This window comes from Drosophila innubila, assembly GCF_004354385.1.
Source record: "Drosophila innubila isolate TH190305 chromosome 2R unlocalized genomic scaffold, UK_Dinn_1.0 1_C_2R, whole genome shotgun sequence".
NCBI classification, from domain to species: domain Eukaryota; kingdom Metazoa; phylum Arthropoda; class Insecta; order Diptera; family Drosophilidae; genus Drosophila; species Drosophila innubila.
Genome location: NW_022995374.1, coordinates 12,756,519 through 13,705,898, shown reverse-complemented (window position 1 = coordinate 13,705,898; position 949,380 = coordinate 12,756,519). Strand labels below are relative to the sequence as shown.

Here is a 949,380-nt window from a genome sequence, read left to right as displayed (position 1 = left end):
CAGATAATCCTTATCAACTGATAACAAAGAACATGTTATATTTTTTGAACACGTTATCTAGAAGCGGTAAGCAGAAGCAAATATCTCAAGTGAATCTATGGGGCTGTCAACGAGAAGTGCAAAATGGAAACAAAAGTTCAACAAAATAAGAATCTATTTTACTATCAATTAAAATCACACAATACATATGCATAATAATATATCTGAATGTTAAATGTCAACTACAGGAACTTGATGTATTTATCAATAAAAAAGAAACTCAATATGAAGTAAATCAAATAAATTGTAAAATAAAATTTATGTTTATTATGACAAAGCTGCAGAAATGTAATAAATAAATTAAAATAACTATAAAAATTATAATACAAATCAATAAAATATTTTTATTTTTATTGATATTCAGTTTTATGCCGAAAAGTTAAAGGATACTAGTTAGGCCATGATTAAGAATTAAATATATAGATTAAGTTAAAAAGGGCAAAAAAGCCCTTAATTATATTCTATGTGCATGCCTATGTGTGTGTTAGAGGTTTACAACAATAAATTAGCAAAATAATTTCAAAAAAAAATAAGAAAAATGAAACAAAATTTGAATAAGTTATTTGACAATCGTTTGAGCTAAAAAAAAATAATTAAAGAGAGAAATTACTATTTTACTTATAAAGTAAAATAATAGAATTTGTGATTTCGAACAGTTCTCTAGAATGTGAAAGTTGAACACATCTATTTTTATAAGAAATGCCAAAAGAGAACATCAGTGCAAGTTAATGAGGATTAAATACAAATAATATTAGTTAAGTCATATTTTATGTTAATACTCTTACGTGATAGTTGGTAAATGTTTAAATGGTATAATTACCAAAGAGGATAAAAATAAACTATGTATATTTCTAGATATTTAGTGTATATATGTATATTCTATGTAAATGTTCCCAACAAACTATAAAGACTTGTGCTTCATTCTATGCTCGATATTAGGCACTCTACGATAATGTTATATAATTAAAAGTGCATACGACTTTTATATGTACTTTTAATTTAAAGAAAATAAATACCTACATATAAACTCGATGTGTTTTAACCAGACAAAACTACAGCCTAAGCTTAAGCAGCATCAATTGTAATTGTATGTAATGTAGAAATAAAATAATATAACATATTTATATATAAATATATATAAATGTTATAGAAATTTCAGTCAATAAGTTCTGCAAAAAATTCATGAACGTTTTTAAGTGTTTTAATTAATGTTATTACAGAATAATATTCAATATAAAATAAACAATAAAATTTGATGTCAAATTCAGCAACTGTGTCTTTCAATAATTAAGAATATTTAATCCGATTAAGTATGGTGTCTTACCTTATGATTTAAAAGCTTTCTTTACTTTATTATATTTTGCCATTTCCTGAATACGTTATGCATATGGGCTTTACTTTAATGCGATTAACTCAATTGGTGGTAGAAGTGACGGTATGCTCTTCCCCCGTATAGATATATCTAACATAATCCGATAACCTTACTGTCAAGTTTATTGCTTGTCCATGTCAAGTCCCCATGTCAATCATGATATTAAAGCCAGTGCTTCGCTTTGCCAGTTGTCAAATGACGGAGGTTTTTAGACAATATGAAACGATGTACTGTACATCACTGGTGAACATTACATTTTCAGTTTTTAGCACACTTTTGTAAGTGAAAAGCTTTTTGTGCTAAAAGATAGTTAAGCTCAGTTAGGAGCCAAGCTGCAAATATCTTTAGAGCTTAAAAGCTTTAAAAGCGCAGAAGTTTGTTTGAAGCTGGCCGAAATTAAGCTCAGTCGGGATGCATGCAAAGTCTGTTAATAACTTTAAAAGCTCTTTAAAAGCTCGTCACATTCACAGACTGTTCCTGTGCTTTCTTTAAAAAGTACCCAATTGGGGAAATTTAACAGCTTAAAGCTGCCTTATCAGCTGTGCGCACTTCAAACTTTATAAAACCGTAACTGCTAGAATTTATTATAATTATGGAGTGCAACGTGTAAGAGAATATGTTTTTCATTATCTGGTAATTGGGTAGAACGCTCATTAGCTTGAATAACCCCAGGCCACTTAAATTCAAACTTTGAAGAAACGGAAAAAACTTTGAGTAATTTAACTGATAAGGTATTCCCAGTGATAACACCCTAACCATTGAGCAAATGCAAACTTGGTGCAAGGTAAAAAATAACTATGCTAATAACCAGAAACTAAAAGTAAACCATCGTGGGAACTCATTGTCGTATTTTTTATAACCATTGTTCAAGTTGAAGTTAAAGTTTACTAAATAAAAGGTCGTAATAAATGCAGGAAAATTAAGTGTATAGGATAAATTAAAGCTAAGGCAAGAATTAATGCAACTGACCCTTGGTTTAATTAGTGAAGACTCTGGATCTGGTTTATATTGTTCCAATTAGAATTATTTTGCACAGACGAATCGGAGGATTAAGACCATTGGCAATTTGAGTTAGGCATGAAATGCGGCCATCCTCTTAATTATACACAAATACAAATTGGTATATGGCATGCACTCTGCTTTCTGTATTCGCAATACGTGTCGGTCATGGAGACAGAGACCTTTTGACTGTGACTCCTTCTCCTTGCCCCTTTTTCCACTCGGTGATCCCTCTCTTTGAGCTGACATTCATGATGCCACCATTGCCACAACCATAACAATCGGTATTGATTACAAGTACGGCCAAAATGCAACTTGCACACTGGCTCTGAATGCAAATGCGATGTGCATATGCGACTAATAAATACCCTGGAAAATTTGTAATTACTGTTTTCTGAAATATTTAAAAAAACAGTAGATAATTGACTCACTCCAGAAGTAACTATCTCACTTTGTAGTCATTAGGGTATGCTTTGGCAAACAAAATTTCATTATTCTATCTACATAATTCTAGCTTTTAATTCCGAAACACTTTCAAAATATATTGAACTCGATTAATTTAAACTTTATCAGAAACATTACCGACTTTAGATGTGAATGTCAAATTTATAACAAGCGAAACGGTTTTTAAAATGTTAAATATTTGCGAATTAAAAAAAAAGGTAACTCCTGTTTTACTTTTTTTTTTTTTTAGAATTTTTGATGTAATTTTAACAAGTGACTGAAATAATTACTCTCCAAATTCAGTAAAGTCTTAAAAAAAACATGTGCACTCCAATATTAATAGTAATTATTAATTATTCTATTCTTAATCTTTTTTCTTTTCAGCTGATTAAAAACAATTACTCTTAATCATTTATATTTTAAAACTTCATTTAACTTTGCTTACTCACAGATTGCATATGCTGCTGAGTAAAAGTGATTTTATTGCAGGGTATTTAAAATGGCTACCATAATCGGAGCCTGAAGAGCTGTGTGTGCTATGGTCACAGTCATAAGCGTAATTTCTGCTCTAATTCTGTTACAGTTTCCATTATAATGGCAACACGCTGGTAATGTGCGTGTCCTGCAATGCAAGGACAAAACAGATGTCCCTGTATTGCACCCTGTTTATGTGCGAGTGTGGGTTAATTTGTGCCTCAATTCACAGTTAAAGGCAGCTACAGCTGTTGTTGTTGTTAATAACCATCAACTCCAATCGAAGTCCAAAGGATATAAGGATGTGTTTCAAATTTAATTCGATCTCAGCTATGTTGATTACAAATTTATGAGGCTACTTCAAATCAATTGGCAATAGATAACAACAAAAGTGCTTCAATAATATCTAATTTATATTAACTAAAGTGCGAGTAATCGATGCGAGGAGCGAAAATTGCACCAGGACATTGTAGAGCAACTTTTAGTGGCACAAGCAAGAGCAAAAAAGAAGCGGAAAAAATATGTAAGAACGCTATAGTCGAGACACCGGCTATAAAATACCCGTAACTCAATTTAAGTATTGTATATATTAACTTTATCTATAAAGTTTAGACCCAAATAAAAAAAATTGCATACTTTTAGGCGCTCATTTTGCTTAAAACCTCCATAACTTTTATTAAATGTAATTGATCTTAATGCGACTTATTGGCATGACGAATAAGATGAAAATGGAACAAATAAAAACCATTATATTTGTAGTGAGGGTTACAGCTTTTAAGAATTAGCGGATGCGAAATTGGCTGATACCAAACTTTAAAAATACTTTGGGGTTCATGGGAATAATACGCATCTATGTACCAAATTTGAGGCGTCTAGCTCTTTCAGTGTAGAAGCTAGACATTTTTGAAATTAAATTTATAAAAATGAGTGCGAAATTTGACGTACCTCTTAGAGGCTCTGAGATCCACATGATCACATGGAGCATATCCATAATATATTTAATTTATAGGGTCTGCCACGCCTACTCTCCTTGTTTAATACATTTAAAAACAGCATACCCCGAAATTTAAGGAGGAACAGGTATAAAAGCTGCAAATTTTGCAGTGTAATTCAATTGGAATGGGAGAATCAGAGAGGTAGTAAGTCAGTCTTTCAGTCAGTCAGTCAGTCAGTCCGTCAGTTAGTCAGTCAGTCAGTCAGTCAGTCAGTTAGTCAGTCAGTCAGTTAGTTGGTAAGGGAGTCGCTGTGGCAGACAGTGAGCTCAAGTCCTTTGCAGACGAGCGTTAAATGCATTTCAGCTGGATGTGGATGTGGCAATAAGTCAGTAGCCTGGCCTGGTCAACAGTCTGATGCATGTGCCCGCTGTCGCCTGCACTAATGTGCGGTTCATTAGACAAAGTTGACCACACGTATTCCGCCCTCACACTCCACACTCCACACTCCACAAACAGCATACGCCCACATCAGATGGCCATGTTTAGATGTTTAGACTGTGCGTTCAGGCCTGTCTGTCTGTCCGTCTGTCTGTCTGTCTGTCTGTCTGTCTGTCTGTCTGTCTGTCTGTCTGTCTGTCTGTAAGTCAGCTGCTCAATACGCGTAATCGTATTAAAAGGATTCAAGGGACTAATTAGCACAACGCGTGAATCGCTTGCAACGTTGCACAGTCGACACAGTCCAGCTGCCACTTGCAGTTGTCAGTTGCCATATTTGATTAGGCTAATGCATTTCAGCTTTAATTGCAACACTGCGTTAAAAATACTAAAAAAAAAGAACTTCTCTCATAATGCATATGGCAACGCTAAAAAGAGAGAAAAGCAAAGGCAAAGTAAGCTCGTAAAAAATTGTCTCAATTGGCTGACAAGGTGCAGGACAGACGCATCAAGCAGGTAACAAAGAAGCTGCAACTGCAACTGCTGCAACTTTGGTGGCAACTTTTACGTTTGTGGCAACTTTGAAGTCAAGCAGCTCTTACTTTTACTTTTTTTTGCGCTTCTGCTGCTGCTGCTTCTGCTGCTTGTGGCTTAACAATTTTCTTTTATAAAAAGCGAAAAAAGTTTGCTGCCTCCCTCTTAAATTCGCTCTTCTCCCACTCTCTGGTCGTTCACATGCCACTTTATGTTGGCGAGTTTGTCAAGCGTATGGCGTATGGCGTATGGCACAAAGCATACAGTTAATGCGTACTTAATAGTCAAGTCATAAATTTTAAATACTGCTAAATGGCTGCCTCAAGATATGTTCCGCGTATGCTTATATGCCAGATACTTGCTCGACTATGTAAATCAACGCATCCATATATCATTCGCAGCCCGATCGTCGTGCCATACAATACATACTTATACACACCACCCAAAATATTAGTAGCATTTTGAACAAGATAATGAAACCAAAAAAGGAAAATTTATGACTTTTTCCGCATTTTTGTGGCTTGTGGCTGTTTTGTGGCTCATAACTGGCCATAAAGCTACATACACGTTAAGTGTTGCCATTTTGCCATGTTTATTTCAAGCTACACGTATCATGCTGTTTTTTATTTATCTGTAAATTAATAAATATAAAATACAATTTTTATAAAAGTTAATTATTTTTTTAAATTAATTTAAACTCATTTCTTGTTGCAAATAAAAGCTAAACGGTCTCAATTTGATTTGTAAAATTTTCTTATCAAGACTTTCAGCTTATAATTATTTAATACTTTTACCTAGTTTTTATGTGAAGAATTTATTCAAAACAGATTTAAGTTATTTTGAAATTTTTAAATATTTATTTTATCATATAAATGAAGTCTCTTTTAGTACATTTTCTGTTGTGAATGCAAAGCACGTTCAGTTTCTTTAGCTTTTATAAGTATTCAATTATTTTATCTGCTCTCATCTGTATCTAAGTCTTTTCGCCGACTGCTTAACCCAGTTTAGAGTTTAGCAACCAATTTTTCGTGAGGTTTATTAACTTTTTGATCCTTTATCTGGATATTTTTTTTGGGAATCACTTTCTAGCTTGCTTAAACTTTCCTTTTCTTTTGCTTTCACTTTACGACTTTGTCTAGCGGCGTCTCTTTTTTTTGCTAGAGTGTATTTATGTGCTATGTGTCATTCACAATGCACACCACACACACACACACACACACACACACTAACAGTAAGAGAAAATGAGAGACAGGGAGATGGAAGGAGCGACTTGAAAAGCTTCGACGAGCGCATAAAAATGATGAGTTATTTGTTTTTTAGTGCATAATTTATGAGTTAAATGAGTTTTTCATATGCGAGTGCGTGTATGCTCGACTTCGTTATGGCATTGGGCGTTGCTTTACAGATTTGTCAGCCACACACACACAAGTACATTAACACATACACGCACACCCACACACACACACTCACACATACGCTGCTTGGTTGGCTTCTTATTTATGACTTTTACGCGTGAAACTTCATTCGAAAGCGTTTAACTGGAAGCACACACAAAAAGATTTTCCCAGCCACAATTTTCCCCAAGACTTGTAAAACTTTTGTAGCTCGGCTGCTAAACGTTTAACACACACACTTACACTCACACCGACACACATATGGGACACTTAAACATGCTCTTTTGTGGCTTGGTTTGATGGCAAGCACACGCACGTTTATCATGCAAATTGCGCCTAATTGTCTGGAACGGGATTTACTTGAGGCCCAACCGGGCACTACGCATATTTTTGCACCCGGCCAAAACTTGCCCTTGCCAAAAAAAAAAAAAATAAAAGTAGGATAAAAATGAAGAAAATCTGTGAAGGCATCTGAAGTACGCATTAAATTTAACCCGAACCGACGCCAACGCGGCGTATACGTTATTTTGCAACGCAGCTTAGCAGACATTCTGATTTAATTGTTTTGCCCAACGATTCAAATAAAAAATTACCCCATTTTTTTTTCTCTCTATCTTCATCGCACTTTACTTTTCTTTTTCTTTTATTTTATGTTCTTGTTGTTGTTGTTGTTTTTGTTGTTGTCCCTCGAAGCGTGTCCGCGTCTAACTGCATTGTGTTCATCGTTGCCCCAAGGTCTGCGTTGAAAAATTTGCAAAACTCCGCGCCCAAACCCAAATGCGACAACTCTCAACTCTGCCTTATTTACCGAATTGAGTTGGCAACTCTACGGCCAAGTGGGGGCATTAATTTTTAACGGTAAATGCGCGAAAAGCGGCTCTGCTTTAAATGAATTGTTCGACCATCCACAAGTCTGCCCCATCGCACCACAGAGAGTCGCATGTAAATTAGAAGCAGCTCCCTTTTGTCTTTGTTCCGCTTCCCTTTTACCCTCTCTGTTTCTCTTTTTTTTTATTTCAATTCCTTTTTTGTAGTTACATGCGGACTTCTTGCCTTTCAACACACTTTCCTTAGGTTCGCTTGGCTGTGAGATACATTTTGGCTTATTGAAATGAAATGAACATATTTTTAAAAAAAGTAAATATAGAAAAATTTAACATATAAAAATATTGATTTTTAAAAATTTAATCAAAATTGCAGAGCTTTATGTATGTGACATTGGGATAAATTACAAAAATTAACGATAAATATTTATTAATATATTTAATTGCTGACTTCAGCAGCAGCTTAAATCAGAAACAAGCGATAATGACCAAATACCTAATAACAAAAATATGGGAACATAATTTATGTACTGTGGGATAAATTTCAAACATATTTTTAGAATTAAGAAACTGGAGATGATGTTGAAGCAGGTATAATATTAATATTTATTTAGATAAAGCTTAAAGTTCATTAAGTTTATTAACAATGGAAGTTTATTAACATAGAATTATAAAAATGATTAACTTATTGTTAAACTATTTAATTAAGTGGAACCAATTTGAAAGCCACTGGGAAGTTTATACAGTTAAGGAAAGTTTAGGGAATGATGATCTGTCAGAGTATATAATCTTCGGTATGCCGCACAGTATGTTTGGAACGTGCTTGGTTTTGTTAGTACTTTTTTTTTTTTGAGTTTTTTGGGAAGTTTTTGCTGTTTTTTTGTCGATTGCTTTGGCCTTTGGCGTTCATTTGGCAACACTTGGTTACCGTATCTGTGCTTTGTGCTTTGTGTTAACGTTTTGTTGTTTTAGTGCTGGATGCTGTTCGGTGCCACAGAAAATATTTCCGGCTGTTGGTTGCCTGGTGTCAGAGCATGCCATCAATCTGACCTTTGCCCGGGGCTAAGCAGAGAGCAAACCAAATGGTAAAGCATTGACAGCACTTGCTGCCTCTGGCCTTTAATTTAAAAACTCTTTTACGCCGTCTCGCCTCAAAATGCGCCGTCGCAGCGCCCAATAATGTGAATTTTATGTAATTGAAGTGGCAGCTGTTGGGCACCACAAAAACAAGCAAAAACCGAAAAAAAGCTGAAAAAAATATAAACAGGAGAAAAAATCGGTAAAAGAAATGGAAATGCAAGCAAGAGAAATGTAATAGCATAACTCTTTTGCGGCTTAGCTCGGCTTTGTTTGGCCCAAAGGCATTTAGGACAAAGCGACAAACTGCGGCAGCTAAATTGAAGTTGGTTAAGTTGAATGATTGCGTAGTTCAAAGGCCAAATGACATTAGCTGAAAGAGGCGAGATTCAGCTGCCAAAATTAAGTCAGAAAAAAATTTTTATTAAAAACTTAAGCTCACTGAATTTTGAAACAACTTTTAAATGACAGAGAATTTTCGGTTATGAAATAGGTCCTATAGTTCTCCTGCCTCTTTCTTTCTGTCTCTTCCCATCGTAAATTTTTGAGAGTTTAGCCTAATATTTTTCTGCTATAAATCAATTTCAATGATTCGATCAATTTAATGGCAATTTTGTTAAAGCACATGAGAGCTTTAAAGAACTTTCAAGAAAAGCTTAAGCTTTTATCAAATATTAAACTTAACTTTTGTTTCTCTCTGTCTCTTGATTAAAATCTTATTCTTATTCTATGCTTCACACTGAAGTTCAACAGTATTAATCCTAACTTTTACTAAAAATTAGTTTGCAATTAACCAGAATGTAGTTGACCCCAACGCTCTAGAAAGTGGCCAATAGATTCGGTCAGTACAAATTGAATCTCATTACTTTGCAATTAGTCGGGTTTCTTGTGTTTTATGTTTTGACTGCCGCCTATGTAAATATTTGTTTTTTTTTTTTTAATTTTTTTGAAATAGACAAACATTTTTTTTTGGCATTGGCCAAAGAGTCTTAATTTCTGCAGCAGCAGCAGTTGCATGCAAACAAATCCCATAAAAATGGTCAATAGCGGAAAAAAAGCGAAGCGGGCAATATGCGTCTTTAATTAAGGTCAAAATAAATATACCGAGCATTCTTTTTTGTGCCAGCCTGTCTTTGAGATAAATGGCAGCGAAAAAGGGCTATATCTGCGGGTAGTTTGGGGGTGGAAATTGCCAAGGGGGAAGGGGCAGGATGTAGGGAGGGAGAGAAAGACAGAAAGAGAGAGGGGCTTGTTCAGTGGCCGATTTGATAAATAAGTGGGGAAGCTCTCCCACAATTGCTTTGGGCAACTGGCGGCTGTTTTACATTTTGGCTTTCGTTTCGCAATCGTTATACCCTAGACAGCGGGTATAACAACTTAAAAAGCAGCAATGTGACAAAATTAAGAAATAAAAATACCTTGTAAATAGACTTTTAATATTGTGAAGCAAATGTAACAATTGTAGATTTTTAAAGCTTGTATTGTCGCTTTAGAAGTTTGTCGTTTAAAGGGTATATAAATTAACTTACATGAAATTCCTTTCATTTTTTCATACTTTGTGCAATTTTGTGTTGATTTTTGTATTTTATTTTATTTTTTTTGCCAGCGAGTTTCGTTAATTGCCGAAGGACGAGCGTGTAATTGTGCCAATCCTGTCTGGCGTCCCCTTTTACTTCCTTTTCACTTTGTTGATATTTTATTTAAGTATTTTTTGCTGTTGTTGTTGCTGTTTTGTGTGCGTTGGTTTATTTATTTGCACTGGCATTAAAATAAAGTACATAAAATAAATAAATTAAATTTTGCAAGCTGCAAAGGTCATCGATGCGAACTGCTCAAACCGCCTTACCGAAGGCCAAACTCATTTTTATTTCATTCTGATGGAAAAGTGCCCTCGGTGGAGCCCAAGTTCGCGACCGTGTCGATGTTAACATTTTGTGCCAATGAATTTTAACTCATTTTACGTGCCTTCGCTTCATTTGCAACCCTTTTTATGCCTTCTTTTTTATATTTTCCTGTTTCATTTTGTTATTGTCAGATTTTTTTTGAGCTCGTTTTTGTGGCACATTTAAAAATTACAGCGCATTACGCAAATTAACCTCAGACTTAGCAACGCTTTTTTATTATTATGAATATAGCCGAGGTGTTTGCCTCCATCAGAATCAGTGACGACGACATGAAAATTGCGCATACGCCGCGTGATTTGGTATACTCTATGAAAAGGCATTAACAGGGTATTAGTCAAATGTTTCACAGTCAATTAAAATATCTTTAAACAAGGACAGACTTAGGATGGGAAAGATTTGTTATTTTTTGCACATTAAGATTTGATTTTTAATTACAGTTACGAGTTTTTTTTCGCGATAATTATATAAATAAATATTGTTGCTATTATTTATTTACCTTTTTAACAACTGTTCAAATTGCGCGTGCATTTAATTATGTGTAAGCGCTTTGTTTATATTTATTTAATAACAATGATTAAACAGAGGAAAAAAATACGCCTATTTACTATAATAAATGATTGTGGAATTTCGTTTGCTTTCGATTAAAGTAAATTTGAATTGTTTGTCATTTGGCAATTTATTTTAAATGTAACTAGTTAATTGAGCTGATTTAAGTGACTTTCCAATTAAATTTGCAATTGTTTAGAGCCATTATCCATTTTCAAATATATTATTGATTTTTAATTCAAAAGGAGAGGAACATAAAAAAAGAAATAACATAATAATTACATGCATTAAGCTAAAAATACAGAAATTAAAAATACAAACGGGTTAACAAACGGCATATAAACAAAGTTGCAACAGAATGGGGCACAAAAAGAAAATGCCAAGTCTGTGCCTGGCAGCTAAAGGTTAAGCAGGATCTGTTCCCGTTCCCTCTACTTGGCCCCTATGCTGTCTGAATCACAACTACAACTACAACTACAACTACAGCAACTTAAACAAAAATGAAAACAAAGAAACAATTACAAAACTGATTAGAAAATCTGGGCAGGCCAAAAGAGAGCAAACACAAGCAGGACATTGTTTTGCTTACGCCCACAGCTCACTCTAAAAGGACTAAAGGCAGGACTATCACTTGCTAAGGGAAGGAAAAGCAAAACAAACCGCACAATTTGCAAAAACAACAATGACCATGATTTTGGGGTCACAAAAAGCGGAAAAGTCAGAGGCAAAAAAAGAAAAAATATATATACATCTATATAGAAAGCAGAAAAAGCAAAGACAAAGCAGCTTTTGTAAAGCGTGTGTGCTAGTGTTGTGTGTGTGTGTGTGAGTAGGTGTGTGTGTAGGTGTGGGCGTGTAACAGGAATCGAAATTGACACGCTCACTAATGCGTTGGGTTTGTGGCATGAACGTTACAGTTGCTGATTCGGATTCAGAAACAGAAATAGAACCATGGCAAACTAATCGACTTAGTCAGCGACACCTTAAATATTCCTAGGAAATAAAAAGGAGACAAATGTGGATTGAAGGGGATAGAAATGGAGTGAAGGAGTGCCCATCTAAAAGGACAACAAAAGCCTAAAAAGGATGACACATTTTGTGGCTGTCCACAGTCTCCGATGCTTTTGCCTTTTGTTTTAGCATCGTTCTCACAACTTTCAGCTGGCAGCTTCAATTCATTTTGTTAGTCTTTGGTCCTTCTTTCTATGTTTTTTTTTTTTTTTTTTTTTTGGAAATTGCAGCTGGACAGCTGAACAAAATGAGTTTTAGAACGTTTCCAACTCAACTCGACTCGACTTGAAGCGATGTTACGTTTTGTTTTGCGATTGGATTCGTTTCAGGTTTCTGTTTGAATCTATTCCTTGTTTTTTTTTTTTTTTGGGGCTTGTTGTCGTTGGAGTTGCACTCAAACTGAAATAAATTTCAGTCAATCTTGTTCGATGCCAATAACGATAACAATAATTGCTGTCCAGGGACAAATATGTTCGCCATTTTCCAATAGCGTCAACCGAATGTTTCGTCTAGTAAAAAATGAACCCAGCTTGCGACACAGCTGTGCGACGAGTAAAAGCTTTTCACTCTCTATGTATTGATGTGTTCGAGTGTGTGTTTGAGTGTGTGTGCGAGTCTGTGTGTGTGTGTGTGTATTGGCTAGTCTGTGAGCTTGATTCCACATTTGTTTGTCCAATAGATTTGCCTTTGCCTGCTTTTCGATTTTCAGTTCTTTTATTTTTTATTTGGCTCTTTTATTTTTGTTTTTTTTTATTGTTGTTTTTCTACTTTTCTGTTATTTTAAAGACCCCTCCAAATCGATTTAAGTTAAACGTTCGTCTTGCACAATTATTTGTTGTTGTTGTGCAGTTTATTTGTTTGTATTGGCATTTCACGAAGCACAGTTTTTGGCATCAGCGATTTTTACTCTATATATATAGTATGTATGTGAATGTGTGTGAATGTCCACTGAGTGATTTGCTTGGGATTTGTTTGCGATTGTGCATGAGTGTCTGTATACTTATGTGTGTGAGTGTGCATGATACGGACAGCTTACAAATTCAAACAAATTTTCACTTTTGTTTGTTCGTGAACAAAAGCGTTACTATTCAAAGTGCCAGCACTGTAAATAAACAAATTGCTTTCAGCTTTTCTCTCTACCAGTCAATTGTTTAATAATTAAGTAGAGCGTAGAAAATTTGTGGGAATTTGCATTAAGCCGATTATCACTAAGCAGCAAAGCTAATTAATTTAAAGCAAATTGATGCGAAATAATTTAAATATGTTTGCATGCAGCAATTTCTATTGTTTAGGCAATGATTTCATTAAAAGCTGTTGAGATTCTTAAACAAATATTATTAGTAATAATTAAAATCAATTTATACTAAAGACAAGAAACGTCTTAATTATGTTTAAAATAATAAATCAGTAGCTTAATGCAAGCAAATGAATGTAAGTAAAATAATAAAAAATAATGGCAAGTAAATTCGCTTTCTAATAAGTTACATTTTCATTACAATTTTGAAATTTATATTCAATTATTGTTTTTTTTTTTTTACAAAATTTAATTTCAATCGTTTTGTTGACAATCAATTAAAACTTTATTATTATTTATTATTAAAATTATACTTAGAGAAGCATAGAAATAATTACAAATAAGCGTGTATGGAAAAAAGTTAAGAAATTTTATTAAAATCAAAATGAAGATCCAATTAAAGTATGGTAAGTCTATGAAATATTTTAGAATTATGACAGTAAAGTACACTTTATTCTTCATCATGTCCTAGACAGAACAATAGATTTGCGAGTGGAGTGTGTAGTTGAAGCTGCTGAAAATGCTATTTGTGTGCCAGATTATAATTAACTGCAATGGCATTGAAGCTCTGGAAATTCGAAAGTCATTACGTCAGTCAAAAGGACATGCACATTGAATGGGGGTACAAAAGCTAAGGGACCACAAGGATTGCCCTTCTCCGGCCGGCAATCAGGCAAATCCTATGCTTTGATAGAGGCATAAATAGTCGAACTGCAGAGTTGCTGAGCTGCCTGAGCTGCCTGACATGTTGCCAGGGCTTTGTTATTGTTGTTGTTGTTGCTGCTGCTGCTGCTGCTGCAGAAATTCGCACGAGCTGACAAAAACTTATGGCCTGGCCTAGCTGCTGGTGCTTTCGTATCGGCGTATGGGCAAACTTTTCTAATTAAGTTACTCATACGCACCGGGTGCCCAAGCAGTGCATATGACGGACGTAAAAGTAATTTTCAAAGCAGGGCACACACACATGCACGGAAAAAATATAAAAGTGAAAGCCAAAACCCACAAAAACTTAAAGCCTAGTAATAACAACAACAACAACACAAAACTCAAACTGCAAACTCAGCTCAGCTTTATAGGCAATCTTCGCTCGCTCTCTCGCTCACATTCCCCCTGTCTCTTTCCCCGCTGGCCTTTACCGTGTGGCTGTCGAGTGTGCATTGCTGCAGGCATCAGTCGCTTGGCCTATTAAACGGACTAAAGGCAGTCAGCGATTTTGATGCCAAGACAACGAGCCAAGTTGCAAGCATAAATGTGATGGTCGTGCCAGGGCTATATAAGCTAAGGCAGCTGTTGCCGTTGCTATTGCTGTTGCAGTTGCAGTTGCAGCTGCAACATGCTTAACATAATTATAAAGTTGCTTCGTTGCCCGCTGACTTTGTCGACGTCCTTGTTAATTTAGACACTTTGCACGTAAAATGTATGAAAAATCTTTATCTCTTTCTCTTTCTCTGCTTGGCCGCCACATTGCGACGTCTTAGCAAGTTTTTTATACACTTTTCATATATATATACAAAAGAACCTGTATATATTTATAGTATATGTATATTCTGGCAGCTGTCTTCAGTCTTGACTGCTGCTTGTTTGTTGCTTGTTTTACTTTTAATTGGAAATCTCAAAAGATTAGTTATGCTTCGGTAGCAAGCAGACAGCTAAAGGAAGCAAGGAGTGCGTGGGAGTGTAAGGGGGGCAAAGATAGGCAGCGAGGCAGGCTTATAATTGGTGCGTTGCAATTGAAGTGTTTGCCATGCACGAATGCCTGTGTCTTGAGGCCGCTTGAGGTTGAGCCTCAGCTCAAGACGCTGCTCTGAGTGTGCGTGTGTGTGTGTGCGTGTGTTCTTTGAAATTGTATGCAAGCAGGTCAAATAATGCTAACCAAATTTATAGACAAAACTTTCTACAGCTTGCAGCTACACTGCACGTTCCACGCTGCGTATGCGCAATATTGCGTATACGCTGTTGTCTGCTGAATTTGGCTGTCGCAACAAAAGCAACCCAATCACATTGCTGTTGGGCATAATATATAATTTTCATGGCTCTCTTCCCCCTCCCCCGCAGTTGTCATTAGATTGGCCAGGGCTTAACCGAAATTGATGAAGCTGGCAAGTGCAAGTGACAAGTTCTTAACTGTTGTTGTGTTTTAGACTGGCAGACTGGCATCTTTAAGATGATTTAGATACGTAGCTGAAAATTCTCTGAAATCCTCGCCTGTTGTTACTTTGTTTTTGCTTATCACACAACCCTCTGGCAGCTGGCAGTTGGTAGTTCCCTTAATCCTCGCGTACAAAACTAAGGAATCTCTACTAATTGCTTTTACACACAAAGTTCAGCCCAAAAATAGCCTGAGCCTGAGCGTGGAATGTCTTAAAAATAAACTGGCGTAGACAGGCACTTGAAAGGCAAGTTAAATGCGGGTCACTGACGGGAGTCAAAAGTAGAATATGAAAATCGTAGGACCAAATTGCATGGCCCTCGGAAGGGAGTTGAAAACGACCAAAAAAAAAAAAAGGGCAAACTGCAGTTGGCCAGCTTATTCTCCAGTTGCCAAAGTTGTCAGCAGCACAAAACTTCAGCGACAAAGTGCAATCAATGGTAAATTATCACCCATTTCAATGAGTCGCGGTCGCTGCAGGCGTCAATAGGGACACTGGCCGTAAAAGAAATCTTGAAGTTGGGCCAAAAAAATAAAGAAAAAGAATCAAGAAAAAAGAAAACTAGCAAATGGAAATGAAAATGGTATTAAATGTATATAAAAGGCTCTCGGAAAAAGTTCGAATTGGAACGGTGTCACTGACACCACCAAAAATTTCTTAGAAAACTTAGTTCTGCTTGAAAAGAATTAATCTTATTCGCAATTGGGTAAATCTCAAAAGAGCACACAGAAGAAGAAAATTGTCGTAAATTTTACAAGTTTCTAAGTAAATCGATTTCGTATTTGCTTATTAAGATAATGACAGATTTTCTTGTGCAAGAAATTTACTTTAATTTGCTACAAACTTATTGAAAATAACAGGGAATTAAACTAAAACAAATAAAAATAATTAAAACAAAACGTTTCAGTTTTGACAAAGCTATGACAGTTTGAAATTGGTTTGACTTTTGACCTAGCAATTTTGTAGGTCAATATTTTTGTTATTTTTTAATTTTTAATATTAGGCAAACATAAGCATACAAAATTCTAATGGAAAAATGTATCAAAACCGTACCGGTAAAAAGGTGACGGTTCTGTTTTCGGTAATATACATCAAATTGTTAGTTTCGCTTAACGGCTCCGGTAAAGATTCTGGTATTATTTACCGGAAAATAATGCTTAAACGGTTTTCTTTTACATGAATTACACTACATGAATGCAGCTAAAAATATTCGCTGAATTCTTTCACTGATTCAAATTAAGGAAAGTATGAAATTTATTTGTACTCAGCGACTCAAAAAACCCGAAACAAATCTATTTTATGTGATTTTTACTAGAAGTTAATATTTGCTTTAAACTCACTTCATTAAAACAATGTGAATTATCAAAATGTTGTATAATATGGAATTCAAAAAAGTGTAAAATTTCGTATTGTTAACAGCTTAAATTGAATGTTTTTAACATTTTCTTAAAACGACTTAAATATTTGATTCAATTTACTCAATTCAGCTTGAAGAGCACACAAGAAGAGACAGTTTATTGTGCTTAGCTGGGTTTTCTTGGAAAATAACAAACATATATTGGGACTAACGTGAACGTAGTCATATATATATATATATATATATATATATATATATATATGTTCATATGTGACACGTGCGAGGTTCCACACATTGATGTTGAAAAGGACATAAAAGGACTTTGCTTCGGTGTCAACAATATTCCTATATATAGATATATACATATATAGAAACTTAAGTTTGTCGCTTTAAGCTGTGCTGCACGTAATTAACACTTTAAATAAAGCCGCTTTTCCAGTTTCAATATTTGTATTTTCAATGCGTTGTTTCCCCCCATAGTTGGGGTTGCTCTTTTTTAAAGGATTTTCAGTGGATGCGACTGTCGCAGGGGAAAATCAGGGACAGATTTTGCTGAAAAGTGAGAGAAAATATGGAAATTTTATTGCTCGCTTATGTTTGAGTTAATTTGGCAACAATTTTGTTGAATTTTAATGAGTGTGCGAAAGCATAAGTCCCAAATCCAAGTTCTAGTCAACATCCACACCCAAATCTACATCTACATCCACATCCACATCCATGTCGAGGTCCATTCGAGTGCCTAACAAAGCAAATGGAGGCAGCGACTGAATTAAGCCGTTGACAGCCATTTTGACAGGCTGAGAATGGGAATGATGACGAGTTTCTAATTAAGCCAAAGCCGTGACAGACACTGTCAATCTGAATGCCAGGCGGACCATCAAATTATGCGAAATCTTAAGTAATTTACAAAATATTTATGAATCGAATTAGCAAACTCAACACGAGTCGACAGTTGACTTTAAAAATGGAGAAAACAAAGCAATCGCATAAATGCAAATAAAAATCTTTAATGAACTTAATGTTGATTTTTAACTGTCTGTCTGAGTGCCTGCTTGTTAATTGCTGTTGCAAATACCCTGTAAAATATGCGCTTTTAGTTTTTTTTGCATTTCGCTTCGTTGAACTCGTCAGCTGATGAATTAATTAAAACCGCCTCATTTGGCCAGAGCAATCAACTGTGTCTAATACGCTCAACTTGGCCAGACAGGCATCTCATCTCTCATCTCCCTTCTCCCTCCCTCCCCCCTCTCTATTTGCTGCCCGTTTGAATTTGGGTCGGGTTTAGGTTTTGGGTTCATTTCAGGGCCAGAAGTTGAAATTATGCGCTACTTTTTGGCATTTTCATAATTTTGCGTATGAAACGTGACTTTTGCCATGAAGAGCTACTCGTTATCGTTTTTGCCTCGTGTCAAGCTTTCTTTACTCTCTTTTTCTCTTCTCTGCTCTCTCTTTCTGTACTTTTTTGTTCCACCATTAATGCAAAATTTAATTTTAACCTGATTCCTTTTCTTGCTGTTGTTGTTTGTACGCATTGTTTGTCAACTTTTTTGCCAGATTTACCCTCGAAAACAGTTTTACGTATTTTGTGAATTTTTTTTCGGCAACAAGCGCGTGCCATAAATTTTGCGCAAATATTTGTTAGTCCTCCTCTGCAGGCCAAAGGGCAAAAGGTGGGCACGGTTCAACGGGGCGGCTACTTGATTATGGTCCCCAGCTAGATCGTTTGCATTGCATTAAGCTTGCAAACTCGATTTCTTTTATGGCTTTTGATTTGTTGGCATTGGACATTGGACAAGGCGTGCACACAATTTGTAATTTTGTGCCAAAGGTAATTAAGCTGCCTCTTTTGACGGAAAATGCGAAAATTGTACTTTGGAAATTCAATTAAGCGTATACTCGAGTCGCATCTCAAATTGAAATCAGTCGCGTTGTATTATCTGGCGCCCCATTTGCACATCATTCTTGCAGAAATCATTATAAAATGACGCGTAAAATTTTAATGGTCTATGAAACAAAGTGAGTGACTGTCTCTTTTTATGGCCCAGACCATAAAAGTTGTAGTTGAAGCGAATGTCTTATCGCCATCGGAATATAGAGCAGTTAAGCATAGTCCTAGTTGTAAGTGTATTCAACATTATAATTACGACTGAAAGAACGTGGTTGAATACAGCCAAGCAATCAAGTACCAATGAGCTTTTGCTCTTAAAACTCGTGGAATTTCAAGAATTTTATTTGACTGCTCTATCGATAAGTAATGCTAAATATATGGTAAAAATACTTTCTTAATTATTTGATATATATAGTATATAGTTTACATTATTTACATTAAAATTTAATCTAAGTTTGCTATAAAATTCAATCAAATTTCACTGTATTAAAGCTTTCAAGTGCTCTCATAGCATTTTGAGTATATAAAAAAATCTCAGATATATTAGGAACCTCTATTGAGCACATCTTTAATGTGCTTTTACAACCAATTTAAGCTTCTTAAGTATTTAAAAATATTTGTATTGTTCTATCACAATTTAATTTAATTTTACCGGCTCATTTTTATAACAATAAGGACTCTCTTGCAAGCTTTAATGTGCTTTGGAAACATTTTTTTCTGATTGTTCACTATCAACTGAAACTCTTACTATTTGAATCGTCATTCTTTTAAAGACCATTGACTTAATTTACGTATTTTTTGTAATGACTTCACAACATAACTCTTTTCCAATATTCTCGTTTGACTCTGTGTTGTTGCTATTAATGTTGTAACAAATGTTGTTGTTGTTGTAACATCGGATTTAATAACGTGCACTCAATTACACCATGTGAATGTTTTTCGAGTTCAAATTGAATGCAAAGCGTTGCTCTTAAAAAGCGAAAAAATATGAAAAGGAGAATGAAGGAAGAGGGTCAAAAATTCTGCAAACATTGCGCTTTTCATAATTGAGAAAATGTACGCTGACAGAGCTCGGTCTATTTGTGGAAAAGGGGGGAGGCGGGATGTTTGGGGAATGGGGGAGTGAGAGGGCATAACGTTGTAAAATTTATGCTGTTCGACTCGCTTGTTGGAATGAAATTGAAGCGCATAAATTGTTAACGCATGATTAGATTTTGATTTCACTAATTAGATTTATAGCGAATTAAAATGCGATGAGCTCTTAACCTGCCCCTTCCACTTCCCTTACGTGACGTAAATTAAAAACTTCAGCTTGAATGCGTTCGAGCTGCGATTTACAATTTCCAACAGATGAAAGAGAGAAAAGAGAAAAGAGAGATCATGTAAAGCACTTTGATTGCCGCAGTTTACACACAGATTTGCCAACATTTGTTAGCCACATGTGGAGGGCGGCGGAGTGGGCGTGGCACATAAAGCAGAGACAGACATTGAGACCATTTGGTGTCAAGTCAAACCGAGACTAAATCCGTCATTGGGCCCCAGTGATGAACTGGCAATGTGTCAGTCTCTATATATACACACGTACATGTAAGTACACTCACGTTTTGTTGTTGTTTGTTGGCCCAAAGGCAGTCCAGTCTAATGGCGGCCAAAACGAGCAGCAATCAGTTGTTTATGCCAAGCCAAAGCTGCTTGTGTAGTGTAGTGTTGTGTAGTGTAGTGTAGTGTTAACTTTGCCTTGGGCTTGGCCTGATGCCAGCAGATGAGACTGCATCAAACTGACGCTTCAAAACTCGAACTCAAATTGAAGCTGTTGCCTCAGATAGTGGCAACAACAGAGCTCTTCTTGGCCTGGTCGGGCTCGGATCTGACCAAGTGTGCGAAAAACTCATTTATTATTGCATAAAGAATGACTTTCAATTACTTGCAAGTGAACAAACTTGCTTCTAGCACATTGACAATGCCAATAAACTTGCAACGTGCTGTCTGTTTGCCCAGAGGGGAAGGACGCGAAAGGCGAAAGAGGAGGAGGAGAACTAACAGATGCAACTGCTTCAGGCCTTGGCTAATAGCCGCATTAATTATGCCACTTTTAAGTAGCGAGGCGAACGCGATGAATTAGTTTCACTTCGGCTGCATATTCGAATTGAATTTGAATTTGGTTTAGAGCGACATTGACAAATGAAGTGCCAACTGACATTTACTTATTATCCCGTGCTCTCCTTTCTGTTGTATGGCAGTTGCCACCCCGTCAAGAACAACCCCATAAATCACGCGAGTGTTAAGTCCCCGTTTCGTGCGATAAAAGTGCAAATTTGATTCGATTTGCATCGTAAAAAGTGCCAGTTACCATATTGCCCCATCATCCCCATGCATATCTGAAATCCACACCACTGCAACTTCATCATCAAATCGAAACTGTGTCAAACGGTGAAACTACAAAGAGGAGTGTCCACAAAGGCTCAACCTCGAGGCGTCCTTCGACAGAAAGAAAGACAGAGAGAGAGAGAGGGAGAGATAAAGCAAACGCCATAAATAAAGCTGTCGATTTTATTATTTTTATTTTTATTGCTAGATATAAAAATTGTAGTATTGCAGTGAAGAGTTTTAGATGCGACACGGTTTGCTTCAGCTGTTATTCACATCAGTCTAGCTATGAATAAATCTGAATATTCACACTATTCACAGTCGGTTTATTTAGCTATTTAAACTTTTTACCGCACTTCGAAAGCATCGAAACGACAATTCAAATGACTTCATAAACAATAAGTATTTAATACAAATTATATAACAAAATTTTAAGCTTATTAATTAAATAAAAGCAAGTAGAGAAACGACAAGGTTGTTGAATTACTGAATAAGTAAAATGAATTGTGAAATTCTTGTATTTTAAAATTTGAAACTAAATATAATTTATATAAATAGTGAATTAAAAATCGTTTTTTCTTAAATTAAATAGTATATATGAAATTTTTAATAATTGTTCCTCAACTGTTAAATACCTATAAGCCCATAAATTAATTAAAAAAAGGTTAAGACAAATTATAGATACAGAAATATTAAGGAAAAAATCACAACTTACTTAACTTCCCTCATATCGTAGAAATAAATTTAGTTTTTATCAAATTACAATCAGAGCTTAGTGAAACGTAGCATTTATTATATTTGTTAATACTTACTTATTAACAAACATTTGCCGCATGTCAAACTCATATATGGCTTGTTTAATTTTCTTGTTTGCTCAAATGGCCATCAATTTACATAACTAAGCCATATTAATGCGGGTGGCATTACAATATTTAAATGAATGCATATTTTATTTTGCATAAATAATCCACAATTTAATTAAGGCAATGAGCAGTTTTTCATTTTCATTTAAACTGGATTAACGCCAAAAGCCTCACAATAAAAATTGGCTTTATTATAACACAGGTGACACCATGAGGCAGGTTATATATATACATATATATTCATGTCATGTGCAGTCGTTAGTTTCAGCATTAATTTCCTCTCATTGCATATATATATATATATATATATATATATATATATTTATTATAAAAACTGTACCTTCGAAATGAAGAAAAAAGTCACACAACGTTGGCCAATTTAATTTTACAGCGATAAAATAATAAGCCGACCGTGCTATAGACTTGATAAGAAGGGATTTAAGAATTAAGCGCCATTAAATTGCATTTTCCGTGCCACACGACGCCTCATCCAATCAGCGATCATGAGGCAAGCTCATAAAAACCAATAAAAAAGGTGGTAAAGTTTTTTTAGTCGCAAAAGCTTGTTTAGGTTGATATCCTGTAAAGTGGTGTACAAAAAGTTGCTTATTTGTTCTGCCTTTCGAACATATATAAAACGCAGCTTTGTTAGTTAATCTTTAAACTTAAGCCTAACAACCTTTTTTCGTTATTTTTATAAAGTTAAGAAATTTACTTTCTTAAATTAGCTGAATATAAATGTTTTGTTATGAAAATCTTCAAATATCTGTAACAAATTTGATCTCAGTAAAGTCTCAATTATCTATTTTTATAATTTATAGATTTTTCTGCCTTTATTTCAACACCTTTCTCGTCTCATCTCATTCACCTTTGCACCTTTTTTATGTACACTCGTACAGGGTATAATAAAAATATATCTATAGGCTATGCATAACGGAGAAGCAAAACAGGAATCATAAATAATCTGAATGGCAATACAAACCCGAAAGCAGCTTATCAGCAATGGCCAATGGACGCAAAACTGGGGACAGCAACAAAAAAAAACAACAAAAAAAATAAAATAAAAATAATGGAAGAAATTGAGAAAAATTTTGTTACAAATTTTTGGGCGAAAACCAAAGGCAAGTTTATTATTTATTTTGGCGCAAACTTTACGAGCACACGGAGCCTAGCTGGAGTCCTGCTGTCCCTGATCCTGTGTCTTGTCCTGGTCCCGGGTCCTGGGTCCTGCACATGCAACCAATACATTTTATGACAGAGCCAGCTTAGGTAGATTTTTTTTCGGCCGTAGAAAATCGGCCAAATAAAAAAAATGAAATTTATTTTTTCACGCGCCAATAATCACAAAGCGCCGCGTAATCAAATTTATTGAAAAATGAAAGCAATAAAAAATACGTGCTTCGTTGAAAATTTTTCATTCCGACCAGCGCACTAAATTCATCATGAAAATGAATTTATTAAATGAAACATTTCTTGTACCCACCTGAAAACCCTTTTGAATATTTTTAAATATTTCTCGCAATTCTGTTCTCGAAGCAAGTTCTTAGAATTAATTTGTTGGAAACTTTTAGTATTTTTGGAGTATTAAATGTTGTGTCTTAGCCCAGGCTTAGAGACTGTAAACATTTCTCTGACATTGATACGAAAATGGCAATGTAAATACATAATATTCATTCACCTCTCTGTATTCAATATTTATTGCAATATATTCATATCGCTGTTTGCATTGCAAATTGCAATAACACGAAATTTATTGCAAATATGAAAATTCTTCCTTTTTCCCACAGCAATTGTTGATATTGCACTGACAATATTTTTGCACTGATGGGAATGATGATTTGGGAGCAAATACAATTCACTCTGTGCTTCTAATATCGGCATATAATCATACTGATTTAGCTAAATTAATTTGTTTTTGATTGCATTTCACATGAGCAAATGCTTAGCCCACAATTTATACAGCTCTTCAATTTTCGTATACATATTTCAATTGCTAAGCAGAAAATTTATTAGAAATATTGAAATACTTTGTGTTTATGTGAAGGTAACACAAGGTTAGTAGATTGATGAAAGAGAAGAGAATATTGATATTGATATCTACTTTAGTATGTACTTATTTTTTGGATTATCCTTGAAAACTGTTGTTTAATCTTACCACTTATATATGTACCAATACCTAAAATCTGTGAAAATTAAATTAAAATTACTTCGCTCGGATATCAAAGCATTTTCTCAGAAAGTATCTAAATAATTTAAATCTTTTTATCTTACAAGTCAACTGCAACGATAAAGCTTCCTTTCCTTAAGCTTATTCTCAATTTAATTTGAAGCTCACATTTTGATGGAATACCATAAAGTGTACAAAACTTTGCAGGCAATGCTCATTTTTGTTATTTATTTTCATTTGATATGCCTTGTTGTTGTTTCAGTTATTGTTATTGTTGCTGTTGTTGTTGTTGTCTGCATTTTGTTTTAATTGCTTTCGCTTTGCTTTCGTTCACCTTTCAACCCGCCGCTGCAGGGGCTTTTCTGTTGTGGTTCTGTTAATATTGACGCCCCTCCGCCCACTCTTCACCCCACGACAGTGTCTGTCGCCCACTGGTCAGCAATTGCCACGCCCACAAGTCCGCGGATACAAAGTGAATATAGCAAAAGATTTAGCACTTTTATTATTACGCTTGAGTTAAGTAGCAAACAATGTTGAAAGTTTTCTACGCTGCACATTATCACAGGAAGAAGGAGTTTGAGGGGGTGTGGGGAGGAAAGAGGGAAAGAGGGGCGTGTGGGCGTGTCATGGCTTGGATGGAGCGTCTCTGTGGCTAAAACTCGTCGAAAGGAGAACAAAATACAAAACACGCTCAACGCTCACGTCGTTGCTTTTATTGTTGTTCTTGTTGTTGTTGTTGTTGGCGTTGTCGTTGATGTTGCTCCCGTGTTTGCTACTTGCTCCCCGTTGTTGCTCATTGTCGTTGTCGTTGTTTTTGTTGTTGCCTGCTGCAGTTTTGTTTAGTTTTGTGCAAAAGTTTTCAGCTGCGCTTGGTTGGCTTCATAAATTTTTAAATAATCAGCACACGCAGCCACGTGCCAAGCGCAAAAAAGAATAAAATAAATAGAAGCAGGAAAAACCAAATGGCAGTGGGAAATGTAAGGATAAGGGACAAAGGGAAGCACGCTTTAAATGGTCCTTAAAGCCGCAAATGGAAAAGCGTTAATGGCCAGCGTTTCGTTATGGAATACCAACGTGAAATTACTTTTGACTGAAATAACAGACCACAACAACAGCAACAGCAACAACAAAAGCAAACAACAGCAAACAATTGACAACGTTAATGATTGGCATTTCAATAAAGAAAAACAAACGTAATTTGTGCAAAATGTTGTCAAAGGTATTAAAGGTATTTCAATTTCATTTGTAGTGTACAACAGAAACAACAACAACAACGATATCACAAACACACACACACACATTGGGACTAAGACAGATGTATACAGTTACAATGCTTGAAAACAAGATAATCACGCATCACGTATACGCAGCGTATACGCCTTGCCAATACACAGACTTAAACACAAACAAGCAAATATACAAACAATAAGAGTGAGAGTAAGACAGCCAGACAGTCAGACAGACAGACAAACAGACAAACATACAAACAGACAGTCGTGCATTAAAAGTGCCTTGCTTTTGTTGTTTTTGCTGCTTGGCCATAAAAACACACGTAACAAAATGATAATAAAATCGTACGAGTTCCTTTGCGTGACATAAGACAAAACGCAAAAACGCAATTGTAATTTTTGTCATTTTGGCGGCGACGTCGTCAGCCATATGCTTGTCTTGTTGTTTGTCTCTCTGCTTGTTTGTTTAATCCCCCTTTCCGTCTGTCTATCGGCCAGGTGACGCATACGCCACGTTGGCCAAAAAAACCTTCCCAATAAGATGAACGCTTATCAGCGTATGTTTGTGTATGTGTGTCACAAATCTCAACTGCCCATTTGCTGTACAATTTTTATACTTAAATAAAACAAAAAAAAACTATTAACTATGATTGTCAATAACAAAAATTGGTATGATTAGAGTAGATTTTCCATATTACATTAAATTAAAATTTTTAAATTAAAATGCTTAAATATTGCATCAAAAATTTCCAATCAATAAAAAGAGTTCTTTAAATAGTTAAGTATTAAAAAAATAGCAGTAAAATATAGTAGAAAGTATATAAATTATATGTTGGACAGAACAAATTTTCATTTGACTTCCCATATTAAGAAAGAAGGAATTTATTATGTTAGTGTAAATAAAACAAATTTAGAAATATTTATGTAAAACACTTTAAGAAAATTATAATTAAATTCTTAGACAAAATGTAAATTATTTTATTAAAACGAGTTTCAAAAAAATACTGAAGTATATTTCTTTTATGTACCCATAAAAACAATAATAAAATTCCAATGTCTAGACATAATTATGGAGAGGAAAAAATAGGGATAATTATAGTTAAATGACTCTCAGCTGTCAGTTTTAATGAGCATGCTCTGACTAAGCAGGACAATGGAGTAAAGTAGAGTAAGAATATGCAGATAATGTAAGTTAAGTGAAGCTATTTTAGCAAACTGAAATTAATAGCTCAATTCCTAATGATAACTAAATTTTTAAATAAAAACGATAGAGCAAGACAGGTAATCTTAGCTTAAGCTTTATATGTATTTTAAACGCAACTGTTGATTAGGTTTAACATCAGATATTATGGCAAGGTACATGGCAAATATTTCAGCTTATTTCCCCGTTGTATTAGCAGCGAGTCGTAATTAATGCTGCGTGTAAGGGTCACTCTATATAACAACAAAAATAACAAAAAATACAACAATACTTACATGAATATAGGTAGTGATGAACTCCCAAATGCACGCAACATGAATATTACATTTGAGCCGAGCTCATGTAATTCCCGAGTGGTTTTGAGACTGGGCCAAAAGAGTTCGAGACGAGGGGAGAGCATATGTTAACCAATTATGGTTAAACAATTAATTTGCATATCAAGCAACGGCCACAACTGTTAAATTAATAGTTGTTGTCAGCGTATTAAAAACGAGCTACAAAAAAAAAGTGAATAAACAACATTTTTCATTTGTTATTTGAGTTTGTAAATATTTTTTTTTGCAATTTTGCGATGCTTCAAACAAGTTGACAGCACTTAATGCACAAGTGTGTCAGCAATCATAAACACAAACACAAACAACAACGACAACATGAAGAGTGCATTAACCGTTTTATTTGATGTGTATGGAAAGGTGTGCGACATGCTTTAATTAAACGGAGAATAGTTGAAAATTGCCACAACAAAGTGAAGGGAGAAAACAGTGGAAACTTGCCACAGCAATGTAAGAAATTACTCACGTTTTGCTCATTAGCGTGGCCAAAAGCATTGCAAAAATATAAAGTTATGAATTATGCAGCTGCAGAGTTAAGTTAAAGCTAAACATTGTGCTTCAGACATTTGCTAATTAGTGCAAAAACAACTTCTTCTTAAGTGCTCTGGCAACCTGTACTCGACTTTGCTAAGACAACAAAAACAACTACTGCTCAAATGATGTACACGAAATTTAATGTGAAAGTATATAAAAGAGGGGGGGGGGAGAGGGGAAGCTAAAGAAGAAGAGCCGAGAGTATAGAAGGACAGGTGGGTGGATGAAATGTTGGTTAATTGAATTGAACTGCCTGGAGGTGCAAACTAGAGGTCAGCAGCCATTAGTCATCATCAGCTAACAGAAGTGTGTGTGAACGTGTGTTGTGAGTGTGTGCGTGTGAGTGTGTATGTGGGTGTACAACTATGTATGCATGTATTTTGGCCATGAACCGAGTGACCAAAATCTTTGTTGTCTAGAAGGATAGAGAGACTGAAAGGAGAGAGAGTGAGAAATAGCAGAGTTTGCTATGCGTTAAAATTACAATTAAGCAATTTCTCACCAGTTAACACAAGCACACACACATACACAGAGAGAGACAGAAAATGCAGCCCACTGACCAGGTCAAAGCAAGCAGCAAAGCAGCAACCTGAAGAGCAGCCATAACAATGCCTAATGACTTAATGAAACCCAGGTAGTTTAGGCATCCTTGTGCCTGGCCACGGCAAGTGTCAAGGATTTGTCAGCCCCTGACAGTGGAGGCGTGGCGTGGAGGGCGCATTAACTTAATGCCTAACCAAGACATGACAAACCTGGCGTAACCCCAACACCAACACCAACACCAACACCAACACCAATTCAAGTGACGGCCAAAAAGGGGCATTCTGGCCATCTTGTGGCAGACAATGGCAAACTACTAAAAGCACTTTTGCGGCCAACACGAAGAGCTGTGCATTGGATGCCACAGGACTCACGGCAAGCTGAGCCAACAACAACAACAACAACAAGAACACAACAACAACAATGGCTTTTAGCGTACAACACAAACACATTGAAGAGCGCATAAGTTGGCCATAAAGCAAAAACCAAGTTGAAGCTACGAAAAATGCTAATGCGAGTTGCTGCTCTCTCATTGTTGTTGTTGTTGCTGTTGCTGTTGTTGCTGTTACTGTTGTTGCCTGACTTTGGTTTTGACTCCCTGATTATGGCCATGAACAACAAGTTCGCGTTGCGTGTAATGAGCATGTCCTTGAAACACAATATGCCTGCATACATAAATTTCTCTCGCACTCGTGAGGAGTTCCACTCTCTCCGAAAGGTGAAAAGGTAAGTCCAGGTGTCACGCTATTAAGTGTCGCCACATCCTTGCCCGCTGTTTGCTGATCCTTATCACATAGCTACGAGTATGCAGAAAAGTTGATGCGTATCAATTTCGTTTTCAAGTGGTTCACATTATAGCAGGTAGTAAAATGTTGGAGCAAACGAAATTCATTTTCTTAAAGCTGTCAAATTATCTAGTAATTTGCTTGAAGAAGTCCTTGAATAAATAACGAAAAAAATTGTTTTATTATTTATTGAATTTGGGCACTTTATTCATAATACATCAAAGTGCCTTAAGCGCTGTTAAGATGGATAAAGCATAGAATTTGAATATGATTACGAATTATTACCCGACAAATTTCCATTTATTTAAAGTTAAGCTCAAGTTGAAGTTATCTAAGTGAAATATAATATATTGTAAAAAATATAGACATTAATTTCAAAGAATATGCTATATGCATTAATATTACATTTCTCAAATTCAATTTATCATCTTTTATTTATAATTGTTTTAAATTTTCCCATTTGTGCCCTACAATTGAATTCGTTTTGAATGGCTTGTGAATATTTTATAAGCTAAAACAAATTTGGTAATCATTTAGATAAGATGGACAACAGGCTTATCCATCAATTGCAGGCTACATACATACATATAATCAGCAGTCAAGCTGATCACTCAAGTATATATAATCTTAATGTTTTCGCCCAGCTTCTTCGTCTTCTGCAAAATAACATATACTTATTTACAATAATGCAGACAAATTTTACACAGTGAAACAATTTAATCAACGCACAATGCGACAAAAGGTATCCATTTAAAAAAGCTTAACAAGGACACACATACATACAAACGCAGGAAGAGAGAGAGAGAGGGAGAGAGGGGGAGAGAATGAGAAAAATGTCATCAGATATTATTCAGCAAGTAAGTATTAAGGATTTTTTTTTCTTCTTTCTCAGCTCGATTTTCAATAACATGAAAGTTTGCTGCTTTTTCGATGGCAAATGCTAACAACAAATTCTCAAACACACACAGGTGCATACAGACACAGACTAACACACACTCACACACACACACACACACACATACACGTGCGGCGTTGATGTGGCAAACAGCTGCGTTGTCGTAAGCACCTCACCTGTACGTAGTGTGAACTTCAACGACCGCAAAAAGGAATCAAAAGAAAGGCACAAATAAGAATGCTGTACGCTGAGAGAGCGCGACTAAAAGTTACTCTGTAATTATGTTTCATAAAGCATACAATATAAACACAAATTCATTTCTATAATTAGCAAAAATAGACTTTGAATTAATTTTTCATATTTTATAAAAGAAAAAGAAAAAGAGAAAAATCAACGTGTGAGTTGTTCCTTTTGACAATATATTTACTTGACATGCTGTATATGCCAACGATCTGGTCAATATTCTTAAATTTATGATTTTAATACGCTTGATTAATTATTAAAAAGTACAAATGGAATAAATTTAAAAAAAAATATATATATATATATATTCTTGATTGAGGCGCAAATGCCTTTCAGTTTTCAACGCTACAGGGTATGAGAAATGAGAAGAAATCCTAAGACATTGACATCAAACGTAGCTAGAGAGTTCGTTGTTCGTTGTTTGTCGTTTGTCGCTCCGTCGTTTGACGTTCCGTCGAGCTCGTTTTATTGATACGCACTACGCACATCAAGGGTTTATGTTCGCATCCTTGGCATCCCTGTTGTTGAAGGCGAACATTTTATTTTCGTGTAGCAAATTGAAAAGGCATCAAATGTGCCACCATGCGACTGCCTTATTGCCCCCTCCGCCCTCCCCCTATTTTTTCACAGTGTAACTTAAGACCAGCTGACAAATTAGTTAAAGATACAAATCTGTGTTGAATGTTTAATGAACGCCAGCTGTAATGTCAATGACACTGTGAGCAGCTGCAAGTGTGCTTGTAGTGTGGCACAAACAGTTGCCACTTGCCACTTGCCACATCAAGTCACGTGTCTCATTAATGTAGCTGCAAACAGAGTCCTGTTGTCTGATGGCTGATTGCCCAAATATATAAATGTATGCAACATTGACTGGCAACATGCAGCTTGCAACATGCGTCATATCAACAGCATGCAACACACAACAACAACAACAACAATACCAACGTTTTATTAAGTAAACTGACGCTGCATGTGGCTCTGTTGATTGGCTGCCCTCTCTTCTCTCTTTGTCCTGTCCTCTCCCCTTTGGCCATTGCTCATAAGTAGCTAAATTTACGATGCGGCTGCCTGCTGTGTGGCATGGACAAGCGGCATGTTGTCCGTGGCAGACAGAGAACGAAACGCGACATGGTAATTACTTAAAGCGACTACTCCAAATGCTACAGGAAGCTCTACAAAATGCAAAGCTCATGGGGATTGTCAACGCCACAAAACGTAGCACATGATAAGGGGCAGAAAGAGAGATGGATAAAGAGAGAGAGAGAGAGAGAGAGAGTGAGAGGGGGTAGAGGAATAGAAGAAATGCAGTCAACTGCACAGCTTGGCTGCATTGGGGGAACTACAATTACGCGCTGGCTTGAGATGTGCAGATTATCCTTTGTAGGCACTTAACTTGGCTACCAAAGCCAGCCGGAGAAAGGAGACAGGGAGCAGAGATAGAGGGCATAACAACAGACAGACGTTAAGCAAGAAGTCGAGTGAAAAAAAAGGCATTAGGGCAAAACAGCAAGGACGACACATGTGGCCGCCGTCTTCTAAGTTGGCTGGATAATAGCGTCAAGAGCAACTGTTGTTGTTGTTGCAGCTCTGGCAGCGGCACAGTCAGATACTGCCACCGAGACGGAGATGGAGACAGAGATGGAGATACTGTGCACCGCATGCTGGCGGCGGAAAACATAATAAATAAGCAAGTGTGCAAGCGGAAATATTAAACAGCAACTGGAGATGCAATGCACAATGCAACCCGCCAGCTGCCACCATACAACAACAACAACAAAAGTAACAGAAAAAAAAATAGCAAAATAAAAATGTACAAGTTATATTCGGCATGCTGAAGATTTGATACACTTGCACAGTCGGGTATTTAATTTCCTACAGATCGTAGATACACACGCTGTAAGATTGGTTGAATTATATCCAAAAAATAACACTGTTTTTCCTAAGAAAGGTTGATTTTCAACCAATAAATAATATAGTGATTCAATTCGGCTAGTTTCGACATATTTACTGTCTGCACAAGTTTCATCAGGATAGCTTCAGAACTGAATAAATTGACTTTATCGACATAGCTTGTCGTTTTCAAATAGAATTTAAATAGTTACACATTCCGTGTTAAAAGTATTATACCCTGTGCAAGAGTATAATAAATAGAGAACTCATTTCATATGTCATGAGTTGTATCCTGACATTTATGCACCAAATGCACAGTGCGATTCCTTATGCAATGTGTTTTTTCTCCCTCTTCTGCTATCAGAAACTATAGCATACTTTTGTGCGCGCTTGAGTTGATTACAAAACTGCCAGAGGCAGCAACAGCAGCTGCCACGCACGCACGCCCCAAAGGGAATGGGAGAGGGAGAGGGAGAGAGGGAGTGTGAAAGAGAGGGAAACAGCACATAAGTCTGACAAGCGGAAGTGCTCATTGTTATACTGCCAATGGCCTAAGATTCACTATCAAAAATGAAAAAAGACAAAAAATAGATAAATACGCACTCATATTTCACTTGCCACATGACATTGTGTCAACATTTTCCGTCCGATAAAAGAAAACAAAGCTCTGCAAATCACAATTGTCTGGAAAGCTGCGCACTTTAAATACTCTTTTACAATGCAGTTTAGCTAATTAATGTCATTCTAAGCATTTAATAAATAAATATTTTAAATTGTGAAAGAAACTTTATTTTCTACCCTCGGATATATATTATATAATATTGGGTCGGGTTCATAATTTCCCTATGAGTTTCATTATGAGTTCTCCTTTAAAAGTATGATGCGGGCACGAAAAATTAAAAAAAAGCCAGGAAAGCATAACTGAAAGGAGTAAAGGTGGAGAAGTATACTTTATACAGTCGGAGATGAGGAGAAGGAAAAAATGGAAAGATTGAGCCGGAAATGAAAATTGAAGAAATCAGATCGTAAAACTATAAGAACATAAGTAACAATGCACAAATGCAAAATTTCAAAATATTTCAATTTGAGCTTCTATATTTTTGTGGACTTGTATATAACTTTTTCGGTTGGCTGGCAAAAGGATTTATGTAACTATAATATCCATATTGAAGTGAATAGCAATCACAAAAACTCATTGCTCTTTACTGAATTTAGTTTACGCTCCAATTAGTTGCTTCCGCCGACAATTTAGCATCACACCGAGAGAAAGAGGAAGAGGAAGAGTTATGAAGATGTAGACTCTTTGCTTTCTTTTGTGGCATCCTGAGAAACGGAAATCAAAATAATGTTTTCATACTGATTTATGAATCTATTTACACTGACCGTCGGCAGTTTGTCCGATTTGCATGTGATTCATGCTCTGAAAACCATGAATGATTCTCTTTGTTGTGCCTTTGCAAAATGCAAAACTATTCGAGGATGGGGCTAAAATAAATGACTTTGGTTTTGGGATAGACAATCGTAGAGAAGGGAAGGCATGGGAATTGTGTAACCGATGTCAGATTATAAGCTCACGGTCTAACCATAAAATCCTTTACGCTTTTCTCAATATTTATTTGTGGCCTCAGCTGGCAGCAACATCAGTTTGAGGAGCAAACAAATTGTTTTCTATCTCCGACATTAAGTTGTCAAGTTTCTTTTCAGTAGTGCAGCTTATAAGGAAGCCAAGACTGCTGTCAAGACTCTCTTGCCTTACCACTTCAGTGGCAAATTTAAGTTCATATTAAGAAACCGTAAATAAGCGAAAGTTGCAGCAATGAAATTTGAAATGTGATATGAAGTGAAAAAAGCAAAACTACTTCTTAAAAAAAAAAAACTAAAGCAAGCTGGCACACGTGTGGAGACTTAGGACTCTGACAGCAACAGTTCCGTTTCCGTTCTGTCTCTGATCGACCTTCGTTGCAACCCCCTCCCCATGCCATCCAATGTATCCTTGACTAGCTTTGAAGTCCCTGCTTGTAAGCAATCTACCGTTTTCACCGAGTATTTATGAGTATTTTATTTTGATTCCATCTGTTTTTTTTTTGTTTACTCCTTTTAAGAAATACAGTAAAAAACACACCGAGTTTTTTTGTAGAGCCAAAGCCATGTCAAAGGACATGCTTTGTAAACGGGCTAAATGGGATTTTTGCTACTTTCGGATTACGTATTTGTGATTTGTTCAAGTTGCGTCTCAAACATCTTCTTAAATTCCTACAAAATTGTCCCTTTTCTTGGTTGGTTTTTTATACAAATTAAGCTGATCAAAATAATTGACAGTAATCTATTTATTTTCAAGTTCCTTAAAATGTTTAATAAAAATGAGTTAGTATTCAAATTAAATAAATACTATAATATTTTTCAAATACAAATATTTTTCAAATCAAATTAAATTTGTTTTATGTTCCATTAAAATTGACTAGACTTGTAAAATGTTGCATATTTGCCAGACAATATCAGTTAAGTAAAGTTAGTAGGGTATTTAATATTTTCTTTTCATTGTTGCTGTACTTTATAGAGATAAATGTCATTGTAATTTTTATCATTTAAGATGCGTTTTCGCTCGTGCTGAGTTCGACAATAAATACTAATAGCTGAAAATGGGGCAAGTCAGATAAACAATAGGCGCGAAAAGTTTTCGTACGGCAAGTAATAATAATGAAATTGCCGGAATGAGTTTCTTGCCGTCTCAGTTTCACTCTCTCTCTCTCGCTTTCTCTTTTCGGCTGGTCAAACTCAAGTTCATTTATTTTTATTGTTTTCTTTTTTGCAGCTTTCGGCGACAATTTATGACCAGCGTAATATATATACAGATTTACCCAGTTTTATATAGATATATATATATATATGTATGTCCAATGTCGGGTCAGTTTTGCAACAATTTTATTCTATTTTATTTTATTTTCTTTTATGTTGAATGAAAACTGCACAAAGCAAGCAAAATGCCAAAGAAATAATTTACTTTTCTTTTGCTTTTGCTTTTCTTTATTCTCAGCCGTTTTTCTTTTGCACTGGTGGTGCAGAGGCGGGAGGTGGGAGGTGGCAAGAGGGAAGCGACAAGAGCCAACATTCTATCTTATTTTGCACTAAATTTTAACAGGATTTAGCAAGAACGCTCGCTGCTGTCATTGCTAACAAGCTGCAGAGGAGCCTTCAAGGCGATGCCCAGCGTTCCGTCAACTCTGTGCTCAACCGACCGCACCGAGCCAGCCTAGGGTCCAGCTGGTACTCCGACTGGCGACTGGCGACTGCCAACTGGGGATTGGGTTGGGGGTGGTATCACATTGGGCGTGGTCAGAGTCGAATGAGTTTTGTCGCAAATCCGCTTACGACTACGCCGCAACAACGAAAAATTGTGATGGCAGCAGCCGACGTCAGTTGATGGGAATGTGATGTTAGCCAAGGCCCAAATACACTCCCAACCCCTCTCCCTGCTTACCACCCAATCGACCTACCTCCTTTCTACACTTTGTCGTTGGCATTTTTACAGGCACATAAATAAATTTCATAAATCTTTTGCACTTTAACGCTTCTGCTTTAACTTGACCCCAAGTAGGGTATGACAGACGAAGGGAAAGAGGGGTGTATGTGTGTGTTGAATGTGTGTGTTTGGCTTGATATGATGTGTGTGAGATTTGGGTTATGGTTGGAATTTGCAGAGGCATAAACGAGTTGTCCATTATTTGTAAACCGTTTTCTAAAACCACTTCCATCTTCATCTTCACAAATAAATAAAAGTTGAAAAATTAAAAAAAAAGTAATAATTTATTTTTAGTATAAAAATTAATTTAAGAACTTCGCTTTGATTTATGTAATATTATTTAAAAGTTAACTGCTGTTTTAGATTTATATTAAGAAATTTAAATTTAATACCAATTACTATTAAAAAAATGACATCTGGTGCTTTCTCATTGTTACACTTAATTTTATAAATAAATTAAAGATATTAATTGCTATACGTGTATATTTATGAATGTATAAATGTTTATAAGTTGGCCAGCCACAAAACTCAAACTACAACTTGAAGTTAGCTTTGAGCAAAAAACAAACTTAACCAAATTACTAAGTATTACTTATTAGCTGCAATGTCATTATCCTCGCAGGATCTGGATGTCATTATAGGCCACCTGAAGACACAGCATGGTTCCGACTGTCAACTGGATAAGGGTGTAATCAGTAGGCTCTGTCTGCAGACCCGGGAGGAGTTCACCAAACAACCGATGCTCTTGAAATTAAAGGCGCCCTTGAATATTGTTGGCGATGTTCACGGTCAGTTTAACGATTTGATAAGGATATTTGAGATATGCGGAGAGCCGCCAGAGACTAATTACCTTTTTCTGGGTGACTATGTGGATCGGGGCAAGCAATCTTTGGAGACAATTTGTCTGCTCTTTGCCTACATGTTGCGATATCCGAAGCAAGTATATTTATTGCGAGGTAATCACGAGTGTGCGAGCGTCAATAAGCTTTATGGTAAGAATAAGGATGGGTATCGGCTAAAATGTATAGATACTGACAGTCCGATACTACTCAGTTAAATTAAAATATTAAATAAAAACTGAATATTCATTAATTTTTCTTAACAAATATTGCTGAGAAGAGTTAAGCAATTATAAAAAGAACAATTTTAAAAAATAAACTATTTCGTTAAAAATAAATACAAGCACTTAAAATATTTATTTATTTATATGATTAATTATTAAACAAAAAAATAATATAAAAACTAAAGGGAGTAAGTGCTAGCTACTAAGGCCGTCGACTCATCTTAAAATATAAATTTAAAGCAAAATTAATTAAATTTATATATTTTTTTTATGATTTAATTTTGCTAAAATATAAATTTTAAGCTAAATTAATCTTTAAATAAAAAGAGATTAGAATATTTTTACATATCGTATTAAAATTTCACATTGACAGTGTCTCTATCAATATTTCGGTACCCTTCTTTTGTAAAAGTAAGTTTTCAGGATTTCCTTCTATTTTGTGTTTCCCTTGCAGGTTTCTTTGATGAAATGAAGCGACGTTATAATACCAAACTTTGGCGCTGTTTTGTGGACTGTTTTGACGTTCTTCCTGTGGCTGCGACTGTGAATGAGCGGATCTTCTGTTGTCATGGAGGATTATCTCCACATCTGGAGCAACTTCAGCAGATCCGCGAACTGACACGACCCACAGATGTGCCAGAGTCAGGACTATTGTGTGATCTTCTCTGGGCAGATCTCAATCGAACGAGTTATGGTTGGGGAGCCAACGATAGGGGAGTAAGTATCAGCTTTGCCGAGGATATTGTCAGTCGATTTCTGGAAGCAAACGATTTCGATTTGATATGTCGAGCCCATGAGGTTGTCGAGGATGGTTACGAATTCTTTGCGGATCGCAAGTTGGTCACCATTTTCTCTGCTCCCAATTATTGTGGACAAATGAAAAATGCCGGCGCCGTGATGAAGATCGACAAGGGTCTCATGTGCTCCTTTGTCATTTTAAAGCCAGCGACGATCCATGATGACTCTGATGATTCGATGAAAACTATCGGAATTTGAGCCTAATATTATTTGTCTTTTATTCAGTATATTTTTATTGCACTCTGCATATATTTTATTATGTGTATATTGACGATAAAGTGGCCTAGTCAATCCACAGACTTGACTCATGAAATCAATGTGAGACAGGGTCAGGTTGAGAGTTTACAGGTCAAACGGCAGCTGTGTCTGAATCTTAAATATATACGGAATATTTCTTGATTTCTTTGGCCATTTCGGTTGCCTGCTTTGGGGCATTTTGGCCATGTGCTCAGTCAAATGAATTTTACATGGCGCTTAGCATCGACTCTTGTTGAAGTTGATTTGCTGCAAATGAGCGCTGATGTTGGCCCAGGAGAGGATATCCGCCCAGCTCTCCTGTTGCAGTCCTCAAGTCAAATTCAAAGCGTGACAGTTAAAAGGTGGACGAGGAGGGTGAGGAGTGTGGGGAGGTGAAGGAATGACTGTGTCTTGGCTTAGACTCGGTTTGTCTGTGCAGTGTTGCATACAAAAATGTATTTCGTATGGAATCGGAGTCTGTTGCTTGCGCCACACGCTCGAATAATTTAATACTCTATCCAGTTGCCAGTTCCTGCTACAAGGACATGCCAAAAGCTAGCATATTCATTGGCCAAAATGTCTACCCTCCTGTATATATATATGTGTGTGTGTGTGTGTGTGTGAATGTGTGCACATTTGGCATGCACAGAGCGTGCCATTTGACTGCAATTTAATGCGCTCTCAAAAGCAGCTTCTTCGTATTTTTCTTGCTGCTTCTTTATGTTTGCAAAATGACAAATCACATTTATATATTTTCTACCTATGCAACTCTGTTTATTCGTATATATATTCATGTGTATGTGCACACATTTTACTTCATTCAGTTGCAGGTGGTCTTAAGGTTCAGCTATTTAAAGACTTTGCGAATGATTATTCTGACACGTGACTGCAGGAGATAATCCGCATTTGTTGAGTACACTCGACCAGCAGATACCCAGTAACATTGGTTTTAGCCGCTGGTAGCGTTAAATCGGGGAATCGATATCGATTTTGGTATCGGTTTAATTTTAAATTAGCATCAAAATCGAGATCAAGCTCTAGAGGCAAATAATTATTTTGAAAATGTTAAATAAATTTGAATGCATAATGAATTAAGAGGCAACACTTTTATCAAAATGACATATCACTTGAAAATCTATTCAGTTTTAACAGATTTATGAAATCTCATTATGTCCATTATATTATTTATAATAGATATTAAAATATGGTTTAACACAAGATTAAAAACGTGCTATGCTTTTTTATAAATATTAAAGTATATTTAATTATTTTAATAAAATATATGACTTTTCTATGCACATTTCATGATCTTACTGCATTTAATGTTAACCTACGACAAAATTAAATAATTTAAGATGCTAAAGAATTTTATTTCGATAAAACTTTATATTTACCTTGGTTGGCGATGCTGAAAGCAGCTTATAAAATAGTTGGGCGCTCAACATAAAAGTCTTTGTCAACGGCCATTTAAAGTCAAGCTGAGAAACTAAAAGAATTCCTGTGGCAAGTTGAGTTATTGATTTACAAAACTGAGGCATACTGCCAAGACAGCAGAGAACCAGAGGAAAGTTCCGACAATCTGAGGAAAGTGGTTTATCCTTATCCTTGGTTGTATTCTAGACATTGACACCTGCTGTGGAAACTGGGTCAATTTCCAGACAATGACAACATTTTGCTGTTGACGCATTTAATTAGTTAAAGGGTTGAGAATTACTTCAATGTTGTGCTGTTTGATAAATGGAGATGGAGATAAGTTTAATGACTGATTGGCGTATTTGTAGCAAAAGTTTAACTAAGGGAATGCGCTCTAATGACAACTAATGGCCATGAGGTTGGCCAAGACGCGCACCTTGTGGCCGAAAAAGCGGCTTAAAAGCTGAAATATTAGTTGTTAACATGGGCAGTGGGGAAAGAAAAAAGGGGAAAGGGAAGGGTGGAAGTTGGGAGTTGATGTAGGGGCGAAAAAGACAAAGCACATGATCAATTTTCATTTATGCGCTGCCCTCGACTTAAATGCCTTCAAAAACGCTACCATGGAATGTGTGGCAACATCCGTGTGGCAACATCCGTGGGGCAGCAACAGCAGCAGCTCGACTCAATCAAGTTAATGGCAGCCAAATGGTTTTTTGATGCGCTTCACTCGCGTTGCTCCAACCAAGTGCCTTCATAAAAAATGATTGCTATGCCTGTCCTGGCAACAATTTCACTTCTCAACGACTCTCAGCGATTCTCAGCTCTCTGCGCCTAATGAAGAAGGCCTGGACATTTAATGTGTGCGTGTGCGTGTGTGTGTGTGTTTGTGTGTGTGTGTGTGCCGCTGAGGTATAAAAAGTAAATAAGTTCGGCTAAGTCCTCTCATATCCCTTAACATTGGCAAGAGGCGTGCCAACTTTCTTATTGACAATTTGAGCATTTGTGCGTTAAATTCTTATGAGGCATAATGCCTCCGAAAAGTTAACTTACCACTGCCTCCTGACCCCTACCCCCTGCACAGTTAATAACAGCAGTTCATAAAGCCACGAGCCAACAGTTTTGAGGTGTGCCCAACATGCAACTTGATGTTGCCGCATTTTTCTTTACCTTTTGCTTTTGCATTCGATTCGCAACACAGCGCAACACGAAAGTCTAATCAAATTAATGGAATATTTCCTGCTCCTTCTTTGTCCGTTAGCTTGCGCATATTCTTTTGAAAGGGTATTGCGAGCTACCTAGACCCTAAATAGTAATTTAATTCTATTTTATTATTTTTTTGTTTAAATACAGTCAAAAAATTCAAAAGTTAATAACTTTGATGCAGCTTTACTTTTCAATTCTTATGTATATACTTTTTATGCAGTTTATTTGCATGCTTTTTGCTGCTGCATTTAATAATTGATGTGGTTTCTTTCCCATTATTGTTTCTGTCATTTTGCACTTTCCTGTGCTGTTTTCATCTGCTCACTCCCACTAATTGTCTCGCTGTCGTCATTTTTCTATCGTTTACTCGCTTTAATTGTCTCCGTTACAGCGCTACACATACTGTTAAACGTCTTTTTGTCTCTGGTATCCTCGCTTTAGGTTTTGCTTTCAATTCATGCATTGTCATTCTCCATCTCGCTCTGATCGTCACGCTCTCAACGGCTTGCACTCACCATTGCGCTCTCAGCATGGCGCTCGCATCATTACGCTCTCAACCATTAAGCTCTCAGCATGGCACTCTCTTCGTCTCGCTCTAGCCTGCTTGCCTTAACCAGTGTTGCCAACTATTCTTACTGATTCAGCTTCAGTTGTCATTTCCTATTTGTTCCATTTTTAGTAAATGATTTTTACAGATAATGAAAATATTTCGTGAAGAGCATTTTGATATCGTTGTGCCAAATCGTTTTATTCATTGATTTTTTTCTCTCTTCTTCTATTTTTTCTGCGGATGTGTATCAAATTGGCCGACATTGTTGTTGTTGGCCCTTTTCTTGTCTGCTCGCCTGTTTGATCGCCTCGCGCATTGTTTTTGCCCAATCGTCCTTTCTTTTCTACTTTTTTGCCGCGTGTGCGGAACGTTTTTAATAAACTGCTTGCCGCATAGGAAATGATTCCGTTAACTCTGTCGGTGGGGTAACGCGTTTTGATTGCAAATCGTTGTTGCTGTTTTTGTTAGTCTACGAAGTTGGCTTTTATTGCTGGCCAATATGAGTATTAAAATTCAATTACATTGCCCGCTCCGTCAGTTCGTCTTCATGTTCCGCTGGTGGCAATCCGCTTAACATTTACCACAACCAAGGAGATTCTAATTAATTGCATAATCACTCAGACAAAACCACAGCCACTTCCCTCCGCCCCACCCTCTGTCTGGTCAGGTCTTGGCTTGTAAATGAAACGCAAAGAAACAATCAAAATTCCAAAAGTCATAGTGGTATCCCCCTACTCCGCACTGCTCCTCCGCACGCCACTCTGTCCGTCTACAGTCTCAATCATCAGGACAATTGTACAAGTGTTTTTAATATTTAATTGCTTTTTAAATGAGTCCAAGCATTTTATTTTATTTGATGATGTAAACGTTACTTAGACCACCTCCAACAGTTTAAGAAATCGAGGGGGAAAGCCGAGGCAAGCTCGTCGACAACTCGCTGGCAACTTTGCAAATTATTCAAAGCGTCCTTGTCGACAGGACGAAGGCAAACTCAGAGGCAACTGTGCCACCAGCGACAGAGCAGAGCGACAAGTAATGGCCCAAGTGGCAATTTATCAATTAAAATTGTGCTTAACTACACGAACACCAAAGGACAGTCATCAAAAAAGAAAAAAAAAAAAAACAAAACAACAAGATGGCACTGTTGCTTACAGTGCACCGACCTCTGCATACCCTTGACAGCCAATTTAATTGCACTGCCACACAGACAATTTTATGCAATTTTCATCAAAATATGTCAAAATGAAGACAACATTCAAAATTAAAATTTTACTTTATTGAGTTTGTACAGCTTCACAGTACAGAATATCGAATGCCCTTACAGTTTAATCCTATATCGGAAATTTTGAATTGGAAATTTCTAGTCTATGGCAAAATTAATATACTAAATGTCAAAACTAAAAATAATTATAATTAAAAGAAACCAAAACCTAAATTGGTGCGATTTTTAACCCAGCAACTTTTCAAGTCAAAATTTTTGGCCAATTTGGCATAATTTAAGAAAAAAAGTAAGCGTCTCAGAATCAAATTTGAAGTGTTGTTTAAAACAAATTACGATATAAGGAGTTGATTAAAAGAAAAAACTTGAGATTTAAAATTGTCAATTAAATTTAAATTTTCAAAATTTTAGAAGGGGGCACCCTTAGCATCGAAATATATATCTGATTGAATGCAGAATGAAATACTTTAAGTGTCCAAAACAACTTTGACAACTTTCGTGACAGAATTGGTATGCCCAAGTGTAGGGAGTGAAGGGGCATGCCACAGCAGCTTGTAGCATGCTGGTGTCTGCCACCACTGGCATTGCCAGCGGCTATTGCTCCTGCTGTTGTTGGCCCTGTCGGTGCTTCGCCATAGTTAAAGTCAGTTGTTGATATTGGCCCAGCCTGGCTTGGCGAACTTGGCCAACTTGCCACAAACTCACAAAGCGCAGGTGACTGCAACTAACCGTTACATTTTGTGCGCTGCAGCTGCGACAGCTACTTAAAATTGCCAATGCTATTTGCCACCACCATTGCCATCAAGTGGCAATTTAATTAAAGTTCAATCCAATGCTGCATAAATCTTTCAGATCAGTGAGACGAGAATCTTTTCTGTGGCGACACAAATATCAAAGAGATTCAAACAGCACATTAAATTAAATACTTACTCAAGTGTATTTGCTGCAGCCAACTCATTACAGAGCTAGACAAAAATGGGGGAAGGGAGAGAGAAATGGACAGTAGAAAACTAAAAGAAACTTAGTTGAAGGTTGAAGTTTAGCTTTTAATAAAAAATTAGCTTTAAATAAAAAAAATCCAATTAAATGCGGGTTGTTATCAAGTTTTAGTAAAACGAATCAATTCTACAGAAAGTGTAAAGCACGCTTTTAGTACGAATGAATAATTAATTAATTAAGCTTAAACTTTGCTAGTAAATTTAATGTTCTAGAATTGCTTTCAAAGTCTATAGCTGATTTTGTTCAATTGAACAGAGTAATACTGATTTTTCATATGTATTAAAATATATTAAAATTATATTATATTAACAAATTTAATATTAGTTTTAAGTAGAGGAATATCTATATATTTTATATTTTTTAATAAGAATCGAAATATTTTTTTTCTAAATTTTGTTACAATATTTTTGAAAAGTAAATTATAAAAAATTATAATTTTTACTTTAATTTACATTTAGATTATTGCTATACAACGTCTTTAATTTAATTAAACGGTTGCGATATTGTTATTCAGAACTTGCTTTAGTTATTTTTTTTTGCTTGGCATAAAACCATTAACTAAATGTTATATGAACGTATCATTACTTTAGTTACAGGTGACTTAACCTCAAATATTGCAAATAGCCTTCCCTTAAATACGCATACGTTGTATGTGCTTATAAACAAATAAAATATCTTTAGAAGCGAGTGTTTGTTATTGTACTTTAAATCCCCAAGTTGAGCTTGAAAAGCAATTTACTTATGACTTTTATCCTTTGCTCTTCTCTCGACAGCGTTTAGGGCTCTTCTTGCCCAGAGAACTGAGTTACATTACCAGTACTTTCCATACGCTTACTAACAAATCACTCACACACACACACACACACACACACACGTGCTTATCCTTACACATACACAGGACTATAGAGACAGCCGCGAGTGCGTCTCAATTGCATGAAAATTTGCATAAGTTGGCAGCTGTCGAACGCCGGAGGTGGAGAGAGGAGAAAAGGAGAGGGGGTAACGTATCCTGTGGGAATATGTGGTCACGTTTTCATATCTCAAATGCATTTTGCAATCTAATGAGTTCAACTTACGAATAAATCTAAGCGGCAATTTAAAATGTGGCAAAGAAAACTGTGGCATAAAAAGAGTCAAACTTCTGGCTCAAGTTGAATGTTGTTTTTTCGCTTTCACTTTTTACTCTGCTTCACTCCTTTTTTTCGCTGAGCATAAGGGGCAGGTCCAAAGGGGGAGGAGGCATGTAAAAGGCAATCTGAGCTACAGTAACTATAAGAGAGACTAAATCAACAAGAAGCTGAGCAAATGTTTGCAAAACCCGCTGCGCTGGAGAACAGAAAATAACTGGGGAGAACTATAGAGAATTGTAGAGAACATTGCCCCCATGGAAATCTCAACGGCGCTTAACCTCAAAGGAGGCAATGCGATTGCACTAACTACAACAACAACAACAACAGCAATAACAACAACTACAACAACAACTACAAGTAGAGCCACTAAACAGAATGCAATTTGCTTGTTTGACCCAAATTGTTGTGAGATTTGCTTTTTGCAGCATTCTGTATGCAACAGCTACTTGCCCCATTTGCCTCAACTGCAACGAAGTTTATCTTTTAACAATTGTGTGTTTGGGCCAGAAGGAAAGAAGACAACTAACAGGACGAACAGTCGTCCAGGATAACAATGAAGATTTACTTTCACTATCACTTTCTCCCATTGCGCTGTTCGTTTTCGCCTTCGCCTTCGCCTTTGTTTTCCATCAGCTGCATTACAAATTTTACTTCTGCCCCCCTCTCTCAATCACTCTCTCGCTCACTCTCTCTCGCCCTCTCTCTGTTCCATCTTTGCCCCATTTTCTATCTGCATCCGCATCTTCGTTTAGCCCATTTGCACACTTTCACACAGACACACACATGCTCACGTTGAATGCCTCTTCCTGTTGCACAAAAAGCCATCTCTTGTTGCAGGTCTTTGGGGCACAAGGGGCAGACAGACAGTCGTGCAACAGGCAACATGCAGCACCTGCATCTTAAGCCGGGCACGTTTTGCATTTCGTTTGCATTTTCGGCTGCTGATTATTGCCACTTTAAGCGTTAGTCTCGCCTCGTTGCATGCACCAAGCCAATTGCCACAATCGAAAAATAAAAGCGAATCAAATTCCTCTCTCTGTTTCTGACATTTCTCCTAGTTTTCATTCTGTCCTTTATCCGTTTCTGACTTTGTATTTTCTTTATATTTTCTATTTCATCTGCAACTACATTTTATGGTTTGTTTTGATCGTTAACGCTCGGCTACTCATTTGCTTTAGGCCAAGTTACTTCGTTTGCTTTACCAAAAATAAAACAAAAACTTTGACAGCGCCCAAGGCACAAAAGTGCTGCGCAACAACTTTTCATTTAACAGCAATGGAATCTGCCTGGATAAAAAAGAAAATCATGAAAACAAAGATACCACAAGTAAGATATCCATAAGTAAGAGATTGCACGACCTGCAAATATGCTGTAAATCTAACATAAACTAAGTTACTTTTCAATGTCTTAAAGGATTTTTTATGATTGAAAGAGTTTCTAAAATTTGCACAAATATTACTCATTTCCACAAATTTTCATTAAAAAAAGGAAGATAGAATCTTGCAAATCAAATCAGTTCTAGAATTTCTGTTCTAAAAATTCTGTTTATAAAGAAATAAAATCCGTAAGTCTTGGAATATAATTATATTTTGCAAATGGAAACTGGATATATTAAAAGTAACTGGATTTAAGGATTTATGTAATAAATTGTGTTTTTGATTTATGGCTCATACTCCATTTCTAAAAGCTACAGGGTATATTGAATAGTATAGATGTCAAACCATAAATGTGATATGTCGCAATAAAATCACTTTAATTTTGACAAAGTGACTGAATAAAAAAAAACTTTTCATTACATAAACTATACGTTAGTATATTATCTGTATTACCACTGTCTGAGTTACAGGGTATTTGGAGAAAAACAAAAAAATATATTAAGAGTGCAAAACTTTGAACTTTGTGGCTGTGTAGATTGTTTTAATTTCCTTTAGGAATAAGTTGGATATCAAGCAAAGGAATGTAGGTGGCGTGTGGCGTGTGGCAAGTGGCAAGTGGCAAAGAATAGCTGCTGTTCTTTCTCTCACATGGCTTTCTAATATCTGAAGCGCTGCTTGGGCTAATACAGCTCACTTATGTGCTGTATTATTTACATTTATTGAAAATCCCCGGCAATGTGGCTTCGACTCGACTCCCATTTTCAGTCTTGGAGTCTGCGTGTTCATAATTTATTTAAATAAGCCCTTATGACGTTTTTAATTCACTGACAATGACGACAGTTAGGGGGCAAGAACAGGTAGACTACACTCGGGTGTGAGAAGGGGGACGAGACGGGTATTTCAGTTGCTTTGTTGCCAAGCAAATGCTGACGACATTTGAGCGTCGAATAATTTGAATATTTTTAACATAAAAATAACAGCACAACAAACAAAATCAACAAGACAACAAAAACAAAGAAATGGCTTTCATGCTGACAATGATGAAACATATGTGGAAAGTTCAAAGCGAGCTCAAAATACCCTTTAATAAATAAGAGAAAAGCATACAATTATTATAACATGGAAGTGAGCTTAAATGCGCTTTCAGACCAGTGCTAAAAATTCACTTAATATATTTCTAATAAATTTAATTAAATATTGTTTTTTTGAAAAATGGTTTTAAATTTTGAATTAAAATTAAAATGTGCTTTCAGACCAGATCTAAAAAAAAATTAATTAAATTAATAAATTTATAGTAAATTTATCTGTCAAAGTAACGCTATAATTCTTAAGCTTTAAAGTGCTTTCCGTAAATACTTTGTAACTATTTGTACAACTCAGCTTATCTCGGAATTAAAGTGTATAATTTTTGGCGCAGTAACAAACAAGTTGCAAAAACAATAATACCCCACACTACACTGTGCGTCAAAGAATGACAACAAGAACAACAAATGAGCGTAAGCAAAAATCTTGTCACACGACAGAAATTTTCATAATTTTTCTCCTGGCATTTGCAGCATAATTTTTCTCAATTCCACTTTTGCCGCTTTTGGTTCTTGCTGCTTGATTGTTGTTGTTGTTGTTGTTGTTGGTCGTTGGTTGTTGGTTGTTGTCGCTGTCGCGCTAAATGTCAACGGGCGGCCTGTGCAACATGGCGGCATACAACACGTACATGAGGCAAGATGTACTTAATATGCGCGCGGCTGCGTCGCTTGCAAATAATATGCCTGATGAAGAGGAGGAGGGAAAGCAGTAGGAGTGTGAGGACTAAGAGGAGGAAGTGGCAGTCAGGTGGCATGTCCGGGTCTGTGTCGCCTGCTGCCTTAAAATGTATTCACTGTAAAAATTAGCATATTTAATGCGAGCGGCACGTTAGGTTATTAGAGACACATTCTCACCATGGCATTTGCCGAGAGTGTTGCAAGTGCTGGCAGTGTTGCCATGTTGTTGCAGCATGTAAAACAATCCCGCCCACACACACACACACACACACACACACACAGAGAAAGCGGGAGAAAGAAAAAGCGAGACAGAGAGAAGAGATGGACAGAAAGAGAGCACGTTAAGTAAGCAACGTCGGACAGGACAGCATTTTGCATAATGTTTTCCTTCTCCTCTGCTAAGAGCTGAGAGCAATGGGCTTGTAAGCTACTTAGTTTTTATTACACTTGCCGCATTGTTTTTCATAGCACCGAAAAATATCTCTTCTCTGAAAAGCTGAACTCAACTTTGTTCTCTTGCAATTTTGTTTGCTCTTCTACAGAATTTTAGACCCTGTATTTAAAATGTACAAAAAGTCTTTTAAGTTTGTCCAAATAATTCCATAGGTTAAGAATATTCTTGATAGGAATCAACAACCAATTCGACATAGCCAAATATGATTACGTACTTACAATTTATAAAAATATATTATTTGCATCATTTTTATTATAATAATTTATTTTGAATCATGCCTGCATGCCATGCGGTTCGGTTCGGGTTCTTAAGCAGCCTGAACCGGATCAGGAACCAAACCCTTAAAATTATTTACCCTGCAAACCTGAACTTAAACCGAACCACTTTCCTTATTAAAAGGTTCGGTTCGAAAAGAAAATAATTACATATATTTATGCTTTTCTAATATTACTTAGCTATTTGAGACTTCGGATAAAAATAAGTCATATTAAAATCTTGAAATAAATGTAGATAATTAGTAAAATTTGTATTTTTTTAATTTTCAAAATTGAATAGGTCAAGAAAAAATTCAAGTAATAAAATATATTTTTGCATTAAGTTGAACCAAGGTTCGCACCCAAACTTTGGGTTCACGGGGCACATAAACCGGTTCGCAAACCGAACCCAAGTCTTGGTCTATGGTTCGGACTGCCGAATCGAACATTTATTCAAATTTTTGTTGCTTGCAGCCTGGTCTTTTTATTATTTTTTTATCAGCATAAGTAAAGAGTCTCTCATAGTCGAGTTTGCTGCACTAAAGCTTATTTTAATAGTTCTTTTGAGCTGAAAATGGCATGCAATTGCTTTGTGACACGCGGCGTATGCTTAACATTTGCAGTGCAAGCTTTAATGTTGCAATTATTGAAGAACATGCAACAATAATCAGGTGGCGAAAGGCAAACAACAAGAACAGAGTTCACAGTTGACCGTGATATGTGTCCAGCAGTTACACGTGTTTCACTTGACTGCGATAAGGCCAACAGCCCAGGCAATGGCTAACGACCAACAGACCAACAACAAACAGACCAGCAACCAACCAACCAACGTGCCACCGTTTTTTATTTTATTTTTTTTTTTTGGTTTTTACCCAACATGTGTCTCGGTCGCGTAAAATATCTACCACACGTGTTGTGTCACGGCTTCAACTAGAGTCCTGCGAGTATCCGGTGCATACTGGTGTGTGTTTGAGTGTGTGTGCATTTATGTTGAGATGTTATCAATCATGGTTTTTGGTGTGGATAGTTGCGGATAGCGCGGTCAGTTGTCGGGTCAAAAACTGTGCCACATTGACGTCGCAGCTGCCACACGCCGCCATTGGCCCTTTTTTTTGGCCGCCATTGCTCATTAACGCTTTAACGCACAATTTAATTTATTTACAAGCCGATTGCGTAAATGTGCAGCAAATGTACAGCAAATATTTGCAGTAAATATCTTTTCATTTTTGTGCTTTTTGTTGTATTTTTTGAAAAAGTTTTCAGCAATTTATTTGTTATATTTATTCGCTTTTCGCAACAAATACTTGTAAATTTAAAAACTTATGCGCCGCCCACAAAGAAAGTGTCGTCTGATAAAATAATTCACTGGCTAATAGACTAGACATATACCCTAACAATTAAAATATTTAAAAGCCTTAATAATTTAAAGATATATAAATTTTCTATCCAGTTGAAAAGCGTTTCTTAAATTGCTTAATTATTTTTACTGTCAAATCATAATATTATTTTTTGAGCAGAATTTAATTAAAATAGTCTGTTTGACTTCCTGTTCACTGAAAAAAAACATTTAAGTGACATACAATTTAAAATTAAATTAATTCGAAATTCACAAAATATAAAGCAACCTTTTTGCGCTTGTCAGAAGTATTTTTTCTTAACAGTGTCAATTGCAAGATCCTCTTGAAGTAGCTTTTAAATTTATTGGCTAGACAGAATCTGCACCGAAGTGAGTGCAAGTCAAATCAAGTCAAGTGTCGTCCTTATTTTTGGCTACTTTATAATCCAAAGCGGATGTCCGAACTGCAACACTTTGGGGCAAACAGTAATCGGATGTCAGAGTAGATGGAAAACATAATGAGGAGATGGAGACGTTAACTGGGCAAAGAGGGAACAGGCAATGACCTTCCGGCGTTTGCCGGCAGACCAAAAAGGCTGTCCGACCTTCCATTTGTAGGGTATATGTATTGTGATAAATGTAATGCAATGTCTGGTCAGCAGTTTTACGAGCATTTTTATTTGCACAAAAGAAGCACAAACAAAACAATGTAGAAAAGGCGCAAGAAAAACTTCAGTTTATTTTATGCGTATTTCTTTATGTTTTTTTCGCTCATTCTTTTCTATTTATTTGTTATTTTTCATGTAACAATATTTTGTAGCCAGTGCTGTTGTGCAGCTGTTCTCGATGTTAAGGTGCCAAAAGCGTTTGGTCGTTTAGTTCTTTATCAGCTAACACACATCCAGACTTCTATACGCTTTTCACACCCAGCTTTCACACCTTTTTCGCATAGCTGCAAGTGCTGCAAAGTCGTCTCAATCCTTAAGTGGGACTGAGTTCCGCCTGCTTTATGGTTTTGCTCTGCAGATTTCTTGCAACATGCAACATGGTGCAAGGAGCAGCTTCTGCTTTAGCTTCGCATCCGCATCCCCCATTTTATATCCGTTTCCTGTGCTCCTGTCTCTAAAAATACTTGTGCTGTTGCGAGTATTTGGAGCACTCTTTGCTAGCCATGTTAGGGGTGTTGCCAATGCTTATGCTTTGTTGTGGCGCCTCCAACGGTTCAACTTTTGTTTGCTGGCACGCAATGCTTGTTAGTGCGCCCCAAAGTATGCACTACAAAATTGTTGCTTTTTGTTTCGCTTCCTTCCCTTCCCCCTTGCACCTTAAAATGCATTCCTCGAGTTTGTTTAACTTTCGGCTTAAGCTGCATTTAGCGCACTTTGTGCTTAAAACTTGACTTAAATTGTCACGCATATTTCATAATTCCATTATTTCAAATATTATTTATTTTTCTTATCACTTATCTATGTATAAGCAATCTGATTTCAAAATTGGCTAAATAGATGAAGCGCAGAAGCCAATTGCAGCTGAGCTGGCAAATTGAAGCTTTCTCTTTCTCTCTTGGTTGATTTTAGCAGTCGATACTTTTTGGCAGCAGGAAATTCGCATGCAATTTCGATTCCAACTCAAGTGAGTATAAGAAAAGCAATCATACATTCCAACATTATACCCTGTAAGCATATAGTCGCTTCTGTCGGGAACTCAAGGAAATTAACTCTAGTTGAAAATTTATTAACTTACATTTTTGTTTAATTTTCGATTATTTTCATGTTTTTTTTTTAATTTTATTATTATAAATCATTTGAAAATAAAAACAAAATTTTTACAATATAACAATATTTAAACTTAACATATTAACATTTTTTCTACAATCATTTCTTTCAAAAATTAAGTTTAAATAACTTTATTGCCAATATTATAGACTTAAATCATTCTACATTTACATTTTTCTGTAAGCTGTCAGAGGGTATATCTACATCAGTCATTCACGAAATTATCTTATAGATGCTTATATACTCCCGCTTTATGCGTGCATATTTTGAATTAGATTGGCAATTTTCTGGACATATGCGAATCTCGTCGAGTTACAGAATTTTCATCATAATATGATACGATTGTGTGGCATGGTTAAAATCGTTGTAACAACTTGGAAAGTCAGCAAGTGTATTTGCACAATGCTTGGGAAAATTCGAGCGCAAATACAAATACAAATACAAATGCGAGTGGTAAATACCAAGTTTAAGTTCACAACTACAAAATGATTCGAACGCACTTAGCAATCCTTCAAATGTCAATATTGTGGCAAAAGTTGAGAGAGAGAGAGAGAGAGAGAGAGGAAATGAAAACGAAAAATGGGTAAAATGTAAATGCCATAATCAACTTGTTTCGTAACAATGCAAGTGGTAATGACAATCGACAATTTCCCCAAATGGCCATAAATAATTTTCAATCTTTGAGGAGCTTAAATGTAGAATATTACAAGCATTTAGCTGGACACGAACAACATGAGCAAATGCCTTGTCTTCGGTTAGGGCTCTAAGGCAAAAGGCCGTAGAGCTGAAGCGTTAATAATGCATGCCCTTAATGGCAGGGATTACGGACAGAACGCTTAATGAGACGGACAAGGATGTCAGGCCATCCAGCTGTCCAGCTGTCCAGATGTTCAGATGTTCAGCTTACTGCCAGCAACAAAATAAATAAAACACCTTCAGGCTGTTTCTGTCACTGTGATTATTGCCACAAGTCCCTCGGGGGTCAGCTGAGCTGAATGGAACGGTATGTTGCATGCAACAATGCTGCACAGTCTTACAATGTGATTTGCGTTGTAATTGCAATTTAACTAACACTCGCATAATAATGCATATACCCACACATTGTTTAATATATCTATATATGTGCTTTTGCAAACCAAGAATAGACCAAAGTAGTTAGAACTGGACACATGCCACAAGGATACAATATGCAATGTGCCGCAAACAACAACTACGCACATTGATGATGACGACATGGAAAAACAAACGCACAGTAATAACAATAACAATAACAATAACAATAGCAACAATAATACTAACAACAACAACTGCAAATTGTGCATGACAAACAACCCAAATGGAAAATCTGTTGATGCCTAAAAACCATCAAAATACACACACACACACAAACACACACACACACATTCAGTTGACAGCACAGGGAAAATCAATGCAATTCAGCATTTCGATGCGGTCAGCGATAGTATTGTTGTTGCAATGGCAATGGCAACACAATTGCAACATTTATCGTTTAGGCCCGTTTAGTTATTCAGCATACTAAAGTGTTGAGCAATTAGCAATCGACTAAGCTGTCTGTCAGGTGTTAAGACAGCAGATAACTTTTATAAAATGCATTTAGCCATAGTTTGTTGCCAAATTAAATTCAATCAAACTAATTTGCCTCAGATGGAATATATTGTTAAGCAAAACAATACATCTACGTATCATATGCTCTACAGAATTTCCAGACAATGGCTTTTAAAAGCAACTGAATGAAGTGTCAGTATGCCTGAAATGTCAGAGAATTCATTGATACAACACATTTTCAGAGTCTCAAAAATTGACTACCATAAATATATTGAGATTATTTAAAAAAATTATTAATAAGTTTTATAAATTTAAGATACATTTTAATTACCTTTTATTCAACTTGATAACGAATTTAATTGTATTTTATAAATCTTTGTTTTTTTTTTTTAAATATCTCATGAACATGATATATTACATTGTTTCGACAACAAGAATATCAAGAGTAAAATAAAATTAATATAAATGATTTTTAACTAACAATTATGCCAGCTTAGGTACTTTAATCTTTAAAATTAGACAACAGCTCTGAAGACAATGAAAAGTTTTCTACACATTTATTTCTACTCAAATGTATTTACAAATTTACAGAAACTAGATGAATATATTGCATTTCATTAAGCAATAGCGTTCAACAAATCAATAGCTTAATCTAGTATTTTGGTTTTTTTTGTGAAATAATCAATTCACCGGACTCTTCTTTTTTTAAGTTGCACGAAAAGTTGTATATTTGGTTATTTTAAATTCAATTTTAATGCATTGCAAAAATGCAAATATGTAAGTGTGTGTGTGTGTGTGAATGAATGTTTTGGGCAGCAGCTGCTGTAAAATGTGGCATAAAAAATAAATTTGTAGACAACAGTTGTTTTCTCTACATGTACATGTATACAAAATATAAATAAATACATAGTTTTTTGTACTGCTTTGACTGTTGGGTTGATTCTCCACGCATTTGGCATGAATTTAGACAGTTTAATTTCCCAATTGATTGAAAAAACCAAATGCAATCTGTGATATGCACACACTCGATTTGTTCATGATGATGTTGATGCCACAATGAAAGAATTGTTTAATTTATGCAATTTATAAATTGTTATGTTGAGTGCAATGTCAAAAGTATTGAATAATATAATATTCATATAGATTGTGTGAGCTGCACTGCCCTTAAAGCATACAAATATACAAATAAACAGAACATACACAAAATAAAGAAATATTAAAATAAAGAAAGAGAAAGAAATGACGCTTATAATAAATAATATTTTAGTATATCTAACTGGGCACTCTATATAGTTTCAAGTAGCGCTTATGGTCTTTCTATGCAAATAGCATATGAGTACATATGAGTGTGTGTATATGAATGTACACACACACACACACACATAGACACACACAAATAAGCATAATAAAATTGTATGTTGTCTCCTTCCGCTGGGTAAACCCGAAATCTAAATCCGAGCCCAAACCCAAGCCGTATTGTTGCTAACCAGACAAAACAAATATGGCGACAGCAATGCCCATACTAAAAACAAAAAAAAAAGAAGAAGGCTGCAGTCGAGCGGGCTTGACTGAGAGATATCCCGTAGCCAACGCTGAAAAGCGTAAATTTAAATTCTTCTGTTAGTTAATTTCAATTTCTCCATCTTCGCAAAATTTAAAAAAATTTGAGTAATAATTTATGTTTCGTTATTTTCGATTTTGATAAAACTTTCAATATAGATAAAAAGAAAAATTGTGTATTGTGTAATACAATACAAGTTTATTTAAAATATAGACTCAAGAATCGAATCTCCCAGAAGGAGAAGAGCAGAACTTGTTGATCAATAAACTATAGTTAAATTTTATAAATTGCATCTACCTCTCTCTGCCTTTTACATATATTACATATTAGGTTACCATACTCTTCTTTACACATTTGCATTGGGTACAGGGTATCAAAAAAAGAATAGCAACAAAATGGCGCAAGGAAATTCAATGGCGCTTGCTGAAACATTGCGAAGGCCGCATATTTTACGTTACTTATCTTTATCATTGCCAACTAATTTCACAGCGGTAGGAAGGGAGGGAGGCAGGAGCAAAGGAATAAGTAAACACACTCACACACAAACACACAAACACACACACACTTATGCATAGAGAGTGAATACAAAATATTTGTTTATTTCTAGTTCATATCTCTCATGTGCGCTACACTTGTTTCTTTCTCTGCTTGTTGTCTTTCTCTAGTGCTGTGTGTGTGTGTGAAATGTTTGCGCCATTTTGCGTTTTTGTTTATGCTTAGCTGGGTCATTTCAAGCGGCATTTCATGTACATGTGTGTGTGTGTGTGCGGCTGCTTTAAGTGTTTTTATTGTGCTTTGCTTAGGGTTAAGTTTTGTCATTGCCACGCTTTGTTTATTGCCCTGCCCTTTACCACGCTTTGTTCTCGATGTGTGTGTGTCTGTGTGTGTGCATGCACCATTGAGCTAATCCTTTTGTTTTATGGCATTTAATTTATTTTTAAATCCCGCACTCGCCAACTTGTTTATAGGCCGCAAACAAAGCGGAGGTTAACACGAAAATGTGTTGCATACTTTCGTGCGCTCGCAAAAATATTTTCTATTCTTTGCGGTCTGTCGAATCTGTTTGTCGGACCTGACCGCCTCCCCACCCAAAGCCGCAACAGCAACAACGGAATGTAGAATAAAGTGAATGCAACAGGCCTAAATACCAGACGGACAAATGTGACCGTCACAATAATTGGCTACAATTCGCTCGAGCACAAAATAAACGAAAGCTGCTTTGGCAATTTCTCCAGTGCCAAACACACACAGACACACATGCAATGGACACTTAAACACACAAGTAATTGGCTACAAAATTGCAATAATAACAATAACAATTCAATATGCCCGCAACAGATGCTCGTGTGTGTTAATGATACAAACCCTTCAATTGCAGACCAAATGAAAAGAAGAACAAGCTAGAAAGCTTCTGTTTAGAGTGCTCGACTGCGAGATACCCAGCGTCCAGGCCCTAAGATGCCTTAACGACATGTTGAGTCTGCATACATTTGCGCCAACTTATTTTACTCTAGGTACTGGGAATAAATGCCAAAACAAGGCATTTCTTGTTCAACCTATACAATAGGGACAGTTGGATGTTTCTTCTTGTAAGCTGGCCTAATTGGCGCTCATTATGTCAAAGAGTTTTGCGTGGGGAATTCTAAGTACACATTCAACTCATGTGTGCGCTGACTGACCCAGCAATGGTAATGAGCTTCAATCTGACGGCTTTGACCAGTTAAGAACAGCTTCTGCTCCAATATAATTCCTATACAATTGCAAAGGGTAGGTATATGTTAAATATCTATGTTATTTATGAAAATATTTCACTACATACGCCCACACACAAGCACACACACAAAGGAAGCCTAAACTCCATCCCATTTCCCATTTACTTTTGTGCGTATACGCAATATTCAAACGCTTTAGTTATGCACACAGGTAATCTGTTATTGAGCTGCAACTGTGCGTGCCAGTATGTGTGTGTCTGTGTGTGAGCACGTGTGGTTATTTGAATAGTTGACCATCTAATCGTTTTCAATTAGAGCAGTAATCGGAGTGGCAATCAGCTGTGAAAGCAGCTTCAATACTTATTAATCAATGGGAATTTCAATAGTTTGAGGTGACATTATTTAACAGGCAAAGTGCTTAAGGGACGATTACAAGGACATAAAGCGCTTGAAGTTGGCTTAAATTTAATTCACAAGCAGTGCTAACGAATGGGCTTCAATAGCCTGGCCCTTATTGTCAGCTGGCTGCACTTTAAGCTTACTTAAGTGGCTCACACAACAACTGGAAGTGGTTTAAATTTGAGTCCTTGAGTCCAGCTCAAATGTCAGCTAATTGACCGCTTGTCTTTTAAATTGAATGGCCCACCGAGAATTGTTAGTTTGGCAGGTGATGGAAGTTTCATCTTTAAATTTAAGGGAATTACAGTCGACTATCGATTTCAATTCATTTCATTTTGTCTTGGCCATAATAAAACCATTGGCAAAACGTTTTCAACAGGCCGTTGCCAACTTGTACGTGTCTGTCGTGTTGAATTACTTCACGACGCAAGCGAATGTAAAACGTCCTGAAATGTCAGGCGAACAAAGACAGAGCAAAGACGGGCTGCCATGGCGTATGAGCAACGTCTTGTAAATTGCTTTGCTTTGCATTTGTATGGGACGCGCCCAAAATGTCAGCTTGTAGCATAATTGTGCGTCGTTAAGTTGATTATGAAGTGTGCCCTCACACGCACACACACACACACACACACACACTGACACACAGAGACTTTTAATGTGCAAATAGCGCACTTTAACTCAAGCAATTGGAAACTAAATTGGAATTTTTACGACAGGCATCAAGAAGCTGAAGTTGAAACTCAGCTCAACACAATAGCCTGGCCAAGGGGCGTATGTGTATTGTGTGTGTGCATTTGACCGACAGAAACAGCTTAACAACAACAAGAATACACACTCGCAAACACATAAAGCTGCTGCTGATGCATGTGATCATTTGTAAAATTTCCCTTAGGCCCCATTCTTGTTTTGAATGAATTAAACGTTGACGTTGCGAAAATTCACGCATGACTTGGCCGCTGCTTAGTCGACCATGCAAAACTGTCAGCCCAAAAATGATTAAATAAAAATATTGTGTGACTTCAATGTGCCGCAAAATACGAAAATACGTGTAAATTATGCTAAATTAAAAGTAAACTTGCGTTTTTAGTAAAAAATAAATATAAATTATTTAAATAAGTTTTAAACAAATAAATTGATCATCAAGTGTCTTTTAGTCATTTCCTTTTTGAAGTCACCCTATTTCTTGTTTAGCCAGTGCTCACTAAAAATTAATACACAAGAGTATTTTGTAGTTATTTTTTTTTGTCTGAGTTAATCAATTTCGGAAACTAAATAGAAAAAATCTTTTTTTAATGCACATTTGGATTACAAATATCTGAGCATAAATATTTATAGCTATAAGTCTAATTGATTTATCTTTTTTTTTAATTAAGTAAATATTAAATAATATTTATATGCAAGTGTTAAAAAAAAAATTGTAAGCTATTAAGTATTTTTGGCTTAGTCCTAAGATTATTTATTGTTATTTATATGCTAGCATTTTATTGTTAAAATAATTTCTTTAAGTGCTACGTGCAGGGTATTTGCAAGTTCTATACACTCTACTCGTTCCAGTTTTTTGATGGCGTAGTAAAAGCAAAAGCAAATTTGAAGAGGGGCGGAATTTCAGACACAAATTGCATTATTGATGTGGCGTGCTTTCAACTGTGGCAAGTTCTTGTTTGCCGCTTAGATTCAATAAATGAATGCCGCGTAGTCAATAGAAGCAGGAATTTGCATAGTAGAGGAGCGGGCAAGAGGAAAAGCCAACGGATATGGGCGATGAAAAGGACTTGCCTGAAAAGGACACACTCTCAGTTGGCGCATAAAAAGAGCTGCGCTTTTTGCCTCTGGCTGGCTTTTGATAAATACTTATGCACATATTATCAACATGTTTGTCTAACTGTGTGTGTGTGTTTGTGTTTAAACTGTTGCCAGCTTTTCTCTCTCTATAAGTGTATGTGTGTGTGTGTGTGTGTGTGTGTTATTTCCTGTTAACTATTTTTGCTGCCTGCAATTGCCTTTGAGCTATTGACACATTCACAAACACTTTGCCACAATCTGCTGCCGTTGCCGCCTCTTCCCTTTTTATACCCTGTGTTTTCTTGTTGTTGCCTTGCAGCAAACTTTTCTGCATCTCTTGTTGATTTTTGGCTTTCGGGTTTTTGGTCTCCGGGTTTTTTTTTAGGTTTGGGTTTGGGTTTCGGTTTGGGCAAATGCAAAGCATTTTATGTGGTTTCGTTTGTCAATGCGGAATTTCGTATGCTCAGCGCAAATAATGCAATTAATTTGAGCTCAAGATTGTGCAAACACACACATAGACACAAACACACTAGCACACAGACACGGACACAGCCAAAGATATAGATACCCGTATCAGTTTCCTTATTGACTTTTAGTATATTGCAATTTTAATTGACTTTTCTTTGCCTGTGTGAAAATGAAAGATTTCATTATTTGAGTAGACTTTTCCTGTGTTTGTAGTGCAGTTTATTAAATACTTACGCAAGTAAGGCAATCATTTAGCCTTGATGATGGCTGGTAAATATATATAAATGGTAAAATAAAATAAATGCTTTATATAAAACTGTGTAAAGGAAATTAATTTTCTTTCTCCACAAATAGTTAGTTTTTTTTTATAATATTTGTAATATTTTTGCAAAGTGTTCTAATTTGTGCAATCGATTCGCTATGATGGCTTGTTTCCAAAAGCACTCATCTTTACTTTCTCCTGTATCTTTTATAAATATTTATCTTTTCAGAATAACCGATTATTATGTGCATTGTTATCCCAGCCTTAATCCACTTTTAATTACGCTTGCAAATTAAGTGGAAGCCTATAAAAATACGCACTAATTGAACTATTTCGTGGGCTCTTCGATGTTCGGCAAGTTGGTTAAAAGTTTAACTCGGACAACTATTTTGCATATTGGTTTTTTGGGTCAAAGTTTTGTGTGTCGAACTTTGAACTTGATGCTTGTTGATTAGCTAAGAAATTTAAAACGCAATTCCTTCGATTTTCTTTTTAGACGTTGGGCTAAAAAGTCTGCTAAGTGGAGTACCCGAAGAGTGAATAAAAGATGATGTGGGGAGGTGTTAATGAGAGGTAGTCGTAGTCTCAGGGTAGGAATGATCATCATCATCATCATTATCAAAGCTTGAAGAAAGTTGCTGTTGTGCATTGTCATCGTCATAGTCGTTGTCTCCACGCTGTCATCATTCTCAGCACACAATTTAGTTTTATTAACTGAAGCAATGGCAGTACGAAATGAAGCCGCCAGGACGACAAAATGCGGCGGCAGAAAATGGCATCAAAAAGATGAAAAGAAATGAGCTGCATTTTGTGTTGTTGGTCTCCAGTGGATGCTGCAGTTGTTGATGTTGATGGCTGCCACTGTCGCTGCCTGTTGACAGCAGCTTCACGCTGCAAACAATGCGCACAACCCCAACCCCTGTGAGCAACCCCTCATCGACCCCGAGTCTGGCCAGAACCATTGTTGGCCATACATAAGCCAATCTGCACACTCGACAGGCACTTCAGACTGCAAAACTAATCAAACTGTGAGCTTTAGGATTGACAGTGGCAAATCTACACATAAATCAATAACAATTGTTATATTTATACTTTGCATAATTTTATTATGATTTATTTGTTTGTTCATCTTGTTGATTTTTGTAATTTGTATTACATTTAACTACACATACTTAAAGTCTAGAAATTATTTGTTATATTTTATTATTTTCCATTTACTTTCTCTCTATTATTTTAAATTTCATATTATATTTTGTTGTATAATACATACATTAAATATATTTATTATTTACACTGCAATTGTTGTTGGGCGCACTTTTTCGAATTATTCTTTGAAGTCAACCTTTCGATTTAAATACGAGTACTAAACATTTCTTATGCTAGATAATAGTTTATTTTGATTACTCTGTTTCCTTTACTTCTGCTTTTGTTCATCTTTTGATTACCAACATTTATATATGGCCAAAAGTTTCTACTTTTCTTATGGCTGCCTTAAAACTGCTTTTCATTTTAATTTCTTTTTAAAACTATATATAATTTGTTTATTTTGTATTTTTGCTATAGCAAATGTTTTTCGGAATAACAAAAATATATTTACATCATGTTTTTACTTTCGATTTATTGGAACTTTTATCGAAATTAAATTAAATATTAGCAACACATTAATTTATTTATTTACAGTTTTTAAGTTGAAAGAAGAAATACAGATTTACAATTCCTGCATGAAAAAAGACAGAAAACTTAATTACATGAGATAACAATTCTCATTCGAAATTTAAAAGCCTTTGTGGAAATAAATGGAATATTTTATCTTTAGAGAACTAAAGTTGGTGATTTATTTTCTATAAGTTGATTGTAGAACTAATTTGTTTTATAAAAGAGATTAAGTTAGTTTTGCTTTCTAATTAGTATTTTATATTTATTTTTTAATATTATTTTCAATTATTTTTGCTAGTATTTAATGTTGATTTTAATGCTAAGTTGACTTAAAATCACTTACATAAAAGCTCTTAACGCTTTTAGTTGAATTTTTTAATACACTTTCAAGTAATAAATGCACAGGAAATATTTTTTTGGTATTTAATTATTATTATGTATAAATATACTTAAGATTGTTTTGTTTTTAAGAAATGGAAAAAGCGCTGTGGCAAATGTTTGTCGCAAGCAAGCAAATTAAAGGCTTTAAAAGTGCTCTCAGGGGATAAATATATATATATATATATATATATATATATATATATAGTAGTATTATCCTGCGACACTTTTAATTACAAACATACACACACATATAAAAGTAGTTTTACATACAGACTGACAGACACACACGCTGAAGTTAGTTAAGTTGAGTTGATCAGATGATTTTCTAGTTTCATATTCATTACGTATGCATGTCTCGCTTTAAAGGAGCTGTCATTTAATTGTAGACTTATTCTTTAATTACAATGGTAGTTCTACTGATTTCTTTTTATGAATTTAGTTACAAATGCTACCCCCTGCTAATTGGTTGGTTAGACTTAGACAATCTTTATGTAAACACTTGTGTGGAATATCCGATAGCCGATGGCAATGACAACCATCAGATTGTGAAGCTGACGTTGCGTTGTTTTTGTTGAGCCACCCACATCTCCATGGTACATTGCCGCTGGATTATCGCCTGAAAGAATGAAAAAGTGGAAAAATGGAAAAACACAATATGGGCATGAGTATCATGAGAAAATGTGTTAAAATTAATTAAGCCAGCACACAGTAAGAGACAGGTGGGAAAACACATGCTAATGAACGTTTCCAGTGTCTCCACAACTTATGCTGGCTGCCTTATAAGTTATGAGCTCTGCCTACCCCTATACCTTCACCCCCGCACCAACATTTTCTACTCTGTGTGTATGTGGTTTAGTGTTTATGGCCTGACTTTAATGGCTTGCCTTCTGTGTGTGTGCGTATGTGTGTGTGGTGTGATGTGGTGTTGTACGGGCATTTTTAATCCGTACGCCTGCGGCTCTGTAATTTTCATAAATTACTTTTATTGTTCTCTTTATTTTTTGCCCCACATGATATATGAACTGCCAAAGAGCTACACTATACACTCAGCTACAGATACATTTTCAGAGATACATTTACAGATACACTTTTACAGATTTATAGACAGCAATGGAGATAACAAATATAATACCCTTTTCTCTGATAAATGCAAAAAAGGTGTAGGCAAATTTTAAAAGAGATAACTTTTCAATACAAAAAGGGAACGTATTTATTTTTAGTTATATCAAAAAATAGAGGGTAGAAAAATACAGCAGAGAATAGTTATAAGCCGAATGATAAGTAATAAATGGGGATACTTTTTAAAAATATCGTATATTATTTTTAGCACTCATAAATTATATAAACAGAGTGTTAATGCATCTTTTAACTAGTCAAGATAAAACCAGTGATAAAACCAGTATTGTAACAGTCAAAAACATTTATTTATAATCATTTAAATTGGACATGTAAAAAGAAGACTCTGACAGGCTGCGTTACAGGGAATCCCTTTGTCGGTCATTCTTTCGCTCAAAAATTTACTTGGATTTTTATTGAAAGCTTTAATATAATTTGGAAATTTTTTAGTGTTGCAAATTGCATTTGTGCGTTTGCTTTATTTAATAAAGCGACAGCAAATGAAATGTAAATACATTTAATGGAATCGCGTTGATTGAAACTTTTTCATGCAGTTGCATACACGTGTATGCAGAAATAAAAGTGAAAGAATAATGATAATAAATGGTGGACTCACCTTTGAAAATGTGGACCAAAACGCTGGCGGGTTGTGTATTGCTGGCCACGCAGGTGAAATTGCCGGAATGCTCGCGACGTGTACGTTGAATTGTAAGCTCCGATGATTGAAAGTCTGCAATGAAGTAAACGCAAGAATGCAATGAAATGAAATGAAGAGAGATAGATACAGAGACAGAGAGAGAGAGAGAGAGAGAGAGAAAGAATGAAGCTTGGTCACACACTCACCTGGCTCGGTTGACACATTAATGCCCCGATCAATGTCATAATTAATCATGCGGTTATCGTGATACCAGAATATATATTCAGATGCCTCGGTATTCTGTACAACACGGCATTGCAGTCGCAGCGCTGAGCCCGGCGTCAGATAACGAATTGGCGGTCCTGATATTTCGGCGCGCGCTTCTAACCGAATTGAATGACATTTTGGAAATTGAATTGCCGTTCCCACAATCGGTTTTCGTATAGATATATATATATATGTGTGTTGGTGAGCGTGTGTTTTCCATTTGGTAGAACGGGGGAGGGGAGAGTGGAAGAGCAGTTGAGATGTAAGATTCAAAATTTAATCAAATGTAAATGCAAATACGTGTCACGAGTGCCATAAACTAAAGCTGACATTTGATGTGTACATTGTACATACATATATTCTGAATACGACATGTTGTATTTGCCATATCTGAGCATATCTTGTTGATGCGCTATTCTAATCTAGCCACAAATGTTTGTCTGATTGCGCCTGATTTAATTTATAACTTCAGTTATTGCATATACCTTTTTTGAACCTTTATGTTGATATATAAGCTAAGTAATTTTCGTATCTCATTTGTAAACGCTATTAACTATTGGTAGAATTTTAAAGTTTTGTCAGAAAATTATAATTTCTGTCTTACTTCTTGTTATAAATTATTAAAGCGAGTGTGCATTGATTTTAATTGAAATTTATTTGCGAATCAATCAGTTTTTTATTTTAAATGGCATTATTTATTTATTAAAATTTTCAGCAATACAATTATAAATTATTACTTGCCATAATAAATAGTCACAATATTTATTATAATGGATCTTAATTATATTTAATGCTTAAATCGTAACTATCAACCTCAAACTGATTAAAATTGTCTGGTAAGTACCCATTTTGATAAACTATTGTTGCTTTTTTTTGATGGATAACAGGACTCAGCTAACTATAAATAAATCATGTCACACTTACGACACTATCAACTACAAGCTATACACACACTTATATGTGAATTCAGCGGGGATTGGCCAAACTACTCCAGCTTAGTTACTTAATGTGCCTCATAATGTATGTATGAGTATGTGTATCCTGCGTTAAAAGGACGCATCTGATTAAGTGTGTCATGGAAGGCGTTACCCAAAATGTGTAGCATACATTTTTTGCGCTGCCACATGAGGTATGAGGAATGCCTGTGTGTTAGTGTGTGTTATAGGCTTTGTTTTTGTGCAGGAAAACGCCATTTGGCGCAGCACATTCAAAGTAAATTGTTTGTTAAATTCAGAATAATGTGTGTCAGTTAACGTTTCGGCCAAGGCCAAAACAAGAACAGGGCCTGTAACTTGCTGAGTCGCTGTCATTTGGGCAGGTGCAGCTGCTTCGCTTTGGCGGATTTCTTTTCCTCTTTTCATTTTCATTTTTCGCTTCTTTTTTTTTTAGCTGTTTCGCTTGCCAACTCTGCGGAAACTGGCATATGGACATTTCTAATTTCAGCATGAGCGCATCGAAGGGCAACAGCAAAAGGGGGGTGGGCGGGGGAGGGAAGTCAATGTTGACCCATCAGAGCCGACAGAGCGAAAGAGTTGACAATTTCTTTTTTTCTGGCCCAAAAAGTGAAGTTGTCGAGATTTTTAAAAGCTTGTCCAGCAATTTATTTTTGCTTCAGCAAGTAAATAGTTTCAATGGGCAAGCCATCAAAGCGTGAAATTATATATAAAGCATAAAATAGAGAAACCATTTGACTGGATGCACAGACAGACTAGGCACTCAATTGTATGTAGGGTATGCAAAAAGAGTCAACTAAATGATCCACTTGTACTTTAACTTCACTTACCGACAACACTCAGATGAAGAAATATTGAAGTTGGCGGATGCGTTGACACTTGACATTCATAGACGCCAGCATCGCGAAGTTGCACAAATTTAATTTGCAGTGTCCAATCCTGTCAGATTACAAAAAAAAAATATAAACAATTGTTTGTTGATTGCTAGTCACGTTTATCAAGTATACGCCATGTCAACTCACCTCGGAATGCTTCAAATGTGTCGCACTAAAGCGCTCATCGCTGCTGTAGGTTGTTAAGCCGACTGTTAGCAGATGATAATCCTTTTTGCGTATCCAGGATACCTAAAAAAAATTACAGAAGATTGTTTGTTAGTATGGGCAGGGACCAGTAAAAGCGGCGCCATTTGTCAAGTAGCAAATTCCACTCTCTTCTTTTTTTTTTTTTTCTAGAGCCAGTAGGCGGCTAGGACATTAGTTCAACTAAAGCTGAAAATGTTTAACATATGGCCAGTACAACAACAACGCAGTATTGGCCAGTCGTGCGTGAGTTCGTCCTCTACAAATGTTTGTCAATTCATCAATCCATTTCCTACTCCAACGACAACACGATGATGTTGCAATTTTTCAACGACAACAAAATAAAAAAAATAAATAAATAAATAAAAAAAGAAGGATAGACACAACTTAAGACCCGTAGAAAATAAAAATACATAAAGAAATGTGGATTTTGAGGAGAAAAAAAATCAAAAAGCAATTACGTGTAAGCAGCAATAACAACAATAAATAGCAATAACAACAGGAGGGATAATAAACATAATAGCAGATTGATTGATCCACGGTTCAAAGTTCAAATTGGCTGCTTAACTGTAAATAGACAGGCAAACAAACACAAACACAGCAAACATGTTGAGCCCCAAATGCCACGCCCATTTTGCCCATGCTCCCTTTTTCTATCTATCGTTTTCCCCTTCCCATTTTGGCTTGTGTCGACTTTAGCTAATCTCAAATGACCATTAATCATTTCGATTTCGACATCGGCTACGTCTGCCAAAGAGGCACCTACGCACACACACACACACACACTCACCCACATCTATTAGCGCTATGCCTCATATGTTGTTCTCTTGGCCAGCCTGCAGCTCTGTTAGGCTAAAAGGATGTGCCACGCCCCACATAAAAAATGCTGGCTGCTCTTTTGGCAGCGCCAAGTACGCGCGTGTATCAATCAATTTTCAATTGATAGAAAATTTTATTTATTGCCAACAAAAAAGAAAATATAAAACGAAAATCAAGCAAAAAAGCTTTGTAGCAACTTTCACTCCAAGCACAAATATTGACACACAACACATGACAAGAGCGGAGAAAGTGCGAGTGAAAACGAAAGCGAAAGTGAAAGCTGAAATTAAGTTGAACGAAAATTGTTAAATCGTCAGCAAGATACTTGTAGCCATCACTTGCTCAATTGCTGTTTAAATGCCACACGTGGCGTATACGCAATGCGACAGAACCCAAGCTACTTTTTCTTGTTTCTGTATTTTTTTTAGAATTACATAAATTTTTTACTTGACTCAATGTTCAATGTTCTCTTTGGGTACATGTCGAAAAAATATGTGTTCATTTATATTAAAAATATTTTGCGCCTTGGCAACTTTACAATTGAATTGTTGAACAACAAGAGCACCAACAACAACCAACGACAACAACAACAGCAGTATAAAGAAGTGCTACAACTCGACAGTCATTTATTATCTAGATTTGGAAGCCCGCATACGTTATGAAATCAATATATCTATTCAATACAATCTGCAACAGTAAAACACAAGTGTGAGGCATAAATTGCGCATAAATTCAATGTGAGCCCAAAACTGGGACAGCAACAACAACAGCAGCATCTCCTACATAACATGCTCTGCTTTTACTCTTACATACCTTTTCCTATATCTATCTATAGAGAGATCTGCCTGCATGCCTTTTGATACACTTGCTTAAAGGCACTATAACTTAGTGTAACTGTTTGACATGCCTAAAAACTATTGCCAGAATGTTGTAGCTTGATGCATAAATTTGAAAAACTATATGAAACTATATTATGAAAAATTACAGGAAAATTAGTGGACTTAAATTGAAAAAGTTTTTTTTTAAATATTATAGTTTAGTGTACTTAAAAGTCGACTTGCCAAAAGTAAAAAAAAATTTATAGATTTTTTCTATGTTTTTTATGATATTTATGATTGCTGGAGCTCTCCATGTGTGTGAATGTATGTGTGTTTGTCTGTAGACTGCGTCTGTGACTGCGACTGCTACGTGTCTGCAAATAAACCCTGAACCGTGCAGCTAGCGAGAAATACGGCAAAAAGCGTAAATCGGAATGTGTAAGTGTAAAAAAAGAGACACAGAGAGAGAGAGAGCAAATAGAGCTTCTGCCAAAGTGAAGCCATCACAGGCAAAAATGTGTCTGCCTGAATTCTGCCAAGTTGTAAAGCAAGAAAAAAAAAACCAGAAATATAAAATGTTGCGGCAATTAATCAAAAGCATGCGAATTCCTTTGCCAAAGTGTCTTTGCATGCATGGGAGAGTGTGTGTGGGTGTATGTGTGTGTTTGTGTGTGTGTGTAGTGGTATACATGTGCTTGCTGTGCGTGTATGTGCCGCATAAATCTCAGCGCCTGTCACGTCTGTATGCGTGGCGCCTCCTGCGGCTGCGGCTGCCGCTGCGGTTGTGTGTTGCCCGTGTGTGTGTGTGTTGTGTGTTGTATGTATGTTGTGTATGCTGCAGCTGCGAGCGCGCAGATAATTGTTTACATTTTACCTTTTTTCTCGCCATTTTTTAAACACCAAAAAGAAAAGATGCAAAGTAAAAAGTGGCATTTAATTTATGGCCAAACGCAGCGTCGCTTCGCCCCAGCCACAAATCACTTGTTAGCAAATTTATGGCAAATTTATGCTAACTACATGTCCTGTCTGTCCACCCCTCTCCTCTCTCCTCTCTCCTCTCTCGGCTCTCGACTCATGAAGTGCCAACAGCAACGCCCCTCAAGGTAGGCAACAAGCAATCCTTCCTCTTCCTGTTCGATTGGCAATGCACAAAAAATGTAGCATACTTATTTGCGCTACGAATTGTTTACGCTTTTTAGCCATTTTTGATGTGTGTTTGTGGGTGTGCGGGTGTGCGGGGGGTGTGTGTGTGGCGCGGCAAGCCGCTTATCAGCTTGGCATCTTTCGACAGCTGTGCGCATATGCAAACTGTCTAACTGCAGGCGGGCAAAAGTGGGCGTGGCAGTTGGGCAAACAACAACACCCAACATACATTCAATAAAAACACTCTCTCAATACACAAACCGATTGCCAAAGGGTTTTACTATTTTCCATTTTTCTTTCCTCTTATTTTTTTGTTGTTTTAGTTGTTGCACTACAAACTTTAGATTGGCTTTTGTTTTGTTGTTGCCTGTTATTGACGAACATTTTGTATGCTTTATTTCTCGCTGTCTAACCAATTTCCTCTACCACAAGCTGAATCAAATGGTCAACAACAAAACGCGGGGAAGGTAAAAATTCGCAACAACTTTTTAGTTCAATGCATTACACAAAAAAAAGAAGGAAAGTTTTTAACAAGCGATTTTAATAAAATTCTATTTAGATGCTGCTTTTTGGCAGCCATTTGTGCACAGCACTCACACATACACATTTACAGCTCTACACACATTTTCACAATTTATTTTTGGCTGTTCGGAGTTTTAAGTGTAAAAAACTTTACACAAAAATACGCTCAATTTAGTAAGGGCTATATATAGTTGTGTGTGGGACGGGTGCGTGTGTGTGTGTGTGTGTGTGGGTATGTGAGTGTATGTTGATAACTATTTTGTACTGCTTCGTAGTGTGTGCCATTTTCCCTGCTGCATGGACTTGCACAAAATTGCCATTGTTGCACAAGCGTGCGCAAATATTTTGCACCGACTGTGAGAGAATGTGTGTTTTGTAAGTGTGTGTGTGTGCGTGTGTGTAAATGGGCATTCAAGTGCTTGCATATCCATAACAAACTATAACCGAAAATTGGGTCAACAGACGACTCGTAGAATAAAAAGTGGAAAAGAAAACTTTAGTTGAATTTTCAACTTTCTGCGTCTTTTTCAAGTTCAGTTTATTATTGTTGTAATACGTAACGGGGGAATTTGCTGTACTTATAAATAAATAAATGATTTTTAAGCGCGAAAATCGCTTTTGTTGGGCAAAATGCTAAAAATAATCGTGCCCTCAATGAACTTTTCGCATTATTCATTATTATTTGAGCGGAAGTGCGCATTAAATGCAATTAATGCATAATTAAACACTGAGCATTTGCTAATTGTACCGCAAATTAGCATGTCTAATTAAAACCGAAGGCCGTTCAACGGCCCCAAAACAATATGCCATTAAATATGTACATATATATATCTTCCCAAACAAAGAGAAAGAAGTCGAAAATGATAATTATTATAGCCTACTTTTCAGCTGTCAAGGCGACGCGAAGTAGGCAGCAAATTAATGTGAATGAACGTTTGAGTGTGAGTTGTAAGTGCTTTGCCTGCAGGCTGCAATCGTAGCTTACACCCTGTACCCATTAAAATACACAAGAAAATGGGTATAACGATGAGTATGCAACAATCAGACAGATTGTGAGTCTGTGAGTGATGTTTCTGCAGGCTTCGAGTGGGTTTGAATAGAATACCATATTAATTATTTGTCAAGGGGGAGTAACAGAAAGAGATTTTCTTAGTTCGACTTTTAATAACCATGGGGTTTGTTACACATATTTTTTCATTATAAAAATATATACATACATAAGCCTTCCTTACACGGTATTCTTCAGTTCAGCATACTTCCTACATCTGCCTTTCTTGCTCGCCCTCTCTCTTATTTTTTTCATTTACATCTTTTTAATTTTCTTTTGCCGTTTTATTTATGTTCAACAATAATTGTTGTAGTCATCGTAATTGCATTGCAATTAAAATAATTAAAATTTAAATGCAACAGCGCAAAACATTTCACAACTTTTGTTATTTTCGGTCGGAAGCTGTGAGGCCCAGTCTCTTAATTTATTTGTCGGCATTGAACCTTCACCTTTGCCCCTGCCTGCTTTTCACCAGAGACCCACATCATGAAAACTTGCAGCGATGCTTAATTGTTTCAAGTCTCCTCTCCTTGCTTTTTGTCACAACACACTGAACTTTATAGAAATGATGAAGCCATTTAGTATACACACCTACACACACCCGCTTACACACACACTCCTAGAGACAAGAGTGAAATGTGGGTCAAAAATGCTTGCCTTTTGTTGTAGCATTTGTTTTAATAAACATTGTGACAGGCAACGACAGGCCTGAACAAAAGGATTCATTCACTCACTTCACTCACTCAGTGCGGTTCTGATTCTGAGCCTTTATCAAGTTGTCTTGGCCAGCGAAGAAATGCCTTATTAGCTGACAAACAGACCTACAGCCTGGACCTCCTCACTTGTGTAATTACGGTTAAGGCTGCCAGAGAACAAAGTGATAATGATTTGTATTCATTAAAAAGGTTTATGGCAATTTTGAGCAACATTTACTTTTCGGTCTACAACGGCCACGCCCACACGCCCCTCGCACAAAAAAGGCTAAGTGGCTGAAGCTTAGTTAATGTCGTACAAGCCCACAGAGGATGTGGGGGTCTTAACAATGTGGCTGTGACTGCCATTAAGTTAGCCCCATTTAATTGCCAGCTCAAAACTTAACAAATTCCTCAAGCTATATTTTATGAAATGCAAGTGCTGCATCACAATCAAGAGAAGAGAATCCAGGCTAATTGGTTGTTAGAAACTTTTACCATAATCAACAAGATAGCTCAGTAAATGTCTATGTATGTCACTAGTCGACTGCTTTAACAATTTGGGAATTACTAAATCAAGTAAAGTTAGCTGTGGGGCTGTCTAAAATATAAACTATATTTAAATGAATACTTAAAAACATGTGAAAGCTAACCTAAGAGCGGCAAAGCGGCTGTGAATAATGAATAAAATACAAAATGTGCTTTTATTTTTAATTTCAAAGTGATATAACCAAAATTAAGAGTTAATTTCTTGTATTTCAGTTTAGTAATATAAATGGTATTAGTGATAGCATACATTTGTGTAATATTTAATTATAAATAAAATACTAAGCATGCTTTTTGGCTGTCTGCATTTAAACAGAGTTCTAATAATAAGTTAACTTTTTGCAGTTCTTAATACTTTTGAGCTTCAATCATTTGAGAATTCTAAGAGAAATGTTATCCGGTAAGTCCTTGTGTCATCATGCGTAATTTGAATGTAGTTTATTTCTCTGATTTGTTGCTTTTAAAGTCGTAGATTCTTGAGTTCTTCCGTTTACCTATGGCATTGCATGAGACTCAAGCACAGAAAGGTCATTGTTGAACAATAACAACACTGGCTGTGTACGCATACATATAGCATAGACTGTATGACTGTATGAGTCAAATGCCTGGCAGTACAAATATTATATATAATTTATAATTTTATATGTTTTTTAAGGCAACGTTGACGACGACTCGCAGACTTCTCAAGACTCAGTGGCATGTTGCACAGTTCTTTGTTTGCCTCAATGTGCGTGTGTGTGTATGTGTGTGTGAGATGAGTGCAAGTGCGCCTTAAAGCTCACTCAGTACATACCAACAAAAATGTGAGCAATAAAACAGGCAACAATAGCCACAAAAATAACAACAACAATATGAAAGCCCGGCATAACAATAAACAAACTTCAAATATAAATGGCACAAAAATACACACATATATAAATATATATGTGTACGGGAATACAACAGTATTATATGGCATGTTTCTTGCTTTTGGGCCTCTTGGCATGCATATAAAACGTAATTCATGTGCACGAAAAATAATAACAATAATTTATAAACAACTAAAAGAAAAAATTGGGGCCGAGAAACAATTGCTTTCTCTATGCGTATACGTATTTTATTTTTGTCTAAATAAATACAAATTATTGGACAGAAAATAATGTTCTTGTTTTGATTAAAAACGCGAACCGTTCCTTTATTCTGTATAATATCCAGATCCAGTTAAATTCGTGCTTATATTGCCAACAGTAGGAGCAGCAAATGTGGCAAATTTAGTGGCAACCCTCATCAATGTGTGTCTTATACCCTATACACGTGCAAGTAAATTAAAGGGGTTTGCATAAATTTAAGTTGACTCTACTTAAATAAAATATCAGGCTTCTTTTCAAAATCGCAAAATTGCGCAAACGGAGGAAATACAATAAATTCGAAAATTTATTTAAATAAATTAAATGATTTTTTTAATCCAATAAAAACGGATTTTACAGACGATTTTGGTAATAATACTATAAAAAAGAAAGATTCCACTCAATACATTTTGCAGAAAAAATTTTTACATCCACTTTACAGGGTATACTCGCAGTCAACTACCGGGAACTAGCTGATTCTAAACTTGTTATAACTGCGTTGGTTTCTGCCTTGGACAATGGCATTTGCCTTTATATCTGATCTTAAACTTTTAAAATTCTAACAAGCAAGCATAGACAAGTTATTAGACGTGGAGAAAAAGAGAGAGAGAGAGAGGACAAGAGCAGGGAGAGTGAGAGAGTAACAGGGCTTAAATATTTACGTAACCTTTTTTATCTTAACGACTTATCTAACTGCGGGCTAACCAACAAATCCAGCTAGTCACCCGAACAAGTTGAGCTAGAGGAAACCCTTGAGCGTTAATTTTCATAAAATACCAATTTCGGCATTTTTATCTGCAAGTTTCTTGGCAAATATTTGCACTCTTGGCTGACAACGGGTGTGTGTGTGTGAGTGTGTGTGTGTGTGTGTGAAGAGGGGGAAGGCATTTTGATGATTACCAAGATTCACCTTTAGCTGACATATAATTATATTTTCTTTCTACAAAAAACAAGGAATAAAGCAGCAGTCGAAGAATGCACGCCTAGCGTATACCCTACATAAACTATATATTTTAATTCCAAATTTGTTGTACGCGAATAAATAAACTTTGATTGTACTAGTATATATTTTGGCCTCAAAACCTGAAGGATAGGACAAAAATAATAATAATCTCTAATTAAGCTCCCATTTGACTGTTTCTCTTTTTCTAAGTCATAAAAAAGAAGTTATAATACCTTTTACAGGGTATAATTACCTGATCTACTTGAAATATCATCTAGCATTTTGTTCTAGATTCTTGAGCTTTAAAGCTGTTTTTTCTGGCATTTTCTGTTCTAGTTGTTGCAAGTTTGTATCAAGCTGTGAGCATATTTAATTACTGCCACTTTTCTCTATGAAAGTATCTACGGGTCTAGACATTAAAAACGACAATTTATCTAAAAAGTAATTAAGTGCTCAAGTCGCACAGGATGTCGCACATACACTTACACACACACACACATATACACATACATACAAAGAGAAGGACACCATTTTTAGATGCAACTGCTGATGCTGCCCCATCTCCTTGTTGCATTTGTTATTGCTGCTGATTTAGTTCAATTTATATGTACCAAGTCAGGGGGACAACTTGGCCAAAGTGAATGTTAAAGGCAACACGCTTGATGCCTGACAGCGTTCACGTATTTGCTTAGCTTTGGAGATACGAGTACGTATACGTAATATACAGAGCATACGTATGTATACGTATTTGCTTAGTTTATTTTAAATGCCATTTAAGCTCCTCTCTTACACACACTAACGGACTAATTCTCTAATGACATATTTTAATGTCCTCTCTGTCTGGCCAAAATGTGTCGTAATTTCTAATTTCCACTGGGTTTTTCCTCCTCTGTCTGCTCTCTCACTCTTCTACTCCCTCTGTGTCTCTTTCTCTCTCACTCCTCCGATTACACTGCATGACATTTTGAGCTTGTAGCTTTGTTTTTGCTCTGTGCTTGACTGCAAATTTGATTTATGTGCTTTAAATTTGCTCCAGAATATACTGATATTTGCGCCTCATCGTTGCAGCTGCTTTCTGTCTTTGGCTAATTCAGATTTGGTTTATTGCGTGTTGAACTGCAACTGAATTGTTTGTTATGCCAATTGCAAAATTATTAGAATAAATAATAAAGCTTATTTGAATCGTTTAAAACCCAAATAATGAGTAAGAAAATTTAAATATCTTTATAAATTTGTTGGAAAATTTAAAAGCTTTTGCACTTAGAGGCAAGTGGAAAATCAATTTAGTAATTTGGCAAAATCAGACTAAAAGCGACAACAACTTTGTTGGCAAACACAACAACTCCTCGCTGGCATAATGATTTACAAATTTGTCCTGTGAAAGGAATAGATTGAGGGGGTCTACAGTAAGCTGTCTGTAGGGCAACCAGTGCGAAAATCAAGGCGCGACTAAAATGAAAATTGCTGAAAAATGGTTGAAACAAAAGGCGCACATTTACTTCTCGCGGAAGCAATTCATTTATTTAATGTTTCCTGCATTTTATTGTCGTCTAAAGCTGAATCAAAATTTACGACAATGCCAACAACAACAACGACAACACGAAGGGGCTGCAAAATGCGCGGAAATGTTTAAAGTAGATGTAGATGTTTATTGTTAACGCGCAACGTCCCCAAAAGAGTCTTCATTTGGGGTGCAGCAAATAAACAAACAACAAACCAACCGAGGCAAAGTCAAACGGGGCAAACCTTTGGCAGTCGCAAGACAATAGCTGAAAGCCCTCAAAATGGCAATGCATTAGTCGGATGAGCTCGACTACCGGATATCCTGTCAAGGAACAAAGAGAGAGAGAGAAAAAGATAAAGCTGCTGACTCCCTTTGTGCTGACTACGCTTTTTATTGCTTTTTGTTTTAATTATTTACAAGCCCAAGCTACCCATTTTACACATTGATTTAATTACAGGGTATGGCGAGCATTCAATGCGGGTCTGTTGAAATAATTTGTAGATACTAAAGAACATAATTTGTGTATGAAAAGGAGTTGGCACAGGCAGCTGCAAGGAAGCAGCCTCAAAGTGTATTCTGTACACGTATCTGCATATGTATTTGTACAGTAGAGCTTGCCTAAAGTGAATTCTCTTAATTATACTTTCAAAGACTTTGTCTTTGATTGTTTGTCGTACTTGAAACAATCTAATTTTTTGTTATCTTTTATTTAAGCGGCTAACATTTGCTATAATTAAACTATTATTTTTGTAAAACATAATTTTATTTTTAAACCTAAATTATTCCTGTGTCCACTTTTTATACTTGACGTTTAATAGTTAAGTTAAGTGTACTTTAATTTTATTATGAATAAAGAAATTAAGAATTGTATAAATAAGGAGAGCATCAGTCTATATTCTCTATAGAGAAGCTTGACTGTATTTGCGTTTTTACACACACATACTAATGCATACGTTTTTCCTATTCATTAAACATGCTTTCAGCAATACATTTGCATATTACTGTCGTGCACTTAATGCCTGTTCATAAATTTACAGCTTCTATTAATGTCGCAAGGGCAGCAGGTGCTGATAGAGAAATGTGGAGAATCGGATGAAGAACCACACATGCATATATAAATTTTAATATAAACATTTACGAAAGTGCAATGATATGTAAACGCATTTCTATCAACACTGCAGTTGAAAATGGCACAAAACTTGCTGTCAATGGCAGTGCCATAATTACAACTTAGCTGACAGCTGTAATTGATAAGGATATATGTGTGTGTAGATAACAGTGTAATGTGAAATTTGCTTAGCGTATCTTCATTTCATGTTCCCTAATTTGCATATTTGGCAGTTACGCGGCGTATGCTTAATGTGCCATATTGTCGCCTCAAAGTATGCAATACATATTTTCACTAATGAATTTGAGTTGCAAGCACATTGGCCTCGAAAGTCTTGTCGATATATATATGTATACACATAAGCAAATATGACCCAGGAGCAATCTCATCAACTGCTCACCACCACAACAAACATTCATGGCAGGGTCATTAGGAATTTCAACTAACTGCTGACTTATTGAGCAACTGCTGACACTAGGAAACCCAAAGCCAGAGCCACTTGAGCACGAGCAGAGAGCTGGGCTGTAAAGTGAAGTGCAAACTGGCTAACCAAGAACACACACGAACACAAGGTACGCATTAACACACTTTATCGAGTGTGGCCCAAAAGGGCTCACGGTGGAGCAGACGATGAACAGAATTGCGAGCCATCATATGGAACTGGCCTATAGGCGCTTAAGTGCTTATTAACTTCTGCACACTTGAAGGCGCAATTATGAAATCGTCAATTTAAACCAGACACGCACACTCAGATAAATGGGAAGGAGGAGAGAAGAGGATGGGGCGTATACAAGACACGGTCATAATCGTGTCCAGCATGACAAGACATAAACACTTTCGAGGCCCACAGAGAAGTCCCTTAACAATGTCCCGGCTGTTACACAAATATATGTACAAGACGTGCGTGAGGCGGACACTGCGTATGAGTAATAACTCTAGACAAGCGGAAAATTAATAACACTTGAGGCCATGCAATGTCAATCTCTCTCTATCGCTATCTCTCTCCCCCTCTCTCTCTCCCTCTCTCGTTGCCAACTGCACGATTATTTGATGTTAACGTACATTACCTGAAGGTATAATTTGTTTTCCAGCTGGCAAATGGCAATGAATCCAGAATTCCCTAGCTACTGCTTTCATCTATCTCCTTCATTCTCCCTCTTTCTCTGTGTACGCCTCAAGACTAATATTAGCTTTGCCAACGCTCGATACGATACGATAGCAGTCCGAAGTGCACTCAGTGGGCAAAAAATTTAATTAATTTTCTCCAAATTGTCAGCTGAGTGGTGCGCAATACGCATGCCAACTGCACCACATCGAAGTGGTAAATAAAACTGAACTTTGTATTGAATTTTTGTATTGCTTTTGCTTTCATACATCGTTAAATACACTGGGCAATAATTAATAACAATTTAAAATGATATTAATAAGTTATTAAATTGAAAGTATCAGAGGACAAGGAGAATTTATTAAAGGAGTTCCAGAACACTGACGCTTAATAAGTAATTTATTATAATGAAACTGAAAATAAATCGTCATGTCTTAACTAGGATTTCTATGGTCAAACTTTCTTTTCAAAAAAAGCTGAGCGTACGACTAATTTATGATTAAATAAAAAATGCATGCCCTTAATCAATTTAAAGAAAAACTAATAATAATTTATATCTACTATGTATATTATAATTGTTAACTTTTATTAATAAACGTAATTTATGCATCAGGCCATGCGCTAATAATAAAAATAATTTATTTTTATATTTATTTATATTTTATTTAATTTCAAATGTTATGTAAATCCCCATTTACTTGTCGTTTGATAGATTATAAATTTTGTTATAATTGCAGGAATATATATTTAATTTTTTCCAGGTTTATTCGTTATTGTATTTATTTTTTTTGCCGCATTTTTGCCACTGTGCCCGGCTATCTGTCTTTTACTTATTGGTATTAAAAACTCAACTTTTATAGATTTTCTTTTTCAATTATAAAGCCAACCACGATATATTTGCCCATGTGAATGACACTTTATTAATTTATGCACCAGATAGGGGATGAAAGGACGATGAGAACTGAAAGGGGATAACGGGAAACGGGAAATGGGAAACAGAACTCAGAAAGTCAAGCAAAAGAGCCTGACAGTTGGCCACAAGTCAAACAAAGCAGCTGATGAATTGATTTTAAATAAAATATTAAAACAATGGGTAAAATGGTGGCACGATTGAATGAGTCATTTGTGGCGCAGCTAGGTGCAATATGTGTGTGTGTGTGTGTGTATGGTACGTGTATGTGTGGCTTGTGTACTCACCACACCCTCGCCAATGTGATGCACCGTGCAAGGAACGTGAGCAGTGGCGCCAATCTGTGTCGTCACCACGGTTGAGTTCTCGGTGCCAAAGTACATGGGAGTGCCGTATACATTATCCGCACCATCGATGCCATGCGTCGCCTCCAGGTGATTCTCGATGTGTACAGGTATTGGATATGGACCGGCAGTGTCTTTAGCTTGAATGCGTGAGTGTTGTTGTTGTTGTTGCTGAAGATGTTGCTGTTGCTGTTGCAGTTGCTCATGCTGCTGTTGCTGTTGCTGTTGTGGCAGTCGCTTGTCATCGATCAAATTGTTGGAGTCGAAGCTTGTTATGCTGCTGCCACTACCCGTGGAAGAGGAGGACGAGGAGGATGAAGACGTGGCACGTTGCTCTGGGGCTGTCAATGCGGCCGCCGAGGCGGCGGCAAAACTAGAGCCGTCGAGCGGTTGCGACATAATTAAATTTTGATTTATATGCCGTTGTAATGCCTCACTTTGGCTTCCGCTTTGACTTCGGCTTTGACTGCCTGACGATGCCGCGCTGTGCTCTACTTCTTGTCGTTGTTGTTGTTGCGTCTCTCCTGGCGCCATTGTTGTTGCCACGACTACCACTGGTGCTGCTAGTGATGCTGTTGTGGCTGCCACATTGCCTGTTGAGTGGAAGAGAGTAGAGAGAACGTTTTTAAAATGTGTTAATATATGCGCTGTCTGTCGGCGGATAAACAATAACAGCGTGAAGTCAATTAATTTGAATGCGCATAAGCGTTGCGTATACGTAATATCATTTCATTGGGATTTTCATTAGCAGCGGGCGTGCCGAGCTTCAATCCCATCTCCTATCCACTTTGCTTCCCTTTCCAAACATTTGCATAAAATGACACAGCTAATTAAGGCGCCTATATAACGGTATTGTGATGCATCTCCCACTCTACACCTCTCCCCCGTTCCAAGTCCCCTGTTCCCCGCCCCGACGATTCGTTCGTGAGCTTTGCTTTTACTTATTTGCCCAAAAATCTGCGCATAATTTTCTGAAATTTGTTGTCTTTACCAGCAGACAAAAAAAAATAGAATATAAATATGTTAATATTGTCTTGTTTATTACACGTATTTCAGAAAACTGTTAGCACACGTGTTGTTAATAAATAAAACAAAACATAAATGAACAAAAAAAAAAAACAATGAACGTTTTTTAACATAATATTGTCCTTTAATTGCTGGTCGGTGTTAATTTACTCTTCTTGTTGATATAAAATTAAAGTTAATTATTATTTAAATATTCTTATTTAAATATTCTTTAGTTACAAATATTTTAGTTACTCGCACAATTTCAGCGGATGTTTCATTAAACATATACAAATATTATTACTAAAGATTTATTATGTGAACTATGGCGCGTATGCGTAATCTCTTTGAGCAAATAGAAGATATGGTAAATATTTGAAATGCTCTTTTATGACACTCCAATAAATAATCAAATTAATTAAATATTCTAAATACCAAATACAGATAGCGTATACGTAAAGTATGTAATATCTATGAAATTATCTTGTCTGTAATCTTTTTAAATTTATTGTTTTGTATTCTCTATTTCTACCATTGAAATTAACATTTTTAATAATTTCTGATAGTTTCTACGCTAATGTAGATTTAAAAACGTATTCGTAATGTGCCAAGACAGAAAGTTTTATTATGAATACTTTTTAACGTTCATCAAACTAAAACTAATTATCATATATATGTGTTGCACATAAGCTGAGCAACCCTCAGTAAGGGTATGCAAATTAAACAAGTGCGTATTTTATAATTCGGTGTGTGCGCATGCAAAAAATATGTTCATTTCATAAAAGGAAGAGAAGAGAAGAGGAAATTCACTTTATAAGTCTGTGGTTTGTTTTTAGTTTATTTTCAGGCATTTTGGGTGGCTTTTGGTGGTGCAAAAAGGGACGAGTGTGACATTAAAGCAACCGCATAACACGTTTTGGCATCGGTGAATCTCATTTGCAGTGTGTAATTTGTGTAAACCAAATAATATTTCACAATTAAACATAATTGCATTGGGCAAACGGATTCGGTTTTGGTTTCATTTGGTTTGCTTTTTGGTCCTGATTGGCATTTACCGGCAAGTCAATTAAGGCAAAGGTTAAATATTATATATTCAATTGTTCACGCATTTGAACTCCCACTCTTTCAATTTCTCACTTAAGCCACAAAATATTTGATATTTGAATTTTCCATTCCATGTATTTGGAATTGCCCTGAGAGATCTGTCCTTATTTGTGTAACTACAACAAACGGATTTAGAATTTAGTTGCTCATTGCTTAAATAGAAATTGTAAATCGACTTGGGAATTATTGTGAAATTAATTAGTCTATTTTCAAGTGCTGTCACATTTCTCAATCTCTACAGTTGTACAATTTATGTTCTTGGTATTTAATCAAAGCATTTTACAATCAATTCTCTCAGGTTTTCAAGTTTCTCTAATTGATTTAAGCAGCTTACAAATGAATGAAAGCTTAGGTAGAATGTGAAAAATAATTACCTATAAATTATTAAATACAGACTCTTCAAGACTGAAGTAAAATCTAAAATATATTTATGGAATATGTATAAAAAATCTACAAAGCAATTAAAATGAAATTGTTAGCTTGTCAATATTGTCATATAAATTGCTGAGCAATGAAAAGAGATACAGTGAGAGAGCGAGAAGTGGAGAGAAGGAGAGTGAGAAGGGTGAACAAGTGTGATGTTGACACAATTGTCAGCAGTGCATCAATTGTCAATCTATTTGCTGGTAAAATCTACAGAAATTGCTGTTTCTGAATAAGAAATTTGCAGTCCTTTCTGACAATCACTTGCCATCCGAACTATATCGCATTTGTGGTCTCGACCCGGCCAAGAAGCAGCAGCAGCAGCAGCAGCAAATAACCAACTTCGTGAGGACAATATGAGCGTGTATTGTCCTAGCCAGAACAACGTTGAACCAAAACGCATCATCGTGGCAGTTTTGTCACGTTCGCACGTGACTGCAAACGGAATTCAGCGAATAGTTTCCCAGTTTCTCTCCAGCTCTCAAAGTTTGGTACAGTGGGGCAATAATGGGGCAGCATCACAGCCGCAACAACACCACCAAAGCGGCTGCTGATGCTGTTGTAGTGTTGTTGTGTTGTTGTGTTGTTGCGGCATTTGCATTTGCCCCAATCCCAGATAGAAGACAACAAAAAATAGAAAATGAGAGAGGAGAATAGAAGAAAATTTGCATTCTTTGGCTGCAGTTGGGCGACTTTGTAATTGAATTTTTCACAGCGAGTGGCTGCTATTGTTGTTGTTGTTGCTGCTGCTGCTGCTGTTGTGGTTCGTTATGTTGCCGCGTTGTGGATTTACAAGCACTGCGCATTGTCAGCTCAGTGAGGTGCAGCGGCAACAACAAAAACAACACAACAACAACTGGAAAGAGCGTACATTATGCCGCAAACATTTTGCGCCAAGACAACAACAATTCTCATTTTCTACACTAGACGCAGTGTGTATTGTGTTGTGCTGAGTGTGTGTTTCAGATTATTAACGCGGCAACATTTGCCGAGCTTTGCAAATGCAACTCAGTCAAGCAAACAGCAGCTGTGCGTATATTTGTGTGTGTGTGTGAGTGTGTGTGTTTGTCTCGTGACATTTTAATCAAAAGTTTTTGCGTTTTGTCAACTTGATATCAAATCATTACTCATGCATGCATATATGTGTGTGTGTGTGTGTGATTATGTCATCAACACTGCGTATGCGTAATGTTCATCTAGTCAGTATATATAAATCATATTTCAAGCCTTTTACAAATAAATCTAATCAATTTTTTACAAAAGCTATTAATATTATTAGATTGTAATAATAAGTGAATAAATTCTAATTTGATTTACGCTTTCGCCAACAAATTAAAATTATAATGCAGATAAATATACATATAGGTATCTACATTCAAGAATGCATAAATTTAGATACTTGCTGTGTTATCTTTAATTTCATTTCAGTTCGTATTTCATGTAATTTTATTAAAAATCTAATTAACATACATAAAAGCGAAATGTACAAAAAAATTCTTTTGTTTGTGGAATAAAGAAGACTGAATACTCTTTAAAGACGACATATAAAACGAACGTAGTGATCGTACAATACAATACAAAATTTAAAAATATTTTTCATTGAAATTAAAAATTTAGATTTTTTTAAAACTCTAAAATAATATGTTTATATTTAATTATCCCCCACTTTCATTATCAATTTACACATTTTAATTTTAATTAATATACCTTTATTTAGGGTATTTGGAAAATGTATGTCATGTACAGTTCCGCAATGTTTCCGTCGCTTTTCCCTCCTCCTATTCCTTTCCCCCTCCCCACACGACTGCTGCGAATAATTTATTTGTCGCTGTTAACTAAATTTGCGGTCTGCACTGTAATTTAAAGCATGTAGCAAACAATTGACACAAATTTTTCGTATAACGAATTTGTGACAATGGACCGCAAGTTGCTTAGTTGAGCTGCAAATTGAAAAGTTTTAATTAAATGCTTAAAATTTATCAATTAGTTTGTCCGCTGTATATGTTGGCCCATTGAATCATCGCCATCCCATTTGATTTCATGCCCCGCGGTATCTGCTTTTAGTCTTGCAACAAAATTTGAAAATTTTTGGTGTTAGAACAAAATGAACATTTGGTTTTTGGCAGCGGAAATAGAAGGATGAGTCTTGCCGCTGTTGTTGCCAAGTTTTCGAGTTTTGCTCAGTTCTAGCTGCTGCTGTTCATTACGGCAAAAGTTCTATGAAAGCGACGGGCCAAAGAACTTTTCAGCCAGCGTAAAAGTCGCCAAGTTGTTTTTATTGCAAATATTGTTCGAGCTAAATGTTTGCATTTGACACTTGGCGGTAATTTTGTGTAAATGCGTCAACTGGCCTCTGGCCATGAGCTGGCAACAAGCAACAACAACAACAACAACAAAAATAACAACAACAGTAATGAAAATGGCAACATTTAATTGGGCCACGCCCACACGTACAACAAAATGGCCGCCAGAGCGTTTAACTTTGCGACTGTCATAATTTTTATTGAACGTTAACATTAACAGCCAACAGTCAAGTTGAACAATGGCCTCTGTCCCTCTAGTTACAGGATTCAGGATACCAGAAACCAGAAACCAAAATCCAGAATATCGGAATCCCTGGCTCTGTAAATAGTATCTGTGGCCCTGACTTGAAGTACAAGTGTAAAATCAGATAAGTGTGCTACGCAGGCAGCAACTTGCAACTAGCGACTATTTGCCATTTATTTTCCAATAAAGCGTCACCAAGCTGCGTTCTTAACAATCATTAATGCCACTCCCTCTCCACCCTCCCTCCTCTACTGAGCGCCTCTCTGAACAGCTGGCAGACTTCACAAAAGGGCCACTAACTGCGCGTGGAGGCGTCCATAAAAAGGCATTAAGACTAAAGTAAAGTGCCTATTTAAGTTGAGTCATAAAATTGGCTTTCTATCTGGCAAATAGCAGGAGGCAAGAAAAGCATAAGCAAGGACTCGCAAGGACGTCAGACAAGTCCTTTCCAGCGACGCGATTCTTCTAATTTTATTTATTTTATTTCAATGCGTGTCTAAGTGCTCAACTTTGGGTGTTGCTCTCGTTCTACTCGTCCAATATGCCAAATGCCAGAAATGTACGAGTACGAGTATTTATAGAAAACATTCTCGACTTTGCATAGTTCAAATTGTTGCCAATAACAACAACAACAACAGCAACGAGAACTACAAAGACAAGAGCAAACTTGGCTAATTAGCAGTAGCACTTTTGTGGCTTCCAAGAATTTAATTAGTTTGCTTAACCAATCGAATTTCCAGTAATCTGAATACGTTTTCTTTTCTTCCTATTCATTCGCCAAGTCAAATTCTATTCTTCTTAACTTCTAATGCTGTCATAAGTATCAAATTCTGATTTTTTCTGCCACTTCATCAAATGGGGCATCAACACGCTCGGCTTTCTTTCTTTGTCAATAAATGATGGCTGTATGAGCTTTGCTCAAGCAAGTTTGTTAACGGTTCAACGTCATATTTTTGGAATACCGAACGAAAGAAGTATATTGATAGCTCGACCAAGTGATATCCTTTAAGTTGCAATAGTATTTGGAAATTATATGGTTGAAGAGCTTAGCATATTTTGCAAAACATTCAAGAATTGCGTGAAACAGACGTGTTTTTCATCTCTATACATATACTATATTGCATACACATCCACATCGATGTTAATGGTTAAAAGCACAGAGGCTTGAGCAACTTTGAACTGTCATAACTTTGCCAAAACCCAACCGATTTTCAAGCGGAATGTCATTTTGATCATGGTTTGGCCTCTTTATTCATTCTGTATTCCAATTTTATTCATTTATAAAATTTAATTATTTTCGACCCAGATTCGATTTGGATGGTAAGGGGGGACCCTTTGAAATTTTGAAAATTCAAAATTTTAAATCTCAAGTTTTCACTTTTAATCAACTCTTTATATCGTAATTAGTATAAAACAACACTTTAAACTTGATTCTGAGACCTTTCATTTTTTTGTAAACAATCATGTGAAATTGAACAAAAATTTTGACTTGTAAAGTGGTTAAATCCGCAGTCTGACCAACTTCAAATTGTCATAACTTGATCAAAACTAAGATTTTCAAGCGGAATGTCATTTTGATCATGGTTTGGCCTCTAAATTCATTCTGCATTTAAACTTTGTTTATTTAGAAAATTTTATTATTTTCGACCAAGATTCGAATTTGATGCTAAGGGTCCTCTTTGAAATTTCGAAAATTCAAAATTTTAAATCTCAAGTTTTCACTTTAATCAACTCTTTATATCGTAATTAGTATAAAACAACACTTTAAACTTGATTCTGAGACCTTTCAGTAAAAAATCATGTGAAATCGAAGAAAATTTTGACTTGTAAAGTGGTTAAATCTGCAGTCTGACCGACTTCAAATTGTCATAACGAAAACCCGAAGCGGAATGTCATTTTGATCATGGTTTGGCCTCTAAATTCATTCTGCATTTAAACTTTGTTTATTTAGAAAATTTTATTATTTTCGACCAAGATTCGAATTTGATGCTAAGGGTCCCCCCTTTGAAATTTCGAAAATTCAAAATTTTAAATCTCAAGTTTTCACTTTTAATCAACTCTTTATATCGTAATTAGTATAAAACAACACTTTAAACTTGATTCTGAGACCTTTCATTTTTTTGTAAAAAATCATGTGAAATTGAAGAAAAATTTTGACTTGTAAAGTGGTTAAATCTGCAGTCTGACCAACTTCAAATTGTCATAACTTGGTCAAAACTGAACCGATTTTCAAGCGGAATGTCATTTTGATCATGGTTTGGCCTCTAAATTCATTCTGCATTTAAACTTTATTCATTTATAAAATTTTATTATTTTCGACCCAGATTCGATTTGGATGGTAAGGGGGGACCCTTTGAAATTTTGAAAATTCAAAATTTTAAATCTCAAGTTTTCACTTTTAATCAACTCTTTATATCGTAATTAGTATAAAACAACACTTTAAACTTGATTCTGAGACCTTTCATTTTTTTGTAAAAAATCATGTGAAATTGAACAAAAATTTTGACTTGTAAAGTGGTTAAATCCGCAGTCTGACCAACTTCAAATTGTCATAACTTGATCAAAACTAAGCCGATTTTCAAGCGGAATGTCATTTTGATCATGGTTTGGCCTCTAAATTCATTCTGCATTTAAACTTTGTTTATTTAGAAAATTTAATTATTTTCGACCAAGATTCGAATTTGATGCTAAGGGTCCCCCCTTTGAAATTTCGAAAATTCAAAATTTTAAATCTCAAGTTTTCACTTTTAATCAACTCTTTATATCGTAATTAGTATAAAACAACACTTTAAACTTGATTCTGAGACCTTTCATTTTTTTGTAAAAAATCATGTGAAATTGAAGAAAAATTTTGACTTGTAAAGTGGTTAAATCTGCAGTCTGACCAACTTCAAATTGTCATAACTTGATCAAAACTGAACCGATTTTCAAGCGGAATGTCATTTTGATCATGGTTTGGCCTCTAAATTCATTCTGCATTTAAACTTTGTTTATTTAGAAAATTTTATTATTTTCGACCAAGATTCGAATTTGATGCTAAGGTTTTGAAATTTCGAAAATTCAAAATTTTAAATCTCATTTTCACTTTTAATCAACTTTAATTAGCTAAACTTTCAAAAAAATCATGTGAAATCGATTTTCTTGTAAAGTGGAAATCTGCAGTTGACCAACTTCAAATTGTCATAACTTGATCAAAACTGAACCGATTTTCAAATGTCATTTTGATCATTTTGAAAATACATTCTGTTTAAACTTTAAAAATTTTATTATTTTCGACCAAGATTCGAATTTGATGCTAAGGTCCCCTTTGAAATTTCGAAAATTAAAATTTTAAATCTCAAGTTTTCACTTTTAATCAACTCTTTATATCGTAATAAGTAAAAACAACACTTTAAATTTGATTTGAGACCTTTCATTTTTTGTAAAAAATCATGTGAAATTGAAGAAAAATTTTGACTTGTAAAGTGGTTAAATCTGCAGTCTGACCACTTCAAATTGTCTTCAAATTGTCATAACTTGCATCAAAACTGAACCGATTTCAAAATTTAAACTTGTCATTTTGATCATGGTTTTGACCTCTAAACTTCATTCTGCATTTTCAAACTTTGTTTATTTAGAAAACTTTGTTTATTATTTTCGACCAAGATTCGAATTTGATGCTAAGGGTCCCCTTTGAAATTTCGAAAATTCAAAATTTTAAATCTCAAGTTTTCACTTTTAATCAACTCTTTATATCGTAATAAGTATAAAACAACACTTTAAATTTGATTTTGTGACCTTTCATTTTCTTGTAAAAAATCATGTCGAAATTAAGAAAAATTTTGACTTGTAAAGTTACTAGGTCAGAGGCTTGAGCAACTTCGAACTGTCATAACTTGAACGAAACTGACGCGATTTTCAAGCGGAATGTAATTTTGATCATGGTTTGGCCTCTAAATTTATTCTGCATTCAAACTTTGTTAAATTCGCTCAAAAAATATTATTCCTCTGGATCAAGGTATTTACTTCAATGTCATAAATATTATAAAACGAAACCTAAACATCTTATAATGTTTCAAAATTTATTTGTTGTAGCGTTGCGTACCGGTACTGAAACCGAAACCGAAAGAATTAAACTGAAATAGAAACTTTAACCGAAATAGTTGTTTCCGAACGTATCGGAACCGAAACCGTAACCTATATTTGTTTCGTTTGGATTCCTTGCATTAAAGCCTTACAACACCGTCAATTCGGTGTTCATTCTATTAAGCTCAAACTAATCCAAGCTTAATTTTAAAAGCAAAGTCTCCAATCAACTGCTTGTGAGCAATATACCCCATTATTTTAGTGGTTGCGTCGTATCAAAAGGCAGGCGGATAAAAAACGAGGAAAAAAACGAAAAGTATGCGCCACATTAATAAATTATGCGAACAAAATAAATAAGGTACAAATATGCTACAGTGAGCTTTTATATCTGCAAAGCCGTTGAGCTGTGTGTGTGTGTGGGTGTGTGTGGGTGTGTGAGTGTGAAATCAAACGGAAGAGTCAGCAAAAGAGGAAAATATAAAAGAGCATAAGTTAAGAGCGTCATGTGGCAAGTGGGTTGAGTTGGGGCAGCTGGTGGGCATGTCTGTGGCTCTAATGAAGATTTATACACACACACACAAACACACACACACCATTAGAGGCTTTGCAATGCGTCGCTATTGAGCAAATTGCAAGCACGTGCAAATTAGAATACAAATACGAATAAGTCTACGAAACGAATACCAATACAAATACTGAATACAACGAGTGTCGCTCTCCATGCTTGACTAAGCACTTTGAATAGTCGACCTCAGGGCAAAAGGTCAGCAACGGCAACGACTTCAATAAATGTTTAGTATCTGTGTGTCAGTCAGAATAGAGAAAGAGAGCAAGTCAAGTGGGAGGAGAGTTCCAGTTCCGGTCTTATACTGTTCCAGGACCCGGGTGGAAGAGTCAGTCCGTCACTACATAAAATTAAATTGTCAACTTCCGTAATGCGGCACATAAACACACAAAACTGAGAAGCCAAAATGCTATAATGTTTGACCAAAGTGGCCGAGCATCAAAGTAAAAATATTATTAAAAGCGAAATAAAGCAAAGGCAAAAATAAAAACAAACACACACACACACACACAAAAAACAACAACAAGGACCACAATTGGAAAAGCAACTTTTTGGCAGTCCACTTAATTCGGTTCGCAGCGTCAGACACACTTGACATTTTATACAAAGCAGGCGACGTCTCGTCGCAGTCGCAGTCACAGCCCACAGGCCATATATATGTATATATATACTATACAGAGATGGGATATCGAGGATTTAAACTGCTTCACCGGATGTGGCAAATTTCTGGGCTCCGACGTAATCAAAGCAAAACACTTTTTGCCTACGCTCAACCAGATTTTTCATAATAAGTGTGTCCTTTTTATAAGTGCTTTCGCTTGTGCATCTTTTTAGTTCTCTCTGCTAAGTATAGGGTGTCTATGCTTCATTATTGTATAAGGTCCACTTTTTAAAAGCATTTTCGCTTTATATGAATTAATAGCAATGATGTAGAGCGTCTAGACTTTGCTGTGAATTAACTAAATTAATAAAAATTATTTTCAAAGTATTTTCGCTTAGCGAATCTAGCATATTATACAGACTACGAATTGCTTTAAAAAAAAAGCAATTTAATTTTAATGTTTTGACTATTTAGAAATTTCTATATATTTTAATAGTGTTTTCAAAGAGATAGCTGTTTCAAATATGAACTTTTTTTAATTAATTATAGTTCAATAAATATTTTTGTGCCTAGGAATAATTTTATTATTTTTACAGAATATTTTTTTTACAAAATGTATTATTGTTCGTCTTAAATTGGATATCAGTAATTTTGGGGCAAGCAAATGCTTTTGTCAGTAAATACAGAATACAAAATGGCTTGGAAACTATAATATATTTTTAATATTATAATATTTGACTTTGGTATTGATTGGACCCTTACAAACTTACTTCTTAAGGTTTAGACAGCCGTATTTTAGATATAGCAGGGTAACTAGAAGTCGCTATTAATTCATACTTTTCAACGCATATTACATTTGATGTCCTTAGACGTCACCTATTAAAGTTCAATTTATTTGCGGACGAAAGGACAGCTAAGCGAATGCCATTGATCGATTCCCGTTTCCATCTCCCATTTTCAATCGCAATTCGAATTTCAAATGTGACATTGGGCTCTTTAGATTGGCCACATCTCATCCTGACTTTTATGTGCCAGCTGTTGTTGTTGTTGCTGCTTCTTAACACATTTTTATGCGCCAATGTGAACTGTCACATTTTGTACTACCTAAAGGCAGGCTGACAAATGGACAAGTGGACAAGTGGAGAGAGGGACGAGGGACAAGGAGACAGAGGGCAAGCACATTGTTTGCCCTTATCCATTTGAGGCCATTGACATTTCCACACAAAGCCCAAATGGAAAATGGCATTGGCTTTGCCATTGGACCGGAAATCCGAAATTCTTTGGATTCTAAATGTTTGAGTTGAAAAATCCGAAAATCAAATTGCGGTTTTATTTGAGTATTTTGTCAATTTACTGACAGTTAACACAGGTGAATTCCGTTTGTGGTCTCCTTTTGCAATTAAAACTCCAGCTGGCATTCATTTAAAGTGTGAGCTGCTCTTGATTTCGCACAGTGTATAACAACTTGAGGTCTCACAGCAGGCCACAAATACTGTTTGTGCCTGGAATCTTAACAACTTACGAATTTCAAACCACAAATTTTGTAAATTTTTGGTGAATTGGAAATATCATATTGATTGCGTGTATTTGTTCCAAATTAAAACCAAATTTCTTTTTGCTGTGGTCGAGCAATGTTGATGTATCAACATTTTGCGGCGCTTGATTGGCAGCTCAATTGAATTGTGTTGCTTGAGGCATGCACCTGACAAAGGTAGCCAATATGGAGCTTGCAACGGCAGCAGTTGCATTTACAAAACTTTTTTGCACGCACGCACATTGCGTATACGTAATATAAGTTAGTTGTCTGTGAATTTAGTTGCAAAACTTTGTCTTGCTGCCACATGCAACAACGTTTCACAGTTACTTTTACTCTCTCTCTTTCTGACTCTGTCTTTTTCACTCTTTCTTGCTGTTTGTTTGTGTTTGCCTTCTGCTTATTATCTAAAACAAATTGACTTTAATTTTGCTGCAAACAGAAACTGGCGCCAATGCACTTTGCATGACTTCCGTCCATAATGTTTTGTTGGCCCTTTTCTCACTCGATTAAGCCATGTTGTGTGGTGCATTCGTGACTGGACAACATTTTGCCTGAGTCTCAGTCTCAGTCTCGGTCTCAGTCTCAGGTAAATATTAAACCTTTTTGCAGACAAGTTAATTGCACAAGTTTCCGTTTCCGTTTCCGTTGCAGTAATCAATTTGACGTATGCGCAACTTTAGAAATGTATGCTACACATTTGTTTAATCGCATGTGGTCAGCAATTACAGAGAGTGAGAGAGAGGGAGAGAGAGTGCAGTCAATCTCTTGAAGCAATTCATCAGAAAGTGCGCCCGCGGTGTACTTTGATTCCTCAGCAAGTCAAGGCAAGGCCAATGCAAACATTTCCACATTTCCACATTTGCCAAATGCTCGCAGCTCTCCCAACTCCCCCTTCCTCATTCCTGCTTAAGTTTTGGTTGCATTGAAAGGCGCAGCTGGACTTCAACTCCTACTGCTATTTGTGGTTAGAAACAATGCTGGCAGGTGACTTCATTTCATTTGCTGGTATTTGCTAGCATTGGCCGTTGTTGTGATTTGCTTTAACAAGAACGCGTTTGTGGTATTAATATTATGCCACAATATCCCACAGAAATCCAACCGCATTTATAGCTATTTATCACTCTTAGTTAGTCTCCCTCTTTCTGGCCAAATTAGCCAAGGCAATTTCAAGAAATTATTATCATTGGTCAAGTGAGAAGTGAGTGTGGTTGTCTGTCACAAATTTATTGATTTGCCAAAGGCATTCATAATGAATTATGATAATTAAGTCACAAAATGCCTAATGAATGCCTGTCACAAAATGCTAAGAGTAATTTATACGTTTCACTGGCCACAACAGCAACAACAACAACAATTCCCGTTCAATTAATCAGTTTATTGGCCTGAAAAGAATCATGACTAAATGCTACTTCGTTCGTCCGTGGTATCACTGACTTTGCCACATGCCCCAAGTCCCAAGCGCCATTTTCCCCTAAGGCGGACGGAGCATTGCATTACGCGAATCAAGCGAAAAAGCCAGCGGGTATAATAATAATGCCAAGTTTGGACTTAACTGAGTTGAGCAACAAACTTTTCCACTTTTGAGTTTTTAACAGCAGCAAAGGACACACAAACACACACACACACACACACACACACAAAGCGAAAGCGGGGGAAGGAAAGAGAGCGAAAGAAAGACCGACGACATAACAACATAAACATAATGCTGGGCGCATTGAGAATTAATTTTATTTAAGATTTACTTGTTTGCAATTCTATTTGCGTAGCTCACACTTACGCACTTACACACACACACACCCACACTCATGCATACATTGACATCTACGCAAAAATCCAGAATTGTTGTGGAAAGCATAGCAAAAATGTATGAAAGGCATGTGGCTAGCAGAAACATTTCAACATGACGTTTATTATACCCTGTACTCAAAACATATGCAGAAAAGCGTATGATGAACTAGCAACAAGGAAAAGTGTATGTTTAAAAGCAGTAATCGTAACTTAAATAAAGTTAAGTATGAAAAACAAACAAAATGATTTGATTTACTTTCAGTCTCTATATAAATATTCAAGCAACCTCTCTGATCTCAGCTACCCTATATGATATAGCTATGAAATTAGGTATATAACTGCATAAACTACTTTTGTATAAATTTAAAAAGATTTGAATTACTACATTTTTCAACTTTATAAACAAAAGTAATATAAGGGAATCTTACATTTGCCGAGGAATATAAATAAATAAGGGAAAACGCTTATAAATTCATTACATTTGTCTTTTTGTATAATTATGCTGATCTACAGGATATCTTATAGTCTTTTCTACAGAATTTGTACATATTTTTTTTCGCTATTTGCAGGCAAATCTGCGTCTAAGGCAGGAAATATTCAATCTATGCGGTATATACGTGCATGGATGTACAGGAATAAATACAGCTCACATACAGAAATACTCACACACACACACACACACAGGCACACACACATGGATAGAAACAGAGAGAGTTACCTCATTGTTAAAGCAAAGTCAAGTGAATAAATGCAAAACAGTTTTGGGGGAAGCAAATGAAAGGGGGAGGAGAAAGAGGGAGGAGGGTGATGCTGCGGCCTTTGCTCTCGGGTTGTGTCTCATCGCGTGTTTGTCTAATGTGGTCTCTGCTGTTGTTGCCCCCGCTATCTACTTGCCCCCAATACTTTTACAATACATGCTCGCTTACAGTATCTAATGGCAAAATTTGTTGTCGCAGTCGCAGTCGCAAAGAGAGACAATGTGGCAGAGGGACATGTAGCAGTTGTTGCTGTGTGGCAATGTCAGTGTGACACTGTGCCACTGTGGCAGAGTCACAGTCTTTGCTGTCATCATCATATTCTTCTTTTCGCTGTCGTTGTCTTTGCGCTTTGGCAACATTATTTTCTTTTTTTTTTTTTTTTGCCAGCGACTCCCTTTTCCTCTTCCCCCCTTACCCAACACCCTTTTGGCTTTTGTTGACAGTATCATTAGGCATTGCTCGTTGTTGTTGCTGTTGTTGTTGCTGTTGCCGTTGCTGCTGCTGTTTCTTGCTGCTGGCGCTGTGTTAACCGTTATCATTTGTTGTCCTTGAGTTGCGCTCAAGTCTTTTGTGAGCTTCAGCTGAAACTGAAATCGCGTAAATTTCTTTCCTCTTCCCAAGTCCAAAGATTAAAGGCAACAAATAAGAAAGCAGCCAAAGAAAGAAATACGCCACTTTTCTTTCTCTCTCCACTCTAAATCTAGTATCTTTTTTTTTTTTATTTTTTTTTTGCTTAGTCGGCTGCCAGACTGAATTTATCTGGCGTGCTTTATGTGCCATATATACTTTGTATATATATATATATTTATAATTTGCGGTTTTCCCTTTACAATTTCCGATTTTTTTTCTTTTGTGATGCTCTGAAATTTAAACAGTCAGCCATAAATTACACTTGTTGGGCACTTTCTACTTGCCACTTTCTACTTGCCACTTTCACTTGTGGCTAGGGGTGGGGGACAAAGTGTTGCGGCACAAATATTTGCATACTTCTGGGCGCCAACGAGTTTCAATACGTTTTTGGCTCATTATCACAGTGGCCGTCGCTTCAATTGCGTCACTTCGTCTGTCTGTCTGTCTGTCTGTCAGTCAGTTTGTCAGAGTTGTTTAGTCGGTTAGTCGGTCAGTCAGAAATCCGACCACAGCGCAAGAAAGAGAAAATGCCCAACTCTCCCGTCTTATTCCCCTTTCCAGGCCTTGCCAATAATTTTGAGAGCAATTTTCATAAATTAGCTTGTCACACGCTCCGCGCACTCTGGCAGCCTCCCTTTCGTCCTTCTTCTGCAACTGTCAACTGCTTCAACTGTAATCCAAATTGTTACGCAAGGTCTTCTACACACACACACACACAAACATACAAACACACACTCAAATATATATTTCAACCGCCCTCAAGGCAGCAACTGAATTTGCTTTTTAGTTACAATTTCTGCGTGGGCGTTGTTGTCGTATGGCAACTGCCATGTTTAGAAGGGCAAGAGAGAGAGGGGGGTAAAGAGAGTCTGTGGGGGTAGTCTAAATTTACTGCGCTTTAAACTTTAATTTATGTAGAGCACACACACACACACACACAGCCAAACAAACAAACAACCAAACATCCAAATGTTCAGCCAAATGGGCCAAAGTTAAAGCGAATCCCTTTCCTGGCTCAAGTGTAAATTATCAACGGTAATTAAGTAAAGCCTAGCATACATATGCATAGCTGTGTCTCTATATTTGTGTGTGTCTGTGTGTGTTTGTCCTTGTGTTTGCTTAAGCCATTAACTGTGAAGCCCGAGTGTCGCATTGCCTATAAATTTCAAATTTAATTCCAAAGACAAGCTCATAAACCGCACAAAACAACATTCAAATCATACACAACTATCGTCAAATTTGTCTCAAAATAAAAACAGATAGTAAAAATAAAAGAAAAGTTAATAAATGACGGGCATTAATCGATTAACATAAAAAAAACCGCAAGCATTGCTTGGAGCTTAAAATGCATTAATTAAATTTTGGCTTAGAGAGTTTCTGTTTATTTAATAATGTTTTGCAGAATGAAAGCAAAAGACTTATATTTAAAAATTTACTTGATATAGATACACTACGATTTTGATAAAAACAAGTTAAAAACAGCGAAATAATGATATTCAAAACCAATAATGTGAATCGTATCTTTTGTCAAATTAATTACACGACGAACTGCTGTTGTATATCACTATGCAACTCATCAGTTTTAAGTTATTTTTTTTTAGAGATTCCAGCACATGCTTTTAACTGATATCGTAACCCTGAAAACTACAGTAACATGAGCGTGGCATGTCCAGCGCAATATTATGCCACATGCTGCTGCCCCTGCCACAGTGAGAGGCACCCCCGAAATGGGTAAAAAAAAACGCGTGGCTGGAAAATTAATTACCGCATCATGGCGCGAAAATGGCCGCCGAGTTCGCTAATGCCTCAAAAGTCATGTCTAACTTTTGTGCGCTGCCAACTAAAAAGTTTCTAATTACGACCATGAAACCGGCTGGCGGTTTTTTATTCACTTAGAACAAGGGAAGGGAGGGGAAAAGGGAGGTAGAGGGAAGGCAGCAGGGCAGAGGTAATGTGTATCAAGGCAGGCGCTTATCATTTGCTGTTTAAGTTTTTAATACAAGCTGCAGTAGTTAGAGCATATACCACACTAAGTGAAAGGTAGCGAGAGAGAGAGGGAGAGTGAGAGAGAGAGAGGAAAGGTAGCGCATGGAAGCCATGTAAATTGTAATTACACTTAAAACCATAATCCGGCTTTATGTGTAAAGCGCGCTCCGTTTGATATGGGGCGTTGCCGAAAAGGCGCATTAAAGGAGCTTTATATAAAGACGGAGACGGAGACAGGGACTGGGACATGAACAGGACAAGACAGCCGTGAGTTACAGTTACTTAACGCTCAATCCCAGAGTGAGCCTTACCAACACTGTTTAGAATTAAGCAAGAGCGCTACAGTTCTGAGCGTAGGCAGGAAAATGGAAGTGAATTATATTAAAATTAAACACATATCAATTCACATAAACGCAATTTATATAGAGAGAAAGATTGCGTGAAAAGAGACACTACAGTGAACAGAGAATAGATTTCAAATTAGGAGGGAGAGAATGAAGAATGAAATACAGAAATAGCAGTTGAGTAAAATCACAGACAGAATGTCAATTAATTAATTCATTTACTTAGATTATAATCAGATAATTACTTAAAACAAATCTGATTATAGATAAATAGAAATTAATTAAGTTACTTAGATAATTATCAGAAAATAACTTAAAACAAATCTGATTATAGATTATAGACAAATAAATAAATAAATAAATATTAAGCTGTTGTTTCGATGCCCTCTATGAGTTTGCAGAAACAAACTGGCTTTATCAAGATTAATAAGAATTATTATGCTAAAAGAGCGTCTTAACAATGTGTTTTTAAATTGAATTGCCAGGCCATAAGTATGTTGAAAAGTTGCAGGCTACAAATTTTGGAAAGTCTTCAAGTCGAAGTCGAAGAACTTGAGCAAAACTGCTGGACGAACTGAAGCTGGAGTTGAAATTAATTCGTTTCCATTTCCATGCGAATTTCCATGTCGACAGGCTGGAAGACAAAGTGCAACGCATATGTCTTTGGCAGAGCTTCTGCTGCATGCAACATAATTTCAATTTTGCGAATTGTTGCTGCCAACATGCAATACGTTATCCTGATGACTTCTATTTGGTGCTGCTGCTGCTTCAGCTTCTGTTTCTGATGCTCCTTCAAAGGATACGCGACGCCATTTGGCTTTTAGCTTTGCATTTTGGCGTCAATGTGCTCGTTGGCATTTAAAACGCAGACAGTTTGCTCCAGTTGGTACAGCGCGCAATTACTTAGTATATGCACACACACACACACGCACACACACACACACAGACACCCATGCACGCACAACTAGCCCCAAAATATGTGCGTGTGTGTGTGCGTAATTCTAACAAAATATAAACTTGGCCAAAAAAGAGAGAAAAAAAGGCAAAACCAGAAAAGTTTTTGCTTGAAATTCAAGCAATTGCTTTTGAAAAGTTTCAATTTCTACGAGTTGCCAGTTACGAGTTGCGAGTTGCCAGTTGCGTGTTGCAAGTTGCGAGCTGCCACACAGCTCGACTTTCCAGTTTCAAGTTGCCGCGTCGAGACAAATGATAGGCAAATTCTCCTCAACTTCATGCTCGTCTGTCGTTTTCGTTTTCGTTTTCTTTTTCGTTTTCGTATTTTTTTTTTGAGCTGACAACTTTTGTAATGAAATTGTGTCAGCGGGAGTTTCTTTCACTTCACAGTCCGTCTGACTTTCGCACGCTGTCTGCATTTAACTTTAAGGCAACAACAACAAGATGTCAAAAGTGACATGAAACATACGAACACGCACACACACACACACATACAGAGAAACAGAAATGAAATCAGGCGCGCTTTTCAACCAAATTAATTGCGCAAATAATGTGGCATTTTCCCCAGGGAGATTTGAGTACTCCAAACTTCTCAGTCAACCCCTTTTCAACAAATAATTACGGCGGATCAAAGTGAAGGGATTGCGGCGTAGACCAGACCGCCTCCAATAGCCACTTGTCAAAGTTGTCCGCACAACAACAGCTCGTTAGAGCCCAAAAGGGTCCATCTAACTACTATGCACATCATCAACATCATGATGAACATTATAGCCATCATCATCATCATCATCAACATCATCAACATCAGCGATGATGCGCAACTTTGGCGTTTCAGCTCAAAGTTTGACCCAAAAAACTGAAAAAGCAGCAGAAAGAAATTTCAAAAAATGAAGAAAACGGCAAGATGTTAGCTAAATCAGAAAATCATTTGCATATACGTTAAGCAGCCGAAGTTGAAGTGCCTGTCAGCCAGGTAAGTTGACTCTTTTCTTGTCTTTAATAGATTTGCATGATTTGCAGAAAAAATGAAGGAAAGAAACCAGAAAAGTTGTCTTCCAACTTAAAACCAGGCAAGGAGCTTCAACTTGAATAGATTGACATCGAGAGTGAAATAGGACATTACAGATGCAAAATCAACTAAGTGATACTCTGATTTAGTATATATTATAAATATCAGATACCCTACTATTTATCATTTTCAAACTTGATAAAAACTAAAGAGTTTCTCATGCAAAAAGCAACTGTAGCCAAGTAAGAAACTCCATTTTATTCATTAATACAAAAAGAGTTCAAAATAAGTAACATTTGTAATCAATATCTTTAACTTTTGTATACATAAATGATTACAAATAACTGTCAACATATCTGTTTTGTGCTGAACAAAAACGCTTAAGTGCCTGAGTCATAACAACTTCAAATAACACTTTTGTGAAGCTTACAAAAAATATGCGATTGTAGAGGGACAAAAAATAAATAAGTGGTTTGCCTTAAATTAAAAATTTTTAGCTAACATAAATATATTTTGTATATGCCATAACTGAAAATAATAAAAGTTGAAAGAAAAACCAAAAACTATTATTTATAATTCAACTGGAGAATTTTGTTTGAAAAAAATAGAAGACGTAAAGCTTTATTATGTTACTGATGATACAGATTTTTGATATCAAAGTGAAGCCGTATAATTTTATATTTAAATATTAATTTTTATAAAAAAACAGCTGCATCCTTAATTAAAAAGCTCTAGTTTTTAAAGTTGTGGTATTAAAAGTATGATAAAGAGTTAAAGAAAGACTAACAGTTATTGCCCTGAACAGAAAACTTGCAATCTTTTAAAACTCGTCCATCTCATGATTTGCAACTTAATAATATGCTTTTATGGCACATTTACGTATCCGCAATCTCAATCTCAATCTCAATCCGCTTTCCAGCATTCGCATTCGCTTTCGCAACCGCTTTGAGATTTCCCCAAAAAGGTGGCGGCGATGCTGAATTATGTTGAATTTACGTGCTTTCAGCGCCAGCAAAATGCACGCCAAAGTGCAGACTCAGCCAGAGGATGTGCACACATGTGTGTGTGCGTGTGTGTGTGTGCGTGTGTGTGGGCGACCATTAGTATTTGTGCTGATTATTATGGCTGCCATGGCCGCAGCAACGCCCACGTGTCGTTGCATTTGTAACAGGTGAACTTTATGGCTCTGTTGCAGTTGCCAACTGTGTGTGTGTATGTGTGTGTGCTTGCTATTAAATTATGCTTGCCAACGCGCATATCGGCTGTAAGCGTAAGCTCATACGTGTATGTGTTTGTGTGTATGTGTGCTCTCAACCATTTGGTTTCCCTGCTTGTAGGCCTTGACCCGTACAAGGGCTCAACCTCAACCCCGTTTTTCCCAGCTGGCTCGTTGACAGGCGGACTTGAGTTTATTTAAAATTATTACGCTTGAGATGAAGAAATATTGAAGTACGTGCAGTGTGCAACCTGTGTGTTGCAGATACGCACAGTTGAAGCTCTTATGCAATTGCTTTTCCTCCTATTAATTTGACACCTTCAATTAAATTCGCTTCGCGCACATTACGTATACGCCCCATGGGCACACTTGATCTTCCCTATTAGTGAGGCCAATTAGCTGAATTTGCAGCCAAAAGTGGACTGACTAATCGATGTGTATCTGCAAACGCGGGATTTGGACTTTACCTGTGTTTTTCCATTCAGATTTGTTTTTGACAGCTTCTCCACAAAAACACACTGAGAGACAGAGACAGAGAGACAAGCTTTGTTTATGTGCATGCTATTCAGCTTGCATATTGATGGTAAACTGCTGTCAATATATCAAAATATCTGCACGTAGCTGCCACAGCACCTGCGACTGTCGTTTAGGTAAATGCCAATACACTTTATCGCTGCAGATAACTGCGCTTTGTTTTGCCGCTAATACATATCGAATTTTCAATAAACTAGTTAAATATTTTTAAATATTAGATTATAAATTGTTGTACTTTTTAAATCAATTTGCTAGACCCCATCAAACTCTTTAAATTCATAATCAAAGAAACGTTTCTAGAAATTATAAATATATTAGAAATACTTGAGATGAAAATTAATATATCTTAAATTGATAAACATTAAAAATAATTATGCTTTTTATCTATAACTAAGTATAATAAATAAATTGGCCAATAAATTATTTAATAAATTGGTTAAAACGAAATAAATTCAGGAATTTTTGGTGATTCAACAAGAGTAATGTATACGTGTAAATAACTTATAAAAGTATTCAGATTTTTTAAAAATATGTTTAATTAAGCTAGGCAAACTAATTAGTATTATAAACCTAAAAGTATGTAAGTAATTCAGCGTAATTTACTTAGCATAAGAGATCTTAAAAAACTTAAACCTTTGCCTAACAAAAAAAAAACATGTATATCATTTCAAGCTCTTTATTTCCGAGAAAAACCTGGTACACTATTATAGACTGAAGTCAAAATACGGTAAATCATTTGAATAGAATAGAATAGTAGATTTTAAATAAAACAATATATTTGAATCAACAGAGAAATTATAAAATTTTATTTTTGTATGCATTTCTTTTTGTTTATTTGTTGTTGTCGCTTTGAAGCTGCAGATTTTGAGCTGAATAAAAGTGCATTTATATGCAAAAATACGAGGGTAAGAGCAGTATCTTATTGTCCTTCAATTCCCAGAGGCTCTGACATGCATAAATATTGATTTGTGAACATGTCGCTATCTAAATATTAATGTGCTGCGAATAATAAAAAGAAAAATAGACAAAAATGTTATAACAACGAACTGAGCACAAAATTGTTTTTATTTAAGAACTAAGCCCTTGTTTGCTTTGTTGTTCTTTCTCTATATGTTTTCATTGCATCATTTTTTTTTTTTGCTGCTCTGTGAGTTTTTCATTACAACATTGACAGTGACAATTGAAGTGTGTGTGTGTGTGCAACCCAAAAAAGCAGGCTACATAAGTTGGCATAACATGCAACAATGGATGTGCTAGATGTGCCAGAAGTGCACAGCTCCAGGGCCAGCAACTGGGTCGGTTTATTTGACGATTTTGCAGACCGTTTTGTGGCCCAAGGGAGGATGCCCCTCATCACCCTCCACGTGGGGCAGGGGCACGCACAAATGTGCCACAGAGAGAGAAAGCTTTAGATGCGCCAACGCCATCAAGTGCTCCAGTTATTCTGAGGGCTAGCAAACTACACACACACACACACACACACACGAACACACACATGTCAGTTCTTTGATCGGCTTCTCTCTCGCTCTCGCTCTCTATCTTTTTCTCTTTCTTTTTGTTGTGCTTTGCTTTTATTTGTTTCAATGATTTGGCAACAAACACTCGCATAGCTGAAGCACAAAGTGGTGCCACCTTGGGGCTATTCTACACCTCCTGCCCCCCTCTCTCTCTCTATCTCTCTCTCTATCTCTTCCTTCTCCTACTCCCATAAGCTGAGGGCAATTTCTGGCTTTGTTGATTGCTTGACAAATTGCCAACAGCAGCGGCGGCTCTGAAGCAGCGCACAGTTTGCCCTGCAGACAAGTGTTCGCATTCATGTTCGTTTTGTAGTTGTTATTGTTGTCATTGTTGCTGTCGTTGTTGTTGTTACTCTGTCAGTCACTGACAAGTGATGCACGATTTCCGCGCCATCGTTGACCTGTCAGTAAGCGACATTGCCAATAAAATGTAACACATTTACGATGCTCTCATATTGTCGGCGCTTTCCTGTACTCGAAACTACCTCAACAAAAGGGTTTATTCCATCTGTTTCTACGTGTTGGTAATAAAATAAACAGGTGCAAATATACATTGCAATAACTATTTTCGATTAGTTACAATGCCTGTCCGATGGTGAAGCTTGAATGACACGTGGTGCAAATGACAATTGACAACATGAAAGCTTGAAGTATGATTCATATTGCTCACGTTAATAAGAAAAATAAAAGCGAAGAAGCATTTTTAGCTTTAAATGCACATGAAAGCCTTTAACAATACTTAGATTAACCACAATTAAACCTAAAACATTTTGAAGCTATTCCAAAATGTTTTATAATTTTAATATTTATTTATAATTGATTCGATTGCATTCATTTGATCGATAAATAGCCAGAGACTCTCACAGTCATTGTATTTCCAAACAATCTCAAAGAAAGCTAATAAAAAAAAAGTAAGCTCGAACTGTTTTATTGCTGCACCATAAAATATTTCAATATTTCAAGCTGTTTGCTTCATCATTTTTATAATCTGATGATTGAATATGTGCGATAAATGGTATGATTAATTAGCCATATAATATGCTGAATATGAAACGATATTTGTTTGTGTGTCTTTTGATAATTTTTGTCAAATAGGTCGGAATTAAATTATCCGCATGCATTTCCGGCTCGTGGAGCAATGAGAAACCGCAATGAAAATTTGATATGTCATAATTGTCATGAATATAAATTGAACAGAAAACTTTTTCTGTGTTGTGCTTCTTTGGGAATATTTTCTGTTTTTTTATTGAGAAAATCAAACACACAAAGGAGTGTGTGTGGTGTGTGTTTGTGTGTGTGAGTGAGTATGGGAATGTTATATTTACCGCAAGTGCTGCATGCCGCGATGTATGCTATAATAAAAATAAATGCCGTGGTTTTTTGCACAGTGCCAAGGACACGGCCGTGCTTGATGCGATATAATCCACTTGATGCCGGCATTTTGTTGTCTCTGCGCTGATATTGAAGTTGTCGTTGTTGTTGTTGTTGTTGTTGTGGTTGCTTATACTCAATTGCTTTCAATTGTTTTGCATATGTAAATCAATTTGATCAATGTTTAATTTAACTCTCCATATCTCACTGAACAATTGCACTTGACATTTGCCCCATGGCGTATGCTTAATTTAACTTTTGATTTATTTATTTTCAATGTAATTAAAACGTTGTCTAAATATTTTAAATTTTTGCACGTTTTTCTTTTAATTGTTGTTAACTGATTGAGATGTTTGAGCTTTGATTAATTGCCAGATATAATTAAATATGCACATACACACAATTAGCCGTATTTTAATGAATTCAATTGGCTTTGATATTGTTTTTTTTTCCACTTGGTTCACTTATATGATTTTAGCAACCTTTTATATACTCTCTTTTTCCTTTTTTATTCGTATATTTTGGCTGTCACATTGCCAGTTTATTTGGCTTTCGCTTTCCGCACGAGTTGCACGAGGCAGCTGCCATATGCCACTTGCAGCATTTGAGTGGCTGTGGCAAGTACTTTTGTTATAACTACGATTATCATATTTCACGTGTCTAATTAATGGGCCTAAAATTGGCTTAAAAAATTGCACATTGCTTTTATGCCAAGTTAAATGCCGCCAATGATAACAGTTCGCTGTTGAGGAACAAGAAGAAGAAGAACAGGAGCAGGAAGCGTTTCACAACACGGAGGAGCACACGCAACGCGTTTGCCGCTGTGGTCAGAAATTAACTGACTGCACGCGGCGTCAAAGGATGTGGCAAGCAGGCAGCCAGTCAGGCAACCGATTAAAGGCGTCGCTGCTTGCGTCGCTGCCAGCAACTGTTGTTGTTGTGGTTGTCGTTGGCGACGTTTGCAAACTTCGGCGCGTTTCTGCTTCTTCCACTGGCTCGGACGACGCTTGTCTGTTTACTTTACGCTTTCGCATGCGACTGGCGTTAGCGTTGGCATTGCCAAGAACACGGACACGGACACAACCGACGCAGCAGCAGCAGCAGCAGCATCGACTTCAACATCGGCAACAGCAACGACAACGACAACGACAGCAAACATCACAATGGCCAGCACAGTCTGCGTCTGCACAGGCAGCGACGCCAGCAGCAGCCGCAGCAGCAGCAGCAGCGCTCTCTCACTTTCTCGTTCTCTCTCTCTTTGATGTCTGCAACTTTGTTGTTGTCTCTCAATTTATGGCAGCTTCACTTCGTTGCGTTCGAAGTGCGTGAAATTGGACCACGGAGGATAAATTTGACAAGCATCGTGATAAGCCACGTTCCATTTACTTATTTGGCGGTCTATTGCCCAATGGACTCTAGTTTATTATTTATAAACTACACATAAAAATACAAAAATATTAAAAATAACTTTTAATTTTTACAAGTATTTCCAATTAAATTTTTATATAATTCTAGACAAAATCTTGAATTAATAATGTGCCTATAAGTTTCTATCAAATCATAATTCATTACACACTAATCTTTTTAATCGTTTTAATATTTTTAATACTTTATTAAAAATCATAAATTTAAATTGTTTCTATAAGTTAGTTTTGCTTAATTAAATTTATAAATTTTAGATGAAAAAAGCAAAACTTAATTCTTTTGTATTATTATACATAACAACATTTTTAATTTTATGCAAATACACTTTAATTTTTAGCTATTTTTTACTAATTAATACCATTTAAGAAGTCATAATGCAATAATTTTAAATATATTCACAACTTTTCTTTGAACATTCAGTATTATTATTTCTTTAAAGTTTCCACAGCTGACTTTACCGACAAATAAAATGTAAGAATCTACTTAATATTATTAACAAGCTGCTTTTTAGTTAGTTTTGTGCTCTTAATTGATGCTGTGGTATTTGAGTACAAGAAAACAGCTGTTTCACTTTTTATAGCAAACATTTTGAAACTCTAAACCAAACTGGTTCTCTCTCTCTCCTAGTCTCTCTTTAAAAGTCTCTCTTCGAGCGCTTGTGCGCACTGCAAGTTGCCATAAAAAGTGTCTCAGTTTTTGTTTCTCGTTTCTCGTTTCCGGTTCGATTCGTTGCGTGTTCGTCTCGTGTTTCGACATCTGCAAACAAACCCCAAAAACCGCTTTAATTTGGGTTATTGTGCTGAAAGGGCCAAGTTTTTCTTTTGGCCACCTCAAGTCCCCTTTCCCTACCCCTTACCCCTCTTAAACTTGAATAGCCTGCGTAACCGTTTTTGGTAACACGCATAGTCTGTAGCTTCAGGTAAATTGCCAAATATTTGGCATACTCTTTGGTAGCTGCACTTGCATTGGCCCAAACAAATTGACACAGTTTAGCCGAGTTAGTCATGTTTTTATAAATTTTCTGCATACTGATGCCACATTAATTTTCTTATGGCCTAAAACCGGAAGCTCAATTCCAAAGAACGTTAATTTTTTGCCCATTGACAAATAAATGGCCCACAATTTCCAGCTAAAGCACATAAAAAGTTACATTCTGACCAACTCTTACTTTCATATTCACATACACACTCAAATAATCTCTCTATATATATGCGTGTGTGTGTGTGTGTGTGCTTTCATTATCTAAAAACAAGAAAATCACAGACAATCAGTTAGTGCTGCGTAGGAAATAAACTCGTCAAGAGTTTGTGTGTTTTAACGGGGCCAAAAGAGCAGCAGCAGAAAAGTTACACTGGTGGAGGGGAGAAGTAAAGAGGGAGGACAGACCGGCAGTCATTGTGCGGGCAGAAAGTTTGTCGGTTGAGTTCAGTTGACGCCAGTTGTTGTTGTCGTTGTTGCTTCCGTCGCTTTTGCCCAGTTTGCAGTCAGTCAATGCTACGTCATTATTCTCATTTATTGGCACAATCAGTCAACGTTTTATTTCCGGAATGTAATTAGGTAAACACACACACACACACACACACACACACACACACTCATACACAGACACGCCGGAAATACACAGACAGTATGCGTTGTGCAGCTCAAAGGACACAGGATATATGAGCATTCGCCTTGTGCACAAAGTATTCTTTATGAGGCTCATGCTAATGTCTCATATGACATTGCATTAGTATGTGTATGAGCAACAACTACAATTGTGATTCCTAGGTAGAAGGGAAGGGGACGGGGCACACAGTGTACAGTGTACTCTGTCTCGCAGCTCGAGTCTGTTTATTTGTCTGCCTGTCGGCTGCTTAATGTACTTCATTCGCTTGGTTGTGTATTTAATACCCTAACAATAAAATTGCATTCTCTCCGTTTCTATTCGGCTTGCCCAATAAATTTGGGTTGAATATCTTTAAAAAATTATCTGAAAAGTATACTTAATTCTAAGAATTGTCTTCCAAAAAAATACGAAACGCCTTTCAATAGTTTTTTAGATGTAAAATTGATGCAAGTTAAACTATATAAAAAAGACAGAAGTACATAGATTCTCTTTCCAGATAATTTTAAGGCATTTGAAAGAATTTGTAAATATTTTTAATTCATATTTATATTGTATTTAAAATAATTTAATTATTTTTTTTAATAATTATAAAGTCTTTTTCTGACTCTAATTAAAAAATTTTTAATTTAAGCAAATTAATTAATTTAAATAGTAAATAATTCATATTTAATTTATATTCATAACATTTAAAATAATTTTTTTTATTAATATTAATTATCTTTATAACTGTAATAAATATACTTACAACCCAACCCAACTTTTCGGCCTTGATTTACACAACGTTGTGGTTTCCTCTTTGGTCATATGTTTGAAACGCTGTTGTTATTGCAATACATGAATTTACAGCGGGTCAGGGATCTGCTTTGACTTTCGTTTAATTGCTCTTGACATAGAAAACAATGAGAACAACAACAACAACAATTGTGTGTTACATAAAATCGATAGAATTAATATTAGTTGAAAATATGCATAAGCTGGAAACTGAAAACCATTGAATTTGTTTGGAAAAAGGTGAGGTGGAAAATGCCAATTATTTGCGACTTATGAGTGCACAAAATGAATTTCGCGAAAATAGCTCGAAAATGTGAGGTTGACTTTTGAATAGAAAACAGAAGTTGGATAGAAGAGGTATACTCAACTGAGAGATATTCTATGTACTTTAAATGTTAGCTTAATGATCAGACAATTTTCAATTGGCAGTCTTATCTTTAGGGTAACTTCCATCTCACATGTGTACACATGGCGTATGCTTAATCTGTACATTTTCAATGGCTGCTTAAAGAAATAATGCAGCTCAAAATCGAAAACTAAAAATTATCTGATTACTCATACGCCACGTGGTAATTTTACCTTTGCTCTCTGATAACAAATGATGAAAACATTGCCAGTTGTAAACAGAAGCTATTCTTGAAATTGAAAACAAATATAGCACAAAGGCCAATGTATTGCAAACAAAAACAAAAATGCTTAACAACAATAACATGGCATGGTGGTAAATTGCGTGGCAATTTGATGTGAAAGTGGAGGTGGAAGTGGAAGTGGAAGCTGCAGCCAACTGGCAATTGAGTGAATTTCATACTTGTGCCACCTTTTTAGCTGCATGCCAAAAATTGCCAAGAATAAATTCTCCCTCTCGCTCTTTCTCTTTCTCTCTCTCTCTCTTTCTCTCTCTCACACTGTTTATCGTTGGCAAGGAAGATGAATTGTTGGGCTCATTCCACTCGATATCGATGCTTCTGCTTTTGCTGAGCCTGGCAGGCAGAGCCAGAGCCGGAGAGTAGCAAGTAGCAAGTGAATTGAAGCGTTCCAGATAGAATTTCGAGCGCAGTAAATTTTTCAATCGACTCGCTAATAAAGGCAATAAATATTCGATGCGATTCGATTCGATTCGATTCGTTCGGTTCAAATCGAATTCTTCAAGCTGAAGTACAATTCAGAAGTACCAAATATATTTCGTATATTTGCAGTTTAATGTTGGGCTGTGTATTATAATTTGACTTGTTCGTCTCTCTAAGCATAATTTGGCCAAGCACTTGCCTCGACTCGGCCTTAACTTGTTCATTCAGCGAGGCAGTGTAAGAGAAAGACAGAAAGAAAGACAGAGGGACAGAGCGAGATATAGAATGACGACTGACAGCGAAAATTTCATTACGTTTCATTGCATTTCACGTTAAATTCAATTTAACGTGCTGGTATTTTTCACTCAAACAAAACAAAGAATCCAAAAAAAAAAAACAAGTAGAAATGAGAATCAAGCAGAAGAAAATGAAAAACTTGCACTATTTTCTGGTAAACATTTCTGCTGCTTTTCACTTTTCACTTTCGTCTCGGCTTTTGTCGTTGCCGCAGTAAATAAAAAGCACAACAGCAAAAGCAAAGAATGAAGAAATTTTCTCGCTTGCCACCCAAAATGGAAATGTGTCACACAATGTCGTTCTCACTCTCTTACAGTTTCACAGTTTCTCCCTCACACTCTCTCTCTCCCTTTCTCTCTCTCTTACTTTCGGTAAATGTGTTAAACGCATAAATGAGCTACAGTCAAGTGAAATTGCATGGCTATGGCTTCTAAATTGCTGACGTTGACGAACTGGCAATAGTTTGACTTCATTTCGGAGAAACACACAAAAATCTGCGTATTATTTATAGAGTGCTCCCTTCCTGACACCTTTTACACCATCCTTTAGATCAAATGACCAGTTGAAAATAGCAGCACAGCACTTTTCTACACTTTTTTTCACACACATACACACACACACAACTCATTTTCATTTTTCAGCCGTTGTCAAAGTTTGTCTATCTCTCTTTCTCTGTGTGTGTTGGGAGTGAGTGTGTTAGTGTGTGTGGGCGCCACTTAGCCAAATTGAATATGGAAATTGATTTTTATTGTAATTTTTGTCGATTATTTATATTGAAAGGCAGCCGTGGCCTGACTTAAAACATTGAAATTAGATTCTTTTGCGAACGCCATTTGGCATCGATTTTCCTTTTTATTTTTTATTCTTTCCTTGCTCGAGCTTCCTTTTTTTCAACTGTCGCCCCTAGCGGCATCTTTGGTTAACTTAAGTAGATAGCCAAGTTTCTCGTGGCCACAAAGTTTATTGAAATATTTAGCCAAAAAGTTAAGTAATAAGTTGCCAAATCAGAGCGGCAAAGATTAAACTCCAATAAAGTAGGAAAGTAGGAATACCCTTACTCGGAGCTGCCACAAAATGCGGCACGTAATGGCGTCTGCAAACTCTTTCGAGTATCCATCTTGTAAATTACAAATTAAATTAATTTTTTTCTTTACATGCGTGTAATTACAAGTGTAAATGGCAGCTTTTGCTTTGGTCAACGCGGCGTATGCGCAACAACAAAAGGCGCACAATGGCTTATGCTGCCGGCATTGATTTCCTTTTCACTTTTGTGTGAAATCCTTTCAGAGCGAAGTCGTTAATTATTTTTACACACAAGATCTCGACTCTGGGCTCGTCTGACGGCCAATTATGGGCCATAATTCTGTGATTTAATTTAAAATGCTCTCAGCGCCTCTACCTGCAACATTGTCCTTCTCATATATCCTTGCTCGCGGATCTCAATCAGTGCAGCTGCCACTGCAACTACTTTCATAAATGGATAAAAGCGCGAAAATTGCATGTCTCTGCCTTTTACATGCATATGTATTATACGAGTATCCTGTTAATTATACCCTTGAGTGTGGCTCGATTACTCTGCCTCGCTGCCAGGCTTTATGGTTATGGTCGCTCCTGTTCCCCTCCCAAAATATGACAATGAAAATGCACCTTGCGTATGTCCAAATGCTGCAATTTACGACATAATCCACCGCTTAACCAGCTCCTCAGACAATGGTCTACCCTTGGACCGCAAAAAGATGAAGCTGAATCTGAAGCTGATGATTTCAGCACAGAAATCGAATGATGTTCCTCCTCCTACTGCACCTCTTGCTCCTGCTGCTCCTGCTGCTCCTTCTGTTCTTTCGTCCTTTTGTTTGCTGATTGCATTACGTTATCGTTGTCTGTGGCGTTGTCGTTGTCATCCACATTGTTCTCGTTGTTGTTGGTGGTGTTCTTCTTGTTGTTGTTGTTGTCGAGTGCCTTTTGGCAGAGTGCAAAACTTTTAAATTAAAAGTCTAAAGCTGGCTTATGGCTCAGTTTATATCCGCTTAAGCCGCTTCATTACGACTAACTCAAGCGAGCCACACACAGTCACACAAACACACACTTACTCACTCACACACACACACACACACACACACACACAGCTGCAGCATAAGTTTCATATTGCAGCGTTTAGTTGGTTACTTGGCTTAGTTTTTGTGCTAAAAAGTGAAACAATGCAATTAGTTGGCCAATATCGATGGCTTGTCAGCTTGTTTTGCAACATTTATTAAATAAAATACTCAGGTATGCACCGGCATTGCCCGTGTATAAACATTTTCAACAGTTACTGATACAATGATTTATCAGTGTAATATTAAAAAATTATTAAAAACTTTTTAAAGATAATAATAAAAAGAATTTTAAATGTATTTATTTAAAGCACATTTTGTCATTATTTTAATTGAGCTTTGTTTAACCTTACACATATGTATCAAATCTTCAAGGCATTTATATTAATATAAAAGAATATTAAATAAAAGGGAAAGATATGCGTGTGTATTTATTAGGCAGCTAATTTGACATCTGTCGTTGTGTTTGTCTTTTCCAAAAATAAATTAAATTCCTTGTGTCAGTTAAAAGAACATTTAACATTTGAACTTCGAACCCAAGAAAGAAAAACAGACGCATCCCGAAACCTGCTGTGACACTTGTCACAATCAGGGCTAAAGGTCGAAGTTCTACATGAGCTGAGAAACCAAATGGGCTCACTTAACACACACACACAGACACACAGACACACAGACACACACAAGCAAATACACACACAGAGAGTTTATTTTATATCTAATGTGTGGGCGCTGATGACAGCAACAGTTGCAACTTGCCACATCAAATGGCAGCAGCAGTTACGGCATTTGTGCATTTTGTGACCACAGTGGAGCCTCAGGAAACAGCACCCAAAATGAGTGGGCGATCTAGCTGGTTATTAACTACAAGATACCCTTCAATTGCCCCACATAAGTATATCAAACCATAAATTAAAACATATAATTATGTACGTGTTTATTATTATTTCATTTTTTAAGTAATAATACAAAAATTAAATGAATCGACTGCTTATATTTGATAGTAATTAAAAAAGTAAATGTTCTACTTCTCATTCGTTAAATAATCGAATTAGCATCCAATGATTGACTTAAAAATACCCTAACCCTGTGCTTTGCAAGCTGTCAACTCAAAATTCCTCAGCTCATCTAAGCTGTAGGGTATAGAAAAATGGGAAAATCATCAACCTGAGCTGCTTACAAATGCAGACAAGTGCAACTGACGATGTGGCCAGCGGCAAGAGCGACAACAGCGGTCAAGCCTCTGCCAGTTCCGACAGATCCAAGCCGAGCAGATGAGCAGATGAGCAGATGAGCAGATGAGCAGACGAGCAGCCTAATTAGTTTTCATTGGGGATGCACACGTGTCCGCTAACCTGACGCAACGGTCGGCTGGTGACACAAACATTGGGGCACAAACAGCTAGGCAGGCGATGGGGCATCAACTGGACGTTTCCTCTTCGTGGGCGGAAGCGGAAACGGATGAGGATGCGGATTCTGCGTGCAGCATAGCTGCAGTTGCAGTTGAAGTTTCAGTTGCTGTTGCAGGTTCGGTATTCGCGTCGCTGAGCTTCACTGATTGCGGACACAGGTGCCACAATGAAACGGTATATGTGTAGGCATGTGTGTGTGTGTGTGTGTGAATTCATTGGTTTAAGTGCAAAACGCATCATGTGGTTAATGGACTTTAATTGCAGCTAGCTAGTAGACAGAGAGATAGACAGACAGAGAGAAAGAGACAGAGAGAGAGATCAGGTAGAGCCAAGTGGCCTCATGCGAACCATTTAACTTGATTAAAGTCCATTCAAAAGCAACTAACTAACTAACTAACAACACTGCGCTGAGCTTTAAATGCGCTTAAAATGTAACAAAAGCAACGCACTAAAATTTAATAGTCCTCTTATCCAGCCAGCAAAATCAACTGTAAACTCTATAAACTCCAACTGTAAATCTACGGCACACAAAGGCCATGCCCCCAACCTCATTTCCAGTTACAGCAACTGATCCTAGTCCTAGTTCCAGTTCCCCAGCGTGCAATGAAAGCTTTAATAAATTTCCCGAACGCAACTCGCATAAAAACGCCGCGCTTTCAAATGCAAATCTCATTTTTAAAACCTCTTTCCTGACCCTTCTCTGTTTCGCGCCCTGTTTCTCTTCTCTCCATCGCCAAGTTGCTCTCGAAGGCTTCTCTATTGGAAAATTTAAATCACATTTTACAATCGGATTAAATCTAAATTCAAATGCCGTTTTGCCATTAGGCCACAAAATGTTGTGTTGCCTTGTAACTGAATCAAATTCAAGCATTTCCCTCAGCTTTCCATCCTTTAAAAATTGTTTTCATTTTTGGTTAACCAAATTTCCATTTCTTTTTTTTTTTTTTGTTGTCATACATGTGGCGCATTGTTGTAACTATTTAGACGAACATGCAACACGACACGGCATATGTTATATCGAATTAACATATAACAATCCTGTTACAATTCAGCTTGCGGCTTCTACACAAATGTTGCGTGTGGACAACAACTACAACAAGATCATCCCCAAAAAGTACAATACAAGTTTCACATTCAAAATTTTAAAATGGTTTTCTTTTGTAAATTCTACACCCTTGCATTAAACTAAAGATAAAAACAGCTTGATTGATTGCACAACATAAAATCACATTTTTAAACATTTAATTTTAATAATTTAAATTAAGTTGTGACCACAATTATTTGATAATTAATAATGAAGCCATTATAAATAATATTAAATTAACTATAATTCATGTCTTGCATATTTTTTAATCAGTTAGTCGGCTTACTTTAGTATACAGGGTATCAACGTGCTAAACATAAAACATACTCAAGCATAAACTTTGCTACACTGTTAACATTTTTTAATAGAACTGCAAAAATCTCGCAAAGTATAGAAATAATTTACAATGAAATAAAATGTGACAGTCAAAAGTTTTACACGCCAACGCCGCGAGTAAATTTGCATAAAAAACTCATTATGAATTTCAATTTAGTGACCGGCAGGAACTTGCAAGAATGCAGCAACAATAAAAAAAAACCAAAAAAAAAATTCCGCAATGAAAATGTGAAAACTCAATGTCGTTTGCATTCGCGCATGTAATAAAAAATAGAAAAAGAGAAATGAATATCAAACTGTTAAAATATGTTTTATAAATGTTAGTAATTGTGTTAGGAGAAAAAACTGAAATTTATTTATTATTTCTGTTCTATTCAATTAAATTCAAGTTCTGTTATATTTAACAGTCATAAGTTAATTTAGATTGGAATTTACAAAAATATTTGCATTTATTTGAGTTTTGTATTGTTCTTACAAGTATAAATAAAATGAAGTAAATTGGAAGTGAATTTTAAATAATGGTTAAATAACATGTATTTGTCTTCTTTATTCATAGATTTATGCTTGTAAATGATTAACGAGACAAATTCTCTGTGTAAATATGCAAAACATCAAATTGCTTATAAAGTTTGTATTTCATCAAATTCAATTTTTATGTGAAATTAAGATGCATAAATAAATTTTTGGATTAGATAAACATGCAGCTTGTCAATTACTCTTGCAAACAATGTACTCTGCTTTCTTTGAGATAATAAATCAATACATTTTAACGTGTAACTTTTTAAACTGCTCAAAAATGTATATGTATTAAAAAAATATATTTTAAAATATTTTTTATATATTTTTTTAACTGTTGCACTGGCCACAAATGGCGGCAAGTCTCGTTCTCACATGTCGCGTTTTGCGGTTATTACAAAATGCTTCGCACTTCGTTACGATGTTGTTGTTGGTTGTTGCTGCTGTTGTTGTAGTTGTTGGAGTTGCTGTTGCAGCTTGCAACTGGCTGGCAGGCACTTTTCAAATTAAAACTGCCATTGTGCGTGTGCGTCTAGACCGCCCATTTATTTGCATACAAAGCTGCAGTAAACAAAGGCGAAACCCCACTGACAACGGCAACAACAATGAGTGTACCAGCAACAACAACAACAACAACAATAGGAAGAGCAACAATGTGCAATGTCAGTGTTGCTGGTCTTGAAAATGCGCAATACTCATAGCTGCATGTGGCATGTGAGGCATGCGGCATGAAATGCCATTTTTTAATGATAAACTGGCGAAGGGCAAACGCAGGCAGCAATGGTGGGGTGAGGTGGAGTGAGTTGGAGTGAGGTGGGTTGGGGTAGGGCAGGGGTGGGGTGTGTGTGCTCTACATTGAGAGAGTGAGTATTTAATCCGTCGCAGTTCGCCGCATAAATCATTGTGCATTTCGGCGTGTGTAATGAAAATGCTTAACAGCTACTTAAAAAGCAAACAGCGACCCAATGAAAGGAGTGGGAAAACAGAGTCGGTGGCAGGGGCAGGAGCAAGGACAGGAACAGGCAGCTTGTGGCAGCCGCAATACAATGCGCGTGTAAATGACACTTCAAGCCGCATTACACGACGCCCACTCGACGCAGCTACAAACAAAGGTGACAAGTAAAGAGTGTGGCAAGGTGGCAAGGGGATAAGGTGGCAAGGTGGCAAGGTGACAATGGTTGTCATTAAAAGTGCCAGACATTGAAAATCAACAATTCTCCAACCGAAAGCAGCAGCTGTCACACTTCAAAAGTCTAACAGCTCAGCGTAAAACTCTCCCCGCTTTCTAGACTCATAATCCATGCACAGTTAGTGAAGTAATTGCTTTGACAAAAATAAATACAAAATTTATTTTGAAAAAAAACAAAAGTTTAAATTTAAATAAATGGAAATATTTGAAAATATTTTTTTTATATATAAAACTTTTGAACATTTTTGTCCAAACAATTACTTGATTTACTGTATACACCTTGGCAACACTGACTGCAAATTAACCAACATTGGCGAAAGGCAAAGTGATACGAGTACATGTGGTACTTTTTGTCTAACTTCAAGTCTTAATTTGCTTCGCTGTCGTTTTCGCTGTTTGCTGTCTCTCAACTCAAGCAGCTGCGTGTGGCAGCCACAGAGAGCTGCCCCATCCCCTTTCCTTTATGGACCCCTTTTTAAAAAAGTTGCACCCCGCTTGCACTTTATACTTTTGATTAATCGTTTGAGTTATGCGACGGTTTCAACCCAAAATACATTCTGCGTCGACTTTATTTCTCAAGAGGTGCTTCAACAATGTTTTACCTTATAAATCTTGTTTGGTGTGTCGCATGATATATGAGACTGTCACACACATCTACATACGCTGTACGTGTGTGTGTGTGTCTGAGTTAGTGTGTGTGCTGGCATGTTGTGATAAATTTGTTGGCAACTGTGAATTCAGCCACTTTTCAAAATTGTTTTGCCAGCTTTCACATCAGAGCAATCTCAGGCTCTGATTTTTAACCCCCCCGCCAGCTATGAAAAATGAATTGAATTTCCTTCATCGCTTTGTTTGCCAATTGAACTGAAAGTTGAAAGCGTAATACCTCATTCAACTAATGAGCTAACATTCAGGCTACTTAATTAATTCCAATTGAAAACATTAGAAAACTTCGAAAAACACTGAAAGAGACATTTCCTAATTGATTTAGATATGCTTTGCGAACACATCTCTCAGCTACTAAACTTAACCGATTTTCATGTTTTATTGCAAGTTAATCATTAATTTCTAGCTTTTTTGATTTTAAAATAGAATTTTTGCAAAACTTAAAATTTTTTTCAAAATGTAGACTTTCAATTTTTTTTATAATTTTAGACACATATTATTGAATGAAAGTTCGCAAATTGAGATCTCGTATAATAAATATATATAAGTATTTCTATAAAATTATCTGTAGTAATCTGATTCCTTCCAGGAAAACCTTTATGGTTTTTAGATAGTATTACCAAAAAAACTGGCCAGTTATCAACATTTTAAATCTAATTTTATAGAATATTACTAATTGTTGTGGTCAATTATCAAGAGATTTCCGTTGAAAAAAGAGAACTTTTTTCAATTGTTCGTTCATAATATAATTTGATAATTGTAAACATTAGATAGGCCGATTGGAAAACAAAAAGAACCTCAATACTAAACGATAAGAAAATTCATGGAAATGACTTTGTTATTATCATGAACTGATTAATGCCTTTAAAGCCAGTTATCTAACAATTGGCATGCTGCTATCAGTTCTGGGAAACTATTCGATAGCCATTGACGTTAAAAGTAAACCATTTGGCTAATTTAGGGCCCAATCTTGTAAACGCTTAGAAATTTGAATTGACACTTGAACTAAGCGTATTCATTAACGAAAACTGTACAACTTGAACGCAAGTGATTCACTGACTTAAAGAAAATAGCTGAAAATAAATTCTTATATCATATGTTTGTTTTGATAAGAATGCAGACATGTAGACACCATTATGATAAGGCGGCCCAATGGGACATGTGCACTGATTAGTCCACAGTGGCAATCTATCATGCCAAGTAAGGTAAGGTGTAAGGTGTTAGGTGTAAGGCATCGACTATTTAGAACCTCAGACATGATATCGAAACAAAGGTAATCATCTTAAAACTGCAGAAAGCCAATTAACTTGTACATCTTCTGGTCTATCTTATCTCAGGTGGTGCAAAATTTTCTGCAGTATACCAAGAATTCCGTGTACTATAAAAGCATCCGCAATTTGAGATGAGCAATTAGTAAACATTTCGAAGTAACAGAAACCTCAAACCTCAATTAAATTCATTTGAAGAAAATGCAATTGTTCACACGTGTACTATTACTGTCAGTAGCCGTGATTGGCGTAAGTAATCGTATCTGGCCACTTAAGTGCCCACTTAATCGACTGATTTTTATTGCAGGCAAACGCGTGGCCTCGCACAGGCGATGACCAAAGTCTGCTCCGCATGGTAATGGCTGAGGTTAGTTCCCATTCGATGATCGAGGATCGCGCCATGTCACCGGCTGAGAATGCCTGCTATGTAGCCTACAACAATGCAACAAATCAGGTGGCCAATCAACTAAGCAATGCCACCAACAAGTGCGAAGAAGCGGCCAACCGAACCATGCTTACCAACTATCAGAGCACCAACTCCTCGGTCAATCTCATTCGCAGTCAGTTGCTCCAGTTGGAACAAAACCTGCAACGTTGCAGAAACGAAACCGACAGTGCGCGTCTAATCAACTGCACCGTCTCCCACGTGAGTATTAAAAACAACCAGTGAAGAGTTTGAACTGATTATCTATTTTGTAATCCTTGTAGTTTGACGCGAATCTTAAGTTGCTGGACACCTCCAACTCTCAGGCCTATCAGGTTAAGTCTCAGATTGCCGCCAATTCAAGCAACATAAGCTTGCAGCGTACCAGCTGCGTCAGTGCTGCGATCAGCGAGTGTAAGGTCAAAAACATTGAGGCGGCCAATGCTTACGATAGCTGCTTGTCATTGATTCCCTACCAGCGTGATCTGATTGTGCACCAAGAGCAGCCACAGAATCAGACTGAAGAGCAAAATCCACTCAAGCACTTCGTGGCAAAGCCAGTCCAGCATTCCGAATCCCCTTCAGCAATCGAAGAAACAGCTCCAGGAACAGCCCAAGCAACAGCCCAAGGAACAGCCCAAGGAACAGCCCCAGGAACAGCCCCAGGAACAGTTCAAGAAACAGCCCCAGCAGCAGTCTAAAAACTAATTGATAATTGAGATATGGTATACAAATCGAAACCCATCTTAATTTTAAATAAGCGCAGAGAATAAAGAGCTTTCAAAATCAATTTACTTGACCTTCTCAATGAAACGTATCGAAAATCTTGATCTCTCATTATATTAAATAGCAGCTAATATAAATAGCCATCGACTTTGAATACGTTTGGGTAATCTATGATGAGTGTCAAAATATAAGTGTCTCTGCTATCGACATTCTGAGAAATTTTCTTGCTTCTACGCCTTAGTCAAGACTTCTTAGATATCACAACATATAGCTAAATATAATCATACACACGCTCATATAAATATATACACATACTGGTATGCAGATAATTCTAATCATTCATCAGGTGGCTTAAGCACCTTATCACCGAGCGGAAGAACCAACGAAAAATACTTTGTGACTTCAAATCGTTATTGATATCAAAAAAATAAAAACAAATAATTGAAACGTCATCGATTTGCTTTTTTTTTGTAAAAAATTGATTTAAATTGGTCAGCGGAAACATCGTCGAACTCAGAAACGAACCGAACCGCCACTATGGAGGTTCTCTGCAAACTTGCAGTGCTTTTCGCACTATTATTTGTAAGTATTTTCCATATCAGTTATCAATTCAGCTAGTCGATTGCATAACATCTACATAGATAGTTAAAAATATTTTATTCACATTTAAATTTTTGTATTCGTTATATTCATAGACCTTGACGGCCGCTGAGCCAGTCTATTCGAATGCCATCAACAAGGAATTGAGCTTGGGAAACTTGCTTTACGATGCCATCACCGGAGAATTGACACTTCCTGAGGCCAATGCTTTGGAGAATCTGGAAAAGTGTGTCGCCAAATATTCATGGAAAAATGTGGATATCATGATCAATGCGGGTATCAAAATGCGTGATTGCGGCAATTTGAATATAAATGACCTGCAAAACTACGTGCAGCAAAGGAGCTCATCGGGAGTCAAGGACTCCTTCAAACAACAGTCGATCGCCTGTAACTCCCGCAACTGTTATGCCGATCTGGTAAGAATGGCCTGCAAGCCATATACTTCATCAGAAACTAATGGAATGGACACTCTTTTAGGTCATGAATCTGTTTTCCAATATACGTCCCATGCATAAGAATTACTGGCAGATTCAGCGTTGTGTTAACCATGAACTTGAGAAAACTATGCACAACTTAAGGAGATCGTTTGACAGTTTGGAGAACTGCGTTTCCCAAATTCCAAATGGACAAAACACCACAGAAGGTCCTGGATGGAACAACACAACTCCAAGCTGGACTGGCCCTACTCCTCTCTGGAATTGGACAACACCTAACCCACCAAACTGGAATTTCACTGATCCGACATGGAGCACACCAAGCTGGAACTGGACAACACCAAACTGGAATGCCAGCACCCCAAGCTGGAATGAGACTACTCCTAACTGGAACTTCACCACCCCAAGCTGGAATGACTCTACCCCCAACTGGAATGTTTCCACTCCCACTTGGAGCACCCCTAGCTGGAATGAGACTACCCCCAACTGGAATTTCACCACTCCTAGCTGGAATGCATCTACTCCTACGTGGAGCACTCCTAGCTGGAATGAGACTACCCCCAACTGGAATTTTACCACCCCAAGCTGGAATGACTCTACCCCCAACTGGAATGTTTCCACTCCCACTTGGAGCACCCCTAGCTGGAATGAGTCTACCCCCAACTGGAACTTCACCACCCCAAGCTGGAATGAGACTACCCCCAACTGGAATGTTTCCACTCCGACTTGGAGCACCCCTAGCTGGAATGAGACTACCCCCAACTGGAACTTCACCACCCCAAGCTGGAATGACTCTACCCCCAACTGGAATGTTTCCACTCCCACTTGGAGCACCCCTAGCTGGAATGAGACTACCCCCAACTGGAATTTCACCACTCCTAGCTGGAATGCATCTACTCCGACTTGGAGTACTCCTAGCTGGAATGAGACTACCCCCAACTGGAACTTCACCACCCCAAGCTGGAATAACTCTACCCCCAACTGGAATGTTTCCACTCCGACTTGGAGCACCCCTAGCTGGAATGAGACTACCCCCAACTGGAACTTCACCACCCCAAGCTGGAATGACTCTACCCCCAACTGGAATGTTTCCACTCCCACTTGGAGCACCCCTAGCTGGAATGAGACCACCCCTAACTGGAACTTTACCACCCCGAGCTGGAATGAAACTACCCCTAGCTGGAACTTCACCACCCCAAGCTGGAATGAAACTACCCCCAACTCGAACTTCACCACTCCAAGCTGGAATGAGACCACCCCTAACTGGAACTTCACCACCCCAAGCTGGAATGAGACTACCCCTAACTGGAATGCAACCACTCCCACTTGGAGCACTCCTAGCTGGAATGTGACTACCCCAAGCTGGAATGAGACTACCACCAATTCGAACGTCACTATCCCAAGCGGGAATGAGACTACAGAGACCCCGCGGACCACCGAAGGTCCAACAACGACAACTACGCAAAGTTGGTGGGAAAAAATCTTTCATGACATAGGACTCTAAGTATTTTCCTTAGACCTGTGAAGGGGCAATTTTAAATTAACCAATCAGTTAACTTAGTAATAAATAGAACAGCATTGAAATGTATATACTTAAATAGTCTTAATTATGCCCAAGCGGGCCAATGAATGTCCAATAATATGATAAGTTATCAGCTTCAATTGCAAGAAAAAGAAACAAAAACCAAACGAATGGTAAGAAGATGAAACAAATTGTGTTTATGGCAGTAAAAGCCACAAATTGGCAACGCCCACATAGCTGCGGCTTGACTTGGTCAGCGCCTGATTAAGATTTATTAGCCAACTGAGGACCACGTGTCGCAGACGGCTTCACAAATTGATGGATCTGAATGAACCGTCAGCAAAATATTGTACAATGCTAGGGCAAAAGTAAGGAAAGACATAGAAAAAGAAGGGAATTGGCTAGGCAAGACTGTCAATAAGTTAGGGGCAGAGCAGCAATAATTAGCTACACTCGGCGAAGCTAAATAATGAGCTGGCTGTCAGCATCTTGCGGCACAGACTGGGCATCAGATATCCGGATAAACGGCTAAGCAGTTTTTTCTCCTTTTGCCGGTACCAAAAAAGACCTATAAAATAATCATAGTTAAAGCAAAAGTTACGAGATGAAGTTGAAAGCCTGGAAAAAGTTTAATAATTGCGGACAGCATTCAGGCTTAGCTGAAGAACTATCTATATAATTCAACAATGTCTGACAGCTCAGCACACAGAACATTTGCATAACCCTAGCACGTATGTGTCTCTCTGTGTGTGTGTGTGTGAGTGTGTGTGTGAGTGCAACCATTGTGCATACAAAGGCAATCTGACCTAAACAATGAGAGTATGCGCAAAACTTTTAACCTCAGCTCCAGTAGATAAATCAAGCTGGATCATCGCACTCGGCATTCATTGTCCACACCACATCGCCATTGTCTCTTTGGGTGTAAATTTTAGAAGGTGTATTGCCATGTGTATGTGCGTGCATGTGGGTGTACATGTGCATGTGTGTATACACTTGCTGCAGGTGCTGCAGATACACTCGATTTGCGATTTGCGGCCTGGTTTGGTGCTAAAGTTGCTGCCAACACCATTGACCACTGAATCCAACATTGTGAATCTGTGACCTGGCCAAAAGGCCATAAATTATGCCAGCACCTCAAACTCCTCCCTCGCTCCTCCCTCTCTCCAGGTTGCGTCTGTGCAAATATTTTTCTGTTTAACTAGTCTGATAACCTTTAGACTGGAAAAACTTGACTAAAGTTTTAATGAAATGCTTAAATTAAAACGATCAATTAACATTAATAGCTAACGAAGTTCATAGAAAAAAAATAATTATGCGCCAATCACGAGAAAGAGCATTCGATAAAAACCTCAAAAAACAAAAAGAAAAAGTGATTAGATTACAAGCAAAAGGGTTGGATTTCATTTAAGCAGAAATTAACTGAAACATACCCTGTTAACAGACTGTAAAAAATTTTGGGAATTTGCATTGACCGGTTCTGAACTTGGTTTTTAGAGATCATGAAACGAGGTTATTATTTTTATAAATTGTAAGCGTAAACTGGTAGTCGGGCATACCCATGTAAGGTATATATAAATGTGACGCCACTTTATTTTATGAAAATCAAAAAGTTTTCGAGAATATAACATAATCGTAAACTTTAATGATATGAATGGCCAGCGGCTAAGCGGTCGTATCTCTTAAATGGCCAACTAAGATTTCTTTTTCTTACTATAAAAAAAAAAACAAAAACAAAAAGAAAAAAGGGAACGTTTACTTAGACTTAAACAGGGCGACGACAGCACAAGTCAAAGGCAGCAAACTGAAAATTAGTAAGTCATTAAAGTGAAACGCCTGCCCGTTAAAAAGGCCAACAACAGCATGAATAAGTTGAGATGAGGACAGAAGAACAGAGAGACGAGCTTCAACCAGGTGGCAAGTGGCAAGTGCTGCTGCCGTTGACTGTGCGAGAGAGTCAGCAGCTGACAGACTGACGTTTAGGTAACTAATAGGCCTTATTTGCATGTTAATTGCTCTTGACTAAGTCAACAGCAGCAACGGCAACGAGCGTAAACGACAGCAGAAAAGTATTCTAATAACGGCAGCACAACACGAATAATGAGAAATGAGGCAAATGTCGAAGAGGCAACAACAGACAGCGAAAAGACAAACGCGAAATGTTGCATGAATACATCAGGAAACTTGGCGCTTAAAAGTAGGTAACTCTCATTAAGCAAACACATTAAATTTTTGGGGTCGCTGGAAAGTATGCAACACTTTTTCCATCACAAGCATTAAAATGGTTGCCAAGCCAGAAAACCCCAAATGTCGTGTCATTGCCATTAACTGTAAAATGTGCTCAATGCGCATGCAAATAAATTACGGTTATGTAGGTATTTCACTCTTCCCAATTCCATCGTAATTGTTTTGTTTGCATTTTCGGGAATGCGCCGGATATTTATGCATTTTTCCAACGAACTCAGCGAAGCGTTAACAATTTGCTAGGTCGTGGGAGGAGAGAAGCGAACTCACAGCACAATTGTGCAACATTTTGCATTTGTTGCAACTATTTTCATGAATATTTAAAATTACTTTCAGTCTCCGAAACACACACACACACACACATACATACATTGAACTTTTGCTAATGCAATAAATGAAAAGTTTTGCATATTATTCTAATTATTTAAGATATGCACGGGGAAGCACAACTTTCTCCCACACTCATTCGAATTGAATAACATTATGCAACAAATAGAAACGAAATTGTTGTGGTATAAATCAAAGCAGCTGACATTCTAATTAAATTTGATTTCATATGCTTAATTTTTGTTATTTTTGTCAAGTTCATTTCAATATCATGTCCTTTTGTCACATCACACAATCAATTTGAGTCTTTTTGGCTCTTGGCTTTCAGTTTATCGGTTACAGTGGTAACCACTCGTGGAGTGGTTGTGGTAACCACATTAATTGCTCATAAAACGTTTCCTCCCATTTTGTTGAATCGATCAAAGTTAATTGGCCCGCGACCGCCATTTGCATGTCATGCATATTTAATAAACAACAAAAAAGTCGACATAATACATAAAAATATTGCAACAGCAAATTAACATACAGAAACGACAAACGACACGCAATCACACCACAAAAAAAATAGTATAAATTAAGAATGCTGCAAGCGATAAGAGCATACCCTGTAAACAGCTTGAACTTTAATTTATATACTTTTAAACACAAGTTTGTAATGTGCATATTTCATATTTCAAACATTTTTCCATTGTAATGAAGTACTTAAATATCAAGTATTCTATTGCTTAATTCAAGTGAAACTTGGAATAGTCCCTGTCAAACTTGATTTATAGTTTCTTTTCTTACTCTTGCCTGACTTTATTGTACCTCTTCACTCAGAGGACTGCAAATAGGGTATATAAGACAAAAAGTATGAACTGCGTGCTTTAATGCATTTTGCAAGGAACAACAGAATTAAGTAATGACGCATAAAATGAGCATATCATTTGGCAACAATTTGTGATCACGAAACAATGCTGAAAATCAAATTAGTTAAGAAAATCAAAAGAAAAGCATAATAAAAACGGAACAGCTTGTAAATATACTAAGCTTTTATTCAATTTTAGCACATCATAAATAAGCTATTAGTTCACAAAAATACAATGGTAAACAAGCAGATGGGGAAGGGAAATCTCCAACCCTTGGAAGACAAACTCTTTTGCAGTTTTTTTAGTCTTCGGTTAGTGCCACGTGCCATGTTCGCTTTTATATGCCGCATACATTTTTAAAAATCACATGTTATAAAAACTGTAATTTGTATAGTGTGTGTGTGTGTGGGGTGTATGCGAGTGTGTGTGTGTCTTTGACAAGGTGTGAAGCCAGGCGAACCCATTAAATAAGTGCCAAGGTGGTAAATGTATTCCACACGCAGCGCCAATATAATCACAACAATATACTCGCACTTGCACAACTAAATGTTAAGGGCGAGGGTAGCTTAAAAAGTAAAAACAAATAATAAGAAATTAAATAATCTGTTATACATTAAAGTGAAAAATGAACAATGTTAAATTTCTGCTGATGGAAATTCTTTTTATTCCTTCTATACATTTTAGTATACTCTAAACATTAATTAACTTTTAAGCTTTACATTTTATATTTAAGTTAGTTTTGATTAGACATTAAAAAAATCATCCCTAATATTATAGATAGAGTCAGAGTATGCTTATTTTCTCTTGAAGCAGCCCTCGCCTCTACAAAAACAAACTTTCTTTAGCTATAACATAAAGAAAACTTTAAAGACTTCCATGCTTCAAAAGATTCTGTTGGGCTGTGACATTTAATAGGCGCACTTGAGAATTTATGGCCATGGCCGCGGGCTATCTTTAGCTTTTTAAATACTTGAACAGCGGATGAATAAAGCAATTTGAAGTGACGCCTATTGAAAGAACTGGACTGTAGAGCATGGACTTTATCAGGAGCATAACCCCAGGCGATGTTTATAAACTGAGAAGAGTGCTCATTGATTAATTAACTATTTAGAGAGTCATCTGGTTTATCAGCCGATTGTGCTTTTGTGGCAGAAGACACCGCAGGCATTGTCCATAAATTCACAAGTACTTGGCTAAGACTGCAGCTTAGTGGAAGTCTCTTAAAGCACGATAGATGCTGCCACAGCCCCAGCCACTGCCGCTGTTGCCACACCGTTGGCGCTGCCGCCGCATAGTCATAAATTTACGCGCTAATACAATGTCGCCTCAGCCGGGCCCATATAATGGCCTAAGTAAGCGGTTAGCGGTAGTCAACACTTGCGGACGCCATCTTAGCCGCAAATGCGCGAGGCTTCAACTCCATTAAATTGTCGACTACTTGGCGAGTTCAGGGAGAACGAGAGGGAATGGAAGGGGAACAGGAGATGGGGGATAAACAAAGTAAGGAAATTTTTACGCCATTGGATTTAAATGCGCAACAGACGCAGTCATAGCCAGGTCCAAATGGAAAACGAATGAATACGAAAAATAGACTTATAGAATTTCTTGACTATAAAATACCCTGTAAATATGTATGTATAATGAAATTACTTGTAAGTATACTTCATAATATTGTCAAATTTAATAAAAATATAAGATAGCTAAAAAAAAATATATAGCAAGTATAGTTATTTTATCATTTGTTGTTTAACATATATTTCTCTTTAAAAAAGTGTATTTATTTGCAAATTCTAATGATACATTTGAAATAAATTATGGTTCTAAAGTCTAATAGGAGTTTAATGAAAGTTGATGCTACTTTGCCATATTCTATACAGGGTATCATAAAAAGCAATACTTATGTATATATTGTAGTATCTACCGCATGCATATCGAATCGCGTAATTTAACTTTACAACTGTTTAATTTACTGCAATTTTATGGGGTCCAGGCGAGTCGCAAATGGTGCACGCTGATTGAAATAAATCGAAACTTAATGCTCCTGGCATTGAAAAAGTTATTTTCCCAACTGCGCTGTATATTGAATTACGCATACGCCGCGTGGCACACACACTGACTTAAATATGGGGCAGGCATTATTTTCAATTAAATCGTAAAATATGTTGTCAATTATTTTCTGCAGTTTTTGCCAATTTATTAGTTAAATATTAATCTAAACTCATATTGATTATCACATAATCTGAGCGAATTATGATTTCGCATAATTAGAAGACAAAAGAATCAATCAACTCCAACAAAATGAGAGAAAATCTTCATCATCATCATCATTATTGTTAAACTTGTCATTATAATTGGTAACAAACTAGTTTCAGGTTTCTATGAAAACTGACTGCAGAATTTCACATACATTTGCGGGGTTATAACTGCAACGCGGTAATCGCTTTTCGGTAATGTGGTTATTTTGTTTTTTTCTTCTTCCCTTACCCTTTTTTGATGTATTTGTAAATGACTCGTTGCTGTTGCAGCCTTTTTGTGGCTCGTATGGTACAAAACTGGCTGCCTGTTTTCTATGTGCATGCGGTTGACTGCTTTTGTTTATATTTTGTGGATTGTGGCTATTTATGGTCCGCTTTGAGCCGATTCAGCGGAAGCCATAATGTCCATTTAATGTGCCCACAATAATCGTAATGCAACAAATACATGAGCGTCACACACACACACACAAACATATATCTACCTTTGTCGCACTGTTCATAATCGTTCACATTTCATGAATGTATGAATGTAAATTCATCGCTGTATTTCTCTTCTTTAATGCTTGATTTACTGCATTTATTTTAAGCAACATATTTTTTTTAGATTTTTCATTGAATTTATGTGTCATTAACAAAATTGATGGATAAAAATTCTACAAACGTAATCAAAATAATAATGAATTTGATAAAATTATGGCATCCAACAACCACAAGAAAATATATCATTTAATTATCGTTTGCAAATATAATATAAATAAAAGTTTTTTTATTTTTGTATTATTTTATTTCTAATTTTTAGTTAATAATAAATAGTATAAAAATATTAAAAAAGATAATAATGTTAGCATTAGTTAATGAGATTGAAAAACAATTTGTATATGCTAATAAATTTGATAAAAGTTCATACAACATACAATTAGTAGTATCTGCAATTAAAATGCGTTTTAAAAACAAAAAGTTGTATTGAAATTTGATTTAATTTATTGAAGCTTTTCAGTGAAAGATTTGTAAGGGCACTGTAAGAATCAAAAGGATGTACGCTTAACGTGTTTTTCTTTTTGTTTTAATTTTTTTTTTTTTTTTTTAATTAAAAATTTTGCTCTTTTACTGCTGCTTCCGTTGTTGCTGCTGTTGTTGTTGCTGTTGTTGTTGTTGCTGGTGCTGTTGTTGCGTGTAAAGGACAATCTCAGACGACTGGCAGGCTGTGCAGTTTGCGCTGAGATTAAAATCAATGTCCTGCTCGCTTCACCCCGCCTCGCCCTCTTCTGCCCAGTCAGGACAAGCTGAAGGCTGACAGTGGGACAGTGGCGTACAGTGGGACGGTGTGACACACAATAAATTTCATATTGCCATAGGACATAAAAGGGCGTGTATAATATGCAAACACAATCAACGCGTCAGGACAGTTGTGTTAGCTGCACACGCACTGGCAACGGGTCAGAGGAAGGGGTTTGGAAAAGGGACTCGAAATGAAAGAAAGTCGCCGGAAAGCTTAGAAAGAGAGAGGTAGAGAGAGAGAGAGTGGGAGCAGCATGACAATTCGAATGAAGTTGAGTACGAGAGAAACACACACACTTACAACTAACTGTAAAGCTAAACTTTGAAGTGCTCAAGCAGGCACATATTGTGCATACATATGTCTCTGTGTTAGTAGTGTTCCTGTGAGTGTATGAGTGTGAGAGTGTGAGAGTGTGTGTGCGCATAAAGCAAAGCAATATAAAAGGAAATAAACCGGCGACAGCGCTGCCAGGCAGCCAGCCTGAATATGAGCACAAACTAAACGAAAGCATAAAAAAGCGAGAAACAAGAAGAAAAATATATATAAAAAAAAAAAACAAAATAAAATAAAAACAGAGATGGAGACAGAGCAAAAGAGAAAGAAAAAAAGTTTTTTATGTAGAGACGTGCAGAAATTTTTAATTTGCGGTTTGCTGCTGCAAAAGTGGGAAGAACTCGGTCTTTATGCGTGCCCAGAACTCCGAGCAGAGTCCAAAAGTAAAGCCAGTGAGGAGAGAACTTGACTCGGCTCAAGAGGCAGAGTGATAGTGAGACGGGAAGGGGGAGGGGAAAAGAGAATAGTATGCCGCTTATTATGATTTACATATTTTCTATGCCAAGCTTTTGCCCAGCGGCTGGCTTCGAGAACTCGAGACAAACACACAAGCACACACACACACTCACTCACATATATATTGAGATAGGGCAAATGCAAAGCGTAGATTGTAATTAAAGTTCACGAGGTCAAAGCGAGAGGCAAACTGCTGCTAACATCGATGGACCAGTTGCCGCCTTATGTTGCCACCGCCCCTCTCCCCTCTCCCCTATCGAATCCTGGTTGCATTGTTGCATCCTTCTCGCTTGGCATATTCATAGCATACATTCATGGCACAATATCCTTCTCCTTAGCTGCAAAACGAGTTAAGTGCACTCTAAAATATGTGGCCTCGCGTTGTGTTGAGTTGTGTTGAGTTGAGTTGTGTTGAGTTGAGTTGAGTCCTTGCTGTTTGCAGTTGTCCTCCGTCCGTCTACGCAAGAAAACGCAGCTATGCGGGCTGTCTGGTGTGCGTGTGTGTGTGTGTATATGTGGCATCTGCAACTTCCGCAACGTCTGTCATTTGCATATTTAAATTGCAGCCAAGTAGATTGTCATCAACGCGTTTTAAATGTTGATAAATGCGTGCCATAATTTTATGTCCCACTGTCTGTCTGTCTGTCTGTCCCTCTCTTTCTGCCCGTCTCTCCTCCACCATCCGCCTGTCTCCTTGCAATGCACATTTTAAATGCTCAACACGGCGTATGAGTAACTTCTGCCAGCTGCCATTGCCACTGCCATGGCACATGTTGATGATTAACAAGTTGAAACTTTTTCCATACACGTTTAAGCAGCTTCCTCGTTATAAACTCCCCAATAAATCGCCTTACTGACAACAAGCTGACATTATGTTTTATTAAAACTAAATATTTGTACTAAACCGACAATCAAAATCAATAGGAATGTATTAGATCTATGCAACAATTAAATACGCTTAAGATGTTATATCTATAACATTTTAGCAAACCAAATTTGTGAATTTAAATCAAACTCGAAATTTTATCAATAAGGTATAGAACTTAGAGAGCTCTTTTAAGTAGCAGTTAAATATAGTATTAATTATAATAATAAATAAATTATATAAAATAAAATACTGTTCTCAATACAATCTCAGGTTTATTTTTGTTAAACGATTTCTCACTTTACCATAGTTTGGCAAGCATTTCAAAAAGTAATCCCTTTCATTTTATTTTTCAAACAGAGCCTAAAGTTTTATAGGTAGAAGTTTACAGCGATCTAGAAATGATAGCACCTTTATCCAGCCGGTAAGGGTATAAATATCTCATTAGCATTTGCAGATTGCTGACTGCAAAACAATCGACTGTCAAATGCCACGCTTTTGCCAGAGGATATGCTCTTGCCACACAGTTCCCTATGGCCAAATGTGCTTGAAAAATTGTGCAGACACTCTGTTTGGTCCTTGGCGCTTGGTCCCTGGTCCTTGGTCCTTGGGCTCTTATTTAACAGTTGTGACAAAAAAGTTTGTCACGTCACAAAAAGCATTTCAAGCAGCAAAAATTCAACACTTTGTTAAAATGTCAAATGAAACATGTCATTTATCATGCCGGCACTGGCACTTACACTTGCCGCACCCTCTCTTGCCACATGCCTCATGCCCCATGCCCCACAGAGACACCTACCGCTCTGCGTTGAGAGTGCATATATCCTGTGTCGCTCTTATCTGTTTTAACAAGCGTTACACTTTCAGCAAATACGTTTATGCCTCGCCGCGAAGAAGAAGATGGCAAAGAGAGTGAAGAGAGTGAAGAGGAAGACAAGGAGATGGAGGACAAACAACCGCACGCTGTTCCGGGCTCTTCCGTTTGGTATTTCTTGTGCTGCTAGACAGCATCAGTTACAGCTACAGCTACAGCTACAGTTACAGATACAGCAAGGAGGAGAACTAGGATCCGATGCCGTTGCCGTTGCCGTTGACATTGCTTAAGTGCGGGTCCAACCTTTTCGCACTCGAACGCAGCGTCGAAACATTTTCAGTGGTAATTTTTTGTGGAGTGTGCAACAGTGGCAGCGAAATGCGAAATGCGAAATGCCAGGCAAAGGCACAAAGGCACGCCCACACACCAGCACAGTGGCTGCTAAAACTACACACACATTCAACATTCAAGTGTGCAGCCCGCGACAAGGCATTTAAAATTGAAACAAATTGTGAATGATGCTGTGGTAGAGGCACACAGAGAAACAGGACGAAAACCAGTACGAAAACCAGAGCTAGAAGCCTTTTTTTTAGTCTAGCTTAAAAGTACGAGTATAGCGCATTCAGCCAGTGTATCCTTATACTCCTCGTGCTGCTCTGTTTGTTTCTCAAACTCTCTTGACGGTTTGCTTTATTGCTGTTTGCTTTTTATACACCCAACACACTCCGTACACTCTACACTCTACACTCCACACTCCACACTCTATGAATATGTAAGAGTACATTCATACTATTCATTCACTTCAGCATCGTTTCAGCATTTGCTTGGCAAACTTGAAGAACTTTGTTACAAGCAACTCGGACTTGCGTAATTGCGAATTTAGATTACAAAATCGTAACATGAGGCATTTGAAAAAAGCTCAAGAACTTACTCCAAATTCGTGAATATTCATAAGCCACTCAGCTGAGTCGTACACTCGCTACTTTCTGATAACAAGCAAACATGACAAAACATGTTCCACTAACAGTACACGTATGTGTTGTGTGTATGTATACGAATGTGTATCAACAAAATCTCTTTGCCTCTGTTACGTTTACACTGCGAGTCTGTTGACACTTGTTCATTTGCTGCTTTCTACTGTAGGGGAGTCATATTTTTTGTAATAGTACCTTTCTCAAGGTATTTCAGTTTCTATAACAGTCATGACTTGCTTCGAAAAGAAATCTAAATAACTGAAAATGTATCAGTCAACAAATTTAATAGACAAATGACACTATATTTAAGTTGATTCATTATTATTTTCAATTTTCCTTACAAATAAAAGTTACTTTTATCGTTATGAAACTAAACCTGTCTTTAACGAGCAGCTTTCATCTAATCAAATACTGTTAAGCCAAAACATTTAGCCTTTGCTATAAAATATTTAAGCTAACTTTTAGTTTATAAAGCTCTTCCAATGAAAATATGAAATTTGTGCAGTTTTTATAATCGTTGGCATTGCACAAATGCCACAAATGACACTGCATACCTATGTGGCTAAGCCAAAAACTCACCCAAAAATGAATAAAAAAAAGATGCAAAAAAAAAAAAAATGCTGCCCTATCGTTCGTTTAATGCACTTCAAATTGACAAGTAAAACCGCAAACATTTGCTGACCCAAAAAATATTCATAGTCAATGTGAAAAACGTTCGGCCAATAAAGTAAAAATTGCCAAAAAAAAAAAGTTAAGAAAATAAAAAATGCGATACAGTTTAACTGGACAACTGCAAATACAGTAAAAAATTGAAAAATGAAAAATATAAACAAAGTGGCACACACTCGCATATATATATATAAGTACATATATTTTTTAAAATGGGCAACAAAAAAGTGTAAACATTTAAGTGGCATGAGGCAGAGACTGTGGCAAAGTAAAGGCTGAGGCTGAAACGTTGCCAACTCACTAAAAATGTTGAATGCTGCAAATAAAGCGCGGAGACACGCAGCGTGCGCTGCATTGAAACAAAGCCAAGTCATAAAAATAAATATAAATTTAACAATTCTCGTTGTTTTTTGTTTTTTCAGTTTTTTTTTTTTGGTTTTTTTGGTTTTGGGGCACAACATGTATACGCAATGTAAACGCTGGTGGCAGCTGCCACGCCCCAGCTGTCGCAACAGCAGCAGAGGCATGTGGCAGTCGGTCAGCCGAAAAACACGTAAGCATGCATGCAGTCAATCCGTGATCGACTAGCGGTTACCCTCTAATCAGTTTATTGTTGACTTTTATAAGTAAAAATAAAACAGATTTTTATGAAAACTACTTGTCGTTCAGCTGTTAACTAACAGTCACTCTGTAGTCAGCTGTTAAGTGATTTAACAGAAGAATAAATTGTTGTGGGTTGATCAACTAGCAAATACCGTGTATTCAATTATAAAGGAGTGTAAAAAACATACTTATAGTTTAGTGATAAGCTGGCAATAACCCTGTAGCTACTTTTTTAGAGTGACTGACTAGCAGACACCCTCTTATTACCTGTATGTCAACATATTAGAAACTTACAAATATTGCCTTTAGCTTGTTGTCAAACACAAATTTAAATTAGGCATACTTATTTTCGTATATTGAAATTTGCAGGGTATTTGCAAAGCGTTGCTCACCTGAAGCGGTAGCCAAAGTCCTGACAATGGTGTGAAGCGCAGGCCGCATGCGTTTTTATGAATTATTTCATAATAAATTTTCAAAAGGACTTTTTCGTTTATGGCAGGGACAACACGCTGTGACCAACGCCTGCCTCTGACCAGGTCAGTTGACACCGCCAGCAACACCTGCACCACCAACAACGACAGACGATGGACAATACCAAAATTTAACACCGCATTGACTTTGTTACAAAAACAAAAAAAAATATTTATATGACTAAAACAAAGAGAGGAAATCTGACAGCGGCCTTTTTCGACATGGTCAACGTGGCGTTGGAAGAGCAAAGCGATAAAGAGTGGCTCATTCAAGTGTTGGCCACACAATACAAATATTTAAATTTAATTAACTATATTTACAAAATGCAAGGCGAAGCGAAAGCTATTAAATTGCCACACGCATATGTAAAATGTTGATTCTAAAGCTTTGTGTCAATCAATTCGAAGCGCAGAGCAACAAAAAAACAAATAATAAACTGCTCAAGTGGAAGTGGTTTTTTATGCTGCCACACGCGTACTGTAAATGGTCGCAGAGTATATACTAAGAGATACCCTATAGCAAGTTTAAAATTGCATTTGCAAATAGAATGTATCCAAAATATATTTGGTTTATTTATATTCTGTTTATTCATTTGTGTAGAAGAGACTTCATTTTTTTCATTTTAGAATCAATAATTTTTTATACATATTAGTTTATTAACCAGATTCTTAAATTGATAACGTTGTAAGCAGTGTTCTTAAAAGAACACATTAATTAGATCCTATTTTTGGGAGAAAGCTTCAGTAAAAATAGCATATTAAAAGCTTAAAAATTTGTGTATTGAGTAACTTAAAATCAACAGACTTATTCTTAGAGTTTTATATAATTTTTTTTAAATAACTATATATATTATATTTATATTTACAGGGTAAAATGATATGTGAAGAGCATTGTATTGTTTTACTTAAAACACTCCTGTATTTTATATCGGAGCTGTATTAATATTCTCACTGGTTAATGCAGACTTAAAGTTCTACAAAATTATGGTACATTTTCATTCCAAAATTAAGAGCGCCGCATCTACTTAACTTTGTTTACAGGGTGTTGAAGCTCTCTTTAAGCCGAATGTCTCAAAATGCGTCTATAAGCACGCAGTAGTTTCATTTTTACGACTTCTTATCCATCCATTTGTGAGTCGTCACTAATTTAGTGGCACAATAGAGTATCTAAAGTGGCTAAGACTCAGTTTTGAGTAGAGTCTGCCCGCCTATCGCATGCACAAAGGATACACAGAATTAGCATTAAAATCAAATGCAGGATATGGGATGTGGGAGTGTGTGTGAGTTAAAAAAATAACACACAGGCGAGGAGGAAGAAGGGAATTGGGGTAGGCTAACTTATCCCTTTGCCATAAATGTGCGTTTTTGGACATTTCGAAATTGTAATACATCCGTTCTAGCACACACACACATTTGTTTAACTCAAAACTGTAGCGGAAACGGAAATAAATGCTGTCAGCATTTTATTTGTTTGGGAGTGCGTGATTTTTATGCCTACGCTCAGGCAAACAAAGCATCGAAAAGGGACTACAAAAAAATAAAAATAAAAAAAATGAGAGTAGCAAAAGCTGAAAGAAAGCAAAAGAAATAATAAACGAGTAAAAGATGTAACGGAAAACGGAAAGCGACTTAGCCAAAGCCAAATGCTGCTGGTAATGGAGATACGCTGTGGAAAGGGGAAAGGATAAAGGGTGTAGGGAATGGGAAATGAGGGACAGCTGGGTCCATTGTACACCACCCGAGGCGTCACTTTTAGCCGCCATTTGCGGAAATGGTTCTCATAGTTTGTAGTTTTTGTTGCTAAAGCCAAAGGCTTGACATCGTTTTAAATGATTTCATTTTCATTTTAGAAACTTCAATTTACCAGTCTGCCATTTGCAGGCACTGTAATCAGCAATGCAAATATAAGCGCCTGCGGCCATTCCCCCAACTCCTTTTCCCATTTATCCACTTCCTGTTACCCCTATCCCTCTCTCTCTCTCTCTGTCTCTCTCTCTCTCTCTCTGCTGCTAAACTGCAATTGATTCTGAAAATTAAAGCCAGTTAGTATTGTCATAAAAAACAATTTAGTTGCCAGCTCCAAAGCGAGTTAATGCATACAAAACGAGAGAGTATGCTGCAGTCGTGCAGTCGGTTGACTAAGAGATACCCTGTTGAAAGTGTAGAGTTACTCTACAACTGGTTTTTCAAATATATATGTTAAAACATTTAAAATTTAAGAAAATTAGAGAAGACGATGCATGCAATGCCCGCTAGATGGCGGTAGTAAAACTCTCGCTGCTCAAAAAATTGTGCATTTAATGAAATTATCAGAATATCTGCTCATCAAAAATTAGTATACTTTACAAAAGTCACAATTGCCATTTACTGTCTATAAATGTTTACAGGGTAAATATAAATGCTCATACGCAGCGTGGAACGGGCAAAGGAGTGGCGAGAGAGTGAGAGAGTGAGAGAGAGAGAGGGGGAGCGGAACTAAAAACCTGTGTGCCACTTTGTTGCCATAATACTTTTCTATTGTTTATCAGGTCGAAGTACCCGACCAGCCACAGAGGCGACGATGACGTTGCATTGCCCGAGCGCATAAATAACTGTAACTGCGAGTGTGCAAAAGTGTGTGTGTGTGAGTGTATGTGTGTGAGTGTATGTGTGTGAGGATAATGGTCTGGCAGAGCGTACTGCCTTTCGGCCACTCAATAGACAAACAAACAAACACACATGCAGACACACACACACACACACACATACAGCACACAATGAGCAAACAAAATTATTGCTTCCGGTTTTTGTTTTCATAAATTACGCCGCATAAATTCCGCATTCAATCGTGTGTGTAAAAGGCAACAAAAAGCAGGCAACAGCATGTTGCAGGACTCTTTCCCTGTTGCCCTGTCGTCCTGTCCTCCTGTAGTCCTGCCCAACATCCTTTCTGACGATGTTCTTTACGATGTTTTTATTTACTTGGGCTGGGCGCGTGTTTGTGCTTCTGTTTAACCCGGCATCTACAATTCAATTGATTTTTAACTGTTATTTGTAAAGTACGCAACGGCCTAACACTTGGCCAATTATTTAGCCAACTCACTGTATGAAACGAGAGAAAAAGAGAGAGGGAATGAGTGAGAATGTGTGTGTGTGTGTATTGCAAAAATGTGCGTCAGGTGGCAAAGTTTAATAATGAAACACATAAATTGACAAAGGTTAGCACCAGACTAGCCAAGAAGACAACCAGCAACTGTTGTTGTTGTTGTTGCTGTTGTTGTTGCCACATAAAATGACTGCCCACGGCCATGCCCCACAGTGTTGAACCCAACCTTTGAGAGGGAGGCTTTGATTTGGACAGCAGTCTAAGCCGACAGCAAAGTAAAGTGCCATCGAAGTCCTAAATAACTGCAGGTGCTTGCCACATACATACAGTGGCTCCCAGTGGCTAATTTGACATACAAAAAATATAAATATTGAAAATTAAATAAGATGTATTAATTTCGTTTTTTATATACTTAAATTATATCGAAACTATGCAATAAAAACCAAACATATTTAAAATGTAGTGGGTCAAATAAACTACAAACCACTGTATTTATAAGTGTATGTGTGTGTGTTTGTTTGTTTGGATATTGGCCCGGCAGGACTCTTTGGCTTTTCAATTTTGTGTTGTGCCCACAGTCAAAGTAAATTAGCAGCTAGTTTATTATAAATGTTTGTGTTAAATTTTGAGCCCATATTGTAAAAACTTTGTTCTTTTTTCCCAGTTGTTCCGACATTTTTTTCAACACCGAATCCAATTAAAATACTTTGCCAATGGCCGCAAAGTTGAGCCTCGGAGCTCAGCCTGACGCGTGTCCTGGTCTGTGTAGCTATGAGCAAGAGGAACGGGGGAAGGAAATGGAGGGAGGACCAACTATAGTTGACCTCATTTCTGCAGCGTGTTGACTGTTGACTGTTGACTGTTGGCCATATTGTGGCGCTTAGTGCCATATGGTGACTGCTCACTGGCGCATGCTGCCATCCATTCCTTGGAGGACATTGACAAATTTGCCACTAATCTTCGCATATTTTGATTCGACTCGAAACAAAAGTGAACTTCTTGACAAGCACTCTTGAACCACTCCTGGGTCAAGATGTCAAGCACTGCAGAGCAAATAAACTCAGAGTGTTTGAAATGGGTGTGTCCTTTTGCGAGATGTGTTCTATGAATAACAGAACTATCATCGTGTTTCTGAATGATAAATATATTTTGATGTGTACCCTTACTTAGCCAAATATTCCATTGTTTTTCTGCATTGTTCTATTCCACATTATTATTTAAACACTAACACATTTTTTAAATGCGAATGATTTCCTCGCTACACGGCGAGAACAGTGTAACCAAATCAAACTAAATAACTAAACTACACGAAAGATTAGTTCGTTTATCATAAACTCAACTACTGAACTAGCTCGTTCCATTGAACTACTATGAACAACTCCACGGAACTTATACAATACTGTACGATAACAATCGATATTTAGTTAATATTGAAAATATAAAAAAATTTCAACACTTTTAAATCTAAAGTTGGTTAAAATAATTAAAGTTCCAAAAAAAGATTATGCGATACACAAACGTAAGCATATATATCAAAGTTTATAATAAAATGTATTCAAACATTTTTTTATTGCATACTTCATAAATTTTTATGGTTTATGCCGAATTCAAGAATTTCTAAAGCTGCTTACGAAATGAAAATATGCATTTATTCATTAAAATAATGTGTTCACAACTGTGGCTGGGAGACAAAAGAATTATAAATAAATTGTTAAGCGTTAACGTGGTCGAAAGCAGTCTAGACCAAATAAATCAAGATGCAGATGGGTTCATTAAACGTTCAGCACAACTCAACTTAACTTGACACAAACGAGCAGATTGACTGAAGTGCAAAATCCACAGGCCAAATCCCAATCCCAACGGTAATATTTGCACATTATCAATCAACATCAAAATCGAATTCAAGAGCCTTTCCCAATTTCTCTCTCTCTCTCTCTCTCTCTCTCTTTCTGTCTCCCTTAAATTGGTCAAAACAGCTTCTCAATATTTGCTATTCATGCTGGATAATCGAAGCCAATGCACAGGATGTGCCAGGACAATTGAAGTGGCATCACGAACCACAATTACCGCATTTTTATAACTCTCGTCGTACTTATCTGTAAAAGTGGAGGTAACAATTTCCATTTTTTTATGAACATTCTCTTGCCCTGTTATCGTGTTATCCCTGTACAAGCTGTAATACTTCCGTTGGCAGTATTTGCATTTCCGTTTATATTTGTTTGCTTAATGAGCTCCATTTGCTTTTATGCTAACAGCCAATCAACTCTAGAGCATGTGAGTATTTACAGCTATCCAATGTATGAAGTGCTTCTATTGTTAGCCAACATGGCCAATGGCCAATGGCCAACTATGTCCTTCTCTTGGCCAGGTGGCAGTCCATTAAAATTGTAATTGAAAAATAGCATAATGCTAGCACATGTTGCTGCTATTTACTAGAGTACTTAAATACTCATACAAAAGTCAGCACATCATTAAAGCCTTAACCAGACTTTACTTATACTCTGGAGTATTATTATTTATTTGAAGTAAAAGGAGTATAGCATTATGGAATTGCAATTTTTTATTTATTTAATTATTTATTGAGTGTTAACTAATAACAGTTGATTAAAATTATAATATTATTATGAATAATATATTAAATTAAAATTTAAACGTATATTAAAACTGAAATAATAAAAAAAAAAACAAATTAAAAATGTATAATTATTAATTGTTACTGTGCAAAACTCTTTATAACAATATTTCAAATGTATGTATAACAATATTTTATTTTTGATCCTGTGTTATGTATATTGTGCCAGCAGGGTATTCAGTAGTTGAGCATTTTAGACAAGAGCATGCTTACTTTTTGTAAGTATAAATTTGTTCAATATTTATGTGCGTTAACAGTGGATTTTGTGGTCGAATTGTTGCTAAGCATTTATTGCTTTATTACTTGGAAAACTCTGACTAACAAGGGCGTAGTTGAAGGGGGAATAAATAAAGGGGAATTGCGGCATGTGTCGATTTCCATTAGAAGCATTTGCATTAATGTATGTATGTGAAAGAGCGGCAATTTCTTGACCGGGATAATAGGATAACGAATGACAATTGTTGTTGATCGCCGTCATTTATTTTGATTTTCGGGCCAAAAGCCAAAAGTTGTAAGCCACAAGAGACACACACCACACACACACACACACACATGCACAGGCCATTGGCCATAATAATAATAATGGCAATATTTGGTTAAAGTAACTAAGCAGCTGACAACGACAAGGATAACGACAACGACAACGACAACAACTTGCCCATTTCCTCAACTCCCCCATTGGCAAACATGTGTATATCTTGTTCGAATTGTTGCTGTTATTGTCTTAGAACTTGGCCAACAAGAAATCCGCTTGTTGTCATGTGATTTGGCATTTTATTGACAACCCACTGATGCTCAATGTGAAATTATGTGCCTAATGCTGCTCACAAAGTCATATATTATGATGACCACATATTGAGGGAGAGGGAGATGGCAAATGACAGAGGGAGAGGGGGAGAGAGAGGGAGATATCATTGGCAAATTTCACAGATTTCATGCTGTCAATGAAAACTAATTGCTTCGGCTTGAGTTTCAAAGATTTACGATTAGGATTCTGGTTGCCATTACCAAACGTGCCACATAACCAAAATTTAATTATGTGCAACGCGAATAATGTTGCAGTATTAACAAGTCTGTTGCCAGACGCGGGGAGAGAGAGAGAGAGATAGATAAACAGAGAGTGAGTAAGAGAATCGTTTGGTTTTGGAAGTAAATTTAATTTCGAATTATTCGCCTGTATTTACGCTCATTTAAGACAGCCAAAGTCTGATAACAAAACACACTCATGCCACCCCATTGTGATGATTATGGGCGCCACATGTTTCGTCAATTACTCTCCACCTCATTCTTATCCGGCTTTTCCTTCATCTTTTCCCATTTCAGCACCGAAAACATGAAATTACATGTCAGGACAGCTGCTCTAAGCACTTGACGCAAGGTTTACTCAAGAAATTAATTTCCTTGGCCCACTAAAATCTAACGATAATGTGTACAATTCGATAAGGTTGTTGGGCGTTCGTGGGCGTGGCCCTTGGGCCCTATGGGCAAGGGAAATCCGCTTTTAAGCGTGCGATAAAGCCAGAAATCCCCTTTTCTGACTGAGCCCATACTGATTTGGCTGTTTATTTAATTCAAGCGCGTCAAGGCATACACAAACATACGCTCCCTCTATTTCTCTCTCCCTCTGTATACTTCTCTCTCACACAGCTGCTAAGCCCTGTCGGAAGCAACAGGAAGAGCTGGAAAAGCCAGGCTGCGTTTCCTTGACAGCATTTCGAATACAGAAATTTTTGCCGCTGACAGCGCTGTAATTGGCGACGTTGCGGTTTCACTTTACTCCTGACACCCCCTTCTGGCATAACCCTCTCTTTACTCCCACTACATGCCTCATTGTTTCCCTCTCGATATGGTCAAGTTTAGTGCCTGCTGCTGTCTAAATATGAAACAGACGCACGTCATCAACTAGAGTCAAGTTATCGCAATGCATTCAGTCTGTGTGTGTGTGTGTGTGTGCCTGTGTGTGTGGCCGCCACATTCCGTTGCCATTGCCGTTGCTTGGCATCATATTAAATGGTGATTCATTGGGCAGAACGCGAGGCATCACGTGTACTTTACGTATGACAAGCAGACATTTGAGTGTTAAATGCTGCGTATACGTAATATGCAATGTTATCACGATAGCACAACGGCTAGGCAAGGCAGGCGAGGAGAGGGGAATTGCCATCGATTTAGCCGTTTGTCGACTGCAACTCAGCTGTGTCTCCAGTTGTGCTGCACATGTTGAAACGTGTTAAATTTATGGTTTGATTTCGTTTTGGCAGCACCAATATACCCCCCTTCCTCTCAAATATTTATGGCTAATACGTGCGCACATGTGCCACATTGCAGACATACTCATAGTTGAATCTGTTGGCCTGGCCCTAACCAGGTTGTTGGCTTTACCAGCTTGCAACGGCGGCAACTTCAACTGCAGCTGAAAATCTGTACGAATTGTGGGCCAACTGAATGATTGAACTTGCAGATCATATGCCATACTATACTCTACTCTTTCCCCTATCTCACTCACTCACTCTCTATCTGTCTCGCTTGCTCTGGCGTGCAATTATAGTGCAAGGTGCACGTAAAAATCACGTTAGTTCAAATTCAACTTAACATCATTAAGACAAAGTGCGCTGCTTGCGGTTTTTAGCCAAGTCAAGAGCCAAAAGTGGGTGGCTTTGGTGGTTGCATAGTCAAAGAAAGCCGTCTAATGAAAATTTAAGTGGTGCATGCCTGATTTAGCAAATGAGTTGAGTGCTGAAACTGAAGCATGCGACTCAACCGCCCGCAGCCACGCCTTTCCGCCTTCCTGCCTTCCGTCTCCCTTCCCACATGGAACACTTAATATGAAACGTAATTTACAAATTAATTAAATGCGCGTTGCCTGTGCGATTTTAATTGCAAGTTGCATGCAACTTGGCATTTCATTCCATAAATGTGCGCCACAATTTCTCTTTCTCTCTCTCTCTCTCTCTCTCTCTCTCTCTCTCTCTCTCTCTCTCTCGCTCGCACTCACTTGACTTTGTCAAGTTCTGCGACTCTTTTTGCTTAATTGTGCCAAAACATTTTGGGCTTTATCGACTGCGTTTCATAAGCCTATTTATAAGTTGGCCTAATCTCAAGGCGTGGACTCCCTACCATGGAGACTGCCCACTGTGCACAGTTGGATCTTTTTAATGGGCGTGCGGCCATTTTGAATGCAGATGCTGTAACTGTAACTGTAACTGTAACTGTAACTGACCGCTGCCTCTCAGCGGGCGACGCGTCGGAAGCGTTCTGACTTGTCTCCGGACTGAGCACTGTGCGTAACCTTTGAACCATTAAGATAAGCGTACCAGCAAAAAACAGAGAAAAATCTGAAAAGAGAAAAGAAATGAGAAAAATTCGCTTGGGCACAAAACGTGGCTGACAAACAAAAGCACAGAAATGAATTATTTGACTCGCCAGGGCTTTGAATACCCTGTAAATTTATGCACCAATAGGTATGACAGACTACACTTTCGGAAAATTATTTCGAAAAACTTCATTAAAAGTTTTTTCAGCATGTCTGATTTTAATTGTTTATATTATAAACAGAAATAAACAATTTGTAGCTAAATCTATATTCATGTGATTTATAAAGTTTTTCAATGGTAAATGCAGTTACTTAAGAAAGAATTTTTATGGTTCATTTTAATATTGTGAACAAATATTTCGGAAATAGTAAAACTATAATTTTTACAAAAAAATGAAAGGTCTTAGAATTAGCTTTAAAATGTTGTTTTCTGGCTTTTTTCCGTCAATTTTCAAAATTTCAAATTTTAAAAAAACCAATATCTAGAGAACATTTTTGTATCAAAAATTTAAATTTAAATGCAGAATGAACTTGGAGGCCAAAGCACGATTAAAATTACATTCCGTTTTAAAATTGGGTCAGTTTTGACAGAGCTATGAATGCTTGAAAAAAAATTTAACTTCAGTCTCCAGTACACTGAAAAAAAAGACCAAGTTCTAAAATCAAGAACATTCATCTTAAATATTTTGTTCTTAAAATAAGATTATTTTAAGACCAAATTACTAAAACTAAGATTATTAATCTAAAAAATCTTAAAATCTTAATATAAGAATAAAAATCTTAAATTGTTAGGAAAGTATAAATAGGTACCACTTCGTATCAAAAAAATGAAGGCACCGTGGCGCTCTGGCTAGAGAGGCCGCTTCAGTTGTGAAGCGGTAGGCGGCGGTTCGAATCCCCCTCGTTACAAATTAAAATAACATTTTTAAAATTACTAAAACAGAATAAAATATAAATAAGTCAAATTTAAAAATAAAAAATATAAATATAAAAACAAATAATTTTCATTTATTTTATTTTTTGATTTTAATTTTAAGAACATTTATTCTTAAAATAAGAACTTGGTCTTATTTAAAATGTTCTTAAAATCAAGATGTGTTCTCTTAATTCAAGAATTTGATGTTCTCGACGCATTTTTTAGACCAAAAATCTTAGTTCTGAGAACAAAATCTTGATTTTAGAACATTTTTTTTATCAGTGTACTAAAATAGAAACGGAGAGTTTTGGTATCGGTTGCGGTATTATTTCTTGCTTGTAACTAATTACTGGGTATCTGTTAGTTCTATCCCTCTGCTAATTCCCAATTTGGGAGCTTGATAAGCAGGCCATGGCGGCGTCTCATTAGCGCCGCTTTAAAAACTTTGCGCTGGCCACAGTCGGCGCCAAAGTTTTGCCATTTTTTATGCGCCGAACAACTTGCGGCCATATATCTTCAAGAGTTCCATTTCCCTCACTCTATCTCTCTCTCTCTCTGTTTTCTTATCTCTAGCTGAACTAAACTGAACTGAACTGAGTGCGGGCAACAGATCCAAATCGAAATCGTAGAACCGCACATCGCACAATCCAAATCCAAATGCGAATGCGAATGCAAAATGCAAATCATTATTTTAGACTCCGACTGCAGCAGCTGCAACATCTGCTGCAGGCGAACGTGCTTGCTGCCACTCGACTCTCTACTGCCTGCTGGCATGTTCCGTCGACTGTCCTTGCCCCCCTCTTCCCATCTTCCCCTCGTCCATCCCCTGGGCTTACAAAGGTTACGCTGCTGCTTGTCCACGTCTCATTGCGGCACATTTCGCCTAAGTATCGCACTCCGGCAACTTATTGATGCGCATAAATCAGTGCAACGAGTTCCAAAAAAAAAAAAAAGCAAAAAGAGAGTTGCCTGTCGAAAGTCGAAAGTCTCCACTCTGCATGCCAAATCACTGCAGTAGAAAATTAGAAAATTTTCAAAGAGATACCCCAACTGACAATCACAGTCAGAGTCACAGTTACAAACACAGTTGCGGTAACATCAACTCTCGATCCAACTTAAATCAGCTTCATCCAACACGTAGCTTTTTATCCATTTTACTTGTTTTGAGTGTAAAGATTGGTTCAATGAAGTCATATTGTAGACTTGCTCAAGACGTGACACTCAAAGCAATTGTAATCCAAAAGGCGTAAATTGCAATTAACTGGGCTATCTCTAATTAGCCAGCATTTGCGGGCCAAAAACAAAAAATTTGGGAAAAAAAAATAAGAGAGAGAGAGAGAGAGAGAGAGAGATCAACGCGTCAGCTTTTTCTTTAAGTGCGCAATTAGCGGGTTTAACAAAAAAAAATTAGCTGTAAACTGTTGAGGGAGAGAGAGCACAAAAAATGACACTAAAGCATGCTTAACATTTTTAAGCAGCACTGTGGCGCCAATTAGCACGTCAGCCGCCACCATCCAACCCACTCAACCACCCAACCACCCAACAACCCAACCACTCAGCCACTCGCCGTTCAAGTGGTTGGTCTCCCATTATCAATTGCTCACATCATCAATCAAAGGTTTAGCAGGTGTAAAGCACCCACAACTCTTCTGAGTGTGTCTAAGTGTGTTCCGACTTGGTGTGTGTGTGTGTGTGTGTGTCTTGAGTGTATGTCTGTCTCTATTGCCCTCGCGTGTAATTTGTTTAAAAAAAAAATAACTCACTAATGACAAATGAAATTCAACAGGCGAGGCGAGCACGCAATTTAAATATACATAATTTACACACATAAAAAGTTAAGCAAAGAGGCAATACCCCGCAAAAAAAAGAAAATTATTTATTTTGGAAAATTTCCGCAAGATTTAAGCTAAAAATGAGTTGAAAAAGCCGCTTTGGAAGCATATTAAATCCTGTTTAAAATAAGCTTATTATGCTCAAAGTTAAAGTAAAACTTTGATAATTTAAAAAAAATTTTCCGTGCTAGAAAAATTGTAATGTTGTGTACCAAAACATTTAAAGATCTCACTGTAACAGCCTTTATTAATTAAGCTTAAACTTCACTTAAAGTTATGAAGAAAGAAACTCAAATATTGTTAACAATTAAAGCTAACTATATTATATCAAAGGGTATCTTTTTGCTCATCACTTTTAATGTAAATGAAAGTTTCAGCTAATACTGGAATCGTACTATCTGTTCACACCCCATAAAATGTTATTTAGCATATTCAAATATTATTTTTAAATAGAATAGTATTAAATAATTTAAATATAGAATTTATTTTTTATATATTTTTATAAATGATTACATACTCTATAATCACAAAATAAGTAAAAATGTTTAGTTTATTATAATAATATTGTTAGAGTATTTAAACTTCTGTAAAGTTAAAGTTATCACTCCGTTTGCTTGGGCCTCCTTATCGTATACTTAATTTTTTTTTTCTTGAAAAAGCTCGGACACAAAACTATGGCAACAGTGAAAAATGCCGTTTTAATTAGCTTGTCTTTTGTTGGAAACTGAAAAACAGTCGCATCACCATCATACCATAATTCTGAATAAGTCTGGAAGTAATATGCAGATATATTTTTTTATATTGTCAGGCTTGTGGTTGAGCAATGGGAAGTGGGAAATGGGAGGATGCAGTAGAAATGGAATATTTACGCTGCACTTTCATATTGTTCGCACTTCATTTAAAAATAACTTTTAACTTGATTAAAAACGACGACAACAAGCGGCAAGCAGGTTGAAGGTTGACGGTTGAAGGTTGAGGGACGCTGAAGGATGCGTCGGCAAGTGCAAAGTGAAATCTTATGCAATTAACTTAAAGCCAACTCGTCTTGGGCCAAAGGACAACTGCGAGGCAGACAACACGAAAAGGGATAAGGACAGGGACAGAGCTAAGGAAAAGGAGTCGCGTTTGAAAAACTAATTGACATCGTTGCTCTGGCAGCGCTGACAGCTGCTGCAACGTGTTGTTGCGCCTCCAAGGGGCACAAGCGAGTGGGTGGGGCAGGGGGAGGCACACAAATATTTTCACAGTTTCAACTTCCACTCAGTTCTCCGTTTTTTTTTTTTTTGTATTTTTGCTCGACAGTTTTAATTTAATTTTAGCCCGAATTCAGCGCCATGTCGTTCGTTGCAGGCGCCAATTTTGGCGCGTCCTTTTGCGGCCTGGCTGTGTCACCGACTACCTTATGGAGCCCGCTGACTGCCTCCCATCCCCCGGGCCCAGTGGCAACTATTGTCAGTGCCATTAAAAAAGTTTAGTCCGATTTAAGCGCGCACGCTTAATGGCCAAGATTTTAATCAGAAAATGAGTAAAAAGCAAGCTGACAGCGCAGACCTGACTTCGACACAACCAACTGGCAACAGCCACTTGCTACTTGCCACTTGCTACCTGCCACCTGCCACTTGCCCCCTTCCATTATTCCCCTTCCCTCGTTGTCTGCCTTTGATTATTGTTGCGCTTATGTACTATTAGTTGCATACGCTGACTTGCCACATGCCACATCCCATGCCTCAATCTCACAATCACAAATATCCCCATCTTCAGAACAGACGGCGCAGTTCAGCCGAAAGTTTAGAGCATTAAAAACTTTTAAATGCGCTGCAGCTAAAAAATTGCATTAGCTGCAGGCACAACTTGCAACAACGACACCAAATGCTTCACTTCCTTACAAAAATTTATCAAATTTTCGAAAAACAAACTTGAAATTTCACAAATGAATTTATATAATGAACATTATGTTAATACTAATGGATGTCTTTTCAGTTAAACGAAAGTTTTGGTAGTTGAAATATTTAAGATTGACGATCTGGAAAGTTTATAGCCAAAAAATAGTATACACATATAATATACAATAATTATGGGAAATTTTTTGGAAAATATATTAATTAATTAAATGAGCTTAGTTATATCAAAATTATTTCAAAATCTAGGCAAACAATTCAAAACTAATAAATCTAGAACAATGCCATCAGTCGTAATATTTTTTTTTATATATTTTTATATGATTTATAAATTTGAAATACAATTGTACAATTGATGACAGACAAAAGCAACAGACTAAGATGGATATTGACATTTTTATGGAAACATTATTTAAGATTAAGATAGACCTTACATACTTAAAGATTAGACATGTTTAATGGTATTCCATTCCAAGGGTTTCATGGTATTCCATTCCAAGGGTTTCATGGTATTCCATTCCAAGGGTTTCATGGTATTCCATTCCAATGGTTTCAAGGTGGAGAGAGGAGGCAGGGGCTTACAGTCTGAACCACTGCACTGTGTTTGGGTTTGAGTGCCACTGCCAGTTTGACTCTGACTCTGATTCTGATGTCCATTTTCGGACGTTTGTGTTTGACAGCCCGGTCCAGTTTGTGTCTGTGTCTGAGTTCCATCTGCTGAGGTCTGAGTGCCGCCATTTGAGTTGCCATCATGGCACTGAATCTCAATTGGTGCCGCCTATGTGAGAGGTAAAGCTGTACATGTCTCTCTTGCTCCACAGAAGTGTTAGTCAATTTTCATTACCTTGACGCTGCTAGAGCAGAGGAAAATTGTCATGGCCATGGCCAGAAGATAGACAACACGAAAGGATCCCATGTTAAACGCTTGGGCAGCAAACTTGAACTGAGTAAATCGCCTGACCAGTCAATTCCTTTTTATACCCAACCAAGACAACATTTACCAATACATAGATTCGACTTTCATTTGCATTTCGAACGGTCAATCGCAACTAGCCGAAGAGTCTGATAAGAACACATGTGTTTTCTTGATGGGAAGATTAAAATTCTAAGAAGTGGAATTATTTGATTGCAAACGCGTAAGTTAGGTCAGAGTTATGTTGGCAAAAATCAAATTGTTATCGAACTATGCTTCGATATCGATTACAAGCTTAATTCTATTTAATGACAGTTGGCTTTGTGGATTACATTGTTATCGCTGGCAAGGTAAAAAATATTATATTTTGCAGTTCATTAACATGATAACAGACAGAGCTAATTAAAATACAGTCATTTCTCGCTGTAAAGCACTAAAAAAAAGTAAGGAATTTGCAAAAAAAAGTCAATTTTCAGACTTTGGATATTTCTAACTTGCCTTCTCTTCATTTCAAAGATTAAGTAAAGGTCTTCCCCTGGCGGAAAGTTTTCTATGGAATTGTTTTTAAATTCATTTTTTTCTCTTTACGGCACTGAAATTTTTATATGGAGTTTAGACCTACCAGGACGTTTTTAGGTCTACTCGATACGGGCCTTTATAAAAACTAAAACTAAGTTTTTTAAAAACGAAAATATTTGTACACTTTGCATGATATTTGTTATAAACATCCAATTCAAAAAATTCAGCTCAGGAAAAAACTTAGAGAAACTTCAGAATATGTTGTGAAATGTTTTTCTGACTCCAATTTATATTTATTTACTCAAATTTATGTTTACAGATTGTATTTTATTTATTTATTTTGAACCCACTCTTTAAGAACTTTGTTCAATCCCTTGCAAGTTCGTTACACATGAGCTTTACTGCAAGCTACATAACTTGATGATAAAATAATGTCTTAAAATTATGCAATAATTCCAATGGCCCTTTCTTTTGTTGTAGTAAACTGCCATATTATTAAAATCGTTTCAATCTATACTTTTTTAATAAATGCTCATTTATTTATTGACTTGAACAGAACTCCCTCTTCTCCTCACTCCTAGACATGGGCAGCTGCCGTGGAGGGGACATCAGCTGGAGTAGAAGTCGAGCTTACAGAGTCAGCATCAGTTGAGCTGGTAGAAGCATCAGCAGAAGTCGTAGGAGTACTTTGGGTACTGACTGTAACCCCAGCAGTGGTCACTTCAGCAGGAGCTGCGGATGTGGTGGGAACTCCGTTCCTGAGGCAGGAATCCAAGAGATCGTATGTGGCAGCCGTGTCACGAACATAGTTGCTCTCCGTGGTATTGGTGCACTGATATTCCGTATCCTGAGTGGCCTTGATGGCCTCAGCGAGAGTGTTGGCGGTGCTGGCTGCATTGGTGGCAATGTCATAGATCACAGAGACATCTCCTTGAGCCTAAAAAATTGAGAGATAGTTACAGTTGACGTTTAAATTTTATATTCCATTTTCCACTTACGGCAGTGGCATAGCAGTTGAAGAACTTGGTGGTGTCGTTACCGGTGCTGTTGTCACAGCTGGTGAAAGCGCTGCAAAGTCCATGCACTTCCTGTTGATAGATAAGCTGATCCTTTTGAGCCTGAGTCGTCAAGCTGGCGATCTGATTGTTGGCCGTGGTAATGCAAGCCTGATACGAGCTGGAGAAGGTGGCAGCCACCTCGTTCAATATGGGCAGATACAGGGCAAAGCACTGGGAGGTCACATCCGGAGAGACGGATATATCCAGATTGCGAGCATTGGCATTAACCAGATATTTATCGAGAGCTCCCTGCAGCTGAGTTTGCACCAAACTTGGCTTGGCCTAAAATACACAAAACGAATCACAAGTTTAATCTTTCACTTCACATAATGCACTTGATTGTTCCTTAGATATGTACTTGAATTGAGCTGAGGGCAACGCTGGCCAGGATTAGCACACTGCAGAGTAGTTTCATGTTTGAGTCGTTTGGGTGTTCGTCAAGTACTGTTTGTGGCCCCAAGCTGGTGCTAATGCTTTATATACCCAGCAGATAGGTTGCCCGAAATGATTGATGCATCCGCAAAAGTTCTGTGTGAATTTGTTGTCAAGTTCCACAAGTCGGAATTGTCGTTCCCCACAATTAGACTACCTCATCAGGTGAAAGGTACGTTACGGCCAGCGATCAATTAGGTGGGATTAATTCGACCCAAGCACACAAAACGACTTCAAATTGCTTTGCATGTGCATTTCAATTGGATGCCAAACGTAATACGATTTCCCAGGGTCAATTGCCAAAAATAGACCCAGACTGATAACCTGATAAGCGTGTTTCGACTTGTTGGCATTGCCAACTGCCGTTTGTACACACGACTAGATTCCTAACCTGACTAATGAAATTTTAAGCCAATATATGCGCCAATTTTGACTTATCAGCTTATGCCAAGTTGTTAACACATTTTTAATTAAGCCAACTGATTCGAAGAAATCATCTTAAATTTACTAAGTTTATTTAACATCACTATAAATATTATAAATAATTTGATATTTATGTACCTGTTCCTTCCTTTCGGAATTTACAAATGGGAAACCCCTTATTTGGGGCTTTTTCATTGCTAACTTTTACTTTGTTCTCTTTGCCATTTAGAAATAAATCAAATTAGTCACAATAAGGGAGTTAGACTTTCACAATGGATGTGCAAATAATTAAAATTAATTGCATGAAAGTAAAGTTCCTGGAACTGAATCAGTTTAATGAAAGCATGCGTAACTAACTATGACGAAACAAAGAGCTTAATTTATAAACTACCAACTGAAAGTATTTCTAAATTTATATACATTTTGAATTTCACAATATATATCTGGAATAGTTGGATTAACAACTAAAAATGTGTAGTTTTACTTTCTAGCAAATTTCACCTAAATTTTGTGTCAAAAATATTGCTTTTACAATTTTCAATAATTAGAAGTTCTGTTCCCGACTTCTGCTAATCATTATAATAAATTCCCTCAAAATTAAGGCAACGCAATGTTAGCAGATATTATGTAGAAAGTTGCCAAATAAATTTCATTTAATTTAACGCACGCATAAAAGTCTGCAACAAATTTGTTAGTGAGAATTACAGTTTGCAAAGCACTGTTCTTTGGGTTGAGGACTCATAGCGATAAGAAAATTGATATCGAAAAAATCGTTGGCAAACAAACGATGCATCAATGTCGAATTTAACAATAATCCCTATTATTGGACCTCAACAATTTGTGCAGTTTAAGGCCAGACACAACACAAAACAGACATGAAAATCATATACATAACTCTGCTATGGACGCAATTGCTGGTAAGTTGAGAATGGAATATTGTTGACTTGGCTGATGTGGGAGGGAGGATGCCAATTGTAGGTGGCAGAAACATCTAGAAGCATGGACAGCTTGTCGGAGTATTTGGAGAGCCATGATCTGGTCGGAGTTGGCAATACAAAGCATTGCTTTGCCAGATATTTACCCCAACTGGAGCAAGTGGGAGAGACCTGGTCGGGGGAGTACAATGATTGCCAGCAGAATGCAACGACGGTGCGTCAAAATGTGTTCACCAAGGTGGATGGCATGCAAGAAATGATACGAAAGGGAGCACTCGAAATAGATGGATACATCGGTGGTTGCCTGGATATCAAGGATGTCTTGGATTTCTTCAACTGCTTTGGCAAGCTGGTAAGCACAAAGCACAATGAGTATGCTAATAATTGTAATCCCTTCTCCATTTTCCCTTCCCTTCCCTTCCCTTCCCTTCTTGGCAGTCCAAGCAGCAGTTGACCAACATGTACGAGATATCTTTCAATGCCTCTGAGAATGCACTGAGTCTCAATCAGCAGCTGAATGGCATTGATATGGAGAGTTATCTATGCACGAATCGCACAGAGCAGAGTTATGTCCTGGCAACGGCACATATTTTTACTGCACTCGATAAATGCCTGGAAGAGGCTGCTAACTTGGCTAAAACCAACGATTAAATTCATATCTATACTTTACTAAAATCTAATAATGCTCATTTTTTACTTATATTTAAAGTGCTCAGTTCGGTGTTGGGTGCTCGGCGAGCTCGATGCGACATTGTTGCAACTTCTCGTGCGCCTCTCGCATGCTGTTCACATACACGACTTGGGCCTCGAGGGTGCACAACACCATCGTGCGTTGCACCTCATTGTAGTCCTCACGCAGTCGTGTATGGGCGCTTGTGGCATTGTGATTAATCTCCGTGATTAATTGCAGATTGCGCCTACCCTGTAAAATAATTAGAGAAAGCTATTAGTTAAGGTTTGACTCAAAAGCAGCTGAAAAGCTTAAAGTTCCTGTATGGTGTTACACTTAAGCATTGGATTAATCTTAATTTAACCTATAGCTGCAGTTTTGAGCAATTTCAAATGAGCCTTTAAGTTTTCTAATACTTCCACTAAAAGCTATACTAAATCATTATACAAATTTTAGAAGTTGAGCGGAGTAAAGTTTTTTTGAAAGCACTAAGCTTTTAATTTATTTGATTATCTGTGTACTTCGCAGCAAGTGTACATTCTTGAACTGTAAAAATGTCAAATGAATTAAAACTTTAACTGAACGTTAGACTTCAGCACTTAAATAATCTTTATTAGCATTGAAAAAGCTTTGCATAATTAAAGCTATCAACGCTTGAACTGTAAAAATGTCAATAACTAAAAACTTTAACTATTGAGAATAGGCTAAATTAAAACTTAAGCTGAACGTTAGACTTCAGCACTAAAATAATCAGTAAAAGCGTTGAAAAAGCTTTGCATAATTAAAGCTATCAACGCTTGAACTGTAAAAATGTCAAAAACTAAAAATTTTTACTAGTAAGAATAGGCTGAATTAAAACTTAAACTGAACGTTAGACTTCAGCACTTAAATAATGTTAAGCATTGAAAAGCTTTGCATAATTAAAGCTATCTACGCTAGTGACGAAACCAGACCATAAAAGAACACACGCGCAGTAGAGTATATAAATAACACCATAAATAACACTAAACAATGGAACACTCACACTGTCGTTAATACACGCAAGGTACTCAAGATCATCGTCGAGTGTATTGCATAGTTCCAGATTACCGCATAGAGCGGTACGTCCGATTTCGATTTGTGTTCGCTCCAGTTGCTCATCGATAGATAAATCGATCTTTGTTTCGTTGGCCGTCAGTTCGCAGAGTTCATGGCTCAAGGCGAAGATACTCGAGGCATTGGCACTTGCCAGCAGATAGTCATCGTGACACTCGTCGATTGTTGCGTCCGACCACACTGTAGATATGACCAGTGGCTCATCTATATCTATGCTGCATGCCACGTTTAAGCGTTGCAGAGCCAACGGCAACAGCACCAGCACTAATATAAATTTCCACTGGCGACATTTAGTCTCACCATTCAACTGACTACGCAATTGTACCGCACACATTTAGCTAAAGATTTTGAATGGCGCTACGAGCTCTCAACGGGTTCTAGTCGGCAGTCGAGTGTGTTATTGAACGAGTATCTAATTGAGCATTTCCTACTTTATTCTGAGAATCTAATTCTGTTTTGGCAGCTCGTATAAATGCTGCCAATCGTATAAGTGACTTAGATTGGCGTATCAATTGATATGTGGTCGCTATCTTCTATCCGCCAGTCGTTTATTGATCTACATTTTTTATTAATCAATTATTACACTGAAATAAATGATATAGAAACAATAAATACTATTTTCTAGTGCAATCTTTATTACTAATTACATCGCAGGAGCTTATCAAGACATGTGTCTATGAGCATATACTATATATAATATATACTTACACTCGATAAGTCTCAAGTACCCGAAACCACAAGACTTTTTTAATCAACCCTAGAAGTATGCAACTTTATAAATATATTTTCGTTAATTTTTGGCTTCTAACATTTAAATTCAATTATTTGATAAAGTTTAATTTTTTGTATGAAGCTTAATATTTGGAAAGCTTAAAAGAACTTCATGAGCTTTTGCAATTTGCTCTTGAAAGTCAACGGCAAGAACTTCAAATCTTCCTCAGGAGATTTCTCTGTCGTGGGCTCTGGAGCTTGAGTCGGTCCACGAGTAGCGGGTTCTTCAGAAGCGGGTGCCTCGGTAGAGGGTGCCTCGGTAGAGGGTGCCTCGGTAGAGGGTGCCTCGGTAGAGGGTGCCTCGGTAGAGGGTGCTTCGGTAGAGGGTGCATCGGTAGAGGGTGCTTCGGTAGAGGGTGCCTCGGTAGAGGGTGCTTCGGTAGAGGGTGCCTCGGTAGAGGGTGCCTGGGTAGATGGTGCCTCGGTAGAGGGTGCCTCGGTAGAGGGTGCCTCGGTAGAGGGTGCCTCGGTAGAGGGTGCCTCGGTAGAGGGTGCCTCGGTAGAGGGTGCCTCGGTAGAGGGTGCCTCGGTAGAGGGTGCCTCGGTGGAGGGTGCTTCGGTAGATGGTGCTTCGGTAGAGGGTGCCTCGGTAGATGGTGCTTCAGTAGAGGGTGCCTCGGTAGATGGTGCTTCGGTAGAGGGTGCTTCAGTAGAGGGTGCCTCGGTAGAGGGTGCTTCGGTAGAGGGTGCCTCGGTAGATGGTGCCTCGGTAGAGGGTGCTTCGGTAGAGGGTGCCTCGGTAGAGGGTGCCTCAGTAGAGGGTGCCTCAGTAGAGGGTGCCTCGGTAGAGGGTGCCTCGGTAGAGGGTGCATCAGTTACTGTTACTGGAGAATCTGTTGGTTTCGCAGTTGTAGTGGGCTGATCTGTCGGGACATCGGTGCCCACACAGATATTGAAATCGTTATCGCACTTCTCCAATTCGCGGGCATATTCAAGACGAGCCTCGTCCACACAGTTTTTATTAGTACTATCGATGGCACTGTACGCGGCATTAACTGTATTGAATTGGGTATTAGCATCGCTGTTCAGTGTGAACATAACTTTGTAGCTGTCGGCGGACTGAAAGAAAAATAGAAATATTATAGTGTCGGGTTTTTTATTATTTTATTAATTTACCTTCAATAAAAAGCATCAATATTTAAAAAAAATTAACAAAATAAGAACTTTATTAAAAAAAATTAGCATAAATATAAATGGGAATAATATAAAATTATGATTTGTAAAATTTTAATGTAAAAAAAAACATGTGCGAGTTCTGATTCAAAAAACAATATCTTTTTTCTAGCATGGGAAAGTAAGGAACACCTACCGCATTTCTGTAGCAGTCGAAGAATTTCAGACCATCATTCTGTTTCTCACAGGACGAGAGGGTATCACACATGTTATCACTGCGTTTCAACAAATCCTTGCGCTGAGCGTTGCTCTGCTCGGTCACCTTGTCCTTGGCCACCTGAGCAGTGTTAACACACGTGCTATAGACCTTGTTGTAGTTGGCCATAGTGGTCTGCTGATCGATTATGTATTGGCCGAAGCATGCGTTAATCAGATTGGGATCATCGCTGGCAGCGTGGGCTGAAATCAATGAGCGCATGGCTTTCTCTTGCAGACCCACAAAGGGTTCAAGAGCCAAGTCCTTGAAGGACATATGGGCGCTGCAGCCAGCGGCCAACAGCAGGCACAGTGCAATCGAGAACTTCATAATATTATTCCAAATTCTGATATCCGTTTGTCCGAGAGGGGAAACTAACTTGCCGTACCGAAAAGTTGCGATTTAACTGACTTTCAACGTGGTCAGCACAACTTTTTATAGCCCCCAAAATTGAGATCGGAGACTATCTGAAAAGATTATTGATTAAAAACTAATCAAATGGCACAAGACAATATGGAGATTGTCCTAAGGTTTTAATAAGTTTTTAACGCATTTCATTTAACAGTACATTATTTATATTTTATAAATGTGTGTCGTCCATTGCTAAAAGGCAAACAGATAAGATAAGCCTCTAGTTCTATTGAAACCAATATTTCTAAAGGCCAAACGGACCGTTGGTCAGCAGAGGTAACACTGTACCTATTATTTAACTGAACGCTGACTCATTATTGAAATGGCAGCTATCAGTGATTATTATTATATTATATTTATTATAAGTTAAGCAGGGGAACTTTCAACAAGACAAAACAAAATCATTTTATTGAATTTAAGTGTTCTTTATTTGATTATTGAAGAGAGTGAACTTCATCTTTATTTTTAATTTTTAGCTAAATACTGATTAATTATCATAATGTTGATTATTTCCAATTAGTTAAATAGGCGAACTACGGGAACAACACTAATAGGTACATCTTGTAATGTAATCCAATTGCTCTTTATTTAATTATTGAAGACAGTGAAGTTTAGTTATAAATTAATCATTTTTTTTATTATTGCGATATTGATACTAAATGGATAAATTCTTTTTTTTTCTTTTGCAAACTCGACTTATTTTTAATAATGGTTTAATGGCGTTTCAACCACTTTTGGATGTCGGCCATCATGCTCTTCAAATTGTTTTGCTCGAGTGCGGCACGGGAGAGATCCTCCTCGGGAAAATTCTCCTTCTGCGAGTCGTCTTCTGTTGTGGGTTCAGGGGTCGGTTCTGGGGTCGGCTCAGCGGTAGGCACAGTAGGTGGTTCGACGGTAGGTTCGGTGGTCGGTTCAGCAGTTGGTTCAGCAGTTGGTTCGGCAGTCGGTTCAGCAGTTGGTTCGGCAGTCGGTTCGGCGGTCGGTTCGGCGGTCGGTTCAGCAGTTGGTTCAGCGGTAGGCTCAGCAGTTGGTTCGGCGGTTGGTTCGGCGGTCGGTTCGTCGGTCGGAGCTGGTGGTGGGGTTGTGGTATCACTGGGCACAGGCGCTTTTCCGCTCACACACAGGTTCAACTCCTCATAGACATTGGACGTATTCTCCACATAGGCACGCTCCGATTTGTTGGTACACATATATTGATCGACGTCTATGTTACGGTAGAGCTCACGCACCTGGGCCAACAACTCCGCCGAATTGGCCGAGATCTCGAACATGGTCTTGGTATTCTGGGAGCCCTGTAAATGATGTTTGAAAAATGAGTTAGGATACTTTTTTTTTTCAAATCTCATCGAGCTATTCAACTTACGGCATTCGTGTAGCAATCAAAGTATGGAATGGAATTCTCTTCCTTACTGCAAGTCTCCAAAAGTTTGCAGGCATCGGTGGCAGATTGATTAATTTGGGTGCGATCATCCTCGGTATTATCATTGATTTGCTGACGGGATGCTTCGGCAACATCCAAGCATTTCGCGTAATCTGTCTTGTAGGTTTCAGCAACCTCGCTCAATAATGGCAAATAGTAATCGAAGCAGGAGAGGGAACGTGTTGGATTATCTTGGCTAATATCACGAGACTGGATCATGAAGTTCATCAGGCCAACGTCGGGCAAGTGAATTTGGGGCACAGCTTGGCTAAGGCCAATGGCCAAAAGCAACACACACACTTTCGAATACATATTTTAGTTAAAATAACTATTTGTGTCTTTAATGGAAAGAAAACTGTTTGATTCGTTTGGTTTGAACGTCGGATTCGTTATTGGACTTTAACGCAAGCGACTTCCATATTTATAGGTCCGTTTCTCAAGTGGTACGGTCCATAAAAAAATAACATGTTGTGTTTTACTTGTACATTATTGCCATTGTTATTACGTTATTAGATTTGGTTCTATCACTTTAGCTATCACCTTATCAAAGTCGGCTGGCATTATCATTCTTATCATTAACCGGTGACGGCGAATAACATTTCCCTGGAAACAATTGAACATTTCTTTCAACGTCAGGAATAATCTTGAAACTCTTTATTGCGTCTCGTGAAAGTTCAAATACAAAATATTTGCACATACTTGAATATTTTTAGGAAATGAAAACCCAAATAAATATCTAGCAGTACATATTCAGCTGATTGTCTCGTCTATGAGAGGCATTGGACTGGTCTATTTTTAGCTTTGATCTTATCTTCATCGAGTGCTTATTTTAAATAACATTTCTATATTATTGTTCCAAGGAAAACCATATCAATTAAATGGCTAATCAGTTTACTACTTGAAATGGGTGGTTTTGCTTAGGCTCCTTATCAAATATGGATGTCATCATGTGTTGCGATTGGTCAGCTCTCTTATCAGTTGCTCACACACTCTTAGATATCAAGCACACGAGCATTGGATGAACACAATTATTGTACAAATAATTAATTTAATTCTTGAAATTCTTCTATGGATCAGTATCAGCCACAATTCCTAGCATTTATTGATCTGGCCTTAATAACATTGTTAATAGAAGTTCGCATTTGTTTACACTTGTCTTAACCCAATTAAAACTAATCTCTGTCTGTCTGTCTGTCTGCGACCTTCTCAACTCTTCGCACCACGTGCTTTACTACGTCACTATTAATTAAGTACATAAATTGATGGACAACAGAGTATGAATCATTTTGGAATTTCATAAGTACAAAAGTCAAATAAAAACTGCAATTCAAAATGATATTTAGTTTTGATAGTAATCTTAGTAAGCTTGCTAATTTTATAGATAGTTTTTTTGATAGATAGTATTTATTTAATTGAAGATAACGATTTTAATTCAGTCTAACGTTTGCAGAATGTTACCTCTTTTCCAGAGTATTAAAAACCTCAATTTTTAAGCTTCTGCTATTTAAAATTATAAATTTTGAACAGGATAAATTTGTATTTTTAACTTGTAATATGCAAATTAATTTTATTTCTGTTTTGATTATTTAGATCTAAAGTGAGAACTTAAATTAATTCTTATTATAAAAGTCCACAAGTAATTTGGGTTTAACAATTATTATTTTAAATCATTGCAATCGTTTAGTAAAATAATATAGATAATTGCTATCAGTCTTCTCTAAAAGTGAGAAAATCAGGAAGAGAATTTCCATCCCATAAGGTTCTTCCAAAGACAATGTGAGTTAATGAGTCAACTTTAAAAGCAAAGAAAGCAATTCTATAATTAAATCTGCAAGTGTACCTATTTTAATTATTTTATTTATATTTTAAAAATTATTTTGCAAGTGATGAAAAATCTCATCAGGAAGAAGAACGTGCTCAACACCTGTGCGTGGGTGTGTGAACCACAGAAAGGCACGAGGAGAAAGCGGCAATTGCTAATTTGCATATCTTAATTGCGTTCTTTGTGCGAGAACTTTTTGCCATCGCAGGAACGGGGTAAACAGGACACTGCAACTGCAACTGCATTAACATTGCACACACAAAAGTGCAACTAGGCGACGCTTTAAATCAGCCCATGGCTCCATCCTGTGGCAAGGACATTCCCAACAGTTATTGGCTACATTTTGGAGGTATGTGTATTAGAGTGGGTCCATTTTTTTCGCGACAAAGCGGTTATGAAATTCGTAATCTACGATGAATTCTAAGAAAAATTGCCCAAGAAACCACATGTCTAAAATCAATATCGAGCTTCCATTTTATTCGAGAAAGGTTTTCATGTGTTTTGTAAAACTAACCTCAAAAAAAAAGCCTCAAAAAAGCATTTAGAGATAAGAATTTGTTGGCGGTCTTAGCTAGTTTTTTTAAAATTTATTTTAAGCATATGCACTTTTGTCAAGCTTAAATAAAATAGTTCATTTTGCATTAATTTTAAAATTCAATTGAAAAGAGAACGCCAACCTATTTTTATCTCTAAATTCATTATAAATCGCCCTCTATTTAGATTTGTAATATTTTTTGTTTTAGAGGTAAGTTATACCTAACAGACAATTACGAATTTATGAAATAGTTATAGCTTCTCTGAAAAGTAGAAGCTCGATATTGATTTTAGACCTATGGTTTCTTGCGTAATTTTTCTTAGAATTCATCGCAGATAACGAATTTTTCTTACTCCATACAAATTGACCCACTCTAATGTGTATATCTGTGTATGTGTGTGTGGGGCAACATTTCTAATTTGTTTTAATTGCAGTGACAACAATGCCGCAGGCAGCAGCAACAACAACAATTGCAATCAAAAGACAAACAAAATTAAAATTAAATGAAAATCGCCGTTCGCTAAAAGCAACAAGGCAACAAACTGTATATTTTACTGTTAAATGCTTGACCTTAAATTTACCATTTGTAGTAACATGGATCGACTTAAGGCGGCCTTAAGCTTTGCCCAACTATAACTGGAAAATGTGAAATGAAAGTGCAGCAAATGCAAAACTTTTTGTCCACAAGAAAAATAAGCAATTCTTAATGTGAACTGCTTAGCATACCCTGTACTTATGCCAGCAGAAACAGGAGTATGTAAAGGAAATTTTTTTATTTCTCTCTGCAGCTTTAACTGGTAAAGCACAATTAAATTGTAAGCCATATTTTCTTTCAATACAAATGATAAGTTTTTAAATCAATTATCGTAAATGTTCAATTGTTTTTAATTACTCTACAAATTTCTGGAAAGTAACAGGTGTCATTTTAAAGATATTTTGACACCTTATTCATACCTTAATCAATCAATTTAAACGATATCACATTTCATTTGCTTAAATGCATTTATTTTGTATTTTTGTATATTATAAAAATGTTTATAATTCTCGTAAAAGTTGTTCGAGTATCAAATGTCATTGGTAATTAAACTTTATATGGAAGAATTACACGTAATGGGTATGTGCTAGTTAATCACACAGTACTACTAGCTCTACCCGTTAATTATGTAAGTTATACTCGTACTCGTTGACTTGCAATTGGTTTAATTAAGTTTTTCTATTTAAGTTGTCACTTGATGTGGCCTCCGTCAATATTTTCTAAACATTATGTTTGGATTGCCATAAGCAACCTTTTCTTGCATTCCATTATGTAGTTTGTCCATTTATTTACCCCAAGTAAATTAGAAAAGTTGTCTAATGTTTGTTGATTCAAATCTCATAAACCATGTAGTCTAGTGTCTTAGCGAATTGAGCCATTTCTTCAGCTCGTTACTCAGATTATTCTGGGAACCGGATACTCCCGAGTTGGTGGTGGAATAACTGGTTGTGGTTGAGGTCCTAGGACTACGAGTACGTCGAGTACGTCCAGTTGAAACAGAAGTCGGTGCACTTGATGTTTCTGTGGAAACTTCAGTGGTACTTTGTGTTGATGTTTCTGAGAAAGTTTCAGTTGGACTTTGTGTTGAATCTGTGGCAGTTTCCGAAGAAGTTCCAATTGATGCGGCAGATGTCGTTGTCAAAGGAGTCTTTGTGGGCACGGGTTCTAGACCAATTAAGCAATTCTGTAGATTAATGTACGCCTGATCCGTGTTGAGTTCATAGCTGCGCTGTGAGTTATTGATGCACTGATTCTCTCTGAACTGAATCAATTGAATGTCCTGCTGCAAGTCGCCATAATAATCGCTGGCCGTGCTTGAAATATTATACATGGCTCTGACATTTCCACTGGCCTAGAAATTTAATACAATGTTATTTTAAGAATATTTTCGAGTATCTCAAAAGCTTCACTTACCACATCTGAGTAGCAGGACAATCCTTGCAAGCTGTCGGCTTGATAGCTACAATCAATTAATTTCTGGCAGCTGGAGACTGCAGTGTCATTCAGGGAGCTCAACACCTGTTTGTATTTATCGTCCACCTCAGCAATCTGCAGCTTCGATGTATTTTGGCAATTTGCATAGTCCAGCTGATACTGCTTTAACAGCTGATCGAAGACATCGCTATAGTATTGAAAGCATTCCAGGGAACGCGAAGGATTACTCTGCTGTAGGTCGCTGGTGCTTCGCATCGCCTGCATCAATTTGGATTCCCCCCAAGTGGGATGAGGAGTTGCCCAGGCACAGGCAACCAGGCAGGCAATCGGTAGCAGGAATCCACTAATGAAATTCATTTTAATTTACTTCCTTTACGTATTTGTTTGATATATTTTTCGATTATGTTGACTCTACTGTCCACTGTCGACTTCGATGGCAACCGCAAGTGTCCACAGTTTTTATAGTCGAGTCATGTATTAAATGTTATAGACCTAAGGCTTTGGGCTTCAAAACATGACAGGCTGATATGATCAAAACTTAATCATCAAAATGCCCTACATTTTTGGTAAAAAAAATGTTAATTTGTTTTTGTATAAACTGTAAGAAATTGTTATCAATGTGGTAGCGTTATCTATTGATTCTAAAAATACATTCAAATATTTTTAACAGCTCATTTAATTTTTAACTATACTTTATTAAATTTATCACATTTTTAACCACTCCTTTTTTTTTTTAAATAGAAAAGATCATCAAGGATATTATATCGAATATATGTATATTTTTGCTGATTTCTGCTGCGAACTCGTATACCCTACTCGAACTGTTACAGCGCACAACAACGTGAGGAATTTCGCGAATTTGTTAGACTTTGTATTGAAATCCATTAATTTAATTTAAATGCCAAATGCGTTGTCTTTGTTATCAAATTAATTCCTTGGATATATTTGTCAGCCATTAATAATTACGCAAGAACGAAATCAAACGTGCCGGTCAAGCCCCCGAACACAAGTAGTATCTCTGACTAAGCACTCAAAACGTTTCCGTTTCGACCAACTTATCATTCAATTGAATGTCAAATCAGAATGATTTTAAAAAAGAATTAAAAAAAATGGTAAACAACAATAGATTGTGCAGTAATTCGTAGAATGAACTTGAAGAACGTTAACTTTCAGTAATTGCCAAATACGATTTCGGGCAAGAAAAAAAAAAAGAAGCCGAAGATAGTCGAGGAAGCACTTCATATAATGCGTCGCATCAGGTTTTCAACCTTCAAAACGGGCGAAATTCATTTTCATTCTCTCGCAAAATGCCAGCAATTTTTCAGGCGCTGCCGCAACTTCTTTTCCTCCTCTCCCTCCCCCTGTTGCATTTCTCAGCGCTCCTCCTTCTATCTTTCTCTCTGTCAGCTGGGGCATCTAACAATGCATTTTCAATTTTCCAATTTCAGCGCCCTCGCTGTTTGATGCATGTCGAGATGGAGCGCTTCTGCCTCGCCGTACCACAGAGCGTATGATTAATTTTATTTACTTAAAAGCAAATGCAGCGCCTTCCGGCAACGTAGCTGCATACTAAGCGTTGTGTTGCAACTGCAGCTAACGAGTTGGTTGCCCGCCTTGGGGCGCCTTCAAGAGCTGTCAGCGCAAATGAAGTCGTGTGGCAAATGTCGGGTCGACATTGAGTTACGTTGAGTTAACTCCTGATGGATTGCCACAAATCAACCGAACTAAGCAGCTGCAAGTTGAAAATGGCTAACTTCTCGTATTGTAATTGTTTGCTAAACACACTTACTCTATTTTATTTTGGCCATCTTCCCGTTGCAAACATGATTCACCACAGTAAATCCTAGCAAAAATCAACTTTGATAAACGTTAAATTAATTTACGACACTTCTGCTCTAAATTCAATTTAAAACATCATAATTAATCCCACCAGTTGTGACTAACGTGCAATTATCGTTCGCTATCATTTTATTGATTACGATAGCTCATTTCCGATTTCGTGACCAGGAATACCCGTGACTATTCATACAAAAAAAAAAAAAAAACGCTTTACAATCAATTGTTGATAACAAATAAACAAGCAATTGATAACCAGCAGTAATTGTTTTTATAGAATTTATTACAAGCTATTTAGATTGTATTCTAGTTTGTCCCAGCTTTATCTTTGACTATCGAAAACCTTCTCACCTCAATTCTTATTTGACAACTGGGATTCGGGATTCCCATACTCTCAAGTTCTTGACATTTATAAGTATGAAAATTCTGGATTTTTTTGGGCCTTGCAAATACAGAATTGTATATTAATTTAATTGTTTATATTTTGATTAATATTTATTGATTTATAATGCATTTTATAATTGTTGTCTAGCAATTTGAAAATAAACGTGTGAAGAGTACTTGCTTTATCAGCAGATAATTGGCTATAAATTGCATTCAAAATATTCCTAGAATTTTCATTTGTTATCAGATTATCGTTAAATTTACAACATATACTATGGACAATCTGAAGTATATATGTACTATCTTATAAAATCCCCTCAACAATGTTTTAATCGAGTGACGAAAGCGTTGTTCCACTCCTAAAACTTCTGATAAAAATGCTGTGGCGAAAAATGTTGCACTCTTATTGCATCGAACGAGTATTAAAGTTTCAAAATGTATTGGATTTGTTATAAACCCTTTAGAGTTGCGTCTAACTATTTGATATACAGAGAATTTTAGCAATTTTATCAGCAAGCATGCGGATGACACTAGTATAAACATTATAACCGAACAATTGTTATTGATATTTTTTTTATTATAGAAATAGCGATAGTAGGAAGTTGATGGTTATCAGTATGTAATTAAAAAGCAAATATATAATAAGGGAAAGACACTTACACACATATTGTTGGTAATAATTCCTAATATAACGTGAGGCGAAAAACAATTGGCGTTAATTATTTTTACAACAAGCATTAAGTATACGCACTGATGTCACAGTTATTTTTATACATGTACATAATATACTTAAGTGCAACTGTGTGCGAGTCCAAAAGGGAGAAAGAGAGAGGGAAACACAACAAATTGTTGTGCAGTAATAACAAAAGAATTTACGATTGCAATAACAAGAAGTGCGGACAATTAAACACGCTCTCTCAATGTGGATGAATGTGCCTGGAGTGGGAATGGATGCGGTTAAATGTGATTTCCTCGTGCGGCTGTATGCTAGGACTGTCTGGCAACAGGAATAGAACTACAAATAGAAATCGTCATAAAACTTGCCAAAGCGAACACAGAACTAGTATTGACGGGCACGCTTCCAGTTTATGAAAGCGCGTGAAATTCAATTAAAACGCTTGTTCGATATTAGCTGCAATGCGTGTCTGCTGTCTGTGTCATAAACAAGCTTATTGAATAAAATTGAAGGGCATCAGCAACAACAATAGGGGCAACAGATACAGCAGCAGTCAGTGGCAATGGCAGTGGCAATCATTCAGCTCCTGCTGGCAGTTTCACACAGTATTCCATACCCTGTAATCAAAGTTCTAGTTTGCAGGGGAATTCACTTGCACTATCGCATTGATAATGCGTGATAGAAAATAATACGTAAATTTATAACTTGGCATAATATACAGATAAGCTCCACTACGATTTAAAATTGATAGTCTAAAGACAGTACTCTTACCCTGATACTCATTTTAAGTATGCCAATAAATTTGAATTTGAGCTGCGCACTTACTAAATTGTTTACAAGTTGTGTTATTTTATTTTTTCAGTTGTTTTTTAATTATTTCTTAATTCTTTAAGCATATTAAAATATTTAAATAATTAATTCCCAACATTTTAAATAATTTAACTTGGGATAGTATAATTTTAATTAAATATAAATTAATTTAATTTAAATTATAGTACGATCGATACTTATTCAGCTCTAAAAAAATAAGGCAACTGATAGTTCAGCCATCGCCATTTTCACGCTTTAACTTTGCAGATTGCAATCGACAATAGTTTTCATGTGTTTTATGCTCTGTGGGCGTTTGATTACTGTCAAAGCATTTGCGTCAATTTTCTCCGATTAGGCTTCATGCCGCATTGTCTATAAAGATTATATTTAGTACGCTGATTATAATCAACTATCATTTCAGCCAAAATAGCGGACATACCTCACGGCGGACGAGCCATAGAGGCGGCATCATAGTTCTCTGTTTTGATGAAAATTAATTAAAGTAATGCCATGAAGAATGTAATGAACTTGTCGCTGCCGACGACAATCAAAAGTGTCCGGATACTGCAGCTAATTGTAATTGCAGTAAAAATTTTATTAGCCAAGTGGAGAAGGAACAAAACCTGACTTACTGCCAGTTGCCATAAAGTGCAGTCGCCGACCAAATACTAAACCGAACCGAGTCCAGACTGTTGCATAATAATGAAAACTTTCGCCTTGTTGCACACACAGAGAGACTGGTTAGAGTCTGAACACAACATGACCAGCTGGCAGAGTCTACCAACTGTTTTGACTCCCCAACCAGTCAGTCATTTGAGTGCAACGAATGGAATGCTAACTAATTAAATTTGTACGAGTACTCGGATTCGTTCTCCTACTCTTACTCTTACTCGTTCTCTTACTGAAATATTAGAGAGGTTGTTGCATGCTGCAGCTGAAGTCTGGCCTCTGTTGCGGCCTTTCTGTTGCATGTAATTGCTGCCAGTTTCAATTATTGTTTTAAATTTCTCATAACAACTTAAACAACGACTACAAAGATTCACTTTACACTCTCGTAAAAATGAATTTGGTTTGGATTTAAATTTATGTTACAAGTCGTCAAGAAGTTGCTGCTCAATTTAGAGGCTCGATTACGACAATCTTGAAATTCCTTTTGGGCTTAATAACAATTTTTGAATGTGAAAATATTTTTATCCACTTTCTCCAAGCCTTAACAATAAAATGTTGGTAGCTCTAATAGAGTGAAGCAGAAATTATCCACACATTTAAGCTAAAGTTTATTTTATTTAAAAGGTTCTTCAACCAATTTATAACAAGTCATAAGAATGAAATTTAATTGCGACCTATTTACTTACCAGTTAAGTTCTTTATATTTACTAGAGTGCAAATAACTACCTAAGAACCGCAAAAAAAATAGAGAAAAGGGAGAAAAGCTAGGAGAACTGAGAACCACAGTGAATAAGCGCACAAAGTTGTCGCTGCGAAACTATTTCATAAGCTTTAAGATGGCAACCACAAAAAAATACAAAATAATATTAGAGAAATGTGTAAAACTGAAACTGAGTGATGCGAAAAAGTCAAAAGTTGCTGGCTTGTCGGCCTGACCAAAAGAGGCAACGAGCAGCAAAAGCCGCAGAAACACAAAATGAAGTCAACAAAATTGTTGGCGCCATGAAAAAAGGAATAGAGGAAAAAGGAAGCACGAAGGAAAGGAAGTTGGCCCCAGAAAACTTCAACTCAAAATCAGTTAGTTGGAATCTCAAGAACATACTTATATACATAAGTAGCTATTTATATAAGCTATGTTATATCTATTGTCGCAGCTTAGGCAGCGTTTAAGGTTCATAATAAATATTTGCCAACAATGTTGATATAATCAATGTGAAAGAAGGAATCTTTGCTATCTGAAAAATGCAATAATAGCGCTTAAGCCAACAGAAGCAAATATGTGCAACTCACTAAGCCACATGAATGCACTTAAACTAGCTACTGCCAAATAACGGTTATACGCATTAAGTCTGCTATTTACAATTCCAAACTTGGCCAACTCTGCATGTTGCAGAAAGGTACAAAATGCTACAGCTGACGATCAAAGCTATTCGTACTGCAGATAAATGAGCTAAATTTGTGCGGGTTGTGGAATTTAACAACTGGAATTCACTAGAGAATTCAGCAATTTCGCACTGAATTGACAATAAAATGCCTGGCTGAAACTATGCTACAGTTTGCGGACTGCAAACATTCTAGTTTCTTGTCATCTAATTTTTATAGCATACTTTTTAACGCAATATTTTTAGGCGCTCTGCACTAATAAAATATCTAATGAAAATGCATAAAATATAAAATTCTTAGGTTTTGATTCATAGAAATTCATATCTTCTATGCATTACAGTCAAACTTTCAGTCAGTCAAAATTATGAAAGAATTTTATTGTTTAATTTTTTTTGTATACTTTTTCAATTTGAATGGGAATTTCAACTGTATTAAAGCCTGCTTATATATGTGTTACGCTTTAATTTCGCCAAAAACTCAATTTGCATTGGAATTGCATAATTTATGCAGGCATTAAGTGCACAACTATGCAAAATGCAAGGCTTATTGCTCTACACTTAAATAAATAAATAAGTATTAGTATTTTATGAGGCAGTAGGACAGTAAAGAGTAGAAAGGATGGGGTTATTGGTGCCATGAGTATGATTAAATTTGCGTCGACGTTACACGGTTATTGTTGTTGCTGTTGAGCTGATAAGCCTCGTACAGTGTTTCATGCCTCGGCTCATAAATCAAGCCAAAATTCAAATGTTATCAGTTTGCGGAATATTCCCAAACTACGTAATAGGGGCAACAGTTACCCCTGTTTATATATGTATATATACTATATAAATAGTAGATAATGAAAAGGCTGCTGCTCTGTAAGCTGCCACTGCAACAGACTTCTCTTTCTATGTACAACCTCGATTCTTTGTGTGCTTAAAGAGTATCTTGTGGTTGTTCTGCGCCTGCTCTCTGGATCATCTTGCTGTTGATTTGCCATGGCAATTATACTCGCTTCTAATATACAAGAGACACATACACACACTGACATTCTTTTACATAGACAGACAGATAAGCGACAACAGCTTACCTCGTATTGCATTAAAAAAATTGCGTGTTGTCATTTTTGCACTTCGCAAAGGGCTTTTCCCACTGTTTCCCAATGTGACACACACACACACACACACAGATCAACAACAGGTGGCATATCTAACAATAGACGAGCAGTATTTATTTATTTTATGTAAATATAAATAGTGCTGCCTACTCTGAGGCGTCAGCCAGTGCCGCATTATAAATGGCGAGTTGCTCAGCTGCCTAACGTTCATTCTCGCCAAAATAACCACAACGCAAGAGACTCGTGCGCGATCCTAACTCAACACATTAATTAAAATAAAGAAAAACGATCACATCGGAAATGCAAATCGCACTTTAAAACATATATACCTAAAATTTAAATAACTATTTATTGCTCTTAAGTCGCGTATGCTTGCAAAATTAATGTAAAACACATAAAAACATAAAGCGACCTTTAAAGTTTCCGCATTTAACCACGCAACGTACATAACACGTATACGCCATGGTATCCAAGGCATTGGTAAGTGCAGTTGCAGTCAAAAGTTTTTCTACCCAGGGTAGAAAAACAAACGTTTGGGTAACAAAAAAATAACCACAACAAAAGAAATAAGAAAAAGAAATTTTACCCTGGGAAAAGAAGAGAGCCTAGAGAGTGGAAGACATTTTATATATCTTGAAAAGGGTTGTGGTATGAAACTTAATGAAAGTTTGCAATTTACTTTACATATATTATTTCCAAAGTACTATATAATAATTTGTAGAATTAAATTTAAGTGCAATTCATAAAATAATCAGTCCCCCAAATATTAATCGAGTTAAATTGAAAAGAATTGAAAATGTTAGTGCGATATAAAAGTGATTTTCTCATTCAGTTGCCAGGGAAAGTGCAATAAGGAGCAAAAAATGTTCTTTTCAAAAAGCATTGCATACATTTCGGACATGAAAAAGACGAGTAACATGAGCTGGCAATATGCAAACAGAAATTGAATTAATGTCATGTTTGCCTGTTAGAGACTGACCAGTGAAAGCAGGCAGATATGCTGACACACACACACAGCTGTGCACACCCCCAAACAGAGTGAAAGAGAAAGAGGGTCATTTGGTTGGAAAATTGCAAATTAACAAAAAGCAGGCTTAAAAAGCGCTGTCACAAATTTAGCTAAAAATCCAACAAAAAGCTGTGAGAGTGTGTGCTTGCTCACATTTGTTATTTGGCATCTATTGTTGTTGCATGCTGCATGCGAATTAATGTTGCCACTCAACAGTTTGGCCAACAAGGAATCAGCCAAGAAAACAGGCTGGACAAGCACACAAAAACCTAACAAACTTGCTCCAAATCAGAGTTGAGCCTCACACCACAACAGCTGACAGCAAAGAGTGCAATGAGTGAAAGGCAGAAAGTGAGATACAGAGAGAGAGAGAGAGAGAGAGAGAGAAAAAAGTAGAGTGTGATAACAATCCCTTGAATGCTTAACGTGTCAGTCGCCTGGTTGAAAGGCGACGGCTTCTCGGCCGGCTGTGAAAAAATATGTAAATTAGACATCAAAAATGCTTTAATGAAAATTCCGCCTGTAGCTGAGAAAAAGTGGGGAAAAATATGCAGGATAAAACTGCATCCTTTCACACTCAAGCTGTTGTATTTTTAGTCTTTCAAGTGCAACGAACGAAAAAGAAAGGAAATAATTAAACAGGGTGCCCCTGAAGTTGTGCTCTCAATATTTTTTTCAATACCCTTTTTCTATTTTATTTTTGGGACAACGTTAAAACTGTTTGAGTCACAAAAAGCCGCAACAGCTGCCGCATAATAAAAAGTACAAATATTTCAAACAACGCGCAGCAAATCGACCTGTTACAATATGCATGTGTTTATGTGCATATTTCATACTCTATACACACATTTACACACCTGAACCACCGCAATTTGCGTTTGCTGCCAAATTGCCGCTTACAGTTTGCCATTTGGTCCTCTCGAAACATGAATGGTATTTCAGCTGCCAAAAAAAAAATTGAAAAAAAAATTGAACTAAAAAAAAGAGAAAATTCTAGTAAATTGTGTGGCAGCCGCAGCAATTAAATTGACATCCACCTAAGACTGCAAACTGTGCAATGCCAATCATAAAATTGAACTGAATGATCAACTCTTTAAATGCCAGTTTCATTCAAAACAAGCAAACATTTCACATCAAGTAACCCCATACAAAACTTGAAAACTGTTTCACTTTGCTATATGAAACGTGTCCGCCCACGTTGGGCGCCAAATTATGTTGACTTGAAGTAGTTTTCTTTGTTTTCACTGTGAATTAAAGTCAAGTCGTATTTTAAATTAATTTTTTAAAATAAATAATTTATTTTCTCCTTTCAAATCATTGAATACTCTGACTGAGTGAATATATATTATTACTTATTCTTCCACACTTTCAAAACAAATTAAAACAAAGTAAATTTTTAAATATTAACGTACAGTTAAGATTTTAATATTGTTCGATTACTGATACAGTTCAAATCCCACGTTGGGCGCCAAGATTTAACCTTTATTTAATATTGTTAGATATAAAATCCACTCGGAAGCCTAATTATAAGTTACATATAGATTCACATGCTTAAGCTAAACTTGATTAAGTTATTTAAATACAGGTATTCAGGTACTTTCGGTCACCAAGGAAACACACACAGAATATGCAACAAATAGTAGTCTGAGGGGAAAGGTGGCAAATCAAATAAATTTTGCAATTAAAAGTTGCACTCCTTCGAAAACATTTGTCAACGTAAATAAAAGTAAATTAAGTTTATTTTGCATTTCGCTGCGCAAATTTTCTTTGGCTTGTTTCACATTTTCTCTCGATTGCCAGTTGTTGTGGTTTCACCAGGTTCTTCTTGTGGTGTTGACTCTTATTTTATTTTATTTTTTTTTATTTACTTAAGTTGTTGTTGGTACGTTGGTCGCGTTTTCTGTTGTGTTTGCTAAATAGGAAGCAGGAGAAGAAAAGGGAGCAGGATACGGATGCCAAGCGAAGGAAACTCCGGGAGGTAACATCCGTTGAAACTGTAACTCGCATTTCATGTTGTTTTAATTACTTTCTGATTTATTTAACCTACCGACAATGGTACTACTCGTATGCACACACACACACACACACACAAATCTCTAGAAAATGTGATATTGTTGAATGTTGTTTCCATTGAATGGCCCGCATTGTACACTGTAATTATTTGCATTGTCACCTGGGCGCGTCTAAACAGAAACTAATGGACAAACATGAGCGGCCATAAAATGCAACTAAATATTTTGGAAACTAAATCACAAGCATACAGCTAAATTATATTTACATTATTTAAGTGCAATGCCAGACTGCAAAATAAGCCCAAAATACAACAAGAACAACAACAATAAACGAGAAACAGTGGGCAGCCACATTGTTTGTACAAAAATGAATTAAGCAGCGCTTTTGCATCCAAAATTTTGTTGTTCAGGTAATTTTATAGCACTTTAGCCTACCTACTCTCTTCACCAACTCATCTCCTCATCCCGTCAACCACCTCTTTCTGACCCTTTCTTGCATCCAGCCAACTGACCGAAACGTTGACCGAAATTGTGTGCAGCAATTTGCAATGTTTATTATTTCAAGCGTGCTTGTTATTTGCTATTATTGCTATAATTCAACCCAAAAAGGCTCGGTTCCCTTTAACTTTTCGTTCTACTCTTATGGAGTAGACTCTGTTAAGCTATAAGTCTGCAATTTAATGCTTGTTTAATAAAAATTCATCTATGCAATTCATTAAAAGATCGCTATTTATGTTAATAAAATAAATTACTAATAACTACTAATACTAAAATAAAGAGTATTCAGCGTTCGAATTCCTAAAATTCACTGCTCATTTTTGTTATAATTTTTGTTTGGTTGCCCGGGGCAAAAGCAATGAACGCTTAGGTCCAAACAAAACATGGCTTTAAAATACACAAATACACATATATAAATATAATTCAAAAATACATAAAAGCAAATTGGATACTTAACATTCAACACACATGTTGTGCCGCAAAACACGTTCCAAAAAAAGGTCAAATGAATAATTGGTAACCCGAGACAAATGTTAACATCATAATTTAAATGACGCTGCTGAATTTTGCAGCCTGCAATCAGCCATTTGTTTACAAAAGCTACTTCCTTATATATATTTAAACTTGTATGTGTGTATAGTTTTTTTTTAATACAAATTGAAAACATTTGCACGACTTGCAAATTTCCTGCATGCGAGTCTAAGAAAAACAAATTCTAAAATAAACAAGATATATTTTTAAACGAATATTAGCTAAAGTTTCTTAAGGAGTTTTCTCTTGAATGTTGTGATATACATTTTAATTAATTATTATTTGTTTTAGCTTTAGATACATTGCAGGTGATGATAAGAGTTTTCATTTGGCAAGCAAACTAGTTGTTTTCAAGAAGTGCTTTAAAAAGAGTGTGAATACTGTACAACAATTAATCTATTTATTTTTTTTTTTTGTAAATTTGAAATAAATTACTGGCAATCGAAATTTATGAATTCGAAAATATGTTTGAAAAATGTAACTTTTGACGTGTTTATCATAGTCTCTTCATAAGCTGCTGTGCTGAAACTTTTCATGAGTCGAGTAGTACATGATTTGTTTAATTTTTATTTCTTATAGGCATTTTCACCGTGTTCATCTACTTAAATAATTATACAGTTCACGGAACGCATCAAACTTTAGCTTGCAATTTGCAGTGCAAGTTTATTGTGGTTGCCCTGACAATCGAAATGCTAATTAAGTGCGGCAGGCGGTTTGCAACTTTCCACTGCACTCACAAAGAGAGCACATAAATAGTTAATTAAAGTAAAAAGTTTCTACAACAATTTACAAGTGAGATGAGAGCTCCCCTTCTCCCCACTAAATTAATATTAATATGAGTCCGAAAATTGCATATTGCATGCGTGCTCGAGAAATTAATTGGAATGCAAAATTCGCATACAAAGTGTATGCAATTAAATTGCACACTTTTCGGGCGCTAGGCACACCAATTAAATATGAGTGCTTTGATATAAATATATATATATATATGTGTGTGTGTATGTGTTATGTACTTGTCTGTACAATTACAAAACTAATGCCATTTAATTAAGTTCACACGTGCCACAATTAAATCTTCAACACTAATTGATGAACGTGTGTGCATACATGTCCTGTCGAGGCACTTTTAAAAGTTGTCGCGTTGTCCCGCCACCCAAAAAAAAAAACAGAAAGAAAGGCAAAATTTCTCACGTAATCAGCAAAGGCAAACAAATAAACGAGCGGACGCAGAAAGGTATACAAAAATTGTGAAAGCTACTGAAATCGTGTTAGGAAATCATAAACAGTTTTTGTTTTTTTTTTCTTGTTTTTTTGTAACTCCCACTCAAATGCAGGTTGTATCCTTTCTGAATTAAGCAAACACACCTACAAGCAAATGCTCATCTATAGCTTTGCTTTGGTTGAGTTTTTGCGCCCCACTTTTTTCCTGGCCTTTATCCCCTTACACTTAGCGCCATTTGTTTTGTTGCTGCTTGCATATTTGGCACGTTTGCGCCTCGTTTTGGCCTGCCTAAGTGGGCGTGTCTGAGAGCCCATCTATCTCTCTCTCTCTCTCTCTCTCTCTCTCATTCAGTGTGTGCGTGTGTTTTTCTTGGTGAGTTAGTGCCATTTATTTTACCCAACTCACTACCCTTTCCTTGGCACAAAAATTCGAAAATTATTTAGCAAATTAACACGCTGACAAGTCAACTGTATTGAAGTGAACGTGTTTTGGGATTCTGGCTACCAAGTTATGTGACCAGATTGCCTAAATTTATGTATGCCATGCACTTGGGCCTCAACTAATAAACACAACACGCACAACATTTGACCAGCTTTGCCTTGTCTTGCCCACCTGAAGAGTTGGCCTTAAGTATGCGCAACATGCTGGCTCCCATTAAACTAATTTCAACCATTGTTTTCCTTACAGTTTTCCCTTACAAGTTGTTGTGCAATTTTATTTTGCTGTGTTTTCCCTTGGGTATGGAATGTAATGCAAGTCACAGACTTTCATTTGCACCTGAGCATATCCTGTTCCACTCTGTAGCTGCATTTTGTTGTGGCCAAGCATTTATCGCTTATACTTTGGCAAATATTTATTTTCAATTGGGTATATACTCGTACAATGGAGTAACTAAAGGATATAAGCTTGTTAGAGCGATAAATGTAAGAGGTTCAATAGCAGTCAATTAATTCGAAGAGATTACTTATGAGCTTACAACGAAAGCTTTTTAAGAAGCTTATTCTTAAGTTTGATAGTAGGCTTTACATGCATTTTAAGCTGTGTTATGCTTAAAATATAATTAACATGTTTCAAGTGCTTTTCAAACTGAACGAATATATTTCAGCGTAAAATATTATTATCATTATTATTATTTCAGTAAAATATTCCTACAATAAATTTATTTGTTGAAAGCTTTAATGAGTTTTATAAAGACATAAAACGGATGCTATTAATAAATATGCATAAGCTTTACATTTCTCAGTTGATAAAATAAACATATTCGTAAGCTGATGGCTAAATAATCATCTTAAAAGCTTAAATGTGCTTTCCAAACATCTTTAATTTGTGTAACCGTTCCCCTTTTAAAGCACCCTATAAAATGAATAATAAAAAACAGCAAATGGAAAGCATAAAAATTGAGTAAATGTGCTTTTAAAGCAGCTCTGATTTATAACTCTTCTTCTCAAAGGTCATCCTCTAGTCGAGCAATTCGATTAAAGTACTTGCTATGCAACTTACTGGATCTGTGAGAGGACCACAGCACACATGCCACAACAACAGACTCAGGAAACGGTTGGTTTTGGTTTTTTGGTCAGACAACTTTTATATAGTGTGCATGTGTTGGATAAATGTCTTGTTGATGCCTTAAATACATGCTTACGATTACCCGCCTGCTTGCCACACGTGCAACAGTTCGAGCCATAAAAATCCATAGAATGCTCCTTCAACATAAACTGGACATGTGCTCATCATCATTAACAGGCAGACAGACGAGTTCATCAATGTGAAATAACAACACAAATGCATTTGCATTAATTTGGGCATCAAGCACACAAATAAACAAATAAACAGCCAGAGTGCAAAGCAAATGAGTAATGAGATTTTTATAAAGTTAATTAAAAATATGTGGCAGACGAAAATTCGTAGGCTCTCTCGTTGCGCTTCAAGTGAGACATTATTAAGAGCTGGCTCTGCCTGGAGATGCGGTTGTGGATTCGGTGGTGAATGTGGCTGTGGATGAAGCTGAAGCTGAAGCTGTATCTGTCAGGGCACGCCTCAAGTATGCACTTGGCATAATTTGTGCAGCAGCCAGAAACTTGCCACACGCTCATATATCAGACAGCAGGCGACGCTGACTTCGACAAGTGTACGAAAAAATATTTATCTACAGTATGTCAAGTATTTGTTTTGACAAAGAAGTTTATATATTCCTACAAGCAAAAAAAAAAATCTAGTTTTTCTAGTTATTTTTTGCATTATAAATAGTTGCTTGTTTTGCGTATTGAATTTAATTTGAGTTTGTGAATTTACGTCCTATTAAATACTATTAAATATAAAGTAAAACCGGAACAGGCCTTAATATAAAGTTAAAAAAAAATAGGGATTCATTCGGTTTTACTATTAAAAAAAAAAAAAAAATACAATAATCAAATTTAATTTTTCTTTATCAAAACAATTATTTGACATACTGTATATCCAGAAATATATATATGAAGCTGCAACGAGGTCAACGACAGTGCCAAAACTGGTCGAAGAGCAGGAATGTGGGGCGTTGCCTGTTTGAAATCGCCAGCACTTTGTGGATAATAAAACAATTAAACGCAAGCTCAAACATTGCCAAAAATATAAAAAAGAACAACAATAAAAACTTGCCTTGCACTGCCTGCCAAATGAATTGGAATGCGAAATGGAAGAGTGGATGTGAAAATGGAATTGGGAATGGAACTGTGGCTGCCACGCTGCACTGCTAACCACATTTGCATGCTGCCTCGGGCGTATGGGGCGTATACTTAATCAAAACCAAAACAGAAGCGTTGCCCCGAATAACGTTAGAGTCGCGAAAGGGGGCAAACGGGTTACGGGATTTATCCGACACCCATTTGCCGTCCACTTACGCAGAGTTTAATTGGAATTTATGGTTGACATTCTGCTGCTGCAGCCGCTGCAATTGCACGAAATTTAGCCAAATTTTCAATTAGTTGTGTATATTTAATGAGCCTAAACCATTTGCGCTTTGACGCCTTCGACTATCCACATTCAAGGGGCATTCACTCTCGCCCCGTTTGAAGAGAGGCGCCGCATTACGTCATCTATGATGCTTCAATGCTCCGTTGAGTGACGTTATCCGTTGAAAGTTTTACACGCGCCACACAACCACGCAGCTAAACCATTCAACTGCGTGTGTGTGTGTGTTTGTGTGGTGTATGTGTGTATGTGAGTGCTTGAGTTTGAGTTAAGGCTAAGGTTAATGGCGGCTAACGGGCATGCCAAGGCTGCTGCCAACTGTAGTACATATTTCATAATCATTAGAGCCCCATGCCATCTCATGCCACATGCCACATGCCTCATGTGCTACGTGTGTCAGTTGCCGGCAACTTCAATTTAAGTTCACTGCTTAAAATACTGCAAAAAATAGGGGAAATAAATTAACTTACATCGCCAGTAGCCTAGTTTCTATTTCTTAATACATTCTCGTAAATTAAAATATAACTGAAACTAGTATAATATATAAAAATAAATATCAGTTGTTTTCTCAGATCCTGTCTGTCTGTTTGATACACATTTTATTAAATTAACCAGTATCTACACTAAAATACCTGGAAGATAAAAAACAAAAAGCATTAAATTCAATTTAAGCACTTTTATAAATTATTTCCACTTTCCATAAAAATGTTTTTTCAAAAAATTAAAACACAGTCCATTAAAATCAATTTTTTTTACAATATTTTTCAATCACAATTTAATTAAGAGCCCTAAATAAAAATATATATTCTAAAACAAGTACGAGAATATTCAAAATTTGATAAAAGGGAATGTACTCATAATTAACTTTTCCTGCTCTTTTTGATACGCAGCAACTAGTTTCTATTTCGTACACACTTAAAGCTTTTCATATAAAAATACTTGGAACAAGAAAAACCAAATAAACCTGAAAATATAGAAATAAGCAACCTTGAAGTCCGTGTCCTTACTGTCTTTTTTAATTGACAGCATACCCTTCACTTTTCTTACAAATTTTCAACTTTACTTACTTGGAAATTTCATTAAAATTTTCTACAAAATGAATTTCAGTTTATTATCTTTGACGTCCAATTAGAATATCTCAAAATAACAAATAGAAAGTATAATTTTCTTTGCTTTTTTTCACATGTTACATTGCAAATTCCTTACAATCGGCTTAAGTTTGTGGCAATTAAAAGTACATCAGCTTTTAACTAACAAGCTCAAAATTTGCACTTCACATTTCATAAAATATAGTTGCAAATTTCATATATTTTCTTGACAGATTCCTTTTTTGAAGCTAATTACAAATAAAACACAATAATAAGCTTATGAAAATGTTTTATTTAACATAACTAAGTACACTTAAAAGGTTGCTCATAGAAGCTATCTTTTCAGTATATTAGACCGACTTTACGATACTCTGCAGACAATTAGTTGATTGCGCAAGTTTTGTGTTTATTATGTCAAATTAAATTTTAGCACTTTAGCTGTAATGTATTCTGGGATAGATATTCCTTTTTATTTTTTAATAAGATTTAATTGATTAAATTTTCTAAATCAACAAAATTTAAATGCAGAATCAATTTGGAATCCAAATCATGATATAAGTGTTAATCTGTATGGAAATCGATCGAGTTTTGACAAAGTTATAAGAGCTCAAAGTTGATGTCAAAAATTGAATGGGTTGGTATTAAAATTATGGATCATCAATAACAAATGGTCAAAAAAATTAGATTTTCTAAACGAAATTGAAATTAAACAATCCTATATACCCGCTTTTCTGTTTGACATCATTTGATCTCAATGACAGCTGCAACTAGTAAGCTTAATAAAATACTCAAGTGGCTGAATCAATGAATGAGACTCGAGTGGTACTCAGTTACACTCATTTACATGTTGGATTATTTTTTATAGACATCAACTAAATGAGTGTATGTGTGTGTTGTGTGTGTGTGGCTGCCAATCAATTGGCAGACGAGGGGCAATTGTGTTGAGTTGTCAATTTGCCACATAATTGCATGCCGCACGTGAATGGGAAATAGGTCGTAAAATGGCTTTAAATATAAAGAAGCTTAGGCAGCTTTTACGGCTCACTTGTCGCCTACAATAATATGACACACACACACACACACACACACTATCACACTCACACATTTCTTTCTGTTCCCTCAACTAGCCATAAGAATGGAACGTGTACGCTCAACCATAAAATAAAAGATAATCATTATTTTCTAAGATTGCACATAAATTTTTCGCGTGCGCGCTGTACCGTTCGCCCGGGAAATGCATCAAAATTCGTTATATGAGAGTGTCTATGTGTGTGTGTGTGTGTGAGTGTGCATGTGTGGCCGTACAGGAAATGCGCCAGCGTACAGGAACAGCAGGAACAGGAATAAAGTATACGTAACGTGGCATACGAGAACATGCAAGCCCGGATGCAATGGCTGTACGTAGTTCTCCCTCCCCTCTTACACTCTTTTTCTGTCTCACTCTCCCTCCTTATCTTTTTCTACTTCTCCCTCTCTCTCTGCACTCTATGTGGCCCAAAAAGTGCTCGGGCGTTAAGAATGCAACGCTTGCAATTGCAGTTGCCGGCTGCCCGGATGCAGCTCATTTCACTCGGGCAAGCGCAAAATGTAGACCAGCAGGATCAGAAACAGTTCCAGGACACGGACACCCCTCCGCCCGCCTCTCAATTTCAGCCACCCTAATACACACAAATACAGTTGCTGTTCCGATAAAGATGGTCGCTTGATTTAATAAATTTTGAAATATTTTCACTTCACGCAAAAGACTTTTACAGACTGGCAATTTAATAAACTGGCGTGTCAAAGTGCCACAAAAAAAATCTCATTACGTCTACATACATGTGTGTCTGTGTGTGTGTGTGTGTGTGTGTTAGTCGTTGAGTGTGTGCTCCATTAAAACTTGAAAAGTTGAGCGCTTAATTAAATGTCGCGTAAATGAAATCTTCAACATTCTTCAATCACACACAACAACAAATAGTCAAAATAAAGCTGAACACTAGATACCCTGCAAAATTTCAGATTGAAGTCTGTAAACTTATAAAAGAATTTTATGGAGAAGTTGATAAACAAAATATGTAGGATATAATATATATTAGATGTTAAAAATATCGTGCAAAAATCGATTAACCAATCACACTATCAACTTATTTATTTGATGTCAGACTTGAAAAGTTTTTCAAAGAACAAATAGATTTTAAACATCATCTCAATAAAATGAGCTAAAATCTGAATAAAATGTCAACTTTATAGACATATTTTGGCATATCTTAAGCTAGAGTATAATGCGGAAAAGTTGCTGGCAAACGACTGCTGCTCTTGCCTCCCAGACCCCGCCCAATCCGCTTGCTACTGCTACTGTTGCCGGCAAAGTGATTAAATTGAGCAACCATTAAAATAAATATGGCGACAAATGGCATAAGTGTTCGTCGAAGGCAGCGGAAAAGCTCATTAAGGCGAAAATGTGCACAAAAAAAAAAGAGAAACGAGCAGGGAGAAAGGGAAATGGAAAGGAAGAGAACGTTGATAGAGAGCAGAAACCGTGAACACGATATGGAAAATTGTGTGAGTGTGCTAGCAGCTGCTGCTGACTGACCCAGCTTGACTTTTGACATCAACTGTGATGATGATTTTTTTAATAACGTGCCTAATTGAATTCAAATTAGCTGGCTAATCGACTGGGCGCTATGCAAATGATTGAGCCAACCGCCTTGTGTATTCGTTATGACAAGCAAAAGGCAAAGCAAACTGACAACAGACACTTCAATGCCAATAGAATAAGCTAACTATAACAAATGTAGTCGACTTTTGTGTTACCCTGTAATTGGGAGTCGATAATGCCAATTTTAAAGAAATTATTTATTCAGCCTATTTAGTTACAGGGAGTGTACTTGACTGTGAATTACCCTAAAAAGTATACTTTTAATATTTTGACGTATCTATTAGCTAAGTATTTTGGTATATTTCACTTTCTTTAACAGTTACTGGAAGTGAATAAATTTATTCAATTGAAAAGAAACAAAATAATCATTATTTACTGTCTCTGTTTAAAATTAGTCAAGCTATTAAGGTAAAGGTAAATCTAAGATCAAAAAAGTTAATTGGGAAAATTGAAGAATTCACTGTTTTAACATCTATGACTTGTTTAACAGTTTTATTGTTTTACTCTACCAAAAATTTGACTTTCTCTGCTTTTAAAAAAAAAAGTATACTACTCTGTTTGTGCATACCCTTTATTGTTAATTTGTAGTCATAGGGTATAATAGCTACTGCACTTGTCGGCTCGCTCAACCACAGCAACAGTTCCCAGTAGTCGCAGTCTGTGACTTTACCTCAGAGACTGTCCTCTTGGACTTGACTGTGAGTGTTTTTGGTGTTGGCCAAATTGTCATTGTGAATGGTGGGCTGAGTGGTTGAGGTGGTGCGGTGGTGCGGTGGTTGAGGTGGTGCAGTGGGGCGGGTGTTTGGCATGCCTGTCGTTTGTCGGCCTGGCAATCATACTAAAAGTGCCACCTGACGCTTTGGCATAGTTGTTGTCTGTCTGACTGGCAAGTACCTGGCCTATTTGTTGTTTTGTTATTATAGCCAGCACTTCGCAGTCCTACCCTCTGCCCCCCACCCTCTGTCATCCCCTTGCCATGGACTACATGCTGCGCTTTGGACGACCGTAAATCTTTCCGCACACTTTAGCAATTTATACATAACCGCCGGCATTTATTGTCACATTTAGCTCGCAGTTCATGGCGTCACGTCTGCCATTTACATTTTGCCATCACAACAACAACAACAACAATAACAATTGGTAAGAAGGGGAGCCTGCAAAATGTCAGCCATTTCTCTAGTCTCGATGCCGCGCCCGATAGAGTCATCTCATTTGCGGCCCGCGGCTGTCCGTCCCAAGTTCTTTGGACCAAGTGTCACGTTGCAGACTTATTAGCGTGTCTTCTATATTTTCATTTTGTTGTAGTTCTTGCTGCTGCTGTTGTTGTTGTTGTGACTTTTTTCCCCTTTGCCAACTTCCACGTTGATAAAAATGCGCTCCAAAAAGAAATGAGATTAAAGAACCTGAAATGCTTTCAACCCACAACTTTGAGATACTCAGCAAAAGTAGAGAAATTACCTTTTAATTATTTTTGAAAAGTGTTCAACGTTTAATCACAAAAATTAGAATTAAAAATTTGCCATAGAATGAATTTAAATCTTTCAACATTGCGTTTTAAATGAATTATTTGAATTAAATATTTGTACGATTAGCCACCCCATTGCTTACATAACTACAGGGTATAATTATTATGTTTTTGGAGAAATGCTTTCAAATAAATAAACGAGTCTTGCCCCACAATTTTCGTTTATTTCTGGCCTGCTGTCAACTATCTCGCTCGCACTTGTCATTTGCACGTCGCATTTAAATTTGCATTTGTCATGCAAAACTAAGACGCCCCACTAAGTTAGTTTGACAGCAATGCGCCTTGTCTAAAATATTTATCATATTACGCATACGCCTAGTGAGCCAACAGATGAAGCCAAATACAGTTGGCTTGTCTTTTCCTTGATGATTTATGCTCATTAAAGCTGAGCAAATAATGCTGAAAGAGAAACCCAAAATCAAAGTAAACCTCCTGCTTGCTTGATGTATTACAGCCATAATGATGCATCATTATGGCCGACTAATTGTGGGTTGGCTCAAATCGTTTGTTCAGGTCAATTATCATAGTATTGAAATGCGCAGGAAAACGAGAGAGAAATCACAAGTGAAACAGTAAACTGAGCTTAATAAATTAATGCATTGACAACAATTGATTATTCTCACTTATTGAAGAATCTATATATCAAAATCACGCCGCTTCTTGGACTTTTGGCTCAAAGGCAGATGTCACATTTAATTGGGTTTTCACAGGCTTTAGCACCGTAATAAGCTATTGAATAAACGAAAAGCCAAGGCCAAAGCGAAATCCAATGCATTGAAACATAATTGAGCTAAAGCACACACACACACACACACACCCATAGACTACACTCGTTCCCTCGCACACTCATAAATAACACGAAAACTTCCGTTTGCCATAAAACTGATGCGCGCGACAAAGCGAAATGGCGCCCAGAAATGGCGGGCGCTGTTTCCGCTTATGGGCGACGACAGACGACAAGGCGATCGGCAACAACAACAACAACAATGACTACAATAATAATGACACTTGCTATTGCTAAAGATGCCAGGCCCCAATCGTAAATTTCAATCAACACCGGACTAAACTCTGAAAACCTATACCGAAAACTCAAATGACAAACAGTCGAATAACTGCGAATTGCCTACCCCCTCTCCTGTTTCCATCCTGACAGCAATATGACAGGCTTTTGGTATATACACCCCACATTCCAGCCACGCCCTCTACCGGCGACGGCGACTTAACTCATGTTTTATTGCTGCAAATCCCATTTTTGAGCCTCAATGCTGACAATAAAAGTCATCGAGATTCAACATCTCATACAACAACACCTCCCCGCCTCCCTACCCTCAAACTTTCTTCGAGTGTGTGTGTGTGTGTGTTGTGGCTTTGCTTCATTGGCAACTGAAAATTCGTTGTTCACAGACGTTTATGTCATAATGACACCAGTTGAAAGGGACACAAAGAGAGCTATCAATCTAACTTCAATCATAATTAAGCTCTAAATAAGCTACTGCGTGATTAAAATAGCTTTCAAGCTCAAATTTTTTTTTTAATTTCAATAATAGCTTGCTAGAAATAAGTCAAAAGCTCCTGAGAACTATTTTAATGAATTTCTTTTATATTAAGTGATGTGTCATTGCTTTAGATTATTTATAAGCTAAAGCTTATCAAAATCTCTTTCTCATTGCTGCTTTATAGCAATATTTTGCTTGAAATAAATATTCTGAAAAATTAAAGTTTACTAAAATATTTAATAAACTTTGTAAGCTACTCAAATTTGCTAACAAGCTTAAATTCAGTAGGTTAAATAAAGTTTAAAATAACTAATAAATGCGAAAATAATGATTGGAAAATAACTTGAATGAGCTTTCAAAGCTGCTTACTTTTCTGCTATTTATTTAATTTACTGCTCTATTGACACATTCAGCTAATGTCATTGTCACTTTTAGTGATAGCACGCAATGGAGTGTATTTCTAGCTGACAACCCCTTAACAAGTTGTTGCAACTTTCTGGAAAAGCGGCAATGTGTGGCAATATGGTCGTAAATCATTAAAAGTTCACTCATAAAACGCCAGCCACAAGAGCGGCCACAAATTTCACAGCTCCGCAAGTGAAGTCAAGTAAAGCCGTAGCAGGAAAAACTCTCTCGTACTCACTGTGTCCTGCCTGATAGCCAAGTCATCTTCATGGCTGTCGCCTGTTTGCCATAATAGTTGTTTGGCCTTGTTTGCCTTGCTACGGCTGAGCAGGTTAATCGAGAAACTTTTGGCAAATAATTTGAAAATGCCCAAATTGCCATTTAAATCGCAGCACAACCTCGGGGCAAACCACAACCGACAGCAGAGCCTAATTCTAGGCTCTGTTCTTGATTTTTAACTAATTATTGTGTGGTCCATGGGTTTTTATTGCCGTCAAAATCTCAATGCTTATGATGAATCAATGCGTTGCCATTAAGCTTTAGGTTTTACCCGTCAATTTGCAGACAAAAACCAAAAATTATATCTACTTAATTAGCGAACATCAATCACATAATTATATGAATGCAAACTGGTTTTACCCTCTCATAGATTACAATGTTTAATGAACACGCACAAAACAGCTGATTACGAATAATGCAAAAAAAAAAAAAAAACAAATTGAATTGCACATAATACGTAATATTAATACTAATGTATTGAATAAATGTTTTGCAACAATTTACGAGAACTACGAGTTCTATCTCGATATATTTGGCATTGAATTTTCATTTAATTGAATATTATTTTAGTTTACTATTCAAATTTTCAGCATTTTATGCCCTCATGTAACTATTGTTAATTATCATAAACGAAATCCTATTACAAATTACTCGCTATACGAAATTGGTAAATTATATTACGATTCATGTCTTGTCATTGCAGTAAAATCAGCTGCTTCTTTAAAACGAAGTTTTTAATTAGTTTTAATTTAAAGTCTCCCAATTTATTCATTGCGTGCGCTTCCACTTTGGCTGGTTAATTTTATTAATTTATTATGATTTAATGCACTGTACTTAAAATCAATAACAATGCGACAATAAATATCATTAAAAACAGTTGCATTTATACAAATAATTGCTAACGTCACATATTTAATCAATTATCTGTAATTACATAATTAAAAATTAAAAAGAAAATACAATTAAACTGGCTGGATTCGCCGAAGATTAAATACCTTAATAATGCAAATATTGCAACACTTTAAATGCACTTTATTTATTAATATTGACAACAGAAATTAATTTTAACGAATAATGACTAAGAGAAAATAAAAATGCAAGAAGAGTCTATTCCTAATGAAAATCTATTAAGTTTGAAGGGAATATAGTAAACTTCGATCTTCGTTTTATAAATATTTATGTAGTTGACTGACTGGATGCTCAGTTCCTTAATAATTTGAGAGTAGGCCCAAACAAGTATAAACATTTATGCTCTTCAGGCCATATACTACCATATTTATATGCTCTGCCATTCCTGTTGACCCTTTTTCTCTTGCATATACTTACACATATATTTTATTGACAAACAAAATTTTTAGCTGCCACTAAAATGAGTTAGGACAGGATAAAAACCCCAGAATTCTGGCTTATTGTTTGTGACGCAGGCAGACAGTAAAGGTTTTTATATGCCAACACGAGCTCCGACTGCTCGGACTAACTGTGGGACAGTTTGACATAAAATGCTAAATATAAAATGCAGCTGCTGAACCGAACTTCAAATTCACTATAAATATGAGAGCATTGACATTTAGGTAACATTTTAGATAAGTTACAATTTAAATGTCTGGTTAAATATATCTTATCGTTTCTTTCACTTTAAATATATCGAGACCATGCATTTAAAAAAATAAGAAACAGAAGAAGAATCTGTCTTTTTATTATAGTGAATGGACTTTCTCTACTCTATTCAGGCATATCAACAATTTGCAGCAATGTCAGTGCTCACAAATATTTTTACGAATTCCGTTTGAAACCCTTACAAAACGAGCAGCACATAAAAATGTACGAGTACTCCTATTATATTATTTATAAATCAAAATCACGCACCGCAATTTCATATGTGACGCTTTGTGAGCTGAGCTATATAATCTGACATAACAAACACACACTCGCATACACTAAAACACACAGACAGAGAGAGTGGAAGAGAAAGTGCGACCTTTCTTCATTTGCAGATAAATTCATTCATTTTCATTTGAGTCAAATTTCCGTTTGCTTAGCCGCACGTGCTATGCCTCATATTTTGCTTCTGATTGATATTATATTATATTCGAGCATTTGCCCGGAAATTTTTGCCTTTTATTTTATTATGGAGGTGGATTTTGGACAGCCAAACACACTGCGTATACGTAATATTGCTTTTATACGATTAGTTTAACGCTTGGCATTCGGTAAACAACTTAATAGTTGGCCAACACTCAGCATTTTGGACTGATTAACGCTTTAAGCTGTAATTAATTAAAACGCAATGACAATGCATTCAATGTAGATTGGGTAGACGCTAAACTTAAAGGTCAAAATGTTAGAAAATTGCCAACAAGATAGAGAGGGAAGATTACAATCCAGGGATAAAAAAAGAGATTCTTTTTATTTAATTTTTCCATTTTATTTTTTAAAAATAATCTTTATTTTAAATTGACTTTCTTTTCTCACAAAATTGAATATATTTTTTGGAATAAGAAACAAATCCTTTTTCGCGTTATCTTTATAGCTCTTTATTTAACCATTTTAACTTAGACTAAGCTGCACTTTTAATTAAAATGCATTTTCATACGTTGTGAGAGCAAAGGCTGCCTACAGGGTAGCGTAGAAATTATCATTTTAATAATTGTCCGACAGATTTGACAGTTTTCTAGGCATAGAAAACAATTAGAGCCGTGAGTAAAATGTTAAGTCATGCCAAATCATGAAACTAATTTGAATGTCATGAAGCTTTCAGACTCCGACCGGCATTTTTAGCAGTCAAATGAATTTTCAGATACAGATACAGATTTATGTACGAGTACTGTATATATTTGTATGTGCTGCATAGTTGACAGTTGACATTTCATGTATTTATCGTGCAACGCTGTTGATCATCATGCATTGAATGCGAGCATGTCCTTAATATCCTGCTCAATGCATTTACTTATGCCTGTCCCCCCATTTCCTTATTTTTGACTTCTTCAACGTTCCGTTTGTTCGTCGCTGTTGTCGCTTTCGTTTCCGCCATTCGCAATCCGAAACCCGAATCCGTTTTTCGGTCATTTTTCATTCGGGCAACAGCACGCGCCATTTTCGCAGCCATTGGATAAAAGGGAAATCGAAATTAAACTGTCCAAAGGCTGCAGCTGAAATTTACGACCTTTTCGTGCTAAGCGACCAGACACAGAGCTCCCCTCTCACTCGCGCTCTCTCTATCTCTCTCAGTACTCTGCTGGCCAACAGTTTGTGCGTCCTTTCATTTGCCCACAAACATCCGCTCCAGTAAAATGACTTTGTGGCCGCCTTTACATAACGTACAGCCAAAGAAAGCCAACAACCGACAGGAATGAGGGGGGAGTATAAACAAGGGGTATCCAATGGGTGTCCAGTGGCATTGCCGTTTAATCCTTGCCAGGATTTGCATTGCTGCATTGGTTTGCCCTCTTGATTTTTGGCCACTCATCGTTGTGGCCGCATGAATGTTAAATGCACATTTGTTTTCATCCCCGCACTCACCGAATATTCATGATTATTTTATTGAGCAGCTGCATCCTTTACCAAATTCCCTTCTTCCCCCCTCTCCACGTTGACGAGGAAATTGTATTTCTTGCTTTGTTGTTTGCTTAACCAACTTTAGATTATCCAACAATCTCTGACATTGACATATTTTTTCCACAAATATTGCGTAACTCGTTGGCTCAAAAAGTTTCGCGTCCAAAATAATAATAATCCTCTTCGCCTCCCCTCTGCTCCGCCTCCCCCTCCTCCTCACGCTTTTATCTGGTTTGCAGCTGTCGTCATTCTAACAATGCTGGCTTTGGCAAGGGGTGGGTTGAGGGGAAGGGAAGGGAGAGGCTGGAGGGGAAAGCTGTAAAAATATTTTCTTTCGAAAGCTGGCAAAATTCTCAACTAGCCGCAGTTATCTGCTCAACTATGCAGTTTTTATTTGCATCTACGAATTTGTCTGTTTGACTAACAAACATGCGAGGGCTGTTCAATAAGTTCTTAGAAAACATATTTATACAATTAGCAAATGCTTTGCTGGGTATCTGACTAGTGTAAACTGAACTTTAAGCAAAGTTTATACAGTTTAGATATCTGGCAAATTATTTCATTTACTTTGACAGCCTTTTTAAGTGTTAATACTTTTGACCATATAATTTAGCTAATTTTAAATCGTTCAAGTTGATATATTGATCTGATCTGACTGTATATATAATTTTATCATTTACTTATTTATCTGAGCCTGAGTTTAAAGCTGAGCTTATGTAGTTTTAACATTGAGTAAATTGCTTTAACAATCGTCAACTATAAATTTTAACTGTTTCTCACTAACATGTTAAATATAACCTACACTTATAGGTTAAACTCACCTGGCAAAATGCATTCGCCTGACTTGCATAGACAGAAACATATCCTAAAAAAAAGCACTCCATCTTTGTTGCCCTCTCCCTTGCTCTCTACCGCTTTCTCTCTCTCTCCCTCTCTCTCCCTCACTGTGTCCCTCTTGAGTGTTTGCTGGCAACTGTTCGCTTCGTTGCACGCACAAATTGCCACTCGAACGTCCCAGTTACCGTTAGATACACACACCCACACACACACACACACATACTTACAGATGCAGATACATGAGAGTGTAATATGACCATATTCCCTGTAGAATGTACTTGGAAGTGGCATGGCATGTAAATAACACTAAGCACAATACTTCTCATACATTATAACTACTTGGGGGTCTTCTTAGCCAAGAACCTGCTGTCAATGCATAAAGCCAAACAAAATAAGCCAAATTTGAATTGTGAAAAGAGTTTTCATCTCAATGCTCCCAACAAAGCTACTTCCAAGTATTAAAGAGAAGCATTTCAACGGTGTGATTATTATTTGTTGACCAGACAAAAGCAAATCAAATAAAATAAATCCAGACAGTTTGACAACAGAATATACAAGAATATTATTGTGGAAATTCCATGAATTGAAGCATAAGAGACCATAAGAGAAGAGACTTTTATTTTAAAGCCTTGTTTACACTTCTTAATCATAAACAAACAGCAGAAGGCAATTTTAATACTGGATATTAAGTATACGCACATGGTGCGCCATGCGAATTCGGAATATCTTTGAAAGGAAACAAGAACTAGAAAATTTTATTAAGAAATTCCTAGTACAATGATTTTTATTCCTCTTGATTTTTAAAGCACAACAATTTCAAAATAAAATCGTTGTATCCTGAAAATTTCATGGAGTTTCGTCTAAATAATTTGTTGCAGTAAATGCACACAAGCTATGTCAGCCCAAAGGAAAAGAAATTAAGGCTGCAATTTGGGCAAAATATTGTTGAGCTGCCAACATTAGTTAGAAAGACGATTTCTAAAAACAAATAATGTTAGACAGAACAGGAAATTAGCACAGCTCGATGCATTTTTGTACAAAATGTTGGACCAATTGGCATGTTGCACACTGCACAAATTGTGCAACACTTGAAGCGCAGCAAACAAACAACAAACTTCTCATCACATATGCCACACACAAGCAAGCAACGAGTAGACAAAGAATTTCAATTGCAATTCAGAACTAAGGATGAGCCATAAATTGAGAGATAGCGGAAATGCTGAAATGCGCATGATATTTATTACTGTCAACGCCTGAAAGCAAACTTTGGGCCATCAAAATGAAGATGCAATCCAAAAAAGAAGAAAAAAAAAAAAGGGAATAGCAAAAATAATGTCAACAATTGTTTCAAATTCTATTCCTTGCTCTGTCTAAAATTTGTTCACAAATTGCCAAAAGTGTAATTGCAAAAATTGTTTGTCACATTGCGACAGCTGCTCAGAGAAAAACGAAAAGTTCCGGAAACTGTAGCTCGACCAAATTTGTGGTCTACTGATTGAAATGCTCATACGAGACTTTGAACAAACTGAACAGAAATTTCTCGCAAAACAAAAGTTGCATAATGCCCAAAGGCATGAGAAGAAGAAACACAAGTACATCTATTTATATAACATACTATAGTAAAGGATATACAATGCTCTAAGCGACACTCAACAAACTCAAAAAGGAACTTAGCTTAATCAATGAGAGATTAAACTTTTGCATTGTGTGAATGTCAAAGCATCAATTTGTCACCAGAAACCTTCAGCTTGGGATAAAAGCAATCACAGTGCCAATAGCAACAATAACAATAACAATAACAACAACGACGACGACGACGACGACGACGACGATGGCAGCTCAATTGTATTGTGTGCACAAATTATGAAAATCTTTTCCCTCTTCCATTCACTTCTTCGGCCCCTGAGCTGTGAGAAAAGCCCGCAAAGGCAACAACGTTGAGGGACTTTTGTCATTTTGACATATTTTAATGCGAATTTATAACACAGCCCTGCTGCTTGTTCCCCTGCCACGCCCCTTTTCTGCCTCCTTAGCTTGTCGGCACTTGAGCTGTTGCCTGAGGCCGTTGAAAGTTGGTCAACTTTAATTTGTATGTCAGCCCTTTTACTTAGCCACCTTTAACGCAATTTATTGTTGCCTACTTCGAGGCGTCGTTTCCCATAGCGACCAGGCCCAAATAAAAGAAAGGACAGTAAATTTAATAAATAAGTAAAGATTTCCCAAGATTTGTTGCTACTGTTGTTGTTATTATTTTCGTTGCTGTTGTTGTTGTTGTTGTCGTTGTTGTTATTGTGGTGTACCTCAATCAAAACATGTCGCACACAATGCTGGCAAACGGCCCCAAAGCGCCGTCTATCAACAGTGTCTTCAATAATTTTTCACATAAGCACACCAACACACACAAATACACACATACACGCACACACGTACTGTGCTGTCACACTGTCTTGTTATATTCCCGTTAGGCGCGCTGTCTCGTCGCAAAGGGGCAAAAATTGCAAATAAGAAAGAAATACACGCATATCACAAATGAAATAAAAAATAAATTCTGCGACGCAGATAAAGTGTAAAAGCAAATGGAATACTTTAAAGATCGAATACTGAATGCCCTGTGAAGTGTTTTTTTTATGGCAGCATTTCTGTTTAAAATCGCAGAAAGTGGAAAAGTAAAATATGAATTTTTATAATAATAATAATAATAATACATAAAGTTCAATTAAGTAAGGTAAGCTAAAAGCTAATGGTAGCTAAAATAACTTAGATAAATCGAAATTAACAATACGTAAGAACTGTTTTGAACTCAATTTCTTTTTAATAATTTAAAAATTATTAACTAAAAATTTTAATGTTAATTGCACTACACTCTGGTGAATATCTTAAAAAAATTCGTAAGTATATAATATGCTAACTATAAAAGAGAACTTTGGTTTCAAATCTTTTTGGATTATAAATTAGACTAACAAGCTCAACTCTTCACAAATCATTGATAGTCCCAATGGGAGAGTATTGGGCCATGAATGGCTTCAAGTGTCATTTATTTGTCGACGCAACCTTAAAAACTTTCGCCCAAGTGTCGCTCAACAAAAGTGTTATATCGGGGTGTGTGTGAGTGTGTGTGAGTGTGTGCTGTGTGTATGCCAAAGTCAAAATAATGCATATAAAATAGAAAATCGGCACAAGATTGTGACCTTAGAACTGAAGCAGTGCTGAGTTTGCTGTGTTAACTTATTCAATTTTTGTGCCCTTAAAAGAAACACTAAGCTACATGGAAATTGATTTGACAAATATTTTCTCTTGGCATTTATTACATTTTTGTCGCCTTGGCCTTTTCAAGTTTTGAACTCTGATGTTGATGCTGAAGCTGAAGCTGAAGCTGCAGCAAGGATTACTTCTGCTATGGCAACAATTTCAATATGCTGCAGTCAAACAGACACGCACATACATCGAATTACACACATACACTCTCTCTCACTCACATACACACAGTTGCATGTAAGCTGTTTTGAGGGGAGAAAGTGAAATCGTCGTTTTGTTGTAAGTAAATGCGGTTCAGTAAAATGCCACACATGTTCGGTGTCTGCATCAACATATAAATGCTCTTAATAACACTTGTTGCATGCCACACACTCACACTCAGACTTTGTCATTTAACTACATTATATAAATCAATCAAAGTGCAATCGAATGCCGTCAACTGTAAATAGCAGACAATTTAATATATATATTTAAATAAAATAATAATTATATATTTAACAAAATAACGTATAATTGCATCACTAGTTTAAGCCTTTACAAATTTATTATTTGTAATATTAAAATTTATTTAATAATTAATAACATGTATTTCTAATCATTAAATAATTCAAAAGTAATTGCGAAGTACTTAATTTTATCAAGCTACTATTATAATTTAAATATTTAAATATAAAAATAATTTTAGTGTGGTTGAAGCCTTGGGAGTTGAAATTTGCTTTAATTTATAATAGCAATTAATGTGAAACGAGGTCATATAAATGAAATGAAACAAGAGCCTTGAGCCATGCCATAAACTGACAAATGGCAATAAGCAGAGATAAGAGCTAAATTTGAATCCAGATCGTAAAAAGAGCATCAACTTGCCCAACAAGCGAAAGTCAAAGTCAGCCACTAATTGTTGCATTACGTCTACCTGTAAAGCCTTAAGAGTGCAAGTGTGTGTGTGCAGCTGTGTGTGCGTGTGAGTAACTAATACACATACGCTTATATATGTGTCTGTGCTTGGGTGATTAACAAGCTTAGCAAGCGCAAAGCAAAGCTTGAGAAAGTGAACAAGGCAAATACACAAAACGCATTCAGTGTCAACTATGGCACACGTGACGTATGCGTAACTTGTGAAAGACCCCCCTAATCGTAGTTAAATCAGCTTCACTTTGTGACCTGCTCCCTTGTTGAATAACTTTTTACATCATGAGGACTTTTTGTTAGCTCTCTCGACACACTGAAGTTTTAGAAGCTTATTAAAACAATAAGCCCAGTTCATGGTCTTTTTTTTTAAGGTCAAACTGCAGGGTTACTAGCTTATGCTCTAACAGAGAAGAACATTACAGATATTTGGAAAATATTTAAAGCCTAGTGAACAATTTGAGCTTAATCCGTCAGATGACGTGCAAAGAAGAAACTAAAGAAACAATATTTTTTGCTTACTATTTAAGACAACCAGCATTAATTGTATATTTCATTAATATATAGATCGTTCTTTAATATCTTTTAGCTGATATTAAGGGAGTTTTTCAATCTTTGTTTAACTTTAAATAAGAGTATTTACTTTTCGGTAATGTTCTCTCCCTCATTATTCTGTTCCTCATCTTCTTCCATCATCTTGCGTGTTATAAATTTCTATACTATTTTCATAAATAACATTGGATAGATGGCAAATTGACCCTTCAACACTTTTCAACAAAAAACAAAAACAACAACAAAAGCAACAACTTGTAACAACTTTTGGAATTGGTAAACTTTGAAATTAATTAAAAACGCCATGAATGCTCTGATGAAACCATAACAAAAACTAATATTTGACAATTGGCAATAATCGGCAGACTAGCCGCATATATTGGCCCAAAACAACACAGCCAAAGTATTGTACAGGCAGGCAACAAGCAACAACAATAATCCAGAACAACGAAACAACAACAACAAAAGCAACAATTAAAACAAATCGAAAAGAGCAATGTAAAATTTTCATGTTTTAGATTTTTTTGTTTGTTTCATTTTTGTGGAAGGTAAACTCCCACTCCCACTTTTTTTTCACTTAAACAATGCATGCAAATTGCTACTGAGTTTGTGTGTGTGTGTGTGTGTGTGAATATTGTTGCTTGTTTTGCGCTTTTGGTGTAAGGACAAAGTTTTGTTCGAACAATTGCTGTCGTGAACAAAATTCAATTGAAAACTCAAAGGTCACAAATTTATGCAATACAAAAACGCACACACATGCACGTATCAATACCCTACATATGTTTGTGGCATCTGTGTGTGCGTGAGTGTGTGTTTTTGAGAGTGTGTCGACAGTTGAACATGGCCTTGTGGATTGTTGTGTGATTGAAAATGTAATTGAATGGCACACATGCACGTATCAATACCCTACATATGTTTGTGGCAAGTGTGTGTTTTTGAGAGTGTGTCGACAGTTGAACATGGCCTTGTGGATTGTTGTGTGATTGAAAATGTAATTGAATGGCAGCGGCAAAAAATGCCCATAAAAATGTTGTAGATTAATATGAACGACTATGCGATATCCTATAAAGTAAGACAAAACTTTGTATAACAAACTAGCAAATAGTTCACCCTGGTATAATGATAAAGATGTCGCATTCGTTAGAAATTTAAGTCGAATTATGGGTATTGATGTTCTGCAGCTCTTCATCCATCATCTGGTTTTTAAAATTATAAATAGCACTTTGATCGACTAAAATATACCCTATAGACCACCACAAATGAAGGAATATTTCCTCTATCCTCACTTTTTCCTACAAGAAGCAGATACACTAATAAATTATGAAATTATAAATTCAATTGTCCTTGACACGTGGTGCAATTAATGGCAATAAATGCATATACCTGGCTGCTATAATCTTTTGATGCTTTTTTTTTTTTTTTTTCGCCAACGTTACGTTATTTTTTTTTTTTTTTTTGCTAAAATGTTTGACCGCAATTGAACAAGAAATGCAACCGGCAATAAATGAACCTGCTAAATACGATGTTTACGGTGCAAGGCGATGAGGCAGAGGATGGCTGAACAAACTGCAGCTTATATGACCAGTTTTGCGTTATTACAGGCGATGGTGAGTATACCCAAAGCCAGCAGAGGCTGAAGGAAACAGCAGAACGGCCGTACGCCGTAAGAAGAGCAGCACAGCAACGTCACGTCGTACCATCCAGCCCTCAACCGTATGTCGGCGATATAAACACGCCGCACGTCGTTCCATAACAGACAATTGTTGTCGCCGGCACGTCCTTAGTAAGTCGCGGCTTCTGTGAAACTTTAACAGCGTGAATATGGCATACGTCACTAGCTAAAAAAGTACGCAAAGCGTGGACCTTATGAAGCAAAGTGCCTTGGGTATAGTACTGAATCAGCGTCAAATGAAGTCTTAGCTTATTTAGTAACGCTGAATTTTAAAAAATTATGTGATAATAAGCCTGATAGATAAAAAAAAAAACATATTGTACATATGTGTCAGCAGTGCAAAGGCGATTCGCCACTGGCCCATTTGCCATTCCTCCTAATATACATTACAAAACATTGGTTTTTTTATATCATCATTACGCAACAATGGTTCGAAAAATTATTTTACAATAAATCTTAACTGAGCCTGAATTTTTACATGTACTTTTGTACATATATGTTAGAATATTTTCTCATATACATTCTGATGATACTTCATGCCATTAATGTTGAAGAAATTTAATTTAATTTAATTTAAAAAATTTAAAAATTGAGTTAAAAAAAAAAAAGATAGAAAAAAATGTGAAAAAAAATTTCAATTTTGATGCAGAATCAAAATATAAGTCAAATAATGAATATATTGATATTCCGCAAGGAAATCGGTTAAGATTTGACAAAGTTATGACATTTTGAAGTTTCGAAAAACGCAGTAAGAGAAAAATTTGAAAAGGTTTAACTGCTATAATAAAATATGAAAAACTAAAAAAAAATATGGTTCGCTAGAATATTCAAGTATTTAATGATTACACAATATGTGTATGTCCTGCTTTGATAACACTCTGTTTAGAGCATATTTTATATTTTTGGGCGCCAGCTATTTGGTCACGTATCGTGTGCTTATTATGAATGTGCCGAATAATAGAAGTACACATACCTATAAAATATATAATATACATACGAGTTATATAAAGAATACAGCGAGTATGTGCGACGCGTGCGGCAAATTATCATCTGGGTGTTGTGGCATTGTCAGCATTCCACATGGAACTTGGAACTCCAAAATGCGATGACGCGTTGCCAAAGCTCCATTTGTCTTGGGGCCAGATAAACATAAAGACAGAGATAGAACCATGACCACATAATGAAGCCCAGCTGAGAGGATTGGCAACTGGCAAAGACAGGTTGCAATAGGGGGGAGGAGGCAGGAAGTGGCAAACTTTCATGTCCGAACTAACAGTAAATAGGCTCGCACAACAACAACACACACATCGACACCCAGACAGACAGAGACATTGACTCGAAAGTTTCAGACAGAAAGTTGTTTAGGTTCGGTTTTGGTTTTGGTTTTGGTTTTGATTGTGCTGGCCCTTTTGGTTTCGGAAATTATCCAGTCGCATTGATTGTTGTCAACGTTGTCCTCCAAAAGGGAATTGAACTTTCTGGCCATGAAGTTTTGTTTTATTTAGTTATCCATCAAAAGCCTATGAGATTTTAAGTCGAATTAGTGGCCAACTTGAAGCTTGAGCTGCATATGTAAGTGCTCAGCTGTTGAGGCCAACGGTTGCACAACTGTTGACCAATCAATAACATATTGCGGTATATGAACTGAATATGAACTTTATAGACAACTACAATATGGAAATTTGCATTATTTTCAATTGCAAATATATCAAAATTAAAACAAATTTACAATTCAATTTTACTGTTAAAAAAAAGGAGCAAAAATTAAAAAAATTTATAATAATTCATGTGTAATTTACATAAATAAACATTAATATATATCTGAAACAAAATTTCCCTAGATGTGAGCTCTGATCATTTTTAATTTCTTGGTTATAGTGGACCTTTCTGTTTATATTTCCATATCTTAATGCATGGTTTTATTTGGGTGTGAGTGTGTGTCTGTGGGTGTTTATTGTACTATTACTTATGGCTCTTATCATTTGTTGTTATTGTTTTTATCTACAGTTGCTGCTGGTTGCCATTGTTGCTGCCCGATTTGGTGGCTCAACGAGGCGAACAACACTCGCATTGGCCTGCGATGAATCGTTGGCGGCGGCGGCGACAACAACGCAACAAAACAATAGATACAACAGCTACTACAGTAATAACAACAACAAGAACAACATGAACAACAACAACAACGAGCAGGACAACAACGACGATGGTATTGCTGATAGCAAGGACAGCAATGTTGACGACGACAACAATGACAACTATAACTACAACAAAGCATCGGCCAAATGGCAGTTGGCGCAGCAAAAACTATACGGAAATCCCCAAAGCATACACCAACAGCAACAGCAACAGGAACAACAGCAACAACTGCAACGACAACAACAACTTCGGCAACATCATCAACAGCAACAATTTGTTGATGATTCCGAGGCAGCAGGGAATGACTTCCTTCTCCAATTGCCAGTCTTAAATGCGGCTATGCAAGGTGTGGACTGGTTTTCACAGGACACAAGCAACAACAACGACAAGGACACCAACAACAACAACAACCACAACAATGACTATGACTACAATGTGTGGCATGCAACATCCGAATCAGAACGAGAACATTTGCCGCTGCAACGCAGCAGTCGAAGCAGCTACAAGCAAAGGTAGGCATCAATTTTCAGCTCTCAGACAAACGACACAAATTTCGAGTGTCCAGGTGTACAAGGGCGTAGTCAGGGGGGTACAGTATAAAATCCCTTAAAAAAAAGAATTATAATTAAAATGCAAAAAGTTCTCAAAGTTAACTTAAAATTCAATAATATTATAAAAAAAAAAAATTTAAAATTAGAAAGTATACTTTAATATTTGTTTTAATAATTTGGCCCCCTTCGCTACGTCCTTGCTAGTGAGTGTGTGTGTTTGTCAATCTGACTTGCATTCATTCAGCTCATTGACTTTGGCACATTCCTCAATGTGCTCAAAATATGATAGCAGCTAACAATGAGCAAAGCAGCCCAACAACTGATTTTGCTGCCAGCTTCAGTTTCTACAATCTCAGCTTGCCTTCGAGCTCCACACTCCTCTTCATTCCCGCCCTTTCATCTTCTAACACTGCTTTGTTCTACATATCTACTAAATCCCAGAACTTCAACACTGACGTAAGCATTTAAGCTGATTCCCTTCCAACCTCCCTCTCTCTCTCTCTCTCTGGTAAAATAGCTTTGTTTGGGAGATCAAGCTTAGCAGGATCAGGCGATTTCTATGCCAAAGATTACGAAATGCGGGGCCAAAGCAAGAGTCAGATATCAACAACAACAACAACAACAAGAATGACAACAAAAACAACTGACGAAGACAAAAGACTCCAAACTAGCAGAAATATTATCCAAATTTTTAAAATTTCAAGTCCAGTCGACAGCTGAATACGCTGCAGTACAAATTATTTGAAATATTTTAGCAGACTTCTAGTAAAAACAGAAGAAAACTATGTAGTTGTAGAAAAAGCATCTTAATCGAGCTAAAACTAATTATAATGATAACATCTTCTGAGGGAAATATTTCACAACATCTTACTACTTAGTTCTTCTAGTTACTAAACCTTATTTAAGTCATCCAATATCAACATAACCTGTCTAATGCCTTCAAAATTGCATTCAATCTTGTCTAAAGACACAATGAACTGCATTTCATTTGCATTTTGCTTTAAGTAGTTTAATGCTCTAATTTACAGAGAAAGTTTACTAAACGACACCCCCATTTTCTCTTTCCCCTGCCCGCATATAATTTAAGCAAACGTCCAATGAAACAATTCCTAAACACAAGCATTTATTTCAAAACATTTTCGCAAACTTTGCGACAAAACTATCAAAGCCGTTGTGTTGGCTTCAAGTGCGCTTCAAAAAATGCCCCCTGCGGTGGTGGTAAGTGGTTGCACACTGTTTGGTGGGTGCAACTCTGGGTGGCGGGGGTGGTGCTTTTTTGCCAAGCATTGACAACGAAAAAAGGAAATCCGCTGGCAGCCAACGACAGTCGCGTAACGGAGCAAGCTTTGTGTCAGCGTTCAACCATCATTCTCTTTTCCCCTGCCCTCCTTCTGCTTTGCTACCACTGCCATTCCCCTTCCCTGCTCAAGCAGACAGCCCAGACAAAGCCCACAACGCGGATGGCGCAAACGCCGCAAAATGAAAGCTAAAAAATTCATTGGCATTTGCTGCAGTTGAATGCAAAATGATGCGCTTTTGTTGGCCAGCTGGAAACAGTAAAAAAAAAGCTAGCAAGCAAAACTACAGTCGAGCAAACTCGACTGTGAGAAAACCTGTAAATTTTCGTCAAGAAAAAGGAAATTACAAACGGGAATAAAATAATGCAAATACTATTATCAAAATTATATTAAAAATATACAATCAAAATTTGGTGCTTCTAGCATAGCATACCCTTTACAGGGTATTAAAACAAAAAATAAAAAAAATAAAGGAAAGATGAAACTATCTAGTGCCAGGCAAATAACAAACGTCAAAAGCGTATTCTCCTACGTTTTTCCCAATTTTTTTGTATAGTTAGTCTAAAAGCGCATTTTACAGGCGGTTGCAGCCGGTTTCCGGCAGCGTCGCTAATTCATTGCTAAATCCTTAATTTCTATGGATATGCAATTGCAGCAGGCAGACAGCTGGAAACGGAGATGGAGATGGAGATATAGCTGGAGGTCAACTGGATGCTGATGCTGACGGCATTGACTTTGAGGGCGAGGAGGACTTTGCGGTGGCCAAAATGGATGCGGATGAGCTAAGCGAGCAGCTGCCATATGGCATACAAAATGTACGCAAAAGGCGCGTGCGCAGCGTGATGCCACCACCACAATCCCAATACAGCACCACCGCCAGCGGAAGTGAAGGAGTAAGTGAAGAAAGTAATAATTCTCCTCCATGCTTTACAGCAACATCCTTCCCTTACAGGTCACTTATCAGTCGCTGTGTCCCACCAAAAGAGTGACCGTTAAGCTGGACAATGGCGAGTATCGGCCCAATCATTATGTGGAGGTTACCTGTGCCAACAACTATGCTCCATTGCCACCCAGGCTGCAAAACTATGACAACTACAATTATCGCAGCAATGAGTTGCCGCTGCTGCGTGCTCTCCTCAATGAAAGATCTGGTGAGAAGCGTGAGGTGCGTATACTTAATATTTGTTAACTTGCAGATGGTTTCTTAAATTTGTCACATTATCAAATTCATATATTCTTGATTAGGACGAATATCATACAGTAACGATCTGTCAAAAATCAACCTTTAGTATGAAAAACTTTCTTGTCTTTTGAGCTATCTCATCAAAACTCACAGATTGTATATACATCCTATATTTAACATCCTGAGCAAATTTTATTTAAATCGTCACACTATATCGTATAGCTGTGATAGAAACAATCAGTCACAAATTAAATACAGGGTATTTCATATAAGTGTATCAAATCTAGGATAACCTTTATTTCTTGTAGAATACAATATCACAAAAACTTTCCTTATTTACCTTAGATCTGCTCCGCCACAGGCTTTGCCTGCATCCAACTGAATCGCACCATACATTTGATACGCCTGAATGAAGGCAGTGGCTGCTGGGAGTCGGAGACGCGTACGGTGCCATCGGGTTGTGAGTGCATGTGGCCCAAGCATAGCTATGGCGACATTGCCTCTTATCACCAGGCACAGAAGCGTTTCACCAATCAGCGTGCTCGTCCCGGACCAATCATTGATTACACACCAGGTGTGGGCTATCGCCAGTTGACACTGCGTTCCCATGCTCCCAAGTCGGGTGGAGTTGCCGCTGGAACACGCAGTCGACGTGCGGATTTGGACTATGACAACTATTAATTAACTGAATAAAATGGAAGTGCGCTTTACAACTTTGGGACCAAAGTGCCAAGCACCATTGGATTAGATCAACTAAGTTAGCAACTAAATTGAAGGCGTAAATTATTTAATTGCTGTGGTTTTTAGCCGTTAACACGAAATTGTATGATTAAGATATATGTAAAATACAATGAAGCAACCAACAACTGGTCATTAATCAATGGGATTTACACAGATGCAACGTGCACGTGTTGTGTGCAGTTTTGTATTTACATTTACATTTACATTTAAACTAATATTTAGCAATGGGAATATTTAATCCCCGTAATCTATTATAGATCGTAAATTAAGGAATTATCGCCTGCATAATCGCCAAAGTCGTAAATCAAGTCAGCTTCTCTAGGGATTGCTCCGGGATTAGCTTCAACACCTCTTCCGCCTTTTCAGCAATTTGTTTTTGAAGCTGCTCTTCATTTTGGCTGGCATCAAATTCATGCCAGTAACTCGACTCTTGGGTGCAGAATTTATCAAATACCTTGGCGACTTTACGCTGAAAATCCAATTTCTCATAACTGCATCAGTAAAGATAAGATACGATAAGATAAAGGTGGATATTTGTTATATGTATATTCCATCTACAAACCGTTCCATGCCATAGCTGCCACGTGAGATTAGTTCTTCGGGCTGGGCCTTCAGATAGAAAACGGCATCGGGTTTAATGAGTCCACGGTCAGGTGCACAGCACCAGTTGAAGTCGAGTCCCTTGGCCACCGTGTATGCTGCACCAGAGTAGGCATAACGATCGCATATCAATGTTGTGCCGGCCAAGAGTTCATTCTGGATGCTCTTCATGTGCTCCCATCGGTTTGCTGAGAACATCAGGTGGATGACTTCATCGGGCAGGTCTTGGGCATTGGATAAGTACGAATTGATCACCTGACCAATGGCTGACGACCTTTCCGGAAAATGTATCAGTTTAGCTTTAATTCCATTCTTTATCAACCACTCAACTATGTAAACATTGAAAGTTATTTATCAATTATTGATTCGCTGTCTTGCATACTAACACAGTAGCCGTGTCTGCGTTGTTTTGCCCGTGCGGTCGACACCTTCAAACACAATAAATGCACCACGTCTCAAAGGGTTCATGATTTTATTTAGGTCTTTCTTTATTTCTTGCGTTTAACAAATTTATTTAGCTTTTCGCGGGAAATGTGCTGCAAGCAATTGTCAATTTATCGCTTTATCGTATCCTAAATTTATCGATTTTGGAGATGCGTGACAAAAAGCTAATTGCTTTGCCGGTGAATGAGTTGGCTTGGTTCATATTTTGATCAGATTGTAAAATGAGTCAAACTGCGAATTTGTACTTTTAGATCCGGAGCCGGAATCAACTTTTAAAACAAAACCGTAGGTGGCGGATTTATGTTTCCAAAAACAGACAAAAGGTGATGCAACAGTTTCTACCGTTATCACTGGCATGGTAATAACAAATTAAACAATAATTTAAATTAAAGTAATTAACAATTAGCCAAATTTCTGGCTAAAAGAAATTTTCTAATTTGTCTAGTAATCAAAATTTGAAAATAACCAGAACTAGCTGGGCTATTTTTTATGGCTATTTTGCATCGCAATTTCATCTATTTTTCGAATGCTTTCCAGCTAGAAGCAGCTATTTATTCATCTGAAAAGCTGGCAACACTGCAACTAGCAAACTCACATACACACACACACTCATACAGACATACTCATAACACAGAAGCTGAAGCACACGTAAATTAGATTTTGTTTTAAACAAATAAAAGCTACGAAAGAAAACAAGTGATTTTTAAAGCGGCAATTGTAAATAAGTGACGAAAGAAAATTAAAGCAGCATTACAATGTGCTAGCAACGAAGTGCGTGTGTTTGTGCAGTTTGGCAAGGCTTGGTTTTGGCCTGCCTTTTCGGCCCAAAACAAGAAATTCGCAAAAACAGTCACAACGAAGCTGCAATGCGCTGCACTTGAGTGAGAGAGAGAGAAGGAAAGATTGAGGTATTTTGCAAAACGGTGCTAATTATCAAGCAAAAACTTCCCTACTAAAACTCACATTGTTCTAACCGCATTTAATCATCAAACCAAAATAAAAATACGACAAATGGAAATGCAAATGCCATAAGGCAAACAAAAATTCATTGATATAAAGACCGCGTGCTTGTCGCGTAGCGCCCAGCCGACGAAGGCAGCAGCATCAAATACCAGGGACAGGCATGCAAAACAACGCTGTCGACTGTCGATAAATTATCGACTGTCTGCGTTATCGCGCAAGGACCGCTCGGTGAAAACTTTTGCAAGTGGGTGGATGTGGTTGTATGGATGGTGTGAAAAAAGTGCGTGCGAAATTTGTTTATACTCGAAATTAAATGTCAGCAGTTGTAATTAGATAACTTTTCGTGAAGTGTGATAATCGCACACTTTCGCTGTTAGCGCTGTAAACAAATGGGCGACAGGACATAACAGTCGATGCCGTATGGCCCAACTATATAGACAGTGCTGGTTAATTCCCCCTCTGATTGCGATATCAAGTGTTGAAGTCTGATCCTTGTTGACACAATTGTTCTGCCGGTAAACACGCCTTATTCTCCTTTTAAATTCTACTCCTGCTCCTGCTCCGGCGTCTTTGACTTCGACTTGGTCGTCTGTGTGTCACATTTTCTGGTTACTAGATGATTCATATGTAGCCGCAGCTCAGTTAGTTCAACTCTAGCCTAGTAAATCATGTCCAACAACAATCATCCGCACGGACATTTAAGTCAGGCGGCACAGAATCCCTCATGGAATCCCCTGCAAGTGAGTATTTAGATTGCCGGACTCAAGACCAAAATGAATATGGAAATGGAAATGCTGACCTAATCTCCGCAGATACCATCGTATATACCGCGACAGCCGCAATTGGCGCACATGTCCAATGAACGGCCCATGGTCCGATCCCCGTTGGCCTGGCATGCATCCGCCCAGCCGCCGCCGCATCCGCCTCCAGATGCCATTTACAATTTTATGTCGGCCAATCATAAAAACGTAATTAAGCGTAGTTTCCTTTCCTTTCGTTTCGTTTCGTTTTGTCGCATGCACCAAACCAAAATCTCTCTCCAATCAACCGTTCCAATGCTCCGCCGTAGTTGAATTCCCTTTATACATATATAGATACATACATATATATCCATAGTTGTATTGCATTTGTTGTTGCTTCTCCAGTTTTCCCTCTCTCCTATTGCTTTGTATATTTCTGCTATTTTTTTGTTGGTATTCTTGTAATTAATTTTTTTTCCTTGCAGCTGGATCATCATCATCAAATGAATCCTTTGCTGGCGCCGCCATATACGGGAACATTGCCTTTTGACTCCATGGACTTGTCGCTGCAGTCGAGTCGCAGCGCTGCGCCGACGCTTAAATCTGGCCAACAACAACAGCAACAACAGCAGCAACAACAACAACAACAATCTCATCTGCTTGCACCTCCCAACTACCCAACGATGTAAGCAGCATTCTACTCTTCTTGTTACATTTTTTACAATGTTTATGCCCAGATGCAAATCATGATTTTGTCAACTTTTTGATATTCTTATTGTGAAGTCGACTCATATTAAAAATGCATGGCATTAAATTAGTTATTATTCCCTAATTTATCTTATGTTAAGAAGTTCTCAATTAAAGTGTAAAATGTAGAAACTTCATGGATTGCTTGGCATAAACTTAGTAATGATTGTAAAAAAAAAGATTTTCATTTCAATAGAGTTATATAGTTTTCTTAAGTATATTATAAACTAATAATATCTTCTGTTTACACACACACAGTCACAATCTGACAACAAGTTCGCCCGCAGGATCGCAGCACAGTGCACAGCAAGGACATCTGGGCGTAGGACATTCCTCGTCGCCTTCGGCAGTAAGTGTGGCAAGCAAATATTTGAATGCCAATGGCGCTGTTGCAGCGGATTGCGAGTCGTTGTTGCCACCGCCACCAAGTACCCCGCCCAACAATAACAACAACAGTAGTCACAACAACAACAGTAACAGTAGCAGCAGCGGTGGCAACAGCAACAACAACAGCAGCAGCAGTGGCAACAACAGCAACAACAATGTGCCACCGCCACATTATATGCAGAATCGGGATGAGAACTTTAAGCTGACGCAGCTGAAGAGCATGCAGAAGAGCTCAGAGCTGAGTGGCAAGGATTGCAGCTATGGGAGTGGCGCCACAGGCAAACTGGCAACGCACAACATGCAACAGCAACAACATGCGGCAAAAAAGCGTAAGTTGAAGCGGGATACATTTGACTGAAGCTTATCAATTGATTGTTCTCTTATAGCCTCGCCACTGCGCAACTATCAGCAACATCAGCATCAGCAAGCTTACAACATGACGCCGCCGCCTGCGAGCATGAAATACAATGGGCCACAGACGCCGCCAACGCCGCAGTCGCCGTTGGATTACAATCAGTTGCATCTGCATCATCAGTTGCATGCGAGTGTTGCTGGCTATGCACCACAGCAATCACAACAACAGCAGCAGCAGCAACAACAACACATGCAATCGGAGCAACAACATTTACACTATCATAATCAGCATTTAGCACCACCAGCAGCACCACCACCACCACCACAGTTTCAACAGCAGCAACAACAACAGCAGCCGCTGCAACCGTTGACTTCACCACAACTGCATTCCCGCAACACGCAACTGACGAATCTCGACATGTCCAAGCACAAGCAAGCAGAGGATGATTCGCAGGATGAAGCACAAACCATCATTACAGATCTATCCACAACGGCAACATATCGTAGCAACAATGCGGATGATAAGCAGCAAATGGTTGAGGCACCTGAGTCCCCGTACATGACCACATCCAACGAGGAGTCACTGGAGTCCAATAGCAACAGCAGCAATAGTCGCAAGCGACGTAAACGCAAATCCAGTCAAGTGATGCGTCTAACGCCCAGTGAGAATTTGAATTCCAATTTGAAGAGGCAACGCACGCCAAGTCCGCACAGCAACAGCAATCACAACAGTTGCAGTCCCAAGCAATCTCCCAAGAACGGAGTTGAGTTCCAGCCATTTGGTCTAAAGGAACAGAAGCCACATGAACTGCCGCTCGAGAATGGACGTGCTGCAACGCCTCCAGTCGCTGCTGCAACTGAGAATAGCAATAGCTCCTCGCTGTACAACGATACGGACAATCCCAAGACGAAGAAGCAGCGACAGGCGTTGCTGCAACGCAACCTCACAGAGCAACAGCAGCTGCAACGACGCCAGCAGGATGAGGAGCCCTCTCAAGAGACTCCGCTTGTTGCTGTTCCCACAAAGGAGACAACCATTGAGAGCAAATTGCCACCGCCAAGTCCGCAGAGCAATAGCAGCAGCAGCAGCTCGAGCAGTTCCAGCGCCGGCACACACAGCAGCCACAGCAGTCAGGCGAGTCGGGAGGCGACACAGCGTAAGGAGCAGGAGCGGCTGCAAGATCAGGAACCGCAGCTGGACAATAATAACAAGGCCATTACAGATACGCCCGCCTCACCAGCGCTTGTGGAGCAGGGCGACATCGATGCACGGCCAGCGGTGAGTGTGCACGATGATGAGGATGAAGTGCAATCGCCAGCTGAGAAGCAGTCGCCACCACAAGCAGGAGCAACTGCAATTGCCACTGCAACGGCAACCACTGAACCCTGCCACTTCAACGAGGTGGAGCACAAGCTGGAGCAAATGTTTGCTGGAATTGAGGATGAACCACAAAGCAGAGCAACTGCAACTGCAACTGCAGCGGAGCATGACTTAAGCGCGCAATTAGCACAGACCAAAGCGGCAGTGGAGGAGAAGCCTGCTCTAGCCACGCCCACACCGACGCCCACGCCCGAGCTGCGACCCATGGCCACCAAGGCGGCCATGAAGTCAACGCTGCCCAGTCCTATACACAGTCCAGCGGCAATAGCGGAAATCAAGGAGATCAAAGAAGACACGCCGTCATCATCACCTGCCAAAGTGTTGCCACGTCCGACGCCCACGCGTTGCATGCCACAGCGCCGACTGTCCATGGGCATGGATCCCTCCTTGCTGCGTTTTACCATCGAGGAGCAAGTGAAGCCCAAAAAAACGGCGGCAAAAAAGAAGCAACTGCCACAAGTCGAAGCTGAAATCGAGACCGTGCAACTGGACAGCGATGATGAGAAGCCGAGCACATCGGCAGCAGCTGCAGCGGCACTTGCAGCACGCCAGCTGAGTGAGGCAGCTGCCGCCAAGACGACCACGCCCAAAGCCAACAACAACAACAGCAAGAAAAAGAAGAAGACAACGGCAGCCAAGGGCAAAAAGGCGACGGGGAAGAATGCAACTAAACAGAATGGCAAGAAGGGAGCAACTGCTCGGAAACCCTTCAGCACGGATGAGGATAGCACGCCGGCGCCGAATCGGGAGAGCAGCAATGGTGGTGGCTCCACAGCAACAGATCTCAGGTTCAAGTCACCCTTTATACTGATCAAACCCGATGGAAGTATCAGCATTAAGAACACCCACAATGCGGAGGATGTCAATGAGAAGCAGACGAAGAAGAAGCAAACGAAAGCGCCGCACGAGCGCAAGAATTTGCGAGGGATGCACAGTTCCACGTTGAGCAATCGCTATGATGCGGATACCACAGATTCCAGCTGGATTTGTGTGTTTTGTAAGCGTGGTCCGCACAAGCTTGGACTGGGTGATCTCTTTGGTCCCTACCTCGTCTCCATTGACTGTGAAGAGTATCGAGCTGCATTGCAGGTGCCAGCTGCTCAGGATATCGATGGACTATTTGTAAGCAAGCGAAAGCGCTGCGACATGGTCAAGATGCAGGATCGAAATCTGCCCGTGATTCCCGCCACGCTGGCCAACATTATGCAGGCGCCCAAGATCACCATGGTAAGATTGAGCGGAGAACATTTTTACAAATTATGATAAGAATACCTAAATTGGAGGGAAAGAAAAAACACAATACAATTAATGTTGTAATTAGAAAATAAATATTGGAATAAATGTAATTGGGAAAACAAATTGAAAAAATTAGGAAAAAAAACTCCAAATCCAAATTATTTTATTATAAATTAAACAAAATATGTTTTGTTTCGGCTACTGCCCTTTGTCACAATTTGAGGAATCTTGAAATTTGAAAGTAAAAATACATATAAATGAAAAAAGGGTAGCTAAAATCGGGAAAAGCCGAAATAAAAAATATGTTATTTTGTTTTCCATATTTTATTGCAATCATATTTAGATTAATTAATTTCTAAATAGATATTTCATAGAGTTGTTAATCCTTTTAATCTCTTCCAGCACAAGCGTAAACGCAAGCAAACCCACGAGAGCGCCTACTCCTTCAGCGATGATCAGAATGAATCTCAGTGCTCCTCGCAGGATCCTCTCGATTGCAGCCACGAGTCGAAATTCATTGAGACGTTTCGCGGCATGTCAAAGACCTCCGAGCATGGCTATGAGATTTGGCTGCACGAGGATTGCGCTGTGTGGGCCAATGACATCCAATTGATTGGCGCCCATGTCAATGGTTTGGATGCCGCAGTCTGGGACAGCACACGCTATCAATGTGTGCATTGTGCTCAACCCGGAGCGAATATCTGTTGCTTTCACCGTGCCTGCAAAGCAGCTGCTCATGTTCCCTGTGCCCGTGCCACCAGCTGGAGTCTCTGCGAGGAGGATCGCAAGGTGTATTGTGAGCTGCACACGCCGGAAAGGGAGGCAACGGAAGCGGAAGAGTTGCCAGTGTTGTCACAGATGGAACCAGTTGTGGTTGTGCCACCGCCAACATTTAATGTCAATTCGCTTCCCTGAGTACGCGTGCGCGTGCAGAAATGTCGTCTGGTCGTCAAGCGCTGAGCGCACGTTGAATCCCAAAGGGGAATGCGCGATGAGTCCTCATCCAGAATTCCTTTCCAGGTGTTCACAGTTTCTCTGTAAATATTTATGATAAATGCAGGTGCACTAAACAAGACTTATTGCCGACTGCAAAAGATTAGGTCATATCCCAATCCTGATCCGGATCCAGATCCCTATTTAATCTTATGTAAAAATTGCTGTACATTTTGTGTAGGTTGCGATGCAAGTTGGCGTCAGTTTTACAGTTTAATTGTTTATAAATAATATTATTTAAATTATTATTACAATTATATATAAATATATATTTAGATATTCAATAATTAGTAACTACCTTAATGTACCTTTTTAGTTGTACTTATTATTAAACATTTGCCTGGTTTACTGTCGCATCCAATTGCTGCTTGCATCACAGATTTCATTATTTAATGCATTAATTATTATATATTTTGTGTATTGACTCTTTTCATGCATATGCCAATTGATAATTTAGTTGAATTTTGTATGTATAAACAAATACTCCATGCCATAACGTTTAATTACATAAATAAAAATAATGATAAAGATCATGATAATGATATATGCATTGTGCACAGCATTAATTAATTTAAGCATGTAACCGTAAATAGAAAATGTTTGACAGCAATTATAAAAAGCAAAACAAAAAATAAAATTTGAAAACAAACATTCGAAAACTATTCAAAATGGATTATTGTAAAACAATATATATATATATATGATTATAAATAATATGAAGAAATATATTAATATATTTATAATAAAAATAATGATAATTACGCTAGCTACTTGTAAAAGATAAAACATTGTATTGTATTTGTATTCAATATCATTATAAGGTCAGATTCGAAACACATAAACATTAAATAATAAATCTTAATCTCACAATGAAAAACCAAAGAATCGTTTTCAAAATATGCGTCGTTTTATTTATCAATAAATATTTATACATAAGTATGATGAATGAATGGACTATGGGAAATTATTGTATCAATTCATTTTTTATTTATGAATCTGATAAATATCAGATTGTAGTATAATTGATGCCCGCTTGGTGGAAAAGAAAACACAATTTGCGTATGAAATGAGCACTAGGGGTATATTTTACAATTGGATTAAATTAACTTAAGGAATATAAATAATAGCTTAGACTTCTAGTAGTAATTTCACTCGGGTCTGATCTTCTTCAGACTGCTCCTTCTCCTTCCTTTTTCAATGGCGACGCTGGCGTAGACGCCTCAGATGTGTCACATCATTGGGCAGACGGCCAACACTGCTTTGCGGCACCTGGTAGGATGTGCGTCCGGAATAGAAGGCAATTTCCTGCCCCTGATTCATTGCTGCTCCCTTGTTGCTGTTGCTGGTCAACTGCAATTGATTGGCCTTCAAGTCGCTGCGCTTTTGGGCCACCTGCAATGTCGGTGCAGGTATCAAGCCGTTGGGCAATGTCGGCAATTGCACATTCAAGTGATCCACCTGCTGGCCACGTCCGGCAGCAATATGCGATGTTTTGCCAGCAGCTGCTGCTGCCAGAGGGGGAAAGAGTGGCAGAAGTTGTTGCTGTTGTTGGTAGGGCACGAAAATATTGGGCGTCAGATAAGGTTGTTGTATGGATTGTATGGAAGGACGATGCGATTGCTGTTGCTGTGGGAAGTGCTGCTGTTGCTGCTGTTGATGATGCTGCTGCTGCTGGAAAGGAGGTTGCTGGTATTGCATTTGATAGCTGATGGGTAGCTGTTGTTGTTGCTGCTGCTGTGCTTGGAAACGCTGCTGCTGTTGCATTTGATATTGCTGTTGCTGACGCAGCTGTTGTTGCTGTGGCTGCTGCTGTTGATATTGTTGCGTTATGTAGCTCAGCTGTTGCTGCTGTTGATTTTGAGACTGACGCAGCTGTTGTTGCTGTTGTTGTTGCTGTTGTTGTTGCTGTTGACTTTGCTGTTGCTGCAATTGCTGCTGCGGATGTTGCTGCTGTTGTTCATTGTTGCTGCTGCCAAATTTGTTGTTCAAAAAATCGCTAAGCGGCACATATGAGCTTGATTGCGTGCCCTTTGATTGAGGCTGATTGACCAGAGTTGTAATGATGTTGTCGGCGGAATTCGGAGCGATGCGTTGTCCCTCTGCACGAGCAATAACAATGGCAGGCTGTGTGGGCAACACTACTGGAGGCAACTGTTGTTGCTGCTGTTGTGGTTGGTGTTGTTGGTGTTGGTGTTGTTGTTGCTGTTGCTGCTGTTGTTGTTGCTGTTGCAGCGCAACTGGACGTTGTGGTATGGTCAGACTAGCAAGCGCTATAATAAATAAATATCAAAATAATATTATTTAAGATAATAATAAAAAGTATTTTATTATTATTGAAATTTAAATCGATAATAAAAAAAATTATAGTGGAAGATTTGATACCCTTGCAGCCTTTTATTTAATTTGTAACTTATATTTTCTATGTCAATAATGATATGATAATACTCTCTGCAAGGGCATTATATTTATATGTAATAATATTGTTGCTGTTGCTTGCCTGGTGCTGCTGCTGCTGTTGGCTTGGGATAGCTGTAGTTGTTGCTGTTGCTGCTGCTGGCAACATTTGTTGCTGCTGGCTTTGCCACACGTTGCTGCTGCCGCTGCTGCTGTTGTTGACGCTGCTGTAGCTGTTGCTGCCGTTGTTGCTGCTGTTGCTGCCGTTGTTGTTGCTGTTGTTGACGCTGCTGTAGCTGCTGCTGTTGCTGACGCTGTTGTTCCTGCTGTTGCTGCCGCTGTTGTTGCTGCTGCTGTTGATGTTGCTGCTGCTGCTGCTGCTGCTGTTGCTGTTGCTGGAGGAGCTGCCTCTTGCGGCGTGACTGCTTTTAAAGTTCTGTAAAATGGATTCATCAACAATTGCGCGTGTTAACTTATCAAAGGGCAGGAAGGCAGAGGCAGGAGAAAGGCTGGAAGTGGTTTGGAGTGTTTGAAGTGGTTGTGGTTGTTGTTGATGTGTTTGTGTATGTGTGCTGGTGGTGTGTGTGCGTAGCGCGATTGCCGCCGATTGCACGCTGCCTTGCACGGCTGCCCAGCTGTTGCTTGGGTTGTCTCCTTTGCGTGACGCACCGAGAGCTTTTTATTGGGTCCCAAATCTCCGGCAGCGCGAACTGGCGACAATGGCGATGCGGTGGTGCGTTGTGTGCTGGTTGTGGTTGTTGTTGTCGTAGCAGTTGTTGCTGTTGATGTCGCTGCTGCTGTTGTTTTGCTTGTTGTGGGTTTTGTGGCCAGCGTCAAACGCGACAGACGCAACCGACTTGCCGCCAAGCGCTCCAAATAGCTGCGTGTGGGCGTGGTGGGGCGTGCTGTAGTTGTGGTTGGTGCTGTGCTGCTGCTTCTGCTGGTGGTGCGTTTCAAAGTGTTGCTGCCAGCGTTACGTTTCTGTGCAAAGCGTCGATAGCTGCGAATGCGTTCCTGCGTGCTGCTAATCTCTGTAACGGTCTCGGTTGAGGTGCTCATTGGTGATGTGGTGCGCATGGTGGTGCTTCTGGTGGTGCTTCTGGTGGTTGGTCTGCCTGCCGTTAAACGATTTGTGCGCAGTGCCGTCTCCTCGTCGTGTGAGGTCAGCTTAACGCCCGCCAACAGCAACTTCTCCGCCTGCTCATGCACATCCGTCTTGTCAGCCACTTGTGGGTCAAGTGGTGCAGCCTCCTGCTGCAGTTGCTCAAAGAACGTGTGGCTGGCACTCAATGCAGCAGCTTGGCCAATGGATTCTATCACAGGCTCCTCGCTTTTGTAGTTTATGACATCAGCAGGTGGCTCAATTGTGGTGCGTGGTGTGCTGGTTGTGGTTGTTGTGGTTGTTGTCTCCACTTCCTCAGCTGGAGGCAATGTGGGTGCAATTAATAAAGCTTCCACAGCAGCTGTAATGGCTGCTTCAGTGGTTGTTGTTGTTGTTGTAGTGGTGGTGGTGCTGGTGGTTTTATCATTATTGAATTTGAGCTTGTGTTCAGTGGCTTTGTGAGCATCAATGGGTATCTCATTGGGCTTTAGTTGTGAGTGTGGTTTTGTGTGGTTTAAGATGGATGTGAATAGACGAGAGACAGAGTAGAGAGAGTAGCAGTTAAAAGTGAAAGAGAGAAAGAAAGAATAAGAGTTGAAAGAGAGAGAGCAGAGATAGATACACCGAGCGAAATAATTAAGTATTTCGTACTTAGGACTTGATTTTACACTGAGCTTGAAATTGTTAAATTCGAGTAAAATTTCTCAAGTTTGAAAATGTATGTTTCTGCTTGTTTACAATTTCATTTAAGAGGGATAACTTTAATTTTTTTTATATAAACTTTAAAATAATAAGTTTTCGCTGATATTTAAAAAAAAAATAAAAAAATAATTTCTAATTCTTGATCTCAATAAAAAAGTATATTGCGAAATATTTATTTAATTTTATAGCTTATTTGAAAATCAAAGATATCCTTTATTTTTTTTTAAATTAAAATTAAAGGATTGCTCGAGCTTTTTTACTAAATGTTAAAAGTTGTTTGCTCTTATATAAAGAACATTATACTTGGTTGGAAACAAATTTAGCTTTTTTTTCGTTTTCCAAATTGTTACTTATATCAAGTATGGATTTTAAGAATTGAAAATACTTAATTTTAGTACAACATTTTTCGTTCGCTGTGTAGAAGCATTCTAGTTCATTTTATTTAATTCTTACCGTAAATCTTACTGTTCCCGGCGTCTGTTTTGGTCTGTTGTACACATAGGCGGAGGATGACTTGCCGGCATCCTTATCGCCATTGTCTGGTTGCATGGCAAAGCCACGACTCAGGAATCTAAATGGTTGCTTCACCTTCTGTGGTCTCATCGATTGATAACCCGAAACGCTGGGATCCAAATCCGTGGAGACTTCCTCCAGTAAATTGTTGATATTTGACACCAAATCCAATTGTGTTGCCTCATCCTTTGTGTTGCGTATTTGCTTGATATACTCGGGTGCCATTTGCTCCTGGGAGGCATTGGGGGACTCTTCCAGCTCCTCCAATCCCGCATTGACGCGCTCGGCAAAAGTCTTTTGTTTCTGATAATGATACTCACGTGGATATTCGGCAATGATGTGGGCATTAGTGTGATCGAATTGAATGCCTGGATCGGAGGATAGTTCCCCTAGAGAATTCACATAGATGTCATCAGCGTTCTCGCCTTCGGCAGCGGGTGGTGCTGGCAGAGGTTCACTTTTGATATCCTCACCACGCAGCACCTTGTTGCCGGTACTAACTGCAGATGGTTGGGTCAGGACACCACTGACACTGCTCAGATCCTTGCTCAGCGTTTGATGTGTGTGTTTTGGACTCAGTTGTTGGTGCTGTTGTTGCTGTAATGCCTTTGTTATGGTCATGGTGGGATACTCCATCATTTGACGCACACGTTCCATCATTTGCTGTGTACTGCCCACGCTGTGTTCCCGATTCATTTCATAGTAACGCTCCGAGACATCGCAATCGACATTGCGATACCAATCACAGACAAACTTCTGCTGGCTAAAAACGGTGCCATTGGGACAAAGGAAGCCAAAGCCTTGAGCGGAGCGAGCGGTGTGGGCACAAATACGAAACGCCTGACAACGACTCTCCACATCCGCATAGTAACCTGCAAATTAAGAGAAAATAGTTAATTTGGTTCAAAAAATAAAATAAAAGATAGCTTTTAAATATAATATTAAAAATGATGACATTTTTGTAAATATTCTTTTCTTAGTTGGAACTATGATTTTGATCCTACCTTCATGTCGGCCTTTGCACACAAAGCTCGTCTTGGGCACCTCGCTCAGTATGGGATAATCGATGCCTGGTTCTCCTGGAATGGTATGCCTTAAATCATACTGCTGATCCGTATAATCATTTGCCTTATCCGCATCTTCAAAGTTTCCCTGCGCTCTGACTCCTCCCGCTCCGAGGAAGAGCACTACCAAAAGGCTCAGTGGCAATCGTAACCGTAGCCGGGGCATGCTGAAAGCAAAAGACACCAAATAATATGTTAATTGCAGTCGATTACAAAATAATGATTACATTATGCATTAGGCTGATTGATAAATTATGAATCAATAAACATTCATTGATTAAAATGAACATGCTGTTGAAAACATTTGAATATAAAACGCCTTTTGCTTCAACAGCACAAGACGTAAGAGCAGATCGAGCTGCTTAATTAGCATAAACACAAACACGACAAGCACGACAACAACCACCACCACGAAACGAAATCACATTGAGGCGTGCCCATTTCTCAGTTCACACACGTAACCAAACATTGAGAGTATTCCATGCTGATTTATTAAATCAAAACAAATGCCAAAAAAAATAGTCACAAATGAGACTGGTGCATAGACTTTTGACTCGCACTGTCAACGACAAATGCGTGGGACATCATCATCATCACCGTCACATTCGATTCGTCAGTTAGCCAAGTTTAAGCATAGACCTTATACGTGCATTGCCTGAGGTATCAGGTATCTTATCATGTCTGAAAACTGGAACCACAATAAAAGGAAACTATTTCCATTTTTGTATCAAATAACCTTCAAATAACTGCATCAATTTCCGTTTGATCTACATATTTCAGAGGCATTCACAAGTATTTTTATAGGCCAAAAATTCCAACAGCAAATAACAGTTGAGACTAAAGAAGTAGCAGGTCGTAAAGCTAGTTAGCTTTATATTTTTGTTTAAAAAGTTTTAAAATTATTTTAATAAATGCTATAAGACCAAGTCTTAATCTCTTAAAAATAATTTAAAACAAACTAATCAACTCAACTGAATGTAGCATATTTATTCAACCTATACTAATAAGAATAATAATTTCAATTTAATTACACTGTCCATTTATTCTCTAGACGCTTTTTCGAAAACTTTAAACTGGCATAACTTTTTGTTCTTTTAACCGATTTCCTTGTGGAATGTCAATTTTATCATTAGGTGGCCTCTATTTTGGTTCTGAAAAAATGAAAAATTGAATTTTTTCTATCACTGTTCAGTTTTTCCACACTTTCCACCTTGACACTTAAAAATAAAAGCTATTGTCACTCCATATCACTTTAACTATATTGTAGAATGTATAAAAATAGAAAAGAAGCCTAAATTGTCTAAAGCTTAATATAATACTTGATATCCAATTTTAGCTAGTGTCACTCATTAATCAACAGTCGAAATTGATTAATTGTTGAATCAAAATAAAATTAGGATGCGACTAATTAATAACTATGATGCTTCTGGTCAAATATTTTATTTGAATGAAACCACTTTGAATTGGTGCTGTTGGTGGTGCTAGTCAGAGCAACACATGTCTAAGGTCAACTTAGTGACAGCTCATTATCAACGCATGCTGTCTAGACTGATATAAACGAAAGACTTAGGAAACGAACTTGCCAGCTTGTCTAACAAAATCACATAACTTAGGAAACAAACTTGCCAGCCACAATACTTGACATTTTTTGTGCAGATTTCAAGATTGGGTTGCCAGCAAAATTGGCTTGCAATTGAATGAAAACGAATTGAGCATTGTATATGTTAAGGTAGCCCAAAACACTTGAGAATCACACCACAAGGTACCGCATAGTGGCCCATTGTGAATATCATGTCAAATGAAGTGCGCGAAATGAAATTGAACAGACAGACAACAAAAGTGTATTGTATAAAAAAATTAAAAATAATATTATTAATAATAATAATATACAAACAGAAGTTGCCAACAATTTGCCAACATTATTTGTCTTTGTTTGTCCAATAACAAAGCGGAACTTGAGAAAAAAAATCAGCATTTAATTATTTTCCAATTTTAACTGTCTGCGGCAAACATTTGATAACTTAATCGATTATATAAGTTGTGACGATGATGTAAAAATGATTCAATAATAATACATATAATGCTATGCAAAACTAATTTGTTGACAATTAAAATGCTTTCAGGGCGCGCCTCTAAGCGACCAAATTACTTTGTTTATTACAAATCAAATGGAAATGAAAATGGATATAAAAATAATAATAGTGTGAATAGTATGATGGTCTGGCCAAGTCAATAACCCAAGTATATGTCAATAAACTGTAAGCATACCAGTTCTATAATGACTATCTAAGCAGCAGCATCTAATTGTATTTTAATGACTTGCCAAGCAGCTGGTGAATGCCATAGGCATATACTTATTTGAAGTACTGTAGGCAAAACCAATTACATTTACAATTACATTATGCAAATGCATTTCCATTTCAAATAAATTATTATTCAAAGTGAACTTGAAGCAAATTGTAACAAAACGATTTACATTCGACATTCAACATCTTCGCATTCAGGGTCAATATCAAGAGCAGATATGAGTTAAACAATGGTAATACTTGTACTTCTGCCGGACAATGAGGAAGCATTACCCCTTCGAATTTAGCCGCATCATGTCGATCATATTAAACTTTGTTTTGACTCTTTTACTTCGCATTGTCTACAATGATCCATCAAAAATCTTCGACAGAGCTGTTGAAGATGATACAAAACTATCTTAAAGATACATAGTAGATAACATTTTTGGCTGAAAAGTGAATGGATAAACTCATTAAATCGTTTTGAATGATTTCTAAGCTTCTAACAAATTAAAATGTTTCTCAATTTTGTAATCGCATTGATTTTGTATTGTGTAATTTGTAATTAATATTTTAATACAAACTGAGTTTTTTATTTTTTTTCAAAAATTGCTAGACATTTTATCGTTTAAATATTTTGTTGTTTTGAATTTTATGCCAATAAATTAGCAGCACGTTTTAAGGTACTCCAAAACCATAAATCTTCAATGATATCATTTGCCCGCAGTCAATTACTGTGGGAACTGGTTTCGCTTGAGCAAATCTTAATAAAAACCCACTTCAAACTCATCTCACAAATATTTTTATGGACAAGCAGGATGAGCAAAAGGATCTTTACCCAAAATACTAGTACTTCAAATTTCGTGTATGACATCAATCAAAAAGTAAACTAAAATAACTCTTTTGATATTTTGCGGATATTCTCACACATCCAGTGCCGGCATTTCAGCTTGAAATCTGCCTGTTCCACGCCAAGTGGCTGTCATTATGGCCATCTGACGTTAATTAAGTGCGTAATTCAAGCTGAGAATGTGGCGCACTTCAAATTATGCTGATCGCATTGTGTCTGTGTCTCATTCCCTATTTAACAAATTATTAATTTAATATCCGCATTGCTATTTCTCAATTGCTGAATACACTTTGTGGGTGTTCATGTTCAATGATATTGTGCGTATTAGGTTATCATTTAAAGATTAAAAATTGAAATTATCTCTGAAAAACTTAGGGCAACCGAAAATAACTAATTAATTATCTGTCAAGAACCGAACACCGATACGTTTGCACCGGTACGGTTGTGGTTAAAGAGTTGACCAACTTTCAACTGTCATAACTTGATCAAAACTGAACCGATTTTCAAGTGGAATGCCATTTTGATCATGATTTGGCCTCTAAATTCATTCTGCATTCAAATTTTGTTCATTTAGAAAATATAATTATTTTCGACCAAGATTCGATTTCGATGCTAAGGGTCCCCCCTTTGAAATTTTTAAAATTTAAAATTTTAAATCTCAAGTTTTCACTTTTAATCAACTCCTTATATCGTAATTAGTATAAAACAACACTTTAAATTTGATTCTGAGACCTTTCATTTTTTTGTAAAAAATCATGTGAAATTTAACAAAAATTTGGACTTGTAAAGTGGTTAAGTCCGCAGTCTCACCAACTTCAAACTGTCATAACTTGATCAAAACTAAACCAATTTTCAAGCGGAATGTCATTTTGGTCTTGATTTTGCCCCATAATTCATTCTGTATTCAAATTTTGTTCATTTACAAAATTTATTTATTTTCGACCAAGATTCGATTTCGATGCTAAGGGTCCCCCCTTTGAAATTTTGAAAATTCAAAATTTTAAATCTCAAGCTTTCACATTTAAACAACTCCTTATATCGTAATTTGTATTAAACAACACGTTAAACTTGATTCTGAGACTTTTCATTTTTTTGTAAAAAATCATGCCAAATTAAACAAAAATTTGGACTTGTAAAATGGATAAGTCCGCAGTCTGACCAACTTCAAACTATCATAACTTGATCAAACCGGAGCCGATTTTCAAGCGAAATATCATTTTGATCATGATTTGGCTTCTTAATTCATTCTGCATTCAAAGATTTTTAAACTCGTTACATACAAGTTTTTTTTGCTCTAGGTCTAGCTATTTATTTTAATATCAAATTTATGACAAAACGACATCTACTGGTACTGATACCGCAACCGAAAGAAAAAAACCGAACTAGAACCTTTTGTTATTTTATTTAGCTCTTTGAAATAAAAAGATAACTTATTCATATTCTTTTCATATGATGCGAAAATTAATAATTAACACTATACTATCTTAAAGAATAAAAATAAGTATTATGATGTCCTTGTCTGTCATAGATATTTGTAAAACAAAATCAGTTTATATCCTTTATTTTTATTGTATAAATTAAATTTTATTTTACTCCTTTAAATGTTGCTTTTAAGTTATAAAGACTTTAATAGTTTTAATAAATTAATTAAGCGAAATTTGTACCGCATTTTGTATCACAAATAAGTCATTATTTTTTTACTTTTTCCAGTTCACAGCATTTGTAAAATTTCATCTGATTTTAATTATATTTTATTTGTATGCACAATAGAACATTTACCTTTTGTTTAATTTAATTTTTAGTTTATAAATAATGATGCTTATCGTAGCTTAGTAATTGTTTTTCGTTTTTCAGACACTTTTAGTACACAACTTCACAGTAACCGAAGCAGCACAAAAGCATTATCCTGTCAGATATATATACTTTTAAGTCCTTGCTAGTGTTTATCCTGCAGTTAATGCGTTTCAATGCAGGGTTAAATCGACGCGTCAACTCGAAACTTAACTGCTCGAGACGCGAACTTGAACTGAACTGAACTGAAAACCAAAAGATATCCAAATATTTGGCCAAAATGTGATGAGCCGACAGCGGCGGCAGCAGCTCGATACGGTCTTATAATATGCGTTCAAAAAAGAAGAAGATACATAAAACAAGAAACAGATAAAACAGAAAAAGAAACACAATCGATTGCGTATGATGTGAGATGCTGTTGTTGCTGATGTTGTTGCTGATGTTGTTGCTGCTGTTGTTGCTCTGGTTGGGAACCGGTGACAACCTGCTGCTGCTGTTGCTGCTTCTGCAACATATCCGAAATGCATTTTGGCCCTTATTGGCTTGGTGGGAAATGGCCACAGTGAACTTTCATTTTCATTTTGGCCAGCATCTTTCTCACGACTTGGTCAAAACAGCAAGAAGAAGAAGCAGAATCTCATGTGACAGTCAGCCTGCATATAAGATATTTTGCTTAATTTAATATAATTTTTTATTCATATTAATAATTTATCAAGCACAGCATTTATTTCAAGGCTTGTCAAAGGGAAGGGAAAGGTGGATAGGGGGGGAAGGGGGGCAGCTGTCAAAGCAGCAACAATTTGACAATTTCCGCATCTTAAATATGATGCTAAGCCAACTTTTGAGTATCGTGTGACCCAAATCTAAAATTTTAAAACTATTATTTTACTCTTTTTTTGTTTTTAATTAAACTTAAACAAAAGCTCGTGCGATCAATTAAATTACCTTAAGAGGTAATTTAACGGCTGTTTGCGAGCTGCACTTGAAGTATTTTTTGTTTGTTTTTGTATTTGTTTTTTTTTTTTTTTTTTTGGCCAAAATGATTAATGAAGTAGGTGGCGTTGGCGTTGTCATGTGAGCAGCATCCACGCACATCAAATGCAAATTACTTTATCTGATTTGTGGTTCTTCATCGCACGATTTGCTGATTTTTGAGGCATCTCAGGAAAAGAAGAAATAATAAAAGAGTATAAAAACAAGCGTTTAATTTGTGTTTAAGCATTTGCCCATGATCTGCTTTTGGCGCATGTGTTTAACAAGATAAACTGTTTGTCTTTATGCTATTTACCTGACCACAACACGATGCAACATACCAACAAACGAACAACTGTGCCAACAAGCAATTTGTGTCAGCAATTTGCCTATAAAACTGACAACCACTCGAGCAAAATAGTTGAAATATTAAATAATAATTAATACAAGCAATGTTGCCTCCGCGTGATCGCTGGCTCCTTGTGGCAGTTGCAACTATGCTGCTGTTGTTGCAACTAGTAGTTGCTGAAGATGTTTCTGAGCAATATGAGGACAAGCCCATTATTAACTATAGTGCCCTCTTCACGGCCTATATCCGACTGGGTGATGCTCTCTTTGGCACCTGGACGCCAGAGGACTTTGCGAACAAATTGCAGCGTATTCGGGACGAGGAGGATTAGAGAAGAAATCAGAGACAGCAACAACATCCCTAGCAGCAGCACTTAAAGTATTTAATTAAAGTTTTATTTTGGTTTTGGGCTTAATAAATAAATAATACTATTATTGGATGGCATTCTTTTGGCGTCATTAATTAAACAGTGGGAACAATTTAATTATGCACGCTTCAGTTCTCATTGCCAGCATTATAATTGCCATTTAGCTTATTGTTTATTTCTTTTATTGTTACTAAAGCTGCTTAAACCTTTTGTCCGCCTTATCTATTAACATGACACTTCATATGTTTTCTTTCATTGGCAAATTTATCTTGATTCTTCCTCTGCAAACTTGACAAATCCGCTGAAATAGTCAATAAATATTATACAAGAGCCTTAAAATGTGTTAGTAGTCGACGAAGAAACTACCCTATAAATATTTTTCGTCAATTTCTGTTATTTATTTCATCTATTTATTTGATCTATTTAAGCATTCTTTGTACATATTATATTTTCTATATTTCATCTTCTATATTCTATAATTTTTTTATTTGTCTATCATCTTATATCTTCACTTCTCTCTATATATTTGACTACTTTAAGAAGTTTGAACTGCCATTCTTATTCATTTTTACAGGGTATCTGGTGCTCAATATAAAAGTGTTGTTTTCATTATTTTTTGCTTGACATCCATCAGCTCGACACATAATCATTGCTAAACATTCGATTTTATGCAAAATACCTCTAATTTTTTTGTAGAGATTTTTATAAAAATAATCATTATGCAAGCACTTGTGCCATTTTTTCCCCTCCCGCTCAATCAAATGGCATGAGACCAATAAAAATTAATGATATTGCTGATTTGAAATGGGAATTGATTCTTGTTGTACTTACTTTACCCCATCATTATGATTCCTTTTGTACTTCTTTCAAGTGGTATTCTGCACTTCAACTTTAAGTAATCCAATTGTTGGCACTTCACTTTAAGTACAAGTTCTTTAGGCATAATTTGTTATAAGTTATAAGTTGTATTTATTTTGCATAATATCCACCTGCGGCTAATTGTTGATTAGTTGAAATAAATGTGGGCGCTTCTTTTTTATTTTTGTTTGTATATTTATTTTACTTCCTGAACGTGCCTCATAATTATGTGTGTATTGTATATTTAGATGGCAGTAATTATTGGTTTTCTTTGTAGAAATATTATTGTATTTTAAGAATCGTCGAACTTTAGTACAGAATATTCAAGATATTTTTCATAGTTTATATATAATATTTTTTATGTATTTGCAGAGGTCGAATTTTATTAATTCATATATAAAGACTCTTGGGCTTTAAATAGATTAAGTTATTTTCTTCCAACTGTTATATATATTCACAATTACATTATTATTTATGGTAAGATTTTCATCTAATTCAATGGGTATAATAAATCAAGTAAAAATTAAAATAACGCCAAAAGCTATTAACCTAATCAATGGCCAGTCAAAAGTTAACCACACGAAAGGCAAAAACGTTACCAAAATAAATGCAAATTAATGGACATTAAAAACAATGCTACTGGCCAAATGAAAGCAATATCCATAGGGCACTATTCATAAATATATCGTACATATTCTGGTTCCGCACACGCAGAAGTAAAAAGCTACAATACAATAAAAAAAAATTAGTTAATTAAGGATGATTAAAAGAAATTTAACCGCATGCAGGTTTACACAATGATTATGCTTTGGATACGGCGCTGGATGCCTCAAAAGCCAATATAATCGAATGCGAGCTGCAACACGCAACGAAAAATAAAATGAAATATTAAATATGCTCAGCATTTCATTTATTTTGTTATAACTTGAAAGATTCCCACAGCATGACACAGACTGATGGGCGTTTGCTTCTAAATGCTTGTCAAATACCAAATTACCAGAAAGCTCAAAAAACATTTAGGACTGACAAGTAGATAAATCAAAATCAAAATCAGCCGAGCTCGTATCGAAGAAAATACAACAACAACATCACTGAGAAAAAGAAGCAGCTAACAAAAGTTTCAAAGTATCAAAGTTTCACTTTCATTCGCCTGGATTGCCTGAGCAAAGATTCCCAAAGATTTTGTTTTTTATTTTCGGGTAAGCATTTAAATAAAATATTTTTTTGGTTTATTAATATTGGGCCTTATGTAAAGCCATAACAATCAAAAAATGCTTAAATTAATAGTTAGCTTTGTTTAATTACTCGTTTTCCGAGTTGAACTTCCATTTCCGTAGTAAATTCCAAAAAAATAAATAAATAAATAACGAAAAAAATTTCAAAAATCCAAAAACCCAATTCCCTAGATAATAATAAAAATCAAACGCTTATTACATCATATACAAGACACCAACACACACACACACACACACAAAGAGAGACATGGCTACACATGTAACTGGATATGTGATTACTAATGTCTTTGCCGGCGCTGACAAACACATGTTAATTTCATCTGGTCTCGTCGCACCTTTTCTGCTCTCTTCACTCCTCCCTTTCTTTCTTTTTCGTTCACTCCTCCGCCGTGTTATTGATTTCTTTTGGCAACGCCAAAACCACAAAATACAAATTTCATAATCACAAGTTGTCGATGCCGGTGCCGGATTATTATCAGCGCCATAAATTAATCAACACACGCACACACACACAAATGCACAAATTGTGCCGGCTGCGCATTTCCAGCTTCAGGTGTTGCAGGGGGATGGGCAGGGGGAGGGGGAGGGGGCAGTGCGCCACCTAAAGAAATGCATATGCAAATGCGCGCAACGCTTTGATTTTGCCGGGTCCGAGCTGAAGCTGAGATGGAAACGGGAGCGCTAGAGGAAGCAAAAGATAGATAGAGAGAGAGACGGAGTTAAAGCATGTGCTAGGCAAAGTTAAATCCAAAGGCAAAAGCATTTATTTTATTTTATGTATTTATTATGCATTTGCCACTAAAAGTTGTATTTTAATCGCTAGCCAAATGCCAGCGGAGAAAGCGACGCGCCTACCTTTAGGTACCACCTAAATACATATATATTTAGCTCGTGAGGCAGACATCCCATGCACTACTTACATATTTACCTGTAGTTGCAATCCCCAATCGAAACTGTGGCGACAACACAAATACCACATAAAAAACATGTTTTCTCACTCGCAGCAGGACAGCTAAATTATTTTTGTTGTTGCTGTGGCAATAAACATGAATAAACAACATAACAACATCCACTACTATAACAACAAACGATCAAGCAAAAGAGAGACAAAGTATTCAAAATAAGTCCTTAAAGATAGAATTTTAAAATCATAAGAAATGTCAATTTATTAATGGACTTAAATATTGTGTCCCAGGCAAATATGGTAAATGAAAAAAAGTTTGCTAATAATTAAAAATTAAATTAAAATCAACTGAGATTCTTTTCAGACTTTAAATGAAGACTGGTAGTTTTTAACTGATTGTATTATTCATCATTAAGGTTTCTTCTATCAAAATATCAAGTCAGCTCCTACGCATAGCAACAGCAAACCGTTAGACGAATACAGCTTGTTCTCTAAAAGGTGTTTATGAATTTTTAGATACTCATCTTTTATGCTTTTATAGAGTTATGCATATCTGAGTCATCGGAGATTGTTTTTATAGACAATAATCAATAAACTATAAACAATAAGCATATTAGGAATTTAATGCGTTTACGGTTTTGTCTTGGACTTGCGAAATGGTTTTGTCAAATTAACAAGCGTTAATTTGCGTCTCTCTCACCTGTCACCTGTTTTTTTCTTCTCTTTGATTCGAATTAAGAAAATAATTTTCACTAATTTTGATGACATTTTACATAAGACATTTTATTGGGTTAACAGGTGCCGAGCATTCCGTTGGCCATAAATTAATACTATTAGTTTATGATGTCCCCAAAATGTCATAAATCTCGAGCCACATCGTGCAATCGGTAATCGGAGAATTGTAATAAGAGATCTGTAAATATATTTAAGAAATGCTATGATATAATCTTTCTCCTCTTTTCACTCGCATATCAATTAAAGACTTTAAATTCAACTTTATTTTGAATGTTTATTACAATTATTACAGTTTACATATCATATAATTGTTATTCTTTTTCCTTTCTTTTATTTTCTGTAGTACGCTCGAAAGACAAGATTTTTTTGTTTAAAGACTAAAATTTGTTGTTGTTATTATTATTATGTTTATGGGCAGGCTTAAAATCTAATAAATGTGTTTGAGTCTAATCGCTGTATCCACAACTTCAGATGCCTTTTGTATTTTTGGTCTTCATGAAGAGATTAGTTTGTTTCCATCTTTATAAACATAATTATATATTACTTCGTATTAATTTTGTGAAGATTTTGCAAAGTTTAAATAGTAAATTTTAGATTTGTTTCTTTTGCTATTGCAAAATCTTCTAACAAAATGAACAGTTTTTCTCAATGGGCGTAGAGGGAAAGGGGGTGACTTCAGCGAATGCAAACAATGTGCACGATTTAAGGTAATGTATATTTATATTTATATATATTTAAGGTATTTATTTGTGTATATGTATGTGTGAGTAATTTTTTTTAATACTGGAAGTGTTACTAAAGTGTTCGTAATGGAACTAATTATTAGATTTCTTACGATTTTCCAATCAATTCAATCATGCACATTGTTGCAACGAGAATCGTTTCGACAAAATACAATTTGACATAATGCAACTTAACGCTTAATCTGTGCTGTTTACTGTGGTTGATTAAAAACTATTGTACAATCAATTTAAACAAAATTCAAAGTGTGTGTGATAAAACAACTAAACAATCAAAAAACTGTGTGGGGACATTTAAACAACACGCTATTCATAAAGATGCTCAGTTTTTAGTTGGGTTCGCCAAAAACTGAGCATTTACAAAATGGTTTTTAAACATTTAATTATAATTATTAACGATTATGTAAATTGTATTTCCTTCTTGATATACCACAAGCAAATAACATCCCAACACCAACTGCCACAATTTAGAGCAACAAATTGCCATAAATTGTTGCAAGTTTGCAAAGTTTCGTTGGGCCCAACAAATTTCGATTTGCCAACAATCGAAATTTGTATAGCTGCGAGATATAATTGTTAGTGCTTATTTAAGTATAATTATTATAGTATTATATATATACATATATATTGGTATACACATACATATATATATAGATTCATTATTCGACGAGTTCCATCATACATATTGACCACAAGCAGATAGCAGTTCTTATGCTCCTTTTAGTTTTGGCTTTGAAAAAATAAATTAAAAATTTCCAACGCGTGTGCACAGCTCGTTTTTCAATTTCGATTTCTGGTATTTCTAATTTTTTGTGGCAACAAAATTTTAGTATTTATTTTTTGAAAGCGTTGCATAAGCATTTAAGCAGCCGCATGCAGCTAATAAATATTATTATTATTATCATTATTATTTTGTAGTGTTTAAATATGTTCATCAATTCAATTCAAGTGCTTAACGATCTTTCATTCTTAACTTTAAATATTAATTTAATGTGTGCAACATGCTGCAACAACATTTCTTGGCTCTCACTCTCTCTTTTTTCTCTGACTATCTTTCGATAAGGCTATTCAGTTATTGTTTATATTCTCTCATTTTTTTCAAATATAACTTTTTAACATGGTTGAGTTTTCGTTGCGCTTGACTTGGCTCAGAATGTGTTTAACCGTTTCTCAATTTTCAACAACAAATAAATAAAATTAATAACAGCAGTTGGCGCAATCTGTGCATTGTTTTAAACAAATCAACTATGCACATTGCGCTTACTTGCACATAAATAAATAAATAGGTATATTAACTAATAATTTGCTATTTCAAAAAGTACTGTTTCTTGCATTGTTTTTAATTCTTTTCAATTTGCACACAGCTATCTTTTCATTTTTTTAATTACTTTATCTTTTACATTCTCATTTCTTTCGTTTAGTTCTTTAAGGTTTGATTTGTGGACGGGTATTTTTTTAGCTTTTTGTTTTGTTTTGTTTTGCGTTTATATTGGCAACAAAAATTGCAGTTAGTTAATTTGTTTGGCTTATTTCTTGGCATTGTTTAGGCCCAGTTCACTTAGAATCTTAAGAGCATTGCGTGCAGCTGCATTCTGTGATTCCTCGCAGCTTTTGCCAACACCATGACAGATCTGTGGCGGATTTGTGGATAGTGTTACAATCGTTAGAAACTCATTGTGATTACCCTTGGGATAGTCCGAGAAATTCACCTGGGAAATGGAATATTATTTGTATATTGTTTGAATTTTTGAGTGACAAGAACTTACCTCGAAATCCAGCAATTTACTGAGATATATTAGCTGTTCCTTCATATGCACACCACCTCCTCCGTTGCCACCACCGCCACCTCCGCCATCAGCACCACCACTGGCACTGCTGCTGCTGCTTGTGGTTGCGTTGCTGCTGTTGCTGCTGACGCCGCTGGTGTTGCTGCCCGTGGAAGTGTTCAATGTGCTCTCACTGCCATTGGCAGCTTCGTTTGCATTTGAATCGTTGCTACTGCTGCTGCTATTGCTACTACTATTGTTGTTGTTGTTGTTGCTGGTGGTTTCCTCTGTTGTTGTTGCTGTTAGTATAGCTTCTGGCCTGGCTTCCTTCTCCTTGACTGGCTCCACATTGGCTTTGACAACGACTACTCCGTCTTTTTTCTTAGCTGCTGCAATAAATTTTATTAATAAAAAATTCCTTTGGGCCAACAAGTTGACTCACGTTTCTTGTTTTGGCGGAGTATGAGTATACCGGGGACAGGCCCTGCTGGCGTTGACACCATGGGCACATCGAGTACAGCCTGGACTTCAGTCGCAGCTGCGTTTACATTGTTATCCAAGGCGTGTTCCGTATCGCCGCTCTTGGGCTCCGTTGATTCCAGCAACTCCAGCAGGGCTGTTCAAAAATAACTTAATTAATAAGAGCTTCATAAGCGGATGGTCAAGTTGTTACCTTGTGCTGCATTGCGTTTGGCCAGTTTTTTGCTATTGCCTGTGCCGCGGGCTGTGCTGCCGCTGGCGGACACCTCCATGACGAATTCCCGCCGTCTGGACGTTTCGTTGCCGTTCTTGGCTATCAGTTCGAAGATGGGCTCCTTTTCCTTCCGTGTTTGCTGCAATTGTATGAGCTTTGTGATGGGATTCTCTGCGTCATCCAGGTCCACAACTGGCTTCTCCTTCAAGGCCGCACTCAGACGCTTGCGTCTCTCCGGTTTACCTAGTGGAGTGACAGCAGCAGCTGCCATGCCAGCAACAGCAGCAGCTGCATTCACTGCGCCTCCTTTGCCAGGTGTTTTCACCTTGATCCTCTTCATGGGCGTCTGTTTGGTTGGCGTAAGTGGTGGCAGTTTCTGTAGCTCGCTCAGCATCTTTTCGGCAGCACGCTTCTTGGACAACTTCTTGCCATTGCCCTCGCCCTCGGTGACAATGGAGCCGACAATGCACGCCGTGATGAAGTTCTTCATGTGTGCTGGTCCCTCCTCCCGCAGCACCTTGAAGTGCACTGTCATGCTGCGCTTGATGCCAATCTCGTGCACCTGAGAAATGGGTGACTTCTTGTCGCCCTCATCCATGGAATCATCTAGCGCCTCATCCGTCGTGCTGTTGGACTGAGTCTTCAACACCTGCAAGGCACGTGCCGCCGCATCGTGCTTGGCCTGCTGCAGAGTGCGTCCGATGCCCACAAACTTCTGCTTGCCCACGAACAGTGTTATCTTGCTGGGAGTCACTGGCAGTGGCGGCGCATATGGTCCATGCGGACCGGCCAGCATATGCGGCCCCAGCGCCGGCGTCAGCGCATAACGGGACTGATACTTGGGCGCATATGGACGCTGATGGCCATAGATGCCGCGCTGTGCCGGCAGCGCCACATGAGGATGATGTGGATGCATGGGCGGTGCAGCGAGCACATAGCCGCCAGCTGTGTTGGCATTGCGACGCAAGGCATAAGGCGGCGGCGGAGGTGGCGCTGGCAGTCCAGCCGCCGGCGTAGGCAACAACGGTGTGGCATATTCCGGTGGCAGCATCGCATCCGCCGGTGGCATTTGCGTGGGATCCAAAAGATAGTAGGTGCGTTGTCCCAGCTTCATGGCCAGCGCATTCAGTTCAACGGTGGGAGTGATATGCGTACGCGTTGAACTGCTCTCGTCATTGCGGCGTATCTTGGGCGGCGGATGCTTGTACTTGGTCTCCTCAATGGCCTTCGAGGCGGCCAAATGTTGCGCCTTTTTGATCTTAAATCCATCCGCTGAATACTCCTCCTCGCCCAGCTTCAATGTCACCGTAAATGTCTTGCAATGCGCCGGACCACGCTCGCTAGTCAAGCGATATTGATGTGTGATCTAAGGAGATTCAAGTGTGGTTATAAATGCGATAACAAATTGGTTTAGTTGTAATCAGAAATCGCAAACAACAGTCAACACATAATAATTAAGCCAAACAAAAAGTAGTAACAACTTAGAATAACATATTTTCTGGATTTAGAACGTTCAGGTTTTGCTTGAAATTAAATAAGTTAAAAAGTACTTTGGATGTTTTTTTTTTTTTGGTAAATGCTATTCGAAAAACACTTGAAAAAGAATAGAAAAAAATGACTGATTTGAGCAATGACAGCAGAAATCATAAAACTATAATTAAATTTTCGTTCAATTTGTTCAATTAAATGTGTTGAGCAATACATTGTTGCCATCTCTGATTTCTGGAGCTTACCTTGTTGTATCTGGCCAGTTCATTGACCAAGCACATGGGCGTCTTGTCCTTAGCATTGCGAGCAGCACTGCTGTCCTCATTGGGCAACGTGCCCGTTGCATCAATGTGCTCCGTGCTGCTGCTGCAATCGTCGACGTGCGTCGGCAATGCCTCACAGTTGTCCGGCGTCTCCGCAGACGGCAGCTCACAGATTTCCTCGCTGGCAATGACAATGTTATCGCCATTGCTGTTCCTACAGCTGCCCACAATTCTCAATGTGGTTGGCAGTGCATGCTCAGCGGCAGCGACAACGGTTGCTGATGTCGCTGCAACTGTTGCTGCATCTGTGGTTGCAGCTGCTGCTTGTCCATTGCTCTTGGCATTGCGATATGTATTTTGCAGTATGGTTTTAGGTGCATGTGCATAGTTGCTGCTGTTGTTATTGTTGTTGTTGCTGCTGCCGTTGTTATTGTTGTTGTATTTGGCTGGCTTTGCCGTGCTGAGATAATAATGTGGTTGTTTGCCACTCAACACTGTTGGAGGCGGCGCTTGTGCCGCATAGCTGCCCAAATGTGCCATATGATGTGGCAATTGACTGTAGGTAATTGGTGCAGGATTCAGGTATGTCTGGGGAGGAGCTGGAGGCGGTTGATTACATTTTGTCAAATGCCCATTGCTTGTGTTGAGATGCTGATGTTGTTGTCGTATCTTTTGCATTTGATTGTTGTTACTGTTGCTATTGTTATTGTTGTGATACGCGGCATTCGATGGCGGCGGCTGCTGCTGCTGTTGTTGCTGCTGCTGTGCGTGAAGATGTTGATGATGATGCTGATTCAGTCTGCAAATGAAGAGGATCATTCATATGGTTAATCTTTTCTTTAAATATATAAATATTTGGGATTGATTGAACAGGAAGTTTTCAATACTCGAAAATCTGGTACTGGTATCACACGAAATTATGAACAGTCGACTTAAAGACTTAAAATAAATTTCGTAAGTAAAAACAGCGGCACAAAATAATTTTAATAAATTGTTAATTACATTTTATTTAAAGATATTAAAGTTATTAAAAGATTAAAAACTGGCAATTTTAAGTTTTATAATATCAATGCTGAACGCAGTTGAAAACTAGAACGGTTTGAATCGTTTATAGTTAATAAAAAAAATAGATACTTTCAGAAATAAAACTTCCAGCTCAAAATATACTATTTGGATTTAACTGAATTTGATCGCAATTTTGATTGCAAATACTAAAAGAAAAAAACACTTTTTGACCATAAATCAAATTATATTTACTTACAATTTGTATATTGAAAATGTAATAGAAAAGTTAAGACATGATTTATAGATTTCAATATAAATTTAATATTTTATGTTTTTTTAAGTTCAAAAATAGAATATCTTGTACTTTAGCATACATTTAGATATTATTTATCTGACTTGACTTGTGTAAGCTTATAGGTCTTATATGGAAGTACTGAGAAAGTCTTTGTAATGGAGCAAGACAATTGTTAACTTAATAGTTTTGTATTTTAAACTATTATACACTAAGTAAGCCTCACTTCTTTTGAAATGCTAAGCATTAAATGCTCGAGCTCACACAATGTACCAGAGCTAAGTCCATGAACTGGCATATTGAGTGGCCATCGAAAGCAACAAAAACAACAAAACAAAACATGATTAGAGCAACAACAAAGTTCACCCTTTAAGCTCTGGCCCCTTTGGAAAAAAAAGCGTGGTTGTTGCTGTTGTTGTTGCAGCTACAGACAACAGCGGTAAAGGTTGAACAATGGATTGAAATCCTTAACAAAGCACAAAAGCCGCATTCTTTTTACGCATCGTGTCATTTTTCGCCAACTGTCAGTTTCAATTGAGACGCACCTAACGCGGGCAGCCCCTTTGCCTTTACCTTTGCAGGGGCAGAGGGAGAGGGAGAGGGAAAGGTGAGAGGTAGAGGTGAGAGGCATACACTTGGGAATGCTTGCGATGACCGCGTGTTGGCCAATAAACGTATGAGTTACAATCAAACAAAGTTGATTTTTAATCGCTAAATCTATTTAAATTGGCTGCAAATTAGCATTCACGAAAAGTGCAATGTTGACTTTTAAAAATTACGAAAAGATTTAAGATTAAATGATTGCATTTCATTGTGAAATTCCTTAAATTCGAAACTAACAATTGTAGAATTTCAATAAATAAAGAATTTAAGCTCTGTTTATATTTAGTATTGTCGACATTACACATTATCAAACAACAACACACACAACACTTGCCAATAAAAGATTGGTTTTTTGTAATAATAAATATTTCACAAATATTTAAAATTTCACTTGAGGAATGCTTTAAGTTTGCTTTGCTCACTTTTTAATGCAGTTAACTGGCATTAATTAATCAATTAATTAAATGCACTCTCATCATCAGATATCACAAGTCTTTTACATGCTCGACAAATGTGCGAAAGTTCTATAAAAGTTTAAAAAGTTCGTTTGATTTGATTTTTTGTTTTGAGGCTGCGTTGCGAGTGTGAATCAAATGGCGACTGAAGAGCAACTGAGGGCGAGATGTTTGCTTGGAGCTGGAGTCGCAATCTCAGCCGGGGAGAGGGTAATGAAAGAAACATCTGATTGCAGACAAAAGACGACAAAACTGAGAGTAGTCGTAAGAGAACGGCAATCCTTCTGTACGAACGTCAAGGATAATTGCAGCCGCTGTTGCTGTTTATGCTGCTGTTGCTATCAATTGTTGTTGTTGTTACTGTTGCTGGAAGTAAACCCGTTATCGAGCGGAAGTCATGCTGTGCGTTAAAGAACAAAGAGCCACTGAAATTATAATTTATGAGTTGAGAAAATGGGATGATGAGTCTCACAGGCGATTGTCAGTGACAGGAATTAACATAATTGCCGCAACGTATAAAAGCCTAGACATGACGGCGTCGCCAAAAGGGGTAACACCCATAACCAACAACAACAACAACAACGAACGTTGAACAAACCAAGTTTATAACTCCTTACCGTCCATGATGAGCATCACGTTGTTGCGGCGCCTGTTGCTGTTGCTGCTGCTGTGTTGCAACTGGCGCTGCTGCTGCTGCTGTGATTGTGCTCAGATGTTGCTCCATGCCGGCATGTGGATGTGGTGGCATTGCCATGTGGTTGTGATGATGTGGAGCCCGTAAATGTGACGCTGCTCTCGTTGCATGCACATGATGTTGCATCTTTCTGAACTCCGTTGGGCAACTGCAATTGGGAGCGGAGCAAGGTATGACAAGTTAACAAAGCAAATATGTTTTTATTGGACATACAAAGCATACAAATGGTGTCTCTTTGTCTTGCAATTGTACAAATAGGTAAACTGCATTTAAATGCAGCCAAGAGAGGACAGACGTGCCTAAATCAAATTGTGACAGGCCAAGAGACGGACAGGGATACGGACAGGGGCTCAATCAACCACCACTGGGTAACTAGGCAAATGTGCATCTCCTCTACCCTCTTCTCTTAACTACCTAACTACATCTTGTTGCACTTTTCTAGTTTCTTTTGATTCGCCACTGAAATTCGATAAAATGCAGCTGCACTTTGATTTCATATAATCAGGTTCTCAACTCAAAACTCAAATTTTCTACAACATTGTTTGGTGCATTGAACTATGTGTGATCCCCGTTGGACTACGCCACTGTCCATATGGCATAACAGTCTCAATTTGCATTTGTATTAATGCCGCGCACTCACCTTCTTCTTACCTCGCACTGCAAATGTATTTTTGTATTTTAGTTCGTATGCAGAAGGGCAAACGCAGCAATGAGAACGCACATTAATCGAACAAGCACATGCGATTCCAAATTACATATATGTAGAACCACAATTCACTGGTGACAACGGGAGACAGCGAGACAACGACGACGAACTTTTTTTTTATATATGTATTTGTATGTAAGTTGGTTGATTGCTTCGCCTCTTTTTGACGACTTAAAAGACACTTTAGAACTACTTTAACACTTAAATTAAGTTGATGAACGTGTAGAGCTAGGTTTTAACTTTAGTTTAGCATTGTTATTGTTATGTATTATAATATATTAACGTGCGGCCGTAATTTGCACTGTGGCTGTGGATGAAACTCGGAAAATAATAATGGCATTTAGGCAAAGCGGACGCGGGGTTGAATGCTTATGCTTCAGGGCTGCCACCCGGCCCAACAGTTTGGTCCCAGGAAAGAAATTCCGATCTGGCAGTTCGTACAATTTTAGTCAAATTCGGCTGTAAATAAACAGTGCCTATGGTAGTAAACATTTGTATCTTAACAGTTCCTTAACAGTGCCATTCGATAGTACTCGATAAAAATGCAAACATGGCGCACAATTTTAAAATTAGCTAACTTGCCTATATTATTTCCTACTCAAATTAAATTATAAGTAAGATTTATTTTCTAAAGACACGCCTATGAAAAAAGACTGAATTAAATATTTTAAGGTATTTGATTTGTTTTTAATAAATAATAACAATAACTTTTAATTTTTCTTTTTTTTCTGCTATTATATATATATTTAGTTTTAAAGTATTAAATAATTAATAATACATATTTAAATCTAAAAACCTCTACATTTTGTGATACTCTTAGTATTTCGAAATACTGTATTCAATTGATTAAAATTTTACATTGGGTGTTTTTGATGAGTCAGGTGATATATCATTTCATAGGTCCATTTGGGCTGATCATATGGAACCATATGGCCGGCATTTCGAACCAATATGTCAATCAGATTACCAGCTTGCTTAACGTAACCAGCCAACTCGCCATCAACTCGCCAGATTTTACGGGGTGCGTTTTTATAAAGATCGGAGCCCGGGAATTTCAGAAGTTTCAGATAGTTTCGGGTTAGAGGATAGGCAATAATGATATCTAGCTGTCCACTGTACATGCAGATGGGATAGAATTTCAGCAGTTCCTCAATCCAAGGCGCCACACTGTCCATATAGTCTTGTTTTAAATAACTCTTCACCTTATTCTCCTTATCCATATCATGGAAGGGTTTATTTCCCACATGGATAGCACGACGAGTAGCACCAGATTGCAAAAACTTGCCCAACTTTATGAAAAAGTCGTCGTCATGGGCCTGCAAGTAATTGTAGTACCAATTAAAGCCCGTTAGGTTTTTGAAAATTGATCCTTTGGGCATATTGCCCAAAATGAGAGAATCAAATATATCGAAAGCACAGTCCATGTCGTTATTTTGAATGCAATCTACTCCTGCTGTCTCTGCTTTATGGAAGGCCTCCAGTCCGTTTTCATCAATCAGGCCCAATTGATAGAGATAATCACCGTATTTAAGCTGATTCACCGGATCAGAGAGTCCATTGCCTATGGCCATGCCCTTAAGAGGTATATGAAAACCATGGAAGTCAAATGAATGCTGCGCCTTATGTATATGATAGGCCAAGGCAGGCACATATTTCCCCGCATAGGATTCGCCTGTGATCCAAAAACCCGAGCTGTTGCTCCAATCGAATAATTTATAGAGCTGAATCACAGCCTCATGTAGATCTCGACCCACATCGCATTCGTTTCGTGCGTAACCCTCCTCATGATCCGTGAAGCTGAAGCCGGTACCCACAGGACTATCAATGAAGATCAAGTTGTGGTTCCTGTTCCAGGCATATTTCCTTTTTTGCAGGCTGTCTTCCGTAAATAATTTTAGCGGCCCATTTTCAAGAAATAAACCTATCAAGGATGAAGCTCCGGGTCCTCCTTGAAGCCAGAGTACAACGGGAGCTGTTTTGGGATTTTCCTCGGCAGGAAAATACCAGAAGAACAAATTCGAATTGTATACTTTGTCAACTGTCAGATACCCGGCATAACTCTCCACATCGAGGAACTGTGAGCCCGTGACACGTGCCATTCTTTGTACATTTTGCTTGGACATGGAACCATTATTCAACAATGGAGTAAGGAAAAGCGGTTCTCCAGGATCGGTGCCATCATCGTAGTAACCGAATGGTGGATACAGGTTCAATAAGCTACTCTGATGAGGTCGTTTACTTTCATCATCAGCAACTGCACAAGCAATAACAGCTGCTATAATTAAAAATATGCAATGATTTACACATTTCATTGTGAAACGATGCATTCTGATTTAAGTTGATTGCGGTGAGTGTCGTCCGTTGTAATAGAGTCTTACGGCGGTTAGTGGCTTAGTCACTAATTGATAAACTTGAATAATGGCTTTGTTATTTTAATTTAACTTTGCTTTGTTGTGCATATGCTACTTGTTTCACACGAAATTACAGACTAATAGAAACACCTTTGATCGGCTTTTATATATACACAAATTGCAAATCGGTTTACATATATTTTATAATTAATAATTTTGCGGCATAACCGATTCAATTTTATTTTTAAACAGGCGGCGGAAACCGAAGGGCTGTCACCTTCCTTGAAAGTTGATTCCCGATCTGCCTAGTCAAAAACAAAGAAAAAAAACATTATTTTATATTTCATAATTTGAAGCTATAATTTTTTTTAATGTTTGCAGATTTTTTTTTTTAATATTTTTTTGAATTAAAAAACTTAATTAAAATGTTCAAATTAATAAGAAAGAGTTAATACTCGCGTGCGGCCACACCGGTAAATTTAAATTTTAGGAATGCAAATTTCAAAATTAAATAACTTTGCAATAAATTAATTATTTTATGAAAACTTCAAATCGAACATATATAAAAAAAAGATTAATATTTCAATAGGAGAGAAGTTATATGCAGAAAATTCTAACAAAAATTCTCAAAATTTTTAAAAATTAAGAAATTGTCTGAAAACGATTTAAAAAAAATTAAGTTACCATTTTTGGCATTGTACCCAAATGGTGCATGCTGCCAGATCGGAAAATGTTGCAGGGTGGCAGCTTTTGGACCGGGTGGCAGCGTATGGGCCAAACAGTGTTTTTACACACTGGTGTGGAATTACAGCTGTCAATCTAACAGCTGTCTAAGCATTCAACCAGTTAAAATGGCTGCTGCAGCGTCGTAATTGTTTATTTGTTATAAATCATTAAGTGTTGTGTAAATAGCAGTAAATAGTGAATTGAAGCTGTAGAAGCAGTCAAAACGCTCATCATTCCTGTTTCACGTGATTTGGACTAAAGTTCTATAAGCGAACATGGGAAACAACAGCAAAAATGGTTCTCGTAGTTGCAGCCTTTGTCTTGCAATTTGCATCCTTTGGAGCTGTTGTCCTAATTTAATTGCGTCTGTTGCCGTCACCGAGGTAAATTATTAGCTAATTGTGATTAAATATGTACAACAGACATCAAGAGAACATATGTTTTATGCCTTAAATGGGCACACAGATGTTTTGCATATTGATTTTGTATTGTGACGTCACACACACGTACGCATCTATCTATGCGAATGCGGATGTGTGTGTGTATGTGTGTACTTGCACCCGTGGCAAAATTAAATCTATTTTGCAAATTTATACATGCTGATTAATTGCAATCATATCGCAGAATCAAAGTACTCAACGTTATCTGCCGAATGTCGCATTGGGCGAAGAACAGCTAAAGCAAATGATCAAAGGCGGCGGAGCAGCCCAAATTAATTGGCAACAACAACAACGCGCCAAGCAAGAAGCAACCGATGTAAAGACTGAGCTCGCGAAACTGAATACAAGTGAGTATCTTAAATTACAAATACAAATGGATAACAATAACTTGCACTTGATTGCAGCATATGTTTACCAGAATGCCTGGCCAGCAAATGACGTGAAATTGGGCGCTGTGACAGCAGTTAGCTTCGATCGAGCAGGAAATGTGGTCATATTTCACAGAGTGAATCGTATCTGGACTCAGAGAACCTTCGACAATGCGAACGTTTATCAGGAGCGCAACAAGGGACCCATTAAAGAGAACACTGTGCTGGGCCTTGAGCCCGATACTGGCAATGTAGTCTACGCTTGGGGTAAAAATTTGTAAGTGTTCCATTTTATGTTATACACTCACTCATTAACTTGCACTTTACTCGATTTTCAGCTTTTACATGCCACACGGCTTGAGCATTGATCCCGAGGACAATGTTTGGGTGACTGATGTTGCTATGCATCAAGTATTCAAATTCCCACCGCGTGGAGGAAATGGCACAGCCCTTTTAACGCTGGGCACCGCCTTTCATCCGGGCAGTAACAAGAAGTTCTGCAAGCCAACCGCCGTCGCAGTGCTTACCAATGGTGACTTTTTTGTAGCCGACGGATATTGTAATGCACGTATTGTCAAGTATTCGAAGGAGGGCGAGCAGATACTTGTCTGGGGCCAGAATTCCTTTTCCGGCTTCTCTTATGATGTGGCACCGACCAATTTCTTTGCCATTCCGCATGCTCTGACACTCGTACCCGAGTTAGAGCTGGTATGTGCCGCCGATCGGGAGAATGGACGTGTGCAGTGTTTCTACACGAACAATGGAACCTTTCACTCCCAATATCACAATCCCCTCATTGGCGATCGTCTGTTCAGCGTGGCCTATACACCAGCAGCTGGTGAGTTTAACTGATTAATAATTAAAAGGTTTTTTCAAATGTGAAAGTTTGACAGGCGGACAGCTGGTGATTGTTAATGGACCCACCGCGGAATTAGGAATATCTCCACAACACTACAACGAAGTGCATGGCTTTGTCATGAGCATGCGCACACGACAAATAATCTCCAAGTTTGGCCCAAACAATCTGGAGTTCCACAATCCTCACGACGTGGCCGTCACTGCGGACGGAAATGCTATCTATGTGGCCGAATTAGATCCCATGCGTATACACAAATTTGTGCACAAATCGCAGGCCAAGCCCATGTCTCTCTCTGTGGTAAAGGCCAGCAGCAGTGTCATTGATTCGACAGCTACCACGACGCCACGTCATCATCCGAGTGGCAAGGCTATATTGGTGGCATCGCTGATGCTGCTGTTTGCCGGCTCCACATTTGCATTGGCGCTGTTATGGGCGCGTCGTCGCAAACGAGGTAATCAAGCGATCAACGCAATGCCACCTAGCGATCTGGTCTATCGCGAACTGGCCTCGTCCAATCAAAGTCTGTGCTAACCAATCCAATCAAGTCCAATTAAATCCATCCATTGTCCATAATTTTAAGTTGCATTTCCGTGATTCCTTTTGCATTCCTTTTATGTGACAGTATTGTGTTCTCTCATGTATGTAATCTCATTTTCTGTGTTTCAAATTATATATACATTTATGTATAGTTATATTTTTATATAAAATACACATACACAAAAATTTATACAAATTAATAACTCACTTTTAAGCAAGGCTGCAGTCCGGTACGGTTCTGGTTTTTCATTTCATAGTTTATATTTGAATTTTAAAATTACAAAAACTTTTAAAAACTCACAAATTTTACTTAGATAAGAACTATTTAATATGCCTTACAAATTCTTAAGTTAAATTCTTTAAAAAAATAAATAGAAGCAGGAATTCGAATTTTTGTTTAACGATCTGCAGCCTGGCTTTAAAGTGTGTTTGTTTTTTTTTTTTCATTTTGAATTGCAGCGAAAGAATGTGCGTATTTAATCCCAGCATGTACATATATACATATTCTGTGTAAACAATTTGTGATACCATTAATTCCAATTAATTTGTCATTTGCTGCGGGTTCCAACAGGTTGCCTTCCATTTGGCACACACAATCGCCGTCATGCCTGGGAGAAGACCGAGGGCTTTAAGCTAGGCGGCCTTTTGGATCGCAATGGCTTTGAGAAGCTTGAGCAGAATGCCAGCGATGAGGAGCAGGAACAGGAGACGACAACGCTCTCACAGTACGCCTAGGACAGCAGCGGAACGTACAACAGGACCAAGAGACTTATCTATTTTGTAAAGCTAACTAAGCATTCCTAGTTCTAGTTCTAAATACCTCAGTGAATTTTTAGCTATGATTTTATTTTTTATACTTTTACCATGTGACTGTGTTATACTTTCTGACCATTCCAAAAACAATATGTCAACGTAATGTTGCTGATACTTTTGCCAATTGCCAATTTAAGTACACAATATACATACATACATATTTATGTGCAATTATTTAAAGAAAACAAAAAAAAAACGCTCATTGAATCGTGTTTGTTGTTGTTGTATATTTTCGTTGCCACGTCTTTCACAACGTGCTCGTTATTGATAATACTTAACTAAATATCGGTTTCGGTATATAAATATATTGCATCTTATCTTCTAATAAGGCCCCTGTGCGGCAACAGATTCATGTAGTCCGATTTAGACAACCTGCGATAGGAATCCCTCGTTCTCCTCCGTTACTATGGCATCAATATTGTAGAATACTGCATGCATGAAGATGACAAAGCAGGAAGCTCCCAGTGTCCAAAAGAGCACGGCACCAGCTCCAACCAGAAACAGCAGAGGCGCTGCGCACAAATTAAGTCCTACAATTTGCTGCTTCGGTGATATCGAGTGTCCCAATAGCGTGAAATTTGAATTCATTGAGCGAATCTTGTGGCAACCATAGGCGACGCCTGCAACCACGAACAAAGTAAGTGGTGATGTTATCCTAAAGTAAATATTTAGTATTAGCAAATGTTTAATCAGTTGTTAGAGTGCACTTACAGACAGTAGATCATCAGCACTATGAAGACGAATATATAGTTGCTCTGGAAATATGATAGATTGCGCATAACACGATTATTGAGACGTTGCATGCTGACCGCGGTCTTAAAATTGTTAATGTTGAAGAACACAGTCCATGGTCGCAACGACTGACGTATCGTGTGTATTAATTCCAAGGGTGAGGGCAGATTTTGTAGCGTGGGCAGACTAGAATCATGAAGCAAGATTAGAATCGGGAATAATTAGTAATTCAACTTCAACTACAAATTTTGTAGTTAGTTTTCAAAATAAGATGTTTTAAAAATAAATTAAAGGAGAGTCAATATAATACATGATAATCCTTTGGATCTTATTGGAAGATTGAGAAGAAGTCTATTAGAGTTTTGGGACTCCAATTTAAACCAATAGGAGTGACAAGCTGAAATGGCTTTTGCAGGAACTCAATTAGATATGAAAGATGCATCTGCTGGGAAAACCATACCCTTGGAGTATATTTAAGAACGGGACGAACTAACGAAAAATATACATAATTTATGGACATGGGAATCATAGAATCTGAAGATCAATGCTTTAGCCAAGAACAGCCTTAGCCTTATGAATTGTATTGATAGTGATACTTAATACAAAAAACAATTTTATCGTTACATACTTTTGCATGTCCCATTTATTCTGACCTCCAGCTGGACGCTTCGGCACCTCCATCTCCCCGCTGACATCGATGCTTGTTTCCGACATTTTAATATGTCTATTTCCTGAAATTTGATGACGCGTCGTTAATTTTATGGATTAATGCGCTTCTTTTGTGGCCTTTCTTTAGATTGGTTTGTTTCTTGATATAGTATTCTGCTCCGGTTCCGATTGGTTAATGTTTTTATCGGCGACGGATGCTGCACATTGATCTGACGTGTTCAACAGTTGACGAATTTTTGTTTAAATTACATTGGCTTCTGCATATGGGGTCAGACGAGCGAGAAGCTGTTACTATTTTCTCAACACATACTATTAATTTATTATACAAAATTTATACCCTAATCTGATGTTATTGTTTAAACACACAACAAAAAGCAACAACTTACTCTGATGTGGCAAATTTAAAGCTCGACAACTCTATATCAGACAAACGAAGCAATGGAAACTCTATTGAAAAACATATGTGCACCGCCTGCCTTGCTCAACACTGGTTTCAACGTGCGCGCCAAATATCGAATTTTACTCATACTGCCGAAAAATAACAAACTTTCAAGCCTTTATTATCCAAAAGAAAAAGTCGTACACATGGATATTTTTTTTCGAGGTCTCTGTTTACATTTTTATACATTATTATATATTTGTAGTACTTTAAAAACGCAGTGTGTGAGACCTCGCTTATATATTTTACATTTATAACTGTATAGCAATACATATAATTTATATATCATATAAGATTATTTTAAATTCTTTTTCAAACTGTAGCATATACATACATTCATATATGTAAATACATTCATATAATAATATTTTGATTCATTTCAATGCATATTTGATTTCACGTTTCCATTTTTGCTGTTTGTTTTTTTTTTTTTAGCATTTCCTTATGTATATTATATAATCACATCTATAGATTTTTTCATTTATTGTTTTTACACTGAAACACATTTATGTATATGTTTTTTTTTCGTAGAATTCACCATACACAAGTATAAATGTCATGAATATATTTGTATTTTATTGTTTATTGACATAACAACAAATAACGCTTGAAAACTCTTATCGAAAATATGAAATGAAAATAACAATAAAATCCGCAAACCTCTCTGTAATGTGTGTACAGCAAATTGTTTAAGTTATCATTTGAAGTTGTCAGATACAAGTTATGTGTATTTACGATATACGTATAGCCTGATTTTTTCTATATGTTTCTCATTTAATGGGGCTCGCTGCTATTTTATTTAATTCAAAAAATCTTTATTATAAGACAATATACGTATATGTTTTTTAAGTACAATAATAGTTTTTATATGTCATTTAAATATTTTTTTTTGATTTTCCTTCTGTGTGTCTTCTCTTGCATAGCGCGTAAATTACGTCTCTACAATTGTTTAAACTATATTTAAAAATTTAATTTTTGTTGTTGTTGCCTGTCTAGTCTCTTAAGCATTTAATGGGTCATAATCAAAAGCTGCCTTTTTGTGTGGGTTTCATTTGTTTACGCATAAATTGCATTTATCATTTCTTGGAACGTTTACACATAATAATAGCCAATACATTTACGAATACGATTTTTAAATATTTCTCGATAATACTTGTATATTGTTGTATACATATATTTATATATATAATAATATACTAGTATATTGATTGATTAAATATGTGTTCCAAAAATGAACATATAGACGAGGATTAGGACTATATCGGGTGCCTACTGCTTGGCGAAAAATCAATATAACTATGGAGTACATATGGATTATAGAAATACAAATATGGTTCGGTTATGTCTATGGATATGGTATTTGTAATGGGTTTATCTTCGTCTCTTCAAATTCTGTTTCTGTTTAGGTCTCTCTAATAAACTCTTGGTGAAACTGTAGCCTCTGTCTATGCAACAGTAAAATGTATCCAAATATTTTAATTTTTTATTATATTTAATATTTTCATATATATTTTGAATCAAATATTTGATTTGCTAGTTCAGCAAAGTTTCTTTGTTTATGATTTTTAGTAGATTTGTTGAGTTTTTTTTAAACGCACACAAAAGGACGTTAAGAAAGCGAACTTCAGCTCATTTAAAGGCCGATCTCGCGCATTGCTCGATACAAGCACGGATTCTTCAAGCACTCACGTGGTCCCAGCTGTCTACCCGGTGTACCACGTAGAATCATCAACACGGATCGCGCCGCTGCCTGGCAATCATTGCTGCTGCCACAGACGGAGTCCGCCTCGGCCAGATACTGGTAATCGCAAGCCACTTGGGAGGTACCCTGTTCGACAGAAAGAATCATTTTTTATGGAATAATTACATTATTTAAACCGCGCCATTAATTAAAACTACGTTTAAAAATAGTAAAATAATAGGTCATATTATCATTTTATTAAAAAAATACAAAAACTAAATCATGCTCAAATAAAATTCTTTAAAAAATTAAAAAAAAGTCAAAAAATTGAGAAAATAAATTATTTTTGTTTGTATTAAATTCCTAATCGAAATCTTGCTCTATGGATTTAGATATCATACCGAAGCTTCTTCAAACTTGAACGCTTGCAGCCTTGATTTCTAGGCAGGAGTACTTACGCAGAGATAGCAAATCTGATGGACACCACAGAGCGGCAGAAGCTCCTGATTGAGGTCACCGGAGATAAGGTCAACGCTGCGACAACGCTCCGCCATGGACTCAATAATTGGACATTGATTGGAGCCAATGATGTAGTTCTTGTTGCCCAGATAGGCATCGTTCAATGGCTCGTAGATTGATCCACTCAAGCTCAGTGTCTCATCCATGTTGTTTGGTGGCTCCGGATAACGCATATACCCGCTGCGCTTCTTCTTTGACTGCTGCGAGTCCCTAGAGAGTATACAAATGTGTGGTTGGATCAATGTGGAGTAGCTTACTCTGATGCACTTACTCAGTCTGCTCCTCGGCCTGTTCCTTCTTGACGCTGTAGCGTTTCTTTGATGACCAGCGCTCATCCAGGGAGTTCTCCTCCGACTCGGGCTCAATGACATTGCGCAACAGATGATTTTCGACATCCACCGACTGACGCAGCTTGTCCAGAGCACGACGCATCTTCTCCAGACTGTAGGCGGTAGCCAAACGGGACAGCACATGCTCCTTTAGCTTACGGATCTCATCCTGACTGTTGATTCCTTCATGGGCACCCGTATACTTGATGGTCTCATCAATGATAAAGTCCTCAATGGACTGCAACTTCTTGTCCATGCTCTCCAACTTTTCGGGGTCAATGTCGCGCTTCTTCTTCTCCTCCTCCACATCCTCATTGTTGTTGTTGTTGTTGTCCTTCTTCGAGGAGGAACTGAAAGTAAGCAGAGAAGTTGGAGAATTGTCTCCAGAATCTCCCACTAATGCACTTACTTTGACAGCTGCTCGGACTTTTTCTTTCGATCGAGTCCAAAGTATTGGGACCAATCGATGGATTTCTTGGCACGGAGCATCAGGTGACCAACACTTGGACCATGCATATGTTTGGCGGTGGCAGCACGCTTCTTCTTGCGTCGACGATCTGCGGCATCGCCCTCCCCCTCGCCCTCTGTCTCATCATCCTCGTCGAACTCATCGTGATCATCCTCATCGGAGCTCTCCTCGCCTTCACCCTCGCCATCGTGCTCGTCATGCTCGCCGTATTCCTCATCCGAATGATGCTCACTCCGCTTGCGATGGTGTCCAGCATGTCCTCCGTGCATCACCATCTCCCCCGTGCCGGCTGCCTTGGCGGGTGCCGATGTTGGCGCCTCCTTGGGAGCTGCATTGGTCACATTCACCCGCTGGAAGTTGATCTCCAGACGCATGTCACCCAATGCAGTGGCCGTGGCTGCTGTCTCCGGTTGATGAGTTGTGGACGCGGATTTCAGCTGCTCCTCCGTAGAACGCTTCTTCTTCTCCTCTGGATGTTGCTCGTTGACGGGTTTGCCAAAGAGTTCACTCAGCTCCTGGGCAACACGCTCATCCGTCTTGACCAGGGGGGATTCGGCCACCGCTCGCTTGGCCACCGGGAAACGCTTCTTCTTGTCGGCATTGTAGGGCAGCCAGGGGAGCACGGGATACGAGCGTTTCTTCTGCATGAGCAGATAATATGGTGGCACCCTCATGCGTTTCTTCTGCTCAAAGAGCTGCTGCTCCTGCTCCTCCTGCTCATCCCCATTGGTAAGCAGCTCGTTCTCCTGCTGCTGATACTTCTCCCACAGCTGCCTCAATGCGGCCTTGTAACGATCCTGACGCTCATGCTCACTGGCCTCCTCAATCTCGCGCAGAAATTGCTCGGTTAGTTCACTATGACTGGCTGCATCTCCCCCTGGATGATCCCCATTGTTGCCCAGACTCTCACGTTCACGGAAGACGGATGAGCCGCCAACGGGAGTGGCAACCGGAGTCTCTGTAACAATAGCAAATGTGACGTGTCTTGACTTTGACCTTCAGCTAAATCAGTTAACAGGTGACAGGACAAATTGACAGGCAGTCTCAACTTGACCATAAATCTAAGTTATATAAGTACTTGTGTGTGTAACATATGTTGTGTGTGTGGCATTTTAGACCCTGTACTTTAAAAGTACAAAAGGCTTATTAAATTTGGCAAAAATTGCAGAGATAATAAGCAAAAAAGTTTTATTTCAGTTCGGTGTGATTTATAGTTGAAATTTGCATTAATATCGAACTAAGATCCAGAGAAATTTAAATGCAGAATGAATTTAGAGGCCAAATCATGATTAAAATGATACTCCGTTTGAAAATCGATCCAGTTTTGACAGAGTTATGAAAGTTTGAAGTTGACCAAGCCTTTGTCCTAGAAACTTAGCGCGTTAAAATTTTTGTCCACACAGGCTTAAAATTCGCCGTGCTGAATTTTCACAGCGATTAATATTTATTCTTATGCATTTAATTTTTAAAATTTTATTTTGTACAATATAAATACGGAATTTATTTTTTATATGTTTGTTTTTTACATAATAGGTTTCACAATGCAGTTTGCTCCACCACAGACTTTTCTACTAGTCTTATTTTATGTGCCCCCGCATAAAGTTGTTGGCTTTATTTCAAGCTCAGCCGTCGAGCCATTAAATCAAATGACAGGAAGGCAGCCAGGATATGTGACTTTTCTTTTGCTTCCAGCTCGTTGCATTTATCATTGACTTAAAGAAGAGAGCCTACACACACTACTACACTAATCTCCCACACACTCACACACACATAGAGACACACACGCAGTTAATCTGAGCTAAGTGGTTTTAGTTCTCACAAGTGAAAAGCATTGTTATCCCAATCTATTCAAAGCACTCAACTGGACACGCATTTAATCTGAATCCCCTTATGTCTGTATGTATCTGTAACTGTGTTGGTGTATCTGAGTGAGTGTATATCTGTGTGTATTTGTGTATATATTTTTACAAGTGTATATTGATTACTTACCGAATTGCTCGTCACGTTCCCTAAAGGGCGACGATGAACGCTTACGTTTCTCATCCACATAGAGATTAGAATTGGAATTGAAATTTGGACTCGTTTGCTGGTCGCGTTCATCACCGTATTGATAACCCGAAAAGGGTGAGACAAGGCCCAAGTCATAGCTTTTATCATTATCGCGCTCTAAGTACTTGGCAATTGCCTTATTTATTCTATGGCGATTCCGATTCTTATTAAACTTGTTGCCAGTGCCAAATAAATCGCTTTCTGTCAAATGTGCAGCATAGGAAAAGCGGAGTGAAAAGTTCGCAATTGAAAAAGTAAAAATAGAAATAAAAATGTGTGTAAATATGTGAGAGTAGACACAGTGCAGAGGGGGAGGGTTGTTATACGAGGGGTAAGGGGCAAGTTGGTGGGTCACGTGCTGCTGTTACATGCGGGCTCAGCTGTTGCTGTTGCTGTCACTCTTCCCCTCTCTCAATTTCTCACTCTCTCAGTCTCAGTTTGGGTATAAGTTACAGATTAGATTTCCCGTTCCCATTTTGGTCTCAGCTTTCCTGCAGCTGACAGCTTTCCCATCCTGAACTGACCTGACCTGACATGCCATCTCCGATTAGCTGCTGATTACGTGATTTGCTTGAGTTAAGCCACATCGGCTGACTCTGCATGTGCCCGAAACTTGAACTTAACCAAGTTGGCAAATAAATTTAATATATACGAGTATTATCTATGAAATATTTCAATAAAATATCCTGTTCTGTTCTATATTAAACGACTATTCCGACTTTAAACCTTACAATTTTGTGTTTTTTTAATTATTCTTAATTGTTTGTTGTTTGGAGACAATTAATCGTATTATTTTTATGTATATTTTGCGATAACCAAACTGAGAAAATTCAATTTACATCATTTTATTAATTACTATATTGTAGCAACGACTGCTGTTTTGTATGACTTAACTTCAGTTATATTAATTCCTGGACTACTTTATTAAATATTATTAAAATAGGTCGACTTAAACATATAGTTGTCAAACGAAAAATAGTTAGAAAAATAAGTTACACCGTATAAAACGTGGAGCATTCAATTTTTTAAACAGTTGCTAAGAGTGTTATTTGATAAAACTTGGATTTTTTCAAATTTAAGTTTTGATTAAACAAAAGAAATGTCAAATCTTTGTTAGGCTTAATAAATTTTAAATTTGGTTTTAAATTTTCAATTTAACTTATCAAAACTATAAACGAATTGGAAGTTTCAAGTAGGTGCAGCTAACCAGTTGTGACTTACATAATTGTGAATATATTTCCATTATTTATAATCTATCATTCAAGGGTGTTGTTAACTACACTAAAAGCTGTGTTAAGGGATTAATTAATTAAGAACAATTATGCAAATGGGTGCTACTTAAGTGCAGGCCCTGCTCCGCAATTCCCAACTCTTTTACACTCTTATTTACCTTTTGCTAAGCTACCTTTATTCAGATCGTTGGTTGAACCAATTTAATGTTAAATTAAAAGAACAATAAAGTCAACTCACCTTCATCCCAGTCGTCCAGTGGATCCGCACCAAAGTGGGTCGAGGGAGGCGGTGCATTCAGCGGATACTTGGCAGCCTCACGGCGATGCAGTTCATCGACAGCCGCTTGGAGTGAGAATGCGGCATGTTGCGGCGTTGCATGGACTGAGGCAAGTAGCCCCAGGCAGGCAACGAATGAGTGGACGAACATCTTTAATGCGCCTGCTGGGGCATTAAAAAGTAAAAGGATAAAGCAGAAAGTAGAAAGGATCAAGGATAAACACATTAATAACATTTTATGCTTGGCACGTTTCAGGTGCGTAAAATGATAAAAACAAAATATAGCCCCAGTTGAAACTTTTAATTACATTTACACTTTAGTAAACGGTAGCAGTGAGGTGTCAGGTGTCATTGTCACCTGCCTTTAAGTATGTTGTATGTAGTTCATTTGTGGCCTCTCGCATTCCAATCAACAATTCGAATTATGCGAATTTCATGGTGACATAACTATGTTAAATTGGAGTGAGCAACGGCTGGTATTTCAATTATTTTCTCATCTCTGGACTTCTAATGAACTGCTGACGCACTGAGGTCGTCGACGAGCCGCAGCAACCGCAGATAAATCAATAAAATTCCAATGTGTGTGCATATTTCAAGCACAAGTTTTGCAAAACATTCTTCAACGTTGACATTGCTCGCTTTTAATTCCATTTGACGTTGGACAATTATTTTCATGCTGCTTCACAGCTGCCACACATAAGTATGCTATGCTTTTTATCATAATATGTGCAACTAAAACGCTCAACGCTGCGTATGAGTAATGCATAAAGTATACGCCACAGTGTCAGCTTATGCCTGTTGCTCTGCGGTCTCTCTATCATATGATGCAAAGAAAAGGTATACACACCCAGTTGGCCATAGTTTTCAATAGAGCTTCCATCTCTCTAGCCACATTTGTGATTCTAAGTCGCATTGCCATAGAATTTATGATAGACGTTGCCTTTAAGCGCCATTAAATGTCAAGGCAAACTGTTTTTGCGTTACAGCGCGCTGACTTGTTTTCCCCCTTTTTTGCTTGCTGATTTTATTACTTAGTTTGAGCTTTTGTTATTGCATTTATAATATTATTATTGCTGCTTGACTGCCTCTTGTCTTGTCAAAGCTATACGAGTCTCTACTACGCCTCAGTCTGGATTAAAGCTCAAGTGTCGCATATACTCGTATAAATAATTGTGTCTGGAAATCTTTGTCTTATCTTGATTAGGGTTGATATCTCTTAGACTCAATTGACAGTCGTGTTACTTTGATGTTTTTATTTCGAGGTTGTTAAACAGCGCAACAGGTTAAAATAATTTTTTTTTTTACCTAACGCTACTAATCGAGTTTGCAATAAGTTTGTACTATTTTTCTTCGTATAAAATTGCAAAGCTGATGTGAATAAAATCTAACGAGATGTGATACCACATTTAATTTATTTAGCAAGTAAATTTTTATGTTTTTATATTTAAAGGGTAAGACCTTAGCGTATGACTTATACTTTGATGCGAGAGTAATTTTATGTGTTTAAAAATTGTATGTCACATATTAAATATTGTCACTTATTTTTTAGTTTACATGTGCAACAGGGCGTATGAGTAATATTGGTTTGCAGTACAAACTAAAGAAACTCTTGTAGTAGATGGTATTGTAGTTGCTTTTAGGCAACAGATGTGTATATATTATATATATTAATATGTACATATAGATATTTAAGAAAGACCTTCAAAGAGATACAAAAAAAAACAATTGCCTACTTTTGTGCTGACCAAGTTAAAGCCTGACCTGGGGGGAAAACAGATGCTGCCGCTAAGTGAAAGTCATATTATACATACAGGATGTGACAGTACCAAGAGCAGGAGCAGAAAAAGGAGCAGGAGTAGGACATGCAAATTGGCTCGTGCAGCGGGAAACATAATTACATTTTGTCAGCAAACTGTACGTAGATGGTTGGCCTGCGAGCTGCGAGTGTTGATTTCGGGAAATGGCAATCAAATTGAGACAAATTCAATTGGGAGAGCGAACAGATTGAGCTGAATATACTCTATAATAAAATGTATACGCGATTGTATAGGTCTGCTACGTGATTAATTAATTGCCTTGGCATGAGGACATCAAAAGCGGTTCTTCATTTATTCAAATTGCTTGCAAAACGTGAACCTTTTTTCATGGTTGAAGATTTTTGCTTTACTTGTTATCCAACAGTTTGTTGAGTTGCTCGTACATTTTTTTTCATGTAGAGGACATTATTTATTCAGTAGACGGCTGTAACAGTTGCCAGTCAACTGACAAAAGCGGCTCTTTTGGTCTTAATAAAGCCTATTATGGGACTATGTATATTGAGGGATTGAGGGAAGTTCCCATTGACTTATTGACACAACGCCCACGCTTACCAGCAAACAAATCAATGGACGCCCACAAGCTTCACTTTCGGAATTTTCAACGTGAAAATTTTGCACTTTTCCTGTAGTTATGTTTTTTCAGTTTTCACGCTCACAAATGTGTTGCAATTTTTTGCTCAGTATTTACTTTGTTATTCTCTTGTGTATATATATTTCTTTATTGTTAGTTGTGTGTAAATAAAAATGGTAGACACTTTTCACAACATGGCGTCACTCCTACGCCTTATTCTGCTGCTCCAAGGACTCGCCACAAGAACTACTCTGTGCCAGCCACAGTCAAGACGGAACTAAGAGTGACATCAAAATCGCAACGCTTCTCACATTTATACCACGGCAACAACACCGAAAGGACACACATCCAAGCCGAAGCACACACGAAGTTAACAAAAAGAGAGAGCACCAGAGTGAGAGGACAAAAGAGAGTGCTTTGTGTGGGCGAAGCTTGTTTCTTGCGAAAAGCTTTCATTTCTTAAGTTCTTTACTTTCGTTTTATTCGCAGAATTCTTATCCACAGCAGCATTGTGATTGCATCTGAATGGATTCATTAGATATTTATTTCTGACTATTTGAATGCCATTTACTTTGCATGACCAAAGGCTTTTCTTATTTGGACATATAGAAAACATTCGAGGAATTTTCTTTAAATAGTTACATATTAATACGAATTATAACTGATAAATAGTAACAATTTTTTCCGTTTAACTGAAATTATGATGATTTCTGATTAACTGATGAAAACATTCTAAAGAGTAGTAATTAGGAACATTAAAAAAAGATTATATTATTAAATTGGAAAAAGTGTAAATGCAGAATCTATTAAAAGGCCAAATCATGATCAAAATGATATTCCGTCTATAGTTTTGACAAAGTTATGAGTCTTCAAAGTTTATGAATAAATGTAAAGGAGTGGAGTATTAAAATAGTGGATTAGTGCAATTAATCCAAAGCTAACTGTTGTTCTTTATTATATTTATTTTTAAAGATACTTACCATAGTTATAGTATTAGTGCACTTGAAAAATATTTACACAAAGATGGACTTTGATGTGCCAGAAGGAAAACACAACTGAAGGCAAGGATTACCTGTGGAAAATAGGAAAAGCTTAGAAGCGCAGCTTTGAATGCACTGAGATTTTAATTGGGAGATATTGCGCATGGTCAGAACGGCAGGTAGCGTAAGTATATGTACATGTATAGGGTAGGACTGGCAACGGAACAGTCTGTTTGCGATTGTTGTTGTATCTTCAGCCATGGGCGATATCGTAACCCATCCCCCGCCCACCCAATTACTAACGAACTGTTGCTTCTGTTCACAAGGAAAGCACCACTATGAACACCACCTGTTACTCGTACATGCGAATTGACAATTCATTCGGCAATTACATCCTCACTCGCTTCTCTTTTACGAATGTCAGCTTAAAGCTACATTAACTTCAATTGCATCTATTTTCAGCATCGAGCTCTGTGCCCAGGTTCCATTGGATTCAACTGGATGTGGAGCCCTATTGAATGCATTTGACAAGTATTCATCATGATTGCAATTTGATTATTCCATTTGACGTCACATTTGGTCAGTCCAGTTGGTAAGAGATTTAACTGAAAAATGGATCAGGACTGGACAGGAAAGGTATTCTAGAAAAACTATCAATTTAATATTAGTTTTTTGAAGTTGTATTACAATTAATTAAAATTCTGTGGAAATACTTGTCGAGTCGAGAAGTTGGAAAAAAAAGTATTGTGCGGTTGAAAATGTGTTTGTAGATGTTGTTGTCGAGTTCAATTGCCGATTTTGGTTGCCTACCTGAGTTTTAAATCATATCAATAAGTTGAGGCTGTTGTTGCGGTTGAAGGAAACTGACCAAAATTATAATTTTTAAATCCAATATTAACCCTTAAAAGTCCGATTTTATAATACATTTTATGAATCTTACAACTCCCCAGATAAAATGACCACTCAGAGACTATTGGCGCAGAATTTAAGCTCACTGATTTTATTTAGAATGCAGATAACCATTGAATTCACTTGTTTCTAACTGTGGCCATTGTCGTCACAAACTATTTATTGAAGGGAATTAGTTTTCTATGTATTTTTAATTGTACATGAATATTACGGTTTCTCAGAGAAATAATTACGCATTAAGACTCCTTTGTGATCAATTGAAATCCAGATCCAATTATGTGACAATCTAATAAACACAATGAATTTAAATGAATAATAATAATAATTAATGAATAACAATGAACTTAACTAGTCAAAATGCTTCTCGAAAATTAACTCAAGAAAAGATTTCTCCGTTTTTCTCATTGAGATGCGATTTACAGATTCATGACGACACCATTATTGTTGTAAATGTTCTTGTAGAGTTAAGATTTTAATGCCAATATTATTGGCAAAATCTAAGCCAACTCATGGCATTAAGAATTGAGTTCACTTGTTTTTATTTATGGCATTTTTCGGTTAAAAATATTTATCGAATATATACAAAATAAATATGATAGTTTATGCATAGTAATATTAGGATTAAGTGTAAGATTAAGTATAAGTTGATGTATATTTTATATGGATTATGACTAAAACTATGTCTACAACTAGAAATCTACTTTTGCTGTATTCGTATTCGTATTCACGAGTAGTCGATGACTACTAAAGCTTGAACTGATCGCTGTCCCAGGGACAGACTCCCCTCACTTTTCCTTCAGATCTTGATGATGCCAAAGTAGCTGCGATTGTTGAAATCCCTGAGGACGACATTGCGATCTTGATGAATGTCGCGCAGATGGATTTGTTCGTTATCCCGCAGCTGGATGAGTCCGCTGGTGTGGCAGGTGTGCACCTTGAGTGGTATGTTCGTCGGCACCGTATTGAGGCACTGCAAGAATTGATTGTCACCGTGGTAGATGATGAAACCATTCTGATCGTGGGCATCATTGTAACATATCTGGGCATAGACATAATAAAGACCCGCTTTGTGTACAGTCAGAACGCCGTCGTTGACACTGAAGTGTTGCTCCCACTGGTTGCCCATGCTGGCGGTTGCATGCCCCACATACATATCACCGTGACGAGCTAAACATAATTAGAGATGAATTAAGAATTTGAATTGAGACCTTTTCCATAGTTTACTCACGATGAGGAACCATGCGATTCAGATGAAAGTGTGCAGCCGGCGTGCCAGAGTTGCCAACGTTCCGCTTATTGCCAGCATTTAATTCGGCGGATTTCGCTGAAACAGGAGATTCGCCTGTAAATTAACAAATTCAAATGACAGCAAAATACATAATTTTTGTGGAATATCTACAGCCAATTTAAGATACGATATAATTAATAAAACAAACCTTTTCGCACCAAAAGTCGTCGACGACTCTGACGAGAGCGTGAATGCGATTTGTGTGAATGGTGATGCGGCGTTTGACTCTCAGTTGTGGCGTCACTAAAAAAGAGTATAATTACTAGTAGAATATTATATATATAATGTATATATGTGCTGTTACCTCTTCTTCAAGTGTTGCTCTGTTTTAGCCTGGCTCTGATTCTGTGCCATATCGATACTCTGAAGCTCATTGCGCATATCGGCAATGGATCGAGATTTTCTGCAAATGTTTAAGGGTTTATGATCTGGGAAATACAGCGTGAGAGAGAGGGAGGAGAGGAGTTGCAGCTTACCGTTCCTTTTTCTTTTTCGCATCACTGTAGCTGGTGAAATCGTCAAAGACATTATCTTCTGAGGTGGAAGCAGGAGATTCAGTTTCATTGCTCTGGTTGTCATTCTTTTCCTTTTTGATCAATTCTAAATAATCGTCCCAGTTAGTTTCCTTAGCTCCGAGATGCGAATCAGTCGATTCACTATAATCATCATCATCCTCTTTACCATAATCGATATCATCATTATTATCATTATCATTATCATAATCATCATCATCCGTATCATCGTCATCTTCATCGACGCCTTCTAGTTCATCAACCTCGTTGGGATTTTCAATGATCATATTTGTGTACTGCAATTTGAAGTAAATGTCATATTAAATATTGGGTCAAACACTTGGTGGCAAGAACGTGACTTTCTGGCACTTGAACCCCAACAAAAGGGGTGAAGTGGAGGGCAGAGAAGAGCGTGCTGTCCCACATTTAATAAAGCGCATTTCTCAAATACATTTCTGATTTCATATTTAAAAATACGCGCACTTATTTAAAGATACTTTTTCATCTATGTATATTTTGGCATTTGCCTTAATTGCTGGCGCCTTCCCCTAACTCTCTAGAGAATCATACTCACACACACACACACACACACATATTGGCAATTCAATAGTTTTGGAATCTAGAAACGATCTATGCCATTGATGAGATCAGATCTGTCGTCACTTTTAGAAACCATAATAAATTTCTTATTTTATAATGTACAATATACATGGCCTTCAATGTATGTGTATTTGAATCTGTATCTATACATGATATTTTTGAAATGGATTTGTGAATAGTAATCTTAAATAAATATCTCAAGTGTAAAATCAATTTTAACTTATCTACCCCATAAGCCATTTTCAATTTTCCACTATTAGACATTAATTGAGTGTCCCATCTTAAGAGATTTTATTTTGGTTTATAGACGATTTGTTAAAAATTCCCATTAATTATTCATGTAAAAAGCTTGTGAAATTCATTTGTCAGAAAGTAAACCAAAAAGAATTCGTAAGATATTTAAATATCAACACAATTTCTATAAATACAACTGTCCCATTTACACTCTATACTTTTATTCTCGTCTGCTTTCACTTTTAAACTATGATGCAAGAGTGAATGAAAATATAAAATATTAATAATAATTTGATGTAAACGATAAATCTCACCTCTTTTTGAAATTCGGCCATATCATCCAGATAGTGTATGCCCAATCGCTGTTTCAGACTTTCCATATCCCTATTTAGTTTATTTAGATCCGACTCCAGTTTTTGAACCCGCACCGTCTGCCATATCTGTAAATTGGAAATATATCTTAAGTTCTTCAATTCTTAAGGGACTGAGTGCGTCATAAATAATGTATATGTAAATATATGAGGTCACTTGAACAGACTATAGATACACATTATGATCATGTGTTTATTTTCCATACCGTCAAAAGGGAACCCATTGAGAAACAGAATGTAAACATCAGTCGAAAAACAGAAAAGCTACTATTTGTAGCCAATCGAAGTATATTTGGCAATCGTTAGTGTTCTTTGAACTCATTTCTCATTTCGAAGGCATTATCGTGAAATTTCAACAATTATTGTAATGGGCTTCAATTATGGCGATAGGCGGTGCTAGAAACAACACATCAGCTAATCCCAAACGAGCGAACTTTGACACCCGAAAACGAAAGATGAAGACCGAAAAGAGAAAGATTTTAATAGGCACATAAGATGAACAAATAACACATTTAATAATTGCACATGCTTGACTAAACAATACCCTGCAATTCTTAATTTATTTTATTTTAAATAATCTTGATTAATGGCTGTAAGTATTACTACATGTTAAGCAGAGTTCGGAATATATTTTTTAAATAAATGTCAAACTTTTATATGTATTCTTAAGATCTTCAACTAAATATAAATAAATTATAAAAAATTAAATATAAATAAATTAAATAAATAAAATAAAAGATAGCGCAACTTAGTTATTTTCAGTAGTTTCTTTTAATTTCTAACTACCCTTTATGTTCTAATATTGCGAGGTATGAGTAGAACGTAGTTTACAGCTACTACTACCACCGCGGCGTATAATCTGTTTAATGGATCATTAACGTTCACTGCGAGCAGCCGCAACTTTCAACGCGTCGCTCAATAAGATACATAAAAATATATATTATATGCATATACATAAATGTATCTTTGCATTTGTAATTCTTTCTTTCATGCCTTAGGTTTGTTTTGTTGTCCAAAAACGGCACCCAAAAATCAGCATACGCCTGTTCAGAGAGTCCACAGAGCGATCAACTTGAGTCGAATATGACAAGTTTTGAGTACTCGAGACATGTGTACTGGATTCTTTTTGATAGTGTGAATAAATTATGAGTGTGGAACTTGTTTATTATATTATTCAATTAAGCTTAAGACAATACAAATAACATGTGGCAGGAAGAAGCACAGCTTAACACAGAAGGCCACTGTCATTGGACATTCAATACTGCACCGAGAGAAATTACAGAAATATATTTATTTGATCGAAGTCAATAAAATTAAACATAAATTAAGGAAAAATAAAATAATATTCTTAATAAAGTACAGTAACATATAAATTTTGAAAATATATATATGTAATTTTAAATTCAAAAAGTATAATAAATATAATTAAAATAGAAAATGTAAACTTATTATATATCATTTAATAAATTTGACATAATTTAAAGGTAATTTTATTTTATTTTTTTTTATTTAATTTTAAATTTTTTTCAGTGCAATAGTTTTGATTTTAATTACCTCTCACTTTTGTTGAAAAATTAACAGTTTATTTTGTCCCCCATATTACATGTATTTGGATACCACAGAAATGTAAAACAAGTTTCCATTTAGGGCCCCATCCCCAAACCAATAAATCCCAGTGGCCGACGCAATGTAATCTCGTTCCGCCAGCAGAAAAACTTTGTTTCCACTTTCACCGAACCATGATGAGGGTCACTCTCTGGTCAATTTCATAGAAATCCCTCTTTTGTGCCAAACTCAAGTAAGAAAATTGAATTATAATCTTAACAAAGATTTATGTGGCTTTACTTGCGACACAAGTGACAGGGAACTGACGCCAATCCAAATCATTTACAAGTCAATTGACAATTGACAATTGTACGATTTCCGTTTTCGAAACGCACTCAGTCTGGACAAGAGTTTTATACAAAGTGCACTCGCACTCAATGAATATGAGATTCCTATGGAGTGTGCTATCTACTTAAATCCGTCTGGCATCGAGTTCTTTCCAGATATTTGCATTTCTTGGCAGAAAACAATTGTATATATTTACTAGTCTTTCAATGTGTCTAATCAGCAATTCGAATCTAGAGCAACATGTCAACTTCCTACCAAGATAAGTTCTGTATGCGTCAACCGAGCTCTTAAGTTGCCGGCTTTTATCAACTACAATAATAAGTCGGAGTGTAAGAGTCAGCAATTTAAAGCTCAAGTTGAGACTAGACTTATAACCACACCGTACATAAAAATATGTTTACTTTATTATTATTGTCTTTGAATTTATTGCGCTAGTATAAATATTAATAATTTACTTCACTTTGTTTGTCAAATCATTAAAAACAAATCCTAAAATGAACAAAAATTCTAATAAGTAAACAAACAGTTCATCCGTTAGCACCTATTTAAGAAGTTCCGATGTTTATGGCAACAAGATTTGTTTATTTGTATTTAGCTGAGTCGCCGATTTGTCTATGTCTTTAGCTACCTAACATCCACGCTCTCTCTCTCCATCTTTCTCTTTTCCTCTATTTCTCTCTGGCACGATGGCTTAACTTGATCAGCAGCTTGTTGGGTTTTATGGTCATCATCATTAGGAAACGATTTGGCTTCAATTTTGAACCGACAGCTAGTCGAGACGAGTTTTATTGCTAAGAGGCTACCACAATACACACATATACATACCATAGATCGGTTAAGATATTGTATCTTCTGCCAAATTATTGTTATAAATGGTGTGCAAATTAAATGACTGGCGGTCACGCATCATAAAACTCGCATTGTTGATTTTAATTTGAATTTTTATGAATTATAATTTAAAATATGAATTCAGAAACTGAGGGAAAATACTTACAGTTAAGCTTAAGATGCCAATAACTAGAGCTGCGGCTAAGATAATCAAGACAATCGGTAAGATATATCTAATCTTCAGTTTCGAGTGAGTTGCATCCGAATGCTTGGCCGGAAAATTGTTAACGGCACTCGTCGGCGTTATAAACGGTTTAAGTGTCTCCGCTGTCATAATTGATCTATGGCAATTGCTGGAGCGTCAAGAGTCCACTGTCCACTACCAACTAGATCTCTCTATATAAATATGTATGACCCTGACTGTACACTATCAAGTGCAACTTAAGCACACACCGTACACAATTTCAATAAATGAAAAAAAAAATCTTAAGCACTCGCGCACTTGCTCAACAGCCCTTAAAATGTTTTTCCTGCACTTGAGTTTTCCTCTTATTCTTGTTATTTATTTATACTTTTTAATTGGCCTGCAATTTGCTGAAATGTTTTTGTTAAAACGAGTTTTTTTGCACTACGAGATACGCGATACACGAGAATTCTTGTAGTTGAGATACTTTTTTGTGGCGTTCTTTATCAGTTGCTGTTATTATTATTAGGTTTCGATAAAATAGCTTGTCGTCAACTTGTTGTTTTTCTTTTTTTGTTTTACAGCGCGTGTGTCACTTTTTATTGAATCTTAGTAAAAACTTTCTGATACTGCGCTGATTTTCTACTGCCACGCACGCGCTCTAAATACGTCCGTTTGCGTCTGCGATTCACATTCAACTGAGCGCATCATTTTGTCAGACACAGTGCCTTGAGCAGGGCCATAGCGCCGAGAGATTGTCATGCGGCGCCGCTCACTGTGAGAGCGAACGAGCAGGAAAACGTTAGTGGGAACGGTTGTCTGTGCAGCTGTGAGAGCAGTAGAGAGAACAGTAGCGAGCACAGTATGGCCAATTATTTTGGCAGGCGCCATAGGGTGCCGGCCGTTCTCATGGTCCTAATGCGATCTACCATTGCCTCTCCCTTTGCTGCTGCGGTTTCTGGGAACAGACCCAAATAATCAGTTTGTGTACTTCTTTTCGTTTTGGCACTTTGTGTATTGACTTGCGATTTTTTTGATTCTTATTATTTTTTTGTTTTGTTTAGCCTCCCTGTTTTCGCTTTTAATCGGATATTTTACTGCACAACTGACAGTTTTTTTTTTATAGGGGTTGCGAGTCCAATGTCTATTGATTTCGATATGAAATTAGCAGCCCGAAGCAGTTTTCGTCGATCACAAACACCCCCCAAGTATAATTTTCATATGACGTTTGTGATAACAATGCACAAAGCGGCATTAATTAGAAATTTTATTTAGGCGTAATACGATTTTTGGAAATAAAAACTTTGGTATATGCATGTAGCGATAAGCGGGACGTATTGAACTTTGTGAGTTTCATTAAAATGATATTTATTATTACTTAGCTAATGGCGATTTGTATAACGCCGGCTTATCAGCTATTGCAGCCAAGACGACGACAGCCGGGCATAAATATTTTTAGAGAGTTCACATTCTAATAATATGCCATAAAACTAATGTGATGTGCTACTGTCTCGACAGACTGTCTGCCGGACTGTCCGACTGCCTGCCAGATTGTCCGACTGTCTGCCTGTCCGACTAGGGCAAACTGTAGACATTTCAAATGTGTAAATATGTATTCTGAGGAGGATTTCAGATTTGCATTGCAGTCTGCGGCAGCTAATTAGCTTTGAATTGATGGCGACGGCAGGTAACTCAGGTAAAAACTGTCTTGAGAAAAGAAGTCGGCGCCTAGATTGTAACAGTTGACAGGTCGCCTACTTCCGGACATTAAATTTTTTAAATTTCTTTATCGCTGCACTTAACCACATGCGGACTTTATAATACATACAAGTATCTGAAAGATATCTAAATGAGGCGAACCAAGGGCAACCGCAGTGAATACAATTCAAAGTCAATGCCAGTAATTGATGTTGCATACGAGTCGAGTTGAGTGCTTGAGCCGTTTATTCAATTGCTCAGTTATAGCTTACAGTTATTGGTCTTTGTTGGGGTATCAGCAGACTCAATACAATAATGTACGAGTACATAATTTGTTTGCTTTTTATTTGCCACCATTTATCGCGCGAGCATCGGTCAAAATTTATAGGCAGAGGGCAATCCACAGAGCTCAACGATGCCTGAAATGAATTTCTTTCGAAAGACTCGATTTATCTGTATCTGCGTTGATTGCCTGGCAAAGATCGTTTCACTGCGAAATACATATTCACATACGAGTATTCTTCTCAATACTGACAAGCACTCGCACTTGTTTCTGTATCGTAGTTCACTGTAATTAAAATTCGTTGCGATAATTAATATCTGACAAGCTTATTTCTGCAGCAATCAAGTGCTTTCAATGCCAATATATATTATGGGGAGCTATCTCAATATCACTCACACATACTCAACACTATGTGTATTGAGATATATATACGTATGCAAATAACAATTAATAAAGCAATCATTTTTACAATTGTTAAAAATGTTTTTCTCTAATCGATGCTAAAGGAGACTCAAAATGTTTCATGAATTTCTTTGTGACAATTTTGTTTTATTTAATTTTTTAAATTAGAATTAATTAATGCAAATTCAATATTTTTAAAGAATTTAATTGATATTCAAATTTTCGAGCTCCGAGCCGTCGACTGATGGTGGCGGTCGGTCGATATACATTGTTATTGTTATAATAAAACCCATCCCTGGCTTAACAGTGTTTTGAAAGCTTTGCTAAGTTTTTTTTGTTAAAATCGCTGAATTTAAATTTGAGTTAATGAAATCGCTAAATACAATAGCTTTGCGATAAATAAATTGTTTGGTGAAAATGTAAAATTCTAAATTAGCTAAAACAAAGGTGATCATTTTAATGAAGGTTTAAAGTTCGTCACCTTTCGGGAAGAGAAGTTACCAATATAATTCTTAAAATATCAGAAAATTGACAAAATTCTAACACGAATCCTGCAATAATTTAAAAATTGTAGCTGCTTATTTACGATAAATTAAAAAATGTAGTTTTTTAAAGCTGTAATATTTTTGACTACTGAACAAAACTGGTACGACTTGCCAGATCGGGAATTTTTATCTGAGAAGGGTGGTAGCTCTGACGCAAACAGCTGACGCCTAAAGTTGAAAAAAAAATGAGGTCGACGAGGCAGTTTTCCGGCTTTTTATTAATATTAATTTTAATTAATATAATTGGCCAAATAAACTCACAAGCCAATGAAGTAATTGGCTGTGGTGGTTTTATTAAAAGCCATGCCGAAATTGACTTTTCCAAAGTTGAAATCAAACTGTAAGTAATTAAGAATTCAACAAAATAATTAGTGAAAAAACCGATAAAAATGGATTTTGTTTCAGTTTGACAAAACAAGGCTCGCTGAAGGACAAAACTGACTGCTCACCATCGAATGGATATTATTTCCTGCCCATCTACGACAAGGGTGAATATCTATTGAGCATTTCACCGCCGCCCGGCTGGAGTTTTGAACCCGAACACGTTGAGCTGAATTTCGACGGAAAGAATGACGTGTGCAGTCAGGGCAAAGATGTTAATTTCGTATTCAAGGGCTTTGGCATCACTGGCAAGGTGGCTCTGGCCACTGGCAGCGGAGCACGTGATGTCGATGTTGAATTGAAGTCAGATCAGGGCGAGATAAGACGCACCAAGACAGACATCAATGGCATCTTCTTCTTTACACCGATCATACCCGGCAAATACTTGGTACACGCCTCCCACCCCAAGTGGCATTTCTCCAAAGCGGAACACAATGTGGTAGTTGTCAGCGGCAACACAGAGCTGCCAGCGAACTCATTGGTCGTCTCCGGCTTCGATATCAATGGCAACTTTGATAGAAGCTCCCAGCTTCCAGCCAACATTGCTGTCGTGCTCTATCGCAAGAAGGGTGTAAGTATCTAATCTAATAAGCATTTAAGCTAGAAGGAAGATTAGATACTTTAGCAGAGACACGACTGATGATCAAGATTATATATATACTCTATTTATTTCGTTACATATTTATTGAGAAAATTATTATACCCTCTGCTAGGGTATAAACACAATCTATGTTAAGATAATTATTTATTACCATCATTAATCAACGATAACAAAATGTTATATTCTTACCACAGCAAACTCTTCAGCCCAAGTGCAACAAATCCCCCACTGCGCCCGCAAATAAACTGAATAATGACTACGAGAGCTCTGCCTCTTGTTATGTGCTGGCGGAGAAAGGAGAATACAGCTTTAAGGATGTGCCAACTGGCAAGTATCTGCTGCAGGCTGTCAACGAGAACTCGAATTTGAAACTGCATCTAACACCCAAGTTTGTGGAAGTGGAGGTTGGCAAGGACACTCTGCAGCTCAAGGAGGAGTTCAAGATTAGTGGCTTTTCAGTTTCCGGTCAAGTTTTGCGCTCCGCTGGTGGTGCGCCTTTAAAATCCGCCATTGTCAAGCTAAACAATGAGAAGGTGGCCGAAACCGATGATACAGGCAGTTACACATTGGAAAACATTAAGGCCGGCAGTTATAATATTGAAATTGAATCACCAAAGCTTCAGTTTGAGCCGCTGCAAGTGAAGACGCAGATTTCCACACCCACGCTGCCCGTAATTGTACCTTCTGCTTATGAAGTATGCGGCAAAGTTGTCTCCCCCAAGTCATTCGTCGTGGGCATTACAAAAACTGGATCCACCTTCCATACGACGGTTACAACGAAGCCGGAGAGCGGCAGCTGGTGTGCATATCTGCCTGCTGGCAAATACAACTTTGAAGTGCTCACCACGGATGCGGACAAGAGCAGCGGCGTTCAATTCTTCCCTGTGCAGCAGCAGTCCGAAGTTGGAGATGCTCCCGTCAGTGGAATTACCTTCTCGCAGTTGCGTGCCAAGATTCGTGGAGAGCTTAAGTGTCTGCCAGATGCCACCGCCACTTGTACAACGGCTGAGATTACGCTACAAGGTCTGGATGCCACTGGACAGCCGACGGACAATAAATGGAAGGCCAAGGCGCTTCGTTAGTATCTCAAAGATCTGTCAATTACATTTAGTATATCAATTTTCATTACTTTCAGGCGGAAAGTATTCCTTTAAGGATGTGCTGCCAGGTCCCTACGAGATTACCATACCACAGGGAAATCTTTGCTACGAATCCACTCGAGTCTTCTTAAATGTTGCGGCAGCCGAAGAGAATGCGCCTCCATTCATACAGAAAGGCTACGAAGTCTCCATAATTTCCAGCCATCGTGCTCTGGTAAATTGAGATTTTTGAAGAATTTTCACTATACTAAAATGGATTTCACTTTCCAGATGAGATATACACATGTGACAGGACCTTCTGAGCCTAAGGCCGCCACTGAAACCCTGAAGATTCTATCCGGCGTCAACACATTCTGCGTTTCTAAATACGGAAGCTATGACTTTAAGCTTGAGGGATGTCACATATACGATGATACGTTGCCCAGTAAATTCATCACACCTGAGCCGGAGCAGCTGCAGACATTGATTGTCAATGCCATTGCCCACAAGACAGGGGTGCGTGTCTTGTCCACGGAATCAAATGCAGATTCCCTCAGATTGGCTGTGGAAACGGAGACAAACGGCAAGCAAATAATCACCCCAATTGCTGAATCCCACAAGGTGGATGGCAAATACGCTTATCGCTATGAAACCTATCTGAAACCTGATGAAATCATGCACATAACTCCATTGAGTGATGTCCTGTTGTTTGCACCACAGCATCAACAAGTTGTGGGTGGCAGCGATTGTGTGGATATTGCCTTTAACTTTGTTGCCACACGTGGTTTGATTCTGCGGGGCAAAGTGGTGCCAGCCATTAAGGAGGCAAAGGTAACGCTTAGTTTCCCCGATCACCCAGAGCTTGTGGCAATCGATACCCTCACCTCAGTCACTGGAGAGTTCAAATTTGGTCCCATCGATGAGAGTCTGAAGTTTGAGCTCAAGGCTGAAAAAGAATCTTATGTATTCGGTGAATACAATCGTCAGTCGAATTCATTTAATGCCCACAAACTGTGCGAGATTGAGGTCACTGTTCAGGATGATGCTGGCCAACCGCTCAGTGGTGTCTTACTATCTCTTAGCGGTGGTGAGAGCTATCGCAAGAACTTGGTTACCGGCGATAATGGCGCTATCAACTTCCATTCGCTGTCCCCGTCACAGTACTTCCTGCGTCCCATGATGAAGGAGTACAAATTCGAGCCCAATTCCAAAATGATTGACATCAAGGATGGTGAAACCATACAGGTTACCCTAACGTAAGTATTATTATTATGAACTTGTATGGTTTATATTATTTACATGAAATGTATTTAAACCGAACTGCAATTTGATGTCATTTTTAATAATCTACTTTCTAATTTAATATTATTTTATAGCGGCAAGCGCTTTGCTTACTCAATCTTTGGAGCAATTACCTCACTGAATGGCGATCCCTTTGCGGAGGTTAATGTCCAGGCCATTGCCACGGAGAGTTGTCAGCATCAGCAGGAGGAGGCAACCAGCGAGCTCAGTGGACAGTATCGCATACGTGGACTACAACCTGGCTGCACTTACCTGGTGCGTGTGGTGACTGACGACGAGAAGGTGCATCGTTCCATTCCCGGAAATCACACGGTCACCGTGGGCAATGAAGATGTGCGCAATATTAATCTGATTGCCATCAATCCAATAAAGATTGTGGACATTACTGCACGCATTGTGGCTTCACACAACGATTTCTACAAATCGTTACGCATTGTGATGTACAAACGAGGTGCATCCGATTCTCCTGTATTCTCCCAGAAAGTTGCTTCTCCGCTGAATCCTAAGGCTAGCTTTAATCCTGGCATTATGGTTTATTTCCCGCGCATTCCTCTCGATGGCAAGAGCTATGTGGTGGAACTGCAGTCGACGCTGTCCGACAAGACGTACTCCTATAAACTTCCTTCATTCAGTTTTGTGGCTGACAAATGTTCCGTCTATGTGAAGCTGGAGTTCAATCCGGAAGTGCGTGCAACTGAGGCTGATCTCAATCAGAATTCGATTGGTGCTTTGGTGCTCATCGCCTTGGTGGCCATTGCCTTCTTTAAACAGGATCTGGCCGTCACCTTCCTCAGTTTTATCTGGGACAAACTGAACGACATCGTTGCGGACATTGCCCAGCGACAAAAGGGCAAGACAAGCGTGAGGAAGAACGAGCCCATTAATCAGCGTGAGATCGAACAAATGGCCGATCAGATAAATGCGATCAAAAAGAGAAAAGTCAAAAAGATTTAGTCAGATTTAGTTAAAAAAAAAATTCCATCAATTTAGTCATCATCGGTATTCGGTATTCAGTTTTGTTTAAAGTTTTAGCATTTGTTTTATGCCATTTCCTCCACACTAAAAGAAATTAATAATTGTATGATAATTTTGTTTAATAGCTGAGGCAAGTTTATTTTGTGTGTAGATTCATTCATCACTCTTATAGCTAAAATAAATAATTAAATAAATACAATCCAAGTTGTTCTCTACTGTGTCAAAATGTGCTCCGCAATGGAACTCAGTTTTCGATCTCCACGACGTTGTTTCAGCTTGGCATGACGACGCTCCGCCTGCAAATTGATCTCGTTTTGAGCCTCGGACGTGTTCTCCGAATCCTCCTGTGTGACTTCGGCATGTACAGTGTCTGTGATTGCTTCACTCGTCTCCGGCTCAATCTCCGGCTCGCCATTCTCCACAAACACACACTCGGGATTGACTGCGGCACATTCCAGGAAATTGGTAGCTCTTGACTGAGGATTGCGGGCGTTTGTATACTTGTCGAAGAAACCACGACCCACAATGCGGAAGGCCATGCTTGTCAATGGATTCAGCTTGGAACGGAACTCCATTTCGCACACAAAGCGACGACGACAGGCCTTGGAATCGAGACCCAAAAAGGCAAACATGAAGTCGGCAATTCTAAGAAGCATTCACGAAATGAGATACAAAATTTAGATACATGGAAGCATTATGTTGGCTTACTGCTCCTCGGCGGGCTGTTGACGTGCCACACTTTCTGAGATTTCTTCATCAACGATCTCAACATGCTCCTCCTGCTGCACTTCATCATCAGCAGTGTTAACAGATTCGTATTCAACGCTGCGTTTGCCACGTCGACGTGAGCTTGAGGGTCCTGTAGGTCCTGTGGGTCCTGTAGGTCCAGTTGGGCCAGCTGAGGGATCACTTTCATATTCGGACACAATATCCGAGTTGGAGGAGTAGCTGGAGTAGCCAGAGTAGGGCTCAAACGAGGGACTGGAGTCGTAAGAGGGCGCATCATAGTGCTCATGCTCATGATGATCCAAGGAGTACGGAATGTGATCGTGGGTGAAAGATGGTGGACTAAAGGGAGACAATTTATTAAAAATTCCAAGAACAACTTGTTAGAGCCTTGCTTACGGATGATCCAGAATGATTTCATGATTACACTTGGCATGTGGCCATAGATAACGGAAGCCCAAGTAAATAGCGCTGCCCACAAAGAAGGACACGATAACCACTTTCACCTTGATCCAATAGGCAATTGCCAGAGGCCACAGATGACGATCTACAATATAATTAATCAATTTTCTTTTAATATTTTATGTTAAAATATTTTATAACTATTTTAATTGCTTATTTTTCAAATCTATTTTAGTTCTTTTTTTCTTTAAAAAAATAAATAATCATAAGAAAATTTCGATTAGATAACATTTGATAATCACTTTCACTGGACACGAACAGAATTCTATAAACTCCCTTTCCAAGAGATTTATGGACGTGATCTACGACAATTCACATTTGTTCAATATATTGAAATTGAAAGTGAAAAGTGTTAATTAATTGTTATTGAACGGTACATGCAAATCGTGATGTTCCAATTGAGGAAAGATACATTTGGGAGGAGCTCAACATCAGGAGAGAAAACTTTCGAAAGAAAGTCTCAAAGTGCTGATTAGCACTTGCACAATCGTATACCTTCAATAGTTGCTCATAATGGAGCTAAGAATGGAAGAGAAGCTTATCAAATCTATTCGAAATTGACATGAAAATGTGATAATTGTTACGGCTGAGTTACTTAAATTATTACATAGCGAATATTTAATTGAAATTTGAATTTGAATATATAATAAAGTGATCAGATTTTAACAAAATTTGGCCAGGATGTTTAAAACAATACAAAATTCACAATCTTTGAGATTGCTGAGATATCACAAGAAACTATGAATTTACAAATTTCCTGACAAAACTTTAACACCCTATAAAAACTTACACCAGAAATGATGACGATGACGACGTGTACGTCCTTCGAATTCCAATAGATCGCGGCCAGCGTTGAGTAAAGTTTCCGTATCCATATCCGTATCCGTATTAGTGGAGAGTAATTGAGTGTCTGTGTTTTCCGGAGACTCCTCACAGAACACCAATGTGAAGTAAACCAAAAGCAGCACGGCCGCATACCAAATTGTTGTTTTATTCATTATAATAAAGTTGTATTTGTTAGGAGTTGGAGGAGAGTGTATATTCCTTTAATTTTAATGTACCACTTGCACAGCTGCTGCAGAACTGATAATGCACTCGAAGCTGTTTCAACTTTTATACCACCGTCTAAGAGTTTTTTTGTTGCTGGATGCCTCAAGTTCAGGGTGATAATTGATAGTAGAGTCTTTGTGGCTTTATGCAAAGATTTTAACACATGCGTAGACATGGCAGATGACAGACAGACAGATAACTGCGTTCGTCAATGTTATTAATGCTTAGAGCATGCATTTGAAATGAAATGCTAACGAAATTTCTTTAAACTGGCGCAATTTCACTTTCATAAATCGTGCTTTATTTTCTAAACACTTTTGTTTTTTTGCGCTCTCATTGTATTTTCTATCAATTAGTTGCTGTTATGAAACACATACGCAGATTTTTACATAATTAACCTGTCCTGTACCTTTGATTATGATTTCTGTTTTTCGATAGAATTTCAAATTTTTTTATTGTGCGCGCTGTTTTTGATAGCTTTTATGCAGCCCTGTGAGTTCTATATGTTATCGAAGTATCGATTCTTGAAATGTTTTGTGTTTGCGTTTAATTAAAGTAAAATTATTTAATAAATACAAAACAAGCATGTCCAGCAGCACAAAATCAAATGATTTGGATACGAATCCAGCGCCAGATCCTCAGGCACCCATAACACGCAAGGGATTCCTTATATCCCTGAAGAACAGCAGCACTCCCATGCCCATACCGGAACAGGATGTGGTAAGTAAACGAAATCTTTGGCATGGAGTGGACTTATGCTATATATATATATCTCTTATTTCCACTTAGTATGGACGCTGTCGACCCGTTTCCGAGTTTGAGAAGCTTAACCGCGTGGGCGAAGGCAGCTATGGCATCGTCTGTAAGTGCTAATCTCATTCAAATAGTCAAGAATATAGTGGATCTGTTTTATTTATAGATCGCGCGCGTGATACACGCAGCGGTGAAATTGTTGCATTAAAAAAGGTGCGCATGGATCAGGAAAAGGATGGCTTGCCGGTCAGTGGACTGCGCGAAATAATGATACTGAAGCGTTGCCAGCACGAGAACATTGTGCGTCTGCGGGAAGTTGTTGTGGGCAAAAGCCTGGACAGGTTAGTGTTATGCTGTGCTTACACTTTTTTTTATAGGGTATCAATTAACAATTACTGTTGTACTTTACAGCATATTCCTAGTAATGGACTTTTGTGAACAGGACTTGGCATCGGTTCTGGACAACATGTCGCAGCCATTTACCGAATCTGAGGTCAAGTGCATAACGCTCCAGGTGCTGCGTGCTTTGAAATACATGCATTCCCGCTTTATTATACACCGAGATCTTAAAGTCTCCAACCTGCTGATGACGGACAAGGGCAGCATTAAAGTAGGCAAGTGGCAAATAACCAAGCTATCCCCTGACACACTTAGATTAATAAATTCTTTATTCAATAGCTGATTTTGGACTGGCACGTTTGTCCGGGCAGCCGGCGAAGCCCATGACGCCACAAATGGTTACACTGTGGTATCGTGCTCCGGAGTTGTTGCTTGGTGCCAGAACCCATTCCTCGGCGGTAGATATGTGGGCTTTTGGCTGCATTCTTGGCGAGTTATTGCTGGGGAAACCATTGCTGCCGGGTAACTCGGAGATTGCACAGCTCAATATGATTATTGATCTGCTTGGAGCACCTTCGGAATCAATTTGGCCAGGCTTCAAGGATTTGCCCGCAGTACAGAACTTTTCGCTTAGTCAGCAGCCTTACAACAATCTGAAGACTAAATTCCACATGATCGGCCAAGCGGGAAGAACTCTTCTGGGCATATTATTCTACTACAATCCCAGTAGAAGAGCCACTGCTGAAGAATGCCTGAGCAGTAAATATTTCACAGAGGCGCCCCTACGTAAGTGGAAACCAAATATTGATGCCATATCATGATATGAGTAACAATCTTTTTGCTTTCAGCTTGTGATCCACGGATGATGCCCACATTTCCTCAACACCGCAACAATGTTGTGACGCCTCAACCACCGAACTTAGCTGATATTCCAATTTCCCATTTACTCGATGTTTTCATAAAAAGAAAACGCTTAGAATAAAATTTATACTTTTTCTAAAGAGGTTCCAAATCTTTAACTAGCCAAAAATATCTTTAAAAAAAATAGCTAAATGTCAGCACTACAATTCGTCGTACCAGCCGGCAGTGCTGCCAACTTTTTATGAAAAATATAACTGTTTTTAGCTGGAAAGCATCCAAAATAAAGGCAAAAACAAACCTAAAAAAAACTGTTTGAATTATTTTATCAACGGGGAAGACTAGTGAACTTAGAGAAAATATACCTTTTCTTATCTGATTTCTAGAACGTTTAAATTGTGCGCCTTTTGCAGATTTTGATCATTTATTTAACCAAATCGATTTTTTTAGTACCAAATCGATTTACATAAAATAATTGTAGTCGATTAAGAATCGAATCGAGTCACAGCTCTAGTTCGATCGAACATATTTCACACGATTCAACACAACTTTGCCAGAGACACCAGACAAGATGACCAAAGAAGATGTGGACAGCTCTGAAAGAGACAATGTTGCGGCAGCCGTGAGTAATGATAACGCTATATTGATACAATCGGAAAAGAAAACAAATGACGCTAGCAATGCTGAGACAAATGGCGCTCAAAGCATTGCCAATAAGTCCGAGTCGAATTCACCCCAACCCCATGCAATTCAAAACAATGAGGATGCTGCGGATGATGATGAGAAAGAATTAATTAGGCGCATGCGTGCTGATGCCGTAGATAACACTATGTACAGCAAGAAATTCATACTCCAAACACTGATGACACTTAGCCAGCAGCCGGAGCAGACAGCGCTGGATCTGGAGCTGGAGGAAGACTTGTGCAAATTATGGGATATTTCTGTGGCGCCGGAAGTGGTCGCATTTTTGCTGGAAAACGATGTCATTGAGCTGATAGCGTCTGCCATTTCCACAAGCGAGGATGTGCGACTGTACGAGATCCTCATTGGTCTCCTGGGCAATATGTGTGCCCAGGTGGAGTGCGTGGAGCAGCTGACGGCCAATGCAGAGTGGATTGAGATGCTGCTCAAGCTGAGCACCTGCATGGACACGTGTATGCTGCTCCAGCTGATGCGCGTCTTTCAGTATGTCATGGCACACGTGGTGAGCGGAAAGGAGCAGCTGGCCATCGACTGGTATATTTGTTTTGCGGCCTGCGACAGCTCAGCAAAGAATCTCGGCTTCATTCTGCAGCAGTCCGTGAGTGATGAGTTGCTTATTGCTGCACTGAAGGCCACAAATGCTGTACTGGCGAGCTGTGCCCTGGTGGAGGAGGAGAACGCCCAATCTGACCTCAACTTGAAGCCCTTTGCTGAAGTCTTTCTAGTGCAGGAACTATGTGATGGTGTTAACAATGCCTTTGTGCGTCTTATGCGTGACGATCTCGCCAAGCAAGCAGATGAAATCGATGGGGAAGCTGGGGATCAGGTGACAGCCGATGAAGATGAAGACGATGATGAATCGAACTCACCAAAAATCAATTGCGATATAGAAGTAATTCAAACCTACCTCAATATTTGCACCATTCTTGTGCAGCTGCCAGAGGCGCAGATATCCATGGATTTGTATGCATCCAGCATCATGTACTGTCTGACACGCATCCTAATATTCCTGCAGCAGCCCATGCAGTTACTGCCTCTGGGCGAACGGCAGGAGGAGTATCTCGAGGACATGGTTCACATTTGCAGCGTAAGTTTTCACATTAATCAAATAAGTTTGTAATCCCTACTAAAATCACTTTCCATTGCAGTGTCTCAAATATTTTTATGACAAGGATACCTTTGCTAACATCCTCGGAGTGTGGTTAATTCTGAGACAACACATTGAGGATTATGCCGAATACGATGAGAACGATTTCGAGGCCTACGAGGATGAGCCTCGTTCACAGTACGAAGAGAATGCATTCAAATTGCTGCGTCTCTTGGGTCACATGCTGATCCAGGTGGACATTGCTGTGATCATGAAGGATATTGAAGAGATTGATGTTGTCAAAGTGGAATTGTTTCGTAATGCCTTGCAAGCGGATCAGGATGAAGATGTGCTGCTCCAGAGAGCGCACCAGCGCCTATGCGCGGTTTTAAATAATGTAGATGGCCAAGCCAAATAATACTCACAACAGGACTGAATATTGTTGCTTATAAGCGCAATATATAAATATATATACTTATACATACACTATAGAACACATAAATCGAAAATGTTTCGTTAATGCATTGGGTATAATTGAAACAGTTAATGTAGACTTAGGATTTGTCATTGATATTTATTGTTTGACGCATTATATCCATCCAGGACTGCTTGCCCAGACGCACACCGCTCTTGCCCGTGCTGCTGATGAGCAGCTGATGCTCATTATTATTTTTCAACTGAAATATGCTCTTGTCATTGCTCAGCGCGTGGGAGACATGCTCCAACTCATTGTCCAGATTGACCTGAGAAGCCTTTACCTCAATATTGATGTTGGTTTCAATAGCTTCGGAGATATTGATAACTGCCTCGTTGGCCAGATTCTGGGCAACAATCTGGCTTTTGCCAGTCAGCTCGGATAGTTGCAGACTTAAATTACCGCCTTTGGAATTCACACTCAGATTTCCATGGACGCCAGCTAAAGATTAAACAATGAATATATGACTGGACTTTGAAATTGCTGCAATTAACCCACTCATTTTCAAATCTCCCGCATCGTGTACATGTACTTCGCTTGTCTTGTGTACATTTTTTAGTTCCATTTGTCCAGTTGTGGTCTCAAACTTGGAGTTCTCCACATAGCAACAGTCGGTCTTGATGCTGCCCGCCTTTGTGGAACACTTCAAGCTGTCGCCCTGCAGCTTATCCAGAACAATGTTCTGTCAGTGAAAAGACCATTAATAGAAATTAAATGATACAAATTCAGAGTAGTCATACACCAATATGGGTTTCGATTTCGGTGCTTTTGCCCAGAAGTGTTCCCTCGCAGACGATGTCACCATTTTCGCTAAAAAGCGAAATATTTGTGGCGCGCACATTCTTTGTTGTTATGCCCTCAGCTGCCCTGACCTGCAGTGCCTCGCCCTGTATGGACTGTACAAATACTTTTGCTCCGCCATCGACGTGAACTTCGGCACGCACGGGAATCTTTAAATAGCATCTGGAACGGCCAGCTTGGGTTGTTAGCTTCGTGACCAGCACATTGACGACCTTGTCGTCATCGCTAACATTCACATCTAGTTTGGCGTTGCAGTTGTGTGTCGCTTCGCCAAGCAGTTGGGCTATGAAAACATCGCCACTGGTGTGCACATGAACATCGACAGGCTCCACTTTGAGGAATATGTCAGACTTAACATTAATGCGTGCATAGGGGTTTACATAATGCAGAAATTCCTGTTGCACCATGCGTCGGCTGCTTGTCATGGCGGGTTTCGATTTTTTTGCGTAATAACGAAAATAGTTGTTCACTGAAATTGGCGGGAACCAACGTAAACGTTGCAAAATTTGCATTATTTAGAAATTGTTCTATGCGCTTTTGATTTGTTTACACCGATTTACTACAGCTGTTCGATGCAACGTTTGTCAACACTGTGAAGAGAATTCATTATGCAGCACTTAAATCATATAAGAGTGAATTAGCCAACACTGCATTTATCCAGTCCAGTTGGAGTTTTTCAGTGTTCTTCGACGGGTGTGAAAAATTTGTGGTGCGCATTAGAAAATTCGTGTAATAAGCCTGAAAAATAACCGAAAATGTCTGGCAAAGAGAGATTACCGATTTTCCCATCGCGTGGTGCCCAGATGTTGATGAAGGCACGTCTCGCGGGCGCTCAAAAAGGTCACGGCCTGCTCAAGAAAAAAGCTGATGCATTGCAAATGCGTTTCCGCATGATCTTGGGTAAAATCATTGAGACGAAAACTGTGATGGGCGATGTTATGAAAGAAGCAGCCTTTTCACTGGCTGAGGCAAAGTTTACGTCCGGTGATATCAATCAGGTGGTGCTACAAAACGTGACCAAGGCCCAGATTAAAATCCGCACCAAGAAGGACAACGTAGCTGGTGTTACGCTGCCCGTCTTTGAGTCCTATCAGGATGGTGGCGACACCTACGAACTGGCTGGCTTGGCCCGTGGTGGTCAGCAGTTGGCTAAGCTAAAGAAGAACTACCAGAGCGCTGTCAAGCTTCTCGTTGAGTTGGCCTCGCTGCAAACCTCATTCGTCACTCTGGACGAGGTCATCAAGATCACGAATCGTCGTGTGAACGCCATCGAGCATGTCATCATTCCTCGCATTGATCGCACACTCGCCTACATCATCTCGGAACTGGACGAACTGGAGCGTGAGGAGTTCTACCGCTTGAAGAAGATCCAGGACAAGAAGCGTGAGGCGCGTGCCAAGGCAGATGCCAAAAAGGCACAGATGCTCAAGGAGGGCATCGATGTGCGGGAGCAGGCGAATATACTCGATGAGGGCGACGATGATGTGCTCTTCTAAGTATTACCCGTGTATTCCAGCAATATATTATTGTTACAAATATTTGTTCTGTTTCCATTTTAATCCGCAAACTTAAATAACGAAAAACAAAAACTCTAAATGTATGTAATTTAGCTACTGGCAAACTTTGTAAGCTTAAAAGTATATAGTTTAATTCCAATAAGAAAAAAACAAATGTATGTATTCCATTTTGTAGTTATGTAGCGCTCAAATCATGCATTAAAGTCTTTTGTTGTTCCATAGAACATATTGTTTGTTGTAATTTTGCATAAAATTAAGGGAATCTTTGTTGAAAATGGGTCATCTGACTAGTTTTCAATTGCAAAAACAATGCAAGTGCAGTCATGTGACAGAAACATATGGCTTATTCACTTCAGTGCTGGCTAACGCTGGCAGCTGATCAATCAGCTGTTTGATGAGCTGTGCTGTCTGTGTTGGGTAACGTTGGCAACTCAGCAATCAGCTGTGTGCGTCGTTGTTGTCCACGCGTCTTGGCATTTTAATTTTATATTTATTTAAAATAAAAATGAGTAGTTGCGAATTTCAAGCTGTTGTTTTAGCTGCTGGGCGTGGCACACGCCTACCCGAAGTGTTGGGCGATGCGCCCAAGTGTCTGCTGCCGGTGGGGCCCTATCCTCTAATATGGTATCCCCTCAATATGTTGAGTAGACACAATTTCACAGGTAAACCAAGTAATTACATCAATTAGACCCGACTAAAGCCATTGTTTGTTGTCCTCAGAGGTGATTGTTGTTGTGCTGGAGCAGGATAAGCTAGAGATTCAACAGGCACTAGAACGCACGCCACTCAAAGTCAAAATTGACTATGCCACAATTCCCAATGATAGCGATTTTGGAACTGCGGACAGCTTGCGCTATATATACGACAAGTAAGTCTCAAAATGCTACAGCCGTAAACTGCTTAATACCTTTTTTTTTAGAATTAAATCGGACTTTTTGGTTGTGAGCTGTGACATAGTCAGTAATGTCAGCTTGTATCCGCTGATCAATAAGTTCCGTGCTGATGATGCTTCGCTGGCGCTGTTGCTGTTCAAAAGTGGCTTTGAATCGGATGTGGTAATGCCGGGTCCAAAGACGAAACATAAGCCAGAGCGTGACTTGATTGGCATTCATCCGGCCACACAGCGTTTGGCTTTTGTCTTTGCCGCCAGCGATTGTGAGGATATGTTGAATCTGCAGCGTTACCTGCTCAAGAACAGGGGGCAACTCGATGTCTATGGCCGGCTCATGGATGCCCATATCTATGTGATGAAAAAGTGGGTGATTGACTATCTCCACAGGGTATGTCCAGTTCTAAATTATCTCTAAAAGTTCTAACTAAAATGCACTCCTTGCAGAAAGAAAACATCTCAACATTTAAAGGAGAGTTCCTACCGCATCTCATCAAGAAGCAGCATTACAGGCGCACGCCCAAAGCGATGCCGGATACGACATCCGATTTGAATGTAACTACAAAGCACGAAGATAACATCTTGCACGTGAGTGAAGAACAATTCAATAGCTTAACAATAAATATAACTTATATATTTGTTCCTCAGTACGTGACACACACTGTGATGGATCAGAAGCTAACTCAAGCTTCCCTATTTAATCAATCACTCTCGCATGTTCCTTATCATGGCGATCTTGTGCGTTGTTTTGCTGTACAGGCGCCTCCAGATGTCATTGGCGTGCGTGTAAATAGTACGCTTAGTTTTCTGGCCATCAACAGAAAACTGGCCGGGATTTGGAACGATCTGTGTGGCGAGGCACATCCATTGATTGCGCCTGGAGCAGTGGTCAAGTCTACACAGACCAAGGACATTATTGTGGCTGACAATGCAAAGTTGTCGGAGAAAACCTCATTGAACTTCAGCGTTTTTGGCTCGAATAGCATTGTGAACCCGAAGAATATTGTGACCAACTCGATCATCATGTCCAATGCAATTGTGGAAGAGGGCTGCAACATAAATAACTGCATCATTGGACACCGGGCGCATGTGAAGAGCGGCTCAGTTCTAAACAACTGTCTCATTGGACCCAACTATGTTGTGGAGGAAGACACAAAGAGTCAATCGGTGCATTTATCCAATGATGATCAGTACATGGAGATTGATATACAGTAAAGAAGGATAGATGTTTAAACTTAATGTTGCTTCTTTATTAACGAAATGAGTTAGAAGGCGGATTCTTCTAGCAGGACATTAAATATTACAAATAAGGTACACAAAACTCGCGCTAAATTTTGGGACTATATAGTGTTATAGCATATACAAGTGTAGTGACAGATGGGCACAGCTTAAAGCTAAGTTAACTCCGAACCCGGAGCTGCATGTACAAGGCGTGGAACGACAAGACTGTTTACAATATCAATGTCACAACTTGGTGGCACGCTCACTTCCTTCGCTCATACAGATACTCATCCTCATAGTAACGTGGCGTTGAGGTGGCAATGAAGACCTGCGGCCGACGCTGCTGCAACGATATGTTGATCTCTTCGGGCGTACGATAGACCTGCTGCTGCTGCTGATGCAAATGCTGGAGCTGCGGTGGCGCGGCTGTGAAGAAGCGATATGGCGCTGGAGTCACAGTGGGCGCAAGGGTCTGCGGTCTCTGCTGCGTCTGATGATGCAGCTGATGCAATTGCAACTGCGGCTGGATTTGCGGTTGAATCGTTGTCGTCGGCAATGGCTTGCGATAGGCAATTGTCGTCGGCTGCGGTTGCTGGTGTCGTATCTGTGTGACGACCTGTGGCTGCTGTTGGTATTGCACACGCACCTGCTGCACTTGCTGTGGTTGATGCTGATGCTGCAGCTGAGCCTGTTGTGCCTGTGGCTGATAGGCAATCGCCTGACGATGCTGTTGCTGCTGCTGTTGCTGTGGCTGTGGCTGATGATGAATGCGTGGTCTGGGCGCTGGCAACTCCTCCTCTTCCTCATCATCGTAACGCTCATGCTCATAGTAGTTCTCCGGGAAGTAGCGTTCCGAGTAGCGCAGCGTCACATTGGGCTTGCTTTGATGCTCCTGCAGATTGATAGGCTTGTAGAGATAATCGTTGACTATGTGATACTTGGAGGACTGCTTGCAGATGTTGTCGTGCGAGGGTGGCATGCAAATCAAATGGATTTGATGGAAGGTGAAGCCCTCAGGGCAGATCCACGAATGCTTCTGGCTCTCCTGGCAATAATGGAACACCTCACAGCTCAGCGATTCATCCGCATAGTAACTGAAGAAAGAGAAAGTTGATTAGAGTTAATAGACAATTTTATAGACGCTTTAAATGCATATAAATTTAGAGGCCGAATCATGATCAAAATGACATTCCATTTGAAAATAACTTATTTGCTTTAACTTGTTCTTCTCGAGTGTGCTTACCCAGAGTTGCGATCCGTGCAGCTGAAGGAGGATTTGCTGAGTAGTGTGGATAGACGATCGGGCTCCTCCACTTCCTCTTCCTCCTCCTCGCTCTCCTCGCTGGTTGGCTTCTTCTTCAGATAGTTGCTCTGCTGTTTCACATTCCGATTAAGATACACCTGGCGAGGCGCCTCCTCCTGATCCTCCTCGCTGTACTCATACTGAGGACGCTGTTGTTGCAACTGTTGCTGCTGCTGTTGTCGGTAGGCCAAATGCGTTTGAGCCTGAGTCTCGAAGTCATCATCTAGATCACCGGCTGCGCTGACATCCAAAGATCGCGATGAGAATCCTTTGGGCTTCTCCGTGGTGGCCGTCGGAGAGGGTGCTCCAGTGGCGGCAGCATGTGCGCAGGCGCACAGGCCGATGGCCAGAAGGACTAGTGGCAGGGCTAAGTGTCGATTGCGTCTGCAAAAACGAATATAGAAATTGGCAATAGCAATCAGATTAGCCAAGTCATGCCATCAATAAGTTAAGACTTTATGATATGGGAAACTTTTCGTTTCGTTCGCTGTGGCAACTTGAATGCGCAAAACGCGGGAACCTTTTGTGCCAACCAACAACAACAACAAAAGCTAACCACAACAACAACTGAAGATGCCGCCAAATTGCAGCCAAAGAAGGCAACAACAACAACAGCAACAACGCCAGCCCAGCGTCTACAGAGTTATGCAAGACCAAGACCAGACGAAGCCAGAAACTTGTTATAAGGTAACGACAAGACGCCTGAGACACAGCTGGGAGCTGAGCGCTGGGAGCTGCGATCTGCGAGCTGGATGCTGCCAGTTGTATGCTTTGGCCAAGAAGTGCAGTTAGTCGACCGCAGTGCAAAAACGTTGTTTACAAAGCAAACGACGCAATAGATACTCTATTATTATATTAACTTAATTTTTACATATTCGGTAGAGTTCAATTGGAATATAAGGCTATAATCTAAGCTATTCAAAACTATATTATTTTTTTAATTTCTTGCTCAAAATTTAACATTAAAGCTAATTGTCTAAAGTATTGTCAGGAGAAAATAAAAGATATATGCTATACTTAATTTTTTTGAATGCATGTGTATAAATATCCATGGTATTAGCTTTCGTTGGGTATATTCTAGTTATAAATATATTACCTAACGCAACGTTAACTTTTAACTTTTATTTTCATTTAATAGTCATCTTGACCAGTTTTTAGACTTGAATGAATGGTAACAATCTTAGCTCTAATATGGCATATTATAAATTAAATCCTTTTGACAAAATATCAGTTAAAAAGATATTGCCCAAAGTATTGATAAGATACATTTTTAATTTTTATTATTTGGTATTTGAATTATGTAAAACATATGAGTTTAATTAACCAGGCTTTGGGCCATATTGAAAGGTTATAGTCGATTATACTTTTTCAAATAGCTTCACCATGCTTGATGATAAACAAGATACGAATAATAACCGAGTTCGTTTGTATCACCAATCATTCTAACCATTTAAGGTTTTATCAACTTGTTTACAGTTGAGTTATAGCCACTTGGGAAAGTGTATAAAATGAAGATGTGCCACTTGCAGCGGGTTCAATTTGAGCGCCATTTAGTTAAAGCCACACTTGGCTATTTTACTTGAATGTCAACTTGGGCACATACGCATCCACATCCACATCCATAACCATAACCATATCCACATCCATGGAATGCGACTAAACGAAGGGGGGAATGTAATTGAGTGTACGGTCAGCTTGGCCAATGTTACGTGCCACAATTGCATTTAATTGCGGCCTTTACGTGGAAAGCAAAACTGTTACCAATAATACGAGTGCCCGTAATAATGGCAGCTGGAGCAAAAGCAAATTCGCTTCAAACTTTTACTTTCGTTGGCAATCGCATGTGTCAGACTCAAGTGGGTCTAGACAGAAGTGGGAAGGGGGACGCACACACACACACACACACACACACACAATTGTTAATGGTGATTCAATAGCTATAAGCCAGCGCTAATTAAGGCATGTTAATAAACCAAATGCTTATGTAATGCCAATGCCCACACATCCCCAACAAATCCACAACAGCCACAAGAAATATTTATGCGATTTGTTTAAGCCATTCTTTGAGGCAATTTGTCAGCCTGTCTGTCTACATGGCCTTTGGCCAAAATTGTTGGCCACCTTTGAACTTTAAAGTGAGCTAAGTACTTGTAATCGTACTTGTGGCAACAACAACATGCCTCTTGTTGCATTGTCAATGGCTTTGGCTACCGTTTGATTGCGATAATCCATAATCCTGAGGCCATCTCTTAGGTGTCTCCACCTGGCACCTGGTAGAGTCATTAGCTCAAAAGTCATCAATTTGTTGAAATTGGGTTAGCAGCCGAATTTTGCAAAAACGTTTCCTAGTGCTCTACATACGAGTATATAGTCGTAATCATGCGTTGCATGCCACGAATGTGGCCACACTCTGTCTGCCATAAATGGAGCATTCATAGCACCTCTCACTCTCTTTCTCCCCCTCACTCTCACTCTCACTTGCTTTCTGCCTGGTCTGGTGGCCAAAACCAGCTGTTACCATGTGTTCATCTGGCTCCACATTACATCACTTGGTCGGCCAAGAAACGTTGATGCGTTGATGTTGATTTTGTTTTGGACGTAGATATGGCTTTTGCCTGTCTCCTTGTCTCTTGACTCTTGTCTCCAGCTGCAACTGGTGCACTTAAACACAGCTAAAGGAAAAGTGGTTTCATTACACACTCATAGCATACATACCAATCTGTGTGCGTTTTCATTTCTTGACAGAGTTTCTTACATTTTTCTTTTTAATTTTTTTGTTTTTTTTTTTATTATTTTGGCCATAAGTTGCAGTTGCTTTGATTTCCTTAAATGTTGGGTGTGCTGTGTTTAAGGCGGGAATGACATAAGACTCGTTGTTGGCTTATGAAACAGAAGTTAGCTCCATATTAAGGGGAGTTTACAGAGTGAGTATAACCAGTACAATTTTCCAACTAGAGCAATGGCTAAGATCTGTTCAAAATATTAAATAAGCAATTTTTATTTCTATCAAAAACAACGTATAGATTTTTTCAAATTCTTGGTTATCAATTTAAAATTTATTTGAGTAATATCTTAATAGCATTTTTTACAAAGTACCAAAATAATTTCTAGCTACAATTAACCAACCTAAGGTTGTGAACCAAGTCTTTTGTTTTTAAGTTGCTTCAATTATTAAGTTGAATTCCTTTAATACTTTAATTTATGCATAAATCTAATTTTTTGCCCTTAAAGAAAATTAAATTTTCCGCTATCATACAGCATGGAAAATTATCAACTGATTTGTATATATAATAAATTTCTTTTATCAGAGAAAACACGTAAAGCATTGTCATTCGTTGTCATTAAGCACCCAAGTTTGTTGCCTAAGTCTTTTGTTTTTTTTCAGTTGATATCAACTAGCGACTTATCAGTTATGCTATGGCTTACCATATTCTATATAGATTTACGCCTAGTTAGCTTGGTATTTGCAGCAAAGCGAATCATTTAAAGCGTTGCCATTAGCTGCCATTTAACACACTTGAAAGTTTGTTGCCTAAGTCATTTGTTTTCACCTGAACTATTGAAGGCACGAGTGCAACGCGTACTTTAAATCTCTTTCTCCGCTTTGTTGGTTAATTATACACACGCTCGTTAGCCACGCCAACTCGAAATTGTTGAGAAAAAAAAAGTGAAATAGAAAACTTGAAAATAAATTACATTGCAATGTTACAATTACAACAAATTAAACAACGTTAATGGGCAGGCATTTAGTGGGGCTTCACTGTGGCTGCGCTGTTTGCGTTTAATGTGCTTGGGACCCGTTGATTTGGAACCATGTGAATTATGCGATGGTTGCCTGATAATTGCGTGGCAATGAATTTTATGTGCAACATTTTCTTTCACGAGATCAAAAAATAAACCAAAAAAAAAAAGGCTAGAAAATAATGTGTTACAATTTGAATGACCTTCGACTGAGATTTGACTGTGGGAGTGGGAATCTAAGATTTAATTGAAACGGGGCGTCGATTTATAAATTGCACTAAACACACACCCCAAAAACAGCAACAACAACGATAACAACTATTTAATCGTCATAACAATTGACTACGATTTGGCATGTTTCTTGATTGAGACAGAGGCAGAGGAATAGAGAGGGATAGGGAGGGAGAGAGAGAGAGAGGGTGGCCTCGCCTTGTCTTTGGGCGCATTGCTGTGCGTACCTGCCTAACTGTAATTTCAAACGCGACGTGTTGAAATATTGCGTATACGCCACATGTGTGTGCGTGTGTATATGTGTGTGTGTGCGTTTCTTGTGCGATACAATTTCATTGCAGTCACCAGCGCATTGAATTGGGTTATATAAGACGCGTAATTGATACGCCTTTACTTTTAGAAAGGATTGTCATAGCTTGGCCAAAAACTGTTGCAATTTGTGATGTGACAGATTGTGATCTGTTGTCCAACATTTAAGCCAAATACTATCGTGAATTGCACTGGCCATGGGCTGGCAATGAGTCAGCTGCTCAGCGGGACAGTTGTCAAGTTTTTGGAGCTATTGATTGACACAAAGGTTGCAGCAGATATTGTAAGTAATGTAGGTAGCATTTTCCAAGCTAAGTATTTACTTAGTTTTTTCACTACTTTTTTCTGTTTCTGTTTTTCTTTATATTTTTTTTGCGCACATTCAGACAATGCGATTAGGTAATAAGCCAAGGCAACCAAAAGCGGTTCAAAAGATTCAGCTCGAAGCGCCACAGGCAGCAGCAGCAGACAAACAAACAAAGCAAAACTCCCACGCCAACACACACACAGACACACACACACACATATACAAACACACTCACACATTTAGCTAGTAGACACGCCAACTAAAAGTCTCGACAGTTACAGTTACGTATGGTCGACGACGTTTTGAAATGTTTGTAAAGAATCTTTTGTGGTTGCCAAGCGACACAAATCTTAAGCCCAGCGGCATTGCCCCTCCTCCTGCCCACTCTCCAACCCTAGCAGTTCCCTCTTTCCAGTCCATAACAAAAAAAAAATAGACAATACAAAACGTTAATTATTAACTGGCGGCTGCACGAATTGTTATTGTTACTGCAACTGGATGAATCATTGTACAACTTTGACTTACTGCATTCTGTGTTTAACTGCAGCTTCAGATCGGCTGCTGCTATATATATATATATAGATATATCTATATATAGTTATGTATATCCAATTGAATTGTTTTCCTTTAGAACGTTTTCAACACACACTTTTACAAGCTTTTATTGTTTTTTTTTTTTTTATTTGACACTCGGCACTTTGCTGCACTCTGTATGCACTTATAAACTTTTGCTGTTCGAGATACCCTATAGATATCTGTTGTCTTAAATGCCACTAATGCTACTACTCTGGGCTGGGGGACTAACGGTTCGCGCCAGCTCAAACAACTAAATGAATGACTTTCTTCAGCGTGTTTATGTTTTATACCAAAACCGACCGAAGTCGACGTTTGCTTTTAACGCTCCGATCCACACCACAAAGAGCTCGTCGAGTGGCGAGTGGCAAGTGGCAAGTTGACTTTGGCTTTGGGCTTGGTTTTTTGCTTCGTTTCTCTTTAGCCATGCTCTTAGACATTCAGTTAACTGTCGTCTGGCTTAAGACTCTTTGCGTATTGAGTGCTTTTATTTTTCGCTGTCATCTTTAATGGTTTATTATAATTTAATATTTTTTTTATGGTCAAATACTGTGCGAAATTATGTCATTTTAAAGTTAATAGATTTAGTTATATATTCTTTTTATGTCTCATAAATTTGTGGAAATTGGTGAAATATACACGCTTTGTGATCCTATAAAGCTTAGGTAAAAAGTATTAGTTAGCCTATCGACTGCATCCTGTCTATTTTTCTATCCCACTTCCGTATATTATTATGTTAAGCAATACTCTTTATTCCTTCATATACAATAAATAGTATTAATAAATAATATATAATAAATACAAAATATCTGTCTGTTAATCTTTTTTCCATCCGTCTATGGGAGCTAGAAATACTATATTTATTAATATGTAGCTAATCGTTTGTTTTACTCTTTTCTGGTAGTGGAGATCATTTAGTATTTTTGACTTTTGTCACATTTTTATCACTATTAAAATACACTTAGCAACCATAAAATTCTTCATAATTTTAGCAATAGAAATGTTGTGTAAATATTATAAATTAAATATAACGCATACGCCATGCAGGCCAAGAGCAAACCAATTTTTGGCAAAGTTATACGAATATCTGAGGCGGCATTTGCAGTAACTACAGATTTGCATCCATCAGATACTTTATCTGTAGTAGGAGAACGAGTAAATGCAATCGACTTGGCTAGTTGGAAAAAGATATTCTCGTAATTAACATTTGAGCTGTTGATTTTCTCAGCCTTCATATGAGATGCGACTTTTATGTATATGTTTAATATATATGTATATACATATATATAGTTGCATTTGCATAGTGTTGTTGCAGTTGGTGTTTTAGCTGTGGTTGTTGTTGTTGTAATTGTTATTTTTATTTCAGCTTGAATATAATTTTGCGCCGGTTTTTCAACGTTGCTCCCACAGACCGCGAAACCTGCACAACAACTCAACGCCAATGAAATGCTAAAAGCTAAAAGATGCACACACACAGACACAAACACACTTAGACACTGGGCATGGGTGTAGATACAACACACACACACTCACACAAAGAGATGCATCGCATTTGTTTTGCTAATATGAATTAATTTATAAAGCCTGTCCAGGGGAGGCAAGAGAGAGAAGGCAGCTTCGTCTGTTGAACTTTTGGCGTTGCACTTGCCTCAAAAAATTGTATGGACAACATGAAAATGTTTTGGCAGCAGCATTGAAGCATTTCATTTGCGTTCAATGTCTAGACTTGGACACTGACCGCAGTCGATACAGATACAGATACAAAACAGATACAGCTGCAGTTGCAGTTGCAGATACAGATGAAGCTATAAACGATTTGGCTATGCAAAGAAGCGTAACGCAAAGAAAGTGCACTTGTTGTTGCAGCTTTTTAAAAAGTGTTTGAAGTCACGTTAGCTTAGGTTTTGGCTTCTCTCTCTCTCTCTCTCTGTCTATCTATCTCTCTATCTCTAAGCTGCTGTTGCCTGAGTTGAGCTAAGCTTGTTAGCCAGGTGATATAACAAGTTCACATAATTTGCTAGCTTTTCTTTTCATTGCATATTTTTATATATATATATATATATATATATACTTGTATATCTCTCTATATATATGTACATATATCCGATTTAAAATAAAAGTTGCTTGATCCGCATGCACAATGAGTCGATTTCGCAGGGCGGCAACCGCATCGAAATTCCCAACTTGATTCAGCAAATTGTAATTGCATCCAAACACAAGCCAATCAAATAAGTTCCCAGCTTGTTTTTTAGTTCGCCTCAATTATCATACATAATTAATAAATAGTATTCAAGCCAAAAGTCATTTGAATGCATTGACAACACTCAAAACTGCAAACTGAAAACTGTAAACTGAACTCTTGATTCATAGTTGTCTATTCCATTCGCATTTCAGTTGCTTCAGGCAAAATGCTATAATGACAGTCATAAAAACAATAACAAAATACGAAAACAACGAAAAACAAAGAGTTATCCATTATACGATACTATGTATCCCCAGTACAATGCATAATGGCAACAGCTGGATGCAGTCAAAAAGACTTGGCCTAAACGTCGCTTCGGCTTGTTTTGAGGAAGTTGTTGTTGATTGTCACACAGTGACTGCGCTTGCCGCATAACTGTTTTCAGCTGATTCAGACGGTCAGGTTCAATTCGAAATTATGGCCATAATAACGCAAACATAACAAAGAAATTTCATTGCAAACAAAACGAAGCTAAAATGCTCTTTAAATTTGAAATCATTTTGGATTTACAGCTATTTTGCAGTTCTATGTTAGTCACATGCAATTTATGTTAATACGCTGTTAACTGGATAACAGAAGCAACGCATAACAGACAGAGAGGGCAATATGACAATATAAATGAATTTTTATTTTATTCTTTATCAGCGGTACAATTAAAATTAAATATTTTTTATAAATAAATGCTTGATTTATATCGTTTCTATATTAAACAATGTTTGAAAAAATAAACTTAAACTGAATAATTTCAGAATTATTCTTTAAAACTTTTAAAAAGCTTTTAAAAGCTAGTTTAACATCTGTTAAACTTCTTTATTACTGTTTAATTTTATAAGATGAGTGAAATGAACTCTCAACACGGAAACACGAGTTTAGTAATTTAATTACAGCTATAAAATTGTATTCTAATGGATCTGAAATGAGTTTAATAAATTAACAACTAGTTAATTAAATGTTATAAACTTTCATTAGAAATAGCTAGAGAATGATTGTATTAATTTATAACATTTTTATTACAACAGATTAGCAAATCTTTTAACAAGGTTTGCGTATTAACAGCTTGTTCACACTCAAAAGAAATACCATAAAATGAAAGAGATAGAGAGAGTGAGTTTTGTACAGTGTTTTGTTTATAAACTAATTAGCCTTAATGCTCCAGTTGGCTCACAAAGACAATGCGTAAATGTTATGTCATTCGACTGTGCCTTTCCTTTTGATGGGCCTCTGGGTTAGTACATGGATTTGAGAGTATTTCACAAGAATTACGATTATGATTTAATTGCTTGTTTTTTTTTTTTTCTGTATTTTTCCCAGCCATATTATGGCATCAAAAGCGAAAGTCAGCGCACAGTTAACTAAATGGGAATCTGTGAACGTTCTAATTAGATCTGGGGAAGTTCAAGGTTTGACTCGATGAGTGGCGAATTAAAATTGATTATATTAACTCGACAAACTGGAGGTTCTGGGCGCTGTCAGCTCATTAAATTAGCCGCGGCACATACGTGTTCATAGTTAGCATTAGATTAAGTAATTTCTGTTCAATTTGTGCGCTGGGTGTGTGTCCGTCTGTTCGTCGATTTGTCGGTTTTTATTCGAAGTTGATAATTAAATACGTTCGTACTTCTAACTGACAGCACACCCACTAAGTTTTGTGGGGATTTTTATTTCACATTGTCTAACAATGGACAAACTAAAGACCATTAAAACAACAGCCGGAACTTGTGAGCCGCATGATTTGTAAGTTTTTATAATACCCTCTAGACATGGCATGTTGATAAAAGGGTATGATAGAGCTATGCAAAGGTAGACTATAGAATATTGGTAGAATTATTATTATCGCAGTTACCTATAAAACTAGTATGTTCACTTTAAGCCCGTATAAAGGGTATCTTCTAGTCATGCAATATTCTTTTTTTACTCTTTTTCTTAAAGTCATTTAAGAGCTATCAAGATTTTACTTATGACTATGAAAATTAGTGCAATATTTGGGCTTACGGAAATGACTTGAACTTGACATTGAACGGGACTGGGCATCGAAGGGGTAACGGGGTGACGGGGGCAGGGGTATAATAATGTGGAAGGTGGAGCGCACAAAGAAATGCAAATGTTTTACCATGAGTTACTCTCACATAATTATCAGCTGGAGCGGAAGGAAGTAAAGCTAAGTTTCAAACAGAGCTGTGAACAAAGCACTGATAAATTTATCTAATTGATAAACGTCTTTAATCTAGCTATGATCTTCCTATGATATGACCATGATATCTCAATGATCTGACTATGATTTAGATGAGGTGTAACTGTGATTTAACTATGATTTTAATAGAATTTAGATTCGATCATGCTTTGACTAAGCTCTTCATTGCTTTTTTTCCAATATACTTCTGATCCATCTACGATATAATTCTCGGCTCGTTTAATCTTCCTACCATTAATATGACTTTAAATGTCTACGAATCTATGATCTTCAGATTTTTCTCTGATCTATCAGTGATCTACCTCCAAAGTTGCGTTGACTCTCATTTAGATATGATTTATCGCTCTAATCTACATCCGATTTTTCTCTGTTTTCGACTTTGATTTACCGCAGAGGAACCAGAGCTACGATATTTTTAATATGATTTACTTCTGCGATCATCGTACGATATAACTCTGATCTAGTTCTGATATACCTCTTACCTAGCTACGATCTACTTCCGATTTATCTTTGATCTACCGCAGATCTACCTCTCATTTATCTCTTGATCTTATTTAGCTTTAACACTAGCCATTCAGTTATTGTTGTGTAATTTGAAATCAATTGCAACGCCAAAAGAGCTGTACATTGTTTGATGGGTTGTTGTCGAGTTGTCGGGTGCGTGAAGCGTGCCTCTTGTCCCCGTGCTTGATATCACCTCCAGATTGGGCATGGCTCGCTGCTTAACGGCAGATTGTGAGGCGTTGCCAATTGGTGTGGTGTTGTGTGGTGTTTTGTGGTGTGGCCAACAAAAGAAATGCTGAGTTATATGTCTATGCGCTCTAATTAATTCCAGTTCAGTTCAAGGCGTCTGTCCGTCTCTGTGTCTCTCTATAAATCTGTGCGTTCCATTGACGATTTGTAAGCAAATGCAACAAATTCGCATTTCGTTACAAATTCCATTGTTTTTTTTTTCGTTTTTCTCTTTTTTTGGTTGGGGGCGTAGTTCGCAGTTGGTTGCTGCTGCCCTCTAATTGAAGCCTCTCCCAAAATCTCCCAGACTTATTATTTATCATGCTTGTGTTACCATTTCAGCAAGTTCAAATTTTGCAGCTGCCCCATAATTATTTATGCAGCTCACTGTAATTGCTTTTGCCTTATTAAATGGGTCAGTCTTTTTATTTTCTGTTTTGTTTTCATGTTGTTGAACTTGAAGTTAAGTTTGTTGGTAACAAAACTGTGACCTTTGCAACGATTAATTCTATTGTACAACAGAGTTGCGTTTAATTAAAAACTCCCTTCAATAATTAGGGCTGTCAGTGATGGGGATTTCGTTATAAGTAATTTAACCGATAAGACACTCAATTGTACGATTAAATAAAAATTGACAAAGATATAATACACTGTGTGCCTTTGTATGCTTATCGCAATTACATTTTTTTTTTGTTTCCGTATAAATATTTTTTCTATTTGTATTTCAACTTGTTTAAAGACGTTCAGTTCGATTCCTAATTGCCGCTGGAAAGGATCGGCCCCAGGTGGCCAAACATGGCAATTGGTCTATACATTTGCATATGCTTACTGATCCTGGCGTTCTGTGTCTTCATTAAGGTACTAACCAGATACTAAAAATTGTTGTTATTATTATAAAAACAAATGCTGTTTTCTTGAAGATTGTGATGTTGGCCTTTGTGAGCAGTCGTCGTAGGAATAATGGTAAGTCCTACATTTATATGGTATAATTGATTTATCTGAATTTGTTACATATCTTTATTTGATTCATTAATTATCTATTTTTAATTATTTGTATAAATAACTTTATCAAATTGATTGAGCTTTACGTCAGATTAATTATATCGATTAGAGCTTTCAAGTGCTTTTGAAGCTTTTTATAGAATCATTTAACATAAGTGTACAGGTGTATAAAATGCGTGTGAAACGACAATGCTGAAGTAAAGTGAAAATATATCATGTTCTATTTCGCAATGCTTCACTAGAAGATACCCTGTTTGTTAGCACTAAAAATAAAAAAATAATAATGAAATATTGAAATGAGACGCCTTTATTAGAGTATTTCAAGTTCGTAGACAACAATAAATTTTCTTAAATTAACAATTGAAATGATAAGATTATAAGTTGCTTTGCGATTAAAAGTATAAAAAGGTCTATTATCAGAGTATCGCCAAAATGTTCGGATTTTTGGCTTTAGTTGGTTCTGTCTGGGGAAACATCGAACATCGATACAAAGTCAAACATGATAGCTATATTTTTATTCAGTTTAGTTATTGTTATCTTCGTAATAACTTTTATTTGCTGTGTAAGTTTGATATTCACATACAAATTTAATTCATTTTAATTAATATCCTGATTTTGATTTCAAAGGCTGTAGTTTTTGCCGACAGATCGAGGCCTCCTCCGGTAATTGGTAAGTTGATTCAAACCAGGTTGGGTTGGATACTTAAATAAGTGTGGGAGTGGAAAACGATAAGATAAGGTGTCAGGTAGCTTCTGTAATATTTCTAAGATAGCGGAAAGATAAAAGATATAGAAGCTGTTAGTCTTCATATGGTTGTCATTGCATTTTGTCGTTGTTCTGGTTTTATTCTCCTTCCTAAATGGATTTGCTTTTTAATTGTAATATGCTTGTCATCTTATTGCTAGTGATGACTATGATCATTTGGGTAAGCAAAGGGATATTTTATCTAAATTAATGAAATTGAAAAATTCTTTTTCATCAAAGTGCACGTTCAAAGCTTATGAAAGGTCAAAGGGTCATTTAGATGAGATTCTACAACAGATTCCGCGCAGAAACGTAGCGGCAGATTGTAACGGTAAGCTTTATAAATAAGCAGATGACTCATTTATTATCTTAAAAACGTCAGAGATAAGATTTTAGCTTATCTCAATTTAAACTAATAGATCTTGTTTTAAACCATTTCCGATGACATCTCACACTTCGTTCAATTTTTTTCCTCATGCGGTAATACATTGGAAATTAATTGACCACATAATGGAAATTTGATTAGATAACAAAGCTTTTTAGGGGGGGAAACAAAACTAAAGATAAACAACAAACGATAGATCCTAAAGCCCCATTCAGACAGTCTGCAAGAAGTTGTCAACGCAGTTTGTCGTTGATATCGGATTTAATTGGATTTTATATTGAAATGGCCGAAGAAGTTTGGAACACTTTCTATGTTATCTTTATTATAATAATATTTCTTATATGGGTGAGCTATAATTGCCTAACACTTGAATAGATTTTCTCATTCTAAAACTATACGTTTTCAAAGATTGTTGTTAGAACATTCTCCGAGATGAAGAACCGCCCTAATCGCCCACCCACACGACGGACTAACACTAATACAAATACTAATACAGATACTAACACATCGAGAACTGCTAATGGTAAGCTTTACAGATTTACAGATGACTCATAAATTATCTATGAACTGTGGGAGATAAGATATCAGCTTATCTTAATTAAATAGAGAACAAAAAAAATAGATATAATTTTGGACCATTTTCGATAACTGTTCATTCATCGTTCAATATTTTTCTCATGGAGTAGTACCCGAAATGGGTTGACCATATATAGGACAATTGATAAGATAACAAAGCTTGCTAGGGGAACAAAAGAATCGAACGGTGAATCCTAAAGCTCGATTGAAACAGTCTATATAAAGTACTCAACGCAGTTTGTTGTTGATTGGATTTCGTATTAAAATGGCTAATGAATATTTCAACGCATTCTACGTTTTCTTATTATTAATAATATTTTTTGCATGGGTGAGTCAAGCATAAGCAACTATTTTTATAGATTTTCTCTTTAAGAAACTATACTTTCTCAAAGATTGCTGTTAAAGCGCACGCTAAGGCGAAGAATAGCACAAATTCAAGCAACAGCCAAAGGACTAATACAAATACTAATACAGATACTGATACTAGAAGAACGGAGTCTGCTAATGGTAAGCTTTTAGCTACGCAGAGAACAAAATTTCGATCAGAGACATGATTATGATTGATTTCTGTCAACTTTGACCGATTGTTTGCTTCTCACAATCGCTTGATTAGATAAGAAAGCTTTCGATTCAGACGAGTCATCAGCTTATAAAAAGAATTGTACATAGTCTAGATAAATGTATAATAATAATAATCTGGCAGTCGCAACGAGCTTGTCATTGCTGTGTGTCGATATTTGTTTATATCGGATATAAATATCTGTAATGATTACGGAATATTGGGAAACACTATCAGGTCTGCTGATTGTAACAATTATTATCTTATGGGTGGGCTATAATTATGCTTCATTAACAGTAATTTCACTCAAGCAACTTTCCGTTTCTCAAAGTTCATTGTTAGAGCTTTTATCGGGAGAGATAGAGATAGCACAAGGTTATCCTCAGTTGTTGAGTGTAACTCGTGTGTAAGATTTAAATGGTAAGCTTTATAGTCTCTCGTAGATAAAGTGATTTAATCTAAAAATAGTCCCCTTAAATAAACTGCAGTAAAAGTCTAATCATTGCGCTTATCTGTATCGTTGTTACCCCAGATTTTCGCTTCAGTTCCGACTTCTCATTTCCATTCACTTGTTGTCTGTTTAACTGTCAGCGCGTCGTTTTTCCCTTTTTTTTATTAATCAAAACAATGGAACTTATGGAAATGTATTATTTCATATCATTTATAATAATATTTGGTATACTTTTGCGGGTAAGTTGCCTAGAAATGGCAAATTCCAACCATAAATAACACTTTGTTTCTTGATTCCTTAAGACATATCTCGGACCTTTTCGAATTTGGAGTTTTTGTGTAAAAAATCAAGCTGCGACTGGTGAGTGCTAAATTTGAACTTTCGCCAAGGAGCTTTTTCTTAACAATTCGAGTTTGTTTTTAATAAAAATGTCATACTTTATTCATAGTTAGCTAAACTGTCAAAATTACAAACAGATATTATTCACAAATGTACACGGAATTTTGGATCTGTGGCATTCTAATTGGAATCGCCGCAGCGCTAATTTTTCGGGTAAGCTTAGGAGTTGTTTGTAAATGAGTCATCAATTGATTTCTCACTCTCTCAAGGAGTGCTATTTGCTAGTCAAAATGAAATTGGAGTTATGGAACAGGCGGGTCTTGATGCGACGCGAAATGATGTTGCGACTGGCACTCGAGGGTAAGATTAAGCTACCCGAACACACCCCACATTAGTGGTGAGCAAAGCTCCAAATGCTATTAGAAAAGCTTAATAAGATAAGATTAGCACCCCACTGTGATTACACTAATAATAGTAAAAATTATACAATTTGTCAACATACCAAGGCAATAGAAAATTGTTATTCCTCAAGAGTTCTTCTTTTTTTTTTTGCAATTTCGAATGTCAGTACTTGTACTGCAATCGTTTCGCACTAACGGAAGTCGGCGCATTATAATGTATTTCACAGATCTATTTTATATATTTCTATTGATTCTTATCTTGACGGTCGTAAGTTGCTTCTCAACTCTTGCATTAAACTAATCCAATCTGATTGAGTTATTTTCTATATATGAATAGCTGTGCTATAAGAGTATTCGCAATCATAACTCGGAGGATTACAACAATATTTCACTGGATTATATGGGGCGAAACTCGTCCTCGATGGGTGCGTATGAGTTGGGTTTTTTGCCCGTGACAAGGGTTTAAAGTTCAATTTTGGGACTTAGCAATTATAATTAAAAACTGTCTCGATAATTTGTTGCTCTGACATGACAAATACAAATTTATAACATATTACTAATCAGACACCATTTAGATAAGACTACGCTTGGTTTTATCACTAAACGAACATTTCCATTTGTATTTGGCATTTGTAAAAAGTATTTTGCGTGTGTCGAACTTCAATTTGGAACCATAAAAGTTTTAAATTTTTAAATTTAAATTAATTTTTCGAAATGCCCGTCGATGTTACTGTTTACATTGTTTATTTTATTTTGGTTGTGATCATTTGTATCTTAGGGCGTGTAAGTTTCCCTTTTCACGGTGACTTTCGCATATTTTTTTCTAATTTCCGATCGTTGCAGTTGTTTTGTGTGTGTGCCATGCACAAAGCTGTTGTTGATCAACCAGTTCCTTTGTCCCAGTTGCAACGTGATCGTGATCAACGTCTGATTTTACAACAAATACGCATCGATCCACCTGGTATGGTTGCGGATTCAACCGCAGGTGAGCTGAGAGCGACTAAAAGTTCGGTTCAACCATTCAGTAAACCTTATCACAACGATTCCCCGATATGATAACAATAAACCCCTCATGGTGAATTCAAAGTGAAAACAATATATTATGACAACAGTGTTTTGTATAAAGTTAAGTGCTTTATTACGACAAATTTTTGAAAACGTGCAGAAACAAAAGGAATTGAAACGTTGCAAAAAGTGAAAACGTCGCTTACGCATTGAAAAACGATTTGCGCGGATTTAAAACAGAATCGAAACTCAAATTATATAAGACAGTGTATCAAACCGAATCAAATAATGTTTCCGGTACGTCTTCAAACAACTGTATCCGTAAAGGCTTCTATTTCGATTTTGTTCTTTCGTTTATCTTAAGTATTTGATAAAAATTTTAATGCAGAATGAGTTTAGAGGCCAAATTATAATCAAAATGAGATTCCGCATGAAAATCGTTTCAGTTTTAACAAAGCTATAGATATTTGAAGTTGGTCAGACTTTGGATCTAGCAACTTTACTAGTCAACATTTGTGTTCAAATTGGCATTATTTTTAAAAGTGTTGTTTTATACAAACAACGATATGGAAAGTTGATTAAAACTTGAGGTTTAAGATTTTCAATTTTTGAAATACACTGACTTTGGCATTGAAATTTGTTCAACTAAAGAAAACAAGTTAACAATTTTGTAACCGTGTGAAAAATGGGTTTTATGGTGCAATTGTTTCGTGGGGCGATTAAGTAGCTCGTTTAGACCAAGTTAGTAATAGATTTCGTTGTGTAACTAATTAACAAGCTCGTGTCTTACATTATACAAAAGTACAAGTATTAATTCACACACACTGAATTAATTTAATTTGCAATTGTGTTGAGTGCTTCCGCACTTGACTCGACTTCTTTCAAGTTTATGCGTTTCTTCATACCATTTTTGTTATTTTTCTTGAGCTCGTTTCTTTATACTCATTTTTATTTATGAATGTCTATATTTGTGTGATAGCCCCCTGCCGTCTCTGGCGCCATTTCAACATACGCCCAATAAATGATGCAAATCTTATCTTATCAGTGGCAGTTAGCGCTTACTGTGTGTGTAGAGTGTGTGAACAGGCATGAAAGAGGAGGAATCCACCTGGCGAGAGGGAAACCAAGTTAAGAGTATTGGCTAAGCTGATAAGTTACTCCAAAAATTCGCACAAAATCTGAGGCATTCGAACAGTTTGCTACTGGACTACAATCGAGTCTGACATTGACAAATTCATATTGAGTTATACATTTTTGATTGTGATTGTGATTATGATTATTGTGTCAGTATTTTGCGGAGTTTTTCTGTTAATCCTTGCCTTCACATTCTGCTGTTGTTTCCTGCGTTGCGTTTCGGTTTTTTGCTGCGAAGGTGGGTGGATCAAAATTCGAAAGGATAATAGTTCTATATACTGCACACTCTATGCTTTGATTGTCTAATCTAATCACCGTCGTATGATAAGCGCGTGTTCGGTTTAAAACTTGGCCAATTTCGTTAGTTAATTGCAACAATTGAACAGTTGATAAGATTCCCTCTGATTCACAGTTTAAACGTTTTAACCGTAGTATTGTTTGATTATTCAAGCCAAACGCATCACTATATTCAAGATGTCCTTTGTTTTACCATATTTTCTGTTTTTCTTCTTCGCTTTAATTGTATTGCCAATTATATATATGTCAGGACAGGTAATTGTTTGACTTGTTTGTTATCTTGAACCTTCGATCAATGTAATATATCTTTCTAATTATTTCATAGTACTTAATATGGATTATACTGTTCAGGTGCTGTGGCAAGCCACCTGAGACACCGCCTTCGACTCCGAATCAAAATCGGAACATTCGAGTGCAACGATCTCGTGGTATGTACATAGATATGTTTGTCTATATCTTGACAATTGGTTAGATTTCTGCACATACCCGAGTACTCAGGTATCATATGGCTTGAAGTGCGTCTGATAAGGCAATCGTCTGGCTAATTAAGCTTTTTGATAAGCTTACTTGAGTTAGTCGTCTTTAGAACTTGTAGCAATATGGAAGTGGGTCCCGTTTTTTACTTTGTTTTACTCCTGATCATTGGCTTCTCAGCATATATTGTGTTGCAGGTAAACATCGAATGGAGTCTTAACTGTGTTATACGATTAACATATTTTACTTTTCGATAGTGCTTGATTATTTGGATTATCCGATGTTGTTGTCCTTCGCCGCCTGCGACTAACGGCTCGAGACGCCACTGTAAGTTGTGTAGGAGTATTAGTGAGCTTTTTAGCTTCACAAAAACTCTCTTTCTCTCTCTCTCTTATGATGGTGTCAAGTATATATATTTATATAAACATGTGTGTAGTTTAGTTTAGCAACTTCGTTTATCGTATTGCGTGGGTCTAAACACATAATCTTATCGCCAAAAAACGAAACAAGTGCCTACAAATACAGTTGTAAATGAGAAGCACATACTTAGGAATACATATGAGATCCTCCATGCCAAGTAATGTATGTAGGCTCTTCGATTAGTTTCAAACGGTCGTTCGAAAAGTATGCGTCGATTTTGACGTCAAGTTTACCTGCATTACTTCAAATCAAAACCGATTTCAATACCGATATGAATTTCGGCACTGAATTTGGTCTTCATGTGGCTATCTATTTGGCGCTAATTGTTTTCATATTTTGCTTTCTGCCTCTCATTTGTTTTTATGTGCGCATCGAGAATCGAACGTTGGCAAAAATATGCCCGCCGCGTTGCCAACGACAACAAATGGGAAACAATCGAAATCGATATCAGACTTGTAATCGACATCGTGATTTAAATGGTATAGTAACGTGTGCCAAATATACGTACAAATGTTGGTTGGGCCGGGAGGTTTATCTAATCGTTGAATTGTGAACAGTTTGGTTTTATTATTTGATGAGAAAACAGTTTTTTTAGCAAAGGCAATTGAATCGAACTTCAGTCTGAATCGCAATATGACTTTGACAACCAATTTGATTGTGGGTTTAGGCTTCCTATTCGCCATCATTGTCATAAGCCAGCTGATATATGTAATTATATAGTGATTACTCGGGTGTTTTTGTCGTCACGGCATTATCATAATGATTTATAAATTTCATTTCAATAGATGGCAAAGCGCATACACCAATCCATGTTGTTGAATCGCCAAAGACAACGTCAACGCCTTCGGCTCGGTATTCAAATTATTAACATCTCAATATGAATCATTTCAATTGCGAATAAATTATGCTAATTGTGAATTTCCATTGTTTATTTTCCAGACCGTCAAAATAATAGCTTGGAGCTGGGGCGACAACAAAGCCGATATGGGGACATATTCTTTATCGAGCCAAACAGCCCGGAGGCTGCACGCATACGGGAGCAGCTGGAGAAGGATGAAAAGGATCTGCCCAGTTATGATGAAGTGATGCGTATGTGCAATCTAACAACGCCAACGGCAGCTGCAGCATTGCCAACGCCACCGCCGCCGCCCATTGAATCCACTTCAATTGGCATTGCTGCATTGCCCGCACCACCATACACCGAAAATGATCCGCATCCAAATGCAGTTGTCATCGATGCGAATGCCGTCACTCCGAGTCCTTTGGAATCGACACCGTCGACCTCACGAGCTGCTCAAATCCAAATAGCGTAGCATGAGCAAAAGTGATCCCAATGCAGCAGTGTGAATCTGTTGCTGCAGCATTCCTGTGCCACTCTGTGGGCCACACAAATTGACATTTGTGTGTGCCACATATTGAGATACGAAAAATGTGTGATTTTTTTAAGTATAACTAGGCATTAACTTAGTAAGCGACTAGTTTTTCATAATTGTAAATATTTATAAATTTAAGCTGCAATAAATAATATAGGTTTGCTTGGAATTATTTAAAATAAAAGTGTATGAATCTCAGACTTTCCTATATCATAACTCAGAAAAGGCTGGAGCGTTTTTTGAATATAAATAACTTTGAATTATTATTTAGACTCTTGATTTTTTTTTTTTGTTAATAAGTAAAACGTTTGAAACGTTTTTTCCAACACATAGAGAATTTCGTTGTACCGTTCAACAGAATATAGAATTTTACATTTTAGAAATCCCGGGTTTTTTGCCAATTCATTTTATGATTAAGTCAAACGTCGTCGATTTAGTCCAGTAGTTCAATTTTTGAATTTTTTGATGAACGAACTAATCTTTGTTATCGATGGTGAACTTATTTTGTCGATATTGCCGCAGGGTGGCAACATTTGGACCGGGTGGCAGTCTTCCTCACCAGTGTCCGAACGATTCGATACAATTCTAATGCAAATTGCGATGAGCGCAATTAAGGTAAAAAAAAGCGTTTATAAACGGAATTTCCATAAACTAACTTCAATGTAAAGATTGAGTTTGCAGTTAAAATAAGGAAAGACGACACAAAATGCGTGGACAGCCTGCAACGTGCACTGGAGGGCATGGGTCACATTGAAATAGACCCAACCGAGGGTCGTGTGGTCATACAGACAACAGCACCGTGGTCTGAAGTGCAGGACAAAATCGAAAGCACAGGTCGACAGGCAGTGCTATCTGGATTCGGAGGTCAATCGGCGGTTGCCCTTATCAATACAACTGGATGCGTTGTTGACAAGACTCCTGTGCAGGGCGCAGTGCGATTTACAACAATTGGCGCACATCAGGCGGGCGTTGTTGTGGACGGCGTAGTGGATGGATTGGAGCCGGGACTACATGGTTTTCATATTCACGAAAGCGGTGATGTATCTGAGGGCTGTGCATCAGTTGGCGGCCACTACAATCCACGCAAATCTCCACATGGCAGTCCAGATGCAGCTGCATCGGAGCGACATGCCGGCGATTTGGGCAACATACGTGCCGATGAAACTGGACGTGCAACATTCCGCTTCGTAGATCCCGTTCTGGAAATGTGGGACATCATTGGCAGATCTGTTGTCATTACAGCCAATGCCGATGACATGGGACGCGGGGCAAACGCACAGAGTCTTATCGATGGCAACTCGGGTGATAGGTATGTGAATGACTTTTAATTAAAGTATACATTTTTACTAACATATGATCCGCTTTAGGATTGCTTGTGGCATTATAGCGCGTTCAGCTGGAATACTACAGAATTTTAAGAGAATCTGCGCCTGTGATGGAGTAACACTTTGGGATGAACGGAACAAACCGCTGGCGGGCAAGGAACGTTCTCAAAAACTGTGAAAATTTCTTAAATTGTAGATAAACTCGCATTGTGTTGGTTGTAGGTGTAGGTCTGTAAATATATTTGTTATCTGTAATTTTTCTGTTTGCTAGCAGCTTTTAATCGGGACAAATGCGCCTTGCATTTGGTTTTGTAGGCCTGCACAAGCTTGCCACCTGGAGAAATGGCAATTGCTGCATGAATCTATTTAAGAGGTAAAAGCAATTACAATTTGTGAGTTTATATAGAGATGCCTTACCTCAAGATAATCAATTTCCTGTTCGTAATGCACAGAGTCATCCAAAATATTAAGCACAATTTGAAATTGCTCGTTGCCAAGCACATATGACATTTCGCCAATATTCTGCTTGTACCACTGGGCATAGTTATCCAGATTCTGTTGTATACTCATTGTAGTTGCCGCCGCAGCACGAGCAGTGAGTAGTAGATGCAACAAGGAGAACTGACAGCCCAAACTGGCTACATGCTGCAAACGATTCTTAAGGTATTCTATAAATAAATGTACATATTAATGTTGCACTTTAAGAAGAGCTACGAATTTTCATACTCTTTATAAATGAGATTGTTTCTTCGTTGCTTGAGCTGGCTATGGACTGCACCAAAATAAGATAAAACTTCCAATGTTTTAAGTTAATCGCTGTTGACAGTTTAAATAGATAGTTAAGAGCCTCCTGTTGATGTCTGCCAAGAAGCTACACAAAAAGAGATTTTATTGTATTTTATTAAAATAAGATTTGATTAGCGTACTTTTTCTGTTATGCATTTGACAAATGTAAGTTCATCGACGCCCTCGTTAATCCATGTGCTAAAGTGTTGAAATGCCAGGCTTACATCCTCAACCTCATGCAACTCCAGCAAAATGCTCAAATGCATTTCCAGGCAAACATTGATTAATACATCAGCTGCAATAATCATATTCTATAGCATCCATATAATACAGCTAAATTCTACATACCTGGTAAAGATTTGCTTAAGGGTTCCACGTAGTTTAGATTACAGATCTTGGGATTGCCAGAGAGAGCGACAAATAGATTTCGCAATGCAGTTTCAAGCATATTTTGCAATCGAATGGTATTTAATGAGTCTAATAATGAAATTTATATACAACTTATATTTTACATATAAAGCACTCACCATAATGAGCCGAAATAAACAGATTCGACAATAAATCATGTTCACTTTGTAGAAACTCAATTAATATCAATTGCAGCTGCTCTTCATCCCTAATGCTAACAGTTATAAATATTTAATATGTATATGTATATAGCTGAACCTTTTTAATTTACTTACCTGCAAATGTATTCGGTGGCTGTGAGAATTCTTCGATGTTGCAACTGGCGCAACACACGAAAGCTGCCAAAATTTAATGGCAATTGACAAAAGTACTTGGCCAACAAAAGCTAAAATTTAAAGGATTTACGATTTATGGAAAAACTTGTAGGAATCAAACATTATTTACCTTTTCCTTTGCGTTTAAACATTTAAGTAGATCTTCAAGACCGCAGGCAGCCCATTGATTAATCTGTGTGCTATCACATTGTTTTTTTAATACCTTTAAGAAAACAATTATTAACTAAGATTACAGCAAAGTTTACATATTCGTTCTTTACCTTGCAAGTAAATCCAAAACTGTTGCTAATTTCCAGACTCATTTAATTACGTTTCCCGCTCAGTACGCAATAAACAGCTGATTTCAAATGTTGTAGGTAAAAGTCATAGCAGTGTGTACACAAAATTGCGATTGCAAAATGTTTTAAATAAGCCATAAATCAACTCTGTTATCGAATTATTTAAGCACTATCGATGACTTTACTTTGCCAAAGTGCCACAATCTGTTTATCATATATTTGTCGCGCAATTTAAATGAAAAATTTAATTTTTTAAGAATTGATAAATTTTGGAACTTGGCTATAATAATTTGAACTATTCAAATTATACATTTTATTAATAAATCTTACAAGTAATGAATTTGTATTAAATAACCCTTATTTTAAGAAATGTAAAAGTCCGAAATTCGGCAAAATTAATATTTATGTAAAGAGAAGTGACAACCGTAATTAATTTTACAATATTTAGTATGATTAACACTTAAAAATTGTTGGTTGTGTTTATGGGTAATCGTTGATTATTTACACGCTTAGGGCGGTTGTTGCTTTTGACCCTGTATTTAAAAGGCGCAAAGAGTCTATTAAATTTGTCAACAGCAAAATATGCATATGAATGGATATATGGGTATAGCTATGTAAATCTGTTTGTCCGTCTGTATGAACACCTAGATCTCCGAGAATCTAAGAGCTAGAGACACTAAAATTAATATTTATATGTACTAACCAAGAAACAATGAATGTGTTGTTTAGAATATAAATACAGGGTCTCTCACAATCGGCTCCCCCGACTGTAGGCTTTCCTAATAGTTGTTATAGAGCTTATTATCTAATTTTAACCAATTAATGGATGCCACATTAAGATGTGTATCTTTTATACTGTAACGTATAAATAGAAATTTTGTTTTTAAATTTTTAAACAGTCTGCAAAAAATAATCCATTATGAAGAACTTCAGAGCTGTGATTTTAGTGATTTTTATTTGTAGATTGCCAAATATTCCGCCGACAAATATCTTTGTGATGGTAAGTTCCTTTAAAAATAAACGAACCCTTTTTTATATTAAGTACATTTGGGAGCACAGAGTCATCAACAAACCTATACCGTAACTCAAGTTGATGTAATAAATAATCCTGGAAATTTAATTACAACTTCACTGAGATTGGTTGGACGCGATCAAGCTCTTAATGGAACCGCTACATTCGTTGAAGATCTGTACGACGATGTTATTATGCACTTGGATATGTTCTCCGACACGCTGAGAAATGGAGAATTCAAGCCAATGGCAATAAAATTACCAGCAACGGGTGTATGCTCTGCCGTAGAAACCTATTATGAGCAATTCATAAAAGATTCTTTTATTACAAACGTAACTACGGACTTCGACTTCAAGGATGGAATATTGTGTCCCATTCCCAAGGGAGAATATTATATCAAAAATATAGTATTCGACACAGATAAATGGCTTACAATTCTACCAACAGGATTTATAAAAGTGGAGCATACATTTTTAAAGAATAACAAATTTTGTGGCGGATTTGCATATACTGTAAAGGTAGAAAGCAAAATGTTTCCCTTTTAAGGGCCTTTAGTTAAAAATGTTTAATTACAATTTACTATCAATGTCTTGTTTGAAACTGAAAACAATCTAATTTTTTTCCGTAAAATTAAATAAAAATATGGATACAATTTTTAATTTTGGATATCATAAGAAATGCGTTAAAATTTAGTTTTTATAAATTAGAAAGCTTTTTTTTAGTTTCATTCATGCGAATTTGCCAGTCAAAGCAAAGGCGAAAAGGATTTCAAGTGTAAAGCAAGAAACGCAGGAAAACATTGACTCAGAAATGCCGGAAGCTTTAAAAGCGCATGCGTCGCACTTTTTGCAAAGCTCACCAAATATGAAAGCTCTACGACTGCGAGGGACAGGATAATAAAAAGCTTCTGTTCAAGCGAAACTTTGCACAGTCTGTGGCAGACTTCAAGTAAGCAATCTCAGTAAAAATGGAAAAAAAATGTAATACGCAACACAATTAAAGAAAATAATTTAAAATAAATAAAAACAACAGTGCTTAAACTTAAGTCTATTATATTCGATTTAAATAAATTAAATGCAACTGGTTAACTAACAGTTTGGCAGGATTGAGGATAAATTGCGAGGTAAGCATTAAAATTTGCAGGACAATTGCATTCACGTCAAGGTTGTGTCATGTGTGTGCTTTTCGATTTTTCATACCGCTCGCCAAAATGCCAGACAATGGAAACTGTAACTGAACCCACAGGACACAAACAGACCCATAAGAGAAACGAGAATGTGAATATGTGAATGCTGAATGTTGTACATATCTCGAACTGTGAATGGTGAATGTCACAATAACTAAATTGATAGCTTCACATCAATGACTGGCGCCCCTGGCTAATTCATGGCCATTCACTTGATGTTTACTCAATTAGATATCAGTTTTCTTGGAAACAGGACCCATCAATGTTGTCCCTGTCCTGTCCCTGTCCCCCACTGTCATCCCACGCATTAAATTATTTGTTTGCTTGTCCTCGTGGCTTTGTCCTATGTACATAGCGGTTTCTCTTTCTGCGTCGTGTTAATTTCACTTCAATATGTGATATACCCTACTACGTCCCTACCTTCTGTCCTTATCCTGTGCTGTCCTGGGCTATCCTGTTGATGACGCCATGCCAGACTAAACTTGGTCGTTCCATCATCCTTCAAGCCATAGGAAACATGTTCCTCTATTTATTCAATGGACAAGAATGATATCAAAAGCAAACAAATGAATTTCTCGTTTGTATAATTATTCAGCTACTGTCAAAGCTTATCCACCTGGACATTCCTTTATTTACTTTGGCCCGGTGGCAACACCAAATCGATTTCCATTTTCATTTCAAATATACCAAACACATCAATTTTATCGCATGCAACAGTTGACTCAGTTTTTTTTTATGACCAATATCATTTTGATTTTATGACATTTACTTATATGCAACTCACAACTTTAAAGTCATTCCACAAAGTACTTATCAAAATTGCAATTTTTTTTGAGCCACAAAACCCATCAGTTTATTACCACAATTGTGGTTTGAAGTGTACATAAGTTGATGTTCATATTTGCGCTATGCTTTTTAGGATGTGGATAAATTTATTATTTCAGCTGTGCGAAGACTTTTCTAAATAGCTGTTGAAGTAAGTAATACTTGAACTTATTAAAAGTAAACTAAAATAAAGAAAAAAGTTTTGGTCAGCTGAATTTCTCCACAAATCTGCACATTTACATAAAAATAACATCCAAACTTGATTCTTTAAGAACATTTAGAAAAAAGTTAACAATTTTTTTCTAAACTGACTTCTTAATGACTGTTTTCTTAAATTTAATTTGAGTATTTCTTTATAACTTTTGAGCACCTGAAACTGTCCTTAATATAATACTTACGGCACAGTCGTGATATCTTCAGAGCCTTGAGAAGATTTTCCAGTAATATTCTGTCAAATATGTAATTCTATTATTTTCTTATATTTTCACCTTGAAGTGCAGCTTATAGTGTCAAACTACTTTCTTGTTCAGACTATGCATGATATATATCTCAGTTGTGACCCAGTTGATGTGTTTTATTAATATCTGAAGTCTGAGGAAGTGAGAGGGAAAGAGGGAGTGGTAGCTTATAAAAGGAAAGAGAGACTCGCAGTCTAATGCAAGGTTGCAAGACTAATTTTAGTGACTGTCACTAAAGTAGTTGCTAATAAAATTCATGGTCAGGTGGCAGATATAAATTCGAGATTGGAAAAAACTTTTGCAGCTTGAGAGTGCAACATAAGCAGAGAAATCTGTTGTTATTTAATCATTAATTGTGGCAAATGCAACATCCAATCAGAGGTGTATCAAATACATTCGATTGCGATTGCGGCTCAACACGAAACCCACTCTGCAATTCAAATTACATTACGTGGGCTTATCAGTCCGTATCTCAAGCACGGGTTTTGTGTTGCACGGGCTTTCCATACGGAATAACAAGCTCAGGAATTGATTGGAGGTATAGATGAGTGCGCCTTATTATTATACAAATACATATACAAACAAACAAACAAGCATTCAGTTTTGTATGCATTCAATCAATTCAAGAGTGTGTGTGTGTGTGTGTGTTAAACACACACTCATTCCATCTGTTTGTTAAGTCAACACCAATTAGAATTTACTGTCTGCAAATATGACAACAATTGAAAAAATACACAAGTGTGAATATGAATATAAATATAAAAGTTAAAAAATAATAAATACTCGTATGATATTTATTTATTTTTTTTTAAAGTGTGTTAAATAATTTTTTATTTTCAAAAATCCCAATAAAATAGCACAGAAAAATTTAGTTTTAAATCAAAAAATTGTATTTATTATATATCAAAAAGTTTATTAAATGTATAATTTATTATTCGAATGTCAAATAACTGTGATTACAAATTAATTTGACACAAAAATTCCAATAAAAGAATGATAATAAAAAAAAATGTTAAATTTTAAACTTAAAAGTCAACAGAGAGATTGAGTTCTTTAGGTTTGCCAACTACCAAAGGTTATCAGTATCCGCTTTTTCTTCCACTCCCCCCCTCTTGCACCCCTTTAAGGTTATGGCAGGGGGCAATATGCATAATAATAACCAGGTCCATGTAGAGCACGCCAGCTTTGAAATAAGCCCTAAGCGTTAAGTGGCTTTTGTGTAATCTGCATGACAATAAGGCAAACACGTCTAGAAGAATGTGTTTGTAGAGTAAGTAGGGAAGTGTAGGAGGGTGTAGGGGGACCTACTTTTAAAACCAGAGCAAGTGCGCGCCAAATTCCGCTTTGAATGAAAAAAAAACTATAAATATTACAGGTGTGTGTATGTGTGCAAGGATGTGTGTGTGTGTGAAGTCAAAACGCAGGCAATTAATAAACAAAAACTTAAGTACAGCTTTATGGGGCGTATGAGCAATGTGGCACGTGCCCATTATAATGGCCAACTCGAGGCAAATCTAAGACAGGTGTGCCTATTAAGAGCATGCGTCTGGTGGGTGTGAGTACACATGTGTGTGTGAGTGAATTGCCTGTCAATTTGCGTATTTATAACTGCGATTCACATTAATCACGTGCACTCAACATGAACTGCGTCCACTTTCATTGAATTAATTCGTAAATTAATCAATTAAATGCTGAAAAACATCTTCTCATTTGATTATCAAAATATACGTTAATAATTAAATTTTGTCATATTAATAATTTATTTTATTTATTTGCAGTTTTGTGTCTGGCATTTTCTGTTTTCTACAGGTAAAATTCTAAAAATTGTGCAAAATAAATTTTATTTTAAGTATATATTTTTGTAAATTTGCATGCTATAAGAGAAAAAGAAAATTTGCTAAATAAATACCCAAAGTGTTCGTATATAAATAAATTAAAAATTAAGTTTAAAAAGTGAAATTAGGTGTTCTAAACAGTGTAATTCTTGTAATATCTGCAGAAGAAACTCTATCGTAATTTTAGCTAACTTTTTTCTATCTCTTTCTCTCTCTGTCTCTGTATTTCTTACTTTCTCTCTCTATAAATGCTCACGTATTTGTATCTGTTCCTCTTTGTCTATGTTAACAACTCTCCTTGCATCAATGTTGTCCAACTTGATACAGAAATTCCAAAACAAATTCCCCACGGCGACCAATGATCATCTAAGAAACCTCGTCAGAAGCAATACCTAGAACCACACCTATTTTGGCGTATAGCATCTAAAGGGCTATTCCTTTACCGTTATGGCACCGTTTAAACTCAAGTTTCGCATGGGCAGCTCGCGTAGTACGAGCACATCGCAAGAGCATGATCCGGATCCGACTGTGAATGAGGCACTTTTGGGCACCCAACAGCAACAACAACAGGAACAGGAGCAACAGCAACAACAGCAACAGGCAGTTGGTGCCAGCAGCTCGACAATTGATTCAGTTGATTGCAACAGTCTCGGTTCGATGAGCGAACGGAAGTTGTTGCTTCCCCCGAATCCAACTAAGACAGGCAACAACACCAACAGTTTGCGTATGGGTAAGAATAGGTTATAGCCATTAACATCCTTCATATAGTCCCTTCTGTAATTGGCGTCTTTTAACTGCATGACTTTAATTTGAACAATATCTGAATGGTGTTTGAACAATATGGGAAACCCCTTTTGTCTTAAAACGCACAATGCATGGCCCAAAAAACAAATCACACTCACTTTTCGCCATTGTTTCTATGCTCAGCCTACACTCAGAGAATTATTATGCCTGAAAATATTAGTTTCAATTTCACTGTTATCTTTTTTAATAATTTTATATTTTTTGATAACTTATTATTTATATATTTTCAGGTAATAACACCGTAACCGGTATTGGAACCGTTACTGTTGATGCTAAGGGTCCTTCATTTGAATTTTTGAAAACTAAAAATCTTAAATCTCAAGTTTTAACGTTTAACTTTCTCCTGTTTTATTTCTCTTTAATCTTTCTGCTAAAATTCACATTTAATACTGTTCCAGTTGCCGCTAATTCACTTTTCTTATTTATAATTTTGCATTATTATTCATTTCATTAATTCACATTTCACTGTTTCACCTTGCCCTAAAAATCATGCAAGAGTTAATTTAATGCACTTTGCTTGAGCTTAATCGAATTTTCACTTAATTTTAAGACAATAGAATACAAGAAAAGTGAATGCAAGGAATAGGCTTTGCATGAAGACACCCCCCTGCCCCTCCCCCGCATCCGCATCTCTCAATCCGCGCAACAATGCAGGGAACTAGTTAAAATTTAAATTCAAATTGCATGTTCAATATTCTAATAAGCTAATATATGTATGTATGTTTGAAATTGCAGGGTATGTTAATCCGAGTCGCACTCCGTGCATCAACGAAGCTCCTTCCGTGGATAGCAACAACTTGCCGACAACCCCGCCGCCCACTTATGAGTACGTGCTAGAAGAGGTACAAATGACATGGTGTCAAAGGTCAATGTCAAGGCGAATGCTGATTCGATTTCTCTGTCTCTCTCACACACCCACAGAATACACGATTCTCGCAGCATCAGCAGCATCAGCAGCGACAGCTGTCGTCGGAGCAGAGTGCCACGCCCAATCAGAACAGTCGTCGCAGCTCGGCGAACAGCTCGCGGCAGAGCGCTGCTCATCTGAGCGCCGCTTTGGAGCAGATGACCCTCAATGACGGGAGGAACAGCAACAGCAACAGCAACGATAGCGACAACGACAGTGACATCGGCATTGACATCGATATCGACATCGATAGCAACGATATTTGCAACGATCCCGATTGCCAGCAGAATTACAACAACAGCAACTGTGGCAATCGACAACGGCGCAACAACAATAACAACAACAACAACCAAAATAGCAACAACAACAATCACGACAACAACGAGAACGCCGGCGATCAAGTGGAGGAGCAAGTGGAACAGGCGCAGAGAAGCCACAACAACATCGACGGCATCCACATCACATCCGAGCTGGAGCCGCACAGCGATCACGAGGAGAGCACGCTGAGCGTCAACGAGTTTCTCCTGGAAACCGAAATGGCCTCCGCCCGTGACAAGGATTATGCCACCTGCAGCGATGGCAATGACGGCCAACAACCGTGCACCGATGAGCAGTGCACCCAGTGCACCGAGCAGGCGGCCAACATTGGAAATGAGTCCGAAGAGGATGGCGAGGAACCCTCCACCAGCAATGCAGCTCATCACAATTTCTACGATCCTCTCCTGAATCGATATGGCAATGAATGTAAGTGCATAGCTCCTGATTCATTTCGAGTTATAAATAGAATTAGATGTCCGATTCTGTATTGTGATTGGAAAGAACAATCTCTGCCATTAGCTTTTTATAATTTAAAAAGAGGGGTCTATTAGTTATGTGCAAATGTATTTCCGTTTCAAGAACGCATTGTTCTCAGAAACTATAAGACCTAGAGCTTCTAAATTTGGTATGCAGGTTCCAATACGTTTTATAAGCAGATAAAGCTACTTCCAATTTTCGATACCAAATTGAAAAACAAAAATTGTCGGAAAGGCTTTAGTCGAGATCCGGACCACAGAATATCCGTTACTTATTTCAATATATATTAAAGTACTTTACAGAAATTACTGCACAATGAAAACTACTGCATACTTTTGGGTGCTTAAATTGAAATAATTATTAATAACTTTGGTTAGCTATTACTGCCGTACTGCTTGTCCGATCTTGCTGCGCTTTAGTGAGATTAGGAATGAAATTAACAGATAATTTTAATTACTATGAAAAACGTAATATCTTAAAAACTGTGGGTGTAGTGACTTAAATTTGAAACAAACTTGAGCTGCGTGGAGCTTATAGAAATCTGTGTGCCAAATTTGGTATCTCTATGAATCACCTGATAGATTCTCCTGAAGTACTAACACATTTCACCCTTAGCTGGCTGCTCCAATGGCTCGGGAACGGACTGCAACGAGGCATGTTGTGCATCGGGTTCGTTATCTGGTTCGGTTGCCTCACGATCACGTCGCGGACGCCGCCAACAGTTGCAGCAGCAACAACAGCAACAGCAGCAGGAACAGAACTGCCTTTTGACACCCGAGATGATGAGCAACAAGACATCCAAGGAGATTTACAAGGATCTGGCCAAACAGTGGGGCATCACATGCAAAATGTCCGAAAGCTGCCGCTGCATGGACTGTCAGAGTCATTATTTCCATTGCGACTATGATGATGTAAGTCCTGGAAGACTCTATGCATCTACTTATTTTATATTTATGTTTTTCGTAAATATACCTATTTATTTATATATTTTTTAAAGTCTTAAACTATTTAAAAATCTGTCCCTTGTCTTCTTGCAGAACGAGCATCAGAAAACGGATGGCGGATTAGGAGCTGGCACACCAATGTTTATCAGCGAAGTAATGCATGGATCTGGCTGCCAGATATTGTAAAAAATTTTGGAACTGTTGTTGACAACTACCTTTTTTTGTCTTGGAGTATGAAAAGATTGCTGAACAATTGTTATATGCAAAATGCAAATGATTTCTAGAAAAGCCAAATGAAATGCTACCTAGGAATAAGTGAATCTAAATAATTGGCTTTCGATTAACATAGTCGTATTTTGACGTTATTTGCACAAATTGTTTGCACGAAAAACAAAGTAGAAATAATGTTTGCACTGCGTATTATAAGCTGGTATATTTGATGACACTGTGGAAACATTTCAAGCGAATTAGAATATATAACAAATTGCATTAAATAGCCGCTAAAAATGGGCTTTAAAAAACGGAACAAAACGAATGGAATGAAACGAAACGTAAAAGTGAGAATCTTTAGGAGTGCAAAGCTAACTAGAAATCACGCTTTCGTATATCGTGTTAACGTATGAGTCACATTTTTAAGCATTTTTGCATCGGATCTCGAGCCAATTGCATTTTTCCAACAACATTTTTGAAAAAAAATCAAAACAAAATTGAGATAAACCCACCTTGCAGATGAAAGTTTGAAATATCCTTGAATGTGTTCCATTTTTAGGGCTGAATCTCATAAAAAAATTCGAATTGATTTGATTTGTAGTTGATTATAAAAAACTATCATCAATTTCCCCTAACTCTAACTAAATGTAAGCTTCATTTGAAATGCGAGCTTGTCATGAAAAGCTTGCATAAAATTCAACAAATTGTCAAATTATTATGAAATATCGAAAATGAAATTTGTATGTATTTTTCTATAAGAAGACGAAGTGAAGAAATTATAAGGATATATCTGGCCAAGTTGGGAATATAAGTAAATGAAAGAGAAACACGTACTATCTAGAGAACTTTAACCGTAGTTTAAGCAATTTGACAATGAGGACAGTGAGCACTTTTGTGCTGGAAAATGGAACAAAATACTAGAATGTATGAGAAAAGTCTAGGCCCATAATTATGGCGATACAAAGTTAACTTATATTATGAAAATTGCTGATATTTTTAGAAGAAACGAAACAGAACCGAAAGTACTCGTAACTAGTCTGATTTTCGATTATTTTTTCTTTTTTATATAAATGATCTTACAGATATTTTGTACTTCAACCATGATTTGATTTTTCTGTTAAAAGCAGCGAGGCATTTAGAACCTAATCCTAAGCATGACCCTAACTATATATTATATGTATGTTCCATACTGTCTAAACAAGCGGGTTTCATTCGCAACTCAGAACTATAACTGGACTAGTACTCGCGCAGTTATCGAATATATCGAATATGTGTTTGTTTATATAGTAATCGTAAATGTAAAAGAGTAAAACCGACTAAGTCTGTTAGCCGTTAGTTGATATTGATATTGATTAGTAAATATTTTGCTTATGTATCAATCGAACTAGACGAAATTATAAATTCAAACATTATACATGCATACATTATAATAAAAGATATATACATCAAAGATAAACGATTAACGATATGTTACCGCACGACATGGATTTTATGAGTTTTGTGAATGGAAATGAAACCAAATAAATGTAACATGCAAATTATAAATGTACAATACATATAAATATTAAAACTTTAAAATGCGACCTTGGAGTTTGCTCTCGTTCTCGCCATGATCCTGAAAGAAAAACAGAGATTATTTTAAAAAAATTTAAAAAACTGAAACCAAAAAAAAATTGTTGTAGTAAAATCACACTGTGAGGGTATTTTGGCGTATTTTATTGTCGTTTACCTCGGGAAATATTTCGCCAGAATTTGTGCAAAGATTCGTATGTTCTTTGCTGGGGGAAGTCTTCCATGTATTACACTTGCTGGCCGATTCGCCTGTTCGATATACATACGAACTGGCCATATTGGTAAAATCATAATGACAGGTCAGAAAATGGCAGTAACTATTTAAGAAACAAATATATAAAACCAGAAAATTTGGGTATATAAATATAATTCACCCGTCTGTAGTCTCCTTTTCACAATCAGTGGCCGCAGCCAGAGCGCAACCGACGCGTGAGACACGATCACTAACAATGACCGTAAAATGTCCCAAATCATAGTGCCTAGAAAAAGTAGAGTATATTATACAGAAAAAGGTTAGGGTGAAAACCAAGTATTCTTACTTTTGGGCATCAAAACTGTTGATGACCTCATCGGGATCTTCAGCCTCTAGATACTCTTCAAACATGGCCTGCAGCGTGAGGTCCAATATATCGGCAATGCGACGACGTCCTCGACTGGCAAATACCAAACCCAAACACTCACCGGCAAATGGAAAGCGCAGCACGGAACGACATAATGAATGCTTGAACGAGACAGTTGCAGCGTGTAAACGTGCCGTGTAAGCGAGTTCCTCATCCCAGATCAGTTCACGCATTCGAGAGGCCGATTTGAAGGTCATATTGTTATTCGTGATCAACGAACCGCCAGCCAGTTTATTCCGATATGAATTGTGATACTGCAAAAAGATGTTACGCAATTTTATGGTATCTGGTACAAGACCCACAAACTTGGCCTTTTCATACAACGGATGCTGCAAAAGGTTAAGGAGAGAAAAGGACAAAATATGAGAGAGAGTGCTATTTTATGAATACTAGAATTTTTTGACTTACCAGTTCGTCATCCAGTTGGCACACAAAATGCTTCATTCCATTCACATTGCAATAATGTGAACCATTATTGCAATAATTGAATGCATTATTCAGGTGCAACAGGGAGAGCAGCAACAGCAGCAAAGGAATCAAGGGCAGCAGACTCATTACAGATTTTGAACAATATATTAAAAAAATAAATAACAAATCATACCAAAATTAAAAAAAAAAATTTATTTGTGAAAGTTGTCAAATCTATAATAAAAGGTCATTTGATTTTTAAACCAAATAATTTAAAATTTTATCTAAACATATAGTCTCATTATTCATTTTTAGTCACGAGTTTTCACTTAAAAAAAATAAATAACAAATCATACCAAAATTAACGAAAAATGTACTTGTGAAAGTTGTGAGCTAATTATAACTCGACAATTTGTAAGCAATCAATTCGAGTTAATTAATGGAAATTAATTTTATTCAGCATCATAATTGGAAAATTCACTTTTTCTTTCATCTCGACCTTGACACTTTTTCAAAAACTTCAAGCCGTCATAAGCTAACCAATTCTTAAAAGAATTTCATGCGGAATGTGTTTTTGATCATAGTTTAACTTCGAACTTTTTTCGCCAGAATTCAAATTATATTTTGAATTCCCGCGAATTTAAATCAATTTTATAGATTTCATTTCTTTGGATATGAAAAATTTGAAATTAAACATTATAAAACATCTTCATTAAATCGATTGAACAATTAAAGTTTTATTCATTTGTGTGCAAAAATTAAACAAATTTTAGCATTAAAACGTTAAGCTTAAAATCTCATAAAATTAAGTATTGAAAATTTCTTCAACTTCTAGCATCCTGAAAAATAAACAAAAAGGAAGTTAGTACAAAATAATTCGAAGGTTAAATACCCTTGCAGACATCTTATAAATAGTTGTATGATATAAACGGATTTTAAACAATATCATGATATACTCTGCAAGGGTTGCAACATACAAGAATAGGGAAATATTTCGCCGGTGTTGTGACAAAGGTTCGTGTAGGATCGGCTGGGAAAGGTGTTCCAATCTGAGCAGTTGCTGGCTGGTTCTCCTGTTAAATATGTATATGAATTGCCCAGATTGATAAAGTCATAATGGCAGGTCATCATATAGCAAAAGCTGAATTAAGAGAGAAATTAGGTACAAGAAAATAAATAGATTACGTATTAAAAATACCCTGGTATATCCTTTAAATTACAGTCCTTTGCTACAACAAAACCGCAGCCCACACGGGAGACTCGATCGCTGACGAGCATTGTGAATTGTCCCAAAGGCATGTCCCTAATAAAAATAGAATCATAAATAACAGGGCAAAAACGATGACATAGCTTACTCTGGTATTCGAAATTGTGTTATCAGCCTATCAGGATCCTGAACCTCCATATATGACTCAAACATAAACCTGATCGTAAGGTCCAGTATATCGGCAAGGGAACGACGATGTTTATAGGATTGAACAATTCCTATGCATTCCCCAGCATAGGGAAATCGCGCGACGGATCTACATGCCGAATGCTTGAAAGAAACCGTTTCTGCGTGTAAACGTGCCGTGTATGCGAGTTCCAAATCCCAGATAAGTTCACGCATTCGAGAAGCGGGTTTGAATGTCTTGTTCTGCAGTGTAGTCAAGTATCCGCCGGCGACTAGATTGCGATATTTATTGTAATAGGAAAGGATAAATTCACGAAATCGCAGTGTATCTGGTATAGTGGCCACGTATTTGGTCTTGTTTAGATATGGAACCTATAGGAGTTCTCATAGAATCCTCAATTTAAGCATTCGAGCAAACGGAAAACTTACGTGATCTTCGCATATGAAATGCTTAAGGCCTTTTTTATTACAAACATGCAACGGATTGTAGCAATAGTTGTAGGCGGTGCCCAGTTTCTGCCCCAGCTGCAACAGGAGCAAGAGCAGGATTAACAACAGTAGTAATCCAAGCTGCCTCATTACAAATTCTTTTACTTAAAATTTTAAAATAAAAACCTCTAAAAGAAAATATTTAAATCTAACCAAAATTTCAGTAAAATTTTTGAAACCGAATTCAAAGACATTTGTTTTATTTCTTTTTTAAATTGTTGTATATGTATTTCATTTCAGTTTTATTTTATGAAAATTCAAAGTTCTTTTTTAATTATATATATATATTAATATTATTTATTGCTGGGATTTGTAGGAAGAGTTTTTGCCTATAAATTCATTAAGTTATGCTTTGTTGTTTTTATTAGTATGCAATATATAATTTGTATGTAAATTGTTTTAAACATTTGTTTTTTAGTAAGTATTAGTATTAGTATATTTGCAAAGATCTGAAAATCGAATTTTTAACTGTTGATTGTATTCGTTTGGTTTTTCATTTTCTGTTTCAACTGATACAATTTGAACTACACATCATGCAATATAATCATAAAATTAACAACAAATCAAGCAACGTTTAAACAAAAGGTACTTTTATTCATCATGTTCATCTTTTTTAAGTTGATATAAAAAAATATTTCGCTTCTTCATTTTATTCAGGGTTTTGTTTAACATTTCATCATTTAAGTTGCAACAACAATAACAAACAAATTAAGGTTTTATTCTCTGCTTTCATAGCGTTGGGCGTTGGGTATGTGTGTGTGTGTGGCTTGGTGGGCGGGGAAAAACAACAAAAAAGGATTTAGAATGGATCGTGTGGCATTACAATCACTTATATACATTTTAGAAAGTGTGTGCATCTACGTTGAATGCATTTAGTTAGTAGCTGTCTCTCACTCTTATTGCATAATATATATGTTAAATATATGTATTAAGGAGCTGCTAATAAAATATAAGTTTAAAAAGTTTGTCAGTACTACTTTTAATTTGTATTATATTTATGTTTACGCTTTGTTTTCCATTGGTTTAGCTCGATCTTTGCGTTCAAGTTGAATTCAATTGAGTTAATGTTGTAGTAAAGGTTTTTATGAAAAGTTATTAACTATTTATGTATATATGCGTAATAAATATATACTTTTGCCTTTCCAGTATATGTATATATAATGTATATATATATATTCATGTATATAAGTATTATAAATGTAACCACAAAATTTACAAAGTGTTTTCATGCATTCCCTCACACAAATATATATGTATATATCATTATAATTATTTTTAAATTTGTCATTTATTAACTAATTAGTAACACATACATACATACGTCTTATACCAGGTGTAGGCACATCATTTGCAACAAAAGCGACGCCCACAACAAATGGAAACAAATCTACAATCTAATTAAAGCATTTTGTGTACACGAGTCTAACTGAAACTTGGACTAAAACTAAACTTAATACTATTACTAACATATGTAACTATAGTATATCAATTTAGGTAGTATGTATGTATGTATGTATGTATGAATATACAAATGCAGGTCTTAGAGAGGGGTCGGGGGGTGTGAAATCGTAGAGACTATAAGACTAGAGAATCTTCTATATAAACATGCACACAGTTTTAATGACAATTTCGTATAAAAAATAGATATCTATATACATATAATAAATACATATTATATATATATATAGATGTACAGGTATATCCAACTCTATACTGTGTTCATATCACGTAGAGTACAGTTTTATCAACTAATATAATTTTGGGTACTAGACGCAGGTGGATGAGGCATGCTGCGATACATTCGCCGCTGCCTCTAGATTGAAATCCTTGCTGCGACAGCACATCTCGCAGATGCGCTTTGTATCTGGATTGAGAAATGTGCAGAAACGACAACTCCATTCGTTTGGACTCGTTACAATCAATTGCGTGGACACGGGAGGCGGTTGTTTGGCCACAGCGCCGGTTCCACTGCTCCGAGTGCGTCCAGTTCCAGTTCTGGCATTGGAGCCACTTGCTCGATTATCAATTGTGGCTGTCTTCAATGCGGACTTAACTTTCTTAACACCAGCATGACTGCTGTTTGGAGCTGGCGTCGGTGGCGGCGCTTGCACCACACGCGTCTCACGTTTCTTCTCCAGCGTTCGTGACTTTTCCACATTTGCCGGTTGACTGTGCGTCTCGGGCCGTCGCTTGTCGGCGGCAGTTGCAGTTCCGCCATTGGCCAATGTCAGTGAGTCTAGATCCAAGCTCTGCACTAGTAAATCCTCACGATCTCCCAGATCCTTTGAGTAGCCAGAGCGTTCGAGATTCTTAAACACATAGTTCCAGGACTCGAAACTGCCAACACCTTCCTGCACTTTGGGTATAAGCGGCGGCGATGCGCTGTTCAGCATTGTGAATTCATCCAAACTGGGTGATTCATAGCTCGTCGTGTCGGAGATATTCATATCACGCTCTCTAACCTGATGACGACCGTCTGCTGGGCCAGCTGTCAGACTAATACGCTCCCTCAATTCCTTGTGCGTCGCTTTGCGATTATTGTCCTTGGGATCCTGTAAAATAGAAAAGGTGGTTTATAATACGAAGCTTTATAATAAGAAAAAAAAATGTGTATCAAAACTAGGAAACCTGATATTAGAAAATAAAAATAAAAACCACAATTAATATTGTAAAATGCAAAATTAGGAAAATCCAAAAAATATATAGATATAAAAAAAATATTAAAAAAAGTTCAGCAGAAGTCAGAAAAATTAAATCTACTATTAACTAACTAGATATTCCTAATTGATGTACTTGAAGTAATTCTCTTATTTAAATTTCCTAGTTTCCGTTTTATCGTTAATTTAATATTTTTTAATCTTATTCTCAGTTTTATTTTGTTTTTATTTTTAGGTTATTCTCAAAAACATATTTGGAATACCCATTGTTGTAGTCTTACCATCAATTGATTTCGTTGTCGCGTTAAGGTTTCTCCCGTTTCCAGCGGAGCACGAATGCGACTGCTTTTGGGCACGGGTCGAGCATAGACATACATATCCTGGGGAGTAGGTTGCGGCAGAGTCGTTGGCAAATCGTAGCCAGCATAAGCCAATGGAACTGCATCTCGTGGCGGCACATAGACGCCACTGCTCATGCTGTGCTTTGTTCCCTGGCTGCGTGACATGTTTGACTGACCACGTCGCGGTTCGTAAAGTCGCGGATCGTTGAAGTCGTGCTGCATCAGCTGCGCCCGCTCATCGAAGTCAATCAGATGCTGATCCGGCGGATATGTGCTCTGTCTGTGCTGCATGGCCGCCATGGCTGCCACATTGGATGCCTGTCGGGGGGGAGCCGTCACCTGGTTGCCACCATGATAGCCACAACTATGCGGCACTGTTGTCGTTGTCGGTTTGCCAATGCTGGCATACACATTGGCATTATTATGCTCGGCATTGGCATAGCCATCAAGGGGCGTGGCATATTGTGCATTTAGTTGACTGGAGATATTGTAGGGCAGAGGATAACGATTGCCAGGAGCATTGTAGGCACCGGCAACAGCTGCATAGGAAGCGGAGCTGCCCATGCTGAGGCCATCAAGGCAATCGTAGGGTGCTTCATACAAATGTCCCTGTGGATGCAGTGCAGCACAGTCTTTGGGATGCTGATCAAACGAATGGCGATGCGGCAGCGATGCATGCGGCTCCTGATAATGCTCCAGGCTGCGTGAATGCGTCATCAATGCTGCCGTCGACTGCGGATGCGGATACATGCAATTGAGATTCGTGGGCGGGGCGGGCGGTTGATTGGCAGAGTGATGCAATGCACAACTATTGGGATTGTTATTACTCTGTCCATGCAGTGCACAGGCAGACGGCATCGGAGACTTTTCCGTCACGCAATTGTCACAACGATTGGGCGTCAGATTGCTATACGTATTCTCCGGCGTGCTGAGCAGTTGTTGCTGTTGCTGCTCCTTACGCAGCCGCTTCTCGTGCAGTCTATATGCCATCTCCTTGATGGTCTGCGTTACCCCGCCCACGTGTCGCTCCCGATAATGGAATATATCCTGCCAGCTGCAGCTAAAGCCGGCGGCACTCAGTCCCGCGTAAATGTGCTTCATTATCTGGCACTCGACGTAGGCGATCATGGCATCTCGAGAGACGTTCGTCACCTGATCCGGACATATGGGTCCCTCCAAGACAAACGTATCCTCGGCAATGCGATGATAGCCCATGGCCAGGAACAGCCTATCGGCATCTATCAAATTTGATTCAACTTCATGCTGATATGAGCCAGAGTATGTCTAAAAAATAGGATCAAGATTATCAATCTGTGGCAAATCTTTCTGCTGTAATTATACTCACTTTCAGCATGCGAAATTCCTTGCGCCAGGGCTTGGTGAACAGATTGTTGGCATACTGACTGATGGCCTCAAAGCCAACGATTGCATTCTGTGCCGTAAACTCATTCAACTCGCAGACGGTATTCCGGAGCACTTGCCCCGTCTCCGGCAAAAAGAATTTGCGGTCGTGCGACACCACACAAAGGAACTCCTTTAGACAGACTGGAAATCAGTATCAAAATTAGCAAAGTCTCAGATCAAAAATATGAATTATTCATTTATAAAAATTAACTATATATTTAATTCTTAAAGTTAATTATTATATTATATTTTTTATATAATATAAGAATGTAATTTAGTTTGTTTTAAAGTTTAAAACAATATATTGAATATTCAGATTTGATATTATATATATTTTTTAAACTCAAACTATTATATGTGATCTGTGGGAAATGAATGCGATTAATTTTCACCTTCTAGCTTTTTGCGATCCTCGAGCTTCTTGATGCTCTCCTCCGTCTCGAGGAACGTCCAGTGCCGCCGGAGTATCTCCTCCCATAGATCTTGCTGTATAACGCAGGGTACAAAGTCCGACATGTTGGCGTGGCGTGACATGCAGCAACGCCAAGGACTCTCATTCAATGTAACTGCGGCTCCTGTGAGATAGAAAGAACGAGGCAATAAATATATATTCAAGGCTGCATCTTTGAATCATACTATCGATTTTTAAAACAATGTTCCAAATAGATGACAATTACGAGTATATTTTGCTGAGAAATAGAGAGGGAAGAGAGAAAGGACAAAGGGGGGCTCGAGCAATTTGCTCATTCAAGAGCATTCCAAGTGCACGGAGAAAGAGAAATTCGAACGAAATACACAGGGAGATGAAGGGAGATAGAGAATGTGCCGAAATAGCAAGCGACTTGGCATATGAATCAGCTTTAGAACACGACCAACCGGCATGACGCACTTTTAGCTATCAGGCCCCACATATGTATGTACATATTGGGTGTATGTTTGCCCAAGTGATGTGTACACACTTACATACATACATGTACTCATATATTTAACAACAGCAACAACAACAACAGGAATGTAGACGAACTGATAGAGTAAACAAAGGCAACATGTTTGCTGGTTGTTGCTGCCTTTAGCCATCGACAGTCGCATCGATAACGATTGTTAGTTAATACTTATCAAAGCCATTGCTTCCACCCACCCCATACCATACCATACTGTACCAAACCATGCCATGAGTATCAGCTGAGGACCGGCAATCTCTGATTATAGCTGGGTAAATCAATAAACAATATGTATATGTATATATATATATGCTTAATTGTTAATATGAATCACAATTTGTGCATAAAGAAAACATTGACAAGTTTAACGGCTTAGCTTAAGTATTCATTATTATTATTATTATTAACTTTTGAAATGCCATCAAGCTGATTCATACACACATATACATATATATATTTTCTTTCGATTTTTGTACTTCCCCTGAAATACCTTATAATTTTTGTAAGAATTGCATTTTTGCTTTCGAGTTACGCATTGTCAGTTTGAATAGAATATTAATTGTTAACCTCATATAAAATGTATAAATATGTTTAATTAAATTGTGATTCACCTGAAATGTCTTACACTTTTCTCATGAAATTTTAAAAGTAAGTTATTTTCTGTTTGCTGTTAGACATTTTTATTTTCTAAATTTTTTATTTAATATTTAATATATTTATTAACTGTTTCTTTCATGTGAAATACCCTATACTTTTAAAACAAAAATTTTTTCTAGGTAAGCGATAGGTAAGTTTAAATATAAAATTCACTCGATACTCTAAAAATTCTGTACTTCCCCTGAAATTATATGAACTATTCAATTAATTTTTTGTTTTATGCATTGTCAGTTGAATGCATAGAATATTAATATTTTGTATATTTTATGTATTTTTAAGTTCTACCTATACCTACCTATGAACTACCCTTTACTTTTCTATGGATTTTCTTAAGCTGATCAATTAATTTTCAGTAATATTTATTACTAATATTCTTGTTAAATTAAACTCATTGGCAGTTTACTTTATGTTTTTTTATGTGATATTCTTTTTAATAATTGTGCATTTCCAGGGTATTTGCATGTGACGTAAGCTCTTGAAGTGGCTAACTGTTTTAAAAGTTTATTAGTCACTCGCTGACTGCACAGAACGATCTGCATATACATTCATTTTATTCGCATATCAGGCAACTGCCGTCTTGGCCATTTTGCCATTTGGTTAGCTCGTAAAGCTGGCGCTGCACTTCGTCGTTGTGACAAATTCAATTTAAAGACTCTGCTTTTCTCTGTGGAGACGGGAAAAGGGGGCCGGAGGGTGGATGGGCTTTTGGCGCCAGAATGCTTTGGGATTATAAACCTTGGTGGAAATCTTATTAGCCTTGGCAGCTGTCCTGCTGCAAGGGATTTTTATGACAAAAGCGCAAAAAAAAAAGCTGATTTTAAAGGTAATGAGAGCGACAAAATGGAGGGTATGGAGGGGAGGGGGACAGGATGAAGCTTCTGTTCCTTATATGTGTACAGAGAAATTTTAATTAAATGAAGCCATAAAGATGAGAAAGCATTGGCAAGTGCAGCTGAAGGTTTACTGTACATTTAATAAGCTGCAGACGAAAAACAATTGAAACTTTTAATTTACATATTTTATGGGGCCAAAGCAAAGTGCATGTGAAACGTGAGATGGATAAAAAGTAAACAACAGACTGAAAGCTATAGAAAGTGACCGGTTTAACACGGAGATAGTGAGCCACCGAAAGAGGAAGCGAGACGGAAAGAAAGCCAGTGGAAAAGGTGTAAAAGCAAAACAACAAAAGCAAAATGCAGAGCAAACAAAGTAAAAAGCATAAGTAGAAAACAAAAGCCTTTGAAGTTTACACTGTAAGTACAGTGAAGCCACTGCACAGCAACAACTGCAACAAAGAGAATAAGAACAACAACGACAGCAGCAGCAGCAGCAGTTGAAAAAAATAATAATAATCAATAAGAACTACATGAAGTGCAAAACGGGCACAAAACAACAAAACACACAGCAAACAGCTTGATCAGTGAGAGAGCTTGTAAGTCACGTACAACCAAGACTCGCTCACTCTCTCGCAGTCTCACTCTTTATCTTCCACTCTCAGAAAGTCTTGGCTTGAGCTTTTTCAATGTAGAATATCAAAGTTATGCAGCTCTTGCGTAAACAACAACAAAAACTACGCGTCGTATACTTATTGTGGGCGGGGAAGGGAAACAAAAACAACGCAACGCAAGCTTTAACTGCGCCGTTAACCGTAGGCTATGTTGTTGTTGTTGTTTCTACATGCTAGCGTAAATGAATGTTAATTAAAGCGCCTTCATTGACATTGACGGCGTTTACATATCAAATCGCTGCTTATTAGTTATATTTCACAGAAATCACATTAAAATTACATTGCACTTGACAACGTTCCGAATATTGGTCACTTATTGATTTTGGCAATATGAACGTATTACACATTTATATGAATTATATGTATGTATGTGTGCGTTCCCAATGTGGCCTTAACTTGTATTTAAAGTGCTTTGTGCTTCTAACTAGTTGAAAGGCAATTGGCGCAACAGTTTAAAGCAGTTTTTCTTGGCAAGGTGACAAAAATTGTGTCTCCCTGTTTGCATACGTGTATGCTTGCATGTGTGGCTGTGTGTTTGTACCGTTAGCTTATAGCCGGCAAAGTCTACGGCAGGGTGTTCTAATTCTTATTTTCAGCCTATCGCTTGTATTACTAAATTTAGCAAGACACACACACACATACGCACAAACACAGGGGAACAGAAACAGCATCACAAAAAGCTTATCGCCACACACAAATAACCGGAAATAAACTTACAGAAATTCCTCATCATCGTTGCTTTCGCTGTTGTTGTTGCTGATAATGTTGTTATTATTATTTTTGTTGTTGTTGTCGCTGCAGAGTTTATTAATGCTCTGCATCTGCATCGCTGTTTAAAGTCAACACACTGACAAGTAAAGTTGCCGAATTTAATGCGTTTCTTTGGCGTGGGTGGTTAAACGACTATTTTTAGCACAGTACCGACCTTTTTGGTCGTTTTCGACATACGAACGAGCTGAAAACAGCGAACGGAATGCTTCCGCTTGTTGTTATTGTTTCAATAGCAGCTGCAGATTTATCGATAGCAATAGCCTGTCAGCGACTATTAGCTGCTGTATAGGCTTCATTTGCATTAACAACAATCGCGAAAAGCCTTAAAGCACGTATATTATTTAATATTCGTTTGTATTTATTATTACACACACCTTTATTATTATTTATTATGCGCTGCTTTGTGGTCGTGTCATTTTCACATCAAACTAATCTGAATCGCTTAACAGCACTGACTTCCCAGTCCTTTGCAGCACTACAGCTAACAGTTAATATTATCGATAGCTAATCGATAATTATCAACGAGGGCTACGTCGGCTGAATCAAAAAACGAGGACAGCGCGTACTTTAATTTTAGGCTAACTCAAATTTCAAAATGCATTAAATTAATAATTTGATAATAATTAAAAATTCGAAATAAGATAAAGTAAGGGAAAACTTATTATGAAAGTTTGAAGTTCGTCAGCCCCCGGGAAAGAAGTTAGAATATTTAATTTAAAAAAATAATAATTAAAAAATCGAGAAAATTCTAATAAAAATTTTGCAAAACTTAATAAACTAAAAAAAATTAGAAATTTGAAAAAAGTTAAAAAAATTCAGAAGAACTTTATATTTCGGATTTGTACTTATTTTATAAGTAAAAAAGTCAAACCAGATCGGAAAATTTTGCAGGGTGGCAATCTTTGAACCGGGTGGCAGCCTGCCACACTGTCCATGCTGTTCCTGTTTGAAAAGCATCTAATATTTATTTTTATTTGGGCGGTTTTGCACAGTGTTACCAAAAATATTAATCGCGAAACTTGGCTGAATACATATTTAAACAGTGCACAACATGGATGTTGATTTAGGATTTGCTGAGGAGCCTACCAGCGCCGCCTGGCTCAGCAATCGCTACTTTCCCAGCAAATTGGGAGGCCGACCTGCCTGGCTGGAGCTGGAAGCACTGCCGAGCACAGCTCAGTTGCAGTGTAAAAAGTGTCAATCACAAAAAGCTTTCCTCTGCCAATTGTATGCAGCCTACGAGGATGAGTTCAATTTCCATCGCAGCATTTACGTGTTTGTGTGTCGCAATGCCGACTGTCAGCAGGCCAACAAGGCAGAGTATGTAGCAAATAATTATATGAAATGTATAAGCTTACGATTTTGATTACTACAGGAACTTTACAGTGCTGCGCTCGCAGCTGCCCTTGAAAAACAAGTTCTACTCGGAGCAGGAGCCTTCGGAGGATGGAGATCCCTTAGTATGTATTAGAATGCTTTAAAATTTACATGGAAATATTTAGTTAACCTTGTCATTATACACGTAGCCAGCTATACCCAGTATGAAAAAACTGTGTGCTGCTTGTGGCTGCTTTGCCCCGCACACCTGCAGCCGCTGTAAGGAGATCAACTACTGCTCCGCAGGACACCAGCGAGCACACTGGAAGCAACATAAGCCATACTGTGGAGCCTTAAAGGCAGCTACTATATCCGACACGACGCTGCCAGAAGTTGCATTTCCTGAATATGAAATAGTTATGGAGCGTGATTCAGCAAGTGAAGTAGCTGAAAAGGATGAAGCGGTGTGTCTGGCGGAATATGAGGAGCTCTCGGCCAGCGGCAAAACGGGTGAACTCAACGATGTCTCCGAAAAAGAACTGGATAAATACTTTGGCAATGCGGAAGCTACAGAAGACAAAGCCTTCAAGCGGTTCAAAAAGCAAACGGCAGCTGAGCCCGAGCAGATTGTGCGATACAAGCGCGGAGGAGAACCGCTATGGATAGCCAACACTGCGGATACCATTGAAAGTCAGCTACAGAAGCTGCCCAGCTGCAGTCACTGTCAGGGACCACTTCAGTTCGAGTTCCAAATAATGCCACAAATGCTGGTGCCGCTCAAGGACGACAGCTTGGATTGGGGCGTTGTGGCAGTCTATACCTGTGCCCGCAGTTGCAACATCAGCGGCTACGTGGAGGAGCATATAATCAAACAGGACATTATTGCAGCAGCTGAAGAACAGAACTGATGTGTATACAAATCAATTTTATTTGTAAATGACGAAACAAATTAAATTACGGATTAGGATCGATATGAACACGAATTGATTTCCAAGGTGCATTATTGCTATTTCAGTTTCATTATTGGAAAATAACTATGCTTGGAGAAATCAAATTCCGGCTGACGTTTCACTTCCTTTTGATGTCCACGTGCGAGCACATTCATCACCACAAAATTGGTGCGCGCGATTTGCAGCAGATCCAAAATCTATAGGAAAGATAGGTTTTAGGTTTTAAATATGAAAAAACAAGTACTTAATTGTAGACTTATTGTTCCTGTGACAGCTATATGTTATAGAAGTCCAATCTTAGTTAGCATTGAGCTATACTACCAGCTCAATATATTATACACAATATTATACACAAAACCTAAGAGTTTGTAGAGATATTTCAAAAAACAAAAAAAGTTGTTCATACTAAAGATAGATTTTTTTACTTATTTTTCCTATGGCAACTCTATAATTCAGTAGTCTGATTTTAATTAAATTTCTCTAGGATGATATGGTTAAGATATCTTAAGAAACAAAAAAGTTTTTCATACTAAAGATTGATTCTACAGGGATCGTTACTATGATAGTTGAAATGTACCGCTTGCAGCACAGAAACCAACCTTTACCAAGATTCATTAAGATGGTTTTAAAACTGGGAAACAGATAAAAGGACATGGCTATATCGAGTCAGCTGAAAGTCCTGATTAAGAATATATATACTTTATAGTATCTGACAGACCTTTTAAAATGCGTTACACATATTGTGACCAAATTATAAAAGCCTCTGCAAGGATGTCATACAACTGAATACCCGAAATACTTAATTACTCACCTCCTGATCTGGATTCTGTATGCTCTCGAGCACATTGCGCGCCTGGTCGAAGTGCTTGGCAGCAACGCTGTACAACTCCTCGACGCTGTTGAGCATCATGTGATCGCGTATGTTCTTGAATTCGGCATAGGAAACGGGAGGTGGACTGGTGAGTGGCACAAACGGGGCAAAGCGTCGATTGTAGCGAATCTCCTCGTTGTCAAACTTGGACATGGGCAGACGCACGCGTCCATCTTTGGTTAATGCGCCCATGGCTTTGTACATGCCGCCACAGAGACTGAGCAGGGCGTGATAATAAATGATCTCCTGACGATAGGGACGTTGCTGTTTCTTGTTCTTTTTGGGCTTGGCAGCTTTGCGATTCTTGCCACCAGCCCCACCTCCACTGCCATTAGACTGAATCCTGCTCTGATGCTCAGCGTATTCCTCCTGGGCCAACAAAATGTTCTCAGTACGTGTGAGAGCCGACACCAGAAATCCCACAAGAAACTCATAGGGATACCAGTAAATGTAGAGAAACTCGTGGACAGCATACAGCTCCAACTCGAAGCCGGACATCAGGTAGATGAGCATAGCACGGAAGCAATTGTACAGTACCCAGGTGGAGAAGTGTGTGCTGTGCTTCAGCGCTGTTGCATGTAACTCGTTGCCCTCCATGGCACGCTCATTCGCCAACTGATTCATCAGCGAATCCAGACGCACTGCATCCACCTGCAGCGGATCAAAGTTCTCAATCAGATGCGCCAGCTTATCACGTTGCCTAGCCCGATTAAAGCCGCACAATCTGATGAACTGATTAAAGGTATTCATGTTGATGCAATAGCGAAAGAATGTCTCCAAATGCTGCACCACCTTGGGATCACTGGCCACCGGATGCTTCAAGTTTAGCACAGGCGGCGAATTGAAAGACTGCACCGAATGCCGCAAAAACTGTTTCATCGACTGTTTGCCATGTGCCAGACGAATGCTGGAGCTGAATAGGTTTTGTAGTACGCTGCGCGAGAGTATACAATGTCCCGACTTGCGACTATATTCGATGAAGAAGTTCTGCAATCAGAGCATCGATTAGACAACATGAAAGACAGGTTATCTGAAGATCAGACTGTTTACCAGTGCGGAGTAATAATCCTTATATCGAATCACTTTGCAGGCGTATTTGAAACGTGCCACCATCTCCTCCAGAAACTGATAACTGGCGGGTCTCTCACGTATCTTAATGCTGCGCGGAAATGTCGGTGGCTGGCTGCGATCATGAATGCGCGGTGAGAAGCCCATGGGATTAGGAGCCTCAGCTGCAATAAAGAAGCAAGATTTAATATCCTATACTACCATATAAAAGGTTCAGCATACTTACAACCCTCCACTGGCTGTGTGCCACGTTCGATGGTGCGTTTGATCAGCGGCAACAGCTCGGAGGCCACATTGAGATTCTTATAGATCTCATTAACAGCCTCCTCGGCGTTCTCGGCACACGCCATGAGCTCCACCTGGTAAATGGCCTGAAATAGATGCCGCATAAAGCGTAATCTATGCACCACAGCCATCAGATTCTGTTCGTCAGTTGGTGGCAACTGTTTGCACTTGCGCACCAGCTCATCCTCCACATCCTTCAATAGCCCGGCAATGGTTGAGGGTTGTGCCTTCTCCGCTGCCAGCAGCGCTGAATTGCCGTACAATTGAAAATCCTCTTCCTCGTTAACAGCCGCTAGGATAATGATATTTTTGATGACCACTATGAGATTACGCACAGCGATGCAAAAGACGCGCAGCGCCTTGTCCTGGATTTGCGATGGCGCATGTAGATAGAGGCAGGTGAATAGCACTTGATCCATGGAGTTGCCCTCCAGCCAGGAGACCAAACAGGCAAACAGAGCATCAAAGACGCCAATCAGTTCCGCCGGCTCCAAGCCATCCAGCTTAATGGCACCCATCTAAAAGCAAGCACAGATTAAGTAGTATCCATAGGGACAATCATTAAAACAACAACTTACTGCAACAGCTGCCTCAAATGAGGGTGGTGGCAAGTCGAACCTATCAAAGCCCATGCCCACATCCATTTTTGGATCCATTATCTCAATGGCAGACATTGCCTCGAAGAGGCCGAAGAGCACATCCTGCGCCAGTTCGCCGGGCAGCAGTTCCTCGCAGGCCTCGTGGAACTCCTTGGTCACATCGACCCAACCATGAATTGGGTATTGTGTAATGTCCTCAGCGGCACTGCCGCCTCGTATTGCACGCTGCACATCGTTGTCAGCAAATCCACATTCGCTCATGCTCCACTCTTCCTGGTCATTGCTATTGCTCTCCCTATCTCGCTCCCGTTCCCGTTCCAAATCCCTCTGCTCAGCTGTCGTTCTCATTGCAACAACAGAAGCTGTGGCAGCAGCAGCGGCTGCGGCGGCGGCGGCTGCTGCTGCGGCGGTTGCTGCCTGAAAATCCTTGGGCTGCTCGCTTGTGTATGTTCCTTGCATTATCCCGTATCGACCAGCTACTTAATAAGTAGTTGCTTTTGTCAATTATTATATTTTAATCAATTTTTTGTACGATTTTGACGTGCATCTAAGATTTGTAGCAGTGTTGAACAATACATGGAAAATTTTACAGCACTTAATTAGTTTAATAGGGCAACACTGCGCGGTTTGGCGCCAAGACGTAACCAATTGAAATGTCAGGTAAATCGGAAAAAATGTATGAGCCAGCTAGTAAACTTTTGTGATATTAGGTTTATGTTTTGGCTTTCTATATAAATCAGCTTATTTAATTGGATTGGCGTAGATTTAAGCAATTTGTACCAGAGCTGAACATTGAAAACAGCATAGCACTTTAGCAGCACAGTAGGGTACACTGTAAGAGTTTGGCGCCAAACACGTAACAAATTGAAATATTTTACAAATTGTATTTATAAAAAAAAGCCCGCTATGTGAGTAAAGAAAATTTATACTGCGTCAAATTGTTACGATATCTGTATTTGTTTTGGTTTTCATTCTGAATCAGCTTATCAGATTTTATTGATATAAAGTGATTAACAATCATCACAAATTACAATGAATATGAAATAACAGCAGTTCATTGTACTTTGCGGTGTTTTCATTAAGTAAAGTAATTATTTTCTTTTTTTTTTTTGACAACACAGCAGCTTTAAAATTGTTTATTTTTATGCTGACTAAATAATTTCTCGATGGAATTCTTAAATTGTTCAACTGCTGGTTAAATGATAAAAAATAAACATTACTCATGTTTGCTCATAAATTCTTATCGCATTTGGTCTATATTTACATAAGAACAACTGTTGGAGAGAAATGCACTCATATTACTTGGGTAACGAGAAGGTTGTGTTATCAACTGGCCTCAACTGTTATCGGTCGTGCTCCATTTTGAGTGGAAGTGAAAAGCTCGCACAGCTTGTCAAGTGTTCTATGCTCTCTGCTGAGCCGGAGCGCTTTCTATGGGCCCCTCCATCTGATGTCTCCATTGTACATTTTGGGGTTGTCCGTGTTTGTGCCCGTATTGCCGTATCGCCGTTTTGAGTGTGTTTCAAATGCCCAAATAACGGCAATTGAGTGGAAAAGCGTCATTTTCACCAACGCGAGGGGTTGAATTGGTTTGTTTACAACAATTCGGTTTCAGTATCAAATGCGTTGCCCTCGTGGTTAATACGTGCTAACGGTCAACCGCTAAAATAAGAACTATAACAATAAAGCAGGGCGGACTATTCAAAGAATAGCCAAGAATACGGAAAGAATACGAAATACGAACAACTAGAACAAGAACAATTTCATCGGAAGGAGACGACCATTAATAAACATTTATTAGCCAAGTAAGTTCCTTTTTTGTTTGGCCTATTTAAATTTTTAATTTATGTATTTAGCTCATAAGGGTAAAGTTCAGATTTGTATTTCTATTTCTTGACGGTTCTTTTTTTGCCCCCCTTTGACAGTTTGTTAAAGAGTTTCTTAGGTTTGCCGCCAAGTTCTATAAAAACACAAGACACAAAAAACAAAACAAATATATACAGTTGCATATACGTATACACACGTACATAAATATATATATTTTGAGTCTAGTGTGTTTCAAAAATGACCACTACTTGATTAAATGTGGCTAAAATATAAATATATACACAACACACAATGGCAACATGAAGGAACTTTTTGGCAAGCGACCAAATCAAATTATAAAAAATTGTCTGACCCTATAAATACAACAACGTCTCTTAATATATGTGTATACAACAAATTAAAAATAAAACAAATAAAGTACATTTAAAAATTTGGAAAACATGAAATACAACCAGAATGCGGAAGAATACTTATTTGAAACAAATCTTAAAACATTTTAAAATTTTAATTTAAAAAAAAAAGAGATTTGAATCGAAATTAAAAGTTTTTTTTTAATGCATTTTAATTTGAATAAACAGAATAAAAAACTTTTTGAAAATGTTGATTCTGTACTCCACTATCTATGTAGCTGTTTTTCGATAAGGAAAGCCACATGTGTTCATTTAATAAAGAATTATTATTTTTGGATGGTTTCCAAGAGCATTTTGAGACGAAATTGTAGAGTGTTATCAGCAGGACGGGAAAGAAACGAAAAATGTTAATCTATTTTAAGTATAAATAATAACCTCGGATTTGAATTCAAAACTTGTTTGAATTTATTCCAAATTAAACAAAAGATAAAAAGTAATAAAATAGAGTACTCTACTATCTATGTGATCTTTTGATAAAGAAGTTTTATTATTAGATGTTTGCGTCTATCTTATGTTTTTTAATAGTTAATGGACTAGTTGTGGAGTCTTTTCAGTAGGATTGATAAAGAACCGAGAGATAATAATTCATTTCATTTTAAAATAAGAACCTTGCTTTTTCATCTATTTGAACTTAAGCTAAAACAAAAAATTAAAAAAAAAAAACAATTTAACTATAAAAATTAAATTGTATAAATTACCAATTATATATAGCACTATCTGTGTATTTCTTTCGATTAGGAATTATTATAAGATGTTTGTGCGGCTTTCTAGAGTGTTATCAGTGGGAGTGGAAAGACCCATCGGATGATAACTCAAAGTTCACATATAAAAAACAGTTGATAAACACTTTGACAGAATTTAATTTCAATTTGACGTGACAATTGCTCAAATTATAGAACAGGCTAGGGAAACATGCGATCCCATAGGATATTAGAAAGGACTCGGTATCCTGTCCATAAAATGTGTGATTACAAAATGTTGCAACAAAACCAACAAATGCTCAAACCACACAATGGAAAATCCTCACGTACGCGGTTAAAGCAATGAAAATCACAGTCTGCAAAAACTTACAAAGCACACACACACACATAGCCCCCCCCTCTCTCCGTTCTTCCCTTTCCCTCCTTGCTCACACCCATGGCCAAAACACGCATGGCATTTATTTCAATTGATTTGAAAAGCCAGCACAAGCACATAAAGAAGAAATTCCAGATGCCAAGTCCAAGTTCAGTTAGGCAGACTTGACTTGAGTTAACGTTACGTTACGTTACGTATACGCCCCCTATTACCCATCACTTTTTTTTCGCTTTCCTCTCGTTGTATTTTTTTTATACTTATTTCTGTATCGATTTGATTGGATTTGATGTTACGAGTTTGTTGTGTTTTACACGCTCCAATACGGTTTGGCCTCAGCAATGCCTGATGCCTGAGCTTAATTCGAATCCTGTTTTTGTCCATTGCCTTTCCTTCCATCTCCTTCTTCTTTTTGTGCCCCTTTCCCCGAAGCAATTTAATTGGATTCAAACAAAATGACTGACCAAGAGGGCAACTGTTCTGAAGGTGTGTGTGTGTGAGAGTGTGCGTGCGTGTGGGCCTCAAATAAATTGCAGTCATCACAATTGCTAGCTGAAGTCGGTCGGGGCATATTTAGGAACTAAGCCATAATTAGCCCCAATTGTGGGAAAGTGAATGAAATTATTTGAGCTTTCCTTATAATTTTTTATAAATAAAATAAATATTTAATACAAGAAATGTATTTCATTTCTATAAAGTTATAATAATTGATTAATAATATTTAATGATTTGATCATTCGATTTTTCAAAAAATATATTAATTTTGTTCAACTTAAAGAATATTATAATATTTTATTTTAAGTAATTTAAACAATCATTTAAAGCTCAAAAACTATAATATTTTATCAAATAATAAAAAAATGATCTGATAACTTATCTATTTAATAAAATTCAAAAGGTCGCTACAAGAAAACTATTTATTTTAAATCTCTTAGATGTTATCTATATTTTTAGTTTTGAAAATCATTAAATGACAGAACCTTAAAAATATTTAAAGCTAAATAAAATTGTTTAACTATTTATTAACAGAGTATAACATTAACCCTCTACTGCATGAGCACAAAACCATTAAAGAAAAACATTTTTTCTATGCAGATATGCGTTTATTTGGATAAAATTAAGATATATTTGAAGAAATTTTTTTTTTTGGGTAAATAATTTCGGAGAAAAAAGAAAATTGGCTTCGGCAGTTTTTCCAATAAATAATTCATATGAGGCTTACCCATAGTGAAATTATACGTTTCTATAAAAGAAAACTTTATTTTCTATTGGAAAAAAATTATTCTTCTACAAAAAAAATTGTTTTTTGTGGTGAAAATTTCATTCGAAAATTCATTGTTCATCTAGTTTATCAAAATTCACGTTCGTTCACGAGAGACGCCTTAACTAAGTTCATAAAAACACGAAATAAAGCAACATTAGAATTATTTTTATACATTTTTTCCAACAGAAAATAGTGCAAATAAAATGGCCGATAGTAATTAACTTTGCTGAAGTACTATTTTAGCTAAAGTAAATTACGTTAAAAATGAAAAGCCATATATGGCACTATATGCGGTAGAGGGTTAAATCACTTTGCAAATGGATATTATATTTTATCTTTTAAAGCTGTTAATCTAAAAGTAAAAGCAGAAGTCGGGAAAATGTTTAGCATCTGCAATGTAAAATCATTTTTCATGCAATTAAATAAATGAGACTACACTTATGTATATTGAGTGGCTTGGTTCTGTTTTTCTATTTTCTTTTGGGTTCTGTAAATGCCTTTGTGAATTTATTGCCGGTATTTTGTTTGTTTTCGTAACGAGCAACGATTTAGGCCTGGTTGAGAACAATTAATGAGGACTCTGTTGGTAATCCGATTGCTGAGCGCATTTGGCTGAAAACCAATTAAGTTAAAATGTTTGCCAATTCAGTGGCACTTGAATGCCCTCTTAAAGTGAGCACAAAGCCAGGGTATTCACAGGAGCAACTTGTGCTGCTCCTTTGGCTTAAGATGGCAACATCACAATGACAATAAAAACACATCAAAATCAATCTGTCAACAAAAGACAGCTCGCTCTTGTTGCCTGCCAAGTGCTGTCAACAGAAGCTCTTTCCTCTTTTTTCCTCTGCCCCAAAAGGGGGGAGTCATCTCCCCAGTGAGAAGCTGACTCATTGAATTTTCAAGTATTTAAATGCAAAAATATACTTTGCATACTGTTTGTGGGGGGGAGAGTTGACTGAGTCTCTATAGATGCCATTATCATTAGCACACCGTCAAAAACAATATTATCATCATCGTCATCATCATTATTGTATTCAGCGTCAAAGGAAACAGCATGCCGGATCTCATTTTATTACAAGAGGAAAAGCAAACAGCAAAATGGCGCCAACATTGTGTTAGCCAGCTACAGAAATGGCAACAGAAGCAGGCAACGTAAGCCATAAGCCAGAAACCGTGCCCAGAGGCAGCTTGTTGCTACTGCAATTCAACGAAGCGGCAAACAGAGAATCATCATCATCGTTAGCATCATCATCGTTGTCATTGTCATCATTATAAACCTCATCAGCATGTTGCCTGGCTGGCTTCCTGCCAACAATTTAGCTGCTGTCTGTTTGCTTTTAGCCATGCCCAGAGGAACGGGAAGAAAGCTTGGCGCACGCGGCGTATGCGTATTGTTCTCGTTGTCAGCGGTTGTTGCAGCAACAGCATCCGTGCGAGGCTTAAGAGTCGCCCCCGGGGAACTGTCAGGGGGTCTGGACTCGTGGCAATATGCTGCCAGATTAGCTGTAGTCTGTATAAAAACAACAACATGCTAAAACGCTTGAGTCGGTTCTCCGACTTTTATATATCCTTTACTCGATATAAATATTTAATAAAAAAATTCAATTTTCTGTATTAACACAGATTAAATGCAAAATCAATTTGGATACCAAATCATGATTGAAATGATATTCCGCTTGAAAATCGGTTGAATTTTGATAAAGTTATGAGTGATTGAAGACTTTGAAAAAATGTCAAGGGGTTGGTAAGGAAAATTTGATAATATTTGGCTTGTAGTCGAAAAATATGAAATTTTTTAAGTGTATAATATTTGAATGCAGAATTAATTTGGGGGCCAAATCATGACCAAAATGATGTTCCGCTTGAAAATCGGTTGAGTTTTGATAAAGTTATGAGTGATTGAAGATTTTGAAAAAATGTCAAGGGGTTGGTAAGGAAAATTTGATAATATTTGACTTGTAGTCGAAAAATATGAAATTTTTTAAGTGTATAATATTTGAATGCAGAATTAATTTGGGTGCCAAATCATGAACAAAATGATATTCCGCTTGAAAATCGGTTGAGTTTTGATAAAGTTATGAGTGATTGAAGATTTTGAAAAAATGTCAAGGGGTTGGTAAGGAAAATTTGATAATATTTGGCTTGTAGTCGAAAAATATGAAATTTTTTAAGTGAATAATATTTGAATGCAGAATCAATTTATGGGCCAAATCATGAACAAAATGATATTCCGCTTGAAAATCGGTTGAATTTTGATAAAGTTATGAGTGATTGAAGATTTTGAAAATATGTCAAGGGGTTGGTAAGGAAAATTTGATAATATTTGGCTTGTAGTCGAAAAATATAAAATTTTTTAAGTGTATCATATTTGAATGCAGAATCAATTTGGGGGCCAAATCATGAACAAAATGATATTCCGCTTAAAAATCGGTTGAGTTTTGATAAAGTTATGAGAGTTCAAAGTTCTGCAAAAAATGTCAAGGGGTTGGTAAGGAAAATTTGATAATATTTGGCTTGTAGTCGAAAAATATGAAATTTTTTAAGTGTATAATATTTGAATGCAGAATCAATTTATGGGCCAAATCATGAACAAAATGATATTCCGCTTGAAAGTCGGTTGAATTTTGATAAAGTTATGAGTGATTGAATATTTTGAAAATATGTCAAGGGGTTGGTAAGGAAAATTTGATAATATTTGGCTTGTAGTCGAAAAATATAAAATTTTTAAGTGTATCATATTTGAATGCAGAATCAATTTGGGGCCAAATCATGAACAAAATGATATTCCGCTTAAAAAATCGGTTGAGTTTTGATAAAGTTATGAGAGTTCAAAGTTCTGCAAAAAAATGTCAAGGGTTGGTAAGGAAAATTTGATAATATTTGGCTTGTAGTCGAAAAATATGAAATTTTTTAAGTGTATAATATTTGAATGCAGAATCAATTTGGGGGCCAAATCATGAACAAAATGATATTCCGCTTGAAAATCGGTTGAATTTTGATAAAGTTATGAGTGATTGAAGATTGTGAAAAAATGTCAAGGGGTTGGTAAGGAAAATTTGATAATATTTGGCTTGTATTCGAAAAATATGAAATTTTTTAAGTGTATCATATTTGAATGCAGAATCAATTTGGGGGCCAAATCATGAACAAAATGATATTCCGCTTGAAAATCGGTTGAATTTTGATAAAGTTATGAGTGATTGAAGATTTTGAAAAAATGTCAAGGGGTTGGTAAGGAAAATTTGATAATATTTGACTTGTGGTCGAAAAATATGAAATTTTTTAAGTGTATAATATTTGAATGCAGAATCAATTTGGGGGCCAAATCATGAACAAAATGATATTCCGCTTGAAAATCGGTTGAGTTTTGATAAAGTTATGAGAGTTCAAAGTTCTTAAAAAAATGTCAAGGGGTTGGTAAGGAAAATTTGATAATATTTGGCTTGTAGTCCAAAAAAATGAAATTTTTAAGTGTATAATATTCGAATGCAGAATTAATTTGGAGCCCAAATCATGAACAAAATGATATTCCGCTTGAAAATCGGTTGAATTTTAATAAAGTTATGAGAGATCAAAGATTTTAAAAAATGTTAAGGGGTTGGTAAGGAAAATTTGATAATATTTGACTTGTAGTCGAAAAATATAAAATTTTTTAAGTGTATAATATTTGAATGCAGAATCAATTTGGGGGCCAAATCATGAACAAAATGATATTCCGCTTGAAAATCGGTTGAATTTTGATAAAGTTATGAGTGATTGAAGATTTTGAAAAAATGTCAAGGGGTTGGTAAGGAAAATTTGATAATATTTGGCTTGTAGTCGAAAAATATGAAATTTTTTAAGTGTATAATATTTGAATGCAGAATCAATTTGGGGGCCAAATCATGAACAAAATGATATTCCGCTTGAAAATCGGTTGAATTTTGATAAAGTTATGAGTGATTGAAGATTTTGAAAAATGTCAAGGGTTGGTAAGGAAAATTTGATAATATTTGGCTTGTATTCGAAAAATATGAAATTTTTAAGTGTATCATATTTGAATGCAGAATTAATTTGGGGAAAATTATGAACAAAATGATATTCCGCTTGAAAATCGGTTGAGTTTTGATAAAGTTATGAGAGTTCAAAGTTCTTAAAAAAATGTCAAGGGGTTGGTAAGGAAAATTTGATAATATTTGGCTTGTAGTCAAAAAATTTGAAATTTTTTAAGTGTATAATATTTGAATGCAGAATTAATTTGGGGGCCAAATTATGAACAAAATGATATTCCGCTTGAAAATCGGTTGAATTTTGATAAAGTTATGAGAGTTCAAAATTCTTAAAAAAATGTCAAGGGGTTGGTAAGGAAAATTTGATAATACTTGGCTTGTAGTCGAAAAATATGAAATTTTTTAAGTGTATAATATTTGAATGCAGAATCAATTTGGGGGCCAAATCATGAACAAAATGATATTCCGCTTGAAAATCGGTTGAATTTTGATAAAGTTATGAGAGATTGAAGATTTTGAAAAAATGTCAAGGGGTTGGTAAGGAAAATTTGATAATATTTGGCTTGTAGTCGAAAAATATGAAATTTTTTAAGTGTATAATATTTGAATGCAGAATTAATTTGGGGGCCAAATTATGAACAAAATGATATTCCGCTTGAAAATCGGTTGAGTTTTGATAAAGTTATGAGAGTTCAAAGTTCTTAAAAAAATGTCAAGGGGTTGGTAAGGAAAATTTGATAATATTTGGCTTGTAGTCGAAAAATATGAAATTTTTTAAGTGTATAATATTTGAATGCAGAATTAATTTGGGGGCCAAATTATGAACAAAATGATATTCCGCTTGAAAATCGGTTGAATTTTGATAAAGTTATGAGTGATTGAAGATTTTGAAAGAATGTCAAGGGGTTGGTAAGGAAAATTTGATAATATTTGGCTTGTAGTCGAAAAATATGAAATTTTTTAAGTGTATCATATTTGAATGCAGAATTAATTTGGGGGCCAAATCATGAACAAAATGATATTCCGCTTGAAAATCGGTTGAATTTTGATAAAGTTATGAGTGATTGAAGATTTTGAAAAAATGTCAAGGTGTTGGTAAGGAAAATTTGATAATGTTTGGCTTGTAGTCGAAAAATATGAAATTTTTTAAGTGTATCATATTTGAATGCAGAATTAATTTGGGGGCCAAATCATGAACAAAATGATATTCCGCTTGAAAATCGGTTGAGTTTTAATAAAGTTATGAGAGTTCAAAGTTCTGCAAAAAATGTCAAGGGGTTGGTAAGGAAAATTTGATAATATTTGGCTTGTAGTCGAAAAATATGAAATTTTTTAAGTGTATCATATTTGAATGCAGAATCAATTTGGGGGCCAAATCATGAACAAAATGATATTCCGCTTGAAAATCGGTTGAATTTTGATAAAGTTATGAGAGATTGAAGATTTTGAAAAAATGTCAAGGGGTTGGTAAGGAAAATTTGATAATATTTGGCTTGTAGTCGAAAAATATGAAATTTTTTAAGTGTAAAAAATTTGAATGCAAAATCAATTTGGGGGCCAAATCATGAACAAAATGATATTCCGCTTGAAAATCGGTTCAGTTTTGATAAAGTTATGAGTGATCGAAGATTTTGAAAGAATTGCAAGGGGTAGTTGATAGATAGTTGATGGATAGTTTAACAAAATGAAATTTTCTAGATGACCTTCGGTTGATTTTTGATAAAGTTTAGAATTCTAATGAATTCAATATACCCTTATTCGACAAGAAAAGGGTATAATAAAAACAACAAAAACAACAAGGAGTATAACAACTAAAGCAACAACGACAACGCCAACAGATTTCAGTGCCATGTTGCATATGTAAAGAATTATCTTGCATTTTGCAGCATTTCATTTTAATTGAGCTTTAAGCTTTTACTTTTTACTTTCCACTTTCATTTCCATTTGCCAGTTACCATGGCATGCAGATTTTCACTGTTGTTGTTGCATCTTTTCATTTGCATTTTAAGCTGACAGTCCTCGTTATGCCTTCTCATACTCCTCCTTTCTCCTCCTCTACTTCTTTATCCTTTCCCTTCTGTTGCCACTAAATGCAAATGCGACAATGAATATATCATTTCCTGTAGAAAGGGAAGATAGAGGCAAACCGAGGATAGATAGAGGGAGAGAGACGGACATGAGCATATTCGCAATTTAAGCATTACGGGTAATAATATTAATCAAGTTTGTAAATTGGATTTCACCAATTTAAGCAAAAGTTACTCAAATTTAATCAATGTCATGGGCACATGTGTGAAGAGATAAAGATTAAAGATATGAATAGATGTGAGTTATTTCTAATTTAAAAAGTTAAGTAAGTTTAATAGAAAAATTGTAGTTTCTACAGTTTAGATAAAAACCGCTTCATACTGAACCAATTTTAAAGTTCTTAGGCAATTTGGTTCAGTGAGACTTTAAACTGTGCTATTATCGTGTTAAGAAAACTACGAATATATCTAAATATGGAGAATAAATCTGGAGAATAAATTTGAGTAACTTTTTAAATCTGCAAAACCTAAAGATTAGTTTAAATTGGACTTCGATGAACTAATGATATAGTAGTGATATAAAAACATATATAATGAAAAAACTAAAAGATAATAAATTATAACTGAATTGAATTGATCAATTTTAAAAATATACATTAATTCGGAATGACGATAAAAATAGTAGATAAAATATTAGGAAATATAAAATATAAAATAAATTAAAAAGCTCAAATAAATAACAAATGGTTTAAAAATATTCAATAAACAAAATATATATATACTGCAACAGAATCCAGACTACATTTAAAAAACACTTCCCGTATCGAATTGCAGCATATAAAATACTCGTATGATATAATCATGCTTATTGAGAGATGACACACTTTCTGATCACGTTCACCAAATTGTTTTGTTTATGGAAATGCAGATCCGTTCTACGTTCCACATTGTACACGATTATTACAGAAAGACTCGCTTATATACGATAGTACATTGGATAATATTACGGTCTGTGTGAATGGAAACTCGGGGTGCAATTTAATAAACAGGCAGCTAATAAATTTTTATTGCTTTCAGTGTCAGTTGTTGTCGCTTTCGGCATAAGTATGTTGGTGAAATCTAATTCTAGATTTTAATGGGGTATCTTTTTAAATCCAATTGATTCGGTAATGGTCTCCATAATGGTTTGGTAATGGGGCAGGTTAAGTTAATGATATCGTTTACCTGAAGCAATTGTGGAAAAACGTGCATTGTACTTGCTGCGATGTAAGATAAAAGCATTTTAATGTCTTTAGAATGTAACATTAATTTTCGATTTCGAGTTCATTTGCGTTTTCGACTTGAGCACAAAATCAAATGCAAATAAAATAAAGTATGAGAAACTAAAAGACAACTAAATCAACGGTTTGAAGTTTGTTGCCAACTGAATATCGTGCCGGACTTTTGGTCCCGCTGTTAATTATAGCCACCATTTAGTTGTAGCACCCACAAGCTGACCGTGGGCAAAGTGTGATAAGGCGGCCAACTTGCCACTTGCAACTTGCAACTTGATTGAAAACTTTACAAAAAAAAAAAATGAAAAATTAAGTAAAAAAAAAAAACGAAATTTAAATAAAGTAAATAAAACAATAAAAATGTTGCACAGACGACATTGGCTTTCAATTTCAAGTCACGCTCAACATTTTAAAGCCACACGACAGCGACGGCGACAACGACGGCAACAAAGTCAACGACAACGTTGGTCAGGTCCAGCTCCAGCTTCAGCGTCAGCTTCAGCTTCAGCCGCGCGTGGGCCATTTACCTACCCCGCTCCCCCCTCCCCCCTTACCACCACCACCCTTGTTTCTGTGGGGTCAAATCAATTCCGCTTTGTCAAGCATACACTCACATACACACACACACACATACAGGTACACACCTGTCGGAAAAGCCAGTGACTTTCAATCATATACATATACATACATCCATTTTCTATAGTTGTACAGTCATGTCTGGTTATAGTGAACTATATTTTCTGAGACCTGTTCACAGTATTTTATTACTTCTTTGCTTAAAATACACATTTGTATGTTTAAATGTAAGATTTCATTTAAATAATAGAATAAAAGTATTTCTAAATGTATTGAAATAAGAAATATTTATCAATCAATCATCAATTGAATAACTTTTCTTATTTTTGATTTATAAAATAATAATTGAAAATATTAATTATTGTTTGATTGAATTACTATTGAATTCAAATATCTAGTAGTTAGATCATGCTACCTCGCACTATGGTCCGGATGAAGATTTTTTAGGAATAAAGTCATTTTATAAACATGTTCAAAGTACCGATATTTTGATGGCGATGTATTCAAAACACATCAAGCTCAAATGTTGCATAACTAAAATTTTAACATTTCTCAACACTGTTCAGCAATCAGCTGTTAAACAGAGTTGATTTGAACATAGAGCACATGAAACGGATATTCTCATTTTTAAGGTTAATTTGAATTGTCTTACAACACGTATTTAAAAGCTTTATTAACAAAATTTATCATGGATTATATGCAATGTTGTTTGTATTTTGTGTTTATATATCTGTGTTGCTTAAAATCAAATTGCTATATGTTGCCATCTGTAATTTAAAAACTTGCCTCGAAAAAAAATTTTTTCAATAAAATTTTATCTTTAATAAGATATAACTAATTTTGTCAGCACTTGTCAGCAATGTGACTATATGCATTTTGAAGATTGATCAATTCTAAAATTGTACTGTTAAGCTCAAGTTGCGCATTTTTGCGCATTTTTCACAATTTTACTTTACTTCAGCTAACCTCACGTTATAAAATGCGTATTCGCTTAAAGTGTGGCGAGAACACATGAGACAAAATGACCAAAATTATGATTTTTTGGCTTATTTTTTGTGCGCATTGGCGAATATTACAAAAACTTGTGTTTACGTATTGAATAAATGTTAAATTTTTACAATCGACATAAAATAAAAATTTCTTTTTTCATACAAAAAGTCAGTTCACGACCGATTTTAATAATTTGAACAATATGACATTATAAATGATAGTATTCCGATCTTGATATATGTTAGCCCGAATGTGAGGAGCATAATATCACTTATATACGATCAGTTTGGTCAGATATTTTGGAAAAAAATGGCATTTTTATAAAAAAAATGACTTTTCGACTGATAATTTCTATTATTTCTATATGATATAGTTGTCCGATTTGGATGAAATTTTGCCAACACGTTACGGGCATAGTAACACGCCTAACCTGTAAGTTTGGTCCTGATAGCTTGAAAAACAAAAAATTTAAATATTGCAGAATCGAAAATAAAGGCGGCACCACGCCCACTTTTCTAGGCCATTTGCGTATTTATATCATAGGCCCAATGCAAAAGACTAGACCAAAAAAACTTTATTCGTTCTCGAGTTATTAATTTATTCCTAAAAAATCTTCATCCGGACCATAGTGCCTCGGTTCAATAGATATTTGAATTCAATTTTTAATATAAAATTGAAATATATTTATAAAATAATATTTATAAAATAATAATTGAAAATAATAATCATTGTTTGATTTTTATATAAAAATTGAAATATAATAAATATTTTTGATTTTTATCATATAAATTAATTTTAATATTTGAAAATGATTTTAAAAATAAATATCGAAAATAAAACTTTATCATGCTTTCGAATTTGGCGTATAAAAATATATTATGTGTACTTTATCCCACCGTTTTTGGATGCTTTTTGGGCTTAAATTTCTTTTTTAAACTCATAATTATTATTTTCGGTCCCTGATTTATTCACATTATTTTTCAGGATGAACTGTGAAGCTGAACATTTTTACTTGCCTTTACATTAAACAAATATACATTTATTAAATAATGTCAAAAGTGTTAGCAAAAATTGAAAAACTTAATTGTTTGTACTGGAACACCGCAAATAAATTTTCATAGAAAAGAAACTGTACTTTCGTAATAAAATGTAATTTTAAAATGCTGTTAACTTTTTATTACTTAAAAAAAATTAGTCAACTTAAATATTAAGACGTAACCATTTAAGTGTGCAGTCTATTTAGACACAACCGTATATATATTTAAATTTATGGACACATGTCAAGTCCCCGGCTACCACCAGATTATTGGCTTTAGAACTCTATAATGATTTACTGCATATTTAAAAAAAAAAGATTTAATTTATATGTACATATACAAATATATACATGTAACTAATTGTTCGTCTGTCTTTCAACACGTGCGATACCATTTTTGTCTCAACAATATGAAATCATTCTTTACGCTTCCAACTGATTATTAACCGACCAGTTTGCTTAATTACTGACAGTAACAGTGCAATGTTAACAGTTCATTTTAACGTCAGAAAACAATAATGTTATATAAGATTTAAAGTAACATTTTATTAAGTAGAACTTTAATAGTATTTATATTGCAGCTTTAATCAAGCTTCAATTAATTTAATTACTTCACACCATTAACTGTAAGGGTATTCGGTTGTCGTTTACTGTATCTTATCTTTACTCTAATTCATAAATCAACCAACAGTTGTATCAAATAAATACTTATTCCAACGCATTGCAGTTTTAAATATTAATATTTTTTAAGCGCGCTTGTCGCAATAAAAACGAAATATTGCTTGGCAACTACAACAATCGATTTGCATACAAGAATATTAATTATATATAGTTATACATATATCATTTAATCAAGTATAGCAGTTCAGGTGGGCCACATTTAATAGTAGATTAATTTAAAAAAAACCAAACTTAACCTTGAATCGTTTAAGCTATTAAATTGCGCTATGCATGTAATTATTGTAAAAGACATTGTATCTGACTTGCACACCCCTTTTTCAACTGAGAATATATGTAGCTAAAGTTATAATCTTTAATTGCTGAAAGTTTGAAAGGAAACGCTTTATAGATAATAAGTAACAAAAAAATCACTTCAGATATGAATAGAAGTTATGTTCATTTCTTAAATACATTAAAATAATTCTGAACCTATTACGAACACCTTTGGATCAATGATCTTAATCATTTAGCTGCAATTTAATTTGCATGCGATACTTAAACAAATGCACACATTGTGCACTTAAACGGCGTTAATGTCTTTATAATTATCGATATGCAAACAAAATTGCATTCGCAACGCGATGACGGATCATTTAAAATCACTAAACGTAGCACAATATTATCATTCATGCAGCCAAGCTACAAAACGAAATACTAATAAAAAAAAAAATAAAAAATAATGAGAGAAACAAGATGAAGTTTGTATGCTCTTGCATTGCATAATATACAAATATACATACTCGTACATATATAAATATATTCTCTTGAGGAACATACCAATTTCCCAACAACTTGATAAATAAATAAAAATAATGTATATCTTTAATCAAATTTCCATACAACAACTCAAATATCCGTGGAAATCAAAAAGTTTCCCACTTAAATCTATATTTAATATTATCAGATTATTTATATAGATTTTTTTTTTTTTAATTTATTACTCTTCTAGCTGTAAAATGCAGTGGAATTGTGAAAGTCTCCCCTTTGACATAGTGTACAAAAAAAGAAGGAATGGGAAAAAACAACTTTATGAAAATACGTGCTGCGAGTTAATTTATGAACAATTAACTTAACTGAATATTGTGAGACATTGGTGCGCCACACATAGACCGAACATATGTAAAGTGTCAATTAGTCTGTTTATAATGACATACTGCATTAAATTGCCTGTCAACACGGCCCGTCAGTTTTTGGCTAACCGAAAACGAAAACAAAAACAAATCAAAACATTATGATTGCCGACTCGTTCTAGTTGGAGCTGTAAAGTGGATAGTCCATGCCTCATTAGTCACATGACGTTGCAAAAATCAAATCAAATGGAAATTTGAAATGAAAATGAGTATGAAAAATGTACATGCCAATTTCCAAAGACAATGCAATTTCTGGTGTCATAAAAACCAAATTAGAATTGCATTCGCATGGTTTGTTAATTGAGTTACTAATTCGGAATATGATTATATAAATTGTGCGCATCAATTTGAACAAATGTTTAATTTAAAATTACAATTTATGAACTATTGAATTTTTTCTCATCTGCGACTTACTTTAAGATACATTTTTAAATATTTGCAACCTTTAAAACTATAATTTATGAATTATTGAATTTTTTCTCATCTGCGACTTACTTTAAGCCGCGTATACGCAATTTCTACATTAAGCATACGCCATGTACGTCACTTTCATATTTCACTTTTGAGCTCAATGAACAGCTAAAAAAAATTATTTATAATATTTTATGAATGACATGCCAAAAACAATAATAAATATAAAATTGCTGCAATCGCATTACTTTAATTATGGAGACAGAAGCACACTCATGTGATGAATGTTAAATAATCGTTTAACACCTGCAATTGACCACATCAAAGAGCTGTGTTTGAACAAACACGGCTGCTAAGACAAAGAAGACGAAGGCTTGGCTTGACTTGAATTTAGCGGAATCGATTGTCTGTGGGATCAATTCAGCGCTTGACTAAGAATGAAAACTGGTTCTCAAATTAACCGCAAATTAGCCAAGAGTTATACAAGTATTACGCGTATTTTCCATTGTGACTAAACTAACATATAAGTTTAACAACATTTGCATACAAATTGAAAAACTTTCCACTTATTTTATATCACGCGTGCTTGTAACCATAACAATAAAATATAAATAATAATAATAATAATGAGCGCGCTAACGGTCAAACAAATCCATAAACAAAATAATTAAATTCTTGTCAACAAATGCGAAAAAAAAATCAAGTCAACAACCGAAACTGAAATAACTTAATAATCACAATTTATAAATATTTTAAACCTATTCGGAAGAGCCAACAGCAGCGGGGGGCACAGCGGGGGCAGCGGGGTCAGAGGGAAGTTTGACTGTCTGGCAATTGACGAGAGCGCACGCCCGCCAAAGTAAACAAAATCTCAAAACGAAAACAAAGCAAGAAGATATAAGAAAAATATATATGAAATAAAAATAAAAATAATAAAAGAGATACACCAAGTGTAGTGCGGGCGTTGTCAATGCAAACAAACCCAACAAAACTGAACTCCGTCTCCACCTTCATCTCTCGAGAATTGCGAGTGTTTTCTGAGTGTGCCTCGGGCATTGTCGCGTATTCCATTTTCATTATCATCTCGATTGATATTGATATTAATGCACTATCTGCCGCTTTTTTTTTATTTGTCAGCGAGAGTGTTTTTTTTTATTATAGTAATCAGAACTATCTAGATTCATCTCCCTCTATTAAGAAGCGGCAAGTACTAAAAGGAACTGGCATATACTTGCCAAAGGTGACAACTATTGGGGTCTATTTGCATAAATGCAACAGAACAGCACGTAGCAATGCAGCTGTCAGGCGTGCCTGACATCCATGGTCACATTTATCAACCGCTAGCTACGCTTCTATAGTCACTTTAATCGTTTGAATATCAAAATAAGCGTACATATCATTTGAATGGCAGTTACAAATTACTAAGATACATTCCACAGCCAACTGAAGGCGAAAGAAAACTCCCGTTAAAGTTGCCAGATCATTCAGTTATGTTCCACATTCGACCAAAGGCAGCAAACGTGAGAGGAAAGTCCTGCTGATGGCCGTCAATCTCAATAAATCAAATAAAGCCTTGCTTAATTAAATTCTTGTTAACTCACTGCGGAAGTTGGTGAAAAGCCGACCACTTACTGCCAACTCCAAGCAGCCGGAACGCAGCAGCTTTAGCTGACCGGCAAGACCCATTCACAAACTTGTCACGACGCTGAGCTCAGTTACGCTCTCTCTTCAACTTCAACACTCTCAGCAATCAGCTGCTGATGAGCAGCAGATCTCTGAGCGAGCTTTCTTTTTATACTCAAACACACACACACACACGTACGGTTGTTTGCCTAATCCACTCGTGTGGAACCAAAGCAAATGCAAATCTTACTCTTGTTGTCTCTGCTTCCACCTTCATCTTCAGCACACAAGCGAACTCTCACACACACACTCTCACACACATGTACTGTATGGAGCGCGCCATGCTCAATCAAACGAAGCATTGACGCCGCTGTTGGCGCTGCTGCCGACGCCTGCTGCGATGTCCATAGAGCTTTAGCTTTTGTTGTGTCCGGCCATTCGTATGCTCGTGTCTAGTGCTCAGTTGCGATCGGCAGCAGGCTATAACGGAACCAGATCCAGCCAATACAGTGAGATTGCAATTTCGCCTCACTCGCTCTCTCTCACTACCCGTGTGTGTGTGTGTTTGCTGGTTTGTTTGTGTGTTACTCTACCCAATACCTATATAAAGTGCAAACAGCTGCGATGTTTGGCATTCATTGTTTGCACAAGGGAAACTAAAGCTCGTTGAGCCCAATTCAACTCCCACAAGGACCTTAATCAGCCTATTTGAAATTGCAATTCGTGTGTGTTTGTCTGTGTGTGTGAGCCCTGCTAAATTGCATGATAAATTAGCATTATTTATAACTGTCAAAGTTGTTAAGTGTTTTTACCCATTGAACTGTGCTTGTGCGCAAAAAGAAACATACAAATAAATCAAATAACGTTAATAAACAAAGCAACAACAACAATAATAAATATAAATCTGCTGGAAAATAAACAAACGTCGCAAAAAAAAAAATAAATAAAAATAAAACCAAAGAGAAGCGCGCGCCAAAAAGCAAAACGAACTTTTATGTTTTTTTCGCTCTGTGTGTTATTATTATTTATACAGTTAGGGAATTTCCTTTCGCTTTGAACATTTCGCCAAAAGTTCTTCAATAAATTTATAATAAATATGGAGGTGCAAAATATGCGCGAGCAGCCGCTGCTGCAGAGCAACTGCCGCATCCTTGAGTCCAGATGTGCGGTAAGTGTGGCAAGAATATACAAACAGTTAGTCAAAAAAGTGCTTAGACGTAATAGAAATTCACATGTTTGATTTATATATTTTGGATTAGCTAATTTTATTAAAAATTACTTTAAATACAAATCCATTTAAAAATATTTAATTGTGTAAATTTTTGACTCTGTCAAAACATTTTTTTGCCTAACTGCTTGTACTACGATCTATAAAATAATATATAGTTGATCGACCCCGGCACCGAACCCCAACCCCCTAATCAAAAAATAAACAATGTCCATTTGCGTGGGTTCTATTTCCACTGCCAAAGTCGTGCACTTGGAAATTGTTTGGGGATGCAGTGAGAGGGATGGGAGAGAGGGTGAGGGAGAGGGGGGTGGTTCCTCTATAAATATAGTGTGCGCCAATAATAGATTAAGATAATGTAAACACTCACTACATTGTACGTACAATGTAAATAAATCTGGCTGAGGAAGGCGTGGCCTTAAAATACGCACTCAATAAGCAATTAATTTCGATTTTTCGCAAAATATGCGAATTATTCGAAATATCAGAGCAGCGATCTTTTGATTCCATCTTCACACTAGGTAACAAATTGGGATAAACTGGCAACTGTTATGTTATGTTGTGTTGCCTTTTAAATTTAAATAAGTATTTTTTGAATACTTTGCTTAAAAACGAAATATTTTTTTTTTTTTTTTTATAGGTTTATTCTTTTTTGTTGACTACTTTTTGTTATCTACTTTTAGGATTTACATAATACTATACATTTAAGATTTCTTTACTTAATTAACTTGTTTATTGTTAATCTTAGAGTTCCTGTTTCATTTTCATAACAATTTCAATGTGCTTACCAGCTCTGAGAGGCCCGTTCAATTTCGAAAATATTTCAACAATTTTTAAGTAGTTTTTTTTAATATGCAAATCATGTGTTAAACCATAATTTATGATGCCTGTCAAAAAGGTACATGAAAAGCAAATTTATATACGAATAATTCTTACCGCTAGCAATAGAAAATGGAAAATGGAAAATAGGCTGGGAAATGCAAGTACGAGAGTGGTTGGGAATTTGCGACGTCGCGACGTCCACATGTGCTTCAAATTAAAATGTTTGCCTTTCATCTAAGAGCAATAAATAACCATAACAAATGGACATACATATAAGTATAACAATATATTAATACATATACATATACAAAAACATACATGTGTCTGGGCTTTAACGATTTGTTTTGTCTACTTGCACTTTTCACAGCTGAACGATTTGTATCCGATCGCCCGTTTGACACATAAATTGGAGGTGCTAAACATGTCGTCGTCGTCATCGTCTACTACAGTGGAGAGGGATGCCGCCTATACCATTGAACTGGTTAAGGCCGAGGACTTTGAGGCTGTTCTCAACATGCTTAAGACATTCTTCTTTAAGGTATATTAATTGTATTTCAATTAATTTATTTATAATTTTCTCCTCTTGTCGATGCTTGAATCAGATAGTCAGTTTTTTCTTTTGATAGTATAGATCACTTTGCACGAATAACAAAGCCAGCAATCTTATAAAATATCCATAATGAATATTAATTAAAAATCACGTGCCAACTTTGGCGAAAGATCAGCTTCAAAAAATTAACCTACAGTAAAATTTGCATTTTAAAACTGCATACATTATCATCATTTTTATTAATACCATTTTAAAACGTATAGCACGTGGGTATAATAAGTTTGTGTAAATTTAGGAAACAATTGTTAAAAGCTATTAAAATGTCACATCTGTATTCTGTGAATAATAAAAGGTATCTCAAAATGTAGTAGCTACAGTCAAGACAAAGATAGAAAGATTTGAATTTAATTATAGTTTATGTCACTGCAAGCAATGTGAAGCCTACAGGGTATCTTTCAGTCGAACACACTCAGTTGCAACACTATAACTTGTTATGTTAAGTTATTTTTGCTATTTGTTGACATTTTTGGAACACACTCATAGCATAGTGAACGGAATTTTATCCTTGTCCAGCAATGCGTTGAGTCATGCGGGAAGTCCCTCTATGCAACGTCACATTTAGTTCTTTTTCCCCCAACCTTTAAGCTTTGGAATACGAAACCTGTTTAATCAGTTCAGTTCGGGTCGTGTGCATATTAATGTGAATGTGACTTTGAAGATCATCGACTGATTAACTAGTTCTCGTATGCAAATCGTGAAATGAGAATTCAATATATCGAACCGTCCAAGCAAATCATGTAACATGCACTTCCACTCCAGTTAACTTTACTTCATTTAACAATAATTCTATTCTTTTATATTCTATTATTTTTCAAGTTTATGCAAATCAGGCATAGCACGCCTTAAACTGACTTTATAGTATACGTAGCTCCGGTTCCGTTCCGCCGTGCTATAAATTAAATTATGAACAATGTCGATTGGAAAGATAATAAAATTGCATTGCATGCGTGTATTAATCATTTAAATATTAATGATCCGAGATTACAGATTTGTAATCGTGTCACGTAATTACATAAACAATTTGTCCAGAGTTTCTTAATCTATCTGTCATTCTAAAAATGCTGGCGGTATCATTTGTAACATATATAAAATTAGACAGATATATTTATAATGAGATGCATTTCTCTTAACTGAATGAAAACCGGTTTCCTGGCGCATAGATGGGAAAGTTTTTGTTGACAAATATTAGGACTGGTTTTTTTCTTGAAGCTTGTTTGTTAATGATGCAGAATTGTTACTTTTGCAGGATGAGCCCCTCAACACATTTCTCAACCTTGGCGAGTGCATTGAACTGGAGAACTATTCGATGAAGTCTCTTAAGGATAATTGCTCATACAAAGCGATCAATAAAAATGGCGAAATCATTGGTGTCTTTATCAATGGACTTTTACGACGACCGGTAAATTTAAAGCACATTTTGTAAAGCTCTCTAAGCACATTAATTTATTGATATTCTTTCAATTTTGCAGGCTGCAACTGATGCACCACCAGAGAAGGCAGCCGATGGATGTGAACATCACAAATTTAAAAAGATTCTTGGCCTAATGGATCATGTAGAGGAAAAGTTCAACATCTTTGATCTATATCCCAACGAGAATGTGATACTTGATGGAAAGATTATCTCCGTTAACAGCAATTATCGCGGCATGGGCATTGCGGGCAAGCTCACGGAACGCGCCTACGAATATATGCGGGCGAATCAAATATCTGTTTACCATGTCATGTGCACCAGCCACTATTCGGCGGTTGTCATGGAGAAGCTGGGCTTCCATGAGGTCTTCAACCTGAAATTTGCCGACTACAAAAAAGATGATGAGGTCGTTTTTAAGCCAGCAATACCGCATGTCGGTGTACGCATTCTGTGCAAGGAACTCGCCAAGGATACGCCGAAAGCGTTATTGTAATTCAATTAAATTAGTTATATTAATTATATTATATATATAAAATATGTGATTTTTTAGTTTGTAGTTCGGTGGCGGGTTCCAAAAACATTTCCGAACGAGAATCGTAAGAATCGTGCGTTCATTTCATTCGATATGTACTTTCAATTAGTAGAAAACAAGATAACAAAAAAAAAAACAAGTACAACTTTAATAAATATTTATATAATTCAATTCACACGTCGCAACGTTACCTTAAGTGTTTTAAAATGTGCTCAAAGTATGCTATTAAAATTGCAATAAAATATTATTAGAACAAGTTATTTAAATTAATTTAATTCTCTTTTGTTGTCCGACACTGATCAACATCTATTATAATGCTAAAATTAAATTAACATCAATACATATAAATTAAGGGAATTACCGCATTTATTAAATAATTCAGCAGTAATTCCCCTGCAAATGACCGCCATTAGCAAATATTCAAAGAAAATATCCCACAATATGGCTGCCGTTAACGAACATTTAAATATTAACTGAAATGTCCCACAGCAAATACCTAAGTATTTAAAAGAAATTTCCCACAACTCTTAAGTTATATTAATTACACTAAGAACAGTCAATTTTAGCAAAAATAAATATCTATTTTCAATCTAAATATATACAAAATTTGTTAAGATGATTTAAAGGTGAAAAACAGTTACTTGGCCGCAGTTCTGCCCAATGGATCCCTTGCCAGGCGTTCCACCATGCGACGTATTTGCTCCTCGTTGCCATATTTCTGTGCATCGGCAACAACAGACGCATGATGGGAATTTGCTTCCGCTGAGATTTCGTCCCGTATTTGTTGGCTTAACTGAAATGAGTGCCTGTAATGTGATAGTTATAGCTTTAGCAATTGTATTTCACAGATGAAATTCAAATTTGATACTCACTTCACCGAGCTAAAGCCAAAGATGGCACCGATAATTCCCAGCGACATTAAAAATATAGCCACCTTCCAGTTGGAGACGCGATTCAAGCCTCTGATGCCATAGTACGGGCCAGGATTGGGATTATAATTAGCTTTTACTTCCCATGGCTGCTGTATGTTCCGAGTGCCGCCAGCTCCAGGATTCCATAACAAACTATCGTCGTAATCCTTGCGAGACGACGGTTTAACCAGCGTCTGATATGCTTCTGTGATTTTGACGAATCGCGCTGCCTCAGCAGTTTTTGCCGCATCAGGATGGTACTATAAGATTTGGTATATAATTAATAAAACGTCCACCTAATGTTTTCATTTATTGCACCTGCTTAGAGAGCCTCAGAAAAGCATTGCGTATGTCCCGTTTGCTGCAATCATGACTTAGATTGAGCACATCATAGTGGGTTTCAGGCGTTTTAGCATTTAATTTTGCACTCTGAGCAAAACTGCGCATCAAATGAAATTTAACATTATTTTATATAACAAACAATAACAATACAATCGCATTCGCTACCTACTTACGTTTGCTGGTCGCTTCCATGGCGAGCATGAAACTAGGCGGTAGTCTTAGCATATTGAGCATTAAACTTCTTTTTTTCCAGTGCAGCGGCAAAAATAAACAAATAAACAAAAATACAAAAAATTTTACTCCATTTGTGTGTTCAGTTCTAAACAGTGTTGCCAACTTTTCTTAAGGAAAAAGTTGCCGGAAAGAACCAGGCGCTGCCAGACCTGAAAATCTTATGAAATTTTGTTGAAATTCGCAACACCTTTATTTTATTTTATTTTATTTCGAATTAAAATTGTATAATTAATTATATTGCTAATGAAAAATAAATCAATTTTAAAATATTTGATTTTTTATTAAAATGGCGTACTAGTACCATTTTTGGCTCCGAACTGCAGATTAAGGTGGTCGGACGATAGTATCGAGTACAAGTTATGCCAGTCGGTGGTATCGATATGTTTGCATAATCGATTCCGTCGTTCGATATCGCTGTCATGACAACCAAAAATAGCGGCTCTTCTTTAATAAATAAAATATACAAAAATATAGAAAATTAAAATGAGTGGCGAAAAGAAAGCAATGGAGTTGCAAATGCAAGTGCGTCGGAACGCAAGCGAGTATCAGAATTCGGTAAAAGATCTGTATTCATGGGAAAAGGAAATCAAAAGCAAGGAAGAAGCATTGAAGCATGCGCCCGCTCCAAAAATTCAACCTACTAACGTGAGTTGCACATGCAGAAAATAACCAAATGAACCATAGTAATATTGTTATTTCCACACGCTTTATAGAAGGCACCAGTGCGCAGTCATGTGACAACGGCAAATGAGACGACAAAGAAACCAGGAACGGGCAAGAAAGTACAAGAATGTGAAACAGGTAGCCCTGGAAGCTCAGCAGCTAGCACACCTACCGAGAAGCAAGACCTGCCCCAGGATGGGTTGGCACAGCAGCACAAGAAGGCCAATGACATTAAAGATCGCGGCAACAGCTATGTAAAGCAGGCGGACTATGAGAGGGCCATCGAAGCATACACAAAAGCTATAGAGATTTATCCCTACGATCCCATATACTTAATTAACCGTGCGCTGTGTCATATCAAGTTGGAACGGTAAGGAAAATGACATATTTCTATTAAGTAATACTCACTTGTCATGCTCTCAACAGTTATGATTACTGCGTGGACGATTGTGAGGCAGCAATCGCGCTGGACAAGCTATGTGTTAAGGCCTATTATCGTCGCATGCAGGCAAATGAATCGCTGGGCAATAATATGGAAGCTCTCAAGGATTGCACCACTGTGTTAACACTAGATCCCAAGAACATTGAAGCCAAACGCAGCTTGGAGCGCATCAATGAACGCTTGCGCAAAATTGGTATTTATTTCAATTATATATTACTCTGTCAATACTAATTGAGTTCAATTGCAGCAACTAAACACGGTCCAAACTTCAATGCAGCACGCGATGACTTGGTTGATATTTTGCCATTTAATAAACCAGCTTATAGGCGCTCGAAAAAACCCATGCGTCGTGTGCCTGTTGTCGACATTATATCGCCAAGACCCAGCCTGGATGAGTCCAAGCAATTACGCATATCGGATGACGATATTGATAAAATCTTTAACAGCAATTGCGGGCCATTTGAGGAGGTGAAAAAAGAGAATGTTCAGAAGCCTGCAACTAAGACAATTTCCCAGGAAACAAACAAAAAGCTGGTTGTAAAAGAACAGGAGTCAAAGCAAGCGTCTGCTCAGTCGAAAGTCGTTGAGAATAGTGCAAATGCCTCAGAAAAACTTGCCAAAGCTACTTTAAAAGAGAATTCAAAGCCGAAAGATTCAGATAAGGATAAGAAATCTGTTGAAAACCCTGTTCCGCAAGTTCCTCAAAAAGTAAAAGTAAAAGATTCTGAAAAAGACGTCAAAGCACCTGAAGTAACTGGGGAAACTGACAATTCCTGTAACAAACCCGAACCACAAATCAAAGAGACTTCAACTACCTCAATGGAGGTATAAAATCTGTTATTACTATAAAGAATCACATTAAAATATCCTATTTTTCAGCGTGTACCAGCAGCGCCAGCCGGCACAGCTCAGTTCTATATCACATGGAAGGAATTAACTCCAATTCAGAAATATCACTATTTAAAATCTATTGAAATACCTAATCTATGTAAAGTACTTGGCGCTGGTTTCGATTCGGAAACATTTACGGATCTATTACGCACCCTGCAGGACTTCTATGTGCCCAACAAGGAGCCCACAACGGCTGCAGTGCTATTGGAAATATCCAAAAACGATGAGTTCTCCATTTTGGCAATGCTGATGTCCCAGGAGGAAAAGAAAAGTAAGAAACCGTCACTTTGATTAAGCTTATACTATATTTACATTGTACATTTTCCTTTCTAGTGGTTGCTGTCGTAATGGACGCTATTAAGGAGTTCCCCAAAAGCAATAAAATATTGTTGGATAAACTTGGCAAAGCCTATAATCTGGCATAAAACTTTAGTTTTTAGAAACAATGAAATGTACTTGATTTTCTTCAAATTTTTAGCTCAAACATTAAACAATTTTTAAAATGTTAAATAAAAATAGATGAGAGACATGTAAAAATTAAAAAGTATATGTTTTATTAATAGAAAAGCGCAGCTTAAATAGAAACAGATGGCATATAACTCCCTTTATGAAGCTCAGCTCGACTTAATGCTAATATTGCATTGAACATCAACAAAAGTAAACCATTTGCAATAACAATGTGTATGATGAATATCAAGTTTTTGCCAGAAGTAACTGAAAACCATGGGCATTAAAGAACGAGAACACGAACGCCGCCCAGTCGAGCAATGAATATTAAATAGCAAATTGAGTAATATGAATTAGTGTAATTTACATAAATCAACGTATTAATTCAATCAGAGAAAGCTTCTACCTAAAATGTAAGTATGTATCTACATATCTACAGTATGTCAAGTAATTGTTTTTACAAAATTAGAAATTTACATAAATTGTTTTTCATTTTTAAAGAAAAAAAAAGGCAAAAATGTTTCTATTATTTTTACAAAATATGTGATTTTCTAGCTTGTCAAAAAAGTTACTTGACTAACTGTATATCTCTATCTCTCTAGTATATTTTATAGGTACATATGTATGTATTTCTTGTAAACAAACGGCTCCATTAAGTGATTTAAAGTTGAAACTGAGTGTTGATGGGTTAACTGCAGGGCATATCATTACAACACCAGCTAATCCGAGGAGGGGGCGGTCACACACTACATTGTGGAGAGGCTTCTCGCGAGAATTCTCGACAATGCCGAAGCCAGATTTGTGTCAGCATTCGGGTCCACGTCCATTAATTGCGTGAGAGCCGACCGACTTCGTACTGTATTAAGTAAACGTACTGGGATTTAGCGTAAGTCCATTGTTGCCGCTGCTAGTTATAATTTAATTTAAATTTTTCTCGTTCTTATCGTTTGTACGAGACTGTTGTTCGCTTGCTCGTGTGTGTGTGAGTGTGTGTGTGCATGAGAGAGTGGCTTGACGTAGTTGCCAGATGAGCGTAAAAGTGAGCGAGCGCACTGGCAACTCCACAGCCGAAGCTAAGCTTCATTAAGCACAGAGCAGAGATGGAGAAGCAGCAAACGGAGCGCATGATCGGCCAGTTGCTGTCCACACTCTAACAGATTTAGATATCGCGCGCTCTGACTGAATGACAAATATGAAATAAAATTAAATAAAAGAAAAATTCACGAGTTACATACATACATAAGTAAATACATGTGCATCGCGTATACGAAGCGTGAAACACAAAGCGATCAAATAAACGTAAACAATTACTGTTAAGCACTGTCGTCAAACTAACGGAAATTTTGTGTAAGTGTGTGTGCGTGTGTGTGTGCAAATTTAAATGCAAATTAATTTATAAAATCAAATTGTAACAAAAAGAGAAAGCAACAACAACTATAATTGTACTAAACAAATCATGTATTGTATTTGATATAGGTTTTTTGTTGTATTTTTATCCATATATACACATACAAAACTAATTTAAGCAATGAGAAAAGCGGCTAAGCGTTGACTCGGTGAAAACCCAGAAAATAAAATTGTTGCAAATTAAGAAAAGCCGTAAAATGTGTGCAAGTGGGCAAAGCAAAAGCAAATGCCTCTCTGTTTGTGTATGTGTGTGTGTGTGTGCATACCTGTGTCTGTATGTATGTGTATGTGTTTGTGTAACAGTACATAAAGTACGCATACGTACTAAATTTGAACATACAGCAAAAAAAAAATGTGCAAATTATCAACAGGCAAAACAATAAAACTCCCACCAAAAATCACAAAACACGCGCAGCATCAGCAAAATAAAAAAAAAAAGAATCACAACACAAACAAAGCTCGACTCACAGAGCGGGAGAGTGATAGAGTGAGCGAGATAGATAGAGGGAGAGAGAGTGAGCGAGAGAGCGAGTAATAGATGAATACTAATACTAATGTACAGACACGTACATCGTTTACCTTTAATATATTTATTTTATTATTAATTTAACGTTAGTCGGAAATACAAAAACTATTAGGAGCTCAAGATAAAAATTAAAAAATAAGATTTCAATTTAATCAAATTTAAAACTGAAAAACTGTAGTCAAACAAAAACCACTCAAATCAATAGATGTAAAAATTCTTCAACAAAATACTGCAAAAGAATGCAAAACTAATATGTTTGTATTTGTTGTTGAAGTTGTTGTTGTTGGTGTCTTAGCGCTGTCTGGCACAACATCTTCAAAGCCGGAGATCTCAGTGCAAAGTGCCCGCCCACCTGCCTCACGAAGTGTCTAATTTATGCTGGATAACCCCTCGTCTACCCTCTCAGCACCTTTTCAAACCGAAGACGTTAACCAAGTTCAAATCCAAGCAGACGATCTCGGCCAGTTTGTTTTTTCGCTCACTTGTGCTCTTTAACGTTGTTGTTGTTGTTGTTGTCGGTCTCTTCTTATTTGCGCTTAACGCTTCATCGCTCGTCTCAACCTGTGCCATGCGCAAAAGTAAAACAAAAGTAGTAGCCCAAAATAAGACCAAAGAGGCAACAACAACAACAGCAGCAGCAACAACAACAACAACAGCTATTATAATAACATCATGAGCGTCAGAGACAACAAAAACAATGAATATCAGCAAAAGAAATAAAATTTAACCGGTTGGTTGAGTTTCAAAGCCGCCGCAGCAGCAGCAACAAGAGTAACAGCACCAACAACGGCAACAACAGCAGCAGCGCAGCAGCAATAATTTGTAAAAACAGCAACAACAGCAAATATGTATATATATAAATGGAAGATATATGTATTTATAAATAAAAGCAGCTTCAGGAGTATAAAAATAAAATAAAGTGTGCCGCAAATCTTCGCATAGTTTCTTTTCTATAGATCCGCTTAGCTTCTACTTCTCTTTTATGGAGCAGCAAACCAATTGGAATTTGAGTTTGATAACAGTTTTCAAGTGGAATATTCCATGGCATTCTGCAAAATACATGCTAATTGTTTGTAATTTTATGACGATAATTATATTAAAATGTCGAGGACAATATTCTTCAAAGTTCATTGCAAAATTGATGTAAGGATTCAGCAATGTATGCTTAAAGTATGGCAACGCTAGACAGCTAACGTAAATTTGAATTAGTAGGTTTTTGACTTTCCACAGCTTTTCACTTAATTAACAGAACTATGCTAATTAAAAGACTGCAATTCAAAGCATATTCTTAAAATGAGTCATATCATTTATATACTCTATTTAGAAGTTATTCTTAAGATAAAATGCACTTGAGTATGATGACGCATTTGAAATAAGACCTAAAAACCTTATGTCTTTCCATACATATGTTTTCGACTGTCGTAAGTGAGACTAGAGGCAACGTGTTTGATTAAATCTTTAGACACCAAATGCTAATTACATTGATTAGTATTAATGTTGTTGCTGCTGCCGTTGCCGATGTCCGAAACCCTCTCGCTGGGCACACTTCTATATATATTGAAATTTTCGCCGATCTGTGTCTATTTGCAGTTGTACAAATTGAAATCATGGGTTGTGTACTGTCTGAAAGTCTGGTTATCAACTCGGTTCTGGCCAACTTTGAAGCTAATCCGACTGTAATTGAAATGTTGTCATAAAAAATCACATGCCGTCGGCAATTAACACAGCAGCAATGGCAACAACAAACAGCAAATGGCAGACATGAGAGTTGGCATTTTTCTTATTTTGATTTATATTGAATTTATGTCATATTTATAACTCAATTTTGTAGCCAACTCGTGTAGTTTGTGGTCGGCACGCTATTTCAATGCAAAAAAAGAAGACTGTTATTATAAATTGTTGGGGGGTTTTTTTTTGTTTTATTAAAATGCTAATACAATTTTTAGCATTTTGGAGGTGTGAGCAAAAAAAGTCAAAGAGTTGACCGAAAATGAGACGAAGGCAAAAACAACTGTTTATGCTAGTATTAGTTGTTGTTGTTTGGTTTCAAGGATGAGCGGGCGAAGATGAGCGCCCTGCCAGCAATTGGCCAACTAGCAACAACAACAATAGCTATCGAATCACCTCTGACTTTAACTTCCGGTTCGAGCTACTGTCAATAACAAAAACAACTACCACAACAACATCAATATCACTTGAAAAGTATCTACAGGTTTTTTTTTGCTATGCTTCGTAGCTTCTTCAACTCAGTCAATGATTCTCAACATTTTTGTTCTTTCTTTTTTTTGTTAAGAATCTATTTTATTTTTATATTTTTGTAAATTGCTGAAGTTTGTTTTGTTATTGCTGCTGTGACTGTTGCTGTTGCGTCAAACTAAATCAAATCACTTGAGTTATTTAAATATAAAAGCGTTATTGTTGCTCTGCTGGGATAAGCAAAGTTTTGTGCAAAATGTATCCATATCTCAGCACGTCGCTGAGTCGCCGAAGCCAAAGCGTTAATTTAATCAAAATCATTGCGACAACACGACGTCAATGAATGCGACTACAACAACAACAACGACGACAACTAAAAACGATAGCCTGAGGCAAAAGTCTGTACTGATTGAGTTCATTACTTACTATATTGATGCCTCTTACAATATAAAATTAAATACAAATTATTTAAAGAAGATGTAACTTTTGCATATAAAGATAACGATAGATATATCTGAAAAATTTGTTGCGCATTTTAATAAACGAACAAGATAAAAATACATAGCCAGACAGCATTATTTAAAACGCAATTAAAAAGCTAGACATACATATGTATTATGAAAATAATCATCATTTAAAAAGAGCTTAACTTAAAGAGCTCTACTTTTTTGTTGCATATTTAGCAGCGTTTTCTCGGAAAACACTCTCAAACGATTAAAATTTTAATTAACTTTTTTAAGCAGTGAATCAAACCGAAACAATTTCTATTTTTAATATTCAAAATTCCCAAGAAACCCTGTACGTTCAAATTTGAGACCTAGATCTAAAGCAATTATATTATTAATATTATTAACGAATATAATTAAATTTGAATGCAGAATGAATTTAGAGCCAAACCATGACAATGACTTTCCGCAAGAAAATCGGTTTAGTTTTGACAAAGTTACGAAAGTTTGAAGTTGATCAGACTTTGGATGTAGCAACTCTCTCCAATGTGTTGAACTATACTAATTACGATATAAGCAATTGATTTGACCTTTTGGCTCCAATGTCAGAGCCGGCATAACTATAATATTATTAACTAATAATTGATTTAAGCCTTTAGTATACCTTTTAAATTAGAATCTTAACGTACATTTCTTTTGATTAGATTCATAATATATTTCTCATTATATTTTTCGAAGACCACGTGTTAGTTCTAGGGGAATAACGTATTCACGCTTACTGTTCAATTATATGTAAAATTAAATGCATTATAAGTAAGAGAGTAAGCCTCGCAATTTTGTTTATCTCGGTTTCAGTTTTTTTTTTTTTCTGCTATTCCAATGAAAACTTGTGGTCCAGAGGGTAAACGAGATATCATGTCAAGTATTTGTCGGAATTACGACGTCATGGTGCTATCAGAGAGAGACAGAAAAAGACTGTACTTGAGTATTTGAAATATGCAAAATCACAGATCATGTTGTAAGCCAACATTATTATAGCACAAACACTTAATTCTTTACAATACTGGCTCTTTGAGACTTTTTGTTTACTAACATATTCCTAGAATTATGGAAAACCAGTAAAAGCTAACGACAGTTTCATAATAAAAAAAATAATAAAAACTGTGGAAACTGTGTAATTCTTTTTATTATTATTATTTTGTGCTAGTCAAATTGCAGTTTTTCTAGCAAATAGGAGAATGAAATTCGAGCAATGGAACTCATAAATATGAAAAGCAAGAATCAATTAATTATTGTAAATTAATAAAACAATTCATTGTTCATTTATAGCACAATAATCGAAGCCATGCTGTAGTCTGTAGACAGATAAAAAGGATGCCACTGGAGTGTAAAGGTTTATTGGATAACAACTTTTGGATATGAATATGGAATTTGAATTTCCGGACTTTTGTAAGTATAACGATTAAGATAAGCTATGGAAATACAGCTAAAATCTGTTTTCATTTAAGCAAAACTTAATTTAAACTCGCCATCAAATCCATTGGCATTGACTCTTTCTTTTTTTTTTTTTTGCTGAATTTAGGCATATTTTAATATTAATTAAAAACACCAATTTTAAGCCATTGCCTTGATAATCAAATTATTATTAATACATGTATACTATAATCGAACGAACGAATTTCACTTGTAAACTGTTGAAAAAAGAAGATATATCATGATCAAATTATAATAGCCTAAGGCAAGGTTGGCAGATGCAGTATAAATTGTCCTTCGGCTGGTTGATAATAACAACAGCAACAACAACATCAACAATAAAACGTTGGCTACCCAAAATAGAAGTCAAATAAAATAAATTGATGTAGCAGTCGACGTGGATATGCTTAACAAATTTTGGCTTAGAGCTGGCAAATAGACAAACACAGATACACTAGAAGGGAATACCTATAGATAGAGTATATATAAGTACAACTGTATATATATTTCTAAATATTGTCGCCTGGATGCCACTTCACTCCCATCAGAAATGAGCAAACGCTTGTTTGATCAATAACTTGGCTAAAACTGAATTGAAGTAAAACTCTGATTGAATTTCGCTGCTCTTCAGTGTATAATTTGACGTTTGCGCGCGAGTTAATATTTATATATATAAAACTATAATAATACAAATAATATTAATTAAATTAGAGAATCGAAAAAAGAAACGAATAATAGTTAAAACAGAGTATTTAAAACAGCTGAGCCTTGATTTATTGTTATGGTTTTTTAATGAAACAAAAACACTTGTAAAAACAAACGAAGTTTTCATTTCATTTCGGGTTTGTTTTTATTGCTTGCGAATTGGGTTTGATTTTCATGCACATTTTGGCTTCGGCTTCTGCTTCTCTAGTTTATATATGTTTCTTTGATTTTGTTTTCAATTATTTTCTTGTATAAATGCATTTGGAAAAGCGCATTTTCACTGCTCAGCGAGTTGTGAAAAGTGCATCAACCGCATGTGCGCTCACATGTGCGTTAGATAATTGTGTATCTTTATCTTTTTATCGAATCGAAACTGTTAAAAATTGAAATATACAATTTACACTTGATTTTACCACAAATCACAATTAAACAGCCAACTGCTAGCTTGGCTGTTAGTGCATTCCAAAACGCGTTAAAATTTGGTTTAGTTTAAAGCTAATCATTTAATTTAAGATACAAAATCAATTATGGATTATCCCAAGACACTTAATGGTAATTTGTTGATGTGTTTAAGTGTGCGTGTTTGTGTGGGTGTGTTTTGCATAAATTACTTAAACATTTTGTTGGCACATAAATTCCAGCTCAACTGAGTCTAGTTTTTATCGATCAAACAGCTGAAATACCTACAGTTTGCGGTCGCTTATCAGTTAGTAGGTTTTTTTAGGCACGTCAACTTATCAGAGAAATGTTCTACATATTTTAATATTAATATGCCAGTAAACGCCCCTTAAATTATTTACGACAATCTGTGAAACTGTGCTTAAATGTGTGCTTAAATAAGTAGAGTCGAATATCCACAATGCGAGCAAAGTTTGCTATATATAAACAAAAACTAAGCTGATAATTTGCTATTGTTCTTTATGTCTGCATTCCTTAAGTTAAAATCTGCATTATTTTGGAAATTCCACTTTGGATCATTACTCAGATTTTAAATGACGCATTCTTATTTTAATCGGCTTGGTTAACTTTAACAAATTCTGATAAATATTAATATTTTTGTACGTTTCATAATGCCTGCTTAAAGCAATGGCAATAAATTGTATAGTTTTGTTAAAATCATTTAAATCATGGGAATCCCACTTTAAGCAGTTGAGGCGATTGGAAATATTATTATGTTAACTTGTTACTGTTAGCATTTAAACGGCAGTAAATTAATTTATTGATGCTGTTAGTAATGTTCTGTTTTCTTTAACAGCTGTCATATTCAAATTAACATGTATCCTGCTGTTACAATTAGATAACAGCGCGCTTTTACTAATTTATGTTAGCTTAAGAGACTTCTGTAATTCTACACTCTCTTTAATGTTAATCAGCAATTAACCAACATTTTACTTACAATACGCTGTTATGTTTAGCAGCTGCTAAAGTCCTTTTAACATATTACCAGCTGTTATTAAAGCTAAAAACTTCATTTTCACTTGCAGCTCGCCCAGATTTCATGGATGGCATTGACAATGAAGCTCTGGATTTGTTTATGCAGGCAGCCGGTGTTGGTGGACTCGATGATACGGCACAGCACGGCAACCATGATGGTCTGGCCGTGGACTCTGTTGTCTCCGGAGTGTCCAAGCTGGAATCGCCACACACACCGCCAATGAACGTGCTCGATGCCCAGCTGTCGGGTCGTGTGAATGGTATGACAATGCCATTGGCACATTTGCCAGAGAGTCCGCCCGATTCGGGGTCAGAGCCAGCCTATAGTCCATTAGGGGATTCACATGGCTTGGCGCTGACTGGACGTGAACTCATCTATCCAGGTCTGGCTAACATGCAACAGCAGCATCAACAACAACAACAGTCGGGAATGTTGCAGACGGAGTTGCAGTTTACAACGCCATCGCAGCCGCAAGGACATCACTTTGTGCCGCCGGCGCAGGATGTGAGAGTGAAGCATGAAACGGGTCTGGTGATGAATGCCAACAGTTTGCTTTGCCAGCAACAACAACAGCACCAGCAGCAGCACCAGCAACAGCTGAACGAGCAACAGTTGCTGCCGTTGCTTCATCAGCAGCAGCAACATCAGGACCTGCCACAGGATCAACTGCTTTATCAGCACTATGACAATGGTCACGGCTTGTATTCAACCGGGAGCTATCAGAATCTGTCCAGCATTTCCACCTGCATGCTGTCTTCACCCCTGGGATTAGGCGATCGCGTCCAAGTAATTGGCACCAGTCAGTTATCTCTGAATCGCAGCTCCACGCCGTCGACGCCGGTGCATTCGTTATCGCGTAAACGAAAAATGTCCACGCAATTGGATTGTCCGGATTTTGCGCCCAAGCATGATACGGGTTTACTGATGAGCCCGCTGCGGAATTCACATCATTCGATATCAATAGCGCCGCGTGACATTGCCAATGGAACAGCTCTTGCCTCCGTCTCCGCCACAGTTACAGCCAGTCACAGCGATCTGGATCTGAGCAAGACACCCGCCCATTCACATTGCTCCGCCTCCGTATCGCCGGCGTTGTCCGGCATCAATTCACAAGCGGATAATAGCCTCGATGGGCAGACGAGCAATGCGGCAGCTGGTTCCGGCTCTGGCAGCGAGGCTGGCGATCCTGCGCTGACGCAGTGCATCCGCTTCAGTCCATTCCAGCCGGAGAACTGGCACAAGCTGTGCGATCAAAGCTTACAGGAACTATCCGTCATATATTATCGTGTTGATGCGGATAAGGGTTTCAATTTCAGCGTCTCGGATGACGCCTATGTGTGCCAGAAGAAGAATCACTTTCAGGTCACTTGCCATGCACGCCTTCAGGGAGATGCCAAATTTGTAAAGACACCGTCCGGCCTTGAGAAAATCAAATCCTTCCACTTGCATTTCTACGGTGTCAAATTTGAGGCGCCCAATCAAACAATACGCGTGGAGCAAAGCCAATCCGATCGCTCAAAGAAGCCATTTTATCCCGTACCGTAAGCATAATTAACATTATATACACTTTTCATCATTTAATAAGGGAACTCCCCAACGAATGTTGTTTAAAGGAATCGGTAGGGAATTTAACTCAAAAAGGATTCCTTAACGGATTTTGTTAATAATTTACATTGTTATGTTAATATTAGGGAAATCCTTAAAAATTTAGTTAAGAAAACGTTAGGTTATTTCCTCTTTTCTAGGATAAATTTTCATAAAGTAAAATTAATCGAAACATCCAATACAAATTTCCTAACTTTTTTTAAATTGATCGAATTCTAAACCAAACTTACTCTATGACAGAATAGTCAGCAAATTAGGTAACTTAGCTCTAATAGTCTCTGCGAACTAAGTGTTCATGCTGAAAAAGAATATATATATACTTTTTCCTATTTTTCTTTGTCTACCGGGCTTAATCTACTTTCTTCCTCTTGACAGTATCGATCTCCAGAGCCATATTGTCAGCAAAATCACCGTGGGGCGTCTACACTTCTCGGAGACAACCAACAACAACATGCGCAAGAAGGGACGCCCGAATCCGGAGCAACGCTTCTTTCAGCTCGTCGTCGGCCTCCATGTGCACACCACATCCGGACATTTTCCCGTGGTTAGCCATGGCAGCGAACGCATTATTGTGCGTGCCTCGAATCCGGGTCAATTTGAATCCGATGTGGATCTTTGCTGGCAACGGGGCCTCACACAGGAGTCCATCTTCCATCCCGGCCGTGTGGGCATTAACACAGACCGTCCGGATGAGAGTCTCGTTGTGCATGGAAATCTCAAGGTATCGGGACATATTGTCCAGCCGAGTGACAGTCGCGCCAAACAGGAAATTGCTGAATTGGACACCTCTGTTCAATTACGCAATATGCAAAAGATACGCATCGTAAGATATCGCTATGAACCGGAATTCGCAGTGCATTCCGGACTGAGACGTGAGAGCGACACTCGGGAAATTGTTGATACGGGTGTTATAGCACAGGAAGTGCGGGAAGTCATACCGGACGCAGTGCAAGAGGCTGGCAGCGTTGTACTGCCCAATGGAAATGTTATTGAGAACTTTTTGCTGGTCAATAAGGTGAGAAACGTTTTTCTTGCAATTGAAAAATCGCAGTTACGTTAAAAAGTGCATTCATTATTTAAACTAGCTGTTTTTTATATGTACACACTTAAGAGATATTTTTTATGGTCACACTCGTTTAGACATTAATAGCTGCCACCCTGTTTGAAATAAAAGAATCACATGAGAAAAAACAAGTTGGCAGCATTACTAGTACCGTTATTGTTTGATTTGAGATTATTTTCGACACACATACGTTTTTGTTATACGCTCACATTATAAGTGAAATACACAAAATCAACACCAGCAACACAGAAATAAATACTATATTTAATTTTCTAGGATCGTATACTAATGGAGAACATTGGAGCTGTTAAGGAGTTGTGCAAGGTCACCGGTTCGCTGGAGACGCGCATTGAGCATCTGGAACGGGCCAACAACAATCATCATAACCACCAACTGCGTGCAAAGGATTTGCTGGAACCGCGCTGTCTCTTTCCTCCGCGTGTGTATAAATCAAACAATCGCAGCGATGGATACGAGATCTGTTCCAGCCGTGTAATGCAAATCATTATCTTTTTGCTGATCATCGTCATGGCAGCCTGGTAAGCAATTGAACATCTGGTAAATTTGTTGACAATAATACATATGTATAATTTTTTTAGCTTGGCTGCCGTATCGACGCTGTACTTTGTGGAGCACAACAAGCAGCAGCAGCCACAGCAGCTGGATGGCTATCAATTGTTTGGTGACAGTCGCATCTTTCGACCCGACAGTCCAACGCGACTGAGCGACGAGGATCGCCTCAACTTTCAGCACAATTGGCAGTCGCTCTTCAAGAACAAAACGCATGTGCCTTGGCCCAGTTTAATTTATGCGGCGAGCACCACAAGACCCACGGGCGGCACGCCAATCCGCCTGGGCGACGGCGATGAGATTCAGGAGAAGGAGGAACTAACAGCTGTGATGAATAATCCACAGGTGAATCCGCCGTTGCCCGTTGCGCCGATTGCACGGATTACAACCACGGCACCGAGAAATAAAACATCTGCCAGCAAGAACAAGGGCAAATGGCCGGTATCCCAGGAAACACTGCGTCCAGGCAGTAATCAAGGTAGCTCCCAGAAGCTGTTGCATGGTTCTCGCTCCGCCGTAGTGGGTAAATCTCTAGCCCAATCCAATAATGCTACAATTACATCCTCGGAGAAGCCACAACCAATTCCATTGTCGCAGGACTTTGAGAACAACTCCATAGACGTGGATGCCCAGCAGCAACAGCAACAGCTGCAGCAGCAATTGAAGCAGCCGTTAAAGCTGGACGAGCACATTGTGGTGGTGGGCACCATAGCCAGCACTGACGTGGAAAATGCTGCCTCCGATCCGGTTCAAGCTATACGTAAACTAAATGCAGGAGATGTGGCCATTTACAATGTATACAAGACAGTTTCGCCACCAACGGCCAATCTGGCGCTGACCACCAACAAGGTCAGCACGGAGCAGACACAGTTACAGAGCACACTATCCCTGGCACTGGATGTGCCGCCTCCAGCTGCTGTGCGCAACACGAGCGGAGGTGGCAAAGATACTGGAGATGCTCTGGATTTGCAGAGTCTGAGCACTACAGATGAATCGGACTCGGCATATAATCCCATCACAGCGGTGTTCGGTTTCGAGTACCAGAGTGGTCTTCGGGACTCCAGTTTGGGCAGAAGATCGGCTAATCAACGCAGCTTGGATTGGATACGAAACAAGAGCCTGAAAACTCCGATCTTTGGACAGCCACCGGAGTGCAACAAAGATAAGGATGAGACCGACAATTGTCAGGTGAGTTTTCTAAATTTCTATAGGAAATTTGATTTAATAATAATACCATTTCTTTTTCAGTCCAGCTGCTTTGAGGATCTGCAGCCGGCCGCAGTTGCTGCAGATAATGTGGACGCAAATGTGAAGCACCAGCATGTTGAAGATGACTTGCAGTCCGCCGAATCGGAAGAGGATGAGGACGTATTAAAAATCCAGCCAGTTTCAGGCAATGATACCAGCAATGTGGCTGCTTCCCGTGTCTATCATGGCAAGAGCTCTCACACCACAGCCGCTAGAGCGAAACAATTCTCCACCGAAACGGATGCCTCGGCCAGCGAGGATGCACTGTATACGATCCTAAATGATGCTCCCGTCGTAGCCGTGGATCATTCACCCGATCAAGTGGAGCTGCTGCCCAAAGAAAATGCACCAATTGCTCCAGCTGCGACAGCCACAGTTACAGTGGTGCCTCCTCCTCAATTGGATTGCTGGAGCATTACCAGCTGTGTGCTGGCCGGACTAAATAACTATACCATTGATGTGGAGCACTTTTGTCCCAGCTCGGGCAGCTCCTTGAATGTCAGCTACATTGTGCCCGTTTCACGTTATCTGCAGGCTGTCAGCCTGGAGCTGCATTTTAGGTAGTCTCGAAATTAAATATATAGTTTATTAAAGCTAAACAATGTCATCAACAGCTCCAATAAGCCGCTGCAATGGTCCATTTGCAGCAATGAGGATCAGAGCAAGTCGAATGCCGGCACTGCACAGTTGAACGAGGATGATGATGCACCTCCAAGCAGCTGGGTGAAGGTGCTAAAGCAGCTGGGCAACAACAAACTGATCCTGGCACTGGACATGCCCAGTCGTGGCAACTTTGTACGCGACTTTATGCTACGTGCCAGCACTGACCTGGAACAAGTATGTTCAACGTTCATCTAGTGTCTTATTTTGGAAACAATCTCAACTCATTTTACTCTAATTTGCAGCAAAAACTATGCGATGACAACGCCCATGTGGCGAACCCTATACTCCAGTACAACTTTAGCATCGTAAGAGATTGTGATTAGTTAACAATTTAATTTATGGCACGAATCGATATGGAAATGGAATCGGAACCAAAATGTTGTGGCAATTGTGACCACATTCAATACCACATCACAACAGTTGAATGATTGCAAAAGAAATTAAAGCAATTACATTTGCAAAATGCATAAACATTTATCGACATTTTAAATAAAATATTTAGTAAAATGACATATTGACTGCTGGGTTTTTGTTGTACTTATTGACATACTTAGGGGCAACTATTAACTATACTATGGCTACACGGCAAATGGTTGATCTTTGCCATCTTCATGATATTTAATGTATGTCTCGCCGTGCGTAAAGTCCTTGGTGCCCTCCAGTCGACCACGTGGTGGCGCCTTATCGTAGTCGAAGGCCTTCTCCGATTTGCCAAACAATTGATTGGCCATTTCAATATCCTCACGGTACTTGCCCACCACGACCTTCTTGCCGGTAATGGGATCTGTTATGTCACCAAGTGGATAGACAACTTTTTCCACAGCGTGTGTGATCAGGCGGGTCATGCGCTCGGGCAGTTCACGTATTAGCACCACATCGCCTGTTTTGCACAACTTTTGCGGATCGTGGGCAAAGAAAAACGTATCCTTTTTAAAGTACTGCAAGGAAAACAAAATATATAAATTTCATGCCAATCAGAACAACAACACAACGAACCATGTTGAGGTTTTTATCCAGCTCCATGCGGCGTATGCGTATTTTTGATGCATTCTGCTTGATGCAGGGCATGCATTGGCCCATAAGTAATAAACCACGCGCTGCCATTTTATTCAATATTCTTCTAAATCCAGAAAAATTAAAAATTAATTCAGAAGTTCAGGTCTTGACCACTATTGCTAGCTTAGCTCTTTTGTAGCTAGATCTGGCTATTTTCAGAGTTCGCTCGCTAGAAAAATCCTATGAATTCAATGTGACCGTCAACAATAACGAATACTATACAAGAAAATACCAAAATTATGATCTCTTGCAGATGTGCACACACTGGAGATTATTGATAATCAGCTGTTATGCAGCTGTTGTGTACACACCTTGTCTCCGATAAGAAACAGTTTTGTGTTGTTAAAAATTAGATAATTAATTTAATTGGCTTTTATTGTTTATATTGCCAAAGCTGTCAACTAACTGCATGTAAAGGAATCGCAGTCGTGCACAAACAACGCACGCTTACGTAATCATGGTAAATAAACAAAGAAGCCGTATAAATTGAAGATGAGTCACAATGTTGTAATCTGGGAATATTAAGTCTTATTTAAAGGGAATAGTTGTCTAACTATAATAAGAGCCATATTTAAAATAACTTAGACAATAGTACAACTGCTATACCGTTAAATCTTGGAACAAATCGTTTAACTTTGCTGCACTTTCGAATACGCTTTAACGCGATAGGTTTGCTCGAATTGGCTCAAACCTGAATTGCGTTTTCGAAATGATTTTCAATCTCAAAGTCGAGATACAACAATCCCATCGTCATATTATTATTGATGGGTCTATCTGAAGATCGGGAAAGACGTTCTATATTCATGGTAAATTGGATGAATTGTATATCTACACAAAGATGTATCACTCGAACGAGACACTTTTCCTCGAATCGACCAGCAAAATTGTTAAGGACGACATCAACAATTCCAGCTTTGTACAGTTTCAAATTTGGGATTTTCCCGGACAGATTGACTTTATAGAGCCAACATTTGATTCAGAAATGATATTTGGCGGCTGTGGAGCGCTAGTGTTTGTAATTGATGCCAAGGATGATTACAACGAGGCCTTGACCAAGTTCAAGAATACCGTCATCAAGGCATACAAAGTAAATCCTCGCATTAAGTTCGAGGTATTCATACACAAGGTAATCAGAGAGTTTATTGTTATCAATATTATCATGTTGTTGCAGCTGTTTGTTTTCCCATAGGTGGACGGCATTAGCGATGATTCAAAAATGGAATCACAACGCGATATACACCAACGTTCATCGGATGACCTCAGCGAGGCGGGACTCGATCAGATTCATCTAAGCTTTCACTTGACTTCGATCTATGATCATTCAATATTCGAAGCGTTCTCGAAGGTTGTGCAGAAGCTTATACCTCAGTTACCTACGCTGGAGAATCTGTTGAACATTTTCATACCGGTAATTACAATTCTTATATCTTATATAGAACTATTATTTTAATTTAATTCCACTTTTCAGAACTCTGGCATTGAAAAAGCTTTTCTCTTTGATGTTGTATCTAAAATCTATATAGCTACGGATTCATCACCAGTTGATATGCAAGCTTATGAGCTGTGCTGTGATATGATTGATGTGGTCATTGATCTCTCTAGCATATATAGGTAAGAATTTGGAATAACTAAAATCAACTTGTACTATATCAAGTCTATATTGTTAACAGCTCTGAGGAAACTGCATTTGACAGTGGCAGTTCTAGTCTCATTAAATTGAACAATAATACAATACTTTATCTGCGCGAGGTCAACAAGTTTTTGGCGCTGGTCTGCTTACTGCGAGAGGAGAACTTCAATCGGCAAGGTGTCATTGACTATAACTTTATTTGCTTCCGCGATGCCATAAGTGAGGTGTTTGAGCTGCGTCTGAAACGTCAGAAGATGCTTGAGAACGCCGACCAGGATGATGATGAGCTGGTTGACGATCACGGCATAACAATTGCCTGTTCAAACCATGAGAATGATGCAGCTGTATTGTCCAGAGCAACTAAGATTGCATGAGCATAATTCCAGAGACCTTTAAGCTCAGTGTGCTCAGCTATCGTAAATTTTTCCACATATTCACACTAGCACACGAATCTATTTCTATTTGGCATTGAAAGATCATTTATAAGTTTTGTCATACATTTTATTCAAATTTTATGTTTTTTTCTTTCTATATACATATATATCTTTGTTCTTTATTGTTAATTCATTTGTTAAGCCGCTTCGCTGCTCTTTACAAAGAGAGAAACAAATTGCCCAGCGTTTACATAAACTACAAATAATAATACGTATATTTTTTAATAAAAATATTATTAAACTTTAGCTCTGTGTATGATAGATCAACTAGCAGCTGAAAAGATTGGCGGGCAGCTCTTCAAAAAAAATCGAGACTTATCGACCGCAAACTTGCTTACGATAAGTTACTAAGTATATCGATATATGAGTTGGCAAACTAGTTCAATTTAAAACTAATTTAAATTGATTTTCTAAAACCATACACAAAATATAATTTAAAACAAATTTAGATCATGGAAACGGCGAGCGATTTACATTTGTGAAACAATTCTTTAAAAGGCAATAAAAGAAATTATACCAAAACCAAATGAATTCGAAACTGGACAAAATTCTGAAATCATTTTAAAAATTTTAGCTTAAAAAATAATGCAAAAATAAAAAAAAAATTTTTTTTCCAAGTACCTTTTTTATATTTAACCTACCTGCCAGATCGGAAAAGTTTGCTGGGTGGCAACCTTTTGGACCAAAGCAGTGTTTGCATTCGTTTTAGAGGAAAAAATAGCTGTTTCTACTCTGTAGTAGAAATGAGTAGTGAAAAATGAGCTGCAAAGAAGAGCAGTAGAATTAATAATTAATGCGCTTGTAGCCGAAATTGCAGATTTTTTTCTACCTATAATTCGTGTTAATTTAATAAGTGTAGTTGATGTGTGCTTTACATACGATCGACGGGTGAAGCAATTAGAAAATAAAAAACGAGTTTAGTCGGTGTCATCGGGTGAAAGAAAGAAATTGTGTGCATATGTGTACGTGTGAGTGTATGTGCGCGGTGGAAAAACAACAACAACAAGCAGAGTGATAGCGATAGCAACAACAAAAACCTGGTCTCGTATGTCCGCTTTCCTTGCTCATTACGGTGCTTTTCTGTGCCCAAAGTGCAGGCAAGTGCAGCCTGGAAGTAGTGGAATCAGCACCAACGACAGGTGCGTACTACAACAATTTTCTACTTTCGTTGCTCAAATTTGTCATCGTTGCTCTTGTCTGTCTTTCGGTTGCTTTTATTGATTGTTCGAATGCCGCAGATACAGCATCCCATGACAATAGATATGTATTCATTCGTTTTAACATGCATATTGTATGTGTATTTATGTATAAAGTGAAAGGTGGTGGCACATCTTCAGCCTTTTGTCTGCCTGCACACAAAAGCACACTAGCACATACATGTAATTGTTAAAAATACTAACATTTGTTATTACTAAAAAAAAACCATTCAGCTATAGTTTCTTATTACAGTGCAGGGCAGAACCATCGATTAAACATGCGTGTGAAAGAGATAAAAGGATACACTTTCTTGACAACCGAATATAAAAATCTCAGTTGCAGTTTTGTCGATTCTATCACTCACTCTCTCTATCATTCACCAATACAAGTCAAGCTTAGCACCAAATTAGTTGTAGACTCTCCTCTCTCTCCCCCGCCGCAAGTGGCGCTTATGTCATGAACGGAAGTGAATTCATAGAATATGTGTATGAACAGTTAGTGAAGAAAGTTTTTTGACACTATTATACATTTATTATTGTAATTGTTTATTTTAATTCTTATTATTTTTTGACTAATTGTTCTTAAAAAAATTAAGAGAAAGAACATTAATTTTCATCGAATTTATGCTGTCAAAACACTTTTTTTACTAACTGTGTATTTTATCAACCCCCAAAAAAGTATGTGTGTATATAGTATGTGAATCTATGACATCATAAACATATTTGCATAAACATAAAAAGTACTTTTTTGCCATCGCCTGGTTTTTGACCATTTCCTACCTCAAAATCCTTTTTCAACATGCAATTTCCAACATGACACATGCTTTGAGGTTAGGTTAGGTCTCTCTCAATTCGCCGGCTGTTTTAGGGGTTGTAACGGTATATTGATTGACTGTCGAGTCATGTTATCATGAAATAAATACTTTAACAAATTAGTGCTTAACTTATTTATTTTAATTGCTGCTAATTTAAAACTGAAAATGCCGTTAGTTAAACACCTGTCCATTGTACGAGTAAACCAAAAAGCGTTAAGTATGTTAATGTTTTTATTTTTCATGTTGCAAACACGTGCGACTCACAAAAAAACAATTTTCATTTTCTTTTCGACATTTTCACAAGTTGGAAGAGGGCGGTGCCCCAGAGTCATGAGCATGCCACATATTTCAGGGAGGTGCCACAAAGAAATCTCTCAAAAATAAAAATAATAAGACACAAATTTCAAAGGCCATTTGTAGGCAAATTAAATGGCTAACAAACCGTGAAGTTGGTTAGTGGGTTTTGGTTGTTTTCTGGTTGGAGTCTGTTTTCTTATCTTTTAAACAGACATTTGCCGTTATACAGGTTGAGAATTGTTTTTTATCGATTTCTTTTGCACTTCCGCACAGCAAGCAATTCAATCGGACACACAGTCAGACACAATTGCTTTTTATTTTTTGCTACACTTTTTCTCTCATTCTCTGACGTATCTATTGATAGCATTGTTTTTTTCTACTTCTTTTTTTTTTGCTAACCAGTTTCAGTTGCTCTTTCACTTGCAATTGTTGTTGTTCTTGTTGGCTGCGTCTGTTCTCTCTGGTTTCTGTCCTCTGTTCTCTGTTCGCAGTCAAAGCGGAAGCGACGTCATTTATGTAAATTGCTTGCGTGACATTTCTATAGAGAGCCCATATTATGAACCGGTACGCACGCCCCTTTGAGTTAACTGCAACACTATTGTTACCAATTTATTCCAGACCCCCTATCTACTAACGTTACCATGGCGGCTGCGCTCTATAAGCTTCTATGATGGCCTTAATCAGGCAATTTTAACAATACTTTAATTTGTGTATACTTTGATTTTGTGCAAACAGTAAAATGTTACTTTACATATCGCTAATGTCGTGCTGTTACATGAATGTACAGAATAGTTTATTGTTAAATTTAGCAACGTACGAATGTGAATGTAAAGGAAATGAGACATCATTTACTTTGCTGCTCCATATGTAACTCCGCTGTTAAGAAAGGAACCTACATGAAAAACAGTATCTAACAGAATGTTTGGCCACTGTAAAGCAGGAAAACAACAGTGTATAACAGCCTCCTGTTATTAAAGGCAACTGTAAGCAACAGTTGACTATCTGTTAACTTTTATACCAAAGGCTCAGTTGTCTCTAAATTAGAAAATTTTTTGTAGTTTTGTTAGATAACTAATAAATGAAAAAACATTTTGTACTACTTATCATTCACTTTCAAGATGCAATAAATAAAAGAAATAGTTATAACAGTTTTTTAAATTTTTACACATTTATTTTCGTATCTGACGAATCTTTTAATGACCTTTAACAGAAATCTCATATTCTTTCATTATGTGCTCATAACCATAGTTTCAAATTGGTTTAGCTTATCCAGAGTGAGTTGAGTTTCTCAACAGTTTTGTAGCTTTGTTTGTTAACGCGTTGAATTTGTTGCTTAAATTATCATCTGAACGTGTGCAAAGTTCAGCGAGGTGAAACGGTTTAGTGTTTTTAAAACCGCCCCGAGTGCTCCATTTTTAAGAGCAACTCTGCATATACAGGGTGCTACAGTCTGCACTTTCGTGCAGTTCAATGCACTGCAGGGTATGATAAACTACAAATTAAGTATGCACATTTCTCAGTCACGTTGTTTCTTGTTTTGTACGCTGTCAGCAAAAATATGAATAATGCGGTTCCATGTGGAAAAACGTGATATACAAAAATAAAACTACTAAAAAAAATATATGTATAATGCGCACATTAGCTACTTATATACACGATAATCTCGGGCAACGTACCATAATATATTAAGGTAAATATAAACAAAGAAACATGACGCAAATTTTTTTGGCTAGCTAATTCCATAAAAAAATAACAAACAACGGATTTAATGCATTGAAATCTGGGCATAAACATCAATATTCTCTACAGTATGTGAAGTAATTATTTTAAAAAAGAGAAATATAATAACTTGGCAAAAAAAAAAACTATTCATTTTTTGTTTATACACTTTCTTATTTTTTATAGTTGGAATAAGCTAAAAAAATTTATTATATATTTATAAAATTAATTAAAATGTTATTTTTATTCTATCTCTTTGTCAGAACAATTACTTGACATACTGTAAATGATTTTTTATGTGAATGACCTTTGTGGGAAATGACAAACGTCATCAAGAGTTCTCTCTTTAAAATATTACTAAAGTGTGTTAAGACCCTCATTGGGACTGATCAAATTTTGGACTTAAAGCGAAAACCAAAAAATGTTATTAATTTTTACCGTTACAATCCATATGGTCGGACAAAATATTGACCTAGTCAACGAAATTGTGAATCATTTTCAACGATGCCAGCGAACTTTGTTAAAGTTCTACAATCAGAGATCGTCCAGAAAAAGAGAGAGAAAGAGCGAATGACAGCTTTTGCATGTCAAAGCTTTGCGCTCTTTTGTGCTCTGTTTGTAAGCTTAAAGAGAGCACAATACTAAGAGTGAAAACAAATACTCTTAAATAAAACCAATTGCAGTCTCTTATCGTTTTTGGCATTGAATAACTTTTGTTGATGTTTTCAAATTTTGAAAAGAATTACTTAACCTTAAGGTTTGAAGGTTTTCAATTGTACAATTGGGATAGCCTAAATACACCTAAAGTTACAGTAAATTATTTAACTTGTATCTTTACAATTATTCAATGTGAAAAAAAACAATTAAATAAGATCAAAATGCAATTACAATAAACAGTTTAAATACATTTTGACATTGACATTTTCCCCTTAATCTTTCTCTATTTTTCAGAGCTTTGCTCATTTGCTGCGCGTGTAAACAAATAGTAAATTATGCAAAAATAAAATAAAAAAGACAATTTGCTTACGTGCTTTACTCAACGTCATAGTCATCAGAAACGTTTTGTTTTGTTTATTCAATTTTCATTTACATATAAAACATTATAGAGGCATAGTGGCATTATGTAATATAGCTAGAATTATCAGCTATACAATATAGCTAAAATTCCATAGCACATGTTGATGATAATAACGTCAGATCGATGATAATACTTTGCACGCAAGAAAGTACTCGTATTTATACACACAAAATAACCTTGATATGTTTTTCTCATGTTTTTATTGTTTTGTGAACGCGACAAAACTAAAAACGAAAAGAGAAGAAAAACCGAAAAATAAACTATTTTGTATGGTGTATACCCAATGTGTGTTTGTGCATACATTCTTTTAGATAACACACACTGAACACATACATAATTCCACACATTATTCATTGAATATGTATTTAGTTCAGTTTAAGTTTTTGTTGTTCTTTGGACTAATGACAAATAAACAAACTAAGCGAGTGCAAAGCCATAAGAAAATAGAATTATAACCAGAAGAAAGATGAATGAAAATGCGTGACTAAATTCTAGATTATTTAAGGCTATATTACAAATCTGAAAATACACTGTAGTATTTAATACCCTTTAGATCAATTTATAAATCCACAATTAAACAGTTATTGAAGTCAATAAAAAATATTTGCACTGCTAACTCGAATTTATCACACTTTTATATTAAATTTCAATAAATAAATTTAAATACACTCAAAATATTATACTACATATAACTCTTATACAAATAAAATTAAAATTTTATTTCCACGCTTATAACAAAGCGTAGTAAATATTATTACCTACTAAAGCATTGCAAGTAAAGTTGCATTTTATTGTTGTTTACAAAATGTTATCTAAAATTCTGTAATAATACTTGTGGCAATCCCACGCGCCGTTCGAATTGTTGTTTACATTAATTTGTTTACGCCAGAAAACAGAAACAGATACAGATAACATTAAGCACTCTTAGTTACATGTGTATCTATATATGTACATGTACACATGTGTGTACCTATTAATTATGTAGTATATAATTCTAAGCAGCCAGTTTCTTTGCCCCCTTTTACATATCCGAGACGAGCCCACAAATTACAGCCAATGAGGCACGAGTAAACATATAAATTGAAAACAACAAGTTGGATATTGAACGCTGATTGACTGTCTGTTACCCTGTACGACCAAAAAAAATATAACATAAATTGTATTATACCATTTTGGATAAGGGGAATAATTAAATAAAGAATGATATATACAGATATATTTTGATAACTAACTTGTTTATAAAGTGATATAAAATTTGAGTATAGTTTAGTAAAAATCGTAGTTATGAACATGTCTAAAACGAGAGTTTAGTAATTTGAAAATTAGAGACAAGAATTATAGAAACGCAGATAAATAATTTGTTTATTATGTGTTTATTATAAACCTCAACTTAAGGAATTTTGTTTAAAAAATTTAAATTTCATTAAAAGTTTTTTAAATTACCTCGATAAATGTTAAGAGTATCAGTGTAGTCGAAGTAAGTATATTTTTAATATTCTCATATACACCTACCGAAAATCTTTCAAATCTCCATACATTTTTGGAAGATTTTCGGTTGGTTTCGGTTTCTGTGGCACCCCTGATAATGAAAGACTCCTATTAATGATTATATGGTTACAGGGTATAAAAACCGGCTGCGTTTGAGCATGCGGAAATATAATACACTTGTTTTGTTTGTTATTTACGTGCATTGTAGTGCCAATTATACGATGTATTTAGGCAAAAATACATATGTTTGTATGTATATACATATGTATAACCCAGTTTAACAGGCCAACTAAGAAATTAGAGATGTCAATGCAATAATAACAAATTCTAAGCAATTTCATTTTATTTTAATGTGGGTCATTTCAAAAACAAACAAAGTTTTAATTAATGTTTGCTCAACTTAAATTGTTTTCAAATGAAAAACAGTTTTAGGAGTTCATGGAACCGGCATATGTATGTATATTTATTTGTGGTTAAAAGTTAAAGGCGTACTGCGCAGTATTTTGTAAAGAACTTGTTGTTATTCTATTAGTTGTTGCGGTTGTTGTTATTGTTAAAGGTACACACGCGCCTCGTTTGCTTAACAAATTCGACCTTGATGCGTGTCGTATTCTCACTATTTTATTCGCCGGGTTATCTATCTATCTACATGCATATAGTATATACATACATATACATAATGCTCTGCTAGAAATAGCCGGTTTATGTATTGTATACATATACGAACATGAGAGCTATATCTCTCTTGTTCTTATTTATATTGTTTTGAGTGTGTTTATGTATAGTTTATTATTCTCATTTGCTATTAAGGGGCTCGTCTCACGTTCCCCTCTCAATTAACAATTTTAAAGACATATATTTTTTTTAGCTTGAGAGGCTTAAAAATTTTATTTCCTATCATGTTTCGGCAGAGAAAAATATTTATTTTGTTGAAAATTGAGCGGATGCCAGAAACACACAAATGCAAATAATGCCAAGTTATTCTGAAAATGAAATAGAAATAAATAAATTAACAATAAAACCATATGAAACCTTCAAGGCAAAGCATAGTTTAATGTGAACTCGAGACGACATTTGCGAAACCACGAAACGTTGCAAAGTAAACAAGCACAGAATACTACAAATGGTGTAATTCGACTAATAGATACCCTACAAAAAAGTATTAAGTTGAAGTTGTTCAATCAAAAAATAAGAATAAAATAAATATAGATATTTATTTATTTATTTTATTAATGCAGTGTTGAACAACTCAATTATAATCTTAAACTTTCAGTTTTAGACAAGTGACAGGCCAAAGACTTTTGATATTATAATTGATTAAATATAATCTCAATCTTTGTTTTAGCTTTCATGTATTGTTTAGTTTTTGTGTTTCAAATATTGTTTAAAATTTGTTTTACTTTAGTTATTCCAAATTTCCTTTGTCTTATAGCCATTCAGTTTCCAAGTGTTATAAATTTTACGAGTGAAGAGCTTGATAAGAAAGCTGAAATTCCCCATTTTCTCAAGCGGTACGTCACGGATTTCTTCTGTTTGCAGACAGAGCTCGCATTAAGATATAGACTGGGCACATTTAAGAGATAGTTGTTAGTTCAACTCTGGTCACATTTGGCAATTATCAGTCACTCCCCAAAAGTTCAGTACACTTTGACGAACTCTCTTTGACGGACGTAGTTGAAATGAACGTGAGAACGGAGAAAAGCGAATAATAAATGTAGTCCGAAACTTTTCTTATCTCCTGTCTTTCCCTCTCTTTCTTTCTGACTCTCGGTCTCATTCTTACTACACTTATCACGAGCTTGTCAAATATTGAAATCTTATCAACTGGAAACAACTTTGCAAAAGTTTTTGTTAACAGAAAAAAAGGAAAAGTTTCTTCAATTTCATTGTGTATTTTTGTGTCGCGACATTTAATATGTAATACTGTATTTTATTTGGAATATTAAGCGTAACTTGCATATAATTAATACAAGTGTTGGGTAAGAACAGTCGGTCAATCAATCAATTAATCAAGATTAACGTTTAACATTTCGCAACACTTTAAAGCGCTTTGTATTTCTGTATAACCTCACTTTATCACACAATGCCCGTGTTTGTTTATAACTAAACTAATCAATAAATACATATTTAAATGGGTATATAAGGTATCAATTAGTCAGATATTATAGTTGATGATTATCCAGACGACTAGCTTGTGTAATTTTCATTGGTAGAAACTGGAATTTACTGGGCAAACTTTGAACGTTGACTCATGGTTTCTATATTGAATATTTGTTCACTGTGAGATTAGATAAATTTATATGGTTTATTGGTGTTACACATGTACATACAATGCACACACACATATAACATACATATATATTTTAAATAAATAACTATGGGAAAGGAAACACGAAACTAACCAACATAATTATGAAAAAATAAAATAAAATTACGAAATGAATTCAAAAGAGCTCCACAAATTTCTTCTACGCATACAGATCAAAATAAAAGAGAGGGAGAGAACTACAAGTGGAGAATTGCCCAGAGAGTACTGAGAACTATACCGAAAATAGTTAAGAGTTAAAGAAAAACTTACAAAGATGCCGCTATTTGCCCGTAAATCTTCGAAGAATGCATCGGATCATAGCGATATAAGCCAAGAGAGCAAACGATCTTCAATGAGCAGCGGTCCAACATTGCACAACAACAACAGCAATCATAGTAATAACAATAACAACAACAATGAACTGGATAAGAAGCCTCCACTGATCTTTCACTGCCAGCTGGCACATGGAAGTCCAACGGGTTTGATAACAGGATTTGCCAGCGTTCGTGAGCTCTACAAGAAGATTGCCGAATGCTTTGATATGTCCGAGGATGATATACTCTTTTGTACCCTCAACTCGCATAAGGTGGACATGACCCGTCTACTTGGTGGACAAATTGGCTTGGACGATTTCATATTTGCCCATCGCAAAGGTCGACCCAAGGAAATTGAGATTGTGAAGACACAGGATGCATTGGGATTGACCATCACAGATAACGGGGCCGGCTATGCGTTCATCAAGCGCATCAAGGAGGATTCAATTATTGATCGAATCGAGCATATTGCCGTGGGGGATCATATCGAGAAGCTGAATGGCTTAAATATGGTGGGCAAGCGTCATTATGAGGTGGCGCGTATGCTGAAAGACATTGCCACGGGAGAGACGTTCACGTTGCGTTTGGTTGAGCCCATTCGCAGTGGTTTCCAGGGTATTGGACCGCGCAGTCAATCACGTGCCTCCTCATCCGGCGGCGGCGGCAATGCTGGTCGCAATTATGGCAGCGGTAAGGAGACGCTGCGCTTTAAGGCCAATGGCAATGCACAGATTGAGCCCAAATTCGATGAGGCCACATCGGCGGGCGTTGAGGCAATCAATAATCTTCTTGAGTCGTTTATGGGCATCAATGATACGGAATTGGCATCACAGATTTGGGATCTGGGTGACAACAAGTCCAATTCCATGGACTTTGCTGAGGCCATTGATAATTCCGATTTGGAGTCTTTCGGTTTCACCGATGATTTCATTATCGAACTGTGGGGTGCTATTACGGATGCGCGTCGCAAGAGCAAATAGAAACTAGAATCCTAACCTTATCATATCCATATGCTTGCATTTCCGTTAGGGTTCTCTTTATAAGCTAGTAAAACGCTTAACTAATGCAACAAGAAAAATCAATAAAAAAAAAGAGGAAAAGAAATCATTACTTATATTTTCATCAGCTATTTTATTATTATTATTAATACTTTGTTTAAATGTAATTTTATAATTAGTATTTACATATTTATACATACATTTATTATTATTATTTGTATGCCTGAATTTGCCAATTATTTTGTATTTGTTAAACTATATAATTTATAAACAATCAAATTGACAAAAAAAAAAAAGTAGAAAGTACACACAAAACCGATAAAAACAAAGATTTCGATATTTATGTGTATTGTGCATTATATTTTTGGTACAACTTGTTCATTGTACATAATTATGCATTTTATTAGTTTCTATTTTAAAATATACAAATTAATAAATAAATTTATTATAAATTATTGAAATTGTACAAGTTTGTTGTATTTGATTTGGAAATTGCTTTTTAATTTGTTCTTTACATTTTTGGGTAAGTCATTTATTTTATTTTTCTTTACTTTTTTTCTCTCAGTGTATTCATCATTCTTGTTTTTTTGGCACTCGACGGCAATTTGTATACTCATTTTGATTCTTTTCACTGTGACAAATTCCTTTTTGCATATTATATACGAATTTTTTGCGTATATTTGACCATGGGCACGTGCTTTACGATTCTTGGCCGAAATGTTTTGATGGATTCAAAATCCCATTCATATATACAATACATACATACATACATTTCCTGTCTGCCAGCCGAAGAAAACTTTCGGCACGAAATTAGCAAATGCATCGACAGCAACGTCGCGTCATCTGACAATGAATTTATTTGGCGTCGTCATCACAACTAAACACATACTATGTATGTATGTACATATGTACATATGCAGTATTGCAATTGCTATATGCATGTATAGCAAATGTTACAACAACAGCTGCTACTGGCAACAAAGCGTCGTCTTGCGTACAGCTGATAAGCACAGTTGATAACACTGTTGTTGTCAGTCTCACTAACAAGTACAATTAAGTCAGAGAGCGTGAGAGTGTATGAGACAGAAAGAGAGAGAAATTACGACAGAGAGGTACATAGTATGTATGCTCAAACAATTGCTCAGCTACAGCTATGGTAACAACTATGTATGTTTAAGTACAAACAACAAGAACTACAATGTGTTTTACAAGACTTTCCGGTTTTACAGGTTTTTTTTCTCTCCTTTTGCAGACCAAACACAAACACATGTCAAAGCTTTTACTCTTAAGTCTGGCGCGCAACGTGTTCGTGCGCTCACTCTCTCACTGGTTCACTCTCTCTCACACACACACATAGACAGTCAGGTGCTTAATTTAATTAGCTTTGGCGCGCGTTGCCTTCTTGTATAACTAAAAAGAGGCAACGACGTCGCTCGACTGCTCAGTTGTGCAAACGCTTTCGTCGGAGCAACAAGCAAGGCTGGAGAGCCAGAAAAATATAATTGAAAAAAGCATAGAAACAAATACAAGAGACTTAACAAAATTCAAATATTGAATTACAGCAACAAAACTGCGCATAGAGCAACTTTAAGTGTTTTGAAGTGCTGCAGCAGCAGAAATAGAGTAAGGCGGATTTGTCTTACTAGTTTTTCGCGAAAATTGTCAACCAAGGAAAACCAGCAACAGCATCGTGTGAACAGTTTTAAAAACCGAAGGTAGTGAGACACATAAAATTTCCATTATACTAGAAACATCTGCAAAATTCAATGTGGATTTTTCTTGGCAAGCAAAATATTATTTTCGACTTTGTTCCTGTCTTTGTGTTTGTTTGCATGTTTCTGCACTTTTTTTTTATTTTGCTCACTGTGCTCTGAAATTAATTTAATGAGTGTGTTTGGACTTTGAACGTGACTCAACAGAATCTTGTCTAAGCAATTCAGACTAATAAAATAAACACAAACATTTAATTTTGCATACACGACGTCAATTGATGTGCAGTTCTTTTTTATTTTGTCGTTTCGTTCTCCCCTCGCCCAATTCGTTTTGCGTGTGTTTTGTGCAAATTTCATTTGTTTCGATTTGTTGTTGTCGTGTGCAGCTTCTTCTTTTGTCTCTTTTTCGCCTTTGTGTTTGAACTGCACTCGTTTGCCCCTCTTCCCACTCTCAGTCACTCTGCATTTTGAGAGTGAGCTTTTTGTAAGTTTTGTGCGTTTGTTTTGTTTGTAGCTTTTCGCACGTTGCGTTTATTTCGCAGGTGAAAGTAACGTCGCGACGGCGACGACGCGTGACAGATGTGGCGTGTTGTTTGACGGTCTGTCTGTCTATCTGTATGTCACTATACAACCGCAGTTGCTTATTATGTACATATACATATATTGGGTTACACTAGATTAATACCCTTTAACACATCAACGTTAAGTCATATCATTTTATTGCATTAATGATTAATCAATATGAAAGAGTTGAATAGAAAGAAACCTTGTCTTATCAACTACAAGAAGTACACGACTAATAAAAGCTCGAAATTAGTTTGACCATTTCCTTTGTGATAAGCAAAACATGCATACTTGAAAAACTTTTGTACATTGAACTTTACGCTAGGTTGGCATTTTGTACACAAACAAATACATGTCTATTTAATATACATATGTATGTATATTTAATATATATTTATTAAATGGCAGAATGAGCTTATAATAAATAGTCGAGTTTACGATTTCAGCAACAGGTGAAACATAATCACGCGATGCGAATACGCATACAAATACATATGTACCAAGAGCGAAACTTAATTAATTCGTAACGGAGCAGATACAAATGTACATATGTATATGTATATATTTTATTAATTTAAAGATCATTATTCGCTTTGAATGCCGCCTTTAATATCGCGTGATGTTTTTCCAGTGGCATGAGAAATGAGTAATGAGTTTACGATCATACTCGCCCACATACATATATACATATGTAAGCACATAAATTCTGTTGGCATTATCATTGTTTATGACATACACACAAACAAAGAGTAAAAACACGCCACTAAAGTTTCAAGCTAACCATTGATGTCTTTGCGACCATTTATCACACTATCGGTATTTATCGATAACACACACACTAAAAGCTCTGACGACAGCAAACAACAATTACATATGTATGTTTGTATGTGTGTGTAGCTCGTGTAGAGTTTGTGTACCTTCTTTGTTGCCTCCTTGAACTTGTTGTAGACTCAATGAAACATATCAAAGTGAATACTTTTTTAATACATTTATAAGTATGTTTGCATGCGTATGTTTTTACTAATTAATTATAAATAATAGACATCGAATATTTAATACTCTATCAATGAACTGTTATGTAAATATTATGTAAGAGTATTAGTGGCAGTGTAATAGGGAAAGACAATAACTCTACAAAATTTAATTAATCATCATACGCCCGCATTCGCTTTAGCCCGTCACTCTCTATCTCGTCTCCACGCTTTGTATTTGATTTCTTTCGCTTGCATTCACAATGCAGTTCACCTTGACTTTCGGCGCAAAAAGCGTGCAAATAGAAAACAACAGTTGGCAACAACAAATTTGGCAGCTGCCTTTATATGCATGCTGCGCAGCCAAAGCTTTTTTTTCATGTTTCCCATTGTGACACACTGCACTTGCAGCAACATTTTAAATGTCAAAATGCTGTCAGCAATTTTTGTTAAGTTTGATGCCATCGGTATATATTTTAAGAACTACTACTACTTAAGTATTTTATTATACGAATATGTCTTTATGAGTGCCGCTGTGTTTTCTGTCATTTACAGGGGCCAAAGGTAGATTTATCAATAGCAATCAACTTGCCGAAAACAAGTGCAATAAAATGGCTGGCTATTAATTGCAATCACACACATACATACAAACGTGTCGTAATCGGAGATACAGACACATACGCAATAAAAGAGAGAGCGCGTAAGAGCGAGAGAGAACATTGCGTTAACGCAGTTGGAATTTAAATTTTAGCGCATATCGATAAGCACACATCGATTGAAAATGAACAGTTTGGTGCGCGTGTTTAGCAATTTGCAAGACTTTTACAACGACATCAATGCGGCCACATTGACTGGAGCCATCGATGTGATCGCCGTGGAGCAGGAGGATGGCGAATACCAGTGCTCCCCTTTCCATGTGCGCTTCGGCAAGCTTGGCGTGCTGCGCAGTCGCGAGAAAGTGGTAAGTTAACGAAGCAGAGGAAACCGACCAAGGTGAATTTAGTAAATTCACCTCATTGTGTTGAACTTGTTTACATTAACATGAATCGCTTATTTCGCAGGTGGACATTGAAATAAATGGAGCACCCGTGGACATACAGATGAAGCTGGGCGATTCCGGCGAGGCATTCTTTGTGGAGGAATGCCCGGAGGATGACGATGAGGAATTGCCCGAAAATTTGGCCACATCACCTATACCAAAGAGTTTCCTGCAGTCCCTGAACAAGGGCAACGACACCATGGAGGACATAAGCGGCGTGATCGCAGACAAGTATGATAACAGATCATTGATCATTGTAGATCATAGGATCAGCTAGTTGATATCACATCATTTCATTACATTTTTTAGAAATGCTAGCGATGATTTGCAAATCCCGTTGCCAATGCCGCGTCGCAACTCCATTGATCTATCCAAGGAGGAGCCCAAGGAAATTGCCAACGAGGGCACCAAATACGAGAATCAAGTCTCGGATTACACACAGCGCAGGTAGCGATTGCTTCAACCACAAAGCTCCTTTAAGTTTCTTGAGTAACTTACTCATGTTGTGATCCAATTGCTTTGCAGGCACACTGAGAACGAGATGGATGCCCGTAGATTGGGTCACAAGCGCTTGGAGTATACCACACTGAAGATGCGCAAGGAATGGGCTGAGCATGAGGAATTCTTTCAAGACACAAAGGCGCTGGAGAAAGTGCCGAATACCAAAGTGGAGTCGGAAGCCAAGGAACCTGTCCAGAGCGAATTGAAGGTGACCAGCGAGTCCGCGGAGCAACCCAACGATGATAAGAAATACGAGCAGCTAATCGCGGACTTCAAACAGCGCGGGTAAACAATTCTCCTTAAGGATGCTTGTTTAATTGGCTCAAGATTTAAACATATTGTATTGCAGGTACTCGGATGACGATATAAAGTCCAGGATACACGGCCATAAAATCAAGGAAATGCTTATGGTAGCTTTTATAGAGCAAAAGGAGAAAGAGAAAGATAAGAAAGCAGCGGATTTAGAGCTGACCAAGAGTGAGTTGAAGTCTGTTCCGGCTTCGGCTCCGGCTCCGGCTTCGATTCCGGCTCCAGCTGTAGCAGCAGTGGGAGCAGCTACCAACGAGCCAATTAACAAGGATGAGTCCAAGAGCAAAACAAAGAAGCGTCGCAAGAAGTCGCAGATGAAGAAGAAGAATTCACAACGCAAGACATCCTCAAGCAGCTCCATTGGCAGCGCCGCTGGCGGCGATGCTGGCCACATGGATGCCAGTTCTGAACTGAACTCGGTTCAGGTGAGCAACATTGATGAGAGCACCACAGATGTGGCTGCCAGCATTTGCATTTTCAACCAAAACAACAACAACACAAATTCCAACTCGTCCAACGACGAGCAGGCAACCGCATCCCTGTTAACGGCCCACAGTGAACTGACCACGCCCACAACAACAGCAACAGGGGCAACAGGAGCAGCTGGAGCAGCAGTAGCCGCCCACAAATGTCATGACTTTGACATACACTTCTTCAGCGACACGGAGATCTCAACGCCCACAAGCATTGGAGCCTCGAATGCTCCACGTGTCGGCGGACGACCCTCGACCCCGATCCAGAGTGACAGCGAACTGGAGACGACAATGCGGGACAAGCGCCACGTGGGTCACGACGATGAGACCAGTGCTCTGTGGAAGTGGGGCGAGTTGCCCACACCGGAGCAGGCCAAGGGCAGCGTCAGTGCTGCGGACGCGCAGCAGAGTGAGCGTCATTCCATGTTGAGCAACATGTTCAGTTTCATGAAGCGGGCCAATCGTTTGAGGAAGGAAGGTGCCGCCAATCAGGCGGGTGACATTTATCTGTCTGACCTGGATGCGGGCATGATTGATCCCGAAATGGCAGCTCTCTACTTTCCCAGTCCCAAGCCCAAGGAGGCGAAGGCAACGCACAGCGGGGATGAGGATCGGGAGAGTGGCAATGGCACCAGTCTGCCACACTCACCCAGCTCCCTGGAGGAGAACCAAAAGAGCTTGGACTCGGACTTCGATGACAGCAAGCAGCAGCTGGATAAAAAGTAAGTCCAAAATACTACAGCATATATGAGATGGAGACAATTCAGACATTCTTTTTATTTTCATAGATACTTGGACTTGGTTTCCATGTCCATGTGTGGCATGCAGGAGAATGGAGGACCACCCTCGGACGAGGAGTTTGATCGACAACTGGTCACTTATCCCGATGTAAGTTATCGTTCAGCTTTCAAGCTGTCCGTCCATCGATAGTGTGCTTTTGAACAGTGGTGCTAATTAATATATATTTGTAAGCGTAAAAAAATTCAAAACTAAACACATTAAAACCCGCTGAGTTCATAAAAAAACCTCGCAACACTGCACAAATGCAAAAGGAGGATCAAAGACTATCGATAGTTGTTGCTAAGGTCGATAGCTTAGCAACTGTTGCCAAGTTTATACGACAGCGGTTGATAGAAAAACGGTTTAATTAATTAGAGACAGATAATAACATTGATAAAAATGATATTGTATATAGCTGTCATATAAACTTGGTATTTGATTCTGTGAGTGTAAATAACTACACAACACTGCACTCGTTTACACTGCTTTACATGGCATCCGCAATGCACTTAACAAAAAAAAACATATATGTATTTTTTTTATTATTCATGCCACGCTTACCGCCCCCGCTCCCCGTTGTTACCTGTTGCCTGTTTGCGCCTTACCGAATGCAGGTGTGCAAAAATCCACACATGTTCTCATCGCCAAATCTAGTTGTACGTCTAAATGGTAAATACTACACTTGGATGACTGCATGTCCCATTGTCATGACAATGATAGCATTCCAGAAACAACTAACCGAAGTAAGTGTTGTTGCCGAATCAAATGTTATAAGAGTTCCAATCCTACAACTGAAACTAATCCTTGACCGATTTGTGCTTACAGGATGCCATCGAGCAGCTGATATCGCCATTATCACCAATATCGCCAATATCGCGTGATATGGGCGACGACAAACCCGAGGCTGTCCACCCGACGGACACGGTTGGTCAAACCAAACGTTCCTGGTGGAGCTGGCGAAGATCTCAGGATGCAGTGCCCAATCAGGCTAACAATAACATCGGCAAGAGCGCCGTCAAGAACGTGAATCTTGACAAAGATGAGAAGGGTAAGCTTTTGAAGAAGATACAGTATTTTTAAGAAAAAAATTCACATTAATTTTTGAATAAAGAATAAACACTATTACTTAGAAAAGTAAAAAAAAAATGTCATAATAAGATCCATTTGCTGTAACTATTTTTAAAAAGCAACTCAGTATTATTTAATTTAATTGATTTCTTGGCTAATCGTGTTCTCTTTTGCAGATGGTGATCAGGCTGCCGTGAGCACGCAAACATCGCGTCCCAATTCGCCGGATATAACAGATCCCACGCTGAGCAAGAGCGATTCGCTTGTGAATGCCGAAAACACCTCCGCATTGGTGGATAATCTCGAGGAGCTGACCATGACATCCAATAAGAGCGATGAGCCCAAAGAGCGCTACAAGAAATCGCTACGCTTAAGCTCAGCAGCCATTGTAAGTCAACAAAAGCTCTCTCCCGCTCACGCAGAGTATTAACATTCTCTCTCTTCCTTTGCAGAAAAAGCTCAACTTGAAGGAGGGCATGAATGAGATCGAGTTTAGTGTGACGACCGCTTATCAGGGCACAACACGCTGCAAGTGTTATTTGTTCCGTTGGAAGCATAATGATAAGGTGGTTATATCGGACATTGATGGCACCATTACCAAATCGGATGTATTGGGTCACATATTGCCGATGGTGGGCAAGGATTGGGCGCAATTGGGTGTCGCTCAGCTCTTCTCGAAAATTGAGCAGAATGGCTATAAACTACTTTATCTATCGGCACGTGCCATTGGCCAATCACGCGTGACACGCGAATATTTACGCTCCATACGTCAGGGCAATGTTATGCTGCCCGATGGACCATTATTGCTGAATCCCACATCATTGATATCCGCATTCCATCGCGAAGTGATCGAAAAGAAACCAGAACAATTTAAGATCGCCTGTTTGTCAGACATCCGTGATCTCTTCCCAAAAAGGGATCCCTTCTATGCCGGCTACGGCAATCGTATTAATGTAAGATTCTACATTTATTTATTATCAAGAAATAATACTAATTATTTGTTTTGCCCTTGCAGGATGTGTGGGCTTATCGCGCTGTGGGAATACCCATAATGCGTATTTTTACGATTAACACCAAGGGCGAGCTTAAGCACGAATTGACCCAAACATTCCAGTCATCGTAAGTATCTTTCAGATCGCTATTCTTCTGTCTTTATGGTTATGGTCTCTTCACGATTAGCTCAATTGTTAGTTGCTTAATCAGACACAGAGAGAGAGAGAGAGAGCTCTCTCTTAAAACGCCAGCTCAAGGTGAATTTACTAAGATGTTGCCCACTGACAAGCTGTGGTGAATAAGACACTCTCATAGTGTATTCACCTTGTGCCAGATTAAGCTTACGGTTATATACAAATCTCATGCCACATTCACACACACACACACAAAAAGTAACTAATAAATTCAATTGGTTCAAGTTGTAATTAACATCATAATGTAACGCTAGGTGCATCTACTCTACATAGGTTGTATCTGCTTGCTAATACATATGTGCATTAGTGTATGTATAAGAACTGACTGTTCCATTGTACTATCAAAATTCACAAATTAATCAATCGATCAAATCAATCGCAATTAATCGATATACCAAAACGCAACGAGTCAAGAGTGAGAAATTCTATTCAAGCATTGTCAATTTGATTGTCAATTTATATAGTGGCTACATCAATCAGTCGCTTGAGGTCGATGAATACTTTCCCCCTCTGATGCACACCGATGAGTACGAGTATCGCACCGATATCTTCGATAACGATGACATGGAGGATGAGCTACAATTCAGCGATGATTCCGATATTGAACTTGACGACGATTACAATCACGACAACGATGATGATAATAATGATTATGATGATGGGGGCGCTCTCTTTGCTGACGATGTGAAGAAACACTTTTATCCTTACCACCTACATAAAAAGTTAGAGTCTACATAAAATCGAGACTAGATCAAAAATTTAAATTGTGATATGAATAATTCCTAGTGCTAAGGTCTTAGCTTAAACTTATTTTTAAGTGGGAGAGGGGCGGGCTTGGAAAGCTTCCCTACCCCTTAAATGTTATAGCTATAGTATTGGCGTGAGCTTTGAAAGCTCAAACGCACCGTTAACTTGTAGTTTTAATGAATCCCGTTACGCCCCAATAAATAGACTATAAGCTGTTTTTATCCATCTATATCTATATCTATAGAACGATATCTTATATATAACTATAAAGAAACACAAATAAAATGTGTGCATACTTTTGTTGTTATCGAATGATTTTTTTTACTCTGGAATTTACTGAGTGAATGTGGCATAAGTTTGAGGTTAGCTTACGATTGAGGAGGTTAGGTTGCATAGAAATTATGTTGCATACGCTTTAGGCGCTGGGCCAATGGAAATCATTTAATGTTGCATATCTTTTGTGTATACCATCTGTCTTATTATATGTTTGACACACTTTTGCAGGTACTGCAGCATGACATACATTGTGGATCAGCTGTTTCCACCCGTCAAGCATGACGAAGTCGCCGTCGAGTTCTCCAATTTCAATTATTGGCGTGATCCCATTGTGAATTTGCCGGAACTGGAAACGGCGGTGGTACCGACGACCGTGAGCACCAAGCCAGAGATTGCCACACTAAGACCCATTCCAGAAAAGTGAAATATTTACTATTTAAACACGCATACATACACATACACAACACGTACATCTACGCGCATATTTATATATCTATCTATTATCCATTATCTATTCAACTTGAAGCTTCTTGTCGTGTTGTAATTCATGGATAATTTGTTATCTTAGGCTCTATTCTTATTTTGTATAACTATTTGAATGATCTATTAAAGTTTCATCTAGTTAATCGAGTTATTCAAATTCATATATTTTCATTATGCATTATGTATATTTTAAAAATTATTATAAGTTGGATGAACCAAACAAAAAAGTGATTTAGTTACTTGCATTCTTTAATTAAATAATTATAATTTAGTTGATTGTGAGAATTTTATTATGAAAAACGGATTTATTGTAATAAAAAATGATTATTTTGGCTTTAGGATTTATTCAAATGTTTCTTATTAGCTTTTGATAAATGATTAATAAAATTAATTGTGAAACTTGCTTGAAACTGAAATTCCTGAGCTACGTTATGTGATTTTATTTTTTAATTTTATCTTAATTATAAATTTTATTTTGTGATTATTAACTATAAAGTTCTGTTTATTATTTAGTTTATTGCTGCCTATAAATCATTGCTATAAAGAAGAAAAATATATACGATATTCAACTATGCTTAGCCAATAAACACAAACGATATAATAATGTTTCAATAAAAATGCAAATGCTTTAAAAAATTTATAAAACAAACATATTTTTCTTACTACCAGGGGATCGCAAATTAGCGATATGAATTGTTTAAGAACCAATTATTGGAATTTATTAATTTTTCATATGTAATTGTATTACTTACATAAAAAAGACTTATTTATTCATCAGAATCAACAAATACTTTTATTTTATAATTTTATTGTACGAATATAATTATAACGATACCTGCTTATTATATATGTATACAAATACAACTTATTTGGATAACAATCAGAAAACATCCAAAAAATCTCAAGTTGCAGTGGAAAATTCTCGAATGGATGAACAAAAGAGAAATTGTTGTTGTTGCTTTTGTTATTGCGTCTAGCATGCATAAATAAATAAATACGTGTATGATGAGAACATTCGAGTCGAAATCTGACCGATTATGGACAATAAACTGACCGCTTAGGGTTGCCAGAGGGAGGGGAGATTGAGCAGAGCATAGCGTAGGAAGGGAGGCAGGGGTTCAGACATGGGGCATGTATTTGTCAACGTAATTTTGCCAATTCAATTAATGTTCACTTAAATCGCAGCAAAGGCAACTGCAACATCATCAACATTATTATCTTGATGATCATCATCATCATCATAAGCAGCATACAAAGCGGGACAAACGGACCGACAGACAGACTGGGGAGGGATTTGGTTTAAGTGCCCACAAATAGCAGACATTGTCATGGGCGTAGTTATCGCTCAAATAGGTACTGAAAAACTTAAACTATGCTTAAAAATTTCCACCCCTGTCCATCACTGTCCATTTTCTCCATACTTTTTCCCCTGGACGCTTTTTCGAAAACTTCAAGCTGCCACAACTTTATCAAATCCTAAAAATTGGAAAATTAAATTTTTTCCCCCACTATCAATTTTTCCATACTTACCATTGACCCTTTTCGAATCTTCGAACTGTCATAACTCTGTTAAAATTTAACCGATTTTTTTAGCTGAATGTTAATGTAACCCGATTATTTTTTTTAACAGCTTGAGTTTACTTCACTACTCCTTAATCATTTGAGCTGCAACGATTGCTGCCTAACAAATGAGTATGAGCGAAAATACTGAAGCCCCTTCTTCGTCAAGTTATGTGACACTCATGCACACACACACACACTCACGCACAATTAGATATGTATGCATAAGCTTATGCTCAGCAACGGTAGTTTTCCATTGGCACTCTCTGTTTCCCTCCAAATTAGGCTAACAATTGATATAAAGCAAAATTTTCCATCTATTGAGCTGAGCTTAGTTTGACAACGAGATAAGAGCAGATTTAGCTGATTATGATAATAATGCTTCAACTGAGGTCATGTCAGCTGATTTTGAGTTTATTTTGTACAATTTATTCAAGTGCAACAAACAACAAATAAATTATGCAAATGCCTAAAGAGATAATGAACAATAACTAAAATTAATCTATTAGTTTAGTTGATCATTTGGAATTCTTGGAACACAAACAACGACTTTTAAAGCCGACTGATAAATTTCCATATCAAATTTAAATTGAAGCGTTGTTCTACATGCCACAGACACAGACTGCGGCACAGACTCAATTGAGCGCCACTCAAAGCGAAGCTCAGCCCCCGCCCTCTCTCCCGCCCATATACCTTCCATCACTCAACCGTCGAGCAGTTGCAGAGTGAAAGATATAAAAGCCCGAGCACGACATCAGGCAAACATTAGTTATCACTGAGCAATCAAGTCAAACGCGACATATCCAGCAATCAGAGCAAACCAAAAAACAAATCCTGCAAATATGAAGAACGCCGTTGCCCTTTTATTGTGCGCCCTTTTGGGTGTGGTGAGTATATTAGATAATCCAATGGGAATCAGGTTGCTTCACACTCATATTCTTAGGCCTCCGCTGCCGAGTACAAGCTGCGTACCGCCGAGGATCTGCAGAAGGTGCGCAAGGAGTGCGCCGAGAGCAACAAGGTGACTGAGGCATTGATTGCCAAGTACAAGACTTTCGAGTATCCCGATGATGAGATCACCCGCAACTACATCAAGTGCATCTTCAACAAATTCGATCTGTTCGAGGACACCAAGGGCTTCAAGGTTGACAATCTGGTTGCCCAGCTGGGACAGGGACGCGAGGACAAGGCCACACTGAAGGCCGATGTGGAGAAGTGCGCCGATAAGAATGATCAGAAGTCAACTCCCAGTGCCTGGGCCTATCGTGGCTTCAAGTGTTTCCTCAGCAAGAACCTGCCACTGGTCCAGGCTGCCATCCAGAAGAAGAACTAAGCAGACAGGTTCCTCTAACTCTCCATAGAGCAAATCGCATGCACACTCTAAGGATCACACATCAGACAAGGTTGATCACTTTACTGTGTACACTGCACTTGATTTCAATTGAAATAAAAATCGTATAATAGCAAGATTTCAAGTCACATCAGATCTTTTATTAATTAAATCTTTAAAACACACACACAAATGCTACAAGGATTGACATAATAATGCTTATCATAATGCAAAAGTTCACATTCACTTGGAAATTTTTCGGCAGCATCATCTCTCCCAGCGTCTTGTCTCATCTCATCTCATCTCATCCCGACTCCCTCCACCTTGTCCCACCCAAAGGAAAGGCATAGAAAACTTGTTTAATTCGATTATATTTCTCTTCATCTTTTCGGTATAATCAATTTATCTTCTGTACTCTAGAGATATATTTTTTTCAAATATATAAACAAGATTTTTTTTATTATCTCGATATTATTTTTTCTATTTTGTCGTGTTTTTTCATCTTTCCAAGTCTGCTCTTTTTTCATATTTCTTTTTTTTTGTGAATTTTTTATCCTTTAATTTATTTTGCCATCTTTAGAACTTCTTATCATTTTATTCTTTTTATTTTTAAATGCTGCTTTTGTCTGTATTCTTTTTCTTATTTTTTCTACCAACTTTTTTCTTTGTATTTTTTTATTTAGTAGGCAGTATATAAATATTCTTATTTATTTTATATAGTTTTTATTTTATTTTTTTTTGAAAACTTAAAAAGTGTGATAAGGGGTGTTTGTGGTGTTGGGTGCTTCAAAAAACATTATAGCCAAGTAAATATTTTTTCCATGTTGATTTATTTCATTTTATTGGTTTTCATCATTTTTTGCGCCTATTTTAAAAATTTTTTTTCGTTGATTCTGTTGATTTTTTTTATATTATTTCTTTATAATATATTTTTTTGTTGGCGTATTCTTGTAGTTTCTTTTTTTGTTTTGTATTTATTATTAGCAAAGAAGTTTTGGCAATAAAATGTTTTTTGAAATTATATATTAAAAAAATCTGAAATCAAATATTAATTGGATTAAAGAAATGTGTCAAAAATAAAACGAAATAGTTGTAGTTATTGTTAAAGCGCACCGTCCAAAGGAAAGTCAGACCGACAGAAAGGGCCAGAAACTGGCCAGTTACAGATACAGAATCGGATATTATAGATATACATACCATATGTATATTTTAGTGGTCTTCTAGTCATGAGCTGACTGATTAAATTACCTAAGTCTCTTTGTACATCAGTTTTTGATAGTGGAAGCGGACGATTTATATAGAAACGGACTTGCATAATGCTGCATACGATATATAGAATTAGAAAGGAGTGCTTCGGTTGTATAATACCAAGTTTATAGCTTAATACGATTTGAATGCAATCGAGTTGAGTTAAAGTTAATTTATGGAAACTTTTTAAATGCGCTTTGAAGTGATTTTTAAAAGCCCGTTTTTAAAACCTGTCCTTTTATTTTTTAAAATGGTCATACAAATGATTATCGTAATAATTTGTTTTATAGCACATATGATTGTCAAAGAACACTTGTGAAAAAGTATTGCAAGTTATAAATATAAGTTATAGCTGCCCTATAAACTTGGTTCACTCTCCATTCTACTTCTGTATACAATTTATTGCTTTTATTATTCAACTTACCTTACTATAAGTTAATAAACAATAATCAATACGGCGTATAGTAGTTGGCACGGCCACGGTATCCACCTCTGCTGAAACGAAAGACAGACCGGAATTAGCAGAAATCCCGACATTTGAGTTCCGGATATAACTTGCTTACATTGCGCGTCGGGCGCCTCGGAAAGTGGAGTGGCAACAGGCGCGGGAGACGCGTGCACCTCGTCCCCGGAAGCTGCCACGAGCGAAGCGATTTGTTGTGGAGAGTCCAGGTCGGTTTGTGCGCTTGGACATGACCTACAAGGAAAACGGGAATTAATGACTGATTGTTAAGTTCAAGTACAGTGGAAGATACCTTGATTTGACGTCCTCGGAACAGAGTTTCGTTCATGGCCAGTGCAGTCTCCACGTACTCCTTGGAACCGAATTCAATGTAGGCAAAACCCTTGGGATGTCCGTCTGCTTTGTTGCACAGTATGGTCACACGGTTAATTGTGCCACAGCCATGGAAATGAGCCTCGAGCTCCTCTGCAGATGCCCCATAGTCCACATTGCCCACGTAGACGGACCTCGTGTCAATCTCCTGCTTCTCCTCGAGTGAAAGCGGCACTGTGGCCAGACCGGTTGTTGAACCGCCAGCCATTTGTTTGTCTACCTCTGATTGCATTTGCTTGATTTTCTCAGCCTCCTCCTCCATCTCTTTGACGCGTGCCTTGATGGCTTCCAGCTCTGGGTCGATCTGCATGCTGCCCTCCTCCTTTTTATAATTTATTTAAATTTAAAATATAAATTAGCTTAATTTATTTAAAAACAATAGTTTAACTTTTAAAATTGTTAAAAATGCGATGTGCTTTTGTCGCGACTCAGTGTGAATGGAAATGACGCTTCGAAAATGGCTGCCGCTTTGTTTCGTGAGCTTTGCCAAAGCTTTTTTCCGCGAATTTCATTGTGCTTTTGCATTGAAGGCGAAACGAAACTGGTTTTTTTTGGCGCTCACAACTTACCTCTGTTTCAGTCACAATTTCAGTCTCCTGTTCGCCGTTTGTCTCATCCAATGACTCCAACAGCTGATCCTCGTTTAAAGTAATATCTTCATCTGCCATTTTGCTAGTTATTTTGTTTTGAACTTTGGTGTTTTGTTTATGTTTACTAAGCTAAACTTTGTGGCGCTAAAGCTTACAGCGGCACTGTGGTAGTTATCGTAACTCACTGAAAAGAGAGCAGCATAAAAGAGAGAACAGTACAATTTTAATTAATAAAGCACGCACAAAGAGAGTTGTATTTGATGTAATGTACGTGTCAAATTATTTATTTGGCGGTATTGTCTCAATTGTTCGCCAGTTAATGTCTTTCATAGTCATATCTGCATATGAAAAATGTATCTAAGTATGTATCTATAGAATTTTACCCGCTTAGAACACTCTTTATCAGACACTTACGTCAAGTACAAGGCAAGGGGCTGCTGCTGCTGACGTTTCTGCGTTCGCTCAAAATGGCCGCTACCAATGTTAATCCCCACGCTAACCACGTCCGAAATTCTATATAAGTAGATTTTTTAATTATTCGCCGTTTTATTTACGACAAGTTTACAATTTTCCACACCTTTCTACACAAAAAGCAGCTTTTAAATGTACAAATATTTTTGTATTTACAATATAATCCGACACTTTCTTCACAGAAATAAATTTTTTTGTCGTAAAATGCAGCGAAAACTATATTCGCCTCGTTATTAGAGAGGGCACAGTGCAGTTATCGTATAGTATTAAAAATATCGATAGATTTTAGGGAGTGAACAGCACTGCTGCCAGCTTTGGGATTTTATATCGCTAGCTCTGGCGCCAGTCGCTAAATCTAGCGATTATTAAATTTAGGTATTGCAAATTTCAAAATTCCATAACTTTGCAATAGAATTATAATTTAAATCAAATTTAAAATTCGAAATTACATAATATCAAGGTAAACATTTTAATAAAGGTGAGGGGAGAGAAGTTACAAATTTAATTCTGAAAATATGTTAAAAAATTCAGAAAATTTAAACAAAAACTGCAAAAATTAAAAAAAGTCTGTCTTCAATATTAAGAACAATTAAAAAATAGGTGAATTTTCTTGGGTGCAATTTGTAATTTGATTAAAATGGTACAAGCTGCCAGATCTGAAACACCTAAATTTGTTTTTGTGGAAACTTTTACATAGTTTTGCCAAAAATAAAAATAGCAAACTAAGCTGAAAATATATTTAAAATAGCCAGATTTCTGGCTAATAGCAATTGTGAAATTTTTCTAGCAAACGAACTCTGAAAATAGCCATATCTAGCTATAAAACAGCTAATTTGGCAACAGTGGTGGCAGCTCAACAATTCAGTGTCAACTGAATACATAATTATCATGAACGATTCAGATTCGGAATACGAAGAAACCGAATATTTGGTGTACGGAGACTTTCAAAATAATTTGGCACCACATCAATTGAAGCGCGAAGATGCTGCAATTAAAATAATTGGTATTGAGGGCGACAATCCTACGGCCGAAATTAATGGCAGCATATTTAAAGGTACAATCAACACACACCTACATACATACATATTAATATACCGGCAATTATTTATAACAATACAATTGTTGCAGGTTCCTATGATATGGCAATGGGCACTTATCTATTTTTCGAAAAAGACAATAATAGCGTGCCCGGAGATCCATTATTCGAGCCGGTTTGTCGACAACAATACAAATACGTCACTAAAACCGATAAAATCATCAATTTCGAACGGATCTATGTTGAGAATCTGCCCCAAGAGAAGCAAGAAGTGAAGGAAGAAGATCAGAATCAGACTGAAGCTAAGACATCAGATTCGGCACTGAAGCCGAATATTACTTACAAGGAAGCAATCAACAAGTTTGGCGACGAGCAGTAAACTTTGTATGTTCTAATATAATTTAAAATTAAATATACTAATTTCCATTCAAATTGCTTGCAGCATTATGGAAAATGTTGTGGAGCCGCCGCAGCCGTCTATAAATTTACGTACATTTCTAGAAGATTATAAACTTAAGCTAAACTGTTCAGAAAGTGTGCCCTTTTACTTTGACTGCAATTCGCCAGTGACTGCGGATGTGGAAGCCAGTTGTTCATTTGAACTGCTTTCATCGCCGGACGACAATGCAATCAGCGTATTCGAACCAGGAGCAGAGAAACAACGTCCTAATCTAACACAGCCGGATATGAACCGACATGTGCCCCAAACCTATGCAATGATAGCTAAACAAAAGATGAAATCCCGTCGGAATCCGTTTACGAGAACTCAGTATAGTCACCGCCTGATTGCGGAGCCAACAACCAACGGGATCGAAAACTTGACATTCGGCGATTTTGAGCTGCAGATAAATGTAAGATTTTATAGACCACCGCGGGCTACGCATCGTGGCTACAAATTGGAACGACCCGTTTTTGCTGAGGAATTCATTTGCCTTGGCTCCAACTATTTAAGCGAGTTGCGTGATAAAATATCCTGCATTTGCAAAGGCAAACGGTTTGTGGACATTAGCGGTGATCCAGAAGCGCCGCTGCCTCTGCTCCAAACAGATCCGGGCTATTTCTTTATAAATGACACATTTTACAATGATACACGCAATCCCAGCAATTGTGACTATTCCCAGGCGGTGCTGAAATGGGCAAGGTCTGCTCAAGGCATGGAGAGGGAGCATTTTGATGTCAAGTCCATGGAGACGACACGTTTTATCGATCTCACTGTTAGCCTGGGAGCACCATTGCAATATCTACACCATGGCAACTGTGAGCATCTGTTTGTGTTCTCGCAAGTGGAAGTATTGAGACCATACAGTAAATACATTAACCGTAGCTTGTATCCTTTTATACGAGCCCTGAACACGTTCAATCGTCGTTCGTGCTACATGTGCGGACAGCGTGGCTATCATTTCATTGTAGAGCAGTCCCGACGCCAGCTGCATGATCCGTCATACCTGTGTCGCAGTTGCTTCTACAGCTTCCACTATGTGGATGGCCAAAAGGTGGACCAGTTTAAGGCGTATCGCATCTACGATCACACGGATGACACCGATTGCCATCAGGATAAACAGGACACGAAGAGCAGCAGTGATGAGAGCACTGAACTAGACTAAGATTTAATTATACATATTTTAATATAATTTACTTTAATTTTATTTTGATAAAATATATGCAAACATAAATAATTCATACTTTTTGTTAAATAAATGTCAACAATAGTTAAACATATGCTCACAATCTGATCATTAGATATTTAATAATAGATATATATATATTTATATATAGGTAGTATACACAGTTAGTCAAGTAACTAAAGTAAGTAAATGCAATCAGCATGAAATTGGAAAAAAATTTTAAAAGAGCCATATAAAATGTGTGAAATGTTTTCTTTTTTAAAACCAATTACTTGACATACTGTACATTTTTAATATATTAGCAAAAGTTAGTTTCGACATTAGGAATCAAATGCAAATGTAACTTAACAATCATTTGACTTAATAATAGTTGGTTGCTTAAGGAGCTGCGCACACATATGTGTATTATTTTTTGTTTTTATACATATGATTCAGTATTAATATCAATTGGGCATACAGAGTTGACCAAGAGCAATGGTTAAACGAATTAATAAACTAATTTTGGCCAATAACATATGTGTATTCTATATCAATATGTATATATGCATGTAAATATATACGAATACAAATACTTAGACTTAAGTAATACAGTTATAGAGTAAAAACATACATATTTAGTATGGTATATATATAGTATATAGTATAATTTTTCGTTTTTTTCATAAATTTTTGTTTGTGCGTGGTTTAATTGCTTGCCATCCACAAAATGCTTTTGTTTTAGCTATGGCCTGTATTTTCACTGTTTCTGTTTCTCCTTCTCCGATCCAAGCAATACAATATCTATATTTGTTGGCAGTGCCGTTTAGTTGTCGTCCAGCTGCCTACTTAACCTCTTTGGTTTTTTCATTGTTATTTTTCACTGTGCTCTCCTTGTTTATTTTAAAGCTAATACCAGCATTGGCAATGCGCCTAGCTTTGGAATACCAATTCACGCTCAACGGATAGATACTCCAGCATTTGGGCCGGCACTGGCAGCTTGGCCAGATCTTCAACGGGCATTTGGGTCTGGAGCACACGTCGGCACAGATCCTGCAGCTTGGGCATGTTCAAGTATCGACTTAGCGGATACTTGAGTATTACTGGAAACGGCGGCTGCATTTCATTGGGAACCTTCACAAAACAGACGAAATTATCATTCGTACAGCGATGCAAGATGTCCTCAATCATTTCGACAATCGACTCATATTTCAATTCCTCAAAGTGCCAAAACTCATCTCGATACTCCAAGCGATAATGCAACGTTACGTTGACAATACGAAAGCTGAGCGTAAATTGGGAACCGCTCGTTTCCGAATCTCGAACCAAAAATGATCCTGTTGGCTTGTCACTGAGCTGCTTCTGGGAATCACGTCTCGAGATCTCACCCCAGTACCAAACTTGACTGCAACAACAAAAAAAACAGATGAGATACAAATGACTCATCATAAGATTATAACAAGTTTTTCACATACTTGAGCATTTCTGAACAGGCCTTATACATGACCTCATTTGGTGTATCCTGTCGTTCCAGCCACTTTCTCCTTATGAATCGCATGTAATCATGTGTGAACGGTAATGTGGGCTCAATGCGTATTGGCGGAGTCAGGAATTCATACATGGCATCCGTAGTGCCTCCATCACAGTCACAATCATCGCCCATCGAGTGCCAGTTGCGTAGTGCGCTTAAGCCCAATCCCATCTTCTTTCGTATACGGGAAAACATGTTCTTCTTGTCCTTACGCTTGCGCAGTGCTCCTCCAAGGTTGCTGCTATTGCTAACGGATGCATCTCCGGCTGTGCTCGAGCTTGCCTCCAAAGTCCCTCCAATTGGCTCATTATTGTTATTTTGCAGATGTACGGAATGTGAACCTGCGGTGACTGTTGAACTGGAACTGGCCAGAGCCGAATCCGACTTTTTGCGTCTGGTTAGTGAATGGAACCAACTTCGCTTTTCCTTTGTATTGGTTGCAGCTGCAGCATTGCAATTGCAAATTAGATTAAAAGTTGACAAATTGTAAACGAAATGTGCTTACTCTGTTCTACACTGTCCAATTGCTGACTAGCTGCGTCTCTAGCTCGATTCCGGGCTGTGATTGCCCCCGCACTCCCCCCACTCGTATTTGCAGCAGCAGCAGCACCTTGGCCTTGGTTTTGACTCCGGGAGTTACTCGTGTTCTTCTCACCGTTGCTCATATTAAACGATATCGGGATGATCCTCCCGTGATTTTTATCACATAATTAGCCTTAATAGGAATTCTGATGACTAACTTAAATTAATGATAAGAATAATAATGAAATATTTGTTTTCGTTTTCTTTGGAAGAGTGGTATTTTGTATACCAAGGTAGAATATAATTATCGATTGTGCTATCGATACATCGAATAATATGTTTTCCACTCATCGATAAGGTCGGCCAAATATATCTATCGACTTAAAACCATTCTGGCCATTCTCGAAAACGGCGCGTAGTTTTCAAATTGTTAACAAAAGCTATTATGACAAGTCTAAACAAATTCAAAATTAGATAAAATAAAGGTGAAGGCTAGAAATTCGTCACCATTCGGGGGAAGGACTTTAAAATTCAGTTCTAAAAAATTATGAGAAATTCTAAAAAAATTTAACTAAAATTCTGCAAAAATTGAAAAAAAGGTAAGTATATGAAAACTGAACTAGATCAGATTTCTGGTCTGGCAACTTTAACATAAGTGTCAACATTTTATCCGCCAGGTGGCAACATCTTTCAAAAAAGCCGAATGGAGTAAAAAATAATAATAAAAAAGACAAAATGATCAATATTGCAATGCGAGTGGATCTATCCAATTTTTTTAGTGATGTCCGCAGAAGCACCTTAATATTTATAGATGAATCATTAGAGAATATCAAAGATGTGCAGGATCACATACAAAAGCTTTTTCGATTGGTATGTTAAGTTTTGTTCAATTTGAATTATTTTATTAATGCGCACTTGTCTTATGTGTATTAGTCAAATATATGCCTGCTGACACAGGATGGATGTTATTTGTCGCCAAAAGAGTCCATTAAAGTGCTCAGCTCAGTTGAGTCGCTGAAGGCCTGCAAATTTCCTGAGGATGAGTTACAAGATGCCTCTGTTGTGATTAACCTGGCCGAAACCAGCAAAAAACGAAAGAATCGTTCGGCAGAAACGGAATTGGAATTCTCTAGCTCTACACCAAATAATCCCAAGCGAACCAAGAGCAAAAATGATACATTACAGTCCCCATTGAAAACAGCTATTACAGATAAAACGAATGAGATGCGTCTTACCAGAAAGAGCGCCAAAAATGCAACCAGCCAACAAACTGCAATGTTTAATGAAGCTGAGAATCTCGAGGTATCGCAAGACTGTAGTGTCCATAAAACTAACACTACTAAAACTTCTCGGAATTGTTCACAAACTCAAGGGGAAACAACAGACAGAGATGTCAGCATGAGCTCCAAATCCAATAATCACATTGTATACGAGGATGCGGAAAAGGAAGTGATTCCAGCTTTGGAGACGAGCTCCCAAACTGTCAAAGTTAATCCCGTTGATGTTGAGTTTCATTCTTCATTAATGGATGACTACTTCAGTTCAGTGCGCAGATTCAAGTTGCCTTATAAACCAGATCCTGTTAAGATCCTAGAAGACATTGTAATCCCAGCACCAGTTAAAACACCTGAAAAGAATGTACAAAATGTTGATGAACCATTAGAAGCGCAGGTGGCAACTGATAATGGTGCAACTGAAGCTGAAGTTCCAGTTGAAAAGAAACTAGTTTCTAATAATGAATCCTACGAATTGGAGAAAGAATGTCAAAAAGTTGATAAAATTCCAGTTACTGAAGCATCTTCAAAAGTAGCTGAACAGAGTTTATTGGAATCGGACTCGGAAGACGATGTGATGGTGCTGGACGATACACATTTGGATGACTCCAACTCGGCCGAAATTATAACTGATATGTTGCCGAATGCTGAGCCATTAACAACATTGCCCAATGTGGGTGAAACTTTAATCTTCAAGCTGAGCAAAGCAAAGCGCGCCTTACAATCATCAGCTAAAACCGATTACATTGCTGGCACCTGCTCCTACATCAATCGACGTACCAAATCTATAACAATAGCAGTTATTGGTAAATATAAATCCAAGATTCGCTTTACAAATTTTAGAAAATAGTACTAAGAATACCAAAATTGACAGAGAAAAACTAGGAATACAAAACTAGGAAAATGTACTTTGCAAAATTAAAATTAGATAACGCAAAAATTAGAACCCAAAACTTATAATATCTTATAAAAAAAACTTGGACAATCAACAGGAGTCAAAAAGAACTAGTTTTTTTTTTCAAATATTAATATTATTAAAATTCTCTACTTTATTTATCTTTCCCTTTTTTTATATTTCAGCTTGTGGCAATGCTACCAGGCAAGTGTTGCGTCAATATAGCAACAGTCTTGATGATTCCACCGATTCAGACATGATTTTAACTGTCAACTTTAAGGAGATGATTGATGCCAAAGTAATTGTGTCTGCGGTGGATTAAGATTAAGAATACAAATTAAGCAGTCGTACATTTTCATGTTTATATATTTTCATAAATTGTTAATGTAAACAATCAAATAACATATAAATGTACGAGTTCATTCTTAGACTGAGTGCGTCTTGATTTGTTCCATCAGCTCGTCAGCCTCCTCACCAGACTTGACGCGTAGCAAAATGGATGTCGCCTTGGTCTCCTCCGGCGTTGGTATGCACACCATCATAACATTGTTCTTACCCAAACGCTGGCAGGGCAAACCTTTGCTCAGTATCAGATTGATAAGGATGTTGCCCAAATTGGTGTCGGCGCGCACCAGCATCTGTGTCTTCTCCGAGTCCTTGACGGGTTTCAAGTACAAGGTGCCCACGCCACGATCTGCAAAGTCTTTATCCTTTTTCACAAACACCTTGCAGCGTTTTGAGAATGTAGCATCATCTTCAACTACCTGTTGGTGTCATAAAATTGAAAATTGTGTTATTTCTACCTGACCGCAATTTAAGAAATGTTTACGTTACTTTATTAAACTCGGCTTTTGGTGGTGTATCATCCTCATCCTCTGCTGCATCGCCAGCTGTCTCAATTGCTGCTGCTGTCGGCGGTTTCACGTTGCCAAATGAAAATGTTGTCGATGGGGATGTAAATGAAAAACCAGCTGACGCTGATGCGGAAGTCTTTGTTTCGCTGCTGGCTGCTTTGCCGAATCCTGTAAACCCAGAAGTACTCGGTTTATCATCGGTTTTCAAGCCAAAACTGAATCCATTCGTCTTTGGCGGCGATGTGGCAGAAGCAGCAGTAGCAGACGCATCTGCACTGGGAGTTTCTTTGCTGGAAAAACTGAAGAAACTCGGTTTGGGTGACCCATCAGCCACAGTCGGCGAGGATTTGACGCCAAAGCTAAAAGTGCTGATCGGTGAAGCTACGCTAGATGTTGCCTCCGACTTGGTGGATGAACCTATTGATGAACTGGACGACTTCGGTACAGTGCCAAATGAAAACTTGGGTGCTGCGGCGATTGTCGTTGTGCCGCCACTGGTAACTGTGCAGTTGGGCTTCTTGCCCAAAGCTGTGGACGGTGAAGTGGTGCTGCCAGCTCCAATTGAAGTGCTTGGTTTGCCAAATGAAAAGCTCATGGTTGCAGCTGCAGCTGGAGCTGCAGATGCTGTTGTTGTTGTTGCTGCTGCTGTGGTTGTTGCATTGCTTTTGCCATTTTCCTTTTGCTGTAATTCCTTCAATTGCTTGTCGTAACTGTTGAATACTGGAGTCAGAATGCAATATGGATTCTTATCCATGTGCTCCTTTAGGAATTTCATTACGGACATATTCAATTCAGCAACAGAATCGCGAAATTCCGCCGATGTGGTTGTTAAACTGTTTGCAGTTGGTTTCTCAGCGGATACGGATGATTTGAACATTGGTTTTATGGGTTCGGTAGCTGAAGCATTGCCAAAAATTGAGGCGCCACTTGATAGGACATTACTTGTTGATTCATTCTTCGGCTTTGCTTCAAATGAAAACATTTTGGCTGGCGGCGGCTTATCAGTGCTGGCACTGATATTGCTGCTTGGCTTTGCAGCGCCATCAGGAGCCGTCAAATTAGTTAAAAATGCAAAGGGAGAGGCGCTGCCGGTGCCGGCGGTTGTAGACGCTGCTGGTTTGCCAAAACCTGCATGAAATCCATACAATTCAACAGAATGTTCAAAAGTGCATTCAAAAGAGGAAACATACCTGAAAATCCGCTAAATACACTGTTGCTGGTGCTGGCAGACGCTTCATCGGCATCAGATCCACCGGCTCCCGCCTTGCGTCTTGTGGCCTTCTTGATAACGCGTGTTTTCAGCTCCTCTGGCGGCGCCGTTTTAAATGTGCCCCTCTCTTCTGGCTCTTCATCCTGATCCCAGTTGTCATGGTTCAGATTTGATGTTGCTTGTCGCTTACCAGACATTTGTAATTACTTGTTCTTCTTGTAAATTATATATTTATTAGTTGTTGCAGCAGCAATTTTTTTTTTGCAGTGAGAATAAACCGCTAGTGCTGCCAGGCTGTCGAGCTGCAAACAAAATGTGATGTTTTGTTTTTTAAACTGATGTGGCAGCCTTGAATCTCTGAAAAATTACCGATAGTTTGAACGTCTGGCACCCTTTCAATTCAACAAAAGTGCGAACAGCCTTGCAACTCTCGAAAACGAGCGCGCTATATTAAAATTAATCAAAAAATTAATTTAAATTGCAATAAATAAAGTCATTATGACAATCCAATTAAATTCAAAATTAGATAAAATAAAGGTAAAAGAATCTAAGAAGGTTTGAAGTTCGTCGTGAAGTTCTCAGGGTGGCAGCCTTTGGGCAACACCAGTGCTGCAAAGTTTTTGAGGTGAAGCTAACGGCATGTAGCGATAAGTTTAAATTTAAGTATTGCAAATTTCAAAATGTAATAAATTCATCATTTTTAGAAAATTTTCTCTAAATTAAAATTAAACTTTGAAATTACATAAAATAAAGGTAAACATTTTAACCAAGGGGAAATTTAATTCTAAAAAAAATATTAGAATATGCAGAAAATTCCAACAAAAATTCTGTAAAAATTGAAAAAAACTCTAGCTTAAAAATTAAGAAATTGTCCAAAAAGAAAGGTGCAAAATATTAAACATACCAATTTTGACATTTGACCCAAAATTGTACATATTGCCAGATCGAAAAATGTAACAGAGTGGCATCATTTGGGCCAGGTGGTAGCGCTTGGACATAAATTAGCTAAGTTGGCAACAGTGGCCAGCAAAGCAGCAAAAAATTGCAATATTAATAATAATTAAATTCAACCGTGGCTCGGGCTCGCACAAATATAATTTAAAAAAATCAATTGTATGTACAGTCAATTGTCGAGAACCCTCGACGCTTGTGAGCATTGTGGCAAACTGTTGCGGGGTGTAAATATGCGCGGCGCATTTCTCTACTACTGTAACATTAATTGCGCTTCGACTGCGACTGCGACTCGAATTTTGCTGCAAGATGAGGCGATCAGGTGGCGCGCCTAAAAAGTGTACAAAAATACAAAATGTGTCTACCCAAATAACATGTCCAACGGAAGCGTGTGTAAAAGTTTAGAAAGTATATACAAAAAAATAACGTGAAAATTGGTGCAAAAGGAAAGAGAGTAGTAAGCACTCCCATACACAGACGTACGTGCCAACACCAACACCATCAAAAACGCACACTCTCACGCACACATACACATATACGGGACGCACACTAAAAACACGAAGGCATCGTAATCGTTGTCGTTGTTTTATCCTGCTTATTCTTGTTGCCTCGTCCGTCGTGCGATCCTTTGTTGTTGTCTACAGCAGCAGCAGCAGCTGTGCCGTCTGCTGCTTTAAGCTGAAAACGGCACATAAAACACATTCGTGTCCGGGTCGTGTTACTGCCTTTGCCTTGCAATCGTCATTTGTCGTGTACTCGTTGTTATTGTTGTTGCCTGGGTGTCCTTGAAGTTCAGCTGCCCGTTTGCTGTTTTGTTTAGTGCGTGCCAAGCAAAATAAAATAACAGTGTGTGCACAGAAAAACGTAAAAAAGCAACAATATAAAAATGCCGCCAGCATTAATTGGCATCTCGGAGTTTGTGGAGGAGACGCGGGATGATTACAATTCCCCCACCACCTCCACATTTGCATCCCGCATGCCGGATTGCCGTCAAACGATTAGCATATTGGAGGAGGTAAGCATTAATTCTTATTCTCTCTCTTACTCTCTCACTCCCATTTTTTAAAAGGCTCAAGTGTTATTAAAGTTCAAGGTAGCTAATCAATGATCCAGCGCTATAAATTGCATGCATGCATACACTCTATTATACAAACGCCCCCACAGAAAAAAAAAAGTTGTTTATTATGTATTTTTCCGTGCCTATGCAAAATCAAATTGAATTGGCGCTGCGCCAAGTGAGCTCCACAATCATCCGCCTGTCCGGCCACACTCTCCCTCTCTCTCTCTCTCACTCTCTCTTTATCCCTCTCTCACTCTTTTCTCATCACTCTTTCTTATTTCTGGGGCTGCCATACAAGTTGCAATTGTTCTACGATGACGTCGTCGTCGTCGACGTCGACAGCGCGGCAAGTGCAGGTGGTTTCTGTTTCTCAATCAAAATTAATAAATACTCGAAGTGCATATTCGTAAATCAATGCAGCTGCCTCCAGTTTCCCCCCTTTTGCTTTTGTCGTAGCCACATAAGAACGTGGGGCGAAGATTTGTATTTATTTTTAGTCATTGCAGCTGTTGTTACTCCCCATAAAAATACAAAAATACAACAAACACATTGCTATGCGTTTGTTTGCCGATAAGGACAAGTGCGGGCGGAAGGAAGGGCGCAAGATAAAGCAGTCGCCAGACGTCAGACTTTCATATATATTGCCACACATATGTGGCATATATTTAGCTTAAAATTGTGGCATACAACACGATCAGAGCTTATCAATCAAGTCGCCAACGCCCCATATGATTACGCATCAATGTGTATGCGACTTTAGATATGTATTTATTTAAAAAAAAACTCTGTGCTCCAATTCTTTTGGCTGACAGCGCACGAGCCCCATTGCAGCGCTAAAATTAGCTGAACTGAAACCGTAACCGAAATTCTCTTTCAAGAACCGAAAACCGAAACGCTTGTACCGGTACGATTCTGGCAAAGTTACTAAGTCAAAGCGTTGACAAACTTCCAACTGTCATAACTTGATGAAAACTGACCCAATTTTAATTTGGAATGCCATTTTGATCATGATTAGGTCTCTTAATTCATTATGCATTCAAATTTTGTTATTTTAAAAATTTTATTTTTATTTTTCGACTATCGAATCCATGGTTTCACGTTAATGATAAGGGTCCCCCTTTGAAATTTTGAAAATTCAAAATTTTGAATCTCAAGCTTTTACTTTTAATCAACTTCTTATATCGTAATTAGTATAAAACGACACTTTAAACTTGATTCTGAGGCCTTTCATTTTTTTGTAAAAAATCATGTCAAAATTAAGAAATATTTTGACTTGTAAAGTTGCTAGGTCAGAGGCTAGATCAACTTAGAACTGTCATAACTTTGGCAAAACTGTACCGATTTTCAAGCGGAATTTTAAATATATAAACCGTTAAAAATTGACTTAATTCAAAAAAATGTATACATTTAAATTTATATTCACCTAAATCTTTAATAAATTAAACGCTTTTAATTTCATAGATTACAAGTTTTGCATTTATTTAATAAAAATTTATACTAATAATCTATATATTTTAATTATTTGATCTCATTTTTAAATATTGTCTTTGCGCCAGTGTGCACTTAAATTGGCTCTAATCTTTTTTAACTCAAGCGGGACGTCACGTCATAAACACGCCCAGATTTTTGTTTGTTCCTGACGAATGTTTGGCAGCAAATTAAATGTTTAATATTTAATTTCACTGATGGATTTTTATAGTGGGCCCAAGTGGCAAATCAATAAATGAACCCAACAGTTCAGACACACCTTTCCTTTTGATTGACTTTGTTTTGGCCCAACTGTAAAACGGCTTAAAATAGAATATTTTTTATATAATAGATATAGATATACAACTGTATACGACGTTATAAATATTTATATACACTTGTGTCTGTTTGAAATAAGTATTAAATCTTAACACATACAATAAGCGTATTATTTACAGAGCAGCTTATTCATAATACAAACATAAGAACATAAATATAATGCCGTTTTCGTCCAAAAGTAACTTGAACACAGGTCTGACCAAGTTCGTCTTTTGTTATCAACAGTGAGAACGGCATGAAAATAATACCAAAAAAATAAAGAATCAAACTCACTTGGTCGCTAGAAAGAGAAACGGAAACCAGTTGTTGGTTGTTGGCTTGACCAACTTTATTTGTTATTGTTCTAAGCGATTTGCGTTCCAAATATTTGGCATAAACTTTTGCTACAAATGTTTATGAACATGACTAATCTTTATTAGCACGTTTCCAAGTCGCCAACATCTTCACATATTTAGTTCTTATCGCTGCCCACTCACAACCAGCTTGCTGTTATTCCACAAAACCCCAAGTATCAAATTGCAATCGTAAAATGTTCAGCTGATCAAAGTATTTTTAACAATTACGTATACATGTGCAATTTCTATCTAATCATTGATTTGCTCGTAACCAGGAAATGTTAGTCAAGGCACAAATACTTTATTGTTTATGGTTTAAATTAGTAAAATTACACTAGCATATATTCATTTTAATTTACAACAGGAACTGCAACAAAAAAACAACCCGAAAAATGATCTGACTCAATATATAAGACTTTTTTAAGATATATTCGAATATATTAATTTTGAATATATAATTAAAGTACTTTTTGTTTATATATTATATTTAGTTATTATTTCATATTCCCCTTATTCTAACCAATATAAGAAATATTCATTAAGTTTGCTGCGTTTTTTAAAATAATCACCATTACGTACGGTCCCTGCTTTACTATATCAATTGTAATTTAATTAAATTTTCTTGTGCCACATATTAAGTTGCACAAACACTGATTGCCTCCACTCAAGATTGTGTTTAATTCAATTAATATTAATTGATGAGTCAGGAGGTTAAACGAGTTAGAAAAGTGCATGAGAAATGTGCTTTTGTTGTATTTTCTGTGAGCTTTTAAGAAACACTTTTAAATAAAATATGTACGTGAATCTTATGTTTTGATCTTATATAATGTATTTCCGTTTATGGATTAATCAAATGTTTTGTGTATAGAATGGGCTTTGGAGAAGAGCTTTTAATGAACAATTCTTACATAAGATATGTGTATCTTTTAATTTAAGCTTATCTAATGTACTTATTTATAGCTTAATATTAATCTAATCTTTTTGATTCCTCTTCCTTTCTTTGAAGCGTCTGGAGTTTGATCGTGAGGGTCTGACAAAGCTAAAGAAGGCCGTCAAAGCCATACATAACTCTGGCAATTGTAAGTGGAGATAGTTACATACTTATATCGAAAGATTGTTGGATTAAATGACTTTTTATGCTTAGCTCATGTGGACAATGAAATGTTTATGATGCGCGCATTGGAGCGTTTGGGCGGCAAGGTCATTGATCAAGATGAGCCCGACATTGGAGCGGCTTTTCTCAAGTTCTCCGTGGTCACCAAAGAGCTAAGTGCGCTGATGAAGACGCTGGTAAGCATATCATATACTCTTTCACTGACCCTGAACTAATATTGTTGCTCTACATTTTATTTCAGATGCAAAATATCAACAACATTGTCATGTTTCCGGTTGACTCGATGCTGAAGAGCGAGTTGCGTGGCGTTAAGGGCGATATGAAGCGTCCATTTGATAAGGCAGCCAAAGACTATGAGGCCAAGTTTATCAAAATCGAGAAAGAGAAGAAGGCACAGGCCAAGGAGGCGGGCATGGTGCGTACTGAGATTGATGCCGCCGTTGTGGCCGATGAAATGGAAAAGGAGCGTCGTCTATATCAACTGCAGACCTGCGAATATCTGCTCAAATATAAAGAGATCAAAACAAAAACTGGCATTGAGCTGCTCCAGCATTTTATCGAGTATTATCACGCGCTGAATAAGTGAGTTTAGCTGAGTTGCATATTAATTGAATGTTTTCCCTTATTTGTTGTCATACCCTGTACCAGAGAATGTATTATCGCTGTGTCAAATTATGTAACAAAATGAAGAAGGTGTATAAAGTATATATATATATGATAAGTATCAACTGAGTTTGTCTGTCTCTCCGTTTGAGCCTATCTGTATTTATTAAATTGATCAGCGCAGTCATAAAAAAGTTCTGCAGAACACTGATAGATACTAGTACAGGGTATTACACTGTCGAGTGTGCTCGTCTGTAATCTTATGCACTAGTTTATTGTGCACACACTTATATAATCAAAACAAAAAATACAATTACTTGTCATTGCAGTTACTTTAAAGATGGTTTGCAGACAATCGAACACTTTGGCACGTACATTGGCGATCTGAGCGACAAGCTGCATGTGATCAAGCAGAAACAGGACGAGGACAGACGCAGTCTGTTGGACTTGCGAACATTGTTGCGCAGCACACCGGACTTTGAGCGTGGAGTGGATAATGTGCCGTCGTCGTCGTCGGAGAATCGCAGCGTTGGAGCGGGTGCCGGTTACTCGCTCCATCAGCTGCAGGGCGACAAGCATCATGGCGTGACACGTCAGGGACATCTGCTCAAGAAGAGCGAGGGCAAGGTGCGACGTGTGTGGCAGAAGCGTCGTTGTCGCGTCACCAGCGATGGATTTCTTGACATTTTCCATGCGGATGAGTCAAAGCCGCCGACACGGGTTAATCTGCTCACCTGCCAGATCAAGCCGGTGCCGGATGACAAGCGTGGCTTCGATCTGATCAGCTGTAAGTGCTCTTCAACCATATCTACATTACTTAATTCTCTAACTCAATTCATTTTCCACTTTAGACAATCGCCCATATCACTTTCAAGCGGAGGATGAATCGGATCAAAAGGCCTGGATGGCCGTCTTGGTCAACTGCAAGGAGAAGGCGCTGACCAAGGCCTTCCAGCATGCCAATCCCCAGATGAGTCCCAGCCTGGTGGAGCTACAGAAGACCGTGATTCGTTATGTGCAATTGCTGCCGGGCAACGACAGATGCTGTGATTGTGGTTCCCGCAACGATGTCACCTGGATAAGCTTAAACTTTGGCATACTCGTCTGCATACAGTGCTCGGGTGTGCATCGTGATCTGGGTGTCCATCATTCACGCATCCAGAGTCTCACGCTGGATAATTTGACCACAGCGAATCTGTTAATAGCACGTGCCATGGGCAACAGCACCTTGAATGACATTATGGAGGCCAAACTGGGCAGAGGAAAGCTCAATCATGAGAGCAGCATGTAAGTTAGAATAAAGATTCCCTATACGACTTTTGACTAGTAGTACCATGATAACAAATTCTTTTCTTTTTCTATAGGGAGGAACGCTACGATTTCATCCGCGCCAAATATGTGGCCAAGCGTTATGTAATGCGCACCTGTGCGGATGACAATGATCTGCGTTGTGATCTGGAGCAGGCCATTGTTAATGCGGACATGAGTCAACTGCTGCAGGTGTGGGCCGAGGGAGCGGATCTTACCTGTTCGTTACCTAGTTCTGATGCGGGTGAAACAGCGCTACATTTGGCCGTGCTACGCGAGGCAGGATCCACTCTTCACATTGTGGATTTTCTCATTCAAAATATGCCGCCCAAGGGCTTAAATAAAGCCACCAATCCGCCCGGTCTGCTGGATGTCACCGGCAAGAATACGCCATTGCATCTATGTGCTCTGCACGATCGAAGAGAGTGCATGAAGCTATTGCTGCGCTCTGGCGCGGATTATGAGCTTCGAAACTCTCAGAATAAAACAGCGCTGGACATTGCCAAAGAGATGGGTCACAATAGCTGCAAGGAGCTGGTAAGTGCGATATCCCGTAAAAGGATTAATGTATACATTTTATAAGAAACAATAATATTTGCTACCTTATTTGCAGATTGAATGTGCCATAAAGCGAGAGAAGAGCGCCTTTGATCACATCAACACCGATTGGAATCTGCCCAATGAGGATGGCTCCACGGATTTCAGTGACGATGAAACCGTCATCGATGAGCGCGTAAGTCTGGACACTTATAACTGCAAATGGTTGCCTTCATCATATATTTTTATTCATATTTGTATGCAGAAATCACGCTCTCGTCCGCCCAGCTTTGCTGGTGGGGACTCGCCAGTATTGCGCTCACGCTCCTCCACATGCGACTCCATCCAGTCCAGTTCTAGTCCAATCGCCAATTGTCCAAGTCGACAATTTACGTTGCCCAGCTACACACAATCCGCCGGCACGTCTCCAAAGCAGCACACGAATGTTGGCCAATATCTGGGCAGTGGCAACAACTTGGGTGTCAGCAGCAGCAGTGGCAATGGAGCTGGTGGCTCTAGTCCCAGTTCTGCCTGCAGTCAAAATGTTCGCGCTGCTCGCAACAGTTTAAACATGCAGAGTGAGCTGGCACACGTGACTGGAGCTAGGAAATCCACGTCTACGGCAAACATGAACTCGCTGAAGAAGCGCACGGCGCCTGCTCCGCCGCCAGGCACTTTAGGTGGTGCCCCGACAAGCATATTCTATGGCACACTGCCACATCCGCCCAGGCATTCGCAGAATATGGATGCGAATGACATACGCGCCATTAATCATAAGAATCAATCAATGGATGTTGCTTATGGCACCTTACCGCATATGCGTAGCGTGGAGAGCTCACCGCGGATTACAGGTGGCTCTGGAGCTGGCGGAGGTTTAGCTGGGAATGGCAGCAATAGCAACTTGACGCCAGCCATGACGTCCTTTGGGCATAAGCGTTCTCCCAGCGGCGAATCCTTAAATCGTAATATTCATCTGGCGGGTGCAAAGCTGGTGTTGCCTCCGACTGGAGAGTTGCCCACACTTAAACATGTGGACAAATCGGCACTAATGAGACCCAAAATACCACCACCAGGTCCACCGGCAGGTAGGCAATCTCTCTACATCCCCTTTTACTACATTTATTTACATTTCTGACTATCTCAACAGAACGGGAAATACCAAATGGGCAGTCAAATGAAAGCATCAGTTCGATGGACGAGGGACCCATTGCACCGCCTCGCAAGGTAAGTTGTATGCAACCCTGGTTCAGATGGAGCCAAATGGGAAAGCGCGTTGCCGCTGAGTTAAAGCTGGAAAAACATCGATGTCTTCAGTGATTCCATCGAATTAATCTATTAAGAAATTCAAGTGCTAGAATTTAGACATCGATGTTTTTCCAGCTTATCGGATGAGCACTTCCGTTTTTAAATGTATCCTGTGTATTCTCCTGTAATTCACAAATTTCAGCGCAAGCAACAAAACATGTTGAGATTAGAGCATTCCAGCGAGGAAACGGTAAATGGCAGACATACAAAAGAAAAAAACAATTTTGCCGTTCTTGTTGTTGTTTTTATCATACTATTTTATTTATATCTTCCACTAAACGTGTCGTATGCATTTATTATCGATAGCTCTTCTAACTCCATGCGCGCATATCTAAAAACTTGACAACTTTTGTGTGTTCTGTGTTTCCTAATATTTGTTGCACTAACTCTAAAATTTACTAACACTTAAGAAATACAACTTAACTAATTAATACGCTTGTAATTTATTAGCTCATCAATCAATCTGGGAATTTCACCGACTACGAGTCTTGGCACACGGATATGGATTCGTCAGGTGGCGGTTTGGATCACTCGGCCGAGTCAAATGTATCGTCCAGCGACAACGATCGACTCAATTCATCACCCGATAATCAAGGCAAAAATTCAACTGGCGTTGGATCAGCTGGCAAATTGCTTTATGTAAGTGTTCTTGTCCTACATTAAAAAGTTTACTTAATTATGTATGTTAATTGTGATATTTCAGAATGGTCAACGTCGTTGCCGAGCTTTGTATGATTGTGTTGCGGATAATGATGACGAACTGGAATTTAAGGAGGGTGAAATACTGATTGTGTTGAATGAGCGTACAGATGACGAGAATTGGATGGAGGGCATTATTGAGGGTCATCCGGCGAGACGTGGCATGTTTCCCGTTAGTTTTGTACACATGCTGCCCGACTAAATTTGACATCTTTGATATTATGACTATATGTGTGTCTGGGATTGATAGTATGTATGTGAGCGCGCATGTGTGACTGTGTGTGTATGTGGATTATTATTTATTACAAGTTTTTATCATAATCCTACTATATATATATATATGTATTTATTTGGTTTACATCGTTGTAAACAAACATACAAAGCTTATACAAAAATGTCTCAAGCGAGAATTGTAAATCAAATCGTTTACATTTTTTTTTAAAACTTATTAAAAGTACACAATATGTAAACCCAAACGTATTTACTATGTATTTTAAATTTAATACTTTAACCATTTTAAAGCATATACTATAAGTAGGCTCCGCTTTTAATTGCTTTTACTACTGAATATGTCCTGCAAATGTGTTATAGGCTATATATAACTATCATCATATTATTAACTATATATCTATCTTTACTTGCTAGCCAAAACAAAACACATCACGCTGTCCTCAAAAAGTTACTCTCCAATGCTGTAAAAATGAAATATATGTACGTCTTTAGTTTGAGCGCAAATCGAAATTGAGATCGATGAAATGATGTATTGATATATGCTTAACAATACGCTGCCATATACATACAATTATATCTATCTGTATGTACTAACAATAAAAAGCCGACCTGGTCTGACTTTTTACTTTACATGAACTCGTACACAAAATATGTAATACTGTTGATGGATTTAAATGAAAGTTTATAAAACAACGTTAATAAAAAAAGTTTACTCTGATTAAAGCTTAACTCAATTGCAAACGTAAATTTAAAACACAAATTCTATTACAGTATAACAAATAGAAAATAAATATAATGCTATAAAAACATAAGTAAACCTTTCAACCCCTGTACCTAGAAGTTGTTACCAATTAAGCACACATTATATATGTATATCTAATTCCAAAGCGCAGTCTAGAGAGCAACATAAGAATTGTGGAGTTGTTTGAATTTGTTGTATACCATACATCATCATTATGTATATGTAAACTGTAGATACAATTTTTTTTTAATGTACACACCACCCTTTACATTTTGTATACACATTTCAGTATTTATTTAGCAAAAACCTTAATATTATATTATAAAACATATTTGATATTATATTTAAGAAAAATAAAAGAAAAACTCAACGCTTATTAAATATACATACATATAAGGTTGTGTTTTTACCAAAAAACCAAATTTAACTTTTAATAAATTGGATACCGGGCTTAAGCGTAATTTGATTAAATCGATCTGTAATCATGCAGATTACAGTTGCATCTAATCAATCATAACAAACTTTTAAATTTCGCGCCAGGATCTAATTATGACCGTTCAGTCGATAGGATTGCAGCGGACGGTCGATAGACAGTAACTATCGGCATATATTGCAAAAATGCGGTACTGTAGCGCCACCTTTTGGTTATTTTGCGAATAAAATACGCCACCTATGGTTTTGTGTTAAAAAGAAGATTGTGACGTCACTCTGTATTATTTAGTGTGCCGCACTTAAAGTTTAATTAATTAAATTACATTCATGCTGTTTAGAAATGTGGTACATGTAGGATTGTAAAGACATCGAATGCATTTGAGAACAGCAGTTTTACATACTCGATTTTCCCCTGAAAAATTAATTTATTTAATGTATAGAATTGCGTGCCAGCGCTAGTTTATATTAAATAATAAAATACTGAATCAGTTTAAAATAGAACGCGAAAATTTAAAGTTAGGTGAATGCAAATTTTAAATTGCACTAACTTTGAAAAAAATTAATAATTTGATGAAAATTTAAAATTCGAAATTACATAAAACATATTAATGATGGTTTAAAGTTCTTCACCCCTCGGGAGAGAAATTAAAAAATTAAATTCTAAATAAAAAAATAATATGAAGAACTTAGAAAATTCCAACTAAAATTCTGCAAAAATTTAAAAAATTCTAGCTTCTAAATTACGAAATTTGCCAAAACTGGGTGGAAAAATGTTTTGTTACCAATTTTGACAATGTTCCCAAAATGGTTTACATTGCCAGATCGGTAAATTCTGCAGGGTGGCAGCCCTTGCACCTGGTGGCAGTCTTCCTCACCAGTGCTGGCAAGTTTTGGGGGGAACGAGCTGTTTCTGTCTGGAAAGCATCTTAATTTGTTATTGTGGGTAGTTTTTTTTTGCACAGTTTTACCAAAAATATATATAGCAAAACTCTGCTGAATATATATTAAAAATAGCCAGATTTCCAGCTTATAGCAATTTTGATTTCTCAAAATATCCAGATCTATCTATATAATAGCTAAGTTGGCAACAGTGATTTCAATACAACTCTAAAATTTATGCCAAAAACGAGTGGAAATTTATATGCTTGCAAGCAATATAATATTCTGTGCAGGACAAATACAGACAGGCAGCTAACAGGAGCAAGAGTGAGTGCAACTAGCAAGCATCAGTAATAGCCGTCGTAATTGCAGAGCCAGCGCCGTGAGCACTAGAAGCTCCAGCGTTTTGGACACTACACACTCATTCCAAGCAATGAGTGCTGCAAAGAAATACAAGCCTATGGATACCACTGAACTGCACGACACTGAGAATATTGCATCCAGCCTTAAAAAGGGTGATAGCAGCAGCAGCTCGATAACGACAACAAATCCGGGACGGAGCGCCTTCGCAGCCCAAAATATGAATTCAGCAGCGTCCACAAACGGCGAACGATTGCCAAACTTTTCAAAACTGGGTGCACATCATGGTAATGATATGCGTGCTGCATCAACTACCTCAAATCTTCTTAATCGCATGGGCGCTATACACAATACCAAGCCGGGCGATGTCAAGAAGATTGTTATTAAGAACTTCAAGGGTAAGGTTAAACGTTAATCATATCGATATCGATTACATGAATTATTACATTTGCATACAACGAAAAAAACAAAAAAAATAGCTAAACCCACACTGCCCGATAACTATTCTGAGGACACATATGTGAAACTGGAGGAGGCCGTTATCGCCATACAACTGTCAAAGCCCATCAAATATTCACTGGAGGAGCTCTATCAGGCCGTTGTAAATATGTGCAGTCATAAAATGGATGCACAATTGTATGCTAAACTCAGAGAGCTGACGGAGCAGCATGTCAAACGCAATATCAAACTCAAGGAGCTAACTGGCGGTAGCATGGATAAACTGGTAATATAAATAGGTTTACCTACTCTTGTTTAAATAATTGTAAAAATCAGAGAGAAAGGTTGTATTCAAAGCTGTGATACCCTTTTAGACACCTGTACTCAATTAAATATAAACAAATTATATATAATCTATATACAGTGGTCCGATTTCAGATATTAAAACTTATTAATTGTTTTCTTACAGATTTTATTGGAGAAAATCAACAACTGGTGGCTGTCATTCTGCCAGCAAATGATCATGATACGTAGCATATTTTTATATATGGATCGCACCTATGTGCTGCAAAACTCGTTCATACATTCAATATGGGACTTGGGGCTGGACCTCTTTCGTATACACTTTGCACAGAATAGCGTTGTACAGAAGCGCACTGTTGATGGCCTCTTGACGCTCATTGAAAAGGAACGCCAGGGATCGACAGTGGATCGTGGATTGCTAAAGAGTTTGGTCCGTATGCTCTGTGATCTGCAGATCTACAGCAGTGCATTCGAGGAGAAGTTCCTCGATGCAACAAATCAACTGTACAAGGCTGAGAGTCAACGTAAAATGCAGGAATTGGAGGTGCCCGAATACTTACAACATGTGAGCAAACGTCTGGCCGAGGAAAATGAGCGTCTATTGCATTATCTTGACTCCAGCACAAAGTAAGCAGTTAAAATAAGATACAAATGTGTAAATTACTAATTGATTTATCTTATTTGCTAACAGACATCCTTTGATATACAATGTGGAAAAGGAGCTGCTTGCCGAACACTTAACCACAATTCTGCAAAAGGGTCTAGACGCATTGCTAGAGGATAACAGACTGAGTGATCTTACCCTTTTGTACGGCCTGTTAAGTCGCGTCAAAAACGGCACATCCGAGTTATGCGGCAATTTTAATGGCTATATCAAGGTAAAAAGTTTGTTACCTTATCTTTGTACACGTTAATAAACTTTCTTTCTTAAAAATTTTGTAGAAAAAGGGACGCACTATTGTCATTGATCCCGAGAAGGATAAAAGCATGGTGCAGGATCTGCTCGACTTCAAGGACAAAATGGATGTCATTGTGCGCAATTGTTTTGAGCACAATGAGAAATTTACGAATTCGTTGCGCGAGGCCTTCGAATTCTTTGTCAATCAGCGAGCCAACAAACCGGCAGAGCTCATCGGTCCGTACTCTTGTTATTCTAATATAAAATTAGCATGTCATATTTATTTATATTTGTACTTGTATTCCACAGCTAAATATGTGGATATGAAATTACGCTCTGGCAACAAGGGCACCACCGACGAAGAGCTGGAAAAGACGTTGGATAAGATCATGGTGCTGTTTCGTTTTATACATGGCAAGGACGTTTTTGAGGCATTCTATAAAAAGGTACTGTAGTCGAGTATTTGGTTCAAAATCTAAATATTTGATGCCCTATTGAAATATTGGGCAAATAATATTAAGAATGACAAAGTTAGGGGGATAGAAATCAACACAAAATGATAAAACTTATAATAAGGAAACAAATTTTGGATAAATGTAATAAGACAGTTAAAGTAAGAGTCTCTGTCAAAACCGAATACCGAAACATTTGTACCGAAACCGTAACCGATATTTGTTTCGGTTTGATTCCCTGGTTAGAACAAAAATTTTTTTTTTGTGTTCTTTCTATTTTATATTTTCAATTTATTATCCTTATATTGGTTTCCCTAAATTATATTCTTAGTTGAAGTTTCTTTGTAATTCTTACAAAAGTATTCAAATATTCCAATTGTAATATTATTATTGTTAATCCAACAGGATCTGGCCAAGCGTTTGCTTGTGGGCAAATCAGCCTCCGTGGACTCTGAGAAGAGTATGCTCTCTAAACTAAAACAGGAATGTGGCGGCGGCTTCACCTCAAAGTTGGAGGGCATGTTCAAGGATATGGAATTGAGTCGTGATGTGAATTTGGCTTTTCGCGGTCATACGCTTAGCAATGATCGTGATGTGACCAATCTGGATTTAACCGTCAGCATATTGACCATGGGCTATTGGCCAACATACGCGCCCACTGAAGTCACAATGCCGCCGCAGTTCATAAATCCCCAGCAGATATTCAACAAGTTCTATCTGGAAAAGCACAGTGGGCGAAAACTGCAGTGGCAGCCAACTCTGGGCAATTGTGTATTGCGAGCTCAATTCGATGCGGTAGAAATCAATTAGCAAGTGTTAAATATTCAGATACTTATAGAATTCATTTTCTTTGCAGGGTCCAAAGGAGTTGATGGTATCACTGTTTCAAGCGCTCGTGTTGCTTTTGTTTAATGATAAACCAGCGCTTAGCTATGAGGAAATCTTGGCTGCCACCAGTATTGAGGATGGCGAGCTGCGACGCACCTTGCAGTCGCTGGCCTGTGGACGGGCTCGTGTCATAACCAAATCTCCCAAAGGTCGTGACATTGAGGATGGTGATCAGTTCGATTTCCACAATGAATTCACAAACAAATTGTTCCGCATCAAAATCAATCAAATACAAATGAAGGAAACGGTAAGAAAACATAACACATTATTTAAATGTCCTTTTAAATATTTAATTATGTAAATTTAGAATGAGGAGCAAAAGGCGACAGAGGAGCGCGTCTTTCAGGATCGTCAGTATCAGATTGATGCGGCCATTGTGCGTATTATGAAAATGCGTAAAACGCTAAGCCACAATTTGCTCATCACCGAGTTGTTCAACCAGCTAACGTTTCCAGTTAAGGTGAGACGACTTCAACACGTTTCAATATGTAATTGTATTGTTATATCGTTTGTTTTACTTTCAGCCTGCTGATCTGAAAAAGCGAATCGAATCGCTGATCGATCGTGATTACATGGAGCGGGACAAGGATAATCAAAATCAATACAACTATGTGGCATAAGTGCGTGAAGTTTTCTATCTTTTTGGCCAACATTACACACAAAACACGAATGTAGTTTTCTTTATTTTTTGCGTTTCTTTAAAAACCATACCATACATCAAATACGATTTAAAGCAAGTCCAACGAAATTCATTTGGTAGCGTATTGAACAAATATCAATTACATATTGTAGTTGTAGTTGTGAATCGTATACACAGTTCGTTCAGGTTGCAGTTTTCGATTTTCATTGTAAGTCATTGTAATCATCTAATAAATTAGACGATTATTTACAAATCGCAAATGCTACTTGGCAAATATGCGTTTTTTTTTAAATATGGAAAATAACTTTGATTACGGATTTCGTATTTTGTTTATGGGGTTTTTAATTTGTTTTATTGATGATACATTTTTCCTTCAAATAACAATAGAAGAAACATTTGCAGGCTAATATTAATAGATTACTTAAATAATAATAATAAACTCTAGTACTCGTAATTTGCTGCATCTTGTATGTAAAACGGATATGCATATAAAACTAAATCGTTTTTATTTATGATTTTTTGCGATAAATAAACAAACCTAATTGTATACATACGCTATGTGTTTTCTTGTTAACATAATACTCTTTCTATATGTATAGAGAATACATTCTGTTTAGTTGCAAATTGGAGTGTGACCGACAGTTTATGCTTAAAAGACAATATGCGTTAAAAAGAAGTAATATTTACAATTTAGATTACAAATAAGTTGATTAAATAGGAGTAAATCAGGAGGACAGATACTTGGATATATACAAAACAGAAAAAAATATTTAAATTTAAAAAATAAAAGTCGCAGCAGGTGACGTTTTTCGAAAACGACTTTAAACTGAACTCAGACGAGGCTAATTTCGTATCACATTTTCCCATTGCAAACAAAGCCTTTTGCACATTTAACAGCACTTGGAAAGTTATCAGCGGCTTATAAAAAGTCATATACAAAAATATTTAAATGTAAATGTAAAAATCTTTGATTGCTTGATCGATAGAGAGTCAATAATAGCCAAAAATTTAAACGCCTTTTTTTGGGTTTAAGCCTCAACGCTATTGACACTATATTGGGAGCTGTCGTAGTCGGATACATTGTCCGCACCATAGTTTCCAAATCCGGCAACTGACGGCTTCACATTGGGTTCCGTGCGTGTTTTCAGCACGTCGGGTATATAGGCGGGTGCAGGGCCAGCAATTTCCACAATACTTGGACGTCGGGTGGCCGCACACCGCTTAATGGGCGACATGAAGATGAACAATGTGACGGTAATGGCCAAGGTTATGATTAATATTAGAAATCGTGCCATGCCGTCATCGCCTCGGAAATAACATATCATTGCCATAACCAGGACTAAGATTAGTACAGAAAACTTGGTCATTGTGACAGCTGTGGAGTGAATCTTGCCACCTTTGCGTGATATCATATTTGAGGGTCCATATGCAAAGTATAAATTATAACGATCGACCATATGCTTTAGGCATATATAGATCATGGCAAAGGGCATGATCAACGGACAAAATACACTATAAACAATCGATATGGTAAAGACGAGCGTTGTCCAGGCATAGTGGGTGCCAAAGGGAAATTCAATCATTATGGATTTGCGAATGTATGGTGTTTCGGCCTTTGAATTGGCCTTTAGCAATGCCCAAATGTATACGATTAGTTCTGGGAAACGCAACAGCTCCAATGAGGTACCAATAAAGGCAGCAGTTATAATATAATTAACATAAAAGGAGCCACGATCCGGCAAGAAAATGCACTGCCAGCGTCCAGTTTCGTTCGTCAATCCCCATTCCAACAGAGCCTGTGCCGATGTCAATCCCAACGAGGGCAATATAAGAATCATCAAAAGCAGATAGCTAAAACATTTCGTCATTATCGAATAGTTTTGCTTGGAGCGAGTGTAGTGACCCATCCATTTGTCCGATATGGTGACAATCACTGGCATCAGTGCCGACAGTGTCCACAGCATCAACGTGGGCAAGAACTCGGATACCAGTGGTGAAATTTTCGTCTCCGTGTCTTGCAACCATGCACGATTATTCAGCAGATTGACAACCATAGCCGGTGTCGTCAGGAAGAAAAGCACAATGAAGAGGACAACGTTGACGCACACAAACTTAAGGTACCAATGACTCTTGCTCACATTCAAGTTCTCCCAGAAGATGTCATCCGGCGATGGCGCAAACATAATCTGCCATTGTCTGTAAGTGCCGGGTGTAAAGTGTGTCACAATGTTCTGGGCTTCCTGCACCGTCGAGACGGTAAGGAAGGCAATGTCCAATGGTTCATTCATTGTCGAGGCACGCAATCGTGCCACATCACCAGATAATTTACGCTCCTCCCGCTGGTAATACTCGAAGGCATTCTCCTTCTTGCAGGAGCAGAAATCCGGCTTGGCCATCAGAGTGTCCCGATCCCGATGCTGCTCACAATAAACTCTCGCTTCATGTGCGCTTTCGAACTCCGCATTGCGGACAAAGAGCCGGGAAATGTTGTAGGCAATGCTGACACTCTCAATGGTCACATCCGGAAACAGTTCCTGCATGTAGTTCCGTATAACGGTTTTGTTACGATCACTGTAAGCATTACAAACACTTTAATAATCTTGTTTTTGAATAATTAAAGCAACGCTGCAAATCTTTCAATTTATTAAGAAGGTTCAAAGTCTCAAATATTGGAGAAATTATTATTTTTTAAATCAATATTTTCTTTGACTTTTTAAACTAAGTAAAAAGTTTATAATTTTCTATAGAATCTAACATAAAATTATGTTTATGATATTGAAATATTCTTTTAAATTTCTGAACATATTCGCAGCCTTGAAATAAATTAATACTAACCTGTTGGAGATGTTCGATATCATGATGGTCCTCGTGGCGGCCTTTTTAAAGGCATTGCGACCCGAGGATCGACGCATGACGAGCACTACGAGAGGAATATACAATATGGTAATGATGGTGTGCACCCAAAGCCATGGTGATTCTGGCTCCAGATTGGCCATTGTTGTGCGCCCAAAGGCATTCACATCGTAATGCGTGTTCGTGGGTCCATTGAGGAAATTAATGGGCAGAATGATGGCCAATGAGACGACGGTGACCACCGACATGACCGCCATCAGATGTTGTTGGAAAGATAGATAGTGCACTGCATCCGGGCCAGAATGAAGTAGAATTGTCTCCTTGCGTAGCTTAAATGTTACTCTGATCCAACTGAATAAGCCCGGATCCGTATCAATGGGTGACAAAGGTGTGGATTGATCCGCTCCCTGCGATAGATGCGAGTCAACACTGGGTCGAGGCGTGGGAGTCTGCTGTGACGATGTGCCCGGCTGAGGTTCCACAACGCTGGCGGCACGTGAATAAAAGATTTCCGTCCAACGCTTCTTATTCCCATTGGTATTGACCAAGGCCAGGCGATAATCGCTCGCCCGATGACGAAGTGTGGTAAACAGGAGCAAAAGTAATACCCAAAAGATGGTGTTCAGTATCAAAGTCTCGGGGATTCCATTGTAGGCGCTGGTAAAGATCGCTGTCCTGTTTCCCGATACCAAACAATACGTGTTGTTTTCGTATAATCCGTTATCACGCTGTATTATATTATCCATTTTGGAGTCGACAGCTGTGAGCAAGTGAATCACTGCAAAAAGACGAACAAAATAAATGTAAATAACACTCGTAATAGAAACTTTTCCGCCTCCAACAAAAATCCGAAACGTGTGATGTGCTTGCCTGTACAGTGTACACAAGAGAAACTGATAAGAAAGCAGCTGGACTCAAATGAATATTAGTTTATAAATGGTTTCATTTCGATACTCTTCAATCAGTTAGTGTTCCTTGGGTCTGTCATGCAACGTGTGACACACTAAGTAAGCGATTTCCATTCTTAACACATTAAGAGTATTTAAACTTCACTGATTATGTTTCCTTTGCGGTTTCTTTGATTAAATAGAATGAGAAATTAATAAGGTCGTGCCTTTATAGTGTGAGAGTGAACGTGTTCTCTCGTTTCAGAGGCCCGATCGCTGTCAGTGTGCTCTGAACGAATATGAAACCACAACAAAGTACGATATCTTTCTTGCTGTTCGCACTCATTTCTTTCTTCTCTCTCGCAACTTCATCTATGTCCTAAGCGCCCGTGTTATCAATTTAATTTGTATGCGAAAACCGCAATTTCTCCAACCAAACAGAGATTTAGCTTATTAGGTCACTTCGGTCAAAGACCATTCTAATATGTAGTATTTTTACCCAAACAAACGCACAGCGTTATCGAACAATTTGTATGTGAATGATAGAAAAAAATAAATATAAAAAATAACCATTAATATACAGACTGCAATTCTTTGTTTCCTAATTTAAGTAGAACAGCGAAACCAGTATAAATTGCACTTATCACATAACAATACATTAGTTAAGTGCTTCCATCTAATTAGTTATAACAACTATTCATATATATAACACGCACATGCATGTCCGCTATATATTACTGCAATTTTTGCTTTCTTTTGTACAACTTTAATGATATCCCAAAGAAAAAACCCCACTCACAAGACTCGGTTAAGTCTATTTGACATACATTATCAATGGACAGTGTACAATTGGATTTAAAAATAAGATAATTGTTTCTATTTTTCGTACAACGTATTTATGTATGCGTGTAATCGGCAAGGGGTGAGGAGGAGGCGCAGGGTGGGTCGCTAGACAAAGTATCGCGTCATTGCCACTTTCCACTTCTACTCGCATTTTGACTGTAGGCAAATGAATCATTCATACAAAATGCAATTTCGCACTCACGAATTAATGACCACAAAAAAGAAAATGCTTTCAAATTTAGCTACTTTAATATTGTTACACTTTTATCATCATTTTGTGGTCATAAATTTCAATAATTAGTTTGTAACTTTCTTTGTTTTTTTTTGCATTGTTTCTTAACACAGTTCTAAATAATTATAACTTTTGCCACGTATTAACTACGTTTTAGCGTACCTTGTGGGATTTATTGTTATTTGTTGTGTAGATTGCTTCTTATTATTTATTGCACTTAAAAAATCATCTGTGTTTTTTTTTGCATACTTGCGTAAACTAGTGATGGGCTTTGCTACATTGTTGTGTTCATTTCGATATGCGGCGGTCGATCATAGCCACCATGGTGTGTCTTGCAATGTCTCAGTAATGACGTCACAATTTTAAAAAAGGTATTTAAATTACAATCACACAGTTTTTATGCAAGCCCAGAAAGACGACTCATTTAAATTGTAACGCAACTGAAATGAACTTAAACCCATGCCATTTTCGAATTTCTCAATATTTAGAGGAGTTCGGTGAATTAATGAGGTAGCTCTTCAAGCGAGCTTGTTGTGCTCACGATGTAAGCACGACTGTATCGATAAGTATTGTGTATACAAAATATCGGAAGATACGCGATTATCGAAAGCATCTCTTCGTCGACGTAAACAACAAAACAACAGCGCCGTATAAAATATTTCAAAATGAACACAGAAATACGAGAAATTGTTAAAATTCAGTTTTTCTCTAATACTGAATCTAAGTAGTAGTTTTTTAAATTTTTACAACTGCAAATACTAATTTAACCTTCTATTCGCGACACTTGCACTAAATTACCAACTGAAACACAACAATGCCAAGTCAAGCATCAAACGCTAACTTGAGTTTCAAAATTAAGCTATTGTCCAGCAAAAATGTTGTGCTTGTGGATTGTCCGGGCTTCGAGAGTGAACTTTTCATGCCGCAGATAATCAAGGGACGGATCAATTTTCAAAACATCATCCCGAATCATCGTTGCTGTGATGCGGCTGCTGCAAATGTGGAGACAAACCAACTTATTTTGCCTGCCTCCAAATTTGGCGGGACTAGATGCTTTGCTGGGACGAGCACGCCACAGAGACACAACTATGAGATGCAGGTTGACAACATATCCGCACCATTGGCCAGAAGCACCCCAGCGAATGTTAAGATTATTGCCAGGCCCGGCAAGGAAAATGTACAGGCTTTGACTCCAGAGCAAACGCGATGTAAACCTACCCAGAATGTTGCATCTCCCCTTGAAATCCCTGGGCAGCACCTTGAGTCATCTTCCAGTTTGCAACTGCAATCCATGGATCTGCAATATCTTAACGTTAGCGACGCCGTAATGGTCAGTCCGCCACGAATATCGCCTAGTTCTAGCCTGAGGCAATCTGGGAAGTCAATCGATTCTGGTCTTTCGAATTTTATGCACAAAGCGCCACCAGCTCGAACCTATTCTCGTCGCAAGTCCGGCACAGCTGCCAATACTCAGCCAAAGCCGCCAATATCTTGGTCACCAGTGCCCAAGAAGAAAAAGTCGTCTAAAGTGTCGTCCACAAAGCCGTTGAGTCCCGCCATGAAACTGGAGGTGAAACAACGTAAACTAATTGTGGATAACAAAAAGTCAATCGCTTCCAGCATATTGCATAAAGCTCCCACGAAACCGGTTACCAAAACAAAGATTAGACGCATGCAGGTCACAGGCAAGACTCGTGCCCAATTCGAAGCACTCAAGGATACAGCTTATGATCATCTAACAACGCCGGGACACTGTCATGTATCGAGCGCTCTAACCAAGCAATTTAAGGAAGCCTGCTTGGATAAGTATTCGGAAACTCTACCAAACTATGCGGAGTTGTCGCAAACAGCTCCACTGCAGATGGATCGCCAGGTCAAGACATTGATGGCCAAGGAAAAACGATTAGAAAAACAAATGACGAAATCACAGAAAGTGAGAATCGTAAAATCGAAAATTATAACCTAATTACAGTACTGTAAAACGATTGGGACCATGACATATTTAATAAATAGTCAGATTATGTAGTAAATTTTACCGAAAAGCATTTCCCCATTATATTTTCAATATGTTGGACAATTTGAATAGAATTTAGAGGAATGGCCAACGGGCAGCGTATCTAGAAATCTAATCTTAAATTATTATAAATAAGATCTAGACTACTTAAGTATACTAAATTTAGTATATTGACTTAGGACTATATAAGATTGATTTACCAAGGAACACATTCTTGCTACAGTTTATATACAAATCTACATTAACTAAAAGTCGGGCCTATGATAGATAAATAAATTACTAGGAGCTGCGGCAACGGAAGCACGCCTTGAATCCACGCTTTATTGCGCGCATATTATGAATAACTTGTTCCTGGAAAGAATCAACAAAGGAAAGATTATATTACGGTTGAGTTATGTTTTTAGATTCTCTAAACATACCTGCATTAAATTGAAACACATGGCAATCAAGGCCATGCCCAGCAGCAGATAAACGGCACATAAAATGAAGCTCACTTCGACCTTGTCTTTATCGGCGGTTATCTAGTTGAAAGAAGAGGGAACTATTAATTAAACTAAAATGCGAGTAGTCTTCAAGATTTTACCACACGATCACCGGGCACCAAATCGCCAAATCCGATGCTGCTCAATGAGATGAAACAGAAGTAGCTGCCATCCAGATAATTCCAATCCTCCCAGCGTCCAAAAAGGATGGCACCCGATAGTATATAACTGTAAATATATTGAATGCTTAACTACATTTCAATTTGGCAAAACACAATGAGACAAAATTGTAAGAAATCATAAATTGAAATTTAAAATAAAATAAAAATGATTAAATAATTAAATTTAGATATGACAACGATTGTTGTTATGACCCACCTGACCATCACAAAGACACACACTGTTAGCGGCACTGTTATCTCATCCGTGCTGCCGCGTATCTCACGTTCTATATCTGAATCTGAATCTGTGTAGGGCACATCCAACACGCTGGATGTTTGTACTGAACTCTTGGTGTAGTCACTGCTACTGGTGCTGCTGCTGTTACTTGTGCTGTTACTTGTGCTGTTGCTGTTGCTAGAGCAACTGTTGCTGCTGCTGCCACGTGCACTTTCCATCTTATGCAACTGCAACTATAAAAAAAAAATAAGTTGGAGTTTTTTATTACAATATTGGAGAACTTACAGCCCTCGCTAGTTGACGTAGTTTTCGTCGCTCTCGTATTATGCGTCTCTTGGCGACGCCAGGACAAATCCGACAGAGACAGACCTTGGAGTAGATCCACTTAAATGATTTGGCCAGCACATCGCCTAAAAATATACTTTGATATTAACAAGCCTTATACAAGTAATAATATCTTTACTACCTATGTTGGATAAATAGAGCAGAAAGAGTGGCATGCCAATGATGGCATACAGAATGGTCACCAGTTTGCCCCAATCGGAGGTGGGCGTTATGTTGCCATAGCCAATGGTCGTGATTACAGTCAGCGAGTAGAGAAAGGCGCCAGAGAAGCTCCACTGATGATCCACATCTGGTCCCCGCAACTGTTTCTTTACAACAGCCCGTTGATACTCCAAAAGCACTTCATTAACACTACGAAAAGAAAGAGCATTTATTAAATCTGTTAATCTAATTTTAAACATAAACTTTAAATCTTTGTTTAATAATCGTAGCATAATTCATATTTTAAATTTGACAAATTGATTAAAATTATGGAGTGCAGTAAATCGTACCGTTTTCTATAGGCCTGATGATCAAAGAAACTAATATTCTCGGCTGTCAGTTCCCAGATGCGATTGAGACAATCTCCACTAAAGTTGCGCTCAATGAAACGATGTGGTTTGTTTGACTTCAGTTTTTCATATTCGAAAATTTCAATAGCCTGAAAGATGAAGGCGCCGCCAATGGTATAGAATGTCACCAACAGAATGATGCCCACATTGCTGAACATAAACGCCGTAAAGTGACGGCAGTGATCCTTGAAGCGCTCAAATGCCGGCTTCTCTCTCCGTCGAAAGGAGCTGCGCCGCGAAGACATGACTTGACCACATCCAAACTGGAAACTTTAGCAGCTGGTTGCGGCGTCTCGAACGTCTTTGGTCTGGACATGCTTCAATTTGATTGGCCTGCCCATTTAGACGATTTGTTCAAACTGAAAATAAATACAAATAAATAGGTATAAATAAATACAAATAAATAGGTATAAACATTTATTTATTTAAGCAATGTGTAAGGACTTCCTGTGAACGCAACAATTAAACAGACTGCCAAATAAACAAAAGTCATGTCTATATTTAAGATACATAAATCTTAGATAGTGGTGTTAAAATATATACTTCCAAAAAGTAGTAAACTCGATACTCGCGGAAGCGATTTCCAACTACTTTAACGATTTCATTAAAAAACAACAATTGGATAACTAATTGGCTTATTTTACTTATTTATCACCTTGATTTTACAAAAACATAAAGATATTGTTCGTGTCGTATGAAGACGATGATTGGATATTTTTGCTAAACTTTTGTAAAGGTTAAATAAAAAATTATGTATATATGAAATACAACATAACTAAAACATAACTTATTTTTGCAATTTATATTTCCGTTTATATATGTCAATTGTTTCATTTATTTAGAAAATTTAAAGAATTTTAATGTAAAAGAATTTGTTTAGAAATAAAAAAAATAATTCTTTTAGTTTTTTAAGCTAAAATATAGGATATATTCCCGTCAGGACATAACTCAATTTTACGAGTTATATTTTTGATAGTGTTCCGTTTGGTTTGACATTTTAATGTTATTTTTGAACAAATTAATTTCGAAATTCATTTCACTTTTTGTTGTTGTTGTTGTTGTTGTCGTTCTTATAAATGAAACTAGATGAATATGAATTATTTCATTTTTGGGACTGCACGTTTGGCAACTGTGTGTGATCTGTGATCTGTGGTGCGTCTCAATGGATGGCGTTGACCATGAGTGTGGGTGGCATTTCTGGGATTGCTCTGCTGATGACACTTGTCGCCTAGTTTCGAGAACTAGGCATCAAATTGGAGACTTCCTAGCCCATAACGACTTGGCGGCTGCTGCCAAATGTTTTCAATTTCATATTTTCCCCTTTCCCTACCACTTGCCTCTAATTTAGTGGGTGTGAAATATGTTGTAGCTTATTTTTATAAACTCCTACAACAGGCAACAGTCATTTGTCTAATTTGTGGCTTTTCTTTATGTATTATTCTTTCTCTTTTTGTTTGCAAATCTAAAGCATATTTTGGCAGAGAGATATCAGTCTATTCTTAATTCATAAGCCCCAAAGCGCCGCCACAGTAAGATCATTTAATTTATAGATTTGGATAAACCGCAAACCACACATAATATGCATAAGTAAGTGCTCTGTATTTACCTTTGGTCGGATGGGGGCTAAAGCGAGGAGGAACCCCATAAATTAAGTTCAATTTGCAATTGATGTCTGCATTATTTACAAACGAAACATATTAGACTACACACACGTACATAGATAATTAAAAACCAAACAAATTCGCGCCAAAACAAATGAAAATCCAAGCCAAAAAAAATTATTTCGAAACAAGAGAGAGAGAGAGATGCATCGACAACAAAATACCCTAAAATGTATGTTATATATTTTATGTTTGGCCAAAAGGGATTTCAGAAATGACAAAAGTTTTCAAACTTTGTCATGAACGGTTCTTCTAAAACTAAAAACTTTTCATGATGAATATTTTGACAGATAACGGAAACCTTTTTAAACTAATTAAAGAGTATAAAACAATTGAAAGCAAAAATCTTAAACCGAATATGACAAATACATTAATGAAATGATTAAATTGTGGGTGGCAAATACACAAAAAAAAAATGGGTATAATAAAATTTCTATGTCAACTTTATGTTTATGAGTTTAATGAAATTAAGCGATCACAAAAATTAAAAATGTGAGAAAAATTAAAATTAATTTAATTTCAAAAACTCAAAAATGAACCATAGTAAAAAATAATTAATATTAAGCAAAATTGTTTTTGTTGTTTTTTTTAAATAATAATTATTATTATATATTATTGAAATTATAATTCAAGGCTTTTTTCCTGGATTTGTTTTGTTATTGTTTCGATCATTAAAAAACAAACAAAATGCTAATTGAATGGAAGTACAAAAGCAGAAATATTGAAATTTATTGAACGGGGCCGTGTTTTTAATTCTACTGATTAAAGCTAGCCAATAACATTAAATAAAAGATCAAAAGCGAATAGGCAAAAAATGGAAAATAAAAGGAAAATTGTTGTATGATTTAAGCTAATACTATACAAATATCTTTATATGTCTACATATGTTTGTAATATTTTCTGGGAAGTGGAGGCTTTTTTAACTTTTTGAATTGGTAAGCTAGTTGCCGTTTAGTTTAAATTAAAACTGCCTCATAAATGTGGGCATTGTTTATGGCTAAGCAGAAGAATTGAAAAATTTTCTCTTGGGGAGAAACATGTTTATGCTGGGGGCTACAGAAAAAAAGCCCACAAGCAATTCGCTTAGTAATGCAAACAAAAAAACAAACATTAAGAAACTCTTAAATCCCTCAAAGAACACACTTGCATAATTAATTTTTTGTTCATAATTGCCCACGTCAAAAATATTCACAAAAAAATAGAATATTATAGACAGACATAGAATGTTAAGTGCCAACGGGTACACGAGCAAAATATTTGAAAATTTAATACAACAAAATGTTTGAATGCAAATGAAAACACACACGAAAATCGTAATGCTTAAAACCAAAAGTCTGCGAAATAATCCTTGTGTGTGTGTGCAAGTAAAATGACATGGATAATAATAAATTACAGAAAAATATGCATGCACAGACGTACATACATACATATATATGATGTACAAATACATATGTATCTGTGTACTTTGGCTAACCAAATGTTTTTCATTTCGCTTGACAGACTGACAAACCCAAATTGATGTGAGGCCGCAGACGAACAAAAAAAAAAAACTAATTTTCGTGCATTGACCGGCGTATTGAGTTGCCGTAATATCTGACGACCTGGTTCTGTATGTATATTTTTGTATATTTACATGCATACATACATATATATAACGTATTAATTGTTGTTATTTCGAATTTACACAAATCGCGCCACTCATTTATCATGGACAATCGATAACTATCAATGATCGACGACCCGTGCTTTATGTTTGTTGTTCCTGTCACACATGTGCATCCACAAACCAACATACATACATACATAGTATGTTATTATTGCTGTTTAGTGTTATTCCTTTGCCAGATGCCGTTCGCAACGCGCCGGGCGTGACGTCATTAATGCGCCGTCGTCATTGCATTGTTGCGATTTCAGTTCGTTTCGTTTCGTTAGGTTTTGATTTTTATTTTTTTTCTCAGCAGCTGATTTCAAATGCACAACATCTATTTTAAACTACAATGGTATGTTATTTTATCAATGATTCAATGTAAAAATATTTATGCTGCTGTATTTCTTGTTATTTTTATTGTGCTTTGTGCGTTTTAGCACCTGCAAAACGGTGTTGCCTGAAATTTTATTTTTAAACGCACATTACTTAATTCCACTTCACAAGGCGATGCCGAATTTCGAATCCAACTCTACGACATTTGGAGAATGCGCGCGTTCCCCTCGATATGAAACGTTCGCCACAACGTTCTGCTGCCCACTGGGGGCATTATATTTATAGACAATATTATAGAATACAAATGCTTAATCTTGACGCTTCACCTGTGACGTCGAAATTGGCTCAGTGATCAGCTCGTTGAAAGAGCGCCAAAGAGAGAGAAAGTCAGACAGAAATTGAGAATGAGAAAGCAGAGCAGTGCTGCCACAATTTTGAAAAATATTTTAAAATTTGAAATATAACCAAAATGGGCACATCGCTTTTCAAAAATGCAGTAAATGTAACGTATTGCTTTATTGTTTTTTTAATTAACGCCTATTAAATTTCTGAATTTTTAAACTGTGTCACAAAAATTGGTCAATATTTAATTAAAACAATTGGCAAAGTTTTTTTTCGCAACTATTAGAGTTTTATGTCGCTTATTTGATCTTGGACTTGAATCCATTCTCCAGCAATGGAGCAACTTCCTCAGGATGTCGATTTCTCGTTTCTGGCAAATACCAGTAAGTCAGCAAAAATCCATAGATGCATATAACGGCGAATGGCATAAAAGCAAAGGGACCGATATACTGGTTCATTATTGGAAATATCATGCCAATTATAAAGTTCGTTAACCAATTGGAAAGACTGCCCAAAGCCATGACGGCGGAAAGCGGTGAAGTCAATAATAGCTCTATAATAAAACAAAAATAAAGGAAGTAAAGAGTAAGTTCGATTACAAACCTGAGCCAATAAAATAGGGCATCGGTGCCAGTCCCATGTTAAAGCTTAAAATATACATGGATAGGAAGAAAATGCAGAAATATGACACCCATTTGAAGGAATCCTAAGGAAATAAATAATGCAATAAATTTAAAATTATCTATACACATGAAGCTGACCGAAAAGAACAGTCCAAGACTGAGCAATATCATAAATACGGCCGATAAAAAGCAGGACAGCATCATCATAAGACGTCTATTGAAATGTGTCATCAGAAGGGGACCACAAAGGGCAGCGGCAAAGTTAAGTACGCCCAAGCCAAAGTTTAGCCACAATGCCACCGAAGTCGTGAATCCTGCACCAGTAAATATACCCACAGAGTAATTCCAAATCTACAAAAATAATGGAGTTGTCATAACTAGTGGAAAAGGCTACAGTCGAAAGAACCCGACTGTGAGGGACCCGGCACTTCTTAAAAATGTTTCTTGAACAACTCCCCAGTAACAATGATCCTTAATATGTGTACCAAATATCAAGGCTGTAAGATTGTTCATCTAAAATTAACCTAATTTTCTTAGAAGATACACAGGATCCTACATACCAAATTTAGTGTGTCTAGCTCTTAAAACATCTAAGATTCGGCTGTTTATGCAGACGGACATGCCTATATCGACTCCACTGTTGATGATATTAACGGACTAACTAAGATCAATTGTACTTTTGAAGTACAGGGTCTAATAACCATTAGTCTTACAGCATTACAGCCGCTTCCTTGCTGAACAAAGTGAAAGGAGCAGACAATAATCAGAGGCATTCTAAGCTTGCTATCACAGATGACAGCTTTGATGCTCATTGTCTCCGCCGTTGACTTGAATGCAGCTTCTATCCTAGCTAGTTCCTTGTCTACAATTTCTGGTTTCTTGCGCAACTTCATTATCGCCGCTTTGGTCTTCTCCTGGTTTCCCTTGGATATGAGATAACGTGGACTTTCGGGAAACAGACACAAGGGCAGCAAACCTATCACAACAAACAACATAAATCCAGATAATGCCCAGTGCCAATAAGACTTGTTGCCCCAGCAGAAATCAAAGCTAAAGATCTGACCCACAACAACGCCACCAGTGATGCCAATGCAGGTGAAGACGCCAACGCTACCGCTTAACTCTTTGGGAGCTAATTCCACGAGATATATGGGCTGTGTGGAGTAGACAAAGGCGGCTGCCACACCCCCCAAAAGACGTCCGAGTAGCAATAGCTCCAGTGAATTGGCCTGGCGACAATAGAAATGCAATAGACCCGATACCATGAATATTAATCCACTTAACTGCAGAGTACCACGTCGTCCTAGTCTGGTATTTATGGAAGCGGCACACAACGAGCCACAAATGCCGCCAATCTTTTTAGATATTTTGATCAATGTTTTACTCTCATTTTGTATTATTCAATTTACCTGGAAGATTGATACTATGCTGGCCCAGATCAATGTAACCTGCGCATCGCTGAGATTCACTGAATAATGTGCATTTGCAGACTCCGCAGCCCAGACTTTAATGAACTAATGGATTATCTTGGAATTTATTCTTCAAGATAATCACTAATTATATATTTACCTCTGCGGGCGAATTGACCACACCAAAGGCGTAGCCAACGGGCAGGACAGCGCCAATGGTCACCTCAATGCAGATGAGCAACAGGAATGGACTCCAACCTTCCCTATCCATTTGGTTACGTAGTTAAATTGGAATATTTAGAAAGCAGCTGTTGCTTTGTTCTTGATACCTTGTCATTTTTACATTTTACCTTATTAAAAATTTCTATTTTCAGAATATAACTATTCCCCCAAGTTTGGTATTCTTAAAATTAACTGTTATAATTTTTACTAAAAAAAAAATCATATTACAGGGTATTTAATAGTCAGTTTTATTTTTGTATGATCATAAAAATGTATGTAGTTCGTTTAATTGATCTTCGAGCGGAATCCTTGGCTCATCAACGGCTTAACATCCTTCGGTTCACGTCCACGTGTTTCCGGCAGATAACGCCAGGTCAGGATCAGGCAAAGGATGCAGACGCACATGCAGGGCATGAAGGCAAAGGAGCTCCACACTTGCTGCAGCAACGGAAAGCACATGCCAATGAGGAAGTTGCCGGTCCAGGAGAACAGGCTGCCCATGGACATGGCCACAGGACGCGGTGCATCCTCCAGCAGCTCTGCAAGTTAAGAAGCTCTTAGAAGACAACTCCTCAGATAAAACACTCAGTACAAACCCGAGCCAATGAAGTAAGCAATGGGTCCAAGACCAATTTGGAAGCCCAGTATAAATGTCAAGATGAACATGATGCTGACATATTTCAATCCAGTGCTCTGCGTGATGAGCATAAAGTATAAGGAGAAGGACATGCCCGCCAGGGAGAGAGCACACAGTCCACAGGAGTTAATCATTAAAGGACGACGGGCGAATTTACGCAGCAGGAGCGGACCCAGCAGCGAGGTAAGCAGATTAAAGCCACCAATGGCCATGTTCAACCAGGTGGCAGCGGCGGACGTGAAGCCCGCCTCGGTGAGAATGGTTAGCGAGTAAAAGAAGATCTGTAAATAGGACATTCCATACATTAAAAAAAAACAACCTCACATTGCAAAATTTGATTCTCACTAAGATAAAAATTATTAAGGTCTTGGATTTTGATCCTATAGCAAATAGGAATGATGCTGTAATGTATATACGTTTAAACTTAATCTTTGAGTGTCCATCGAACTGATCTTCATAGCAGTTCACTTACCGCATTTACGCCACTGAGCTGTTGTGTGGCTTGGAAGGCACAGACCAGCAGCAGGGGCAGAAACAGTTCCTTATCCCGCAGCACTTGCCACATGCCGCTTGCCTTGCTTTTCCCCTGTAAAGTTGCTCCCAAATCGCTGAGTTCCTGTTGCACGTTGCTTTGCTTGCCACGCAAACGTTGCAAGGCCGTCGCACTCTTATCCACATCGGCTTTCACCAGATACAACCAGCGAGGACTCTCTGGGAAGGACAACAGAGGCAACAGACAGATCAACACCAACAGAGCATAGAAGCTCAAGGCGTAGGGCCAATGCTCCTCACTCCCCAACACCTGTGGCATGCTCACAATCTGTGAGAGGAGTATGCCACCTGTGATGCCAATGCAGGTGAAGACGCCAACGCTGCCACTAAGCGAGACAGGTGCCAGTTCCAGCAAATACATGGGATGTGCGGTCACAATGAAGGCGGAGGCAATGCCCCCAAAGAAACGTGCCGACATAAGCATCTCCAGGGATTTAGCAGCACGACACCAGGTGAAGAGTAAACCACAAATCAGGAGCATGACGCTACTAATAATGAGGCAACCCTTGCTATGGAAGATTAACAGTGGATTACTTTCAAAATGTATTAGTAGTAACTTAACATATGAGACTATTTTCATTGTTTTAGAATCTGTGATTAATTGGAATTTAGTTTAGAAATTAGAACTACTGTTAATAACGACACCAAACCGTGGGGTGGGGAGGGAATTTACTTGCCTGAACGGTTGTGTTATTTTACCTATTATCTACAATAAAAAATGTATAAATATTTATAACTTAAAATGAAAATAAGAGATTGGTATCATATTTATTATCCCTGCAAATCTGGGTATACACTTCTGCTCACCGTCCATATTTGTTGGTACACCAGGCGCTAAAGCAGGAGCCAATGATGCCGCCAATCAGATAGATGGACACAATGCAAGTCCACAACAGTTTCACCTGATTCCAGCTGGTGTTGGTGTCGTATTCACTCCACAAGATTGTGTGGCACCAGCTCTTGATTATCTCAGAGGGTGCATTGAGCACACCAAAAAAGTAACCCACCGGCACAGTGGTGCCCACGGTGGTTGTCAGGCAAATGACCAGCAATAACCATGTCCAACCTTGTCCAGCATCATTCACGTGCTGTCAACGAAAGAGAATAGAGAATAGAAAGAGAATTATTTACATATGCAAAATCAAAAGATTCAAGACACAAACTCGGTGGGGGTGTTGGTATGGGTGGAATGTGTAGGAATGTGTGTGGAAATATCAATCACCATTATGACAACCATATTCCGCAACTTGGATGCGCTGTCTATCGAAGCTGCTCAACAACTGTGTTCTTGTGTTGACTCACAGTAAGACACAAGAATTTTACACTCTGATAGAGATCAGCGCGTGTCACGAGGCACAATAGAAGGTAATAGTTTTATTATAAAATATCATATATATATTACATTACCCACTCTTATCTTTTTTTCTACTTATTCACCTTGTTTTTGGAAAATTGTAAAATAATAATATTAAAAACAACTTTTGTTTTTTAAATTTAATAATAAAAATTGGTATGCTAAAATTAGTTTATTTATTACTTAAAAAATAAAAACTATTTTTAATTGCATATTCTTTTAATTATGAATTCAATTTTTGTTGTAATACTTATTTAAGATTGTTATAAAAAAAGTATTTCTTTTGAATAATTTTAAGTTAACTATATTTTGAATCGAAATTTAAAACTGTTTATTACAAATATATATATTTTAAGTCAATTCGTGTCACGACCCGCGCTCAGTACTGTTCTCTTTTATATCTTGCGAAGAAGTTAATTTAGGAACCAATAAACAACTCGTCAAAAGGTTTGCCAATTGTTTTAACACAAGCGTTTGGACAAGTTACAGGCACTTCATTTTTATCATTAACTTGCCTGGTTTCTTATAGAGGTGTTCTCTTATCATTCAGAGGAGGTAGAACGAGATTGCGCTTTGTCAGCGTGGGAAACATACATACATATAAAGATACGAAACATAATTGTTTGATTTGTTGTCTTGTTTATTATACATTATAAGTACACTCAATTATGATTAAAGATTGAATTCGTATTAGTATAGAGTATTTAAGACAGACATTAGGCTAACCTTTCGCTAAGTAAAAACATCACTAACTTTTAGTAAACTCGCCTAAGCACAATAAAATTTAATTAGTAAAGTTACCACAGTCTTTCTCAAGGCAATTAACTTGAACTTGTGCAGCGATAAGAATTCTTATATCTTATACATACTCTGCACCTTATACAGGGTGCACTTATGCGTTGTTATCTTAGTTATAATTACACATCAGCAAAGGCATTTACATTACATAATGATCTGGTTGAGAATTGTACTCTTATTGTCATATTGCAAGCGCTTATTACCAAACTTTATAAAATATTTGTAATATAACCAATGAGCTTATTTATTAGCTACCTAACTACCTGTATACCCTGTTGAATTCTGCACTTCATTTGACTTTGGAGCGAAAACCTTTCGAGACAAGAGGTGCCACATCGGATGGATCCCGGCCAAACGTTTCCGGCAGATAGAATTTCGTTAACAGGAAGAGCAGTACGCAGGTAATTGAGAAGGGTATAAAGACAAAGGCCCCCCACGCGCTCTCCAGACTAGGGAAAGCCATGCCAATTATGAAATTGCATGTCCAGGATGACATACTGCCCATCGACATGGCCACTGAGCGTGGCGCCACCTCAAACAATTCTGTAACAAAATATATTAATAAAATGTTTAAGTATGAATATACGAATTTACCTGATCCAATAAAGTAGGGAATGGGTCCGAGACCAAACTGGTAGAAGAATATGTAGCCCATAATGCAGACAATACAAGCCCAAGCAAACCAGCTAACAGACCCCTGAAAAAAAACATGCATATAATTAGAAAAGTTATAACCATAATTAATAGATATCTTATGTTTCCTTTTCTTACAATATAATACAAAACAAATGCAATGCAAAACAGGAAGAAGGCACAAAGCGAGCTGGATAACATCATCAAAGTGCGACGTCGACAGGTGGCCATCAGGAGGGGACCCAACAATGAGATGCTCAAATTTAGGCAGCCAGCACCCAAATTGGCCCACTGTGCATTGGCCTCGCTGAAACCAGCATTTTTGAATATGGACACCGAATAATAGAAGATCTGCAAGCAAGTAAAGTTAAATAATGATTATTCTGATGTTTATTAATGATTGAAGGTGAACTTTGAATAGAAAAATAAAAAAACCTCGGGTCTTAAAAGAAGTTTTATATATAATTAGAGTAAATTAAGGTAAATGACAAAATATTTATTACTTACCGCATTAATGCCTGACAGTTGCTGTCCACCTTGGAAACTGCACACAATGATCAATGGCATCAGGAGACGAGGATCTCGGAGGACATCACAAAAGCCGCTGTTTTGACTATTATCATTTGCCTCCGCTTCCATTTCAGCAATCTCCTGTTCGATAAACTTTCCCGCGCTCTTGCCACGCAGTCGCAACAATGAAGCTCGTGCCGCCGAAGGATTGCTCTTCATAACGTACAGAAACTTGGGACTCTCCGGGAACGCATACGAGGGCAGATAGCAGACAATTATGAGCACCATGTAGGCAGATAATGCATAATGCCAGAGCTCATCTGTGCCAAAGACATGGGAGAGACTGCACACCTGGGCAACAACAACGCCTCCGGTGACGCCGACACCACAAAAGACGCCCAATGTGCCACGTCGTGCTGGTGGTGCTATTTCCGCCAGATACATGGGTAATGTGGCTGTGACGAGACCCGAGGAGAGGCCCACAATCAAGCGACCCAAGATGAGCATTTCCACAGATTTGGCGGCTCGGCAAAAGAAGAAAAGCACGGCTCCAATGGTGAACAAGACAGCGCAGATGAACATACATGTTTTCCTATGAATAAATTAATAGTTACTAATTAAAAGATAACAAAGTATAGGGAATAGCACATCAAATTGTCAAATAAATAAGTCTATTATTTTTTTTTAGGTACAGAGCGTTACTAACAGATTAATTAGAAGGTGATGGGTATGCTCTATGTATCTTTTAAATGACAAATCTTCAGGATATAGTTGATAAAAAAGGGTATTTTCTAGTCGAGCCCTAAGTCTAGTAAAAGAGATGGAAAATGACATGTTGAGCCATGGTATTTAAAATCCCGATTAAAACCAATAAACAAGCTAACTATTAGGTAAATTCCTTTCAAGTTGATAAGCTGATAAGCTAACATAAATTCAAAACAATTATATGCATTGCTTATCAGTTAGCTGACAGATAATCTTAGCTACAGACCTGCCAAATTTATTAGCCAATCCAGCGCCGCCCAAGGAGCCAATGGCGCCGCCAACCAGGAAAATGGAAACAATGGATGACCAAAGAATTTGTAATCCGCTCGAGGTCAAAGTGCTGCCATATTTCTCATGTATTGTTTGATTGCACCAAACTTTCATAAGCTGATAAAATTAAAATAAGATTAGTAAATACAAATTAGAAGTTATCAAGGTATTGTCAACTTACGTCTGCGGGGGAATTGATAACACCTATGCAATAACCGGTGGGGACTGCAGCTCCCAAAGTCGTGGCAAAGGCAACCAATAATACAAGTTTGCTCCATGGCTGTTTCTATATAACATCAAATAGTGATAAAGTTTATTTAGCATTCGATATGAAAGAACTTCAATGTCATGTGAAAAGAAAAGTCAGTTAATAATAGCATAGCATAGAAATTTAAATATTATAGTATAGTTTGATGATTGTGCGTCAATCGTTGGGTTTATTTTCGTCACACATGACGCTGTTTAATTTATTTATTCCAGTAATTGTCACTAATTAACTGACCCTCGCGAAAAGGCGAGAGTGTAGAGTTAATTGACATTCGCAAATGATTTATATTTGGCATTATTAATTGAATTGTTTCAAATTTATTACTTAAAAGTAACTCTTATCAGTGCCCATAAATTTATAATGTCCTCCAAATGCAAAAATTTAGAAATTATTAAACAATTGAGCTTCATTCCCAAATTTCAGAATATTTGCACTTGGGAGTTCAAAAATCAAACTGGTAGCTCATTAATATGAGGGCACTGATAAGCCCGAAAAACAGCAGATAACAAATGTATACAAATGAATAATTCGGCATGTGCCTAAAAACACACCCATAGAATATACCGACATACATACAAATATGCGCATTTCTAAATATACTATGTGCACACTGATATTCTGGGTATATAAATTCATTGTCAACTGTATTTACGGAGACGATAAACGCAAAAAGCTCATTTGAATAGATCTTTTTATGAACCTTGTGTTTGTAAACACAATACAGCTAGTCATAAAAGTATTTTTACAAGGTCAAAAATATTACACTGTTTAATGCTTCAATTGTCTAAATATAAATTTAGTTCTATTCACATTGAAAAACTGTGATAAACTAAAAATAACTTTAATTTATCTTAAGTACGTTTATCAATAATAATAATAGTCACATTTACTATATTTCATTTTTATAGTACAAAAGTACTTTTACTGTATACTGTAAACAAGTACATATGTATGTGAATTTATTACACCTGCATATATCCGACCGATCCCGTTTTTGCTTTAGTTCAGCTGCAAAGTAGTGCGTAATGCTTTGTAATTTATGTATTATAAATACAAAATTTCATTAATATGCAAAAACATAAATGCATATTTTATCTACAGAACAAAAGAATGTTCATATATGTTTATATAAATGTATGTACATTTATTTACTCACATAAGTACAGCGTCAGTACGAACTGCCGAAAATAACATAAAAATAAAGTCAAAAAGTAAAGAAAGTGCGAGAGAGATACAAAGTGCAATCGAAGAAATAGAAAAAGTGCAGTAATGAATATGAGTTGAGTGAGTGGGTTAACGATCTTGCGTTGTAAACAGAGCGAGTAAAGAAATTCAGAAAGCAGAGAGCAGAGAGCAGAAAGAACAGTAGACGGAGGCCACCTTTGTCTTTTGGCATTGCTCACCTGATTTGTGTCCGTCTGTTGTGGCGCTATTTCAACCTTATATGCCGGGTTCAAGCTTTGCGCCTCGGCGTGATTAACGGTTGGCATTTTTATAGATAACTTTTGCTTATGCACTGTATTTGTTGTTCACAAGAAAACTTCACTCCGTATGGTCGCGTGTGACACACGTGTGCGTTTTAGCAATGAGCGGTAATTATTTTGTTGCCACTTTCTATGCTGCCGGCGTTCGCATTTGCTTGTTTAGTGTTGTATAACAACATACAATTATAAATATGCAAAAAAGAATTAAACGCGCTTCTAATGTTAAACACAAGCGTAATTTGTTTAACAATATTGCTATTAGACGAAAATAAATTAAACTAATAACGGAGCCTTATAAAAATAGCCAGCGGCGTCGTTCGACACCTGTGAGCGACTAATGTAAAAAGTTTTTGGTAGTATGCGGGTGCTGCGTAACAGAAAGCTTTAAGTCACCGGCTACTAGCCAACAACGAAAGCTCTCTCATCATCAACAACGTAAAGCTTTTAAAGCTAGCGCGCGTACTTATCGAGTAATCGATTGCAACGATAGATTAAAATGCGGGTATGAGGTAGCAACTCTAGTTTTTGTCAGCTGTTTTGGTTTTTTGTTGACGTTGTAGCGGTGTTTGCTGTGCAGTTTTATAAGTATTATTATTTGTTAATTGAAATAGGTAGAATTAGAATATATGTCGGGAACTATGACGCCGGGCTATGATTCGGTGTTGTCTACAACAGCGGTGATTAGTACTGTATTTCAGTTTTTATCTGGGGCGTAAGTAAAACACACTTTTATCTCATAATATCGATAATCTAATTGATTATTTTAATTGATGCAACATAAACAATTTATTGAAATGCCGGCTGCAGAGTAATATGTCGCAAATATATACAAAAGAAGAGCACAGGTGACTCATCTGGTGTTCCATTCATATGTGGCTTCTTATCGTAAGTACAAATTATCACAAAATTACCAATTGTCGACGTAGACAAGATATGAAAATATCGTGCTCTTTCTGAACTTGTCTTTCTTTTGTTTATACAGCTGCAGTTTTTGGCTGCGCTATGGAGTGCTAACTAATGAGCAGAGTGTCATAATGGTCAACATCATTGGATCGACGCTCTTTCTCATCTACACTCTGGTCTATTATGTATTTACGGTCAACAAACGTGCCTATGTCAAGCAATTTGCACTCGTTTTGGCCATACTCATTGGTGTTATTGTTTACACAAACAGTTTGCAAGACGAGCCCCAAAAAATGGTACACATTACAGGTGAGCACCTTGTGGCATTTTATACTTTAATCCTTAACTAATAAGGTAACCCTCACATTAAAAAAAAACTTTAAAAAAGATTTAAAGAAACTAAAGTATTTAAAATAGAGGTAACAACAACCTCTAGAACTTTATTAATATTGGGATAAAAGCTTTCCAACTTTTTTTTATCCTGATTCCAAAATACAGTTTTATATTTTTTTGCTGGTAAAACAGTAGTTGGTAATTTTTTTAATAAAAAGGGATTCACTAATTGTATTACCTATAATATTTACAGGTATTGTTTGCTGCATTGTCACTGTTTGCTTCTTTGCTGCGCCTCTCACGTCGCTTCTACATGTGATACGAGTGAAGAACTCGGAGAGTTTACCTCTGCCCCTTATAGCCACATCGTTTTTTGTTAGCTTGCAGTGGCTAATCTATGGCATATTAATATCTGATTCGTTTATACAGGTGAACATTTTCTCGTGATTTGCATATTTTGTGTATACTTGTAAACCTGTTATTTCGCTAAATACTCGTATTTAATTTCAGATACCCAATTTTCTTGGCTGCCTGCTGTCCTTGTTGCAATTAGGACTCTTTGTATTGTACCCACCACGTAGCTACAGTTATTCCGGTCAAGGCTATAAGTTGATAGAACAGGCAGTTCCCTTCTAATTCGATCGTATATTACATTATTAATTCGTGTCTTTGTATGTACTTATATACTGCGCATTTTGCAAAACGATAATTAAGCATGTTTCATACAGGTATATATATTTTGATATAACGTAAATTTGCAAATATATCGCTTGCTTAAATTACTCTAGACATACTATACGTATTGTAAAATTTAATGTAATATATTTAAAAAAAAAAAAAAAAAAACATGAAAAAAACTCAACTACAATTCGCTGTGTCTACATTTATTTTACTTACATTTTTAATCTGCTGATTTTCTGCACCCATCGGAATGTTGTCTGGAAATTTGTATAAATCCAAAAATGCGCTCTTTAACACGTACAGCTCAATTGCTTGCTAAAAACATACTAATTCATATAAGAGATTTCGTATTTTTGGCCCAAACGAGTGCAGTCGTTATTTATCATCTTAATCATTGATACGAGCTGATATGTTGATAATAAATGCCTGTATTTTGTGTAATTGGAAAACTTGCATTGGTTATTCAATAATAAGTATACTCAATGCGCGCCTTATCTCCACATTACTCTTTTTTTGTTTTTATAATCTTTATCGTTTACTGGCTCAATTTAACGGAAGAGAATGGCCATTGATAAGATTCAAATAGTTTTGCCTAATTGATCGCCACTTGACAATAAATTGAAAGGAAAAACATGTTAAGCTTATTAGAGTATAATTTCAAAGTTTTAAATAAATTGTCAATTATTAAAAATTAATTAATTTAATTGTTGATTTTTTTAAGTACGCGCCAAATTGTGTGCAATTCGATAGCTCAAACAAAATGAAACATTGCGCGTAGTCGATAACAGCTAAACAATGCGCGTAATCGATAACAGCGATTACAATCGCTTTTGAGGTCAACAATTGTTATCGCTCTTCGTCATACATCTGAGTTAATTTTTTTGCATTTATTTTATTGGAAAAAAAGTAGACAAAAGCATTTTGACCATGCAGGAACAGAGTCCCGAGCTGTACGAGGAGGTCAAACTATTTCGCAATGCTCGTGAGCGTGAGAGATACGACAACATGGCTGATTTATATGCCATTATAAACACAATACAGCAGCTGGAGAAGGCGTATATCAGAGACTGCATTACGCCGCAGGAATATACGGCAGCATGCTCCAAGCATCTGGTGCAATACAAGATTGCCTTCAAGCAGGTGCAATGTGACGAGTTTCCCACTGTGGACACCTTTGTGAAGAAGTTCCGTCTCGATTGTCCAGCGGCTCTAGAACGCATCCGAGAAGATCGCCCCATCACCATACGAGATGACAAAGGCAACACATCCAAGTGCATTGCGGAGATTGTGTCTCTGTTCATCACCATAATGGACAAATTGCGGCTGCAGATCAACACAATGGATGCCCTGCAGCCAGATGTCAAGGATTTGGCCGACAATATGAATCGCTTGTCGCTCATTCCAGAGGACTTTGATGCCAAGGAGAAGGTGGACAAATGGCTGGGAACTCTCAATGAAATGCAGGCATCCGACGAACTGACCGAGGCACAAGTGCGGCAGTTCCTCTTTGATCTGGAATCAGCCTATGCCGATTTCAACAAGCTTCTCCATAGCCAGTAATTGTTATTAATTTTTAATCGTATAAATTAGTCTGTATATGTCTCAATAAAAAACAAAACCAGAATTCGTAACGCCTATAGTTTTTCAAATAAGAAATATTTGTTAACTTTGAAGTTTTTTCACAAAAATTAATTTTAAATCGTCTTTTTTTTACCTAATTAATAAAAAGTAGAAAAAATTTAATAATTTGTCTTATCAAAACTTTTTAATTTTCTGAATGCAGAATGAATTAAGAGGCCAAACCACGATTAAAATTTTATTTCGATTTAAAATCGGTCGAGTTTTGATAAAGTTATGACCGTTTGAAGTTGATCAACTTACAAGTTTAACTTCTATCCGCGATTTTTGAAAATTAAAACTATAGATAATGAAAACGAAATGTAAAATTTTGCATTTGTTTGGATTTAATCGTATCTTTTATCTTCTTTTCTTGTATTTAATTTAAATATTAAGGTTATAATTATACAATACACATAAGTTTAAACCGATTACAATAATTAATTTTTGTTTGTTGTGTGTTTTCTCGTTCACGTTACGTTTGTTGTTTGTTTGTTTGTTTTTGTTTTTGTATTTGTATTTGTTTCATCTTACGCTTATAAATCTGTTAAATCGTTTTACGCCTTTAATATTTAATAATTGTTATCTTTTATCTTTGTAAATTATTTGTATGCAATGTGAAAAATGGTACTTGGTATAGTTTATTATGTATGTATGTATATGCAGATGTTGGGCTGTATATATATGTATGTTTGGATGTGTGTGTATTTTGGTTGTTGTTGCGTGTATATGTGGTATGTTGTGTTTGTGTGTGTGTATATATACTTTATAAAGTCGTATGTGTATTTGAAGGAGGCGGTTGACGAGGAGAAGGACGAGGAGGAGTTTTAGGCGATAGCGCCTTACGGTGCGTTCATAGTAAAAACATTTTCTTATTAAGTAAAATATGATCTTTCATCTTCATATATTAGATAATCATCATCATTTTCCGATGAATGATGCTCCTCGCTCAACGTTTCGCTTTTTGTTGCATATTCATCGGATTTATTAAGCGGCTGTTGTTGTTGTTGTGGATTTTGTTGTTGTTGTGAAACGGCTTTCTCCTTGACAAGCATTAATAACTGATTTGTTGCAGTTGGTGTTGTTGTTGTGGTTGTTGTTATTATTGTATTTGTTATAGGCAACATTCTCTGCTGAATGATGTTTTTATTATTATTATTATAATTATAAATGTGAATGGGTGTTGTTGTTAATGATGCTGTTGTTGTGGTTGCTGTTCCTACTGCTGTTGTTGTTGTTGCTACTGTTGTGGCGGTGCGAAGGCTATAAAAATCGCTTTGTGGCTGCAAAGTGATCTGCAATGGCCGCCAAATGGTCTTCTCCGGAAGCTGCTAGTTCTGTCCGGTCCAGTACGAGGCTGGATAACTCTGTTTGCCGGCCGACTTTGACTGGCTGCTCGACTGTTGACGTTGTCCAGCACTGTTCGAGTCCTGCAAAAGGGGAAGCCCCAACAAATGACAAAAAATTGTTATTTGATCTTCTTAGCTTCGATTTGAATACATATTTTATTTATTTATTATATCCATAAACATACAAATGTTAATATATATATGTGGGTTTGCAAAATATATACATACATATTTATATAGACAGAGAGAGATTATAGATACATATAGTTAGTTATGTATGTATATATCTTTTTCTTTTTATGGACACTGTGATATGCATGAATTATGTTCTGTTTATACTTTTCTTCTTTTTTTTTGCGCCAACTAATAGTTTACTATGATAATATAATATTTTATTTTATTTTAGTTTTATGTGCGTGTGTTGCGTGCATGAAATTTGTGTTAGTTTTATATACATACATAGTACATAGCATAGAGTAAAGATAGAGTATACACAGTGATATTTACCAAAAAAAAACAACAGAAAACAAATTTAATTTTTTTTTATTTACTTGATACAACAAACAACAAAGGAAACTTACCCGGCGGGATGAGCTATGAATCCTGCCGTCCATCTAATGTTGTCCCATAAAAAAATTAAAAGAAATTATAAAGAAAAAAAGTCAAACAATCGAACAATTTCCATGCATTTCACAATTTTCATTAGCAGCTGTTTTCCGTCTCTTACTTAATCCAATAACCGCATTAATTAATAAGCTCATCGATTATGTTAATTAAGCTACAATATTACTTACTAGATTAGTGTTATTTATGTGTATAAAATACATGCCCATACATACAGTTAGTCAAGTCATTCTTTTGACAAAGAAAATTAAATCATATCTTTTTTAACTTGTTCTAAGAACCATACGCAATTGAAATAATTTAAATGTTTAAAATAGAAAAAAAAATTAGTTAAAACAATAATAGTATGTGAATAAATTTCTTTGTCTAAATTACTTGACATGCTGTATTTATGTATGTATGCATTATATAAGAAAACTACAGTATTAAAACATGAGCCTGGCTTTGTAACAAAATGCTTGAAATTTTGTTATTGAGTTGATATTATATGAACGACTTTATAAACCACTTAAGAAAAGAAAGACTGAGAACTAAATAAAAGATGTTTTAAATAGTGTGCCAAGTGCTGGGTGAGATTGTTAATTGTTTCAACTACAAGTTATGTATAATAATTTAATTTAATTTAATTGTTAATATGAATGGATAAAAAATAGTGTTAACAACAGCAACAACATCACAAAAATTATAGAATTTCTACTCCAATAACGAAAACTATAAAGAAGAAAATTATTTCATAACTAATAAATAATTTTGATATGAGGCCGAAATGAGACATGCATCAAAAATGAATATCACGGAAATGAGAAAATAATGTTAACAATAAATATATATGAGTATGTTTGTGTAAACAGCATGTGCTTATGTGTGTATCTGTTAATTATATTGCGTTTATTTTAATCTCGATCATCATCTTCGCATAGAGTTCATCAGTTTAATCAGCAAAAAAGGATATGTCACTGACATCGTTATCATTAACTTGCTGATGATTGTGATCCGCAGGCGCATAATGATGATTATGTTTGTTATGATTATTATTATTATTATTATTATGCTGATGTTGGTTATTATTCTGCTGCCACACTTGCTCACTTTCATATTCAACTTGTATGCTTTGATCTTGATTTACTATATACTGCGCTTGCTCGGAACTGTACTCTACCTGATGTATGGGCTGATGTATCATATTGTGATGTCCGGCCGCTGGCATTGGCAAATACATGCCATACTGTTGGGCCGATGTGCCACCAGGTGTCTGTGTATTGGCCATGTTGAATGGTGGCGGTGTGCCCGAATGGAAACTCTGCTTCTCATATGACTGTAAAATTAAAACGATAAATAAATTAATTATAAATAGGTAAGTTAGTATTTAAATATGTATAATTATCATTAGGATTGTTAAGAATTTTCAGATAATTTTTATTTATTAAGAAACACAATCTTGGAGAGGTGTTGGATAATTGAAATCGTAAATTGATCAATGATCAAAGGTCCAAAAAATGTATGTTGATTGATTAATCGATGATTTGTTTATACAACCCCAATAAGCTTAACCTAATGATACGTACATTGACCTTGTTTAGCGCCACATGACCCTTGCCATACATGGATGAGGTCAGATCGGAGCCAGTGCCTGCTTGTGGTTGGTTGGAAACCGTTTGTGTTTTGCTCTGTTGATTCACGCTGGACGAGTAGCCGCCCTTGCTATAATCCTGAGTTGTTTGAGAGAGCGTATCGTAGCTGGCCGAACCATAACCAGCGCTATATGAAGGCTTCGGGAACTGACCACCGGATGCAGTATTTGCCGGCGGTATTTGTTGCTATATCAAAAAATATACACATAATTAAGTTGCTTTCACTATGGTTGTTATTGTTTGTAAACGTACTTGGTAGATGGCTGGTGTGCCATATTGGAAACCGCCTGGCATAACATTGCCACCATAGAAATAAGCATAAGGAACATTCAGCATGGGCGCACTGGAGCCAGCTTGTTGCGACATTGTGCTCGACACCTGAAAGCGGAAACAGGCACATTAAATTAAGTAAGCATAAAGAAAAGATAGCGAAGTATAAACAGAATGACCTAATAACTTAAGGTACTTTAGATAACCAATCATATGCATAACAAAAGGTTCATAAGGGCAAGAATATTTAAATAAGTAATAATAATAAATATTCTTGCGATATTCTTCCCTGCATTTGGAAGATATTTACGTACATTACTAACAGGACTGGAATTATTGTCGGTGCGCGCAAAACGTCCATCAGTCATGGTTGAGTATGCCACCGAACCCAGATTATCTCGTCCAGCTCCCAGGCTGGTTGGTGTATAATTCAGATCATAATATCCTTGCTGCAAGGGAAAATAATGAAAGTAAGCTTTAAAAAATTTGCCAATTGTGTGCTGGCAGCAAATGTTATGAGATAAGCTGCGAGAGATTATGGTTTTGGGAACAGCGTTGCCAGGACATCACGAAAGTTGTTAAAACGGAAACTTGGCAACAGCTGGCACTGCTGTAGGAGCGAAAACGAAAAATGAAATGAACGAAACGAAACGATAAACAATAATAATCAATAAATGAAAATAATATATTAATTTGGTTATTATACAATGAATCTTACACTAAAACAAAAAAATGTGTCATGAAAACACAGATAAAATAATAGACAAAAATTGTTGGGTTAGTTTGGTTATTAATAATGATAATGCAGTTGTTCTCGGTGATGATGTTGATGATGATAATGAGCGTGGAGTGGAGAGGATGCGTTGGAAATAGTTAAATCTCACCCACTGTTAATGTGGAAAGTGATATTAAAATATTTCTTATTTGTTAATGAGCTTTAGAATTGTTAATGCCAATTTCAATTTATTTTTCATGGTTTTTTTTTCAGTAACATGGATTTTTGTATTAAATTTTGTGTGCAAGAAAGAAAATCAAATTGTTGAAGGAGCAGGAAAGGAGACGCACTTGAGTTGAAATAGATGTTGCATTTTGATTATGAATATGGGTGATTATAATGAGTACAATAACAATAAAGTGCAAAATAATTTGAGCATTATTATAATAATAGTTACAGAACACGCACATACAGTATGTCAAGTAATGGTTTAAGCAAAAAAATTTGTTTTAAAATGTTTGTCATTGTCAAAACAATTACTTGTAGTACTGTACATACACACACACCACACACAGATACAGATACAGACAGACACCGTTAATGTATTGTTATTTAAAATTGTTGTTAATAACAATGGGTAAATTGGTAATGCACACTGAGAAAACAGTTAAGAGAGCAAACAGCTGCAACGTCTGTGAGCCGAAAGAGATTAGACAGTGTGAGAGAGAGAGAGGAATGCGTTTTTTTTTTGGGAATGCGCTGAGAGCATTAATATATTAAATATATATATATACACATATTTGATTGATATGATTGAATGGAATTTTGTCGCTATTTTAATGGAATTTACAAAATTGATTTTGATTTTGAACTGATTTGATTTGTTGTTTGGTTGCATTGAATTGTTGTTGTTTTTATTTTTTTATTTGTTGCTTTTCTCCATGAACTCACCACATGTGGCACTCTCTGTTGCATCATTTGTAATTCCTCGTAGGAATACACTGGTTGCTGATAGTATGGCAATCCAGTCTGAATATATTGACTAACCATTTGGATGTTGGTGGGCACCAAGCCGCTGCTGCCACCGCCGCCGCCGCTGCCACCACCACTACCAGCACCACCAGCACCAGTTGAGCTGCTGCCAACGCCGCCGCCGCTGCCAACGCCGACGCTGCCCGCTGTAGCGCCATTGCCGTTGCCGCCGCTACCGCTGCTGTTGCTGCTGCTGCTGTTCTTGTTGGTCAGCGAGGCAAGCACTGTTGTTTGTGCAACGGCTGACGCAGAGCTGGCATTGTTACCACCGCCGACGCCGACGCCAACACCGACGCCTGATGCACTGACGCCACCGACGCTACTTACGCCCGTTAAAGAGCTGCCGCCTTGGTTTCCAACCTGGCTAACTGACACCACATTACTGCTGTTGTTAGCTGCTACGCTGCTGGCCGAGCTGCTGCCGCTTACATTGTTATTGGCTGCAACAAACAATTAAATTTATTAATAAATCATTTCTTATAAATAATATAGTATAATATCCTGTACCAGTGCTTAAAAAAAAGTTAATTGATAATAAATAAATAGTACAGTACGTCAACCAATTGTAAAGCATATATTTATTTTAAACATTTACTTGACATACTGACCTAATTGAGATTTTCATATTTACTTATAAAAAAAAACAAATTAAATCAAAACTCATTGGTACAGGGTATAAAATTAATATGCAGTTAAAGGATAAACTCACTGTTGGATACGACCGCCTGATTGGCACCTGCTGCACCTGAAACTGTGCCTGGTGCACCGTTGCCAGTGCTGGCGCTGCTGCTGCTCACGCCACTGCTAGTGGAGACACTGTTGTAATAAACAAATAATAATAAATTGTAAGTAAGCAAATTTAATATAAGCGACACCATTTATTGATTAGTTCATTTGGCATGCGTGTAAAGGGGGCAGCGATGTGTGTTAGCCATGGCCACAATTATCTCAATCTCACCTGTCGTAGTGCGTTGCAGCTCCAGCGTTAGCTGCATCCTTTAGCTTGGCGCTAGCACTAAAGTTACCATATTGCGAGGACGAGTTGCTTGCGCTGCCAGCAAACCTGAATGCGGATAATAACACAGCAAAGGAATCAAACATAACGTAACGAAACAAGAGGAAACAACTTATATTTATAGATACAATATATTTTGCTTCATTTCACATTCTAAATAAACACAAAAAATAGCGCAATCGTTAATTTGCATCTGTATTTATTTAAAATTATTAAAATGTATTCCGAATTTGGCAAAAACAAGCGAATTATACTGTTTACAGTGGGTTTAGAAAGATTTAGAGCTGTTCATACCATTTAATTACCAAGCAAACATAATTTTTTTAAATCGTAATAAGAAAAATATGAAATTCCAATTTTCGCTACTACAAATAACGTAGGTTTATTCCCAAGCCTTTATATAGGTTTTTCTTTTTGACTGTTCAATTTATTTCAATTACCAAGGAAAACTGAGAAATTTATAAAAATCATTAAAAATTCTTCTACGTATTAATTTTTCCTAAACTCAAATACAAATTTGGCTCAAACAAAGAGAATTCAACATGCAGCAAAGCAAATGGTTTTTTGTTAAAGTTGTATCAATCAATTTATGGTGGGTTTTGGGAGGTAGATAGTTTAAGCATTATACATACCCGCTGCTGTTGGAGAGACCAGTGCTGCCATAGACACTCTGGCTGGACTGGTAAGCACTTTGTGGTGTCGAATATCCCGATGTGAGATAGGCGGAGCTCGCATTTGCGCTGTTATTGCGATTATATATATATTGTTGTGAGTTTTAGTTGATAGGTGGATAGAGGAGTTACAAGTTTAAACAGTTGATAACAGAAAACAAATCAGTATTACAGCCTGTACCAAGGTCGTTAAAAGAATAAATAGGTTTTTTTAATTATATGATATACATTCTTCATTTAGGCACAACTTTTTTTTTTATTCGCCAATTGGTAAATAAAAAAGCGTTATTTCTAGCTCTAACAGATTCCCTGGTACAGGGTATAAAAAACGAATAAATTAAGGCAAACAAAAGTTGAACTATAACGAATGCAAGCAGAGTTTTAAAAGATAGTGCGTATGTATTGGGAGGTTACGCACCTGGAGCTGTTTTGTCCGCCACTGCCGCTAATGGGAATGTTTTGTGTTGCAACACTGCCGCCGCCGGCAACGCTGCCTCCCGTCGCATTCTGTTGTGCAACAGCTGCCACCTGCTGCTGTTGATAGGAGTTGACAGCATTGACAGGCTGATAGCTGGCATAACTAGACGGTTGATAGCTGTTGGCCACCGATGACTGCACATTTGCATAGCTGGAACTGTTGTAGCCCTGCACGGACGCTGACGTTTGGTAGGCACTGTTCGCCTTGTTGGCGGCGCTCGCTTGATAAGCATTTTGATAAGGTGTCCCACCATTGTTACCACTGGTTGCCTGGCCATAAGGATCACTCTTGGTCAACTGATCCAGGGCATTGCTGCCTTGTTGTTGCGCCGTCGAGCGTGCCGCATAGCTTGCAGCACTTAAAGCATCACCCTGTAACTTGAAAGAAGTAAGTCGATGGGGGATAATCTTGTAGGGCATTGCATATACAATTGCGATAAAAAATTAAGATGCCTTGTCAATTAAACATTGCCGAAGCTTAATATTTAAGGAAGCACTATAAAATTATTTTAAATTTGTATTTGCTAGGCAAAGTCATCTTAATTTTGATCACACTATTAATGCTATATAATCGAGTATCTACTCACAATTTGCGCATTCTGCAGTCCTGCTGTTAACGCCGCCTGCTGCTGCTGCGACTTGGTCTGATAGTCATCCTGTTGTTGCTGCTGCTGCTGCTGTCCATCGATGCTGACGCCCGCATTGAACTTCTCTGGCAGCGCATCGAAACTGTCATCAGTGCCAAAGTCCATGGCACCAAATTGCACATCCAAATAGCCAATGTTATTCAAGGCATTATCACCTGGCATCTCCACAGCTGTGGCAGGTATCTTCGATGGCGGTGGCAGTTTAACACGTGCTCGTCTCATCGGCGCCTGCTGTGACTGCTCGCTGCTGGTGGGCGTGCCCACACTGGATCCCGGCGCCGAGGCAAATACATTCGCATATGTGCTGGGATATTGGGAGGATGCTCCGCTGCTCTGACTGCCATAGACGGCGGCCAGAGAAGGTGTTGCAGCTGCTACTGCTGCCGCTGCGGCCGTTGGACTTGCGCCCTGTGACGTCAGCGAGTTGAAATACTGAGATTGTTCCGCTGAAAGTGTTGCCGATGGCTTCAGTGGCGTCTGCTGTTGTTGTTGCTGCTGCTGCTGCAACTGTTGTGCCTGTTGCACCAATGTGGCAGCTGCTGAGGCTGCACTTGAGAATGTGTCGGTGGCATAAGTTGAGGCTCCACCTGCCACGCCTCCGCCTCCCACAGTGCTGCTGGGCGTGCTCACCACACTCTGCAGCTGTGGCGGCGGATTACTGACCGCAGCACTGTACTGCATCATTGGCGTTGTCGCTGCTGATGACGTTGCTGGCGCCGTGTTGTCCTCCAAATGAGTTGCCTGCGCCACATGATGATGCTCCAGACCTGGAGGCGCTGACAGCTCACTCGCCGGCACCGTCGCACCACCGACAACATTGGCGGCTGCCTGAGAATTCAGATTGCTCGTGGTAAAGACTTTGCTGTCCTTAAGCGAGCCCTCGTACTCCTCATTGTTCCAGTCGCCCCATGCATCATCGTGCGCCTGCTGATGCTGCTGCTTCTCGGCGTTCTGCGCTATGGTATTGTCCCAGAGCTCAACCTCATGGTGATCCTCGTTGTTGGCATTGTTGCGTGCACCAAAGCCACGTTCACCACGTGGTCCACCACTGCGACCGCCCATGCGTCCACCACCGCGACCCGGGCGCGACATAAAACCGCCGCCACGCCCACCATCGCGTGGTCCACCGCCGCCGCCGCCACCACCAGCTGCACCACCAGGACCACCGCGTCCGCCATTACGCTGACCACGATAGTTGTCATTGGCACGATCTTCACCACGATCGCCACCACGAGATTCCCGCATATTGCGATCATTCTCACGTGTCTCTCTTCCGCGCCCTGGAGAAGATTAAAGAAGCAACATTTAGCCAACAAATTTAGAGTAGACATGTTTTAACGCTATAGGCGGGTGTAACGGGTATATTTAAAGTGATTTTTAAACTTACAGCCGCGACTGTCGGTGCCGCCGCGTCCACCGCGGTTGGCGCTGCGATTGCGCGACTTTTCCCGCCTGTCTGCATTGGCGTTGCCATCTGCCCAGTCCCCATCGCCACCAGCGCCATCTGCCACAGCATTTGCAGCCTTATTCTTGCGCTTCTTTTCGTACTTGGCAAAGGCGCCCTTGTGAAAAAAATAAGATCCAATTAGAGAGTGATAAATAAAGAATAAAATAAAATAAATACACATACCTGTGGTAGAATCTCAATCAAGAAATTGGCTGCCGCCTGCAAGTCGTAATCACACTCGTTCAAGGCGCAACAGACTTCCTCCTCGGAACGTTGGGTCATTGTTAGCAAGAGTGTGACCTTTTCATTGATCTGGGGATCCTCTGTAGTGCTGCTATTGGTTATCTGGGCAATGCGCAACTGTTCCGTGGTGGCCTTCGGTTGTGCCTTCTCCAGTTTCTCTGTCTTGTTCGCATCGCTTGACTTCTTGCTGTTCAGCGTTGCGGCATGTGTGATGGCTCCAGCATCGCTGTTGATGTTGCCCCCGCCACCGCCACCGCCGCCACCACTACCAATATTTGCGGAATTTGACTTTTTCTGAGTGCGACCGCCGCCGCCTCCGCCCCCCGAACGAGTTTGTTGTGTGCTCATCTCTATGTACACTGTATATACAAATTAGCTGTAAATAGCAAATAGACGACCAATTAATTATAAGTAAGACTTTGATTTTGATAATTATCACACAAGATTTCACTTAATAACAACAACTTGAACAAAACTAAAGTCTTGTTAAAGGTAACAAAAGCGTGGCCTACTTTTATTTCATCTAAATTATTTGTTAGTAATCAAATGACACTTGTTAGTTGACCATATTATTATTATCTTATTTTCCTCTTTTTTAGTAACAAACAAACTACAACATATTGAATTTCCTACTTTTATTCTTCTACCTATAAACTTTTATATTATTTGTAGTGTTGGGAAAATTGCAAAGTATCCATTTCTTGCTATTTTTTTCAAATAACAAACAAAGACTACAACAAATTGTAATTGCTTTGTCTGCTTTGCACTTCTTCCAATTTCTATTCTTCTGACAATATTTTTCGCTAGAAACTAGCAAGTGTCATGAGCGCATAAAAAGATGTTAAGAGACAAGACAAGCAGAAAAAAGAAGAAGCTAACTAGCCAGCCCAGCTGAGTTCAATGTACATTTAATCAAAGAGAACGAAATAATGAAAGAACATGAACAAACACACACACACATCCATACAAACATAAGGCGAAAAGATGCCACACGCATGAACAAAGTGGAACGCAGCATAAAATGAAGAGAATTTCAGAATAACAAAAACGAAACTGCAGACGAACGGAAGAATAAAGCAAGAAGCGAACAAAAGCAATAATAGCAAACGCCATCCATCCAGAGGCGGGTGTGTGTGTATGTGTTTGTGTGTATTCGCAAACAGGTAATAGGGGAGGGTGCAGTGCGCGGGCATTGGAACGTGATCGACGGCGACGTCTCGATGACAATGAGGGAGGCAAGGTAAAGAAGAGGGTTGCTCTTGACTTGACTTTATGTTTAACTTTAAAGTTGTAGCATCCCTTTGTTCTCAGTTAATATTCAATTTTCAACATTTTTCGCTTCTTAATACGCGATGAATAACAATTTTCGTCACATTGCTCATATCACACAAAGCTTTGTCATACGCTCATTGCCAGCCCAGCAGCTGCTGCTGTTGCCGCCTCCGCCGACGCAGCCGCTACCGCCACCGCATTTCATGGAGTCACTTTTTTTTATAAGGCAGAAAACTAAACAACCCCCAACAATAGTAATAAACAAATTAGATTCACTTAGTAGCACTTGAACATCATCTAGATGTTGATTTGTACACTTATTTCACGCAAGTTGCACTTGCATTAAACGATAAAAAGTACCTTATTTGCGGTATGAATTGCACAGCTCTTGCATACACAAAAAATTGATTTATATATTCTTTTCCTACTCGCTTCGGTTTTTTGCTTTGCTTTGTGTTCGGTTTTCGTAAAACCAGAATAGAGGCGTCTCGTTCGCTCTGCCGCCGCTGGGGTTCAAATTCAGCGTTGCCAGCTGCAAAAGCTGTGTCTCGACTAGGTAGATAAAGTGCAATAAATTATTTATGAAAATAGTGCACGCAATCATTTAATGCACATTTTCTGCTTTCACTTCATATTTGTGAATCATCAACGAAGAATATAAATAAACAAATGAAAATAGTAATATGTTGTTCTAGTGTTATTCCATTGTCTAACACTAGACACACACACACTGTCATTTAACAACACTGAAAGCGAGGGCATTGAAACCGAATAACGTGCACAAAGCGGAATGAAGAACCGGACAAAATGGTGTACATTGAAGTAAATAGAGCACCCACTGTTGTTTCCAATATATAAACACATATTTTCACTTATAATTCACACTATCAAATTGTTTACTAGTGTTTCCGTAATCAATAATTATTTGTATGCGGCAGCCAGTCAATCAATCAGACTAGTAGGCCATGTGCACACTTCGACGCCATTTCTGCAAATAATACACTAGCTGACCCTTTCACTCTTATGTAAATCAATGGACAATGTAATTATATTGACTGCGGCTCCAGACAGCGGGCTAATTGTAAATTTTCAACTTAATTTTAATGCTATAAAACTGTCGTATATTAATGGGCAAACACCACACATTCATGCAACTAGACATTAACTACACTTTTACACTAATTTTGTATATTTAACGCGACTTTTCCACGTGTAAACAAATTTTCAATGCGGAGCCAACCTGCAAATGCGAGAACCACTGTTGCCACTGTTGCTATTTCATATATTTTTGATCCGCCAATCAAATTGTACCGTTTTCGGCGCGGCGTCTATAAACCGAGGGCTGCCCATCCGGTAAAAGTTTTCGATCTGGTTTGATTTTATGTACTTAAAAAAATAAGTACATTTCCGAAAACGGGTATTCTTAATTTTTTTTTTACCCATTTTTGGATACTTGTTTTTTTTGCTAGAATTTTTTTTTAAAATTTTTGAATATTATTTTAGAATTTTCTAGACTTTTTGACATACTTTTTTTTTTTAGAATTAAATTTTCTAACTTCTCTTACCGAGGGCTGATTTTCTTCAAACTTTTATTAAAATGTTAACCTCAATTTTGTCTAATTCCTAAATTATAATTTTCATCAAATTTATTAATTTTTTATTGAGTTCTAGCGTTTTTAAATTTGCAGTTTTTAACAGACGGCACAGTTGATTTCAAATTGACAGCACACCAAAGGCTGCCACCCAGCAAAATTTTGCGATCTGGCAAGCTATAACATTTAAGGTAAAATATTTTTAAAAGTTACTCTTTCTAGTTTTTCTTAATTTTGAAGCTAGAATTTATTACATTTTTGTTGAATTTTGGGATTGAATTGGGATTTCGATCATGTTAAACCAGGGCTGCATTATCTTAGGAAAAATATTATCAAGCGACAAGTATTTTTGGGCAATCGAAAACAATAACTGTTTTGAATTTATCTACGAAAGCGGCGGTAAATTTAAATATAATATTTTCGCATCATTGCATCGCTATGGCGGTCTAAAGTTGCGCAATTAGAACGATTGCATTTTGTGCAAGAAACAAAACAGCAGACGTCCACTAGTTACTGCAAACTCGTTGGTTGCCGACTTCGAGCCGACTCCACTCCGATCCGGCGCAGCCATCAAGCAGCTACTATTGGCGTTGTACATTATTATTTTTTTGTTGGCCTAAATCTGTAGGCCTTGAGGAATCGTCGAAATCGCTTCGACTTGTTTACTGAGCGCGCGCAGTTGAAGCGGGACTGACTCGAAACTGCAACAAAGAGAGGCAGGCAGCACAGCAGCAGCAGCAAGAGCAAGCAGCAGTAGACGACTAAACAATAGAGCGGCCGTCGCGGCGTCGGCAGTGCTGTTTCGTCTTTTGGCCCATTCAGATGTGGGCAACGCGTGTGCGTCCGTTATTTTATTATTATTATTGTTGTTTATTATTTAAGCTTTAACTTTTGCTCGCTGCGCTTGCCCTTTCGTTTCGTTACGTTTCGAATACAGAGTTGAATTTGATTTTGTGTTTGCATTCGCTCCAGAAATAACTACACAACACTACCAACCAAGAGACGCGCGTTTTTTCGGGTGAGCGGAGTGGAGGTTAGTTTCGTTGTTGTTGCTGCTGCTGCGCTGCTGCACCTTGCGCAGCCCGGCTCCCCCTTAAACTTCCATCAATCACTTCCATTGAGAAACAATCAAGCCAAGAATTGCAGTAAATGTGCATGTGTGTGAGTGCTGAGAGCGCGCAGCTTTGTGTGTGTGCGTGTGTGTTTTTGAGTGTTTTCTTGTTAGAATGCACCTTGTGGTATTTCAAAATCTGAAAATTGCCAAATACAAACGCCTTTCGGAGACTGTTGCGAAATATTCCAGCTGCGCTGAAGGTAAAATCAGCAACAAGAACAAACACAAGGCCCATTATTGTCTATTGTTGTTGTTGCTGTTGTTGTTCTTTCGAAAATCCATGTGGCTATTTTAGATACTTAAATATGTATGGCCATTTCGAAAGGCATTTTGTGTGTGAGTGCGAGTGTGTGTGTGTGTAGTGTGGATCACTTTTAATGTGGATTATGTGGATTCCAAGGGTAACACAGCCTCTCTCTCTGCTTCTTATTGCTTTCCAAAATGTTCCCACACACACACACACACACATACACACATAGCACCAACGCTTACTCACACACTGATACACATATGCATTGGCCAACATTTACCTACGTCACGCCCACCTGATTTCAGTGCAATCGCGTTGGCCCAGTTACGGGCGTGCGCGCGCTCCAAGACAAAATACTCCTACAAGGTCGATTGCCTCTATATGTGTATTTCTATACCAGTTTCTAAACTTGCCGCAGCCAGTTTCAATTTCTACTGGGATTATCTGCTGCTGCTGCTGTTGTTGTTGTGGCTGCTGCGCTGCTTGCAGGTGCTGCTGACTGCGACTGCGACTCTGTGGCTCACTCATTACGAACGCTCGTTTTGTCTGTCTTTTTTACCTTTTCGCATCTGTTTGCGTGTCTGTGTGTGTGTCTGTCTGTCTGTGTGTTTGATTGTGACATAGAAACCAACTAAGAAGTATGTGGCAACTCATGCTGTGAGTCTCATGGACAAAACGCAACGAAATGAAAACAAATTCAAGTTGGACACACACACACACACACATGCTTGCCAGAATGTACACATGTTAATGTGTGTGTGCTGGTTTGTCTTATTGGATGCATATGGGCTGCACACAGTTAGTCAAATAACTGTTGGGACAATATCAAAAACTCACACAACTTATTTTGAAAAACATAAAGCCACTATTGGTTTTTCGTCTTATATTTTTGAACAAGTTAAAAAATATATAATCAAATACAGTGTGTCATGGAGGTGTGTTTACAAAATCAAAAATTTGTTTCCTCTATCAAAAAAAAAAATATATGTATTTTTATTTTATAGATATTTATTTGAGTTCTTAGTTTATTATTCTTGGCAATTTTTTAAGATCAAGTTAAAAAATAGAAAGTATAATTTTCAGTTAACCCATGTAACTATTTTTAAATAAAAAAAAAACAAATTCTTGTAATTTTATTTTGTCAAAACACTTCCTTGACGAACTGCATGTAAATTTTGAATTTTTTTAAATAAAAAATATTTAGATTATGTTGTCAAGATATTTTCTTAACTAACTGTATTTGTATTCACGTTCCCAACTGACGACAACATTTTGCACAAACAATTTTCCCCAAATGCACACGCACGCACACGCACACATGTATAGGCTGCGAGCTTGCAAAAGATCTATGAAAACGGGTGCAACTTAGCTCACGTTTCCTTCTCTCCCTACACTTCTTCCTCCTTCATTTGCTTCTAACCATGCCGTGTGCTCAATTTATACACACACACACATACATATGCAGCGTGCTTTGCACTTCTGTGTGTTTCTGTGTGTGTGTGTGTGCAAAAAGCTCAAATTGTGCATCTCTCCCCCGCAATCATCTGCCTGCCTCTGCCTCTGTCTGACACCCGCAATTGCAATTGCAACTGTGGTGCAATAAACGAACGCATATTGCGTTGGCGTCAACGTCAACGTAAGCGTTAGCGTTGGCGTTGGCGACGACGTTGGCTTGGATGCGATGGATGCCCGGATGGTAAGCGACAGTCCGAGGTCGTAGGTAAACTCAGCAACAACAAGAAAAATCAAAAAGCAACAACATCAACAAAAGGCAACACACACTCTAGTTACTATCATACGAATAGGCCGCAGTCGCAGAGCGCTCTTCAGGCCCACTACCAACTAAACCTGTTGACCTAATTTCAAATTCTGCTGCTTGCGCCAGTCGACTGCGTATTGTTGTTGTTGCTGCTGCTGCTGCTGCGGTGGCTGAGAGCTCGAGCGCGCCAACGATTGGCAAATCTTTGTGCAGGGGCTTCGATTTTCAAGGGGGTCACATAAAGTGCCAACACTGAAAACTTGTGTCGATATTATTAAAAATTATAATACACTAAATTCTATTATCTAAGTACTATAAAAATTTATAACAATAGTGGGATTTATGGAATTTAAAATGTAATTTCTTAATAGATGACTTTCTTACTTTGCAGTAAATTATAAATTTGTTTTATTTTATTTATTTAACGTTAACTTAAAGCAGTTGACAAATTATTGAAAATTCAAATTAAAACTACGAATTTTAATTCTTCATATAATATAACGATTTTAAGTCGCTTGCCGATCCCCCTTGCCCAAAGGGAGCTGTGACTGCGCCACTGGCATTTCCGTCCCAAAACAAAACAGAAACTGAGACTGCTAGTCAGCCAGAGACGCTTGGTCTGTCCGCCGTCCGTCGCTGTCATACAAACACACACACATTTTTGTACTTCCACCAGCTATTGCAGTTTGCTTGGGTTTCAGTTCGTTCGTGCGCGTCGTCGACGCTAGCGCCAATAAGCGGAATCGGCATCGTCATCGGCATCGGCAAACGGAATCGGAATTCGAATTCGAATTTATGTTGGCGACTGATCGAAAGAACTCGCGCGTAGTGAAATTCGTGGGAACGCTGCGCAGGTGTTCGTTAAGAAGATCATAACGAAGAAGAAGAAGCGAAATAAGTAGAATTTACGAATGCGCTGCAATAAACAAATGCAATTTTACAATTAACTAGAACAAAAAGTGATACAAACATAAATAGAGTGCGAAATAAGCGTGTGAGTACTTGCATATATACCTACATACATGCTCTATCGGAAGCCCAATAATGTTCATACATACAAACATATGTACGTCCTAGTAACCACAAAAAATTGCGGTCGACGCGCCGCCTGCCACAATGCGCCATCGTCGCCGTTGCCGCCATGGTCGCTACCGCAAACTCTGCTGCTGCTGCTGCTGCTGCTCCACTTGTCGACGCAGTGACGAAACTTTTGTGTGTGTGTGTGAGCAGAGAAAATCAAGTGAATCAAAATGAGCGTATAATTAGGTCAGCACAAAAAAAATTATACGACAGCCAGTGCCACTTACCAAAGAGAGCGAAGAGTGTGTGAGCGGCACGACACGGCACGGAACGGAACGAAACGATACGATACGAAACGGGCCTTATTGCTTTGCCATAAATTAGAAACTAATTCATGACGTTTTAATCAAATGCAATTTATATCCCAATAAGAAACCACTAAGAAAGTTGCCGCATTTGATTTGGTGTCAAATAGAATATTTAAGTGTCTTTTAGTTGGTACTTAAATATGCTGTTATGTATGTTGTTCTCGAATGCAGCAGCAACAACAACAATAACAATGCGCAGAGCATAAACAAAAATTGCATGCCGCATGTCCACTTGATTCCCAGTTTGTATAAAGCGCTCTCTCCATTTTTACTCTCACCTTACACTTGAGCGCTCTCACTCACTGGGCGCTGCTCTCTGGCACTCTGGCACTCTCCCGCTCAGTTGGTCTTGCTCTTGGCGCTCAGCTGAGCAATGTTTTGGCGCTGCCCCCAACTGAACTATTTTTTACGCCTTTTTTCTTACCGTTTGCCTGCTTTTCTCGTGTGCGCTTGTATGTGTGTGTGTGAGTCTGTGTGTTGTTGTTGCTGTTATTGCCATTTGCTTGTTGGCCGTGGCAAGTGTTTCGCAATGAGCGCGACGGGCGCTCGCTGCTGCTGCAAGCCAAAATGAAATCATCGTCACAGTTGTTGTAAGCATTGTTGTTGTTGTTGTTGCTGTTGTTGTTGCTGTTGTTGTTGCTCTTGTTGTTGGCATTGATGGGAGGGAAATTCCTGTTCCACTTTCTATTATGGGAGTAGCGTCGCAGCCGGCGTCGCTGCTGACGTCGCTGTAATAAAAGCAGCAGCAAAAGTAGCAAAAGAGCACGTAGCATTAAAGTGTGTCACCGTGGAAAGTGGTTTGTTTCAACGCGTCAACGTCGACGTCAACGTCGTCGTTGTCGTTGTCTCGTGTGCCTCTGTTTGTTTGTTCTTGTTGGCATCTCCAAGCACATGTCACTCACACATACAAACATATACCAATAAGAATCCAGCTTGGACTCGGTCTTATTGGGGGAACACTTTGGAATGGTTCATTGATTTGCGCTCTGATGAAAGCTAAACCAAAAGGAGGGAGAGAGGGACGCACAGACAGAGATGGCAGCAAAAACAAAAGCAAAGCAATCGCCGATCGACCGACTGACTCATAATTGAATGAGGGCGCAAGAGAGAGGTGCTTTAAGAGAGGGGTAAAGAGAAGAAAAGAGAAGAAGAAGGAGGAGGAAGGGGTCGGGGAAGACATCATCTTTATGGCACTAGAAAACCGGTAGGTGAATGCTGTTAAGGTCAAATCTGTTATGTATGTTGGCTGCGTGCATATGATTAACCATCGCCAATGCAATGATTTATCAACAAACATTTGAATTTCAATTTGAAATGAATTTGAATTTGTGAGTTAAACACCTTAAAGCTATGCCAAAAGATACATTTGGCCTACAACGCTGCGTCGCAGTCGCTGTCGCTGTCGCAGTCGACGTCATTAAGGGCTCTCAAACTGTTCCAATTATGTCGCTGCTCTGCTCTAAGTATGCGTGTGTCTGTGTCTGTGTGTGCGCGCTCTCAATTTGTGAGCAGCTAAAGCAAAGGAGCTTTATATTTATTTTCATTTTGCTTTTGGGTTTTAGCTTAAGTAGTTTTTTTTTCAGTTTTTGAAAATGGGAACAGCTAGTGAAAATGCGGGACACCCCAGGCGTTGCGTCGCTGCTGACGTCGCTGCCTGTGCGCGTTGCCAAGTTAAAGTGTGACCCAGTTGCACTCTAAAACTTGACCCATTGACTTCAAAAACAAAACCATCAAACTACTAAAACTACTCTCGCATTTAGTATAATGCCAAAACGTCAAAAGCAAACTCATAATTACCCATACCTCAAATTGCAAAGCCCACAGTCATAGCTACACACATGGATACATACATATACACATGTACATGCATGTAAGTATGTGCCACTTGGGTTCCACTCAAAAGGAAAAAGAGAAAAACATCAAGAAGAGAACAAACAAGTGCAACGAAGTGGGAATACTCTTGAGTTTCTAATAAGACAAATTGGAATATCAGTTCTTATGGGAATTCTGACTATAGGAATATTTATCGGATCTTGAGCTTGTGCTTACGTTTAAAACAATTTAGGCTTTAGGAATATATGTACTCGTATACTTATGCTTATAAAAATTCTGATTTAAAACGTATTAGAGTTGTCTTATACAAATTCTGACTCAAGAAATGTGTGCAGAAAAGTCTTATACTTATTCTAATAAGCATTTAGCATTTCATAATATTCATGTCTTATACTTACACTTCTAATTATGATACGACTAATCTATCGATAAACTTTATGCTAAAGGGAATCGATTACACATTTTTATATGTAAATTTGTATTTAAGCGTCACAAATGAGTTGATAATATGATAATACCCTATAAAAAAGGGCAAGGGCATGAATGAAACCTGTTATGTATCTTTCTGTAGTTTTCAATTTGAAATTATTTACATAAATGTATCTCAGCGTGTGTGTGTGTGTGTGTGAGTTTGAAATAGGCCTAAAGTAGATGGCCCAGCGACATACATTTTATTTTAGCTTTAAAATGATGAAATGCCACTCGCCCTCAATTTGCATGACCTGCCCCAGAGTTGAATGCAGATACAAATGTATCTTTATGTGTATGTGCACACATATTAAGATACAAATGTATCTTTATGTGCTGGGGGACAGAGAGAGACAGAGACAGAGAGAGGGAAAGGGAGAGAGGGAATCGGATGATGATGATCGTCCATGGCTTTTGGTCTTTTGTGATCTGTCTCTAATGCTAATGTTAATGCATCTACAGCTATTTCAAGGTCGCATCATAAATTAGCTGCAACAAGACAAACAAACTTGGCCCAAAACCAAACTAAATTAAACGTTTTTTCGCTTCGATTCGATTTATGTTATTTTTTGTATTTTTCTTTATTCGAGTTTAGTTCGAGCTACTAACTAACCAAATAACTAACTAACTAGCGATCCCAACTAACTAACTAGCTATGACCTATTGACAAATCGCATAATGAAATTTACATTAAATTTTGATATTCAATTTTGCGAATTTAAGAATTTAACTCAACATTTTGTATCTTTATCTGCAGTAAGTATCTGTATGTGCATGTGTGTGTGTGTGTGAGTGTATGTGTGTGTATCTGTGTATTTGCCCACCTGCAAGACCAGTAATTGGCCTCAATAACTTTGGTATTTTCAACTGCAAACGTGGCGTCGTCCGCCCAAAAATGGTTACAGCCCAACTTGTTGTTGTTGTTGCTGCTGCTGTTGCTGCTGACTCTGTTTGCCGTTCTTAGCCAATTTGGCAGTTATAGACAGTTAGACAGAGTCACCAAATTGCACCTCTCCCCGCCTACCCCCCAGTCCCCCTGGGCTCTCTGCTCTCCTCCAGACGCTGACCTCGATTTGTTTTATTACAGCACAACTTGATTCCACTTTGTCATTTTGGCTTTAAAAATAACCAAATAAAGATTCGTTTGGCCTTAAACAGGTGATCATACATATATCTTTGTTTTTATTGAAACATTATTCCAAAGTTATTATCCCAAATGCGCTTTATAAGATAATTCAATAGACTCTTTGATTTCGATTGAGAATTTTTAATATTGTCTTGAATTAGAAGTTTGTAAATTTTATATTCTCGTCTATAAATTTCAAAAGAAATTTTGTTAACTCTTATAAAACACTTAAATTAACCTTCAGGTTTGGCGCCACTTTTAGTAAAACTTTTCTAGATATTCAGGAATGTTCCCGAAATGTAAACCAAGCGAAAAGCAAATAAAAACCTTTTCATTTTATATGTTTATATAAAATGTTTATATCTCTAAGAAATATGAAGGATTCATTTTTCCTTATTAAGTATATGGGCTTTAACTGAAATTAGAAAACAGTAAAATATATTATAAATCCAAGATCAGATATTTTATATTGGGCTATAAATAAAATTGCTTATTACTATTAACTTAAAATCATGGCTAGTGACTTAATTTTTAAGTATTAATTAATAAAAAAATAATTATTCTATTTAATAGCTAAAGAAATAAATAATGGAATATTGAAAAACAAAATAAATAAATAAAGCACGTAAGAATTAAATAAGTAACTCAAATATAAAAGTCAATAAATATATACAGAAATAAAAAAAATATTCCATATAGAACTAAAAAAAGTAAATATATTTTTTAATACTTTTAATATAGTACTTAAATATAAATTAATAAAAAAAATAATTATATTACTAAATAACTCAAGATAATTAATGAAACATAGTAAAACAAATTAAATGAATAAAGAGCGTTATTATTAAATAGAAAATTAAGTTATAAAAGTCAATAAATATATAAAGAAATAAAAAAAGAATTCCATATAGAAATAAAAAAAGTAAATTCATTTTTTAATACTTTTAATAAAATACTTAGTTATAAATTAATAAAAAAATAACTATATTACTAAATAACTCAAGAAATAATTAATGAAATACTGTAAAACACAATAAATGAATAAACTACGTTATGTTTAAATAAATAACTAAAAGATAGTCAGTAAATATATAAAGAAATAAAAAAAGAATTCAATATAGAAATAGAAAAAAGTAAATACATTTTTCAATACTTTTACTAAACTTTTGTTAATCTCTCCCAAATCTCTGACAGATGGCCGAAGCAATCAGCACAGCAGCCAACAGCATGGAGCTGTCGCTTAAGGACACCAATGTGGGCGTGGGCGTTGGAGTGGGCGTGGGCGTGGGTGGATTGATTGTGGACATGACGCCGACAACGGCAGCGGCATTGTTGCATCACAATGCGATGGCATTGAGGAGCTTCAAGGAAGCAGCCGTTGCATCTGCATCTGCGTCCGCATCGGAATCGGAGCAGCCGGAAGCGCGTTCGCTGACAGCGACGCCGACAAATCTGAGTGCAACAGGTCCACACTCGCCGCCGATGACGTTTCGCTGCGAGCGTTGCGAGAACTTTGAGACGAGCTCGCGTGCCACATTGTTGCTGCATGTGGTGCAGTGTCTGGCGGGGCAGGCGGCGGCAGCGGCGGCGGTGCGTCTGAAGAGCGAGGAGCACGACGAGCCGGAGAATATGAGTGTCAGTCACATGGAGACGGGCAGCAAGTCTGGCGAGGCGGGTGGAGGGGGAGGTGGCAGCAATGGCAGCAGTTCATCGGCCAGCTCCTCGCCAGCGGGAAACGGCGGTGGTGGCGGTGGCAGTGGCAGTGGAGCAAGTGCATCACGCAAAGTCTTTGAGTGCGATGTGTGCAACATGAAGTTCTCGAACGGCGCCAACATGCGACGCCACAAGATGCGGCACACGGGAGTGAAACCGTATGAATGTCGCGTCTGCCAGAAGCGCTTCTTCCGCAAGGATCACCTGGCGGAGCACTTTACGACGCACACGAAGACGCTGCCGTATCATTGCCCGATCTGCAATCGCGGATTCCAGCGTCAGATTGCGATGCGTGCGCATTTCCAGAACGAGCATGTGGGCCAACATGATCTGGTCAAGACGTGTCCACTTTGCAGCTATCGTGCCGGCTCCATGAAATCCCTACGCATTCACTTCTTCAATCGTCACGGCATCGATCTCGATAATCCCGGTCCTGGTGGCACCTCCTCCCTGCTCTTGGCCCTCGAGTCCCAGGCATCTGCAGCGGCGGCGGCAGCAGCTGCCAGCTATGTGACGCCTCCAATCACAGCAATTCCCCAACAACAGCAACAACAACAGGCTGCTCCTCCCCCGGCGCCGGCAAGTCATCAAAGCGATAGCGGCGAGTCCATGAGATCTCTGGAGAATGCCACGCCCCCGATGCACTTCCTCACCCCACATGTCGAGATCTCCACGCTCAATGAAAATGGCAACACGGAGCTTTTCAATGTAAGAGATAAATAATAGAAAATAGAAAACTCAGTTCAAATGAGCTCGAATCAAGTATTTGCCTGTCTTAAAGCCCACAATCTTCTACTGAAATTGAGACTAAATATTCGTAAACCAATTGCAGAAACTCGTTTTTTAATTGCAAAGAATCTTGAATCAAGTAAATCTCCCGATTTACTAGAAATTAAGTCGAAATTTCTTTATTTAAATTCAAAACTGGCAAACTGACTCATAAAAATGTCTAGTTTGTTTGAGAAACAGGCATTCTTTCGAATTTTTCAAAAACTTTGATCAATCATAACTTCTTTAAAACTCATCCGATTTTCATGCGGAATATCATTTTGATCATGATTTGGCCTCTAAATTAATTCTGCATTTAAATATTATACACTTAAAAAATTTCATATTTTTCGACTACAAGCCAAATATTATCAAATTTTCCTTACCAACCCCTTGACATTTTTTCAAAATCTTCAATCACTCATAACTTTATCAAAACTCAACCGATTTTCAAGCGAAATATCATTTTGTTCATGATTTGGCCCCCAAATCGATTCTGCATTTAAATATTATACACTTAAAAAATTACATATTTTTCGACTACAAGCCAAATATTATCAAATTTTCCTTACCAACCCCTTGACATTTTTTCAAAATCTTTAATCACTCATAACTTTATCAAAATTCAACCGATTTTCAAGCGGAATATCATTTTGTTCATGATTTGGCCCCCAAATTGATTCTGCATTCAAATATGATACGCTTAAAAAATTTAAAAATTTTTCGATCATCAGCCATTTATTACCAAATTTTCCTTATCAACCCCTTGACGTTTTTTCAAAAACTTTGATCTCTCATAACTTCATTAAAACTCAACCGATTTTCATGCGGAATATCATTTTGATCATGTTTTTGCCTCCAATTTGTTGCTGCATTTAAATTTAGATCACTTAAAAAATTTAAAAATTTTCGATCATCAGCCATTTATTACCAAATTTTCCTTACCAACCCCTTGACGTTTTTTTCAAAAACTTTGATCTCTCATAACTTCATTAAGACTCAACCGATTTTCATGCGGAATATCATTTTGATCATGTTTTTGCCTCCAATTTTTTTCTGCATTTAAATTTAGATCACTTAAAAAATTTAAAAATTTTTCGATCATCAGCCATTTATTACCAAATTTTCCTTACCAACCCCTTGACGTTTTTTCAAAAACTTTGATCTCTCATAACTTCATTAAAACTCAACCGATTTTCATGCGGAATATCATTTTGATCATGTTTTTGCCTCCAATTTGTTTCTGCATTTAAATTTAGATCACTTAAAAAATTTAAAATTTTTCGATCATCAGCCATTTATTACCAAATTTTCCTTACCAACCCCTTGACGTTTTTTCAAAAACTTTGATCTCTCATAACTTCATTAAAACTCAACCGATTTTCATGCGGAATATCATTTTGATCATGTTTTTGCCTCCAATTTGTTTCTGCATTTAAATTTAGATCACTTAAAAAATTTAAAAATTTTTCGATCATCAGCCATTTATTACCAAATTTCCCTTACCAACCCCTTGACGTTTTTTCAAAAATTTTGATCTCTCATAACTTCATTAAAACTCAACCGATTTTCATGGGGAATATCATTTTGATCATGTTTTTGCCTCCAATTTGTTTCTGCATTTAAATTTAGGTCACTTAAAAAATTTCATTTTTTTTGATCATTTTTTCAAAAATTTTGATCTCTCATAACTTTATTAAAACTCAACCGATTTCCATGCGAAATGTCAATTTGATCAGTTTTTGACCTCCAAATTTATCCGGTGTCTAAAATTTGTTCATTACACGTTTTAATAAGTAATATCAAGGAAAGAATTTGGGTTTTTAGATACGAAATACTTGATTTTTTCGCTCAGTGCACTCTCGATTGTTGCACGTTTCCAATGTTTGGCCAATTTTAGCTGATTTGCGTCTTGCGTGAATCTGCTTTGCAGGGCAACAACCACAGCAGCAACAACAACAACAATAACAACATCACCAGCAACAACAACAATAACAACAACAGTGAACTGGACTCGAATAGCAATGAAAAGTTAAAGGAACACGCGATTCTTCTGCAAACTCCCGTTGTTTTGGGTGCTCCACAGGATCTGCCCATGGATTGCAATACAAAGGCCACGCCCATCTCGTCCAGCACGACGACAAAGAGTCTCCATCATCATCATCATTCTCATCATCAGCCGCATCATCATCATCACCATCATCATGAGAATCACATAACGCCCTCCATCAGTCTGATTCCCATTAAACAGGTGAGGACGCATTCATTTGTCCCAATCCTTGCCAGAGTTTGACATTGCTTTTTTTTTCCAATAGGAACCTCTGCTCGAAGATGTGGACAAAAAGGAGTCGATTAATGGCAATGCTGCCTGTGATGCCAACAGCGACACGGAGATTGCTTCCAACAACAACAACAACAACAGCAATAGTAACAACAACAACAACAGAATCACCTCACTGATTAAGGTAAGCTTGGAAGGAGTTGACATTGTTGAGGCTAGAACGCAGCTTGCAAGCAAAAATAGAAAAGACATGTCCCAAAAACGTTCTAAAAAAGTATTGCAGAAAAGCCTTTTAAAAAAGTGTTCCCAAGGAATGTCCAAAAAATTTGTTCCCAAAAGATGTCCCAAGACATGTCCCAAAAATGTCCTAAAAAGTATTTCAGAAAGCGTTTTAAAGAAGTGTTCCCAAGGAATGTCCCAAAAACTTGTTCCCAGAAAGTGTCCCAAAAAGCGTCCCAAGAAATTGTCTATAGAAAGTTTCTCAAAAAAATGTCCAATGTATGTGTCCAAATTTTCTTTATAGAGTACAATGTGAGTGTTCCAATAGAGTGTTTTAAAAAGGACTCTCAAATATAGAGTGCGTCAGTGTGTCCCAAAAAAGTATCTCAAGATAGCAACACACAGAAGTCTCTTGGAAATGTGCCAAAGAAAGTGTCTCAAGTGTTCCAAGAAAGTCACCCAATATCGAGTTCTAAGGCAGTATCTCAAAGAAAGTGTTACAATGAAGTGTTTATAACTAAAGTTCTCAAGAAATGTCCCTAGAAAGCATTCCCAAAAGAAGACCTGACAAACCATTTTGATATTTGAACTCTCAAGCTGAAAGCTGCATACTATTCTACAAACTCTTTATGTCCAGCACTCTCTTAACCCTCTGTCTTCTTCTCTCTCTTTCCGCTCGCCGCTCTGCAGGTCTCGCCGCTCAAATCGCTGCTGCGCGAAGACTTGAAGCGAAGAATCTGCGCAAAGGCGAACAATCGGATCACGAGGAATGCGACACCGTTGGAGCATGAGCTGCAGAATATGCCACAGAATATGATGAATGGCAACGGTGGCAGTGTCACAGTGGCAGCTGTGGCTGCTGGTGGCAACTCTAGTGCAACAACCACGCCCAGTGCAAATCATAATGGCAACAGTTCAACGCCCATTTGCAATGGAACAATAACGTCAACTGGTCAGGAGAGTGATTTACTGCTGAACCGCAAACAGATACTCACATGCCACTTTTGTGGCATCGAGTTCCCCGATGAGACACTGTACTTTCTGCACAAGGGTTGCCACTGCGAGAGTAATCCATGGAAGTGCAACATTTGTGGCGAACAACTCAACAATGTCTACGAATTCAATTCGCATCTATTGAGCAAAAGTCATCAATAGCAGCCACAGTTTGCTGGCAAGTGAGAATTGCCAGCGGAAGTGAGAGAAGCTTTAAGAGAAGCTGTGAGAGAATCTGTGAGAAAGCGTTGAAGATACAGCTCAATCCAAGAGGAACAAAATAACGGCAACAAATGTGGAAGAAAATGCCCAATTTAGATTTTAACAACTTTAATTCAAGTTTATTTTTGAGCAAAAAACAATGAGAGCTACGTAGTTACCTAATTCCCCCAACACACACACACACACCAACACTTACACACACACACTCACACACACATCTAGAGAGAGCGTGTGTTTTAGAGAAAATGATGATGATAAATGTAGAAATTTGTTAGCAATCCCCAATCCTGTTATGTAGTGTTAATTATTGCAATTTTAGTCTGTAGTCTTGTGTAAGGCAATAAATCTATATTAAACGATTTCCAGCCAGTTCAACTGGCAGGTTAGCTTACGTAATGTCATACGTAACGTAACGTAACGTAAGCCAAACGTCAGTTTTGTGTGACACCTTTAAGGCGTCCAAAATGGTTTTAAACTAGGCATTTTCATATATTTACCAAACACACACACACACACTTTGTTCATATGCTCCACACACAGACATATAAATATATATATACGTAAAAATATATATATGAACATAAGGGCTTTCAATTTGTTATGTTTTTCAGAGTTTATATAGCAAAAATTTAATTATAAACACAGATATATACAGATATATAGATATATATATATATATAAACAGTTATAGCCAGAACACAGTTTTAGCAATCACATATATACTCCCCCCAAACACACACACACACGGACAGCGAGAAATAAACAATATATTATATATATATTATTATTATACTCGTACCTTTTATTAGCTCTTAGTTAAACTAACTTATATAAAACTTACAATAATAATTAAGCGTTAATATGGGAAAACTGCGCTTTACAAAAGCCCAAAAAAAAAAACAAACAAACAAAAAACAATTTTTCTTCAATAATGTTGGAAAAATTCGCACAGTGCTGCTCAAAAGTTTGCATACAACAAACGGACACGCTTCGATGTGTGTGTGTGTCAACAAAGCAAAGCAAATGAATCAATTTCTTTTTTTTTGTAAAAATGCGATAAAAACGAAACTTAAAAAATATGATGCAAATGTGATACAAAATTGTTGTAAATAATTGGTAAACAATAACAAAGAAATGAAAAGTACTTTGTTGAAAAATAAAAGATAATGAAAACTATGCCTTAGATGCCTATATACGATACGAGCACGTTTTGCGTATACACTGTACAAACAAAAATTGTAAGAAAAAAATGGATTAAAAAACAAACAAAACTGTTGATTAGCAATATATATCGATATATAGTTAAATTTAGTGTAAAATCAAAATTGTGGTAAACCAACTCGAACTTCCTTCCTTCCCGAAATACCTTCCCCTCCCTTTGCTTCCTGAATCCCATATTCTATATTCTATACGCTATATTCTATATTCTAAATCCTAAATCACATTCTAACCTCACACTTTGCTGACGTCACTCGGGGGTTGTATGCAGCCTCAGATGAGCTGCTGTGCGCCAATTTTACTTCAGATTAAACATCCGTCCATGAGGTTCACAAATTTCTAGAGTTGAGATACATAAATATAGTAAACAAAAATTTACATTGTTAATATTATTTGTAAAATACGTTATATTCATAACTATAATTATTGTTTTGGTTTTTTTTCGCTAGACAATTAGTTAAAGTTTATTGTTAAGAAAAAAGAGATACAAAAAAAAAACCGAAAACATCATAGAATTTATTGTTAATCTTTTGTTTAGCACAGTCAACTAATGGCAGGGCCTGCAGCACTTGCATTTTATACATAAACAATGAAACACACAGATACACACACACACTCACATACACACATATATATATGTTGTAGTTACCTGCATTGCTCTACTCTAGCCAATTAATTTGATGTAAATGGTTTGTTGTGTTCACTTAATTTTTAACTTAAACTTAAACATTATTCATAATAATATTAATAATAATATGTAAACATTTATTTAGTTGCTAGTTGTATTCTTTTATTGTTTACTTCTCTTCTTTTTACTTGCATTATTATTAAACATACACATTTTGCAAAACAAAAACAAAAATATTGTTAATTAGAATACGATCAAATTGTTATACACATACATATAGACAAAGAGCGAAGCGGGTGGGGAAATTGAAAGAGAAGAAAACAAAATGCAATTTTCGAAATCAAAAAACGTATAACGTTTCGTACAGTAAAAAGCAAGAAAAACAATTGAGCAATTTTTAGCTAAAATTTCATGTTGAATTTTTAATAGAATTAAAATGGCTAAGAAATGAAACAAAACAAAAAACATTTACTTAATTAGTAATTATAATTATAGCTACAACAATAAAAGGCATGTTAATTTTTTTATTAAAAATAAAAACGGTTTAAAACAACAACAAATACAATTTTGATAGTCGGATATTATTAAATGGTGAGTATTAAAATTAAGTTAATTATTAAATTTTCATTTAAAAATATTTGTTTGATGAAAGCAGCAGCATTTTTAAAATTCCCTTAGCAAGGGAAATAATTCATATAATTTCCCCACTGCTTGCTATGCGACCCTTGAACAGCCGCAGCAAACTGCTTGGCAAGCAGTGCACATTGCTTGCCGCTGATTGGCCAGCGCTGCCGAAGCCAATCAGCAAACAGCAACAAGGCACAGTGGTGTGACAGCTGTTGAAACCAGCAGCAATTTTGGGAACTTAGTATATAAACCAAAGCGCAGGCGCGAATATTAAATATATTTATATACATAGCAGCTTCTGTTGTTTGGTAAGTGTAAAAAATGAACTTAGTCAATGCTGAGAGTTTGACAAAAGAATAAGCATAGTTGATATAATTGTTAAGACTGCAACAATTATTATTATTACATATTATCATGAACGTTATCAACTGCTGTATTGTACACAAATATTTAAGCGTGCTATGTTAAATATATATTAATATATTAGCTGGATTATATAATCCGCTCAGTCAACGTCAATGTGCCTGGGTGTATGTGTGTGTGTGTGTGTGGATTTGGCTTAGACAGATTAGAGAAGCAGCTTTGGACGATATCGATGTCGGAAGAAATGAAAATCGTCGCCTTTGCGGCAATTTCCATTTCCATTTGCATTTCCATGAACTGCGTAGTTGTTGTAGGCCATTTGCCAATTTCGAACTGGCCATATGCTCGTTGTTTTCTGGCCTTAAGCCGAGGTGTGCTATGTTTGGACTGGCAGCGGCAATTTGTTTGCAGTTTTGTTTGCGATTTAGGGGATAATGCGCCATAAAGCCAAACACGATTGACTGAGTACCAAAATCTACCAGTTTAAGGCGGCTGCAACTAATAGATATGGCTAGGGGTAGGGGTCGAAAACAGGGGCAGGGTGTAGAGAGTGAGCCTGATCGTTGTGAAGGATAATGGACGGAAAGTCCATTGTCAATGCATCAATAGGCATAATCGCAACATCAATATTTACCCTATATATATGTATGGTATACCCTAGACATATAAATCCTATGAGTATGTGAGCGACTGCATGTCTGCTTGTGTGTGTGTCTGTCTGTCTGTCTATGTGTGTGTGCTTTTGAACAATACACAGAAATCCGCTGGCAACGTTCCAATGAGACGATTAACACCTTAAATATGTCATTAGAGGCGACAAATGGAAAATACATTGACAGCCGAAGGTTTCGATAATATCTGTATGATGTGGCATCCACATCACAGCGCAACACGATGCGGTTGCAGTTGTCACTGTTGTTGTTGTCATTGTTGTTGTTGTTGTTGTTGCTCTTGTCATTTGGTTTATAATCAAATGGTGTCGTTGAAGCGCGTGTTTTTATTTTCAATTTGACCCTAAGCCGATTTGCTTCAGCTATCTTCCACACACACACACACACAGACACACACACGCATATCTACATAAATATATATAAATATACACTATATCTACATACCTACCTATATCAATTTATATATCTTTATATTTTTATCCTATACAATTTTCTGTTGCCTTCGCTTTATCGCTTTTTGGTAAGTGTGCGCTTGACATAAGCCTTCTTTTCACTCTTTGGCCCATAATTTGGCTCTCTCTCTCTTTTTGTGTGTGTGTGTTTGTGTGTGGGCTCCGAACTTAAACCGCTTAGATCTTGACACCTCGTAAGACGATCTACTAAATGCAAATATGCTAAGACTATTTAAAAAAGGTCTAATTAAATCCTTCAGCAAGCGCTTTAAAAATATATAAAATTAATTAAATATATGTTATACATTTCTTCATATTTCAAAAATGTATTTAGACTTTCAATTTATAATTGTATATTATCCAAATTTTAATCTATACAATTTCTAATATTTAGTTTGATCCACTTAAATTAAATTAGTCAAATATGTCACTGTTGTAAAAACATTGTCATCTTAATCAAACTGCCAACTCTAATAAAAACATATAAATTTGAATTTTTATATTGTTACGTTGTTCCTATTATTTTTTTTACCCGTTACTTAAAAAATAAGTAAAATAAGTATTGTGTTCGTTGGAATGTAACAGGGAGAAGGAGGCATTTTCGGCCTTTTATTGTATATATATTCTTGATCAGCATCAACAGCCTGGTTAATATAGCCATGTTCGTCTGTCATTGTGAGAGACTATAAGAGCTAGAGAAGATTTAAAGCTAATACCGTTTTTTGGTAACTAAGAATATTTATTACTATTATTTATCATTCAAATTAATCGCATAAAGATAGGATAATATTTAGAGATATACAAGCTCTTAAATTATATAACGGATATTCCTATAGTCGGGGTCTCGACTATAGACTTTCCGACTAATTTAATCTTTACGGAATTTTTATATTTGAGTAAAAAATATTTACAACAAAATTTAAAGGCGAAGCACCTTAGTTTTTGCAAAAATAACACAAATTTTGATATACATACAATTTGATAAAAGTTGAATTTTGCAACTCTTTCCGTTCTCAGTAAATTTTATTCAAAACGCGTTTGTCTATTTACAGTACATTTACGCACTTAATGATGGGGTTCATTTGCTCTCTCTATTCCTCCGTTTCTCAGTTCCTCCCTTCCTCCCATCCCTGACCCCTCCCCCTGTCAGTGTCAAATTTTTCATAGATTTATTAAATTATAATTATACAAATTTTAAATTTCTTTTAATGTTCTGTAAATGTTTTAATATTATTTTTGGACTGACATTTTTTTTAATATAAAAATGTTGTAGTATTTTAATTGAGTTGAAGGTTTATTTCAGAATGTAATTTTACGATATTGTCTGAAATAAATCATTTTCCTAAGATTTTTAACAGATCGAAGGGCGTCTCCACAATTGTATTAGTGCAAAAATTACAATCTCCAATCATATTGATACTTCCAGGCTCGGCAACAGGCTCGGGCATTGGATTTGCTGTAGACAGAAGATAATTAATTGTACAACTTGTAATCGTTTAATTTGATAGAGATCATTATTACACTTACCACTGGCCAGAGCCAAAAGAGCGAACACACAGAAAGTGGCAAAAGTAAAGAGCTTCATGATTGTTGACTGTTCTTCAAAGATTTGATTGGAACTACATATTGCTGTTAAAGAATCCGCCTCGTTTTATACGGAATTCTTGGAAAATCCCTATTCTGCTCCACATCATCTTATCCATTCAGTAGCCCATTGGGAGCTTCCCTATGGTAAATTCCCAAATTTAAAACTACAGCTTGTTTACAAATATAATTAATTTGTGTAAAGATCCTCCATTGAATAAAACAACTTTAGATAATATTCACAATGTGTTAAAGACAGTTGACCTTCAACAAATTATACTTGTGCTATACTATGTTTTTTTTATACCCAATAAAGGCACAATAAGGATATTGTTAATATTATTATTATTTTTATTTAATTATCACTGGTACTTGCTTTTTCAAAAGAACTTTTACTAATTTTTATATCAGAGATAAGAAAATTTGAAATTAGAAATTCCCGTTGATAATTAGCTGGTTATTTCCCTTACTTAATTTGGAAATTTGCCATAGGGAAGTTCCCAATGCGTTACAGAATTGATAAGATGATGTGGATCACGATGGGGACTTCCAAGAATTCCGTATAAAACGAGGCGGATTCTTGAACAGCAATATGTAGTTCCAATCAAATCTTTGAAGAACAGTCAACAATCATGAAGCTCTTTACTTTGGCCACTTTCTGTGTGTTCGCTCTTTTGGCTCTGGCCAGAGGTAAGTGTAATAATGATCTCTATCAAATTAAACGACTACAAGTTGTACAATTAAATTTCTTTTGGCTACAGCAAATCCAACGAGAGATCCTTTAGACGAGTATGTTGCCGAGCGTATTGCCAACCGTGTTGCCAACCGTGTTGCCAACCGTAGTGTCGAGCGTGTTCCCAATCGTGGAGGTATTTATCTCAATGGAGATTGTACCCTTTGCACTAATATAGTTATGTAAGTGTCAATAGCTCTGTTAAGCAACTTACACAAATGAGTTATTGTAGATAATATAAAGTTTAATAATGATCTTTCAATATGTTTGAGCTCTGTTTGAGCTGTTGTTGAATATACAGTAACATAAAATGTTTAAACTTTAAAGAAACCTAAGATATTATTTTCAGTTAACTAAGAGATCAGAATCACATTAAAATCATCACGTCATCGCAGGTTCAAATTACACTTAATTGTTAAACATTTGCAGTTGTTGTAGAGCTGGAAGGGAGAAGGGGGTGTTTTACTAATAGATTTGTGCAGAAATCTGCCACAAATCGAGGCATGTTGCGGGGTTTAATTTGTAAAAGAGATAACATTAACACGTCAAAAAGCGTTAATGCTAAATATATGGAGGAGAGAAAAGGAGGGAGGTTGGGTAGGCGTGGCAGTTGCGGGTGATGGTGGTGATGATGATGGTCTATTCCCAAATGTAATACAATAAGTTCGAGTCTATGCAACGTTTCAACTAAGTAAATTTGAATCTCAATTGAATTGTGAGTTGTGTGAGTTGGGATTGGGATTGGAATTGGGATTGGGGTCGGTTCTGGATTCGGGTTCGCTTTATGCCTGTCTGCGTTCACTGTGAACCCAATTATCTTTCAATAAAAAGGGGGCAAGCAAAAGTGCATCCTCAAGTTACATACACACACGCACACACACACACACACACACACACTGAGAGCAAAAGTTGTGTTAGATTTGTTGTTGTAACGGATTTGTGTGTTTGGCAAATCCAAAAAGCCAAAACGGCAACACTTTATACGGGGTTGTTGGCCAGTTTCTCTTTCTCCCTCCCTCCCTCTCTCTCTCGCTGTCTCTCTCTATGCTCCCCCTCTCAGCTGCCGTTGTGTAACCCAAATCTTGCCTGCGGGCAAAACATCTTTATTAATTCATAATTCAATCGGGGCTGCATTTTGTTCGCATTTTTTTGATTTGACTTCAATTTTCAACAGTTTTCCCATTTTGTTGCTGTAATTTAATACGATTTTTCAATTTTCATGGAACAATAGCGAGCTTTAGATGCGAGAATTCAACAAAGCATTCACATAATTTGAGCTGTTTGGTAAATTGATAAATTGCAGAGCTAATTTAAGAATTTGTATACTTAAATTAGTAAATAGCTAGTTGGTTAGTTTGAATAGAAGCTACCACAACAATTTCTAGGCTGGGTATTAAGCCGACTCATGTAAATTACTTTCAAGCAATTCTTATAAAATATTTTAAAATACGTATACTTTTAGAATAAATAGATAACCTTACAAAATCCAAAAGTTTTTCATTTGACAAATAATTTGACAAACAAATTTGGGAATAGGTATTTTTAAAAAAGTACATTTTAAAAAATATTTCAAAATAATCTTATACTACTAAAAAATATATACCTTTAGAATAGATAGATACTTTACAAGAAAAAATTGTTTAATTAACAATTGATTTGCTATAAAAAAGTGAGTAATAATTTTTGGTGGTATATTGAAACATAAGTCGAACCTTTTATTTAAAACAAATTTTCAAATCGCCTGTTGTAGATCTCTTTTCGTTCTCATTCTCGTTCTCATTCCCGTTTTCGTTTTCATTTTCGCTTTTGTTTCTAATCCGTTTGGAAAATCTCTAAATCCCCGTCGCAAGAACAACAATAACAAACAAGCGAAAAGCGGAAATGTTTCAATCAGTTTTTGGCTGCTGAGTGCTTTTGTTAATACCCTAGGATGAGAATGAGAACTAGGATGAGAATGAGATTGAATGTTGGGTCTGCAGAAAACTGGAAACCACAAATGGGCGCAACCGTTTGCCTGGGCTCTTTAGCACGAATCTCTTGGGTTCCCAGAGCAACCACAACAGCCACGCCTTATTTTGCTAACGCCTTTTGTTACCCCTGAACAGCACAAAGATACAGAACAGAGAGAAAGAGAGAGAGAGAGAGAGAGAGATACATCTCTTTTGCCTTTTCAATGGTTTTATGAATTACGCATCGACGCCTGCTTCTTTTGTGTCTGTATCTCAATCAGTGTGCACCTTTCGTCTGTATCTTTAGCTACAAAATGTATCTCAAACCGAATCTGACTCCTTGTGCTGTCGCTGGCCAAATCTCATTAGACGCGCCAACGTCGCAACAATAGAAAATGAGAATTCAACTCGATTGTTGCTCATCTTTCACTTGGATTTCCGATGATGCTCAATGACAATTAATACAAGTGTCGAATTATTTGTAACCAAACGCCAACGCCCCCAAATGCTATAAGAATTTAGACATAAAATACTTGACATAAAATACGGAAAGGCTATAGTCGATATCCCGACCATAGAATACCCGTTACTTATTTCAATATATATTAATGTACTTTATAGAAATTACTACCTAATAAAAGCTACTGCATACTTTTGGGGTGCTTGTATTGTCTAATTATTCAGAACTTTGGTAAGCTATTACTGCCGATCTAGTGAGATAATAGATAATATTAATAGATAACGTTAATTACCATAAAAAATTAATTATCTTAAGAACTGTGGGTGTGGTGGCTTTTCGCGATTTACGGCAGAAGTGACGTGTCAAAAATTAAAAACAAACTTTACCTTGTCGGAGATGCCCCATTCTCCCAGTTACATACATTCAAAACAAACACGATATATTCTTTTACTTAGTTTTTAGGTAACGGGTATAATTACTGAGCCAAAATTACGGTAAATAAATAACAAGATAATTAAAATTAAAAAAAAAAAAAGGAGAATTGAGGAAAAGTCGATAAGAAAAATTGAACCCGGAGTTAAAAGAATTAGAGCTACTTTATTTTTCTAATATTAATGATCTAGATTTTTCTTAATTTCTCTACTATACCAATTTTATTTTATTTTGCATTTTCTATCATTAATTTATTTTAATTCCTTTTCTGTCTTTTCTTAAGATATTTCTAATTTTTTTGTTTTCGTTGTGTAATTTTGCAATAAAATATTCGGAGCTCAAATGAGGTACCTGACATGCCTATGCCTTGGCTTAAGATTTAGATTTACCTAATTCCTCCCTCTTTTCAGCCTCTTCTTCGACCTGGTAAAGGGTTAAGTCTGCCATGTGTGGAGTGTTTGCTTTGCGCATTTAACGCTGCAAATATTGTGACAAAGCTAAAAGTTTCTTCAATTTGTCACGCCAAATTATCATAATAGTGCTCCTACACCCCCTTTCCTATCTCCCCCCCAACCACTCGTGTTGCTTTCCTTTTCAAACTCTATTGATTCTACGCCCTGTTGACCGCCAGTTCAACAATTGCTGGAACAGATGCGTCTGGGACATGGTACATCATCATGTTGTCTGGCTTTTTTGTTTGCCCAGGGAATTTGCATTGCTAACAGTTCCCACTCTCCACTCCACCCCTCTTTTCGCCACAGTGTGGCATATTCATCCCCAAACGCAGTGCAACTCTTTCCGTTCTCAGTAAATTTTATTCAAAACGCGTTTGTCTATTTACAGTACATTTACGCACTTAATGATGGGGTTCATTTGCTCTCTCTTCCTCCGTTTCTCAGTTCGTCCCTTCCTCCCATCCCTGACCCCTCCCCCTGTCAATGGCTAAAAGTGAGCAAGTGTCAGTCAACAGATTTCAAGATGTGAGCATCCAAATGCTTTACTCCAATTGTGGTAAACGAGGAACAGCAACTTTGTCTGTGAGTCTGTAACTCCCTTTAGTACATACATAAATGATAAGCTGCTGACACAGTGGACTAAATCAATCAAATGTTTCATAGATTTATTAAATTATAATTATACAAATTTTAAATTTCTTTTAATGTTCTGCAAATGTTTTAATATTATTTTTGGACTGACATTTTTTTTAATATAAAAACCGATCGGGCCCCAGCTCAACTGGATTACTATCACTATCTTCATTCAGATTGAAACATCCAAACCGGGTAACTGGCTCGGCAACAGGCTCAGGCATTGGATTTGCTGTAGACAGAAGATAATTAATTGTACAATTGTAATCGTTTAATATGATGAAGATCGTTATTACACTTACCACGGGCCAGAGCCAAAAGTGCGAACACACAGAAAGTGGCAAAAGTAAAGAGCTTCATGATTGTTGACTGTTCTTCAAAGACTTGATTGGAACTACATATTGCTGTTAAAGAATCCGCCTCGTTTTATACGGAATTCTTGGAAAATCCCTATTCTGCTCCACATCATCTTATCAATTCGGTAGCACATTGGAAACTTCCCTATGGTAAATTCCCAAATTTAAATTTATAAACATCCGACCTATAATATTTGGGAATTTCAAAATTAGGCAGATGACTATATCTGCGCTTAGTTTATATGCGTTATTAAAATAATCAGCAATGCATTGGGAAATTTACTCTTCTAAATTACCAAATTGGGGTATTTACCAGTCAAAATTTCGGAATTTACCCATTACACACAAGAAACAGAAGTTTTTATGTCATAAAATATTTAAGTATTAAACTGTTATTATATAAATATATGTTTTACTTCTAATAAAAATAATTATTATTTACACTTATTATTATTATAAATTTTAATCATTATATGAGCTGTAATATTTCTATGCACTCCACTGTCTTGTCTAGTGGAGTTTGTTAAGCAACAATTGGAGCTAAACTGTATGAGAAGTGTGGGAAGGGGAAGGGGAGTTGGGAGGGATGTTTTAGACGCGAAATAAATTGCGAGAACCATTTGATGGCACAAAGTAGGGTGCATAAATTCAATTTTAAATAGATGTCAACCTTTTTGGCTTGATGGTTGGCTTTTTATTTTGTGGTTTAACTAATTGAGTCGCCTTGTAAATATGTAAATCGGAAATCGGAAAAGCAGGACAATTCAAGGAAGCGCTGCAGGGAGGTGGAGAAAGAGATGGAGAGTGTATGGTAGGTAGGAAAAGGGCATTGTTAATTTGTTATAATAATAGTGGCCGTCTGTCTCACTTGACTGTTTGTTGCTTTAGCTGTTGTTGCCACAGACTGTGGCTGCAACACACGAACACACACACACACAGACGCACATGTCAGCTGACAAGCTGCGAAAAGCTAATTAAAATGTATGAGAATCATCGAATGTAATTGCAATTCTATTTATCGGCTATCGATTGCCGCATGGAAATGTGGCAGCTGAATTGAGAGAGGAGGGGGGCGGATGATGAGGGGTGTGAGGGGGAAATGAGGTCAAAAGTGTCACATCATGCTTAATGATGACGATGACGTTGCGACGGCGCCGAACAAATTTGAAAGGGAAAACGAGAGTGGAAAATTAACTGACAACGTGGCGTATACGCAATCTGTTTAGATTTTGACTGCGAGAGACGAGCGGCAGCTACTGATAATTGCAGGCGCTTTCAAGTGCTTGGGAGACTAACGGACTGACTGACTGACGGACTGCTTGACTGACTGACAACTTCCACATGGAGCTGTGACTCGCTCACCTTGTAATTTGAGCCCCAAATGTATGCTCTATAAGAAGGAAGCACTTATACTCGAACAACTAGTCAGTCATCTAGATGGAGATGGAGATGGAGAAGGCGATGGAGACAGAGACAGAGACTCGTTATTGTGGTTGTTGTTGTTGCATCTAATCGCGCCACAGATTAGATCACATATGCATATACACTCAGAAAAATACATTCTACTCATTTTCAAAACTCACATAAGCCCAAAAAATATATTTAACTTAAAAAAAAGTCGACTTGAAGTCTTTTGCTGATCTGGGTATAACTATATTGTAATTTGGGATGAATCTTTAAGACACAATTATATAAATAAAAATATAATAATATATTAATCTCATTGACAGTTGAAAATATTTCTAATGATGAAGAATATATTATTTTAAGAAATAATATCTGTAATATAAATGTTGATTTATTTCTTAAAAGTTTGGTGAGATGTCGTCTCAGTTGTTTCTAAATATTTTAGCGAAACTAAGCGATTTAAGTTGGAATTTGTTAATATTAAAATAAGGAGTAGCATAGAATTATGATATCAAATTTATTCCGCTTTTTATAAGTTTTTGTAGTTTAGAAAATTAAAAGTAAATAGAAAAGATGTATCGAAAAAATACGTTATTTTTAGAAAGATTGTTTCTGCTTTTCAGAAAATAATTAGAAAACAAAATGCATATTAAAAAAAAAAGTTCTTGTAGCTTACAAACTTAATAGTAAATAAAATAGATATATCGAAAAATTTGTTCTTTTTAAAAAGATTGCTTCTCATTTTCAGAAAAGTGAACTAAAATAAGAAAATAAAATGGATATTAAAAAAAAATTTTGTATATTCTAATAAAATTGGCAAAAAGCTAATGTGCATTTTGCAAAGCGAAATATAGTTATTTTTTCGAGTGTGGCCATAGATTCTATATATATTACATATATAGAATGTATTTGGGCTTTGGGCAAATGCTTCCCAGGGCACTTTTGTGTGTTGCCCTCTCATAATGACGATGATGCGTTGCACGTTGCACGTTGCACGTTGCATTTAGTGTGTGAGTGACAGTGACGCGTCAGTTTTGAGTTTTTGGTGGCCTGCCACAGAGTCAGAGGCAGAGTCATCTTTATGGATGCATCTTTTGGCCAGTGTGTGTGTGTGTGTGTGTGTGTTTGCCCACAGGCACGGATATTTTCATAAGGCAGCTAAGTAAACCACTCAAGTAGGACATGTCATCGTTGGCGCCAGCGTTCAACGACGCCGACACCGACGCCGACACCGACGCCGACGCCGCTGCTGACGTTGTGGCAACTGGCACAGTCAGTTTTTACCATTTACCATTTAACATTTTATGGCAAGTCAAATGTTGCTGTTGATATTTTCTTTTTTCTGCTTTTGATGTTGTTATTTCCCCTTGTTGCCGCTTTTGTTGTTATTGTTGTTGTTGTTGTTGTTGCAAGCTGACTTCTGGCTGCATTTGCGGCTCAATGGCATTTTCAATACGTTTGCATTGTGCATATGTATGTATGTATCATATATTTTCCCAGTCAACATTTGTTGTTGTTTACACAGAAATTGATATTTTATTTCAAAATAAGCGATAACAAAGGAAATGCCAGTTGTTGGTTCAACAGATACCTCAGCTTAAATTTAGGCAAAGAACTACATTGATAGAATGAATAATAATGCTCAAGATGCTTTATAGACAAGGTTTTCCTAAGAATAATATTAAAAGTACTACCACTTCTTACTTCGGAACTAAAATTTTTGGCTTATTATGTCTGGAATCTAGCTATGTTTTCTTTCAAATTAATATTACTTTTAGATTTTGGGAAAGAAAAAGTTTCTGGAAATACATCGATTCGCACTTACTTTACTATTTTTACATACCTTTTCTTATCTTTTGTTTTTAGCCAAAACTGAAGAATTGTAAGTTGATTGAATGAAATTGAATAATATGTTCCACGGAACTATTTTACAAAGCTTGTAGTAATGCTTGTGTATTTTTAAACTTGATGTACAAAAGTTTTACGAACTTAAATTTGCTCAAAGTAATTTTGATCGCAGTAATTTTTAGCTATTTTGAACTCGAATTTAAATTCCATTATGACTTTTGAAAATATTAAGAAGAACCTTAAATTAAATAAATTTGAAAATTGCTAAAACCTTAATTTTGATTACTTATTAGAATGCAGCAAGCAAATAATGTTCTCTGCATTATTTTAAGCTGCTCCTAACTGTAATTTAATTTTAATTTCATACTTTTCAAATCTTTTCAAAATTTAAAAAAGTACAAAAAATAGAAAGACAATTCTCACATTAATTAAAACCATAAAATAACAGTTTTCTATAACTTTACATCAGGGAATAACACCGTTACCGGTATCGAAACCGTTAACCGAAACTAACCGTTTCAATTTTAGTACCGAAACTGAAGCCTCAACTCACATTATTTCCATTTCAAGAACCGAAACGATCAAAGAATTGACAAACTTCCAACTGTCATAACTTGATGAAAACTGACCCAATTTTCAATCGGAATGTGTTCATTTCATTTTTTTGTAAAAAATCATGTCAAAATTAAGAAATATTTTGACTTGTAAAGTTGCTAGGTCAGAGGGCTGAGCAACTTCGAACTGTCATAAACGACACCTTATTATTTTAAAATATTTCAAAATTGATTTGGTGTACCGTTAGTAACGGTACTGATACCGACAACGAAAGAAGAAAACTGAAATAGAACCTTTTACCGAAATAGTTGTTTCGGAACGTACCGAAACCGAAACCATAACCTTTATTGGTTTCGGTTTATTTTCTTTGCTTTAAATATTACTTAAATTATTAAGATATAACATAATGTTTTAAGTAATAATTAGGTTTTATTAAACCAGCATCAATTTGTATTTATTTGTATCTTCGATCCTTTACTTCAATTGTGGTAAACGAGGAACAGCAACTTTGTCTGTGAGTCTGTAACTCCCTTTAGTATATACGATACATAAATAATAAGCTGAAAATTTTCAAATTTTTCATAGATTTATTAAATTATAATTATACAAATTTTAAATTTCTTTTAATGTTCTGCAAATGTTTTAATATTATTTTTGGACTGACATTTTTTTTATAATATAAAAATGTTGTAATATTTTAATTGAGTTGAAGGTTTATTTAAGAATGTAATTTTACGATATTTTCTGAAATAAATCATTTTCAAGAGAATAAGATTTTTAACAGATCCAAGGCCCCCTGCGCAACTGTAAAAAGAAAACTATCTTCATTCTGATTGATATTTCGAGGCTCGGCAACAGGCTCGGGCATTGGATTTGCTGTAGACAAAAGATAATTAATTTTACAACTTGTAATCGTTTAATTTGATAGAGATCGTTATTACACTTACCACGGGCCAGAGCCAAAAGTGCGAACACACAGAAAGTGGCAAAAGTAAAGAGCTTCATGATTGTTGACTGTTCTTCAAAGACTTGATTGGAACTACATATTGCTGTTAAAGAATCCGCCTCGTTTTATACGGAATTCTTGGAAGTCCCCATCCTGATCCACATCATCTTATCAATTCGGTAGCACATTGGAAACTTCCCTATGGTAAATTCCCAAATTTAAATTTATAAACATCCGACCTATAATAATTGGGAATTTAAAAATTGAGCAGATGACTATATCTGCGCTTAGTTCATATGCGTTATTAAAATAATCAGCAATGTATTGGGAAACTTACTCTTCTAAATTACTAAATTGGGGTATTTACCAGTCAAAATTTGGGAATTTACCCATTACACACAAGAAACAGAACTTTTTATGTCATAAAATATTTAAATATTAAACTGTTATTATATAGAACCTTTTACCGAAATAGTTGTTTCGGAACGTACCGAAACCGAAACCATAAAATTTATTGGTTACGGCTTATTTTCTTTGCTTTAAATATTACTTAAATTATTAAGAGATTATATAATGTTTTAAGTAATATTTAGGTTTTATTTAATCAGCATCAATTTGTACTTGTTTGTATCTTCGATCCTTTAATCTTTGTCGTTTAAAGCTGAAATCCCGCCAATAAGTTGAAATAAAAAAGCCATTTTTGATGTTCGGTAATGATTTAAATTCTTAACTGTTTTCATTTCGTGTTTTATTGCAATCTAAATGTATACGTAAGCTCTATGATTTGCATACTTAAACTCTATTTACAATATACGTACACACACACACGCAGAAATTAGAATGAAAAACTTGTTGAAATTACAAATTCAGTTTTCTTTTTCAATTTTCAATTCAGTGACAATTTCAGTGTCAATATTAATTTCAATTTCATTTTGAATTTCAGTTCCCCAATTCGATTCTCATATGCGCTCTTGAATATCTTAAATAACTATCTTTGAAAAGTGTGCGACAATGTTATCAATATTTCAATATATATCTCCACAGGATCTTTTAAATGTGACTTAACTGTTATTTAGGAAAGATCTTGATGATGTTGCTGGAGATGGAGTTGGAGTTGGAGATTTAGATGGATGTTACTTATTGCTTCCCCAACTGCTGGATACTTAACTAGAGAATAACTTAAGCTAGGAATTGAAACAATTTGTATAGCTGGGCCTTAATGTGGTGCAGGATATAGGGATATAGGCTAGGGTGGGGATGAGGGGCAACTGTGCAGAGAAACCCTTGGGGCAAGGCCGCCTCAGACCCGCTGATATCATGTGATCTCTGGAGCATTGTGCTTCAGCTCGGGCGATGTGGAGAAGGGTCGGTGCAACAGCTGTCCACTGTGATGATAGCCCGTTGTGGTGGTGGTTGTGTTGGTGTTGGTGATGTTGCTACCGTTATTGGCAGCCACTGCCGCCACTGCGGCTGCCACAGCGGTTGAGTTGAGCTTTTCGGGAGAATTGATGCGCAACTTTGGCGGCGGCGGTGGCGCCACAACACCGCATTCCACACTGTACGCAGCCGCATAGCCGGGATGATGAAGATGTGGTGGTGGTGGTGCAGCGCTGCCATTCAATGCCAACGGCTGTGGCAACTGCGGATGCGGCCTGATGACCATCGGCTGTATGGGAAACTGTTGGGACATCTCCTTCAGGTTGCTAAAGCTTTGCAGGTAGCATCCGGCGTTGAACAAACTGCTTGCCGCATCCAATTTGAATGGTGGCAAGCAATTGGGCAAGCCACCAGACGCACCACCTCCAGCACCACCAACGCCACCAACACCACCATAGGCCGACGGCAATTGCGGTGGTGTTGGCGATGGCAATGCACTGCTCAGATCCCTCGGCTTGTCATCGTCCACGCTGAGACTCTCCTCGTTGGCGCCGTTGGACATGCTGCCCGGACTGTGCTGCAGTTGCAAGCTGCTCGGCACCGGCGAGTGTGTGCCCAGTGATATATCCGAATCGGAGCTATCCGACGGAGTCGGCGATGCCACGCCGTCTGCCCGTCGGCTGCGACATCCCATGCCCGAATTGTTCTGGTTGTGCTGGATGCTGTAACGATCAGATAGATAAAGAGGGAGCAGGTTAAGAAAAAATAGCTATAACAAACAAATTTAGGTTTCTCCTTAAATTAGAAAATTAAAAACCTTTAATAAAATGTATATTTTGCCATTGAATTATGACTGAGTATTTAAAATTCATCTTTTCTTCCATCCGACTTAAGTTCCCAAACTCAAATTCAAACTAAAAATGAAATTTTTGAATGAACAGATTTTTATCTTTCGAAAAAACCAAAACAGGCCTGACATTATCTTAATAGATGACTTAAATTCTCTGGGATTCATACTAGAGTATTCCGTTGTAAACAATTTTTTTAAATAAGAACTATCCAAAAAGCAAATTTAAAATAAAGCTAAACATAGCAACAATTTTTAAATACTAGCATTCAAGTTAATTTTATATTTTAAAGATATTCTTGGCATCGTAATACATCTAAAAAATTCTCTACAGTTAATAATAATATCGTATTGTTAGTAAACCTTTAATTATAACAAACTCGAGTATTTTGAAAGCTTTCTATATATATATTTTTATTTAAATCGTAAGAGCGTCTAAGGTAAATCTATTTACTGTAGATAAGTTTAAAACAATATTTAATTGTCTGGCAAATGTTTTCAAATATCAATATGTTTTTCCATATACTACATTCAAATTTTCAATAGTTCATCTTTCCTGACAATCTACAAATTCAACCTTAAATAGAGATAATGATAATGATAATTTTGACAATTTTATAGACTCAAAAACAATATAAATCAAACACTTAAGCGTTCAATAATTAATTCAATCGACAATTAATCAAAAGTTGGAAATATTCTCAAATTGTGAGAGATTTGTGATTTCAATATTCTCAGTTATTAAATGATATTTAGATATTAAAATGGAGTTCGTTTAGCAATTAGACATGCTTTCAATGCGGTTGAAGAGTTACACGAGTTACACGCTTAATTAGTGAATGTTGCCAGTTGCATGTTGCATGTGGCATGTTTGTGGCGGTAAACACGCCCCATTAGGCGGCTCATTTGTCGTTGGGCTCGACAGGCGGGCTGTGGCCATAAATCTGAGACAACTTTCACACATGCTTAAGACAAATTATCTGTGGTGCCCCAAAACAAAGGTGTGCCCCTTATGCCACCGATGACTTGATTAGAGACGGCACTGTGCAACCGACGGCGGCAACAACAAATAGAGACATCAGTGAGAGGTTGAGAGTGCCACAAATACATCATCATCATCATCATCATCTGCATCACACACATCTGCATCACAACATGACTCCTGCACTGTCATAATTATCGGTTAGGATTCGCTCAACTTGCCGCAATTTGTTGACCCATCAGCATTAATAATGCCACGACTCGAGAGTCGGGAATCGAGAATCGAGAGTTCAGTTCAGAGAGAGTCAAAAGTCGAGTGTGGAGTGTTCGGGAGTCCAGCTTGGTAGTCGGACTCTTTCCCCCATTCCCTGGTCCTTTGCGGCTCGTGTTGTGTGATTAATGATGTGCTTTGGCAACTGTGAACCCGGAGCAGGCAACTCAACTCGGCAGTCACAACTCAGTTGGACAGTTGGAGCTGTTGGAAATGTATCTGCGGCTACCTTTTATTGTTGTGAGGCATGAAAATGGAAATGGAATCGTTTAGCTGCCTAATGCGCCAACTTGATGGATTAACAGCTTACCACTTGCTCCCCATGAGCCATAAACCATTCTTCACCAAGGGAGCGACTTGCCACAGATCTTTCTTTGACTGCCTCTTTGGCTACCCGCTGCTGGGATACTTTCAATTTTAGATTCTTAATCATTATCCACAAATCTCTAAAAATGTTGTTGACATTGTTGCATTCGAATTTAACCAAGCGAAATTTCCCGCAGATTTTATTTTCAGAGTCCAATTTCAACTTAACTTTAAAATGTTTAATTATTTCATACAAAATTAACAAAAGCTTGGAGTTGTGAAGATTTTAAATGCTCATGTTGAGTAAATTCAGCATACTGCTAATAATTTCCATAGTAAACAGTCTTACGAGATTTCAAACATTCATTAAATGGTCAAAATTTAACCAATCCTTATGTGGAATGACATTTTGATCATGATTTTATCAGTAAATTAATTCTAAAGTTAAGTATATTTAATTTGCAAATTCTTTATAGACCTTTTATAATTTTTCGAACCAATCCAGTTCTGCTTTAATGCTATTAGAGTTTTCTGAACGGCTTTTATTAACTGAAAACAAATGTTTATAGAAAAAAAGAATTCGGGCTTCTGGGATAAAATTAATTCAATGCGGTTTCAGAAGTAGGGTAATCCTAGTTCTTTTAAATTAAATTCTTTTTAATTTGTTTTCAGTTAGATCAAAAACAATTTAGGATTCTTTGACTTTTTTTACTGTTAACACTAATTAAACAATAATACTCTGAATACATACTTAAAAAATACGTGCTAATATCACGAATCTTAAACTTGATTTTTATCATTTTTTTCTGTGTATTTATTTATTTGAAATATAGTTCTTTCCATTAATAATTATTTTTGGTCGTCTACTTTTTTTAAATGACGCAAAATAAACTTAATAATGAAGTGGTATTATCCTGAACGAAAGTTATGGAAAAATGGCCGACAAATTGTGAAATTGTAGCTGCTTCTCTCAGGCGGTAGCAAACACGCTTCAATGGAGACTACTTCTGGCTCCTGATGTGGCACGGGTCGCAACGCCAAGGCCGTCATCAGCACGCTCGGCTTGAGCCAAGTTGGAGCTGAATCTGATATGGATTCGCAAATTTTCCAAACAATTGACCAAACAGATCAGAGAGAGAAAGAGAGAGGGAGAGAGAAGGAGAGGGAGAACCAAAAGGGTTACTCCAATTCCAATTCACTTGGCAATCTGATACTGTGGCACCTAAATGAAACTGAAATGACACGTATGTAATTACCCGCGTGGACACAAAACTGAGACTTAACTGACAGCCAAACAGATAGAGAGAGAGAGAGAGCGAGCGAGAGAGAAAAAGAGAGTGATAGAGAAGGGAGAAAACCCTTCCTTTCCTCAGCTGGTAACTTGAACCCAAAGCAAAGGCCCGAGACATTGAAATGTTATAATCGGCTCATGTCAGAAGATTCATGTATGTATCTGTATGAGTGTGTGTACATATGTGTACCTCTGTGTGTATGTATGTATCTATAGATTGTGAAAATTAATTCAGCTGCAAGAGCTGCTGGTAACATGATCTGATCATAGGCCAAAATCCAACAACAAATTCAAAAAACTCTTTTCGAATCAAATCTGGCTTTAAATCGATGCCTCATAAAAGATTTGTGAAATATCCGAGCGATTGGACCTTGTTAATAGAATAGAAGTTCTAATTCCAAGTAAACAAGTTGCAATGCTCGATTAGCAGATACCCTGTACCCGAGTGAAGTAATAATATTATAATTGTGTTTCTATTAGGTCTATTCCACAGTTAAGGATCTAATATTTGGTAGTTTGTAGCATTTGCTTACAAGATTGTTAAATTGCTGCTGAGAAATACCTTATGCCATTTATGGAGAATTAAATCCTTTGCTTATAGCTTTAATATAACATTTAAGTTGCAATAAAAAAATGCTCTAAAGATTGAAAAAATCAATCAACAAAGAAAATATTTATATATTCATATTTTTATTAGAGCAACAATTTTAAATCAGACATCAATGTTATTATAATTTCAACATTCACTACTTTAATTAGATCGACAGAGTTCAGGACACTTTTATTTATTATATTTTTATCCACTATATATCTCGCAATTTATGCAATCTCCTTTGATATTGATATCTCCAGGATCAGCCACAGGCTCCGCCATTGGATTGGCTATAGATAGAAGACATTAAATTGTACAAGTCGTAATTGTTTAATTAGATAGAAATCATTATTACACTTACCATGAGTCAGAGCGAAAAGAGAACACACAGCGAACACACAGATAGTGACAAAAGAGAAGATCTTCATGATTGTTGGTTGTTCTTCAAAGACTTGATTAAAACTGTAGCTGCTAGGGAATCATCCTCTTTATATAGGAATTTCTTGGAAAATTCTCACTTTCATCCACATCATCTTATCACTTTAGTAGCGAGATGGGAAATTTATAATACACGGGAATTTACAGGCAAATGCCCAAATTTATAATGGTATTTTTGTTTAATTTTTCGAAAAATTCCCAACTCCATCAATGTATTTTTAAATTAAATAAAATAAAACTCTGTAGGAAAGACTTCCACTACAACGGTGTTGTCAATAATTGTGTCATTCAAATTGAAAGTTATAAATTGTGTCAATATTTAGACAGCAGTAGCGGAGAAAAGTGTCAAATCCCAGGGGTTCTGTGTTCTTAAGTGGACCGAATAACGCTTCTGGCTTCTGGGGTGAATTGAACTGAGTTTTGTCTTTTGGGGTTGGGATGAATTTTTAGGTTGGGTTTGTTTCCACGCTAAATGCAATCAACGTTTATTTTGTCGTTGTTGGCCTTTTCTCAACTGAGGATCTGTTGACAAACAGGATTTAAATTTGTTCAATTTGAATATTGTTATCTTTTGCTCAATTGCAGTTGGGTGGAAAGGAAGCCCTTATTTGCACAGAGTTACGCTCATTTATACACATTTCACTTGTCAATGAGCATAGACACTTCCATCCTCGTTCACATTCACATTCACATCGATATCCACATCCGGTCCTCATCATCATCATCATCATTATTATCGACATTATCGATGAGTTTGACTCTTTGTTAAACTTGCTGTTCATTCTTTATTTCATTTTCATTTATTGCTTTAATACACTTTCTACATGTTGCTGAAGTGGGCGAGGCAGTCTCCTCCAACTTCAACTTCAATCCTCAACTCCCAGGCATTGTATCTTGTATCTTGTATATTTTTCTCACAAGCCACCGAAACGGTAGTTGTGTTGTGCAAACATCTTCAAGTGCTTTGACTGGAATGGACTCTGTCGGACTGTATAACTGGGGATCTGGTCTCTGGTCACTGGTATCTTGTATCTTGTATCTGGCATGGGTATGGGTACTTAACCACCTCGAGTGTGCCTGTCCGAACGCGCAGCCAAGTGGGCACTCGGATTTGGATATTGACAATGGCTGCAGCTTCTGACTGTCTGACTGTCTTCTCTCTCTCCTCCACCTCCACCTTCGACCTTTCTTCATTAGAATTCGAACTGCTGTTGCTGGGAAATCGATGGCACAGCCTCTTGAGCTTTACTTTTGCCCGAGTTCACAGCGTTCTCTCGTCCTTCAACATTTCACTTTGCTTCTCATGCTCCTCCTCCACGCAACAAAAAAAAAGGTTGAGTTAATTTCTACTCTCATTTCGTGTATACACTGAAAATCAAGAGTAACTTCTAAAGTCAAGAACATTCGTCTTAAAGATTTTGTTCTTAAAGTAATACCAATTTAGGACCATATTACTAAAACTAAGAATATAAAACATCAATAAAAAACTATAAATTTAAAAATCATTTCTAATATTTTTAATGTTTGAATTAAATTTTAAGCAATTTATTCCTCTAATAAGAACATTAAATCTTAAATTAAACCTGGTCTTATTCTCAATGTTCTTAAAACCAAAATGTGTTTTCATATTTTAAGAATTTTATGTTTATGACCAAAATTCGTAGTCTTGAGACCCAAATCTTGATTTTAGAACATCTTTTTTTTCAGTGTAATGCGTTTTTCATATTTTGATTGATCATTGACATTTACAACATATTTGTGTGTGTTTATTTGTTGTTGTTGTTGTTGTCATACAATTTTATTACACTTCTGTATACAAACACACTAGAAATCTCTCCATCCCTTTTCCATACCCATTTCAATTGCTGTTGATATGATTTCTTTTCATTTCGCTTCGTTTCGCCTCATTTCTCGTGTTCTGAACTTGACAAATTGCTGCCAGTGTTGCCCCTCTTTCGACCGCCCGCATATTTCGTGCCATGTTCATTGACACCCGCCCACTGTGCCTCCTAATTTGGCTTCTGGTTTCCAGAGCGTTGGTTGTGCGTGTGTATCTTTGTGTGTGGGCAGATTTTTAGTGGCTATCACGAAACACGCATTTCATTTTGTGTAATTCACGCAATAAAATAATCTTTGTTGTTTTTTCGGAATTACACGAATCTCATTCTCAAGTCCATCAAGTGGTGCTTCATAATTGAATGAACTCAAGTCTATAATTTGGCAATTGAATTAGCTGCTCGCAAACTGAACATTTCTTTTACAACATCTAATAATTTAATTATTTTTGTTGAACTTTCTGAGGTAAAAATGTAGCTTATAAAGTTTGCCTACAAATAAATGTATTGTCAAATGATTCAGCTAAAATTTGTTAAAAATTGTTAGAGAATTAACTTTAGAAAAGATTTTCCGCTGTTCTTACTATTTTTTTTGCATTATTAAAATATTAACAATTATTTTCTTCTCAAATTATTACAAGCCCATAAATTTTTACTAATAAAACAATTTGTTTAAAAAATTTTGGAAGAGCCAGATGATTATTAAACTAAATAAATTGTTGACTGAAGAAGTTAATAAAATACGAACTAATTTATAGAGATTAAAATTCAAAGTACAATTTGTAAAAATTATCTGAAGTATGCAATGTGATCTTGCAACATATAAAGATCGGTTTTTATTATGCATTACTGGGCATTATTTGCTATTGCGATATGCCTTTTGAAATCTTTTTTTTATAGAGACTCTTAACTCATTTGTAGAGCGGCAACAGAGCATAACGAATTGTTAAATCAACATTTTCCGGTTAATATCTTAATTACTCAATTTCGAACCTTTCTAATACAGTTGCCGATGTTGCTGTCTAGTTTTCGCTTTTGATTGATTTAAACAACCTATGGCCATAGCCATAGATATCGTTTAAGATCGAACTCCAGATGACGAGCACAACAAGAGCAACAACAACAGCAACAACAACTCCTTGTTGTCTTTTGCTTTGTAGCTGCTCAAGTGCAGTAGCAAAAATGTTAACAATTTTTTCAGCACTCTGATGCTTGAAAAGTCAGCGCCTGTTATTCAGTCTGTGTATTTGATGTGCCCCCTACCCTCCCCTCCCCCCATACCCTTCTCTCCCCTCTCAGCTCAGTCTGCAATCCCTCTTCAAGCTGGTTAGAATGTCTCAGTTGCGCTCTCTCATCATTATTGCTGGCGCTGTCGATGATGTTGATGTTGATGTTGATGCTGATGTTGATGCCCCCGTTGAATGGCAGTCTGTCTGTCTGTCGGTCTGTCAGTCTCAGGCATATGAACGGCTTTTAATTTCATATTTTTTTCTTATATTTATTTCTTCTCGTTGCTGTTGTTGTTGTTGTCTCTCATAACTCAACTGAGTTGCCGGCAAATTTCTTGTCTTGTTGTCTGCTTTTATAGCACGATGACTACACGAAGGCCAGTGTTGCCCTTTGCTTTTAAAAAAAAAACCACCAAAATATTCGCAAAAAAAGTACACTAAAAAATCCAAATGAAACCAAACCAAACATTTTACAACCAAATTGATTCATTTGATAACTTATTTCCATACATAGTTGAAAAAAATTTAAAATAATTAAGTATTATTCATTTTATTGGACAGTTATTTGAAAAATTGTTATTATTTCTCATTTTTCGAGATATAATCAAAAGTACAGTAATCGCGGATTTTCTTAAGTAAATTACATACTTAATTATGATTTTCGGGTTTCTGTAAAATTCAGCTTTGTTAAATCAAATATTTGAAGCTTTTTTGACTTTTTTTAATGTTGACTCGTTGCCGTTTTATAGAAATATTGTTTTAATTAAACAATAATATCCTGTATACATACTTTAAAATTTCTAAGAATTTTAATCTTGAATTTAAAAATGATTATTTTTTTTTTTAATAGGTTTTATACCATAAATCAAATGATATGGTGGGCAAGAAAAAGGCGCCAAATCTAGTAGAAAAACCACCAAAACGACAGCGCTGACAAAAATACAAAGTCAAAAATCCAAAACTCAAACTAGGACTGCAGACTTAACTTGGTTGCCCACTTGGAAAATTGCAGCACACACACACACACACACACGAATTTACACACTCAAGATGCAGCTGAAGATGGAGTTGTAATGTTGCATGTATCTGTTTGCCGCCTTTGCTGACTTTACAAGTCGAAATAATCGCCATCATTTTAACTAATGACCCGTTCCAAAAAGGCGCTTGCCGTTCTTCTTCCTCTTCATCTGCTTCTTCTTCTCTGCTGCTACTCAATCTTCAGCTTCTTCTTCTTCTTATTCTTCTTGGCGCTATTGTGCAGATTCATTCAGTTCCTAACTTAATAAACACGGTTCGTTCGCCTGCAAGATTTCTAAAGAATGCCAAAATGTTGTCTCGTCGGGAGCCCGGCCGGTTAGGGCCGAGGATGTGGGGGGAGGAGAGGGAGAGGGAGAGGGGGCTAGCTAGCAGGTAGAAGCAACTTGAAATATTTGCGCATCTGCAGGAGCAGCGTACTTGAGTTCTTTGTGGGGAGCTTACGGCTTTTCTGCCATGTCATTCCACTTAACTTGCCATCTTTCACTTGGCCGTGGTCGCGTCTCCAAGATCCAAGATCCGAGATCACAGATCGGAGATCGGAGATCCGCGATCCAAATCGCGTATCTTCTTCATTTCAACTTCGCGCGAATTGGTCGAGTTCTTAACTTTTTCTGCTGTTACTTCTGCTGCTTCTTTTTCAACCCTGTACTTTAAATTTACAGAGGGTCTTTTATTACTTTTAATAAATAAAGTGTGTTTTAAATAATGTAGAAATTAAACCACGATTATAATCATCCAGGATATAAAGCGGTCAACGAACATTTTTAATTAGTTATTGTTAAAATTATATCGTTGTACTTTTTTTTTGTTTTATCTTAACTGAATTATTTAACTTTAATTTTTTTAATCTTTTGACGAAAACAAGCTTCACACTCATGCCTAGATCTCAGTAACTATAAGAGCTAGAGACATTAAACTTGGGATTTACTTTTTTTAAAGAATGAGTACAGGGTCTCACATAGTCGAGCGCGCTCCTGTTAGTTGTTTTTTGCTTCTTGCAGTTGCTCAACTGCTTCAAGCGGTTACACCTTTTAACTGAAGGCAACAACATGAGGCAGCATTGAGCTTACATTGTTGTTGTAAGTCTACAGCTGCTGCTGCTGCTGTTGTTGCTGGTGTTGTTGTTGCTGTCGTCATCGTCGGCGGTCATTTTAATGTGGCCAAAAGCGACGACCGCAACAAACGGCAGAAATTGAGAACGCTTCGATGGATGCCGCCGTCATCGTCATCGTGGATTCGGCACGGATCAATGAAATGGAAATGGCACGCAAACGCCACATCCCCCTCCCCCCTTCCCTATAACCTCCTCCCGCTGCTCTCACTCCCCCTGCTGCTGTTTGCTGCTCCTGTGCATGATTCCCGCTTCCACTTCCACTTGGCTGAGAATAGATATCATTTTACGCCCGTTTGCTTGACGGCGCTTTGAAAGGCAACAACAACGGCAGCAGCAACAACAGCAGCAGCAGCGAAGACAACAGCTCGGATTACACACAGACACACAGCAGGAGGATGATATTTCTCTAATGGCCAAACTAATGATGCAGTGAAGCGTTCGACTTCAACTTACCGATTCTTGGCAGCAGCGGCACGATCCCGTTGACGTCGATTCTTAAACCAATTGCCAACTTGCGTTGGATTCAGGCCGGTGGCCTTGGCCAGCTCACGTTTCTTGGTTGGATTCGGATAGGGATCCTGTAGGTACCATTCGCGCAGCAAACTTCTCGTCCGCTCCTTGAAACAGTGCGTCTTCTGTTCCCCATCCCAGATTGTGGGCGGCAATGGAAACTTTTTGCGTACCCGATATTTATCAACAGGGCCTAAACAGAAGAATTATAAGATATACTTAGAGATCAAGATGTAAATTTTGATATTAATAATGATATTGAAGATGTAGATAGACTTTGAATTAGATAGAGATATTCTTTTAAATTAACCATAATAAGGTAATATATGAATAAATCTTGAGATGTAGTTAAAAAAATAGATACAAGTGAAAATTAAATTAGAGAAATAGATACTAAAATGTTAAATAAAATATATTTTTTTTATATGAGTACTACATATTTAATGAAGCTAATTATACAGAAGGAGATATGGATAGATGTAGGGCAATACGGGAGCTAAAGTTTAATTTAGATTTATATAAATAGGTAAGAATTTTGTATAAATTTATTTAAAAAGTGGGATGGATATATAAATCAAGATATTAATAAGCTAATGCAAAGGTTAATACATATAAATACAAATACTGAATAAAATATAAGGAGAATAGTTCAATTCATATAAACATAAGATTAAATATTATAATATGGACTTAAAATAAAAAAAAGATGGATATAAAGGTATTAAAGGAATAAAACAAAAGATGTATATAGATACAAAAAATTAGTTATAACGATAGATAGAGCCAAAAAATGAGAAGATGAATTGAAAAATACAATAGATAGGTGTATAAAGAAAAATGGAGCGATAGATACTTTAAATACAAATGGAGGTATAAACAGATTGAAAAGTTCATATTATAGCTATAAAGAGGAAGAAAATTGTATAGCAAAACATGGCATATATATCCGAAATATAGTTGGAAGTTGAAACAAAGATGATTATAAATTTAGATATAGGTGCATGGGTCGATTTATAGTTAAACATAAATAAATGTATAGACTTAGGTCAGATCTATTAATAAATATTTCTTTACTCACCCAGCGATCGACCACGCAGCTTCTCGGCCTCAATATAATGTGCCTCGAGCCACATTGCCTGCAGTTTGCCATAGGATGCTTTAGTAAATTTATGATTTTCTATTATTGCATAGAGTTCCCTGCCAAGAGGAAAAAGAAAAAGATTGTTACAATTGACCAATGATAGAAATGCATAAAAGGATTTTAAGTCAATCGAGTGGACAACCCTATTGCGATCCAAATGAAGTCAACCCTAAAATGCAAATCCTAAATGTTAAATGTCCTGCTGTGTTTCAGGCACTGGTAATGAATTTCTCAACTGTTTCCACCCCTTCTGACGACACCTTCTCTTTCTCTTTATACTAAATCAACCATATGTATTTTGAAACAATTTCATAAGCATTGATTGTCGTCAGTTGCTGTCGTTGACAGCCAAGTTGAGTACGTCAAATTGTTTTAATTGGAAGTCATTGATTTACCAGCTCAAAGCAATCAAATCACATTGCCATACACGTCTGATTTGGACATTATATACAAATATGGTTTGCATAGGGTATATATACTATTTCATTTGAATCGACGCATTTCTGTGCTTAAATTTACGTAATTACTTTGACATTTGTAGATATATTTGTATGGTAATTAAACATGTGTTAAATCTAGCTACACTTTTTTGAGGAATTCAAATATTTAATTTATGTCATTTTTAAACTATTGTTTTAAAGAAAATACCAGTAGATGGGAAAACTGATTAAATTGTTCCTTAAATATTCAAAAAACACGACGAAAATGCAGATACATTAAGATCATTTATTAAAGTAAAGCTCGACTTATGTAAGTCAATTCTTAACTTAATATTCAATTGAATTTAATTACATTCTTGCAATAAAAATACTTTGCTTATATAAATGTCATTAGTGCAGTTTTCTCAACAATTTGACTAGAGATTCAGCTTGACTAAAACGGTTGTTAACCACTTGGGAAAGATGTTTTCAAGCCCATTAGTCAACGGCTTTTAGCCAGTTTGTCAGATTGTCAGTATGTCAGTTTGTCAGCTGTCATAAACAATATATCAAACTTGATTCAGCCATAAAAGAGGCTATAATGAAACGTATGAATGTAGTATATGTTTTATGATACGAGTACGAGTACGAGTATCTTGGCCAAGATGGAGAGCTGAAGTGGCGACGTGTTCGTCCACTTGGTAATAACCTGATGTTGAGGCCAGTAAGTAAATAGACGTGTATCTATGACCAGTTTAAGTAGTTTGTCAATCATGCAGTTAATTGCATAAAAATCTATAAATCTTTAGAACTTTGCAAAGCTAATGTCGGGGGAAAAAAAATATTCAAATCTTTTGAGAAAATTCAATGAACTGTTTCCGGCTAATGCAAATGCTTTTCTTATTTTTATTTTTGATATTTCTATGTAATTTGAGAATTTAGCAAGCATTCCACTGAGAGACGGAAGCTGATATATGGAGAAGGGGGGTGAGAGAGAGAGAGAGGGAGAGAACACACTCCTATAGAGTTGTCTTGCCATTGTTCCCTCGGTGTTTTATTAATCAAAGTTTGCTTCAATTGTTCTTTAATTAGTAAATTAATGCCATTGTTTATTAATTTAGGAGTTCATTGTATAGTCTTATTACGTGTCCAACTCCAACGCAGACAAAGCTTATGCAAACTATCAAATAACCAAAAAGTGCCCTGTCCCTAAATATACCTACATATATATATATATATGTAGATATACCCTTGTGCCTTGGCTCCAGGTTAATCAGAGCTGATATTTGAGCCGTGCCTGTAGTTTGTGCTTTTGTCTGCATTTATTATCCCAAATTCATTTGGCTAAATGGCTAAATAAAGTCGGGAACAGTGTTGCTAGAACTTTAAGGTCTAAAATCGTTAATTTTGTAAAATAAGAAAAAGTGGCTATAAATAGCTAAAAAGTTACTAAAAGTACTTTTTAAATTGTTATAAATTAAGCTTTTGTTGAAATAATTCAGATTTTCGGCTGGTAATGAGAATTTAAAATGTTTTTCTGATCTCATTTAAAGCTAGCCACAACAATATTTTATTTAAACTCTGTGTTTATATATTTATTAAGTTCCGATATCATTTGAAAGTAATATTAATCGATTGAGTTTATAGATTTAAAATTTATTAAATTGATTTTTATAAGATACACTTAATCAAAAACATATTCAGCAAGATAGATTCATTATATTTAATTCAAACTGCACTGGTTATAAACCTGTAAACATATAAGTATCTCCGGCTCAAAATATTGTATAGTATTATAGTATTTATAATAATTTCCCAACTGGCAAAACGTACTTTTCGTAAGAAAATCTTATTTTCTAAAAGTTTAATGAGTATATCGAAAAAGTAGTTAGATCCGATTTGAAAAGTAGCCAGATTTCTAGCTAATAGGCTTTATTTAAATTGTCTAGCTGATACAACTTATTTATAGTTAAAATGGCAACACAGATCGGCAGTTGGAGATGCGAGATCCTACCTGAAGTTTCCGACGTGATAGGCGACAACAGCCCGGGCACGAAGCACTGCCTCACAGTTGAGGATCTCGTGCATGTTGGGCAATGCAACTGGCAGACTCCATAGGAAGCGGGCCAGTCTCTCGATGTCACCCGAGTCTTCAAGGGTCTTGCATACGATTTCGACTTGGGCGGCGGAGAAGGCGAGTGTCGGTACCGCCAATATTGGACTGGGTGCTATAATCTGATGGTGTGTGGGCGAGAATGTCTCTGAGGGCGGCTGTTGTTTGCCCTCCGTCGGTCCAACGGCCATTTTATGCGTTGAATCCACTGTGAACAAATTCGCATACTATTCCAAACCAAAACGAAAGAATTTTGTTTATTTTAATGCAATTTGTTAATCACAAAGCACAGACACACAGTTACACAGTCACAATCACAGTCACAGTCACTAGAAAGTATTTCTTTCGTTATTTCGATATATATGTTATATATGCGTATATATTTCAGTAGATTAACTTGGCATTTTGCTGCTTGGGTTTTAGGGATCACTCGCGGCGCTTTGGGGATCCTTATTTCTTGTTTCTTATTATAGTGGCCACCGATAACAGCGAGGGTATTACTTCAAATGAATGCCAATGAGGCGGCTGATGATTGCGATACCCGACGACAACGACAACGACAACAACGAGAGTGCAACTGGCTGCTGTTGCTGCTGATCCAAATCCGTACCGAGATGGGGCGTGCTATGGATATAACCAAAAGAGAGCGACCGGAGCGACCAACCAAACGAACAACCGAGCGCACAAAAAATACCTCAAATAATGGTCTTGTAACTGAGCTGCCTACTATGCGATGGACGACGACGACGGTGACGACAGTGACGACGACGGCGACGACAGCGACGGCGACGGCAATGGGAACGTCGTTGGTTACGATGGCAACACGGCAACGCACAACAATGACGCGCCACAGATACAGATACTCTGGCAGCAACAGAGCCAGCAGCTAGTAGTAGCTACTGCTGCCAGCTGCCAGATACAGATACACTCTACAAATACATCTATAATAAAAACGAGTTGCACACACACACACACACACATTTATCTGAGTAACAGATACGGATACTGAAACACCACCATACCATGTCAGGGCACAAGGCACAAGGCAGAGAGCGACAGTGGCAGCAGCAGCAGCACCAGAAGAGAGAGGCAGAGAGAGAGAGAGTGGCAGAGGCACAGGCTGAGGCTGTTGGGTAGGCGTTCCTGAGAGCAATAAAGTCGCATTGCGCTGAGTGGCCTGCCTGCTGTCACACTCTAGCCATCTCGCTCTAGCTGCTGACTGCGCACATACTGCTGGGCTGGTGACTATGTCTGCACTGCTCACACGGCGGCATTGCGGCTGCGGTGGTAGTCTGCTCTGGTTGCGTTTAACTGTAATGTATATAAGCCCTACACACAGGCACACACATACGCACACACAGACACACATACATTATACATGCATACAGTTGCAATTGCCGGAAAGCGGAGTGATGAAGAGGGGAGCGAGAGCAATGGAGATGGTGATTGTGATGAGTGAGAGGCAGCAGTACGTTGAAATTGATAAAGAAATCAAATAAAGCGGCAGCAACGGCAACAGCAGCAAGGCGCACAGTGGTTCCAAGCCCATATTAATAATTTGCCAATGGAAATTCGCTTTATTTACATGAAAAGCGATCTATTTGACTTGGAGATTTGCTCAAAAGAGCACAAGCAAATTAATATTTGTCTAAATGTGTATATTAAATTTTCTTATTTTTAAATTACACAATAATTTTGTAATGATCTCAAACTAGAAAATTAATTATGTTCTGTGATATTGGACTAAATATCTACTAAATATATATATATATATCTACTAAATATATATAAATATATATATAATATACTTATGGAGGCTTTCTTAAAATAATTTTGTAATGATCTAAAAGTTAAAGCTTTGACGACAGGAAATTTGAATTTTTTTAATTGTAAACATATTATTTATTTTGGAAAAAAAAAAAATAATTATTACGAGAATTATATTGTAAATATTGTTATACCTAATTGATAGATCTGCTAAGGTATATATTAAATGATTATTAAATGATTGCAATCGTTATTCATTAAAGTCAAATTTTAACTGGTTTTACTTTAAGATCAACTATTTTTTTAATTTATGAATATACAAAAACTATATTTATGTATTGCAAGTCATTTTTCTTAAAATTTAGTATGCATTTTTTTTATTCTTCAACGAGTTAGTTGTAGTTAGTTAGTAGTAGAGCTGAATGATTCATTTAAAAGTAATAAACTCTTAAAAGTTTACTTGTCTATTAGTAATATTAAACTTTTATAAACGTTAATAGGGTTTCATAATCCTTTGAACCACGGTAGCTGCCACATATTGTGTAAGTGTAGCGAAAATGTTTGACGTGATGTGGCCGGGTCGGTCGTGACTGCGCCTTCTCTAACGGCACCGCCGAGAAACCCAAACCCAAACCGAACTCGAACCCAACCCAAACCCAATCCAAGCCAAGGCAATGCAACCTAGTCGAAGGTAACCCCCCCTGAATCCGAAACAGAATACAAAATACGTAGTACAACAAATTCAGGTTTCATTTTGGCAAAAGAGAAATGTATAAAAAGAGAAATAGAAAAAAAAAAGAACTTTTGATTATGCCATCAAATAAGGGAAATATTTACCAGCGCGGTTTGCTGCTTCATCACAGTCAACGTCAGTCTAAGCAGTGGAAGGGGGCAGCAGTGTGCTGGGATGGGGTAGGGGGTGGCAGAGGGGAGGATGTAATGTTCGCGCTTTGTCGGAGTGTTAACAGATTAGTTGTTTACATGCCACAAGTAAATGAGTTTTCAAATTGCCGCCATGCAGAGGCGTGCCACATGCCTCAGTCTCTGGCTCTGCCTCAGATTCAGTCTGTGTCGCCTCAACCCACCCCACCCCACCCCACCCTTCCTCTCTCTCCCAGCTCTTTCTGCTGTTGCTATACATATGTATTCGCCATTGACACGACACGACACGATACGACGCCATAGCCATATAACCATATAGACCAGAGTCAGAGTCAGAGCCATTGCCGTATCCGTATCTTGTATCTTGTATCTCGCCCCGACGCTTTGTATCTGAAACCGGGTGTCGATGCAGCTGGCAGTTGCCGCTGCCGCTGCTTGGCTCTTGTTAAATCTGAACGATGACTTTTTGAGTAGTTGGTTGAGCATTTAGGATAATTGCATTACGAGAGAGGCTTCGTGGCAACTCTGGCTACTGATTGCGATTGTGTCGCACCAACAACAGCACCAACAACAGCTTGTAGATACATTCATGTTGCTCAAAGATACAAGCTTAGATAGCGCACGCATTGCGACAGCTCCCACAGCCTTCATCCACACGTTATATACACATATATATATATATACATATCAATCATTATGGTATCTATCATCCATTATGCGCCACCGCGTTTACCGTGGCATTAATAAATGTTTTATTTCGTATCATAGATCATTTGTAAGGGATGCACATCACAATTTATAGATGATGTGAAATTGAAATATTTTTATTTATTAAATTTTTTAAGTTATTTGTATCTTTCATGAAATGCAAGCTTTTCCTTGTAAAGTGCTCTTTAATTTAAGATTATATTTACTACGTGTCTGTTTCTTTAAAATCTAAAATACCACTTATATTAAACTAAATTTTTTCTAGTTTTTCTTGGTAAAGTTTGATTTAAGAAGTACCCATTTTACTTTCAATAAACTAAGCCAAAACTTTATTTTTATATTTAGTTTCAATTTATTTAATATTATTTTTAAATTGTATATGTTTTTCTATAATTTAGTTATTAATGGAATGGAATAGTTAAAATTATTATATTAAACACATTTAAAGCCAAATTTCCTAAACATATTTCAATATTTACAATATTTCTTGTATACAAAATATTTAATTTGCTTATTAGAGTGTAATGTAAATTTCAATCAGTTTTTCGTATTTAATTTGTTTATTTATATATGTCTACTTAAATCCCATTTTCATAAAAAATATGAAATGTATAGGTCAATACATAAATACTTAATATGTACTAAATAATATTAATAAAATCGAGGAATTTCGAAAATTGTATCTTATCAAATAGAACTTCCTTGAACTGATTTATATTAATTTTAATATATTGATTAAACAAAAAATGGAATAATATATACGAACAGCAAACTGTCAGTTCAAGTTATCCGCAAATATCATAAGCAAGTTAAGTGAAGCTCCCTTGATTCAGTTAAAAAGCAAAAAGCAATTTCAATTTCATTCAAATTGCCTAACGAACCAGTAATCATCTCTCGTCTCTCATCTCTCGTTCTTCTTCACTCTCCATGCTAATGATATTGTAGCTAATTCGCTGGGGGCGCTAATCAAAGTATCCAACTGCAGATGCAGATACAGGCAACTGGTAACTGGTTACAGATACAGATACTAAAAGCCCAAAAATATGAGGCTGTCAAACTGTGTCACTGGCTCAATGAAATCATGCGCCCAGTGGTCCATTAAATGACAAAATGTGCCCTCGCGTGCCCAACGCAAACAGTCCCGCCCACTCCACAGAGAGGGCGGAGAGGTGAGTCAGTCACAAAAGACTGAAATGTAATTAGGCCAAATGTGCCGAAAATCCGTTATGTTGTGTGAAATTTCATTTTGCAAAAACAATTAAAAGGCAATTAAAAGTGGTTTTCAAGCGCGCTTGGTTGAGCTTTAAAAGCCAACGCTCTCTGCCAGCTCGGTGGTGCCACCATGTGGTGCAGTGTGGCGCAGAACTAACCGCAAAAAAGGGCCAAAAGCACAACGAGCTAGCGAACCGTTTTAATAAACTGAAAACTGAAAGAATAATTTTGGTTGCTTTTTCGTATTTCGCCTGCGGCTAGAAAGTACATTTTGGGGGCACACAATGTGGCAAGGACCTCTACATATGCCACAGAGAGAACAGACTACAGAGAAACGACGGATAATTCTATTTATGAGGTTTTTTCCCAACCCTCCAACTGCCAGCCAAAGTTATTGTTGCCTTTGAGACTCAATTTGTTTAAGATAATTTAATCTGATTTCATGTACCTGAATATTTATATGTTCGAGGGAAGCTCGGACTCAACATGTCAACACCCCGGACAGACAAACACACACCCACACCCACACACACACTCCAAGTAGACCACTTGAATTTCAATTTATAATACTATAAAAACGAAACTTGACGTAAATATATTTTATTGTGGATTTGGTTGATGACAAAAGGGATCAAAATTCAATTTAAACGTTAGACAAATCGTTTTTCTTTGAGCCTCAAGACCTTTGTGCTTGGCTCGTTTTAAGTATTAAAGTTCGTTAGCCCTTTAAGAACTGTACAATGTACATATACTAGTATAAGAGAAATATTAACGAAAATGCCAACGCAAGCAAAGGCTGGTAATTAAAAGTTTTGTCGTTGCAAAATATTTAATATTTTAATTTATACGCAATTTAATAAATCGTCAAATATCAAAAACTGGACACGCCAGGCGCACTGATTGAAAATACTTGTATATCCAGGTAGAATGGGTGTTTTAGGACTATCGACTAACCCAATACCCTGTGGACAGTCTGAAAAAAAAGTAATTTTACACTTCTATAGCCTTATTTGGCAATTTTCAGAATATACACTTCAAATAAAAGCTAATCATTTTAAGAACTGATTTTAACTCTTGAATACCTTCTATATTTATCATTCAATTTTCAAAATGTTATGATGATAGGGAAATATCTTTTTATACTAATCTTAACTCTCAAATAACTTTTATGTTTCTAATAGGATTGATTTGAAATTTTTATAAGTATATGAGAAAGAAATTAAATTTTCACAATATAAGCAAATGAAATTTTCGGAGGATAAAATTTAATAAAAAATAGTTTTTTTGTTACGAATATTAACTAATGAATAGCTTTTGTGCTTTTTATAAAATTGATCTGAAATTTGCAGAATATAAAGCTAAAAAAACTATTGAATGTATTGATAGCTAAAGAATACTAGATCTTTTTTACCCTCTATTAAAATTACAATTTGACAAACCCTTTGTGAGTTCTTTGTTATTGGGTATAAGATCAGAATAGCTTCATAAGGCGCGCCGAGGAAATGGGAATGGGGATGGGAAACAGAAGCAAAAGCGGGACACGATCACCAATTGCTTCGATGATGATGAAAGATCGGCGCTGTGCCAAGGCATTCGATTAATTTACATCGTTCTTTCTGGGGCCGACAGACTGCGCCGGCGTTTAGAGAAGCAGTCGGAGATTGGGAGACAGAGAGGAAGAGGGAGAGGGAGAGGAGGAGGGAGACAGGAACAGAGTTGAAGTTGAAGTTGAAGCCTGGTCAGCAGTCACATATTTGTGTTGTTTGTGCTCTGTTGGTGCGATTGGGCTGCATTCCATAGTCATAAGGCTCCAAAGGAATGCCTTTGGGCATTAGGTTGTCCAACAATCTGAGCAATGCACGGCAAATGTATTGAGCTGCATTTAATAATTATGCCCATGGAGAATGAGGACAGCAGCAGGAGTCGAGTTGAAGTTGGAGCTGTAGCTGAAGCTGAAGTTGAACAACGAATGCGCTTGATGAGCGTGTTTTGGGCGACGGCAAAGAACAGAGTCGCAATTTTTGGTCAAGTTTAGTTTTCGGCCTAATGGAAATGTCAAAGGCTCAGTGTCAGCTGCGCGACCAGAGCCGTCAAGAGGCGAACATTTGGCTGGCCTTTTGGCTACTGTGCACCACTGCGCATATTAATCAGCTGCACACTCAGCAGCACCACTAACGATTGCTTGGAACTGAGAACCGAGAAGTGGGAGCTGAGAAGTGGGAACTGGCAAGCGATATGCGGTGCGAAACATGCGTGAAATCTTCTCTGCTCTGCTCTCGACAAGATTAGAATGCGATTGTATACACTGAAAAACAAGACCAACTTCTACAATCAAGAACAATCATCTTAAATAATTTATTCTTAAAGTAAGAGCATTTTAATAATACTAAGATTAAAAATCTAAAAAATCTAAGTTCTTAAATTGCTAGGAAGGTAAAAGGCACTGGATCGAATCCCACTCGTTACAAGAGAAAAAAACCAGATTAAAATGTTTATTTTAATAAAAAAAAAAATATTATTAATTTTAAAACCTTATCTATGTATCTACTTATCTATTTATTCTTGACTAAAATTTTAAGAACAAGAACTTGGTCTTATTTGAAATGTTCTTAAAACGAAGATGTGTTTTCTAAATCTAAGAATTGTACGTTTTCGACTCATTTTTTAGATCAAAATTCTTAGTTTCGAGACCAAAATCTTAATTATAGAACATTTTTTCTATCAGTGTATGTGCGACTGTGTGTGTGTGTGTGTGCGTCTGTTTGCCTGAGCCTCTCGTTGTCCATTTTGCCTGGTTGCTTTATTATATTCTTCTCCTTTCGTGCAACTGCGCAGGGTATAATAACTTTGTCACGAAATGTGTAACGCATGTTTTTAAGCAAAAAAAAGATCACTGATTTTATGTAATCTTATAAATCCTAAACAAATTTGATTAAAACTGGACCACAATATCATATAGCTGTCATAGATACGATCTGTCAAAAATCAACCTTAAGTAAGAAACAAGTTTAAATTTTTAAAAATATCTCTATCAATCTCTCAAATCGAGAATTTGTTGATATATACATTCTGATGATATATGGCTTAAATCGGAATACTATGTCTTTCGAAAATACCAATCAAAAATTGATTACAGATCTCTACAAGAGTATTAAGTCTTCGACGTGCAGAAAATAGCCTTACTTTCTTGTTTTTGTCTGTCTTGCCACGCAAAAAGTGTGAAATTGTCGACTACTGGTGCAAGGAGTGTGGAACTTGGAGCGTGGGGCATGCAACTGAAGCAGAAGCAGAAGCTGAAGCTGTAGCAGGTAGACAGGTAGAGCGAAGTTGCCTCTTGCCACTTGCAGCTTTAATTAAGTCATTAACACCAATCACACGGGTGGACACTGCCAACTGCAACAATATCGAATTTGCCATTTTTGGTCAAAATTATCTGGTTGCGGTCGGGCCAACGATACTGTTGCCAATAAAATATCAATTATGCGTTCGCTTCTCGACTGTTGTTGTTACGAGTAGTATTTTTTTCTTCTTATTTTATTTTAGTTGTGCCCTAGGGCATTCTCTTTGGGTTTTTGGCTAAGGTTACCAGTTAGCAGTTTTCCCAGGCGCAACTATCCCACGGTTAACTAATGACAGCTCTACAACAAATCGGTTTTGCATAACAAGCGCTTACTGGTTAATTACCCAGGCGATTGCTTTACACATCTGCCGTAATCAGAATCAGTCTATAAGTAAATCGCTTAATCAGTATCGGTGCTAAAAGCCCTGATTATATACGGCATATTTCATGTAATTACAGCAAGCGGCAAGCTTTCGCTCATCATAAAACAACAACAATAATAACAACCACAAAAGAGAGCAACAATTATAGATAGAGCCTCGTCTTCTCCCTTTTCTTCTTACTTGGTAGCGAGTGTCAATTAATGAGCGACGTCTGTCTGATCTGTCGCTCTCGCAGCTTGACGCACAAAAGAGAAACGTCAAATGCGCAATGAGCTTAATTTGTTGTGCGCACACACTCACACTAGCATATGTACAGAAAAACTAGCTAGCCATCTCGCTCGCACTCAATTGTCACTCAATCAGCCTTTTGTTTTAACAGCTTTGTTGGGAGGGGAAAGGAGGAACTGCCTGGGTAATTGAACGCATCGCAGCCACTTTAAGTTTTTTTGCGCCTGCTTTTTTAATACTCTGCAGCTGTAAATTCTAAAAGCGGGTATACAAGAAGCAGGAAAGTTATAAAATAAATGTTTGATCACTGCAAAATAAATAGGCATTAAGTTTAGTTAACTAACGTTACCACTGCTACTATTTGAACTATTTTGTGGCGGTCTGCAATTAAAGTGCGATAAGAATCGATAACAAGTTGACAGGATTTGATCATCACTAATAAGCGTTGACTGTTACATTATGTGATGAATTACAATAAATTGTCTTAGTTAATGAATGTTAATTATGAGCAGGGTATTTGCTAGTTCAACACAGCGAAAGCGACTACTTTGCGGCTCTTCTTTTGACGTTCTATATAAATTGTTGTAACGCCTATTCGGAGCAATGTTTTGGCAAGGGGCAGCTTGAGCTGACTTGTTGGTGGTGGAAGGAGCAGAATAGGAGGAGAAGGAGAAGCTGGCAAGAAGAGTGGGGATATTATATACATGCGCAGTCCATTGTTCTTAGCACAACTCATTAAGCCTGAAACTGGGCATGGGTGTTGACGTGGACGTAGGGAATGTGTATGTGGGCTTGTGAATGTGAATGGGCCTGAACTGGCCTATTAATTAGATAACTATCTTGAGAAATTGCCCATTTTCAAATAGTCGGCGAGCATTTGTGTAATTAGATTTGCTTTTCACAACATTTACGTTTTGTTGGTAGCAGACGTTGATTGCATTTGTCGACTGACTTGGCCCGACTCGACTCGAATAACTTGGGCGATTAATCATTGCCGGACCAACAACAACAGCACCAACAACTGTAGTCAACAGAGCAAGGGAGACAGATAGCTTGACAGGAACGTGTGGTATAAAGCAAAAATGAAGAAGAAGAAAAACGCCTTGCGGTTTGTCACAATTTATGAGGTGATAATTATTCATCTCGACCCACAAAACTGTCATAATATTGTAATTAACATTAAGACTCGCAATGAAATTAAACGCATTTCATTGCAATTGCTGCTACAAGCCGTTGGACATAACTTTCACCAGCCACTGTCCGTCCCCGATAACGGACCCTAATGTGCCATCATATTTTGTCCTTTACCGACCCAATTCGTTTCCTCATTTCCAGACGTTCAAATCGAATACGGAAATGAGCCACCACAGCCGTCAGTCGCATCACTTCAATTGATAACATCGATGCTGTTCGTAAAAAGAAAAAAAAAGAAATGAGAAAACGGATAAGAAAAATCCACAAACTAATCACCAGTAGAGGAAATGAAAAACAGCCCAATGAAACCTGGCCACAGTTAAATGGTAAATGGTAAATAGTTATCCAAAGGCAAGGAATCAAATCTTTAGAGTTTGCAATACGAGTCCTCGCATCTCTATTTCATTTGACACCATGACAAATTTCATTTGGGCTAAGTCTAGACTTGAGATCAGAGTCGAGATTAAAGATAAAAATTCTTGTAACTGTAACTGCTGCAAATACTAATTCCTCCTAAATATGTATTTATGCAAGTCAGTAAATCAGAATATTCTCTGAGAACTGAACTACAATTTGAGAATGGAATGTTAATCCTATCTCTTCCAAATCTAAATTGAAATATGTATAAGCGACATACCATATTGGCTATAATTTGAGCACTAGATTATTTGAAAATTTACAAATATCATATTCAATATAGAAATCTTAATTACAACGAATTTTATCCCTTTAAATCAATTTTTTTTAAATTAAATTACAGTTTTTCTTAATGTCTAGTTTGGGTCTCAGTAAACATAGTGAAAGGTATTTTGACTTGAATAAATATTAATGTCAAATTCAATAAAATAGCTGCCAGACTATATTTAACTGGATTACAAAAAAAAAAGCTATCATAACTTTATAATGACTGTTGCCATTTCCAATTTGAAATTTCTTAGCATCAAAGAACATGTAGATTATACTTTTATCTTTTTGAAAATTTTCGGAAAATAAGCTTGGACGTCTTAATATTTGATCAGAACTGTAGCGAAATGCAATATGTTTAAGTTTAAAACTGTAATAACTTTCCCTAAATCTGTTGTTTATAATGAAGTATAACTTGTAAATTTAGTAAATTATCTAAATTCTCCCTTTTCATCACTTTAATGCATAATTAGTATTAAAAATTTACTTGTATGACTTTTGTAATATATTTGACAGCGCTACAAAGTGGAACTAGGCCCTTAAATGCACCCTTATCAACTGTATTTGGTACGATATGATGCAGAGTGTTGGTTCCAACTGAGTTTTGGATTATGCTAACATTTGGCATAGCTGTAATTTGAATCTCAACATGGAACTCAACACTCGGCAAGTTGATTGGCAATGCTTCCTGCCACCTTTTCAGCAATTGAATGGGAATTGTGCCCTCCTAATGACATAATGGACTTTTCGCTCCATGAATTTGCCATTGCCATTTGCCACATTGTTGTTGCAACAGTAACTTATTTTTTTAATATCATTATGCAGCACAATGGGCGTGCCTGGAGTTGCAACTATGCGGACTATCCGATGGTCTCTGGATTGGGCATGTAAGAAGAAGAAGAAGAAGAAGCGCACATTGTGTACGAAATTTCAATTTATTTGTATTGAAAAGTTTGAACAGCACGAACGAACGGAAGAACGGAAGAACGAATAGCTAGAAATGTATCTGGACTGGAATGTTACAGCAGCCGCAACATCTCAACCTCAACCACTGGCAATGTTGCCACATAACGGCTTTTGTGGCATTCAACTTGGCTCGTCTATTCGGGGGTTGTTTGAACACTTTCTTTCGCCGCAAGCAGCCGTTGCTGTTGCTGCATGTGAAGGACTCTGTGACTCTTGAAAAGTGGGAGTGGTTTGACGCCCAACCCAAGAGGCGCGACCATGCGGCGCCATTTACAATAAACTTTCAACCAGTGACGTAGCTTGGCCAAGGGTCTTTAAAAGGGGTCAAGTCTTTGCTCTTTCCTGAATTTCCATTTTCTTTTAATATAACATGTATATATACATATATGTATTTAAAATTGTAAAGGCAGCCAATGTAAAAGTTATTAAATTTTAAAATTCCTTTTGCATTTGATATGTAAATGTGGAGCGAATTTTTTTTTTTTTATTACATTTGAATGCAGAATAAATCTAGAGGCCGAATCATCATCAAAATGACATTTCTTTTGAAAATCTGTTTCGTTTTGGCAAAGTTTGGCAATCACTTTTAAAGTGTTGTTATGCTAATATTGATATAAGGAGTTGATTAAAAGTGAATAATTGAGATTTAAAATTTAAAATTTTCAAAATTCCACAGGGGGTACCCTTAGGCTCGAAATGAAGATAAAGAGGCAAAATATTTTTTGAGCGAAGCTAATAATGTTTGAATGTAGAATGAATCTACAGGCCAAACCATGAACAAAATGACACTCCGCTTGAAGATCGGTCTAGTTTTGACAGAGTTATGTATGTTTAAAGGTGGTCCGACTTTGGATCTTGCAAATATACAAGTCAACAATTTTGTCCCATTTGACATGATTTTTAAAAAAAATGAAACCTTTCGGAATAAAATTAAAAGTGATGTTTTGTATTAAAACCGAATCGGAACAACTGTATGGTATTATTCCCTGATATTTTTAACAGATATCTTGACTACGTCCATGTGCAGTTGTGTTAACTTCGATGTATCCGTTGCGTACCCCCTTCCACCAGTCACGAGACAGGAAGCTCACGTACTCAATGAACATATTACAAAATGCCTTCTATGGCTGTCATATGCTCATGTAACTGGCTGACAGAAATAGGGAGATGATGGGAAGAGAGGGTGGGAGGGGAAAGAGAGGCTGGGAGGGGTGACCATTGGGTTTTGCTTTGAATTCAATTTGAAGTGGTTACGAATACGTATACGAATACTGTGAACTGATGCTGTGCCACTTCCCCTCTTTCTCTTCCTCCTATTCTTGCTCAGTCTCTGCTCTCGTCCCTTTTGTCAGTTACCGAACATGTTGAAAATCACATAATGTGTCATTTAATAATCAAGTACAATGACGACAACGGCATACAATGTGCAACAACCGGCAGCTGGAGGAGGAGCAGGGGCGAACAGGAGAGGGTGAGGTGAGTGGGAGGGGGAGGGGGAGGCAGGCAGAGAGACACAAAAACGAAACCAACAATATCGCCATTAGGCATAAATTTATGGGCGAGTACGAATCCCAGATGCATACATACATACATACATACATATATACAACGGCCATTGGCACAATCAGACCAAGCACACATAAACATACACATGTATATGTGGAGTACATCATATATGTATGAAACACACACACACTTGCATTTGTACATATGAGCTGAGAACTGAGACTGGGAACAGATGAGCTTCTTTACCCAATGCTCTCTCCCTCTCTCTTTCTCTCTCTGTCACTCCCCCTCAGTCGGCCCCTCTCTCTCTCTACCATATGAGCATCCCTGCGGCTGTTTTTTGCCTTTGGCTCTGTTTGCTTTTACCGTTCGTCGACGAAAACAAAAAAGTTAAATAAACGTTAAATGAAAAATTCAACTCAATTGAATTCGTTAGCGCGAAATGTCGTTCATCTCGTTATTTCATCTTCTCATCATCATTATCATGATTATTATGATGATCAACATGATTTATTGTTGTCACACAGCCATTGTTATTGTGTTGAATGGCAGCCATTGGACAGGATACTTTTGGCAGGCATTGTTAAAGGGTCGCTTGCAACTCTCAGATCAGAGCAGATCACATCAGTTAAAAACAAAGACTTCCTTCCTTTTAACTTGTGAGATTTTATTGCTCGTATCTATTGAAATTCAAATGAGCATGCGCACTGCTTGCTATCGCACAGACAAACACTGCAAGCAGTGCATAATTTGTAAAGGTTTTGCACTGCTTTCTTTGTTAATATCGACTTGCTCAAATATATGCATGTTTGTTTAATAAAAACAAGGCAAATCTATAACAATAGATAGACATGCTATTTATATATCTAACGTATATATAGAAATCATAGTTCTGCATATTGTTGCCTTATCCTTCTACTAAATTATAGTACCATATTTTATCTAATTTATAGCTTGCTGGAAAGCTATAGTTTTTTTTTTTTTATCATTTTTCACTTTTTGCCTTGTAAAATATAAAAATCACTATTTATATATATATTAAATTAATTAAAAATATAGGACACGGAACTCTGAAAGACTTACCTTCTGGCCTTTGATCTTTTTAAATTCATTTTTTTTAAATCTACAATAAAAATAGTATTTCAAATCTCTAATTTTTGTTCATTTATTTATGTATTATTCAATATTAATATAAAATAATCAATTTATCTACGAGTGTATTATAAATTCCCCTTTATAGTTAAGCTATGATAAGGTCAATTAAGTTACAAAATAATTTTCCAACTCCCGAAATGCAATTTCATTTTCCTAGCAACATTTTCCGTCTATTAATATATACATATGTATCTGCACTTAAATTTAAAGCTAGTTGGCCTGCAGAAATGTAAATCCAACAACAAACAATGTGTAAATAAATACCTGTACCTCTTACCTTTTGCCCAAATATTTGTGTGGCGTCAGATACAATTTGTTGCTGAGTAATTTTATTAGTTATAGCTGAACATAGCATAGCAAAGGGCACAAGGGAGTAGTGGTAGGGGAAGAGGTAGGGGGAGAGGGAGAGGAGGAGGGGATAGAAGACGGGCGCTCTGTCTGCGTATACCTGCGGATGGACGACGCTGCAGCGGAAGTTGAAAATAACCCAATGGAGCAGGTATACAATATAAAATACACGTATATATAAGTATGTATCTATATCTGTATATACGTGTACTTATTGCAGTGTAAGAAATAATACCGAAAAGATAAAAATAAAAAAATAAAAAAAAATAAGACACTTTTTGGAAAAATGGTTGATCATAATGATGATGACGGGGCAACGACGATGATATGGCACAAATGCGCGAAATGCGAATGAATAGATACATATCTACATACAGACACAGATACAGTATGTATCTTTAGCTCGAAGTTGGCTGTCTGTCAACGTGTCTGTCTGTCGTTGTGTCGTTGCTTCTGATAATCGCTACCGTGCGGGGGCACCAGACAAATTGCCATTTACACCACTTACAACAGCAACGGCAGCAGCGACGTCAGCGACGGCGCCGACAAGTGCCAGCTACAGCTACAGATACAGATACACAGCTATAGCTACAGATACATTGTATATTCATAACACTCATCTAGGGTTGTCTCGCTTCGTCGCAAGTGCGGCAATTGCGCGTTGCGTGGTGGGCGTGTCGCTGCCTAGGACACGCCCCTTTGCCAATGGCAGACCATAAACATACACACACACACACACACACACAGACACGCACACAGTCACATAGAGAGAGGGAGATACAAAGCATAGATACATACTTGTGTTACAGATTGAGATACTTTGTTGCATTGCTGCATTGTTGTTGCTGCCGCTGATTTAAGAAGCTGCCGTTGACGTTTTGAATAAATTTTAATTGAATTCGCACAATGAAACTGTTTACTTAACCTGCCACTTTGCAGAGATGAGCTGCATTCACACACACACAAACACTCACACACACACACACACACATAGATACAGATACATTGTATATAACAGCATATGTGGCATGTTGCCATTTAGCTCTTGGTTTAATTACAGCTACCCAGGGATTTGCGTTAACACTTGTTAAATATGCAACAGCGACACAACTTGGGGCAAGCTAATGAGTTGAATGTGCTCCAAACTAATTGCTAATATATGTATATAAGTATATAAGTTTGTATGTGCCACAGTTTGTTGCACTGTTGTCAGTTGTAAGCGGCACTTGCCACACTGTTAATCCACTCGCATAGCTATAAGCCCTAAACTGTTAACGGCTTATGCCATATAGCTTAAATATAAGCTAAACAAAAATAAAAGCATTAAACTTATGCTTAAAAGCTTATTTAAATATTTACACTGTCAATCAACTAACTGTGAACGAGTAGCATAATTTAGCTAAAAGTTTATAAAGTGAGAAAATAGAACACAAATTCAACTGAAATGTTGACAGATTAGTTTTAAAAATTCTTTAAAATTTAAGTAAAAAATAAAATACTTAATAACTATTATTTATTTATTTTTATTTGTTATTTATTTAATAATTATTAACTTAGAACAGTTGACTTAAGTTAAACTTAAGCTAAGACTAAAAATATTTAAAAAATAAAAATTACATTTAAAACTGAAATTATAAAAAATAAAACAAATTAAAAATTTTCAAATATAAAGAAAAAATAAAATTAAAAGTTATCATTATTATTAAAAAATAAAAATGACATAAAAACTGAAATTATAAAATAAAAACAAATTACAAATGTAAAAATATTAAGATAAAATAATTATTATTATTATTATCATCACTGTTAAGCAATAATAAACTAAATTTATAAATTAAATTAAATTAAATTTAAAGAATAGAAATTAATTTGTAAAAAATGTTATAACGATTTAAATAAAAGCTTTTTGTTAAAGTCTATGTAGACTTATACATATGGCAATACCAATTTTTCAGTCCTAATTTTCATTAAAAAAAATATTACGTCAAAATGATAAAATGTTAATAAAAGTAGACATTAAAAAATTAAATAAAAAGCATCAAGACTTCAACAGAAATAAAACTAGTTAAATAATTTTAAAAAAATGATAAGTATATGTAATATTAAATAAAAACGGTGCACAATTTGAATATCTTGGTGTAATTACAAAACTGTACAGTTTGAAAGCGATGTATGTTAAAATTGAATCAAGCATAAAAAGTATTTGTGAAAATTTAAATTTGAAAAATGAAAAAAAAAACCAAAGCTTCTGAATAGCTACTTAAAATTGTATCTATGCAAGTAAAAATATACATGAATAATATGTGTATTGACACAGTGACACAAAATTCAATGAATTCATGATCTGGCCGTTGACTTTTGAAATTCCCTTTCTCTCTTATCGATGATTACCAACACCTTTTCATTTCGCCTACCAAAATCAACAGCATCTTGGCTTGTACTTTTCATCTTTGAGCAACTCCTATCCATTTCTTTGTGCCCATTCCACCCCCCTACTACTCTTTTTGTGTTGACGCGTTTGTACTTCCGACAGGCGAATCACGTGTCAGGTAAAATGTGTGCACAGCACTCCTTCATTAAGTTAATAACAGTTTCCCTCAAACCCAAAGTACAAAGTGAAATTGCGAAAATCCGCTACACAATTTTCACTGGCGCTTTTCCCCCCTGCCACTCTTCCCCCTCTCTATGTGGTGGGGGTAACTGCTACTGTAACTGTGTGGCATGCAACACTGTGTAATTTGCCAGTGCGTTGTTGGCCTTTTGATTCTGCAACGGGTTTGTTTGGTTTTCAATTTCAGCCGCTGAAAAAGCAACTCGGATTGTGTTTTACATCTTGATTATCTTCCGTTTGTTTATACTACATAAACATGGGGGGAGAGAGGGTGAACCACCCCCGGGGTATGAAATGGAAATAGAAATAATATTTCTATTCAAATCCATTCAAGGATAAGAAGTCAATCAGTCTTCAAAGTGCTAAGGATTTTGCACTTTGTCAAAATTCAAATTCTGTAGAAATTTCAAGCCAAGCAGCTGCTTGCCTCAAAACTTAATCCGTCAGCTGAAACAACCCCAAGACGTTGTTGCAAATTGAAACTGTTACTGTTACACACATCCTCCCTCTCTCCGTTGGCTACGAAAGCGAGACAAGTCAAAGGCGTCTGGTGGCACGTGGCAACACGGCAAGGGACTGGACCAAAAAAAAAAAAAAAAGCCAACACGTCATTCTTCAATTACCCTTTCGACTGAGACACAGAAGGAGACGCAGCATGAGGGGGGTCGGGGTGGGGAACGTGGGACAACGGTCACATTATCGTAATCGCATCCTAATTGCGAGAAAATTACGCCCACGTGCGGCCGTAACCTGATCAGGATCAAAGGAGTACACAGTCGATGGATTCTATTGTCAACCTTGTTTACATTCGAACGACAATCTTCTGAACCCTTTAAATAATTTTAATAAATATATTTAAACCACATTCCAGCCTACACTATTCCGATACAATCAAATCAAACTATGTTTTATTTTAAACTTTTGACGAAATTCTTTTCGCAGTATTATTGCACGATAAAATTGTCTTAGCTATGTTGTGTGAAAATTTCAGTCTCCTAGGTCTTATGGTTTTGGGCTGTGCAATGATTAGTTAATAAATGCGGACAAAGATTTATATTAAGATTTATGTTGTATATATAGATTTAAAGCTGTCATTATGTATTTGGGTATTTTATCATTTGAAATGTTGAAACAATTGTTACACTATATTAAAAAATGATCCCAATTTACATTAAATAAATATATTGTCAACATTGTTTATTTTCGAACTTGTGACGAATACTTTGACAATTTTCTGGATATCGCCTTACTTATATGCGATTTACACTCTAAATAATTTAAATAAATTAGTTTACAAAGCATTTCAAAAGTAGATTATTCCATTTTTTCCGGTTCCTCCTGGGCTATCACGAAACGCCAGAGAACAGGAACAAGAATTGCGGCGATTAATTGACCCACCAAATAGGTCCAAATACCGTTGAATTTTAATTGGATCACTGCGGGTGCCAGAGATCGAGCAAAATTCAAACTGCAGCCAGAGTAAGCTTGCTAAATATAGTCAAAATGAAAGTTATAGTTGAAAGTACAATCTATGTTATAAACTCACTCCAGCAAACGTTAGACCGGCAACTATAAATCCAATGCGTAGGGAAAGGGAATCATAGGCCGCATTGCTACGCTTATCCCAAATGGCACAGAATGCGAACAATAGAAATGCGCAGAGAAAGAGCTCGATGAATATAACCTTCCATTCATCGACATGGTCACCAATCATGGTGAGACAGACGTCGCCGCTATTATCTGGAAATGCCGCATAGGCCAAACCAAAACCAGCCAATGCACCAATAAATTGACAGAGGAAATAGAACAACATCAGTTGCCATTCCATTACACCGACGATCGTGGCACAGACACTGACCCAGGGATTCAGATGAGCACCGCTGAGGAAGGCAAATGTATGCATCGCTGCCACATAGGAGAAGCCCCAACCTAGCGATGTTTCAACGCTCGATTTCGTAAATTGCGATATCGTACATCCAAGCGTCATTAACATAGCTGTACCCGTAAATTCGGCCAGCAATTTCTTGACTAACTCCATGTCGAACTTGAAGTTTCCCATTTTTTATAAAGTACTTTATGAAATTTTAGAAATAAAATATATATAAAATAAATAAAATATTTTAAATTTGTAGTGAAAACGATTTGTAACAATACTAGAACTCGACTAAACTTTTTCTATTTAACGACTGACTTGAATATAACAATTTTTTAATTATTTAACCAGCCTACTATAAATGAAGAAATTTGAACTTTAATTTAAATTTAAACTGACGGTGGCGCGTACATAAATCATTGTTATCGATAAGTCGTTCTTCTTTTCAAATGTGGCAACTCTGACATTTCGATTGTCACTTATTCGATGTTTTAATGCAAATGTATTGAATATTATTGGCGATAGCAATTTTTTCAATTGTGAACTTTTATTCGAGAAAAATTAATAAAATGGCCTACCATAAATCAACAAATTTCAAATTCTAATTAAAAATTGTAATCCATTTAAATTAACAGTGGCATCATGGAAATTTTGATTATCTAGTCTATTGATAGCAGATTTAAATAAAAGAATACAAATAGATACCAATATTTTCGCACTTTTTATTTACGCCAGTTCTGACTATTATTACTAACATACGAAAAATATCTGATTATCTGATGGAAAACTTAACTCTAATAGCAAAATCTGCTATTGAACATAATAAGATTGATAAGAAGTTATTCGCCTCCAGCAGCCTCGGCGTTCTCATCTTTACCTTGTAGGTAGAGGAAACGCCAAGCGACTGACAATAAGATGGAGGTAACAAGTGGCACGGCGATATAAATATAAATGTATCCCCAATAGGAGGCAGCTATTGCAGGCCAAAGGGACCGGAATGGATTCATGCTTGCTCCGGTATAGGCACCCTGCAAAATAAATATGTTAATAAATAAATAAATTAGAATTATTGAAATATATCTTACTCCAGCTAAGTTACAAGCTGTGACTACGATTCCAATGCGCAGCGAGATTGTCTCCAGCATTGTCTCATTGGCTTTATTCCAAGAGGCGCACATTGCTAATACCCAAGCTCCAGTCGTATAGAGCTCTAAAAATATTGATTTCCACCATGGTTTTATAATGACTTGCGTCACACAAAAGTTCGTCGAATTTTCGAAGCGCACAAAACCATACGAAATTCCAAATCCACAAGCTGATCCCAAAAGTTGCATTAGTATGTACAGAAAACCATCGACAACTTCAACGTTCTTCATTATCATAGCAGCTACAGATATGCAGGGATTTATGTGGGCACCAGACACTATACGAAATGCTTGAGTTGCGGCAATCACAGAGCCTCCCCAGCCAAAGCTATAAGCTAAAGATACGGTGTACCATGAGGCAACAGAGCAGCCCACAAATTGTACGAAAAGACTTGCTAAAAATTCGGCCAAAAGTTTTACAAAAAACTCTTTATTGAATTTACCCATTTTGTGGAATGTTTATTGTTGTTGAAAATATGGATACTGTAAAAATTTTGGTCGTCTCTACTGAATTTACTATTTCTTTCTGAATTATTTTTACATTTCTGCCTAGCTGTGTAAATTAAAACATTTCAAAGCCTTCTACGATATACTTGTGAGCGCGCCGCTAACAACGATAAGCCAATAACCTGGCCAACTACTATAATCGATTACTTATCGCATGCAGTTGCAGGGTGACCATCTTACATTTTAAGTGGCAACGCCAGACCCCCAGAATCTGCGAATTGTTTGGCGCGCGATTTAAAAAATAAAAATGGTTTTCTTATTTGTTTAATTTGTAAATAAGATAATAACGCAATATGTATTCAACAATCATTTTAATAGTGGTGATAATTTTATCTAAGAGAAAATCTAAAAAAAAATAGTTTTTGTATTTTATTTCAAAACTGTGGCGCCACCTTTGTTCTCTTTGAAAAACTTAAGTACGCCATCTATGATTTTGTTCAAAAAGTAGATTGTCTCAGCATTCGTTTTTCAGCACTGCACAGACTAAACCAGTACTAAAACAACCCTTACAGAATGGCAAACATTGAATTTTGAATTTGGACTTCAGTCCGCTGACGTCGGTTTTGCCAAGTAAACGTGCTTCTTCTACGCGCTGTTCGTATTATTATTTCCATTAATTCTCACACACATTCCTACACACACCTAATGCGTGTGTCGGCGCGCGGAACCTAGAAAAAGGAAAATTCTCCCATAACAAAAAATCCAAATAGTCATAATAATAATAATTAATAAAAAAAATGCTCATGCTCTTTGCACAGCAATTAAAACAATTGCCATAATTTTTGCAGTATCGAGTCGCCGTTATATGTACTCTTAGTTTTGCTCATTTCGTCGTCATCGTTGGCGTCACAAGAGACACTTAAAAAAAAAACACGGTCATTCAACAACCTCTTTGGAATGGTATCGATTTTCCGTTATATCGTTATACACACACTCTGACCGAGTTTACACACATTACGCCGCGCGCAAGCACACGCCCCTCTCTTCAAACCACAGAGCATCCTCCTTCCCACCCACCCACAATCGGCAGGAAGGGTAACGGGGGTGTTTGCCATTGTCTCAATGCCTGTGTGCGTGCGTTTGTGTGTGCGAGTGTGAGTGTTAGTGTGAGTGGGCGGACTTTTGATGCAAAGTGAAAGTGAGCAATGATTAATTGTTGCATATCGGGGGAATCTTTTTAAAAGTTTACATACACGTATATCGCAAGTAGAAGCATGTTTCATTTGGCACTGATCAAATAGGGACGGACAAACATTTTTGGGTGAGTAAATGGCTTAAACAAGCCTGGAAACCTACAACAATTTGTCAAAGTGGTTCGAAACATAGATCAAGGTTTCGATTCTGTTCAAATCTTGCATTAATTTAATAAATAGAGGTTCCTTGCCTTTTTTTAGTTTTTAAATGTGCCAATATAAAAAATGGTTACATTTTTAAGGATTTTATCTTACGGCTATGATGTTATTATTATTTTTTTTGTATCTTTTTTAAATCAAGCTGAAATTGTAATACATTATAGCCGCTTTCTATTAACATAATAAATATGTAACATTTTCTGCCTTCTTATACATCTTTGTACATTCTAAAAAATTGTACATTTGCTGATTTAATACATTTACCTCCTAAGCTTTCAGCTAATTTGACAAATATAAATTTAGGGAATCACACATCATCGCGTACAGTCAAAAACTGATCAACAAAAATGAGAAAAAATTTAGAAAAAAAAATGGAAATACATATATGGTTACGTTTTTTGAAAATATTACTGGATTTTCATGCGTAGCTTGACCAGTGCTGCCAGTTTAGCAATTTAGTTGCTAGATCTGGCAACTTTTAAAAAAATTTTCAACTTTTTTTTTTTAAAATGCTATTAGCCACAAATCTAGCAACTTTTAATTTTTCTTTAGCAATTTTAGCAACTTTATTACAAATCTTGCTATTTTTAAATTTTCCTTAACATTTTTGGCTACAAGTAAAGCAGACGAGTTAGATAATGCAATAAGTATTCTCTCTTTAATATTATGATAAGAAATCATTTATTTTAAACTTTAAGAAATCATTTTCCTTATTAATTTAATTTTTTGTGATAAGAAATCAAATATAGAAATACTAATTTTTTGTAAACTGAAATTTTAGTGATTTAGCTACTTATTTGGCAATTTTTACAAAATTTTTAGCAATTTTTAGCAACTTTTTTTATCAAATCTAGCAATTTTTGCTTCAGAGATTCTGGCAGCACTGAGCTTGACACAGAGTCATCAACTTTGATAACGACTGTACGTGTTTTAGCTCAATTAGTTCAATTTATTTTTAATCCGACTTCTGTGCAAAATCCCAAGCACACACAACACAAAAAAAGGCACAAATAAAATCGCGCATGTCGCGTATTGTGCGCTTAATTTGTAATTCACTTTTTGTTGTAGTTTGTAGTTTCATTTCTATTTGTATACTCACCTCACCTCTTCTCACCTCTTTTTTTTCTGTCTTGCTCTCTGTCTAGCATCATCAGAACATCAACGACAGCAACAGCGGCGACAACGCAAACTTTGACGTCGCAATTCTTATAACGATCATTCTGTTGAGTTGAAGCTGTGTGTGTGTGTGTGTGTGCGAGTTTCTGTCTGAGTGTGTGGTGTGTGTGAGTGCTTTTCAACATGGCAGGACAAAAGCCGCTGTTAATTCAACATATGCATACAGTGGGCACTGTTAGCTGTCTGCTGCTCTTCTTCTTGGCGCAAACGTTGGCCCAAACAAACCAACAGGTGTGTCCAGAGCAGGGCGACATCTCACCCTGTATTTGTACGGTGAAGAAAAATGGTTTGGATATTTTATGCGAGACTACGGACTTGGCGCACATTACAAAATCTATGGGCACATTGAAGGGCAAAAGTCCAATTATATTTTATCTGAAGTTGCGTCACAATAATCTGCCAAAGCTTCAAGGTTTTGTATTTCTTGCTCTGGACATTCGCCACTTGACAATACACAACAGCAGCTTGGCCGCCATTGAGGAGAATGCACTCAGTTCGTTAGGTGAGTACGAAATACATTCATAATTATTCAATAAATAATTGAGCTTGGGCATTTAACAGGCAAGGGACTCACACAGCTGGATGTTTCATTGAACCAGATGAAAACGGTGCCATCTCAGGTATTTGTTAACACATTTTTAATAGCATACTTAACAAACACCGCATATCGATAAGCTATCGTTTTTGATACTTTGATGGGCAGCCATTATCTGACGCCATTTTGTACACAATAAAAAAAGTAGACCCGGCTGCCAATTAAAACAAAAAAAAAACATGAAACACAAATTTAAAATTTTCTTTAAAAAAGTAGAATCTATTTTCGTTTCTTCACCAAAAGATATTTTTAAATTCAATTATCTATTTCCAATAATTGGAACCAGCTTCAGAAAAATGTTGTTTTTATTTTAATAATATATTTAATTATTCTAATTTTATTTCAGGCACTGCAACATTTGTATCACTTGTTAATATTGAATTTGAATCACAATAAAATCACCGTTATACATAATAATGCCTTCGAAGGACTGGACACATTGGAGATCCTCACACTCTATGAGAATAAAATCACACAGGTCGATCCTGAAGCATTCCGTGGCCTGGAGAAGTACGTAAAATCATAAAAATGGGAATAATTTAATATTAATTACACTAATTGTATATTTAGAAAATTGAAGCGTTTGAATCTGGGCGGAAATGATCTTTCACAAGTGCCGCAAAAGGCACTTTCCATATTGGATACGCTGAAGAAACTCGAGATACAGGAGAACAAGATACGCACCATCAGTGAAGGCGACTTTGAAGGTAGGTTTTCAAATAAAAAAATTATTATCTTTATCTAAAGCTAAGCAAATATTTGACAGGTCTAGAAAACTTGGATTCGTTGATATTAGCCCATAATATGATCACAAGCGTGCCTGCGAATGTATTCTCTCACTTAGGTCTACTCAATTCACTCGAGTTGGAGGGCAACAAGATCAGTGTCATTGATAAGGATGCATTCAAGGGTCTAGAGGGTAAGCCGATTGTGGAATATCAAGTAAAGCTGACATAATGCCATGTAAATTCACAGAGAATCTTCAGTATTTGCGACTGGGTGATAATAATATTCATGCTATACCCAGTGAGGCGCTGCGTCCGTTGCATCGTCTACGTCATTTGGATTTGCGCAACAACAACATCAACGTGTTGGCTGATGACGCTTTTACCGGATACGGCGATTCGCTGACATTCGTTAATCTGCAGAAGAATGAGTAAAGCCCGCAAAAGTGCACAAATATTACTTGGATTAACTGCCATATTCAACAATATATTATTGTTATCATTATTATTGTTTAATTGTAGCATTAAAGTGCTGCCTAGCACTTTATTTGAGAACCTCAACTCGCTGGAGACTTTGAATCTGCAGAACAACAAGTTGCAACGAATTCCGCAAGATACTATGGAACCGGTCATTGACACTTTACGCATAATTGACATCACTGGCAAGTCGTGTCGTCTAGACAATGTTGTATCTTAATTGGAATTCTTAAATCTTGCAGATAATCCATTGAATTGCTCTTGCGAATTGACCTGGTTCCCGAAACTCTTGGAGGATCTGAAGAACAAGGACGATGAAATGTCACAGAAGAAGAAGCCGCTGTGCCACATGTCGCTGGACAATCGCGAGTATTTTGTGCAAGCGATGCCCACCGAGAAGATGCACTGCGCCGGCCTCAATGTGAGTCCCTCACCCACGAGCGGCGGTCTTATGCGGATACTGCAAGTGAACATTTTGGCCCAAGTAGCCATGTTAAGCGTGGCGTTTCTAAGTAGCGTTTAAAATGCTACTTCAATTAGCAAACACGCAATCGTATCAATTGCATTCACACACAAACACACACATCCGTTTTATCCGATTAGATATATACACGCACACATATATATATACATATATGTAGGTGATCATGATGGATCATTATCATCAGACATAGACGAAGTGATACTTATGCCCCCACAAAAACCAAAACAAAAAAACCAAAAACAAAAAAATCCAAAAAAACAAAACAAAAATAACCAAAGAACTTTTGTACGCCTACAAACCTATTTCTGTGTTGTTGTATTGTATTTTTTATTATAGATTATAGTGAATCCGTGAATTATGCAACTCTGGCAATTGTTAGACTCAGAATGCACCCAACCAAGAGCAACAACAACCAAAACAACAGCAATATCACCCGCAAGTGCCCCCCATGGTTAACTGAATACTCAAATACACCCACCTTGTTGAATTGATAATTTGATGCCAATGCCATAAAACGCGCTAAAAAATAAAAAAGAAAAATCAAAAAAAAAAAAACAATATATATAACTAAATACATACACAAATACTCCGAACACAAACAATAATGCAGTAGCCCGACAAATGCTGCTTACAAATACATATTAAAAAGAATCGTTCAAATGAACATCGCTTATTGTTAACGCTTAGAACTATGTAATTGTAAACGTAAACGTATTCGTAAACGTAATCGTTATTGAAAGGCATATGTATCGTAGCCTAGGCTTAAGTCCAACAAACTATAATACAAGTGAGATTCTTTAATTAATTCCCCGAAACGCAAACATATCTGGAAACGTGAATTGTTAGAAATTAAGCGTATTATTATTATTATGATTATTATTGTAGTCCAATTAAGAATTCTGAAAGAAACTTTACATGTTTATCGTAACTATATATTTACATGTAATATCTATTTATGTACCTATCTATTGTGTGTAGTATGTCGTCGATGTTGTGAGATACAATCATTATAGAAAAAAAAACATTGTTTATTGTTCATTTAACTGTTTTGCTATTCAAACTAGTCGAAATTTTGCAATATTTTATTATTTACAAAATACATACTATATTGCTATATACAAATCTATGTGCAAACACTTTAAAAATTTACAAAAATATTAAAAGATAGTATAAAAATTGTACGCGTTCAAACGAGAGAAGAATTAACATTTGCATCAATCAATAAGAACTGATTATGGAATAAGTAGTTTGTACTCTTTATATGCATGATTAAAGAAAAATGTGAAGAAGAAAGAGCAAGAAGCGGACACTTTGTTGTCCCGCATATACACATACATATCAATTATTGTATACATAATCGTTATATATATACTATATATACAATGTAATATCATAACATATCAAGAGAGGCCCAATTACAATTGGTGAACTCGTAAAAGAAAATCACAAAATTTTATAAATCTACTTTTGAGCATGTGAAATCACACTAAAATTACAATTTTTGAAATTGTTTTTTTATAATTATATAATTGTATATGTATGTTTCTATGTATGTACCTCTATTGAATTGTATTCTAACTAAGTTATACATATATATCTATAGGCTATTTTATATTATATTTACATTTATATTTGAACATCTATTAACACTTGACACGTCTTTCTTCGTTGGCTGCTCGCCAGTTTGGTTCGGTCAGTTAACCGCTAGCGAGTACCCAAATCGGAGAGATGAAATCCTTAAAGAAATGATAATATTTCCAAGAGAATGCGCTCTAAGCCAACTCGGGTCAGTTTTGGCATTAGCTGTTCTTTTTTAAATATTATAAACGAAAATGAAATCATGAGACAATTCAGTTGTAAAATGCTTCGTTGTAGAAGTCAAAGTGTGTGAGGCGTTGTTTGCCATACAGACTATGTTTTCTCATTCGAACCACTTGCGATTTATAAAGAATAAAGAATCATATTGGTTACTAACACAACTCTCAGTTTATTTCTTAGTCAGATGGCTTTAAAGTACAAGGTTTTTGGCAAGGGGAAACCATTAAATGCACTGGCAATGGGCACAGTATAGGCCCCCATATTTGGAAATCCAATCAAATCGCCTCTATTCAAATTAGGCAAACGCAAATCTTCAGAAATCTACAAGGGAAAAAATGTATATTAAATTTTTAAGCTGATAAATATTAAGATCTGCAACTTACCTTATCTAGGGCATCGCAGCTGGGACCCCAAATTAAGCTCTTGAATGTGGGCAAGTTTTCAGCGTCATTCTAAGATTTATAAATATTATAAAAAATTTAAAATTAATATTAAGTTCAAATTGCTTACCAAATAATGCTGTGCTGTAACCAACTGATGATCATAGAGTATGCAGTTAAATGAACCATAGACACCATCGTTCAAATAGTACATGACAGTGTCTAGTTTTCCCGCTGCATTTCGCACCTCCCGCTTGGCATGAATCTTACAGACCAGGGTATATGCAGCAGCCACAAAGAAACGACCCGGTTCGGCTATAACCTCAACTCTTTCATCGGCAAAATGCCTGTCGACCGCTTTATTCACAATGCCAGCAATCTGATATTACATTTTTAAATTAGTTATTTATTGCAATTAGCTCGTTTTACTTACGTTTTCGAACTGCACATCGTCGCTGCCTGGAAAACCGCCACCAATATCCAACAGTTTAAGATCATAGCCCAATAGTTCGCCAAATTTGAATATGTTTTTGGCCTTTTTGATTGCTCGATCGTAGGCTTCGAATTCACTGCAACCGGAACCCACGTGGAAACTAGTGCCAGTCACCTGAGAAAGCAGATGAATCAAAAAGCATAAAGTGATTAAAGCTAGAAATGTTTTACACGAAAAATAAATGTTTAGTGAGCTTTAGATTTACAATTACGAGCTTTCGAGTTACATCAAAGCTTTCATGAGCTTTCAAGATTAGCTAAAATAATTAATCCGCTCCGACTCACCGTCAAATTGAGAGCTTTGGCGAGCAGCATCAAAGCCGAGGCATCGATGTCCGCATCGCAACCGAACTTATCACCCAACGGACACTGAGCGGCCTTTGCCTCACACTTGAAGCGAACAATCAGACTTAAAAATAATTGAAAAGATTAAACAGAGTTACAACTGATTGGAGAGTATACAAACTTTGAATTGGGATAATGTTTGTGCAGTTTGTAAATCTCAAATTCATTGTCCACAGTGCCTTTGACCACTTGATGCTGTCGGGCGTAATCCAGATGACTGACGGGACGACAGGGATTGGCAAAGATGATGCGCTCAGGGGAAACTTTACAATCCAGCACCTATAGACAGACATCGTAATTAAATAATTAATCAGCATTTAATTTAGGTTGTTTTCCTACCAGCTTGAGTTCATTTTTGGACGCACAGTCGAAGCCGACGCCCAGTGTGGCCAGAGTTTGTACAATAATGGGATCATCATTGCACTTGACGGCATAGTAGGGCTTAATGCGTGGCAAGTGTTGCTGCCACAGTTGCAACTTGCGCTCCACGCTCGATAGATCACAGATATTTAATGCCTCATCGCAATCCTCCAGCTGTGACTCTGATATAACCTGTCGCACATTGAGCACTTGCTCATAGTAATTGACTTTATTTGTCGACATCTTTTCGTGCACAGCGTTCAACGATTACTGATTAACTAGTCGGTCCCCTGAGTTTGTGATTTCACTCATTGTTTGCGTTATCAGTTAAAACATTTTCCGAATTGAAACCGATTCTCAACAGACTTGCAAAACATTTAAAAATGTAACGTGCGCGTGTCCAGACGAATGTCCATTTGTATTATCTAGGAATGGTGGGAGGAGAGAAGTGCGGGGAGGATCGAATACAATGCGCCTCTAATTAGCGGCAAAAGGTCAAGGGGCGCTTATGCTATGTATGTAGGTAATTAATTGTGTTTGCCACAGACGTACGTGCCACGGAAATTATTTACAACCTACAATATTTGGGATCGTAAATAATTTTAATGCGTCGAGCATGTAAAATCTAATAAAATGTAAATTTTTACCCAAAACGTGAACTTCAAAATGCGCATAATTGACACACTTCAGGGTTTCACACACTTGCATGTGCATTTATGCATTACAATAAACTGCCCCAGGGCTGGACAATTGGCAATAACCATAAAAGTGCTTGAAATGTGCGTGTGTAAGTGTGTGTGTGTGGAGGATGGGTGGGTTGCCTTTTTGACAGAGGGGTGACACTTGTGCAGCGACCGCCCTCTATGGGCAATTATAAATTAAAATCAAAAGCATTGAAATCGATATCGCAATTGACAATTGTCCGTGTTATCGATCAATTGTTAATTGGTCGCAGCACACACCCTTTGACCAGGTAACGGTAACGGCAACGGCAACGGTTAAATAAAAAATTGTCAGCTGTCAAAAAGTTATTGAGCGATTGACAAAAATGCATCAAGTCACGCCGCTGATCGACAAATGTGGAAAATTTGAAAACTCATTGTCAATGCGATTTTCATTTCCACTTTCCATTTGCAATCAAATATAATTTTGTCTGGCCAGCGCAATTTGTTGCGAGTGTCATCATTCACACATTCATTCATTCATTTATTCTCGCCCAAGTGTGCACTTTTGAGTGCTCATGTCCTTGCTCTCAACTCTCATCTCTCAACTTCGCGGCGCACTTCAGTTTGAGTGATGTGACAAATGTGCGTACAAGCCACAAAGTGCTTCAACTGTTTCAGTTCTCGACTCTCTTTCTCTTTTTTTTCACTTGCCACATCAAGTGGCATACATCTGCAATTTACCGTTGTTAAATTGTAAAACTGGTTTTCAAATTTACACTAAAATGCATTTAAATCATTTTGTAATAAGCCCACAAAAATTTAAATATAAATGTCATTAGTTATTCGCGCTTCCCCTTCCTCAACCTCACTCACTTCCCATCAAGTCTATATGTAATGCTTTCAACACCCAATTCTATATCCATTCCGAACCGAATTGCTGTTAAAACATGAAATTCTCACAATGGCATAACAAATGTCGCCTGTGCTATATAATTATCAGTTTGGGTCAGGTGAAAAGTTCACAAACCCATTAAAACAACCATTTACATACATATAATTTTTTTCTATGGAATTTAATAATAGCTACCTAGTAATTTTTAACACAACTATTTAACTTTTAGATTGATAGCTATATAAGTGAGACTGAGATCTATCAATCTTAAAGTTCAGTTTAATTAAAATTTGCATGAAATTTGAATAGAGTTACACAAGTACTTCGGGGATTTTATACAAGTAATCTTATCACTTTATATTACTTTTATTACTAATACTATAATTTAATATTTAATTCTTATGATATACATACTATTTTTATTAAAATCAACTCTTAAAATATAATTTTTAAATAACAAAAGCTTGCAAAGATGACTTTTTTGCATTTAAAATATAAAATATTCAGTTTGTTCGAACTGAATTCTTTTAACAAAACCTTATTAAATATAAAAAAGAAAGGAGCTTCAGCAATATTTAAACTTGTTTTATTAGCAATGTGACAATTTAACTATGTTAATAAGTAAATTCCATTTATTTATTGAAAGAGATTTAAGATTTCGAAGAGATTAAATAATAATGACGTTTATATCAGTGCATTGTCACTAGCAATTACAACATTTTGATTCTCAGCAGCAAATTGGCGCCTGGCCATAATAAAAACAGGCTCGAAGAGAGTGAGAGACAGAGGGAGAAAGACGAGTGACTGAAAGAGAAAGAGGTAGAGAGAGAAGAGTAGGTGATTGAAGGGCAGACAATGGTCTGCCACATTAGCATAATTCGTAAGTTCTCGCTAACGACACTTGCACTCGAGGGTCCACTCGAGTTTTCCACACACATACACACACACACACGCATTACATATGCAAAATCTGCGCTCGGAGAATCGGAGACCCTTTTCGGGGGAGATTAGCCAAGTTACTGCGCCGGTGCCGACGAAGCCATCGGGTTCTCAGCTGTGTTTAGCTCGTTTTGGCATTGGCACTTGCAATTCCTGGCATGACTCATGCGGCACACGACACCACACAAAATCCGCGTCCTTGCCCCACTCCCCCACCTGTGTGTGTCCACATTGCCGCATCGACGGCTCGAATCCAGTTTCTATTTTCATTTCTCTTATTTCTAAATTCAGTGTTGTTTTGTTAGGCCGACGGAGCTGCAGCAGCCGCAGCAGCCGCAGTCGGAGTCGCAATGTCTCAATCATTACAATCACAACAGCAACAATAAACAGTAACAACTACAATAACAACCAGCAACAATCAACAACAATAGACAACAACAAAACCGCAACAATAGGCTACAAATTAAGGCACTGTCATGTCCCATTTGCTGAGGCGCACCAAGAAATCCTGTCTCAAGGTGAGTGGTGCTTCGTTGGGTGGTGCTTCGTACTTTGTTGGGTGGTGCAATCAATAAAAAATCGATGACTGTGTATGGCGCCGACATATTGTGTGTGGCAAAATAAGAAATTAAAGTTATTTTCTTCCACCCACAAACAAAAATCAACTAAACTCTTCATTCAAAACAAAAAATAAAAGGATTAACAAAAGGATGAGAACTTTTATGTGTCAAGCTAAACAATTGATACACTTGCATATGTAAGGCCATACGTCATCCAAAAAACAGTTTTATTTAAAATATCTTGAAAACAAAAAAGTGTTTAATACAAAAAAAAATTAAATTTTCAAGCGATGGATTAAACCGATTTTAATTAGATTTAATCGGAAAATACCAAAAATACAACTTGGGAGTTAAGCTGTCGAACGATAGGTTCTGTGAAATTAACCAACTTAAGCTATGATAAATAAGACGATACCAAATATACAATCTGTGAGATCGGTTGAAATTCTTTAAAAAAAAAGATGGTTTTTCATACAAAATTTATTTTTGATGTATCGTTCCTAAGGCTGCTATATAATACAAAGATGAAAAGTATGGATATATTAGAATGGCTATATCGTTTAACATCTTCGTGCTAATTATAAATGTATAAAAAAATTTTCTATGCGTAACACACAGCAACTCTTATTGCGCATTAGCAATAAATATAGAATTTTTCCTATTTTGTTGCAGTTGCTGCGCAAAATTTCCACATCAAAGCAACTGTTTGTGCAACGCCTGGACGAGGATGAAGAAGACGAGGATGAGACAGTGGAGGAGGAGCAGGAGCAGGTGCAGCAGCAATATATTGATGTGACACACGATAAGCAATATAACAGCAACAACAACAATCCAGAAATATCCGTCCAATGTTTGGAATATGCCTATGAAGCAGCAATCCTTGAAAAGGAACAGGAGAAGGAGCAAGAGCATGAGAAGGAACAGGAGGAGCAACTGCAGCAATCGGAGGAGTCTCTTGATATACAGTTCGATTTAATGCATTATAAGGAGAATGTAAGATATCTGCGACACACGCCTTCAAACTCCAGCCTGGATCTGCAATTGGAGCAACAGCAGCAACAACAACAGCAACAGTTGCAGCTGCGAGAAGTAGTGGCAACAACAATGCCCACGAAACAACGTGCCACATGCAGCGTCAGTGTTGGCTCCAAATTCGATGGGAATTATCACAATGTTATCATCATGGAGCAGCCGCCCAATGATGATTATCCCATTGTCAAATGGGACATCAATGGCAATTCTCTGGACGAGGAGCACTTTGATCTGCGGCAACATTGGGATGCCTTCGACAATCGCTGGCGGCAATTGCAATCGTTGCAGGCTAAAAGACTTGGCAGCGGTCATTCCCACTCCCAAAAGTCCAGTCATCATTCCAGCTCCTGCACCCTTGAGACTTGGATCGATGATGCCGAGTTGGGATTATGTGATGAATCGCAGAATTTACTGCAAACCAACAACAACAACTGTAACCAATGCCTTAAGAGTTTCTGAAATAATTCAACAACAAAAAACTAAGTATTTCCTGAGAAAAACCGCAAAAGAAATTAAAAATGTTAACGTAAGAATCGGAATTTTCTCTGTGCTACGTTAGATTTAAGAGAACTTTCCATTTTTTGAGAATTATATGGCCGAATTTTGAAGCGAGTTGTAAATTGTGTTCTCTTTTATTTATTAGACCCCTGTACTTCTATTAGGTACAAGATTTTCTCTTCCTAAAAATTTAAAAGAAAAAAACAATTCTATTATTTTCTCAAAAACTCACAAAAGAAAATGATAAAGTTATAATCGAAATTTTCGCTGTGCTACGTAAGTTTTAAAGAGAACATTCGATTTTTTTAGTATTGTACGGTTGATTTTGAAACGAATTGTAAATTGTGTTCTCTATTATTTCATCACTCAAGTTGGGATTATAATCGCCAGGCAATTTTCATTATTTGAAAATTGGTAACAAAAACCCATTAAAAAAACAACAACGAAGCGTCCTCTGCCTCGACATGCATTAAATGCACTTCAAACGATTTGGTCTGCGCTTTTTTGGGCCGACAAAACCCGATGGTAGTGCTAGACGGTCGCACGACCCGCACGTGCTGAACATGCGTGAGAATCGGAGAACCTTTGGCTTTCCCACGAGCCATTTCTCACTGTCGCGACAATCGCTTGCCTTAAGGGTGAACTCCCCTTAAGGGTGAGTTATTGCCCACAACACGGTGTACTACCACGCGTCGTACCACAACAACAACTACAACTACAACAAGGACAATTGTACCGCTCACCCACTCGGGACTTGTCCTTGCCAGTTGCCGAGACTTTTGGTAACCTGAGCGACAGCTTTTGCCGAAGCAAATTAAAACCACTTTTCTTAATTTTTATTTAGCATTTGAAATCAATATCAAGTTGAGTTGGAGGTGTACTCACTGGATATAAATCATACGCCGCATATTACTTTTCTTATATTTAAAGAAATTGATAAAGAGATATTTTTATGTAAATATTTATTTTGAGTAACAAAGAAATTTCTATCATGTCTGTATTTAATTTTCTTGTTTCATGTTTTCATTATGAGTGTTATTAATCATTTTTATTCATCTTACTATTAAGCCTTTAGTGACTCTTGATTTTAAGAAATCTTATCGAGAATATAAGCTAAGATTATGTCAAGTTACCTTAACTTCGCATTACATCTTTTCTTCTCAATTTTCAAGATCTAGGAGTAAAAAAAAAGGCCAAAGCATCAAAATCGAAATTAGGATCTAGAGGCAAATAAATTTTTTGAACGAAATTAACAATATTTGAATGCAGAAAGAATTTAGAGTCCAAACCACATCCCAAATGACATTCCGAAAATCTGTTTAGTTTTGGGAAAGTTATGACAGTTTGAAGTTGGTCAGACCTTTCACTTAGCAACTTTACAAGTCCAAATTTTTTTAATAATTTCCTATGATTTTTGAAAAGAAAATGAATGATCTGAGAATCATTATTAAAGTGTTGTTTTATGCTGATTATGAGATAAGCAGTTGATTAAAAGTGAAAACTTGAGATTTAAAATTTAAATTTTTGAATATTCCAAAGGAGGTACCCTTAGCATTTAAATCGAAGCCTAGATCTAATATTATAGTATTAATATCATATCTGGGAGTTTAGCCTGAAAATTAAAATATTATTATATTCATTTTATAATTACAATTTAGAATAACATTTTAGTTTCTGTTAATATAAAATATTTTTTTGGCCATACTTATTAGCCTTGAGTGTCTCGATATTCGTGCGATGGGAAATTAAATTATTTAGCTTTAATTTTAAATATCTATAATTTTTTAGAAATGAAACCAATTTGCTAGTTGTACTAAAATATAAATATAATACGTTTTTTAAATTTTCCGACGTATTTATTGATTCCAATTGATTTTTTTTAGGAAATCCCATTAAATCTTAAAATAATTTGGAGTCCTTGCAGTTAAGATAGAAATCAATTGAAATGGGCAGAATATAGAGTAGGTCATAGGTCAACGCTTTTATGTGGCACCTGCTCCATAACCTTGAAGAGAATTCGACCACTGACCTAGAAACGAGGCAAATGAGAGCAAACAAGGAGTCGTTTGCGGTTCAGGGTAGGGGTAGGGGCGTGGCGGGGGGGCGCCGGCACTTGTTGGAGCCGCATGCCGCACACGAGCCGGCGGCAAGAACGACGCCGGTCGCGTGCTCCAGTTTCCAGTTGCTGGCCAATATATGTTATGAGGCAACAAGTCAACGCGGTCACCAAATAAAAAGACAATGCGACAAGCGGTGGGCAAGCTGTGGCTGCCAGAGGCTGCTGCAAGTTGCAGAGATACAATCGAGCATCGATGACAGAAGCAAGTCGAATAATAATCATTGAGGTAATTCATTTGCATTGCAGCAATGTGTTGCAAGTGCGAGTGTGAGCAACTAACCGACTTGCCTCCTTGTCGCACTCCAATGTGGCAAGTTGTTCTCTTCTTGCTCATTTGTTGGTCTCTCTGCGAGGCAATGATCAGCTCAGTTTGTGGCACGGAGTGTTTGCTACCCCCAGCTAGGCGTAGCGTCGTTGTGGCACGCGTTTGCCCTGAAAAGGGGGTGGTTGCTGCTGCATCTTATTGGACCGTTGTCGCTGCCACCGCTGCCGCTGCCTGTGGCAACAAAAAGGGGTTGAGAGGTTGGACAAACGGCGGCCAGAACGTCCGCTAGTCGTGTGCTTCGAAATCAGTCGAACGTCGTTCGCGCACACGATAAGTCACGTGCTCCAGATCGCAGCGTAGCAAGTTCAACATTTTGTGGCAAGTTCAGTAGTGATAACAGCAAGAGCAAAAGCAAAGAGACAACGATAACAACAAGAATCGACAAACATAATTTGCAATTGCAAACAAAGTGAAATCAACTAATAATAAACTACAAACTCAATATTAAATATTTATTTCAAGACTCAAAATAAAATTAAATATTTAATAACTTCAAGAAAATTTAAGTTTTAAAAATATAAAGTGAAATTTACTTTAATTAACTGCCAACTCAATCTTCGAATTTAAAAATAAATATAAAAATATTAAAGTTAAAGAAAAATTTAAATATAATAATACAAGTTATATAAAACAAAATAAAAAGAATATTAATAAAAATAACAAATAAAATATAAATTAAATAAAAATCAGTGCCTATTAAAAGAATCAACAATAAAATGGAGCACAACATGCACGTGCAACATGCGCCGCCATTGCATCATTGGGGTTATGGCGCTGCCGCCGCGGCAGCGATGCCGGCAACGCCGCAAGGTCATTGGGTGCCGCCGCCGCAAAGTCACAGCCATCAGAGTCATCAGAGTCATCAGAGCCACCAGAGCCATCATTCGCACAACAGTCTGAAGCGTGCGCTCTCCGAGAGCGATTGTGATGAGCTCTACTCTGAGGAATCCTCCAAGGAACAGTGCGTATACTTAATCTGCTCAAAATGGGAATCTATTTATTAAATTGAATACTTCTTCTTTAGAATCTCGCCAAGTGAACCGGGCAGCTGTCAACTGATGAGTCGCAAGAAGCGTCGTGGCGTCATCGAGAAGAAGCGTCGCGATCGCATCAATTCTTCGCTGACGGAACTGAAGCGTCTAGTTCCATCGGCTTATGAGAAGCAAGGATCTGCCAAGCTGGAAAAGGCCGAGATCCTGCAACTGACAGTCGAGCATCTGAAGAGTCTACAGTCAAAAAGTAAGTTACTTTGCAATTTAGTTTATCAATTTACGATTTAATATTATCAATATTAAATTGATTTAAAAGATATAACGACTTTAAGACAGACAACATTCTTAACAACCTATAATATTCGTACTTTTTGAAATACATTCCTTACATAATTTATTGGAATTAAATTTTCAAAACCAAAGGACATATTTTATTCCTTCAATTCTTCTTCATATTTATTCACAAAATATGGAAAATATTGATAATATTATGAGTGAATATAAAAACAATAGACTATCAGACCGTTTTGAAAATATTTAGCAGATACTAAAAACTAACTCAGATTTTATCTTTTGGGATAAGGGATTCGTTAATTAATCTTCCTATGTACGTACGAAAAATTGCGATTTGCTAATTGCGACCTTCCTAATTAATAAATTCAAAAATTATTGTTTTAAAGCGTAGTTAAGAACAAAAGACTTTCAAGAAAAATGTTTATATTATTCCGACAAATATTGCTGATTCTTTGTCAAATTTAAACTATTATTATTGTTAGTTTTGTTATATTCAAGATAATTGTTTTTATTTCTGTAATAAAAACATATTTTTGAATGAGAAACAAGTTGCGAACATAACAAATAGTTTTTCTAGTTCTTTTTGGCCACTCAATGGTCCTTCTCTGAGTCCCTTGGGAAAATGATCCTAGATTAATTTGCACAAAATATGTGTCACATTACAATAAAGCTGGATAAACAATGTTTAACCTGTTGGCTCAAGGGCTGGGAAAATGCACAACCACAATTGATAAAATTAGGGGAAAATCCTCGCTCGAGAGAATTTCGAATCTCGGCACTTCCCACGCTGTTGCTGTTGCCTCGGCTTTGTTGCAAGTTGCAAGCGATAATTTACCACCATTAAGCATTAACCCACCACCACCCGCTTTTTACAACAAGGCGACTCGAGGCACCACCCATCCCACACTGGCCCTTTCCATATTGATAGCTGTGATGGGACAGGGGGTAGTTTTTCTTTTTTTTTATTTATTTTATCGGTTGAACGCGTGGGAACTACGTGTATTTTTTAGTGCTATTTGAATTGTTATTGACTTTTGCCTTTTCCACAATTTGTCTTATTGCAGCCCTGGACTCGTTGAACTATGATCCGCAACGCGTTGCCATGGATTATCATATTATTGGCTTCAGGGAATGCGCTGCAGAGGTTGCACGCTACCTCGTCACGATCGAGGGCATGGATATTCAAGATCCATTGCGACTGAGGTTGATGTCACATCTTCAATACTTTTCGCAGCAGCGTGAGATCTCAGTTAGCGGCGGCTATCAGCCCAATTGTGCGGCCACGCCCTATCAGGGCTACGCCCCCGCCGGTAGTGCCAGCTCCTATGTGGCCAGCAGCAGCAGTGCATATATGAATGCCTCACCTCATCATGTCAGTCGCTCCAGCGTGTCGACGGCAACAAGTGCAGCTGGCGCTAGTGAAGCTATACCAAGTGTCATAGGTCCGCTCGAGCCACGTGCTGAGGCAACAACTCAACAGCAGCAGCAACAACAACAACAACAGCAGCAACAACAACAACATCAACAACAACCTCCACAACAACCGCAACAACAACAGGCAACACAACAACAGCAACAACAACAACAACACTACACACAAGAGCACAACGTACATGCAGAACAACCTCAACAATCCCAACAGATTCCCACCTACATTGATCTGACCAACAGCCATCGAGTCAACGAGGTACCTGCAATCACCGCCGAGAGTCTCAGCTACAGCACAGCACCTCATCCGTATCCCGTTAGCGGCAGCCAGGATTATAATAACGCCAGTGCTCTACAATATGCCACAGCGAATGGCGCCAAGCCCTACCGACCCTGGGGTGCTGAAATGGCCTACTAAAGGGTATCCAGATACTACCTGATATCCAAACAGTTCAGCAACAACAGCATCAAGTGAAGTTCAACCCAGTTCTAGTCAAGGATCAAAGCCGACCATTTGTGATAGTCTTAAGATTTGTGAATCGGGTCAGTTATTTTTTGGCCCAGATTTCTAAATTGTGTCTAGCTTAAGTTTATACTATAAGTCAAACTTTTACTAAACTTTTCTTAAAATGAAACATCTTTGATATTTTATATGTATTTTTGTAAATAAAGCGAATTTTTATAATGAAAAAATTAAGTCGTTAAATCTTTAACGATTTCCTTGCGGCATGTCAATTTTGTCATTATATGGCCTCTAAATGCAGAATCCATTTTGAGGCCAAATCATGAACAAAATGGTATTCTACACGAAAATCGGTTGAGTTTTAAAAAAGTTATGAGACTTCAAAGTTTTTCGAAGAAATGGCTAATACTGATACTCGAAAAAAAATATTTTTTCTATCTGAAGGAAATTTAAATGCAGAACCAATTTGGAGGCCAAATCATGAATAAAATGGTATTCCACACGAAAATCAGTTGAGATTTAATAAAGTTATGAGACTTCAAAGTTATCGAGAATAAGATTAAGGGGTTTTTATTAAAATTATGGCTAATGGTTGGATGATACTCGAAAAAAAAATAATTTTTTTATCTGAAGGAAATTTAAATGCAGAACCAATTTGGAGGCCAAATCATGAATAAAATGGTATTCCACACGAAGATCGGTAGAGTTTTGATGAAAATATGAGTGAAGTTTTAGAAAAAAGTGGATGGTTGAACAAAATGAAATTTTCTAGATGTACAAAATGACCTTCGCTTGAGTTTTGATAAAGTTTTGAATTTTAATGAATTCAATATGCCCTTGTAATCGTCAAGAAACGAGTATAATAATAACTTTCTAAAATCTTAACCGATTTCAATGCGGAATGTCCGTTTTATAATTTTTTGGCGTATAGTTTGATTCTGCATTATAATTGAAAAATTGAATTTTTTCTATTACTGTAAATTTTTTCCATTATTTTCCTTGATTGTCAAAACCAAAATCTCTTTATGGCTGAGAAATGAATTTCAGATTCATACTAACAATGGTGTTTTAAAGAAAAACTCATGTTTACAGCATTAGTTTTAATCTGTTTAAATGCGAGTATATATGCAAATCATTTGTTTCAGATTCGTTGAACTGGAACACATAATCGCGACTAATAAGCTGTGGCCACTGTGCGCGACCCAAAGCTACCGCTGACCACCAGTGACCACGGACCACCGATCACTGACCATTGGTCAACCGTTTAAACCCTTATTTTGTTTTGGGGTTACGATTATCGACAATGCGTTAACTAAAAACAAAAAACCCAAATTAGTTAAGCCGACGGTTGCTGCATTTTCTGAACATAATTAGGAACAGGCTACAAGATGCAAAGGGTAACAAACCTCCACACCCAACCCCTAAGTAATAAGTACAAAACGACAAATTTGTATTTTCCAACTGAATTATGTAAAAAAAAAAGGAAGAAGAAAACATTACCTGAAACTCAACAAAACACCAGATAACCTATTAGTATGCCATTTAAATAAAATTATAATATAAAGAATTTTTAATGTAATTATTAAAAATAAAATCATCTATGTTAAACTATGACAATCTTAAATGTAAATATTAAAAATTAAATTTAATCAATGTAAATAAATGACAAATGCCAAAGGAATTCAAGTAACGAATTGTTTCTCAAATATGTGTAATAAGCGTTTCCGTATCAACATACGAGCTGCGATTATAACAACCCCTAAATGAGAAGCCCTATACCATTTCAATATTATCCTTCGCATTGAAATGAAACAATCTTTTGCGCATTAATTTAACTTTGCCGGTTAAATATAAATGTTTTCAATATTTACGGCGTTACCAGGGCTGAAAAGAGCACTACGATAGATGTGAGAGACTTTTGTGCTTTGACTTCCCACGCAAGCCAAATGAAAAGACCACCCCAAATTTATTAAAAAGTCCTATATTCAATTGTGTTCACTGAGGGGTGTCCCAGAGATCATCGTCAACACCATCACGTAATATACACGTCAAAACTTCCAATTAGAGACAATCATTCGGCTACGGGATAGAACCGTTCTCATATCATATGTATACTCTCTATAGGGTGGTTTTCTTCATTGAGGAGATTTACGTACAAAAACACAAGCAGCACCAGAAATTGGTTTCATTTCTTGGATTACATTCGGACTAACAACAACAGCAAATGGAACTGTGGAAAGGGTGGAATTCACATATGGAGTTGGACCTGCCTGAATGGTTTATTTTTATTGCGGTTTTATTCGATTCAATTAAGTGGAATATTATGTGATTTTTTGAATGGATTTTCGTGTTAAACCTGGCAGAAATTTCCATAATCGATTTTGGCACTTGTTTGCTAACATTTGCATCGTCTATTTATGGCAATATTGAGACCAGCAGCTGCCCAAATTCTGGAATATGCATATGTGATCCAAAGTTTTATGACCTTTTTCTGTCGTTTTATATGGTGCATGACTTAAACGCATCGTTGACTTTTTGTGCATTTCTCTAATCGATATTAATGTACTCTAGTAAAATATTTTTCCACAGGGTTTCTGAAAGGTTTTATCCCCGAAACAAGATTGACACTTAAAAACATCAAATTACACAAATAAATAGTCAAAAAACATTACACAATTTTATTTTAAAAATAACTGTAACTCTTTTAGTACTAAAAAATTGCTTTATTATGTTGAATTTAAAATTAGTTAGGTTTGTTGTATTGTAAACATATTGTTTAATAATGAAAGGTAATCAGAAGAAGAAAAAGAACTAATTAAAATAAATTATAAGTTTCCGCGCAAAAATACCAAGTGTGCAAATTGTACTTTAAAATATTCAAAATTATTTTCAATACGCGGAGATTGCGGCTTTTTTTCTCAACTGAGAGCACATATAAACACACACATACTGCAACACAAATGTTGACTTGAATTCGATAATCAGCTGATTTAGAAAGCACACACATCCATTAATAACTTGAAGACGAACGCACAGTGGGCGAAATACCCAAATGTAACGAAGATTAAGTTAAAAATTTAAATTGAGCTGTCGATTTCTGGTGTGAGGTTATTGAATCTTATCAGCTTGTATTGCTGCGGGCCTACAAATACAACATATGTAGCACCAGCTGCAATTACAAGAAGATGTGTAATGTGTATTATAAGAAATTAATTAGTTCACATTAACCAAATCTGTACTTATTTTTTAGGTTATTATTTCTGTTACGCTAGATCATCGAAATGGCCCACTGTGCGGCGAGAAAATTCGATAACTTTTGTTTGGTTATCGCTGTGAACGAGCACGAAAATTGTTTTGATTATTTTTTAGAGTTTTTGTTTAAATTTTAATTCATTAATGTTATTTCACTTGACGGTCGGCACACATTTTATTATAATTGTTCATTAAACGACACGCGTGGATTTCAACTGCCTAAAAATAAAGTCCCACTGTGATGTAATGCAACTTGCAACGTGTGGCAAGTTTAATAAAGATGTGAAGTTACTTTGCGCGCGTCAATACAAATGTGGGCCACGAATCTGGCGACAAGGTTGAGGCTGGGTCAGGGAGTTATCAAGATGTGCACACGATGCAGCTGCACAAGGCGTAAGAGCAACCCAATAGATACATTATTATCTTTAGCTTATAATTTTAATTTATTTATACGTTCAACAAAATTCAACACACACACAGTTGCGAGGGTTAATGCCAAGGCACCTGGTTGCCAATGGTGCCCTTCTTGTAGAACTTGGCAGTGGCCGAGGCTGTAGTCGCTAGCGTTGGAGTAGTCGGATTGGGTTCATATGTTGGTCCACTTCCCTCGGCCTTTAACACGGCAGCGCATTTCCATTGTCTTGTGTAGTTCATACGCCAAATCCTCACACAGCCATCGTCGCCGGTGGAGATGAGCATGGTGGCCAGCATGTTCCAGCAGACGCGCCAAACGGGACAGTTGTGCTCGCTGAACTTGAGCGTTTGCATCTCCAATTTCGATTTGCCCGTCGCATCTCTGCAAGATCATGTTGATAATTTATTAAGATCTTTAATTGCATAATATATTTAATCTTACGTCACGCCACGTATGTTGACAATATAGAGATCCTTGCTAGCCACGGCGAGCATGTGGAAGGTGCGTCCGGCATTTGGTGCAAAGGCAACATCGGTCACCGGATCGGTTATATCATTGACAGTCTCAATTTTGACGCACTTTCGGGCATTTTCGCTGTAGTCAAAGAGAAACACTTTGCCCGTGGGCGTGGCTGATTCATCGCTGCCGGCCTGCAAAGCAATAAAATTAGCAATTAATAGAATGTATATTAATTAATTCATTTGTTATAAACTCACGGCAAGCAGCTGTGTCACCATATAGGTAGATGTATTCCATGACAGGCAGCTGAGTGACAATTTATTGGCAATCTCATGCTGCACTGGCCACTGGGATAAGTTCATGATGTCCGGCGCTTCGTAGATGCGTATAATGCCATCCGCAGAGGCGGTGGCCAAGAGCAGGCCCAGATATTTGGGTGCGAATTCCACATCTGTGACGCTGGTGCGTGAATCAACGAGCGTTGTGCGTCTCACCCAGCGTCGTGTCGGTGCATTTGTTGTGGACACCTTTTCGCCCATGACTTCCTCCCAAACGGATGCAGTGCGATCGAAGGAGCAGGTGGCAATGACCTGGCCAAACTCGGGATTTGCCCACGAGACACGCCATATGGAGCCCGAGTGCGCTTTCCAGCTGCTCGTTACAGACCATTTGCCCTGCTCGTCCTCGTCCCATATCTTAAATGTTTGACAAATTTATTTCTACTGCAACTCAGCAGGCGATTTAAAATTGTATTTACCTTTACAGTCTGATCGCTGGAGCAGGTTGCCATGCGGCGACCGTAATAATCAAACACTACGTCGTGTATAACATCTTTGTGGTCGGCAATGATTGGCTCTACATCAAACATGTTTATTTTCTTTTATTTATTGTAGCGAACAACAAAAAACGCGGCTTTTTGCAGCAAATGTTGCCAAATGTTGTTGTCGACTGGAGGCGCAGCCAACTCGTTGTCAGCAAACCAAGTTGGCAGCCCTTATTTTCGTTTTACAACACTTGTTGCCGCTATTGACAACGCAAATTATCTGCAATCGTTATCGGTCGCTGCCTGAAGAGAATCGGATTCATATTTACGCGTATAAAACCACTGATAAAGTTATAAACAATTGCAAAATATGTGCATTAACATAACTGTCACACACATTAAAAGCTAAAAATGTGCAGTGCGCAATGTGTCTAGTGAATTGAGCCAAGAACGTGCTGGAAAAAGAAAAACAAACCGAAGAGAAACCCACCCACAACAACCACAACCCAATTGGACAACTATATTTTAGTGGCCGGATAAAAACAGTTATAGAAAACAGAATTGCTAACAAAAAGAGACGTGCAAAGCGCAATACAATGGAGAAAAGTAAGTCAATGGACAGTCCAGGTGTTAATCTAAGCACCAAGTAAACAATTAATGTGCGATTAGTGACTTTTCATAAATAAATATGCACATTTGTAAATGCCTAAACTAGGGGCAAAGCACGGGTTATTCACCTCAACTGAAGCACACTCCGAACAACTTGCATAAATCAGCATTCAAATAGCGATAAATTAGTGTGTGTGTACATTAATTTGTTGTTAATTTAATTCATTTTACACTTGAGCAGCATAATTCGTTCAATATGTTTACTCTCTTGGCCTCTCTGTGCGCGCTCTCTTTCTCTCACCGCTTGGGCTGACCTTGATTTCTATTGGACTCGCATATCGCGCGATGTCCGCATGAGACTCTGTGTGTGTATGCGTGTGTGCATGTACATGTAATGCTCTTGTATGGTGCTGTTGGTGTGTGTGTTTCGGTTGAATTGTTGTGGGTGGTTTCAGTATAATTCTCTGAAAAGCAGTCACAATGAGCCGGCTTCAATTACTTAATAGTTAATTTATATATGCAAGTGTATTAGTGTATCTGTAATTCAAGACGGAGCCTAGAACGCTTGGTTTTAGCCTGCAGCGTATAAGCTTCCACGCTGATAAGCAGTGCTGTCACATCTTTATGGCCTAAAAAGGCTATCAACATTAAAAAATAGTTAGTAAATACCAGATTAATTTTAGGTTGCAATAGGTCTACAATAATAATCTAGTAACTATTTAAATTAAAAAAATAGCTACAACTACCACCAGCTGCCATTTTTGCCGCGATCGGCATTCGGAAGATTTCAATATCTGGCGGGAAATTAGCTGAGCTGGCAACACTGCTGATAAGAGATTAGGCACACTCGTCTCAAGTGATAATCCAGAAGATGGCCACGCGCCAAACGTGAATGATTTGTACAAGCAGCTGAAAAGTTTCCGTAGACACTGATAAGAATTGTAGTACTCGAAGGCTAATTGGTAATGCCGTATTTTGTGGTTACCATTTACCGAAAATAACAACATATTAATAAACAAAAAAAAAGTATTAATCATAGCCGGCTATTTCTAAATAAATTGTGCTTGCTTGCTAACAAGAAATCGAAAGATGTTTATGCCTTATCAGCTGGAAAGTCTGAAAGACTTTTATGACTTTTAAAAAACCTCTGGTGACTTTAAAACAAAATTGAATTGATGCCATAGCAATGTATATGCATATATATGTATATTCGCGTGTTCCGTTCGTGGGCAGCATTTGTTTTTAATTTGATTACACACACACGCACACATGCGAATCTCAATCACAAGATAATCAATTTTTGTTTTTGCTCGTTCAAGTCATTTGCAGTCAGATTTCTGTTGCTGACGTGCAGCCTTTAGTGCAATTTGGTATTGTTGTTGTTGTTGTTATTATTACTATTGTTGTAATTGTTGTAGTTGTCGCAGTTTCCTTGATTGCTTTCGTGTCCAGCGAGTGCATCATCAATGTCAAGCAATGAAGATTAACTTAAAGTTACGCAACAACAACAACAACAGCCTTGACATTGAAAGCAGTGCAGCAAATGTGTATGTGTGTGTTTGTGAGTGACAGATTGAGAGCGAAGTGAGAGCAACATGTTATCGATTGCTCAAATGTTATCGAAGCTTACGCGCCAAGCCACAAATAAAACATATGAAAGCATAACAATAAAATGGTTAAAAATGTTTAAAATCAAACAGTAAAGAGTAAAACTGTAAATAAATAAATAAATCGCTGTTGCTTGCAGCTTTTTTTTGTTGTTTTTGTGTGCAGTCAGCAATATGTTACGGGCCCAGCAGCTGCCTCGACCTGCAAAGCCCTCTGAGCAATTAACATACGAGCACAACAACCTAAGCATAAGCTCACAGATACACACGCATACAAACACCTGCTGCTGCTGCTGCTGTCGGCGCAGACATTTTGGGCAAGCATAAGCAGTTGATCATTGATAGTGACAGCGACGTCGACTCCAGCCCATTGGGCAGAAGCAGCGACAGTGGCAGCGATAGTGTGCTACGCTTTGTGGAATCGCCTCTGTTGACCAGTCGCATTCCAATCGTCGGTCAATCTAGTAGCAATCGTGCGCAAAACTTGTTGCTTCTCGTTGCGTGGCGCGCGCTTTAAACATAAGTTGAAAAACTAAATGCAATTAATTGCCAAATAAACGAAAGCAAACGTGGTAAACATAATAATATTTTAATTAAAAAAATAAAAACAACACTTACAAATTACAATTATTAAATCTTTTTTGTGCATTTCTTATAGTCAGCTCAAGAAGTAACATTTTCTTATTAATTGCGTATAAATAGTAATTCAATTCCCTAATGATATTTACTCTAGATATCGCATTAGATTGCATAATAACACGAGTAACAATACACATACATATCTATATATTGATATATTTGTATGTTTATGGGTTTTGTGTCTTTGAAAACTCACACCATGGCACACTTACATATTGTAATGGTTAAATCGTTGACCTCTTCCTATATGCAAAGCTCATTTGCATGACCACAAAGCTACCTGCCGTAGTATTATTCAAGTCTTTTTTCCTCCGTTTTTGATATAAATTTAAATGCGCAGTACTTTGTACCCTTTGTTCCGGCCCAAAACTTCATTTTATATACTCTTTCATAGTAGGAAAAGGGCTTCATAAAGTTTATAATTTGTTTTTTATTTTATTAACCAGACTTCGTGTAAGTTTCAAATTTTTTTTCTCCATTAAATCAGTAAGATTACTTGATTTTAAAATGATGTAACTGATGTATATATTTGCCAAATTTTGTTACAATTAGATTTAGATCTTTTACAAAAAAATATATAAATTTTCCTAAATTTCGTTATTTTGTGTGTATAAGTCAAAGAATAAATTAAAAAACCGTTTTCATACATAAATGCAAATTTATTACAATACAAATAATGTTTTTTAAAGTAGAAAAAGGGTAATACTTTAATCGTTGTAAAATGTTAATTATGAAACTTTGAAGTCTTCATACATATTCATCTAGATTTATTGGGTGTTCTTCGTCAATGAACCAATGAAAAATAATGCTGCAATTCTATAATATTTGCTTTGAAATACCATATTAAAATCGTTGAGATTGTTATACAACAATTGCTTATAGCTCTTATGTAAGGTCAGTACAGTATTATTTCAAGGTGATTAGTGATAAGCAAAATACTTATTACTAATTTATAATATTCGGTAGAGTATTAAAGATTCGCTTAGACAAATTCTAAATTAATAGGTTTCATTTTCTTTAACGCTTTTTGAAAATTATATTCGAAACTAGTTTATCGGTAATTATGCATTTAAGTTATAAATATATTTTGTTTTGTCTCTGCTTTGGCATACAAAATCGTGGCTAATAAATTTTGTTATGCTAGCTGGAACTAACCATTTGAACTAACTTGCCCTGCTGCCCTATAATTGAGCAATAATCTCTTGATGAATATTTATCTCAAACTTAAAATCAATGCGAATTTCTAGCTTTAATTTGGATGTAGCTGATGCTTTTCGCATTGCTAATCATTCTGGCGATTATAGCATTCCTATTGAGTTTGCTCTTTGGTCGCGAAAGCGGCCTTAAAAGACATAACCGAGAATTCCCGACTAACAACAACAACAACAACGACAACAACACCAACACCAATAACATCATCAACAGTAAGAATCGTACACGTTTATTAACTTATTTAACTACTTAGGCTTAAAAAGGGTCGGAAAATTTTATTAGTAAGCAAAACTATTTTTTTGTTTGCATTAATGTTGTTTTAATTAATTGTTTTTTTGTTTATTTCTTTTATTTAATGTCTAGACAACTCCAGTGTTATTGCGGCTACAGCAACAACATCGACGTCAGCGATAAATTCAACCAAAAATAGCACGGATCTTCAACAACAACAACAACAGCGTTATCCAAAGTCGTGCATCAAAAAAGTGAAATTCTCAAGTGAGAGTCTTAAATCATCAGAAGTTGATGGTCTCTGTGAGCAATTGAAGGATAACGTTTTAACCGATTTGAGCAATTTCAACATTAACAACAATAACAACAATAATATTGATATCAAATACAACAACAAAATGAGCGAACAGGAGGCAACAACAACTGCAACAGCGGAAACGGAAACAGATGGGGAACGTCCCAGTTTTTTGGTAAGCTATCGATTATAACCGAAATAAATGCAAATAATAACTGTAATTAAAAATCACAGGTCGGCGACGAAATCGAAGAAAAGGAGGCCATCGAAGCTGGTGAAGCTGGCGATGAATTCCCGCAGAAAATGCAAAGCGATGTTCGTCAAAACGGCGATATTGCGGAACGGCGCAAGCGTCTGAGGTTAGTTCCCAACAACAACAATAACAATGTAAATTAACTGCCGTAACGTATTGTAACTACGTCATTGTTATGACTGTTGCCGACGCAACGTCAAACAAATCGCGCGAGTTTCAACGAAAGAGATGGCAACATACATACGAAAACAACGTGTGTATCGTTTGGATAGCGGCAAAAGTTTTTATCATCAAAAAGCTTACGCTCTCTTGTAAGAGAGCAAGTGCGAGAGCGCACAGAGCGCAAAAGCTGCCTTTGACAGACGGCAGGTGGCTGCACTGTGGGAACTGTTGAGTTCTTGTTTATTTTCATTCATAACAACAAATGAAGCCGCTGTCAACATAGGTCAACTTCTCTTACGGCACGCTGTGCTTTCTCTCTCGGCCACTCTGACGAGTTGATTCTCCCAAGCAAGTGTGTTGTATGAGTAACGACATCATCATGCCATGGTCGTCTCAAGCTGCTGCCGCTGTTGTTGCTGCCAGTTTTGAAGCATTTGCCGTGGCTATCGGACGTTAAAGCGTTAAGCTCCTTGCCGAATTCATTTCTCGCGTGTGATTTTTAGCTTTTCTGACTGGCTGGCATACGTTTTTATTAGTTTTTTTTATCCGCTTTTACATTGTATTAAACAACAGTGAAAGTCGTGTTACAGCCAGCAAACAAAGTTTATATTGATTATTTGTTGTATTTTGAATCGATGCGCTTGCATAATCATTTGAATTAGTTAGTTAGCACTAAGATAAGTCGTAGTTTATACAGTAAACACAACTTCAACTTTGGACTTGTGAATGATCTTGGCCCTAATTGCATTGGTCAAAATGCTAAAGCGTCGTGCCAGCAAACGTTTTGTACTTGTTGAATCCGGTGATGACCAACAATCATCTGGAATGGCCAATACCAATGACAATGGCCCAATTACAATACCCCAAATTGTGGCCATTGATCAATGTAATCACGATGATACCAACTACAACAACAACAACAGCATTGTCGACAGCAATGAGATTAACAATGCGTCATCGGCAGCGTCGTCGCTGCTCAGCGTACAAACCGCCGGCACATTAAAGTAAATCAACGCAAAAGAATTTTTTTGTTTAATAAACTTATGCATAAGTATTTTTATAGCAAGTAAATAATTGTTTTACAAATGCAAAGAGCGTCCTCTATTGGCGCTCTTTCTGTGCATGTGTGTGTGTGTGACTTACAAATGCAAAAAGCGTCCTCTATTGGCGCTCTCTCCTGTATGTTTGTGTGTGTGTGTGTGCGTGAGAGTGCGAGCGAGCAGCAGAATGAGAGCGTAAAGTAAACAATGTAAAAGCTCCAAAGTTGAATTTTTAATTTAACCGGTTTTGCCAAAAAGCAAATACAGTTTGTCAACTAAATTTTTTGACAGAGAAAAAGATTTAAAAGAAAATATCATTACAAATATTTTTATTATAGTAACTTTAAAAATCAATTAATAATGAGATTAATTGGGCTTTACCATTTTATTACTTTGTCAAAACAATTTCTTGACATACTGTAAATAAGCTGTTCCCCACTACCTGTATCTCTCTCGCTCGCTTGCTCGCTCTTCTAACATTGACCCAGACGAAGAAGCGTATTTAGAACACACATGTTAAATGACCTCAGTGATGGGGTGGAAGGTGATGACACCTGCTAGTTAATTAGTTGATTAAGAAATGGCATACTCCCACAACTTTATTGACTTTATAACCATTATCATAACTTGCAGACCCAGCATGTCTCGCGGCACGGGGCTCGGACAGGAGCGGGATCAATATCGGGATTTTCATATTGCCACCACGGAGGAGTTCGTGAAACGCTTCGGAGGCACCCGAGTGATAAATCGTGTGCTCATTGCCAACAATGGCATTGCGGCGGTCAAGTGCATGCGTTCCATCCGTCGTTGGTCCTACGAGATGTTCAAGAACGAACGTGCCGTTCGTTTTGTGGTGATGGTAACGCCCGAGGATCTGAAGGCCAATGCCGAGTACATTAAAATGGCCGATCACTATGTTCCAGTTCCCGGTGGATCGAACAACAACAACTATGCCAATGTTGAGCTCATTGTCGATATCGCACTTCGCACTCAAGTGCAGGTAAGTTTTTTCTTAATTTGTTTTTTATTTTTAAGTATTTTTCACCATTTTCAATCTTCACACATCGTACGATTTCTATTTACACGCGCGATACTCGAAACTCGAAAGCCCAAACAGATCGTTCGATTTCCTTCTCCAATAAGAATACTCTATATGTGTGTGTATTGTGAGAGAGAGAGATTGTGAGTGTGTGTGTGTATCGCCTCTTATTACACTGTGCAACAATCCAAGGTTTTTTATAACAATTGAACTTTTGAGCTTGACCAGCAAAAATCAATAATTTTCTCTCATTTCCTTCCCTTCCACTTCTACCTCTCTCTCTATGTAACTTATAGAAAATCGGTTTTATTATAAAACAAGTTCCCAAGTATGCCAAGCTTATTACAAAGGTCTTATCTTTTAATATGACTTTGAAACCTTCGAAATTAATATATCTAATTGCTCTTTTTATTGTTTTTAAACTTAATGTGTGCAATCCCTTGTAATAAAATTATAATTAAAAAATTAGCTAAGAACTATTGATCAAAGATTCAGAAATCTCAAAATATGCTTAGAAAACAATGCTTAAAATGTACGTAATTGATCTCAAGAGCTAATAAGTCAACGATCTTGTAAATACATTCCCAAATGCGGGAAGGGAGGTCGAGTACAGTGACTATATAAATACTGGCAAGGCCAGACAACAGCAACTGTATATTACATACATTACATACAGCTTAGCTTTTTCTTTGTATAAATCTGTTAACTATATTATATATTTGATAATCATATCATATATAGCTTTCATGAAAACAATCTAATCAAGTTACGATAATTCTCAACTTTTTTCCCTCCACTCTTAAAACTGATAGTTTATATTACAAATGTATTGGATGTATCTGTTGTCTATAGAATCTTACCTCAACAAGTATTTTTAACCATATTCAAACACCATATTAACCATGTTCGCATTATTTCTCACTATATACAATTTATTGATAAAAATATAAAATATATCGAGTGCATAATTGTATATGGAACCATATTATATTAATTTATTATAGGAAAAATCTTTCAAAAAAAAATTACATTAAAAATAAATATATCGAATATTATTGAATTTCCTTTATTCACTATCTATCATTTATTTTAGGCTGTCTGGGCAGGTTGGGGTCATGCCTCGGAGAATCCAAAGTTGCCGGAGCTGCTGCACAAGGAGGGACTCGTGTTTCTGGGTCCTCCCGAGCGTGCCATGTGGGCATTGGGTGACAAGGTGGCCTCCTCGATTGTGGCCCAGACGGCGGAGATACCAACATTGCCCTGGTCTGGCTCAGACCTGAAAGCGCAATACAGTGGCAAGAAGATAAAAATATCCAGTGAACTCTTTGGACGCGGTTGTGTCAACAATGTGGAACAGGGATTAGCTGCGGTCAGCAAGATTGGTAAGGGATTAGAATTGGCAACTTTATATATTATTAAATTAATACAATTGAAATTCACTGATAGGTTTCCCTGTGATGATCAAGGCCTCGGAGGGAGGCGGTGGCAAGGGCATACGTCGTGTGGACACGGCGGAGGAGTTTCCCGCGCTTTTCCGACAGGTGCAGGCCGAGGTGCCCGGCTCCCCGATCTTTGTGATGAAGCTGGCGAGTGGAGCACGTCACTTGGAGGTGCAACTGCTGGCGGATCAATATGGCAATGCCATCAGTTTGTTTGGACGCGATTGTTCAATCCAGCGGCGTCATCAGAAGATCATTGAGGAGGCGCCCGCAATTGTGGCACAGCCCGAGGTCTTTGAGGACATGGAGAAGGCTGCAGTGCGTCTGGCCAAGATGGTGGGCTATGTGAGCGCCGGCACTGTGGAGTATCTGTATGACCAGGAGGGTAATTACTTCTTTCTCGAGCTGAATCCACGTCTCCAGGTGGAGCATCCTTGCACGGAAATGGTTGCCGATGTCAATCTGCCCGCCTGTCAGCTCCAGATTGGCATGGGAATCCCTCTGTATCGCCTCAAGGATATCCGCCTGTTATATGGCGAATCCCCTTGGGGTTCTTCCGTCATTGACTTTGAGAATCCACCGAACAAGCCACGCCCATCCGGTCATGTGATTGCCGCCCGCATCACCTCGGAGAATCCCGACGAGGGATTCAAACCCAGCTCCGGCACCGTCCAGGAGCTCAACTTCCGGTCCAGCAAGAATGTCTGGGGCTACTTTAGTGTGGCGGCCTCTGGAGGATTACATGAGTTTGCCGACTCGCAGTTCGGACATTGCTTCTCCTGGGGAGAGAATCGTCAGCAGGCGCGAGAGAATCTGGTGATTGCCCTCAAGGAGCTATCGATTCGTGGTGATTTCCGTACCACGGTCGAGTATCTGATCACATTGCTGGAGACGAATCGATTTCTGGACAACACCATTGACACCGCCTGGTTGGATGCCCTAATTGCCGAGCGTATGCAGTCGGAGAAGCCGGATATACTCCTCGGGGTCATGTGTGGATCGTTGCACATTGCGGACCGTCAGATTACCGAGTCATTCTCCAGTTTCCAGACCTCACTCGAGAAGGGACAGATCCAGGCAGCCAATACCTTGACCAATGTGGTGGATGTGGAGCTAATCAATGGCGGGATTAGGTACAAAGTCCAGGCAGCAAAGAGTGGACACAATTCCTACTTTCTGTTGATGAACAATTCGTTCAAGGAGATTGAGGTGCATCGTCTGTCGGACGGAGGACTCCTCATCTCACTGGAGGGCGCCTCGTACACCACCTACATGAAGGAGGAGGTGGATCGCTATCGCATTGTCATTGGCAATCAGACCTGTGTGTTTGAGAAGGAGAATGATCCCTCGTTGTTGCGTAGTCCCTCGGCGGGCAAGCTCATCAACATGATTGTCGAGGATGGTGCACATGTGGGCAGGGGTCAGGCTTATGCCGAGATTGAGGTCATGAAGATGGTGATGACACTAACTTCCACGGAAGCCGGTACTGTCACCTATGTGCGTCGTCCTGGAGCTGTGCTGGATGCGGGTTCACTGCTTGGCCACCTGGAACTGGATGATCCGTCGCTGGTAACCAAGGCTCAGCCTTGCAAGAGTCAATTCCCGCAGCCGGAGAATGCACCCGTGCCGGAGAAGCTCAACCGTGTGCACAACACGTACAAGAGCATTCTGGAGAACACCTTGGCGGGCTATTGTCTCCCGGAACCATTTAATGCTCAACGCTTACGTGACATTATTGAGAAGTTCATGCAGAGTCTGAGAGATCCGTCGCTGCCGCTGCTCGAGCTGCAGGAGGTGATTGCCTCGATCTCGGGCAGAATCCCGCTGTCCGTGGAGAAGAAGATCCGCAAACTGATGACACTCTATGAGCGCAACATTACCAGTGTGCTGGCCCAGTTCCCCTCCCAGCAGATCGCCAGTGTGATCGATAGCCATGCGGCCACGTTGCAGAAGCGTTCCGATCGCGATGTCTTCTTCCTGACCACCCAGAGCATTGTCCAGCTGGTGCAGCGCTATAGGAACGGCATCCGTGGCAGGATGAAGGCGGCGGTTCATGAGCTACTGCGTCAATACTACGATGTGGAATCCCAGTTCCAGCATGGACACTACGACAAGTGTGTGGGACTTGTGCGAGAGCACAACAAGGATGACATGTTGACCGTGGTCAACACAATATTCTCGCATTCGCAGGTGGCCAAAAAGAATCTCTTGGTCACGCTGCTCATCGATCATCTGTGGGCCAATGAGCCGGGACTAACCGATGAGCTGGCCAACACACTGAGTGAACTGACCTCCCTCAATCGGGCGGAGCATTCCCGTGTCGCACTGAGATCTCGCCAGGTCTTGATCGCCGCCCATCAGCCGGCTTATGAGTTGCGACACAATCAAATGGAATCCATCTTCCTCTCGGCTGTGGATATGTATGGTCACGATTTCCATCCGGAGAATCTACAGCGATTGATTCTGTCGGAGACCTCGATCTTTGACATCCTTCATGACTTCTTCTATCACTCGAATCGCGCCGTTTGCAATGCCGCCTTGGAGGTCTATGTGAGACGTGCCTACACCTCCTATGAGCTGACCTGTCTGCAGCATCTGGAGCTATCTGGCGGTCTACCTTTGGTCCACTTTCAATTCCTGCTCCCCACGGCGCATCCCAATCGTCTGTTCTCCCGCATGAGCTCTCCGGAGGGATTGGATCATGTGGTGGCCGAGTCTCTGGGCAGTTCCTTTGTGCGAACTGGCGCCATTGCCGCCTTTGATTCCTTTGAGCACTTTGAAATGTACTCGGATGAGATACTCGATCTTCTGGAGGATTTCGTGTCGCCGGCTTTGGTCAGTGCCAAGGTCTTGGAGGCTGTCGAGGCTGCGGATTCCATCTCGGATGGCCGGCACAGTACGTCCATCAATGTCTCATTGTCGGATCCCATTACCCGGGCCAATGCCGCGGAGGAGGCCAAATCCACGGAACCCATTCACATCATTAGTGTCGCTGTGCGGGAGACGGGAGAAATGGATGATGTCCAGATGTCACAGATCTTTGGCAACTATTGCCGGGAGCACAACGAGGAGCTCTTCCAGCGTCGCATCCGTCGGATTACGTTTGCCGCCTTGAAGAAGCGTCAATTCCCCAAATTCTTTACGTATCGGGCGCGAGATAAATTCGAGGAGGATCGCATCTATCGCCATCTGGAGCCGGCATCTGCCTTCCACTTGGAGCTGAATCGCATGAAGACCTATGATCTGGAGGCGTTGCCCACGGCGAATCAAAAGATGCATCTGTATCTGGGCAGAGCCAAGGTATCCAAGGGTCAAGAGGTCACCGACTATCGTTTCTTTATACGTTCCATCATCCGTCACTCGGATCTGATCACCAAGGAGGCATCCTTTGAGTATCTGCAGAACGAGGGTGAACGTGTGCTGCTCGAGGCCATGGATGAACTGGAGGTGGCCTTCTCGCATCCTCATGCCAAGCGCACCGATTGCAATCACATCTTCCTCAACTTTGTGCCCACTGTGATTATGGATCCGGCGAAGATCGAGGAATCCGTCACCAAGATGATCATGCGTTATGGTCCACGTTTGTGGAAACTGCGTGTGCTCCAAGCGGAGCTTAAGATGGTCATCCGACAGTCGCCACAGTCAGCCACACAGGCGGTGCGTCTCTGCATTGCCAACGACTCGGGTTACTTCCTGGACATCTCCATGTACACGGAGCAAACGGAACCCGAAACGGGCATTGTAAGTTGATATTTAGTTTCGATTCTCTAAGTTACCTTACTCATCACCTGCTCCTCCTTCTCCTGCTAGATCAAATTCAAGGCCTATGGCGAGAAGCAGGGATCTCTACATGGTCATCCCATATCCACGCCGTACATGACCAAGGATTTCCTGCAGCAGAAGCGCTTCCAGGCGCAATCCAATGGCACCACCTATGTCTACGATGTGCCCGACATGTTCCGCCAGATGACGGAGCGTCATTGGAAGGAGTTCTCCAAGGCGCGTCCCACGGTGGATATACGCATTCCCGACAAGATCCTGTTGGAGTGCAAGGAGCTGGTGCTCGAGGGTGACAGTCTGGTTGAGATGCAGCGCCTTCCAGGCGAGAATAATGTAAGTATTCCTTGACTCTTCCTCTCAAGCAATTGTGTAACCTATTATTGAATCTGTTTGCAGTGCGGCATGGTTGCCTGGCGCATTGTGCTGGCCACGCCGGAGTATCCAGCTGGACGTGAGATCATTGTGATTGCCAATGATTTGACCTATCTAATTGGTTCCTTTGGCATCAAGGAGGATGTGCTCTTTGCCAAGGCATCACAATTGGCCAGACAGCTCAAAGTACCCAGAGTAAGTCGAATATTCTACTCCCTTTAAGTATTTTGACAAATATTTCTATGAATTTCAAAACTAGGAAACTTGTTTTTAGCAAGTACAATTTAAGAAACAAATACTAAGAAAAATCTTTTTTTTTTCAGATCTACATCTCTGTGAACAGTGGCGCAAGGATTGGACTCGCTGAGGAGGTGAAAGCCATGTTTAGAATAGCCTGGGAGGATCCCGAGGAGCCAGACAAGGGCTTCAAGTATCTGTATTTGTCTACTGAGGATTATGCCAACGTGGCCAATCTGAATTCGGTGCGTGCCATTCTGATTGAGGATGAGGGCGAGCAGCGTTACAAGATCACGGATATAATTGGCAAGGATGATGGCTTGGGTGTGGAGAATCTACGTTATGCTGGCCTCATTGCTGGTGAAACCTCACAGGCCTACGAGGAGATTGTCACCATTGCCATGGTCACCTGTCGCACCATTGGCATTGGTTCCTACGTTGTGCGTCTGGGACAACGTGTCATCCAGATTGATAATTCCCATATTATACTCACGGGTTATGCCGCTTTGAATAAGGTGAGCTACTGAATATATCTGTCTTTTCCTAATCCTAATATTTAATTTTTGTATGCCTCATCCTTGTAGTTGCTGGGTCGCAAGGTTTACGCCTCCAATAATCAGCTGGGCGGCGTCCAGATCATGTACAACAATGGCGTCACCCACAAAACTGAGGCCATTGACTTGGACGGTGTCTACACAATACTCGACTGGTTATCGTACATTCCCGCCTATATTGGCTGCGATCTGCCCATAATCCTGCCCAGCGATCGTGTCGATCGTCCTGTTGACTTTATGCCCACCAAATCTCCATATGATCCACGCTGGATGCTCGCTGGACGTGTCAATCCCGTGAATGCCAATGATTGGGAGAACGGCTTCTTTGATCGCGACTCTTGGAGCGAGATCATGGCGCCCTGGGCCAAAACTGTTGTCACGGGACGTGCTCGTCTGGGAGGCGTGCCCGTTGGCGTTATTGCCGTGGAAACACGCACCGTGGAGGTGGAAATGCCCGCGGATCCGGCCAATCTCGATTCGGAGGCCAAGACGTTGCAGCAGGCGGGTCAAGTCTGGTATCCGGATTCATCGTACAAGACGGCACAGGCCATCAAAGATTTCGGACGGGAGGAGTTGCCATTGATTGTGTTTGCCAACTGGCGTGGCTTCTCTGGCGGCATGAAGGACATGTACGAGCAGATCGTCAAATTTGGCGCCTACATTGTCGACGGATTGCGAGAGTACAAGAAACCGGTGCTCATCTATTTGCCACCCAATGCGGAGCTACGTGGTGGCGCCTGGGCTGTGCTTGATTCCCTCATAAATCCCCGTTACATGGAAACCTATGCCGATCCAGAGGCACGTGGCGGAGTCCTCGAACCCGAGGGCATTGTCGAGATCAAGTACAAAGAGAAGGATCTCATCAAGACAATCCATCGGCTGGACGCGACGACAATTGGGGTAAGTTTTCTAGAAGAACAAAAAGAGAAATTTTTCTGTGTCATAAAAATTAATTTTAACTCCCATTTCTGATTAAAATTTAAAAATTATTAAATTTTATATTCTAAAATCTATTTTGGTTTCAAATTCTTAGAATATCTTTTTCTTTAGATATTTTTTTTGAAATTCATAAGAACTGAGCATACCAAAAATACTAAAATACATTTTACGAACTTTTTCAAATTTATTTGTATTTTGGTCTTATGGTTTTACGTTCTTTTTCAATTCTTATAATAAGAATTAAAGTAACTTTAGGAATTTTAATAACAGTTAAATTTTGTTTATTATTTGTCATTTAGATCACGAAATACGAGATATTTTAAAACTTTTTAATAAAAACCACACAACTTTTATTTTAAATTAAAAGAAAAAAATTAAAATTATTACAATCCATTTATTCAAATCCTCTCTTTGCAGCTGAAACGTGAGCATGATGAAGCTATGGCCGCTGGCGATAAGGTGCGAGCAGCGCAGCTGGATGAGAAGATTAAGGCCCGCATCGCCATATTGATGCATGTGTATCACACGGTCGCCGTTCACTTTGCCGATCTGCATGACACGCCCGAGCGCATGCTGGAAAAGGAATGCATCAGTGAGATTGTGCCCTGGCGTGAGTCACGTCGCTGGCTCTACTGGCGCCTGCGTCGTCTGCTGCTCGAGGATGCCTACATCAAGAAGATACTGCGTGCCCAGGATAATCTATCTGTGGGCCAGGCCAAGCAGATGCTGCGACGTTGGCTGGTGGAGGACAAGGGCGCCACTGAGGTAAGAATATGATGCCAAAAATTACTAAAAATTGTATTTAACTTGTTTTTACTCTTATTAGGCATATTTGTGGGACAAGAATGAGGAGATGGTGTCCTGGTATCAGGAACAAACGAATACTGAGTCCATTGTGTCCAGAAATGTAAACTCTGTGAAGCGGGATGCTATTATCTCAACGATATCCAAAATGCTAGAGGTAATTTATTCAATTATTATCAAATTATGTTTGTTAATTAATTTTTTTCATTGCAGGATTGTCCGGATGTGGCGCTGGACGCTGTCGTCGGTCTCTGTCAAGGATTGACGCCGGTGAATCGGGGAGTTGTTGTACGCACCCTTGCACAAATGCAGCTGAACGAGGAATCCTCGGCAAATACCCAAGGATGACTTTACGCTAACTTTTAAGACATATATTGTATGAGTCTCCATAGTAATTGGACTAACAATCGGATAAACGGATTATGGTCTGTGGATTAATCAAATCAAGCATCAATGAGATGCTTTCGACAAAACTGTTAAAAGCCTTGCTTTTGTAATATACTACAAATGGAGCATATTTTTGCATTTTGTTTAGTTGAATTCTTTTAAATATAATTAGCCTATATACATATTTTAAAAATAATTTAGTTTCTTTCAAATGGAAAGCAGACACAGTTCTTGGAATGGGCAGGAAAATTTTCTAGTTTTAGTAAAACGCGCTCTAATCGTGTCCTACAAATATTCATATATATAGATATATATACACTGTCTTTCATTGTATTTGTATTGTATACAAAAGCATAAACTTTCCGTTAGTTGTCTAAGACTTCAAATTGTTTATATACTACACAGAAATTTATTTGTGAATTGGATTATATACGCATACAATATTGTGAATAATATGTATTTACATGTTTCATAAAAACAAGTTGAATTTATATATACAATATTTAAATTTAATATTGGATTTGTTTTTATTGCAGGGATCGTAATGATTAAAATAAAAATTATTTGCATATTCTTCTTAACAAATAATTCTTATTTTTGAGTTAATTTCATAATATATTAGAAATACTAATAAATTTCATTTCTCTCGTCATTATTTTATTATTTCTGCTTTTAATGAAATATAAATTTTTCCCTACCCCCATCAAAAATAAATTATCTAGAATTTTTCATTCAGCACAACTATATATAGCTAAATTTGTTTGTTTTGTTGCACGATCCATGGGACCATCGTTTATTTCTTAAATTCAAAATGAAATTTACAAAATGAAACTCAGCACAAGTTAATAAAATGTAAAAAACTGTAGAAAAAACTGCATTATGAATGCAATTTATCAATATACAGAAGATTATATTAAATTATATAGATAATGAGAGATTGGGCTTAAGAATTGATGGTTAGTTCTGGTTATCAAGCCAATCGGGCTCGGCGACTCCAATCTTTTCAATAATGGAATTAACTTGATAGCAGAGTGATTGGATTTGACGATCCCATTGGGGCAACAGTTCACGATTCTCGAAGTGCACGATTCCCGAGATTTGATCAATGTGTCCGTTCATGCGTCCCTCGGTTATCATTTGTGAGGCAATCTTCTCTGCCTTTGCAGCGGGTATGTCCAGCAATGCACCCAGCTCCTCGAATGTAATATTATTATACAATTTGCTGGCGGACAACAAGTTGTGCTCAAAGACAGCGCGATCAAGTATGGATGATCCATCGGGTGTGGCAGCCTTCTGATGATCCATTAACAGAGCCTCGAACTCCTGCAGTTCGGAGCGACGAATAATGCGCTCCAGATACATCTTCTCCAATATGCCATAGGCTGGTAAATGCTGGCAGCGTTCATCCTTAAAGAGTGTGGCCAACATGCGGGAACGCTGCTGTCCGGCTGAGGCTAAAACCGTGCAGATAAGCGCCTTCTTCAGCGCCGTCATGCGCTCACCTTGATCCACTATTTTGCGGTAGGAGAGTTCGTTGTAACGTTGGGCAGCTTCAATGAACTTACGCCGATAATCCAGAACGCGGGCGTAGCACACTTTGTAGAGAACCTGCAAGAGGAGATACATAACTTAAAAATTTTTCCATTAAAGGTTAGTTTAATCATCTCACCTGTAATTCCTCAGAGTTGGTTTCCGCCTGCAGCAGCGAAGCACGATTGATGAACAACTCGGCCTGCACGGAATCATTGTCCTCCAGATAAAGTCGAGCTATTTTCAAGTATGTACCTAGTTTACACTCGACGGAATACTGCTTCTGACCCGTTTCCAGAGGAATGCCAACCAGAACTGTGGCCGCATCTCGCCATTGTTGATTGCGCTCGTAGATGTTGGCCAAATGGAATCGTATGCCGGCCACCTGCTCCTCAAAGGAAATGACGCGTGGATGCACCTTCTCCAATGTGAAGTGGGACAACTGCTTGGACATATCGTCGGGCAGTTTGCTCAGCTCGACGCCCACATCGTTCAGTATCTGGCGAGCTATGACCAGGCTAACATGTTCGTTGACAATGGCCTCAACAAAGAGCTTCAGTGTATCGATCAATTCGGGGCCGGTGTTTGACAGCACACTCTTCAGCAGCTGACGATACTTGTCCGCTTGGTCCTTGTGTGTGCCAATGAAGTTGGTCAAGCCCATTAGCTGGGATCGCAGCGCTGCGGTAGTTATCCCCATCTTAAGATGCATATAATTCTGACTACTCTAAGAATCAGCAAACTAATAAATGTTATCGATAATGCCGTTAAAGTGTTGGAAAATATGCTACTGCTATACAGTGCTGCCAGAGCAGCTTTTTTCCGTCAAAACTGGAAGTGAAGCAAATTAAAGCGGACAGCGAAAATTCTGGCCGACTTTTACTGTTTTGTTTTTTCCGCATTTTTTCCGAGCAAAAGCACATACACTTACATTTGATTAATCATGATGATCCACCCTTTAATAATAAACTTCGAGATGATATTGGAAACTATTAAAATTAATAAGTATTTGACCGTCAAATAATCTAGAAAACGCCAAGACCCATAATTCGAACTAACATGAAAAGAAACATCAGCTTTTGTCGGGGTTTTTGTTGAAATATTTTTCATTTTTTCTATCCTACTAAAAAAAGCTGTTTTTAATTTTAAAAGTTAACAGCACTGCTACTCTACTACTGGAAATATACAACACAGCACACTGATGTCTATCGATAACTGTCGATTATAAACAAAGCGGCAAACCGGAGCACTAGACATGAAGTTTATGGATTAATTAACCTGCTTAAAAATGGAAGATGAAGATGACAGCATAGATTCAAGTCCGACACCAGTGAGAGCACATAGCTCCATGCGCGTTCGACATTGGCGCAAAGGAGAAACGAGTTTAATGCTGGACAACGTCAGCACCAATTCAGTGTCTGCAACTGGAACGCAATTGGAATGTGATAAGGAGACACTGCAATTAAATGACCAAGTCAGTTGGTTTGAAGCTGATCGCTTGGATTGCCAGCGTGCTCAGCAGGAACCGAAGCGAGCTCCTCCCGTTCCTGCCTCAGAAAACTTTATGTCGCTGCAGTTCATGCTGGAAAGTCAACAGTTGCCACTGGAGGAAGCTGAGCTGGATTTATCACCCCAACACGAAGCTGAAGAGAATCCTGAGACACCCGAAAGGTTGCAGAGCATTCAAAATAGCATTGTGCTGGAGATCTTAAAGGATTTCTGCTCATCGCCTAGCTACGAGAAGGATGAGCCGCCTGTATATTACGTCTCGCCCCAGTTTCGATTCTATAACAAAAAGTTGCGTACTTATCAACGGCGTTGTCGAGTGCAGCCCACGACGCATCTAACCACAGATGATGATGATGAAAGAATGAGCTGTTCCTCGGGACTCTCTGTGCAAGAAGATTTCATAACAGAAATGCCAACCAGAAACCACTGTGAATTTGATGCAAATAGTTCACAGAGAATTTGTGAAAACCTGTTGAATTTGAGTGCATTTTTTACACAAAACAATGCAAATAGCAGCATTGATTTGCCAGCTGACAGGGCACAAACAGAGGCCATGCTAGTAGAAGATCCTCAGGATGCATCAGATATATTAAAGGACAATGGATACTTTATCGGCAACACGGAGCAATGTAAGTTGCTGGATGACTGCAATGATACTAAGGGTAATTGATTTGATAAGAACTAATTAAGTTTATAATCATACTGATTTTGAAATTCTAGTTGCAGTCAATAAGGAACTCACTTTATTTGGTGGGAGTAATCGCTTGCCAACTATGGAAACTCATTGTAAAACTAACAATCGGAAAGGTGAGATATTCCTCCTTAAACTTGCTAGATTTATAAATTACTTATTATATTGCAGATGGTAATTTATTTGACGATTGTTTGGATTGGTTTGCCGATGATATAAACGCTGAAGCTTTTTCAAAAAAAGCAGATTTAGCTGATGCCAAACCAGCTAAGGAAGCTGTCGAGTCTAAGGAGACTAATGATAGCGAATTCTTTGATGGGATTCCATTCAGTGAATGGCAACCAATGGATTTGCCGAAACCCGCAAGTAATGTGCCTAAGGAAATCCCAACTTTAACTGAAAAACAACAATTAGAAAGCAACGTCTGTAATCAGTTAGAAGAGATACCATTAAGTGAATGGCAACCTATGGATATCCCAGATACTGTTCAGTTTCGCACTGCATCAAACAAGACCATCGAAATTTCCGAGGAGCAGCAAAAGGAACCGCTTAAACTAATGGCGGATCTGGAAGCAAGCTATCCACAGCAAGCAAAAGGAAACAGTACCGAATTTATAGTGCCTAATGCGCCAGACAAGATTGAATTTCGCACTGCATCTAATAAGACTGTGAAATTAACTGAGGAAATGCAGAAAAGGGCAGCAATGTTGATGGCTGATTTGGAGGCTATCAATGGTGGCAATCAGTTGGAGAAAGAGTCAGAATTCCACACAGCATCAAATAGAAATATGACAGATATAGAAATCAACATAACGAAAAGAGAAGAAGAATTTCTAGATGAGATTCCCTTCAGTGAATGGCAACCAATGGAAATTTCTCCTAAAGCGGAAACAAATGATTGCAGTAGTCAATTAGATGTGATCCCTTTAAGCGAGTGGCAGCCTATGGATATTGCAGAATCTGTTGAATTCCGCACAGCATCAAACAAGATCATTGACGTCTCCGAGGAGAAGCAGAAAGAGGCTGCCAAGTTAATGGCTGATGTGGAAACAATCTACTCCCAGACACTAAGAGAAGCCAGTGATAAAGGAAAGCAGCCTGAAGAAGTTCTGTTTCGCACTGCTTCAAATAAGACCTTAGAACTAACAGATGAGATGAGGAAAAAGGCTGCAATGTTAATGACAGATTTGGAAACAGTTCAAGAGTCAACAAATGAATGCCATCCATCTAACTCTACATCAGAGACTAGGGGATTTAATTCTACACATCCTAAAGATTTCCAGTTTCGCACTGCTTCAAATAAGACATTAGAACTAACGGATGAGATGAGGAAAAAGGCTGCAATGTTAATGGCAGATTTGGAAACAGTTCAAGAGTCAACAAATGAATGCCATCCATCTAACTCTACATCAGAGACTAGGGAATTTAACTCTACACATCCTAAAGATTTCCAGTTTCGCACTGCTTCAAATAAGACCTTAGAACTAACGGATGAGATGAGGAAAAAGGCTGCAATGCTAATGGCAGATTTGGAAACAGTTCAAGAGTCAACAAATGAATGCCATCCATCTAACTCTACAATAGAGATAAGGGGGTTTAATTCTACACATCCTAAAGACTTCCAGTTTCGCACTGCTTCAAATAAGCCATTAGAATTAACGGAAGAGATGAGGAAAAAAGCGGCAATGTTGTTGGCAGATTTGGACACGATTGAAGCTCCAGCCAATGCTGAAAATCAATCCAAGTCTATCTCAGAGACTGTAGCCTGCGTTCGTTCTGCGTCTAAGAAACCAATCCAAGTCTCGGAAGACATGCTAATAGCGACCAAGAATCTTTTAGCTGATGTCGATATGGAAAATGTAGGAAAACTAAAGGAATGTGATACACGAAAGGATTGCTTGATGACAGCCACTCCACAGCCGAGAAAGTTTGAGTCTATTAGCAGCTCTGTATTTGAGACACCAAAATGTACGCCGGAGCTGCAAGATTCTCTTACCCAACTGTCAGAGCGTTCACCTTTGGACAAAGCTACAAAGAGTTCCATAATAACGCGACGTAATCTCTTGTCTTTAAACAAGCGTCGCAAATTGAAGAGGGATTCGGAAAATATAGATACTGCCGATACGCCAAATAGACAGCGATTTAATCCAATGACAGCTGCGACCAGCACGCCAGTCCCAAATCGAAAGGAAAACATTAAAGCAGACGCACAGTGTAGAAACAGGGAAAGAAGATGCTCGCAAGAAACTCCAGCGCGTGTGGGAAAGCGGCGAAGTGAGGAGGCTTTATCTCCAATTTATGCGCCGACAAATAAAACTCGTCGTTTGGGCTTAAGTCGCATTCGAAATAAGTCATCGAATGATATTTAAATAATTATTTAAAAGTACGTTATTAAAAATACACATAAATCAATCAGTGTTGGCAGTGCCATTTTTAAGTGCATTATTTATGTGGTCGTTAGTCAACACTACCATATGTGAGTTCCAGTCACTCATTCCAATTCCAACAATTGGTAAGAAAATAAATAGTGTAATCTAAAATAATAAACATATAGCTTTAAACACAAATAACAATTGTAAATGAACAAGAAAACTGATTATGTAAATAATATCCATAAAACTAAGTGAAATTCGTGTAGTTTTAACTATTTGAGAACGCACATTAACGAATCGAATGCACTTTGTTTACCTCCGTATAATTTCCATTGGAAGAGACCCAAATACAAATACGAGAAAGCAAAACAATCAAATGCGAAAGTGACTTCATGTTTTCAATATGTCAACTTGGCATAATAAATTGAAATAATTGACGACATATGGCAACTTATAGCAAAGATCTAAGTGCAATTACGCCTTTAATTAATTACAAGCCATTAAAGTGAGCTGCAAAAGTAAACCGCCACTATGCTGTAAATCTGAGTGGAAAAATGTTACATTTGTTGGAAAAATAAACAAACAAATATGTGTACACACATACAAGTTTATATTCAATAGCAATTAAGTTTTTGAAATTCTTATGTTTGTAATCATTTGTAGGCGTTTGTCAAGGTCGGTCTTTTATAACGACTAGAGCTTCGTGTTCTATCGCTTGACATTTTCAACCGCACACACACATGTATATATATATATATAAATATACAGTTACTTAAAAAAGTGATTTGACAAAATAGTAAATGATATATTATTTTACGATTGATAACCATAGTTAAGAGTAATAAAATGAAATAAATTTAATTTTACGTCAAAACACTATCTTGACTAACTGTATGCTATAATATTTGTATTGTAAACCGCGTAAGCTAACCGCTCTCCCTCTCTTGCTCTTGCTTTCGCTCTTTCTCTCATTAAATCCCAAGTACCGACTTTATCACATATTTTAAAAAGCACAAATACAGCACTTATAGTTGGAGCACATTCAAATGCCTATGTATGTATACATATATTGAGGAGAGTTATATACACTGGGCTTCTAATCATTTTGTCTGTGTTTTTATTTCGCTGGCAGAAAACGACAACCATAAATAAAGCAGAAAAATACAAACACAAAAAAAAAAAATTAGATTCGTTTCAGTTGAGCTCATTTACTCATTTACACTTTGAAAATACACACTTCTTCAGTTCGGTTGTTGCTCCAGTTGTCAGTTCATCATTAATTGTCACCTGCAACAAAGGCCACGTCAGTTGCAGACTGTTGTTGAATATATAAACAAAACATTACTTATTATTTGCAATTGCAGTCTGTGCGACGAGCTTCAAGGAATCATAAGAAAATAAAACCATAAACAATGGGCGACGAATTCGATGGATGCGAATGCATTTGGTCCCATGAATTGGCCATGCAGAGGCTAATTAATTTCGTAAGCTATAAATTAGTCGAATTATCCAGGTTGCTTCACTAACTAGCTATCTTTATAGATACGGCAGAATCAGAATGCTTGCACAGACACGGAGTGCATTGACGGTAAGTGATAACAAGTTACTGTGAATGATAACAAGTTTCTGCTATGTCAATCTATTATCGACCGTTTACTTAGCAACAAATTCCATCTTCAGTGCATCATTCACACTATGGCCTTTCCAGCCTCGAAAAAAATACACAATTTCATATACCAAAATACCAAATATAAAAAAAATAGTATGTTAAATTATTATTATGACAAAGAAAAAGATTTGCGTAAAGTATAGTGATCAGGGAATAATCAGAATAATCCAGAATCGAATACCGAAACGTTTATACCACGGTTAAAGAGTTGACCAACTTCAAACTGTCATAACTTGATCAAAACTTAACCGATTTTCAAGCGGAATGTCATTTTGATCATGATTTGGCATTTTAATTCAATCTGCATTCAAATTTTGTTTATTTAGAAAATTTTATTATTTTCGACCAAGATTCGATTTCGATGCTAAGGGTCCCCCCTTTGAAATTTCGAAAATTCAAAATTTTAAATCTCAAGTTTTCACTTTTAATGAACTCCTTATATCGTAATTAGTATAAAACAACACTTTAAACTTGATTCTGGGACCTTTCAGTTTTTTGTAAAAAATCATGTGGAAATGAACAAAAATTGGGACTTGTAAAGTGACTAACCCCGAAGTCTGACCAACTTCAAACTGTCATAACTTGATCAAAACTGAACCGATTTTTAAGCGGAATGTCATTTTGGTCTTGATTTGGCATTTTAATTCAATTTGCATTCAAATTTTGTTTATTTAGAAAATTTTATTATTTTCGACCAAGATTCGATTTCGATGCTAAGGGTCCCCCCTTTGAAATTTCGAAAATTCAAAATTTTAAATCTCAAGTTTTCACTTTTAATGAACTCCTTATATCGTTATTAGTATAAAACAACACTTTAAACTTGATTCTGAGACCTTTCATTTTTTTGTAAAAAATCATTCAAAATTGAACAAAAATTTGGACTTGTAAAGTGGCTAAATTCTCAGTCTGACCAACTGCAAACTGTCATAACTTGATCAAAACTGAACCGATTTTCAAGCGGAATGTCATTTTGATCTTGACTTGGACTCTTAATTCATTCTGCATTCAAATATTTTTGGATTCGTTAAAAAATTTTTTTTTGCCCTAACTAAACTAAACTGTTTGTTAATTTTTTTAGTTAGCGGTCGTGTAACGCAGCCTGGACAGGCTGGAGGTGACACTGGGAGCAGCTTCACCATAGCCATGGTCTTCATGCTTTTGGCCATGTTCATGTACATGGTGAATCCCAGCACTTGGCGTCAGTTTACTAATACCAATAAGCCAGTTCGTCGCGATAACAATCAGGATGGATCCCCACCACCGCCGCAGCCACCGCCGGCAATCAATTGAGAGCTTCATTTCGTTCTTAAACAATTTGCATTTTTGGTTATATATAAAACATACTTAGATACATATGAACTTGCCTATATCCATAGATATGTATGTATATATCGAATCATTGCCCGACAAAAGTTTCAATAATGTCTACATATGGGGAGCATAAAACAGGTACAGAATAAACTAACGCAATTAAATCAAAAAAACAAACATTACTCCAAATATCCAATTGCTAAAATGAAAATGTTGTAGTATGTTGTTAAGTTCAAATTGACGCAACTCTAACTCTCTTTTAATTAATATCAAATTTTGTACAAACTTATTGAATACGTACTACATACAAACATTTTACATACTATATATACTTATAATCGTATATTAGCATATTACATATTTAGCATGGTTTTCATGTGCAATATCAAATTGAATTGGTGAATAAAACTTTGGCTGAATTCAAAAGAACAAATGTATTTACAAATTAAAAAACCATGATTAATCTCTGATCTCAGTCGTCAGCATTTTGCAGATTCTCCATTTTCTGTCGCACATCCTTGAGCAAACCTTTCATTTGTTCATATTTGCCAGTGGAATCGGGCAGGTTCTCAAAATTGATGACATCGCTGACGCCCGCCTTGAATTTCTCGCCAACTGGCAGTTTGTCAAACTTGGAGAACTTTAAGATGGGTGTGCCTTCAATGGAGGCCTTAAAGATGGTAGGCTTTATAGCTATTGCGGGGGTTTCAGTTTCTGTTTCCGTTTCCTTATCGACTGTGGACACATTCAACTCGACAGTGCTTGTGTTTAACGACGTGTTGGATTCAAGTTGATGTAATAATTGCGCCTGTTGCTCTTTTAGATCCTCCAAAGTTGGTGATGGACTGCGTTGTGGTGTCTCTTCCGCTGGTGGCGGAGGGGGGGCAGGTATACAAGGCTCCTGTGGTAAAGGTGGCTGCATAACATCTTCCACATCATCATCATCGTCCAATTCCATATCATGCTCCACGAAATTTGTGGTACTTTCTATTGTAACATCATGTGGCGTTGGCAGCTCTATTAACTTTTTGCGCTTATAAGCCTTGGTGATGTTCTCGCCCAGTGACTTGATAAAGTTCGCCTTGAGTTGATGGTCTTGGAAGTGTGGCACATTGTGATGTTGAAAGTCCTAGAGAAGATTAAGATAAAGTACACACACATTTTGGATATTAAATGCCATATTTACATCGTAGAACTTGGGACCTGGTTGCGCATTGAAGCCAGGGAAATCAATAATTTTATTGACATCATATTTGAAGCTATCGGATTCGCCTTCTTCCTCCTCCGGTCCCTGGACTTCTGTGCCCTGTTATAATAATAATAATTAATGAAAGTTTACTTATACTATATTTTATTTCATACTCACATCTGCATTAAAGAGCGTTATGCCCGAACTCTGCACCTTGGCCTCCTCTAGCCAAGCTGGCGGATAACCCAAGACGCGCATCCGATAGAACATAAATGGCAACTCGCCTCGACTGAATCCCATGGCATGTCGCGTTTTGCTGCTGATCTTTCCCGGTCGGATGTGGGCAAAACGCTGCTCCGCATCCACATGATAACGCTCCATTCGACTGGTTTTCTTCCGTGCTCGCTGTATCCTAGCCTGATTGCGGGGTCGTGTACACTCTCGCAGGGAATGATCGGTGCCACCGCAATTGAAACAGGCTGATTGCACCTTGGGGCGAAAGCATTTGTTAACTGAATCGGCTTTCAGCTTCTTGCGGGTTGGCGTCTCCTCGTCCAGGATGTCGGTGTGGGCGCGCTTGTATGACGGCACTTGGGCTGCGTTTAGCTTGCTGGTTGGAGCAGTGTCAATCAGGAAGAGATCATCATCTGGAAGCGGAGTCTCAGTCTTTGTATAGGCGATAATGCTTGACTTTGTCTCATTTGTTTCGAAAACCAATTCGTTTGCGGCAAAAGTCTTGTTAAACACGCGCAGTAAACGATCCTGCAATCTTTCGTAGTCATCCTTATGCCGAAATTTCACCTCGAATACTTGATTATCACACTCATCCAATATCTGCAAGTAAATATTATACGTCAATAAAGGTGAGAACTAATTTTTCAGTTGACTGCTGTACCTGGCTGTTGGTTTCGTTCGGCGAGGTGGGCGGAGTTGATTTGGCGGTAATGTTAACAATCTCAATATCGGTTTCTTTTACTTCGCCATCTTCCACATCCGCATCGCTGTCAATAGTTATAACTGAATCGTTAATTACTATCACGCTTTTGTCCATTTCTATTGTTTTATTTATTTTTTTGCGTGTTCTTTAAATAACAAATATAGTTACAGTGCTGCTAACTTGCTTTAATAGTCTTGTATCAACCAAAAACGGGCTGGCAGGCTTGTTGCAGGGCTAGAAGAAAGAAAAATTAGAACCAGCTCATTTTTAAATTCATTACATTGATATGATGAATTTATATATTTTTGGCTAGCTCTAGCAATTTTCCGAGTTCGATTGTATAGAAAAATTTGATTATTTCTAGTTTTACGCGATATTGAATAAATCATTTAAAAATAACAATGAAAAGTTGTGGGGTCGGGCTAGCAATGCCTTTGCTGTCATCCCCAAACACACGATACGAACGAAGCAATACAGTCCTCAGTTCAAATCGAGAGCTCAGCTAAGAACCCTATTCCCATTTATTTGTCAGTAAATTTTTTTTAAACTAAAAATTGTAATATTTCAATTTATTACTTGATATCGATTATCAATAATTAGTCACAGTGGAAATAGCTATCGAAAATAAAGCAAGCATTTCGCGGTGTGTCTATTTTCTTTGCTTAATTGGCTCATCTAATCCTAGTCTGCATATTTTGTGAAAAATAGAACTTGAGTTTTTTGTGTACTTCAAACAGATCCCGTTAAGCTTACGTAAAGCGCAAAGAAGAATGTCACGCAAAGGAGACGCCGATAACAGCTCAATTTATTCGTTGGCTGATGACAAATTAAAGCCGGATTATAAGAATTTTGTTGTGTGTCCTTATGATAAACATCATGTAGTTTTGGCTTGCAGATTGGCAACACACCTAGTTAAATGTAGCGCCAATCATCCGGGAAACAGAATGGTGAGATGTCCGTTCAACTCTACACACGTGTTGCAGGCGTCGTTTTTAAGCGTAAGTTTTAAAATCCAACAACTGTACAAATTAACTTAAATTGTCACTTTACAGACACATGTTTTAACATGTCCTAATCTCAAGGATTTGATGCACTTTACAAACAAAGAGACATTCCGATCGCCGGATCAAATGGCTGGTCGTGTGGAATACATATATTGCCAGGAGAACTGGAATGATGAACCTGAAACGAAAGTCTACGATCCACAAGAACATTGCTCGAAGAACATACTGTTGAGAAGTTTAGTGGGCGGCACGCCATCTCAGCGCAAGGAGTTCCGAGAGACGGAGCGAAAGAAATTCAAAGAACTAATGGAATGCAATGAGCTGTAAAATTAATAATATAATAAGCGTAAAAATATGTAAACATACATACCTGCATACATAAAACTTATTTAACGGTGAAATGCGGCATATACTTGAGCAGTGTTGTAGGTTCTCACAAATAGTATTGGAAAGCGTTGAAAAGTTTTTATTTTGATTTGCTAAAACGGCAGTTGTAATTCAATTTCACACGAAACAAATTTCTGAAATATATAATTGTTATTCTTGATTTAATTGCTTGTGATTCATTCAGTTACATGAAAGTATGTAGAATATTTACTGCGCCTGACTTCCGCGATTCGAATGAGACATGTTAAGTGAAACAAACAGAAATTAAATCAATCGATTGGAAATGCGAGTCAAGTGCTCTGTTGGATTTTATAGATAAGCCAAGTTAAAGACGTCATGTCTGATTTTAATCTAGAGAATCGCCGTCTGAATGGCAACGATCCATGAATAATGTTGCGCAGAATCAACGTCTCATAATCATTATTAATTCAACTTACAACTGGGGGAATTCTCAGCAACAACAAAAAATGTTGTCTGAGGAGTTTCAAGCGATCAAATGAAATGAATTCAATTTGAATAAGTGCGCGAAAATCGGACGACATTTATTGCATGCAAATGAAGACTGTGATATTATAGTTTGCAGTGAACAATTCTCCATAAATAGCTCGGCATCCGTCATACCTTTCCACAGAAGCCATGGATCTGCTCAGGTGTTGTCTACTGCTCCTGGCCCTCGTAGCCTGTGTGCTGGCCACGCCCACTCTCAACAAAGCCCAAGGAAACGCCTTCTTCATGCAGAAGAAGTCTGAACTTCTCGAAAAGCCGACACAACTTCTCAGCGCCTTGTCATCGAAATTCAGCAAACCGAAGCCTGTCTTTATTAAGCCGGTTGTAGTGAAGCCCATTGTTGTTGTCAAGCCGGTGGTTGTGGGAGGTGGCAGCGGCGGTGGAGGTGGTGGTGGTGGCGGTTGGGGTGGTGGAGGAGGTGGCGGAGGTGGTGGCGGAGGAGGATGGGGAGGCGGCCACGGACATGGGCATGGTCACGGTCATCATGGCAAAACTAAACTCTTCAGCAAATTTTAGTGTAAATGGAAAAAATTCAATAAATGTATATATAATAAAGATTAAGTAATTACAATTTATAATAAATTCAATAAGTGTTCAGCTGTTTTAAAAGTTTTTTTAAATTATAAAATTAAAATAAAACAGTAAATCCATAAATATTTTCCCAAACCCAATTCCATGTTACGTTTGGATTTGGCTAAAAATATTTATTTTTAGAAAATAAACTGCGGCTTAACGCCATTTGGCTTGTTTACGGCGCTAGTAATTTGGCTTAATTGCGGTGAAAAGTCGCAGTATTAGAGTATAAACTACTGTCTAATTTTTTTAGTGATTTGGCATGTGGGTGGCCGAAAAGTGACAGTTCTAAAGGATAATTAATTTACACGGAAATTATTTAGCTTTTTTGAGGTCAGTTCTGATGTAAACTGGCTTGAGAGTTATTATAGACAATTATTCGATTTCTTATGCTTTTTTTTTGTTTGATTAGGGTCAGTTTAAGAGTGAACTGATTTCGCAAATTATTTAATTTTTTTGACCAGGGAGTAATACCGAAACCGCTTACCGAAATTAACCGTTTCATAGTACTAGAATTAAAACTGAAACCGAAATTAATATTTTTTGGTTTTGGTACATTTCTTCAAAACTATTTGTTAATTTCTGTATGTATTCAATTTTGCTTTAAATTAAAAATTTACTTCAGATAAACTATTTTTTTATTAAATATATTTAAACTTAAAAAAAAATGGTTTACCGTAAACGAAATTTGATTCTCTGCTTTTGACTTTTCAGTGGTCTTATCACTAGTTATTTGGCTTGTTTGAGGCCAAAAAGTGGCAGTACTAGAGTATAACCTGCTGTTTTGAAAGTGAAAGGCTTACAATGTCGGGCAGATCCTTTGAGCATTTCAATAATCGCATATCGATGTGCATAATGAATCGTCCTTGGCATCGCCAACGAACTGTCTGTCTAATGACATCCTTTGTGGTGTCAAATTGACAGGCAGTCGGTCATTGCATTGGAATACGAGTTGGAGAGTACGAGATAGATAAATAGATGAATAGGTCCTGCGGTGGCTGCGCTCATAAACATTAATACACAGCAGCAACAAGTGATAAGAGCGCATTCTAATCAAGCACATAATCATAATCATATGACAGAGAGACACAAATACAAATACGAATACAAATGCGAATGCGACTACAATCTATAATTTATACAGTTGTCTTGAGGGCGCTTTGTAATCAGCATTATGCAAAAAGAAGACCGCAACAGCCACCCAAAAGTGGTGACACTCCCCCAACACCCCCCCACAAATGCAAAAAATGGGCTATATAAGCGGCCTGGCCAGAAGTTTCGCAAACATTTTGGCCCAGTTTGCAGAGCCCAACGGAGTTTTATCAACAACATCCACAGCAGCAGCAGTAACTGTAACTGTCAATACAAAATGGTGAGTACGAATTGAATGTTTGGATCAGTTAGCCACAGCACACAGCAAGCCAACAGTTGGCCAATCATTTGCTGGCTTGCCATCTATTTATAGACGCCACAAAACGGGTTTCAAGCAAAAAAAAGGCCAACAAAGTGATCTATAATTGCAATCGAAATGGAAATAGAAATAAAAAAAATCAAGAAAGAAAAGTTATCTTCCGCACGTCAAAAATTGTATACACTTTTCTCGTAATTTAAAAAAAAGTTTTTTAAAGTATATAACTATTTCCAAACAATTTCGGCGTAATTCTTTAAAAAGTTTTAATAAAACAAATTAACTCATTTTTGTAATATTTCTGTACAATTAGTTGGAGATGTATAAAATAATATGAAATATACAAGCAATAAAACGGTGAAACATTGAACTTGTCAGTTAAGTTGAGATATCTCAAGAAATAAAACAATTTTTAATTCTAAAGGTTGACACATGATATATTGATAACCCAACGGATATACTCGCTGTGTTAAGCTTAAAACGTTACACATATCGCGTCTAAGTGTTAATACCTTCTGCAAGAGTATAACTTAAGATTTTATTTAAGATACTAGAGTGAAGGGAAGTATTTCAAATTAAAGTTGAGAGAGGTACATTTATGTCCGTCAGACAGTCAAACAGTTAGACCGTCGCATTAACTAAAAATGTTGCCTATCTTAAATGACAGCAGTTATATCTGGTTTGTTTGGCTTAAGTGTCACGAATTTAGATACATCTACAGATAGTCTGTTACTCAGAGATCATACAATATTTGCGGGTGACCTTTGCCGGTCAACTGCCTCTCTGTCAACTCTCTTCTTCTCTCTCTCTCTCTCTCTCTCACTGAGAACAGAGGCTTGTGTTTGACATTTCCTTACAATGTGTGACTGCTTAGTATTTATAATTTGCGTGTGCGCCGCTCATTTAGTATACATACTAAGTACCTAAGATATATCTTAAAAAGAGAAATTAGTAACAAGAATTATTGCAAAATTAACTGCATTTTTAGTCACTAGTCAATTGCGCAATCTGTTGAAAAGGCCATGTAACCGTTAAATACATAAATTTCTTTGAGTTTGGCTTCAATAGTCAACTTCATTAGCATCATTTCTAATATGGTAGATACTCGTTTATTCTACTTGGATGATCGCTGCAACAATTCCAGTTGCCTGTCAATTGTGTCTGGTCAACACACACACAGTCAGACAACACGTCTGACAGCCTCCGTGAGTTTATTGAATCATACTTGTGCCACATTACAAGTTTGTTGACACGCTGGCGTATACGTAATATACCATATATTATATTATAATACGTATACAAATAAATACACATATCTACAGTTATATATTATTTACATGTATTATTAACAAAATAGTTGAGAAACTGCAGGTCAAAAGCGCAAGCGCGCAATGCTCGTAAATCTAATTGAAAAGAGGCGTATAATTTATATATAGATATTTATACACACAAATATACTAGATGTACATATATAATATACATATTTATATGGCTTTGGCTTGGCAATATACGATTTTATTTAAGTCCGGGGCTGCGTTGTTGCCGCCCAAAACGGAAACGGGTAATACTCGTAATTTGCGACGCAGCTGAAAAACGTTTTACATTTTACACGGAGTCCAATGCGGCGGACGAACCTCAATCTCAGAGTCATCAACTGGAGGTGGAGGTGCTGCAAGAACTGAACTGCCTGCAAAGATATATTTTACACACGCACACATTGAGAAGTGAGAAAAAAATGTTTCACTTTGAAATACCCTCTATAATTAGGTGCAGTGAAGAAAGTAGCTTAACTACAAAATATAAAAATAAATATCGAAATAGGCCAAATATTTGCAATATATTCAACTTTTCTATAGTATACTTTTAGGTTTATACCAAGAATTCATTGTCAGTTCGTAGAATTTGAATAACAAAGTTCCGAAGGGAGTAGGATAGAAATTTCCGTCGGCGGAAAGTTTTTTATCAAGTATTTATCACATTCTTCTGCTTCTCTTTACTTCACTGTTTTCTTTTTATATGGAACTACCAGAACTAAAATTTTAAATATTTACTTTTGCTAAAACTATTTATATTTTTTTACATTCTTATTTCGTTATGCTTAACTAGTTCTTAAAACAAGTTAAAAAATCACAAACTTATTAACAATTTTCATTGATCTTAGCAATTTTTTAAAACAAAACAAAGAAATAATTGCATTTTGAACTATTTACATGAATGGTAACTGCTAGTCAATCATGCTTCATTTGACAATGTTCTCAGCTCATTTATGCTCGCGACGCGCTTTATTTTGGTGAGTGCGAGCGAATTACAGTTACATGCTTCAATTTCAATTTCAATTCGTGCACTTGTGTGTGTGTCTCACAGTCAGTGGCGTAGTTGACAAAAGGGATTCGCTGACTGCACGTTCTCGTGATTGCAGTAATCACATAAGACTGAATATACTCTTATCGTATACTTGACTGTGATTCGTTTCTTTGTCTGGGGTCTAAAAACCCCATTAGGGACGCGTGTCTCTGTGTCAATGCAATGACCAGAGTTGCACACTCACTCACACACACACACACGTACATACATACACGTTATCACACTGCTAAAAGGGGGACGCAGCATTGTCTGACTGACAGACAAACACACACATACATACATACGTACAGTGACTTCCAGCTTATTTCAGGCAGCAGCATATTAAATACAGTTTAATTTATTTTCTTAAGTATCTTTTTTAATATTTTTTTTATTTATTTCAAACTTAAAAATCAATTAAAAATAGAGTAGGTTTCTTAAGGAAAATTAATTTTCAAATTCTACAATCCAGAGCATCAAATAACAGTTTGTCAACAAAAACAGGATGCAGGGTAAGTGGAAAATTGTTCCAAATAATTCTGTCTAAAAAGTCAAAGATATCTTTTTCAGTTTAGTTGTTATAACTGATTAAACACTTTTGTAGGTGCTGGTTGAAATAAGCTGTGAGCCACTGTATATACAGTTGAGCAACATCGTCATGTGTGTGTGTGTGTGTTTCAGAATGATCGTCCATGTTCCAGTGCTCAATGCTCTGTGTTCTGTGCTCAGTGCTCAGTGTTCCCCACAGTCAGTACAACATTTTGTCAATTCATTTTTTGCATTTAGTCTGCTTTCGTTGCTCATGCGGCTTGACATTTTTATTCTTAATATTCGAAATAAGTCAAATTTGTAGTCGCGTCGTCGCCTTGGCATATAGATACAGATATATTCGTATATATCTACTCGATTCTATATGTGTTAACAAAATTATTTGTTTTTGTGCATTGCAGATCTTTTAATATTTACTATATAAATACATGTATGTAAATACAACTACAATTGTATTTAGTACACAGTAAATTGTGAATTATGAAAATTATGCGACCCTTGGCCAGGGACGGACTACTTTGATATACATATCTACATATGTACTATGTATGTACAATGTACATATGCCGCGTATCAATTATGTGGAAATATATTTACAAAGATATGTACATGTATGCATGTGTTTGTAAGTGTGTTTGTGTGAGTGTGCATATGTAAGGCAATTTCGATGCCCTGGCACTGAATGTCACTAAACGCGCCAACCAACAACTCGCATTGCGTGCGAAATACCCCGCATCCGCCTCTGCCAACGTCTCTGCTGCCGTCACCATGTACCTATGTACGTATGCTACTTACACCCTGTGCGAGTGAGTGAGTGTGAAGGAGTGCGACTGTTAAGTCTATGCTCTTTTTTGTGCGTGCGTGTTAGTGTGTAGATCAGCTTCGCAGTCGCTGTCGCTGTCGCAGTAGAAAAACCGCACGTCATACAAACAAACAAACAAACAATTCAGATTCATTCATTGCGCGTCGGTTCGGTTCCATTGTGAACGATAACGATTGTTGATTGCCGCCACTGGTGATTATCGTCCGTTTTGTTACGCACTCATCTCATCTAGAAAAGGATAGCGATAGAGAGAGAGAGAGAGAGAAGAAGCTGCAGTGAGAGTGAAACGCTTGTGAAAGCAAGATTGGATAATGAATGAAAATACCAAAAGCAAATGTACAAATACGTGTGTTGCAGCAACAACAACAACAATTGCAATTGAAAGAATATATGTATATGTAGAAAGTGTCCAAGTTCGTGTTTGTTAGTGTCTTTTTGGTGCCATTAATTTATTGGCCACGCCCACCTATGCCGCCTAGGCCGCATCAACGCAACGCACACAAAGACCTAACAAAAATCCACACAAAATGGCGATAAGTTTAAGCGCCAGAGAAACGCCCAAGCGTGAAGTTTAAAAAAAAAAGTCAAAGCCAAAAGTATAAAAAAAGTAACCAAAAGTTGTCGAAATTTATGCAACGAAATTCAGCAGCGAAAGGGAGAAAAATAGCGGCCGATAGGCGATAAGCGCCAAACAAAACGAAACTCGGATCAAACTCGATACAAGCGCCTAAGGTAAGCGCAACTTTTCCCGCTCCCACACTCTCCATCCACCTCACCCCATTCCACTCCCTTTCCCGATCTCACTTCAATTTCAATCTGATCTCAGTTTCAGTTTATGCATATTTGCATATCGTTTGCATGTTTGACAATCTGTCTGTTCGTTCGTTTGTTTGTTTGTTTACTTTTATCACACACCCTTTTTTCGGCATTTCCATTTGGCAAGTTCAACTTGTGTTTGTTTTATTTTATTTGCTTTCTGGCCCAGTTTGAGGTTATTAGCATTGAAATTAAAGTGCAGCGATGGCATTTAATAAATTCGTCCCTGTCCCTGCTCTCATTCCCATGTACTTTCCACTGTTCCAGTCGCGTATTTACAGCGCCCAAATAACAAATATAAAACTTTTCCATTCTTCTTCTTGTTGTTGTTGTAAAGAAATTGTTACAAGGTCAATTGTTTGTTGTTCATTATTGTATTTGCATGGAATAATGCCCGTGTGTCGGAATATATTTAATAACATTTCAATTTAATTCCATTTCCACTACATGTCGGCATCTTTGCCGCAGAGTGAGAGCGAGCGAGCGAGAGAGAGAGGCGTTCACACACACACACACACACACACACACGCACTTGTTGTAATTTCCGGTTCCGTTTTGCGCGTTATGTGCGTCCATCTGTGTGAAATGTTTGATTGTATTTAATTTAGAGGCATGGGAACATTTTTAAGAACGTTTCAACACCAAATTGATGCTGATCCTCAGTTCATTAAGTTAAGGAACTCTAATACTTCAATGTCAAAAGAAAAAACTGTGTGAAAGTTCATTTCCGCTTTAAAGATTTGCAACTGAGTTTGAGTGTCAAACACAAACATAATATAATAATATAAATAATCATATTAATTTTATTGCTAAATAAAATAAATTAAAACTTAAGCATTCAATTAAAACATGTAGCGCTTGGACTTAAAATATGAAAATATTTATAATTATTCAATTTACTTCACTTTATTTTATTTTCTGGGAATATTTGGTTGCTCTCCGTAATGATTAAGCAATGATTAATAGTAATTAAATGTTGGATGATTACATAAATAAAATAAATTAATACGTAAGCAATAGAATTAAAGGGTAAAAATGCTAATTATATATGAAAAAAATTGAAATATTAAACAGTTTGGGTAAAAAGTGATTTACTTTATTTATTGAATTTTTTGCTCTTTTCTGGGAATATTTGATTGTTTTTGGAATGATTAATTGTAATTAAATAGTGCTAACGTCACTGCGGGGTTTCTCACCCTTCATACATATGCGTCATAACGTCAATCGGGTCAACTATCCAATAAATGGAAAATGAGCGCAACAATCGATGCCCATATCTAAATGCGTGCACTAATTAATTTCATTGGTTTCTATTTTTCTGCCCTCTATTATTAGTAATAACATGGATTGATGATTTAATTAACTTAATCGCAAATTCTGATAACGTAAAAATGACGTTGCGATCTATAACTAGCTATAACTATAAATGCGGTATTCTTTACAACTTTCATTTAATTATAATGATTATTTATTACGGGTAATCAAATGACGATAATTACACGCCCCCACAAAGTACGCATTCACCTGCGGTTCTCGTAATATTTTTTATGATTTTTTTGCTGTGGGATTTGAACTTTGCATAGTGTGAGTTATCGATACGTGATCAGCTATATATACCGTTACTGTGTGTCTAATTAACACACAGTGAGGGGGATGGATTGAATTGTTATCCATATGCAATGTATTTACCACAATATTGCATTTATTTTTAACCCCATTCTCAGCATCGCGTGTAGTTCCGGCTGTCAGTTGCACAGTCATCATCGCAACATCGGGTTTGGATTGAAAACTTGATACTGTCCCTAGGCACTTTCCATTATGGAGAATTTTACATAATATTTCTGATTTACACAAATATTCCCCAACAATTAACTGGTAAATTGGCCTGACTGTGCAAAATAGCTGTATATTTCAAATGTGCTCAGCTACATAAATACCCTGTAAATATCTTGTTAATAGTCTCAATGTCAGCCTAATAGTATGCTATGCAAGAAGGAATAATTGAATAAATTTAAGATAGTTAAGTTTTTAATTGATTGTCAACTTGGCATTATCTTTTTGAGTCTGGAGGAAATTTACCCCTTCTTAAAGATCATGTCTAAAGGGTATTACAATGGAACTCGCCGCGATACAGTGATTGTAGTTCTATGCAATTATATGTTGCAGTAATTGCAACGATTGGCAATTAATTGCATCAACAGCCAACGCCAAGTAGAAGCCTAGGGGAAATCCAACCCAAGCGGAATAATATATAACAGATCCTCAGAGAGGGGGCGCAACAGTTACAGTTACAGTTTTTGTGCCGGTAGCAACAAGTGGCCCAAAGAGCACAACACTCACACACACACACAAGAGCCAAAGAGAGAGAGAGAGAGCGTGCCTAAAAGAGTATAACAGAGCGCTGTTAACCTAGCAACATGTGTGGATACATGTATCTCAACATTTCAAATGTGCCTAAGCTGCAAATAATTTGACTAACAGAGCATCAAAATCAATATAATGAAAATGTTAAGTTAACATGCGAGACACTTAACAGCTTCAGTCAACAGTCAACAGCCAAACAATGTTGCAGAGGTAAGAGGGTCGCTCTCAGAGTTTCTTAAAAATTTAGTATAAAAAACAAAACCGGATTTCAGAGTGCAACAGTTTCATTTTGAACAGCGTGGCGAGCAGGTCGTTTTCGAGAGACAACTTGTGGCATAGTTAACGAGATATTCACATTTAAAAAGATCATGTAAGCACGCAGCGACATCACGAAATACGAAAGAAGTGCAAGCAAAAAAATAAATAAATGTGCCAATTAAAATGTTAAATATTTGAAAGTAAATCATTGATAAAAAATAAATAAAAAATAAACATTGTGCAATTATAAATTACCATCGATTCTTAGAAAATTGTGATATGAAAACGTCAGCAAAAATGTATAAATAAATATAAATCTCGTTTGGAGTTTTCGTATTCACATAATTTGAAAGACCGATTCATTTAAAAAACACGTTAAATCACAAAAAAAAAAAAAACACGGTACAGCTTTAAACAACTTTGGGCCAACAGTAATTAACGAAATTACAAAAAAAAAATATGAAAAAGAGGCAGATAAAAGTTGATATCTTTCGAATTGTGTGAATTGTGGAAAAGTACCGCGCTAAAAAGTTGATGTGTTGTGATTATTATTATTGCAGTTATTATCATTGTTGTTTTTATTGTTGATCTTTTAAAATACAATTGCATTTAAAGTTAACGAGAAGCGTAACCAAAAATAAGAGCCAACAAATGAGGACTGCAAATTAAGACCAAATATAATAAAAATACCAAATTTCGAAAGCCGAAATACGAATTCCGAATACCAAATACCGCATACAAATTCCAAATACCAATTGCTTGCTTATCGCGATGTTTTAATCTGTGTGCGCACTGTGCTCAGGTCTCTCTGCAGTTAACGAGAAAGGGAGACTACCTGCCGTGCCCGCCTCTCCCTCTCCCTTTGCCCTTTTCTCAATTGAGCATCTTCAAATCGTCACTGTGTCGTCATCTCATCGAGATATCCATAACTAAATCAATGCCGCCTGTTGTTTTTGGTGCCCTTTTTGTTGTTGTTGTTGTTTTTGCATTATGTTGCCACCTTGCACACACTCACACACTGAGAAGAAACTCTGCACAGGCCACACAGATGACGTTTAACGATGACTTTTTTGAGCCACGTTTCCTTGTGCTCTCGTACATATTTGACATTGTTTCTCTTCTTTATTTTTGACTCTGTTGCCATGAGAGGGTGTGCCAACAACAACAACAACAACACGAACACCAATACCAATACCAGCGCAGACAGACAAGACAACTTTCGTTGATATTTTATGTTGGCGATGATGTCATAAGTTCTTATTGGTGCGTGCAAGCGAGAGGAGAGACTTGGAAGAGGGAAGAGGGATAAGGCGAGCACAGGCATAGGGACATTGGAATTGAAATTGGAATGCGATTGCGAATTATGTATGAGTTTTGAGTTTTGTTATTTTTGAGCATATCAAGCGTTTCCTAGAAATCGAAATTGTTGCCGCTTTTTGCCAATATGTCATGTTGTTGTTGTTGGTGCTGCTGTTGCCACACAATTGCGCTTTCAACAGGAAATATATGTATATATGTACATATATTTATGCATTATGCTTAAATACAAACACGCATACAGACACATTTGTATTTATTTTTTGCACGCAAACACTTCCGACATTTTAAATGCAACGAGCGAAGCGATCAGACCGGCTAAATAAATCAACATCAGCAATAACCAACAACAGCAACAGCAACAACAAGAGCAAAGAGCAAAAGCAGCCATGTGCATTCGCCCAGCCAGCCCTCTCTCTCTCTCTCCTTCTCCTTGTCCAGCTCTTCCAGTTGCTCTCACTCCTGCTCTCTTTGCCCACGCTCACGCTGTTGCTCTGCTGCAGTTTGGCCGTTAAAGCACTCAATGCATATAAATGATTTTAATCAATGGCGTTGACGTCGACGTTTACGCACACAGTCGCACAATAATACACACACAACACACAAATACACATGCAAACATAACATTAATAATAATAATAAATGACAACGTACGATCATACGAGCACAACAAATGCTTGCAATGTGTATTTAGAATTTGGAATGGGTATTTCATGAACTCTTACAAATTCAAAGAGCGAAACTTCCAGGCAGCCATTTGTAATAAAGTAGATAAATTAAATGTCGATAACCATCGATTTGCGAATATACCGATATTTCATTCAATCAGCAACAATAAAATCAAATTGATAATAATACTTATACTAATTTTATTTTTTCCTTAGAAAATACAATAAGCCCTTAAATAAACTTAAGCTGCGGCAAATCAACTTAAGAAACAAACGTAAATCAAGAAAAGAAAAAACGGAACATAAAAAATATAATTAAACTGTGCTAAACGAGTACTTAAACCAAACAGAAGTACTTAAATCAAAGTCATTAAACAAACAAACAAATTAGCAACGATTTTATTGGCTAATTTCACAATAAAAAAAAAAACATACTGAAAAAGGAAGAACAAAGCAGAAGCAGATAAACATCAAACAAACACAAAAAACAATCAAAGAAACAACAAAATAAACGCTATGAAGAAGCTGTCACTAAATGTGAGTATCAATCGGGGGAGGGAGGAGTGTAAGGAGGGATGGGGAGAATAATGGCGGGACGATTTTAATTTGAACAGCATGTTGTTCCAAGAAATCCAGAGTCTTAAATATGAAATGCATTTTTCAAGTTCAGAAATGAAACAGAAACAAGAAACATGAAACAAGCAACAAGAAACTCAGAATGGACGTCATTGGAATTGAATTGGATGTGGCATGTTAATGAACTTGAAAAGGCCATGATAATGATGAAGTTGCACTTGATGCTGCCGCTCATGCTGATTGAAATGCAAGTGGAAACAGTAACTCAAATTGAAACTGAAATTGAAATTGAACAGACAAATGCTGGAATTAAAGTGCAAGACGCGACCAACAATCGAAGCAATTGATTTAAAAAAACTTTGCAGACTCTTAAAGCATTCACTTTGATTTCTTTTTATGCGTCTGCATATTCCTGATATAAAGTATTTGTATGTGCGATCTCTAAAGCGTTGATCTTCAGATTGATAACGATTTTAATATTTCTTTTGTCATGTTTTATTTTATTTTTTAAGCATAGATACCTTTAAAACTACCATTTGCTACAGAAAATGATATTTCGACCTATGATTATAATAAATTAAATCAGAGAGTTATTCCTTACACTTTTAAACCGAAAAACCATCGCCAGACATATCTTGTTTTCTAACTACTTGTTTTTTCCTTTTCAAATGTGAGGGATAATTGATTAACTGACCTTGTATTTAGAGTCTTTGCCGCTGGCTTTAATTTTTCATTCCTTTTTTAAGAACCAATTATATGATTTTAATTAAATTCGGCGATAAATCTTTGCAATGCTTTCTTCTTCTACTCGAATTCTTGCCGGTTTCTTATTTGGGCACGCGTCTTCTGTCTGTCTTTCTGCCTCCTTCTTCCTCATCTCCTTCGTTCGGTTCGCCTAATTGAAAGGCAATTGTTTAAATGATCTTCTGCTTTGGCATGATGATAATGAAGTTGCGTTTGGTTCCTGGCAGGCGCTTCAAAAGCCGGCGGCAATCAAGTGGACTCTGATTGGTAACAGCGGCCGCACTTGGAGGTTAATGTGTGGCAAAAAAAAAGATACAGATACAAAGATACAGATACAAATGCGATTGCGAGTACATTTGGCACGCTTTGATGTTGCCAATTGAAAAATGGCCAACAATGCCAGCCATATATCAAAATAAAAAAAAATTAAGCACACACAATATGCATACATATGTTTTCCATATTATTATAAGTACAATCCGAACAATCGTTCTATAACGTCTGCCAGATGCAGCCTTTGCCCTGACTCTCCCATTGTGTGTCTGTGTTGACTTATTTAGCAGCAGTTCAATGCCCCATAAAAACACACACACACACACCCGCACGAGTTTGCAAAAATCGCTTCGATTTGACATTGGCACAATAATATCTATGAAATCTATTAAAACACACTTTGTTTTCTCTTAATTTTTCAATTGCAACACTTTTACTCAATTTTCTCTTCATACAAGTTTACTCTCTTTGACCCAAGCGCCATTTTGTCCAGTGTAAAGGTCAGAGCGAGATAGCTAGCTGCCTGTGATCCTGGAAGGCAACTAATTCCAAACTAGCGATGATAGAACACACAAGTTAGTGATGCGCAATTACTCACTTAACTTTAAGAGTTGCCAGCCTGTTGAAACTATTAACTAAATAAATAAATAAATGGTAAATATTTGTCAAATATTGCGTGATCTCTTGAATTGTAATCATGGTCAGATCAAAATCAATTTGAAAATTGGCTGATGCAACAGTTTCTTGATTTTAGTGTTTTCATTTTTGAACGTTGTTTGTTTTTGTTTTTTCTTTTATTTATTTTTGCCATTGCCATCAACATTTTTATGGCCTGTCTATGGGTGTGTGTGTCTGCGCATTAAATTGGCCTTTAATGGCCGTTTAACAACTATACATATCATTTATCTATATCCATATAGTTATGCTGCCAATGAAGCAATTAACTGATTTTTATTATTATTATTATTATTGTTGACGTATTTGTCGTTGTGGTTCTTATTGTTGTTGTTGCGGATCGTAAATGTTAAATGCGTTCTTATGTCAGCAGGCAAATTAAATGTTGTAATAAGCCAATAAAAATGAACAATCAATTGACAAACAGCCATAAAAACTTAACAACAACAATTTACCGAAAACGGGGGCCTGTCAATGCAGCAACAACAACAAAAACAATAACAACAACAATTGTTAAAGCTGCTGCTGATAAAAAGACTAACAACAAACGTTACAATTCAGCAACCTAAAGTTAATAGACAACTCCCCAATGAAGCTGACTAATAACAACAACAATAGCAGCAACAGCAGCAACAACAACAATAACAACAATAACAACAGGTTTCCAAATAAGTCGCACACAATTTACAAATGTTAATGATTGATTTTGTGTCATGTAATCGTTGCAAACTAGTTTGCAGTTTGCAGTCATTTTTCAACTTTAATTGACGTCAAGCGATCGTTCAAACTGTGGCCCAAACCCCTCCCCTTCCCCTCTTTGGTTGACCAAAGTCTTGGCCTTATATAGTCGCACTTGACGCTTAAGCGTCACACATTTCTTCCGTCCTTGGCCGTACAACAACCAAAGCAAGAGCTGCAAGCACAACTCAAAGATACCCTGTAGCTTAGCCCAAAAGTATGCTATATAAATTTGTATTCATGCGATTTAAAATAATAAATAGTTAAATTAATTTGTAGGACTTAAAATAAAACTGAACAATATGGCAGCCTTGTTTTTCTTGGAATTATCGATAGCTTTTTGCTTTTATTAATATGTAATATAATATTTAACTTAAATATTACATGAATTATTAAAAAAAAATAAAATGTCTCTAAACCATTTCAACTAAATTCCGTTTGATTGTCTGCTCACTGTGACAACTCCATTTTTGGTTCCCAAACCAAAAGTATTTCCCATGAAACGAATCAAATCGAAACGAATCGAATGGTAACGAATTAATTTAAATTTGTGTTCATTTGTGTTCATTGTGGGGGCATTTCTCGCATTCTTAGAATACAAATACAAACAAACAATTTGCTTGTTTGCTTTCTGTTAATTCTTCATGTTCACACGTTCAATGTCCGTTTATTGTAATTGGCTTGTGTGATCGTTTCTTGCCGTGACTCATTTTCAAAACTTACTTACGTGACTCATTTTCAAAACGCAAAACTTAATTATGTGATTTATATGCATTTAAAACCAAACAGCAACTGAAATTGACACAATCAGCAGGCAAAGCTTTAAATATATACATATGTATGTGTATTTGCAAATAATTTCCTCAATGGACTTGTTTAATTTATATATATCTACATACTTATATGTAAATGTATGTACAGTGAAACCTGTGACACGCTTCTCTCTGCCTCGTTGCGCTGTTCAACTACTCGTACAGTATTCGAAACTTGTATTCGTATTCGTCTGATTATTCACAAAAAAAAAAAAAAAGAAAAACTAGTCGAAACCAGTTTGTCGATTCTCTATGCATACTACTAAAATTGTTTTGCTTTCAATTAAACTAATAAAATGTCAATTGTTGTATTACATGTGTATGTTTGTCTGTCTGTCTGTGTGTGTGTGTGTGGATGCCGCCCAACTGGCTGCCAAAACTGCAACTGGTCAGCAGTCTGTAGCCAATTTAATCAACTCGCTCTAAAGCTGAGCAACGCTGCGTATGAGCAATGAGAATAAATGTAAGAAAAAAAATAAAGATCTATACGTAATTTAAATCAATTTTATATAATTTCTATATATTATAAGCATTAACTTGGCTTATTTAGCGTTACAGAATCTGTTCCACTTCAATTAGTTGCAATTTCAGGTTGAACGATGTTGTTGTTGTTAAATTGTTTAACTACCGAGTAGTTTATGTGATGCTCGTTAACGTAATTGATCCACATAATTGGTTATTCATGCTTACAGCCAAGAGGCAGGACTTGATCACAAAAAAAAAAATAAGAAAAATAGAAGAAAAAGAAATAGAAAAAGAAACAACAACAGCTTGCGGCAACTTGATAAGCGTCAAGTGATTTTATAATGCATATCACGTATACGCCTGGGTGTTCCACTCTGCATCTATAATGCGCGACAGTCTGTGAGTGTGTGCGTGTGTGTGTGTGTACGTGTGTGTGTGATCACACATAACTTGGCTGAGTTCGACACGATTCGTTTGCCTGGCTGACGCTCAAACAACGCCAGACTCGCTGTCGTCGCTGCCTCTCCCAAATCTTGTTGTTGTGTGACTCTCTCTCTCTGTGTGTTTGTGTGTGTCTGATAAGAAAAAGACAACAGCAGCAGCAACCGTCGTTGTCTCTGAGCTAAGTGGCAACAGCAACCTCAACAGTTTTGCGATCTTCAGTTTTATTTCTGTTGCCAACAAAGTTGATTGCTCGCGCGGGTGTTTTGTTTGTCTTTTTTGTCTTTTTTGTCAGTTTTGTCAGATTTGACTTTCTTAGACAACTCACTGAGTGTGTGTGTGTTAGTGTGTTTATTTATTTGCTTGTTTGTTTCTGTGTACAAATACAACATATCGTTGTTGTTTGCACTTTATTTTCATAACTACTTCAACATCATTTTTGAGGTCTTGTGATTCGGTTTCAAGAAGCGTAAACAAACATACAATACATGTGTACATATGTAATTACATATTTGTATTTGACTTGACAGTTCTATTACGAAACGTGTGCAACTATTAATCTTAATAATACTAATTGGATACAATAACGCGCACGGGCAACAGAGATCAATCCCCAGAGAGATCGGCAATTCAGCAGCAATCAATTGAAATTGAAATTGAAATTGACTACTCTCTCAGCATCATGCATCTTTATGAATCTGTTAACGGCGACCGCGACGGTGACAGCGGCGGCGGCAGCGCAGCTGGAAGCCATAGAAAGGCTCATCAGCATCAGCAGGCGGTAGGCAAAGTGAGCGAAATTAATACACTCACACATACTCACATGCATACATACATATACTCATCCTATTCCAGTGGACAACATTCACAAACAGAAGCCGACACTACCTGCCGCCATTTTGCAACTGACTCTCAGTTGCTCTCGTTGTAGTTGTTGTTACTGCTGTTATTGCTGCTGTTGCTTCGCTATTAATTTAATGCCAAAAGAGAATTTAATGCATATTAAATTGCATATTAAAATGCGCTTGCCACAAGGGGCGTCCAGTTTCAGTTGCAGTTGCAACGAAATGCAAATGCGGCATGTCTAGTAAATTAACAGCACCGTTTAACGCAGGCGCAACGGTCGCAACGCAACAGGCCAACAAAACAGGCAACAACAGCAACAGCAACAACTACAACCAACAATCGCTGTGCCAGTTTATTTGGTACCAAGCAGTCTCGCCATGTCGTTGTGTTTTTTTTTTTATTGTGTTGTTGTTGTTGCCTTCTGAGTGGCCATGGTACCATGCAGTCTCGAGAGTCGTTTTAACACTTGAGTGGGTTGTTTAAGTAGTTTTTACAAACTAACTAAGCGGTAGCAGTTTGCTTTACACTTGAAAATAAACAGATATTCCAGGATTCTTTTTATTTTAACTATAACAGTTGAACATGCAAAAAAGGCGCTGTTATTAACAGAAAATGTAAGCAGTGAACATTCTGATATTCCAGGATTATTCCTCATTTCCATAAATCATTTCAAGCCGCTGTGATTAACAGATGCTGTTAACAGTAGCACGCGCTGTAAATGGCAATTTGGTTTCTTTCTTTGCTTTGTAAAATGCACAATTTAACTTAAACCTTTGCATCTTTTGCTATGCTTGCGTAGCCAAGCGTTAAGTTTGTGGAACACGCTGCTTACTCAATACATATATAGGTATGTATGTATGTATGTTTGCATGCACATATAAGTGCATTTGTGTGTGTGTGTACATATGTGGTCACAGTTTTGCAGTCATTTCATTGTCACTCATTGCCAATTCGCTGTAAAATGCCATAAAAATAAAAGATATTTGTTGCGATAACATGACATACCTGGCAAATACCGCAAGCCAAATTTAGGCGTCCTGATAAGACCACAAATTCCAGACAAGTGGACGTTTTGTTATTTTTTTTGCTTAAATATTTGTCAACCAGTAAATCGGTTTATGGCGGTTAATGGTGAGACAGTTTTTTATTTTATGTTTATGTATATGTCTGTGGGGGGTCGAAAAGAAGGCGTTAAATTCTTAAAACTATTGCGCACAAAAGAATTCAAAATTTATTATAATTGCTGTCATTATTTTTGGCTCATGACTTCATTCAATGTCGCCTGTCAGCACACACACACACACACGCACGCACAGTACAACTCACACACACATAAACAGAAAGAGAGAGCAATCAAAATCAAAGTTGAATAGTTTACAATCAGGCACAAATCGACTTGGATATGAAACATGCGCCAATGAATGATTCAGTTATACACAGACACACACACACACACACACACACGCACTCAAGTTTTTTTTATTTTTTTTTGTTATAATGCGACTGCTTGTATGTATGACAGACAGTCATTTAAATTGATACAAAGCGGCACGCCGACAAATAAAATCAATTGGCAGCTAATCAAAGCACAATGCAAACAAATTGCCAGCACATGCTCTACCATGATGATAATGACAATAACAATGATGACGATGATGCTGATAATCAAGTTGATCGGCTTGGAATCGATCAAGCGTTCTATATTCGCAATGGTTCATTCGCTCGTGCTCGTGCGTTCATCGGCTCCTGTTTGCTGCTCAATGATGACGCCATCAAGAGCAGCAATAAAGCAACAGAGTTGAAGGAAAAAGAGAGAGAGAGAGTCAACTTAATTACTTACAGCTGCTGTTAAGGCTCGTTGACATGATGAAATTAATAAGGTGAAGTTATGAGAACGAACACTCTCTCAGCATTTTATGTATGAAGAGGACTAAATGACTTACAGCTGCTGTTAAGGTTTAACAGTTGTTATTGCTCGCTGTTTAATATAACGCCTGTTACTTTATAATGCCGCCCATATCGATTATGCAATTTATGCGAGCCGGCAAAAGTGTTAAAAATAAAATGCAGGCACACTCGCACTCACACACTCTACCAATCGAACTCGAACTCGTTCTCGAACTCTCGCTCAATGGCCATAAATCGTGCAATTCGAATCCAATTAGCGAGCGAGCAGAGGTCGTCGTGTGGGTAACGCGAGACAGCAGCAGCTGCTGTTAACTCTCTTCGGCGCCTGGATGTAAAGTATACGCTCCATAGACGTACAAGAAAAAATACTAAAAAAAAAAAGAATTACATACATATATATTTACACAAGTAATATGTGCAGATCTTTTGGCCTCAGCTGTTGTTGCACTGGCGTCATTGTAATACCTGCACTTTTCCAACACTGTTACGTCGTCAGTTTTGTTATTTACTTGTATTTATTTCGTACTAAATGACGCTCACGTGTTGCGGCGCGACAGCTGCTAATTATAGTATATTTAAATATCCCTAAAAATACTACATACATTTGTACATGCATACATACTAGCAATTGTACTAGAAATCTAATGTTTTTTGGCCAACTGTTGAGTTGTGTTTTGGCCATTTGGCAACTGATTGATGAACTTTTCTACTTCTCTACAAGCCATTGGCCATAAATCAAAAGCGACGGCAACAAAAATGCGCTCAACTTAATTGAAAGCATCAACGAGCCAATAAAAAATCAATTTAAATAAACACACGCACGCACACACACACACACACACTCACGAAGAGAACACATTGAGAGCATGGCACATTGAAACGATCGACAATTCGACAAAACGACGCGGGAGGTGATAATTGAAATACTTGTTAAAACTCATCATAGACCGAGAGACGAAATATCGAAACACGAAATACGAAAAGTCGAAATACTCAGTATAATTTCAACAGAATTCTTTTCATTTTGTTGTTGTTGCTGTTGTTCAAAATAGCGACACTGTGTCTGCTTGAATTTTCATTCACTTTTCACACACACACACACACTCACACACCCACATCAACCAATATTTCACACATTGAGAGAAGGCGCAATGGAAAAATTTGCACTTTTAATCAAATTATTCAATAGTTTGGAATGTATGTCGACGCTGGCAATTGAAATTGAAATTGAAACTGACCACGCAAATTGATAAAAATATGCAAATTCAACAGAAATTTCAATTCATTTATTTATTTTGGGGGCCTGTCTGACAAAGCAAAATATATGTACACACAGTTAGTCAAGTAATTGGTTTAACAATAACAATATAAGGAAAGACTCACATGATTTATTTTGCAAAAAAAATAAAAAATAAAAAACAAATACTTAAATAAAGAAATTACATTTTAGTTACCTAATAATATAATTATATTTATTGGGATCATCTAATTGTCTGAATTTACTTTACTTTACTAATTTGCAATATATAAAATATTTACATGATTTATTTTGTTAAAATGAAACTTTTTTTATATAATGTCGACTTAATGCAGTCAAAAGAGTTATTAAAAAATTATAATGACACAAAAGAAAATAATGATTTTAAATTAGAAATTCATAAATGTTATATATGATATATGATAAGTTGAAAAAAAAAAACCTGAAGAAACATTGGGATCATCTATATTTTTCTGAATTATTAATTTAGTCAAAACAATTACTTTACTAACTGTGCATATGTTTACTTAGTTTAACGAGTATCACATTGCATGTGGAAATTGTTGGCTATCGGCTTGAGCCTTTGAGCCAAGTTGTAAATTATGGCACACTCGTAAATTAGCCAAGTCGACACATTTTGCAAATAATGCAATAAACATTGAAATTGTGAGGCCTATTAATAGCCAAGGCAGACGGACGGACAGACGGACGGACAGACAGACAGTCTGAGACTTGTAGACACCTTTATGATGATGCCGCATGCCGCATGCAGATCGTATACAGCAGATGGTGGCAACTTGGCAACTTGGCAGTTGCCTGTTTGTAGATGCAACAACAACAACAACAGCGAATTGTGTGCATTTATTTTTAGCACACACTTGGCAATTGCAGTTGCAGACAGACTCTATTTTTAGATACCTTGAACTACGAGTTACGAGTTACAATTTACGAGTAACGATTTACGTGTTACGATCTACGAGTTACGAGTTCACATCCTCAAGGCGAGAAGGTACTTAATACAGACTCGTATCTCTTTGATTGAAAGACACCGACCACCCGTTGCGTGTGTGTGTGTGTGTGTGTGTGTCTGTGCGGTTTCAAGGTTCAACTTGGCCCATATCCATTTACCCAGTAAACAGATAGCCAGCCAACAACTGAAGCTGATCTTAATTGTAGCAACTCTTGGCTAAAAATAGACACGACAGGGCCCACAGCAAATTGTGTGTTCTATTTATAAACTATTTCCGGTACTTGAGCATAAGCAGTACACTGCCAGAAATACGTGCATTATTAATTTTGTATGTATTTTTTTTACATTATTTTCAGATGTGTTCCCGCAACATAAAGATCTCGGTGGTGCTGTTTCTTGTCTTGATACCCATATTCACAGCGTTGCCACACAATCACAATCTGTCGAAGCGCAGCAATTTCTTTGATCTGGAATGCAAGGGCATCTTCAATAAGACCATGTTCTTCCGCCTGGATCGCATCTGTGAGGATTGCTATCAATTGTTCCGTGAGACGAGTATACATCGACTATGCAAGTAAGTTTCCTTTAATTACCAATACTCTCACAGCACACACCCACTAACCAATTTCATATAGCTATTGAGACACCCTGTACAAAAAATTCCCTTTGAATTTCCCACTTTCCTTTTCCTAGGTAATCGAGGAATAAATAAAAGATTTGAAAAATTAAGCAATTTTCGTATATGGATAAATTTATATTATTTTCATAGTTATGAGATCTCATAACTTTATCAAAACTAAACCGATTTTCATATAGAATGTCAATTCTATCATTATTTGTTCCCTTAATGCATTCTGCATTTAAATTTTCTTAATTTGGTAAATTAATTTTTTTTTAATTTTTCCATACTTACCCCTTTACATTTTTTCAAAAACTGCAGACTCTCATAACTTTGTTAACACAAAACCGATTTCAATAAACAATGTCTTTTTACTTACTGATTAGTCTCCAAATTTATTCTGCATTTAAACTTTGTTTATTTGTGCAAATTAAAATCTCTCGAAAGTTTCGATTATTGCCAGTTGAAAATATACATATTCAAAACTTTAAGCTTCCTATCTATAAAAATGATCCTTGAGACACGCATAAATTTCCCACATCCATTTCCCAATTCGCATTTCCCAACAAGACGTCCTCAACCCCATCACAGGGTCCACATCAATTTAAAAGCGGTTCAAGGCGATTTGTCGCAAATTGCTGCGCAAAAATTCTAAAGAGAAATAACTTAAAAAATAAATACCTATTACCATGGTCATGTTTTGAAATATGACCATGACATGGATATTAAAAAAGAACACAGGAATACAATTTTAATATAGAAAACTATTTAAAATATGTATTTCTTGGAAAACAAAAACAAACTTTTTATGTTTACATTTTGAGCTTTTGAGTTTTATCTATAGCTTATCTAGTCGTATCATCTATCTTATCAAAGTATCTTAGCTAGCTGAAATCTATTCTTATCTATTTGCTGCAGGGCTAATTGTTTCGCCCACGAAACCTTTGGAGATTGCCTAAAAGTGCTGCTCATCGATGATGAGGAGATTGTACAGCTGCAGCATTATCTCAAAGTCATTAATGGCTCGCCCTATCCCTTTCACAAGCCTGTTGTTTTCAAATAGATGCTTTATTTTGAACCTGTTTCATTTCGCTTAATTTCATTTCTTAACATTTAATTTGATTTGATTTTAATTTTGATTTTTGTATGATTTTTTGTTGATTTTTTGGTTTTTTTGTGTACATTTTAGGAAAGACTGCTTTGATTCCAAATGGTTTGGCGAATGCGTTAAAGTGCTATTAACACCATCAGAAGAAATAACAAATTTACAACATTTTATAAAAGTAGTGAATGGTTCGCCCATATCATTCAACATGGCGCCGGTTACATAACTTTAAGTGGTTCGGTTAAAGCCACCAACGAGCAACTACAACAACAACCACCACCACCACCAGAAACACCACCCACACCATCCACATCCGCAGTTACACACACACACACACACACAGAGAGACAGACACATAAAATACAATACAATAATGGAAGATGAACAAAATTAAAGCAAATTCCAGTTCCACATGGAATCCACATCCGAAGAATCTGATCAAAAGCAAAAACAAATTAAATATTTAACGCCCAAATTTAATTCGTACTTATTTATTACTGTATGCCTTACAGTTTTTACTATATATGTGTTTTTTAAAAAACCGAATTATTTTAATTAATTTATTGAAACGTTACGCGTTTGTTGTAAGTGAGGGACAGGGACAGGGGCACGGGAAATGGGAACAATGGGGGGAAATATACGGGAACAGTGAGAGTAAGCAAACTCCCACACACACGCACACATACACACACGAACAGAGAGAGAGAGAGAGAGAGAGAGAGAGAGAGAGGAAGCGAAAGGGAGAGCGATTAGGGGGAAATCAGGGGAGGGGGACAGTGCGAAATCGGGGGTTTCTTTCCCAGTAATTTGAGAGCAGACCCCGAAGCCGAAGAAGTATTTATTTCTAAGTATTCTTAGCTTGTTTATTATTGAGTTATGTATGTAAAATAAAAGATCCATTGTTTTAAATATACTTATTTAATGTATAATTATTATTTTTTGTATTGTATTTAAACAAAAACAAAAAAAGTATCGCGTATTCCAAGCAGCATTTACATTTTTACATCAAGGGCAGGACAGAAGAAAAATACAAACAAAAATACTAAAAGAAAATTAAATACACTTACGCAGACAGACTCATACACACACACACACAGACATATAACAGAATCGCATCCACAAGAACGAAAGTATTTTGCAAATGTATTAAAAATTTTGTGCTATTTAGTAAAGATTACCGTAATTAGCGTAAAATTTGTTTTCAAAAAATAAGAAAAAAAAGAATATATATTCACGATTACATACAAAAATATTTTAGTCTAAAATGCAATTTGTGCAAAACACAAACAAAACAAAAAACCTTTGGTAAAAACACACAAAATCTAACAAAAAAATAAATGCATTACAAATGCAGCAAAAAAATAAAAGATGAAGGAACTAAAATGTTATTATAAAAAAAAATATTTATGAAAAATAATGAACAAAAGATCAATCGCTGGCTATTTGAGGGCATCCAAAATTGTGATAAATGAAATAAGAATGCGACGCTGACCAGGAAGAGTGTCAGCGTGCGAGAGAGAGAGAGAGAGTGAGCAACAAGTGCGGCAGCTGTTATCGATGTTTGGCGCGTTTCCGACGCGACTAAAAACGCGCACTTACCGTTTTTATTTTGTGGTATGTTTTCAGTTTTATACATTATTTTTTATTATTGATTATCATTTTGATTTTTGCCATGTTTGTCAAGTGCAATTGCCTTTTGTCATTTTATCTATGCACTTTACTGTCTAACCATATTTTTTGAGAAGACACAAACAATTTTTTTGAATTTTTGGCTCAAATTATTTTGACTGAGCATCGCAGCCAAAGTGGCTAAACTAATATGTAAGACGATTTTCTAACGCCATTTATTTGACTATCCCAAAAAAACAGGCAAGACTGCTTCGGATCGCCGTTTTTCAATGCCTGCGTTGAGGCGCTGCAACTGCACGAGGAGATGGACAAGTACAACGAATGGCGCGATACCCTAGGACGCAAGTAAATGGAGTAACACCGAAGCGGACAAGCACAACAGTTGGCGGAAAAAGCTATAGCTAAACAAACGCATAATACGAGTACTACTTACATTACTCTTATACTACCACTTATACAATATAACATTCTTATACGATGTGATTGTGAACACTTACACACTCATACGTCTACACCCATACACACACATACAAGGCACACGAACGAAGAGAAAATACACGAGTAAAAATTATCACAGCGAATACGCAAAATACTTTTATGGATTTAGTGAAAGAACAAAAAAAATGTTGGAAAAAAATACAAATTACAAATAATAATAATACATATTCTTAAATACAAAAAAAAAAAAAAAAACAAAATATGACAGTGTAAAATTTCTTTTTCGCACAATTTCTCTTATTCTCGTATATTATTTTTTTTATTTAGAAGTTTGTAAAATTGTTTTCGTTATAGGGCCCCAAATTAAGTTTAGTTTTCAACTATATATAGCTATATACATACATAAGTATGGGAATTTATTAAGTATGAAATTTATTAAAATTTAAGTTTGCTTTCTTTTAAAAAGTTTTTTACATATACAACGTATGTGTGTACCTACCACATACATACATACATAGTATACATATATATACCTATATATTTTGTAAATTTTTTGTGTATCCTTTAAGCAATTAAGTTAATTTGTTATGTTTACGTTCTAATTCTAACTACATCTCTGCGAAGAAGAAAATGAAAGGTTTAAATCATAAAAAAATATAGAAACACATATACATTAATAACCACCACAGCATATTTCGATATTACATTATATGTACCCTAATTAATTTAAACTTGTTTGGATCTAGTCGTAAAATATAAATAAAAACTGTATATTTCAAGTGGAATGCATTTGCCCACTTTATTTCAATTGATTTTGTCGTTTTTCAGCCGTTGTAGTATTTTTTGGGTGCAAAATCTTTATTTATTCAGTTTAGTGAGTTTTCCAATATCAATATCAACAATTCATATTCAATCAGCTACAATAATTATTGATACAATACAATACAATTAATTATTCAAATCAATTTGCGGTTCATTCACTTGAGATGTATAAAATGCCAAGTATCGACTGTAAAACAAGAGATTTAGATGTTTTTAATGGCACAATATTTATTTAATATATTATAGAATAACATAGCATAATTAACAAGCATAAGCCGATTACAAAGGTGTGTGTATGACAATATTTACAGAATTTGGTTTTTTATCTTTGGTTTGTTGTGGTTAGTAAAAAAAAAAGCATGCGAATTGGACAATTTCTATCCGGTTTGTGCATTTTAGCAAAGCGTGTTTTGTTAATTAACTAAAGCTTTGCGCGAACATAATAAACCTTACCTGTGTCGGCCACTTCCTCGACATCGCCGCCATCTGGAGCATCATCCATCAACTTGGCAGCTTCTCCTTTGCCAATCACATTGTCCGAGTTGCTGTTGCTAATGTTTTGGCTGGAAAATAGAGGGAAATTTATAAGATTCTATAATGGGAAATTCAGTGAAACAAACCAAGCGATTCCCGAATTGCCTCCATTGGGCTGATTGATCAAAGTTTGCCAGAATTTGTGAGTCTCGGCAATGATGGAAGTGGCGAAATCCGCATTCTTAGCATCGCCATTAAACGCAAACTGATTCTCCGGCTTGCCATCGGGAATTTTGTAGATCTAAGCAAACATAAATGACATTAGTATTGTAATTTTTGTTGCTTAATTTGCATTTGTTGTGTACCTTGAACCACTCGACGGTGGCGCGCAACAAGCCAGGGAAATATTGATCGACATCGGCGATATCGTTGACCTTTGACGCCAAGGGATCATTAACATCGATAGCAATGATTTTCCAATCAGTTTCGCCCTCATCGATGAGCGCAATGGAGCCGAGAACCTTAACCTGCATCACATCGCCACGATTGGCAACGCGATAACCGATTTCGATCACATCAATGGGATCATTATCGCCCTTGCATCCTGTCGATGGCTCAATATGGTCGGGATTCTCCCAAGTCTGGGGCAAGGCACCGTAGTTCCAAATGTAACCCTTGTGGGGGAAACAATTGGCCACAAAACGCAGTTTACCCTTCTTGATGTCCTGCTTAATGGGATTCATGGGCGTCTTCAGACTAATCTAAAATGAACCAGACACGCAATCGGGTGTTTATCTCTAAATAGTTAACGTCTCCTCTATTATGTGCTTACCTCCATTTTGGCGTTTGTCCAACGTGGCACCTCAACAACCATGTTGTAGACGGTCTTCTCCTCATTGGCATACAATGGAATGTCGTGCATTGGCGAGATGACATTGCCGCAGTTATTTTCTATTACCAAATTATAGCAGAAATTATGAAGCGTTGTAATTAATGTGTCTACAATACTCAAAGCACGCAATCAGTTGATTAATTATATTGACCCCATATCGAATGTTACTTAGGCAACAGCAATTCTTTGATATATAGCGTAAAAAAAGATATTGAATGCCCACTAGTTTCATAATAAACAATCGTAAAAACAAAGTCCACATTTCAGCGTCGACTGCGTCACCTTGTCCAGTGTCATGATACCGGCATTTGATTTCGCTGATAAAGCAACGATTTTTAATTAATGGCAACTTGTTGCATAATTGTTTATATCAACAGCAGAAAGTTAAATAAATTTAATTCATGAATAATAATGTCACTCACGGCTTTATATACTTTTGTTTAATCTATTTGCACTTCGATTTGAGTACTTACTAAAATAAAGGCTGTAGTTTGGAGAGTTCTTTGCTCCCTTTGCAACTGTATGATATAGCGGCATTGTTGAGTTTTTTTCCCGTAAATGCTCTATTTGAATTTGTCTATAACTGGTTGCAGTAGCTTCTGCTGACGTTGCGAAAATTGGACGCAGCAAATGTCTGCCAATTACACGTGAGGAAGGAATTGTAATTTGGGCGAACATCAAATCGTTCGGATAAGTTCTATTGAACTAATCACTAAAGTGAACGAACGAACTAAATCCCTGATTGTACGTCATTTAGTTCAAAGACAGTTCGTTCAGTGAACGAAGAATGCGCCATCCGTTAGAAAAAAAAGTACATTTCCGAAGTTGGGTTGTTTTTCATTTTTGTACTTAATTTAAAATTTTTTTTATAGAATTTTTTAAATGTTTTAATTTTTTTTTTTAGAATTATATTTTCTAACTTCTCTTCCCAAAGGCTGACGAACTTAAAACCTTAATTTAAATGTAAACCTTAATTTTGTCTAATTTCTTAATTTTAATTTTCATCAAATTTATTTATTTTTTATTGCGTTTTTAAATTTGATATTTTTATAATTGTTGTTGTTAATAATAATAATAGCTGTTTCTGGCTGGAAAGCATTCAAAAAATAGCTTAAATGCGATGCAAGAAAGCTAGAAAAAACTATACGGACAGCTGATTTACCGAAACCTATAAAAAGCCTGAATTGACTTTGTACCTAAAAAATACCTTAACGCGATTTCAAAATAGAAACAAACACTTTGTAAATTGTGACAGATATTTATTTTTGAAAACATAAAGATACACATAATTTTATTTATACAGACAATTTAATTTTCATTTTTATTAATATTGCAAGTATATGTGAAATTGAATACCAGTGTGACCATATTATGGCTGACCACAGTCATCGATTACTTAAGCAGCCAATCGAATAGTATCATTCTCCACGCTGACAAAATTCAGAGAAATTAAAAAAAAAGTCGGTCGTCGCTTTGATTTTTGGGCCAGAATTGCTGCAGGAAAACTTAATTACTAACGTGTTTGCACAGCGCAGGGCAAAGTATATTCGGTTAAAGTACTGCCAATCAATAAATACAACAAAGCATACAGTGCTGACAATAACAACAACAAGACTAAATTTTGTGCAGATTTGGCAACAAGTAGAAATATCCCCCTTATATTGCCATGCAGAACTCAAGATCAAGAGGCTCTTCGGGCAGACCTCAACGTCGGCCAGCTGCAGCAGCAGCAGCAGGTGCTACATTTAGCACGAAATCAAGTGAATCCATGACGGAGGTCAACAATCAAGTGGGCATCGATGATAACGCATGTGTGGTGTGTTTTAAAAACGTTGAAATCTATTCAATTGGGGACTGCGATCATCCAGTGTGCTACGAGTGCTCCACAAGAATGAGAGTCCTTTGCCAGCAGAACGAGTGTCCCATTTGTCGTCATGTGCTCTCCAAGGTCAGATTTCATTAATATAAACTGAAGTGCTTAACTAAACAAAACTTGTTTTTTGCAGGTTCTATTTACATTGGAAAAGTTGCCTTATCGTGAACTTGAAGCCAACAATCGCTCCGATTACTACAGCAAAAAGTATCGCATTGGCTTCTGGAGCGCTGAGATTCAGCAGAAATTCTATCAGTTACTCGATCACCCGTGTCCAACGTGAGTTTCCAATGATTTCTTTGGATTGTTTATCAATTAAAAAAGTTTCTTATTTAATAGCTGCGATGTGCCGCCTTACCGCACCTTCCAGGCCTTGAGGAATCATGTCTTGCGTGATCACAACATGTACTTTTGTGATCTGTGTGTGGAAACACTGAAGATCTTTACATTCGAGCGTCGTTGTTATACACAGGCTGAATTGGTTGTTCACAATACCAAGGGAGACCCGGACAACACATCCCATCGTGGTCATCCTCTATGCGAGTACTGCAATCAGCGCTACGTGGATCGGGATGAACTCTTTCGACATTTGCGACGCGATCACTACTTTTGTCACTTTTGCGATGCCGATGGCTGCAATGATTTTTACAAGTAATTGTACCATTCCACAAAATACTGTAGCAAGTTCTTATCTGATAATTGATAACTGTATCACCATGCAGCGTCTATGCAGACTTGGCCGATCATTTTCGCAAGGAGCACTATCTATGCGAGGAGGGCAAATGTGCCACCGAGGAGTTCACTGGCGCCTTTCGCAATGAGATTGAGTACAAAGCACACGTGGCAAGTGTGCACGGTAAATCGCTGAACAAGCAGCAGGCAAAGCAGACGCGGACATTGCAACTGGAGATAACATTAGGACCACGTGGAAGACGTGAGCAAGGGATAACAAACATGAGATCAAGGTGAATAGATAGTATAAATCTATCTAAAGTTTATTGAATAAACATTATTTTGACATGCAGAAATGAGGAGCACCAGGAGTATTTGGATGAGTTGCCCTCAACGAGCACACAACGGAGTCAGCCCGTGACGATTGATGCCGGCAATGAGGAGGAGTTTCCCATGCTGGCTGGCCTGACACCTGGTCCGAATGTGTCTTTGGTCAGAGCTGCGCCACCGTCAATGCGCAATCTAAGCGGCACCTCGGGACTTGCACGCACCAAAGAAAACTTTCCAGCCTTGGGTGGAGCTGCTGGTGGCAGTATTTCAGCTGCTGGCAATACCTATGCTAATGCCCGAGCTGCTCAATCCGCTCAGCCTGCAGGAGCGAGCTTTAAGAAGCCAGCCAGTGCTGCTTCTGGCGGTGGCACTGTGGCACGTGGCAATGCACCAGTTAATGGTATGATGCTGCATGTGTCAAATCGACCTGCAGCCAATGCGAACAAGAAGGCAGCACCGGAAATGGATTTCCCCGCACTACCAGCGGGCAAGGGCAAGAGGATGCCACGCAATTTAGAAGAAGACATGTTGCCCAGCAACTCGGGTGTATCCATTTCCAATGTTGCGGCCAAGCATCGCACACTTGTGGATGACTACGTTTCAGTTGCGCATCCGAGCACCTATCAAAAGATACAAATGGTACAAAAGGAAGAGTTGGAGGCCAAAGCACGCATAGAGGCTCTAAAGAAGAGTGCGCCCAAGCTGACGGCAGTTGAATTTCCTTCCTTGGGACCAAGCAGCGCCAAGGGACCGCCTTTATCGAAGCCAAATGGCGGATCAGCTGCCTCTTTAAATTGGACCAAGCCCGTATCGGAGAAGAAGCAACGAGAACTGGATAATCGCAAGTCCAAAGTTGCCCCAGCGCCGTTGTTGCCCGCGCCGAAAGGCAGTGCAAGCAACCTGAACAACAATAAAAACAATATTAATAATCAAGAGCAACAACAGCAGACCAACAAGAAGGATAAGAAATCAAAGGAGAAGAAGGAGAACAACAACCAAGAGAATCAGCCAAAAGCCAACAAGCAAAAGGAGAAAAATAATAACAACAACAACAACGACAACGATAAACAACTGCCAGCAAATGCTAACAACACCAATGGGAATCAATCAACGACAACGCGTACTCCACCAGGTCTAATTAAACCACCACCTGGTTTCATGTCCAATGTCACATTGAATTCGGTGGCAAAGCTTCCGAACAATCTTACTTTTACTAGCTCTTCGGGAGAGAATTACAGCATTGTGCCGAGCTCCTTCAGCTACACTGATCCGCCAGATACCGCCAACAGGAATCAGGTAAGAAGAGCCGCAATTTTTTGACTTCAACTGTAGTTAACATTTATATTGGTACGTTTCTTGTAGAATTTGGTGGATCAACTGCGAGAGGTGCTTAAATCACCGGAGGCCTTTGACGAATTTCGCTTGCTGTCATCCAAGTTTCGAGACGGCTCCTGTACAGGTCGAGCCTACTATGAGTATTGTCAATCCGCGATGATGGCCAAGTTCCACAGCTTGTTCCCCGAACTTTTAGTGATGCTGCCCGACATTGGCAAACAACAGGTTTAATTTCTACAAACTTGATTTATTCCAACTTGTATTTATGCTTAAACATGTTTTATTACAGGAACTCTATCTTGTGCATAAACAATATGTGAATACGTTAACGTCGCATCAAGAGAAATCGTTGCCTAGCCTGGAAGTGTGCCTCAAATGCAAGCAAGTCCTCATGGCTCCCGATTTTAGCAGTCATCAGAAAACGCATGAGCTCTCAAAGAATTTCCCCCCACAAGATAGTAATGTGATTGGAGCTGGTGCCAAGAATGCGCAACGTAAATAAATCCAGATTCTACACAACAACGATTAATAGCAAAAGATAGCTTTTCCTATGTAAATTTTGTATGTATGTAATTAGTTGTTATCCCACGGCCACAAACAAAAACAAAGAAGAACAAACAATGCCAATGTACACAATTAACAAATTCTCTATTGTGAACGTAGGCTTAACTATATAAATATTATATATAATTAGGTCTCGTGAAATACTGCTGTTGCATGTAACGTTTAAAACGTTCCATGATTTTGTAAATCAGACAACTTTACAGCCTGCACGTGTGGAATGTGTTTTTTTTTAATTTGTAATAAGTGAGCTTGTATGCTAAAAACAATTACAATACTGAATAAAGTGCAAAACAATCAGATTGCAATTTTATCTAGCTGTGCCAATTATTTCATTATCATTATAGATTACTGACTAAATATATAATACAAGTATCTGTAAGATAAAAACTCAATTAGTATATGAATGAATAGATTACGGTTTTATTTGCAATCCCCTTGAAAAAGTTTGTAACTGCCAGAGCTGTCAACTTATTTGAATAAAAACTGTCAGAAATGTTTAAATGTTTAATGTTTAAATTAATGAAATCGAGCTGACCCTGCTATATGTCATACACAATTCTGCGATATGTTATTTATTGAGTAAAGACACAAATAATTGGCAACTAAGTACTTTAAACAGAAGGTTAAAATTCCAAATGTCTAAATGCTCGTTAAATCAAGTTTAGCTGTCTTGTAAACTTTGTATGAACTTTTCCCACCAAAGAAATGTAGCTTTTTTGACTAATGACATTTGGTCACACTGTATTAATCGACTTGGAGTCATCGATAGCTTCGATAAATAAACAACGATGGAGCGGCGCGACGTTGTGCTTAGACAGGTAGGGGAAGAATATTTAAATATTTCATTGATAAAGTACAAATTGGTGTTTATTTCAGGCACTCGGCAAGAATGCCGATGAAACAGAGCGTTGGCAAGCCTATAAGGCGGACAATGAGACGGCAATTAAGAACCTCGATATGTTCTCCAAGCAGCTTACTGTCGAGGTTATGGTGCCAATTGGCAAGAAGGCTTTCATGCCGGGCCAGTTAATTCACACAAACGAGTTGCTTGTTGGTCATTACCAGGGCTATTTCTCTGCTTGCTCGGCCCACAAGGCCAAAGAGATTTGCCAGCACCGTCTAGGTCTGGCCGAGGAGCATCTAAAGAAACTTGAGGTCGAGGCAGAACTGTGGCAGTAAGTTAAGAAGAATATCTGTGTTAATCTCTAAAACTTAAATTTCATTGTGTTATAGAAACAAGCTGGAAAAGCCTCTGTTGGAGGGTGCTATGCCCAATGCAGGTGAAATTGAAATCGTGGAAGCCTTCGAGGAGGAGGCACACAATACTTGGTTAGAGCAACACAAAGAAAGTCTGCGAAAGCAGAAGCAAGAAGAACGCGAGTATCGCGAATCTCTAACGGCTGACGAGGATCCATTTAAAACGCTCAATTTGGTTGAAATGATGGAGGAACTTGGCCTTGATCCTGCCAGCTTGAATGAGCAAAGTAATCAAGTGAAAACTCCTCAATCTGAGAGTGAAATCTGTGATAAAGAAGCACAGCCCATGACTGTGCTGACTGATGAACAGGTATTTGATATACTCGATAAGCTGGAGGCTCAAGAGCAACATGAAGAGGCTGAAATACAGTCAGAAGAGGAGGAAAATCTGCAAAGCACCAGTGATTTGGTACGAAATCTAATGCAGGATCAAACGGCTTTAAACTGGCGACCTCGATTTAGCAGAGCCAAAAATGAAGTTGAAAAACCAACTGAAGATGTGCACGGTATGGACGAGGATGACGAAGACGAATACGATGATAATGATCCTGACCAGCCAGAGGAAGTAAAACTAATACGACAACAGCTAGCTCAGCTGCCGATACAGCAACAACAAGAGTTTCTATTATCGCAATTGCAAATAATAAAATCAAAAATGCGAAAAATCCAAAAGGAACATTTCATAAGTGATGAGCTGACACATTTGATGAATGTGGTTGTCTGCCTGGAGGATGATTTACAGGACATGATGTTTGCTGAAATACAAGCAGCCAGCGCAGATGAGCAATCCGATGAATCTGAATCTTTGCTCGACTCAATCGATATTAATAAAAAGCGACGTATATCATTTGCCGCAACCGATGAGGAATTGATTTTTAGAAAGGAAGAAACCGTTGCTCAAATGTTGTCCAAGCAGAAGCAACAACAATCCCGTGAGGTCATTTCTCTGGATGCACCATTAAAACCATTAGAATCCCAAAAGGAAGCCCGCGTAAAGGAGCCTGTGAAACCAGTTACTTCGCAAATTATGCAAAAAGTAGAACAAAATCTGCAATTTGTCAAGGAGCATCAAAGTGTGCAGGATTTTGATTTGGTTAATCAAATTCTAGAGGCTTCTACGGGAAGAATTAATACACTACACATTAGTGTCAAACATTCCAATGCAGTGGCACCTGCAACTGAATGCGATGAGATGATTCCGGGGAATCCTGCAGACATTTACAATCTATACAAAAAGACGCTATCAAAGAAGCAGATAGAGCATGAGTTTCCCATTTATGTCAATAGTTTTGAGGGAGAAGAAGAGCTAAAAGTGCCCATACTGAAGGAAGAAGCAAGGAAAGCTGCTTATGATGATCCACGGGCTCAAGTGAGCATTACGAAGACAAAACTTACTTAAGGTTTTTAACTTATTATATTATTTTTAGTTTTCCAAGTTCCCAGCTGAGGTAGAAGAGTCTTCAGTGGAAACCAAATCCATATTGCGCAACAAATCGGCTGTTGAACTTGAGACTCGCGCCAAGAGTGAGATGTCGGAACCAAACCATGTGACGAACAAGTCCAAAAAGAACCGAAACAAGAAGAAAAAGCCACGGACCATTGATGATGAACTGCGTGACATGAGCGCCTATCAAAAGGTAATGCATGATCTGGTCGAAAAGGAGGCCACGGATCCTGAGCCCTTGCCCGAGGGCAAGTATATAGATGCACATGCGCCAAAGAAACGCATCAGCCGCTTTAAGGAACAGCGCTCCATGAACAAGACATAGTAAAGGATAAGTCGTGAAGATATGTACATTTATTTATTTTGGAAAAGTGAAACGTTTCATTTTGATGTATGTACATTTATATATACTACTATATCTTTTAGTTGTCTTGTATTAAAACACACAACAAACATTATAATATAGAGATTGATTGATATTAAAGTAAACACTAGTTACTACTCCTCCGTTTCAACGGAATTTATTTTTAAAACATTTACATTTACGCAATTTTACTTACAGTGAGATATTTTTGATTTTACAATTTATATGGATGCTACTAAATCGCTATCAAAATTTTGGAACAGCGTTAGCTTTACAAGATTCCTAAATAGACGCTATGTATGTAGGATGTGTGTGCATATAGAAAGTTTATATGCTTTCGCTTAAATTAGGTTGTGTGTTTAAAAGTAGATACATATTAACTACTAATACATACAGTGCGCATCTTTCATCTTATATATAATCTCGCATTTGGATCAACTACCTCACTCTCTTTCTACATATGTAATTTTTCCGTTTATTGCTTCGCTTGTTGGTTCATAGATAAACCATCCGAAAATTGTTTTAATTACGTTTAGTTGATTTTGAAGAGTAGGTACATTTGAAATGTCAAAAGTATATTGAACATCATTATCGCCGTCTAATCTTTCATGCCTCGACAGCGAGTGCATCTCAGAAATTCTAAATGTCCAAAATGGGGAGTTGCAGATCTAATCTTCAAGGCCAAGAAATTCACGCTCCAATGCAGCGCCCATCATATTCCATTCACCGTCGTCATCCTCTTGATTGTTGTTCTCGCTGTTTGAATCCGAACCCATTTCTAAATCAGATGGCAGCTCCTCGCCTGTAAGTAAGGTAATTTAGTTGAATTTTATATATTAGAGAATTACATATGGATTACTTACCACGCCGAAACTTGGCACTTGGCATCTCGTCATCATCTTCCTCGTTTTCCTCATCGTCGTTTTCATCGCCCTCGTTGGAGCTCTTGTCGAAATCTGCAGTGTCTGCAGTTGGCGCTCCCATCAGGACATCCTCGGAGCGTGTAAAGAAATCGTGGGCACGGTTCGAGCTCTCATCCTCACGCTTACGCTTTAGTAACTTCTTATCCATAGGCGGATTTTCTAAAATAAACAAACAAATTATTAAATTGAACATAATTTACTGTCTTTTACTTACCAAAGTTGACGGGTCCCTCATCACTAGACGAATCAGACTCAAAGAAGGTATCATAGTCCTTGTTCATGTCTGCAATGTCTGCGTTGGTGAAGACCAGCAATGGATTAAGCGTTTCACGGAAGTTGCCACCTTGCTCCTGTTGCATGCTGCTCGATGGCGATATCTCAGATCTCTCACTATAGTTGACCACATGCTCGGGACTGTGGCAATGTGCCGGTGGTTGTCTGCCCTTGTTGCGCACCTTGCGATCCAGCGGAAAGAGACGCTCCTCTACATGCTCCCAGCGCTCGGCACAGGCCCACAACCAATTGGCGTTGACCACCTTAATGTTGAGCTCCTTTTTGGCTGCATTAACCTTATAGGTACCAGCATTGACGGCAACCAGATGTGTTATTTCCTTGCTTATGTTTGACTGCACCTCGGCACCCAAACTCTTGGCTATAAAGTACGCCCTTGATTGCTCCAGTTTCATTTGTGTTGGCACCAAGCCGGAAAAGACTAGATTCTGTCCACGCAGCACTTCGCAACGAATCTTCGGCACAATTATCTTGAGATCGGGTATTTCTGTAGTCTCATCGTAGATCGCATAGAAGCGCTTGTGAATGTTGCGCAGAATAACCTCCAGATAGAGTAAATAATCATCGGGATCCTCGATTTCAATTTGTTTCTGCCCATCGTTGGTTATTTTAACATTTGGGCTGGTGCTCTGTTGTTGTGATGTTGTGGCCACATCATCGCTACCTTCTGCTGTGTCATCTTCGACCTCTGGCCCACGCTTATCTTCGCCGCTGGTCGACGATGCGATGCTTTCGTCATCCTCTTTCTTGGGCGCCGATTTCTCAGCATTGTTGCTGCCTTTTGAGTTATCCGAGGGCAAATCATCAGTGACATTGATGTCATCGCTATCGCTGCCGTGCTTCGCATTGTTCTGTGTCTCTTGCTCTGACAAACCAGATGAATTCTCATCTACAACCATGACTTCTTCGGCAGATGCCTTTCCATTCAGTTTATCGACACTATTTACAGCGATTTCTTTAGTTTCTGTATGGCTGGATGTGCTTGTTGTCTCTACATCTTTTGCTTCACTTTCCAGCTCAAAAACGTCCACAGACTCTTCATTAACCTCCTCGTCCTTACTTGTGCTGGAAACTGTATTGTCGCCCTTGTCAGCATCAACATCCTCGGTTTTCGTCGACTCCTTGTCAACACTCTCCGACGGCTTCTTTTCGGCTATTTTATCAATTTCTAAAAAAGAAATAATGTTGTTAGTTAAATTCAGCTAAAGGGAAAAGTTATCTTCGACAAGCCGCAGCTTTTATACTCTTGCAAAGTTTTGTATTCAATTTTTAGCTTATCGTTCATATGAGTTTACTTGAGATATTTTAAGAATGTAGAAGACAATATACAGAATAAATATACATTAAGAAGTCTGTCTATTAACACTTTACACATTTCTGAAGAGTATTATAATACCCTCTGCAAGGTGGTTAGAGTGGTTTACCTTTGAAATCAACACCCTCGCCATCTAGTTCATGCTTGGACAGACCAGGCGGCGCATTTATATCGCCAGTGTGTTGGAAGAAGTGGTAAGGTTTCACTTGTATCAAATTGGAGGCCATGTTCCAAACATCCTCACGATCATCGATAATGCAGACCATGGAATCGCCATTTGGAAAAAGTGCCCTATAAGAAATATTGATTATATAGTTATAGTTAAATAATTTAAGATTTAACAAAATTAAACTCACTTTAGATTATCGGTCTTGCTGGTGGCATTGAAGCATTCATCGCGCGACAAAATGCGATGGGAAAAGAACTTGCCATCGGGATCCAGCAGCTGTGCAATCATGTGCGCATAGTTTCGAGCGCCAAATGTGCAAATATGTAGTTCATACAGCTGGGACATGCGCTCCAGGAATTCGGCGGTGCCAGGGCGCAGTCGCGTGTGATACCAGGGAGACTGAGGTCCATACAACTGAAAATGATAGATGCCCTTGATGTTGTCCGGCACTGTGTCGTTGGTAGTGTGTATGACAGTCTGATCGAGATCCACCAACAAAACCAGTTTACGATCAGCGAGCAGGCGGCGTGTATCATCGTGTCCCAATTTCTGAGCCAGCTTCTGGGTAACTTTCAAGTCGGGCATTGTGTGGACCATCGGTACCGATGCCTCAGATGTTTGTCCCTATTTAAGATAACAATTTGAATAATAATATGAATTAAACATGTTTCTCTTCTTATTGGCCACATCACATACATTTTCGTTTTGGCGCAAATCAGCGCCGCAGTCTGCGCACATGTCCTTGATAACGGTTGTGTGTATGCATTCGGATAACTCCAAAAGCGCATCTCTAAGCGAAAAAGAGAGTAAGAGAGAGTGTAAGAGAAGAGAATCATAATAAAAACAAAAGCTTTCATTTTATGTATACGCTCATGTGACGCTGCCTCCAATGTGTGCATAATTGCATTCCACCCACCCACCGCCCGCTCCAACTCCTGCTCCTCCTACTCGTATAAAAAACAAGAAGAAGAACAAGAAGAAGATGAGAACTCACCCTTTTATCACAATTTCGCCTTCCTTGCGTAGACGCTTTTTGACCACACCAGCACGATTTGATTTATACTTATGGATTGTGGTATCGTCTTTCTTAATAGGTTTCCCATCATCGCCGAGCTGCTGGTACAAGAACAGAATCTGTGCCGCAGAAACGAATTGTCCTTCGCGTACGCGCCATTTATTGATTCGTATGCGTGTCTCTGTCGCTCCAAGTGCTGCATTTACAACAATGCGATTGGCGGCACCGCCACCGCTTCCACCGCCGCCGCCGTCGTCCGCATCGTTTCTTGGCTTGGACGCAATCTGGCTGGTATGCGTCTTATCCTCTTCGCTGGTCTTTTGCATACTTTATTTACAATTCCTGTATATATACAGATTTTTTAACGTTGTTTAAATCTGTGGCTTGTTATGTTTTCAATTTGTGTGAATTGCGACAGCGCAATTTGCCATTCTCAGTAAAATTGCGAACAGCTGATTTGCATTCACGTTATCGAGTTATCGAATTAGAATTTCGATAGTTCATTGACTACTGGCAAATTGCACGCTTTGACTGTTTTGCGTTTGTTTATACGTTTATTTGTTGAAAATGAGCAACGAAATTGACAGAGAAGACTTAAAGCGTAGTGCAGCTGCAGATTCAGATGAGACGGAGCACGCTGCTGCAGCGGAGGCAGAGGCAGATTGCGAAGATGAAGGCTGGATTGGACCAATGCCATCGGAGCAAACCGCTGCGGTGCCGGCTAAGAAGAAGAAAGGTAAACAAAACTTACAATGACTATAATTTTGGACTAAATTGATTATATGCTTATACAGTGCTGCCTTATGAACACATCTACTTGGAGAATTTGCCCAACGCCGAAAGCTATGAGCGCAGTTACATGCATCGCGACGTCATCACGCATTTGGTGAGCACTAAAACGGAGTTTGTGATTACGGCCAGTTTGGATGGCCATATCAAGTTTTGGAAAAAAATGGATCTGGGCATTGACTTTGTTAAGCATTTTCGTAGTCATTTGGTGCCGATCAAGTCACTCTCGACCAACAGCAGCGGCACATTACTCTGCTCAGCGGCAAGCGATCAAACAGCTAAAGTCTTCGATGTGGTCAACTTTGATATGATCAATATAATACGCTTGGGTTATACGCCGCTTTGTAGCGAGTGGATTAACTCGCCAGGAGATGCCGTGCAAGGATTGGCTATGTAAGTTTCTTTGGAATCATAAACCATGTGTTTCATACATGTTTGTGGGTATTTACAGCACGGACTCGGAGAGCAATTGCATATATATTTACGATGGCCAAAGCGGAGGTGAAGTCTTGCGCACGCTGGATAAGCTGCACTCGGCACCTGTTGTTGCAATGTGTTTCAATGTGGCAATGGAAACGGTTATTTCTGTGGATCTTAATGGCATTTTAGAGTATTGGCAGAACTCCAAGCACGATTACAAGTTCCCGCAGCGTTTGGTTAATTTTGAATCCAAGCTGGATACGAGTCTCTTTGAGTTTGCCAAGAATAAGACATTAGTGACTGGCCTAGCATCAACGCCAGATGGCAAGCGATTTGCTGCAATTTCAACAGATCGCAAAGTACGCGTATTTCAGTTCAACACCGGAAAACTCCTGCGTGTTTTCGATGAAGCACTAACCACTTACACCCAAATGCAACAAACGCCGCATGCCTTGCCTAACATGGAATTTGGCAGACGGTAAGTTAAGTTTACTTTCTTCAATTTTTAACTAATTGAGATTTTAACAATTATTACAGAATGGCTGCAGAACGAGACTTGGAGAAGACTGCTCAAAATACAACGCTCAACATTCTATTCGACAGCACCGGTCATTTTCTGCTTTATCCAACAATGCTGGGCATTAAAGTTATCAATGTGGCCACAAATCGCTGTGTTACAATTCTGGGTAAAACGGATAATATTCGTCCGCTGCAAGTGGCCTTGTTTCAGGGTCGAATCAAGCGACAAAAGGCAGCTATAACCCTCGAACAGGAAGCCAGCGAGAATCCAGCGCTGCAAAATCTGCTTAATGATCCAACAGCCTTTTGTACAGCCTACAAGTGAGTTGGTTATCAAACGGCAGAATCTAAAGTACATAATTAATTCATTTCCTTTATAGAAAGAATCGCTTTTACATATATAGTAGACGTCTGCCTTCGGATCTGCAAGATGTTGATCGTGACATATTCAATGAGAAGCCATCGAAGGAAGATATCATTGCTGTGCCCGAGTCTCAAGGTAATTGCTCGCATTTAACCTATTTAATTTATAAATATTTACTAACACTTGTGTATTGTCTTTTACACGCTAACACTGACTAGAAGAAGGTTTAATTTACATACTATTTTACATTACAACACATTATATATACAATTGATTACTCATTTTTAGTTATACAACGCATATATGAAAATGTGGTACTACACACCACAAAAGGGGATATTCATATGAAACTGTTTTTCAAGGAGGTGCCAAAAACCGTGGAAAACTTTTGTGTGCATGCAAAGAATGGGTAAGGCTTTAGATTTACCTGTATTAACATCAATCTAATAATTCATATTTATTTTTAAAACAGCTACTACAATGGACATATATTCCATCGAGTTATCAAGGGATTTATGGTACAGACTGGCGATCCCACTGGCACAGGCACTGGCGGCAAGTCCATTTGGGGCAATGACTTTAAGGATGAATTTGTGCCGAGTTTGAAACACGATCGTCCCTATACTGTGAGCATGGCAAATGCGGGTCCAAATACAAATGGAAGTCAATTCTTTATAACAGTATTGCCTACGGTATGATTAATCTAAGCTAATGTTCGAAAAATTCACTTTTAAATATTTAATTCTCTCATACAGCCTTGGCTGGATAACAAGCATACGGTGTTTGGTCGTGTGTTTCGAGGCATGGAAGTGGTGCTCAATATATGTAATGCTAAAGCAAATCCCAAAACCGACAAGCCATACGACGACATTAAAATAATTTCAATTCATTTAAGTAATTAGGTAAAATGTAATGAAATTAAACGGTTTTATTATTTGAAGTGGTATTTTTTGTGTTTGGTATTAAAACGGTTATTGATCGCAATATAAAAATGGACCTTAATCCGAAACCAAGCCTGCCAACTTGACATAAGTATTACAACAAGTTGGCAGCACTAGAATTACATTTGGAAATCAGCTGTGCAGTCTCTTTTCTCCCCCGTTTGTTCCCGTTGTACGAACTAAATAAAGCCTAACAAATTGATAATTAGAATTAACAATTATATGGTGCTATACTGCCAGCAATAATAGGTGTTCATTTAAATCCTACGCTGAGAGTGCACAACATAATTAAGGTAAATATAAAAACAATTGGTATAATAGGTGAATGCGGGTTTGTAGTTTGCTGAAAAATTATGTTTATTAAAAAAAAAAACAAAGAAAAATAAAGAGTCGAAGCTTATCAGTAAATAATCAGACAAGGGGTTCAAATAATCAACTAAGTGAGTTTTAAATCGGGTCAAGTCAGTGAAGAACAATTAGAATTTGTGTAAGTAAATACATAGATTATTCTGCCTTATCAGCATAAACATAAAATTAGCGGAACAAGACCGCGACGACGAGGAAACTCTTTTCATGGCAATTTAATTAGTCATCCATGGCATTTCGTTTTTGGCATTCTTATCGACGACAGTTGGTTTATTGTGTAGTGTTTGCATTATTTACTGATAAAACGACAGCCCAATATACGCTTATTGTTAACCATTGTTAATTGTAACTACAGGTGATTTGCAATTCTATTCAGTACAATGAGCTAAGTGTTTAAGCCGAAACATTCAAGTCAATCATGTCCCAAAATGATTCAGATGATGTACGGAGCACTGCCCAGCTCTTCGTCTCAAATGCTCGACATGGCAACCATACCACATACCACATGCCCTACAATATGCGTAAGTCGATCAAAATGCACCCTTATATTGTAAATTACCTTCTTAATTTATTGAATCTACATCTTTTTCCCAGCACGTCCGCATTCCATTAATTTGTTTACCGAGGAATTCCTAGCCGGCTATATGCAGGATGGACGAATGTCGGTGGTGCGTCGATTCTTCTGTCTCTTTGTCACATTTGACTTGGTCTTTGTGTCGCTGCTTTGGCTCATTTGCATAGTTGTATGTATTCCATATGTTCTGACGACTAAATATATGTATATGTTAATTTCTCTATAATATTATTTGCAGATCGGTGGCGACAATATATTCCAGGCTTTTGATAAACAAGTTGTACATTATACAATATATTCATCGCTATTCGATGTAGTTGCCACGGCTCTCTGTCGTTTTTTAGTTTTAATCTTCTTTTATGCCTTGTTATATACAAATCATTGGTCCATCATAGCGGTAAGTGATTGTAATTTGACTGTAGCCTTAATTGTAAATTTCAATTATCTTTAAAGCTGTCCACGAGTGCTTCATGTTTGTTTCTCATCACCAAAGTATTTTACTACGATGTAAGTTAGTGTTTACATTTACATTTATTTTTGGTTTAAATGAATATGTGTTTCTGCGCAGTGGGTGCACTCCAAACAGCAAGTATTCGAGGTTATACTCATCATAACATCATTCATTCTGGCCTGGGGCGAGGCTTGGTTCCTGGACTGTCGTGTTATACCCCAGGAGCGGCATGCACGTGGTTATTTTACAGGTAAATTGTCGTTTTATTGTAAAGGTTGCAGTTTGTTTTATCTATTCACATATTCATTTATTCATGTATATTTTTCTTTCCTAGCCGCTACCACAGCTGATCGTCCACCATTGCAGCAGCCAACGATTTTGACCGGACCTGAACGTGCGAATCAAAGCGTTACAGATTTCTATTCACCCTTGGACACAGCACATCACTCTGACGAGGAGGAGGAACAGGTAAATTAGGCATTTATTTATGCGCATACTTTAAATCACTTGAATAAAACAATTTCGCTTTGAAGTATGCATCTATAAAAGATGCTGCTATCGAGTTTCTCAGTCATCAAATGAACCTTCAAGATGTTCTTGGTTGTTATAATAAAAATGTCTTATTGCTATACATTTTACTTACTTGATCTTTCTTTGCTTTGCAGGATGATGAGTACAATCAGATGGGGTTGGATTGCCTGCGCAAGGCATATGAGCTCATTGAGTCCACCGATTGGAAAGTGGAGAAGGTAACACCAAAGGGAGATACTATACACAGCACGCAGCGGGACAAAATTGGCAAAATTTACAAGTTAACGGTGTGTAGGAAAACTTCTAAACTTCAATAATAAATTTACTAATTGTGTATATTTTCTTTAACAGGCACGACTCAAATATCCTGCCAAGGCTCTGATGGAGGAGCTGTTTTATCGCATTGAGGATGTGCCCAAGTGGAATCCAGCGCTGTTGGAGTCGAAGAAAGTGCGCGTAAGTTCAAACAAACTTAAATAAGTATATTTTTTGTATTCATTTTTGAATTAGTAATGATATTTTTCAATTTACCTTTCTAATATTCTGTTAGACAATCAACTCTTACACGGATATAACATACCAAGTGTCCATTGGAGGTGGCGGTGGCATGGTGAAGAGTCGGGATTTTGTCAATCTGCGTTCATGTCGTTTAATTCGCAATGGAAGAATCTGTGATGACGACGAAGCAGCTAAGCTCAGCAGCGAGGATGAGGACGATAACTCTCTAAATCGATCTTGCGAAGGCAGTGTAACCACATTGTCGGACATTGATTCGAATACGCCGCAAACTGGCAGTGTTGGTAGCTTTCGTACCAGGCTGCTTGGAGGAAGCACGTTGCACTCTTCAGAGCCAGTATGTACAGCGTCCACAGCTCCAGCGACTCCATATGACACACTAAGCAAAAGTCTGGGCGCCAAAGGTTTAGGCGCTGTATTAAATTTGGTTGTTGAACCACCGCCACTAGATGAATCTTTTGAGGATGCTAAAGATTGTGTAGATGATGTTCAGATCACGATAAAGGACACGCTTACTCCGACAACGGACACGGGCGTTGGGGTGGGCAAGACCAAGGATAAGGTGTGGATGAGCGCAGCAATAAGCGTCGAATACGCAGCCGTGCCTCCCACAACGAAATATACCAGGTGGGTATATGGTACTCCAATTTACTTACCTTACTCTACAAGAGATCTTGTTCTTCCACAGAGGTGAGAACATTGTGTCGGGTTTCGCGTTCCGTGAGATCATCGGCAAGTCGGATAGCTGCATACTGGAGTGGGTGTTATGCCTGGATCTGAAAGGTTATATACCACGATATGTGCTGGATGCTGTAAGTAGCTAAAAAAGAGAAGACATAAGAACTAGGAATTAATTTTAAGGAAACAAAACGGGAATAAAAAATTAAGAAAGTTTTGAAAATTTTTAAATATTTGTGCAAGATTTTTTGTAATCGGATCTTCCTAATTGTTTTATCCCAAATTAAATTTGTTTTATAAGTGTCCTAGTTTCCTGTTACTATTCACATTTTTGAAATAAATCTTGTTATCTATTATTACAGGCACTCACCTCATCCATGGTGGATTACATGAAATACCTGCGTAAGCATATAAACGAAATGCGACAGCGTCGGCGACGTTGACTAAGAAGCTCTACTATATTTTTATATAGTAATCTATTTAAATTGTATTCTACAAACTAAGCATAAAGCTAAACGAACTATATAAATGTATTTATATAGTTTTATATGTATCTCAAGCATGTGAAACATATTTACATATTTATCTGTAGTTGAGTTTAAGAGAATCAGGATCAAGTGCATTGCTCTAAGTTTATTGAGTATGTATTGTATAAGTTGATAAGAATTATGACCTAAACTAAATACATTTTATACATGCTTTTGTTTTTCGTAAGATAAGATAAGTTATAATTGTTAGTCGCTGGTTGTGATTAGGCAGTTACAGCAAAGATTAGAGTTATGTTGCTTCATAGCGTGTAAGTTGAAGATCAGTCCCATAATGTGCATTCTCAAGGCGTGCTCCTATTTGCTATCGTTCTGTGGAAACCAACTTTGACACGCCTCCACAGCCACCTCGCAGGCAGCATTCATGGCCTTGGCATTATCATAATCTGGAGATTGAGTTTATTTTGAATGAAGAACAAATCTTGCAGTTGTTTACTTATAAAACTTACCCAATGCGTTGCGCTTCCCAAAAATGCTGCCATTGAATGGTGGCTTCCTGTAGGCAGCATCGCTGCTGTGCAACAGAATTGTTGCCACAATGATTGTAATCAGCAGGAAGGTGAGAGTGCAACGTAGAGCGGTCATTTTGCAGTCTTTATTGGGCGTGGTGTTGACTTGTAGCGAAGACTGGAATTGTTGCTGTTACTTCCTTGAAGGCTGTGATGCTTGTGTGATTTATGGCTGCCACAACAGGAGCTTTTATAGTGCAGTTGCCACAGTTGCAACCCCTTGACAATCACCACCAGTGATGCCACTCACCACAAATAAAACGATAAAGCAACCAAAAAGACAAATAATATTTTCTTAAAGCTGACAATTTTTAATAAATATTATTCCGAAATTATTTGTATATGGCTTTTTAGTTAAAAACATAAGATTTACTAATATAAATACTACATTTTTAATAAATTAAAATAAAATAAAATAAAATAATAAAATAAATAAATTTCAAAAGCACAGATCCATCCGGAAAAAGTCTAAATCAGCAGCACTGCCTTGAATTAACACTTGCCATAGAAATCAAATTAGTAGCGTTGTAATTGAAAACGAGATTGCTTGAGGGAATTTCAGCGTGTCCTAACATCAAATTTAATTTATATACAAATACATAATAATGGTTTGAGTACAAGCAGTATAAATGCGCACAAAGATTAAACATAAAATTGATAGTGTGATAGACTGTTATTAAAATGTACTTTTGCTGCACATATTCCATTCGAGGACCTTGTTGAACTCCTTCTCTCCAAAACCAATGGCCACCGCCTGCTCGACGCAACTATTCTGCCGCTTCAGATTGTCAATCATGAAAAGTTGCTTCTTGTAGGCATTTAAGAGATCCGCCCGTTGACGCTTCAATGCCTTGATGCGATTGTCCCGCACCTTGAGCTCCTTGCGCTGGAATTCCTGCTCCTCGCGTTTATCTCCCGTTTGTTGGTTGAGCATCTGGCGTGCCGCTTCAGCCTCATCGTTGGCACGGGCCAAGCGATTCTCCAGATTGGTATTGGCCTGCTTTAACAACTTGTTGTCACGTTTGAGCAGCTCCAGCTCACGCTGCTGATTGCTGTACTCCAGTTGACGCTCCTTTTGCCGACGATTCGCATCCTCGAGCTGCTGCTCAAGTCGCTGCAGTTGGTCAGACAGTTTGGTATTGGAACTGATGGCCTGATCCCGTTGACTCTCTGCATTGCGTAGTGCTAAGATAGCTTCATCCAGTCGCTCCCTTTGTACGCTCATTTCCTGAGTGAGCGCACCATGATCCTCCTCCAATATGACAACCTTTGCCTTGAGAAACCTGCAAGAGGCGGTGGGTTAATGCGGAATGTGATATATTCTTAGCAAAGTTATTTTTTCTGATTATTGTTTTTTAGAATTATTCGTAATTTTATGCCACAGATTTTGTTGAGTATGCAACAGAGGACTAAATTTTTTTTTTTACTATTATGTATAAACATATTAACATACTCTAAAATGTTAAAAAAAAAAAAATTTTGTATTAATCCGACCTACTTCTCTGTATATTATAAAAATCCTTTCCACAAATGTTTTATGTATTTATTTAAGCCCGGAAAATAAAATAAGTCTTAACTATGCACTGAGATTTTTAAAATAATTACAAAAAATTATTAAATTGTACAACTGAATGAATAAAAAATGTGTAAAATCTGGGGATAATTAGAAAAACTTAGATATATATATATTTTTTTTATAATTTGTTAATCCTTTCTGTTTTCAATTTAAAGGTTTATATTATAGTTTTAAGATTTTTATCAGCTAAAATGTAATTTACCTGATGAAGTTATCCTGTGTGAGATGCTTTTTCGATTGGCCATTTACCACCGTGGTGCTCTCACGTGTCTCACGTTGTTGCGTTACCTCCACCTCCATCTCCACCAGCTGCTGTTGCTGTTGCGTGATGGTCGCCGTTTCCTCATCCTTGCGCAGCAACAGATCCAATGATGGACTTTGCGTGAAATTCGGATTGCGATATTTCACATAGGTTGCGGTTTTGTGAGTCGCCTTACGGGTGAAGCTGCTGTCGACTCGACTTGTTGGTTGTGTGGTGGAATATTTGCACTGTGCCTTGCTCGGTTTCCACTCGGAGAGGGTGGCGCCTTTTGACCTGGCCATTTGTGTCATCAAGGCAGGTGTTACCTTATCCCTTGGTGACTGAGGCGTTGTCGATGGCGATGTTCCCGCACTTTTGTTTGTTCTCGTTTTGTGTCCACGTCCTGATGTGGGTCTTGCTGCTGTCACCTCGGCATTTAACTTCTTTTTGAGCAGTGTACTGGGACCCTTCTGCTTTAGATAGGTGCCATATCGTGATTGTCCCATTGCCATTCCCATTCCATGCTCATCAGTGGGACCCAATGTCATCAGATTGAGGTCCTGATTAATTTTGAATAATTCCTTTTCGCGTGACAATATCTCGGCCATAATGCCGACTGAATGTATATAGTGTCTATATCGTAGGACACTTTCCTCGACTTCGCTAATTTGTATGTAATCTGATAAACCCTTTTCAACATGAAATTTTTACTAATAATTAGGTATAGAATTAAATACTATAGAACAATTACGACTTGAGGCTAAATTCTATGTTCATTTGACTTTTCGTATAATTTCAAATCAAATGTACATAAATACAAATATTTCGTTAGAAGCAACAGTAACCCTTGGCTACCTACGACTTGAACCCCGTTCCTCATCCCCCTTTCGTCTCCCTTTTCTGTCACCCTCTCCCTGGGGGTTGGTTTTGTATTTCCCTTGACTGTTGCTATTGTTATTGTTTATTGTTTACAACTATTGCCGCCTGCGAGGGCAAACAATCTTAAGGCCAACGACTTGTCAGTTTATGAACTTGTCAGTCACATTTTATGAACTTGTCCCACTGTGTGTGGGTGTCAGCACTGCTCTTGTTGCTGTTGTTGTTGCTTGTAGTTGTAGAGTTGCCAAATCTTCACGCAAAAGTTCAACTTTTTGCGTGGGTTGTTGAATTTTTAATATCTTTAGAATTGTGTTTCTTGTGATGTAATTGTAATTGATTTTGTTGCCAAAAGAGCTGATGAAACCCACTTATGTCCCTATTCGGCTATAACTATGATGATTCAGCTGTGATTTTTGGCCAACAGCTAATTTATTTCAGTCTTAGGCATGCTATGAAATATCTGTTAAATTTACTTTTCTTGAAAATATATTTTAATGAATTTGTTCTTCAATTTATTCTTGCTATTCCTGCTCATTTTATAAGTTATTCATATTTCTAGATATAATTTCTAATATCTATACAAATTTACATATCTCTTATCGAAATTATAATCTTATTTATGTTACATATTCGACTACTTTATAAACTGTAGCATTTCTTGAGAAGATGCGCTCACGTATTCTGCTGAAAATTCCGGCACGTCTTTCGGTCTCTGACATTGAACAGAGTTAAGATGTGCAGGAGAAGCACGCATGATAATCATAAATATTGGTATAACTAAAAATATAAATAGAAACGTACAAGTTAATGGGAAATGCCAACAATTGAGCCGCGCTGAGAGGCGACCTCAGTCAAGGCTACAGCAAGAGAGCTCGAAGAGGTTCTTTGTATGCCGCAACTACCTGAGACTCTGGCAGGAGTTGATAAATGTAAATGCAAGTCGCAAGATTTATTTGACTTGAGGTAAACAAACAAAAAGTTATAGTATACAACAAGTATGCTGTCAGCGAGGCATTTTAATAATACGAAAAATACCAAAATTAGGGGAAAAAATGGAATAAGGAACGCAAAACTATAAATCTTATAATTAGGAATATCAAGTTGAAAAATTAATTTAAAAAAAATTAAGAATATCCGATAACAAAAATAATTTATTATATATTATTATTATTAGTAAAATTCTGATTCTTGTACATTTCCAAATGGTGTTCAATATTTTTTCTAAGCTCCAGAAATACTCTAAAAAGAACTACATAGGCACTTAACATGTTAAAAAAAATGAACATACAAGAAAATTTAACTGGAATCAGAAAAATAAAAGCTTCTTTTTCCAAATTTTTTGAAAAATCAGGGAATAACACTGGAACCGTTAACTAAAACTAACCGTTTAATTTTTAAAGCCGGAACTGAAGTCGTAACCGAATGATAATTCTCTATCCAAAACCCAACACCGAAACGTTTGTACCGGTACGGTTGTGGTAAGGTTGCTAGGTCAAAGAGTTGTCCAACTTTCAACTGTCATAACTTGATCAAAAGTGAACCGATTTTCAAACGGAATTTTGATCATAATTTGACCTCTTAATTGATTCTGCATTAAAATTTTGTTCATCTAGAAAATTTGATATTTTTTCGATCTTTCGATCTATCATCCAATTTTCCATACATACCCCTTGCCATTTTTTCAAAAACTTTGATGTCTCATAACTTCATCAAAAATCAACCGATTATCAAACGGAATGTCATTTTGTTCATGATTCGGCCTTTAAATTGATTCTGCATTAAAATTTTGTTCATCTAGAAAATTTAATATTTTTTCGATCCTAAGCCATCTATCATCCAATTTTCCATACATACCCCTTGCCATTTTTTCAAAAACTTTGATGTCTCATAACTTCATCAAAAATCAACCGATTTTCAAACGGAATGTCATTTTGTTCATGATTCGGCCTTTAAATTAATTCTGCATTAAAATTTTGTTCATTCAGAAACTTTGATATTTTTTCAATCCTAAGCCATCTATCATCCAATTTTCCATACATACCCATTGACATTTTTTCAAAAACTTTGATCTCTCATAGCTTTATAAATAAATAGCCGAATTTCAAGCGGATTGTCATTTTAATCATGATTTGGCCTCTAAATTGATTGTGCATTTTAATTTTTATCATATAGAAAATTTGATATGTTTTCGACCTTAAGCCATCTATTATTCAATTTTCAAAGTTGATTTGTAGTACCGTTACGTACCGGTACTGAAACCAAAACCGAAAGAAGAAAACTAAAATAGAACCTTTTACCGAAATAGCCTATATTTGTTTCGGTTTGATTCCCTGGAAAAAATTATAAATAAAATTTTATTCTTTTGCCTTTGTTTTAGAAATTCTTAAAAAAAAGAATTCGGAGCTCCAATGATTTCATATAAGACAAACACAAACTTAAAATATAGTGTATAGCGAACAGATGCCGTCATCAAGTCATTCCAGCAAAGACAACCCACACATTGATTCTGGCCAAGACTCTCGGAGAGTGCAAATGTTATGGAAGTGGTGACTTAGCTAGTTGCGTTGGCCAAGCATGACGGGATTCGGGCAGGAGACACACAGTTGACCAGTTGCTGGAATTGGAATCTCTAATTATGTGGCAGTCGCGCACTCATTAGAAGGAAAGACAATCTCGGACCATAGGTGAGAGAAAAGAGCGTCAACAGAGCATGGCAAACAGGGCTCAAGTGCAACCGGTGTGGGCCAAGTTGTTGTGCTGAAACTGCCAACACTCGGCACACACACCAGAAGCGTTAAGAAGAGCGCGGCGCCTGCATCAAAAGAGCGTTTCGCCAATTTACTCCGAAAGCGACTCCGAAAGTGACTCCGACTTGGCTCAGACCGGTTGGCCGTTTGAACGTCTTGACGCTACACTCGATCGTTGCTAGCTTCAGTCTTGGCCAGGTCGGTGTGCGAGACACATCCACAGCGCGGTTCATAAGCACGCACACACACATAGACACAAGTAAACACACTCACACACACACATTCACACATTCGCTCCGTCAGCGTCGCGCGGGTTTTGTTGTTGGACTTGTTGTTGTTGTGCTGCAAGTCCAAGTTGTCGTCATCGTCGTCGTTGTTGTGCGTTCACACAGATGAGAAACGAGCATGTACGTGTTAGAAGTTAAAAGTGAATAATACTGAATATACTTACAGTTGATATGCCATGAAAATGATTCTAATTGGATTCCGATTGGAACGTATGGCAAACGTGCAAACGCATTTGTGATGCTCTGTCTCTGCCACAAAAGAAATTGTTGTCGTTGTGTCTGTTGCCTTTATTTTGTATCATTGGATTGTTGTTGCCCTTGGCTATCACAACGGGTGGTTGAACTAACAGCTAATTCCGTGTTCATCACGACCATATCAAAAAAACTTCTCTTTTTTGGGGGTTGGGTATTGTGAAAATTGAGCGTCAATCACAAGTTCGTTGCCTAAGTCTTTTGTGTTTTAATTATTTCAGCCAAATTCAAAATCAACATCAATTTTAGCAATTAAGCTCTGTATCCCTGCTTAATGCAAAGAGAATTCCCTGTCTTATTTTCCCAGTCTCTTTGACTCTTTTCTTGACTCTTTTAAACACTATTCGCTCTCTCAAGTGTTGCAGTTTATGTTTGGTTTTCCAGTCTGCTGCCATTGTTTATTGCATTTTGCTTTATTTTCCTAGCCTGAATGTGAGCAAAACAAAGAGGAAGTTAGCCAAAATTTAAATTAATGCAAATTTGTCGAAATTGCAAGGCGAAAAACGTTAAAAAATAATAATAAATTATGCGCATGTGAATGAAATAAGTTGTACAAAAAATAACATATTTGACCAAAAAGCTTGCAAAATAAACAAGTATACTATAATATCTATAGCGTTTTTAACAGTTTTGAAACAAAGGCAACATAACCAATTGGATTACGCCACAAATAAAATAAAAAGCGAAAGATTAAAACGGAACCGTTTTGTTAATTTTATAAGGTGAGTCTTTTACGCAAGTTTTATTCAATATAGAGTCATATTATCTATGTATATTCGTACAAAACTCAATTCAATATGGCGCTGTGGCTTTTTTATTTGATGTTTTGCCGTGTGCAAAATTGCAAACGCTGAGCTAAACGCAAAGCCACAAAAGATGACTTCATAAATCGTCTGAGGCGGTCCTCATCATTAAAACCGGTTCGCCGCCTCGACTTGACTTTAGGCTCTCTCGAATATATCAAGAAATCTTTTTCAACATATGCGCAAAATTTCAATGTAATGAGTTTTATTTATATTTTTTGTTGTTTTGGTCAAGCAGCCAACATTTAGTTGTGTTTTTTTGTTTTTTCCTGTCGCAAGAGTTTCCGAGCTGCGCATTGAACCTGTTTCTCAAGGTTGGTCGCATCCCAAAATTGGTTGTCACATGTTGCCAAGTTCGCCAAGTTACATCATGACCAATGGAGATGCGACAAATGTGGCAAGTCCGAATACTTATTAGCTTGCATGACACAGCACGCATGTGTGGCATGCCACAAGCAGCATTATTATTTTGTATCAATATACCGTGTATATGGCAATAGCCACGTCACGGACATCCGCTTGTTGCCTGCTGCCTGTTGCATGTGCGGCATGTTTAATTTTAATTTTAATGTGTCAGCTTCAGCGCGCAGCGGAAAACTCAGAAACATCTGAAAAGCGGCAACAACGCCTTGGCTGAGGAAATGACTGAACAAATACCAAGAATCAACCCGGTATTAACTAAGAGGAAGTGTAAATACGTCAAGCAATTGCTTTGTCCAAAGATTCCCAGCGAGTTCTAAAGCAGTTTAATGTTAAATTGAGATCGAGAGCTTTAAGCTCTGCTTCTAAGCGATAGAATAAGGTATTTTTTGCTTAGTTAAAAGTAAATTGCACATTTTTTAAATAAAACTCATCTTTTTCCGGTGTTAAGATAGTCTAAAGTTTAAACCAGAGCTATAAGCTCGTCTTATAAGGCAGTTATTATTACATTATCTTTAAGATGTATTATAGAATATATTGCTTACTTATAAGTTGAAAATCAATAATTTACATATAATTCTCAACTAGTTTAACGAAATGAGATTTAAGCTTTTCATAATATATATTTAAGCTCTTTAACTTAGGCAGTATTAGCATTTTAGAATTTATTGCTTACATATCTCTATAAAAACACCAACTTTCATATAATTCTAAACTAGTTCAAATATAAATTGAGTTTAGAATTTAACCAAATCTTCAAGTTCTATTAATTATATACAATTTTAGAAAAATACAAGATTAATGCATTTACGTATTTGACTTAAACAAAAACTTTTAATGTAAAACAATTTACATTTAATTCCCAAGAAATTCTACCGCAAACAAACCTTAATGCTGGGAAAAGAGCTTAAAGCTCTTAGAATATTAATGCAAAGATGAGCTCAGTACCCTCATTTGCTTAGTTATGTATCAAGAAAACTATTTACAACCAAGTGCTGGCTGCCCACATGATTTGTATATGTACTTGAAGTATTGGAATCTATTGCTAATTGGCTGGCAAACATTTCGAAATGTTGTGTATATGTGTGTTGGGAATAGCATTAATCATTTCTCAGGCAGACATAATGCTGAGGTTGTTGTTAAAATATTAGCCACAATTGCTGGCAGAGTCTCTACAGTACAAAATATAGCTTGTCTAACTTTTAGCACTTGGCTTGGCCAACGAAAAGGTCTTAGCCATAATTATGACTCTGCTTTCCGATTGTTGTTTTTGTTGTTTGTGTGTTGTATTGTGTGTGTTGGCGTCTAAAGAAGCAATTAGAAAATTTGATTGATGGACAGCTAGGAGAGGAAAGATGATGAAGAAGAAGAAGAAGTGAGTCTCTCGCCTTGCATCATCAATGTTGAATGAAAAATCTCTTGAGTCTTTCATTTTCTTAGGTCTCCCTTTCGCTTTGCTTTGATTTTGATGCATTGCCTATTAATTGGTTAATTTGTGGTTGTTAACTATCAAAATATTTTCAGGAAAATGTGTGTTGACTGCAACACCTTTTGTTATAAATAATTGCTGGCAATCGTCGAGCTAATAGAACAACAAATGAGCGCAGTTCTTTTCAAATTGTTCGCCATGTGGGTAGCATCTATAGATACGAGTACATACCATATGGATTTCTATATAGGAATTATGTCTGTCGAACGCCGCCAACGCAGTCGACAAAATCATTTTAAATAATTAAAAGGCAAGAGCGTCGAGATCTGAGACCTGTTTGGATACACACATTTATACGCCACTTCTTGGCCATAATGAACTTAACTTGTTTATATAACAAGCACAACGGGCACAAGGCAAGTGACCTTGAAACAAGAGAGTCGAATATATACTTTAATTTTTTTTCTTATTTTCGTTGAGCTTTATTTTTTGGCAGGCACTTGAAAAGTGAGTTGAGATTACAACATTTTGTGGCATCATCTGCCAAAGCGTTGGAAAAACTGGCCACATTTTATTAACATATTTTTCTGTTCGCCGAATGATGACGCAGTTTTTCAAATGTTCATGAACTGCGCCTCAAACTTAATAATTGATTTATAATCGCGCTGCCACATGTTGCCTGCTTATGAACACGCCAAAAGAAAGCGGCAAAAAATAAAATGACAAAGGTTCATTCAACTTGTAAAAGAACTTGCGATCTATACTTAATTTTAGCGCTTTTTGTTGCCAATACTATTGATTTACAGTTGTGGTAACAAGTAGCTAACGGCAATCGAACGAAAGACTTAGGCAACGAACTTGCCTCGCACGCATTACTCATAAGCACGTTGTTGGGTTTTTGCCCCCGCTCTGCACAATCTCTAATAATTATGCAAATCCGAATTTCTGCAGTTGTATTTTTGGGTATTTTATTTTATTTCAAAGGCGTGGCTTAACTTGTAGCACATGAGTCATTTAACGTCTGAGGTCGCTGCGGTTTAAGCCAAGTCCAACAATAAGTTGTGTCGTGTTTGTTTTAAATGAAAAGTAGTCTGGCCAGATTCTGTACAGCCTCCTCTCAGTGCTGCTGTTGGTGGTACAACATGTCCAAAATGCAAACGGACTTAAATGCAGCCTTTTACCTAATGCAACAACCACTGTGTGGGTTAGCCTGGCCAACAACGAACAACGTTGCCTGTAATTCGTACATTCGTTTGCAAAACACTTTCAAATCCAATCCGAACAGGGCGTGGGTGTGGCTGTCTGTCTGCCAGCTTGGCAAAAAAACAAAAACAGCAACAATTACAACTACAACTTGAAACTAGTGCATGTTAGACGAAGTCATGACTTTTGAACCACATCGCTTGAATTTTCTGCACGCCGTTTCATTTTGTGTACCCAGAAAACCAAATTAAACAGGTAGAAAATCCCAAATATTTAACCCTTTCTTAAAAAAGGTTCAGCTCGAAAATAAAAGACAATTTTAGCAATAAAATAATACTTTTCATGCATTTTTTTATTGTGCCATTTGAGTAACTTGAATTTTTTTATTTTTAAATTATTTTATTTGTAAGTTAAAATTAAAACCATTGATTTTTACTTTATTTTGTGTAAATTTTGGTTTATATTAAATCAAATCAAATTTCAAACTTTAAAAAAAAATCATGTCAATATGGTGTGACTGCAGAAATACAATTAATACTTCATTTATAATTTTACTATGGTCTTAAACAATGAAAGCAGTTAAATTTGTCTAATCAATTTTTAAGTATTAAAAATAAATGATTAGATAAAATCAGATACAGGTTCAAAAAAAAACTTGTCTTACATTCTGATTTTTAAGGTTTTACTTTGTATTGCAAATACATTTTTTTTAAATTAAAAGGAATACATTTTATGACTTACTTTACAGTTCAAGCTAAGGGTTTCAATTACCAATTAGATCGAAATGACCAGCTCACTGACCAGCAGCATTATAGCTGGGGGCCTCGAAATTAAGTACTTCTAGGCGCAGTAACAATGCTAAAAACTGAAAACATTCGACTCAGAGCAGAAAACGGAACTGTTAAGCGATCGGTAAAACTAGTTCTGCTATTGGCTCCAGGTAGCCGATAGCCAACAACAACAAAAACAACAACAAATTCAGACAATGGGCGCCAAGCCAAAGCCAAAGCCAAAAGCAAAAAAAAAATACAAAAAAAGCAAAGTAAATGTCTGGCAACTGTAAAAGTTGTTGTTGTTGATAAAAATCGAAACATATTCAAGTCCTACGGCTAAAAAGCTGAGCTCAAGTCACGTTCAATGCGAATTTTTGTTGCGTGTTTCTATTTTGGCTAAGCGAAACATAGTAAGCTAAATAAAAGAAAAAAGAAAAAAAAAAAAAGCTAGGCGGTAAAAAAACTAGCTGGAAAAAAGCTGCGCCTTAGGGCGCGTCAACTGTTGTTGGAACTTGGTCTGTGGGTGTTCAATAAGCTTGAATAACTGATTTTTTTTATTTTGCGTTGAGCCAAAGCTAAATTGGACATCTTGACAAATCAGCGACAAAAAACAATTTGTAGAAATTTTACGTAACTGCGTAGCGAAAAGACAAAAAACAATGAAGAAACAGTAGAAACAAATCATAAAAGACGCAACAAATTTTGGGCAGTGGTCGCATTTTGTTTGCGTGTGTGAGTCTGAGTATTTTTTGGGGTTTTGTTTTTTCTCAGGCACAAAACTGAGACTGCGAGATGTGGCAACTTGTCAGCGCTCCAATTTAACGCACTAAGCCAAATGCGGGCGTGTTTTGCAATTGGCCAACTGACGGACGCACGACTTGACATGCACGCAAGTCTCCAAGTCAAATATTGACGCATGTCTGCAAATAATCAGAATGCAGTCAATTGAACGACTAAGAAATGCCCAGTAGTTAATACTGGTGTTGCTGCTTATCAACTCTAAATTATCATTTTCTATTTAAAAATTTTTATTTTAAAATTCCCCTTTATTTTATGTAATCTAGAGTATCTTAGGCATTGCACAAGGACAACTTAATGAGCTCAGCCTTTCCAATTTCGTTGCTGCATTGCCAACAAAATACTTAAACTTGCTCTGACCAAATTTTGAAACATAACTCTTAGACATTTTGCAATTGAGTTGACTTAAAAGAAGTTGATGGCCTATACAATTTGATAATTTAGTTTGGTTGGTGCTGCTATTAACATAAGCTTTAGCACTTTGTTTTAATTGTTAATTGTCAATTGACACCAGCATCAAAATATGGTCATAAATGTTGGTCAATTTGAGGCTGGTAAAATGTGATGAAAATTTAAACAATACAATGGAAATTGACGTTAATGTTGGCGTTGCAATTGCAGCTGTTACTGTTGTTATTGTTGTTGCTATTGTTGTCTGGCTAATGGCAAATTAAAGCATTGTTAGCTCATTTGCGACGACGACGACGGCGGATGGGCAATTGCAATGACCTTGAAGTAAACGTTGAACACTAGCAAACTAAAAAATAAAGTTCGTTCCGAATCGTTGACTGCGTTAACTTTGATCAGACCTCAAAGCCCCTGTCCCTCAACTCCCCTCCCACCACAAGTTTGTTACCTTAAGCTGGCAGCCAAATGACACTTAATTGTCGTCTCATCGTTTCAACCGACTGCTACCTGGCATTTAAACGAGATATTTGTTTATAAATAATCTTCGATTTTGTTGTGCACAAAAATTTAAAATTCTAATTCTCCGTTTGAAAGATGAAGCTTTTGCATAGCTAAACAGGTGAAAGTTTTTATTGGTAACTTCAATTGGATTTTTGATCAGATATTTAACGTATTTGATTAGCACTCGAACACGCTTGAAGTTCTCTCTCTCTATGTATCGCAGGTAAAAGTAAAAGCTAAGACAAAGCTAAGAAATTAAAGCCATGCCTGACCCCAAAAACAACATTGTTAAGCCAAAGCAACTGTTAACTGTTAACAAAGTCAAGAAGAAGAAGAAGAAAAATAAAGACATACAAATAGAAAAACATATATTTAATGCGCTTTTCAGCGACCACAACGTGCTGGATGTTGTATTGTATTGACCCTTTTCCTCATTAATTACCATAATTAAGAACACAATGCAGCAGTCACAAATGCAGCTAAGCTGCGTCTTGGCCAACTTACTTTCTATGAAAATTGCAGCGAAATTAGCTATACGCATTGATCAAAAGCGAGAGAGAGAGAGAGGGAGGAGAGGAGTAGAGCTGGAGATTGAGCGATGATTGCCAAAGATTTCTCATTTTTATGGCACTTGGCTTAACCACAACTGAAAGTTGTTAGTTGCTAGAATCTGTTGGCTGTTGGCCAGAAAGCCGATGCTTATTTCAAATAGGTCAAACTCTGCTCAATCTGCTTGGGCCTGTATGTGCTCGTGTGTGTGTGTGTGTGTTTTTTGTTTGTGTGCTTAACACAGTTTTTCGTATTGCCTTTGGCAATTTGCATGGCCGTATTTTCAGATTGGTAGCGTGTGATATTCTAAGTGTAAGCCAACGACTCTATTCTAATGAAGTTAACCCTCTTATCGATGTTGTTGTTTGTTGTTGTTCCCCCTTTTCTTCTGCTTACTCTGCTCTGATTTAATCACGTCACAGTAGAGCGCCAAGTTTGTGCCTTAAGTCTTTCGTTTTATGTGGAGCAACATTATTTCTGTTCAATGAACTAGTTCAGATGCCGCAATTAGATAACGAGTTGATTAATCTGAGTCTAACTTTAGCTTAACTTAACCCTAATACGACCATTTGCTGCTCAATTAGCACAAAAGAGCTGGAAAATTAAAAAGCACACACATATTTTACGCACAATTACGTGTGATGCTTTAACAGTTTTTAGTTTTTACAGTTTTTCCTTTCAATTTTGCTCAAGCAGAAAGCTTTAAAATTTAAACAAAAATTAAACCATAAAATCTTTAGGTTGTTGTTGTATTTTTTTTTTTTTGCATATTTGCTTATGCGTTGGGCATGAAAATGTTAATGGAAACACGCGAGGTCATTTAGTCGCCACATTACGAATACACTCGTAAATGAAAATGCAATTGTTTAAACAAATATGTGTGTTTGTTCAATTGTCTCTCCTTTTTATCTATTTAGTTTTTTCCGCTGTTGTTGTTATTGTTCTTGCCGCGTGCACGCAAAACTTGCTTAATTTATTCAGTTGCACGGCCCATTTGTCGGCTTTTTTACTCGTGTTTGTTTAGTTTTAAGGTTTTGTTGTTGTATTTATTGTTGTTGTTGTCGTTGTTGGTGTTACGGAATGTGTGTCAAACGAATTCGACACTTGACAATCGCATATAAATATCCGTTACAGCTGAGCGCACTCATCGAACCGATGACGCTGATCAATTCAATGATTTCATGATGAAAACTTAATGCTAAAAGTGGGAGACATGCATATCATTTGGATAACTAACTATATATACCAAATTGCAGCTTGTCAAGGGAATAAATTGAGTAATAGTAGTTAATATAATAATAATAAATACTAATTTTAAGATTTTTTTATTCTTTTAAGACATTGTTAATTAATAGGAAATTATTAAAGACTACATGTTACATCATTAACAATAATGTCTGAGAATACATTGAATTTTAATTTTAACAAATAAACAAAACATTAGCTTGAGATTGCAAAGTTGGCTAAAATACCAGGCGAACTTTAAATAAATAAGTTGTCAATACTATATTTAATATTTGATTATTGTAAGTACCTTTTTCTATTGAATTGTTAATCCATAACTCCCTAAATATTCAAACTTAACTTACTTGTTATTGTTGCGAGTATTGTATTCATATTTAATTAGAGATTTATTCACAAACATTGTATGGGCTCGTGCAATTCGAAATTCGTGCAATTTTCAGAGCTGCCTCCATAATTCGAAGGTCACTTGCTCCCATTTTGTTAGTCTGACTTTTTTTTATTTGCAATTGTGAATCACATTTTTTTCTCTCTTTTTTCCTGAACTCTCAAAACTGGGTAAAGAGAGCAGATGCCAATCAAGAGTTCATTATTCATAATTTCCATTGAACGTATTTTTATTTAAAATTGTGTTTGATTTTAATTTTTTTACCTGCATGAGCTGCGCTTTTCTTTTTTTGCTGTTTTGTTGTAGTTATTTGAGTACTATTTTTATTTGCTGGCGTTGCTCAGTTAGTGACATTTTTGCGCTAAGCGAAGTTTACGTCATGCGGCTAATTTTAGTTAATTTACTGCACTGTGTTCATTGTCTGCTCTCAGCACACATTGTTGTTGTTGTTGGTGTAAGTATTAGTTAGCATTTTGCATTTGCTGGCTTTCAGTTGATAGCTACAACTGTGTCAATGCGGTTGAACAGCAGCTGGAAAACTCGGGAGCGTGTAGGCTGCACAGTGGTGCTAAATTGATAAATATTGAGGTGAATTTCGTACACTACATAATGCCAGCTATTTGTCAAGAGACTTTTGACCCAATTTAAATAATAACCGAAATCCTAAAGAGATTACAGCGCTGGCAAGTTGCAACAACTGCAACGGCAATCAAATCAACGAAGCGGTTGCATCTCAATTGGGTGAGTCTGTCCGTTTGTCAGTTAGTCCGTCTGTCTGTCTGTCCGTCGGTCTGTTCATCTATCAGTGTGTCTGGCATCTTGTGACATCATAAACTGGTGAATGAAATGTGTTGGAAGCCAAACAGTAAACAAAGATAAAGTAGTAGAAGCAAATGGGAGTGTTCAATGCTGTAACTGATCGACTGAGTAATACCCTGTAGTTAAGTGCTGTTACAACAAAATTTCTTTAGACCAAGGACTGAAAATAATCGTTATTGATCAAAATATCAACCCTAAGAAGAATTTAAATTGTTGTTTGGAATGTAAACAATTTTTTTTTAATATCAAACAGCTTATACACTTTTAATTGAGACTTATAAGAAATAAATTTTAATGGTTATTTAAAGTATTTTATTTTATAAATCAAATTTAATATTTTTATTTGTAAAATAAGTCTTTAAATAAGCATTAAATGTGATTTTTTTCTGCCTATTCCTCATTAGAGTTATGGTCCCTGCTTTAGACAGTGTTATGATGAAAGCAGCTCGACTAGCAATCACCCTGTACTCAGTTTTATAAGTACAGGATACACCTGCCTTTTGATTGTTACATTTCTCTACTGAAGTCTATTCTAGCCTTCTTTCCAACTTGACTGATTGCAGGGTATCAAAAACGTTAACCAGAAATCATTGTCGGCACTTTATCGCTGGCTGGTCATCTATGTAAGCCGCATGTTGTTTCGGTTTTAGGTCGCATCGGGTTTACCGAGCTCCGAGCTGATAATGATCTGACAATTGCCGTTTGTCGACGTCTCCTTCCTGGCCATGACTGGAAGCTATCAATATTCTCACAGTCGTCATTACCATGCAGGAAGCGAGAGAGAGACAGAGAGAGAAAGAGAGAGCGAAAGAGAGCGTGAGAGAGGGAGAGAAAAGTGCTTATCATGTGCTCTATTTGGTTATTGATATGTGTTTAATACCCGTTTTGGTTGTTGCCACAACAAATGCTTTTGTTGCCAGTTGCCTGTTGCAGCTTCTGTTTGCTGTTTGTTGTTTTGTTCATCATGTGGCATGCAACAACTCGTTAGGCTTTGTTGACTTGCAACTTGGCCCTGTCTCAGCGCCTTTTTAAGCCTGCTTCCTGGGCTCTTTGATTTTATGCTGATTTCAACCCATTTTTCAGTTACACACGCAACATGCGAATGCTCTTCCTCTTCTACCTCTCTTTCTCTTCCCTTCCCCATCCTCCCTCAGCCTCTTCCTCTGCTTGCCACTTAGCTGACCCAATTGCGAGGGCCTCTGTTGTTTGCCTGTTGAAAGTTTCGCCTCGGGGATTGTGAATTGGGCGAAAAACACACACAACGAGGGAAGACATCAATAATTCATTATACATATTTTTTTTTTTCGTTTTTGGGTTTGGCTGTGATTTAGCATAATGTAATCGGATTGTGCAGATCATGAAACCGGTTTCTTTTTAAGCAAATTAAATTTACGCTATTCAAAAGAAAATAAATAAATAAAAAATTATGCTTATTAATCTCTTTCCACATCGTTTCCCTATTTTGCAGTTGCCACAATGAAGTCAAACACACAAATTATATGCACCGCGTTGCACTTAATCGTAAGTATTAAAATCAAATTTATCAATGGTAACTAGTGTAAATTTCAAATAAATTTTAAGAAGTACAAAAATAGATACAAATGAACTGACAATAAAATTATTAATAATGAAAAAAAATTAAAAATGAAGAAAGAAAACTATTCAGAAATCGAAAGCTAAAAATAAATTTATTTCCAAAATTTTTCCAAATTCAATATTACTAGTTTTTTGTTGCTATGTTTTTTCTTTTCAATATTAGCATTTTTAGTGTTCAAATTCATATTAGCAGTTTTAAAAATACATATTTTTTTAAGCTTTATACTGGCTATAAAATTGGTCAAGCCATCTTTAAGCCAGACATCAATCAGTTGTGAGCCGCATCCAGCCAGTATTATGGCCATGAATGACAATTGCATGGCCAGGCGATTAACCTGAATATGAGAACCCGGCAACAGCTTCAACATCAATCTGCCCCCACAACACTTTGGGGCATGTTTACTCTTTCCTTGCCACACGTCCCGTATGCAAAAAAAAAGAATCGATTCGTGTTCGTGTTCGTGCCAAGTTGCCAAATAAAAGTGGCACAACAACAGCAGCAACAACAAGCTTAGCTTAGATTCTAAGCAGCTTCAGCCTCGGATTGGGATTGAGATTCAGCATGATCATCATCAACGCAGTCTCAGTCTCAGTCTCAGCTTGAGTTTCAACTCTAACCTGGCGCGAGAGTTGCTGCTGTTGGCGAAAGTTTTTCTAGAATCGTGAGAATATTGTTTCTCATATCTCCCGCTTTGTATCTCTAGCCTTCTCCCTCTAACGCAGCACGAGTGAAACCAAAATCTTGCCGCATTTTGTAGCATTTTCTAATTTTAATTAAAGGAGCTGAGACTTGCATAGATTAGTCTGGCATTAATGTCGGCTCGATCGTGATTTATGTCAACAGCTTTATGGGTTGCCATTGCTGTTGCCTTGGCCATTAATGTTGGCATTGGCCCATGTCATCATCCTCAGTTGTCCCCGTTGCGTTACTAATGAGCATTCTCTATCCACTTTCTTTGCAGACAATTGCAGCTCTAACGACACATGGTGCACAGATCCCGAACTCAGCGAGTAAGTACAAAAAACTCTTTTATATACAATGCTAATCACAAGCTAGATAATGAGATACCCTATCAGCAGAAAAACACACACATACAAATCGTAGAATTTGGAATATTCACATACTAACTAAGCTTACAGCCAATAACTTATGTTTCTATAATTAAATCGTTATAAAATTTTGAAATTAGTTAAGGAGTGTGCTAAAGTGTACGCACATAAAAATTCAAATCAATACCTTTCTATATAATGAATTTAAGAGATATTAAAATATTTGATTCATCTGCTGGATTTGACATTACATAAGAAATTTTTTTAAGCAATGATTTGATCTTTAACTATGAAGCTTGAAGTTTAACAGGTTATAATACAGCCTACAGGATATCTCATAGTCGAGCATAAGTCAGTAACAGACAAGAGGTAACTGACAGTAGTTCCTGCTCCTGTTCACAACTCGCAACTGTGACCAAAAAGTGAAGGTGTTGTCTAAGTGTTTACCTCGTTAACTGTTGCCACACTCTAAAAAAAAACAACAACAACCCAGACAACAACAACATTAAGCATTAGTCACATAATCGCGTGGCAAACAAAAGTCAATTCATGTCGCATTTAGCAGTCTTATTAAAATATGATGACTCCTAAAATTGAATAACTTGGCATTCGTTTTGGCCAAATATTGCGGCACATTGACGCTGTCTTTTTGCCTTTGTGTGTGTGCGTGTGTGTGAGTGTGGCAATGTTGCAACCTTTGACACGCTCAACGTGGACAGCAAATTATACCATCCTCCAGGTACTTGAGTCTCTTCCAATGGCTGGGCTTCGTGTGATGCAACGTCTCCAAATACACCAGGAACTGATCGTAGGTGAAGAACTGACGCTGACTGCAGATGAGATTGTGGTGATAGGGACACTTGCGATCGAAGATCCACTTGCGAGGTTCGGGTATGTTGTAGTCGGGCAACTGACAGAGCATCTGGTCCTTGCAGATGAGATCCTTGCAGTACAGCTCCGCAGATGCAAAGCTGACAGGAATTGGAGTTAGTTAGTAGCAGGAGTTGGGTGAAGAGTGTAACGAGTGGAGTGTAACGAGTGGAGTGTAACGAGTGGAGTGCAACGAGTGGAGTGTAACGAGTGGAGTGTAACTAGTGGAGTGCAACGAGTGGAGTGTAACGAGTGGAGTGTAACGAGTGGAGTGTAACGAGTGGAGTGTAACGAGTGGAGTGTAACGAGTGGAGTGTAACGAGTGGAGTGTAACGAGTGGAGTGTAACGAGTGGAGTGTAACGAGTGGAGTGTAACGAGTGGAGTGTAACGAGTGGAGTGTAATGAGTGGAGTGTAACGAGTACAGAGCGAGATTAGAAAGTAGCGAGTTGGAAGTAACTAACGAGAAGAAAAAAGCGAGTAGCGAGTAGAAAATAGCGAGTGTAGGAGCTCCAAGAAAGGAGTAGCGAGTTAAGTTTATCAAAGTTAGACGGTAGCGAGAAGGATGTAACTAATGGGGAGTAGAGAAAATTAAGTAACGAGTATAAGTTAGCGAATGGTGAAGTTGCGAGAAGAGAGTAGCGATTTGAGGTTGACGAGATTAGGATATAGAATAGAATATAATAGAATAATAGAAAGTAGAGAGTAGGCAGTAACGAGGAAGTTGCGGGCAGGTAAATTGCAAGGAGGATATAGAGTAAAGAGTAGCTACTAGGAGAGTAACAAGTAGAGGCATACTTATTAGGGAACTAGCGAATAGGTAAGGAACTATAGCAAACACAAAGTAGCGAGTAAGGCAGTAGAGAGTAAAGCAGAAGCGAGAAGGGGAGTATCGAGTACCGATTTAGAGTCTAATTCCTTACACAAAAGCTTTGTTGATCATATCCTTAACCTCCGGGACACTTGTGATAAAGTGCATCACCCGAGTGCTCTGTGGATTCTGCAGGAAACGTAGAAACATTGGAGGAAGCAAACCGAAGCGCACACCGCCCACCAAATTCGGCACATGGATCTGACGTTGTGGCCAATTGTGGCTAAACCAACGCACTAAAGCATAGAAAACCTAGAGAAGAATATAGGATTAGTAGAAGATTAGGTAGAGCATACAAATTACGAGTACTCACCTCAATCTCACTGTTGACACCCAAATAATGGCTGCTGAGCAGATTTTTAATATATTTAGGCGACATCTCCACAAATTCCAACGACGAAACGAGCGTAAGAAAGAATCTACTGATTCTCGAGAGGAAGAGGTACTCAAAGTCAGGCAAGTCCACGTTGGACATATCGGGCAATAAAGAGTAGACCTCGTTATCAATTTTAATCATGTCCAAAGTATTGCAGATGGAATCGACCAGCTCGGCGATGCCGAGAAACTCGGCTGTTTTATAAATTTCGAAGAGGCAACGATTGCTCAAGCTCTTGCCCTCTGTAGGCTTCTCCTGAAGCATCCACTTGTAGATGATATTAAAGGCCTGGGCCGTCACCATGTTTTCGGGCAGTCGAATCACGTATGTGTCCTCCACCTTGCAGTGCAAGAAAGTCGAGCAAAACATTTGCAGGATGACAAATTGGCAGTAGAACTTGTTTTCGCCTATATAAACCTTGATATCCCAGTTGTCCTGATTCTGCATCACAGAGAGCAGCTTGTCTTCGAGATGTGTGCTGTTATAAAGATTATTGCTTCCGTCCAAAACTCCACTCATATCAATCTTGTCCATCAAACTGTAGGATTCATTAAGGGGCAAAGACTGCAGCTGCTGTTGTGAATTTGTCAAAGGACTGTAGAGGAGAAAAAACTATTAAGGCTACTCCAAAAAAAAGAACAACTTCTAAAACCAATTACAGTCATCTCAAATATTTTTTCTTAAAGTAAGAACAAGTTAAGACCTTATTAATAATAATAAGAATATTAATATAACAAAAATAAGTATATTAATACAAGAATTAAAATCTTAAATTGTTAGGAAGTTTTAAATATGTACTATTTCATATGAAACAACAATAAAAAAATGTAAACTTTAAAATCACTTCTAATTTTATGATTTCTGGACTTAAATTTTAAGAACATGTATTCTTATAATAAGAGCTTGGTATTTTTCCAAATGTTCTTAAAACCAAAATGTCTTTTCTTACTTAAGAAATTTTATGTTCTAGACGCATTTCTTAGACCAAAAATTTTTAGTTTTAAGATCAAAATCTTGTTTTAGAACATTTTTTTATCAGTGTAATAATAGATAGAGTCTAGAAGGTAAATGGTTCTTACTCTAGCAGATGTAAAGTGTAGCTGTCAACTGAGTTGCGATCTTCTGCCTCAAAATTGATGAGCAGCTGCAAAGGATTAGGATGTCAATATGAACAGCTTACAAATATCAATGGATTTACCCGTCGGTCACTTGTCTGTAAATAGTTGGAAAGGTATTTAATAAGCTTCATAAATTAACTGTTAAGTAGCTCCTTCTTACCTCACTCTCTTCATCCGATGTGAGAATGCCTTCGGATATTTCTGTTCGGGGTAAGGATATATCCTCAATTAATTGATTAACATAAGTCCGTTGCTCGGTAGAATTCTCACTGCCAACAAGCTGGAGCTGCTTTTCTTCAGGCTGCGCCTCAGCTTCTAGTTCCGTCTTCTGTTCGACTGGTTTTTCCTTGAGATCCGTTTCGTTTTGTAACTGCTCTGCAGTCAAATCTTCTAAAGAATTAATATTTATGTACTCCATTTGAGCTTGAGTTTGTAGCTCATCTTTTTCTAAAGTTTTCAACTTATCCGCTAGGTTCGATCTACTTGCAGCCGGATTTCCATCGGATCTGAATTCCAGCTGAGATTGATTCAGTTGTGGAACCTCAACTGAGTTTCCGGATTCAACCTGTTGGTCCATCGATAAAAAATATACTTTCAATTTAGTTAAGCAGTAAAAAGTACAATTTAAAATACAATTTAAAAAAGCTTTTGAATTTATTCCTATAGGGTTGCTGAGACTTAAAGTATCTACAACAATAGTTAGCCAGTGAATTTATATATATATTATATTATATATATTTATATTATATAAGATAGAGGGAGAAAGGAAGAATCAAATAGGGTCTACTTGATTATGCAGCTTGTGCATTTTTAGAAGATTATACATAACTGAAAGATACATCAAACATTTAATGTAGCAGTTCAAGCAGAGCAAAGAACAACAACGACATCCAGAACGACTTAGCCATGGTTAAGCTTTAGGCCAACAGGAAAAAACCGGCTCTGAGTTGGCAGTTGGCAGTTGCATGCAATTACTTTGCCCAGCAGCATATGGAGCTGGAACTGGAGTTGGGAGAATAGGAATAGAAGCAAAACTAACTGATGCGAATTGCTGGAAGGTTCGTTGAACTAAAGCAAAGGCAACGGCCATCTTCTTAAGGCCCAAACTCCATTTAAGCCAAGAACTCTGCGAGACGTGCGAGACGAGCACACGCCGTGTGTTTGAGCCACAAAAGAAGTGCAAGACAAAAAACAAAGTATGAAAATCGTTGAGGAACGAGGAATGAACAGCTTGGGGCATGTGGCATGTGGCAAGGGGAATGCACAATCTGCACGCGAGGTGTCGTGCTGCATGTACTCGAATTCGTATGCAGCCCTGGAACTAAGTTTTTAGTTTGAATCTTGCCACAGTTCTTGGCACTGCAATTACTTGCTCTGCATTTCGTTTTTATTTTCTAGTTGGCAAACTAAGCTAAACCACAAGCTGTGCTGCAACTGCAACGGCAACAGCTTGTGGCAGCTTAAAGGTTCTCATGGTGGCAAGTTCAAGGAACTTGCATCTTTCTAATGCCTCCAGTGGCTCTATCAATGGCTTTTCAATGTCATTAACTTGGCTTTTTTTTAGCTGTTGCTGTTATTGTTGTTCATGTTTGTCGCAGCGGTTGCTTCCGCAAGTTGCAAGCCGGCATGTTGCCATGTTGCCATGTTGCAGCTGCAGCTGCGTCTTGTCCTCGGCTCCCAGGGGCATCTTTTATGCCATTGTCTTGGCCTCAAGCTCAACTTCTCTGTCTTCTTCTCTCTGTGCAGATTCGTGTATCGCCTAATGATTTATGCCAAAGACTTTTGGCCTAAAGCTGGGCGCGTCTCGTGCGTTTCTCGTGACACGAAATAAACTAGATATTTTGCTGAAAGCTAACAAATTTAATTATTGATGGTCTGCTTACCTATACTTGAAATTAATAAGGCTTTTAAATGATTTAAATCAGTTTAATACGAGCTTATGTTAACGTTTGTAGCTAGAAATCAATCATATAATCACTAATGAATTAAATAACACGATCATTTGACTTTACTGACGTATTTATTTCAAAAAGTCGCATTTATTATCGATTCTGATCTGACAAACCTATTTTTCTAAGATGTAGGTTAAAAAACAGCTCTTTCTTTTATGTTAAATTCAAATATCCTCACGCTCCCATCTCTAACTCGCCCCCATCGCATCCTCAACTTAGTTGAGTTCACTTCAGCTTCGCCTTTAGCTTTGTTATTGTTATTGTCTAACTGTAGTTTAAGCATAAACATTTCTCTGGTCCATACACAAAAATTAAATTTCATAACTCTTGTCTCTTTCGCTAAACGATGCCATCGCAGCGGCTGAGGCGGAAGCGGCAACGGCAACGGCTTCGGCACAGGCCACGCCCCCAGGCAAACAGTCAACCATTGAGCCGAGTGTGCGGGTTAAATGCCTGTCAGGCTCAATGTTGATCAGCATTAAAGATGCGCCACCAAATCACGAGACGGGATTGTTCAGTGGCATGATCTATCCGAAAGGTCTATCCAAGAACTCGACGTGCCTCAGCGAGTACAGGTGAGTGCAAGACACACACACACACACACACACACACACACACACACACACACACACACAAACATGAAAGTTATGAACGTCCAATCAACATTCATCTATAAATTTCATCCTTGCAGAGATCACAGTGGTCCATTGAGATACAAGTTGCCGCTGCGCAGCTGCAACACGATGCCCAAGGTAAGTTATCGGTAAGTTATCGAACAGATAGTATAAGTTAATAGAAATTCATATTTACTATTTTAAAAAAAAAAACAAAATATTATAAAGATTTCAAACTGTTTCCTTCATATTGTATAATGTTATCTTGATTATTAAGAACATAGAAAGTCTTATTGATTATATCATAAAATATGTTATGTTATTTAAATTGGTTCTGCCTTTTGGCTTATGCTAATTGTGTTTTATCTTGGCCAGAAAGTCATTAACAGCTTATAAGGCAGTGGCGATTGGTTACAAGGTAACATCATCTATATGGCAAGATGATGATTAGCCAGTTTGCGCATCGCTTTTAACTTGGCTTCGTCAATTGACGCACATGAAGTCACTTGGACTTGTGACTCTTTGGCATTCAATTCAATATTGATGACGACGCTGATTAAGTGCATCATTAACTGTCTGATTGAGCAGCAGATAAAATATAGTTGGATAGGTGGGGCATGTGTGAGATATACATTATATACAATGATTTTTATAAATTCTTACAGTGATTTTAATACAGAATTCGACCTTCTTATTTTCGTTCTGTGTACTCCCTTGTATGTATGAATATTTTGATTAATATTGTGTATTATATATGAGTCCTTTAAAAATTTTAACTAACTATTTCTCTCCAGGACGAATTTCTTTTAACGTCAGAGAAGTTGTCAGCTTTAAGTATCAAGCTGCATGGATTTCAAACCCAAATTCTAGCTTATTCAATCAACGAATCCCAGGCGCATACAAATATCGAATATTCCAAATTTGTGCAGAAGTGTTCCTAATCGAGAAAACCAATAAAGTGTCGTAAAAATATCAGTTTTGAGTTTCGAGTCACAGCTGTGGCACATTCAACATTGATACTGCCCCATATATGTGGAGTTGACTTATTTATTGGGCCATAACGTGGATTTACGAGCGTTTATAGCCAGATGCAGCTCATATATGTTTTGAAATCTCAATTAGCACTCATCGAGCTAAACGTTAGCTACAGCTCGCAACTAAATAACACGCATCGACATTTTTATGACCAGCACACACACACACATAAACGTCCAAAGACACACTCACGCATTTATATGTCGTCATTGTGTTACATTTTTGTATTTAATGTAATTTCCCAGCATTTATTGGGGCAAACAGTTTTGTAATTTTGTTGTTATTGTGGCAGCTTTTTCCTTTCGCTCGATTGGCTTGACACCATTTTTCAAATTGCCAATTTTAATTGCCGTTCAACATGTGGCAACATAACTATGTACGTCTATGTGCCACATGGACACGAACTCCATTCTGACCAGGTTCGTTGCCTAAGTCTTTTTGTCCACTCACCACGTTTGTTGCCTAAGTCTTTTGTCCCAGGTACTTGACGCTGCAAACGACCGTTAAATAAATGGGAAATGAAAATTAAACAAAAAATGAAAATAAAAAATTAACTGTCAACAATGTTGTTTACCCTTCGTTAATAATGGAAAAATCAATAAGACAAGATTTATGTAGTTTTTTTTGTTGTCTTTTGTCGGTTTGTCATTAAAAGTGAAGGCAATTGCTGGCTGAGCTGCTGTTGATGTCATCTTTGTGGTCATCGGGGCAGGATGCTAGCTTATGTCATCTAAAAAGATGAGCTGAGTAAATGCACATTTGCATACAATGTGTGTGTTTGTGTGAGTGTGTAATTATGCATGCCCATATTTAACTGCAGTTTTAATGTAAAAAAAGTCGCATGTCAACAGCCGCAAAAAGTTGCCACGCCATTGACTTCAACTGTGGCTTCAATATGACCCTGTTGTTATGTCGCCAGTTATTGTTGTTGGTTGAAGTTTTTGTTGGTGTTGTGCATGCCAAGCACAATTATTTAAACTATAAATAGCTTTTTTAAACGCTAATGCACATCAAGTGTCATATAACACTTAAATATTTACAATTTTTTTTTGTAATAAATATATGTAAATATTTTTTTAAAAATCAGAAATAATTTAAAGTAATTTTTAAGTTTCAAGGCAATCTTCTGAATCGTTATGAACATTAAAGTATTTCTAAAATTGTTAATTATTTTGAAATAATTGATTTAATAGTATTATGAGTCATACTTGCACTATTAATCGTAGTGACAATAGAAGCAATAAAATTAGAAATAGTAGTAACAACACTAGTAGTATGCAATAGTAAAAGTAGTAGTAGTAATAGTACTAGTAGGAGTAGTAATAAAGGTTTTAGTAGCAGTGGTATTTTAAAAAGTAATAAGTAGGTAGAAGTCAGCATAGGCGAAATGGTATTAGACATTGTAGAAGTCAGTGCAGTTTAAAAGGTAGTAGAAATAGTAGAAGTCAGTGAAGGCCAAATAACAGTAAAAATAGTTAAAGTTTGTAGTATTATTTTCAGTAGTAGTTATGGTAGTAAATAAACTTTAAGCACACAAACAGGGTATGTTTAAGACGAGCATTCACGTTGTAGGAATTCTTATTAATTGTTTTTCTGTATAAACCATTACGCACAGGGTCAGACACACACACACACACACACACTCACACACACATATATGCGTGCTGTGTGAAGGGCGCAAAACATTTAAAATTAAATTATAATTACTGCTCAGCTGATGAGCAGGTGAAACATCACAAGAAGAACTGAAATCAATTTTGGATTTTTTTCTAATTAAATATAAAGTTTGTTGCCTAAGTCTTTTGACTAAAACTCACACTGATGGTCATCAACTAAAATCGATTAGTTCTGACCAAGTGAAATGCTGTCACAGTCAACATCATCATCTCAGCTCAGCTCACACTCTTCCCCTCTCTTTATCCCTGATTCAACTCCAGTCCAACAACGTCGGCGGCCATTTAAATACGTTCATTGGCCGACGCCTTCGTGCATTGACCGTGAAAATGCCAAAAGTGTACACTGTGCATATGTAAACGTGTGTTTATTTCTGTTTCTGTTTCTGTTATTGATATTTTTATAAGCTATAGTTATAGCTACTGCTGTCATGGCTGGAGTGAAGGTCAGCTTGGAGCAATGTGTCGCCCACGTAACTGAAGCTCAGCTGCAGCAATATTATCGTTGTCGAATGACACTTATGAATCTTTCAACTCGTTAGAATAAACGACACAGATAAGTGTTGACCCGAATTTACATAAGTTTAATTCTTTATTTAATTAACATACTCGTCCAACGAGTGTTGACTGCAGGTGAAGAAGAAGAAGAAGAAGGAGAAGCAGTAATTTTGGTTCTGGTTTTTATTACAAAATCTCTTCTCTTCTGAAGCGACAAGTCGACGGCACAGAAGTGTCATAATGACATAATAGATGTCAGACCAGAGTCTACCGTTAGAATCTGGCTCTTCAAAAATCTTAAATGTCATTTTATGATGCTTTTTATTAGCCCATTGTCTCCATTTACTGATGCTGAGAATTGTTCTCATAACTCGTATTGTTGTTGTTGTTCTTACAAGACGGAAGACAGTTTTAAAAACTCAGCTTACTTGGTGTCATCAGTTTTGAATGGAGCAGGGCCATAGGCAATTAAACATGCCCCACAGGTGACGTCGACACTTAATTGTAGCATTTCCGTGCCCAAATCTGTATAGACCCAATTATAAGCTACCAAAAATATAAAAAATAAAACTTCCGAACGGGTCACGTACGCGTCTTGGCCCATTATCATTACCTGTCTACCTTCTACCTTCCACGCTAACAATTCACTGAGTACTCACAACGAGCACTCACATATGGGTGTATGAGTGTATGCTTCTGCTTCCTCTTCTTCTGCGTGTTGACTGAAAATTAGCACAAGCTGAGAAGCACCGTTATGTATAGGAAAAGTGGCAAGAATGTGAATGTGGGCAACACAAAATTGGCCATAACAACGGGCCAAAGATGAAAGATGATGCTGATGCAATGCAACGGAAGTACGTCTACACTTGCCACACTTGCAACATTCAGTTTCCATTTCAATTTCAAAGAATTAATTTAAAATTCATTACGCAAAACATTTGCTAATTTCTGTGAAGATGCTACAAAACTTGGCTAAAACACATGCTGGCAGAATGCTTCACACTTGGCTGCATGGCTTTAGCACCATTCTATGGAAATGAAAAAAAAAATAAAACAGCAAAAATACTTCAGGAAGTGCTCGTGATCTAAAGACGGAGTCGCCAACATCAAATTCTCGCTCACTGGCAAAGGCGGCAATTTGCAGGTGCAGCCAAGCGTGAATCTGTTGTATGCATAATGAGGCAATGTACAAGTACACTCACATACATGGAAAATAAATACATATATGCATGTGTGTGTGTGTGTGTTGTGCTGTCTAACAGGCTCTGCTGAATCTCTGTCTGGGTTTGCTAATATGGCTTCTTGGGCATTAGCATTGTCAGCATTGTGATTCCATTTAGAAGCCAGACAAAGTGCCAGGCAAGTTTGTTGCCTAAGTCTTTTGTTTTCCAAGCTGTAACTGAAAGAAATTTTTCAAACTGTGTTTAATTATAGTCTTGAAAAAAGCTTTCGAAATTTTTTATTAAATCATCTTTTCATTAAGTTCTTGTTATATAGCCTAAACAGTGTTTTTTGTCTAGGTGGCAATTTTATTATAATTATACTTAACTAACTTTTGCATATAGAATAACTTCTCTTACTAAGATTTACTAAAAAAAAATCTACTATAACTATAACTACATTTATTTTTATTTTTTTTTATAATACAAAAATCATTAAAAATTGACACATTTGGAAATTTAATAATGGAAAAATATGGGAAAGTAAATGTAAAATGTTCTTTTTTTTGTAGTGTTTTTATATCCTTTATATTATAATTATTTTTGTTAACTAATCGATTCTTATTTAGTTATTTTTATATTATAAATTCCTTATTTATTTATGCTCCCGTTTTATATGATCTTTGCAGGATGATGGTGGCATTGAGTTCTTCAACACAATTGTGCTGCAGCCTCATCTGAAACTGATAACGGATCTGGGACGCGGCTACCATGTGCGCTGTGCCTACAAGAGTCGCGATGCGGCAGTGAAGCCCAAGAAGCATCTGCGTAAGCATGCCCAGAAACCACAGGCATTCCGCAGTGATGAGCATGACAGACGCGACTATGGAAGATCGTTGGATAAGCAACGATTGGGCGATGATGACCTCGATGAGGAGGATGTCTATGATGTGGATGTGAATGCGGCACAGGACGATGATAACGAAGTGAATAACAACGAAATTCCCATGCCCGGCTGCCACATGAAGATCTACAACGAGGAGCACAAGATTGCGGATGATGTGAAGATCGGCGATCCATTGACCATTGTGATTAGCATTGATCAACAGAAGCTTTACGGTCTGCACGTGACGGATTGCATTGTACGTGACGGGTTGGGTTGGGGAGAGCAGCGTCTGGTGGGCGAAGATGGGTGAGTTACCAATATTGTTATGAATGGGAGCTAGTTACTCATTGGATATTTATTTGTTTTTGGATAGCTGTCCCATGGACAACGAAATAATGGGTCAGTTCAATTATACCGAGGATCGTCTGGCGGCTAATGTAACCTTCCCGGCGCACAAGTTCCCCTACACCACCTCCGTGTACTATCAGTGCAATGTGCGGCTCTGCGCTCTTGAGGATCCCACCTGCCAGGAGGCGCCTCTGTGCAGCGGCAAGCGACCCAAGCGTCAGGCAAGCGATGGCAAAGATGATGACGCTATGCCAGCTACCATTGAGGTCTTCTCCGGCCTCTATGTCAATGAGAATGAGAATGCCAATGACAGTGACGAGGATGCGGTGTTCAAAGAGAAGGTGAGTTTATTCTAAACGGAGCAAAATAAAATAACTAAGAATGAAATTTTACAAAGCCATAATTTAGATTTTAAAAAAATTGGTGTGTACCTAATATTATTTGGTAACTTTCATATACTAAATCTGATCTCTATTTGCAGACTCTGGAGGATGCTCTGTGCGTGTCGCAACGCACCTTTGCCATAGCCATCGCCATTGCTGGCCTCATTCTCATGTTGGCCGTGGTTGCCGCCGTGCTCTGCATTATGGCACGTCGTAGCACCAAGACGGTATCCAATTCAGGCAGCTCCATTTACAGCGGTCCATATACAAATACCGCCTTCTCGCACAGTAGTTAAAATGTGCAACAAAGAAAAATATCAGAAAATTCAAAATTTCAAAAACAAGAAAAACTTTTCCAAAATGAAACACTCAAAGTGTTTAAAATTCAATTAAATATAAACAGTCCAGGAGGATTAACACCAGGATAAGATACTCGCGCAGAGGAGGAAGCACAAGAAGAAGAAGAAGCAGATGCCAAACTGCGGTAGTCAATTGTCAAAAATGTCTCGCGATTAGTTTGGGAGCAATTTAGTCTTTAAGGTCACAATAGTTGTGCAGCGGCAGCTGCCTAAGTTTAGTATTTTTTATAAGTATTCTTATTTTGGAATACCAACCTTACCCCCTTCCACTTTCCTATGTGCAGAGATTACCGGGCAATTGACGTTTGACTATTGCCCGCTAATGTCGCAGAGTTGACCGGAATGGCAGCCAATTCGGCGTTGCCAGACTACCCACACTCTGTTTCGCATTCCAGTTGGTGTAGGATCCCTCGATTCTTATCAGAAACTCTTAACGCCGTCTCGTTCGTTCTCGTAGTGCAGTCATTTAACTTACTTATTAGAACTGTAATTTAAATAAAAACTAAACTCGAACTAACAACGAATGCAGCAGCCGACGCTCAGGTGATATTTGTATTCTAATATTTATAAACTTACTTAGTTCCAAACATACGAAAACAAAAAACCTGCCACACTTATTTGTTCTTAGTTGAATTTCCTGTACAATTTTTTTCTTGTCATTATTTAACTACAACTATTTGCACTACAATATCTTAATACTATCTATAAGCAGGACAGCCCATTTCAGCACTCAAATATAATAATAACTTGTATTAATTCTCAAAGTAATTTAGCTTAAATGCCTTTGCACAGCTTCATTCGAGCATTGGAATCTCAAAAGAAAATTAACGCTTGTCTGGAGCCGTGCAATGCAAATTTGAAATAAATACACACACAATATACTATTTAAAATTAAATAATAAAAATAAAGACAACAAACTTTAGTTAGACTTAAGCTAAAATTAATCAATGAAAATGAACAATAAAATTCAATTTACCTTTATTTTCGTTTTTATGGGGTGGATTTCTGTGAGATCTCTCAGATCACAGCATGGAGATAAAAATACAAATGTATGTATGTTATTGAGGAGGCCAAATTCTTACTTCTCTTGTATTTGACATTTTTTCTCATTTCAAACCCATAATTAATGGTTCAAATATTTACGTACAAATTTTGTAATAAAAAAAATAGATTACTTCAAGGAATTAAACTTAAGATAGTAGCTGAAACAAAATTATTGACATTGTAAATAACAAGAAATAAACGGAGTTCTTTGTGATATGCAGCTTTGGTTACAATCCTCGCCTATCTCTATGATTAAAGCTAATCAACTATCTGGCAGGATGACAATTTAATTGCAACTCACTTCCATTCATGTGATGTACAAATTGCAGCAGTCATAAGCTTATAAATAGCATAAATATAATAGCTAGAATAGCTGTAAAAGCTTTTAGACATGTGGAAACAGCTGCTAGTGATGCACATCTTGTTTGTGCACGAACAGAGCACGTTACGCTGTCCAGGGGAAGTAGACGCACCCCCGCAGTTCCATCTGGTGAGGGAGTGTCAGCGTGCCGCCACAGATGATGCACTTGCTCTGGAAAATACCTCATCGCTGGAGGAATGCATGAATCTGACGAGACAACTACGTGGTTTGGCCTTAAACTATGCGTCAGGTGAAAGGAAACGACAAACAAATCATTTTGCTCATCCGCCAGAGAATGAGAGCAGAAGGGAGAAGGATGCACGCAGACGCTTGAATGTGTTTCAACAGCCAGGAGAGTTCTTTAACTGCCATGTGCTGCAGTGTCCGCAGAATATAAGCTTTGCCGGAATGGTGAACGACAGTCGTTTCGATTACTATAGTTTATATGGTAGACCCACAGGTGATACAAATGTGGCAGCTACAAGTTAACTGTAATAAACCTAATACTTGATAGCTCTGCACAACATCAGTTGCGTGCCTGAAGTGGGACTCTTTGTGATCTATACGAAACTTAGTAGGTATACAAATGCTTCAGTGGCATGCAACAATGCAACCGAGTTTATGGGAAGTCTGGCTCACATTGCCTCCGAGAAACGCACATCCGGACTGGCCCGATGGCTGCGGAATTATAATAGACAGCGATCGGCAATGCGAATGGAGTCTGCAATTTTTCTGGCCTATGTGGGATTGCAGTACAATCGCAGCGTCTCCCTAAGGCCAATGGATTATCGCAATGCGCAGCAGGAGAGTCTGCTATGCTTCCTCTACAGAGCCTGGCATGTGGGCCATCCTCGAGTGGGGTAAGTTGGTGTATACTACATGACGATAGCTTACTCCTCTTATATTGTAGTGGTTCCCAGGCAAATGCCAGCTGCGTGGCTTTGACACCGCAAGGCACCTGGCAAACGTTGAGCTGTGACCATGAGTTGCCTTTCATATGCGAAATCTTTAGATCCTCAAGTTCAAGGCAACTGGATACAGGTGCGAATTCCGCAGATGTGTGTGTGTTTAATGATTGAGAGCTGAGTGGGGGTTAAGTGCAGCACAGTTATTCGCAGACGTTTTATTAAACATGGTCGTTATTAAAACAAGAAAATATTAGTATTATTATGTTTTGATATTTCAACTCTCTCTCCCTCCCCGTTTTTACCGAATGGCTTGAAAGTTGTCATAACAATTGGTTGTGTTTGTGTGTGTACACTAAAAAGGAGCTCCAACGATTAGTGGTACTTGTAGTTCCTGTGGTGCTTCAACTTGGTGTAGTTGATCAAGTAGAAGAACGTCATGCTGGCGACGGTGATTTGGAAAAATGGTGCAATGCCAGCACGCTTGGGGAACACATACTTGTGCTGCCAGCGCCACCAGGCACGGCTCACAGCGCCAGCCATGGCATTTGGAGTCTTGTTGCGGCGACCAAACCAGGCGCCCAGCTCACCCAATTTCACTTGGCCGAAGGGTACATCAGCTGCGAAAACGATACCACGAACAAAATTATGTAAAGTCCCAGAAATCGTTAAATGTGCCGCAGAATCGTGCGGCGAAAAATTACGTAATATTTGCAAAATTACTTACCCTTGCCGTAAAAGCGTGCTGGATCGTAAGGTCCATGCACCTTTGGGTTATACTCAGCTGGATAGTCTCCGAAAGCCATCTCGCTGTTTAGTGTGTAATAAAAATTATATTTTTTCCAATGAAATGGAATTTCTCGCTTGCTACTTACTTTGCTCGATACTAATGTATGAGTATCACAAAGTATCGATACTAAGCAAGACAACTCTGTGCATGCTGAGATATCGATACGCAGTAATGCTGCCACTTGTGTTGCGTACTGACAGTGTGGCAGCGCCATTCTTAAAATACCTTATTTTTAAATCGACAACGCACTTTAATCACATGAATAACAATAAAAATAAGGCACAAAATATAAAATTGTCAGCCAAATTAAACTGGAAGAGCCTTCAATAATGGTTCTTAGAACTATCGATATTAATATCGACACTATGCAATGCTGCCACACGTTTTGCGTATTGACACTGTGGCAACGACACCGCAAAGTATATACAGAAATCAAATAAGAATTTTTTGCAAATCGGAATCGCGCTTAAATAACGATAATAAGATTATAAATAACACACAAACATTAAATTCGTTAGCAAAATGAAACTGGAAGAGCTTTTGACAAAGGGTGCACCATCACCGCAGGAGGACGACGACGATGATGAAAAGGCGGAGTCGAAAACAAAAGCCACAAATGCCTCTGATGAGGGGGTGGAGAATGCTGAAGATGCTGCGGACGAGTCTGCTGAAAAAGAAAGCGCGACTGGCAAGAAAAAAGGCACACGCAAAAAACGTTCACTTAATTGGGAAGAAGCCGAACGGGGCTTACTATTGGAGGTCATTAAAACGAAAGTGGCATTTGTTGAGAATCGCAGTGTCGATGCGAAAAGCATCAAGGCCAAACGATTGGCCTGGTCGCAGATAACCAAACAGTGCGTACATTCAATTGAATATATCCAATTCTTCAATTAACACCCACACACACATTTACAGATTTAACGCGCTGAACTTTCGACATCGCTTGCTGGAGCAAATTCAGGTGCAATGGCGCAGCATGAAGAATTCAGCAAAACGTGAGTATCAACAGAAGCATCCGAAATCCGAGGTGCTAGAGGGCATGCGCATGATTGAGTTCATGGAGGAGCTGCAAAAGGATCCGGTAACATCGCGCAGTCAAACGCGGAGTGCCGCCACAAATGGTGCTGTCAACGTGCCACTGAAGAAGGAGCTGCTCGAAATGGATGAAGACGAGGATATGCCACTGGCTGCCTTGCCCAATTCAACAAATGCCAGTGAGGACACACTGCAAACATCCACCATCGCCATACCCTCACCACCGCCCTCCACAGCTGGCGGCGACTCTCAGCAAGAGAGCGCCCAGCCACAGTCAGCGCCCAATCGACGCAAACGGGCCAAAGCCAAACCGCTGCTCAGTCACAAGGATGACACTGATGGCGCCGCTGGCTCCGCGGACAACGAAAAGACTTCACCAACACGCAAAAGACGACAGCGCAATGTGAGTGCTCAATTACGAGGGTGGTTTAATAAGTCATTAGCATCTATGTAGGAGCATTTTTTAAATCAGATAGTGTGATCCAACAACTTACGGCTGCTTAAGGATCGTTAACACTATTGAGTTTTTTTTTGTAAAGTGTAGAGAATAAAGCTAAGTAGAATTAGGTAGAGTAGTGCAAGCGCCTTGTAAAGCTCTACAGCAGAGCGATTTGACACCTCTACAAAAGAATTTTCTGTAAAAATTTATAATTTATTTATTTTTTCAAAAGTATTTTAAATTTCATTCCTTTTCTACTTAGTCCTGTTACTTATTAACCCACCCTTGTCGTCACATGTAAGCAATCATCATTTACCCATATACTCTTTTACAGCATTCACAGGCACAGTCGGTGCTATCCGAAGATTTCAGCACTGAAACGCCTGCCATTGTCAATGCAGTTGCAGTTGGACAATTAACGCCCACAGCCGTGCCCAATGAGACAATTAGCAGCATGGAAATGGAGGAGAAATATAAGCAGCAACTATTCAAGCTGCTGAAACAGGCGCGTCTCGCAGAGATTGATTATGCACGTCGTGAGCATGAGCAGAAGCTGCGCTTCGAGCAAATGGAGCAGGAACTCAAAATGTCATACTATCGACAGGAGCAGGACCTCAAGTTACGTCACATGCGTGAGGAGCACGACATGCGATTGCGCCAACAACGACGTGAGCACGAGGCGCGACTCAGTGTCTACAATTTAAACAGCAGCGGCTTAAACAATGGGGAAGTGCAACAGCAGCAGCAGCAACAGGGAGCACAGGAGCAGCAGGCACAGTTGCCAGCAATTGGCATACGTTGCAATGCCAAAACAGATTACAATAATGTACACATGGACAATGTTGCAACTCAGCCACAAGCATCGTCGTCGTCAAGCAGCAACAGCACGGAAGCAGCGCTAGCGTTGAGTGCCAATTCCTTGGCCTACAACTAGTTGTTGTACACACACACACACACACACCCACTCACACTCACAGCACACTCAAACACACACCACATTAACATAATAAGAATTGCGAGCATTTAGTGGAAAACTGTAAACTTAACAAAACAAAAGAAAAATCTTAGCTTGAAATGCGTTTAGCGAAATGTAGCCGACTCTCAACTGTCTCAAAAGACACTCAGACTAATCATAATGAATACGAATATGAATATTATGAATACAAAAACAAATGAATATAAAACGAATACGAATACGAAATACTCACGTTGCCACACGCAGGCGGCGGCAACGTTCGCTCAGCCATGACAAAAACGATGGACTGTTATTTTTGTGCATGACACACTCACACACGCAGACAGATACACATAAACACAAACACATACACACTCACTCACTCACAACAAATTGCATTTTCCAATATTAGTATTATTATATTTGTATCCTGGTATCTGTTAAGTGAACTTGCTCTACAAATTTATGAATTTCGAATGCGGTTGTGTCGCAAGAACAAACGAATACTCAATACTCAACACTCAAAGCACACTCAAATCCCTGCATGAGTTAATTTTATTCATTCATCCAAAAAATCTTCAGACAGTATTCTACTTTGTCACTGTATTACAACAGTTATTATTATAATTTTTTTTGTAATTCTTTCTTTCAATTTAGCTATGTTAAGTTTATCGTTTTATATATATTTTAACATAAATATATAAATATACAAGTATGTATAATTTTATTATATACATAACTATACCATAATTGTACATCTATGTAGTTGTATTTTGTATGATTGATTGTTCATACATATAAAACTTTTATAATTGTCGTACTCATAAGTTACGTTTTTTGTAAACAGTACGAATTGTTTTTTAAGCAAGGTACGTTGGTAAGTATGTATGTATGTATACTCGTATCTCCCTGTAAACCGTACCATATTGTACACCTTTGTGTTGTATAGCGCTGTAATATCCTGTAACTTTGCTTTAGCTTACTAATTAATATAATTCGAGCAAAGGAAAATTAAATAATTAGATAAAGAAAATACATTTCCAATAAATGTGTTTTATTTTCATGTGAAATTTCTCGCAAATCAAGTATTCATTGACTTAATTCAGATTTGAAAGGAATATGCTTTAATTTTTCTTAGTTAGTTTAGTCAGGGACTGTAAAAGCTATAGCATCTTATAGGGTTTATAGGGATTTTCTAATAATTTTTAATCAGGGAATTATTGAGGGACACTAGAATTATTTTAATTTAGGAGCAGTTTAGTTTTTATTTATTTATTATACATAAATATTTTATTTAGGAATTATTTTAGACATTAATTTTGAAAATTTTTTTGAGTTTCATTTGTAGTAGATTATAGTTAGGCAATATGAAGGACCTAGATCTTACACTGGACTACATGGAAAACGCGCGTTTTAACTACGTCTATGGAGCCGCAGTTGCTCGCATGGAATCATCGGTCTTCACAGAGATTGAGCTGCTCTGCATCTCAATGATCTACCATAAGTTTGTACTGCAGAATGGACCTCGGGCGAGGTACATGTCCTTAATGCAACTAAGCAAGTTCCTACAATTGGTGCTCCACATCACGAATCAGCGTATTAACCGACGGATTGTGTTTTTTGTAAGCGATGATCCGGACTGCACGGATCCAAAATTCTCCCATGAGCGCCATTGTACCTTGAACAGTTTTATAAAAATGTTTTCCGTCTACTTCTCCGATGATATGGCGGTGCGTACGAGATTTGCCTTTAGTGTAAGTAACTTCACGGTTATAATATGGACAGTGTTGTTAGCCCTAAATCTCTAGATTTACGACGAGGAATCTGTCGGATATCTGAACCGAGAGCAAGTGATGCGATTTGTAGACGAATTTTTTACCGGCGATGATGAGGATGAGATTTTCGAGATGCGCGCTGTAATTATAAAAATATATTTAATAGTTTTATTTACTATACGTTTTGATAATTACAGGACATGCTGGAACTGCTTTTTATAAAATTTGATAAAGATAAGGATATGTTAATCTCGTACGATGAATATTGCGATGTTGTGCGTCAACAACCCGAGTTATTGGAATTTCTAGGTGTTATTTTTCCATCCAAGGTACAAATGGATGTCATTGGTCTATGTGTCAATCTCTTGCCCAAAATAGGATAACTTAAGTTCATAAACGTTTTATAATCTATACAAAAAATACAAGAATGCGAATGTAAATGTCACAGATGCGATAAAAATACATGTTTTATTTATTTATTTAAATATGTGGTCCCAAACTTAAAATTATAAACCCAGGTAGAGGATAAGTTGGTGAAAAATATTTTATTTTGGTGGCAATCGCATCTATAATCTGATCAATACAACATTTTTTATGTCTATTTTGAGTTGTTATGCAATACAAGCGCCTAAAATTATGCAGTTATTTTATACATGCAACTCAAATATAATATATAGTTTGCGAACGAACATTTTTTTGTTTTGTTTTGCTCTTTTAATTCGGAAAGCTGCGCGCTACCAAACTAAGCATATATCAGCTTTCGACTTTTTGTATTATACAGCTTCCATATATACAAAATAAAAAAATTTTCCAACGCATAACTTTATGATATTGTTTTAAAGTAATTGAAACTGAACTGTGAAAAATAAAATGAGAATATTTAACGAATATTTATATAATAAACCTAGGAGCAATTGCTCCATTACTTAATTATAATTTGCAGAGTTAAAATAAATAATTCTATTTTCTTTGTTGTTGTTAAAAAGACACTTTTTTTTGTTATCCGCCAAAATGAGAGATTTAGATCTTACACTGGACTACATGGAAAATGCGCGCTTTAACTATATTTACGGTCCCATTATCGCACACTTGGACACGGCTTTTACGAACACCGAATTACTCTGCTTGTCAATGATCTATCACAAGTTCGCACTAATGAATGGACCACGGGCCAAGTATATCACTCAGATGCAATTGGGCAATATACTGGAACATATGTTTAATGTTTCGGATCGTGATTTTAATGTGGCCATTGTATCAAGGATTAGCTTCGATCCGGAATGTGTGGATCCGAAATACACGGCCGATGGTCATGTCAGTTTGTCCAGTTTTATTCGAATGTTTACCATCTATTTCTCAAAAGATCTGGAGAAACGCATGAATTTCGTCTTTGGCGTAAGTATGATTCGTGTTTGTGTAGATCAGTGAATTACTTACAGTTTAAATTCAGATCTACGACGAACACGATCGTGGGTACTTGGATCGCGAGCAAGTGGTGAAATACGTGAATAAGTTCTTCTACAGTGATGACGAGGATGAAGTTCAAGAATTACGCGCAGTAAATAAATTTAAATTAAATTAATTTCTATATTATATATTGGATGTTATTAGGATATGGTTGAAATGATATTTTCCAAATTCGATTTGGATAAGGATATGCTCATCTCGATGGACGAATATATGGATGTTGTGCGCAAGCAACCAATGATGATGGAATTTCTGGGCAGAATATTTCCAACGGAGAGTCAATTGGATACCGTTAGCCATTGTGTAAACCTCTTATCCTAAAACCGATTCAATTCAGGTCAAGTAACGTTCATCTTCTGTGCTGAAAAGTGAAAAAGTGATCATGTTCTACAAGAATGAAACACTCTTTCACTTTTGAGCACAGAAGTTTGTATAAAAGATTAAAAAAAAAAAAAAGGCATAAATAAAATTATCTAGTACATTTTATACAGCATTTAATACTATCTGTAGTTAGCAAGGAATCAAATCGAAAGAAATATAGGTTCCGGTACGTTTCGAAACAACTATTTCGCCAGAAGGTTCTATTTCATTTTTCTTCTTTCGGTTTTGGTATCAGTACCGGTACGTAACGGTACTACAAATCAATTTTGAAAGGGGTATGGAAAAAAGATAGATGGCTTAGAGTCGAAAAATATCAAATTTTCTAGATGATAAAAATTTGAATGCAGAACCAATTTAGAGGCCAAATCATGAACAAAAAGGCATTCCGTTTGAAAATCGGTTGATTTTTGATAAAGTTATGAGAGATCAAAGTTTTTGAAAAAATGTCAAGGGGTATGTATGGAAAATTGGATGATAGATGGCTTAGAGTCGAAAAATATCAAATTTTCTAGATGATAAAAATTTGAATGCAGAACCAATTTAGAGGCCAAATCATGAACAAAATGGCATTCCGTTTGAAAATGGGTTGATTTTTGATAAAGTTATGAGAGATCAAAGTTTTTGAAAAAATGTCAAGGGGTATGTATGGAAAATTGGATGATAGATGGCTTAGAGTCGAAAAATATCAAATTTTCTAGATGATAAAAATTTGAATGCAGAACCAATTTAGAGGCCAAATCATGAACAAAATGGCATTCCGTTTGAAAATCGGTTGATTTTTGATAAAGTTATGAGAGATCAAAGTTTTTGAAAAAATGTCAAGGGGTATGTATGGAAAATTGGATGATAGATGGCTTAGAGTCGAAAATATCAAATTTTCTAGATGATAAAATTTGAATGCAGAACCGATTTAGAGGCCAAATCATGAACAAAATGGCATTCCGTTTGAAAATCGGTTGATTTTGATAAAGTTATGAGAGATCAAAGTTTTGAAAAATGTTAAGGGTATGTATGGAAAATTGGATGATAGATGGCTTAGAGTCGAAAATATCAAATTTTCTAGATGATAAAAATTTGAATGCAGAACCAATTTAGAGGCCAAATCATGAACAAATGGCATTCCGTTTGAAAATCGGTTGATTTTGATAAAGTTATGAGAGATCAAAGTTTTGAAAAATGTCAAGGGTATGTATGGAAAATTGGATGATAGATGGCTTAGAGTCGAAAATATCAAATTTTCTAGATGATAAAAATTTGAATGCAGAACCAATTTAGAGGCCAAATCATGAACAAAAAGGCATTCCGTTTGAAAATCGGTTGATTTTTGATAAAGTTATGAGAGATCAAAGTTTTTGAAAAAATGTCAAGGGGTATGTATGGAAAATTGGATGATAGATGGCTTAGAGTCGAAAAATATCAAAGGGGTATGTATGGAAAATTGGATGATAGATGGCTTAGAGTCGAAAAATATCAAATTTTCTAGATGATAAAAATTTGAATGCAGAACCAATTTAGAGGCCAAATCATGAACAAAACGACATTCTGCTTGAAAGCCGGGTCAGTTTTGTTCAAGTTATGTCAGCTGGAAGTTGATCAACTCTTTGACCTTGCAACTTTACTTAAAGTGTTTTTTTTTTTAATCTGTTGGTAAGTATATAAATTTTTGATTTCCATCAACAGTTGAGTCTATATCAGTTGTCGGAGATGGTAAAAGCTTTAAACACAAAAATTTGCTATATTTGTATAAGAAATTTTTTATTCCAACCCCCGATATTTATAATAACGAATTGTTATATCAATTGTTCTCCTTCACTTTTAACATGGTTTTCTTCGGATTCATAACCAAGGAAGGATTAACATACTTTGAAACTTGGAATTTATTATTTAGCACAAGAGAAAAATATATAGAAGAAAATATAAAAATGTAAAATATATATAATACACAGGGAATCCCGTAGCGAGCACTCTCGACTTTAGCTTTCTTACTTCTTTGCATTACAAATTTAAGCTGTCTGTCCCAAACACTGCTTGAAACAGAGAAACAGAAACTGAAACAAAAACAAAGCAAAATCAAAATCAAATTGGATTCATTCTTGTGTCTTTTCAGCAATTCTTCCTGTTCGTAAATTGTTGCCTATCGCTTAGACTTCAGTTCGCGTGCTTCAGTCGTAGGCAGCAGTCGACACTTCCAGCGAGTGCTACAGATTGGAAGAGAGCGAAAGAACTTTCCAAAAGCAAAAGTACCGCAAATGTAAAGTGAATTTTGAGAAAAGTGTGCATAAGTAAAGTGCAATAACCGCGCAGAAGGAGACACAAACATTGCATTAAACTAAAAGTTGTTAATAAAGAAAATAAAAAAATAGCAAAAGACAGAAATAGAGAGAATGTTAATTTTCTATGCAAAATATGCACTGCTCTTTGGGCTAATGTTCGATCGCAATGAAGGTGCTCAATTGCTTACGGATCAGTTCTACGAGGACCACACACTGCTCAATGTGGCGGCCTGCAGCAAAGATTGCCTGGAGAGCAAACAAGCAGAGGTGCCAACTGCCATTGGTACAGTAGACTCCATCTATAACCCCTCTTTATTCCTTAGAACTTACTTGGATGCATTAACTACTGCAATGACACGGACTCGGACTCTTCAAGGGAATCGACACCGAAGCATTTACACAAAGTACAGGATAACTTTTTTTTGAAACTAGTCTGTCGCACCGAGTCCGATTTGTCATTTCGTATTGACTGGGTTCAACATAGTCGGGAGTTTGTCAACGCTTCAGCTGCGCCGGATGCCATGTTTATCATCAAAATAAATTCAAGGAATAACAGTTTGTCATCGTTGATATATCTGGTAAGTGAATCAGTTGATATATGTATTTTTGTAGAAACTAACCTAAGCTAGATTTTTATTAACACCCTTAAAGAGGGTTTTATAATATTATTCCGAATCCGAGACTTGACAGACACCACACTTAGGCAAGAAAGTGTTTTGACAAAATCAAAAATGTTCCTCTTTTTTTTTTTGCAAAAAATATATATTCATTTGTTTTATTTAATTATTTATTTTATTTTTAATCTTAACTGTGCTTATTAGAGCAAGTTAAAAACAAGAAGAAAATTTATTTTTACTAAATACATTTAGAACAACTTCAACCAGTCGAAAACCTTTCTTATATAATTTAGTCAGACGAAAGTTTCTTTACAATTGCCGACTTGGAGGATAATACCGAATATGTAATCTCTGCATTGGCCATGCATGCCAGTGGCGCCTATTCTCACATAGTCAGCGAAGAGATCTTCCAGACACTGAGACGTGGCTATCAGCCCAGCGAAATGATGGGTGAAGTTAAGCTGCGAGGATTTCATAAACAGCCTGACGATTGGCGAAGAGTTGCCGCGGAGATTGAATGGTCACCATCGGCAGGTAAGAACGTGAAAAATATTACTATGCTAGCAAAAAGTTTTATGCCATGTTTGTTTTTCTTCAGAGCGCAATTGTTACTTTCATCTGCTATACTTCTCAGAGTCTAGCAGAAGTCTTGAAACCACAGATCCTGTGGAGTTCCTTGATGTAGGTAGTGTGAATTTCTTGTGTTGTCTCTATTAATAATACCATTTCTCAAAATCCCAGCCTAGTCAGCTATATACTTATACCGTACCCAATATTGAAGTTGGTGAGCACTTTAAGGTTGGAGTGCGCACAGTTAATATCAAGAATCGTCTGGAGAGTCCAGTAGAATGGCTGATCCTGCAAGCGCCCAGCTGCTTGGATTGGTTCAACTATAATTACACACTCTGTGGTGAGTTTTTATAAGTTTCTTTGTTCTGTTACCAGAGGGTAAAACCATTTTATTGCAATAATACATTAAAAAAAAAAATCACTAATGTTTAATTTATACAAATTTAAATAATAGTCTAAATAATGATATAAAAACGATATTCGGCATGAAAATCGAGATAATTTTGACAGAATTAAGCAAGTTTGAAGTCTGTTAAAACATTGAACCGCCTTGAACTGGAGGAACATTTTGTAGTTTTCTAATAGCGTTATTCCTTATGCTCCTCAGCACCTCTAAAACCCAGCAATTTGAGTGTCATTCAGCAGCATTTGAAGCAGAATAATTTGTCACTGAATGTAACCTGGTCGCTGCCCAAATATTTGCCGGATAACTATACGCTGCTGATTCTCGATCTGCACGAGGACTACAAACCGGCCAGATTTAATGTAGATCGCAATGCTAGCCATTACTATATATCCAATATAACAATACTGGGCGATAGTTTTGAGGTGCATCTGGTGGCACAGACGCAAGGCGGCAAGAATGTAACCGCACAAATGCTGACCAAGACACCGCTAGAATCCTGGCTTAAAGGTGAATTGTGTCATTTTTTTAAGAAAATAAATATTTAACACTTTGCTGACATTATGCATTCACAGTTCGCACTATGATCAGTTTGATGATAATCTTCCTGTTTGTGCCCATTTGTTGTATTGCCGCCTTGTTCTCGCTGAAATTCCGTAGTCACAAGCAACACTTGGAGGCCATGGCAACCAAGGCTGCTCCTGCTCAGTCTCCCGATTTTCACTTGACACTCGCACATAACAACAGCTTGTTGGCCACACTCGCCGTTGAGGATAACTTTGAGCTGGACGACGAACTGGAGGTGGAACCACATGCAGTGCTCCTACAGGATGTGCTGGGCGAAGGCGCCTTTGGACTAGTGAGACGTGGCGTCTACAAGCAGCGTCAGGTGGCTGTAAAGTTGCTCAAAGGTAGCATTTAAATACCCGACATTATATATTAAATAATTGTCTACTGTCTGCATTTGCAGATCAACCCAATGAGGAGGATGTGGAGGCCTTCAGATGTGAGATACAAATGCTCAAGGGCGTGGGTCGGCATCCAAATATTGTGGGCATAGTTGGTTATTCCACCAGATTCAGTAATCGTATGATGCTGCTCACCGAATACTGCGGTTTGGGCAGTCTCCAAAGCTTTCTGCGGTAAGTAGCCGAATTTATAACCCTTTTAGGGACGTTTACTGTTAAAAAATTTCAAATAAAAACTACTTATTAATTAAAATATTATACAATATTAAAAAATTTTCTTTAAACCTTTTAAAAAAAATTTTAACTCTTATTTTTGTATTCGGAATACTTTTCATGCTTGCAGCGATGAATGGAAGTTCCGACAGGAGCGCAGTGCGCAGGATATGCGTCTGAAGATCAGTCAGAGATCCGAAAAGCAGCAAACACAAACTCTTCTTGAGCCCGACACACGAATTGAGGACATTAACAGATCCATGCTGTCTACAGTGGAGGAGGAAACCGATGGAGATCTATCCCGCAGCAGTTATAATCCCATTGATAACTACCGAATGCACAACGTTATCCTAGCGGCCGACAATAAAGGCTATGGACTGCAGGACATTGAGAACATCGATGCCAATCCGATGCCACCTCCACCTATAGCCTGCCTCAAGGCCATATTGAAACTCACTTCGAACAAACCAAAGCCCGTCAAGAACAGCATTGTAAGCTTCGAGAATCAGGAGTACTTTCAGCCCATTGCAACGGACATCCCAGTGACGGCTCCAAGGGAACCTCTTAAATATGCTGATCTGCTGGACATTGCACAACAGGTGGCCGTTGGCATGGTGAGTCTAAAGCTTGGAAAACTTATTCAAATGTCGCTAACAAGCTTCTATGTAGGATTTCCTGGCGCAGAACAAGATTGTGCATCGGGATTTGGCGGCACGAAATGTACTTATTTCCCTGGATCGCACCATAAAGATCGCGGACTTTGGGTGAGCTGTGAGGGGTATAATTGACTTGCCTAATACTATTTAAACGTAATCCTCTAGTCTTAGCCGCGATGTGTACCATGAGAATGTCTATCGCAAGTCGGGAGGCAGTGGCAAGTTGCCCATCAAGTGGCTGGCATTGGAGTCCCTAACTCATCAGGTCTATACCAGTCAGAGCGATGTGTAAGTAATTGATTGAAGTAGACACGGTACAAAAGTAGTACAAGGGATTTATGTGTTTGTGGCAATTTAGATCAGGCAGAAAACATGTCTGTTCCTATAAACTGAAGCATTAGACTATGGTTCAGACTTTTAAATTAAAAACTCTTAAAATTTTAGCATAAATAATATTTAATTTCGTAAATCAAAATTCTCAGTCAAGTACTCTTAACTGTTGCATTTTTACTTGTATTATTATATTCTGTTATTCATATTTTTAGCTGGTCCTTTGGCGTGCTGCTCTATGAAATTATCACACTAGGCGGCATGCCATATCCCTCGATCTCACCCAGAGATTTGCTGCAGCTACTGCGTCAGGGTCAGCGCATGAAACGACCCGAGGGCTGCACTGACGAATTGTATGTATGCTGCAACAAGTTTAAGATATTAATTTATTATTAAATTCGCTCTAAAAAGGTTTAAAGTTATGGAAAGCTGCTGGTGCTCCATACCCGCAAATCGACCCACATTTGCTGATCTTATAAAGCGTCTGGATGCAATGCTGATGGCCACCAAAGACATTCCACAGCGTATACTACAGCAGCTGAATTCCAAAGAGCACAGGTGAGTGCTACTATATATTAATTTCCTTTACAACAAAGATTATTTCTTCCATTTCCCATCCATAGCCAAGTGGAGCAGCTTACTCCCCATGATCAACATTATCTGCAGCCTTTAGATTAGTCCGGATTGAGGGCTTTTTTAATTGTTTACTGTGCAATACATTATAAGTGTCTAGACTGCTTTTTAAAGCTCCTAAATATGTTAACTGAAACTACTTTACAAGGCTAAAAAGCTGCAGCGAATAAATGATAATTAGGCTTATTCCAGGCGGGAACATTTTCATAAACTTTTGGAATCATTTTCAGATCCGTTCGGAGCTTGGAACTAAACTGCGTACTGGAAAAGCGACATTTTTGAATCAGCTTCAATTTACAGTTGCTTAAATGTTTGTTTTCGCACAACAAATAATTCATACATATTTCATTGTGTTTTAAATAGTAATCTAATTATTTCTATACTATTTCCATGGTTAAAAAGAAAAGGAAAGTTTTTTTTTGTTATTTTACCTTTGTCAAACCCAGTATTAACATTATTATTATTAGAAACTTTCCATATATTGTGCTTTCATACATGACTTTAGTACTTTGTATTATTTCAAAATTCAAAAGGCACACATTAAAAAATCATTTGGGAATTATCTTGGAAATATTGTAATTTTAATAACAGAGCTAGGAAATGTGCCAACACTGCTGTCGTATGGAATGGACACCTTGTGCGCCAATACCCTATGCATGTCCCCTCTGTCCAGTGCGGCAGGTTGCCGACCTGTGCGACGGACCGAACAGCGGGGACTACAGAAGGCGTAATCGCAAATCAGCTAAACGTGCGGACAATCAAATGTGCAGGGGCATCTCGGAGCTTTACTGCCATGTGGTGGCTGCCAAACGCAATACTAAAGGTACAAAGCGGAGAGGAAGGAAAGCTCTTCCCATGGTTGCCAATGAACAGGCGGGAACCGAAATAAGACTGCTTCCCCGAATGGCACAGAATGGTCAAGACCAACAGCAGGCAGTCAAATTTCGATTGGATCATCCACAGTATATCGATAACAATATTCCAGTTCTTTATCAGGAAACCAGTGCTAATCCCCTGAACAACTGGACATGGGCATCTCGTTACCCCGTTTCTGAAAAAGTGTTGCCCGTGAACGCCCGCATGGATGACGGAGTATCAAGTCAAAGTTTACGCATATCCCCTGTTAGATGCCTCTCGTCTCCATATGATTGATTTTGATGTGCGTGTCTGCTTTCAGTGGAAATGTTAAACATGCCAAACCGATTGCTGCTTTCAGCACGTTTCATAGTTGTGTTATAAAAAGCAGCAAATAAAATTAATTAATAAAGTTTTTGTAGTTTTGTTAATTAATCACTTAAATCATCCCGCCAACAATATTTTATTAAACAACAAGAGTAAGAAATATGTAGAATATTAACCCCCCCATTGCAAGTTGAATATTAGATTTTACAGAAATATCACATTCCAATAAGAATGCGGCCGTTAGCTACGCTTACACCATAGTTTGAAACAAATTAATAAACTAAATATTAAAGCTGCGCTTAAATTAAAGAAATGGCTGAAATGGGACAAAATGAAAAACCGCCAAAGCGATAACAGCTTTTTCGGTACTCGGTATCGATTGTGCGATAACAGTTTTAATGGCAATTTTTAAATTTGAAAATTATACAGCACTGCATTGTATAAACGTAGCTGACCAGCTTTAAATAAACATATGAAAATAGTGTAGATATTATCCGATGTATAGTTAGTGTAAATCTTTGTATATATATTTTTTTTGTATACATAACACTCTTTGTCTTTGAGCTGCAACTCTTTAACCTACTATTGGCGACCGTAGCCCAGGCCAAGTATATTTCGCGCCTGCAAAGAGAAGAAGAATTTTATTATAATAATATTTTTTGTTACAAGTTCGTTTTGTTACCGTTATGAAAGCCGAGTTGAAGGAACGTTGAAATGTTTGCGTCATGCCCTCGGTCTGGGCTAAAGCCATCTGCAGCTGGACAGCCTCGTCCATGCGGTTCTTGAGGAACTCCCATGTCTGGGCATGTCCTGGCGACGTGTCTTGCAGCATATAAAGCTCCGTCATTTTCATAATAGTGGCAAGTCCAATGCGCCGTGTATACCAGCCAAACTATCAAAGGAAAACGCTTTACAAGAAGTCGCAAATAATAGAGAATACATTCAACTCACGTCTACGGAACGATCTCCGGAATAGTAGCAGATATCGTCGACCAGGGTCAGGACCTGAGCCAGTGCGGTGGATGCATGTTGGGGCTGGGCAATTAGAGCCATGGCCTGTGGCCACTGCGTCTTATAGGGCACAATCATCTCCAAGCGTTGGCGCACAGCTTGCACCAGAAAATCGAGTGGATCACCGACCTCTTTCTGGCCATTCTCTGTCTTCTGTTGGAGGAACTGCACCAACTGTGCATTGCACTTGCCGTTGAAGTGGGAGACGAGGGCAAAGCCACCTTCGGGAAACATGCCATGGACAACGCTGGGATAGCCACAGGATTCAGCACCCAGGACAATGGCCTGCTTGGTCCAGCCATGTTGAGGCACATGCTCCATGGCTGCATCGAGTATCTTATGACGTATGCCATCCACTTTAGCCTGTTTTCCCGCCTGCTCTTCATTTTGCTGACTCTGCTGTCCTCCCTCCACTCCTTGTCCGCCTATTCCCACTCCTCCTCCACCGCCAGCATCGCTCTGTGTTTTTTTGGCCGCCAGTTGTTCAGCGGCATCACGTTCCCTTTCGCGTTGCTCCTCGCGTGCTCGGAAATCCTCCAGCTTATCGGTATCTTTGGTGTAGTTGCGTGTCAAACATGCTGCAGGAGTCAGCGTGCGTTGCCGGCGCTGCAGTGTGTGAAAGGAGGACGCTGTCCTGGCGATGGGACATGTGGAGGCCAAAAGGCATCCCTGTGCATCTGCAAAAGGAACAGAGGAAAAACAACATTAATTGATATTTTATTAAATGTATGAAGCTGAAAGCTTTAATGTGCTTTAAAATCTGCTAATGGAGCTTTCAACTTTAAATAAAGCTTTTTACTTAATCTTTATATAGTTATATATCTTTATATATATATTGAAATATGAGAGCTTAGATATTATAAATAATAACTTGGCTAATAATTTTTTTTTCAGAAAACTAACACCAATTGTTAGAGCTTAAACCTGAAACCCTTAAGGCCAGTTAGATTTATGAACTTACTACAAAAAATCTAACTGAAGTTTATGTTTTTAAATAATTGCTTTATGAGCTTAACAAATTTGTTCTAAATAATATGTGATTTCAAAGCTGTTAATGATATTTAAACCTTTAAACCAACTTTGACTTTAATAAATTTAATTAATTATTAATTAACTTGCAATTGTAATGACATTAGTTGATAAAGTTGTAAGTTTAAAAACCACTTCGATCTATGAACTGAGTGCAATAAATTTAAATGACAGCTTTAATGAGCTTACAAAGTTGTAGTTTGTTGCATTCCACCATAACACGACATAATATTCATAAACATAAACATTGTTTAACGAGTTTAAAACAAATAAATGTGATTAGTTGCATTCTGTTATTAACAAAACGCGGGGGATTCCCCCCTTTGCACTAATTGCAAACTACAATTTGAGTTTGAAGGTCGTGACAACAACAATGCAATGCATAGTTTAATATTGTCTACTGCGCAATTAATTAGCACGATTAACCAAGCGAAGAGCCGCAGCTTGTTGGCCAATTAACACATATTGACCAGAAACATGAAAATGAAACTGAAAGCGAAATCGGAGTCGGTATCGGAATTCTATCAACCCAAATACAAAATTTAATTGAAGACCACAATAAAATTAGTCACAAAATGTTTGTATTCATTTTACTTTAGTAATAAACATAGAAATATACATGTCAAGTTCCTTTTGTTATTGTTTTTTTTTTTTTTTTGGAGTGGGATGAAATTGAAAATACAATAATTGAATCTAATGATGCTCCAGTTCCAGTTCCATGGCAACGGGTTTAGCTTGGATTTGTTTGCGTCTGCTTTGGTTTTGTTCAAGAATCTCGCAGGCACGCAAATAGACATTGCGCAACGTTTCCAATCCCGTTATGGATCCGGCCAAGACCTCGAGCTTCTCCTCGCGTCCAATGTCCGGCAACTGGCCATCGGCATCGCCATCTCCGGCCATGCCACTGTTGCTGATGTTCACGGCCAGCATGTTGAGTTGCTTCTGCATCAGTTCATCATCGGAGGCACTTTGGCCATTCGTCACACGCTCCCTGTACGCTCTGTAGTGAGCCAGAGAGAAGTTCAAGGCCTTCCCCAGTGGAGCCAACAGGCGTTCCTCAATCTCCGGCAACACATCCCAGAATCCCGTTCGGTTCTCCATGTCGCCGAGTGCAAAGAATCGCAGAATGTTGATGGCATTCGATAAACTGGTCGAGTGCAGCAACAGATCCGATTTCACATCCTCGGGCAGCACACAGACGCACTGCAGCAGCATCGACCGGAACTGGACGCCGCTGTAGACGTCGTGGAGCGGCGCCTGACGCTGCAGTGCACCCGCCACCAGATCCTTGTAAATGCCACCCAAATAGCCCAAGATTCCATCGTGTTGCAGTGTGGCCAACAGATTTCGCAGCACAAAATACTTGGCATCATCATCAAAGGCCATGATGTAATGGTGCAGTGTCTGGAGCGCCTTCTGACGCAGTGCCTCCTGCGGCGAGTAGCCCGTAATTTTGCAGAGCGCCTCGCAGTACCGCTTGTGCACCTCCAGATCCAATGAGCTCTGTGGCACCGGTTCATTGAGGATGCTCAGCATGTAATCGTTTAATCGGAGACCACAATGCTGCAACGGCGGCTCCGACTGCTCCAGCAGCACAGCCACCAGATACAGACTCGACTCGAAGAGGAACAATGGAGCATAGATCTTGGGAGCCGTCGTGGGCAACAGTTGGGCCACAAACAGAGCATGATAGTACATGGCCAGAGCGGGCAGCGGCAGTTTCTCATCGATCAGGAATATATTGTGGCTGCTCATCTCGTAGACACCCTTGGAGGCGTCCAGGCGTCGCTTCCAGCGCGTGCGTTGCTCCACCAAACCGAGCAGATAGTAAGGATCCCCAATAAGCCTTGTAATGTGCTGGGTTAGACTCTGCACCACCTGCTGCACATAGGTCTGTGCCCGTCCAGCGTTCGCACGTGCCAGCAAATAGTTGCTCTGCGTGTGCTCCGGTCGACGACGCTTGGGACATGGACGGCACGAATGGATTTGTCCGGGCATCAGATATGGATTCATCTCATTGCTCAGCTCCAGCAGCGCCAGCGGCTTGTCCATCAGCTGCACCAGGGAGCAGGTGAAGACATTGCGACGATTCAAGCTGCAATCCCGAAAGATCACATTGGGTTTCTCCTGCTCGAGAATGTTCCGGAGCAGCGGCTCGTAGCACAAATCAATGGTGATGTAGTGTGCCATGAGATCCTCAATCTGTTGCTCCTGCTCCAGCAACAGTGCCTGCTGCTGATCGTAGCCCTCGCTCAGGTAATCGGGCAGTGGCAGATCCCGCATCCTCGTAACCACCGAGCAGAGACACCACTCGACAGCCTGTGGTTTGGCGTCCCCCTGACGCAACAGCACCACCTGCAGCGCACGTAGGTATGCCGAGAAGATGGCAATACTGGTGGACTCCTCGATTTTCTCCATCACCTCAAGCATAAACTGCTCTAACGGTGCATATTCCGCCACAATCTTGAGCAGCTCATTAACGCAGTCAAACAGTTCCGAGTTCTCCACATTCGTGTCGTCCGTTAAACTCGGAGCACACACATCACAATAAAGATCCATGGAAATTGCGGGCAAGTGTCGCAAATTCTTTTCGGATTCGTTGGGACTCTGAAATAGCATTTTAATGCCATCGTAGGCTTGTTCCAACAGCAGGCGTTTAATTAGCTTCAACAAATTATCGGCATCAGTTCCAGGCTCCATTTTTATATGTTGTTTTATTTATACACACACTTTTTACACTCGATTTTTAACAGAAAATTCTAAACAATCTCACAATCAACCGGCAACGGCATCATTTGCTTTATCTGTATCTTTATCCATTCCCCCCCTGACGTATAATTCGAGAAAACAGCTGTTTTCCCTTTGAATGTCGTCTTTGCTCTTTCGTTGGTATTTCGTAATGTATGCGCATTAGGGAATTGCAAAAAATGTTGCAGGCGTGTGATAACAGTTGCGGATTTACTTAAGGTTTACTTACTGTGTGGCAGCACAAACTTTTGTAATCGTATTGCTTTTTGCAAACAGCGCACATTTGCCATTTTAGCGCTCCAAACGTTGTCTACTTAACTGAATAGTATATTCTTCTTCTTCTAGCTTTTAGTTCACCGCCATTCAGCATGCTGTGCGTCATGTGCTGCAAAACGGCCACAAATTAAACATTTTACAGCACTGAAATTATAGAGCTGACAAATACAAAATACATACATATAATATTTAGCTAAATTTTATTTTAATATAAATGCTTCTGCTCTTGATAGTAGAAGAAAAAACTCCTCTTTTGTGTAACGCAAAATCATATGTTCAACAATAGCTGCCTAGTATTTTACCATATTATGGTCTGGTCCACTGCTTCCAACTTTGCTATTTATAGCTAGTTCTGGCTATTTTTAAAGTTTGATACTAGAAAATATTCTATTTACCGGAAATCTGGCAATTTTAAATATATTTTCAGCTATGTTTAAAAAATTTTAAGCTGCGCGCGTTTGCAGATGTTATGTGAGCAGTAAAATCTTATACCTAATAATACCTAATATATACCAGAACATGGTAAATTATAAATACTAAATCAGTAATTCCAAAACAAAATTTTTTATATCGACAAAATTCTAACAAAAATTCTGCACAAATTATAAAAATTCTAGTTTCAAAATTAAAAATTTGATTTAAAAAAGTATACAATTTTTAAGTTACCATTTTTGGCATAGTTACCAAAGTGGTGCATGCTGCCATATCGGAAAAATTTTCAGGGTGGCAGCCCTGGGACAGGGTGGCAGCCTTTGGGATAAAACAGTGTTTCCACAGCACACAGAATGATTCGTCGTGTGGTTTTGTTCGGTGCGGTGCCAGCGCTGATTTTTTATTAATATTTAAGTGCAATTTTTTGCAAACCACTGCGAAATTTCTTAGTCAATAAATTAACAGAGCGGCGCGTTGAGTCAATTGATAGAGCGCCACTCAGTTTCACCACAAGTGTTCAATTTGTTGTTGGCATCGAAATTAAACGCGAATGCGGCAAAAACAAATACCAATCGAAATCGAAGAATTGCAAAGCAAATAATCAAATTCAAACAAAACGAAAACGGCAAATAAAAAAAAAAATAAAGCAAAAATAATCTGCATTTATAAATGTTAAATAGGCATAGTGTATTTAGGTGTAGGAATTATTATTATTAAGAGTAAACTCTCGAAACGAGATTCGAGTTAACCGATCCCCCGACGAGGGTGGAAAACCGTGAAAAGTGTATTCAAGTGTGTGTATGAGTGTGTAAAAAAAATAAGAAAAATTTGTGCGTCTGTGTAAACGATGTGAAAAACCGTTGCCAAAGTGAAACAACACACAAAATGTCTGAGCAACAATTGAAGGCTGTTCCTGTTTCTGTTCCTGTTGTTCTTGCACGGGATGCGTCGTAGTCAGAAGAGCCACAAATCCAGTTTTAAACGAGGCGTGTCGGGATTGAAACTGTATCGACATCAGCAACAACAACTACAACAACAACAAACGCCAAATTGCTTTTGGCCCTTTCCTTGCATACAACACGCACTCTCCCCCCTCTGCCACCGTCTGCTGGTTATTCCTGTTTGACTTCATTTTCACTCGCTGCCAAATTGTTGATACTTTCGCCACAAGGCTTATAAATAACAACACAATTTTGGACAGTCAAAATGTCGACGCGTTCGCAATTAACCAAGGACCTAAATGGTGAGTAATCATAGAACATAATCTTAATCATAAGCTTTCTATAGACAGACAGAGCGAGAGAGAGAACCACACATAAACACACCCACACACACACTCTTGTGTCGCCTTCTTCTTTTGTTTTGAAGCAGTCAGAAATTGCATCTTTGCATCCCCTTTCGTTTGTTGTTTTTGTTTTCGGCTTCGACTTAATGTTTTGTTTTTGACATTTGCCTTCCGCTCTCTCTCTTGGCGCACTTCCGTTTTGCCACACTGGCTGTCCCCCACTCCCCCCGCTTAGTATCCTGTCAGCAGTTTGACAAGCGCTTTCCAGCGACTCTGCAACTGTAGCATATTTTACACACCGAATACACCCAGAGTAATGCATGTATTAGTGTCTTTTCTATTTCACATTCATTCGCATATTTTGCGCTTTTTAATTGCTCTCGCCATGATATTTAATTGAGCTGAAACTCAGTTTAGTGTTGCAAAACGAAAAGTAGAAGGAACGATAATAATAACAACAGCAACAACAACAATAATAATAAAAAAGCATTGCTCAGAAGCATTGGGCGCATCATTTATGGCTTTATAACTGCGTGATAAACAAAATCAACAGACAGACAGACAGACATATGTATGCACATATGTGAAATACAATTGAATGCACGCATTGTCTGTGTGCCAACAAGCATACATATGTAGTATATGCGTGTGTGTGTGTGTGTAAATCACTGTTAGTCAGAGCTTTATTTGAATACCGTTTAAGGCGTTTCTTTTGTTGTGATATTTGTAAACACAGCTGATCAGATCACCAACGAATTCAATATATCCTGCAATGCTTAGATTAAAAAAAAATATGTAGTATATTTTATTGTTTTAATTAAACATGTGATATTTATTTAAATTAATTTTATCTATAGCTACACTAAAATAGTCACCGGAAATCGGTTAACGCTTGACAGCGCAACAGCGCAACGAGCGTTAAAAGTTAACAACAACAACAGGAATAAAAACAACAACAACAACTGTCAAATGAAATCACTCAAGTTGAGTTCTATAGAGTTAGAGTTGAGGCAGCTCCCCAGCAATTTTCATCAAGTTCGTTGGCATTCTCGCTAATTTGATTTGAGTGCAATGACAGTGGCAACTCTGGCGAGCCTAGAAGCAGTCTCTGTCTCCCCACCTCCTGTTGGAAGGCGTTGTCACATTGTCTTGGGGGGCTGGAAAAACCACTCACCAGGTGCAACTTTTGTTATTGTTTGTTTGTTTGTTTGTGCGCCTGCTGAGAGTGCAGTCAACTCCCAATTAGCTTAGCCCAATTAGCAAAAAAAGCTCTAACTTAAACGTAATGTTTGATGCTCATAATTCACCAAATGTTTTCATTTTCAACTGGAATTTGGAGCAACCAAATTGACAACTTTATTTATGTTGCCCCTTCGATTTGTTGTTGCAGTTGCAGCTGCAGCCCCCACCCAAAAGCAAAATAAATTCCAGCGTGAAAATTAAGTCAAAAAAATAAAAAAAACTGGAAGCAGGCGCTGCTCGAAACTCAATTGGGCGTCTTATTTATGCCAATGTCTTTACTTTGTTGTTGTTTGGACACCTGCCGCCGTCAGAGACTGTCCATTAATCATTCTCCCCTCCCCTCTCTCACCTCCCCGCCTTCTGCCTTCGCCTGATAGCGACCTAATCACGGGTCTTCCAGATAACAGGCGACCCCCGTAATTAAGCGTTCTTAACAAAACGCCTAATCATAGTTATGGCAACAGGAAACCTCAAACTCAATTTTGATATCAATTACGGCGTAAAATTACACAAATAATAAAGTTCATTTGCACTAAAAAAATTGTTAAATACGATTAACAACATTTGTATACAAAATAATTGAATTACAATTTAGTGAATAAAAAGCAAAAAGTTCTTTGAAAAATGTTAATATTATTTATTTTTTATACATTTGTTACTTTCCGAAAAATTTGTTAAATAGTTTAAGAAAATTATTTTTATATATTTTTTACCGCTACTCATGCTGTTTGTGCAGTTTTGTAGCACACACCTTTTGGTCACACGCAACGTTCACGCTCTTTCTCCTTCCCACGCACGTACAAATGTATTTGGTACACTTGTACCGAAACTAATACATTCCTTACGCGTTGTTAAATTTTCTTAGCTTTTGTATAAATGGTACAATTACCTATATCTACTTTATTTTTTATTTTTATTTAATTATATTTCTCTAACTAATACATATGTATAATTACAATTGATTAATGATCCTAACTCTATACATGTTTTACTATATTGTATTAAATTTAATTTAATGTTATTAGCAATAGACTATATATTCTTTTAATTTTGTTATTATTATAAAAATCATATCATTTGCAATAATATTTTCAATGCCAAGAAATTATTGTCAAGTGCGTTAAGAAACTCAACTAAATAATTGGACCCAACAATTTTACCTATCACACTTGGTACAAAGTATTTTCATAAAGTGGCAACCGTGTTCGCACTGCCATTGGGCAACTCTCCCACACAAACTCTGTCTCCCTCTCACTCTCTTAATTTTGCTATACGTCAAATTCACGCTCTCAATTTCAATGCTTTGGGGCGGCTGATAAAAGCAACGTGCTGATAAGACGCGATCGCAATTAGCACAGTTCGCTTTCAGTGCTGAATTCGTCGCGCTTTGTGACTGTCCCACCCGCTGGCAAACGTTTGTACAAAAGACAGTCCCGGGGGGCTAATTGTCTTAACCCAACTGTGTCAGAGAATTCAATTCGTAACACTATATTAATATTGTTATTGTTATTATTAATATTTGTGTTGTTATTGTCGTTAATTGTATACAAAATGTATACAAACGAAATGATGAATCATATCGATCAGTATTTGCGACGCATTATCGAGTTGCAGATACGCGATGTGGTGGGCAAAACCAAAGACAAAGGTGAGACACATGCAACTTGCAACAGCCACAATTTAGTACTTGGTTTCTAAATGCGTCATCGCTTTTTACCCCCTTACACAATGAATACACTCATGAATAGTTATAACATTTACTGACCACACAAAATTATTGCGATAATCAGAGACACTGAAAGTGCAAAAGAGTGAATGGGAGAGAGAGAGAGAGGGGGAGAGGTGTGAGGTGTGAGAGAGAGCTTATTTTTCGCACTTCATAAAACAATCGCACCTATTTTCAACTGAAATTCACTCGCTTAAATTTTACAGCTCGCATTGTTGTTGTTGCTTTGGTTATTGATATAATTGTTGTTATTGTATTGTATTGCAGTTGACGCTTTGTTTGCAAAATGCAAACACGCATATCTTTAAAAAGCTTATCAAAAGCGTCAAAGTCGTTACATATGCAAACAGAGAATTGATGCAATAATGTATTACAATATATTTTATAAAATTGCACATTTATTATATCGCAAACTTTTGCTTAAAAAATGGAAATGGTCAATTCGTTACCCTAATAATAAAAAACAAGATTAGAAGTTCCTTTGACAAAGTTATGGCAGTTTAAAGTTGGTCAGTTTTTTTATCTAGCATCTTTACAAGAAAAAATTATTGTCCTTTTTACAATATGTCTCAAAACCCAGTTTTAAGTGGTGTTTTATGCTAAGGATAAGGATTTGATTATAAGTTCAAACGTGAGATTTTAAATTTTCAATTTGCAATATTCCAAAGGGGTACCCTGATAAAAGTAAAATTCAAAATTCGACTTGCCCTTGGTCATAATAAGTGCAACTATAAATTAGCTACAGAAAGCGAAATTCATTCACACACATTTGTATGAAGTTGCAATAGAAAAAAAACCAGTTTCCCAAATATTTATGGATCCACTTTAGCTTCATTGAAATTAGGTTGCAAAACTATAGATATTTATTGGATGGGATAAGTCAGCGAAGGCCATGAGAGTTTTGTGTGTACACATATACAAACACTAATACATAGATACATAGATACGTGTTGATTGACCCCTGGCTGACCTACATATTGCTCTGCAATAAATGCAGCCGCTCAATAATCCAGGCAGCCAATTAAACGTTCTGCCATTTGCTCATTTGCAATGCAACTAATGGCAAATTGAAATTGTATGCAATTAGTGTTAAAAAGCTGACCATTAACCGTTTTCAATTCGCTCTCGCTCGCTCTCTCTCTTGGTCTGCCACGCTCTTCCGCTCTCAGCAAGAATGTTGCGTGTGCCAGTTTCTCGTTTCCCGTTTCTTGTCTTGCTCCATTTCCAGTTATCCTGCCTGCATCTTGCGTCTCATTAGCGAACACACATTTTGCATTCGCCGCTAAACGAGACAATTTCGGCAGATTGAAAGTTGGCGGCGAAGTCGCAACTGGTTTGACAGCATATTAACTTTAAGAAGAAAAAAAAAATAAATATAAAAAGAACACGCAGAATTGACACCAAGCAACCAAAACTAACGCAGAAAATAAAATGAAGAAATTGAAAAAAAAAAAATTGTTTTGCTGCTCCATTTTGAGGTCGCCTGGGTGAAATGGTGTCACCTAACAGCAGCAACAACAACAACAGCAACAGCAAGTGACGTTAATGATGCGCCTGCACTGCTCGCTCTCGCATCCCTGACCCCTTGCTGCCCAATCGCATTGGCGTGTTCCACTTTTGGTTTTTGGAATAGAAGCAACACTAAGAGAGAGAGGCTGAGAGAGATATAATAAGTGTACGAGTGTGTGGGTAACCTGTCGCTTTCTATTGCTCGTCATAGCTTTAACAATGTGTCCGCTGCTCAAAAGCTCAGCGTCGAATTTCGCACAGCAGCAAAAATTGCGTTTTGAGGTCAAATTAATTTAAGCTCACGCCCACTGGACCATAAAAAGGCACAGGTGCCGACTAAAATAAATACAGTTAGTCAAGTTAAATATGTACGTATTTCATTTAATTTTGTATTTTCTCATAACATCAACTAAAAGTAGTAAGAATAAAAAACAAAAATGTGACAGGCAGCGTCTCGTCTCTGTTATTCATTTCATCTTCAGGGTCATTCAACAGACCCAATGAATTGTTTACAGTTTTAGCAGCATTTATCGCACAGCTGTCCATGTTAACAGCAACAACAACAACAACAATGACAGCTGTTAAAAGAGCACGCGAAAGTAAATTGCAATAGCCGCCAGTCTGTCTGTTGTCTCTGTCTCCCTCTGTCTGTTGCCTCCTACTCCAGCTGTTCGCCCCCTTCTCCCTGCTTTGTCCCTCCCTCCCTGCTCATTGTGCAAATATAATTAACATAACGTAAAGTAATCACAAAGTTGTGTGTAAAGAAAACGAAAATAAAAATCTTCGTTTAACTTTCTTTTGTGCTTCGGTTGGCGTGGCTTTTGCTTTGATTGGCGGCTGCTGTTGCTGCTTCTTCTTCTTCTGCCTGTACCGTTAGCTTAGCGGCAGAGGCCTTGTCCATTGCTGTTGTTGTTTTTGCAAACATTGTAGCGATTGTCGCATTCTTTATGAGTTGCAAAACAAGTGCTTGTAAGAAGATTGATCAAAAGTACTTACATATGTTTATACAGATGTGTGTGTGTGTGTTTACTTACATGTGCTTGTGTGTGTAGTCGTATCTATATTTGGGCTCTGCTGTGCTTAATCCTTTGTCAGTGGGAAGCTTTAAGCTTGCTTTGACATACATACAGTGGATCACAGCTTATTTGACTCACCACATTTTTATATTTTGTATGTTTGGTTTTTATTGATTAACTTAGATAATATATATTTAAATTTTAAAACATAAAATGAAAATATTTAGCTTAATTTAAGAAATTAATAAATTCATTTAAAATTTGTAATATGTAAGAATAGTGGCTCAAATAAACTGAGAGAAATTCTTTTGCCAAATGTAAATCTCATATATTTTTGTTTTTAATTTTTAAATAAAACTTAAATCCAAGAATATTATTATTTCTTTATTTTAACTTGTTCTAAAAAATCAAAAGCCACTTTAATAAAATATGAGAAATAATAAAGTGACACAAAAGAAATTATATTTTTTAAATAATAATAAAATGTAATTCATTTTTAATTCTGTTAAAGCAATAACTTGACTTACTGTGCACTCATAAACAGTGTTTTCAGTGACTGTCAAACCTAACAACGGATTTTAGTGCCATGTTCATTTGTTCTCGCCAAAGTTTTGACAGCCTTTGTAATACTAACACAACATGTTTGTATCTGAGTACATGTGTGTGTGTGTGTGTGTTTGCGTACATGTAACAAAAAGAGAGCACAATCAACAAACTACATAAGTGTTGTAATAAAAGGCTCAGACAAGATGACACACACACACACTCACAGAGAGAGGCGGTGACACGCCCACAGTTGCACTTGTAGCTGAGTATTTTGAACTCGTGTAATCTGCGGCCATTGTGCCGAGTTGTACTGCAAAAAAAGAAGAAGACGAAGCAAAAAAGTAGCAACAAAACTTTTGAAAATTGGGTCACACTCTATGTGTTTCCTCTGCAAAGTGCTTAGAATTCTGTCAATGTTGTAATACGGGCTAAATCCGCAACACAGATCACAAATCTTTTATCAACTCCCCCAAACGTATTTCGATAATGTTGCAGCATCGGTTCTTTGACCCCAAAACACTAAAGTTATCGTGTTATCGCAGTTATTGACCTGTGCGCTTATCATAGGAAGCAGAACCATTAAAGTCAAATTTCCTTTAAGCGGAAATGGAGTCGAGACGGCCAGACGACAGGTGGAAAGGTGAACAGATAATCAAGAGATGGAAGCATGAAATACGAACGGAAAATGAGTAATACAATCCAGTAGTATATATGTATAATGTCAATGCCAGATATCAAACATTGCATATACATATTTACTTACTATACAAATGTATATAAAGGCACTTTACTCTGTTGTAAACTCTTTTCTAAAGATAATAAATTTTACAGCATTTGAAAATCTGTTTTTAATAGGGTATCATAAACTTGCCACAACGAATGTAGTATGAATCATATTAAAGTATAAAAAAAAAGATTTAGTTCAGCTATAAAATAAGTGCAAAGATAATAAAAACTAGATTTCTTTTATAGGCATAGCTAACTTTTATTTATATATTATTTAAATTTTAAAAGCTAGTGTATTGCCGGTGCAGCATTCAGCTTAATGTATGCAATTTCATTGCCGCAGACAGACAGATGCTTGTTGGTATGTATGTTTGTACACATGAGCTGCGTCATCGTGATATTGACATAGTGTCAAGCGATGTAACAGAACAGAACAGCAAGTGCACAAAGTAATCATCTCGTCATAATGTTTGTGCAAGCGAACGAACGAGCGAGCGAGAGAGAGAGAGAGTGAAAAAGAGCGGGCGCGATAGAGCGTAAGCTCAAGAGTCACAGCTGTAAAAGTTCATTCACTTCATCTGCAATTAAGAGAATCAGCAGCCAAATGTTTTGCCGTCTCTCAGTTAACTGTCAATGTTGCCGCTTGGACGCTTCACTGGCCAAGCTCGATAATGATGTTGTTGACTATGATGATGATGATGATCTTTTATCATTGTCATCGCTATGCCCCGGAACCAAACAATATTTTTCTTCCTCCACTTTTTGTTGCTGTTGTTTTGGAATAGTTGGCGCCGTTACAAATGCCGCCCGTGGGTGGAATTGCCAATATGTTTGTGTGTATGTGTGTGTGTGTGTGTGTGAGTGTGTGTATGAGTGTGTGCGTGTCTGTAGGTCTTAACAATCTATGTTTGGGCTCATAACACACAATTGGCACTTGTGGCAGTCAAAGCCCCCTAATGTCTTTCTCTGCTTTTGGCCACATTTCTGCGGCTATTTAGTGAGTGTGGTCAGGGCTCTAATTGCTCCCGCTGGTCTTATATGGCATACTCTATGCAAATCCATTGCCAACAAACATATAGACTCATGTCTTTATGTCGTTACATACACGTACATGTTTGCTTTTCACTTTCCACTACAAATTGTGTTTATGCATGGAATTTTGATGCCCAAAACGATACAATATAGATTTAGCCTGGGGGAAATAAATACAATAGTACAGCTAACAAAAGTCTACCTTTGGGATTAATTCTTTGACGGCAAATCACTGGAATCTCGCTGGAATAACTGTATAGTGTTTTTCACTGTAACTTTGACTTCGTTCTAAATATATAAATTTTTGATTTATAGCTAGGCTCATTGGAATAAAAGAGAAATTTAGACTGTAAATGAGACTTAAATTTATATGTAGTTAAGTTCATTGGAATAATAGTGAAGAGTTTCCTCTGTAAATTTAATATTACAAAAGATTAAACTTTCGAATTGCAATTAATCTAAATGGAATAATTGAGATTCACTTTTACATTTAATTGATATTTAATATATAAATTACTAATTAATAATTATATTAATTAAATATTATTATTATATAATTAATTAAATATTATAAATATTATTTATTACTTGCTTCTCAAATATTTAATTTTCTGAATTAAATTTTCAACTAATATTATTTAATAGTTTGTTTCTTTCTGCTTTGGAGTCTTGGGATGCTATTGCCGTTAGTTGACGAAATTTTTGACATTTCCATTCCATTCTGTTTGTTGCCTTCGGGAACAGCACATGCCCAGACAAGGAGTCATAACTCGCTTCGGTCCCTCCTCCCCGTCTCCCCTGTCCGGTTTTGTGACTGCCTGTGAGCATACTTGAGATTTGGCGTGCCTGTCGCATGACATAATGCCTTGTTCCCGGTGCCCACAGCAACAACAGCAACAACAACAATCAAAGTGTATTGCGTCCTCCTCCAACTCCCCAAGGTTCCCCTTACCGCTCTCAGCTCGCCTCGCGTTGTTGGCATTGTCAAATGCACATGAAAATATCTCACTTTGAATAAATTCGTCATCGTTGCGAGCAAGAGAGAGACTGAGTGTGTGTATGTGTGTGAGTGAGTATGCGGGCTTGTGTGTGTGTGTGTGTTGCTATGTTAAGTAGCTGGAAATGGAAATGAATACAGGGATTGAGAGCTGAAATTGGAGTGAGATATGGAAGGTGGGGGAATGTGGGAATGGGGGTGCTGTCTGGGCCAAGGGTTGGCTTAGCAAAAATTTTCAAACTGTTGTTGGCTTCATAAAGTGCCTACGTGTTTGGTTTGAGAAGCGTAAAACGTAATAGGCAATATACGAGGTGCCGTCACCCCGAAAGAGTCACAATGATATAACCCCGCAAATTGGCATGCACAACAACGCGACAATGCATAATGTGATAGATAGATATAAATGTTCAAATACGTATAGCTTTAAATCTATCTTGTGCATATTTAAATAGCTTTATATCACGTAATATTTAATATAAATTTGTTTCTGATTTAATTTTAATTTTTTATTGTTTCTCATCGTTTTCTATTTTTTTTTTCGTTGCAGAAAGCGTCAAGTCTGTACTGGGCCGACACACGAAGATCTTGGTCAAGTATATGGTCAAATTGGAAACGAAAGGCGATAAAACAGAGAATCGTGTCTTGGTAAGTGTCGATTAGATTGGAGCTGCAGTCAACTGCCAATTGGAATTGGCCTTCAGGTGTTTCTGTTGCTCTTCAGTCAACTCTCATCCTCCCTTCCCTTCTTCACTCTTTCTCGTCCTCCCTGTCAGCTTCAGTTGTGGGCCAACACTCGACACTCTAATTTGTATATGAAATTGCACGCTAGGATGCATCGCTTGCGGCTGACAGGCCAAATTGCATTCAAATGTTGATACCCTATAATGAACATTAGACACAAGCGGGTATATTGGACAAGAAATTGTAGTTAACGACGGATTTTTTTTATAGATTACCTTAAAATTCAGTTGCATTTTTTTTCAAATAAACTATATGTTTTAACCAATCATAAGCAGCTTTAAAGCTATCAAGAAGCTTATTTTTATACAAAAAAGTCTAGTTTGAGCTTTATAGATTCGGTTTGTAACTTTTAGTGAATTTACTTGTCGTCAGTTGCTATTTATTACAGATAAGTCACTTAATATATATGAACTCTAGAGATGTAGCTATACTTTTTTCTATCCCAAGCTTTGGCTGGAGTTTTTAGCTCAACATTGTTAATTAAAGAGTGTGTAAGTTTTTGTATTGCCAACTAACGACATTTATCTGGAGTTCATTTTCATTTCTCTCTACCTCTTTTTAATCTTTTCTCTTCATCAACCTGGCAAACCATTAACTTGGCAACTGCAGAAAACCTTTAAGCCTTTCAATATCGCAACGAAACTCAATTAAAAAGTGGAAAGACTTTGAGGCAAAATGTACTTAAAGTTTTTCAGTTAACGGACAGTAAAGTTAACTCTTGGTCTGTAATTGATATTTTTGTATAGCATACTTAACGGCATTTTGTAGGTTACCTGAGACTATGCTAATTTGTCGCCTGGTCGCTTTCAAAGTCACATGACTGGAAAATTGATTTGCTTGGGTCGAGAACTTAAAAAGCCGCTTATGTTCTAAACTGAAACAAAGTGTCCAATTACCCTCCTGTCTCCCCATTAATTCATTCCCTGCTGCTTTTGCATTGTCAAGTGGCTAAATGAATTATAGAACGCACTTTGATATCCAATTAAAAGCTGCTCAGTTTTCCTTTTAGACACGAAAGTCACAGGAAATTCAGTTACTAAAAGTCCCTTTGTCTGCCTTCCTTAATGGAGGTATATATAAATATATATATTCCTTTTTCCCCCTTTTCTTCTCTGTACTAAAATGCAGTTTGTTTTTACTTTTGCAGGTTTTTACACCAGTTCGCATTTATTTGCTCAGCGCCAAGGTGCCCACAAAGGTGAGTCTCAACAGCGTACTGTCTTATCAAACATTTGTATAAATATTTCATTTCTAATATTGCAGATTGAATGCCATTTTCATTATCTGGATATTGTTGGCGTCGAGAGCAAAAAGTCAACACATTTCTCAATCCATACCAACGATAGGCCATATTCATTTGCCACAACCGGCGATGCGGGCAATTTCAGCTCGGTAAGCAGCTCGCAATTAAATAACTTTTTATATTCATGTATCGTCAAAATGTGATGAATTATTACTAAATCATGTTGATTTTTGTTTTCAGAACGCTGATGTCATTCTAACCGATTTAGCCTCGGCCATTAAGCAAATATTTCCAACAGTTCCTCTCAAATACATTATTAAAAAGGCAAGTTTATATATAAATATTATAAATATCTGTTCGATTTTAAGAAAACTTTTTGTTTACATAAAAATAAGAATAAACAACAAGTTTCAGCCAGATAACTTTAAAATTCAGTTTGATAATTAACTTTGAAAGTTTGTAATATTGTCTATTTTTTACGTTCATGACACCAAATTAATGAAACTTTGAAATACAATACAACTGCTAGAACTGAATTAAATTCAGGCAACGTTATTGTGTTAAATGAATTGAGAAAAACTTTTTAAGTTTTTTGTGACATCAGAACTTTTCTTTAGCTCAGTTTTTCGCGAAACTTTTCTGCAAAAAAGTTGACAGTTCACAGCACATTGAAGATAAGTTTAAAGAGAACTTATAAATGGATTTCAGTTATTGTTCACGTTCATTACATTTCTGTATCATGCGCAACTTCTATAGGGAACTAATAAATTTATTATTGCTATTACGAACTGATTCATCGAACTGAAAGTAAAATTTGTATGCAAATCAAATGACGTAAAATGTATAAAAATCAAATCAAAGCTCGATAAGAACTATTTTTAAAATTTAGGTACCCGCATAACAAAAATTATACTTGTTGAAATTTTCAAATAGATACATTTTTCTTTCTTTCTTTTCCTCTGTTTCACTCCCTCAAAACCGCAACAACAACGTCATTATTTTGTGCCCATGTGCAAATAATTGCGTCTTTATTGTTATTTTTTACTTGACTCACTCAGTTTGTCTTTAATTAAAGCCAATTTTAATGCTTTAATGTATTTAACGTGCTGTTGGCATTTCACCCACAGCAATTGACATTTTGCAAAATTCATTTTTGAATCGCATTTTCATTTCTATAATTTAAGCAATCCACAAATTGAGGCAATTTACAGAGAGTTGAATAAATACAACTTTTTATAAAGCACACTTTAAAGTTTTTCGATTTTTTCATTAATTTATATTTTTTGGAGCTTCTATAAAAATGTAAAGAATCAAATTAATGTTAGTGAGTACTTTAAAGGCGTTATATAATAAAATAAATACATTTTCAAATCTATATAATTATTAAAATTAAAATAGGGTTTTTTCTTATTTTTTATTTTTAAAATGAAATAATTTGTATAGAAGAATTCTAAAAAATTGCTTCATTCATAAGGAAAAATTCAAGAGCTTAATTTTCCTATTTTTTCGAATCTCACAGACTTTTCTTTGTTATTGTCTCAATTAAGTAATTGTTATTGTTGCCGACCTACAAATTCAATGCATTTATAATGCCCCAAGTTGTCTTATTTGTTGTTGTTGTTGTTGCCTGCATTTATGCAAATTTATTAAATCATCCCGCAGCTACCCACACACTGTCAGCAAATGTTATTATTGTTGTTGTTGTTGTTTGTAATAGAAGACTTTACATGTTTATGGGCAGCCAAGAGTTGTGTCTTGGGTGTGTTAGCAACAACAACAGCAACAAGTGTGGGCTGCCACAAAACGTTAGATAATTGCCACAAGGCACGCGATTGATGCGGCAAGTGTTAAGTGTTAACTGCGATGTTGACGCCTTTATCAAGTCTCTCGCTTTCTCTCTTACACATATACACCAATACACACCCATGGTCATACAAACTGACTTAAAAGTTTCAAAAATGTTGTGAAATATAAACAATTTTAAGCAAAGTTAAGCTAGTTGTCATTTAGTTGACTCGGTCAAATCGGGGGATGTTTAATAAATAAATCTTTAGTTATGCTATTATCTGCTAGGCTTAAAAAATTATAGGTAACCCGGTGCCCGATTTTAATGAACAAATTATTAAAGCCAACTTTTAAGAAATATGCATAAAAACAAAGTATGTTTTATTCTTAATTTTTAAAAATAAATATAAGCTGTGATATAACTTATATCATATAAGTGCTGTAGATAACGTATACGCAGCGTAGATCCAGCTTCAACAATTTAATGTAATTTACTTTCCTATTCATTTACAGATCGATATACAACCGCCGGAGCGGGAGACCATCTTCTCGGAGGAATTTCGACCCTCGGATCCGCGTAATGTTGGACCCTGCGGAGGATTCAGTGCCCAATATGCCTGCATGTGCGATTTCCATGGAGTGCCGTACCGCGAGGAGGTTGCCTGGGATGTGGACACCATTTATTTGTCCCACGACACGCGATTGCTCAACCTGCGCGATTTCGATCATTTGGAACCCAAGTGAGTCATTATTAATAACTACATTAAATCATAAGATCAATTATTCAATTTAAAAAATATATAATAAAATATTTAAAATTTTGAGAAAATATATTTAATTATTCTGGTGTACATAACTCATACGCAACGTTATCCAAGTTCAAAAATTTATTAATTGATAAAAATAATTGAAAAAAATGTTATTTTGAGTCACAATTAATCTAACTCATTATTATTCTATATATTTTTCTATGCTGACAGAGACTTGATGGCCATAGTTTCGGCCCTGGAGTATAATACGTTTTTTCGTGGTCTAAAGGCGGCGCATATGCGTTTATCGCATGAGACTTTGGAACGCATTCTGCACGTGCTCAAGCGCTCCATGTGGCTGGAGGAGCTGCATCTGGAGGCCTTAGGCTTAAGGTAAGTTCATGCAACGCATGCAACAGACATTAAAATAATTACCTGTCATTTCACAGGTCGGATTTTCTGAATAAGCTATCGATATCTGTGATTACGAACAGCAGTCCAGCGATTCGTACCATCGATCTGAGTCACAACATAATTGAGGATAAAGGTGAGTGCTTGTGTGTGCGGTATAATCCCCCCCTTAACCCCTTTTACTAACCAACAAGTGACCCGCCCATGGCAATCAGTTGCATTTTGAGTCTGTTCTTTTTTACGTGTGTGTTTCTAATCCAATTAATCCAATTTAATGCGTTTCTCTTCTCCTCTAACAATTAACAATTATTGTTATTTTTTTCTGATTATTTATTTGGTTTGTTTATCGTTGTATTTGTCGCGTTATCGTGTCGTCTTGTCGTTCTTGTAGGAGCAAGCTCATTGTGCGCCCTACTTGGAAAAATTGTACAAGGTTTGCAGACCTAAATAAATAAATAAATCAACAATTTTTTTTATACTCAAATATTACTCAAGAATTGCAATCACTTATAGTTATGTTAATAATACCTCAGGGAAATAAGTATATGTGGGTGCGTAATTTATTTAAAAAATTATATAAAACGAATAGAATTTCTTCATAAATAACAAAAGTCTAACTAGTATAATATGACCATAAGATAAAAATAAAGCTTACAAAGTTCGACTCGTTTTATGTGATATGTTAAATAAACTATCTACAATGCACATAGCTTTTTCCCTGAAGTGCTTTACTATGTAATCTTGTTGTTGTTCTTGCTGCCATTTGCTGTTCATCAATATGCAATAACATATGTATTATTATCTTGTGTGGCCAAATAAAACAAGTTTGTTTTTTAATCGGATAAATCATTGTGTTAAATATATTTCATTAGAGATCTCTGATTTTGAATTAGTTGTGATCCAAAATTTTTATCAAATGGCCACACAAGTCTTAATTCATTATAATTATATTCGTTAAATCATACGCTTGTTTCTCACGCCTTCTGCTCTCTGTGTACATAAAACACTTTTATCCATTGGCTTAACATCAACTATTATATTAAAATTTACTCATTTTTTGATTATTATCCGATACTATATTTAATGGCAATACTCATAATCACTTTTTCTGTTCGATTAGGCGCCATACATTTGGCCGGGCCCATTGCCAAGGTCTCCAAGGGTCTTTGTAAATTGGCCTTGGCCCATTGCGGTCTTACCTCAAAGGGCGTTAATCAGATGTCACACTCGCTGTCGCTCAATCAAAGTATTTCCAATTCGCTCACCTATCTCGATCTAAGTGGCAATAGTCTCAAGGATGATATAACCGTAAGTTAATCACAAAAATTATTAAGCTAAAATATAACAAATTTTTAACTTGGCTTTATTTTAGAATTTGCACAATTTTTTGGCTCAACCCAATGTGCTGGAGCATCTGGATCTGGCGTCGACTGATATTACGCTGGAGAATGTAACTTAACTTACTCCTTAACATATTTTCGAACTCTCCTATCTTTGTCAAATCTTCACCGATATTGCTAAATAATATCTTTATAATCATTTTGCATTTAAATATTGTTCATTTAAAAAACTTAATTGTTTTCGAGCATCAGCCATCCATTACTCTTTATTATAATACCAACCCCTTCAAAAAATGTTAAAAACTTTGAACTCTCATAACTTTGTCAAAACTCAACCGATTTCCATGCGGAATATCATTTTGAACATTGTTTGGCCTCCAAATTGATTCTGCATTTAAATTTTGTTCACTTACAAAAATCCTTTTTTTTCGATTCTAAGTCGTCTATTATTAAATTTTCCTTACCAACCCCTTGACATTTTTTCAAAAACTTTAAACTCTCATAACTTTGTCAAAACTCAACCGATTTCCATGCGGAATACCATTTTGATCATTGTTTGGCCTCCAAATTGATTCTGCATTTAAATTTTGTTCACTTAGAAAATCCTTTTTTTCGATTCTAAGTCGTCTATCATTAAATTTTCCTTACCAACCCCTTGACATTTTTTTCAATAATTTTGAACTCTCATAACTTTGTCAAAACTCAACTGATTTCCATGCGGAATACCATTTTGATCATTGTTTATGCAAATTGATTCTGCATTTAACTTTAGATGACTTCAAAAATTTAATTTTTTTTCGATCATCAGCCATTTAACATCCAATTTTCCTTACCAACCCCTTGACATTTTTTCAAAAACTTTGAACTCTCATAACTTTGTCAAAACTCAACCGATTTCCGTGCGGAATACCATTTTGAACATTGTTTGGCCTCCAAATTGATTCTGCATTTAAATTTTGTTCACTTAGAAAATTTAATTTTTTTCGATTCTAAGTCGTCTATCATTAAATTTTCCTTACCAACCCCTTGACATTTTTTCAAAAACTTTAAACTCTCATAACTTTGTCAAAACTCAACCGATTTCCATGCGGAATACCATTTTGATCATTGTTTGGCCTCCAAATTGATTCTGCATTTAAATTTTGTTCACTTAGAAAAATCCTTTTTTTTCGATTCTAAGTCGTCTATCATTAAATTTTCCTTACCAACCCCTTGACATTTTTTTCAATAATTTTGAACTCTCATAACTTTGTCAAAACTCAACCGATTTCCATGCGGAATACCATTTTGATCATTGTTTGGCGTGCAAATTGATTCTGCATTTAACTTTAGATGACTTCAAAAATTTAATTTTTTTTCGATCATCAGCCATTTAACATCCAATTTTCCTTACCAACCCCTTGACATTTTTTCAAAAACTTTGAACTCTCATAACTTTGTCAAAACTCAACCGATTTCCGTGCGGAATACCATTTTGAGTATTGTTTGGCCTGCAAATTGATTCTGCATTTAAATTTAGATGACTTAAAAAATTTAATTTTTTTTTCGATCATCAGCCATTTATCATAAAATTTTCCTGTTAACTGTCAAATTAACATTGCTTTAACATTTCTTTCTGTTTCGCAGTTGTTTGGAGCTCTGTTGCGCGGCTGTGCCACGCATTTGTCGCACTTGAATGTCTCGCACAATTCGTTCAGCACGAAGAAGGGCAAGGAGATTCCGCCCTCGTTCAAGCAATTCTTTACGAGCACACTGAGCCTGAAGCATCTCAACATTGCCGGCTGCAAGCTGCCAATGGAGGCGCTAAAGAATCTATTGCTTGGCCTGGCCTGCAATGAGTCAACAGTGGGATTGCATCTCGATCTCAGCAGCAATACGCTGGGTACCCAAGGTGCCCATGTCTTGGAGTCCTGCATACACGGCGTTCGCGTGCTCCAGAGCCTGGACATCAGTGACAATAGTGAGTAACATGAGAATTAACTGAAAGATCTGGTTTTAATATTGATTTTCTTGAACAGATTTGGATGCAGAACTGGCGCCAGTGTTGACTGCCATCTCAAAGAATCCCTCGATCCGCACGTTGCATCTGTGCCGCAGTTTGACGGGCATGAAACCGAAGCATATTCCACCCGTGATGGATGCACTGGTCAATCTCATACAGAAGGATGACTTTCCACTCGTGGAACTCGTGCTGTCGGAGAATAAGCTGAAGCACGATCTGCACGATTTCATCAATGCTCTGGGCAGCAATCAGAGCCTGCAAAAGCTGGACATCAGTGGCAACTACATGGGAGATGTGGGCGCTCGTCTTCTGGCCAAGGCTCTGCAGATTAACAATCGATTGCGAACCATTTATCTGGACAAGAACAGCGTCACGTTGCAGGGATATGCGGACATTGTGTATGCTCTGGAGCACAATCACAGCATGAGGACAATTCCCTTCCCAGTGTTCGATATTGCGCCGCATCTGAAGAATCATCCGGAGAAGACAGATGCCGTCATGCGAAAGATGCAGGAACTCCTGCAACGCAATTGCAATGGCCTAGTGCGTGCGAATGGCCAAGGATTCAGGCTGCAACATGGCTTTATGCTCTCCTCGACACATCAATTGGTGGATAAGTTGGTGGCTGAGACACAGGATACCATTTCCATAGCTAAGGGAGTGGGTGATAATGTTTCCGCCGTGCAGCGTCTGATCAGCGATGCCGAGAACTGTAAACAATTGATGCCCAAACTGCAGGAGGCCGTTCGCAATGATGCCCATCCCATTGAGATGAAGCTAACCCGTGTGGCCAGCGAACTGAGCTATACGATCAAGAGCTATCTGGAGGAGACGCTGGAGACCATGATACGCACCGGCATCGAACAGTGTCCCAAAACCCTAGGCAATCAAATTGTTGTTCAAGATTTGCGTAAAGCTCTCAACGAGCGTCTGCAAATACCCGAAGATTTTCTACAGAATTGTCTACTGAATAATGCCGGCAGCGAGATAATGAATAAAGTTGGGTGAGTAGCTAAAACACCAAAAAGATACTGAGAGAGCGAAATAGCGAGAGAGGGAGAGTGACTCAGGCAGACACTGCGACGCGATCATCAATTGAAGCTGAGCAAATACTCACACACACTCACACACACATAGATACATATGTTTTCAGAGATGTGTCAAGTTGTGAATCATTTTTAAAGAGAATTCTGCTCAAAACGTTGTTGTTATTTGCTTAGTAACTTGCTTTAAAATCTTAGTAAATTAAATATTAAGTTGAGTTTGGCTATAAAATTAGAGCGATTGCAAGAAAATTATTTTATTTAGCGCAATAATTAGTAAAAATAATTATAACATTAATTGTTTTACAATCAGACGGTGTTAATTAGACCAAAAAATTATTACAAAAATAATTTTATCTATTTATTTACATCTTAAAATAATAATTCATGGCACACTGTGTCTAACATTTCAAATCTCTGTCTCTCTCTGTCTCTCTCTCTCTTCATTCGTTTGCCAAGTCTCTGATCAGTGCATATTTAAAAAGAAACAACAACAAAGTCGTATTGAAAAGCTCGCTCATCCCTAACAGCTGAGCTTGCAATAATTTGTTTTCAAAACACGCTTGAGACGCGCGCGCTCTCTTCGCTCTCACCCACACACGCATACGCAGACTTACGTGTGTGTGTATCGAAGAGAGCGGGAGTGGGAGAGCGAGTCAACATAGAGATAAGATTAAGCAAACACAAAATAACTTAACAGCTGAATGCATTTCCATTCGAAAGGCCGAACGGCTGCTGTCGTGCGGCTCCCCAAAAAAACTTATATAAATACGTACTTATGTATATGTATGTGTGTGTATGTGTGTGTGAGAGAGAAAGAGAGACAACAGAAGCAGCCAAGGCGAATTCAGTGTCAGTTTTGTGCCAGTAACAGTGCCGTTTAAGTTGCCACCGCCAGTGAGAGTTTTGTTGTTCTTTTTTTTCCTGTCGCTTTTGCCCAGCTGTTTGCTGAGATGGGCTTGATGCGCACCTTGTGTTGTTGCTTTGGCAACGGCAAAGGTGTCGGCGAGAGCGGACTCAGTAGTTCTGCCTATCGCAAGTGTCCCGACGAGGAGCAGGAGGAGCGGAAACAGTCAGAAATAGTGGAAACAGACCAAAAGTAGATAAACAATAAATGACATTTTATTAACATATATACATATATATTTTTAAATGCATTACCTTTCTCTAATCTTGTTTGTTTTGTTTACTTTCAGTGAGATTGAACAATCGCTAGCCGCCGCCATATCGGATCGTGCCACAGATGAGGTGCTGGAAGCGTTAACCCGCTATCGTCGTGGACTCGGCATTGCCGAATCGCCGTCGGTGCTGCTCGACGAACCGCAGACGCCGGACATTGTGCGCAGCCGTTCCAGTCATGTAAGTAACACACACACACACACACACACACATACAGAAATAGACAACAATCGATAAGTGATATCAAAGGGAGCACCTGTGTTATCAGTTGTTTCCATTTGATTTAATAACAAATGTGATGTCATGAGCTTAAGCCTCAAAAACTTTTGCTTTCATTTTATTCGGCGTTGACTCCAAAAAATACAAATTGGAGCATTCCAGTTGTTTTGTGTAGCGATTGCTGATGTGTGGCCAGTGTTGCAGTGTTTCCAACTCTTCAAGGCCTAAAAAGTCTATATCAACATTTGAAAATAGCTAGAAAATGGTAGGAAATCATCAAGAAAGCAAGATAAAAAAGTAGTTTTTATGTTGATCTTTCGACCAGATCAGTACAAAAAAATCTAGTCGATGTCAATCCGTTTGTATGAGCACCAGAGTGACTCAGAGGCTCTAAGGAGCTGCAAATACAAAAATATCTTTCAATTTTCATTATAATTTTTTTTAAGAAAAAAATTCTTCAAAATATTTAAAAATAAAATAAATTTTTACAACTATATACAATAGTAATAACAATTTGATATATTTTCAGTAAATTTCTTAACTTTAAAAATAACTAGAATTCCCAATAGTTGCCATTTCGCAATTTTTAATGCAATTACCATTAAAAAAAACTACAGATCTGGTGGGAAAATGGCTGAGTTGTCAACACTGCTTGTGTTTTGTTATCAGCAGAGGCCCAAGGCATTCCATTTGTTATACAAAAGTTTCTTTTTCTTATTTGTTTTTATCGACAATTAACGCCCTTACATTTTTTTTTTTTTTTGTTTGTATATAGGAAGCTGAGGGATTAATCATACGACCCGGTGGACGTGGCTCTGTTTTGCCCAAATTGGGGCTGGAATCGCCCACTGTAAGTGTTGAAAAACTCACGCTGCCCAAGTGGATGCAGTAGTCAACAGATCCAAAAAAAAAAGAACAAAACAAAACTGAATTAATCTATATTTTTAAAAATAATACTATAAATGCGAGTAGTGGCTATTAATCATATATTTATCGCGATACATTAGAACTTTGTGTGTTTATAATAAGCATAAATAATTTCTAAACGGGAAGCGAGTTTTTATAAAACCAAACGAAAGCACTTAAAAAATTCCAGTAAAGCTTAACGCGCACACACACAAACACAACAATACATACACTATATATCATTAATAAACTCATTTGATGTGTATATTATCGAAAAAGCAAAGCTCATTATTTTTTTATCTCTCGTGTTCTTCTCGTGTTCATCCTTGAATTCATCCAACAAATTCATCAATACCAAAAAAACAAACAACATCAACAACAACAACTCCTCAACAACAAATGCAACTACATGTTGTGGGGCATTACACAACACTACTTTTTGATAAACATTTATATACATATAATTATTATATATATATATATTAAAACCTTGTCTCCAACTCATTTACATAAAAATCAAAAAAAATACATATATCACAAAACTAAAAGAAATTGGAATATCTGAACCTTGTAAGTAGTTTTTTTTATGTCTTGATCTTACTTACAGTATGTCAAGTAATTTTTTTGACAAAAACAAAAGTGCACATATTTGTTTTTTTAATTTAAATAATTATTTCTTTTTTAAAACTAATCTAAATAAAGTAGAAAACTTAAAAATAATTGTGAATTATACAATTACTTGACAATGCTGAATAGCTATCCTTACTGTACTATTTAGATAACTGTCGTATCTATTGAAACTATCAATTCCCATCTATAAAACTGTCTGTTTTCTGTTTTAAGTTGTAGTTTTTAGCTGTTTTTTTATTTGAATTTTCTGAAAAAAAAAAGGTAATCCCTATCCCCCCTCATCATTTCACACAAAGCTCATAAACCGAAATCGATAACAAACCAATGAATAACAATATTAATTATATTGAATATTTATATATTTCTTTTGATTAATATTTGCATCTTTCCCTCGTCGTCGCAGGCCACACCGCATTTGCCCACAAAACGTCGCACGATCACCCGCAAAGTGCGTCCCCAGTCTGTGGTTGAGAATCTCAGCCTGAGTCACATTCCCGATCTGCTGGAATCACCATCCTCGCACCGTTCCAGCTCCCAGTTGTCGTCGCGCGGCGCTGCCGCAGCTCCAGGTGCAATGGGCATCATTAACTCCACCCACATGGGTGACAGCATCGCGGCCATGGATGATGCTGGCGTCGATGAATGCTGTGACTCGATCACGGAGCTGCCCAGCGCCTCGTTCCAGCTGCAGCATCTGGTCAAGGGTCGACCGAAGCGGGCCAAGACGCGTGCCCCGACACGTCCCTTGGTTAGCGCCGAATGCGCTGCTGGCGTCTCACGAGACATTGGCGATGGCTTGGAGCACTTTTTCAGGCCAGGATCGGTAACGCCCACAACGCTAACGCCGCTTGTTTCGCCCACATCCGAGGAGTGCAGCTCGTTATCCTTTGTGGACAGTCCAACGATGAGTCGGGATGGCAACGGTCACATGACCTCCGAGGAGACCACGCCCATCCTCGAGGAGCGGCGACCAATCAAATTGGAGCGTCAATCGCCTCTGCTCAAGAGTAGGTTTTTCCTCAGACAAGAAGAACATGTTATCTTTGATATCCTTTTCCGAAAAATATCCCAAGATTTATTTAAAAACAACAAATTTTAATTGCATACAAAAATTCAATTATCTACGGATCGTTTCTGAGAAACGCCCAATTTTTAGTACATTTGATAAAAAATTAATGTTCATACGTAGTTAATACACCATTTTTGAGTTAAGTTGTTATATCTTAAAAAATCTACAGTCTTTCACTTTTTTCCCCTGTCAGCTACATATTTTATATAGTTGCTCCATTTAATATTAGGACAAAGCTTTAGAACTGAGAGTATAGTTCGCATATATTGAAGATAAATTGTAAATAATATAAGAGATATTTATTGTTATTTTTGCTTTTCAGGTGCTTCATGGGCAACACGTTCGCGCTCCACGGACAATCTGGAGAAATATTCCCCGTTGGTGGGTCGCAAATCCCCATTGGTGAAAATGCGCACCGAGGGCGGTGCTGGCAACGAGGAAACATCCGCTGCGTTGCCCACAAGTGGTCTGCTCAAGGCGAGCACGCGGGATGATAAAATGCGCTCGCCCAGCAGCGATTCCATCAAGAGTCATGCCACAGCTGGACTCGGTGGCGGAGATAACAATCTTATAGTCAAGACGGGCAATGGAATCTTACGTACACCGATTGCACTGCATAAGCCACGTCCCTGGTCCGTTGTGGGCAGTGAACCGAAGGCCAACAGCGATCTGGTCACCGGAAATGGCAGTGTGGATTCGACCAAAACAACGCCAGATATGTTGGATGAAGGTGACTTAGACTGTCTACAAACAAAACCATAATTGAATCAGATTGAGCAGCACAAAGCTAAAAAAACTTTAAATTAGAAACTAAAATTGAAACACATTTTTTAAGGAAAAAATATTAACACAAAAGCTGGGAAAATCGTGCACTTTTTTTTTACTGTAATGTGTTTGATTTCGGCTTTGGAAAAACTAGGAAATTTTAATTATGATTTTTAATTTAGAAAATATGTAATTAGATAATTATAATGAAACCAAGGGAATAAAAAGCAACTTCCAGAAAAAAATTAAAAATAGGACCGCAAGTTGGGAAAGATGTTAATAGAAATTATATTAAGGGAAAATAATGCAAATTTAAAAATTTGAAAAATTCAATCAATCAGCCAATTGTTTTTTTTTTATTCTATAAAGAGAAAGTCACCAAAAATACAAAATTGATTTCCTATTAATTGTATGCAATCATTCTTATTTTAGTTACATTAAAATGAATTTCTACTTGCATTTTAAATATATTCTTTGGTAATTTTATAAGTATGGTACAAAATGAGTTACTAAGACCTAAGTGGTTTTAATTTATGTTATTCCTCATTTCAGATGTGGAAGTCTTGCATTTCGGACAGAGCGTTAGCGGTTCCATTGTGGGCATCACACCGGGCATTGCCTTAGCAGCAGGCGGCAGCGGCGGTGGCAGCATTGTGGGCATTACGCCAGGTGAGTCAACATTTCAATATATTGCTTAATCAAGTGCTAATCCATTTTCATATTTGCAGGCGCCGCCTTGGAGAAGAAATCTGTGCGTGAATTGGCAGCGGGACTCAGTCGTCTAGGTAAGAGTTGACTTTGGATTGCATCAGAGCATGAGATTGAGTTGCCTGCTTTGAACTGCATACATAGCACTTAGACATTAGTAGCGTAGTATCTGCAAGTTGATATCACTTTCTTTTCTTTTCGTTTTGTATTTTATTTATTTTCATATTATGATTTGTTTTATTCGTTTGCGTAATTGTATTGTCAACCAAATAGACCTGCCCCTCAAGCCGCCCATAATGCCCAGAACCATGTTGAGTGGTGCCAATCGCTCCATTAGCAACAGTAGCAACAGTAGTACCAACAACAGCAGCAGCAACAGCACAACGACAACAACCACAACAACAACAACAGTATTAAACAATCAAACACGCTCAAGGATCATCAGCACGAGCAGCACAAACAGCGAGACACAGGAGACTCTGAGCAAGACAATCATCTCGGAACAAGGAAGAAGCCACTCCAGCAGCAGCAACTGCAGCAGTACCAGCTCCAAGAGCACGGATCATGCCATGGCCTGTGCCAGTTTAATAAGCAATGAGATTCTGAGCATGCGCAATGGACAACTCTCAGCCAAGTCTGGAGGAGGAGGCAGCAGCTGTGGAGAGAGCAACATAAAGAGAATTGCAGGCAAAGAGATCTCAACGTTATTTGAGGTTTGAGTCGGAATTGAAGCCTCTGTCTGTGTTGACATCAATCACCATCAATCATCAGCTTGAAATTTAAAATTAATGCTTTGTTGTCCCTTTTACTTTTTGATGCTCATCACTTTTATGCTTGTGTGTGTCTAAAATTTGTTTAATAAGTTGTGTATTGTTTACTGTTTACCGCATGCCAAAATGCCTAAATGTTAATGTAGATTTATGTAAATACTTGAAATTAATTGAAAACTGGAAATGAATTCATTTTAACCAACAGGAGACATTAGTTGAAGGCCTGCAACGCAGCTCGACGAGACGCACATTTAGAGAGTCGCCCTATACGAAAGAGGATGTCGTTGATTTATAAATTGTCTATTATATATGTGCTCAACTCAACATTCCTTTTTCAACCCCGTAACCCCCCACAAAACACAACCACCAACAAAACCAATCTAAACATGATAATGATACTGATAATAATGATAAAGATTATGATAATGATAATGAGAATGAGGAAAGGTTGCAACTAACTCTCGTACTGAACAATTAATTTAATGTGCAATGGCGCGTGTGTATTGTTTTTATTACTCTTTGGCAATTTTAAATGAACGTGATTTATTTATTTATACTTTTTACCCCAAATAACTTTTGCATATTTATAAACAAACAAAAGAAAACAAAACCAACAACGTTTTTGTGTACTATATTTTTATGTATTTTAAATGAGTTAAGTGCCAATTATATACAACAAAATAAATCTATTTTTCAATTTATCTATTGAAAAAATAAAAAAAATCAAAGAAACTATCGAAGTGAACGCAATGAATATTATAATTATACTTATGTAAATCAATTGCGTACATAAAAAAAAAACTACTTTAATGGCCTAAACAAATTAAATAAACAAATTTAAATGAAATATAAAGATATTTTTTATAACTGCTTCCAAATATATGTGTATTTATGGTTATTTTTTTCTTATTATTATTTTACTTGATATATAAGCTGACAATCTGTTTACCTTTTGAGCGAATCAAAGTGTTTTTATCATTTCGTTTAATTTTCAAAAAGTTAACAATTTACTCTAAGCAACTAGACAAAATCAAACAATTACTAAGAATGCATTTAAAAAATTACAGTAAAACTACACTTGACTTGTAAACTGACAACAAATTATTATATTAGAAATGAACACCAGTAGTTTGCACGTTTGATACAACAATGTTTATTAACAAATATTTGACCCAGTCCACCACCACCACCGAACCACAAACCACTTCACACATCAATTTTAGAGTGTTAACGATTCCCCCATAGTTGGCTCAAACATGTAGCTTGCCATTCAATTCAAGGACAACAAAACGAATAATTATAACGTGTTCATTAAAGTTAAGCACTTTAAACTTTATTGTAATGTATTGAAATTCAAATTAAAATCAATTCAAATATATTAAAATTGACTTTTAATTTTTAAAATCTCGATAAATCGCTTGGCCGCTTTTTAGCACTGGTATGTTAAAGTATCGATGCTTATATGTAATCGTTGTAATCGATATCTTTATGGGTATTCTCGATACTGCTGTCAAAGTTCGATTGCTAGAAAAAATCTAAAATTGCTACTATCCGGAAATATGATTATTTTAAAAATTTATATTCAGCTATATATGTCAACCCGTTTTTTATTGCGACATGATTATTAAAACAAGTTGGCAGCAATGCAACCGCTATTTTTCCTCTATAAAGTTGGCAGCAGTATTCGCGTCGGCTTTGGCTGTATTTTTGTGGAGGGTGGCAGCACTTGGACCGGGTGGCAGCCTTCCACACCAGTGCTGCGAAGTTTTTAGGGGGAACAATAGCTGTTTCTGTTAAATTCTGTTAAATTTGTTATTGTGGGACTTTTGCACAGTTTTACCAGAAATATTAATAGCAAAACGTTTCTGAATATAATATGAAAAATATTCAGATTTCCAGCAAACAGCAATTTTGAAATTTTTCTAGCAAACGAACTCTGAAAAATAGCTAGAGCTAGCTACAAAAACGTTAAGTTGACAACAGTGGCAACAACTCGCGTCGGCTTTGACTGTATTTTTGTGGAGGAATTAAGTGAAAAATAAAAACAACGCAGCTGCATTTACAAATAAATATAATAGTTAACTTAAATCCCGCCCTGTCGAGATGGTGAAGCTAACGCCCGAGTTGATAAACCAATCCATGCAATATATAAACCCATGCCGTGAACGGGAACTGGATTTGCGCGGCTACAAGATTCCACAAATCGAAAATTTGGGTGCCACATTGGATCAGTTCGACACGATTGATTTGTCGGATAATGATTTGCGTAAACTGGACAATCTACCTCACTTGCCGCGATTGAAGTGCTTACTGTTGAACAACAATCGCATCTTGCGCATCAGTGACGGTCTGGAGGAAGTGGTGCCGAATCTGAACTCCATTATATTAACAGGCAATAATCTGCAGGAACTGAGTGACTTGGAGCCGCTTACAGGATTCAAGAAACTTGAGACAATATGTCTGCTCATCAATCCGGTGTCGACAAAGCAAAACTACCGAGAGTACATGGCTTACAAGTTTCCACAGTTGCGATTGCTGGATTTCCGAAAGATCAAGCAAAAAGACAGACAGGCGGCACAGGAATTCTTCCGCTCCAAGCAGGGCAAGGAGATGCTCAAGGAGGTGACCAAAAAGTCCAAGTTAAGTGCGGCTGCGGCTCTGGCGGCTGAGGCAACAAACGGCAAAGCAGCCACAGATGGAGGACGCTTTGCCAATCCGGAGGATATGCAGCGCATACGGGAAGCCATCAAGCGCGCAAGCTCCTTGGCGGAAGTGGAAAGACTGTCACAGATATTACAGAGTGGTCAACTGCCCGATAAATTCCAGCACGAGTTAACCCAAAACGGACACAACGGTGAAGCCACTCCGGCCGTGGCAATGGAATACTAGAACGTCGACTACCTTATAAGTGTAGAACAATATTTTAATAAAACTGAAAATGAATGAATATATTCTTTTGCACTTTATAGATCTTAATTTTCAACAGGTTGCTGATTTGTATTTTTCACAGAAAAATCGCAAATTCGCAAATACAACCGGTGATTATTGTAAATAATTAAATCAAATGCATACATCGTTATCGTAATTGTCTAAAAGTTTAACAATCTACACGGACAAAAAATTAGGCGGTTAATGGTATGCTTTGGCGCTGCAAATGGATATTGCGGGAATAGCATTCGTTTGGACTCTGGAATCAATTATTATTGCTTCTCTTGCAGTGCAAATCTCCAACTCCGGATATGGCTAGTATTATGAGGCCTTTGCCGCCATTATCGTATCGTAATGCAGGCCGGTATAGAAGATTATCCACGTCACTAAAAAGCCGGCAAACGATGTCATAAATCCCTCCTTCACCAATTCCCATGCTCCGCCGTAGGCATCCTCATCCACATTCTGAAAGTTGATGGCATACAAATAGACAACGCCACAGCTGATGCCGGCAAATCTGAAAATTATCATAAAGAGAATGAATAGGAGAAGCTGTACCACGTTCTATATTTAGTTGCAGCTCCTACTTACAGCACGAGGCCCAGAAAACCTTTGAGCGGCACAATGCCCCAGATGATGCCGAGTAGAATGCCAAACACCTGACGCGACCAATAAATCACGTCCAGAAACTCATCCTACAAATAAACATTTGTAAATGTAATAAAAAAGACACACGCTGGTTTCATTCCTCTCTCACCTTGTCTTCCCATTCCGATTTTGTCAAGGCCCGCGCACAAATTTCTCGCAGAGATGTTGACTTGGCAGTTCCGTTTGAGTTGCGTTCAATAGTGTTCGTCTTGGTGGCCATTTTTTGTGTGATTCGTTCTATTACAAATTTAATTTTCAACTCGTTTAATTAATTAATTAATAATTTTTCACTATCAGTAAAGTTGGCTATGCCGATAAAAAGTTACAGGTGATATCGATAAATTTTTAAGCTTTAAACAGCTGAGTCAGGGATGCGACCCCGGTTCTTATCGTCCATCTGATATTTGATTAGTCATTTCATTTATCGATGAGCAGAATCAGTTCCCAGCATTGAAATCGAAATCTAGCGTTAAATTTAAATATAGGTATTCTGCAATAAATTAAAAAAATTTTAGCTTCAAAATTAAAAAATTGTCAAAAAAAAAGGTGGAAAAATGTTAATTCAAATTTTACCAATTGACAATTGACCCAAAATGGTACATATCGCCAGATTGGAAAATTTAACATGGTGGCAACATTTGAGACACCTGGCAACGTCAACCTCCCCCAACTCTATTTTTTTTATTATGTGAGCGTTTTTAGTTTTCGGCAAAAACAAAAGAAAAATATGTTTCAAATTAGCAAACTTTGCATAACAATTTCAAGCTTGGTTACTGGTAAATATTGTACTTCTATCGCCGATTAATATTTCATTCAACTCGAGTGTTTTTTTTGTTAATTTACAGCACAGCGACATGTCGCACTCACCGCCGTTCGGGCCATTGACCAGAAATGGCGTGCGGCCAAGGGACTCCCTGAGAATCCAAATGCGTTTGGTCCACTCACCAATCTGCCCGACTATACGTTCCTTGATGGAAGGACGACGCCGCTGGGTGTAAGTATTGATTAAAATAATTGTAAACTACGTAAATTACAAATATTTTACATTGTAGTCTAACCAGAAGAAACGCTTGATAAAGCAGCAAGAGACTGCTGCCAAAATTGTGGAGCTAAGCAGCGAACTGGAATTTGCAAAGCAACGGCACGAGCGTCTGAAATCTGAAGCTCAGGCCGAAAAGCAACGCATCATGCAAAACAAATTGAAACCAAAGGGACACCTATTGTTAAAAAAGAAATAACACATTACAGCGTTTCGCCTAATTGTTAATTAAATTGTAGTGTTATAAAATCACAATTATATTGATTGTTCTCATATTCATATCGTTGTTTGATTGCCAGCATCAGGTTATAATGTGATTGACAAATATGTTGTGACGCACTTCAAGGCGAAACCAGTCTTAGCAATTAGTTAACAATCTACGCAGTTGGCATTTAAAATATTTATTAGTCACCTTATTCACCTCATCAAATTCAAAAATAATTACTAATAGTTGACAGCAGAAAGCAAATTCCTGTCAAAAATCACGTATACCGCAACTGCCCCAATTTGAACAAGTTGTACCAATTTTGTAAATAAGGAAATCAACGTGTTGATCTGTATGCAAAGTAACAATATTTATGTCAAAACCTCCCTTTGCCGTCCTGCGCAATCCAACCAACTAGAGATAAGCATGAATCGTGCTCTGTAAAAACAAAAGGGGTTTTTAAATGTTTATTGGTCTTGTTAATTACCAGCTTGGCATTTGCTCAGCTTCTCTTGTTTGCTTGCCGCTCGAGCATATTGTAATTATCAATTAGACGTGAAATATTTTGCACGCCATGCAAATGTTTGCCATTCGAAATATGAGAATGGGTTCAGAATTTTGATATCAGGCTACCATAATGAGAAGCTAGCTTAAGAGGGTTAATCTTTTCTTCCTAATATGAAAGCACTGAAAGATCTTGCACCTATAAACAGTGTTAACAGCTTTTTTTTGTTATACCAGGTGGCAGACATAAAATTTTCCACATTCCACAATGAATTTAACCTATAAGTGCTATAATAAAATATTGGCGTATTTAGTATTATTATTATTTACTTATTTACTTTCACACATGGGGCCGAAACTCTTTACTGAACCTAGATGAACTGTGCAACAGTTTAAGGAAAGAGTACAGAATATAGACGAACGTAAATCACAAAGTTTCGTTCCCATTGCAATTAATTAGATACAAGGTACGATTTTTTGCACAACATGCTAAAGAATTGGAATAAGGCCCAGATTATACAAGTATTTATCTCCATTTAGGTGCATTTATCAGCTGGAGTTGATGAAACGTGTATGTAAAACGTGATAACTAATAATGTCGTTGACCAGCCCCAAAACCAATTTGAGTTTGTATGCAAACACAGTTTATTAAAACATCTGCATACCATGCGTATACTTAATATTTGTATACCTTACATTGCACTCCATTTCATTTTATCTATTTATTTTAAATTATGTATTTATAGTAAGTGTTGTTGTTTGTTCGCTTTTGTTGCAATTTTTCACACTCTAATTGTTGATGCCAAAATATTTGCTTTTGCACATGGAATATTACGAAAAGAAATTGTTGAAAACATCATCAACCAATATGTTGATTGTTGTTGTTTACGTGTATTTATTTTTATGCCAGCTGCGCCTTATTTAATTAGCAAGTCAGTATTTATTTATATGAATTTAATCACATTAATTATATAATAAAAAAATATAATTATCTTTTAATTTGTTTCCCATTTCTTTTTAATACAAGTTTCACTTTTTGTAGAGACGACTTATCAATAATTTAACAAGGAATTTGTACTATCATTATTATTATTTGTTATTATTATTGTTATTATCTGTACTAACGATTTAATACCGTCTATATAAGATATTTATTTTTGTAATAATTTTTAGCTTGACTTTAATTTTTGTAATGGATTTATTGGGGTTTTTATATGTTATCTATTATTAGATACCAATTCCATGCTAATATTTATTTAAATTTAGCTTACATTGTCTACTATATATAGATTTACGGTGCTGTCTGCTAAGTAATTAAATTATCATTCTAAACCGCAAGTTACGTTCCAGGTACAAAGCTTGTTTAAACGTCATATCCAGCTAAAGTTACAACAACAGCATAAAATTATATAAAAGGTGTGGAATGATAGCAAATATAAAATAAAAACAAAGACAATAACTAAATAATTTCATTTCGCCAAATCTTTCCGCATTGTTAAAAGTTTTCCAAATCAAACTAGAACCAAGCACGCGGCACCAATGCGGCAATTAGAACCTTAAAACAAAGTGAATCATGACATGAATAGAGTTGGGCATGCGCAGGAACCAGACACTCAAATAAAACTGAATCGGCAGCTTTAAAGTTTGAGATGAGGCCCGTTCAATAATTGCGTCATAGCTGGAGATGAGATCGAGACGTCGGATTTGCCAAAATGAAAACAAGAACGTATTTTCACAATAGGGTGTGAATCAACGCACATTTTCGTATAAAAGGGTAGAATTCTTTACAGCTTAACAGAACGCGCTCAGACAACGCCTCAAGCACACACAGACCTTAAATAAAAACATTATAAACACTCTCAGAAAAAGGATACTTAACGGAAATTAAAATGGAGCTTTTGGTAGGCACTGTTAAATCCGCAACTTAAGGGAAAATAAATATTTATTGAAGTTTTTCTATAACCAGCAATTTTATACCCGAATGAGCCTGCTGCTCAGCATCTTCATCTGCAAATTAGCACAGATCGACGCCACGCCCACATACTACGATCTGGATAGTTATGAAAACAGTTACGATCCCAACTATCATCACAGAAGCTACGACAGCGGAAGTGGAAATTCGTATACCTTAACTTATGGCAAGCCCCTGACAGGTGATCATCTGGATAAGCTGGACACGGGTTATTACTATGTGGATAACGGTTACATTGCCCCAGTACCCAGCAGCAGTGCCTCCAGCCAACGTAGTCTGACTCCTTACAGTGACGATGTGCTGTCCGACGGATACAGAATCGCTCCAGTTGCACGCTACAGAAGAACACGTACAAAGCGCAAGAAGCTCTTTGTGCCCAACTTCTTTGGCTAAAGTGAAACTAGAGGAACACGAGAGCTCAGACTGAAGGTGATGTTAGCTATTCTATATTTAATGCTAGTTTTAGTATTGTTATTGCTACAAAAACAAGTACCTTATCTTATTTACTTAATTGTATTATATACATAAACAATAAATATAAATTAACTATACTTACGACTTTAATTTTGAATATCTAAAAACTTAAACTAAAATAGTAGTTTTTATATATTATGAAGCAGGAAATGATATCATGTTTATTCAGATGGCTTTTCATGTAAAGCAGCATAATAATCACACTATTTAAATACTTACTTTAAATTTGGCATCAACTTGTTAATTGACCACTTAACTTAGCTGTCCAAAAGCTAAAGCAAAGTAAAAAAAAAACTACGGCATGACTAAAAACCGTTTAAATAACAGGAAAAAAATGTTCAAAAAAACAGCAAGAAAGTGAAAACTATTCTATAAGTATGATTACAAAACTCTGAGCAAATCAACCAAATTAATAGTTGACGACTTTACAAGGCCATCCATTAGATAATATTAGTTTTATGAAATTAACTTCCAGTTCCACATTAAGCGTCTTCGTAAAAGAACGAAGAAAGTCAGGAAAGAAAGAATAAAACTTACGGTAACTCGCTTTCATTATCCATTTTGCCAAAGTATAATTTCGGCAACGGCAAAAGTAACGGCTAAAATTTCGTACAATATATCGCAAAATTATACCGATATTGATATTATCGCCCGAAAAAATATCGCCCAATAATATATCATCACAAAAAATATCTATCGATGTATCGATAAGCCAATGATATTTCGACATCCCTAGACAGCTGGCAGCTTAGCTGTCGTCATTTTAGCAGAAGAGGAAAAAGCATTTGCAAATAAGGCCGCTGAAAAGTGCAGTTAGTTTCTTTTTAAAAAAATGAGTTTTATGCAACCGAGTCCTGTTAAGTACGCGTGCTCTTGTGGCATTCTAAATCCGATCAATAAACTATTCTTCTGTCGCCACTGTCCGAAACTGCGATGTGGTTTCTGCGTTTGCCATGAGATTGAGTCACACTTTTGTTCTAATTGCCTGGAGAATATTCCCTCTTCTGAAGCCCGACACAAAAAGAACTGTTGCGCCAACTGCTTCGATTGTCCTTGCTGCCAGCACACGCTGTCCGCCCGGGCCACCACTGTTCCAGTTGTGCGCAAAACCGAGGAACCCAAGGAGGGGGAAAGCGGAGCGGACGTCACGCCCAGTTCAAAGCCCTCGGCCTTGCCTACAACAAAGAAAATGTATTACTTATCGTGTCTGTCGTGCCGTTGGACGACGCGTGACGTTGGCATACCTGATCAGGGAGTGGCAACAGGCACCTGGCCGGACAACGAGTGCCTGTACCAGGTGCGTTTCAACACCCTTCTGGAGTACTACCAGTCGGTGGTGCTGCAGGAGAAGCAGGAGAAACAGGAGTTCATGCGCCGCAAGGCGCCCAAGCAGCACAAGTTTCCCAGTCTGACCGATCGCACGGGTCTGACCGTCTCCCTGATACGTCGTCAAATCGGATGGACCGAGAAGAGTGTACCCAAATCGAAGCCTATCAACATCACACCCGCTGAGGCCACCGCAGAGGTGGATCCTCTGCCGGAGGACATTTTCACGCAGCCGATAAATCTGCGCAACATAACGACAATAGCACAAAGACACAGCCAGCCAGCTGATCAGCCAACGGAAGTGAGCAATCTATATCCACAGCGACGTTCCTTGTGGATCAAGCGATCGTTGCGTTGCCGCCAATGCGAGCACAATCTCATCAAGCCGGAATATCACCCAACATCCATCAAGTATCGCATTCAGCTCTTTGCCAGCTACCATGTCCCAGAGGTTGTCATGGTGCGTTGTGAGCAGCCACTGCAGCCTGGCCAGAGCAATGCCATATTGCTGAAGTTCACCAATCCCACCATGTATGACATGACAATAAGTATACTGGATGCACCGCCCAAGGATGCACAAATCAATGCGGATGCCTTTCAGCAGGCATGCAGAATTAAGGAGGAAGCTGTTACCTCTTCCCCTCTGCTTAAAGCCTCTGGCGTAAACTTGGCACGCCAGAATTCCACTAGAGAAGTGAAGCGTGAAGTACGTGAGCTGACCAATGCAACAATTGTGCCGCTAGAGAGTGAATTTGTGCTGAACCAACGCGATGATTCCAAGGAGTTCGACGAGGACGTGCAGGCGCCAATCGAGGAGCCCAAGTTCATTGTTTGGCGCAAGGGCAACAAGGTCTTACTGCGACTGCAGTTCAGCCCATCATCAGAGCTGCAGCCTGGCAGTGATGTTACTCTGGGCTTCTATATGCAGTACACATACGTTAACACCGTCACCAACACTCCTGACAAGAAGGAGCCGACCACACATGCACTCTACTCCAGGATCTTCATTGATGCGGGCGACATTGCCAACTAGCATGTTGAGTCGAGACAAAGAGAGAGTATATAGAGTCAACACAAATCGATATTAACCCGCTTTAATAATGCTAAACAAAATGTATTTATGTTACTAATTTAAGCAAATGCTTGTCGAGCGATTAGTATTACGCTTTGCACTGGCCAAACTGCATCCCATTCTATGTATATCATAATAAAATCATACGATCTAATGTGATGGGATTTTTGGCGCTTTTGTCCACTTCTCGCTCTCCTGCCAAAGCATTCTGGACGCTTTCTCATCGGTGGCAGCTTCAGACACTTTTTTTGGCTTGCAGTCGCTGAAGTACTCTCCAGTTATGCCCTCCAAGGCGGGATCTAAGGCTGCATATAAAGTGGTCTGTGCACCATTCTTTGGAGTCTTGATAAAAGGCCACATAAGTGGCTTGATGAAATACCTGTAATTATAAATAAATTATTCTTTGAAAAACGAAAATCCATTGACACTTACTGCACTATATTGGACTGTAAAATTGCCGAGCTTCTAAAGATTTCCGTGTCCACTACGCCGGGATGTAAAGCTGTCACGGTCACGCCGGTTCCTTTCAAGCGTTTAGCCAACTCCCGCGTAAACATTACGTTAGCCAACTTGCTCTGAGAATATGCAATGGTCTCGTTGTAGGACTTCTCGCTATTCAAGTCATCAATTTTTAATGTAGCCATTTTGTGCGATATACTGGAAACGTTTACTATGCGACTAGGAGCAGATTTCTGTAAATAAACTGCTTTTAAGATATGTATTTAATTTAGATAGAATTGTTTTACCTTTAGCAGATCAATCAACAAGCTGGTAAGCAAAAAGTGACCCATGTGATTGACGCCCATTTGCATCTCGAAACCATCCTTGGTAAGTCGTCGAGGTCCTCGAAAGATACCCGCATTATTAATGAGAATGTGCAGCTTATCTTGTTCCTTTTTAAAGCTAGTTCATGTTATATAAGTGTAATTATTATTGTCATGATATAGTAATGAATTTGATTAGCGTGACTCACCCTTCTACAAATTTACGAATAGATTCCAGAGATGCCAAGTCTAATTCCCGAAAGAAAACATTGTTGTTGTTCGTTTCTTTTATAATTTCTTGTCGCGCTTTTTCCGCTCTGCTTTCATCTCGACATGCCATATAAACTGTAGCTCCTCTTTTTGCCAATTCCAGAACTGTCTCCTTGCCAATACCCGTATTCGAACCGGTCACAATCACAATCTTACCGGTTTCATCAGTTTGCTTTTTGAACTGACCACCTTGCATATAGTCTCTGAATTATAGACTGTATATGAGATAGTTATTTAAAAGATAGTTACGAATTGTAGGTTACCTGATAAGGTAAATAGCCAGGCCGATTAGTGCCGGCCAAACTACCAATGGGTTTAGTAGGCAATCACAAATCGTAAGCATTATTATTTTGTAGGTGCTCTCTATTTCGAGTATTAAGTTCAACTGACCAAAAGTGAGCACGGCCTGCACTCTTTTAACTGATAATTGTGGAAAATCACAAAGGCGCATATCGTTAACGCTTCGGAAAGTGGTCGAATAAATTACGATTAAATAAAAATGTATACTTTTATCAGTATAGACTAACAACTGGGCTGTTCTGAGTTCCATATTCTATTCAATTTCACAAATCTTTAGAAGACTTTCACTTTCAGAATGATCTTAGCCAATATTGCAAGTCATCTTTCATTCATCTATAGGGTTATATGGTTTTTGTTAGCGATATCTTATCTGGGAAAAAAATCGTGAGTATCACGGGACAAGTTTATTCACTGTGAGAATATTTCAGCTATTGGAGCTGTTTAATATTTCCAGTAAATACATACCTATAAATAAAAAAGATAACCGACTGCGGTGTAAACTGTTTGTTAATATTATCTAAGAATGATAACGAATTTATAATCACTCATTAAAAGTTGTTAAGTTATGCGAATTTTAATGAAGTACATAAATATAAATATTGTGTCATAATGTGCAGGTTACATAATTGTTTTTTAAAGAGAAGCTCTATTAAATAATACTACTTTTTGTACTGGGTCCATTTTTCGCTCTCATCCCATAACAGTTTTGCCGACTTTTCATCTTTCGCAGCTTTTGAGACATCTTTTAGTTTGCAGTCGCTGAAGTACAATCCAGTAACACCATTCAAGTCAGGATCAAGAGCTGCATATAAAGTGGTTTGAGCTCCATTCTTGGTTGTTTTGAAAAGAAGCCACTGGAAACCTTTGACCATCAATCTGCAAGAAAAATAAACTCGTAGTAATTACAGATACTTATTAACAGCATTTGCTTAATAGTACGAACCGTCCAATTGTTGTTTCGAAAAATTTGTAATGTCTCAAAAGATCTGTTTGAACAGTGCCGGGATGTAGGGCGTTAACAGTAACTCCAGTTCCCTCCAAGCGTTTAGCCAACTCGCGAGTAAACAAAACATTCGCCAATTTACTCTGACTATATGCACTGTACGAATTGTAGGATTTATCACTGTTCAAGTCGTCAAAGTTCATCTTGCCCATTGTGTGAGCCAAGCTGGAAACGTTGACAATTCGACTGGGAGCTGATTTCTACAATGAAATTGAAATTTATAATGATATAAAATTTTAGGCTTAAGATTTTATTACCTTTAGCAAGTCGAGCAACAAATTGGTTAGCAAAAAGTGTCCCATATGATTAACTCCCAGCTGCATTTCAAATCCATCCTTTGTCGACATTCGAGGGCAATGCATTATTCCAGCATTGTTGATGAGTATGTGAAGTTTGTACTGCTCATTCTTGAAACTAATTGAATGCACTAATAGTTAGCATGGGAATTTGTAATAATTGAATTAACACTCACTCAGCAGCAAACTTTCGAATCGAGTCTAGGGAAGCCAAGTCAAGTTCCCTGAAGTAAATATTTTGATTGTTGGTTTCCCTAATAATTTCCAGACGAGCTTCCTCCGTTCTCTTCTTATCCCTACAGGCCATATAAACAGTGGCTCCTCGTCTGGCCAGTTCCAGTACCGTCTCCTTGCCAATGCCCGTATTTGATCCGGTAACGATCACAACCTTTCCAGTCTCATCAGTTTCCTTATCGAATTTGCCACCTTGCATGTATTGCCTAATTTGTAAATATATGTATGTACAAAGTTAGATATGTATATGTAGATGATTTCATATTTTTCTTTCCTGATAAAGTAAGCTGCGACTGCGATTAAAGCTGGCCAAACGACCGCGGGACACAACAAACAATTAATTAACGAGCACATTGTAGGGCTTGTTGAGCTGTTGACTATTCCGAGTGTAAACGAAGACTGTTCGAATTACGACGCGCTGCCTGCCTTATAAGCAAATTCAGCTGCTAAAATTCGACTCATAGAAAACTACGTCATCGTGACAAACATTTTTAAAACTTTAATATAGGGAATGAATACTAATATACAATTAACTGTTACTAGAATTTGATGTACATATAGATATTTTACACAGTACATTCTCGAATTCAATATTTTAAAAAAAGTTAACGTAATGCTTTTATATAATATTAATTCGTTGTTGAAAAGCGGGTCCACTTCTCACTCTCCTCCCACAAGAGTTTGGCCATTTTGTCATCGGTCGCAGCAGGTGCAACTTTTATCGGTTTGCAGTCACTAAAGTACAATCCAGTGACGCCATTCAAGTCAGGATCGAGAGCTGCATACAATGTGGTTTGAGCACCACTCTTAGGTGTCTTCAAAAATGGCCACAACATGGTCCTTAGAACGAGCCTAAAAAAAATTTAAATTCTAAGTTATATCGAAGAAAAACCATTTATTACTATAACAAACCGTCCAAATAAGTTGTTCAGTATCTTCATGTGTCTACCAAGCTCTGTTGCAACTACGCCTGGATGTAAAGAATTGACCGTCACTCCGGTTCCCTCTAATCTTCGAGCTAATTCGCGAGTAAATAAAACGTTGGCCAATTTGCTCTGACTGTAGGCCGAACCCTCATGATAGGACTTCTCGCTGTTCAAGTCGTCAATATTAATTTCACCACGGGTATGTGCCCGGCTGGAAACGTTAACAATACGACTGGGCGCAGATTTCTGTAAGGAAAGTTGAGTTAATAGGAATTTCAGATTGTTATAAAAATAGAGTTACTTTTAGCATATCAAGCAGCAACATAGTTAACAAAAAGTGTCCCATATGGTTAACTCCCAGCTGCATCTCGAATCCATCCTTGGTCAACATTCGAGGACAACGCATTACGCCTGCATTGTTAATAAGTATATGAAGTTTATTCTCCTTGGATCCTTTGAATCTGATTTAAAAAATGTCAGTAAATATGGGATTTTGTAATAATTAACGGATTACTCACGCAGCAACAAACTTGCGAATGGATTCTAGGGAGGACAAGTCTAGTTCAAGGAAGAAAATGTTTTGATTCTTAGTTTCCTTAATAATTTCCAGCCGAGCTTCCTCCGCTCTCTTCTTATCCCGACAGGCCATATAAACAGTGGCTCCGCGTCTGGCCAGTTCCAAAACTGTCTCCTTGCCAATGCCCGTATTCGAACCGGTTACAATCACAACCTTACCCGTTTCATCAGTTTTCTTTTCGAACTTGCCACCCTGCATGTATTGCCTTAAATATAAATTTTAAATTACAAATTGTTCAGCTATTTGTTTAGTATTTCATCACTTGTTTACTTAAGAAAATAAAGTGCACCGAAGAGGACAGCTGGCCCCGCAATACAAGGACACAATAGAAAATTAATAAAAGTACACATTTTAAAGCTGTTGCGGGTTTAACAACTTATTTAAAGACAATAATGCTAATTAATCTACAATAAGTGCATAAAAGTAACGCATCACGATGACAAAACAACAACAGTGAGAAAGAACCAGAACAAACTAATGATTAAAAAGACGATTGAAAAGTTATCGATATTTATTTGGTATGTACAAATAACGGACTAAAAAATAAATGTAGCCAGCTTTTTTAAAAAAGAGCGTAAATACAAAATAAAAGCACTTAAGTAATAGGTGTTTTTTCTCGTATTACTTTAATTAATGAGTTGTTACATCTACTACTTGCAGTGTCTATAGAAATATTAATATCTATTTCAACTGCAGTATCTCTGATTGAGTCCATTTCTCGCTCACAGCCCAAAGCCATTTGCCAATGTGCGCATCTCTGGCAGCGGGTGCTACATCCGCTATTTGGCAATCGCTAAAGTATTGTCCTGTTACGGTTTCCAATTCCGGATCGAGGGCAACATACAAACTAGTTTGTGCTCCACTTTTGGGTGTCTTCACAAATGGCCAAAACAAAGGCCTAACAAATACACTGCAACAAAAGATGATTATATATTGGAGCTTTGTTTACTACTGTAAGATGGAACAAACCCGGCAAAAAAATTTGTGAAAAATCCCATGTGTCTAAAGAGCTCCGTGTCAACAATTCCAGGATGTAAGGCATTAACAGTCACTCGACTTCCCTCCAAGCGTTTGGCCAATTCGCGTGTGAATAATATATTGGCCAGTTTGCTCTGACTGTAAGCCTTGCCCTCGTCATAGGCAAGTTCGCTGTTCAAGTCTCCTGTGTTGATTTCCCCTCGCGTGTGTGCTAAACTGGACACAACGACGATTCTACTGGGTCTCGTTTTCTATAATAATGGGAAATTGTCAGTTAATACATATAGTCAATAATCTCTTTTTTAAACCTTTAGCACGTCTAGCAATAAATTGGTGAGTAGAAAGTGACCCAAGTGATTGACGCCCAATTGCATTTCGAAGCCATCTTTGGTTAGAGATCGTGGACAACGCATGACACCAGCATTATTGATGAGTATGTCCAGTTTCTTCTGTTCCCGATTGAAGCTGGTATAAGGATCGTATGTTATTATAGTTAAGTTGACTTAAAACAGCAACTTACGTGGATACAAAGTTTCGTATGGAATCCATGGAAGCCAAATCGCATTCACGGCAATAGACGTATTTGTTTTTAGTCTCCAGGACAATCTCCTCTCGTGCCTCCTCACACTTTTTCATATCCCGACAGGCCATATAAACAGTGGCTCCTCGTCGGGCCAGTTCCCGCACAGTTTCCTTGCCAATTCCGGTATTAGAACCGGTCACAATCACAACTTTGCACGTTTCATCCGTATTCTTGGTGAACTGGCCACCTTGCATAAGGTCTCTTCAAGCACAAATATTTATCATGTTTTTATACCCATATTTTTTACTTACTTTAAGAAACATCCTCCGCCCACTGTGGTGCCTGCAACACTTAACCAAAATATTGGCCGGCTTTTTAGAAACGCGAATAACGTCATTATGCACTTTGAAATAATTAAACACGAGAATTCCCAACAATGCGCAGCAACAAGCGCAATAGTTCAGAGTGTTCGTATCAAAAATACCCTGTAGTATTTATATAAACTTGAATTCGTCACATTTAAAATTGTATCGAAAGTATTCAAGTTATCAGGGCATTATTTAATTGTGTAAAAGTTTTTTGTAAATTATACCATTTGTTTATTTAAATGTTAGTTATTAATTTGTATGAACTAAAAATTGTGTATACTCTTTATGCATAATTTTTACTGGGCATTACAGCCAGGGTTGCTTACCTGACTTCTACATTTAATTTATAAACTTACTTTAAAACATAAGCCGCCAATCCAAACACAAGAGGCCAATCTAAAAGCCTACCCAAAATACAATCGATAATCATGCACATTTTGAGCGCGATTTGAGCAATAACATAAAAAGCTAAATTTTATTAAGCTGTGGTTCCTTTGTATGAGTGCAACACAGGGTGTTTCCAGTTCACAAATTCGTCAGCTTTAGACGTGGGTTTGTTTTGTTTGTTTTCCTCTACAAATTTCACGTAAATACACGCTTTTTAAGAGCGTCGCTTATGAATATCAAATCACCTGCTGTGTGTGCCAGGTGACATTAAGTGCAGTGCCAACGGAGACGCATTCGTCTAAAAAATATCGAGGCAAACCAAAAAATTAATAAACAAAATGCGTCGAAATGTGTAAGTCAACGCCAACTCGACTGTTGCATTAACACAACAAACAAATTGAATGATAACTTTGATCAATTTTAGGCGACACCAGGAGCACAACTGGGAGGATGGCATGGATGATATGTTCGCCAGGCCCGTCCACGACGAGAATGAATATGTGGATCTGGTGCAGATCTCCAACAGATCCAGCAACGGCCACGCTAAACTGAACACCCTGGAGGTGAAAGTGCAGGAGGGCGATACGTTGCAGGCACTGGCACTTCGGTTCCATTGCTCCGTGGCAGACATCAAGCGCTTAAATAAGATTGACCGTGAGAATGAGATTCACGCACGTCGAATTATTCGGATTCCAGTCACAGTGCACAATGTTTTATTGGGTAGCAAGGATCCCGATGCATTGCCCGCCATCCACCGTAGTGGCAACAACAGTCCTAGGCACAATTTGGAGAAGGAGCCGGAAATTGAGCGGAATCCTCTGGAAGATGCACGTTTAATGCTGGACGAGCGACTGTTGGTGGCTGCAGTAAATGCTTCGGTTGCGGTAGCTGGTGAGGATCAGCCCGCAACAAGAAGAGATGCAAGTAAATTCTATGATGGCTCTCATGGCTATCCAGACGATGAGAGTGAGTAAATTACTTTATTTATATTAAAATCTTAGGTGGCTGGCATAGTTTTTAAAAATCCATTGTAAATTGTTAACAGCTGTTAAAGCTGGCCAACCAAGCAAAGTTTGCTCGAGTTACCCTGTGTTCCTTGAGGAGCATTTCTGTGAAATATAACGTTAAGTTGGTCTTCAAACAAGTTGGCAGCACTTAATGTTGGCTAGTTTCTTAGCTATTTTGCATCGCAAATTCAGCTATTTTCGGATGCTTTTCAGACAGAAACAGCTACTTTCCTCAAAAAAAGTTGGCAACCGTAGGCAATTTGTTTAGTCATTGTCATCACTAGCGTTGTCGAAAAACACATCAATTTAGTTAATTTTTCGCTGTTAAACAATTAAAACAAGATGCCGGACTACCTGGGAGATGATCAACGCAAGGTTAAACACGAAGAGAAAGAGGACAAAGAAATCAAGTCCCTCGACGAAGGCGACATCGAGCTGCTGAAGACGTACGGACAGAGTCAGTATCACAAGTCCATAAAGAGCATCGAGGAGGACATACAAAAGGCCGTAAAGCAGGTCAACGAGCTGACGGGCATCAAGGAGAGCGACACGGGTCTGGCACCGCCAGCTCTGTGGGATTTGGCTGCCGACAAGCAAATATTGCAAAATGAGCAACCGCTGCAGGTGGCGCGTTGCACAAAGATTATTAACGCAGACTCGGATGATCCCAAGTATATCATTAATGTGAAGCAGTTTGCCAAGTTTGTGGTGGATTTGGCCGATTCCGTGGCACCCACGGACATTGAGGAGGGCATGCGCGTTGGCGTTGACCGCAACAAGTATCAAATCCACATTCCTTTACCACCCAAGATAGATCCCACGGTGACGATGATGCAGGTGGAGGACAAACCAGATGTTACCTACAGCGATGTCGGCGGCTGCAAGGAACAGATTGAAAAGTTGCGTGAGGTGGTGGAAACGCCACTTTTGCACCCGGAGAAGTTCGTCAATTTGGGTATTGAGCCTCCCAAGGGTGTGCTGCTCTTTGGTCCGCCCGGCACAGGCAAGACTTTGTGTGCTCGTGCTGTGGCCAATCGCACAGATGCCTGTTTCATCCGTGTCATCGGCTCGGAGCTGGTGCAGAAGTACGTGGGCGAGGGCGCTCGCATGGTGCGTGAGCTGTTTGAGATGGCCCGCTCCAAGAAGGCTTGTCTCATCTTCTTTGATGAAATCGATGCTATTGGCGGTGCACGTTTCGATGACGGCGCTGGCGGCGACAACGAAGTGCAGCGTACTATGCTGGAGCTGATCAATCAACTCGACGGCTTCGATCCCCGTGGCAATATCAAGGTGCTGATGGCCACGAATAGACCGGATACGCTGGATCCTGCGCTTATGCGTCCCGGTCGTCTGGATCGTAAGGTCGAGTTTGGACTGCCCGATCAGGATGGACGCTCGCACATCTTCAAAATCCACGCTCGCTCCATGTCCGTCGAGCGGGACATTCGCTTCGATTTGTTGGCCCGTCTTTGTCCCAACTCAACCGGCGCTGAGATTCGTTCGGTGTGCACTGAGGCTGGCATGTTTGCCATCCGAGCACGTCGCAAGGTGGCCACCGAGAAGGACTTCCTCGAGGCCGTCAACAAGGTTATCAAGAGCTATGCCAAGTTCAGCGCTACGCCACGTTATATGACCTACAATTAAGTTACGATTTATAAAATTACGATTTTTCATCTTCATATGCCGCGCTGTGACCTAAAACTGTAACAACTCCTGCAGCTGGCCATTAAGTAAAACTAAATAAATGATATACATAAAATAAACATAGGTTCCCTTCAAGTTTTATTTGAATTTGTAGCAGTAGCATTTAAGATGAGGTGGCGTTTTGAAGGGCAGGAATTGTCGAGAGCAAGATATCACTAACTACTTAGTATGCCGATTATAATATCAGTAGATAACAGATGAATATATTTATAGCACAGATTCCATTTACGCTTAATCATCAGTTGATATTTAAATAAATATAATTTAGGTTATCATTAAATTTGATTTTAATATTTTGCTATTACGACCTATCTATTCAATGCTGTTTGAATAATATTTTTGGCTTATATTTCTTAAATTTCTCTCTGCAAACTAGAAAAAGTATTTTTAATTGTATATTTTAACGTTGGCACCGTTTTTCTTTGAAAATCCTTTGTAAAAATGTAAATATTTGAACTAACATATTTATTATTTAATATAAAACGTAATATATTTATTTTGCTTATGCGCAGGCAAAATGGAGCATCCTTTGGACGACAATGCAGCCTTGCTGGACGACATGCTGATAGACAGGCATGCGCCAAGGGTTCGGCCCATACCAGGTCCATCGTTGCGGGCAATTGATTGGTCTGGTTCGGATTGCGACATGTCCTGGATATGCCTGCTGATCTTTATTCTTGCACTCTGTGTTGTTATACCATTGGTCTATGTCATCTATCTGGCGGAGCATCCACATCACACCCACAGCTCTCCCTAGTTGCTGATGTGATCATCATTCCAAATGTGCTAATTGAAATGATATGATAGGAAACCACAACTCCACAACCACACACACTCTCTTTGCTCCAAAAAAACGCATTTTGAATGCAATTGAGAGCAGTAGAATTTATTTTTTATATAAATATACATGAATAGAAATAAAATACCAATTGTGACTTGTACAAATCTAATAATAGACATGAAAGAATATTTAAATTATTTATTAATGTCCCCACTTTCAAAATTGTGTTAACTTGAAAATCATTGAAATTATTTAACGAAACCAAACTAATCTCAACTGGCAGCCCTATAGACAGTTAGAACCATGTAATAAAGCTGTGAACAGGTAAAAATAAATAGTACAACTACTTGTTTTACTGTAAGTTTTTTATAATATTATTAAATAATACATCGATATATATTTATGTTTATATAACGAGTTACAGGTCCGATTGAAAATTCAAATGATGTATAGCTTAAAGCTAAATACATTTCTTAATGCTAAATAAAATATTAAATAAATAGTATCCATGGATAATTAATTAGTAAGTGAAGCACTATAATTAGTTATAATTTACGCACACTGGGCGACAATTGTATGTTAAGTACTTTTTCTTCTGAATACTTTAGAATGACTTTTGAAGTGTGTCTGGAAATGGCACATGATTATTTGGTGTAAACTGTTGACGATTTGGTATCCAGGTAAAAAGGTGGGCACCATTATTGTGCATATTCCTGGCAAGGAATAGGCAACCAATGACCACACACCCATTTAGGTACCTCAGTTGCATATTCACTTAAACTTTAAGTTCTCAAAGAAAGCAATATTACTCCTGAGGAAGCCACGACGGACGGGCACTGGACTCGCCGGTGCAGCAATGGGAATGGTATTGGATAGGCTCTCCGACTGCATGGATGGATCTCTGTGGGATTTAAAGTTGTTAAAGCCATGCCAAATGATATACCGTTTAGCTCACGTTTCTAGTGATGATAAATCGGAGGCAATTGTGGATTCATCAGCCACCTCAGCCATGGAGACGGCATGTTGCAACATATGCTTGCGTGTCACTGGAGTTACTGGTGTATCTGGCTTCTCTGGTGTCTCGGGTGCTGACACCAGCTTGACATGCTGTATTGAAATCGGATGTAAGCATATGTAGTATATTATAATATAAACTAAGTTACCTTTGCTCGCCAGCGTCTCGCGGGTTGAGTGCGTTTGCTGGTCAGGAGAAACGCTTGAGCCAGAGCCCTAACCGAGGGCAGGGCATGGACCACATCATCCTCAATTGGCGGCTTATCCACCGGTGTGCTTGGTTCAGGCTTAATATATGTATAAATATTATAAAAAATGTATGTTTAAAAAGTAAAAATCTAAGATTGTTCTTTCGATCTCTTGGATAATGAGATTAAACTCGCGTTTAAATCTTTTATTTCAATATAAAAAAGATTGTGTCTTCGGATTATAATAGAGATTTTAATGATTTTATTTAAAATTATAAAGAGGTCTACCTACCACTTCTTCCTCGTCTATGGACAGAACTTGGCTAGGTTCAATCAAACGACGTTTCGGTTGCAGGAATCTAAAGGCAGGCGGCGTGGAGCCTCGAGTGGGTGTGGTTGTGGGTGATGAACACACCGTGGGCACCGAATCAGCTGGTCCAAACTGCAGCACAACGGGACGCTCACGTTTGCGTGATGCATCCATGGAGTCTGGTGGGGAGGAGGAGAAGGCTGCTCCCAGTGCAGACTCCATGGATAAAGTGCTCGATGTGCTGGGCTGATCCGTAACTGATTCTCGCTCGATGACTCTCGTCTCCTGCTTATTGAAATCGTAGACACGCACCGTATCCGAGTCATCGCTGGTCGTGAGTTGCGATTGCATCGATGGATTCGATAGCGACTCCAAGCTGGCATTGCCCTCATCCACAACCTGGACGGGCAATGCTGTATAAACACAGTTCGCATCGGCAATTGAAGCCTTTCGAGAAAACATTTTTGAGCGTGTGTTCAAGTTGTGTGTGTTGTTTGTTTGTTGTTGTTGTTGTTGTTGTTGTATGTTAGTTTAGGTAGACATTTAACATTTATATGAAAAAAAGAATTTGCAAGTATTAAGTATAAGATTTTATGTTGAAGCCATTGCATTTAAACTGGATTTTGTGAAGAATTTTTAGCTGCATCCTCGGTGATTGTCAATCATGATTGTGATGTATGTGTATGTGTATGTGTGATTTGATCAAGCAGCATGCAAATAATTCCACTTTTAGTTACAGCTACTTGGAGTCAAAAGATAATTCAATTATATTTAACTAATTAGCAAATACGTGAGTTAAGCACAAAGTGAAACAAATGTTGTTAGTAAAATTCACTTATCAATAAATTACAAATATGTCTTTTTAAACATCATTTTCTTAGAATAATCATTATCTTTTTTTAATTAATTACCTGTACTCACCATTTCAATTGTTGCTTTATTTTTACTAAAAACATTTGTTTCATTTAATATGCTGTGGTTTTTGTTTAACTTTTGGCTTTATTTATATTATAGATTTTATGTTTATAAAAGTAGTTAGCAATATGAATTAACTAAAATGTGCATACAAAAGAATATTATTTTTCTATTAAAAATTAACAGCGCAAAATCATAAAATTATAAGAAAAGAACGAAAAACATACGAATTAATGCTGCATACTTTCAGGCGCATTAGGCAATAATTAATAGCATTTAAATTTACGATTATTAATAGTATTATAAAGTTTTAAGATTTTAGTTTTTGATAGATAGCAGATACGAGTATAATTATGATAAGTTGATAGACAACTAGCTCTGGTGCATCTTGGTGCGTTTTACTTGAGCAGATGGCACTGCCAGCTTACAGATGGAGATTCTATATCTATACATCTCTGACTCCGACATAGATTCAGATTCAGATTGATAATTTTGTTGCGGGAAATAGATTTTTGTGTTGCATTTACTGACTAGTAGATTGTGTGTGTTTGTTTTTGTTGAACTTGACTAACTTTTAGCTATGCAGATTTTGGCAGATGTTAATCGTACCTCTAGGAGCTACAACTACGACCCCATCCCCGTCCCCATTGCCACTTCATCCCTCTAGCTGCTAGAAGAGTAGACTATTGTTGCTGTACTTGGCATCGGCACCGCTGAAACCATTCAGACAGCTATCGACTCCCGAGTCCTGATCGTCCATGCAGGGTTTCACCTGCAACTCGGTTTCGAACAAAGGATTCATCACGAAATCCTTGGAGGTGGCGGACACAGCACGAAAACTGTTGCGCTTGAGGTCCTTGTGGAGCAGCTGCTTCTCGAACTGGGTGAGGACGGCTTGCGAAGGACCCACCTGACGCCTCTTGGAAGCGGACGAACCAAAGGACATGCCACTGCCATTGCTGTGCAGGCTCAGCGAGGATTGCGTATGGCGTTTGGGCAGCGTGCTGCCAAAATAAGTTGGGGCATGCCCCGAACTGCTGCGCCACGATCGATTTGAACGTATGTCAAAGTCATCTAGGTCGGGATCTATGCCCAAACTGGACTCGCGATAATGCGACGCCGATGTGGAGGGACGCTCTATGGCTGGGACGTGGGTGTGGGGATTTAATGTGGGGGAATTACGCTTGTTAATGAATTTTAGCGAGCTGCTGCGTCGCACGGGCGTCGACAGCGTCCAATGTGAGAGGTCAGCAAGGTTACTTTGAGCGCTACCATGCGATGGATTTACCTCATTGATGACAATATCCTCATCGGTCTGAGCGGATGTTGCCTCCATGTGGCAGCTGCTGATGCTGGCGCCCAACGACTGTCCCTTGGCGCCCTCGTTGGGCGCATTGTTGATGTAATAATCGCGACTATAGCTGCAAACATAAATTGTAAGTTGCTAGTTAAACATTTCTTGGATTATCCTATAGACAACTTACCGCTTATAGTCCTCCACACGGCTGGCAGGCTCCACATTCTCTGTTGTCCTCAAAGCCAAGGCTTTTTGCTCGGCAGTCGGACTTATGTTGGGCACATCCATGAATCTTTCCTGTGTGCCGCTGATGCGTTGCTTCAGTGCCTCGGGCGCATAGGGATTGTTTGGCATTTCAACGGCATTATACCACTTCTTGACCTCACGTTCCGCTATGGAGCCTACAAAAGTAATCAGAATTTTCTTAGCTAGTAGATACGAATTTCAAACTAAAGCTTGCTCTAGATATAAGCAACATATTAGCCGGTCTAAGAACAGAACAGAACACAATACAATTAAAGCAATAACGAGTACATTAGGGAGACAACAAACACCGAGTGATGAGAGTGTATTGGCCAAAGAGTGCGTGTTACCTGGGGCAAAGCGCCGCAACAGTACAACATCATCTTCATTATTATTCACATCATAATCATCTTCAATATCAACGCCATTCTGTTGGCCATCATTCAATGCGATGGCCGACTTTTTAGACCATCTTAGTGAACCATTTGTTAGTATTCTTTGTGTTGTGTTAGTGTTGTTGTGGTTGTGGTTGTTGTTACTCGTATTTGTTTTAGTATTTGGTATAATGTTGTTAGTTGTTGTTGGTGTTGGTGTTAGTGCCTCATCCAAAATGTCAGTTCTGTAACTATCATAATCGTTAACTGAGTCAACGTCGCCGTTAAAGGTCTCATGAGAGGTGGACGGCGAGTTCTCATTGCTGTCGTTTGAGTTTGAGCTTAATTGATCTGAGAAAAGAATGTGGTTAATAAAGTTGTAACCAATTTCAGTGAAACTACCAACGATAAAGAACTCATCATCGTTAACATCAGCAAGATCAACTGAGGTTTGACTGGCAGTATCTGAATAATTGGCAACTAGTTCTACATCAGGTTCTTCCTCAGCTGAGTTTTTATCAGTCTCTGATCGAACTATATCAGCTTCTACTTCCTTCCCAGCTACATTACTATCACTACTACAGTCTAAACTTAAATGCTGGTATGTATTCAATTCATCAAACAGACTAGGTTGGGTTTCATATTCTACATCATCTATGGTCTCATCAGAGGAATCAAAGGAACTCAGGTATTTGTGCATGATAAGAGCGCGTCGACGTCGTCTTTCAATTGTTGCTAACAGTCGTTTGTCTTTGATGTGCGTGTAAAACTTGCAAATGGTCCCCAAGAGATTCACTGGTCTCGAACATGAGTCTTCATCGCTCGGTGTTGTATCTAGGATATTCGGCTGTCTTCGTAGGCACTTTTGAGTCGTTTTACCTAGAGCGGATATATCGCTCTTAATGCAATCTGTTGTCATTTGCAGCAGATCAATCTCAACACGAGTCTCCGCCTCAATTTCCGATTCTTGAATTCCCAAGGCTCTTATCCGTGTGTCAAATATGGAGTTGTCAGGATCAACCATAACATATCTTTGTTCCGATTGTTCCATTGCTGAAATATTTGCAAGTGTTTGTCCCGCAAAGTCTTCGGGAGCAGTAAATGGTTCTGGAATATTAATTGCTGGCTTAAGAGCTCCTTCAACCGGCGCAGAAGCTTCTTGAGGAGTTACCGAAGGAACTGGAATTACCTCCACACTAGCGACATTCTCTGTTACTATAGCTGGAACTTTTGTAGCAACAACCTGCTCTATTTCTGGTGCTGGAACCTCCGATTCAGTATTTTGTGGATCTGGATTATCTATTGCTGGTGTAAGAACTTCTTCAACTGGAGTAAGAGCTTTTTCTGGAGCAGCCGGAGGATCTGTTATAGCAGCAACCTCCTCTATTGCTGGTGCTGAAAGCTCCGTATCGGCAACCTGTTGATCAGGGTTGTCTACTGCTGGTGTGGGAGCTTCTCCAACTGGCGCAGGAGCTTCTTCTGGAGCTACCGGAGGGTCTGGCATTACCTCAACGCTAGCAACCTCCTCTATTGCTGGTGCTGGAGCTTCTATAGCAGCAACCTGTTCAACAGGGCTGTCTATTGCTGGTGTGAGAACTTCTCCAACACTAGCAACCTCCTCTATTGCTGGTGCTGGAGCTTCTACAGCAGCAACCTCCTCTATTGCTGGTGCTGGAGCATCTATAGCAGCAACCTGTTGCTCAGGGTTCTCTATTGCTGGTGTGAGAATTTCTCCAACTGACGCAGGAGCTTCTTTAGGAGCTACCGGAGGATCCGGTATTACTTCTCCATTAGTAACCTCCTCTATTGCAGTTGCTGGAGCTTCTGTAGCAGCAACCTCCTCTATCGCTGGTGCTGAAAGCTTCGGATCGACAACCTGTGGTTCAGGATTGTCTATTGCTGGTGTGAGAACTTCTTTAACTGGCGCAGGAGCTTCTTCTGGAGCTACCGGAGGGTCTGGCATTACCTCAACACTAGCAACCCCCTCTATTGCTAGTGCTGGAGCTTCTATAGCAGCAACCTGTTGCTCAGGGCTGTCTATTGCTGGTGTGAGAACTTCTCCAACACTAGCAACCTCCTCTATTGCTGGTGCTGGAGCTTCTGTAGCAGCAACCTCCTCTATTGCTGGTGCTGGAGCTTCTATAGCAGCAACCTGTTGCTCAGGGTTGTCTATTGCTGGTGTGAGAACTTCTCCAACTGGCGCAGGAGTTTCTTCTGGAGCTACCGGAGGGTCTGGCATTACCTCAACACTAGCAACCTCCTCTATTGCTGGTGCTGGAGCTTCTATAGCAGCAACCTGTTCAACAGGGCTGTCTATTGCTGGTGTGAGAACTTCTCCAACACTAGCAACCTCCTCTATTGCTGGTGCTGGAGCTTCTGTAGCAGCAACCTCCTCTTTTGCTGGTGCTGGAGCTTCTATAGCAGCAACCTGTTGCTCAGGGTTGTCTATTGCTGGTGTGAGAACTTCTCCAACTGGCGCAGGAGCTTCTTCTGGAGCTACCGGAGGGTCTGGCATTACCTCAACACTAGAAGCCTGCTTTATTGCTGGTGCTGGAGCTTCTGTAGCAGCAACCTCCTCTATTGCTGGTGCTGGAGTTTCTATAGCAGCAACCTGTTGCTCAGGGTTGTCTATTGCTGGTGTGAGAACTTCTCCAACTGGCGCAGGAGCTTCTTCTGGAGCTACCGGAGGGTCTGGCATTACCTCAACACTAGCAACCTCCTCTATTGCTGGTGCTGGAGCTTCTATAGAAGCAACCTCCTTTATTGCTGGTGCTGGAGCTTCTACAGCAGCAACCTGTTGCTCAGGGTTCTCTAATACTGGTGTGAGAACTTCTTCAACTGGCGCAGGAGCTTCTTCTGGAGCTACCGGAGGGTCTGGCATTACCTCAACGCTAGCAACCTCCTCTATTGCTGGTGCTGGAGCTTCTATAGAAGCAACCTCCTTTATTGCTGGTGCTGGAGCTTCTACAGCAGCAACCTGCTGCTCAGGGCTCTCTAATACTGGTGTGAGAATTTCTCCAACTGGCGCAGGAGCTTCTTCTGGAGCTACCGGAGGGTCTGAAATTACCTCAACACTAGCAACCTCCTCTATTGCTGGTGCTGGAGCTTCTACAGCAGCAACCTGTTGCTTAGGGTTGCCTATTGCTGGTGTGAGAACTTCTCCAACACTAGCAACCTCCTCTATTGCTGGTGCTGGAGCTTCTACAGCAGCAACCTGTTGCTCAGGGTTCTCTAATACTGGTGTGAGAACTTCTTCAACTGGCGCAGGAGCTTCTTCTGGAGCTACCGGAGGGTCTGGCATTACCTCAACACTAGTAACCTCCTCTATTGCTGGTGCTGGAGCTTCTGTAGCAGCAACCTCCTCTATTGCTGGTGCTGGAGCTTCTATAGCAGCAACCTGTTGCTCAGGGTTGTCTATTGCTGGTGTGAGAACTTCTCCAACTGGCGCAGGAGCTTCTTCTGGAGCTACCGGAGGGTCTGGCATTACCTCAACACTAGTAACCTCCTCTATTGCTGGTGCTGGAGCTTCTGTAGCAGCAACCTCCTCTATTGCTGCTGCTAGAGCTTCTATAGCAGCAACCTGTTGCTCAGGACTGTCTATTGCTGGTGTGAGAACTTCTTCAACTGGCGTAGGAGCTTCTTCTGGAGCTACCGGAGGGTCTGGCATTACCTCAATACTAGCAACCTCCTCTATTGCTGGTGCTGGAGCTTCTGTAGCAGCAACCTCCTCTATTGCTGGTGCTGGAGCTTCTATAGCAGCAACCTGTTGCTCAGGGTTGTCTATTGCTGGTGTGAGAACTTCTTCCACTGGCGCAGGAGCTTCTTCTGGAGCCACCAGAGGGTCTGGTATAGCCTCAACAATAGCAACCTCCTCTAAGGCTGGTGCTGGAGCTTTTGTAGCAGCAACCTGTTGCTCAGGACTGTCTATTGCTGGTGTGAGAACTTCTTCAACTGGCGCAGGAGCTTCATTGGGAGCAACCGGAGGATCCGGTATTACTTCTCCATTAGTAACCTCCTCTATTGCTGATGCTGGAGCTTCTGTAGCAGCAAACTCCTCTATTGCTGATGCTGGAGCTTCTATAGAAGCAACCTGTTGCTCAGGGTTGTCTATTGCTGGTGTGAGAACTTCTCCATAACTAGCAACCTCCTTTATTGCTGGTGCTGGAGCTTCTGTAGCAGCAACCTCCTCTATTGCTGGTGCTGGAGCTTCTATAGCAGCAGCCTGTTGCTCATGGTTGTCTATTGCTGGTGTGAGAATTTCTTCAACTGGCGCAGGAGCTTCTTCAGGAGCTACCGGAGGGTCTGGCATTACCTCAACACTAGCAACCTCCTCTATTGCTGGTGCTGGAGCTTCTGTAGCAGCAACCTCCTCTATTGCTGGTGCTGGAGCTTCTAAAGCAGCAACCTGTTGCTCAGGGCTCTCTATTGCTGGTGTGAGAACTTCTCCAAGTGGCGCAGGAGCTTCTTCTGCAACTACTGGAAGGTCTGGTATAACCTCAACACTAGCAACCTCCTCTATTGCTGGTGCTGGAGCTTCTATAGCAGCAACCTCCTCTATTGCTGGTGCTGGAGCTTCTATAGAAGCAACCTGTTGCTCAGGGTTGTCTATTGCTGGTGTGAGAACTTCTCCAACTGGCGTAGGAGCTTCTTCTGCAACTACTGGAAGGTCTGGTATAACCTCAACACTAGCAACCTCCTCTATTGCTGGTGCTGGAGCTTCTTTAGCAGCAACCTGTTGCTCAGGGTTGTCTATTGCTGGTGTGAGAACTTCTCCAACACTAGCAACCTCCTTTATTGCTGGTGCTGGAGCTTCTGTAGCAGCAACCTCCTCTATTGCTGGTGCTGGAGCTTCTATAGCAGCAACCTGTTGCTCAGGGTTGTCTATTGCTGGTGTGAGAACTTCTCCAACTGGCGTAGGAGCTTCTTCTGCAACTACTGGAAGGTCTGGCATTACCTCAACACTAGCAACCTCCTCTATTGCTGGTGCTGGAGCTTCTATAGCAGCAACCTCCTCTATTGCTGGTGCTAGAGCTTCTATAGCAGCAACCTGTTGCTCAGGACTGTCTATTGCTGGTGTGAGAACTTCTTCAACTGGCGCAGGAGCTTCTTCTGGATCTACCGGAGGATCTGGTATTACCTCAACACTAGCAACCTCCTCTATTGCTGGTGCTGGAGCTTCTGTAGCAGCAACCTGTGGTTCAGGATTGTCTATTGCTGGTGTGAGAGCTTCTCCAACTGGCGCAGGAGCTTCTTCTGCAACTACTGGAAGGTCTGGTATAACCTCAACACTAGCAACCTCCTCTATTGCTGGTGCTGGAGCTTCTATAGCAGCAACCTGTTGCTCAGGGTTGTCTATTGCTGGTGTGAGAACTTCTCCAACTGGCGTAGGAGCTTCTTCTGCAACTACTGGAAGGTCTGGTATAACCTCAACACTAGCAACCTCCTCTATTGCTGGTGCTGGAGCTTCTATAGCAGCAACCTCCTCTATTGCTGGTGCTGGAGCTTCTATAGCAGCAACCTGTTGCTCAGGGTTGTCTATTGCTGGTGTGAGAACTTCTCCAACTGGCGTAGGAGCTTCTTCTGCAACTACTGGAAGGTCTGGTATAACCTCAACACTAGCAACCTCCTCTATTGCTGGTGCTGGAGCTTCTATAGCAGCAACCTCCTTTATTGCTGGTGATGGAGCTTCTGGAGCAGCAACCTGTTGCTCAGGGTTGTCTATTGCTGGTGTGAGAACTTCTTCAACTGGCGCAGGAACTTCTTCTGCAGCAACCGGAGGGTCTGGTATTACCTCAACACTAGCAACCTCCTCTATTGCTGGTGCTGGAGCTTCTGTAGCAGCAACCTGTGGTTCTGCATTGTCTATTGCTGGTGTGAGAACTTCTCCAACTGGCGTAGGAGCTTCTTCTGCAACTACTGGAAGGTCTGGTATAACCTCAACACTAGCAACCTCCTCTATTGCTGGTGCTGGAGCTTCTATAGCAGCAACCTCCTCTATTGCTGGTGCTGGAGCTTCTATAGCAGCAACCTGTTGCTCAGGGTTGTCTATTGCTGGTGTGAGAACTTCTCCAACTGACGTAGGAGCTTCTTCTGCAACTACTGGAAGGTCTGGTATTACCTCAACACTAGCAACCTCCTCTATTGCTGGTGCTGGAGCTTCTGTAGCAGCAACCTCCTCTATTGCTGGTGCTGGAGCGTCTGTAGCAGCAACCTGTGGTTCAGGATTGTCTATTGCTGGTGTGAGAGCTTCTCCAACTGGCGCAGGAGCTTCTTCTGGAGCTACCGGAGGGTCTGGCATTTCCTCAACACTAGCAACCTCCTCTATTGCTGGTGGTGGAGCTTCCGCTGCAGCAATCTCCTCTATTGTTGTTGCTGTAATTTCGTTGGCGTACACGATAATTTGTTGTTCACACACAGTTGCTTGTGCTTCCAATGCAGTCTGCTCCTTAGGAACTGTTTCAGATGTCGTTGTGCATTCATTTGCAGCAACCGATGAGCTTGTAAAAACTTCATGGGATGATAAGATTTCCATTGGATGTGCCTCCAAATACTCCTCCTCAATGATATCCAGTGAATGGTTAGTTAACTCCATTGTGCGAGCGTTGATTTCGGCAAGAGCTAAATCGCTCAGTTCTTTGAGAGTGTGGATTTCAGTAGCAGTCATGATTGGAGGTTGTTCTGATGCTGGAACTGCTAGCATAGGTCCCAAAGCCATGGCTGCCAATATTTCAATAACAGAGGGCATATTTTCAGGAATTTGGCTATCCTCGAGGTATTCAACGTCACCAAAGCCTGTACAACCCTCGAGATCGCCGAGATCATCTGTTTCACCTGACGCTGCTGTAACACAAACGACTGCTAAATGCTGCTTCTTCAAAACCATGCACAGATACGCTGAGGTATTTTACAGGAGTTTCCGGAGTGACTACACTAAGGACAAATTTCAAGAACTAAGGGTCTAACGCTCTTAAACAATTCAAACTTTAGGTGGGGTATTTTAGATGCATGTTAGCAATAAGGATTAATATTGGGAATGTATTGTAGAAGTCTGAGTGCAATTACCTGCTATAAGAGTTTGGGCGGGATCCTCGTTTTCCCGATCATCTTGAAAACTCATGGGTGGCGGTGGAGCCATTTGTTCTTCTGGCACTGCAATTGTTGTGGGTTGTGTGACAAACGTATTTGTGGTCTCGGTTAAAGCCGGTTCATGTTCTTCTGGCAAGGTATTCGAGGTTAAGCTCGTACGATCCACCAGCTCATCTAGAACTAGTTTTGTATTTTGTCCACCAATCAGATGTTTGCTCAACAGACGATCATTTAATTCATTGCATCGTAGCAAATCCAGAGATGATTCCTCTGCATCTGAGCCGATTTCGGACAGATCGCTAACCTCATCGGCGGTTCTATCGCCAATCTGGGCGCGAACATTCTCTTTGGGTGCCGGCACCAGCATGCCAATGCTGCTCGGAGTTGCCGAACTTTGCAAGGTGCTGCGTTTCTTCCTAAAGAGCCAATTATCCTCCCAGGTGGCATCACCAACCATACTCGATGACATTGAGATGATATCTTAGGAAATGATAAGAAGATATAGCTTGGTAAGAAGAGTAGTTCCCTTAGAGCTTACCATCTTCCGATTCGGTAACTGATGCCGAGAAATCAGGCAGTGGCACCATATGGGCGGCTATATAGTCACTCAATACCGATTCGCGTTCCAAATCAACTTTCAAATCGACTTTGCCCGTCTATAAAGAGAATTGATGGGATTGGTTAAGGCAACAGCATAATATTGAAAATGCTGGGGAACCTACATTAAGTAACAGTTCATTGTCGGTTAGGCTGCAGTCACTGCGAGGCTCTATGGAACTACCGGACGTAGTGCTCAACGCTTCGGCATTGTAATTCTCATCAATGTTGTGACCACTCAAGTCCGGTGTACTCTCCGATATAAGTCGGGTATTACCCTCTTTATCCACAATCTGAAAGAGATGGAATAAGTTGAATATAATTCCTTCCACATTCGCTTAGTTTGTGACGTCATTAGAGTACTTAGACTTAGATCGATTGCCGTATGACTCAGCTATAGATTTTTAGTCAAAGCAAATAATCAATATGTTAAGCAACTTATGTTAAGTCAGAATGATATGTGTGTTCTCTGCTGATAAGATACTTATTTTCCAGAACTTATGAGCAGTGATAATTTATGAAATTTATGTAAGTGTTCAGTTTGTCATATTTACATGCTGCGCTGGCTCTGCCATGGCCAAGAGCTTTGACAATAATTGTTAAGTTAAATAATTGGTTTTTTTCTGCTGGTTATAATTGATGAATTGATCCAATTAACGCTGTGTTGATTTATTGGCAATTCGCTGGTCCGTTAAATGCGTCCGCACGCTTGCAACAGTGGTCAGCAACTAATTAGCGGCACTTGCAACTGCAACTGTGGCAGTTGCATGCCACATTGGAAGCCCAATAAATGCCCAATGAAAGCGAAAACATATCGAAGCTCGGAAGCTAGCGGAAATTACCAGAAGGGATGGTTCGATGGGATTACAAGCGAGGTGACCAGGCCACAAATGCAACAGTTGTCTGAGGTCAGAGGTCAGTTCTTGCGATAGGTATCGGCAAGGTGACATCGATATTGTATTGATGCGATATTTAACGTAAAAACGATATGATATTTAATACAATTTTATTACGAGAATATATCGAGTTTTAGTACGATTTATAGGCAAATATTTTCAGCACTTTTCTTTTTTTTTGAGAAAAATTTCAATACAAACATAACTAAAAGAATTAAATTTTGTTGTACACAACTTTGTTAATCATTATAAAAAATATTGATTTTAGCTCTTATTTTTTAAATAAAAATATAACTCTAAAGTTTATAAACCATTTTTATTTACTCGTTTTGTCAGTTTTTAATAAAAAAATTAATTGGTATATTTATTTAAAATTTTAATTTGAGTCCGTATTTAATTAAGCGACAAGGCTGATATTTATTACGATATGTTTTTTATTTCAATTTTCAAGAAAATTGCTTTATAGTTCTTACCTTATTTAGCACCGCTGTGGCTAAAAGATCCTGATAGATTTTTGGCTCAAAGTAGTGCTCGGTGCGATGACGCCGCTTGTTGCCATTGCTGAGCACCGACAGTTGTCCATTGGATCTCGTGTCCAGACTAATCTCCGAGACGGCTGCGCTGGGACTTAGCACGCTGCCGACGCCGACGCCAACGGCGCTGCTGCTGCGCAGCGTCTCTGCAATGATGGTCTCAATAAGATTGCGGAGACGCGTCTGTGAAATGTCCGATAGCTCATTATTGTTGTTGCCGCTGTTGTTGTTGTTGCTGATGTTGCTGTTGTTGTTGCCGTTGACAATGGCGGGCAAGTCTGTAAGCATGCGAAATGGTCAACAAAAGTGTCTAAGAATAAAACTCAATAGTGTTAGCACGAAAGTCATTTAAGTTAACAAAACGAATGCATAATGGAAAAGTGAAAAGTCGCAATTATCTGCTGAGTGTGAGTGTAGAAAGTGAGTGAGTGAATTGAGTGAGTGTTTGAGTGTTTTGTATGTGAGTTGTTACGAGTATAGTATTTAGCACGAGTTGCATACTGACGGCATACCTAATTTCACCTCAATGACGTAAACGACGTAGAATATAATTACGGCCAAAACTGCATACATGCCCGTTACAAGGCCCAACGTGAAGTCCATGCTGCATGCACACACACACACACACACACACACACACAAGCACAGACAGCAGTATTCAATTGGCTTACATGTATAGCTTATGAATTACTCGGCTTAATCAAGTATTTATTTATTATTTGCTTTTGCAGTTGATACAGTTTGTATTTGTTTTGGGCCTGTTTGTAAATATTTATACATTATTTTAGTTTAATTAATGCGCTTGAAGCTTTAAAGCCGCAAACATCAAATTACGCATACGCAGCGTTGTCGTCAGACACAATAATACAGTTTTGTTCGCTTGAGCAGCCAACAGTCCAAACTTGAAATTAATATTTATAAGTATTGTGCTGTTGGCTTACTCAGGCTGAAAATCACATTCACACACACAACACACTCGGACATTCGCAATTCGTATTGAGAGCTCTTCATTTAGCTAATGTTTGGTTACGGTAAACATAATTAATAACCTGAACCTAAACTTATCTATTTTGCTTTACAAAAGCCCCGTAAATTTCTTTATCGTTGTTTCGACGCCTTTCTGACATATATTATTTCTATTTATTCACATTTCGCATTTTGTTATTATGCTTCTTTTGTTATTGTTTAACGCTTCGTTGCCGTTAGTCATTCGACTGTTGTTAAAAGATTGAAATGTATCTTCGATTATCTGCCTCACTTTGCATACAAGTCTTTCTAGACTGTCATTAGTGTGGAACAACCAAATAGACCGGACTTACAGCCCTATTAGATCACATTATAATCATGAACATGTTCTCTGTACAAGGTACAAAGTAAGTCAAGTTCAGTTCAGAGTTCAATTTGGGCTCAGATAATTGCGAAAGTCATTTAAAGTTCTGCGATTAACTTTTATTCCGGAACTTTATATATATACTATATTTTAATTTCTTTTAGTATTTTAATTAGAGTTCGTGCTCAAAGTTCACGTTTTGCATAATCTTGGCACATAATTTGTTAGTGGGGATTAGCTGATGGGCAATCATTAATATTTATTAACACTGTTTAAGCATTTTTCCTGGTTTCTGTTTGAGACACGTTTGAATATTTAAAATGTAATTCTTTATTTTTTGACATTTTATTTTTCTATATTTTGTGATTTAGGGGTCAAGGCTGGCGATAACTTATGAACTGCTTCTTTAATTTGATATCTGTCTATGTGTGTGAGTGTGTGTGTATGTTATCTGTTATCTGCATGCGCCAAGTGAGCATACATATAACAACAACCATTTCTGCAATCTCAAGTGCTGCTTAACGAGTCTTTTCTTCTTTAGTTTTATGTTATCATTATCACTTTTATGATTTCGGATTTTTACTTTTACTTTGCGCGTTAATAAACGTATATATTTTTTTGTTGCCGTCTTTGTTTCTTTATTTTATTATTTTTTTTAGCCGGCTTGCGTCTCGCAGCTAAAACGTTGCGATCAGAGCGCGTTGCGTTTGGCAACTGCCGACAGCAGCGTCTATCGCCGTGTGAGTGCCAAAGTAGCTCTCACAAATACATACAAGCACTCACATACACACACACACTACTACACCGTATCTACTGCTTTGTAATGGCATACAAACAGTTCGCTTTTTTTAATTTTAATTTTTAAAAATATTTAAATAACTTTTAAAATTATATTCAATAAATAATACTAATTACATACAAAATATAAATATTATTAAAAAGTAAAGAAGTTTCCCTCACAATTCAGTCTGTCGTTTCTCTAAAAATAGCAGCCATATTTTAATTAAAAGAATTTTTAAAAATATATGATCGTAATATTTACAAAATTTGCTTTCAAATAAAATGTTTATTTAATTCAAAAAATCAATCATTCCTCTAATATATAAAATTCTTACGATGACATAAGCTCATTAAATAGTATTCATATTTTTATTCAAAAATAGCTGGAATTCCAGTTTTGAAAATTTAGTTTCCTGCATTTGGGGGGAACAGGTCTATATGGTATTTTTTGTGCAATCTTCTTGAACTGATTGACATGTTTATTTGCAATCTGTGTGTTAGCGTGCCTTTCGCTTGTTGTTATGCCTCCGAGGCACTTACATATTTGACTTTGTAATTTGAATGATGGGGCAAAGTATTGTAAAACAAAATCTGAAATAGCTTGGAAGCAGCTCTCAACAAACTCAATTTGTTCAGAGTTGTTTCGAGTAGCCGTGTAAATCGTCAATTTACACCTGTTGTGCTCAGAGACTCGATTGGAACCAGTTGGTTGGATGGTTGGGGACACATTGCGTATGATTAATGCGCGTATCTCAGTTTGTCATCTGGTTAAGGCCAACTGTAGCTACAAATGCTTAGCAATGCTTACCAAGTGTGCTGCATTGTCGGTACTTCAATAACGACAGACGACGACACAGATACTCTTATCAGGCCTTATCACGACTATGTCTGGGTGTGTGTGTGTGTGTGTGTTACGCTCTTATCAATGAGAATTGACCGCGATTTAAGTTTGTATGTCGTTAATTTTAGTTGGTGTTGTTTTGTTTTTGTTTTTCCTTATTTTATTGGTCAATGATTGTCATTGATTTTGGCAGTATTATCGCAGATTTCTACATTCTCATTATATTACGTATACGCCTACGATAACTACACATATATTTAGAAGTAAGAAGAGAGAGAGAGAGAGAGAGAAGACTACGTGCATTATTTTTAGAAATACAATTTTTTATGGCTATGATTCATGCCAAATACGAGCTGGTTAAGTCAAATTTTAATAGCATACAGGCTTGAAACAACATGTTAGGGTGTGGCAAGGTGTGTGATTCAACGTTACGTTCAACGGCTACATAAATCATGCCACAACAACTTGCCGCAGGACTTGCCAGCACTTACCTCCTTTGAGCGCACGGGCGCACAAAGCGTTCTCCATATTGATAAGCAGGTTGCTCAGTTTCGCATGGTATCTATCAAACAGCTGCATGTCTGTGTGCAGTTGAATAACATGTACAATGTTCATATTCATATGTTTATCTTTTCAATGTGTGCGTAAAGTTTCGATTAAAGTTTACCTTAAGTATGCAATGAATCATGTGCTGCAAAAGCTTTAGCTAACTATTCCCATTCCCAGCTGAAGCTGAAGCTTTTGTAGGCAGCCAAGCAACAGAAAGTATGCAATGAGCTTTTTTGACAGTGTGCTTAGAAATGATCTTTTGATAGAGCTTTTTTCATTAATGTATCTGTACTGAGTTACTTTAATTTTTGAAAATTATTGGAATGCTATTGTAAATATTGTAATATATATTAGATAGTATCTTTATATAGAAGTATATATACAATTGCCAGATACATATTATAGTTTTCTGAATTAAAATCCAAATATTCATGCTAATATGTAAATTTATAAGAATTTTTCTTTAGCAGATATTTTTTTGGTTTTTTTTGCATTTTAACTTTTTTTTTGTAGTTTGTAGCAACCTCTTTCCTCACTAAAGTCTACATCATTTTTTACCTTTTTATTACATTTTTTTGGTTTATAAAAAAATGCACAAATAGATAAATAGTATTAATAGGAAAAAAATGTGTAATACGAAGAAAACTATATGTAGTTAAAAGAGAAATGACATATTGTCAATACCCTGTTGCATAGTGTAGGCAAATGGTATATAAAGCAATATGCTGTACTTTCAATTCGACACAATTGAGCAAATTGGCGCGCTTTGCACTTTCGAGTACTCATTGCGAACAATTGCATTTGCACTAATCAAATCTAAAGCAAACTGTGTCTGACTGTCTGACAGTCTGATTATATTACTCTAAAATACTTACAGTTTTCGCTTTTGGACAATTGGCTGACTTTGATGTGATCGAGATTGCCGCCCAGCATTTCGGCAACAATTTCCTCAACATATTCACGAATTCTGTTGCGTTCATCGCCATTGATATTCACACTATTCGCTCCAATTTGACTGACGCTTTCAAACTCTTTAAAAGAAAAGAATAAATAGACGAAATGAATATTAATTACAGGGTATTTATGCAATGACAAGACTTACGCATTGAGCTGTCTGTGATGGGTATATAAACTTCGCTGCGTGCACGTAGGGGATATACGAACTTCTGTTGGTTGAAGCACATTTGCTCGGCGACCCACGAGGAGGTGTGGGCCAACGATTGCTTCGAGCTGTGGCACAGCTCGCACTCCCATTGGGCATCCTTTGGCCGCCAATCGGCGCACTTGATGCCACGGCACACGAATTTGCCACACGTGCAACATGTGACGTAGCTGCGAATGGGAAGTTCAATTTAAATTAGTTGACAATAGCGAGAGATCACTGTAGCCAAGTATGGATAAAAGCTTTGCAAGACTTTAGTTCATTTTTTAATTAAAAAAAGATAAAGATATATTGGAATACAATTAATATTATTTTTTTAAATTTGCTAATCATGAAAAGAAATAATTGTTTTCCAATTTATCTTATTATATTTAAAAAGCTTAGAATCTATTGATATTATGATTTGATTTGCTTAAAAGACCAAGATAAATCGAAATGCAATTATTGTTTTTTTTTTAAATTTTTTATCAAGAAAAATATTAATTGTTTTCCAATTTATCTTGCTCTTTAAAGCATTCTTTAATTTTTAAAGATACTTATATTTTTAATATTTTTTTTTCACTATTTTTAAATCAAACCAAAATATATTTAATAGAAAATTAATGAAATTACTCACTTTTTGGCACTGCTTGTATCCAGTTCTGCACAGCAGACATTGCAGCTTTGCAGCTCTTCGACGGCTTCCGCTTTCTTCGGCTTCTTATCGACTATTTTACTGTAAAATCCAAAAAAATAACAAGAAATGTTATACAAATATTCTTTGCTTTGCGCGAACTTATGCAAATTATCCAAATTGACACAATTCGAGTTTAGTCTGCTAAACTTTCCTTTTTAATGTATTCTAATTGATTAGTTTTAGCTTGTGACGCAGAACATTTCAAATTAGTTAAAGCATGGTTATTTCTTAATTTGAAACAAAAGGTTAAACAACTCGCTGAAGGTTAAATATTTGCGAATGTTTTTGCTTCTTGCTTAATTTATAATTTCTGTTTCGAAATGCGTATAATTAGCTAAGAAATAAAGGTTTCTTTTCCATTAATCAATTAAGTATAACAGTCGATTTTCTCACATACTTTTCCTGGTGCTTCGTCCAGTTGCACAAGTGAAAATGTGAAAATGCGGAAGAGAAATACACAAAAACCAGTTCGACCAGCAGATTATAAAAAAGGTAAGAGAAAAACTCGATGACTTGCAACATTTTTTTATAAAAAGACATATCCACTTTTATTGATATCAACACTTACAGAACTTAAAAATACATATTTTATTACAAAATTTAATTGATTTACAATTAATTGTGTAAAGTGTGCACATACATTATTTTTATTACTATGATTATGTCAGTCATTTACAATTTATGCAAATTTCCACTCAAAACAAAAATATACAAACTGAATACTCACTATATATAATATATACTTTTATATGTGTATTTATATGTAGACATATATAAAAGTTGAGTTGACTGTTAACAACGTGCTTAAAATATCAACTAATCCACAAATTTGTTATTATTTTATTTCATTTTTGGTTCCAATGAATTGGCAGAAAATTTTGCAATTGCTTTTTTCTTACACATATTGATAGAGAAAGACGTTGAAGTACCAAAAACTACGAGTACTTAAATATATATTGTAAACATCGTTAACTTTTGCACTTTGCATAGAAATTTGGACTAATTAGTGAAAACTCAGTCGTATACATATATATATATATACAAATAGTATCTAAATTGCTATATACTATTATCATTATTGTTGTTGTTGTTGCTGTTGCTGTTCCATTTGTTGTTGCGCCATCAGCAGCTGTTGTTGTCGCTGATGATATCTCCTACGCCTGCGTGCCCAATGTTCGTAATTATTCTCGAGATTCTCATAGTAGATATCCTCCTCGTGCTCACGGCCATCATCCCAATCCTCCTGGTTGGGCGGTCGTCCAAAGACATGAGCACTGGTGGTCATCTTCAGCAGCACCACCTCCATGGTGCAGGCCATGAAGAGAAAGGCAAACACCGCAAAACTGATGGGTGTGCACAACAATTTCTCCACTTGACACACCACAACCGATGCAAACAACATGTTGGCCAAAAGTTTTTTTTCTATTTGTTTTTGTTTTGCTATCAACTTGAAGTTAATTTAAGTGTGTGCAAATGTTTTTTTTTATATTTTCAATGTAGTTTTTAAATGTATAAATTGATTATTGTCACAGTGTTTGCTGTTGTTGCTTTTGTTTAGCATGGCAATTTTAATGTTTGTGAATTTGAAATGGAATTTTTATCTAAATTGCTAACTGTTTATTTTTTTTTCTTTGCTCGTTTTAGACGCGAACCGACAACTTTCTCGCACCAGCTTTGGCTTTGTTATGAGCACTTTTTGCGCCAAGCATCGAGCGCCAACAGCTGAGCAGCTGACAGCGACGCTGGCGTCAGCAGCGACTGCGACTGCGAGCATTGCTCATACGCCGCGTCTACGCAGCGCATGCCGGTTTTTGCAGCGCGAGAGAGAAAGAAAGAGAGACATAGAGAGGAGCAGAGATTGAGAGCGTCAGTTAAATAAACAATTGGCCAGACAAGCTGTTAGACAGGCAGACAGAACACGTTGATGACGTAAGAGCCAACAAACACTTTCAGCTGGCAAATTTGCCAAAAAAAAAACTGGACACGCTCTGGAGTTTATCTGGACACATTGAGCTGATGATGCAGCTACTTATATAAAGTTGATTAATTAATTAGCTAAAATCTTGTTTAATGATTCCCTCCGACGAATTCATTATTCATTGCGAATTGAAATTGTTGAGACTACACAAAAAATAAAGCCACAAAATTCCGCAAACGGGTTTCAAAATTTAAATATATACATTTCTTAGATATTAAAGCTATTGGAATTAATATTAATCGGTCTAATGATGCGGTGCTTAGAATCTTCTTCTGGTAGCTACTGATTAATAAACGGCGCCTCAAATTACACGCAATAAATAGACTTGAAAACGAGTTTCTCCACTGAAAACAACAAATCTTATTCATGCGAGATTTTTATCAGAATGCCGCTAAATGCTACGTTAATTGTTTCTCATGTACACGTACTTGAATTGTTAGCCTCCTCCTACTCCTCATTGCCAGTGTCATTGCCTCGTTTGCTAATCTAAAGCCGCCGTCTAATTGCTCAATTGTGATTTTGCATTTTTTTAGCACGTGTAATTTACAATTTACAGCTAGCACTCACTGTCGTATTCCTGGCATACACTAACTAATGCTAACTGCAATTATAAATATGTAGCTAAGCAATTTCCACACATTTTTAATTCACAAGACTTTGTTGATGATTTTCGCTGACCTTCAATCGAGTTCAGCCCAAAAGTATTCAACAAATATTGATAGCAGCTGTGAAGTATGCAATACTTTTTGTCAATTTTATAGGCAAAGTTAAAACAATGAGAATCTCCGACTGACAGTTACCCTGTTTTACAATACATAGACCTAGCACTACGCTGCTTACCTAATCTCAAAAAAAATGTGAAACCTGGAGTGATCGACTAGCAGTTACCCTGCACACATTTTGCATGCTTTCACTGTCAATATTGCAGCTTTAATCTGCATTTAGCTAATAATAATCAAATTAACGCTTTTTTATCTAACAAAAATCTATGTTTACCCTGGAATGATCGACTAGCAGTTATCCTGTATCCCTTTCCCTAGATTCAACGTTAGTTTTGACGCTTAAATTTGCATTTTGCTACTGATTATAGGATTAAACATTTTTTAACTAACAAAAATCTATGTAAATGAGAAAATGATAGACTAGGAGCTACCCTGTACAATCCTACAGTTTTAAATCTGCAGTGCTGCCGCTTCGTTTTGCTTATTAATAATAATAATGGTCAAAATTCTTCTTAGCTTAATATTAATCCAGAATGTAAGATAGCGAAAATGATCGGCTTTATCTATGCAAACAAGTCTGTCTGCTCTTTACCACTGCTAACTCTTTATTAGCTATTAAAAATCTAGCTCATAATGTGGATATAATTGCATTTGGGTCTCTTATTTTTTTGCATATTATGCTGAGTTTTTATTATAACCATTTTAATTTGAGGTTAATCTGTGTGAAATTGTGAGTCGCTGCATGCCAATAACTCGCTTTTTAATATAACTACTTTCATAAGTCACACAACAAATTCTCAGTCACATTTGTTACACATTTTTGTGGCACTTTTCACTTGCTGCGTATGTGACTTAAATCTCAATTCAACCAGTTTGATTCTCACTTGAAGAATTTGATAAACCATTTGTAGCAAAAGCAGGTTTTTAATCTTAATGGACTCTGACAAAAGTCAGAAAGAATAAAAAACTTGAACAGCTTTCATTGAAAAGATCATTTAATTAAAAATAAATTAGCAACGAGAACTTAATGTGCTGACAAAGAGAGAGAAAAATCAGATAAATATAAAGTTATTTAAAAGAGCATCTCATAAACAAAGTGACCTTAAATGTGCTTTACTTAAAATTTCATGTTTTCATGCTGTTAAAGTTATTTGAAATGGGTCACTTACACTAGTTTTTGTGTCAGTGTATAGGCCAAGTGCATAATGAGTATTTACATGCTATAAGCCAAGTGACGTTAACAGGCGTTAAGTGTAATTATTAAGCCATATAGAGACTTTCCATTTATGCATATCGCGTCTCTCCAATTCAGTTTTCAGTCTATTCGAATAACTGTGTCAGTCGCAGTCGCCAATTGTACAGAAAGTGTGGCTTGTTAGTTGTTTGTTGATTAAACAATTGGAATATGTTAAAAAAAAAGACGTGTCGCCATTACAATAATTTAATAAACAATCGCCTAATTAAGTTGTCTGTTTTCTGTTTGAAAAGCCAAACAATTGTGTTCTTAGGTTAGCCAGTTGTTGTTGCCACTTTTGCCACTTTTGACTTGGCTAAAAGACCCGCCAAACAGTCAAGACCGTTAGGAACGTTGACTGTATTGTCTCTTTGTGGGTTCTTAACGATTTCCGTTTTGGCCACTTGCCAAATTTGTGCCACTAACGAAGTTGACATAATTGTTATGAAATGTTCGTGTCGATACTCAATTGGTAAACAATCAAATTGCCAGTTGGCCAATTAAAGACATTGGCGAATCAATGTATTACACAAGCTTTAATGCAGCTGAGGAAATCAAATTGGGAGCCAGTTACAAGTTACCAGTTACCAGTTACCTGATGCCAGCTGCCAAATAAGACAAATGCAACTCAAACAACAACAACAACAACAACAACAACAATGAAAGATAAACATAAAAACTCGACATCAATTATGTCAAATCACATTTTATGTGCAATTTTTTAAATACTTTCGAGATAGTTTTGCACTTTTTTCCCACACGCAAACGTAATCAAGCCAAGCGAACCGAGATACACGTAACTGAAAATGATAACAAGTTAAGATGATCGACTGGCAGATATCCTACATACCAAAGCAGCCTCTACTCATAAGCAGAATTAAGTAAAATTGACTCGGTTTCCCTTTTTTTTAAAGCACAAAATCACAAAAGTGACTGAGCAGTAACAACATAAGATAAAGCGAAAAAATTGAATGCGTAAGTTCTTTTAATAGAAATATTTATACAAAATCACAAGGAAACCCTTTGAAATTATTTATTAACAGATGGAAAATATCAAAAAAGTTTCTTGACAGCAGATAACAAATTTTCATTGCTTTTCTTCAATCTTTTGGTAGTTTATATTATCCTCATCACAAGCTAACTAAAGGGTATCTTGAATATCGAAATTGCATCTAAAAAGCTGCCAGCAAACAGTTGCCGTTGTTCCATCATCCGACAGCTTCAACTTTGTGTCTTTTAAGATATCTAACTACAATATGAGATTCGTTGCACGTGCTTCAAGCTTTCAGGTTTTAATGTTGCGTCTCACGTAGCAAGTTCAGTGAGTTGGTGGTCCAACATATCTTTGCAAAGTTGCCACAACTCACCTGAGCAGACGTTGGGCGCCAACCTGCAACAAATAGGCGCCTCCAATGAGGCCCAGCACACTGGACAGGCCCAGGAATAGATTGTTGTTGCCTCGAAACATTGGTAACTCCACTAGGCCGATATATGGACGCTTAAAACGTTGCCAGCACTGTGAAATGGATTTTGTCATGGTCAGAATCGATAAATTCTTCTTTAAACATTGAAGCACACAGCTAATTGCGACTGTTTTACCAACTAAATTTGCCCTAAACTAAAGAAAACCTCAGCGTCTAAATATTTCTATTGGATTATCAGTTAGACGGCATTATTATCAAAGTCTTTGGCATTGTTATTGTAGCATATTTTTAGTTCATAGCTCTTATCTAACTACTCTTCAAGTTTAGTAATAAATAATTTAAAGTAAAATACGCTACACGAGGCATTTAAATTGAAGGAACTAAAAGTGAAAGTGAGTAAAAGAAAAGCTGCTTAAAGCTCCAACAAAAAATTGTGCTTTTGCTAAGCAGCTTTTCAAGCATTTGGAAGCTTTCAGTTTGCCTAATTGCAAAGACTGCTTATAAATCAATTAACTTTAAGCTCAAAGCTCGACCAACTAATTGCATTTGCTATGATTAATCGCATATTTAAGTGACACTTGACAACAATTTTTAAACCTTCACTTGTGTTAAATATAAAATAAAAACTATTATCTGGATTTTATAAACGTGTTCACACTAATTGAATTAAGTTTTTCAGCTAAACAAAACTTGTGTAGCTGCTTATCAAGCAATTATAATAATAAACACGCATTCTGTTTATGTTCTTCAAAGTTTAGTAACTATTTTTTCTTTTGCCAACATTATCAATCACGAATGCATTTGTTTCTTTGTTTGTCGATTAATGATTAAATGCTTCAGATTATTTCACACAGAATTTAGCTGTGTGTGTGTTTATCGCAAGAGTAACGTCTACTTGAAAAGTTATCTAACACTTGGCATCATTTACGTGTGCTTCAATGCAAATAAAAAAGAACTGATCATTATATGAGACACATGACATATTCACTTGGCACTATTCTTCTTATAATTTTTTTAAGAGTTGTTAGTTTTTTTATTTTTTTGTCTGAATTCTTTGCGGTTTTTCAACTTTACTGGGCAAACTTTGAATAAATAATTACCCAAGTTGAGAATTTCTGTTAGCAATTAAGTTGTGTGTAAAAACGATTATCAATCACTTCTTTTTTTATTTTGTTATTTATTTTTATATTTTACGAATACACAACGAAGCACAGCGAACGCTAATTGAGCTGCCTCATCGACGGTTGATTGTCCAGGCACACTCCAAAAAACCTCGACATCCACATGGACATGGCGCTGATTAAGATCACGCGACGGCTCTGTCCCTGTCTATAAGAAAAGTGCCGCCAATGGGCCACACACACATAAGCACACACACCGTTTTTTCCTGGACACGATCTGACCGATCTCCCAACGAATGGAGCTCAACTTTGCGACTGCGACTGCGACTGCGTTGTAAACGTTACTTTTTTTTTGCAGTTTCTCGCGATTTTTGTTTAACTTTTTTACTCTCTTATTCCCCCTATTGTTGTTATTGTTGTGTATATAGGTTTATAGTATATAGTCTTGTGTTTTGTTTGTTTTAACAATAACAGAAAAAAAACACCTTGCGGCTTTTGATTTGATAACAGCGCGCCTCGAGTACAATGATAAATAAATAATCATAAAAAATTAAAAAAAAAAATGTATATTAAAGAAACAAAAAATACAACGCAACGAAATTTCACAGATAAGTGTAAGATTTTTTTTTAAAGGTTATATCACAATCGCATTATAATTATTCCAAATTGTTCAAGACCAAAAAATTGTCTATGGAAACTTATAATTTATAGACGGGTTTATTTCGACTTTGATAAAAATTTAGCTAATATTTTTTTTTATATTTATTTTTCGGGAGGGGAATTTGTTGTTTTTGTGTGCGTTGTGTCGAGTATCCAAAGTGGAACTGGAACTACTTAGTCATAGTCATTTGTTAGTCGCTATAGAAATTAGAAAAGGTGACAAACTAAATCGCGTTTGTCGCACAGATAAGCAAAGAAGAGAGCAAAGAGGGAAGAGCTGCAAAAGGGAATAGGATAAAAAGCAGAGAGAAGAACAAAGGGCAGCTCAATGACTTTGGCTTGTTATGGGTCTGGTTGCATTATGCAAATGTGTGGCTGCCACAAAACACAAATGCCGCCTGAACGTGGCCAACAAATCTGAAATCGATGGCATTCAACAAACTGTCGATGAGGGGACTTATGACGGTATTCATTTTACATGTGAGCTTGTTATTCGACTGACCAATTAATTGGCATTAATGAAATTAATTATGAATAAGACTGATAAGATATCAGCCCTTAATTGGATCCAACTAATCAGGCAGATAACGCTGAAGGCGAAGGTTAGACTAGTAAGAATTGTAAGACTATAGTTTGTTTACTGCGGTATTTAGATAAGAGAGTTTTGAAGGAGAAGAACTATGGCATTATCTTAACTATAAATAGTATAAATTTCGGAATTCCTTGAAGATATTTCAAGTTACATAGAGCTTTTTTAGAGGTCACAAAAGAAATTACAATCTGAGTAATTGGATTTAAGAGGAAACCTTTTAAGTAATACATTCATTTGATTAAAATTGATATATATTGGAGTTAATGCAAAAAGCTTATTGAACAACTCTAGAAAGTATCTACAAATGATCTTAACTGGTTCCTAAATGTTTTCTCAATGTCAAATAATAATAAAATTCAATAAGTGGAGAAAAATAATCTAAAATTGATCTCAGCTAGTTCCTACAGGTATACAAAAGTTCTATGGACTTGGACAACTAAAAATAGCACAAATTTGGAAATTCCGAGAGTTGTTCCCCAGTTCACAAAGATATTATGAACGAAGCTTCAACTTTAACGATGTGTTCATGTTAAAGTGTCTGACTTGGCACATAAAAAAACGATTGGGTTGAAGATGAGTAATGAGAAGAGGTTATTCTTTAGTTTATTATTTCCTAAGACCTCACTTGTATTATGTGTGTGTGTGTGGCACAGCAGAGAGTGGGAAATCGTATTCATAGTCGTATGTTTAGTATTCTCAGAAATACTCTTAAGATGCGCATCACATTATTTTTATTGCCGACTGCACCTGTGATTTTGTCATTTTCGGGCAATTTCCTCTTCGCATTGGGGTCGACAATTTACATAAATAATTGAAAATTGCAGACAGATGAATGCAACAATAAACAAAAGCAATAATAATGCAGTTCTTACACATTGTTTTGTTGCTAATAAAAAGCACTTACAACGCACCCAAACAAAATGCTAATCAAATAGACAACTTACAACAACTCTGACAACTGACAAACAGCAGCTGCCAGTGTGTTATTGTTGTTGTTATTGTTGTTGTGGATCCAAAGATCCGCAGAAGATGTTTGCCAAGCCCATCAACAACATCCGTCAGCGTCAGCTGCCTCAAGATATCTCATAAATATTTCCATATACCCTGCCTGGAGGTTATCGTAAATTTGTAATTACGCGAGTATCTAACATATGCCAGATATTTAAACAACTATTTGTTAATTGTTGCTTATGTAATAAGCGCTGAAAATATTAATATTTAATGGGGTTTTTGAAAGCGAAAACTTGTTATCATAAAACTTGGGAATTGCTTGAAAAAAAAGTGGGAGTAGATACTTACAGAAGTTAACTTGATAAATAATAAAATTTCAAATATATGGGTGTAAATTGATAGAAAAGATTAAAGATTTTATGCATATTTCGACTGCCTTAAATTCTATTCTATCTATTGTCTTACATTCTGGTGATTTTTGATTTCGAATTGAAAGTTAAGGGACTTGTTGTCTAAATATAGGAATAATGAGATAATTGGAATTAAGTACTATGAAAAATAACCAACATATAATTGCATTTTTTATTTGGTCAAAATAATTACTTGAGTGTAAATTGCCAAAACAAAACAAAAATACTCCGCCTGAGAGCAAAATCAGAGATAGTTAAAAGCTGCAGTGAATCATCTTGAGCTAAGATAAGAATAATTTTTAGGAACTCAACTCACCTTAATCTATCGCGAAGCTGTTGATATGTGGGCTGATCCCGCTGCAGCAGCTGGAGGATGCGTTGGCACTGCTGCAGTCGCTGTCGCCGCTTCAAGGACTGAGTGTCCACATCGAGGACAGCGATGCCGCTGTCGACGCTGCTGTTCAGCTGATGAGCAGGACTATTTTCAGCGCTGCTGTTGTTGCTACTTGTTGCTGGTGATGTTGTGGTTGTTGTTGTGGTTGCTGCTGTTGCAGCTGTTGCTTCCGTTGCGGCAACTGTTGCTGCTGGTGATGTTGCGTTGGCTGTCATTGTTGTTGTTGTTGCTCTTTTTTTGATATTTGCTGAATTTTGCGCTTTCGTTTCACTTTGACCCCGTCTTGACACACAAACGTAACGTTCACTTTTAATCACAACATTTTTGCGCCAACAATTGCCGCTCTAAGCCATTTCCGCACGCACACACAGCTGAGTGATTTACACACACACACACACACACTCTCGTGTACAGTGAGAGATTGCAAGTAGATGTTGCATATACAAGTTGGCTGCCTGGGAACCAGCCGGAGGCGCCTCTTCACACCTCCAAGTTCACTACTCAATGAAATTCTCGCACACACAATTTTCAGTTCAGTTTGCTATTTTTATTTTATTTTTTTCTTAAATTTTTTCTTTTATTTCTTTTTTTCATTCAGTTGTCGCTCTGCGCGCATTTTTGTTAATTACTCGACCGTTATTGCCATTGTTTTGCTTTGTCTTGCCATGGCTTTTACCTGAGTAGGCTCTGCCGGTTTTTGTTTTTTGCTTTTCGCTTTGCTTATCAGTCGCTGCGATATACAAATTCCCCAAGAGGGAGGCGCAAAACATTTACTTACGAGTATATGAATATTTTTCGTGCTGCAAGCAAAAATAAATTTGAGGTTTATTTTATGGCCACAATAAACAAGTCGCGTTTATTGTTCTTAAAGATAACGATGCAAGTTTAATAATACCCTGCCACTCTCTACTTATGTTACGAGTATCTGCATCTCTGTTTCTTTGGCCAGCAGCCGGTTCTCTTGGTTTGTGCTCGGAAACTAAAAACTGAGAGCTGACAACTGTCTCGAGAGTCGCGTTGGTCTCCAAATGTTGTTGCAACAAATGCGACAGACGCGGCACATCTCAAAACACTCAAGTTGTATATACATTGACTATTTTCAGTTGATATGCGACCACATTTTGCCGCTACACCTAAATATGTAAATTGCTCAGACCTAGAAAGGCACGTAGTATTGCATTTGGTAATTTCATTTAATGCACTGCCATCGATTTGCATACGGGCCAGAAGGGGAAAATAGGGGGAAAGGGCAGGTGTCTGGTAACAACAACAACTGACAACAAACCCTCAGCTTGATGACGAGAAAGCTGCTCGACTCGGCTAATCTCCTCAAGCGCTGCTCATCAAGCCAACACACACATATATGTACAGACATACTATACGTTCACATTTGGTAAGACAACTAGCCCCAGGGCAGACCGTCAACATGGCGTTTAAATAGATTTGCAAATCAAAATCCCCCAAAGAAGATGAAAACGCCAAGAGAAATTCTAAGACAACGCATATGTATGCGAGGGTAGCTTAGCAAATTAGTTGTAATTACAAGTGTTTAAATAGAAATTTAGTTGCGATTAAGGTTAACATAATTACAAGTTTATTGTTAAATTAAAAAATTTTACGGAAATTTAAAACAACTTTCATTTTATATATTTAAAACAAATTTAATTGATTTTCATGCATTTAAAGAGTGCAGTATTACCTAAAAATCAGTAAATCAAACCGAAACAAATATCGGTTCCTATTTTGTTTTCGGTACGTAGCTAAACAAATATTTCGGTAAAAGGTTCTATTTCAGTTTTGTCCTTTTTGTGTTTTTTACAAAATTAAATGCAGAATGAATTTAGATTCCATACCATGATCAAAATGACATACCGCTTGAAAATCGGTCCAGTTTTGTCAAAGTTATGAACGTTTGAAGTTGGTCAAACCTTTGACCTACCAATTTTTCAAGTCCAAATTTTTGACCAATTTGGCATGATTTTTACAAAAAAATTAAAGGTTTCAGAATCCAGTTTAAAGTGTTGTTTCATACAATTTACGTTATAAGGAGTTGATTAAACATGAAAACTTGACAATACTTTAACGGGGGGACCCTTAGCATTGAAAATCGAAATCTAGATCTAGACGAAAACAAATTTTTTGACTAGATTAATTTTTTTAAAATTTCCACAAACTATACCGGTACAAACGTATCGGTCTTTGGTTCTAAAAAAAAAGAGTTTAAGATTGATTTAAAATTCTGTTTGAACTCATAGATCGCATCTCGGTAAGCTGCATATGTGGCAGAAAGTGCGGAGTTGGGGCAGATAAATAGATGACATGAAATGCCGCAGACTCAGTCAAGAGTCTCGGTTGATGAGGATGATGATGATGATGTTAAGCAGCGAAAGAGGATAATGAAGTTTGCTGCTTCGCCATTTGCTCAGTTGCAGATACATTTGCTGTAGCTATGAGATACATGTGTATCTGTGACTGGCGAAGCATTAAACGAACGACTCGAAAAGACGATTTTGTATCGCATCAAACTGGAGACGCACTTGTTGATTGTTTATCCATTGTTGTTGCCGCTGTTGTAGTTTTTGTTGTTGTTGTCAGCGTCTCGAACATTTCGAATGCTCAACTAAAAAGTTCACTTGTCTTTTTTTTGGGGCTGAGAGACTGGCCCCTGGTCAAGATAACAATAGAAATTTTGTTGTCTGTCAGGTGAAAACGCTGTCAAAGTTTTTTGAATGGCAGAATTTGGGTGGATTTGGATTTATAAGTGGAAAATTCAGCAAAGCCAAAATGATGATATGCGTTTTATGGAACCGAGTATAATGAAAAACGCAATTCCCACTGCAAGACAAACTTGAGGAGGTCTAAAGGGGAGAAGTCATTGGCATTGAGGTCATAGGCATTTTGCATATCATTTGCCAACTAAATATTTTGGTTAAATGTTACAAATGTATTGGTATGCAAATGGCCAAGAGAGTCGGCGAGTTGAGACGGCCTTTGTGCTATGAGATTTAAATTGATTTTAAATCCAGATCTCTGGCTCATTGCCCAATGGAAGGTTGTTGTTTGTCGTTGTTGTTGTTACGTGTTGCAGCTGCTTTCCGTTGAGATTTGTGCAATTTTCACACAATTGTTTTACATTGCATGTCGCATTAAGTGGTTACAGTAACTAATTTGATAATTAATTAAACAATGACAGCAATTCTGCATGCAATTGGGTCACTCACAAATGGGTCACACTGTACACGTACATACTATATACGGATGTACTGACAACTCATGCATGATGTATGCACATTTTCAATTAGTTAAACAGACGGCTAAGTACATCAGCTGACGGCAACTTCACAGCAGGCAAATGCTTCATTATTAATTAATATTTGTACATGTTTCTTTGGCAAATATTTTGCATAGAGTCGCTAAGATGATTGATGTTGTTGTCGTTGCTTTTGTGTGTGGCCAAAAAAGTGAAATTTTGGTATTAATTACGGCGCAACGTATCAATATAACTTTTACTAACGGATTCACACATTTTCCAACCGTTTTAGTTAGAGGGGATGGGTGGGCAGGGAAGTCTAGAGGTCGCCGCCGCAAAGACGAACTGTCGATTCATTGAAAAATTACAACAACAAAAAAAACTTGGCTTCAAACCGCAACTGAAGCTGCTTAGATAGACGTCCAAAACGAACGGAAGTTGGTAAGTAATTTAAACGTGTTGCGCGTCTCAGTTGCCACTTTGGCTGACTTAATATTGTTAACTGATGCTGGCCGATTGGTTTTGCTTTCTGTTGCTACTTTTTTATACGCTTGCAAAGAGTATAATAATTATCTCCGAATATGTGGTGGAAAAAAGTAACCTTTAGTGTGAACAACTTATAATTTTTTTTTTATATATGTGAATCAAGCTTAAAAATGTTGTATTTTTTATTGTTCTATAAATATTTATTAAGCTTGGTTAAAATTGAAATATTTTATCAGATAGCTTCCATATGAACGATCAGTTTGTATAAAATTGAGTATGAACATTTTTTGGATGATTTTTGAGATTTCTTAACAAAAATCGCAGAATAAAGCATTTTCTTATAAATCCCGACTTAGTTTTAAACAAATTTAAGCTTTTAACTTTATTCAAATCGGACTACGAAACGATCGATCAAAAATTAAGAACAGGTCCCTGCTAGGGTATCAAATCAACGGTATATACTTTCTTCCTTGTTTTTTTTGTTATGTCTATTACCTAAGTAATTGTCGTTCCATACGAATATGAAAAAGTTGTTTCTCAAAATTGGCGGCTGCTGTGAAAATAAAAAACCAATTGATCGACACTCGACACTCTAACGGAAGCAATTTTCAGCTCTTTCCGCTGATCAGATATTTTTCTTCTCACAATTGGCTTTGAAAGTTAGATTCACAGGGTTGCATTTGATAATTTCAATGCTAAGCCAGTGACATTGACACTTGTTCACTGTCCCACCCATCTGTCCATTTGTCTGTCCCTGTTCATTTGTCACTTTTCGTCATTTTATTATGCACCTATTTTTCGTTTGTCTCTTGTCTGTTGTCTGTTTGTGTGTTTTGCGCATGAGTCGCTTGTTTTACTCGTAGCTTAACACTGACATATCGCACGCTCCAGTGACCCACTAGGAGTGTAAAACACTCATACACACGCACATACACTATCAACACTCTCCCAAAAAGGGTTGCCTGTTGCTCTCCAACTGTCCATGAGCCCTTTTATTTTATTTTTATCACTAGTTTCGGCGTTGCGCTTCAACGATTTGAGTTTTCAGTTTTTAGACGAAGGTTTACTTTTTATTGCTTATTGCACGAAACGATTTGTTTTTATTTTAACGAAATATATTTTAAATTAATAATAAAAATAACCAACTGTTGCGTACATTTATTTCGCTGCTTCTGCTCTGGTGTTGCGCGTCAGCGTCGCGCAAAGGTTGAATCGCGAATGAGCCGACGACGTCGACGCTTTGAAGTCGAGCTTGCTGCTTGCGCTCAACTCAACTTATCGCTGCTGTTGTTTTTGTTGTTGCGCTTGCATTATACTCTCTCATGCGCTCTCATTTAGCTTGACTCTCTGCTGCTGTTGGCTGTTCTTCGTTCAATGCTGTTTCTCTCAGCTGCTGCTTGTTGTTCTTGCTCGATATCATCTCTCAGCTTTTTTTTTCTGTTATTATTGTTGTTGTTATCCGTTGCTCTGCTTAACAGCTGTCAGCGGCAGCGGCAGCGGCATTTTGTTGGTCTGGTATTTTTGGGAATAAACTTGTTTAAGGCCCAGGGGTTGAAGTTTGGGATTGTTTATCCGGTTGCCAAGGACAACGGATTCACAACTTCCTCTCCTTCTTTCACATCATCCACTACAACTTTTTCAATGCGTGCTTTCAAAGCTCCTCGCTTCTCTTTTGGTCACACGACCAAACTTTGCCACTTAACACATTAATTTGTATGCATAAGGAAGCGACGAAGATGTGAAGTGCAAAAAGCGAGCCGTAAAAGCATTTACAGATGCCAACGAAGCCAAGTTGGCATATTCGGTTACACAAGTTCAGTTAGAAAGAAGTCGAGCTATAAATACACCCAGTTTATGGGTCGGTCAAGTGATTCGGGAAATGCCCTACGCCAAAACTGAGCGCTTGTCCAATTTGTCCATGCAAAACGACGATGCGGCAACAAAGTACGAAGTACCGTCAACTGCAGCAGCGGTAGTAGCAGAGCCAGCAGCAACAACAACAACAACAACGGCTACGGCAGCGACATGCACGGAATAGGAAGCGTTTAACTACCTATGAAAGACATTTGATACGTCAGACGGTCCAACAATAGTGACAGCGATATCCACAGTTCGACACACACACACACACACACACAGACACAAGCTTATTCGCACACACTATAAAAGAGTTTAACATACCCAGTCTTCACTTAGAGGGTATTATCTCATGTGTTTTACAGAGATTTTAATGTTATTTTTTTTAAATAAGCGAACAAAATGTCAGATTTCCTGAATTTTTAAAGATTACATATTTCGAAGAGTTTTCGGAATATCCATTTCATTTGCTGCTAAATTATTTATTATTACTTCTTGGAATATTTCAGGCTACAAGGTCCGAAATAGGTCATGTTTTTGATTTTTTGTTGGAAAAATTACTATCTGATCATAATTTCTTTACATTCCATTTAGTAATGATTTTTTATTTAATTCAATATATTTCAATATATATATCTAGAAGTTAATCAAATTAATTTAACATTTGAAAGCACTGATTTTAACTTTGCCCTATAGAATCATTTCAAAGCTAATTACAGGGTATTTCGCCATTGGTCGCACGCAGCTGTAACATTCTCACTTGTATTTTGTTGCTTTTTGTTTTGTTTTTGTATTTTTTATAAACTTTTTGCGTCTGACTAACACAGCTGCTGGTCAACAGCACCGGCACATTGCACCTGACTCGAGGTAGCAGAGGGAGACAGACTGACGGATAGACAGAGAGAGAGGGAGTGATGGAGGCGCTTCAGTTTTGACCATTTTTCAAACATTTTTCCACTCACTTTTTTGCTCAAATCGTATTGATATGTGTTGTACATGTGTGTGTGCATATATCTTCGGCTGTCTTTTACCCACACAACAACAATAAAATTAACAACAACAACAGTAACAATTCACCGTTGCTTAAAGCCTGTCTAATGGCACACAAAGTGGCCCATCATCCTGCACAAAATTCCGCCCAATCATCAGTCTGCCAAGTCAACACTGTCAACCAAGCTGAGAGCGAGGAATGCACAGAACTTGATTGACCGTTAAGATAGGCATCAATGGAAGCGTGTGCAAAGCAGAAATGATGAATGAAAAGAGACGAGAAGAGGAAAAAAACAATAATAAACACAGCATTCAAATCCCATGGAGACGCATTCCACAATACAGCCAGCAACAAATCGTGAGCCAGATCTATACATCGCAGACATAATTCAGTTGCCAATCAAATTTATTCGCTAGTTAGCGTCCAAATCGGGGTGAAAGTAATTCAACAAACCACTTTCGATGCTTGAACAATGTATTTGGCGTTCTTTTTTTGCATTTATAATCTAATGACCGTATCTAAACGTAATGTATGAGAACTTGGCCAACAAGGTGTGGCACACTATTTTTTATTTTAAATTTAGATAAAAGTTGCAGGTGTGAGAGATCTTATTTTACGGACATATTTTCGGAAATACAAAAGTCGGCTGATACACACTTTTTTCACATTTCTATTATTGTTGTTTTTGATGCAATAAATCAATCAATCTTATAATTTAGCTCAAAAATTAAATTAATTTTATACAAAATGTAGTTAATTTTATTAAATTTTTTATAAAATATTCATGAAAACCAAAATTTATTGCAATAATACCGATATTAATATCGAAGATGTCTTATATTTGCTTTGCTAACAATAAATAAATAACAACAATGGCAGCAGCAACAAGTGTCTGCTACACGAAACACCCTGTTTATTTACTGATAACGGGCGAGCACAAAATTCATTGCATACTTTTAGGCGGCGGTTGTTAAAAGCTGCTCACCAAAAGTTGAATTGGAATGGTCTCTCTTTCAATAAAAACAATTATAATTAAATACAAATTTATGCTTTTGATATTTATATATTTACTGATAAGAGTCATTTATGTCCATTTAGGCGGTTTCTTTGACTTGTTTGTAACTGCGCATTGGCTAACAACATGAAAATTAGAGAGCGTGCGAGAGTGGGAAAAGAGCACAGCATCCACAGCATCCAACAGCTGTTGTGGAACGTAAGTAGGTCCTATAAAACGACCAATGGCAATAGTATTTGCAGTAGTCCTGTTCAGTGTTTCCTACCAAGGTGTTGGCAGCAGCAACAGCACACGGACACAACAACAACACCCCAAAGTACAATTACAGGACGATTTCTGCAGTTCCTGAGACTTGTGCAAACAGAACACGAAAAGAAGGTGTGAATGTCAATTTCACTTTCAATTTCATTTTCATTTTAATTGTGCATGTGCTTAATGCGCAACGAGTGCCAAGTGGCAAGTGAATAAATAGACCTTTTGAGTGTTTTGTCACTGCAGCGACAGTTTAATAAATAAATTCCATTCCCATTCAAAAGCGGCGCGACTGCCTGAAAACTTACGCACGCTCTCACACACCCAAAGATACACAAAGACACACAGACACACATACACATGCAAAGGTATTTTAGCGCGCTTTTGTGTTCGTCCTGGCTACAAAGCGAGACGGGGTAAGTTTACTTGCAAATAAAAACGTGGAACTTTTGTGTTAAGTGCTTTACATTTCATTTGCTTGCAATTAAATGAAACTGCATTAATTGCACCTTCCGCTAAGTGCACTATTCAATGATGTAGGCATGCTTTTTTTAAATTAAGCCTTGACTTGTAGCAAGAACAACAAGATGAAAGTCAGGCTACAGCATCTGGCGAATGAAACACGTGCTTTCAGGCAACAACACACACACAAAGTAAAGAGAAAAAGAAAAACAACTAAAATCCATAAATTGATTTTTTCGCATGCATCACCTTTTTTTTACTACACATATATAAATTTAGAACAAGATTAAGCAGAAGAAGAAGCAGCGGTAAAGAGCTGCAGTTCCAGGTGTGCTCAAATAAACCAAAGTCCACTTAAAGGCGACGCTAGACAATTGCAAAAGCACAGACCAACCGGTTGACTGCTGCTCTGCCTCTGTCTCTACCTCTGCCCTCTTTCACGCTCTTTACAACTGCCTCTCTTATGTTCCTCAGCGACTGGCGAGTTTTTAGCTTTGCAAAGCTTCACACTCTGACGACAAATACAACTATGTTGTCCGTGTCTGTGTCTGTGTCTGTGTGCAAGCGCTCGCAGCACTTTATCTATGTGTGTGTGTGTGCTTAGTCTGTGGTGAGAATTTTGTGACGCAATGCTTGGAGGTTTTTGAACTGAAGCACTCTCATACTCACACACACAGTCACACACACTCACATATATACTCACACACACATGAAGAGCTTAGACATTGAATAGTTAAGCATATTAAAGCAGAAAGCGCTTTAAATAAATAAGAGGAAATACTCAACAGGAAGTCCATAATTTCTATGGTCAAAGGAGATGCGCAAAAAGTACAAGTTTTTGACACGCCGCACAATTGCAGGCCAAATTATTGATTGAACTTTAGAAAGTAGAACACTCACACTTCCGCTTTCACTTCCTGATAACCCAAAGCATGACCATGCTAAATTCAACTTTACAAGCTAAAACTCATACTGCAACTTTAAGAAGGGCTTAGTATGCACAATGTTGATACACTCGACTGGGGAAATGTGCAATGAATTGACAGATAACAACAAATCTGCAGCTAAATGCGACCTTGCCACACCAAGTAACAAGAATGAATAGAAAACCACCAAAAAGTTAACGACCAGCACATAAATAACAACAACAATAACAAAAAGAAAGAAAGTGTGCATTCGCCGTGGCCCAAAAGGAATGAAAGTCCAGTGCACAATGTGAAAAATGAGCCAAGCGGAAGTTGATAACAGAAAAACAAGAACAAGAAAAATTTAAGAAAAACTCAACTGAACTGGCAGCGAATGCCATTGAAGTTAATTACAAATGTCCAATTAGGAAACTGACAACGGCAGCAAAGTGCCAGCCATCAAATGCAAAAGCCCAAGTTGCCGCAATTAAAAATGCATCAGGCTTTCGAATAATATGGGAAAACTAGCCAAGCTGCTAAAACTGAAAAGCTGAAAAACTGCTAACTAATCGAGAAGCGCGCATATGAAATGAATGCCCCCCAAATTCAGCAGCAGTTGCAGCAACCACAGCAGCAGTTAAAAATTGCATAATGGGACATCCGTTGGCCAACACAACCAAATGGCTTAAATTGCTCGACGAAGGCACATCCTGCAGCACCTCGAAAACGAGCAATGGCATATTTAACGACTCAGCCCGAAAGTATGCTTCATTTATTTTTATGAAAAACTTACACTCGGCATGTGTTTTGGTTAAAGTCTATGTTAAGAATTTGCAAAAAGTGGAGCCATTTTGTTGCTTTAACTATAATATTTTAATGTCTATTATTGAAAGTATGGAAATAATGGACAGGGATGGAAAAAAATTGAATTTTTAAGATTTTGATGCAGAGTCAAAACATATGCCAAATATTGATGAAATTTACATTACGCGAGGACATCGGTTGACATTTACAAAGGTTACGATAGCTTAAAATTTTTTTACTTTATTTATATTTACATTTCAGTTTAATCATTCACATTTTCCGGCTAATATACCCTTTCTAGTCTATATTTTCAAGTAGAACAACGTCCATTATTACAAAAACAAACCAACAATAAAACTGATAACAAGGCATAAAAGAAGAAGCAGCGCTGGCAACGCCTGTTCTGGCCAAACTTCTCTGATAATTGGAGAGTTTTGAGAATTGTGCCGCACACAAAAGTGTGCTTTACTTTTTGTTTGAAGCATTAAAAGTTTGGGCAAATAAAATAAGATTTATGGTAATTAATCTAGCTTACACACTGCACAAAATTGAGGAAAAAGCCTTGCCGCACTACGCTGATAAAATGTCTGTGGCATTTCACCCACTTCCCCTTCAAGTTAGGCACAAATTTTTTAATTAATAAATAAATGTTGCGGAAATTATGTGGCATTCAATGGAGGCGCCGCATAATTACGCGATTTGTTGAGGCTTAAGAGGCGTTTGACAAATGCGTGCAGCGGTAATCGCAGCAGGAATTACCCCAATCAAGACAGACACCACAACCCTCCCCTCTCCCTGTCAGGAGCCTCCCCCTAGGAGACATTAATGAGACGCCTCAAAGAAAGCTGAGCACAAGAGCGAAACGCATAAATATAAGAAAATATAATAAGCGAGTATTTACTTACTGTTCATGTATGTGTGTATAGACACTTGTATGTGTGAATGTATGCATGTGTACATGTAAATAATATATATATCAGAGAACTGCAACGGGTAAGAGATGTTCGATCAGACTCGAACATTGACTCGTACTCGTTGTGATTTTTTCACTTTGTTCAAGCGATCGGAGCGGATCGTTCGAACTGAGCGTTTGATTCGAACGGTCAATTCGAATCAAATCGTCCGCAATCATGCTGATCGTTTGTGAGCGTTCGTTTCGATCCAATCACGTTCGAGTAGCAATGATCGAAATGATTTTTGAGCGTTTGTGAGCGTTCGTTTCGATCGAGTCACGAGTCATAATCGAACTTGCTGGTTGATTTGATTTAATTCATACCCGTTTTGTTCAAACGATCGGATCAATCATCGAGTCATACTCGAGTTGACTCGTTCAGAACAGAGAACTGCAACGGGTAAGAGATGTTCGATCAGACTCGAACATTGACTCGTACTCGTTGTGCTTTTTTCACTTTGTTCAAGCGATCGGAGCGGATCGTTCGAACTGAGCGTTTGATTCGAACGGTCAGTTCGAATCAAATCGTACGCAATCATGCTGATCGTTTGTGAGCGTTCGTTTCGATCCGATCACGTTCGAGTAGCAACGATCGTCATGGATCGTGATCGTTTGTGAGCGTTCGTTTCGATCCAATCACGTTCGAGTAGCAATGAACGAAATGATTTTTGAGCGTTTGTGAGCGTTCGTTTCGATCGAGTCACGAGTCATGATCGAGCTTGCTAGTTGATTTGATTTGATTCATACCCGTTTTGTTCAAACGATCGGATCAATCATCGAGTCATACTCGAGTTGACTCGTTTAGAAAATGTGCGAGGCAGAGCGCGCACGTGGCAGCGTTTGCGCTTGCAATGATATGTATTTATGCGCGTAAATATGTATATAAATGCAATAGTATTTATGCTTAAGACGTTTATTGTAAAATTTATTACGGGCTGCGTATACATACGTACATACATATGCATATACATACATACATGCAATTACACATGCCCATAATAAAATAATAGTATTGTAATTTTTTTAAAGACTGGAAAAACTATCAAACCTTAAATTATTTAAAATAAATTATACTTTTATAATATTAATTAATTTAATTTTTTCATTTTACTTTTAATTTAAAATTTAAATTTTTAGCACACAGTTTTCATCATTTTATTTTATATTTTACAAACTATTCTAAATTGACTTTAAATAAATAAAAAAATATTTAAGACTAAATAAATAATTAATAATAAATAAATAAATTATAAATAATAGTTTTAATAAAATGTGTGTACATAATTGCGTTCATATAAATATGCATTTACATAAATATAATATAATTCCATAAATATAAATGTACGTACATGTATACGCACATTTACTTAGAAGAAGAAGCCGGAAAAAAAAATACAAAATCAACAGTGTCGTTTTCGATCATACTCGAACAATCACAATCAAATCAAATCAGTCAGCAAGTTCGATCATGACTCGTGACTCGATCGAAACGAACGCTCACAAACGCTCAAAAATCATTTCGTTCATTGCTACTCGAACGTGATTGGATCGAAACGAACGCTCACAAACAATCACAATCAAATCAGATCGTATGACTCGAACGTCACTCGACCCGAATTGTTCGAAAGCAAAAAAAATCATACCCGCGACTCGATCGTAAACAAAGAGACCCGTGACTCGATCGAGCCCGTTGCGACCGAGTGTCTGAGTTGATTTGATCGAACTTGTCGCTCTGGTGCTCAATCATACTCGAACATACCCGTTGCAGTTCTCTGATATATATATATATAAATATATATGTGTCTGTTGATTTCTCATTGCTTGCATTTAATGGCGACTCATGAAAAATTCATTCAACTTGTAGCCTTAAGGGGCAACAGAAAGTGAAAGAGAAAGAGAGAGAGAGAGAGAAAGAGAAAGAGAGCAGCTGAGGCGCTTTAGCCTTAAGGGGCAACAGAAAGTGAAAGAGAAAGAGAGAGAGAAAGAGAAAGAGAGCAGCTGAGGCGCTTTTGACCGTTTGATTAATGCCCTGCTAACTGTAATATCTCTGATGAGGTTTTTGCCAAATGGTTAAAATGGCCGCAAATAGCAAAAAAAATAAATAAATAAATAAATAAAGGCGCTAAGGGCTGTTTAAGCAAATTGTTTGCATTAATATTTTAGTTTCAATTTAATGCTAAAGCCTTTTGACCAACAGCTGCCAGAGGCAACAGCGCACGCCGTTCTTGGCCTAATTGGGCCAACTGCGAGTTGGCCAGTTGCCTGCCGGCCATTTGCAGCGACAAATTGCATTTGGAATGCATGTGAGATTGAAATGTAGACAAAGCCTTGCAAGCTGCAACACTCCACTGCCGGACAGTGGCAGGTTGCAAGTTGCAAGTGGCAAGAGGAAAGCGCATGAGTAATGTGGCAATCAGAACGCTTTGCTTTGTTCCTTATATGCCTAATGAGCGACTGGTTGCTTCCTGTAAGCCTTTTGTTGCACACTTAACAATGCTTGCCACACACCAAGAATTCATTAAAAGGTAGCAGAAATAGAGAGATAGAAAGAGAGAGAAAGACTGCTTTGCCACTGTTACTACCTCAACAACATCAACAATAACCGAAGAGAATGCCATTTATCTCTGGGAAACATTAGAAAAAATCATTAAATCAATTAACTCAGTAAATAGAAAGTGTGTTCTATTTTTACTACAATTAAATTACGTCATATTTAACTTGCAAGTGGTAGAAAAAACTACTTTAAAGCAAAAGAAAAAATTCTGAGTTAAGGAAGTTTGTTTATAAAAAATTCTTCTAATCACAAAATTTAAATAGTTATTAGCAGGGAATAACACCATAACCGGTATAGAAACCGTTAACCGAAACTAACCGTTTCTTTTTTAGTACTGAAACTAAAACCGAAACCGAAATTAAGTCTCTTACAAGAACCAAAAACTGAAACGCTCGTTGGTTGTGGTAAAGTAGCTAGGGCAAAGAGTTTGCCAATTTCCAACTGTCATAACTTGATCAAAACTGACCCGTTTCTCAAACGGAATGTTACTTTGATCATAATTTGGACTCTTAATTTATTCTGTATTCACTTTTTGTTCATTTTGAAAATTTAATTATTTTCGACCAAGATTCGATTTTGATGCTAAGGGTCCCCCCTTTGAAATTTAGAAAATTAAAAATTTTAAATCTCAAGTTTTTACTTTTAATCAACTCCTTATGTCGTAAATAGCATAAAACGACACTTTAAACTTGATTTTGAGACCTTTCATTTTTCTGTAAAAAATCATGTGAAAATGAACAAAAATTTTCACTTGAAAAGCTGCTAGATCAAGGGTTTGACCGACTTCAAACATTCATAACTTGGTCAAAACTCAACCGAATTTCAAGCGGAATGTCATTTTGTTTATGATTTGGCCTCTAAATTCATTTTGCATTTAAAATTTATTTGATTTAAAAAAAAAATAATTTTCCCCCAGATTTTGATTTTTAAGCATAGACTCCCCCCTTTGATTTTTGAAAAATTAAAAATTTTAAATCTCAAGTTTTCACTCTTAATCAACTCCTTATAACGTAAATAGCATAAAACGACACTTTAAACTTGATTTTAAGACCTTTCATTTTTCTGTAAAAAATCATATGAAAATGAACAAAAATTTTGACTTGTAAAGCTGCTAGATCAAGGGTTTGACCGACTTCAAACATTCATAACTTGGTCAAAACTCAACCGATTTTCAAGCGGAATGTCATTTTGTTTATGATTTGGCCTCTAAATTCATTCTGCATTTAAAATTTATTCGATTTAAAAAAAAAATAATTTTCCCCCAGATTTTGATTTTTAAGCATAGACTCCCCCCTTTGATTTTTGAAAAATTAAAAATTTTAAATCTCAAGTTTTTACTTTTAATCAACTCCTTATGTCGTAAATAGCATAAAACGACACTTTAAACTTGATTTTGAGACCTTTCATTTTTCTGTAAAAAATCATGTGAAAATGAACAAAAATTTTCACTTGAAAAGCTGCTAGATCAAGGGTTTGACCGACTTCAAACATTCATAACTTGGTCAAAACTCAACCGAATTTCAAGCGGAATGTCATTTTGTTTATGATTTGGCCTCTAAATTCATTTTGCATTTAAAATTTATTTGATTTAAAAAAAAAATAATTTTCCCCCAGATTTTGATTTTAAGCATAGACTCCCCTTTGATTTTGAAAAATTAAAAATTTTAAATCTCAAGTTTTCACTCTTAATCAACTCCTTATAACGTAAATAGCATAAAACGACACTTTAAACTTGATTTTAAGACCTTTCATTTTTCTGTAAAAAATCATATGAAAATGAACAAAAATTTTGACTTGTAAAGCTGCTAGATCAAGGGTTTGACCGACTTCAAACATTCATAACTTGGTCAAAACTCAACCGATTTTCAAGCGGAATGTCATTTTGTTTATGATTTGGCCTCTAAATTCATTCTGCATTTAAAATTTATTCGATTTAAAAAAAAAATAATTTTCCCCCAGATTTTGATTTTTAAGCATAGACTCCCCTTTGATTTTGAAAATTAAAATTTTAAATCTCAAGTTTTTACTTTTAATCAACTCCTTATGTCGTAAATAGCATAAAACGACACTTTAAACTTGATTTTGAGACCTTTCATTTTTCTGTAAAAAATCATGTTAAAATGAACAAAAATTTTCACTTGAAAAGCTGCTAGATCAAGGGTTTGACCGACTTCAAACATTCATAACTTGGTCAAAACTCAACCGATTTTCAAGTGGAATGTCATTTTGTTTATGATTTGGCCTCTAAATTCATTTTGCATTTAAAATTTATTCGATTTAAAAAAAAAATAATTTTCCCCTAGATTTTGATTTTTAAGCATAGACTCCCCCCTTTGATTTTTGAAAAATTAAAATTTTAAATCTCAAGTTTTCACTCTTAATCAACTCCTTATAACGTAAATAGCATAAAACGACACTTTAAACTTGATTTTAAGACCTTTCATTTTCTGTAAAAAATCATATGAAAATGAACAAAAATTTTGACTTGTAAAGCTGCTAGATCAAGGGTTTGACCGACTTCAAACATTCATAACTTGGTCAAAACTCAACCGATTTTCAAGCGGAATGTCATTTTGTTTATGATTTGGCCTCTAAATTCATTCTGCATTTAAAATTTATTCGATTTAAAAAAAAAATAATTTTCCCCCAGATTTTGATTTTTAAGCATAGACTCCCCCCTTTGATTTTTGAAAAATTAAAAATTTTAAATCTCAAGTTTTTACTTTTAATCAACTCCTTATGTCGTAAATAGCATAAAACGACACTTTAAACTTGATTTTGAGACCTTTCATTTTTCTGTAAAAAATCATGTTAAAATGAACAAAAATTTTCACTTGAAAAGCTGCTAGATCAAGGGTTTGACCGACTTCAAACATTCATAACTTGGTCAAAACTCAACCGATTTTCAAGTGGAATGTCATTTTGTTTATGATTTGGCCTCTAAATTCATTTTGCATTTAAAATTTATTCGATTTAAAAAAAAAATAATTTTCCCCTAGATTTTGATTTTTAAGCATAGACTCCCCCCTTTGATTTTTGAAAAATTAAAAATTTTAAATCTCAAGTTTTCACTCTTAATCAACTCCTTATAACGTAAATAGCATAAAACGACACTTTAAACTTGATTTTAAGACCTTTCATTTTTCTGTAAAAAATCATATGAAAATGAACAAAAATTTTGACTTGTAAAGCTGCTAGATCAAGGGTTTGACCGACTTCAAACATTCATAACTTGGTCAAAACTCAACCGATTTTCAAGCGGAATGTCATTTTGTTTATGATTTGGCCTCTAAATTCATTCTGCATTTAAAATTTATTCGATTTAAAAAAAAAATAATTTTCCCCAGATTTTGATTTTAAGCATAGACTCCCCTTTGATTTTTTGAAAAATTAAAATTTTAAATCTCAAGTTTTACTTTTAATCAACTCCTTATGTCGTAAATAGCATAAAACGACACTTTAAACTTGATTTTGAGACCTTTCATTTTCTGTAAAAAATCATGTGAAAATGAACAAAAATTTTCACTTGAAAAGCTGCTAGATCAAGGGTTTGACCGACTTCAAACATTCATAACTTGGTCAAAACTCAACCGATTTTCAAGCGGAATGTCATTTTGTTTATGATTTGGCCTCTAAATTCATTCTGCATTTAAAATTTATTCGATTTAAAAAAAAAATAATTTTCCCCCAGATTTTGATTTTTAAGCATAGACTCCCCCCTTTGATTTTTGAAAAATTAAAAATTTTAAATCTCAAGTTTTCACTTTTAATCAACTCCTTATAACGTAAATAGCATAAAACGACACTTTAAACTTGATTTTAAGACCTTTCATTTTTCTGTAAAAATCATATGAAAATGAACAAAATTTTGACTTGTAAAGCTGCTAGATCAAGGGTTTGACCGACTTCAAACATTCATAACTTGGTCAAAACTCAACTGATTTTCAAGCGGAATGTCATTTTGTTTATGATTTGGCCTCTAAATTCATTCTGCATTTAAAATTTATTCGATTTAAAAAAAAAATAATTTTCCCCCAGATTTTGATTTTTAAGCATAGACTCCCCTTTGATTTTGAAAAATTAAAATTTTAAATCTCAAGTTTTACTTTTAATCAACTCCTTATGTCGTAAATAGCATAAAACGACACTTTAAACTTGATTTTGAGACCTTTCATTTTTCTGTAAAAATCATGTGAAAATGAACAAAAATTTTCACTTGAAAAGCTGCTAGATCAAGGGTTTGACCGACTTCAAACATTCATAACTTGGTCAAAACTCAACCGATTTTCAAGCGGAATGTCATTTTGTTTATGATTTGGCCTCTAAATTCATTTTGCATTTAAAATTTATTCGATTTAAAAAAAATAATTTTCCCCAGATTTTGATTTTTAAGCATAGACTCCCCCCTTTGATTTTTGAAAAATTAAAAATTTTAAATCTCAAGTTTTCACTTTTAATCAACTCCTTATAACGTAAATAGCATAAAACGACACTTTAAACTTGATTTTAAGACATTTAAAATTTATTCGATTTAAAAAAAAAATAATTTTCCCCCAGATTTTGATTTTTAAGCATAGACTCCCCCCTTTGATTTTTGAAAAATTAAAAATTTTAAATCTCAAGTTTTTACTTTTAATCAACTCCTTATGTCGTAAATAGCATAAAACGACACTTTAAACTTGATTTTGAGACCTTTCATTTTTCTGTAAAAAATCATGTGAAAATGAACAAAAATTTTCACTTGAAAAGCTGCTAGATCAAGGGTTTGACCGACTTCAAACATTCATAACTTGGTCAAAACTCAACCGATTTTCAAGCGGAATGTCATTTTGTTTATGATTTGGCCTCTTAATTCATTTTGTATTCAAATTTTATTTAATTCTTTAAAAAAATACTCTTCCATATTCTACTAGATATTTATTTTGATGCTCAGGGACCCCATTTGAAATTTCGAAGATTCAAAGTTTTAAATCGCAAGTTTTCACTTTTAGTCAACTCCTTGTATCGTAATTAGTATAAAACAACACTTTAAACTTGATTCTGAGACCGGAACCGAAACCGTAACCTACATTTGTTTCGGTTTGATTCCTTAGTTATTAGTTGGTTGCATAGTATATAGACATATATCTTTATAAACCAATATTAACTTAAGGAATCAAATTATAATACGAGTATATTAATAGAATTTATTTGTAATAGAACCTATGTATTTTTAGGACTGAAGAACCCACAGTTTAAAGGGAACTTAACTTTAGTCATGAAATTAGACAAGTGAATTAAAATAGAAATTCAAACGCTCTAAATAAAATAAAAAACTGAGAATATTTAAATAAGATGTTTTGTATTAATTTAAATATTTCGTAGCTTAACTCAAGTTTACTTTAAATAAGATGAATTATAGAAATAATTTAAAAAACAATATTAAAGCTACCTTTCAAGGTTTCCTTACCGTAACTTAAGTGAGCTAACTTTTCAAAGACTTTTCTTGACAGTTGTTTATAAAGATGTCTGCGATTGGATTTTTTCTCTGTGTGGCCTTTTAAAAGGAGAGGGAGGGGGTAAAGCTAGTTATCAGAAGCACAGTATAACCAAAGGTCACTATGTAAACGTGACCAATAACAACGTATAATAGCTTTTACCCCTTTTAAGTGAGTTGCATGTCAAGTGGTTAGGCAGTTGGGATAGTTAGGGGGTTTTACTCGGTATCAATAAGCCAGTAAATCAGGTAAGCTATACAAATTTATGTGAATAATCAAGCCAAGTTAAGTAAAAATATTATCGTTGTCTCAAGGTCTTGACGATACGGTTTAACTGTGTATAAATAATTCTATTAAATACATTCTACGGATGGAGCTAAGTTAGTTGAAACTCATGTGAGTATCTTATTTAAACAGACAGTGAAGCCTTAGTGAGTTTTTTCTGTAAATTGTAATCGTGACTATTTTAAACTTAGCTCAATGGGGAAATTACGTCAATTTAATTGCTAAACGGGTTGCCAACAGATACCAGTGTTATTATTAATATTAACAATATAAAAAATTGATTCAGCACAAATTGTGTCGAACAATATTTACGAGTATCTGACACATCTGACGAATGGCGTATGGCATGTTAAGCTCTTATCAAAACACTCGATTTCTCATTATCTTTAGCTTTGGAATCGCGCGAGAAATTCGCATACAAAGTATTCGTAGATTAGATGGGTACTCATGAGTCTACTCATATGGAGATAACCATGGTCTGCCAATGGATCTGATTGCGATAATTCCGACACATACAAGGCTAATGAAAGTTCTCCACGTCTAATATATAAATTATACATAAGAAAGACTATAAAAAATAAAAGACCACAAAATTCATAATAATTTACCTTAATCGAATAATGACCCCCAACCACTTGGACTACGCTGAACTGTGTCTGGAATCGGACTTGGAACTTGTCTCGAATGTTACGGACAACGAGGAAGTTCCCTCAGGCAAATTATTCAATAAAAGTGACGAGAAAACAATCCCAAATGCAAATAAATTATGCACACGACACAATATTTGACAAGGGGGTGGAGAGGAAAAAGCGGGCAAGACGAGAAGGGGAAGGGGAAGGGGATAAGGGGGATGGGGAGGAACAAACGTCGATTGAAGCAAAAACCACAACAACAAAGCGAAATGCACAAAGAGAGCATGCAATGCACGTGGAATTCGTATGACGAGATTGGAGAAAAAATAAATACCAATATAAAGGTGTAAATAACGTAAATAGCGTACGAATTTTAAATGTTTTAATTATATTGTCATATGAATCAGCTAAAGTGGGATACAGTGAACACTCGCTAAGTAGGACTGCAGTTAAATTAAATCGGTTTTACAAATTTTAAATCAATATTTATATATTATATATATATATATATTTATATATATTGCCCTAATAATTGACTTATTTACGTGACATCAAAATAAAATGAATAAAAATAATGTAGTCATATAATTTTTATTTTAAATTAATGAATTTAAAACAGATTTTTATAACAATACAAAAATAAAATTATTATATATAAATTATATTCAACCATTTACTTTAAATTTTAAAATACTACAATTCCTTTTCACTGGCAATTCTCGTGACGATAAATATTAATAAATACTTTATCAATTTATTATTTTTGGTACCACTGTGCAGGGAGTTGACACTGTGTGTTTTTACTTGAAGTACGGACAACGCCAGACAATAACGGACATGACCAACATTGCCGGGCGTTTCTACAGTTAATCTACAAATATAAGTTGCCATGTGCATGTGTAGTTCATGTGCTTTGTTGCACAGTTCGTGCCGAAAGTATACGATTTTAAATAACGCCCGTTCTGACATGCAAAAACTCCTAAATAAAATTAGAGAAATTATATTGAAAATTGAATAAGCTTAATGAGCAGCTTTTATCTACAGCTGTAACTAGCTTCATTATCTACAGTTAAAATCGCATATTTAGAGCTTAACTATCTACTAGCATGAAAAGCGGTAAATAGAAATAATTGAAGTCTATTAAAGCTTAAATAGTACTTTAAATAACAAATAGCAATTTAAAGATTGTTGTAATGAAGTTTATTTATAGCTAAAATATACAAATGAGCTTTACTGCTACTGTTTCTAATTTTTATAATTTTTAATAATTTCTTATCAATCGAGAGCTTTTAGCTTTGATCTGCAAGGATTAAGCTTAAGCTTCTACTTTACGCTCGTGTCATTGTTATGAAAAAATTGAATTTTTATAAATTCTTCTCACATTGTTTGAATTAATACAATTAGTCACAGTCATATAATATTTATGTACGGGCTGACGCAAATCACGTTTCTTATCAGCAAACTCCGAAGATCATTTTTGTGCTGCAATTAGTCGGAAATTCAGCTAAATGTCTGTTCTGGATTTTCTCACTGCATTATATATTTTAATTAGCTTTCTAGCTAAGTTGAAAATATTTTTTGTTATTTAGATTACTCAGCAGTTGGAAATTTATTATATAAACATGTGTAAAAATAAAAGTAAAAACAAAAAAAAAAACTTATTATCAGTCTTTTAGTATACATTTTTGAAGCACAATTAAGTTTTTAATATCTTTGAATATTAATTAACTAATTAACTTTTATCATTTTTAAATACTTTAACATTTTTTATGAAATTGTTCTTTCCATTCTGACATATATTATTATTTATTTGCAAATATAGACATTAGCGCATTTGTAGTGTAGTGCTAATGAAAAACAAAATTGTATTTTCAATAAGTACTAATTAAGTAATTTAGGCAATTTATTTGCTTTTATCAATTTTTTTTTACTTTACTTAGTTGTTTGCTTTATCACGCTCACTGTAACGCCAAACTGCGGCTGTGTGAGTGTCTGTGTATGTGTGTGCGTATTACAAGTATTTAGTATGTGTGCTCAAAGAATCAGCTGTTTACAATAATAACAACAACAAAAGCAGCAACAGCAAGTTCACATTTTGCAAATCAACTTTATGACGAGCAACTGAGCGACTTTTTGGATTTAGTTTCAGTTTCCATTTGCCCGTTCGCCCAATCGCTCTCTCTCTCCCGCCGCGATTCGACGTTCCACGTTCGATGCGTGTTTTTAAACCTACCGCAAAACAAAATGAAATTAAATTAAAAAAAAAATTATAAATAATTATACCTACAGCAAAGCTGAAAAATTGTACGTGTTGTTGTTGTGCATTGCCAAATCCAAATTCAACCTATAGAAGATGTCAAAGAACTTAACATACCACAAATGTTGTACAAGTTCTTTGGACGCTTGTGCAAGACGTTGTTTTTGAGATTGTATTATTTTTACTCTTCGCCACTCTCCGTGTCACTCTTTTGCTCTTATCGTCTATTTCCACTCATCAAAGTGTTCTTGTTGTTGTTGTTGTTTTTGCTGTTTCTGTATCTGGTTTTTTTACTCGTGTATTTTTGAGTATTTATCATTTTATTCGGGCCTCGAAACAGCTGTGCCTCACATGCGAAATAATAATAACAATCATTTGTTACTTTTCCCAGAGTCAGTAAAGTTAAAAAAAAACAGATTATACCAAATCAAAATTCGTATGCCATTAAATTTCATGTGAGTCAGTTAAGTTAGAAAAAAGTATACGATATAAAAGTTCCAATTGTACGTGAATCAGTTCAGTTTAAAACAACAGAATTTCAAATTCAAATCCGTATTTAAATACGCATCAAAATCACAATCGCATTATTGTGCCAAATGACATGCACAACCAACAACAAGCAACAAAAACATGTGCAACCTCCACGTACATCATTAGGGGCAATTTACGCAGCTTCCCCCCAAAAAAAAATAAATCTACAAATCGCGAAACATGCCTCTTGATAACGTTGCTGTTGTTGTTGTTGTTCAAATTTTAATGCAAGCAAATTGATTTAAGTGCTGTCGTTAACAAAGTTAAATCAATTAGGGAGCCTGCAATGATTTCACAGTTTTGGTGAAGGGCGAAAAGTCAATGGGGTGGAGGAAAACTGGTGCAAACAGTTGGGAAACTGTGCCACACTCTGTTGCAGTTGCAGTGGGATTAATGATGCTCTGCCAAATGATGCAAATACCATCGAAATTCCAATTTCAAAAAATCTGTAAAGCTCTTGATTGCATTTTTGCCAGTTCAGAGCAAGCAACAGGTGAGGAGTTCTGCCCCAATGCTCCCTCTACCGTTCTGAACTGTCAACTGCCCCCTCTTTCCACCCCTTCACTTTCACAAACCCTATTCCGCAGTCATTCCAATTTCTGTTGCAAATTCCCAGTTAAATTCCCCCATAGTGCACAGAGATTTGATTCAATGAAGTTTATTCATGTTGGCTGCGTTTTCAATGTCAGCGAATGAATGCTTGAAGAACTGTGAATTTAAGAAGGTGAATGCTGCGAGTACTTTAATAGCTTTACGTGTAAAATATGCATAAATAATATCATTTAATCATTTTCTTTAAATCATTTCGCATGCAAATGCAATTTGTCTAATGGCAAAAAAGTGTGAGTTCGCTGTGGGCACAGCATGAAACCATTTAATAAAAAAGTGAGTTTGCATAGGGCAATGCCAGACTCGGTAGATACCCTGTAAAGGAAAAGAATGTCAAAACTATGGAAGAAAATTAACTTTGTACCAATCTGATAAAATTAAATTTAATATCACTTATATAAATTATTTGTTTAAATACTCCAATATACCCAACATGCGTCTTGAGCCCAGGGCATTTGAAACCAAACAATAATTTTATATTTGGCTAGCAAAAAACAGTGCACAGGTAGAACAACAAAAAAGGGGAAACCCATAATGTGAGCTTGTAATATGTTGGCTTTTTGTGGCCACAAGAAATGTTTATATGCCAGTTGTTAAAACCACCACATACTCACACGAATATATATGTACATAAACCTGTGTTAAAAAGTTTTAAAATGTTCTAGCCACAAAGACCGCATCAAATGAGGTTTTTTTTAATATTTATACATTTTACTGTTGCCTACTTTTAGGCTGCGATTTAAATAGTTTAAACTAAGTGCAGATTTTTGCTATTCTTTACTTGCAGCAACTAACTAAACTGCCCAATTAAAGTAGAGTATATAGAAATATACATAAACAACGACACCACCGAAAACACAGCAATCGACAAAGAAAAGGAAATAACCGCCCAAAATATTAAATTAAACTGCAAAGTAACAAATTGCAAATGGATCTAAAACACAGCGCCAGCGGCGCAGTTGAGAGCGCCGATTCCTATATAGCCACCAGTAAGTCAACAGACATGATCACGCCCAAGGAGAAGGATAACAAGGCCAACAATGCATCCAATGCCCCTGCCGAAGGTAAGTTTCTTGAATTACAATAATACTCTGTCTGAGGGTATTTTAATTTTGACACTCAAAACATTACACTTTCAACATAACTTATTTTTGACTAATATAAATATATTTGTCATAGAAACATGCGATTACAACTGAAGGCTTTCTTGAAAAACTTTTTGTTATTGTTTTTTTTTTTTTTGATGAATATTAAATAAAATATAAATCTTTGTATTAAATATTTATTGATTTAAATGTATTTTAATCTACAAGGTTACAAAATCCTCTAAGTGCCGAACATAAGTTTACTTATCTCTTAAAGTTGCAAATGCTTCCAATATGATATTCAAAGCTTATCTTTGCATAGTTAATATGCATGTCAAGTTGCAAATCTTGCACACATTAGCTACAGTCAATATGCGTGTGTGTGTGCGTGTGTGTGTGCACAGTAACTAAGCATTTGTATGCAAAACATTTTACACAAACAGACAAAACGAACATTTTGGATAAACGTCACCTCAAGGTAGGCAATAGTTGTGTTTGCAGTTCCTCAATTTGCGTGTGCTCTTATGTGTGTGTGTGTGTGGGTGTGAGAGAGAGAGAGAGTGGGTATATGTACGTGTGCGTGTGTGTGTTGTCCGCTAAAAATAACAAACATCAAAAGCTCTTTTTGCATATTCAATGTCACGTAACTAAAAAAAAGAAACTAGTTAAAGGACTTAAAGATATCAAAATGATAGACTGGCAAATGTCCTGTAAGCAAAGCATATAGCTAAATTAACTTAATCAGTTTAGTAACTTAACTTATTTCAATTCCAATTATAATATGGTTTCGCTTATAGATTTAACGATGATAAAACAGTAATTATATTAATTTACTTACTTAAGGAAATAAGCAGAAAAACATTAATTGTTTACTCAATCGATGACTGTAGCCATAGTAACAGATAGGGTAGCTTAAAACTGTGTAAATGAATGTTTTAAAGTGTTGCACTACTTGATGCTACCCTGTAGTCCATTGTATTATAACAGGGTATGAATAGGTAAGCCCTGTGTTGGTTTTGCGACGTCGTTTTCAATAGCCACAAAAGTTTTAATGGAAATGGAGGAAAAAGTAAAAATTACATCGAGTTGCATGCCGCATGTCGCATGCCACCTGTCAGTCTGGACGAGCAATGAGGCAGCCTATCATTCACAGCAGGAGTTTAGATATATCGCATATGACAGTCGTGTCTATAAGAAACCAGGCAACTAATCCAGTTAATCCAATGTGTGGTATCTGCTGTGCAGCCTTGATAATGACAACAACAACAAGGACAACAACTAAATCCTGTTGAGGCACAACTCAAGTAGCTTTTACCTGCACTAGCTGTGTGTATCTCTCTATCTAGAATTCTGTATTATTATTTTGCAGGCTACAAAGTGTATGCAAGACGCTGGGCGGTGCTTATACTCTTTGTCTTCTATTCAGCCTCGAATGCCATGCAGTGGATACAATACACCATCATCAACAACATAATAACACGGTAAGCACTTGTCGCACAACGCTGCGTATGCTTAACTTTAAGCCAACTGCGATTTTCGGTACTCATTTTGAAGCTTTACAATTTTAATTAAAGCAAGTTTACAATGGATAAGATGTGCTTTAAGTCCGCTTGAGCCAGTTTGAAAATTTAATAGTCTGAGTAACTTTGGCAAGGCAAGCTTTAAAAATATGTTTAAATAGTTAGCTAAAGTCTACAGAAAATTCTGGGGCTCATCTTTTTTAACTTAAGTTAAAATTTTGCGGTTCTAATTAATAGTTATTATAAATATTTGGTTTCAAGCTAATACTTTATAATTTGAGACAAAAAATTACTTATTGCTAGTTGATAAATATTATGAAAAAGCACATTAAAGCTTATTAAATGTTTAGAAAAGTTGCTTGTGATTTACATAAAACCATAAGCTAAACCTTTGCAATATTAAATTATACCTACCTAAAATAGGCGCCCAAAAACAATGTAGACTTTCAAGAAACTTATGCCAAACTTAATACATGTTTAAAGAGCAAGGGTTTAAACTCTAGCTAAAACTTTATATTTCTGATTCTAATTAAAACTTATATTGGCAAAGTGTATTAAAGCTTGCAACATTGGCGCTGTTGCAGTTGCAGTGGCAATTGTTGCAACTGTCAGCCTGTCAGTTAAAGCAATAAATGTATTTTGATATTTTACTGAAATGTTTATAATGGAATTGCAGCTACTATGGCATCAGTGACAAATGGGTGGACTGGACGTCCATGATATATATGATATTGTATATACCGCTCATATTTCCAGGCAGTTGGTTTCTGGACAAAGTGGTGAGTGTTGTTGGCTCCAATTACAAATGAACTGCAATTGTTATTTGTTTGATTGCATTTGTTTTTTATATCCCTATTTTTTCAGGGTCTGCGCATCACGGCATTAGTTGGAATTGTGGGCACTTGTATAGGCGCCTGGATCAAGGTCTTCTCGGTGGATCCATCCCTCTTCTATGTCAGCTTCATAGGACAGGCAATTGTTGCTCTGGCTCAGGTAAAATCGAACTCTATATTATTTGCAAATATGTAAAATATTGTTAAAATATTTATTTAGACATTTTTTTTTCAAATTTATTTTTTATGTATTTAATATTTTACAAAAAAAAGAATATTAATAATTTCACAATCAATTTTATATTGTATAAAATTAATCTATAAACTAAAAAATAAGCAAGTAAATTTTATTTAATGATTTTTCGAAAGAGTTTAAAATATATATTTTTTTAAAATATATTTTATCTTTATAGGTTTGCATATTATCACTGCCTGCGAGATTGGCTGCAGTTTGGTTTGGACCCGATCAAGTATCATCAGCCACGAGTGTGGGCGTTTTTGGCAATCAGGTAAGCAAGAGGAATGCGTAAATTACGTATACGCACCATGTGCATGTTGTCTAACTTTATTAGTCGTAGCACTGTCAGAGAGTGAGAGAGGAGAAAGGGGAATTAGATGAGTGTGCTCAGTAAGTCAGTAAAAATTTGCATGAACAAGAAAAAGGCAGAGCCAAAAGCGAGCAGCTTTTTGGCCAGATTGATGCCAAAAACTTGCACTGCACTGACATGTCAAACTGGCATTTACGCTTTCACACTCCATCTTTTTTATCGTTATCATTTCCGGCTAACGGAAGTAGAAGCTCCCTCTCTCTCTCTCTCTCCTACTCTCGGTTATACGATGCATGCAATCATGAAATTGCCAAAAAAGAAGAGAAGAAGAAGAAGTTGTAGAAAAGAGATAAAAGTTAAATAGAACTAAGCAAACCGACGATGCAGTCTGTCAACACAGCTGCAATTTATTCAACTGTGAAAACAAAATGAATTGACCTATCCAATATTCACATTCACATTCACTTTCTCATTCGTACTCGTACTCGTATTCGCAATGCTTAAGTGAATTGTGCCTGAAGTGGGCGTATAAATGTCACTTTGAGGTCAACTCAACCGCACAACTTGTTTACCCTCCTCTCTTCTACTCCTCCTCTCCTCCTGGACCACATGCAATGGTCTACAGTCTTCGCAACACTGACTGCACACAAAGTAATTAAAATGTGGCCAAAATGTTGTGCCCGTTGCAGTGTACGCCAATAAGTCGCCAGCATACGTGGCGTATGCGTAATTGCCTGAATAATTCATGCTAAAAAGATACCATTAATTAATGCAATTCTACAATACTTGAAATTCAATATTGAATTCACGGCTTAAATGAAAACTCAGTTGTAAATATATGTTATATAAAATTTAAGTGAAAAATTTTAAAAAATTTGAAATGATTTTTAAAACTATAGCTAAATATTGACATAATTTGTAACTTTCAATTTGCATAACACAATTATTGACAACACAGTTGTAGTGGAAGTTTTTCCTACAAAGTTTGATTTTTTTAAATTTAAAAATACAACGTTGGAATTTCTGGGAATTTTTTGAAAAATTTTTAAAATTTGGGTATTTACCGGTAAATTCCCGTGTATTAGAACTTTCCAATTTCGCTACTAAATTGATAAGATGATGTGGATGCAAGAGTGGGCTTTTTCATGAATTGCGTATATAAAGAGGCTGATTCCTAAACAGCTACAGTTTCAATCAAGTCTTTGAAGAACAATCAACAATCATGAAGGTCTTCTCCTTTGTCACTATCTGTGTGTTCGCTGTGTGTTCTCTTTTCGCTCTGACTCATGGTAAGTGTAATAATGATTTCTATCTGATTAAACAATTACGACTTGTACAATTGAATGTCTTCTGTCTACAGCCAATCCAATACCGGAGCCTGTGGCTGAGCCTGATATATATATGATAGGAGATTGCATAAAATGCGTGATGAATAATGAATAAAAATATAATAAATAAAAGTGTCCTGAACTCTGTCGATCTAATTTAAGTAGTGAATGTTGAAATTATAATAACATTGATGTCTGATTTAAAATTCTAGCTCCAATAAAAATATGAAAATGTATATATAATTACTTATTACTTTGTTAATTTCTTTATTCAATCCTTAGAGAATTTTTGTATTGCAACTAAAATACTATATTAAAGCTATGAGTAAAGGATTTAATTCTTTATAAATGACATTAGCTCTTTCTCTCTCTGATCTGCTTGATGAATCGCTTAAAAAAATTGCGAATCCATATCAGATTCTATGTCCTTATATCCATTGAGAGTTATCCAATAATTTGAATTCCCAGATTTATAACAAATAATAAAGTTTTAAGCAACCACATATTTATTTAAGAAGATAATCTCTTATTAGCCGAGTTAGTTTTGAATGAATATACTGTACTTGGATTTTCCTTTTTTAATTATTTTAACCAAAACATATGAGAAAACTAGCTTTTTCCCCCCCCCCCCCCCCCCCCCAGTTTGCACTTTTGTGTGTGCAACTTTTCACACATTTTCTCATTTGAACTATGACTTTTAACAATTAACAATTGGCCCACAGTTAGTTAATGGACGCTGAACAAAGCAAAGCAATTAGTATTGCTTGCAATGCCATTAGAGCTGATAAGCAAGAGGGGGAAGGGGGGGAGGAGGCTAGTGGATAGAGGGGATAGAGAGGGGTTAGCAAATCTTTTAATGCTGATTTATGAGCGCATAATGTACTCACGTGCAACGTGTTGCAGCTGAGTCGAAATGGGGGCAACATCAACTCACCTGAACTCACGAATGAAAGTGCAAATATGCAACAGAAGCAGGTGTGTGTATGTGCTGTGTGCTCTGTGTGTGTGTCTGTGTGTGTATGTTGTGTGTGCTGTCATATTTACCCTACGCTCCAGTGACGTTGAAAAGGCTTATAATTTCCGCTTGTTGTTCGCCAGGAACTCCCTCTCTCTCTCTCTCTCTCTCTCTTTTTCTCTCACTCTCCCTCTCTCTCTCCCTCTCTCTCTCTCTATCAGTCTCTCGGCCCAGCAGGAAGTCTCAATGGGATGTGCATGTCACAAATATGGGCCTGTCATTGTGTGCCACACAATACAGTGTTGTCGAATAGTCAATGTACCACCTGCAGTGCTTTTACACTGCACTACACTGCATTCTCAGTCTTAGTCGCAGTCTGAGTCTGAGGTCAAGTGGCTGCTGCTCAAATGGAGAAAACGAGAAATGCAAATGTTAGTTTTAGTGACTTTGCCACTTGCCACCGTCTATGTTAAAATGTCAACACGAAGTTCCATCTAAAAAAAAAATAAAAATGCTGACTAGAAACTAAGCCAACTAGTAAAGAGTACTGCAGTAGAAAACTTGACTGTGAGCGACCCTGTACTTAATCTGAAAATAAAATGTAAACTCAAAACAAGAGAAAGTTTCAGTGTTCTCTTCTTCATTCACTAGTCCGATGATGTGTTATATTGACTCTTGCATAACTTGCAATTTTAAGTGAATTGTGCCTGAAGTGGGCGTATAAATGTCACTTTGAGGTCAACTCAACCGCACAACTTGTTTACCCTCCTCTCTTCTACTCCTCCTCTCCTCCTGGACCACATGCAATGGTCTACAGTCTTCGCAACACTGACTGCACACAAAGTAATTAAAATGTGGCCAAAATGTTGTGCCCGTTGCAGTGTACGCCAATAAGTCGCCAGCATACGTGGCGTATGCGTAATTGCCTGAATAATTCATGCTAAAAAGATACCATTAATTAATGCAATTCTACAATACTTGAAATTCAATATTGAATTCACGGCTTAAATGAAAACTCAGTTGTAAATATATGTTATATAAAATTTAAGTGAAAAATTTTAAAAAATTTGAAATGATTTTTAAAACTATAGCTAAATATTGACATAATTTGTAACTTTCAATTTGCATAACACAATTATTGACAACACAGTTGTAGTGGAAGTTTTTCCTACAAAGTTTGATTTTTTTAAATTTAAAAATACAACGTTGGAATTTCTGGGAATTTTTTGAAAAATTTTTAAAATTTGGGTATTTACCGGTAAATTCCCGTGTATTAGAACTTTCCAATTTCGCTACTAAATTGATAAGATGATGTGGATGCAAGAGTGGGCTTTTTCATGAATTGCGTATATAAAGAGGCTGATTCCTAAACAGCTACAGTTTCAATCAAGTCTTTGAAGAACAATCAACAATCATGAAGGTCTTCTCCTTTGTCACTATCTGTGTGTTCGCTGTGTGTTCTCTTTTCGCTCTGACTCATGGTAAGTGTAATAATGATTTCTATCTGATTAAACAATTACGACTTGTACAATTGAATGTCTTCTGTCTACAGCCAATCCAATACCGGAGCCTGTGGCTGAGCCTGATATATATATGATAGGAGATTGCATAAAATGCGTGATGAATAATGAATAAAAATATAATAAATAAAAGTGTCCTGAACTCTGTCGATCTAATTTAAGTAGTGAATGTTGAAATTATAATAACATTGATGTCTGATTTAAAATTCTAGCTCCAATAAAAATATGAAAATGTATATATAATTACTTATTACTTTGTTAATTTCTTTATTCAATCCTTAGAGAATTTTTGTATTGCAACTAAAATACTATATTAAAGCTATGAGTAAAGGATTTAATTCTTTATAAATGACATTAGCTCTTTCTCTCTCTGATCTGCTTGATGAATCGCTTAAAAAAATTGCGAATCCATATCAGATTCTATGTCCTTATATCCATTGAGAGTTATCCAATAATTTGAATTCCCAGATTTATAACAAATAATAAAGTTTTAAGCAACCACATATTTATTTAAGAAGATAATCTCTTATTAGCCGAGTTAGTTTTGAATTAATATACTGTACTTGGATTTTCCTTTTTTAATTATTTTAACCAAAACATATGAGAAAACTAGCTTTTTATGATTTGTTGCAGTTAGTTTAGTTTGCACTTTTGTGTGTGCAACTTTTCACACATTTTCTCATTTGAACTATGACTTTTAACAATTAACAATTGGCCCACAGTTAGTTAATGGACGCTGAACAAAGCAAAGCAATTAGTATTGCTTGCAATGCCATTAGAGCTGATAAGCAAGAGGGGGAAGGGGGGGAGGAGGCTAGTGGATAGAGGGGATAGAGAGGGGTTAGCAAATCTTTTAATGCTGATTTATGAGCGCATAATGTACTCACGTGCAACGTGTTGCAGCTGAGTCGAAATGGGGGCAACATCAACTCACCTGAACTCACGAATGAAAGTGCAAATATGCAACAGAAGCAGGTGTGTGTATGTGCTGTGTGCTCTGTGTGTGTGTCTGTGTGTGTATGTTGTGTGTGCTGTCATATTTACCCTACGCTCCAGTGACGTTGAAAAGGCTTATAATTTCCGCTTGTTGTTCGCCAGGAACTCCCTCTCTCTCTCTCTCTCTCTCTCTTTTTCTCTCACTCTCCCTCTCTCTCTCCCTCTCTCTCTCTCTATCAGTCTCTCGGCCCAGCAGGAAGTCTCAATGGGATGTGCATGTCACAAATATGGGCCTGTCATTGTGTGCCACACAATACAGTGTTGTCGAATAGTCAATGTACCACCTGCAGTGCTTTTACACTGCACTACACTGCATTCTCAGTCTTAGTCGCAGTCTGAGTCTGAGGTCAAGTGGCTGCTGCTCAAATGGAGAAAACGAGAAATGCAAATGTTAGTTTTAGTGACTTTGCCACTTGCCACCGTCTATGTTAAAATGTCAACACGAAGTTCCATCTAAAAAAAAAATAAAAATGCTGACTAGAAACTAAGCCAACTAGTAAAGAGTACTGCAGTAGAAAACTTGACTGTGAGCGACCCTGTACTTAATCTGAAAATAAAATGTAAACTCAAAACAAGAGAAAGTTTCAGTGTTCTCTTCTTCATTCACTAGTCCGATGATGTGTTATATTGACTCTTGCATAACTTGCAATTTTAAGTGAATTGTGCCTGAAGTGGGCGTATAAATGTCACTTTGAGGTCAACTCAACCGCACAACTTGTTTACCCTCCTCTCTTCTACTCCTCCTCTCCTCCTGGACCACATGCAATGGTCTACAGTCTTCGCAACACTGACTGCACACAAAGTAATTAAAATGTGGCCAAAATGTTGTGCCCGTTGCAGTGTACGCCAATAAGTCGCCAGCATACGTGGCGTATGCGTAATTGCCTGAATAATTCATGCTAAAAAGATACCATTAATTAATGCAATTCTACAATACTTGAAATTCAATATTGAATTCACGGCTTAAATGAAAACTCAGTTGTAAATATATGTTATATAAAATTTAAGTGAAAAATTTTAAAAAATTTGAAATGATTTTTAAAACTATAGCTAAATATTGACATAATTTGTAACTTTCAATTTGCATAACACAATTATTGACAACACAGTTGTAGTGGAAGTTTTTCCTACAAAGTTTGATTTTTTTAAATTTAAAAATACAACGTTGGAATTTCTGGGAATTTTTTGAAAAATTTTTAAAATTTGGGTATTTACCGGTAAATTCCCGTGTATTAGAACTTTCCAATTTCGCTACTAAATTGATAAGATGATGTGGATGCAAGAGTGGGCTTTTTCATGAATTGCGTATATAAAGAGGCTGATTCCTAAACAGCTACAGTTTCAATCAAGTCTTTGAAGAACAATCAACAATCATGAAGGTCTTCTCCTTTGTCACTATCTGTGTGTTCGCTGTGTGTTCTCTTTTCGCTCTGACTCATGGTAAGTGTAATAATGATTTCTATCTGATTAAACAATTACGACTTGTACAATTGAATGTCTTCTGTCTACAGCCAATCCAATACCGGAGCCTGTGGCTGAGCCTGATATATATATGATAGGAGATTGCATAAATTGCGTGATGAATAATGGATAAAAATATAATAAATAAAAGTGTCCTGAACTCTGTCGATCTAATTTAAGTAGTGAATGTTGAAATTATAATAACATTGATGTCTGATTTAAAATTCTAGCTCCAATAAAAATATGAAAATGTATATATAATTACTTATTACTTTGTTAATTTCTTTATTCAATCCTTAGAGAATTTTTGTATTGCAACTAAAATACTATATTAAAGCTATGAGTAAAGGATTTAATTCTTTATAAATGACATTAGCTCTTTCTCTCTCTGATCTGCTTGATGAATCGCTTAAAAATATTGCGAATCCATATCAGATTCTATGTCCTTATATCCATTGAGAGTTATCCAATTATTTGAATTCCCAGATTTATAACAAATAATAAAGTTTTAAGCAACCACATATTTATTTAAGAAGATAATCTCTTATTAGCCGAGTTAGTTTTGAAGTAATATACTGTACTTGGATTTTCCTTTTTTAATTATTTTAACCAAAACATATGAGAAAACTAGCTTTTTATGATTTGTTGCAGTTAGTTTAGTTTGCACTTTTGTGTGTGCAACTTTTCACACATTTTCTCATTTGAACTATGACTTTTAACAATTAACAATTGGCCCACAGTTAGTTAATGGACGCTGAACAAAGCAAAGCAATTAGTATTGCTTGCAATGCCATTAGAGCTGATAAGCAAGAGGGGGAAGGGGGGGAGGAGGCTAGTGGATAGAGGGGATAGAGAGGGGTTAGCACATCTTTTAATGCTGATATAATTTCCGCTTGTTGTTCGCCAGGATCTCCCTCTCTCTCTCTCTCTCTCTCTTTTTCTCTCACTCTCCCTCTCTCTCTCCCTCTCTCTCTCTCTATCAGTCTCTCGGCCCAGCAGGAAGTCTCAATGGGATGTGCATGTCACAAATATGGGCCTGTCATTGTGTGCCACACAATACAGTGTTGTCGAATAGTCAATGTACCACCTGCAGTGCTTTTACACTGCACTACACTGCATTCTCAGTCTTAGTCGCAGTCTGAGTCTGAGGTCAAGTGGCTGCTGCTCAAATGGAGAAAACGAGAAATGCAAATGTTAGTTTTAGTGACTTTGCCACTTGCCACCGTCTATGTTAAAATGTCAACACGAAGTTCCATCTAAAAAAAAAATAAAAATGCTGACTAGAAACTAAGCCAACTAGTAAAGAGTACTGCTGTAGAAGAACTTGACTGTGAGCGACCCTGTACTAAATCTGAAAATAAAACCCACACTATAAACAAGAGCAAGCTTCTTCTTCTTTTTTTGGCCCGTGTATTATTAATTCTTAAATAACTTGCAATTCAATTAGTCAATCATGATAAAATTTAAAAACAAAATTTGTACTACAGTATATATCATATGTGCCAAAAATCAAGGTTCTAGTTTTATAATTACTCCTTTTTTTCATTTTTTTTAATGTGCAATGTCTTTAGTTCGTATAATTTTGGAATTCTATTTGTTCAGACAGTGAGGCGGACAGTCAGACAGATAGTTGTTTAGTTGGATATTGACTGGAATTTTGTTGCTGATCAAGAATTTATGTAAACTTATGCACATTCTTTTTTTTGCAAACCTAATATACACTTTTAGTTTTTAAGCACATGGTCTAAAAGCGCCGACTAGAAACTAAACCAAATAACGCAGCAGGGAACAGCAATTGATACTACGCGCATAGCTTTTGACATTGAACGCAACGTACATGCCTCATGCCACATGCCACATGTCCCCGCTCGCTTGCAATGATTCGCCAGGGTTGCCTTATCTGGCAAGGACAACGCCACGGGCACATCCACTTGCCACTGAATCCTTACATGCGGATTTGCTAGAGAAACAGCTCTGAGCACGAGTTTTGGCTTTGCCTCCTGACGTTGCCGTTGCCAAAGTGCTGAACAAACATGGTTTCTTTTTCTTCGCCTTTTTTTAAGGTATTTTTGTAGCTAGTTGCAACAACAACTTGAAAAGAGAGAGAGAGAGAGAGAGAGAGAGAGAGAGAGAGAGAGAGAACACAGCATGTGTAAACAAGCCAGGAAATGGATAAACCTCTTGCGTTCCTATCCACTTATTTTTTTTTCCTCCGACGATGCCGTTCAAAAACATCCTGTGTTTATTTTCTTTAGTGCGGTTCCATAGCTGTTCAATTTCTCTAGTGGGCATTACATTTCTCTAGTTCCCCGTTCTTCGTTCTCCGGCATTGTCAAGCTCTTGCTCCGGCTCAAGCGTCTTTTTCTGCACCTCAAGTCAAAGCAAAGCCTCAAGTTGACTACATTATTTCGACGTTGCTTTTGAATTTAATTTATGCAAATTGATGCATTGACAATTTCGCGAAATTGACTGAATTCCCAAAGCACTGCACTGTATACTAATATCTTGGTGGCTTTCACTTGAGAAAACAACTTGAAATCACAAATCAGAAATTAAAGCCTTACAAGTATAAATAGCAAATTATTCCATAAAAGAATCAAAGCATTAAGAACCTTATGTCAATTAGAACTGGTTATAACGAGAAAAGAAAACTACTTATTAGGTTATCAAAGTATATATAAACAATTGTGCATTTTACAGACAGACAGCTCCATATGTTTAATAAGCGGCTCACATAAATTAGTATAATCCAAAACTCATACCATGAAATAGAGCTTAACGGAGCCATTCATGAATAAATTTGAATTGCACTCAACTTTAATGCAATTTTCAAATCGCTGTCAAAAGTTATTTGCGTGCGTTTCACTAAATCTTATTTATAGGCCAAAAAATATTGCACATAAACAAATTAAAGCTGAAAAAAGAGTAAGTCTGAAGCAGTAGCAAGTGATGGGCTTGAAAGATACTCTGTACTTAGCTGGAAAAAATTAGAATTTATGAGAACTTTCTGATATGATTGGGAATGTTACTAGAGGCTAGGGAAAACATCAGTATATCCCTTAGGCTGTCATTATGAATACAGGGTATAACTGCAGAAAAACGGGCAACAAATTCATGACCCAAGTGGTCTCACAACAGCTGGACTGGCAAATTTGTTGCTAGCCAACGAAATGGCGCGAAAAACTTTGACGAAAACAACAAACAACAAATGCAAAAACTGTCAGTGCAACTGTGGCATCAACAATGGGGCACGACACACACATAAATCAAATTGCATCGTAAATAAATCCAGACTCAAAAATGGAAATAGAACTGAAAATGGGAACCAAAACGGATACACGAAACGGAAGCGGATGCGTTTTATTTAGACCAAGTTTTCTAACCCAAAAATATAATTCTTCTTCTTGTATATTTTACAGCTGGGCGTGGCCATTGGATTTGTTTTGCCTCCGATGCTGGTGCCCAACTCTGAGAGCCTGGAGACGGTGGGCAAAGATCTTCAAATGATGTTCTATCTGGTGGCAGGACTTACTAGCATACTGCTTGTACTCATGATACTCTGTAAGTACAATTATTTTAAAATTATCTATATACTTATTACTGTCGGAGACTTTGACTAAAATATTAAGAACATAGAAAGTCATAATCTTTAGTTAGAAAATTAGCAATTTATTGAATTTTTCGAAAACTTTATAGGTGTATAAAAAATAAGGAAAATTAAAACAATTGAGAAAATAAAATGGTTTTTTACTTTTATTAATATAGCTATGAATATTTTCATTTTTTAAAAAACTTTACTTGTCTAAAAAATTTATAAAAATAAAAAATCGTGTTTTGGTGTTAAATTTAATAATGAAATTCCCCTTTAAAGTTTTCCAGGATAAGCCGCCGACACCGCCATCAGCTGCCCAGGAGACGTCACAGCGTTTGGAGGGGAATGCCGAGCTGCAGGTCAGCTTTATGCAATCCCTAAAGAATCTGATGACCAATCGGAATTTCATCTTCCTGCTGCTCTCCTATGGCATCAATGTGGGCGTTTTCTATGCCATTTCCACGCTCCTCAATCCGGTACAGTGTGCAAACTTTTAAACGTACTTTAACAGCAACTAAACCGCATTGTGGTTGCTCTTCATGCTTGCAGGTGGTGCTCAAGTATTATCCAGGTCATGAGGTCGACACGGGTCGCATTGGACTGAGCATTGTGCTGGCGGGCATGTTGGGATCTGTTGTTTCTGGCATTGTGCTGGATAAGACGCACAAATTCAAGTAAGTGCCAAACAATTAATTTCCATGAGTTTGCTCATTACGCATACGCCGTGTGCTGCACAACTTTCAGCTGCATGCGAAACTTTAATGACTTTTTATACCCGATACTCAAAAGGGTTATGGGGGTTAATAACTTTGTGGTAATGTATGTTGTTGGCGACTAAAAACAGAATAATAAGAATTTCAATGCAATTATGCAATAAGAACGTAAGACTTACAATTATATTATATTTCAATCAATTTTAATTTAAGATAAAGAAATATAATTGTAGATGAAGTCTACTTTAAAGTTTTTTCACGATCGAATTATATAAAGAGAAGTTAGTTAAGTTATTTAGGGTACTGGGTATCTCACAAATGTGAACACTCAACTGTAACTTTTTTACTTGCTTTAAATTGCAGAGAGACTACGTTGGCGGTTTACGCGCTCTCTATGGTTGGCATGTGGATATTTACCTTCACTTTGGACACGGGACACATTGCTGTGGTTTATTTAACCGCCTCGCTGTTGGGGTAAGAGTGTTCCGTTGGCATTAACTCCCAAATGACAGCTCTTAACTTAATGTGTGTGTTGAATGCAGCTTCTTTATGACTGGCTATCTGCCCGTGGGCTTTGAATTCGGTGCGGAGTTAACATTCCCGGAACCGGAAGGCACGTCATCGGGTCTGTTAAATGCCTCGGCGCAGACGTTTGGCATTTGCTTTACACTCTTCTACTCGGAACTGTTCTATTCATATGGAGATGTTCCAGCGAACGTGGCCATGGCGGTCATGCTGATTGTGGGCACGCTCATCACGGCGGCCACAGGTTCCGATTTGCGGCGACAGAATGCGCAAGTGGTGAGCGCCAGCAACAGAGGCAGCGTCGCGGGCAGCGTTGGTGCAGGCGGAGGCGGAGGAGTTGACAACAGCGTCGCTGTTAATCCATGAAGAGAGCAACACATTTACAAATACACTCCACACATAGCCCATGCACAAACCACCCAATACACACACCCTACACAATTTACAACCTCCACACCATCCACACAATCCACACACTCCACTTCACTCCACACGCAGCTTGCGTCGCCCTTTTATTTACTTTATTTTTAATGCATATCATTTTTGAAAAGTGTTTTTAATTTAATTTATTACATTGTTTTTTGTTATGTGCTTTTGTTGTAGATTTAAGTGAAATGTGTTAAATTTTAAAAATACCTACATACACAATACACCACATAATACAATAAATTAAGCTTAGGCAGTTATTTTTTCAATTTTATATATTGGCCTGAACAAAATTATAGATTATAGTGCGTAAGTTGAGTAATTGATAAAACGAAAAGACAAAGACTTGGATCGAAATTTAGCTTTATCTCTATTCTTTTGCGACAACAACAACAAGAACAAGAACAAGAACATCAACAAAAACAATAACAGTTAACACTTCTTAAAAATGAACTAACATAAAGTAGTTGAAAATTGTTTAAGTCCATTGCGGACATACTACCTATTAAACTATACATAATCCTTCAGTATTATAGCCAAGCATATAATAAGTATGTTGACATATATACGAGTATATATATAGAGCAAATGTTATTTAGCACTAAACGTTTCTTCTTTTTTTAATTTCTTTCAACTGTCGAATCTTTCTAAAATACACATAATACAAACAACATTCCAGAAATAGAATATTATACTTTTACCTAACAATATAAAAAGATTCAGGGGGAAACAGTTGGACGCTTTATAAAATTCCGAAAATCAGTTGAAAACATCAGCAGAAATATCTGTAACAGTAGCAATAATATGTCAATCACTCTATTACAGTGAAAACTCGCAAAGTATGAATAATTAAAAAAAAAGAAGAAATTTCTTTAAGAATTGAATATTATAACATTTAATTATGGAAATTTCTTTTCGAGTAATCACTGTATTCAGCTTTATGTATATATTTCTAATGAATGTGTTGCTTCAACATTATGTACATACATAAATACTAAACACACACACACATACCGAAACAATACATAAATCAATTAAAGATTGCAATCATATCTGAGGCAAGTTGTCGTTATTTTGAAATATTTACAATTTAACTGAAATATATAAACTATACATATATATCTGTACGTCTATAATACGTATAATTGTTGTGAAATAGATGAATTAACATAAAATGAAATGCAAGTAAATGAATTGCACACTTTTTAACTGCAAAATAAACACACAAAATGAACACAAAAAGACACAGTAAATATTCAATTTTTGTAGATAGCCTTTAAGCCAAATTGTCACCGCATTATAACAATGTATACTGTATAATGTCAATTTGAAAAAGGCAAAACACCAGAGACTACCTGACAAGAGCCACGGCTACTTGTACAACCTACAACAACCACCTGAAAGACAAACATCCAATTAAAAATATACTCCTACAATAACAGAAATATAACCAAAAGAAAAAAACAGTTTAAATTATATGTGTATGTGTATAGTGAAACGTATTTAATAAAACTTAACCCGTGTATAGAGCAAGTTCCCTAAATCAATTTGGTTTTTAAATAAACAAGAATTAGGTTGTTTTTCTCATCTTTATACATATAATTTGTGACACTCAACAAATACTTTTAGCTTGAAGTCGGATTATATAAATACAGTTGATAACGTTGAGCATATTGAATACAGTTACGACAGTTATATAGTCTTACAGTTGATTGAAGTGGACAACATATAAGGCGAATTAATTAAAAAAAGTAAACGTATAAAATAAACTAAAACATAAAACTGAAAACATAAAAAAACCCCGCCCCAAATGATGCGATTGCTGCTGCTGCTCTAATGATTCATCGCCTCAATGATTTGTTCCCCAGGCGCGCAGCAGTGTCAGCGCCTTGTTCAGGTAGGCAGTCCATTCCTCGCGCTCCTCCTTTGTGTCAGCGGAGAGCAGATGACGCACAATTGTTGTGCGTCCATTGGGCACTATAATCAACGATTCTTGATCGGTGTCCAATGCCGGACGCTCACACTCCAGCAGCATTGTGTTGAAACGGGCACAAATGTCACGCGATGCTGTTCCCACTTTTTGTGAGATGCAAGCATTTAAATCGATGCTGCCCATGGGCGTCTTCTTCTTCTCATCATCTGGATACTTCCAGTAGTTGATAACGGAGCCGTTTAGATAGCACCAGCGACGATGCCAGGCGCCAAAGCCGGATATATCCTCGAACATGGTAAGGAATCCCTGGTACTCCACACTCACCGACAGCTCACAGTTAACCTTCATGTGCACGGTGCCATCTAATGGACTCACGCCCAACACTTGCGTCAGTGTCCAACTGGTGCGCTGAATCTCACGCAGCGAGAAGATGGCGAAACCATATTGCACCAGCTGTGGTGTACGCACCACATGTGGACCCGCTGGACTCTGCACCGGTGGCATGACCAAACGATTCTCGCCGCCCTTCTTTTTGGGTGTTTTATTGCCGCCCTTTTTGTTCAGATTGATGTGATACTTGAGCTCATGTGGCAATTGATCCCGCTGTGCCACCATGCCATAAATCTCGAGTGTTATCTGTGGAGGGGAGAGAAAACTGTAGTAAGAACTAATAGGGAATGGCTACAGTCGAGCGAGCACGACTGTGTGAGACCCTGCATTTATATCATTGATTAGTCTGAGATCTAGATATTGATTAAAAATATATATACTTTCTGGGGCTGCAGATGCCTCCTTTTGCCTTGAACACACAATTAGCTGCTTTCATTTTAAGTGCAGGGTCTAAAAGATTGCTTGAAGAGAAAAACTAAAACCTGAGCTTACCCGAAAGTCCGCATAGACATTGCTAAGCTGCAGCACATCGGGAAATTTGACGGATAGCAGTCCAGGCATTGTGGGCACCGTCTTGGTGGCCAGCACATGCTCATTGTACTTTAGCAGGCAGACCAAATGATGGCCATTGTTGTTGCCCGTGGCCATTTTGCGTACGTACTCCTGTCTCAGCGGTAAAGTGATTTCCTTGACGGTCAACAGACCCTTCTCCTTGGGTGCGCCCACGGGACGAACGCTGCTCTCGACGCGCAAACGCTGCACTTCATCCAAGCAGGCCTGACGCCGATGAGCTGCACAACACAGAGATTAGTTGGAGATCAACAAGTGATAGAATTAAATCGACTTACTTGCTAGCAGCAGATAACGCTCGCCTTCAACGGATTCTGTGGAGCCGGAAAACTCGACGGTGGCAGCGCAGAGATTAAGCGCTTGACTGGCTTGACCTATGACCTGCTGTTGTTTGCACACTTCGCTCAGAAGCTTCTTGATCTTGTCCTGCGCCTGTGACGCCTCATTCGACTCGCGTGCGCTCATCTGCTCGTCGTCCTCTTCACGGCAATGCTCGGCAGGCTCTCCCTGCTGTGGTGAGTCATATTCCAGCTTGTGCTTGGCATGGCAATCGGCAGTTAACGCAGAACGCATCACCTGCTGCTCCCGACAAATCTTACGTACTGGCGTCGAGTTGGAGCTCTGTTAAGATAGGGATTACATTAAGATTTACTTTTTCAATAGGGATTTCCTTTGAGTTTACTAACATTCGCTGTCTGCTGGCGACGATAGAAGCTAACGGTGTGCACCAATGTCACCAAATTATCATTGTCCTGGTTAACGCTCAGCTCGGACTTCACAGGCTGTGCGCCGTTCAGTAGCGGCGTCTGCACATCCATCATCTCACGATGCTCCTCAAGAGCCTCACAGGCTGACGAGCTGGAGGCGCCTGCTCCCGATGGTCGGCGATAGGAGAAGCTATTGGAGGCAGTGGTGCCCTTGCTCTGCTTCGGAAATACAGAAATAATTCAATAAAGGATACTGTTCAAGAATATATGTACTTTATAGTACTTACGCCTAGTGACAAGTGACTGGCATTGTGCTCATCCTCGCTATCATCGTCCTCGTCCTGGGTGCTGCCGTAGTCACCGCCCAGCGCCTCGTCCAGATAATCATCAATACCGCCCGAGGAATATATTGAGCTATCCTGACTATAATAATGATCCTGTTCGGCGTAGTGTACCTGCAATGAAGACAATTAAGGATCACCCGCTGTGCTATAGATTTTCTACCTGAACTCACCTTTTTGCCCATTTGTTGTTGCTGCTGTTGTTGTTGTTGCATCTCTGCCTCATTGCGTTGCACAGTGTGCAGAATTGCACGACCAAGGCTGCCGTTGCACATGCCTGAGCTGCTGTCCTCAGTCTGTGACTGATCCGCGTCCTCAACCGACTCATCATCCATGCAACTACAAATAAAAGAGCATATATATTAGAGATTAGTTTAAGCAGCGTCATGTATTTATTTGAGCCTTGTCTAAAGTTAGTTTGTTTTTAAAGCTATGCGTCTTAAGTACTAAAATCAGTCTCAAGGATTGGGATAAGGAGCAGGAGCAGGTGGAGTAATTACGATTGGGAGAAGGTAAAGGAGTAGGACAGGAAGGAAGAGGAATATAAGGAGTAGATATGGATGGTAGAATGTATATATAGATTCTATTCAATGCAGAGCAGAAATAGCAGACAGGAGTAGCATTTGTCGGCGCACCTTTCATCCTCGCTATCATCATCGTTAACGGAAGCCGTTGCCGTCGTCGCACAGCAGTTGTCATCACTGGAGTCCAGTTCAGATAAAGCGGGATACAAGCGATCCTGTTGAGATTTGCGTGCACGCTTCGATTCCTCATCAATGGCAACATCGCCAGCTGTAAATGCAAATTAATTTCAGTTAAAATAAAGCTACACAACATATCCTAATCCTAATGGGTCTTACGTGATCGTCGCTTGCTGCTGGAGATTGCCATGGGCGGTGGTGGCGGTGGCGGCGTTGGACGCACCACTTTACTGCCTGCTGGCGGAGCTGGTGGAGCTCTAACAATTGGAGTCGTTGTTGTCTCTGTTTGGAAGATCTCCTTTTGTTTGTTAAAACGATTGGCAATGATTTGCATATCCTCCTGCCGCTGACGATCAATGTCCTTGATGCGATTCTCAGCACTGGATTGTGCCGAGGCCACCAAGGCGGCCACCTTGTCGCGCAGCTTGCTCTCGGGCTTGGGCTTGGTTTGAATCTGTGCGGCTGCTGTAACTGGATGCACTGCAGCAGCATGGGCTGGAAGATCAAACAGAGATAGAGGGAAAACTATTGTCATGGGCGAGTAGTCCAGCTTACCCTTTGCCTCCTCCTCGGCTGCTGCTCGGATCTGGCTGATGCTGGGCGACGTGCCTATGGGCGCCTTGGGCAGCATGGCTTTGGAATTGCCCGTTTCAAAGAGCTTCATGCGGTCCTTTAGCGAAAGCTCGCAGGGATCCTTTTGGTTGCGTTGTGCCGCCTGCGAGGAGATGCCTCCATTGGCCTTATTCTCAAAGATGGCTGCACGGCCGGATACCAAACCAGACTTGACACTTGCTGCAGGCGCTGAGGAGGATTTGGCGCCTGAAGGCGCTGCTGTGACCACATGGCTGAATGTCTTGGCCACTTTGCTGACCGTCGTCGATTTCTCCGGCACTGGCGGCCTGGCAGCTGACGTCGTCGTCGTCGTCGATGTCGTCGTTGTCGAAGATGTCACTTCTTCCTGTTTGGCATAATCATATGTATGTTTAAGCGTTGAGGATTCGCGTCGTTGAAAACCTTGTGCCTCCAATGAGCTCAATACCTTAGGATCCCATTTCAATTGCTTTGTTTTATTGCTGGCGGCATCAGCTACGACCGCCTTGGATGTCGGCTCGGCAGTTGGACGACTGGGCAAGTCTGGTTTGGGCGGAGGCACTGCATCCAGCAGCGGTCGCTGCACATCATGATGTGCCGTATCATCCTCCCACTGATTGATTGTGTCCGCCAACGCTGCCAGTTTGCCAAAGCGTTGTTTGCCCTTGCGCGGACTGCGATTCGCGTCCACATCATCGTCGCCGGCATGGAACTGCGCCTCGGTGCGATGTATGGGCGAGGACAGATCATCCGCGTTGGAGTACAGTGCGCCCATGCGCTGCAGACGATTGCGCGAGGTATCTCGGAGTCGGGCCAACGGTTGATTCACCAGCATTGCCTGTGCCTCCTCCCCAGCTGCAGCTGTAGTTGCCTCATCCACATCCTCATCCCCATCCTCGTCGGTCATGTCCTGCTCCTGAATTTCAACTTGCACCTAAAAGCAGCGACAGCGCGCGTAAAATACACAAACAAACACACACACACATACACATACACATACATGTAGCAAAAACAGAGACAAAGACAAAGCAAAGTAAGGAAAAAATACAACCACCAAAAATGCACAGATGCAAAAACAAAGCGTAAAAAGAAACTTACCCCAATTGGCTGAGCAGTGGTTATGTTTATCTCAATTCCCATTTCCATATTCTCCTTGTTGACGGCCGCATAATGACGCAGCGGCTTTGTGGGCGATGCCTCTAATGTTGTCTTCTCCAGGATAACAACTTTACTGCCGCCGCCGCCGCTGCTGCTGCTGCTTCCGCTGCTATTAACAGACTTCGGCGTTGGCGCTGCCGCTGACGTTGACGCAGACGCTGGCGTCGTCAAGCTGCATTCCGACAGTGGAAATTTGCTGGCATTGGTTATGCCGAGTGCGCGACTGCGCTGTTCGGCCTTTTCTAGCATGCGCTGCAACAAATTATATATAAATTGCATATTTCACATGGTTAGACAATGCATTTTCATTGTTTGAGATTAATATTACTCTTGACTACCTGAGTGAAGGGGTCCATTGTTGTTGTTGCTGTTTCTTGCAAATGCGTGTGAAAATGCAAATTGCGCGCGCACTTCTTATAAATATATTTATTTTCACTTGCACTTTATTAAATATATATTTTAGTCCACTACTATATAGTTTAATTCACTTTACCAACAAATTTTTCACACTTTTCACGGATGCTTTGTCATTCGAAATTGTGCGCGTCGCTTCTCTTTTCGCTCGTTCGCGACGTTGAAATTTTAAATATGCAAGCGTCGGTATCTCTGCTATTTTTTCTTCTAAAAAGTTGGCAGTCCTGGTGTGGAAGCACTGTTTTTGCCCAAGAGGTTGCCACTCTGCTAAATTTTCCGATCTGGCAAAACGTACCATTTGAGGTTATATTAAAAAGAGGTAATTGGGAAAAGAACTTTTTTAATTTTGTAGCTAGAATTTTTAAAATTTTCAGATGTTTTTTTGTAAAACTTTTGTCGATTCGCGTTACCTAAACTTTAAATTTAGCAACGATTTTCTGTTGCGATACAGCGCCATCTTGTGTGACATTCGCGAACACGTTACTCCTCATAAGCAATTTGCTCCTCACTCAACAGCATCAATGATCAAAATATGAAAATGGGCTTCTTCCGCGAACAAAGCCTGCCAGCTCGTTTTTTTGCTATTAGAAAAAGTTGGCAGCACTGCGAACATTGCAACTGTCGGTGACCAAAACAAAAATAAACAGAAACTGTTTTGCTACTTAAGTAAATAGATACTTATATTAACAAAGTTGTTAGTAATTAGAAAAACAGTACAAGGTAAATATTAGCTTTAATCAACTAACTATTTAGAGTATGCAGTGAATTACATGTTGTGCAACGTGAGTTGCTGTCTATGCTTAGGAAACGCGCTAAATTAGTTAAAATTATTAAAATTCATTATTTTCAGTAATCAGCCGGCATAATGGCTGAAGAAAAGTCCATCAACCTACTATGGAACTGCGCCAAGGAGCTTTCCACGCACACACACACCGAGCGCTTGCTCAAATCCTACTACACGTGAGTTTAACCCATGGAGTGTTGTTTATATAATTCTGTATATGCATTGTTTATATAGGAATACCTGTCGCAAGCTGGCCAGACACAACGTTCAATTGCCCGAGGACTGCGTGGGCACGGCACGGATGTGCGGCCGTTGTGGCAATCAGTGGACCGATGGCAACTACCAGCTCCAATTGAAGCCACAACGTTTGGCGAACAATGCCAAAAGGCGAAGGTTGATCGCCCGGTTGGACATGGACAAGGCCAAGAGGCAAAGAGGCACATTGAGCACGGGGGCCAGAAAACGCGCCAAATGGCTAAAGAAGCGCATGGCCAGCAACATTGTAAGCGAATCAGAATCAGATCCTTTTGTCTTGATGTCACTTTTGTAACAGGCAACAATTCATTTTACAGGCTGTCGACTGTTCGCTCTGTGGACACAGCACAATGCTGCCGCTGGAAAAGCCGAAAAAACGCTCTGAAACAATAGCAACAACTTCCAGAACAGAAACAATAACAACTACAACACTGCCTGTGGCGAGTAAGCAGAAAAAGAAGAAGAACAACAAAAATAAAGACATCAATGCTGGTCTAAAGCCAACAACTCAAAAACAACAGCAACAACAACACCAACAAAAGCCGCCGACAGCGCAAAAAGCAGCGGCCACAACAACAACAACCACTGCTGTGAGGCAAAGCAGCAAACAAAAGAAGAAATCGAAAGCAGCGCAGTCAACGCCGGCAGCCAGCAATGCGCCAAAAATGCAATCAAAAACACAAAAACAAAATGTATTACTACAGCTCGCAGCGCAACTGAAATCGCACGCGTCTAAAAACGCGAGTAAAACGCCACAAAGTCGCCTGCAAGCTTTGCTGAAGTAACTTGCAAGAAAATGATGATGGTGACGTTTGCAAATGATTTTTAAGTACAAAAGATTGTTGTTTAGTTGAATGAAAAGACTTGTTATTGCACATAATTAAGCGTTAGCATAAAACGTGTAATATTTAAGAGCAGAAACTCAGCATTGGGGACATGAATCAGCATCATTGTTGCAAGTGAATCACAGTTGTTGCTGTTGTTGCTGCTGCTGTTTGGACTCTTCTGATAAACGCGCATAAGCTGGGAACCTGTTATCCCAACTACAACAGCTACAGCAACAACAACGTAGTCACGCAATGGCCATGGCCGGGAGTTGTGGAGTTATCACTAGTATTGGCCCGGTCGAAAGCTCAAGGTTGTTGTCTGCCAGGAATTCTTTTAATTTATTTTCAGCGTAGCGCAAACATTTAATTAAAATTGAGTTGTTTGCTGTGAGTGTGGATGTAGAAACCATCACGTCCTGGCCGGAACGTTCATTCCAGCCAGTTGCTTCCAAAAATGGCAAGTGCCTGCGTTCCAGGTATCTACACAGTCAACAGCTTATCTGCCGCCAAAAACACAAAGAGCACACGCACCGGCTGTACCAAGAGACAGACAGACAGACAGACAGACGGACGGACGGACATCCAGCCTGCAGATTGGCTTTTAAACAAGGATCGGATTTCTAACTTGTCCCGGCATCAGCAGCAACATCTGCCACACAGTTGTTGTTTTTGTTGCCACTTTCTTGCCGAGTGCGCACATTAGAAGATTTCTGGTTTTCGTTTCGTTACTCTGTACTTAAAAGTTTTAAAGGGTCTTTTAGTTTTTTCAAAAGTGTATCGAAATTTGCATAGTAGGGGGAAGCAGGTGTGGCAGATTCTGTATGCTATTGAGTATATATGTACCTATATTCTTGATCATAGAAAGCTTACAGGGCATCTCACAGTCGTGCTTGCTCGACTATCCCACTAGCTTATTATTTTGGGTTGGCGAGCCTGTTTCCAGATTTTTGGCCATGTTTGGGAACGATGCTTAAAATTTACTATGTAGCGTGCAGTAAAATTAACATTTTCACATTTTCGGCTGTAGGCAATGCCACAACAACAACAACATTACTCACTCGTATCAGTTTGTTATTGCTGTTGTTGTTGCTCCCCTTGGCGTTCTACAAAGCAAAGCAGCAGCAACAACAACAACAAGCATAGCAGCCAGCAAAACGATTCACAGCCTGGGCGCCTCGTGCGTGTTCGTTCGTCTTGTGCTTCGGCTTTGGCATCGGCATCGGCATCGGCTCCCCCACGAACAGCAGACAGCGCGTTGGCAGACGGCAGTTCTAGTCTCAGCTGCGCTGGAGCCCGTCAGTTGCGTTTCTGTGTTTCACGGTCGCGCACACACAAGTCGCGCTTAAAAGCTCCCAGAGAGCACAACGCAATCGTTCTCTCGCTCTCCCGGTGGATATTCGCTCTCACAACACACAGTGCGGCTTCGGATTCGCAATGAAAAGCGTCTGTGTTCGCATTGGTTCTTTGGAGAGCGTAGAAAAGCTGTGGCTAAGCTTAAGTGCAGAAAAAGGTGTCAACGTCAACGCAAACAAGCGCAAAGTGTATGGCTCAAAACAAAGAAAGATATAATAAGAAATAAAAGAAAAAGAACCGGATGCAACATTCAAATCGTTCATATATCAAAAATCGAATGGCCAAGTTAAAAAGTCTTGCAGGAAATCGAATCGTTGAGGCATTTGAAAATGACCGGAAATGCACACGAAAGACAGACAGACTGTGACTGTGACTGTCACTGTGACGGTGACTGTGACGGTGAGACACGCCTGCGCTTTGGCTAACTGTTTAAATGCCGGAAAATGCAGTCGTTATAAAGACCCAACGAGAAATAATCGAACTCGTATTTTAGCATTCTAAAATAGCTAAAACAGAACACAGACTCAAATAAACAGAGTAATTCGATATGTGGAACTGCAAGTGTTAATTTATCAATATACATGTATTGTTTATGGCTGCCTTTTTTTTTATTGCTATAGACTTTTATTTCTTTGTGGCAGCGATGCGAATTACATTTCAATTTCTTTGCTAGTTTTATGTTAGCAATAAAAAAAGTAAAAGTCCCTAATAGAACATTGGCGTAGCAAGTGCCAAGTGTCAATTGACATTCATTCATTTGCATTTGCATTTACATTTGAAAGGGAGACGAATAATCGACGTCACAATGTCGCCAAATATTTTAATGGCCAACGACACGCGTCGCCTTTTTTGGGATGAGTCACAATTAAAAAAGGCTTGGCCAAGTCCACGTCCACGTACCGGCACAGTCATCGGAAGGCATTAAACATTGATAGGGCTTTGGCTAAGCAGTCTCTAGACTTGACTTTATATGTATATAGTATGCCTGACTTGGCCACAAAAGCGTCGCAAGCAAACAAATAAACCGCAAAATGCGACTGACAGACTTGTGACTTTACGCACACACACACGTATGCAACCACACACAGATACCCCCACCCACCCAATACTCTCACCCACCCCCCCGCAGACCCTAGATCCAAATACAAGTGCATTAACTAAGTATCGCTTTATAAAAATCGGTCTCGAAGCCATTTCGTAATAATATTTAATGACACATACATACATACACACTACTAGTATATATGCATGTTTGTATAATTCAACTGCAATCAGATATAGACACATATATATTTTGTATATAGCAAATGATGGAAACAACACACAAAGAAACATAACGTCATCAGCGCCGCCGGCTGCGTTGATTTTCCATGAGCGCCAAACGAAGCGTGCAACAAAAAGAAAATTAAAAAAAAATAACTACCAAAACAGACAATACAAAAAAAAAACTATAATAAAATACAAAATTTAGAATACTAGTAGCGGGCATATTAAGCTAATAGATATACTCTGTAGTAAAGCTCTTTTTTTACTAGTACCTTTAAGTGTAGAAATATACAGTAATTGTAAAATGGAAATTGAATCTTAAATTTGACAACTAAAGAGAAAGTACAAACTCACTGGAGATGATAATAGATGATATGTCAATTATTATTGACGATAACTAAAAATTAACTTAGTAAATATATTTATTATTAAGAAAAGAATCTGCCTAAACTATATAATATAACTATCCAGCTTAGAAAGGTCTAAAAAAATGTAACACAATTTTTCCAAATTCCAGGAAATTTTGAGAAAAGAAATTATAAATATTTATATGTAATTTACTGATATCCTTTCGAAAGTGGCTTAAAAATCAGTTTGCATTTCCAAATATGGATAAAAAAAATGATTGTTTGAATCTATTTATAAAGTCAATACACCTCGTTTATTGCCTTGCATACAGGGTATTATTTAAAGCGTGAATTGAGTACAATATGGATTTGTATTGTATTTCGAAAGAGTTGCCTCTTTTAGTGCGTGTCTGTTAGAATCGACAACAATGACAACAACAGCTACAGAGAACAACAACAACGAGAACAATAGCCGACTTTACAAATAGATCTATTAATAATCGCAATCACTTCGTAGTTCATCTTACTTTAAACAGACAAAGACCATGGCGCGGATTGATTTCGGTGCGGTTTCGTTTTGATTTCGCTGTGGGGGAGATTTTTAAATATTTTCTTACTGAGCATTTTTTTGTGAAGTTCGAAACCCGACAACAAACAGACAGTTGTTGTGCGAGTGAGTGTGTGTATCTTCGACTTTCGTGTATCTGTGAAATTTTCGCCAAATTGTTACTATTTATTGCATTTACAGGCTATTCCCAGTTACCGCTGCCCGAGTGCATGTGATTCAATAGAATGTGCTACTTTATTTTGACAGTAAACTGTTAATTGCTAACAAATCACGGTGTGTGTCTGTGTAGTTGCTGACTATGACAGCCACAGTAATAAACAGCAATAACAATAACAATAACAAGAGCAAATCCTAATTCAAACAAACAATCAACAACAACAACAACAAAAAACGCCATATACAACATAGAAATAAACATTTAAACTGAACGCTTCAAATTAACGCTAACTATTTATCATGGATATGGATATAAAGGCGTCTAAACGCGCCGAAATTGAACAGTTTTTATTAGGTAAGTAAATAGCAACTACTAAAAAAATTCCAAAAAAAAAAGTGTAATTATAGTAACATAGTTAAGCTTGGAATGACGAAGTGAGAATTATCTTTACGTATTTACTTAAGATATATTCGGGTACATTTTCACTCAAATAACTTAGTATTTTCTTATATATTATTATAAGTAATCAATTTCAGTAAGTACTGGATATAAACAAGGTTTTTATGCAAAGTAAATGACATCTTTAATGCGTTACTAAGCTCATTATAAATTTATAATGCCCCCTTGAATGCGTATTTAAATGGGATTGGTAATCGTTTACCACATTATAAATATAATAAAAAAGCAGGCACATTAAAAATAATTTACTTAGCTCAAGTGTCTACGCATTTAGTTATTATGTATCTAGTTAATTTATAGAGTGTTGTGAATTATGCATAAAGCAATAAAAAAATAAAGAAACTGAAACATGAAAACTTAAACTTGTGGCAAAACTAATAATCATCTAACGAATACGAATATTCGTATTATTCGTACACAGTCTCGTCTCATTTGGCCCCTGGGGCATATAATTTTCTTGTATGGCAGAACACAAACATTAATAACCCCGAGCATATGAGAATACGAGAATTCTCGTCCAATGTATATTGACTCATGTTTAACCGTCTCGGATCTGGAGCTGAAACAACTTTAATTGCGCTTTGTTCTTTTCATTCTTGTGTACATTTTATTGAAAGCATTTTAAGTTTGGTTTCGACTTGTTTTTAGTTTGGCTTTTGGTCAGCGTTTTGTTGGTTCATTCGCTCTCTGTACGTAGTACGTACGAGTATAAGCAAAAAGATCGGACATGGCGCGAAACTATGCCCAAAGCGCTTGATTTAAGCCCTTCTCTTGAAAGCGCCGCCATTCAAGCTAGTGTATATATGGGAACTACAGGGTATTAAGACTTTGTGTGACTGTTTGTAACAGATTGAAGTTACACCAGAAACCTTCAACTTTTATTCATTATGTATTTTACATTGGTATTTTGTATGATTAGCTGTTATATTATTAACGGTTTCTATCTGAAACATCTATAATATTTAAAAAATTTCGTAAAATCGAAGTAAACATAGCCCATTTTATCTTCACCACACATTTTGTTCTATACATTTTTTCAAAAACTTTGAATTCTCATTACTTTCACAAAACTCAACCGATTTTAATGCGGAATGTCATTTTGATCATTGTATAGCCTGCAAATTAGCTCTGCATTCAAATTTAGGTCAATTAAAAAATTTAATTTTTTTTCGACCATCAGCCGTTTACTATCCAATTTTCCATACCAACCCCTTGACATTTTTTCAAAAAATTTGAACACTCATAACTTTGTCAAAACTCAACCGATTTCCATGCGGAATATCATTTTGTTCATTGTTTGGCCCACAAATTGATTCTGCATTTAAATTCAAATGACTTAAAAAATTTAATTTTTTTCAATCATCAGCCATTTGAAATCCAAATTTCCTTACCAACCCCTTCAATTTTTTTCAAAAACTTTGGACTCTCATAACTTTGTCAAAACTCCACCGATTTCCATGCGGAATATCACTTCGATTATGGTTTGGCCTGCAAATTAATTCTGCATTCAAATTTAGGTCACTTAAAAAATTTAATTTTTTCGACCAGCAACCATTTATTATGATGATGATTATTATTAGGCCTCTAAATTTATCAAATATTTAAGATTTGTTGGTATGTGAAATTTTTATTTTCTGTAAAATTAATATTTTTATCTTAACAAAACTGTAGGTTAAAGGGTAGGCTATTCTCTAAAGTTTCATCTCTGTTTTGAAATTCAAAATTAATTTTTTTTCGGTTATATAGTAGTAATTAAAAAAGATGGTCAAGTTTTGGAATAAATTATGGAAAAAATGTAATAAGATAAACGAGTATAAATAGTGTTAATATGAGTTAAACTTTCTTTTTAAGAAAGCGTATAACATATTCTTTATGGCTAAGATTCTCTTGTTTCGTATACTAATTACGTATGGACTTTACATTTATATGTCTGTCTGGGCTTTGGCATTGCGTGTTTAAATTTTAACAAGATTTCTTGCAAATGTTCAGTGTCTTTTTGTCTGTTGTTTTGTTGTTGTTGTTGTTGGAACTTACCGTTAAACCTACTTAAAAGGCGGAAGATTTGGACAGAATGAGAAGGGGAGGGAGAGAAGTTTTAACTTAAGTGGAAACTGGACCGTTGTTGCTCAGTGAAATTGCTTTTAATTGCTGCGGTCAATTCGCAGTTGACTTCTCTTGGGGTATTATGAGGTCATATGTAGCTGGGGCGACTTAACATGCACTTACGAGTACTAAACAATTGTGAGTCATCTTCAAGATCCAAAGAGAGACACAGCTAATTGCCCAGCAGTTCCAATAACAGTCCCAGTTCCAGAAGCTCCACAATTGTAGTTATGGAAATTGCTCAACAAATAACTATGCTGTCTGCCATTAAATTCAATGAGGCGTTTCCAGAATTAATAGTCAATGTCTGTTCTTCATATTAAGCTTTAAGTGAACATTATAACAAGAAAGTAAAGTTGTGTGTCTTTTTCATGCCGAAGATTTGTTACTCTTGCAATAAGTATCTGTTTGTTATAGTAATCTGATTATTACGAAATTAGTTCAGGATTTATTACTAGTAGGTAATGTTTAATTCTTCATTTTTGTTGAGATAACTTAAAAATCAACTTTTTTTTTTATAATTAAGATATATGATGTAGGAGACTGATTATAACCAAATATGAAAGTCACAACTTGGGAGTTTGATTGAGTTATCTCAGAAAATAACAGTTTACCTAAAAATAAATGAAGAGATCTCATGCGTTAAACTATATATAAAATTATATTAATTCTTTGGCAAGACAAATACTTGACATACTGTAAAAAAGACTGCTACGTCTTCTAAAAGTTGTTACAAATATTGCGACCAAATGATAATACCCTTTGCAAGGGTATAATAAAAGCTATTGCTTATGATCGATCCCTCTTCCCTCTTTGCAGATGTGCGTGCTCATTTTCGTGCCTCGCTGGAGACATCGGAGTATGAGAACACCTCGAATCTGTTCCATGTGACAGCCGCTGAGCAGACGCAGGAGTTGTTGGACAGATGTGAGCAGCTGCTCTTGGGTTATGGGGCAGACGAGCAGGCGGCAACGATGACGATCGTTAAATCGAATGGCTGTAGCGACTTCTCGGATAGCAAAGTGGGCGACGAGACCGGTTGCTATCTGGAGATGTTGTCCTCCCCAGCAGCAACAGCAGCAACAACTACAACAGCAACATCTTCTTCATCGAGGAACTCGCGTGAGTGTTTGGTAGTTATCTTTAGGCCAGGCTAGTAATTGACTTTAATTGCAGTGTCCGCCTCGCGGGAGTACATCGATCTGAGCAGCAATCCTTCGCTCAACAGTGATAAGACCTTCCGCTGTTCCAACACACAGCAACTGGAGACAACTGAAGATCAACAGCAGCAGCAACAAGAACAACAGCAACAGGAGCAGGAACAACAATTGTATGACATTTGCCAGCATCAGGGAGAGGAGGAAACACAACAGGTCTTTGCCCATGAGCTCTTCATCAATTGCCCGTATGCTGATCTTCCAGCTGGCCACTTGGCACTGCAGCGTTCCACAAAATATGGACAATTGCAGCGCATTGAGAAGCGTTTGTTTTTCGATCAGAGCAAGAAGTATTATTGTGGCATCTTGAATGACTGGATGCTGTGCTATGCCGATGGTCCGACTGCCTGTCGTCCAAGCAGTAGCCTCTACCTAAAGAGCTCGGCCATTGAGATCGAGCACTTTGGTGAGGGCAAACGTCGTGAGATTTGCTTTCAAATCACCACAGCCGATCCGGGCAAGAAGTTTGTGTATCAGGCAAACAACGAAGTCGATGCCAAAGAGTGGATCCATGCCATTGAGGCGGCCATACGTGGTGATGCCATTGCTCAGGCATCGCTCAAAATGCTACGCAAGCTGCCCACACCGCCGACGATGAAGAAGAGCAGCTTCAGCTCAGTTGGAGCAGCCACAGTCACTTCCCCGACAGACAGCATTTATGAGGAGCCATCGCCAATTTATAATTTTGGGGAGATGCCACCACGATTGCCGGAGAAGTGCAACAGTCCCAGCGCCTTGGCCAAACGTTTTGAATATGATATACCAAAGTGTCCACCACAGCCGTTGGTTGTGCCGGATGAGAGGAGCGCTGAAGAGGTGGAGACCGCAGAGCTGCTCAATGCTGGTGACCTGAAGCCAATGCCACAATCATCCAGTTTGCATGGCAATCTGGCCTTAGACTTTCAGGCCAAGGTGAAGACGGTGCACAGCGAGCTGTCTAGTCAACTGACGAGCCCGGAGCGTCTCAAGAAGGCTGTCAAGAAGAGCTACTCCAGCGGCAACAGCGATACAGAAATGCTTTCGTTAACCAACGCTAATCCCCAACTGAATCTCACACCCAAGGAGCAGAAGAAACAACGCAAATCGCAGACACCGCAGACGAGTCCACAGAAGACTCCCAGCAAAGATTGTGATAAGTTGGCCAGAAATTGGTTTCTCAGTCGCCTGAACAAGTCCAGCTCCGGTCTAAGCACACGCTCCTCCTCGGCCTCCTCCTCTGCCACAAGTGCCACGAGTAATGCCACAAGCACACCATCAAATGCCAAGTGTAAACAGAGCGAAAAGGAGAATCTTCTAAATGGTCTGGATCTCTGCGATGGCAGCTACGATGCTGCACTAAACGATCAACAGCCAAGCAGCAATCCAACATCGCCCTGCCTCAAAGCGGAGGCGAAGAGCAAGGTGAACATGATCATCAATCAGTTTGAGAGCAGTGGACATCTGTCGACCATGTTCAGTGTGGAGGCATTGGCGGCCAATGCGTTGGCCTCCCTCACCTCCTTCTGTGAGAGCGATAACTGCAACAACTATGAACCCATCATGCCGCTTTCCACGCCACCCAGCAGCTTTCTCAAAAAGGTGTAACAAAGTCCTGAGCCCGATCCCCTGCCTGATCCTGTTCCCTTCCTGGAGCGAAGCATTAGCACATTAATTATCTAGGCTAGTGACAAATTCATATATTTTCATGTTTATCCTCAACATTGACATAAAATTTTTTAATATCAAAACATAATTTGTTAATATACATAAGGAAATATCTATGTACTGAATGTGGAAACTTGTTTGTGGGCTGAGAAGGATCTCCAACTCTCTCTCTTTCTTTCTTTCTCTGCAGGGTTTAAAATATTTTGCTGAGTTAAGCAAGGGATTATTATACATTATTATCTGAATATTTAAGCAATAAATTTACGATGTATAGCGAGAGCCGGGTAAACGACTGAAGCTGCTATCCCTATGATGAGATTCCATAATGCTGAGCAGTGCGTCACGTTTGCGTTGATCCGGCACCAAGATCAGCTTATTGGGCGATTCACTTGATGAGAACAGTCCCAAGATTCGTTTGCCCTGATGCTTTACTGTAAACTGTACGCCACGTATATTGGCTGTAATGGAAGCAATCTCCTCCCATTGGTAGGACCACAGTGACTAAACGTTAAGTAAGAAAAGATTTTAAAGTTAATGGAAAATGATGTTAAACAAATGAATGTCAATCTTACCACCCAAACGCCAAACATTTCGTTGCGTTGCGCGTAGATCAGTCGATAATTGGTGACCAGCAGATACTCTTGCTTTTGGACAATCTCCTCGCAGTGTATAAAACTGTCGGTGGTCGCAAATTTACCTTTGTCCAGCTCCCTGTGCGAAGAGCAATCGATCAGCAAACATTTGGGAGTTATTTTTATTTGTTTTTAAGATGATAACTGTATATACATATGATGGGAGCAGCAAGCTCGCAAAGGAATAATGTATATACCCTTTCAAGAGGTACTATATTTTTTGTAAAAAGTCTTGAGAATTGTGTGAGTTAAGTTATGAGTTAAGAACAGTTTAAAAAAATCAAATTCGAAAAAAGTATCTGGATGTAGGAGAAGATCTCAGATCCAGTATTATTTTTGGATGATAAATTTCTTAACAGAATACATTATTATTTTTAATATTTAAAAAAAAAATTTTTTTGTTCATATAAAGTGATAATTGTCAATTCAAAAATCAGACGACTCTAAAAGGGTATTTTAACTTCGACTTGCCGAAGATTATTCTGCTAGCTCTATAAATATATTGTACATACAGTAGGAGTTTTGTGTTAGCAATATTTTATTAGTAATATTTATAATGTTAAAATTAATATTAGTTGAATTGAGGTTTAAATTAATTATTTGGGGATCTGTGAATCCAAGAATTTTTAGTGTGTTAGTGATAAGGTTGTTAGGTGATAACTGGATTAGTGGCAATTGCAGATGTGTAAACAAATCAACAGAGAAATGGGAATGAGTTTGCGATGGTCTGATTAGAATTTTGACCAGATTAGGTATAATTTTGTAAGCAAGGATGAACAAGCTCAAGCAGAGATACTTATAGAAGCTATACTTACTTTAGCATAATGTTGCCCAAAGCCTCCCTATGGCAGTAAGGACGCAGGACATTGTCATAATGTTGGAAACGAGGAGGTCGCAACCTTTTGACCTCATCGGTGTTTTCGGTGGCGCGTTTAACGGCTTCAAAGCTGCCGCTGGCAAAATCAACAACTCCGGCTGTGGGACGTGCTACGAGGCCAATGGCGCCCTTGCCCAGACCCTTGAAGAAGCCCTCAACACCCTGTTCCCGTGCTCCACTCACAGGCTTCGTCACAACTCCGGTGACGCCATCGACAAAGCCCTGTAAGCAATGAGAACAATTTGAATTGAAGTTGGTTTAACCAACTCGATTGTGAGCTCACCATGACGAGACCTTTGCCACTGCGTGCAAGACCCTCATGGAAATTCTTTGGCTTGTTGTGCATGCCCTGGCGACGTTTGCGCTGGTATTCATCGTCAAAGGTGAGGGCGGCGAGTCCCTTTCCCATGGCACCAGTGATCCTAGAAAGAACAGCAAAAAGACTCGGTTAAAAAGAATGGTTTTATATAGCTAAAAAAGTAGCAAACTTACTTGGACACGGCGCCAGCTGCTCCACCTACAGTGTGGCCAAAGAGTGATTTGACGCCCAGCACGAGACCCTCAGCAAATTCGCCAGGACCTTGAATAGCGCCCTAAAAAAAGGAATAATTAACAAATGATAAATTGTGGGAACTTCTTAAAGTATGACAACTGAAACTTACGTGGAATGGTTCGTAGAACAAATCCTCAACACCCTTTTTGATGCCAACAACCAGACCATAAGGATTACCCAGGACATCTAAGCCCAGCGCCAGCACATAGAGCTGTTTCAACGCCTGGCCAGTATAATGGGAACTGACTTCGGAAACAAGCTGTGATTGGCTGAAGAACTGATATTCGCGCTCGAAGAAGGCCAAGCGGAAGACGACATCATTGACATCGGTTAAGGTGACTCCTACACCCTGCACCAATGGACCAAGGAAGCCAGGCAGCGCTGTCGTGTCCGAGCCCGCCATGGAGAAGCTAACATGTATCTTCAGTGGTCCCAAATGCAAATTATCATAAAAGTTCTTCTGCTCCTGTGCCGTATTCTGCTCGAAATGGGCTGTCAGGGGTTGCTCAATGGACTCCACATCATTGCGGAAGAGTTTTGCAGCCTGATCATCGGTCACCTCGGTGGCAAACAGTTCAGCGATGGCAGTTAAAAAGAGTATGTCCACCTTAAAGTGGAACTCCTGTATAAGAATGGTGGCATACTTGAACTGCTTGACCTGAGAATTGGGAATAATTCTCTCAACCACGCTGCATTCAATAAATGGCTTCATTGTTGTGCTGCTTGCGACACTCTTGGGCGGCGCAATGGGTGCCAATACTACTGGGAATATGGGATCAATAAATTGATTGTCCATCTGCACGTGATTGATTTTCACATGCAGTTGCTTCTGGAACGGTGATGATTTCATTGACATCCAAATGGCGGGATAAAAGCTGCGCTTAATCCGACGATCGCATTGTTTCGTCAGCGTCATTTTGTCAAAGTTAATCTGCAAGAGAATAAAATAATTAATCTACACACAAGCTAAATTGTACTTCAATTGGTTTTTACCGGAAATTTGTTATCCAATTTATAGGTCTGCACATCGTTGACCGATTTGTGCACAATATAGCGTTGATATTCCGCCTCCATGAGCTCGGTATCGTGTATGGTCATTTCTTTGAAACGTTTTTTATTCGGCTTTCTCGACTCCCAGACAATGCCCGAGCTCGTGATGCCCAGATAAAGTATATCCAGTCCCGTCTCGTTGTTAATCACAGACAAACCGATGCCATGAATATGCATATCAATGCTCTGTGTGATACTCTGCAATGCTGCTGTGGTCTCCGTGCGCTGGGCAATCTCCTGAATCTCTGTGAAGAGCAGCACACGTTGCATGCCATCCAGGAAGGATACCCAATAGGCCTGGCTGCCATCCTCCAAACTGTGATGAAAATAAATAATTAGAACATACACACACGGAACGTATTATTTGAATTACTTACACAACGTTATCGATTTGATCCTTTCTCAGATCAGTTTCCTGATTGTCCTTGCCAAAGATTAAAATCTTGGGACCTGTAGGATCGATCCAGGCATACAATGTTCTCTGCTTGGGCTTCAATATGTGCTTCACGCTGGTGTTCTTCTCATAGTAGGCAATGTCCTTGCCGGTGTGATTAATAAGAAGGCCAGGTGCCAAGCTCGGCTGATACTCGGTGAAGGTTATATAGACGCCACCCTCCGTGGTCTGCACATCCACATTGACGCCACCATGAGGACTGTCCTCAAGCTTCAACAAGGTGCAGGTCACCTCTGTGTAATCAAATGCTGGCGTAATCTTGTTATCCACGCGTACAATCAATTTATGATTGGAATCAGTTTTCGGCCAGAGCGGCTCCACTTGATTGGGTTCCAGCACAGTCCAAGGATCACCAGGACGCTTAAGCTCCTGCAATTCGATCGAATAGCGACATTTGTTACGCATTATATAAAATGGTATAAAAGTGATCTGTTTGGTCAGCGAATTCTGGGTCAAATGATTGTGCACGCCAATCTGATAATTCTGATCGTTGGCACTGCAAGTGACGCCGCCAGTGGAACCTGCCACATCCAAGGGAATCTTTTCGCTCCACTCTCCATTATCGATTCGAATCGATGCCTTCTTTTTGTCGAACAACTTGTCACGAGCGGTAAACAAGATGGGACCAGAATATTCCGGCGGATGATAAAGCACCTCAACGGATGATATCTCCGTTTTGTAGGTGAGCATCTGACCCGTTTTATTGATCATCCAGAATGGACTGTATATTGTCAACATAATGCTGCCATGACGATTGGTGGCCCTGCAAATAAAATCATAATTTTAGGTCAATGTAAGTTTAATTTTTTACTTAACAATCAAATTTAAAAAAATTTACATATATAAAAAAAAGAAATTGTCAAGCTTCTCAATTTTCTTAGACTTACTGCACATTGAGATCCATTTCCATTTTAACGTCTGAATCATATGAGGAGAATTTCCAAATGGATATATCAGTAGCACTATCCGATATTTCAGTGGCATAGGACCAATCCTTCTCCAGATAATCGATTAACTGCATGGGGTGGAAATAGGTAAGTCTATCTATGGTTAAATGGGGGTCAAATTTTACTTACGCGCACAACGAGCACACTCTTTGATTCCTTGCCTTTTTGGAACATGCGCACAGTCGGTAAGTGAAGCACATGACCAGGATTAACCTCCTTCTCGCCATAGTCGAGGAAATCTTCTCTCTGATATTTCTGATCTTCTAGACTATTGCCCACCAACGATGCCTGACTGATATCCTGAGCGCCTTTACGTACGGAACAACCAAGTACAGATACCTTAATATCAATAGGTAATGAATTGCGCAGATAAAGCGGAGGACGTAGATGAATCATATAGACGACGCTCATCAAACGATACTTGTCCGTGTTCTCAAAGTATATATCCCGACTCTGACGTGTGGCATTAATGTACAATGCCTCATAGGTATCAACGGGATCGCATTGCAATTGATGCGAATAATTGTTATCCGAGGGATTGATGTTCCAGCAGATACCCTGCACTGAAGTTTTGTAGCCGTTAAGCGAAAAGAATAATTCCTTGGACTCTGCATAGACCGCATGCAAGGGCACATGCATCGTTTGACCGGAATCCGCCTGTCCCACAAGTGTAAAGCTCATGTTGGACTTGCGACGAAAAACGCTGATGGGTGTCGTGAAATGATTACGTATCTGCAAGGAAAATACATGTATGAACAATGTAATCCAATGTAACAGTTAGACTAGAAATACTCACGCTAACAACGCCATGAATGTTGATTTTGGTAGTTCCATATTCGAGGGTGACCTCAGATACAATGGCCCATTGGTCTTTCATCGTGTGCCCATGGAGTGGGAAGTAACGTGTGTCGGCCTTGGACACGGGCAGCACAACTTCCACAGGAACTCCGCTGACCTGTTAAAAAAATGGGCCATTAACGTAAGAAATACTAGATAATTCATAATCATTACCGTCACATAGAGATTGTAATCTTCGGACATTTCGTCGGGGATGGTGCTCAGATCCTTGGTTTGCAAATAGACCCGTCCGCCCGCCGAAACGGTGCAGACTTGTATATCCTGCGGATTCACCAATTGCTCCTCTTCGCCAGAGTGCAAAACTATCGCGTTGTTAATCGACGTTCCCCCACGATGCACTTCGTGTAGCGTGAAAATGCCACTACGCAGATTCAGTGTGATGTCAAGGCCCGTATCGTTCTCCACAACATAGGGAGCAATAACATCCGGCTTGGCCAAACCCTTCTCATCAAAGGCCTGGGAGAAGGCCTCTCCCAGTTCGCCCAACAGACCCAAACACGTCTTGCTCAAGGTGATCTCAAGATTTTCCTTAGAATGTATGCGAATGTTGGTCGATTGATTGTCATTTTCATCATCAAACTCGGTTGGAGTCTTCTCAATTGCCAGATCAAATTGCAGTTCCCAAGGAATATATTCGCTGACGCCGTTACGTCCGACAACCTCGTTTAGTTCTATGATGGGCTCCCATTCGGCCAGAATTTGATTATAGTAGTTCTGCAAGTGATTTAGTATGTAAGCTGTTAGATACCCAGTACTTTAATTAAATATATATAAATATGAAATTACAATTAGCAACAATTTAACACTTCACAACAGAACTTACCATGTTGAGCGTGAGAGAACCATGGGCGGTCAGATTGCGACTCCAGTTATTGAAGACCGCCGTCATGCGAGTGTCCAGCGAGATCAGGGGCTTTGTGTAGTAACCCATGCCGGATTCAATGACAACTGTGATGCTGGGAACCTCAATAACACATTTCTCTGTCTTATGCCTGCCCATAGGTATGTCTTCGCAGTCAAGAATCATCGCATCAGTTCCACTTTCCACTTTGGTGAACCAATAAGTTTGTGAGTTAAATGGTTTGGAATACCAGATCTTGGAGTAGTCCGCTGATGCCTTCTCAATTGCCGCTTTATCGGCTGTGCCCATGGTAATGCTCATCATTGCTTTGTTTAGCAGCTCAATTGTAGCCGGAGATACATTGATGATAATATCACTAAGCTTCAGGCTAATGTGCATGCCTTCCTCCTCGGGCGTGGAGCCCTGTAGACTGATCACACATGGATGTAGAATATAATGTCGCGTCGATTCCCGACGCTCTGGCAAAAAGGAGCACATGTATATCTTTAGGGCATCAATTTGGCCATTGATGATTTGCTTATCGTTAATAGAACGATAATTCAGATGAGCTTGTGCCTAGAAAGAGTTATTTAAATAATTAATATATAACATTAATTGCTTAGAGATTTTCCATGCTCAAATAAGTTACTTACATTAAAGACAATTGCGTTGGTATTTAGATCATCCAGACTTTCCACCAGAATCACATCCGGCTGATCAATGTGCAGAATTAGATGCATTGTTTTCTTAGGGCCTTGTTCTGCAATGGATATAAAATGTATGTATATTATTTTAATTTATTTTTTGTTATTGTTAATATTACACCTACGTGATATACTTGTTGTTGTGACACGTGTACTTTCTCGTGCAACTGAGTCAACCACTGGTGCCGACTTTGGCGCCGCCGCTGTGGTTGAGTCCCTCTCCTCGGAGGGCAGGGAGAGGAAAGTTGTCAGCTTGAGCAGAAAATCAATGCACACAATTAAGTCAAAACTGCGCACACGCACCTCAGCTATAAATTAAATGAGAATAAAAATTAAATATAAAATACAAATACAAGAAATTTATATAAATATGTTTACGGCATATGCACATACCAAAAGTATCATTCTCTTTGATAATCGCTGTTATGTCGACCATATAGGTGGGTTCTTTGGCGCACATATCAATGAGTTCACTCTTGTCGGTCTTATTCCAATTCTTGCAGCTTAAATACTGACGTATCTTGCCCTTGGTATTGACACGCGTGTCGTCCAATTGAATGTTGCACAGGACAATCGAGGTGCTTAGCGTATTGTTGTTGAGTTGTGTGCCCTTCACAGACAGAAAATAAATGCCAAAGCAGGCCAGACCTCTGTCATCGCCCTCCATGAGATTGATAATAACACCATCAAATTGAAAGTTAAACTTGAGCTTCTCGTAAACCTTTTCAGCCGGTTTGGCGATGGTCGACGCTGTGGTTGATCGTGCGCGACGTATTTCAGACTGCGGCAATGCACGTGGTTTATTATCCTGCACTTGAGTATCTTCCGGCGGAAACTCGGCATTGCCTTCGCTCAGATTACGATTTAATATAGACATGACTAAGGCGTAGTCATCCATGAATAGAGTAAGCTGCAAGTAATGACAATAAGTTAGTATTTTCTCTGACATTTTTAATCAATACAATTTTTCATTACCTCTACAGATTTCAAGTGGCCCGATAGATTGAGCTCTGGCACATCCTTGTACCATGTGCTTGACAAATTGCGTGTCACACCCAACGTAAAACTCATGGGATTCATCATATTCAACGAGGACTTGATGCCAAAGGCAGCATCCACTTCTGCAAAAGTTTTAAAATCCATTCCTATCATTTATGTTCATATTGTTAAAAGAAAATGCTCACCATCTTCAATTGTGTCGGCGGCATCCAGAATGGTCACCTTGGTCAACTTGACATCATTGAGCTGCAGTTTGATCTCGTCAATAACCGCTTTCTCCCCAATTCCGGGCACAGGCATCTCACTTGTATTGTTGGTCAACTCCAGCAAGCCCAAATCAAGTGCCAAGGCATTCTTGCTATTCGAGTTCACTGGAATGATAATAATTGGCGCCTTAATGCGCACATTGAGCTTCATTCTCGTCGCCTTTTCATAGGCATCCAATGCATTTTGTCGAGCGGTTTCAGCGGCTGCAGCGCTGGCATCTGTCAGTGCCTTTTGTGCCGCTTGGAAGTTATTCAGGAAATTCTAGAAAATCAATTGAAAAGAATATTATTGGGAAAGAAAATAGAGTTTAATACTTACTAAAACGCCAGCGATAAACCAATTGAGGAATATAATTTTCATGCAGCCAATGTCAACAGTGATTTTCATATCATCCGAGTTATAATCCTCAGTATATTCCTTATTAAAGAGCACCACCTGGCAATTGAAAGCATCTTGACCTACTATGCTCAAGATCTGTAATGTAAAAAGCGTATTTCTAACTTAATTTTATTCGAATATAACTTAGTTATTAAATCATTATCTTTCGGTTGAAGTTATACAAATAAAAACCAAATATAGATATTAATAAAAGCAATAAAATTGTGCACTCACATTGTGATGTATTGTATGGGGATTTAGATCCTCTACCAAAATATCCTTGAGGCCAAGATTAACCTCCGTGTAGGAATTCTTTAGTGTAACATTAGACACAAACTGTTTCACATGCATCATGGCCAAGGGGCGACTATTTGAGATAAGCTTGAGGCTAACCTCATCGAGATTGGCCACCAGACGCATCTTAATGCTCTCCACACGATTTGCACGTCTAGATTCTGGAGGACGTCGTATAGCCATTTGAGCGGTGGTAAATATCGTTTCTGTATCCTCCATGATGACGTGCAACTTGTGTTTGATGCCATCCCCTTCACCAGCCTCGGCATAGCGATCCTTTGGTTCTGCGCCTGACAAAGGTGCCATCGCAATTTCGAGACGCTTCTGAAAACTGTTGACCAGCTCCAACAAACGCATCAGACACTCCTGATGCAGCACAATGTCCAACACCTCAAAGTTGGCCACTACAAGCTGCTCGGTGGAATTGTATTTTGTGCTAAATTCTGGTGAAAGTTTATCAGCCAACGTATAGGAAACTGTGAACAAACATTTCAGATCCTTGGCAAAGCGAGGGGTGTCTATAATATCCAGAAAATGCTCATCCTCATTCTGTCCGTCAAACTGTTTGATATTGATGCCGCCCAATCTGAAAAGATTTTTAATTTTCAATGATAATTAGGTTTTTTTTGGTAAATTTCTAATATTTTTGTAAGAATGAAACAAAATAGAATATTTAATAAAACAAATTAAAATGAAAAACTTGTTTTTGGGAGACCATTTATAAACTGGTATACTTACTTTAATGTCGCCACCGTCTCATAGGTACGCTGGGCCACACATGCATCTAGTAGGAGCACCTGCATCGAAAGAATGTGTTGGGCACTTTGTGATTGGCGACGTATCATCACATCGCTGTCAATCTCGGCCACTGTGGCAACACTGAAATTGGATACCTCTGCCTCAGGGGTAATGAACGGTGTCGCCGCATCAGAAGCCACTTCACTGACCTGGTTTGACTTATACAGATTAAGGGAGATTTCTTTAAGCGAGAAGTTGACCTCAAGATTTGTGTACTGCACGAGTTCCATGGCTTCCACAGTCTTCGGTACAGTCAAAGTGCTGCGTTTTTTGATTTCGCGATTGATGAAATTTGATATGGAACTACGGGAGCGCGTTAAAATGGGCTGCACAATTGTTTGTTCGTTTTTGGGAAGCGGTATGCTGGTGACAACACCAATAGCTTCAAATATACGATCCTCGGAGATGCTCAGCAACACGGGGGGCAATTCAATGTCCACTTTAATCTTTGGCAAACGTGGATCATTGTCGATAACGCACAGAGCTGCAACGACCTTCAATGATGTGGGCTGCAACACATGCAAGTCCGTGGAGACGGCCAAGCTCAGAACATGTTGCCAATCCTCATGTGGACGAGCCGCCAGCACTTGTATATCATTTAACTTCACAATAAATCTATCGTAGGCATTGTCCATAACATTTTGCATGATTTCCGTCCGCTCACTTCCTTGATTGTATAACGATTGCACTGTATCCGTGGTGCGATGATGTGGAGCTGTTGTAACGTGCACCTGACCCAAGCTGACAACAATTAGCGACTTTTCTCCCTCCAGATAGCGTCCGCCATGTGGCACCACAAGAACATTTGGCATCAACAATATATCCGCATCCAGCACAGATTTCTGATCAATAATATATTGCATTCCTGTCGCCGATCGCTCCTTGATGCCAACTAGTTGTGTGGCAGCTGATTCCTCGAATTTCGATAGATTCACATCGTTGGGTGGCTTAAAGACATCCACAACGCTCAATATTGTCTCGGCATCATAGAATATTTGCAGTGGACGTGCAACGACTTTGACACGTTGATTGCATTGACCGTCCATGGGATTCGTTTCAAAGAAAATGTCCAACAAATTGAATTCATCGGTTATTATCGATTTGATCAACGTTGGCGTGTAGTTCTCCCGCGTCAGACCCATCAACTTGAGCTCCTTCATGCCAGCGGTCACACTAATTGCTTCTGCCGCCGGACGTTGGGTTATCGAGGCTGTGGCCATCTTAAACTGCAGCAACATTATGCTCGGCATTTGATGGTAGTCATAGTTGGAGTCTTGTTTATCTGCATTCGTTTCCTGATACAGTCCCACGTCAAGCGCAATTAGTTTAAAGCTCATGTGCATTGCCACATACTCTATGGGAACATCATGAGGCTTTACGTTCTCCTCGTAGCCAATTGCCTTAAACATCTTGGCCTTCTCTTCAGCCGTCATTGCAGCCTCAAATTTACTAGCTGCAAATGCAAAAATTTATTAAGATTAATTTCTATATACTTTTTAATAATACAATATTTACCAATATTTTCAGTCGCATCGCTTTGCTCTTTCTTGGAGGCACCACCGCCCCACCAGCCGCCGAACCAGCCTTTGTTCTCCGGTGGCGCAGCTTCCCTAACCTTGGCAATCTCGATGTTGACACGTTGCCGAATTAACAGCAGATTAAACACATCCAATTCTTCTTCCAGCAAATTGCAAGCTTCTAATAACATTGCAGGTGGCTTTTTATTCAATTCGCGTGCTTTATATTTCTAAAAAACGAAATAACATGTGATTTAGTATAGGATTATTCAAAAATTTCGATCTCTAGACTCTGGAGTGAACTCACCTCAGCATAAGTGTTGCATCGATCGCGATGTTCTTTCATATATTTCCAGCTCCAAGTGCGTCTGGATCGTCGCACATCATGCTCCAGCACAGAGGTAATTGCAAATTGCCACCATTCTTTGTAGTGACCCTTGTAAGCTGCATGCAAAATAAGATTGATTATAGATATGAATTATTATTTATCTAAGCCGATACACTTACGTATGTCATAAGGTCGATATTGGCGATAGGGCACACCAAGTTGCATGCGATTCATTGAGTCGCCCAGTTGCATAATGTTGTGGAACTGTGTGTTGGTTAGGCCAACATTGAGTCTCTCCATTTCCATGCTCAAGTCAATCTTTGGATTCACATAAGCCGGCACATCCAGCTCGGGATTCATATTAAGCTTCAGCTTTGCATTGCAAGAAAGTGGACCCAAAACTGCAAGGAATTTCAGGTTAGTAAATGTAAATAAATAAGTCTATTATATTATTGAAACATTCTTTAGTTATGTTTTTAATACGGTTTTTCAATTTTTCTTGTATTTTTTGGTTTTAAATTGAATTTATTTTATTAAAAACATATTTTAAGAATTTTAGCACTTACCATAACAATAGTTGGCAGGTTTAAATGTCTTGCTTGCAATATGACTTTGAAACAGCTCGGACAACGTGTCCTTGTCCTTTGCGCTATAGAGATTTCCATGGCAATTCATGTACGCTGACAGGCAGGAGAGATTCGCTATTTTAAAAACCTGCGGCGCACGCTCCGTCATGTAGCATTTGTCCCAGTTTCGATCTGTTGTATAGAGCTCCAGTTCGTGGAGTGTTATGCCAAAGGAGAAGGGACTGCCTGTTGTTGTGGTATCCTCATAGCGCAAATGAACATTGCTGATTTTTATCTGCAAATTGTTGACAATTTGTGCGGTCAGTTTCTCTGTGAAACCGGCATCGGCCATTGGCTGATCTACAAAATATATAGAAAGGCAGTTAATTATCATATTATATATGAATTAAATATAAAATTCATTATACCCTTTTCCAGCTCCTTTTTGCGTGCCGCTTCCAAGGCGTCCAGTGCGGCTTTTTTAGCCGCAAGCTCATACTTGGCCTCCTTTTCGGCATTGTATCTCACATTATTGTTGGGCGAGACTAGCGCATAGAGATTCTCAATATCAACAATAACGGGCTGGCTATACAGATTTTTCCAGGGTATTTTAAGCACAAGTTTTCCTATAGTACAAAAATACATTAAATTAATTTAAATATGATTGTATCAAGTTGTTTTACTTACCCAAATAGCCATAGATCAGTTGGACGGGTAAATCCAAATCATCGAGCGCATTTTCCCGTATTTTTAGGTTTGTTAGAACCACATCGCCTGCAAAATGAAACAAATAAATGAATTAATTGAATAATTATAAATTGATTTATTGCAGCAAATGCGTGAAATGAACAACTCGCGAAAAAAACTAAACACTATCTGTCTATAAATTTCTTGTCTACAGATATAAATATGTACACACATGCTTCCTTTTATCGCCTCCAATTAAGCGTGTCTGGCATTTAACATTTATTTTTTGGCCAAACGGCACTTCTGCTATGCCTGGAATGCCAAAAAGATACACGCCCAACCTCAAGCTCAGCGAATACTTATTTAGCTACGTATACGTAATATCTATATACAAATATGGGTCAATTTATTTAACTAGAAGGCTACGCAATACCCCTAATAAATCTCTTACTAAGTTGAAAAGTGTCATAACTGCCAACTGTTAATATCAATCTATTGGTATTATCAGAATTATAGCTGATAAGAAAAAAATTTTAAGCGACAAATTAAGGGACTCAATTATTTTTTAAGTAGGTGACTTCTAGGTAATATTAATGACTAATAAAAGCTGATACGATCCCATATACATTGCTTCAGATAACGCTAATAGTCCGCAGCCTAAAATATAATAACAATTTTTTGGATAGAAATTTACTTAGCAACATTTTTGTTTTTTAATAGTAATGGTGTGCGGGAATGTGGGACCTATCGAAAGTATGAATAATAAACTATTATACTATACTCGGTTTCAATAAAAATCGACAAATAAAAAAAAAGCAACTACAATAAAGTCTGATAGGAAATAAATATCCACGCGATAAAGTTCTTAAGTTTACATTTCTTTTCTTTATGTATGTAGTTACGTGTTATTTACGTAAAAAAAAGTTGGTACTAGGGGGACTTTTTGAAATATTTCCATTAATTTTCAAACTCTTTAAAGTTTTAACTGTTATCGCTGCTGGCAGCTGTTCCTTATCAGTTGATGAACTAAATTAGTATTGAGGTAATAGGAAAGTTAATGAATGAAATGAATCAATAATTACGTATACGTATTTGTTTACTTCAAAAACTTAAGGTGTTTAAAAATTCAAGAGCTAAAAAAAGTTGGATTCAAACAATGGAAATTATTCATGAGATTCACATTATGTCATCAAGTTCAAGTTCAAATTAGGCTTGGTTTGATGTCATTGACAGTGGAAGGAAACCAGTTTTTAAACCTTTTTGTTTTTAAACAAATTTCTGTGAATAAGCAAGGTGTAAGCACAGTTGAAATTAAACACGTTAAAATATGAACTAATGCTTCTATGGAAGCCATTTTCAATGCATATTTGTGTCTTTAACATGCTGAGAAATGCTGAACTTTGTAAAGGGTACAGTTTATTTTTATGCATTGTCAACAAGTAATACTATACGAGTGCTTGTACAATGTACATAGATTGTGGTAGTCAACAGACTTGAGAGATAAGTAGGAATCAAGAGAAACCGCAAAAAGAAAACAAAACTTGATGATGATACAAATATGAGGGGTGTGGTTGGGGCCTCTTCCTCTCTCTCTGTCTCTCTCGCATTGAAAGCATGCAGAACGAAAGCAACAGGCGGAGAGAGAGAATGCTTTGGGAGAGCATCTTAACTCACGTCTCTCTTACTCTGCCGCTCTCTGTTTCTGTGAATTGTGAATTGTGTCACTGTGCAAGGCATGAAGGATAAGGTCATTGTTTTGGGGTGACAAAAACCAACCGTGCGTGGCAGATAAAAATTTGTAGTTGAGAAATTAATTAAGTCAAATGAGTCAATGAGTCAGTTGCGTGCTTGGGGGCCTTTTAATTTAATGGGGATTGTAGTTAGTATGGGATCATTTGAGCACTCACCTCCCCAGATGCCGATTTTCAATTGTTTATGATCCAAATTCTCAATGTAGTCACCCAGCACCTTGTTGAGCACATCGGCCACAACGGCCTCGAATACCATCCTGTAGCCGTCTCTGTTTCTATCGCCGCCTCCAACCTTCTTAAACTTGATGAATCCAACAAGCAGCTGTTAGCGGCCCAAAAAGCGGCTGCTTATTGATTTTCCGTTGTATTTATTACTTCTGTTTGTCTGTGAGCGAGTGTACGTGTGTGTGTGTGTGTTTGTAGTTTTTTGATGGTCGTTTTGTATGATTTTTATTTCAGCCTTTTCTAAACATTAAAACAAAACAGAATGGAAATGGAATTGAGAGACGAAATATAACACAGTGATGATGATGATGTCATCATCATTCAGCCATCAGCGGAAAACAACGAAAACATGCAAACAAATAGCAAAGAACACACAATATTTAAATGTTTCATGTAGCATTACAGCAAAATAAGGCGTAGCATTTGACATTGTTTTCAAATATATTATATTATTGACTGATTAACACGAAACTGTTTCCACATGCGGGTGTTATTGCTTTTGTGGCAGGCATATGGTGCCGCCTTATTAATCATTACACTTTCTTTCAACCGTTTTATTGCCCTTTATTTGCCAATGCATATACATGGCTTTATCTCTAAATACCAAGTGGTTCACGCCGAAAACAATATTAATAACAACAACAGAGCCGCAAAATTTACCTTGCTGACTTGAACATTATCAATGCGCAATAATAAACACACGCGCGCTGTCGAACAGCTCTCAGTAGAAACTGAACTCTCAGAGGCAACAGCTGAGTGGTGTCGGTGTCCGCAGTGAATGTCATTTCGTGGGTAGCTTCAAATTTATTTGTATCACTGCTGTTTCTTGATTACTTAATATATTCTTATGCACAATATTATTATTAGTATTTATATAATTATAGCTCATATTTTGTAATTATAATATTTGATGTTCCAATCAGATTGACAACTATCCGACAACTATCGATATCCATCGATGACGATTTGATCTGAATATGGGAATGGAACTTTTCCGGAAACCAAGGCTGCCACACAGTTATCTTGTCATACTTGCGTGCGAATGACAAATTTTCAAAGCAGCTGTGAGAATTAACTTGTCGTCGTTTTAAGAGAATGACAATTTGATAAGCTGACGTGTTGAGCAGACAAAAATATAATTAAAATGAAAACAAGGTATCTGTTACTTTTATTGGCCCTTGTGCCCGTCGTGCTATCCAAAAAGTTTAAGGAAGAGGACAAACCGGATTGGGCTAAAAAGGATATACGCGACTACAGTGAAGCTGATTTGGAAAGACTGCTGGACCAGTGGGATGTGAGTAAATTAAGTGTAAATAGGCTGCTCAAATAGCAATAAATAATAATTGCAGGAAGATGAGGAGCCACTGGAACCAGATGAGCTGCCCGAGCACTTGCGACCACAGCCAAAACTAGACTTATCCAATTTGGATAGTAAAAATCCCGAAGACTTGCTGAAAGTTTCGAAAAAGGGACGCACGTTGATGACTTTCGTTTCGGTTAGCGGCAATCCTACTCGCGATGAAGCCGAGGAAATCACCAAGCTATGGCAGACGAGCTTATGGAACAATCACATACAAGCTGAGCGCTATATGGTTGACGATAATCGCGCCATATTCCTATTCAAAGACGGAGCACAAGCGTGGGAAGCAAAAGACTTTTTGGTGGATCAGGAGCGTTGCAAAGGCGTTACCATCGAGAACAAGGAATATCCAGGCGTTCATATAAAGGACGAATTGTAATTGTATTATTTGTATCTAAGTACTCCTTCCAACATTCTCATGTAAAGTATTTTTAAGCACAAAATGAACAAATTGAAATTACAATATTGGAAATGTACCCGGCGTTTTTTACCATTCGCATGTTTGCGTTAAGTTTGCGCAGCCCTGGTTTGCATTGTTTACGTTACAAGACGTCAACATTTCGAGCATTAGCTCCCCTTAGTTTGACCTCAACAGAAAACACAGCTTCTGCTTATCGTTGTACCTGCAATAACAGCAACAAAATGCCAATTCAAGCCAAAATCGGACCCTCAATTCTAAATGCCGACTTGGCCAATTTGGCTGAGGAATCTCAAAAGTTGCTGGACAATGGAGCGGATTATTTGCATCTGGACGTAATGGATGGCAACTTTGTGCCAAATCTAACATTCGGACATCCCATGGTGAAGTGTTTGCGCAACAAAATCAAGGTGAGTCTGCGGCTTGTCAATTGTGGTGGGAATACTTAGTGTTTATTCACATAATTCACAATTTAGGATGCCTTCTTTGAGACGCACATGATGGTGGAAAATCCAGAGCAGTGGATAGCGCCCATGGCAGATGCAGGTGTGAATCTCTACACATTCCACATAGAGCCGGTAAAGGATGTGCCCAAGGTCAGTCGACTGATACAGGAGGCGGGCATGAAAGTGGGCTTGGCCATTAAGCCCGGCACCAAGGTAAGTTGAGGTTATGTTGAATGAACAAATAAACACATGTTGCTTTTTATAAGCGTCTGTAGATATTATGATGTTTAAAATAAAAATCATAAATTAAAACTTATTTGGTTTGTCCGAAAAAAATTAAATATACAATGCAATTTCAATATTTATTTATAAAGCATAAAATACAAACCAAACTCAAGTACGAGTATTTAAAAAATACAATTAAAATAATGATTTTGAGTTAAAAAATGAAATCGCATTAAGAATTCTAATAGTTTTTATTTAGATAAAAAAGATATAAAGAAAGAAAATTTAAAATTAAAATTTCTAATATTTAAATTACAAATTAAAATCGAATAGTTAATTCTAAATTTCTGTATTTAATTAAAGGAAATCTAAAATGAATTTTTATAGTACAAATTTAAAGTAAAACCTATACAGTTTCGGAATTCATCTAAATATACTATCTTCTTTTTAGGTGGAGCAAATTGAGAAATATATCGATATTGCTGATCTCGTGCTGGTAATGACAGTGGAGCCTGGCTTTGGTGGACAATCATTTATGGCCGACATGATGCCCAAAGTGGAGTGGCTGCGCAGCCATTATCCCAACCTCGATATCGAAGTAGACGGCGGCGTTGGTCCAAAGACCATCGAATGCTGTGCCAAGTCGGGTGCCAATTGGATTGTGTCTGGCACAGCTGTAGTTGGTGCCTCCGATCAGCGTCAGGTCATCAGCGATATGCGTGGAGTTGTGCAGCGTTACATTAAATAATATGCGGTGCATTTCCAATAAATTTACTACCTTTTTAAGTCCAAAGTGTTTAACAAAACAAACAATTCCATTTATAACGAAATTCTTTGTATAAGATTAAAAGACAAGTTTTGCATTTTATAGTTTTATACATTTATTTTTCAACATTTATATATAAGTATATAGCATGTATATATGTGTGTATGACATTTTGCTTATAGCATTTAGTTGGTTATAGGTGTGTGGGTGTGTTGTTTGTGTAGTTACACTTAGATTTATGCACTTTTTTTTCTCTATTATTGTACGGCATATTTTCAATTGCTGCCGTATTTCGTATCTGCTTCGATTCAAAAAATTCAGTGTAAAACGTCTCATATCATAAATTCTCAATGCCATTTTAGCAAATCTCGTGAATAAACACAAAAATCCGTTTCCATTTTATTGTCAATATGTAAATTCTTACATTTTTTAAAGTTATTTCATTATCATTCTGTGCATAATTAACAAGTGCGTTTCACAAAATGATCATCTAGAAACATGTATGTATTTTTTCTTGTTTACATATGTATGTTGTTTATGTAAATTCAACTAGTTTTTAATCAGCTTGGTTTTAGTTTTTTCTTGTCGTTTGCAATTTTGCTACATTTACATTTAACATTTTGCTACATTTATAATATTGTCTCAGTTTTAATGTATGTATATTTACGTTCTCAAGCACATTGAAATTGAACAGTTTTGAGCGCATCTGGTAATTCATAAGACAAATATGGTTTAACAAAAACACGCATAGGCCCATTTCGTATCAAGCATAGCATTTTAAACTAATCTGTGATACAGCTTCTTTTCTATATAATAATTTCAATCTGTGTGGATCGTATGTGGATCTTAAGTATGTACGGTGTTGATTGGGTGCACATTGTTGTACTTGTGTGTATTTATTTCATACTCTTACATATATATTTTCGTGTATGTATGTATATAGTATATAACTTATTTCACTTGCCAATGCTAAGCATTATTACATCTATATATATATATATATATTTATATATGTATTTGATTTAGACTAAATATACATAAAGCTAAGCGTTGGTTTTCTTTTTGATAGTAGCCTGGAGCATAGTCATAAAAAATAGCTCACCCTTGACATGATCCATAAATGCGCAAATAAAAAATTAAAACAGTTTATCAGAACCCAACACATTTAAGGAAAATTCAGTGAAAACTTGTTGAAAGGCAACAGGAAATGAAATTTGAAAATCTTATGCGTTTATATAATATAAGTATTTATATTTAAGTAAGTATGGCATTGTACGATATTGAACATTATCTTAATTCTGCAATCAAATAAGCATAATTCTCTTGAATATGTATTGTCCTGGCCAGTCTAACATCTAAGCGTCCATAAAGGTCTGTTTATGAACTTATATATGTATACATATATATATGTAAGTATGTATAAAGGATGTTCGTATTAAAACAGCCCATTGTTTTACATATGGTATATATATATATGTATATGTATATTTCTGTATTTATATATAAACATTTCTTTTGTCACTTTAATATGCATGTATAAATTTTAGACACCATCACATCTGCTTAAAGCTACAGCTACATAATATATACCATATATTGTATATCATTTTTTTATTGTTTCTTTTTCCCGTAATACTCGTATGTATATTCTTTTGTATATTTCACTTACATCATTTTATATCTTTATGCAGTTTGCTAAAAAAGTTTCGTGTGCCTTGTGTAATATGCGCTTCATTTGTCGCTTAAAAATAATATATATTTATTTACTACTAATACCTTACTAAAATCCAACATTTTGTGGTTTTGTTTCTGTAAACTGATTGTACAAAACATGCATATAGGTAATTTAGTATACCAACTTTTGGATTATACATTTGCAATACACGTACACACACCTTAGGTATTTTTTATATTTATGTTTTGAATATAATCCTTAAGAATACTCATCTAAAGCATTTTCAACAAGTTTAGCTAGAAATTATAGAGAATTGAAATAATATTAAAGCCTGCACGTTCTGCATTTATCTGTGTGCGTGTGTGTGAGTATCTATGTGTGTTAATTTCTTGCAGAAACAACCAATTTTGAGTCTTTAGTTACGCATTTACTTCATTAATTACATAGTACACATTTGTTTTGTTAGCAAAATAGTTGTAAAAATTGTAGCACTCTCTAGATACTACTCCTAGATGGCATAGGCATAGGTTAGTGCGGTACGTATTGGATTGGCGCCCTAGCGAATTACAGAATCAAATTAAATACAATTTTTCAAAAATTCTATGTTTATGGCTGTTTGTCTTATTTTATTTAGTTTGAAATCATATCTAATTCAGTTATTTCACTTTGATGTGGCGGCCAGTCTAATACGCATTCTAAACAAGTACATAATATTAGTTGTATATAGCTATAAACATTAGTTACACTATTTAATTATCATTTGCTTACTCCATTTTTTGTTGTAAATAGTACATCAATATATGCATGTATAATACATATAGCATAGATATTCTGTACTCTTTCATTTTCAATTTATTTAAAGCTGAAACCCACGCATTGTAGTTAGTATTTTCATGTATTTTCACTTGGCTAAAACTAGATTTATATATGCCTAAAAAAGGACTCGTCTTTATTTTCGTTTTTAAACAACTGATATAATTTCACTTTTGTTTTCATTTCTATTCTTTTGTTAAGTTTTTTTTTTTTTTGGAAAATTTTGTGCAGAGTTTTTTATTGTCAATTGCACATTTCACTGGAGTTTCAAAATCGGTTAGGTATTCAGATAAGTATTATTCTCGTATAAGTTTTTGCTTCTAACCGCAGTAATACCCATCAAATGCTCAATATCAGCAATATTTTCCGTTTTCTGTATTTTATTGTCTATAATTGTTTTCTAATTTCTAATTGCATATACGTTTTAACACACAATAGCTTGGGATAATTTTTGATTACCTTATAAACTATTATTATCATCTTTAAGTAGATCCATTTATTATTAGGATCTTTTATTTTAATATTCTTTTCTTTTTTTGTTGGCGGCAATCATACATTTTTGTTTGATTTATTTATAGTCAGATATACAGATTGATTTTTCAAGTATTTCTTTTTATATTTAACCTATGCTAAGTGTGGGGTTCTTCTGATAGGTACATACATGCTTATATATCTTTGATTTCTATAAGTATAACACAATAATTTTGCTACAACTCAATCGACATTTATTTTATTGTCCACGATTCACGATATTTAGACACAAGGATTATGTATATGTTTGGGTAATATGTAGGTCAATTTTATATGTATGTCATATATAGGGATACATATGTATAAATATGTAAATTGATTATGCAGTTTTCATTGACATTGGTTGTTGAGCTTTTTCTGGTTTCTGGTTTCGGTTCATAGAAATCTCTTTGTAAAAAATTGACAAATAAATTCGGCAAATTGACATACGATTATGTTGCCCAGATTTTAATTTCTTTTGATTTTGTATTTTATATCGTACTATCGGCTAGATTAGCTCAATTTTTGGTAGCAAAATATATATAAATATATATATGGTGTGTGGTGTGTGTGTGTGTATTGGGTACAACAACAGTTTTGTTTTGTACTTTGTGCAAACGTTTCAAGGATATGCTGTATTCATATATCGTATATGATATATCATATCAATATTGTCGCTATATATATGCTAGGTATACATTATGTAGGATTATATAATATGGGAAGTGGAATTTACTTACGCTCCTCACTATCATAGAAGTCAATGCCTTTGGGCTTGCCATTATGGTAGTTATAGGGCTTACGTTTTCTCACCGGACCCGCCGATAGTTTGGATAAAATGTCGGGTCCGCCCGGATGTAGATCGTATTTCTGTATGGGCTCTTCGTTGGCGGGACGTGAATGTTTCTGGATTTGTTCGTGTATCCACGGCACATACTTGATGACATTGGCATAGACACCAGGCAGTTTGGGATGTGCACACATAATTCCCCACGAAACAATTCCACCGACAAACCAACGATCCTTCTCACCCGGATACGGACAGAGTAAAGGACCGCCCGAATCGCCCTAAATAAAAAACAGTTTAAAGTAAATATAATTAATAATCAAAAACAATATAAATCAGGGAATTAAACCCATAGTATCATTTAAAATGTCAAGACCTAACGAATTTATTTAAATTTGAATGCAGAATGAATTTAGAGGCGCAACCATTATTAAAATGACATTCCGCTTGAAAATCGGTTAAGTTTTGATAAAGTTATGGCAGTTTGAAGTTGGTCAGACTTTGGATCTAGCAACTTTACAAGTCAAAATTTTTGTTTAAGGTTCTGGTTTAAGGTTAAACGTAGTGTATTAAATATAGAAAGACTTACCTGACAGGCATCCTTGCCACCATCATCATATCCTGCACAGACCATGCCATCGGATACTGTCAAGTTATCCAACCATTCGTCACACTGATTCCTCGTAATGATCGGCACCTGTACCTCGTTGATAATATACTCATAGGTTGATTTGGCTATAAATAGAAAAGTTGTTACATTTTATAGAATATTTTATATTTAAATATAGCTATTAGGTTTACTTACGATCCTTATCGTCACGCTTGCCCCAACCGATGACCGTGCAAAGCTGCTCCGCTCTCAACATTTTGACATTGGGCGGAGGCAAGCACACAGGCAGCAAATGATCATGGAAAGCTACTCGAGTGGCGAGCTGGAAAATAGGAAAATTAATTTTCATTAATAAATATTTTTCTATGTGAGCTTAAAACGATTGGAAAGTCGCATATTTAATATATTTGACTCTGACCCTGTTAAACAATTGAAAATAATATATATAAATTAATCTAAAAATAAAAATAATCAAGAGAAAATTAAAATTTTAAATAGAAATAAATAGTTGAAAATTTTAAAATAATATTAGTAGCTCAGGACTGTATGCACTTAAGAAAAATAACACAGAAAAACAGAAATTTAATTTTTATTTAAAGAAAATAGAAAACAAATTTAAGAAAGTTTAAAAAAATTGTTTAATTAAATGCTTAAATGAAAAAAATAATTAAATTTAAACTAAAAATACAAAAAGAATTTTAAATACAATTTAAAACAAATGAAAATTAAAAAAGATCATATATTAAATAAAAATAAAAAAAATTTAAGGTATAGAATAAATTAAAATTACCTGAAACAGGGCTATATCATTGTCATGGGCAATGGCCATATTGTACTGCGGATGGGGTATAACCGTCTTGACCTTGACCTTTTGCGCCGTGTAGGTGAAGGAGTTGCGACGCGTGACACCCAGTTGTATGGTCCAATCCTCCAGATCTATAACAGTGTGACTGATCAAGCGCGAATAAAAGGAAATTAAAAGCAATGATTAAATTTTAGCAATTAATTTTCACTAGTTAAGATTAGAATACTCACTTGCCCACACAGTGGGAGGCGGTGAGAACCCACTGATCGGAGATTAGGACGCCGGCACAGTAGAACACCTTTTCGGGTCCACCCAAAATGGCTGCAAGGAACGGCCAATTGCCGGGATTAGCCTTGTCGCCGCCAATGATGCGCCTGGAGGGACGCTGTCTGCCACGTTTGACCTTGCCACACTCTGTGGGATCCAGTAGACAGGTTAACTTGGAACTTAAGTGTAAACCCGCCACCAAACTCACCGAAATTGGAGCAGGTGAGCTCTGCTATGGGATAATCCTCGGATTGCCGGCAATTGGCAAACTCCTGCATCAGTGTGGAGCGTCGTTTGGCGTAGAGCTTCCAAATGTCAGTGGATACATTGACCGAGGCCAGCAGAGGACGATGAGTGCGTTGGGTGACCACACTGGTGGCATTCACCGAGGAGTAGCCGAGTATGGAGCACACGGCACTTGGCGAGACGGCACGATCCCAATTCTTGACACAGGCGGGCATCCATTGGCGCTTCTTCATGCGATACACCTCCAAGACACCAGAGCCCACATCGCCATTCCGTTCACTCAGACGCACTGCAGCAAGAGTTAATATTAAAGTAACTTTCAGATGATTTACGAGCTGTACAACTTACAACAATTGCGCTCATCCTGGGCGTAGGGACAATCATTGACGCCATCGCATATGTGATTGGTGGTAATGCATCGATCGTCACCACAATAAATCTCTCCCTCCTTGCAACGTGGACAGCTGCTCTCATCCTTCTGATCCATGCAATCCAAGTTGCCATCGCAGACATATTCATTGGGCAGGCAACGGTTCTGATCGCAGAGGAAGCCATCGCATTCGGGATTCGCCGACGATGTCATCACATCCCGCACCTCATCCAATCCCACACAGTCCTCCGCACTCGAGAAGTCCTTAAACAGCTTGCAGTTCAAATATTCCGGCAGGCTTAAGCCAAAAACATCAAAAAAGAAACCACAACGTCGCATCGTCTCCGTGCAGAGCGTCTTACACGGCGGCACTGTGGCACTGCGGATCGAGGGTAGTATAAGAAGTTTGTAATAATAATATAATAATTATATAATGAATATTAAATATAATATAGGTAATAATAAGGCAATATATGTCAAAGAACTAAACCCTTAGCATTGAAATATATATCTAGATCTAAGAAACAATTTTTTAAATGAAATTTGAATGCAAAATAAAGCTAGAGGCCAAGCCATAATCAAAATAATATTCTGCTTGAAAATCGGTTGAGTTTTTATAAAGTTATGACAGTTTCAAGTTGGTCTTGCAACTTTACAAGTCAAATTTGTGTCCAATTTGGCGTGATTTTTTTACAAGAAAATAAAGGGTTTTAGAATATAGTTTAAAGTGTTTTTTTAAGCTAATTACGGCATATGGATTATAAGCGACAACTTTAGATTAAAAGTTTTCAATTTTCAAAATAATAAAGGGAGGATCCTTAGCTCTAGATCTGGACTAAAACATTTTTTATGAGCGAAATGTCATTTTGTTCATGGTCTGGCCTCTAAAATTATTCTGGATATTTATTTACTTTTATTTATTTATTTATGCACGACTAAAAGCAGTCGGCAACGAAAAAAATTACCAAGTATAAAAATTAAGTAAAAGATTAAAAAAAAAATAAAATTAAATATAAATTATGAGCTGTAAAAAAAAAAAAAATTAAAATTAGAATTAGATTTGGGGTATGCAAAAATAATAAATGATCCAACATTTGTTGCAAGAATTGGGGAAAACCCATAAAAACCCAATCAGAATTGAAATTTGTTTATTAAGAAAATTTACTTCTTTCCGACCATCATTCACTATTATAGCATTTTTGGAAATTGGTTTTTATTTTAATTTTACGTTTTGTATATTAGGGTGAAGTGAATTTAATTTTTTTTATTTTCGAAAACGCTGTATTTATAAATTGCATATATCTTAATAAAATAAAAGTTTAGTTCTCCATGGTCACTTACCCACTTTGTCCACACTTGGGCACAAACAACGTGCAGAGAAATAAGGAGACCAATTCATAGCAACGCACATCGACCAATGCCTCATATGATTCGAGATCCTGCGGGTGAGATTGCTTAATGAAATGGCTAACAGATGGTCTCATAATTACCACTTGAGTTTCTATCTGCCCAAAGTGCCCAATATAATTGGGAAAGACGGTGTAATTGTAGGGTATCTGCGGTCCCTGGCAGAACTTCACAATGATGGGCAGACAAGTGCCAGGCGCTGGATTTTTGCCAAAGCTCCTAAAAGTATCCTCCACATGGATGGTATTGATGATCGTCTTGTTCACAAACTTAATGGTCGGATACGCATTGAAATAGGCTGCCAAACCGCCGGCAATGGCCAACAGGGCGAAAGCATTGATCAATATCTGGAACAGACGGAACTTCAACCTGCCATTGGTAATATACGGATTGGAGCTCTTGCGACGATTGATGATCTGCGGGAGTTAAAACATCATTAACATTAATATTATATTTTATATTAAATTTATATTAATATCCACTTATTTTTATTTAAATGTATTATTTATTTATTTAAGCTCTTCTAAGGTAGTTTAAATCCTTTAAATGAAGTCTAGATTCAACATTAAATAAACTTGTCATTTTAGATAGAAAAATTTGTAATTTCAATTTTTTTTGTTAATTTCCAACTTTCATAGCTTTGTCAATACTTGATAAACATGTTATTGATAGTGCTCTGATCCATCAATTCAACACATTTTTCGAAAATGATCGTAATGGACAAAAATAATTTTTTTTTGTTTAGTTCAGGATTTTAGAACAATTTTGCTTCAAGAAGTAAATTTCTTAAAAAAATGTCCCTTAAGATCACTTCGCAAAAGGGGTCGAATTGAATATTGAAAAATAACTAATTTCCAAACATATTAATTTATTTTAGTGATGTAAAAAAATCGATCTTGGTTTTTTAACATGTTATGTCTTTATATATATTCATTTATATGCATATTTTTATAATTTTCAAACATATTAATTTATTTTAGTGATGTAAAAAAATCGATCTTGGGTTTTGAACATGTTATATCTTTATATATATTCATTTATATGCATATTTTTATATGAATAAAACCGATATATCGATGTATCCAGTTGTTTCACATCAAAAATTTTTTTATTAAAAAAATGGCAAGAATATTCTACCCTTTAAATATTATTTAAATAAAAATGAAATTTAAAATTGAAAAAGACAATTAATTACATATTTGAATGAATAAGATAAAATGATAAAATTGACATATTCATTTGTAAATTTTTTTCAAAAAAATTAAATATAGTAGAATATAGAATAGAAAATGTACTATTATTTTTTAGTAAGGTTTATAATTTGATATAATAAAATATATAATATTAATATATAATAATTATAAAATAAATTAGAAAACTTGATAAACTTAGATGATAGTTTACCTGGTGCTGCAAGGACATGGTATGCGGTGCTCCGTTCTGAAAGCGGACGATGGTTTGTAGGCTGCTGGGCGTGGCACTTGCGCACTTGTTGAGCGGTGACAGCGTCTGGGGCGGCTCCAGCTCCTCGATGGGCTCATGCTGGACGCCCTGACGACAGACAATAGGTGCAGGAGCTGCAAGAGAAGTAACCTAATATTAATTCCAATTGAGATAGAGATTTGGGAGCACTTACCGCTGCAGAGTCGCTTGGCGGACAGGGAGGGCAAGAGCGGTGCCTCCATGAGCTTGGGATTGTAGCCGGGACTGGATGTCTGACTGAAGCTGTCGCTGGATATGGTCGAGTCCTGGCGAAAGTTCAGCTTGCCCCGCGACGGCGTCGACTGTCCACCAATGCCAAATCGTGTGGGTGCCAAATCCATGAGAGGTTGACGCTGCACCACGCTCGGAGCGGGAGTCTTGCGTGTGCTCTGGGCAGCCGAGAGCAGCGGTGTCTCCATCAGCTTGGAACTGTAGCCGGGACTGGAGCTGATGGAGTAGCTGTCGCTGGAGAGCGTCGAATCCTGACGCTGCTGCAACTTTGGATAGACAATGGGCGGCGGCTTGTTGCGATTCAATTTGTTGCGCACCGTCAACGGCGGCTGCGAATGAATCTTGGGCATGGAGTCCATCGCCTCAAACGAGTTGAGTATACGCAACGGTGGCTCCGGCGGACCTGGACGTTTCGGATTGCCCACTGCAGCTGGGCCAGCACTCAACGAGACGGATGTGGATGACAGGGTGGCACTGGAAATGGTGCTGGAACCGCTGCCGGCGGATGAAGTGGATGCCGAAGCGGAGACGCTGCTCGTTGTCTCGCTCGAGGAGCTGTGCTTTGAGGCCGGCGGTGGCGGTGGCAACTTTGTGGGCAGCTGTGGCAACTTGCGTGCTGGCACTGTGGGCAACTTGTTGTTGCTGTTGTTGCTGCTGCTGCTGCTGTTGTTGTTGTTGTTGCTCATCATATTGTTGCTGCTGGCATAGAGATTATTGTTGAGCTTGTGCATCACATCGTTGAGGGCAGCACGTTCCAAGCGGCACGTATCCTTGGCCAGCGGCGAATCAATGCAACTGGACATGGGCTTGTCATCCAGCGAGGATTGCGTGTCCACCGATGAGAAGCGACTGCGAAAATCAACGCTCGTCGAGGAGCTGGAGGCGAAACGTTCACTGTGTCCCCCAGCCGATGAGGAGGAACCATAGGCCGAGTCCACGGTGCTGCTGGAGGAGCGCTGAGCACGCTTGCTTGCCACATAGCGAGTGTTGTGATAGCCGGCGACCTTGACAGGTGTCGAGGTTAGTGACTCATCGAAAACTGAATTCTCCAGACTCATGCGGTCGTCATCGGAAATGCCATCGGCATCCGCGTATGCCGGACGTGTGCCAATGTCAACAAGCAGCGCTGATTGCCCACCCACACCACCCACAACGCCACCCACACTCAGATTAAGTGGGGCTGTGGCAGCGGCAGTGCCAGTGGCATCCATGCCCCCATTTGTTGGCTGTGGATAAACAAACACATTGCTCGCATTGCTTGCCGTATCCTGGCAGCCAACATCATTCGGCCAACCGCATTTGGCTCGCATCATTTGGCGTCGTGGTATCGGTGGTGGTGGCGTCACTGGCGTGTCCACACGCACCAGCTGCTGCTGATGCTTACCCGCTGCGACCACTGACAGCGGTGCTCCTCCTGCTCCTACTCCTGCTCCTGATCCTGCTCCTACTCCTGCTCCTACTCCTGCTCCTGTGGCTGACTTGCAATATTTCTGAGCCGACATGTTTACCTGAGCAATCCACACGATAATAATAAAAACAGATATGCAAGCTTTAAGCGTAAATGATCGACTAAATATATACCCTACATACCCAAAAATACCTTAACTCTCATTAAGTCTAACCTTATACCCACGTTTATATATACAGTATGTCTTCTAATTGTTCTGACAAAATGAAAAACATATTTTTCGGTTTATTCCTTATTTTATTAGGATCTTAAAAAATGTTGAACAAAGGAAACAACAAAATTCCAGGGAATAACACCCAAACCGCTACCGGAACCGTTAACCGAAACTAACCGTTTCACTTTTAGTACCGGAACTGAAGCCATAACCGAAGGAAAATTCTCTGTCAAGAACCTAATACCGAAACGTTTGTACCGTTACGGTTGTGGTAAAATTGCTAGGTCAAAGAGTTGTCCAACTTTCAACTGTCAAAACTTGATCAAAACGGAACAGATTTTCAAACGGAATGTCATTCTGGTCATGATTTGGCCTCTAAATTCGTTCTGTATTCAATTTTTGTTCATTTTGAAAATTTAATTATTTTCTACCAAGATTCGATTTCGATGCTAAGGGTCCCCCCTTTGAAATATCGAAAATTCAAAATTTTAAATCTCAAGTTTTCACTTTTAATGAACTCCTTCTATCGTAATTAGCATAAAACAACACTTTAAACTTGATTCTGAGACCTTTCAATTTTTCGTAAAAAATCATGAAGAATTGGATAAAAATATTGACTTGTAAAGTGGTATAATCCGAAGTCTGACCAACTTCAAACTGTCATAACTTGATCAAAACTGAACCTATTTTCAAGCGGAATGTCATTTCGATTATGATTTGGCCTCTAAATTCATTCAGCATTCAAATATTTCTTAATATCTTTTTTTTTGATCTAGGTAGACTCTGTTGTTATTGCTGATCAAGAAGACATATAATTTATGGAGTATGCAATACTTTATCTACCCGTTACATATTTTACACAAACTTATACAGGGTATAATAAATAAAATGGAAAGTAGAAAGTCAAATGGCAATACTCTCACTCAAACTCTTGGCCAATGAGTCAGTCTAAGCCGTCAGCTAAGCTCGCAGTGCATTAAAAAAAGCGAGACGAGTAAAAAAAAGGCTGACACAGCTTCTCTCAGAAATAGCAAGAGGGGAGACGAGAATTGAACTTTGTTTGCCCCGCAGATTTGTGCGCGTGGCACACAAAACATTTTTGACGTGCTCGCCGTAGGATGATGAGCCAAGTGGAGGCTGGAGCGGAGGTAGAGGCTGCGGTTGCGGTTACGGTTCATGTGGATGCGGAGGTATGACGAGCTGCAATGTGTGCATAGCTTTGGGGGAAAAACTGCATCTGCACATTCATCGATCTCATAAATTATGCAAAGCCAGCGAAACTTGCTCAAAAAGTGATGCACCATTTAGCCTTTTTATAGCCAGTTTAAAAGAGAGATTTTTGGCAGCTAAATATTACTATCTATAGAATGATCTCTTAATCATTTTTTTTTAGCAACTATTTAAGAATGTTAATATTCAATAATAGTAGCTATAATATCTATAGATACATAAGAAGAGTCTAATGTGGATAACAAAATAAAACTTATTGTATTATTTCTAGAAATTTTGAAGATCCACAATTTCCCTTTAGCTTATCAAATTATTTTTTAGAAAATTATTGAATTGCATATTGTAGTAATATTTAGCACACGTAGTCATAAGTAGTATGTAAGACTGTATTATATTGTTAATAGTGTTATTTATTAATTATATTTATCGCACTGTAAATATAATTAATCATTTATCGATTACTAAGTAGCGCCCTCTGGCGTGAATAAGAGCAAGCGTCACTTTTTTGAAGGGACGCCGCCCGGTTAAGACTGAATAAATTATAAAAGATCGGAAATCTGAGTATTTACTTATTAAAATAACTCCTGACTATAATATTGAGTTTAAATAAAAGTTTACGATAACACGAAAAAAGGCTTGAACTATATTTTAATATAATTTGAACTTAAAGCAGTTTGGCTATATCTATCAAATGCTTAAACTAAAGTTTGGCATACATTTTTCACATCTTCTACCAAATGTTGAAGGTATTTAGCCTTGTTTCGAGTGCACTTTGTATACCAGATTTTTCCTACTTTTGGCCTAGACAATTAATCAAAGCGGAATTTAATGTAACTCAGCGTCTTTCTGGGATTTCATCAAGAGCTTACCAACAGTTCCGAGGCAGTTTGGGGCAGCTGCATTGCTTTCTGCTTATCCTCCAGCATGGGATAATAGTGGGAGGAATGGCGACGGACGATGCTGCTGCCGTTGCTGGGCAAGGGGAGAAGGGTAACCGATTTGCATTGCTCCTGTTGCTTGTCATAAAAATCCAGCAGCGAGTTGAGTGGCAAGGCCAAACTTGAGGCACGCTCCGAGCTGCAAGAGATAAGTTATGTTTTTGTAAGTAAGGAAGCGAAAAGAAAGACGCAGAGTTGCAAACCACAAAAATTTAGGTTGGCTTGAGCAATAAGGCAAGTTTTCAAGAGACTCTGAGCACAAGTTTCTTTGAAAATAATATTCATATAATTAATTATTTATTTATAGGCTTCAAAGGCTTGTTTCAGAGCTGGTTACCAGCTTTAGAAAGTTGAAGAAAGTACTTACCGTGTTCGATTGCGTTGGGCATCACTTGAGTGCGGATCCTGCGACACGCTAAGAAATTGTTTATTCATATCGAGTGCGTTCATGTTTTAATCAGCGTCATTAAGCGAAATCAAACTGCAAAGATAGAAAGAAAGTTTATCGTTAACACGCATGTGGCAATTGGAAAACTTAGGCAAACTAACTTTGACCAAACAACACTCACACACTCGTACACACACTGTGCATGCTGTGCATAACCAATTTGAACTACGAGTCTCAACAGCCGAATGCAAAATCGCCATGAATAAAAATCAATTATGCAATGGCTCAATGGCTCACACTTAGCTCAGTACGTGACAATAAATCGGCCAAAATGCAGTAATCACACACGCACACACGCACACTCGCACACACTTACACTCTCTTACACACTCACACAGCTTTTGGAGTATATGAAGATGTCGTTGAACGATGGCAACAACAGCAACAACAACAACGACTACAACAACGACAACGGAAACGTTACCATGCCACGCAATTTGGCCTTTTGTGTCTAATGGATATGCCATTAGCCTGGGCCTCATAACAAAACACCGATGCAGACAATGACATTGGCCTCTGGGTGAGAGAGAGCAGAGAGCAGAGAGCACCAATATTTTGATATTGACATTGGTATTGTGACAAGACTTTCACTTAGAGATGACCACGTGACGTGATTTAAAGCACTTTTGGTTAATATTGATAAAATGTCATAACCAAAGTGATAAAGAAACTATTGATAAATTATAAAAATATAAATAAATACAAGGCAAATATTACTTTATTTATTTATTTATTTAGCCATTATTGTGTAAAAGTGAAATTTATTATTTAAGCTATATTTATTTAATAATTTTCTAACTCTTATATTTTTTTGTTGGTATAATTAAATTCTTATATGAATCCAAAGTGAAAGAGTTAAATATTAACTGTAACTTCTTGCAATGTGTTTTTATTTATTTAAAGTTTGTTAAGTCTTTCGTTTTTGAATAAAATTAAATCCTCGAAATTATACATCTATTTGAAACCAGCTGATTTAAGCTAATATTATAATATTATATTCTATAACTAAAATAAATCACATAAAAAAATAACTATTTAAATCACTTCAAAATTATAAATGTTAAATAATAAGATAAGCTGTCGGAATCACGAGCTCATCTCATATTTGCAATTGGCTTTGTTGTAGCTATAGTTCATTATCGCAATATTGTCATATTTGTATCCTGTATAAGTATGTCTGTATGTCTGTATGTCTCTATAAATATGTATAAGTATCTGTGCTTTACTGTCAGCCACTTTCATATGGCCCAATATTCATTTGTTGACTCTACGCTCCCCCTCAAAATGGATGAGACTTGTGGAAAAATGTGTCAGCAGATGGGTCTTAAAGCTGTCAGCATATAATACACAATATTACGATGGCTCCATTGCCTCATTGCCTTTGACATTGGTAAGTAAAGCCGCTTTTAAGTTGTTGCTGTTGTTGTTATTATTATTGTCTTGGCAAAGTGAAATAATTGAACGATTTATGAGCTGCCTGCTCAATTGTGATTGAGTTCTGGCAGCCAAGCTGAAGAAGGAAGAACTCTGTTTGTGTCACATCAATAAAAAAAAGTCGAGTCAATAAATCTGATAATTTATTGGGCCGTAAAGTAATTAACTTTTAAGTCACACTGTGTTTGCCAAGCGTGCGAATATGAATGCCACAGGTAAAAGCTGCCATATGGTAATACATCAATGCGACCCAAATTGAGCTGAACACAAACGAGTACACAATTTTCCAGCTTTTCACATTTCCAATGCCAGAGCAGAAATCAGAACAGAGCGAGACAGGTGCAACAGGTGAAAGTGGAAGTGCAAGGCAACCAGGACAATGCATACACACGGAACAAACCCCTCTGCCTGCCCCAGCCAACCCCCAAGCAAAGAGGGGATGCAACAGTAGAACCACCTCCTGCCCACCGCTCAACCATCCAGTCACCGTGTCACCCTCAAGCCAAACTGTTCTGCTCGATAATGTGTCAAGGACGTTAATTGACACTAATAGGATTCAGTCAACTCTGTCAGAACAGCAACAACAACAGCCACCACAACTACAGGGAAGCTGTCCTCGTGTGTTGCTTCCAGTCGAATTCGCAGGAAATTTTGTTGCAATTTGCAGTTGTAGTTGCAAAATGCCAATTATTTGTTGCATTTCATATGCTAAAGCGCTTTACTGAGAAATACGTAATCTCACTTTTAAATAGAATTCTGCTTCACATACATAGTTCGAGTGAATTAAGCTTAAAATAGGTTGCCATATGCTGACTGAGACTGACTTGTTGAGTAAAAGTAGTAAGAGCTGAATCCTGATCACCAGCAATTTATGTGCATTTCTTAATTTCTTGGAAGAATTTGAAGAGTTCTTCAGCAAATCTGCTTAAAAATATCAAGATATTCCTTCCTTTTAAGCTAACTTTAGTATGCTAAATATTTTAACATTTATTATGCTAGTTAAATTAATAAATTATTCAAATTTCTATTTATATTTATTTTTAACTGCACTTAAGTTAATTTGCATGTGAAAATCTACTTTGTGGCCGCAATTTGCATTGTTATAGCAATAATATTAAATAAATTGTCTGTGAAAATATTTGCAAAACTCAGCTTAGCAAAAAACCGCATTCAAATGCTGTTGCTCTCTCTCAATTCCTTGTTGTTTTTGTTGCCAAAGTAACTAGCTGATTAACTTGAAATTCCGTCTGCCATTTCCATATACAGAATGTAATTTACTGTGTTAACTTTGTGCAAATATTTTCCCCCAGCAACAACAACAATAGCAACAGTGGCAGCTGTACAACTAGAGGTATACTTAATATTGTTTGCCAAAGCAATCAGCCACAACAACAACTACAACAACAACAGCAGCAACAACAACATCAATGAAAGAAATTTTCATTTGTATGGAATTTAAACCTTTTCAATCTTAAGCTTGCAATGATTTGCCCCACCAACTTGGCCAACAATTTTGTTTGGCACTGTGATTTGTGATTTGCAATTTGTTTGGTATTTGAGAAATTTTTGAAAAATTGACACTTGGCACATGCTAGACAAAGACGACGTGGATGACGATAATGATGACGATGACGATGACCCCGTACATCATTAAAAGTAGATCTTTGAGCAATCGCCGGACAAGCACTTGACGACTGTTTATCTTGGACTGACGAGCAGCAGCCGTTGCAGCAGCCGTTTCTCCTCCCTCTCCCTCGCTGTCTCCCTCTCTCAATACGTTGCCAGGACGCCTCGCTATCTGACTGCCAGCTTCCACTGTCCCCACTACTTCTACTTTATCTCTTGCTTTGGCTTTACTTTATGCGTCGCAAATTCGCTTTAGGCCACATGCGAAGTGCTCTTGAGGCTCGGCTAACAAAAGCAAACAGTTTATGGTTCATATGAGTTTAGAATTGGCATTAAGCATACAAATGCCAAGTAAATATAATTTATTTTTCATATGTATACGTATTTGTATGTGTGTGGAACGTGCACATACACATTCATCACGAATTTCCATGCATTTTTAATATTTATTTGCCGACGGAGCAACGGAAATGCCACTCAAGCAGCTTAAACCACACAAAATTGAATTATTTCCAAGTAAATTATAAATTGAATTTGAAATTTCGTTCATATCTAAATTATTTGGTCATTTAAGCAATTACACAGTTTAGCTGTTGGTAAGGTATTAATATAACAAAACATTTGCTGATTGCCCTAGAAAGTATGCTATTTTATTTAGAATAAATTTGATATGACTTTCTTAGCCGTAAAGTATTCTATACTTTTGGACAGAATAATAATATGTGTTTGTATAAAAGCTATAATTTTTATAGTATCCAATTTTAAAGCTGTCTTTTAATCGGACTCCCACTCGAGTCTATAGTTTTGCTTTATGTATGAATTTAATATGGAAAAGCCTTTTTTAGAAGTCTTAACTTGATTGCTGTACTTTTTGGAAGAAGCATAATTCGTAATTAAATAATAGCTTAATTGTTTTTATTGTTTATTTGTGAGCTGGCTGTAAATCTAATACATTAACTCCTTGCATATAGTCTATTGACTTTTCAAATTAGATTTAGACATTTTATGATGATTTCCCCGAAAATAATGTTTAATTTTTGTTTGTAACTGTATACAAATTGCATCCAGCTTCTAACTTGGGCATAAAAACAAGTCTGTAACATAACTTTCAAGTCGGAAATTAATATGACAAATTGCCCTAAAAAGTATGCAATTATTTTTGTGAAAAGCATAATTTATCATTGTGCAATAGCTGAATTATTGTTATTCAGATAAAATCCAACTCGTATTGCATTGAGCTCATAACATCATTAAAATGCCAACACATGGTCATTTCTTTATGGCTGTAAGTTGTGCAGGCGGAGGCCAATTACCAAACATCCCATCAAATTGCCTGGAGGCATTGCTTAATTTGTCTTGGCAACATCCTGGACCCATTGGACAACTGTTTAGCTGAGCAGCTGGCTGGACAATGCTGGATATGGGCGAGGCCAAGGCCGAGACATCACCAATCATGACTGACATGGGTGCGACTTCAACGGACGTGTGTCCTAATAATGTTACCCATATGGGATATTCTCGTTTCTCTCACTTCTCTTACTCCTTTCTTTTGGCTTTGCTTTCTTTCTTGCCCATTGCTCGCATATTTCCTCATCCGCTTGTGGTCCAAGCTTCTTGGAATTTCATTACTGTGCCTGTCAGCCCAGTCCGTGAGCTAGCACGTAAAAAAAAAAAGAATGGAAAAATGGAAGAAAAAAAATCATGAAAAATTTCAACAACGTGTGTGAGTGCCAGTCCCAGTCGTAGTTTGAGTGTTTGAGTATCTCTGAGTATGCCAGTGTGAGTGCAGTTATGCGTAAAATTTCTAACTCACAATATTCAAAAAATTTTTTTTTCTCATTTCATTTTTTACACTCGCTTTTTGTTTGCTTTGCGTGACGACCTTTGGGGAAGGAGCATAATTTAAATTTATTACCCTGCTGCTAGTTATTTTCCTTTCATTTGCGTTGTGTCATAAATTATGTGTGCGCATTTAATTAGTTTGTGCAACAGACGACAAGTTGTCAGGTGCTCGTTACTTGCAACTTTCTGATTGCTTTGAGAGTTGGGGATAGAGAAAGTTAAAGAATCAAGTATGCTGTTTGATTAAGTGCCCTGAGTTAAATTAAATACTCGATTGAATAATGTTTATTTGAATACGACATTAATCTACAAGTCAAACCATAAATAAAGAGATATTATGTTCGCATAAGAACAAATAAATTATTATTTATTATTATTAAACTATCATTTAAAATATATTTCACATGGAAATCGATTTATTTCCAAGGTAGCTTAAGTTCAAAGGTTCTTTCAAAAACGTGCAAGTGAAATTCAGGGATTGCAAAGGTATATTGAATGTCTTTTAACAATTTTGTAATAGTTTGATGTCTAAAAAAACCCTGGGAATATTCAGTTAGGTATCTGAATTTTTCTAATTTTTCTGCAGAACTTTTGCCAAGTAATCAACGCTTTCTATTTACAAAAGAACCAAAGAAAGAACGCAGAATTGCAAAGCGCAATTGCGAAAATTATAAAAAACTAAAAGCAAATTTGTAAAAAAGCGTTGTTTTAGTTAGTTAAGCAATTTGCTTATATGCTACGCTTGTTGTATTCCAGGGAATACACACAAAGAAGAAGAAGGCAAATGACATTGTAAGCAGAATCCATTAACTAAATAAGAAATGGCAACAACAATAATGACATTAAGCACAACAACAAACAACTAAGTTGCACTTCAAAGGTGAATATAATGCTACAATGAGTATTACAGCGGGAATTACACATACACACAGATAAATTCAGATACAGATACACAGACAGCACAGAATTACAGATACAGATACACAGACAGCTATAGATACAATAACGTAATGTCTGTGGGAACTTAACGTAACGCAATGACAAACAGAATTCGTTGCGTTTTCTACATACACACACACACACACACACTCGCTGGCACGCCCATAGAATTAGCAAACAAAATATTATAGACACACACACACATTCATACACTCACACACACACACACATGCAGAACAGACGCATTGAAAGCGAACAAAATGAAAACCATTGTAAGTAATTGTGCAATCAGAAATGCGCTAGTGTGAGACATAATGTGATTGTGCGATTGTGACAACCAGCATGGGTATGTGTGTGTGTGTCTGTCTCCCTCTCCTTCTCTCTCTCTCTCTCTCTCTATCTCTCTTGCTTGCTGTATTGTTATGCACGTGCTACAAATGGCGCTAATGTAAATCCAACTATGCTCAAGTCTACGACTTTTAAATCAAAAGGCGCAAAGGCAAATTGTTAAAAATTTCAAAAATCTCTATGTGCGATTGTAAGTGTGAGTCTGTGTGTGTGTTGTTGTTGAGTTGTTGTTGCTTCTGTTATCGGTGACCTCTGCAACTGGTCATTATTACGAGTGTTCTATACGGAATTCAATTTTGCCTACATCCGTTCGCCTGATTTGATTATACCCTGTACAGAGACATAACTAAAATGGGGTAATTTAAGCTGTACAGCTTGAATGACCTATTAGTTATGATGTGCTTATTTAATTAGGCTAAACTGTAGAAGGAAGATGAAAAATGTGTTTAAAATATCGTCTTTTCGATTTACAAGCACATTTAAAAAACAAACGACAATTATAAAATATAATGTTAAATTTACCATTAAATTAAATAACTGAAAAGAATAAAAAAAGTAATTTAAAGTTAAAAATCAAATTTAAACTGAATTTGATTCACTGTCGTCTTATTTTAGCTCTGATTTAAGTTCCTGAGGTATGAAATGCCATTTTCACTATTATTATAGCTTGTATATAAATAAAAAGAAAAGATGGATTTAAAATCGAGCAGTTGGGAGAGAGTGATAAAGACAAAAGGAGTGAGAGAGAGAGAGAGAGAGAGTGAGATTAAAACTGATTACATCTGAGACGAAACTGCACAAAATATTGATATTTAAGGGATATCTGCAAGTCGTTGACTACATAAAATACTGTTGAAACCATTTAAATTTGCTTTCATTTTCGTTTTACATTGAATAGGCGTGTCAACGAGTGACAGTCATCATCATCATCATCATTATCATTATCATTATCATCATATACACTCTCCAGTGTCAGTTCCGAATTTGGGCCTTTCAATTTCATTTCGTCTCATTTCCGTCAACTTTACCGATCGCTGAAGAAGATGTGTGCGTAAATGTGTGTGTGAGTGTCCGTGTGAGTATATGAAATTGAATGTCATTAAATGATGTGGTTCGAGTTTGAGTCTGAGTCTGGGACTAAAGTCTGCCTATGTCTACTATATCTAGGCTGGCTGGAATGTTTGCCTGCCACTCAGCTGTCATGTTTGATTTGCACATGAGTGAAATGCAGAAAATTGTGCTTACAAATGGGCGGCAATTGGGCGTAAACTGAATGGATATACATTAGAGTGGGTCAATTTGTATGGAGTAAAAAAAGTGCACCAAGCGGTTATCAAAATCGTAATCTTCGATGAATTCTAAGAAGAATTGCCCAGGAAACCATTGGTCTAAAATCAATATAGAGCTTCCACTTTTTAAGTAGAAATTATACATACGTATTATTTATTTGGGTTTTTGTTTGTTAGGTGGAACTTACCCCAAAAAAAAATAAATAACTAAAACCCCAGATAGAGCACGATTTATGATGAATTTAGAAATAAAAATAATTTGGATCGGGCAATTAGAACGGCAGTAATAGCTTAGTTTGAATTTAAATAAATCAAATACATGCCCCTAAAAGCACGCAGTAGTTTTTATATTTTTGGAACAATTCTAAATAGAATTCATGTTAGATTAAAATTTTAATAACCGCTTTGTCGCGAAAAAAAAATGGGCCCACTCTATTATACATATATACTGTAGCTTCCCCTTTCCCTTCGCATTACTTTCTTTCCTCTTTCATATTTTTGTAACTTTTATACGCTTGTAAATGTGAATGTGAATGTGAATGCGAACGTTTACTTGACGCAAATAGTGGCCGTTGTTTAAATCCACAAGGATTTTGCATTGTCATGTCCTGTTTACATGTGAGCATGTATTTGTTGTTGACCAACTTGCGAGCAAAGTTTTAGCCCAGCTCTAACAATGGCTTTCCATGTACTCTGCACGGATTATGCCATCAATACACTTGCTAGAGCTCAGCTTGATAAGCACGTGTCTTCTCTGCATATGCCACGCCCCTCTTCCTCACATACACACACACACACACAGCATTTCCTGGCACCATTAGAGTTGATTTCAAGCGAGTCCTCTTAAGTTTAACAAACTTTATAAATACACTCGAATGCAACCAATATCAATTCAAATGAAACAGATTTTCCCAGAATTATCTCAAGGTAAATAACTAAAGAAAATGTGGAAGTGAAAAAATAACTATCATTCTCAATGCAGCATTGAAATCATTGAATTCCTGCTAAAGACTTTAAAGTAATTTACAATTTCCCTCGAACTTTGCGATTTTCTATTAGTTTTCTTGCATTTCGCAGTGAAATATGAAAATACTTTGAAGTGCTAAGCAAATTGAAATGAATTTTCAAAGCGCAATAAAGCAAAGTTTGATTGTTAATCACTGCAATTGATAGTTTCTTCAGTTTGTGAAACTTTTTACTCTGTCAATTTCCAGCAAAATATGAAATTAAATTGGATTTCTGCAACATTTTAGATCGATTTCTTAAGCGTATAAAACTAAAGTAGCATTATTGATTGCAGTGATTACTGCAACTTATAGATTAAAAGTATTAACTACTATCAACTTGATAATGTTCATTTTCTGGGCTTAACTTTTTATTTTTTCAATTAGTTGGCGAAATTTGAAATTACTTTAGAGTTTTTCTATTTGTTAGTTTCAAAAGCAAAAGAGATTTCAACTGATTTATTGATAGATTTTATGTTTAACTTTCTTTTTCTTTATCAAAACTCAATTTTAGGGGCTTAACTTTTATAAGTTCTGAATTATCAAAGTAAATCTGCTGAACTGACTAAATATGCTTAACTTTCAGTTCGTTAAACAAAATTCAATCAATTTTCTTAATAAGTTTACGATTTGTATACAAGTTTGCATTTTAAATTTAGATAAGTGTCGCTGTTTAACAGCCAATTTACAGGGACACAAGCAATGATTATTTACTGTCAACAGTCAACATCATCATCAACATCAACATCTACATCATCATTATTGTGATTATCATAATGCTTGTTGTTGTGTCGTCTTTAGTTTACATTTTGATCAGCAGCAGTGTTGATGATGACAATGACAACGTTGGCAGCTTTACTTTCATTAGACAAGGCGCCAATGGTAATATTGACTGAATGATAAACTGACTGACTGACTGACAGACTGACTGACTAACTGAAGCAGCTGCTTTGTTTTTGGAGCGCACGTGGCAGCGGTTTATGATGCCTGGTCGAGCAATGAATCTATCTATGTATCTACGAGTATTTCAGTGTGAGTCTTGTATGTGTGCGTGTGTGTGTGTGTGTGTGTGTAACGAGAAGACAAGGCACAGGATGTCGAAATGTGCTGATAGATGTCGCTCAGGGCAAGTCGCGTGCTCGTGAGATACAAACGTCAGGCAGGAAGCCGCACCGTGCACAGTGGGAGAAATTACCATTTTAGCGACTATTATTACAAATATCAATATGTTTTGTATTTATTATATTGTACTAAATTCGCTTAAAGTTAGGCTTAAAATAAAAGTTGAAGTATTTTTTTTTTATTTGGTTTAAACTCAACAATCAGACAATAAAAAATTTCGACTAAAAATATTATTAATTTATTTCCTTAAATGCTTAGCATTTCACATAAAAAATATCAACTTGCCGAAAACTTTGTTTTTTTTTTTGTAAGTTATTTATTTATTTTAGCGAAATTGCCCACTGTGCAGCGTGTGCACTGAACTGTAGGCAGTCAGTCAGGCAGACAGTCAGCGAGTCAGTCCGTTCGTCAATGGATCTATTATGTGGTCATATGGTAGCTTTTATCAGTTAGTCGCCCAGACATGAAGCTAACCATTAAGCGCTTGTATTTTATTTGCCACATTTCAATTTCATTTTCAGTTCCCAGTGTTTGGGTGTGTGTGTGTGGGTGTTTGTTCAGCGACTATGCCGGCAACTGTTTTAACGGAAATTGATTTTTGTACTTGAACGCTTTTGCCACTTGTGCGCAGTGATTGTACCACGGGGCGTATGAATATATAGAGTCGAAGCTGCAGCTGAACCATAACTGAAAGTGCAACTGCTTCATAATTTATTTGTGTGACATAAATTTCAATTGCATTCATTAGACGCACCTCAGATTTTAATTAGATTTCAATCGCATTTCAGGGCACGATTTGGCATTGAAGCAGACTTATGAGATTGCAACACGCAGCCAGAGAGTCTGTGGCAACTGCGATAGCAGACAGACATACAAACAGACAGACAAACAGACAGGCAGGCAGAGACTGGTTTATGGCCTGGCTAAAAGGCAGCGCCAAGGACACACAATTTGGTGGAGCGAGCGGCAGCTTATCCTGGCTGCAGCTGCAACAGATTGTTGTTGCCATCCTTGCTCATCCTTCTCCAGTCCTACTCCTTCTTCCCCTCCCTCTCCCACTGCCATTGATATTGCTGTGGCGCAATTTACTGGCATTAAATTATCTTGTTATTCAGCTATTGTATGTGTGTTCTTTCAATTTAGTTTTTCTTTCTATGTATCACACTGTTGCCTGACTTATCTGTCTGTCTGTCTGTGTTTTGCAGTTGTTGCCCTTGGTACTGCGAGTATTTTCATTAAAATCATATCAAACGAATTTGCAACTTAATTAAAATCTCATCTAAAACAGTTGCCAAGCTACGTATTCAGACTTAGGCTCAGTTTCAGTTTCTGTATCAGTCTCAGTCTGTGTGCTAATGAGACACTTGTAACTATCATTTGCATCAAAAAGCACTTTACCAAAAACGAAGTCAACCTCAAATCTGGCAACAGTTTTTATCAAGGTTCTTAAGTACTTAAATTAAGTGCATTTTTAAGCCGCTTAAGTTAATGGCTTAGAAGTCTCACAAACCTAATGAAAATCGCTTTTTATGTTGAAACTTTTTCTCTAAACAAAATAATTGCCCAAATTGAAATTGAGGCAACTTTGGCAATTCGATTTTTGCGCCAGTTAAATAGAGAAAAATATAAAAGAGTTGACAATTAAATTGAATACCCTGTAGGCAGTCAAAAATTAAAACAAAGTAGTCTGTTTTAATTTGTATTGAACTTTAATATAATACTTAAATTTTTAATACAAATAAAAGATGTTTGGAAAATTAAAATAAAATAAAATTAAATGTCTTCTTAATATTTCTATACAATTCTATAAAAAACACAGAATATTTATGGCATCTGTCATTAGATCGTTTGATTCTAATAAGGTTGGATAAAAATGTGTTAAATTTTTTCCATTTTTCTATCGTTTTATTTTAAAGTTTAAATTTTAAATATTTTACGAAATAATTTCAAGGAGTTTTTTTTTCATAAATTGTCTTTTTTATTATCATTAACAGACAACACAATACATGTTGTCCTGTTCTTTTGAATATTTTCAATTTTCTCTCTATATGCATATTTCTTTTTAGAATCTTTCATAATAATCTCACTTGGAGCCATGCCAAACAATTGATTTTAATTGAATGAAAAGTTCATGGACTTTGGTCTTGAGGAGCTGTAGAATTAAGATGCCTGCAGCGACTGTCTGGGTCACAGCAGACATGGCTAATTGATTTTGCATTATATTCAAGGGAAGATGTTGAAGGCGAATACACTTGAAATACACCCGTAATTAGGTAGATGTATATGCAGTCCAGACACTGAATTGGGGTTACATATCGATAAGGTTATTGTGGGTAAAATATCTAATGAATATTTGTGTGTTTTTATTTTGTGGGGCTGTGCAGTAAATGCAGAAAGCGGCTTACAAACTCGTTGTTATTTGCCTGATTGAGCACACACACACACACACACACACAAACGTATACAGTATACAGAGCAAAGCACCGTTGTATTGTGGTTTTTTTTTTCATTTTTGTGGGGTCTTTATGTAGCAGTTATTTTGTTTTTGCTTCAGCATCACAATCGATTTTCGGCTTGGCTTGCTGTGTGTATCTCTATGTGTGTGTGTGTGTGTTTGTGTGTGTTTGTGTATTTGTTGTGCCTTTGCCAGCCTAAATGCCAAATTGAGTTTTGCAGCGTCCAAGCGGCCCGCACAAGTTGATAAAACTTGCGACCGTTTCACGTTCAACGTGGCGTATAAGTGTTTTTTCTTGTTAGTCACACGTACACACACACACAACTCTGTGCCGTGTAGCTGTATCTGTGTCTGTGTCTGTCTTTGTATTTATATATGTATTTATACATCTTATTCCCGTCTTGCTTACTGTGCTTTGTGTGTGTATCCGTGTGTGTATCTGTGTGTATCTGGCCTGTTTGTTTGCCACTTCAACTCTGTCAGGACTTACAGCTTTTCCGTTTTCTTCATCTGGCCCTGCACGTGTGTGTGTGTGTGCGTGTGTGTAGGCTGGTGTCTTGGCATTTTTTTTATGCCTAAGTCAAATAATGCGCTAACACATCATTTCACACTTAAATGCTGTAAAAATATGCATAAAGCTCTTTCGCCTCAAACAGTTTGCTCACTAACATTTTTCATTTATGAAATACATGCAGTTATAACCTCTGTTTACTAAATATATATTTTTTCCCATTCTTTTTTCGAAAATTTACATTTTAGATGCATAAGTAATGCTTTGAAATGATGCATATAATTTCCAAGATAAATATTTGACAAGAAAATATAATAGTTAATTGTAAATACAACATTTAAAAAATAATATCTAAAGCTTGTTTTTTGTAAATATTTTAAGTAATAAACATAAGTGCTACACAAATCATATATACGTAACACCTGTGATTAATTTTTTTTTGAATTAAGTGCCACTAAAAATAGCATTAAAACAGTTTAAATAAAATATACAAATGTTTAACATAAAAAAACAAATAAATAAAGCATACAAAATTATGCTCCATTTGCTGTTAAGTCCCAAAACATTTCTGTATAATTTTTTCTTTCTCCTTTTTTTCTCTCCTTTTCTTTTTTTTTTTTTTTAATTTTTTTTTACTTACATATCTCAATTGCTGTTTGAATAGCGCACGGCGGTTGTCGGTTGTTGGTTGTTTGTTGTCATTGTTGTTGTCGTTGTTGTCGTTGTTTGTGCGTTGACTGGCAGCATCAATCTCTGTTCAGCTAAAGCATTTGGCATTTTTTACACACAGGCGACGTTTGTTTCGCTTTTGGTTTCGCTTTCCGTTTCTATTTCAGTTTCTGTTTCTGTTTGAGCTTCAGTCGCGCCGCGGGCTCAAATAAAATACACCTCAGTTGTTGTTGTGGCCTTTTTTATGCCTATATGTTGTTGTATATGTTTGTGTGTATCTTTATTTCGTGCTTCGCTTACAAAATTCACGCAGCAGTCCAAAAATATGAAGCGCACAATATATTTTTAGTTGATGTGCACACCAACACACACACACAGTCACATACACGTTTGTCTTGTGTGTGTGTGTGTTGTGTGTCTGTATTTGCCTTGATATTTTAAGTATCCTGTTTGCGTTTTGTGGGCTTTCTGTTGCCTACTTTTGAGCGCTGCGCTGTTATTATTCTTTGTTTAGTATTATTTGGGTAAATGGCATCTCATTTTTCGACACGTTGTTGGCTTTACCGTCTTTATAATTCGTATTCAAATGTCTTGTTCTTCTTTCTTTATATATAATTTTTTTTTCTTTTTTTTTCTTTTTTTGTAAAAAGACGTGAGTAAATTATGATTTGATTGGGCTTCTTAAATATATTGTTGATTTATTGTCAGCATTAACTTCTTAGTCTTGGCCGGGTGCAAATAACAATGTGCAAATGTTGTTGCTTAATATTAAATTATTGTCACACTCACAAGTTCACACTTTTGAATACAAACTCACATGTTGTTTGTTTATTGTCTTGGCATTTAATTAATTTCTCATGAATTTTACTGCATTTCAATTGAAAGTCAATTTTTGCTCACACTTTATTTAATTGCTTTTTCCTTTGAAATGTTGTTCTATCTGCTTCAGCTTCAGATGCTGCGGTCGTTTGTCTCTGTATTGTTGTTGTTACTGTAACTGCTGCTGCTGCTGATGATGCTGTTGGTGTAAGTGTTACTGTTGGTATTGGTATTGGTATTGGTGGTGGTGTTACCGTTGCACGCGCCGCACTTGTAGCACGTGCTTTGGCCACGACGTCAGTCTACGACAACCGCCTACGCACTGCAAGCACTTCGTCGCGTCGCGGCCATTTCAATTACAAATTCTTGCAAGAGCGCGAGAGGCACTCAAGTAAATTCTAATTCAACATCGATTAACAAACGAACCGAGAAAAATAAATCGACTACAATTATCACAAATCGATAGGCATCGTGTATTAAAATTAAGTTTAGAAAAATACAACTTCCGCAAGTACTTTAACCCTTATAAATGTTAACATTTTTATTTTGTATATTTTATTTGTATAAAACACTGTTAAATTTAATTAAATTTCATTTAAATATGCTTAAGAATAAGCTTCACAGTCTACGCGCCATAACAAGCAGTCAATTATCGCTTTTGCGATTAATTCCTCATATATCGATATACATGTTTAACGCTCTCTTAAAAGTGGTGAGTTTCTAGTGAGCGCCTGTTGGCATGCAATGGTTTTTTATACAGCTGCTGCTGCCGGGACCGGCTATGTTAACTTTCATTGGATGTTGCCAGAGAGCCTGAGGCAGGCTGCTCTCTCTCTCTCTCTCTCGCTCACTCGCATGCTCTCGCTAGCACCAAACCCACCACATTGCTCACGCTCTTTAGCGCTTTAGGCACCGTTAGTTTGAAAGTGAAAGCCTATAACCCAGGTTATTTTTTGCATATACCACGTATAGGAAGTGTGCGTGGGGCATATAAGTTGGCAAAAAAGGAATCATTACTTTGTAAAATGAACTGAGGCATATAGTAAAATACAATTGCTTATATTTCAACATATTACGATAAATAAAAAAAGCACATTAAGACATATTAGATACAATACAGCATATTTGTTGAATATTTGAACAATTACGAACCAATTGCGATACAACTTCTTACGGTAGCTTACGACACAACTTTCCTGCTGAAATTTTGGTTTGTGTCTTTGCTATTGAAATCGGTAAACTGAGGCGGAAACGGAAATCAATTAAAATAGTTTACAGAGTATACACTAGTTGAGTCTAGTTATAGTTAAATGTTGTAAGGTGAGCTGGGTTAAGGCAAAGGTTAGAAGCTTGCATAATGCGCATTGTCTATGTGCGTATAAAAGGCTGTGCTTGCAATTAGCCATTGTTGATTTTATTTATTGCTTGCACACACAGAGAGAAAAAGGGAGAGGTGGTGAGAGGGGGAGTGGGCGACACTCATGTGTTGAAACAACACTTTTGTTGTTGGCCAGTGCATGTGTCCTTGTACTTGGCAGCTTAACACCTCGGGGACATGGCGAGCATCTAAACGGCTTCTGCTTTCTCGGCTATCGTTATCCACAGTTAGGCAAAAACAATAGCAGACAATGCCAACGACAAGGATGTGCCGAGGAAGTGCAGGGTGGCGAAAGGGAGAGCACAGTTCCGTGACTTGCAGCAACGAGGAAGTCATAAATTTTCCAAATGGTTAACAGGTGCATTTGAAATGCTTGCCTCTGTCTATATGTGTGTATGTGTGTGTTTAAGCCATTAAATTGCAAGCTCAGAATTTAAACTATCCACTATCAAGTGATGCACAAACTAAGAGGAGTCCCAGTGAATCAATCATGACAACGGCTGCTTAGACCATCAGTCAAATTCTCGGATCTCGTATCTCGTATCAAATGAATGTTTTTTCATCCGCTGCAATTATGAGAACTTACCCGTTAGTTTAGGAAAATGCTGCGACTATCACCGAATTGCACTTGAAAGCGAATGACAGGTAAAGCTGTAGCTTGTGGCAAGCACAAGTGGCATGCCTCATGGAAATTTCAGCAAGTTGCCATCAAAAATTCCTATAGATTTGTGAGTCAGCGGAAATTCTATGAAATACGCGCAACCCCTAAAAAAATAGAAAAAATCGTAAACAAACGAATACTGTAACATATGTATATCCTGCTGCCTGTTGCATGTCCATGCGTGCTCTGTTTGTATGTGTGTGTGTGTGTTGAAATGTGGCGTAATAAATGCAATTTTTTTGGGAAAATTCCAGCACTGTGAAGCAAGGAAGGGATAGGGTTAGAAAGCAAAGTCTGAGCGCAAGCAGCAGTATGATACCCTGTACTAGTCCTATAAAACAAAAATTTTAATAATAATTTTTTTATTTCTGTGTCGTTTTTATATAATTTATAGGATAATATATTTTTATATTTTACATACGGTTTACAAATTTTTTTTATATATTTTAATTGTCTTGGTGTATAGAAAATAGCTTTGTTTTACAAAAAATTGTATATATTTTTGATACATTTTTAATTCATTTCATATTTTTTTTTGGTTTTTAGAATAAGTTAAATGTAAAAAAATTTTCATTGAATAAGTATTATTTCAAATAAAAAATATATACATGTTTTTATTTATTTGTCAAAACACTTTCTTGACAAACTGTGTGTGAATTCATCACAAACTTAAAGTCGAGCTGGACAGCAGCTTTGCTTTCGTTTTTCTATGAAATTTAGAGCAGCTGCATATGAATAGATTAAAGTGTTCATTAATTGTGTATTAAACGAAATATGTTAAATAAGAGTGAAATGCCGACGGCAACTAGAAACCAGCTTAAGCACGATAAGAAATAAGGATATTCAAGTTTTAGCCACACACACACACAGACAAAGTGACAGCTAATCGGCTTTAATTTAATTAGTTGGCCTGGCTCAAAGGCAGAGAACTGGCCACTAAGCTGCAGTCGCGGTGACAGCCAAGTACACTCTACATATACATACATACATACTTACATATGTACAACAGTAGCAGAAGAAGAGTAGCAACAACAAAAGCAACAGCTGACAGCATTCACAACTGTGTGCAAAACTCTCAAAATAAAAGAAAAACAAAGCAAAACAAAACAAAAGCTGCGAATGAAAGGCACTTGATGGCATTTTCATTACAATTTACACTTACACACACATTCACACACAGACAAGTGCGTATGTTAAAAGAAAGCGAGAGCGAGCGAAAGAGCGAAGAGAGAGCGACATGTTTCATGGCAAATTGCCAGGTGATAAGCTTTGATAAAGTGCTCAACGGGCAAAAAGTTAAGCTCACGCACCGCACACACACTACAACGACATACAGTTAGTCAAGTAAGTATATTCACAATACATTCTTAGAAAATAAAATACTTCTTAGAAAAATATAATCAACTTATAAGATTGGACTTAACTATTTAAAGAATAAAAGTCAAATAGCATTTTATATAATTTGTGAAAACAATTATTTGTCTAACTGTATGCTGTCTAACTGCGCACAAAGTTGCTTGAACAAAACGCAGACAGCGAACACATTTCTTCAATGCGTCGCAGCCGCAACTTTCTTCTGATTACAAAGCCTTGGCACAGGTCAATTTCGTATTTTCCCAGGCCAAGTGCAAGTTTCAATATGGAAAATTTTCGGCCAACTTTAGCACAGGTAGCTGCAAAAAGAAAATTTAGCCAATTCATATGTCCATGTGTGTGTGTACTGCTTTTGTTTTTTTCTTTTTGTGGAAAGTGTTATTGTTTGACTTTGAACTTTGGCACTTGTTTGTCGTCCGTGCGAAAGAGAGCGGAAGAGTGAGAGAGCGAGAGTGGAGTAGGGCCTTGTGTGTGCTTTGGACCAAAGTTGATGACAGGCCCAAACAATATCATAAAATTTAATGCGCTCATTTTTCATGGGCTAACAGAGGCCAAAAAAGCAGCCCCACCCCTCGCTCGCACGTGCACACAGAGAGGCCTAAGTCAAATAAATCATAAGAGCAAATTTTATCACTTTATTTTTGCACGCTGATTGAAATGTTGCGGCTGAGGTTTGTTTTTTTTTATACATTTAGGAAGCTGTTACGCATATAATCACGTTAGCCAGTTTGCAAAGTACTGTTTCAACTGTAAATTTTAGTAGTGAATATAAACGTATTTAAAAAAAAATAAATTAATATACTTAGTTTAAAAAAAATTAAATTTGTAACTGCCGCAATTTTCATAAACTGTGCTGCCACCTTGCTGACATACAGTCGCTCGTTTGCCTACACTACATTTCGATATATGATTATGTCGATAAGAGCTCATCGATTATAAATCGTGTCGAGTGTACACGCGCGATATTTAAATTTCACAAATTTAATCAACAAGCAAATTAAATTAGAGAAAATAAAGGCCAATAAATAATTTTAAAATTCTAGCTTCAATTAATCAAGGCTGTCAGATGTTCGAATCAACTGAACTATATGAGCTACAATCAGGGATCTTGTTCGTTCATTTTGGTGATGAGTTCAATTGAACTTTATCCGAACCATTTGACAACTCTGTCTCATCTTTGACGGTCTGCGTTTTTTATTTCAGGCTTTGAAAAAAAAAAACAAACGTAAAGAACACGCAAATAAATAAATTATAAATAAAATGGATGAAATACGAAGTAGTTTGGACAACATAATGGCGCGCTTTAACGACAGCATAACGCACTCGGCGCCCAAGAAGCTGATTTTCGACCGGCTTTCAATGTCGTTCAACGACGACTCCGGCACAGGTAAGAAGAAGAAGAAAAATTCGCATGCATAAAGAAAACGAAAGGAAAAACTAATAAAGTTATTTATAAAATATATAGTGCCAAAGAAACGACGAATTGACAATGATTCATTGAACGGCAGCCTCAATGCCAGTCTCAATGCCAGCACCACATCGCTGAACAATTCGTTCAATGATCCCGTCGGTCCGTGGCAGACGCGGAAATTGCGCGCCGAGTTAATTGAGACGAAGGCGATTGTGTCGCAGCTGCAGGATCAATTGGCCCAGCAGTCGAAGGAGCATCTCGCCGCCGTCTCAAATGCCGACGCCAAGGCCGATGCTCTCAAGGAACAATGCGACTTCACCAGTGCCAAGATGTTGGAGTTGGAGAAGCATCTGCAGGTCATAAGGAAACGCGAGCACAGTGCCAGGCAGGAAATAAATCGTGTTCAAGCGGAGCTGGAACAGCAGAAGCTGAAATTCGAGACGGCACTCGGTCTAGCTAAGCAGGAGAAGCTACAATTGGAGGAGGATGCGCGCGAGGTGCAATACTGCATCAACAACGAGCTGAGCGAGTATAAGAGAATCAATGAACGCACCGAACTGGAACTGGAGGCCACCAAGAATGAGTTGAGTCGCCTGCGTCGCCGTCACGATGAATACAAGGCGAATTCCGCCAGCTTCGATAAGCTGCAAATGGATTACGAAATGCAGCAACAGAGTCTGGATGCAGCGAATGCTCGCATCAAGGAGTTGGAATTTGAAATACAGTCGTACACGGACTGGAAGGAGGTGACCAGAACATCCCAGGCACGTCTGCTCAGTGTGCCGGAGCTACAAGCGGAGGTGGAACGTCTGCGTGGACACAACAAGCAGCTGAACACGATTATTGGCGACAAGCTGCTGCTGGAGGAGAAGGTGCACGACTACAAGACACGCCTGGACAGGGAGGAAGGGGCACGTGCCGAGGCAGCCGCACTCCAGGTGAAACTGACTCACATGGAGCAGGAGCTTAAAGAGTGGGTTAAAGTGGCACAGGATCATTGTCTGGCCAATACGCTGGTCAGTCCGCTTGCTCTGCGCACACGCATCGAGCAGCTGCTCCAAGACGACATTGTGCGCGTGGCCGAAAAGGGAAGCGCCGATTCCGATAGCAAACATCTGCAATCTTCGCTGCGGGAGCTGGAGCAACAGTGTGCCGTCTATCTGAAGAACATTGAGGATATGAATGGGATACTGAAGCGGCACAAGAGTTTCAGGGAGCGACTGCAACGCAAGCTGTTGATTGTGTGCAAGGAGCGGGATTTCTACAAGCAATTGCTGGATAACTTTGACAAGGATCTGACCATGACAAATGCCAGCACCTCGGAGATGAGCAACGACATGCAGATGCGCTATCGCGTCGAGGTCCTGGAACGCACGCTCACCGGCTACAAGGAGATGTGCTCAACGCTGGAGCGTGAGATGCAAACAATGCGTCAGCAGGAATCCCTCAGTGATCCACCGTCCAATGAGAATGGCTACGATAGCGTCAAAAAGGAACTGGACACGCTGCGCATGGAGAATGAACGCCTGCGTCGTCGCAAGGATGAACTCGAATTGGAGCTGGAACATCGCTGTCTGCGCGGTGACTTCAACATGGGCAACTACAAGGTGGTGCATCTGAGCAACAATCCCGCCAGCGAGGCCTACGATGCCACCAAGAACATTGTGGAGAAACTGCAGGCAGAGATTGAGCGTCTCAAGCGTCGCAACAAAAAGCTGGAGGAGGACAATGAACTGACACAGGCGCGCTTCAATGAGACCACCAGCAGCAGCGCCGGCGGTGGCATGACCATGAACTTCAAAGAGTTCAATCAACTGCGCGCCGAACTCGAGTCGGCCAATGGCAAGATGAAGAAGATGAAGGAATGCTTCAAGGCGGCCAGCAAAGAGTTTCGAGATGTTTGCTACATGCTGCTCGGCTACAGAATTGATCGTGTGGGCGCCAACAGTCACTACCGGTGGGTATTTAAACTAGAGCTAGACACAGTGAAAGTGATATTTATATGCCTCTGTATCCCTATAATTGATCAGTCTGGACCATAGACATATCCGTCTGTATAAACACATAGATCTTAAAGAGCTAGACACACCAAAATTGATATTTAGATTACTCTGTATCCCCATAATTGATCAGTATCGATCATATACATGTCCGTCCTTACAAACACTTAGACTTCAAAGACTATAAGAGCTAGAAACACCAAAATTGAATCCTCATAATTGATCAGTATTGATTGTACACACGCCTGTCTGTAAAAACACCTTGATTTCAAAGAGCTAGACACACCAAACTTGGTAGTTTCCTTAATATCCTAGGCAATTCAAGTTTGTTTTTGAATTTTTCGACTAAAATCAATTGCAACATAAACTATAGGTTACTTATACCCTAAACATTTCATAAAAATGATATAATCTCGAAATTTTTCTTACACTTTTAATATTATATGATTTTTACCAAAGTTTGTTTTATTTTAAATTTTTTTTAGAATTAGTACAGGGTCTCTCCTAGTCGGTCTCGATCGGCTGTAGCTTTTCCCACCATTTTCATGCTGATTTTGCATTTGAATTCAACTGAAACTAATTGCGCATTTCTTATAAATTAAATTTATTTTTTGTACAAATAGAATTTCGAGCATGTTTGCCGAGAGCCCCGACGATTATCTGTCAATTAGCGTGAACGAATCCATAGCACTGCTCGAGTCACCATATTCACAGACACTGAAACCGGCGATCGATCAACAATTGGCAGCGAATAACTCATTTCCCGCATTCTTTGCCGCACTCACATTGGAGCTGTTTCAACGTGCCACCGTCACAATCACATAATGAATGATTCTAATCAGGATTAGTCATAGATAATCGAAGCATTCATTGTAACTCAACTACACACACACAACATATGTATTAATTAAGCTTTCAATTAGTTTAATAATGAATATAAATTAATATTTAGCATAAATATTGTAATTATTTCAAATTGTCACACTTACGAAGCGTCACAGCTTCCGTTAATTCCGATAAGAATTTAAGATAGGAACAACAGAGAAAACAAGACGTAGACCGATATACATTTAGTTGCAAACTCAACTGGCCGCAACATGTGCGTAATAATTACTTTAGGCCAACAAAAATCAGATATCAGGCCAACAGTTGAACCGTCGAATTCTTTAACTAATGAGGCGCGCTCAAGAGATTTGCGATTTTTATTTGGAAATCAATGCGATAAACACAAAGACAGACCACGAACACTTGTTTGGTTCAAATGTATATAATATTTGTTATTTATTTTGTTCAACTATTTTTAACTTTGGTTCGGTTAATTGTCGAGTTTCTGATAAGCGCGCCTTGCGATTTACACACAATTGACGGACCGACGAGGCAGACGAACTGAAGATGGCGTCGCCGCATCCGCATCGTCTTATTCCGAGTATTATGTGGAGCTTGGAGCAGCCTATTGTGCATTTTTAATAGGCGCAAATCAGCAACAACTACAAAACAAATGTGAAAGAAATGAAAACAAGCATCTAGATTCTAGAACTGCAGATACACTTGCGATTCTCAAGAAACTGTTTTAGTTTCAAATCTTAAATTAGTTTTATTATAATTGTTAGAGATCACTCATTTCGAAAAAGTGTCAAGGGGAAAGTAAGAAAAAAGGGATTTAGCGACTCAAAAATGAATTTTTGATGCGAATAATGATAAAAATTTAATTCCACAATTAAATCGGTTAAGATTTAACAAAGTTAAGAGAATTGGAAGTTTTTCAGTTGGTGTCAAGGGAAATACAGATAAAATTAATAAAATAGGGGAAAAAATTGTTTTTTTAAATACATAATATTTTGATGCAGAATCAAAGTAGAGGCCAAATAATAATCAAAATGATATTCCTCATGAAAATCCGTCAAGTTTTGGCAAAGTTATGACATTTTGAAGTTTTTGAGTAAGTCTTAAGGGGTAAGTCCAGGGAAATACGGATAAAATAGACAGTGATAGGGGAAAAAATCTACTTTTTTAAATAAATAATATTTTGATGTAGAATCAAAGTAGAGGCCAAATAATGATCAAAATGATATTCCGCATGAAAATCCGTCAAGTTTTGGCAAAGTTATGACATTTTGAAGTTTTTGAGTAAGTCTTAAGGGGCAAGTCAAGGGAAATACGGATAAAATAGACAGTGATAGGGGAAAAAATCGAATTTTTTAACTACATAATATTTTAATGTAGAATCAAAGTAGAGGCCAAATAATGATCAAAATGATATTCCGCATGAAAATCCGTCAAGTTTTGGCAAAGTTATGACATTTTGAAGTTTTTGAGTAAGTCTTAAGGGGCAACTCCAGGGAAATACGGATAAAATAGACAGTGATAGGGGAAAAAATCGAATTTTTTAAATACATAATATTTTGATGCAGAATCAAAGTAGACGCCAAATAATGATCAAAATGATATTCCGCATGAAAATCCGTCAAGTTTTGGCAAAGTTATGACATTTTGAAGTTTTTGAGTAAGTCTTAAGGGGCAAGTCAAGGGAAATACGGATAAAATAGACAGTGATAGGGGAAAAAATCGAATTTTTTAAATAAAAAATATTTTGATGCAGAATCAAAGTAGACGCCAAATAATGGTCAAAATGATATTCCGCATGAAAATACGTCAAGTTTTGGCAAAGTTATGACATTTTGAAGTATTTGAGTAAGTCTTAAGGGGCAAGTCAAGGGAAATACGGATAAAATAGACAGTGATAGGGAAAAATCGAATTTTTAAATACATAATATTTTGATGTAGAATCAAAGTAGAGGCCAAATAATGATCAAAATGATATTCCGCATGAAAATCCGTCAAGTTTTGGCAAAGTTATGGCATTTTGAAGTTTTGAGTAAGTCTTAAGGGCAACTCAGGAAATACGGATAAAATAGACAGTGATAGGGGAAAAAATCGAATTTTTTAAATACATAATATTTTGATGCAGAATCAAAGTAGACGCCAAATAATGATCAAAATGATATTCCGCATGAAAATCCGTCAAGTTTTGGCAAAGTTATGACATTTTGAAGTTTTTGAGTAAGTCTTAAGGGGCAAGTCAAGGGAAATACGGATAAAATAGACAGTGATAGGGGAAAAAATCGAATTTTTTAAATACATAATATTTTGATGTAGAATCAAAGTAGAGGCCAAATAATGATCAAAATGATATTCCGCATGAAAATCCGTCAAGTTTTGGCAAAGTTATGACATTTTGAAGTTTTTGAGTAAGTCTTAAAGGGCAAGTCAAGGGAAATACGGATAAAATAGACAGTGATAGGGGAAAAAATCGAATTTTTTAAATAAAAAATATTTTGATGCAGAATCAAAGTAGACGCCAAATAATGGTCAAAATGATATTCCGCATGAAAATACGTCAAGTTTTGGCAAAGTTATGACATTTGAAGTTTTGAGTAAGTCTTAAGGGCAAGTCAAGGAAATACGGATAAAATAGACAGTGATAGGGAAAAATCGAATTTTTAAATACATAATATTTTGATGTAGAATCAAAGTAGAGGCCAAATAATGATCAAAATGATATTCCGCATGAAAATCCGTCAAGTTTTGGCAAAGTTATGACATTTTGAAGTTTTTGAGTAAGTCTTAAGGGGCAACTCCAGGGAAATACGGATAAAATAGACAGTGATAGGGGAAAAAATCGAATTTTTTAAATACATAATATTTTGATGCAGAATCAAAGTAGAGGCCAAATAATGATCAAAATGATATTCCGCATGAAAATCCGTCAATTTTTGGCAAAGTTATGACATTTTGAAGTTTTTGAGTAAGTCTTAAGGAGCAAGTCAAGGGAAATACGGATAAAATAGACAGTGATAGGGGAAAAAATCGAATTTTTTAAATACATAATATTTTGATGCAGAATCAAAGTAGATGCCAAATAATGATCAAAATGATATTCCGCATGAAAATCGGTAAGGTTTTGACAAAGTTATGAGAATTGAAAGTTTTTCAGTAAGAGTCAAGGAGAAAAATAATGAAAAAAAGCAGATTGATGGTGATTTAAAAGCTCACTGAGCTAAATACCCAAACTTTAAATGACAAATATGCTTAATTTACAAGAATGTTTTATTAATTGTATGACTTAATCTTAGATACTTTCCTTAAATATTGACTATTTTGTGTTTTGGGCATATAATTAAGCTTTCAATTTGTACAGTTATTAAATCGGTGGTCGAAATGGTAAGCTTAGTTAAAATTACTTTATATTTCCATCCCTATAAAATTAAAAAAAAAAAATTGTTAGTCAATTTGTATAAACATATATTCTTTTGACCAAATTGGGCATTTATAGTTCGAAAGATTGGGTTCGATTTTAAAGGTGAACAGTCATAAATGAGATAAAATAAAAAGATATACACCGTCAAATTGTCATAAAGAAAGAAAAGCAAATTAAGCTTATTCGTCAAATTAAAAAAAAAATTATAATAAAGTGAATGTTACTCTTTTATGCAAATTATTGCATACATTAGGGAATTTTTTCCCATACACAACAGACCTAGCTAAAATTTCGAAATTCCAGACTTGTTTGCCTAAAATGTAAGACAGTTGATATAGCTAATATGCTGCTTGGTTAGGGAATACATATGCGACACGAGTGAATTGCTGCAATAATAACAAACACAACAATTTTGAACATTGCTCACTACATAAATTAGATATATATTTTTATTTACTTATTTTTCTTTTTAGAATAATGCACATAAAAGGTTGTTGTCCAGAGTGGATTAGGTGGCCAGGATGTGAGCAACCTGGTCGGGCGTCTTGTGGAGCAGAGCATCCGGCTGCTCGAATCCATTGGCGGGATCGTGAACCCGTTCGTAGATCTGTTTGTAGATGGCCACAATCACATTAAAGGCGCGACGTTGGACGGTGCCGCGATGAGCGCTGGACATGATTAGCTGCACCTGTGGCAGCAGCAGCACATCGGGTAGTTCCAGGAATGCATCCATCTTGGACATGAAGATCTTTAATAGATTCGTTTCAATTTTCGTTTGATTGCTTTGCAGTATTGTGTAGATGGGACCCAGATTGAGATTGGCCACCAAGGAGGAGGCCTGCTCGGAGGTCAGCGTGTCCAGCTGTGCATCCGACTGTGCCTGCAGTCGCTCCACCCGCTCATCCATATACTCAAAGACCGCCAAGGTGCTCTGCATGTGATAGAGACAGTTGAGCAAATAGACAGCCATGTCCACGGTGGGCAAGTGGGCGGCACTCTCCTGCACCGACTGCAGCAGCGGATCAATCACACAGGTCACTATCTTGGTGATATCCGCCTGACGGCCATCCACCATCGTTGCCACAGAGAGGATCTCCTTTAAGATGTTTAGCAGACGTGCAACACTCGGCGGTGGCACCAAATCCCGCTGTGGTGGCTCCAATGCCAGACTTGTGCCCGCCGGACGCTGCAGCACACTGCGCACCTGGGCAGCGAGAGCATTCAGATAGATTTGCTCGCTGCTCAGCTGCAGCTCAATGAGACACTGCTCCAGACTGCCGCCCTGGACGACCTGCTTCATAATCTGCTGATAGAAACGCAACAGATTCGAGATGGTAAACAGTATGATGGTGTCCCGCTCCGAACTCAATATGGTCTCCACGCGCACCTTTAGCGGATGACAGACGCCGTCGGCTATGTAGCCCAGAGCCTTCTGCATTTGCTCCGAAATATCTGAAAATAAAAGCGGAATCGATGTAGATGTAGAATCATGTGATTGTTTAAGCGGAGTTCTTACCATGCTTATCACACTTTTTGAAGAGCAACGTAAGATTCTCTTTCTCGTTGGGAATACTTTGATGCAGCCAGGCGAACATGTCGCCAATGTAGCGTTTGGGATCGTGAGCATGCAGCTCAATGGGTTTGGGATTGCCGCCGTGTCCGCCCTCGGTTAGCGCCTCAATAAACTGTCGCACGAGGACAGCTCGTCGTGCAATCGCATACTCATCGATGACGTACTTGAAGAGCACCGGTCTGTCCTGCAGGCGACTCATGGCCTCGACAATCAGTGGGCCGATCTCGTTGTTCTCGAGATTGCGACAGTGGTTTTGGGTCCAGCGATAGAGGCGTTCCAGTGCGCCCTCCTGATGCAGCGTCATCTCCTCCATGATGTCCAGGGCAGCGGTTTGATAGCCGCACTGCATCAACAGCCGGCAATCGGAATGTATGGACTGCACCCGATCGAGCACCTTGAAGAACTCGGGCACAATGGGTGCATCCTTGGCGGTGCCGTAGAGCAGCTGATGCTCCGGCACGCTGAGCTGAAAGCGCGCCAAAAACGCTTGTGCGATTTGTTGATGCACCTCCAATCGCTCGCGTTCCTCCTGCATTTTATTTGTCTGCTCTATCAGATCCTTGGTCAAGGCCTTGGATGTTTCCAGGTCCGTCTTCATGGTCTGCACCGACGTGGCCATGGTATCCAGATCCCCGCAGACTGCATCCAGTGTCAGTTTCACCTCACGAAAGGCCTTTAAAAAGTTTTCATTGATGCCAACGGATCGATGCTCGATTTGGCTACGCAGATTGCGTCGATTTTGTAGCGTATTTTCGGTGAAAAATGTGGACAGTCCATTTAGGGCATCGAGCGTGTCCTTGTCTGTTTCCAGACGCGTCTCCAGTATCTTATTTACTCGCTTTTGAATGCGATCCTGATCTTCTTGTGTTGCGCTCATGTTTTCCAACTGGCGACGTCAACATCAACAATCACAATTACTGGGTTTACACGACAGACATATAACAAATTACTTAACGTAAATACTAACATATAAGCTGATTTATTTAAGAACTGATTTATTAATAAACTATACTGTTATATTGATTTAGTTTATCCACTTATTTATAATGTGGTACTCTCTTGGCTTTGCTGCCAACTCATACTCCTTTCTGTGAAGCGTGAATTGAGAGGACTCTGATTTATCGCAATACAAATGTCGTGTAAGCTTTATAAACAAACAGCTGATAGCCAGCTAGTGGCTGCCAACTTGTCTAAAGGTAAATTAGAGGAATACTTGAAAAGATTTATTTAACAAAGTACCCAAAACTGACATATCTTCTCTGGCTATCCACACGTTCTAACAAATACTCTGTAAAATTTTTTTAAAAAGCTAGTTTTAACATTAAAGATATTTCCAAATTTGATCAAAATATGGTACTACAACAGTTTCTGAGAACCAAGGCTGCCACACCGTTCAACGCTCTTGGGTTCAAGGTTGCCACACTGTTTTCGAGCGACACAGTGGCAACTCTTTCTTGCTCACCTTCACACAACCAACTTGTATTTATTATATTTTTCTTGTAATTTGAGCATTTTGGATAAATATAAAATAAAATAGAGTTACAATGAGCCACTCAGCTTTGGCCAGCTTGACCGCACAGTACACGGACTCGGAAAACGAGGGAGATGCGAGTCCCGATTCACAAAACTCCACAGCGTCACAGGTGTGTACCTTGAAATTGTATTTAAGATATAAAATGTAAGAAATATTTTTAATCATTTACAGGTAATTATACCGAAGCAGCCAACTCCACAGCCAGTTACGCCAGTTAAACAGGAGTCAGAGCCTAAGAAATCCAAGAAGAAAAAACGAGCCAAGAAGTTGCGACGTTTAGTGAGTTACCAGGATGATACTCTTATTTCGGATGAGGAGGAAGATCGCGCTCCCGAGTCGAGCGAAGAGGAGTCGTCAAGCGAGAGCGCCAACTCGGGAGAGGATGGCGAGCACCACGAGAACGGCAAAGAGAAGAGCGGAGGCAAAGCTGAAGGAAATGCAGATACGCCCATGGAGGTGGACGACGATGATTCCAATACATATAATGCCGATGAGCGATCGGCGGAGAGTTACGAAAAGGATCCAAAGTACGCCAAATACAAATTCCAACTGCCTCCCGAACCGAAAGGTAACCCGCCTCCAGAGTTGGTTGCAAAGATCACAAAAATGTACACTAAGATGCGACAAACGAATATGGACATGAATCGCGTTATACAGGACCGCAAGGAGTTCCGTAATCCAAGCATCTATGAGAAGCTCATCAGTTTCTGTGACATCAACGAGTTTGGCACGAATTATCCGCCTGAAATCTACGATCCTCTGCAGTGGGGCGAGGAGAGTTATTATGAATCTTTGTCTGCCGTGCAGAAAACTGAGATGGTTAAACGGCAAAAGGATCGCAAGGAGATGGACAAGGTGGAGCAGGCGACGGCGCTGGCACGCAAGGTCGAAGAAGAGGCCAAGAAGCGGTAAATTATAGATGAAAATTCTAATGATTTAAGCAATTTTTAATTTTTTCTCTCTTGCAGCAAATCAAAGTGGGACCAGCCTGCTGCAAAGCAAACATTACCTGCATTGACCACAACAGTGACGGGCACTAAAGGCACGGTTATATCCGCTTTCGGTTCGCTGCCCAAGAAACCAGCAGTTTAATTTATAATACAACTTTTAAATAAAAATAACTAATTGTGAAAACGCTTGTCTTTGATTCAAAGTGAGGAGCAAATTGCTAATTAGGAGTAACGTCTCTAATTTTTATACCTAAAATATACCAGAACATCTGGTAATTAATAAATACTGAATTAGTATTCATTAGAACGCGTTATTATTCGCTTGCGGCTACACTGATAAATGTAAATTTAAATTAAATTCATAATGCGAAAATTAAAAAAATTGTATCTTTAATATTAAGAAAATTTTAAAAAATATTAAATTTTCTTAGTTGAAACTGTTTTGGCAATTTGATTAAAATGGTTAGTGCTGCCGGATCGGAAAATTTTGCAGGGTGGCAGCCTTTAGACCGGGTGGCAGCCTTTAGGCCAAAACAGTGTGGAAACACCAGTGTTGCCAAGATTTTAGGGGGAACAAAAGCGACGGCCGTTTTCTGTTTTTAACCATTTCACATTTTTCGTTTTAAAAATACAACAAAAGTGTCTATTTTATTGCATGCAACAATTACAAGAACAACACTCAACACAATCGTAATGATTTGAATACAAAGTGTACGTGATTCATATTAGTTTTATTGCTTTTGCATCTCAACATACACAACAAGAAAAGAAAACCAAAGCGAAATGTCGACAACGCAGCAGCAGCAAGGCAGAGCAGCAGAAGCGCAGACAGCAAAGAATTTGATCTGAGTAGCGCTATTTGTATGCATGTATGTGTGTGCTTGAGTGTGAGTGAGCGAGAACGAGATTACAATTAAAAATGTACGAATACGAGTGAAATTTTGTATAAGATAAAGAAGATGAGAAAGATACCAAACACATATGTACATACGTATGTATCTTTAGCAAAATAAAGCAGTCCGTTTGTATTTGAGTGCGTATATGTGCGATTTGTATTGCGAATTTTGTTTAAATAATCTTGGCCGTGTTATTATTTCAAGGTGGCTCATTATTTAGACGCCATTACAATGCAACCGGTATTGGACCTGCGTGCCTGTCGGTTCTGCCTATCTGCCTTGTGTATGTGTATATGTGTGTGTGTGAGTGTGTGAATGAGTGAGAACGAGTAGAAACGAGGGAGAGAACGAGAAGGGCTAAGCAGGCATTTCCATTTAGCTGCGCGAGCAGCTTTTATTTGCCGCCACTTGCGTTTTTTTGTTTAGTATTGTTGCTATTTCAGCTCCTGCTTCTTTGTGCTGATTACGGCGCTCCACTGTCCACTGCCGCGTCCCGTACATCCATCAGCTGGTGCTTATTTATAAAGCGATTGCCGCTGCTTATTATGTGACTGTCAGCAGCGGCAAAGGCAGCGGCAGAGAGCCCAGCAGAGGCAGCAACAGCTTCAATCAAAAACAATTTCCAATTAAATCCGCAAAATGCTCAATTGAAGCTAATTTCTATGGAAGACCGCCAACAACTGTTTGTTTGTGTTTATCGCTTGCACAGCACACGCTGTTATTGTTATTGTTGTGGTCAGGTTGTGTGTGAATTTCCCTGAAATATGCATAATATATGCGAATAATAACAATATTTATCAACAATAGGAAAAACGGTGTTTCCTCTCTTCGTCATCTCTTTGTAATTTCGTAAAGCATTGTCTCCCTCTTGCCCTCTGCCTATCTCTATCTCGCTCTGCCACCTGTTGCTTTGCCTGTCGTCGCATTCCCAACGTTCCAACAATGACAACAACAACAACGAATTCTATTCAATATCGATAGCAAATAGCAAAAAGAGAGCGCACACTATAACAGCACAGTTATATTTTGGCATCAGGTGTTAAAGTGTGAACAGCAAACACATACATACATACAAACATACAAACATAACTAAACGTTTTTTGGAGCAAAAGTAAACAAACTAAACGAAACCGAACGAAACGAACGAAAAGAAACGCGACGTGCGTTTGTCGTCAGTCTGTGTGCGTGCGTATGCGTATGCGTATGTGTGTGTGTGTATCTCTACTCTGACGGGCGACAAAATAAAAAGAAAAAACAAAAACAAGAAAAACTGTAATAACAAAGTCAACAGCAGCAACAACAAGCGGACAACGAGTGATTCAACAGAGACAGCAGCAACAGCAACAGTAACAAGAACAACAACAACATTTAAACATGTCGGATTCGTATTATCAGGTGAGTCGACAGCACTACTGATAGGACATTTTACATGGCCCGTTGTTGTTGCCGTGGGCTTGGTTCTTTTATATTTATTCGATTTTTAGTTCTTTTTTTTTATCAGCCAATGCTTAGTCCATGACCAGGCACACCTGTTGCCAGGTACATAAATATGTACATACATATGAGTGTGTGTGTGTGTAAGCACGGAAGCCAGGAGTTTCCGGCTCAGCTGACGCAGACACTTGTGGCGTATCCTTAATGTGCCACTTCATTTAACATTTCCCCCTGGCGCTTCCTGTGCGCAGCAACAAACTAACAAAAAAACTGCTTGCTTTATGACTAACATTCTGACAGTACGACTCAATGAACTAAATGTTAATTCGCCCACGCTTTAAAATGTTAAATACTTGCAGCAAAATGTTAATAGATGCTGTTAATTAACACTGCAAAGTTTATTTATGTACTTATCAGAACTAAAAGCAGACGTCAAAACTTTTACAAAAAATAAACCCATTTTAAGCTTGAAAGATAGTTCAAAAATAAAATATATTTAAATATTTAACAAAAATGTATTAAATTTAAACTTTATAGCTTGAAATATTTGCGTTAGAACTTTAAATCAGCGTATGTTAACATTAAAGGTGAGGTAAAGTTTACATATTTGTAATATTTGTCCAGAAGCTAGCATTGAAGCTGAACTTGAGTTTACAGCTGTAAATTAACATTATGTATAATTTATTATGAAAGGACATTAATTCCCAAGTGGTTTTAACAAACGCAATTAAATAAGGAGTGTAGTTAGTGTTTGCATTTGCTTAAATTTGGAATACCTTACGCTCTACTTAATCTCGAATTTAGCTCTATTTAACATGAAATGTAGGGTTATTTATAGCACTAACACAACTGTTAAATGACATCATTGGAATTTCAGTTGTTCACATTTCTCGCGTGCTCAACAAATTCAAATTGTTTATGTTAGTGTGTGCACAAAATGTCAATTGGTTTAAGTGCGTGGTCCACTGAATAAATAAACAGCAGCAATAACTAAAACAAATTAACCGACTTGTTTATTAATAGTAACAGTATTAACGACTGTCTCTGTCTCGCTCTGTGTATGTGTGGGTGTGCAATTACAATTAAAGTGATGGCAATTAAAAACAGGCTTATCAAAGCAAATGCGCTTATCAGTTTATAGTCTGGTTGAAGAAGCTGTAGATTTCAACTGTATGTGGATTATCATCACGTACTCAATGTTAATTACACAAATCGGAAAAGCAATTGCAACTGAATCAAAGCTCGTCTATTCAGAGTAAAACAGAAAGGGGAGAATTGAGGAGAAGAGGGAGATATCCCCGCCTTATGTCATTGACCATGAATTTGAAGGTGAAAATCATAAGTCACATATATCCAATGGCCTCATTTTTTTTGTAACTTTTGAAGCGAATGCTTTGTTGGAATGCAAATCGCAGAGAATATAAAAACCAGAAGAAATCCAAAAACCAGATTGAAGTTGTTATTGCTGTTGCAGTTGTTGTTGCTGCTCGCTGGGAGTCTTGCATCTCTCCAGGCGAATGTCATTTGAAGTAGCTGCTCTTCAGCTTTTCTACCTTGCCATTGCACCTGAGATTCCAACTGCAACTGCAACTTAAGCTGTTGTTGTTGTTAAAGCTGCTGCATCGGGAGCTACTCATGAAGATTGCCTGCAGGTTTTTTGTTGTTGTTGTATTTCTGTGTGTTATTCTTGCTGTTGCAAGTTGCAAGTTGCAATCGCCCAAACCGGTTGCTTGTCTCGCACTTTTTTGTGGTGCACCAGAACAGGGTCAGGCCAGTTTTGAATGGATGCCATATCCATTTCGCGAAGTCTTCCAACACAATTTAACTGGGATTGCGAACTGGGAGACGCCAAATGGAGCCCAAGCTACTTAATTTAACAGCGAATGCCATTTTAATACCCTTGCCTGAGCGTTTAATAACTTTTGTCATCATCTTGTCTACATTTAAATGTAATATGACTTCTTATAACAGTTGTTTTAAAAATGGTTTCAAAAGTTGTTGTACTATTGATAAGTGCCAAAGTGCATTTCTTAACAAAAATCAATCAAAAACCAATTAAAGTAACATAGTTGTTATAAAAATAGTTTTAGAAATTGATTATTGAAAATTATAATTAGTTTGGCATGGCTTTACATTTGGTAACAGCAACTTAGAACTTAAAGTAGAGTTAACGTAATAATTTTTAATTTTCTTCTGCTCTGATCTGAGGTCTTGATAATGAGATAGTGTAGCAATTATGAGATATTTCAATTGGTACTGAAATTAATAAAAATTCAAATAATTAACAATATTTCAGTAATAAAAAAATATTATTAATATTTACCAATCGTAGATCCTTATACTGGGCTTTCCTCAATTGCTGGACATTCGGTTAGGGCAGGTTGCTCACCATGGACCTTTTTATGGGGCATGGCAAAAGTCAGTTTTCTCCAGAATTGGGGATCATCTCGCCTCAGATACGTGTTGTATTTCATATAACGCTTCAGCTCGGGTTCTAGTCTCTCCAAGTCGACATCCGGATATAATATTACAATCAGTCGTTTGTTCGGGTCCATCGAAGTGGCTTTAATGGCGGAGCGGAATTCAAAGAGACCCCAGGATGAATTGACAAAGTTATTGGTCATCAAGATGATGACCCTTTTGGAATATTCAATTGATTCCAATATGCAATCCGGAATGGATTCACCTATCTGCCAATCCCGCTGATAGAAGCGCAGTTTGTACTCGCGAGGTCCTTTCTCCAGCTTATCCAAATACTCCTTTATCAGATCCAGATCAACATGTGAAAATGCAAGAAATGCATCAATTTTTAAAGTCGTGTCAGCTTCAGGTTCCGGGCGGGAAATACATTTAAGGCAAAGATTCCGCTCATATAGCCACAAGAAAATTGATTTCTTGGTATACAAGAATATAATAACGATGACAGCTAATCCAAGAAGAGGTCCGAAAATAATATAAAGTGTGTAAGATTTACACTCAGTTGCATACATCCAAGGCGCCGAAAGTGTAAGGTTATCTTTATAGCATATTAAATCATTGCGATCAAGGATTTCATTTGACAAATTGCTGATAAATTGCAACATTTTTAAGTCATCGCAGTTACATTTCCATGGATTTCCAGATAGCCTCATATTTATTTTCCCTGCTCGTTTTGAGAGAAATTCGATAACTTTGTAATCAAGCGATTGAAAATTGTTGTCTTTTAAGTCTAAATGAGTTAAATTGGGTGGCAATTGTCCAACAGTAAAAGTTGTCAGATTGTTTTTGCCTAGAATAAGTCTTCGTATATTCGAATAACCATATAAAGTTAAATTCGGCAACTGCGTTAAGTAATTGCCGTAAAAGATAAGGACTACATTCCCAGTTATTGGAATTGGCAGCTCTGGAATCTTTGTCATACCATTACCACAATATATTGAAAGTTCATTAAGTAAACGGTACATATAGCAATTGCAACCTTTGGGACATGGTTTTTTATGTATATCAACATTGAAGTTGCAAGTATTTAAATCTCGGCAAATAAAAGCAGACATGTTCGTTATTGGAAGTTGAACATCCTTATCCAAGTCCAAAAATGTTAAATTATCTTGTATTATTGTGGAGCTGAAATAAATAAATATGAATCATCAACAAAATATTTTATTTAATTATAGCTTAATTATTGTTCATACGCTTACCTCAGCCAATCAAAATCATGAATGGTTACTGCTTCTAACGTCAAATTCCTTAAATTTACCAGATCTTGAAAATGTTCTTTGACGAGTTTTGTGATGGTGCAATTAAAAATTCGTAACGAAGATAAATTCCTTAAACCTTGAAACAGCAGTTGCGGTACTTCAACTACAGATGATTTATTTGGAAATATCAATTCAAAATTTTTCAAACTGTCCATGCCTCTGAGAAGTGTTTGATTTAGTAAAGAATTGTATTTGCCATTATTATCATCATTGAGTTTAAATTCAATCCGCAGTTTTTCAATCTGAGTTAGATTAGTAGAATAGACATCGTGACATGCGCTCAGGTTTCCGCATATAGACATTTCAAGTGTGTTGAGGTATTTAAACTTTCGTAGTAACTGATTAAAAGGCAGACATTCATCGCACTGACTCCACAAAATGTGTTTTAAGTTAGGAAAATTCGATGATAATTGATTGAGATATTCACTGTTTGTAAAATTCGTTGAAAATTCTTTAATATTGATTTTAGATACGTCTCTGTTCGTGCAATTTTGGAAGATACGCTTTTGATAGTACTCCTTGGTCATGTTGCAAAATCCTGTTTGATTGTTGAGTCGAGGTGCTTGCACTTCTGTAAGACAGTGAATCATAGTCCCAGCTTTTTTATCTACGTTACAAGAACCCTGTATAGTAGGATTAACATAATCGCAAATAAATTCCATAGTATTGCCATGTAATTCAACTGTACATTCTTCTTTACTTTCTCCACCTAATGAACATGTTGATTTGAGAATATATTCACATATAATTCGGTAACTTGTTGTATAACTAAAGTCAGCATTTGCATTTACTATTGAAATAATAGTGTAAAGGCACAAAATTTTAAGTAATTTTATCCGCATTTTTAATAATTGAGCAAATATTCGGTCTTTCTGGTTGGTAAATCAAATTGAAACTGTATAGCGTTTGGATCAGCTCACTACACTGTGGTACGAAAATATTACTCTTATTAACAAAGGTCGGCTAGACGACTACCTATATACCCTAAAATATATTTCAAATAAATGACTTATTAATGTATTTTCAAAACTCTTATTATCAGAAAGTTTAAAGCATCGAAAGTTACAGTACATTTCATTATATTTCAAGACAGTTCTATATAATCTTTAGACAAAATAATAGCGTCAGAGTATAAAATACGTGTATGTACCCACTAGAAAGTAATTTCACATAGCTCCGATGCAATAATTTGTGATTTTATAAGCATGTACATGGGAATGGTTCCAATGGGAATTGGATTTTAAAGTTTACCGAACGCATTCCTTTAAAAAATTATGAGATTAAATTTTTACCAATCTGGGTTGTATATTTGCATATTTGGACATACATAAATATATAAATAGTCACATGGGGCAGTGGTCAGCATACAAATTTAAGAAAAATGTCAAAAAAAATGGATTGAAAATGCCCTTGAAGCAAAGCAATCACCAAGTGAACCTTTCAATATAAAACAAGCGGGTAGGTCTATTGTCGAGACATTTAAAAATTATTTATGAGTTCGATAAGTTGTTACGAAATTTAAAATGTTTATGTTATACATAAGCTTACACCTGCTTAACATATTTTCGTTAACAGTAATTTTGTCTAACATAATGTAGTTAACAGCACGGCTGTTAACTGTCAACTACTAACTTGATCGCCAACTCTTTGACTGTTCTTGAAGAATACTTGGCAATGTTAATTTGTTGAACAAATTTTGCAAATGGAAAATGCCAGAGCAAATACTTGACCACATTGCCGTGGAAATGTTGTACAACAAACAAACACACACATACACGCACAGTGTGACAACAGCTTTCAAGTGTCGCGTGTCCTGCCGCCTTCTGTCCATTGCCCACTGTACATCTGTCTATCTATCTCTAAATCTCTGGCTGTCCGGCTGTACGTCTGTCTGCCTGTCCGTCTGTCCGTCTGTCTGTCTGTGTGCCTACGTCTTGGCCACTGACAGGCCGTCAGCTCAAACAAAGGGCTTTGGCTGTCTGTCAGTTGGCTGCAATGTCGTTGTTGTGTTTACTTTTGGCCAAGAATGCATCCAGCAAGTGGCTTAATGTGTTTGTGGTTCTTGTTGTTGCCCGCTCTCTTGCTTAGACACTTCTTGCTGCTTGAATGAGCTGGTGGCAAACAGTTTTGGCCAAGTCCATGAGCTGTAGACAATGTATATCAATTAAACTTTCATTTGCAGCACTTGTAGATACGCAATGTATCTTTGTATCTTGCAGATGCATCTCTCGCTGATTGAAAAGCTGCAGTTTTTCTTATTTTTCACCCCATTTTATTTGATTTCCGCACATTGCTTGAACGGCAAGACTCTTTTAATCAAATTCAATTGTATCTAGTAGTTATGTTGTTGTTTGCTGCTGTTTGCTGATAAGGTAATCACAACAATAATAATAACAATTCACGATTTGTATATGGAAAATTTTAGCTGCGCAAAAACCAAATAAATAAATTATACAAGATTTTCATGCAACGAATTACTTTTTTTTGTACTTGTAACGTACTTGTAAATTGACTTTGTTGCAGTTATTACTTAGTATTACTACTTATATCTGAAAAGTTCAACTAAAATGATGATGAATTTGCAACGGATTTGTGCATCCTGCAGGTAACTCTGGGGGTAAGAGTTTGTGGTTTTCCTCGCTTAGCGGAAATTCATTTCCAATGCAATAGATTTGATTTTTCCCAGCTTGCCAATTCGCTTCCCTCACCCTCCTCGCGTGTCTTTTTGCTATTGTTCCACTGTTTGCTGGGGGCCAAAGAAAGTAACGCGGGGTCGTCAGACATTGAAAATCATTTAATTAACTTGCCGTTGTTGTTGTCGTGGTCGTGTCGGTGTTATATCACATTCATCTTGAGCTGCCGTGTCGCTGGTTTTTTTTTTTTTCAGTGAGTTGGTTAATTCATAGCCTGCCTTGGGCACATTTAATTGCTGCAATTGATGAGTTCAATTGCGCAAATTGCTACGCTGACTTTTGCCGCTTTTGCTGCTCAGCTGCTCAAATGAGCCACTGGACAGTGGACTGTGGACAATGGGACGCTAAACGTACCGCCAGTGGGTGTTCTGGTAGTGACTGTCGACTGTCGAGTGTTTGACAGCTCGGTAGTTTCCAAATTGTACCAGCAATGACTAAGTACAGCTCAAGTTGCTCTAAATCGGCTACAAATCGTCAACAGAAACGATTGGAAATTGCTTTTACAGCATTTAATAGTGTTAAAATGGTAACATTTCTATGCGGTAACATTTTAACGCTTAACCGATTTACTTTAACATTTTGGTTAAAATGTTACGATATTTTTATATAGATCTGTCAAAAGCAGTTAATAATATTATGTTAGCTAACAGCTGTAGTTACAATCTATTTATAACATACATTTGTTAATTAAGCTTCCGTTTTCATTTTATTTCAAAATTTTACAGAGCTGTAGGTAAATGCTTGCTGCTGTAGATACATTTATATTTAAATTTCAATAAGCTAGGTTTTTTATGTTATGTTGGTCCTGTTCAATAGCTGTTATTTACAGTACAGCGTCAGATTCACATTGCTGCCACATCAATATCAATCAATGCATAAAAATGTTCACCTTCTAATTGCGTAGCTGGAAAATTGCGTTCCATTTCTATTGCCATTTCCATTCTCATTCCCATTCCCATTTCCAAACTGTTCGCCAAGAGTTTCTATTGCCTGCTTTCCCAGTTTGCATTGTTGTTGTTGTTGGTTTGTTGCAACTAGTTTTTGAATTTGGCACATGCAGGTGTCCCCAATTATGCCAGGCAGCTACTCAGCGTTGTAAATTGGGACAACGTTACTCGTTGTTGTTGCACAGTTTGAAGTTGACTTGCAAATTGAATATGGGTAGCTAGAAGTTGGGAGCTGCCACAGAAACCAAGAAACAAGTTGCGAAAGTAGAACTTGTCTAGTTGGACACGAAGTGGAATGTGGCAAAAGTGGAGCTGGAGTTGGCCCAAAGTCAAGTGCAGGGATGGCAACAGCGACAGCAAATTGTGGCATGTCATGAACTTGCAACAGTTGCGCACGTGTTGCCAGGCAACTGCAACAACAGCAGCTGTTACTTGTTGTTTGTGTTGTTTGTTTGCCCGTCTCCTGTTTACTTGTTTGTTTGTTTGTTGATTTTTACCGTGTTTCGTGTGCTGCAAACAGTTGGCTAATAAACTCGTGCGTTTTTTTTACTGACCATTTCACAGTGTCCACCTTTCCGTTAGCTGCTGCTGTTGTAACATTGATTTCTGTATAATTTTGTAATTTTCACTTTCACTCGTGCAAAACGCCAAATGGCGAGTTCAAAGCGGCCAAATGACGATTGTTGTTGTTGTTGTTGTTGTTGCTGCATTCAAGTGCATAACAACAAACAACAACAAACTATAAAGCATTTTTCAATCAAACTAACAGAATGTTAATAGCATAGCCAGAGAGTGTTAATGACGAAGAGAGCTTAAATGATATAGCGAGAGCGTCATTTGCAAAATGCATCAACAATGCAAGCAGCTTCCGTTGCACTGCTTTGCGCTCTCACTCTCTTCTCTCTCATTTGGAGCTGCTTCCTTCTCGGACAGCAGCAAGTGTTGTTGACCGCTGCTTTGCTGCTCTCAAAATGCCGTTGTGCATTGATTGAATGGCAGTAAAAACAACAGAATCTATCAATGCATTTGTGTGTGTGTGTCTATGCTTAATCACATTATGAGTGCATACATGTGTGTGTCTATCTATCTCTCTTGCTTCGTTCTGTGGGAATTGCTCTGATTTTGTTTTATTGCGCTTTTGTTTTGACTGCCGTTTGGTTTTGGCCTGAGCTTTTACAGCTCTTAATGCAATTAGGTTTTTGCAGCAACAATTCCCAGCACAAAGTTGATTGCATTAGCAGCGACTGCTTTCCCATAGCAGAACCTACTTAACTGTAATTGTATACTATATGCAATGTACCGCTAACTTTTATAAATTAATTAATCAACTCTTTTGCCATGTTAACAGGGCGTGCTGCTTCTTATTCTGCCACCTTCTCTGATTGCTCCTACTCTTCTCTGCCTACTCCTCCCTCGTTGATAAGATATCGAGATATCGGGTATGCTCGACTACAAGATACTTATACCTTATTTAAACAGATCAGATTTTTAAACGGAATTTCATTTTGATCTTTGTTTGTTCTCTTTGTTCATTTCACATTAAAATGTTGTAATAAATAAATTTGCTAGCAATATCCTATCAAAGAAAGGGTATGTATAAAAGAAATACCTTTTGAATGGCTTTTGGAATAACAAAATTGATGGGTAACACTTTATACTTTCGGAAATGTCTATTAAATACATTCGCACTCAGCTATAATACCCTTTTTTTTGTACATTTTCAATGGGTGCAGGGTTAAAAAGTATCTCAAAATGCAGAGGCAGCCAGTTGGAACTGTATGTTGGGATTTGTGGGGGCACCTTCTATGTTATTCTGCTGCCTGGCAGCCATTGTTGCTTGTGCCTTTGCTGTTGTTGCTGTTGATGTTGCCTTTTTACGTTTGCCGCCTTGTCATTGTTGCAAGACGATGACTTCCCACAGATTCACAAACAACGCGACAGAGTTTTCCCTTTCGTTACGTGACAGCGCGCCCAACAACAACTGCAACACAAAAAAGCAAGTGAGAACGCTGTTGCTGAGCATGCTAGACTAAGAGATACCCTCAGCTATCAAGTAGTTTCATTTAATTGCAAAAAGCATAACTGCATACCTATAATAGCCAGAGGTACCATTTAAGTGCAGGGTATACAAAACAATCACACGTTGCATGCAGTGACAGAGAGCTGGGAAAAGGGACAGCAAGTCAGAGAGAGAGCGAGAGAGATGCAGACACCCAACCCAAAACAAGCCAAGTAATCTGCATATCGCCGCCAGGCAGATCTTAACTTTTGTTTTGCTGCATTGTTCTTGGCTCGTTGCTATAATCATGATATATGTGTGTACATCGTATATAGCGCATATTTATACAGATATGTATATCTACTTGCACTTATGTATAATTGACAGCCGCTCATTTTCCGCCCGAATGCGGCGGCTTTCCCAAAGATCGTTTTGTTTTTTTTGTTTTTTATATTTCGTTTCGTGGTGTGTTTTTATTATAGATCTGCACTTTTCCTTTTTGGCGTAATTATAAAGAAAACTGGTACTCTAAGCCTTTTTTTGTACTCAATTTTCTTGTTTTTTGCTTTGATGCATTGCGTGGCAAGTTTGTCAACCTCCGATGCGTGGGTCTCTGGCGATATGACGCATCTGGCTAAAGAAACTGTAAACTTGGCCAATAAAAAATATGAAAGACTTCATCATATATATATATTTTTTTTTTGGTCTTATCAGCTGCTGCACTTGGCATTGGACACTCGCTTAGTCCCCCTTGCCACCCCCCTCTGTCAGCCCGTTTTGTGGCTTGTGGCACATACGACATCCGGTTTGTTGGCTCTTTTTGGTTGTTAGCCGTTGTTGACTTTGGTTGCTGGTTGCTGGCTGCTTGGCAATTTCCGTTTATTGACTCGTAAAAGACGCAACACAATCGTTAAATGTCACAGTTGTATCTCTGTCTAAGTTGTTGTGTGTATTTTGTTGCAATTCGGTTTTCTTTATGAAGCCTTCTTTGCAGTTGTCCCTGATGAGCTTTCATACAAGTCAGCTTTTGTATGTGAATACTTTATAATGTTGTTTCAGGAAGTGCTTAGACAAGAATGGATTAAAAATAAATACAATAATGCAACGTCTTGTAGAATATAAGTTTCCTTTTTAATCATGCCTTTCACTACAAAGTTTATATACTTTTTCGGTATTTTCTAGTTGTATTCTCTAATGCTTAAAAATGTACAATTCTTGCCCGTAAAATTCCTAACAAATAACCATTTTTGTATTAAAAAAATTAGTTCAAAACACAGAAAAAAGTACATAAACTTTGTATATTAATAACCATTCTACAGTTTGAATTATTGATACCCAATTTGCACTACAAAGTGTATATATACATTTTCATTTACTGAGAATTTTAACAGATGGCATTTCTTAATAAACGAAAAAAAAAAGGTTTAAAAACTTTGTAATGGAAAAAGGCTATAATTCAACTCAATTTAATAGATATTCTTAAGAAAGAAACTGTCAATTTTCTTTTAAATTATTTAAGTCAGAGTATATTCTAGCTACCATTTTAAACTTGGGAGCATTAAACTTTTCAAATTTTTAAGCCTTCCTTAAATCAACCAAACTTTAAAAATAAATGTTCTTAAGAAACTGTCATTCATTTAAATTTCTTAAACTTTTTGTAGATTTCTGTTAATAAAGTCTCTCAAGAAAATAGGGTATGTCTAGCATAGTATCATATCGAAGGATGGTTTGCTTTTTTGCATGCCTTTCGTCGAAAGATAAGATATTCGGAATAGCTGCAGCTGTTGCGGACAAGATAATGTATCTTTATCTTGTTTATCTATTGTAAATTATGCTCATGGTGAATGATTAATAACAAATGGATAGATAGATTAGATATACCTTACTGCGTCACATTGCATGCAGATTTAAATGCGTAACTGTAGTCGAAAAATCCCCCTATAAAATTGTGGCTTAACCTGAGTATTTAGCCAATGTTTTAGCCTGAATACTTTGTAAGGTCGAGTATGGGTCAGGCTTATGCGTCAGGGTCTTTAGTCGAATAGGGTATGATATCTAATTAGTCAGCCACTCGGCATTGGCATTTATGGGGCTTCAACTGTGGCAGCCTGGCAACCCTATTGTTCTTTGTCTTAATGAGGGTTGTCAACGTTGATTGCTGAAAGGGTTTTGTTCTTTTGTGTTTTGTTCTTCATTTTTGGGTTCGTCAGGTGGCAGAGAAAGTCACGCTCTGTCAGATAGCTTCTAAGTAAAGCGGCGCCATGCTGTGTCTTTGGCATTTCACAGCTTTTGAAGCTTATGCAAATGACCGGGCACTTGGCTTATCTCACAGAAATGGATGTAATAATAAACAAAAGCCGTAAGCTGGCTAAAATGTGTGACAGTTTCATAATAGGGCCCACCAAAAAAAAAAAGAGAAGAAGAAAAATAAGAATAAATGGTTGCAGTGAAAAATGTTAACCCAATAAAAGAAGAAGTTGACGGCGGCCAAGAAATGTTAATCAAACATAGCTGTACAATTCTAAGAACTGGCACAATAAAAGCCACTCAACAACAACAACAACAACTACAGCAGCAGCAGCAGGCAAAGCGCAGCTTAGAAGACGGACAAGAAGAAGAGAACCCAAAACGCAAAGAGAAGCAGCATAAAATAATAACAACACTTGTATAGAAGCTGGCGCACGCGCAGGCCAATTAAGAAGCGCGACTCTGCTATGCTGATGTCGACGTCGACGTCGAAGCCAACGGCAGCGTCAACGTCCAGTCATTCATTGAAGCATGCAGCGAGAGCTTTGACTTTGCTTTCTTTGCTGCAGTTGCGCGCTCGCTCCACTTTCGCTGTGTTTGTGTGCAAGCCGCGCTCTCTTTGGCACTGCTTGCTTGCTCTCTGGTTTCGTTTTACGCTCTCGCGCATGCTCAGCGCGCTCTGCTGCTGCGGCGGGCTTTGGAATTTTGTCTTTGGTTTGGGTCTTTGGCGCTCAGTTCGCTTTTAGTCGCGTTTGAAGCCGGTTGTCGTTGCTGTCGTTAAGCGCTTACGTTCTTTTTGCATTGTTGTCAACATTTGTTATTGTTTAATTTTGACGTAGCGTCGCGAGAAAGTCTGGCAACAAATGCATAAATTTTGCAGTGTCTCCTGAACGGGCGTGCGCGCCTCTTTTTCGTGTGCATTTTTCTCGATGACGCATAAATGCGCTTTGAGCCAAGTTTTGTGTATATTTGACGGTGCTGTGACAGTGCTCATTGGCCAGTGTCAATGTCCTTTATTTTTGGCGGAACAACGCCCAACTCTGGTTCATAATGTTGTGAACCAACTTTGGATTAGCCGCACTTTTCAAACGTAAGTTGCTAAATGCTTTAAAGCCATTCGACTCGACTCGATTCGAGCTTGACTTGATTTGGGCCATTTATTTTACAGCTTCTGCTGCTGCTTCTTCTAATAATTAAGACAAAAGCGCACAGCAACAACAGCAAACCGTAAAAATCAAAAAAAATACCGCTTGGGTGAAATTCCATTTCTCTTTTAGCTTTTTGATTTGTGTTGTTTTTTTTTTTTTTGTTTATTCGTTTACCATCTTTGAACGTTTATAAAAGTGAAAATCAAGTGACAATCAATTAAAATTCGAGACCAGGCAACGGCCAAAAGAAAAAAAAAAAAAAAACGAAACCAAAGCAAAGCAAAGTCAAAACGAAAAAAAATCGATTTTCAATTTCAAGCGACTGCGAGTTTTTGTTCTAATTTTGTCACACAATTTTATTTATGTTTTTTTTTTTGCTGTCTTCTTCTTGATGGTTCTCCGTGCTGCGTTGGCTCGATTTATTTTCGTTTCTTGACGTATTTTTACGGTACTTACTATGCGAGGCTTAACCCAAATTCACTTGTTGCATGTGCTGAATAAGCAAAAAATACTTGAAAAAATTACAATAAAAAGAATTATGCACAAAAATAAAAAAAAAACCTTGCACAGAATCGAAGAAAACTTTTTTCGCTGCCTTTCTATGGCTTTGCGTTAATGCAATACTTACAATTGGCGACTGGGTCAGGCCCAAGGCGGTTGCCCGACCCACTTTCAATATGCCACCCCCTTTCCACACCCCCTCTACCTGTCTGACACCTCTCCAGATATAACCCCCTAGTTGGAATGCCCGCTCAAATTACAAATGCGTTGACAGCTCGCTTGTCACTAACTAAACTAAACAAATTCATCAACAACAACAGCAACAGCCACACAAACAATAATAACAACAAACAGCTTTGTGTTGGATGTGTTGCCCATACTCGTATTATCGTAAATTGATTATAAACACATAAAATGCTCATTCTCACTCTATTGAATCTGTTGCTTAACTTTTTGTAATGCAAAATTCACATTTGGCTAACATCAAAAACGCTCCGAGTTTTTATGTCTCATTCTCAGATTAAATAAATTATATGTCGAATTTGGTATACACTCTTTATAGTATAAATATGTTAAGGTGAAGTAATGTTAAAAAATCCAAATTAGTACAGGAATTAATCTTGATATACCAATTAAATATATAGATCGACTAAAAATAAATGAAATTTAAGCATGAAAATTGCTTTCCTAAGCCTACTTTATTTATAACAATTAAAGCAACTGATTAAATATATGAAAATCGATTAAAAACTCAACTGAATTACGTTAAAAATAAGACAAACAACAACTAGTTATAAATACAAAACAAAAAAATTGAATCTTAACAAATTGCACAAAAATCAACAAAAAAAGAAAGATTGTTTAGGCGTTTTTAGCGCTGACCAAAAAACCAAACAAATAAAACACACACAATTTATTGGTGTTGTTTCTCTGTTCATAAATGGTCAGTTTGTTTTTGTTGTTATTAGTATATGAGGTGTATGTAGAGTGCGAAAATCGAATCGTTTCCCCCACATCCACTTGATATGTTGCGATCTCCGGTTCGAGTTCGAAATGCCGAAATGCGTGGGCTGCTTTGGTCGTTGGCCCCAAGGGTAGCCTCGTCTTGTTATACTTAGTTGTTGATAGCTAATATTATGTTTAATATATAAAAAGACTACAACAACTACGACCTTGTTTAGATATAAGTTTCATGTGCGTGTTTCGACTACACTAAACCAACTGAATAACTATATACTTTGTAATACAAAGTGTAGGCACTTTCGGGCAAATGACCGATTAGAAATCTCATCAGTTTCATGTGTTTGTCTTTTTTTTTTTTTTCATTTTTTTATTTTTTCTGTCGTGTGCTAACATCAAAGCGGGCGCCAACAATTTCAAATTGCCAGTTATTAATTGCCCGGACTCAAAAAGAAAAAAAGGCCAAAAGCAATGTAGCTGAGTTGCCAGGCATCTAAATATTACACACAATTTCGCAAATTGTTTAAGTTTAGCGAGGGTAAAATCACGGTTTCCTTAAAAAACATATGCAAATCGCATTAACATAAGGCAACTACTGTTAATAGCATTTAACATGACTGCAGTTGGGGCTTAACAGTGTGTGCAAGAGATTAACAGATTTATGCATGTGAAAATGTTCGGTGTATGAGATTAACAAAAGTAAGAATGTGTAAATGTTAAATAAAATACTGTCAAGTTAAGACTGTTAATTGAAATCAAATTAAATGTAAATGTAATAAAATGAAATAAATAAGTAAAGTATTTCAGATAGTTGTGTTTAGTTGGGGTTTTCTACTTATATATCAAATCGTAAATATAATAAATATATATCACATTCACTAGAAATTCCCTTTGAGTTATTGTATGCTCTTTACAATTAGTAATAAATTTGATAACTTTAAAGACAACCCTCGTTCACCAGACTTTGACGCACTCAACTAATACTTATTCTTTTTTTTCTTTTCTCTTGCAGGTAAATGACAAGAAGTGCAAAAACAACAAAATTTAAACATTTTCCAAAACGAAATTGAAATTTTGCGACAAGAATAACAAATGTTTCCAGTTCGACACCGCAGACAGACACACAATATACATATTGAAATACGTACTAGTATAAATATCCATAAAATAAAAACACACACTTGTGTGTATCTGTGTATGTATTTATGGCAATTATATTGTTGTATCTGTAGCTGTTCCTGTATCTGTAACTGCGAATGTATCTGCATGCTCTCGCTGCATACCAAAAAAAGAAAAATAAAATTAAGCGAAAAAAAAATAAATAAATAGAAGAAAACATGCAAGAAAAATGATTTGTTTTTCCGTAATTTTTGCGCACAAATGAAAAGCTTTCTAATCGCTTGACTGCCTCAGCGTTTTCCATTGCAGTTTGCGCCCTCGCAGCGCCTTGACATTTTCCGAATTTAATTTCGCTCGCAGCGTGTCGCGATTTTTCCAACCCATTCACATACTTATTATATATTTTATTAAATCTATATACATTTGTATATATACTTAAGTATAGATATATATTGTCGCACATTTGGCAGTTTGTCGCCGTGATTTTTGCGTCGCGCATTCGCTTTGGAAAATGAATATAGAGAAAAAATTCGCATATTTTGTCAAAGTGTTTGCTAAAGAAAAAACCACACAAAAAAGAAAAAATAGCATAGAAAAGTGTTGGAAAAACTACCGCCAATATAGAGCAATGTGATTGTTGTAGCTCACTTATTAAAAACATAACTAGCTCCATCAACAAGCATAACAACAACAACAACGTCATCTATAAACAATTCTTAGTATGGCTCTGACAATGAACATGGTCTTTCTAAAGGATTTACGTTCACGTCTCAAAGGATATCTACATGTATGTATATGAAACAAAACGAAACTTCATCGCATTCCAGTTGAAATTACAATTAAATAAGCATATGAATATGAATATGAATGTCTGAAAACAACTCAAATGATAGCACGCGCGCAATTTGCTTGCTTGAGTCATGTAGCAGTCAATATGGATACCCTATCATTTAATAACGACAGAGGGTGTATACGATTTACGCGTGTGCATGTAACATGTTGATAAAGACATATTATTTAATTTGTTAACTTTTTATTTTTTAATTTTAATGCTTATGAAACTCAAAATCAAATTTAAGGTGTTGTTTAATACTAGTTATGATATAAGGAGTCGATTAAATGTGAAGACATGAGATTTAAAATTTTCAATATTCAAAATTTTAAAGGGGGGACCCTTAGCATCAAAATCAAGATCTAGAGGCTTAAAAATTTTTTTAACGAAATAAATTAAATTTGAATTCAAATTAAAACAAGATAAAAAAGGTATAAAATATTGACAGAGTTATGAATGAAAATTAAACGGTATAATAGGATATTTACCAAGTGTGCCAGTCTAATAATAATTATTAATTGAACGTGGGTTGTTTCTTGCTGACTTTTCTCTTTGCTAGCATATCTCTTTTGCTCTCATTCTTGCCCCATTCTTCCCTTTTTGCCTCTGTCTCTCTCTTTGTCAGCCCACACGGACTGCGTCAAAAGAAAGCCACAAAATTTAGCCATTTACTGTTTCTGACGTCGCCTTAACCCAATCCTAGTTCACTCTTCTTGCCCCTGTGTCTCTCTTTCTCTTCACTTTTCTCCCACTACCTCTCTGTTTCCATTTCCATTTCCGTTTACCAACCCCCTTGCCACCATCCGTTGCAGCGTCTGTCAGTTCTCCAAATGCAACTGCAACATTTTGCAACTTTCTCAGACAGCGGCTGTCATCATCATGACCGCCCTGCAGACTCGATACCCAATGCTTATTAAGAGTGTACGAGTATGCATATAAGTATTCATACTCGCACTCACATTCGCACTCATACATTTGTATCTTGTATCTTTTGTCTCTGCTGCTTTGCACTTCACATATCGCTATATCGCATATTATGCTGATTATTCAAGTATTCGTAAGTGTGTTGTGTCAGTTTTTTTTTCTTCAAGTAACAACTTTGGCTTTCTGCAATTGCATTATGTAATTTTTTCACCTCCCTACTCTTCATTCTCCCCTTCCCCCCTGGCGAACCATTATCGTCAAGATGTTTTATAAAGAATGCGCCGTGTTGTCGCTGAGCCGCTATAATTTCACATACTTACGACAATGAACGTCTCATAAAACATTTCCCAGGAGCTTTTTATTTATTTATTTTTTTTTGTTTTTTTTAGTGAGAGAAAAATGCAACAAAAAACTAGATATTTTAAACTTATATGAAAATTGTATAGTCAATGATGATATTAGCGTGAAGTTATGTGCTTATAACTTGATTAGGTTAATGTCTTAATCTGTAAGTAATGTGAATTGCGATACATAGAAAGTGGATGTAGGTTTCAGATGACCTTTACGTATTTCCTTAAGCTGATAGATTTAAAGTTAAAAATTAATAAAGAGGAATTCGGAATATGTAATTATTTTTATTTCAATCGAAAAATAATGTAATAAATAAATAATGAGAAATGTATGAATTTAAAAGCTTAAAGATTTCTTATTAAATTCAAACTTGTTTTATCGTAAGGCGAAGTGAGTAATGCTTTAAGGAGAAATGCATCACAAAAATAATCAATAATAATTAAAAATGTAATTTTTTTCCGATTGTTTCTTGTTACTCATAGGTTCTGATTGACTTCCAAATAATATTGAATGAACTGATTTTGGTCTATAAAACTTCCCTGTATTCTTATCAGCTGAAATCGTGCGTTATTGTTAATAGTTTTCGTAATAATACCATGTGCTTAACTCTTCCATTCCAAGGTAATGCTTACAGACCTTTGATAGAACTCGCTGTAAATGAACGTTGTAATGTTTTAATGCAATCATTATTGGCCGGTCAATAGACGTGTATCAGCTGCGTTCTGTTATCAACTGGGCCGAAACCAGTTAGCCTGGCCAGTGTCGTTGGTTTCGTGAGTCAGTTCGTCGTGTTGGCCAGCTTCGTGACAAATCGTTGTCTCGTCGTTTGTCTTCGCCCGCCCACGAATTGAGGTTCGGCTCTGTGAACGCATTTATTGGCACTGAATATGGCATTAATTTCACTCGAAGTTCGATTGTTGCGGTTAACGGGACGCGTGCGGGCAAGTGTAAAAGAATTTGCAACAAGTGGCAGTGGCAGTGGCAGTGGCAGGCTTCTCTAACCTGCCACATTAAGTGATTAGAATATTGTGAAATTTATACAATTCTTAAAGAGTCAAGGCCTAAGCATGTGATAAAGCTAAATCTATTAAGAATTTCGTCATATCTTGCTACACTGTACACCAAAATGTGTTCGAGTGTGTGTGTGAGTGTGTGTGTGTGTTCGAGTGTGTGTGGATAAACAAACGAGCTGCTTGAATATACATTTTGCTAGCTAATTTGTTGGCCTGGCTTATCGCCATTCACGGTCCCAAAGAGCCGATAAGAAAGCGTTGCGCAGTGTTTCCGTCCCTGGAAATCGGAAGGGCATTCCAGCCTATTAATTATAAAAGAATTTTTTTTTTATTATAAAAAGAATTTCTTGTTGTTGTGCAATTAATCAAAACTACAATGCCCTTCCCAACTATACATTTCATCCCATAAAAGTCTCATTAAGCTGTCCAATTGTTAAGACTGATAATATTTTTGGATATGGAGAAATTCTTATGCATATTCATGGCGTTTTGCCAAGTCACAAACGTGGCCAACTGACAGCTGCTGCTGTTGACCATATTAAGCTAATTGGCAATGAGTCAAGTTCATTTTACAGACACAGTTCACAGTTGCCATTATTTAATGCAAATTTTAACAGGCAATTGGAAACGCTTTTGCAACCAAGTCAACTCTCACAACTTTCCTATGGAGATATAGTCTAGATTTGAAATCGAATGGAATATATTTTTTTTTGATTTATAATTTTCAAATTTAATTTTAAATGTCAAATAGTTTCTCTGTCAACTGTTTTATATTAGACAATAAAGGCATGCTCAAAAATATAGTAAACTTATCTGATCTTTTTCAAAGTCAAGTTGCTTTAGTAAACCTATAAATAAGTATAATTATATATACCTTCAGAGTGCCTAACTTACGTGACAATCCTATTACACTTCTCCCAGTTCTAATAATAATATTTATAGCAAAAAACTTCAAGTTATAATAACAAATTGCCAGTTGAAATCGTTCACTTACTTTGTAAGTTTGTAAATAAAAAAAAAAAATTAGCTAAGTAAACAAAAGGCAAATGCTTATGTACCGTATTTCCAGTGTATGTATATTTATTATTTATGTTTTTTTTTTTTAAGTCATGCGATATATAAGAAATTGTATGTACTTTTTCTTATCTGGCATTACCAGACGTATTTATAGTGCCATGTTGTGCTAACTGTCTGTGTGCCGCTTTACGACATAAACAAAATTCTTTCAATTTAGATAAATTTCAGATAAAAATTGTAAGCATTACTTTGCTTCAATTTTCCCCCTATACTTGAACGTATTATTATGTATTGGTATCATACCTTACCACAAAGCAAAAATTATATATTTTTTTCTTTATACATATTTAATCAAATTATTAAATACCTTCTGTAACACTTTCGATTGCTATCGATCGTATCAATTGATATTCAGTTTTTAATAATTTATGGTCTCATATTTTCGTTCTTTAACAATTGTAGAAAGTTTTAAACGATTCTCAGAATTGTATACCGTGAAAGTTTCGAACAATAAATGATTTCTACAATGCAATTGAAATTGATTGAGACTTCTAGTCTTCTTTTTTAATTTGCATCTTAATTGTTGTCGCAATGAGTGAATGAATGACTGAACGAATGAATGTAGTTTGATATCAGATCGGAAATGTATTGAAAAAGAGAAGAGACGAAGAACAGAAATTTATCAGCCTCATTTAACTTTCTCGTATTGTCGCTGCAGTGATGATGATATGATGATGATATGACAATCTAGAACCAGTCACAGCTAACTTGTTTCTCCCATTGTTGTTGTCGTTGCTGTTGTTGCTATTTCCTCTCTCGCTCTCTTTTTAACAATCTGTGTTACATTTTCTTGATAACTGACAGTTTGAGAAGTCGTGTGAAAAGTCGACACAAGTCGTCTAATTACCATGAACTGGTCACAAGAAATAACAACAACAGCAACCACAATAACAACAAGTAAAACACAAAACGAACCCAATTGAAATTCTAACGAAAAGCGTTAAAACAGAAAACCTCCCAAAAATGTCGAATTTGGTTAAACGAATACGCAGCATGTTGAACTCACAACCGAAAAATGAGGCAAGCATCGCCAATGTGGAGGTGGAGGTGACACCCAGAAAATGCAACACATTGCCACGGGGATGCAGTGCAACATCATCATCGTCGAGAAAATCTTCAGTGCGACGTCGAGCAAGTGCCTCCAGGTTGTGGCAACGTATCGTGTCGAATTTCGAGTCATCCAATGGGGGAATCTTTTACACAGATACCGTGATAAATTATTCTGGCGAACAAATCCAAGAGGCAGGCATCATAATAGAATATTATACAATAGATTTGTTTTTTAATGAATTATAAATATTTAAATTTCATTTTTTGAATTATTAAGCCAAGATTTGCAGGCTTGGTTATAACAATTATATAATTTTTAAATGCATTTATCACTATTTTTTAATTTGAAATGCTTAAATGTTAAGCAATTTCAACTTGACCTAATGAGCTTAATTTTTATATTTAGTAAAAAAAAGTTTAATTAATAATTTCAATCAAAAATTTTATTACATTTTTTTAATTCTGTTAATTTTAAATTTACAGGGCGAATATATAAAGCATCCTGTCCTGTATGAGCTCAGTCATAAATATGGCTTCACAGAGAACCTGCCCGAGAGCTGTATGTCCATACGGCTGGAGGAGATTAAAGAGGCCATAAGACGCGAGATACGCAAGGAGCTGAAAATCAAGGAGGGCGCCGAGAAGTTACGGGAAGTGGCCAAGGATCGTCGCTCCCTCAGCGATGTAGCTGTCCTTGTGAAGAAAAGCAAAAGTAAATTGGCCGAGCTGAAATCGGAACTGCAGGAACTCGAGAGTCAAATATTGCTGACATCCGCCAACACGGCGGTCAATAGCAATGGTCAAGGTGAGTCCGAAAATAGTTTTTGGGCCTGTATAACTTGCCAAATGTCATTTGTGCAACTGTTTGTGGCATTAAAAAATAATACTCAAATAAAATACCGTTCTGTTGTCATTTCGTTACGAGCATTTGACACGCAAACCTTCAACTGTCTGGTTATGCATCCATCCATTTATCTATCTGATAGATACATTTGTATCTATGAAACGCTTTGCGTGTTGTCTTACATTACCTGGCGCGAAATACTTATGCATTTATCGTTTACTCTCGTATCTGTAGCGAAACACTTGGCTGGTGTCAAGTTTTTTGTGCTTCAAAATACCCTGTAATTAAATAAGTGCAGAAAAAGGGTATATTTATGCAGTGAAATAGGCAATTTTAAAGTTAAAAAAATATATATTGGGTTAGACAATGTTTATTTTGTGTATTTCTAAAAGGTTATAATAAATTTTTAGTTTGAAATTCATTTAAAAAACTATTTAACTACAGGCTATGTCATAGTCGAAAGCATTCGCATTCCTATGTGTTTTGTTTAGCTTTTTCTTTTAAACTATTGACACAAGTGGCATGAAATGTTTTGCTTTTTCTGAATGTGACTGCTCAACGTTTTGGTTTGTTCGACTGCCTCGTTGTTCTAGCTGCTTCCGTGTTTGGCCAAGAGCAAGAGCAACAGCAACAGCAGCAACAACAACATGTGCCATCAGCTAACATCTCTTTAGATTTCATCAACATCATCGACATCATCATCTCGTTTTGTGTGCCGTTGAAAGCTTCATGTGCCGAATTGATTGATATGTTTGGCAGCAGCTGCCAGCGAGCTACAACAAACATTTCATATCTCTCTGCAGCGATAGATTAACATTCAACGTTGCAGCCAGAAAATTGTAGAAGGAGAATTTCCATGGAAAATGCCTGATAAATGGTTCAACTCGCTGAGCATGAATGCATAGCTCAAAATCTAATCGATTGAATGTAAATTGCATTTCAAATTTCCATAAATATTTATTCATAACTTCAAGAACAAAATATGTTAAGGAAATAAACTATAGCTGCAGTTTCTAAGTTATATGAATAAATGCGGCTTTGCATGACACAATTTTAAATCTACAGAATCTTCAATATTTTCATCGTTAGTAAAATTTATAGTATTAAATACCATAAGTTTATTCTATTAAAAATATTCTTCTAGCTCTCAAAGTTGCCACACTTTTCTTTGCTATACTACTGCTAAGTCCTTTCACTTTTATGGTCAACAAAAGAACTATCTATATTCATGAAAAAGCATAAAATCCCTTCCCCACTTTCCTTTGTTATTCGTCGACTCCATTTGTGGCAGCAGCTGCATGCAGCGTGCTCTCTGCTTGCAACCTAATTGACGTGTATGCAACCGCAATAAACTGTTAACTGTAAGCTGTAAATAAACCGAGTCTAAAGGGCGCTTGGACACGGTGGGTGTCATCCAGTTGTTGGATCAAGTGAAGCGACGTTTAACCATGTTAATCACAGCTGACCCTTGACCCTTGACATTTGACAGTTGACAGTTGACAGCATGTGGTTAAACGGTTTGACACTCTTCTTGGTAATCAACATGTGGCCAAGGTCAGTGTCAGAGAGAAACAATTGTTGCTTATTGGACAGAAGTACTTTAGAGTTCGTCTAGAAAATGATCTGTAATTAAACAAATTTAATGAAATAAGCGATATATTAAGAAGTACAATATTAATTTACTTAAAGATACGCTGCAATTGAAAGAATAAAATAAAAAATAATAATATTATGACAGTTAATTATGCATAGAAGCGTAATATTTTAAATATTCTTAGTTGAACTTCTCTAAATTTTCATACTGAACTTCTCGCTTCAAATTCGTAATTCATGGTTCGATTACACTTTTAACTGAAATGAAGTATAATTATATGCAGAACATATATATTTTCAAACTTAGCTGTCATAAGGAAAGCAATTATATGAACTTCTAAAAAATTTATTTACTTCAAGTACGCTATTCGAACTTTAACTTTACTTTGTCAAACTGTTCAATATTTTATTAAATAAATTACACCTGCTGTTTAAGAGACCCAACCAAACACCCCAATTACAGGGTATTTGTATATATAATAAAAATCCGATAAAACTGTTGATAAATTTTCGCTTTTTTTTCTGCTATTTTTTTACAGAATCAATTGCGTTTAGCGGCATCGATGGCAGCGGTGGTGCACAGTTTGGCGGTGCCGTCGGTGGTTACGGCGTAAACAATGCAATGGCTGGCGGTGGTGCAACGGCGACTGCCAATGACAAAGTGCTGGCCTCGCTGGAGAAGCAGCTGCAGATCGAGATGAAGGTGAAGGCAGGGGCAGAGAATATGATACAATCTCTGGGCATTGGCTGCGATAAGAAGCTGTTGGCGGAGGCGCATCAGATGCTGGCGGATTCCAAGGCCAAGATTGAGTTTCTACGCTTGCGGATCATTAAAGTCAAACAGAATCGCGAGCAGGCGGATCGCATGAAAGCGGCCAGGCAATTAACAGATGAACACGGTGTGCTCGGCATTGCCGGCAGCGGATTAACACAGCCCCAGAGCCTGGAGACGACGCTGGAGGAGCGCATTGAGGAGCTGCGTCATCGTTTGCGCATCGAGGCCGCCGTCGTGGATGGAGCCAAGAATGTTATACGCACGTTGCAGACGGCGAATCGTGCGCCAGACAAGAAGGCGCTGCAAGAGGTGAGTCTGCTCTACTTAATACCTGCGACTTATTGTTAATTAGATTAGACTATATACTACACATCATAGAACTGGCCGTTGGCCAGGTAAGTACGCGAACGCGGGGGCGGGCTAATCCCAAGGCCTGCCCACAAAAAAAGTGAGAGAAAAAGATAGAGAGAGAGAGTGAGAGAGAGCGTGGCGTGTGCCACACGGCGTATGATTCATATTGCGCATACGTGCTGTATGCTGCTTGCCTTAAGGCACCCTCAAAAAGAATAAAATAAAAAAAAAGTGAAAAAAACGAGGCTAATTACGCGGCTGTTGAAAATATTTCAATATTTTCCTCGTGCTTTATTTTGTGTCTTTAAGTTGATGTGCTAACTGTCGCCTCATTAATTTACTTGCACTGTATTTCAAAATTCCTTCTTGGCGAGAAAGAAGAGCCCTACAGACAGTGTGTCGACACTGTCCACTGGCTCATTAGTAACAACTGTGAGTGGTATATTCGACTGAATCGAGCAGTTCGTGGGAAAAGTGTACTCCACTTTAGAACGTTGTCAAATCTTAAGAGATTTTCTTGGGGAGTGCTAATTTTATCATCATTTGGTCTCGTATTTAATTTTGCTTTAAAATTGAAAAATTTCAATTTTTCAAGAAAAAAATGATTAAAAAAACTGACTTAATATCATTTAAAAATGAATGTTTTATTTATTGTTTCTTTTTTAAGAGTCTACACTTGTCGACTTGCCACATTTGTTGTCTTATTGCCTCTCCAGCCATGCAGCTTGTTGCACAATATTTCCGACTTCCTGTCGCGTGGACAGAAGATTGCTTTGTCCGTGTCCGTGTTTTGTGATTTATTTGTGTTGACTGAGGCTGTGGCTTTGTTATTCGACTCTTGCAGAAGCGCCCCATTGCTTTTTGAAGAATACAAATTACAAATTTACCAACCGAGACGGACAGAATGCGTGGCCTATATAGACCACGAATCCTCTACAGAATGTGTTCCATTTCATATTTATTTATGCGGTGTGTGTGAGTGTGTGAGTCTGTGTGTGAGGGGGAAAATTCTTGATGGTAGTGCAGTTTTTGACATTAACAGATGCTGCATTCGACAGATGTTTTTCTTGGATGTTTTCCCGATGGTTCACATGGTAATTTCCCCTCTCCCCTCTCATGTTCTGCCATCAGAGATAAACAAAAACGGCCAGCCAAAATGCCCTTTGCACATTTGGTGTGTTTGCTAAACATTAATAGAACTATGCTGAATAGATATACATATATCTTTCAGTCTATATCTATATAGAGTTTCAACAATCTATACATATTTGAGAGAGAAAAGATCTAAGAAAGAGAGATAAAGAGAGGCCAAGACAAATTCGGTTGTACGAAATGAAAAATAATTTGTTCTCTAGCGAATTTTCACGCATTTTCAGTTTGAGTTCAGTTGCCGTTTGGGCTGCGTGCGCGTTTTTCGCCGTTTTTCCGTTATTTTCTTATTTTTCGTTTACCGCGTGTCGCTTTTTTAATTTTCTTTTTTTTTTTTAAAGAGATTTTTAAAGACTTTTTTATAATTACTTTTCGGTCTGCGACGCTTTTTTAGTTTAAAAGTTTATGCAGATGTAATTAAAAGCGACTGACGCTTACACTATTAAACCGTCAAAAGGCAACACACAGTGTGTCACACACACACACACACACACTTTCAGTGAGATTCCAGGCATAGACATTACGCATACGCAGCGTGTTTCAAGTTAATTTAATTTTCTTTTTTTACTAGAAATTGCGTAATTCTTTATTATATTTTTCCGTTTCTTGTTTTTGGTAATCGTGCTGCATTTTTATTTTTGTGCGTGGTTTGGCTCGAATTTGGCTTTTGAGGTCATCTTGCGATTTTTATTATTTTACAACAGCAACAACAAATAATCGACTGAAGAATTTATAAATAAATGCACATAAAATTAGAAACACAATTTTACATGACGCTTGAAGAAAAATAAAAACTGAAAGTGTTTCGTTTTGTTTTCTCATGCCTCGTTGAATGAAGCTAAAAATAATATTTAAAAAAAAAACGAAAGAAATTAATAAGAAACATCAAGAAGGCAACAAATAACAATCAAATCGCCCACTGTGCGAGGGTGGCTTAAAAAGTGCTTACAAACATGTTAAAACATTCAGTATAATGATTTCATATTGAAGTGATTTTTCATTGGAAATACTGATGAAGTCATGCGAAATTTGTACTTTATATAGATACATAGATAAAAATAATTTTTTTAGGAAACTGATGATTCAGTTGCTTATGCCACATTTATAAATGTTTTATCTATGGCAGTTATTTTTAGATTTTTCAATTAGCATTTTCATGCTATAATTTTGAGTAAATTGTTTAAAGATATTAGTTTGTTTTATCAATTTGAAAGGAGAACTGAATCAAATCCATTTAGGATTGAAATGAAGAAATGAAGAAGTTATATGATTTAAAATAGATTGATATCACAAATATATACTATATTATAAAAAATAGATTTTAGGTTAAATGGAAAATAAAACAAATTGTTTGTGGAAAGTTTTGAGCTTTTAAGAAATGAGAATTTATTCTTATTAAATAGAGTGTTAATAAAGATTATTTGTTAGCAAGAATCAGTTGTTAATTGTCAGTTTGTTATCAGTAAATTATTATAAAATATAAATTCGAAGAAATGTTTTGTTGATATCTCTATGTTTCAATCACTTTTTAAACGACCCTCGCATTGGATTAGTTTGCACTATCAAGAGCAACATTTTCCGTTATATTTTTAGCCTAGTCTATAAGAATATAAAGACTATATGCCGCATATCTGTGCAGATCGCGTGTTGTATATCAAAATTGGAGGCACACCTTGAGAAACGTTAGCAACATGTGTGTGTGCCTCTAGAGAAAAGTGTGAGTGTGTGCGGGGAGGGGTCGGCAACATGAGTGAAATGCGGGGGGAAGGACCTCCGTTGCCTCATGAACTCACAGCCGAGTGGACAGTGCGGGCACAGTTGACCTTCGCGCGGGGCGGGGAAGCTGTCCAGAAGGAATACAATGTGCAGGAGCCACTGCATCCGGTGCGTGTGGTTTACAAATGGTGCACGCCGGCTACAGAGCAGGAGAAGGTAAGCAAATAAAGTGCAAATTCAACTCGGAATCCAACTAAATGTTGCCACATCAATGCAGGCAACGGCTGCCACAAGTTTCCGCAGCACAAACTCGTCGGCAACATATGCGGACTCAGCATTTGGAAGTCCACAAGCATCGCGAGTTACACAGCCAACAGACGAGGCAACAGCTGCAACAGCTGCAACATCTGGCGGTGGCGTCACCGCACAGGTGTGTGGCACGCGTTGTCGCAGCACTTGCAACATTGTCGTCTCGGCAGTGGCCGACTTTCTGCCACAACAATTGGAGACACAAAACGAACCCTTTGTCTATCACAGCACAGTGAGAGCACAACAATTGAGGGATGCCTGCTCCCAGACAAGCGACACGGAGGAGCGACAGCGACGTCAACCCGCCTACGATCAGCGACGTGCCACAACGGAGGCACTCATGAACTTTTCCAGTCGGCGGCACGCGGAGGAGGCGAACACATATGTGGTAAGTTGACAGGAGCAATTCAACTTGAAATACACCAGTTGACACTGCGTCAATTTGAACCACATACATTCTGATTACCAAGTCAATAGTTCAAAAAAACAGGAAATAAAGTTCAAAGTGTCCAGAATAGGGAAACAAAAATTAAAAGAAAATACTAGATATAAATATAAATTAAAAGAGAATCATTCAGAGCACAAAATGTAGATAATATCGATTTTTTTTTTTCTAATTACAAGTTTCCTCGTTTTAACCAGTGCTAGAATAAAGTGCTAAAATTTATATCAGAAAATATTTTATAGATAAACTCTTTGTGTATTCGAAAAAAGTGCAATAATTTATATAAAAAATATTTTTTATCAAAAATAATTCCGCATTCTTAGATAAAATTTTTATAGTTTGGAATTTTTCTAATTTTGGACTTTTCCTTCTTATTTTTATTTTTCTGAACTATTTTTTATAACAAGTTTTCTAGTTTTATGTTCCTTATTTTTCAATTTTGTTCCAATTTTCGTATTCTTAGAATTGTTTTTCTCATTAGGGAATCAAAATGTACAGGCTAGTGTGATCAAATTGACTTGCTTGTCAACGAGTGTAAATGTAGCATAATCTCTGATTAATCGCTGTTGATCGTGCTTGCAGCCAACCTACTCGACCACGCCCTCGTCCACATTCAAGTCGGCGTCCTTGCCACGCATACCACCGCTGCCTGCCTCCACACAGTCGCAGTCGCCCAGGCTGCCCAGTCTGGGCGAGAAGAAGCCGCGCACTGTGCACATTGATGTCTATTGCACGGGCTCCGAGGAGGATGAGGACGAGGATGAGCAGCAGGCGGATGCAGATGCCTCCAACTCGGATTCCGACAGCAGCAATGGACAACATCCCTATGAAGTGGACTCCAATTCGACGCCACAAACGGTGCTGGACAATGAGCAAATGCTGCTGCGTCATCAGCGAATCTCGGGTGGCGCCATGCCGCGTCGCCTGGCACAGAAGTCGCCACTGCCAAGTGCAAAGCAGGAGCAACTGCATCTGGGACACGGCATAACCAAGTGCAGCACCGCCGAGGAGGTGGTGGAGTCTAAGCAGATGCTCTTTCGCCAGCACATTGGAGATCAGCGGGCCGTCAAGCTGGCCAATCTTCGGCAGAAATACATGCGCCAGCCCAGCGATGAGACGCAGAGCAGTTCCTATCCAAACTCATCCCGTTCGACGATGCCACGTGATGCCACCTGCAGCAGCGTGTCCAGCGTCTTGGCCGGCGACTGTGTGGACTCCTCCTGGAAGGATACCGATGAGCTGGACACACCCAGCATGCCGCCATTTGCAACGATCAGCAAATCCGATAGCTTTGATTACGAGAACTCGCTGGATCGTGTGCGCATCCGGCAAATGGAGCGTCTCTGGTCACGTCAGCACTCCATGGAGCAGCCGACGACGATGCCGGCGACCTCGACATCGACATCGCCTTATCCGCACTTGACAACGATCACGGAGGTGCAGACGCAACGTGGTGCGTTCCAGCGCAGCGATACTTTGCCCTCGGAGTCGGATGGATTCTCGGAGACCAATGTGGGATTCAGCACGTATCCGGGACGGCAGGTGCATCAGATGTTGCATCTGCAACGTAATCGTCCTGGTTTCCTACAGTTCTTTGGTCCGCCCGCAAGTCCCGAGCCACCGCAGACAGCGCCGGTAATAACAACAACAACAACAGCTGCAGGAGCTGCTCCTGCCATCGATCCCTTCAAGCGTCTGCATCCTGGCTATCGCTGGAAGAGCGAGGCACGCGATAATCTCAGCGTACAGGCAGCTCCGGGCTCTCCCTCCTCGGAGCGCAGTTCCCCACAGCTATTGTCCACCGCCAGCACAGTGGTGCGTTGTGGCAGCGAGGCACCGCCCAGCACCACATCGGCCACCACTTTTGGCACCGTTGCCCCATCTCCACTGTTGCCCCGTCGCTTCGAGATCTCGCGTGATAGTCCTAGTTTGGCCAGCGAGACGTCCACCGTTGTCTCCGGTTACACCCATGAGCATCTGGAGAAGGCACGCCGGTTTGGCAGTGTGGTGACCATGCGGAAGCCAGGTCATCATGTCGGACCCACCAAGAATCCCAATTGCCACTGCGAGAGCTGCCAGCGTTGGCTCGCCGAGCGTTTCCAGCTGCGTGGACGCGCCTTCTCCCTTGGAGAGCGACCGCTGCTCCGACGACCGCAACCTTAACTGGACTAGTCATAGAACTCAAATAGATAAAGCAAAGAAACCATTGCAGAGACTTGGAAGTTTGTCTGCTTCTTTATTCTCCTATTGGAAGTCAAGCTGGATTAATGGGAATTTGGGATCTTATTAGAAATCAATGATCTCAAGTTTTAGAAAATTGAATAATTTCCACAGGGTTCTCCGGATCTTAACTTCCTTACATATAACATCTAATGAAAAACTAATCGGTAACTATTGTAGAAGAAAGGAAAGAAAGAAGCTATTGATCTGAAATCTCTAAATCTGGCAACTCACCCAAAGAAAAATTCAATAAATTGTAAAGAAATTCTTTATATCCTGACTTCCTTTTATATAATTTCTTTCGATCAAATCGATCAACTTGTACTCGATCTTTTTCAATAATGATGAATCAAAATTTCTATCATAAATGAAATAAATTGACTTCAAAGTAGTTATTTATATTTTATGTTTAATATTATTTAAATAGATTATTATACTGATCTATTTGAATGTTTTGAACAATTTTATTTCTTTAGGATAAACTAAATGATCATTTAATATGTCTGCTAAGTCTTTTAAAATTCAGACTCTGCTGTGGTAATTAAACCTCGGTTCCAATCGATGTTAAAAATTGTTTTGTTGCTTTAGCTTGCATTTAACAATCTGCTTAAGTTTTCAATCTTCATCATTAACTTACAAATCCAAAATCAATGCCGAAACTCAAACCAATACAAACAAACCAAACCCGATCGATCCTTACCAGCTGTGGCCGTAATTTAGGAACTTAAGCTTAAATATTGTTCAACATGTTCCTCACACACAGATAAAATGTGCGGTGAATCAGTTTAATTGTTGGTAATTAAATAAATTAATAAATAGGTGTAAAAAAATGTTTTTAAAAGGTTGTTTTTATTTAAAAATATTATAATATAATTATTTAAATTTTTAGTGCTTACAATAATTGTTTTTTTTTATTATATATAATTTCAATATGATTACTTAATAATATAAAAAGAAAAATTTAAGAATATATCTCAATACATTAGTATATAAATGTTTCTGCAGTTATTATAAAAAATATATTATTACTAGTATATTTAAAATGTAAAGATATTTAAAACCAAAGAAATATGATATTTATATGCTATAAATAAATAAAGATATTTAAAAATAATATTGTAAAAGAATAAATTGAGTCTAAAATGGGTTGCTTAAATTTATATTATTTTTAATTAATGAACCTAATATAATTAAATAATAATTTTCTGTTGTTTTTGCTTTTTAGGCACATGGCCGTTTGTCGGAATCATCGCGTAAACTTGATCTCTTGCGGTATTCCTTGGAGCTGCGACGCCAGGAGCTGCCCAGCGACTCCCCCACCGCCCAGTTGCTCAAGCAGGAGCTGCAGATTGTCCAGCAATCGACGTCACCGGCGCCCGTGCACTACACATCCTTGCAGACGGGTCCGGGTGGATTGCTGGGTGGCAAGTCGTATCAATCAGTATCGTCGCTGGGCCGTTGTGCCAGTGTCACTGGCAAGCTGGAGGTGCGTCTGATGGGCTGTCAGGATCTGCTGGAGGATGTGCCTGGACGCTCGCGACGGGACAAGGACAATAGCTCCAGTCCGGGAGATTTGCGTAGCTTTGTCAAGGGCGTCACATCGCGTAGCAGCTCCAAGAGTTACTCGGTCAAGGACGAGACATCGATAGAGATTATGGCGGCTATTAAGCTGGACAACATAACGGTGGGACAAACGTCTTGGAAGCCATGCTCGCAGCAGGCTTGGGATCAACGCTTCTCCATCGATCTAGATCGTTCCCGGGAGCTGGAGATTGGCGTCTATTGGCGGGATTGGCGCTCTTTGTGTGCGGTGAAGGTGCTGCGTCTCGAGGAGTTCATTGATGATGTGCGTCACGGCATGGCGTTGCAGCTGGAGCCACAGGGACTGCTCTTTGCCGAGATTAAGTTCCTCAATCCAATGATCTCGCAGAAACCGAAACTGCGAAGACAGCGCATGATCTTCAATCGCCAACAGGCCAAGAACATACCACGTGCCAAGCAGATGAACATTAATGTGGCCACCTGGGGGCGTCTCCTCAAGCGGAATGCTCCAAATCATGTGCATCTGGGTGCCACAGGAAGTGCTGGCTCTGTTGGACGTGGCTCTCCCCCTCTGGCCGGCAACAACAATGCCTCACGGGATTCCGAATCGCCGATATCGCGTACTCCCTCCTCAGACGCATTGGCCGTGGAACCCGAACCATATTCCCCGGGTGAGCAGGCACAGAACATGGAATTCGATCCGGATGCCGGCTTGCATGAGCATGTGGAGACACCCGGCGAATATCCAGATCCCGCAGCCAGCGGCCTAAGTGGCATGCGACCGCTGTCCATGCACATGCATGGCATCAGTGTGTTGCCACCGGAGACGCCACCGCCAGCGGCCAACGCAGCCGGCAGACCCAACACGCTCAGCCTACAGATGCCCGGCAAGACGCCACCCAACCGAACTGCCGCACCCACCACAGCACCACCACCGCCGCCAGTGCTGAAGTCCGTAACTCCCGTGCTGGATCAGGAGGTGAGCCTCATTTTTATATATTTACTGTTCTTAAAACTGTACAGCTATTTTTCTTCTCTGTCCCATACATACGTATACATACAGTAGGCCAAGTAATTGTTTTGACGGAGCACAATTAACAGATTTTACCAAAAAAATATTTTATCAACAATTTTATTTAATTTTTAAATATTATTATTAATTTTAAAATTAGTAAATTATTTTATTTTATCAAAACAATTACTTGTCTAACTGCATATACTCCATAAAATCTGAATACTTGGCTTGTAAATTATCTGTAGTTGATTTTGATCGTTGTGCCTTTGCCAGCTGTGCTCCATTCATTCTGTAAATTCAATCGAATCAATCGAATCATTCATTCAAACTGTATAGCTCATTTGCTTTGGTGTTGGTCTTCTAACTGTACATAGAACTTTTTACAGATATTGAAATAGCTACATAGATATTTAGAAGATTAGCTAACGAAACTCCATACAGAATAACACGACGTTGAGCTTTCTTTGGCTGCTGATTTCCATTGCATTGTCAAAGTATTTTTTTGAATCATATGAATATCCCACATAGGAAACTTTTTGTTGAGTACTATATTTGTCAATTGCTTGCATAAAAATTAAAATTAGAAAATTATAGCTATTAGTTTATAGCTTTTATATTAACTTTTCTTTAAATTGAACTAGTTCTTAATTTCTTACTCACATTCTGTTATTCAACTTATTAGTTAAAACTTATAGCTAGCTTTAACGACGAATTTATACAGAAACTTAAAGGTTTAAAATAGATTCTTGTTGAATCCATTGGGGTTATATTTACTAAAGAACTAGATGCTTGCTGGATAGGTTCTATGGTTGCTATTAGATCAAATGAGCTGCTAACTAGAAAAAATACCTTCAGTTTTCGGTCAATTTTCCGTTTATTTTTATCAGTTCATAAAAATAGAACTAGCATTATGAATATCATGATCTTTCAATCATTTTTCTGCAAATTGCTTTTGCTTGTCTCTTCTTTTTCTTGAACTATCTTTCATCTCTTTGGCTTTTTCATATCAACACAATTCTTTTCTCTTCGATCCCTTTCACTAATTCAACTTTTTAACAACGCTTTTTTTTAATCTATCTCTTTCTCTCCAGTGAGAGAGGGTTCCTTCCCTGTCTTTTGGTTACTCTCCATTATCTCCTAAAACTCCATTTTTACTCTTTCTCTCTCCCCCACTACTACTCCATCTTTTTCTTTTCTTCTCCAAATCCTCATCTTGGGGATTTGCTCATTGTATCTCTCTATCTTTCTCTATCTCATTCTCTATCATCTTTGGGATTTGCTCATTTGTCCTTTGTGTCTTGTCTTATCTTCCTTGTTGCACGTTCAACCTTCTTATCAACAGTTGTGTGTTATTTATCTCTCTCTCTTTCTTTCTCTTTTTTATGTACTTTTCCCCACTTCTTCGTTTGCCCCACTCTTACATTCTTCCTTTGCCTGCTATTTGCTTATTGCCATTCGTTTATGTGTGTGTGTGTGTGTGTGTGTGTGTGGGCTCTTGTGTGTGTGTGTGTGTGATGATGCCGTTAATCGTCGACAGTTGCAGGATGCATTGCATGAATTTGATTTCCTCTCGGAAATGGAGTCGCATCCAATGACGCTGCGTCGCCAGCACGACAAGGAGAAACTGCAGCAACAACAAGAACAATTGGATGCTGTTATGCCATTACAAGAGTCGCCTCCAATGCTGCCTGAACCACTAACCAACATTCTGCCGCCTGCCAATCACCACCAACCACACAACAACCACAACAATCACAACAACAATCACAGGCATAGCACAAGCGAGTTGTCCTTATCAATACGCAACCCATTTCAGTTCCAGCAATCAATGAATCCACCTCATGGTGTCGCCTCGGGGGTGGAGCAACAGTTGCATCGTCCAGTGTTGACTTTACCGCCGGTGGTGCTCCATGGAACACCGGATGAGGAACCATTGTCCGCCTCTCCTTTGGTGGAGTATCCCGAGGACGATGATGAGTATTTGTACAACGGGGGGCTGCAGTCCAGTCACAGTCACAGCTCCAGTGCCGGCGATCGTTTCTGTGTGGAGGTTAGGAGGTTTTTTTTTCATTTGATACCCTATGTTTTTTTCGGCTATGGTTATTTTGGTTATTTGGTTAAACTTGTTATTTGTTTTCGTCTTATGTTAATCCCAAAAGTGTCTTTCTTGTTATTCTCGGTGTTCTGTTAATGTTCTGTTAAATTGACAGCTCAACCACTGCTTTAGCTTTATGTTTTGAAATTTCCCAGTAACTGCACATTCTCACAGACACACAGCATGTAGATAACAGCCAACAGCACGTTAACAGCTAACATAAGATAACATAATGCACACTTAGTTTAGCTAACATTTAAATGTTATGTTAATAAAATGTCGTTACATAGCTATAACTGCATCCGTAGCTTAGTTAGCAGTAAACTGTTATGTAAAATGCGTTAGTTTAGTTCAATTAGTGAAGCTAACATTGAAATACGACTATTATTTAAAAAGCATTCCATGCATTTTTAGTGCATTTAACAGAAAATTGTTATATGAATAACATAACATGCATATTTAGTACAGCTAACATAGACTTGTAACAAAAATGTTAACCAACAAATATTGCAGCTAAATAGGCGCAGCTTAAAATGTTGAAAGTTGTTAACTCTTATAAGTAAAATAACAACAAAAAAAAGCTCTGAATAATGAATGACATTGAAAATTATCTTTCCACCACAAAAAAATAAAAAGTTAATTCTGCGTTTTTCAGAGTAATATTATACTATTTTCCTTAAAATTAATTATTTGGTTAATATTTGATACCATGATACAAAATGTGAAAAATGCAATCAAGTTTTCATAAAAAACATGTGTTAATTTACCAAGGAATAGACATAAGAAGCTAGTCTATATTTATTTTTATGGGCAGCCAAAATAGGCAGTTAGCTGATAGATCCTGCAAATCTGTCTATCCTAACATTGTCGATGTCACATTTGCAATATGACAATTTAAAGGCGAGATACACGACATTGAAACGTAAATAATGTGTGCCAAATGAAAAGTTAAATGAGGCGATTTAAGTGCTTCAAAATATTTATATATAAATTAATTTAAATATAGTAGATAAGAACAGTTCACGTGCCAAACAAAGGGAGGGGTTATTTTCTTTTAACTTGAACAGTCTTGTCACACAGTCAGTCACCCTGTATATGTCTATGTGTTAGTTTGTGTGGCGTCTTTTCTATCCACACGTTGCACGTAACCAAAACGTCAGCGTTTGCTTATTATTTTTATCTATTTTTCCATTTTCACGTTGCGCTGTTTAAGATAGGAAGAAATGTATATGGTACTATATATATACATAAACTGTTGTGTATATAGTATTAAGCACATTTTTAGACCAGAATTTTGCTGGCAGTTTCAGTTGTTGACAAATCGATCCATAGGTTAAAACGTGAATGGGATTCGCATCATGATATTGCCAACATTTCAAGCTCTGGCACAGCTTGTGAGGCAAATCTGTGCTTTAAACTTGCAACAGCAACAAAAGCAACAACAACACACGCATCACTTTCATCAGTTGTCGTTAGCCAGGCCTCTGCAACAACTGTTGCTGGCAGCATCAACAACAACATCCACAACAACAACCACAACAACATCCACATCGAGCACTGCACCTGTATGTGTTTCAAGCACTATTTTGTGTTATCTCAGCTGCTTTTGAAATTAGTTCGTTATAAGAAAACAAACACAAAACTCTTGCAGGCAAAAATCAATCTTGTACATATTACCATTGAACCCCTTGAGGCGTCTCCGAGCATCAGCAGGCGTGGCAGCTGCTGCAACATTGAGGAAACGACAACAAAGACAATTGCCATTGAAAGTGTTTTAATAGAATCCGTTGAGTCAGTGCAGCCAATTGATGAGGTATACGGTTTACAAAATAATATCAATTATTGTGTACCTCATGTGAAATGCAAATATTTTTGTCAGATATACCAAACATAGATATAAAAGCTAAAAATAAAATTTAATTTAAACAAAATAAGCCAGCGAGAAGGTTAGCAAACACTAGAAATTTAAATAACAAAATATATGCAGTTTAAAAAAAATTGATTCAAATGTAGTTTATTAATATTAGAAACGACAAACGCCGAAATAAAAATTACTTTAATTAAATATTGCAAAGTTTTCTAGAAATTAATGCAAGAAATGTACTACTTTTTGCATTTAAAATATATTTTTCCTATTTACATTTTTACACTTTTTTATTTTATAATTACAAATGTACAAGTTACAATATTTTCCTAATTTGTTTCCCCCAATTTTAGGGAGTCAATTCATTCAGAGCTTTTTAACTAGCAAAAAGAAAGTATCGATCTAACAATACAAGAATGTACAATAACTCAAATGTATCTCCTACTCAAATGTATCTTAAAATTGGTTCAATTAAATCAATTTCGTTCTACTTTCCACAGGTAATTCCACAGTTGGGCAAGCTCTATTTAGGCACACAGCAACAACAACAACAGCAGCAGCAGCAACAATTGCCTTATGTGCATTCATCGCCCATTATTCAGGAGCCGCCAACGCCCACAATTTATGGCAATAGCGCGGCGAATGCACCACAATTCCCACAGCCCACACAACGCCAGGACAAGCAGCAACAACAACAACAGCAGCAACAGCAACCCATATATGCCAATCAATATGAGCTGAATGTGGCAAAGGCCGAAAGTGGCGCCTCCACCAGTGGACGCCGCAATGTGGCACGTGGCTTGCAGTATCGCGAACCCGCCGGATATGAGGCTCTACGCTCGGGGCAACCTCCAAATGCTGGCATGTTGTCCATGGACAACTTCCGGCTGCTGAGCGTCTTGGGACGTGGACACTTCGGCAAAGTGATATTGTCGCAGCTGCGCAGTAACAATCAATACTATGCCATCAAGGCGTTGAAAAAGGGCGACATCATTGCCCGCGATGAAGTGGAATCGCTGCTCAGCGAGAAGCGCATCTTTGAGGTTGCCAATGCCATGCGGCATCCGTTCTTAGTCAATTTGTATTCGTGCTTCCAGACAGAGGTGAGTTTTACATTATAATTGCTAATTTTAAGTACGCTTTTATTAAAAATCCCAATTAAGTATTTGCTGGAGTATAAAATTTTAAGTAAAAATATGCAGAAGTATAATATCCCAAAAAAATTAAATAGTGGATATAAATATCCCAATTAACATAAAAGTATGCTGCTAAGAAAAAATCCCCAGCAATTTTAAATGCTTTGAAAAAATGTCAAGTAAAATTGTACTGGTTAAGAAATAAATAAATAAATATTTGCTGGTGCTGGAACATAAACTATTGCCAGTAAAAATTTACTGTAAGCTTGAATTTTCAAGCATTTTACATGTTAACTGGAAAAGTTAAACTAAAAGTACAATTGATACAAAAAAAAATTTGTGACAGAATTGAAGCATTTTCAAAGTAATTTACTGTTGACTTGAATACTCAACTAAATTTATAAAATTAAAAAAAAAAAGAATTTAATCAGTATTCCCAGTCCTGCCTTTTAACTGTATCTAAACTATTTAATTAGTCAAGTATTTGAGTAAGTAAGCTGCGACCATTTCAGTAGTAGATTTAGTTTATTAACTGAAGTATTTTAGTTTGAAACTAAAGTAATTCAACGAAATTGGCAATAATAAACTTTAAATATAGTAACTTCAATTATTATGATAAGAAGTAACTACTTAAATATGATATTAATTAAATATATTTTTGCTTACAGCAACATGTGTGCTTTGTGATGGAATACGCTGCCGGCGGTGACCTGATGATGCACATCCACACGGACGTATTCTTGGAACCACGTGCCGTGTTCTATGCGGCATGTGTGGTGTTGGGACTGCAATATCTGCACGAGAACAAGATCATATATCGTGATCTGAAGCTGGATAACTTGCTGCTCGATACGGATGGTTATGTGAAGATTGCGGACTTTGGACTGTGCAAGGAGGGCATGGGATTCGGAGATCGTACTGGCACCTTCTGTGGCACACCTGAGTTTCTGGCACCCGAGGTGCTGACGGAGACTTCGTATACTCGTGCCGTGGACTGGTGGGGACTCGGTGTGCTCATCTTTGAGATGCTGGTGGGAGAGGTAAGTGAATTGATAAATGAATTATTGAATAGGTTACTTATAATATCTCATTTTTGCAGTCACCGTTCCCTGGCGATGATGAGGAGGAAGTGTTCGACTCCATTGTTAACGATGAGGTGCGGTATCCCCGTTTCCTCTCCCTGGAGGCCATAGCAGTCATGCGTCGGGTAAGCGATCTGTTAACGTCGCTAACCGAGTATCTTTAAACTCATGAATTTTATTATAATTTTGCAGCTGCTGCGCAAGAATCCAGAGCGACGACTTGGCTCATCAGAGCGCGATGCGGAGGATGTCAAGAAGCAGGCATTCTTCCGTTCCATTGTCTGGGATGATTTATTGCTTCGCAAAGTCAAGCCACCATTTGTACCCACCATTGTAAGTACCAAATAAAGTCTTACAGTTATCTATGTTTATTTAACTTATTTTTTTTTTTTTTTTTTCAGAACCATTTGGAGGATGTCTCGAACTTTGATGAGGAATTCACGTCGGAAAAGGCGCAACTGACACCGCCAAAGGAGCCGCGACATTTGTCCGACGATGAGCAGTTGCTTTTCCAGGACTTTTCATATACGGCCGAGTGGTGTTAATGCCCGGCAGCTCATTGTCTGTGCTTAGCTCAGTCAAAACTAATTTATAACTAATGCTTTTACACATGTGCAGCCTTGTTGCCACATAAAACAGAGAATGAACTATATATAATAATAATATATTATATTTGATTGTATTTGTAAACCTTGTGCATGTTGCTCAGAAGCATTAACCAAATTGCCTAGAATTCTACATTAATGTAAACTTACCTACATCATTATCAATCAGCAATCAATCAGCCTCTAAATTTATATTTATCGTCTCATTACAATCATTATACAACGGTTAACATATTTTGTGAGTTATTAATTTGCTTTTATCCCAAAACGAGAATATTGAAAATGCATTGAATAGTCTGACGAACCTTTGGATAAGCCTTATGCGCATTGTTGTAGATTTTTGGAAAGATTTTCATAAGCCAGGTTCTATATTTATAAATGAGAATGATGAGAGAACGTAAAGCATATGTATACACAGCTATTTTACAAGCGCCAAGTAGATGAGTTATATAAACAACAATTAAACCAACACACACACACACACACACATAACAACACACTTGTATTTTCATAATAATCATACACAGATTCACATTAAAAATGTTGAGAGAACAAATGAAACAAGTCATAAGATTGTATGCACTACAATTAATTATACATAAATAATAATAATAATGAAGAAACAGAGCTCATCTCTATATACTATACTACTATATACACTTATAAACATAAACAAATATTTACAATTTTTAAAACTGTATATTTTTTTGCAAATAATCAACTCCCCAGCCCATTGCCCGAGTTGAAATTATTTTAATTATTTTTTAAATTATATACATACATGCTTATACATTTGTTATTTATTATTGTACTTTAAAAACAACCAACAAAACAAAACACAACAAACATAAAAACTGTATTGCTTTGAGCATTTTTTTAAAAATAAAATTCATTTTCTTATTGGAAATAATTTGTTTGTAAGCGGTGCACGCTTAAAAAAAATAAACAACATATAACATTTAAATAAAAAGAGACCGCAAAACATAAAAAACGTTTGAGATATTCCCAATTTACAAATTTTCGGAATTTCTCAATTGCATGCAATCAGATTGTTGTACGTTTAAGGATATCTATGCTAAAATTAATATAATTTTTAAATTGTATCTAAGTTATAGTTTTCGATAATTGAAATTAGCTTAAGTTACACTTATGTCATAATAATTATATTACGAATATAAATTACAATTACAATTACGTTTATTAATATGATTGTGCATAATTCAAATGCAGCGAGACGTTTTGTCATTTATTTATGTGCATAGCCTAATGTTTATTGATTGGTATTATCAATGGGAAAGCTTACGAGGATTGAAGTTTGTGGCCAACTTTGGGCTGAGCACATAATTGTTATTTCTGCAACTATGATATGATTTTGAATAAATGTATCTATCGCTATCAAATAAACAAACTGCAGTTTTCCGTCAATAATATATACAATTTATTAAATTCGAAGAAGAGAGTGTGTAATGATCTTGGATACAGTTGTTGTTATGTATCTGAATTGAAGCCTTCATCGATTTGGTAATACAATATATTGCCTGTGTTGTCAACAATGGCTACACAGATCCTACTACTCTCCAGTTTCTGTTGCAGCAGTTTTATTAGACCAAAATCGATGTCCTTCGAGTGTGGTAGGGGTATAAAAGCAACCTGTTTAATCGTCTCCTTATCCGCGGTTAAATAAAATACGTTAAGACTTTGTTCAAACTGCGGTTTAATGTTGCTTAGGCGTTCATCTAAAATTAAAGCTACTGCATTACTTGGAAGATATTAAATTTAGCAACTTTACCATTTAATAGATCCTCGTAAACTAATTTGGCCAAGCTGCGTGTCAATGCATTTAAATCTGGGTAAACTGAGTCCAAATCCTGCAAAGATGATCGTTGTTACAGTTTAAGAACAGCTGCCTGATAGCTTACCATATCTCATAGACTGTAAATGTATTTAATCAATTAAATAATCTTTTTAAATTGTCTTTTATTTAATAAACAAATTTGTTGTGCTTTTTATTCGTCGCCGGCAAGTAAGCAGCTGTTTTTTTGCATGACGTCACTATTGACTATCTTCCAGCTGCTAGCAGTGTTGCAAAGCTCAAAAAAATGTATAGCAAATGGCGGCATATTTAAATGTGTTGTGCCTCTTAATGAGGCCATCTAGTGCTTGAAAATTTTATTTGTCCATGTTTATTTTGGCTTTTCGTAACTAAATGTGAAACTGCACATTTATATTAATCAAATTTGCTAAAGGCATAGAAGTAATTAATGATTTCATAAATTTTTCCTGTAATTAAGTTCTCAATTTTATTTTTCTGCCACTATAAATGATTATAATAAATATCAAGTTATTGCATATTTACAAATTTAACCACAAGAACAGATTTTAAATGTATAATAAAAATAATAGTTACAATCATAATAATCATAGCATTTATATTTTATTGATTTATTATATTATTCTCCAGCTAAATGTATGTTCATTCAATTTAATGGTAATCATGCAAATAATATTCGATTTGGCACTAGAATAATCTATAAAACTGAATTGCACACTAGAAGAACGCGTCCAGACAATGTCTTTGCCGCAATAAAACTGCGCAACTTGGGCCCTTGACGCTTGCCACTTGCCACACTCAAGTTGCACGCCCACAACGCAGACGTTGCAAACAAAAAACAAAAAAAAAAAGATAAAGAAAAATATAACCAGACAAGAAATTATGCTAAACAGATGCAGTTAGCCAGAGAAAAAAGGGTCAGGATATGCATGCAAAGTAGTCTTGAGTCAGCCTTCAAAAGGGATGTCTATTTTGCTGGGGAATCTGTGCATGTGATAAGGGTTTTGGCAGGCACTGTAACATTCGCCAGCAGCATTTTAATGTGTGTGTATGTGTGTTGTGTATGTGTTGGTATCTGGCTGCGATAAGTAAGTTTTTAAGCTGTGGGTCTGCAAATTAATGTTGTGGTCTCAACTGTCGTTTAATGTCAAGCCTCACTGTAGCAGTCAGGCTATTCAATTAGGCGCTCGGTTTACAGTGTGTACCTGGGAACAGAGACCTAAAACCCAAAGAGAGAGAGAGAGAGAGACAGGCTAACTAAACCAGATGTTGCGGTCGATGGCCATTATGGAAGTTGTCAATACCAGGAGACGGAGCTGGAGCTGGAGCAGCAGCAGGAACTGACGCAGGAGGGGATTGAGATGAAGCAGCAACAGTCAGGGCAATTACAGTGGCAAACAAGGCAGCTTACGACAACGATACGGAACAACAGTTATGACAATTACACACACACACACACACGCACGCTCAGACTCAAACTCAGACCGAGTCAATCCTGCAGCCTCGTTTTGCAACATCCTGTGTGTGTGTGTGTGTGTATGTGTGTGTGCGTACGTGCGGTTACTTAATGCTGTTTGGCCAAGCAAAGTTGTGCGTGTTGTCCTTTTGGTCCTTCCGGTGCCATGGACAGCGTATGAACTACACAGGGACATCGACTCCAACTTCAACTACAACTCCATAAACGAGGGCGGTCTGATAAGTCATTGACCTGAGTAAGAGAACGCTGCTTCTTTAATATATTATAATTATATTTTTGTTGAATGGTGTAATTCATCCACTAATGACTGTTTAAATGGTATAAAGTTCAGTAAAATCACATTCCTACATTCTAGTAACATTTAATATAGTTGAGTTTAAAGAACCTTTACTTTTCATCATTATTATAACTTCATTATCATTATTATAACTCTTATATATACAGAGACAAATTTATTCTTTATAATATAAATATTTTGGGAGCTTTGACCAATGTTAATATTTGAAAATCCTAAGAAATTCTTACGATCGCTAGATAAACTAAATTGTTCTACGTTAAAAGAAGACTATGCTGAAAAGTGCATTTATTTAAATATTATTTTTTTTAGTTGGAAATTTTTTATTTTGTTTTTATGGAAATTGAACGCATGTAAATTAATTTAAATTTGAAAATTCCTTTTTTCTACTTAATTTTGATAATTTATCAGCTTACCCTCGCTTAACTCCATCCTTGATCGGAGTAGTCCGTATTCCTTTGGCCTCGACTTGGGCATGTGCGTGCGTGCATTTAAGCATAATATTATTTGCACTTGCCGCCCGCTTATCCAACCACGCAGATAAACACACACAACAAACACTCCACACACACACACACTCACTCACGCAACTCAACACACAACACACACAAAATGGCAAATTCCTGCTGGTCAGTTGGTTATACTTGGAATCGTAGTCGCAGTCATAACCATTTCGAGCAGCCAAATGTAAGCGTTTATGGCTTTTACCTAAACACATATATGTGAATGTGTGTGAGTAAGTGAGTGAGCGAGTGAGTGAGCGAGTGAGTGAGTGAGTGTTTGTGTGTTGCCTTCAATTAGGTTTCAATGGCACTCGTTGACAACATAACAATGAGAAATCTAAAGTTGTACAGTTTTCATCAGACTAAAGAAAGCTTAATTTTAACTTAAAAATACAAGATTAAAGATTAAAGCTTTCGTTTCTTTTCTACGTTTGATGTTATATTCAAGTTACACTTTCAGCTCGTGTCATTACGAACTTTCTTCAGTTGGTTGAACACATTGTTTTTTAGAGCTTTGACTTTAATTAAAGCTGCAAGCGGTCTAATAAACTTCAATGGCTCGCTAATAAGTGTGCTACACTTTTTGCGCTTCCAGCACAGAAGGAGCAGGGGCACAATAATGGAGGGCATGTGGCATGCGGCACGTATGCTCACTGACTCACTGTCTGTTGCTCGCTAGGACACACGTGGGACACAGTGCATGCAAATTTGTGTGCACACTCGGCCACTTAGCATATTTGCAACTCACTTTTGGCAACTGCTGTGTGTGTCATCTGTGTGTGTGTGTGTGTGTGTGTGCGTGTGTTGCAAGCCAAAATGCCACTGGTCACTTTGAGGCATGCCGCCGGGAGACTTTTAATTGAACTTTCGCAACAATACCGCGGGGATCAATTGAGATTTATTGGCTGAACGTGTCGCTGTGGTTTTGCTTTTCCTCTGTTTTTCTCATTTTTAGACCCTGTAGCTAAAAATTACATAATGTATATTAAGTTTATCGTAAAAAAATAATTATTAAATAATAATAATAAACACAGAACTCCAAAAGTAGGTAATAAAAACATTTTGGAAGCATTAGTTTTCGTTTGATAAATTTAACCCTAATTTAAAAAGTAACTGAAGAGATTAAATCACTATTAAATACTTTCTGAAAATAAAAAAATCACATTAAAATCCAAAATAAAAATATAGTAGAAATACAAAACTTATTTAAAAATATACTGTTAAGAAAAATCCTAAGGAAAATTTTAATGATAAGGAAAATTTCAAGTACAAACTTTTCAAGTATAAAAATAAAAAAATAAATAGTAGCTGAATTGTATAATTTTTAATTTATTTTTTAATTTTTCACTTATCGTATAATTACAGGGTCTCTCACAGACGAGTGTGCTCGACTGTAGTCCTTACTGCTAGTTACTGTTGTTTTCAATGCTCTGGGAACTGAATGTGTGGCATCAACTGCGATTGTGTCTCCAACTGTGTGGCATTAACTGTGTGGCATTACGTGACGTAAGCAAGCAATTAATGTTGTATTTAATTTACACGGCAAGCCGCAAAAGTTGCCTCCAATTGCGACTGCAAACTCGTTAGGCATTTGGCCAATAAATACACATACACATACACACACATACACATATATATATATGTATAAACTTCAGTTGACTGCAAACTTTTACTTGCAAAATTTCTAATGTCATTTGCAATTCAATGCGAATATGGCCTAATTACGAGAGAAGTTGAAACTTTTAAACGTATAACTTTTGGCCTACTACTGCCTTCCATTTTAGCCACCCCCTTTGCCTACAATATTCAATTTGCCATATTCACATTTGTTTGCATTGGTGGCAAGTTATTAAACTACAACGTGGCAGCTCATGAAATGCGATTTAACAACTTTAATGACAATTTAAGCGTCCTAATGACTTAATGGCTTTTGGCTTTGGCTTCTCGGTTTTGGCCTGTCCGTGTCGGGCGTCAAAACAATTTTGCCGCATCATTGGCAATGCAATTAGCTTAGTTCTGGCCAAAATGTCCTGGGTAATTAGAAGCCAGCAGATACTTGGCGCTCTTTCGACTCACGCATTTTATTTTTGCCCTTCTTCTTTTTTTGTGGCCAAGACAAAAAAGCGTTTAATGGATTTGTATGACTGTGCGCGAATTTTCATTAAAACTCGATAATTGCATGACACGACAAGATTTTTTGGCTTGATGCCAGCGTTAGTTTTGCTTATTGCGCATACGCCCCGTTGGCCGCGGCCTTAATGGTAGACAATGGCTTTCTCTCTCTTCAGAAATTGCAGACAGTCTGCAATTGATTTAATTATACGATTGCTTGCATTGCAAGTGATTCGATTCGATTCGATTCGATTCCATTTCGACCCCAAGCAATTCACTTGACTTGTCACGCCCCCTCGCCTCTCTTCACCTCCAAGTGCAAAAGGCATTGGCATTTTAATTACTTTGAAAAGGGCATCATTTTGAAGCAGTTGAAAATCAAGCACTTAACATCATTTAATTATTTAATTACTGTGCTGCACTTAAGAGACCTTTCTATTAGATGTGAAGCTACTAACATATTATAAATGTTTGTTTTATTGCAAGGGGTTAACTAAAGCATGCTTTTAAATGGAATAAATATTGAATTATATCTTTAAATATATTTATTTAATTGTAAAGGAATATTTAATTGCAGAGTGAATCAATTTTAAAATTTAATTTATTCCACATTTACTTAATAAGCTTAGGTAGCAAATAGTTGATGAATAGATATAAATTTAGAAAATTATTAAGCACAGGTAAGTAAAATAGTTATTTATTTCATTACCAAGATACTCTGAAGCAGATAAGCTGTTATAAATATATAAGTAATTACATTAATTGTGATTTGAATTAGTTATGCAACAGATTTAACAATTTCAACAACAATAACAAGAACATTTACACATGTAACAACAAAGTATATATTTATATGGATAGTTGCAACAAATTGTAGCAAATACGATTAGATAAAATGACAACATCAATTATTAGCTTGGATTTTAATTTGGTTCTGTGCTTCGGCAGTTGACAAGTGGGAAGGAAAACTTTGTTTTCGAAACTGTGGCAAGTTGCAGGCTGTGGTTATAGTTGCAACTTGCAAGTTAATTGAATTTATTTGTTAGCTACAATGTGCCAAACATGCACAAACATGTCGAAAATGTGAGTGTGTGTGTGTGTGTGTGTGTGTGTGTGTGTGTGTGTGTGTGTGTGTGTGTGTGTAAGTATTCAGCTTGAATGCATTGAAGCAAACAGAATGCAAAGGCAACGAAGCAGATGGCAACAAATACGTGTGGCATGCAACAAATTATACAGATAATGCAGCACAATTGAATTTACAGTTTTCTACCAAGATGTACAAGTAGTAGAAGAAGAAGAAGAACAGGACGAAGGAGATTGTGATACAATTGCAAATAACAACAACATCAGTTTCATTTTCCACTTGACTTGAGCTGAGCTGAGTTTCCTCTGTTTGAGTTGCGCGTTTCGCATTTCAGCAAATTTTCAATGCGACAGACGACTGAGCAGCAACAGCAAGTGGCAAGTGGCAAGAGGCATGGGGCAAGGGGCAAGGACTTTGCCAGACAGCATTGTGTTGCATTCAATTGTTGGTCTCCCCAAAACGTGTCCACGACAAGGCAACATTTATCAGTTTGAGGCAAACGGAAATGTTTCACTGGGCTTGCGGCATGTGGCAAGTGGCAAGTGGCCCCGCTTCCTTGCCACAGAATTCATTTACGTAATTAGTGGCCAAGGTTGTCAATGCTGTGGGCATTTGCTCTGTGTTGACCGCAATGTAAATGCTCAAATCACCGCAATGTCCAGGCACAGACTCCTCGTCAATTGGAGACGAAACATTATACTCTCTTGAGCACAATTCATTGCCTACTTTTGCGGGCTGCGTTGCATGCCACAGCCAGATTAATGCCGTTGCATTGGCAAAGCTTGAGAATGATAGCGGACATTGGATTAAGCTAGCAAAGCGACAAAGGAAGAGAGAAAAGAGCAGAGAACTGACAGATATTTTAGCTTAAAACTAGCTTTAATTTTATTTTTTTTAAACACTTACCAAAAAAGAAAAAAATCATAAATAATTTATAGCTGTGAAGTAAGTGAAAGCATATAATAATTAATAATTGTTTATAGGTTTATTAAATGAAATTAAAAAATATGAACATTCAATTTATTAAAGTATTTTCTATTAAAAATTGGATCTATAAGGATTAAGAATTATTTAAAGTAAGTGAATACATATAATAATTAATAATTGTTTATAGGTTTATTAAATGAATTAAAAAAATATGAACATTAAATTTAATCAAGTATTTTCTATTAAAAATTGGATCTATAAGGATAAAAAATTATTTAAAGTAAGTGCATACATATAATAATTAATAATTGTTTATAGGTTTATTAAATGAATTAAAAAAATATGAACATTCAATTTATTCAAGTATTTTCTATTAAAATTGGATCTATAAGGATTAAGAATTGTTTAAAGTAAGTGAATACATATAATAATTAATAATTGTTTATAGGTTTATTAAATGAAATTAAAAAATATGAACATTCAATTTATTCAAGTATTTTTTATTAAAAATTGGATCTATAACGATTAAGAATTATTAAAAATATTATTAATTTGTGAAGGCAAACAATTTTTTATATTTTTATGCTGTTGACTTTGAAATAATGTTGCTCTGAAAGTAAAAGAAATATAATAATAAAGAATACTTTAAAGTAATATTAATATAGGCAAGTCTATTTACCAATCGTAGATTCTTATACTGGGCTATCTTCATTTGATGGACATTCGGTTAGGGCAGGTTGCTCACCATGGACCTTTTTATGGGGCATGGCGAAAATCAGCTTCCTCCAGAATTGGGGATCATCTCGCCTCAGATACGTGTTGTATTTCATATAACGCTTCAGCTCGGGCTCCAGTCTATCAAGGTCAACATCCGGATATAATATTACAATCAGTCGCTTGTTCGGGTCCATCGAAGTGGCTTTAATGGCGGAGCGGAATTCAAAGAGACCCCAGGATGAATTGACAAAGTTATTGGTCATCAAGATGATGACCCTCTTGGAATATTCAATTGATTCCAATATGCAAGCCGGAATGGATTCGCCTATCTGCCAATCCCGTTGATAGAAGCGCAGCTTGTACTCGCGAGGTCCTTTCTCCAGCTTATCCAAATACTCCTTTATCAGATCCAAATCAACATGTGAAAATGCAAGAAATGCATCGATTTTCAGAGCCGCGTCAGCTTTAGGTTCCGGGCGAGAAATAAATCGTAGGCAAAGATTCCGCTCATATAGCCACATGAAAATTGACTTCTTGGTATACAAGAATATGATAACTAAGACAGCCAGTCCCAGAAGAGATCCAAGAGTATTGTATAGTACATTAGACTTACAAACATCAGATTTTAGCCAATGCATCGAAATTATAAAATGTTTATCATCGCACATTAAACCGTCACGATCAATCACATTATTCGACAAATTGGCGACAAATTCAAACATGGGAATCGCATCGCAATTACATATCCATGGATTTTCTGCAAGATATATATCTAATTTACCTGCTCGTTTTGAGAGAAATTCGATTACTTTATGGTCAAGTAATTTAAGATTGTTACTCCGTAAATCCAAAAGAGTTAAATTGGGTGGCAACTGTTCAACATTTATACTTGTTAGATTGTTGTTTTCCAGATGAAGTTCCTGTATATTCGAATAACCATATAGGGTTGAGTTCGGCAACTGCGCTAAATGATTGTAATCAAAGATAAGTGATGTAATCCCGGTTATTGGTATTGGCAACTCCGGAATCGTCCCATTGTTATTTTCACTTAGTGCACAATCTATTTTAAATGTGTTTAGTGAGTGGTGAAAATGGCAGTTGCATGCTTTGGGGCATGGTTTTTTATGTATATCAACATTGAAGCCGCAAGTATTTGAATCTCGGCAAATAAAAGCAGATATATTTTTTTTTGGTATATCCACATCTTCATCCAATTCCAAAAATGCTAAATTATCTTGTATGATTGTGGAACTGAAATATATTAATAAAAATAATAAGAATGTATTTTAGCTTTGCCTAATTATTATTTATGAACATACCTTAGCCAATCAAAATCATTAATCGATCCTCCTTTAAACTTTAAAGTCCGTAAATTGATTAAATCTTGAAAGTGATACTTGCTCAGTTTTGTGATGTTGCAGTTAAAAAATCTTACTGAAGTTAAATTCTTTAATCCTTGAAACAGTTTTTGCGGAATTTCAACAACAGATGCATAAATTGGAAATATCAATTCAAATATTTTTAAATTGCCCATATCTCTCAGAAGTATTTCATTTAATACAGGAATGTATATTTCCTCGTTACTTTTATTTAATATACTTAATTCATTATTAATAGGAATGACATTTTCATTTATATTATCATGCTGTAGGAATTTTATCCGCAGCTTTTCAATTTGCGTTAGATTAGAAAAATATAAATCTTGGCATGAGTTTAAGTTTGCACATAAGGACAATTCAAGTGTGTTGAGATTTTTAAATGGTCTTACTAACTGATTAAAAGGCAGACATTCATCGCACTGACTCCACAAAATGTGCTTTAAGTTTGGAAAATTCGATGATAGAAAATTGATATATTCTGTTTTTGTATGAGTTTTAGGAAATTCTTGAATATTCATTTTATATACGTCTCGTTTGGTGCAATTTTGAAAGATACGCTTTTGATAGTATTCCACGGTGCTGTTGCATTCTGGTCTTTTTCGCATTCTAAGACGAGATTTGTACAGAGCTGTTAGACAGACGAAAATTTTCACTGATTCTTCATGCACCTTAAAATATCCCTCTAATATGGGAGTAACACAATCTGGGTCATCTTCGTATAAATCACAAAAATTTGTATTCCATTTATCCACGCAAGTGAAGTTTAGTGTATTGCCATATAATTGAATTCTACACAAATTCTTTTTATCTTCTTCTATGGATATTGGACATCCCCATTCGAAGAGAGAGTCACATATTATTTTATTATTTACTGCTATAGTATTTGCATTTTTTATTGCAAAGTGCAAGTACAGGCAGAATATTTTCAATATTTTTATCAACATTTTAAATATTTGAGCGATTGGTCTTTGTGGTTGCCAATTCCAATTGAAACTGTGAAACGCTTTAATTAACTCAAGGCTCCACAGTCGAGAAAAATTACTTACATATTTGTAACTAAAGTCGAATATGCGACAATCTATATACCCTAAAAGAGATCTTTAATATTTTCAAAAAATTCATTTCAGTTGGTTTACAGCATCCATATTTACATAATGTCACTTGGTATAACTTAGATTTACTTTCGTCATAGTATTATATAATCTTTATACCCTATACAGGGTATTCTCACACAGCTTCTTTATAGTAACTCGATTATTTAAAAACATTTGGAGCCTGGAGCTGAAGGTGAAACCAACACAATTCTCTTCAGGAATATTTTATGAAATTGACGTCAACTTCAAGTTGCCAATCTGAGTTTCATATGTAAAAAAATATTTATATATGTTCCTTGGGGTGCTATATATATATACAAAAGCGTAGGTATGAGCAGAGAGCCCCTTGGAAAATATAAAGTTTTCTTTTCTAAGGGAAAAAATGTATACATGTATTATGTACTAAGAAAAAATTTTTTGTCAAACTACAAAAGCCATAAATTATATTTTTCAGCAAATAAATTTAATTTTAAAGTAACATGGAGCTCTATATTTGATAGTCTGACCCCTTTATTCAAATTCTGACTACGCCTTTTTACATACATACATATGTATGTAATGTATTTAATGTAAAATATTGATTTGATTAAGATTTTGTAATTTCCGTACATTATTTTCGTTTACTTTGTCGTTTGATTAAAAGTATAAGAGGGTTATTTTTGTATATCGCATTTTTTGAGGAATTTCATATCAATTAATTGTAAAAACTTTTTATTGTTATGGTTTTGCGAAGCAAAAATATTTTTAGAAGATTTCTATATAAAAAAAATTGCGCTACATTTTAATTAAACGACCAATATACTGTATTACAACTCTGTTTATTCAATTACTACTGATTAATCGGAACAATTTACTTGCATTTTTATTAATTCAGCTCCAAATAAAACCAAGTGCTCCCAATTTTCAAAGTGGTGCATGTTTTAATATTGTGGTTAATGGGAAAATCTAGCTGATGAATATTTGACCAAATCAGCTACTGTCTTTTGTAATTGGAGTACAACAGATTCCATTTAATTGAGTGCAATTTTGTATTGTTGGATTGTATGGGAAATGTTGACAGAGTGCTGTTGCATTATCAAAGAAGATTCTAATGCTGCATTTGTATTGATAGCATGTATTGTTTGTGTGTTAGTGCATTGTGAGTGTTTCTAAACTAATCAAACAAAGCAGAGAAACTTCAGTACACACTTCATTGGTATCGGAATGCCAAAGGCGGAAATAAACGCGCGCCATTTTCAACGCTTTGACGTGCACAGTTACAAGGACACACACACACACACACACACATACAAAGTCTGACAGTTGGCGCCAAAAGTGCGGCAACAGAAAAGCGAAAGCCATGCAACATTGGGAGAAAAACAGACACAAGGAACAAGGAAAATCAAAACAAAAACACACGATCTACCGGCAAAATGCACGTGAAAGCAGCACGAGTCCTTTTCTGTTCGTGTCCTTGCTTCGTCAAGTGCCGAAGTGCAACTGAACGAAGCAGCGTCCTAGCTACGCCGAATCCAACGAAGCTCACAAAGGACTATAAAAGGACGAGACGCTTTGAGTTTCGACGCATTTTGTCATCGTCAACGTTGCAGGCAGCAATTGGGAAAAACTTTGGACCAGGAAAAAAGCGGATAAGAAAGTGAAAACAAAAGTGAAAATTTATGGCTAAAACTGACTTGGATTATTGCCAAAACTCAACTGTATACATGCATGCATATGTGTGTGTGTGTGTGTGTGAGTGTCTGTGAGTGTTTCTGAGTGTTTGTGAGTGTCTCGTTGCAGTTTTGAGGCAAAGTGAAATTCTATTTTGGTGCCATTGAAGAGTTTGTTGTTGTTGCCACACGGACACATTGTTGTAGCTGGCATTGGATACTGCAACTTGTGAGCGGCTTAAAGACGCAACAAAAACAAGAAATATCTAAAAATAAAAACAACAACATGTTAAATGACCAGCTATGTGAAGTGTGAGTGCTTAACATAAGTTTTTCAAGTGTTTGCTGGCTCAATGTCAGCCAAATAATTGAGGCATTTACTCGTCTGTGCAACAAACAGTAACAACAACAACTAACAAGCAAAAAAAGAAACTAACTGTTGTAAGCTTTTGGCCAACATGTGGAGTTGGCAACGTATGAGGCATAAGCCACTCTGGGCCCTGATATCCTTGACCATTCTGCTGCTGGTGCTGGACAAGAGTCAGGCCAACACGGAGGCGCCACCCGTTGAGTCAACAACCACAACGGAGCCAGGTGAGCTATTCTATACTCCACTTTGTTTTTTTTGTTCATTTCAATTGGCCAAAAAGCGTTGTTTTGACCTTCATTTGCCAGCGACATAAAGAAAAAGCACAAAAATTATGGCCAACATGGCAATCGGCTGACAGGACATGCAGGACCCAAAAGGCGGCTCAGTTATTGATGCTGAAGCGAGCAGCCACTTTGTTAAATGACTTTCGTGCCCAAAAACGATAATCACACACAAATACACACACACACACAGCAAGAAAAAACAAGTGGAAGAAAATTGAAAAAACTTAACGGATAACGAAGATTTCATACCCTAAACATACTCAAATCGTATATTAACTGAGAATAAATGGATTATAAATCAAATAAAATATACTATTTGCTATAAACTCAAAACTATTTACATAAATTTATTTATTCCTGCATTTTAGCATTATTTTTTCATTACAACAAAATGTATATTTGTTGCCTTTACCATATCCAACAAAATTTAAGTTTTGTTTAATGAAATAGTGAAAAGTTTCAATGCTATTAGTTAAATAAGGTTTATAACTTCTATAAATACTTAACACGTGCATTAAATAAAACTATCAAAGTTCTGATATAACAGGAAATAAAGTCAATATCTATAAAGTATTCTGTATCGTTAAAGCTATTGTAATTATCGGATTGTAAACAAATATTAGTTCTCCTTTAACAGCTAAATTTGATAAAAATTTCGTTTATTAACAACATTACTTTAAGGTCTGATTTATTTAATCTCACAATTGCATATTTAAAGTTTCTTTAAAACAAAGTCAATTTTATTATTAACAATTAAAATTGATACATACTTAAACATATAAAATATGAAGTTTTGCCTAAAGTAAAATTCTAAAGTTGACAACTCCAAGCTATAAAATTTAATAAATATATTTTTTTTTGCAAGATACAAACAAAGTTGCAGAAAATCGTTTAAAATTGTGCAAATAGTGTAAAAATAAAGCGTTTGATAAATGCAGAAAATGTAAAGCATGCATATATATTTTATTTATATATGTATATTTTTTGTTGTTTTGCTTTGTCGTGTGCTACAAATATGTTGTAAAAGTTGCAGTGCCTGATATTCGTACAATTTTATCGAGTTATCAGCAGGAAAAAGAAGCAAAGCAAATGGAAAGCAAAGCCAAAGCGCAGAGCAAATAACTCGCAGCAAATGAAATATTTCATGTTCACAGCACTGAAGCGACCTTCATCTGAGTTCCTACCCTCTACCCCCTCCCTCTAGCATAGCTGGTCTGTTCCCCTTCGTGAACTGTTTCGCCCCCCTTCGTTCCCTATTTACCAATCTCAGCAAAGGCCTGACACAGAGGCAATCAAAACGAGGCCTGTTGGCCAAACCTTAATCCCAATCAGAGTCAACACACAGACACACAGAGGAAACTCACACACACACACACACATGCTGATACAGAGAGAAAAAAAATATATGTATATGTATAAAAGGTAGACGAGGCAAAGTGAGATTGCATGAAAGCATTTAATGAAGTATGGCAGCTAGCGAGGGCTGCTTAATAGAAATTAATAGCCACGCATGGGGTAGGCCATTCAAGCGGAGGAGGGGTGGCTGGCAAACGGGGGGAGGTATGAGCTTTATTTTGAGAGTGACTGTGAAAAGTGTTCGATGATGAGGCGACTGTCGTACGCAATTTGTTACGCAAAAAGGGCAGATGCGCATAAAGTAATTAATTTCCCCTCTCACTCTCTCTCTCTCACTCTCTCTCTGTCTCTGTCGTTGTTGTAGCCCTTTCAGGTTGCTATTGTTGTTGCCGATGATCTCATCAGTCGCTGCTTGTGGTAGGTTGTGGGTGGCAACATGTTGTTGCAAAAACTGTGACTGTGACTGTGACGCAGTTGATTTTATTTACTGCGCGTTTTTGTCCCCGGTTGAAAAGTGCGCAGTTTTTGTGGCAAGCGCACAGAAATTGAGTTGGATTTTTGGTTGCATGTTGACTTTGTGGCAATAACAGCAGCAGCATCAGTTGCTGCAAGCACTTTCCATTTTGCTAGCTAAAATATTTGACCAACACACACAAATGCACACACACACACACACACATGTAGAACACTTGGAATTTAATTTGCATGACACAAAACTCAAATCGCATTGCCAAATGGAATGTTGCCACAAAGCGTGGCAAGCAAATGAAAAGCACAGCTTCTCGCTGGCAATTTTTTCTCTAAATTCTCGCTTCGTTTTGCATTATTCTGCCATTGCCTTTTATCCCATAAATCTTAAAGCATTTTTGAGCTGCAGTTGATCTTTTGTGCTGATGATGATGATGATGATGATGATGATGATGATGTTGGAGATGCTGATGGAGCTGATGATAAAGATGATGTGTGTTAGATGCCCGCAGGATTTGAATGCATCCACATGTGACGCCAAATGACGTCTCACATGGCCTCGTTTTAGGTTCTCGGTTCTCGGTTCTAGGTTCTGCCTACTGGTTTCTGGGCGGGGGACTTGACTTGACTTGGTTCCAGTTTTCAGTCTTGCATTATGCATGCAAATGATATAACCGAGTAACGAACTGTCAAAATCAAAAGCGACAACTGTAAAAAACTATGAGAGGAAAATTATTTTCAGCACTCCAAAGATTTTATACCCTTGCAGGCCGTTGTAATGAAGTGCTTTAATATTAAATATCATTGAGATACTTCTTTCAGCCAATAAAAAATTTTTATTTAATTTAATAAAAATTATCTGCAAAATTAAAAAAAATACATACTTAAATTAATTTTTTAAATGATTCCTTTTCTTTTAGTCTTTTTTTTTAGTAGTTCAATTATAATCAAATTTTAACAGTATGTATAAAATGTAGTTTAACAGTTAATTTGTGGGCTTGACTAAGATATCTTAAGAAGAAACATAGATTTTTGTTATGGTAAATATTAATTTTTAATTGAGCGTTAATTTCCGATTAACCGATCCGGCGGATTTTACCACAAATAGTACTTGTATCAAGTTTAAAAGAATTGCCGAACGAAAATAAATATATAAAATATCTTAAATATATTACAAAGTGCGCGACAAAATTTGTATACCCTTGGTTAGAGTATAAATAGATGCACCCAAGACAGCCCACTCCATATCCGGTTGCAGTCTCAATCCCAGTCCCAGTCCCAGTCCCAGTTCCATTGCCAGTTCCCTGGCACATTATGTGCAATGTATGCGCTAAAAGATAAAGATGACTCGAGTCCCAGGCAACCATGAGACTTGGCTGCACTTCCTCCCCTCTCACTGGGTAGGGAGAACGGGAAAGAATGCGTGTTTTGCATAAATGCAGTTGGTAAGAGGCAGCTGTAGACTTGTTCATTGTGGCAAAACTGCTTTTGCTTGGCTGTGCATGAATGATTTATGGAGCAGATGCAGCGTCACTGAAACCAAGAGCCAAGAGTCGGGAGTCGGGAGTTGGGAGTCGGGAGTAGCCATTGCCATTGCCTTTACCAGCGATTATCAGCCCAAAGTGAGCACAGATTAAAGAACTATGCTTCATGTTGCCAACTTTGAAGAACTTGCCTAGAAAGCCCACCATTTGGTACTGTGAAAATAGCTACGAGCTTTATAAAATGGTTGTTTTATAGGCTCAAAAGTGGGCTAAAGATTTTGCGTTTAATTAAATTTTTAAATTGTCTTTCTAGCATTTAGGAAATATCACTAAACTCCTCACCGAACATTTCTTAAACAAAACAATATTCTGTCTCTTTTACTTTAAAATTTATTTATTAAGCTTAAAGTTTTAAGTTTCAGCAGATTTTTAGATTCCTTGATCTTTCTTACAACATCTAATAAGCTGTCTACAGATTAAAGCGCATTTTGATAAAGAGAAATAGCCTAAAGTACGATATTATGTTTATCTATTATTTACGCCTTATTAGCCTCACTTTAATATTGTTATTGGTACGTAGTGTGAGGCCCGCGTTAAAGACGAATTCATTGGGATCAACGACGGGAAGAATTTTAAACTGCTTGAGCACAACGATCAGTAGAGTCTTCATCTCTAGCATGGCATACTTTTGACCTGTGAATAAGATAAGAAAATTAATCAATCAGTTATGTAATAATATTCCATAGATATACTGACCTATGCAATTGCGTTGTCCCGCACTAAACGGTATAAAAGAATATGTGTGACGATCCTTAGAGTTTTCTGGTAGAAAACGTTCTGGTCGGAACTCGTCTGGGGAATCCCAGTATTTCGGATTCCGATGAATGTCAAAGGAAAACAGGTTAATCTGAGAATGGGCAGGAAGAATGAGACCGTTGGCCAGTTCCGTCTCCCGAACCGTTTGACGACCAAAACCCGGCACCGAGGGAAACATACGCATCGTTTCCTTCACAAAGCAATCTAAATATTTAAGCTTCGATATCTGACTGATGTTCAGGTTGCTGAACGCATCTAACAGTTAGAGAAAATAGAGAAAGGTAGTATTAAAACATTAATAAATAAGTTAAATAAATAAAAAAGCTGGATAAGCTCACCATCTATGAGATCGGAGATTTCCTGGAAACAAAGCTCCTGCTTATCGGCATAAAGAGACATGTTCATCAGACCAAATATAAGACCACTGGATGTGGTATCAAAGCCCTCAAACATTAGGGTATCCACCTCCTCGCAAATACCCTCGTGATCAATTAGACCATCCTTCTCGGCAAAGATCAGAGTGTCCAGCATGGCGAAGCGTTGTTTCTTATTGATGTAACTAATTTTATAATAAAGTTGGATTAGATATTCTGTCCCACAATGATATTTTACTCACATATCATCATCTGCCGATCGGGAACTTTGACGATTTTGCAACTCCTCTTTGAGAAGTAAACGACGCTTGGCAATAATTTCACTGGAGAAATCGTGGACCACTTTAAGTGCAGGAGCATCTTCCTTTGCTCCAAGCAACTCATACATTGTTTTGTTCCAATAAAACGGATTACTTACACGTTTGATGAAGCACTTTTCAATCATGGCAAAGTTCTGTCGATAAAGATCTCCCTTCTCGGCCATATCATCCAGCTTGACGCCCATCGCAGTCTCTATTGAGCAATAGATAAAAATAGAATCTCTAACACGTTATTATCTAATAAACCCACCACAAATGCTGTTGAGTGTGAATCTTGAAATCAACTCGCTGAGAGAGATAAGAGTCTCGGATTGACCCAGAAAATGTTGGATAAACTTTAGACTTTCAGCTCTGAGAAGAAAAATCAAAGAAAGGTAATTGGAAGACTATGAATAATATGAAAAAAAAAAAATTTAAAGAACTTGTAACTCACTTGAAAATCTCCCCAAACTGTTCCAAGATATTAAAATGAAATGAAGGCGTTAGCATCTTGCGTCGACTGTGCCATTTCTTATCTAAAAATAGATAAAGTGAGTCATGCTAATACAAAGTTCACTTAATTACCGCTTACCTGTAGATGTGAGCAATCCAGTGCGTAGTGCTGGATGCAGAAAGTCATATGACGGTGCTTTGGATATCAAGTTTTGATCGTTCAATATCAACTCGGCATTCTCTGCATCAATAATGTTGTAAATGGGAATACCAAATGAATATTTCAAATAGCTGATGCCAATTTTTGCATTAGCGCGGTTTTCCTGAAAGAGTTCCGCTAAAAGGACAAGAAAAAGATCGAGATTGTTCACAAACAATTTGTAACTACTAAATTGAATCTCACCATGGCTTTTTCCATACATGTCAAAGGAGTTGCCAAAGATTGTTTTGCCCTTGGCCACAGGAGCAATGCTCTCCACAGGACGACCATCCTTGGTTCTCACTCGAGGTGCAAAGAACGCCAAGACAACATAGTGCTTGTTGATCTGGTATAGCCAGAAGAGAAGGCTAAAGAGTGCAATAACCAGCAATAAGAAAAATCCCATTTTAAACCATTCGCTTCCGACACAGTTGGGTGACTAAATCGCTTTTGTAAACTCGCTCTATTCATGTAATTCACATTTGTAGATCTTATCTGAGATTTTTTAAATGACACTAGGCTTATAAATATCTAGTTTTTAATTGCAGTAATTCAAGTTTTATCAAAGCGTATAACCTAGTTATAGCAACAGACAAAGCTGCCCGACTGATATATACCAATATACTAAACGTTTTGGGATTGTTCAAAGATGTATTTTTTATCTAAGCTTTCATTAACTTTGATTTTATCTTGTAAAAAAAAAATTATTATTTTGTTTAACTAAGGGATTCAGCAGCGTTTACTTACTGATAATACCCTGTAGTTGAAATCAACATAAATATTATAATAAAAACACAGTTAAATTGAAAAAAATTTTTGTTTATTAAGCTTTTTAAAGATTCTTAATATTTTAAGAACCATTAGGCAATTTTAATTTGTAAATTAATGTCAAAAAGGTTATTTACCTTTTTAAATATGAATACATTCAAGTTTAAAGTCAATTAAATTTCATCAATCATCAACAGCTAGAGCCAAATTTCATCCATTATTTTCGCCTTACTAACTTCACTTTAATATTGTTATTGGTACGAAGTGTAAGGCCCATGTTAAAGACAAAGTCTTTGGGATCCACGAGAGGTAGAATTTTGAAGTGTTTGATTACAGCAATAAGCAGAGTCTTCATCTCCAACATGGCGTACTTTTGACCTGTAATTTGGATAAGAAAATAAATAAATAAATTTTTTAATAATATCCCTTACTGACCTATGCAATTGCGTTGACCGGCACTAAAGGGTATGTAAGCATATGTATGACGATCCTTTGAGTTATCGGGTAGGAAACGTTCAGGTCGGAACTCATCAGGGGAGTCCCAGTATTTGGTATTGCGATGGATGTCGAAAACATGCAGAGTAATCTGAGATCCGGCAGGAAGAATTAAGCCATTGGCCAGTTGAGTTTCCCGAACCGTTTGACGGCCCAGCATTGGTACCGATGGGAACATACGCATCGTTTCCTTCACAAAACAATCTAAATATTTAAGCTTCGAAATCTGATTGATGTCTAGATTGCTAAAGTCATCTGGAATTTAAAGAAAATATAGAAAAAGAGAGCTAGTTCAGATATCAAATATAAAAAATAGGCAAATAGATAAATTTATAAGTAGAGAAAAGCTGGAGAAGCTTACCATCTATTAGCTCCGAGATTTCCTGGAAACAAAGCTCCTGTTTATCGGCATAAAGCGACATGTTCATCAGACAAAATATGAGACCCATGGATGTGGTATCGAAGCCCTCGAACATCAGGGTATCCACCTCTTCGCAAATACCCTCGTGATCAATTAGACCATCCTTCTCAGCAAAGATCAGAGTGTCCAGCATGGCAAAGCGTTGTTTCTTATTGATGTAACTAATTTCAGATGGAAGATAGATTAGATATTCTGTCCTACACTCACTTTTTACTCACATATCATCATCTGCCACTTGTGAACTTGGACGATGTTCCAATTCATCATTGAGAAGTAGACGACGCTTGGCAATAATTTCACTAGAGAAATCGTGGACCACTTTAAGTGGAGGAGCATCCTTTTTAGCACCAATTAGCTCATAAATTGTTTTGTTCCAGTAAATGGGATTGCTCAAACGTTTTATAAATCGCTTCTCAATCATAGCAAAGTTCTGTCGATAAAGATCTCCCTTCTCGGCCATATCATCCAGCTTGACACCCATCGCAGTCTCTGAGAAGCAGTAGATAAATATAGAAACTCAAGCAAGTTATAATCTTAAATCTAATAAGCTCACCACAAATGCTGTTGAGTGTGAATCTTGGAATCAACTCGCTGAGCGAGATAAGAGTCTCGGATTGACCTTGAAACTGTTTGATAAACTTAAGACTTTCAGCTCTGTTGAAAAAAAAAAATAAATTTAATTAAATAAGGGACTGACTCAATAGAACATTTTGATTTTCGCACAAGGAAGTTTTGAAAAAATGTATCTTTATCTAAATAATAATTGTTTTAGCATGTTTAATATAATTTCTTAATAAATTCATAGCCCTAAACTCACTTGAATATCTCCTCAAACTGTCCCAAGATATTGAAATGGAATGTAGGCGTTAACATCTTGCGTCGACTGTGCCATTTCTTATCTGCAATCGAATAAAATGAGTCATGCAACCACAAAGTTCACTTTATTACGGCTTACCTGTAGATGTGAGCAATCCAGTGCGTAGAGCTGGTTGTAGAAAATCGTATATCAGTGATTTGGTTATCAGACTCTGATCATTCAATATCAACTCGGCATTCTCTGCATCAATTATGTTGTAAACGGATAGGCCAAAGGCATACTCCAGATAGCTGGTTCCCATTTCTTTGGCCTTGTGGCGTGAGTCCTGAAAAAATTCCGCTATGTGGACATAATGAATGTTAAGGTTGTGCACAACACTTGCTTGTTTCAATTGCCACAAGACTTACCATCGTTTGTGCCATACACATCAAAGGAATTGCCAAAGATTGTTTTTCCTTTGGCCACAGGAGCAATGCTCTCCACAGGACGACCATCCTTGGTTCTCACACGAGGTGCAAAGAAAGCAAGGACCACGTAATCCTTGTTGATTTGGTACAGCCAATAGAAGAGGATACCAATTGCAATAACCACCAGCAAGCTAAGTCCCATTTTAAACCATTCGCTTCAGCCTTAATTCGGTGACTAAAGTTTGTTTGAATTCTCGCACCATTTATGCTATAAACATTCGTCGACACTATCATAAATAATGCTGATATGAGTGCGTTGTTGTATTTAGTACAAGCTAAACAACAAATGGTTAGTCAGTCAATTTAAGAAGTGTATAAATAGATTAAGAAATTCCTATTTTAGCTGATTGACCGACTGGTTTATTGTTCACCTCAATACATTAACTGCAGTTTAATCTAAATTTCTAAGACAATGATAGCGACAAAAATGAAATGCATTATAAGATTATAGTTTTATTATATAAGAACTTATTTAAATTGTCTTATGTTTTAAGTGTACAGATTTTGGCAATAATAAAAAATTAAACAAAATACAGTATTGATGGTTTGTCACTAACAAATTCTGCAATGTAATTGTAGATACCCTGTGACTTTTTTCTTAAAGCGTATATTTAATATGCAATGTTACTTAATAATTACAAAATATGTGAATTAATTAAAATTTTTTTAAGCTACTTCGTTTATTCAGTTTTTTACTTAGAAAACCTGAAGCAAATTTCATTGAGTAATTAAACAACGTAATATATCAAATACTATAACTTGTATTGAGCTTTTTTTTATATGCTAATGAACGATAATCAATACAATCGTTCTCAGCTCTGTAAGCTTGCTTATTCATCATGACTTAACACTAATTTAAAACAATTATATTCGCCTTACAAACTTAACTTTAATATTGTTATTCGTACGTAGTATGAGGCCCGCGTTAAAGACTATTTCTTTGTTATTAATGGTTGGAACAATTTTGAATTGCTTGAGCACAACGATTAGGAGAGTCTTCATCTCCATCATGGCATACTTTTGACCTTTAAATATGATTTTAAAATTTATCAATAAAATTATTGATAATATTCCTTAGATATACTGACCTATGCAATTGCGTTGACCGGCACTAAAGGGTATATAAGCATAGGTATGACGATCCTTCGAGTTTTCGGGCAAAAAACGTTCTGGTCGGAACTCATCAGGGGAATCCCAGTAATTGCTATTGCGATGAATTTCAAAAACATGCACAGTGATTTGACAACGGGCAGGAAGAATGAGGCCATTGACCAGTTCCGTTTCCCGAACCGTTTGCCGACCTAGCATCGGTGCCGAGGGGAACATACGCATCGTTTCCTTCACAAAACAATCTAAATATTTAAGTTTCGATATCTGATTGATGTCCAAATTGCTGAGGTCATCTAGTTATTTACAAAATATGCGAGTGAAAGTTCAGATATAAGAATAAATGGATAGGTTAGTAAGTGTATAGGTATAGACACTTCCTGGGTATAATCTGGACAAGCTTACCATCTATAAACTCCGAGATTTCCTGGAAACAAAGCTCCTGTTTATCGGCATAGAGAGACATGTTCATCAGCCCAAATATAAGACCCATGGATGTGGTATCGAAGCCCTCGAACATAAGGGTATCCACCTCCTCGCAAATACCCTCGTGATCAATTAGACCATCCTTCTCGGCAAAGATCAGAGTGTCCAGCATAGCGAAGCGTTGTTTCTTGTTAATGTAACTAATTTCAGATGGAAGATAGATTAGATATTCTGTCCTACACTCACTTTTTACTCACATATCATCATCTGCCGCCTGGGAACTTTGACGATTTTGCAGCTCCTCTTTTAGAAGTAAACGACGCTTGGCAATAATTTCACTGGAGAAATCGTGCACTACTTTAAGTGCAGGAGCATCTTCCTTAGCTCCAAACAACTCATAAATAGTTTTGTTCCAATAAAACGGATTACTCAAACGTTTGATGAAACCCTTTTCAATCATCGCAAAACTCTCACGATAAAAATCTCCTTTCTCGGCCATATCATCCAGTTTGACGCCCATTGCAGTCTCTGTGGAGATAAAGTTATAGTTCAATTTCTGTAATAATAATTAATAAATTTTAATAATCCCACCACAGATACTGTTGAGCGTAAATCTTGGAATAAGCTCACTGAGAGAGATAAGAGTCTCGGATTGACTTTGAAATTGATTTACGAACTTCAGACTTTCAGCTCTGTACGGAAAGATTAAAAAGTACTTTAATTGGGAGACTGATTTAGTTGTATACTAGATGAAAGCGTTAAAAAAAATTACTGATTCATGGAGATCGTCTTTAATAAAATTGCTATGTTTCAACTAACTTGAAGATCTCTTCAAACTGTTCCAAAATATTAAAATGAAATGTAGGCGTTAACATCTTGCGTCGACTGTGCCATTTCTTATCTGCAAACGAATAAAATGAGTCATTCAATTCAAAGATTCACTCTACTGTGGCTCACCTGTAGATGTGAGTAGTCCAGTGCGTAGTGCTGGATGTAGAAAGTCGTATAACGGAGCTTTGGATATCAGATTTTGATCGTTCAACACCAACTCTGCATTCTCCGCGTCAATTATGATGTAAATGGGCTTACCAAAAGAGTACTTCAAATAACTCATGCCAATTTCTTTTGCATTAGTGCGCAATTCCTGAAAGAGTTCCGCTGAAAGGACAAGAGGAAGATCGAGATTGTTCACAACAAATTTTTAAGCCAATTAGTTAAAGCTTACCATTGTTCTTTCCATACAAGTCAAAGGAATTGCCAAAGATTGTTTTGCCCTTGGCCACAGGAGCAATGCTCTCTACAGGACGCCCATCCTTGGTTTTTATACGTGGTGCAAAGAGCGCCAGGACAACATAGTCCTTGTTGATCTGGTATAGCCAGAAGAGAAGGCTACCAATTGCAATAAGCACTAACAAAGACAGTCCCATTTTGAACCGTTCGCTTCAGTCTCGACTTGGCGACTAAAGCGCTTTTGTAATCTCGCTCTATTCATGCAATTCACATCTCACTTGATTTCGTTATTTTATTAAGAGACTTATAAATGTGTAGTTTTTTAATTGCAGTAATTCAAGTTTTATCAAAGCTACTATTCCAGTTAAAGCTTTAGACATATTTGGGCGGACTGATAAATAAATTTTCTTAACGTTTAGAGATAGTTATAAAATTGAATTTTACGTAAGTTTAAGTTAATGTAATTGAAAGTTTATTTAATGAGAAAAATGTAGTCTTCAACAAAATAACATGAAAGTACTTGGAAAAAAGACATTCAGTAAAATTGATTTTCTGGCTTGACCGAACAGTTCAGCAGTGCTAAAAAACTATTAATAACCCTGCAGTTGATGTCTAAATTTATTATAGATAAATGAAAATTTAAATTTTTAAAGAGATCAGACTTATTGGGCTTTTCAAAATTTCCGAGCATTCTAAACAAATGTAATCAGTTTATACAAATAAAATAATACGAAAAGTTTATTTACTTTTAAAGAATATACCTGTGTATCTATTGAATAAAGTTTTTTCGTCTTACAAACTTTACTTTAATATTGTTATTGGTACGTAGTGTAAGGCCTGCGTTAAAGGAGAAATCTTTGGTATTTTCGAGTGGAAGAATTTTGAACTGCTTAAGCACAACGATCAGTAGAGTCTTCATCTCCAACACGGCATACTTTTGACCTGTAAGCAATTGTATAAAATATATCAAACATTTTCACTACAAAAATTCTTAAACTGACCTATGCAATTGCGTTGACCGGCACTAAAGGGTATATAAGCATATGTATGACGATCCTTGGAGTTTTCGGGTAGGAAACGTTCAGGTCGGAACTCATCAGGGGAATCCCAGTATTTGGTATTGCGATGGATGTCAAAAACATGAATGGTGATCTGAGAACGGGCAGGAAGAATTAGGCCATTGGCCAGTTCCGTTTCTCTAACTGTTTGACGACCTACACCCGGCACCGATGGGAACATACGCATCGTTTCCTTCACAAAGCAATCTAAATATTTAAGCTTCGATATCTGATTGATGTCCAGGTTGCTGAGGTCATCTGGAATTTAAAATGAAGAAAAACGGGTTCATGAGTTATTATATATATATGTTAGATCGGATTAGATATAAACCTATATAAAAGATACTCATATTTTATATTTAAATTATAAAAAAATAAAAACAAAAAATTACCTTCTATGAACTCGGAGACTTCCTGAAAACAAAGCTCCTGTTTATCGGCATAAAGAGACATGTTCATCAGTCCAAATATGAGACCCATGGATGTGGTATCGAAGCCCTCGAACATTAGGGTATCCACCTCTTCGCAAATACCCTCGTGATCAATTAGACCATCCTTCTCGGCAAAGATCAGAGTGTCCAGCATGGCAAAGCGTTGTTTCTTGTTGATGTAACTAATTTCAGATGGAAGATAGATTAGATATTCTGTCTCTCACTCACTTTTTACTCACATATCATCATCTGCCACTTGTGAACTTTGACGATGTTCCAATTCATCATTGAGAAGTAGACGACGCTTGGCAATAATTTCACTTGAGAAATCGTGTACCACTTTAAGTGCAGGAGCATCTTCCTTTGCTCTAAACAACTCATAAATTGTTTTGTTCCAGTAAATGGTATTGCTCAAACGTTTTATGAATCGCTTCTCAATCATAGCAAAGTTCTGTCGATAAAGATCTCCCTTCTCGGCCATATCATCCAGCTTGACGCCCATCGCAGTTTCTGAGAAGCAGTAGATAAAAATAGAGTCTCCAGCAAGATATGATCATAAATCTAATAAGCTCACCACAAATGCTGTTGAGTGTGAATCTTGGTATCAATTCGCTTAGAGAGATAACAGTTTCGTATTGACCTTGGAACTGATTGACGAACTTCAGACTTTCAGCTCTGTTGGGAAAGATAACTATAAATTAATTGGGAGACTTATTCAGTTGAATTGATGAAAGAATGACTTCAAGAAAGCGTTTTAACAAATTTTAGATGGTAAATTGGTAGATATAGAGATTCTTATAAATTTTGGTGTTGTCTTTAATAATATTGCAATATTTAAACTCACTTGAAAATCTCCTCAAACTGTCCCAAGATATTGAAGTGAAATGAAGGCGTTAGCATCTTGCGTCGACTGTGCCATTTCTTATCTAAAATGGATGATGTTAGTCGATCAACTTTAAAGTTCACTATATTTTGGTCTACCTGTAGATGTAAGCAGTCCAGTGCGTAGTGCTGGATGCAGAAAGTCATATGAAGGTGCTTTGGATATCAAGTTTTGATCGTTCAATACTGACTCTGCATTTTCTGCATCTATTATGAGGTAATTGGGCATACCAAATGAATACCTCAAATAACTCATGCCAAATTTTTTTGCGTCATTGCGCAACTCCTGAAAGTATTCCGCTGGAAGGATAACAATATTGTTGAGGATCTGCACAACATATTTGAAGTCAATAAGATGAAGCTCACCTTCGTTTTTTCCATACATGTCAAAGGAATTGCCAAAGATTGTTTTGCCTTTGACCACTGGAGCAATGCTCTCCACAGGACGCCCATCCTTGGTCCTTACTCGAGGTGCAAAGAAAGCGAGAACATAATAGTCCTTGTTCTTCTGATAGAGCCAATAGAAGAGGCTACCGATTGCAATAGCCACCAACAAACACAGTCCCATTTCAAACCATTCGCTTCAAACTCAACTTGCCGACTAAAGTAGGTTATTCATGTTATTCACATTCCTCGACACTATCAACATAAATGCTGATATGAGTGCGTTGTTTGTACTCAGTGCAAGCTAAACAATAAATAGTCTGTGGGGTTCAACAAGTGTATAAATAGATTTACGAACTCTCAATGGTTTTAGTGATTGACCAATTGGTTTATTGTAAGTCGCTAAATTGCAGTAATTGCAGCCTTCTAAGTTAATAATAGCAACAAAAATTCCAAATATTATGAGATATAATCGTACTTTAAGTTTGGCAATAATAAAAATAAAAACAAAGTGCAGTTTTAATGATTTGTTATGTTTCTGCATTGTGAGGTGTAGATACCCTGCACTTATTTCCTTAAAGCATTTACTTAATAAGCTTTTAAATAGTTAGTTTGATAAGTACTCCACAGCGTATACTTAATATGATTAATAATGAACTACTTTCTATCGTAGATACATACTTCTACTTTTAAAATCTAAGGAAAAATTCATTGAGTTTTCGAAAGCTTTTAATCTTTTATTGAATCTATATGTTATCAAACGACGTATTATACACATACTAAAACATTTATTAAGCTTTTAAAACTATGTTAATCTGGGTTAATCAGTATAAGCGTTTTCAGCTTTCTAAAGTTGCTTATTCATCATGACTTAGCACTAATTTTAGTCAGTTATTAGCGCCTTACTAACTTCACTTTAATATTGTTCTTGGTACGTAGCGTAATGCCAGTGTTAAACACGAAGTCTTTGGGATCCACGAGAGGTAGAATTTTAAACTGTTTGAGTACAACAATGAGCAGAGTCTTCATCTCCAACATAGCATACTTTTGACCTGTAAATAATTTTATGAAATTATTCAAACAATTTTACCATAAAAATTCTTAAAATTACCTATACAATTACGTTGTCCGGCGCTGAAGGGTACATAGGCATAGGTATGACGATCCTTGGAGTTTTCGGGCAGAAAACGTTCAGGTCGGAACTCATCAGGGGAATCCCAGTGCTTGGGATTGCGATGGATGTCAAAAACATGCAGGGTGATTTGAGATCCGGTAGGAAGAATAAGGCCATTGCCTAGTTCTGTTTCCCGAACGGTTTGACGTGCCATAATCGGGACCGAGGGGAACATACGCAGCGTTTCCTTTACAAAGCAATCCAAATACTTAAGCTTCGATATCTGATTGACGTCCAGGTTACTGAAGTCATCTGAGAGTTTGAAATTGAGGAAATTAATTTAAATTGATGGATAAATCAATAAGTAGAAAGTAAGGTAGACAGTTCAATAGATAGATAACACCTGATTTAAAGCTGGAAAAACTTACCATCTATAAACTCGGAGACTTCCTGGAAACAAAGCTCCTGTTTATCGGCATAAAGAGACATATTCATCAGCCCAAATATGAGACCAATGGATGTGGTATCGAAGCCCTCGAACATTAGGGTATCCACCTCTTCGCAAATACCCTCGTGATCAATTAGACCATCCTTCTCGGCAAAGATCAGAGTGTCCAGCATGGCAAAGCGTTGTTTCTTATTGATGTAACTAATTTTATAATAAAGTTGGATTAGATATTCTGTCCCACAATGATATTTTACTCACATATCATCATCTGCCGATCGGGAACTTTGACGATTTTGCAACTCCTCTTTGAGAAGTAGACGACGCTTGGCAATAATTTCACTAGAGAAATCGTGGACCACTTTAAGTGCAGGAGCATCTTCCTTTGCTCCAAACAACTCATAAATAGTTTTGTTCCAATAAAAAGGATTACTCAAACGTTTGATAAAGCATTTTTCAATCATAGCAAAGTTCTGTCGATAAAGATCTCCCTTCTCTGCCATATCATCCAGTTTGACGCCCATCGCAGTCTCTGTAGAGAAACAATTATAGTTAAATTGTTATTATAATTATAATTTATTCATGTTATAATCCCACCACAGATACTGTTGAGTGTAAATCTTGGAATAAGCTCACTGAGAGAGATAAGACTTTCGCGTTGACCTTGAAACTGATTTACGAATTTCAGACTTTCAGCTCTGTAAAGAAAAATTAAAGAACAATTATTTGGTGGGCTAATTAAGCAGTATAGAGGGAAATCTAATACGAAATGCATCAAGCGAAGTTAATAATTAAAATTGCTTTTAGATTTTTCCAAAATGAAATAAAACACATTGTAGAAAAACATTTAGTTAAACATCATTCCTTCAACTCACTTGAAAATCTCCTCAAATTGTCCCAAGATATTGAAATGGAATGTAGGCGTTAACATCTTACGTCGACTGTGCCATTTCTTATCTAAAAATATATAAATTTAGTCAGTCAACATCAAAGTTCACTTTACTTTGGTCTACCTGTAGATGTGAGCAGTCCAGTGCGGAGTGCTGGATGTAAGAAATCATATATCAGACTCTTGGTTATAAGGTTCTGATCGTTCAGTATCAACTCTGCATTCTCTGCATCAATTATGTTGTATAGTGGCGTACCCAAGCCATATTCCAAATAGCTGGCACCCAATTCCCTGGCTCGAATGCGGGAATGCTCAAAAAATTCAGCTGCACAAACAAAAAGAAGGTCATGAACAAGGTCAAAAAAAATGTGAAGCAATTAAGCTAAACTCACCATCGTTTTTTCCATACATGTCAAAGCAATTGCCAAAGATTGTTTTGCCTTTGGGAACAGGAGCAATGCTCTCCACAGGACGACCATCCTTGGTTCTCACACGAGGTGCAAAGAACGCCAGGACGTAATAGTCCTTGTTCTTCTGGTAGAGCCAATAGAAGAGGCTACCGATTGCAATAAGCACCAACAAACACAGTCCCATTTCAAACCATTCGCTTCAGTCTCAATTTGGTGACTAAAGTTTGTTTGAATACTCGCACAACTCATGCTATTCACAATTGTCGACACTATCTGAGGTCTAGTAAATGCCGCTAAAGATAAGATTATTTTTGTACGACACAAGCCTCACAATGAATAGTCTGTCTTGTTCAACAGGTTTATTAATTCAAGTACGTATGTATTAATAAAATATAGATATTGACTGATTAACAGATTGACTCGGTATTGCAACTTTATCTAAGCTTCTACTAACCCAGTAAAAATGACTTGTCATGCTTGACTAAGCAATTAATCAGTGCGTAACTAGCACACACCCTGTAGATTATTGATAAATACCACAAGGCGTATACGTCATATGCGCTTAGGAAAAATATTTAATAGGCAGTTGACAATAAAATGCATTGTAACAAAAAGAATTATTATAACAGCGAAAAATAAGGAATAATAAGAATAATTAGATTGAAATTAAAATATGGCTGCGAAAAAAATGTTTGAAAAATATTCTGCGTACAAAAGCTAGGAGAAAACTTGTTGATTTATGTATAATAGGAATTTTTAGAATATTCTATTGTACATCTGTACATTTTTGCTGATGATTCTAAATAATAGTCAGGCAAAACTTAGCCAAAATATTAAAAAGTATTACTAAAAAGTTCATGGCCTGATCTCGACTATCTCTAAATTTTACAGGGTAAAAACAAAGCGTGTGATTTACATTTGCAATCTTTTTGAATACTAGTTGGCTGCTGCTGCAATTATTGAACAGTTGTTGAAATGTAAACAGCTATTTTAATAAATTCAAATGTATTATTTAATCAATTTAATGGATTGTTAAGTACTTGCATCTAAAAAGTTGCCTAAATAAAACTTGTTTCTAACTAAATTAAAAATGCAGTTGAGTAAACATTATTACAAGCAATTTGACTAGAAGCTAAGTATATATATAATAATAAAGATACAATATCTTTTGCATATGTAACTATGGTTATGCTATATTGCATCACTTGAAACATTGCCAGAGCTTTTGTAATTGAGTTGAAGAGCATTGGAGTGTTTTTTCGCACTTTGAGATACATTTCGTTGGGTGAGGTTGAGATACATTTAGTTAGCTTCGCTTTGCTTTGCTAATTGCCAATTGAATTACATAAATTACGAGAGCATAATGCAATTTAGCTGCTTTACACTGCATTTGACCTACTTTCAGTTGGTTACACAAGCAAATGCATACAAACATACATACACTTACAGATGTAGATACATATGTATCTGCAATAAAAGTTGCTTAAAAAAAATGGGAGGAAAAACTTTAATGCCGCCGACGGGGCGACATCATTTGTTGCAGTTGTCCAAAGCAACTCGGCAGCTTGAACTAAAGTCAAGTGAAATAAGGAAAATGGAAAATGGAAAATGACGACGCAGTTCGGACGGAAAATGTTTGCATGACTTTCCTTCATTGCAAATTGAAACTAACAAGTGTGTGGCTGTGTGTGTGTGTGTGTGTGTGTGTGTGTGTGTGTGTGTGTGTGTGTACAGGAAATGCCAAATGCCAATGCCAGGCACACATAGATACACACACACACATATACATATATATATGTATGCAGGCATTTGGTTATTGGAAAATTTGCAATTTCGATTGCACTTCAAAGTCAGTCAAAGTTGCCAAGTTATTAAATTAGATCATATATGAAATATTTATGGCGAAAGTTTAACCAGCTCTTAAGCTATCCTTGTCTAACTCTTCCGCACCCGCTCTCCGTCTCTTTCTTTCATTGTAGATGCCTCACCAGGTTGTCGAGCACCGGATGTGCGCTTCACGATTGTCAAACCGGAAATCACAACGGAGCAGCCGTATGCAAAGTTCGAGACAACGCAGGTTTATCTGCCGGAGGATTTCACCACCGCCGATGTGGAATTCGTGGAGAAGAAGCAGCATGCGCCGAATGAGAATCATGCCGCTTTTGTGAATCCCTATGCAATGGACTTTGGCGAGGATGCACATCATCACAATCTGCATGCGGCGGATGCGGCGGCGAGTCTCGTCGATGACACCGCCATGGCCGACGACGAGGATGAGCTGCACGGCGCCGAGCTGGAGGAGGGCGCCTACAAGCGACTCAACACCAACCGCAAGCAGGGCAAGAAGCGACGTTCCGGCTCCGGACGCAGACGTCGACTGGAGAACGAGAACGGACAGACCGGACGTGTGCGTGGCAGTCGCTACAAGCGTCATGCCATACTCCACGACGAGGAGGCGTCGGCGGACACGGATCGCTGGGCGGGCAGCAAACTGGCAGCCGATGGCGATGTCTACTATGTGCACATTGCGGACATACTCAAGTCCAGGGAGCCCAATCGACAGCTGCGCGCCAAGCTGCACAAGCTGAAGCAGAAGGCGCGTTTGAATAAATGCCTAGCCGGCAGTGTGAATGAGAAGTGCAAGAAGTTGCTGGAGAAGCTGAAGATCAAGCAGACAGAGGAGCAGGCGGAGAAGCAGGCGGAGAAGCAGGCGGAGACAGAGCAGAAGACGGAGAAGGAGACAGAGACGCAGACGGAGACGGAGAAGGAGTCGGAGCAGCTGCATTATCGTCGTCGCGGTGACAGTCACGCTGCTGAGCTCGACCAGCGTGACTTGGAACCGCATTGGCAACGACAACGTTCGCGTCAGCGTCGTGCTGTTGCCAAAGGCGATGCCGGACAGCTGGACAGTGAGCAGCTGGTTCAGCTGGTCCAGCTGGAGGAGATTGGAAATCAGTCGAGCAGTGCAGCAGTGGCCCTGCAACGTGTAAAGCGCAAGTCGGGCAAGACCACGGGTGCACTGAGCCGTCCGAAAGGTGGTGGCGATTCCAGCTCAAAGACCACCAGTCGCAAGGACAAGGGTAAGGATTACGCCAAGCATTTGCATAGCGGCCAGACACTGGCAATGCCACAGTGCCCATGACAAATTTGTATTGCATTTGAAAGCCGCTGTCGCTGTCTCGTTGTCTGTCTGTCCGTCTGTGTTATGCTTACACACTCACACACACACACACATACACAAAGATAAACAACACAACACACACAACACACACACCTGGAGTATTGAGAGTGGAGTACACAGCGATACATAGTTACATAACATGTTACATACTTTAAAGCTAATCGCAGTCGCCTCATGGAGTCTCCAGAGTCGCCTCAATTCGACCTCATTAACATGCCACATGCCACATGCCTCATACAACATGCCACCGCTATTCTTGCTATTCTTTCACCTTGCCTTTTATTCAGCTTCGGCTTCAGCTTCAGCTTCAACTCGACTCGTCTCATTCTTTGTCGTGGTTTGTTTCGTCATCCTGCGGCTTTTCTTTTCTCCCCCTTTACTCTCTAAATATATATTCTCTTATTTGCCATTTTCATTTCTAATACCCTAGCAGAGAATATTAAAATATGGTCACAAACTTTGCAACCTCATCAATGAATTACTATTAATAGATTTATTTTTTTTAACAAATTCACATGTTTTATTTTCAGAAAAAACGTATCTTGATTTCTATTAGTTTTTACCAATTAATTATGGCTTTCTTCGGACTATTTCATTAATTAGCTGTCATAGAAAATATTTATTAAAATTTTACTTATAAATATTTGAATACAATGAATAATTTTAAGCTGCTTTTAAATTTTGCAACACAAAACTTTTTCTTTTTTTTTTCTTTTTTTTTTTCTTTTTTTTTTAAACTCATAATTGGCATAATAGTATTTGAAATTAGGGGTTAATTTTGATTTTAATCGTACTGTTGAAAATTCAACTAAGAAATACAATTGTTTTTTTTTGTTTTTAAAGATATTTTAACAAATTAAATGCATTCAGTAATTATATATTTTTTTAATAATTTTGTTATATAATCTGCAGAACTCTACAAGGGTATCAGATCTTCGTTGTGCTGAATATGACTTTTCTGGCTTGTCTTAATTTTTTTTTTGGTTTTTTTTTGGTTTGCTTTGTACTTGGCTTTTGTTTACTTTGATTCCGGTGCCGACGCTTTTGTTCGGTGTTTTTTCCTATTAGCCGTTAGACCCTTTGGAGTTGGTCAGGGTCTCTTGCCGGGCATAATATTATCTTTCATGTTATCTTTTGCCTTTTCACTCTCCGTTTTTGTGATTATTTTTTTTGACGCCTCGTTCAGCAATGAAGTTGTATCCTGTTAAGTGGCCACTCCCCCTTCCTTTGTAAGGCCGCCCCTTTAGGATTTGCTATCACTTGTCTCACTCCATTTCCGTGGCACTTTTAATGCATATCTAACAACCTTAAGTTGCCCCATTGAAGTTCAGTTTCGTAGCACGTTTCTTGCGGCTTAATGTGTGTGCTTAAGAGTTGCCACCCGCCCTCTTGGCTCTCTCTTCCACCTCTTCAGCCTGCTCTTCAGCTTCTTCTTCTTCTTCTTCTTAGTCAGCTTTTCACACGCTTTTTGTAAAGGCTTGTCAAGTCAGTGGCCACTTCAACGCATTGAAAGCTCTTAGCATCTGATAACAGAGACGTAGGGAGTATGACAGAGAGAGAGAGAGAGGGAAAGTGGAATATAGATAAGACGAAAACTCGTTGAGTCAAAGATCATTCATGCATTCAAAGCCGTCGCATTCATTTATCGCATTCACTCGCTTCGCATTCATATCATCTATCAGTCACAACAACAGCTCATTAGTTGCTTGCTCTACTTGCTCTACTCCTCCCGCTTCTACTCGTTATCCCCCTACCCCCTTTCTTAGCATGGTACATTACCCATTTCATAACGCCCTCACCTATTCTGTTCCGATTTCGCCCCAATTCTAGGCATCTATGATGAGGAGACCGGCTATCCGCCCGTTCACACCGATGACACTGAGTTCGACGAGGATGAGGAGGAGGAGGAAGAGATCGATATATTGCAACAGTTCACCGAGGTATCCGAAATACGTTTCCCGGGAGAAATTGGACCCATGGGCGATCGACGATTGTGCAAGATACGTTGTGTCAAGGGCAAGTGGGTGGGGCCATTGTGTGCCACCAACGAGGAGGGTAAGTGAACCACCCTCAACACACACGCACATGCACACGCACACATACATACATCTATATACGCTGATACATATATAGTTAATGCTTTCGAATGGAATTTTAATTATACTTACAATAGCAATACGAAAACATGTCATTACAGTAGAGACTCGTACAATAAAGACAACACAATCAAGCACACAAAATATAATAGCAACACCAGCAACAATCACAGTTGTTTCATTTCACCAACCAACTAACAAAAATACCCAACTAACCATGTGTATACAGTAGAGACTCACAAAGTGGAACTAATCTAATTAAATTCAACAAAAAAAAAAATATATATATAACAGAAATTTTAAAATTGCGTGTATTTTAATTAAATTTGAGTTTTTATTTTAAATTATATTAAAATTGATGATTAATAAAAATTAATTTTAAATTTTTTATAAAAAAGAAATTGTTATTCGCAATATACAGTAATATAAAAATATGATAAAAAAATTAAAGGTTTAATTTTATAAAAATAATTAAAAAAGGATTTTAAATAATTTAAATTTTTATATTTGATATATTTTAATCGGATTCTAAAAGTTGTAAATTACAACTTTCGGAAATTTAAGGTGTACAAAAAACCAATTGTGTCTAATTTGTGAGAGTCTACTGTATATATAAAAAATAAATTTTTCAACTGTCAGGCGTGTCTTAGTTTTCACTTTCATCAATGAACAATTCAAATCGTAAAATTTGAAGTGTTTTCTAAGCTGAATTGTGCTAGAAACGAAAACACGTCTGCTGTCGTTTAGTGTATCTGTATCTGTTGATCTAACTGACATCTTTATCTGTAGATGATAACGGCAACGTGAAGTTTCAGCCGCTGTATAAGAGCTGCCATGTCAATCGCATTCCGACTCATCTGCTGCTCAGCTATCGCAACATCTCCGTGGTAAGTGATGACAGGCAGACGCGTCCGTCAGCCGTGCCAGGAGCTGCCCCCCCTCCCCAAAAACACCACCACAACCACCAGAACCACCACAGCCACTTGCAGATACATAGATACATGACAGTTACACTCACAGATACATCCACAAACACACACATACACATACCCACAGAAGCTAGCGGAGGCTAAATGTGAGTTCAACTCAATTCCGACTGTATCTCTCTCTCCCTCGCTCTCGCTCTTTAAATAAGTCTCTCTGTCACTCTCTCTCTCTCTCTCTCTGTCTGTCTTGCTCAATTTCTCTATCATCTTTGTATCAGTAACAACAACAACAACTATTTGTCCAGCGTCATCTTTGAAAATATCGAATCAAATAATAAAAAAAATAAAATAAATTGCATCATGCATCCGCATCTGCTCTGTGCAGCACTCAGACTCTGTATTTTTGGTACTCTTTGATCTCTCTCTCTTGCAGACACCGATACCACCAAATCGCGGCTGGCGTAAAACGCGTTTATCCAAATCGACACTTGTCTCAAACACAGAAATTGTGAGTGGCCTTCGTCTGTCGTCTTCGTCTGTCGTCTTTCGTCTTTCGTCGCAACTCGTATCCGTATCTATGCATATAGTTGACATACTACTGTAGACTTCTCACATCCAACCAAAAAATACACAAAACAATTCAAAATAAACAAATGCACACAAACACACACACTAACACAAACAATATACAATATACACTGAGAGAAATTAGCATTAAGTGATATAGATCAACCAGATTTCCTATTTTTTTTTAGATTGAACGGCAGCTGAGAGTGTTGAAAGTCTCATTGTAAAAATATGCTGCATATAAAATATATATGAGATAATATACTTACTGTTTTTCCAATTTTGCCGAAATTAAACTTAGTCAGAATTACAATTTTATAGAGCAAGCTCCGTTTTCTTACAAGTCCACTCAAGTACACTGCAAGAAGTTACTTAGGTATTTTAAAAAATATGTTATTTTGTTGGCAATAAGGTCAGAATATTTTTACCATTAAAAATTAAAGTCGTCTCATAAAGTACCCTACTATAAACATTTACAAAGTTTCTCTAGCTAAGAACACATGAAACAAAAGTATTTTTTTTTAAGGATAATGTGAGTAAATTATACAAAAATAGTTATAGCTTGAAACGCGTTAATAATGGATAAAAAGCTATATTCATATTTTTATGATTATAATCCGTCAGAAACAAGTACCTCCAAGATTAGTATCTTAGATTTCTCCATACTAAAAAAATTTCTGTTTGACTGGAACATATTTATATACAGGCACACATAGACAATCACATGCGCAGACTCACATACACGTACACATACAAAAAATGTAGTGTCTGCCCAAGTAGTGGGTCTTTTTATGGCTTTTGACAATTTGACAATAAACAATTTTGTATGCACGGCTTTAGCATTGGGCACTGGGCAGCGTGAATCACAGATCGATAAACAAACACACTTACACACACACACACACAGTTACTCTGTTACATTTACAGCAAACTGAAATAAACAACACTCTGGAAAACTGCACGCCAGCACGCCCTAAAAAAGCCACGCCCCCGTCCAAGAGAGTGCGCCTTTTAAATTGTATAAACAGCTTGTAAATAAATCTAAACAAATCTTCTGTACTCTCTCTCTCTCTCTCTCTCTCTCTCTCTTTCTCTCTCTCTCTCTTGCTCTCTTCTAACAATTTTGCCAATTCTCACGCACTGCACGTTCTATCGCTTCATTTAAAATGCCTGAATCTCGTCTCATGTCTCTCGTCTCTCGTCATTCGTCACTCGCCTGTTGTCCCCTCCATTCAACACCTTGTCGTGCCTCATCCTACAGAACGTGGGCTGGGATCTGCCACATGGTCACTCGCTGCAGGCCCGCTGCCAGGAGCTGGGCATCTACAAGCTGCTGGGAGAGTCGCGTGTCCTCTGCTCGAATGGATTGTGGGCACCACGCATGCCCAGCTGTGTGCCGACCACCATTCTGACCAACTACTCCGAGGACAGTGCTCCCTCCATCCGTGTCAAGATCTTCAATGGCTCCCACTCCTTTGAGCCCTCCGGCGTGATGGCTGTACCGCCACATAGCACCGTTCAAATGGATTGCATGTATCCGAGGGTGAGAGGTACTCCCGAATGGAGCTGGACCAGCTGGTATATGCAGTACAGCACAGGTGGGGCAAGAGGATAATTCACATATTCTTAAGATTTTTAAATACTTTTCGAATTTTATTGTAATATTTTCAATCATATTTCAAGTGAAATAATTTAATATTTTTCACTATTTTTACATTTATATTCTTTTAATGAAATAAATTTCTCTTTGTTTAAGCTTTTAGTTATTTATTAAGAGTGTTTTTGCTATAATTAATATCTGCTTTGAAATGTTTTCAGTGACTTTAAAGTTAATAATAATTTAATTAAAAATATTTCAATTTAATTTAAAATATTATTCAAAGTTTTTCTGCTCTTGATTAATTTCCTGTACATTAAAAATCTTTCTTTAAATTAAAAAATCAAATTTAAATTTACACATTTTTTGTAGATTTTACCCTTTTTACCGTTAAAATTATTTAAGAATATAAAAGCAACATTAAATAGTTAGCCCAGAGTGTTAATCGATAGCAATTGTGATTTTATTGCAGGCTGGTCACCCGCTGGGGAGGAGAAGGCGGTTCGTTATCGTCTGACCATCAAGAATATCGAGAACAATGATTCGGGCACCTTCACCTGCACCTCACCGCGTGGCTTGACAAACAGCATTGCCGTGGTGGTGGCCACTTCGACATGCCCGCAGCTAATGGAACCGATGGCGCCGCTCAGGCTGCGACTCGAGGGCAATAAGTTGGGCCAGCGAGCGCTATATGAGTGCCCCGAGGGTTTTAGGCTGGATGGCGCATGGAATGCCACCTGCCTGGCCTCAGGCAATTGGTCATCGCCATCGCCAACATGCCATCCCATTCAATGTCCACGTCTCGTCCTTGACGATCCCCATCTCAGTCTCATCGAGCTCAATACATCGGCATGGGGGCGGGCGGTGTTCAAATGCCAATGGGGATTCAAGCTGACCGGACCGGCGCTGCTGGACTGTGAGCCGACGGGTGTCTGGAGTGGCCCAGTGCCACGCTGCAAAGGTGAGTGCGAAGACAGTCCTCTCTCCCCTTCTATTGCCACTTTAGCAGTGAATCTACTGCTTAATTAACTCAATTGCACAGCTAATTACCTAATTAATCTCGTCTAATTGCGCTCAATTGAAGTGCAGACTCTCTTGACAATCGATAAGGTTTCAAGCTTCATTCAAAGTGAAATCACAACATCTTCCAATTGAAACTGTTTCACACTCATTAAAAATAACAAGCATTCGCCTCTCAAGACTTGTAAGCAATCGATAAGCTTATCGATAAGTTGAGAATGTTATCGCTTTTGGGATTTAAACTATCTCGTTCTCATTTGGATCATTTAGAATGATACTTTAAATTAATAAATCAAATTTAAATTCAAAAATCTGCTGGTAAATTTTAACTTAAATTTACTATTACATAAAACATTTAGTTGACACTAAATATATTTATTAATAAATAAGAAAAAAATTGTATTATACAAAATAGGGACCAATAAGTGCTAAAATTTACATTCCAAAAGAAAATCTCTTAAGATTTGACAATATGATGACAGTTTGACGACTTTAAGAAATCTTTAAAGGGGAAAGTATGAAAAAAATGGTTTGTGGTGAAAATAAATGAATATAAAGCTGAATCAAATAAGAATAAATTAATCGATTTAATTCTCTCTCTGTTTTTTTCTCCTTCTCTCTCTTTCGTTCTTTTCGACCGTAGTCATCCAGTGCGTAATGCCAATTGCTCCGCTTAATGGACGCATTGGAGGCACCAGCCTGAGCCAGCGTCGTTTAACAGTTGGCGCTCTGGTCACATTCAGCTGCAACGATGGCCACACTCTGGTCGGCGAGTCGAGCATCATATGCACGGAGAACGGGTTCTGGTCGCACTCGCCACCATTTTGTAAGTAGACAACCGATAATGCAAACACATAATGCACATAAAATACGCTGCGAATCCTTGCGTAATCTCTCTCTCTGAAAGTGGGCCCCACTCACAAATCAAATGAATTAATGAAACTTGTGTTGTATTTCCGCTGTATAACGAAACAATCGATTACCAATACCGATACCGATACCGATACCGATCTCGAAACGATAATCACAATTCAACCATGTACATCATGTAACATCACTACATCAATCCATGACATCCATGCATCCATCTCGCTCAGGCAAATCGCAGTGTCCCTATCCGGGTGATCCCCCGAACGGCCTAATCGCTCCACTTAAATTCAACTATGATGCGGGCGATTATCTGAGCGTCCAATGTCGGCCCGGCTTCATACAGATCCAGACGAACGAGGATCACACCACGGGGCCGCCCGAGCGGCCAAAATGTCAGCCAGATGGCAAGTGGTCAGGCCCGTTGCCCAAATGTCGCAGCTACGAGGAAGTGTAGCTTTCCCAATCCAACACCACCACCACCTCCACCATCACCTTCACCACCAACAATAATGTCAACCAAGGATGAGGAATTTCTAGGCCTGGCTAAAGCTGGAGCTGGAGTCGAGTTAGTCGCAGTCCAAGTCCACTTTGAAGTTACTTTCCATCGAGTTGGCAGTCCCCGATTAAGTATTATGTAACCATTACTTGTATACAATTTTGTGGAAGATGAAATGAAAACAACAAAAGCAAATGTCGAAAAAACCCGAGTGATATTTAGATTAACTTAGTGAGAGGTATCAAAATTAATTAATTAATATAATTCTAATTGTCGAATATTTTGTATTGGCCCTAATTAAACTTCAACTTGAAATCACTCGCAGATTTACCTAACATATGTACTTTATCTTATCTACTCTATAACTCAATCTTCAAACTATGTAAATCTCTTCTAGGCCCACTTAAAATTTCAGAGATTTCCACGAGAGAGGTTCTTAAGTGCTAAACGATATGATAATGTTATTATGAGAACATGACAAACCTGAGCAAAATGTAACATAAATATAAATGTTAAATGTTGATAAACGAATTCAAATTATTTGTCACTTTTCTTTGTGAGTTGCTTTATGAACTTTTCAAATAATATTCGAATTTTTCGCTTGAATTAAAAAATACAAAAAAAATTGAATACCTATATATACTTATAATCGACAGTTAATTACAGGTATTCAAAAGATTATAAGCCAGACAAATTCGTAGTTAATTATCTTATAATACTCTTATACTTATACTCCATCTGTACTTATGTAAAGCTCAAAATGATATAAGAGTCAGAGTTATAAAAGTTAATTGATAGATTGATTGATTGGTTAGTTAGGTGCAGAGCAGTTCCAAAATGCAAACGAAAGTCATATCTCCCTCAATAATAAGTAATACTTATATATATAGATATATATAATTAAGATGTGTATGTATGACGAGCATGTGTATGTACGAGTCTGTAAGCAACTGCAACAGTGAGGAAACTAACTTTTAAATAAAAATCATATAAATTATATATACACATACACATGTACGTGTAAAATGCAATTTGAAATGTCAATGCATTTATGATTGTTTTCACTTCAAGTGGGCGGGCTTTTCTAACATTACAGTTACAGCTACACTTAACCGGGCCAAAAAAGCAAACGCTCAAACCGACGCCGGCTTAATATCCGCCCGAATGTCAGAACATATTCCGACATTGCGAACAAAAGCAATTTTGGCTAAAGCGTAAGTGTGTGCCAAGGAAATACATATTTCATTTGGCAAAGCCAGCAACTGCAGGGCCTAAACACAGCTTTGCTAATGCGAAGGAAATGACGCAGCGTATACGAAAAAAAGCAGTGCGCAAGCAGTGCCCGTTGCAGAAAGCAGTTCGAAGCGAAGATACCCTTGAAAGCAGTTGTAACAGCATTTTTTTACTCTGCAAATTAATATATTCCAACAATTTATTTACCTACTTATTTAAAGATAATTATTGCTCTGTTTACAAAACTTTTAATTGAAGGCTTATATTTAATTCAATGGTTATTTATGACTACAACTTAAAACCTTATATTCTTTACTAATGAGGATAGTAAAAAAGTTGAATACGAAATGAATATAAATAAAAATCGAGATAAACAATCCACAGTTAAATTAAAAATTTGTATATTAAATTTGGGAAGACCTTGAGATATACATAAATAAATATAAAATTTATTAATAAAAAGATTAGGGAACAACTAGGAAATGTCTACGTTAGTATTGAAGCTGAATGGCTAGTGTTATAATTGTTATAGAACTTATTAATATTAAGTTTCAAATATTATAATTTTTACACATTATTCCATGCCTTATAAAGATTAATAAAATTGTTTTAAATGAAGGTAGACTGAAATAAATAGTTTAGTAAGCATATTTTAAACAAAATGCTTATTGGTCTGTGAATCTTAGAACTGGCAGAAGGGCCTGAAGGGTTTCTCATAAAACATTTGCAA

The 949,380-nt window shown here is 37.4% G+C and overlaps 130 protein-coding genes and 5 long non-coding RNA genes across 241 annotated transcripts; 70 read left to right on the top strand and 65 right to left on the bottom strand.

The window, feature by feature from the left end:
* Nucleotides 1-35,824: 35,824 nt before the first annotated feature.
* On the top strand, nt 35,825-37,503 carry LOC117784582 (serine/threonine-protein phosphatase PP1). 2 transcript variants are annotated; one of them, XM_034622346.1, is made up of 2 exons: nt 35,825-36,199; nt 36,761-37,503. In XM_034622346.1, the coding sequence occupies exons 1-2, from the start codon at nt 35,848-35,850 to the stop codon at nt 37,300-37,302; spliced, it is 894 nt and encodes a 297-aa protein (XP_034478237.1). In that variant the 5' UTR covers nt 35,825-35,847; the 3' UTR covers nt 37,303-37,503. The 2 variants fall into 2 exon arrangements, with proteins under 2 accessions (XP_034478237.1, XP_034478236.1); XM_034622345.1 differs by having other exon boundaries at nt 35,825-36,235.
* An 11,831-nt stretch (nt 37,504-49,334) lies between these two features.
* LOC117784891 lies at nt 49,335-49,736 on the top strand. Its single transcript, XR_004617457.1, has 2 exons — nt 49,335-49,425; nt 49,488-49,736. It is a non-coding gene; the product is annotated as an uncharacterized LOC117784891 (long non-coding RNA).
* Nucleotides 49,737-60,901: 11,165 nt separating this feature from the next.
* Nucleotides 60,902-101,419, bottom strand: LOC117782967. The gene is made up of 8 exons (XM_034620088.1): nt 101,166-101,419; nt 77,548-77,748; nt 77,201-77,430; nt 64,593-64,694; nt 64,401-64,509; nt 62,557-62,733; nt 62,330-62,443; nt 60,902-61,213 (listed from the first exon to the last, which is right to left on the bottom strand). Exons 1-8 carry the CDS (start codon nt 101,278-101,280, stop codon nt 61,074-61,076), a joined length of 1,188 nt encoding a protein of 395 aa, XP_034475979.1. The 5' UTR covers nt 101,281-101,419; the 3' UTR covers nt 60,902-61,073.
* Nucleotides 101,420-115,032: 13,613 nt separating this feature from the next.
* LOC117785396 lies at nt 115,033-116,155 on the top strand. 4 transcript variants are annotated; one of them, XM_034623372.1, is made up of 4 exons: nt 115,033-115,190; nt 115,249-115,587; nt 115,650-115,861; nt 115,955-116,155. In XM_034623372.1, the coding sequence occupies exons 1-4, from the start codon at nt 115,143-115,145 to the stop codon at nt 116,064-116,066; spliced, it is 711 nt and encodes a 236-aa protein (XP_034479263.1). In that variant the 5' UTR covers nt 115,033-115,142; the 3' UTR covers nt 116,067-116,155. The 4 variants fall into 4 exon arrangements, with proteins under 4 accessions (XP_034479263.1, XP_034479265.1, XP_034479264.1 ...); XM_034623374.1 differs by having other exon boundaries at nt 115,650-115,867; nt 115,997-116,155; XM_034623373.1 differs by having other exon boundaries at nt 115,650-115,867; nt 115,985-116,155.
* A 377-nt stretch (nt 116,156-116,532) lies between these two features.
* LOC117783663 (DNA-directed RNA polymerase II subunit RPB1) lies at nt 116,533-118,713 on the top strand. Of its 6 annotated transcripts, none has more exons than XM_034621183.1 (4): nt 116,533-116,673; nt 116,787-117,107; nt 117,169-117,501; nt 118,294-118,713. In XM_034621183.1, the coding sequence occupies exons 1-4, from the start codon at nt 116,629-116,631 to the stop codon at nt 118,627-118,629; spliced, it is 1,035 nt and encodes a 344-aa protein (XP_034477074.1). In that variant the 5' UTR covers nt 116,533-116,628; the 3' UTR covers nt 118,630-118,713. The 6 variants fall into 6 exon arrangements, with proteins under 6 accessions (XP_034477074.1, XP_034477073.1, XP_034477072.1 ...); XM_034621182.1 differs by having other exon boundaries at nt 117,169-117,531; nt 118,141-118,713; XM_034621181.1 differs by having other exon boundaries at nt 117,169-117,531; nt 117,964-118,713.
* A 26,031-nt stretch (nt 118,714-144,744) lies between these two features.
* Nucleotides 144,745-145,458, bottom strand: LOC117785405. The gene is made up of 2 exons (XM_034623390.1): nt 145,302-145,458; nt 144,745-145,235 (listed from the first exon to the last, which is right to left on the bottom strand). The coding sequence occupies exons 1-2, from the start codon at nt 145,371-145,373 to the stop codon at nt 144,903-144,905; spliced, it is 405 nt and encodes a 134-aa protein (XP_034479281.1). The 5' UTR covers nt 145,374-145,458; the 3' UTR covers nt 144,745-144,902.
* Nucleotides 145,459-146,401: 943 nt separating this feature from the next.
* Nucleotides 146,402-147,439, bottom strand: LOC117785402 (mucin-5AC). The gene is made up of 3 exons (XM_034623386.1): nt 147,306-147,439; nt 146,888-147,229; nt 146,402-146,826 (listed from the first exon to the last, which is right to left on the bottom strand). The coding sequence occupies exons 1-3, from the start codon at nt 147,360-147,362 to the stop codon at nt 146,467-146,469; spliced, it is 759 nt and encodes a 252-aa protein (XP_034479277.1). The 5' UTR covers nt 147,363-147,439; the 3' UTR covers nt 146,402-146,466.
* Nucleotides 147,440-148,585: 1,146 nt separating this feature from the next.
* On the top strand, nt 148,586-149,424 carry LOC117785404. Its single transcript, XM_034623389.1, has 3 exons — nt 148,586-148,719; nt 148,781-149,089; nt 149,176-149,424. The coding sequence occupies exons 1-3, from the start codon at nt 148,678-148,680 to the stop codon at nt 149,386-149,388; spliced, it is 564 nt and encodes a 187-aa protein (XP_034479280.1). The 5' UTR covers nt 148,586-148,677; the 3' UTR covers nt 149,389-149,424.
* LOC117785403 lies at nt 149,390-150,891 on the bottom strand. Its single transcript, XM_034623387.1, has 2 exons — nt 150,432-150,891; nt 149,390-149,659 (listed from the first exon to the last, which is right to left on the bottom strand). The coding sequence occupies exons 1-2, from the start codon at nt 150,834-150,836 to the stop codon at nt 149,450-149,452; spliced, it is 615 nt and encodes a 204-aa protein (XP_034479278.1). The 5' UTR covers nt 150,837-150,891; the 3' UTR covers nt 149,390-149,449.
* A 228-nt stretch (nt 150,892-151,119) lies between these two features.
* LOC117785398 (salivary glue protein Sgs-3) lies at nt 151,120-153,063 on the bottom strand. Of its 2 annotated transcripts, XM_034623378.1 has the most exons (3): nt 152,583-153,063; nt 151,709-152,332; nt 151,120-151,513 (listed from the first exon to the last, which is right to left on the bottom strand). In XM_034623378.1, exons 1-3 carry the CDS (start codon nt 152,970-152,972, stop codon nt 151,373-151,375), a joined length of 1,155 nt encoding a protein of 384 aa, XP_034479269.1. In that variant the 5' UTR covers nt 152,973-153,063; the 3' UTR covers nt 151,120-151,372. The 2 variants fall into 2 exon arrangements, with proteins under 2 accessions (XP_034479269.1, XP_034479268.1); XM_034623377.1 differs by having other exon boundaries at nt 151,293-152,332; nt 152,583-153,044.
* A 657-nt stretch (nt 153,064-153,720) lies between these two features.
* Nucleotides 153,721-154,877, bottom strand: LOC117785399 (protein TsetseEP). 6 transcript variants are annotated; one of them, XM_034623382.1, is made up of 3 exons: nt 154,417-154,877; nt 154,028-154,345; nt 153,721-153,907 (listed from the first exon to the last, which is right to left on the bottom strand). In XM_034623382.1, exons 1-3 carry the CDS (start codon nt 154,783-154,785, stop codon nt 153,767-153,769), a joined length of 828 nt encoding a protein of 275 aa, XP_034479273.1. In that variant the 5' UTR covers nt 154,786-154,877; the 3' UTR covers nt 153,721-153,766. The 6 variants fall into 6 exon arrangements, with proteins under 6 accessions (XP_034479273.1, XP_034479271.1, XP_034479272.1 ...); XM_034623380.1 differs by having other exon boundaries at nt 153,721-154,063; nt 154,148-154,345; XM_034623381.1 differs by having other exon boundaries at nt 153,721-154,051; nt 154,148-154,345.
* A 1,314-nt stretch (nt 154,878-156,191) lies between these two features.
* Nucleotides 156,192-157,523, top strand: LOC117785406. The gene is made up of 2 exons (XR_004617509.1): nt 156,192-156,644; nt 157,265-157,523. It is a non-coding gene; the product is annotated as an uncharacterized LOC117785406 (long non-coding RNA).
* A 490-nt stretch (nt 157,524-158,013) lies between these two features.
* Nucleotides 158,014-159,239, bottom strand: LOC117785401 (cell wall integrity and stress response component 2-like). Its single transcript, XM_034623385.1, has 2 exons — nt 158,779-159,239; nt 158,014-158,716 (listed from the first exon to the last, which is right to left on the bottom strand). The coding sequence occupies exons 1-2, from the start codon at nt 159,154-159,156 to the stop codon at nt 158,219-158,221; spliced, it is 876 nt and encodes a 291-aa protein (XP_034479276.1). The 5' UTR covers nt 159,157-159,239; the 3' UTR covers nt 158,014-158,218.
* A 6,636-nt stretch (nt 159,240-165,875) lies between these two features.
* On the top strand, nt 165,876-198,113 carry LOC117783186 (rho GTPase-activating protein gacU). The gene is made up of 5 exons (XM_034620454.1): nt 165,876-166,136; nt 194,090-194,730; nt 196,723-196,960; nt 197,020-197,232; nt 197,596-198,113. Exons 1-5 carry the CDS (start codon nt 166,119-166,121, stop codon nt 197,929-197,931), a joined length of 1,446 nt encoding a protein of 481 aa, XP_034476345.1. The 5' UTR covers nt 165,876-166,118; the 3' UTR covers nt 197,932-198,113.
* On the bottom strand, nt 197,965-199,160 carry LOC117783187 (thymidylate kinase). Its single transcript, XM_034620455.1, has 3 exons — nt 198,978-199,160; nt 198,554-198,920; nt 197,965-198,482 (listed from the first exon to the last, which is right to left on the bottom strand). The coding sequence occupies exons 1-3, from the start codon at nt 199,057-199,059 to the stop codon at nt 198,296-198,298; spliced, it is 636 nt and encodes a 211-aa protein (XP_034476346.1). The 5' UTR covers nt 199,060-199,160; the 3' UTR covers nt 197,965-198,295.
* A 461-nt stretch (nt 199,161-199,621) lies between these two features.
* On the top strand, nt 199,622-206,733 carry LOC117783185 (uncharacterized protein CG5098). 2 transcript variants are annotated; one of them, XM_034620452.1, is made up of 6 exons: nt 199,622-200,738; nt 200,811-200,966; nt 201,224-201,423; nt 201,744-202,201; nt 202,259-204,834; nt 205,246-206,733. In XM_034620452.1, exons 1-6 carry the CDS (start codon nt 200,667-200,669, stop codon nt 205,756-205,758), a joined length of 3,975 nt encoding a protein of 1,324 aa, XP_034476343.1. In that variant the 5' UTR covers nt 199,622-200,666; the 3' UTR covers nt 205,759-206,733. The 2 variants fall into 2 exon arrangements, with proteins under 2 accessions (XP_034476343.1, XP_034476344.1); XM_034620453.1 differs by lacking the exon at nt 200,811-200,966 and having other exon boundaries at nt 199,622-199,943.
* Nucleotides 206,734-206,896: 163 nt separating this feature from the next.
* On the bottom strand, nt 206,897-211,777 carry LOC117782963 (putative mediator of RNA polymerase II transcription subunit 12). The gene is made up of 9 exons (XM_034620084.1): nt 211,552-211,777; nt 210,488-211,419; nt 208,856-209,817; nt 208,646-208,802; nt 208,528-208,598; nt 208,334-208,383; nt 208,075-208,106; nt 207,623-207,999; nt 206,897-207,541 (listed from the first exon to the last, which is right to left on the bottom strand). The coding sequence occupies exons 1-9, from the start codon at nt 211,775-211,777 to the stop codon at nt 207,031-207,033; spliced, it is 3,318 nt and encodes a 1,105-aa protein (XP_034475975.1). The 3' UTR covers nt 206,897-207,030.
* An 11,644-nt stretch (nt 211,778-223,421) lies between these two features.
* Nucleotides 223,422-231,019, bottom strand: LOC117783244 (maternal effect protein staufen). 3 transcript variants are annotated; one of them, XM_034620531.1, is made up of 7 exons: nt 230,598-231,019; nt 229,881-230,105; nt 226,891-227,707; nt 225,137-226,523; nt 224,906-225,079; nt 224,464-224,852; nt 223,422-224,406 (listed from the first exon to the last, which is right to left on the bottom strand). In XM_034620531.1, the coding sequence occupies exons 2-7, from the start codon at nt 230,081-230,083 to the stop codon at nt 224,224-224,226; spliced, it is 3,153 nt and encodes a 1,050-aa protein (XP_034476422.1). In that variant the 5' UTR covers nt 230,084-230,105; nt 230,598-231,019; the 3' UTR covers nt 223,422-224,223. The 3 variants fall into 3 exon arrangements, with proteins under 3 accessions (XP_034476422.1, XP_034476424.1, XP_034476423.1); XM_034620533.1 differs by having other exon boundaries at nt 224,464-224,849; XM_034620532.1 differs by having other exon boundaries at nt 230,609-231,019.
* A 447-nt stretch (nt 231,020-231,466) lies between these two features.
* On the bottom strand, nt 231,467-233,131 carry LOC117783856 (venom serine carboxypeptidase-like). Its single transcript, XM_034621408.1, has one exon. It carries the CDS (start codon nt 232,988-232,990, stop codon nt 231,518-231,520), a length of 1,473 nt encoding a protein of 490 aa, XP_034477299.1. The 5' UTR covers nt 232,991-233,131; the 3' UTR covers nt 231,467-231,517.
* Nucleotides 233,132-233,827: 696 nt separating this feature from the next.
* LOC117783641 (peptidyl-alpha-hydroxyglycine alpha-amidating lyase 1) lies at nt 233,828-236,921 on the top strand. The gene is made up of 6 exons (XM_034621144.1): nt 233,828-234,123; nt 234,365-234,527; nt 234,585-234,825; nt 234,887-235,386; nt 235,442-235,858; nt 236,516-236,921. Exons 1-6 carry the CDS (start codon nt 234,016-234,018, stop codon nt 236,677-236,679), a joined length of 1,593 nt encoding a protein of 530 aa, XP_034477035.1. The 5' UTR covers nt 233,828-234,015; the 3' UTR covers nt 236,680-236,921.
* A 41-nt stretch (nt 236,922-236,962) lies between these two features.
* LOC117783642 (prenylated Rab acceptor protein 1) lies at nt 236,963-238,555 on the bottom strand. Of its 2 annotated transcripts, XM_034621147.1 has the most exons (4): nt 238,408-238,555; nt 238,118-238,220; nt 237,469-237,675; nt 236,963-237,412 (listed from the first exon to the last, which is right to left on the bottom strand). In XM_034621147.1, exons 2-4 carry the CDS (start codon nt 238,201-238,203, stop codon nt 237,121-237,123), a joined length of 585 nt encoding a protein of 194 aa, XP_034477038.1. In that variant the 5' UTR covers nt 238,204-238,220; nt 238,408-238,555; the 3' UTR covers nt 236,963-237,120. The 2 variants fall into 2 exon arrangements, with proteins under 2 accessions (XP_034477038.1, XP_034477037.1); XM_034621146.1 differs by having other exon boundaries at nt 238,118-238,555.
* Nucleotides 238,556-239,479: 924 nt separating this feature from the next.
* LOC117784494 lies at nt 239,480-247,865 on the bottom strand. Its single transcript, XM_034622244.1, has 7 exons — nt 247,523-247,865; nt 245,115-245,315; nt 243,585-243,845; nt 241,536-242,553; nt 241,069-241,476; nt 240,737-241,007; nt 239,480-240,425 (listed from the first exon to the last, which is right to left on the bottom strand). The coding sequence occupies exons 2-7, from the start codon at nt 245,302-245,304 to the stop codon at nt 240,231-240,233; spliced, it is 2,343 nt and encodes a 780-aa protein (XP_034478135.1). The 5' UTR covers nt 245,305-245,315; nt 247,523-247,865; the 3' UTR covers nt 239,480-240,230.
* A 2,276-nt stretch (nt 247,866-250,141) lies between these two features.
* Nucleotides 250,142-256,065, bottom strand: LOC117785041 (protein eiger). Of its 2 annotated transcripts, none has more exons than XM_034622926.1 (7): nt 255,323-256,065; nt 252,379-252,504; nt 251,195-251,526; nt 251,023-251,121; nt 250,867-250,961; nt 250,659-250,772; nt 250,142-250,597 (listed from the first exon to the last, which is right to left on the bottom strand). In XM_034622926.1, the coding sequence occupies exons 1-7, from the start codon at nt 255,488-255,490 to the stop codon at nt 250,227-250,229; spliced, it is 1,305 nt and encodes a 434-aa protein (XP_034478817.1). In that variant the 5' UTR covers nt 255,491-256,065; the 3' UTR covers nt 250,142-250,226. The 2 variants fall into 2 exon arrangements, with proteins under 2 accessions (XP_034478817.1, XP_034478818.1); XM_034622927.1 differs by having other exon boundaries at nt 250,659-250,754.
* Nucleotides 256,066-258,426: 2,361 nt separating this feature from the next.
* LOC117783570 (nodal modulator 3) lies at nt 258,427-262,805 on the top strand. Its single transcript, XM_034621019.1, has 6 exons — nt 258,427-258,608; nt 258,674-259,220; nt 259,445-260,327; nt 260,386-260,564; nt 260,621-261,585; nt 261,706-262,805. Exons 1-6 carry the CDS (start codon nt 258,454-258,456, stop codon nt 262,583-262,585), a joined length of 3,609 nt encoding a protein of 1,202 aa, XP_034476910.1. The 5' UTR covers nt 258,427-258,453; the 3' UTR covers nt 262,586-262,805.
* LOC117783571 lies at nt 262,735-264,792 on the bottom strand. Its single transcript, XM_034621020.1, has 4 exons — nt 264,585-264,792; nt 263,732-263,879; nt 263,315-263,674; nt 262,735-263,251 (listed from the first exon to the last, which is right to left on the bottom strand). Exons 1-4 carry the CDS (start codon nt 264,790-264,792, stop codon nt 262,819-262,821), a joined length of 1,149 nt encoding a protein of 382 aa, XP_034476911.1. The 3' UTR covers nt 262,735-262,818.
* Nucleotides 264,793-265,368: 576 nt separating this feature from the next.
* On the top strand, nt 265,369-266,940 carry LOC117783919 (cyclin-dependent kinase 10). The gene is made up of 6 exons (XM_034621487.1): nt 265,369-265,564; nt 265,634-265,706; nt 265,764-265,938; nt 266,009-266,211; nt 266,276-266,722; nt 266,785-266,940. Exons 1-6 carry the CDS (start codon nt 265,430-265,432, stop codon nt 266,916-266,918), a joined length of 1,167 nt encoding a protein of 388 aa, XP_034477378.1. The 5' UTR covers nt 265,369-265,429; the 3' UTR covers nt 266,919-266,940.
* Nucleotides 266,941-267,310: 370 nt separating this feature from the next.
* On the top strand, nt 267,311-269,085 carry LOC117785451. The gene is made up of 2 exons (XM_034623457.1): nt 267,311-268,583; nt 268,645-269,085. The coding sequence occupies exons 1-2, from the start codon at nt 267,366-267,368 to the stop codon at nt 268,999-269,001; spliced, it is 1,575 nt and encodes a 524-aa protein (XP_034479348.1). The 5' UTR covers nt 267,311-267,365; the 3' UTR covers nt 269,002-269,085.
* Nucleotides 269,086-269,132: 47 nt separating this feature from the next.
* LOC117785454 (protein FAM185A) lies at nt 269,133-270,444 on the bottom strand. The gene is made up of 3 exons (XM_034623460.1): nt 269,799-270,444; nt 269,557-269,740; nt 269,133-269,499 (listed from the first exon to the last, which is right to left on the bottom strand). The coding sequence occupies exons 1-3, from the start codon at nt 270,369-270,371 to the stop codon at nt 269,138-269,140; spliced, it is 1,119 nt and encodes a 372-aa protein (XP_034479351.1). The 5' UTR covers nt 270,372-270,444; the 3' UTR covers nt 269,133-269,137.
* A 76-nt stretch (nt 270,445-270,520) lies between these two features.
* On the top strand, nt 270,521-271,600 carry LOC117785455 (V-type proton ATPase subunit D 1). Its single transcript, XM_034623461.1, has one exon. It carries the CDS (start codon nt 270,615-270,617, stop codon nt 271,353-271,355), a length of 741 nt encoding a protein of 246 aa, XP_034479352.1. The 5' UTR covers nt 270,521-270,614; the 3' UTR covers nt 271,356-271,600.
* Nucleotides 271,601-271,811: 211 nt separating this feature from the next.
* Nucleotides 271,812-273,504, top strand: LOC117785452 (translation initiation factor eIF-2B subunit gamma). The gene is made up of 5 exons (XM_034623458.1): nt 271,812-272,038; nt 272,097-272,244; nt 272,296-272,656; nt 272,713-272,853; nt 272,914-273,504. Exons 1-5 carry the CDS (start codon nt 271,882-271,884, stop codon nt 273,478-273,480), a joined length of 1,374 nt encoding a protein of 457 aa, XP_034479349.1. The 5' UTR covers nt 271,812-271,881; the 3' UTR covers nt 273,481-273,504.
* Nucleotides 273,494-280,207, bottom strand: LOC117785453 (putative cyclin-dependent serine/threonine-protein kinase DDB_G0272797/DDB_G0274007). The gene is made up of 3 exons (XM_034623459.1): nt 279,903-280,207; nt 274,730-275,173; nt 273,494-274,580 (listed from the first exon to the last, which is right to left on the bottom strand). The coding sequence occupies exons 1-3, from the start codon at nt 279,905-279,907 to the stop codon at nt 273,749-273,751; spliced, it is 1,281 nt and encodes a 426-aa protein (XP_034479350.1). The 5' UTR covers nt 279,908-280,207; the 3' UTR covers nt 273,494-273,748.
* A 5,675-nt stretch (nt 280,208-285,882) lies between these two features.
* On the top strand, nt 285,883-294,449 carry LOC117785456. Of its 18 annotated transcripts, none has more exons than XM_034623475.1 (3): nt 285,883-285,973; nt 286,036-286,078; nt 293,843-294,449. In XM_034623475.1, exons 1-3 carry the CDS (start codon nt 285,911-285,913, stop codon nt 294,214-294,216), a joined length of 480 nt encoding a protein of 159 aa, XP_034479366.1. In that variant the 5' UTR covers nt 285,883-285,910; the 3' UTR covers nt 294,217-294,449. The 18 variants fall into 18 exon arrangements, with proteins under 18 accessions (XP_034479366.1, XP_034479369.1, XP_034479367.1 ...); XM_034623478.1 differs by lacking the exon at nt 285,883-285,973 and adding an exon at nt 286,745-286,787 and having other exon boundaries at nt 286,061-286,078; XM_034623476.1 differs by lacking the exons at nt 285,883-285,973; nt 286,036-286,078 and adding exons at nt 286,602-286,679; nt 286,745-286,787.
* Nucleotides 294,450-294,760: 311 nt separating this feature from the next.
* Nucleotides 294,761-295,856, top strand: LOC117785105 (copper chaperone for superoxide dismutase). The gene is made up of 3 exons (XM_034623005.1): nt 294,761-294,891; nt 294,945-295,585; nt 295,644-295,856. Exons 1-3 carry the CDS (start codon nt 294,865-294,867, stop codon nt 295,777-295,779), a joined length of 804 nt encoding a protein of 267 aa, XP_034478896.1. The 5' UTR covers nt 294,761-294,864; the 3' UTR covers nt 295,780-295,856.
* Nucleotides 295,814-297,516, bottom strand: LOC117785104. 2 transcript variants are annotated; one of them, XM_034623002.1, is made up of 9 exons: nt 297,391-297,516; nt 297,240-297,332; nt 297,071-297,180; nt 296,915-297,009; nt 296,736-296,864; nt 296,528-296,682; nt 296,328-296,472; nt 296,019-296,269; nt 295,814-295,963 (listed from the first exon to the last, which is right to left on the bottom strand). In XM_034623002.1, exons 1-9 carry the CDS (start codon nt 297,430-297,432, stop codon nt 295,847-295,849), a joined length of 1,137 nt encoding a protein of 378 aa, XP_034478893.1. In that variant the 5' UTR covers nt 297,433-297,516; the 3' UTR covers nt 295,814-295,846. The 2 variants fall into 2 exon arrangements, with proteins under 2 accessions (XP_034478893.1, XP_034478894.1); XM_034623003.1 differs by lacking the exons at nt 297,240-297,332; nt 297,391-297,516 and having other exon boundaries at nt 296,736-296,781; nt 297,071-297,163.
* Nucleotides 297,517-303,113: 5,597 nt separating this feature from the next.
* On the top strand, nt 303,114-307,929 carry LOC117785178 (myb-like protein AA). The gene is made up of 5 exons (XM_034623091.1): nt 303,114-303,454; nt 304,264-304,370; nt 304,450-305,179; nt 305,846-306,141; nt 306,268-307,929. Exons 1-5 carry the CDS (start codon nt 303,172-303,174, stop codon nt 306,358-306,360), a joined length of 1,509 nt encoding a protein of 502 aa, XP_034478982.1. The 5' UTR covers nt 303,114-303,171; the 3' UTR covers nt 306,361-307,929.
* LOC117785179 (antigen 5 like allergen Cul n 1-like) lies at nt 307,799-309,151 on the bottom strand. Its single transcript, XM_034623092.1, has 5 exons — nt 308,985-309,151; nt 308,496-308,905; nt 308,331-308,435; nt 308,114-308,273; nt 307,799-307,999 (listed from the first exon to the last, which is right to left on the bottom strand). Exons 1-5 carry the CDS (start codon nt 309,129-309,131, stop codon nt 307,949-307,951), a joined length of 873 nt encoding a protein of 290 aa, XP_034478983.1. The 5' UTR covers nt 309,132-309,151; the 3' UTR covers nt 307,799-307,948.
* Nucleotides 309,152-309,803: 652 nt separating this feature from the next.
* LOC117784586 (venom allergen 3-like) lies at nt 309,804-310,984 on the bottom strand. The gene is made up of 5 exons (XM_034622350.1): nt 310,807-310,984; nt 310,340-310,749; nt 310,183-310,287; nt 309,962-310,125; nt 309,804-309,823 (listed from the first exon to the last, which is right to left on the bottom strand). Coding segments are annotated over exons 1-5 (831 nt in total). The 5' UTR covers nt 310,957-310,984; the 3' UTR covers nt 309,804-309,821.
* A 455-nt stretch (nt 310,985-311,439) lies between these two features.
* On the bottom strand, nt 311,440-319,632 carry LOC117782888 (protein tamozhennic). Of its 2 annotated transcripts, none has more exons than XM_034619983.1 (5): nt 319,091-319,632; nt 315,661-315,843; nt 315,210-315,409; nt 313,805-315,148; nt 311,440-313,418 (listed from the first exon to the last, which is right to left on the bottom strand). In XM_034619983.1, the coding sequence occupies exons 2-5, from the start codon at nt 315,800-315,802 to the stop codon at nt 312,633-312,635; spliced, it is 2,472 nt and encodes an 823-aa protein (XP_034475874.1). In that variant the 5' UTR covers nt 315,803-315,843; nt 319,091-319,632; the 3' UTR covers nt 311,440-312,632. The 2 variants fall into 2 exon arrangements, with proteins under 2 accessions (XP_034475874.1, XP_034475875.1); XM_034619984.1 differs by having other exon boundaries at nt 319,519-319,632.
* Nucleotides 319,633-320,132: 500 nt separating this feature from the next.
* On the top strand, nt 320,133-321,441 carry LOC117782890 (programmed cell death protein 2). Its single transcript, XM_034619986.1, has 3 exons — nt 320,133-320,464; nt 320,520-320,604; nt 320,671-321,441. The coding sequence occupies exons 1-3, from the start codon at nt 320,196-320,198 to the stop codon at nt 321,367-321,369; spliced, it is 1,053 nt and encodes a 350-aa protein (XP_034475877.1). The 5' UTR covers nt 320,133-320,195; the 3' UTR covers nt 321,370-321,441.
* Nucleotides 321,370-324,884, bottom strand: LOC117782889 (N-alpha-acetyltransferase 35, NatC auxiliary subunit homolog). The gene is made up of 5 exons (XM_034619985.1): nt 324,214-324,884; nt 323,577-324,153; nt 323,333-323,514; nt 322,223-323,269; nt 321,370-321,608 (listed from the first exon to the last, which is right to left on the bottom strand). The coding sequence occupies exons 1-5, from the start codon at nt 324,691-324,693 to the stop codon at nt 321,468-321,470; spliced, it is 2,427 nt and encodes an 808-aa protein (XP_034475876.1). The 5' UTR covers nt 324,694-324,884; the 3' UTR covers nt 321,370-321,467.
* Nucleotides 324,885-325,725: 841 nt separating this feature from the next.
* On the top strand, nt 325,726-347,455 carry LOC117783205 (dopamine N-acetyltransferase). 2 transcript variants are annotated; one of them, XM_034620476.1, is made up of 4 exons: nt 325,726-326,039; nt 345,003-345,173; nt 346,492-346,644; nt 346,715-347,455. In XM_034620476.1, exons 2-4 carry the CDS (start codon nt 345,057-345,059, stop codon nt 347,147-347,149), a joined length of 705 nt encoding a protein of 234 aa, XP_034476367.1. In that variant the 5' UTR covers nt 325,726-326,039; nt 345,003-345,056; the 3' UTR covers nt 347,150-347,455. The 2 variants fall into 2 exon arrangements, with proteins under 2 accessions (XP_034476367.1, XP_034476366.1); XM_034620475.1 differs by lacking the exon at nt 325,726-326,039 and adding an exon at nt 343,558-343,753.
* LOC117783208 lies at nt 342,308-342,767 on the bottom strand. Its single transcript, XR_004617358.1, has 2 exons — nt 342,564-342,767; nt 342,308-342,499 (listed from the first exon to the last, which is right to left on the bottom strand). It is a non-coding gene; the product is annotated as an uncharacterized LOC117783208 (long non-coding RNA).
* A 239-nt stretch (nt 347,456-347,694) lies between the features above and the next one.
* Nucleotides 347,695-348,810, bottom strand: LOC117783207 (dnaJ-like protein 60). The gene is made up of 4 exons (XM_034620477.1): nt 348,611-348,810; nt 348,418-348,538; nt 348,061-348,359; nt 347,695-347,994 (listed from the first exon to the last, which is right to left on the bottom strand). The coding sequence occupies exons 1-4, from the start codon at nt 348,673-348,675 to the stop codon at nt 347,826-347,828; spliced, it is 654 nt and encodes a 217-aa protein (XP_034476368.1). The 5' UTR covers nt 348,676-348,810; the 3' UTR covers nt 347,695-347,825.
* Nucleotides 348,811-349,012: 202 nt separating this feature from the next.
* On the top strand, nt 349,013-351,207 carry LOC117785244 (RNA polymerase II-associated protein 3). Its single transcript, XM_034623167.1, has 6 exons — nt 349,013-349,320; nt 349,389-349,708; nt 349,765-349,973; nt 350,028-350,605; nt 350,660-350,942; nt 351,005-351,207. Exons 1-6 carry the CDS (start codon nt 349,159-349,161, stop codon nt 351,094-351,096), a joined length of 1,644 nt encoding a protein of 547 aa, XP_034479058.1. The 5' UTR covers nt 349,013-349,158; the 3' UTR covers nt 351,097-351,207.
* Nucleotides 351,208-352,081: 874 nt separating this feature from the next.
* LOC117784022 lies at nt 352,082-364,883 on the top strand. The gene is made up of 9 exons (XM_034621617.1): nt 352,082-352,465; nt 357,023-357,142; nt 359,356-360,847; nt 361,287-361,926; nt 362,251-362,513; nt 362,574-363,732; nt 363,793-364,352; nt 364,407-364,629; nt 364,698-364,883. The coding sequence occupies exons 2-9, from the start codon at nt 357,112-357,114 to the stop codon at nt 364,776-364,778; spliced, it is 4,449 nt and encodes a 1,482-aa protein (XP_034477508.1). The 5' UTR covers nt 352,082-352,465; nt 357,023-357,111; the 3' UTR covers nt 364,779-364,883.
* Nucleotides 364,884-364,904: 21 nt separating this feature from the next.
* On the bottom strand, nt 364,905-365,641 carry LOC117784023 (28S ribosomal protein S17, mitochondrial). The gene is made up of 2 exons (XM_034621618.1): nt 365,452-365,641; nt 364,905-365,393 (listed from the first exon to the last, which is right to left on the bottom strand). The coding sequence occupies exons 1-2, from the start codon at nt 365,557-365,559 to the stop codon at nt 365,034-365,036; spliced, it is 468 nt and encodes a 155-aa protein (XP_034477509.1). The 5' UTR covers nt 365,560-365,641; the 3' UTR covers nt 364,905-365,033.
* Nucleotides 365,642-366,273: 632 nt separating this feature from the next.
* Nucleotides 366,274-367,786, top strand: LOC117783564 (ras-related GTP-binding protein C). The gene is made up of 4 exons (XM_034621012.1): nt 366,274-366,637; nt 366,701-366,919; nt 366,980-367,122; nt 367,182-367,786. Exons 1-4 carry the CDS (start codon nt 366,350-366,352, stop codon nt 367,513-367,515), a joined length of 984 nt encoding a protein of 327 aa, XP_034476903.1. The 5' UTR covers nt 366,274-366,349; the 3' UTR covers nt 367,516-367,786.
* A 796-nt stretch (nt 367,787-368,582) lies between these two features.
* On the top strand, nt 368,583-377,903 carry LOC117785466 (PDZ domain-containing protein GIPC3). Of its 2 annotated transcripts, none has more exons than XM_034623501.1 (2): nt 368,583-368,714; nt 376,649-377,902. In XM_034623501.1, exon 2 carries the CDS (start codon nt 376,751-376,753, stop codon nt 377,768-377,770), a length of 1,020 nt encoding a protein of 339 aa, XP_034479392.1. In that variant the 5' UTR covers nt 368,583-368,714; nt 376,649-376,750; the 3' UTR covers nt 377,771-377,902. The 2 variants fall into 2 exon arrangements, with proteins under 2 accessions (XP_034479392.1, XP_034479391.1); XM_034623500.1 differs by lacking the exon at nt 368,583-368,714 and adding an exon at nt 375,833-376,147 and having other exon boundaries at nt 376,649-377,903.
* A 1,296-nt stretch (nt 377,904-379,199) lies between these two features.
* Nucleotides 379,200-388,055, top strand: LOC117785465 (phosphatidate phosphatase LPIN1). 5 transcript variants are annotated; one of them, XM_034623496.1, is made up of 14 exons: nt 379,200-379,503; nt 381,591-381,996; nt 382,097-382,305; nt 382,384-382,521; nt 382,600-382,860; nt 382,925-383,309; nt 383,412-384,079; nt 384,146-384,245; nt 384,752-384,880; nt 384,963-385,185; nt 385,382-385,593; nt 385,658-386,158; nt 386,221-386,324; nt 386,857-387,446. In XM_034623496.1, exons 2-14 carry the CDS (start codon nt 381,817-381,819, stop codon nt 387,128-387,130), a joined length of 3,384 nt encoding a protein of 1,127 aa, XP_034479387.1. In that variant the 5' UTR covers nt 379,200-379,503; nt 381,591-381,816; the 3' UTR covers nt 387,131-387,446. The 5 variants fall into 5 exon arrangements, with proteins under 5 accessions (XP_034479387.1, XP_034479390.1, XP_034479389.1 ...); XM_034623495.1 differs by lacking the exon at nt 386,857-387,446 and adding an exon at nt 387,644-388,055 and having other exon boundaries at nt 379,201-379,503; nt 382,925-384,079; XM_034623494.1 differs by having other exon boundaries at nt 379,201-379,503; nt 382,925-384,079; nt 386,857-387,434.
* A 2,164-nt stretch (nt 388,056-390,219) lies between these two features.
* Nucleotides 390,220-390,937, top strand: LOC117784231 (general odorant-binding protein 99a). Its single transcript, XM_034621903.1, has 2 exons — nt 390,220-390,345; nt 390,402-390,937. Exons 1-2 carry the CDS (start codon nt 390,301-390,303, stop codon nt 390,789-390,791), a joined length of 435 nt encoding a protein of 144 aa, XP_034477794.1. The 5' UTR covers nt 390,220-390,300; the 3' UTR covers nt 390,792-390,937.
* Nucleotides 390,938-391,794: 857 nt separating this feature from the next.
* LOC117785167 (polyadenylate-binding protein 2) lies at nt 391,795-394,167 on the bottom strand. 3 transcript variants are annotated; one of them, XM_034623078.1, is made up of 7 exons: nt 394,039-394,167; nt 393,876-393,974; nt 393,441-393,645; nt 392,792-393,193; nt 392,600-392,733; nt 392,461-392,528; nt 391,795-391,823 (listed from the first exon to the last, which is right to left on the bottom strand). In XM_034623078.1, exons 3-6 carry the CDS (start codon nt 393,537-393,539, stop codon nt 392,486-392,488), a joined length of 678 nt encoding a protein of 225 aa, XP_034478969.1. In that variant the 5' UTR covers nt 393,540-393,645; nt 393,876-393,974; nt 394,039-394,167; the 3' UTR covers nt 391,795-391,823; nt 392,461-392,485. The 3 variants fall into 3 exon arrangements, with proteins under 3 accessions (XP_034478969.1, XP_034478968.1, XP_034478970.1); XM_034623077.1 differs by having other exon boundaries at nt 393,876-394,127; XM_034623079.1 differs by lacking the exon at nt 393,876-393,974 and having other exon boundaries at nt 394,039-394,054.
* Nucleotides 394,168-394,768: 601 nt separating this feature from the next.
* LOC117784225 lies at nt 394,769-395,502 on the top strand. Its single transcript, XM_034621898.1, has 3 exons — nt 394,769-394,986; nt 395,061-395,352; nt 395,411-395,502. Exons 1-2 carry the CDS (start codon nt 394,821-394,823, stop codon nt 395,345-395,347), a joined length of 453 nt encoding a protein of 150 aa, XP_034477789.1. The 5' UTR covers nt 394,769-394,820; the 3' UTR covers nt 395,348-395,352; nt 395,411-395,502.
* Nucleotides 395,230-396,648, top strand: LOC117784223 (snRNA-activating protein complex subunit 3). The gene is made up of 2 exons (XM_034621896.1): nt 395,230-395,352; nt 395,411-396,648. Exon 2 carries the CDS (start codon nt 395,415-395,417, stop codon nt 396,570-396,572), a length of 1,158 nt encoding a protein of 385 aa, XP_034477787.1. The 5' UTR covers nt 395,230-395,352; nt 395,411-395,414; the 3' UTR covers nt 396,573-396,648.
* Nucleotides 396,649-397,254: 606 nt separating this feature from the next.
* On the bottom strand, nt 397,255-398,907 carry LOC117784224. The gene is made up of 3 exons (XM_034621897.1): nt 398,606-398,907; nt 398,045-398,543; nt 397,255-397,974 (listed from the first exon to the last, which is right to left on the bottom strand). The coding sequence occupies exons 1-3, from the start codon at nt 398,763-398,765 to the stop codon at nt 397,503-397,505; spliced, it is 1,131 nt and encodes a 376-aa protein (XP_034477788.1). The 5' UTR covers nt 398,766-398,907; the 3' UTR covers nt 397,255-397,502.
* Nucleotides 398,908-399,308: 401 nt separating this feature from the next.
* On the top strand, nt 399,309-401,201 carry LOC117784296 (coilin). Its single transcript, XM_034621995.1, has 3 exons — nt 399,309-399,492; nt 399,556-400,702; nt 400,977-401,201. Exons 1-3 carry the CDS (start codon nt 399,358-399,360, stop codon nt 401,111-401,113), a joined length of 1,419 nt encoding a protein of 472 aa, XP_034477886.1. The 5' UTR covers nt 399,309-399,357; the 3' UTR covers nt 401,114-401,201.
* LOC117784295 (nuclear pore complex protein Nup50) lies at nt 401,140-403,149 on the bottom strand. The gene is made up of 3 exons (XM_034621994.1): nt 402,836-403,149; nt 401,626-402,773; nt 401,140-401,555 (listed from the first exon to the last, which is right to left on the bottom strand). The coding sequence occupies exons 1-3, from the start codon at nt 403,050-403,052 to the stop codon at nt 401,217-401,219; spliced, it is 1,704 nt and encodes a 567-aa protein (XP_034477885.1). The 5' UTR covers nt 403,053-403,149; the 3' UTR covers nt 401,140-401,216.
* Nucleotides 403,150-403,865: 716 nt separating this feature from the next.
* LOC117783278 (arfGAP with SH3 domain, ANK repeat and PH domain-containing protein) lies at nt 403,866-413,584 on the top strand. Of its 2 annotated transcripts, XM_034620599.1 has the most exons (13): nt 403,866-404,821; nt 408,014-408,086; nt 408,152-408,297; nt 408,363-408,703; nt 409,054-409,511; nt 409,576-410,011; nt 410,089-410,569; nt 410,646-410,765; nt 410,835-411,654; nt 411,717-411,793; nt 412,017-412,064; nt 412,325-412,513; nt 412,578-413,584. In XM_034620599.1, the coding sequence occupies exons 1-13, from the start codon at nt 404,693-404,695 to the stop codon at nt 412,773-412,775; spliced, it is 3,516 nt and encodes a 1,171-aa protein (XP_034476490.1). In that variant the 5' UTR covers nt 403,866-404,692; the 3' UTR covers nt 412,776-413,584. The 2 variants fall into 2 exon arrangements, with proteins under 2 accessions (XP_034476490.1, XP_034476491.1); XM_034620600.1 differs by lacking the exon at nt 412,017-412,064 and having other exon boundaries at nt 404,693-404,821; nt 412,578-412,775.
* A 1,494-nt stretch (nt 413,585-415,078) lies between these two features.
* LOC117783173 (cullin-4A) lies at nt 415,079-418,880 on the top strand. The gene is made up of 10 exons (XM_034620436.1): nt 415,079-415,615; nt 415,697-415,941; nt 416,125-416,585; nt 416,650-416,836; nt 416,901-417,093; nt 417,166-417,302; nt 417,714-418,103; nt 418,165-418,443; nt 418,504-418,656; nt 418,721-418,880. The coding sequence occupies exons 1-10, from the start codon at nt 415,291-415,293 to the stop codon at nt 418,814-418,816; spliced, it is 2,466 nt and encodes an 821-aa protein (XP_034476327.1). The 5' UTR covers nt 415,079-415,290; the 3' UTR covers nt 418,817-418,880.
* A 280-nt stretch (nt 418,881-419,160) lies between these two features.
* Nucleotides 419,161-424,046, bottom strand: LOC117783174 (CSC1-like protein 2). Of its 2 annotated transcripts, none has more exons than XM_034620438.1 (3): nt 423,814-424,046; nt 421,672-422,467; nt 419,161-421,407 (listed from the first exon to the last, which is right to left on the bottom strand). In XM_034620438.1, the coding sequence occupies exons 2-3, from the start codon at nt 422,433-422,435 to the stop codon at nt 419,865-419,867; spliced, it is 2,307 nt and encodes a 768-aa protein (XP_034476329.1). In that variant the 5' UTR covers nt 422,436-422,467; nt 423,814-424,046; the 3' UTR covers nt 419,161-419,864. The 2 variants fall into 2 exon arrangements, with proteins under 2 accessions (XP_034476329.1, XP_034476328.1); XM_034620437.1 differs by having other exon boundaries at nt 423,901-424,041.
* Nucleotides 424,047-424,336: 290 nt separating this feature from the next.
* Nucleotides 424,337-425,696, top strand: LOC117785028. Its single transcript, XM_034622908.1, has one exon. It carries the CDS (start codon nt 424,466-424,468, stop codon nt 425,615-425,617), a length of 1,152 nt encoding a protein of 383 aa, XP_034478799.1. The 5' UTR covers nt 424,337-424,465; the 3' UTR covers nt 425,618-425,696.
* Nucleotides 425,678-431,345, bottom strand: LOC117785027 (TWiK family of potassium channels protein 7). 2 transcript variants are annotated; one of them, XM_034622906.1, is made up of 8 exons: nt 431,233-431,345; nt 427,383-427,801; nt 427,013-427,242; nt 426,832-426,956; nt 426,526-426,779; nt 426,249-426,375; nt 426,085-426,186; nt 425,678-426,016 (listed from the first exon to the last, which is right to left on the bottom strand). In XM_034622906.1, the coding sequence occupies exons 2-8, from the start codon at nt 427,685-427,687 to the stop codon at nt 425,945-425,947; spliced, it is 1,215 nt and encodes a 404-aa protein (XP_034478797.1). In that variant the 5' UTR covers nt 427,688-427,801; nt 431,233-431,345; the 3' UTR covers nt 425,678-425,944. The 2 variants fall into 2 exon arrangements, with proteins under 2 accessions (XP_034478797.1, XP_034478798.1); XM_034622907.1 differs by lacking the exon at nt 431,233-431,345 and adding an exon at nt 430,907-430,996.
* Nucleotides 431,346-431,612: 267 nt separating this feature from the next.
* Nucleotides 431,613-433,729, bottom strand: LOC117782956 (solute carrier family 2, facilitated glucose transporter member 7). Its single transcript, XM_034620075.1, has 6 exons — nt 433,619-433,729; nt 433,459-433,563; nt 432,763-433,404; nt 432,188-432,400; nt 432,030-432,132; nt 431,613-431,979 (listed from the first exon to the last, which is right to left on the bottom strand). The coding sequence occupies exons 1-6, from the start codon at nt 433,727-433,729 to the stop codon at nt 431,726-431,728; spliced, it is 1,428 nt and encodes a 475-aa protein (XP_034475966.1). The 3' UTR covers nt 431,613-431,725.
* Nucleotides 433,730-433,904: 175 nt separating this feature from the next.
* LOC117783915 (solute carrier family 2, facilitated glucose transporter member 3) lies at nt 433,905-436,161 on the bottom strand. Its single transcript, XM_034621484.1, has 5 exons — nt 436,092-436,161; nt 435,677-435,957; nt 434,790-435,378; nt 434,277-434,598; nt 433,905-434,219 (listed from the first exon to the last, which is right to left on the bottom strand). The coding sequence occupies exons 1-5, from the start codon at nt 436,104-436,106 to the stop codon at nt 433,966-433,968; spliced, it is 1,461 nt and encodes a 486-aa protein (XP_034477375.1). The 5' UTR covers nt 436,107-436,161; the 3' UTR covers nt 433,905-433,965.
* A 681-nt stretch (nt 436,162-436,842) lies between these two features.
* LOC117785320 (solute carrier family 2, facilitated glucose transporter member 1) lies at nt 436,843-443,200 on the bottom strand. Of its 2 annotated transcripts, none has more exons than XM_034623275.1 (7): nt 443,085-443,200; nt 439,381-439,485; nt 439,156-439,316; nt 438,162-438,756; nt 437,793-438,005; nt 437,616-437,718; nt 436,843-437,564 (listed from the first exon to the last, which is right to left on the bottom strand). In XM_034623275.1, the coding sequence occupies exons 1-7, from the start codon at nt 443,112-443,114 to the stop codon at nt 437,311-437,313; spliced, it is 1,461 nt and encodes a 486-aa protein (XP_034479166.1). In that variant the 5' UTR covers nt 443,115-443,200; the 3' UTR covers nt 436,843-437,310. The 2 variants fall into 2 exon arrangements, with proteins under 2 accessions (XP_034479166.1, XP_034479165.1); XM_034623274.1 differs by lacking the exon at nt 443,085-443,200 and adding an exon at nt 440,871-441,288.
* LOC117785321 (sugar transporter SWEET1) lies at nt 441,475-443,013 on the top strand. The gene is made up of 5 exons (XM_034623276.1): nt 441,475-441,663; nt 441,759-441,836; nt 441,934-442,163; nt 442,441-442,616; nt 442,698-443,013. The coding sequence occupies exons 1-5, from the start codon at nt 441,578-441,580 to the stop codon at nt 442,821-442,823; spliced, it is 696 nt and encodes a 231-aa protein (XP_034479167.1). The 5' UTR covers nt 441,475-441,577; the 3' UTR covers nt 442,824-443,013.
* A 479-nt stretch (nt 443,201-443,679) lies between the features above and the next one.
* Nucleotides 443,680-444,492, top strand: LOC117785322 (vacuolar protein sorting-associated protein 28 homolog). The gene has a single exon (XM_034623277.1). It carries the CDS (start codon nt 443,796-443,798, stop codon nt 444,426-444,428), a length of 633 nt encoding a protein of 210 aa, XP_034479168.1. The 5' UTR covers nt 443,680-443,795; the 3' UTR covers nt 444,429-444,492.
* A 322-nt stretch (nt 444,493-444,814) lies between these two features.
* LOC117785318 (protein lingerer) lies at nt 444,815-457,199 on the bottom strand. Of its 5 annotated transcripts, none has more exons than XM_034623267.1 (15): nt 457,119-457,199; nt 454,547-454,982; nt 454,304-454,478; nt 452,857-454,196; nt 452,211-452,647; nt 451,754-451,861; nt 451,065-451,169; nt 450,816-450,922; nt 450,026-450,546; nt 448,674-448,808; nt 448,342-448,467; nt 448,024-448,275; nt 447,618-447,773; nt 446,416-446,448; nt 444,815-445,915 (listed from the first exon to the last, which is right to left on the bottom strand). In XM_034623267.1, exons 2-15 carry the CDS (start codon nt 454,952-454,954, stop codon nt 445,817-445,819), a joined length of 4,002 nt encoding a protein of 1,333 aa, XP_034479158.1. In that variant the 5' UTR covers nt 454,955-454,982; nt 457,119-457,199; the 3' UTR covers nt 444,815-445,816. The 5 variants fall into 5 exon arrangements, with proteins under 5 accessions (XP_034479158.1, XP_034479160.1, XP_034479159.1 ...); XM_034623269.1 differs by having other exon boundaries at nt 452,211-452,641; XM_034623268.1 differs by lacking the exon at nt 457,119-457,199 and adding an exon at nt 456,239-456,312.
* Nucleotides 457,200-458,356: 1,157 nt separating this feature from the next.
* On the top strand, nt 458,357-471,683 carry LOC117785319 (bromodomain-containing protein DDB_G0270170). Of its 3 annotated transcripts, XM_034623272.1 has the most exons (5): nt 458,357-458,503; nt 466,603-467,829; nt 469,790-470,140; nt 470,205-470,354; nt 471,080-471,683. In XM_034623272.1, exons 2-5 carry the CDS (start codon nt 466,603-466,605, stop codon nt 471,542-471,544), a joined length of 2,193 nt encoding a protein of 730 aa, XP_034479163.1. In that variant the 5' UTR covers nt 458,357-458,503; the 3' UTR covers nt 471,545-471,683. The 3 variants fall into 3 exon arrangements, 1 of the variants encoding a protein (XP_034479163.1); XR_004617500.1 differs by lacking the exons at nt 466,603-467,829; nt 469,790-470,140; nt 470,205-470,354; nt 471,080-471,683 and adding an exon at nt 461,295-461,466 and having other exon boundaries at nt 458,364-458,503; XR_004617499.1 differs by lacking the exons at nt 466,603-467,829; nt 469,790-470,140; nt 470,205-470,354; nt 471,080-471,683 and adding an exon at nt 461,270-461,466 and having other exon boundaries at nt 458,485-458,503.
* Nucleotides 461,397-462,094, bottom strand: LOC117785323. Its single transcript, XR_004617501.1, has 3 exons — nt 461,901-462,094; nt 461,616-461,800; nt 461,397-461,509 (listed from the first exon to the last, which is right to left on the bottom strand). It is a non-coding gene; the product is annotated as an uncharacterized LOC117785323 (long non-coding RNA).
* A 16,116-nt stretch (nt 471,684-487,799) lies between the features above and the next one.
* LOC117783921 (protein Optix) lies at nt 487,800-502,614 on the bottom strand. The gene is made up of 4 exons (XM_034621490.1): nt 502,325-502,614; nt 499,829-499,947; nt 498,694-498,943; nt 487,800-489,020 (listed from the first exon to the last, which is right to left on the bottom strand). Exons 1-4 carry the CDS (start codon nt 502,612-502,614, stop codon nt 488,237-488,239), a joined length of 1,443 nt encoding a protein of 480 aa, XP_034477381.1. The 3' UTR covers nt 487,800-488,236.
* A 17,973-nt stretch (nt 502,615-520,587) lies between these two features.
* LOC117783887 (aquaporin-2-like) lies at nt 520,588-521,481 on the bottom strand. The gene is made up of 2 exons (XM_034621452.1): nt 520,954-521,481; nt 520,588-520,895 (listed from the first exon to the last, which is right to left on the bottom strand). Exons 1-2 carry the CDS (start codon nt 521,464-521,466, stop codon nt 520,722-520,724), a joined length of 687 nt encoding a protein of 228 aa, XP_034477343.1. The 5' UTR covers nt 521,467-521,481; the 3' UTR covers nt 520,588-520,721.
* A 500-nt stretch (nt 521,482-521,981) lies between these two features.
* On the bottom strand, nt 521,982-522,923 carry LOC117783646 (aquaporin-2-like). Its single transcript, XM_034621155.1, has 2 exons — nt 522,366-522,923; nt 521,982-522,308 (listed from the first exon to the last, which is right to left on the bottom strand). Exons 1-2 carry the CDS (start codon nt 522,870-522,872, stop codon nt 522,120-522,122), a joined length of 696 nt encoding a protein of 231 aa, XP_034477046.1. The 5' UTR covers nt 522,873-522,923; the 3' UTR covers nt 521,982-522,119.
* Nucleotides 522,924-523,480: 557 nt separating this feature from the next.
* Nucleotides 523,481-529,720, top strand: LOC117783541 (slit homolog 2 protein). Of its 2 annotated transcripts, XM_034620984.1 has the most exons (10): nt 523,481-524,193; nt 525,430-525,962; nt 526,022-526,080; nt 526,402-526,565; nt 526,626-526,762; nt 526,822-526,974; nt 527,031-527,211; nt 527,303-527,442; nt 527,500-527,678; nt 528,078-529,720. In XM_034620984.1, the coding sequence occupies exons 2-10, from the start codon at nt 525,584-525,586 to the stop codon at nt 528,093-528,095; spliced, it is 1,410 nt and encodes a 469-aa protein (XP_034476875.1). In that variant the 5' UTR covers nt 523,481-524,193; nt 525,430-525,583; the 3' UTR covers nt 528,096-529,720. The 2 variants fall into 2 exon arrangements, with proteins under 2 accessions (XP_034476875.1, XP_034476874.1); XM_034620983.1 differs by lacking the exon at nt 528,078-529,720 and having other exon boundaries at nt 527,500-527,973.
* On the bottom strand, nt 529,709-531,394 carry LOC117783542 (ornithine decarboxylase 1-like). Its single transcript, XM_034620985.1, has 7 exons — nt 531,116-531,394; nt 530,898-531,055; nt 530,717-530,840; nt 530,373-530,546; nt 530,070-530,318; nt 529,943-530,011; nt 529,709-529,880 (listed from the first exon to the last, which is right to left on the bottom strand). Exons 1-7 carry the CDS (start codon nt 531,377-531,379, stop codon nt 529,740-529,742), a joined length of 1,179 nt encoding a protein of 392 aa, XP_034476876.1. The 5' UTR covers nt 531,380-531,394; the 3' UTR covers nt 529,709-529,739.
* A 135-nt stretch (nt 531,395-531,529) lies between these two features.
* LOC117783543 (UPF0746 protein DDB_G0281095) lies at nt 531,530-535,840 on the top strand. Of its 2 annotated transcripts, none has more exons than XM_034620987.1 (2): nt 531,530-531,655; nt 534,865-535,840. In XM_034620987.1, exons 1-2 carry the CDS (start codon nt 531,650-531,652, stop codon nt 535,681-535,683), a joined length of 825 nt encoding a protein of 274 aa, XP_034476878.1. In that variant the 5' UTR covers nt 531,530-531,649; the 3' UTR covers nt 535,684-535,840. The 2 variants fall into 2 exon arrangements, with proteins under 2 accessions (XP_034476878.1, XP_034476877.1); XM_034620986.1 differs by lacking the exon at nt 531,530-531,655 and adding an exon at nt 533,993-534,150.
* A 3,042-nt stretch (nt 535,841-538,882) lies between these two features.
* LOC117784979 (hairy/enhancer-of-split related with YRPW motif protein) lies at nt 538,883-541,528 on the top strand. Its single transcript, XM_034622847.1, has 3 exons — nt 538,883-539,127; nt 539,191-539,405; nt 540,517-541,528. The coding sequence occupies exons 1-3, from the start codon at nt 538,883-538,885 to the stop codon at nt 541,296-541,298; spliced, it is 1,242 nt and encodes a 413-aa protein (XP_034478738.1). The 3' UTR covers nt 541,299-541,528.
* A 3,491-nt stretch (nt 541,529-545,019) lies between these two features.
* LOC117782842 (nucleoporin seh1) lies at nt 545,020-546,457 on the bottom strand. The gene is made up of 4 exons (XM_034619899.1): nt 546,227-546,457; nt 545,727-546,164; nt 545,452-545,660; nt 545,020-545,391 (listed from the first exon to the last, which is right to left on the bottom strand). Exons 1-4 carry the CDS (start codon nt 546,335-546,337, stop codon nt 545,085-545,087), a joined length of 1,065 nt encoding a protein of 354 aa, XP_034475790.1. The 5' UTR covers nt 546,338-546,457; the 3' UTR covers nt 545,020-545,084.
* A 27-nt stretch (nt 546,458-546,484) lies between these two features.
* LOC117782838 (acetyl-CoA carboxylase) lies at nt 546,485-562,322 on the top strand. 4 transcript variants are annotated; one of them, XM_034619889.1, is made up of 14 exons: nt 548,867-549,020; nt 550,335-550,511; nt 550,663-551,000; nt 551,060-551,184; nt 552,914-553,280; nt 554,413-554,701; nt 554,766-558,499; nt 558,569-558,871; nt 558,935-559,105; nt 559,234-559,662; nt 559,732-560,601; nt 561,058-561,405; nt 561,467-561,601; nt 561,658-562,322. In XM_034619889.1, exons 2-14 carry the CDS (start codon nt 550,355-550,357, stop codon nt 561,790-561,792), a joined length of 7,401 nt encoding a protein of 2,466 aa, XP_034475780.1. In that variant the 5' UTR covers nt 548,867-549,020; nt 550,335-550,354; the 3' UTR covers nt 561,793-562,322. The 4 variants fall into 4 exon arrangements, with proteins under 4 accessions (XP_034475782.1, XP_034475780.1, XP_034475781.1 ...); XM_034619890.1 differs by lacking the exon at nt 548,867-549,020 and adding an exon at nt 549,096-549,118; XM_034619891.1 differs by lacking the exons at nt 548,867-549,020; nt 550,335-550,511 and adding an exon at nt 546,485-546,838.
* A 228-nt stretch (nt 562,323-562,550) lies between these two features.
* LOC117782841 (COP9 signalosome complex subunit 4) lies at nt 562,551-564,113 on the bottom strand. The gene is made up of 2 exons (XM_034619898.1): nt 563,501-564,113; nt 562,551-563,439 (listed from the first exon to the last, which is right to left on the bottom strand). Exons 1-2 carry the CDS (start codon nt 564,071-564,073, stop codon nt 562,789-562,791), a joined length of 1,224 nt encoding a protein of 407 aa, XP_034475789.1. The 5' UTR covers nt 564,074-564,113; the 3' UTR covers nt 562,551-562,788.
* Nucleotides 564,114-564,593: 480 nt separating this feature from the next.
* Nucleotides 564,594-567,973, top strand: LOC117782839 (breast cancer type 2 susceptibility protein homolog). Of its 2 annotated transcripts, none has more exons than XM_034619896.1 (3): nt 564,594-565,532; nt 565,597-565,677; nt 565,733-567,973. In XM_034619896.1, the coding sequence occupies exons 1-3, from the start codon at nt 564,650-564,652 to the stop codon at nt 567,928-567,930; spliced, it is 3,162 nt and encodes a 1,053-aa protein (XP_034475787.1). In that variant the 5' UTR covers nt 564,594-564,649; the 3' UTR covers nt 567,931-567,973. The 2 variants fall into 2 exon arrangements, with proteins under 2 accessions (XP_034475787.1, XP_034475786.1); XM_034619895.1 differs by having other exon boundaries at nt 565,591-565,677.
* A 1,121-nt stretch (nt 567,974-569,094) lies between these two features.
* On the top strand, nt 569,095-571,339 carry LOC117782843 (small integral membrane protein 14). Its single transcript, XM_034619900.1, has 4 exons — nt 569,095-569,236; nt 569,298-569,417; nt 569,476-569,521; nt 570,681-571,339. Exons 2-4 carry the CDS (start codon nt 569,346-569,348, stop codon nt 570,890-570,892), a joined length of 330 nt encoding a protein of 109 aa, XP_034475791.1. The 5' UTR covers nt 569,095-569,236; nt 569,298-569,345; the 3' UTR covers nt 570,893-571,339.
* On the bottom strand, nt 571,137-573,218 carry LOC117782840 (zinc finger CCHC domain-containing protein 8 homolog). Its single transcript, XM_034619897.1, has 4 exons — nt 572,998-573,218; nt 572,280-572,936; nt 572,100-572,219; nt 571,137-572,042 (listed from the first exon to the last, which is right to left on the bottom strand). Exons 1-4 carry the CDS (start codon nt 573,151-573,153, stop codon nt 571,386-571,388), a joined length of 1,590 nt encoding a protein of 529 aa, XP_034475788.1. The 5' UTR covers nt 573,154-573,218; the 3' UTR covers nt 571,137-571,385.
* Nucleotides 573,219-573,632: 414 nt separating this feature from the next.
* LOC117784470 (gametocyte-specific factor 1 homolog) lies at nt 573,633-574,595 on the top strand. 2 transcript variants are annotated; one of them, XM_034622218.1, is made up of 3 exons: nt 573,654-573,693; nt 573,751-574,037; nt 574,092-574,595. In XM_034622218.1, exons 2-3 carry the CDS (start codon nt 573,810-573,812, stop codon nt 574,368-574,370), a joined length of 507 nt encoding a protein of 168 aa, XP_034478109.1. In that variant the 5' UTR covers nt 573,654-573,693; nt 573,751-573,809; the 3' UTR covers nt 574,371-574,595. The 2 variants fall into 2 exon arrangements, with proteins under 2 accessions (XP_034478108.1, XP_034478109.1); XM_034622217.1 differs by having other exon boundaries at nt 573,633-574,037.
* A 478-nt stretch (nt 574,596-575,073) lies between these two features.
* On the top strand, nt 575,074-575,488 carry LOC117784555. 2 transcript variants are annotated; one of them, XR_004617431.1, is made up of 2 exons: nt 575,074-575,325; nt 575,389-575,488. It is a non-coding gene; the product is annotated as an uncharacterized LOC117784555 (long non-coding RNA). The 2 variants fall into 2 exon arrangements; XR_004617430.1 differs by having other exon boundaries at nt 575,310-575,322.
* Nucleotides 575,489-576,800: 1,312 nt separating this feature from the next.
* LOC117783081 (ion transport peptide) lies at nt 576,801-599,739 on the top strand. 6 transcript variants are annotated; one of them, XR_004617348.1, is made up of 5 exons: nt 584,008-584,183; nt 586,273-586,593; nt 596,119-596,336; nt 597,571-599,100; nt 599,356-599,739. XR_004617348.1 is itself a non-coding variant. In XM_034620260.1 (3 exons), the coding sequence occupies exons 1-3, from the start codon at nt 591,463-591,465 to the stop codon at nt 599,462-599,464; spliced, it is 435 nt and encodes a 144-aa protein (XP_034476151.1). In that variant the 5' UTR covers nt 591,167-591,462; the 3' UTR covers nt 599,465-599,739. The 6 variants fall into 6 exon arrangements, 1 of the variants encoding a protein (XP_034476151.1); XR_004617349.1 differs by lacking the exons at nt 584,008-584,183; nt 586,273-586,593 and adding an exon at nt 576,801-576,882; XR_004617350.1 differs by lacking the exons at nt 584,008-584,183; nt 586,273-586,593 and adding an exon at nt 580,360-581,365.
* A 645-nt stretch (nt 599,740-600,384) lies between these two features.
* LOC117783080 (inorganic pyrophosphatase) lies at nt 600,385-602,432 on the bottom strand. The gene is made up of 6 exons (XM_034620259.1): nt 602,215-602,432; nt 601,682-601,800; nt 601,215-601,610; nt 600,996-601,150; nt 600,829-600,938; nt 600,385-600,562 (listed from the first exon to the last, which is right to left on the bottom strand). The coding sequence occupies exons 1-6, from the start codon at nt 602,417-602,419 to the stop codon at nt 600,531-600,533; spliced, it is 1,017 nt and encodes a 338-aa protein (XP_034476150.1). The 5' UTR covers nt 602,420-602,432; the 3' UTR covers nt 600,385-600,530.
* A 634-nt stretch (nt 602,433-603,066) lies between these two features.
* LOC117783993 (E3 ubiquitin-protein ligase ZNF598) lies at nt 603,067-606,827 on the top strand. The gene is made up of 7 exons (XM_034621579.1): nt 603,067-603,689; nt 603,748-603,893; nt 603,954-604,265; nt 604,337-604,579; nt 604,640-605,912; nt 605,979-606,176; nt 606,241-606,827. Exons 1-7 carry the CDS (start codon nt 603,408-603,410, stop codon nt 606,451-606,453), a joined length of 2,667 nt encoding a protein of 888 aa, XP_034477470.1. The 5' UTR covers nt 603,067-603,407; the 3' UTR covers nt 606,454-606,827.
* Nucleotides 606,828-607,284: 457 nt separating this feature from the next.
* On the top strand, nt 607,285-609,715 carry LOC117783210 (unconventional prefoldin RPB5 interactor-like protein). The gene is made up of 4 exons (XM_034620480.1): nt 607,285-607,333; nt 607,392-607,690; nt 607,749-609,141; nt 609,200-609,715. The coding sequence occupies exons 1-4, from the start codon at nt 607,304-607,306 to the stop codon at nt 609,539-609,541; spliced, it is 2,064 nt and encodes a 687-aa protein (XP_034476371.1). The 5' UTR covers nt 607,285-607,303; the 3' UTR covers nt 609,542-609,715.
* On the bottom strand, nt 609,712-613,779 carry LOC117783209 (RNA polymerase II subunit A C-terminal domain phosphatase). The gene is made up of 7 exons (XM_034620478.1): nt 613,273-613,779; nt 612,975-613,068; nt 612,466-612,902; nt 612,219-612,400; nt 610,718-611,962; nt 610,444-610,662; nt 609,712-610,382 (listed from the first exon to the last, which is right to left on the bottom strand). The coding sequence occupies exons 1-7, from the start codon at nt 613,617-613,619 to the stop codon at nt 610,249-610,251; spliced, it is 2,658 nt and encodes an 885-aa protein (XP_034476369.1). The 5' UTR covers nt 613,620-613,779; the 3' UTR covers nt 609,712-610,248.
* Nucleotide 613,780: 1 nt separating this feature from the next.
* Nucleotides 613,781-616,325, top strand: LOC117783211 (peptidylprolyl isomerase domain and WD repeat-containing protein 1). Of its 2 annotated transcripts, XM_034620481.1 has the most exons (9): nt 613,781-614,029; nt 614,088-614,475; nt 614,534-614,980; nt 615,040-615,342; nt 615,402-615,520; nt 615,604-615,609; nt 615,674-615,794; nt 615,858-616,077; nt 616,141-616,325. In XM_034620481.1, the coding sequence occupies exons 1-9, from the start codon at nt 613,861-613,863 to the stop codon at nt 616,285-616,287; spliced, it is 1,920 nt and encodes a 639-aa protein (XP_034476372.1). In that variant the 5' UTR covers nt 613,781-613,860; the 3' UTR covers nt 616,288-616,325. The 2 variants fall into 2 exon arrangements, with proteins under 2 accessions (XP_034476372.1, XP_034476373.1); XM_034620482.1 differs by lacking the exon at nt 615,604-615,609 and having other exon boundaries at nt 613,861-614,029; nt 616,141-616,287.
* A 140-nt stretch (nt 616,326-616,465) lies between these two features.
* On the top strand, nt 616,466-620,129 carry LOC117784740 (steroidogenic acute regulatory protein-like). The gene is made up of 12 exons (XM_034622548.1): nt 616,466-616,619; nt 617,048-617,213; nt 617,287-617,435; nt 617,505-617,663; nt 617,720-617,773; nt 617,835-617,967; nt 618,052-618,185; nt 618,383-618,535; nt 618,600-618,704; nt 618,799-619,391; nt 619,453-619,576; nt 619,805-620,129. Exons 2-12 carry the CDS (start codon nt 617,111-617,113, stop codon nt 619,883-619,885), a joined length of 1,788 nt encoding a protein of 595 aa, XP_034478439.1. The 5' UTR covers nt 616,466-616,619; nt 617,048-617,110; the 3' UTR covers nt 619,886-620,129.
* Nucleotides 620,061-620,652, bottom strand: LOC117784741 (neuropeptide SIFamide). Its single transcript, XM_034622549.1, has 2 exons — nt 620,437-620,652; nt 620,061-620,373 (listed from the first exon to the last, which is right to left on the bottom strand). The coding sequence occupies exons 1-2, from the start codon at nt 620,570-620,572 to the stop codon at nt 620,285-620,287; spliced, it is 225 nt and encodes a 74-aa protein (XP_034478440.1). The 5' UTR covers nt 620,573-620,652; the 3' UTR covers nt 620,061-620,284.
* Nucleotides 620,653-621,043: 391 nt separating this feature from the next.
* On the bottom strand, nt 621,044-623,095 carry LOC117783519 (testis-expressed protein 9). The gene is made up of 2 exons (XM_034620943.1): nt 622,275-623,095; nt 621,044-621,779 (listed from the first exon to the last, which is right to left on the bottom strand). Exons 1-2 carry the CDS (start codon nt 622,919-622,921, stop codon nt 621,173-621,175), a joined length of 1,254 nt encoding a protein of 417 aa, XP_034476834.1. The 5' UTR covers nt 622,922-623,095; the 3' UTR covers nt 621,044-621,172.
* A 3,020-nt stretch (nt 623,096-626,115) lies between these two features.
* LOC117782951 lies at nt 626,116-651,581 on the top strand. The gene is made up of 10 exons (XM_034620070.1): nt 626,116-626,346; nt 627,107-627,200; nt 637,280-637,332; nt 638,370-638,431; nt 643,979-644,218; nt 644,335-644,406; nt 644,633-644,675; nt 649,313-649,815; nt 649,883-650,198; nt 650,339-651,581. The coding sequence occupies exons 3-10, from the start codon at nt 637,288-637,290 to the stop codon at nt 650,534-650,536; spliced, it is 1,479 nt and encodes a 492-aa protein (XP_034475961.1). The 5' UTR covers nt 626,116-626,346; nt 627,107-627,200; nt 637,280-637,287; the 3' UTR covers nt 650,537-651,581.
* On the bottom strand, nt 639,010-642,283 carry LOC117783308. Its single transcript, XM_034620662.1, has 6 exons — nt 641,852-642,283; nt 641,772-641,786; nt 641,653-641,717; nt 640,511-641,168; nt 640,250-640,449; nt 639,010-639,428 (listed from the first exon to the last, which is right to left on the bottom strand). Exons 1-6 carry the CDS (start codon nt 642,266-642,268, stop codon nt 639,164-639,166), a joined length of 1,620 nt encoding a protein of 539 aa, XP_034476553.1. The 5' UTR covers nt 642,269-642,283; the 3' UTR covers nt 639,010-639,163.
* A 444-nt stretch (nt 651,582-652,025) lies between the features above and the next one.
* LOC117784525 lies at nt 652,026-653,156 on the top strand. The gene is made up of 3 exons (XM_034622280.1): nt 652,026-652,465; nt 652,520-652,865; nt 652,916-653,156. The coding sequence occupies exons 1-3, from the start codon at nt 652,036-652,038 to the stop codon at nt 653,082-653,084; spliced, it is 945 nt and encodes a 314-aa protein (XP_034478171.1). The 5' UTR covers nt 652,026-652,035; the 3' UTR covers nt 653,085-653,156.
* Nucleotides 653,102-653,803, bottom strand: LOC117784524 (putative ATP synthase subunit f, mitochondrial). Its single transcript, XM_034622279.1, has 3 exons — nt 653,786-653,803; nt 653,638-653,720; nt 653,102-653,530 (listed from the first exon to the last, which is right to left on the bottom strand). The coding sequence occupies exons 2-3, from the start codon at nt 653,714-653,716 to the stop codon at nt 653,286-653,288; spliced, it is 324 nt and encodes a 107-aa protein (XP_034478170.1). The 5' UTR covers nt 653,717-653,720; nt 653,786-653,803; the 3' UTR covers nt 653,102-653,285.
* A 264-nt stretch (nt 653,804-654,067) lies between these two features.
* On the top strand, nt 654,068-656,343 carry LOC117785148 (transcription factor SPT20 homolog). Its single transcript, XM_034623052.1, has 3 exons — nt 654,068-654,554; nt 654,616-655,138; nt 655,509-656,343. The coding sequence occupies exons 1-3, from the start codon at nt 654,223-654,225 to the stop codon at nt 656,106-656,108; spliced, it is 1,455 nt and encodes a 484-aa protein (XP_034478943.1). The 5' UTR covers nt 654,068-654,222; the 3' UTR covers nt 656,109-656,343.
* Nucleotides 656,344-657,455: 1,112 nt separating this feature from the next.
* On the top strand, nt 657,456-658,364 carry LOC117784057 (EF-hand calcium-binding domain-containing protein 1-like). Its single transcript, XM_034621657.1, has 3 exons — nt 657,456-657,883; nt 657,938-658,045; nt 658,102-658,364. Exons 1-3 carry the CDS (start codon nt 657,497-657,499, stop codon nt 658,285-658,287), a joined length of 681 nt encoding a protein of 226 aa, XP_034477548.1. The 5' UTR covers nt 657,456-657,496; the 3' UTR covers nt 658,288-658,364.
* A 512-nt stretch (nt 658,365-658,876) lies between these two features.
* On the top strand, nt 658,877-659,864 carry LOC117784519 (EF-hand calcium-binding domain-containing protein 1-like). 2 transcript variants are annotated; one of them, XM_034622271.1, is made up of 4 exons: nt 658,877-659,299; nt 659,355-659,462; nt 659,516-659,708; nt 659,796-659,813. In XM_034622271.1, the coding sequence occupies exons 1-3, from the start codon at nt 658,916-658,918 to the stop codon at nt 659,690-659,692; spliced, it is 669 nt and encodes a 222-aa protein (XP_034478162.1). In that variant the 5' UTR covers nt 658,877-658,915; the 3' UTR covers nt 659,693-659,708; nt 659,796-659,813. The 2 variants fall into 2 exon arrangements, with proteins under 2 accessions (XP_034478162.1, XP_034478161.1); XM_034622270.1 differs by having other exon boundaries at nt 658,879-659,299; nt 659,516-659,864.
* A 2,072-nt stretch (nt 659,865-661,936) lies between these two features.
* LOC117783249 (tyrosine-protein kinase receptor torso) lies at nt 661,937-666,606 on the top strand. Its single transcript, XM_034620544.1, has 14 exons — nt 661,937-662,292; nt 662,349-662,603; nt 662,936-663,176; nt 663,241-663,323; nt 663,384-663,552; nt 663,820-664,125; nt 664,191-664,526; nt 664,586-664,757; nt 664,927-665,410; nt 665,466-665,560; nt 665,618-665,740; nt 665,998-666,135; nt 666,194-666,340; nt 666,406-666,606. Exons 1-14 carry the CDS (start codon nt 662,137-662,139, stop codon nt 666,458-666,460), a joined length of 2,760 nt encoding a protein of 919 aa, XP_034476435.1. The 5' UTR covers nt 661,937-662,136; the 3' UTR covers nt 666,461-666,606.
* A 1,349-nt stretch (nt 666,607-667,955) lies between these two features.
* Nucleotides 667,956-672,757, bottom strand: LOC117783251 (ubiquinone biosynthesis protein COQ9, mitochondrial). The gene is made up of 4 exons (XM_034620546.1): nt 672,615-672,757; nt 668,549-669,285; nt 668,280-668,489; nt 667,956-668,218 (listed from the first exon to the last, which is right to left on the bottom strand). The coding sequence occupies exons 1-4, from the start codon at nt 672,673-672,675 to the stop codon at nt 668,180-668,182; spliced, it is 1,047 nt and encodes a 348-aa protein (XP_034476437.1). The 5' UTR covers nt 672,676-672,757; the 3' UTR covers nt 667,956-668,179.
* Nucleotides 670,203-672,561, bottom strand: LOC117783250. The gene has a single exon (XM_034620545.1). It carries the CDS (start codon nt 672,335-672,337, stop codon nt 670,331-670,333), a length of 2,007 nt encoding a protein of 668 aa, XP_034476436.1. The 5' UTR covers nt 672,338-672,561; the 3' UTR covers nt 670,203-670,330.
* Nucleotides 672,758-673,441: 684 nt separating the features above from the next.
* LOC117783158 (F-actin-uncapping protein LRRC16A) lies at nt 673,442-699,155 on the top strand. Of its 4 annotated transcripts, none has more exons than XM_034620416.1 (21): nt 673,442-674,336; nt 683,720-683,817; nt 685,061-685,111; nt 685,177-685,305; nt 685,397-685,480; nt 687,455-687,681; nt 687,922-688,083; nt 688,140-688,237; nt 689,222-689,409; nt 689,474-689,551; nt 691,068-691,401; nt 691,460-692,447; nt 693,683-693,845; nt 694,660-694,734; nt 695,340-695,360; nt 695,824-696,427; nt 696,812-697,219; nt 697,807-697,923; nt 697,983-698,039; nt 698,236-698,675; nt 698,938-699,155. In XM_034620416.1, the coding sequence occupies exons 1-21, from the start codon at nt 674,300-674,302 to the stop codon at nt 699,025-699,027; spliced, it is 4,449 nt and encodes a 1,482-aa protein (XP_034476307.1). In that variant the 5' UTR covers nt 673,442-674,299; the 3' UTR covers nt 699,028-699,155. The 4 variants fall into 4 exon arrangements, with proteins under 4 accessions (XP_034476307.1, XP_034476308.1, XP_034476310.1 ...); XM_034620419.1 differs by lacking the exon at nt 673,442-674,336 and adding an exon at nt 677,020-677,268; XM_034620417.1 differs by lacking the exon at nt 695,340-695,360.
* A 1,551-nt stretch (nt 699,156-700,706) lies between these two features.
* Nucleotides 700,707-701,679, top strand: LOC117784692 (probable U2 small nuclear ribonucleoprotein A'). The gene has a single exon (XM_034622496.1). The coding sequence runs from the start codon at nt 700,836-700,838 to the stop codon at nt 701,619-701,621; it is 786 nt and encodes a 261-aa protein (XP_034478387.1). The 5' UTR covers nt 700,707-700,835; the 3' UTR covers nt 701,622-701,679.
* On the bottom strand, nt 701,676-702,649 carry LOC117784693 (respirasome Complex Assembly Factor 1). Its single transcript, XM_034622497.1, has 3 exons — nt 702,418-702,649; nt 702,252-702,355; nt 701,676-702,177 (listed from the first exon to the last, which is right to left on the bottom strand). The coding sequence occupies exons 1-3, from the start codon at nt 702,526-702,528 to the stop codon at nt 701,982-701,984; spliced, it is 411 nt and encodes a 136-aa protein (XP_034478388.1). The 5' UTR covers nt 702,529-702,649; the 3' UTR covers nt 701,676-701,981.
* Nucleotides 702,650-702,953: 304 nt separating this feature from the next.
* Nucleotides 702,954-703,626, top strand: LOC117783898 (39S ribosomal protein L52, mitochondrial). The gene is made up of 3 exons (XM_034621464.1): nt 702,954-703,084; nt 703,154-703,302; nt 703,361-703,626. The coding sequence occupies exons 1-3, from the start codon at nt 703,036-703,038 to the stop codon at nt 703,544-703,546; spliced, it is 384 nt and encodes a 127-aa protein (XP_034477355.1). The 5' UTR covers nt 702,954-703,035; the 3' UTR covers nt 703,547-703,626.
* A 2,233-nt stretch (nt 703,627-705,859) lies between these two features.
* Nucleotides 705,860-706,422, top strand: LOC117784407. Its single transcript, XM_034622137.1, has 2 exons — nt 705,860-705,957; nt 706,023-706,422. Exons 1-2 carry the CDS (start codon nt 705,946-705,948, stop codon nt 706,419-706,421), a joined length of 411 nt encoding a protein of 136 aa, XP_034478028.1. The 5' UTR covers nt 705,860-705,945; the 3' UTR covers nt 706,422.
* An 836-nt stretch (nt 706,423-707,258) lies between these two features.
* Nucleotides 707,259-709,054, top strand: LOC117784159 (dynactin subunit 4). Its single transcript, XM_034621817.1, has one exon. It carries the CDS (start codon nt 707,335-707,337, stop codon nt 708,859-708,861), a length of 1,527 nt encoding a protein of 508 aa, XP_034477708.1. The 5' UTR covers nt 707,259-707,334; the 3' UTR covers nt 708,862-709,054.
* LOC117784160 (retinol dehydrogenase 12-like) lies at nt 708,907-710,361 on the bottom strand. Its single transcript, XM_034621818.1, has 5 exons — nt 710,198-710,361; nt 709,874-710,137; nt 709,647-709,803; nt 709,333-709,592; nt 708,907-709,279 (listed from the first exon to the last, which is right to left on the bottom strand). Exons 1-5 carry the CDS (start codon nt 710,275-710,277, stop codon nt 709,051-709,053), a joined length of 990 nt encoding a protein of 329 aa, XP_034477709.1. The 5' UTR covers nt 710,278-710,361; the 3' UTR covers nt 708,907-709,050.
* Nucleotides 710,362-710,789: 428 nt separating this feature from the next.
* Nucleotides 710,790-712,194, bottom strand: LOC117785664 (retinol dehydrogenase 12-like). The gene is made up of 5 exons (XM_034623816.1): nt 712,042-712,194; nt 711,710-711,973; nt 711,495-711,651; nt 711,178-711,437; nt 710,790-711,110 (listed from the first exon to the last, which is right to left on the bottom strand). The coding sequence occupies exons 1-5, from the start codon at nt 712,119-712,121 to the stop codon at nt 710,894-710,896; spliced, it is 978 nt and encodes a 325-aa protein (XP_034479707.1). The 5' UTR covers nt 712,122-712,194; the 3' UTR covers nt 710,790-710,893.
* An 81-nt stretch (nt 712,195-712,275) lies between these two features.
* Nucleotides 712,276-715,590, bottom strand: LOC117785663 (retinol dehydrogenase 13-like). 4 transcript variants are annotated; one of them, XM_034623814.1, is made up of 5 exons: nt 715,496-715,590; nt 713,212-713,475; nt 712,995-713,154; nt 712,680-712,939; nt 712,276-712,619 (listed from the first exon to the last, which is right to left on the bottom strand). In XM_034623814.1, the coding sequence occupies exons 1-5, from the start codon at nt 715,573-715,575 to the stop codon at nt 712,397-712,399; spliced, it is 987 nt and encodes a 328-aa protein (XP_034479705.1). In that variant the 5' UTR covers nt 715,576-715,590; the 3' UTR covers nt 712,276-712,396. The 4 variants fall into 4 exon arrangements, with proteins under 4 accessions (XP_034479705.1, XP_034479704.1, XP_034479706.1 ...); XM_034623813.1 differs by lacking the exon at nt 715,496-715,590 and adding an exon at nt 713,541-713,737; XM_034623815.1 differs by lacking the exons at nt 712,276-712,619; nt 712,680-712,939; nt 712,995-713,154; nt 713,212-713,475 and adding exons at nt 713,764-714,180; nt 714,240-714,499; nt 714,557-714,713; nt 714,769-715,032.
* Nucleotides 715,591-715,651: 61 nt separating this feature from the next.
* LOC117785665 (lysM and putative peptidoglycan-binding domain-containing protein 4) lies at nt 715,652-719,356 on the top strand. Its single transcript, XM_034623817.1, has 3 exons — nt 715,652-715,878; nt 715,951-716,492; nt 718,750-719,356. The coding sequence occupies exons 1-3, from the start codon at nt 715,865-715,867 to the stop codon at nt 718,992-718,994; spliced, it is 801 nt and encodes a 266-aa protein (XP_034479708.1). The 5' UTR covers nt 715,652-715,864; the 3' UTR covers nt 718,995-719,356.
* LOC117785662 (26S proteasome regulatory subunit 7) lies at nt 716,764-718,300 on the top strand. The gene has a single exon (XM_034623810.1). The coding sequence runs from the start codon at nt 716,876-716,878 to the stop codon at nt 718,175-718,177; it is 1,302 nt and encodes a 433-aa protein (XP_034479701.1). The 5' UTR covers nt 716,764-716,875; the 3' UTR covers nt 718,178-718,300.
* A 234-nt stretch (nt 719,357-719,590) lies between the features above and the next one.
* LOC117785658 (calphotin) lies at nt 719,591-752,282 on the bottom strand. 12 transcript variants are annotated; one of them, XM_034623793.1, is made up of 17 exons: nt 752,188-752,282; nt 747,218-748,095; nt 737,750-737,848; nt 737,074-737,303; nt 736,847-737,002; nt 735,914-736,003; nt 732,412-732,749; nt 731,168-731,335; nt 730,984-731,101; nt 730,422-730,925; nt 723,336-723,710; nt 722,930-723,143; nt 722,734-722,866; nt 720,513-720,977; nt 720,182-720,319; nt 719,974-720,125; nt 719,591-719,919 (listed from the first exon to the last, which is right to left on the bottom strand). In XM_034623793.1, exons 2-17 carry the CDS (start codon nt 747,508-747,510, stop codon nt 719,790-719,792), a joined length of 3,603 nt encoding a protein of 1,200 aa, XP_034479684.1. In that variant the 5' UTR covers nt 747,511-748,095; nt 752,188-752,282; the 3' UTR covers nt 719,591-719,789. The 12 variants fall into 12 exon arrangements, with proteins under 12 accessions (XP_034479684.1, XP_034479688.1, XP_034479686.1 ...); XM_034623797.1 differs by lacking the exons at nt 747,218-748,095; nt 752,188-752,282 and adding exons at nt 743,111-743,259; nt 744,546-744,681; XM_034623795.1 differs by lacking the exons at nt 747,218-748,095; nt 752,188-752,282 and adding exons at nt 743,111-743,259; nt 744,268-744,657.
* LOC117785666 (homeotic protein female sterile) lies at nt 738,658-740,073 on the bottom strand. The gene has a single exon (XM_034623818.1). It carries the CDS (start codon nt 739,209-739,211, stop codon nt 738,885-738,887), a length of 327 nt encoding a protein of 108 aa, XP_034479709.1. The 5' UTR covers nt 739,212-740,073; the 3' UTR covers nt 738,658-738,884.
* A 17,053-nt stretch (nt 752,283-769,335) lies between the features above and the next one.
* LOC117785661 (feline leukemia virus subgroup C receptor-related protein 2) lies at nt 769,336-787,659 on the top strand. The gene is made up of 11 exons (XM_034623809.1): nt 769,336-769,521; nt 771,402-771,678; nt 773,069-773,180; nt 773,896-773,998; nt 774,084-774,212; nt 774,466-774,561; nt 784,280-784,421; nt 784,732-784,928; nt 785,002-785,126; nt 785,529-785,639; nt 785,708-787,659. The coding sequence occupies exons 2-11, from the start codon at nt 771,543-771,545 to the stop codon at nt 786,054-786,056; spliced, it is 1,500 nt and encodes a 499-aa protein (XP_034479700.1). The 5' UTR covers nt 769,336-769,521; nt 771,402-771,542; the 3' UTR covers nt 786,057-787,659.
* LOC117785659 (anillin) lies at nt 787,590-793,065 on the bottom strand. 3 transcript variants are annotated; one of them, XM_034623807.1, is made up of 12 exons: nt 792,846-793,064; nt 792,448-792,759; nt 791,798-792,283; nt 791,314-791,716; nt 790,918-791,253; nt 790,693-790,849; nt 790,231-790,396; nt 790,004-790,171; nt 789,696-789,935; nt 789,288-789,630; nt 788,932-789,230; nt 787,590-788,685 (listed from the first exon to the last, which is right to left on the bottom strand). In XM_034623807.1, the coding sequence occupies exons 1-12, from the start codon at nt 792,861-792,863 to the stop codon at nt 787,966-787,968; spliced, it is 3,648 nt and encodes a 1,215-aa protein (XP_034479698.1). In that variant the 5' UTR covers nt 792,864-793,064; the 3' UTR covers nt 787,590-787,965. The 3 variants fall into 3 exon arrangements, with proteins under 3 accessions (XP_034479698.1, XP_034479699.1, XP_034479697.1); XM_034623808.1 differs by having other exon boundaries at nt 789,696-789,932; XM_034623806.1 differs by having other exon boundaries at nt 789,696-789,932; nt 791,314-792,283; nt 792,846-793,065.
* A 457-nt stretch (nt 793,066-793,522) lies between these two features.
* Nucleotides 793,523-794,845, top strand: LOC117785288. The gene is made up of 4 exons (XM_034623230.1): nt 793,523-793,641; nt 793,772-793,881; nt 793,940-794,207; nt 794,278-794,845. Exons 2-4 carry the CDS (start codon nt 793,787-793,789, stop codon nt 794,743-794,745), a joined length of 831 nt encoding a protein of 276 aa, XP_034479121.1. The 5' UTR covers nt 793,523-793,641; nt 793,772-793,786; the 3' UTR covers nt 794,746-794,845.
* Nucleotides 794,846-795,964: 1,119 nt separating this feature from the next.
* On the top strand, nt 795,965-803,989 carry LOC117785283. Of its 2 annotated transcripts, none has more exons than XM_034623226.1 (4): nt 795,965-796,297; nt 798,502-798,832; nt 801,860-802,162; nt 802,217-803,989. In XM_034623226.1, the coding sequence occupies exons 2-4, from the start codon at nt 798,778-798,780 to the stop codon at nt 803,839-803,841; spliced, it is 1,983 nt and encodes a 660-aa protein (XP_034479117.1). In that variant the 5' UTR covers nt 795,965-796,297; nt 798,502-798,777; the 3' UTR covers nt 803,842-803,989. The 2 variants fall into 2 exon arrangements, with proteins under 2 accessions (XP_034479117.1, XP_034479116.1); XM_034623225.1 differs by having other exon boundaries at nt 795,965-796,328.
* Nucleotides 803,958-819,401, bottom strand: LOC117785270 (vacuolar protein sorting-associated protein 13). 2 transcript variants are annotated; one of them, XM_034623199.1, is made up of 30 exons: nt 819,288-819,401; nt 818,559-818,867; nt 816,652-816,738; nt 816,393-816,590; nt 815,965-816,324; nt 815,578-815,799; nt 815,378-815,514; nt 815,069-815,300; nt 813,494-815,006; nt 812,696-813,341; nt 812,402-812,557; nt 812,002-812,344; nt 811,793-811,938; nt 811,211-811,727; nt 810,943-811,125; nt 810,767-810,873; nt 810,096-810,689; nt 809,426-809,986; nt 809,211-809,369; nt 808,544-809,146; nt 808,355-808,482; nt 807,391-808,230; nt 806,957-807,329; nt 806,073-806,894; nt 805,903-806,003; nt 805,694-805,832; nt 805,349-805,632; nt 804,474-804,612; nt 804,167-804,402; nt 803,958-804,107 (listed from the first exon to the last, which is right to left on the bottom strand). In XM_034623199.1, the coding sequence occupies exons 2-30, from the start codon at nt 818,656-818,658 to the stop codon at nt 804,095-804,097; spliced, it is 9,939 nt and encodes a 3,312-aa protein (XP_034479090.1). In that variant the 5' UTR covers nt 818,659-818,867; nt 819,288-819,401; the 3' UTR covers nt 803,958-804,094. The 2 variants fall into 2 exon arrangements, with proteins under 2 accessions (XP_034479090.1, XP_034479091.1); XM_034623200.1 differs by lacking the exons at nt 803,958-804,107; nt 804,167-804,402; nt 804,474-804,612 and adding an exon at nt 805,108-805,141.
* Nucleotides 819,402-819,712: 311 nt separating this feature from the next.
* On the top strand, nt 819,713-820,463 carry LOC117785289 (LDLR chaperone boca). Its single transcript, XM_034623231.1, has 2 exons — nt 819,713-819,921; nt 819,977-820,463. Exons 1-2 carry the CDS (start codon nt 819,772-819,774, stop codon nt 820,364-820,366), a joined length of 540 nt encoding a protein of 179 aa, XP_034479122.1. The 5' UTR covers nt 819,713-819,771; the 3' UTR covers nt 820,367-820,463.
* An 81-nt stretch (nt 820,464-820,544) lies between these two features.
* Nucleotides 820,545-821,944, top strand: LOC117785286 (ribulose-phosphate 3-epimerase). Its single transcript, XM_034623229.1, has 3 exons — nt 820,545-820,815; nt 820,882-821,064; nt 821,528-821,944. The coding sequence occupies exons 1-3, from the start codon at nt 820,630-820,632 to the stop codon at nt 821,822-821,824; spliced, it is 666 nt and encodes a 221-aa protein (XP_034479120.1). The 5' UTR covers nt 820,545-820,629; the 3' UTR covers nt 821,825-821,944.
* Nucleotides 821,945-823,492: 1,548 nt separating this feature from the next.
* Nucleotides 823,493-857,633, bottom strand: LOC117785274. Its single transcript, XM_034623215.1, has 14 exons — nt 857,155-857,633; nt 835,203-835,316; nt 834,767-834,974; nt 830,969-832,553; nt 830,737-830,909; nt 829,416-829,748; nt 829,267-829,364; nt 827,904-828,304; nt 827,518-827,844; nt 827,273-827,456; nt 827,028-827,187; nt 826,433-826,559; nt 826,217-826,362; nt 823,493-825,908 (listed from the first exon to the last, which is right to left on the bottom strand). The coding sequence occupies exons 2-14, from the start codon at nt 835,283-835,285 to the stop codon at nt 825,573-825,575; spliced, it is 4,161 nt and encodes a 1,386-aa protein (XP_034479106.1). The 5' UTR covers nt 835,286-835,316; nt 857,155-857,633; the 3' UTR covers nt 823,493-825,572.
* Nucleotides 853,917-857,116, top strand: LOC117785275 (mitotic spindle assembly checkpoint protein MAD1). The gene is made up of 3 exons (XM_034623216.1): nt 853,917-854,141; nt 854,220-856,122; nt 856,789-857,116. The coding sequence occupies exons 1-3, from the start codon at nt 854,015-854,017 to the stop codon at nt 856,988-856,990; spliced, it is 2,232 nt and encodes a 743-aa protein (XP_034479107.1). The 5' UTR covers nt 853,917-854,014; the 3' UTR covers nt 856,991-857,116.
* Nucleotides 857,634-860,840: 3,207 nt separating the features above from the next.
* Nucleotides 860,841-863,002, bottom strand: LOC117785284 (conserved oligomeric Golgi complex subunit 6). Its single transcript, XM_034623227.1, has 2 exons — nt 861,940-863,002; nt 860,841-861,875 (listed from the first exon to the last, which is right to left on the bottom strand). The coding sequence occupies exons 1-2, from the start codon at nt 862,871-862,873 to the stop codon at nt 860,932-860,934; spliced, it is 1,878 nt and encodes a 625-aa protein (XP_034479118.1). The 5' UTR covers nt 862,874-863,002; the 3' UTR covers nt 860,841-860,931.
* A 451-nt stretch (nt 863,003-863,453) lies between these two features.
* Nucleotides 863,454-864,664, top strand: LOC117785285 (SAP30-binding protein). The gene is made up of 3 exons (XM_034623228.1): nt 863,454-863,639; nt 863,702-864,438; nt 864,499-864,664. Exons 1-3 carry the CDS (start codon nt 863,541-863,543, stop codon nt 864,620-864,622), a joined length of 960 nt encoding a protein of 319 aa, XP_034479119.1. The 5' UTR covers nt 863,454-863,540; the 3' UTR covers nt 864,623-864,664.
* Nucleotides 864,665-865,006: 342 nt separating this feature from the next.
* LOC117785271 (serine/threonine-protein kinase N) lies at nt 865,007-906,844 on the top strand. 13 transcript variants are annotated; one of them, XM_034623204.1, is made up of 13 exons: nt 865,008-865,191; nt 866,358-866,771; nt 882,055-882,948; nt 887,892-888,213; nt 890,385-890,929; nt 898,036-899,331; nt 900,905-901,417; nt 903,114-903,275; nt 903,827-904,429; nt 905,131-905,502; nt 905,562-905,669; nt 905,737-905,877; nt 905,946-906,844. In XM_034623204.1, the coding sequence occupies exons 3-13, from the start codon at nt 882,883-882,885 to the stop codon at nt 906,087-906,089; spliced, it is 4,272 nt and encodes a 1,423-aa protein (XP_034479095.1). In that variant the 5' UTR covers nt 865,008-865,191; nt 866,358-866,771; nt 882,055-882,882; the 3' UTR covers nt 906,090-906,844. The 13 variants fall into 13 exon arrangements, with proteins under 13 accessions (XP_034479096.1, XP_034479095.1, XP_034479098.1 ...); XM_034623205.1 differs by having other exon boundaries at nt 865,007-866,771; XM_034623207.1 differs by lacking the exon at nt 882,055-882,948.
* On the top strand, nt 893,745-897,090 carry LOC117785276. The gene is made up of 3 exons (XM_034623217.1): nt 893,745-894,052; nt 894,114-894,533; nt 895,173-897,090. The coding sequence occupies exons 1-3, from the start codon at nt 893,867-893,869 to the stop codon at nt 896,751-896,753; spliced, it is 2,187 nt and encodes a 728-aa protein (XP_034479108.1). The 5' UTR covers nt 893,745-893,866; the 3' UTR covers nt 896,754-897,090.
* A 725-nt stretch (nt 906,845-907,569) lies between the features above and the next one.
* On the bottom strand, nt 907,570-908,123 carry LOC117785290. Its single transcript, XM_034623232.1, has 3 exons — nt 908,069-908,123; nt 907,939-908,017; nt 907,570-907,885 (listed from the first exon to the last, which is right to left on the bottom strand). Exons 1-3 carry the CDS (start codon nt 908,069-908,071, stop codon nt 907,638-907,640), a joined length of 330 nt encoding a protein of 109 aa, XP_034479123.1. The 5' UTR covers nt 908,072-908,123; the 3' UTR covers nt 907,570-907,637.
* Nucleotides 908,124-919,129: 11,006 nt separating this feature from the next.
* LOC117785645 (locomotion-related protein Hikaru genki) lies at nt 919,130-948,402 on the top strand. 2 transcript variants are annotated; one of them, XM_034623776.1, is made up of 9 exons: nt 919,130-919,811; nt 938,644-939,744; nt 941,676-941,900; nt 942,731-942,828; nt 943,301-943,375; nt 944,696-945,032; nt 945,504-945,992; nt 946,695-946,877; nt 947,149-948,402. In XM_034623776.1, the coding sequence occupies exons 1-9, from the start codon at nt 919,676-919,678 to the stop codon at nt 947,373-947,375; spliced, it is 2,871 nt and encodes a 956-aa protein (XP_034479667.1). In that variant the 5' UTR covers nt 919,130-919,675; the 3' UTR covers nt 947,376-948,402. The 2 variants fall into 2 exon arrangements, with proteins under 2 accessions (XP_034479667.1, XP_034479668.1); XM_034623777.1 differs by lacking the exon at nt 943,301-943,375.
* Nucleotides 923,547-925,743, bottom strand: LOC117785649 (cytochrome P450 4p1-like). Its single transcript, XM_034623781.1, has 8 exons — nt 925,525-925,743; nt 925,261-925,458; nt 925,123-925,204; nt 924,940-925,040; nt 924,612-924,882; nt 924,334-924,554; nt 923,936-924,250; nt 923,547-923,872 (listed from the first exon to the last, which is right to left on the bottom strand). The coding sequence occupies exons 1-8, from the start codon at nt 925,724-925,726 to the stop codon at nt 923,712-923,714; spliced, it is 1,551 nt and encodes a 516-aa protein (XP_034479672.1). The 5' UTR covers nt 925,727-925,743; the 3' UTR covers nt 923,547-923,711.
* On the bottom strand, nt 926,215-928,469 carry LOC117785647 (cytochrome P450 4p1-like). Its single transcript, XM_034623780.1, has 8 exons — nt 928,229-928,469; nt 927,960-928,160; nt 927,822-927,903; nt 927,558-927,658; nt 927,223-927,493; nt 926,945-927,165; nt 926,524-926,838; nt 926,215-926,466 (listed from the first exon to the last, which is right to left on the bottom strand). The coding sequence occupies exons 1-8, from the start codon at nt 928,428-928,430 to the stop codon at nt 926,306-926,308; spliced, it is 1,554 nt and encodes a 517-aa protein (XP_034479671.1). The 5' UTR covers nt 928,431-928,469; the 3' UTR covers nt 926,215-926,305.
* On the bottom strand, nt 928,983-936,895 carry LOC117785756. Its single transcript, XM_034623973.1, has 24 exons — nt 936,647-936,895; nt 936,379-936,579; nt 936,241-936,322; nt 935,963-936,063; nt 935,627-935,897; nt 935,349-935,569; nt 934,918-935,232; nt 934,702-934,858; nt 933,789-933,952; nt 933,522-933,722; nt 933,385-933,466; nt 933,115-933,215; nt 932,780-933,050; nt 932,502-932,722; nt 932,053-932,367; nt 931,852-931,993; nt 931,047-931,261; nt 930,779-930,979; nt 930,641-930,722; nt 930,413-930,513; nt 930,079-930,349; nt 929,801-930,021; nt 929,377-929,691; nt 928,983-929,313 (listed from the first exon to the last, which is right to left on the bottom strand). Exons 1-24 carry the CDS (start codon nt 936,846-936,848, stop codon nt 929,153-929,155), a joined length of 4,614 nt encoding a protein of 1,537 aa, XP_034479864.1. The 5' UTR covers nt 936,849-936,895; the 3' UTR covers nt 928,983-929,152.
* LOC117785646 (cytochrome P450 4p1-like) lies at nt 931,772-934,019 on the bottom strand. Its single transcript, XM_034623778.1, has 8 exons — nt 933,789-934,019; nt 933,522-933,722; nt 933,385-933,466; nt 933,115-933,215; nt 932,780-933,050; nt 932,502-932,722; nt 932,053-932,367; nt 931,772-931,993 (listed from the first exon to the last, which is right to left on the bottom strand). The coding sequence occupies exons 1-8, from the start codon at nt 933,988-933,990 to the stop codon at nt 931,821-931,823; spliced, it is 1,566 nt and encodes a 521-aa protein (XP_034479669.1). The 5' UTR covers nt 933,991-934,019; the 3' UTR covers nt 931,772-931,820.
* Nucleotides 948,403-949,380: the final 978 nt, after the last annotated feature.

Excerpts from the sequence above, each read along its gene's own strand:
- LOC117784582 (XM_034622345.1), top strand. The coding sequence starts at position 35,848 with ATGTCATTATCCTCGCAGGATCTGGATGTCATTATAGGCCACCTGAAG. Across the intron at positions 36,236-36,760 it reads GAGCGTCAATAAGCTTTATG|GTTTCTTTGATGAAATGAAG; the intron begins GTAAGAATAAGG and ends TTTCCCTTGCAG.
- LOC117782967 (XM_034620088.1), bottom strand. The coding sequence starts at position 101,280 with ATGCCGGCATCAAGTGGATTATATCGCATCAAGCACGGCCGTGTCCTT. Across the intron at positions 77,749-101,165 it reads CGCGGCATGCAGCACTTGCG|AGCACAGCGCGGCATCGTCA; the intron begins GTAAATATAACA and ends GACAAGAAGTAG. Across the intron at positions 61,214-62,329 it reads TTTGGTCCACATTTTCAAAG|GCGATAATCCAGCGGCAATG; the intron begins GTGAGTCCACCA and ends TCATTCTTTCAG.
- LOC117785396 (XM_034623371.1), top strand. The coding sequence starts at position 115,143 with ATGCAATTGTTCACACGTGTACTATTACTGTCAGTAGCCGTGATTGGC. Across the intron at positions 115,191-115,248 it reads TGTCAGTAGCCGTGATTGGC|GCAAACGCGTGGCCTCGCAC; the intron begins GTAAGTAATCGT and ends TTTTTATTGCAG. Across the intron at positions 115,588-115,649 it reads TCAACTGCACCGTCTCCCAC|TTTGACGCGAATCTTAAGTT; the intron begins GTGAGTATTAAA and ends TAATCCTTGTAG.
- LOC117783663 (XM_034621177.1), top strand. The coding sequence starts at position 116,629 with ATGGAGGTTCTCTGCAAACTTGCAGTGCTTTTCGCACTATTATTT. Across the intron at positions 116,674-116,786 it reads TGCTTTTCGCACTATTATTT|ACCTTGACGGCCGCTGAGCC; the intron begins GTAAGTATTTTC and ends TTATATTCATAG. Across the intron at positions 117,108-117,168 it reads GCAACTGTTATGCCGATCTG|GTCATGAATCTGTTTTCCAA; the intron begins GTAAGAATGGCC and ends ACACTCTTTTAG.
- LOC117785405 (XM_034623390.1), bottom strand. The coding sequence starts at position 145,373 with ATGGGATCCTTTCGTGTTGTCTATCTTCTGGCCATGGCCATGACAATT. Across the intron at positions 145,236-145,301 it reads TCTGCTCTAGCAGCGTCAAG|GCGGCACCAATTGAGATTCA; the intron begins GTAATGAAAATT and ends CCTCTCACATAG.
- LOC117785402 (XM_034623386.1), bottom strand. The coding sequence starts at position 147,362 with ATGAAACTACTCTGCAGTGTGCTAATCCTGGCCAGCGTTGCCCTCAGC. Across the intron at positions 147,230-147,305 it reads TTGCCCTCAGCTCAATTCAA|GCCAAGCCAAGTTTGGTGCA; the intron begins GTACATATCTAA and ends TGTGTATTTTAG. Across the intron at positions 146,827-146,887 it reads TCAACTGCTATGCCACTGCC|GCTCAAGGAGATGTCTCTGT; the intron begins GTAAGTGGAAAA and ends TCAATTTTTTAG.
- LOC117785404 (XM_034623389.1), top strand. The coding sequence starts at position 148,678 with ATGAAAATCATATACATAACTCTGCTATGGACGCAATTGCTG. Across the intron at positions 148,720-148,780 it reads TGCTATGGACGCAATTGCTG|GTGGCAGAAACATCTAGAAG; the intron begins GTAAGTTGAGAA and ends TGCCAATTGTAG. Across the intron at positions 149,090-149,175 it reads TCAACTGCTTTGGCAAGCTG|TCCAAGCAGCAGTTGACCAA; the intron begins GTAAGCACAAAG and ends CCTTCTTGGCAG.
- LOC117785403 (XM_034623387.1), bottom strand. The coding sequence starts at position 150,836 with ATGTGTGCGGTACAATTGCGTAGTCAGTTGAATGGTGAGACTAAATGT. Across the intron at positions 149,660-150,431 it reads TTGCGTGTATTAACGACAGT|GGTAGGCGCAATCTGCAATT; the intron begins GTGAGTGTTCCA and ends ATTATTTTACAG.
- LOC117785398 (XM_034623377.1), bottom strand. The coding sequence starts at position 152,972 with ATGAAGTTCTCGATTGCACTGTGCCTGCTGTTGGCCGCTGGCTGCAGC. Across the intron at positions 152,333-152,582 it reads TCGACTGCTACAGAAATGCG|TCCGCCGACAGCTACAAAGT; the intron begins GTAGGTGTTCCT and ends TTTTTCTTTCAG.
- LOC117785399 (XM_034623379.1), bottom strand. The coding sequence starts at position 154,785 with ATGTATTCGAAAGTGTGTGTGTTGCTTTTGGCCATTGGCCTTAGCCAA. Across the intron at positions 154,346-154,416 it reads TTGATTGCTACACGAATGCC|GGCTCCCAGAATACCAAGAC; the intron begins GTAAGTTGAATA and ends CATCATTTACAG.
- LOC117785401 (XM_034623385.1), bottom strand. The coding sequence starts at position 159,156 with ATGAATTTCATTAGTGGATTCCTGCTACCGATTGCCTGCCTGGTTGCC. Across the intron at positions 158,717-158,778 it reads TGTCCTGCTACTCAGATGTG|GCCAGTGGAAATGTCAGAGC; the intron begins GTAAGTGAAGCT and ends TTAAATTTCTAG.
- LOC117783186 (XM_034620454.1), top strand. Across the intron at positions 194,731-196,722 it reads CGAAGCAGCTACAAGCAAAG|CAGGCAGACAGCTGGAAACG; the intron begins GTAGGCATCAAT and ends ATGCAATTGCAG. Across the intron at positions 197,233-197,595 it reads GATCTGGTGAGAAGCGTGAG|ATCTGCTCCGCCACAGGCTT; the intron begins GTGCGTATACTT and ends TATTTACCTTAG.
- LOC117783187 (XM_034620455.1), bottom strand. The coding sequence starts at position 199,059 with ATGAACCCTTTGAGACGTGGTGCATTTATTGTGTTTGAAGGTGTCGAC. Across the intron at positions 198,921-198,977 it reads AACGCAGACACGGCTACTGT|TTGAGTGGTTGATAAAGAAT; the intron begins GTTAGTATGCAA and ends ATGTTTACATAG. Across the intron at positions 198,483-198,553 it reads GGCAGCTATGGCATGGAACG|TTATGAGAAATTGGATTTTC; the intron begins GTTTGTAGATGG and ends TTACTGATGCAG.
- LOC117783185 (XM_034620452.1), top strand. The coding sequence starts at position 200,667 with ATGTCCAACAACAATCATCCGCACGGACATTTAAGTCAGGCGGCACAG. Across the intron at positions 202,202-202,258 it reads ACAACATGCGGCAAAAAAGC|CCTCGCCACTGCGCAACTAT; the intron begins GTAAGTTGAAGC and ends GTTCTCTTATAG. Across the intron at positions 204,835-205,245 it reads AGGCGCCCAAGATCACCATG|CACAAGCGTAAACGCAAGCA; the intron begins GTAAGATTGAGC and ends AATCTCTTCCAG.
- LOC117782963 (XM_034620084.1), bottom strand. The coding sequence starts at position 211,777 with ATGCCCCGGCTACGGTTACGATTGCCACTGAGCCTTTTGGTAGTGCTC. Across the intron at positions 208,599-208,645 it reads ACTTTAAAAGCAGTCACGCC|CAGCAACATCAACAGCAGCA; the intron begins GCAAGAGGCAGC and ends CAGCAGCAGCAG. Across the intron at positions 208,000-208,074 it reads TGACCATACCACAACGTCCA|CAGCAACAACAGTTGCCTCC; the intron begins GTTGCGCTGCAA and ends CAACCACAACAG.
- LOC117783244 (XM_034620531.1), bottom strand. The coding sequence starts at position 230,083 with ATGCAACATCATGTGCATGCAACGAGAGCAGCGTCACATTTACGGGCT. Across the intron at positions 224,853-224,905 it reads ACTCCGCCAAAACAAGAAAC|CAGCTAAGAAAAAAGACGGA; the intron begins GTGAGTCAACTT and ends AATTTATTGCAG. Across the intron at positions 224,407-224,463 it reads GTAAATTGCTGGATTTCGAG|GTGAATTTCTCGGACTATCC; the intron begins GTAAGTTCTTGT and ends TCCATTTCCCAG.
- LOC117783856 (XM_034621408.1), bottom strand. The coding sequence starts at position 232,990 with ATGCATCGTTTCACAATGAAATGTGTAAATCATTGCATATTTTTAATT.
- LOC117783641 (XM_034621144.1), top strand. The coding sequence starts at position 234,016 with ATGGGAAACAACAGCAAAAATGGTTCTCGTAGTTGCAGCCTTTGTCTT. Across the intron at positions 234,124-234,364 it reads CGTCTGTTGCCGTCACCGAG|AATCAAAGTACTCAACGTTA; the intron begins GTAAATTATTAG and ends ATCATATCGCAG. Across the intron at positions 234,826-234,886 it reads TACGCTTGGGGTAAAAATTT|CTTTTACATGCCACACGGCT; the intron begins GTAAGTGTTCCA and ends CTCGATTTTCAG.
- LOC117783642 (XM_034621146.1), bottom strand. The coding sequence starts at position 238,203 with ATGTCGGAAACAAGCATCGATGTCAGCGGGGAGATGGAGGTGCCGAAG. Across the intron at positions 237,676-238,117 it reads AATAAATGGGACATGCAAAA|TCTGCCCACGCTACAAAATC; the intron begins GTATGTAACGAT and ends TCATGATTCTAG. Across the intron at positions 237,413-237,468 it reads GTGCTGATGATCTACTGTCT|GATAACATCACCACTTACTT; the intron begins GTAAGTGCACTC and ends TATTTACTTTAG.
- LOC117784494 (XM_034622244.1), bottom strand. The coding sequence starts at position 245,304 with ATGTTCGTCCACTCATTCGTTGCCTGCCTGGGGCTACTTGCCTCAGTC. Across the intron at positions 243,846-245,114 it reads ACTGGACGACTGGGATGAAG|AAAGCGATTTATTTGGCACT; the intron begins GTGAGTTGACTT and ends CACATTTGACAG. Across the intron at positions 241,008-241,068 it reads CAGGCCGAGGAGCAGACTGA|GGACTCGCAGCAGTCAAAGA; the intron begins GTAAGTGCATCA and ends TATACTCTCTAG.
- LOC117785041 (XM_034622926.1), bottom strand. The coding sequence starts at position 255,490 with ATGACAGCGGAGACACTTAAACCGTTTATAACGCCGACGAGTGCCGTT. Across the intron at positions 252,505-255,322 it reads TTGGCATCTTAAGCTTAACT|ATATGGCAGACGGTGCGGGT; the intron begins GTAAGTATTTTC and ends TCCAATTTACAG. Across the intron at positions 250,773-250,866 it reads ACGACTTTTGGTGCGAAAAG|GCGAATCTCCTGTTTCAGCG; the intron begins GTTTGTTTTATT and ends GTTAATTTACAG.
- LOC117783570 (XM_034621019.1), top strand. The coding sequence starts at position 258,454 with ATGAGGTCGACGAGGCAGTTTTCCGGCTTTTTATTAATATTAATTTTA. Across the intron at positions 259,221-259,444 it reads TGCTCTATCGCAAGAAGGGT|CAAACTCTTCAGCCCAAGTG; the intron begins GTAAGTATCTAA and ends TTCTTACCACAG. Across the intron at positions 261,586-261,705 it reads ACCATACAGGTTACCCTAAC|CGGCAAGCGCTTTGCTTACT; the intron begins GTAAGTATTATT and ends ATTATTTTATAG.
- LOC117783571 (XM_034621020.1), bottom strand. The coding sequence starts at position 264,792 with ATGAATAAAACAACAATTTGGTATGCGGCCGTGCTGCTTTTGGTTTAC. Across the intron at positions 263,880-264,584 it reads TCATCGTCATCATTTCTGGT|ATCGTCATCTGTGGCCTCTG; the intron begins GTAAGTTTTTAT and ends ATTATATTGTAG. Across the intron at positions 263,252-263,314 it reads CAACAGCCCGCCGAGGAGCA|AATTGCCGACTTCATGTTTG; the intron begins GTAAGCCAACAT and ends AATGCTTCTTAG.
- LOC117783919 (XM_034621487.1), top strand. The coding sequence starts at position 265,430 with ATGTCCAGCAGCACAAAATCAAATGATTTGGATACGAATCCAGCGCCA. Across the intron at positions 265,707-265,763 it reads AGGCAGCTATGGCATCGTCT|ATCGCGCGCGTGATACACGC; the intron begins GTAAGTGCTAAT and ends TTTTATTTATAG. Across the intron at positions 266,723-266,784 it reads TTTCACAGAGGCGCCCCTAC|CTTGTGATCCACGGATGATG; the intron begins GTAAGTGGAAAC and ends TTTTGCTTTCAG.
- LOC117785451 (XM_034623457.1), top strand. The coding sequence starts at position 267,366 with ATGACCAAAGAAGATGTGGACAGCTCTGAAAGAGACAATGTTGCGGCA. Across the intron at positions 268,584-268,644 it reads ACATGGTTCACATTTGCAGC|TGTCTCAAATATTTTTATGA; the intron begins GTAAGTTTTCAC and ends TTTCCATTGCAG.
- LOC117785454 (XM_034623460.1), bottom strand. The coding sequence starts at position 270,371 with ATGCAAATTTTGCAACGTTTACGTTGGTTCCCGCCAATTTCAGTGAAC. Across the intron at positions 269,741-269,798 it reads AAATCGAAACCCATATTGGT|AACATTGTTCTGGATAAGCT; the intron begins GTATGACTACTC and ends TTTCACTGACAG. Across the intron at positions 269,500-269,556 it reads TGCGGGAGATTTGAAAATGA|CTGGCGTCCATGGAAATCTG; the intron begins GTGGGTTAATTG and ends TTTAATCTTTAG.
- LOC117785455 (XM_034623461.1), top strand. The coding sequence starts at position 270,615 with ATGTCTGGCAAAGAGAGATTACCGATTTTCCCATCGCGTGGTGCCCAG.
- LOC117785452 (XM_034623458.1), top strand. The coding sequence starts at position 271,882 with ATGAGTAGTTGCGAATTTCAAGCTGTTGTTTTAGCTGCTGGGCGTGGC. Across the intron at positions 272,245-272,295 it reads TTGCGCTATATATACGACAA|AATTAAATCGGACTTTTTGG; the intron begins GTAAGTCTCAAA and ends CTTTTTTTTTAG. Across the intron at positions 272,854-272,913 it reads ACGAAGATAACATCTTGCAC|TACGTGACACACACTGTGAT; the intron begins GTGAGTGAAGAA and ends TTTGTTCCTCAG.
- LOC117785453 (XM_034623459.1), bottom strand. Across the intron at positions 274,581-274,729 it reads TGCACGGATCGCAACTCTGG|TTACTATGCGGATGAATCGC; the intron begins GTAAGCACACTC and ends CTCTTTCTTCAG.
- LOC117785456 (XM_034623463.1), top strand. The coding sequence starts at position 290,288 with ATGCCCGTCGATGTTACTGTTTACATTGTTTATTTTATTTTGGTTGTG. Across the intron at positions 290,357-290,416 it reads TCATTTGTATCTTAGGGCGT|TTGTTTTGTGTGTGTGCCAT; the intron begins GTAAGTTTCCCT and ends CGATCGTTGCAG. Across the intron at positions 290,559-293,842 it reads GGTTGCGGATTCAACCGCAG|ACCGTCAAAATAATAGCTTG; the intron begins GTGAGCTGAGAG and ends TTTATTTTCCAG.
- LOC117785105 (XM_034623005.1), top strand. The coding sequence starts at position 294,865 with ATGCAAATTGCGATGAGCGCAATTAAG. Across the intron at positions 294,892-294,944 it reads TTGCGATGAGCGCAATTAAG|ATTGAGTTTGCAGTTAAAAT; the intron begins GTAAAAAAAAGC and ends TTCAATGTAAAG. Across the intron at positions 295,586-295,643 it reads GATGGCAACTCGGGTGATAG|GATTGCTTGTGGCATTATAG; the intron begins GTATGTGAATGA and ends GATCCGCTTTAG.
- LOC117785104 (XM_034623002.1), bottom strand. The coding sequence starts at position 297,432 with ATGAGTCTGGAAATTAGCAACAGTTTTGGATTTACTTGCAAG. Across the intron at positions 297,333-297,390 it reads GTTTTGGATTTACTTGCAAG|GTATTAAAAAAACAATGTGA; the intron begins GTAAAGAACGAA and ends GTTTTCTTAAAG. Across the intron at positions 296,270-296,327 it reads AACAATCTCATTTATAAAGA|AATACCTTAAGAATCGTTTG; the intron begins GTATGAAAATTC and ends ATTTATTTATAG.
- LOC117785178 (XM_034623091.1), top strand. The coding sequence starts at position 303,172 with ATGGCACCGTTTAAACTCAAGTTTCGCATGGGCAGCTCGCGTAGTACG. Across the intron at positions 303,455-304,263 it reads CACCAACAGTTTGCGTATGG|GGTATGTTAATCCGAGTCGC; the intron begins GTAAGAATAGGT and ends TTGAAATTGCAG. Across the intron at positions 305,180-305,845 it reads GAATCGATATGGCAATGAAT|CTGGCTGCTCCAATGGCTCG; the intron begins GTAAGTGCATAG and ends TTTCACCCTTAG.
- LOC117785179 (XM_034623092.1), bottom strand. The coding sequence starts at position 309,131 with ATGAGTCTGCTGCCCTTGATTCCTTTGCTGCTGTTGCTGCTCTCCCTG. Across the intron at positions 308,436-308,495 it reads AACAGTTTTGATGCCCAAAA|GCACTATGATTTGGGACATT; the intron begins GTAAGAATACTT and ends TACTTTTTCTAG. Across the intron at positions 308,000-308,113 it reads CTGGCGAAATATTTCCCGAG|GATCATGGCGAGAACGAGAG; the intron begins GTAAACGACAAT and ends TTTTTCTTTCAG.
- LOC117784586 (XM_034622350.1), bottom strand. The coding sequence starts at position 310,956 with ATGAGGCAGCTTGGATTACTACTGTTGTTAATCCTGCTCTTGCTCCTG. Across the intron at positions 310,750-310,806 it reads ATTTCATATGCGAAGATCAC|GTTCCATATCTAAACAAGAC; the intron begins GTAAGTTTTCCG and ends GAACTCCTATAG. Across the intron at positions 310,288-310,339 it reads ACACAATTTCGAATACCAGA|GGACATGCCTTTGGGACAAT; the intron begins GTAAGCTATGTC and ends TATTTTTATTAG.
- LOC117782888 (XM_034619983.1), bottom strand. The coding sequence starts at position 315,802 with ATGTCACGCCACGCCAACATGTCGGACTTTGTACCCTGCGTTATACAG. Across the intron at positions 315,410-315,660 it reads GGATCGCAAAAAGCTAGAAG|TCTGTCTAAAGGAGTTCCTT; the intron begins GTGAAAATTAAT and ends ACTGATTTCCAG. Across the intron at positions 313,419-313,804 it reads GACAACGAAATCAATTGATG|GATCCCAAGGACAATAATCG; the intron begins GTAAGACTACAA and ends TCTATTTTACAG.
- LOC117782890 (XM_034619986.1), top strand. The coding sequence starts at position 320,196 with ATGGATGTTGATTTAGGATTTGCTGAGGAGCCTACCAGCGCCGCCTGG. Across the intron at positions 320,465-320,519 it reads CAGCAGGCCAACAAGGCAGA|GAACTTTACAGTGCTGCGCT; the intron begins GTATGTAGCAAA and ends TGATTACTACAG. Across the intron at positions 320,605-320,670 it reads CGGAGGATGGAGATCCCTTA|CCAGCTATACCCAGTATGAA; the intron begins GTATGTATTAGA and ends TTATACACGTAG.
- LOC117782889 (XM_034619985.1), bottom strand. The coding sequence starts at position 324,693 with ATGCAAGGAACATACACAAGCGAGCAGCCCAAGGATTTTCAGGCAGCA. Across the intron at positions 324,154-324,213 it reads CATTTGAGGCAGCTGTTGCA|ATGGGTGCCATTAAGCTGGA; the intron begins GTAAGTTGTTGT and ends GCTTGCTTTTAG. Across the intron at positions 321,609-322,222 it reads TACAGAATCCAGATCAGGAG|ATTTTGGATCTGCTGCAAAT; the intron begins GTGAGTAATTAA and ends TCTTTCCTATAG.
- LOC117783205 (XM_034620475.1), top strand. The coding sequence starts at position 343,682 with ATGGAGGTGCAAAATATGCGCGAGCAGCCGCTGCTGCAGAGCAACTGC. Across the intron at positions 343,754-345,002 it reads TCCTTGAGTCCAGATGTGCG|CTGAACGATTTGTATCCGAT; the intron begins GTAAGTGTGGCA and ends CACTTTTCACAG. Across the intron at positions 345,174-346,491 it reads TTAAGACATTCTTCTTTAAG|GATGAGCCCCTCAACACATT; the intron begins GTATATTAATTG and ends TTACTTTTGCAG.
- LOC117783207 (XM_034620477.1), bottom strand. The coding sequence starts at position 348,675 with ATGCTCAATATGCTAAGACTACCGCCTAGTTTCATGCTCGCCATGGAA. Across the intron at positions 348,539-348,610 it reads GAAGCGACCAGCAAACGTAA|TTTTGCTCAGAGTGCAAAAT; the intron begins GTAGGTAGCGAA and ends TTTGATGCGCAG. Across the intron at positions 348,360-348,417 it reads TTCTGAGGCTCTCTAAGCAG|TACCATCCTGATGCGGCAAA; the intron begins GTGCAATAAATG and ends CAAATCTTATAG.
- LOC117785244 (XM_034623167.1), top strand. The coding sequence starts at position 349,159 with ATGAGTGGCGAAAAGAAAGCAATGGAGTTGCAAATGCAAGTGCGTCGG. Across the intron at positions 349,321-349,388 it reads CAAAAATTCAACCTACTAAC|AAGGCACCAGTGCGCAGTCA; the intron begins GTGAGTTGCACA and ends CACGCTTTATAG. Across the intron at positions 350,606-350,659 it reads CTTCAACTACCTCAATGGAG|CGTGTACCAGCAGCGCCAGC; the intron begins GTATAAAATCTG and ends CCTATTTTTCAG.
- LOC117784022 (XM_034621617.1), top strand. The coding sequence starts at position 357,112 with ATGAATATGGAATTTGAATTTCCGGACTTTT. Across the intron at positions 363,733-363,792 it reads ATGAGACCGACAATTGTCAG|TCCAGCTGCTTTGAGGATCT; the intron begins GTGAGTTTTCTA and ends TTTCTTTTTCAG. Across the intron at positions 364,353-364,406 it reads AGCCTGGAGCTGCATTTTAG|CTCCAATAAGCCGCTGCAAT; the intron begins GTAGTCTCGAAA and ends TGTCATCAACAG.
- LOC117784023 (XM_034621618.1), bottom strand. The coding sequence starts at position 365,559 with ATGGCAGCGCGTGGTTTATTACTTATGGGCCAATGCATGCCCTGCATC. Across the intron at positions 365,394-365,451 it reads TGGATAAAAACCTCAACATG|TACTTTAAAAAGGATACGTT; the intron begins GTTCGTTGTGTT and ends TTTTCCTTGCAG.
- LOC117783564 (XM_034621012.1), top strand. The coding sequence starts at position 366,350 with ATGTATCACTCGAACGAGACACTTTTCCTCGAATCGACCAGCAAAATT. Across the intron at positions 366,638-366,700 it reads TCGAGGTATTCATACACAAG|GTGGACGGCATTAGCGATGA; the intron begins GTAATCAGAGAG and ends GTTTTCCCATAG. Across the intron at positions 367,123-367,181 it reads GATCTCTCTAGCATATATAG|CTCTGAGGAAACTGCATTTG; the intron begins GTAAGAATTTGG and ends TATTGTTAACAG.
- LOC117785466 (XM_034623500.1), top strand. The coding sequence starts at position 376,751 with ATGCCGCTATTTGCCCGTAAATCTTCGAAGAATGCATCGGATCATAGC.
- LOC117785465 (XM_034623494.1), top strand. The coding sequence starts at position 381,817 with ATGAACAGTTTGGTGCGCGTGTTTAGCAATTTGCAAGACTTTTACAAC. Across the intron at positions 386,159-386,220 it reads GCTACGGCAATCGTATTAAT|GATGTGTGGGCTTATCGCGC; the intron begins GTAAGATTCTAC and ends TTGCCCTTGCAG. Across the intron at positions 386,325-386,856 it reads ACCCAAACATTCCAGTCATC|TGGCTACATCAATCAGTCGC; the intron begins GTAAGTATCTTT and ends CAATTTATATAG.
- LOC117784231 (XM_034621903.1), top strand. The coding sequence starts at position 390,301 with ATGAAGAACGCCGTTGCCCTTTTATTGTGCGCCCTTTTGGGTGTG. Across the intron at positions 390,346-390,401 it reads TGTGCGCCCTTTTGGGTGTG|GCCTCCGCTGCCGAGTACAA; the intron begins GTGAGTATATTA and ends TCATATTCTTAG.
- LOC117785167 (XM_034623078.1), bottom strand. The coding sequence starts at position 393,539 with ATGGCAGATGAAGATATTACTTTAAACGAGGATCAGCTGTTGGAGTCA. Across the intron at positions 393,194-393,440 it reads AAATTGTGACTGAAACAGAG|GAGGAGGGCAGCATGCAGAT; the intron begins GTAAGTTGTGAG and ends AATTATAAAAAG. Across the intron at positions 392,529-392,599 it reads CGAGGCGCCCGACGCGCAAT|AGGTGGATACCGTGGCCGTG; the intron begins GTAAGCAAGTTA and ends TCGTTTCAGCAG.
- LOC117784225 (XM_034621898.1), top strand. The coding sequence starts at position 394,821 with ATGAACGATTCAGATTCGGAATACGAAGAAACCGAATATTTGGTGTAC. Across the intron at positions 394,987-395,060 it reads TAATGGCAGCATATTTAAAG|GTTCCTATGATATGGCAATG; the intron begins GTACAATCAACA and ends CAATTGTTGCAG.
- LOC117784223 (XM_034621896.1), top strand. The coding sequence starts at position 395,415 with ATGGAAAATGTTGTGGAGCCGCCGCAGCCGTCTATAAATTTACGTACA.
- LOC117784224 (XM_034621897.1), bottom strand. The coding sequence starts at position 398,765 with ATGAGCAACGGTGAGAAGAACACGAGTAACTCCCGGAGTCAAAACCAA. Across the intron at positions 398,544-398,605 it reads ATTGGACAGTGTAGAACAGA|CTGCAACCAATACAAAGGAA; the intron begins GTAAGCACATTT and ends GCAATGCTGCAG. Across the intron at positions 397,975-398,044 it reads GCCTGTTCAGAAATGCTCAA|TCAAGTTTGGTACTGGGGTG; the intron begins GTATGTGAAAAA and ends TTGTTGTTGCAG.
- LOC117784296 (XM_034621995.1), top strand. The coding sequence starts at position 399,358 with ATGATCAATATTGCAATGCGAGTGGATCTATCCAATTTTTTTAGTGAT. Across the intron at positions 399,493-399,555 it reads TACAAAAGCTTTTTCGATTG|TCAAATATATGCCTGCTGAC; the intron begins GTATGTTAAGTT and ends TATGTGTATTAG. Across the intron at positions 400,703-400,976 it reads TATAACAATAGCAGTTATTG|CTTGTGGCAATGCTACCAGG; the intron begins GTAAATATAAAT and ends TTTATATTTCAG.
- LOC117784295 (XM_034621994.1), bottom strand. The coding sequence starts at position 403,052 with ATGTCTGGTAAGCGACAAGCAACATCAAATCTGAACCATGACAACTGG. Across the intron at positions 402,774-402,835 it reads TGTATTTAGCGGATTTTCAG|GTTTTGGCAAACCAGCAGCG; the intron begins GTATGTTTCCTC and ends GATTTCATGCAG. Across the intron at positions 401,556-401,625 it reads CAAAAGCCGAGTTTAATAAA|GTAGTTGAAGATGATGCTAC; the intron begins GTAACGTAAACA and ends TGACACCAACAG.
- LOC117783278 (XM_034620599.1), top strand. The coding sequence starts at position 404,693 with ATGCCGCCAGCATTAATTGGCATCTCGGAGTTTGTGGAGGAGACGCGG. Across the intron at positions 409,512-409,575 it reads TGGCTTCGATCTGATCAGCT|ACAATCGCCCATATCACTTT; the intron begins GTAAGTGCTCTT and ends TTTCCACTTTAG. Across the intron at positions 412,514-412,577 it reads CAGCTGGCAAATTGCTTTAT|AATGGTCAACGTCGTTGCCG; the intron begins GTAAGTGTTCTT and ends GTGATATTTCAG.
- LOC117783173 (XM_034620436.1), top strand. The coding sequence starts at position 415,291 with ATGAGTGCTGCAAAGAAATACAAGCCTATGGATACCACTGAACTGCAC. Across the intron at positions 416,837-416,900 it reads ATTTTAATGGCTATATCAAG|AAAAAGGGACGCACTATTGT; the intron begins GTAAAAAGTTTG and ends AAAATTTTGTAG. Across the intron at positions 418,444-418,503 it reads AAATACAAATGAAGGAAACG|AATGAGGAGCAAAAGGCGAC; the intron begins GTAAGAAAACAT and ends ATGTAAATTTAG.
- LOC117783174 (XM_034620437.1), bottom strand. Across the intron at positions 421,408-421,671 it reads ATATCGAACATCTCCAACAG|TGATCGTAACAAAACCGTTA; the intron begins GTTAGTATTAAT and ends TAATGCTTACAG.
- LOC117785028 (XM_034622908.1), top strand. The coding sequence starts at position 424,466 with ATGCCAAGTCAAGCATCAAACGCTAACTTGAGTTTCAAAATTAAGCTA.
- LOC117785027 (XM_034622906.1), bottom strand. The coding sequence starts at position 427,687 with ATGTCTTCGCGGCGCAGCTCCTTTCGACGGAGAGAGAAGCCGGCATTT. Across the intron at positions 427,243-427,382 it reads CATCAGGCCTATAGAAAACG|TGTTAATGAAGTGCTTTTGG; the intron begins GTACGATTTACT and ends TTCTTTTCGTAG. Across the intron at positions 426,376-426,525 it reads TGTGTCTTTGTGATGGTCAG|TTATATACTATCGGGTGCCA; the intron begins GTGGGTCATAAC and ends ATATATTTACAG.
- LOC117782956 (XM_034620075.1), bottom strand. The coding sequence starts at position 433,729 with ATGGATAGGGAAGGTTGGAGTCCATTCCTGTTGCTCATCTGCATTGAG. Across the intron at positions 433,564-433,618 it reads TGGTCAATTCGCCCGCAGAG|TTCATTAAAGTCTGGGCTGC; the intron begins GTAAATATATAA and ends ATAATCCATTAG. Across the intron at positions 432,133-432,187 it reads GTCTTGGACTGTTCTTTTCG|GATTCCTTCAAATGGGTGTC; the intron begins GTCAGCTTCATG and ends TTATTTCCTTAG.
- LOC117783915 (XM_034621484.1), bottom strand. Across the intron at positions 435,379-435,676 it reads TGTACCAACAAATATGGACG|CAAGGGTTGCCTCATTATTA; the intron begins GTGAGCAGAAGT and ends AATCTTCCATAG. Across the intron at positions 434,599-434,789 it reads AGCTCAGTGGCGTAAATGCG|ATCTTCTTTTACTCGCTAAC; the intron begins GTAAGTGAACTG and ends TCCTATTTACAG.
- LOC117785320 (XM_034623274.1), bottom strand. The coding sequence starts at position 440,957 with ATGCCAACCGTTAATCACGCCGAGGCGCAAAGCTTGAACCCGGCATAT. Across the intron at positions 438,006-438,161 it reads AACTGTCAGGCATTAATGCG|ATCTTCTATTATTCGGTGTC; the intron begins GTAAGTAATAAA and ends ACTTGCTTGCAG. Across the intron at positions 437,565-437,615 it reads TCCCTACTTTATTGGATCAG|AATTGTTTGAGGTGGCGCCA; the intron begins GTAAATTCGTAT and ends ATTTTGTTACAG.
- LOC117785321 (XM_034623276.1), top strand. The coding sequence starts at position 441,578 with ATGTCGGGAACTATGACGCCGGGCTATGATTCGGTGTTGTCTACAACA. Across the intron at positions 441,837-441,933 it reads TTCATATGTGGCTTCTTATC|CTGCAGTTTTTGGCTGCGCT; the intron begins GTAAGTACAAAT and ends TTGTTTATACAG. Across the intron at positions 442,617-442,697 it reads TATCTGATTCGTTTATACAG|ATACCCAATTTTCTTGGCTG; the intron begins GTGAACATTTTC and ends ATTTAATTTCAG.
- LOC117785322 (XM_034623277.1), top strand. The coding sequence starts at position 443,796 with ATGCAGGAACAGAGTCCCGAGCTGTACGAGGAGGTCAAACTATTTCGC.
- LOC117785318 (XM_034623267.1), bottom strand. The coding sequence starts at position 454,954 with ATGAGCACACAACAAACTCGTTCGGGGGGCGGAGGCGGCGGCGGTCGC. Across the intron at positions 448,468-448,673 it reads ATTCCAGTCCTGTTAGTAAT|GTGTCGAGCACAATGTCGCA; the intron begins GTACGTAAATAT and ends TTCCGCTTTCAG. Across the intron at positions 448,276-448,341 it reads GCACACCAGCCATCTACCAA|CAACAAATACCGCCGGCAAA; the intron begins GTACGTTTACAA and ends TTTTTGATATAG.
- LOC117785319 (XM_034623272.1), top strand. The coding sequence starts at position 466,603 with ATGGCCGAAGCAATCAGCACAGCAGCCAACAGCATGGAGCTGTCGCTT. Across the intron at positions 467,830-469,789 it reads GCAACACGGAGCTTTTCAAT|CTGATTTGCGTCTTGCGTGA; the intron begins GTAAGAGATAAA and ends GGCCAATTTTAG. Across the intron at positions 470,355-471,079 it reads GAATCACCTCACTGATTAAG|GTCTCGCCGCTCAAATCGCT; the intron begins GTAAGCTTGGAA and ends GCCGCTCTGCAG.
- LOC117783921 (XM_034621490.1), bottom strand. The coding sequence starts at position 502,614 with ATGGCCGTTGGACCGACGGAGGGCAAACAACAGCCGCCCTCAGAGACA. Across the intron at positions 499,948-502,324 it reads TATCACGTCGGAAACTTCAG|GGAACTCTATGCAATAATAG; the intron begins GTAGGATCTCGC and ends TCCTCTTGGCAG. Across the intron at positions 489,021-498,693 it reads GCCGCTGCTGCCAAGAATCG|CATCCAGCACAACCAGAACA; the intron begins GTAAGTTGAAGT and ends TGATCGTTACAG.
- LOC117783887 (XM_034621452.1), bottom strand. The coding sequence starts at position 521,466 with ATGGGAAACTTCAAGTTCGACATGGAGTTAGTCAAGAAATTGCTGGCC. Across the intron at positions 520,896-520,953 it reads CCGGTCTAACGTTTGCTGGA|CAAGCTTACTCTGGCTGCAG; the intron begins GTGAGTTTATAA and ends GACTATATTTAG.
- LOC117783646 (XM_034621155.1), bottom strand. The coding sequence starts at position 522,872 with ATGGGTAAATTCAATAAAGAGTTTTTTGTAAAACTTTTGGCCGAATTT. Across the intron at positions 522,309-522,365 it reads CAGCTTGTAACTTAGCTGGA|GGTGCCTATACCGGAGCAAG; the intron begins GTAAGATATATT and ends TTTATTTTGCAG.
- LOC117783541 (XM_034620983.1), top strand. The coding sequence starts at position 525,584 with ATGGCAGGACAAAAGCCGCTGTTAATTCAACATATGCATACAGTGGGC. Across the intron at positions 527,212-527,302 it reads GTTAATCTGCAGAAGAATGA|CATTAAAGTGCTGCCTAGCA; the intron begins GTAAAGCCCGCA and ends GTTTAATTGTAG. Across the intron at positions 527,443-527,499 it reads ACGCATAATTGACATCACTG|ATAATCCATTGAATTGCTCT; the intron begins GCAAGTCGTGTC and ends TAAATCTTGCAG.
- LOC117783542 (XM_034620985.1), bottom strand. The coding sequence starts at position 531,379 with ATGTCGACAAATAAAGTCAATTACTATGAGCAAGTGCTCAATGTGCGA. Across the intron at positions 530,547-530,716 it reads CCAAAGCTCTCAATTTGACG|GTGACTGGCACTAGTTTCCA; the intron begins GTGAGTCGGAGC and ends CTGCTTTCTCAG. Across the intron at positions 530,012-530,069 it reads TTACAGCACAGCATTATTTG|AATGACGCTGAAAACTTGCC; the intron begins GTAAGCAATTTG and ends TATAAATCTTAG.
- LOC117783543 (XM_034620986.1), top strand. The coding sequence starts at position 534,109 with ATGTCCCATTTGCTGAGGCGCACCAAGAAATCCTGTCTCAAG. Across the intron at positions 534,151-534,864 it reads CCAAGAAATCCTGTCTCAAG|TTGCTGCGCAAAATTTCCAC; the intron begins GTGAGTGGTGCT and ends ATTTTGTTGCAG.
- LOC117784979 (XM_034622847.1), top strand. The coding sequence starts at position 538,883 with ATGGAGCACAACATGCACGTGCAACATGCGCCGCCATTGCATCATTGG. Across the intron at positions 539,128-539,190 it reads GAGGAATCCTCCAAGGAACA|AATCTCGCCAAGTGAACCGG; the intron begins GTGCGTATACTT and ends CTTCTTCTTTAG. Across the intron at positions 539,406-540,516 it reads GAAGAGTCTACAGTCAAAAA|CCCTGGACTCGTTGAACTAT; the intron begins GTAAGTTACTTT and ends GTCTTATTGCAG.
- LOC117782842 (XM_034619899.1), bottom strand. The coding sequence starts at position 546,337 with ATGTTTGATGTAGAGCCAATCATTGCCGACCACAAAGATGTTATACAC. Across the intron at positions 546,165-546,226 it reads CCAGCGATCAGACTGTAAAG|ATATGGGACGAGGACGAGCA; the intron begins GTAAATACAATT and ends CAAACATTTAAG. Across the intron at positions 545,392-545,451 it reads GTCAACATACGTGGCGTGAC|AGATGCGACGGGCAAATCGA; the intron begins GTAAGATTAAAT and ends ATGATCTTGCAG.
- LOC117782838 (XM_034619889.1), top strand. The coding sequence starts at position 550,355 with ATGCTTTTCGCATTGCTAATCATTCTGGCGATTATAGCATTCCTATTG. Across the intron at positions 551,001-551,059 it reads GGGAACGTCCCAGTTTTTTG|GTCGGCGACGAAATCGAAGA; the intron begins GTAAGCTATCGA and ends TAAAAATCACAG. Across the intron at positions 558,500-558,568 it reads CGGAACCCGAAACGGGCATT|ATCAAATTCAAGGCCTATGG; the intron begins GTAAGTTGATAT and ends TTCTCCTGCTAG.
- LOC117782841 (XM_034619898.1), bottom strand. The coding sequence starts at position 564,073 with ATGCATCTTAAGATGGGGATAACTACCGCAGCGCTGCGATCCCAGCTA. Across the intron at positions 563,440-563,500 it reads CCAACTCTGAGGAATTACAG|GTTCTCTACAAAGTGTGCTA; the intron begins GTGAGATGATTA and ends CTCCTCTTGCAG.
- LOC117782839 (XM_034619895.1), top strand. The coding sequence starts at position 564,650 with ATGGAAGATGAAGATGACAGCATAGATTCAAGTCCGACACCAGTGAGA. Across the intron at positions 565,533-565,590 it reads TGACTGCAATGATACTAAGG|TTGCAGTCAATAAGGAACTC; the intron begins GTAATTGATTTG and ends TTGAAATTCTAG. Across the intron at positions 565,678-565,732 it reads TAAAACTAACAATCGGAAAG|ATGGTAATTTATTTGACGAT; the intron begins GTGAGATATTCC and ends ATTATATTGCAG.
- LOC117782843 (XM_034619900.1), top strand. The coding sequence starts at position 569,346 with ATGGGCGACGAATTCGATGGATGCGAATGCATTTGGTCCCATGAATTG. Across the intron at positions 569,418-569,475 it reads TGCAGAGGCTAATTAATTTC|ATACGGCAGAATCAGAATGC; the intron begins GTAAGCTATAAA and ends CTATCTTTATAG. Across the intron at positions 569,522-570,680 it reads AGACACGGAGTGCATTGACG|TTAGCGGTCGTGTAACGCAG; the intron begins GTAAGTGATAAC and ends TAATTTTTTTAG.
- LOC117782840 (XM_034619897.1), bottom strand. The coding sequence starts at position 573,153 with ATGGACAAAAGCGTGATAGTAATTAACGATTCAGTTATAACTATTGAC. Across the intron at positions 572,937-572,997 it reads CGAACGAAACCAACAGCCAG|ATATTGGATGAGTGTGATAA; the intron begins GTACAGCAGTCA and ends ATTTACTTGCAG. Across the intron at positions 572,043-572,099 it reads CAGGTCCCAAGTTCTACGAT|GACTTTCAACATCACAATGT; the intron begins GTAAATATGGCA and ends AATCTTCTCTAG.
- LOC117784470 (XM_034622217.1), top strand. The coding sequence starts at position 573,810 with ATGTCACGCAAAGGAGACGCCGATAACAGCTCAATTTATTCGTTGGCT. Across the intron at positions 574,038-574,091 it reads TGCAGGCGTCGTTTTTAAGC|ACACATGTTTTAACATGTCC; the intron begins GTAAGTTTTAAA and ends GTCACTTTACAG.
- LOC117783081 (XM_034620260.1), top strand. The coding sequence starts at position 591,463 with ATGCATCTTTATGAATCTGTTAACGGCGACCGCGACGGTGACAGCGGC. Across the intron at positions 591,571-596,118 it reads ATCAGCAGGCGGTAGGCAAA|ATGTGTTCCCGCAACATAAA; the intron begins GTGAGCGAAATT and ends CATTATTTTCAG. Across the intron at positions 596,337-599,355 it reads AGTATACATCGACTATGCAA|GCAAGACTGCTTCGGATCGC; the intron begins GTAAGTTTCCTT and ends CCAAAAAAACAG.
- LOC117783080 (XM_034620259.1), bottom strand. The coding sequence starts at position 602,419 with ATGTTCGCCCAAATTACAATTCCTTCCTCACGTGTAATTGGCAGACAT. Across the intron at positions 601,801-602,214 it reads AAACTACAGCCTTTATTTTA|AAAATAACTGCGGCAATGTC; the intron begins GTAAGTACTCAA and ends ATTTGGTAATAG. Across the intron at positions 600,939-600,995 it reads GGCAATTCGGGAATCGCTTG|CCAAAACATTAGCAACAGCA; the intron begins GTTTGTTTCACT and ends TCTATTTTCCAG.
- LOC117783993 (XM_034621579.1), top strand. The coding sequence starts at position 603,408 with ATGCAGAACTCAAGATCAAGAGGCTCTTCGGGCAGACCTCAACGTCGG. Across the intron at positions 603,690-603,747 it reads GTCGTCATGTGCTCTCCAAG|GTTCTATTTACATTGGAAAA; the intron begins GTCAGATTTCAT and ends TGTTTTTTGCAG. Across the intron at positions 604,266-604,336 it reads GGCTGCAATGATTTTTACAA|CGTCTATGCAGACTTGGCCG; the intron begins GTAATTGTACCA and ends ATCACCATGCAG.
- LOC117783210 (XM_034620480.1), top strand. The coding sequence starts at position 607,304 with ATGGAGCGGCGCGACGTTGTGCTTAGACAG. Across the intron at positions 607,691-607,748 it reads GTCGAGGCAGAACTGTGGCA|AAACAAGCTGGAAAAGCCTC; the intron begins GTAAGTTAAGAA and ends ATTGTGTTATAG. Across the intron at positions 609,142-609,199 it reads ATGATGATCCACGGGCTCAA|TTTTCCAAGTTCCCAGCTGA; the intron begins GTGAGCATTACG and ends TATTATTTTTAG.
- LOC117783209 (XM_034620478.1), bottom strand. The coding sequence starts at position 613,619 with ATGCAAAAGACCAGCGAAGAGGATAAGACGCATACCAGCCAGATTGCG. Across the intron at positions 612,401-612,465 it reads AGCAAGACCGATAATCTAAA|GGCACTTTTTCCAAATGGCG; the intron begins GTGAGTTTAATT and ends TATTTCTTATAG. Across the intron at positions 610,383-610,443 it reads AAGTGCCAAGTTTCGGCGTG|GCGAGGAGCTGCCATCTGAT; the intron begins GTAAGTAATCCA and ends CCTTACTTACAG.
- LOC117783211 (XM_034620481.1), top strand. The coding sequence starts at position 613,861 with ATGAGCAACGAAATTGACAGAGAAGACTTAAAGCGTAGTGCAGCTGCA. Across the intron at positions 614,476-614,533 it reads GCCGTGCAAGGATTGGCTAT|CACGGACTCGGAGAGCAATT; the intron begins GTAAGTTTCTTT and ends GGGTATTTACAG. Across the intron at positions 615,343-615,401 it reads GCCTTTTGTACAGCCTACAA|AAAGAATCGCTTTTACATAT; the intron begins GTGAGTTGGTTA and ends TTTCCTTTATAG.
- LOC117784740 (XM_034622548.1), top strand. The coding sequence starts at position 617,111 with ATGTCCCAAAATGATTCAGATGATGTACGGAGCACTGCCCAGCTCTTC. Across the intron at positions 617,774-617,834 it reads CCAAAGTATTTTACTACGAT|TGGGTGCACTCCAAACAGCA; the intron begins GTAAGTTAGTGT and ends GTTTCTGCGCAG. Across the intron at positions 618,705-618,798 it reads TGGAGTCGAAGAAAGTGCGC|ACAATCAACTCTTACACGGA; the intron begins GTAAGTTCAAAC and ends ATATTCTGTTAG.
- LOC117784741 (XM_034622549.1), bottom strand. The coding sequence starts at position 620,572 with ATGACCGCTCTACGTTGCACTCTCACCTTCCTGCTGATTACAATCATT. Across the intron at positions 620,374-620,436 it reads TGGGAAGCGCAACGCATTGG|ATTATGATAATGCCAAGGCC; the intron begins GTAAGTTTTATA and ends CTCAATCTCCAG.
- LOC117783519 (XM_034620943.1), bottom strand. The coding sequence starts at position 622,921 with ATGGCCGAGATATTGTCACGCGAAAAGGAATTATTCAAAATTAATCAG. Across the intron at positions 621,780-622,274 it reads ACACAGGATAACTTCATCAG|GTTTCTCAAGGCAAAGGTTG; the intron begins GTAAATTACATT and ends CGCCTCTTGCAG.
- LOC117782951 (XM_034620070.1), top strand. The coding sequence starts at position 637,288 with ATGAAGTCAAACACACAAATTATATGCACCGCGTTGCACTTAATC. Across the intron at positions 638,432-643,978 it reads TCAGCGAGTAAGTACAAAAA|TTCGCTAAACGATGCCATCG; the intron begins ACTCTTTTATAT and ends ACTCTTGTCTCT. Across the intron at positions 644,219-644,334 it reads ACGTGCCTCAGCGAGTACAG|AGATCACAGTGGTCCATTGA; the intron begins GTGAGTGCAAGA and ends TCATCCTTGCAG.
- LOC117783308 (XM_034620662.1), bottom strand. The coding sequence starts at position 642,268 with ATGGACCAACAGGTTGAATCCGGAAACTCAGTTGAGGTTCCACAACTG. Across the intron at positions 640,450-640,510 it reads GTGTCAACAGTGAGATTGAG|GTTTTCTATGCTTTAGTGCG; the intron begins GTGAGTACTCGT and ends ATTCTTCTCTAG. Across the intron at positions 639,429-640,249 it reads ATGATCAACAAAGCTTTTGT|CTTTGCATCTGCGGAGCTGT; the intron begins GTAAGGAATTAG and ends AATTCCTGTCAG.
- LOC117784525 (XM_034622280.1), top strand. The coding sequence starts at position 652,036 with ATGTGGAAACAGCTGCTAGTGATGCACATCTTGTTTGTGCACGAACAG. Across the intron at positions 652,466-652,519 it reads TTTATATGGTAGACCCACAG|CTCTGCACAACATCAGTTGC; the intron begins GTGATACAAATG and ends AATACTTGATAG. Across the intron at positions 652,866-652,915 it reads GTGGGCCATCCTCGAGTGGG|TGGTTCCCAGGCAAATGCCA; the intron begins GTAAGTTGGTGT and ends CTTATATTGTAG.
- LOC117784524 (XM_034622279.1), bottom strand. The coding sequence starts at position 653,716 with ATGGCTTTCGGAGACTATCCAGCTGAGTATAACCCAAAGGTGCATGGA. Across the intron at positions 653,531-653,637 it reads AGCACGCTTTTACGGCAAGG|CTGATGTACCCTTCGGCCAA; the intron begins GTAAGTAATTTT and ends TCGTTTTCGCAG.
- LOC117785148 (XM_034623052.1), top strand. The coding sequence starts at position 654,223 with ATGAAACTGGAAGAGCTTTTGACAAAGGGTGCACCATCACCGCAGGAG. Across the intron at positions 654,555-654,615 it reads TGGTCGCAGATAACCAAACA|ATTTAACGCGCTGAACTTTC; the intron begins GTGCGTACATTC and ends ACACATTTACAG. Across the intron at positions 655,139-655,508 it reads GCAAAAGACGACAGCGCAAT|CATTCACAGGCACAGTCGGT; the intron begins GTGAGTGCTCAA and ends ACTCTTTTACAG.
- LOC117784057 (XM_034621657.1), top strand. The coding sequence starts at position 657,497 with ATGAAGGACCTAGATCTTACACTGGACTACATGGAAAACGCGCGTTTT. Across the intron at positions 657,884-657,937 it reads GTACGAGATTTGCCTTTAGT|ATTTACGACGAGGAATCTGT; the intron begins GTAAGTAACTTC and ends CTAAATCTCTAG. Across the intron at positions 658,046-658,101 it reads AGATTTTCGAGATGCGCGCT|GACATGCTGGAACTGCTTTT; the intron begins GTAATTATAAAA and ends TGATAATTACAG.
- LOC117784519 (XM_034622270.1), top strand. The coding sequence starts at position 658,916 with ATGAGAGATTTAGATCTTACACTGGACTACATGGAAAATGCGCGCTTT. Across the intron at positions 659,300-659,354 it reads GCATGAATTTCGTCTTTGGC|ATCTACGACGAACACGATCG; the intron begins GTAAGTATGATT and ends GTTTAAATTCAG. Across the intron at positions 659,463-659,515 it reads AAGTTCAAGAATTACGCGCA|GATATGGTTGAAATGATATT; the intron begins GTAAATAAATTT and ends GGATGTTATTAG.
- LOC117783249 (XM_034620544.1), top strand. The coding sequence starts at position 662,137 with ATGTTAATTTTCTATGCAAAATATGCACTGCTCTTTGGGCTAATGTTC. Across the intron at positions 663,324-663,383 it reads ATCCTGTGGAGTTCCTTGAT|CCTAGTCAGCTATATACTTA; the intron begins GTAGGTAGTGTG and ends TCAAAATCCCAG. Across the intron at positions 664,758-664,926 it reads AGTCTCCAAAGCTTTCTGCG|CGATGAATGGAAGTTCCGAC; the intron begins GTAAGTAGCCGA and ends TCATGCTTGCAG.
- LOC117783250 (XM_034620545.1), bottom strand. The coding sequence starts at position 672,337 with ATGGAGCCTGGAACTGATGCCGATAATTTGTTGAAGCTAATTAAACGC.
- LOC117783251 (XM_034620546.1), bottom strand. The coding sequence starts at position 672,675 with ATGGCAAATGTGCGCTGTTTGCAAAAAGCAATACGATTACAAAAGTTT. Across the intron at positions 669,286-672,614 it reads AAAGTTTGTGCTGCCACACA|ATGCACAGGGATGCCTTTTG; the intron begins GTAAGTAAACCT and ends TTCCTTTTGCAG. Across the intron at positions 668,490-668,548 it reads CCGGAGATCGTTCCGTAGAC|TTTGGCTGGTATACACGGCG; the intron begins GTGAGTTGAATG and ends TTCCTTTGATAG.
- LOC117783158 (XM_034620419.1), top strand. The coding sequence starts at position 677,172 with ATGTATACAAACGAAATGATGAATCATATCGATCAGTATTTGCGACGC. Across the intron at positions 691,402-691,459 it reads CCTGGACATCAGTGACAATA|ATTTGGATGCAGAACTGGCG; the intron begins GTGAGTAACATG and ends TTTCTTGAACAG. Across the intron at positions 692,448-693,682 it reads GAGATAATGAATAAAGTTGG|TGAGATTGAACAATCGCTAG; the intron begins GTGAGTAGCTAA and ends GTTTACTTTCAG.
- LOC117784692 (XM_034622496.1), top strand. The coding sequence starts at position 700,836 with ATGGTGAAGCTAACGCCCGAGTTGATAAACCAATCCATGCAATATATA.
- LOC117784693 (XM_034622497.1), bottom strand. The coding sequence starts at position 702,528 with ATGGCCACCAAGACGAACACTATTGAACGCAACTCAAACGGAACTGCC. Across the intron at positions 702,356-702,417 it reads AATCGGAATGGGAAGACAAG|GATGAGTTTCTGGACGTGAT; the intron begins GTGAGAGAGGAA and ends GTTTATTTGTAG. Across the intron at positions 702,178-702,251 it reads GGTTTTCTGGGCCTCGTGCT|ATTTGCCGGCATCAGCTGTG; the intron begins GTAAGTAGGAGC and ends GATAATTTTCAG.
- LOC117783898 (XM_034621464.1), top strand. The coding sequence starts at position 703,036 with ATGTTTCAAATTAGCAAACTTTGCATAACAATTTCAAGCTTGGTTACT. Across the intron at positions 703,085-703,153 it reads AATTTCAAGCTTGGTTACTG|CACAGCGACATGTCGCACTC; the intron begins GTAAATATTGTA and ends GTTAATTTACAG. Across the intron at positions 703,303-703,360 it reads GAAGGACGACGCCGCTGGGT|TCTAACCAGAAGAAACGCTT; the intron begins GTAAGTATTGAT and ends TTTACATTGTAG.
- LOC117784159 (XM_034621817.1), top strand. The coding sequence starts at position 707,335 with ATGAGTTTTATGCAACCGAGTCCTGTTAAGTACGCGTGCTCTTGTGGC.
- LOC117784160 (XM_034621818.1), bottom strand. The coding sequence starts at position 710,277 with ATGCTTACGATTTGTGATTGCCTACTAAACCCATTGGTAGTTTGGCCG. Across the intron at positions 710,138-710,197 it reads CTGGCTATTTACCTTATCAG|AGACTATATGCAAGGTGGTC; the intron begins GTAACCTACAAT and ends TCTATAATTCAG. Across the intron at positions 709,280-709,332 it reads TTACAGTCCAATATAGTGCA|GTATTTCATCAAGCCACTTA; the intron begins GTAAGTGTCAAT and ends TTATAATTACAG.
- LOC117785664 (XM_034623816.1), bottom strand. The coding sequence starts at position 712,121 with ATGTGCTCGTTAATTAATTGTTTGTTGTGTCCCGCGGTCGTTTGGCCA. Across the intron at positions 711,974-712,041 it reads GTCGCAGCTTACTTTATCAG|GCAATACATGCAAGGTGGCA; the intron begins GAAAGAAAAATA and ends TTTACAAATTAG. Across the intron at positions 711,652-711,709 it reads ATTCGAAAGTTTGCTGCTGA|TTTCAAGAATGAGCAGTACA; the intron begins GTGAGTGTTAAT and ends GCATTCAATTAG.
- LOC117785663 (XM_034623812.1), bottom strand. The coding sequence starts at position 715,168 with ATGACGTTATTCGCGTTTCTAAAAAGCCGGCCAATATTTTGGTTAAGT. Across the intron at positions 715,033-715,082 it reads GGCGGAGGATGTTTCTTAAA|AGACCTTATGCAAGGTGGCC; the intron begins GTAAGTAAAAAA and ends TTGTGCTTGAAG. Across the intron at positions 714,500-714,556 it reads TATTGCTAGACGTGCTAAAG|AAAACGAGACCCAGTAGAAT; the intron begins GTTTAAAAAAGA and ends CCATTATTATAG.
- LOC117785665 (XM_034623817.1), top strand. Across the intron at positions 716,493-718,749 it reads TGGCTATCCAGACGATGAGA|GCAAAATGGAGCATCCTTTG; the intron begins GTGAGTAAATTA and ends GCTTATGCGCAG.
- LOC117785662 (XM_034623810.1), top strand. The coding sequence starts at position 716,876 with ATGCCGGACTACCTGGGAGATGATCAACGCAAGGTTAAACACGAAGAG.
- LOC117785666 (XM_034623818.1), bottom strand. The coding sequence starts at position 739,211 with ATGTTGTTTGCATCGGTTGTGGTGTGTCAAGTGGAGAAATTGTTGTGC.
- LOC117785658 (XM_034623793.1), bottom strand. The coding sequence starts at position 747,510 with ATGACAGCCAACGCAACATCACCAGCAGCAACAGTTGCCGCAACGGAA. Across the intron at positions 723,711-730,421 it reads CGCCCAAACTCTTATAGCAG|ATCAATTAAGCTCAAACTCA; the intron begins GTAATTGCACTC and ends TTCTTTTCTCAG. Across the intron at positions 723,144-723,335 it reads GTTGCGGCGCTTTGCCCCAG|GCTCCATAGCGGAACGTGAG; the intron begins GTAACACGCACT and ends TTACTTTTGTAG.
- LOC117785661 (XM_034623809.1), top strand. The coding sequence starts at position 771,543 with ATGGATCTAAAACACAGCGCCAGCGGCGCAGTTGAGAGCGCCGATTCC. Across the intron at positions 771,679-773,068 it reads ATCCAATGCCCCTGCCGAAG|GCTACAAAGTGTATGCAAGA; the intron begins GTAAGTTTCTTG and ends ATTATTTTGCAG. Across the intron at positions 774,213-774,465 it reads CAATTGTTGCTCTGGCTCAG|GTTTGCATATTATCACTGCC; the intron begins GTAAAATCGAAC and ends TTATCTTTATAG.
- LOC117785659 (XM_034623806.1), bottom strand. Across the intron at positions 792,284-792,447 it reads CCACTGCTCAGCCAATTGGG|GTGCAAGTTGAAATTCAGGA; the intron begins GTAAGTTTCTTT and ends CGCTGCTTTTAG. Across the intron at positions 790,850-790,917 it reads CAGCAGCAAGCGACGATCAC|CTGGCGATGTTGCCATTGAT; the intron begins GTAAGACCCATT and ends TTGCATTTACAG.
- LOC117785288 (XM_034623230.1), top strand. The coding sequence starts at position 793,787 with ATGGCTGAAGAAAAGTCCATCAACCTACTATGGAACTGCGCCAAGGAG. Across the intron at positions 793,882-793,939 it reads TTGCTCAAATCCTACTACAC|GAATACCTGTCGCAAGCTGG; the intron begins GTGAGTTTAACC and ends TTGTTTATATAG. Across the intron at positions 794,208-794,277 it reads AGCGCATGGCCAGCAACATT|GCTGTCGACTGTTCGCTCTG; the intron begins GTAAGCGAATCA and ends TTCATTTTACAG.
- LOC117785283 (XM_034623226.1), top strand. The coding sequence starts at position 798,778 with ATGGATATGGATATAAAGGCGTCTAAACGCGCCGAAATTGAACAGTTT. Across the intron at positions 798,833-801,859 it reads AATTGAACAGTTTTTATTAG|ATGTGCGTGCTCATTTTCGT; the intron begins GTAAGTAAATAG and ends CCCTCTTTGCAG. Across the intron at positions 802,163-802,216 it reads TTCTTCATCGAGGAACTCGC|TGTCCGCCTCGCGGGAGTAC; the intron begins GTGAGTGTTTGG and ends CTTTAATTGCAG.
- LOC117785270 (XM_034623199.1), bottom strand. The coding sequence starts at position 818,658 with ATGGTATTCGAGGCCGTTGTGGCCGATGTGCTCAACAAGGTGCTGGGT. Across the intron at positions 815,007-815,068 it reads CGATGCGACTGAAAATATTG|CTAGTAAATTTGAGGCTGCA; the intron begins GTAAATATTGTA and ends TTGCATTTGCAG. Across the intron at positions 810,874-810,942 it reads CACAACAACAAGTATATCAC|AACAAGGCCCTAAGAAAACA; the intron begins GTAGGTGTAATA and ends TATCCATTGCAG.
- LOC117785289 (XM_034623231.1), top strand. The coding sequence starts at position 819,772 with ATGAAAACAAGGTATCTGTTACTTTTATTGGCCCTTGTGCCCGTCGTG. Across the intron at positions 819,922-819,976 it reads GACTGCTGGACCAGTGGGAT|GAAGATGAGGAGCCACTGGA; the intron begins GTGAGTAAATTA and ends TAATAATTGCAG.
- LOC117785286 (XM_034623229.1), top strand. The coding sequence starts at position 820,630 with ATGCCAATTCAAGCCAAAATCGGACCCTCAATTCTAAATGCCGACTTG. Across the intron at positions 820,816-820,881 it reads GTTTGCGCAACAAAATCAAG|GATGCCTTCTTTGAGACGCA; the intron begins GTGAGTCTGCGG and ends TTCACAATTTAG. Across the intron at positions 821,065-821,527 it reads CCATTAAGCCCGGCACCAAG|GTGGAGCAAATTGAGAAATA; the intron begins GTAAGTTGAGGT and ends TCTTCTTTTTAG.
- LOC117785274 (XM_034623215.1), bottom strand. The coding sequence starts at position 835,285 with ATGAACGCACTCGATATGAATAAACAATTTCTTAGCGTGTCGCAGGAT. Across the intron at positions 834,975-835,202 it reads GCCCAACGCAATCGAACACG|CTCGGAGCGTGCCTCAAGTT; the intron begins GTAAGTACTTTC and ends TATCTCTTGCAG. Across the intron at positions 830,910-830,968 it reads CGCCAAGCGACTCTGCAGCG|CTCCTGCACCTATTGTCTGT; the intron begins GTAAGTGCTCCC and ends CTTCTCTTGCAG.
- LOC117785275 (XM_034623216.1), top strand. The coding sequence starts at position 854,015 with ATGGATGAAATACGAAGTAGTTTGGACAACATAATGGCGCGCTTTAAC. Across the intron at positions 854,142-854,219 it reads CAACGACGACTCCGGCACAG|TGCCAAAGAAACGACGAATT; the intron begins GTAAGAAGAAGA and ends TAAAATATATAG. Across the intron at positions 856,123-856,788 it reads GGCGCCAACAGTCACTACCG|AATTTCGAGCATGTTTGCCG; the intron begins GTGGGTATTTAA and ends TTGTACAAATAG.
- LOC117785284 (XM_034623227.1), bottom strand. The coding sequence starts at position 862,873 with ATGAGCGCAACACAAGAAGATCAGGATCGCATTCAAAAGCGAGTAAAT. Across the intron at positions 861,876-861,939 it reads CAAAAAGTGTGATAAGCATG|ATATTTCGGAGCAAATGCAG; the intron begins GTAAGAACTCCG and ends TTTTATTTTCAG.
- LOC117785285 (XM_034623228.1), top strand. The coding sequence starts at position 863,541 with ATGAGCCACTCAGCTTTGGCCAGCTTGACCGCACAGTACACGGACTCG. Across the intron at positions 863,640-863,701 it reads AAAACTCCACAGCGTCACAG|GTAATTATACCGAAGCAGCC; the intron begins GTGTGTACCTTG and ends AATCATTTACAG. Across the intron at positions 864,439-864,498 it reads GAAGAAGAGGCCAAGAAGCG|CAAATCAAAGTGGGACCAGC; the intron begins GTAAATTATAGA and ends TCTCTCTTGCAG.
- LOC117785271 (XM_034623201.1), top strand. The coding sequence starts at position 887,322 with ATGTCGAATTTGGTTAAACGAATACGCAGCATGTTGAACTCACAACCG. Across the intron at positions 890,930-898,035 it reads ACAAGAAGGCGCTGCAAGAG|GCACATGGCCGTTTGTCGGA; the intron begins GTGAGTCTGCTC and ends TTTGCTTTTTAG. Across the intron at positions 903,276-903,826 it reads CAGTGCAGCCAATTGATGAG|GTAATTCCACAGTTGGGCAA; the intron begins GTATACGGTTTA and ends TACTTTCCACAG.
- LOC117785276 (XM_034623217.1), top strand. The coding sequence starts at position 893,867 with ATGAGTGAAATGCGGGGGGAAGGACCTCCGTTGCCTCATGAACTCACA. Across the intron at positions 894,053-894,113 it reads CGGCTACAGAGCAGGAGAAG|GCAACGGCTGCCACAAGTTT; the intron begins GTAAGCAAATAA and ends ACATCAATGCAG. Across the intron at positions 894,534-895,172 it reads AGGAGGCGAACACATATGTG|CCAACCTACTCGACCACGCC; the intron begins GTAAGTTGACAG and ends TCGTGCTTGCAG.
- LOC117785290 (XM_034623232.1), bottom strand. Across the intron at positions 907,886-907,938 it reads TTACGAGGATCTATTAAATG|ATGAACGCCTAAGCAACATT; the intron begins GTAAAGTTGCTA and ends CTTTAATTTTAG.
- LOC117785645 (XM_034623776.1), top strand. The coding sequence starts at position 919,676 with ATGTGGAGTTGGCAACGTATGAGGCATAAGCCACTCTGGGCCCTGATA. Across the intron at positions 939,745-941,675 it reads CACCAGTCGCAAGGACAAGG|GCATCTATGATGAGGAGACC; the intron begins GTAAGGATTACG and ends CCCCAATTCTAG. Across the intron at positions 946,878-947,148 it reads GTCGCACTCGCCACCATTTT|GCAAATCGCAGTGTCCCTAT; the intron begins GTAAGTAGACAA and ends CATCTCGCTCAG.
- LOC117785649 (XM_034623781.1), bottom strand. The coding sequence starts at position 925,726 with ATGGGATTTTTCTTATTGCTGGTTATTGCACTCTTTAGCCTTCTCTTC. Across the intron at positions 924,883-924,939 it reads CACACTCAACAGCATTTGTG|AGACTGCGATGGGCGTCAAG; the intron begins GTGGGTTTATTA and ends ATTGCTCAATAG. Across the intron at positions 924,555-924,611 it reads CGATCGGCAGATGATGATAT|TTACATCAATAAGAAACAAC; the intron begins GTGAGTAAAATA and ends TTATAAAATTAG.
- LOC117785647 (XM_034623780.1), bottom strand. The coding sequence starts at position 928,430 with ATGGGACTTAGCTTGCTGGTGGTTATTGCAATTGGTATCCTCTTCTAT. Across the intron at positions 928,161-928,228 it reads TGTGTATGGCACAAACGATG|CGGAATTTTTTCAGGACTCA; the intron begins GTAAGTCTTGTG and ends ATGTCCACATAG. Across the intron at positions 926,467-926,523 it reads CGGTCAACGCAATTGCATAG|GTCAAAAGTACGCCATGTTG; the intron begins GTCAGTAAGGGA and ends TCCAAATTACAG.
- LOC117785646 (XM_034623778.1), bottom strand. The coding sequence starts at position 933,990 with ATGGGACTGTGTTTGTTGGTGGCTATTGCAATCGGTAGCCTCTTCTAT. Across the intron at positions 933,723-933,788 it reads CATGTATGGAAAAAACGAAG|CGGAATACTTTCAGGAGTTG; the intron begins GTGAGCTTCATC and ends TTATCCTTCCAG. Across the intron at positions 933,051-933,114 it reads CACACTCAACAGCATTTGTG|AAACTGCGATGGGCGTCAAG; the intron begins GTGAGCTTATTA and ends ACTGCTTCTCAG.
- LOC117785756 (XM_034623973.1), bottom strand. The coding sequence starts at position 936,848 with ATGGGACTGTGTTTGTTGGTGCTTATTGCAATCGGTAGCCTCTTCTAT. Across the intron at positions 935,898-935,962 it reads TACACTCAACAGTATCTGTG|AGACTGCGATGGGCGTCAAA; the intron begins GTGGGATTATAA and ends GTTTCTCTACAG. Across the intron at positions 932,723-932,779 it reads CAAGTGGCAGATGATGATAT|TTACATCAACAAGAAACAAC; the intron begins GTGAGTAAAAAG and ends ATCTGAAATTAG.